General features: G+C 43.2%; 18 protein-coding genes and 6 long non-coding RNA genes across 73 annotated transcripts; 11 read left to right on the forward strand and 13 right to left on the reverse strand.

Moving 5' to 3' along the window:
• Positions 1 to 4,878: 4,878 nt before the first annotated feature.
• On the reverse strand, positions 4,879 to 7,355 carry LOC138110790 (uncharacterized). Its single transcript, XR_011151060.1, has 4 exons — positions 7,271 to 7,355; positions 7,127 to 7,141; positions 6,262 to 6,342; positions 4,879 to 5,655 (listed from the first exon to the last, which is right to left on the reverse strand). It is a non-coding gene; the product is annotated as an uncharacterized lncRNA (long non-coding RNA).
• A 14,115-nt stretch (positions 7,356 to 21,470) lies between these two features.
• Positions 21,471 to 24,722, reverse strand: LOC138110791 (uncharacterized). Its single transcript, XR_011151061.1, has 2 exons — positions 23,696 to 24,722; positions 21,471 to 21,811 (listed from the first exon to the last, which is right to left on the reverse strand). It is a non-coding gene; the product is annotated as an uncharacterized lncRNA (long non-coding RNA).
• A 14,298-nt stretch (positions 24,723 to 39,020) lies between these two features.
• Positions 39,021 to 129,790, reverse strand: PCNX1 (pecanex 1). 10 transcript variants are annotated; one of them, XM_069017539.1, is made up of 36 exons: positions 129,497 to 129,790; positions 121,534 to 121,742; positions 115,403 to 115,508; positions 112,734 to 112,779; positions 111,794 to 111,883; positions 109,496 to 110,164; positions 97,928 to 98,057; positions 93,205 to 93,389; positions 85,971 to 86,061; positions 83,770 to 83,827; positions 81,404 to 81,621; positions 80,202 to 80,355; positions 79,418 to 79,450; positions 78,189 to 78,360; positions 74,551 to 74,661; positions 73,973 to 74,064; positions 72,575 to 72,684; positions 70,795 to 70,900; positions 68,891 to 68,983; positions 67,193 to 67,343; positions 65,235 to 65,376; positions 63,709 to 63,886; positions 63,208 to 63,316; positions 62,474 to 62,603; positions 61,375 to 61,433; positions 60,364 to 60,579; positions 59,716 to 59,969; positions 58,522 to 58,752; positions 57,049 to 57,149; positions 55,680 to 55,830; positions 53,755 to 53,985; positions 53,104 to 53,378; positions 51,139 to 51,380; positions 49,631 to 50,067; positions 48,112 to 48,252; positions 39,021 to 44,608 (listed from the first exon to the last, which is right to left on the reverse strand). In XM_069017539.1, exons 1-36 carry the CDS (start codon positions 129,647 to 129,649, stop codon positions 44,468 to 44,470), a joined length of 6,015 nt encoding a protein of 2,004 aa, XP_068873640.1. In that variant the 5' UTR covers positions 129,650 to 129,790; the 3' UTR covers positions 39,021 to 44,467. The 10 variants fall into 10 exon arrangements, with proteins under 10 accessions (XP_068873640.1, XP_068873632.1, XP_068873634.1 ...); XM_069017531.1 differs by having other exon boundaries at positions 108,464 to 110,164; XM_069017533.1 differs by having other exon boundaries at positions 81,404 to 81,606; positions 97,928 to 98,060; positions 108,464 to 110,164.
• Positions 129,791 to 148,115: 18,325 nt separating this feature from the next.
• Positions 148,116 to 202,633, forward strand: MAP3K9 (mitogen-activated protein kinase kinase kinase 9). Of its 4 annotated transcripts, none has more exons than XM_069017541.1 (11): positions 148,116 to 148,628; positions 153,681 to 154,094; positions 176,506 to 176,686; positions 183,915 to 184,063; positions 187,466 to 187,641; positions 190,321 to 190,561; positions 191,678 to 191,800; positions 192,552 to 192,705; positions 198,230 to 198,342; positions 199,003 to 199,818; positions 201,050 to 202,633. In XM_069017541.1, the coding sequence occupies exons 1-11, from the start codon at positions 148,328 to 148,330 to the stop codon at positions 201,529 to 201,531; spliced, it is 3,150 nt and encodes a 1,049-aa protein (XP_068873642.1). In that variant the 5' UTR covers positions 148,116 to 148,327; the 3' UTR covers positions 201,532 to 202,633. The 4 variants fall into 4 exon arrangements, with proteins under 4 accessions (XP_068873642.1, XP_068873644.1, XP_068873645.1 ...); XM_069017543.1 differs by having other exon boundaries at positions 187,517 to 187,641; XM_069017544.1 differs by lacking the exons at positions 176,506 to 176,686; positions 183,915 to 184,063.
• A 37,305-nt stretch (positions 202,634 to 239,938) lies between these two features.
• On the reverse strand, positions 239,939 to 269,017 carry TTC9 (tetratricopeptide repeat domain 9). The gene is made up of 3 exons (XM_069017546.1): positions 268,530 to 269,017; positions 246,602 to 246,784; positions 239,939 to 241,086 (listed from the first exon to the last, which is right to left on the reverse strand). The coding sequence occupies exons 1-3, from the start codon at positions 268,894 to 268,896 to the stop codon at positions 241,007 to 241,009; spliced, it is 630 nt and encodes a 209-aa protein (XP_068873647.1). The 5' UTR covers positions 268,897 to 269,017; the 3' UTR covers positions 239,939 to 241,006.
• A 16,723-nt stretch (positions 269,018 to 285,740) lies between these two features.
• On the forward strand, positions 285,741 to 298,786 carry MED6 (mediator complex subunit 6). The gene is made up of 8 exons (XM_069017547.1): positions 285,741 to 285,815; positions 291,226 to 291,385; positions 292,401 to 292,492; positions 294,712 to 294,794; positions 295,500 to 295,608; positions 296,066 to 296,181; positions 296,927 to 296,954; positions 297,332 to 298,786. Exons 1-8 carry the CDS (start codon positions 285,794 to 285,796, stop codon positions 297,457 to 297,459), a joined length of 738 nt encoding a protein of 245 aa, XP_068873648.1. The 5' UTR covers positions 285,741 to 285,793; the 3' UTR covers positions 297,460 to 298,786.
• Positions 298,787 to 303,652: 4,866 nt separating this feature from the next.
• On the forward strand, positions 303,653 to 306,411 carry LOC138110792 (disintegrin and metalloproteinase domain-containing protein 20-like). The gene is given in 2 exon segments (XM_069015982.1): positions 303,653 to 303,709; positions 303,712 to 306,411. Coding segments are annotated over 2 exon segments (2,469 nt in total). The 3' UTR covers positions 306,124 to 306,411.
• A 4,346-nt stretch (positions 306,412 to 310,757) lies between these two features.
• Positions 310,758 to 318,772, forward strand: SYNJ2BP (synaptojanin 2 binding protein). 2 transcript variants are annotated; one of them, XM_069017549.1, is made up of 4 exons: positions 310,758 to 310,949; positions 314,865 to 315,001; positions 316,538 to 316,633; positions 318,103 to 318,772. In XM_069017549.1, exons 1-4 carry the CDS (start codon positions 310,880 to 310,882, stop codon positions 318,241 to 318,243), a joined length of 444 nt encoding a protein of 147 aa, XP_068873650.1. In that variant the 5' UTR covers positions 310,758 to 310,879; the 3' UTR covers positions 318,244 to 318,772. The 2 variants fall into 2 exon arrangements, with proteins under 2 accessions (XP_068873650.1, XP_068873651.1); XM_069017550.1 differs by lacking the exon at positions 310,758 to 310,949 and adding an exon at positions 312,732 to 313,079.
• Positions 318,773 to 349,770: 30,998 nt separating this feature from the next.
• On the forward strand, positions 349,771 to 402,700 carry LOC138111548 (deubiquitinase DESI2-like). Its single transcript, XM_069017548.1, has 5 exons — positions 349,771 to 349,788; positions 382,965 to 383,037; positions 384,417 to 384,510; positions 385,458 to 385,599; positions 401,825 to 402,700. Exons 1-5 carry the CDS (start codon positions 349,786 to 349,788, stop codon positions 402,065 to 402,067), a joined length of 555 nt encoding a protein of 184 aa, XP_068873649.1. The 5' UTR covers positions 349,771 to 349,785; the 3' UTR covers positions 402,068 to 402,700.
• A 2,602-nt stretch (positions 402,701 to 405,302) lies between these two features.
• Positions 405,303 to 451,954, forward strand: COX16 (cytochrome c oxidase assembly factor COX16). 3 transcript variants are annotated; one of them, XM_069017552.1, is made up of 6 exons: positions 405,303 to 405,388; positions 419,300 to 419,377; positions 430,434 to 430,595; positions 433,715 to 433,758; positions 437,638 to 437,700; positions 451,584 to 451,954. In XM_069017552.1, the coding sequence occupies exons 3-6, from the start codon at positions 430,553 to 430,555 to the stop codon at positions 451,698 to 451,700; spliced, it is 267 nt and encodes an 88-aa protein (XP_068873653.1). In that variant the 5' UTR covers positions 405,303 to 405,388; positions 419,300 to 419,377; positions 430,434 to 430,552; the 3' UTR covers positions 451,701 to 451,954. The 3 variants fall into 3 exon arrangements, with proteins under 3 accessions (XP_068873653.1, XP_068873654.1, XP_068873652.1); XM_069017553.1 differs by having other exon boundaries at positions 430,439 to 430,595; XM_069017551.1 differs by lacking the exons at positions 405,303 to 405,388; positions 430,434 to 430,595; positions 433,715 to 433,758 and adding an exon at positions 406,813 to 406,894.
• A 9,494-nt stretch (positions 451,955 to 461,448) lies between these two features.
• SLC8A3 (solute carrier family 8 member A3) lies at positions 461,449 to 598,488 on the forward strand. Of its 11 annotated transcripts, none has more exons than XM_069017556.1 (10): positions 461,449 to 461,575; positions 484,525 to 484,738; positions 484,913 to 485,153; positions 505,345 to 507,156; positions 574,783 to 574,889; positions 585,546 to 585,563; positions 594,260 to 594,384; positions 594,925 to 595,024; positions 596,090 to 596,365; positions 596,673 to 598,488. In XM_069017556.1, exons 4-10 carry the CDS (start codon positions 505,391 to 505,393, stop codon positions 597,047 to 597,049), a joined length of 2,769 nt encoding a protein of 922 aa, XP_068873657.1. In that variant the 5' UTR covers positions 461,449 to 461,575; positions 484,525 to 484,738; positions 484,913 to 485,153; positions 505,345 to 505,390; the 3' UTR covers positions 597,050 to 598,488. The 11 variants fall into 11 exon arrangements, with proteins under 11 accessions (XP_068873657.1, XP_068873655.1, XP_068873661.1 ...); XM_069017557.1 differs by lacking the exon at positions 461,449 to 461,575 and adding an exon at positions 470,948 to 471,012; XM_069017554.1 differs by lacking the exons at positions 484,525 to 484,738; positions 484,913 to 485,153.
• A 9,088-nt stretch (positions 598,489 to 607,576) lies between these two features.
• Positions 607,577 to 758,434, reverse strand: SMOC1 (SPARC related modular calcium binding 1). Of its 9 annotated transcripts, XM_069017575.1 has the most exons (14): positions 758,200 to 758,432; positions 757,915 to 758,019; positions 698,054 to 698,225; positions 689,759 to 689,871; positions 679,703 to 679,802; positions 677,165 to 677,212; positions 657,911 to 658,000; positions 652,904 to 652,984; positions 635,588 to 635,780; positions 634,462 to 634,544; positions 630,597 to 630,702; positions 619,798 to 620,045; positions 612,772 to 612,822; positions 612,031 to 612,433 (listed from the first exon to the last, which is right to left on the reverse strand). In XM_069017575.1, exons 3-14 carry the CDS (start codon positions 698,121 to 698,123, stop codon positions 612,402 to 612,404), a joined length of 1,215 nt encoding a protein of 404 aa, XP_068873676.1. In that variant the 5' UTR covers positions 698,124 to 698,225; positions 757,915 to 758,019; positions 758,200 to 758,432; the 3' UTR covers positions 612,031 to 612,401. The 9 variants fall into 9 exon arrangements, with proteins under 9 accessions (XP_068873670.1, XP_068873669.1, XP_068873674.1 ...); XM_069017569.1 differs by lacking the exons at positions 612,031 to 612,433; positions 757,915 to 758,019; positions 758,200 to 758,432 and adding exons at positions 607,577 to 611,035; positions 738,330 to 738,532; XM_069017568.1 differs by lacking the exons at positions 612,031 to 612,433; positions 757,915 to 758,019; positions 758,200 to 758,432 and adding exons at positions 607,577 to 611,038; positions 738,330 to 738,532.
• Positions 758,435 to 767,400: 8,966 nt separating this feature from the next.
• LOC138111556 (uncharacterized) lies at positions 767,401 to 774,953 on the reverse strand. The gene is made up of 3 exons (XR_011151388.1): positions 774,867 to 774,953; positions 771,567 to 772,804; positions 767,401 to 770,329 (listed from the first exon to the last, which is right to left on the reverse strand). It is a non-coding gene; the product is annotated as an uncharacterized lncRNA (long non-coding RNA).
• Positions 774,954 to 775,158: 205 nt separating this feature from the next.
• Positions 775,159 to 780,388, forward strand: SLC10A1 (solute carrier family 10 member 1). Its single transcript, XM_069017577.1, is given in 9 exon segments — positions 775,159 to 775,580; positions 776,141 to 776,182; positions 776,289 to 776,499; positions 777,455 to 777,549; positions 777,845 to 777,928; positions 778,877 to 778,902; positions 778,905 to 778,970; positions 778,973 to 779,070; positions 780,153 to 780,388. Coding segments are annotated over 9 exon segments (1,191 nt in total). The 5' UTR covers positions 775,159 to 775,176; the 3' UTR covers positions 780,318 to 780,388.
• A 2,170-nt stretch (positions 780,389 to 782,558) lies between these two features.
• On the reverse strand, positions 782,559 to 786,955 carry SRSF5 (serine and arginine rich splicing factor 5). Of its 4 annotated transcripts, none has more exons than XM_069017580.1 (8): positions 786,836 to 786,951; positions 786,253 to 786,396; positions 786,009 to 786,079; positions 785,714 to 785,809; positions 785,280 to 785,349; positions 783,904 to 783,977; positions 783,476 to 783,586; positions 782,559 to 783,319 (listed from the first exon to the last, which is right to left on the reverse strand). In XM_069017580.1, exons 2-8 carry the CDS (start codon positions 786,376 to 786,378, stop codon positions 783,073 to 783,075), a joined length of 795 nt encoding a protein of 264 aa, XP_068873681.1. In that variant the 5' UTR covers positions 786,379 to 786,396; positions 786,836 to 786,951; the 3' UTR covers positions 782,559 to 783,072. The 4 variants fall into 4 exon arrangements, with proteins under 4 accessions (XP_068873681.1, XP_068873680.1, XP_068873679.1 ...); XM_069017579.1 differs by having other exon boundaries at positions 782,559 to 783,322; positions 786,253 to 786,399; positions 786,836 to 786,950; XM_069017578.1 differs by having other exon boundaries at positions 782,559 to 783,322; positions 786,836 to 786,949.
• Positions 786,956 to 799,358: 12,403 nt separating this feature from the next.
• On the reverse strand, positions 799,359 to 899,681 carry SUSD6 (sushi domain containing 6). Of its 10 annotated transcripts, XM_069017583.1 has the most exons (10): positions 899,609 to 899,681; positions 897,721 to 897,859; positions 888,806 to 888,918; positions 878,780 to 878,872; positions 851,595 to 851,782; positions 847,083 to 847,112; positions 810,659 to 810,856; positions 808,154 to 808,292; positions 806,608 to 807,029; positions 799,359 to 805,605 (listed from the first exon to the last, which is right to left on the reverse strand). In XM_069017583.1, exons 5-10 carry the CDS (start codon positions 851,713 to 851,715, stop codon positions 805,580 to 805,582), a joined length of 936 nt encoding a protein of 311 aa, XP_068873684.1. In that variant the 5' UTR covers positions 851,716 to 851,782; positions 878,780 to 878,872; positions 888,806 to 888,918; positions 897,721 to 897,859; positions 899,609 to 899,681; the 3' UTR covers positions 799,359 to 805,579. The 10 variants fall into 10 exon arrangements, with proteins under 10 accessions (XP_068873684.1, XP_068873687.1, XP_068873694.1 ...); XM_069017586.1 differs by lacking the exon at positions 888,806 to 888,918; XM_069017593.1 differs by lacking the exon at positions 847,083 to 847,112.
• Positions 898,813 to 901,551, forward strand: CCDC177 (coiled-coil domain containing 177). The gene is made up of 2 exons (XM_069017582.1): positions 898,813 to 898,979; positions 899,633 to 901,551. Exon 2 carries the CDS (start codon positions 899,641 to 899,643, stop codon positions 901,537 to 901,539), a length of 1,899 nt encoding a protein of 632 aa, XP_068873683.1. The 5' UTR covers positions 898,813 to 898,979; positions 899,633 to 899,640; the 3' UTR covers positions 901,540 to 901,551.
• A 12,197-nt stretch (positions 901,552 to 913,748) lies between these two features.
• On the reverse strand, positions 913,749 to 918,733 carry LOC138111562 (uncharacterized). The gene is made up of 3 exons (XR_011151389.1): positions 918,652 to 918,733; positions 916,195 to 916,236; positions 913,749 to 915,388 (listed from the first exon to the last, which is right to left on the reverse strand). It is a non-coding gene; the product is annotated as an uncharacterized lncRNA (long non-coding RNA).
• Positions 918,734 to 921,723: 2,990 nt separating this feature from the next.
• PLEKHD1 (pleckstrin homology and coiled-coil domain containing D1) lies at positions 921,724 to 949,694 on the reverse strand. The gene is made up of 13 exons (XM_069017594.1): positions 949,467 to 949,694; positions 941,882 to 941,975; positions 940,868 to 940,957; positions 940,283 to 940,359; positions 936,644 to 936,735; positions 933,832 to 933,884; positions 931,663 to 931,757; positions 930,639 to 930,732; positions 929,251 to 929,429; positions 928,621 to 928,753; positions 926,707 to 926,851; positions 924,619 to 924,768; positions 921,724 to 924,218 (listed from the first exon to the last, which is right to left on the reverse strand). Exons 1-13 carry the CDS (start codon positions 949,613 to 949,615, stop codon positions 924,058 to 924,060), a joined length of 1,512 nt encoding a protein of 503 aa, XP_068873695.1. The 5' UTR covers positions 949,616 to 949,694; the 3' UTR covers positions 921,724 to 924,057.
• A 12,272-nt stretch (positions 949,695 to 961,966) lies between these two features.
• SLC39A9 (solute carrier family 39 member 9) lies at positions 961,967 to 978,959 on the reverse strand. Of its 2 annotated transcripts, XM_069017596.1 has the most exons (8): positions 978,780 to 978,959; positions 978,474 to 978,591; positions 974,606 to 974,714; positions 971,328 to 971,519; positions 968,826 to 968,894; positions 967,574 to 967,659; positions 965,552 to 965,686; positions 961,967 to 963,843 (listed from the first exon to the last, which is right to left on the reverse strand). In XM_069017596.1, exons 2-8 carry the CDS (start codon positions 978,567 to 978,569, stop codon positions 963,613 to 963,615), a joined length of 918 nt encoding a protein of 305 aa, XP_068873697.1. In that variant the 5' UTR covers positions 978,570 to 978,591; positions 978,780 to 978,959; the 3' UTR covers positions 961,967 to 963,612. The 2 variants fall into 2 exon arrangements, with proteins under 2 accessions (XP_068873697.1, XP_068873696.1); XM_069017595.1 differs by having other exon boundaries at positions 978,474 to 978,959.
• Positions 978,960 to 979,170: 211 nt separating this feature from the next.
• Positions 979,171 to 986,537, forward strand: ERH (ERH mRNA splicing and mitosis factor). Its single transcript, XM_069017597.1, has 4 exons — positions 979,171 to 979,278; positions 982,290 to 982,377; positions 983,441 to 983,561; positions 986,048 to 986,537. The coding sequence occupies exons 1-4, from the start codon at positions 979,276 to 979,278 to the stop codon at positions 986,148 to 986,150; spliced, it is 315 nt and encodes a 104-aa protein (XP_068873698.1). The 5' UTR covers positions 979,171 to 979,275; the 3' UTR covers positions 986,151 to 986,537.
• On the reverse strand, positions 983,568 to 994,000 carry LOC138111565 (uncharacterized). Its single transcript, XR_011151390.1, has 3 exons — positions 993,865 to 994,000; positions 993,296 to 993,428; positions 983,568 to 985,577 (listed from the first exon to the last, which is right to left on the reverse strand). It is a non-coding gene; the product is annotated as an uncharacterized lncRNA (long non-coding RNA).
• An 8,595-nt stretch (positions 994,001 to 1,002,595) lies between these two features.
• LOC138111567 (uncharacterized) lies at positions 1,002,596 to 1,003,292 on the forward strand. Its single transcript, XR_011151391.1, has 3 exons — positions 1,002,596 to 1,002,676; positions 1,003,011 to 1,003,077; positions 1,003,215 to 1,003,292. It is a non-coding gene; the product is annotated as an uncharacterized lncRNA (long non-coding RNA).
• On the reverse strand, positions 1,003,189 to 1,078,781 carry GALNT16 (polypeptide N-acetylgalactosaminyltransferase 16). Of its 4 annotated transcripts, none has more exons than XM_069017599.1 (16): positions 1,078,491 to 1,078,781; positions 1,041,240 to 1,041,415; positions 1,038,636 to 1,038,734; positions 1,032,259 to 1,032,326; positions 1,029,772 to 1,029,837; positions 1,028,299 to 1,028,420; positions 1,025,555 to 1,025,642; positions 1,024,491 to 1,024,575; positions 1,023,351 to 1,023,454; positions 1,019,660 to 1,019,786; positions 1,018,641 to 1,018,733; positions 1,015,991 to 1,016,074; positions 1,014,833 to 1,014,992; positions 1,013,425 to 1,013,541; positions 1,006,799 to 1,006,938; positions 1,003,189 to 1,004,395 (listed from the first exon to the last, which is right to left on the reverse strand). In XM_069017599.1, the coding sequence occupies exons 1-15, from the start codon at positions 1,078,692 to 1,078,694 to the stop codon at positions 1,006,801 to 1,006,803; spliced, it is 1,731 nt and encodes a 576-aa protein (XP_068873700.1). In that variant the 5' UTR covers positions 1,078,695 to 1,078,781; the 3' UTR covers positions 1,003,189 to 1,004,395; positions 1,006,799 to 1,006,800. The 4 variants fall into 4 exon arrangements, with proteins under 4 accessions (XP_068873700.1, XP_068873701.1, XP_068873702.1 ...); XM_069017600.1 differs by having other exon boundaries at positions 1,014,833 to 1,014,974; positions 1,078,491 to 1,078,780; XM_069017601.1 differs by lacking the exon at positions 1,078,491 to 1,078,781 and adding an exon at positions 1,064,599 to 1,064,720.
• Between the last annotated feature and the right edge of the window lie 6,924 nt (positions 1,078,782 to 1,085,705).

Genomic DNA, 1,085,705 nt, shown 5'->3' on the forward strand with positions numbered 1-1,085,705 from the left:
CTGTAGGTAGAGTTTCCTGCATTCTTTCTAATCACATTCTCAGCAAAAATGTGGGTTCTAAGTTGCTCTTATTCACTTGAGACATCCCTCTGACTTGGGAGGGTTCAGGCTGACCCTACCAACTTCATGCTGCAGGGCAGGAGTTTGTCATTGTTACTTGTCTACAAAATGTCATTCTTTGTTGTTGTCATGGTATTTTACCAGTTGCACAAGTAATTAGCTCCCTGTAGACATGGTATTGCCAACCCCAGCAATCTTTAATGGCTTAATTAACAGAGTCTTAGAACAAGATGCATGGTGTTCTTTGCTGTCTGAGCCATTGCATTTTGCCTTCACTCATGTCCACATTCAAATAAACTTGGAGACAAGCAATTAAAAAAAAAAAAGGCCAGACATTAAATGTATTGTTTCCAGGTCATATTCTGTGGGAGGTTTAATGGAAACAGAGGGAAATGTAAACTTTTGGATCCAAATCAGAAAGGGTCAATCAGTACATCCTCTGTTTTACAAACACATATTGCTTTCAAAAATACAGACTGCATTCAGTTCTTCATTGTTACCTGTCCCTTCCTAGGTCATGAACAACTGCATGTTTAGTAAAGCTTTACTGTGACATATCTATATGTTTTGTTGTTATAGAGACTGCAAAATACTCCCCTAAAACTGTTTTTAGCTTGCTATCCTCATGTTCATTACAAGGAGATTACAACATGGCTACCTCCTTCAGAAACAAATCCACACAAAGAAAGAGGAGGGGGGGGAAACCCAAACCATGAGTCATACCCTTGCCTTCCTGACAACATTCAACCCAATGTTACACACTACTGCCTTAATAAGGGCTAAAAGTAGTTAATCTGTTTTTGGATTAGGTAGCATGATATTGAATTTCTGGCCAGCATATTCCCAGGCCAGTAGAGAATTAGTTGCAGATAAAATGAATAGACCCCTCACCTCCTTCATAAGCTCAGACGTCTGCTATCTATTCCAGATAATTCATCTTTGTCGCTGTAAACTACACATCACCTGTACCCCACTCAGGAGCAGTAAACACTTACTCATTGTAAGGAAGACAATGGCCTCTGGCAGATTAATTGCTCTGACTCTCCTCCTCCCTAAGTAAAACAGTTTTCCATTTTTTTCTGGACATGTTATTTCAGTACTTCACCCAAACACTTGGCAGAGAGACAAATGCCCTAGACACTCCTTAAAACTCCAAGGCCAAGCTCCTCAGTTTATTTAGTATTTTTGTAAGCTTGGGTTAAATAAATACAGTATTTTACAGAACTGTGGTTTCAAGGAATCCACTCTGTGGTCTTGTTTTTAACAATTTTGCTTAATTTCCTCCTATTTTGTTTTGTCAAGAAAGTTACATAACACAAACCTTTCATGAAGATATTTCTGTTCTTCTGCCTTCTGCATTGTTGCAATACCCTCCCAGCAGCCGCAATTTGAGTTACTTATGGTCATATTGCTGACCTTGAGTGAGCCTGGCACCCATTACAGCAGAAATGCTGTACGATCCACACCTGCCCTGAGCTCCTTTTCATGCAATACAAGGACTAGCACAAATCACAGATATGTAGTGAGCTTTTGATAGTACTGTGGGAGAATATGCTTATCCTTTCTGGATGCTTGGCTGGGAATTCTGGGATGGCCATGGAGGATCACAGGTGGTCTAAGGCATTAGCCTGCAGCTACCCTACCCAGTGTATGTAGGATGCCCACTTGACCATCTCAGCCAAGAGATCCCAGTTACAGCAGGGTTTTGTGTACAGATGGCAGCTAAAGTAGGGCAACACCTGTGCTCTAGCTCAAGTTAACACTGCAAAGAGAAACACTTTTGAAGTAATAGATAAAGGAAGTTTTAGAAGCCATATGGTCAAATGATGACAAAGGAACTGGGTAATAGCATTTGGATTATCCATCATCAGCCCCAAGTGGGACGTGACTTGGTGAGTTACAGGAGAACATCTACATGGCTTACTTTAGTGTTCTGCAGAATGCTGCTGTCATGTTTGCTTGTCTTGCAGAGTAGTTAGGGAAGGCTAATACAGCAATGCAGGATTTGTAAATCTTTTTGAAACCTTGGGAGTGGCAGGTGCACTCTGACACATGTAACAGTTCTTTCTTGTTCTCAATATTGCCAGATCATATGCATGGGTAGCCTCAAGTGATGGTGCTTTCTCTTCAATGACAAATGTCAGTTCCACTTCATCAGTACAGGATGCTGGCTTCACCTCTTCCTAGCCTACTCACCCCAGCATAGCAGGCAGGCTCCAACACTGAGAGGAGATTGAACAAGCCTTTGCCTCTGGTCCCTCACACCAGCACAGCCATGGAGTAGATAGCCTAACCAGTAGGAGTCTGCATGATGGAACCACACCAAAGGACACCACTCTTCCAATAGCACATGAGATCTGAAGCTGAGGTTTCTTTCTCATTTTAAAGGCAACCTCAGGGGCTGGGGTAGTGCTTATCCCTACCTTATTCTCCTATGCATTTGTATAAGACTTGTTTTGCTAGCAGCTTGTCTCTGCTACTTGCTCTTTTATTTTCATGACAGTTTGTAACAACGTCCTGGAGAGCTGAACTGTAGCCTCTGAGCTTCATGTGATTCAGCAGAGTAGTTTTGTGTTCCTGATGCCTTGGAGTGGCTACCTGAAAACAGAGGCTAGACAAGATTAAGAGAATAAAAGCAGGTATTTATTGAAGGGCCCTCAAAGGTACACCTTGGGCAGTCAAGAGGCTACACCCAAGATGGACCCCGGGTCACGAGTTTTTCACGCTTTTATAAGTTTGGTCCATTTGCATATCAGGGTTAATTCTCCAATTACAATTTCAGGCAATGAAGTAATTACCCCAAGTTTGCCCCCCGTTCAGAGGCTTTAGTTCACATATTTCAGGGTCTGGGACAACAAGGTGTCCTTGGAGTGCAAACCTAGAGAGGGTTTGTTATGTCTAACCAGAATGAGGGAACAGTAGCTAACAGGCTATATGAAGTTTCAGAGTTACATACTAAACAGTACAGGATCTGAAAAATATTAAAGTTAAAACTTAAGGCATCACTAGTTAATACACATCAGAAATGGTCACTGGTGCAACAAGACAGACCCTTTCATGGCAGAAGGCACCAGCCTGCCATGCACAGTGCAGAAAGCTGGCTCTGCCAAGGGAGCACATCGTGCCCCTGCAGGCAGTGGAAGGATGCCTCATACATCTCTGTACAAGGCACCTGCTGCAGAGTCCAACAGCAGTATGGTTTTTGCCAGTGATGTGAAATATCACTATACAGCAAGCAGAAAAATTGCTACGGACAATTTCTGTGCATTAAAAATATCCAAGGATATCAGCATGTGCTATAGGAAAATATTAAACAAAGAGACTGTTGGATATGTAGGATGACAAGATTCAGCTCCCCTGACTAGTCAGTACATAGCCCTGTGCTGCCTGTCAGTGTATGTCAGTATTATCAGTGCAGACATTCCTCTCCTCCTGACACAGAAAGAGGTATGGCCACCAGAACAGTTGTGGGAAAAGAGAATTTTTTTTTAAATACTACTTTGGGGTCTGAGGACCACAGGACAATTTTCAGAAGATTCTGTCCAAAGGGTGGTTGGTTTCTGTAGGGTTTCTGCGATGAAATTTCCCAGGACCACTCCTGACAGAGAAAGTGCAACCCATGGCACTAATGGTGCTGCTCCTTAGGTGACTCAACTTTAAAATCTTTAGGGCAGTGTAACAACTACCAGGGTTAGCTCACAAATGAAGACTCTGAGCACAAGTTGGGGCTTCTATGCCATGGACAATGACAACTTCTGGAAGCAAGCAAGCTTCTTATGAACTCCTGAATGTTAAAATCCTCTTATAAAAGCAAATAGGCTTCAGAGAAATCCCAAGGGCATATTTCAGAGCACTTTGGATTTTAGCCTGTTTCAGCCTCTGCTGCCAACTATCCATCTGTCCTGCTAATGTGCTTCATTATGCAGCTAGGTGATGAGCCTACAGCTCCTTTACTGGTGGGATTATAATTGCAAGGGGACAGAGAGACAAACTTGTTATGTGGGTCGCAGGGGGAAAGGTCTACAGGGGAGTTTTCTTATTTTTCATTCAAACACAGAGTACCTATCATTCCAGTGAAGTTATCCCCATTAGTAAGAAATAAGTCTCTTTTCCTCACCACAGGGAAGCTAAACTGGTTCAAAGAACTTGCCACAATGACTATCAGAGGTGATGTTTTGCTGACATGAAGTGGTGTCTCTGGATCTGGCCATGCTGCCTCAACAAAGCGTGGGAACAAGTGGACAGATCAGGCCAAGAGGAACACAGTTTTTCTATTATGTTTTCCCTGCACATTAAAAGGCAAAGACTTTAGATACAGAGCTCAGATGCTCCAACTCCAGCAGTAATAGCTTGCCTTTTCTTCATGCCTGGAAACTACTCAGCTGGCACAGCTGGCTCCTTATGGTCCAACCACCATGGGTAGGATACAGCAGGATCAAGCTTTGGCCAAGCACCTGCTCCTCTGCAGGTCCCCTCACCTTTCACTGTTCCCCTTACTACCTGAAGAGATCCCTGAACACCCCACTTACCTGGGTGCTTTGTGAATGTCCCCTTTTGCAAAGGAATGATAGCAGAAGACACTATTGACCTTTACCATACTCTAGAACAGGTAGAAACCGATCCTTCTGCTTTATAGCTTTAAAAGCTATTGTGCTTCCAGTTAATTCCTTCATTTTAGCTGCCTGAATCATCGATGACCTGACTGGTTTGATGTTAGTAGCTTTTATTTGTCTCCCTTGGAATGGCATTGCCCAGTGGTAGGCAGTTTACCATCTAAGTGGGCTAAATATAAAAGACTTATTATATCTTGCAGTCATGGTGGAGAAAGCAGATTTGTTTTATTTTGATGAGTAGTCTAAACATTATCATATCAGACTTCGGCATTTCAAATGCAGAAAGGGCTGCCTTTGAACTCCACTTAGCTCCTGTGAAATGGCACTTCTGATTTATGTGGCCAAGGCCTCATCTTCTATAGATTTTTAATAAGGTTTGGATCTGACCTACTGTGAAATCACAACGTCAGAGTAAGTTGACTGTTTTCAAGTATGTGTCTCATGTAAGTGCTTACCTTAGTTTAAAAATAAGAGTTAAGCTGATGTTTTAGTAATTCTGCATTTCTCTTTCATTGCAAGCTTCTTGTGATTATAAAAGCCAACAGTAATATAGTCATAGGAGCATAATTATGCAAAGCTGGTGTAGCCAAAAATTATAAATAAATAAAATTTTAAAAATAAAAGGATTATACACATGCTCTGTTTCTGGATGCAACCACAAATAATGGAAGCTGAAAATTGTCAGCAAGCTCTACAACAGAAATTAAAGTCTTCAGGAGAGGCATGCAAATAGTGAGACTTTCAAAATGAAAGGTTACTCAGAAAAGACCTTGATCCCAGTACTTTTCTCCAGGGCATAGGCAGGCTGACCCCACAGGCAGCTCGGGTCTCCTGACAGTCAGTAGTACTCCATTTTCAAGGTAAGAGGTTCTTTCTCTTACACTATGGTACTTCAGATGGAATTGAGTTTCCTCTAAACTTTATTCTTGATAGAGCGAAAGAATGTTCTAATTGTTGAAAGATTGGCTACTGAACATAGTACCTATAAAAAATTAAAGAGAGTTTGAATTATAGAAAAAATAAGCTTATACACAGTCTGACTTTAGTGCCACAAAACAGACAGTGTTAGCTGTGGCTCTGCCTCTAAATATCAGCTTGTACCCAGCACCATCAAAGAAATACCCCTCTGAGAGAGCCCAATTCTCCAGCAGGACTACTCTGCTGGGGAAATGTTGGGAGAATAATGCTCAGACAGAAATAAAAGGCCAAACTGCCTCATGTACTCATCATAAGCCCTTTGAATTTCACTATCTCCTCATCCTTTGTACACAATAAATCTTATGTCTAATGACTATCACTTTTCAGGTGGATGTTGAGTATCATATGCCTAGGACGTGTGACACAGGCACCCACATACCCTGCATCTACCCAGAAAGTCCTGTCAGCCATTCACCCCAGCTTGTGAAGCCTCAGAAACCAGAGACAGGTTGTTGATATCCCTGGGAGTACTTCAGATACAGCAGCATCTCTGCTTTGCCAGGCTGGCCTAGTATCATACAGGGCTTAGGAGCCCTTACCCAGCAGGACAGTAGCTCCCACACACATTCACACAACCCCTTTTACAATTGCTGTGCACAGTATTTCTCACCTGGATGGGGCTTTGTATGGGTTTTAACAAACGTCTCAGAGCTTTGGTAGCCCTTGCACTATAAGGGAGAACGATCTTCACCTGGAAGGATAAAGGCTGGTACTTTGGATTTCCTTTTACATTTTCAGGCTTACTCTTCATAAAAAGAGTGAATGATGCCCCCTGCCCCCCACCCCCCCCAAGTCATTCTCCCCTCAACTCAGGTTAGTTTTTGTCCTTTTGTCTAAGCTAGAACCAGAATCAGCAAACATGGTGAGGCAGGTTCTACCACCGTTTCCTTAATCCATTTAAGCAGAGTTTAGTCCTACTGAGGAATACTGTAGACAAGTGTCTTCAGACCTGTGACGAGGGCGCCAATCGCTCTCGGACAAAGCAGGAAGCTTCTCAGTGCCAGCACTGTTGAGGTCCACAGATTGACATCCTATATCCTTCAGCCTTCCCCGCAATTTCCCTGGTATCCTACGCCTGACCCCTCCCGATTTTTTCCACACCCTCCCCTTAACGCCTGTGAGGTCAGGCTGGCTGGGAGCTGCCTGTGACACAGTCCGGGACCAAGCTATTCCAGCCTACCTGCCGGCAGCAAGCTCCTATGAGCCGTGTGTGTGTGTGCGCCTCTCTCCTGCCCACATGCCAGCCCTGGGAGTTATCCTTCACAACTCTGAGTCCTCTGCTCCCTCTCAAATTTGTTTAAAATTAGCATATGAGTGTAAAAACTACGAGTACTTGCGTGTGAGGGGCAGGGAAGGAAGGGCTGAAGAGACGTAGTTGTGTAAGCATAATTCACTTTGGAACACAGGCTAAAAATAATAAAGCTACATCATCACATTCTTTCACAATGCTTCAGAAGAACTGGAGTAGTACTTACAGCTGCAACAAATCCCTATTAAAACCAAAGAGAAGTAGGTGAGGATGGAAAAGTAACCTCTGTGTGCTGCTTGCTCTGCCAGACAACAACAGACCGGGATGCTGGAGCCCCTCACCCCATCCCGCTCCGCACATCCCCACTTACACATTGTTGGCAGTACAGGTGCTGAGCAAAATCCTCACCTCCCTGCTCTGAGTGAGCATGGAGAGACCTTATTAAAACCTCCTTTCAGCTGAAGGGCTCCCCTGCCTCCTAAACAGGTTTTTGAAGACAGCTCATCAGCAGAGATGAAGCCAGGTGTTAATCTGTGTTCCCCCCAAGCAAGCTGACTAATTAGCTAAATTCACAGGCTGGTTCTCTGGGAGCTCTGCTTGCATTTGTATGAAGAAGGATCATTCAGGACAGGAAAGACTGTGGGAACAGTAGTACTGTTCAGACCAAAGCTTTGTTAAAGTTTTGGATAACTGAATACAAAATCATGTGCTTATTCACCCCTAGTTCTGACTTTTTAAACATTGCTGCCCTAAGAGGATTATCCCTGTTATTGCTAACTTTTAGTATTTTGTGATTAAGGAGCCATTGGTGGTGGAGGTGGCTGACACCTACATGGAAGGTTCCTGCTGCAAACAGCTGACACAGTGGGGATAAGATAGGAAGAAGGGAAAGATACAGATATGAATGAGGCTGCAACAAACTGCTGAGACTGTACTGTCAGTACAGCAGGCAGTGGTTTCAGCACACAAGGAGCTGAACCACTGTGAAACACTGTGTAGTAGGGTATAGATACAGGCTAAGTAACATCTTCCTCAGCAGAGCCTGCTGAAAGAGAAGGGAGAAGCTTCGGCCATGGGGACCTGGCACAGCCTTATAGGAGAAACCACTTAGCTGAATATAAACCCAGGGGTCAATGGCCAATGGCTCTGTGGGCAGTTTGGAGGTGCAAGTCCAGTTCTCAGTCAGTGAGTGATGAGCAGGAAAAAAAGGCCATTTGTTTGTCTCTACCCATTTTCTGACCCCTTCCCATGTGTGGAACTGTCTTTGCAGTGAAGAAAGGGATGGGAGCAGGGCTGTGGTTGAGCAGCTCCAGCACCAGATGTGGCACTTGTGCTTCAGGATTTTGTTTTCCCTGTTGAACATTTACTGTACCTAATATGGGTAGACAATTTTAGGACAGGTTACAGCTAATTCCTTTCCTGAAGCTGTGTTTTTCTGTGGAGACACTCATCAGGTCCCATCCCCTCAGCAATAAGGGATACTGCTGTAGCAGAGGCATTTAAGTCCCTCATTTATACTCATCTCCTGGGTCTGTCTTTATGGGAGGTTGGTTGGTGCAAAGGAACTGAGCACCACGCTTGGGTGTCTGTGCTACATGGGACATGAAGGAAAACAGGACAGATGCTTTCTGGTAAAGAGGGAAAGAAAAGGCTGACAATTCATGCAGTGCAGTGCTGTGAGGGCTGCAATAAAAAGAGGAATCAACATTTCTTTTTGACAGAGCCACGTTCCAATGGCTAAACAGGCTTTAAAGTCAAGGAAAAGCCACATTGATGCTGCAGTAGAAAATAGCGAGTGTATACTTTTATTATCTCATTAACACTCTCTCCCCTCCTCCCCAGGATCATTTGGCTCCAAGACTGGCAGCAGGGTACAATAATGTTCCCAGCAGAAACAGCTGGTATGGGGACGGGATATTGTTTGAAATGGCCCGAGAGGCGTCCTCAGCAGGTGGCATTTATCAGCTGTATGCAAACGCTGCGCTTCCGTGAGGCGCTCTAAGGAATGGCATATATCAAAAAAAATAAAAGCAAAGTGCAACTTAGTAAAGGGGGGATTTGTACCTGAAATCCCATTTTTGGTATAGATGGAAGGGGAGGGAGTAATAAACAGCCCTGTTAAGCTAGTCTGTTGGCTTTAAACCAAGGTAATGAGGCATGTGGGTGCTTTGACAAGGAGCCAGAAACTGCACTTTGCCACCAATTTGACTTCTACCTTTTTTGTCTCTCTTAATCTGACAGTAAATTCCTCACAGTCCACTGAGCATATCAAAATGGGGCTCAGGCTAGGTCTAATGCCTTCTAAAGTACTACTAGGAAAGTAATTCACCTAATTAAATATTTCCAGTTGTGGAAACCACCCTCTAGGGAAACTGCACCACCTCTTCCCCCTTTGCAAACGCAAAACATAGAATAACAATGGATATGCTCATTTTTACCCCGCACACAGAATTTCACTCACTCACTCACTCACTCACTCACTCACTCACTCACTCACTCACTCACTCACTCCCTCACTCCCTCACTCACTCCTTCCGAGCTGTCCTTCCTAGAGGTTTTTTGCCAGGAAGGAAGATTACTCTAGTGACTGGGTCAGAGAAGTTTGAGAGTCAGCTCCTAGCTCTTCTGCCTACTTGTTTTGCAGCCCCAGATAAATATCTTAACCCCTCTTTGAGACAGCTTCTTCATCTATATGGCCAGGAGAAAAGCAGCGTCCTCCCACCCCATCACTCTTCTCATTGCTTAAGTATTCATAGGGCAGTTTAGATCTCCTTTAGTAGGAGATATTAGATAGAAAAGGACTAAGACTTTGTCCAGGCCAGAGCCGTGCCAGTCCGTTCCCTGGATAAGATAGCTCTGAAACCCTTGCCTTAGGGGAACTGCAAACAGCATGACCCCACCACCTGATCAAAGGTGCAGGATCATACCAGGGAGCCACTGATGGCCTGCATTGGCAGAGTACATATAGAAGAACAGAAGACCACAGGAAAATTGACCCAGTCCTTTTGTACAAATTTACCTGACACTTTAGAGAATCTCACCATGAAAGAAAACTTGGGGTTTGCACAGAGAGGCCTCCTGAAAGGAGAGCATCAAATCTTAAACCCTCTTGCAGGAGTACTTTTTTTCTCCACATGCAGTACCATCACAGCCAGACTGAAAGTGTCACCACTGGGCTCCTGGATCTCTTTCATGAGATGAATGCAACCTTTCAACTGGAGGACAAAGCATGTTAGTGATCTTTTAACAACCATCTCTAACTAACTTGCAGCACTTGCCCTGCAGTAAGATAAGCTCCTTGTATCTAAAAGGTTCCCTGCAGTGAAAAGATTGAATCAAAACGTAACTGTGACTTTGTGCACAGTAGCTGTTCAGAGTATAACCTGATGTCCCCCGGCAGTTCCTAGAGCCTGTATTTTGTCCAAGGGCAAGTCTGTGCTACCACTGGTAGCTGCCAATATATCTTCCTTATGACTGAAAAAAATTCCCTATCTCTGTGCATTTCGCTTGCCTCCTGCTAGGTACCTCCACAAATATTTACAGAAGATGGCTTGTAAGTGAGGAAGGCACAACTAGTCACACAGTAGATATGCTTGTACTGCTCCCAGGCTTGTTAGCTTGCTCTCTTCTGCAAACTCCTCAAAGGCTGGGAGATGCTGTCTCTGGCATCCACCGTTGCAGCAGCACGGCAGGGAGATGATGCAAGCCCAGCTTGGGCTCAGGATGTTACAAGCACAGCACAGCACCGGGAGCTGCTGCATATGCCAGGTTTGAAGGTAGCACCAAAAGCACTTTGGGGTATTCCTGCACTGTCAAAGGATTGTGTTCCTCAGCTGGAAGGAGGCTTTCACCTTAGAGTCTGTTCACTCCTCAGGATGAGAGCACAGCCAGATGCAGCACAAAAACTGCATTTCATTTTTGCTTCCTTAAAACAAAGGAAGAAAGGCTTGGGTTTGGTTTTTTTTTAACCTGTAATGAAAACAAAGGGGAAGTAGGGAAGCCATGTTTACGACCTGGGTAGACATTTTACTATCCACTCCAACAGGAAGAGCATTTCCTCACACGCTCTTTAGGACACCTGCTTTTCACTGCAGCACACCTCCCAGCAGTGCTGCCACCATTGCTCACTGGCGTGTTTTGACAAAGAACTTTGTTCCTTCTGACACTATAAACTCAGATGAGGCCAGAGTAATCTCTTTGCCTGATGTCTTGCCTCCTGCAGTCCACATAAGAGCTCAAGTTCTTTCATATCTGAATTTATTATACATGAAAATTAGTCTGGGCTAACCACTGCAAATTTTATCTTTAACTGCCCTCAGAAATAAAAAGCCTTCAGAAAGACACTGTTCACTGTGCTGTTTAAGAGTAGCAGTAAGAATTTGATTACATGATATATTTCAGATCCTTGCATATGCAGCTATTATGAATTGTCCTACCTGTCCCTGTTTCTAAGTGAGCTTCCATAAGGAAAATGTGAGTCATTTGGCAGATCATCTGAAGCCAGTTGTGGGTCTCAAGTCAGCCCACAGTGGAGAGATATTAATGTCACAGGCTGCTCCCAAGTGTTCATCCCACAGTCTAAAGGGCTGGGGACTCCTCCTTTAAACAAGACCCTTGTTACAGAGGTTTATGTAACATCTGGGTAGATGCCTCTGGTCTTTGGCCCTGTTACTGTGATGTCTTTCACTAGCAATGAGTTGAAGCTACTTTAGGATTCAATGGGGGAACAAACCTTCCAGTGGTCTCATTGCTTAATTTCTCTCTATTGCCTTAAGTACAATGGCTAATAGCTAAAGTGGACTTCGGGGTGTTTCCTACAGAGCTCTATAATGGTTTCCTATATTTTTCTTCTATTTGGAAGCTATTTTAAGTTGTTCTACCTTCCCTGGACTGCCCAAGAGGAGCTGTGCTCTGCACTTTCATCAGCTGATTCTGGGAAATGTCAGTTATGCTGTTCTTCTGTTAGTAATATGTTTCTTGAACGATTTAAAAATAGCACAGTATGAAACATTTCCATCTTCTCTCTTCTGGAGGAGAACTGAGGGGGAGTTAACTCTTTTCTGCTTCACTGGAGCAAGAAGTCGTGCAGTGTTCAGGTGCTCTAGGGCTGGAGCCAGCTGCTGGTGCTGGGAGAGTCAACACAGTGAGGGCACCTGGTCAGAGCCTGAGCTAAAGAAGGTCCCTGCTGTTGTCAGAGCTGCCAGCAGACCTGGCATGTGTGGCAGCTGTGTCACTTCAGGACACAGCAGGACTGGATATCTGGCTGCTGACCTGCCTCTGCTCCTTTTACAGCTTGCTCGTGGAGCTTCTCAGACAGCAACCATGTGGCCAGGTGATGCTGATCATGTTAGAGCTCCTCTCTGTGAACTGCTCCAACACACCCTGACCCTAGAGACCAAATGTAAGCTGGGAACAACATCTCCCAGGCATCCACCTCAGTCCTATAGTGCCATTCCATTTTTAGTCCCTACTGGAGCACCTCATCACTGGCTGCTTGGCCTGTGTCTTGTGTTCATTGGCATCTCCTTCCTCAGCTCAGTTCAGTTTCCTGTAAACCTCCCCTCTATTTTTTTTTACCTTCCAGCATTTTTTCCTTTATTTTTGGTCCTCCCCACCCCAGCTTGTTCCTTTTTCTTTCCCCATTGCTGACACTTCCTCCAGTGGTACGTTCTCCTACACTCCCCATCTGAAGGCAGCTTGGAAGACAGTCACCCACGGTGCTGTCCCAGGGAGCTGCTTGGCAGCAGCCTGCTGTGATAACCCTGTATCTACATGTGTTAGAGGCAGAGAAAGAACAAAGATCCTTTTATCATTCAAGTAGCAGAAGCATATATTCATCAGACACAGCTTCCCCTACCCATTTGCACTTGCCATGCACTTTTCCTCTGGTCTGTGGGCCCTCAGGAACTACTCTGGTAACCACAAGGTTGGGAAATACTGCTTCAACCACAAAAGACAACTTCCTCTTTCAGATGACAATTAACTTTTCCCCCTGGGGACAGCCTAGAAACATTTAAACAACAACTGGCCTTGTGTTGCCCACATCATCTGGAGCTGGAGGAAGCTGTCACATGGTGGCAGTGAAGGGGAGAAAGACTGATGCAGTTAATTACAAATAACTTGTCTTAGTTCTGGCCAAGGTTTAGTGCTGCAGTAAGGGCTGCACAGGAGAGCATTTGCTTTGGAGCCCATTCCATTAAAATGAATACAAATATTCCCATAAGTCTGGGGCATCTCTTTTCAGAATGGTATCTAGAGGCACACCAGGGCTTTAAATGGCTTCCAGAACTGGTGTGATCTCGTATTTTCTTTCTATTCTCATGGGCAAATACTTCTTGTGAGATGTCACCCTTGCTTTCACTGTCCATAACTGCTTTAAAGCATTAATTAGATGGTTATAAATCACAAGGGATCTGTGGTGTTTTGAATGACTCCAAACTTTGGCATTATAGCTGAGATCTTGAATGCATTCGCTAGCAAATCCACTCAACACTGGTTTCTGTTGATTCAGCAGTGATGTCGTATCAAACTTTCTTGAGCACTCTGACAGACTTAAGTTTATTAAAAGAAGTCTGGATAGCAGACCCAAGTTTAGCTGCAGCCAAGTTATTCAGTAAGACAGCAAATTGAGTACAAAAGCAGAAGGACAACTTTCACCTCTGTGCTGGTGACTGGTTTGAGAGCCTGAAATTGCTCTGTTTGCAAATGCTGCCATGTGCAAGGGTCTGTCCTAAACAGGAATTTTCTGCACCCACAGTGACCTAGGGATTCAACCTTAGGTCATGTTAAGAAGACATGAAGCTGTTTGTCTCCACTTGAAAATAACCCTGGGCAAGATGCATTTTCTACCAAATAAAGGCCCTACAGACATAAGGGGAAACAGTAGTAAATTTTGCAAGAAAATTATTTCCAGTGCAAAAATACTAAGTTGCTAATAACTCTCAGACCTTATTTTCCATGGAATTTGAAACATGAAGGAAGATTTCCAAAGGTGCTTGGCAAGCAGCATTGCATCAGTACCACATATAGATTTTCCCCACAAGTTTCCTGGCTCCTCAGGAACCCACCAGAATTTACCACACTTTCCCAGCCCTTCACTGAAAGAGATGTGATAGCTGGGAATGAAGGGCTTTTACTCTCCCTGATAAAGTGTTTCCTGGGAGATATGGACTCAGGAAGCCCTTGACAACTGCTTACTAAAACTGGCATGGTACTCGTCATCTCTACCACTCTCTGCAGCTTAATATGTGCACCCAGACCGCTTCACTGTAACAGCAGAGGTCCCATCACTTCAAAGCAGCAGCTACCCCAGGTCTGTGAGCTGTGTCTCACCAAACGGAATGCAAAAAAGTAGCTACGTCTGCCATCGCGTTTCCTGTGATTTCTGGAAAGAGTGTCTTCTTTTATGCATTAGAACAAAACCAAGAACAAGGGCTTAAGACGAACAGTAGTCCCCAAGTTTCAAGCAGCCCTTTGCATATGCACATACATGTTCCCTGCCATGCTTGATGCTGCCTGCCTAGCCAGGCTGGTGGGGGATCTTCTCAACCCAGCTTAACCCCTAGCACTTCTCCAGGGGAGTGGGAGCTATAGAGAAAGGGGTAAAAGCAAAATATTTTTAATGAGTTTTTAATGCACCTAAAACAAATGGACCAGGACTAACTCAGCTACATCTTTCTATGAGCACAGCATTTTTTCCCCAGTAGCTGTGAGTTGTGCTGCTCTAAGAGGCTGAGGTGTGGTTTAAAGGGCTTCATACTTGTTCAAAATCCCCTGAGAATGCCATGAACTGCTGGCCTTCTCAAGTGTCTGGGAGGGGACCAGTGGCTGCTACAGGGCCCTATGCAGAAGACCGTCCTTTTGGAGGGTGCACAGCCTTAGCCAAAGCACTATGATGCTGCCTGCCAGGCTCTTGGGCAGTGAATTAGCAATAGCACAAGCTGCCTCACACAGGGAAGTCAAGTGAAATTCAGTGTTTATAAAGAGCAAGCAGAATGTCCCTAGACAGCATAAAATATTATCTTTTTTCCTTTATTGACACTCACAGGAACAGTTAATGCTTGGTTTGGATAGAGCTGATGACACTGCTGTTGCTCATCATTTATCATCTCTAGATTATTGTGGTTGCAAATCATTTGGCAGATTTCTCCCTTTTTTCCTGCTCCACAGGTGGCAGTGTCCAGGAAGCATGACACCCTTGCAGGCATCTGACTGTGAGGCTGGGAACTTGAGGGCCTTTGGGGGTAAAAGGCCCCTCAGTATTATCTGACCTCTAATGTTCATGGACTGATGTGCTGTAATTTGCATAGTCCTCTCCGACAAACACTCCCTCTGCTGGGATCTTGGCTTGCAGACTGTGCTGCTTCTGAGAGGAGCCTGTGCCTGTGAAGGGCCATCACACCTTGGAGTGTAATTTTATTGCTGTGCCACTAAGTGTTCATGTTTCAGCTGCAGTTCAACCTCTTCCAGGGTGGGGGTCTAAGGCACTTAAACTGTAGCTAGACTAAGGCAGCACAGAGTAAGCCCACCACTGTAATTTTATGTGAAAGGAAACATGCAGAAGCTGCACTCTACAGCTGATGTCCTGATTTTTCCAGCTAACAGAGCTGAGTAGCTCCTGCAGCTGCAAATGAGGGTGTTTCCAGTCCTAAGACGCACGGAATCAATCAATGTGCTGTTCTCCTCTGCTGCCTTATTAGCAGTTAAAAACTAAGAAAACACAATGTCTTCCCCAAACAACTGCCTCATTTGCCTTCCCCTCAGCATAGCAACAGCCCCTGCCACGGACTAGACCTCATTTGGCAGCTTGGGGGGAAGCACAGGTCAAATTCTTTTTGCACGATGAGCTGTAACCCTGTGATCTTTAATAGGATTATACTAGGGGAAAAGGACAGGACTCAGCCTTGTGATTGCAGAGCAACTTATGATTCATGGACATTAGGGTACTGTCTGGGGACATCCTGGACACAGCTGATGCTTTCTCCTCCTTGCATTTAGATCTCTTTGTGCAGAAATATGGGGTTTGTTCAGCTGTCCCTAACCTCAGTTCCTGACCCTACATGGCCAGCACTGTCCAGCTGCCTGGGGCTGGGCCAAATCCAGAGCAAGGAGAGCAAGGATGGAGCAGCCCAGTGAATAACGGAAGTGACCAGCCATGTTCTCTCTGGGTTTGTGCCTTGGGGTTAACTGGCTTTCTAAGTGAATCACAGAAGGATTCACTCTTTTCTCCTTCTAACCCTTCAGCTTTTCTGCCTTACAGCTCTCCCCAGAAGTATACTTTGGTGACAACATGCAAGCTGGCATTTGCTGCAGCACTGGGGACTCTCAGAGGAAATCCTGGGAACAATTTCTCTTTTCTCCTGCACACAATTTTTTTGATGAAACTTAGAGGACCAGTGCTATTTTTGAAGCCCCTTTTTTGGCTGAAATTGGCTAACAAGTTTAATCATAAGGGTGAAAGGAGGGTAGTCCAGAAGATCCCATGAAAGTTCCATAAGAAACAGGTCTAAAACATACCTAAAATTAGGTGCAGTGTGATGTGTTAGAAAGTAGGGCAGGTTTACAAGACGGAGACAGAGCATGTGCAGCAGCACACGCCCCTCTTCCAGGGGCATCCTTCAGGACCGCCCTCACAGCCAAATAGCCTATTCCAGCCCTCAGTTAGAAACTCTTCCCGCTGTTTATGATGGGCCTGTACTGAAGGATAAAGACCCAGGCAGCGCTGAATCATGCATTTGCCACCTCCCACCATCACTAATGCACCACACACTACTTAGGAACGAAGGTTTGGGGTTTCTAGAAATAGAGTGAAATAAAATATCATGTCATCTGCCTGAAGATTCAGCAGCCCACGTGTTCTCCCACACACGCTGCTATGAAGGTACCATATCAGTGCTTTGGGCAGTCCTCAGGATGTTCCTTCAGTAGCAGATTAGATTCAAGCTCCAACTCCTGAGCATGAGTGTGCTTCAGAGACAGGCACTCACATCAGCAACATTTATCAGGGGTAGTGGTCATTTCTTCATCAGGGCAAACCCTGCAGGATATCAGGACAGAGGAGTGTCACCAGCAATATTCCTTTCTCTCGCAGGAATGGGATAATCTCGCTGTAACCAAGCCTGAATTCAAGCCCTTCTTCTCAATATACCCCACCCCATCACTGCAAAACACAAAAGTTGATAAATAAAATTCCTAATGTATCCTAGTAGAGAGAAGAGTTTCTTCAGCAAGTGTCTATTTATATAATCTCTGCAGTGCTCAGATACCATGGAAATTAGTAAAGAATAATATCATAGTGAGCCTGCTGCACTGCAGCTTTATGTATCATTTACTGTTGCCAAGATTAAAACTCTGGGGTTTCTGCCCCCAGGCTTGCCCCCGTAAGCTGACATATTTGGGGATCATTTTGCATTTTCCACTGATTTTACTATATTGTTTCTATCCATCTCTCCTTTCCCTGAACCTACAGCTCCTCCCTGTCCAGTACTCTCCAGGAACAGCATCCAGGTGATGCCTAGTCCCTCATTTGGTTCCTGCATGGGGATTTTTCTGAATCAATCAATTGATTGATCTAGATTGCAGACTATTTAACATTGCATATCTCATCATTGCTTCCTGATTCCCTTGTGCTCTCCACATTGCTGCCAACTATCCTTTATTAGCAGAACCTTGGGCACTTTTAAAAATGGCTAAGTCTATGTCAGAACCAAGGCACTTTACATCATCTTTGATGAACTCTTTTTAAATGTTTTACTGAGACACAAGTATATTCCACCATATCACATGCTCCTTGAATCTACTAAGCTTGCAATTCTACATGGTAGATTCATTTAAAATTCATTTTGCTGAGGCATATGTACATTTGCTAGACTGCTTATCCTATACTCTGAGGAAACTGCCTTTTAGGCAAGCTTCTGTTGCTGGGAAGTCTGAAGACCAAAGTCCAAAAGTGTTTAGTTCACATCCAGCCCCTGCAGTGGTTCCTTCATTAGGAGCGATTTCATCTCAGTCTCCAACTTCATGCTGCCTTCTGATGGGTCACAGGCATGTGTGTTAGAGACTCCTGTCTTCTGCTCCTGTTCTGTGGTCAGTCGATCCTGATTGCAAGCTCCCAGCCCCAATACTCCCCTTGCCAGAGTCCTACAGGAATACCTGGTTTCTTCCCAGCCCTGGCAACTGCTGTGGAGCTCAAGTCAGGCAGATAGGCCTTGTGGGATAAAGACCTGCCTTGCGGAATAAAGACTAGAGTGCAGATTTACATGGATGGTTTTCTAACGTATTCATCTGATGCCAAAGAAGTCGTGCATTGTTTTCTTTAAGCACTTGAGATATTAGGAAAAAGGTTTGGACTGTCTATAAATACATGAAAAATATGAATTATTCAGCCTTGCTGAAGATTTTATTTTGGAGCTTTTTCTTCTCTGTTTTTTAAAAATCTGTTATTCAGGGAGTAGCGCAATTCAAAAACCTCTCCAGATGTAAAGAAATACCAGAACAGACGGGAATAATGGATGACTTAGGCTATATAAACAGTGCATTATCAAAACACATGGCAGGTCCTAGCCCAGGGGCTGCTGGCCATGAGTACATGCATGTTGAAGTGGCAGCTGCACACCCCACACGGTGAGAAGTATTTGTTTGCCTTGCAGTTCCCTCACCTTGCAGATTCCCAATCAACACCATTCTGTTTGATCCCTGACCCTTGTAATCTATTCCATGTGCCAGTATCCACATTTGCAGATTTTCCTGAAGCAGGTATCTCTGTTCCATGCAAGGTCATGGTTTGTCAAGAATGTGGGTATCCCAGTTGGGAAGCAATAGAAAGATTGAGAGGGTTGCAGAAGGGAAGGTGTTTTATTGATAGAGAAGAGCAGATCAAAAAATACTCAGATTCTGAATACAGTAAGGGTGAACAATTAGTGACAAAAGGAATCTGTCTCCATGCAGACAGCAACTGGTGATATACCACAGTCATGGAAGATGACCTTTTAAATACCCCCAAGTCCTCTGTTCTTCCCCTAGAGCAATTCAGGGGATTGAATAAGCAGATTTGTAGGTAAAGACCAACTCTCTCAACCAGCTCCTGCAGTGAGTGGTTAATAGGAGCTCCTGGGTCCTGAGAACCCTGGTGCTCTTCACCCCTGCCCCAAGAAACACGGCCCATGCACCACTGCAGGGATGTATCTTTCAACACATGCCAAAAGCATGTCCTTGAAGTATTTACAATCATCTACTGTGGCTTCTAAAGCAATAGAAATGCAAAAAAAGCTTTCATGCTGTAAGCATCTTCAAATGCTAGAGCATTTGGACTATTAACCTTCTTACTTTTGGATGCTGCAAGCATTTAAAGATCTGCCTGGCTAAGCAACCTTTCATTAGCTAATGTAGCTGGAAGTTAGTGGAGGTAGATGAACAAACTAAACAGAATGCAATGAACGACTGCAAAGAAGGTCTAGGAGGACTGCTAAAAACAAAGCAGGTTTCTTTTGCATTTTCTCATCAGAACTAACATTGATTACACATTATTTCTCCAAAGGAAGCAAATTTCTCTGTGCTGACATTTTTCTCCTTTTTTCTTTTTCACTGGTGGTTCAAAGAATAATTTCCACCACTCTGCCAATGAAGCAGGTTTGAAGATTTGTGGTGTTGTCTCCTAAGCTGATGGCAAAATTTGAATCACTTACAAACAGAAGACTAAGGCTCAAGGGGTTAATGCTAGTAGCACAGTCAAGTGATGACAGGAAAGACCTGAGAGGGTTTAAATATTATGAAGAGCAAGGACACAATTAGCAAAATAGACCAAGATAGAATTAGCATTCAAGGGTAAATATAGGAAGGGAAAATGTGGAGTTGGAGGAAGGACTTCTTGGCAGTGAGATATACAAAACTATCTCTCAAAAGTAACGTGACAGAAGCTCTACTGCTTGGTACATTCACAGTTAAGTTGGACAAAGTGATAGTGAGTGAATGAGAGATAACAGTTCTAGTCCAGCAGGAAGGCAAACTCAGGCTATTTTCACCTTCAGCTCTTTGGAGCTGGCTGTTAGAATGATTGTTTCCAAGCAGGAAACTAAAAGTCTTCACAGAGCAGCAGGTAGCAGAGAGCTATGCCTATATCTACTACCAGCTTTGGCAATTCTAGGACAGTTTGCCAGACAGATCTATGAAGAACAGGAAAAAACATGAGGACAGAGACTGCTTTTGAACTCTATGCTAAATCCAGAAAAATCAAACACAAAACAAAATTCTGAAATAAAGAATGTGCAAGAGAGAAATTTAAAAGTACTTTTTTACTTTCCTTTGAAAAATAGATGTGTCATCAATATTTTCTGGAGGCAGACTAAATTAGGCAATTTATTACAGGAGATGGTGAAAAAAGCTGCACTCTTGTGGCAAGTCAGGAGAGTCAGGGCTGGGCTGTGAGGGGTTCTATCACTGATTTCCTGCAAAACACAAAGTCACCTCCTCTACCTTTCCCAGAGTAACCCTGATAACACGACAGTGGATGGAACTGTTTGCCAAGTTTGCTTCATCTTATGCCTGTTGCTCAAATCCCTCTGAACACAAACTTCTCCCATCTGGGCTAAATATTAGTCATGCACAGAAACAGGGACTTCACTTTAGTATGATCAGCAAAATCAAAGCCTAGTATAGTGAGAATTTAATGTAATTATTTAAACTCTCAAAGGCTAAAACAGCTCCTTTGCAAAGCTTTTCAGCCAGGTGCTGAGTTTAGGCAGCCTTAACATGGTGGTGAGCCAAGAAGTTGGGTGGGAGGCAGGGTCAAAGGCAGCGTGTTACAACAGCTCACTGCACCATCCGACTGAAGGCAGGATGTGATACACTGTGGGTCTGGCTCTGTACCTGTTGCAGGTTTGGTGGATCCCTGATCCTGCATTGCAAGACAGAGACAACCCTCAGGAAAAAAGGAGTGTTGTTGAAAACGCCTGCCATAACTCCTGAAGACAGTAGCCAGTTTTGAACTGGCACATAACAGAAGTGACCTGCTCATTTCATGCATTTCCTTCAACAACAGCTGAGAACTACAAGGCCCAGCTGTGCAAATTAGGCAATCTATTTACTGTCCATTTCTGCTAATACTGGGACTTGCACATGGGTAGTACGTGATGGGAGTGAAAAGACAGCAAGTTGGATTTGTGCTGTTGCTGATGCCTGAGATGACAATGACTGTTATCACAGGAGGAGCATTGTTTAGATATTCATCTGGGTCTTGAGATCTTGGCCAGAGTCATCCCAAAGCTGCAGGATAACTTTGATCAGCAGTTGCTCCCAGGGGCCAGCGAGGCTGACAGCATCACTGGATTTACAGGGAAATGACTGGCAAAATGGAAGTATATTTTATGCTTGACAAATGGTAACTATTAGCAGTTATTGTCATCACTTTTTCCTCAATCCACACTTCCAAGTCTCAGGCTCACACTGCAATCTGGTTAATGCTCAGAAGGGAGAACCAGTCACACACACACACACACTCCTGTGTATTTTCCTGGGAAAAATCGCACAGTTGTAACAGGGAAAATGGGACAAAACTGAAACATTTCTCAGCTGCAAGCCCTGGCCAAGCAGGGAGAACTGTGAAATTATGGGACAGTTTTCAGGCAGAAAGGACAGACCCCAGTTTCATGCTTCATTCAAAACTAGGTTACGAAGAGCCTTAGAGGGCACACTGTAGGCAACAGTCTTGAAGAGAGTTCAGAGGACAAGAAAACAGAACAACAAATATTCACCATAAACACCCTTCATTTCAGTTTCCTAAAGTTCCACAAAACCATGCATGAGGAAACCTGGTTTATGTAGTAGAGGCAACTTTGTCCTTATCAGATCTGTGCTTGTTCTCCTGAAAAACCATCTGGAAGTAGCTGGTACTATGTTTTCCACTTGGCTTTCATAGCTGAAAGATTAGAAGTACATATTTGTCATATATATTGACATTCTTATTACCTCTGCAATTAATCTCATTACCTCTCCTGGCTAAGCAATTGCTTTCTGAAGCAGCTGACTGTACCCAATTAAGGAATAAGCTGTGTATATGAAATCACACATTCTCTCAGGAAAGGGATTTTAAACTAAAGTTTATATTAAGTGAGGTTGGAAGGAAATCCATCCTGGCTTTTATCTTAATGGTCTTTTGAATGTCACCTTTCCATTTAGATCCTCTTGTGATAATCAGGGGCTTCCCACTGACACACAAAGGCTTTGGCAGCTCTTTTCATAATACCTGTCCCTTCAGGCAGCACTCTAATTCAGGGAGTTTTAGTGTCTATGCAAAGAAAAGCAGCTCTTATTAAAAAGAGCACACAAACTTCATCCACTCTGAGCCTCATACATTAACCCCTGGTGAAAAGGACTTCCAGTTCCTCTTCATGGAAGTGAAGCCTCATGAATACAGAAAACCCAGTGGACCCTGTTATTCATGCCATGTCCCCTAGCCATCCTCTAGGACAATCGAAAGCCTCAATTAGGAACAAAATTAATTAATAAAATATCAGACAGTAAAATGATCAGACATCAAAAATCTATGTGAGAATTATTAATGAAGCACAAAGAATTTCAGAGTCACAGAATGGGTCAGGTTGCAAAGGACCACAGTGGATCTTTTTGTCCAACCTTACTGCTCAAGCAGGGTCATCCTAGAGCACATGGCATAGGATTGCATCCAGGTGGTTCTTGAGTATCTCCAGTGAGGGAGACTCCACAACCTCTCTAGCAACTGGTCCAGTGCACACTCACCCACACAGTAAAGAATTTTTTCCTTCTGTTCCTCTGGTACTTCCAGTGCATCAGGTTCTGCTCATTGCCTCTTGTCCTATTGCTTTGGCACCCCAGAGAAGAGCCTGGCTCCATCCTCTGCCACCCTCCCTTCAGATACTTAAATACATTTATGAAGTCCCCTCTCAGTTGTCTATTTTCCAGGCTGAACAGGCCCAGCTCCCTCAGTCTTTCCTTGTAAGAGAGATGTTCCAGTCCCCTCTTCATCTTCATAGCCCTTTGCTGGACTCACTCCAGGAGATCCATGTCCATCTGGTCCTGAGGAGCCCAGAACAGGACAACAGCACTCCAGGTCAGGCCTCAACAGGGCTGAGAGGAGGGGCAGGATAACCTCCCTCAACCTACTGCCAATGCTCTTCCTTATGCCCCCAGGACAGCATTGGCCTTCTTGGCCACATGGGCACTGCTGGCTCATGGACAGTTTGTTGTCCACCAGCACCCCCAGATCCTTCTCCACAGAGCTGCTCTCCAGCAGGTCAGCCCCTAGCCTGTGCTAGTGCCTGGGGTTATTATTCCCCAGGTGCAGGACCCTGCATTTGCCTTTGTGGAATTTCAAAAGGGTCCTTGCTGCCCATCTCTCCAACTTGTCAAGGTCCTTCTGAAGGGCAACACAGCCCTCTGGGGTATTGACCACTCCTCACAGCTTTGTGTCATCAGCAAACTTGCTGAGAAGGCATCAGTTCCTTCATCCAAGTCACTGATGAATGAATTAAACAATACTTGGTGCAGTATAGAACCCTGGGGGACACCACTAGGGACGGGCCTCCAACCAGATCCTGTACCGCTATTCCAGCCCTCTGGGATCTGCCATTCAGCCAGGTCTCAGTCCACCACAATGTCCACACATCCAGTCCATGCTTCCTGACTTTGCCTATGAGGATGCTGTGAGAGACAGTGTCAAAAGCCTCATTCAGGTTGAGGTAGACAATATCCACTGCTCTCCCCTCATTCATCCAGGTAGTTGTTTCACTGTAGAAGGCAATCAGGTTGGTCAAGCATCACTTACCTTTAGTTGAATCCATGCTGACGACTGATCACCTTCTTGTCATCCATGTGGCTGGAGATGGCCTCCAGAATGAGGTACTCTTTCCCTTTCCAGGGACTAGGGTGAGGCTGGATGGCCAGTAGTTCCCTGGGTTCTTCTTACCCTTTTGGAAGGCTGAGGTGACACTCACTTTCTTCCAGTCCTTCAGGCACCTCTTCTGATTGCCACAAAGATGATGGTGAGTGGCCCAGCATCATATCTGCCAGTTCTCTCAGCACTTGTGGATGCTTCCTGTCTGGGCCCACAGACTTGTGGATGTCCTCTAGCCCAATCCTCTTCAACCAAGGGAAAGTCTTCCAACATTCCCTTACCCAGGGCTCCCGGGTCAGGGGTTCTTGATGGCTGGTCTTGTCAGTGAAGACCAATGTGAAGAAGGCATTTAATGCCTGTGTTATCACTGCCCATCCTTCATTTACCAACAGGCCCATGTTATCCTTAGTTTTCCTTTTGTTATTGACATACCTTTCCTGTTGTCCTTGACATCCATGCCTGCAATTAATTCCAGATGGGCCTCAGCCATCTTTGTCTTATTTCTACTTATTCTGGCAACCTTTGTATATTCATTCAAAGTGGCCTGACCTATTTATTTTCATCTAGAAGGGTGTATCCATTATGGTTGCATTAGCATTACCAGTCCTATCTGAAATAACTTCTCTGGACCTTTAAAAATTCTGCATTCAAGTTCTTCTTGAAGGTAATTTTCTTCCTGTTCCTTCTACAAAGACAAAACAGCCAGTACTGCCTTTTTTAATATATGCATTTTAATATGTCTGCTACAAGATCCATTAAAAATGCGCCCTCACTGGTAGTAATAGATCTTTTTCTTCATCCTGTCTTAACACTTTTCTTCACCATCACCTCCTTCTATGACTTCTGAAATACAGCAAGCAAGCAATGGAGGGCAGGCAATAAATCCTTCTACACTCCCTATCCAACTTTCTGCCATTACAAATACAAGTCTCCAGGGATAAGTGCTTACCCCAAAAAGGGGAACAAGGAAAAGGAAGAAGCACACGTTATTGCTTCAACAAATGGTGTCGTTAGGATGGCTTTCCCCTATTTCTCTTCACAGCATCACCTGAGAGTGATTGCTTTGATCATTGGGTGCTGTGGGCAGTTAATCTATCAGGGGCTTATTTTGGCAGCACTTTGAAGCACACAGCAGTTGCAGGGCCCATCACCCAGCATAAACTGATGTAGCTCTGTTGCAATGTGATGGTCTGGCCTAACACAAATGAAAAAGTATGCATAGCTGCATGTTGAATGGAAAGATCAAGCTGAATTGCAATGTAATCCTCCTCTAATACTGATGTGGAGGCACAGTCCCAACTTCACAGGGTACAGACAACCAAGAGCACAGAGTTGCTGATTAAACAAATAAACCAGCTCTGATGAGCAGAGAAATGCTGAACTCTTCCATCAGCAGTTCACTGAAGCAAGCTCTCAGCACACAAATAAACAGATGCCAGATGCCCCCCAGAGTAGTGCAACGATATCAAGAAAAATTCAGGTGATGGATGGATATCTAAAGCAGCAAAAAAAAAAAAAAAAAAAAGTATTTCCTTGCACCACTTTAGAGCAATAAAGGAAATATATCTGACACAAAAACTGGCCAGCAACACTGGAATGCTGCACTTCTGCCTGCTTCCTGCCCATTTTAGTTCATCAGCAAGATTGTCATGAAGGTCAATGCGTTTTAATAATGTCATCCAGAGAACAAACAGTTTCCAAATTTTAGTAATTGCTCTGTAAAAACTCAGGATAGAATTCTTGCCCATTCACAAATTTGTCATTTTGTGGGAGAACCTTAAATTGTGAGAGGCTTGATGATAAGCTTATGATAAAAACCCACTAGATGCAAACTTCATTGCCTTTTGCAAGGAGAGCAGAGCAATTCCTGCTATTCCTGTACAAAAGAATGCATGGGGTGAAGCTGGCCCTGCAGCACAACAACCCTGCACTGCTGCTTTCACCTGGTGCCCTGCAGCCCTTGGGTTACCTCATCCTGGGGTGTGCCAGTGCAGCTCCAGATCACCTCTGCAGCTCCAGTGGGTTGCCTATGTGGAGCAATGAATACATGGGCTCCAATCTTGCACTTCTCACTGCACCTTGTGGCATAAATTATGCCAGCACAATACCACCCCTTCCTATCTAGTTGTGCCACATCCTTTCCCAAAAGATTTATTGCCAAATGCTTTACTTTTTTCTTGGCATCAACATGCTGGAAACATTAAATTTATCAGAAACTGTCACTAGCATTTGATCCAGCCCTTGGCAGCAGTGTCTCTCTAAGAGACTTGCACTGCGTATCACCCTGACAAGTTACTCTTGGGGGTTTTCGAAAGGATTTTCATATGATTTGAGATATGAATCACACAGGTATGTGTGGTTACACCATTATGTCACCTACAAGTGGCATAAGTATTTCAGTTACCAGTGAGAAGAAGCACAATCTCAGTTAGCAAACCCAGGAATTTTACAGGTGGAAATAAATCATCCCTTTCCAACCTCAGCTCTCAAGAGAGCACAGCTGTGAAATGACACCTTCAGCATTTATCCACATGGAAGACATTAGCCCAACTTTCCAAATAAGCTGTCACCATGGAGCAAGGGAAAGAAGAACCTCTTACAGCCAGCCTGACAGACATACAGACTTACTCATTAGAGGTGTTCATACCTGACATGTCCATATGGCCTCTGTTTTTCTTACTCATTGGCATTTTGTTTTAGTACAAAACATGACAACAAGAATAAAAGACCTTTTAAAAGACCCTGATATCTGGAATAAAGACATTTGAATAGGTTTAGATCTTCCCATCAAATGAAACAAATGCATGCTCACTTAAGTCTCATTTACAGCCCAGTCTGAGGGAACAGAGTCCTTATTCTGTTCATGTACAGCTTGCATTATGCTAACATCATGTTTGAGTCTGCCTTATGAAGCCTAATGACTTCACCTTTAAGGTATTAGATACAGTATTTAGTTTAAATTGATAAAATACATATAAATTATTTACAAACCCTAATACAATTACATGCCCAGGCTCATGCAAATTCACTTCTCCATTAGCAGAACAGTATAAACATCCTCATGCACAAGAAGCACATTTTTTCCAACCTTTGCCTTGTGATATAAACACTTTATGCAAAACGTATGCATATATAGGTATGTATGCAGATGTATATACAGATGCAGCATTGCTGACTCAGGTTAGTTAACAGAGGTGCATGCATCTGAAAATTGCACAGGAATGAGCTGATAGCTTTCTGTGTTGCCATAATTCTTTCTCCTAGTGTATGTCTTGAGACTTTTAATGAAGCAAAGATCTAATGGGGAAAAAAAACCCCAAAATATCTCCAACTGTATCATTAAAAATGTGATGTCTTGGTGCACAGACAACATGCAGAATCCAGTCCTGACAGCTATTCAGCCTGGACTAACACCATGTGCCTTGCAAGACCAACTGTGTTACCCAGAAGCCAAAAGCCCCTTCTCTAAGAGAATGAGATGTTGGAAGATGGTCACGGGAACCATTCTCATCTCCCTCCCTGCTTACGGCTGTGGGTCCCTCAAATTGGCTTGCAGAGAACTGCTGGGCAAGGCTCTGACTGATAAAGTTACTCATGTTGACATGCTTTCTGTTCAGCATTGAGCTCATGGTGGGTTGGGGTTTGAGCTACTGGTGCTCTGCTGCTCCAGAGAGAGGAAAAAGCTTTAACAATTGCTCTAGGAAGCCGCTAGTTTTCCCTCCAGCCTGAACAGCATTTGCTTTAGAGGGGATGCTTCCCTACCCTCAAGAAGCACATTTGGTTTTTTAGGAGACCATAATTTTTCTAAGATATGCAAAGAAAAGCAGGGAAATAGTCAACAAGCTCAGTCTACCAAAGTGGAATTGTGTGGGGCAAGTGAGGGCTTGTTCATTCTTCCACAGCACAGCTGGGAGCTTCTCAAAGAGAGAAATCACAAGAAAGGTTTGTACTGAAAGTGGAGGCAGCCTGAGCATGGAGGCTGCCATGAGAATGAACACCTATCCTTCTATCCAGTTTAGTTAAAACTCATTTACAAGCCATCAAATAAAACAGGGAAAGTATTTTACAGCACTGCCCTAAGGAAATATTGGTTACATTCCAGAAGTGCTAAAGGGTTGTGACAGCAAAGTACACAAGGCTCAGCAAATGCATATTCAACTAAATTGCATCTGTGGGAAGGTAAAGAGCATGATGCCTGAGGGGCAGGATGCTGTCCAGAGGGACCTGGATAAGCTCAAGAGGTGGGACTATGTCAACCTCATGAGCTTCTATGAGGCTGAATAATAAGGTTAAGTGTAAGGTCGTGCCCTTGGACTGGGGTGACCCCCAGTATCGATACAGGCCGGGGTGTGAAGGGTTTGAGAGCAGCCCTGTGGAGGAGGACTCTGGAGTGCTGGTGGAAGAAAAGCTGGACATAACGGACAATAGTGTGTCCAGCAGGACCAGGGCAGTAATCATCCTCCTGTACTTGGCACTGGTGAGGCTGCATCTCAAATCCTGTGTTCAGTTCTGGGCCCCTTCCGACAAGAAAGACATTGAGGTGCTGGGGTGTGGAGAAGATCCCACCTGCAGTGCTGCATCCAGCTCTGGGGTCCCCAGCACAGGAAGGACACGGATCTGTTGGAATAGGTTTAGAAGAGGGCCACAAAAATTATCAAAGGGATGGAGCACTTCTCTTATGAGGAAAGCCTGGAGAAGAGAAGGTTCTAGGGAAACCTCATTGCTTTTCAGTACTTGAACGGGGCTTACAAAAAAGATGGGGACACGATTTACACTGAAGCCTGTACCAATAGGACGAGGACTAAGGGTTTTAAACTAAAGGAGGGTATACTTAGGCTAGATATAACAAAGACGTTTTTTACAATGAGGGTGGTAAGACACTGGAAGAGGATGCCCAGAGACAGGGTAGATGCCCTATCCCAAGAAAAATTCACTCAGGTTGGACAGGTCTCTGAACAATCTGATCTAGTTGATGTTCCTGCTTATTTCTGGGGGGGGCTGGACTAGATGACCCAAACTATTCTGTGATTCTATGACTGCTCTGCTTATCCCCCACCACTGACTGCAGAGGGACCCTGCAGAACTACGTATTACTGCTCACTGCAGCAATCTAGTGGCTCATGCTGAGCTTTGAGCTTCACTGGGTAACCAGATAACCAGAGGCTGCTACCCAGAAAAAAGGTGTTGGTGCCTGTGGTGTGCATGGGTCCCTCTCATATCACTGGGGAAGAGGCACAGCCTGCACTATTCAGTGCAGTCACAGGATTTTCTCCAGAAGGTTTGGGTTTTGAAAGCCTTCTGTTGCTGTCCTTTCCTTGGGGAGGGAGGGGACATTCAGGGAGAAACAATCTCCTGGTGAGCAGGTTTATCTGCTCTTCATCAGTGCCTGGTGAGTGTCTGTCCTGCTGCACCGGGGCTGCACACAGAAGCCCTGTGGGCAAACAGTTCTCTCACCCAGAATAGGCCATGGTAAGCAGGGCAGTTCATTCTACAGGCACTTCATTTTGTGCAGAAGAGAGTTTGTGTATTGTAGCTTGGGCAGTTAATTAAGAACTGAGAGCACTTTTCCTCGGGCAATGTGCTTGTTCCTTAGAAAGGGTGGTTGATATTATTTATGGCTTGCATTGATCTAACAGCTTGCTGCCAAGGAGAGGAGTCCCACTTTTCCCTCTCTACATTGACACCAGCCCTGGCAGCCCTCTGAGCGGGCTCTGCTCCCTGAGCTGGCAGAAGCAACCTCCCTAAGTCCCAGGGTAGCAGAAACCGGGAGCAAGGGAGTCCCTTGACTGGGAGCCATGGCAGAGGGAAGGGAGCAGAGAGCTGTTGGATCACATCAGCTCCAAGGAGCAAATTTCCTTTTGGTGCTAAACAGAGGTGAGATGAAACCTGCTTGAAACACTGATCTAGCTTCTTGGCATACACAAATAACAATAAAGCTGTTTATGGCATTATTGTCCCGCATGACACCTGCCTCATTCTCTAGGCAGAAGGGGCTGTTCAAAACTCTGTTTCATTCACTGCACAACATGAAGCATGTTAGGCAAGAAACATGGGCCAAAGGGCCCCATTAAGTAATGAAGCACCATTGTAACAAATAGGCACCGACTGTCAAAGTTGAGGAGGAAAGCACAACTTTATTTCTGTAAGCACTTGAACTCCATTGGGAAATATGTCCTTTTGCATGTAGCTGCTAGTGTAATTTTGGTTTTATTGTGAAAAACTGCCTCAAACAGAATGATTTACCAAATCAAACCAATGCAGAGTGGCCCTCTCTGTCTGATAAACAGTCAGGTAGTCAGGTGTTTTAGCTAATTGATCTTGTGCTGCCTGCACCACTTTAGGCCAAGGAGTGCTGCCAGCACCTCCTGTAGCTCTGGTTAATGGGTATGAACTTCTTCACATGTGTCAACTCAGCATCTTGGCACAGGTTTTGAGGACTGAGACTTTGAACTGAAGCACTTGTAGTGACCAGTAGTATCATATAAGTACTTTTGTGGATCAGATCTCTGTTCCCATTCCTATTTTTATGACCTAGAAAACATGAGTTTTGTGCATACACAGCATCACCAAGTATCAAAGTTTATTGCTTTTTTCTGAATATTTAGTATTTTTCTTAAATCTCTTGCCTGTCAAGAATGGGAACATCTTCAATTCCATCAGAACCAAGAAAGTGTGGATTATTCCAAACCTAACTTGATTTGGTTGTAAAGAAAAACTCATACCTGGCGTGCAGCCTGTGGGTGCAGTAGCAGAAGGCACCACTCCCAGGGCTCATTCTCCCTCTTCAGCCACTTGCCTCAGTACAAAATAACACAAAATGGTTTTAACACCTCTGTACAAATCTAGGATTTACAGGCAGGAACTCGGCCCATGACATGAAGTATAGATTAACCCAGGCATATCATGGCATGACAGTGCCAGGCAGAAGGTGGGTGTTCAGAAGGAATTAATGGCTGCCAGCAAGACAACTCTTCCACACCCCTGCCCTGAGGAATCATCCTTCTGGAAGGCCCTGCAGCCCCACCAGCCAGGCAGGACCAGTGTGGATGAGCTGGGCACCAGACAACTGCTACAGGCACCAGCAGGCTGCACCCCGGGCAATGCTCCAGGCAGCTGCAGCAGGTCCGTGCAGGGGGGCCTGGGGTGCACTAATGCACCAGTGCATGCCTTCACTGGGGGTGCTGCTGCAGAGGCTGTGAGCAGCCTTCCAGCTTCATCCTATCACCATGGGCTACACTGCTGCTAGAAAGCTGCTGCTTTAAGCCTGACACTATATAAAAATCCTGACAGGCATCACCTGTACTTTGGTGCAGCTTGTATTTAGAAAACCTGGATAACATGGAATCGTGGCTTTGCTTGTGATCCTGATTTCTTGCTGCAGCGATGCTGTGACTTGAGTCTGGGGGCAGCAGTCAGAGGCTCTCTGAGAGCGTGCTGCCTTCACTGCCTGCTCCTGAAGTCTCTGCCTACCTCCTTGGCTTCCAACCAGTAAGGACAATACATGTCACTGGTTTTTAACACAGATGGAGTATTTATAGTTTATGGCTTTTGTATTCTCTTCCATAGCTTAATTAGCAATATAATTTCCTGTAGCTCTCCCTGTACTTGTGGGAATGGAGGAGAATGGCAATTACTGTGGAAAGCCAGGGGCAGAGGGGGGAGAAGAAGAAAAACAGAGAGACACATACACATACAGACAGTTCTTTGCAAGTGGCATAACACAGAGAAGGCTCCAAGCTGCTGCCAGCGGAGGGGACTGTCTGCAGCAGGTTTATGAGGGAGTAATGACTCATTTCAACTTCAGGAAGGTTCCCGTATTGCATAGGAAGAAATCTCATACATATTGAAATAAGCTAGCTTGAGTCTACATTATCAGCACAGCCTGCATTAGCAATACTTTCACATTTGAAGAAAAAGGATCCAAACAATACTATAAAGGAAATCTGAACAGCTGTCAATGCCCTAAAATAATCATGTTACCATAAGTGTTCAAAGGCCATATTGTCTAAGGAGCTGTACAAACATAAAAACCCAGATTTATGTGCTGAATGTTGCCTACGGCAAAGTACAATAAGGGAGGTGAAGGAAAAAATGAGAAGCAGTTATACAGGGAAGGAGGTCCAGAGCAAAGAGTTCATAAGACACAGTGCTCCTGTGGTGAAAACCGCAGCATCTCCCCTTCCCCTGGGCAGGTATTTCTCACAGAAAACCCTTCTCCCATCTCCAGCCCTGTTACAGGCAACCTGACTTATGCTGCCACATGGCATGTTTATATCACTCCAAAGGCTTTTCTCCTGACCCCTGTGGAGTGCATGGGCTGCAAAGAGGCCTCCACCTCAGAGCTGTGGCTCTGTACGGAAAGGCGCTACAACTGCAGTTTGGATTTTCCTTGGGCATGGCAGTGCTTATGGAGCTGGGCTGCTTTCCTGGCTGGCTTCTAGCTCAGTGTTGACTGAGTTAATTCATAAATCCTGCCTCCCCCCAAAAATGAGAAAAATCTGAAGCTTCCATCTACATCAGTATGAGAAAAACCTTTATAGCATGACATATTTTTATATAGATATGTGAATTGCCTCCCACAACACTTCTCTCTCATGAGGTGGATAAAACTGCTTTCATCTATGAGAAGGCATGAAAAGGGAGGTGGAAACAATTAAAATTAACCAAAAGTCACCATAGCAGCAGAGTTTTGACAGTAATCCTGCACCCTGTGCTTTGCTGCTCAGCTTCAACCTCTGAACAGACACCCTCTCCCACAGCATCCTTAGTCCCTGCTACAGCAGCTGCCAGCTGAGTTAGAATTCATGTTTTAAGCAGTTCTTGCTCAAGCAATTATGTAATTTACATGACTGTTTTGGAATTATGTGCACAGCGAAGGCACAGCTCCCTTCACTGCTGCCCTTCGCATCCTCCCAAGTGTCATTTAGAGCTGGGAGGAAAACATTTAGAGAACAGTTTAGGAAAGGTGAGCCATCTGCATGTTTATGAAAGAGAGAGAGAGAGAGAGACCTGGCAAAGCCATGCTTGTCCCCAGGCATTGTTTGTAAAACATTTTCAGGATGAAAATAAAAAGGCAGTTACAGCGCAGGTGTGAGCACCCTGTAGGAAATCTCCAAGCTGGGCTCAGGCAGGAACACTGAGCTACAGCTACAGTTTTCTTCCAGCTTCCTGCTCATGCAACCCACGTGCTTTGTGCCTACATCTCTGTGTGATGCCTGGTTTGCTGCAGACATCCCAGGTCACAGCTCTGTTAGGCAGCCTTTGTTTCAGAAGTGAGTGTCTGTATAGATACATACGCACACACTTATACAGAATAGTAGGTCCTGGGAGCACTTTAGCAAACCCAGGACTGCCCCCACACTACTCTGAAAGGTCCAGAGACAAACCACAAGGCTGAATGATTGCTCACCCTGCCTCAAATGCCCTCTGCAGCTGGGCAAGCAAAGGCTCTCTGCTTGAACACGCTGCACAGTTTATGCTTTGCATTGCATGGTGTGTGTAAATTCCCTCTCCTTGTCCTCTATACCCCCACCCCTGACCATGGGAACACCTCAGCCAGTGACACACTAAAGCTAAAGGCAGTTTCCTGACGCACAGACAGGGACAGATGCACCTTGGGCATTTGGGTGCACATCAGGCATGGAGATGGCACTTGGGCATCTTTAAGCAGCAGCACTCAGGCTTCAGGTGCCTTTGGGGGGGGGCAGCTGAGCCATGGGCAGCCCACACACCTGGAGGAGAGCAGGAGGTGCTGGGGGTGACGGTGCTGGGGGTGGGGGGTAGGCAGCGTTTTCGCCTTCCTTCAAGGCACTCTTTATATAGCTGGTTACATAAGGCTGTGCAATTTGGCTCCTGTTGGGAGAGAAACGCAGGCGTGGGAGTACTGGTATACCAAACCCGACTGTAAAAGTCATCTGTGGGGTTTAGGTTTTTTTCCCTGTCATTCTCTACTAATCTCTAGAACAGCCACTGCTAAATACTTAGTAAAAAAGAGAATACCTTAGCAGTAAGTTATGTGCCTCCAAAACCTGAGCTGGCAGCAGGAGGATGATCCCCATACAGTTTTCCAGACATGCCCATGCCAAGGGCTCCCAGGGGCAGCACAACAGCATTCACCCCCTTCCTGCAATGGGGGTACCAGTGGTGGAAGAGGGTGACAATGAGCTCAGAGAGGTCCATCTGCTCCCTCCCCTGAGGAGCTGCAGTATCCAGGGGTGAAAGAGGCAAGGGGCTGTTCCCCTCCTTCTTTTTCCCCTGGTGCTGGCAGTTCCTTGGCCCCAGAGAAGGGTGAGTATGGGTTTTGGGGCTTGGAACAGCAATGGAAAAAGCACCATTTCCCCCAGACTTGACACTGATACATACTTACATGGTGTGTTTCGTGCCCAAGATGAAGTTCAGCTCTGCTGTGCCACTGTGCATCACCGCTGCCGTCTCCTTCAGGGAAAGCATTTTCCGTAATGAAAATCAATTGTGTTGAAAATAGTTAGGGAGCGGTGCAGTGCAACGTCACGTACAGATGAACTTATAGTCACGGCCAGCGCTGCGCTCCGAACCACTTACTCATTACACGGGTCACTTGCAGCTCTCACTACGCACGAGGGGCTGCACAGAATGCGGCGAGGCTGTGGAGCGGCTGCGTGCTCACAGGGATCGCCCGGCACACACAGAGGGCTCCAAGGTGCTACAACAGCAAGGCTGAAGTGGTGGCGAGGCTCAGGCAGAGATGTACAGGGCTTTCACCGAGTCACCCCTCGGGTGGGTCCCGCTTGGTTGTTTGACATCAGTCTTAGTTGTTGATCAGCTCAGCAGTGGGTAATGCTGTTTCTGATGTCTAGAGCCCCCAGTTTCTCACACCCAGCAGGTACCTCACCTTTCATTGTATTAAGAGGGCTTATGACAGAGACAAATTACCAAGGCCCCTAACAAAAGAAGGAAAAGCAACAATTTTCAGCTAAAGGAGGATAGTTTAGAGTAGATATTAGGAAGAAATTCTTTACTATGACAGCGGTGAGGCACTAGAATAGATTGCTTAGAGAAGTTGCAGATGCCCCATCCCTGGCAGTGTTCAGCACCAGGCTGGATGGAGCTCTGAGCAACCTGGTCTTGTGGAAGGGGTGTTGGATTAGATAATCTTTGAAGGTCCCTTCCAACACAAGCCATCCTATGATGCTACCTCACACAGGTAGCCAACCAGCATAGGTTATCCAGGCACAAGCTCCCAGGTGGCACCGAATCCTTACCTGGGCTGGAGGGTTCATACAACAGATGGAAGACCTGTCCATGCACAGGGTGCCCACTTGACTCAAATATCACCAGTAGATGCGCTTTCATATGATGTTAGGGCTGTCTCTTCTCACAGGTGCTGCCTTCCTTGGTCCTAATGCACTCTACATCACGCCAAACTGAAAAAAACTCCACGTCTCAGATCTCAGACGTGGCTCCCTGTGAGCTGGCAGCAGGCAAATGGGCTGGCAGGCACTGTGGTCAAGTCTGCTGGTGGGCAGTACAAGCAGAGGGGTCAGGGGGGAGGTGGATACAGCATGTACAGCTGTGGGGTGTGGGACAGCAGCAGGCTCCCTGGATGGCAGTGAGCCATACCTTACCCAGGTACTTCCCTGACAGCAACCAACCTACCTTGAAGTACGAGGCATTTTCCAAATACAACTTTTTTTTTTTTTTTTAATCAAGTAAGGTACCAGGAAAGCAGACCACACAGGCCACAGCCAAGAATCATTTTCAGGGATCATTTTCATAGATTCAGTGACATAAGACAAGAGTGCTGCAGGAAGCTATAGCCCAGGGGTTTCCAAGCCTTAGGCAAAGGTAAGTGAAGAGCACTAAAACCAGGGTGCAGCAAGGTGGTTACCTTGTTATTCATAGGAAAGATCCTGAGAAGGCAAGAAACAGAAGCTCTAGGTTCTGCCATGGCTGCAAAAGAGATCTTGGAAGGGATGCCTTTGCAGCTCTAGGGGAGGAAAAAAGCCCAGTCTTGCTGCAGATGTACACACACTGATGCACCAAAACTCTCCATTAGTAGCAAACAACAAGAATGACAAGAAGTGTGGAGCTGTGGTATATAATTGCCCTGAATATATCCAAGCACTGCTTCTTCCAGAGACAGCTGCTGTCTTGTTGCCTGCAGAGGGACGAGCTGCTACTGGTTTTGCTTTCCACGCCTCTGAGTGACAGACAGAACTTGCAAATGTGCCAGCAAGGACAAATGATGCAAAGGGCATTGGCTTTCTCCCTCAGAGGATGTCAGGGAGCACAGACGGCTGACTGCTCTGGGTGCTGCTAAATACAAAGAGTGCAAGAGAGAAAAAGTTAATGTACCACAGCAGTGACAGTGCAGGGGAGGGGGAGCTGGTCTGTTCCAAACCTCTGATATTCCCACGGTGAAAAAAGAGGAGGGCTGGAACAGTTGCTGTTGCTGGGGAACATTGCGAAGGTCTCTCTGTCCCTGTTAGCCACCGCTGGGTCATGTAAAATGTGCTCTTATCAGCAAGGTAAAAATTGTTTTCTACAACGACAGTGTTGACTTCCTGACAACAATGTCCTGCCTGTGTTTTCTGGCACCTGCATCAGATGGTGCAGGTAGGCTCACAGGAGAGCTTTGCAAGTGCACAGGTCCCAAGTATTTCTTTCCACAGCTGAAGTAAAAAAGAGTTACTGAACTCTGTGTAGGGTCACGGTACACTGCTCTGAGACACCCTGTAATGCCTGTCACACCAGCAGAACGGATGTGGGGTCCAAACAAACAGGACAGGCTAGTCAGATCCTCATCAGCTGACATTCCTACTGCAATTGGAGTATGGATACCTATTTGGGTTACAGGAGTTAGACACGCATTCCCAAGAACCACATATAGAAACAGCAGCCATTTCATTTCCAGCATCACAAAGGAGCAAGAACACTCTGCTCTTTAACCAAGGCTTAATTTGCAATTCTGCCCGAGTGTGACAATGCACCATAATATATACAATACACTGAGTAAATGAAAGGGGCCTATTATAACTCTTTTAGTAGTTGCTAAGACTGATGTCTACTAAATCAGAATTACATTCAAAATTAATTTGCACTTTGAGGAATTCACCTCTGGTTTACTTTCACATAGGGCAATTACTAGAAAAAGGCTGAAAAATTATAGTGAAGCTATCCACTCCATCTCTTCCAGTTTCTGGAAAGACAAAAGTGGTCTCTTTCCCTGTGTCTTTTCCCCAACATCTTTGTCTTCCTTTTTCTTGCTGTTTGTTTCCCGTTTCTTCTCACTCCCCTGGCCATGGGGTCACCGATAGTGAAAGAAAATAATTAGGTGGGTGGGTGTCCCCGTTTCTTTGTAATATCTTAATAGACATTACGAAATAGTGAAGAAAAAAAAAAAAAAAAAAAAAAGTCAAACAGTCAAATTCATTCATCCATGTCCTGCTGTGCAGAGGGAAGGACACGGGGGCGCTCCGAATGCCGGGGCGGCCCAGCAGCGCAGCCTCACCGCTCGGTTTAGCGGGAGCAGCTGGATGCTGCGGTGAGGGTGGGGATAAAAGCGGCGTCATTGGGAGCACAATCCCAGGGCAAGGCCGGAGCGGAGGAGCGGGCGGAGAGGCAGGTGCGGGGCCCAGGGCGCCCGCCGCACGCCCAAGCCCGGCGCCCGCCGGCCCCGCTGCCGCTCCCACACAGCGAGCCCCCGCGGGCTCCGGCGCCCCCTGCCGGCCGCGGCGGCCGCGCCGTGCCCCGTGCGGGCCGGCTCCGCGGCGCAGGCCCCGCAGCCGCAGCCGCAGGCCGGGAGCAGCGCTCGGGCACCGCGGGCTCGCACCGGCCGCTCGGCGAGCCGCGGCAGCAGCGGCGCCGGACCAGGAGACGGTGTTCTGCCGCGGGAGCTCCGAAAGAAACCCAAACCACTTTCTGATGAACAGAGGAAAATCCACATAAACTGATCCAACCAAAGAAATCTAAAAAGTGCCAGAAGCCAAGTCTCATCTTTCTACACAAGAATTATGGGTCAGAGGAAGGCCGGTTAAAAGTAGGATAGAGGACCATCTTTGGCAATACAAAGAAGCCGTGCAATAAGCATTACACTCACATAGACCAGGTGGGTGTTGTAGAAGCAAAGACCCTGCGCCCAGGTCCTAGACAGGCTCATGGTGATTGAGTGTCTCAAGAGTATGTGAACTGGACTTCTCTCAGGCCAAACTACTGTGAGAAGTAGCCTCCAACCACTAACCAGGGCTCTGGTCCCCCCATTTTTACCATTTGCAGGCCTTCAGCTGACACCAACAGCAAATAACAGTGGACTACAGTAAAAACCTTAGCCTTTGCCATCCCCTGAATCAGTGTGGAAGTGCTGCTCATCCTTTTTTGACATTGGCAGCGGAAAGCTCAGCTGCTTCTTATGAACACAACAGTTACAGAAGTTTTAATTTTTTTCACTGAGACTCACTTGCTCACATAAAAAAAAAAAAGAGTTGTTTCTCCTTAAGAACACTTGCTCTGTTTGTGTTCTTCTCTCATTCTTAAATTGAGGCCTGAAACAGCTGTGGGTCAAGCTTCACAGACAAGGAGAAAAGTTGCAGATGCTGTGTTTAGGTTTTATACAAAGGAAACATCCAATCTTTAAAGACCCAGGGCTGTCCAATCACCCTTGTTTATGTTACAAGTGATTTTTTCAAACTGTAAGGGACAAGATAATGTTGTCCCTGCACACGTGTGAAATACTGAGAGAATGTCCTGGACAGACAGCAGCTGAGTATTTTTAAACTAGTATCACTGTATCAAAAAGTGTTTCATGTAAGCACCGTGGTCATCAGGACTCACCCAATGCTGCACTTGGATACCAGATCAAGGATGGCAGAAAATTAGAAATGACTGATTAAACCACACTAGGTAAGGTATTTCCCTGTGAAGTATTGATGAATGAAAAATTATTGAGCACAAAGACAGTAAAAGACTGTTCTGGGCTTTGAAAAACATTCAAGAGAAGGGAAATCACTGATAGAGAAAATGCTTCAACAAAGACAAAACATTTTAACTGGAAAAGAGAGGGCACGTGACACTTATTTACGTAAAAGCATGAAAACAGGGATGCTGCTGGCAGTAAAATAGGAATAGCTGAGGTTACTCCTTGCATAGCTACAAAAGACATTTTTTAAACAAGAGAATCCTTCATTAAAGGATGGTTGGAGTAAACTTAAAATAGTCCTTATAGGGAATTTGTGAGAATGACATCTTATGAAAATGTAATTGTGCAATAAATGACAACAACTGAAAAAAGGTTCTTTTATTTCTCAGTGTTTCTCCACTGTCAATACTGTCCTTTTGCTGCAACATGTTGCAAAAAAACTCTCTGCCTTTTCCATTTTAAACAGCTACAATATTTACAGGCTGTTTCCAATAACACACGCAGACACATACACACTCACAGACACGCAGGTACATATATCCCTATCCCTGGCAAGGTAACCATTTGCTGGTAGAGGCAATATATATTTTCATTGTCCATTAAAAACCAAAGCCATCCTCTCATTTATGCTCTACTCCCCTCTCCATTTCCTAACCAGCAGCTATTGTCAAGCTTTCAGGGGCATCTGTGTAAGAAGTTACATATCCAGCTATTTGATTGCCATCTTTCAAAGTTGAGGCCTAAGTGTACTGGGATTATCTATTCAAACTGTACATACCAGAATTCTTAAAAATTGCTCATATTCAAATGTTCATGACCAAGTGATGTAGGTATACTCCCAAAATCTTTTGGGGCAGCCATCTTAATCACCTTTTTAGAAATATGCATATCATGCTGGGGTGAAACAAATCACATGCTTTACCTTCCACCAAGGTGTTATGTACCCACTTTTTTACTAAGGCACCAGGAATTACCAGTACAATTTCTGAAAGAGTCCAGCGCCACTGAATGTACTGCATTAGATTATCAAATAGCAAGCCAGACAAGAAAAGAATAGATGCCTATATAATAGGTATAAAATTCCTTAATAAAATTAAGTACATAAAACCTGTGGTGGGTCAACCCCAAATCCAATATAAGTTGAATAATATTGTTAATGGTAAGAAACGCAATTTATCCAGCTCCATTTTGTGAACAGAGAGTTCTGTAACTGAGATAGATCTTTAAAGCAGTGTCTTTGTTATCTACACCCCTAGGTTGCATGGTGGCATGTGCATTATGAGAGAAAGCTGAATCAATCATAAGGCATCTCTTCCACCCCTTGCCCAAATCCAGATAAAACTTTATGGCCTCTTGCCAAAGGCAAGGACCTGTGCCACAAGTCTTCATCTGTCACCTCACCAGTCATCCAGGCTTCTCAAAGAGTTCTTCAGTTCCCAAAGGCATTGTGAACACGGGATGAGGAATGGCTGGTGGTAACTGCACTCTTGACCGGAAAACTGACATCACCACTTAGAAACATGCCAGATGTCCCAGGCAAAGTGGCTGTTGGGCCATTCAGCCTACAAGGAATTACCTCAAAAAACAATCATCACCATCATTTTCCCCAAACTCTGAAACCGTTTCATATATTCTGGACCATGAGAGAGATCCCCAGAATCCAGCACTAGTATCATACACTGCCAAGTAGCCCAGAAGTCTAGGTGTCATCAGTGGTGTCACATACACAGTTCTAGGTTTTTGTTTTAAACAGAACATTTTAAAAGATTTCACAGAGAAGTGAAATAGGAAGAGGGTTTAAGAAATCACGTAATAGCCATTTTACTAATGAACATAATCTGATCCATGGGGTTTTCAAGCCCTTTTCTCCAACTGAGTGTTTTAGGGAGAAGTCCTTACATATGTACACAGATACCACCTCCAAAGAAATCTGAGAGAAAGAAAATAGACTGGGATCTTCCTGGAAGCTACAACAGGAGGACTTAACTGGAATGTTCTTATGGCAAGAGAATATCACAAAGCAAGTGGACAGAGTAAAAGCAATCATCTATATGGGTTTCCATGAAAATCTAGAAAGATCTAAAAAATTCTGCTCTGTCATAAGGTTCAATTTGGACTGACAGGACTCATTTGAAAACGCCCATCTTTTCCATCCTTACAACAGAAGAAGAGTATTACACATCAAGACAAAGGCCAAGAAAATAAAACAAAAGATGAAATAATCTCCATCTAGAACAGAAGTTTCCATAGACAGATCTATCCTGTGGGGAGGTGTGCCCACATGGGCAAGAAGGCCAAAGACCTCCTGGCCTTTATCAGGAGCAGTGTGGCCAGCAGGACCAGGGCAGTGATTGTCCCCCTGTACTTGGCACTGGTGAGGCCGCACCTTGAGTGCTGTGTCCTGTTCTGAGCCCCCCAATTTAAGAAGGACATTGAGACGCTCAAATGCATCCAGATAAAGGGCAACAAGGCTGGTGAAGGCTCTGGAGCACAAATCCTATGAGGAAGCTGGGGTTGTTCAGCCTGGAGAAGAGGAGGTTCAGGGGAAACCTTACCACTCTCCACAACTCCCTGAAAAGAGGCTGGAGCCAGGTGGGGCTCAGCCTCTTCTCCCAGGGAACCAGTGACAGGACAAGAGGACAGAGTCTTAAACTGTACCAGGGGAAGTTTGAGCTGGACATTAGGAAGAAATTCTTCACAGAAGCAGTGATTGGGCACTGGAATGGGCTGCCCAGGGAGGCGGTAGAGTCACCATCCCTAGAGGTGTTTAAGAAAAGAATGGATGTGGCACTTTGTACCATGGTCTAGTTGACAAGGTGGTATTCAGTCCTTTGACTCTGTGATCTCAAAGGTCTTTTTCAACCTAGTTAATTCTGTGTGATTCTGAGTTAGAAAAAACCAAACATTTTTGTCACTTGCACACTAGAAACCAAACACAAACTCTGTACAAACCAAGATACAATAATACATGAATCTTAATGAGTTCAGGAAAAACTTTAAGGAGTTAATTTTCCAAAGCCTTATGGAAGAGTGAAATTTCAACTAGGTGGTTTCTGTTGAGCAGATCTGGAACAGGCATGAGCACTATGTGAATGGCTTCACAGCAGATGTTAACCGAGTACCTGAAAGGAAGTGTTCACCTTTTAGCTGTCCACATTAAAATCCATCTCCTGAAGGCAGCACACCAAAAGCCTTATGATTTATAAAAAATATAAATATTCTTCAATTCTCTTTGCCCTTAAAAAAAAAGTCTCTCTTTCCCTGTCTGCTGTTTGCCAATCTAATTCCAGGCAGATACACATATGTGCTAAAATTTCCACACTAACAAGCCATTAATTCCAATCATGTCTATTACCAGCAATGGACATTGTCCTTACCTTGCCCCAAAGAGAGAGAGAGATTGTTCTGTCAGGGTTAACATACTGAAAGCTGTTTCAGTCAGGTTTAAAAAAAAACAAAGCAAAAAAACCTAAACCATGTTTTTTGGTTTTCAGTCATTTGTTTACCTCAAGGCTTCAGTCCAAGGTAAGAAAAACCCCAACCCTGTGCAACTAATGTCAAATAGGGGCTTATCTTCAAACAAACTTCTCCCTTTAAAATGAAGCAATGTTTCCAGTGATACAGAAAACCTGGAGGGTTAATTAATCAAAAGGGTATTTACCTGAAAGGATGGACATAGAATAAAACCTTAACTAAGAGGCCTTCAATTCAAAACTTACACATTTTCTTCATTCCTGATAGCAGCATTACCAGACCGCTACAGAAGTTTCTTCTACTGTACTACATTTTCACATATGCAGGAGATGAATTCAACTACTCTATAACGTGTACATATGATAAATAATTTTGCTGTTCCACATAGTTTTAAGGGTGGCAGATCTATGCATTTATACCATGACTAAATGGGACTGTGTATGAATAAAATGAATAGCAATATGCAACTGTAAGATGCACAGCATTTTGAGGACAAGTTTGCATAATCAATGATGCAAGCAAGGTCCCAGTATCGCTTACTGGGAACAGTAACTGGAATTGAGTAGCTACCAGGCATACAGACTTACCCTTTCATGGTTAGATGGCATACAGTGACTTGAGTTGGAATACCAGTGTTTCTTAGGTAGCTGTTTCTTCCTTTTTTCTTATCCCATATAATTTCACTCTTACATTAGGTACATAATGGACAATGTTCCTCTGATGTCAGAGAATTAATTACAATAACCTCTGTGGTATATCAGAAGTCTCTTCTAGTTACAATACACATAAAGAAGTGGAGGTGACTGGGAAGAAGATGGCTGCTCCCAAAAGCTAGTACTGTATGCAATTTCCCCACAGAGTCCTATATAATTACAGGTCAGAAACAGGAAACAATCACAACAGGTACATTTTTTTCTTACGGATTAAGAAAAGTGAGTCATAGGAACTGCAAGTCAAGAACAAACCAGTTTCCCTCTCACACTCCCATGATAGTTCTGAGTTACTTGTTTCCCTGAATACACACTTTTAAAAAAATACAATAAAACCTAGGATATGCAACACATGAATAATTCAACTTCACAGTTATAAATACTCAAATTACACTTACATAGAATATATAATCACAGAAAATAAAATTCAAGTCATAGAAAAGAATGAAGACTAAAGGGAAAGAAAAGGCAAGGTGGTAAAACTGATACAAGTTTAGGGCTGTGCCTTCTATAAAAGATCTTTAAAAGCAGAACTCAAGTTTTGTCTGGTACTTTTTTTGTTTTGTTTGGGGAGTTTTGTTGTTGCTATTTTTTCTTTTAAAATTGGATAGAATCAAAAAATCCTTCAAGCATCCGTGAAGTAATCATGGACCTGCACCTCCCACTACAAAACTAAAACCACCGTGTTTGCCAGAGAAGAGCCAGTGAAACAACACAGCCAGCTCTGGGAGTAAAGAAGCAAAGCATCCATGGCTGATGAAGGGAAGACAGATGGAAAGTCATATTGGGGCCCACTTTAAAGCTAAACGTGTTGTACAGGCTTGAGGTACCACTGCCACCACAATAAAGTCTGATGTAGTACAGGGATACTCAGGTGCTTTTCTACACATTTGTTATTTTACCATTTATTGTGAAGAGGATGCAGCAAATGCACTTGTACGAAATACAGAACATAGAACCAAACCCATGGCACAGCCCTTACCATCAACATGTATATGGAGAGGGAGGGGATTAATCCCAAAGGCAATTTAAATAATGGTATTTTATATACTTATATTTATATATATAAATAAATGTTCTCAGCAATCTCAGGGTTGTTTTTAGTGCATTGCTGTAAAAAAATTAGTGCAGTTCTCATTAATGTTTAGCTCATAAGGAATAAGAATCTATACATCTGTTCAGTCTCTTCTTGCCACACCTGAAACCCTTACACTGTTTCACCAAACTGAAGGTTTGTAGTCAATTTCATTAAAATAAGGTGGATGAATTCCACGCACTCTGTGACAAGACATGGCAATTTTTGGCAAAACAATTAGAAAAATATGAGGTGCTCTGATCTTAGAACTGAAAAGTTTGTTGATTTAAAGCATTACGCAATGCATAACAAAATTTATAAACAAAAGATATGTCTCAACAAATCTATCCTTCATGCAAGTGTTTCTTCAGCAGCTAACAACTTAAAAAATTTCTTACACTTGTTTATTTGAGGAAAGGGACTTAGACAAATCTGTGTTTCAAGTCCTTTCCTACAACCGGACCAAAGTTTCATGTCCTGGGAGCTGCTTCTTTTGGACCCTTCTCTCTTCTGAACCATTGGAGAAGGGGAAGTTTCAGTCTCAGAGAGATTTACACTTCAGCCCCAAGTTCAAGGACTCCAGTTTCAACAACAGCAACGTATTTATCTTCAATTTGAACCAGCAGGATGGTTTTATCTATATGTGACCGACTACTTGGATCTCTGCTGCAAGGCACCCAGCGGTGAATCACCTAGGGGGAAAAAAAACCCAAAGTATAATGAAATGTAAGCTCCAAAGGGAGAGCTGTCATATCAAAGTTGTGGCTGATATGAGATCAAGGATCAAGACCCTTACAGGGCCAAAGGAGCAAAAACATAGATGCTATACTGACATAGCTGTTCATTTTTCAGTGACAGCATACCCCCAAAGCTGCACACTGAAGTCTTTCTGAAGATCTGCAGCTTAAAATCACATTTAGATCATTGAGTCCAACTGTGAGAATAGCCTCCTTACCTGAGAACAGCCAGTCTGATTTAGATTTGAGTAGGAACAAACAACTTGACCCAGATCAGAACCAAGCAGTTCATCCAAAGTGAGCAGCAATTGAAAAAAGTACACACATACAGATTTGGGATATTTTGACGTTCTGATTATTATAGCCTTAAAATACCTCAGTGTCGTGCAGCACAGAACTGCAGTTTACCAGGAGTCAGGTGTACACTACTGTTTCTTCCAAATTAAAGCCCTTGCCCTAATTTTGTTTCCTATGCACTGTGAATTCAAGGTTGATCTTCTAAATTAAGTTATTCAAAGATAATTTAAAATTATAAATATTACAAAGAAGGGCTTCAGAAACAGTGCTACAAATTACTGTACCATACTCCCTTGGATCTACAGAATTTAGGTATTTTGATCTGCTGCTTCCAAGGATGCTGCCTGATACTGACTGCCAGAAAGTCCCTTTTCATAAAGGCCCTTGTATGACCTAGCATGTCTCTGCTCAGCTGCTTCCATAAAAACACACCCTTAACTTCTGGGTGCCTCAAAGGAACCATAAGGATGCTCCATTAACACAGGTCTGAGTATTGTCAGCTTCATAGAAATAGGATTATCTGAAATTTTCCAACTGTTGGAGAAGAACCCTTAATTCAAGACAAAGTCAGTCAAAAAGCAAGTAAAACTAATTTTTACAAATTACACAACAGTGAAGTTTTCAAGAGTCCTAAAGATATAAAGGGAAAAAAAAAGAAAAACAACCTCACAAGTTTTCCAAGACCAAATCCAAGAGACTCACTTTATCTTCATTATACACAGATGACAATTTCTCTAACACTGGGTGAGGGACATTTAGCTTTGTCCATTGCATGAGATCTATGCTGCATAGATACAGGGAGAGCATTTTAACCAGGCAAGCATGGAATCTTTAGTTCCTCTTCGATGCAACACTGTGATATTTAAGTGGTCTGTTCAAGTCTGAATTCAAAGTGTGTCCATATAAAATTTTTACACTGCTGTATGAAATGAGGCCGGGAAGATCCTATCCCCAGACACAATAAAAAGTTTTCCAGTGAAGTCTCAAGTACTATATCCTTGTTGTCCAACTTAAAATTGGTGCCTTTGAGATAGCTAAGGGCACCAGTATCATGGCTCCTTAAAAACCTGTGTATATGCAAAAAGTTGTACACAGATTAAAACTCACCACTGCCATATTCCCACACTCAGTTTTACCACCTCTTCTATCATGACTGGTATTTATTTGGTCCCTATAAGTGACTGACAACATGCAAAGTTATGTCACTAGGTGTCAAGAGGTGGTAAGAATCTCTAGGAGGAAAAGGGTTCTTCTACACCCCAGTATCATGTATCATAGAAAAGATAATGCTGGGCATACCCTCTCAAAATCTGGAAAAAGTAGCTACATTACAAAGAGGACTCCTAAATGCAATGTCCTTGAAGAAACCTTATAATGTCTTTCTGCCTTATATACACACTGTATAGCACACTTCGCAAGATAAAAAGCTAAGTTAGGAAAAATGCTTTTTTCTGTGTAGCAGCAAAGTCTTAAACTACTGAGTGCTGAACTTCATACTGAGAGCAGATGCAAGGTAAACTGCTTGATGAGCAGCAACTCAGCAGGTAAGAATAATTTCTGCCTATTTGCAGAAAGGACTGCAGCCACAGGATCAGAAAGGGAATATTGTCCTAAGAGCTTTAACTGATACTAGTATGTTTAACCACAGGCGGCTGAAGCAGGCAGTGGAAACTATGTCATCAAGTTAAATCCTTTCCTCCTATCACAAACAGGATAATCTGTGCTTTCTTCCCTTTCTTGTTGGGTTAAAAGACACTCTTCCAAAAAAATCTGCCCATATGCTGTACCAAAAATAGATGAGAAGCACTCAGAACAGCAGCTTCTTCTGACTTTTAAATCCTCTTAATCTTTCTTCAGCATCAGTCACTGTACATGTCAGCATGCTGCAATTCACAAAACACACTCACAAACTCCTGAAAAAATTGTCCAGTGACACCAGGCAAGAGGACAGGTTTCAGTAAAACCCTTTACATTCACCATCTTTATGATATTCTTGATCTGCAACAGTATGTCTAAACCCAACATAACTGAACACTTACAACAGCATTCTACTCACAGGTGTTACCTACAACATAACCCTACTGTCCTAAAAGTGGACTGTCAACTCCGATAGATTCCTTCCATGAGTAATTGTGTTTCTGGGGCCCTTTCTTCATGTAGATATAACAGCAAGGTAGATAGAGCATACACTGTGTTACTGGTGTATCTCCATTTCTTACCTGAAGTTTGCACATATATCCACAGTGGTGTGGACTTTCAAATGGCAAAATCTATCCCTAAATGCAATTTATAAACAATGCCTCCAACTGATGTAAGCAGTCAGAAATTTCTTTAAAACAGATATATTCCAGATAAAAATACAGTTTTATTGATGAACCAATGCAGACACAGTGTCAATGACTCCTCCCTCTATCACCGAAAGAATACTGGAGCATCTTTACAGACATCAAGATCTTAAAAAAAAAAATGCACCTCAGTAAAAATCAAAAAGCTTCAAAGACCACACTGGGGTTTTTGTCCATAAAAGGAGCTTAAATTGGGAGATAAGTTTTCTAGCCAATGCAGTCAATTTTTATAAAATGCAGATGTAACATCGCTAGGGAAAAGAGAGACGGAATTTCATGTCATAGGCTTTGACAAGTTTTAGTTAGAACAGATTTTCTTCTTAAAGGAAAGCAAACACCTATCATGTATCTATTATATAACAAAGACACAGCCAAAGACAATATTATTTGGCTCTATTTTGATCAGAATAATTTAAAACAAAATACTGTTAATCTTTCAATTACGGACTTGTTAGTAAATTGATCTTTCTTATTTGTTCAAAGATTGGCAGTTTAAAGGAAAATGAAGGCTGGATGAATGAGAGCAATGCCTGAGTGATCATGACAAGAGCTGAAAGAAGGCAAGGAAGGAGAGGTGGCTGACAACATTTGAAATATCATCTTGCATCTTTTGCACAGAGTTGCAGAAATATCCCTCTGCTTCAAATTAGGATTCTAAACCTGCTCTTCCAGCAACAGGGATTTTGAGGATAGCTGCTGATCTAACTTAACCACTACATTGATCTTTGGCATTGACATATTGGCAGACTGCCACAGAATCAAGACACTGCTTTTTTTTTTTTACGGTTAGCTTGTCAACTTCTAAGCAAAACTTACATGGCCTTCCATGCCTTCCTGAGGACTCCAGTCTTTCCAGCTGTTTCTTCCAGCTTTTAGCCGTATCACCTCATCTGGCCACTGCAGCTCTTTCCTTTTTGACACGTTGATACCTTCCAGTACTTGACTGGGATCCATTAACTATAAGTAGGAATTGAGTTTTGACTGTTAGTTCAGTCAAAATTTAAAAGAAACAGATAAACTGTAACCTTTTACATAATTCCAGATAACTGACTTTAACCCACTGAAATTGATTTCTGACCAATTTCAAGGTTGGAAACTCAAGCCCCAGGCTCTCCAAGCCCAAACAGCACTGAATTTGGAAATGATGCTGTGGGTTTCAGACACAGCTGACAATATGCCAGTTCACTGGAGCAACAGCTCTGGTTCCCTTCCCCACTTCTTTCAGTTATAATAGCTCATGGCAGGATTGGGGAGTTGGCACAACATAAGCATTGGCAGCACACAGTCTAGTAGCAGGGAAAAGTTAAGTGATGATGAGCTGTTAAAATTGGCTCATTACTTCTTACAGAGTATCTTAAGAAACATGGTCTTGGGGAATTCTTTGTTAGGCAGAAGAAGTATTTATCTACTAGCATGGTTAGTTGAGACCCACCCTGTGTTTTGAAGTAAACTGGCCTTTCCACAGGGCAAGCAGGAGAAAACTCCTGAAAAATTCTTCCTATTTAAGGACAGAGAGAACTCCATAATGTCCACTATCCAAGGGCACATGTCCACTTTATCCTCCTCACACAGAGGATTAGTAAGCATCTTCATAAAAGGGCCCTTGCCTGCAAACAAAAGCTACTAAGCACAGACCTGAAAAATTAATTTAACTTTGCCCACTATGATGCAACTTACTAAGGATTACTCTAAACTGAGGTGGTATCAGCAATGAAATCCTGGTTATTATGACCTAATCTCTTAAATACACTTCCTGAGGTTTCCCACTAGTATAATGCCCAAGACATGTATGTGGGGCTAATAAAAAGCTAAGAAAGCAAGAATACAAATTTCTGGACTTTCACAAAACAAGTAAGGCTGCCATGATTAACTTAGTCAATAGTGTACTGTTTGCTGCTCAGTAAACCCTGAAGTGGATATAATCAAAGAATAAATATATATGAAAATGAAAGCAAGTATTTTTACATTTACTTTTGTGGAAAATCTACTTGGCTTCAAAGAAAAAAGCTCTCTACCCTGCAAATGAAGCTGTGTAGCTTTACCTACTGTAACGTATAAAAGGTAAACTAAGTATGAACTGGAACTGAGTTCTACTGATATTTGCAGAGCTCCACTACAGCAAAACAAAAATAATGTAAACAAGGAGCATGCAGGAAAGGCTACTTGTCCAGAAAACCTTTTCTCTACATTAATTCTCCAAACATAACTGCACAGAAACTTCACACCAGATATTCTAGAATGTGTACTTTAAAGTAGCGATTTCAATAACATACAAAGGAACAACTAATAAAAGCACGTGGAAACATCGGTTAACTTGTTCTTCTAGACTATTCACCTGGATTCTGTAAATAACGTCATCCTTTTTGGCTTGCATTTGATTTGCAGGGCTTGCATTGCCACCTGACTGAGTTTCAGCTGCATTACTCCCTCCTTCTGTCCCTAGAAAGCCCACAAGGGCATGCTGTTTACAGGCTGGGATGCTTTGGCTGGAGCTGCTAGAAGAGGGCAGTCCATGCTGCAGGCCGACCCCAGTCTGGCCAGTAGGTTCCATTTGGTTCACCATAGATAGGCGGGACTGGATGGATGATGGGAGGTTACGAAGGGATATCTGACTGGTGGAAGAGCGCCGGCAAGGCACAAAGCCTGTTGTGGATGTGCGAAGAGATGAATGACGGCTGCCGTAGCAATAGGATGAATGGCTAGCTACTGAGGCACGGGCAGGGGAATGTCTGACAAGGCTGGACTGCACAGAGTGAGAGCTGTGACTGGTGCCTAAAAGTAAAAGATACAGAATCAGGAAAGTTTCATAAAGCCTCCCACACATAACAGGTTGCCGACACACAAATGTTTTAGTGCACAGATATACAAAACTGATTGGATCTAACCAACATCATCTGAAATAGATGTATTGCAGAAGATCTCTGCTGCATCTCACATAGCAGAACATTTCAATATATTCCATTCATCTTATCTCAGAATTTCATCCGTTCAATTCACAGTCCCTATCAGAGAAGTACCTTGAAAAATGCTTCAGTCTTGCACTTGCTGCATTAACAACTTGTTACTTAGTATTAACACTTCAGTTTACCATACTTAAGGCAATAAGGCAGGTACAGATGCCCATGTTTCAAAATACTGACTATTCTTTCTTATTATGCTTGACTACACATTCAAAGTTTGGGTCAGAAAATTTGTTAGAACAAAAGCTGTTTGAAAACAAGTTCAGAATTTAATACACTTAGAAAAAAATTGCAGTTCATGAGCATTGGTGTAATTGCTTTTCCTATAGTAAATATTTGCAGATACCTCTCCTCAGCTGATAGATGTAATTATGTTCATTCAACTACATACATGTATATTTTCTGAATAAAAGCAGTGTTCGAAAGACTTTTCAAAGCTTTGAAAGCTTCAGTGTTTGTCACCTCCTTAACTACAGATCACTGTGGACCCTTGGATAGATTCAGCTAGAATACTGTGCAAATAAAGAGAATTTGTTTCACTGTCTAGATATTATAAATATTCCAAAAAATTATGAGATCAGCATTTGCAGACAATACAACAGAAGTGAAAAGATCCAGTCTTTTAACAGTAGAAACCTGTTACAAAAAGTTATTTAATCTATTTTATCAGCACAACTATACCTCTAGTTATCAGATCTGTTTGGGAACCTTGTATTGCATAAAACAGTACTATAGTTTGAGATTAATCCAGCAGCTCTTAACACAACACAAAATCACATCACTTTTGTTTGCTTCTTCTTTTAACTTAGGCCAAAGAGCTAAAAGGCCTGTTCTGGCTATAGGATTGAACGTGTATGAAGTTGTTTCTTTGTTTTAACTTTACCCAGAGTGGAGGGATGAGTTGGTGGATGAGCTGCAGGAAAAGTTGTGGGATGAGCTGCAACAGGAGGGTGCTGTACTGCTCCAGGTCCCTGCCCTGTAGGTGCATTCCCTCCTCCTTGTGACATGCTGCTCTGTGACTCATTGATAGTTGCATTGTTACTTGTGCAAGAAGCTCCACCTCCAGCATCTGAATCTTCAATATTTCCACCACTATTGCAGCCAGCTCCACAGCCTTTCCTTAGTCTGGAAACACAGTGCAATTGATACATTAAGGTAGGCGTTCTAATCATTAGGATTCTAAGAAATGCTTCATGACAAGCAAAAGGCTTCACTCAGCACAATCCACAGCGCTTCCTAAAATCAGTTAAAACTTGACTTTATTTTCTCAGAATATGCTTTGCAAATATAAATGCTTCTAAGAGATTGCAATTTTCTTCATGACAGCTATTCAATAACAGTTATTTATGACAAGCCAAATGCTCATATAAAACAGCTTTTTAAAAATTATGCCACCTCTGAAGTACAATGAAGTGATACAATTTTAACTCTAAAATGGTCATAGAACATCCTGGTTATTTTAGGACAGTTTAGTAAACTTAAGCTACTTAAAACACTAGTCATGTATAACTGTTACAATGAAAGATCTTTGTCTACACAGACTAGCAAGGAAAGAATGCTGGATTTTTAATATATTTGGTTTCTGTTACGTTCAGTAATGCACTCGCAACTGTTTGAAGCTGTCTTGGGGTGACTTGATGATGTGTATCCCCTATTGACACACATCATTCAAGCACATACTGAACATTCAGACAGAAGGTTAGCCACCATTTTCCAGTACATATATACATAACCACACAGTTTTTTCACCACATTGTTTACACTAATTAACTTCAAATGGACACAAAAACCACAGCACATTTCCTTCTGCCTTCAATTCCTACTTTTCATTTCTCTTTTCTGTCACACTCAAGTACACTGAGCATTCCTTTCCAATTTTTTTTTTTGTCCCAAGATCCAGAATCCTGAAGCATAAACACCTTGGATTCAAATACTGCTGTGTGTCATACTTTCACCTGTTACTCTATCAAGTTGGACAAGCTGGTGGTAACAGGAGACAAACACCACAGACTGCAGTAAATGTGGCATTTTTGGAACTCTGGGTGAAACAGCAAGTTCTGTTCTGATGTGCTGTAGATGTCTTAAGATAAATATGACCATCAGAACAGCTACAGGACTGTTCAGACTAGGGCACCAGCTCCTGGAACTAGTAAGAACTGGGACACACATTTCTGAATGCCACACTGCTGCCACTGTTGCTTTTGGAGCCACTGTCATAGAGGACCAGAAATGCAGTAAAAGTTCTCATGGCCTATAAAACACAGCACAAGTTTGTACTGGATTACCCAGGGGTCACGTGGAGAAATGATTATATTATCATTCCAGTTACTTGTTCTGGTGCTAACATTAAGCATTATATAAGCATTTGTGTGATTTTGAACAACAGCTAAAGCCTGCATTAACTATGTATGAGCATGCCCTAACAACATTAATACAGGTATTTTCATGCTAAATATTTGCCAAACAGGAACCCTACTAAACAGTCCTACTTCTGTAAGGATGGTAGTATAGACTGCAAAAGCAATGGTACTGAAAAAAACCAGTACAGAAGTTGCATTATCTCTCATTATCAGACCTAACATTAGACCTGAAGCTGCAGTTCCTGCATCTAGACTTTATCCTGTTTCCTCTGAGCTTTCATTTACATAGTTTGTGGTGTATTACTCAGCCTTGGAGATTAATCCTGCACCAAAACAGTCGCCATATGTTACTGATGTGCCTAAAATAAAAGACTGATTTATTTTTATGTGACTATCATAAATTATGCTGTGTTGGGCCTGTACAAGGCTAGTTAATGGAATATGAGAGCATGAACACATACTAATGAGAATCCCTTTCCTCAGCTCACCTGTGCCATGTAGACACTATGAAGTTCCTGATGTTTCCTAAGCTGATGGCTCCACCAAGAATGTCCTTTAGCTGTTCATGACTATCTGAATAGGAAGTAGTCAAAGGTGAGACATAGATGGGGTATCCAATTGGCTGGTCACAAGAGGAGTTGATCATGTTCCTCAGAGCTTGTTTAGCATTTTGGATACTTCCTCTTTCTGGATTACGATTACGCAAGAAGACAAGCTCCTGCTGCTGCCCTGCCCACAGGCCACGCACACACTCCTTATTCACCTGCAAAAGCCAAGTAGAGAAGCTGTGTCAGAAACTGAAGCAATGAAAGCATGTGGTGACTGCAGTGTTACACCAAAGCCTTCGTAGACGCAGTATTGCACTGCACAACTGCATGCATTCGTACGCAGTTGTTTAACAGGCTGAACTTAGGCACACAGGCTGCAACAGTGAGGATAAACAAATCTAAGAATAGGATGAGAAATAACATTTTAAGTGAGACAGAACTGATTTTCTGATACAATACTTGCACTGTATGAGAAGAACCAGCCCTACTAATAACAAAACAGTCAAGATTTGAGTTGAAGCAGCAGTTCGGTATAGTTATTAAGATACACCACAACTTGCTGTCACATTGTGAAACACACTCAAAGCTTACCTTAATGACCCTGAAACTGAGATAGCGCTTATTGAGCATAATGATTTTATATTCATTGGTGCCATCATCCATCACGTGACGCAGAGCAAGAAGAGACGGAGAATTGGAAAGAACTGCACTCCGCCAAGCAGGGTCCCCTTCATGTGCTATAACTAGATTTTCTTCATGGGTTGTTATAGCTTCATAAAGGACAGAAGGATCATCATATTCATCTGGAGAAGTGAAGTGATCCTGTTTCCAATAATACATGTTCAATAAGGTATGATTAACATTTCAGATGTAACCACACAAAAATAGAACATTTCACACCTCAAACTTTTGAAATGACCAGTGCATTATACAAAGTTAGCCATCAAAAGTATCAAATACCTACTTTAAGAACACTGTTAAAGATAACTTATTTTACAATAGATTGGTCTGTTTGCTTGTGTTTGCTTCTTTTTTAACTTAAAACCAAAATAATTGGAAGGACCTGTCTATCACTGATTCAAGTAAATTTCTAGGTGAATTTTACACTAGATTTATATCTATTTATACTGTTGGCAGAAGCCTTTTAGTTTTAGCTTCTCTTCTTATTCACAAGCCTCCAACTGTAAAACACACTTAAGTAAAGCTCTGATTATTCACTGAGACTATACTATATATGAAAACAGCAGTAAGAAGAAAAACAATATTTACTATTAAAAAGTTCACATTAACACCTGATGACAAACTTTTTCAGCATCAGATACTATCAAGACAACTTACGTTACTGCCAGTCAAATAAACACAAAACCTGCAATTTCAATTCAGTATTGGATAACATTACTTCCTGGTTAAAAAAGAATTGTGGTTAATAGCTAAATTTCCACACTGGCTGAAGCCTGGGTATGTTCATGCTCTACAGGTGAATAAAATAATCTTTCATAGATTAATATAATAATGTTCAGAACTTCTATTTTTTCATTGCTAGAGTGATCAGTATTTTTCTCACTTTTCATTCTCTGACTTCAATCAAACCCACTCTGCACAGTAACCCTCTGAGAACACTTAGAGAGTTGTTAAAGTGGTACTTCCGCTGGTTTCAACAATGATTTTGTAATTATTCTGCTTTGTTGTATGTACTCCCAACACACACACACACACACAGCTAAATTCAGAGTTTGTGTTATGTGAATGAGTTAATTCAATCACTGCTAGTTTTGGGGGACTCCAGACTCTGCAATGAAGGCAAAAAAATATACTAATAATTTTTAAACTGCAACTAAGATTTGTTTATTTATTATGATTTTCAAGCAATCTATTCTTCTTGCATACCAACACTTCTCCCCCCCTTACACAGTGCTTATCACTGTTAAAGTGATAAGTACATATTTTCTTATACTTACTGAATTAATACATGGGCTGGACAGAATTTGAGATTGTTCATCTTCACCTGCACTTCACTACAAAGACAAACTCTAATTTCAGCTTATTGAAACGCAACCTTCTCATTCTCACCTGAAACCTGTGATTACAACACTTCAGAGTAAAAAGAACAAGAAAAACAACTCCCACTGGAAGAGAGGACTGTGCAGCTTTGAATGCATAACCTTTAAGCCTATTACATATGTGTGGGGAGAGAAGAGAGGGAAAATACAAGAGAAGCTGTTCATAAGGGAAGTCTCCAGATAGGTATGAAACAATGCTTGACATGTTCTCTGATCTACAGTTAATGTAATTTTCAAGCTCTGAGCATAAACATTCCCTTTTCCTTGGTATCACCTTCCACAAAAGCTACAATAAATCAAAGGACAAGACATAATGCTCCCTTGTTTTCAGTTGTCAATTTCTATCACAGTCCTTTTATTCTCATCCTCTTTTTCCTCTCTCCCACACACTTAGTTTTAAAAGAACAAATGCACAGAAATAAAAGACTGGACATATCTTTCTGTGTAATCTCTCACCTGATGTAGCTTCAGTGACATCCGTATTCCAGGAACCACTACTTTCCTCAGCAATTCCATGTCAGCAAAGATCCATTCATCTCTAATTGAAGATATACGGAAGTCACCCTTAAACAGGGCATGAAGGCCATACAAGAAGGATTCCAGGTTACTGTTGAAGGGGAAAAAACCATGAAAACAGCTCAAGTATTAACAGAAGTACAAACAGATCCATAGTTATCATCACTGAAAAGGACAGAAAAGGCTGAGCTGCACAGAAAGGCACACAATTCTTCTCTACCAAGATAAGCTACAGGATAAGACAGGGAAAAGATGCGTGTGTAAAAAAATTTGGTACATTAGATGTCTACCTGCACTGAACAGGTAATGAACAAACTATACGTGCAACAGACTATTTACATGGACTAAAGTAAACAGAAAGACCATGAGGAGTGCCTGATTTCATTCTGAAGATTTTTAAAGGGAAAACTTTTCAGGGTATGTAACACAACGGACCAGTTAAAGAAGGTATGCAACTTCAATTGCCCATACTTTAGAACAAAAAAATCTTGTCAACTTTTCATGCTTAAAAGGCATTGTTTTCAATTACTAAGCTAACTTAAGAGTGAAAAATCAAATGTGCTCTAATAAATATTGCAACTCCGTATCTGCACAACCTTCAAGAGGCAATTGGCTGGTACTTAGAAGAATTAATTAACAGTTGCGCTGAACATGAAGTAGAACAGTTTTTATAGTCAGCACCCAGATGACCAATAGCTTCCACATCCAATTATGCTTCTTTTTAAGCCACCACCTTGTGATTTCCTGAATCTTATAGCAGTATTTTACATTTGCTTTCTAGAGTTGAGGCTGTCAGTCTTCAAGAAAGTTGCCACATGACAACAGAAGTGAGCTGAAGATTTGTACAAACCACAACTGCTTGCCACAGAGCCAGCTAAACTGTGACATTTATCACAATGGTCTCTAACATCCACCAAGGCGTATCATTTTTTCATTTTAAGAAACTTTTCTCTTTTTCCCCTTACATCCTATAGGACATCTACTTGGTGCAGGAAATGGAGCTTACTTTTAGAACTTGATCAGTTCCTGGTTTTTTTTTTTTTCCATTGGTTATAACTGGTCTTTACCCATACCAGAATTCCCATCTTGAATTAGTTCAATAAAACAATATGCTGAAATTCAAGTTCTCCCTCATTTGTTTTTCTTTAGTTACATTTCACTGGCTGTTACACAGTTACACAGCAAACCTGCCCAGTTTAAGGAAAGATGACAGTAATTATCTATTTCTTCTATGAAAAGGTAGTCATCTAAAACTTAATCTAAGAACTCAGATTTTGAGGACAGGAAGCTTACAGCAACGTTTTATTACCTGGACATATGATGTGAAGCTGTTCCCAATGCTCTCCGCCCCAGAACACACAGTCCATAACACAATGTCACTAGGGGTGAGTCTTTACTTGAATCCAGTGGCTTGTAATAACAAAAGAAAAAATAATAAATTAGGTGAATGGAATAAAGAAATGGCCACTGAAAAAGAAGGTTCTGACAGAAGGAGTAAAAAGACCCAAACGTAGCAGTTCTCAAGCGTGTGTATGTACCTACCACAGCAGTTACTCTTAAAAAAATCAATTCTGTTTCAAAGTCTAAGCAAGAGTTTTACAAGTACCCAAGAATACTTGTAAAGGCAAACACACAGATTAACTGAAACAAGACAACCTGTTAGCTAAACAGATGTATGCTACATTCCCCATGGGTATGTGTATCTTGTAGGCAAACTGCTGATTAGCAAAACCATGGGGTTTAGACAAAAATATTTTCAGTGAATACAGTGGATTACCACTGGTTAGGAGTATTTAAGCCTGATTTACCTGAGAACTTCCCTGGACTACAGCTTTAGTCAAGGGGTTAGTTAGGGGAGACTTGCCCTCAGTTCAAAGCCAGTAGTAGAGCCAGGGTATCTCATACCCTAGCAAATGGCAACACTCAAATTAAGTGATTAAATCTGATTTTCAGTACACATACAAAAATATTTCATGTTCTTTTTTTGGAGGGAAATAATTTTCTTTGGCTGTTGTTTGACCACAGGACTTTAAGTCTCACCCCTGTTAAAACTGGCTTCTAACTGATCCTTTACCTCCAAAGCAAAACTGAACTCTTTAAAGTCTTGGATCCTTCATTAAACACGTAAATTCCAATAATATTCCTGTCCCTTTAATCGCAGTCAAATTCTGCTTATTCTCAAAGGCAACACTAATTTGACTACACCACAGAGTTATTTTGTAAACAGTAAGAAGTCAGAGCATTCCTCTACAAACATACTAACACTCCTATTTAAAAGGTGGAAGGATTGCAGAAAGAAGAAAAGGCTGAATATAGGACGATTGTTTCCATGAGCCAACAATTCCAGTGGTCCAAAGGAATGGTATACTGTGTTCACTGAGAAAGAAGGAGTAAGTCTTACAAGCTCACAACATGTATCTTGGGTTTTAGGGACTTTTGTTTTGGTGCTTTTTTGTTTAAGTTAGGGTTGATTTGTGAACGCTAAGCACAAAACATCAATTCTGCAGACATACCCTTTTGCATGTAGATAAATATCTAAGATTCAACTGGTTGATTTGAGCTGGCAAATAAAATTCATTAATGAACTGGTTAAGCCATACACTACTTACAGAATTTATTAAATTGACATCTCAAAAGTGGAAGATCAAAACCACTTCAATCAAAATACTTTAATTATACATACCTATTTTAAAAATCAGCATTAAACCCATCTGTAAGTCAAACTAATAGGAAAAAAGTAACACTATCCGAGAATAGTGAATGGCTTTCATCACATACTTACCTTTTCTCTTCGAGAGCAGCAATATTCTATCCAGTTCAAATATATCATACAGAAGCTCTCTCTTGAGATCCCTGCTAGACGGTGGTCATAATCCTCATCAATATTGGGGTTAAATGTTGGGTCTACATCCACATAATTGCGGTCTGTGCACAGCCGCAGTCCTTCCTGCATTGTCTCGTTAGCTAACCATTCCTCTAGCTTGGGGGATGTTGTGACATAATAGATGATTCCCTGAAACAGTAGCAGTTAAAAATATGAGTCAGTATTGCAATTAAAAAAAAAACCAGTTAGCAATCTCAATTGTTTTCAACTTATTTGCATTATTTTCCTGACAATGAACAAAAGTGATACACAGTAGCATTTATACAGCTCACAGGTGCAACAGACTTGCACAGAAAACACAATACAGGTGGTGCATAGGAGTATTTTTCAAAGACTGTCAGGATTTCTGAAGCCTACACTGAAGGAGTAAGGAAAGGCAAAAAGGATGGGATAGGATCCTCACTGTAATTTTTGCACAAAACAAATACATGGAAATTTTTATCTAGTTAACATGGACACTTAGATACTGAATTTCTAAAGAATTCTAAATTAAAAAAAGCTAAAACACAAAACAGTTTAAGACCCCCATGCTAGGGAACACAACTTGTGTGCATGTGTGAATAAGTATCTTGGAAATATTTTAACCTGAAAATTTTCAGCTCTCAGAAAGAGAGTAGTTTAGGAAAGATTTCAATTAGTACCCTGATTATCTGAAAGGATCTGAGGCCTAAAGTTCTTAAAACTGGAGGAGAGGGCTTGTTTCTTTTTTAAGAACCAAAGATGGGTTTGGACAGCTTATGAAGACCAAAGCAGCTCAGCTTTCTCTACAAAAGCAAACTAAGCAACTTTTCATTTACAACAGAGCTATTGTATTTGGGTAACAGTTTTAAAGGTTCTATTCCAGCTTCAGCTGGAAGGTGTCCTCTCTCTGATCTAGACTACAGGGTCATTGTCCTGCTCACCACCAGGGCACCGAGTCACCATCAGTACAACAAACTCTGTCCTCCTTTGAAGAAGGTGTTCATACATCTGTAATTATCATCACACCCTATGATCCTCACATGACAGACATCACGAGCTCAAGACATTAAGCAGTTCCCAGGTGTAACCCAGCCTGCCTCCCTCCACGGGCTGCACTGATCCAAACCATACCTTCACATAGTAAGTGGTGAGAATTTTCCGGAGATCAAAGACTTGAAGCATGGAAGCTGCACTGTTGTCAGTGATGCTGTAACCCTCCAGAACATACTTTGTTACAAGCACTTCCCAAGCCAGCCAACGCTGCCCAAAGGCAGCATTAAAGGAAAGCATGTGAGGAAGGTGGCCTGGTTCACAGCAACAAAAACCTTCATCTTCCTCTACACCTTCAGTGATGGCCTCTACTTCTCGTTGCTGACAGTAAGTTCCTTAGGAGAAAATAGAGGAATGAAGAAAGAGTTGAATGCTTCATGAGATTGTTTTAATGTGAACTTCTGTTTAGAAGACTTTAAAATTCAACTTATTTCCAATTAAATTCTTTTAACACTAAGTGAACTATCTGCCAACAAACAAAAGATTTAGATAGCTTAATTTATCACTCTAGGATCTGATTTTAGTTAGGTTTCTCTAAAAAGTAATCACAGTAGCCATGTTGCACTAAAATGGAAAGAGGGACTTAGCATCAAGTGACAGGAGCATCAAGAGGCCCTACAGGCCATTCTCAAAGCAATTTATTAACAGGAAAGAACTGAAAAAACATCAGTTTCCAAAGCAGAAGCCTACTTTTTAGTGCACACAGTTAAGGAAGTCTAGGACACTCACCTCTGAACTCAAGCCCCCTCAGCTGGAAGGTGACCAAGCCATTTCCTATCTCTATAAGGTGTACTAGTGCATTGAGGTAGTCAGAGGCTAGAATGAAGCAGTCCCCAGTACTGTAGTTTCCCCAGCGACCCAACAACAAATCTCCACATAAGCTGTGCTGAAGGGAACGGGTTAAATGTTCATAGAAGATAGAATTCAGGTTGTTATCATCTGAACCTGCAGGAAGAGAGGATTTAGGTTATCTGAAACTGCAGAAAAACATCAAGCTTGAATGTCAATTATTACTTCACATTGAATCCTATGTTTTTGTTAACAGCAGTGCTGTTCCAAGGTCATACTCTACCCCCCACTTCCCCCTTTTTTAAGGAATAACTACTCCAAATGAATGCCGAGTCACATTTGTATTTCAAACCAAATTTTTTCTTAGCCACTCCTCCATTTTCCAAATTATTCCTTCAGTTCCACTCATGCATCTCCCATCATCCTATTCAAGATAATGAAGTGTAAAATCAAAGGAGCACAGACATATCTCAGTAATGTCTATTGTACTGGTCTCATCACCATGGTATTGAGAGATCCTCAAATAATGCTTGGCACTTTTTCAATTACTCAAGAATAAAAAGCAAAAAAGTTTAATGCATGCTACAATTATAAATAAAAAGGTAAAGCAGGAACACAAGCCCTAAGAGTGAAATCAAAATTTATGGGAGAGCCTAAAGAACAAAGCAAGTGAGATGATGGAAAAAAAACCAGTAGACAGAGCAACAGAGAGGCTGGGCACAGTTGGACAAGATCAGAGGGCAAACTGATCATGAGTCCTATAAAATCCATTTACATTTGAAAAAAAAGCCACTATAAGAAAACTCACCCCTCAAAAAAAACCCCCCCAAAAAAAAACAAACCAAAAAACCCCACCAACCCACTTCCCAAACAACCCCATTCTCCCCTGCAAAAAAACCAACCCCCAAAAAAACTCCAAACCAACTACCAAAATCCAGCTAGGAGAGTTACCTGGATTCCGATCAAGCTGCGAAGCCAGTCTAGTATTTGAATGATCCACACGTTTTGTGCTGAAATAGTAAAATAAAGCATGCTTAACACAAAATATATTACTGTAAGAATGTCTGTGGAAAGAAACTTCTAATACAGTGTTAAATATTGCCACTGAAATAGTTTCAAAAAGTTATTTTAAAATAACTTCAGATGCATATTTGCTGCTCTTCTCATATGTAGAAGTATTTTCTGCCTGTGATAGCATTATAATGCCTAATAAAGTTTGTCCACAGTAAATGGCCATAATCTTGCACGTTAGGTAAAAGCGCATATATTTTCTTAGATATCATAAAGGTTTAGATATGAGAATAACTTAACAATTAAATTAGCACAGCTAACATTTCAGTAGACTTTAGTGAAATACTAATTTTTAGACAGTTTTTTCGTTGTCTGAAATTACAACCACAACACTTAGTCTAAGATTTGAAACATCACATTTAAATTGTAATAATGTTAGAAGGGAAATAATAAATACCAGAAATATCCATTCAACTTCCTCTATGCTGTTTATACAATACTTTATTGGTCTAATACTCTATCAGCAATAGGGAACTTAAGAGAAAACAAAAGGAAGCACAATCTGACCCTGAAGATTCTTTTACTACTGATCCCACCTTGAACAAAAAAAATACTTACTTTAAAAGATCTTTATATTAAGTTTAACCAGTTTTGCTGTGAGCAGAGAAATAATGAACACAGGTAAAATACACCTATGAGCTGTTCCCCTAAACCTTTTTATACATAAACTCACTTTTTGATTAAAATTGCACTTCACAGTACCATAAATTCTATGTTTAAAATCACCAGGAGGGCATACCTCTAAGTAGAAATTACTTAAGCAGCTGAAGCAAATGTTCCTAGTGTAAAAAACAGCTGCTACAGTATTTCAGAAACAGGTTTAGAGAAAACTTTCAGTGCTATACGCTGGTTTTCTTTGAGGGGGAAAAAACCAGCAGAAATTAGCAAGTTAAAAAAAAACAAACAAAACCCCTAAACCAACACTTTAGACATATTTACACTATTAAAAACAAAGTTTTTTAAACTTTATTTCACCTACTTGTAGTCTCTTTCCCAGAATTTGACAGGCCTGGCATATGAAGTGATGAATATTGCACTTCCCAGAAAAGGATTCAATGGAGTAGAGAAGAAAGCTGACACAGCTGCTTGGACAAACAACATGGCAGAATCTGTAGGATAAGAAAATTAAGGAAAGCAAAGAAACAACTACTTCTTTTTAGCTTCTGTGATAGTGTTCAATACAGACAGCAACACCAATGAAGAGCAAAATGAGTTCCCTATGAATTTCTATGCAGCGAAGTATGCTTGTAGTATTTCCAGCAATAAGGGGATTATTTTTGTTTTTAAAAACAGAAATAGATGAAAATCCAGCACTAGACATGACAGTCATTCCCAAAAATTCTATTGAGAATACTAACTCAGCACTCCATTCAGACCAGCCTACAGAAGTCCAAAATGCAAAACTTAAGTACTAAAACCATAATTAGTGACTCCTGTAAAAGGGAATGACTATCAAAAGAAAAGCTGCGCAAATTTCAGAAATAATAATTCTGGTCCACATTTCTTTTATGTCACAAGTCTATTCCTACTGTTACTGTATAATTCACAGCATTGTAACAAGGCAGAAAGCGTGCACAATTTCTTTGTAAATACTCACTAGACAAACCTGTTCCTTCAGTAGTCTTACCCCATAATGCAGAATCCATTATAACACAATACTCAGAAGTTATAAATACACAACTTCAGGAGAAAGTTTGCATTTTCAAAGGATACGTGGCACAGCAAAGGGCTGGGCAAAAGCATGGAAGGCAGACCCCCATGTGATCTGCCAGGGAGCAATGTAGGTATATACAAATCTCAATTTATAAAAGAGTTCCCAAAGCTAAAGAGGAAAAAAAAAAAAGAGAAAAACAATTCAGTGTTTTAGGTAAGAACCAACATGTTTTGCATCCTGAGGAATTTACTGGTCATCCTAGAGTTCTTACTGGTCTACCAGAAGCTTTGAGACTTAGAAAAAGGATGTAATTATAAAAGCAAGTAACATAACATGCACTTAATTGTTCTACGTACAAACTCAGGAGATGTTTAGAAAGTTACATAAGGTTTATCAAGCCAACATAAATGCTTTGGGAAAGAGAAACCTTAGTTGCCTTACAGCATATCTACTACAGTACAAAAGACTGAGAATCTGCAAGATTACCTATCAGATAGGACTATCCATTTGCTTTCCCCTTTGGATGAACCGAAACACCTAAAAATAGAGTTAAAAGTTACCTTGCTGAAGAGTATGGACATGAAGAAGAGATCTAGCAGCATGGTCTCAGTAAAATTTTTGTAATCAAAAGTAAAGAAGAGCACTGTGAAAATAACAGTGACATACTGGCACGTTGGGCTACTGAATGATGAACGCAGTAACTTCAAGCCAGCTATTGTGATCATTAAAGCACCCAACCTGTGTAAGGAAGTCACACAAAACAGTTATTACCTGTTATCTGAACAGGGTTTAAAGACCACTTAAAGTTGTTGCTATCATGCAAGACCAATCTCTTCAAACTTTGATTTGGGTTTGCTTTTGAAATTGGGGGGTGGGGAAGGTGTTTGTTGGTTTTTTTAAAGACAACTTCAGATTTTTTTCTTTAAAAGGTTACTAAGTGTTTTCATCAGTATCCTCAAGCCAATCAGTGTTCAAGAATTAGCATTATTTCTAAGTGTGCCACTAAAAAAAAATGAAGATATGAAATATCCTTGTACTCTGAAGAGAAACCTGGTCTTTAATTTAGGTTGTGAATACTGAAATGCAAAAATGCAAGATTAATCATCAAGAGGATGATAATGAACGCTAGATTATCATTTCCTACATGACTATATTGCTCTAATTTCTATTGAGGGAACTGCAATTTTTTTCAGACATAGCAACTGACATATCAAATGGTTATTAAAAAAAGAAATTAAAGTAACATAATGGCAATATTCCTCCCAAAGGTCTCATAGTGACAGTGACAACAAACCCAAAGCAAGGATTTACCAGATGCAGGGATTAAAATCAAGAAAGCCAAAAAAGCTACCCCCACACCCCCCAAAAATTAATCTAACAACCTGCCCTCCCAATATATTTTCTATTTTGTTTCAGTATTTATACGCTTTTGTTCTAAATGAATAGAACTTCAAATCCAAAAAAGACACCTTGCTACTGTTTCTTGGAGATAAAAAATGTAGGGCCTATTATTGAGCTATCATTTGCTGAGACAGTCAGATACACTGCTCAAGGGATTATAACTAAGACTCAATTTAAGAAGCAGTGTGCAATTCCATCTGGATATGGATTATACTTAGGGGCTAGGAGGTCTGGGGAATTCCTTGATGAGAGGAGAAAGCTACAGAGGGGCTGCAAGCTGGCACACCAACTCAGGGAACAAGTCTGAAATTTACACCTGATAAAATACCAGAACATATCAACACTATCTTGAACTTGCCATCTGGATAATCATATTATAGACTGACTGAAGCTTAACAAGCAAACTTATCCCACTACTAGGTAATTCCACAACATGCAATTAACACAGTATATGCTAGGAGTTGAATGATCTATTTTCATGGGAGTTTCTAGTTTAACAGTGTAATACTCCAATCAGTTTAAGTCAGCTTTATCAGGGCTTTTAAATAAAGAAAAGCTTTATTTATTCCTTGCCTTACTCTTAAGACAGTGCCATTAAGGTATTCTGTCTTCCCATAGAAGTCCCTATTTAATTTTCCACCACAGCAGACATACTCAAGATTACTTGATAGCCTTTTATACTTACTCAGTATCCAGTTTCTTTGGACTAGCAATATTCTTAGCGCTGCTACTAAGCTCATTGAGGACTATCAGTGGATAGATAACATTCTTCTCTACAAAAAGGAGCCAAATGTGAAGTTTCTCAAACCACATAACATGCGCAGCATCTGTCAAGATATATTAAAAAAGAAATCAGATGGCACTATCAAATCAAAAAATCTCTGCTTACAAAATAAAGATTCCTGATCCAACTAACTTGGATTAACTGTTTTCTCACAATGGACTTTTGTAGTTTTATTTAACCAAAATAAAGAGAAGCTCCTGTCAGCAGCCCCAGTAGAGTTTTTGCACTGTTCACACAACAACAGAACAGTTTGCAAGCTACATGCTTACTCTACACAGAAGGAAACAAACTGGGTTCCACCTCTTCAATAATTTCAACATTGCCATAGACAAAATGCATCATTTAAACAGCTTCATCTCATGCAAAAGGATGTTTTCTAACCATACTCAGTCTGAAAGACTCCTGGTTTCCAACTCTTAAATACAGAAGAGCCTATGTAACCTGCCAACACAAGTGTCTATCACTTGAGCAACTTCTTTTAAACTTCTACAAGAATTTTAAGATCTGTTTCAAATTAATGCAAATTAAGATAAGAAAATTTATTCTACAATATAGGCTAGAAGAGCTTATATCAAAAGTTACGGTAAACATTGATGCCTTCATAAAGGGTTAAGACACACTTGAAAGAGGCTAGAAAAGGTGCTGTGAGTGACTGCACATGTCTACATGAACCCCAGCAAGAACTCACATTCCTTTCCAAGAGAAGCCGTAAGGACTATTAGTCACTGACATGGCATGAATTCTCTTTAGGTTACAGGGACCAAATCAGAAGATGTTATAAACTGTTATTTAACATTATTGGCTATGGCTTCCATCTTTCCCAAAAATACTAATACATACAAAAATACTGAAGCCAGGTATCACAACTACAGCTTCTCTAGTTTTAGAGATTATCTGGAAGAAGTGAAAAATGCAACTGTATGCCTTAAGTTTTTAAAGTCTGACATCATCCTACAATTGCTGTTCATGTTTATCCATCTTTACATGCAATCACTGGGAAAAAATCCCACAAGTTAGACATCAATGAAAAAACCACACTGAACGGTTGCTACAAAGGTATGAAGTCTGTGAATCAATTCTGACAATTCTCTGCTCCTGAAAGCAGCAGAATGCTTTCTTGTCTTGACAACTACTTGAAAAGAAAAACCAATTTCAGTTGTTTCCAAGGCCTTTTAAACACAAATTTCATAAATCTGCTGTTAAAAACAAAAACATTCCAACAGTGAAGTCCCCACAATCTACCACAACATTTATCCATTCTGGAAAACTGATGAGCAGTATAACTTCATCTTTTCTGCATCTCTGGGGAAAGATTTCATAGGCTTTAGCACAAGCTGCAAGCACATGTCTGTGCAAATCAACTTGTAAGACCGGTCCCTTGGTGTCTTTATCCATTAGTTGGCCACTTGCACTATTGCTGTTGTTAAACATGTCAACAAAACTACTAAAAACCAAATCTGTGCCAGGATGAAGTCTCCACCAGCATTTCCATACCTAAACCTCTAAAACATTTGAAAACTTGCTATGTTGAGGAAATACATAGTGAAACACACTCGACTGTTATGAAAAATTCTTGAGGCAATCATTAGCACAAATTTTGCCACTTATGGTTTTGAAGATTATGTTTTAATGGAGCTGCTCTGAGACAATGTTAACACTTGTATTATCATCATCAGTTAAAAGATACATAAAACATCATGGAATCAAAGCATGAGGAACTGAGAAACAAATACATTTATAGATTAGATATAATTAAATTCTCCAGTGGTGAGAATAATAAAGATATTAATTATATGAATAGGCAATAAGTTGGTCAGCAACTACAGCAAGCTCAAGAAAGTGTTACAAACAATACTTACTCCGGACTTCAAACTGATGGTATTCCTTGGTTTTCAGCAGCGGGTGAGAAAAGCAGTGCCAAGGAAGCTGCTTTCGGAGTTGAGGCAGAACATAATGGGTCACAAAGCCTACCGTACCCACCAATGCATAGAGAACATAACTTAAAATAGGCTAAAAAGAAGAATTGAAGAAATTAAGGTTTGTGTTTTATAAACAAAATAAAATATTACTTCGCTAGTGTATTTTTCAGCCTCCAGGCAGGTGCTCCTGTAATATTAATAATTACAATGGGAATGTATTTCTTCATGAGAAACTATACGACCAATTTTAAGATAAAACAAGAAACCCTGTGAGAAAAAAAACCCTTCATATCTAACAAATTTTCACTAAGCTGAAATGTACTTTCAAGTAAAAATAGTACACCAATCTTCTTGCACAGTTCATTGCTTCTGACCCATATGCACTTCATTTTATAAAGGTATTATTCTCTAAAGGCTGAACCCAATTTACATTTCCATCGGCTGGATAAAAGGAGGTATAACAACAAGCAAAAACAAATCATTAACTTCACATTCTCTTGAGAAGGTAAGAAGCCTCCCACAAGACCAATCCCTTCCACAGAAGTCACAAAATACTGCAAAATTAACGCAGGATTATGGCTGGATTTCACAATAATGCTTTCTACTCTTTAAAATTTTCTCTAAATTTCTAGATAAGTCATTGCAAAACTGGGATTGCATTTCTTGTCAGAAGCTCTTTGTGGATTCTGTGAAGCCCAAGCCTATTGAACTATGTAACTGGTGAAGAGCATATAGCCAAGTCTCTCAAAAATGAGGGAAAGCAACATTCAGGTGGAGTGCTGAAATCCAGCCATACAACAGAAGGGATATTTTCCTCAGCAAACACAAGTACACGTGCTTAAGTAACGCACTTCATCTGAAAATATGAAGTTACCTAACTGCATATGCTTTTTAAAATTAGTTTCTTACTTTAACTTTAGGCAGCAACAGGAAGGTAAAATCCTTCTAAAATACATGCAAAAAATTTTCATTTGCCTTACATAAGGCTGTTCATAAGCTAGTCAGTAGTTCCATAACAAGAATACCAAAATAAGAAACGCAGTAACTGCAGCTCTTGAGGAAAATGCTTTACTTAAGCACAGGATCTAGTCCCATGCCATTATCATCAAGAGCCACATACAGACATTCAAAGTATGCAAAGCAGTAACACTAGCTAGACTGACAAGTAAAAAACTTGAAACTCAGATGATATTTGAAGTCCTGTAAATAATCACTCCAGTAAAGGGGTACTCCCCGATACTATAGTCTACAAACAGCCGTGCCAGCATGGAACTGCTGAGTCAAGGTTTAGCCCCTCAAACTTTAGGCACTAATCCTTTTAAACATTTTTTAAAAGTTTCATTTTTCCTTATTCCAAAATGATCTTGACACTATTTGAGACAGATAAACAAAAGTGTGTTTTATGTCAGAGGCTAAAATAAAAGTCTAGAATACAAGAAGAAACTAGAAAAGAACTAAGGAAGATGACTTTTTGAGTACATAAAAGTGAAGACCTTCAGTCATGTACTTGTCACCTTATATGTTTAAAGACAATCTAAAACTAACCAGAAGACTTGGTGAACTACCAGAATAAGCTTTATATCACATGAGAGTATTCGCACACAGAAGGCCAACTGAAGATACAAAGTAACATCTTACCTGTAAAACTGTAAATACTGTACTGACATGAATTGCAAAATAGAGGACACCAATGACTATACACACAATCAGGTCAGACTGCAATCGTTCACTCTGCAAAGTCAAAATGAAATTATTTTAGAAAATACCAGCTTTGGTTGACCTCTTAGAATCATTAAAGTTGGCAAATATCTCCAAGCTAAGAAAGTAGTGAAAGACTGGACTCCAATACACAAATGCAGTAACACTGATTAAAGATTTTCAAATTATGCCAATGTTAGCTACTTCCACTGAAGTCATTAGAAATTCCACAAGACAAATCTTACAGCTAAGAGCATCAGTCCAACTAAGTGAAAGGGAAAGATGCATATCTATAATGGGGCAGGACAAATCAATATACCCAATATAGTCTCTAATCCTGGACTGTGAGAGGTTGTAAGGATCCCCTTAAAGCACTGATGAAAGCACTGAAAGGGACAACCAAATTTCCCTTTATGATCTAATAATTGCTTAAACTACAGGGCAAATAAGAGCTCTGGAAGAGTGCTGCCTAAGCAGAGCTACCAACCAGGTGAAACAACCAGGCTCTTTAACCCTTTTCTGCCTCCTTTGCAGAAGGGTAAAGGATAGCTTTGGAATGACCCCGAGGAATGAGTCTGAATTTTCCATTACTCCTAAAAAATGATAACAAGCCGGTGGTAACAGGCAAAAAAAACCCCCAAACTAGTCATGCCAGAGTCAGCCACAAGGGGGCAATGCGTACTTAGGCCATTGCAACTCAAAGCCTCAAGTTTAGTAGACTAGTTCCCAACTCTGTAAAAATACCATCAAATATTTACAGCCTAGAAAATCATTAAAGGATTATCTACGCCAAAATCGGTCAAATAATTACACACAGCAATTATTGCTGCAAAGCCTTCACTTCTTGGGCTATAACTTACTTTTTAAAAATCAGTTGTCCTGATTTTAAAAACCACAGTAAGAAAGGCTATTAAAATCCTCAGCTCCTCTGCCCCCTTGGAGACTAACACCACCGTTTGACAGCTAAAGAGTAGCTTGCAGCTCCTACGGTCACTCTCTCCTGTTCAATGTTAAAAGAATTGCAGTTTCTCTACTCTAAATATTTATATAATAATAATATTATAATAACAATAATTTATTTCCACACCAAGCACCTCATCATGCTTGTAATTGCTGTGTTATGAAAAACCCAGCTACACACTTCAGCCTATAGCTGAGCCCTACACAAAGCTAAATAAATATTCAACCTTCTTTTGTACAAGTTAAACATACTAAGCTTCTTAACTCTTATTTTTTGCTACACTGTGCGAAAAAGAATAATGTTTAAATATTACTACTTCCATAAATATTTGTACCAAAACTTCAAAGTAGTGTTTAAGTAAATGGAACAGGTTACATCTGCCTCCAAAGAAAGCAAGCAACAAAACAACTCAAACCACCCCAAACAAGCCACAAAAAGCCCCAAAACACTTTCCACCACTTTTATTTTCCACTTCTGGAACAGCAAGCACAAAGCTCTTCATCACAATTATTAGAAATACTGAGTTAATATAGTTTTGCCACCATTAACTCTTTCCCACTAACTTCTGCACAAAAGCAAGTATCATTATTATTCATGAGCTAAAAGATGATCCTCTGTGATACTTCAGTGAATCCACACTAGGGAATTCCAATTCTCTTTGCTTTTAAATAACTTAAAATTGCAATATAGGCATTATACTCCTAGTGTAGCACATGAGTTCACCTGCAGATTTAAAGGAAATGCTGTGATATCCATTCTGACTAGAACCATGCTAAGTGACAAGAGTGAGCTAAGCAAGATCTAGACAGATGCTATACAAACCAACACAAAGCAAATTCTTAAATTGAATTCAAAAATTATAATAATTAGAAAGCCTACTTACCACAGAATTTCTAAGCTTCTCAGGTAAAGGATCTTTTACTTCAGACAGAGGATCCTCAGGGTTTTTGTCTTCAGAATTAGGAAAAAATTTTGATTGCACTAAAGAGCTTAAGAGAAAGACAAAAAAACCCCACTGAAAAGCATGTATTGTTCTACGTGGTTTTATAACAAAGTCAGAAGCTCTATTACATATTAATCACAAAACATTAATTTTGCCACATCAATGATTTCACATAGCTGAGCAAATGTACAGCTATCTCAACTTTATCAAAGAATTAGTTCTCTGTTATACAGAATGGCCACTATTAAAGAACAGCAGCCAAATGTTCAAAACTGCAGTTTCTCCAGTAGCAACAGAAGTAATTGAAAAAAACTGAATTTTAGGTGAAATTTAGCAATCATGAAACAAAACTTGAACTCACAAGTAACTGAACAGAAATATGCAAAATTTAGAAGTAGTCTACTTGTCAACACCAGTTAAAGACCCATGAATTCTTTGATTTAATTCAAACTTCAGCAACAACAAAAGAAACCTATTCTACCCCGATTAATTAATGAATTAGCCATGCTGACCAAACTTCTAAATTCTTAGCAGGCCTTGCTGATACTAAAGCCCCAAAACCTTACACTGAAGCTTTTAGAAGCCCATGTGCAGTGTTACTAGCCATAACCAATTGTCTCACAACTCCTCAGTGGGATTTTTCTTACAGAACCCTACACAGGGCAGAAATATTATTTCACTTTATGGACAGGAAGATCACTACAGAACAAGCCCTAGATCTTCCAAGGAAATTACATATTGCAATATATTACAATGCTTAACTGTGCCACATCTGGCTAAACAGGTGAAACTGCCAGTCAAACATGAACATACAGGCTTTAGTTTTTGGAAAGAACAGAGGAACAAATATCTAGGGAAAAGGACCTCATATCAACTGAACTAAGAGTAATTGGACAAGGTTTAGTGGTCAACCCAAAGATAAGAAATTTCCTCCAGTGTAAACACTTATGAATCATTAATTTTCTTGGTAACGGAGGAGATCAGTCCCTCACTTTCTACCCCAGGCCACTATTTATCAAATCCATCCAACATTATGGCTACATTTAAATCCAAGTTCAAGCTCTGCCTAACCTAGGTACATGGCTAAGCTTTTATTGGCTGTTCTGGGGGAGGTGTTTCTCCTATTGGAACTATTATGTTTTACATGTACCATTATTAAATGAATCAAACGCCCTCAGTGTCAGATCACTACTCCAACTCAGTATAATAACATGAATACCTGTTTCCCCATGCTTGATGGGAATCCTCATTACCAAAACAGATCCTTATAATTTTGCACAATTCATTTGAACAAGTGCTTTGAGCACACATTCAATATGAGAATACACCAACAAAGTGAAACTGTTCAAAAAGTCCTCGTGGACTTCAGCTTAAACCAGTGCCTTGAGCACCTCTTTAAACACAGAAAGGGTACATGTTGTTCCCAACAAACCCAGCAGCAGAAAGATGGTACCTGACTGATATTTTGGAGAACATCAGCAGGCAGTTAGATCAGATTTTGGCATGTAAGTGATTTATCAAAAGCCATAAAGAAAGGTCATTGTTAGAGAAGGAACTAGATGCAAAATGTGAGAATTTGTAACTATTGAACCAAGAACATATTATTTCTGATTAATGAAGGTGAGTAAAAGTTCAAACAGTACTAAGTGTAACATTATTAGTAGTTCTTCCTTGCAACTTGCTTCTTCCTTGGGGAAGAGATACAAACTGAGCCACTTACAAAAGTACAGAAGGGTCACTGCTTTGTCTGCTGAGATGATACGATACTGCCACTAACAAACCACAAAATATGGAGAAAAGAACTGGAATATGCTGCCCATCCCAGGAATCCTGGAGACAGAAATGAAATGTTAATAAAAAGGATACAAAGTACACACCACTTACCTGACATACAAGAATTTTGCATAACATGGTAAGAGAATGGAAAAATTAACTACAATTCCACAAAAATAAACCAGGGCTTTTTGTACAAAAAGTTGTTCCATCTTTACCTATGTCCAACTATAGATCAGAAACACTAACACAGTGTACACCCCCTTCAAGTCTACACCATCTTAATCATTAAACGGTCATCGTTTTTCATAACCCTTATGAGGCATTTCCTACACTCCTGGAGACCACAGGCTCTTAAGAGCTGTATTTAGTCACTCCTCAATTTTGAAAGTTACATATATTTTGACTCAAGATTTATTTTTTCTATTGTGCTGAATGCAGATTAAACAGTGGCTTTATTTGTGTATATATTTATTTTCCTGATCTGTATTGGATCTGCAAAGATGAAAGAGTTATTCTTTTCTAAAGCTTGTTTGTCTTAAATGGATGTGTTTACAAAAGGCTAATGAGACAAGTGTACAAATTCACAGAAGGCTAATGATGTTCTTTAGGTGATAGCATCACGGGGGGTATTTCCTTTAGGAACTTTCTACACTGTGACAAAGTGGAAAAGCCAGTCAACTCTGAGTTGGACCCACACATGCTACAATTCATTGTAAACCGAGCACGTTTGATTATTGACACACCTGAAATGAACAAACAGAACCAACATCACACTCCATACTGTTTTCAAACAAAACATTTCAAGCAAAAAAAATAGGGGGGGGGCTTGCCCCTTTGCCAGCTAACTCTTGAATTCTACCTTTCAGACAGGCACACATCTTCGCTTTGACACTATAAACTATTTCTTGGTTTCTTTTCAAGTAAATATTAATTTGAAAATACTATTTCAGTTTTGCAGCACCAGAAAAAAAACACTTACATGAGCCATTTTGAGAGGTTAATGTACCAGCACATGCAGACTCTGCTAGAATCAAGTCACTTGCATGATTTTTTTCAAGAATTGATGTAGAATGGAACTGACAGTAAATGTCATGTGTTTTCAACCAAAAAAAAGAGCCTGTTAGAGCAGGCACAAATCACACACCTTTTGAAAGCAAAAAAATCTGCTTTGCTCCTGCATTGCATCTGCTCTATTGACATCACAGCTGAGCAAGTATGAAACCCTAATAAATCAAACTAATATTTCTAATTCAGTAGCTGCATACTTTCATTACTTAATACAGAAGGAAGCAGAGAACAAACCCAAAACATTGATGTTTACTGTGCATAAAATTTTTCTCACCTTCAGGGCACCATAGCACAGTCCATACAACAATGCTACTGCCACAATACTACAGATAAAACTGTAAAGTGCTGCAAGCAGGCTTGTGGTAGCTGAATATCATAGAAATGAAAAGAAAAAAAACAAAACATTGTTATCTTCTTAAGTTAGAATACAAAATACTTCAGTTTAAGATGATATCAGCCCCCTAGTTGCCACAACCCTCTGATGGAAAAAAAAAGGCAATTGAAACAGAGCAGCTACTTGTATTTTTCCGTAGAAGTGATTTTTATAAAGAGCATTTTATGTGGCTTTTTTAACCTCTTTATTTATTCAACAGCTTTACCATGAGAATAGTTAACTGCAATAGAAACCAGCTGAGGAAGAAAGTACACTTTTTGACAGACTTACTAGGACAGCAATTCTGTTTCCCAATAATCAATCAGAATACCTTTAGGCTTTTTAAAAACACCATTAAGTATTCTATGTTTAGAGGGTAGGAATAAAAATACTGTAACCGCTAATTTTTTTAACTAACATACTATCTTGGCTGCTCCACATCTCATACTTTTGCCACTGACACAAAACACAACACTCACCATTGCCACCAAAGACATGAATGTCCAGCTGTTCACAGAGATACATCACAAATGTATTCACCTGAGGCAGGAGACCAATGAAGAATACTATAGGGAAACATAGTGTAAACACTACAAAAAAAAGAGTTGAAAAAGTGGTGAATGTGAAAAAACCAGCATGGTAAGATATTTTTCAGTTTAAGTTCTAGGGTATCACATACCCCATATTTTAACTCCACATCACTGAAGCATTTCTACTATAATTTCTAAGGAAAATACACATTATGTAAAGTTCTACTTCAGTGACTCAGAACTGACTGAATACAGAGGTCATACAAACCAATAGTACTTTCCTTTTAATTGCTGTAGACATGGACACAGGCCAATTCAGGCTTTCCATTTTTATTTAGCAAAGATCAGCCAGGAGTGTTTACAGATTAGACTTACAAGTTTTCACTCATTGTAAGGGAAGCCTATCCAAGCCTAACTGCCTGTCTGGAGTTACAGGAGCAACCCAACACCAGCCACTCTGACGTCAGGGAAGCCAAGCACCCCACCTCCGGGTTTTCTGCTACTAATAACATCTGACAATTTTACTAATTTTTCCACACCACTTCTGAAAGTTCTAATCCTAAATGACTGGGGGTTTTGTGCTTTTTTAACAAAGACAACTGCATGAACCATGAAAACATCTGCAAATTACAGGATTTCAGAATGCAAAGATAAATGAATGCCACCTAATTTTAATACAGAAAATGGTATGTCTCAACCTCTACATATTATTTACTTCCCATCTTAAAGAATAAAAGATGCAGAAATAATCTTCTACACAAGTTCAGATCTAGTAGTTCAGATTTAATTCACATGCAACAGCACATTGTCAGTTCTAAGTTCTGAGAGATAGAAGGATCAATAATGAGAATAATCCTAGCAGACAAAATTTGGCAGTTTAGGGAAGATTTTCTATCATCTTACTGACTTGTACCTTCAGTGACCAGAAGAAGAAACAGATTTTAAAGTATCTTGTAAAGAACCACAAGTCTCAAATTTAATTTTCTAATTCCATATGCACAGAGTAGTTGGACACTGAAGGATATCACATTAGAAATATCTACAGTCAGATAACTGAGAATCTGATATTCCCCACTCCATGGTAATGTTAAACAATAATATAATTTAAAAACATGCAGGTTGAAAGCTTGGGAAAGACACTGAATTCTGCATTTTTTTACTGACACGAATTAGGAAATATAGGATTTCAGACCCGCTCTTCACTACCTGAAGAAAATACTTTTTCAAAATTCTCAGGTCAACCCCCTATCTCAAATCATTACTCAAGGAAGCCTACATAGGAGGCAAATACAGCCTTCTGTCATTGACAGATTAAAAAGTTGTTTCCTCAAAGTCTGTAAGTCAAGCTACCTTAGGCCCATTGAAAACAAAATTATTAGACAGATCTGAGAATACACAATTTTTAAAGAGTAGTCCAGCAAAAAGCCAATATTTAGGATGCTTTTACAGTCTTTTACATCATTGTTTTCTAATAGCAAACAACTAGGTGAAAAGATAAAATAATTACTATAAATGTGGAGTAGATTTAGAGCAATTGATCAACTGCAATATGTGGGACACAAAAAGGATTTATGCTAGTCCTCCCTTGTCTGTTGACAAGGGGACAACATTTACATTATCTAAACACAAAGTTCGCCTTGCCTTGCACCTGTGTTCTTCCAGTAGCTTTGCCTGGGAACAGAAAAAAAGGCAGCTGAGATTTTTACCTAACCAAGTATGTTTGCTAGCAGCCAGCCTGGTCTGCAGTATACACAAAGCTTTCTGAAACAGTGCTTCAGCAACAGTAAGAGTTGCTCCAAGGGCAAGTGTATTGCATGGGGGAGCAAAGTGGGACGTGCAGTGCAGGTTGGTGGGGCAGGTTTTTTTGTTTTGTTTGGTGTTTTTTCAGTTTGGTTCTTGGTTTTTTTGAGTTCCACTTGTGGTTTTTTTATTGTTTGGAGGGTTTTCATTTGTTTTTTTTTTTTAAGTAGCGTGAGCCGTTCTGGCAATCTGATTTTTTATTGGAAGAACTGCTAAGAAATATAAACGCCATATGCTGCTGCAAGATACCCCAGAAGAACAGTAAAACATAAGGATCAAAACCCACTTTGAACTCTTCAACTAAGTAGTTTTAAAAGCTAATCCCAAGATGGACATGGCCTGGTGAAAATGCCACCACATCTTTTAAAACTGGTAAAGACTCACTGTTCAGTACTTTTAAGAAGTAGCTCACTTCCACAGTAGGACACAACATCTCCATGTACATTTATGTACTAGCTTATGGTGATATGGGTATACATTATGGCAATGACTCCACATGGTAGAAAAGGGATGAAGATACTTCCAAAACTGGCAGAGCATTATCAAGAGAACTTATGCTAGTTTTGTATCATGAATGAGTCAAAAGTATCTTCTATCTTAATTTCTTTTTTTATACAGAACAAAGTATGCCAGTAGATGAATAGAACCAAGGAATTTGTTCAAAAAGCACCTTTGAAAAGGTCTGGACAATTTCTGTTCATAAATATGCAGCTTAGACACTTTCCCTCTGGGCATTTAAATTTAAATACAGACTTATTAGCAGAAAATTGAAGGGGGAAACAGTATGAGGCATAAAATTCAGGATGTTCTTAAAATCAAGTAATAAGAACTAATACCCAAAATGCCTGGGTCAGTAATTCTTATTAATCAAAATTTTAAAAAACCCACACTGAGACCAAGTTTTCATTTTTCTTGGACAGAAAATGGTCTAGGGGCATGCAGACATAACATTTAACTGCTGTCATCCTTCACTCACGGGTATTTTGACACCACTGAAAAGCAACTGCATTCAGTTTAGATGAATTCTTACATATTTTCTTATGCCACCCAAAGCAGTGATCCACAGAAGATCACTCAAATAACTTTGCTCCATTAAAGCAATGCATAAAGTTCCCATGATAAGATGGTCTTCAAATGTTTATGTCTCCCTCTTTCTATGGGCTCTGTCTGAGATTACAGGGCTGTTATTATTTTCATAATTAAGTACACAGGGGAAAGGATTGTTGTTTTGGGGTTTATGCTTGTTTTTTGCTTTAGGTTTAGGAGGGTGATATTAAATGTCATCAGTATTCTGAATGCACTGTGCTGCTCAGAAAACAATGGAATTACCTCAAAATGGAAGTACAGCTCAAAAATTGTATTTTTGGTATTGCTGATAGGCCTGTTCTGAGAAGAAGCATATTAAATAAGATTTAACCTGCATATAATATTTTTTAAAATTGTGTCTGTACTGTTCTGCCAAATTGCTAAATACAAATAACCTGACTTAAGAGAACTCCTACTCATTTGCCATAAGCCCCTTCAGAGAGTGTGAAAGGGTCCAAATCAAAATGTTTCTTTAACTACTGAGCAGCTAGGTCCAAGCAAATGGTAGTCTATCCAGATCCAAGTTAAGTAACAAAGTTCAAGGATGAGGGCTAAGATATTGGATAATGAAAAATTTTGTGACACCATAGTAGAGGGCATCGCTGCCATTTGTTACAGCAAAGCTATAGAAGGAGAAAGTGTTCCAATAAAGTTCTACTGCTGTAGAGCAAACAATTAAAATCCATGAAAAAGCCACTCACCTATAACTAAGTCCCTGGCTGACAGCAGCAACAATGGGTTGGTGAAAGCCATTCCATACAACCTGAATCTTGTTGTAGATATGTTTCTGCTGCCATAATCCAACAGCCAAATAAGACCACAACATAAACAGAAATATACAGGCCTACTATAGGCTATGATACGATTGTGACCCTGTTTAAAAAAAAAAAACACAAAACCACCAACATTTGTTCATTATTAGTGGAAAAGGCAATTTTTACTCTTCTGCTACAGATAACTTCAGAACCAAAATTAATCATTGGTCATCAACCAGTGTACTGTCACCTCACCATATCCTTCATAAAATCCTTAATGCATTGCCTTGCAGTGATACCAGTCTGTCCTTTTTGTGGCTTTGATATAACAAGGACACAATGGTTAGATTAAGTTAGACTAAGATATACATACCCTTAGACTCAGCTATATTTTATGCTATGTTGCTTGCAGTACTAAATGCTAGAGCTCTGGCTAGGCTTTGTAAGCAACTGAGAATAAACCAATTTTAAGGAAAAAAGGATTAAAGTTTATTACTCAGATACTGGTTCTGCTGGGGGGGGACAATCTCCATTGGTCTTGTATCAAAACACACAACTTACGCAAAATAAAGTTAATGACCTGTTGCAGAGGAATAATGCTTCTACACATCTTATCTAGGACAAAGGTAATATTTTGTCTTGGCAATCTAGTAGATGCACAATAGAGTATAAACATATTGTGCAATACTAGCACATTAACATATCCATGCTCAAACATTAATGCTCACTAGAGAATTGCAAACTCAGCTTGTTAGAGGGAAAAAATAAAGCAGTGTGCCCACTAGGACAACTGAATGATCTACAAGACTAGAACTGAACATCAAAGTTGTGTCAGTTCATGCCAGCAAAGCAAATTACAACATTAGGAATACTTCTCAGTATAATTGCTTGAATAATAAAGATTCATCAAAAAGCTTATAATGACATGCCTCCCTAGCAAAAGCTAAGCTCAAAACAGGAGGACATGACTGGTTAAATACAAGGAGTACGATGGGGGGGGGGGGGGGGGGAGGAACAATATCTGTTCCCCTCACACACTAAGACAACTACAAGCCTTTTGTGCCTTATAAGAAGCAACATTAAGAGAAATGCCAAAAAGATCAAACCATAATGATCAATTCTGAGGGAGTTCTGCATCTGCAGGGTTAGTACAGTGGCACATGCCCACAACTTACATGTCGAGGGGAAGAAGAATCTGGCTGAACGCTCTGAAACCAAAATGAAAAGAGGAAAGTCACCCAATCTACAGATAGGCATGTTTACCTCCCCCCACACAACTTCTTGGTTGAAGTTCTTTTAACAATATCTACAGTTAATTTTACAGTTGTCAAGCTACATTACAGCCTTTAAATAGCATGATGTCATAAACAATAAAATCTATTTAAAGAGTATATGTTCATAACCCAAATTCTAAAAAAATCCCCAACCCCCTCATTTTTAGGACTTTTACTGTTTTTTTCAATAGCGTTATGAACTTTAATTTTAAATCCAATTTCCATCCTAATAGTCAAATCATAAAAAAATAATCACTTAGATTACCAATATGCCATTAACAGCCTAACAAAAATTAATAATCTGATTAAATATACACTTAGATATCATTGCCTTATATGAACGCACTGAGGCCTAGACACTAAAAAAAATTAAAACCCAAACCAATACAACTTCAAGTTCAGTTTGTAGCTGGTTTTCAACTAGTAAGAATGTGTTCCTCTTTGTGAAAACAAACAAAAAAAAGTATGAGAACAATAAATAAAGGATTGTTTAACAAACATATGCAGAAACATTCTAGTGAAGTGACCTTGTACTACCATCTATCCAACTTTCCATGAGGCCAAGTTTACTCATTTCTTTATAAATGATAAGCATGCACATTTTTCCTTAAAGCTCTAACTAACCTGCAACACCCAACTGGAGTTAAATCTATTGTTTGTAGAAAGTAAAGAGAAATTAAAATACCTTCAACAGTGAGTACTGGCAACTGGCTATTACCAGGCAGAACTGGAAGACCCAAATATCCTTGAAAAAGCCCTCTATAAGAAGTACAGAGCCCAGAAATGCAACTAGAATAGCTAGGATGACAGCTAATACATTTTCAAGGATCTCACGATTCCTGTATTAAACGGAGAGATAAAAAAAGACAAAAAAAATATTTAAAGCTAACTATGTATAGAAAAAGCTGCAAAAGAACAGTTAGGGTCAAAAATTAACAAGGGTTATGCTACTGGTAGCAAAATAGTTAATAGATTTGAACTTCCATAGTCTACACTAGCACACTGTCCTTTAGCAAAGCTAGGAGCTACCAGGATTTCAATGACAGCAGAAAACAGTATCTTACAGAATTTTACTTTAAACAACAGAAGATAACTTCAGCAGATAATTTTAGAAATAATTCCAACGTTCAACCAGAAGCATGGTCTAACATAAATCTATATTCAAAGCCCATCTAGGATGATTATAAGCCGATGAAAAACACAAGCATGATAACTTACCTATGTATGAAACCTGCCATTCATGATTTTCTAATGAAGAACCTAAAAATACTCTCGCTTGGGTAAGATATGCCAAGTGGAATACAGATAACTCCACATGATATTGATAGTGCTTGAGAACAGAATTATGAATATTCCTCCCTGAACAGAATCACTATTATCTTTTTTATTTCAAGGAGGTTCATTACCAAAATATGAATACTCTACATATTCCAAAAGCTGGTAACTGGAGGATCACCTTAATTTTATTCTCCTAGGTAAATGCAGAAGGGTCAAGAAGTCACACTACTAAACGACTCTTGGAAAAAATGCTATGAAACAGCAGGCAAATCCTCTCTATTTGCTGAAACACTAAGTACATGCCGGGTTGCAGACCCTTTCGATTAATTTTTGGAGAAGGCTGTACTCTAGCTACGAGATTGGCAACAAATCTTTCTTTTTGATCATACAAATGTGTTACTGCCCCACACAGGCAAAGTGAGGGTTGGTTTCCTTTTTCTCGGAGAGTATCCTCCATTATTTTAGAAAAACTGCATTCAGTATTATTCTTTCACTTTTCAGAGTACAGTAAGTAAGTACAATTCTCTATGGATAGTTTTATCTATACGACAGTTTAGTAACTGTTTTCATCTTTGCTTTCTGAGGTCTGGCGACATACAAGGATCTCACCTATCAAATAAAGCCAGAAGAGTTAATCTATCAAAATTGATGCTAATCCAAATCTTAGGTAGGATCCAAAAGCGATAGTACTGCTTGACTTTTTGAGCTGCTTCCTCTTGAGGTTGCATGTGGTCCTGAAGGTCAGGGCTCAGGTCAATATCTTGCTGCTCCAGCAGATCTGTATCCATTGTTAGCAGCCTGTTCAACCTGATCTGAGGAAGAGAAAGCTAAAAGAAAGTTAGTATTAACAAAAGCTCATTTATATTGAATCACTGTATTATACTGAAAATTCCTTTGAAGAAAATTGCTAGAACTCTTTAGTTTCACTTTTGAGAAATTACATGTTAAGCACTGTCACAGGCTTCTACTTACTTTTTCTGTGCTTATCACGGCACATGAAAAGGTCTAGCAGCAATAACAGTTTGCATACAACACAACTCTTTGGCATTTCAGCATATGCCTTATTTCAAATGAATGTATCTTCCAAGCACATTATCCCATTTACTCTGAAAACTTCAAATTTGAAGACGAGTAAACTGATACACAGACAACATACACTACAAGAACAATCCAATTATTAATTTAAATAAATTACAACACATTTCTTATAGTCAGCTAATCTGCATGCAAACCAATGCTGAATGGTTCTTTTTGCATGACAAAGCAACATACACATGCACCAGCGGTCAAATTCAAACCTCATTGAATCCAGAATACACTCAGAAATAACCAAAGAAAAAGCTCCACCCTAACCAGTCAAGTAGTATTTACAACTGACTATTACTTATTTTGTAGTTTGTCTAGAGTTGTCCTGAAAATCACAGTAATACTAGCAACCATAGAAGATATTTAAGGAGAGTACTCAATGCTAATAAGATACTATAGTATGTGTGCATCATCTAATCCACTTCATAAATTTCATTAACCAGGCCAAGAAGCATCTTAAGCACTTAACAATACTGGCCTTTATTCTTAGACAATATAACTGTTAAAATGTCATTTAATGAAAAAGCTTCACAGATGTTTAAAGCAAAGAGTAAAATTTCAATACTCATGCCACTTTCAAGTGTTAAAAGTACAGGTTTAGTGTTTGGAGGTGCTTTTTTCCTACAATCACCTAAGTTTAACATTCAATTTCTTGATTTATAAAATTTTTTTTCATCATTTCTTAAATCATCAGTGTACTTAACTACGCTTAGCCAGCTTTTTCTTCCTAGAAAAATACTAGTGAAAACAACAAGCAGGAACACCCCCTTTCTAAAGGCATTTCAAAAATACAAACCATACTATTTTAGGTAAGCTGTGTCAGAAAACAGGTCCTTTTTTTGACAATTTTCTAAAAACTTAATTTCTTAAAAGGTAGAATCAGCATAACATTCATGGCACTAATAATAAATTTCAGTGGAAATTTCCATTTAGGAGCATAGGCTGAGCTTTTCAGTCACAAATTTGCCTTAAAACAGAATCATTCCCTCCAATGGGACTACACTGGCAAACTAAGAAGAGGTAATGCAGCCTCTTTTTTAAAGGCTACATTTTCAAGGGGGACTGTGGAAAGCAAAGAAAGCTCCTCTAGCAGACACCAAGTTTAAAAAGAACGTTCTTGATCAAGCATGGTCAGGCAAATGGAGGTCTCTTGCTCCTCTGCCAAATCCTAAAGCTGTATTTCATTTTCCCTCTTGATTAGGTTATTAGGTACTTCAACATACTTTTCTTTGGTTTGCCAGCTTAAGAATCCTGACCATTTGCACTGTTTTCATACCATAATATATGGCTTCAGAATTAAGAGTACAGGTTTGTCTAGACTCAACAATAATACAAAAGTTTTGAGATCACAAAACTAAGGAATATTAAAGCTATTTTAAGTATGAAACAGTGTAAGCTTCTGCCTTGTTTTCCCAGTCATTCCTTGCATATAAATTTAGATTTTGTACAGCAGATTCCAATGACAGATTTCTAAATTCCTTTCAGGGAAATTACTCAAGTGAAGTTTCTTTTGGTCAGAACAAAATATTTAGTCTTTCTGCTGCCTGCTAACCTTAGTAACACACAGGAGGAAAACTCTGTCCAAATTGTACCCATTATCTCTGGAAACCTTTATAAGGTATTTTAGAAGATCCAATTTCTATGAGTGTTTTTAAATAGCTAAGTTTTAGATCAGAGGAAACCAACTAAGTTTTAAAGTGCTATGCAAAAAGATTAATTTGTATCTATATATGAAGACACTACAATACTAAATACTTTCTCTTCACTAATCCAGACAAAATTGCTTCATAAGAACAAAGAACTACCACAAAGAATGATTAATCAGTGCTATAAAATTGGATAGTTTTCTGATTCTTTGCATGCTTTAAAAAAAAGTAAGAAAAACTTACTAGATCATGTGGATAAAAGCGAACTGAGGTAGAACTCGATACGTGAGAGTCCGTGTCACTATAAGAACAGGGAAAATACTTCAGATTATAAATTACATTTTATTTCAACAGGTCACTCTAATTTCCTAGTGTCCAAAATCTTGATTCCTTGTGAATTTTATCTAAATATCTGGAAGTTTTTCCTTCAGTCACTTATTATAAATGCAAGTAGCCACTTCATCTCACGTATTGTGGTACATTCCATAGCTATAGTAAGCCAAGATACCCTTTAATCTTACCCTTAATAACATTTTCTCAACACCCAGTCCCTAAATTGTCTAAAAAGAACTACAATGATGGTAATTAATCCACTCAAAAAAACCAAAAATATTTTATAAGCTGTTAGCTACTGATTTGTAAACACACATCATATCTCTAAAGAAGTGCAGAGGCTGCTAGGTGTCCACATGCAGTTTCTCTTAATTCTATACTGTTTTTATCAAGATCCCAAAACTGCCAAAAATAGTACATACTTAGCACAAGTGATGCCTTGTAGGACAACCTAAAAACAGAGGCTAGACAAAATTAAGAGAATAAAAAGCAGTTATACTTATTGAAGGGCCTTCAGGTACATTTAGGGCGGACAAAGCCCGCCCCGGGGCTACACCCAAAAATGGACAACAGGTCACGCGTTTTCACACTTTTGTAAGTTTGGTCCATTTGCATATTGGGGGTTAATCCTCCAATTACAACTTCAGGTAATGAAGTCATTTACTCCAAGTTTGCTCCCCCCCAACTCACTTTTGTTTACTTTTCTTGGGGCCTGAGACAGTAAGGTGTGCTTGATTTTCAGGCCTAGAGAGGAACTGTTTTATCTGACCAAAATGGGAGAACAGTAGCTAACAGTCTATGTGGAGTTTAGAGTTATACATTACAGAATTGCAGAATTATAAATATATGAAAAATATAAAAGCCAAAATCCTAAGGCATCACAAGTATACTGAGCTACTTAAACTGCTTTTGAAAAACTTAACTTTAAATGAAGTTAAACCTATGGTAGTAAGAGCAAAATTACTTTGCAATTTCCATTCATTAGAGATGAAGAGAAATTTCTCTTACTGTATGAGAGTCCATATCCAACCATTTCTTTTTCCCCCAATTTTGCATAGCTTTTGGGTGTTTGTTTTCTATGTAAATCACATACATGGTTGTTAAGACTTCTATCAAATTTATGCAACTTTCCTTCAGTTCCTTGCCTTAAGATAAAAACATTCTTTGTTATCAATTTTACTTTACTGAAACTAAAGTATTCTCTACAGCCGGGATCTGATTATCTGAAGTGGCCAGTTTGCTCCTTCCATTAGCACATACAACTTCGTAACAGCAGCCATCAGCAAAGCCATGGCACCTGGAACATGCAAGCAGCAGAGGCAGGGATTGGCAGCTTTGTGGAAGGAATACAGAACTTTTTGTCAAAGTTCAATTCTACAAAAGGCACTCGCACAAAGAAAGATTTGAAGATGGGAGGTTTTATACTCAATACTCCATAATTCCAAGAGCTATTCCACCTACATGTGGTAGGAATTATAGTATTTAACATGATGCAATAGCTGCAGAGCAATTCTGCATAGTGAAGTGGATTGGGGGCAGGCAGGAAGCCACAGGAGGTTTTGGGTTGTTTTTCTTTCTTCTGCTTCCTATCGCTTCAGAGAAAGAAAGGGCATCTTTCCAACAGCAGATGAACTATCCAGTATGTAGCTGGCTATTTCAACTGCAAGTCAAAATTTAATCTCAGGCATGTTAACACTTTCATGTACTGTTTGATGCCATGTATGAACTCGAGAATAAATTTATCAGTTTACAATGGCTTCACAACTGGAAGTTCAATAGCCATTATGGTCAACAGCCACCTACTTCCTCAAAACCTGGGTTAAATTCCTTAAAGACCTTCTATATGCCAATAAAAAATGCATTTGTCAAGTTCTCAGTTTGGAAGTGTATTGCTTAAACTAACAGAAGGCTTTGTTTTCTGAGATAATATTTAACTGTATGCCATCTTCTAGCAAAAATCACTTAGGTCCCAAAAGTAAATGTATATGGCTAATATATTTTATAGATTTTTTTTTTGGTAGTCCATACTAAGTAACTTTTTAAAATTAAAATCAAGTATTCAGTTGCAGAAAAGACAAGAATCATCACTCTTGACTGGCCTTCACACACACCAGATGTTAGATGCTCTTCTTGCAGCTGGCTCAAAGTTCACAAGTGACATGTCGCAGCCCCCTGTCTCGTAGAGCGTAGAACTGAACTTACCTATTAAAGAAAAGGTCAAAAGCAGGTCAAAATTTCCTCATGTTTCATCCCATTGGCAGCAGCTTCTATTCATTAACTTACTACAGAGATCAATTTAGACATCTGAATTTGCATTAGTGTCAAAATATAAAATGCGATTACACATTAATTTGTCACCAGTGCAGACATTAGCTACACAGTTGTCTTTCATACCATTTTACATAACTCCAGTACTGATTTAAAGAGATTGTATTTACAAGATTCCACCATTAACAGAACAGAGGCACAATGTAAGCTCTTATCCCCTTAGAGAATAACCACATGAAAAATTTTCAGTGACCAGCTTCTTCAGTTCTTCCCCACAACTAACAGAACCATCAGTAAATCATTCACTATCAGCATTTAAGAACATTTAACTACAACAGAGATAACCCAAGTATCCTGAATAAAATTCTCTTGAAAAGCCCATGTATATTTGAAAAGAAACAAAGACTGAAAGAAGTGACCTGTGATGCTTCATAAGTTAACTTAGGAAACTCAGAAAAGTAAATTGAGGCAGAGATTTATTCTCCAAGCTAGAAACAAATGCTTCAGTGTAAGAACAAAGGACTGCAAACTAACTTCTTAGATAAACCATTTGTACTTACTTCCAAAATACATAACTTTAACAAGGAGTCAAAGATTGTGACTCAAATGATAAACTACCTCACAATATGATGTTTTTACAGTACCCTCCTCCTAGCATTGGCCTGATCAGAGAGATAAGCACTGTAATTTCCCCTGAAGGCCAGGTTCAATATATTTCAGCTCTGAATGCAGGGAAACTGATTTTGAAACTGATCTCATATTAAATGATCTGCCAGCTTCTGTCTCTTCTATCTTAAAACCCTACTTAAGCCATGATGCAAAACACACAATATTCCAAGATCAGCTTATATAAACAAAAGGAAAAATCCCACTTTGGAGCATGTGAAGAAAAACTGTATACACCCCTCAGCTGTATGTCTTGCAGCTTTTCCATCTGCTGATACAAGATAACAAGCAGTCCCTGCAGAAATACCTAACAAGATCAGAGCTTCCAGTCTTTCACATTCCTGTGAGAACATAGCCTCCCTTCTAACACAGTGGGTTTTGAATATTTTTTAACACAACATAATCCTGTTCCAGCTTCTCTTCAGACCCACAGACAATTAAGTTTGATTTGGAAGCATTTGAATCTTAGCAGGTTAAATCCCTCCAACTAGATGCTTAAAACCAGTGTAATGAAAAAAAATACTGGTATATTGAAAGTATCTTCATAAAGCTTTCTACCCTCAGAGGGAGCACTTCAGACAAACCAGGCATATCCCACAGCCATGCTCAGAGCCACCATTCTGACAAGACAGTCCACTACATAGCTCAGGAGGCACAGACAGTGTGCGCCAGAGCTCAGTAACACAGCAGCTCCCTCTCAATATTCAATGACATCTGTCATAGGCATGAGCACAAAGCTCACTTGTTGGGGCTTTTTCCTCAATAGCTAAGATTTTAATGAAGTGTTTTAGCTAATTATCTTTTGGTTTTCAATGCAGAGTATAGCAAACAGTTGATAGTGAAGCTTAAAATTTAAACTAGTGGAAGACATGGGGAATCGTCCCACAACTAAAAAAAAATCCTTGGTTACAAAGGTTTATTTCTTAACTGTATCAATAAAAAAAATACAACAGCAAACATGGAGATACTGGATAATATGCTTCGGGTTCCTCTCAGGACAAAAATGTTCACAAATTATTAGGGAAAAGTCTCCTGGGCAACCAGCTGTGATAAAAACCAAGGAAGTTTGGGTTAAATTATTCATGGTTTTGCATTACTGAATAGAGATCCTGGAAATTAAGCTTTTAAGTTTTTAAATTAATGAAATTCTAGTCACAGAAGTTAGAATATACTACTTGGACATATAACTTCCCCTTCTCTTGGGCTGAGGGAACACATCAGATATATTTATTTCAGAAGTTTACTGAACTACTACACCCACTCATATCTACAGTTCCCTGTCACCCAACTTATCTCTAAATCTGTTAAAATTCACTGCATTTATATTGCTGCTCTAAGTACTGCATTGCTGCAGTTAGACATAAACCTGGTTAACAGAGAGGTAGCAAACAAACAGAACACTTAATTCCAATTGTTTATACATGAACTAAAAAATGGATTCAGGATATGTCATGCTTGCAATTCACCCACCTATTAATATAGGCTTCCTACTGAAAGCTCCACAGCAAGCAAAGGACAACTTCTCATTAAAATCTTTTTCTGCCTCCTTTTTTTTGTTTTTCTTTTGCTGTTTTTGATTTGGTTTGGTTTTGCTGCTGTTGTTCTGTTGGGGTTTTTTGTTTGGTTAGTTTAAATAAAAGGATTTTTCAGAAAAGCCTCAACTCATCTCAGTAGAAAACTTGACAGGACTGTTCACTGCTGTTGGTGACACAAACTCCAAAGGGTGACTGGAGGTAATATGTCTGAGCCCCAACGTCATATAAATAAATACTTTTTAAACTCTGTGAGATAGGAACAGCTTCCTCACAGTACACAAATTCCAACAAAGAATTTCAGTACTCAAGATTCAATACATATGGCTATACCTAGCATTTTTCTTTAGTGACTCTCTCCCATTCCTAGGTCTCCCACAACATTCTCTGAAATACTTTGAATAGCATCATATTGAATAAGTTTAAGAAAATATTTTCTCTCTAAAGCCTGTAGTTTTATCAAGTTGTGAACAAATGAAAGACTCCAAAGATTATTTCGCAAACCAGGAAATATGATCAATAGCACGTTTGCCCACTCAACATAAATGTATATAACTTCTCCACACGCAGACACAAAAAAAAAAAAAGAAAAGGAGAGCTGTAAGTTCTTAGCAAATTAAGGTCAGCCAAAAAGTATTCCATTTGGACCAGGTTACAATAACAAACCAAGACACTGATACTCAAGGGCATAAGTTCAAAATAGATCTTCATTCTGACATGGAGAAGAAAAGACAAAGGTATTTCCTTTGAAGCAAGTTTCCTTGTTCCAAAAGACCAAAATATGTCATCACCACATGCAGAGACAACCATGTAACAGTTCACACTGTATGAACTCATGTCCCCACAGTTAAGGGCGTCAACAAAAGCAATAGGCTGATGAGCTTACACAGACAAGACCTGAAAGACTTAAGTAGCTCAGGATTTCACTAAAATGGGGCTCTGATGGTTTCCTCAGATAAGTTATCTTCAGTTTGCTTCCCAGTTTTACATCTAATAAACATTACTTTTACTCAAGCCTCTCAGACTAGTTCACATGCAAAGGCTTACTGACATGTTGAAATCTATATCATCATTAGATCCACATATATTTGTCTACTGCTTCAGTCAGTATTTTTAAAATCCTAGTCAGCAAAACCAAAGTCATCAGAATTTGACTACTTGGAAGACTGCTAGGAGCTTTATTTCCAAAGGTCAAAATTTTACCATCAGCTATGGTATGAAGACTTACATATTTTCAGTTAGAACACTTCAAAGCAGTTCATTTTTTGTTCCTATATGAAGTCTGTCAAAAGAAGAACTTAACCTATTATACCAAATTCCACACTACAACATGGATATTTTCCATAGGAATAATGGGAAGTGAATATTTATTTTCTACATGTACCTTTGAACATGCTCCCACATCCATCCCAAATAAATTACACCCATTTAATTTAAAAAAGGCCCTAACTGCTTCTAAGTTGGTTTTAATCAAGTAAGTAACCAGTGAATACATTTGTCTTAAGAGAAAAGTTTTGATATTCAAAGCCATTTAAATGCCTTCATGAATTAAAATACTTAAATCTGAAAGATTATTGCTTGTTATATAAACAGTACAACCAGAAGTCCAACGTAGCAGCATAATTGTCTTGTAAAACTCTAGATGAGCAGTTCTCTTGCACAAAAGCAATTAAAAAAAATAATCTAGCCAAGGACAAGAGTCTGTTATTTCTGTTATTTCACCCCTGATTCAGACACTGGGCATCTGTTCTACTAACTCAGTACTTGGATTCCTAACTACTTCACAAATTCTAATTTGAATTTAATCAGTCTTCACTGCAAGGACTGAAAAATCCCACCTGTCTAGAGAATCATATATTAATGAGAACAAAAAGCATCACTACTGCCACACTGTGCTCTGAAAACCATCATTCACCTAAGTCATAGCACATGTTTTGTTGCTTTTGTGATTTGTATATCAACCCTGCCTATAATCATGGCATTTGGTTTGCCACCTTTCCTTTCTGTCCTGCATTCCTTCTATGATTTATTTCATATTTACTGCTCCACATCAAGCTGCTTTTCCATCCCTTCAAGTTCTTCCCCCCTCAGCCCTCCAACAACATAATTAACAAAAATCTTCCTACTTTGAACCTGGAAGACTGAAGATAATGCCTCAAAGCATCTCTTGCCTTACTCCCAGAGCAATGCCCAGTTAAAGACAACTGCATCATCACCAGGCCACATGTGGGACAGGTATAATACAGTGAGGCTCATCCTAGGTAAAAAAAGCCACCAGAATCAAATTAACAGACAAGAAACTTTAAAGCAAACAAAAATTGTGTGTCTTGTTAAGTGCTGCAGCTTGACATCAACACAAGTAGAAAAAATGTAGAAGCAGACACTGCATTGGTAAAGGAAAACATGAGCCCTATATGTGAAGGCTTTTAAAGTAAATTAACACATGCCTTGCTTGCCTTTCCAAGAGGATTTGAATTAAGAAAAGAAACTCTTATATGCAGTGGACAGAGATATATAACCCCATCTGTTATGTTTGTCATTGATATGTAAACTGGATTTTGTTTCCATATATTTCCCCACTATTTTCAGGATTTTTTTTTGCCCTGGGCAGTCACAATGATTTCCACAGTAACACAGAATTGGTCATATCTCCTTCATTCCTTTAATTTTTATTCTGATGCTGATCAAGGAAAAAAACTACAACCTTCTCCCAACCCAAACCACAGACAATCTAAAGTAATAGGGTCATCTTTCACAGTAAGATATCTTAGGATAACAGAGCAAAACCAAGAGCCTTAGACTCAATGGAAACAGAAAAATAGTGTTACTTCATCCCTGAGTGTTTAAAAAAACCCCACAAAACAACAGAAAACCCCCCAAAGAAACTAACCACATTTCCTTTATAAAGAAAGATACTTTCTTGTCAGGCCGGATAAAGGAATCATACACACGAAAGCTTGCACCATTTTGCTGACTATTTTACTCTTAACAAAAGATAGCACCTGTTACACAAAACCTGCTACACAAACTGGAAAATTTAATTTTGCTAAAATAACACAAGAAGACCCTGCCTATAGCAGCTGCTTTCTCTCAAAGGATTCTAAACAAGACGCTCAGAGTTTCAAAACAGGAAACAAATCCCTATTATACATCAGATTTGTATCTAGCAGATCCTGGAAGTTTTATGCCTCCCAAAGACAATGTGATGTCCCATATAATTGTAAGCACAATATGGACAAAGTTTCCGAAGAATTGAGTCATACAAATTTTTGAAGACTCCAATACACAATAAATACAATGAATATGCCTTTTTAGAGAGCCTGAATGCCATGCTGAATTTCATATATGATCTACTTTGATTTCTGCTAGAGCATAGTAATGTAAGCTCTTAAATAATGTAGACCTAGGTTCTGTATTAAATGGCATATTCTACAGAACTCAACTGTCTTATTTTGGGTAAGATGAACCAAATCCTTCAAATAAATAATGGCAGCCTCAAGAATGTATCTCAGCATTAACCTTGGACAGATATAACGAGTATAACAATTTCAGAATTATATTTCAAATATATTTTTTTCAAATAAGAAATAAGAGTCCAAATTAAATAAAGAAAATGAGTTTCATGTGATGAGTTTTCATAGTTGAGAGATACATACAAGTACTAAGATTGAAGCAATAATACTTCTATCTAGAAAACAGCAAAGCAACAGAATCTACAATGAAAATGATTAGATAACTAGATCATGTGTATTTATTACATCTGTAGTTAAATTATATAAAATATCTCAGTAGGTCAAGGTGGTTTTCAGTTTTGCTTATATTCAATTTTTCCTTATGTTGCAGTTAGATGATGCAGAAGAATGAAGAACTCAGTCAAACCCACATTTAAATGGTTACCAGAGACTGGCAACTCATGGAGTCTTCCCCATAAGTGGGGTAACATGACAATTCACTTATCTTTTAGAACTGGGTTACAGAAAGGTCTGAAACAAATGCTTTGTCAGTGTTCTGATCAAACCTGTACTTTTAGGTTACTACAGCTGACAGCTGCTCAAAATTCCATCACTAATAATTGTCAGTGTTCAAGATGCCCATTTCAATAATTCAAGGAAGAGTTACATATTAATGATGAAGTCATAAGTAATTCAGGCCATGTACAGATAGCTGCAAAGACCCCTGCCAGGAATTTTTCCAAACCTGCCCCTGGACTACTATGTGGCAGGTCAGTCATTTATTAAGACCATCTTAACTTCTCCCTAGCAATTTTATTAGCTGCATAGAAGTTAATTAAGATGTTAATAATCAAGAATACTACATAAAATGGACCATGAAGAACTAAGGGGCACTATAAAGCTCCATAAAATAATGACATTTGATATAAGAAAAAGTCCAGATTTACTTCCAATACCAAGCTCCTAAATTAAGGTGTACATTAAAAGCAAAGCATTCATTTACGTATTTCTTTTTTGAACAGCAGCTAAGCAACTCATCTAAAAAAGGTAAGATCAAGAATTCTTAGGAGCCACAAGTTTTTTTTTCAGGAACCAGAAGATCCCCAAAGTTTCCATCTCTGCTCAAATTCCTGCAAGACCACAAGAAAAATTTATTACTTGTGTTACATTGCTCAAATCAAGAAAACTCTCACATCATCATTACTTGTATTTATGTCTCCTTCTTTCTCATCATGCATTTGTTACATAAAGTGTCTGGAAAAGGCGACTGACAAAGGCAACAAACTGATGAACAATATGGGCTTCCTAAAACACACCTACAAGATTCAGAAACAAAGCTCAGGTTAGCTGATTTTCACTGCATTATTACCAATAAATCTGCCGTATTAAAACTTCCATGTCACCAAGGTTACATAAGGCCTGCATACCAAGTTCATCGTGCAAACTGCTACCGCCTACAGCAGATGCAGTGGCATGTGATGCTTCTAAGTGGACACTCCCATTTCTCACCAGCAAGGAGGCGCTAGCACCGGGCACAGCTGCCTGGGAAGGGGGGCGGGACTGCACTCTGACCTGGGAGGAGCACTGCTGGCCTTGCTGACCATCTTGAAGGCTACGAGAAAACACGCATTGGGGACACATTACCAGGAAGAAGTGAAAAAGAGCCAGAAGTGAAGCAAAACAAGATTTTTCAGTTTAAAGAGGAAAACTTCTTTTTAAAAGAGTATAGTAGCATTAAGCAGCCAATAGTTAGGGTTAAAGTAACCCCTAAGTTCTGTGTAACAGAGTATTTAGGCACTAGTTACATCAAGTAACCTAGAGATACTGTTCCTGTCAACTTCTTAGAAGTAGTAGTGCTTTCTAGTTATTTCCCCAAGTCACCCAACAGGTATACTCTTGCGAGTCTTAATTTAGGGTGCAAAAGCAAATTACTGGTGGTTAGTTTAACTATAGACTAATCTGAGGTATCACCTATATTTACTACTGACTACTCCAGTCTTCTCACATTAGCTGGGGTCCTTTTTGCTTATTCAGACATGACCTGATCAGCTGTTTAGGTGGCTGTTTAGGGGGTTTTTTTATTAGTCACAGGACAACACCTTTCTTATTATTAATCCATACTCTAACCAGAAAACATTTTTAAGCTTTGTTAATGGCCATATGATATCACAGACCTTGTAGACAACTGAAGGAATATGTCTGGATTCAGAACTACTTTGAACATATTAAGACTCTCTATAGAAAGTTATTAATTGGCAAAAATTTTAAGTTGGTTCTGAAGTTACTTTGAAGTTACAGCAAAAGCTTTATTACTCACCAAAACACAGGTTTTAAAAAGTCAACCTGGGCTTCAGAGAAATTCGTACATTTATAGTTATGAGCAGACAATGTTTGAAAATGTTAATTCTCTTCACAGACTTCCATTACAAAACTACTTTATAAAGCTATTTAATAAAGCTAAATTTTTAAATAGCTTATTTAATATTAAACTTTTAATATTAGATATGACAAAGTGTCACTACACTATGTTTACAGTAGATATATCATACCATCTTTGTAAGAGCAGGGGTTTTATTATCCTTCATTTTGTGGATTTAAAGAATTTATATTATACAGTCATTAGCTGTGGCACTATCTTAGATAAAAGGTTTTGTATTTTAAAGACTGGAAAATAGCTTAAGCACTCTTTTGAAGAACAATATGTACCACCTGTTGCTTTTAACACTTCACTATTTACAGTGTGATGCTACAGTTGGCAAATGAGGGAACTAAAAAAAAAAGTTGAAGGGTTATATCTGATGTACTTGCTTTTAACAGTATTTTCTACATCACCTACTTTTCAGTTCTTTTGTTAGAACATCACTGGAAAACAAAATATGGGTAAGAACAGGTGTTAAGAAAAGCTCATGCAAAATAATGCGGACATGCACACAGCTCAGGAGGAAAAGAACTGCAACTCATTTATTGTATTCTAACATATTTTAATCTGAAATTCAAATTCAGTGTTTTGTCACTGTACACAAGGCTTTCAGTGAGCAAGGCAGCAACAAAAGCCCCAGGGAAGTTTGCAGATGCGCCAACCTTCACTGTGTTCTTTAAGTATTATCAGCAACACCAAAACAATGCTAAACAATGCTGCTTTCCCATAAATAGCAGGTACATACCAAGAGGTATATACACAGCTGCCCTTTGAATAGTTATCCACATCTGTCACAATTAAAAAATCCCACCGAAGTATTGATGTCAACCAATTGCACAGATATGCAAAAAAGGTGTTTATTCTCTGCCTGATTATTGTAAAAATAAAATTCTGCTTCATACAGTCACTTACACACATGCATACACCACTGACTACATGGGATGCCAATGCATACTTATTTTTTAAGTGCCCAAAACACTGTTGACATTCAGACAGGACAAAAGCAGGGGTGGATGGCATTTTATGGGGGATTTGGGGTTTGTTTTGTTTTTAGGTTACCAGGCAAAATAATCTTGTGTCTAATTTAGCATCAAACTAGCAGATATTACTAGACCAGGTTTTACTTGTTTACCACTGCCAAACTCACACATATATAATGCCATTGTCTTTTCCTAAAGATTTCACAGAAGAAATGAAAAGTAATTGCAATCATGGATAGGAAATTGAAAAAGACATCAGGTTTAACGCAACGCATCCTAGGGAACATTCCCCCAACATCCAATTTTATGACAGAGTTAGAAGATTAGAGATTAAAGTTTTGCTGGCAAGAATAAGAAACACATAACATCAGGGCAACTAAAGATTAGTAAATCTAATACTCTTAGAAGTTAAATATCTGAAGTAATGGATTAGCAATATCAGAAACTAGACTGGGGCAGCTCACCAACAAGCATATAGGAGTGATGTCAGTACAATCACAGCAATATTTTGAAAACTTCTTAGTGGTAACTGGCTAAAAATGTCTCTGTATTTCTTCACATTTGTTCTTTAGGCATGATTTCTTTTCTTTTAAATCTTTCTTAAGGGTCTCCTCCTTCCAGTAACACAGAATTTACACTAAAATTAAGCCACCCATACAGAGGAAAGGGTTTTTTTTAGACTGTTCATCTAGAAATTAGAACACTAATAAATTTTTATTTTTTCAGATACATTCAACAGTTGATAGCTCAAATGGAATTTGTGTCAAACAAATATGAAAGCACTTTGGTGTCTGGTTGGGCAATTTAACTCCACTCCAAGGAGCAGTCATTTAGCATCACGAACAGCGCTTTGAGTAAATTAACCTCACTAAGTATTCAATTCTGATTATGTTTATATTATGAAGTATTTTTGGTAATGTATGTCATTATGTTAGTGAAAGTACAGTAAGCAGTTTGGGTTTTTTAAATTTAGAATGGAACAAACTTACATAACAAAGATGCTATGGGGAAATACAAGGCTAGAATATTTAACCTGCTATTTTACCCTTGAACATCTTGTCTGATTGAAAAGTTACTCCCACTTCACAAAGTGAAATTCATGGTTCACAAAGTTACTTCACAGTCTCTCACTGAAGTCAAGCTAAAGCCATGGGAACCTTAATGACTGCACTAGCATGTGAAATGAGGCAGCTGTCAACCACAGTTTAAAACAGTCCTTTATTTTCCCTACTTTATACCTACAAGAAAGGAAACACTTTTCTAACTAATACACAGTTAAGGAGATTGCATCAGTCTGCACAGCCTCTTATGCAGCAATACACAGAACTGCACTACCCTCCTTTATAAAAAGGAAAACAAACAAAAAAAAAATCAGAGGCAAGTGAAAGCAACCAGTTAAAGCAAAAGCGATCTGAAAGAATACAACGTTCTATCATCCTCCACTATGAAGTAAATCACTTGCTTGAAGTTGAACACCCTACATTCAGCAAGACCAAAAGCTTAACAAAAAAATTCTGAAATTACATGATTAGTGCTTCATACTGCACTAGCCACTAAAACCACACCTAACTAGTTTCAGTTCTTGATATGACAGAAGTCAATCCTTCACTTGTTAGATTTCTAGGTACCATTCTTGCAATCCCCCTGTGCCTGAGGAAAATTTGCAAATGTAGTCCTCAAGTATTTCAGTGATATGACAAAGATGGCACAATTCTTCTGCCATCCTCTATTGTAAGTATCTTCTTTTTACTTGTTCAGTTTCTACAGCTTTCCCTAGTTCAAAAAAATTACATAAATATTCCCAAAACACAAAAACAGTGTAGCATACGAAGGAAGAATATATAACATATTCAATACTCCTACATATTTATCATGTAACTGAAGGAAGAATTACTTTGATACTTATAGGGGATGTTCTTACAGGTCATGTTCTCCTCACCAGATTCTCCAATATCATAAGCAACCAAAAAATTGAAAGACTTAAAACACAAGTTTAAAAACTTATTGTGGTTGCTGTTTCTACTGTTCAGGCTGATAGATCAAACAGAGCCACTCTACAACAATCACTAGGCTGAGCGTTGTAAACAAAGGGGCAGTAAAGGCTGGGGGACTCCTGAGATACATGTACACAGTACATTTCAAACACTGCCGAGGCATGCAAAGTGCCACACAATTAGATTTAATATTAAGCAATACTGGGCATTCTATTAACTTCATTTTTTCTCTTCTGCTGCAAAAAGCTGCAGACCTTCATAAAGGTTTACCTGTATTTCAGATTTGGAGCCTCCATATGTACTTAGCTCTTTATAATGTTCTGTCACTTTGCTTATCTCTCACAATCTACAGATGTGAATCGTGATCACAGTACTAGTCCCTAATGCTTACTTTCTTCAAGAAAACCAAAATGGGGAGTGCTGATACTGTTATCTTGGGTTTTTCTCATTGATTGAAAGTAAAAGTTTCTAAAATTTTTGATAAAAACCACTGAGGCTAAGTTTGTTAACATTAGTTAATTTTTATATCAATCTGAAAACAGCTGTAACATGTTAGAGACTGACTATCCTGATCATTTTTAAAATAGTGCCACATATACATGCACAATTCAACAAGCCCACAGTGACATGCAGTGACAGCTCAAGGAGGTTATGGTGGGGAAGGAAGTAAAAAGTGCTTTTCTGGCAACACTGGTGGGTGTGGGGAAGTGGTCTGCTGCATGCATGCTAAATATGGTGGAACATTTAGATACCCTACCTGAGGGGTGATCCGATGAGCAATGTAGGAGGGGTAGGGTTACTCCCTGCATTGTGCCGGCGTCGTACTGCCTGACGCCTAAATGTGCTGCGTTCACGGCGAAATGTCACTGTCTCCTCGCTGGCTTGTGCTGCTGCATCAAGACAGACTTTAGGTCAAATAAGAACCCATCCTAGTTAGGTACACAGTAACTTAAGACTCCTCTCTTCCCTCTGACCCTCCCCAAGTTAACGACTTGCAACAACAAAAGTAGCTTATGCCCTAACTGTTCAAATAAGCTGCCTCAAGACAGGATCACAACACACAGTTATTAGCAAACATCTCGGGGGTTGGGGGAGTGTTCTTGAATATACAGGTTACTTTTTTTTTTACCCCCAGATCCGAATAGCCAGGTTGCAAAAGATAGCCCAAATCTTTTCTGTTTACACATGGCAGGAAGAGACAACTGACCTCACCCTTTATCTCACTGAACAGATAATTAAGAAGAAGCCTAAAGGACAACCTATCAAAGTTGTCTACCCCCTCTCACCATTATCTTCTCAATTTTGTAACTTCTAACAAACAGGTAGGGTTGAGGTTAACCTCATCACAACTCTTTCAGGAGACAAAGCAAGAGTAGCTTTTTTTTTTTTCTCCTAAGCATCAAGGGATACATGTTGCTCCTTCTAGACTAGTTACAATATAATTTACAGAGGCAGGAGGTTGAGAGTAAGTGAGAGAATACTTTCTTTGTAAGGACTGATGGTTTTGTTATTTCGACTCGCCAAACAAAAGGTTTGGTTATAAAGCAACATCATAAAAACCAGTTTGTATGTACTCAAGGGATTAAAATATTTATCCACATATTATCCCCCAAAATCCAGCTGTGTTCCTTAAGCTCTACAGTCTGAACAGTTTCAGATTTGGACTGCTTCATGGTGTGTCTACAATCTGAGAATTCTTCCTCCTAAGCCAAGGAAGCTCCTAGCCAGTTTGAATGCAGAGCACTAAAGAGCTCAAATGAATGGGCCACAGAGAAAATAGGGTTTGGCAGGCAAGTGAAGGAAGAGAAAAAAAAATTGACATGAAGTCAGTGCAAGAGGAGAATCACTACCTTGACAGGGAAGTCACAACCTGGTAGCCAGGAAGGCTGTACTAGAGTGAGAAAACCAAGAATTCTGTCAAACAAAAAAAAAACAAATACCCCCTCTCTCCCACCCCAAAAAAAACCCAAAACACAGAGAGCAATGGCAGAAATACTGCAGGCAGAGTAACCCACACGCACTTCAGCACATTTCAAGTTACAACACTGCTGTCATTAAGCTTTCAACACTTACCAGCAAAGATTCTAATGCTGGTCTACAGGAAACAACAACCTATAACAACCTACTACTGTTGTGTAGTACTGCCATAGCTCAAGCAATAAAGACTGAAACAAGAGTTTAATTCACCCATGAACCACAGGTTACCAAAGGAATTCTCTGAGGCTATAATCTACAGTTTGCTTTAAAACAAAAGAAGCTACATGAAGAGATACACTTTAACACCAACATTCAAGTTACAAGCATTTCATTACCAAAACTAGAGAAGTTAAGGGCATCCTTAATTCAGTCCTTTCCTGTACTTTCAGGAAAATGAGGGATTGCTCATTCTCTCCTCATTCCTCCCCACAAGTGTTTTCACAATTCTAATCACAAATAGATTATACTACCTTTTCAGGGCATTTCAGCAAGAATTCAATAGATTTCTCCTGTGGTTTAATATACAGCTTTATTTTAATACACTGCCTAATTTCTTTAAGCATTTCTTCGTAGCTCTCATACTTGAAGTACAAAGTAAGTGAGCCACACTAAACGAGACAGACTGAATCCTGACACGAGGTCAAAACTGCCCATTAATTTTGGGTGACAATTTGTAAAGCTCATTTTTTCTAGGATACACATCAGCATATAAAAATTCGTATTTACAACACAGCTACCACTGAGTTCAGATGTAAAAGCAATTCTGATAATCAGATCATAGTTAAGCAACATGAAATAAAGAACAGTAACTAGTCATAACTGCAGTGTATCTGAATTACCACTACCATTAAAACATGGTAAACATCAGCATTGCATCTTAATTACCATTTGCAACTACTTAGCAAAAGCAGTGTTCAAGTGCAATTCTTTAAGGTAGCATACTTAACACGGACATCTGTTTTTCTTTAGTAAACATCATCTTCTGCAATAACTGAAGCAGAGACTGTGGAAACACGATAGGTCCTCCCTATATAGCTCCAATTTATCACTAAAGCAAGTCTATCTCAAGAACTAACAGAGGCAATGTCCTGTGAGGAAACTAGAGATACAAACGTGCTTGAAGATAAAATAAAATGAAAAAAACTCATATGTACTTGGGGATTAAATTCAAAGCTGTACAGGCAAACAGCTTTGGCATTTTCTAACCTTTTATTATCTCATTTTAACTTTTAAAATCAAAGTAGATTTTGGTGTAGCTTTCTACCTGTTTTACCATGAGATTTTTGATTTATCATCTTCAAACTTTTGCTCAATTCACATCTTTTATACACACTCTTCCTGAATGTAAGCGGTGACATCCAGGGTCACTACACGACTCAACAAGTTTTTGAAAAGACTGCAGGGCTTTTCAGACCAACAAGCTCCAAGTCTGCTAACATTACGCAACATTGCAAGAAACTGCATGTTGAAAACATGACTAAGGAAGTTAAAAAAAAAAAAAAGCTAGCTGAGCAAAGAGGATTAGCACAAAGTGTGGAAAGCCAAACTGAACAAAGTTTGCTTTTGGTTGTACAGGAAAACCAAAGGGGTTGTGGTTTTGTTTTCTTTGTTGTATTGGTCTTTTTCATTTGCTCAGTTTTGGGGAGGCTTTTTGGTGGGTTTTTTTTAATATTTCATAAAAGACACACAATTTAAAATACATTTATACCAGTATGGAGAGCTATTTATGTTAATTTATATTATTTGTGTTTCTATTTGCCTTTAATGAGGAGGAGCAGTGCAACTGTTTGTGAGTTCACCAGTAGGAAGTAAGACAAAGTTCCTAACTTACCCTCCACCATGATCTGAGAGCAGTTTTTTCATGTTTTAATATAAATAAGCTTTCTTTAATATTTATGATGTGTCTCACACCCTTCTCCGATACTGCTACTTAAAATAACTTATCCTAGTCTCCAGAAATGTAAGATCCAACATCTACAATCATGTACAAAATCTAGATGTAACAGGAAGAGGTAACACAGGTAATGCTTTTAAAGTTCCTGCTTACTTTAGTTAAATCAGTAGAGGAAGACAAGCTTTTCAGCTTACAGAATGTTTGTTAAAAGGTGCTCTACGGGGTTTTTTTTATTCTACACTTCTGTGTTGAATCACTACACTTAATGTCAAGAAAATTAAGCACTTCCTCTGCATGTTGCCATATGAATATGAGTCCCCAACATTATCTATTCTGAAGAACTGAAAAGTCATGTTTGAAGTTCAAGGTGCAAAAATTACAAATACAAACCTACACCCCAGAGATCAATAATGTAAGAGGTGGAGACCTAGTGACAACCTTGTGGCAAACTTAACCCCTCACACACCTATTCCCAAATATAATACAGTTAATTTCAAAGAAGAAATAATGACACTTGTATCTGTTAATGAATATGTTTGCATGGATGGTCGCATTAAAATTAACCTTTTTAACACTTCTGATTGGAAAAGAGCCAAATTAGCAGTTACACACTTAAAAAGTCTCACGGATATTATTTTGTCATCAGACACTTGAAATGATACTTTACATTAAACCTTTTTACATTCACCTCTGTAGCTTCTCTAGGTTTTAAACAGAACTGAAGACTCTCAGTTTTACACTACAACTACACAACTGTTGTGTAAGACACCTAGCTTTAAGAAACAAAGTACAAATATTTTCTTTTTAACAGGAACATTTATACAAAATCAAACCAAAACCTTTGCAACATCTCCCTGCAGCTAGTTACCACATTTTTAACCAACACTTAGAACACGGAAGCTTAAGAAGCACAACATGCAAAAGCAGAACTGCCAAAGTTTTATTGCATTGACAAGACCATTTCATTTTGCTACCGAAAAATGCTAAACCCAGTGCCTTACACAATTTCTGAAATACAGACAAATTCTCCATAAGAAGATTCCTGGAAAGATATGGTATGAAAGTAAGACAAATGTGAAGTATCCATGTGGACAACCATAAAGTTCTTAGGATAAAAAACTGCAAACAGTCTAACTAAAAAGCAAGAAAAACCCTACCACAGCACAAAGTCTCTCACTCTTCTCAGGAAAGAAGGAAAAAAAAAAAAAAAGAAACAACCAACCAAAAAACACTACACCCCTTCCCCCATCACTTAAAGCCTAGATGGTTTTGAACATTAGTCAGGTTAAGCATGGTTAAAGGTGCACACACAACCTGAGTGATGCTTGGACATGCCATTTCTCAGCCTACCAAATGGGAAATTGTGATCTAACTATTTTCAGTCACTAATTACTAAGCCTACACATTCTCAGCAAGAGCTGGAATGAATAGTTTTTAGATCATGCACTCACATAAGCCATGAAATCTGTCTTCTAACACAGAACATACTTTGCCAAACCAAACAGCTGAAATATTGTTCTTCTGTATTGAGCATCTGTATCTCATTTGTGTTCAAAACCTGAGAGAAGAAGTATTTCACATGCATTTATGCATTAGCACTATCATTCTCCTCAATGTTGAGGCATTTATAGTTTATTTTCACACGCCCTGACACTGTATTAAAAACCATACTTGAAAGATACCCAAGCAGAAAAAAGCAGTCTGTTCGGTCCATATCTTCAGTATTCAGCTGTTTATCACCATATTATTAACACACCTTAATAAAACCTACAATTGCAATGATTACTTATATTTCTCTGATAAAAAAATCAAAATATTGGCTCAGAGTATTATAACTTACTGTGGATATTTAATGAAAAATATCACTAATGACTACTTCTGAAGAACAGAGATGTGGGTAGCAAAGGAAAAACAATGAAGAACAGATCTCCAAGTTATAAACTTTTGCTAGAAAATAGTGCAGAAGAAAACAACACACAATTTAGGAAAGAAAGTAAAGCCCAAGACTTCAGTGTTGTGGTTGCATTTATTAAAAAAAAAAAAGTCTGAAACTAGCCTGGAGAAATATTTACAATTATGCCAAAACAGTCACTACAACAATCTGAAAAGCAAAACACCATCAAGGAGGGAACAAGCAGGACAATAAAACCATCTGGTTTGAATTCTGAACCAAATATTTTTACAGACCAGCTTGACAGTAAAATTTTTATCCTAAGGCCAAAGATAAAACTAGGAGTCTTAGTTATTCTACTTCATTGTACTTCCCACTTGAATTATTCCACTTTTAAAAACATTAGGCTACTCACATAGACCTCTTGAATATAATGCTGATGGACTCCAGGTCAGAAGAACTAAAGCTAAACCTCATCTGATCCCCTGCCCAATACAGACCCTAGATCCTGGGATTTGGGTATCGATACCTAGTATTATGTTCATGTAGTAGACAAACATTTGTAATTGACATTAATCTTTATTAAAGTTAGTTCTGACTTTGTATTTAGGTTTATTCACCTTAAGGAAAAGTTGCTGTAAATCTTCAGAACACAGCATTTCCAGCACACGTGGCATACTATGTTAGTGTACCATACACACAACATCAGGATTGCATTACATGGCCTTAACTAAAAAACCAAATGGTAATTAGTGGCCAACTTCAATACATTCCGAAGTTCATTCTCACAGCTACATTTTGCAGCAATGTGAGCAATTCCATCACAGCTCAGAGCTTTCAGAACTTTATTGCTTATATGCATACCAATAAACCCAGGTACATCTACAAAGTAGCACGAAGATGCAGCTTCATTTTTATCTAGTATCAAAAATTCCTATTCAACTCCTGTTTGAGATGAATACTTAGCAAATACATGAGCAACACATGTCAACAAAATGGAACCTATTCCCAAATCAAGCAAAAGTCATCTAATGAAAGCATCTGTATTACCCATAAATACCAAAAATGGGACAGAACAGGATCGAGTCCCCACAAAATGTACTAAAATTTTGCTTTACTAGAAGTGGTTAACAATTAATAGATGCATGACTCATTCCAAGTGTTATTTCATTGGTAAGTTCCAAAACTGCAGAAATTCCACAGTAGCCTCATATCATTCCTAACACTGTCTACATCTTTAAGTGTCTAATGGTAGCTATCTGACCTCTACTGAGATGACAAGATATCCATCCAACATCAGAAGGAACTCTGCAAAACTCAACCGTCACACACAAAAGCTGTGGCAGTACAGTATAATGCTTTCCAAGTCAGATATTGGAAAGGGCTAATAAAAACTCTGTCATGCTTGAACCAAATGTCATGTGCATTACAACTCTGCTAGTTAATATCTAAAAAATTCAAGTAATGGAATACAATCTTTTGCTTCCAATAAAGAATCTCATCCAGAAGAGAGCCCTTTCTACAGCTGATCTGCTTACCTGGGTCCAGTTACAGCAGGGTCCTGCTGAATACATTAATAGAGACAGCCAACACGCATGCAACCTGATCACAGGAACTCTACACATTTTTCAGTTTCTAACATTTCTAAACTCCAATTTCTCATGCAAAACTGTTTGGTTTAGTCGTTTGAGCATGAACTAGTAGATGCACAGAAAACAAGATCAGAAGCCCCATCTTCTGTAATTATATTAATTCTATCTGCAGGAAAACATAGCAAAAACTAAAGCCATCAGAAGCATGGAACAGCTCTACAACACAGGCAAATTGAGTCATGACATAGACCATATGCAACATCAGCATAGTAGGAAAAAGTAATATATTGCTAGCAGCTGACATGACCATTGGCTGAATAACAGAGAACTGAATTTTAGTAATTGCAGGCAGACATGCTAAGCCTGTATGTACAAATACACACAGACTGAAGAGATGAACAGGTTTCCATGTGTCACATGAAACACAAAACTAATCCAAACTCACAAAGCCCTATTTTGCCTGCCTGTAGAGATGTACTGCAAACCTCAAAACACAGAAAACAGTATCAACTGTTACTTCAATATTGCTATGCAATGTACAGAAGGAAAAATGCATCACACTACATGCAGTTTTATTTACAAAAGGGTATGTATCTCAAGAACTCAAAGTAAATAAACCTTAAATTACAGCAAGCTGTAAAACAGAGTAGCAACTTAAAGGGCACATCTTTTACAGTTAATATAGAACTGGAGAGAAGACTTGACTTTTCAGGCCAGCTCAAGTTGCACAAAACATCACTGTGTTATATACAGCACTATGGCGGCTCTTTAAACAGTTAGAAACAGCAATCCAGAAACAGCACACATCTGACACAAATGAGGTACAGGACAGTGCAAAGGGGGTATTTCCAAAATATCACTAGACATCTGAACAACTTCAACTAACCCATGACTCACCAATTCACTAGCTACTTTTGGAGTCTGAATAGTTAAAGAAGGATAACTACTGTAAGACATCTTCCATTTTTTGTTATACATCCACCACATACACTTAAATTCAGAATGTTCAGATGCTGTTTCTCTGCATTTTAATGAATTGCAAATCCTATTCGAATGCACATACTATCTTACAGCAAGTGAGTCATTCACCACTTCCTGGCATAATAATAAAGAAATGAAACTACTAAGTTGTATCTGCAGAAGTGAAATGTGTACAAGTTTGTATAGCATCCTGCTTAGTGGAAGATTAGTAAAGGCCCTATCTATTATGAAACACATTTTAGCAGTTACACAAACAAGAATGTACTTCTTAGTTTAGTCCCTAAAGACTGAAGGATAAAATGAAGTTATAATTACCGATTTAAGTCATATTTGAAAAACAGGAACTGAAAGTTGCTGACTAGAAAAGAGGAGGTGGCATTAATATCAGCAGGAGGTTGGATCAGACTACTTCTAAAAATCACATCCAACCAATATCCCTTGATCTTATGAAAATCCAAACCGTTTATTCTGTAATTCACCTGCAACAATAATTTCTTAATTCTCTCCAAAAAATTCTATACCTACATACATATAACATGTATTTATATTACACATGTATGTCTTTAAAAAACCTCCCAAAAGGTGAAGAAAAGTAGTGAGAAATATTGGCTATAAAGCAATTAGACGCCTAAGAGTTAAAACATTTTCTCCCATTACTATTAGTCATGGGTAAGTCTAAAGAAGAAAGCCACAACTGAAGATACACGTTACAAAACTTGTAATATAAGCTATAAATTTGGGGGGAAAAAAACCCAACAAAACATACACAGGAAAAACCAGTAAAGAAGGACAGTATGAAGGAATTTGATTGATCATGAACAGATAAATGCAAAATCACTGCCTTGGTGCTAGACAAGACTACATAAATTTAAGTAGTGCTAAAGAAAAGTAAGTCATAGTTTTGTTTTGCTTTCAAAACATTCATTTCTTACAGTCATAAAGGAAATACTTCCTTTTCTCTTGGTAAGAATAAACAATATACAGCAAGTGTTATTAACTATATCATGTCACCAGATCTGGAGAACTTGATTCCAGATTGTTTCTTAGAGACATTCTACAACCCATAGAGAAGTACTATACTTGGGTACTTGCCACTTATTAAAAATACTAACAACTTCAAAATGACCATGTAAAATTTTAAACTGGAAATTGATCGGGCCAGCAGGAATGGCAGCAAGCCTTTCCTGCTTAAGCTGCTATAGATTTGCATCTTTAAGATTGCTTTGAAATGTGTTAAGGTTCGTCTGCCTCACTATTTCACTCTTCAAAAGAGCAATCAAAATATTTCACAATATACAGCATCTGTCTTACATTAATTCTTCCAGATTACTGACAAGTAGTAAGTACATATACAGTCTGACATGTTCTGAAAGGTAAGGTATGTTAATCCTCCTTTGCACATAAAGAGAGAATCTTAACACCTTTAAGCAGTAATAACACAAAACAGAAAGAAATTTTGTGCTAAGGAAAGCATAGACTCAAAATGGCAAATACATAAAGGAGACCTTTCATTAGTCAAATTACTCTCAGTAGACATGAACAGCTGTCACTTTAACAAGGCCTTAGGAAGAATGTGCATTAAGTATTTAGCTTGTAGAGTTAGTACTAGAGCAATCTTGACTCTTTTATTAGACCTACTGCAGAATCTGTTACTAGGAATAATCAAGAAAGCAAAAAAAAATCTGCATACATTGGTACAGTGAAAGCATAAAAATAGGTCTGAACTAAATTGTAAACCAGTCAAATTTGATCAATAATCAATACACAGCTGGACTTCAGCGTGGCACACTTTTTTCCCTCCCCAGAAATTAACTGTACTGATTTTTATAGTGCTTGTGTTAATACTGGGGGACACACCACAAAAAAACCTCCATAAAAAAAACCCAAAAAAAACCAAAAGAAAACCCCACTATTGGTCATACATCTTACCTCACTGTGGGCTGGAAGCCTTTCTTTTTAAAATGAATCACTATTTTGCTTAGGCAGTCTATATAATAGGAACAGTCAAATTCGCTATAGTTTGTTAAAAATACCTGTCTTGATCTAAAATACAATTTTACGAAGCGTTTGTCCACCTAGATGTAAAGATCCAGATTATCTGGTAGGTATTGGCCTCTGAAAAGTCCAGAAGTCAGACTGAGGTAATTAACAAGCTCATACTGTTCTGAAAATGTATTTTAAGGACGTTTATCTACCTTGACACAAAAAGTCTTCCAATTAAGGCAGTCAATATAACCAAGAAAAGAAACAAACATTGTAACAAGCAATAAACCAAAAAACTATTAAGAGCTCCAAACTTTGTTTTAAATGCCACTACTAATCTGTATTAATAACAGCTACTACAGGTAAACTCATTATTCACATTACACCAAGCAAAACAATAGTTAGGGAAAGTAAGAGGAAACTACATTCCTCTCCAGCACTGTAAGGTTATTGTGTTCACATAATGAAGACAAAAAAACCTGAAGTAAACAACACTGTCTAGCCAGCAATGGCAAGGCTACGCAAAAATAAAATCCCTAGGAGAATTCAACTTAGTAACCAGACCATTGTAAGAATTCACAATTAAAGGCAACATGGTAAGGGTTTGGGATTGGCTTTATTTCTTGATAGCACCTCAAGCCATGCCAGAGAGGCTGCAGTAGTTTCTAATACTCAATACAATGGAGCAGGTTTGATTTGACCACAAATAACAGTTTTAAGATACAGCTCTAATTAATGAAGACTGCTGGTAACAAACCCCTAACACCTCTACTTAGAGATTTTGAAAAAGCTGTTTGAATTCAACATCCATTTCTGTAGATCTTCCAAGAGATTATGAAGGAAATGCTTTTTCAGTTTTACTGGGCAAGAGTGAAGAAACAGGAGGATGCTTAAAGTATAGTTTTAACTTAAGTCATAGATACCAGACTCATTAACAAAATATGACAAGGTTCTTCTGGTAGGTCATTTACTTACCTCCACTTGCTGACTCTTGCTCTTCCCCTTCAGGAAATGTAGCCTGGCTTGGTAAGCTATTCCTAGAACGAGTGACTGACTCTAAGTGTGAAGCCCTTCCCAACAGAGATAGCTCATCTAGCACCTCTCCTTCTTTGGCTTCCAAATCAGATTTTGAAGTGGTTAACTGTTTTATGTTACCTGGTGCCATTAAACTATTTGGGTCATTTAAACAAGCTACAGTACCACTGTCCAGGCTTAACACTCTGGCACGATTCTTGGCACTGTTTGTGCTAGAAGTCCGTCGTGTAGATCTTTTTTTGCTAATTCCTTCAGAGCTTACGTGGGTTTTGTGAGCATTTTCAGAGTCTGTGCCCCCACGTTCTTTAGAAACATATTTGGTCTTTAAAGCACTGTATTTTCCCTCAGGAGACTGGCATGAATGGGAGGTGGTGCTGGAAGAGCTATCACTGCTGAACTGGTGAGCTGACTGCATGCTTGATGTCCTGCTCAAGTCACTTTGATCACTGGAGTCCTCATCATGACAAAACACAGCACTGTGAGGTTTAGTACCAGATACACCTCGGAAGGAAACATATTCCCTGTGCCGACTTGAATCAAAACTACTAGCCCGCTTTTTTCCTGTCCTTCTCCGGCTGGACTTGTGGGTAGAGGCTGTTCGATGTATTAAACTAGAAGATTTTGGTCGAACATCTCCTTCTTTTTGTTTTCCACTAGTTTCTTTAGAAGCTCTTGAATCTACTAACACAGCTAGTTTCTCACTCTGCTCCTCTCTTTGTTCAGCAGCCTTCCCAAGCGGCCTGTCAGCTTGTGTAGTTAATTCATTGGCATGTGGGTTCTTATTGGCCTCTTCTGAAGCAGAGGCACCAAGACCTTTCTGGCTGAGCATCTCATCAGATGCATTAGAACCCTTTACCTCTTGAACACCACCCAGAGGGCTCACTTCCACAGCAGTCCTTTCGCTACTAGTCCTTTTGTCAGTAGTAGAACTACTGTCATCCTCTGAGTCGACACCACAGTCTTTTTTCTTACCATCCTTTTTCTCTTCTCTAGGAGACTCCTCCTCGTGCTCTGATAATACACTTTCTATATGCGTTGAGCTAGTATGTTCACTTTTATAGCTACTGATGGTACTGTTGGTGTCACGATCAGTCCCACTGCAGTAGCTTTCTGTTGAACCACTGCTTCTAGTACTCAGGCTTCTCAGACTGTCCATACTTTTGTCTGCTTTCAAGGATTTGCTCTTCCCACTCTTAGTCAATGGTTGAGGGCTGCTACTTTTCAGAATGTCATCTAATTGAAAAACTCCTGAAATGCAAGAGTTCTCACCCAAAGACTCTCGGGATCCAGAAGGGGGCTTGGAAGCTTCTAACTCACTGACAGGATCTAGTCCTCGTTTTTGCTGATAGAGGGGGAAGTCATTTAGTGAAGCATCTGGAAAAGCAACAGCAGAGCTAGAAGTCCTTGGTACACCTCGTGGTCTATGATCCTTCCTATAGGAGTGAGAATGCAGAGTTACAAGCGAAGCTACTTCTGTGTCACATGCACTGTTTTTAGACTGGTCCACAAGCTGGTTGTTCGAGAGGCACACTTTGTCACTGTTGTCCCTTGGCAAATCCTGTCCAGAGGACAATGAAGGTTGGATGGAGACAAACGAGTCATTCGACACCAGACGAAAAAGCTTCCGATCAGTCGCCAAATCTGTTGAAGTACATATTTAAAAATATTAATGAAAAACATTCATATAAGTTATACAACTTGCTTTAAAACTTTATATCAGACAAAGTAAATTAACTGAAAAATCCAATTGCAAGTACTGTGAATGCATCACATTACCATTTAAAAATATTTTATACTATCTGGGCAAACATGACAGGCTTTTTTTAATAATGAAAGAAACCACCAATACCAGCTTACCCCAGCAGCTAATAAGACAATGCAGTTCTGACAAGCCCTCAACATCCTCTATTGCTTATGTGTCTCAGACTTAATATTTTTACGTAGCCCAAAGTTTCTTATAAAAGACTACCTTGCCTATTCTTTTGGTTCCTACATGGAGTAAACAAACTAAGATTATTAATAAAAACAGAGTAAACCCCACTAACTCTGAAGTCACCAAAAACACAACAAAAGTCACCTTTCCTACCAGATACCAAGTAAGCTCACAGTTAGCAAGGATGCAGTCACTGTTACAGGTCTTTTTGTACCATAATGAAACTCCCTATGAAGTCACTGAGTTTTACTACCCCTAAAAAAAAAAATACCACAGTAGTTTTTGCTGTTAAAGCAAACCATGACGATTCACTTAGCTCTTGATTAGAACAATCGTTCCTCTTACCCATCACAAGCAGTCTCCTGTAAAAGTGTCCACCTGCAGGCAGTACTGTAAGTCAGGCTACTTTCCCTTTTGGTACTGTCACTAAAAATAGAAGATCTGGAGGCCAAGTTAAGTTTCTACAGTTGCTGAATTTCTGTAGAGTGTATGTGAACACATGCAACTTAAGAGACTTCACAGTTACATTACTCAGCTGAAAGTAGCAGAACCCTGCTGACCTATTACAATAGCATGGCCACCTGTGATGGTCTATTTCAAACACACTTTCTGCACTGAAACACACATTAATGACTGAATCATCCATCTAATGGCCCTAATCACCCATCAGTGATTAGACTGGAAAAATGAAAGGTGATATTCTCAGAGTTAACTTCCTCCTAATCACCAGGTACTTGAAAAATCAGCAAACAAAAGATTACCCTTTGGATTTATGCTGTTTTAGTCAGAGCAGCTCTTTTTCTGGTAATGAAGTTAAATGAAAAATTGTCAAGTTTTGTTTCAGAACACAAGCTAACAGTTTCCTTAAATATTAGGGAAAAAAAAGAAATATATCACCAAGCTCTAATAACTTGCACCTTGGAAGCAGTCTATAGCTCTAGGAACATACAGCTCTGTATGGGGTTATTTACTTTATAGAAAAGCCATTTCCATTTGTCTGTACTTGTAAGCAAAGCAAATTACAACCCCAAGCCACCTGTAGTCTGAGATACTGTCTAAAGAAATTAAGTTAGCTATCTTTCAGCAGTAAGGTTACAGTAAATATTTATTACCTGCTGGAAGATGCCAGAACAAGAAACACACAGTCAAATAATAAAGTTATAAGCATTCAAATTATGCTTCTCAGAAGCTTGAGTAATTAAGAAAGGAAACAGGGAACTTCAAGATAGACTCTAAGAAAGGGTATCAACAAACTGCATTAATTTATTTAGCATATTAAGCAAAAGGTCTTTGGTAACAAAATACCATGTTTAAATATGGAGAAGAAGAAATTTTACCTTGTTCTTCACTCCCTTCTTTACATAGGCTAGAACTCTGGCCAAGACTCAAACTGATATCATCAGAGGTCTTGGCAGTGTCAGTATCACCTGTGAATTTTAATAAATGAGAGTACTAGTGCTCAAAGTATTAACACATACATCTACATTCTCACTTGTCATGAAAGACTGCTGCTTGTATTTCTTCATTTATAGGTAAGTAACAATAATTACATAATTACAATAACACAAGATTTCTTTTAGATACAAGTACTGTCTACTCTATTTCTTTTATCTTCCACAGACCTCAATGGAAATAACAATTTTTTTTCCCCCTTAAAAGTGTATCTATTGGAACATTTACTTTTGCATCGTTGTCCATAAAAAAAAAGAGGGGTAGACTAAGAAAATACTTGTAATGGTCAGAAAAGCAAGGGGGAAAAAAATCAAGGTGACAAAAATTCATATTCAGGTTTTTTTTTTTGCCTTATTAGTGGCTGGATAAATTCACAATAAATTATTCATAATATGCAAAATTGTTATCTTTTTATTTTAGAGGCGTTCACAAGGGCTGGAAAACACTTTAGCTAGATGCCAAGCAACCAGGAATAATCAAGTCATTGATATACAATACCAGAATGGCAACTGGTTGCACTGAACTCAAAACAGTAGAGAAAAGTCTATCCCAACCAACCCTTTGGCTCTGCATTTTATAGGCAAAGGGAAAACCTGTCATTACATGGGAAAAGGAACAAGAGCCCCAGAATATCCTCTCCTCATGTTTTGGTCATATAATTTCCATGTCCAAAGAAGACTTCCTCCAACTAGTAAATGCTGTATTTTGCTCAAAAAAGAAAAAAAAATCAAGATGAGTATGGCAGACAGTATTTGGAAACAACATAATAAACAACAGCGATTTGAAGTGCTTCTGCAAGATAATTTAAATAGCTAAAAATCTCACCTTTGATGGTTGCTGCTGTTCCCAGGCGAGATAACCCAGATCCAACCTAAAAACAGAGATTTATGTAAAAAGCTGTACACTTTCAGGAAATAAACAACTGTTATTCCCTATTATTGCAACACATGTATTGCCTATACACCTAGGAGAAGTTTTTAAAGGCACAAGAGCATCCAGCAGCACAGTGCTGTAAAATTTGGACTATGTGTCCACTGCAAGCAGAGATGACAAGTCATGTAATTAAGCATCCAACTACATCACACCACTATTCCATTCAAAAACCAATATTTCTGGAAACTTTACTATGCTGATTTTAAAAACAGTTTCTAATCTAGGAATTCTACTTACTTAATGTGGCAACAAAGTACAAGTGCAGTGTTACACTAATAACTGCTATTGTAAAGCACATAATTTAATGCAGTGATTCTGGTTGTCTAAAATGCTTAAAGAAAACACAATCTTACTATAAAACTTATCTGTTCAACACAGTGAACACCAAGCTAAATCAAAATCTGCTCCCATGTGAAAAAACCCATATTTTTCCAGGTAATTTCACATTCAATGGCAAACCAGCAGGCACAGTACCTCTTCATACAAAAAAATTTCACCATTTAGGTTTGAAGTCTACCTTTCTACATATATCTTATAATCCACAGGAAATTACTTTACAGAGATGGTAAAGAGAACTTAGTCTTTCCTTCAATAATATTTTCAATACAACCTCTCTTAACTATAGATAGCATACAAAAATGCATGTGTCAGATAATTAAATTACTCAGAAATAAGATAAAGAGCACTCAAAGGCAAAATCTGAACCCATAAATACACAAAAATTTGGGATGCTGTTTTCCAAAAATTCCTAGTTCAAGTTACTCTGAGGAAAAGAGCATAATTCTACTAATTCTTTTCTGTAAGCACAGCAATTTCTGGTAACCTGAAGATGTGTGCAGATTCTATTCAGCCATACCACAGAAGAACAATGGCTCTGTTATGGGTAATGTGAAAAAGCAGCTAAGAGCTTGTTTAATACATTTTCTTCACTGCACTGTCACACACTTTTAGTTACTCATTTTGTCATGTTTCAACATTTTTTCCCTTCAGTAATATGCTCTGCTGAATGCTGTCACTGAATACAAATGCATCATCATAGGAAAGCTATTTAACACAAAAAACTGAACAGAAATCAGATGCTTACTGTTCACATTCCCTTTTGATGCTACACATTCAATCACAGGGGACCAGTGAATACTAATTTTATTAGGACAAATACATTCTAAACACGATACTTTCTGTCCCAGTAGCTTGAACTTCTTCACATGCTTTAATATTAAAACTGTAAGTATGTTTGGAACAGGTTTTTCCCAAAGTCAAGTCAAAGAACTAGTCTGGGCATCATGTTTCCGTCTTCCTACATAGACCATCGCTTCCTATTCCTTTGGCATTTGCTGGTGTTCTCTCTTAAAGGAAGGAAAATCTCTTAAGAGTATCTATGCTGCATAACTGAGCATGATTCAGATAAAACACCAACATTAGCATACCACTGCACTTTGTTATCTACTGCTTGCTCAGAGAGCTAATTAGAAGAACATGATATTGTAATACCACACCAAGGACTTCCATGTCATTCAAAGACAGGTTCTGTGTCTTTCCTATGATGCTGCATTGCTCATTGTCAACATAACTGTACAGCCTGGCCAGACCATCTACTTGTCCTCATGAAGGGTTGATAAAAAAGTAGCCACAACTAGCTAAACATCACAACCCAGACAGAAGGAACAGCACATCCAGTGCTATGGAATTCGAACACAAACCTAGTAGACATAATATGGAAACAGAGCAACTTCCCCAGTGAAATTCAAGGCAACTAGAGCATAATGCAGTTACATTAAAATGTAAGAAAGCCATGTTCTTCAGCACTTCCATCTGGCAGGAATCTCTATTTATTGCTTTCTTTCCAACCCTGCTGAACAATCAAGAAAGTGAATATTTTGCAGAGGACATCCAAAAAATAAGCAGATTTAGTCTTTCCATTTCTAGCAGTTTATCTTTCTTTATACTTTAGCAAACTAACTGTTTTGACTGCAAAATTTGAACTACCAGGAATAATAACTTTCAAAAAGCTATTTACAATTGCAAGAGATAATCAGCAGTGGATACTTTCTAAGACAACAGAAGCCCCCTCAAATACAGCACTTAAATTTACCAATTAAGCTTTAAATGGCAGAACAAACAAAAGTAAGGGAGGAAGAAAAAGTTAGAACATAAGGATGAAGATACAGCTTGAGCTATCTAATGGCTCACCGATACCCAGAGGGACAAGGGAATCCCACCACAGTGGGTTCTTTGTATTTAAGCTCACCATGCTCTGAGCCATTTTGATTTATTAAATCAGAAGAAAGCTAGCTGAGCAAAAGTGAACACTTTCTGATGGGACAGTAGGCTCCCTTACAAAATCCAGCCATTTCTAATTTAAGTACATGATGGGATGAGAGAGCTATGCTGCTGGGAGAATGCAATGCCTTCCTAATAAAGCAGTTACATACAGAAAGATAAATTGCTTAATCTAATACAAATTACAAAAAAAAACCCCCGTAAAATAATAGGAAGAGGTTATCTACAGATTGCAAAGCCAGCAATACTAAAGCAACAACTGCAGTAGCTTTAATTCTCACCTGGTTGTTTGGATCTATCCCAGCATAAGAATTGCGTGAACTACAGCCAACAGGGGGAGTTGCTTCTCGTATGAACTCTGACATCTCAATCCCTCCACCAGGGTCACTGAGAGAAACATAAAAAAAAACAAAAAACAACACACATTATCCCACCAGTTAAACAAAAGTTTCTCTATGTTGACTGCAGATTCAAAACAAGTTTTCCCTTCTCAAAAATCAGGGACTCAAATATATCCCAGTATCTTGGATGAACACTGCCTGTTTGACACACGAAGCTCAGTCTGAGCTGGAGCACGCTATACACTGTCACAGAAGCTGCCACCTTAAGTCCATTGTCACCAGCCCACACAAACTGTGAAGACCTAGGTGCTATAAGACATTCCAAAATGCTGACATATTAAATTTTCCCTGTCTGTACATGTAACTTTTGGATCATCTGTGCAACTATAACACCCAGAAATTCACCAATAGAAAAATGGGCTACATAGAACTCAGAGCATGGAAAGGACTCCTGGTTTTTTCCTTAGACTGAATCTAGGAGCAAAAGCAAGGATGGCTAATGAAGAAAGCCACATGTAAAAGGTTTTGGACAGGCAGAGACATATAGGGCCACTGTATCTCTCCCAGGGATGCAAACCACATTTTTCTACCCAAAAATAACTTTCCCTCAGGTAATTTACAGTTCCTACCAATAAATACTTTGAGGTACAACATATACACCATTACGTCCTAGTGATTTCACCCTCTCTGGATTAATAACTATTGGTTTGAAATTATTTCCTAGAGCAACACCATGAAATTCAACAGAATTCAGCTTGTCAAAGGCAGATATTTTATGAAACAAGAGCAAGTTGGATCCATCCATTAGGACAACAGGATCTGAAATAAGCTGAGGACTAGAACACAAGGATCCAACCTAGCACTGATTGTTAATTGCAAAGAGGAAGCAGTTGAGGCACTCTTCTTATCCCATTACAGCTCTCTTCAAACACCTTGATCCAGAAGACTTCTAAACAGAAGTAACTGCAAAGTAATTTGACACTGACCCTCTCTGCTTCTTGCCAAGCATAAACAACTGCCTCCCAACAAGCAAAGTCCAGTGTTTTGCTGAACAAAGTACACATGCACAACGCTCCTGCAGCTGGACCAAAGACACTAAAGACAAAATCCCCCCGAAGAAAGGGACAGAAATGGACAGAAGCACTGCAGGGCTTACTTAATAGACAACTAGCCTTACAGGAAAGTTTCATGCAATAAGACCAACATTGAATAGGGTGGCCTGCACAGGGCCAGGAGTTGGAATCAATGATCCTGATGGGTCTCTTCCACCTCAGCATCTTCTATTATTCTAATAATTTTTGTAATATATGGACATCAATTGAGGGCATTGTAAACAAACTGTCTGTACACTAAAGGACCTGACACATGATTCATTCTGCAGTATGACACTTCAAGATGTTCTCATCTTGGAGAGGTGTAAGGGCACAACCTTGGGAATCACTCTAGGTAATATAAGAAGCACATGATTCTTCCTACATCAAAGAGGTGACCAAAAAAAGGACACTTTGAAGTTAGGAATATATTCTATATTGCTTCAGTAAAAATAAGTTAACTTAAAAGACAACCAGCCATTAGTTCACAGAACAACTATGATCCAACTCCAGCAAATTAAAAAAAAAAGAAGTGAAAAGCCACCATTTTGTTACAGCTCAGCAAACAGACAGGCACCCTCCTGGCGATGGAGAGCCCTCTCTGACCTGGTATTATCAATTATGCTACAGCAGGTAAGGAAAATGAATTTTAAAAGATACAGCACCAGCTTCAGCCAAAATATTGCTTCTGTAAGCATTTTAAGAATACAGAAGGACATAGCATGAAATTAAAGACTAAACTGAAAAATTCTCACAATGTTTAAGTTCAGCATACATTACAATGAAAACTGAAGATACAACAAAGAATGCCTTTCACAAAAAGATGGATTTCCTTTCCTGTTTGAATAATTCATTGAGAAACACTGCATGTGATTAAAGTACATCCTATGAAGTAGAAAAATAAGTCATTGCAAATATGCTTTCATGCATAGAACTGGGTAGTTAGCCAGGGTAGAAGAAGGAGGCAATTTTGTCTAAAACTGAATCATCAGATATCAGCATGAGCAACAACACAATCCATCACTGCCACTATACTCACAGGTTCTGTGATAGCACACACAAACCAATAGATGAACAAAAGCTAGTAACAACCACCAACAAATAAAGTCTGCAGGAACAAGCAGGAAATACAGATTCTAGGACTGACCACTGTATGCTTAAGTATCTGGACTTTAGCAACATTCAGAGTTCTTTAGAAGCTACTTGATGCTAGTGCTGTGGCCAGGCCTTTCTGATATGAAAATCCACAATTTGTTTCTTACAGTTGGCTGTCTTCATTCCCTAAAGCAAGTGTTACACTTTTCAGTTTGCAAACAAAATAACTGCAGTGAAGTTACTACACAAATAAAGACGACTGAAAATACTCTATCCAGCAGTGGAGATTGCTGTGAAAGAGGCGTTCCAAGATGACATAAAGCAAATTAAAACTATTCTTTCTAATTATTAGTAACTCTTTTAACTAAAATTACTACCTGCAGGTATACTACATTAGCATGTCAGAAACTAACCAAAAGTCTGAAGAGGCCATAAGTCTACATGAATTCAGAAGTTTAAAATCTGACTTAGGCTGATTGACTACAGAAATCTGACATTCAGACCAGAACTTCAAGAGCTAATCTGGAATAAGTTATTTTGATTTCTGGACAAAGCAGAGGAAAGGTTTTATTATTTTCCTTTGAAAACCATCATCTGTCCTTAATTTCCAATCAAAATAGCAGGATAACAAGACAGGGGGCTGCTCTCAAAACACAGAAGAGCCACTGCATCTAGCAAATGCTAGATCATAACAGCTTCAAGTATTAAGACAAATTTTCTTTCAAGCTTGAGTCACTAATGATAGTCAAAAATACAAACCAACTCCAAACTCAAGAACAGGTCTGTCAGCCACAGAAAACTGCAAGGAGAATAAAAAGCAAAAGCAGGGCAAGAGTTTTAGAGATCACCTTTTTAAAATTTTATTTCTCTTGCTCATATTTAACTAGACTGTAAATATTTCAAAGATGCAACATTCTCCAGCTACTAGCTTTACTTGATAGAAGTACATTTGAAATTTATGTAGCATCATTATTACAGTTCCCCCATGCTGATGGAGATCAGAAACAGCAATGTCACCAGATGAACACTTTATGATACTTTGAACCATAGCAGTCACTAACAAGAAGCCATATTCATACATCCAAAAGAAGGATTGACTTAAGGGGTTTAAATTATTTATGTGGGTCCACTGATACCCAACAAAGATTGTGCTTGCACTGCTGCTTCTGTATTTCTACGAGAGCAGCAGCCTATATCTGCTCTACTTGCTCTCATGAAACCTCACAGAAACATTACTATATCAACTATATGAAGTATGAAAACAGCAACTCACATTCCTATCTCTAAATTAAGACTAGCTTCTTTCAAAAGAGAAAAAATTAACTAGAGAATTTCAGCTTTAGAAAGAGGACAGCAAAAAAATAAACAAGGCATCTCTAAAGGAACAGTAAGTTGTTCTTTGCTTAAACATACTGAAGGTTCACAGAAACATTTAAAAACCCCCATCCACAAACCAGTGTTGACCGAAGATAAATGAGCAGCTCAAGCAAGCCTACAAGTGACAGCACATAATTTGTTAGATACCTGAAAGCACCACTTTGAGGATAAACATCTTCAGAAAAAAGGAAAAGCAATTCTTAAAAGCTAAACAGAACCCTGAACATTACTTCTACTTAACCCTACAAATATACTAAGATTTGTATCTAAAGTGATCTTCATGAGTATATAATGGGCAGGGTAAAAACTCTAGGATGGCTTTGCAAACTATACTATATGCATCTGTATTCAGTATCACATGCTGTAGCCTAAGCTATCAAAACTAATATTATGATTATGCAAATATTTCAGATAGCATCTCTGCTCAAATCTCCCCTATATCCACCTTATATTAGAGGAGCAGAATTTAAAAAGAAGAAAACCCTACATACACATTCTCTTCCCACACAGGTTTGGGTTTTTATTAGTGTTCCAATTTAACTTACTAATAAAGTTACAGCTCAAAATTAAACACTCATTCTACATCCCATCTACTGGTTTGAATGTTATCCCAGAGTTCTTGTAAGCTTCCAGGCAAAGATTAGTATATACTGTACATCCCACTTACCAAAAAGTAACTCCGTAATTTCTGCATTGACCTTGTTCCCAGTTCTAGTTAAGAGACCTGAAAGTGGGAACAAGGATCATATAAAAGTTAATGAAACTTTAGTTGGCAAGCAGGACACACAGCATCAAACTAACCTCTACTTCTGAGCTCACAATGCTTATAATGTAGTATCTTGTCCCATGTCAACTGCTCCCTAGACAAAACAGAACTGAAACATCCAGAAGTAATTCACAACACTAGTAGAAATTCCCTTGCCAAGTTTGGGCCACTGTTTTGGAAGCAAAAGCTACATGGCAAAAACACCAAACAAACAAAAAAAATACAACAAAAAAAATACAACAAAAAAAACAACAACAACAAAAAAAAAACAAAAAACAAAAAAAAAACCAACAAAAAAAAACCACTCAGAGACAAAACATCTAAAGGTCACACCTAAAACATGCATTACCAAGGTTGCATGAGAAAGAACAGACCACTAGTTTATTTCCATGAATTTTATTAAGCAGAGTAAGCATTAAGATACAATTAGGGAAACAGAATGCCAAAATACCTCAGTACAGTTTTAGTAAGGTATAGGGTGAGCTAAACGGAGTCACAATTAAAATCAGCAGCTTCAGTTGCCAAACACATCATGGAAAAAGGGGCAGGTTTATAAAAGATTGATACAAGAAGTTACTGTATATCAGCTTTAGAGGAATCTAAGACACCGTTTTTGCCAACAATACCTGAGCTGAGAAGACAGAGAAGAACCTAGGACCCATCTCATGAGAAGCTACCCCATATTTACACAGGAAAGTCCTTTCACTTCTAGGCTTAGCATTTTAACGAGCAGCAGTTTAACACTTCCTTTCTTTAAAAGCATCCCAATAAACAGACTCAAGAGGCTTCTTTCAACTACATTTCCTTAGTAAGACACACAGCCTTTTAAGAGTCAGGATAGCATACAAATCACCTCATTTTGAAAACTACTCATGGCTACTAGTACCGGAAACTCAGAGACAAGAGAAAGGTCATCTTTAAAAGCTAACAATTCAAGGTTGATTTACTTCATACAGTTTAAGATGGCCCTAATTATCTAAAGGCAGGCAGAGGCTTTGATAATAGAGCTTGTAAAACATCCACAGTCTGATCAAACTGGTTAAGCTGGCCTTGCTGATGAGTCATCTTTTGCTCTTCTTTCTCCAAACAGTCTGGTCAGAGGAGGAAAACCTCTGGTGTTTTTTTATGCTGGCTACAGCAGAGATCTCTGGAAAGAAATCACCTCCTATTGACAGTACTTCAGAATCATTAACTTCATTACTGAGCAGAGCAATTCCAGAATTTCCAAATTCACAGGAAAATGTTCTCCTAAAGAAAGACTGACTGGAGTCAAGCATTGTATCTGACTCCTGTTTTTGCAACACTAAAATTGAAACCACATCAGACACTCCTCCTAGTGATAAAAGAATTAGCATATAGTATGAGGACTTTGAAGCTAGATTTTTAATACTACATCTACTAATGAAATAAGATTACTTGTACTAATTATGCTCATTAAGTATTTTAGTGACCTAATCGGCTCACATTTTTCATGCTATTGTTTCAGTGCTTCCAGCATGTTCAATATTGTTCTTGAGCTCCTTTGGGAGAGGAACTAGGAAATTATTGTGAAACCATCATTTCAAACCTAATACATTAATAAGTCTGCTTTTCAAGACCAGACTTAAAACCATCTTTCAGAACTACAGAGGTCTGTATCTGTATTCCTCAGTGTTTAATCTCAATCACCACTCCAGTTACACAGATGAAGACAGGACTGTTAGTCATTTGAAGCAGTATGCAAACATCAGCAGACAACTTACCTGGGCCCATTGCTGTCTTTTCTCTTGGCTGAAACATTGCTTTGTTCTGTTTTTGCACCTCTGTCCATATGCTCACTGGCATTCCTCTCCACAATTTCTCCCTCATCCAGTGCCCTGTGCAAACGGTAATTCACCATCTTCAAAACGATAAAGAGAGCTGCAATCACGGGGCAGTAGACAGCTACGATCATCATGGAAGAAGGAAGAGCCTTCCAAAAAAAAAGAGTAAGAAAAAGTTAATGAATACAAGGTCAAATATCTGTAAGAACAGTCTATCCAGATTTTAACAGTTTGTTTCATGGAGAAAATACGATCATTCTGAAAGTTACACCACCTACAGTCGGTCTTTGTGTGAAAAACATTAAAAGTCTAGCAACACAGAAAAAAGAAACAGCTGGACTTCCAAACATACCAAATCACCACAGCACCATGCTCAATAGACTTGTCTCACTGAAGCCTGAGAACCAAGCTCAACTCTTATTCTCTTCTTCCATGCTTTTGCAATGCAAGACCTAGACCAGGAAACTTAGAGCCAGCATGTGTGACACCCAATATTTTTGATTAACTGTTATGAGTAAAAAAAAAAAAAAAAAAGGCAAGATTAAACCAAGTAAGTATGGGATGAGATCTTATTTCAGGTCTAGTGCACAGCACCAACTCCGTTTTGGAAAAACTTGATGCAAGTTTGACAGCATGGCTGGATGGGAAAAAACCTGCTTAGATACCAAACACTGGTGTTTTGACTCTGCTTGTCAGCTTCCAACAGCTACTGCTGCATGACAAGATACTGATCAGTCACAAAGGCCAAACTTTCTTACTTGCATACATAAAGAGGTTGCTTACACGTGTAACACACACACACTGCACAGCAGAACACAATAACCTGCAAGACCAGAGGCAGCAAAGATTTGTGCTAGATCATTGTGTGCCCATGGAAAGGTAGCCAACACATGTTCTGAAGAAAAATTTCCATCTGTATGAAAGGCAGCCAGAAGCCACATTAAAAAACCCCTCAGTCCTGAATTCAACATTTGAAATTCCAGTCAGAGTTAAGAGTTGTCATGCAACTTTTGCAGAGGTAAGTAAGGCTTTTACAGATCAATCACTTCAGCAATAGGTATCGATGAAGTCCAGCCTAACAGCTGTTTAGGAGAAGTGTTCAAAGTACTGGTTAAACTCCAGATTTCACTTCAACACTTTCATCCTTCTAAAACATGCTTTATTCATGTTTTTAAATTTTGCCATTTCCCTAGGCAGTGACTAAACAAAATGAGCTATTAAGTCTCAGTATTCATCCACAAACAGACCATTTCCCTTACAAAAGCAACAAAAGTTTAGGTTCTGAAGTATTTCACTGCACCACTATCCGTTACCCTGCTCACAGTGCAGTTTGGGATATACTTCCAAAATATAAAAATACATACAGACATATGACAATCAGAATTAAACAGCTGATATCCAGCTTGAACATTAATAGTAAATGAGTAGAACAAATGAACTGTCTTTTTAGACCTCATGGCTGAAGGACAATTCCAGCTCATTTCCATACCTCCCTAGAGAGGCCATGGGAAGAGAAAAGTCATCATTGATAAAGTCCCAGGAACATCTTGCAGAGTCAAAACCACAAAATGATCAAAGTAGAAGACAGTAATGCCTTTAACCAGCACATAGAAACATTTTGAGTCATTTAAAATTGACTTGCTGACAACACAGCGCAACATTACGCAATGTAACGCAACCTCCTACCTGAAATTGTTTCCCTGAATCTTAGAAGGATTTTAAGTAGCATAACCTAACCATAGCTGTCAGCCAATCAATTTTAAATTACTCAGCCTGGTCATATGTGCTGAACAGAGAGGCCTCCTTTTCTTTTTCTCTACTCATTTTCCCCTTCTGACTCTTCAAGATGTCCCTGGAACTGTGATCACCACGACAACTCTTTGTAACCTAGCATGGTATCGTCCAAAACAAGTCAAGTCTGACAACCATCATCAATACGTACCTTTTCCTCCAAAAAAAGTTAAGTCAACACTGAATATAACATTTGAAGTAGGCCAGGCAAACTAAGCTGAAGTTTTCTAAGTTTCATTTCACATGCTGAGCTGGACAACATCATGATGAACAGATACTCACTCACCAAACACCAGCTAAGGAGGAGAAAGAAGAAACCAAGCTACTTAAAATCAGCATCAATAAGCAAACAGGATCCACAATGACATGGCATCCCTACAACTCATGAAGCCACGCTAGAATGGTTTCCTCAGTAAATGAGGTGTTTCTACTTCCAAAAACTTCAGAGTTGGTTCCCTGCAGACAAGGCCAGCCCATTAACTTTGACAAAACACGAGTTGCTTGTACCTGCTAGGCAGTCTGCTACCCCATCTCACACAGCTTCCACTTTCCTCTCCTTTACAACACCTAGCATTCAGAAGCCATTACCAGAAGAGTCAGACTAACACTAGGTAACAAAAGCTAGAATTGCTCCATAAAAGACATGCCTGTACTTTCCTGTCTAGAGAGCTCTTCAATTTCTCCCCTCTCCTCTGTCAGCAGGAAGGTCACAGTATATCCAGTTTATCTTCCAAAATCTACACATCCAGTTTTTCAAAGGAAAGCTTTAAGAAAAAGTGCAAGAAAAAAAGGCAAAACACCTCATGTAACTTGCAGCAAACCTAACAAGGAATTCAAGATTTTTTCTCACATTCTGTTTTCACAGAATTGCAGAAAAACAAAAAAAATAAGCTAAGGTAACTGACAACTTTTCCTTCTTCATATTTGTAGTAGCTGCTCATCTCAGAATAGGGCACATACTCTGGGAAGGAGACGGCATTTTACCTAGCTTAGTCTGCCATATGAACATACTTGACATCAAGTATCATGCTGTGGGTACAGCACTGCTACCCATGGTACCAGCAATTTGTCTGCAGTACAACCTGAAGAGGAGACTTACTGCAGCCTAAGCTAAATCACTTGCACCTTCTCTATTTTTCTTAGCCAAACTTAGAAGCACTCAACATCCATTTGGGGTCTTCTCCCCACAAAACAAAGCAAGCTAAAAGCAAGATTACCATTTTAAACCATGCTTAGCATTTTACCACATTTGAGGAGAAACAGGTTTCTCACCAGCATCCTGTGTGATACCACCTTCCAAACTGGAATACAAATCTAAGTCATGCAAATTTCCCACTAGATTACATCTCAATAATATCAAAATAATTTCAAATACTAAAGCGTTTTTATTGAGCACAGCATACTAAAACCCTCAGGTTAGCACTTGTTAGTAGATACCAGCTGGCCACAAGTCTACAGCTGCAACAACATTTCAGAGAACTGCCCTTTTTACTGCACATTTCTAATCACTTGCATTAGCACCAAAAGAAAACATACTCCACAGCAGTCATCACAACTGAAGCTCTTGTACAATATAAAGAGCTACACAGAACCATATAAAAACTGTTTTTAACTATGTTCTGTTGAAAACTTCAGTTATCTAATGACTGAACAAACCCAACTATTAGATAAACTCCTACCTGAAACTATTTCTTTAAAGGGAAGCTAGAGTAGTACACTCAAATATGGGGGGCAGATAGAAGGACACTGATTTTCTACCACTTTTGCCACAAGAGTTACATTCCAAATTTAAAGCTTTCAAGTCAACTTATCAAATCCAAGATATATATATGGACAAAGGTAAGATGCAGGAATGCACAGTTAAGGAAGACTACCTCTTCTGAAACCTCCTGGTGGTTAAGTCAGCTCACTTGTATCACAACACACCTCTCCTAAAAAAGCAGGGAGAAAAAGGTTTAAGCACTTCTAGAATCCAATGGTCAAAATGGAAAAAGAAAGCTCCCACCACTAGTTACAGCATTAAAATAATTCCTAACCTCAAAAGGTCACTGCATCTAAATTGAATGTTTCCAGCACATATGTGCCAGGAACCAGAGGAAACTTCATTGATCAGAGGCTGTACAACATCCTTATGAAGAAACTAACACTATATGGATCCTACCTAATCTAATAAATTACCTGTCTTTAGCTAGGCCCCACAGATGCAATGAAAATTCCAGATTATTTTCAGGAAAAAAAAAAATGCATAGCTGTTACCTGTTGAAAACAGTCATAGCAAAGTTTTCAAAATCAAATCAGATTGCAAATCCATACATAAAGGTGATACCAACTAAACATTAAGAAGTAACAGCCATCTTGTAAAAGGACTTAAAAGTACAAGCATTTTGAGCTCAGTATTTTATAGAAACAGTTTTACTGGAAAAGAGGAAAGATCAGGAAACAACAGATATAATTTTGTCCCCAATTCTTGTTTATGGACAATCAGAGCCCTTAAGAACTGCTGTTATCTGAAAGAGAGTTCAGTTACAAGTCATGTAGGTTTTGACTGAAACCTCAAACCATACAACCCAAACTTGAGTAGCCAAGAAACTAGAAGTGTCTTAGAACAATATGGCATACCAGGCATTACTATCACAAACTGAATTTCAATTATTTAAAATCTTATTTTAAGAAACAGGACATATTTCAGGAACTTCAGTTGGATAAACTTCCACGTGAAGCTACATTTATATGACCTACTTCTATAACTATGTACACAAGTCAGGAAATTAAGTGAACTGTTGTCTAAACGAGCTTGACTTTGACAGACAAGTTCTGTAGGTACATATGAGCCCATCACCCCAAGCAAGGTACAGCCCTGGCTCCTCTTCAGTCACTGGCAAAATTCCACAAGTGCCAGAGCCAAGACTTCACCCCCTCATGCGCACGTGGTGGGGCTGAAACAGCATTCCGACTAGGGGAAGTGCTTTGGCATCCTCCTCTCTTTCCCCTCCCCCCTGCAACACTGATGCATAACATTAGCCTCTGCATTCAGGGTATTTTTTTTCAACTCTACCACTAGATTTTACAAAGTGATTGGACAGCTTCACCATATAGAAAGCACATTTTCTTCTCCCAGCTTCAATTTTGCTTTAGAGTAAAAGCAGGGATCAGCTCTTACAACAGACAGGCACATCAACAAGCACAGTTGAGTCTGTTACTGAATACAAATATGCAAACAGGATAGATTTAACTAGTCTAGAAAGCAGAATTTTTGTATGCATACGGCCAAGCCACAAATCCAAGAACAGACTCAAGCAGCTTCCCTAAAGCCAGCATTTCTTACTCTAGGCCCCAGTTCCTTCATTATCTACACTTTCATTTTTGCCACGCTTCCAACAAGCTCAGTTTAAGTATATAAATACACGAGAAAAAGTAAAAGCATGTAAAATAGATACATTTATGTATACATCCGTCATCTTCACACAGGGTACAACCCTCACACATGCTTAAGCTCAGAAGGCAGATGCAGGACCAAGGAAGAAAGGTTGCTTACTGACTACTGCTAATTTTTTCAGTAAGTTTGTACCACACATTAAATCCATCAACTCTAACAGCACAGGCATACACACACAAAGGAACACACAGATTTATGGCATTACTTGCTGACCACAACCATTACCAGATTCCATTCTGAAAATACCAGATCAACAAAACAAATGCACAGAAAAAAGATTAGCGATGTTGGGTGCACTAAACCAAGTCTTTAAGCACTAAGTGCATCTAAATTCCCATATCCTAAAGCGTTCTATTCCTGTTGGGGGTTAAATAACATTTCGAAAAAAAAGTGATTAGCCTTCTATTAAATGCATTCAGCCTTGAGAGCCAGCTACAAGCAAAGTTCTTAGGGGATTCTTTTGTCTTTGTTGCTACAAAACAACTTAGAAATACTACAGTTATTGATGATCCAATGCATAAAAGCAATGCTATGATCTCGTAAATCTTTAAATGGGGAAGTTTTTTAAGTAATATAACACCTGTCAGCAGTCTAAGTCTTTCTATATACCTTGATTTTTTAAACACACAGGGTTGTCTGCCAGCAACAAGTCACTTGAAGCTAGCTTAGAAACTCCCTCCTACACATCAGTGAGCCATGCTCAGAATTCAGATTACAATTACCTAAGACTTTTTAAGCAAGTTCTGCTTATTTATGCATGTCCTACAGCAATACAACACTTACTGCTTTTTATTCTGAAAAAGAACTTAAGAGATGCTAAAGAGCTAAGATGACCAACACAGTTCTGCCTGTTTAGTTTATGTCTAGACAACACTTAAACTGCAGAGGGTGGAAAGAGGGAGAACAGCCAAATATGATTCAATCTCCTTTAACTTGTGACTAATCTCCCTACTTAGTCTCAGGGAAGTTGGCACTTGTTGCATCTTTAACTTGTCCAGAGCTATGAAGCAAGAGAATTTCTCTGACCTCAACAAAACCCAAAGCAGTTTCCCTTTGCACAGGAAAAAGCGTTTAAGCAACACTGAAGTTTACCCCATTGGACGGGTAACTGAAGCTTACCTACTGCTTTAAGAGCAGCAGGAGACTCAAATGCTGGCCCAGATTTACCATTTGTCAAAAGACCTATGTGCAATATAGATCAGTCCCCTTCAAAAGTCTCCTGTGCGTGCAGGATATAGATGTTCATGGTGAGCCTTCTCAGCAAGGCAGTATTAATTAAATAGACAGTTCTGTCGAAACAGAAGAGCGGTACTATTATAAAAAAACACATTGTAAAGCTATATTCAAAACCAAAAGGTGTCTCCTCTGCCCATATTCTGCAGAGCTTTAAATACATACAGATTCAAAGTTCTCATACAAAGTATCTGCTTAGTTAAAAGTTTTATCTAGCTGTTCTCATTTAACTTCAGTTTTAAAAGTAATTTGTCTTAGCTTTTAGTTTCCCTGCCAGTAGCCTAGAAGTTTTCAAACAAAAAGCCTTAGAGTTGCCTTTTCCAAGACACTGTAATATGAATTAAAAACCATACAGAGCTCTAACCTCCTTTTCCACATTAGCTGTTTCTTAGTATGAAGTGTCTCATACTGCAACCTTACAAATTGCTTTTAAACAAAGCAAATGCCTGACCTCAGAGCTCTCAATTTCTGCAACTGCACTTGCATACCATTTTATCTCCAATATTTCATTCACTAACTAAATTTTCACAAGGCAGCTTCTACTTAAGGTTGTCACAGCATCTGGCAGTCTTGCACATGATGTTCTACCTCATATGCACAAAACTGGTCAAAGCACACTATTATCATCACACTTTTCTATTGAAAAATCCAAAGCAAACTATTAGCATTTCATAAGTTAAACACAGCTTACACAGGGAAAAAAACTACTGGCCAACAGGAAACCGCCCCCTTTTCTTCTAACCGATCACATCCCTCCTCTATTTGTTCCCAAGTCCAAATGTCAAGAAAGTTTCTAGGTTTAAAGGTTAGTATTTTAACAGCTTTGATTGAAGTGTCAGTTACAAAGATATATAGGACAGGAAATCTCACAAACCGAGTACACTGAAATCTGGATATTAACAAAAAAGCCCGACTAACTTCTTGTCGATAATACAATCCAGATACACTGCCAGCGAGCACACCACACCACATCCAAATAAAACTTCCAGGTTATGGAACCACATCCCTCCACCACACTCAAAAGTCAGAAAGTGATAATGCTGCCAGTCAAAAACACTGGATAAATCTGACAGCTTCTATAGAAACTGCTTTTTACTAAACCATCAGTAGATCGGCAGCGGAAACTGACAGAGATATTTCCAATTTCGAAAGAAAGAAGACAGAAAACGAAGGCAAAGTGCCAGCGCCTATAGCCCCGCCGCGCCCCGATAGCGCCCACCCACAGATTCCCAGCAACGGGTCGGTGTTCCCGAAACGCCGCAGCCCCGATCGCGGCTGTCGGGCCCGCTCCCAGCGGCGGGGGGGCCCGGGGCCGTTCCCGGGGCCGCGCCGCGGGCAGGGGGCGCGCGCGCGGCGGCCCCGCGGCCCCTCCCGACCCTCCCCCCCCACCCCGGGCCCCGCAAGGCCCGGCCGACCCCCGGCACAGGCCGGGTCTGCACTCACCATGTACAGGGTGAACGGGAAGCCGAGCAGGAAGAGCCACAGGTAGAGGTGCAGCGCGTTGACCCCCGCGCCCTGGTGCGGGTCCTGGTACCAGCCGCCGCTCAGCGCCGCCCACACGCCCTGGCGCAGGATCTGCAGCACCTGGGAGCCCATGGCGGCCCCGCTCCGCCGCGCCGGCCCCGCTCTATCCGCCCTGCGAGCCCGGGCAGAGCCGCGCACCGCCCGCGCTCCGCGACAGCCGCAACCGCCGCCGCCGCCGCCCCAGCAACGCCGCCGCCATCTTATGTCCGGGCCCGGGCCGCCCGCCCGCCCCCGCGCCGCCGACGGACCGGCGGCCCTTGCGGCAGGGGACGCGCGCCGCCGCCGCCGGAGGGGCAGCGCTGCGCCTGCGCGCGGCCTGCCCGCAGCCCCGCCCCCGCCCGGCACAGCGCCCCCTGGTGGCCCGGGTCCGCCCCGAGCGTGGGTCCCGCGTGCCGCCCCCCCGCCCCCCCCCCCCAGCGGCCCGCGGGGCTCCCGCCTTCTGAGGGTACTGTGAACGTGGGAAGAGACACAACCCTGGGAAAGGGGTTTTTCAATCAAAGAATTACGAAATCAATTCGGTTAGAAAACACTTCTGAGCTAACCGAGGCCAAGGTATGGCCGAACACCACCGTATTAACCATACCATGGCACTATCACATCCAGTCTTTCCTTGAAGGCCCCCAGGCAGGGTGACTCCACCCCATTCCAATGTCTAATCGCCCCTTCTGTGAAGAAATTCTTCCTGATGTTCAACCTAAATCTAAATACTGCAGGCATTGGTGTAGACGGCACTTCAGCTGGGCTATCGGCATTGCCCCTGACTCAGACACGCCATCTTCAGGCTCACGTCTAAGGAGCCTGGGCTAACCCCCTTTCCCTTTCAAACCTCCTTTCTTTCCTTCTCGCAGGGCCTGACTCCTGGCAAAGTGCTGCATCCTCTCCTTGCAGCAGGGCAGGAAGACATTTGTCAAGTCTCTCAAGTACACTTTAAGTCTCCAAACTTACAGTAAGAAAATAACTTCGCTATTTTTGAAGCCCCCCTATTTACTCTCAATACATAGTGTTGCCAAAACCCTGGCATGCCTATTCCCACCAAAGGCTTTGTTGTAGGTTGCAACACCTAAAAAGCCAGAACCACTAGGGTTTACAGAGAGAACACAACACAGCAAGGAGGCCGTGGGTGCACCACGAGTCTCTCACAAATTTAAATTTCAACTTCCACATTCACCTGTCTTTAAAAGGTCACCAGTTCTCATCAAGGGCTGGCTTTTCAAGCTTTCCCTTTAAACATGCACATCTCAAAACTCACATGTCATTTAGAAAGGGGCAGATTAGGGAAGGAGTTTAGACAGTGCTCTCAAGAAGGGACAAGAGGAGTCCTCTTCCTACAAACACTATGGGCTCCAAAGATGATGAAGAGGAGAGTGGAGCATCTCTGAGAAGAAAAGGTTGAGGGAACTGGGCCTGTTCAGCCTCGAGAAGAGATGACTGAGAGGGGGCTTCATCATTGTCCATAAGTACCTAAGGGAAGGATACGAAGAGGATGGAGCCAGGCTCTTCTCTGGGGTGCCAAGCAATAGGACAAGAGGCAACAGGCAGAAACTGATGCACAGGAAGTTCCAGTGGAACATGAGGAAGAACCTCTTTACTGTGCAGGTCACCACACACTGGAACACATTGTCCAGAGAGGTTGAGGAATCTCCCTGACGGGAGATATTCAAGAACTGTCTGGGTGCAATCTTGTGCCATGTGCTCTAGGAGGTCCCTGACTGGGCAGGGAGGTTGGACCAGATGACCCACTGTGGGGGTCTCTTCCAACCTCACTCATTCTGTGACTCTGGGTCTCTACTGCAGAAAAACTGCAGGAATGAAATAACCCAAGCACTCAGCCATGACTCATGATGAGCATGCATTTGGGCTGGTATTTTCAAGAGGCTGCATTAATTCCTCAGTCTCCGCTGTCTCCCTGACAGTTAGTGAGCCAATGGCAGCATTTGGCTATTCTTGGAAAACCAGAAGACAGAAGTTACTGACTCAAAGCAAATGTATTTCATCTATTTTTTGTTTCCTCAGTGAGAAAGTAGGGAGAAGGGATGGACATAAAGCCTCAACCACAATGGCTCTATCCCCAGTAAAAAAAATAAACCTTTCTCAGTGCATTTTCAAATACAAAACTGGGAGCAGTATTTTACAAAAGAGCATTTTTTTCACTCTGTCAAACAGGATTGAGATATTAAAGGAAATAAAGATGCGGGGAAGGGAAAAAAACAACAGTGCAAAACTACAGAGGATTATCATGGATGAGGAGGGGGAATTCCCTTTACCCTTTTGCATTAAAGCCAAGCATGACAAACCTCACAGTTACAGTATGCTTAGAAAAAAGAAAATTGTTTCAACTGCATCATTTGCCAAAATACCATTAAAAACTAAAATTATAAATACAGCTGTTCAAAGATTAACTTGTTAGATTGTGTTATCCATACATATTTGATACTGTAATGATCAGGATTATGAAGTGTTAGTTCTTTCAGCAGCTGTTTTATGAATGTTACATAAAAGCTGTTCACCTTCACAAAGGGAGGCAAGGGGGATAGCATTCACTAATAACATGTCTGAAGGCTACAGTAAATGCTTTAGAAATCTTTATGCTCCTGTTTAGGAGCCTTTGATTAAATCTGGCCAGATTAGCCTCACCATCCTTGTAATTATTCATATTATACAGTGCCCCTGTGTGAGAAGCTGGATGCTGTGGAAGCTTCTAGCTGTTTCCCCAGCCCCACTCCTAGAAGCTGTTGGACCACTGGACCAGCCATGATCTTATAAAGGCTTGGGGGTATTGGGGGGGAGGGGGGAAGGTGTGTGTGTGTGTGTAAGTTAAAAGCAAAAAATAAACAGAGGAAGCAAAACATAATAATACATGTACATATATGTATTTACATAAAATACAGGTAAAATTACAGACTCAACCCTGATCCAAAACAGCATAACCTCATTCCACACAGATAGCCCTGTTCAAGTGTACTTCATCATGGGAGGATCTAGTCTGCATCCAGTAAAATAAGGAAGAGAATATCATGTGCTTGAGAGAACAATTAAAATTTCATTGCTTAGCTATTTAAATACAGACAGACTGAAAACATTAGGACACAAGAGGGGGAAATAATATTATTGGAATCCATCCATGCCCAAAAAGTAAAATTGATAACAAGTCTGGTTGTAGGCATCATTAACAAATGAAAAAAAGAAATCACTATTAGCTTTCAAGGGGAAACAAACAACACCTAGATAGAAAGTAACAGCAGTAGATTCAATCTGTGCATGCCAGTGAATAAGGAGCTTATCTGCACTGTACTTTAGCCTTACAGTATTTCTTTAGGATGGGGACAGGAAAATAGCTTGCTCTAGAAAAAATAGAGCATGACAATTTAATAGATAAAATATTTGAGAGTGGGCATTAAATCAAGTGGTTAGAGACCAACCAACATGTACTATTACAAGAAGAGGAAGTTAATCAAAACAGTAATAAAACACTGAAACTTGTCACAAAAAATGCTTCAACACATTGCTATTTCTAATAATAATATTGTGGCATGATTTGCGCCATTAGAAGTGCATTAGTCTTTCATCTTCTCATTCAAGGGAATGCAGTTCTACACTTTCCCTGCAGACATCTTTCATGGGATACCCAAAATTATAATTTTTAAATTAATTATCAAGAGAATTCCTAAGTTTTATGAGAACATAACTCATAATTAGGACAAGAAGTGAAACAGAAAGTTAAAAAAAGAGTATTTTGCCTAAATTGGACAAAACTTATTATGTCCATAAAAGAAGCTTATAAGTTGGAAACTTTTGTTACAGTAAATCATCACAGTATGATACCAAACTGTGAGTAGCTAATAAAACACTCAGCAGAAAACAAGAACAGCACCATAACTTAACAGTTATGAAGGTTAGCACTTCTCTCTGTGCTGGATAAAGAATTTATTCTCAGATGAAGATTGACAAACTAGGCCTTGGTGGCTCACTACCAACTTTTTAATATGTATCTTCCTATTGATCCCTTGACTTGGGATCTATAGTTAGGCAGCAGCATTTCAACTCCAATTTTTGCCTCCTGCTGACACATACTACTCTATGTGAGTTGCATACAGTATCCAAAGCAACAACTTTAGCTCAAAAAAAAAAAAAAAATAGGCAAGAAAAAGACAGGAGTCAATTCTGTATATAATTAATCAGCCTAGGAGAAAAGCACACCTACTTTTTGCTTTTCTGAAGAAACAATATTGAAATGTATACTTGCTACCAAGGCATTAAACCTTTGCATAATTTTATTTCTTGACTTTTTTTCCCCCTACCATTCCCTATAATTGCAACCAAGTTAGAAAAGGTTTTATCTGAATTTGACACATTGTCATAAATAGTGATGATATGTTTTATTCTCTCATCTCATATGAAAATTAGGAAGTGAGTTTATTTACAAGGGAGAGAAAGGAGAAAGTCATTTTACAATGATATTTGCTAGCCTAGTTTCACTGTAAGAGAGCTAATTTTCTCATAAAGCCTGTCAGGAAGTTGTTCTATGTTAACTCTTAATTACAGTAGAGTGGTTTTAGCAACTACAGGACTCTACGTGTTGCCATGACATCAGCATCTCACAGCAGCCTATCTGCTATTTGCAGAGATTTTAAACAAACTTCTGAGCAAGAACGAGATCCTCTCACAGACCCCACTTCATTTCTATAAGTCACACCAGATTCAGCCTTGCACATTAAGGGATTGTTATGAAATTATTTCACAAAATCTAGTCCTATATATTACCCTGACTCCCAACTAGAATACAGCCTTTAGAAACAACAAGAAAAATATGCCTATTCTCTAGTGTTTCAGCACAGACCAGAGAGGGATTTACCAGCTGCAAGGTCCCATAGCAGGAGACAATCTCTCCGTGCCGTGCTGGCAGGTTTAGTACAGACCCCACATGAAACAGCCCCAGCTATATGCCAGGCTACTGCCTACACCCACCTTTATTGCAGTGAGCCACACCACCAATCACATTCCCAGATCCACCTGTGCTTTCAGGATACACCCTGCCCAGGACCTTGTGGGAAAGGCCAAACTATTCCCTCTCACTATGGGAGAATATAGTTCTTACCCTCACAATAGAAGAAAGGGGAAGAAAGGTTTGGGTTTGGAGTTTTTAAAATTTTTTTCAACTATTGCTGTGACTAATACAGCTCTCCATATTACCTCACGAGGAGGAGATAATTCACTGGGTGGAGGATGCTAATTACTCATCTGTAAACAGCTGAACTGTGGAATCCACTGTCCCACTAATCCTGCCCTTGCACTTTATCTCAGCTGCCTGCTGCACCTTTTGAGTATGTAAGCTCTATCCATACACTGTCTGAGCCCTGTGGTTTTCTCAAGACAAAATAAGAAGACCAAAGCAAGAGTCTTCCCAAATAAGAGCACTTACATAAGTTTCTTATTATCAAGGAGTGCTGAAAGGGGAAAACTGCTTAAAATAGATCCACACAGACAAAGAAGTCCCGTGACAGCTAATAAAAACAAATTCTTACCAACTTGTTGATAGCAGCTTTCTGTAAGTTGCCACTTGAACAATAGTATCTTCAATTCTATTCCTTTTATTTCATGTTAGAATTTGTATCTATGCATCTTTCTCCTGTACACTTTTAACAGCTGTGTAGGCCACAGTCTCCTTACCCTAACTTCTTGCAGCTGCTTCAGCATGGTTGAAAAATCAGTCAGAATGGCTTAATAGTCCCATTGCTGGAGAAAGAGTAGAGTTTTACATGGATTTTTCCTCCTAAAAATAGCTCTGTCGGTGCTTCTTACAAGAAAATTGTAAGGGCATCATGCACTTTTACATTGAAGGACCTAACTGTGTGAACATGTCCATACAGAAATCACAATGAGAAGCATCATCAATGTCCCAGTGACCGTGAGGTCTCTCAGAAAAAGAGGAATTTGCTAACATTGCTGGTACATGAATTGCCTAAAAATGCCATGGAGAAGAAGCATAATAAACAAGGCTAAAATTAGAATATCCAAACACTCAGCTGACAGTATTTTAGCAGCACTTATACCACATTCTTTAAAGTACAGCACAGTGGTGCCTCACTGTAAGAGATTTCTACCAAACAATGATTCATGATATCAGTGGCATAAATTGCAATTTAAGATCTTTGTTTGCAGTTAAAACTCTCTGTCTGAAGTACAAAGCTCCCACTGTAAGATAATGAGCCCCCAAAAGCATCTTCTCAAATTTGAAGGATTTCCTCTCTCTTATGGCTCTTCTTAGCCATTTTTCTAAGAAAGTTCAGCCTTTTGAATTGGTCAGTCCCTGCCTAGGAAACAGTTCTGGTTTAAAGTACATTGCTAGAGGCAGAATTACAACATATATTAAATGCCTGTCAATTTCAGGGTACTGCAAAGGCGCAAAAATTAGGAATTCCGAGGAGGAAATGTGGGCAGAATTTGGACAATAGTGTTAAGACACCTGGTTTATCAACAGGGAGCTGTGGAAATCTGTGGAATAACTAGTGGCATTGCAAGGTGAGAGTGATGAAGTGAATATGTCACATTTTCATGCAATTGCATTTCTTACAAAGATTTGCTTGGGAAAATTAGTTGAAAGGTCCTGCAAGTGTTAGCAGTTTCCCTAGAACTTTCTTGGATTTTAAGTTCATTCTGAATAATTAGAAAAGTAACTCCATATTTCTGTCTGATTTCAATTCCTTTGCTAACTGTGTATGTAAGACTCCTCACTGAATACAGCCTTGTCTGAAGTGGAACATGGCAGTGAGTATGTGCTTTAGTAGGAGGTGTGAAGAATAATTTTGACATTCAAGACTATTGGAAACAGTATGTAATTCATTGCCTTGAGATGGAATGTGGCCATAGTTAACAACCTGAAATTGAGAAAAGAACTGCAGAATCTCAGTTTTAAATCCCTTTTGGAAGGTAGCATCTCTAGCCATACAGTGCTTCAGTGCCAATATAGGTCGGTCACAGGAGAAGCAGTGCTATTTTTTAAGCAACCAAGGTTTAAATTCCCAGAGATGTTGCATGATTTATACTCGCAAGAAATCTCAGCTGCCTCACAAGATCTGCCTATTCCTGTACTCTTCTTTCTGTTCTCTGGAGGTCTCCCAGATAAATATTGAGCAGGTCAGACCTGCTTAGTGTAGAAGAACAGATGAAATCATGCCCTGAGGTGTTGTGAATACTCTTTTTTGTATTTGCTTGAATTGGCAGTATCTGGAGGTATAGTTGACAGATTTCAGAATGTGAAAATTATTAATCTGGGGGGAGTGCCCTGAAATGCTGCCACTTTATGGCAGATCTAAGGTAACTTGTGTTCCAGCAACCCTTTAAAGAGCTATTTAGAAAGAAAACCTACATGAGCTACCCAGTGAGTAACATTTGCTGTCCTAGACAATCGTTTCTTCTTCTCTAGGCCATGTTTTCTCTAAGCATGAGCTGAAGAAAGCCATCATCTTACAGTTGCATCGCTTCATGAACTAAATGAAATCGAGCATAAGTACAGTAGAATGATGGAAGCCTGAAGGAGGTGTGATGAGAGCTTTCTTAGAGAGGACATATGGCTTTTAAAGAAACGGTCTTCAGCAGCCAGCTGGGGATGGCATAAGTATTCATCAAGGAAACAACAGCAGCAGCAAAGGTCTTCTCCTTCTTGTGCTGGCTGAATAGATTTGTTACAGACATTCAATGGGCAACTGGTTTTAGCCTACCTCCAAAAACAGCCTTCCATGTTGAACTGATGTGGGAGGAAGATCTTAGTGTCAAAGAAACCCAGCTATAGAGAAACATGGGCACACGTTCGACTTGCCTCTCTTTGCAGCCTCTGCCTTCAGCCAGCTCTTTGCTGTAACCCAGTAAGGCAATCCCTGTGAACAAAGAGCACACGTGTATATATGGCCCCATGTGTTCGTGCACACGTATAGATATACCACAGGTTCTGAGACAGCGTAATTTTTCATGCAAATCTTCTTTCAGCTGCATGACCTGATAGTCTTCAGCCTCTTCTCATATCAGACTGGGTTTCACTTTTCATATTTATCCTTGTGTCCATGAGGTCTGACATCAGAATTCTTTACCACATGAGCAATGTCACGATAGCACCAGATTGAATAGAGAACTGTGTGCAGCCAAGAAAAGTGGACTTAGAAACAGATGAACTCTTTGCAACTCAAAATTTTCTGTTTAGTGGCACCGATACTAATGCATGTGCTGGATATATTTTTTTAATCTGGATGAAAGCAACCTGCAAAGAAGGTACCTTTAATTGCTTTGTACAGATGTTAAAACTGTTACCAATAGAGTGATCTGCTCTGGGTCATGACGTAAATCACTGGCAAATCCAGCACGTAGATCTCCCAAGTCCTGATCCATTAAACAGACTTATGTTTTACATGAAGAACATCTGCACAAACTGTCACAGCTTCTGCAGAGTCAGTGGTAGACAAGTGAGTTTTTCATTGGTTCAGAGACAAGGCAGTGGGATGAAACTAAAGCTTTCCCCTATACCTGTTTATCACATGAGAGTGTTACCCAGCTCATATCAGCAGCAGATAATAACTGGCAAAGTAGTGGTGAAATTCATGGGTCAGAGAATTGCAGGTGGATGAATTCCAGTTCTCAGCCAGTCTAAAGGGTTTTCTACAAATGTTGCTCATTTGTCCATCCCTTCTGTGGAAAAGACCACAAGATACTCTCTGAGAGAGTGCAAGCCTTTGCAGAGTTTCTTCTTGATCTTTTGCTCAGAAATGAGTGAATTTACCCATTATGGAACAGCCTATAAATCCCTCATGGCAGATCCTTAGGGACCTTCAGGCATCCAGAGGTGCCTGTATCTCCCAAGACCACTTGCATGGGTGTCTTGTGCAGCTGCTATGTTCTTCACTCCAGAACACTGTCCATATTAATAGCATTAGTCTTGGTGCATTCTTTATTGGTCTGCAGCATGGAAAGATATATTCAACCCTTTGGGAAATGTTTGATGGATTAAGCAATGAAAAATGATCAGGGAGAATACTATTGTAGGTGTACAATGCTGATGATAGTCATATATTTCTGACCACATCTGCCGAGGAAACATAGAATCTTCAGTTTTTTATAGGCCTTTCCAGAAGAGTGGTGACTGCAAAATGGTCTGGAAACAGTTTTCTGGAGATAAACAATAGAAATGATCTAACATTAAAAATAACCCTAAAGGCAAAAAAATCAGAAACCACTTTGAAACAAAGGAAGGGTGGAGTAAGCAACCCTTTTGGAGAGACTTGTACTCTGTTTTGTGCTGCTTTCAGAACCCAGAAATGCCAGTGAAGGTTGTGTCAGAAATCTGTAAGCTCTGCCTACAGCTGTTATGTACAGTGTTCTAAACATTATAGAAATTAGGGATCCTGTTATGAAATTTACAGCAGTTAAAATTACTTTTGGAGTAATTTATCTTTTTGCCATTGTTTCAGCATGTGCTGTGAGATGAAAAGAGGAAGTTTTGTTGCAAACAATATTTTAACCACAAAAAGATATTTTGCAGTAGAACAAGTATTCCCAAGATTTAATTTAATATTGAGTGTTACACAAATCATAGAAAAACAGTTTCAATGTGGTAACAACAGAATTAAGTACAGGTGGCCAAAGTAATTTGACTCTTGGACTGCATTTTGAATTTTCTGGTTCACCCTGCTGCTTCACAGTTAGGTTGTAGCATTGCAACTAAATGCTTTCTTGTAAATCTTTAAATGACATATGATGGAAAACAAACAAAACATTCTAGAATTTTTTTTAAGTCAAAGTTCCAGGTGTAGTTTTGAAAGCTCTAGATTGAAAAGCATCTTTATTCACAACTATTACTTCTACTGACATCAGGAAAACTGTGTATATCTCTGCTTTTCTTTTAATGCAGAAAGTCTCTAGGATCTGAGTCTTACAAATAAACAGTTCAGAACTTATAATTATCCAGCTCTTCACTGGCCTCCCTTCTGCCTTACTTCTTAGCACAGATCTAAACAACACAAACTTTTTGAAAAAGACTTCTATGTGACTGGCAGGCCTGGTAGGAGCTTCTGTCAGATGCTATTCTCACTAGCTAATTTTCATCTCCTGGTTCTGTGTACCTCATCATATCACAAATTTTGAGACAAGTGCTTAAATTATCAGATTTGCTCATAAATACAACAGAGAAATTATGAGGGACTGAGTTGAATGGAGTGATGGATGAATATCAGCTCCAGACTAGAAATGTTTAGAAGGAGGGGGACTGATGTCTCCAGAAAATCCATCAAATTCAATTAGCTAGAGTGACCTTCAAGGAAATTCAGTACGAGGTGGCTGCACAGTCAGCATGTGTGGCCTTGTATAGTCTTCAGGAAAAGAAGAGATTTCATTACTGAAAGCTTGTCCTTTAAAGTAACACCTCATATTTTCCCCACCAATGAGATAGCAATGGCCATTGTGTTTGTGACCCATATTTCTTTCTAACACTCTCTATACAAAATAATGGATAGAAGTGAGCCAAGAGTTAATCACTCTTTGAGGGTACAAGCCTGAAAACCTGTCACATTCTCTGAATCCATCAGTAGCAGAGCTGAGGAAAAAGCTAGAAGTCCTGGATGTGCGTGTACAGTTACAATTGAATTAAGACTAATTCAAAGTTCAAATGAAAGATAGTTAACCTGCCTCACCTCCTTCAGAGTTTTTAAGAAAAAGAAGCAAGATTACATCCAAAATGCATGTTTCTTTTCTCTCACTCTTACATCACCCTTAGGATTGGTAATGACAGCCCTAAGATCCATAGAAGGTTAAAAAGGATAAACTGGAGAACAGGAAAGGACTGAAATCAACTGCAGTTTCTGATGATAAAAGAACTTGTTCTGAGGGTGAAGCTGGAGAAAAGTATGGTAAGGGTAGTATGAAGCATGGACCATAAAAAGGGGTCTTCCAAGGACAAACTGGGTCTTTGGGGGAGCCTGTGGATCCAAGTCTTCCAGGCTAGCTTGTGGACCTAGATGAGGCCGGGTTTCATGGTGTTATTCATAATAAAAAGCAGGTAAGGAGAGTTGATGCTTCTACTGAAGACAACTGTGATGGTTTCTCATATATGCTAGGGGATTACTGGATACAGTTCTATTTTCAGTGCTACACCTCTGGCTAGGCTTACTGGTTGTGGGATGTAAGCAGGGCCTGGCAAATTCCCTCCTGGATGGTGCTAACTTCACCAGATGAAGTGCTCATGAGCGGGATGACTCACACTACCTCATTCCTTCACTATTACGCAACTTGCTTTTTTCCCACAGTAAGGTTTTCTTCCACATTTTTTTCTGTGTGTTTTTTTTTTTTTTTTCCTTTCAGTAAAAGCGCCTGCCTTTATCATGATTTCACCCTGAAACAGGCAAGGGAATTCAGTAATGCGACCTGGCAGGGTGTCAAAAGTCCATTTTCTCAAGAGGAACAGGAAAAAGGTAATAATGGTTTGAGGAACTGGAAAACAAATACGTCCTATGTAGACTACAATTGGTTCATCTACGTGAACAAAAACAATAAGCTCTGAGCCCTGAGGAAACAGCGCAAGGCTCCAGCAGGGCCAAAAATAGCCCGGACGAGAATCCCTCCGTTTTTAAGCGCGGAGCGGCCGGAGACGCTGCGGGGCGGCGGCGGGCGGGACCGCGGGCTGCCGGCGCCCCCCGCAGGCTCCAGGGGCCTCCCCGCCACCTGACCGGGCAAAAGTTTCGATCCTACCAGCAGTGGAGCAGGAAGAGCTATGGTCAAGCAATATATACGTGCAAACATCCTGTCATTCATACGCTAACCAATCTTATTCTCACCAGCTCTTTTAGCACCATCATTTGGAGGGGAAATACAACAGCACGAGAAAGAAGAAGGCATGTATCCTTCATAAGTTAGTTATGTTTAATGTTCTCTTTTGAAAACTGCTCAAGTACCAATTAGACTCAATGACACTGACCAGTGTGTAGTCTGGGACTGAACTGTCTAGTCTCACTCCATGAATCACATTTTCCTTGTCCTACAAAAGCTTCAGCTGTACAGTGAACTGTGCAGTGCCTTGATGGTGTGCAGGACCAAGTCCACTAATTAAGACCACCAATTTGAGAAGGAAAATAATGTAAATAGATAACACAAATTAATTCTGAATTGTAAAGGCAGACTTCTTGACATGGTTTCAACCCTGTAACACGAAATCCCTGCTCAATGCATGTCTCTGGCTGTCTGTGGACCTGGTGCTGCCAGTACTGAGAGATATCATCACAATAAAAACAAGTGTCTCTCTGCCCGCACTTAACTAAAAGATCAAAACAGACTTAGGTCTATTTTCATGTAAGTATGAGGAAATCTCCTTCTAGTTGCCTTATGAAATCTAGAATGGATACAGTATTATATCTGAGCTTAGTCACCAGGCATAGACACTATAAGGGGAAATCAAGACAGAAAATTTTCCAGAACTCATCCACTTTTTAAAAAGAGGCTCCTCCAACTGATTCTGCTAAGGATTTAAACTGGGATTGTAAATAAAAGGAAACAGCAGGCAAATGTCGCCTGTTCTCTCAAGACAGTGTGTCAAAAAACAATTACAATGAAGACTGAGGGAGAAGACTCTGAGAAGACCTCATTGCAGCCTTCTAGTACATGAAGGGGGCTACAGGAGAGCTGCAGAGGGTCAATTGACAAGGGCAAGCAGTGATAGAACAAGGGGTACTGGCTTTAAACTGACAAAGGGTATGTTTAGATTAGATATTAGGAAGAAATTCTTTACTGTGAGGGTGAGACACTGGAACGGGTTGCTCAGGGAAGCTGTGGCTGCCCCATCTCTCGAAGTGTGTTCAGCGCCAGGTTGGATGGGGCCCTGAGTAATCTGGTCTAGTGAAAGATGTGCCTACCCATGGCAGGGAGCTTGGAATGAGATTATCTTTTAAGTCTCTTCCAACCCAAGCCATTATATAATTCTATGATAATTACTACTGCATTGACCTAGTTGGTCTTATTTTAGATTGAGGTTTATTATTCTGAATAATAAGTTAACTCAGTAAATAAAAATTAGGGAAAAAAAGACATCAGCCTCAATTGACAAAATGATTATGCCACTCCAAACGAAAAGGTTATCTATTCTATGTCCATAACTTTATAATGACAAATTTACCAGAGTTAGGATTTGGGTATGAGGCTATGATTTGCATACAAGTGCTTATATCTCGTGGATGTTGTGTCTCTGTATGTTTAGAAATGAAGTTTTTATCTGTATGGTTTGAACTCAGATGCAGGATTCTTCATTCTTGTGTTGTCTTTCTGAGGATATTCAAGGGTGGCTTTAGTGATCTGAAAACTGTCCCAAAGGCTTTGTTTGACAAACTTAAAACCTAAACAAAATACCTTGTTTTCCTTCTTGGTTTTGTTATTTCCAAACAAAATCTCATTTGCCCTCACAAACAAGGGAGACTTGGTTGTTCCATGGGCAGAAGGCCTTGAATGGGAGATGAGGTGCTGGAGGCAGTGCAGAGTATTCTCAGTGAGTGCTGCACCATATGCTGGCCGTGACACTGAAGGGTAGTCTGCTGCTGCTTTATTTTCACATGAAACATGAAAACAAGAATCAAGGCTATCAGCACCTATAAAGATTTCAGAAACGTTTAAAGTTTTCTGTAGTGTCTTTGCTGAACTCTGGTGAGAGCATTTGCATTGCACTAATCACAGTTCCTCAAATAAGTTAAATATTTCTTCCACACATTTGCGAAACTGTGGCACAATGTTGCCAGTGTGGCAGCATGGTTCTGATATTCCTTTACAGGAGCAGCAACTCCATCTATGACTAATCAAACAAGAGCTATATGTGTGGCTTGGATTGAGCTAATATACAGTGTGCAAATGTTAATCATTACTAAGATGAAGTTAACCATTATTTCTGTTAGGTGTATATCTTTTAGTGCAGACAGAAATCTCATTTGAAAGTCTTCCTTTGTTTTATTTTTCTTATAGGGATGCAGATGTATGAATGATTCATGTTGCATGTGAAATTTACTGTGACCTATAATAATAGCCATTGCTATACTTTGTTATGAAACCAGATTCAAACTAAATTTAAAATCCAAGTCTGTCTGTAAAATCTACTGCAAGTTTCCAGATTTTGGCCCAGAATTCCCACTCTCCAGTGTTTTTAGTCTTTTATTTTTCCAGGTCATCTGTTTTATGGAGAAAGAACATATAGCCATCTGGGAGATTAGCATATATATTTTATGAAGCAGAGTAGAGCTCTCTCTTTACTGACTCAGATGCTAAAGACCCAGATTTGCAGCCTGCCTCCTAGCTAGCACAGCACAGTTCATAAAGCTTCTGTTGCCAGCGGCTTACCCCTCTCCCCCTCATCAAGAGCAAACCTACACTAAAGTGATGTTGGCAAAGCAGTACTGTTCTAAAGTGGGGGAAACGACCCAGTTCAGCTTTACAGCCATAAAGAGAGGCAATTTTTAATGACAGAAGAATCAATTTGTCAATAAAGCTTACATTGTTTGAGTAGAAATTACCAGCAATTGATCAAACAAATCTGGCTACTGGAGTGAGATTCATCTCCAGAGTGGTATATATGGCTTTATCTGTGGATATAAGCACAGAACAGATCTGTGGTGTATCCTCTGAAATGTATAAAAACCAAATGAGAGTGTTAGTGCTCGGTTCATTTAAGATGCAATATAAATTACCACAGGATGTAAAAGGAGTGAGCTGCAATAAGATGTGCCAAGGGGCATCTCCTTAATCTTTTATACTTTCTCACTGTGCTGGTAGGGATGTGCTTTCATTGTAGCTATAGTTGGAAGTACAGTATGTTTCTAGTACTGCAGTGTAGCTGGACTGTGACAGTACTCCTTCCTTTTCTCTGGATATTCCTCTTTCTTTTGTTTTTTTTAATACTATTCTGTTTTTTTCCCTTTACAGAACACAGATACTAGGAGCCTAGACCGCCAACATTTTGATATCCAGTGTAGATTTATAACTATGGACTGCCAAGTTTTAAGAAGTTATAGAGCTGCTAAGTCCAGTGAAGAGAGAGGAAACACAACCACTGAAAGAGAGAGTACTAGTTTGGTAGTCTGCACAAGCCTCTAGAAAACACAGGACAAAAGCTGAGATCATAATCCTAAATTTGTATTAATAATGATACTGAATAAGCAGAATACTTTCCATTGCTTCTTAAAACAAAGACTGGGAATAGACTGGCCTTTTTGTTTAACTTCTAATAATTTGTTGGTACTTTAAAAATATATATGCAAAAATGAGCCTGAATTAAAAGCTTTGGTTCAAAGCTCCCAGTTTGAAGGAAGTTTGAACTATATTCAGAGTATCCTCTGCATTTTGCAGGTTAGACTCTCCTTTTTAAACAAATTATAACAAAAACCATGTCCAAACTTTAAGAAGCACAGAGTGTGTATTCAAATACAGACTTTAAGAGCTGGATCTGTTATATCTAGAATCTGATTCCCATTATTCAGATCTGCTGAATAATAATGGGAACAAATACAGTCTTATTATAAAATGCATAAGAAAAAAGTTTCAATGTAGTATTTAGGCTATATGTTCATCAGAAAGGCATGGACCATTTCAAAAACCTTTCTGTATCTTGCCAATGCTAAAATGCCATGTTTCAGAGACAGCATGCAGACAGTCTTTAATATTCTTTTCTTCTGCCTTTTGCCAGTTACTGGAACATGAGCTTGATATTTACTGACAGTTCTATTTACCTTGATGCTAAGAACAGCCTACCCAATCTGGCCACATCTTTTCATTCAGAAACCAGTCTCTGACATGGCTGGTAAAAGGTGCCAAGAGAAGTCTATGAGAGTGGGAAAATCCTATGATGGCTCTTCAGAGTATTTCCCTGGACACTCTCCCAGCTCCAAGCACAAGTGGCTTCCTGAGCCAGTCACTCCACTTCTGTAGAAACAAACATATAATCACGGTAAATAAAGAAAAAAAAAAACACCCAAACGAGCAAACAAACCAAACCAAAACAAACAAAACCCCTCAAACAAACAAAAAACAACAAAAAAGGAAGGTGTCTTTTGAGAAGCAAAGCTGTGTACTTTGATATCAAGGCATTCCACAAGATGGCAGGGTTCTGTCTTGGCAGGTCACTACAGAAGGCAACCTGAGCCTCTACAGAAGCAATCTTTTCCCTACCATAGTTTTCACCATCAGTAATACAACTCTCTACTTTAAACCTATCAGTGCTCTATAGCAGTGATCAAAGTAAGTGGCAAACAGCTGAAAGACAGGAGGGCCTCTATTTTCTTATGTCTCACTCACATTTTTTTATATCACAACATTTAAAGCACCATATTCCATAAAACATAATCGTTTCTCACTGTGTGAATTAAAGAAATAATCTTTTTCTACATAAAATTAGACAGAAAATTATTGCATGCAACTGCAATTATTTTAACTAGGAACATTAACAGCAGCCCTTCACATTCCATCTCAGTCGTCTATTATTTGAACTCCAAAAATCATAAATACAGCTATTTGTTACCCCTTGTCTTCACGATCAAGACAAGGTAACCTAAAGATGGGATGTTGCTGAAAGGTGGCTGTCCCTTTCACCTGTCCTGCTTCCTTGTGCTTTAATGTCTGTGTGTACAGTCCTAATGCAAGTCAGATCAACATTAAAAAGCTGATTGAAAACTAGCTGCTTCTACTCAGAGGCTTAGCTTTCAGCTAGATAAATGAGCTGAAATGACTCCATAGCCACACAGTCACTGCTGTTGCAATCAGGAAAGCAGGTCAAGCATGTGACAAGGGGCAAGAAAGTCCCTTTCAGCAACAGAGTAGTATTGGATAAGCTTACACTAATTGTGAAAACACACCCTTGAGTAACAAAGGAATAGTGGAGAGGATGCATCCTCAGTTCTGCCCTTGATGACAAGAGGCAATGGAGAGTGAGGAGAAAACCTGAAGCTCAGTTCTTAGACAAGTTCAATTGAAAACTTGTGCTGGAGCATGCCTAAATCTTACATATGTCACAGTGAAATGTTAGCTCTGACCTCAACCAGATGCATTTTGCTCTTTATTTGTAAAATAAGGATACTAATATACCAGCTCTTTCTAGACCACGTATGTTTGGTTTCTGTGAGAAATAAAGGCTCTGAACTTTGGGGGGAAAAAAGAGAAACCAGAACAATTGTAGTTCCCTGTAGGGTTCTCTGCAATACTTGTTACAAAGTTGCAGTTAAGTAGACGTGTATTCCTAGAGTAAATTCAAGTAAATTCAAAAATTTTACAAACAATGATAAGGATTTTGTATGAACTCAGAGCATGTTACACTTAAGATCTTCATCATTCTTTTATGCTTCCTATAAAGGTGCTACAGCATAGTGCTAATGCAAAGATAGATAAATAGATAAAATCCCAACGCACAACATTAAAGAATTATTAGCAGCTACTCTGTACATAAACCAAACCAAAGGCCTCACTCGGGAATGGAGAAATTTTTAACAATCCATCTTGCAGAGAAGAATTGTGTAATTGCATTTATTAAACACTGAAGAATAACTAAACTCTAGATTTTATGTATAAGTGGGAAGACATCAGGTGTTGTCAGGGTGCTTGGGATTCTCATTTGGTATCAGTGGGCTTTGTTACGATGAAGCATGAACAGAGATTTTTCATTTCCAGTTTCACCACTGAAATTCAAATGAGGATGAAAAAAAAAAAAAAAAAGAATGGAGTGAACCGTAAAGAAAATCTCCCAGTAATATTACCAAGTGCAAACAAATTCTATTGACAAGATCTGGTGTCTCCACAAGCTGTGAAAACCCTGGTAGCAGGGAGAAGGAATTTGGATTTTCAGGACCAAGCAGCTACATGCTGATTGCAAGAGTGAGAAGCAAATTCTGTTAATTTTTAACAAAGGCATTCAGCAGGGATACACCCATGACAACCTCGTGCAGAAGCCATCTAACGCCCGCGCTTAAGTTCGGATCGATTACGGAAGACCACGGCCTGACAGCAAACAGCGCCCGTGTCCGGTTTCCGGCGCAGGCTCCGGGTACACGGGGCAGGGACGGTCCCCGCGGGGCGGAGGGACACCGAGCTCGGGCGGCGCTGGCCCAGGTGCGCGCCGCCTCCGCCCGCCACCAGGTGGCGCCGCACGCTCCGCCCTCGGGCCGCCCCACCCCGCCTTTGGCCCGTGTCATGCCCCTTTCCCCAGCCAATGAGAAGCGGCGGGGGAGGCGGAGCTCGGAGCGCGCGGCCCAATGGGAAGCGAGAGCTGGCCGGGCGGGGGCCAATCGGGGGCGCACCGGTGAGTGCGCGACTCCGGGGCCGGGGGCTGGGCGGGGAGGGGGCGTGGCCAAGGGGGCGCGGGCCCTCAATCAGGTGAGGGCGGTGCTGACGGGCGGCGGCGGCGGCCAATGGAGGCGCGGGGGCGGGGTCTGCCCTGCCCTCCCCTCCCGCCGCCGAAGCTGCCAGAGAGTCAGGTGGCTCCGGGATGCGCGGCGGCGGCAGGAGGCGGAGGCGGGCGCGGAGGAGGCGGCGGCGGATGGGGGGGATGCGGCGGCTTCTCCACGGCACACGCTGCCCGGTCTCGCCCCTCCCCGCGCTGGGCTGAGGCGGCCCCGCGCCGGGAATCCCCGGCAGCGGCGGCGGCACCTGGTGCCGGCGGGTGCCGGGCCGCATGAACAATAGGCGGCAGTCCCGGCCCCGCCGCCCCCCGCAGCGCCCGGGTGCCGCGGGCGCTTCCCCCTATGGAGCAGCCTCGCCATGGAACCCCTCACCGAGCTCAGCCAGGAGGGCGCGGGTGGCGGAGAGCCGCCGGGCGACGAGCCGCTCTGGACCGCTGTCTTCGAGTACGAGGCGTGCGGCGAGGACGAGCTGAGCCTGCGGCCGGGGGACGTGGTGCAGGTGTTGTCCCGGGACTCGCACGTGTCCGGCGACGAGGGCTGGTGGACGGGCAAGATCGACCAGCGCGTCGGCATCTTCCCCAGCAACTACGTGAGCAGCGGCGTGCAGGGGGGCGGCCCGGAGCTGCGCGCCCGATACCCTCCGCCCCCCGCCATACAGCGTAAGGGGGCCCGGGCCCGGGGCGGGGGGCTTGGCGCGGCCCCTCAGCCGGCAGGGAGGGACCCAGGGAAGAGGGGGAGAGGCCCGGTCCCGCCCCCTACCGTGGGCTTGGGCTGGATATGGGACGGGGGACGGGACCGGCGGGACTGCCAGGGTTGTGGGGGGAGCCGAGGCTCGGCCCTCCCGATGTCCCTGGGGGGAGGCCTGGGCCCTTCCGTGGGTCCTGTTGGAAGCCGGGGCGGCCGCCGCCGGGGGGGAAGGGAAGGCCCATCCCGGTGGCGAGCGGCCGTGGGAGGCCTCGGGCCCAGCTGGCGGCGGGGGAGGCCCGCGATGGCCGTCGGCGGGGAGCGGAGGGGCTACGGCGTCTCAGCCCCTCCCGCCCAGGGGCTGCCCTGGGCCCCTGGTCTGTTCCCTTTCCCACCCGCTGAGGTATTCCTGCTGCTCCATTGCCCTTCTGTCTTCCAGGCTAGCGCGCTGCTCCCGGGGAGGCAGAGCCTTGCTCAGTATGTTTTTAGCGTTTCACCGACGCCAGGAGCAGTTTCCCATTGTTAAGACCTGTGTTTCCAGGGGCTGATAAATTTTCATCAAGCGACAGAATCCTGGCGGCTGGGCAGTGGTGGAGTCATCAGGGCTTTGGTCATTTTCCCTTTAAGAATATTCTTAAAGAAGGGTTGCTGAAAGGGAAGCAGTTGTTTCCTGAAGTGTTGATTCACTGCTAATACTTGTTCAGTATCATCCTGCTTACTAACCAAAAGCTTATTATTTCTGACTGAAAAATTCCTAAGTTGACTTGTGTTACCAGGTTCCTCTGCTCTCTTACAAATTCTGTCCTAAAATAGCTGTGAATGAGTTGTATCCCCGTTTGGATATCTGGGCCTGCCTGAGGGTTGCTTGACTATGTTGTAATGCTGAAGGCACCGAGGGATCGGTTTGTTTCTGTGAATTTCAGTGCAGTTTTGAAGCCTTTGTTGGAGATGGAGAATAGAGCTGTTTCATCTCTCCATTTTTTTAGTCACTATGTACAATTGTGGAAAGAGAAACAGCATGGAATGACTGTTTCTAGATCCTGTTTATCTATCACCATTGACAGTTCAGGCAAGGATAATGCTTTTTTTTTGGAGGGACAGAGAAAAGTCTTCAGACTAGTAGGCTCTTCTAGAAAGTAAAAGAGTGAAAAGATGATTTGTCCTATCTAGGCCATATCTCCAAGGAATACAACTAATAGCTTTTTTTCTTACTCTGTATTCTGCTTGAAAGCATTTAGGTAAAACTCAGTAATTTGTACTATTGCCCTTGGGCTTGTGAAGGAACTAGGTGCTGTTCTTTTCTTTCATGCTGCAACAGCATTGGTAAGTTATTTTTTCCCCCACACACAGAAAAAGCTTTGAATGAATGCCTACTAGGTTTTGCTTTTGAGATACTTAGGAGAACCATTTCTGTAGAACTTTTTGAACCCTTGGCTCCCATTCTGTTTTGAGGTTTCAAGTTCAGGCTTTGTAACTGTGAATTCTTCTGTCTTGCTGCCTCTTCTATGGTTTCATAGTTCATAAACAGTTGGGGAGTTGTACCTTCCCCCTTTGTCTTTGCCTTACTCTTCCCGTGCCACAGCAGGGCTACACTACTTCTCTTCTGTCAGGTCATCAACCATATGTTCATGACAAAGTAGAATTTATTGCCCTCCAGTAGGTTGGTATAATGCCTAAGGACTGAATATTTTTGTTGTTTTTTTTTTTTTTAAGAAACAGTGCAGTTTGGACAGGGATTAAAGTTGGTTGCCATTGAATTGGATTTTCAAGTTGAATATTAGAAATCCTTTGCCAGGAACACTATCCACTTTTAGAGCTGATGATGTTAGTTTGATAGCTGTTTGGAATAGGAATCACAGTCTACTGTCTAATACTTCATAGTCCAGTAAGTCCAGTTTTGCAGGAGTGATGCAAAGTGTTGCTCTGGACATGCACCTCTGCACAGAATCTATTTTTACTTGCTTTCCTAAAGGTTATTTTCATATTTAATGGAAATTTAGGAGTATAAGTTCTAGGGATTTTGCTTCTACTGAGAGCTGTACTAGTTTAGCTGGTAATTTTAGCCATCCATCTTGTGTGCTTGATTCTTGCCTCAGTGAGGGTACCATGAATGATAAAAGGAGCCTGTAGAGGCTGTCAGCAGTGGGCTGACTTGAGGGACTCTCATCTGCGCTATGGGCTCTTACACACTTCAGACTGAATTAAATAGCTTAATCATGTAGTCTAATAAGGGCTGATTAAACAGCACCTACTTTGCAGTTGTCAACATGGCCACTGGTTCATGGTGTACAGGCTCTGTAATTCCTTACCGGCCCACAGAGGAATGATAGCACTTCAGTTCTTGAATTCTGTACAGTCCTGTACAACACATCTGCCAAATTACCCCGGAGTTCAGAGGTGGGGTTAGTGTGTTTAGAAATGTAAAGAAAAACAGGTATTTTGTGCCCTAATGTAGCTGTATAAATCAAACGATGAAAATGAATAAACTACCTCAGCAGAAAATACCTTTTAAAAACCCCAAACAAAACATTTTTTAAAAATGAGGGGTTTTTTCCTGAGGAAGCTACCCACGAGGGTGAGCTGGCCAGTTTGCCTTATAGAAATATACATTTTCAAACTAAAGCTAAGGTTGTACTTCCAGATAAAAGAACATTCAATGTCACGCATTAGATTTCATGTGGAAGCTGAAGTGTCTCCGTTTTACATCCCACCCCTATTAATTAATGCCTCCAGCAGGGATGTGCTTTTTTTGATGGAAAATGGGTGACAGCACACGAGGTGTTCTACTTTCCAGCCCTTCGGTTTCCTTTGCCCATCTCGTTCTCCTGCCTGCCACCTTACTGTCGCCCTTCTTCCCAGCACCGGGGCGGGGGTGGGGGGAGGCCGGGGCGCTGCCCGCGGAGCCGTCCCGTCCCGTCCCGTCCCGTCCCGTCCCGTCCCGTCCCGTCCCGTCCCGTCCCCGCTGCCGCTGGAGCTGTCCCTTCAGCACCTGCGGGCCGGCTCGCTCAGCTCTCGTTGTTGTCCTCTCAATCCGTGAAATGCCCTAGCAGAACACTCGCTGTGAACAGCACCTGAACGCTGTGTGTCTGGAGTTGGCAGGGCAGGCAGTCTCCCTGGTGATGTGGGGGGCGTGTTTGTTCATTTTCAGTCTTTTGACTGACTTTGTCCCTAGGAGCAGGTTAATTGAGGATTGTACCAGTATTGGAATTCTATCAAGTGAAGAGATAGGACTCAACATCTGATTTCTTTAGGTCTTTTATTAGTAAGAAATGCAAGAGTGACTCTTTGTGTATTCTCAATGGCAGGGTAGTCTCATATCTGGACTTATTGTCATTACAGACTTGTTCTAAAATTTAGTGTTTCTGGTCAGAATCTATTCCTTTCATGTTTTCTAGTAATCTCTCTCTCAAGCATTTGAACACCAAGGTTGCTGCTGTAGGACTGAAATCTTCTTTGTTGTGCTAATCCTTGAAGTTCAGAGTGTTACCCAAAATATGTATTCACAGTAGGGGAAAAATAGGTTCTCTTTGTGTTTGGGACTGGAAGAGACCTTTTATCCTTCTGGAAGACTTTCTTGGTCAGTTTTCTATCTTGTTTCCCGTTAATCTTTTGTTCATGGAACACTAGGAAAAGCAGCACAAGCATCCTTATTAAATTAACTCATAAGTTTGACTAATTTACAAAAGTAAGCCAACTTCTAAAAATCATGTTCAGGAAAGATAGAGCTGAGACAAAAAAAAAAAAAGCCTTCAGCTGTGGACAGAAGAGTTTGTATTAACTCCATACAGTTTTGTGACAAAGTCTTTTACTATAGGAAAGACATTTGATTGGAATAAGGAAACAGTTTACTCAGATGGGATCTAACCTGCTCCCTTACAAACTTCATTTCCTTCCTACCAGACAAAGCAGGGGAACAATGTCAGATTTGGCTTTTCAAATGCAGGAAAGTATTAAAAGTCTTGGTGACTTTCTGTTTAAATCTTGCATTATGGTACTCTTCCTTAAAAACTTACTAAAATTTCATTGTCTGTTGTCAATGAAACCACACAACTATCAGACAGAGTAGCAGCACTGGTAGTCTACCACAGCTGTAAATTAAGCTGTGTCAACATGTTTTCATTGGTCAGTATATTCTACATTAGTCAGTGTTGAATGGGTTCTTTTGGCCGCCAGTATAAACTGTGTTTAGTGTACAGTTGTATAGGATACATTTTCTCATTGCTTTTGCTCCAGGTACAATTTGTATACTGAATTGAGACATCTGCATCTGTAGATCTTTTTCCTGTATGATGCCGATTAGCCGCCAGTCACTGTGTCAGCCTGTAAAGTCAGTGTATGGGAATAGGAAGTTTTTGTAACAAAAATGCAGTATGCATTAATCAAAAAATGTTTTTCTTATTGCTTGCTCTGCACACTCAGTATGTGGTTTCATCCATCTGTTTGTCACACTGTTGTCGGTAACATCAGAACTGATTACATATCTCTTATGGGGAACAAATCTGCAAAGCCTGGAGAGGTGTGGAAGAGTAAGTGTGATTTGGGAAGGACTAAAAGATTGTTCAACAAGAGACATTCAAATAAGGGACAAGTGGAGAAGCAGATGCATTTTGTGTTGAGTTTTAGCTGTTTCACATTAAGCACTGTATTGTGAAGATTAGTTGGTGAGTGTGTTTTTCATTTTTGGAATCTTGTACTGTCACTGAGAGTATATCCTTAAGAGGGATAGGGGCAGGGGCATCTGTATTATAGGGGTTTAAGTGTGATAAGAGGTATTTTATTTTACTATGTTTTACCATTTACAGTGAGTACTTCATACAGATTTTATGACACTGCAAGCTCTGTTTTACCATGCTGTTTGGCACTAAAAGATTGTCAGAAAAGCCTACTGCTTTCCTTTGTGTTGTTTTGGAGTGAAAACTGGCCCTTCCTCCAAGGGCAGGGGTGAGGTTGGCCAGTGTGAACCTTCAGCTGATGTACAGGCTGCATAGTTGCTAAATGCTTACATCTTTTTTCTCCTCTTTCCCTAGTCCTAGAGATCGACTTCTCAGAGCTTGTTCTGGAAGAAATCATTGGCATAGGGGGCTTCGGAAAAGTGTATCGAGCTGTATGGATAGGAGATGAGGTTGCTGTCAAGGCAGCTCGCTATGACCCTGATGAGGACATCAGCCAGACCATTGAGAATGTCCGCCAAGAGGCCAAGCTCTTTGCGATGCTAAAACATCCCAACATCATTGCCCTCAGGGGCGTGTGTTTGAAGGAACCTAATCTTTGCCTGATCATGGAGTTTGCCCGCGGAGGATCGCTCAATAGGGTGTTGTCTGGTAAAAGGATACCTCCTGACATACTGGTGAACTGGGCAGTGCAGATTGCCAGGGGAATGAACTACCTGCACGAGGAAGCAATTGTTCCCATAATTCACCGTGACCTCAAGTCCAGCAACAGTAAGTGCCACACAGTGAACAGTCAGGGTGCTGGGATATGGTTTTGGGGAAAAAAATCATACAGAGAAAAGAAGGGAGTAATGTTAATTTAGCGATCCTTTCTTGTGAACCACTGTATCCTCTAATTCAATCCCAGAAGGGTTTATTTTTATACAGTATGGTGCTACAGATCACAGGAAACATGTAAATGCTTTCACTCTTTAGAAGCAACTTAAATGATTGGGTGCAAAAGCAACTGTAAATGAAGCATGCTTCACTAGTAGTTCATATAATGTCTAGGTTTTATTGGCATTTTAGCAGACTCCTGTATGTTATAAAGCCTTATTGAACTTAAAATCTCTACTATTCTTCATCTTTTCGAAAGGATAAATGCTTCCTTGTAAAGGTAAATGCTCCTAAGCTTTCATTTTACTTGCTAGATTTTCATCTGTATAGATGAGATGCAAGCCTGTTTTCCTTATGGGAGATGTAACCCATCCCAGCTGAATTGGATCTTCTCTTTATCCATCATAGAGCTGGTGTTGACAGAAACATTAACTCATGTGAGTAAAATGTCCTTGTATGGCCAGGACTTCAGCTGATATTTGTGGTGTTTTACATGATACAGCTCACCCGTTAGAGAGCAGGGTCGTTAGGATTGTGGAAATCATGGTGATTTCAGCTGCTCTGTAATACTGACAGCATTAGTGTCTGTTCCTTGGGTCTTGTTCTTGTAGTGTGTCTCTTTTCACAAACTTAAAACTTGAAGTCAAACACACGCATAGAACATTATTTATGAGTGTGGGAGCAAAGTGCTGCAGTGGTTTCAAGATCATCATCTCCTTTCCTGATGCCTCTATGCCGCTGTTTAGCCTTTCTCTCTGCTTCTCTGTGTCTAGATGGCAAGAGCAAACATGGACCTGCATGTTGGCTGTGGTGCTTTAGATTCGTGTGTTAGTATGAACTCATTGTCATTTATGGCTTGAGTTAATAAGAAGCTCCAATAACTGGGTGGCTAGGATGCAGGCATATGTTCCCTTTTGCTTTGAGGGCAGGGACATTAGCAAAGAGGTCTGACAGATGGGAATTTTAATATCTTAAATAGATTCACTAGTGCTAGCGTTAACCATTGCAATGCTGTAAATTTCCAGGCCTTTCAGTATCTTCCTATGTTTTTTTGACCTCACATGTTGTAGCAGTGAATTTACTTAGTTGGCTGTGAAAGAGTAAAAAAAGTATTATTAGTTCTTGTTAATGAGTTTGCAAATAGGAACTATAAGAGCTTTCAAGTTAGTTTCTACAGTATTGTTCTTACAGTAATGAAGTTTCACATTTTGTTAGAATAAGGCAATCTTAATGTCACAGAATAACATATCTAAACCCTTCCCTTACAGATAGAGATATATATGGGCATGTTGATAAATGCTGTAAAATTAAGGAATGATTTGCTTAGTTAATGAATGACTGGCTGCATCTGTGAATAAGAAATAATTGCCTTTCAGTGTCGTACCTTTCCTCCTTACCTAAGAAAATATTTACTTGCTTATTTTGCTAACAGGCCATTAAGGCTTCCTTGCTAAGTGCTAGTTGAACATTTTTAAGGTTTAGAATGAAAGTTATTTCTAAGATAAAAAACTGTTAGCTTCTAGTATTTCACTGTTTCATTCAGATCAGAGACTTCTAGTTGTAAAAGGGAAAAGCATCAACAAGAGAACCAGCCCAACCAGAGGGACACCAATGCACAGTGTTACCAACCAAACAGATATGGATGCTCGAAAACATCTGGACTGTCAGCAGCAAGACTAAATGTCTCTTGTCACAATGAATCAGCAGAGTGTAATTGTGCTGCACTGTAAATGGTCGGTGAGAAGTTGCTACATGTATTACTGTAATTTCCCTCATTTGGGAGGAAGCAGTCATAAAGAAAGAGGAAGAATGAGTGGGAATGCCTCTGAAAGGATTCAGAGATGTTCTGTGTTTGAAGGGGAAAGGTAGAGAATTTACATGGTGATCGTGACCAAGATAGGATCAAATCTAGTAGAGAAATGATGGGTATAGGAAAATTCATCCCAGATAAGGCTGGAGCAAGCACTATTACATTTGGGAAACTAAATAAATGTTGGGCCTGGTACTGGAGGGAAAGACTTGAGATATTTTAAGGAGAAAGTATTGGTTTGTTTCTCTCTTTTGAAATAAGATAAATTAGTAACTTTGGGTATGGGCTTGACATATTACAACAGCTGTTTATTAAACAAAATGGAGTTCTTCATTCTGTGCTGTGTAATTGAAGAGAAATTTTTAAAAATATATACTATTTTAAACATTTGAAATCCATGTTTTTTTCTGAGTGTACCTACAGAGCAAGCATCGTAAATATTAGATAATGACAATGGCGGAGCTTTTTTGTGGGGATACGGGATTGTAGGATAAACAACTTTGGACTGCCTAAGTCATGTCTTGATTGTTCTGTGACTGCATTGCTGAAATCCCTTTTCTCTTATATGTAATAGCATCTTAGAAATTTCTCTGCTCTATTTTCTGTGGAAAGCTTTTTACTAGTTTTGTAAAGATTAGTAGACTAAGTATATTATTGCATCCTGATTAATATATAGCTTACTTTTTTTTTCTGTTTTTCTGATGAACTTAGTTTTCTCAGTTGCTGTGGATAATGGAGAGCCGGTTATCTTGTTAGCTTTATGCCTGTAGAATTACAAACTTGCAGCATTTTTTCTGCACAAGTTACCACCCACCAGGTGACAGGCAGTGATGTGTCTGTGGTGAGGGAAGAGCTTCTGCTTGCAGGAACTTGGAAAGGATTCTTGCAGATGCATTTCTTACATGTACTAAACATCTACAAGCACTGTAGAGCTGTCATGGGAGCATCAGCTGTATTGATTTACTGGTTGGTACTGCCTGTGTTGAGTAATAGGCTGTGATTCTCCTACATCTCATCTTGCCTTCAAGCACCAGCTGGGATGTACACTGTGCATCTGAAGCTACAGGATGAGTTAGTTTGGGAGCTAGGGAACAAGATGGGGGAGTGGGAAAGAACAGAGTTGCCTTATTTAAAATCAGTTTTTCTACTAGAATAGAAGAAAATCAGAGAATGCTTTGTTGTCAGATGTCTGCTTATGTTTAGACAGACACAGAATGCATAAGAACAGTACTTCATGATGAATCTTTTAAGCAGATCACATTACATTTTGAACGTGTCAAGTGGACACCCTAATACAAGTCTGAGAAATTACCCCATCATATAAGGATTTGGGAAAAAAATCCTTTTTGATTTAAACTATTGCATCTTTGTGGACTCAGTATATACCAAAACAATGCTCAGAATAGTTGTCAACATTTCTGGTAGTGTAATAAAGAACATAGGGTTTTGATTACTTTGGGAGGTAACTTCAGTTTTGTTCAACTGAACTGAACTTCAGACAATTATTTGAAGATTCCAGGAGGTGCCTCTTTCTTGAGATACTCCTCATCAAAAAGCACTCCAAATCATTTGTCTGTTATCCATCTTTTTTGATTGAAAGAAGGAAATTTTTTCTGTTCTGTAGTTTTTCTTCTTTTCATTTTCATAACTTTACATTTAGTGCTAATACGTTTAGAGTGTAGGAAAAGTGCTCTGTATGTTTAGTACCATGTTTGAGGAAGATGTATTGTAAATCTTGGAGGCTGCCTGTTTCATTGCTTTGGGAATGTAACCAGGAAGTGAGTACAGAAAGGTCTTTACAGAATAAATTGCACACTTGTGATTTAGTTTTAGAGACCCTGAAATTACTTTGTTGAGTGTGAGTTCAGCTGGCAGTAAGTCTGGTAGACAAGTATTTCAGTGGCATTAGCAACTCATATGTCAGTCATATAACTACACGAGAGAAACAAGATTATTTAGGACAGCTATTTGGTTCTGCTGTGTGGGGAGATAAGTATTTCTCTTTTTATTTTGGGCATTTGATTTAAGGGATTCAATTTATTCCATATGAAAATTAATCTTATAAATCTGACAGAATCCTCACTGGCTGCTGCTGCTTCTCTTCATCTGGTGATATCTCCAACCTCTCCTTCTACAGCTGCATTTTGGTGGGCCATTGAGCATATGTTACAGAATCGTTAGTAGGCCTTTCCCAATGTGAAAGCACCTAAATAATCTAAATGCTGACCTATAGAATAAAAGCAACTAGAAATGCCCACTGAAGTCAACATCACTGCACTTAGAACAGCTCTTAAGAGTTTCCCTTTCTTTTATCTCTCATCTGTGATTCAAGTCTCATTTCTGGCCAGAGAAAAGTGCCTGGAATATAATGCTTAGGATCAAAAAGGGAGAGTCCTGTTGGTTTTAGTGAAGTATTGCAAATTACGAAGTTGGTCCTGTTTCTTTCTGTTTGTCTGTCGATGTTAGATATGCCAGCATTGCTATAGGAATAAAGCCAGTTAACTAATACTGCGGAGAACTAGCAAAAGCGTATGTGCTCTTTTTTGTGACTGTCTCAGCAAAACATGTTTGTTATTTGCACTGCATTGAAAGATTTTGCTGAGGGTGTTCATGCCAGTTAGCAAAGTGCTTTTTAAAAGTCACCATCGTTGTGTTCCACAAAGTGGCACAGAAGATTAGCAGCAAAGTGACATTGCCAAGGTCAAAGAAAGAGGAAAGGACAGAGGTCAAAATAAACCCCAACAGTTCTGATTCAGGCAAGTTCAGTAGTTCTTCTCTTCAAGTTATTTGAAGTCTTTATCTCTCCTACTTTTTGGATCACCAGTGTAAGCTTGTGGTGTCCTGAGATTCAAAGCTCTAGCTTTCTAAAAGAATTCCAAACTCTGCTATAGCTTTGCTTATTTAATGTAGTTTAGCCTTTACATGTTCATAAAGATGCCAGTAGAGCTGACTTTCCACATGGTCTATGGATAGTTGTTCCTAGGACTTAAAAGATTCCTTCTTTTTTTATTTTAATCCAGTCATAGCTGACACTCTTCTGTTGGTCTTTTCAAAGCAGAAGTTCTTGTAAACCTCTTCCTCTGTCTGGCAGAGGTGTAGAGGAGAACTCTTCCAGGGTCTGCTGAACGTACGTTGGCAGAGCAGTTTGGAAGTCTGCGCTGTTATTGCTGCTTCTGGTACTCCAGTGTGATTTGCTGACTAACTCTCCAGTGTTGTACCTTCTATCAGAATGGATTTCCTTTGTCAGTGCAATTAAATGACTGTGAGTAATGCTTCGTGTAAAATGTAGTGAAGCTATTTCAGTGATACCTGAATGCTCTTCACTGGGTGAATAATTGATCTGTTCTTAGTTGGGTAGTCCCTTGCCCTGTATGAGGAAAGTGGTAAAAAGGTGAATTTTTTTTGGGGGGTGGGGGGAGTGGTGGTGTGGAAGACAACAGCTGGAAGATGAATTTTCAGGGAGCAAAAATCAGTAAAACTCCTTCTTTTCTTTCTTTTTTTCTAAGTTTAAAAACTGTGTACAGTAGAAATCAGGCCTTTCAAACAGCTTGAATATACTTGTAAGGCTGATGAAAGATGAATTTAGGTTCTGCCCTTATGCAATTACCTGATTCTGTAAACAAGCTGTAAGATACTGCTAATGGTGCATAACTCCTAGTTCTGGTTACTCTGCTTATATTTCTCTCTCTCCCCAGAGTATCATCATTTGTGCTGATATCCTGGTCACTTCTGTTGTAGTTAAAAAATTCCAAATAACCATAATTTTTTTGCATGTGGTAATATAATGAGGAAATTCATGCTATTAATACTACACATTTTCATTGAAAAGAATGAAAAAACCCTGATTTTATGTACTATTAGTGCAGAAGATGTAAATTTTGCCTTAAAATACCAGGAATTCCCAGAAGTAGGGTGACAGTTTGTATGTTGTACTTAGGTACTTTCTTGGTTTTTTTCTTCCTTAGCTTTTGTAAATTAGTGCAGCTATTTTCTTCTCAGAGAGGTTTGACAGATGCTTTCATGTTGCAGTCTTATTTTCATGTCTTAGTAGATTTCTGAGAATTCCAAAATAAATACATCTTCTGTAAATGGTTTGTTTTAATTGAATATGGATTGATACTTTCACTGTTAATTGCAAGTCAAAAATATGAAGCCTTTATGAAATAAATTTGATGTCCACAAGAACACTTTGGTATCCCCCCACCTACACTAAGCAGTAAAAAGGCAACTTCACAGATGGAATCTGTTACCTTCATAGACAAGTACCTCTCATTTTTAAGAAATGAAATTTGTATATTACACTCAAAAACCTAGCCAATATCCTTTTCATGTAATGGAGCCACTGTGTACATTTTTTGCAGGGTTCTCTCTGCTCCTAAGAAAAAATAAGAGTTGTGGTGTTAAGTACTTTATTCAAACTGTGCATATGGAGGCATAGGACAGACCTAAGCTCTGTCGTGCAGCAGCTGTCTGTAGGCATCCTCTGAATTCACTGTCTGACCATCTGTGACAGAGCTGGGAAAGATCTGTGTTCTTCTGAAATTTCTAAGGAGCCAGTCAAGAGTGAGAACAGCCTTGTGGTATTTCTGGGAAGCTAGAATAATTCCTTGATCTCCACTTTTTTTTTTTTTTTTGGTGTTTCTTCCACATCAATAAACTTAATTTGAATTTTGACTGACATCTGTCAGCAGCTTCACTTTTGCTTTTTTTATCAAACAATTCCATTCAGAATTTCAACATATCTGAAACAAACTTGCTCTTGAAGCATCAGACATTAAACACAGTCTTGGTCTTTGACGTGATGATTCATCACCCAAGATGATCCCTTAATTTTAAGTGCTATCCCAGTTTGAACACTGTGTATATTTCCTTATGGCAGGACAAGGGAAACCGTAAGGTGTTTGAAAGAATGCAGGGTATAGCACATGGTTTTAAGTAGCTGCTTTTTGGTACATGTTTGCTTTCTGACTCTAGGCTAGTTTGTTATGTTGGTGTGACTTTGCCAAAAGGTTGCCAAAGTTGACTGGCATGTCTGCTAATTGCTTGTTAATTGTCCAACTGCTAATGGAAGGTCTTCCTCAGACCTGAGCTTTTTTGAAAATATGAAAAAGAAATAGTAACAGAACCTCATGCACTAAGAAGAGAAACTATTCCAATACATAACAACTCAGAATTATATTGTTGGGTTTCATCACTGTTTCTTAAGATCAGAAAGAAGAGCTCTTGCCCACAGAACAGTAAATCTGTGTCCCAATCTGTAGAATAGTCATTATGGTGGTAATGGCAGCGTGGTGCAGCATCACTTAGGGCCCTCTTGGGAGGGAAGCAGCCAGAGGACACGCAGCCTTCCTGTGAACCTTTTGTATTACTGCCACATACAGCCCTTCCACTTTGCTTTCTAGAAGCATTGTTGTATTGCTCACACATTTATTATAACACCATTTTTTATTTAAAACGAAAATACCCTCCCAAAATAGCAAGCATTGTCTAGTGCATATATGGGTTCCAAATTGTCTCTGAAATTCTGTATGTGCTTTGAATGCTGTATGCCTGTCATCACCCCAAGACAGTGCCTTATGTCTGGGATAATTTTTACAGCTACAAGCCAAGCTCTTTGTTTTCTGTACATCCATCTCTGATGTGTTGTCAAACATGCTCCAGGAATTTGCTTTGGCCATTGAGAAGTATTAAGATCTGCTGTTTGTATTACAACTGGAAACATTTAAGATGCAAGCATGGCTTCCTCCTTGGCTATGTATAGATTAATTGTTGAGATGCGTAGCAAAGCTCCACTTATGAGTAACAGGTAAATACTTCTACCACTAAGATTTTGTTTATCACAGCAATTTCTGTGCTTAAGTTGGGGATTCCTGAGAGGTTCCTGGTATACTACAAAGAAATGCTAGTATGAGTAATTGCTGTAAGGATGGTACATATAAGGGTGGTGGGATGTATGTGAACCAGGCCATGTGGTCCACCTACCACAAAAGCATTACATTTCCTGTTATTTCTCCTTTATGAGTAGGGGCCTATGGAAAGACGTTAGAGAATAGTCTTTAGTTCCTTTTGACTTTGCACTGTTCAAGGATCCTGAGAATAAGAAAAATCCTGTCACTTTGATTAATAGAACTCAATATGCCTAATTCTGCTTGTTGAGGTGTTGTCAGTCTTGCCCTGGATTTATTGATTTGCTTTTTCTTGTTTGATGTAATCAGTCACATAATGTGTGGTTTTGATATGATTATGGTCATCTGATAACCAGGGAATATTGCTAATGCTTCATCAGGTTACTGTGTAGTCAGAATCTTTGATCACCGGGTAAGCTGGGTCAAAAAACCCTAATATAAATGTAGCACATCAAAAAATGGAACAGCTTTTTGATAGCTTTATTGGATGAGCTGTTATCTTGTGTGGACTTTCATGTACAGCAGTGGAGGAATGCCCTCTTTCTCAGCAGCTGGCAACTTGTTCTGCTCACCTTAAGGTCAAACTCTGCAGTATTCAAGAAACTTTGAGTTTTACTATTGTCAGCTGTAGCTTGGTGTCGATTGTGCATCTTAGAGCCTTTTAACTTTTGTTCTCATGAATGAAAATACACCTCTCTACCTTTTTACAATATTTTAAATAAAATCTGATTTAAAAACCCTATAAAACACCCCAGCTTCTAGTGTGGATTGTGCTGCTGCCTGTGAAGTTTTTATGTCTTTCTTACCTTCTACATTTTGCAGTACCAGCTTATTCCATGAATGAGTTGGTGTTGGTGTTATTTACTGTTTCATAAAGATGTCTTAATTGAAACCAAAACAAAAACAGTTTGGCTACCTTTTTTCATAATGAATTTCATGTTTATATTTGCCTGGAAACAGCTCCCACTGAACCAGCATTATTGTTAAATCTCTTTTCAGGTGGTCTCTTGAGTGACAAATGATGAATGTCATTCATGCGATTTTTACTTTTCCCTTTCCTTTTTTTGTCATTGCCTAATACAGTTCCCGATTTGTTGCAGGCTTTCAAACTGATACAGTTTGGCAATGCCCTGTGTTGAGTACAGATGTAATTATATTTTTTCCTTGGAGCATTTAACTGATTATGAAGAGTACAATAATCCATGCCTGAGCTAAAGGTTGTTCCAATGTCAGCAGTATGGTAGGATTTAGTCTGAAATCAGAGCTGAACCGCTCTGTTTTTCTCAGGAACTCACCTGAGCATTCTCCAGGAGCATTCACAGTGTTTGTATGGATCGCTAAAGCGATAAGACTTTTTCAGCCTGCCTAGGTGAAAGGATCGATTCTAAATATATCGGGGCTTTGGAGGCCTTTCCTCTCCCCTCCCCCATTATGCATTAGCTCTTTAGAGTTACTGTACTGCATGGCTTAAAATCCAAGAACTGCTGTGCTGTCACATCCATCACCTCCTCTAGGTTGATAGAAGAGGACAGTTGTGCAGCTTTATGGATTTGCTGAACCCTGACTTGTACCCAGTAATTAAGAAGGTATTGGTTCCAAAGTATATATATATTTTAAATGTACTGTTGCTGAATGGTTAGTAATAAAAGAGAGAAAATATTTGCTTATTACTAGAGGCAGTATTAATGGTTTTTGGTTTTGCTTCTAAGATGTGAAATTTTGAGCGGGTCTTAAAGTCTGTCCTCTCCAGGATCTTATGCAACACTTAGCCTTCTTCACCTCAAACAGATATTAGAATAAAGATGCAGTCCTACTGAAATGAGCAGCAGAGTACCCAACAGAAGGTAGGTAAAGGCTACATGCGGAAAGCCCGGACTTATTCCATGTGCAGATCTGTTAATCACTTTAAGTACTTTGAACGCAGGATCAAGAGCAGATTGCTCATTATCTGGATACTTGTGAAGCAAAGCTGTGCTGGCTGACTATGGAAGGTAGAGCTAAAATTGCAAATTAGCTTCTGGCAAACTGCTACAATATGAGGTCTCATTTTGGAGCGAATTTTTGAAATCCTTTCCCGGATGCTTAGTTCTGTCCTCAAGACAGAATGCCAGTGTACTGCCAATAGGACTTAATAATTAAAAAAAGGATTGCTTGGCAATCTCAGTCCCTTGTTCCCTTTGCAGTAGTGCTGCTTTTTGGACTTGTTAGACAAACTGCAGACTTAATAGCAATCTTCTGTCTCTCTGAGACAATGGCAGCAGCATGAAGCAGTATATTAAGGCTATCTTTTTATCTAACATCCAGTATTTACCACCTCCAGCGTCTGAGCTGACATGTATCTTGGGAAGTTTTGCTTATTTATTGGAGGGGAAAATAGGATTGGAACAACCAGAGTAAGTTCAGTGAAACCATCTTCTATGCAAGAATATTTTTGTTTCATCTATGAATACTTGTCTCCTTGAAATAAGGACTGTTCAAAAGCTACAAGACAATGGTTGATACGTGTATTACTATAGTACCTTCTGTATAAGAACCCTGAGGATTTCAGAATGCATTGCATTTCTTCAGAGTACAGTGGAATTTTTAATTATTTTTTCAGATAAAAGCAAGTAGAAGATGTAGTAATTGGCCCATGCAAGAAGCAAAAGATGCTTATCTGATTTTTCTGAACTGGTCTTCATTTAAAAGTATTAATCCACATTTGCATGAATTTCACAGCCTTGCAGTGGTTGAAACTGGTCTGGAAATAGATTTAGAAGGCAGTTAAAGGGATTTGTACAAAGTGCAAATTATACCTATATTGTGGAGAGACAAGTGAAAAATATTCTGTAGGGTGAAATTGTCTGTCCCAGTTTTGAAATTCCAGGGTCTTAGTGTGTCAGGGAAGAAATTAAAGTTAAAATAAAGCTTCTTCAGAGCTCTCCTCACTTGCATAAGTATTCTGTGGTCTGAAACACATCCCTTAGAAAACATACATGGTTGAGTAAAAAGATTCTTTGTTGAAAAAAAAAAGTTTCCTGTAACAGATTGGCTCCGTTTTGGACATATTCTGCTGTGGGTGGGTGGCAGAGTCTGGATCCTGTGATATTACTCAGTCCTTTATCCTCTCTGGCAAACCTTCAACTTCAGTAAGCCTTTAGCTTTCTTGGGAAATTTGTGTTAAGCAATTTTTGGATAAATTTGGAATTGTTTGGAAATGGAAATATTTTCTGTTTCCTTCAACTCTTGCACTTGAGACTTCTGCTGTATTGGTGGCAGAAAGAGGCTTTAATGGTAGTACCTTCCCGCATGGGCCTGGATTGCTCTTAAATCATACTGTGGAAACAACTTGCATTATTTAGAACTGAAATCCTGCTCAAGTTTTGTGTTTAAGGATCTTGGAGTGAAACGGCATTGGGTTTTATAAAGGTTTTACTTTGTTCTTTTGGTAAAGTTTCTGTACCTGGGATTTGATGGACTCTGATCTCTCTCTTTGCAGTACTTGAATTATCTAAATGAAGGAAGTAGATGGGCCATCTGACAGCTTCTGTATTTTGCATTTTGGTATTTTTCATTTTGGTCAGTAAAGCCACAGTAGGCTGTTCTGTTTTCAGGATGGAGGAAGAAATAAAATGCATCCAATATTCCCACCTGTGGGATATGCCCAGCCCTTGCCCTGGAGGGATCTCTGCTGAGACGAGAGATTTCGCAGTCGCCCAGCAGGACTCCCTGGAAAGGCAGCCACTTCTTGGGTCATGGCGAGGAAAAGTGGACCCACAATCCTTTGAGAGACACTATGCAGATCCTTCTGTAACCCATTGGTCTGTCCCAGACCCTCTGTAACCCATTGGTCCCCTACTGATCCCCTGTATCCCTATAAAAGGAAGCCCCCTGGCTCTGTGGGGGGAGAGAGCTCGTCCCTGGCTTTCCCCTTCGCCGGAGAGGACCAACAATAAAGCTGCCTCTGTGCGGAACCAGCCACACGGGCCTTCTCGTCTCTCTCTGGTCTGGTTTGGCCTGGGGGTGCCCTGCAGAGCTGAGCTGGAATCACGAGCTGACAATCACTAAAGAGCTGATAACCTCTGCAAGGGCCCCTCTGCCAGCAGCTGAGAGGAAGACACTGGGCCTCGGGAAGGCGATCCCTTTCAGGACCATCTCTCCGGACCAGTCACCTCTTCATGGGTCAGAGCCACGGACCCCTCACCAGCTGTAATACCCGCCCACAATGGTACTCCAGCCAATGGTCTTTCACATTCCAGCTATGACAGGGTAAGCATTAGTTCCCTTCTTTATAGTTTCTTGTTAGCCTTAGTGATGTTGAAAACAGTCATTGTACAGTAGCAGATGAGCAAAGGCCTGCGGAAAAACAAATCTGGTACTAGGCTGTTGTGTCCATTGGTGCTTCAGTTGCTCTGGAATGATCTGCAAAAACATCCAACTGTGTTAAAAAGGTGTGGTATTATTCTGGGAAAGAAAAATTAGGCAGAATAGTGTCATTTCCCGTGAATTTGACTTCCCTTGCCATTTTTCAGCCTTTGAGGTCATAACTAGTGGTCCTCTCATCTTTCTTCAATCTTAACAAAATGAGAATAGATGTGGTGAAGCATTGGAAGTAAAGCAGAAACCTTGTTTAGAGTCCAGATAAAAAGGGAGACTGGGGAAAAAACTTCACTGAGTCCATGCAGCTAGTTAATGATTTAAATATTAGAACTGAATGTTTCTACAGGAAATAAAATAACAAAGATGATGTATTTAGCTTATTTGTAGTCCTCCTGTAGTCATTCCCACCCACTGCTGTTGCTGCCATCTAGCTCTTGGCCTATGTCAGCAGCTGATACGGCCCTAAGCAGACAAAAGCACTACACAAAGTAATGGGTAGTGGCTCCTGGGAATGAGTGTGAATGGGATACATTTACAGGCTGAGTGCTTTTGCTGGAGATTTTCCTCTTGTCTTGACTGCTTTCCACCTTTGTAGAATGTTGGGTGGCAAAGCATTTGACCCACAGCAGTGCTACTGTTGGTGGAGACTGAAACAGAACTACTGAAGTGCACTGACGCTTACAGGTGTTCAGGTATTTCCACCACCTTTGAGGGTTTTAGGCCTTCTCAACCCTCCATCATCAAGGTGCTGTGTCTGTTTGGTAGCTGGCAGTCAGGGCCTCACCTGGGACATCCACCACCTGCTTTGTCTCCAGGTGCAGGAGCTCCCTTTAAGCTCAGTCTTACTTGAAGTACCTTTATAGTCAGTTTTTCTTACATTTCTGGCAAACGAGCTTCTGGTATTTTCTCCCAACCTGTTTCAAAGCCCCAATATCCACCCTAACATGCTAGAAACACTATTAAATGGTACATGTCTCTGTGAAAAATTGATAAAGCTTAAAAATATAACAATAAAATACATGAGTTAATGTTGCTTTATCACTAGGTAGTAGTTTTTTTCATGGTCTGCCTAGAAGTGTAGTATTTCAATAAAAGAGTAGTAGTTACTCTGGCACTAAAATCTGACTGTACTGTCTCCATTGGAGAGAAGTTACATGGAAGTTAAGTATGAAGCCAGCAATCATCCATCAAGTTAGAATTATATCCTGGTGTACCACAGATGATGAAGCCAGCTCTTTTCCCCCACAGTAGGTTTCCTCATCTTCTAGCCTTCTTCCTTACATATTTCTTTCTGTATGTTTTCAGTTTTCATTAGACTCAGTCCTGCTGTTATTTCTTTTTCTATTTCTCCTTCACCTAATAATTGTGACCATTTCCATCAGGCCTGATGTTCATTAGCTAATAGCTTTCTATTCTTGTGAGCCAGGTTTACTGAGTAGCTTCATGCACCAGTAATTGACTTGGTGTGAACTGTGAGCTGGACCACACAAGAGACTGTCTCAGATATTTTTGCAGTTTTTTCACATTCTTTAATACACACACACACACACACACACACACACACACACACACACATTCCCGGGACTGGGAAATGGAGCATGAAGTTGTTGATATAGGTGTTGTCCTTAGGTACAGGGGCGACGGGCAGTTTGGTGGTTAACTCTTGTGGTGGCATTGCACAGTAATCCTGCTTCCCTTGGTATTCTTGTTACCAACTCTTGCCTTTTAAGTCAGAAACTTCTTTAATTTCTTGGTCTGCTGTGTGCCAAATAAATTGGGAATACAACAGCAGAGTAGTTGAAAAAGCTGAAGCCAGCTTTTGGTATGCCTGGCTGTTCATACGATTTTGTGCAGTAGGTAGCAGCCCCTTTCCTCTACTTGAATATATAAAAGTGGGATATTTTTCCTGTGGAAGATCGCACTGTAGTAGTTTCTTCCTGAATGTTGTTCTGCTTCTGAAGTGATGAGTCAGCTTATAGCACAAGCAAAGCAAAGGAGTATTCTGTTCAGGACTAAACTATGCAGATTAACCTAATCCTTTCTCTAGGCTCAGAAACCAGAAAAATGCAATTATGACCATATTTTGCTGCCTTGATACTTAATTTTGACAGTTGAGGAGCCATTTTCTACTATCTATCTTTGATGTTGCTAGCAACTGGATCAGAATATGATAAAGAGTTTATTTTTCCTTACTTGCTGTTTCCCATTGCTTTGGCCCACTGGACACTAAGAATGCTGTCGAAACTGTTCAAAAGTGTATCTGAAAACTAAAATAACTATTCCAAAAGAAACAAGCAAAAATCTGACAGTGGTACTGCCTTCCAGGGGAAATACCTGTTTGTGAAAGGAGGTTATAATACATTTTCTCGTTCTGCTGGTTTAATGTGAGCAGAACAGAGAATTAAAACAGCAGCTGTTAATTTCATTGCCAGTTTTTTTTTCTTAATTTCCCTTGTGAAAAATTTCCTTTGATGAAAGCAGTCTACCTCTTTAAACTATCTTTTTATGCCTTCTAGTAGTATAGTGTTGGATAAAAAATAGGAGGTATGTGATTGAGGTTTTATAGTGACCAACTTGAAACCTAAGTAAAGATTCATTATATTTGTTTTAGTGATCGGATTGAAAGATTTGGTGCAGATGGTTTATCTGTTTGTGTAGGATAAAGGAGCATGTTTAGAAGGAGAGTAGATGGGTTTAAGAAGAAGAGAATTAAAGGAAAGGGATAGAAATATATGTATTTTGGCAAAAGGAAGGAGATTCAGACTTAGTGCTTCTAACATAATTGGAAAGAGGAAAAACATTGTAATACAAATAAGCAGAATGAAAGGTATATCAACACTGCAGTTATTTGCATTGCAACACTATAGTAAAGTGCAAAATATTCCCAAAATAAAATTGGCTCAGCAGTTTTAAAGTTCCTTATGCAGTGGCTAAGAAGTAGAAGTGGTACCTACAAGATGTTGTTTACCCAGTCTCATAGAGTTTTTTAAAATATGGATACAAGTTGATCAAAGGATACACAGCTTTATGCCCCTCGAAGGTTATACATCTTTATACTCCTGTCTTTGTCTTGTCTTGGTGTATCTATAGCTGCTCTTGTGTCTTTCTGGTAGATACATGAGTAATGAAACCACGGCTGTATAATATCTGGAAATGACGTCTTCCTTGCATTAAGGCTTTGGGTGTTTGTCAGGGATGTTCACCATTGACTTCTCAACTGACTCAATGGTTACTAAGGTGAGTGGTGCAAGATGCACTGAGAGATGACCTCCAGCTGGCTTTGTGGGCAAAGGGGCAATTTTAGAACTTATTTTGCACTAGTACCAGTTTGACTTACATTAGCTGTCCTACTAATAGAACAATATGTTTCTGACAATTTAATGATGCTCAGAACACTGAGGTAATCTTGCAACGATAACTAAGTTGGTTTTCACCAGCTGTCTCTCTAACATCTTGAGTGTAGGGAAACTTCTGTAATTGAAACAGCTTCCTTATACCAGACCACAGAGATTCATGTGGTTTGAGTAAACACTTAGCACAGATAGGCCTTTAGTCATGACAGGCTCCTGTGGAGGGTAATTCAGACATGTATATTAGACTTACGCTTGGAATCCCTTTCTGTAGAGGCTTTGTCTTCTCTCTGACGGCTTGGAGCCTAGGAGGACTGCCTTCTGAGATGCTGTGAGTTGGTTTCATGTAAGCCAGCTTTCATTGTAATGATCCATGGCAATAGAGGGGGGAGAAAGGGAAAGAGAAGACATTCACCTTTTGAACATGTGAGGCTGTGGCAGGTGTGCATCTGTTGCATGCATGCAAGACAGAATTTCATCTCTATAGTTTATTACTTGCCTACAGGGCAACCGTTCTGTAGTTTAATCTGATAATTTATGGCAAAGTTGTAACTCGGCTAGCATTTAATCTGTTAAGTTTTGTAACTTCAGTTTGTTTTCTTTCAGAGTTCATTTGATCATTTGGTCCTCTGTTTTGCCACTTAGAACTAATCAGTGGTTTTGGTACAGTACACTGTGTCCTTAATAACAAAATTTTAAATCTGCAGGTTTCAGTATTTTCACTGCAGGGATTTCTCCTTCTGAAAGGCATCTATCTCCATAATGGCTTGTGATGATGAGACAGAAGATCCAGCAGCAGGAACTACGTAAAGGCTGAAGGATATGATGGCATTTTAGAAATCTTAACCAAGTTGGTTTTTGTATTGCTTTGAATATTAAGGCAGATGTTTTTTGTCTTTCTAGTGAAGCATAATAATTAGGAATTCGGTGGAACAGGAGGAAGAGCTGACTCAGTGTCAGGTAACGTTGTGTCAGTTGTACTTCGGTGGATCTGTTCCTATGATGTTTGTTTTCAGTACAAATCTTTGTTTAAGCAACAAAAGCATCTAAGTTGGCCCTGGCTCTAGAAAAGAAACCCTCATTCTTCTTGAAGCCACTGATACACAACTGTGACATGAAACTGAAAATCACACGCTTTGGGATCTGTTAACACTAGGATCTGGATGCTTCTACAGGCTTAATGACTTTAGGTAAGACTGATGTGGGAATCTGTGGAAAGCCTGCTAGCTATTAATGCACATACAGAATGATACTAATAATGGGAAAGGTAAATCGGCTTCACCTGACCTCAAGAAGTTGGTTTCTATTGCTTTCAACTCTGCTAGAAAAGCTGCTAGCTCAAATCACAAACAAGCATAAGAGGATCCTGGGTACATCATCCATTCTTGCTCTTCCATACTAAGAAACCATCTCTAATGGTACCAGCATTGACAGAGTTTACACCCTGTCACTCTTCCTACAGATTGAAACTGGCATGCCATGCAATGTTGCCTTTCCTCTTTGTTACTGCAGCTTGTTTTGGACAGAGCAGAAGCCCAAGCATCATACAGATGGAAACCTCTATCAAAAAGTACTGAAAATGTAACAATGACAAGTTAGGAAATTTTTCGCAAGAATCTGATAGGAAAATACCTTGATGCTTCTTGTAGGGCACCAAAGATGTTCTTTGCCAATATGGAGGAAGCTCAGTAGACATTTTCATTTCAAACAAAAAAGACTGGTATTCATCATAACCTAGATAAGAGGAGGCCCAGTGCTTAATTTTTACCTTTATATCTCAGCTCTCTAACATGCCTTGATTGACTGTTGTCTTTCAGCACTTGCAGTCTGCCTGGCTCTCAAGGAATAAAACATTGGGGTCAAATCAAGGGTCAGTAATGACTCTTGAAAGTCCATGTGGTGATAGAGTTCTTAGTACACTCTTAGTGGTTTAAATTACACAGCTAAATCATATGTATCTGTATCTGGATGACTGCCTGATCTAGGGAAGGTCTTGGTGAGAGATACTAAGGCAAGTTTGATCATATTCATTCTACACTGGGACATGTGGAGATATGGAAAAGCTGTCCTGCTGGACAGAATTTCTGTGAGCTGTAATTAATTTCTCATTGTCAAACGTTTATTTTCTAGAGGACAAGTTCCAAGTCCTTCAGGAATACATGAAAGCATATGTGAGCACGAATGGATTATTACTCCAGTAAGGGCACGCATGCATGGTATGCTTCACTGAAGGTTGCTAACTATTTTCATGTTACTTTAAGCCACCATGCTTTCCTTTGCACTTGCAGTATGCAAAGAGCATGGTGATGTGCTGTATTAAGTTGTTTATCTGCAGCATTTGGATGCTGAAAGCTGTCTGAATGTGTTTGTAATATCTGATTTGCTTCACCAGTCCCCTTTGCACACTGCTGGTTGGCTCCTACCATGCTACTTAAGATCAGCTTTTAACCTGTGCTACAGAGGAAAAAGAGGAGCAGTAGTACATAGCAGACCTTCATCTACAACTTGGCTGGCTCTATGCGCGCACACAGGAAGAGATTTTTTACATGGGCCTTGCTGAAACGGGGAAAGGCTGATCCACCCCTAACAAGCTGACACATTCTTCATGTTCCTGCTGGTTTGGATATTCTTCCTTGGTTGCTTGCAAACTAGGTTCAGTGTCTTTCCTGCCAAACAGTCTCTCTTTTGAAGGCTGGGAATGTGAAAAATTTTCTATTAAATTTTCTACCTCTTTTAAACCTCTGTATCATGTGCAGATCTTTAAAATCAGCAGACAAGAATGAGATTTACTTCCTTGATATATTAGCTGTGTTTTGGCGTAAGTGCTTTATATTTGTGCCTGAACTTGTTTCTTACCCTGGCTGGATTCCAGCAACCCACCAAAGTCCCTCTGTCACTCCCCTCTGCACCTGCACAGGGGAGAGAAAATACAATAAAGGGTTCATGAGTTGCAATGAGGACCAGGAGAGATCAGTCATCAAATGCCATCACAGGCAAAACCAGACTTGAATTAGAGTTAATTTAATTTATTAGCAAAAAAATCAGGGCAAGATAATGAGAAGTAAAAGATCTTGAGAAAGACACCTTCCCTCCTTCCCAGCTCTACTTCCTTCCCCCACCAGTGCAAGGAGACAGGGAATGGTGGTTATGGTCAGTTCATCACACGTTGTTCCTACTTCTGCTTGGGGAGAGGAGTCCTTCCCCTGCCCTAGTGTGGGGTCCCTCCCATGGGAGACAGTTCTCCATGGACTTCCCCAGCATGAATCTATCCCATGGGCAACAAACTCCACAAACTGCCGCAACATGGGTCACTCTTCCTGCACTTTTCCCTCATGGGGTACAGTCCTTCAGGCACAGCCTGCTCCAACAGTGGTCCGCCATGTGGTCCCAAGTCTTGCCAGGAAACCTCTGTTCAGTGTGAGCCTTTCACAGGGTCACAGCCTCCTCTCAGGCATCCACCTGCTCTGGTGTGGGTCTCTTCCATGGGCTGCAGGTGGATCTCTGCATCTGTGTGGTCCTCCCTGGGCCGCAGGGGCACTGCTGCTTCACCATGGTCTGCACCATGGACTGCAGAGAAAGCTCGGCTCCGGTGCCTGGAGCACCTCTTCCTCTTCCTTCTGCACTGATGTTGGTGTCTCCAGAGTTGTTCCTCTCACATACTCTCACTTCATTCTTCTCTTGATGCAATTATATTCTGCATGATAACTGGTTTTTTTTTTTATTCTTCTGAAATATGTTGTCACAAAGGTGTTACCATCACTTCTGGTTGGCCCACCCTTGGCCAGCAGCACATCCATCTTGGAGCCACCAGGGATTGGCTCTGCTGGACATTGGGAAAGCTTCTAGCATCTTCCACCCCTCCCACTACCAAAACCTGGCCATGCAGACTCAATACAGTTGGGCCAGATGTTGATTGTCTGGCTAGTGTTAGCTCAGTCTCAAATCTGTTAAAAGAGGGAAAGGTACATTAACTCTGTAAGTGTAGGGAGTATGTTACTTGTTTGTGTTTCATGTGTCTTGTTTGTTTTGTTGTAGACTAATATGAGTGCAGAAGTAATACTTGCAAGAGAGGACTTGCACTGAGAATATTAAACAAGGTGCAATAATAAATGATTGTAGGTAAAACTCAGAAGCAAATGAGACCATGTTGATTAGCATAAGCAAAATGCATTTGCAGTGTCCTAGCAACCTTCTGTGTGTTCTCTGCAAAAGGGATTTTTTTTTTTAAAGAGGAAACTGAAATGAATTCATATTTCACCTATTCTTCATTGAAATTCAAGCAAACACAAGAGGGGGGAGTCAAGGTTTTTGGTTTGAAAATCTGACAGATGGGCGAGGGAGACTCCTGGCAGTTACAAGTGAGCCTGTTGATACTGAATAATACAATAAAGGGAACTGAAACAGATGCTGGAAAGACTAACCATTCTTAAAACTAATTTTGAAAAATTTGGATTGCAAGATTACTATCCCAAGCAATTATTACAAGGAAATAGAAAAGGAGCCAAGGATGTAAATAAGGAATCAAGGACTTGCAATAAATGAGTCTCTTTTGTTGCCCTTCTCTGTGGTCTTTTGTCATGGTAATTTTTCTTACTACCCTGCATCTGAGCAAAGAACAAGTTCTGGATACAAAATACCTATGTAAGTACTAATTATTTTGTTAGAACTTAATACAAATCAAGGTAATTAGATTTAAATATCCTCTTACCAGTAAGGTATGTACAAAGAATGTGATATATGGTGCTCTGTCCTGCTGTTGAGCTCATTCAGACAGAATATGATCTGTGAACAATAAATTTGTTTGTTCCTCATTGTGATTATGGAGGGAAGCAAAAAAACCCCCAACCCCTCCCAAACCCATACTTTCTTGTCTCAAAGTTTAACTTTACAACATCACTGTGCATCTCTATATTACTGCATTTAAATTTAAAATTAGATTTAGTTATCCTGCCAGATCTTTAGGCAGAATGGATACAAGCTAGAAAAAGAAGCACTATGTATGTTCTAGGAAGCTTTTCACTTTGCAGTCAATGAGTGACTTGCTAGCAATTTCTTTTAGCACTTCTTCATCTGCTAGAAAGAAGTAGAAAAGTTAGACTTACTTGAAGAAAAGGCCCAAGGAAGGCACCTTTTGTACCTTGGTTTCTTGTGGTGGCTCTGTTGTGCACCGAAGTATTGCTCTAAAAATGCACATGCTTTTGCCAAAATGAAGAGAACGGTAACTCTAGGCCTCAATCTCTTTTCTCTGTAATTAGGAAATGGAGCACGTTAGAAAAAATTTTGCAAAAGAAGCAAGAACCAGGAGCTTAACCACAGGTGTAGTTTCTTCACACCTTGAGTTGTCCCACAAAAAATATTTGGAGTAGCATTTTGAGAATTCTGAAGCCTTGTAAAGGGGTAACTGATTTTTTTTAAATTTTCAAAGAACAATTTCTTTAACTCTATTACTAAACTAAAAGCAGTTTTTAAACATTGTAAATGTGTGTTACTTAGTAGGTAGAAGGGTTCAAATAACACTTATTTTTTATTTGGTAGGAAACCCCATTTTGATTATTGGAAGGAATGATAGTCCCCCACTAAAAAAAAAAAAAAAAAAAAAAAAAAAAAATCTGTGTTAGCTTGAGGCTGACATTTGAGTCTTTTCATGGACTGTTGAAAATGGTCCTGAAGATGATTTTTATATGTTCTGTAATTTTTGCAGCATGTTTGCCTTTCATAGGTTTGTTTTATGATCCACAATTGTTTGGTTATGGGTTTTTTTTGGTTATTTTGCAATTGATTTATCCAGAGAAAAAGGAAAAAACATTCTCATGTTTTCTAAGAACCTCTGTCTGTAGTGTCTGTAATGACATTAAAAACGGAGTAGCTGCATAATGATGGTGTGTAACTGGCTTGATGATTTTTGATAGGAAGTCTTTAGAATAATAGTAATACAAATATTTTTTTCTTCGCGGTGCTTTACAAAGTGGCTGAAAATCATTTCGGGGTCTTATGGTTACATTAGTTATGGAAGTTTAGTGCCCTCATATTCTGTTGCTTTGTTACATTGCTTAGTGCAAAGTTTGGTCACTTTGCACTAAGATAAAGAAGGAGGATAATGAGATGCTGCTAAAGCAGAGTGCATACTTGTGGGGTCTGGTTTACACTCGGTGGTGTAACAGTACAAATTCCTGGCTACAGAGGAAAATGTCTTATATCACAGCATTCTTGAGTTCTGCCTCAAGGTATTTTTAAAGTTCTTGGGTATGGACTCCTTTGCCACTGAAACAGGGCAGAAAAAAGTAGTTTAATAATGATGGGGGGAGGGATTCTGTGGGGGTATATATGAATTCTGGAATTGGGAATGTTATTACTGATCATAAATATATTTTTTAGCAGTCATTTAAAAGAAATTTGTGCATAGAGCTTCTACTCCTAACACATTTACATGAAGGGTATATCCTGCCTGTGTGTGTAGCTGGATTTTTTTAAAAAAAGTCCTCTAAGCAGTTCAAGAAAAAGATGCTATTACTGGCTTGCTGAGAGAGGATTAATTAGGAAATGTCTTCCCTTATCTGGATTTCTAGAAGTTACAGTGGTTCACTTCCTCTTAGCATTATTATACAGAATGACACTAGGCACTATATTAAATAATTATGTTATTACGTATTTGTTCTGTGGGGCTTGGTACTTTGGTTAAATTTGAAGTTATTTGCTAGAGAACTGTTCAGTTGTCAGATGAAGGGATCAGCCTGAAATAACCTGTAACAGGGTATGGTATGTTTGAATAATGAAAAGTCAGGGAAAATCTTGAAATTTGGGGATTCTCCAGGAGAATCTTTTTTTCATAAATACTAGCTTTACTCTGCATACCTTTTATTCCCCCCCTCCCTTTTCTCCAGTACTGATACTCGAAAAGGTGGAAAATGGAGATCTGAGCAACAAGATGTTGAAGATCACGGATTTCGGCTTGGCCAGGGAATGGCATAAAACTACCAAAATGAGCGCAGCTGGGACATATGCCTGGATGGCTCCTGAGGTCATCCGCTCTTCCATGTTCTCCAAAGGCAGCGATGTTTGGAGGTATTGATTTGGCATTAAGTGATTGGATGCTAAAGAGTAACTAGACCTTCCAGGAAACCTCTCATGTGTAAGAATGAGTAATGGTGAACCAAATATTAAAATTCAGGTCTTAAGAACACTTTATCTACCAGCTTTCCATCTGTCAGACTTATCTCAGACTTACTGTTACTGTAGAAAGTAAGTGGTGGACCAGCCTACTGCCTGCCTCCTAACTTTTGTTGTTCTGTAAATTTTCATTCAGATTATTCTGGGATTCATAATCCAAATCCCCTCTGCTTTATCTAAACCAAACTTTTTGTGCTTATTTGGCTATTGGTTGACATAATCAAAGGCCATAATACAATCTGAGAATTACTTTATTTTTTTACTGTTTTACCAACAAGATAATTTTGAGATATTTTGATTTGGTAGCAATCTGTCACTGATGTATGTGTACACTGTACTTAATTGAATTCCTCATCCTGTTTCAATCCAAATACTATATTTTTCGCTTTAATAATAATTTTATTAATTATTTCTACCCTTCTAATCTTTCACATAGTAGATATGTGAAAGAGATGGTAGATCTCATATCTGGGTCCATCTGAGTATGTAATCCATAAATAGTAACTAGCATGTATGTATTGTGTTTTTCATTCATGCGCTGGGATTTTTGTGAATGAGGTAATTTGGTGGGGAGGAGTGTAAGGGTTGGCCCGTATCCTTCCAGAAACTGACTTTGAATACCATGATTAAGTGGATTGGTAAATATAGAATTCAGTAAATAGCTCTAGGACGGCAACTTTTCTGGATGCTGGATGACTTAGAATTAGTACTGAATATCTGAAACAGATGAAATAGAGAGAATTTTGGTTTTCCTGTGGAGAAAAAGGTGTTGAAATGTCAGGGTTTTGTCTTTAGAGCAGTAAGATTCTCTCGCTGGCCACTAATGCTCTTGCCCAAGTGAGTGCATGCTGTAAAACCTGTCAGGATAAAGAAATAGCCCAGATGGTAGGCTTGTCTGGCTGTTAGGGCAGATATTTGGTGTGGGGATTTTAATTTTCCTTGTCCAGTTTTGCTGAATAGATAATGTGTTGCCTTGTGATTAATCTGTGAACTTGTATTTTGCACACTAATAGTGTGGATAATATTCTGACTCTGTAATTAAATGTGGTAGCCTCTATAGTTAATCTGAGACAAACTGAGCAAGAACCAGGCTTTTATTTGGAGTGAAGTCTGGCAGAAATGAAAATCTTAAGGATGTGCACCTTTTCTGTGCACATAATGATAGTACTGGTTTGTACACAGCTTGTCAAGCTAAAATCTAGACTTGCTGTTCTCTGAAACAGTGCTAGGAAGGGCCTTTAAGGGTAACCTTAGGGAAAGGGGGAACCGTTTTACTCTAACTTTACTAATCCAGGCATGCTATGAACAGATCAGTAGATGTTCTATACCAGTATGAATTCATTTTTTAAAAGTTAAGAATTATTCAGTCAGTTGGTGATTTTCATGAAGGTAGCACAAGTGCCTTCTATACCTGTGCAAAAGTTTGGTCATTGACTTAAGGACTGTGAATCACTTCAGGATTTAAGGACTCTAAATAACTTAAATTATTTGTTTGTTTTTCAGAATACTTTATTTCTACTTTTGAGATTCCTTCATCACTTTCTCTTGTTAGTTACCAGTCTTCTCTTGAAAACACGTTGAGTTCCTCGTAATACTCTCCCTTAAACAGAGAGTCATCACCATTAAGACAACTGTCTTTGAATAAGCCTTTTCTTTCTGGTGGCTAAAACCTCTTTATTCGTAGTTAAGCAAGCTGCAAAGAACATGTATGCAGAGGACAAATGCTCGCCAGTGCAATCACTACTAGCCTGTCAATGATTCTAAGCCCTAGATTTTACAAAAGCAGTCATAGACTTGTATAATAAATCCTGTCCCCACCCAAGGATGCAACCTGAAATTCTTAACAGGATGAACTTTTTTATCCTATTAGACTTGCCCCTCCTCTTGTCCAGTTCAACCACTTAGTTAATCACTGGAGTCATAGGGGGTTTTTTGCCTGACAACCTTCCAGTTAGTCTATGCATCATCAACAGAACTGTCTCTAATGTTCACAAACCCTTTTATTTCAACACCTTTTCTTTAAAGCTTATTAGAATAATACTGCTGGCTGAACTGTTTCCCAGCCTTTGAACAAGAATCTTGTTCTCCTTGTGTTCTTGCTGCACCAACAGGTGAAGAAGATGCGGAAAAAGATGCATGCTAGGACTGAAATTTCCTGAGTCAGTCTTATTATAACTAACTGCTGCCTCATCTTTTCAAAACATGTTTCAAGCTCCATTTAAAAAGCTCTATCTGTTTACTCTAGAGTAGGGTTGGCAAAGAACTTAAAAAGAGTGAGGAATGGCCACACATGGTGTTTGTCACCAGGGTCTGGGCCACTGTGAAGCTTGTTCATAGTACCAGTACTTAGTAAATCTTGCTGGTGAAAACTTGTTGCTGTGAATTTTACTGTGCCATATCCACAAGCTCTAGATATACAGTAGTAACTTTGTGCTTATATTGCACAGAGGACAACAAAACTACAGTTTTATTTCAGTAAGTCAGTTCCTGTAAATCTGCTTATGTGTTTGTATTTGCTTTGGATTTACAGGGGTAAAGTAGAAGCATGGATGTTGCAGCTTATTCAGTACTGTACTGCTAGCTAATGTTAGTAGGCATATAAATAAAATTTTCCTGTCATTTGACTGTTTAAATATACTTCTTGTTTGCTACACACTTCATTTTTTACTTGTACTGCTTGAAAGACAGTCATATTGTCAGTAGTATTGGTATCTGGAATATAAAGGCACCATGCAACCTTCATCTGAGTTCTCTATGTTCCTTAATTTAGATGTTTTTAAGTTACATCTACTCTGAGACCAGTGAAATAATTGAGAATTTAATTTCCATTTAGGAATGGAATACCAGCTCTAGCTAAAACCATCAGATTAGCAGATCAGGACGTTTCAGGCATTCAGTGCTGGGTGTAGAAACTTCAGTCATTAGAATATTTTGTTTTAATCAGGTGTTGGTCAAGCACTTTCATCCACAACTGACCACTTGTAGGCTTCTGTAGTCTTCTGTGTGTAATGAAGCACTGGCAAGACTTTAGTACCTGGCAGATAAGTGCTGACTAGCAATATTAGCAGAAACTCGCCTAGGAGAAGCACATGCAACTGATTGATGTGAAATGGGCAGGAGAGGTCATCTCTGGAGCTGCCAGTTCATTAACATGGCAAAATGCCAGCTGTTAATAGCCATAAAAATGTGATGAAGTTTGGGTGGTTTTTACTGAACAAAAGTAATGTTCTATTTTCTTTTGGAACTGAGATCTCCTTGTTGGGCTGATAATTCCTTCCTCATGGTAAGTGTTGAACCTGGAGAAATGGATAAGAGAAGCTTATGGCACAAATGCCATGTAACAGTACCAGTGAGAAAAAAAATAGTTGTTTTTTAAAAGTTCACAGACTAACAAGGGAGGTGGCAAAATCACATGTGAAATCCTGCAGACCTCCAGCCTCCCTCGCCCTGAAAATCCAGTGTGTAGGATTGAACCTGATGTTAAATGGCTTAAGGGATTACTGGATCACTGAAAGATGGTTAATTATTCACACAAGTGTCAGTTGACTGGGATGCATGGGTTGTGTCACATGGTTCATTTCATAATTGAAGTCCAAAAATTACTACTAGGTGCTGGAAAAATAAATGAATTTGATCACTTCTTCTTTCTCCCCATTGAGAATGAGTAGAGGCCCTTGTTTCTTTCTTTCTATGCCTTTTTTTTTTTTTTGTAGAAGTCTTCTGACTCTGGCTTTTTCCTTTGTACTTGCCAGTCTTCTGCTTGAGAGTTAATAGAAAACACTGTGTTCAGCACCTCTCTTGGTGTTTATTCACTTGGGATTATTGTTCAAGTGCCAAAAAGCAGTATTCCCTAGTTCTGTGGAAGCAGTATTCTCAGCAATGAGCTGTAGGTGTGGCGGCATTGAGCTTTGTCAGAAGCAAAATGACCTTTCCTGCAATATACACTTCTAGTGTCACATTAGAAGAAACAGCAATCTGTCTATTCCTTTTTCCTTTAAAAATTACCCTGCAGAAGAAGTGCTTTGAGCTAATCAGTAGTGATTTATCCAGTACTAGTGTTAAAGTAATAATACAACTCTTTGGTAGATTTTACTACCTTTTGCTATCAACAGTCATATCCAAACTGAAGAGTAACACGAATGATCAATCAGATTTAGACAGTTCAAATATACATTCAGCCCAGTTTTCATTTTCTTTGAGTGTTTTATAAATCCTAGAAGGCCAAAAAGAAAATGGGAACTCCTTAGACTCTTAATTTATTTTTTTTCAAATAATGCTCTTGAGACAGTAAGAAATAATAAATGATAATATCAAGAGTATGAATTACATAGGAAAAAAGCAAAAGATCGTGTCGGTCAAAAAATGTTATATTCTGCTTAATAAAGTAAAATAGCTGTGTTAGCAGCAAAGGTTGGATCTTTAGTGACTAAAATCCTGTATCTAAGTGGGAAAAGTGCTGTTAAGGATGTCCATCTAAGGTAGCAGCAGTTACAGTGAATGTTAAAGGTGTAGTGGAAGGGAGATTGCAAGAGTACAGGTTGTGATAATGTACTCCCAAAAGGATAGGGAAACGGCTGATTTGAAACAAAAAAAGCTTAATATTTTAGCTTCAGACTGTTTCATGGAGCAGCTATTTAAGGAGCTTGTAGGAAGAGAAGCGATTTTTCATTCCATCTTCAAGTGTGCTTAGGAGGCCTTCAAGGTTGTACAGTATGACATGGTCTAAATGTATGTAACTTAGATTTTATATCTTTGCAAGCACAATTAAGAAAAATTAATCCATTACAGTAGCGTTTAATCTCAACATTACTGACCTTGGGAATTTTGTGTAAAAACAACAAAAGGGGAACACGCAACATGGATATCTTTTAAGGACACTGTTTAAGCTCTGAGTGAATCTATGGGAAAGCCTTTAGAAGAATGAAAAAGACAATGTGAAAAAGGCTACTGAAAGACATATTTTTAAAAGCTCAGTCTGTATCCAAATGAGGAAAATTATGCATGGACTTGAGCTCTGGCAAGTTGAACATAAAACAAAGAAGATACAAGGGTTTTGAGGAAAGTCTTCTTAAAGCATAAAACTGAATCACTTGCTTTCAAATGCAGCACAGGTGAGAACCCTGCAGGAGAACATACAGTCCAGAGGAGAGCAAAATGTAAGAGTGCAAAGAAGATGAGGCTATACTAGAAAAAAAGATCAGTGACTTGTGTCTGCTAGAATAGAGCAAAGAGAGGCATTTTAAGCTGAAAGTTTCCCTTTAAGGGAGTCAAGCCTGGAAGACAAATCTTACTGAAGTAAAGTTCACACAGGTGTTAAAACTGACTGATAAAATGAGCAGTAACGTTTCCTGAGATTTGCAGTAACACCCAAGATTTCAACAAGAGCATGAGAGTCAGCTGAGTTAATGGCTGTGCTGTGTAATCTGTTGCTTAAAGCTGCTATAGTACCAGAGAAATGGAAGGCAGCAGACATGGTGGCAGGTCTTAAAAGAGCTTCCTGCGGATTAGCAAGTATGATTTTGAGTTCTTCTAAATGGTAGAAACAGCCCTAAAGAGCAGGGAGCTGGTGGACATGTGAGCACAGCTGGGGAAGAGTCAGCTTTTGTAGAAGAAAATGTAATGCCTTATGAAAAGCGAAAATGCTTTAAGGAGATATTGACTATGTGGATAAGTGGTGAGATTGCTTATACTATATTTGGATTTATAAAGACTTTAAGCAAAATCTTTCATCATAAGCTTTTAAATAAACTAAATTGATGTGAGAAAGGAGTGCAAGTATTTTTCTTGTCATTTAATCAGTTCTTAATTACTAGAGGAATAAATTAGTTTTCTTGGTGGGGAATTCTGTGTTCAACACAATCATAAGTGATTTGAAAAAACCAGTAAGTGGTTAGGTAGCATGGTTGATGATAACCAAGTTATTCAGGATAAGAAAGATTAATCTACTGCAGAGAGATGAGGAAAAGTTTTACTATAATGAGTGATAAAATAGATGGTAGTGGTAATAAATACAAAGTAGTACCCATGGGAGAATTTCATATGGGCTCTAAATTTCACTATTGTGGTTCAGTAAAAACACATTGGAGCTACTATGCATAACTTAGCTCATTTTATAAAGAGTGAGGCAACTGGCAAATGAAAATTTAATAGGAAAGAAAGAAAAGAAGCAATACTGCTTGTGCCTCTCCCCATATCTTTAAAACTTCGTGATTTTGCTCATTCTAACAGAAGATGTCAAGGTTAATGGAAGATATAAAATGGCTTGTGTTCAGGATAGTAACTAGATTAGGACTTATCTAGATTAGGATTTGGGGGTCTGGAAAGAAGATGATTTAGGCAGGATGTGTAGGAGCCTGTGAAATCATGGATGGCATAGAAGGAGCTAATAGGGAACATATGTTTACTCTTTCCTGTATTGAAAGAACTACAGGGAAGCCAATGAAATTACCAAGTGACAAGCTCCAAACACATACATGAAAGTATTTTTTGGCAGTGCATCATTAAATTTGTGGAGTTCACTACCACAGAATATAGTGGATGGTAAATGTGTTCAGAAGAAAGTAAGAGATCAATGGAAGAAAAAACTGTCAGGTCACTGAGTATGAAGGAGCGGTTTCTGTTTTGGGTTTCCTAGAAGCAGAAAAAATATTCTGAGGTTATGTTTTTCCTTATATACTTTGGGGGAGAACACTCCTGGAACTATTTCCATAACTTCATAGGTAGTATTTTGTAGAACATCTTAAGAACAGCTTAATTCTAAAGAAGTATTTTTGACTTATTTTTAGAAATCACAAACTGCCAAACAAGCCTTTTTCATATTTTTGGGTGTTTTCAGAGCTTCTGTTTTGAAGCTAAATTAGAAGATTTACGGTTTTCAGATTATTCCCAGTTTTCAGAGAGAAAATTATTTTTGCCTAAAAGGTGAAAATGTCATCTTATTTCAGACTTACTAAAAAAAGCAGGCAAAATAAGGCAGATCACCAGCTTGGCAGTCATTATAAGCTTGTTCTGAAAACTGCAATTTCTTTAGGGTACCAAACTCACAGATTCAGGTATCTTGTTGCTTAACAAAGACTGTGTTAAAGTCAAACTCCTGTTCTCTATTTTGTTTCCTTCCCGCTAGTTATGGTGTGCTGCTTTGGGAACTGCTAACGGGAGAAGTACCATTCCGAGGAATTGATGGTCTTGCAGTAGCATATGGTGTTGCCATGAATAAGCTTGCCCTTCCAATCCCTTCCACATGTCCTGAGCCTTTTGCCAAACTCATGGAAGGTAAGCCAGCTGTGGTGTGAGTGTGGTTTGTGCTGTTTCTAGAGTGCTGTTGAGCATGGCCTCTTTGTGTTGGTTTTGTTACCTAAGAACACAGATTTTTCCAGTGGCTTTATTCAGTGCTGCAGGTTATTGTGGGAGCCAGGCCTGGCTGGTAGTGTGCTGTGACAGCCACTCTACTACCAGAGTAGTGGAAGAGATTTTTTATCAACTGGCTTTATAGGAAAATGGGGGCTATTGCTGTCATCACTTAGCTTGTTTTCTAGTAGTGAAGACTCACCAACACCAAAACTTCACTTATTTTGGTCTAGTTTGAAGGCTTTAACTTATTTTTAAATTCATAGGTCGAACATCTTGCTAGGTAATGTCAGATTGGTTTGAAACAAAACTTTGTCCTACTGATACTTCAGGGAGACGGTTTAAATGTGGCTTTGCCATTCCAAAACAACCCATATTTTCAGTCAGAATGATGTGATTTCCTGCTTTGCCTGTGGAGGTAGTTAGTGCCCAAGGAGGGCTACAGAAATATAGGAGAAAATCTGAAAGAAATATAGGAGTTAGTCATCAGAGCTGCTGTAGTTATTAGAAAGGATTCTGTGAGGTAGCTTTCAGGTGTGCTTATGTGACCTGGTCTGCTGGCCATTGCAACTACTTTCATGTGTCCTGAGCTTCAGTTGTTTCTCCCTCCCTCTCTCCCCCCCTCTCTCTTCAGTACTTTTGTCAGTGTCCCTCTTCCCAAGGATTTCCAAGTGTTTATATAAACATTTTTATACCTATCTGGCAGAAAGGAAAACAGAGGTAAAGAGAAATCAAACTTGGTTTATAGTCTTGGTGAGCAAAGAATGAGTCTCAACATAGAACTGATATTCTGTGGCCTCTGGTGGTGCTTTTAGCCTCAGGAAAGGGGTATGAGTCATGAAGAAGATGTTTCTGATGGATTTCTCTGTTTTTGGAATACTTTTACATTTCTCTGGTCTCTTCTTTAGGTTACAAGCTTCAGTTAAGGTAAAGTAAAAAATTTCATGTATGTTCTACTAAAAAAGAAACATCCTACTGGATAGTAAACAGCAGTACAGTTGCAGGTAGAGTAGCTTGGAGGCAGTGTAAAGTGAGAAACTGCACTGAGAGAGTTGATGGAACTACCAGCTCTGTGTTATGCTCAGGTAGTTCATTTTGACATGCTTCCCTAAAGCAAGGACTCTGGATTTCTTAACTATGAGTGAGTATTTAAAAATAATGCCCTCTATTGGGAAAGTTATGTAGAGACATATGGCCAGGGCTTGAACCCAGCAGCACAGGGGTGAGCGCCCACGTGGCTTTGGAACACTTGGCTTCTCCATGTGCAGGGCGAAGGCGAGAACAAAAAACCCCAATTACTTTCTGCCCCTTCACCAAAACTGTCTTTCAAAAGGCTGTTTCCCATCTTGGGTGAACTCTTGTTTCCCTAATGCTGCTTTTACTTTTGAATTACTGCCATGGTGGTCTTCACTGAGACAACAAAGCTGAACTTTTGCTCTTCACAGAAAAGAGTTATATGTTACAACTGTCCTCATTAGTGCAAATAATGGCTGATCTAGGCCTGGGAAAATAAAAGCCACGGGCCACCTGCTAGTTATTCTGTTCGCTCATTCATGCATTTGGCTGGTTGCAGCATTTTGTTGTACTTTGGGTCATGTTTGCTTTGCCATGCTTAAAACCTGAGGTAAAGAGACAGGGATTATGGCACTGACAGTCGGGCTGTAACACCCATTGCTACTAATTGGCCAGCAGCAGGGGATCATCAGAGCACTCTTTAACATCCTCAGTTCTCTAAAGAAGCAAATTGAAAGCTATAAACACAAATGCATTCCAGCTTGATACCCACAGTTTTGAAAACAAAGCTCCCAAATGCAAAATCTCAGTAACGATAAAATCGAAGGAAAGACCTGCAGAGCCAAGCCTTGGCTGTTGCACAGGTTTTGTGAAGTGATATTTATTTTTAATTACAGCTGCCCCTTGGTGTACTTCAGTTCACAAAACTGATGAATGAATGTCTTTTAGGACATCACCAGATATTTTAAGAATGTTCCCTTTTTTCTGACTTCAACATCTAGAGAACTTTTAGAACGCTTTTATAACTCTTGTCTTGTGCTGCAGTAATGTGTGTCTTATAAATCCAGTGACCATGCAGAGCAATGCTGTATGATGAGAGAGACCCATGTGTTAGTTACTTCCATTCATACAGAAAAGGTGTGTTCCTTACAAATACACGTGAATGTTAAGTTTTTCTCTTTGCTTGCTCTGGAATTTTGGTGTGCAGGCATCTAGCAGTACTAAAGAGAATAAGGACACTTGTTGAACAAGGACCTGTGTAAGTGCTGGTACAGGACAACATAGAATGAGAAAGTGATGTTTTCTGCTGGAGTAGAAATGAGGGGGAAGTAGGAGGGAGGACTGAATGAGTGTGAATTTCCTATTCAAAAGTGTCGTTAAACATATTGACATAATGGTTTGGGGGATTGTTTGTAGCTTGAGGGGTTACTTTGTATTATTTTCTGTTTCTGTTTTCAATGTTCAGTTCCCTTCGCTGTAAAACATTTCCTTTTGTACTGTTGCTCATTGAGTTGCCTTATGTGGTAAGATGGCTACCTTCAGTTCTGTGTTTTTAGAGCTCTGTTACTGGCTAAGTAATTGCATTAGATTGTAAATGAAATAAACTTGTTTATCTGTGGTTTTGCCTAAAAGCAAAAAGTCTGATTAATTTTCTCTCAAATAGTAAAAAAGGACCTGTAAAAACAGGAAAACTCTAAATGCACTATTTGATGTCATTATTTACTTGAATCTCTTATTTTCACTCAGGTTATGCCCAGTTTGCTTTGCAGGAGAGGTTTTCCATTCTGAGAAAAGATTCATAATGACTCAGCTTAGTATTAGAGTTTGGCATTAGAAAAAACCCTGGTAGATATCATCCTTCTGCAGTATGGCTGTTAACTCTGCAGTGTAACTATTATAAAATAAGTGTTTGCAAGAACCCTGCATAGTATATCTACTCTGTGAGCACATACATGCATCTTAAAGCAAAATATTTAAGGAAATTATTTGTTATTTTTAAAAAATGCTGTAAGATGTAACTTTCTGTACCATGAATAAGCCTGTATTTTACTTGACATATTATTGCAATAGAACCCAGAGACCTAGATAATTAGGTAGTTCAAGATTTGAAGTGCTGTTGGATATCGTATAAACATGAAAGCATGAATTCCATACTTGACATTAGTCAGTGCAAGTGGGCAGTGGGAAAGATGGGGTAACACAGATGGTGTGTATGCCACTCTTAGCCACTGGGGATCAGTAAAGTACTACCCAGCCTCTCAGACCTCCATACTTAGAGATCCTTGACAGTTGCTTGTCTTTGTTCTGTTCTAGATTGCTGGAACCCTGATCCACACTCACGACCTTCCTTTGCCACTATCCTAGACCATCTTACTGCCATAGAAGAGTCTGGTTTTTTTGAAATGCCCAAAGATTCCTTCCACTCCCTGCAGGAAGACTGGAAACAAGAGATCCAAGAGATGTTTGATCAGCTCAGAGCCAAAGAAAAGGTAAGTAGAGAACAATGCTCCCTGCTTGTGCTCTCTGGATTGTAATTTCCCCATTTCATGGTTCAAACAGGGATTATTGTTTAGTGCATCCCAGAGCTAATTTTGTCTGTGCTTTACTGGAGCTTGTATTAAGTCCCTGAATCAGTGACAGGTTATGATGCGCACAAGGGTAGAATCACAAGAAAATTAAATATCCACATCCTGAGCTGCTGCTTTTTCTAATATTGTAGTGAGCTTCCATTATACTCTGTGCAAATTGCTGTGATGAATTATCTTGATTGTTTGGTGCATTTGTTAACTGTCTCACTATTACCATCTTAATTGAGAAACCCAATGAAAGCTGTTAACAGGAGATGTGGGAGGGGTAGTTTCAGCATATATACTCTAGTAAACATTGCAGCTTTGGTTCTGCTGGGTTTGTGTTTTCAAGGTTTTGAGCACAACCAAAATGCATAGACTTTAATAAACATGAGTGCTACCAGGGGAAGGATCCAGTAACTGCTATAATTGAAGTCCATGTGGGTAAATAGTAGGAAACAAAAATGCTAGCAGGAATAACAGGAATGATGACCAACAGCCTTGAAGAGGAGATGTGAAAAAGCTGAAGTTTTCTTCTAGCATACTTGCAGAAAGCACAGCTCACTGCATCTAATTTAAGGTCTTTACAGAGACTGTCTTTAGTTGTTGGTAAGAAAAACTGCAGCAAAATCACTGGCGTAATAATACATTTGTAAGTTCACATTCTCTTGCCTGAAAGTAAACTCTTAATAAGCAACCACCTTGATTTGGGCTCAGAGGTTGGGTTTAGGAGGCAGAGAGAAGGAAAAGAAGACTTTGGATCAGAGGAAAGAAGTCAACTTCTACAACAATACTTAAAACATTTCTACTCACCTATTACAGTGGCTTTTGGGAAAAATAAATGAACTTATAGGCATTTCCTTGCTACTGTTGTCCCATGGCATAACTGTGTTGGAACAGGTTTTGAAAACCAGAAACTTGAACAAACAGTCAAACAATACTAACTACACTGCTCTCAGGCTGAGTACTGTATTCCTCTTTAGCAATGGAGAAATAATTTTATATTGAGTAAAATGTACCAATCTCCCCAGTGATGAGCCAGGTAACAATGACATTATTAAAAACATCTAAACTAAAATCTGTCTGATTATCTGTCTGAAGTTTAACTTGAATTCTTCAGTTTTTACCTTCTGCACTGGAATTGGCCAGCTGAAGAAAATTACTCTGAGTGCTGAATTCTTTTGTCCTTTTGGTGAGAGGAAAGGAGTGCAGTGGGATTTTGGGATTTCAAGGACAGTTTCAGTTAATTCATTTTGTCAGCAAGGGATAGATTGAAAGGTTTGCCTTATGCGTCTTCGCCAGGACCATGTCCAGATGGCTTTTGAGTGTCCCCAAGGAGGAAGGCTCCACAACCTCTCTGGGCAACCTGTGCTAGTGCTCAGTAATGCAGTAAAAAAGTGTTCACAGGGTGTCCCCTGTATTTCAGTGTGTGCCCATTGTCTCTTGTTCTATCACTGGGCACTGCTGAAGGAAGCCTGGCTTTATCTTTTTGCCACCCTTCCCTCAGGTTTTTATATACACTGATAAGATCCTCCTTCACTTCACCCAAGCCTTCTCTGTGCTAGGATGAGCAGTCCCATATCTCTCAGCCCTTTCTCGTAGGAGAGGTGCTCCAGTCTCCTAATCAACCTTCATGGCCCTTCATTGGAATCTCTCCGTGTAGGAACCCAGAGTGCCGAGAATATTTCTCTGCCTGTTTTTAAGGGTTCTTACCCCCCTGAACAACACTGTTTTAACCTCCAACCTTGGAAAAAATTACCAACAATCAGACAAGAACTAGAAAATACAGTGGTGTGAATTAGGTGATAGACTACTATGTAAGATTGTCACAGGGTGAAAAATTTAGAGGTTTTGGGCTTCTCTTTGTAGTAAATAGATAAGAGTAAAAAATATCAAAATGGAGGATTGTTGTTGTTCTCTAAACCTTCTTCTCCTTCTTCTACTACTCCATGTTCTGCAGTAAAAGTTTGGAATGATTGGATAGAAAATTCTGCAGTTCCATCCTGTGTTACTGAATAATTGGTAGGAAAGTGAAAATAATATACATTTTTAGTAACTATTGGTTAAAATATCTTTAAAGCTGTGTAAATCTTGATAATTGAGCTCACTCCTGCTTTTCTGTCTTCTATGCTGTTACCTGGGTCATGCTAGTAGCTCAGTTCCTCTGATAAGACTTAATAAACAACTAGCTGGAAGCATTGAAACTAAAGGAAAAGTCTCGGCTTATCTTTGAAACTCCTTGCAAGGACTTTCAGTAAATTCTCTCCCATCAGGAGGGACTTGATTTATGGCACAGTTCAGTGTCACTCGGGTATATCCATGTTTGTCTTGTACTGGAGAGCCTAGAATTTGACACAGGATTTCAGGTGTGGCCTCACAGGTGGTTATGTCTGATTTTTAATACTGGTACGAGGGGCCTTGAATGGCAAGCATTGAAGTCCTTGAGGAATGTTTTTGGCTCTCAGCTGAGCCTTTAACCAATGGTGTTAGCAGTTCTGTGAGCACAAGTCATTGTAGCTGTACTTTCAGAACAGGTAGTGTTAGTCTTAACCCACAGGTCACAAGGTAGCCTTTTGTTTCTACTTTCTTATCTCCCTGCAGGAGCTTCGCACATGGGAAGAAGAGCTGACTCGTGCTGCTGTTGAACAGAAGAACCATGAGGAGCTGCTAAGAAGGCGGGAACAAGAGCTGGCAGAACGTGAGATTGACATCCTGGAAAGGGAGCTCAACATCATCATCCACCAGCTGTGTCAGGAGAAGCCTCGGGTCAAGAAACGCATGGGGAAGTTCAAGAGGAACCGGCTCAAGTTAAAGGATGGCAATCATATCAGCTTGCCTTCAGGTTGGTGCCGTGTCAGGCTGTGCCAGGTGAAGTGGGAGCAACCTGTAGGTTTGAGAGTTCCTTACGTCTGACCCTTACGCATTAGAAAGGATTTGATGTACTTTGGGAAAAACATACCTCTTCAGGAGCAATAAACTAAATTTAATGCTCTTGTGGCTAGCATTGCCCAAGGTGAAGGCCAGAAGTAAATTTGAGATGCTACATGTTTGTTAGTCATTGGCTGTATATGGTTTATTGTAAAAATATGGTTGCAGTTTAACATGTTAATACGCAAAATAATCAGCTTTTTAAAGGAAGTACATAGAAAATGATGGAGGTTCATGCTCTGGGAATATTTTACATAATGCTGCAGGAGAAACTGTAATCTACTGGATTTTTTTGGTGTAGGAATCTAAAAATTACCAAAAATACATTGATAACTGTGAGACTATAATACCTAGATTGTTAGTTCATATGTGAACTCCTATTAACATGCAAGTGACTTCCAATACCACCCTTCTGGAAGAAATGTTAAATATTAGTAAGGTGTTGACGAAGTCACTCTTGAGAGTGAAGATGGTGATGTGCAGAAATACTGAATTCTTAGCATTTCTACTGCAGATCCTTTATACACATTTAAATTTGTAGAAAACAAAAAGTGTGGGGTTTGTAAATCACATAGTGCTCGTCATTACATCAGGGATGATGACTTGCACTATATTCCTTTTATTCTGGGAGACACTGGCTGTTCAGAAGAGAAATTATGATAAAATTTGTATGTTACCTATGCCTTTCTTTCGGTCTGCAAATGCCTATTTTTGGTGGTGCTTAATAAACTAAAAGGTAGGGTGCATGGATTTATACAGGGATGTACTTTGGCATGTCAGTCAACACAAGGTCTGTGTGTGTGTATGTGTTTCACACATACGCTGAGAAGATACATTTTCAGGGCTGAGTGCACATCTTTGTTCTAAATTCTGTGTGTACAATGGGCAAATAGCAATTAGCTGTAAAACTTCATTTCTACATAGATCTACATGTGCTCTTTGAAAGTTACCATAATTTTTTTTTTCTTCATTTAAAAAAAAAAAGAATTTTAACTGTGTCTTTCTGCTTTTATTTTTTTTTTCTAAACAGATTTTCAGCATAAATTCACTGTGCAGGCTTCTCCAACAATGGACAAAAGGAAAAGCTTGATCAGTAGCTGCTCCAGCCCTCCTGCAAGTCCTACCATTATTCCCAGACTCAGGGCCATACAGTGTAAGGAGCTCAATGTAGTATTGAATTTGGGGAATGTGCAGTCTGTCAACGTGGTAAGATGCCAAGATTCCATATCTAGGACAGGACTGTTAAAGAAAGTACCTAAAATGTTTGCCTTGTGCCTTGTATGTATGCATTTAGAGAGACAAATGGAGTGTCTTGGTGATGGCAGGAGTATCACCTCCTTTGGAGCCAAAACTATACTTACCCACATTCTTGAAATACTGCTGTTTTTATAGAAAATATATTCCTTAGGTGTACAAGTTAATTTTTAAAAATACTAATTTGCAGAGTAGATCTGTGAAACATTGCTATAGTGTATTAAGTTACTGTTTTAAGGAAATAAGAGCAAGGGCGCTTGTCATGCAAATAGTGTTCCCATAATAACACAGGATTAGGCAGACATACATGTATTAGAATTATGAAAGTCATGTTAACTAATGTGTAGTGTTTGTATTGGATAGCACTGCACTTGTGTTTTTGGTTTCAAACTGGTGGTTCTAAAGAGAAAACTGGTGATGGAATAAAGCTGGGGAGGCTACCTATACTTGAAAGGATTAGGTAATGCTTATATTTGGCATTTGGTTGTTAGATCTGTGTTGATAAATGGTCAGAATTATGGCAAAATCACTTTTGTTACTATTCCTGCTCTGGTCTGTGTTTTATTCTTTATGTTGCCGTGGAACCAATTATTTTAATTTTTGTATCTGTTTTTCTTTCCCATTTTCCACTGTTCTTTCCACTTATGAAGTGACACCTGCTGAAAGCAGTAAAACGTGGGGACGAAGCTCAGTCCTTCCAAAGGAGGAAGGAGAGGAAGAAGAGAAGAGAGGCCAGAAGAAAAAGGGACGCACTTGGGGACCAAGCTCACTTTGTCACAAGGAGCTAGGTGCAGGAGAAGAGGGGTAAGAGAGGGCCTGGAGGCAACTCGTGTCCAGGTTCTAAAACTGGTCATGAGCTGGCTCACAGGAGATTTGCCTATCTGCTTGCAAACACTTTCCTGCTTCCAAACTTATTTCCTGTACCAGAGATGTTAGCGATTCAAAGCAGTTTACAAAACTGCATTCAGTTCCTTTGCTAGTGACTGATGTTTCACTGTCTGCTATTAAGCCATTAGGTGTATTTGTAAGCAGTTGAACTTCTTAGCTGTACAAAACTCTCTCTAGTAGGTTTTCTCTAAGGCTCAGCTTTCTGCAATTTTGTATCATATCTGAAACTGCTTCTCTCTTAAAATTCTCAGATACGCTTCTTCTTGTCTTAAATGCTATTATATAAAAAAGTATCTGATAAAGCCAAGCAAATATCTTCTCTTCAGTCTTTTGAAAAGGACATGTACCTTGAGTGAATCAATCCTGAAAGTGATTTTTGCAGAGATACAGGTTGTACCTCTGTTTCTATAGGTTATTGTTCTGTGGCTTCTTTTTTTTTTTTTCTTTGTGTGTGTGAATTATTTATACCAGGATTTCAGTGAATCCTTACTGGAATGCTGCTTTAAACATAGGACTGTTTTGGCCTTCTAAAAGATTTTGAATGCTTGGTAATTTTTAGTGGAGTTTGAGCATCTTCCCCCTGATAAATTGATGGTTTGACTCTTGCCGTATTTTTTAGCAGGGAAAATAAAATAGCTGGTTATAATCTTTATCTTTACTATTGTGTGTTCAGGCGTGAAATGCCTGAAAAATTGATGTTTGCATAGTGCATCACTATTGTTACCTTCTGCAAGAGGGCCTGGATCTATTAAAATATGTTCTCTCTGTAAGGTACTCAAGACATGTTGACAGGACAATATGGAGGAAGCTTCTTTGACTGCTGCCTATGCTTTACCTATTCTACAAATGAAGGATAGCATTCTATGGAATTAAAACAGATGTCACACTTGACAATCATCAATTATGTAGAAAGGCAGGAGATCACTGAAGCTGGAAAAAACCACTTCTACCTTGAAATCACGTTCTTAGAATTCTGGGAATAGAGCTCTTCTGTTTTCTGTTCATTACTGTACAGTCTGAAGCACCGACTGCTTTTGGACACAGACAGCTGGAATGGAGTTGCTTGCAAACTGTGGTTGTTCATAAAACTGTCCTGTTCTCTCTACAACTGAGATGTTCTGTAGTATTCAGAATCTTTCCTAGGGAGACTCGATACAGATACCACATTTTGCAGAGTGTCTGAAACATGAGAGTGTTGCTGAGAGAGCAGTATGGCTAACATACAGTGAACCACTCCTTGCTGAGATCATGCCAGACTGCAGACTTTAATTTAAAAGGAGCAGAGTTGCTCCCTTTAAAGACTCAGAATTTAGTTCTTGCTATTTTTAAGTATTTTTTAATTCTTATTTTACAGGGTAAGGAGATAAAATTTAATTGCATGTTTAAGGTTGGAAAAGACCTTTGAGTCCAACCATTAACGTAGCCTCCATCATGTTTACCAGTAAACCATATTCCCAAGTGCCACATCCACACACTTTTTGAACATTTCCAGGGATGGTGATTCCACTGCTTTCCTGGGCAGCCTATTCCAATGCCTGGCCAGCCTTTCACTGAAGAAATTTCTCCCAATAATTAATCTAAACCTCTCCTGGTGCAAGTTGAGGGTATTTTCTCTTGTCCTGTTACTTGTTGCTTGGGAGAAGAAGCCAACCCCCACCTGGCTACAGCCTCCTTTCAGGTGTTTGTAGACAGTGATAAGGTCTCCCCCAGCTTCCTTTTCTGCAGGCTAAACAACCCCAGCTCCCTCAGCTGCTCCTTGTATGAGTGACTTTCTAGACGCTTCCGCAGCTCCACTGCCCTTCTCTGGGCATGCTCCAGCTCCTCAGTGTCTTCTTGTAGTGAGGGGCCCAGAACTGAACACAGGATTCGAGGTGCGGCCTCACCAGCACTATGTACAGGAGAACAATCGCTTCCCTAGTCCTGCCAGGATGCCTTTGGCTTTCTTGGCTACCTGGGCACACTGCTGGCTCATGTTCAACTGCCTGTTGACTAACATCCCCAGATCCTTTTCCACCAAGCAGCTTTCCAGCCATTCATCCTCAAGCCTGTAGAATTGCATGGAGTTGTTGTGACCGAAGTCAACAGAACAGAGCCCAACGCTTCATGTTATTGTACCTTATACAGTTGGCCTTGATTCATCATTGATGCAGCCTGTCCAGATCCCTCTGCAGAGCCTTCCTGCCCTCCAGCAAATCAACACTCCCACCCAACTTAATGTCACTGCAAACTAACTGAGGGTGCCCTTGATCCCCTCATCCAGGTCATTGATAAAGATATTAAACAGGGCTGACCCAAATACTGAACCCTGGGAAAATTGGGGTAAAGTGAAGAGCTCATCTTAGGATAGCGAGGTCCAGTTCAAGTATTCTCCATAATGCTGTTCTGGTAGCAGAAGTGCTGCTGTTACTGCTGCTTATGGGACTTTGAGATCCAGGGAACTTTTATCTTCATAATTTTTATCACTTTCCGTGTATTCTTCACAGGAGATAATTCCAAGTTTATGCAAGAATAGCATTGTGAAAATTGCAGTGGCCTATAATTAACATCAAGTAAAGGCAGTCATGAAAAGATGATACAGTGATTATTCACACTTCTCCATTTGTCTTTGAACATAAAGAATATGCACAGCAGCTGAAGGGAGTTGTGCTGAATTGCAGAGACTGGATGAAGCTTTTTGTTGGACTAGTTCTGTGACAGTTCACTTGTGATCTTACAGTATATTCTCAAGGATATACTGTGAAGTTTTAATTGTCTTTAAACTTGGCATTGATTAGTCACAGACTTACTATGGCACGGGTGATGGTCACCCTGCTTTTTGCACGGGTTACTAATTTTACGGAAGGTGACAGTGAACATGACTTAAAATGCTTTAGCAGTTACCTCTTAAAATCTGCAAGCTAAGTAGGCAACAGACTTTTTTTATTCACAGCAGTACTAATGCCTTAACATGGTATTACAGAATGCTATTAAGACACTAGAGATGCTGTCTTAGAGTTGTAGGGAAGTTTTTTGCAATTTGCTGAGCAAATAAACCTTGTCAATTTAGCATTCCTACACAGAGGCGCCTTTGACTTCCCAGTAGAAAAAGGCAACAGAAAAGTCACTCAATCATAATACAGCAAAGTAAGTAACAACCTTCTGGTTAGTTAATCTAAATAGATTATAGGCAAGAAGTTTTTAGGTTCCTGAATTGTTATGTTGGTGATCGAAATACAGTTTAAGTGCTAGTGCTTTCAAATCATTCCAGTTCCTCTTTCCTTAGGGCGCTAACAGACTCTAGTAGGAACATTCTCTTAAGTCAGCATGTTTTGAATTGTTTTCAAATGCACACCACTGCCTAATTAAGATGATGTGCAGGAATCTTCTGGACAGGTCTTTGAGGTCTGCTTGTAATTTGAGGGAAAAAAGAAGGAGCAAAAAATAAAAGGGAAGGATGAAAATTTTATAACCTTAAGGCAAACATAGCAGGCCTTGAAATTATTCTGGTAGCTATTTATCTTCTTGTTCAGATTGAGCTGCACTTTGCAGTAACAGCAAATCTTTAGTCTGTTCTTTGCAAGGGAAGATTGCCCTGAGAAGTCATGAGGAAGCAAACTAAGTTGAGTATGTGTTTTCCCAGCTCTCTGGAAATCTCACCTTCCTCAGTAGTTCTCTACCCATATTGTAAGAGCTTTGAGATTCAGTTTTGGAGGTGTTCACACTGCTAACGTGATTCGTTTTCACTCACCAGCTTCCCTTAATATGCATCTCTGTTTATAGTATGTATCCTAGGTAGGCATGTTGTACACCTGGGTTATTTAGATCTAATGTATGCTATTGGTGTGTTGTGTCACACAGCTGAGTATGCTGTGGAGGGAGTAAATCAGAACAGACCCACACACTGATTTGCATGTCTGTTATAAAACCCTGTGGTTGTTTGTCTTGACAAATAGGGTTCAGTGCTGTGTTGTCTGGATTCAAGATCACAGCAGGGTACTGCATGTGCTAGAATGGTTAATGAGGATGGACTTGCAGGGCAGTTGAGAACTGCACAGGATACTTTTATTGTAATGTCTGTACCACAGTCATCAATGAAATGATCATGTGCTGAATCAAGCTTAGATCCTGTGGCCTTGCTATTGCTGCAGTATAGTTTGGTGACAAGTAGAGCATCTCAATTGGGTAGAGAGCAGAGGAAAAACTCATACCAAGGCAAAAAAATACCGCAGTATAATAACATTTTTAAATCCTGGAATGGAAGCTGTCTTAGAAATGCAGAGTGATGGTGGTGGAAAATAAGAATCACGAGAGATAACTTATATATGCTTGTATTTCTCTTTAAGGGAATGATGGTAATGAATTACATGTCTTACCAAAAAACAATGCAAGCTAGTAATGGAGCTGGAAGAGAGCTTATCTCCGAGTTTTCTGTTCTTTCAGTAACAAGTTGATGCTTTTGTGTGTCCAGTTGAGATCAGTCAATCTGCAGATCTTTTTATTCCTTCCATGTAATTTCTGCCTATCCTAAGTGTGTGTGGCTTTTCATCAGCACTCTAATGTTTCATGTTTGTGGAGAAAGGCACCAAATTTTCCAGTTCAGACTATGTTGATAAATGAATAATAAAACTTTGAATATTGATACATCAGGAAGTTGTGCTGCTAACCAAAGTTCTTGACATACATGTCTGATGTCATGAAACTAGTGCAGGATGATGGTAATGAAAACCTTTGAATAGGAATTACTAATAAGTTCAGGAGCCTGGTGACATATCTTCAGACACAGGTCAAACTAGGGATTTGGGCTTGGGTTCTTCTCTTGGTCTTTGTTTGTTTTTAAGTAAAAGAAACAATGACACGATTTATATATTTAGTTGCCTTTTTTCCGTAATCTAGAACTTGTGCTTTTAACTATCTGTACTTCAATACAGTGTTTCCTCTACAGGAAAAATGTTGGGGTTTATAATATAGAGACACAGCTTTGCTGTTACAGTGACCTCAGCTTATTAGTGAGTGATGTTTGAATTCATTGTTTATTTCTGTTTCACATGGAAACATTTCTGGAGTTATTTTCCCCTCTCCTTGCTGAGTAATTTGTTCTTTACCTGCCATGGTAAGATTGATTGCAAAAAAAATCAAGATGCCTTGATTTTAAAAGAAAATGTTTCATCTGATTTTTATAGTGGTGACTTTTATTATTCCGCTTTCATAGCTTGTTAGTTATCAGCAGAGGCCTTTTGACTGCTACAGTGTAACAAATAAAGGAGGGACCTTTTGACTTTTTTTTTCTATTTTAAGGTGCTGTAAAGATGTCAGCAAATTTCTTGCTGTGGGAGGACTTCAGATCTGTGTAGTTGAGATGGATACATGCATACCCTAAGTAGATCAATAGGGAACATATGAGGGGAGAATGGAAACTGGTTGTGAGCATGATACATTTTCTCATATCCTTCTACTATTTCAGTCTGAAAGCTCTGGTAGAAGGATGCAAGCAATGGTCATCCAGTGCACCGAATCTTGGGAAGATCCAGAGAACTGCACCTGCTTTTCCAGGATTCACCAGCTTAGCAGAGATGGGTAAAGCAATTCCCTGAACTTGGTACTCTCATCCCCACTTCCATTCACATTTGAATGAACCTCTTTCCTGACCTTCTCCTGGTACCTTACAGTAATGTTTTCATTTTGTTTGGTATGTGTTTTTCTTTTATTCTTTGTCAAGTATCCACTTTCTCCTTCTGGGTTTTCTTTTTGTTCACCTCATTGCTTGTGCTTCTCCCTCTGTCAAGCTAACAAGCTTAATTCTCCTCTAGCTCCGTGCTGTCTCTCAGCTCATTTCCTGTATAATGATATTTACATGTGCAGCATGCTTACACCTTCACTTGCAAGGAGCAATCCTTAAAATTCTCCTACCTTTTGCTCCTGATTCACAAATGTAAATTTACTCTAGAAGTAACTGAGGTGTAGGTTGCTTTTGAAATGCTGTTCTGCAATTAATCCCGAGTGGATGAATGCTTCACTAATTTCTTTCACTTTGATAGTGTTTCCAGTTACTTGTCTCAGCCTATCTGCTTTGGAAACAATAGTCTGTGAGTATTTGGGAGTTGATGAATGATGTTTGTGATGAGAGCAGTTGCATCTTCTGAGGAGAAGCTTATTTTGAAGTATATTTGTGAGACAATTAAATTTGCCAGTGAAAATGTTACATTGATACAAAGTCTATTTTCATTTGCTTTCCAGATGATGAGGACAGCGAATGTTTTAATGGAGAGGGCAAAGTGCACCCTTCACCTGTGCACAATCAGTCATACCTCTGCATCCCATTTCAGAAGAACGAAGAGTGGGATGGCCCTTCAAGTGATGCCAATGAGGAGTCCACCCCTGTTAACTCTGCTACTAGTACCCCACAGCTGACACCCACCAACAGCCTCAAACGTAGCGGCTCCCATCACAAGCGGTGTGAGGTTGCATTGCTTGGCTGTGGAGCAGTGCTGGCGGCTGCAGGCCTGGGTTTTGATCTCTTAGAAGCAGGGAAGTGTCAGCTGCTGATTGAGGAAGAGCCAGAGGTGCCCAAAGAAGAGAAGAAGAAGCGTGACAGCATTTTTCAGCGAGCTGGACGCCCACGCAGGAGCACTAGTCCACCTTCCCGGAAGATCTTCAAGAAGGAAGATCCCCTGTTGTTGCTAGGCGAGCCATCCACATCCCTCACCCTTCTTTCCCTGTCTTCCATTTCCGAATGTAATTCCACCCGGTCCCTGCTGCGCTCAGACAGTGATGAGATTGTGGTTTATGAGATGCCTGTCAGCCCAGTGACAGTCAGGGCTCCCTTGCCAGCCATTACAAACCCACTGGTCAATGTCCAGATCGAGAGGTTCAAACAGGACCCCAACCAGTCCTTGACTCCCACACATGTGACGGTCTCTTCCCACACCCAGCAAGGCGGACACAGGCGCACACCTTCTGATGGGGCCATCAAAGGGGGTGGACTGGTTGTCAATGGGTGCCCAACCAGTGGATGCCCTTCTGGTAGCTGTTTAACTGGAGCACTGGGAGCAGGTAGGTTTTAAGCCATCTTCCTTTTCCTCTTCAGAATAAAGACAGAAGCAGTATAATTACTTGTTGCTTATACATTCGTTGAGATGACCAGCCCACAAGAATTGCTTGTGGAGGCTATCTTTACACAAATAGCTAACAGAATAATGCAGTAATGGTTTCAGTTCCAGCATGTCTACACTAAAGAACTCTCTCTGCCCCCCCATGCTGTGAAGCAGAGCATAATATTTTTTCTTAGACAAAAATGGTACCAAATTACAAATATTGCACATTTTTCTCAGGATTTCATCTCCATTGCCTTTATACACTTGTTTGTATTTCAAAGTAAATTCTGGTCTCTAAGGTGAAAATGGGATCCATAAAACAGTTTGAGGCTGTGCTACTGTTGCTCTAATTCCTTTGCAAACAAAAGGGATCTTTCTGGGTAGGTGTGCTCACTGTTGCAGCCTTTAAGAGTGGCTGTGACTTCATAACTTAAAAGATGTTTTACTGTGTTCTTGCCCTAGTAAGTCACCAAAAAAAAGGAAGGACTAGAATCATAAATTAAAATCTGATTTAATTAGCATTTTCCCAAAAGTAAAACAAAATATGAAGTTGTCTTTTGAATGGAAGTCTGCAGTAAAATGTGGGTTAATTCAGATGAAAAGTATTCATTAAAATGGTATTCATGAACATGTACAAGTTACGTTGTGTTTGTAAAAAAAAAAAATCAACCGAACACCACCCCTAAATGAAAAGAGACCAGGAAGCATCTGCAGTAAGCAGTGTTAAGTGACTCTTCCAGGAAGTTGGTCCTGCTCATGGCAAACAGGCAAAAAGATACATACAGGTGTCATGTATCTTGCTGTGCAAGTGTCTCCCTGATCCATTCAAGCTGTTAGTGGGTAGTGTGCCCTCCAAAGGACTTGGAGAGTCCACTCCTCTGGTAGGAGGTCAAATCCATGCTCTTCAGTGTGAAAATTGAAGAAAACACACGAGAGAATGATCAAAACCTGGTGCTTGTTCTAGGTTAGTGAAACAGGTGTCTTGAAAAGTGTTAAGAACAGGGTAGGGGTAAAGAAGCCAGTCACTTCAGATTGCCATAATCTTGAAGATACGGAGTTTGTAGATTCTGAACGGAGGCTTTCTGCTTTGAAAATGCACTGTACATAAAGTGAACTAAGATCTGTAGGAACCACTTAGCATTGCCATCTAACATGTTTCCCTCTTCTCTTACGTTGTCTGTTTTGGATAGGTGTATTAAAAACACCTAGTCCAAGCAAAGATCCAAGTGAGGTCCCTCGCCTGCCAGACCCCAACCTTGTTTTTCCTCCAACCCCGAGACGATGGAATGCACAGCAGGATCCCACACTGGAAAGACCCAAGACATTGGAGTTCCTGCCCCGGCCACGTCCTGCAGCCAGTCGGCAGCGGCTTGATCCCTGGTGGTTTGTGTCACCCAGCAATGCCAAGGGTGAATCTTCTGCCAACAGTTCAAGTACTGATACTCCAAGCAATCTGGACTCTTGTTTTGCTAGTAGCAGCAGCACTGTAGAAGAGAGACCTGGACTGCCTGCACTGCTTCCTTTCCAGGTGGGTCCTCCTGTAGAGGAGCGGACACTGTTGGACATAGATGCTGAGGGGCAGAGCCAGGACAGCACCATTCCGCTATGCAGAAGTGAACTTAACACACACAAAGCTGCAGCATATGAACTCAAGCAAGAATTCTGGTCTTAATATGAAACCACTGGGGACAGTGAGCCCCTCTAAATTCAATCCTACTTTTTGCACTGAGAATGCACTTTGAAGACAGATGAGATGGAGGGATGCTACAGAGATCATATGGTGCTGTCTCTGCTGAAGATGTGTTGTCAGCTGCCTGATTTTTGTCTGCATTTGGGTGAAACTTGGCAACTCTGAGCTGCTGACTTTTGCTGTGGGGTTTTTCTGTAGTCTTCCCTGCCCTGTTATTGCAGTTTGAATCTGCAATGAGCTAAAATTATCATATCAAAGTCTTTTGTTAATGACCTTGTAGAATTTGGCACTTGCAGTAAGTATATTGGTCTCTATCCTGGTATTAATCAGTATTTTCAAAACTCAAATATTACACTACAGCAGACATCAGTGTTTGATGTTTTCCCAAGGAATCCAGAACAGAAACAAATAAATATCTGGAGACTACCTTCTCTGAAATACATTCAGATCATTAGACAGGCCTGGGAATCATCATACCCCCACTGAAAGAGCAGAAGTAGCTATCTTAAGACTTGTTTGTCCTCTTTTGCTCATGTGGTAGCGTAAGGTGGAACAGATGGCAGGGGAAGGGCATGGCATCTCCGCTGATGGAGGTCTTTGAGAGCAGGTGAACCACACCGTTGGAAACAAGTAGATGTAGTTGATCCTGGCTTCAAGGTAGGTTGGATGAACTTCAGTGGTCTCTTGAGGTCCCTCTCAGCCCTATTTTTTTTATGACCCTATGCTTTCAAGATGAAAGCTTATGGTATGGCTGTTGAGCTTGTTCTTGTTTCAGACTTTTGTTCCATCAGTCTCTTTTTTTCCCACCCTGTTTCTCAGGCTCATAGTCAAGTTGCCTCAGCTTTGAGAGGGGAGTTAGCAGAAACTTTCTTTAAAAGATGTGTTGACTTGCAGAAGTTACGTGTTTCCATATTTTTTTTTCTATTTTTTTTCTCCTTTGTTACGCCTTTTAGGAGTGACCCATGAAACCCAAGACTGTTCTTATGCACACTGGTACTTGTTTAAGGCTGTTTTGAAAATGAGGCTTGCTAGTAGCTGGATTGTGTAAACAGGAGTCAGAACATCTGGATTCTGTTTTATTTTGTCACTGACTCACTGTGTGACCCTGGGCAAATAATGTAACCTCTGTGCCTGAATTTCCCCATCTGTAAATAATAGGAATAATACCTACCTCACAAAGGGGAGGGGTTGGGACGTATGTAATAGGTATAAAGTCCTTTGAGATCTTTGAGTGAAAGGCACTATAGACATGTAGAACTTTATTCTTGTTCAAATATGTAAAACGCTCCTAGATCTGGAGCAAGAAGAGATCCCTGTCTGGAAGGAGGAAGTCACACAAATAGTGTGTGCCTGTGGCTCAGAGTTTTCTGTACAAAGACTTCAAGTGTGTCTGTGCCACTGCAGGTATGTCTTACTGGCTGTAAAGAGAGCTTCAGTCTTCCCCAAATTTGGCATTATATATAAGGGATGTGGCCTTTATTTGAGTGTAATAGAGTAGTCTGCTTTATTGCAGGGTACAGCATGTCTGTTCATTGTTTTTGTACAGATCTGTGATCGTTTTGCTAAGCTGCTGATATTTGGTTGCAAATAATTCATTTGACGGTGCTGCCAATGCAGTGCTTGGCCTGTTGGGGCAGTCCAGTCCTGTTGTGAAGGCAGTGGAGCCGAATATTTCCTGCAGCTGTCAGCAGAGAGAAGCTGCGTGTTAGATGTTTGTAACCTGATTTTAAAAACAAGCATGTGTGGTGAAGAACTGTACGTAAGGCTTTTTAGTTCTGTGAGAGGACTGAAACCAGCATGTTCCCATTAGTCAAATGCACCTTTTTATTCAAGCAGTTACAGTATGTTTTGTTTTGTCACATATTTCTTGTTTGTCACATTCCATGGAAAATGCATAATGGCAGAATTACTTTCTGCTGCCCTCCCCATTGAATGCTCTAGAGCTAGCCTTAATGGTGCTACACTAGATGTTGAACCTGGAGAGACTGCTGACTGTAGACAAGGTATTATGATGTGGGATTCAGATACTTAAAGAAAACTTATATTTCTGACTCTTTTGTTAAATTTAGACCTTTAGCATTATTGATTTTTTAAGCATCCTTTTGCTTTCCGTTTCTGAAACTCCATTTGTGACCCAGACACCAGCAAAAAGATAAAACTCATCCAACAGATTGCTAATTTTGATTGTGCTATAAATCAACCTTAGCGTAATCTCAGTGAGAGGCTGTGTCAGAGGGACTTAAAAGAAGAACATTAAAATAATCTATTTTTAATCGTCTTCCTTGCCATTTTAAAAAGTCTGGAACAAAACTAGATTAGCTGTTCTGAAATGTAATGTTTTCTGTCCAAAAGGTATCGTTATAAATATCATAGGGGGTATCATCTGCTCTGCAAGGGCATTGCCTGGAATAGCTCAGTTCGAACAGAAATCTTTAAAATTCATTTACTTGCATGAAGTGGGAGGCCACCTTTCTAGGTCATACTGATATAACTCAGCCTGCTGAACTTTCTAATAGCTGGCCAGTTGATTTCACCAGGTGAACTTTTAAGGTTTCTGTCAAGTTCCCAGGAAAGACAACTGTAAAGGCAAGTTGTTCTGTCACCTCTTTTGCTTAAGAAAGTTGAGGATGAGGTATTAAACTCCCCCTTGCCTCTCTCCCCCTTCTATATAATCAGTTGGTGAAAATGGTATGTGGTTGAACTTTGAGAAGTACTTTGCTCCAAAGAGCATCTTCTCTAATACCAAGTGGACATTGCTACATCAAATAACTTGGTAGGACAGGTGACAACAGTCAAGGATCCAGGTCAGGGTTAACAAACTAGATACTGTTATTACAAAGCTGCCAGAAAGACTAGTTAGAAGCATATTGGTTGGTATGTATTTGTTTTGTGGTTATTGTTTGATTTTTTTTTTTTAACACTTCTTCAGTGCAGTTATCTTCATTGAATCTAGCATGTGAATTAACCTGAGGTAGTCTTTGAGCATCCACCCATAACTGTCTTCCAGTAGCCAACCTGAGGTATCAGGCAAGAGAAGTCAGTTGTGGAAACAAGGCTCCTGACTTCAGTAGGTGGTGGGGTATTCTCTGGCAGGCAGAGTGGGGCCTCTCAAGACAAAGAGTTGTCAAGGTATTTTACCTTATGCACTCCAAAAGCTGTTGCAGCCAGTGCTCTAAGGCCCAGAGTCTGTGTGCATGTTTAAGCTAGGTCAAGACCTCTCTCAAATCCATCTGTCCCATCCTGGCTTGAATTCTCTACTTTCTTAATCTCTTGGGGTTTTCCCTTTGCAATTGTGGGAGCTGAGGTGCTCCAAATCTCCAAAGGAGTGATAGACTATAGTCCACTAGATAGTGAGAAGGTACGAGGCCATCAGCTCAAGAAATCTTTTTTCCTACTGGTTGCTAGTATTCCCATTTTTCAGGGAAACAGAAGTGTCAGAATATTGGTCACTGACCTACCTTTCTAGTAGTATTATTGAGGAAGATGGTGAAAATCTTACTTTAAAAAAATTCTAATACATGTATTGTTTCCTAAATGTCTGAATAAGTTGCACATTTTTTTTGGCTGAGAAGATGAGAAAAAGATAACATGAAAGTCACTGAGCAATCTAAAACAATGACAAAAGAATGGAGAAAAATGTGTTCAATTACAGGCCTTACAAAGAGGAAATGGCAGTTTTTTAACTGATAGTAATAATGAGATTGTAGCTGAGAGAAATGTTTGTGGTTTAGAAATATATTTGTATTTTTGTTTAGTCAGCTGGCAAAGTATATCACTAATTTATGTAATTGATGTGCTGATTTAGGAAATAGAAAGAAGCTTGTTAGCCCTTCAAAATCTGCTATCCTTGTAGCCTGTTTAGTGTTCTTGTAATATTGGGGGGAAGGCACAGACATAGCAACCAGTGCAAAAAATGACAAATTTTTAGATAAATTTTTACTGGTTTCATAGAAATTGAGTGTGGGACAAGTAGAGAGAAGAAAGCTTTTGTGTGAAAACTATGATGATTAAATATTTATGGATTCTTTTCTAATACTGATGCTTCTTATGCACTGCACAGTGCTCTGTTTTACCAGCAAGTAGGTCTTAATCTCCTTTCAATCATTTTCAGAGGTGCAAATGTAACTTTTTATACATATTTTCCCTCCAGGTTATTATTGCAATGGGTTGATATTCACTATGGGGCAGGGAACTTCAGTGAAAATACTCTTTTTGTAATAGTTTTCTAACAAAATGAGTATTTTTAAAGTGAATTTTCTGTTATTGATGTGGAAAGACCTGTTCTGGTTTGGCATGGTTTTATGATGAAGTATTTGTCTGTACCTCTAGGAATGGGAGTAGTTGCCTTCCTCTTCTTAGCATGCTGTTATCTTAAGACATTGTGGACAATACTGAGTAGAGATGTTACTTCAAAATGTCACGAAACTGGATACCTCTCATTGGGTTGAAGGTGAGGCAGTAATGGTCAAGTAAAGAAAGGTCTTTGCCTCTGGAGTGCTTTGTTAAATAAAACATGACAGGAAACCTCCCACCCTGAGTCACCTTTCTATCTTGAGATTAATTTTTATTTGAAACCTATTCATCTCTGTGGGATGAATATGGGAGCTGGAGTCTCATTAGATGTATGGAACCGAACCTATTCCTGTGCCCCAAAATTCAATGATAGCCTGTTATTTTTTTGCAAGTAATTTTAAGCTAATGTTAATAGGTTTGTTTCTTTTTGGTTTTTTGAAATCTTTCTTCTTGGAAAACATGCTTATTGCTTTCTAACCTTTTCCATGCATTTTGGAAATACTCTTAAGAACTCTTACCAACTCTGTGGTGAATAAGAAGGGTTAGATCTTGCAGAGTGATTTAAGTCCTTTTGGCTTTGGGGGTTTTTTGGTATGAATCAAGGGCATTTACATTTGGAAAGATTTCTGATCCTTATCCTGTCACTGCAGAACAGTTTCTTAGCTTCCATGTTTTGAACTCATTTAAGACTAACTTCGGTAAAACTGGACATTAAAAGTGAGGGGATAGACACATGTTAAAACATATTTGCAAGCAAGCAATAAATACAGCAAATACAAGAACCAAAATGACTCTCTGTCCTAGAGCGTAACTTTCAGACTTCATAAACCTTTGATTGATGATATAATTAAGGTATCTATAGGTAAGAATGCCTTCTTACAGTTTTTATTAAGTTTACTGTTTTAATGTTAGAATACGGCGGTTTGCACAGCCAGTAATATAGTAGCTAGCTGGACAGAAAGGATCTTCAACCAAATTTGCTTTTTTTCCCCTCTATTTTCAATCCAGTTTTTGGGTTAAATTTTTTCTCTTTTTTTAATGGTGTTTAACAAACAATACAGTCTCAAGAACTCATTAATCTTACTTTCACAGTTTCATGAGGCATTATGGAAATGAATCTATGGCTTATTCTGGTGCTCCCTCTATTGAACTCATTAGTAGAAAGTCATGCTGCAGTTAAAATGTGCATTTGCTTTTGTTTTTTCCCGTGCTCTTTTTTAAACAGTTTTGCCCCTGGTCCAAGATGAACACAACTTCTGAAATTACCTACATCAGCTTTATTTTTGTATGTTGAAAGTAGTCACTCCCAGGCTAAGAGGTGTGTGCTTGATTAACAAGTAACTTCCCACTGGTGACTGGGTAGTGGGTCTGATGTAACTACAGGAATTACTATTGTTCATTTCTAACAAGGATCTCCCATTTTTTGCAACTGGAAAATCTTCAGCACTTCATCAATGTTTGTATACAAGAAATACATTTTATCTCCTTTTGTACATAAGGGAAAAATCTTCCTTTTCCTGATCAGGAACATTTTCCTACTGAGAATGGCTTCTTGAACTCTGTGGTTTTGTTTGTTGGTTTTCTGTTTCTTTGGGGATATTGTTTATTTTTGGTTTGGTTTTTAGGCCTCTCAAATATATATATGTATGTGTTAGGTGCATCCTGTATTCTGAGGTGCCTTCCATCTCAGCACGTCTCCTTGCTGGGGCCTGAGGTTGGTTTTTTGGAGGGACCTCCTAGCTGTAGCTTTCAGTACTGTGTTCTCCACACATCAGGCCAAATACCATCACAGGAAACATTCCGTGTCCTCCCGTTTACACCCCTGTGTTGAACCCTGTGCTATCACTGCCTCTCCCTATCTCTCCATTAGGGTTTTGACCCCATCCCATCTTTGTTGGTTATTTATTCTTGTTGCCATAGTAACAAGTGTAAGGCAGAAAACCATACATGCTTCAGGTGTCCTTTGGCCTAAAAGATTTCCAAGCTAAAAGCATAAGATACAAGTGGGTGAAGTGGAAGCGGGGGTTGGCAGGAAATAACAGAGTGAAATTATCCTTCTTAATGTAAGTCAGAGGACAGAGGAATACTAGCTACTTGGTAAACTGTTGGCATCATTGGTAAGCTGGGTCCTAATGAAGAATTTGAGGAATGTACATTTACTTAGTTTGATAGAATGGTTTGGGTTGGAAGGGACCTTAAAGGTCATCTAGTTCCAGTTCCCCTGCTATGGGCAGGGACACCTTTCACTAGATCAGGTTACTCAAAGCCCCATCCAACTTACCCGGCTTCTGATTGGTTTGGTTTGTTTTACCCTGAACTACCTCATTTGTAGAGATAGAATGGAAAGAAAGTCTAAGTTTTGGTAAGAATTGCTCTAAGTAAGCACTTAAGCTTGGAATGAGATGGGAAGGCAGAGGCAAACTTGTATTTGGCTCTTTCACATGCAAATTCCTGATGGAAAAGTAAAACCAGCTTATTAAGTGAAGATTATACTTGCTTTGGATATTTATGTCTCCAAAATAAACAATAAAGGACAAAGCGGGGCATTTTTCTTGATGGTTTCTAACCTGTGGAAGAGTTGATTGTCCATAGACAAAAAGGTGATGATTTCATATTGGTCACTACTGCTTTTAAAAGTGATAGTCTCTTTTTCCAAAACAGATTTTTTTTTTTTTTAAATAATATTCTCATGTGCTCTTGAAGTGGAGCTATACACGATCCTGATTGTTTTCCTGCATTTGCAGTATTGTTTTCCTAGTGTATCAGCTCCTAATACAGTCCTTCCTGTATCTGAATGCTAATAATGTGCAGGCAGCCCAATAGAACTAACATTAAGGAACTACGACACATTTTTAGTGTGCAGTGTAGTGGATTTATTAACCCAGCTTGAAGTGGGCTACTGTTAGGTCTGTAGCTGATGGGTCAGATGGATGCACAGCTAGAAAAAGGGGGCTTAGAACAAATCTGCAGGAGCAATGCCAATGTTGTATTTGCTTAAAATAAGCAATTTGAAAAACAATCATGGAGGGAGGTAGGGGGAAGGCCCTCCATTACTCAGAAATACATCTCTAGGATCTTGTCCATGTTCAAATTTTAGTTGCCAGGATAGCGAGGGAGGATCTACATTGTGTACAGTGTGGCTGAAACCCAACATTAAGACCAGAATAATGCATTTTATATATGCTATTTCTGACTGATTAACACTGTCTCCCATTCTACCTTGATTGTTTTGATTGAGCATTTTCTCAAGAACAGATGTTGAGGTTGGATAAAGCTGGCCTCCTTGTCTTGGAGAGGCATATGGGTCTGAGAGAGAAGAAACATTGCTCTAGCCATGTCCTGATCTTCTGTGTCTTGTGGTCTTAGCTGTAGAGGTTATAATGGCGCAGGAAGACATGCTGCTGTTTTTCAAGAATGCTGCTAACAGCAATTAAGTTTCAGAACAAACCTGGCCTCTGGTTACTGTTTGGCATACCTCAGTTGAACACTGAGCTTCTTGAGTCTTAACTATATCTGAAGGTAAACAGAGCTGCTTCCTTGAGTTCTGCTGGAATTTGGGAATGTGGCCACTTCTCAACTTGGGTAATTTGTTTTCTCCCAGGCCCAGTCAATGTCACAAAATCAGTTGTCACCCTCCACTGATTGCCCAGATATTCCATAGTAGGCTTGTTCTTGTGTCTTGCATGCTTTATTGAGCAGCTCTTACAGTGTCAACAGGGTTAGCATTTGTATCTGAACAGAGCAGCTAGCATCTCTGAGCTGACTTTTCACACTGCATCTCAAGCAGTTGTTGCTCCATCAGTTCTTCTTTTGCTCTAATTTAAAGGTTGTCTTGACAACTATAACATCCAGATACCCTAGACTGTAAAGAATATAGCCACAGGAAAAAAAAGTAAGTAAAAAAACGTACTTAGGAGTGTTTGCCAGTTGAACTGGTTGAATTTGGCCAGTGCTCTTGGCAGAGAGTAGGATCCATTTTTTTGCAGCATAGATATCTTAGGAGGATGGCTGGGTTTGTACTGCAGAATTTACCTAGATCCACCTAAAGGCACTGGTGCCCTTCATGTTTGGCAGTTATAAGATACCACATAAACCCAAGAACATCTGGTAATAAAAGTTTGTATTTAGGGTAATTAACTTTCAAGTTAAAAGGGAAGAGGCCTCAATTCAGAAAGCTCTTCATCACATACTCTTAAACATCACTGAAGTCAGTGGAATGTATTTGTGGGTCAAAATGCGAAAGACCCCAGTTGAGCAAAGCTCTTTTAATCTGAATTGGGGGATTGTCGTGCAGAGACTGATTGTGAAGGACCAGGCTCTTTACTTTGATTGTCAGAGGAAAGAGTCAATTAACCTGAGGAAAAAGTTTCTCAACAAACCGCTGGGTAAATGCTTTGGTTTGATTGCTGACTCTTGTGGCCTTTCCATGACTGCACATGCCATGCCTATTTGACTGCTACTTCTAACCATAAGCAGGGTAAGCTTTGAGAATGTTTTCTGACATGGGGTGAAAGAGCAACAACTGCATTGGCAGATTGCTAGCTGTAAAGAGGCAGTAAGTGGTGACTGGAGGCTGTGTGTGTGCAAATGGCAGTTTAACCTGAGGCCTGTTCTCAGGTATTTCTTATTTTACAAATGCATCCCTCCAGGCTGGTGGATAGACCTGACAAGTTCAGCGGTGATCAACATCCGCCACTTAGACTAGAGTTCTAGGATTCTTGCCTGTCAGCTGTCAGCACAGCACTTTGTGCTGCTATGTAATGATTTCATTGTCATAAGTTCGGGACAAGCTGGAAATACCTGAGATATTTTGCCTGATTTGAGATGCTTATATGGAATGGGCAGGCAACAGTGGTGGAAAAATCAGGGAAAATACCTGTGCTTTTAACAATGTCTCTTCTGTGGCTTTGAAAGTCCAAGAATTTCTTAGCCAGAGAATGTATTTCCTCCCTCTTTTTATAAGCTACTTCTTTCTTTTGCCTTATTAATTGTGGATCTGCTCCTGCTTCTATTTCAAGCCAGATGCAAAAATCGGTGACCTGACTTTCCTAGGTACAATGTTGTAAATCTGAATAACCAGGTGAGTAGATTTCTCTAGTGTAAGATCATGCCCCCATGTCTGTGATCCTTTGAGATATGGGATGGTTCCTGCTTATGTTGAAATCACTGTGTGGAGGGTATTGGGTACTTCATAAGGAACTCCAAACTCTGTAGGACTGAGATTCATCTTACAGCTCAAGTATTTCAGTCTGGTTTTGGAGACCTCTGTATGTCTTCTCTTCTGTTCATGGTGTTCAAAAGTCCGTTGCTATGGAAGGTTGCGCCTGAAGGTATGTTTTGCCTGAAGAACCTGCAATGAAGCAGTTACATTACCAAATGGCACTGTACCCCAGAATTGAGTAAAATAACAGAGGCCACCAAGTTTTTCTTGTTTGTGTGATGAAATGTTGTCAAATTAAGTGATTCATTGGAGCCTTCCTTTAACTTCTGTACAGCAGTAAGCTTAGAGGAAAAGAAGATTGCATTATTTTTTGAAAAGCTTTATTTGTGACCTGGACTAGTTGCCTCTGACCCTCTTGGGCTTAAATAGTTAAATTATATTAATGTCCAGTTTGTTTCACTGTAGGTAACACATCAACTGAATACTCTTGTGCATAATCTACTGTATCTTTCCTCTGTTCTGTGTCAATGTATTATGTGTATTTGGATTACAGTTCTTTTTGTATTAAATTATTTTATGTTATAGAACAATATTTAAGTGAAGCAAAGAGCTAATGAAAGTTGTTGGCGTTTTGGGATTTCTTTTCTCTTTGCTCTTTTTTTGGATGTACTGTAAATTGTAAACCAAGGATGCCAAGCAGGCTTGGTTCAATGGCTAAAATTATTGTATTACAGTGTAATGCTGATCTAGGCCTTGTCTCAACACTAGAGCACACAGACTTGAATAAAACTGTTATAAAAGTGATTGTCTTTAGGCCTTGAGTTCTTGGGTTTGTGCTCCAAATAATTTTAAGCAGATATTTAGAATAACAGTGGCATCACCTTGCTCTGAGGATTTCAGAATTTTTCCCAGTGCAACAAGAAGTTTATTTTTCTTTACTAGGTCTCTGATCAGCTATTCCAGCTCTCGTCCTCCACAGGGCTTTTGAAATGCTTTTGCAAAACATCAGACAGTTTAGTACAGGTCTTGGCACACAGTGTCTGTCTGCTAAGCCCCTTCTGGCTTTTCTCTGAACCAAGGAATTAATTGCATACCATTTTTATTAAGGCTAATATTTCTGTTCTGTTAGCTTGAGGTTTTTCTACTCTTTATTTGATATGCCAGCTAGAATATGAATCTAAATGCCTGGATCTGGAGCTTATGAAGTAGCATGTTTTGTGCATGATGACATTTAACAGATGGTTTAGATTCACTTGTGATGCTGTGCCTTTGTCCCTGCCACATCGTTCCATGAGACACAGTTACATGAACAAGGATCTTTCCAAGCTGTTTCCGTCTGCTGTCAGTGCGAAAGCCAGAACAGCATGGTTTTGATTCCTAGGTCATGTTTTTGAATCCTAAGTTATACTTTTGCTCTTCTCTGCCACAAAGCCATCATTTTACATTTCTCTGCTTTAAGAAATGTAGCTGTATTGATGAAGGACTATGCACTACAGGAACTTATATTTCATAATTTCCTTTGAAAAAAATTTTTTCTAATGCAGGTGCATGCAAGAAATCCTTCACCATTCCAACAGATACGGAGACTGAACAATGCATAGGTAGGCTACCTTTAGTCATATATTCCATTCAAAGTGCTGTAGTGCTGTGTTTTGTGATAAACTGGAAGGAGAGTGAACAGACTGTCAGTTAAGTTTGTTGGAAATAATAGCATGCAAAATGAATTGCTTTTTCACTTGTTTTAACAAAAGGTGTCTTACAGTGTTTTGTCTTCCAAACTACTTTTCCACTCCTCCCCAGATCCAGACTGTCTAAAATTAAAACAAATATTTCTACCTCCTGTAATGTTCTGCAAAGTAGCATTATGTCCTAAAAAATCAGATTTCCTAGGTGAATTTACTCACCTGTCACAATGACAAGGTTACCCTAATGTTCAAGCTGGCCGCATCAGCAACAGAAGTCTACATGCATCATGGCACTTCAATTTCTGCCAGCAACTGCAGCCTCTGCAGAACATGGCAGGAGCACAAAGCACGGGGGCAGAACAGAAAAATAAAATAGCAGTTTTCTAAGCAGGGAAATCTAACCACTTCTAGAAGAGAAGGAGCATCTTAAATGAAAGCTAGCAGGGTCAGCATGGATACAGAACAAACACACCACGAGATGCTTTAGGCTGAGCAACTTTAGTTTTTCATTGGTTGATGTGTAGGCAAGGGTTGGGTGTACAAGTTCTACAGTGCAAATTGTATGTGGCCTTTAGCTATGAATGTGCTCAGGTGAGGAAACCACCATTTATTACATTATGTTCCTCAGATGGCACATGCTGAAATAGTAAATGCAAGTGGTGCTCTGAAAGTTCATAGTACACCTTGATAAAACTTCTAGTAGCCTTCCAAGGCTATGCAGATTAAGGGAAAAGAAGGGAGGCTTTTCTATATCATGCAGGTCATATTATTTGATTAATTAATCTGCTGTTTCTAGTGAACTTTTTATATTTTTGGTCCTTCTGACATGGAAGGAAAGGGAGAAGAGGTCCTACTAAAGCTAGGCTTAACAAGACCTTGTTTAAATGTAACATGAAAAGTTTGTAGGCATATTGCTATCAGGCTCAAGCAGACTAAGCTTTAGAAAAAAATCTGGAGTGAACATGACAATAACAAACGTCAGAGTATCTTAACAAGGATTAACAAGCTTTGTCTTCATGCTTGGGCACAATGGACACTGCAGTTTGCTTTGGCAGGGAAAGGAAATAATTGTGATGAAGGATGAACAAAGCTCTGGGGTTTTCAAGTAGACTTCAACATGCTTTGTGGCTCTTTGCTACTTCATCTGAAATCTTATTAAATGGCATGTGATTTACTTTCCGTTAAGTCCTCATTAATTTAACAATGAACAAATCTGAGTGGAATGAAAAGAGGCAGGATCAACTGATAGCACTCCAACACAAAGTAGAACCATAATTGCTTTACTAAATATAACCAAAGTCTGTACACTTCATGCCTGCAAAATTTTCTCTGAAATTTATTCTTTTCTCCCCAAATCATGCTGTAGTATCTTTGTAACAAATTACGAGTTTGAGTATTTTTTTTTTAAAGCACAGATGGGGTTACCTGTCACAGATTGCAGCCAGTATTAAAAGAACCAGCTCTCATGGATGTGAACATCTTACACCATCATGTTCTCCAAGGGGGCCCTGAGGCAGTAGTTGGAGAACTGCTCATTGTCCAAAGCAAAGAGCTTACTATTTTTGCAGCAGTCGGGTATTTTTGCTTTTGGTGATCTTCCTGCAATTGCATCTGGCTATATTTACTTTTGTACAGGTACCCTGGATCTTGTAGGCCTTAGTTGGAGGTAAGATGGTTTTCTAAGCTTGTGCATTCTAAAGGAGAATTTCTTGTTGATAATGATTTGTGATTGGAGCTGCTCTGTAAGGGAAGATGAACTGGAGAAAAAGGGTGACAGTAGGGCAGCAGCCTCATGGATACAGTCCCAGGGTACCTGAGCAAGGCAAGCAGAGCAGGTCAAGTGACAGTAACCGAGGCCAGTCACAGTGATCATCGGGCAAGTCTGTAGGGATAAGACAGGTCCACGGTCAAGCTAGGAAGGCAGAAAGGGGCCTGGGTGAGCAAGGTACTGGGCAGGTGTAGGCATAATCATAATTTAGCCAAGGCAAGGAAATTGTGGCTATTTGGTGAAGGGAGGAGGCTGTGATGAGGTTTCTCATAGCTCTTGTCCCAGCCACAGCCAGCAGCTGTATCTGAGCTGACCTTGAGCCCAAGCAGCTAAACTGTGGAAGGGGCTCTTGTTACAGAGGCTGTTGGATACTCAGTGGGGCAGACACCTATTCAATGGCAAAATCCATTCAAGTTCATTATTATCTTAGTCTAGTTCTGAAGTTTAGCATTGTAATCCAGTGCAGTTAGAGAATGAGCAGAGGGCCCAGGAGATTTCATCACCACTGGGGGTTTCAGAACCTCAGCTTCTGCTGAGTCTGGTGAGAGAAGCAGCTCCTGCAGCCTCAGTGCTTTGTATCTTCAGAACAAACAGCTGAGATTCTCTGCTGGCCTTCTCCTCCTCCATACAGTTTTCTGTCTTTATCATCCAATCTCCTTTTCTGCAATCACATAGCTGTCTCTGGAGCAATCTGTCATAACCATATTTGCCAACTGATTTCTCACCTGCATGCAATTCTGACATTAGGACCTCACTTCTTGCATCCACATGTCATCTCTTCTGGGTTAGCCTGAAGTATTTTTCCCTTTGCATGCATGGTTATTACAAATTACATGCATGATAGGACACTTTTTCCTCGCCAGTTATACACATACCTTTCAGCAGTACTACTTCAAGCAATGTCTATCACTGTCCCTCTGCCTAAAGACATGGGTGAGCAATCAGTATTTTCAGTTCTTAATTTTGAAATTGCATCACAGCCATTTAGTCTTCAGGGTTCCTCAACTTACACTATCAGAAAAACAGATGTCTAAGTCTCAATCACAAATTCTTTCCCATCCAACTAAAAGATGGAACAGATTTTTAAAAAATTGTTGTTGGACAGCACACAACTGAAAATGTCTGGTGGAGTGTAGGAATTTTTTGTAATAACCTGCTACTTAAGCTTAAGTCCTTTCTGGACTTGAATCTACACAGTCTTGAAGATGTAAGTGCTACCTAGTATCTCTCAGGAACAACAGGGCTTTTGGGACTAGGGAGGGCCAAGCAGGAGCTTCTATGAGAGCCTTTGAGCAACAATAATGTTAAGTATTGCATAAGCAACAGCTAAGAATGTTGGAAACTGTTTTCTTTTCCTCATCTAAACCATGCAGTGGGTGGTTAACAGTTAGCAAGCTTGCACACAAGCTAAGAACAGAGCTTCGGGACCACGTGGCTAAGGGAATCTGGGGGCCTGACCAGCTCTGTGCAATTCCTGTTTTGTCTCATACCACAAAAGATTCCGCTCAGGCTGTGTGGCACATCCAGACTGCCTTATTTTGATGCAGCTCTTATGACCTTGGGCTCCATCTCAGGCAAGCAGTCTTAACCTTGTGTCAGACCCTTTGTAAACTTAACGCTTCTCCAAAGGTTTTGGTGTGCATCAGGATGTTGCCTCTACATAATCTAAATAACACCAGCTGAGAGGAATTGCCCCTGAGCAATATCGCCATCAGCCTCTCTCTTGTGACTGAAGCACTATGCCAACCATTACTTTAAGTGCCACGGGCCTAATCCTGTAACTCAGACAGCCATTTTCTTTGCCAGCAGGTCTGCTTCACTTTGCTGATACTGACTGCTGTGATCTGCCATAGGAAAGCAGACTGAAGCTAGGAGACCTTAGAGCTGACTGAGCACTTGGATTCATCTTCCCAATGTGTTTCCTATATGGCTCATTACACCCCTTCTTTAACTGGTTTTAGAATGGGGATGTTTATTAAATACGTACTTCTCCATAGGCTGCAGTGCACAATAGAAAAGATTTTTTTATTTATTCTGTGTGTGGGAGTAAATGTGATTTAGATTACACAAGGCTCTCACCTTTCTTCAGTTTTGTTTTATCTAAGACAAACATTTGCTAAATTGACTAAGATGATAGTTGAATGTGTCTCTTGATAGGTAGTTAAAACAGAAGCTGTTTGGTTTTGTGTCCTGGGATGACTGTGCATATGGGGAGGCAAACCTCTCTGTTGGCAGCTGGGAATGTTCTGTGGAAACAACTTGTGTCTACCCTTATACCCGGGTACCTGGTGGATGTGTCTTTTCAATTCTGGCAGGGGAGCAGAAAAGCAGAAGAACTTGTCCAGAAATGTTTGGAGCAGAGCCCTTATCTTAATCACCTTTCTCTAGCCAGAGGTGAGTCAGAAGTGCACAAATTCTTGGCATTCTGCTCTGTGTCAGTCTGACACCAGTCTCCTGTCCCTCAAAGACCTCATTTATCCTCACTTATAGTTGGGTCCCTACCTTTGACTTTTAATACAGCTCAGTGGCTGTTCCATGTATTTGTTCAGTGATAGGCACAAACAAGGTGTATTCATCTAGGTCCTGGCATCAAGCTGGAGTTTGAGGGACATATAAATTCAGAGGTAAAAGGACAGACAAAATACATGGGTTTGAACATGCAAGGTGTGCAAGATTCTTCACCTGCTATGCTAAAGTGTGGATTAGTTTTATCCTCATGGTGTGCTGGGAAAATCAACACTTGATCTCCCTGAAAGCCACCATATGGCCTGGCTAGTTTTCTTCCTTTCTAGAAGGAAGGGTTTTGGCAAACACAGTGCTGCTGCAGCTGGGAACAGTGCTTAAAATAACACCGAGGCTCCAGCTCAGACTGGTAGCCTTTGGCAGCTGCACTGTGGATTGCCAGGAGGAAACTGTTTGCATCCTCAAACTGCAGGGATGTTCCTACTGGTGCAGAAATATTATTCATTGCTAAATGCTTTGTGCTGTGCCAGGCTGGTAGGGAGGTGGATTTACCGTAAAAGGGCAGTCCTGGGTATAGACAGCAAGTTTGTGCTGATGTGAGTCTGGATGACTCAGGATGTGATGGTCTGTGTCCTGCTTAAGAACTTGAAGGACAAAATTTGCTGCAATGACTGTTTCATTTTAGCACTTTAATGCCTGAGAAAGTTTACCACATCTGCATCTCAGTGCTATGCTGTTGACAGGCTGAAAATAAAAGTTTGTTTTATTGGATGAACATTGGACAACATGGCAAAGAAACCTTGCTCAGAGAAGTCATTGGGTTTGATTTGCTTCAGGTCCTGTGGTAGCCAGCAACCACGCAGTCCTATGCTGTAGAGATTTTCGTTCCCCTTATCAGTCACAACACAGAAGCCACTACCCCACTCAAGACCTGTTGTACACATGAAGGAATTCTGGCATTACAAGCAGGACATTGCACAGAGCTGCGCCCAGCCATACAATGGCTTGGCAATTCATGGTTAGCACACACACTCCTCAGTTTTCCTTCCTGTGAGAAAAGGGCTCCTGCTCGCTCCCAGGAGGCTCATGAGGACAGACACCTCTCTGTGGGAGTCAGGGACATTTTGTATGAAGCCCTAGCCTTTGCTGGTAGGTGGGATGGAGGTGGTGGGTTTCAATTACAGCTGATTACATGCTCTTTTTGCTGCTAGTTGCCTCTCCCCCAGGCAGAACAGGAGGACACTGCCCAGGGAGGCTGAGGGCACGTATTCCAGGGCTGAAAGCTTCTTGTCTCCAGGACTGTGCATTAGCTCCAAATAGCAGCAGAAAGTGGATGTGAACAGCACCTTACATAACCTTTCTGGAGCTTGTACTGGAAGACCTGGGAACACGTGTGTGCTTTCTTTCCCGTCTTATTGTTTTAGTTATATTCCTTGCCCCAGTCCCTCATCTTTAAGAGTACTCAGCCCTTTTATAAAAATAGATTGCAGATTTCTTGTATGATTACTAGGCAAGAAGCAGAGGTGATGTGGCACACTTGGTGCCAGTTCAGAGCAGATGAAAGCACGTGACAAATCGCAAGGGTCCCCATGGGTGTCACACCTCCCATTCAACACCCCTTGTCACTCATCCAAGATAGCTGGCAAAAAAAGCAGGGCTGTTCCCAGGGTGTTAGGTGAGACAGCTCTCAGGGGATCTGGGCAGGACAATGATCATCACCCTGGACACTGTGCAGGGTGAAGGAGCAGTTTGGGCCCTTCAAAGGGCCACAGGCTCCCTCTGGGCAGATAAGGGCTGGGAATGGGAGTGAGGCTTAAACATGCCTGTGTCCCTGATGTCTCTGGCTGATAGAGAGACTTGCTGATTGTTTTCCTGTCAGGACCCACATGCCCCTTTGGCAGCTGAAAGATAAAAGGGTTTCTGTGGATAGAAATGAAAACATCCAGAGCTCCCATCTGGGTTCTGCAGCCTGAACCACACTGGAGCAGAGCCCTGCAGAGAAGAGATGATACTATAAAGGATCTGTGGGATGGATTAGCTGAGCTCTGGCAGGCTGGGTGGGGAGCTGTGGGTCTGTGGGAAGCCGGTGTGTGCTATGTTCCTGCACCTTGCTGCCCTCCCCTCATCTGCCACACTGCTTGTGTGGAAACCGCATTTCACTGAGGGCTTGAATTCTACAGCAGGCATTCAGTGACTCGACAGCATGCAGATAGTGCCTTCAAAAGCTGCAAAATGATGGCTTTCTCAGGAGCCCCTAGGCTTGCGGTGGTTTTTGCCAAGCAGCCTTACATGTAAGTCAGGAGTGAGTCGTCTGACATAAGGATGCCTGCATATCCAAGTCTGCCGACTGAGCACCGTGAAACCCGATCTCCTGTTGCTAACTCTGGGAGCGATGACCCCCACAGAGCCTTCCTCTCCTCCTACTGACATTCTGTTTCTCAGTTCCCACCTGACCCTCTTGGATGTGTTTCCAGAGCCTCATCTGCCAGCACTCCGTTTTGCAGCTTACGTAGCTGTGCCGTTTTCTGTATTTTCAAGTGGATGAGATACTAATTGGTGTAGAGCACATCTATTTCCAGCTGAGCTGAATTTTTGCATTTATAGGCACCAATCACAGGCTAGTAACAAGGTACAAAATAATAACCAAGGTGAGGGTATGACCATCACAGAACTGGGCTTAGCTCTTGCAGCTGCTTGCATTTGATTCTGTAATGGCTTCTCAGATTTTTTCTCCATTTTCTGTCTATCAAGGCTCATCAACCTTCTGTCATTTTGGTCCCAAGTACAGGCTAAGGCTTGTGCTGATTTTACCTGGCAGTGAACATCATGATTGAAGTGCAAATTATGTTCTTCCACCTCCCCAAAATGGAACTACCTGGCAGTTCTGGTTTCTGTAAGTCATTCACTGGCTAAATTACCCCAGTGAACTGTGAATTGTGTTTTACACATCTAGTAGGTGGTTAGAGCCACAGCACATCTAAAAACCAACAACTTTTACTTTCTCTAGATTCAAGGAGGAAGACAGATAAGTGAAGATCACTGAAACAAATCACATTCCTCCAAGGAAGGGAACTGCATGTACACATGAGCACAAGGTCAGAGCCTCTGATGCTGCAAGGCCATGCAGCACATCCTCGCTCCTGGCCTCGGGTGCAGGAGCTTGTGAGAGCAAAGCAAAGCTACATACTGAAGGACGAGAGGTAACTCGTATGCTGCAGGCAGGACAGCTGAGAGGCAGCAGTAAGGACACGAAACCACAGTGGTGCATAGCTGTGACCTCCTTTCCGGCCGCGTGGCCTGAGGATCAGCAGCACTTGGCAGCTACACAGAGTAATTGTGGGGCAGGCATTTCTACATGCTTGTTTCCTTTCCTTTAAATACATTGTGGGAGAAACTATCATCACTTCGCTATATTTCCTGTTAGAACTGCTCTCCTAACATCCACTACAGATGTCTCTGGATGCAATTTAAATGAGTGCACGTAAACATCCAAAAAGGAGAGTGTCTTGGTTTGAAGGACAGGCATCTGCCAAGGAAGGAGGGAACCTCCCTTGGAATGGAAAAAATATGACCCCTTCCCTCTGAATTATAATAACTTTAAGGGGTTTTCAGGCAAAGATATGGGAAAAGGAATAACAGTTCTTTACTAGTATGTATAACAAGGCAAACGAACAACAATGGCAGCAACAACAAACAGAACCAGGAGCCCAGTGCCAGCCTCTCTCGGCCGCAGGCGCTTTCCCCTCGGGTGCAGTTCCGCTCACAGCCGGCAGGGGCGCCGGTGGCTCCCGGCCGGGCAGGGCGGGTGCCATGGTTCCCCGCACCTGCAGGGGGCGCTGTGGCGCGAGTCCGCGCGCGTTTCCCTCACGCGGTAATGGCGGGCGGGCTGGATGGCGAGGTGGGTGCAGCAGGAACCTCAGTGCGGCGGCTGGAATGGCGGGGACGAGCAAACCCCGGAGCAGCAAGTGAAAGGTATCAGAAACTGTACCAGGAGCCGCGGGGTGTCCCAGCAGGCAGGGTGTGTGGGGCTATAGTGTAGCAAAAACCTGGACCAGTGGCAGCCCAGCTTCTGAATGCAGCTGGGAGAGGCTCCCTTGGAAGGGGCTCAGGGTCCTGAGTTTTCCCCTGAGGCACCCAAATAGATGGTGAGGGTCCTTTGTAGTGAGGTAGGGTGTTAATAAGGTCCCAGTCCAAGGGCTGCTCTTACGAGCAAAGGCTCACCCACGGCAGGAGAAGCAGTAGAGGGCTGGGCTCCGGCGGTGGCAGTGAATTCTCCCCACAGCAAGCAACAGCTTGACTGTTCTCCTCCGATGCCGACAGCAAGAGGAGCCAAGCCTAGCCCCTCACCCCCCAGCCAAAATCTTTCGGTATCTCTGCCCTTCCAAAGAGAAAACCCCCCAGCTAAAAGAGTAGCCAGCTGCAGCCTTCCCCCACCTTGGCCAGTTCTTTTGTCTCTTAAGTATCAGTAGTTATTGTCTCTTAACAACAAATGGGAGAAAATTTCCTAAGAGAAAGGATAAGAAAAAAGGAAAAATCCTAACCCCCAACAGAGGGAAAATTTATAAGAAGGAAGAGTTGAAGATGAAGAGTGGGAGAAGGAGATGGGTAGAATTGCCAATTTAGGTTTTGAAAGTGGTGTAATTAAGGGGCACAGGAAGTGCAGACCAACTTTTTGTGAGTGCACTTAGTACCTTAAATTCAGGATCTTTGCAAACATTGCTTAATATTCCAAGCAAGCCTCTTCCGTGGATCGTTCAAGAGTTGAGAAACTGAGGCAGAAGGAGATTTAAAAAATCTTTCTAGATATGTAAGCTCTAAGCAGAACTGAAAGTAGATCCTAGGAGTCCTGCTTCGTAACTCCTTTCTCTGGTCACAGCTCTCTTCTTTGATTTTCTGCAAGTTTTTTTTCCCTGTAGGTGTACATTAGCTTGCTCTCTTGGACAATTGCATTCAGCTATTAGCAAGGATAATAATATTAAAACAAAATGGCTGGATGTTTCTAGAGCTCTACAGGGAAGCACAAGATGCTCCAATAAGAGCAGCACTAACAGGAAAGCGAGAAATGCTATAGCTAGGTACTGAGTAATGTAGCACAAGAATGAGCCTTTTAATGGCCCATTAAGAAGAAAAATGACATACAGAAGTTGAGGCTATTTTTTCATTTTGATAATTGTTTCCTAAGAAAATGTTGCATTCTACCCAGAGGATCAGTCAAACATTTTGTTGTGAGTTTTGCAGGCTTTAGGTAATAAAGGAAGGTTACTTGTGAGTGCAGAATGATAAAGCATTTCTCTTGGTCAAAACTTAAAACACACAGTGAATATCAGCATCCCTTAGCAGTGGTGTATGTTACACAAAGCATCTCTCAGCAGCAGTGCTGAGCCCACACAGTCCGAGCCATGGGTCCCCTTGTGCACACCACCAGAGATGATCCTTGAGATGTGTTTGCTGTCTCCTGACCTGTTGGGGATGGCAGGGTCTCCCAGCCCTTCAGAGATATGCATTAGGCTTCCTGAGTCCCCCAGATGCAGGGATGCAGCCAAGTGCTGACAATCACTGGCAGACAGTGGTTATCTGCCACACAATCTATTGGGCAGGACAAGCGGCCCATCCTTAATATCAGTGAGTCCTGAGGGGAACCAAATAACTTTGGGATCAGAGTACATGGGGTCTTTGCTGCTTCTAGTTTTCACTGTATGTGCTAATACTTTTTAATCCCTGTTCCCATTCTGGTCATATAAAAACAATCAAATCTTAGTGCCAGAGTCTATTCTTCCCATTTTGCCCCTTATTTTGCTCACATTTCAGGGGCACAATCCTGAGCTTACAGGAGGTGCCTCTGCAGAAGTCAGAATTGGTACCCCTGCATTAATGGGTGTGGAGACAGGGGTTGGGAGGTTGCCATAGGATGTATAGGGAGAGGATATAGAAAGTCTTGAAGCTTTGCTGGGGAAGAACTGTCATTTTCCCTTTTAGTGCTCTCCAGGAGGCCACCTGTATGCCTTTCATCCTCTTCCTACTACAGACTGGTCTTTTGTTTGATGAGATCTTGACAAGCCTGGGCTCAAAGTGTCCTTTTCAGGGCAGGTACAAGTCCTTCAATGTATGCTAATGGTGCTTCTTACAATAGCACATTATACATGGGTGCTGATGTCCTGGGGTCAGCACTCAGAACCTCTTCTGAATAAGCAATACTTTTAATAAATTAGGTAGAACTGATGTGATTGGATATCCTGGGAGGTAAGGAGCAAATGCCCATTGAAAATATAAGCTGGGCACATATTTTAATTGAGAACATCCTCCTTCCTGAGGATTTCATGTAGCTGTGATCAGACCTGCATAAAGGACAAAGCTGGGCAACACCAGCATTTGAGGGGAGAGGAAAAGTATGCAGATATGAAATCTATGAGATGCAGAAAAGGTAAGGAATCAATAACATGAGGTTTGTTGAAACAAAGTGTGATTGAATGTTTTGACTCCATGCAATAATTACCACTTGCAGTACTTTGTCCCAGATACAGGCCATGATCGAGTTATCCATGGGCATTTGAGAATACATTTTCTATGAAAGATGCCATTCTAAATAAAGCTGTATTGATTTAAAGAAAAGGAATAAGCTTTACAGACGTGAAAGGAGAAAGGAAATGCTGGTTGAAAAGCAAAACCTCAGAAAAGGATCTGAGGCTGGAAATAGAGTTGCCTGTGGATTAACGTCAGATGCTAACATAAAAACAAAAATGGCAAAATAACGTTTGATGGAGAACTGAACAGAACTTTCCTCATAATTAAAGGAAGAAAAGTCCTGGTGTTCTCTCTACCCCTTAGGACACAGCACAGCAGCTAAATGGCATCAATGATACAGGAGACATGGACTGAAGTCCTGAGCTCTCATTGTATGTTACTGTCCTCCACTGAGGGGGAAATGAGTGAGGGGACAGGAGCCCAGGGAACTGGAGGTGCTTTTGCCTTTGTGCATAGCATATCCTGGAACTGCCCTTACTCTGGGAGCTTGTCTTTGATGCCCTTCTGCACATTTCACTTTGTGAAGTACCAGGTGTTCCTAACAGCTACTCGGTGCTGATTTCTAAGTCTTAATCCCATTTAATGACCCTCTGATTGGCATTGTGGGCTGAATACATCTGTCTCAAACCCAGTCTTTTTGCTGTTCTAGCTCCAGTGGCAAACAGGGAAAGGAAAGTAATTTCTGACCTCCCCTAAGGTAGGTGTTACAGATAACATACTCTCCTGTATAGATAAGAGAGAGGCAAGTAAAGACCTTGACACAACTTTAGATTCCTTCTCTCCTTATGCTCTTGCCCTCTCTTGCCTATGTACGTTCAACAAAGACAGATAATATTGTGGGCATCACTCTGATAAACAACCTCTTTGTACCTAAGAACAACAAAATATAAAAGGTTTTGCATGCCAGTCATCTTGCCTGGGGTAAGACAACAATCTCCTTTGGCAAGTGGGATAAGGTTGAGGGAAATATAAAATACCCCTGAAGTGTATATGTGCCTGTGCATTCCTGTCCTTTCTCACACATGCACCCGAGTATGTGTGAGTTGGGCAAGGCACCCAAACCCAGCTCAGAACAGCACATCCATTCCTTGTAGTTTCCAATAGGGCGTTACAGCCACTGGAGTACAACACAGAACAACTGTGGTGTGCTTCTCAGTGTCATGAAATTGGGAATTTAAAACCAAAACATCTCCTCACTCCTAGTGGTATTAGCACTCCTACTAACACTTGCTTATTATTGAATATAGTTCTAAAAAAGGCATTTTACTTCTACTGAATTATCTGCAGTTTTAAGGAATATCTGGTTTTAGGCTGCAAGACTTGATTTAGATTAAATGTGATGACAAATGAGAAAACAGAAGTGAAGCATGTAGCTGCTGTCTGGATCATACTGCAGTAGATTGCTTTCATAAGATGGCATGTCCTCCTACAGCTAAAAAGGTGCAGTGCAGACAGGATATGATGCAAGCTAGGATGAATTCACCATATCTCCCTTGCTCCTGCTAAGTCAGTAGGGTTCAGACTGAGCTCTGGAAATAAAAACTGTCATCTATTTTTGTGATCGATTGTGGATATAATCCAGAGCATGAAATCTGGGAAGGACGTTACAAACCTGATAGAAAACCCAAGGTACCCTTCCCTGTAAGAAATACTCCAGAAGTGGAAGGAGAGCTTGAAGGCTTTTGCTTTAGGAAGGAAAGGGCTCTGGTACTGTAGGCAAAATGTGCAAGGGGCCCAAAACATTTCTGTATGAATGAGGGGTGCTCTGAGAAGGAACATGTCAGGCTTTCTGCCCTCAAGGCTGTGGGCTGCAACATTTCAGGGAGAACAACCAAGCTATGATCAAACATATTCCTTCTATTGCAACAGAACACAAGATGGTTTTTCAGCAGACATTCAATTATTGCACAAAATAGATGGTTGAGCATAAAGGGAAAGTGCTCTTTTTAGACATAACTACTCTTGCCTTGGAACTCCTGTAATCAGAAACGTATTTGTAGCAGCTGGCTACTCCTGCCTCTGCAGGCTTTTTGAATCTACATCAGACTTTCAAAGGTACAGGTTTCTTAACGTGTCTCTGAGATACTGGACTCTAATGTCAGACTAAAGTATGTAACATATTACATATTGCAGCACGGGAAAATAATAAATAGCATCTTTCCAATGCTGTCACCTTCTTAATAGGAACACTAAAATAATGGTGTTTCTTTTCTTCTAAATTTATCACCCATCAGTGACTGCCAGGTGAAATCCATTGGTTACACAAGGAGTGACAATTTAGACTCCCACTACCACTTCCCCCTTGCCCTCTGCCTCCCTAGCTGTCACTGCCAGCCTGGATCTCCGCCCTGGGAGCAGCTACCATTCTGGGGACTTTTCTCCAGCACTGGAGCTGCTGTGGCAGAGCAGCACACCCTCTGCTGCTCTCAACACTTCGGCACAGTCTGTGCGCTTGTCAGTCACTTTCAGGCTTCTCTTAAAATTTGTCAGTGGCTCTTCTTGCCATGCTGAAGCTGCCTCTGATTCAGGGAGCCATGTCCCTGTGCTTTGAAGGTCATGCTGGGATTGCCTGCCTGTGCTTTTCCAAGGGGATACCCTGCTCACCTGCTAACCTATCTCTGGCCTGGAAGAAGAACTCTGTTTCGTATGGTTAGAAAATGAAAGAATTAACCCTTTCTTGGTTATTTGGCTTTATGCACCTTCCTCACCTCAAGTAAGGAGTTGGGACACAGGGGATGTCCAAAACCTTCATGTCCCATACAATATTCCATTAACTTCACTACAACCATGCCAGCGATATGGCAAACCCATGACTAAATACAAGTGGGCATCAGGATGAATAAGTACAATGACAGTGCTGAGCAAGACAGATCAATGTTGATCCAAGAAAGCAAGCCACCTGCAAGCTTCCTGTATTAAACAGTGAGGTGTTTTAAGTAAAAGTCTACAAAAAGAAGTACTTGAAAGAGAACTAATGCAAAATCTTTCCAGGGATGGAAAATACAGAGGTTCTTGAATTCTCTCTATTGTTTGTGGAATTCAGCAGTAGAAACTGATGTAGAGTTTGCATGGAATTGAAATTGCTGTTTGAACTATCCCCTGCAATCCAAATCAAACCAGATTATTCATCATAGCTATCATGCAAGTCTATATGTGTGTGTGTGTGTGCGCGCCAATCTCAGAACATACTGATAATATCTGGCATGTTAACATGAAAAAATATCATTGCAAAAGAAATCTCACTGCAAAGTCAATGTTTGTGTTCAACCTGAAATATTTTGCTCTGTTGATATGCCCAACTAGTTCTGAGTAGGCAGTTCTACAGCTGCTACTCCATGTCTGCATAGCTTCAGTAGTGCCACAATGCAGGTACAAAATGGCCTGTCTCATCTGCAACCACCCTGGAAGACAGATTGAGAAGTTAACTTGGGTTCAGGTGTCAAGGAAATTAAACTATCATAGTGTTTCCTGAGGCAGGGGCATTACAGGCAATGGTGTGATAAGCCAATTTTCTGTTGTCTCAAAGGTGACTATAAAAATGCCATCAGAGGGTTTCTGGTTTACTCTTTCTCACTTTGTATCTCAGAAGGTGATGGTGGCAGGATGGTACCTCGGAAGGTGAAAACTTGTTCAATCTGTCTCTGTCACCAACAATACAGTTTCTGCTGTCATTGCTTATGTGACCAGATAATGGAGCTAAGTCAGGGTGTTGGAAAGCTGAGTCAGTTTGCTGTGTTGCTGAGTCTACCTGTTTATTGCTACTCTACTGATTCCTCCAGGCAAAATCCCACAGAGAGTCATTTGGATTCTTTCCCATTTAAACACATACGCAGGTAAGAGTAAATGGAATGGATTTTCATCCTGCAGAGCAAACCCATGCCTGCAGAAGGGCCTTTTCTTTCTCTGATACCTATTCCTTTTCTTTGGTAAAGTAAATAATGAGACACTTCTACAGATCTGATTAAGCCCCGAGTCCCATTTTAAATGACAGACGATCAATACTATTACTAAATCCATTAAACAATTCTTCACACTTCAGTTGTGCTCTCTCTAGGATATATGAGAAAGAACAGGAGGGTATTTTGGCTATTATAAAGGAAATGCATGATAAAACCTCTTCTCATGTTCCACTTTCTCACTCTGGCTCCAAGCCATCCATATCTTCCATGTTCCACATCCCAATCTGCCTCACAGGTCAGAAATAGCCAGAGACTTGGGATACAGGAGGGATTTTGTCTTTCAGTCTCTCAAGCCAGGCTTGAATCTGTCAGTAGTATCTGGAAGTTCTGGCTTTTTGTTTAACTCTGATGACAAATTGGCTGAAGTAGGTCTCCGTTTCTGGTTTAGTTTTTGATTTAGTGCCTGTTTTTTGCTGATGCTCCAGCCTTCTGGTCATCTTCATGGCTCTCCTCTGGACCTGCTCCAACAGGTCCATGTCCTTCTTATATTGGGGACCCCAGGGCTGGATGCAGTACTTCAGGTGGGGGCTAAAGAAAGCAGAGTAGAGAGGAATTAATTTTCTTCCCAAGCCAAGGCAGAGGAAGCTTTTCCTGTGTGATTTGATGAAGAACCAAGATGGTCTAAATCTCCCACACTGCAGGCTGGGCTCTGTGAATGCTGGTATCTTTTTTCAAGCAGCAGTCTGAGGCAGAGAATCTCCTTCCAATTTTTAAAATCTGCTGCAGAAAGTTTTGGTGTCCACAACATGACACATCTGTGGGGAATTAGCAGCTAGGCGCCTTCCTCCTGTCAAGAAAACCGGTATTGATGTGCCTCCCAGTCAGCAGTACTTACTGCTTCTAGAGCCTTATCAGTAATGGAAAGTACTAAAAAAAATGGGGATACTGAATCCTCTTTCTCCACCAGAGATGGGCCCTCCAAATGAGGTAGTCCTTGAGTTTCCTGAAGGTTAAAGGCAAAGTGTTACAGTAATTCAGAAAAGGAAGTACACAACCCGACATGCCTCCGTGCTTGTCCATGGTCTGATCTCACCGCCAGCCAACCTGAGAGCTCCATCTGCATCCTGCTCTCCTCAACCACTCTGTAATTATGTCTCATTGTACATCACTTTTGTCAACAACTTGCTGGCTGTTTTTCATATCAAATGAATTATTCAGCAGCAGACTCTGTTCTTAATCCTAACAACAGCAGCAGTAATACTTCATGTTCATAGAGTCCCTTCAAACCCACTACAGCCGGAAACGTTATTTGTTGAGTTCTTCCACACTCTGCAACAGAAGATGGGGCTTGTTCAACGAAGTGAGAAATGGAGCTCAGCACAAATCTCTGATGTGGGCTAAGTGAGAGTGCAGAACTAGGAGAGAAGTCCAGCCTCTACTGCTCTACACAACTTGTCTTCCCCTCCAAGCCACTTTTCAGCGCTGTACCCAATCTGTCAGATCCTCAGCTACTTTAAAGCATTATTTCTTTCAATGCCTTGGGGAGATACTGATATTTGTTTCTTATGTGTTGATTAAAGATAGAAACACTGGAATGTGTGCATTCCAACCCATGACCTACCAAGCCAAGTCCTTGGCTGCTCATGCTTTGTCTTGCTAGGAAAGAGCAAACAGCAAGTCAAACATTCAGAATGTCTTTCTGGATGTCACTGAGCTACTCACTACCTGTGAGTAAAGAATAAAAAATCTATGAAGAGAAGCCAAGCCATAGTCTTCACTGAAATCTGGGCAAACTTCAACTAGCATATTCTTCCTTTTTTTTTCTTTTCTCTATCTTTCATCCTCAATTTTCATTTCTGCTGAGCATCACCTGGTTTTCTGTTCATGGTCAGGTACATGAGCTGCTAAAAAACCAAGACAGGAGATATGGTAATTCAAATCTATGGGCTGCATTGCCTGTGACCTTTGCTTAGAAAGTTTTGAAAGAAACATGAATCTTCTGTCTGACTGGGGTAAGCTGGGGAAAGAGCTTGCAAGGTGTGGTGAACAACACTTGATTTTTGTGCCATTTGTTCTTCAGTGTTCCTATCTTGCTCAGGCATTATTAATCCTGCTTATTTTGGATGATCTGAGTGTGCCTGACTCTGCAACATAATTTAAAGGAGCAAGGAGTTGCTTTGCATGATGAAAGACACTGTGAGTGATGCTCCAAACAGCCTGTGACTCTCAGCTCTAAGTGTTTTTCATAGCTGCTAAAGTACTGCTGAGCTTGTGCAGTAGAACTTGTTAACAATGCTACAGAAGTGGAACAGGTATATTGATTTTTCTCCACCCCAAACCTGGTACTTTATGCTGAACCTTACTTTTGCTTCTTAAAATTTGGCCACATGCATCCTTTAAAAGCAGAGATGCAGATCTGTTCTTTCTATGGAAAAGGAATTGTGATGTCTGATTTTGTGGAATCTGACTGTTTCTCAGCCACCTGGGATGCAATTCAGTAAGGAATGTTGGCTGCAGAAATACAAAAGGACATGATGACAACATAGAAGAAAAACTGGAACGATTCAAAGCAGTCTGAGGTGAGACCTGAACATGAGTAAATAATGTCTTGCTAGTGCAGCAAATATGTAAGTAGGCCTATCATATATAGGACTTTTGAAATAATGTTTCTACTCTGTCTTGTGCTGGAAGGCCAGAGCTAGAGAACTGTCCTGCTTTCAGCACTGCCCTCCAATAAAGATGTAAACCACCTGGAAGAAATGCAGAGGAGAATGAGGAGAGCAAGCAAGGAGACAGAAAACTTGCTGAGTGAAGAAGTGTTGATGGAAGCTGAAAGATCAGTCCTAGAGAAGAGACTTTCACCAACATAATAACTTACTGCAAAGAGAGACTAACTTTTTGATCATATCTACTGTAGCTGAAACAAGAAGTAATTGGTTTAAATCATTCCAAAGGAGACAATTAAAGCTGTAGTAAGAAGTCTCTGAACTTTTCATCTATGAAGGCAGTGATATTCTGTCATAGGAGGCTTTTGAGAACAGGTTAGATAAAGATCTCTCAGGAGCAGTTTAACTTGATGTGACCTAAGTGCCTTAAGGTAATTGGGCTCTCTTGAGGATCTTTTCAGGTCCTATTTTCAGAGCTGGTACTTCCTCAGATTTATAGTATGAGATGACACCGCTTGGTTTGGCTTGCTTATCATGAACAGAGCTGTGAAGTCCCTGCAGGGACTTTGTGTTTATACTGCTGAAGAGTGAAAAGAAGAGATCTAATCTTTTCTTAGACAGCCATCTTTCATTAGTTGAGTCCATCTGACATCACAAAGATGTAAACATCTGGGATCCCTAGAGCTCCACATCAGTCTGTAGACTACTAACAGGTGGAGTGGGACATGGCTGTCCCAGGACACTGAAAATAAGAGGGATGTCTCTCAAAGACAGCATATGTCTTAGAAGAAGATTCATTGCTTGAGAAGTGGAACTCATTTTATAATGGGAACCAGTATTGATGATACTGTGGGGTTCTTCCTTTTTCTGTTGATTTGAATTTTGACTGTGTGTCGTGGTTTAACCCCAGCAAGCAGCCAAGCCCCAGGGAGCCGCTTGCTCACTCCCCCACCAGTGAATCGGGGAGAGAATTGGAAGGGTAAAAGGTAGAAAACTCATGGGTTGAGATAAAGACAGTTTAACAGGGAAAGCAGAAGCTGTTCACACAAGCAGAGCAAAACAGGGAATTAACTCAGCACTTCCCATGGGCAGACAGGTGTTCAGCCATCTCCAGGAGAGCAGAGCCCCATCACACACAACGGTGACTTGGGAAGACAAACATCATCACTTGTAATGTCCCCCCTTCTTCCCCCAACTTTGTATACTGAGCATGATGCCATATGGTCTGGAATGTCCCTTTGGTCAGTTGGGGTCACCGGTCCTGGCTGTGACCCCTCCCAGCTTCCTCACCAGCATGGCTGTACAAAAAGCAGAAAAGGCCTTGGCTCTGTGCAAGCCCTGCTCAGCAATAACAAAACATCTCTATACCATTAACCCCTGTGTTCAGCACAAATCCAAAACATGTCCCCCTACCAGCCACTATGAAGAAAATTAACTCTACCCCAGCTAAAACCAGCACACTCTCTATGCTGTAAGTTACAGGATTTTCCTAACTGAGAGTGTTGTATTCCCAACCACTGATCTGAGAGTCAAGCTATGCAGTTACCTGTAAAATGCAGATTCAGACCCTCTTCCTGTGTACAGCTTTTCATCTTCTCTCATATGGAAATAATTTTCCAGACATCAATCAAATCTCCCAGACTGACAGCCTGGTGCTGGTGTTGAACAGCACCTTGAGCTTGCCAGGTTGAGGTGATAACTTGAGTTTGGGTTGCTGTGACATGTTGGTTTGGTGATGCTCAAGGCAGGCTTTTCTCTTGCTCAGCCCTTCTCATTTTGCTGGGCCACTGACTAAGTAACTATTTTTCTGTGTTTATATGGAAGCCGAGGCCTGTGTGGCACAACAGCAGGCAGGCTTGTCTGCCACAAACATTAAGTGATAAACTGAGCCCTTCTGAGCTCCAAAAACACCTAATGGATTTTTACAGTTTATTTGCTGATGTTTGGAGTCCTTACTCCTGAGGTTTTAAAGGGCTTTTAGAAACCGAGACCTACCTCTACCTCAGGGTGACAGTGTAGTCCCAGCACCAAAGACTGGAATAGTCAAAACCCGTGAGGGTTTTTAGCAGTGGGGATAAGCCAGTCAGCCATCAGCCCTGGCTCTGTGACACCCCCTCTGCAGCTTGGGGAACTGATGTGAGGGCCTGGCCTCTGGACCAGGAAAGGGTCACACATCTGTTCTGCTCAGCTGATGCCAAGACCTGGCTTTTTGTGAGCAGCCAGGCTCAGCCCCCATATCTCTCTCAGCTAGAGGCCATCCAAAAAGACCCCATGAAAGGACTGGCATCTTGGCTTGTGTCCTTGGGCTCATATGCTCTCCCTGAGTCAATGCTCAGAGCCTGCCAAGAGGCAGCTGAGCCTCAAAGACAACCTACTGAATTCAGCAAGCTGTTAGTTTGGATCTAATTCAGCCCCAACAAAATGCGGGAGACCACCTCTGAGTGAGGAATATGGCATTTGTATATGGCCATTTCTCTAACCAGAAGTTTGTAGGAGCTAATATGAAACAGCTGGGGGTTTATCTGCGGCCAGAAGTTCTGCTGCAACCCAGTACTGCTGCCGTGTGAAGTGGAGGAAGCCTGCAGAGGCTGTAGCTCTATCACCTGCTGTTTTCAGGGAGCCAAAAAAGACAGTCCATCCTGCACATGACTTTCCCCTGAGGCTGTTCCAGGTCATGCTAAGCTTTCTTGGGGCTGCCATCACAAAATGAGAATAACACTGGCAGCCAGACTGACTGCCAACCTTCCATTATTGGTTAAGAAAGTGAAAATCCTTTGTTCCCAACTGTAAATTCTCCAGCTGTCTTTTCCAAGCAAAATCAGAGAAACACTTAGTCAATCTGTTTTATCCTGGATAATCTGAATATGTACTTTTCTCTAGTGGCCATTAAAACACATTTTAATTTTAGTATCACATGCTCAACAACAGTTTCTATTTACAACATGAGTTAAAGATGCTGCTGCAGGAGGAACCAGGTGCAACTACATCTGAGTTTGGACCACTGCTTAAGTAGAAGCACTGACAGCAAAAGCTCCCCACACAAAACTGGAAGAGCAGCCTGCTTTTATGGACAACTTTGGTGTAAGGGCTGGAATTTGAAGTTATCAAGAAAATATCAGCCTTGGGAAAAAACTGTCATTTGCTTTGTTTCAGGGCTCAGAATAACTGTCCCTAAAAAACATATTGAAGGTGGCTTACCACTTCCAGCTAATATAGGTCCTAAAATGATGACCCTGTTGTCCCTGTCCCCCCAGCCCTGATGCTGCTGTCATGTGTTAAGAAATACATCAGGATAAGGCATTTGGGCTGTCTCTTGGCTCATGATAGTGAAAGCAATACAAAGGCAAAAGAAAGGGATCAGCATTTAAAGATCCAGCAGACAGCCACTCCTGAGGTCTCCTCCTTGTGTCCTCAGGATGATACCGGCCTCAATCTTCCTCCCTTTGTCTCCAGAGTCAGAGCTATTGTAGGGTCTGGTTACCCAGATGCCCAAGTCCTACTGGGATGGGAAGACTTGCTATCAGCTCTATCTTTAAATTTTTCTTCTACATTCCATTTTTCTATTTCCTCTTGCATTTCACCCCTTGTGTCTCCCATTCCAAAAACTTCTCCTCTGCCCTGGAGTCAGAGCTCCTGCCAGGTCCTCCAGACTTACAGGTAAGGATATCTATGTCTCTTTCTCCTTTGTTCCTTTTCTCCTTTGTCCTTTGAGATACTCTCATTCTGCTTTCTTGCTCAAACAGAATCCCAGACTCCGAATTGCATGTGCTTTTATTGATTTGTCATGAGAGTTTTCACTTAGGCTGGCTTTCACATTCAATGAAGCTCTTGCTTCCCTTGGAATACCTTCTCCTTCCTCTCTCTCCATGGGGAGCATGTGTAAGCCGTTATGTTCACAGCAGATTCATGGCCAGAGAAAAGTCTGCAGAACTGGGAACTGGTAACAGCAGTAATTGATAACCAAGCATTTGCCCTGCTCTCATTTCAAGAGAGTAAAGTAGTTGGGAAGAACGTGTCAGGACTGGCTGAGGTGGAGCAGGTCCTACTGTGGCATGGACTGGGAAGCAGGATGTGGTCAGGTCCAGCTCTGTCTTGTACACTTCTGCCCCTCGGGCTGCACCCCATGATCCCCTTGTGTGCCCACCCACACGGACATTCACATATGCATAGACTGAGGAGTGCCTCCATAAATGCTGGGAAAAAAATCAGTGGTGGAGATGATTTAATATTAAATGTAAGTTCTGTTATTAGTAACCAGGTATTTTTCCTTTTGTTTTGAAGTGACTTTTTTCTTGGCAGAATTCTTTATAGAAAGCTGTTCTGTCATCTTCAGTGCTCATATTTTGGATTTCAGATGTCAACATTACACAAAGTTAACACCAAATCTTTACAGTACTGAGGTAAGCTGGAGTCTAATACCAAAAATGTACAGTTTCAGATTAATCACAGTTTTGATTTGAAGCTCTGACAATAGACAAGAGAACATATGCTCATATGCTTCTGTTAGCTCAGCTCTGAGGAGAAAATAGTCCAACGCAGAGAGTACATGCGTGATTCACCCTTCCTCTGTGCTCATTTGCCATCTCCCCTGTAGGCTGTGGAGCACGACAGGGAGCTCTCTGAGTGCCCTTTGTATGCATATACAGTGGTCCTGGGCATTCTGCACCTGGGCACATGGAATCACTGAAGATCTGGTGGCACTACTTGTATGAGAATCTGTGTTGGCCCCAAAGCGCTAGCCAAATTCCTCTTTTTATTTCATGATGCCCTTACAGTTCCACCTGGCTGCATTACAAATTATTTCCTAACCAGTGATGGGGAGTTGCCAGAGGTAGCTACCAGCTGGCAGAAGCTCATGTTCCCTGCAGGCAAAATGCAGTGAAGAGGAGCCCTCTGGAAGGAAAAGCTGTGGAAGTTGGTTTTGCAGAGCTGCTGCTGTGTATAAGACTTGGCTGGTAATAAAGGAAGAAAGGAGGCTGTGGTAGGGCCTGTGAAGCCTCTCTTGGAGAGCAGCTTCATTCACCATGGCCATGGCTGAATAGTGCCATATGTGCCCCCTTGTCTGTCATGTAACAACAGGTGCTTTCCAAAGGATGAGTGAGCATGAAGGTACAGTAAGAAGGTACTTTCCTGGGCACTACACAGTCTATTTATTTCCTGATTCCAGACCGTAACTGCTACTGGAAAGAATTGCTGTAGGCACAGTTCTCTGGGCTGAACAGAGTTTGAGCTGACCCGTGCTGTGACAAGAGGCAGCATCTGTCTATGGGAAGCAAAGGAGAGGGGAGGTTTTCCCCTCCCTACATCTGTGGGACCACTTACATGCCCTTCCATCTCACAAGCTGCTAACTGCCTCAAAAGTTACATATTGCCAGAGGTTTCCTCTCATGTTCTCATATATCCATGAATTTACCTTCCTTCAATAGCAGTTGAGGGAGGGGCCAGGACAGTGCCTTGTCTTTTCATCACCCTCGCTGAGGCAGCATTGAGGCTGTTGTTGGGGGGATGGTACACCCTGTGGCACCTTAGTAACCAAGGAACTCCTAAAGAACAATCTCTGGAACCCACCTCTTACCAGCTGCAGTGATCTTAGTAATTGGTTATGCAAATATAGTATTAAGAAAACTGTTCATTTACTGCACCCTCCCAAGCATCCCACCTGGGGGGCACGTTAGCCCACCACTGTTCCTCCTTGTTTAAGTAACTCCTGCTCAAGCCTCTAAACTACTGTGAATATAAGAAGTTTCACCATAGAAACTTGGGAAGAACATCAGTGTCCTTCAGGGTGCAGGAGGAAAGGTGAATAAACAACCAGAGAAGAGGGATAGTCAGCAGGTCCTGTGTGAATTTGGTTTGATTTCACCTTCACCCAGCGTATACCCTCCCCCTTCCCTTCTCCTTGCTCCTAGGAAAAAGCAAATCAAAAGGGTATCATCAAGGGACTGAGCATAAAGAAAATAGTGCAGACAAGCCCTCTGGAGATGTTATGTGAAGCATGAGAATACAGCCACTCCTGGGCCTGCTGGCTGTATTTTTGGGGAGAACATTTACACAGATGAGGCTTGCAGAGGAATGCTGGGGAAGCTAAATGGAGATGCTCAGCTAAAGGGGTTGCTCTGCACTCAAGACCCTCCTTTTCATCTTAGAGGCTCCTGGATTTCACTAGCAAGCAAGAATATCCAGACCTTTGCCTTCCCATCAGTTCCCGGAAACTAGTCATACCTTCTCCCTAATTTAAACAAAGACTTCTCCACCCTGTTCAAGCCACTTTTGCCAACAGCAACTGTTAACACATATTTGGAAAAATTCCACAGTGAGCATCTGTTTGTCCTCTTCTTGCACTTTTAAAAATGATTGTGCTGCAGGAAGGAAGCCTGCCCCTCTTTTGCCCCCTCCAACTGGAAAAATCACATCTAATCTTGCTGCCTTTTTTCCCTGCTGTGTATCCTGCCAAAACTGGGTGTTGTTATGAACTGCAAATAGTGTGTCTAAGCCTTTGGTCAGTTTTTTTTCTAGTTCAATTATCATTCTGCCTATGAACCTGGGTTTGGCTCATATTTTGCATCCCATGATCATCTCATCCCTCTCTTCTTTCATCCTCAGTTCCTGCTTGCTGTCCTACTGCTCTGTCTGGCACCTGCCATTTTGTTCCTGCTGTTTCACCATGTGATGGATGAATGGGCTCACTTCTCATTGCACTGAGGACATTTTAGCCCTGCTGGGTACAGGCAGGGGCCTGTATTCATTCCCCTGTGTACTGGTTGTTGACATACAGATACATCACCTGGTTGAGCTAAAGCTTTGTTTGCTTTTTCGGGGTTCCAGGATGTGTATCTTAACATTGCTACTTGACTGCTCTGCAGAAACATACCGTTGACTTGTAGTGGACATGGCTACCTCCAACAGTGTGTCTCCAACTCCCTACAACAAGGTCTGTGTAACTTGGGTGGAATTGGGTGGCCTCTCCCCACACCTCCACATCTGGCTGCTAAGAACCACTCACTGGAAAAGGTGTATACTCTATTTTGCTATGGATTCTGAAGGCCTTGTTGTATATGTAGACCTCTTTATTGGGGGCTTGATACTAGATTCTCCCCTCTCCACCTGATTTTTATTTCAGTCTTCCACTCTTCCCCTTCCTGTTAAGACAGTTCTTGGACAAAACTACAAGTTTCTCCCTCAGATGTTAAATTCAACAGTGATCATGAGATAAACTTGCCTGTAGTCTTTTAGGGCCTTGCTTCTCTAGAGGTGAAGAGCTCCTTGATGTGCTAGATGTCAAATATGCCTTCTTTTTGCAGAAGACAAAGCATTTTAGAATGTTTCAGAGGCTCTTTCTTATGCCCCTGACACACACACAGTAGAGGTGATGTGTCTGCACATCCTTCCAATTAGACTGCATAGCAGAACTGCCTACTACTTGGAGAGTGCAGCCCACAGAAATACTGGTGGCCTTGCTGCTGTGTCTTTCCTTGCATGTGGAGGGCCCCTAACCTGGACTTTTGTCCATAATTCTCTCAAACTCAGTGTCGCTGCACGAAACAGTCCTCAACTCTGTTTTCTCTTTTGTGGCTTCCTTCTTCCAGCCTCTGGTGTGTGTCACTGCTTACAGGTACTCTGGCTGTCAGTGTATGTAAGGACAACAGTTTTCTGAAGAAAATAGGTTGTTGTGTAGCACCCAAAGGCTCTCTGAGATCTTTTTCTTATGCACATTCAAAACCTTCCCTCTTCCCCCCACCTTCTGCAGTGCTCCTGGAGGGAAAGATGCTGAAAACTGAGGAGAGTGGAGCCTGCTGTGCCCTTTTTGTATTAATATATACATGGCACTGATGCAGTGACAGTACGTCAGTGAAGCCATTGTGAGGGCTAAAATTGTTCCCAGACAAAATGACAGTCATGGCCCTACATCTCCAGTGGCTGGAGAATGCCCTTTCTCTTACATTAAGGTCATGAGTAACAAGCCTGTCTCTGCTGGCCTGAGCTTTCCTGGGGCAGAGACTGTTTGCATGGGTGGTGTCCTCTTCTCGTGCATTGCCTGCAGGATGAATCCTCATTTCATTCCTAGTGAACAGACACATGTGGCTGTGGGATGAACTGTCATGAGCAATATGAAGAAGGGGAGAGTCACCTCTATTTGAATTTTTTGTGTGCTGTGATATATTTAGGATATAAAGGACTGCATGCGCCTGAGAACCAGAACCTTATTAACTCTGTCTTTTATGCAGTACTAGGTACACCTTATATGTACCCAAGCACATCTCTGCCGAACCTTATTTTCTGGTCTGGTTAACAGCCACTTACAGAATTTCCCTCATTTGTCCTCCCTGTCTTTAAATCGTCTTCCTAGCAGCTGTAGTTCCATTTATCGCTTAGATATCTGCAGTGATGGGCAGGGGTGCTTCCTATTTCTGACCCAGATGTGTGAACCAAGGGCCATCTGAAGAAGGTGACTGTGCTGCCTCCAGCAGCTCTTTCCTTTACAGCAGCCGCACACTGTGTTCCCAATTTTGGGAAGCAGCTGCTCTCTACACCCACCTGAGGAACATTCTGGTGCCATCCCAGCTGATCTAAGTTTTACACAATTGAGGTAGGTCTGCCTTATTTCAGAGACTAATATGCGACTTAGATGGTCTCTTCCCCAGCCCCAATGTGGGCTGGATGTGTTCCTGTACTAAAGAATATGACTGAAGTTTTTTCAGACAATGACAGAGATTTCATAAAATCATAGAATCATAAATATCCTGAGCTGTAAGGCACACACAAAGATCATCAAGTCCAACTCCTGGCCCTGCACAGGGACACCCCAAGAAACACAGCGTGTGCCTGAGAACATTGTTCAAACACTTCTTAAACTCTGTCAGGATGGTGCTGTGACCACTTCCCTGTTCCAGCTGAGCCTGTTCCAGTGCTCAGCCACCCTCTCTGGGTGAAGAACCTTTTCCTAATATCCAGCTTAAACCTCTCCTGGCACAGCTTCATGCTGTTGCCTTGGGTCCTGTCACTGGTCACCAGAGAAAAGAGATCAGTGCCTGCCTCTCTGCTTCCTCTCATGAGGATGTTGAAGACAACAGTGAGGTCTCACCCCAGTGTCCTCTACTCCAGGTTGAACAGACGAAGTGACCTCAACTACTCCTTACAGAGCTTCCCCTCAAGGCCCTTCACCATCTTTGTAGCTGTCCTTTGGACGCTTTCTTAGAGCTTTTTATCTTTTTTTTTATTGTGGTGCCCAAAACTGCCCCCAGCACTCGAGGTGAGGTCATCCCAGTGCAGAGCAGAGTGGGACAATCCCCTCCCTTGCCTGGCTGACGATGGTGTGCCCAATGCCCCCCAGGACACGGTTGGCCCTGCTGGCTGCCAGGGCACACTGTTGGCTTATATTCAATTTGCCTTTTCTCTTGATGTTTCTCTAACAACTCTCTTAAATTTTGGCTGGAGAAAAATGTGGCTAGATACCACAGCTGGAATGTGGGATGCCATAGCCAACTGTCTGTAGATACCATGTCTGCTGGGACCAAAGCACACAGCACTTGGCCAAACTTTTGTCTGTTCAGCTGTTTCAGTTTCTGTGTTTCAGCTGATGGCCAAGTGAAGTAAATCTGGCTACACTCACTTGACACTGACCACCATGGGATGAGACTACACATGTGTATCCTGCATCTGGGAACATGTCCCTGTGGGCCGCTGCTGGGGCAAGTCACACTGAGAATGTGTTTGTGGCACTTACTGATCCCATTACTGGTAGTTTCAGAAAGGACCTTTGAGCCAAGGAGACAGAGCTCTTAGAAAAGGTCACACTGCTGGAGAAGGTCTAAACAGGCCCTCTGGGCTGCCAAAATAGGCTCCAAAGCTGTTGGTCCTGCCCTGTTGTCAGCACCACACTCTCCTACAAAAGAAAAAAAAAGGACACAGGAAGCACCAACACAAGGTGGGAGAATCAAGACCTCAATCCAATGTACTAATAATACTTAGCACTGTACATCACTGTACTGTTACTTACAAACATTAACTAATACATCCTCACAACACCCCTGCGAGGTAGGGAAGTATTATTATCCCTAGTGTACAGATAGGGAAACCGAGGCACCGAGAGGCTAAGTGACTTGCCCAAGATCACACAGCAAGGCATTGGCAGAGCCAAGGTAAGAATAGAGACATCCCTTGTTCCCCACTCCATGCTGCCCCCCTACTAGATAATGTTGTCTGTCTGGACACGGGGAACCCAAGAGGCTCCTTTGAAAAGCAATGCCTGGACTTGTTGCCTATGAATAATTTTTATTTGCCTTTAATGAATTATTTCACAGTTTTTCCCTCACACTGTACACCATGCTTTCACAGTCCGTTCAGCGCTCTGTGGTAGCCCACAGCCTTCTCCTCCGGCACTGGGACAGCTCTGCAGGGGGTACATAGGGTGCTCTGTGCTTTCATCAAGAGGATGTTTAGAAACAGTTTTCACTGACATTAGACTGGGAGCATGTGAGCTCTCACTGGAGACCAATAACACACACTGGAGAAGCAGGCAGAGGAAACTGATGGTAAAAAGGCATTTGCTGTCCCTTGTGGAATGACCAGCGGCTCTCTTGGTTTCTTAGCTCTTCAAGCTCCAGTGATCACTCAGAGCAGAAACCCTCTATCTCCAACTTGCCTGGTCAGGAAGTCGTTGTTCTGAGGGTTGCTTCCCTAATAGGTAATAGGCAGTCAGTTCAGGACCAGACAGGTCCTCCAGCATTGCCTACTCCAGGTGTGTGACACTGTCTGGGAACAAGGCTGGCTGTAGTTGTTGTGCTCTTTTGCCACGGGGAAGGGGTATTACCATAGTTGGCAAGCAGCCATATCCAGCGTCCAAGTGTCTTTCATTTCAAAACTGGTATTCAATGAAGAGCAAGGGAGAGTGGATGGATGAGGAGATGAGGATGAGGCAGAGCAAACGGGAAAATCCATCAAATGAGCTTCTAGGAAGGAAATGTTCCCCCTTGGGCACTTCAGCTGAAGTGGCTTCATTTTCACAAGGTTTCCTTCTCTCTCTGGGAACATCTGCTGAGCTTCATCTCTGTCAGCTGGATGTATCGTATGACATTGGTATCTGCAGGGAAAGAACACACACACAGGTATGGTGGTTACACAACTCCCTGTGGCAGACAGAGAGAATGCACCTCCATCCCTAGTACATCACAGAGGAGCAGCACGGTTCCAGTGCTGTGTTCTGGAACAGCATCATTTGGAAGGGGCTCCAAACCAAACCGGGAATCTTTGGTTTTGGAGAGCCTGGTCTGAGCTGCGCTCACCATCCCTGTTGCTCAGAGTCTTGCCTCAGCTAGTTTTTACCTTGTCTCTGATTACTCTCGATCAGCACAGTTGAACTCACACAGCTGAAACTATCCAGGTCGTCCTTGCCTGTACTTGCGGAACGACACCTTCACTGGCTTCTCTTCCTGCAGTGCCTGCATGCAAGCCCCTACAGGCATTCTGTGTACAGTTATGCTCTGCTTTTTCACTCTCCTACTCTATTTACTGTCTATTCCACTCTTTTCACGCTTTTCCATGATGAGTAGAATTGGGAAGAGCATCCTTCACACTGTCTTTGTACCCTTTCTTCCCTTAAATTTTCTGCTTGGATGTCCTTCCACCATGACACACTATCTGCAGTTTTGTCATATGCTATATGCTGCAAACTGCCTTGTCTGTTCTGTCTAATGAAGTTCCTAGGGGCACAGAACCACTGATCCATCCTAGTAGACCTCTGTGATAGTCCAGCATTGTGCAGGTGGTAAACTGAGCCTTCTTTTTCCTTCCAGAATTTCAGAGCATCAACCCACCACACACTCTATGCTTCATCTCCTGGCCTCAGCCCTAAGGGAGCCTGTTCACCCTGAATCACAGGTTGATCTAAATGAGTATGTGTCTCCAGATAGAGCTAATGATTCTGCAGTCATGGTCAATCCTCTCTTAAATCATGTTGATTTCTATCATGAGGGTAACTTCACACACACATGGCACCCACAAAGTTGCAAAAGCCATGTAGTACCAGAAGCAAGCAAGTAAAAACATAGCCACTTTCACTTCTGTATTGATTGAAAAATGGTTCTTTGCTCAGAGCCTTGCTCTATCAGCCAGCCAGGGCCAGCTTGTGTGGATACAAAAATGCTGTTAGCAAGAAATTTTCCTGCTTCTTTCTAAGCCCGTGAGATACTTTTCTCTCTCACAAAGATATTAGCAGAGTTCTATAAACTATGAACACCTGCGACCTTGTAGAACTATGTTTATGGTACAGTAGAAAAATATTTTTACAATGAATGTTTTAGAATTCTAGCGAATCACCCCAGGGGGTGGCTGATCCTTTGACCAATTAGACTATGAAGAAAAAAGTCTATAAAAGAGTTTGTAAAATAAATAAATAAATCAATCTTGCTGCACAATTCCTGCCTGCTGGATCTCTCTCCTCTCCTCCCTACGGCTGCGGGATACAGTAATAAGTTTGGTCCACTGAAGTTATTAGATCCTCAGAAACCAATCGGAAATGCAATGCAATCCAATCAGAGGGCAATCTCACCTCCTCCTCATCCAAACTGCAATGTGTTCCACACCAGCTAGGGAAATGAGAAGTGCTTCAGCTTTCAAAGCGATGAACAAATTACTAGCAACATGTCCAGCACTAGTGAGTGTGGGTACTGCACCCCCCAAAGCAGATGAGGGTGCAGAGCTTCCTTTAAAGATGAGGACGTCTCTGTTGTGCCCTCTGCCAGTGCTGAATCAGTGCGAGACGGATCAGTTTCCTGCTACCCAGAGCTATCCACAAACATGCCACGCAGCATCTGTGGGCTGTGGCCATGCTGTTGTGACTTCTCAAGTTATCTCTGGTGAGGTGGGTCTCCCTGCTGAGTGTTCTGCAGGTTCAGTTGCATCATCGTAGGCACTCCAGAGGGTGGGATTTGATGACTAAGCTACTTGACCTGTTTGGGACATTTTTAATGAGTTAAGAAGTTCTGCCGTTGTTTCTGTCAAGCAAGATGCACCAGCATCCTCGGCTGTTTATGCATTAGCATTTCTTACCAGCCCAGCAAATTTTAAGACAGCTTTTTAAAAAACAGAATTATTTAAGTTGTGCAGCCTCCTGTAATGAAGAAATTCAGTTGAGGGGGTAGCCCTGAATTTTAGGCTTAAAATTAAATTGGTGCAGGTGGCTGACTCACTCCCAGCAGTGTAAAGGCAGGGCACTCAGCCTGAGCAGAGTCTTGCTGTTCTGCCTGCACTGTGACCTCTGCTCTGTGCCCTCCTAGGCTCTGATGGGCTGTGCTCATCCCTGCCACTGAGGTGCATGCTTGCAGTGCCTGCCTGGTGCAAGTAAGAAGGGATAACTGCATAGGCATGTCAGGAAATCCACCTGCCTGAGCCCACAGGGACTCAGCACCTCACTGAGGGGGCAGAGGTGGGCTCATAATTGGGAAAGGAAAGGCTGCCAGCCCCCTTTGGCTTTTGGGTAAGGTAGTGACTGCTGATGGCACAGCTTCACTCACCTGGGAGATTTCCACATGCCTAGGAAGCCAGGGGCAAAATAATATGTAACCTGACAGAGGGTGGGAGACACTCCCATTGCAAGCTACTTATAAATCTCTCAGGCTGGCTTTGGCATGTTTTGCTGCCTTTGTGAGGACCATTCTTTTACCAAGGAAAAATAATGAGAGCAGCTCTCTGTTTACAGGAGTAGAGCCCTGTCAAGTTTTTTCTACCTAATAGTATTGCACCATACTAGCTCTGCCTTCAGAAATATTTCAAAGCTATGTGTAAATGTTAATGAGAAGACTCTTATCTCTCAGTGGAGAAGAAATTACCCCCTTCGGCTGATGTGGAAATAAAAAGTAAGAACAGCTCAGATGAGGGGTCAGACTCATGCAAAGAGGTACCGGTAGAGCTGCAATGGGAACGTGTTTCCTGGCTCTTAGGACTGTGCTTGTGTCCCTCTGTGGAGTGGCCTAATGCCATATTAAAGATCATTTCTGCTTCCCCTGTAGCTTCAGAGCCCAGTTGCTTATCTGCAACATCATGGCCTGGGTTTTGTTCCCAGGACTTCTGAGTCACAGGGGTGCAGGAAGGCAGTGCCCGAGTGCAGCCATGAGCCTGCCCCACACAGCACAAAAACCATCTGGTCTGGGCAGCCCACAGGATGTCTGAACGTGGGCTCCCAGCACAGGGACACCAGGGACCACTGCTTAACATTACCAGGCCATTGCCAGCTGATGGTCTGGTCTCAATCCCAGTCGGTCCCTGCCCTGACAATGCAGCCCCAGTAGGAGAGGGCTGAACAAGGCTTTGCAGCAAGGTGCCTGTTTGGCTGCCCATTGCTGCACCAACCTCTGGACACAGAGACATAGAGGGCTCCATGCATGCTTTACACAACTTAGCAGCAGCTGCCTTCTCCCTCAGTAAGAGGGTTATACAACTATCTTGTGTTATTTCCATCTGCTTTTGTGATTTTTGTTTGGAGGTGGCACAGGAAATCAGGCCAAATCCAACCTTCCTTCACCCTGGGCAGATAGTGAATAGCCACAAGGGATCTGCTGTGCTGCCACCCCTTTAGAACACTAAACCCCTTTGCTAACTAATTCCTCTTTACCATTCAAAATCTCTCCCACCAAAGAGAATAACTGCCAGTGATTTGTGCCAAAACCATTCCTTATTAGAAAAAAAAAGAACACACAGAACATGACTGCAATAATAACCAGTGAGCCTGCTGAAACCTCAGATAAAAGAAAACAATCACACTTTGCAGATGGAGACATTGAAAGTCGAGACACTGACTTATTCCAGGTCACATAATAATTCTTGATAGTGTTACTTGATTCCTATTTCTGCATTTTAACAGTGACATCCTTTCTTACTGTACATATCCTTTCCCCCTGAATGCCCTTCAAGTTTTCCAAAATCATAAATAAAACAGTGGAACAACAGCCTTGAATGGTCTACAAATAACAGGAAAGAGTCTCTGATGCAAAGCTGAAGGCCAGAACTGGATTTTGTATACATTAAGGGCCTTTAGGGACACTTTCTGGTATGTTTTTGTAGCAAGTGGTATTTGAAGTTGTTGCTGTTGAATAAATTAGTATTTATTTCAAGAAGCAATGAGGAATACCAAATAAATAGTATCACAAGGAGGGGGGTGGTAAGGGAGCACAGAAACACATATTTAAAAAATGGAAGCTAAGTGGTTCAGCTAAAAGAAATTTTTCACATCTGAGCCTAGTCAAAACCTCAAGGTTAGGATAACTTATTTTCCACTGACTATTTTTCTCTTGCATATGCTTCTCCATTTCCTAGTTCTGGCAAGGGCTGAAAGCAGAAGGGCACAGTGTAAACTAAAGTAGGCTAAACTGAGCTTTTAAACACATTTGCTCTGGGAGTGTGGGGTGCACAGCTGTGCTGTCAGACTGCCTGGAGCCCATGGCCAAGCAGAGCAGATGGGATCAAGCACCCTTAGGGGAAGTGGAAGAGGAAGGAGATCCCAGCACACTCCCAAGCACATCCTCCCTGATGGTCCTCCAGGGCACAGACACTGCAGGAGCCCTGCAGGGCCAATGCCTGTAGGACATCAAGCACAGTCAGCTCCAACAGCCTCCCTTCCCTCCTCTAGTTCAATGAACATCAGCTCCACCATGCTCCGCCAGGATCCAGGCTTGCTCCTGTTTTACACCCAGTTCTCACTCTTTCCTCAGATTCATCTGAAGAGCTGCTCTGTAGCAGATTTTCTTTGCACGTGGCTTCCATTTTACTTTCTTGAGATCCTTTAAGTTTGAGTTCTACAAAATTCCTTTCTGTTTAACACCACAGTGTTGTTTTATCTCCCTATTATTTCTGAAAAATAAAAGCACCATCTCTGCCTCACCCTGATCTCTGGCCTTTCACCTTTCATCTCTTTCACCTTTCACCACCTCCACAGCTCTTTCACCTGCCTTCTGATGCTGGGCAGTTTAGCATGAAGATGGTTGCTCTGGCAAGGCTAAGTTGTTTGGATGTATAATTTCATTGCTGTCCCCAAATGAACTGTATGGTTTTGACAGATGGATGACAGATACTTAACAAGCAATTGGCTGATTTCACAGCAAAAGTTGAAGCATCCTGATGAATGCTTTGTGGGTAAATGTCTGTCTCCTTGATCAAAGCAGAATACTAACCCTTTACTGAGATGGTGAAAGGCTATTGAGGATGACAAATAGTTTCCTGGCATTGCTAAGGGGAAAAAGCTTTTTCTCAAAGAATCAGAAAATGTAATGTTTGGAGTACACTCTTTCCCTATCCTGCTTTCCTCTTCAAAAATAAGTTAGGGAGGGAAAGAGAGGCAGAATCCCCTCCACACTGACAGCACTCCAGCAATACTGTCATCTTCCAGGTCATGCTGCAGCCTTGGCAGCGGTTAATCTTTGGGCACTGCAACCTTGCTGCAGTACCCACAAGTGCTTGAAGGGGAGTCCAGCAAAGGACACGCAGTGAGTCATGCTCGTTCCTGTGGAAATCAACACAGGGACAGAAATAAAAAAAAAAAAAGTCATGGAAAGAAATATGAAAGCACTCAGTGCAAAGCCACATCCCTGCCCCCTTCCCCATACCTGTCGGCTGGCGGGATCTTGCCTCTTTCAGGTAGTAGAGGGCCTTGTTGAAGTCACCCAGGTGATAAAATGCCACTCCTGATCGATAGAGCGCCTTGAAGTTCTCGCCTTCCTTCTGCAGCACTTTGAGGCAGTACTCCTTGACCCGCTCATAATTCACCAGCTCGGCCTGGAGCAGGCAGGCTGCAGGGCATGGGGATGACAGTAGACAGACAGACAGCAGAACATTAGTGCTGGATTTCCCCCTGCTCCCTGCAATCTGCATGGGAGAAGAGAGCAGCTTAGGTGAGGGAAATGACAGCCTTGTGATTCAGAAAGGGTGCAGTCATATGGATTGTTTGCCAAACCCAATTGTTTGCAATTTAAATACTAATGCTTCTATTTTTGGCATTGCAAAGCAAAGGGATTGTCTTTACTCTGGGGAGACACACAGGCACACTAAACACTGGGGGAGAGGGAGAACATAAACACCCCTCCACAACTCTGGAATGCCACACAGTCAACTGGCAATGGCTGGCTTCATTTGTAATGAAATCACTTCTTGGACTGAGGGCTGGAGCTCTGAAAAGTACTAAAAGGCAGACTAACAGTTATCCAACAAGGAAAAAGGGGGATAAATTGGATCAGATTTGGTATTTGGCTTAATCCAAGGCTCTTAGGTTTAAAAAGAATTTGTAATTGCCTTTTATCCAGGAGATCCTGTATGGAGTTTTGCTATAGGAAACAACAAGGGGCTCTGCCCTGTTGGAATGTGCTGTCAGCAAACCAGAGACACCTGGAGCTGTAGTACAGGGAACAAATGTGCTATGCTGCCTGCTTCCTGAAAAGCACTGCAATACAATTTCATTCCCAGGGGTGAGTTCTGCCAACTTCCTAAAGGAAAAGGCAAACAGTAAATAACATGTTGAGGGTTCAGTGTGCTGAAGGACAATTGTTACATAAATGTCTGTGAGTTTTCCACAACTAGGAGTGAAATAAAGGGGAAAGGGGAAGATCCCCAAGCCATGCTTTACAGCCACGCTCATGGCTTTCTGTCATGCTTACTCCAGTGGGCTAAACTTCATACAGGTGACCTGGGCATTAGGAATGGCTTGGAGAACACTGACAAGAATAGGACATGGTGCAGTCACAGTCTCTGAGGAAATAAGTAAGTTGGGCTGCCACACAAGCCCATCTAGTGCTGCAATCCAAGGCAACTTTGGGAATGACACAATTTGGGGAAGGAAGGCAGAATGCCACTACAAGGATCAGTTCAGAGGCTGGCAGCATCTAGTGCCAGGGCATGGAGAGAAATTTCCCATAGCAGGTGGTGTTACTCAGTGTGTCTCTGGCAAGGAGGAGACTCAGTACTCCTGGAAATCCAAGTCATCACAGGTCAGGTGTCACCAACGAACAGCCAGACTTCATTTTTTTGCATGGTAACTGCAGCTGAGAGGATATGATGCTGGATCAGGAATATGATGCAGTTCTTCATCCCCTTTCCCCACACCCCTAGAGTAAGCCCTACAACCCTCTCTGTATCACACTTTACTTCATGAGAAGGAGATTGGCTAGGTGACCTCCAGAGATTCCTTCCAATCTAAATTAGTTCAAATTCATGATCACTTAATGTGGACAGAGTATATTTCTAACCCAAGTACACCTTCAAAGCTTAAACAGCTTACTGGAAACAATCACAAACAGGCTTTTACCATCAGAGCACTGATGCTAGAAATGTATTGAACAAGGACTGCAGAACTAGTCCCACTGCTTGTACATTGTTTAAGTGACACAGCCATTACTAATGAGAGCTTTGTCCCATTTGCTTTAATAATGGAATGTCAATATATTCTAACAGCTCCTGCCATTAATGTGCATAGGTATTTTGAAAGATTCTGATAATTTGCTATTTGATTGCCAGTTAAAAAACACGTATGTTTCTAAAACCTTAATGGCATTTCCTTATCCAGAGTTTGTCCTTTCCTATTTGTCACACATTGATTTTTCTCACTCTGTTTCTAATGGAGCTTGAAATGACTGTGCCTTGGTTTTCTTTATTTTTAAAAGCTATTGAAAAGATGGCTGTGTAAATTTACTGCTGGCTTCACTGCCCTGGAAACAGGATTGCTTTGTTTATCTGCTGACCAGTAGCATGTACAGCAGTGGCAGTAGCTTTCTGCACTCTGCCAATCTGAGCCAACCTTTCACGTTCTGTGGAACTGCCTTTCAGAGCAACTAGGGGGTGGATTTCAGTCTCTCTGTTCATTTGCTACTTGGTATTTCCAGTGAAAGTCACAGAAATTACTCTGGAAAAATGACAGGCGGTCTGTTCATGTATATTAACTCAGTAATTCCATACGGGACTTGCTTCACGTATTGGTTTAAGAGAAAAGAAAAACTCTCCCACATCCTGCTAATTCATTAAACCCAAATGGGTTTCCAGATATCCAGCTGGGTTCTTTCTATGATTCATACTCACAGTAAAGCTTCTGCAGGGCATCCCCGCTAACCGTGCACGCACGTGGCAGGGAGAAGTCAGCACCACATGGCCAGCAGGAGAGACGTGTGTTTATCTGAACAAACTGAGCAGATGGATGTGCAGGAAGCAGTTCTGCTGGAAGGGTTGGCCATTTGGAGACCCAGTGTTGGAAGCGGCTGTTGGAAATGAACCTGGAGGGAGTATCTCCCTTATAAATATTTAGACATGCGTGCTTCCAGTTCTTGGTGGCCTGAAATTATCTAAATCGACTGTGATCCAATGAAAATATCAGGCTGTAAGTAATTCAGCTTTCAGAAATGGAAGAGACATGGAATCTTTGTACTTCTTACCTAGTTCAGTAAGGTAAGAGGATTGTTTTGAAGGGGACAATTGTTTTGAGGAGAGAATTGTTGTAAGGGGAGAATTGTTTTGAAAACGTGTTGTTTTCCTAAACAGATGTGCAACTCTGGCTGGGAGTGTGTGTTTACCACATCAAACACCTTAGCACCCTCCTTCTTAGTTCATAATAGGCCCCCAGTGAATCCCTCTGAGGAACAGAGCTCACCCAGAGAGACCAAATCTAGGGGTTTATCCCTAGATCATCTGCCTGCCTTCTCAAAACTGGATGGGCTTGATCCTGCACAGCACCAGCTCTAGTGACTCTCTGATGATTAGAAGGGTGCCCTTTACTTGCAGATGCAAACTATAGTTGCCCACTCCCTGCAGGTCTCGTTGTCATTGTAATACAGCATCTGGTGATTACATCTCCCCCACTGAGAAATGTTGCTTGCCCTGCTTCCAGCAGCATGCAATGGTTATCCATCATATTTGGTTATCGTTCTCAATTTGGCAGCTGATTTATTGTGTCAGCTTAAGCAATAAGTAATTCTTAACTTTTAAGCCCATGTATGTCTCATAGTGATGAAGAGTCCCCATCTGTTGAAAAATAAAATAAAATAAAATAAAATAAAATAAAATAAAATAAAATAAAATAAAATAAAATAAAATAAAATAAAATAAAATAAAATAAAATAAAATAAAATAAAAGCCATCTTGAAATTACTGGCTGAAATGTGCCATGGGAACAGGGAGAAGGTTAATGCTATTAGCTCCAGAGAAGGGGCCCTGTCTATCACACTTCCCAACTGACTGCTGATGTTTAAGCAAGGGAATAGGAAATTTGGCTGTTTTTCTTCACAAGAGGAATGTTAAGTCTAGATTTGTACATTTTAATTTGTGCATTCAAATCTACACCAGCCAGCTCCATTTGAGAGGTGCAATACGGATCTAGTACCAGTAGATAAGTGAGCTAATTCGTATAGCCCTGTTCAGCACAAGGTTGAGCAAAACAAAGATTAGAACACCTGTAGAGCCAAAATACATCTACATGTTTAACCTTTACCAGCAGCTGTGGTTAGCAGTGATGGGAAGTTGTAACTAAAATCCTGGAAGTCGAGGGGTTTGGATTCTACTTTATTTCACCCTGAAATAATTTTGAATTTCAGAGTATCCTTCAGGAAGCTACCAAGGCTTGACAGGTACCAGTGAGAAGGGATCCATGACAGCTTTTTTATTCCAAAGGCTAACAACTTCAATTGTTTAGGAAACATCACTACATTTCTATACTGATTTTTTGTTTAGCTTCAATTTACTAGCCACACGTTACTCTGCAAAGCCTGTGCATCCTTGTTGCATAGGTACTCTGAGACTCTGATCAAGTCCTTCATCTCCTCTTTATTAGCTTGTATAAAGTGGCATCTGGAATCTCTTACTAAAAAACACCTTATTTTTCAGCTTTCCTTACTTTTATAGCTGTTCTCTGAATCCTCAAAATGAAGTCCAACTGAAAGTGCTGTCAGTCAGCATTTACCACAGAAACCTTTTCTGTGAGAATAACTCTGCAGGCTATGCAAAAAACTCAGTTTGGCCCTAACTTTTGGCTTCTAATTTTGGCTAAGAACTAAGTCTGGGAGTAGCATGTCCAGGTTTTAACATAGAGATTTTGAACAACAATATCAAGAGCCTTGCTTAGCTGGCAATTTTCACCAAAGGGCAAATCTTCATTCCAGAACAATCATCCAGACACTTTTTATACCAGTGGCTAAATTCCCATTGTAGGCAAGGCTCAAGGCCTATCCATGTTACAGAACACTCAAGAGAGTGGGCCAAATTTCTGTGCAAGCAGCATTAGGGCTGTGCAAGCATCCCTACCCTGTGGCATGTTCCTTGGGCTCAGCACACTGAGACAAAAATGCCTTTGTCTGACAGGAAAATCTTGGGTGGCAAACTCACGTTTCACAAGCTCCTGTCTTGTTTGCTATCACTCAGGTAAGCTGGTTGCACTGCCTAATTTTAAGATTTTCTTCTGCATTTCACTGTAAGAAAGTCAACTGTTTATATCTTTGCTGGTCTCTTAAGTTTATGGGCTAAAATATTCCATGTGCAGTATCTGCCCTTGATGTCTTCTTTTGGAAATGTCAGACAAGACTGTTCAGGTATTTCTGAAAAACAGGCTAGGCGAACATAGCTTATTTTTCCCTTGTTAAAGATCTCTAGTGACTGCCTCTTTGGATGCATCTCATGCCCTCATCGTTTGGCTTTGCAAATGGAAATCTGGCAGATATCCTTTGTGTCAAGCAAGTGCCTTCTGTTGTCCCCAAGGTAATCTTTAGCTGGCCAACTGATAACCTTCTGAAAATAAAACCCAGTATGGTAGTGCATATAGTACTCTGTAGAGATATACTTTAGAATCTGGTATCCAAATCCTTTGAATATTCAGTTGACCCTGGGCATAATCTGATCTAGAAAAAAGTTGTGATTTGAAAACTTTTGAGATCACAGAAATCCTCTTTTTGGCTCACTGGTCACAGGAATAAAGAGCAGAAAGTGGAAACCAAGCTAAGAGGTGTTGCTTCCGTTATGACAAAAAGCTGTGGGGCAGATGCACAGAAAGGGGTATCTGGTGGAAGGGGTGTATGACGGAGAGCTGAGGTCTATTGTGGAGGTGAAGTCTGGGTGGAGATGGGAAGTTAGGAGTTTGGGACAATGTGCTAAGGACATAGTACACATTGCAGCCAGCCTGGAGACCAAGAGGAGCATTTATAGCAGCAAAATCCAGGCAGAAGAAACCAGCCTCCCTAGCTGTGTATGGCAGCAGCATGTCTAGCAGATCACTTAACCACAGTCACATCCTGGCTCTGAATCACCTTTTTCTATGCTGGGATATCACCAAGGAACACTAAGCTGCAGTGCTGAAAGGTTGCCCTTGCAAATACTCCCTGGAGACTGGAGTAGGTGTTCTATACAGGAATTAATGGTAAGTCATGTGGTTGAACCCCTCTTATATACCTGTGCAAAAAGGTCTGAATCCAAATGACCTTTATTTTCAACTCTTAGAAGGAAAAAACCAGCCTGTATTGATTAGTTTAGTTGCAATGCAGAGAGAAGTAGCTAAACTAATTACTGCTTAAACCTGAAGTGCATCTTCCCTCTTTGCGGTATTTATTCTTGACTCCACCACTAGAGTTTAACAACTTCTGTGGATTGTTCCTCTTTAACAAGTGCTAGGTACTCTAACCACTACAAACTCAACCTGTATTTCCCAAACTGACAGTGTCATTCCCAGATATAACCACAATTAAACTCTGCAAAATACTTTGCTTTCAGATATGATCTCACCCTAAGAATAGCAGCCAGCAGTTCACTTAAAATCTGTTTAATTGCAGGAAGATGGTTCCTATTCTTGCTCAGGGGTTCTACTTTAGGAAACATGATTGATACTTTAATATAACTGCTTCAGGGTTTTATTTGGACATTTGATTAAGACCTTCATATATCATTGAATAGGCTTTGTTCTCACATCTCTTTAAGACTCAAAATAACAGGGCAGACTAAGAGAGTCCTGTATTTCAGAAAGCTTAGTATCCTTCATGGTGATGCTCTCCCTCAGAAAAGAAAAACATGCTAGTGACAAGTTCTGGTTTAAGCATCTGGGAAGAGAAATTATTGGACTATCACAACAACAATAACAAAACCCAAATCAAACAGGAGGCACCAGAGGGGATGGGGGGTGTGAAAAGAAAAAATATGTGTCTTGGAATAGACATCAACTTTCTAACCATGCCACTAATGGATGCATAATTAATCTCTGTTTGCTGCAGACTGTGCAAATGGTGTTGACAAAAAGCACATGGAGTTTACAATGTCCACTGGAAGAATTAAAAGGGATACCATTACTATATGAGACTGAAAATGTCAGTCATGTGTTAGTAATTTGAATATAATAACTTCTAAAATAAATCAGGTAACATGTGACTCATAAGGTGATGTTGAAAATGTAGAGGGTTATTTTAGATTTAAAGTCACCTTGGACTTAAATACTGTATTTTAATATACAGCATAAAAAGAACTGGCTACTGGAATGCTTATCCAAATTTCTCTGGATTTATTGATCCCGAATTTGCAAACTGCACAGGTTACATGTAGAAGGCACAGCCCAAGTTTTAAGCTGTGTTTTAACTTGTGTTAAATTTTCAATAGATTTGCACTAAAAAGAGCCATATAATGTGTGAATGTAAGAATCCTGTACTAGAGGAACTGAGAAAAGCATCCATATCTCCACAGAGCTCCATGTGTTCTGTGCCTTTCAAGAATGCAAACCAGCATTCCTCAAAAGAGGATGCTTAAAGTATCTTTTTTTTTTTTCAGAGATATTCTGCATGCAGTTTCCCTACTAGACTGAGACACTAATTAGGATCTACAGTTTCCAAACAATCTTCCATTAAATATTTCTCTTCTTTCTCTATAGTCCAAGCTTGCAAACAAAGAGGATTTTCTGGCTTCTCACCAATAAAAAGCTAATTATAGACAGCTTGATAATGTCTGGCAATAATATCAGCTGACTCCTAGTTCTCAGACAACCTTAATGGGATGAAAAGGGACTATCACAATGACAGTACAACTTTCCAGCCAGTGGCTCTCATTTATTCCTCTCCAGGTACCAAAAAGACCTAAACATGCCCGTATGTTTCTGCTTGCAGGGAAATGTGTGGAAAATTAAAATCCAAACTGTATGACAGGTTGCCTCTCTCCATAGGGAGGGATTAATGCTAAATGAAGTGAGGATCTACAAATGTTTGTAGAGCCCAAAGTGAGCCACCTCTTCCAAACAGCCTTCCCCTTTCTCCTCACACTGACTCAATTTGTGAACAGATACCAACTGTTCCTCCCCCTCCTGCCATCCTGGCCATGCTTTCCTTCCAATTCCTTCCAGCATGGTCTCTTTCAGTTCTCTGCTGCTCCTTAGTCCTCCATACCTCTTCCAAAATAAAGATTCTGACTTCATCATTCCAATTAGCTCTTCTAGGAGAGAGAGAGGCAGTAGTAGTGACTGAAGCATGCTGATGCTTCCACCATGGTACACATTAAAATGTATTTAGTAGGTCTCAAAGGAGCTGCTGAGCCTGTGTGTCAGGCTTTTTGTGGCTGGCAGCCCACCCTAGGACTAATATGAGCTGTCAGAACAGATCAGTTTAACTTCAGTCTGTGATAGGGTGATCAATCTTGAAGATAAAGGAAAAACAGTAGATATCTTGGCTTTTACGCTAGTCAAATGACAAATTTTAGTGACATTTTTTTAAGCAAGTTGAAGGAGCACAGTCTAAATGAATAGACTTAATTCTGTTAACAAAATGAAAGGCAAGATTAAGTAGAGTTTGCACTGATCTGTCCTAGGCCCCATGGTATTTGGTATTGTCAATATAGACGTAAATGACAGACTGCAGACTGTCTTGTCAATTCGCAGATAACTCCTAGATGTGAGAAGCTGGCATCTGTTGGAAGGTAGGGATAGAATTCCAAAGGATCCCCACAAATTGGTGGTGGAGTTCTGATAAAAACAGGATGCAATTCGACAGGGGCAAGTTAAAGGTCCTAGAGATAAGCAGGAAAAAAACCCCACTGTTTAGTGGGAACAGGTAGTTGGAAAGCAATTCTGCTGCAAATCCACAGGAGGACCTTGACAATAACAAGTGGTCCAGAGAGGACAGGGCCTCACCAAGACAGTGAGGAAAGAGAGGCTAACCCTATTCATCTACATAAAAAGAAAAAAAGCAACTCAAATGGAAAGAAGGGTATAACCAGGAAATCATCTGTTCTCCTTGTACTCAGAAAGTAAGAAGAGGGCTTACATTTCAGCTAGGAAGAACTTTATAGCAGTGAAAAGAGTGAAGCTTTGAAAGAGACTGCTTGGGAAAGATGTGAAGGTTCCTAGCTTTCCAAATACTTAAGAACAGCTTAAGCAAATGTTACCTGGGATGTGTCTTATCTGCACACTTTTACCACCCATGGGTATGGACAGAAGACTCTTGACAGCTCTTCAGTCCCATTCTTGATTGTCCTGTAGCACTCAGAGCATGAACAATCCTGGGTTGTCCTTGACAGCTGCCATTTAGTGCTAATTCCTATCAGCAGGTCCTGCTGGAGGATGTTAGAGCAACATCCTAGCCAGACATGGGAACAGGTAAGCAGTTAAGAACAGCTGGCATGACTGCAAGCCTTTGCTATGTGTTTATGTTCCCCTATCTCAGCCTCCTGTAGTTTTGAAGATCCCAGTTATTTAGAAGTGTTCATTATCTCTGTAAGATGATTCTTAAGCTACTTTAAGGTAAGTTTGTGGTGATTTGTGCTTCTTTTCTGGCACAAATCCAGTGATGTAATACTGCAGTTTCCCTTCACAGGGCCAAGGCCTTGAGAAGCAAGGAATTTCAGCCAACTTTTCATATGATCCCCATAGCTTCTGTTTTGTAAGAGTATTTTGACCTACCACTTCCTGTAGTTACCAGTCCTTCAAAGCAAAACCAGAGGCTTACTGAAAATTCTTGGCTGTGGTAATATTAAAGCAGTAGTTAAAATCTAGATGTCAAGCAAAAAAGAATTGTCTGTAGCCAAAATCTGCCTCCAGCTGTGTACCGGCAAATCTTTATTTTACCATAATAAAGAGCTTCACATGGAGATGATCTTCATATTGCATCTTCTAATCTGCATGGCTTTGTTTTTCTCAGCCAGGACAGGAAGTAGCAAAGTCCTATCAATGCACTGGTAGAGCAAGAGCTTCAGTCTGGTTTTAACTACTACATCATTTTGATTCTATAAATACTAGCTCCTACTGCAGCCACATTAGACTAGATGGAAGTTCCTTCTGTTTGTTTTTGCCAAGGCTGTTATTGTTGATCTGCCAGGTTAAACACCCTGGAGGTTTCCTTCTCTGTGACTATCTAGTAATCTTTGACCTGTCTGCATCTTTTAGAATCAGTGCTCATCTAATCCAGTCTAGTCCAGTCAACTAGACATGTTTGGCCTTCAGATCTGTTCCAGTTGCTATTTTATTCCACTGCCTCTTTTTTGCTGTTTGCTTTTGCTCACCTTGTGTTGCTTTACTCTCTCTCTCACTGCTGCACCTTCTCTACATTGCAGCCTTTCTTCCTCTGGCCCCTTGTTGCTATTGACACCCACTGAAAGGATGTTGTCTCTTGACTTGTTTTCAAAAGGAAACAGCACACAGAATTTTATCAGAGATCAGCAACACCAGACAACCATCTAGTAAATGTCTGGGGTTCAGCAACAGTCAACTCCAACAAGTGCTATCAAATATTTATAACTCTTAGTGAAATGTATTAAACACTGAAATTAAGGTCTTAATGGAATGATGGTATTTTTTCAAAACCCATATGAGACAAAGAGGGACTTCTGTAAATAGGGAAGCACTTTGGAGGACATGGGGGATTTCACGCTGCCTTCTCTGCTGAAAAGCATCCTTTGCTCATGGTGGTTCAAACAATTGACAGCAGTACTGTGAAATGCAGTTTGAAGGCTTTCCAATGAAGTCACAGACAATTGTGCAGGCCATGATGGCCTCAAGCCTGGCTTACTGCATCATGCTGAGTTTGGGATGAAAGCTAGCACTTTATCCTGTACCACAAACAAGCTGTGATGACGTGGCTGGATAACATCTGTGTGCTGTGCCCTGTGGTGGCTCCTGGTTCACCTCCCAGGGCACGTGAAAGAGCTGACCATTGCAGAGTCTGCTGAGGGGTGGAAAGCAGGATTACCATGTAAAATTGATAAGGGACTGAAATGCTTTTGCATCTTCCTTGGACCCTAGCTGAAAAGATTTATGTGGCACGATGGAGATGTCAAACTAGAAGGAATATTTCCTTCATTAAATTAACTACTCACTCATATGTTCTATCCAGGTCCAGTGTAGCCCAAAGCCTTTCCATTTTGATGATGTTTTGAAACAGAGAGAAACCTTTATGGCCTTTGTGGGAGGGATGGAGAGGAGAACAACTGACAATCAAAGAGGCAGAGGATGCCCAAGTCAACTGTTTTCTAACTAACTGAAGAGAGGTATAAAATAAAGTTCTCAACCTTATTTTCCTTAAAATGCATTATATAAACTTACAGAGAAGAGTGGTTTGTCAGCAACAGCGAACTAACCCTGCCTGTGCCAGGCTGTCACCTGCCTGAGCTTTGACAGACCACGTAAGGGCAGTTTAGGTGTCACCCTGTCATGCAGCTGGGCCTCTGGTGATGGGCCTGCTTCTTCCCTGCCCTCCATTTATACCACAATAATTTAGTATCACTGATACATCTGTCTTCCTATCAAATCAAGCTGGCCAACAGGTTTGAAAGTTACTGAGAGGGGACTGACAGGCAGACAGCAGAAAACATATGTACTTATGACTCATTTCCTTTGGAAATCAGGCTGAAAACGAATAAACTAAAGACCAGAGGGATGATTCAGAATATTATTTGCTTGAAAAAGTCAGGGTTTGAACTATGCAGAAACATAAACCAGTCCCCTAATAAGATGTCTGCTCTTCAATATAAGCTGTGGCGAAGTTCTTCAAGTAAAAATCTCAGATCACTCCCAAAGCCTTTATAAACCACATCTGTGCAATGACTTGCTGGCAGTGAAAGAATGAGGTAGGAGTGCATGCCTGACTGGGGCTAACTTCCACCCCAACAGAGAGGCCATATTCAGGCACCAGGAACACCAAAATCATTCTACTAAATCAGTACAATTCTCTGTCTTGACTGTGCCTTTTGATTAAGCTGAGGAATGGGAAGATACAGTGTAACAATTATGTGATTAAATGGGTTCTGCTGACAAGGATATTGGTCTGAAAACAGATCACTAGTAGAATATCTCATTAATTAATTTCAGAATGGAGCTTGTTTAGTGCTTTATTAATAGCCCTATGCAAAAGTCAGAGCGGTCTACTGACTGTAAAGTTCAAAGATACTGTCAAAAGGGATGAGGATGACAATGTGATATATAAAGAACTATATGACCTGGTACACAGAAGTAAATTTATTTGGAATAGAATTTGGTGATACAAAATTTAAGACCATGCTCTATAGGACTACTAAGAATTTTTGCTAGAATTTGTCAGCTCATGAGCTGGAAAAAAACAAAGAGGAAAAGGATGTGAATACACAGGTGACCAAAGAATGACTGAGTCACTTATGTGACATGGCCATGGACAGGGAAATTAAAATCTTAGAGAAGTTTATTCAAAAATTCAAACCATCAAGCATGAATATGTGACATGGCCATGGACAGGGAAATTAAAATCTTAGAGAAGTTTATTCAAAAATTCAAACCAGTTAGCAGTGGTTTTCAAGCATGAATATGTGACATGGCCATGGACAGGGAAATTAAAATCTTAGAGAAGTTTATTCAAAAATTCAAACCAGTTAGCAGGGGTTTTCAAGCATGAAAATGTAGTATTTGCTTTCCAATTTTTATTCTATTTAATAGGGCAGTGAATGTTCTGATTAGCTATATGTCTAAGCCTTCTTTTCTAACCTTATTAGGTTCTTTAACTCCATGATACCTTCTGGCACTGTACTCCAAGTTAATCAGACCTGTGGTTTAAAAATTATTTTGTATTAATCTATTAATTTAATTTACCACCCCACCCCATGAGCAAAGCTCCTCAGCTGTCTCAGTTTGAGCATCACAGTAGTTAGGAAGTGTAAAAAGGAAAATGAATCCATTTGCTTTGTACTTCCAGTATAGGTTAGAAGCTTATGCTGCTCTGGTTTCCTTGCACCATGAACACACTACTGTGTCCTACACAATTAATCATTGCAAAGCATTTAAGAGGACAGTAATCTAGGATTTGAATTATGCTAGTATTAAAAATATATGGTGACTAAAGGAGTTGAGGCTTAACTTTCCACATTGTTTGATGAGAGAATCATTGCTTCAGGCATGGTACAGAGATTCTGATTTGATCCTTTTTGAATCACTAGACAACAAAAAAGGTGCCTATGCAGAACAACAGCTAGGGCTGACTTAAAATGATTTTCCAGAGCACCCTAAGAGACTCCTTCTCTCATTCTTTCAGCTGATCTTGCAGTTCTGCTTCTTCACAATCAACTGGGTGGGGTGGTGACCTCCCTGGGCAGCTCCTGTCTGGGAGAGGCTTTGGCCATTGCTTGGATTTATTCTCTGAAAGTGTGGATGAAATAAAATCTTTCTGCCCTCTTCCTCTCTGGGAGCAAGAGTGGAGCAGAGGAAACTGAATTTTCACAGCTTCTTCCCTACAGCTGGTTGAAAGATTCTTAGATTGTCCTTTATATCATAAAGATGCCTTTGATATCATGGTACATTTCTGGATTATATGGTGACTGCAGGGATAACACAGCACATGGGGGGGTAGATGTTTGTTAGTTACATCAGTCCAGGAGTAGACAAAGGAAGCACTAAAGGTCTGATGTAAATTTTCAAGTCCTCTGCTTTTAATTTACTTCCTGGAATAACGTTCCTCTCCCATATACTGGGGTATGTGTGGGGCAAGGATACCCCAGTACTTGTTTTGTATTCTCCTCTCCTTCTGCTTCAGGCAGCAGTAAACAGCTTTGCTGTCTGGAGTGGGGTCTTTCAAGTTGGAAAAGGCTGAAGATAAGCAGCATCCAACTGGGCTGATCTGAAATTAGTCTTTACATGTTAGGCTAAACCTTACAGACACATCAGATGGGCAGCAAATTTTCACCATTGCCTGATTGAGTTCTACCAAGTGGGCCCTGAACCCCCTTGCTTCACTGAATAAGGTGACTTATAGCAAGAATAAGGTGACTTATACTCAAGGTAAGTCATTTGAGTTTCATCATGTCGGAAATGAGCTTTTTGTCAGATGTCTCTGATGTGGCCAGGCCAGAACAATACCAGGGGCGTGGAAACTGACAGCTGTAATCAGGGCATCAAAGGAGCTTTGGAATCAAAATTTGAGGAACACCGGTTTGGTGGCTCTTTGCTGACTGACCCAGCTGTTTCTTTCCAGCAGCTCCCAGGCAACTGGATCGACAGCTAGATTATCAGAGTTTTGCTGTCTGCCACTCTGATATGAAAGCAGTTGCTATTGCCATCGATGCAGAACAATCTACATGACAGCCCCATAAACTGGCAGCAAGTAAATGCAGTGAGCAGTGTTCCTACTAAAGAAAGAAAGAGAATACTGAGCAGTGGCTACAAAAGTAGTTCCTTTAGTAGGATAGAGATTTGACCTGTCAAACATGGATGTGCTGGAGAAGGAAAAATGCTGCAGCCTTGCAAGCAACAATCAGCGTTCTCAGTCCTGAAAAGCTTATGCAGCAATGTAAGGATGGTTGTTCTCTGCACCCAGGGAAATGTACAGGGTTGCAGTTCCTGCCTTGTTGATGGTACATGTAAGTGAAAAGGACTGAGATGTCACCACAGTTGCGACCCTGAGACACAGGACTTGTCAGGCAATTACAGTTTTTCTGGCAAATATCCACAACTACTAGGGGTGCAAACAGCATAAGATGGTTTTTTTCCCCCAGACTTCTGTTGGGAGGCTATTGCAGAACTATTCAGTGATGGTGACTTACACTGCCTAAGGCTTTCAAGTTAAGTGTGTACTACAGTGATGGGCAGAGTTGTGGTCATGGCCACACAGGACAAGAATGTCAGAATTCATGGCCCTGATTGGAAGAGTTGGTAATTTTATCAAGGTGAGTGACACAGCATGTAAAGATAGGGAATAGAGTCTCATGCTTGCACACATAGAGTCTGTTGCAGAGAGGTCACACAACAACAGGCAACCAGCATCAACTGACTGGCTTCCTGTAAGTGTCACATCACCCACTTGAGGGGATGAGAGGACCTCACTGGCAGAACAGAGATGGGGGGCATCTGGGAGGTGATGACGCTTTGTGTGGGAGGTCGAAAAGTCTGACATAGCTGTGTCGCAACTCGGACAGCAAGTAAAGGAATTGAAAGGGCAGAGCCATGGACTGTGCAAGCAGCCCCGACTTCTGTACTGAGACATATGATGGGAGAACTGGGTACACAGGACAAAGACAAGGAGAAGCAGATGGTGCTATCCAGACTACGAGCCTCAAGGCAATGGCATGTCAAGAATTTTGGAAAGTGGGGAAAATTGAGCGGATTTTGAAGTAAATATCATGACATCAGCTATTGCCTATGCATAGTAATAGATGAGTTCTGACATGTCAAGCTATGACAGCTAAAGACCATTGCTCCCAGCTGTCACTTTTGCCATAGGTTATCAGAGAAAAAACATGACTGTGACTAAACCATTTTCATGAACTGTCTTAGTGCTGTTTCTAGCAGTGTCCTAAACTCCACATGGCTATACTGATTGTTCTGCTCCAGCCCCACATTCAATGGTTGCCATTTGCAGCTGCCTAGGGAAGCGTATAAAATCACTACTACCACCTCTCAGCTTCATTCAAGCAAGCATGCCCCAGGTGAAGTTACGTTCAGCAATTCCAGCAAAGCTTCCAGAAACTGCACTGACTCTACAATGTATTAAAGAGAACATAATAGTAGCACTTCCAGCTACCACAAGAAGATTTACCTGCATTCATCCATCAATGTCCTGAGCCTACTGTTTCCCATCCAAGATGCAGTGCAGAAATGAACAAAAGGAGAGATATTCCTGAGCAGCCATTAGTAACACCTTTCTACTTAATGATAGTTAATTTTGACTCTTTTTCAAAGCATTTTTAGCCCTCAGTATTAGTCACTGGTATGGTCATCTGAGTAAGCTGAAAACAGAATTAATAAACAGTTGTCTTCCTTCTGTATCAGTTTCTCATCCATGAAGTGAGAGAACAAAGAAGACAATAAATGGCCAGTAATTTTTCTCAACAGTTTAACTATTTTCTCTCTTTCTTCATTTTGTTTCCTCTATTTCACAGTCCTTTTTATGTTACTTTCTGTGACATGGCACAAGAAGCTGGCAATTTAGACCTCCCCTTTTATTTACACAGTTTACTTTTACTGTTCCTTTCCTCACAGCAGCTCCTTTACATTCCTAAACTCCTAATGTAAGAACTCCTGATGGTCCTCCATTCTTGGAGCATCTGTTGCAATGCTAGAGGACACTGACAAGGAACTTGGGATGTACTGCTGAACTGATAAGCAGTTCTAAGAGAAAGGCTGGAGAAAGAGGTCTGGAGCTGGGTTAGAAATTTCTGGGCCTGAGCCCAAGTGAGCAGCAAGAAGAGAAGGATGCTCCATGTGCTGAACCATTCAAAAGTGGCCCAGCTCCCAGATCAGGCGGTAACTGTGGAGCTCATGGGTGTATTTACCAATTGACTGGGACCCAGCTTTGATTTTAACACTAGATTTTACTGAACCAGCTGAACCATCTTTAGCACAGCACTGATGGAAACCTGTGGAGGTGCAAGAGGCTGTGACTCATTGCATAACTTCTGCTGGAGGAAACTCTTCAGACAACATTTCAGCAGAGGATGGAGCAAAGCTGGAAGGATGTGCTACTACAGAACTCTGAGAAAACAGCAGTATTCTCAAGGTGGAAAACAAGCAGTACTCTTTAGGTAAACACATTAATCACTCTGTTCTTGGAGAAGCTTTGTGATTTTTGGTATCTCCTGCTTCATCTCTCATAGTAAGCTGTAGCTAAACTTTGAGGGATCTCAGGTCACCAAAACTGCAGCTCCTCGGGACAGTCTGGCCAGGGGATCTGTACCTTCTCAATTCTCTGTTTCAGGCAAATGCTGACAAGGTCAGCTGGAATAGGTTTCTCCTATTGCAAAGGGAATTAAACATATGGTAGAAGTGCTTGCAGAAAAAACCAAAACCCAACCCACAGAGCCTCAAGTTTTGAAAAGGCTTAGGATGAACAGTGATATATATGGAGGAAAACACATCTCCTGCCTCAGCAAGAGACGCTCTCAAATATGTATCACTTAAACCAAGGTTGGTGGCAGCTTGCTATCCTTTCTCTTCCCTCCCTCCCGCCCCCCTGGCATCTGGAGGTATTTCCATCCCACCCTTTCAATGCACAAGCAACTCCATGAACGTGAGATTTTTGTTATGCTAAATAAAAGGGAATAGGTAAATACTGAGTATTTCTAAAGAGCAATTCATGACAGTGGCTTTAAATTCCATATCTTTCTTAAATATGTGTCAGAGTTTGGGCCTATCACTAAAAAAACACATACAGTCATTGGTGTTTATTCTCTACTGCAGTTGCACCTCCCTGGAGCAGTAAATGCATCAGTCCTGTAAATCAAAGAGTTTCCAAGCACTCCGGGCTGGTCAGATGTATCTAAAACAAGAGTGCCAGGAAACGCTCCCTGCCACTCAGTGAAAATGCAGACCACATCCTGCTGCTCTGTTTGCTGCTGCTCCTCTTTCCCACTGCATGGCATCCTTACAGACGGTGTTTTTGTTGATGCAGCACATTAAAAAAAACATCACATCAAGCAACAATCCAAGACTGCTTTAACACCCACGGCACCATGTGTCCTGGTAGAGTCTGTACTTGCTAATGGCTATATACTGGGATGGGCTTTTAGCAGAGACTCTTTGTGACGTGTCCTAGTGGGTGGTCAGTGGAAAGTTTTACCAGCTTTTCTCGTGTTTAGTTACATTTTTACTTGGATTAGTGTTCACTGGGATAAGTGTTTTTATTTGGATTTCTCCATGGAACTACTCATGGAAGTCCATGCAACTGGCAATAATTGGAAGTAGTACCTAAACCCCAGCCTGTGAGTGCTAGAAGGTTCCTATGCTGCTGGAAGTGTCATGTTCTGTGAGACTGTCACTACGATCTTCACACAGTCATTGGAATGGTACCAGTGCACATTTCTGCCAGTGTAGGAAGCCAAATGTCATTTTCCAGACTGAGATGTATCTTGGAGAGCTAAATTTTTAATACTCTGTGGAGGTATTTGTGCCCTTCTGGCAAGACTCCTATAGTAAACTATGGGTACCTGAATGGGAATATAAACATGCTACATTTATTTTACATTCATGGAACTAACAGTTTTACAGTGCTCCCAGGAGGTCATAAATGCAGATGGATAAACTGAAGTTGAGGAAAGATTTGGTGAAGATAATACAGCTGGTTAGCATAGAAAGGGAGGATTAGCAACCAGATCCCCCAGTGCCAGTCGTCATCCCCAGATCTCTCTCTGGTTCTGTTTCTCCTGCCAGAATTAGCACTAGAATTTCTGCATGCTTAGGAAAATCAATAAAGGTTTGGTTATCACTCTGCAACATTCCCTCACCAGAAAAGCTTAAAACTGTGCTTACCCTTAGCAGTTCGCTGCTTTGGAATGACTAGGACTTGTTTCTCTCTGCAGAGCTTACATAGTGCTTTTAATCCTGTAAATTTTATGCAGTAATGGTGGAATAAAATAATCATTGAGTTTAATGGTTGCATTTGTAGTTGGTAAATGACCCCCATCTGCATGCAGTACATAAAGCATTTGAGCTTCTTCTAGATCAAAGATGCTGTACGAGTGGAAGCGAGATCAAGACCTGAGGTGTATTTGGCCAGTTTGCTTTTCTGCAAGCATTCTTTGTACATCCATCTGTTTTTTAAAAGAACATAAACCACTAACTTGGAGAAAACTCAGCTGAAAGCACCATCAGGATGAGATTGTGGTCCTTGTTCTTTATTTTTCAACAGGGCTGAGAGAGGCAAAAAGAGGTCAAGTGACTTCCTCAAGGTCAGAGACCGTCAATGAGTCATAAAGAAAGAAAGGACTGTTTGCCTTACAACCCTGCATTCATTCCGCAAGTCTCTATGCTGCTGGTAGGCTTTTGTCTTTGCCTACCCTAGCGATTTCTGGGAGCCTTGGCCATGCTGCTGCTCTTGCCTCTGGTGACATTCATCAGAATGACTTGTGGTAAAATGATGGGGTATTGGCAGACCCACGCAAGAATGCAGCAGCACAGATGTGAAGGGCAGTCCCTTTAAGGCAAAACTCTTGGAGCTTAAAATGAAGCCCAGCTAGCAGCTTAGTGAAAAAAACATGAGCAACTCTGCCAATGGCAAGTTCTGACATTCCTAGGCTGATTTAAAATAATAATTTTTTAAAAATCACAAGAATTTAAAACCCAGCAGATCTGGGATCCTTTGAAATGGGCTAAATGGTTGAGGTGTGCCACACAGCTCCACAACAGCAGACCTTGGAAAACACACCAAATATTGGGGAGCTTTGAATAAATATGAGAGCCGGCCACCCCACATCACACCTCACAGCAGGTGCTCTACAAAACAACTGGATCTAAACAAGAATCTGTGTGCACATCTGTACCTAAATTTACCTTCTGCAGGCAATGACAGGCACTGACAACAGTTTAATATTTGCCCACACGTGCCTACTCATGTAATTGGTCAGATTTAAAAAAACCCAAACAAACAACCCCAGCCTTTACCCATGAGATTGCACAAAATCCCCTTTGGGTGTATTCCTCACCTATGTGCATATTTACCTGTAGCTGATGCTCTCCTCTGACTCTCATGCTGCATCTAAACAAGTCAATGTGTGAGTGCATCTGTAGCTGTGATGCAAAGCGTCTCTGACAGGTGGATGTGCGGTGGCCACATGAAAAATGACAGTGCAAAAGCAAGGTGGGCTTCTCAAATGCCAGGCTTAGAGAGTAAGCGGAGGTGCTAAAAGAACTTGGTAATAAGGACACAGATGACAGCTGGTAATGCTACCGGCTCTACTTCAGAGCTAAGTGGAAAAACTGCCTTCTCCAGAGTTAACATTTACTGCTGTTATGCTTTCTGCACTATACAGATTTATTTATTTTAGAAACAGCTCTAGGCAGCCAGTAGTGCTCAGAAGCAAAACTCCCTGCATCTCATCTCCTCCCCGTGTCAAGTAACACTGCCTTCAGCTGTAACAGTACGTGCTGGTGCCTCTGCTAGAGCCCACTGTGTAAAGAAACTGGTGTCTTCTGCTGCATCACACTTAGAAAATGAAGTCCCACTGCTGCACGTCTTGAAGCTGCTATTAGAAAGGTATACTAATTATTGTTACATTTCTGGGGAAACTCCCTGTTCCCTCTTCCTTTCTCTCCCGACATGAATTCACTGATCCTCCTGCTAGAATGGGAGCTCTGTGACTGGGCTAGGAGTACAAACACTGCGATTCCAGTTTAACTGCACACTCCCCTCTCCAGTATGCAGGGCATTTCTTTAAAATTGCTTTCAGATAGCTCAGCAGACACACACGAAGCTATTCATTTCTGAGACAAATGCTGTTTTCTGCTCTGTGCATGCCATCTACTGAAAACATGTGACAACCGCCTGTGCAAAATGACAGCTTGACCCGCTGTGAGGTTATCCCAGGAAAAGCACTGCTTGTAAGTCCAGGGTTAATTATACTCCCCTCCTCCTGTGTTCATACTGGTTAAATTTAGGAAAAAATCTGTTCATATCTAGGTTAAAGACAGAGGATGTTTCTCACACCAATTGCTACTGCTGACAAGATCAAATACAACCAACAGTGACAAAAAATTCCTTGCACAAACTGGAAACTGTAAATAAATGAGATGGACAATGACACAGGACAACTCCATCAGCAGGAGTCAAGACATTTCTAGCAAGTGGAACTTGTGTACTGGCAGAAAGTGCCTCAGAAGTAAATTCCATTCCTCTCTCCCACTTCATTTACCTTCTACCTACCACGTCTCATTTGTATCTAGCAGAGATGCTGCCTGTGAGCCCTTTTCCAAGCCCAGGAACTCACCAAGCTATATTGTTCAGAGTACTATGGGCTTTTTGTATAACCCTGCCAATCTAAATGATCCTTGCCAAATACAATGGATTTTAATAAACCTGTGAATAGAAATTTGTAAAGAGACAAAATTACACCTGTGCAATTATGATATCACTCTGAAATCTTACTTGCCTCTCCATCTATGAGATTTCAATAGGCTTTTGAAGGAAGAGTATTTGGAAACATGATGAAAAGGAGCTAAATTGTGCTCCCCATTACATCCCAAAAGGCATGTTGATTATAAGAGATTGGCATGCATTATGACAAGAGAGGATGCTGGCTTGGTGTTTCAAACCATTCACTTTATACTGCATCCTTTTTAGGACTAGAGAACAGGAAACAAAGCTGTCTAGAAAGCCAAAAGCTAATGTCCTGATTTGTGCCATTTTTCAGCCCCAAGGATAAAAAGCGTGATGAGCGACCATTCATCCTTCTGGAAAACAACAGAGCTTTTTAAATGTTATTTTGTGCACCTTGTCCAAGTTATGAATGCTCTCTTCCCTGTACGTACCTAGGCACAAGTTTTTATTGTAGAGATGCTTTCAGGCTTGGAATGAAAAAAAACGTGTGCTGCTGGGGACCAAAAATAACCTCTGATTCTGCAGTTGTTTGGATAAAGCTTCTTGAAGTCAACAGGAGTTGTTTCTGTAAGGACTTCAGAATCAGACTACAAAGTAGTTAAACCCCACACCACTCCTCTCCATCTTCCTGCAGCACTTCTAAACAGATGGCAGGGAGCAAAGGGAGGCATGATCAAATGTCTACTGACCACAGTGGTGACTGGCAGCTAGCAAAAAGCCAGGACTGTATTTGCTTTCAACTTTAAGTGTTAAGAAGCCAAAAAATTCTTTTTATATCTGGTACAACTATTTGGAGCTACTGCAGCTGCGCCCAAACCTGTCCCCTTCCTTACATCAAACATGGTAGGAGTCCGTCTCTCTGTAATACCGTTAATTACAGGCTCCAGAGCCGAAGCTGTGGCTAAGGGACTGAAGGACATCTCGGGCTGAGGGTAACACCGCAGCAGGCAATCTTGGCCGTTTCACGAGTCACGATTTTTGTCAGCCGGAGCGCCCCACGCACGCATCGCCGCCCTGCCACCTGTCTCCCGGGGGAGGAGGGCACGGACTCATCGGGGGCGGATGGAGCCGCCCGGGGGAAGGGCTGAGGGCTGTGCGCCCCCTCCCCAGTGCTGCCCGGGGCAGCATCGCTGTGCCCAGCGGGAGCGCGAACGCGAAAATGGAAGCCAGCGGAGGGGAAGGGGATGCGGCGAGCGGAGCAGGGCGGCAGCGCTGCTCTGCGGAGGGGGAGGGAGGTGTGCGCGGCGCAGGTGGGGACCCTCCGCCCCCCGCCCGCGGCCCCGCTGACCTGCCAGGCTGTTGTAGCAGTCGACCTCGATAGCCTCCACCGCCTGCCGCTGCTCCTCGCTCAGCCCCGCCGCGGCGGCGGCGGCGGGAGGGCGCTGCCCGGCCGGCTCCTGGCTCAGCAGCAGCAGCAGCGCCTTCAGCTCCAGCAGGGCGCGGTGGTACTTGCCGATGGCCTCCCGGAATTTCTTGTCCTTGTAGCACTGCGCCCCTTCGCTCTTGAAATCCAGCGCCCGTCCGATGAGCTCGCCCGGCTCAGCGCTGCCCGCTGCCGCCGCCCGCGGCTGGGCACCGCTGGCGGGGCCGTGCCCATCGCCCGCCCCGCGGCCGCCGGCGTTCAGCTTGCCCGCCGCCGGGCTCGCCCTCTCCATGGCCGCGGCGCCGCCCGGCTCCCGCGCCGCCCTACGCGGGCGATGCCGCGGCGCCCGCCGCCGCGCTCCCGGCCTTGCCCCCGCGCCGCTCCGCGGCTCCACCGCTCGCTCCCATCCTCCGGCGGCCGCCGCTCCTCCTCCCTCGCCCCGCCGCCCGCGGGGCGCCCGCCTCCGCCCGCCCCCGCCGCCCGCCGCGGGCACCGCCGCCCCCCGCTCTGCTGCGACCCGCGCCCGGCGCAGCGCGGGGCGGCGGGGGCGAGCCCCGGGCGTGGGGATGGGACGACTCCGCTCCCCGCTCTCCGCGCTGGCCCGGCAAGGGGCGAGCCTATGCCCGGACCCTCAGCTCCCCGGACTGGCCGACCCTACAAACCCCCCGCCCACCGTCCTGCTCTCCCTCACTGGGCTCCCTCCAGGCCCCACAGCCGGGTCCCTTCTGCTCTCCTGTGCCTTGCCCTCCCGTACCTGAGGGTCTCACCTCCCTTTCTGTGGGTTGGGATCCCACCTCCTCCATTACCCTCTTCACCCTAGTTTCCCGGCTCCATCCCCTCTCCCAGATCCCACCAGTGGCTATCCAGCATTAACACCTGTTCATGGTCCCTCAAAGTGTTCTGGTGTGTGTACTCCACATCACTGGGCAAACAAGTGCCAGACCGTGAAGTCTCCTGTGTCCTCTGCATCAGGGCAGCAGAAGCCAAGGCCCAGTAACTGTGCTGGTACCAGCCAGTCAGGGGCTTTGATTTTCCTGAAACAGACTTTCCCATGAGAGGCTGAAAAATGGGTCGATGCTCACTGATGCCTGGAACATGTCCTGGTTTGGGGGGTATCAGTGGGGAGTGACTCTCCTCCTGCAGAAAAACAGGAGAAAAACTGTGCACAGCACCAGGCATTGTTTTGTTAGGCCTAACACCATGTCTGCATTGAATATTAGAACAGCTGAATGTATTTTGGATGCATTGTTGTGCCGAGATATTTTGTAGGTCTTGCCTCATGCTTAAAAACTAAAGGATGGATGAAAAAAACACAGTGAGATTTTTTTTCTCAATAATATATTGGGATGCATCTTTTCATTACCTATGCAACTCTTACATGGTAAGGCTGCAACTGGTGCAATGTGTTCAAGCTTCTCTCTGCAACCATGAGGACATTTTAAAATGGAGACTTGAGTTTCTCTTTGCATATGGACAGCCTGCTGTGGTGGCATGGGGTGTTGCAGTGCAGGACAAACTTGGATAGCCGTGTGGCATAGCTCCATGTAAAGGTATGTCTGGGACTGGTGCCTGGATAATTGGGCTTTATGCATTGATAGTGTCAGTCCCTGCTGCTGTTTCTGGACGCTACTGAGGTTGTGGTCACAGTGTGGGGCAGACACACATCTACTCACTTGAATCCAAAAGCCTGAGCCACAAGGAGAAGCAAAATAGCATCATACTTGGTGTGATAGAAGTACAATTTTGAAAATGCTTTCAGAAGAGAAATTATAGCTAAGATATTCAGCAGTGATTACATGATTTCAAGTGCTTTCATTTCCAGGTGCCCTACTAGATACATCCTCAAGAAATCTTACTTTATGAAAATGGATGCTCAGCATTTTCAGGTACCTCAAACCAAGAGTGAGATAAATTACTTACAAGTCTTGCTCAAAGTATATGTGATCTAAAATCAGGAAATCCTGGGGGGCGGGTGTGGCGGTGGTGGATATTAGTCACAGTAGCTAGAGTGGAACTGATGTGTGGAACCTAAATATTAAGGAAGGAAAATTCCTGTTGGGATGTTTTTTTAATCTGTCTGCTAGTCATATTGCACAAAGTAGGTTTAAGTAATTTCAGAGGTTTCATTGTACCATTATTGATTGCTGCTTGGGAGAATTCACAAGGACAACGTATATCTCTTGTGCTGGAATGCTGACTTTGCCAGAGGAAAGGAGATTGCCACAGAGGATTAATTGCTCAGATCTGAGCAGCTGCAGAAGCAATCGAAGAAGGGACTGTTTTCTTGGAGGGTGATGTAGCAAAATGACACTGGGAATAGTTGCTTCTGTTTTTCAGAGTTTGCCTGAGCCTATGGACTTACATGGCATAGGGGGCACTGAGACATAAGTGACTTTTTCTCCTCTCCCACCCCCCCTGCTTAAGGAATCTTTGAGATTTCTTCTTTTGGTTACTGATCAACAGTAGTAGTCTGAAACAAGCTATGAAAAGTGTAAGTTTTTTTACAGAAGAGCTTGGCAGTGGCCACTGGTATTATTGGTGCAGATGTAGTCAGAAATGGTCACAAAATAGTGACAAAACTGGGTGATCCTTGCATTATGAACTATCCTGAATATACAAAACTGTAGCTTAGTCCCAAAAGTTGCCTAAGCACCTAAATAAGTTTTCTCCCTTGTAGTTCTTCCAGAAATATCCAAACTCTCTTCCTGACACTGCTGGTGCCTATGAAGATGAATGCCACAACCATGTAAGTCCCAAAGCAGACCATAACAGAAATGCCTGAATGATTGCTGCTTATTGGCCAACTTAGACTCTTTGTTGACAGCAAGCAGTATCCCTCAGCTGAGAGCTGGATCTCTCAGCCAGAGAATTCAAAGCTGCCATAAGATGTGCAGGATGACTGGCAAAGGTCAATTTAGTCCACCAGATCCTTCTTCCTGGAGAGGAGTTAAGTAGTGTTGGCTTTACTAAAATATTTAGGAAATGTCACACCAGTCACAGGGTCACCACATTGACCACAGCATAAGGGACTGTTGGTTCGTTTGTTTGTTTGTTTGTTTTTCAAGAGGAATGTGGTGCTTGGAGGAAAACATGAGAAGCTGTCACCTTTCCGAGTCAGACAAGATTTGTGCTTGAGAGACACCTCACATTTCATTTAACATATGACGTGATGTTCAGGTCAAGATTTCAGCTGCCTTGGGCCCACTAGTCTCCTCATACAGGCTTGCCAATGGTCAATACCTCTACTGATATCCAGCTTATAAACATGACAGGAATCTGAAAGCATCAGAAAAAGTTTATATATTTTATTGATGCACTGAACTGTGAAATAAAGCATAGCTACATTCAGATAAAATTAAGCCAGTTTGCAGTCATTACCTGTGTGCCCTCAGAGGAGGTCATGATATTGGTCAGTATTAGCTGTCATGCCTGTCTTTTGTCCAACGGTGAGGGGTTTTCTGTCCATAGAAGCAGAACATGCTTATCTATCCCATTCTGTAATAGGTGGGGTATGCCTGTCTGTCTGGATGCCCCCAGGTGCTGTGAGTGTCTAAAACTGCCTGAGTGTGCCTGTCTCTCCTCCTCCACACTGACCTTTCCTTAGGATGTTCCAAAAGCATACACTTGCATTGTTTAATTATTATTAATAGTAGTATTATGCAGAGGTCACATGCTTCATAGGATATTTTAGGATCTGTGACTCACTAAACCATAATTTCCTGTTCACAGGTTACCTGAAGAAAATTGTCTTTGTGGAGTCCTGTTCATGGTTGGAAGGTATGTTCTTAGGGGAAATGGTAAATATTGAGAAAAATACTGGATCTCACATATCTGTGAGCTGTCCTAGCCTTCCTCCAGGTGCAATTGTTTCTGCCTGCACATAAGATGATTAATTTACAGGCACATGGAACAGATTCCCTGCATTTCAGGATAGTGCTGTAAGGAAACTAGAAAGGCTCCTGAGAGGAGCTGGGCAGTTGGGCTCTGGTGGGGCACTGAAGGTCTGGAGAATCTTTCCTATGAAGATAGGCTGAGAGAGTTGGGGTTGTTCAGCCTGGAGAAAAGAAGGCTTGGGGTGACCTTATTGCAGCCTTTCAGTACGTAAAGGGAGCTACAGGAGAGTTAGAGAGGGGCTTTTAACAAGGGCAGGTAGTTATGACAAGGGGGAATGGCTTTAAACTGAAAGAGGGTACATTTATTGGACATAAAGAAGACACTTGTCTATGATGACGGTGATGTATCTATGATGAGGGGGGTGAGGCACTAGAACAGGTTGCCCAGAGAAGCTTCTAGAGAACACATCCCTAGGAGTGTTCAAGGCCAGACTGGATGGGACTTTGAGCAACTTGGGCTAGCAAAAGGTGTCCCTGCCCATGGCAGGTAGGTTTGAACAAGATGATCTTTAAAGTTCCTTCCAACCCAAACCATTCTATGATTCTTCTAGATGGAAGTGAATCCACTGTAGCATTTTTGCTGTTAGGTGAGCTTTTTATAAATTGGAACTCTAAAGGCTGCTATGAGGAAGCAAGTCTATCTATATTGAAAACCAGATATCAATTTGGAAAGCAGTATAGCATGTAAGGCCTCAGTCCAGTTCTTGTGCATTCATTCATGTTGATGGGACTGTTGACCATGTGAGAGTTGTTTCATCAAATCCTTCGTGCCAAAGCCTCACCTATTTCCAGTTGTGATGAAAATAGTGTCAATCCCTTGTGAACAGGAGAAGAGATCCCTCATTGCCTCCATTCAGCTGCAGAATTCCCAAACAGCAGCAAGCTTCCAGCATACACAGCTGCTGCTGCTACAGTCTGTCACCAGCTTAGTCAATCATCTATTATTTATTTCCAAACTGTATGTAAAGCTCTGCAGCATAGCCATTTATGTCCATATACAGGGAAAAGAAGAGAAAGAACTTTTGAAAGGCCAGGAGAACAAAATCAGAGAAGCCTCTGAAATCCTTTGTTGGGGAGATTGCCTTATGTAGTTATATGCAAGGAAGAGAGGAAAGGGAAATAAAATCACATTTAACAGAAGGTGCAACCTTGGTACAAATTTCTTTGATCTCTCCATCTCATTTGTTGCAGTCAAAAATTCCTTTTTTAGAACACAAGATCCTTTGTTTACAAGTGTCCATCAAATGCAACACACTTGGAGAGTATTGTGCATGTCTTCTTCCACGGTCTGCATTCTGTGATGGGTCAGTTGATCCTGCAGGCTGCTTGATGCCTGCTGACTGCCTAGTTGAGAATGGTTAATCAGGACTACAGTAAATCTCCCAGGAATAATACACAATCAAGGAAGAATAGCCCACAGAAATGTTTGCAGGAAAATAAGAGAGTCTCTGTGACAAGCCATTGCTTGTGTGCATATATGAGCAGCATCTTTGTCACAAAAAATGCCTGCTGACAATATTAAGAGGTGGATGCAGAGCAGCTGTTCAGAATTAAAACAACTCTTCCAAATTCTGGTTTTAGCATTCTGGATTCTTTCTTTCTTTTTCATATGTGTGGTAACAAATTGCTAACTAAGAGGCTTACCCATGAACCCAGGACAGGTCAAATCAAAACAATTTAACAGCATTCCCAGTGTTTCTTTTTGCACTTTAATTAAAAATGAGTACTTTGATTTGCAGAACAGTCGCACTGGAAGGGAATGCTGCCAAAAAAAGTTTGAAAAACACTTTTAACCTTTTAAAATCAGCTGTTGGCAGCTATAATCTCTCAAGAGAATGCCATTGTTCTGGGTAGCTCTTGCACTTTACTCAGGCTGGACTAAAGAGCAGCAAAGTTGATTCCTCTGTTGTGCATGAAAAGAGTAGATCTGGAAAAAATCACACCCACATCTTGCTTATCAGATGGATATTGGGAACCACAAAATAGGCCCTCCTATATCTTCCAGCCCTCATTTTTTCTTCTATCTTATCTTCCAGCATCCAAAGCTGTCCTAATTCTGGAGGCACATCTATGCCAGGCAAAGGAGAATGGTGTGAGGTTTTTGAGTTAGCAGTGACCTAGATCTGACTTGAGAACAATGCTTTTTCTGAGACCCTAAGGAAGCAGACCCTCGCTCCACTGTCAGTTGCTACTGCCCCAGGGAGACCTACAGAACTGCCTAATGCTATACCACAGCATTATGGGCTTGAGTTACTGCGAATCAGCTGTTCCACCAGACTGGCAGGGTGCCTATTCCAACCCTCCATGAAGGTGAAGGCACTCATTCCCGTAATGCTGAAAGACTGCATATTGTTCAGCATTAGTGGGGAATATGAGACTGCATAGAAACAGTTATTGCAGGTCTGCTCGTGTCTGGCATCCTCCTTCTGCCCAGGTAAATGGCAAGGAGTTCAATGTTAGTAAAGATCACTTTAACTCCAAGAGTGACCAGGTGACACTTGGTGCTCAGATCTGTACAGGAGTGCAGAGTAAGTCACTTGGGTTTTACTCTAATGTGACAGTATGTGAGTATAACTGGAAACTGTATTACTGAACAATACAAAAAAGAATCCTAAAATGCACTGACTCCCCACGAACTTTGAATTGCTGGTACTCTGAAGAGAAACGCCATCCAATGGTCACCAGCAGTAAAGCCTGCTCAGTTTGTGTGTCCACATTAGGACTGTTGCCTAGTCTTTACACCATGCTTACACCTTCAGGATCAAGCAGTGATTGCAACTGCACTCCAGGGTAAGTGGATATTTATCATTACTTTCCCATTACCTAAAGAGCTCACACCAGCACCCTTGGGTTCAACCCACGCATACAGCTGTAACTCGTACAGCTTAATTTCTTCCATGGTATCATATAGGCACACATCAAAAGTGTGTCTAACTACCTCTAAGCTTGAAAAACCATCTCTCTCTCAGTTTTGTGGCTAGTCTTTGCTTCTGAGATTAAAAATGACACATGGGAGCAAATGGAAATTCTTGTGCTTCTAATTGCTTGCTTTGTGTGAGGCACAGATATTCCCAACTTCAGCTGAACTGCAAGAGAAAACTATGAGCAGTAATTTTACAAAGCAAGCAGACCTGCTAGAGAAGTGTCTGCCTTTTTAATATCTGGTCTGGCAGTGTGCAACAAGCAGAGTTGTTTGGAAAGTTCCTGGTTGGGCAATGTCTTTGAAAACCAGGGCTTACATGAATTATCTTGCATATCCCATCCATTTTCATTGTCTTATGTCACGGGACAATCTTTGCTAAGGTAAAGGTTCAATGCCTACTAACTTTGTCATGCCTGAGGAGTACCAAACCCTGGCCTCTGGGAAGGCTCTGGCTGTGCTAGACATATCTGACTGGGCTGATGTCAAAGGGAGGGTTTGTGCTGTTTTCCTGTCTGGTCTCAAAAGTCTCTGCAAGTTGTTGATTGTGATCAGAGTGGCCTCTGAGGAGAAACAGGCTATTTCAGGAAGTGTGGCTGATGATACAGTAAATGGTACTGTCCCCTAAGAGAGCACTTAGCCACTCTGTCGGCAGACTGGCAGGCCCTGCAGCTCAGTTAGCTGTGCTATCTTTGGAAGAGAGGTGAGATGAAGGTGTTTTATGGTCCTGACCTTTAACATGCCTGTGCTGTTTGAAGGGTAAACTGCAGGGCCTGGGTCAAATTTCAGTGTAAATGCATTTGTACTTGCTTTTTTAGTGGGATGTAGTTATTCTGCTTGCTTTTCTCTCTCTCTCCTAATATGCTGAGGGTGCTGCAGTGCACAGCTAAGCAGATGGCTCACTTCATCCTAGAGACAGATCCATTTCTGAGCACAGGGATTCTCGTATCTAAAGAAGTGCTCAAGTGAAACCATTTGAGTAAAAGCTGCATGGAGATCATTAAGCTCATTTACCACATAGATGGGTGATTTGCTTACAAGAAGCCTTACAAGAAAAAGGAAGAAAAACTATGAAAGAGGAACACTTCTTGCTGTATCTCCAACATGCATCATGCAGTATGTTGGGTTTTCCTGAGGACATGCATTCCCAGATTTGCTACAAACAAATTTGTGAGGTCTGGTGAGCACAAAGCCCCAGGCAGTGTGGTCACAGACTTACCATCTGTGTGTAATCTCAGTAGCATCAGCCCTGCAGTTCACATGTGAGGTTCTCATCTTTCTAATTTTGTTGCAAAAATGGTTCTGCTCCCCATCCAGACAGCTTTCCAGGCTAGGCCTCATCTCTCAGGACTCTGCAGTGATGGAAGGTGGCCAGCATTGTGTGGTATCAGTATAGCTGTGTGTATACTGAGAGCTTAAATTAACTTTGAATGAGGAAACATCACTGCTTCATCCTGCAAAGAGAAGAGAAATTCTAATGGACCTTGATGTATGAAAGACTTCTGAACTCATTTAGTGGGTCCACATGACATTGTCAATGTAAGGTCTCAAGTGTGGACATGTACTATCCCTATTTAATCGAAACTCACTGAGGATTTCACTGCAGAAAATTTATTTAGTGGTTCCCGCAGCACACTGTTATTACATTGGTAGACTGTTTGAAAGGTATTTCTTTCCCCATAAGCTGTCATGCACAGCTTACATTAACAATATTGCCCTGAGGAGAGTCAGATGAGCAGTCCTTATGGACCTACTTGTCTGTGCACACCTGTCAACAGTAATTTCTTAGCCCTGAGCAGGAGTGCCCTGGCAGCTCAGGAAATAAAGATTTCCTGGTGTTGAGGAGACTGAATAGAAACAAAATGGACTATTTTCCTCCAAAATGAAAAAATCTGTATTAATAAAGATTTTTTAAATTATTCATTGACCATACCTCTATTTGCTTCTCTGATTGCATGTCCTGTCAACTAACTACCCAATGACTGCAGTATCCACACTTCATTTAATTCTTAACGCATTGGTTTTCAAGTAAGCATGGTTTGCTTATGAGGATCAGCCTAGATAAATCTCTCATTGGGCTGTTTCTTTCCTTCCTTCATGAAGTTGTACAATTATTTGGCTGTTTTCATCACAGTTCTAGGCTTAGAAATACCAGTACTAAAAAATGCAGAGCAGTTAGAAGAATAAGCAATGCTTGACCTTATTAGCAAGATTGCTTATTCTGTGCTGGGAGGCTTTGGAGATTTTGTAAATTGTGCTGAATAAATCTGATTAAAGAGGACTATGAAACAGATAAACATATGCATTTAAGAAATGAAATTCACATAGAAAGAGAAATATGGGATGAATGCAGCTTCCCATGTCCACTTTTATAAATGTTCAAAGACAAAGGAGACATTTGATCTGCCATAAAAGCCAGTATGGATGAGAAAGTCGAAAACCCATGAGCAATACAAAAAGTCAGGCTACTGCTTCTGTATTCTTGATACTCACCTGAGAATCAGTTTGAAACAATCAATTATTCTGCCTAGAATAGAGTCCAAGGTTTCATCTCAAAGGCTAGTAAGTCATTAGCCATATAATGTTCCTCTCCATGCACCTTTCCTTTTTAGGAAGGAACAACAACAGTGAGTTGAATAGACGGATAATATGGATGGAAAAGATACTTCAGTAATCCTGGAGCTAAAATCTGATAGATATTGATTTCACCACAGGCCTGATAGTGGATTACAAAGGCAAGAAAACTCATTTAACCGACCCTTCTTTAAATCCAAATCTTGTTATGACTAGGAATAAAAAAAAAAAAATTAACATGATTGAGAGACTTGGTAAAGTGTCAGACACTAAACAAGGATTGTTTTGGGGCAGTACAGCTGCATAAGACTGCATAGCTCAGTAAGGCTCAAGCTGTCCTTTTTCAGTACAGAGCCCCAGCTGATTATGTAAGGACATTTCCTGCTGGACAGAAATGCAATTTCTCACAGATGCAATTTTTTACAGATGCAGCACTCTATATGTGAATGAAACACTTTGCTGCTGATTTGTCCCGTACTGGGGAACCCATCCTGGAGAAACAGCCCTACTGATGAAGGGTGATCATTGCCCTGCCTCATATTTTTTCCCCTCAAACCACAGTCTACACTTCATGGCACTGAATCAAGCTGTGAAGGTTAGTCATGTGGTGTATGCTGATGGTAAACGTTAATTTTTGACAGATTTGTAGGACATATAGCTTGTCTGTATTCATCTCCTGATGTTCCTATTATCATTACTTATCACTGCATCTCGATAGCTTCTGAGTCCCGGTGGAGCCCCACTGTGCTAGGTACTATAGAAACACATGCCTGGCTTTGCTAGTTTGGCTTCACTCCAGTAGATCAGTTATATTCATGTATCTTCTGCCTTGCTACTCTAATTTTTTCCCGTTCAACAAATGGGATGTTTAAAACACTGGGGAGAAGAGACTGGGGGAAGTGATCAAATAAGATAATTTGGTTTTTAATCTGTAAGTGTCCTTGCTCCACTCTCTATTGCACTGATAGAAAAACATAACTAGTTCTTTGCTGGATGTGCAAATATCCCAGCATGTTCTGTAAGTTGCCACATACCTACTGGCTTCAGTGTGATCTGCAAAGCAAAGGGGTGCTGTGGCTCTTTCCATTACACAGATGAGGCTCTGGTATCAGTGCGGGTTCATCACTTGTTTGGAGCAAATGCTGAATCTCTGTGATGTGAGCTTAATTAATTTAGCCTACTCTTTTCTATCAAAGCCTGGTGTAAAATATTTACAACTGGTCCACTCTTGGCTGATGTGGTTGAGAGAATATCCCAGATGGAGGGTTCTCTCATGTGCAAAAATGTACAGGACAGTACCCTCCTGCTAAGCTGCTTTGTCCCAGCTTTGTACATCCTGAGCTCAGGGTCACAACTACAGCCTCTGGAAGTGAAGTGGCATAGCAACTTTGATCTCAGTCTCTGATGATGGACAGTGCAGCACCAGCATGATGAGCTGATACTGTTCTGATACCCAAGGGTATCAGATACCTTGCTTCTTTGGGACCCTACTGAAGCAAAGCATACAATAACCTGTATTTGGGTAGGGAAACCTGTAATTTTTTAAGGTAGCCTGTGATAGGAATTTTGTTAGTCCTGCAGAAGAAGGGATAGATGCTCCTGAGAGTGGGATTTCTCTATAAATTGCAGATCCCAGAGCCCATGCTGAGCACCAATTCACTAGTAATTTCCTACCCCATAGGGGACCTTGCAGCTTAGAGGCTATAGGACAACAAAGTGAAGCCTATAATGACACTTTCTGCAGCCACTTCTGAAGGGAAAGGAAGAGAAACACATACCTTCTCAGCCACATTTGCAGTGACCAAGGAAATCCCCTCTCTGAAAATACCTTTATCAGACTAAGCAGTGAAAATCCCACGTAGCTGTTGAGATGAAAGGCCCCATAAACTCATGCCACCTCAACCAAACTGGACCTTTCCTCTCTCCAAAACAGTGTCCAATTACCTTTGATATAACCTTTGATATATGCAGTATTACCCAGCAGGGAAGGAACACTTTGTTATAGATCATTTTTCACAGGCCCAGCAAATAGGCCAGTTTCCCCACCTTAGCTCAGCTCAGACATTGGTGTTAAATTCCTGCTCACTCTGGACCCAGGGATGAGCAGCCCTGCCTATGCTGCTATTTCCTGGGGTCAACGCTTGGGCCACTTGCCTGCCTTCAATTCTGTGTAGTCTGGAGGCACAAATGAAGAAGAGCATTGCAGCCAGGATGAAAATAATGTGGTGTTTTCAGTACCTACTGGGCAGGGACATGTGAAATTCGTGTGAAGGAAGCAAAGGTGTTAGAGTTACCAGGCAACCAACGCCAGTAAAAAATAACACAAAGGGAGAGCAGGGAAAAAGGGCTCCAATTAAGGACCTGCCTGGCCTATTGGGTACTTGAGACATGTGATGAAGTGTGCACAGTAAGATTTCATGGTAGGTGAGGATATCTGTTTTAGATAGATGGAGGTGCAGAGAAAAAACATTTGTGACTCAATGGACAGAGCAGAAATGAAAATTCTTCACTGAAGTGAAATAGACCCCTTTTAGCATTATGAGGCCCTGCCTGCAGTTGTTGAAGCAGAAATACTGCTCAACAGTTTCATTAATGTTCTGCCATCATGGCTGCTTGCTGGATTTTGTAGCTCTCTCCAATCTTGAAACATAGAAATTAAGTGTTTCATTTCACTTCCTGATCTGGTCAGCCTGTCCCTGTTTTGCATCCTCCCACTGGGAAGCACAGGGCTTAATGCCAAACTGAAGCACTCTGGTTTTTAATAGAAAATACAGTAAATCAGGGAAACAAATCTTGATTTCTTCATCAGACTAGAGAGACTCTATTTCATTAAAGCCCTCTTTCAGATCAGCCAAGTGCCTGACTTAAAGGCATAAAAATCAAGGACTTTGCAATTTGGCCATTTTGGGGGTTACAATGCACAGTAAAATGATGGCATTCAAAGCTTACTGAGAGGTACCTGCCAGATGCTAAGGCTGTGGTGCAGTCCAGAGATTGGGAATATTAGATGATTAGACATATGCAATAAAAAGGGTGTATGGGGAGAAGACTGCTTTGCTTTTCTCCCCTTCCCTGTCCTGGGCAAGCCTTCGTTGTCAGCAGACACTGTTTGCCTGTCGGCAATGAGTGGGCCAGGGCTCTACTCCAGGGCCCTGATCTGCCCTTTGGAAACTGGGGGGAAATAAAACATTGGTTGACTCCCAATCCAGCAAAAAAATGCAGACAAGTAGAGCTGTATGGGATGGAGGCTGTGCTCCAGGGTTGCCTGACAACTTCATCTGCCTGTTGCTGGACATTGGCCTGTATGTGACCTGTGCATCTATAGGGACATGGGGCAGTTTCTGCTTCTCCCACCAGTCCCCTCTGGGTGATCCAACACCTGTAGGAGGGATACTTGCTGCATCCTTCTTTGTCATGGGCTTTTGCATTGACAAAGCCAATGCAGCAGCAGAGATGCTAAGGTCAGAGATGTCTGCAGAGACACAAAAGTCAGCATCTGCAGTTGCTGGTTTTAATACATGATCATATGCAAGATGACACAGTTTGTGCTTCTTTGCTTGGAAGCTCATTTCCCCTCCTGCCTGCAGTTGTTAGCAGCCATGTGGCATCCTGACATTTCATCTTTATTAACTTCTTGACAGATAGCCTTTTGGGGTTTACTGGGAGATTAATTGTTTTCAGGAAGCTTTTAGGCTGTTAGCAGGGTTTCATCTTTTTTTTTTCCCCTATTCTTTCAAACAGGACACTCTAATAAAGCACTATGAGATGTATTAAAATGCTCTGAGGATGCCAGGAACATCACTCTTAGTGTCCCCCAGCTTCTCTGCTCTTTGCAGCCCAGAGCTGAGAGCAACAAGGTAGGGGGGACTCAGTTTTGATCAGGGCACCAGCTGCAGCCATCATTGCAGTCACTTTAGTTAGATTTTCCCAGTGGCATTTTTCCAGGAAAAAAATAAGAGCTTACAAGCCTGGCTATTTTTTTTATAGTCAATGCATGTGATTAGCAGTATTTATAAAAACTGTGCAGAAAACAGCATCTCAGGAAAAGGAAAAGAACATGCAGATGCACTGAGCGAAAGGACAAATTAGCAGACTTTGAAGTCAGCAAAAGTGCCTGATTAAGGATTTAAAAATCAGAATTTTGCAATTTGGCTGTGCTATGGGTTTCTAAAGCACAATTCATTGATGGCTTTTGAGGCCTACTGGAAGCTATTTCGTAAATGACTACATGTGTAATGCCATCTGAAGATACCAGCAACATGAGTGTTTTCAGGGTGGAAAGAAAAATTTCACCAGCAAAAATGTTAAAAGAGAATATGGGGGATGAACTCATGGTATCAAAAATTCTCTTTTCCCTCTTACAAATTTTGTGATTTCATCATTTTCTTTGTACTGCCCATACGTTTCTCCCTCTGATTTGTTTATATGTCTTTCCCTCAAACCATAAGATAAGAATTTAAAATAATATTTTCCCATTCCTATTTATTATAAACCAGTAGCAAATTGCTCGTTTCATATGTAATTCAAGATCAGCAATTTTTCATTAGCATAAGAATTTAAATTTCCCTTGTTCTTCATTGCAGAACTAGATTTACTAGAGCACAGAATGGGACTTGGAGATATTTACTATTAGTCTGTGAGTTCAAATGCAGGTTGGCAGAATCTGAGGTGCTGTGATGATATCCTTGTTCATGAGCCTCTATTATGTTTTGGAAACCTCCCAGAGTTTAATGATAAGGATACATAAACAATACTTTTCACCTGACGGTGTATAGCTAGCTTATTTGTTCAGTCTCTGCAGACTGTTGGAGATGTGCACAGAGGTGGTTTTCCATCCTTTTTTAGATGTAGTCCTCTCAGTTTAGCTCTGCTTATTTGAAACTATAAAGGGACTCTTTGGCAGTCTCCCTGCTGTAATGTGGTTTGGAGCTCTCAGCGCTACCAATCCTGCATCCACTGGAGCTAACAAACGTAAATTAGGGACAGTCTCTTGTTACATATAGGGGAGCATAGTAGGATGAGATTCCTCATTAGCTCTGACCATAGAAATATAGAAAAATAATTCCACTGTGGGGAGAGTGATGCTAAATGACATCCAAACACCAGGGCATGAAAAGGTGTCAGTCTTTATCCAAGTATTTTATGCATTTTTAAAGCACACGAATGAATATGTCTAAATATTTATTGCTTAAGGTGCCTTTCTTTGATATCAAAAGCAGTGTGCATAAATTCCTCATTTTACATGATAGGTTTCATTATCTCTCCATCTGTAATCCACACCTCCTGCTAAGAGGGACAGAACCACAATGCTCATTAGGACTCTCTCTTTAGAGGAAGCCGGGTGAAAAAGCTCTAGTCTTTTATGCTAGAGCAGAAGGTGAAAATGTTACCAGATGAACAATTCTTTCCAGCAGTGCTTTGGCTAGTCTCACCCTGTAATTGAAAATGCATTGTAAGCAATCAAGCCCCATTATTTCCCACCCAGGAATCTTTACTTTTCAGCCTCTCGCTCATCCAAAGACATCCTTGCTGAGGAGAGGTGCAGGAAAGACGGACAACATGAATAATTAAAATAGAGGTTGAGTTTCCATTTGCTACTGAAAAGAAATGGTTTGCACAAAAATAGAATGAAACAGGGCATCAGAGATGCTCCAGAAGGATGGCTGTTATTTCTGGTGGCATTTTTGCCCTCCAGGAGGATTGTTCATGACAGGGATATGGAGGTATTTGGTTTAGAATGGCAACCTATCATAGCACTACTTGGAAACATTTTGGTGAGGGTAACACTAGAGAGATGTGTTTGGCAAAGGTAGGAACTGCTAACGAGTAGCAGCTAACTAATGAATGGGGATCTGCAGTGTGCACACCTGAGAATTATCCCACGGAAAAGCACACATTCCACAAAATATTATCTCAGTGACAAAGACAAGTACTCGGGAATAATGAAATTGAAAAATTAAGGTTGATTCAGTTTTTAATGCAGTTGTGCTATTAAATGGTACCAACTACTGAGTTTTCATGGCTTTCTTCTGAATTCAATATTACGGTTGGACAGTGCTCTTCTGTTCAGTACTTTGTTTTCTTCTGCTGTTCAATCTTTTTTACTTTTTTTTCACATTAAGCAAGTCTTCTTTTGAAGAGAAGATTAATTTTCTCAGAACGCTTACCATCCCAGCCTCATATTTTTGCAGATATTATTAAATTTATTTTCATGAACCACTCAGAGCCAAGTGGTCTGTTATCACCTTCCTTTTAGAGATGCAGTCGTGAGGCACTGAGATTACAAAAGTCTTATTTTGAGTAATTAAACTGTGAGAGATTTTAGAGAACTTGACTTCTCAGTGTGCAGAGAATTACAAAACACACAAAGCATGACCAGCATTACTTTATTTGTATCGAGGGTTCAGCACACCTATACATCAGAGGTTGAAAAAACTTCATTAATCTAATGTATGACTATACCACTGGCAAGACTAGAGTCCAGTTTTCCAAACCAGCATTTTTCTGCCTGACCTTGTCATTTTCTGTAACCTTCACTTGATACCTTCACATCTTTCAACACCCGAAACATGTAAAGCAAGTGTTCTGCAGGCACCTCTTCTTCACAGAAAACAAGCCCAGAATATTTGCAAGTGATATAGTGACTTTAACATATTGACATGGGAATGTGGGACATGGGAATCATGGGAAGAAATAAATAAAAGGGTATGTGGCTTTGCAATTACAGCCTGTCTCCTAATGCATTGGTATGAGAGGACTGAACAAAGAGCAAATAAGCAGCATCAGCTCTCTTTTGCTCTTTTTGATTGCTCTCATACAATAACATCCCTTTTCTGTACTTCATACACAGTAAAGTACTTCCTATACTTTTTTCACACAGGTCTCTAATGGAAGGGGAAGAGAGTCCATCACCAATTAAGATCTCGTGTCATCAGCAATGTGGTAACTCCAGGCTCTTTTAGACTCTGCTACTGCCAGCAAGGGAATGGCCGATCTCCGCAGCAAAGGCTCAGGCACGGGGAGTGCCTGGAGGTACAGCTAGCATGACACAGGGTATTGGACACTCTGTACGGCAGACTGGTAGACTGCAGTTGTTAATCTAAATAAGGAGCTTATTAATCTTCAGTGTATGCATATTCTTCCACTGAATGTTGTTCTTCGCTCTATAAATGACTGATGACCGACGATTTCACTTAAGAGCCGAAATGCCAGGGACCATAGCTCAGGACAGCAACTATGGAGTGTTTTGATGATGTGACCTCAAAACATCTATTATTCCCACATGGCAAACTAAATCAGGGCTGCCCCAGCCAGCTCAAGATGAATGGGTGTGATGCTGAGCAGCAACCTGCATTCCACACCACTTTCACTTTGAAAATGACCGCCAAATACCAGCGGGCCAAGGTCAAGTGAAAACAACTGCAAAACCCTCGTAATTTCCCCTTTCGAGCAAACAGCTCAGGATGAGCACGTTGATTTTCGGCACTGGCGCCGTCGTTCTGCTTATGCACCACGCGGGTAAAGCGCAGATCACCTTGGCTTGTGGTGAGAAGCTGGGGCAGCACAAACCTTCACGCACTTGTTTCCCTCGTCAGCGACTGCATGTTGGGACGAGGGACGTTCTCCGCCCCACACCGCTCCGGCTCCGGCTCCGGCTCCGGCTCCGGCTCCGGCTCCGGCTCCGGCTCCGGCTCCGCCTCCGCCTCCGCCTCCGCCTCCCCGCTCCGCCTCCCCGCTCCAGGACCGCTTCCTGGGCTTCCTGCGCGCCGCCCCGCCCCGCCCAGGACGTGCACGGCGCGGCCATGGCGGCTGTGGACATCCGAGGTAGGCCCGGGGCGAGGGCGGCTCTCGGGGCTCGCTCCCCGGGGCTCCGGGGCCCTGCCCGCCGGCCTGGGCTCGGCTCCGCCCGCGGCGCAGAGTCCTCCGCGGGGCGGCCGCAGGAGGGGGTCGGTGTGGTGGTGTGCCGGTCCTTGGAAGCTGGAACGGCCGGGCGGAAAAGCTGCCCAAAAAGCTGGTTTCTTGGATGTGCGGGCAGGCTGGGAACGTGTGCTCAGGGCCGCCTGGGGAAAACAAGCTTCCTTCTGGTAGACTCTGCCTTTTCAGGGTGGATAAGGAGGTCCTGCGGTGAGATGGCGACGTAAGGAAACAGCTAAAAAAGAGAGTTTCAGCTCTGAAGTGTGGGGAAAGTGGGAAGCGCTGGCGTGTGTGTGGGACTTGCACAGGACCAGCGCAGCGAGTGAGGCTGGTAATCTTAAGAGCAGCTCAGGTGGATGTGGTGAGGCAGGCCAGGTGTTAGGAAAGCCGGGAAAAGAAAGCTGAAGTAACAAAAAACAAGAAACATTTGGGTGAGAAGTCAGGGATATGAATAAAAAGAGATTATGTTTTGAAGAAGAAGTGATATTTGAATAAAGTATTAAAGAAGACTTATGTTCTAAACAAAGTAGAAGTTAAATTGCTGTGAAGAATTGGAACTTTGAGAGAAGAAGTGGGGGCTCAGAGGCCACAGGAAAGTAGGTTATTTTTCTCCATGAGAGTGTCTGAACAGACTAACATCAGAAGCCTGTGTGGTGGAGTCTCAGAGAACGAACATGAGCAGATATTTAAGGAAATTTCACGAAGGGTCAATTTTGATAATGCCACAATTTCTGCTTTTTTGTCTTCAAATTCTTAATGATTATGTGTAGACCTGTGTGGTTTTTTGACTGCCTTTTTTGAGATTACAGGAAGGAACTATGTGAACAATTAATGGAGGGGTGCTGTATTGAGTTATTAGCTGATGCGAGAACCTTCTGTCTTACTCCAGATCTTTTAAGCTCCCTCGACGTCGTTTATCTAATACAGTTCAATATATTAAGTAGATTTTGAGGTATACTTCTATTTTTCATCTACTGTCAGTGGGTTAACCCTGGCTGGATGCCAGGTGCCCACCAAAGCCACTCTATCGCTCCCTTCCTCAACCGGACAGGGGAGAGAGAATATAATGAAAGGCTTGTGGGTTGAGATCAGGACAGAGATGAAATCACTCACCAGTTGCTGTCACGAGCAAAACAGACTCAGTTTGGGGAAATTAATTGAATTTATAACCAATTATATCAGAGGAGGATAATGAGAAATAAAACCAAATCTTAAAAACACCTCTTCTCCACCATTCCCTTCTTCTGGGCTTAACTTCACTCCAGAATTCTCTACCTTCTCTCCCCCAAGCAGCAAAGGTGGACAGGGAATGGGGTTGTGATCAGTTCACATGTGTTGGCACTGCCACTCTGTCCTCCTCAGCAGGAGAACTCTTCACAGTCTTCAACTGCTCCACAGTGGGATCCCTCCCACAGGAGACAGTCCTCCATGAATTTCTCCGAAGCTGTTGTCCCAAAACAGGTTTTTTCACCTGGTACAAGAAGCCCATCCACACAACAGAGTTGAGGTATCTGATTTATTGCTCTTCAATCCTGTACCAGCCTATACTCCTAAGAACAAGGCTTCTTTACAGGTATTAAATTCCTATTGAAACCCTAAGCAGCCATCAGTACTACTTCCAGGATGTCATTTTCAGGTTTCTCTGAGGTCTGGTTAATTGGTAAGCAGATCTGAGCTTTCCATGTCTTTTTCTGTGAGATGCATAGCTGTACACAGTTTTCAAAAGAAGCTTCTTGAGCGTTTAGCTTGCAGGGTAAGTCTTATCCTAACAATGGAAGGGGACATTCTGGCATATAGAAGTTCATGCGTAGGTTTAGTATGTCCACTTGGGACACTCCATGAGTTACAGGAATGGCCATAAAACCCTTTTTCCCATTGCCCCAACGATCAGTATCATAACTTTACTAAGCAGGCCCTTGCATCTGGTTATTACTGAATGTGTGCCTCTGCTGTTGATCAGAAATTTATTGTTTCATTCTCTGGTTGTACTGGAGCTAGGAAGTCTGCTAGGGATGCTGGGATGTTTTCCACCAGTCCCCTCCTCTCATTGTCAGAAATGATGTTTACATCTAATTGTCCCTTCCTGCCTACAAAGAGCACGTTGGTTCAGGCCAAAGGGTGGGAGCTCTTTCAGACCCCAGCCCCCCCTGCCTATTGCTCTCCTTTCACCTTCTTTAGAACCATTCTCCTTCACAGTAAAAATGTATTCATTATAGCCTGCATAACTCCCCCAATTAGGGTTATTAGTCAACATGATAGTTTCCAAAAGCTGATATGTTCCAGTAAAACAGGTTTAAGCCTAGCCACTTTGGTTATATATTTAAAAAATGAATGGGACTCAGATAAGGGGTAAAGCTGATAATAATATTCCCTGAATTTGGGGAAGAGAAGGGTTAGAAATTAAGGTAGAATGCTGGATGGTCAATGGGTTCACCTATCAAAAGGCATCCCAGATTTCTCTGCATGACACATCAAAACTAGTAGTGAAAAATCCAAAATTTTGCACCTCTGAAAAATGAATTGTTGGTGTAATTGTACTGTGTATCCCTTTGGGCCTACCATAATGTGGGTCTATCATTTAAATTCAAAATAGATACTACTGAAACTAAAACAACTGCATTTTCACCAATCCAAGAGTATTAGAATATTTTATCTCCACAAATTTTGGAAATGTGTGGTCTAAAGTACAGGTCATGACGAAATTCTGTTTAATCCATCTTGGTCTCTGAAATTGGCGGAATTAATAATGCAGATTAGTATTCTGCACTTAAACCAACCTGCTCAAAATTTTTGGGTACCTTCTGGCAGGATGGTTAGCTTGGTCACTGTAGTGGTTTGGTCTAATGCTAACCTATGACAGTCACACAGGCAGTTCCTCAGTTTTCCAGAATGACTGAGACCTTTGCAGCCCCCAGAGCTGGGTCAGGATGGACAAGTGCCCATTGTCACAGAGAGCATGGCCTCTGACCTGCCTACCCTCTGGGCCAACTTTGGCACTACTTTGCCCAGGTGAACATGACCTGGCAGCTCTGCAGGGCCTGGCAACTCATGGGGCTGCTTGGCATGGCTTGTATTGCTCTCGGCATCAGGAGAAATGTGAACAAAATGCTCCAGCATGGGTCCCCCACAGGGTCACAAGTCCTGCCAGCAAACCTGCTTCAGCTTGGGTTCCTCTGTCCAAGGGACCAGAAGTCCTGTCAGGAGCCTGCACCAGCGTGGCTTCCCACTGGTCACAGCCTCCTTTGGGCATCCACCTGCCCCAGTGTGGGGTCCTCCAGGAGCTGCAGGTGGATCTCTGCTCCATTGTGGATCTCCATGGGCTGCAGGGGCACAGCCTCCTTACTGTGGTCTGTGCTTGGATCTGTAGGACATGGGGAAGCTTCCAGCAGCTTCTCACAGAAGCCACTCCTGTAACCCCCCCTACCAAACCCAATACCCTGTTAGGCTACTTTACTGTTCCTCTTGGTTTGTCAAAGCCTAGTGCTGGGCTACCTGGCTGACAAGGCCAGGTTCAACACGTTGTGTGAATTACTCTTCTTTTTTTGCCATGGCTTGCTGGCTTGTCTTCCAAATTGTCTTGAAAATCATGACAGATTGGCAGTATTGTCACAAGCACTTTACTTTTGCATCTGTGATGCAAATTCCACAAGAAATGCTTTGCACAAGATGTCCTATTTTTGAAAGGAACAGGGAAGCAGGAACACCATCCTTTCTTTCTCATACCCAAAATAAACAGTACACCCTTCAATATAACAGGCATGTCAGGTTCATGGTTTGTTTTATTCTTCCTCCCCCTTTTTCCAAGAATAGTTAAGAGAACGATCTTGCTAGTTATAAAGGCTATTATAAATACTGGCACTAAGCAGCTGTGGATAATTGAGTCTTAGAGTCCAACTTTATATTCCATTTTATGATACATTTATCAGTCTATATACAGCACGATAGCTATATTATCTTTCTAAAGCTTGTCTGACATTCTTCTGAGAATGCAGGTGTTATTAATCATACAAACAAGGAAAGTTTGTATTTGAAATATAAAGTGAGAGTTTATTATGAGAAGAATGCAAGCCCTTAAGATTTTAAGATTCTTTTGAAAGGAGAGCTCTTAGGGGTTTGAGTGGCATTTGGAATAAACAGCTCTACCACGTGCTTAATAATGGATCTTAGTGCAGTGTTTCTGAAATTTCCTTTTCTATAGTGAGGAGAGAGGATAGTCTATGTGAGATAACATGACTATCTCTAGAGTTCTCCCTCCCTTTCCCTGCCCCGCCTGAAACAGTTAGGCTGGAAATTCTGAGATTAGCAAGGAAAAATGGTTTACGTGTAACTATTTCTGTTGCATTTTTCCTGGTTTGCTAGGCAGGTAGTGTTACTTTATTAACACTTCCTCCGAGGGGCTGCTAATAGTATATGAGCTCACATTTTTGAAACTGATGCAGTGATCCTTGAGCATGCTGAATTGTCACAGAAGTAAAATATTCTCAGTGGAATGATAAGTGTGAGTTCTGGGTATGTATATAATGCATGAGCTTTAGGGAGTGGTTCCCATGAGGAGGGAATTTCAGTTCTTCAGTCTTCAGTGACTTCTCATCACTTACGGGTTTTTTTAATCTAAACAATGCATGTCTCTTCCTGCTTTCTTGTGTCTTGGAAATTCTGTTTGCTGCTCCTGCGATTTCAAATGGATGAATTTCAGGGTGTTTTTCAAGGTTCCTCCTGGATCTCCAGTGTTAGCAAATTTGTTGACTATGGAACTGGTTGTTGACGCTGTGCCTGAGGAACATCACTTTGCTGCAGTGTGATAATAAAATGCAGGGACTTTAATTCATATTTCCCTAAATCTATAAGAATTTAACTGGCCTATAATGACTTGCAGGTTATAAAGTGTGTTTCATTTAAAAAGCTTACTTTTTTAATATAATTGTTAGTGTTCGGTAGTTAGATTTCTGTAATATCCACTGAGTTATGGAACAAGTAATTTGCTGGAGGCAATTTGGCAGATTAATTTTATAGTCTGGATAGAATGTCTTGTTCAAGACTACTGGGAAACATCTGCCCAAAAATAGCATCTTTGTGTTGTTGTTTCTTGGGTCTTTTTTTTTTTTCTTTCTTGTGTACTGCTAAGAGAACTGCAGAAGCTTAAAGGTTATCAATTATTATTTGAACTCTGTGAAATACTTCTTTAATTTTAACTGGTGTGTTTGACTCTGTGTTCCACCTCCTTTCTCTGCTATAATCATTAACTGGTGGCAATTTAGTCTCTTATGTATTTGTAGTGTTTTTGACTGCGTTGGTACTCAGTGTAGATTTATTTTCCCAGATAATCTGTTGGGAATTTCCTGGGTTGACAGCTCCTGGATTCCAATATTAAACAATGGGAGTGTGTTGGACTATTTCTCAGAGCGAAGTAACCCATTCTATGACCGAACATGTAACAATGAAGTTGTCAAAATGCAGCGGATGACCCTGGACCATTTGAAGTAAGTTGTAATTTACAGCTGGTTCCTGTGCAGTATCCCTTGGCCCTCCATTCAGAGGCTTTGGCGATTAAATGGAAGCATGCTGGAAACCTCGTTCTCTTTGGTGCTTTTTAGTCCCACCACTTTTGGAAAGCCCAGCTTTTTTGGTATTTGGAGGTTTTCTACTTCTTCGTATGCCATCTCAAGGAAGCATTAAGCATGAAGGATTCTGTGTATCTTTTGAGATTCCAGTAAATCACCCTTTAGATATTTCTCTGAAATAGAAAAGCTGTCTTCTCTCATCCTCCCAGCTCAACAGAACCTGAGTAACATAACGTAGTTAAATGCTTTTCTGTGGTGAATAGGGTTTACATTAGGGGATACTTTGAGTTCATAAATAGTTTGTATTTCCATGTACTGCTGGCTATGTGCCATAATTAGTACATAATTCCTCCGAAGAGCTGGCTTTTTAGTATGGATAATAAGAGTAGTGAGTGTTGTAAATAAACTGATCACATATGGTTGTGTAATGAGATTGCATGTGCAAGTTAACTTTCTTTTCAGTTCCCCATCTGCTACACTGAGCACAAGTGAGTTGTTTGAGAACTATTTAAAGACTCTACAATATGACAGGGAGTTTGAAGCAGAGCTAGAAGTTCATTGATAAAGTAATTTGTGCTCAGATGTGGTTGCAGAGAGACTTTTACATCAGACACACAGATGATCACATCATACACCAGTTCTTTGTTGCTGTATTTAAATGACATGATGATAGATTGTTACCTTTCTTGCTATTTATCTGTTGCTAATATGTTCTACTTGTGTTGTGTCAGGTTGTTATAACTCCCTTTGTCTATGCACCTAGGGTTTGATAGTTAGCTCAGGAAATCCTTTGCCTTTATTTACTGCACATTATAAAGAAAAGCTTTCAAAGCATCAGAACTTTGTTGCTTTACTGCCGGCCCCTTTGCTCACTCTTCACATCCTGCAGATGTTACTTCAAGGAAGATACTTACTCTGGTTGCTTCTTTTTCAGCCAGATGGTTGGAGTGGAGTACATCCTTCTTCATGCTCAAGAGCCCATTCTGTTCATTATCCGAAAGCAGCAAAGGCAATCTCCAACACAAGGTATAATCACTCAGTTCTTTCCCCTGTTGAGAAGCCTGATCAGTCAGTTGTTTTTAGCAGTTCCTAATTTGTGTCTAAGCACTTCTGTTGCCCTTTTCCTGTCTTTATCTCCAGTCTAACTGGGAGGGTATGAGGCCTTGTGGTGGGGAGATCCTGTCTCCAGCAGCTCCCTGCAGTGTGCCAGCAGCAGGGAGTGCCATCTTGTGGGGAATTGGGAACAGCAGATGAGAGTGATGCCCTGTGCTACATTTTCCTGCAGGAAATTGCTAATAGCGTTCATTCCATGTCATATTTATCTGTTAGGCTATGCAAGAGTGTCCATTTCTTGTTGCGATGGAATCTTGTGATAACAGCACCACTCCTTCTTAGAGTGTCACTGATCACCTTTCCAGTTTTTAAATCAAATACCTTAGCTTTTTTTTCCCATCTGCATGCAATTGGCTTCATTATTCCTTTTTAACCTTGAATTTGTTTATGTGTGTGTGATTAAACAAATATGTAGCCACGTTTCAATAGTTATTGGACTGTCTTACCTGTTTATTGCATGTTCATATAAAATAATTAAGGTTATTTCAGAGTAAGCTTTGTAGGAAAGAAAGGCAGGATTAGTGCTAGTTATTTCTTAACTTTTTTTTAGGGATTTAGGCTGTGCATATGCATTTTGGTCTTGTACAGGAATTTGCCTTGTCTGGTAATGTTTCTTATTTGCTTATATCAGATAACGATCCCTTTATATTGCAGTTCCATATTGAGAAAACATACATGATTGATTCTTTAATATGTTATTTGAATTATTTCTTTATTAGAGATTTTGAACATAGCTTCTAAAAGTTGAGTATGGAATAATCATGTAGCCCTTAATTTCTGGTTTTAACACCTTTCAGATCAAGACTGGAGTCAGAGCTTCCACAGTATGTGTGTTTAGACTTATGCTGTAAGGCAGATGTATGTTTGGTGGAACCTAACTGAGACTTGTTTGGTAACATTTTTCCCACCGTGACTGTAAAGTTTGTGCTGGGTACCTTGATTGAGTTGCATAGTTCCCTAGCTCAGATGTTACCATGTGTTTTATTTTATCAGGGTACAAATATTAGTATATTTGAGACATGGGAATGGGGATGTAAAACTGAAATTTAATGAGTTCATAGCTAGTGTAGAACACTTAAATACAACTGATGCGGGCCTGTCTTATGACTTCTGTGTGGTTTTAAAACAGATGTATTTATGTTTGAAATTCTTTAAGACAACTTTTTGCCTGTTTGAAGTGATATTAGAAAATCTTTGATTAGAGAGAGTTACCTGTCTAGGAAGGTAGGCCCTGGTACAGAGCTGTGAGACAGTAAAACTGCTGTTCCGTGTCTTGCTCCATTTGCAAGGAAGTGCATCCTTTTTCTTTAGAGGAGAAGTGGGTACTGGCTGTAATATGCACCCAGCTGTCTGGGACCGCTAATTTAGGCAGGTGTCCAAGCTTCATAAAATGCAAGTACTAGTTGAATTGTTAGTACAGATGGAGGAACTGGAACACACGTGTGCACAGGTAAGATCCTTAGGAATGTGAAGCTTAGAGCATTGCTATGGTTTCTCAATTGAACAATGTTTGGCAGAGTTACAGAGGCAACTGTCGTGTTCTCTGCACTGCAGCTCTAATGAACAAGAATTTTTGATTGGTCAGTAGAGGTTCCAAATCTGATTTAGCAAATGCTTTTGGAAGGTAGTCTTTTCTTGGCAGAATGTTGCTAATTTAGAAAAGCATGCTCTGTGTGTGCTTAACTCCATTTGGTCTGGGAAATCTAGCTGAGAGGACTGTACAAGTTAGAGAAAGCTGAGTCCAGAAGAATGAGATCTTACATTATTGTGGGTTTCTACTGGTAGCCAAGGCTAGTGGAATTACTTCCAGAGCAGTTCACTTGACTGGTAGTAGCTCTAGTGTAGCTCTGAAAAGCCCAGTTCTGTGAGGCCAGTCATTTGCTTGCAGTAGGACAGGAATTTAAAGCTCATGCTTTTCTATCTGTAAAGCAGACCTCTGTTTTTCTCTTCTTATCAGTCTGTGCCTAAGGTGCAAATAAAGCACCTTGAAGGAAAAGATGAAGAAGAGAAAGTTTTGTGATAGAGCGAGTATTGCAATTTCTCCTGCTACGACTGAAATTCAGCAACAAATACACAGTCTTCAGCCAGAGCTTTAAATTGATCCTGCATTTTTCTTCTTTTCCTTCCCACAGTTATGCCACTGGCTGACTACTATATTATAGCTGGAGTGATTTATCAAGCACCTGACTTAGGGTCTGTCATTAACTCCAGAGTTGTAAGTGTTCTGTGCATTTGATGTATACTGGTTTATATCTCTTTTTACTTTTGGTTGTCCCCCAGGCTGTTTAAATCTCTCCTTCACTATTTTGAGGAAAGATCTTGTGTAGTGACGGTGCAGTAACTTAAACCGAATGCCACTGGTTAATATCATGTGCGTCCCACATGAAAATGCAAGATCCTGGAGACTGCAGTATTGCCCAAACACTAGGATGCATTGTTTAAGGATGAAGGACCAGAGTAACTGAAGCTACACAACTGGCAAAACAGCATGAAGTTTGAATAATCAAAAGAAAAATTATTTGACAAATACATATGAAATAGTAATTAAATACATAATCAGTGAAGCTTGCTTTGGAACATTAATGTTAAGCTAATGTAATATTTATTTTTAAATGAGGCTTATTTTTTAAGTTGATGTGGTAGCTCTTTTTAAATTGGATGCTCAAGTTTGATTCCTTCTGTTCTCGTAAACTACTGCTTTTGCAAGTTTTTCTGTGTCAGTTTAGAAAAGCACTTCAGAAGAGCCTTGTGAGAACCAGTTAAAGAAATTACATTCTCAGCCCAAAACTGGATGTTCCAAGTTCCCTTCCTAGAACAAAAATGAATATCGAATACTAATTTTAAAATACCTGCTTTCAAAAATTTATATTGTATTTTCTCCTTAAGTTCTGAACACTGCCTTACATTCTTGTTCTGAAAGCTCACCGCAGTGCATGGAATTCAGTCTGCTTTTGAAGAAGCTATGTCCTACTGTCGCTATCACCCATCCAAGGGCTACTGGTGGCACTTCAAAGATCAAGAAGAACGAGGTATGATTCCTAGATTCTCCTGCATACTTAGGGAGAGGAGAGGAATGTAGGGAAAAGCTTGATGCAATGCACAGTGATGGTGGAGAGGTGAGATGAATTGTCTGAAGGGTAAGTTAGGGCTCTCTACCAGATGAAAGGAATCTTGCCCTTCTATGCTGGTGGGAATGAACATCGAGGCATGGGTGGGAGATGAAAATGGTGAGCTGTGTGTCAACAAAGTGGGCAACTCTTCAACCCACTGGGGACCAAAACACATTTTCAGAAGCCAAACCAGTTTGTCAGGAGGTAAGAATCATCCTTAATCTGTCTTCCACAAAAAAAAGAAAAAACCAATATCAGTGAGAAAATAGAGGTGAAGTTCAGAGGAGAGACAAATACCAACATGTCACACAAGAAAGAGCTGCTAAGAGAAAATAAATTTTAATACATCTTTCTCTAATATATCTGTGACTTGCAGAGAAAACTAAACCAAAAGCCAAGAAGAAAGAAGAACCAAGCTCTATTTTCCAAAGACAACGGGTAGATGCTTTGCTTTTAGACCTAAGACAAAAGTTTCCACCCAGATTTGTTCAGGTATGACACTCAAAAGCTGCAACTTTTGCTGTAACTTAGAACTTAAAAGACAGTCATAAGTATTTGAACAGCTGAAACCGAATGGGAATTTCATGTATTCCTGCAATAGTAACACGGATTTGATAATAAATTTGACATGAAGGGTCACATTGGAGTGTAGGATCTCCCTTTGTAATCGCAGGAGTCTGTAAGACCTTGGCGAAATGATGAGAGTGAATTTTATTGTACACCTTCCTTATCTGATCACAGAGGGTTTGTTCTCAGCTATCAGATGTTGCTGCTGCTTCCAGTTTCCTGCTTTGTGAATTCAATCAAGCCATCACAGTATTTTGTTTTAGTTACTCCATTGTTCTGGAGACTCATTAGTTAGCATGGAAATTCTTGGCATTCTGTGAAGTTGTGATTACCTCTGGTTTTGGTAGCCATTTGTTCCACCAGGTCTTCTGCTTGGGAGTAAATGAAATTATGTTTACAGCATCCCACAAAAGTGCTCCTGAGATGCGGGAAAAACTGGCTAACTGCATATTTTTTGCTTTAGTGTTTTTCAGCTGTCAGAGGAAAAGCTGAATGTTATAAAATGTTAACTGGATTTTGTTTAAAGTGTATTGAGTGACCCATTCTACCCTCACCTCTTACATATAAGAGTGCATTGCTTGCATTTGCTTCCTAAATGAATAGCAGGAAGGGTTGAGAATTACAACTTTGATTCCACTGATGTGTTGTTTTTTTTTTTCTTCCCCCACAGCAAAAGCCCGGAGAAAAGCCTATCCCAGGTAAAACTGTAATATTCTAACAAGACTTAAAAAATAGGCCCTGTATGCAGTATCTTTCAGTTGCCATGTAAGCTCTTGTTGCTGCTACTGTGAGGTGGTTTGGAATTCTGGCATTGCTTAATTGTGCAAAGTAATGGATAAGAGTGAAGAATTTGAGTTGATCATAGGCAGCCTCCAAACAGGAAAGGCATGAACTGTATCACTTCAATCTATTCCACCTTCTAACCCATATAAGTATTAATTTACTCCCTGCTTATTCTTACACCTTTGAAATTAATGTTGCCCTTTTGACACTAACAATGTTTTCTAAATACTCTGAAGAGTACTTTAGGAGTGAAAATCAGAGGTTTAACTTTCTTTTGCTGTTACATCTTTAGTGGATCAAATCAAGAAGGAACCAGAACCGGCCCCTGAAGCTGTCAAGCCAGAGGAAAAAGAGACTGTAAAGAATACTCAGAGTGCTGGTGCTAAAGGACCACCCGAAAAACGAATGAGACTCCAGTGAAGGGAGAAGCTATTACATGTCTGGATTAGTCAGTACCTGGAAAACAGGAGATTCTTGCTCCCTTTTCTTTATATTTAAGCTCTTCCACTGAGACTGACAGTTCAGGGACTGAGATCCCTGTAACAGCTTTTTCTGTAGAAACCTCTCATGCAAGTGGTTAATGTCAGGATGTGAGCTGCCTCAAAGGAGGTGTTTTCAGTCTTCATCTTATTTTGAATATTGGCTTCTGAGAGTGGTTTTTACATGGACATAGTCAGCAGCCTCCTGAAATCTTTACAAACTCTTGCATCCTTTGTGTCTAGGCTTCCTATGTAAAAAGAAGAAACTTTTATATATAAAAAGGAATTGGAATTCCTGGCAAATAAAACTCCTGACTGCTGGAATGCCTTTCTTAAATGTATACTTTGTTAGTAGCAAATATGTCATGTGTGCTGGCTGCATTTTTTTTTTGCTTGGACATTGGAATATATTGTGTTCTATTTTGAGGAGGAGAAGTTAGGTTACCTGCCACAAATTTCTGTGCCTTTAGTGTGCTTGGGATGAAGATAAAAGATTTGATAAATGAACCCTCAAATCCATGTAGCTAGATGTCAGAATGCTATCTGGTTTCTAGATGTTCTTGGGCACTGATTTTACTTAGTGGTTAAGCTGATAGTTTATTATAGAAGTTCGTGTTTTTGGAGAGAGATTTATGACATAAAACAGGCTAAAATTTCTTGATGTTGCACACTCAGTGAAGCTGTTTATATTTCTAATTTTTCACTGTAACTCAAATATATCAATTACATCTCTTCCTCTGTGCTCCCAGCACTTCCTTGCTCCTTCATTAGACATGTGCCTTTTTGGAAGTGGGATGGTGGAAGAGAAACATCACTGACAGCTATACACTTTTTAAAGCATATTGCTTACATAAACCTTTTTTTTTTTTTCTCAGAAAAATTAGAAATCATCTATTGAAAAGAAATTACTATTAGGTTGGTTGTGTTTTTTCATTGAAGTAGTGGAGTGAACCTTGAAACAGGTTGTTTTCTTTCCACAACTGTTAATCGTGTTCATACAGTAAACTGTGGTAAGCAAGAAAAAGGTTTGTACATAGCAACCAAAATGTAGATAGTAAGAAAGACTAAAGTATGCTTAGATAGCTGTGTCAAATTTATTCTCAGGTTACAAGACACTTTTTCAGTAATTTAGCTCTCCAGTCAGAGCTGTTTATTATAGACTGATAGAAAGTTCCATGTAATTTTTGTCCTATAATCCAAAGCTGTAATGGTAAAAGATGTAAATACACCAATAGCTGTTCTCGGTTGATGCAGATACAGGTCTGAAATTCATGTATTCGTGTACTTGAGTCTGTATTAGGTTTATTTCATCCCTGGATCAGGTTTGAACAGCCGTTTCTCAAAATTCATATAAAAGTAGATAATAAGCTAGTGGGAACTATTAAATCAAGTGAAAATATAGAAAGCAGTTATGCTGGGATGCTCAAAACAAGACAATGTGGTGTGAATATACTTAGAAAAAAAGGGTGTTGGTTCTTTCTTGTATTAAAGAAATGCCTCTGACAACAAATAGTGGAAGAAGCACCAAAGCCATTGCCTCATCCACCCCCATGATGGAAAGCCAGGATTTCCAGAAATGAGACATGAATGGTGAGGAACCTCAGCAGTCCTTGCTGTTGGTGGTCAGAATAAAGTCCTTGGAAATGGCCATTAAAGGACCTGAGAACCTGTATGTAATTTGGAAAAACTTAAGCAAGAAAGATGACAGACTGCACTTAATGAAGATCTAGGGTGTTGGGTGTCGCTTGTGGGTGGGTTTTTTGGTGGGTGGTTGTTGTTGTTTTGGGGGGGGGTGAGGGTTTTTTGTTTGGTTGGGGTTTTTTTGTTTGTTTTGTTAGTTTTTTTTTTAATGGAGAAAAATTATCTACTCATGCACCAAGGAAATATTTAACACTACTAGCAGAAGAAAGGTAGCTTGCTTATTGCTGAAGACACATAGAGCTGTGGCCAACAATGGATGCTAGAACGTAGTATGAGCAAAATATTCTGAGTCACTGGACTTCACCTGAAATCAAGTGTGTTGTACAACTCAATGTCTGAAAAGGAGTTTCCCTAAAGTAGAAGGGTTTGAAGAAGGGCAATAAAATGAGTCAGAGTTTTCCTATTATGGCACTGGAAAGACAGATATTGAGTCTTTATAAAAACTGAATAGTGGAACAAGTAGGAAAGGAGCGAACTTGCTCTGTCTTGTAGTACAAGGATAGAGGGACAAGTAAATGAAACTGAATTGGAGTTACATTTAGACTGAACCATTATACTCCTCCATGCTCAGAATTTGAGCTGATCAGAGATAAGGGTGGAACTTCAAGGGGCAGACTGTCTTCACCTCTACATCTCTGAGCAGCCTTTTTGCCTTCTGCAGAAATACCTGGTGTTGGCTGGTGTCAAAGGGTGCTAAAGAGGTTGGATTCCTGGTCTGATCCCATCTGAGTTAAAGCACCAGCATCTAAGCTATTGAGAGGATGGAAAATGGCTTCCGTTCATGAAACAAGCATTTGAATGTGATAAGCCTTTTCCAGGGGAATGATCTTTCCCTGAGCAAGTTACATTATAAAGCAGTAAGGGATGTTACCTGTGTCGATTTCTTAGTAGCTGTCCAGTGCTGAAGGTTTGCCATATGAGGAACTGAAATATCTTCTGATCCTCTTACTTGCTGACCAGATACTCTAAAATAATTTTATTAGTTAAGCGAGCTATGACATTAACTTACTGAAGTGGCATTATGTCAGATATTACTGTTAAGATGTTAAGCAGATATCTTGTAGTCAGTAATGTTTTTCAGTGCATGAGAAGCCTTTTCTCTCTTGGTTTAGAACCTGACTGCAAAATCCAAAGTCCTTCCAAAGGACGTTCAGTATTTGTAAAGCTTGTAGGTGAAAGGGAAAGAAGCAAGCACTTGTCAATTTTGCTTCTGCATCACTTTCTTCTGTATAAAGGTGAGATTTGGTTGTACAAGAGAACTATCTCTACTTTTTGCTCTTAGATAATAACCACTCAGACTTCAAAAGGACTTTTCTTTGCCTAAATCATGAGGTAGCTGAAAACTACCTGGAACTCAAATAGAAACAGTTCTCCTCAGAACCTGAATGAACATGTAAATGTTTGTATACCCATGAACAGCTACGCATATTTGTATGTACATGTGTGTATATGTACACATGTGTGCAAAAATCCAGCCAGACTGTAGGAAGAGGAGCACTCTAGCTGCCTCAGTTTACTGTGTAAAGCTAATGGTGTCTCAGGTGCAGCAGAAATACTGTCTTTGTCATCTTTTCACTAAGTAAGGTCTGACCAGGCTATATGTTGCTCTCACACATTCCTCTTTGCCACTCTGCCTCCATACTTCATATTTTGGTAACCTTTTCCTAGCAAAGAAAGATGCCCTCTGGTCAGTCAGCACGTTTTGTTTGCCAGAGCAAGCTGTTCTTGGAGCAAGAAGGGCGTAGGCAAGAGGAGGGACAAGGCAAAGGGAATAGATTAGCTTCACTTTGAGAGGTGGAGGTCCCCTGTGAGAAAAAGGGTGAAGATGTGTTACACAAATAGACTGGCTTCACTGACCAACAGATGGTTTTTGAACAAAAGCTGATGTGATACACTTCTTCAAGGTTGTTTTCAATAATTTTTCAAGAGCAAATGAAATGGTAACTAGGCATTCAATGTTCAAGATAGGTTTTTTTTTTTCTTTGAGAGGAGAGTGAACTTTTGATGAAGTGTTGCTTTGGTCATGTAATCAAGCACAGAACAAACAAATGGTCTCTTGTGTGTCCTGTAGCCTAAAATGTGGATCATAGGTGGATGGGTAGTGGGGAGAAATTTTCCCAGTGGGATGAGTTATGATGTATTATTGATCTCTCAGCAGTCTAAAGGCTTCATTTCTTTCTGCCAGTAAATTTCAACCTATGGTCCACCAGGCTGCTGGTGTTTTGTGACCTGTTCCTAAAGACTCAAGGGAAGGCAAGTGAGAAAAACCTCTTGCTGGTAGGATTCAATTCCACAAGTTGTACCTTCATTTGAAATTCTAGGGAGCTACAAGGTTGAAAGAAAATTGAAAAACACTCATGAGAAAGCCAGTTGAAGTAGCTTCAGATTATGATATTTTTTCCTGCTCCACTGTAAGGTCAGTCATTTTTCCTTCCAACCTGTTCATTGTCATATAATGGGAATCTTTCCCTCCTTCCCCTTTGATCTTAACTTGGTCAAAATACAGAAATGCAAGGCACTGGTAACCTGAACACCAACAGTGTGATCCCTTTTCATGTAAGCTCGATGCTGAAGGACTTGCTTAGGTGCTGAACACAGTGTCACAAACTTGCATTGACACTTCCTCCCAAGAATCTGTCATGAGTTCAACTGTGGAACCTGAGTATTTTTTATGTTTATATTAAAAGAGAAAGAAAGTAGTAGGCAACTTCAGGTCAGGGGATGGTAGGGATGGTAAGATGACTCTTGCAGATTGGCAGAGTGATTTAGTAGGGTCTTTTGTATAATTTAAGGAGTGATCATACAGCAGAAACATGCATTTAAAAATAGCACTACAGACTGCATACAGATTATATAACAGGATTTTTCCATTATTGTGGTCTGGGTTATATTTATTTCAAAAGACATAATCTGACGTAGTTCACAGTACTGAAATGTAAAGCTGATAATCTAAAAGTAGTGGACAATCATTCAACAACTATCTGCACATAAAAGACTTCACAAGAAACAGTTTCTGTAATTTTAAAACTAATAAGAAAATTAATCTAAGGCTATAACAGGTTATGAGTTAGGATGGATATCTAGCAAGATCCTCCTATATGGATCCTAATAGAAGCAGGCATCCTGTATTCACTCCTTTAATCTGAGGTAGTGTATTACAAGGTGTATGCTGCTAATGCTGGCCATGCTTGCAAGGAATGAGCACGGTACCAAACCACAGAATCTGAGGCACCTTTGGACAATTGTTGGTAACCTCCACAGCTGTTAGTTAGGCCTGCCATGTGCCCATCGTAAGGTACCAGCCCACTCAGGACCCTGGGGCATGAGGCAGCAGAAGGATCTCTGAGCATTCTGCCAGCTTCTTCTTTCACTGCCCAGCCTCCTGAGGGGCAGTGCCTGTCTCAGGTAATTTGAAATGTTAAGTGCTGCTGCCTGTGCCAGGGTGATGGTCAGCACACAGAAGCTGGTGCCAAAAGGCAGGATTCCTGAGATCCATGTAGAAGGGTACACCTCCTGCAGCTGAGAAAGATGAGGGCCATAGCAGGTTGGACTTCATCCCAAATGTGCTTGTAGTGCTGAAAAGAAAGTTGTGAAGAGTTCCCAAAAGGTAACAGCTGTGTCTATGCTGAATCCCAGCGCCATGTGCCAAAAAACCAGCGTGTATAGCTGTGTTGCACAGGACATCCTGTCTTACCACAATCCAGATCACTGTCTTACGGTTGTGTCTTGATGAAGCTGTACTCCAAAACAGGGATGGCAGCCAAGCGGTAGATGTACCTGTAAGTGTTCTCTTTCCATTGCTATGCAATCACAAGACTTTAGAAAGGACATGATGTGGGAAAATGGCTGCTGCATAAGTGCTGTAATTAAGGTGCACTGTTGTAGGTACATAGCAGCTGTGGTGTAGATAGGCTTTTATACTCGGTACTATTAGTTAGCCTCTGTATTACAGAATGTAGTGGAAGTGAATTCCCCCCTGGTTCTACCCTTTTTCCTAGGGGGCGTAGTAGCTATAGTAAGGTACATGCTAAGGTCACCACAGGGAATATTTCTGTACTTTCTCATTGCAGACTCTAAGCCTTTCCAGATACGCTCTTGGACTAAAATAGCCTGTTTCTGATGTCCACTCACAAATGATCCTGTAATAAAAAGAGCAAAAAAAGCAAAAGCCAACCTTTTGAGATTTTAAAACAGTATTTCCCACTTGTGGTCTACCCAAATGATCCCTCTGCTCAACACAAACATCTGTGACAAGGAGTGTGAAGCTGAGCTGGGGGCTGGCCTCGCTATGTCTGCTCAGAAGGAGAAGGACCCCCATTAATTTGAACTGAAGGTTATTAAAAGCTGGGACCGTGTTTGGGGGAGGCTAATTTACTCGCTCCTCCTCACGAGAGCCTCTGTCCTGGCTCAAAGAGCAGGGTGGGCTGTGTGCGATGCGCCGCGGCCGCAGGTGCCGTTTCCCGGGGAGCGGGCGCCGCTCCCCCGCCGGCCCCGGCCCGGCCCGGCCCGGCCCGCACGGCGGCAGTTGAAGCCTCGGGGCGGTTCCGCCCGGGCTGGCCCCTTCCAGGTTCTATCCCCGCTCGCGCGGGGGCGGCCGGTGCCGGCGGCCGCGATGGGGGCACTGCCGGGGCTCCTGCTGCTGCTGCTGCTGGGCGTGGCGGGGTGCCCCGGGGCCCGGGGTACCCGGCCCGCGGAGCCGCGCGCCGCGTGGGTGACGGTGCCGCGGCAGCTGAGCCCCCGGGCCGGCGACGACGCCCCCGCCCTTTCCTACTGGCTGAACGTGGCGGGGCGGCCGCGGGTGCTGCGCCTGCAGCCCAGGAGGGGCCTGGTCTCCCGCCCCTTCACCCTGGTCACCTACGGCCGGGACGGGGCCCGCCGAGAGGAGCACCCCTTCGTGCGGGACAACTGCTTCTACCAGGGCGAGGTGCTGGGGAGCCCCGGCTCCCTGGTGGCCCTCAGCACCTGCGGCAGGGGCCTCCAGGGCGTGCTCTGGGTGGAGGATGATACCTACCAGATCGAGCCCGTCCCCAATGACCCGGCCTTTCGGCACATTCTCTACCGCATGGAGGAGGCCAACAGCCCCGAGGGACCCAGCTGCGGACTGACGCCAGAGGTGCTGCAGCAGCAAAAGGCTGTGCTGCCGTGGTTCAAGGCTCCCAAGGCAGAGGAGGAGAACGAAGGGCTGAAGGACTGGTGGACACACATCAGGTATGTGAAGATAGTAGTGGTCGTCGACAACGTGCGGTTTGTGAAGTCAGGCAGGAGCAAATCTGAAGTCTTGAAGCACGTCATGCAAGTCATCAATGTTGGGGACATTATGTACAAACAGCTTTCTGTCCGGCTGTTTCTTATAGGACTGGAGATCTGGACTGAAAGCAACTTTATAAACATTACTAACTCTATTCCCAAGGTACTTAGTGACTTTAACAGCTGGAGAAAGTCAAATCTGTACCATCGGATGTACCACGATGTTGCTCACTTATTTGCATTTCAGTGGTTTGGAAGCAGCCTGGGACTGGCATATATAGGGACAGTGTGTGATAGCCATTGGTCATCGGCTGTTATTTCCTTCACTGAGAAAAAGTTGTCCGCAATTTTTGTCACATTTGTCCATGAGCTGGGCCATAATCTTGGGATGAGCCATGATAAACCGGATTGTAAATGCAAACGCAAGACATGCATTATGTATGAAAACAATGCTGAAACTGATGCGTTCAGTGACTGCAGTTACAAACAGTACTTTGACCGGCTTGTAAGTGGTGCTGAGTGCCTTCGTCAACCACCAGCACCTGGCACTTTCTACCCCAAGACACGTGAATACTGTGGGAATAAGATAGTAGAAAGCGGAGAGCAATGTGACTGTGGTTCAGCAGCAAACTGCAGAAAGGATCCTTGTTGCCACGCAAACTGCACATTCACTGCAGGTTCGGTCTGTGCATCTGGAAAATGCTGCAAGTACTGTAAGGTCCTTCCAGCAGGAACACTCTGCAGAGCAAGTACTGGCACCTGTGACCTGCCAGAGTATTGCAATGGGATTTCCCCTCAGTGCCCACTGGATGTATACCTACAAGATGGAACCCCTTGCAAAAATGGTATTTATTGCTATCAAGGAAAATGTTCTTCCCACAGTAAACAGTGCCGGCATCTCTTTGGCAAACAAGCCAGGGTTGCTCCTTTAGATTGCTTCAAAGCAGTGAATACTCAGGGTGACCGGTTTGGGAATTGTGGTATTCGTGACAATATCCATTTTACAAAATGCAGTACTGAGAATATCTTATGTGGTAGGATTCAGTGTGAAAACATAGCCAAATTACCTTTCTTGCAGAACCATGTAACGCTAATCCAAACTCCTGTTCGAGATAAAAATTGTTGGGGTCTTGACTATCACATAGGGATGCCAAGAGCAGATGTGGGAGCTGTGGAAGATGGCACACCATGTGGTAGTGATATGCTTTGTATCAACAGGACATGTATGAGTGTATTAGTGCTGAACTACGACTGTAACATGACAAAGTGTCATAACAGAGGAGTGTGTAACAATCGTAAGAACTGTCACTGCAAGTATGGCTGGGCTCCTCCATACTGTGAATTGCAAGGATTTGGAGGTAGCATTGACAGTGGACCCCCTCCAGCCAGGAAGACTTCTCAGAGAGCAAAAGTAAGACTAACACTGTTTGGATTTTTTTCTTTGTGTATCCTTGGAGTAGCCCTTACCATCCATTATAAACAGGAAATAGAGGGATGGCTTATGAAGGTAAAAGCCCAATTCCATAGAACATTGCAGTTGTTTCAAAGACTGAAAAAACCAGAAGTTCCTAAAGAAAATGTGCCTGTCGGTGAGTCAAAGTCCACCAAAGATCAAAAAGCAGTAGCTTTGGAATCTCTTGAGGAAATCTCCCTTTAGCAGAGCCATCTGATAACTCATTAAAATAATTCAACAGATTCTGAACAGCTCTAATCTCATGTGATATCATTAAATGCAGAGTAAATGTTATCTCTCTTTATTTTCTTTTAAGTTAATAAATGCAGGCAGTAAGGCATGCTTTTCTTTGTACCCTGAGCTCTTAAATTGATGTAAACCGCAGGTATTGTGTTTATGCTTCATACCAACAGTTTAAAAATGCAAACTTCTTAAAACAGGTGTAGATAAATTCTTTACTTCAATTTCCTTATTTACCTAAGATTTTCTTCAGTTCAGTGAGAGAAATGTTTGTGAACATCTTCTGTCATTCATTAACAACCAAAAAGAAAAAATTGCACTTGCAGTCTCCACTGGGTTCCTTCCAAGCAAAACATTCTGTGTTTCTGTGATTTAATTCACATCTGTGACACACAAACAGGCAAGGAACAGGTATTGCAGTGAGATGCAGGGGTCTGTTTCACAAATGCTTCCCACTGTTTACAGGGAGCAGCCCTTCAGGAAGGAGGCAGATCATAGGGAACAGGGTCTTCCTTTTGTGAAAGAGTAGAGAAGGATTATCCAGATCATACCAGTAAGCATTACATTTCTGAACCATAATATATATGCCAGCAGTGTAGTGACACCAAATCTATCATTTCACAAGAACAAATTGTTTTTATTTTCTGGAAATTTTCCAGTGTCTTGACTGCTGACTGCTGCTGAGAAGTGCTGTGTATTTTACTGTTGTTAATAGGAGCTGTCTGTGAGGTTCCCCAAGTTAACTGAATTTCTAAAGTATTTGAAACTATTCTGCAAGTCTACCCCACCTAGAATTCCTGCAATATTTGATAGATGCTTTATCTGACTGTCTCAGGGGGTTTCTCTTGGTTTACTATGTGATTCTTTCTTCAGCTATGACTGAATGTGTCCTTGGAGCACTATGGAGTGCCACACAGAAGCATTGTAGTTTTCATTTTTAAAACACAACATGAAATATGTCTAACCTGTGAAAAATATGAGGGACATGGAAATACCATTCAATAAGTTTTATTTTTAATATTACAGCAGTAACTAGACATTTCTATCAGATCAGCATGAAGAAGAGTCTCTAGTCCAGATCACAGTGAAAACTTTTTTTAAAGGTGTTTCAGGGTTAAGGGCTATAATGCACTTGTCTGCTAACAAAAGAACTATTTGTATTTAGAAAGCAAAGAGCACACTTTCGTCAAACATTCTGTAAAGGTAGGATAAGTACCCTAACACTTGGGAACATTTGGGAGGAAAGATGTTGGTGACTCTACAAATTATGATGGTCAACTCTTGCTGCCTCCCAAATACATAATTTATGGTTTTAGAATATCCATTTTCCTGTATTTTTATATGTAATTCTTTTTTGTGTCCTTGTATTCAAAAAGGGCTGAGTACATTATGATGGGATGTGAAATACAAAGCATGTGATTCACAGTTTTTCACAGCTTTTTCTCTAAAGCAAATGGGTCCTTAAATAGTTATCTATGCTTGTCTGCAGAAACGAGATAACACAGTGTTTCTTTAGCAGGCTGTGCTTATTGCCATGATAAAACATGGATGGTTTTGATTAGATGATGAAAACTTAATCCTGTGTTTATGTCAAAAGGCAAGATAACTGCCCCTTGACAGACACCCCAGATTTATTCCTCATAACCAGAGACCTTCTTCAGAGAGTTTGGGGGAGTGGGAGGGCTATCCTCTGAGAAATAACAACTGCAATTCAGGTGTTGCAAACAAGGAATAGGTGACACACAAGACAGATGTGGATTAACAGAAAGATGGAGATAAAAAGTAAGAAAAGCACTTCAGGCAGCACCTTCCAACTATCTATGCACAACTAGTATCTACTAAGACTTAATTTTATTTTGCTTTTTAAATACAGAGAGAGTGGTGGAAGTTGCAGGTTGTCACCTGGATGGCCTGCCATTGTTGATCAATAGGATACGATAAATTGCCAGGTAGAGATCTATGCTGAGACAGAGAAACACCAGAGTCAGGGAATTCTTATTTACAGGCCTGCATACTGAAAAGACAGAGGTGTGAATGAAAGCACAGTTTAGGCTAGAAAGCTTACTTGCAAATGCACTTCTGGGAAAGGTAAAGTAATAAAATGCTGTAGTTTCCGTTTTTCTCTATGCTTAAAGATTGTTCTGAAAAAAACAGGACTTAATTGGGAGGAGGCTTTCAGTGAGCTTTGGATAGGAGTATTTCTGTACAATTTTCTCCCATTTCTTCTTGGGCCATATGAGCAAGACAAACATGTATCCCAACAAACCTAGTCTATGTTTTATAAAATGTGTGAGCTCCCTTGCTGAGGTTTTCTCCTTGAAAATATTGTTGTTTCTGATTTCAACACAGCAATGGAACACTTGATATTTCTGGTGGTTTGTTAGAAATGTCCCACTACTCTGAAGGTGCTGTGAAGGTGTAAGTCTAAGTTCAGTCCTAATCTTTCTGGTTTCCTTTTTTTTTTTTTCCCCCTCCTGGTTCTAACTGCATTTTAAAATGCTTAAAATGGATGCTAGAACTTGGTTAATGTGCAAGTCACTTGCACATGAAGAGGCAGCTTGCAGATGTTGCTGCACCGTCTCCCAAGAGATGTGGGTCAGTGCAGTATGTGAAATGGTGCTGGAGGAAATAAGAAGACACAACCTGGACAAGTGGAAGGTGTCCCTGCCCATGGCAGGGGGGGTTCGACCTAGATGATCTTAAAGGTCCCTTCCAGTCCAAACCATTCTCTGATTCTGTGAGATGGTCTGTGCCGGTGCAGTAAGGGTATTAAGTGTTAGGTAGCTGATAATACGTGGCAGGCCAGTCGTGGTAGGTGAAGCCTGGAGCTGCCTAGGACTAAATTACAACAATATATCCATGTTTCTTGTTTGAAATCTCTTCCTGACTAAAGAAGACTTTTAAAAACACTTAATATTGCAGTTAGATCAAGATAAAACTTGTGGTAACCACCAAGCACAAATAGGGATTTCATGTATGACAAACTGGTTTTGTTTTAAGCCAAGACTGTCGCCTCTAAAATACATTGAACTGCTGCTGAGGAACACTGTGTATCTTGAAGGAGTTTGCCAAGTACCTCGCAGCTGCTTGCTCACTCTCCTCCCACCCCTCCCAGTGGGACAGAGATTCAGAAAGAAAAGGTGAATCATGTGGGTTGAGACTGAAAAAACAGTTTAATAATTGGAACAAACTAAAATATTATAATAATGATAATAATGAGTGACAATAACAGAACCCAAGCGAAACAAGTGATGCACAGTACAATTGCTCACCACATGCTGCCCGATACCCAGCCCATCCCAGAATGTTTTTGGCCCCCTTACAGGTAACTCACCTAGCTGATATACTGGACATGACATTCTACGGTATGGAATATCCCTTTGTCCAGTTTAGGTCACCTGTCCTGGCCATGCTTCCTCCCAGCTTTTGTGCACTTCTTCACTGGCAGAATATGGAGACACTGAAAAGTCCTCAACTTAGGGCAAACACTACTTAGCAACAACAAAAAAGTCTATCACACGAGTCATGGTTTTGCTCATCATTGCAAGTGTAATTGGACCTTGAATGACTGTCTCCCACCTCTGAGGCAGGTGTTCTAACACTCAGTTTAGCACTAAGCATTAATGTTGTAGCATTCAGAGATCCAGTGTCCAGGTTCTCTCCCTATTAAATTCAGGAATCCAAAAGTACAGATAATCCTGGAAGGAATGCAATCAAAAATATTTGTTATCTTTACTGCAGTACCAGACAAACAAAATGGTAGTGTAACACTGAAGACCAGATAAGCTGGTCCTCATTTTCATCAGAGAAGTTCCTGCAGCACGTAGATGTGGCTGTCTTCATAGTGCCAAGTAGTCAGGTGGTTAAACTGAATCAGGCCTCTTCATTGCTCCCTGTTGTCATTGTCTGTATTGACACACTTGTACCATGTGCTGAAATAGATAAGGATAAATTTTTCTTTGCTATTTCCTGATAATCTATTGGCTCAATAAACCCTGAGGTACAGAGTCCCACGTTTAAGTGGCTCCCCTGTTAGATAGCAAGTTGAACTACTTTGCCCTTTTTGCTAGGTAATTCTCTCTTCTGTAGAGTTCGGAGCAAATTTCTCAAATCCACAAACCAAACACCTTCTACAGGACCTAGTTAAGTATTTCTTGACTCAGCAGTGGCACGGTGATTCTATGCACCATTAGTGTTTCTGAATCTAGATCACTTATTGCATTGCAAGGTAGCTGGCGTTGGCATGGATGCTCTCTGTGCTACTTGCCTGCATTGGGCTTTTGCTCCTGCCCAGCACTGTCTGATCTGTTTTCCAGTTTGCTGTGAGGACAGTTGAAACGGCTGGGAAAAAGTCATACATCTCCCTCCTTCTCCGCTATGCCTACCCGAGACAACTATGGCCTACTCCTTAACCTTCCTAAGGAAACCAGCTCCAGCCTGGGGAGCAAGGCAGGGCCAGGCACAGACGCCGCGCAGGGGCTAGGCAAGGTGCGGGGGCAGGAGGACGCCGTGCTGGGTTCCCCTGGGCCCGCTCCTCTCACGCCGGCAGCGGGCGGCCCCAGGGCGCCGGTGGGAGCAGCCCCGTCCCGCGGGGGACTCGCGCTGGCAGCGCTTCCCGCCGCGCTGCCTACAACTCCCAGCGCTCCGCGGCGCGGCCCAGCGGCGGCCGAGGAGGCGAGAGCGGCTGCCCCGGGAGCCGAGTTCTCCTTCAGGCCGCAGCATGAACGGCAGCGTGGCGGGCGGCGGCGGCTACGCCGAGGAGATCATCAGCCTCACCCGCAGACCCTCAGGTAAGGCAGGGGCGGCCTCTCCGCGCCGAGTCCGCGGCGCCTCCCGGGCCGGGGTAGCCGCGCCGAGGCCTGCGCAGCCCCCGGGGAGGCCGGAGCGGAAGCGCGGGGTGGCGGCGGCTGGCGGGGCGGCCGCGGCGGGCACCGAAGCGGCGGAGGGAGGGTCCCGGCGGGGAGGATGGAAGCGCAGCGCCCAGAGGTGCCGGGCCCAGCGGCCTCCCCTGCCGCGGCGTGCGCTTGGAAAGGGCCGTGGCGGATACGCTGCCGTGGGAAAAGCTCGTGCCCTGCGTGAGGGAGCGGTGGCTGGGTCAGGGTCGGTCCTCTGCGGGAGCTCCGGTAGAGGCTGGTGTCCCTGCGGACAACTCGCCTCTGGTTTCGCCTCTGGTTTCCCCGGGAAGTTGCCATCTCCGGTGGAGCTCCTGTTGCTTCCGAGTGAGACGGCAGCCGCTGAGCCCTCAGCCGCGCTGGATACCCTGAGTCAGGGGCCATTTGAAAATCGTATGCCCAAGTGGCCATGCCCTGTACTGTCAGATTGGCGTTCATTGTGCAGCGTCCCTTGAGAGGCTTTGGGATGGTGAGAGAAAGTAGCATAGGCTGGAAGGAAGAGAGAATAGGGCAGTTCGTGGGGCATTTTTTGGGCTTTGCTTTTCATGTCACAACAGCAGGTGCGCTCATGGAAAGCTTGTATTTTTACAGGATTTATGGTGCTATTCAGACCACACTTTCAGAAGTGAGGGAAGTTGGCACAGCTCTGGAGCAAAATCCTGGCTATAGAGAATGGCAGGCTCCAGGGGGCTTTTGGAGCTAGACTTGTACTTTGGTGTGTGAGGCTTTCTCTGTAATTAAAATGAGCATGAATGAAAACGTGGCAGCCCTTCTGTTTTGCACAACTGCTGGGTGCGGCTGCTGGCCAGCCTTGGCTCCGTGGGCTCCCCAGAGACCCCCAGCTCCCACGTTGTTGGTGTGCATGTTTCCTTTCTCTGGGGTGGAGGTAAGTCCTACACAAGGCTGGAGTTGGTCCTGGCCCTCATGCTGATGATCAGAAACCAGAGGATGTGAGCCCAGGGAGCAGTCCTTTGCCTCCCCCTGCTCGCCAGATTGGGCCTCTAATGTGAAAGCTGTGTAGCCCTACCTGCATAGCCATGAGCTTAAGCTAATGAAGCTGTGCTTGTCTGTGAAAACTGTGCCAGATGGAGCCGGTTGTGGTGGGAAGGCTGTTTCTGTACATCTGAGGACCTAAAACTTTAAGGAAGATGTAAGGGAATGTTAAAGGGCAGAGTTGAAAATGGTCTTGAATGTGGCCACTGTGATTTCAGTCTCGATTACCATGAGCAGCATTTGTGTAGTCACTGAGATGGGCTGTGCATCTTTAGAGTTAGGTTTCTAACTGTGTTACTTGAGTTGAAGGTCCTACAGCCCCTTATGGCCTTGATGCACTTGCCATGTGAATGATTATTCGTTTCTGTGGAAGGAACAAAACACTGTTATCTGTGAAGTACAATTGGATACTGTAATCTCTTGAATTGCAGTTTTGACTGCAACTTTTAAAATAGGTCTGATGCTAAACATTTCTGGCAAAAGTTTGCCAGAAATGTCGTGAATGTATTTCCAGTGGCAGGACAGTGTATATATGTCTCTTTTTCAAATTTTCTTGTATTCAATCTCCCGTTTCCTAATCCTGCCAGTCATGATTTTTTTTTTTTTTAAAGGCCTGTTTGAGGGACTTTTTTAGTTCCAGGGAGGGTAAGTGAGGGATAGGGAGGTCTGCAGCCTTAGGGAGGGTCAGAAGTTTAGCCCAGAGCCTGCTTTTAAAGCTCTGCCATTCTGCTTCTGGTCCCTTGTAGACCAGAGATTTAGTGCTGTGTGCTTTCTTCCTCCCCTTACTCCTTTTCTTCTAGCTGTGCTGCGGCTCTTTCTGTGGCTGCATGAACTGGATGGGAGAGAATAGCAAAGAGCTCAAGGATTGATAGGGAAGATATTTTTAGGCAGAGTGGAAGTCTGAGTGCTGGAAAGGAAAGACAGAATGACAAAGCCCTGTGAATACTTAACTTGGTCTAGCATGAACTGCTGCCTCTTTGTCACGAAGATCTGCCCTGCTGATGAAAGCTGCGACTCTTGGTTATTTTTCCAGTTGTGGGTAAAAAGTTTCAAAGTATAAACTTTTTTTCATATATATATACACCTATTTGAAGGGTTTTATATATGAGAGAGAGAATCAGTGTGTACTGAGACCATGATTCCTTCTTTCTGGCTTTTTAATAAGTGTTGATTAAACCTTATACTTTCTCTAGTATTGATTTCCCCTTTTCCTAGGTTATTGGCTTTATGGCAAATAATTTTTAGGAGCGTGGATTTTTAATTTTTTTTTCCTTTTCATATGCTGTTGAAAGGTGTATTACTATGCACAACTGGCCCTTCTTGGAATAGATATTATTCTAGTTGAAATGCCAGTATTTCTTCAATTTTCTCTTGCTTTCATTTTTTCCCTCACTTGTCTGAAGCTGCCAGGAAGGGAAGGAAAAAAAAGACGTGGCAAAATTGCTGCTAATATTTCTTTACTTCCCAGCTGTAGATGCACACTTAAAATAGCATGACTCATTTTGTAAATGCTTTGATCTCCTGTGACTAATTTAAAATGCTGCTTCCCAGCAGGCACGAGGTGGTTTTACTTTCATTTGAAACTCTCCAAGGTTTCCAATCCCAATTTTGAGAGAAGATAAGAAAGAAAGCGAAAACAAATAAATCAGCCTGGCTGAACGTGGGCAGAACTTGCCCTTAGCTGTTCTTGACAATAGCTTTTGGATGACTGGTTTATGTCAGAAAAAAAAAAAAAAAGTTGTTTTTTTTCCATTTACTTTGATTGTGTATTTGATTTTTTTTTTCTTTTTCCTTGGCTTTTCTTTCTTTTTTCATTGCAAGTCTCTTAGGGAATCTTTCCTGTCCCTTGTCATGCATTTTCATTTAGAGAGAAACTTAGCTGCGCCTGCAATGGGGAATGTGCTCTCGTAATCTTTGGGTTTCCAGACTTCAATTTGTTCTTCTGGGTTTTGATGAAACAAGAAGGCTTAACTTTAATCCAGAAGCTGGATCCAGCTTGATATCTGTAACTGAGGCTTCCGTTAAAGAATAATATAAAATGCAAAAATGTGAAGTGGACATCAGTTCTATTAAATGTATCTGTATTCCTTATTGTTTTGCTTTAAATCTGTGAACTTTGTTTTTATTTCCTGTCATGTTTGAATTCCTGGAACAGAACAAAGTGATTGTATATGATTTGAAGTAGCTCCATGTAACCTAATCTTATTCTTGGAGGCAAAGCACACCAGTTCTAGCTCCTGAGATGTGGACGGGGAGCCTTCTGAGCTCTAGGTGCCCTCAAGCTGGTAGCACAGTTCTGCTTGCTTGTTTCCTCATTAGATGGGGTCTAATGCTCCTTGCCTTTCCTTACCCTGTTTCCCATCTCTCAAAACGCTTGTCAGAGGTGATTTCTTGTAGCTCAAAGGTAGTGCTTTACTATAACCTGATGTAAAATGCAGAATACTTTTGTTTCATCCTGTGCTGAAGAAGTGTATTCCTGCTGAGGGCTGAATCGGTGTCTCAGAAATGACGGCATGCCCCTCAGTACTCCCCAACACCCACCTGAAAACAGCTCACAGGTGTTCTGTGTAATGAAGCATCTGGGGTTCTCAGGCATTTAATGTCTCTCATTTAGTGTTTCAAGACCAGTTTCATGAGAATGACTTTTCTAGACAGTGTGAAGGTGCTTGGAAAGGATGATGCAGATCTGTGTGTTGTGAGTTTTTGTATGGTGGAGAAAGCAAGACAATGTGGGAGGGTTCAGTCCCCAACAAGCAAGATAGCAAGAATGTTTGAAGCTTTGAGCTTTTTCTCATTGGCTTTCTCTTTGGCTTACCTTAGGGTTGGGCTTCAACATTGTTGGTGGGACAGATCAGCAGTATATTGCCAATGACAGCAGCATCTATGTCAGCCGGATCAAAAAGGATGGGGCAGCTTACCTTGATGGCCGATTACAAGAAGGAGATAAAATTTTAGCGGTAAGCCCTTTCTTCTGTTGCCTCCTGTGTTCTTGGTCAGTGATGTGATATGAGAGGCAGGTTTTCCATCACAGTGCACGGAGAGAGGAAGGATGTGGTGAATGAGTTAGGTCATGCCAAGCAAACTCCATGGAGGAGCTGTCTTGGGGATCTGGGGAGAGCTTTGAGCACTAGGGAGCTGAGTGCCTCTACTCATTGGCTTATCTCTTCTGCCTTCTTGATTTTCCACAGAAGTGCTTCGTAGTGCTGTGTTTGTGTTTCCTCTGTGACTTGCCTCCCTAAGGTTTTAGAATCCATCAGACCTTCTCTTGCTCACAGTGGATTATCATTTACACACATGTAATTAAAGGTTTTCCACCTCTTCAGTTTACATTTTTTGATTGGCAATCCACGATTTCTGATCTTTTTGCACAGGGGGATTTTTAGACTATAAAACCTTTAGGCCGTAAAATTCTCTTCATTTCAGCTCCTCAGGAATAACATACACTGCTTCTCCTTTTAGAAAAATGTTTTCAGGTGGCTGATGTTCACACCCACTGGTTCTTCAGATAGCTGGCAATCATGTAAGAAATAAGCTTTACAAAGTGATGGGTGAAGAAGTAGACTGTCCTTGTATGATGCACAACCTTTTTATACTCCCTAATTTTATTTTACGCTTGCTTAATATGTTCCATGTGTAATCTTTTTAGCCTCTATAGACTGCCTTGCACTAATTGGAGCCTATTATTGATCCAGAAAGTGATATTAAGTTAAACAGAGAATATTATTCTCTTTTTCCTTGACAGTTTAATATTTATGGACTTGTGTTTGGGGTGTCTAAATATGAAGAGAAGGGAGGCACTGGATGTGATCTTAGGGGATACAATTAGGGGTAATGGGGATGAAAATAAAAAATTAGGATGAATACAATCACATAGTGAGTGAAATCAAGTAGGTTATAAAACCCTGTGCCATGATATATTATTTTAAATTAAGAAAAATCCTAACACTTGCAAGTGGATGCCCATAAGTATGTAAGTAATTTTGGTTTTGGTTGGTTTTGTTACATCAGAATGTTTATGAATGTGTGTTTACAATACTCTCTCAAACAGAGAGGTTTCAAAGGTACACCAGTAGAGGAAACAAGGGAAGAGACTTAAAATAATAATTTTGCTGTAGCTGCTCTTTTTTTTTCATTAGCTGTCAGAATCACACCTTTGATTTGTTTCCAGTAAGGCAACAACATCAGAAGCTGCTATTGACACAACTGTGGCCTTATATTCTTATTTTGCTTCTAGGTAGTTTTTTTCAGTACCTCTGTGTTTTTGCTTGGAGTTTCTCATGTTCTACCTCAACATATAAAAATACATCTATAAGATGAGTGAATGATTTATTTAATTAATTTGGATCTTTCTGATTATGGTACCATGTCCCAAATGAAGAATTATGTGAAAGATGAAGATTTTTTTGTCTTATCCTTCCTATGTTAGCCTGCATTGTTAAAAACTTGCTTGTTTTTACCTTCAGCATCTGGTTCTCCTTTTCCTTTTTTACTAGATCAATGGGAAAGACTTGAAGGATCTGCGGCACAAGGATGCTGTGGAGCTGTTCAGGAATGCAGGCTATTACGTGTCTCTGAAAATTCAGCGCAGGGTATGTTTTACCTGTTTCTTAGGGTTATTTCTGGCCCAGTTTAGACTGGTTTCTATGCTTGGTGGCTATTTCATGAGGAAGAAGAGTATTGTGTCCAGGTGCTCAGTGTGATATGTGCATATAAAAATTTGCTTTGACCTATGACCTTCTCTCGTTGCCTCGGCTGTAATTGTCTTTGTATTACTTTGCAACCATATCAGTGAAGAGGTGAGTTTGGAGAAGTCCCCAGGTCTTTGTTTTGCTGGAGTATGTTGTGTTTGCTCACTGATCTCCTTTCTCTGGGGTAAAGGTTTGTGTGTGAAGACAGAATCTCAGGTTGTCCAGTTTTATTTCAGTGGCCAAAATCTTACCGGAGAGAGAACTCCTTTTGTTTTAGAGGTGATCACTCATGTTAGTGTTGAAATGTGTGTGCAGCCCAATGCTACAAAACAGACACTGAGGTGCTGGAACGTGTCCAGAGAAGGGTAATGAAGCAGGTGAAGGATCTGGAGCTCAAGTCTGATGAGGATCAGCTGAGGGAGTTGGGGCTGTTTAGCCTGGAGAAAAGGAGACTCAGGGAAGACCTTATCACTCTTCTTAACTGCCTGAAAGGAGGCTTAGCCAGGTGGAGGTTGGCCTCTTCTCCCATGCAACAAGTGGCAGGACAAGTAGAGACATCCCCAAGTTGCACCAGGGGAAGTTTAGATTGAGTATTAGGAATTTCTTCACTGAAAAGGTGGTCAAGTGCTGTAACAGGCTGCTGAGGGAAGTGGTTGAGTCACCATCCTTGAAGGCATTTAAAAATTGTGCAGATGCGGTGCTTAGTTTAATGGTGAACTTGGCAGTACTGGGTTAATGGTTGGACTTGGTTACCTTAGAGGTCTTTTCCAACATAAATGATTTTACAATAATAGGAAATATGGATTGCTATAGTTGAAATATACTGGCACCATCTTAGATATAAAAAAGAGATGAATCCTTAATCCCCACCTAGCATGGAAGTTGACAAAAGAAATACTGATCTACCTGAAGCATGTTGGTGGAGAGAGGTGAGTTGAGATCCCTTTTCTACTCCCTTAGCAAAGGAGTAAGTCTTCTGGACCCAGTGTATAAAGCAGGCAAGAAAAACAGAGAATTACTGATGCCTTTTTTCTGGTAAAGAGAGCAGGAAATAATGTGGTGGCAAGTGTATCAAGGGATCACTGACTAGGTATGTGTGTGTCACTGCTTCTGCTGTATGAGGTGTGTCCTGCTCCACTTGAGTCCTAGTTTAGAAAGTGGCAGAGAAACATGAGGGTGCCTGGTAGTGACTGGGCACCCTGCAGTTAAGTTCGGTCCATCCAAAGCTGTTTTCACTCTCCCATGTGTGAAGTCTGCAGGTACCTGGGGAAACAATTTTGAACATTCTTACAGAACCACCTGGTCCAGGCACAGAACTGGGGGCTCTTTTGTTATGGGCTCTGACATAAATAATTTTTTTTTCCTTGTAGTTGCAGCCACAGAATGGCCCCGTGGGTCATCGAGGAGATGGAGAATCAGGTGGGCTTCCTCTAGCAGCCATTCTTGTGCCAGGCCTGGCGCTTGCTGTGACAGCAGTCTGGATCATGCTGAGGTATCGGCAGCGGATGTGAAGAGGTCACGTCTGGGATATCACTGCGTGTTTTACACAGCTATGATGTAATTTAAAGATAAGAGAATCAACGATCTTGTCACAGACTGATGCCAAAAAGGATCATTGCCTATCACCAAAGCTGCTGCTGATGTTCTTATATATTGATTTTGTTGCAGGGGGGATAGAAGCAGAGAGAAAAAAGGGAAGGGAGAAGACTGTGTTTATGTAAAGAGTGGGATAGCTGTATTTTTGACAAATCTGAGGAGGTTTTGCCATCCTCCTCTATTTTGCACCATGAACTTTCAAACACACTCATCTATTCCACATTTTAAGATGTAACTTTTGGTTAAAGGGAGTGGGAGTTTGGGTGGTTTTAAATCAAAAACATTTACTAGAGGCTTTGCCTTGTTTCCACAGAATTTTTTTTTGAATCTAATGAATTCTGTCTAACCATGAATAAAGAGAAACAATGCAAAGGGTATATTACTTTTCCTATTGAAGTTTTGTTGGTTGTTGCTAAATAAATGCCTTAAGTGTGTAAAATCTGATCTGTGGTTTCACAGGTAAAATCATCAGTGTAGCTGCTGATTTAACAGTAATATGCAGTATTGGTGAGGTATTTTGCCAGTTGTGGAAAGATAGAAGATAGCCCGCCACTAGAAGAAGATTTTGATTGTCAAAATAATTGCTCATTTTTGGGTCAGGGTTGTAAGAGAAAGCTTTCCACAAAATGCTAGCATACTGGAGCGAGACAAGCAGACAACTGAATCACAAGGATAAGTGGTGGCAAGAGATTTGGGCATTTGCTGAAGCTGCAGAAAAGTCTTTAAATTAGTAGTGAAGCAACAGTTCCTCCATTCATCAAGTGGGTTGAAGTCTGCATCTCTCAGGTTAGAGGTCTGTTTTGGGGGTTACTTTTTGCACTTGCTCTCTGCAGTCAGGAGAATCTTACAATGATTGAAAAGGAGAAGCTGAAAGCAGGCTGGGATTGTCCTGGCTGCTGCTTTTGAACAGTTATCTGATGTTCAGGAGATAGGCTGTCAGCTTTAAGCCAGGGTAAAGCTTAGCAAGTAAAGCCAGAGGGAAAAGACCCTCCTCTGGAAAGCATGTGACTGAATTTACCTGCAGGGTCTCATCTCCTCACTGTGATTTGAATAGTTTTAAATGCCCCAGCTTATAGGAGGCTCTGTGGCGTAAGACCTGTTTCTCTTGTCTCCAAGAAATCAATGTGTTTTGTTGTTTTTGTAAAAGAAAAGCAAAATGCATGGTCTGGTCTGTATGATGCCAAAAAAGAGATCACATATGCAATATATGTTTTCAAAAAACTGGTGTCTTGGTGCTTTACTTATCTTTATTCTCTATTGTTCTCGTAGGACATTGCTGAGGTATTTGAAATAGTTGTGTTTGCTCAGGGCTGTCTGCTGGAGATAGAAGTGGTATGCTGTTGAACATGGCACTCCTAAATCACCACGGAGTTTCAGAGCACTTAGGCCACATGAAATCTTGCTTTGGCCTATAGACTTCTCTAGTGTAAGGGGAAGAAGTAAGAAGGAATTTTGCTCCATGTTCTTAGGGGACTTTGGGAACAATATTGATGTTGACTGGCCTGGGCTAATGTGTGCAGTGACTTGCCTTGGCCTGCAAACCAGTTGTGCTTGATAGCAGAAGGGCTACTGTGTAGATAGATCTTTGCAGATACAGCATGAACCAGCTTGTTTGTGAACCTGCTCTGAGTATTTGGCTGTGGTGTCCGTGTGGAGCACGTGTGTGTATTAAGATGGATGATTAGAAATTGATGCTGTTGTATCACAGCCTTCAGAATAAAGATGCAGACAGTAAGAAAATGGCCTGTCTTGTTAGCCTTTGCCTGAGTTGAGTTTCTGTGATGAGAAGGAGTATGTGGAACAGGCTAGGAGGATGAGGATTTGTGGAAGGTAGTGGTTAGTTTTAGTCATTTCCCATTGAAGTAAGAGAAAGCAAAACCTCTGGGATTTGTTTGTTTGTTTGTTTGTTTAACCTTTCAGCTTTGGGACTTTGATACTGTTCAGACATGATTGCCATTTATATTGCAGGCAGTTTATTAGGGAGGGGGAGGGTTATATCCAATGCCCAGATAATTGACATGGCTTATTAAAAAAGAAAAGGCCCTTCTGGTGCATAGTGTTCACAATTATTGAACTGCCACTCAGTAGCTTTTTCAGGAGTCTGGGTAGTGGTTTTTACTCAGGATTTAAACCATCCAGTCTAAAAGTGAGGAGCACCTTTGTGTATCTGCCTGGTACCAAATTATCCCTTTTCTAATCCCCAGCTCCCTCTTGTCCCGTTTATTGACACAACCCAAGTGGAAAATATCTCAGCCCCAAGCTCTCCTGTGAACTGTCACTCATACTACTTTGTCTCAGCAGCCGGACTGTCTCACCTAACCTTTCCATGTTTTTCAAAGTATTTTCCACCATGTGGTTTCTGAAGCCTTGAGTTTCATCTTTGCACTAAATGCTGTATATACATTTTCTATCACTGCAGAAGAAGCAAATTAAAAAAAAAAAATGTAGTGAGGACAGCTTGCAAATACAAGTGATCAGAGAGAGTTTTACCTTTTGTTACAACTTAAATCCCTGGTTTTTTTAAAAAAGGTAAGTTGAAATCCTGAAGACAAAAAGCATCCTCACTGTAATTTATGTTTGTTTTGTTTAAGAACTCATTTGCCATTAATACTGAGGGAAGCTGAAACTCTTAAATATCCATGTTTCTCTCCCATTCTCATCTATTCCCTCAAATGTATTGCCAACTTGCTTATCTGCTGAAGAATGGATTTTCAGGTCCATAATTTAAAGACAAATCTGTCTAGTTTGACTTTCTGTATATTCTAGGCATTCGTGTTTCAGAGTCTTCAGAATTGTATGTGCTAATAATACATATTTTTCTAGGGCATAACAGTGAGAAAGAGCAGCCAAACTTGATCTGAAGATTGGTAGATGCACTACTTCTGGTGCTTTTTAATTAACACAAACTAGAAAGGGGTGTGTGGGAGGGAGAGGTGTCTTGCTTTCAATTTGCCTTTAGGTTCCAACAACTGGTTTGTTAGCTTATTCAGTGCTAGATTAAAGAGGCCTCTAATAACTGATGGTCCCTCCCTTTGAAGGGATTTATGTGTTGTAATTGCCTTACCTCTCACATTATTTTTAAGAAATGAAGCCAACTGAGCCCTTTCAGATTCTCTGTGTAGGGTACTTTCTCTCTTTTAGTAGTTTCTCTGGCTCTGTGTACCTTTCCAGTTTCTGTATTGTTTTGCAAAATCCAGACACTCCAACCACATGGGAGTCCCACTATTGACAGTGCCAGCGCCCCATACTTGGAGTTCTTAATACCATCTTTATCTGCAAACTTTGATTTTTTTTTTTGTTAAGATACAGATAAGTACAAAGCACATTTAAGCCAGCTCCCTAGAGCTTGCTTTTCTTAACTAACTTCTACAAGTCTGTTAGGAGTGGCGTACAGCTTTGCCCTTCTTCATGTGCTGTCTCAAGTGCCCTAAGGAATCTGTAAAAAAACACCATTGCCCCATGAGGGGTAACTTCTCTCAGTTTGTAGGTCAAAAGAGTGATTCCATTTGGTCATAGTGTGACACTAGAAGCAAGTGTTAAGTGCCTGTATATTCCTTGTCCTTCTAAATCCTTGTCCATACGCAATGTGACCTTCATGGTGTGGGGGAAGGTGTCTGACTTTGCATTTTGTTGAATGACTGCACCTCCTGTTTGCATTGGCTGTCCACTGACCAGCCAAGATTACTGTCTCTCTGCCTTGTCTGCTGTATTTTTTACCAGTCCACTATCATTAGCAGTACTGGTTTTGCCTTCTGCTAGATCATCAACAAAAATAGTGCATGGAGTTTGGTACAGAGGCAACTTCCCCCCATGGTTACGATTTTTCAGTAGCCGTTGGCATCTCTTGATTATTGGATTATTTGTCTGTTTAATGGATGCATTTTGATAGCGTATGGCATTGAGTTTTTAAAAATACGTGTATCAGCATGTTGCATAGTACTAAGTAGATTATGTTTGAGTGGTAAGTAAACTTCATTTGTTCTGTTGCTGACAGAAGCTGATACAAGGGTAAGGATTAGGTCAGGTGAGCTTTATGAGCCAGTCTTTTTCCCTGTCCTCTCTCCTAATTTATTGATGTGGGCTTTACTTATGGAACTTATTTTTCTCTACCCACGTTGAAGGAAAGAACAGATAACTTACTAATGGGACAGTGTTCCACAGGCTGGGGGCCCAAAGGAAGGCTTACACAAAGAATTCTGAAGGAGGGCCTTAACTATACCCTTGTCCTCAGGGTTTTCCTCATGACACTTGAGGCAGACTCATGCTACATCCATGTTGCAATGAGTGCTGTCTCTCCTAATCAAGAATTAACTCATCTTTCCTCCCACAAGAGAACGTGAGCTTTCTCCTTTCCCACTTTCGAGGCCATTTGTCATCAAAGATTACTCCAGATTTATGACACAGTTTTGCCAGGGCAGGCAGGGTTAGTGGGTTATTTTTCCTGAAGAACAGTGCTGATAGGTCCCTACCCTCTCTCAGTTCTTTGCAAATGCCCACATTTCCCTGGTTTGCTTTGGTGGCTCTCGAGTGACCTGGTAAATGCAGCCCTCCAAGCTGTGCAAGCACAAGAAAGTGGGTCAGAGTCTGCAGCAATTATAGGAAAAAATATGGGGATGACAGTTCCAACTTTCAAATTATTCACCAGAAAGTAGGTCTGCTCCTGGCTTTCTCAGGAATTACTTTCCCTCCCACAAATAAACATTCCTAGCCCACTCCTCAGAGCATTGGCTAAACCAGCTCTGGGTATTATATAAAAAGGATATATATATGGATATATAAAAAGGATATATACATGTCATCTCTGGAGCTCTGCTCTCTCTCCACCTGTGCAGCTGAAGGAGACTCCAGGCCTTTCAAAGCTTCCTTCAAGACAGGGCCACATACGATGAGAATGTACACAGGTGTTAAGGAAGAGCAGTGTTGAGCAGACTCAAAACAGCTTTCCTTGTCATATTTGACAGCTTTTGTCCTTGCTGCTGCAGCTGTAGCTGATCACAGGCAAACTTTGCTGTAGAGTGACTATGTATTTCTTACCTGGCTGCCCAAACCAACTTTTCTAGGCTGAAACTCTTTGTAAAGAAGTGTAAGTGTGATGTTTATGCAGGATAATTACTCAAAGCAGCATGTGAATGATTTGAGAGTGTTCACCAAGCAGTATGTTTGTGTTTGTGTTCAGGTCTTCCAGCCATGTTTCCATTTGGTAAAGTTCTCTTTCTTCTCATCTCTTTTCACCATCTCTCAGCAGCCTAGCATTTGTGCCTGGCTTGCATTTTTTTGCCATGACACATAAGCAATTGTTACAGAAAAATTGCTGCTTTTGCTCTGTGTCAGCAAGTACTGATACTTGTTAATTCAACTGGGTTCCCTTAGTTGCTTTGAGCTAGCTATTGGATTTGGTATCACTTACTCATTTTCTCTTCCATTTGGAACATGAATGTTGGCACTTAATTCTGTGACTGCCCTTGTTCTGTCTGGTTTGTCAGCTGTTGGAGGACAGATCACCAGAACAGGAAGCATGAGCATGTGTGTGAGGGAGGGGAGGCTGTACAATTGGAGCAATAAGAGGTTCTGGTCAGCACTGAACTGAGTCCAAAGAAGCCCTGAGAGCTTTGCTCCATGGATAGGGATGCTATAGTGAAGTATCTTGCTGAGCATCAGTATCTTAAGCAGGGTCGTTTGGATTCTACAGCAGTAACAGCTGGATTCCAGTTTTGGGAATGCTTCTGAAGACCTGTGTTGATGTTGTGACAACTCACAGCTCCAGGCCTGCCCTTTTTTGTCTTTACTGCATGTCTGTCTTCCCTTTCCAAGTTCCTGATCATGGTGCTGCTGGGAAAATGATGTTTGTATTTGTTAGGGCTTGGCAGTTGACATTAGACCTGTATCCCATTTCCTGCTATGGGTTGGATATGCAGCATAGACAGCTGTTAGAGCTAACCAGCCAGGTGACTGTATCCACCACTTGGGGAAGTGCAGTAGAAGTGCAGTTTATGCTAAGCATGTCATTCTGCTGGGACAGACTATTTCCAGGGAAAGAAGGGAGAAAGAAAGTTCAGTAAAGGCATGCAGATTTCAGAAAGAAAGCTGTTCTTGTGCTTGAGAGCAGGGTTGTCTGTAGATCTGTGGCTAATATCTCTGGGAAAAGGGTTTTTTTTTGGAAATGTAAAGTGGATAAAAAAAAGGGCTGAAGAAAACCTGTTTGTCCTTGTTCATAGTGAATGTGTGAGGAAAGTGTGCTCCTAAAGAAAATGAAATGAGATCTAAAAGAAATGACAGCTGAACCTGGTTCAGTAGGACTGCTAGGGCTGGGGAGCACGGAGGGGGAAGCCAGGGAACGCAGCTGGGGCTGGCTGATTTGAACTCTGGTTTCTGGGAATGGAGAAATAGCAGTGTAAGGCATAAGCTGCTGTTTTTTCACCTTTGACACAGCTGCCTACTTCAGCTAATAATAAGTACTTGATGAACCACAGAGCTACTCTGGATGTTAATAACACAAATAGACTAGAACCTCTGTTTCCCTGAATCACTTGAAATTTATAGTTCACAGTTTTCAAGGCAGATTGCTGATATTAATTGAAAGACATCAAGCTGTTAAATGGGAAGTAGTCTAGGTTAGATGATTCTGTGGTTAACATTCATTCATGCAAAAAGGCCTGGATCCTTAAGGATGTTTTTAAAATTTAGAATATTTGAGATACTAGCAATCTGGTGTTAAGTTGTTAGTATAGAGATTCCCAGGGGAACTAGAGACTATGAAAGAATTACTTGCTTAATTAGTGAGATATTTGCTGTCCCACTTAAGTACATAGCCTGTATGGGAGTCCAGATGCAATACATGAAATAATGGGTTCACAGTTATCCCAAATGGTCTTTTTCAGTCATTGCTCCTCAGCATGTTTTGGTAAGCTTATAAATCACTGAAATAATAAAAAAGAATAAGAAAGGGGATAAAATAATTGTAATATTTAGGGCTTCTTTCACTTCCTTCTTTTTAAATATAGCAAGTTAATACAAAGCTTGGGAATATGGTTCAGAAATTTAATTATTAAAAGTGAGTAGTAATCCATGATTATATGGATGTTTTTCTTCTTTCACTGCGTAAATAATGCTTTTCAAAAGGAGCTCTAATGAATGTCGAGAAGGCTTTATGCAGTTCTGCTTATGTTCCTTCACAGACTATCGTCAGCTGCTCAAAAAGGTGTGCTGGTCACACACTGACAGCAAAGATAATGCCTTTGCCTGCAAAGTGCTCTTAGACATGGGAAGTATGCATGTATCCTTAGCTTTGCCATGCTGGGGTTGCATGGGAAGGGAGCAGAAATCGGGTATGGAGTAAAGCCAGAAAAGGCACAGAAGCAAGGATTGGGACACACTGCAGAAACCAAACTCCTTGGCCCCTTCATCCCAATCCCTGCATCTGTGTGGGCCTTCCAATTTCCAGCTGAGCTGTCACATGCCACATGGCTGAATTATGGCAGGAGTGCCACAAAAAGCCAGTTTGTCTGCCAGGCCAGCACTTGGAGATCACAGTTCTGCAAAGAAATGTCAGTCTGGAGTCCTTTTTTCTTAAATTGCTTGAATTTTTTTCCTAGCAGTGGTCCCATTTTTGCCAGTTAACTATAAAACACTGGAAGAGCACTGTGTAGGTCAAGCCTACGGTCAAGGAATCTGATCAAACTGATAATTTCCTTCTAATATTAATTAGAGGAGAATGTTTGAATCTGTAGTGAAATTACACAACACAGTGTTTTATGGGCTCCACTGCATTTTGCTCAGAGGTTGAAAAAGGATGTTAGATGTTCTTCCCTCGACATTTAGACATGCTGGGATGAGGAGGAGAAAGCCTTCTTCATTCTGTATTCAAGTTCTCCTTGCTTGTCAAGCTTAATTAATCTTTCCTTTAACTGCTGGTATGTCCCATTTCACTACTGAATTTGTTTGTAGTGCATAAATACTTCTAAAAATCCTAAACAGGGAATGTAAGAGCACTGATCAGCTGAATGAGAATATGTGCTTCTGAAGCTGTGCTATGAAGCTAGAAAATAAACACAATCCAGCACGTGGACTTCCGTGGCTGTGGTTAAAAAACAAGAAAGCTTAGTCAAAATGCTGCTTCAGAGAAAGCACTTCGCTACTGCTGTCTCTAAATGCTGTTTCAGATGCTGGTGTCAGAATGTGTATGCTGTTGTTCAAGGTGAATGGTGCAGTATGGAGATCTGGGCAGGTGGGAAAGGCCCGAATTACGGAAGATGGACTGGAGAGAGAGGAAGGTTTGGATAACCCTGAGGATTCAACAGTTGCTGCCAAAGGACAAGGTTTGTGCTTCTGTCAGTGTCTTGGAAGCATCTGTGCTGATTCTTTGCAAAGCAGGTCCTACTTGCCCAAAATGCAGGCGTATTTTTTTGCATAAAGCCTTGATTTTGAAGCAGTTAAAAGTAAAGGGATTTGTTCTCAAAGGCTTCAACTGACTGAAATAGATTCTGACAGTCATGATATTTAACATTTTAGAGGTGAGATTGTAGCTGCCCTTTAACAGGGACAACCATTTCTGATGCGGAGCTAAACAACAGAAGATACAGAGGTTCAACATCTACCATTGAGGAAAAAACCCCCAGTGTTAAGCTGATGTTCCCACTGTGATTCCTCTGGCAGTGGGGAGAGGTGAGAAGGGAAGGAGGATGGCAGATAGTTGTCAAATGGCTGTTACTTGTCAAATGCTGATCTATTTTAACAGCACCAAAATGGAAGGTGTGGGACAGGGGTGAACTAGCAGGAGGGAAATCCAAGTGTGCCACAAAGTTGTCCTCCTGAGATTTTGATTCAGAAATTCAAATTGCTTGACATGCCTTTTAAAGGTATTCTGTACATCTCCCATATGGATTAACTCTTAAGGTGCTGAAAGTAGAGTGCTTGCTTTGTGAAACCAGCAGTAATGGCAGTCATTTAACAACTGCCCTGGTAAATGCTTTGCAGTGCACAGTTGCTTTAGCGCCCATACTTTCCATGAGGGCGCTTGATATACTTAATCTATCTGAACATAGCTTTAAGTGTGTAGCAAGGTATGGGTGAAAAGAATGCAATAATGTGTTAACAGAAGTGACCCATCTGTACAATCAGTGCTTGTTGAAGATGCAATCACTGAGCATTAGTGATTCATTAGCAATTCTCGACCCATTGGTTTCCAAGGTGGCAGGATCAAATTAGTGCAATGTTCTTGTTATCTAAATACACGTTGATGGTTGTTGTTTTATAGGGAAGGGTCAGACAAATGTTCCTGCAAATTGGGAAGCACGAATGCTAAGAAGAATGTGGAGCAAAGAAAATGTGAGATTAGTGCAAATGACACATTGTGCAGATGGTGAAAGGGATGAGTCAGACTCGGATGTGCTAATAGCTGTTATTGATGAAAGAACTCTTTCTGAAACAGTTGTTAGTATGGTTTAAGTTTATCATTTGGGGGCCTGTGTGTTTATCCCCAACCTTTAGCAACACAGACTGTTCAAGAGCTGGCACTCATAGCTGCTTGTTCACAGCTGCTTGCACACATGGCTGCATGGAGATCTTCTCCAGCAAGATGATCTATGCCAGAATCAGGAACTGGCTGTACTATCCCTTGGCTAAGAGGATACATGTCAATGGTTGAAATAACCTTAAAAAAGAAGGAAGAGGGCAGAGAATAGAGAGCTTTAATATTTCACCCAGCACATCTTTAGCTTTACAACCCATAATACGTGGCACACTAGAAATATCTAGTTACACATGCCAGGAGGAAAATCTGCCCATCAGTGGAGTTACCTGGGTTAAAGAGAAGGGATGTTCTTGCCTTTCCCTTATTTCACTGCCTAAACTGCAGTTCCCTGCTTTTAGAAGAGGCTGCATTGATTGTGTTTCTTTCAGGATGATACAAATTAACATTTCCACAGGAGGGACAACTCCCAACAAGGGAACTGGGTCCAAATGTCATACAAATTGCTGGACCAAGTGTTTGTTCAGAGTGGAGAAAAGCTGTGAAAAGCTGATCTAAGTGGACAATGCCATAGCTCTCTAAGCAATAGTTCACAGGCACCAACTATTTTCTAGGAATCTGGTCTTTATCCAAATCCCTGCTGTTTTTTGGTTTGCAGAGCTTCTGTTGAAGTCCTATCCTCGCTCTGAATGGAAGGAACCTTCACACAGATAACTTTGCCTCTGGTCAGCTATTGCAAAAGATGCCCTGGATGGTTATAGGAGATCAGGGAAAGGAACAACTGCCCAGTAACAATGAAGATCTGCTCCCAGTGGAGAGAGATTTGACTATGTCCCAAAGCATCTGTGTCTGGCCACAAATCCTGCTACAATAGCAGACTTAGAATACTGAAGTCATGTAAGAGTCATCGATATGAAATATATATAGGTTCTCTCTCGCCCATTAGTAGCACAACCTATAAAAACACACCATGAAGATCTAGAGCTTTTGAAGTCTTCTAGGCAAGAATGTGGCTTCGTAAGACAAGACAAACTCTATCATAGTATCCCTTTCATGAAACTCTGTTTTTCTGACCATGGAGGATTAAATTTTTGTCTGAAATGAAAATAAAATTTGGCTACTAGCTTTTCTACCAGGGAAATGCTGCAGGAAGAAGTATATTTGGCTTCCCAAATGGTTCTTGGTTACAACCCTTGCTATTAACAGTATAAAACTTCTTTGCATTTTCTGGAAATTAGTGAGAAAGCCTTATCAAGCCTCTTGGATATTTGAAAAATTTTTCAGTAGGGAGAGCTAGTGGTTGAACTAGATTGGTGATACTCTTTACTAGACTAGAGGCTTAGCAGAAGGGAAAATTAAGTCACTAACTAGAAAACCTTCTAAGACATTTTTGTATTTTAAGCTAGTCAAGTAAAAGGTATCACTTCTCTGTATAAAATCTGTATAAGGGTATCACTTAAAATACTGTTATTGTATTGCTAGTCTTCTCCTCCAGTTCAAATTTTAGCAAAATACTTCCAAGTGTTAAAAGTTGATGGATCCTGCTGTTTACCTTCTGTCACTGAGGAAAATTCTTCATTTATTCCTGTTTTTCTGTCCTCAATCATAGCTCAGAATGGTCAAATTTTACTTCTTGCAACTCAAATAAAAATTATTTATTACTCCACCATGAGGAACTTCACTAGATGCCCCCCAAAAATAGGAGTTGGTCCCTAGTTCTCTCCTGCTAAATGTTCTATTGAGAAAAGATTTACAAAGATTTACAGTAGAGGATACTTTTTCTTTGTACCATAATCCTTCAGGATGACTTCAGGATTCTGCTTTCTAGGAGCCATTCAGCTGATTTATTAAGAAAGTGAGCAAGGTCTAACTTGCCCAGATTATTATCTGAACCTTTTGAAATTAGGTAAAGCAAGCTTGTTTTCCAGTTCTGTGGAAGAGTTGCTGCTCTTAATAAGGCTGCATGTTTTTACTGTGTATCTAGTCACTTAAAAGTTCAAAATCTAGGCCTCATGCTTTGCTGCACACAGCCCAAATCCCTTTGGGTTTTTAATACTAGAGAAAGTGATTATATAATTAGGAATCTTTGATGTTACCTTCCAATTTCAAAAAACTATTCAAGGTCCTTTTCTCATCTAGTACAGCAGGTAGCGTTTGTGCTTTTTCCTTGTCTCTTTCAAGGAGTTACCCAAATCTCACTCCAAAACTCCCTCCCTGAATTATTCTCCATATCTGCTTGTTCTGTCAGGTTTTTTGCTTTCTTCTCCTACTCTTCTGGTTCTTGTGGTGTTTCTCCTGACTCGTCTCTCACTCTCCTGCAGCTCTGTATGTGCAGCCCTCTACCAAAAGCAATGTAAGCCTTTGGCCCTTTTCTAGAGTGCATGAGTGACCCCAGAAATGCCCTTGTTTTGGACAGTGATGTATGCTCATGTTTGGAGTGCACACTGCTAAAGTCTTTCAGAGAACATATTAAATAATTCCTAGCTTTTCTACTAGTTTCAATATGTACTATGTTGGTTATGATAGATTCTTACCTTTGTTATCAAACTGCAAGTCAGCTAAACTTCCACACATGGAGATAGGCTGCAGGGTGCTGATGTGTCTGGTGATGTGTCATTGAATGCAAAGATTATTCCAAAGAGAGAGCAGCAGTCTCTTCTGCACGTGAGCTGTGGATAGAGATTCTTGTTTGTTCGCTCCTCCGTGAACTTCAGGTTTTCCTATTCCTTCACCATTCAAATTTACCAGAAAGGAAAGTAAGATTCTTTCTGCTTGTAGGATCACTTCCTGTGCCTTTTTGTAACAATACAATGTTTTCTATGCTCCTGTCCTCCAGAGCAGGAGCTGATCTTAAGAGATAGTATGATTTTTGGTTGAGATGCCAATGGAAAGCTGTACTAACTCTCTAGTCTTTTTGCTGGTATTTTGCAGGTCAGAAGAGTGCCAACCCAAATGACTCCCTCTGGAAGGAGTTTCTCTTTAAGGGACTCTTCTGGGAAGCTGTCAGTGCTCAGCTCATGGAAGAGTCACGGACTAGGTTGGGCCTCCCACAAACTCTGAAGCTGTATCGTGTTCAGAGCCAGTCCTTTACTGGCACTGAGAAAGATTCAGGAAGGAGTGATCTAGTAATACTGCAGTGAAGCAAGTGGAAGATCTCCTAACAGGTAGTGCATTGTTTTCTGGGACAATTTAATAAAGCTATAGTGACCCTGTAGTGTTGAGGGAGTAATACATACACCCCTTAGAGGTAGTTACCTTATTTCTGTGAAGAACCATGTAATTAGTGGTCTTCTAACAGCTGCTTTCCATTTCCAGCTTCTTCCACTCTTGTATCTTGTTCAGAATTGAAGATCACTTAAGGATATTGGCAGATAAGGTTCTTTTATCCACAAAATGCCCTTTCCTTTCCTTGGCTTTATCTTTCCCTCTTTCAAGCATCAACTGTTATGGCAACAGGAAGGTCAGAGGCAAATAAGCAGCTGGCAGTCTTCCTAATGGGCAGAAACATAGGCTGGAATCTCTCCTGAATTCAACAGCACAGTGGTAGAACTGCAGTAGCATTGCTGACAGCGGGACAGAGTGCATTTTGAGCTCGCAGGGTAGCTGGATTTAATGAGGTGAGATACTGCTCATGCTAAACCTTCTACCAAAGCTGAACAATGTGACGCATGCAAATGCAGAAAGCATAGTTTAAGGTTTTAAAATGGCTTTCCCTATTTATTGGTTTTTCAGCACAAAATGGTAAAATATGGTTTGGGCTGCAAAACTAGGTCTGACCTAGTTTGCTTACTTGTTGATTCTGGACTAGTTCAAGAAGGCAAAAAGAGGGACATTGTGGTTGCCTCTCTTAATCTGGCTTTAATGCAATGCCCTTCTTTTAGCCTCACAGGTTTTCCACAAATTAGAGGAAGTGTGTGTGGGGGGGGAAGTCATTTTGACAACTATGGAATTAAATACTTGGGTTCCAGGGTTTGATTTCCAATATACTTGTATCTAATCCCTTCTGCTGTTGGTGTCTTTTGTTGGACCCTCACTCTGCAGACTGTTTTTCAGACATATTTCTATTATGTTTCAATCCATTCTCTTTTTGTCTGCTGAGAGTTTCCTTAGCTCACACTGTTCCCAGTTATAGGACAAAAAAAGGTTACTTTACAATCGATTTGCCAGTAAAGTGACAATGTTTGGTAACTAACCTTTATTTAGCCACACATTTAAATTATGCAGATTTACCAGGTGTAATGTGACAGATTCATTCTTGATGTGATTGAAAGGCTGAATGTCCATAGTTATCTGTGAATAAAGGTGAATACATATTTCCAATCTCAGTCTTTACTCTCTTGAACTTCGATTGAAGTGTCAATCCAAACTCAATTGCTTGGCATCATCTGCTTACTAATTTGAAATCAATCCAGAGTTGAAATACTCTCCATGCTTCAGGGCAGTTCCAATTTGAATTTCAAGGAGGAGGAGGATCTGGAGGTAGGAGGAAAGCCAGTGGGGTTCCCTAATTATTAGAAGTGTTTTAATTAAGTGGAGTAGAGCTATACAAATTTGAGTTCCTCTTTAGACTACTGCTGTCTATTCGGAGATACCTGCACTGGCAGTGAGATGGAATGCATGGATTCTTCACCATGCATTCCATCTGCAGTGGTTCCTTCTCACAGCAGCACAGTTGTGAGAGCCATTTTAACCTGTCATTTTTAATGGAAGTTAAACCAGGAGTGATAGTATTTGAAGGCTGTCACTTCTGGCTGACAACTACTTCATCTCCATTTTCCTGCCCTCAGCTTTATGTTTATAAGCATCCCCTGCAAAGGTACATCTTCAATATGCGGACTTCTGCATGTTTGTATTATAAATGAACTACCTACAAAATCCATTTGTTTGAGAACTATTCAAAAGTCAACATTTAGACATGTAAGGTATGAGAATGTGTGTCTGGGTCTGTGTTTGGTAGCAGACTTTGGATTTAATCCTAAAATACCTTCCAGGTTACAGCTATAAACACAACTGCTGTAAGCAGCAGTGGGTATGGCCAGCTCAGCATGTGTCAAGCTGTATGGTGGTGTGTGTCAATAGAACAGCTCTTCTACAGTCACTACTATTTTTAGTGCTGGGGCATCCCAGAATACTGCAGCTGCTGCCTCTTGCACTGAGATGCTAAAAGCCTTACTTTGGCCCCTGGTAGCTTTTACTCCTGGGATCTCTTATTCCTCCCATATGATGGAATGGCCTCCAGTGCTGATGACACCTGGGGTCCCTGGATCTTGGTACCCAGGCATCTAGAAGCAGAGCAGAAGGAATTGGAGCCATTACAGTGCTCTGGGGTTGGAAGGGTGGAGGAAGCAGGGCCTGGGCTGTCTGGAACCATGATGGTGGCAGTGAAAAAGTACTGAATTAATTTTCTGCAGTGTTCAGGGCAAGCTATCACTGTGCCCAGCTTTTCAGGGATGAAAAGGAGTTACAGTCTTTACAAACTCCTGTAGAAAGTGTAGTAGTGCTGCTCACATAGAGCCTGTGAATCAAAGCCTTGTGGGAAGCCCGTTTGCAGTAGGGGGATCAGTAGAGGCAGTGACAGGGATCTCCTCTATGGAGCAGAATTAGCACAGTGATGCAGTCCTGGTTATGTGACACAGAGGCTGCTGCCCAGGGCCTGTTCTGTCCTGCCACCCGGAATCATGGCCACATCCCGACTCTGCCACTGTCTATAAACAGCATGGTGAGTTCAGCTAGGCTAAGTGGGCATCAGCCAGTGGGCATATGCTGAAAACTGTAAGGAAGCCCAGTAGTAGGGAGAATACTGGTATTCTTTCTTTTTTTTTTTCTGTGAGGAATCACTGGCAGTTCCTTTTTAAAAGCATTATATTATAGGAGCATTTTGGCTTTAGTGACCAAAGGCTTGGCACCACAAGTTCTCATCACTGTGAGGAGCCCTCAGCACTTTGCAGAATTGGGCTGCACCTCATCACCCATGTTCAATTGGCACATGAGCTCTTCCTTCTTTCCCTACATCTTGCCTTACTCTCTGAGCATGGTAGGACACTTCCTCTTTCCCCCATGCCATGGTTCCCAAACCCGTGAAATTGCTCTTCTTTCTCAGCATTGAAATCTCTTCTACTCCCTGTGTCTTTGGGTCTGATGTTGCTTCTGAGTTCAGTGAGGCTTCTGTCTATAGTTTCAATATATTGGGAAAACGACATTGTTTTTAAAAAGCAAGGCAAACAATGTGAATTCTGAGCAGGAAAGCCTTTTTAAAGTGTAATTCATTTTAAGGCAAAGTGCTTTCAAAACCAAAGAAAAATCCTAAAAAAAAGGAATCCTTTAACTACACAAAGCAAAATGAATTTGTCACATTGAATAACATGTTAATAAGCATCTTTAGAATAGATTATGGTTTTGATCTGACTTATTTTTCAGTCCTGTGGAGACAGGTGATGAATTATATATGGTTATGGCACTTAGGAATTTTAAGTCTCCTCTTGACTGAAGGCAAATGTCAAAGGCACCATGTGTTAGAACAAGATACTTTGCTTGGCAGGTATGGCTTATTCAGGAAACAGGCTTCTGTTTTATACATACTCTGCATTGCTCAGTTGGGTGTATTGGTTCTTTGAATACCCATCCTGTAGCTGTCTCATGTGGCTGAATACCTCCTCCTCATTTAGGTAAAAAGTATTTTCTTTGATAGTGGCGAAGGAAGAGGGTATATCAGTGAATCCTTTCTCTTTGGCACTCTTCTAGTAAGCAGTAAGCAGAACATGTCTGTCACCTCTGCAATTTGGAGGTGCAATGGGAGCTGGGTTAGAACTGAGTTTCCATAAGGCAAAATGTTTGTGACCATGCCCTCTCCTCTTGCTGACTTTGTCTTCTTGCCTGAGTGGGAGCAGGTTTCTCCCACCAGTGCTCAGACTTCTGGCCTGGCCTTTTTCCAGCATTCAGGCTGAGCAAAGGACTAATGCTAAGCTTATTTTTCCTGATCTTCCAGGGCTTCTCTGAGAGAGGCAAAACCTTTCCTAGAAGACCTGGCTCTCAAATGGTTACCTGTAGAGTTTTCATCTGGTCTCTTTTAGCCTCTCATTTCTATCAGTGCAGAGAGCTTATTCTGGGGATAAATCTATCTTGGTGCTGACTTTTGAGAGAGGAGCAAAGTGTCCCCTTCTCTACTGACCAGCAACAGCTGCAGTCAGCAAACTTTGCTCAAAAGTGGGTGCTGTTCTTCCCAGGCAGTGTCTGTGTCAATGTGAGCTGGTCAAAGGGGAAATGGGAAGATGATTGAAAACAGCATCGTGCTTGCAGCACTGATAGCAGAGCACCCTCCAGGAAATATGTTGTATCCAGCAGAAACCCAAACCAGAATGTTTCCTGCTGAGCCTATGCATGTTCTCCCCTCACCTGAGAAAGTAGTGTAACTCAGTGAGATTGGGAGACTCCAGATACAAGGACCATCATAACTTTAAGACTTGTGTATTGCTAGTGTTTTACTGAGTCTGCAGGAAAGAACAAAGTATGGTTTGGGCCAGCATGATGGAAGGATGGGGTTGGTATGAATGAGAGCAAAGGTATTCATTTCCTTATAGATTGACCCGCCCAAGTTAGACACTGGATAGGGTATGACCCTTGTTGATTACATCTAAAGATGAGATTACCAAAAGATTTTGACTCTGTAACTGTTCCAGTAGAACATACATCAAGGAAAAGTAGAGCTTCAAGATGTGGCAAGCACTTGTACAAAGATTGTCCCTAACAGTCCCGAGAGGTTGAAGATGCCATTGTGCACATGTGCACATGTGAGACATGCCTCTGATAGCTGCATCTCAATTCCTGTAGCTCTATATTCTCTCTTTCTCTTAAATCCTCATCTTTTGCCTACCTGCTCTACTTATGGCCACTGACAGCCACTTCTCTACTGTTGTGGTCCTGAGCCAATCACTGTAAACTTGGGCACTCTGCTGGATGGTGGTTTTGAACTATTTCTACTTTCTGTTTCCTACTATTTCCTACTGGCTTTTTTCTGGATGCTGCATCCTTCACAAATTCTAGAGCTGGGATGAGACAACACAAGGCAGTTTACAGGGAGCTCTTCAGATTACATTCTGTTGTGATTCTTTAGTTCCTACAGAAATTGATTCCCTCTTGCACTGTAGTCCCAGGGATGTAGGCTCATCTTTCACCAGTGATAGGTGGTGGAGTAAGTATAAGGGAGATGGGGATGTAGCCCTGAAGAAAATGCTGCTGGAATTGAAAGTAGGATTATTTCTCTGCTGTTACACACCCTATGGATGTCTAAAAGACCTCATGTGATAGTTTCCTTTCTGCTAGCAGTGGATTTCATAGATGGACGGTTCAGGTATTCTGAGTTGATACAGCTGTATCTTGGCAGAAACACAGCTGAACTGGTGCAAAGGATATTGTCGACTGTCCCTCAGCTGCTGGGGTCAGGATGCATTTCTGGGTTGGAGAAGTTTAGTTGAGTGGGAGGGACAGGAGATGCCACTAAGCAGATTTTAAGAAATTTCATAAAAACCAACAGTTTTTAGAATCTAGCATCTGAATTTGTCTTGTCATACCAGGTACAAGGGGTATGATTAGCATAGAGATTTCAAAAGCAATGCACTTCAGTATAATGGAAAGCACTGACCTGTATCTGATTCCATTTGGGGTCTCTGTAACAGTTGCAAATGAGGCCAAGCTGAATTCCATCAGCGTAGTGAGATTTCAAGAGCCCCTCTGGAGTATGCCCAGAATAAAAAACACAGCCAACACCCCTGCATTATTAGCATGATGTCTCTCTGAGTTGGATGTGGGTGTGTGTGACTTGGTAGCTAAAAGGGAGAGTTCCACTCTTGAATTTCTAAGGATTAATTCATTGAGGCCTTAATGCTTGATGAGGCTGGGGTGCTTTTAAGCTGGGGAAGGAGAAAGGTTGATCTCCTGCTGGAATGCTATTTTGCAAGGAGTTCCTTTCTTTATACTGACAAGAGTTGTTCTACTGCTATGTGTTTTTAGTAAAAGCTGTCTTTTTCATCCAGAAGGCTCATTGTTTGGGATCTTTGGCTTGTTTGTTTGTTTTCCTTTTCCAGGAAACATTGTTTCCCTATGCAGTCTCGGTGGGATTTACCAAAAGAAGCAAATTCCCTTCTCCGTTTTCCAGGGAGAGACTCGGGGCAGTGAGCAAAGGGATTCTTGCAAAGAGAGAATAACAGTGCACTGAACTCTAGTCAAAGTTTGTTATGTGTATGTGATTCTATATGTACATATGGATATACACCTATTTGCATATATATTTCATGAAACCCTGAGCACTTTTGTGGAAAAATGTCCTTGCCAATATTGTCAGTTTCATTAGACTTTCCTTTTCTGTTCCAATAATCCAGGTTCATTTGGGGATGATCAAAATCTGTACCTGTAACTTTACACTTTGATTAATTTCAGTCTCTATGCTGTATTAAACCCATTCATTGTCTGATTGCCTTCTCCCTCATTCTCTGATGATGTGTTGGGCCTATAATCTCTGAATCCTTATGTACTGAAATTGGTACAGTCTTTGCCATCCCAGAAGGGCTTCCAGAGCAATACAGATGGTAATTTCAGGACAGGATAGGGGAAGCCTGATGAATCTTAATCACATGTTTCTCCTTCATTACCCTCTACCCACCCATTTCAGCATATCTTCACATTGTATCTTTTAAAATAGTTTTAATTTTCCTTTGTTTTCCTTCTGCTGAAGCCATACCCTTGGCTTAGTCACTCCATAGTTCTTTCAATGTCAGAAGAATATCCTTGTGTTACAGCAGAGCCTTGCATAGCTTAGTTCTGCTGCTTTGGCACTGGGAGAACTCTCTCTTCTTTTTCACTCAGATAGTAAAATTTCCCATTGGTATAAACAGATTAATTGCAGTCTCTGTTGGTTCCCACTTAGAGTTGTGTCCCAGACACTAGCAGGCTGATGGGTCTGCCAGCCAGGGTGCTCTGATGGTAGAGCTAAGGTGGTGTAGTTCTCATCTGCTGCTTTGGCACATCTAAGCCAAAAAAGGGTTTGTGCTCGGCTGCTGCTTCCCGCCAGGTATTTTCATCTTTCTTATTTAATGGTGAGCAGAAAATGTATAGGGCACACCATTTGGGTCTGTTTCACAAAGAATACAGGTGGTGTTGCTGTAGTGCTGTAACTGAGTTTGATAGCTGTTGAAGAGTACCAGAAGCAGTTGGTATTTCCATGGCTACTTTGACATATTTGGTTTCTAGATCAACTAGGACTGCCCATTCAACTCCATTGATTTGCAACCCAGTTGATTTATTTTTCTGCCATTTTTTTAATCACTTTTAAAAATAAAAATAAATTCTGCCAGAAGCCCAGTTAGTTCCCTACCCTTCATCAAATAATAGATAGTAAGGACTAAGCAGAATTTGTAGTGCAAATCAAAACAGAGATTGGGAACAGATAAGAAGCTGAGTCTGGTGTGTCCTTGCCTCTGAAAATCTGAGACATAGATGTGCCAAGACTCTGAGAAGATGGGTTCAAAAGGGGTCAGTTTTCAGCTGCTGCCTCTGCCTTTTTCCCCTCTCCTTCCCCTTTTCCCATCAGCTTCTCTGTACATCATCTCCCTCTTCTGGCTGTTCCAGGGTTACAGAAGCAGAAGGCTGCCCTCTGGCCTTGCAGAGGAGATGAGGAAATCACCGTGTCAGCATGAGCTCTCTGGCCAGTATTTCCTCTTGGACTCAAAGATATCTTCTATTGCAAGAGGAACCTGGGAGGAAAATGGATAAGACTAGAAAACAAGATATTTTCTCATCTTCTTGGTGAGAAAGGACAATGGTGCTGGTTATGGTACAGGGGTGAAATGCAGAGACTATTTCTTCTTGCATACTTCTTACCCCAGGGCTCTGTTACAGACCCTGGGGTAACTATGTCAGCCTGTCTCCTACTCAGCAAATTCTGTGCAAGAAGAGGGGTTTGCTCATTGGCTTTTACATGCCACAGCACTGTCACATTTTTCTGCCATTCCCCACGTCTGGTGGGTGACTTGAGGAGTTAGAAAGGAAGAGATGCTGCTGGTGTGGGAATTCACAGCCCTCTGGTAGGTAAAAGGGAGAGGGCTGAAGAGGAGGTTAGCACCTTTCTGCTCCAGTAAGACATATAAAGGACACGAGTGCAGTCTGGGAATAACTGGTATCTTTGGAGCTTTAGCTTATTTCTTTGAGTGTGATGATGCTAAGTTTTTACTAAATATTCCGGTGTCGCTGCAACAAAAGTGCATATGAACTCAAGGTAGCAGGTGTGATGTGCTTTAAGGACCACAGCGTTATCCTGTTGGAGCAGATGAAAGAGCAGATGGCATAATTTAAATTCCCAGCTTCTTTAGACAAGGTCTACTGAAGACTGAAAGGTACAATCCTCATGTCATTGTATGGCATGTCATAATGTTAGATTTAACACCTGACAATCAAAATGCTAGTCATAAAGCAGGGAAGAAAAATTACACTATAGAAGTAGGTGTGTCAAATCTGAGAAGCTGAAAGATTTTTTCTATCTCAAGCTATTACTGTCCTGAAGTGCTATGTCTTGTACTTACCACTGTTAGAATACCACTAAGACTGTTTTTTGCTTTTCCATAAGGAGTCATTTTCTAAGTAATAATCTTGTAGGAGCTTTTATTCTGGAAACGCCTGTCCTTTAAACTAAGATCTTCACCCTAAATCAGAGCTGGAGATTCTTCCTTGCTGTTATTTTATACATGAGAATTATTGTTGTTATAGAAGGGAAATGTGATTACTGCTGTGCAAAGATGCCAGTAAGGGCAAGGCACACACTGTGTGTTTTTTCAAGATGCAGAAAGGCAAATGAAATATCTTTGTGGAATAAAGTAACCAGAGTCAGGAGGTGGGATCAACAGGCAGTAGATTCTAGGATGGGGTTTGAACAAGGCTGAGGTATGTGGTCTGGGGAAGTCTGAAAATGCAGAGAACTGAAGATGCAGATGTGTATGGAGCATGCAAGACTGAGAGAGAAGGTGTTGGAAGTGATGCTGACAGAGCAAATCACAGGGAGGAGCAAGCCTGCTATGGGATTTTTTGCTTTGCTGGTGGAAATAGAACATTGTGTATATTTTTGTGAGCCAGCAGGACCATACGTGCATAACACCTTTACTGATAAAATAATTTTTTCTTAATAGGAATATAGATAGTCCTCTGATACTGGCATACTGCTTAGGCAAGGTAGGCAATATAGGAATAAAAACGCTCTATTATTTTATTTTATTTTTAACTTTATTTAATTTTTATTAATGTATTTTTTAACCAGAAAGAAGCAAATGTCACTGTCTCTGCTCAGTTAGGTTATGGCTGTAGTCGAGAATGTGTGTTCTTTAGTGTTCATGATACTTACGTGAGGAACTGGCAGAACAAGCAAACTCTGATATATGTCTGAAGTGATATTGACTGAAGCAGTATTTTTATGTACTTACTCCATGATGTCAAGGGAAGTTATGAGGATGAACAGTGGGTTTTCTCCCATTGGCTATTCATTTCAGCACTGACCTTACAAAATTATGTGCTTAGGCCCATTGCCTTAGATTTCTTCAGTGACTGAGGGTTGAAGAAATCTATGTTAGCTATGGAGCTTGTTGAGAGGATCACCAAATTCACTTAATTAATTCCTATAATAATAAGCTAGTCCATTAGTCTGTAGTGCCACCTAGCCTCCTCATCCTTTGGGGAGCAGGGAGTATGGCATGAATATTTAGAAATATAAAAACTACTTGGAAAACATACCTATAACAATCTTTTCCCCCCTTCATTTAAAGATACATCTCATTTAAGTCCATCTCATCAGAAGATTTTAATCAGCAGTCTAAAAATTGTTGCCCTGATACTAGCCAGTGACAGAGAAGACAGGGAGAATTAGAGATTATTTTTCTTCAAAATGTTAGTTCCTTGTTCAATGCAAGTATTACTCATAATTTGTAAGGTTTGAGCTTGGTAAGGAAGCAGAAAGTTGGTGCATGACTATTAAATTTCTTAACAGTGTGATTCATCTCAAAATGATTCAGAGACTATTGATAGTAGTCCTGTCAGGAGTTGCCATCTCTGTGGTGAAGTTGGAGTGGTTAGTGACATACCACTAGTGCTTTGTTGCATTTCGTAGCATTCGTGTCTTAAGAATATGCAGGGTAATGAAGGCAGCAAGTGTAGTTCTGCTGGAATGCTGATATTAGCATTGCTGCTAACTGAAGAAGTCATGTAGAACTGCCTTCTGTCCTTGGGTGGGTCACAGGGCAGATTGCTGGGGAGAGAAATGGCTCTGGGAAAGGGGAACCAAGACTGATGCCTACCCTGTCCATGCATGCCTTTGGGAGCCAGGACTGCTTCTTTCTCTTTCCTCCTTCTTTCCTGAAAGGAAATTGGTGTGCTTAGGCTAGGAGAGTGGCTACTGAAGAATAGCCATTTGGCTGTGTTTCATGGAAAGCCATGGTCCTGGAACTGCAGGAAGAGACTGAGACATTAGCAAGGGTGCAGGGTGGGAACAGCATCCCAAAATCTGGCAGGATGAAGTAGGTGAGTGAAGGGTGAGAAACATATCCTTACATCCATGAACTCCACCAACTTTTAAAGAGGCCTTTGTTCTTCTTCCGGTCTCTCTGCCCTACCTGCCAGTTGAACCATCTTCATCACTGTTTCAAGACAGAATTCTTTCTCCTCACCTTTTGGGTGGCTGGGTTCACATTTTTTTTGCTGTTCCAATGATGATCTGACTCTTGTGTTTCAGAATTGCTGATAAATGTAAAATGGGAAAAATCTATTAAAATAATCAATTTCTGACCAATACATTCCCAAGACATCTGTGATAGCTTCTGTCTTCTTAAATAACAAATGTATTTAATCTGAAGCTTTGTGTTTCAGTAGCTCTGTAGAAACAAACACAGCTTTTTGCTTTGGCACAGTTAAACAGAATCTCCCTTCATTTAGACTTGTAAGAAATTAGCAGATAGGTCCTTTGTGAAAATCTGCAAATGGTGACTAAACATGGGGCCACTCTCATGATGCCAACAAGAATAGGCAGAAAATGGAAAATGTGCACTGCCCCAGGCTGCCTTTGTGCAGCAGGCTCATTTGCCATTGCCAAGTAAGACCAGAGACTAAGCTGAACGAGTGTAGGTGGGATGGGATGGGATGCCATTACTGCTTTTCTTTGGTATGGATTTCAGCTTACATTATTACAGTGCTCAAAAACATTGGTAGCTAGAATGGGTACCACAGAAGGCTTATATGATAATTTGAGGGTGGGAGTAATGAGAGGAAAAAACTACTGAGTTTCATCTCCAAAGCCTACTAGATTTTCTTATCAGCAGACTTTCCTGCACTGTTTAATGATGCTTATATATATGACTTTTGTTTGAGAATGCACTGCAGTAGGTTTTGGCTTGACTGAAAGAGTCATTTGAGAAGTGCACATATGTCTAATGGTTAGACACAGCCTGTTTGCTCATACAGATTTCATAAAGAGGGCTGTTAGAGCACTCCAGGCATGTCGTACAGAATTTATTGGGTTAAACAAAACTAAGTGTTGTAAAGCTGTAAAAAGCTATCCAGGTTCAGAGATCCAGTGAATCAGCTTAAAAGTCTAACACTAAAGCCATACCTTCTTGCTTTTCTGAGGGAATGAGCTGCCCAGTCTCTGTATCTAACCAAACAAGAGATGAGGAACTCCTGGTGAGTTAGAGAGCTACCATCTTTGCTTAGGCATAGATTGATAGCTCACTCTTTAAAAATAGCAGGGGTTTCTAAGTGAGGAGTTAAAACTAGTAAAAAAAAAATCAACTGGCTAAAGCTGGTCATAGTAGTATGGTGGTCATAGTAGTACTGAAATGATCAAAAGGCATTTGTGGATGCACCTGCTGTCGGGTGGGGTGTTTGTGTTATTCTGGAAGCCAGAAGGTTCCTTGTATTGTTAGGGTGCTATAATAGTCCCAGAGCATTGCAGCATTCTATTATATCTGCTGGCTAATCATCCAACATGAGTGGCAAGTAAAATAAGGAAAGGGAATTACATTCTAGTATTCTGAAAAAAATCCCAGCAACGAACCACAGTGATTTGTAAGGGAATTCATACAATCAGAGAAGACAGTGGAGCACCTGTAATTACTAACCACTATTAACAAGCTGTAAAGACTAGCTCTTGCAAGTTGCATTTTACCCTTCTTTGAACATAGCATTTAGAAAAGCAATGGAAAAGTTAAATATTAGGACCAATTTTGAAACACTTTTCAATACTTTTTGTGATTTCTTTATTTCCTTTATAAAGGTTCAGTGTTACAGTTCAGGTTCTATAAAAGGACTGAAAAGAGAGGTTTAGATACAGAATAAGGAATACCTAAATTCTGTGAATAAGCTGTGATGCATATATGCATATCTTTAATTAACATCCTGTACCACTAGCTTTAATTATTTTTCTGAAGAATATGATAGCTTGACTGAGAAAGAGACCTTGGGCACTAATCAATAGACAGCTTGAGAGTGCTGGAACCGTGTAGCTTAGTAGCTGGGGAATATGCCTAGGAACAAGCGCTGGAGCTTCTGTTTCCTTTTCTGTGGATTGACTTCACCCAGTGTTAAATGCGTAAATTGCTTTGGGAATGGAGCCCAGGCCTCTTGAATCCTTTGTTGTGTGGTGGGCAAGAAGGATGTAAGGTGTTTCAAGAATATAAGACTAGCTTTCCAGTTCCCTCTAATCTTACTAACAGGTGATTATACAAAAGGCATTCAATGGCCCCAACAGGGTGTTTTTGAAGGAGCTTGGCCTTTTCTTCAAGATTCTGTGTTCAACACAGTAGGATACATCAGAGCACATCAGGCAGATTAAGTGATCTGGGGGTATTACATGCCACCATGCTGTTTCCTGGGTGTCTGTCAGACTGCAGCAGGAGTGAAGGATAACAGTGCCTTGGCTGGGGTAGCTTTGGACACACTCAACAGAAGAACAAATATTGTCCTGGTCCAAGAGGGAGGCAGCTTAGACACAGGGTTAAGCAGGCTCTGAGTTTCTGGATCACAGCTTATGATATCAATTCCTGTCTCCTTTACAAGTGTGGCATTGCACCTCACTTAGTTCTCTTTGGTCCTGACTATGCAGCAGATTATGCTGTTTGGCTGAAGTCTGGTCACTTTGCTTCCCCATACCTCTGTGACATGGGGTTAATGATGTATCTTTTCTCTTGCCATTCACCTGTCACATCTCTTTAATTACCACTTTTCATTGAGTAGGTGCACTCTTCTCTGTGTTCATATAGTGTCCAGTGCATGGGTCCCTGCCCCCCGCCACAGCTTCTAAGCATTATTATAGCATAATGCAAATAAATAGTATGAAGATGTTGCTGTGGAAAAACCCTCTGAAACTAAGCCTGCTTTGCTTCCCAGAAATACAAAACAAATTACCGTGTACTTTTAACTGCATCCATTGGCTGCTTTTGACTCATGATAGTTTATGCTGTGAATTTTTAATAGCAATAATAACAACAACTACTTTCCTAATCCTTAGCACAAGAACAAACAGGAATGTTTGGCATTTTCATCCCGGTTTTCAGGTTGAAAGTCTCTGTGTACATTGCTTGGCTCTCAGTTGACAGTGGTGCTTTATGTAAACAGAGGAGATAGTCCTGTGCTCCCCTGGGGCCTCTCCATGGCCCAGGAGCACCATTTCAGCCCAGCCTGGGGCCATAAGTCTCTGCCCCTGTGACATAGACGGGATACTGGTCTCCAGCTCTGCTCTGCTGGGCCCAACACGTGGGCTGATGTCCTGGCTTGACCTTAGGCCTGCCTTATTCTTATGAACTTGCCTGATGCTCTGGACTTGTGGCTGAATGTGGTGGCCATCTGCAGGCCTGCCCTGCACACCTTGCTCATGGCCTGTAGGACAGAGACCTGGGTAGGGCAGAGACCTTGCCCTGTCAGCCATGTTAGGAGCTGTCAGCCTTCATTGCTTCCTGACAAAGAGCTTTATATTAAAACGTTGGGAAGTGTAGCTGCAATGAGAAGGGAGATGAAATGCAAAATCAGGATTGACTCAATGAGGAATTCAATGCAAATATTAACTTTGTTTCCCCCTTCTACTAATGCACATCTAGCTTTGAGCTACAAATCCCCACAGTCTTGGATGAAATATTTTAAATGATTGAAGTAATCAAATCCGAGTGTTGTTCTTTCCCTTTGTGGTGCAGTAAGAAGTTAAATATTTCACATGCTGCCTTACACAGTGCAAAAGCACATTGCTGGCATTCTGTGTTGATTTTCTCTCCTCATTTTTTCCCATAAGCCCATACTCAAGTCAGCCCATACTCAGAATCAGTCGGATCCTTGGTATGTGCAAGTGCCTTGGTTAGAAGTGAGATTAAACTCCTTCAAACTCCTTAATCAAAATACCTCCTCTCACACTCCCAGTATAAGGTCACAAAGCTTCAGCACCTGTCCAGATGATGATTTATTGCTGTAGATGGAGGACAGGCATTGCAACTCCCTTTTCATTCTTGAACACCTTCCACCATTCTCAAAGATCTGAAAAAATATCGTCTCTAGTGTTTCAAAAGCCATTTTATACTTTCTTTATAAAGGATACTCTTGACTAATGTACTCAGAATGGGATAATAATGACAACTTGACATGCATAGAAGCATTTTATACAATTCAAAATGACAAGTTGTCAGAAAATATAATGGACAGCCAGGGGTGGTATACCTGATGTGGAGAGAAGACCATTAAGTGTCTTGAAGTTTAAACTGGGCAGCCCTGCTGTGAAACGTGCTTGAAAGCCCCATTGTCTGCTGGGTTGCTTCTGAGCCTTTGAAAGCACATGAGAGTAGATTAAGGAAAGGTGTTAATTTAAACTAGAACTCCTGACTAGCAACACAAGTAGACAAGCTCCCAGATAGACCATCACTTCTAATGCAGCCATTATTTCTCTGTTGCACTGCTGTTCTTTTGTTCTTGCCCCAGTGGAATGTCTCAGCTCTGCTTACAGTGCCCAGCAATGCCACTTTTGTGACTCGGACCTGGAGGAGGTGGATGAAGTTCTCAGCTACTCACTGCCTTGGTTAATCTACCAGGTAATTCCTTAAGGTTGTACCCGATTCTTGTTTTTTTAGTCCACATTGGATAGCAGCACTATTTTCCTTTTAACCCTTTTCACCTTTTCCTTAATCAAAGAACATGTGTAAGACCACATTGTCTCCTCTAGATACCAATCCTTGAACATGCACACATACTTATACCATAATAGTAAGTGGGGATGACCACAGATAAATACCCTTTAAAGGGAGTGCTAGGAAGTTGGAGAATCTGAGAAAGTTCGGGCTTGCAACAGGCTGCTTAAATGTGAATAAAGGTGCTGTCTAGCTTTAGGTGTATGTATGGAAAAATGTGTCTGCTTTGTCCTAAAACCAGCATAAGTGGTTAAAAATAGAATTCAAAATACAAAAAAGCTCTAGTTCTAGCTGCTCTAACGAGTAGTAAGAAGAATCTCCCTGTCCTCTGTATTTACAATTAATTTAAGTTGTAATGTTTTTACAATGCAAGATACAGGCTCTGGTGCCTGTAGGCAGCGAGGCTATCTGTGGGATTGTACTCGTGCTCCTGAAATAGAGCAGTTCACTTTCTCAACTGGTATCAGCCCGAGCTGTTGATGAAACACTTCAATACAGCCCAAAGCAAACTAAGCCTTGTAAAGAGTTTGTGTGACTGTAAAACAACTCATATTAATGAGCCCTTTGAATTCAGACTGATCCCTTCTATCCGGAGCTAGAATGAGTTGTCTAGAATAGAATGGGGTAAAAAAAGGAATTTTCAAAGGATCACTGAAATACTGATGAGACTAATTCACCATGTGGAACAACTTCTTTCTGTGAAGGGGCAGAAAAGGGAGCCTGAAGCAATGACATTTGTAATGTAGCTCTCACAGTTGTTACATGTTAGAGGGAGGGAATCCAGGTCTTAATGTGCAAGTGACATTTACTGTCTCTCATACAGCAAAAGTCCTTTAAATAACAAATGTGCATTTAGACTGGCTTTGATCTCTTGAAGCAATATGATTAGTTTAAAGACATGTTTCAGTTTTAATCTTCCCCCCTCTTCTATATCTTAAGTTTAGAAGTGGAATTCTGGTCATGTTATTTTTTATTTCCTAGGTGATTAATTTTGAAATGTTTACAGGACAAAACATCAAAGTTTGTGGCTGCCTATCACCTTTCCCAAATCTTAAGTATTTATAGATTCTGTCTCTGAAATGTTTATCTGATTTAAATCTTTAATTTAGTGAACTCTGAGCACAGCAGTCATTGGAGTTAATTTAGCAAATAAGCATGTGGGCAAGTGTGGGAACACCTTGTAATGCTGCTTTTCTTTTCCAGTTACATCAGTTGGTCTAATATCAGCTATTCCCTCTCCTTTCAAGTCTCCTTAAAACATCACCATCTCTAGAGCAAGACACATCCAAAAGTGACAGTCTCAGGGCATATGTGAGAGTTTAACAGGAGCCTCTGGGTTTCAGTAGGCGGTTTGTCTCACAAGTTAGGGCATGAATGATGCTGCTTAGCTTCTTGCAGAGGAAGCTTTCCATTGCTTCATAGCCTTTAAAGTGATGGTGGGGGCTCAGTCTATCCTCTGAAGACTATCTGGACTCTGAGGTGGTAAGGAGGAGGAAGCACCTTTACCCACCTGTGCAAACTACTCCTTCAGACCCAGGCTGCTGAGACAGATGGTTCATGGCACAGTTTGAGTTGGTGGGCTGGAGAGCTAGGGAAGGGGGAAAGTCAGGATGCTGGTCAAGTCCCTGTACCATGTGTGTGGAATTGTCCAGCCCACCCATGGAATGAAATTCCATGTCCAAAATCCAGATGAAATTACAGTGCTGGAGTCCCTGCCACACTGCATGTCATTGTGCCCAAGACTGAGCTGTGGCTTTGCGCTTTCAAAATGCATATTAGGGCAAAGCAGTTCTGGATCTCCTCTGGCACTGTCTGGAGGAAAATTCTGTCTGACTGTTGGGCCGGCACTTAGCTATGCAGGACATGGACTCACTTCCTTTTCCTACTGCCTGCCTTCACTAGAAATTCTCCTGCACACTGTTTAACAAGTCTTTTACAAGGCTGCAGCTCTGTGGTCTTGTCCTTCCGCTCCTGACAAAGGGAGGTGAGCCCTTCTCCTGACGGGACGGTTCGCATGTGGCTGAAGTCAGGGCTGAGGCATGCTGGGCTTTGCTGATGTAACGGCCTCCCTGCAATTTTCATTCAGATCTGGTTGGCTGGGAGCTGGCAGAGAGCCTCAGCCTCAGATACGCCTCCAACTCAGATGAGGTCATCCCTGCTTTTTTTTTTTTTCCTGCTTTGGAAGTCGGTTGTGTATGAACGTTTAAGGTCAGAGTGCTAATTTCCCCACCACTGCACATCTCCGGGAGCAGGAACCCCTTTTCCCTCTCTCAGCTGCGCTCTTTCCCAGCACCATCACAGACTCTGCTCTCCCTTTAAAGAGAGAGGAGGAGCAAAAGGAAGATGAATTTACCGCAGTGCATTTTATAATTGATTCTTGCATCCAGGTCAGAAGGGAGTGTTTGCTGGCAAGACATTGCAGAGGTGCACGCTCCTAATACGATTGTTAAATAGCTCCAGGACGGAAGAAACTCCAGACCCTGCTGCTGCCAGAAGTGAAACTACTCGCCCTGCCCAGTCGCTTGGTCGCTTCCCCGCCCTCCCACCGTGTGCCATGCAGCGATGCATCCAGCCAGCAGAGGACGGGGTAGGTTCCCTCGGCTGTCAGTCAGTAGGAGCTGCCCGGCTCGGGACGAGCTGATCGCGAAATAAGGACTGGCCCTGCGGAGAGCAGAGCACAGAAAGCTGGGGTGTCCAGCCCCGTACCCTGGCTGGAAGCATCGCCTGTTTGGCATCTTTCTCCCTCCAGCCCCAGTCCAGGTAATCCCACATCATCTCCCGCGAGGAACTGCCTTCTAACTTCGGCGCTGACGCCAGGTCTGCCTGCACACCGTGGGCAGGATGGGGGTTGCGGAATCCCCTCTCTGCCCCGGGGGCAGCCAGCCCCCTCCTCCTCTTCCTCCCACCGCCGAGCCCCGCGCTGGAATCCCTTTGGCACAGCCTCTTCACCATGTCCTGCCAGGGGCGGAGAACCCTCAACCGAGTGCCTAAGCGGGACCGGCCCCAGCACCACGGACAGATCTCGGCTCCGAGAGGATCGACCCCAGCACCGCGGACAGATCTCGGCTCGGAGCCGACCGACCCCAGCACCGCGGACAGATCCCGGCTCCCGGAGGAACAACCCCAGCTCCGCGCCCAGATCCCAGCTCCGGGCGGACCGGCCCCAGCACCACGGACAGATCCTGGGGTGCCTCCGGGCTCCGCCGGCGGGAGGGAGTGAGCTCGGCGCCCGCTCCAGCCCCGCTCCGTGCCTTGGTGACCCGGGTTCCTGCGTACTGCTGGCAGCCCGCTGCGGTAGCGGCACTCCGCGCTGCCGAGGAATCCCCCCGCACTCACTGTCACCCACCTTGCTCACGGTGCCAGAAGAGAGCTTGTATTTGGGCTCAGAGTCTGTCTTCTGTGGATCGGGATTTTAGAGCTTGGACGGTGCCTGGTTACGGTGGTGTATGAGTCTACAGAGTCCAAGGTGCACTACAGAGTTAGAAAGAAACCTTGGATCTGTCACGGCGTGGAGGGCTAAAATAGACCCTATCCAACCAGCAAACCCAACCTAGGCCTTCCTGCCTCCCTGCAACCAACTTTACACACACACAGACCCAACCGTGAGAATTCCCTCCTTCCCTCCTCCCTCGATGCTCCTTCCTTCAGCGACTGTAGGATGAGGCATTTTCTTCTATCTGGCTCCGGGTAAAATCATACCCTGGGGGCATCAACACACATTTGGCAGGGACTGAAAGGTTTTAATCCAGCCTCTACTGCAATCAACAATGGCAAATGAACCAGTGATTCTGAATGTTTATGACATGGTGAGTAGGAAGCACTACTGTCTGAGGGGGAGTGGGGCTGGGTGGGAGTTCATGCTTGGAGGGCAGGCACTGTACAAAGAGGAGCCAAGCACAGATCCTCAGAGAGGCTGATTCCCTCCCCCTCCCTGTCTTCCCTGTTCCAAACTCCTCATCTAAGCCTGTCATCCTATCATGTCAAAGATGATGCTGACCCTGCTTTTTTTTTGTTGGTTTTTTTTAATGTTTAGCATATTGGGCCAGATTACAGGTATTGCCCCAGATTTTCTGCAGAATCTTTCAGGAGCAGCACTGGGTGAGGAGAGGACTTTTTAATTTCCAGTGCCCCAGTTAAGGAAGAAAGTGTGATCACCTCTGCCTTTGTTAGAGATAATTCTCCTTTAAATTTGAGTGAGCAAGCATTACCAGGCTGTGGGATGGGGGTCAGGATTTCATTTGAGGAGAAATAGCTGTAGAGTTGCAGTAAGGGCATAGTTTCTAGGCTAATAATCTGGATCAATTCCTCGTATGCATAAGATTGTAGTTAATCATTTTCTCTGAAGGTTAATTGCAACAAGAATAAGAAATCGTCTGGTGAAGTTTCAGCACAGAAAGGTGCATGGGCACATGCTGCTCAGCAATATTTCCTGAAAGTTCACAGGGTAGCAAGTGGTTTTCCTTGACCTCTTCTTGCAAGGGGGAATGTGAGTGGGTGTTTTCTGTGCTAGCAGATTAGAAGGTCCAAGTCTTGGCACAAACTCCCAAAGAGAAGAAGGCTTGGAACAACCTATTTGCTTGCTGGTCTGACAGAAGCTTAGGAGAGGCATGTTCAGATGAGGAGTGTTTTGATGATTATGTATTCCACCTTTGCTTTTTGATTACCAACTAATGATTTTTAAAAAGTAGTCTTCAGATCTTCCACAAATTACTTTCTGGGGAAAATACAACCTTGTAAGGCCCAGGTGCTGACTGAGCTTTAAGTATCCAGCTCCAGACATTTAAGATTACAGCATACGTTTGCTTTTTATCATCAGGCAGTGACAACTTTTACCAGGAAGCCCACAGAATAGTGTGGGTTTCCCTGTTGGGGAAATCCAGAGAATAGACAGTGAAGAGATTAGGAGTGGGTTGCTGTAAAAGTCAAACGTCTTTTTATCACAAGGATCAAGGGACCTTTTGTGAACTAAAACAAGTGGGTTGCTTTCTGAGGGAAGAGTGAGTGGTAAGAATTATTTAGGTAGGACTGTATCTGCATTGGTGAGCAGTCCAAAAAGCACAAGTACAGGGGACTGAAGCTGCTTCTTCCAGAGCTATCATTGGTAAAGCTGAGCAAGGTAGTGTAAAATCCTTCTCAAGACTTTGGTCTTGAGTGTTTAATGGTCAGTTGCTTAGCAGCCTGAAGTGTGAACTCTCCCAAGATGTTCTTCAACCAACAGGTGGTCTGGTAACCCAAATAGCTAGTAACTAGTGCCTGATAACAAGGGACTCACATTGCAAATGCATGCACAAGAGTTTATCATTAATCCTTTGAGGAAAATAAAGGAGTTGCGTTGTCCTTCTATAATATCCACTGACTTCTTTGCAATTTTTTTAGTTTGTTCTGCAGCAGACTATGGCCTAAGCTTTCCTCTCTCAGCCACTGTTGATTCATACCAAACCAGTGAATATTTCACAACTGAGCTGAAGAGATCCAAATACTGGATGGACATGGTCTTTACCTTTTTATGTTTGATTGATTCATTGATACCAAAGATGAAGCCTTAAGTAATTTAAGGCAGAAGGAGCTTGCTGTTCATGGTCACTGTGTTCTGAGGTGGACACCCAGACACAGTGAACTGAACTGAGGACATCAGTTTACTTCAGACTGAGTAGTTTTTGCTGCTTAGCAAACCATAAAAATCTTCATGTGTAAGTACTAACTCCATGGGTTAACCAGTCTGTACACAGAAACCATTCTATTTTCATATAGCATCTGTTTGACTACCACTGAGTCACCCGTAGCTCAAGTCCTACATTATGACTATTGAGGCTACACGCTTTTCCATTGCTGCTATGATTTTAACACCACGAAGCCTGGAATGTAGCCACGCAAAATCTGCACTTTGTTACACTGTGGTGGGGAATTGCGGGGGAACTGGGAAATGAGCACATTTGCTTGAATGACTGTTGGAAAACTAGCCTCAATGGAAAAAACCCAACAACAACAAAGAAAAGACAGCTGGGAACAACAATTAACTGGATGTAAAGCTCTGCTTTCCTGACAAAAACCATGACCCCTGTATGGCAACTGGAAGCACTTACACTGCAGGAAAACTTATCCCTAGGGCAGAAGTTCAATTATGGGCTTTGTGCAGCTATGAAATACCCACTCTGTGTAGTCTTGTGTATTCAAAGATTATAGCCATTTATCCTTTTACCCATTGGATATGTAGCAGGCTTCTTAAGGACAAAAAAAGTGCTGCTATTTAATGAGGTGTTTTGCACAAATTACTGAAGCAAGTAGATCTATTCGTAGGCTTGTTTTCTTCAGCATGAAATAATGGAGCAAAAATCACTGGGTATTCCAAGTGTTCTGAATATTGTCATCAAAAGCAACCTTCCATCACCCCCAGAACACAGGGTGGTTATATCCTGTTCTATCTCTTGCCAAAGAGCTTGTATGAAGCTTGTACACACCTGGACACTTGCAAAACAAACAGGGCAGGTGGGCTTTGCTGTTCTATTAGGACATTTTAAAGAGTAGATATGCAGAATACTGAACTCTGATTTAATGTGTAAGTGTGAACACAGAATAACAACATGGATCAGGGGGTTGATCATGGATGAATCTCTTTCCCAGTCTGAATCCAGCTCTTGCATGGACTTAACCTAAGTCAATTGTTGGCTGGAGACCTGCAAGAAATAACTAGGTCTATAAAGTCTGTGACAGAGTTTGCTCAGATCAGTCAGTTACCACTTCACCTTCAGAGGGACAAATCAAATTCCCTTTCATAACTTGCAGTTCTCTTCCCTCCAGTCTGCCTCAATAAGCTGTTTATCATGGAACAGATCTTATTTAGATCACAGGGCTGACTTTTCTTAGTCAGGATATTATCCTGTTCCCTCATCACTTTAAGTCTTTGTGGCTTACTTTGGAATAGTTTACTCAGTCACTGTACATTAATAAATGTTGCTTACTTAAATCAGGCAGAAGAGTAACTGCATTTATTTCCTGGTTTTAAATCTTTAACAAGCTAAACATATTTTACTAAAATTAGTTTGCTTGGCAGAGATTCAAGTTTGGGGGATCTCATTATATTTTCAGCTTATTGCATAGCACATTCACGCTATCATATTAAAGGCAAAGATATTCATATCACTGTTTTCCCTCTTTTATTTTTATTATTGTTGTCCTGAATTTCCACTGTCTTTGCAGCTGATGACATACAAACTGTTGTTTTGATCTACTGGCATCTTTGCTTACTCCTTCTGCTGGGGAAAATGAGCCCCTGAGATGTGTTGCAGAGGAGAATGAGAGCCCTGGTCAGCAGGGAGCCAGGGAGCAGTGATGTAGGGTCCATTTGAACAAGACAGGGGCTCTCTTACTCAGACTTGTCCTACAGTTATTCCATTGATTCCACTGATATTACTTGTCATCCCCTCTGGAGTGAATGAGAGGGAAATAATGTTCAGGTCACTGTGGATGGACTGAAGGAAGAGAGATGCTTTGTACCTCTGACTTTAGTATATAAGGAGCCTTTGAGTCTATTACAAAAGCAGCAACAGGATTGCAAGCAAAGCACTTCATTCTATGAAGTGATTGTTTTAAAGCACTGACTAGATCACGGAGTGTGTCATTATCTGAAGGAAAGAATAAGTCTAGTTACTTAGAAAAATGTGAACATGTTTGTGCTTACTGTAGGTAAAGGTCTCAGATGCTCTTAGCTCGCTTAGTCAGAAGAGTGAAAAATCCTAGTGCAGGTGGTGGCCCCATCTCTGCGCTACTTGTTAGTTGTTTGTGAGCTGCTGTGTGAGGAGAAGCACAGCATCACCTGGCTCTATTTGGTATTCCAGGAAGCCACATGGAGAGCAAGAGGGATTTTTTGTCAAGTGAGTTGATAGCTGTGAAATTTCATGCAGTGATGAGCTGAACAGTTGCTCTAAGTCAATAGTAGAACACATGGTCTTGAAAGATTAAATGATGGACAGTCACTAGGATTTCCTTTTTTTTTCTTCCTTACTTCATGTGTTGGCTAAACTGAATGTATTTAACAAACAAAGAGCAAAAAGCAAAATATTGCCTTTGGGAGATTTTGCTTAAATTCTGGCAACTCCTTGGCAACTCCTAACAGATATATATAAAAAATGAAATTCTTTGATTTTCCTTCAAATGTTTGCCAGTCATTTCTGTTCAAAATTATTAGCCAAATCTGAATCATTTCAGTTCTCCAAAACACACTGTTCACTCAAAAGTTTGCCATGTTCCTGGAAGGGTGTGGTAGGTGCACCATATTATTATTTGTTCTGTGACCAGTCACAAAACTCATAAGAATCCCCTCTTCCATGAATAAGAACTGGCTAGGGAAAATCTGGGGTGTTTTAATCTTCTTCACAGGTTTGTTGTGGAGATAAGCTCAAAGATAAATCCTAAAATTCCTGAAGGAAAAGGGGAAGACTTTATGCTTGGAATTTTACTTTATCACTGACTCTTCATTTATCCAGATTCGTATTCATTCTTCTGTCTTCAAACCACGTCAAGCACAGGGTACTGGATAGCAAAACAGAATGGTGAGCTAACAGGGGCCTGGTGTCTGCAAATGGGTTCCCCACACTGCTATAGCACATCCCAGAGGAGTGCTAAACGCTCTTTGTTTCTGGGAGGAGTCAGTCATAGTGCTGCTCAAAAGTGGTAGTGTGAGGAATCAGGTAGCCCTCAGGTGCTTGTTTTATGCGTCTTCCTAGAGCTTTGAGTTGGTCTCCTGTTCTGGTTTTTTGTTTGGTTTGATTGGGTTTGTTTCTTTGTTTGGTAAGACTAAGTTCAGGTTATTAAACTATGCATATGCTGCATAATAGGTTCAGGGTTCGTAATCACTCTTGTGTCATACTATGATACTTTCTATTATGGGCCCAAAAAGTCTCTGGGAAGACTCTTGGTTAAGGTCAGAGAGACTAAACAGACCACTGCTGAGAATGAGAGAGGAGGGGAGGAAAAGCTACTCCCTGGATAACAGCAGAGTCCTGAGCCCAAGATAGGAGAAGTCTGTCCAGACTGCTTCAGTTTTCTTGGGTGCAACAATTCCCAGTGCAAATGCTCTTGACTTTGAAAATAAAAAGTCAATAATTTTTTTTAAAAAGCTGTTATGGCAAATTTTATGGCAGTACATTAGAGGTTTCAAATAAATCAGGCTGAGCAGCCTGGCAGTGTGTGCAGGTGAGGAAACCTAGGCTTTGTTTCTGCTTCTCTTTTCCTCCTAGACTGCATCAATTTCATTTGAGTGACAGCAGGCTGACCTCAGGCAGGGTAGTCATAGGGTGGGATTGCTCCCTTGCCCTGCCTGAATGCAGGAGCAGAGGAACAAGGAAAGCAGTTTGGGGATGCTGAGCACTGTGTTGTAGTCAGTGCCTGCTTCAAGCCTGTGAGAAGACAACAAAATGCAGCTAGGCTTCCCTCCTCTCTTGTATCTTTGGAGGAAGAAAAGATTAAAAAAACTAATACACTGAGCTGCAGCTGAGTCCATTCCTTCAAGAAGGAATCCAAACATGTCATCTGATTTAAATCAATTAAGAAGAGAAAGAGTAAGTGGTATGGCCCGGGTTAATAAGTCCAGCAATGAAGTGTGCCCATTTATGCATAATAAGTGGATTTTTGTTGTCTTAGCAACAGCCTGGAGATGTGTTATCCATCGGGGGAACAGTCTGTTTGGATGTTGTCAGGGTGACAAGCCAGCTACCTGTCCATGTTACTGCAGATCTTCTCCAGCACTGCAGCCCTGTCACTGGCTACTGTATGATGCATGAGATGTTTCAAGAGCTGTCTCTTGACTGTACACAGGGCATTGCTCTCTCCAGCCCACGGCATTTATCTCATCAGCGAGCTTACTGAACCAGTGCTCTGTTGCCCAGTGGACTGACTTGAACTGACTCATTCAGGGCAACACAGGAGTTGCCACTTCTGCTAGTCCTGCATGCCTTAGGAAAACTGCCTCACAACATACTCTGCTTTACAGCAGCAAATGTAAGAAACCCTTGTAAGTGAGGAGAACCTAGGAAAGCTAACACAGTGTAAAAAAATGTGTGAACTCTGCTTCTGGAACAAAGCCTCAATGATGCTGTCATTAGCCCACAGTTCCCACATCCATGCTCTTGAGTTGGTTCCTGCAGGTGGCAATCTGACTTGGTGTCTCTAAAGCACTCATTTCAAGGCAGCCTGAACTTTTGCAGAGTCAGGAGTCTCCTGTGCAGGATTTCAGGTGTAAGCCCAGGGGCTCCAAGTAAGGTCAGCTCTAACCCAGAGATACGGAAGATCCAGAGTTACTTTTGCTGCTACTGGAAGTTGTTCTCTAATCCCATCTACAGGCAAAGTCACAATCCCCTGGCCTGGCTCTGAGCAGCTCTAAGAGAAATGATTGTTTCTTCTTGAAACCATATGGAAGTTGGTTTCCAGTGATTTTTTCTCTGGTGCTTTTTGGGCTTTCCCCTTACAGAAAGGCAGACTCCTTTTAGAATATGACACTTCTGCCAGCAAGATTTAGCTTCTGGCTCATTAGGCTGTCAACGTTCCTAATTTTACTTGGCTATTCCTTAAAACAAACAAATAACCCCCCAGACCAAACAAACCCTTCTTACTATTGATGAAAGCTGATGTGTTGACAGTACTGGAGACTGTCATTCTCCTAACAAATTTATGCTAGCAGTAGCAAAGCAGACGCTTCTGGCTTTTTTACCTCATCCCTAGTGTATAGGTTGAACTGCTCTGGTGTCATGGCTCAGCTGGTCATCCAGCTTCCTACTCAGGCAGCCCACAGGGACTAAGTTATACATGCAGTGGGAGCCTCTGTACGGGAGAGCTGAGCATTAGTGAGCTACTAAGTTGGAACAGCTGTCAGATCCATTTCTAAGTGTAGTGATCGGCAGGTATATAGTTGTGCATTAATGCAATGAACTGAATTTAAATGAGTGTCTTAGGGCTGAAAGCTATGTTAGTGACCTGAGTTGCCCTTATTGTAATTCTCTGTTTGTTTCAGTCTCTCTTGTTCCTGTCATTATGCCAAGATGACGTAGCTGAAGCTGGGAAGGGAGGCAGAGACCAATCAATACAAAAAATCTGTATTTCTGCTAGGGAAGAAAAAAACCAAAATTCACAGGTCTAATGATTCTTTCTCTAACAAGTGGACTTAAACTGTTAGGAAAGAAAAAATATTTGCTACTGTTCTAGGTAACCACTGGCTGGTTTTGAGTGTGGAAGATCTAGAGCAGAGAAAGTAGATATCTCCTCACTTCAGAGCTTTATCTATCAGCATGTGAATCTATGAGACTTCTCATCTCAGAGCAAAATATGAGGCTGCATCCTAAGACTGGAAAATTGCTAACTTAATTTTTAAACAAATAATCTTAAGGTGTCTAGAAAAGCAATGATAAGGGAAGAATAAAATCTGGGAGAAATAAATGATTTCTCATAGGTAGGAATGCTGATCTGCAGAAGCAAGTGTCTAATGCTAGAAATGCTGGAAGTATTTCAGCCTGTTTAGTGCCTTCATTGTGCATGTCAACACATGAGTCGAATGCTGTGTGACTCCTGATAGATCCACATCTCTGGGAAAGGAGGGCCTGGCCCAGTGTAAGCTCTGTTGATTACATGGTTTGCTGAACCTTCGGCCACGGATCTATTACTCTGCTTTCCATATGGTCATACTTAAACCCACAAGGAACAATCAACCCCTTTGCTGTTCTCTTCAGTATCTGCTAGTGAGTGACTTACACTGGATCCTGATGCAAGAAAATAAGCTTCCTAGATGCTGATTGCTGCCTCGGGGTTTAGAGTGTATGAGGAGCCCAGTGTAGCCTTCCAGAGTGAATTATAGGCTTTACCATAGGTTAGCTTTCCCTAGGAACAGTGTTCTTCTAGACATCCGTTCTGGGCTCATCTGTGTGTCTTGCTCTGTTTGGGATTACTTGGAGCTGATGATTTTATAATTGCCCTATATTTGTCATCTCCCCCAGCTCTGGACTAGCCTGGTGAATGTGAGAACTGGCAGAAAGAGAGGAGCAAGAGGTTAACCATGGGATTGATCTGATAAGTCATTACCTCTGTCATTAACCTCTGCTCTTGGGCAGCATCTGGGGCAAGAGCTTCAGCTATCTGCTCTAGTTGCATAAGAAGAGGCCTAGGTTGTGGGTATTTTCAGGCAAGGCTCAGGTGCTTTCTTAGCAAATCACAGAAAGGCTCTACTAGCTAAGCATCAATATAAAAGCACATTTTAGGGTATTTGTCTAACCTCTGGATTTCTCTCAGGAAGGGTTGAGGTATTTTCCCTCATTGATCCTCTGTTATAGCAATCAACTTTGTAGAGACATCTTGACTGTTTTAGGGTATTTGAGATGGCATGACATACCCAGAGGTACTGTCAAGAGTGCTGCTTATGTGCTGGGGGAATAGCAGTACTAGTTCTGCATTTGGCTTCTACCATTTAGTGTGCTGATGCATCTGGGGTGACAGAGACCAGGTTAAAATCCCTGGGGGACTCAAACACAACTGCCCCTTCACACAGGTCTGCCAGAGACGCAGATAGCAGGAAACTCTGAATTTGGTCCATCTCTTGTGTGAAAATATTTCTGTACTGTTTGAAATTCTCACTTAGCAGAAGAGTGAATATTTCCAGTGAATCCTAGCTGTTCCAGCAGGTTGTCCAGGCTGGAGCCAAGCTATAGTGCTACTCACACTTGTTCTATGGCACACTGAGCATGTGTTTTATGTGAAAGGAATCTATTCTCTACTTTATACAATTCTAAAACTGCTTCACCACGAAGGAATGCGAAAGCTGAACTCTGGATACACTGTGATAGGGTGATCAGGCTGCTTCTCTCTGAGGTGGCTGGAGAGTCAAATTCCCTCTGGCAGGCTGACGTGGTTAGAAAGTTGGTTTGTTCCCTCCTGGACAAGTGTCTGGTTATTAGGTACAAGCAGAAAGCATTTCCTCCTCATGGGAAATAAGAGGTTAATCTTGCTCATCCCTCCTCCTACTGGTTTGTTTTCAATCAGGGCATTTTTAGACAGATGTCAGGCTTTGTTGTGCTGAGAGGATCTCTTCTGCCCATTCTTCCTTACCTGTCTACCTAGCCTGCACAGTCAGTTACTTGTGGAGCTTTTTTTCTCTGTCCCAGCACTAAGAATACAAGGACTACTATACCTTTAAAGTAACCCTGTGATGGAGATGTTGTAGAAAGAGGGGAAAGCAGTGCTGAAAGTTTCCAAATCTGTGGAGGCCAGAGCTAAAAATGCATGTCCCAAGCTGAAATCCCCAAGCTGAAATCCACCCACCATCTGTCTCCAGTTCTAACATTCATTGTTCTTGATTGCAGTGCCATTTGCTGTACTTTTATTCACTCTAATTTTTTGGTTGCTTTTTATCCAAGACAGCTGGCTATCTTCTCTTTGGCAGTTCTTTGGGATGTGGAATAGACCTATTTTCTGCTGCTAAAGCACTGTGCCTTGTGTGCTGGCTACTGTGAGAATGCTGGGAGACAAGGCATTGAGGAATAGGTTGTACTGAATTGAAACAGAACAGATGAATTCCAGTGTAAGCCAAGAAGAAACAGGGGCAAATTAAATGGATCCAGTTCAAGCTTGGGTGTTCTTGGGACCAGAAGAAAGGAAGTACTATAAATCCTTTTTTCCCCTTATGTTTCTCATAATACAGGCAAGAGCTGTGACTTCTGCTGAGCAAAAGCCTCTGGGAGGATGAAAAAATGCAAACCACATGGATCCACACAAATTTCAGTTGTTTTATTGTCTGGGTCAAATTCTGACTCCTCCCCCAGGTAGAATGCTGCTGGCAGGAGATGCTCTGCATCATGGTAGCCAGAGGCTTTGGCAAACAGGCAGGACAACCCTGGGGAACAAGGGAGGACAGCCAGGAGTTCATCCCAGCACCTTGTTAATTAGATTGGTTATACATCCCCTTGACTGCTGAGCATGTACTCTTCTGTCCCTTGTATTCAGGCAGAGCTCATAGGAAGGAACATATCACCAGAGAGCTGAATTGGGAGGCAAAAGGAAGAGGGGATGGGGAGGAAGAGATTCCTTACACATCTCTTTTCCACAGTTTTCAACCGCACAGGATCAACCAAAACTTTTTCAACACTCTTTGAAACACCCTCTACTCCTGAGAGAAAGTCAAGGAAGCAGGAAGCAAGCTAGAGTACAAGTGACATCCTGCCATCCAAATCCATTTCTGCAGTAAAGTTATGCTAGGAGGCTCACATGTCCATCTGTGGGCTTTTCAAGTGCTGTTTGTTATATGGCATGTTATTGAAATGCTTCAAGGATTCCCTTTGTAATGTGTAATTACTCTGAGATATGCAGTTCAGTGCCTATTGCAGCTGCTGTTCTGACTAATTTTAATGCAGTTAAAGCCATTCATGGATCAAAGAAATTGATGCAGAGGAAATTTTAAAGCTAGTGTAAAGAACAATTTAATAGTCTCTAACACATCAGGTACTTAAAAATCCTGTACTTGGTACCTCTGAACTTTGATTTTACTTCTCATACCCACAGGACTTTGAAGCATATTTCTAACTGTCTGTTACCTCTCCTGAGATCTCAGAGGTGTCTCATTAAAGCTGATGTTCAAGCCTATTAAATACATGAATGCAGCTTCTAATGATGCATCTCATTTAGGTGAGCTGACACCAGGAATTGGCAGGGATCATTGCTGCTCTGGTCCCCCAGTGCCTGGGATAGTGAAAGCCACCTGGAGAAGTGCAGGATAATACCTTCTTCTCTGTTGGGAGATAAAAGCAAAGTGTCTTAAGGCTGCTGACTTCCAGGGGCACACCAACCTTGTCACCTTCTCACCCTACCAGCTCCCCTCCCTCTCTCCTGGAAAGTGCAGCCTCAGCTCCAGGAAATTGCAGATGGGAAACATCTGTCCTTGAGCTCTCAGTCTCTCCAGCCAGTTAATTATTAATCATCTCAATATCCCTCATATCAAGCATCTGAACGGCCCATGAAGCACAGAGAACTGTTTTATCAGTTGAGTCACAAAGGTTTTAGTGTTCTGCCACTCATTATTGTAAATCTGTTGTTCTGTCAAAGAACTTAAGCACCCAGAAGTGATAGTTATCTCATCTGAGCCCACACCAGATGACCTGGTACTAGCAGGGGCAATACATGTGCAAACTGGGAAAACACAAGAGAAAGTTAAGCTTCTTTCACAACTGGTGCTGTACCATTGCATGTGATGAGAACTGTAATGCTACTGCAGTTACAGATATATTGCCCATTATGAACACCTACCTACTAGGAAAATACCTCAATATTTAGCTCCCTAAAAGATACCTGCCGGGCTATTAAATCCTGGGTGGCACAGCTAATTTTCTGTGACTGTGGGGTGGCTGTTGTGCCTCTGTGTGGTATGCTGCTGTTTGCCATTGCTCTAGAAACAGAGACACTTGAGGTTGTATGGAGCTCTAGGACTTACCTGTGTTCTAATTCATACCTGCTATTCTAAAAGACTGAGAAGAGACAGACCAAAGAGTAGGCATGAAAGAAGAAGAAAACCACTGAACTTGTCTCAAAGCACTTCTTAATTTTGGAAGTATTCAGACATGAGAACCTAACTTCTAGCTGGGACCATTCTAGTGGAAATGGAATGGCACCGGCACTTTATTTCTGGTTTAGGCAATATTACACTTTCCTGCTACCATTTAAAATCCTACTGTGGGAAGCCTTGGGTGTTGCAGATAAGTGAACCCATTAAGGCAGGATGATACACGACTGAAATTGTGCTCTTTAGGATCCCTAGGACATGACTAGGTCCTCAGGTACCTCTGTGTTCCACTCTGCCCTTCCTTCTATCCCAGGATGTCTTCATGCAAAGTGAAAGAAATTATAGTGGATCTGATGGTAGATTATCAATAATTAGCTCAGCAAGGGTCAAACTCACCCTTCATTCTTTACAAGATACTATGTAGAAGACCAACTCTTATTTACATGTAAAATAGATGGAGATGTTTTTTCCTCCTTTCAGTTCAAACATAACATTTTGTTCAATGACACCACAATGTTTTGTGGAAAGTACAAGTGCTTTGAACATGTGGGGATCAAAAAGTTCTAAACAGATCGTGTCATGCTGCCAACAAAGTGTGTCCTTGGACTCTGGCCGAGAACAACCAAACCTTCATTTTGAGTAAAGCACTGCATGTTGAGAAAGAGAAACACCCAAACTTTAGTCCTAGTTCCCATCTCAATTGCATTTCTAGCAAGTCATTTCAACCTCTTCATCTCGAGTCATCTCACCTGTAAGATGCCCTATTTATGGGATACTTGGGTGTTTAAAACCCTGACTGCTTTTTGGCACCTGGGGTGTTGCTGCCTGGGTGGACATGATTCCCATAGGAATGGGAGGCAGCAGCAGGGTTTCTGGGCAGTGGGCTGAGGGGCAGCAGCCTTGCATCCTGCTGACTGCCTGACCTGTGTCCAGGTGAGCACATGCCCTCTTGCCCCATCCCTCCTGCGTGCCCTGACAGCTATCCCTGGCCTTCCCATCAATCAGAGGGTTGTGGTCCCACTCCTTTCTCACCAGAGCCTGCCTGGTGAGGGTGGGGATTTTCTGAAGCAGTCACCCACCACACCTGCTCCTGGCCTTTACTGCCCTTTGACCACAGACAGCAGATGAAGTATTTAGAGACAGCTGCTATTTTTGTCATTAGCATCCAGACTTCCTAGGAGAAAACTGCTGAAATCTGTGACAGCTGAAATCTGAGTCAGAGGAAGCTTTTTACTTCAGCATCTACAAAAGCAAGGGGAGAGTGAAGTAAGGGGGAGGAAAAGAGAGATCTCAATTTGCTATTCATTTAGTTCTGTCAGGAAAGCCCAAGCAACTCAAGACGACGGTGTGCGAATTGCAAACACGCAAGTTGCAGCGTGGTGGATATTGTTCAAGGGATGGACGACGCAAGAGCAGTGGGTAAGAAAACAAGGCAGCATGAGGGGGCTGTGTGCTGTGCTTTGTGACAGGATACATTAGCTCCCCCTGAACAGTTCTGTGCTCTGGACCCTGCTGATGGTACTTGACAATTTAAAGCAAATGTGTCTCTATGCTGTGTTGCTGTTGCAGGTGCTGAACAGGATACCCAAGGGATCTGCTTAGCCTTTTCCACTCCAGGGCATGATCCTTTCTCAGTCTTCTCTAGTGTACTTCCCATTATTTCCCTGGAGAAGGAAAAGGCTGTTATTCCCAATCTGCAGCTGAGAAACTGGCTTGCAGAGAGGCTGACTTGTCTGATGACAGGACATGAGGAATTGAATGAAGCTGTGTCAGGGGAAGTTCAAACTGGACATTAGGAAAAAGTTTTTCACCGAGAGGGTGATTGGTCACTGGAACAGGCTCCTTGGGGAAGTAGTCACAGCACCAGTCTCACATGGTTCAAGGAGTGTCTGGACAACATTTTAGTCATTATAGTTTAGTTTTAGATAGTCCTGGGAGAAACAAGGAGTTGGACTTAATGACTCTTATGGGCCCCTTGCAATTTGAGATATTCTGTGACTCTATGATAGGTAACTTGTTGTTCTGTCTCTTGGGTTTTGATGTGGAGTTAGGATTGTGAGACTGTTCTTACTCTTCTCCAGCTGTGGATGCTGAAAATGCTCTGATTTCTTTTTAAGGACTGTTATAGATGTTTCAAAGCAAAGTGTTTTATTGAGGCTTCCCAGATGAACTGTGCTCTCCTTTGATGGAGTTCAGATAGCTTCCAGCACCGAAGGGAACTATGGGTCAGAACACTCTTCCAGCACTCAGTCTTTTCAAAATGAAAGTGCAGGTCTCTGTTGTTATCATGATTTCCAGTTTGAAAGAAAATTCCTAGGATTACATGTTGTACTGTGATGCCAACAGGATCAGAGGCAGTTCTTCCCAAACTGATGAATTTACAGAGCATCTCTGGTAATACAGTTCAAGAGGCTTTTTGAAAAGGTGTCCCTTAGTACACAGAGGTAAATGACCCAGAGCATGAGCAATTAATGCCCCCCCTTTTTTCCCATGACTCTGTATAAGCTTTGGACTGAGATAGGAGGAGGTAAAGGAGAAACAGTCAGTCCCCGTTCTGCCCAATGACTTGACAACAGGATTACATACATGTTAATCCACCAAAATTTATCCTCTGCTTTGGAAATAAAAACAGTTGCTCTAGACAAGCCTGAAGTCTTTATGCTGACCCATTTACACAGGTTATCATTTGATTTGATTTGAAAATATTCTTGTTTTACTCGGTACTTGACAAAATAAAATGCTACCTAGGATTTTGGGGGGATGAGAACACATTACACACTGGGGTTACAGGAGGTGATGTGGTTAAACACTGCATGCACATATGTGCTCTGGGGACAGCTTGACAGACTGCAGGCTTTTGGAAAGAAATAGTCTAGCCAAGGAGCAGGGGGGGAAAGCATCTGCCAGTAAATAGATGGATAAAGATGTTCTGTGCTGCTTTTAAGGAGCACCAATCATCTTTATAACTTTGACAGGTGGCAGTGGGGCAGGAGGGGAGGAAGCTATTCAGAGAATTGTGTGGGTGGTGAAGAAATTAATCCTAATGAATTGGAAGAGCAAATCCACAGTGGGAAGAAAGCTTTGGATTTCTGCCCTGCTGGATATGGATAAATAGAAGAGAATCCCTTTTGCACGCAAGAGCTAATTGGGCAATTACAGTGTAATCTCAAAACCTTTGCTTAAATTGTATCCTGACTATCAAAGTGTGAGGCAGATTCTCTTCCAGGGGTTTATAAGGCTTGCCCAGTCTTTCAGACAGGTGAAAGCTCATCTTTGAAACATATTCCTTCCTTATATTTCCAAGGTTTCCTTTCCATGTTTTCATTCTTATTCACATAAAAGAACACACAAACATAAGAATGGACAGACTGGTTCAGACCAAGGATCCATCTAATCCAATTTCATTATTCTTCCCTCAATGCCTGCTTGTGGCCACAATTGGGAGATGGAGCAGCACAAGCATTATATGACACTTCCTTCTAACACTTTCACACAAATTTAGCTCTGGGGCTTCTCTGAGCTTGACCTCTGCTTCTTTACTAGTCCTCTCTGGCTCTTTCTTCCATTCAATTTTCCTGAGTAAATGTAACCTTCTATTTTAACAGCCCTTGCTGGGAGTTTGCGGTGTACTATGTAGTGGTGAAAACCTCAGTCCTCTTCTGATTTCCTCACTCTTCCTATTCCTTCTACAAAAATAAAAGTGGGAGGTTCCAGCATGGGAATCTCACCAGTTTTATTTTGGTGGAAACAAGAAAACTCTGATGGAAAGACTGAATTTATTTTTTCTGTAACAATGGGTGTCACGTTTAAGTTCTCCTTTTACAGCTTTGCTATCACTTGGTCCAACATGTCTCTTCTGACATGTTGGAGGAAGGATTGAAGAAATAAATGTTACTGGAGAGGCTATTCTTCTATTTTTTTAGGTCTGTCTAGAAGCTAAAAGTGAAAATGTTTTTGTCTACTTTGGAAAGCACAGGGTCCTGAGACAATTTGAGTGAGGAATGATCAGTAAGAGTGCTCTCTGTCTGTAGTGCTCTATGCTGGACACTCTGGGGTTCTCCCACCCCTAATTTGTGCCTTCATGATGTCTAAATCTTTATTGTGACTGCACTCGAACTGAGATTTGAGTGCCACAATGCCAAGCAGTTCCACATGCCAAAGAAACAGAGCATCTGAATGCTTCCAAAATCTTGGCTATTCTTAAGGCTTTAAAACTCAAGACTGATTCCTGTTTACTTTAACAATCTTCCAAAGGCTCACTTGTGACATGAATCATGTTATTCTCCATCCCATCTCTCTGCTGAACCTAATTGGCATTCTTTCTCTCCTGAGTGTTTTTCTTTAGGACTGGTACCAGCACAGCGATTCAGCACCAGGCTGGTCTTGCTCACATCTGTTGTGTAGTGCCATCTGATCAAACAGAGAGACAAGCATGTGCCTTGCTAGGATTGAGTTGGAAGGCAAAGCAGAGAAGGTATTTGCAAACATGGGTGCACAAACCCCATGGCATTAGTGTTCAAGTGAGGTAGAAACCATGGCTACACAATTACACAAAATAGAAATGAAGCTCATGTCACCATAGGTGTCCTTTTTTACAAATAGAGAGGAAAAAAGATGCATTGGTGGCTAGTTTTTCTCTATCCAGCACTGTTTTCATACTTGGTTACCTGGACATTTCTGCTGTAGGGTAGCAAACCAAGCTGTGTGTTTACTCTCATTGTTCACCACGTACAAATGCACTTTGGAGCATAAAGTAAGCTGAGAGTTAAAAAATTTGCATCTTCTGTAGTTTACTTGCTGAAGAAGGCTGTCTTCTGAGCAGGCTAATTATTGCCACAGAAAGCAAAGGCATTCCTAGGGATTCAGCAGCATGCTTGTGTAAGTCACCATGTTCTGGAAGAGGATGATTAGGAAAAAATTGTTCCTATAAGGAGTTTTGCCAAGGACCAATCTGCAGTGTTGTACCTTTGGTGCAATACTGGGCTTGCTTCTAGGCTTGATTACTAAAATAGCATATGTGAAAGGAGACTGATTGTCAGCCTGTCCACATCTGGCTTTGTACACAGTCTTGGGCATGTTTGCTTATTGCTAGCTGGCCACCTGATGGAAAGCAGAGGGTTAAAACACTGCTGCTCTCTAAGGCTTTGTTGGACACATACAGCCTGTATTTATGTTTGCACATGTGATGCACGAGCAAATATGTCCTATTTGCTTGTGAAGTTTTCTCAATGTTCTCTTGTGGTAGGAGGTAATACTCTCCAGCTTACAATACGCTGGTGTTTGCCTTATCCTGCTGTTAATGATTCATTTGTGATGCCAACTGTGAGCGTCAGCCATGAACTGGGATTCCACCATATTTCACAAAGACACTTCGTAAATAGGAACCAGGAAAGAGTTCTGGCTCCAAAGAGATTACGAGCTACTTCTCATCTAGATCTGATAGGAAGCATGTGAACAGAGATTGGTTTATGAACTCCATCTGGTGACACTAACCTCTCCTGAGATGAGAACTCATGCAAGCAGTCCTTTGGTCATGATGCCCAGTTTTATATTATTTTGGGGATTTTATCCCTTTGTGGTTTCTTCCAGTAAGAGAGGTTAAACAAGATGATTGTGGTGTTAAAGGGAAGCACAGTAAAATGAATTATATAAATGCTACTGAACTCGTACTTTATAGAGCAAATGGAACTTTCACATAAGAGGAAATATATCAGGCTGGGCTGCTGATCTTATTTGTTTGATGAATCTGTTTACCTCTTGCATGCATCCATCTAACTCGGGAGAAGGCAGATATATGGAGTGGGAACTGAATAGTCTCAGACCTATCCATTCATCACTTGCATGACTTTTATTGCTAGAGTGTCCAGATTACTTCCCTGCTATATAGGAATAGAAATCTTTCTTTTCTCTTGGTTTACTGAATAATTAGCTTAATTTTAGGGCTTTACGACTATTTGTATTCCCTAGCTTGCATGAGTGAACTTAAAGAAAAGCCACTCAAGGGAACTAAAATCCACATCTGTTGTACAACACCCTTAATCACTTGTGCGAGTCATGTCTGCATCTGCGCAGAGACCAGCGGAATGGGGTTTTGCCCTTGTTCTGCACTGTGGATCGCTCTGGAAAGAGTGTGATGATTTTTTTAGGTCTCTGGTTCTCTGAGAAGAATTTCTGGGTCAATATGGAATATGGGCCGTGTATAGTGTCCTATTAAGAGTACGTGCTCTTATTTTAGGTAGTAATCAAAATGGGGGTGCGCTTGGAGTGTGCTTGTTCACTTCTAGAAATGAGTTGCAATCCGCTTTTGAGAAAGCTGACAATGGCCCACCTCCTAAGGCCAAATAAGGCTTTTTCTTCAATAGATATCTGGGCATCTAGAAGCTTCTTATAAGGGCTTGTCTAGGGAGACTGCTTAATCTGAGAGCAGATGTCTTTGATCTTAGAGGATGTTGTGAGCTAGGTGAAGCATCACAGTGCTTACCTCCTCCTACATCAGCCTGGCCACAGCTCAGATTAGATATCTGCTCTGCATGCAGGAGAATTTTTTGGCAGCTCTCTGAGGGATCTGGCAGACAACACCATTTGCACGCCACGGTACAAATATACAACCCTTTCTCTTTTCACTGAAGCAAATAGGAGCCAAAATGTAGCTGCAGTATCTAATGGATTTTTATAGAAATAAATACTAATGGGGGTGGCGAGGAGGAGAAGGAGGGAGAAATATTCCCAGGGAAGCTTGTTACATAAGGCAAATTCTCCTCTTTGGTCTTATTGAAGTATTTCCTTATCTTCCCTCTTCCCCTTCTATTCCTGATCTTATTGGGTACATTTCAGATGTGGAGATACTGTATGATGCAAGTACATGAAGGAAGCAGTTGTCTGAATCTCTTGGGTCATTTCAGGTCTGTTTCTAGATGTACACAACATACAGCAGAGTAGCACAGAAGATTTGCTTTAACAGAAGTGTAAAATTATTATTGTGCCCAGAAGAAAGGAAATATTTAGGGCAGCCTGAATGCTAGTCCAACACGTGCTGTGCTGTTTATGAGGTGGGGGTAAGGAGAAGAAAGAAAGGATAATGTAATGTTTTCTAAGGTATCTTCATTGTTAGGTTTGTGCCTCTCCCTGTGCAGTGGTGTGTGACCCTTGGGAGAAGCAAGCACAGAGGCTGTCCCTTTGAAGGGACAAACACCTGCATTTTAATCTGAAGTGGTTTGCACACAAAACAGTATCTTCATGGTACTAAATGCTGATGATTTGTTGCCAGGCACTGCTCCTAACAGCCATCTCTGTCTTTCAGCAAGGGATGGCTATATAAATGCTTTTGGAGCTGCACATCCAGCATTGCTCATTAAATAAAGACAGAGGGAATCCTTGGGAAAAAAAAAAAAAAATAAAACCTCCTGTAGCCCCCAGCCAAACCGAAGCAGAGCACATTACATCAGAGTTAAGACACTCCCAGACACAGTGGCATGCTGCACGTATTAATCATTCTGTTTGCATCTTCATATGGGGGGAGCAAAAGTATCCTTGAAACACTTTGTCAGCATGCAATAGGAAAATGCCAACAATAAGAAATGTTTACTCATTTCCCAAGTTATTTGTGTTTAGTATCTTTGGTCTTTTTAAACAGTGCTACAGTCACTCAGCATACAAGCCCTTGGGTCATGGGTTATAAACGATTTTCTGTCTGAACTTCCCTGATTGGTGTTTCTGTATCAGTTTTGTGCCTTGTAGATGATAATTATTCCAACAACCCAATTTGGCATTGAGCTAGATTATTACCCCTTCTTGAGACAGTGCCCTTCTCAATGAAACATTCCTTGCTTTACTGTTTTATTTTTTTTTTCCTTCTTCAGACCAGCAGAAGCAGGTTTTGAGGGAAGATGTATTTGAATCTCCATGGCACAGCAGCATTTTATCATTGCTATATTCAGGTTCCTTGCTTTCTGTTTTATCCCTTAAATTCTAATCTGGAGATATCACTGCAATGCGATTCTTCAGTAGTTGTGCTGGAAGAGCAGAGAGAGAGTATACAATTATAGCAAAAATGCACACATATCTATTTACTTATATGAAGTGCAGAGAGATGAGACATTGTATGAAATTGGCACTGTATTTGAAGAGTTCTATCCAAGACAGGACAAACACTGTAGGGCAAAAGGACAGGTTGCTAGCTGCTGGAATCAGTATTTTCCAGTATTTTTCTAAGCTAAGCTGGTTAGGCACCCTGCCAGCCAGGCAAGGCCCCTGGAATCTGTCCAGGAAAAAATCTCAGCTCACATTGAGAAAGGGTTTCCCCCATCTATGCTGAAGAATAGATTCTCTTCTCAGAAGCTTGGAGACAAATATGGATTTTTTTTTTTTTTTTTTTTTTTTTTTGCAATAGCAAACTAATGTTAGTGGCACACAGTCAATTTCTCTCATGGACACTATGAGGTATTTTGAATATGTGCCACCAAAGCCAGCATGGAGTATAGATTCCTTAGGTACAAACAGGTCCTACCCTGCTCTTTTCTGATCTGCTGTTGGCTCACAGGACAGGCTCAACTGGTTTTGGCAAGTGAATGGGAATGAGACAGGGAGTGAGAATTTACATGCCTATACAACATGTAATTTTGACCTTACACAGCCTTTGCATGGGGAGAAAATCTAGAGAATATCACATTCTTTTTTTACTTTTCTGTAAGTATAGGAGAAAGTTTCACAAAGGATGTCTGGACTTCAGGTGGCTCTCTTGAAAGCTGTTTATTGCATAGGCAAAGTTAGAGCATGTATCCAGAGCCAGCCCTACAGCTGCCAGCTCCAGCTGTAGGCATACCTGAAGCCCCTTTCTGTTCAAGTTACAAAGCATTATATACTTTTCTTTGCAGAGCATCTTAATACATAACAACCAATAAGCACCATACACAATACCTTTACATTTGCCTATAGCCTATCATAACTACTACCATCACCATATTATAGTCATTATTATCCAATCACAAGAGTCAGTAAGTTACAATTTAAGCTCACAATGGAGAATTCAATGGAGACCTCTCTTTTTCTTCCTACTTTGACATTTCTTGTTTGCCTGCCATCTCTCTCTTTTTGGTAAAGACATGTTTTCTATTTACTTATGCCCTTCTTGAGACTTATTTACTTGGTGAAAAACATGTCTTTGTTTGTAGTCACATACCTTTGTCCTACTCCTAAAAATCTCCTTCCAACTCACCTCCAACCTTTGCCTTCTCAGTTACTCATCAATCACTGTTTTAGCAAAACATCTTTTACTCTATATCAAAACTTGCTTCCATTTCTACCTCATCCCCAGTTTCTACATTCAGAGATCTTTCTGCCAAGCCTACATACCTGTGAAACTTTCTTACCAAACTTTCATCCTCCCCAACATGTAAGGATCCAGATTCACCTGTGGGTAGGTTTAACTCCTGGCTATGAGGTGCTAATGCTGCCATTAGGAACCCCAGAGTGAGTCCTACTTTGTGGACTTCCAGCAGCAAACAATCAGTGTTTGAAAAGAGAGATGGGATCTTCATCTCTATTGGGGATTCTCTTTATCTGAGTATGGAGCTCACACTATAGTGGAATGGGAAGGCCTTCCATTCAGATTGCTGATAATGATGGTTTACACTTCAGGGTAAAAGGGAATTTGAAGAAGAATTTGGACAATCACAGTTTTGAATGTGAATGTAGTTTCATGCTGATGAAATTTCAGTTTTGGCCTGGTCCTGAGTAAATCTGTGGTATGCCCATAGCAGAACAGGGAATACCTCTCAAGTCCTTGTTTTGACATCCTAGCTATGGAACTATCCTTCATCTGTTTTTCTGTGGATGTTCAGAGATTACCACCTCCTGTTTGAACCCAAGATTTTTTTCTCTCCCCTTTTTGGGGCAATAATTTTATTTCCTTTAATGTTTGTGTGCCTCTCATTTTAAATTTTTTTTTCCACTGAAGATGTCAGCTCTTGTCTAACAAATGTAACCCTGCCAGGCTACAGATTTCTTTGAAGTTGTTTCCTGTCTACCTTGGGTCTCTACACAATAGGTTGAAAACAATATGTTACTGTGCTCTGCATTAATGGAATGCAACAAAAAGAACTATTTATTCCATCATTGCCTGTGGTGCTCACGGTCCTTCTGTGATACCATAAAGGAACTTTTTGTCCCTTTCTGATAGCTGTAGTTGCAATTACTTTGTTGTTAGCTCAGTCTTCTCCAAGTAGTTATCTATGTAGAAACTTGGCAGAAGCCAGAAATTGTTTTAACCAGTTTCTTATACTTCCTTGGTATAAAGAGAGATGTCCCTGCCTTGTGTATCTAGGAGGCTGCTGCCCTTGGTGAAAGCATTAATAAATTGGATTGCAATGCAAATATGGGTATTCCTTCCACTTGGTAGTCATCACTGACAAAAGAAAGTTGTAAGTGGCCTGCATGCAGCTGACCAAAATTTTCAAGGTCGTATGTGTCACAAGAGGAGCTTTATTGTTAGTGTCTTGCATCCCATCCCTTCAGGCTGGTCACAGCCTGGAAATTTTGGAGATGATCCTCCCTTCCTTTACCACTGACTAGATATGGTTAGGAGAAAAGGCAGACTGATCTGAAAAGCCAGAAAAGGCAGGCTTATGATATGAAATGAAGATTGAGTATGTTTGTCTGGATCACCTGACAGGTGTGAGTCACTCTCAGAGGATAATGGAAAGCAAAACACCATTCAGGAAAAAGAGTGAGCTCTCCATTCCACCAAGCCATGAAGCCTTGTTAACAGGATGAGCAGACAGACATTTTTGTCATAGGTATTCATTTTCTCCCTCAAAGGCTCTGAAGGCTATGGCTATGAATTGGATCCTGATGAGTAATACTTCATTCCTGAACTACTTATGAATGGAAACAGCACCGTGAAAGGTGTTTCAAACTATACTGCAGCTTGCAAGAGATTAGTATTTTGGATGTTCTCATTAGAAACCCAAGAAGAGACCACAAGAAATCTGTCTCAGGTGGTCAGGCATGGACTGTTGGTATGCCTGGATTAACCAAAAAGTAGGTATTTGTGTTTGCCCAGGCAGGAATTTTCCCAAGGGGGGCAAGTCAATAAGGAAGAATCAGTGTCATATTAGCATTTTGCTATCATGGAAGAGAAATTCAGGAACCTGAGCAGGGATCTAGACAAGCCTTAGGTAGAAAAGTCTCAGCTGATGGTTTATTTGGTGGTGTGAGTCTCTCACTCCTCTGCTGTTTACATGTGCATGCATCACTTTGACAGAGAAGCTATGGCTGGTTATTTGGGTGTTCATCTTGGAGATGAAAGACTGAAGTTCAAATCCCTGCTAATAATCTGCCAAAACAGAGAGATGGACTGTGCTTTTCAGCACTTCAGAGATATGCTACAGCTGCTTGTCAATCAGCTGCTCTGTGGAGGACTCAGGGTGCACATTACCTGCAGCCCAATGCTCTGAACAAAGCAGATGCTTTGGCCTAGGTAGGACTGATGTATCAACTGCAGTGTGTTTTCAAAGGATGCACTGAATGTCTGCTTTCTCTCTGTAATGCTGGACATCAGGATGGGGTTAGTCTCTTCTTTGGAGGTCCACAGGTCCACAGAAGACAGCAAAGGATCCTTACCAACAAGGAAAAGGAGATACTAATGTTTCTTGGTTAATGTTTCCTTTCTGAGCAGGTCCACAGCATTATTTCACATCTGAAAAATCATTTAACAGCCCTATTTGTTATTAAAGTTCTCAGTTACATCCTTTCTGCAAGATGAAGGACAGAGAGCCCTAAGGCTATATTGCTGACCCTACCAGATGTGTCAAGGCCAACCTAGTTTCAGAGCCAAAGCATCTCCACTGTGCTTCAGATAGCTCCTGATGAACCGAGCTGTTGGGTATTTATTTCCCTTGCTTTTTTTTTCAACTCACCTGAATCCTCTTTGATGGGAAGCCTACTTACTGACAGTCTGGGCTGAGGGCTCACAATGCAGATAGGTGTGCAGCATCTGAAATACACTCAGCCAAGAATGTTAACAGCCTCCTTGACAGTAGCAGAGGAAAACATTTCAGACCATTCAATACTCTGTCTTGCACAGGCCCACTAAGGCTTTCTCAATATCTGGCTTTCAGTCATACAAATGTTTTCTTGTTCTTTTTTGCTGCAAGGAAACTTCTAAGCACTTAGTCAAAGTCTCTCTTCTTTTTAAGCTGAGTATGTTGCTCCTACTTGAATCTTTTATATGATTCTTAAGAAGTATTCTCCCATAATTCATGTCAGCCCTTCAAATGTTTGCAAATTTGTCATTTGCAGTCTTTGCTTTGCCAAGCTATTAGCTCTTCTGAATTAATTCTTATATGTCAGTCTTGCCACTTCCCTGATCATCTTGCTGCTGTTCCTTTTGAATACCTCTCAATTTGTCATTGTGAATGCATCTAAGGCAAAGGTATTATCACTTCCTTAAGTTTCTCACACATATGAGTTTCTCAGGCACATTCCATGAGTGAATACATCACTGCAAATGGATGTACTTTTTTTCTGGCTTTATATACTTGAGATGAAGGTGGTCATAAAAGTTGTCCAAACTAAGGGGGATACAGCATGTAAAGCGGCGTGCAACAGCATGGATAATCCTTATTCAGGGCTGCCTATAGGATCACTGTGTGGGACAGGCTCTTGGCACTGGCACATGCTCCAGCAACTTCCTCTCAGTGACTTCTGTCTGATGTCCCCAGTCCCACCCTGGCCCACTCAGCTGACTCCTTCAGGCACAGTCAGTAATGAAGTTTAGGGAAACAGGTGGAGATTGGAAAAGTGGCATATTGCTTCTTGTATGTTGTAAACAGTCTGCTATGAATACCATGTTTTGTACACAGACAGCCAAGATGGGCCATCAGTGTCATGACTGGTGTGACAAACCCTTGGGCTGGTGGGCTGGCTCTGTGTGAACCTACAAACAGAAGAGACAGGAATGGTCATTCTGCAGGGACAGAAAATAGTTGTTTATTTTAGTCAGCAAGTTGCCTTAAGTCTCCATTGGTAAGGCAGGTTCCCACTCAAGCACTGAAACATGAGTTGGGTGAGAGTTCGCTCTCCTCAACAAGAGAACTGTATTTAACAGAGAGCACACCGGGTCAGCTGCCTTCTGAATAGCAGCTTCAGATATGCATGCCTTGAGGCCAAAGATACACAGCAGTGAACTTGTAAACACCTCACAGATGTAGCTGCAGGAAGGAAGCTCTGCTCAGGACAATGCCTGCCAGCGTTGTAGCAGGGTAGAAAGTGTAAACTGTAATGGAGAAAGCAGAAAATTGTAGAAGACTTCAAGTAATACCAGTAGACAAGATAGAACTGTGCCTACCATTTACAGGATGAGGCTTTAAGTGGAAACGCTGGAGGTATCCCATTGTCACAGCTAAATCTTGTTTGCAATTTTTAATTAAAAATATTCTGGATACACCCAAAAGTTAACTTCTGAAATGCTCACTGCTTCCTTCCTTTCTGCAGAATGATTAATATTTTCTTCTGTCCTCATATTCTTCCAGTAAAATCACATTGCGTCACAACATTGAAGCATAAGTAGATTTCCAATCTCTCTCAGCAGCAGCATCAGTTTTTAATCCACACACAGAATTTTAGAAGCCTCTGAAATAAGCTCTTTATGCTTCATGATTGTAAAGGTTTTATTGTTGGCTCATGTATCAGGCAATTCAGATGCATATTATAATAATGTCTGGAAAGCCACAGTAAACTCTGAAGAAATTTCTCCTGAGGAGACAGCCAAGGAATGTATTTAGCCCAACCTGAGCAGAAAAGATCGTTTGCAGAGCAGAACTTGGCTGAAATAGAAGAGCTGCTAAGCCAAGAGTTGGCTGCTGCAGTCCCACGGAGGCTTGGCCTCTCATTCCTCTCAAGGCTGAAACAGAGCATCTTGCCGTGGGTCTCACCTCTTAGTATCTGTGGGTTTGAATGAGGGAATATGTTTAGCAGCATCAATTTCAAGTATCAGGCTGTCATTTCCCAGGAAATTCCTGTTCTATTAGAGTCTGTTAACCTGAAGGGTGGAGAAGTATTCTTAGCAGAAGCTCCTTTCATTCAAAATGCAGCAGAGCAGAAGCAATTGCATGCCAAAGGATGCCTTGTCATCTTCTTCTTTCTGTGACTGCTCCTCAGATGTCTGTTCTTCAGCCAGTTCTCCTGTCCCAGTCCGAGTATGAAGTGGGGTCCTTGAGTGGTGTCCTTGTGTCACCCTGTATCCCTGCCTCATCAGAGATATCGCAAGCTCTCCGGCTGCACTGAAGCTGCAGATTTCTCAGTACTTGAATGCTCTCCTGGAAGAAAACCTGTAGTTCCTGAGCTTTATTCAGTTCTGCCAGTTGGGTTATTTGCAAGCAGGCCAATGCCTACACCCTGGGAACTGTTTTTCTTGAGACTTGAAAGTTATTGCCTATTGCAACTGGAGGCTGTGCCTGTTTGTAAACACAGACCTGCTTACTGCAGTATTTTGTTTCTTTAACACTGTCTGGAATTTTAGTTGAAAGTTAACATACCTGACTAAAGCAGGTGCTTTGGCTGGTTGGATTTGGAGTGACCTGATGTGCTTTCATACCCATGTCCATGACGCGCAGACTGATAGCTTTTGCCAACAGTGAGGAGGACCTGACACGGGATGATCCTCCAGCTGGGAAGAACCATGTTCTGTGTGCGCTGGAGTGAGGGCCCACCCAGGTAGCTTTTCCCAGGTGTGAAGTACCAAAGACAGGTCTGTGTCATCACTCCTCAATACTCTGTTAAGCTTTATTTAGTTGCTGTTCTGCCCACGTGTATTTAAACCCTTTCCCACTTAATCTGTATTCACAGTATATTAGGAAAATAGCATTTTAGACTTGATGAATATACAAACCTTGGACCCCTGGAGAATGGTGTAAGAGACCTGGGTTACACTGAAATGAGCTTGGGTCTCACCCAATTGCTAAAGAAAAACTTGCTAATAGTAGCCATGCTGTATAATTTGACATCATCCCACATGACAGTGAGTTTTTATCACTAGAGCTCCAGGGCAGAAGGGGTGAACAGCAGAAGGACTGGGACATATTGCAGGACTGTGTGTATGCCTGGGGCCATGGAACATAAGTGAGCACTGCTGCAGTATGACTGAAGAGCCCTGGATCTGCAGGAAGCTCCCTGTTCTGCACGTCTGTAGTTGAAGTAAAGCTTCCTTCACCCCTGCAAGCATTGCTTGGGGAATAATCTGTGATCTGTTTTGGGCCCTCTCCTTCCACCTCTGTGCGCCCAAGATTCTGGATCTTGATTTCGCAAGATGTACTGGGGGAAACAAACCCTTCTGAAGCTGCTGGCTGTATGCTGTAAACAGATGGGATTTTACTTGCTGGTTTCCTGAAATGCTGTTCTCTAGCTTTCCCCTCCAGTTTTATCTTTTGTGTTCTCAAATTTCTGGATCAATGCATCTCAGAACATAATGCTGAGGTATTACTTTGATGTCCCCTAGCTGGGCTCCTGCATCGATCTGATTTTGCCTTTAAAAGACTGCCTTTTGTGCTGAGATTTAACATTGCAGAGGATTCTCTTGGTGTTTGAGATATGACTGATCAGTGTATTTGTTAGTGCACACAGTCCTTTGCCCGTCTTCATGAGGCTGCTTAGGTAACTTGACTGCAGGGGCCAAGTACTGCCCTGGGTGTTCTCCACTTGGATTTATTGAGCCAAGGGTCTCTTCAGCAAGCTAGATCCCCCATCCTATAAAGAGGCCCTGTAAAGGGCCAAGTACAGTGTGTGACTTGGCCCTCAAAAAGGAAAGGATTAAAATCAAGCTCAGGTGGTAGGGCAGACAGTCTCTTATTGGACCTGTGTTGACACAAATCCCTTAATACACTTCTTGCTTCCTAGCAATATTTAAGTATCATCCTTTACTGGTTTTTTCCTTTTTCCTAGAAGTAAGATCTGCCAGTGAACTCACAGGGAAAAGGAAGTAATCCTTCTGAATTACAAGCAGATGGTTCTTTGAGAAGAGATATGGACAAATTACTGGTTCATCATCTGCACCCGTCCTCGGTAAAGGTGTCTTGGTCACAGTAGTGTGTGGCCATACCAGGACATCAGAGAAGCAGACGAGGTCAGAGCCGAGCTCTCTCTCTCTAACCTGGTATCCTGGCTCAGACATTGCTTGTGTGTGATGCCTGGTGAAGAGTAGAGCTTTCAGCAAGGATCTATGACACTGGGTACTCTGAGTTTGCAGCTATTTATTGAAATCAGATTTAATTAACAACTCCTGGTGCATTTCTTTTCTATGTGTTCATACATATCATAAAGAAGGAAGGCTTAGCATTTGCTCAGTAGTGAATGGATATTGTGGAGTGGAATATCTAGTCTGTATTGGGGTGATAAATGGAATATTGCTTAGTGTGTTGGCTGCTCAGAGAAAGTATCAAGTGCACAGAATATCTGAGATACTCACAGGAGGGGCCTTGTCTCCAGCACCTGGGGAGCTGTTTAGTTAAACTGCTTAGCACATTGATGCAGGAAAGATTTTGGTGACACACTATGGAAAATAATGAAGTAGGTCTGAAGTAGGGAAGAGAAAGTTAGTGGCAGAAACTTCAATGTTATAGTACAATATTAGTTGATGGCAGAAGTTTGTGGTAACGTGGATGGGCCTCTTCTATCTGGAAACTCATGTTTCTGGTATGAGTTCCTAGGAACTCCTGCTCTGAAAACTCCCAGGATGATATAATCTGCCGGTATCACATCATCTGCCTCTCCATTCTAGACCTAAAAGACCCATATCAATATAATGAAGCTTTTTAGTTTCTTTCCTTTCTGGAAAGGCTTTTACTTTTACCTCTGTGGGATGGATAAATGAAGTGAATAACACAAAAACTGACTCAGAGTATCTCCCAGAATCTAAACTATCTCACCAGTTATTTTGATCTCTGAACCAAACCAACAGAAAATCAGAAAAAAAAACTAAATAAAACCTGAAAATTTTCAAATTCTACTTCATCAGGGACCTTCATTAAAAACTATTAACTTATACACTACAAACTAAATGCCCAGGTTCCTTTCTGGGTTTGAATTTTGGGTTCTGGGTATCTGCTGCTGTTATGAAGTGATTATAGCCTGGTTAGCCTTTCTCCCTGCCTCAGTTATTGTCTGAGCTGTTCTCTGTCTCTGCTGAAGATGGAAATGAGACCGAATACTCCAAGCCCCTCTGTGTAAGGTTTAGGGCACAATTTTCCAGGCAGTATGCAACGCAAGCATGAATCACAACTCCCTTTAAGATACTGCTGTATTCAGCTCCCTGGCTCATTTCATCTGACTGAACAGGCTGCAGATTTTTGTTTTTAATCTAAGCAATAACCAATTTACTCCAGAGATGAGTATTTGCTGGCTGTTGCTGCTGTTCTTATGCTCGGAGTTGCAAACCTCTTGGAAAACAAGGCCAGCTCGTGCATGTGTGTACAAACCTGGTTTAAAATCTGGCTTGGATTCTCTTTTCCAGCTCAGCAAGTGACTGACATGTTCACTTTAGCATGGCTTCCTCCTGAGACGAGCTGTGGGTTGTGCCAGTGCTGTGAGGCATTCACTGTGAGTTCAGTCACACATTGGAGGCAGATTCTACAGCACCCTGGAGACAGGGGTGAGATAAGGACGGTACAGCCATGATTCAGAGCTGCCTTGCACTTTCATATACATGATACATGATACAATACATATCAGTATTGTATCAATAGAACCAAGATGTAAATCAGACCCTGCTTCAATAACATCCTTGTGTGATTGCAATTATTTGAAAGAAAGTACTAAATCAGCATAGCTGCAGTTCAAACTCAGATATGGCTGAGGTTGTTGCACTTCAGTCCGTCATACCTCCTTTAAAGGAATTAATACTAAAAAATTCACCAGTTAAATACAGAGATGTCCACGTGAGGGTCATTATATTGCAACACCTGGCATCAGCCAGAGAAACACTTTTGCTCCTCTATCTATGGTGGAGCCTCCTCATCACTTGTGCTTTCAGAGCTGTCCTGAAGCCTGGCTCTCTGCTCCTGGAGTTGGACAGGATGGGTTGCAGGGGCTGAAATTCTGTGCTGCAAACAAGAGTGCTTGGGGGACAGGGCAGGCTTGTGATCTGAGAGTGCTCTGCATGTATGAGGCGATCAGGTCTCAGATCACTCTAACAATCAATCAAGGAGAGGGGTTTTTCCTGCTTGTTTTCTTATTTGTTGTTTGGATCCAACATAAACTTTTACATGGAAGAAGAAAAAGCTATAGCTGCAAGTGACTTTCAGTGTAGCTTCCTTGTTTGAAATGCAAAGCCTGATGCAGATGAGGCTCTTCAGATAGCCCTGATTTTGATAACTGACAAGAGTATTTCTAATTTAAAAAGTCTCCCTTCTCTTCCTATTAGTTACTTCTCTAAGCAAAGCAGCTGTCGTGAGCTGGGCATGTTTTGCTTGTATTGTTGCCGTGAGACAATAGCTTAGCCCGGGGGAAGAAGACAACCTACTTACCATATCATGTGGGAGTTGTTTCAGTAGGACTTGAGAAACCAGTGTTTCTCTGAAGCTCGCTGAGACTACCTGAGACTGTCTGAGGAGTTAACCCATGAGTGTACCTTCAGCCAGTTTGCAGACGACACCAAGTTGGGGACACCAAGTTGGGCAGGAATGGTGATCTGCTTGAGGAAGGCTCTCCAGAGGGATCTGGACAGGCTGGATCAGTGGGCTGTGGCAAATCATGTGAGGTGCAGTGAGGTAAAATGCCAGGTCCTGCACCTGGGTCACAACAGCCCCATGCAGTGCTACAGGCTGGGGGATGAGTGACTGGAAAGCTGCCTGGCAGAAAGGTACCTGAGAGAGCTGGTCAACAGCAGCTGAACATGAGCCAGAGTGTGCCAGTGGCATCCTGGCCTGTATCAGGAACAGTGTGGCCAGCAGGACTAGGGCAGTGATTGTCCCCCTGTACTTGGCAGTGGTGAAGCCCTTCAAATCTTGTGTCCAGTTTTGGGCCCCTCACTACAAGAAGTATGAGCTGGAGTGGGTCCAGAGAGGGGCAATGGAGCTGGTAAAAGGTGGCATGGATAAAGGGTAAAGGGTCTGGAGCACAAGTCTGAGGAGCAGCTGAGGGAGCTGGGAGTGTTTAGCCTGGAAAAAATGAGGCTAAGGGGAGACCTGATCGCTCTTTACAACCACCTGACAGGCGGCTGTTGTGAGGTGAGGGTTGGTCTCTTCTCCCATGCGACAAGTAACAGGATGGAAATGACCTCAAGTTGTGTCAGGAGAGGTTCAGAATAGATATTAGGAAAAATATCCTCACAGAAAGGGTTGTCAAGCATTGGAACAGACTGTACAAGGAAGTGGTGGATTCACTATCCCTAGAAGTATTTAAAAAATGAATGGATATGGCACTTGAGGACATGGTTTAGTGGTGAACATGGTGGTGGTGCTAGGTTGATGGCTGAATTTGATGATCTTAGAGGTATTTTCCAACCTTAAAGATTCCATGATTCTATGAGGTGTGGGAGATTAAAGAACTGAACTGAGGGGAGACAGGCTTTTGTCCTGTGGTGTCATGTGTGGCTGCCACCCCTATCTTCTTTCGAAGTCAGAGTAGGGATATTCCTGCTGCAGAGAACTAGGCAACAGAGAACTGTGGGGAAGGGCAGCAGAAGGCAAGGGCACCTAAATACCAGGCGTTCAAACCAGGGTTCACTGCTAATGTGCTGTCCCAACTGGCAGAGGCTGAGAGCTACCTGACCCTAAAAACAAGAGTTTGCATAATTCAAGTGAAGAAGTAAATGGAGGTTACACAAGGTTTGCAGAGAGCAGTGGGCAGAGGTCCAGCTGGGGTCAGGTGGTTTGCTGCCCTCTTGCAACAATACATCATTTGTGATAAAAAAAAAAAAACTCACAAAGAACAAGAAGCATTACAGGCTTTTCTGGAGGGAAATGGAACTGCTGTACTGCCAGAGGCAAGCATTTTTGGGGACATGGTTTAAGATATCAAGATTAGCCATATATTAAGTCAGGCTTGGGATTGTGGCTTTCATATCAAAGCTACTGTGTTTTTTCACAGTAGCAGTGGTTTTGCAGAAAACATTTTCAGGTGATTTACAGAGCTGCTGCAGTCATCATAAATACATAAGCAAGTAGTGCAAGCACAGTAGCTGGAGTATGCCAGACCTCTGGTTGCCTGACAGCAGAGGGATTCTTACTCACACCATGGCAGCTCAGTGACACCAGACACAGGGAAGGTGCAGCTTATCCTGGTTCCACAAGAAGCTGCTACCAGACTCAAAAGAGAATTTTAGTTTAATGAACCTGTCATGTCCTTGTACAAGAACAAGTGAACAATACTCATTTTCCTTGCAGTGGTAGATTAAAACCAGAATTTAGTTGCTCTGAGTTACTAGAAGATGCATCTCCACTCCACAGCAGCTGTAAGTGAACTGCAAATATACCAGGCATGGGCAGTTTCCTCAGTGCCTGAAAACATCATTTCTGTAGCAGCACAGCTCTGCAGCTGACCTAATAAACACTGATGCTGAGCAGGGCTAATAATCTCCAATGCAGCATTGCCCTGGCATGGCTGTACAGCTTCCTGCTCTGGAATTAGCTTAGCTGGGACTTGTTTGGGTGTCTGCACTGTCCTTCACGGTGTGGTGGAAACAGGCCCTGCGCAGTGCTTGGCAGAGCAGCATCACATGCATGCACCGGACTGCAGTGCTTCTCTGCTCTAAATGTCACAGGGAGGTGCTGGGCTCCAGAGCAATGGAGTCAATTAAAATCTCCTCTTGAAAATTTGTCTTTGATTTGGATGAAATTTTGGTCACCTTGGACCCTTGTCTCTTCTGAAATCAGTGCTTGATTATATATGGTACTTCTGAGCAAAATGTTGACTAGCTCTTAGTTCCTTTTTTTTCTATAAAGCACTTATGAATGTTAGATAGTCAATTACTTAGGGGTGCTCCTCTGACCTATTGGGGCAACAAACCTCCATCTCTATGATCTCTTTGCCTAAAACCTAGCTAATAATAAGTAGGTGCTGGGAGGTGATGTAAAAAGATGTGTGGAAAATAACGGGGGATTCTCTTACTCAAATAAGGCAAGCGAATTGATAAAGCTGACTCAGTGTCAGGTATTTAGGTGAGAAGATAGATAAATAATCACACATCCTGTAGCAGCTAGGTTTATGCAGGTTCAGGTCCAGTTATATCTTAATACTAGTTAGTGCCTTAGGTGGAAAGGTTAGATGAGCATTTTTCGGAGAACTAATCCCATCCAGCTGAATAAACAGAGTACCCACTTCTGTTGGTCTGTAAGAGTCTCAATTTGTTTGTCTCAAGCTAATTTCAAAATCACTCTGATCCTTAAGAAGATAAACCCTAGACCAAGATCATGTGTTTCTTTTCCACTAATGCTTCCCAATGTGGCTTCTCTCTTACTGTAGTACTGGATAAATGAATACACCTCCACCTTGGGGATTGGTGTCTTCCACTCTGGCATCGAGATCTACGGCAGAGGTATGAAGTATTTCCCTTTTACTGCCTGCAGAACATGGGGACAACTGTATGACTAGTCTGATATGGAAAAGCACCCCAAACTTACAGCTTTTGGCAAGGAATGTTTTGAGGAATGAAAAACAAAAAACTCAGCCAATTCTCTTTTCGGAGTCCATTGTGGAGTCTAGGAGGAACTCGTGCAGTTCTGTTATGAACCATGTAGTCCTTGCTATTCAGCATGTAACTGCAGCCTGTAAAGGTCATGCAGGTGTGTAGCAGGATGGCAGATAGGAGGAGCAATGCTGGAAAGCCATTCTGTAGTGAAGGAGGGGGATAGAGAGTGGGAGAAATGAGGGAGGGGGAAGAGAGGTGGATCAGGGGTTGTCTTAAGGCCTGCAGATGTGTTTGTGCTAATTCCCTGTCAGGATACATCTGTTTTCCAGTAATTCCTTATGAGTGCATATGGTCTAGAAATCTTGGAATCTGGGTTTTTAGATATTGGAAACTATTGATTTGAAACAGTAGAGTTACAAAGAAAGGAAAATGTTGTGTAAGATTTTTGAAATTGTCTGAATGGGGTAGAAGCTGATTAGAGACACCCATTTCAAAAGTCAAGGGATCTGGAAAACATCTGTAGTGTTGGGAGGGATGAACTAGCATCACAGACTTTGTTTCCTTTTTCAGCATTAAATGGGAATGACTTGTCTGCTCACTCATGGTATTTTTAGCCAGTGCCATGCAGCAGCCAGAACCCCTGTGGTGCCATTTCCATCTTGAGCACAGAGGCTTTCACAGGCCCCATGAGATGGCCTGTGTGACACCGGGAGGATCACAGGCTGTGTTTCACAGGCCCCATGAGATGGCCTGTGTGACTCCGGGAGGATCACAGGCTGTGTTTCACAGGCCATGCAAGGTGGCCTCTATGACATGCAGGGACTCCCTGGCCTGACCTGTGTGCTGAGGCAGCAGAGTACAATCAGCCTGGCTTTCTGCAAACACTTCCCACTCACTGCCTGTAAATCCCTCTGGAAGATTTGATTTCTCCCTACTCTAGAAATTACTTTTTCCAGCTCAGTAACTGGCAGCCTCTCATAGTTTATCCAGATGCCTTCAATGCAGAACTTTCCACTGAGAGGAAGCCACTTGGATGGGGACAGACTCAGAGAGTTTTCCTGGTGCTGTGGGAAAGCAGTACATTTAGCATGGAGGGAGGCTGTGAGGGCATCCTCAGTCCAATAGGTAACCAGGCAGTGAAAACAGCTTTCAGAGTCTGGCTGGAACAGATTTTGGCAACAGCCCAGCCCCTGGTGCTGATGTTGAGCCCTGCAGACAGCTGCCATAGAATTTTTCCCGACATGGCGTTCATTCAATTACTCACAGTCTGTTTCTTTCCTTGTCAGAGTTTGCCTATGGAGGGCATCCCTACCCTTTCAGTGGGATTTTCGAGATCACACCTGGCAGTGCGGTAGAACTTGGCGAGACATTTAAATTCAAGTAAGGGCCCTTTTCTACATCTCCCCCTCTGCCCCTGGTAGCCATTGGTGTAGAGGGAGCAGGGAAGTCCTGTCCTCTGGGTCCTCCTTTCACTCTCCCCACTGCCATCCTTCACATGATCCTGATTCAAAGGCAGCCCTGCAGGGATTTTGGAGGTCAATAAGAGAGTGTGTAAAAAGCACACTTATAAATGAGTGCAGTTCTCTTTTCCCATTCTATTCATCTTCTGTCCTCCCAGTTTCACCTGTTACACAGAGCCAATGCACAGGGGAAAAAAATAAAACTTCTCTTTTCATGAGTACCCCCTATCTGTGGATACTACACAGAGTACCTGAAGTCATCACATGTGTTTATTGCTGCTCTGTTACAAGGGACAGACTGGCTGCTAGAGGAGTCTGAGAGGATGCCGCATTCTTGTGTTGTTCAAGATGCTCAGACTGTGGGACTGTGGGTCAAGGAAATGTCCCTGGCAGGGGGGCTTGACCTTCCCAGACTGCCAGTTTATACTGAGGGTCATTTTAGAGCAAGTGCTACTGAGTGAGTATCAGGAAAAGCAATAGGTTTCTGCAGAAAGTTTTCAGTCTGCTCCTTCCTGGCCCAGGCAACCCTCTCAACTGTGGAAAAAGTATCTCCTCTGTTGTAATAGAAATTTCTCTTGTGGAATGATGTGTAGAGTGGGAGTAGACCCCAGAGCTGAGACTTCCCTGGTGGTGAGCAAGAAGATCTCAGGGCTGTTGCCTGTGTGATAACTTGCTTTGTGGAAAAGCTGTGGATATTACTATGCCATTCTGTCAGTGAGAGTCTCTGATAGCCTCAGATATGCATGTCCATAACATTTTAACCTGTCCTTCTTGCCAGTGTCTGATCATTTCCTTCTCTCTTGGTATGTATCACACTCTTCACTGTATCTTTCTGTTTTTCCTGTTGTATGTTTTGTTTTTAACTAGAGAATCTATTGCCTTGGGCACCACAGACTTCACAGAAGAGGATGTGGATAAGATTATGGAAGAGCTGGGCAAGGAATACAAAGGAAATGCGTACCACTTGATGCACAAGAACTGTAATCACTTTTCTTCTGCTCTGGCTGAGGTGGGCACAAATGGGCTTTATTCATTTATTTTTTACTGTTTCAGATCTGTAGTAATGCTCACAGAAAGGGAATGGGGGTCAGCACACCATGCCAGGTCAGAACCCATAGCCAAATATCTCTGCCCTTAATATTTCTGGAAGCCCTTTGCTGTTGAAAGGGATGGGATCAGGAGGTAGAGATGTGGCAGGTTTATCACATGTTTGCTCTAAACTCTGTGGGAAATTAGGAGTGCTTGTAATTTGGTTCAGTGAACAGGCACTGAGCAGGAATTCAAAGGACAGACCTGGTTAGCATGCAAATGTGCATCATTTTTATAACAAACATAAATAAGCCTATATGATCTGTACAGGTATAAAAAATGGTATATCAGTGTTCTGGAAACAAAAATTTGCAGTATTCAGGGAGGGTGTTCTTTTTCTTTATTTAATCTGCACCAACCAAAACCTATTAAAAAAAAAAAAGATTTTCTTATAGACATCTTCAATTCTTATTCATTTTCATGTTCTCAAACTGCTGTGAATTACAACAGAACTGTTATTTCTATTCAAAGACAACTGAAGCACAGAGAAACACAAATTCTATTCCATCTGTCTACTGATTTGGGGTATCTGATTTTTGATTCCCAAAGATGTGATTATTTTGGGGGAAGTTGCCTTCCTCCTCACCTCCCAGATGAGATGGTTAAAGTGTGTTTCAGTTAAGGTGCAACTGTTCAGCATTTGTGTAAATCTGTTTTCCAGATCTTGCCCCAGTGTCAGAAAAAGATGGGAAAAGCACAAAATGGAAGTAACCTTCTATAAAAACTTTCTGTGCTTTCCATACTTGCTTTATGACAAACTCAAGGAGAGAATATAACTTGTCATGATAGGGTATGACTGCTGTAACAGTGAAACTTTAATTTCTCCCTCTGGAATCCCCATCCTAATTAATCACACATCTCTTGCCTTTCTTCATCATATGGGGCAAATATGCCAATAACCTCTTTTGCCACAAGTGTTCATTCATCCCAAGTGAGGTCCGTGGAAAAACTACTGTATGATTTTGTAAGAAAATACATAGTGAATCTGAGAACCAGTAATTGATTTACAAGGGACCTACTTAGGCTCTTAGGAACACCAATTCTCTATTGGTTCCATCCTTATTAATTATATAGAGAGTCCTTTCTGTAAATGTTAACAAATTAAAACAAACAGGAAGGAATTGAATTGGTGCAAAGAGAGAATGAAGTTCCAAGAAGTGCAGTGAGCAAATCAATGTTAGCCACACTACTAATTTGGAATCAAATAATCAAATTACTAAAACAGAAAATAGGAATTTTAAAAATTAAGAAGGAAGCCCAGGAGAAAGCTGTGGGATTATTAGGAAAAGATGAACAAAATCCTTTACCTGCAGCAGTGAAATAAAGTTATTGCTATCTATGTACTTTGAAAGGTAAAATGTCTGTCTTGTCTCCAAGCCATAAGCTCAAAGCCATTCTTCCTTGATTCTACTGCTACATATCAGTGTATCCCTCACTGCTCCTTCCTTGTCCAACCTTCCTAACACAAGTCAAGTAAGAGATCTTACAAAAAACTAGTACTGTATTTTAAATTTTGTTTTCAGTATGTCTTCAGTGGGCATCTTGATAGGAGTGGAATTTAGGGTTAAGTTTTCCTGCAAGAGCTTTCTTGGTGGATTCAGAGTGCTCATTCATTGCCCTCTAACCTGTCTAGATAGTAAAGCAGAAGCCTGAATAGCTGGTTCTGACACTTCTGCTCCCAGGAGCAGAATTTACTCAGGATTTACGTCAGTTTAAATAAGCCCTTCATAGGCAAGCAGGATTTTTTGTTGCTGTTGCTCTTCACATATGCCTGTGTTTATCAACCCTCTCTAATGCATTACAAATGCAAACCCAGAGGAGCTGGACAGCAGGCCCAGGAGCAGAATGTCCTGGATGGTCTCTAGCACAGGGATACAGAAAATGGGAGCTGAAATTCTTATAAAAATAGCTGGTGGTAAGACACTAAGCAAAAGTCTCAGCATTTCAGTATGCCTCAGTTAGCAACATGAGGAATACGTGTGGCTGCCTTACAACAGATATCCCCATCCATTCTTGTAAATACAGTAAGTCTGGCAATTTGGAGCTGGGTGAGAAGTAGCATAGCTTATCTTGCGATACTTCTGACCTTTTGGAGGAAGACTGCTTGAAATCTATTAGGGCAGAACCTGCTTGAACTGAAAGCAATGAAAGTTTCTATTCTCAACATCTGAATGCTTTCTTTACAGCCTAAGTGATTTTTTCCTCTTCTTCTTGCTGTAGTTCCCATTAAAACTAAACAAACCAAAACCCACCCCATTTGCAAGCTCCAGTCCCTTCCATGTTGAACTACAAGATGCATCCTCACAGTGCACAGAACATGCTGGGTACATGATGATTGGCTCACAAGCCTGTGTAGATATGTGTCACCACATAGGGCAGAAAACAGAAATTATATTTGTGCCTAAAAATCAATTCTGAGATGAGTCTCTTTGGTGTTTGTACTGCTCTTTTCTTCAGACTCGTCATCTGTGAAGAAGTAATAATAACAGCAACAAAAATATTTAGCACCTATTTATGCGTACTCATGTTCTGTGACAGTTAAAGACAGTAAACTGGAAAAATTATTCAAAGAATTAAAAGAAAAGATGTAGAAATTTTGCTCAACAGAATGAAACACTGGAACTGGGATTTAATTCCAGCCACAAAAAAAAGGAGCCAAGGATTTTTTTGTGTAAATTCTTGATCTCTCTGTTGCTGTAGCCCATCTGAAAGGTGATGCTATAGGTACCAAAATGCCCTTTCACCCCAGAGAGGGCTTGGGGTGGAGGATGCTTTTTAGCATGAAAGAGGGGATGACCAGCTCTGCTCCCAAAAGCCCTTTAGGCTTTTCTGCTCACAGGCATAAACCATTGTGCACAGTTAAGGAGATGGTTGTTCTGAGCCTCCCAGGTAATACCAGACAGGTCACATCCCTGTGCTGCACCAAAGTGTTCCCCTCCTTTCATACTGGGTTTATTTGCTTCCTCCTAAAAGGGCTCTGAAATCTTTTGATGACAGCTCTCTCATCTGCCAGTGTTAGTTCCTGGTTTTTGGCTTGTATTGTTCTGTTTCAGCATGCGAAACCAGAGACAGAGCTTTATAGCGGAGTGGTGATGTCTGAGTTAATGTGTGTTTACACAGACCTGTCTGGCAGGCCTTGAGGTTTGGTTGTAGGCCCTGTGCTAGGCAGCTGTGTTCAGACACCCTAATTTCCTCAGCTGGCTGTGGGCTTGCTAATTAGTATCCATGCAGATGTTGTCCCTTTGGCAGGGCTGTGGGTGGGGAGGATAATACCATCTGGTCATATAGACTGAGGGTTAAGTGTAGCTGTGTGTGCTGCTGGCTGGGGTCACAATTCTGCAGAGGGAACGAAAAAGAGGTGTAAGATTGGCTCTCCTTCCTGGAGCAGCTTCCTCAGGCGCATGTTGTGAGACAACAGTCACATATCCAATTGCCAGGACTTGTAGGACAAGTTCCTCATCCTCAGAAGGACTGCTGAAACCAGAATTTTATTTTCTGATACTTTGTTTTCTTTTCCTTTACCTGTGTTTTCTCAACAAATAGAACATCAATTCAGAAATCTTCCATCTACATCTGTTTAGGAAATATTTTTCTGTCAAATTCCCATTTAATATGATGATGCCTTGGGTCCCACCATGATAACTGGTAACTTAGTCTTTAAGAGTTACATGCAGGCTGACTGCTGATGGTTAGGGGCATGTCTGGACCTATGACTGTGACTCTGCCTTTTGGCCATGCATCTTGAAAAATCCCTGGACTATAGGAAGTCCAGCGCAGGCAGCTAAGCTGTACTTAACCACTGGGCATGCCTTTGATCTACTATCTGCCTCTGAAAAAACTCACTTTGCAGTGCAATTGCAGCCTTGTTGTTTGCTGCTGTGGCATTGAGCCTCTCCTTGAATCCATGCATCTCTTCTGACTCTTCTGAACTTCCTGCCCACATCACTTGTAAGCTGCAAGGGGCTTTATTTCTTACTCTCCCATTGCCACTTAGCTCTGAATTTTCCTTTCTCCCTACTGCAGACTGTCCAGCATATTTGACTTGTTCAAGACTTAGTTCTCTCCCTGCTTTGCCAGTTCCCTATGGACATGTAACGAGCAGCTATTGGAACAAAGAGGCATTGGTCTACTCACAAAGCTTTCCAGCTTCTCTGGAAAGAAAACAAAGAATGCTGCAGTTTCAGCTGCAGCAGTTCAGATTTCATCTTCTTCAATGCCATTTTATGGCAGCTTTCTCTGTAAGTGAACATGCTGCATGATCAGGAGTCTCTTCCTGTGGATTCTTCTTCACCAGGATCTTTGGGTTATTCAAGAAGTGAAGAACTACCAGAAAGCGTAAGTGTCTGCACAGCACTTTAATTAGTTTTGAAGGAAGTTCTGATGTAAAGCAGGGCAGAATTTCCTGATGGATAATCATAAGAAAGAAATCTGATGCATTCCCTGTGCATTTGCCCAGCTTCAATTTAAGCTCACTGTATACACACCACTTAATACCTCTTTGCAGCCTTCCTTTACCCTCACCATCTGTGTCAGTGTGGAAATGTGAGAGGACCTTGATTCAAGCAGTGAAAATCTAGTCAAGGTTGCCTCAGCCACTTGATTCCTGCAACATGGTGTCATGATTCCTGTATTTATAAACCTCTTAAGCAAATTGTTTGTGGGTTAAAATGAAGAGCTCCATCAACTGGGATCAGCAACTTGCCTACAAAAAGCTTTCTCCTTTCATGTTGCTTATGCTGACAGTCCCCAAAATCAAGTAGTATCTCTACCATACTCTCTGAAGTATGTCCAATAGGATGAGCAATCCCTTTAGAGGACCTATGCTTACAGTTTGTGCAAAGAAAAATCACTGAAGTCATCATCATCATCTGATCCCAAACTTCCCATCCTGTTCTGAGTATATGTACCATTCTGTGTTTTAGTACTCCAGTGGAGTTTCATTCTGAGGAAGTTATGCATGTGTGGGGAATTCAGTTAGGACTATGTCAAGACTGGAAAAAGCCCTTCTGTTTGATTATCTGTTTTAAGTTACTTTGTTCCTAACAATCCCCTACAATCCTCTCCAATGTATACTTAAAGCAGTACGTTCAAGGGGCCCTTCAAGTAACTGCAAAATATTTATGTTCTTTATGAGTTGTCCTGGCTGATGAAGAGGCTATTTAAACTCTGCCAGATGGTAAAAAATATTGGCTTTTGAACATTAGAAAAACATTTTAAAACAAAAAAAGAAAGGCTAAAATAATTAGTTCTTTCCATAAGGTGAACTGTTGAATTTCCTGATTCTTTTAAAACATGGAGATGTGAGATAGAAAAAGGACAGAAGTTACAACTTGCTCTTAAGAAGACAGAAAGGCAGGGAAAAGCCAAACTCAAAGAAATTCCTGTACTCTAAGTCCCCCTGTGAGGACCTGAAGGTCTTAGGTTCTATCCTTGCCACTGCTTTGCAGAAACACTTGTGGGCCACAAGAAAGTGTGCTGTGAGGTGCCATGAAAGACTTGCAGTCACACACTTTGTCACCAAGTCTGCTCTTTGGGCGTAAGGGTCGGAGCATGCAGACACAGGGAACTGTGAAGTTGCTGTCAGAAGGCTCTTGTCAGTGCAAGAGCATGGCTCATGATTTCCCTGCAAGCCTACAATAGAATTTGGACTGGTGAAAGGCAGATCCAGGGTGAGGCAAAAGCATGCTTGGCACAGCTTGTACTTCCAAATACACGTAAAGGTGAAAGGTTGACTGACAGGTTTGGGAATATGAGAATATGAGCCCTGCTGATGAGTGGGCATATGGTGAGTGTACAGTGCCTGAGGACAGCTTCTTCACAGGAGATAGCAGCAACTAGAGGATCAGAAGGAGGATGGTTTGCAGTTTTGAGGTTCTTCTCCATTCTGGTGATATTCTTCAGTATTAAGTGTAAGGATCACAAGTGTCACTGGATCTTAAAGACTCTGGAAAAGCTTTTGCTGCTTAGCCCATTCACAAACAGAAGACAACTCATTTGACTTCTCACCAGCAATTTTCTCTGCTTCTGAAGTTTTCAAATTAAGCTGTGGAGCTGTGGTCTTACCAGAGTGATGACAGTTGCTACAGCACATCTCAGAAAAGGACAAACCACCATGGGGAGGGAGAAAAACACCTCTGAATTAGCACCATAGCTGGAAGATAAGTGAAATGACTCAAGGAAACCACTCCTTCTCCTTTCATTAATGTGATTACCGCCAAGCAACTATCCCCATTTAAGGAAACCCTCCAGCACCTTGCTACAGGACATACAGCACATGATTATCAAAGAAGTGTGGCTTCTGAGCATCAGGGAAGGTGGCCCCTTTTAATCCCCAATAGCCTTACTAGTGGTGGGAAAGCAATGAACTCAGTGGGTCTTATGGGACCTTTTGATAATATATGAAGTTATAATTAAGAAATGAATTGAGAGGCAGTGGTTTGATTTGCCTAAGAAATTGTTCATGCTGGAGCTTTACCTCAGGACAGCAGTGGCAGAAGATTTTAATCTTGTATCACATCTTTCCTTCATCTTCTTGAAAGAGGAATGATTTCTTTTTGATTTGTGTGAGTAATTTATCTTAAGTACTGGAAAAGATCAAAACCCTCTGTATACCCTGAGAAACACCTGAATGGTCTGGTATGAATCCCTTCAGAGTCTTCGAAAGCAGAATCTCATTACATCACTGAAGGGTGATGAAGCACAGTCAAAAATCCCTATTTGCTTCCCAAATTATCTCATCTTTCTCGTATACCTATTAAACCTGTTAAAAAAGATCAGACCCAACGTGTCCACATTTGATCATTCTTCAGAAGCCTTTTTAAGGTCATTTGGATTTCAGGAGTTAAAAACTCTGAAGGAAAACTGATTGGTATCTCATTATCCAGCTTCCTTTTGTGCCTACTGATCCTTTTCACCCCTTTATTGCTTTAAATATTAAAAGATCTGTTTCCTTACTGCTCAGCATTTCTTGATGCAAATGATTGGATCTAGGGAACAGGCCTCAAAGATGCCATCTGGACAGATGGTTAAAATTTGAACTAATTATTAGAGTTGAACTAGGATTTTTGGAGTAAACCAGGTATTCAAAAGCAGAGCCTTTTAGAAGGATGTGATAGTTTTAATAAAACTATTGCTAGGATATTCTGTGGGTTCAAACAAAACTTCCAGCTGATGAGACATACTCATTCACAAGTAACTGAAAGAGAGAAGCTTGCTGAGGTGCAGAAGAGCAAGTTGGACTAGAGATTTATTTACCTTTTGTCCCACATTTCAGGAAAAGTTCTCCTGAATATCACCCAGAAAATGTTCTGAAGCAGGGAATCCCTCAGCCTCTCCTGTGGGAACTGTCCTACCTTAATTACTTACATAAACAGGGAGATAACACATTTCAGCAGGACAAGAGAGAGGCCTAAATCAGAATTTTTGTCCTTGTTTTAGAAGCTCATTTTGAAGTTATAGAATTTTCAGAAGTTTCTAGGGAGAGAAAATTATTTTGGAGAACTGGTGATCTTGTACTAAAGTGGCCTTGGAAAAAATAACTGGAGGTTAACAAAGTGAGCTGGGCCTATTCTTTGTTGACGAAGGAGGGGAAGAGAGTCTTCTAAGCATTTCACGTGGCTGAGGTCAGCCTTGGAAAATTCTTTAGCACCCTAGATGAGGCTGGCTCCTAGAAGGCAAGGATTCTGGACCCTGTCACAATCAAATACTTTGCAGCCAGAATCCTAGAGCTGCAGCACTGCAATACTCAACCTGGGATGTAAATAGCTTCCAGTCTCCTTAAGTCACCAGGACTCTCTCAAATCAGCCTAAAAGGACGGTGTCCAACAGGAAATGCCCTGAAGATTAACAGATGGAGTCTGCACAGTGGATCCTGATGGTTACCGAGGGCTGTAGCAGGCATCTAGCATACCCACAATTGATGTTGACACCACAGGGATATTATTAAACCTGCATGCCAGATGGAAATACTTGGTAAAGCCACACATCTGAATCTCCTTGAGAGGCAGGGGATGATCTTGGTGCAATCAAGTTTGCTTGCAGGTGAATCACTGGGTCTAGAATGGGTGCTAGGGCTTATTTACCCTTTCCTTGGTATTATTAGTAGAGATCTGTCCTATTGACAATAGCAGAGAGAGGCACTGTCAGTGCATATCAGTGTGATAGCAGGAAATCCGCATCTCTTGTGACTGCAGTGCACCAGAAGATACCTTTGTTATTGGCTGTACAGCTCTGTCTGGTGTATTCTTTCCTGATGGTATGGCTGTCCCAGTTGCCCTTTGCCAATGTGGTTGGAGTTTTGCTAGAACAGGGGGATTGTGTTTTACTTGTGGAGGGTGTGGAGCTGTGCTGAAGTGGCAGGAGATGGTAGTCAGTACCTATTTTCTCTCTGAATATTCACCCATCCTTTTTCAGCCACAGCAAAACTGACAGCATGTAACAAACCTCAGAATCCTGCTTTCTTCAGAGAAGCTTGATTTTCAGCAGATTGTCTGAAATAAGGCAGGTTTGCAGAATCAAGGATCAAATGAGGGCAGTTTTTTAATCAGCAGTGAACAATTCAAGACTAAAGCTTTTCAGGTCCATCCCCAGGCGCATGTGACTTCTTATCATCAAGTTATTAAAATCTAGGAAGCTCTCCTTAGCCTGAAAGCTATCACAGAGAAAGGATTAAACATCAGAGAAAGGAGGTTCAGGTGGCATTTGAGTCACAGTCAAAAGCAGCAGAAGATTTTATAAACCAATCCTTAGCAAATCCTAAGTAGACAAATAATGCTGACGTCTTCCTTAGTCAACAATTGCTTTTCAGTTGCCTCTGTTGCAGAGGAGGTAGGTGTTTTGTTGAGTGAAAACCTACGTGCAATTCTGTTAATGGCAGGGGAGACGATGCTCCCAACAGACATCAAAGACAGAAGGAAATGAAGAAACAAACAAATGAACAGGCACAGGACATGAAAGAACATTAGTAAAGCTTTATTTCCTGGTGCCTGAGCCAGTCCTCAGTGAAGCTGATGGAAAGACTGGCTTAGTGCAGCAGCCTTTGAATGTTGTTAGCTCCATGGAGAACAGGCTGTGTTTGTTTTCTGGTTTCTAGCTGCCGCATATGTTTAAAAGAAGCTTATTTATAAAGATGCCCTGCACCCATAAATTTATCCTCATGGTTTCAGATGGATGTAGTTTTACCTCTTGTTTCTGCCTGTATGCATGCACAATTTTGACTGCATGTAGTTAATAAACTGCTGTATTTCATTCCTGATATGGTGTCTCTGCAGTGGTAAAATGACGTTTTTAGGTGTAGGTTGTGTGTAAGTTGAAATTTATGAAGTCTTTGGGAATTCCTTAGAATGAAGGCTTCTATAAAAATATAATTTTTTCCCCACTGTTAACATCTCTAGCCTTGCTATCCTGAATAGTCCAACAAAAATTATTACTGGGATAATTCTTTATATGCACTTTTCAGCTCTCAGTCCATCTTCTTTCCCCATATCTACTTGTGCAGGAGAATAATATGAGTTGGCAGGTAATTTGAAACAGAAATCAACCCCCCCTAAATGGCAAGGTTTTATCACATCATTTCAATTTTTTGAAAAAGGGCTGATTTTGTCTGCAGCTATTTTAGGTTTTAACTATAATGTGATCTATATAGCAAAAAAAAAAAAAAAAAAAAAAAAAAAGAAAGAAAAAGATTATAAGTGAAGATATTTTTAGAGGAAATTTAACAAAAGAAAAATATCTTGAGCTCTCTGGGGCTGGTGTAAATGTGGTGGGTTTATCCATCTATTTTATTTTATCTGCTTTTTGCATCTGTCTTACCAAACTGAAACCCCTGTTTCCTTATCTGTTATAAATGAGCATAATATCTTGGAGCTAAGTTAGTTCACACTGTCTGGGGAGTTCATTCCTGGTCACACCCTCATGGAGCCTTTGAGTCTGTGTGTGTGCAAATGCCTAGGAACAGTGCCTCCTTTCCACAAATGAAGATGGCAAAAAATATCCCTGTCCTTTTCACCACTGCCTGATGCTAAATGAAAAGTGTGACGAGTGTAATGAACTGTTTGACTATGTTGATAGGCTTTGAGACTGGAACCTTTTGCTTAGGAGTCGTGCCAATGCTGCCAGACAGAAGGTCTTTCCCCATTCCTACAAGTTCTTGTATTCTCCCTTCTCATTGTATCTCCATCTACAGCAACCTGCTCCTCACTAATGTTAGGAAACACCTGAGGCTTGAGACTGAAACACAAGATTTTTCTGATTAGCTATGCAGGAAAAATAGACACTCTTAATGTCTTCTCCTCTATGCATATGGGTTGACCTGGTCATGCTCAGCATGTCCATAACACTTGAAAGGACAACCTTGTTAAGCAACAGCTGTTCTCAGCCACTGGTCTTGAAACAGCACCTGCTAGGAGAAGGCAATTCCTCTTCATGCCATCATGATAATAGGAATAAATTGCAGTTGTTCATTCATTTGGTGGGATATTCTTTATTTTAAATGCCATTAACAAGCCCAGACTTAATTATACTCAATTTTCCCCAAATGGTCATCCATTATGAGGCCACTTGCTACCTACCCTATCATCCCACAGCTGTTGGCTGTGCTTATAAGTGCTCCTTACAAAGACCTTCATGCTCAAAGGGCATTGCCATGCTCCAGTGTTGGTACATACTAATCAGTGATGCCACTCAGAGTTCAACTCTGAATGTGGTTCAACAAGGTGTTACATTTGCACTGGTGGCTGGGCCAGCGAAGCTGGAACAGTCCTGTGAGTGCTGAGGTGCCATGAGCCATCTGTCTCATTTGACCCAGAGCTGCCTACCCCACCATCTCTGCATGCAGACTGCTGCAGAAAGGCAACTCTGCCCTTCTACCACACGTCCACAGAGGTGACTGACACATTTCCAACTAGCATCATAAGGGGAGCAAAACCGTGGGTATTAGTCCCTTCTTTCAATGCTTTCCTTTTTCCCTCACTCCTGCCTAGTCTCAGACAGACAGTGCAGGTGCTACCTCTACTTTACAACACCCACAGTCCTGGAGAAGACCTATAGGAGTTGCAGTGTCTTGCCCCTTGCAGAACAAAAAAGGATTGCATAGGGGAATGGGGGCATTTCAGGCAGTTGCTTAAAATCGTTTAGAATTCCTTTGACTTGGCTGCTACCTTCCTGCCTTTGACTCAGGTTCCTACCTCCCAGAACACAGCCTCATTACTGAGGTCATTTATCCTCATCTACAGTTTCTCAGCTATACCCTTTCCTCTGTAAGTCACAGGCCATTCCTGGCTCTGCTGAACGTGTGCTGCATGCAGCTTCACAGCCCAGTGGCACTTCATCTATTCTGTTGATCCCCACAGGCTAGTTAAATTCCCCAGAGTGGAAACTGTAATTTTTACACAGTAAGTATACTATAAATCTGTTTCAAGCAATTGATTCTAGCATGCCAACTCCACCAAGGTGAGACTGTACCTTCAGGTGTGTTGTGAAGGTGGTTACGTCCATTCTCTTTCAGAAATGTTATTTTCAGTGTACACACTATGTGCAGCAGCTGATCAGGGGTGCAGAGATATAGGGATGTTCCTTGATGCACTCAAACTCCCTTAGCTCTGCCAGCTCTGGGTAATTATGCTACCAGGTTAGTTTTTGTGAGGTGGCAAAAAAGATGTCCCTTTGCATTGGGTCACTGTTTTATTCTGGATGTGTCAAAGAACTACATAGATTGAATTGCCATTTTCTCTTTCTATGGATGTGATTTGGCTGCTCTTGCCTGGGCAGATGTGCTGGTTTGTATCTAATGGCCTTATTCTGAAATTCTGATAATCTATGCTGTATTATGTAGGCCTTGTAGGAACCATCTTATGCAAATACTGTAATGATTCCCCTTGAGCACTATGGCCTTTGCTGTTAAATTGCTCTGAGGTGTGTGTTAGACTCCTCAGGTGCCAATAAAAGCCCCCTGCATTCTCTAAGAAACACCGAGGGAAATACTATACAGTAGCTCAAATCGTACATGTCCCATGTGGATGCCACCTCATCTTTAGCAAGGCTGCTAAGTGGAAGAGGCAGTGGGTGGTTCAGCAGATGTTCAGTGCTGAACTCTCCAAGCCTCAGTTTGAAGATAAGAATTGAAGTAATTAGCTTGTATTGTTTGAGGAATGTTATGTTGTCTCTGCTCATCTTGATTTTCATGGATTGGTGCCTCTGGGAGGGCTCACTTAAAAAAAATATCTTCAGTGCCTTGAGTTATACTTCTGTGCATGGCTTGAATTGCCCCAATTGCATCATCCAGCACAACACAGAACCTATCACATTTGAGAGCCTTCTCTTAGGATCTACAAGTGATCAGCCCTTGTCTTTTTTTTGAAAGGGGCTCAGCCTGTTGCACTATCTCAGATAATGTCTGGCATATGCCCATAGAACCAAAGCCTTCTCAAAACGCAGAACATCTATAACATTGTCTTCTAGAAGGCAGGAGACTCAGCATCTTCCATTGTTGGATGGCATTTCAGCCCATGTTTCCCAGCTGCCTGGCTGCTCCCCTGCCCACCACAAAGCTTTACAGGGAAGTGTTGAAGCTTTGTCCAGCAGGGACATGTAGCTCCTAGGACACTTAGGGAAGGGGAGAAGGTGCAGGGCAGTTTGTACATTCTAACCAGTGACTGTATAGTGCAAAATGATACAGCTTAAGATGCTGGGAGGATATTTTTGTATCCCAAATTAGTTGTTTCTTGATGAGTTGAAATCCTGGTGTGGATTTGACAGTTGCCTAGAAAAAGCACCCAAACTGTCAGGTCCCATTTCTCCTGCCCATTTGGCTTCAGCCATGGATGGCTGAACGGCTGTTTCCACTTGACTCTGCAGGTGCCGGCCGGGTCATTCAGAGTTGTTACTCAGAGTCCCCAGAAGAAGCTGCAGCTATGGGAGATTTGGCTTTCTGTCAGCAGGTGCCGCTCAGTGGAAGCTGCAAGTATGTGCAGCCTTCGCCCAAGTGCCTGAAGCGAGAACTGGTCTCAGGCAAACAGAAGTTGTGCTTGCTGCAATTTCTGACCTGTAACAGTTTATTGTTTATTTACATCTCCTGTCAGAGTTAGCACATGACCTAGCGCAGAAAAATTCATCTCCTTCAAAAGAGAAAACCCCACTTGTTTGGTAAGGAAGCAAAAAAACCCATGTGAAATCTTGAACTCTAAAACCATCTGAAAAAGGGTTCTGCTGATGGAAGCAATGGGTGGTAACATCATTCAGTGAGTTTATCGTTGCAGTGAGTGGTTTTCAGTGGAGAATTTCTCTTAAGAGCTGCAGTATATGGATTTTTCTGTGACTTCATATGCAGTTGGAAAACACCCACTTCATCTTGCTTGTGCTGTTTTATTTAAACTCAGTTGGCTTAATCCCAGGGCAGCCAGGTTTATTTGACATTTCTCCATTAGCTAAGCACTGCTGGATGCTCCAGCACAATATGCTTTATGGCAAGGAGTAAAAAACACAGAAGCGGATTGTAGTGTTGGTAGCATTCCCTGCCCATTGCCCTTTTGCTCCTATTGAACGTTGTGTTCTGCTGTGGAATAGTAACGAGGCTATATGGACAAGAGGTGACATGACAAGCAAGCCTGAGGTAAGGGAAACCACTCTGACTTCATCATTATCCTTGAGCTTCACAAACTGCTCTTTGTAGCTTGATGGCCTGATACCCACACATCTTCATTCTTTTTCTGGCTCTTCCTTGCCTTATTGATTCATTCTGGGTGAAGAAGCTCCTATAAAAAAAAGGCAAACATCTCAGCATTGCTTCCACATTGGGAAATGCTATTTCAGTTGCTAGGGGATCTGCTTAGAAAATAGACCCAACTCTTGAAAACATTTCCATTTCAGGCCATCTTACTGTATACTGTTCTGTTGTTTCAGCTAATTTTCCAAAGAATCATACCCTGGTTTAGTTTTTCTATTAATATCTGGGAGGAAGACTTTATTAAAACTTTAAACTGCTTGAGAACTAAACTCACATGCATGCATATGTCACAAGGAGCCTAAACTGAGTCATTTTCTATACCGGCAATATGTTGCCTAAATTCCTGAAGAAGAAGAAAGAGGAATGCTACAAAATCTGAGGGAAATTGTAGTGCAATTTGTGACTTTGTCTCAGGTCAAGGTGTAGTGTAGGTCAAAATGTTTGAGTAGAACACATAGAATACAGTTTTAAACTTCAACAGCATTCTTGTGAAAATTGTCTGATATGTCTGGTGAGAAAATCCAAATGGATCAGCAAATTTTCTATGAATGAGTCTTAAGCATATGTGGAGAGGTTATCCACTTGTAGACTCAGACAACAGCTCTAGCAATGGAAACCAGGGAATCTGGATGGAGATAAAAAGTTGTTAACAAAGTAATTGTCCCCAGATTAAAAATTTCAAAAATACAGATTCATATAGCTGTGTCTAAGGTTGTGGAATACAGCATTGGTAAGAACTGAAATAAAAGTCCTTGGAGTGTATTAGGTGAAGAACAGTCTATGCTTGCAAGTAATTTTAGCAGCTAAATGGCTCTGCTCATTCTCTGATACCTAATGATTCTGTGTCCAATTTCACACATTGATTTTTAAACAATGCGTGTCAAAATGAAGTGAGTTCCATAGTCAAATTAGCACAGTCACAGGTTTGCTGCCTTCTCCACACCTCATTGGAAACTCCACAGTGCTGGAGCAAGCTAATTCCCTTATGCTCAAGATCTGTTGGACTGGGGCTTAGAGCATTCTGCCCAGGCCATATGCATGAAGGACCAGCTGCTCGTCAGCCGTAACAGCTGTAACACGGCACAGCCCATCCTCTAGAAAATGTTCCATTCTCCCTGAAAACTTCTTGAAACCTCTAAGCCCTCTAAACCCTCTTATTACCTTACCAATAAAAGACTTCTCACCAAATCATCTTCTTAGTGGACTCCAGACAAACACCATTTTAGTTTTTGCAGTACTTAGTATTAAGTGTAGTTTTAGTCAGAAAGAAGGTGGGAGGAAGAGCAGAGGAAGTTAATATTGGCAAAAGGTACAGTATGGACAACCCTGGAACTACTAATTCATGTAAATTGTGGGGCAAGGTCTGTGGGATGGAGTTTCCTCTCTATCTCTCTTGCTCCATGGGAAACAACACAGGGAGGGAAAGAGAATTCAGGTATTATGACTACTGAACCTGCTACAGACTTTAGGCTCTAGTATACTGGTGTAGGGCCCTACACACAGGCAGTATATTTACTAAAGACAGGCTCTTAAGGCATGCCTGCCGGTCAGTTCCACGTGTGTCTCTTCTGTGTCTGGTAAGGGATATAGTAAAATGTAAAGGGAAGCATTCTTTATGTGGTCTCAGCCAGATACAGCTACTAAAAGCTGGCACCTGTATGTCTGGGTGGTAAAATGCTACGGAAGAAAGGGTCTGCAGTATGCAGCAAGTTGTTTCATTGCACTGAATTTGATATGACCTTGGAAAACAAACTCTTGGTGCTAGCAGAGAGTAATCCAAATCAGTGCCAGGAGCATCTGTGATGGAACAGGGCTACTGAGAACCTAGGTTGGGGGTTTTTTGTTGCTTTTTTTCCCATATTAGGAAATACCATATGAGGAGAAATTAAAGGGTGGTATAGTAGGATAGGAAAAGGACCCCCAGCTACTGTAATTTGACTGATCCACTGTGTCAGCCCAAGGAGCAGCAAGAACAGCTTCTCAGGCATCTCCATCTACCTAGCCATACTCAGCTTCTGGGCTCCTCAAGGTCTGGCCAACAACAGCCTAAATATTTTTCCAAACTTTTTGAGCTACTTAGAAAAAGAATGTCATTATTTTGGTTGATAAGCCCCAGCAGGCCTATCCTTTTACCCATGGCCTGCCTGGAGAACAGAGTCACCAGTGCCATTGAGGGCCATGAGCTGTCTTTCCTGGTCTCTGTTATGATGCTGACAAGGGCTCTGGCTGGCAGGGGTCCCTGTGCAGGTCGGGCAGTTGTGTGGACATTGGCAATTACAGTTGTTTCTGACTGTAGGAGATGCTCCTTTCTGTTCTGAGCAACAGGGAATTTGCCCTGTTGAGGTGGTCATGCAGATGGGGATGACATTGCCTCTACACATGTTTTGGTACTATTAACCATGCTCCTTTTTGGTTTACTCCACAGATATTATGTGGGAAAGAGATCCCCCGCTGGGTGAACCGCCTGGCCTACTTCAGCTCGTGCATCCCCTTCCTCCAGAGCTGCCTCCCCAAGGAATGGCTGACCCCAGCAGCCCTGCAGAGCCACATCAGCCTTGGCCTCCACAAGGAGGAACAAGGGGACACAATGGATGAGGAGTCCCCCTCCACCTCTGCAGCCCCCTCAGCCTCAGGCACATCGCGAACCTGTAGACATACCCGGGTCTAAACTGCCCAGTTTTCCCCAAATATCCCTGCTCTCTTGTTCTGTTTATTTCTCACACCCTTTCGCACACACTGGTTTCTCTCTTCAACAGACAACACAGGGGAGGGAAGACCCTTTCTACTTCAGCCGCTTTTCCAAGGACTGCCACTACAGTTGCTTGGCAAAATGACTGTGAGTTCCAACATGGAACTGAGGATTGTGGCGACTAAACTGCATTCTCTTCCCAGGGCCTTCATGATCCTTGATCTATGGAGAACTGCTGACTCTCTCAGGCATGAGAGCATGTGTATGGGCAGAGTGCACATACTGTGATCTTCCTTCTCTGGAACTGTTTTATCTTTTTATCTCTCCCTCTACCCATTTAAGCCCAGCAGTCTCTTCTCTGTTTTGGCTGGGTTTTCCCATCCCCTATGACAAATTACCTGCCCACACCCAGTGAAGGAACCAGAGCCAGAACTCAACCTTCTCATCTCTTAGACCAGCAACAAACTCTACTCAGATCCATCTCTTTTGTAATTATCAGGTTTCTAACTCATGTGAAGGACAAATGAAAGGTGCTCCTGTTCTACAACCACCGGTTTTCAGTACTCAAATTTAAGAGCTTGAATGATTGTCCTGCTCTTGAAAATAATAACAAAGAACCTAGAAAATGAATGTGTCACAGTGGCTTTTCTTTGGGGTCAAAAAGAGGATGGGGCCATGGTGATTAGAGGCAGCTACTAAGTAGATGCAGAGATGACTCTTGACCATATTGGTGCTTTTTGGCACAGACACCTCTCAGTTCTCCTAATTCTAGGCAGTGTTCCTGGTTTCCTTTTTTCCCCAGATTCCCTGGGGAAATCTCTCTCCTAACTAGCATTTGCTGGCTGTATTTGGGAAAATGGCCTTCCTGAGCCCAAGAAAGAGGAGAGTGAATCCATTTGGAAGGTCAGTATTTCCTGCAGATTTTCCTCCTGCACTCACAGACATAAAATATGGCTTCAGAGCCATCCTTCCCTGGCCTATTTTCGAGCCAACCCAAGAAGGTAAAAAACAAATGGTGAACCCAATGTCAACCTGTTCCTTTCTCCTCCCTTTCTGGAGGTGGAAGGGGGAAACTTAGGGCCACATCTGGAAAGCACAGATGACCCTTCCAATGCATGGGCCACCATGGTGCCTTCCGCTGTGTGCGCTCAGTTGAATGAAAAATGGGCACAGCTGGCTCACTGGCCTCTCCAAGCTGGCTCTTGACAATAATCTGGTCCTTGGATGTATTTATGCTAATTCTGACAGCTGATGAGAAAGCACAGGATGAGGAAAGGACAAGTACACTAACTCTTCCACTCAATTACCTCACTAGGAATTCTAATCAGAAGGTGTAGGAATGAATCAAAGGGGAAATCTAGGCCCCCTCTCTCCCTTGCAACTTCTCTTGGCTACACAAAGGAGTATGAAAAAGGAACATATGTGTTGAGAGGGAGTTGCCATTTCAGAAATGCTGTTCTCAACAGCTACTACCAAGTCAGGACTTCCAGCCTGCATCCAGAGAGAACTACAAGCCCTTAAGATGGTGGTTGTTTCCTTTTTTTTGGTCATAAACATGTGCTAAGTCCAACCAGCTGTTTCTTTAGCTCAGGTATACAGGAGAGTGCTGTCAGGGCTGAGGGTCTTGGCTATGATGTACATCATGTCTGCATAGACAACGTTTAATGGTTTGCTGTATGTGCATGTCCTGAGTGAAGCAGGAGGCTCTGGAGAGATCTACTGGATGGAAATGTAACTCACAGGACGGCCTCACTCCACTGCCTCCTGAAGTGATGTGTGTTTAGGCAACAAAACCTTTACAATATGCCTCTCATTTTCATCCTCTGTACAAACCGCTGCAAGTTCTGTACTGAACTAAAGTCATGTTCCTTCTCAACCTTGGCTGCCCACAGCCAGTGCTGCATTGTGAGCAATTCTGCAGCTTCTGGTAACCAGTCCAATACCAATCTTGATTAGTCTGGCTTGTCCAGGGATGTTTAATAAGATTTCCATCCTGATCTCCATGCCACTGCCCAGAAACCACGTTACATAATGTACTGTTTCATTCTGTATTCCCCTGCAGTCGTGGTCATTGCAGCCTAAACCATTGCAGCATTGCAAGCTTCATTTGTCTGAAGTTCCCAGGGTTTCTGCCAACAGCCAGCAGCACATTATGTGCAGTGAATTTTAAAGGTCCTTCTCAGGGGGAAAGTGAGAGGAGGCTTTCCCAGAGCTTTTGTCCAGGCCAGGGAAACTGCAGTCAGAAACACCTAGTTCCCGTTATTGTGACAAAAGCCAGCCAGCCATCATCCTTTTGTTTCTGCTCTGCACCTGACCTCCACATAAAGCACCATGTATACATCTAGGAGATGGGCTCCAGAGGCACATTTCACATACTAGGGCTCCACAGGCACATTTCACACAGAAAACCCTCTTACAGTACTTCACAAAGTAAAAAATGCTTAACTGGCTGTATGGTAACCTGGACAAGAAAACCACATTTAGCCTACTTGGGGACATAAATATATGCTTGAAGTATTTGGAACAACATTTGGGGCAAGCTGTGAATGTCATAAAACCCCCAGATGTTTGTTTACCCACTTTTATGTTTGTCTATCTGTTTATCACAGTAGGGGTCACATCAAGGAGGCATCAAACCTCTGCTGTAAATCAAACCCATAATATATTCCAATCTTCAAAACTGTTTCTCCTCACCCTTCTCTGTTCAAGGTTACTGATCAACCAATAATGAAAAGAACAAAGCAACACTGTGGAAATAAAATATATACTGATGATGGCTTTACCTCTGTAATTTAATAGCATTTTAGATTATTAAACATGAAGACATTTTAAAATCCTAATTTACTGTTCACCTCTGGCACAGTGTGTTTGTTTTAGGCATTTTTATTATCCTTCTAATTATTCCAAAATTATTGTTGTTATTATATAATTATATCATATTTGTATTTAATTACACATTTGCTTTCTCTGCATAATACCATGTGGAAAGTTTTAGATACCAACAGCAGCAGTTATCAATAAAAACAAAAGAATATCTTATGAATCTTAACAAGAGCACCCCATAGCAGTGGAACAAACTCTTAACCCTTCTTTTTACAGCCAAGACTTTTGGTGTTCTTATAAAAGTTGGGGATGAGAGGGCACCAAATCTGCACATGGGCATCAGCTGTGGGTTATGTCTCTAGCAGTGACCTAATAGTATTCAGGTGGGGCAGTAAGGCTGGAGGTGAGGTTAACCTAACACTGGAATATTAGAGGTACAAACCAAACTGTTTCCAGGGGAAGCATGAGAGGAGGGAAGTAAGTAATAACCTCTTTGCTCAGCATGTCTTTATCTATAGTAGCAACTTCCTGAATTTCCTGACATTATTCTTACTGATTTCTTTTCGGTCAGTTGCTTTCCTCTTCACAAGTCTGTGATTTGAGGCATATTTTTCTCAAACTCTTTAGGAGGGACAGTTGTACTTTCAGAGACCCTGGGTGAGCTGCTTTCCCAGCACTGAGCCTGGACTCTGATGAGTTCATCCCTCAGGCTCAGCACAGCATGGGGATGGACACAGACCTGTTCTCTTGCTCTCACTGTTCTCAGCTGAGAGCTTTTATCTCTGGAATTCAGACCCATGTTGCCTTTGAGTTACTGAGGTAGTCAAGAAGCAGTCATTTCCTGCTATGTTATTTTTTTTATTCTTCAGTTCTGTTTATGTGTCTCTAGACAGGTAAGGCTCTCAGAACAAGTTAGTGGACATTGGATTGCAACAATATTAGCTTATCTTCTTATTATATGTGTTTGATTTTCTTCTCATTTTAGTTTGTATATATGTGCTATCTTACTAACATCTTCAGAAAACTTTATTAAGTACCCCCACCACTTTCTTGATTAATGGAGAAGACCAAGGGAAGGGATCATCAGTACTCGATTTTCAAGTGTTTTAAAATTACTCTTTGAGTTGAGGCAGCAGTGCCTTGTTCCACTTTGTCCCTGCCCTGCTTGCCATTAGCAATGACTTGGAAGGTGAAAGGGCTGTCAAGTGACTCAGAAGTATGTAAAAGAGGACCTGACATTCTCCTATCTCCACTCTGCCATTGCCACAGGCTACCAGAACAGGACAGAATCTCTGGCTACAGTAATATATAAAAACATTGCAGCCTATGCCTGAAGAATGGGTGCTCTTGTCTGTAACAGGTCAGCGCTCCACCACCATGCATGTGACTGTAGCTGAGACGTGTTGGGATGGATGACACAGCACACTTAATTCATAGAAGGTATTAAGGATTATTGGCTCTAAATATCAGAATAAGGTGGTCCACTAGCACTGTTGTAGCCAACTTTGTTTTGAAAAGGTTTTTTTTTGGTTCATTTTGATTGGGACAAAGGATAACAATGCAGAAAAACAGACGATCACAGATGGCAATCTTCTTCCCTTAGGAAAGCAGGCTACAGAATGAAAAGACACGGCTCGTGGCTAAGCCTTCTCAACTGCGTTCGTCAACGAGCTGTGAAGGAAAGCGTGAGGGTGTGCGTGTGAGGGTGGGGGATGTGAGCGTCGGAGCGGTGCGTGTGAAGGAAGAGGCCTGAGCCGTGGCCAATGCCGGCTCCGCCGCCCGGGCCGCAGCGGAACCGGCGTGGCCGAGCGCGTTGCCGCGGCGGACGGGCCGCTGTGGCGGGGGAGCCGCGTCCCGCCGGAAGCGCCGGGGCCGGGCCGGAGGCGGGAGGGCGGCGCCGGGCCCGTGGGGCGGGAGCAGGGGATGGAGAAGCTGCGGAGGCTGTGGAGGGGCCGCACGATGACCTTCGGGGTGCCCCTGCTGGTGAGCGGCGCGGCGGGGGCAGCGCGGGCCGGCACAGCGGCGGGCGGAGCTCTGAGGGCAGGCGGAGGCAGAGGCGTGTTCGCGGGTGGGCGCTCTCCGGTCCCACCTCGGCAGGAGCTCTGCGGGGCCGCGGGAGCCCTGTGCCTGCTCTGCCCCGAGGCCTTGGGAGCTCAGGGATGCTGTTATAAAACATGCACCTAACGATATTCCTAACTGGAAGCTGAGGAAAATGCATTTTGCCGGTGGTGTTTTGGTTTGGTTTTTTTTTTTTTTTCTTTCTGTAAAACACCACTTTGTGTTTCTTGTCTTACTTTCTTTAGCTTTTCAATGGGTTTTAAACTGTAGTGGCACTGTTGGTGATAATTTGTACGTCTAAATAAGTGGAAAGATTCTGAGTGAAATGAGTTGATGGGTTATAGGTAGCAGCTGTGCTCAAAGTGGTGAGTGAGGCATAAATTTTAGCGTAGTCGAGGTTAGGAAAGATCAATAGTGTCGAAAGAATAAAAGAAAATTGTAAGACTCTCTTACACACATTACATCTGTAGATAGTGCACATTAGATTGCACTTCCCTGTCCTAAATACCTGTGTTCATTAGGGGAAAAATAAAAAAACTCAGATGCACTTATGGATAAAAACTCAGGAAGGAAGACAAAAGCAGCATCAAAGCCAGTGTAGTTTCTGTTTGTGCAATTCATGTCTCATTATCCATATATACAATTGGCTTGCAAAAAGTAAGCAAATTTCAAAGTGGATAAATAAGGCAAAGGATATTTCCAACACTTTTATAATGCTACTAGAGAAATCAGTGTCATCTTCCTCAGACATTCAGTAGCATGCCTTGGAAAAATGGAGTGACCCAAAGAAGGACATTGATGCTTGTTAGAGTTAAAAAAGTTTAAGGCCATTGTTTTAAAGGGATCTTACAGAGGTTCTAGAGTAAGGACTTTCATGGAAGTTATTCATGCAATTGAATACATTGAAGTATCTTTTCTCGAAATATTGATGAAGGCATTCTTAAGAAATGGAAACAGTTAAACCAAACAAACCAACGAAACAGTGTGATAATACCACGACTACACGAATCATTTGCATCAGCAGCTCCACTCCCTGCTGTTGCACACAAACTGTGTCTATAACACCTTTCTTAAGGTGATCAAGCACAGTGTTACAGCTCTTTAGATATCCTGATGTGTGCATGTATACCTGAGAGGCTGTCCAGAACTGTGTTGCTTTCATGCTTAGACCAAATTTATTTTGGTTTTGGATTTTTCATGTGATTTTTTTTGTGTGCTCAGACAGTATTCTTCAGTTAATTAACATTGTGCTTAGATGTTAAAGGTTGGATATAGTTTTAGGTCACAGTGCTTTTATTTATGTAATTATTTGAGGCTTGCTCTTTTTCTTCCAAAAGCAGGGAAGACCAGACAGTTTAGTATTTTTCAGTTTAATTTTAACTCTGTGGAAGGCCTGAGGAAAATATTATGTGATTAAATAATAGATACTTAGAGGTGGTAACCTAGTAGAGGAAAAAAAAATCACCACTGCTTTTTAATAATAAATATATCAGATTAACTGGTGTAGTAGGTGAGGAGATTCAACTGATACACAAGATTCTGATTTTGATAAAACTTTCTACATTATCTTCCCTGTGAGAATTGCATTTCAGAGAAGTATGGTAAAGATACACTTCTTATCATTTGTGTTCTCAAAAGGATTAAAAAGATATTATAAAATATAGTTACCACGTGCTTGTCGAATTAAAAGGTATCTTTGGAGGCAAGGTGGCTCCTGCAGAAATAATGTGGGCTGTAATATTGGGGAAAAAACATAAATGTCATTACAAGACTGAGGAACTTGTCAAAAGTAGAGTAAAATGTGAAACAGGACTCTTCCAGTGTACTCAGTCCTCAGCTGGAGTAATTTTTCAGCTCTGTGGTGCTATTCTGGAGATGATGAACTGTAAAGTCTAGAGGAAAGCAACATAAAAAGGTAAAGCCGACATTCCACCTTTAAGGAATGCTTGAAGGAATTGACTTAGTTTATTTTAGAAAAGTCTGCAAAGCTCTGTGTGTCATACATTGAGTGTGGTGGTTTCTCTTCATCACTTGGGAAAGTACCCCCAAAATAAATGATCATGTGTTAGGAAAATTCTGCTCTTTTTTAGGAAAGAGCACTCTGATACATAACTAGGGTTTTTAAGACGAGCTTGAACAGTCACCTGGCAGCAATGGCATAGGTTGTCTCAGTTCTGCTTCAGTGCTGGAGCCAGGACTTCAGCATCATGGGCCAGGCCTGTGGTTGTCCTTTTGGCCATCCCCAGTGTTTCTGCAGGATTTTCCATATAGGTCATAGCAGGAATTTTTAAGACTGGTTTTTTTGACTTTATACTGCATAATTGCATTCTGTTCCTATTACGACAGAGCTCTTTCCTCCAGACACAATATTATATAGAGAAACACTCTATTATATTTCTTTCCAGGGTTTCATGTCTCCCTGCCTTAAAATTATTCTCCCTTGTGAATACTTCAGAATGTTTCTGTCTTGCTGCCCAAAGGCTTCCCAGGGCGTAAGAAAAAGGAAAATTCATGCAATTGTCAGTTACCCAGCTGTCTATGGAACTCTGAAGGCATCTCTGAAGCTGAACAGAATTGTACTAAAAGGTCAATTACAACAAAAATGACAATGAATCTAGGTAAAGAATGAGAAGGAGCCTGCCTTTGCAGTCCTTTAAGTTCTGTTGGATTTGTTAATAATACTGAAACCAAAGGTTTCTGTTAGATTATTACATTCTGTACATATTTTTTTTCTCACTAGACTGATGCAGGCCTATTCTTCAGTACTGCTGAACTTTTCATCAGTACCATATTTGCTTTTTTGGCAGAAAGAAAATCGAATGGCTTTCATATTTTGCCTTTTTATATTGCATATTTGAATGAAAAATCCCTGTGCCAAAATTGCTAAGGCTCCAAGGTTAAAGAGATCTTAATTCAAAGAAAGATGAGTGTCTCATTACACACCCCCCTCCACCCCCTGCAAATATATCTTTACAATATTTATTACTTTTTAGTGTAAATTATCTTGATAGTTTTTTTATTTGTTCATTTGGTCTTGGGCTGTTAAAATATTCCAGTAGAGAAGGAATTTTCTTGGTTGATCTTTGAACCTCACACTGACAGCAGTAAGTGTGTAAGTCAGTAAGATGTGTAAATCACAGTTTTCAGTCATGCTTTCTCAGTAGCTAAAAGTGTTTCTTTGTGAGCACCAACGAAACTGCAGGGGGTAGCACTTGAACCTGCAGGAGACCTTGATTTGTGAAAATTCCTGTAACTTTGTAAACTTTGCAGATACAGTATCTCTGTGTAAGCATGCAGGAGAGAGTGATGTAACCTGGTATGGAATGTCTCAACAGCTTGAGTGTCAAGTGAGTAGTCCCAAAGCGTTTCTGAAGATGGTAACATCTGTGGAGATGCTGGGATGAACTCCAGCAACCTTACAGGTTTATCTAAAATTTGCTGTTGCAGTAGAGGGCTTTAAGTTACCTCTGTGGTAACTTAAAAGTCTTTGTCACCTATATTGACATCTCTGTTTCCTATTTTGATTATGGGAACTCTTTCCTTATCACATGAAGCTTAATGTACAAGTCTTCAGCATATGTGGCTCTATTATAAAAGGAGAGCTTCAGTCTCTGCTGCTTTGTATTCCACAACCAACTCTACCTGACCAAAAGGGATGTGTCTGTCAATGTCATATTGCTGCAGTGATGTTTCTGTAAGATCCTGAGAGAGCAAGGCTCCTTGGTCTTGCAGCTGGTGCATCCAGCATCAGACCTTCCTTATGGGACACCGAACATGTAAGGTCACTTCTCTGGTACACTTGGAATGTTTGAAGGCTGCTGGAAGTTTTTTTTCTGGCAGGTTTAAATAATGGCTCTATATCATTAAAGAAACAAGTTTGGATTTCAAAATTGCAAAGTAGTAACAAATGTAGAACACATGTTAAAAACCCCCGTATTGTTTCATATGCTCACACCACTTTCCAAGACTTGCCTTTGTGGTTGTGTTTCCATCTGATTCAAGGCAAGGATTTTTCTAACTCTTTAAGCTGCAAAATGAATGTATAGATTCAGTTCCAGTTCTGTCAGTATGTTACAGGGGAAAAATTATGTTCTGAGTATCTGAAGTGACATTATAGCAGAAAGAAAATAGAGTTTATGGTTCATTTGATAATTTTTATTGCACTTCTAACATAAGTATATTGCACTGTGTATCTAGTAATGCAGGTTTTCAGATTTACACTATATTGCAACATTCTCCATATCTACTGCTCTAGATTTTGACTTCATTTCATTTTTCTGGAGTTTTGTGGGTTTTTTTCCCCCCTCATCCTGTAATGACTGCTTTTACATGTACTTTGCTTCTCCTGGATCTTGTCTTTGGTGTTTTACATGGCATGCCTCGTGTTGCCACAGGAGAAGGTACAGGTTGCTTTGAGTAGTGCAAGATTTTTCTGTTAATATGCTCCTAAAATCTATTTCCACCAGTGATTATTACCACAGGCTGTACTACAATGCCATCTACACTGCTGCCTTGAACAGTGCAAGTTTACTTTGATAAACACTTCATCAAGGGGCACCAAGAATGTGTGTCATGTACAGGACAAGAAAAAAGGTCAGATTAGAACAAGGCCCTAACAATGCTGCAGCAATGTGGTCAGTGCTTCCAGGCACCATTAGAGAAGGTCAGTGGCATCTCAGGCTCTCATTAATGAGCCAGTTGTTTTGACAAACAAAACCAAAGCAACTTTTCCAGACATCAGGACATGAAATTACATGTCCATGGATTAGTTTTGTTCACCGGTATGAAGTCAGGGTCACTTGGGAGCAAGGACTGATGCCCAGAAATGTTTTGCAGATATATAAAACGATATTTTGTTGTCCTGTGAGTTACTTAAAGTGAAAGTTTACAGGATTAATGGGTTAAATTTTCATAGATTTCTTTAAATTGAACATTTCTAGTTCATGTCATAAAAAACTGCTGAATTTGGAGTCCTGGGGTGTGCTAAATACAAGGCACACTTTTCCCCACAGATTCTGGAAGACCTGCCTGTAAAAAAAGGCTATGAACACTGGAAATATGGAAAATTTTTCTCGGGAGTAATCACGATTCTGAGATCTTATTGTTGCTATCAGTGTCTATGAGTAGAAACTGTTACTATATTATCTTCTGATACTGTTTGAAGAAGGATTACTGCAATCAGCATTTTTCACTTTTAGATATGTCAGTGTTATTGCTAACATCTTTCACATTATTGCCTTGAACAATTCATAATACTGAATTGCATGACTTTTATTAATATCTATTACTTCATGTAACTTTACAATAAAATTTGACATATGCAGAACAGTTGATTTAGATGTTAATACATTTTTGAGAGATGAATAGAAGTTAACTTTCACCCATGAGAAGATAATTCTGACTTCTAGTATTTGTAGATAAGTTGTGATTGCCTGTAAAAGTCACAAGTATTACATTTGCAGCCTAGAAGAGCAATAAATACAAAACTGTTTTTAGAATTTAGAAGTTGTTGCTCCCAATCAGAGAATAACAGAGTGCTGTTTTTATGCTTCAGTAGCCTGTATTATACATATTGGGTCTCTAGGCCTATGATGAGATGCATCTTCGGCTCCTGCTGTGCTTCTGCTCTGCATCTCCTGTTCATCTGTGTGTATTTGAATCCACAGTGTGGAGCTGTTCCAGACAAAACCACCCCTGGAACTGCTTGTGCTGGTGTGGAAGCCAGTGTTCAGGCTGAATGGGCTTCTGTGGACTCCAGTTTGAGCAGTCTGAATTAGCTGACTTCCATCTTTCAGTTGACTGTTAGGTCTTAAAACTTCTGAGTTTTCCATTTTTCGTTCTTAATCTTCAAGAACAGTTTTCCAGATATATGAGACAAAGAAATAGGCACTCTTTAATACTTCAGATTTCCGCTCTGTTTCATTTCAACACATAAAGAGTGTATTTGCATTGTTTAATGCTATTAGAATGGTCTAATATGGCACTTGGGGGAACTGAGGTTCTCTGTGGAGCCTCGGAACAGAAAGAGAAGTACAAACTTGCCTGTTTTCACTCTGTGTGTTTAGTCCTGCTCTAGGCCTCCAACTTCTTCAAGGGATTGTGATGGTAAAAGTGTAAGATTCCTGTTTATTCTACAGAACATTTAATCTTCATTCCCTGCCCAGGATTAGCAAGAGGAAAATAACACTTATTGTGATTTCTTTTTATGTTCTTTCATGCAGGTTTCAGTTTATTGCAGTTTTGAGCAGGGCCTAACACATCAGAAGGACACCAGCTTGCCACAAGATGTAAACAGTTTCTCATTGTAGTTTACCTTGGATAGATTTGAATCTGTGAGTAGTAGAAATTATAATTTTAATAAGGAATTGAAAGTTTGGTTTTTAGAAGCTTATGGAGAAAATGAAGGTGGTGTTCAGAAACTGCAGCTTCACTACCACAGCAGACTTGGATTTTGAAGAGCTGCAGCTGCAGAGTGAAATTCCCTTGCTGTCTGACCAGCCCAAGCAATGTGTGTAATGCAAAATGACAATGCTGTGGCTGAAAATGCCCTTTTTTGCTCATGCTCACATTGAGGAACATATGGTTTTCTATCTCTTCTGTATTATTCTTAGATTGGTTTCTCTTACATGCATTTTCTTTGGTTTAAAACCTATTATGAACTGGACATTTTAACAAACAAAGGTTTTGTTTTCTCATAGACATTGAATAGTAAGATTGAAAGGTTATGGACAGGATTTTTTTTTGTTCTCTGGCCTGTAGCCATTCATATTTGCAATCTTTAAAATCATTGCTTTGAACATGGTCTTACACCAAACCAATTAGCCTGATACCTTGGGCCAAGTTTAATATTCTGCACATGTTCTACATGCTGTGCAAACTACACTCTGCTTTATCAGTCAGTTACAATTGGCTCCAGTTTATACCAGCTGCTCTTCCTGAATGCCAGCATGGTATCCATGTGGTCATCTACTGCTATATGTCATCCATTTTTGAATGTAATGCAGTTCAGCCTTCTACAATGTGTGATTCTAGCATATTCATTAAGTCAGACCATTCGCTTCCTTGATGTGCCTTTGAATGAAATAACTCCTGATGGATGCATGGGTTTGGTTTCTGTTTTCCCCCAAAGGAGACCTCTGGTGCGAACTAAAAGTTATTTCCATTTTTTGCAGACAAGAAGTAAAGGTAGGCTCTCTTTTGCTTCCATTGAAGGTGAAGAGAGGATTTAGTAAGTTTCTGAGAAGACTTTGCACTGTTTTTCTCTCTTCTCCACAGTTTCAGCGTTAGAGCCAAGTGCAGGAATGGCTGTAGGAAATAAACTTTTCAGAGTTAGAGCTGGCAGAGGGGGGCGCTTCAGGTTAAGATGACTTGCCTGGTCTTTTCTGGGACTGGCAATTTGCCCTGCTACTTTTATTTAGAGAAAAGAAAAGAGATTTCAGTCTTCTGGACTGCCAAATTGCCATCTTTCACCAGTTGTGCACTGCACATCTGACAGTTTTTTAAAAAAGAAACCCCAAAACTCTCTTTGCTGTGATCACTGCAAACTGAACTAAAATAATTCACTACAGCTCTAGTTTTGAAGCTCATGATGAATAGCTGGAGAGTTCTGCAGCAGCAGTCTTGAAGAAGAGGTTAGAAAATTACCATGTTCCTTCTTTGTATATGTATCATAACATCTTCTACCACTGCATGATCTGTGTTGCCAGCACTAAACATTGTGATTTGGTTAATTTAGGGATTTGTGGCTTTGTAATAATCTCTTTCACAACTGCTACTGTAGTAGGATGGCTTTCTCTAACAACAGGGATGCCTATGACATTGCAAATTGCTGGTGCTGCCAGAGAAGCAGTTTCTTACTCTTTTGTTAACCCAATGAACTGAAGTTGGCCGCTTTAGATTATGCAGGAAGCTAAAAAAGGGATCTGCTGTAAGTTCTGCTGTTATGAGCCCTCAGTGACCACCCACTCTAGTTGGTGACAAATACAAGTATTTCCCATCCTAAGATGCAGTTCAAGGGATCAGTCTGATGCCATCTATAACTGATTGCATAACATACTTCCCAATGGAGATGTGAACAAATAGAATTTTAAAAATAATGTTATTAAAGAGAATTTTATGTCATTTTTTTACATAAAATGTTTATTGAGGTTGCTGAGTGTATGTGACAGATGGTGCTCTTATGTCACATCCTATCTTTCATTTTGTTTTGGAACATGCAAGTCTTCCATGCATGCATAATTGCATTACAACATTGTAGGGATTTTTTTGTGTACTCACTGAAATATAAAGGAATAATCCAATGTGGGATCTTTAATGGGGGTTGTGCTAGCAGTGCTGTTAAGCTGTTTGCTTTGGTGTTAAGTGCTGGCTAACTAGTATGGTTAATGATTTTTGCCTCCCTAAGTTAAACTTCTGGTGTAAAGGAAGAAATGAGAAGTTACTATCATTTCATCAATCTGCTGAGAGCATTCAAGTAACTAGATAGATGATGTTCACTACATAATGTTTTTTTCTCTGCATTATGAAGCAAATAAAATGAATAGTTCTCTCACAATAAAAGAATGCAGGTATATATGAACTTTCCAGCTTGAGTATCCTTCAAATGCCAGTGCCTTAATATTTTATCATGTACATTAAGTATCTGTATGATTCTAAAATTGTAATGAAAAAAATATTTAAATTTTTATTATATGTGATATTACTTTTCCCCCTTCAGTTAACAGGAGAGTGAACTTGATCCTGACTTCATTAGAATGTTGCCAACCTAACTTATATTTATTTGGCATCCTGAATAACTTCTACTGTCTCTTTATGCCTAGACTAGTGGATGGAACATGCTGGACTTCACTGTTGGTTTTGGCAAATTTGTCCATTGTAGTGCTTTTTTAACTGAAGAGCATTTTGCAAGGAGTGTAGAGATTATCTCTGTTTTACAGCTTTGGGAACTAGAAAAGTATGTGAGACATACAGACTGTGCAAAGCCAACAAACCAATAATGGTGCTGGAAATTTTGAGTCTTATGCTGCTCCTAATTATTTTGACTGGTGACTCTTGCTGGTTCACTGTTGTCTGTAAATACAGCTAACTGAAATTAAGGTAATGAGAACATCTTCCCTCATACTGCAACAGAAGACAAAGGAAACAGTTAAAGCCAAGACTAGTATTTCTACTCAATGCACTGTCAGTCACTGAGTCCTGTGCTACCTTTAATGGTATTACAGTTGCATAAATTCATTTATACCTTCTTTTATTGGCTTTTGAACACAGTTTTCAAAAAGGTAATTGACTGAATAGCTGTCCATTGCTGCTCTGGCTTGTGTAGATGAATGCAATTCATGCTCAGGGCTGTCAGCTGACTATATTGACATGCTGTTGGTTGATTAAATAAGCACTGAATATGACTGATTCTGGTCTGGTTTTGCAATGAATTCAGACATCATGTTTGGTTCTTTAGAACATTGGTCAAGTAGACTTGTAAACTTATTATTTATATTCTTTGTGTGTATTCTGTACTTTGCAAAATTATTTAATCTTGGTCTTAACCTTCCAGCATTACACTGTGTAATATTTCAGCAGCATTTGTACTTTCTTGCATCAATGTGCTTTGTCTCTGATGGAGCTTAACTGATGTTTCATGGTAAGATAAGTCAGCCATTGCAGTATTGTAAATGTAAAGGCAACTGTACTGGTAATGCCTGCTAAGCTAAATGTGCCAATTTGCCAGGCTTGTTACGCGGCTCCTGCTGTACGAAGAGCAAAAGTACATCACAAACCAAGTGGGTTTTTTCCTCTTGGTAGTACCAAGGAATTGTGAGTAAAACTGCAGTGTCAGGCCAAAACCTGAATTCCAAAACAGGAAATGAGAGGTGTGTGTGTATCAACTTCTTTACTGTGTGTAGCTGCAAATGTAAAGTGCACTGTGTCATGGATGGTTACTGTCAAACACATGATAGGATGTGATAAGACAAAATTAGTAGCACGTGACTTAATTCATGCAACAACCTTCAACTGGATTTTCCTTAGTTGCAGTGCACATTACAGAGTTTTAAAGCTAAAGAATGTAATATTTCATTCTCAGCTTGCAGCATGGCTTTGTAAGCCAAAGTCTTCCAGTTGTTCATATTGCATCTCATAACAGGATATACTCCATGCAAGTCTATTGTTGGGCAAATTAGTTTTTAATTGATGTCACAAGTAATTGCTGCTTTCTGCCTGGTTTAACAACTGAACCATTTCTAGTGCAGTTGCTTTTGCCCTGCCGTAGACATTCTTTGACAACATACTAATATGAAAAAAAGGCAATAAACTCTGGTTTGTAACATCCATAAACTTGTCTATAGCATCTCAGATTTGTGTTTATTAGGACTTGAAGTTTATTAACACAGTGGCTGTTAATTAACATAATACTTGTTAGGAATTAAAGAAGATCAGCTAATGAAAATTAATGCTGAGGCGTCAGCCATGTTAAAATTCAATTACAGTCTGATCATTGAGATTTTCAGCATTACATGCTACCATATCTTCATCTGAAAAATCTTCTGATTTGATTGAATAAATCTTGACTAATGTTCAGGTTCTTTTTAACCATTTTGAACACTTTATGTTCTGCTTTCTGTTATTTTTTCTTACAAAAATACTGATACAAGGAAGACTTTTCTTTCCTCTTTTTTTTTCTACCGAGTATTTTGATGATTCAATATCTGCAAGATCATCATTAATCCCTTGAAGCAGTTATGGCACAAGTATGAGGCCATCCAGTTTTTGGTCATTCATATTCCTAGTTGCTGGACTTGGTACCATATGATGATTTTCTGATTGGCTTTCTGAAATCAGTGGTATGTGGCCTTGCAACTGGGTGTTCATATTGCAAAATTTGTGTCTATTTGTTTCTAATTATCAGCTAGATTTTAAGGCTTATTGAAAGGGCCAGAAAGAGGCTCTGGAACCTTTAACTCCTGGCTATTGGTGAAGGGTTTCTTCTTCTTTGGACAGAGTACATCAGTTCTGGGGTACCAGTCTGTACCTTACCAGCATCTAAGTGTGTGTGGAGAGAGTGTTCACATGGTTGTGAGTAGTTTTACCTGCCTGGTGGGAAATAATGCAGTCCTGCAACTTTGAGAATGAATAACTGTAGAAGGCGGGGTTTTGTTTCTAATTTCTAATTCTTTGTGGCCACAGTGACATGAACTTCTACTTTTTGGAAAGAACATGCACTTTGTCTACCTGTGCAGCATAATTATAACAATTCTTGGACACAGGCCATTGCTGCAAACCTAATATGTAGTAAGAAATCAGCCAGCAGTGTGTAGAAAACAGCAGTTCAACAACAGCCTGTAATGAAGGACTGTAAAAGCAAAGTTGCATGATGAAAGAGGGTGGTGGTGGTGGGTTTTGTTTGGTTTTTTTTTTTTTTTACCTTCACTCAGGTCCTTAGAGCTTCCTCATGCTTCCCCCTTCCTTAGATGTGCATCTTTAGATGTGACACTCTTTGGCCTCCTGTGCATCTGCATTAACAGAGAACAGCAGACACTGTCAGGTCAGAGCAGTAGCAAGGGACCTGACTTACACAAAGTAGCTAGATTTCTAAGCTAATTTTCGAGTATCTTCTTTTTTTAAACAATACTTGATCTTTGGATGGTCCATCCATTTCTAATAGTAAAAATACATACACAGTTTTGTGATATCAGTCTGTCATAAGAAAGAATAATATAATGATTTTTTATGTGGATATGAAGCCCCCCCATTTCTCCCTTTATAATACTTAAGCTTCACAGGCATAGAGGAAATTGCAGGATAACTAAGGAGTAATAAAAGGGTAGGTGTGCTGGATATAATTTCTTAGCCTGGGTGATAATATATTATTGAACTATAGCTACACTCACAGTCTGTTCAGAAGCTTAATTAGATCTGTTACCCACAGACATCAGAATAAGTCAGTGTGGCATTGTTACTTCCCCATAGAGTTTGAAAATTTATGAGAATAAAACCTGTGGCAGTGAGGTAAAGGTTCCTTTTCTGTCATTATGTCAGGAAACCACATGGGGAGGGAAAAGAAGGGGTAAGAGGAGAGAAGAGGAAGTCCCTAGAAAGTCTGAGTCATGTAGCAGCTGTCTTTGTATGAAGGAGGAAATGTGTGAAATCCAGGCCCAGAGAGTGGAAGAAAGCACCCGTACTTATCTTCCAGTGTATTATTTCCTTCAGCTCCTGGTGTTTCTGTTGGGAAGATAGTAGAGTCCCTCGGTAAATGAATTGAGTCAGTATGCACAGTATTTATTGTAGGTGTGCAAAGCGTTCTTTTCCCTAACACATCTGTTTTCATTTTGTTTTCAGCTCTATCTCATTGGAGGATCTTTTGGACTCCGTGAATTTGCTCAGATAAGATATGATGTTCACAAACTACATGGCAAGGTAGTTTAAATGGTTTTCTTTGGTTTTCATTTCATTATGCCTACATGCTGCTTTCTAAAGAATTGATAGGACAAGCAAACTTGGTGTAGGGGATTTGCCTTTCACTGCTTGGCCCTGAGCTACAGCTGAGTCTCATAGGTAGTAGGCAGAGTAGGTAACAATAAAGGGCTGACATGATGATGAATCCTTTCACCATCCGTGAAAAAATCAACATAAATAATAGAAACATTTTGTTCCTTTGGTTGATTGTAAGTGGCAGTTCTGAATCCTGAGAAGGAAGTGTAGCACATCTAGAAGGAGATTACTACAAGGGTACTGTGTCCAATTTAGACTAAGGAAACTGGTATTTTAAAAGGTTTGATTTTCAAACAATACCTGGCAGTGAGTATATAATGTTAGATGGTTTGTGGGGCTCGGCTTTGCATTGACTGAGACAAGCAGATACCTTTGACATTGTGCTACATCCTGTTCTTTAAGCCTTGTGAAAGAAACAGGAGCTAGTCTCTACCCATTGTGTCAGAATATACTGTATGTAAGAAGCTTTTCTTTAAATTACCTGAAACTTTCTGTCCGAGGGAAATAACATGTTTACTAGTGCTACTTACACCTCCAAGTGTAACACTCATTCCAAATTGCATATGAAATGATCTGAAGGGAGCACGTCAGTTCAGCAGAAAGTAATATTGGCTTGCTTTCCCTAGTTTGGTAGTATGCAGCTCTGCTATTGCAATGCAGAGAGACTTTCTGGTCTCAGAGCTGCTGACTTGCAGATTGCACAAAGCTTTTTTAAAGACCACTTTATATACAAGAAAAATATTGTTCAGGACTCTGGCTGTTGTGGCTTTCTACTGGGGTAAAATCTTTGAGATCCTGAGCTGTTGAGTTTGGAGATCCCCTTTTTTTGTTTTAGACACTTGTGGACCATGTAAATTATTTTAATCATTCCTCATTGTTCTCTGTGTTGCATACCTGGCTATGGCCTTCCACGCATCATGTGGCCACTCCTGCTCAGAAGTGTATATGACAGAACCTGTGGACCAGGGAGAGTAATCTTACAAATCTTTGCTCCAGTGCTGTCTTCTGGGTAGCTTTTTTCTATCATTTCTAGTCTTTTAGGACCACTTGGAGCCTTTTTTCTCCAACTAGATGGGGATCACAACAGGGGCAAGAATTTGCCTGCTGTGTTTCTGTTAGTTCTTTGGTCAGATTCATACTCAGTGTATTGCATTTGACCCCCATAATCTGCACTGTGACCGCAACCCAGGGAAAAACACTGTTAATAGTTGTACTAATTCAGATCTATGAGGCTCTTTGTCCCAGCATTTATATTCAAGGGAAGCATCACTGAACTAGTCAGTAGTACACGAGAGCTCTGAGTGGAAGCTACTTCACTCTGGAGTTCTTAAACTGGAAAGCTGAAAGAGAACTGAGTTATGCTCTAACCACTATTACTTAAGTCTGCAGCATCTCTTTTATGTTTTCTTTTTCTTTTCCTTGTGATATTATTCAGAAGTAGATGACATTTAAGTGAAGAACAGTGCAGTATTGGCTCAGAACTAGCAACACCAGCTTTGGGCTTGTTTGTGGACGGGGAAATCAAAGCAATGTGTTCCGTTCATTTCTGTTTCTATGTCCATAAAAATAAAGTTAAAAACCATTCTAATTCACTAAATAAGAGAGCAAAGGAGACTAGAATGTATTTTAATGGATAAACAAATCTAGTTTAAAATGTACATGAAACTCAGGAAAATTAATATAAGGAATTTAAAAGTGCTGTTAAAACCCTGATGCTTTTCTCATATAACATAGTTTGACTATCGTAAATCCTTATCAGAACAGGGACAGATGGACTAGTGCTCTTTTTGGCGGGCTGGACAGTTACATGCAAAATGCAATGTGCAATAAAAGAAATAAGATTTTTTTTTTGTTACAGCTGCTCCTTCAGAATAATGAGAATATTTAATTAAATAATAATTTCAATACAAGGAGCTCAAAAGGCTTTCACAGAATTTAAATGAATTAAGCTTCATAGTCCTACTGTCAGAAAAGGTAGGATTATTTTTTACATTTTACTGAAAAAATGGAGGTTGCACAAATTTAACCTATCTTAAAGCAGGCTAGGATTCATAACACCTGAGTGCCTATCTTTTTTGATTATACTTTAAGGATGTGCAAACTCTAGTATGTCACCTTTTGTAAGCATGATTCCTGAATTTGTTTTCTTGCCAATTCAACTGCTAAAAAGACAGAACTTAATCCTTTTGTGGTAAATCCTCTAATACATTTCAGGTGCCAAACTATGATCCTTTGCATTCAAAAGTACCTGTTCTTTTCCTTTTTCACTCTTAATTTCACACTGTGCTTAGAGGGAAACCACATTAACTGCTCAGTGAACAGTGGTATTCAAAGGCAGCACTACAGTAGAACTGCAGCTATGTAGTCTGTGTTTCAGTGGCTGAGGGGCTAGCTGCCACTTTGGGTTCTTGTGGCTTAATGAAAAAAGCTGCATTAGTAATAATGTCTATGTTATTGATGTCAAACTAAGTTTTGAAGAACATTCCCTGATAAAGGAATTAAAATTCAAGAGAAAATGGTGGTTTGGACCTTTGAGGGAGTATGATTTGGTTGCGATGCATTGGGCTGGGGCTAATGTTAGGGTTGGGAGAGGGAGCCTAGAGCTGTAGATGGAGTGGGGCTGAGAAGGGGCTGCAAAAGGATTGTGTCCTCTTGTTCATTTGGGCTGTGTCTTGGGATCTAGGACTGCAGCTCAGCCAATGCATAGGACAGAGAGAGACAGAGCCTAGAGCTGCAGTTGAAGAGGGGCTATTAGTATCTAAAGAGCAGGTATTTCATCCATTTAGAATAACATCTTTGGGTATCAGGGCCTCAGATGTGCCCATCTCTTGCAAAAGCAAAAAAACATTTTGGCTACACTTTGATCTTCTCAGGATACCGAGATCAGTCATATTCCCTCAGCACAATGAATGTCCTGCATTTAAAGGAAGCTTGCTCTGAGGCTCTGACTCATGTAAGGCCTGTTTATGCTAGTCAGAATTCTCCTGAAACTAATCAAGGATTTCTCCATTATCTGTTCTTGCCAAAATGTCCATTAATGGAGAAATCATTCGGTTAGGTAATTGTTCCCTTTCTGGGAAGAATTTATGCAGATCAAAATTGGTTACAGAAAATCAGGTATGCTTATGGGAAAACAAGGTGGAATTAACAAAGAAATTAGTAGGTTTGTATAGGCATTGTTCCAGATGCCTTTATTCATAAATGGAAGACTAGGCCCTTTCTTTGTCTTCTCATGTATGTAATTGGCAATGCTTATTTAATTTATAGTTTTTTACAGAAAATTTTATTTCTTTTAAATATACAGAAAATGTTTTTTTCATCTATATAACAATCAATTATTTTTATTTGCTGTGTACTCGTTGTCATTGTAGAGGCTTGCTGATTCAGGTTTAGTTTTGGATATAAGAATCTTGGAACATGGGGTGTAGTCTGTACTGTTGGCTAATAGCTACTGTAGAGAATTGAAGGGAAGTGACATATTAACTACCTGGAAAAGTTTATGCTTTCCCCCCATCAGCAAACTTTTTAGAGTAAGAGAGTTTTTAAGCTCCAAAATGACTCTGTTGAAGAAGTATCATTGCAAGGCAGGTTCTCAGACTTTTGGGATGGGAGAGGACTGAGCTCCTCCAGGGTAATGTGTAGCAGAAGCACTTCTAAGAAAGCTGAAATCTCTATATGATTTTGTTAGGAAACAAAACATAAATTAGCATTTGAAGTCTGCAAATATTTCCTGCTGTGGGTTATGTATGATAGTGTTACATACTTATCTCTTTACAAACTATGAAGATCCTGTTCACTTTTCCTTTGTCTTGTGCAAAGTGAGCACACCCCAAAAGTAGAATGCTAAGAAATAATACTAATGTTTTCTGTCTTAATGAGGTAGAAAGTAGAGGCAGTAAAGAGCCAAAAAGACAAAATTTCAATTTCTCCTCAATGAGTTTTACCCTCGAATTAGTTGTGCATTTAAATATGTATGACTGTTTCATCGCATTCCAGGAGTTAAAATCCAGATGAAAATGAAAGTTCCTGACCTGTTCTTTCACCATTCTCTATGAGCAATAACGCTGTAAACCCAGAAAGAGTATTAAAGGAGTGGTGGTGGTGGTTGGAAGCATACTCAGTAAGCACACTAGGAGTGTAAAGCCTGCTTTATGCAGACTGAAGATTGCCTTTAAAATTTCTTAGCAAGTGTTTTTGGCTAGCTGACTGGCATGTAGTTACCCATGAGGCATTGCTTATTGACACATGTAGAGTGTTAGTGTTGCCGTTGTTAATCTTCATTTATTGTTCATTTGCTTTGTCTTAAGGTCCTAATTCAGGAAATTATGTAACTGTGAGTAGCTCAGCTTTCATTTTGTGATCCTGGACCTTGAATTGGGAAAAAGAGCGCATGTGGTGTGCAAATTATTCTGGAAACCTTGCTGTCCTTTGAAAAGCGAAAGAATGAGGAGTGGAAAAGAAGGTTAACATGATCACTTATGGCAGTCTGACTTTTCTGCTTTACAGCAGTTCTCATACTGGGGCTCGATAGTGATGTAAGTGCATTGACTGTCTGGTTGGTTATACTCAGTTTTACGGGTTTAGAATATTGCTGGTTGGTCCCTAGTGCTGTTCTTTAACATTGTGTCTTTAATCTCATGAGTGGGTGTCAGGTGACCCACAGCAGCACATGATTTAAGTAACACACACTGATCTCACTGGAAGTTTTATATCAGTCTTGTTCAGGTTCTTTCTTCAGTTACCTCCCTCTCTGCCTATCTCATTTTCTTAGCCTGTAGAATAGGTAATTAATGCTGCTCTACTTTACATAGGAAATAGGAAAGTTAATTAATTCAAATAAATGGAATTATTTACATTCCTATTAGTATTAAAAAATTTCCTCAGGTGAGATCGGCTAATTCAAGTGTTTGGGTCAGGGTGAAATAGCTAGGAAGAGATAGCAGCAGAGAATTGACCATTTTCCATGAGACCTGGCATTTGCCTCAGCCCAGGTGTAGGAAGTCAGTCCAGTATTTTCTCATTGCTGTAAGTGGATTGTTGAGAGGTGGTATCTGCCTATTAGAATGCTTTTGTGTTGCTGTCGCAACATTGCTCTGTTCTCACACAAGTTTCACACTTATGTGCAAAGAGTTTCACGCTGTTGACTCGAGATGGTTGCAACTGCAGCAGCAGCACAGTGTTTAAATGAGGTTCGACATCCACCCAAAAAGGGAATACATCGGCAAGTGACTGGACAAGGCTGTGCCTTGTTGCTGGCTGGCACTTTCATATTGCTGTCCTTAGATATACTGCCTCAGGTATGTCTATGGGAGTTGCACATATGGGCATGTCCTGAAGCAGTGCAGTGGAAATTGCCTGTTGGTCATTGCTTCTATTTTACCTGCCTATGGAGTCCTTCTGGACAGGATTTCTGTGCCCCAACAGAAGTTTGGTTTGTTTCTTTAGCTTGTTCTGTTGTTTGTTTTCAGAAAAAGAAGCATTACAGAATAAAATGTAACTTCAGTGTTTAGTGTAATGTTAGTATGGCTTATGAATAATGTCATGTTTCTATATGTGGCATCATTTTTTTCTTTAAATAATGTCTTTCATATGAGGTGAAAATTTTGACACAGCATCACTTAAACCTCTGAATATGTCTGTAGTGTTTAAAATTACACAAATTGTGTGATTTTTTTTTTACTTAGATTTGTGGAATGTCAGCAGATTGTCTCCTTCACTACACGTACTGTGAGCTACTAGATGAAGCTGGTTTACTGCAAGCTGACTTGTTTATCTTATTTGAATACTTGCTTCTGTGTTAAAACCAGTATTTGCTCTATTTGAAAGGCAATCAAAGATACTAAGAATTAAACTGAACTAGGTAGCATGATGAAAAGGTGTGTTTTTAATTTTCTTCCACAAACTCTTCTATTGACTGAAAACTGCAAGATATACTTACTGCAGTTCTTAGTGGATAAGCATCTGTGTTTGAAATCCTATTACACCTTGGTGTTCCCCAAGATCCTCAGTCTGACCAAAACTTGATGGACTTCACCATTTCAAGGAGTAATGTGGATAGGCCAAGTCATTGTGATTAGACTGGACTGGCAAAGTCCACCGTGTTCTAATGACAATTAATGAACTTGAGGCTTCCAGCCCAGATTGTCCTATGCACTCAATTACCTTGTGTGCTCTGCAGGCTTTCTGCTTTATTTTATTCCAAATGGATTTAGATGAATTTACACTCATCCTCTAGGCTTCCTGGTGTGCAAACACCCCCTACAAATGTTAAGGTCAATTTAAATTTCCACTGTTAATAGTTAAAAGACTCTAAATGGGTTATCTGTATTATTAAAGATAGGGAAGTGAAATTTCAGTATTTGCTCAGTTAAATCTAAATGTACGTTTGTGATGCTGTGCACTAAGTCAGGATTTCATCTTGCTCATTTTTCCATTGTCTTAAATGAAATGCCTGGTTTGAGATAGCTATCCAGGCAGTCCACAGAAGAGCTTTGAGAGGAAATGCCCCAACAGAGGTTTAATTCAATTTTAAAATAGATACTTGAGAAATATGTTTTCCTCTTTTGATGGATTGAAAAGTAGAGAGATTGAGTTTGAGATTTTATTATTACCCCTCTGCAGTGAGACAATTATCTTCCTTAGTGTATGAATATAGTTATATTTTATTTGACCAGTGAATAACAGGTGAGATAAACCTCTACATAACTTTGAGGTGCAGACAATTTATAGGGTTTTTGGATATATATCTTTAAGTGGGACTTAACTTTCTCAAGGAATGCCCATCTACCACTGATGGGAGGAAGAGCCTAAATAGAGACTTCATGCTTCAAGCCAAAAGTTCAGATGAATAAAATTAGGTGAGATGAAGCTCGCCCTAGATACTCTTTTGCTGGAGCTTCATTGGCAAACTAGGAAATGGCTTGAAGGCAGAGGAACTCTTATTTAATCTGTTGTTTGTGCCTGAGGTATTCCTGTATTCTGGAGAATCTGATTCCATAGGAGTTTGTATTAAAAACATCCTGCTTGATTTGAGTGTGAACAAAATCAGAATATCTTCAGTTGGTGTCTGGTGGAATATTTTGGATGGGAAGGGTATCCTTTCTAAACCTCTCAGCCAAGGAATGTGGAATCATTTTAGCATCTGTCACTGAACTTGGCAGAATAATCAAGTCTTCTCATCTAGCATTTTAGCATTTATTTATTTATAACTGCACCTTCATGTGTTTAATTGGTTTCAGTAAGCTAATTACACAAGCACTGCATGGCAAGGAATTGACGTTGGTGATTTTTTTTTTCTTCTTTTCCTTCAGCAGGTCAGGTTGGCCTGGGTCTCAAGTCTAATGATAAACTGTCTAATTTCCTTGTGTAAGTACATATAGTTGATTTTCAAAGACTAAATTCATTACTGAGCTTGGCCCTAGGTCCTCCAAAAATTAAGAAGATAATACACTGAAATGTTGTTTGGTGCTATAGAGAATGTGAGAGGCATACATTTAGGATTGCTTATAGGTGAGAAAAAAAAAGTCTTTGTCAGTCAATTACCTTTATATCATGAAGCATATTTTACTGAATTAAAGCAGACTTTGCTTTCAGGCATGGCCTGCTTAGTGGAGTGGTTTCGAATTGGTTATTTAGTCAGGCAGATTGGCTCCTTAATGATGGCTAAGCAGGTACCCTTACAGTGACTTCGTTTCTCTTTGCAGGCGGAATTTGGAACTTGTTGCATTTTTTGACCGTGGTTCAGAACTATCCAAGGTAGTAATTTCAGTCCTGCAACGTGGCACAAAAATGAAAGGGTAGCAAGAGGTTCTCATACCCAGTATTGTGGTGGTACCAGATGTTCAGATGTTTTTTTTCTCGTTTCAGTTCAGTCCAGAGGGATTGTATGGAAATGAACTCTTTATCCATGCTATTCTTGAAGAGTTTTGAGGTTCAGCTGCTAGTGTTCGGTTCATGTTTTTGCACTGATTTCAGCAAAAGCTAATCCATTTTACTTGAGCTCAGATGACTTCTCTACATTGTCTGTGAAGAGCTGCTTACTGAATTTGCTGTGATACCAGACAGAGATGTATGTTTTCTTTTTTCAGACATCCTTTCAGTTTAGTATATAAACCACCATTTTTCTGTAAAAAGCAAAACCAGAGTGAACTCTGGGATTCAGTAAGATTTTTGTTGCCACATTCTGAGGCTGACACTGTGTATACTTCTGAACGGTTTCCAGTGCTTGGATCCACCTAAACACAGTGCTTATTGTCACCACAGGCAGCTTACAGTACTGTAGGATGACTTGGAGTTAAGATATTACTTCAGATTATTGAGCCTCTTTGTGATGAAATACTTGCACTGTGTATTGTATTAAGAGTTCCTTGTTTTAAACAGAAGCAATTTTTCCATTTTTTACTTCTCGATGGTGGTTCTATTGTCAGGATTAGATTCAGATGAAGAGAAGGTTATTAACTGGAGATACTCATTCTGATGCCATTGCAAGTGGAACTAATTTCAGTGCATAAAATGTTGATAGCTTTCAGATATTTACATTTTATATACTACCAAGAATTCTGTTTGGTTTATTTAAATCCTGTCACATTGCCGCTATTAATTACTGGTATTTTTGCCTTGCAATTGAAGTGATTACAAGTGTGTAACATAGCTTCAGGCAGCTTTAAGCCAAAATGTAATTTAATATCCAGCTGTTTTTCCCAACACCTCCCTCAAACCCCAGAAAACATCTAGCTTTCCAGACTCATCTTGAAAAGCCAATAGCCGTGATGTCAGCAGGTTGAAGCTCAAACGGAAGTGCTGGGCTCCCAGTCCCTAGGATTTTTTGGACTTCTAGATCACTATCATTTTTACAAAGAAAATGTTGAAAACCTTTTGCCCAGGCATGCTTCCATTTTAAGTGCAATTTCTGTCTAAATGGACCTTCCCTTTGTTTTCCTTTGTGTTTTGAGGCTTGAAGCCTCATTTGAAGCCAAATGGTGCTGTTGCAAACTGCAGCTATATGGCAGTCTGAGCAAGCAGAGCCCAAACTCATATCTAGAGTAAAACCAACAAATGCGGGGGGGGGGGGGGGGGAAATGAGTTATGTGTCTCTCTTCAAGTATCTGTCACTGCAGAAAGCATTTATTGGTTTGCTTGTCATTCAGTAGGTGATGCATTTTCCCCAGAGTCAGCACTGAGCCTCCTGTATGTTATGTCAAGCAGTGCTTAACTGCCTTTTTTTTTTGATGAGGCATAAAAATGAGACTTTGCCTTTAGAACCTTAGTAAGTTCTGAAATTGATGTTGTAGCTGGTAGAGCATCATTCTTGCCTCTCTGGAGCACAGCTCAAGGAGAGTAGAAGGTATCTGAGGTTGTATCTTGTGCCTGTTGTGAGTAGATGGGCAACTCTGGGCTCAAGGAATTCACGTGCTCTCCTTAACAGTGCCTCCATTTCTAAACACTCAAAGACTCTGTGTGCTGTCTGTACAGCCTACCAAGCCTAAGCTCTGGGATGATTCAGGGCAGCAGGCTAATTGGGTATTCCCAGAGGAACCTTCCTTTCTTCATTGATTACAGAGCAAATGTATGAATACAGGCTTTTTGGATACTGCTTAGAGAAGACAGGTGATTTGTTTTACTAATATTTAAAATGTATGAATTAAAATATTCTGTATTCATAATTCCCACTGATTTTAGTTAAATTGTTTTGTTGATGTTGGATGTTAAGCCTTTATAAGGAAAACAATAACTTCGCTATTCATATATTAATTACACCAGATTTTACCATTGTAACTTTCTCTAATATACCCATCAGAATGTCTGACCCTTTGACAGATAAACATGTTATTTATTAAAAATAGTGGCAAAATACCTTTAAAAGAAAGTAGTGTGTGATGTACAAGTGTGTTGCAAATTCTAGTAATTTAAAGTGTAAGTAATTTGGAATATTAAAGCCTTTCGTAAGTACAAAGTATTAGAATATGATTTTTCTTCTTACTGTAAAACTTCACTAGATGTCAGTGTGGAAAGTATTTTTACTTAAATGCAATGGGAACTGTAGAATGAGAAGTGTTAATTCCTTCAACACGTGCAGATTTTAAGATGACAGTTATTAGAATTTGGTGGTAGTTTATTTGTAGAAATGCATTTTCAGAGCACTGAAAACAATTTTTCTAAGTTCACACTGGATTCTAAAAATTGTTTCTGTTCAAAAAGACACGAAAAAGCCAAAATTTGTTTCAGTACTTAATAAATTTCTGTAAAAACCAGATATGTACTGTAAATCAAAATGAATTTTTAAAACATAATTTAAACCATTTTTAGGGTTAAAAACTGCAGACTTTTTGGTTTCATTTTATATTCTTGATTATTCTCAGTGAGAAAAAATGTTAATGTATATTTTCTTGCTGTTGGTTTCTGGAAACTGGAGTTGTTTGTATGGGGGTAGCAAGTATATTTTCACATGCCTCAAGATAGGGCTCAGGCATTAACTTACACACTAAGAGAAGAAAAGAAATGCATATATGTTTTTAGATGTTTAATGCTGATTAAGGAAAGCATTCCTAATCTGTAAGTGTGCTTGTGCATTTTTTTAACTGTATTATGTTTTTATATTACATTTGAAAGATCAGACTATCTCTGTTCCTACATGAGAAGGTTGATTGTTGGGAGTTTTTTGAGAACTGGGGTTTTTTGAGCACTTTTTGGTATTATTTTATTGAAGCTTCAGTGCTTTTATTGAAGGTTTAGTCTCCTATGAGATAGACTTTTCCCTTTAAATTAATTCCTTTGTGTTTCTGAACTGACACACCAAGCGAAAAATAGTGGTTTAGATACTGTACAGTGCCTTTGGTTCCACAATATTGTTCAAGTGAGCTGCTGCCAGGAACAGTGTACAGATGAGCCTACTTGAACAGTCTGTGAGCACCTGAACACAGGTATTCCTGCTGATGTACAGAACTAACGAGGACACCCTCTCCAACCCTCTTCTGTCTGATAGCACAGCAGCGAAGAGATTCAGATGAGATGAGCGCACACTGCTTGCTTCTGCCTTCAGCTGCCAAGTCACGATGTCTCTCTTGAAGTTACTTGCTTTGAACAGAAACTTAAGTGACCTTCATGTTTTTCAGAGCTACCACAAAGTGGTTGATTCTGTGCAAAGGTAGGATATGACTAAGGAAGCCGTAAGGGAAAAAAGAAACCCCTATAAACTATATTTACACGTTTTCCAGCTTTAACTCACATAGTACGTACATAGCCATTAAAAAGGGATCTTCAAAAAATACGACCAAAATAAATTGACTCTGCCGGAGTTGCATCCAAAGTTGTATTTTGGATTGTTTCTAGCTGTTAAGTATATTCTATTTAGAGGCAAAAAGGGTGGGTTTTTTTCCTATATACTGGCACCACAAATTTACACCTTTTTTTTATACCAAAAAGAACATATTCTTACTGAATTTTACTGTGAAATTAAATTTATGCTAGCATATTCAGAGCCAAGGTTTACAGGACTAATTTGGTATAAATCATAAAAATAAATGTGCAACTGAAATTCAAACTGGATGTGAAAGCATACCAAAATTAATTAAATGATGAGTACTTTCTTCTCAGAACGGAAAATTCTAGAATCCTCGTTAGTTTTATTGACCTTATATGGGAGAAATCTAGATATGCTTAAGTGTTTGTTGTATTATGGGATAGTTTGGTCATCATTTAACTTAATTGCGTTTCCCATGACTCACATGAAAAAGTCTGGTCCAGAGTTTGGGATTGTAGGTCTTTTTTTGGGATTGTAGGTCTCTTTTTGGTCAAGGAAGTACAAGGCACTTGGAAGCAAGTACAAGGTTTGGATTTTGAGAGATCACTGGTGCACCGTGTACTGTAACTCTGGGAACCGCTGCTGTAACAACGATTTATATTGCTCCTTTGGAAGTGTCGGCATCGATTTCTGTCAGAGGCTTGATGAAATGTTTTTTTGTTTAACTGTCTGTATTCTATGCAGATCATAGGAAAAAGTCAAAGGACACAAAGCTAGGGTTTACAGCTAGTCTCAGCTGTCTCCCCACTGTTCATAAGTATTCCTATCCAGTCGATATGCTTGGATCCTATCCTATGCAGTATAGAATCACAGAATCATGGAGTCATTTGGATTGGAAGGGACCTTAAAGATCACCTAGTTCCAGCCCCCTGCCACAGGCAGGGGCACTTTCTGCTAGACCAGGTTGCTCTAAGCTCCATCCAACCTGGCTTTAAGCAATTACAGGGATGGGGCATCCACAACTTCTCTGGCAACCTGTTCCAGTGCCTCACCACCCTCACAGGGAAGAAAGTGGCCTTACATAAGTGTTTTTTTGCGTATTAAATATTTAAGTAATATAGTTGAAGGATTGTTGTGAATGAAGTTGCACAAAAATGGTATGTTTTGCCTTGCCCTTCTCTGTTACCTAAGACTATATGCCAAAGAGCTTGGCACAAGTACAACCCTTGTTGTACCTTACAATCTCTACAAGCTTTGTTCCTTTAATTTCTTAAGTAGAACAGCACTCAGCTTGGCTGTAGTTTACACTGCATTTCCTGAGTCCTGGGATTTATCCTCTCCTGTCTACAGCTTCTCACTCTGCATAAACCACAACTTAGAATATTTATGACACAGACTTTTGCAGCAATTTATGGGAGTCTTCTCAAGGAATATTAAAGTTGACTGATCTACTCAAGATTGCTGATTTTCCATGTAGAGGGGTTAGGCATATGATAAATGTTTTCAAAGAAGATACGCTATGGGAGAGCTAGAATTAGGGATTCTGGTTTACTCTTAAGTTTAAAAAATGGGTGGGGAGAACAAATTAAAAAATTTCATTTAAACAGTAATTTTGTGGACTGTCTGTATTGTGGATACTGCAGGAAAATTGTGTCCCATCTATTTATGCTGGGAGGGGCAATGGAAAAATAAAAATCTGAATTTTAATTCATGTTCATTAAATTCAGGCCACTGTCTTCTCCCATTTCCAAGGCTGAAATCTTTCTCAGTGGGATATTATTTTGTGGAGGATAGGGTAGGAACAGAAGCTCATGTTTTAGTAAAAATAACAAGCTAGTTTTAGAATAGAAATATCTTCTACTGTTTTTTTGGAAATGCTTGCTAGAGGGAAAGTTCTGTAAGACTTTGGCATACAAGTATTTGGTCAGTACATGCCAGGACACAAGTATGCAATGCACTGCACTGACTTACGTGAGAGGAGACTGTTAAAAGCACAATCCTCTTCTCATGACATGGCCGTCTCCTGACAGTTTCCTTGTGTAGTAACTGAACCCATCATTTTAGAAGATGTAATATATTCAAGTCTTGGTTTGCTCTAAACCCCATGGCCACAAATAGTACATGGACAAATAAATAGTAATGTTTATAGCCTAGAAAGACTGCTTGTGAAAATGGGCTATTTGAGTTATGGATCCAGGCATATGTGTACTGTGGACAGTTGGGATGTTACCCTGAAAATTGGAATGTCAGCTTGCTCCTCCTCTCTGAATGCTGAACAGGAGTGACACTGCTAATCTGCTTTGTATTCCTGTGTTTCATAGAATCATGTAACAGTTTGGATTGGAAGAGACTTTCGAAGGTCTTTTAGTCCAACAGTCCTGCAAGGTGGAGGAAGATCTTCAAGCAGATCTGATTGCTCAGAGCCCCATCCAACCTGACCTTGAATGTTCCCAGGGATGGGGGCATCCACCAGCTTTCTGGGCAACTTGGGCCAGTGTGTCACCATCCTCATTTTATAAAAAGCTTTTCTTATACCTTGTCTAAATCTACCCTCTTTTAGTTTAAAACTGTCAGCCCTTGTCCTGTTGCTACAGACTGCTAAAAAGTTTGTCTGTGTCTTTTTTGTAAGCCCCCCTTACTGAAAGGCCACAATCAGGTTTCCCCAAAGCCTTCTCTTCTCCAGAATGAGCAATTGTAGTGCTCTTAGCCTGTCCCCATATGGAGAAGTGTTCCACGCCTCTAAACTTCAAAGGGGGTGGTGATGGTGTTCTTTGGGCTCCCTTGTGGAAGAGCTATCCTTTCCTTATCCTGGAGCCAAAGTTAGTGACATCCACAATTTTCTCATTCACTCTCTGCCATAGGATTTGCTTCTGAGCCAAAATGAGCTGTGGTTACTGAGTATCAATACAAAATTGTTAGCTGGAGAATTATTTTAGTAGCTGCACTTTTAAGTTTGTAACTGTACCTGAAATACTTGTGTCACAAACAACAATTTCCCTTAACTGAGTGTACATTTTTCACAGGGCACTGCAGGAGTCCCTGTTCTGGCAGAGGCTGCAAGCACCAGGTATTCCTGCTTTGCTATGTCATGAAGCCCCTTGTCTGCACCCCGAGGTGCACCATTTTTAACACCTAGACATGCTGTCCAGGTTCTAATTGAAAAACCAAAATGTCAGCCTTAAAATGAGAAGCATCAGCCACCTTTTAAAAGGTTTTTAGTTACTTACAGCCTCACGTAGCTGCCGACTAAGATTTCTAAGAATGTTTCTGTGCTTAACCTCTATTACTTTTAGCCATCTAAGAATCTTTTTCAAGTCTGTTTCTTTGGGAACCTTTTGAAGTTAAGTAAGGGTAAGTCTGAAGGAATGGGAGTGTGAAATGGGACAAAATTCTAATTTGAAACCTGGATTCTTAAACCTTTTCTGAGATTTTTTTATATTGCACTGGCCCTTGCCCTTTCGGTTGATGTAATATGAGATAAGCCTATATAATACAGAATACTGAGAATGTTTCATTCATTTTTGCTGCAAGTGCTAAAAAGGAAAAAAAAACCTACGCCAGAAAAAGAAAAGAAGTAAAGCCTTTGAAAATTGTATTTATAGTATTGGTTTCAAAGCCTTGCAGACAGCATTTCATGAAGGTTGTCTAAATACTTACATCAAGTATTTCAGTAGTCTTTCAGTAAGAATTTAATGTGAAGTTATGCTGTAATTATACATGCACACATCTTTGAATTCTACATTTAGAGACAAAGTTTGAATTTAAATGGTTCTTAAAGGAGCAGCTGAGATTTTGCCAAACAAGAAGAGTCCTCTAGTGTAAAGGAATAGCTTTTCTGTTCCTTGATGCCTTCTAAATAATGGTGAAGAGGACACTGGCTGGCTGTTACGGCATTTGGGCTTTGTCTGCTGCCATCATCATATTTACTAATACAGATTTGTATCCATAATTTAGCTGAAGATTCATTTGCCAGTACATAGCTGAATGCTTCTAGCTCATTTGGCAATACGTGTTGGCATAGTAGTCATCATGGAAGCAAAATGTATGTTTGTATTTGGATCTTGTGGCAGATGTGTAATAGAACGGAGCTACTGCTTTGGCATGGGCACTTTGCTGGCTCTGCCCCCATTTGAAGTGTTCCCTGGTTATGATCTGTGATTGTGGCTCATATTGATGTTTATCTGCCTTTTCAGAATGAAAATAGCATCATTCTGTTTTCCTTTTTTGTTGTTGTTGTTCTTGTGATGTTTCAAAGATAGTGCAGCATCGTACAAACACAGTGGGAACAGAACTTTATAATACACTTTTTCTCAACTCCTATATGGGTTCCTAAAACAATTTGTAACCCATCCATCTCATCTGGTAGCTGAAAAGCAGGGGTTTGCAGTCAAGGCATTAGAATGTGCAGGTGACTGAATTGTTGTGCAGGCTCAAGTATGTGTAAATTAGTCTATGTGAGTAAGTGTGTATGTAGGGAACAAAAAAGATAAAGAGAAGAGGCAATACATACTTGCTCCTCTTTTTTACTTTTTTTTTTTTTTGGTGGAACTTGGAGCACAAGAACATGTCTTGCAGAGTGACCTTAAAATGTGTATATAGTTTGCCCTCAAAACAGGGTTTAACTAGTCTTTTTGGGTAAGTTAATTTGCTGAATAAAATTCCTGCTTCCTAAGAAGCAGCACTCTCTGTTCATTTTACATTTGCAGGGTATTTTTTAAAAAGAAATTTCAACTAGGCTACTTCATTTCTGCATTTTTCTTTATACTAAAGCTACAGCATCAAACTGGAATGCCGTGTCTCAGTTTTAGCTGTCTTTGTGCAGGCAGAGGAGAATGAAGACAGGAGAAAGACAGGACAGAAAGGGCTGGAAGGAAGGAGAAGCAGTAGTAGCTTAACTGATTATTTGCCGTTGCCTTACACAAATGTGGCCATGCAAACACCACACATTAAACAAACACACTAAAAACTGGTAAAATACAACTCGATAATGGGGATATTGAACTGTTGTTGTAAGTTAAATTCTGGCTGTGGTTAATTAGGTAAAAATGGTGTTTCAACCATGATACTTTGTCTGCCTTATTATTAAATGAAGAGAAAATGTAGGATGAAATAAAACTGTTGCTGCTTACTTACAGGAGCTTCTATTTTCCCTTGTCCATATGTGTATTGTGAGAACACAAAGCATAACAAATAGTGTTTGCATTTAGTTCTGAATACAGTGAGGTCCACAATCACTCATCTCTCTGTGAAAGCGAGCTTCAAAGCCTGTCTGGCTGCCCAAAGACTTTGGATTTCTGCACATGTGATGGATGGGTTCGTTGTTCTAACGAAGCATGGCTGTTGTTGGAGGTCGTGGTCACGGGAGAGAGGCAATCCATCTTTAATGAGGGGCAGTTCTACAGAGGCCTTGAATGCCAAGACAGAGATGGAGCATTTCATTTTTTTATTTGATGTAGAGGGCCAGTGCAGAGACACTATCTTGTTTTACAATTTTTTTTTTAATTACCAAGAAGGTGGGAGCTGTATCCGGTACAAACATTAACCATTTTAGTTATTTTGGCTTAGTTCCCAAGTGTAATGAGTCTGGAGGTTGCAAATGTGTGTATTTCTATGCCCAGATCACTGATGAGATAGGGCAATCAAACCTCTGGCCATGCACAGATGGTGTTAGACTTGCCTGTCTGAGAATCCGTACTTAGGAACTGAGGTCTCACAGGCTGCATGCTAACTAGCAGACAGTGTCTGTAATCAAGGGGAACATTATGGCCTAGGGAAATTCTTCAGAGCAATTCCCATCAATACAGATAATAGATGTGTGTTTAAAGTACCTCTGATGAGTAGGAACTTGTGTTAGGAGAGGATCTGAAGGTGGATCTTCTCATTGACCAGGAAAATTCTGTTACGTGTATTCCCTCCTTTTTGTTTTCTAGACTACTTTTAGATGCTTGATGTTGGTTGTGATGAGGGTAACTGAGCCCTTTCTGTTCAGATCAAGAAGCAGCAAATTAAGAATAACAACTTTTCTTCACTGAATTAGTTGTAGTTGGACTAGTGCACCAGGGGTGTAGAACTACACATACTACCAGTCTCCTTACACATCTATTTTGGTTTTTAAGCTCTAAAAATGAGATTGTTCTGTCATGGTGGATTTATTTGGTATTTTAATTAGTTTGCCTAAAAACTATGTCTGAATACTGCATATGTGGCTGTTTGAGAAGAAGGTAAAATGCTTTCTCTAAGCGTGAAGAATGCTAATTATCTTTTTCCCCTTTGCTTCTACTCTTAGACCTGTGGGAGACAGATGTTATTTGGCAGAGGGAGGGATGAACATCACTTCTTCTGGGCTCAGAAGTTGAAACGTGAAATGTGTCTGCTGTGGTTCATTGACATGTCTGTTCTTAGATTTTTTCTTTCAATAAGCATCTCTGAAAGGTGACAGGAAACACCAGCACTGTCAGTACAGAATCAAAACTAGGAAAGAGCTGTGTGTTCACCAGAAAATTGGAAATTCAGCTCATGTTTAGACTTTGAAAACCAGGATATATTGTATAACTATTCACTGAACTTAGCATTCGGGAGTATAATATGTTACATGATCACAATTTTATCCTTTTTTGCTCGTTTCCTTCGTTTAAGTTTTGTTTAGTTTAACACTTTTAAACTAAACAGGGACAGACTTAAGTATCTAAGGTAATGCAAGTGCAGGGCTATAGTTAAAAATGTGTTTTCCTTTGGAGTTTAGTAATTTGGCAGTTGACCTGTTTCATTTCAGCCTGATTCTCGTGCTGTGTTCATCATCCTGGTATCTGAACAAATGGCACATAAACTCATTTAGAGGAAAGGAGGGTTTGCATATACCAATATTTAGTTTATTTGAGGTTAAGATTTCTATAAAAAAATAGTCTTAAAAGCAAACATTTTTGCTGTATTTTTGTATGTCTTTCAGGTTGATCCAGCTTTGAAAGAAAAGTTAAAACAGAACACTGTGACACTGGAATCTGAATATGAGGTAAAATAAATTTGTTGCTTGGGGCCCATAACCTTGGCTACCCTTGATTACCCTGGCCGCTGGTGGGTTGTATCTGTCCCTAACTAAAATTAGATCAACCATCTGCCTTTGACTCACTGATGTCCAATAAAAACAAGGTTTTATGTGGAGAAAGGTTTTTGAAAACACAGTGCTTCTTTCTGAACGCAGCTTTACTTTGATGTCCAGGCATTAAGTACAGTGGTACAAATAAATTCACTGTTTCTGTGGTTAAACCTAGTTTATAAATGTAGAGCTGATGTTGGCCTTGGATGGAGTGTGTGTGAATGTAAGTCAACACTTCTACTGCTTGAGTTTTGATGATCTTCAGACCAAATTACAGAACAATGTGCATGATGTACTTTTATGTTATTTCTTGCTTCTGAAATTTATGAAACAACTGTCATTCCTTTTACGTGGTTTCAGAAAATTTTATAGAGAAATAGTTCACTCTTCCCTCAACATTGCATTTTCTTCAAATATTAGTGAACTCTAAAATGTTTGACCAGCTTAATATCCAGAGTTTCATACATTTTCAGGCCTACAAAAAACTGTGTTGGAAAAACTGGAAAAAGTCTCTCTGTGACCAGAAACAAAGGATAAAGCTATTTAAGATTGTTCCTAATGTTTTAAAATTAATTGAATCAAATGTCCAACTAATACTTCATCTGTCTTTGCAGCCTTTATGCTGAACACAGGTTTTTGTTTTCTTCCCATAGCACATTTCTGTCACATGCCTTTGAAGAATCTCGATTGCACCCATTGTTCTTGTACTCTCATAGGTGTCCACATGGCAGTACATGGTCTTGATAACAAAACTTTACTATTCTATTACTCTTTTGTGATTTGTTTGAAATAAAAATAAAACTTAACCTTTTGTATTTTCACAGGCCTAATTTCACAAGATATCTGCTAGTTTTTAACATTATTGCAAATAGTTTTGGGCTCTTCCCCGCTATAAAGAATTGTGATTTCTGGTGCAGGGAATAAAAAGATGGAAAGTTCCAATGGAGACTCAAAACTTACAAATCCATTAAGTTCTGATTGCCTCTGGGATTACTGTCTCTCCGTTTCCATTCAATATACTGTAAGGCTGCTCTGATTTATTTATGTGGAAGAAAAAGTAAAAAGAACCACAAGCAGTGAAAAGAACCACATCTCAAACTCAATACCTAACCTCAAAATCAACCGATCTGTATTCAGATATGCCTTACTTTTTCTTCGGAAGATGAGTAAATAGTTGAAGGACATTATTTAAATAGCCATAACTGCATTATCTTTATGGATAAGTCAATGGTAACAAAATACATCTGGCATAATAATATATTACAAGCCTACTTGGGTAATGAGGCTCTTTTCTGATGGACAGAAATGGCAGAAGCAATCTTACTGTTTAGTTAATCTAAACTGTAGAGAGTTCTCAGACTGAAATTTTTCCAGAGTAGTGCTTGGGTGTTATAGAGGGCAGATCAGTTCAACAAAACAAATGGATTTGCATAATGAAAGTAGATTTGGATTGTTGTTTTGAACTCTAATATCAATATATACTTTACTATGGGCACCAGCTTGAAAGCACATATTAATTTCTTGCTTCAGTGAAATTTGTGAAACTACCAGCAGTCGTGCACATACTTTGCAGGCTCCACACTGAGTGTGTGACAATTTTAAGTCACTGTTACCTCTGTATTCTGGTGGACAAAATCTAACCAATCACCAAGTTACAGCTGACATTTAGGAGAGTAGTTTTCTATGGACCCCAGCTGTTCCAGACTAGAGGGGTTTGGGTGGACATTTTTCTCCTTTCTTTATTTTTTGACTTGTCCAAAATACAGCTCTTAGGAACACCTTCTAATTCAATATATAGGTCACATTGAAGGATTACACTGGTGGCTGTTACTAAATATGGTGTGATAAGAGATCAAGGGCAGTTAAAAAAAAGTTACTGTTTTAATATGTGAAGCCTTATTTTACAATATTATTGGCATTATATCTGCAGCTGTTACTGAGGATACCATGCCAGCTCTTCTGAAGCGTGGTTGCCTGATACGTGCAAATGTCCTTTGGCCCTCCCCAAGATGTTTAAAAATATCTCACTGTCCTTACAGGAATGTACATATTGAATATATACTGAATTCTTCTACAATGTCATAATTTCTCCTATAAGCACACATATATGCCCATATGGGCATATTGCAAAAAATAAAGACATTTCCAATATTTCAAACATGTTGAAGTCTGCATTTTGTCTCTGATGTGGTGGTGATGTAAAAAGTTATAATCACAGACTTGATTTATTGTGAGGAAATTAACATAAAGACTTTTTCTTACCTTCTAATTTACTAAATTATATCTTCTCAAACTATAAAAAGTTTATTTCATACAGGAGTGTTTCTGGTCAGGATACTATTTTGAGGAAGGAAGAATTTACATGTGTAATTCATACTGCATTTCTCGTATCTCAGATCTGTTAATAATGGCATTTATCTTGTGCCTTGGGACATGCCAAAAGAGCAAGCTACCTTTGCATACACTTGCCATTGTTCATGCATTCCTCTCACACACTTTTTTGTCCTCATATGACCAATTAGTCCCTGCTGCTCCCCTTTGCCTAATAAATCACAGCTCTGTCCACTAGTGATGCTGGTACTAATGTGAATGTAGTTCTGCTGCTGAGCTGGGCCTTGTAGAATACACTGTAAAAAATATCAAGTGTTTGACCTGTGACAAAAGCCTAGAGTATTTTATTTGAAAGAACAAAAATACTGTTTAAAAAAACCTCATTCTTATGATGAGTGAAAAACATTCTTGTGGTTGTTTAACAATCATAGTACATTCCTCTTCATGTGTTTAATGCAGTCTAAAAATAACATTCCTTATTCTAGCACTTGGTTTCTATACTTCTGCGAAATTAATGGTCTAATAAATGCTAAAAAAAATCTGGCCTCAGTTACATCAGACCCCAAAATATAGAATTGTTGTTAAGGGTTTTTCTAGCAAATAAAAGCTTTCTTAAGAATTTACTAACATTTTGCAATGGAAAAAATCACTGGAGTTTGAATCAAATATGTGATATTCAGTGGGAATCAATAGCAATTGAAAGTAGAGGAAAAAATATCACAATAAATAAAAACATGAAGGGTTGCTATGGAAACAGTAAATGAGTAATTTATAAAGCAGGGAAGACTGATAAAAGATGGCTAAGGGCATCAGAGCTGTCTGATAAGTAAGCTGACAAGGAAGGATATCAGTAACAGGATGGTGTTGCAGCAAACCAAGAATAAAATAATGAGGATGTAAACTCATGATTAACCATGTTGGCAAAGTAGCAACATTCAAAAAACATATCTGTATTTTTTTTTAGAGAAAAAAATCCTTTGTATTCGAATTAGATGTGCTTCCAAACCCCTTAATAATCAAACAAGATGTTGTTTAATACCTTCTAGACTCTGGTAGTTTATAGCCATGTTGTAAGAATGGGCTTTGAAGACTTCAGTGGCTGCTGAAAATTTCAGTCTGGGATTGATGGTTCTCTGGGAATCATCACTGGGCAGGAAGGTGATGCTATTGAAAGAGTTCTGTGAGATTTGGGACATATAGGCAATATTGTGTATTTTTTTCAGTGATGTGAAGAAATTGTGAAATCATTACTAATGTGCAAGTGATTTGAAACTATTGCAGTAGTAAAAGCATGGTAAGGCAGGGACAGAGAGCTGTTCATATTACTTGGTAAGATGGGCCCATTAAAAGTGAAAAGTACCTTTTAGAGTAGCCAAAGTTATTTATTTAAAAAACTGAAGATGCAGGCCAGAGTGGACTGCATTCTGGAAAAGATTTAGGAGTCAGTGAATAAATAATTCAGCTGAATCTTCTAGTGTGATCTTGTGGCACAAAAAGCTAATTCAATGTAAGAATATAAACAGGAATGGTAGATGACCAGGTGATTTTACTTCTGAGTGTGGCACTGATGAGGCTGGGATTGAAATTCTGATTCTTCTTTTGGTAACTGCATTTTGAACAGGCCTTTAAGAATGGATTAGGTTGCAGAACAGGCTGACTATACCGACTTAGGGCTCTAAAAATGCCTTAAAAGAAACTTGAGGATTTAAATAATATTAAAGGTACTGAGAAGAATGTTACTTCCATATAAATACTTTCATAGGAAGAAAGTGATAGATATTGAACATTTTTTCATTGCAGAAAATATAGTAAAATTAGAAATAAGATCCATTATTAGGAGATGGGAACATCATTTGAACACAACAGCAAGAAAAATGAGTCCTTTGTATTTCGGAATATCACAACTGTAAAACTTTGTAAAGTTTTCCTTCAGCTGCTTTCAAGGATGGCATAATTGATGTAATATGCTGGTCTGCAAATGGTCAGACTAGAAAATGCTGTTTTCTTGACTTAAAGAGTATGAATATTGAGCAGGTTTTGTTCCTTATAATTTGATAAATCACAAAAAGTCAACATTAGCTCTGGACAGAAGTTTTTTAATTGTTTGCCCTGACAATTACAGCAGAAGTCTGGTAATTGCAGTATTAAAATGTATATTGAGGACAGTTCAAAAATTAAGAGTAGGTGTATGGAGAGGCATTTTGGGAATATGACCTATATATTTACTCTCTTAAAAGAAGAATTTGAATAAGCTCTTCTGAAAAAGATTCAGGCCACTTAATGCTCATTTGATTTAACTTCAGGGATTGTGGTGCCAGCAGAGTGGATGAAACTTTTTTCAGGGAGTGACAGTGTAGTAACATGGTAATTGCATTCAAGTATGTGGACATCAGGATGATGCCAGTCATTGAAATCTGCAAGTATCTTGTTGCTGTCATTATCAGTACCAGAGGATTACTGATTTTGTTGCTGTTTAAGAATTAACAGATTAGTGTACTGAATTGATATGCTTCAGTGTCTGTGAAGATACTAGTGGCTAAATGCCTTGAGCTGTTTGAGAGCTGACAAAGATGTTGGGAAAATATCCCCCCTTAGTGACTGTTATGACAATAAATAGGTTGAGATAAATAAAGAGGTTGAGATACTTTTCTTACCCCTTTAATCACTGTGTTACTTCCATGCTCTCTTCTTTCTTAGTGCATTGTCCAGCCTAGCCATTAGATTCTGACTGCCCTCCAGGTTGTCTGGGACGAGTTGAGTTTCTTGCATTTCAGTTTATTTACATGTGAAATGGTCTTTTATGTTTTTATTTCATTATGAGTCTTCAACACAATGTTTTGTAGAGAAGTGCAAAGTTGTGTTATTTTATCATCAATAGAAACTGCCATGGGAAAGGATTTTAGTTCAAATAGTTTGTGTTAGGCATTTTATTCTGAGTGGATGTACAGTCCATAGCCACCTATAGCTTTGACCTTTTCTTCTTGACATCTTAGTAGTTTCCTGTACCATAGTTCAATGTGTTCAAACTAAAAACTATGTTCATAGTTTTTCGCAGAGAAACACAAGAAGGTGGAATTTGGTGATGGGTATGGCACAGGAAGAATCCTAGTAGAAAAGCCTCTTGCAGGAAGAAGGACAGCCTCCAGAGTAAAGTTCATAGGGTATCACTTTTATCTGGTGTTATTTCTGGAATGCATTTCTGTTTAATAGTCCTGTAAGTTCTTTCCTGGTCATCTCTTAGCACAGGATTTTCCTTAACTGAGAGCTGTTTCTTTCATTTATGTTGCATTTGCACTTTCCTTTTCCAATAAGAAGACGCTGATGTCTCATAGATGGAAAACAAGGTGAGTGATTAACAGTCAGACAGCAAACATGGTTGGGACTGTTATAAATAATCTCGTCACCCTTTCTCCTCTCTCCAAAATAGAATCCTTAGTACCAGCTTGCATTCCATGCTGTTTTCTTGGTTTTTAATGCCACGCGAATTGACCAACACTTACCATGCTAGGACCAACACTGTGTGTTGTCTCAGTCACAAAAAACCCCAAAAGTTTGGGTAGGGAAAGTTGTATCCACACATCATGGCTGAATTCTTTAATTTATTGTGCTAAGGAATGCTGCTAGCTTCTGCCAGGCAGCCAGTATAGGGAACACTTTCTTGTGCAGCTGGCTAGGTGGAAATGTTAAGCACTTCTGCCATAATAATGGGCTCTCAGTGGGGAATTGTTGGATCTTTGGTATGAAATATCTCTGAAGTAACTTAGTATAGTGTGTGGGAATTTAGCTACACAGCTGAGGCTGTGTATGTTTCTCACATTGTCTGCTTCTGAAGATGATACAGCAAAACAGATAATTTTGAAGGAAGTTCTTGTCTCACCAATCAGCAAAGTGACTTTTTGCAAGAATATCCTCCTGTTTGTTTTTCTTAGATTTTTTTTCTCTGGTTTTGGCCAATTTTGAAAACATTATCTGGAATATTTTGTGATTGTCATTGTACTTCTAGATGATGTCCACATGGACAATCAAGTCTAAATGTGAAATACTTTAAAAGATTATTAGATAATTCTTGCATGTTCTTTGCTTCTCAAATTATTGTTATCATTATTTAATGTTCAAACTATGCTATAAAAATGTAGTCTGCTTTAGCAAGTTACTGTCAGAGAATGGGTCACTGCTTGTCCTAACAGGCTTACTGATCAAACAGAAAAATGAGATGCAAGATTCTGGCGGAAGCTGACCATGTTTGCACATTTCTTAGCTAAATAATCAAACTTCTAAAAATTGAATAGAAAAGTTCCCAAGTTTAACTTCATTGTGTGTCTCAGCAGTATTGCTGAGAAGTAGCTTTACTGTCACTGGTAGTATAGTGGGGGAATAACACTCCTATTACTGTCCACACCAATTAGACAGGGGGTGTTAGCCACAGAGAAGGAACGGGGATTTTTTTTTCCGTATGAGAAATTGACCAACAGCACAAATCAAACTGTAGCCACTGATGTTACTGAAAAACTATTTATGGCTGAAAGATTTGAAATTGTCATGTTAACATTTAGCCCAAATCATGGTTTCCCCACGGAGAAAAGCATTCTGTTTCAGCATATGAATTGATAAGCAAGTTCTGGAAGAGAAGTGAGTGGAAAATCAGCAGGGCAGCATAGATGAGAAGCAGAAGTCCTAAACTACACTAACTGTGTGAATGTTACCTGAACTAACTGAGATCAGGATAGACAGGGAGCATGTGAGAGGCAGAAGATTGTGCCCACCAGTTCAGAAGGGTCGGCTGTTTGGTAAAGTTGACTGCTGATTTGAAGGAGTGTGGTTACTTTAAAGTAGTTACTTAATGGCCTGGATTTAAGTTTAATTTGACACTGCTGTTGTAAACCTTCTCTAGTTGTTTCTTTTCTTATGCCCACACACTTCTGTTAGTTTCATAGTGGTAGCTGATCATTTCTTGTGGTAATCTCTTAGCCCTTTGCTGTGGTATTCATTGCAGCTTTTTCCTCTCACGTAAGAAACCTTGTTTTTCATATCTCTTCAGAAGGAAAAACACCATGTGTGACTCATGGGTCTCATTTTTTTTATCCTGGTACACCTCATCCTTTTTTTATTAGAGTATCTTTTTATCTTTATTAGAAGGACAGACTGTGCCAGATTTTATATACAGAAAGTGAAAAAATTGTCCACACTTCCAAGCATTCGTAGTCTTAGGAAGTTGTTTGAAAGAACCCATTTCTGTGGTATCAGAAGGGCTTTCTGGGCTCCAGATAGGGACGTGCTGTAGAAATCTGTATGTTCTTCTTAGCAGCAGCAGAATTGTCGTTTTTTACTCTTACTGGTCTCCTGCACTGTTAAAGATCACATATTCCCTTCAGTCAAGTTCACCTTTATTTAGCTGAAAAAGTTGCTGCAAACATCCCAAAAGTTTGTCCCGGGATGCTCCTATTTTAGAGACTTGTGCTGCAGTAACTAGGACATCCCTTTATGAAGTTTAGTATGATATAAAGTTAGCAAGATCAAGCAGTCAGATTTGGGAAATTCCTTGGTCCTGTTGACTTGGCTAGGTCTCCCAAGTTGTAAATGTAGGGATAAATCTTAGTAAGCAGCACCTCTCTTTCTGGGGCAGAATAACCATAGCTTGATAAAACTTTCCTATACAAGAGAAATTAAAACGATCCTAAATGTACTTAATTGTTTAATTAAAAGTGGAATTTGCTGAATTTGGGACGTTTGATCTTGAAGTTGTACTGCTGCACTCATGCTATTATTTATGTTGGACCTTTCTGAGCTTCATTTTTGCTTAAGAAAAGAAGATACGCTGAAAGTAAATGAGCCATGCATGCGTTCTCTTGACTTTATCATAAATCTTTTGGACTGAGAAGTCCATCTTGGGTGAGCTGCAGGTGTAATGCATAAATAGCACTGGATTATCCTCTCAGATTTAATGTGGTTTTTAAGAGATTCTGAATTTTAAGAAGGAAAACTGTTTATAAATTAGGAGGAACTTCTGGCAAAGCCTAATTCCTGATGCAAGTCTGTCTCATGTTGTTTTCTGTTATGTTAAAAATTCAAGGCTGTGTAATCATGTAGTTTCAACTGAGAGATATAATTGTTTAGTTTACTAAGCACTTTGTATCACTGTAACAGCTTCACACAAAACTATGAGAGTACTCTGTGAACAGTAATTAAACTCTGGGACACCTCTGGGGTGGAGGCAAGTTCTGTTTGCATGCTTTGGATCAGGAAAAGGTTGCACAGACAAACTGATGGTGTAGTTCCTCAATATACATCTTTTACACATAGTCACTCAAAGATGTTTCTCTTCTCTCTCCACCCAATGTTTTCTTCAGCTATGCCAGTTCAAGTGTTTGCATAGTCCTATGCTTAGATAGGATTTGTTCATAAGCAGTATGAGTTTATTTTACTAAACTATTTTTTTTTTCTGGTCAGAGCACAGCCCCATGTAGTTGAATTGGCATAATTAAAGGAAAAATAACACATGGGGAAAGACTGTCTTAAACCAGTTCACCATATGTTAATTAATTGTGCCATAGATGAATGCTATTGGATGCCACTGAAGTAAGCAACAAAGCCTCTATTGGTTTTTGCCAGTCTTCAGCAAAGCCAAAAGGAGAAGCAGTTATCTGGATGCTTACATGCCAGTCCCCCCTTCACCCATGCCAATTCTTCCCTTGATGAACAAAAAAAAAAATCTTACTCTGGCCATAGTTTGCTGCTTGATAACTTGTTTGTTTACTAATACCATAAAAACTAAACAGTCTTTAATTGGAAAAAATACTTCTTTTTAAACTGAGGATTAAATGACTAATCATGGGCTATTAAATCCCAGATTATTAAATCACTAATTGCAGATATTAAATTATGTCACTTCCTAAGCAAAGTAAGTAACACCCAGTTTATATTAAGAAAATGAGATGTCAAAAAGATGGCTCTGGGAAAGAGTTATAAAAAAACCCCCGCTAAAGCCGTATCAGTGTGATGATGAAGTTAGGATTTTCAGTCATGCACAAGACAGCAGATTCAGTGTTAGCTGTAATTCTGTACCTCCTCATCTATATGTCATTACAGAGCTCCTCAATGTACCTTTTGTCTCTTCAAGCTTTTTTGACACCTTTAAAAAACAGACTGTTCAATTGGTTTAATTCTTTCATTGCCTCTTACAGCCATGAGGATATTTTTCCCTGGCTCATCTTTTGTCTGCAAATGGATTTGCTTACTATAATGACGGGAAATAATTGTCTCTCTGTATCAGAGCTACTTCTTTCTGTGGTGCTCCTCACAGAATTTATTTCATCAAGCTGTAAAGTAAACAGGATTCCCTTATCCCTCCTTTAACATGTGAGAAACTGAGACTAAAGCCAAACATTTTTTGCAGGCGGCCACCTTGAATTCACTCAGCCTGAGCACTAATAGCTCTAAATTGATCTGCAGACTTCAGTTTGTGTATTGTGGCATGAAGACTATCCTGCAAGAGTAGAATTCAAACTCTTTTTAAAATTTTATTTTATTTTAAGGCTGACAGAGGCTTATGAGTTCTGCTTAAGCCAGGCATTTGAACCAGCAATTAAGAAGTCTTTTAGACCTTAAGAAGGTCTTTTTATGTCCTTTTGGGTACCTTTGCACCAGTCAAGCTGTTTAACAAGTCTTAAAAGTTAAGTGTGGCAAACAGTTGAACATATTTTTCTTTTTCACTGTGCCTGTCTGAATAACTGCATTTTTTTCCTTGAATTTACAGCTTCTGTCAGTCCTGTACTCTTAAGAGGCAGTTTAGCTGATTTAGGGAGTGAATCAGTAGATTTAATGGACTATACTGATCTTACTTTAAACAGCTAATTTTCAATATCCTTTGGGCTATTTTAGACAAGCAGGAAAAGTGCTGCTGATCTGATCTAATTACATTTCATTGTAGTCTCCAATGATTGACTGTTTAGTACATTTGAATTGGGAGAAGAAGTCTTTTGGTTTTTAGCCTTCCAGTTCATACGAATTTCAGTTTAGTAAAAGCTGGAAGTAGTTTAACACGTGATGTGATGTCTTCATGAAGTTAGGTAGGCAGAGTCCAAGTGGCTAAAATGAAAAAAATAAATAAGAAATTAAGAAGACCTAGCCAGATGGAATGAAAGATATTGACTTCAACTTGATCTAAGAGCAGAATTAGCTGCTTACCTGAATTCTCACTGTACAGTTCAGGCAATCTGAAGGAGCTGTGTAATTTTGCAGCTTGTGCTGCACCTAATTAAGAGAAGGACTGTCAGTCTGGTCTTATTCTCATCACTAAGATGAATTTAAAATGTAGCTATGTGCATGTCTTTAGCCTGCATCTAATGTAGCCATTTATTCTGGGGTGAGACTGTTGTAAGAATTTTCATGTCAGTAATCAAGCAAAAAGGGTAGGGTTTTACTCAATTGTATGTGAGGTGCTGTCCTGGTTTAACCCCAGCAGCCAAGCCCCATGCAGCTGCTCGCTCACTCCCCCATGATGGGATGGGAGAGAGAATTGGAATGGTAGAAATGAGGAAACTCAGATTAAGATAAAAACCGTTTAATAGCTAAAGCACAAGGTGCTGGTGTAAGCAAAGCAAAACACAGAATTCATTCACCACTTCCCATGAGCAGCAGGTGTTCAGCCATTCCCAGGAGAGCAGGGCACCATCACGTGTAAAGGTGGTTTGAAAGAAAACTCCATCTCTCTGAATGTCCCCCTGTTCCTTCTTCTTCCCCCAGCTTTACATGCTGAGCATGGTGCCATAAGGTGTGGGATATCCCTGTGGTCAGTTGGGGTCACCTGCCCCAGCCGTGTCCCTTCCTGTGCACCCTCAGCTCAGCGGCAGGTGGGGTGGGGTGAGAAGCAGAGAAGGCCTTGGCACTGTGTAAGCTGCTAAGAGTAATGAAAACATCCCTGTGTTACCAACACTGTTATCAACACAAATCCAAAACATCGCCCTATACTGGCTGCTATTAAAAAATTTAACTCTACCCCACCCAGAACCAGGACAGATATATGTGAAAATAGCTATACAATAGCAAAGCCTTGCAGAACAGATTTTCACATCCCCTTTCAGTGGTGGTACTCCTTTTTATGCCTATCCACATGCAACAGGAGTGCTCTGTTATTCCAAAATGCATAGTATCAGTTCAGAAAGTTGAAATGTTTAATCATTCATGACTGATAACTATCCCACAAACTAAGTCTTGCAGATACTGTGCCATGATAATAAGGAAGTTGCTTTCTTCTTGAATTGCAGTAAGATACTACACAGTGTTTATACATGACACAAAATGTTAATGATCTCTATAAATATAATGACAATAAAAATACAGTCTTCCTATGTATGCATTGGAATCCTTATTTCTTTAAATTTTAATTGATCAACAGACCTTATCTGTCATCTTGGGCAGTGCCATTCACTGCACGTAACCGTGTTGTTTTATTCTGCCAGTGTAGCACAGTGTGTTTTCTAGGTACCTTTATGATTTCTATTGGAAACTGCCAAGATACTTTGTGGTACTGGTTTGTTTGGATATTACAGTTTTGAAATACTTCCTGGTTTTGACAAACCTCCTCTCTGTAAAGCCTTTGTGAAGTTTCAGGGGCAAATTAACATGAACTTTTTGGTAAAGATCTTCAGTATTCATGTCTCTTTTGATAGACTTCTTTATGTAGCCTATCTTTAAATACTACAAGTTTTGTTGTAGTTATTTTAAAAGTTGATTCATGTTCAGGTTTCGGGAGCCAAACAACTTTGGGAATAGCTGAGATCCTCACAGCTGTGTGATACCTTTGTGTTTAATTAAATCAGCATGCATCCCTTCTTTTAAAGCACAAGGTTATTTTCAGTGTAGTTCCCTTGAAGCTTCCATTAGAATCAGATGTTAAATTCTGAATTTGCAATCAGAGGGGATAGTCTCTGTTGTGTGGGATGATGAGTACCTTTCCTCCTTCTCTCTCCTTCCATGTCAGCTCAGATCCCTTCTGGTTGAAATGAAGTACCAGCTAAGCATAAGATGTATACAGTAGTAAAGACAATTCTTCAGCAAGACCTATGCCAACTCTACTGTACAAAAAAATCAGTTGCTCCTACCTTGTGAAAGTCTGCTATGTTTGTGCATGTGTTCTGATATATCTTCTGTAGAGTGTTGCCTAATTTCTTTTGATATCTGACAAACCTCATTGCAATCTCCTCAATTGTAGAAGAATCAAGAAACTTTTACATAACATGAACTAATAGCAGCAGGTCTATTCTGTTACAGCTGTTGAATTTTTCTGCAACTATTATTCAAGTGCCTGGGTGTTTGCCATTTATTTGAATGATTGATAGTAGACAAATTAGGCCACAGGCTCAGGGTAGGGTTAAGTATTTTCTGGTGTATTTTTACAGCATTTGCTGAGATGAGGCCCTGATCACAGATCAGGTTTAAGTCCCACTGCAGTATGTATCATTCATTACTGGTACACAGTGTTGCCCTGTTCAGTAGCGTCTGAGACTACTAGAATAGTCAGTGTGACCTGATTCTGGCAGTGGTGCAGACCCTCTCCTCAGTCTCCCCATCATGTCCAATGTGTTGTTCCACAGCCGGAACAACAGGCTTGCCTTGCCCCTTCTGGGGAGGGACAGATATGCCTCTGCCAACAGGATGGTGAAGATGCAATACATGTTTGTGTTCTTTGATGGCAGCACATGGTAGGTGAGGTCAGAAGGGCGTCTGTGCTTCATATTTGTTGCCTCTAAGTCTAGATAAATACTTCAGTCATTTGTAGGTCTGAGGGGGATGATAGGAGTAGGCAAGAAGGTAATTAAATCTAGTTTTTCACTACCTGACAGTTCAGTCAGTTAACATATCTCATGTATGACTTAGTAAGAGGCCTATCTGTGGTGGCTGGGTGCCATGAGAAACTAGTCAGCAGAAAGCATTGCATACCTCTCTCAAGTTAAAACCATATGGATTGAAGGGGTTTGCACCGTTGCTGTCTCTCCTTATGCTAGATAATGAATCCAACATGCTTTGTATTTGTGCTGACAGGATACTTCAGGTCACTAATTACTAATCCTTCTGTTTGAGCTATACCAATGCTTGTCACTCCTACTACTTCAGTGCTTGGCAGGCTTGCAGTCGAAGAACAGATCTGGAAAACAAGGTGAGAGGAGAAAAAGTGAATACAAGGTGTCTTCAGTTGTGTTCAGATGCTGCAGTGCTTCCTGTCCTTAAATGTTACTTACCTGCTGACAAGCACATGCAGTAATGCCTATCTTAGTCATTTATGCAGCTATATGGGTAACTCCTAGGTTTTTTTCTTTCTTGTTGAATTTCTCATGCAGAGTAGATGAAAGTTCATCAACCCAATGGTGATACTGAGTTTGTTGTGAAAAAAGAATTCAGTTTGGAATCATACATACTTTAAATCATGGATCTGTCAAAGTGACACTGTTATTTTTGCTGTTTGTCTGCAGAAGCTGGAAAAATCTAATTTGGATAACTGGGAGAACATCAGAGGACCCAGTCTGTGGGAAGATTCCAGGACGGTTCAGAAGCAACGGCGGGAGGCTCTCCGTCTCAAGACAGAGTGACTGAGCAAGCCTAATTTGGTGCATCTGGGAAAAAAGTCTCAGGCTGGACTGTCTTAATTTTTAATCCAGTGTCAGGAACAGGCATGGGAGCAGTTGCACTGAACAATTCAGATGTTGTATATATAAGTAACTGTGAGATCAGTCCAGAAGGCGCTGTATTATATGAAGCTCTTTATTTGCATCCATTTGCGTAGAGTACCACAGGCTGTATATGTTAATTTTCAATTAAAAAAAGCTGATTCTTCTATTGAGAATATCCCATTGTTTTTCAATCTCTAACATTCAAAACTGCTTCAGCAAAGAATAACATTTTAAGAGTCACTTGTCAGTACCAGAAGTTGTCATCCTAATGAGAACAACAGTGCTGTCATCTAGATGTGTGTGACCAGATAAATGCTGCTTCAGGGAGCCCCTGCATGACTTCAGGCTCTTTAGCTTGGAAGGGACTCTGCAGGCATATGAGCTGTTCAGAACAGTGACTCCAGTTTTGGCTTAATAATACTCTTGTGTTTCATTTCCAGGGACTGTATAAAGGCATGTACTGAATGTCAGCTGATAATTGGTCAAATAACATTTGTTTAGCTGTGTTTAAATTTCTGTAATTAGTTTATGGATACCTTCATGCAGGCAGGACCTCTGCACTGGAACCTCTCAGTTTAAATTGGAAGAACCCTTCTTGCAAAGAGCTGTGCTGCTTCTCTGTGAGTAAATATTGTAGCAGAATCTTCTTGAACCACTATATAGTGGCAAAGCTCATCTTACATGTATTATTACATGTATATTTGTGCATATGCACAGAAATTTTTTATGTTGCAATCAATTCTTCTGGAATGCTTGTCTTTTTATATTTGTCTTTGTGTGCTAAACACTTGCTGTTAGAGGACATTGTGCTAACGTTCAGGACCGTTCTGCCAAGAGAGTTCAAAGAAGCATCTACTCAATTTTTCAAATGAAATGTTGCTTTTGATAAGGTGTTTCAACAGACTTGTGAAACTCCTCATCAGAGGGATGGAGCAGTAGAGCACACATTAACAGTAGATTCTAGTTTCAAAACTCTCAGTGACACCTATAAAATCTATTTGTAACTGTCTTTGGAAAAGGTGTGGCCTTACTTCCCTCTGCAGGATGTGTCAAATGCAATCTGAATGTCCTTTTGGACACTTTTTTAGGGCAGCCTCCTTGCCCTCATGTAAATCTTCTCTCAGCACTTAATTTTCTTTAGTATCTCAGTGGTGTGGCCCAGTCTTTCATGCAGGAAGAAGAATTAACACTGATTTTTAGGGACTTATAAAGGAATTAATAAAGCATCACATGAAATATCTTAGGCATGTTTTGTGCATGTTTTCTTCTGATAGAATTGTGAAAACCATCAGAAAGTGGTGGATGAAATCTGGAACAAAGTTGGAACTGTGTGTTTGTGTTTCCCTGTTCAATGTCATAGATATCTCTGCTTCTAAATCAAAGTATGAACAAATTAAACCATCCAGGAGACAAATAAAAGGCGCAGTACAAGAGTAGGTAATAATAAATGCTGTAGGGAAACCAGTGAAAAAGTAGAATACGGAGGCATTAAACTGTGCTAGACTTAGACAAGAAGGAAATTGGTTTAATTGTTTTGCCATTAGGCAAATAAAATATAAACATGACAAATAAGGAGTAAGTAATACTGCATAACTTATTAAGCACTTTTTCAAGTCTTAAATTCAAGTTCAGGTGCAGTTCCACTGACTGCAATATTGATCACTTGAAGGACATCAGAGCTTTGGCTACACTGACAGTGTTCTCTCAGTTGGGACTCTTGCAGCATCACTGCTGATGTTACAGTGAGAGCACTGGAAATGTATCTTCACATTCCCCACTGGTGTGGACTCTGCAAATTCACTGCCTTTTTGAGAGGATGCATATCTTCCTTTTCCCTGCTTTGATTGAAGGACATGGGAAGCTGCCATTGCTTTGCATATGGAGAGGCGTGCTCAGCTGCCAGGCTTGCACGATGGCTCACAATATGGACCAGCACTGCTCCTGAAATAAACACATGGCTTTCTAAGAACAGTGTGTGTAGGAGAAGCAGCCCTTTCCCCCAGGGGAAGAAGCAAAGATATTTCTCTTGCATGAAGCCCTTAAGCTTACCAGTTTTCTTGATGAACAAAACACTCACTGAAATAGCCTGTGTATTTTTAGTAATTTGATATTCTGCAAAGACCGTTTTGGGAATGGTCATCTTATTTCAGCAGGTTTGGAATGTAGTTGTAAGTAATTATTTATATGGAGCAATAACTGGGGTCCTAACTTAGGACCTAGTCTTAGCTGATTGTTTACTGGTTGTGGGGTCCCCCCACCCTTCCCTTTTTCTTAGGCACTAAATCCTGTTGTTTCTGAGGGCATATTTGTAACTGCCTCTGAAGTGGCCTCTCTGGAAAGTAATGGATTTATCTTAGCATCTCTGAGAAAAAATTATGTGCAGTTGGAAAACTTTCCAACTTGCCCTTCTCTTCAATTTCCATCTTAGAAGACAGCCTATATCTGTTGAATGTCCACTAAAATAAAAACCCACCATGTTTTTTATTGCTGACTTATTTTAATAATTTTTTAATGTTGACTCATTTATGAATTTAAAAAACCCCCGAACCAACAATAGCTGATACAGAAGCTATACTTTTCATAAAATGGGAAGAGCCATTTCAGCAATTCATCTTTATTGCTGTGCACTTGAACAATGGCTTGATGATTTATGCTGTGCTTTTCTTACCCATTGAATTGGAAGTAATACTTTTGAAAGGTGTGTTGAGAGCCAATTAAGTCTCTTAAGTTGTCATGCAACCTAGAGTAGAAGGCACTCCAGAAATGTGGAGAACTATAGTTCATAACAGTAGCAGGAGAGGCGAACTTCAATTAGTTCAGAATTCTTGCTTAGTTTGGCTGCTTATTTGAACTATCCTTTTGAAAGCCAGTTAGAGCACTTCTAGTTATCTCTAAGGCTCCTGAAGACAACTTTGTTCAGCTCCTGAATCATAATTCTAAACATCTGTGAGTGGAGGGGTTCAGAGGTAATTAAATACGTTTGTCAGTCTGAGACACTGATTGACATTTTTGCATCCTCTTTGGTAACTGGGATACACAGGTCTGAGGGAAATGAACGCAAGGCTTTAGTGAGAGGTGTTCAGTATTACAAAGGTGAAAGAGACAACTGAAGAAGCCAGATCTTCTAATCAGTGTTGCTGAAATTAGAAGTAAAAGAAAGAAATCTGGCTAGGTGTCTATGTGGGCTGAAAAATCAGTTCAAAATCCCTGTTCTGACAGAAAAGGAGAAGGTGTTTATCTCTCAAAGGAACTGTAGCAAGGTTGGTCTTTGGGCTCTTCCATAACAAGAAAAGCAGTAGGACATAGAATTGGAGGAAATCTGGGGCACCTGTCTCCAGGGTCAGGGAGAGGTCAGCACAGCACCACAGATACGTGGGTGTCTGCCTGGATGGTTCCAGTGGCAGCTGTCTGCAGCTCAATATGCTGCCCAGACCTCTGTGTGAGATCTGCCCTGTGGATCCTGCTTACTGAGTGTGGTTTTCCCACAGCACTTTGAATGTGCAGACACATGGGTGACCCAAAATGATCAATATCTCAATTCAGCTGTAACAGATGAAGGAGAGCCTCAGCAAAAGCTGTAGCTACTGTGTTGCAAAAAAAGCTTTCAAAACTACTGAATAGCTCAGCAGTTGAATTTCAAAGTTCCTAAATACATCTGGATGGGCAGTTGGATGTTAAAACCTTACAGAATCAGAATGCAACGAGCAATCTTGCTCATAGTGATCTTCCAAGGTCTTGAAAAAGGGTCCAGTACCCCAAAAAAGATAGGTTGTGGTGTAATAAGACATGAGCGATGGGAGTTTTAGACCAGAATATAGAATGCAGAAACTTATGAAAAGCAATTTAAATCTATTGCATCATCAGCTTGGGACCAGTCCCAAAAAGCAGAGGAAGAAATCCATTTCTTCACAGAGAAGCAGTAACTTAGGGAGATTTAAAGGTCAGTGTCCATTGGATGTTTTACATGGACACTTCGTGTTTCACTGTGCTTGCCTGTGTATAGGTGAAACTCAAAACAGTAGTTTTCACCTTGTGAAATAACTACACACACCCTTGTAATTCTTGATGATCTTGCATTTGCTCTGAGTTGCTGTGTTTGCATTTCCAGCTTGAATCCAGGGCAAGTTTCATTTTATATTCTGTATTTTCCAGAGGCACTTATTTCTGCATGAAATGGGAAAGCCTAATATTATCCTTTGCTACTATGTCCACTTGAAAAAAAAAATTTAAATGAAGAAACAGAGAAGGGCATGATTTGAAGTCTTGGGAAAGCAGAATAACTATTTTTACATGAAGATGGTAAAAGCATTTTCCTTAAAGCTTTTATGGTTAGAAGGGCTGCTTATTGCCAGTGTTTTCAGTGGAAAACCACCTTTCATCCTTCAGTGGAGTAAGGTTCACAAAAAAATTTCCACTCTTATTTTAGACTAGCTAACTAGAAGCCTTTAATCGAAGGAAGGTAATTGCTTAGTGTTAGGCCTTCATTTCTTACAAGGACTTGCAATGAGACTCAGCCAACACACAAATTGTCTCTAGACTTAGAAACAAAAACTCCATACAGATGTTTTTCTTAAAACATGTACTCTCCCCAGCAGCCAAAAGCAGTCTTTCATACCACTGGAATCAGACTGACCATATTTTCTTGTTAAACATGTGCTTTAACTGCATGTGTAACTGTCTTGCTTAACACAGGCAAACAAAGTTTCACCTTCACCATTTCCATGCTGCTTGGGACATATGTTAAAATTAAATGCAACCAAAGCAGCAGGTGGTAGTGCTGCAGAAAGGATATGTCAAATATGCATATACATTGCGAATATGAATAGTATAATGTGTCATAGTCACAGGTCCCTTGAGAAAGAAAAAAACCACCACATCACAAAAGTCCCCCAGAAATAAGGGTTTACTGTGTATTGCCAGTGCATCTGTAGAAGAAATTCATGCCCATTCACCTGGCATATTTGGAGCCTGGCATGATGTGCCTCGGTGGAGAAAATGACCACAGCTTTTTTAGCATGTATGTTTCCAGGTAGTTGATGAGATCCTTGATGTTCAATACCAACTCAATTGTGTGTGTTCGGTATCAAATCCATTATGGTATCAACCTCAAGGAGGCTTAGTGGCTCCCAGGAGTATGGCTGATCCCTTGAGGAGCAGGGGCAAAGCCATCTCTCTCCCTTACAGATCCATTCTCCCTCCTCTTTCTGTCCTGTCTTCCAGTGTTCCTCCCAAAAGGTAACAATTCGTTCTCTGAGCTGCTCTTTTCTAATGGAACTGGCTGTAAAATGTCACCCTCTTTTTTTAAAGTTCACTGTCTCCATGAATTGAAGAATAGTTGTTTCTAAATGAATTTGAATTTCAAGCTCAATGTAAGCTCAGAACACAGACCCAGCATTATATCGCCGTAAGGATGGCACCCAGCATACACTGGGGTCTCTTTTTATCTTCAGATACACAATGCTGTGCTCTCTATTTTATGTACAGAGGAAATTAAATGTACTTTTTTCTTTAAAAGATGAGATCTTCATCTATCTCCAGCTGTCAGTTCCTAATAATGTTGCCCAGAGAAGTGTTATCTGTGATTTAGTGGCTTTAGTGGACTATCTTTTGTTCAACAGAGGACAGCAGAATAAAATTTCAGCTTAATATAGCTCTTTTCTTACTCCTTCTGAATAAACAGAGGAAAAGAGGAAAGCAAGAGCAAAGAACCTTGGGTTCCAGACTCAATTTTCTTCTGCTTTTTAATAGATAGGGCATTTTAAGAAAGGAAAGGAAGGAAAGTAGAAAAAAAATAAAAGAAATATGGAAAGCAAAAATGCTTAGGGACAAAAGTAGTAATGGAAAACAGTCTTTTCTTCTGACTAGTCCCTCTGGATAGAATAGAAAGGAAAATGATTTCTGTCTCAGGAAAAATGTCTGAGCTCAAAAAATACTCAGGTCCAAATGAAAAGTCGGGTATAATATTTTGCAAGTTAACAGTTTTAGAAATACTTTTATTTGGGTGAAGTACAATGTTTTATTTTGTTGTTCATGTTTTTCCATTCTTGAATCTTCTTCCTCGGGTACCTTAACTCTGGAAATGAAAAACCACCACTGATCTTAAAAATGTAGTTTTAACTTAAAAGATTGACAGCACAAAATGCTTCAACAGTTTTCAAAACTTTTCACAGAAAGTGTTCTCAATAAGAGTAAATCTATCAAAAATAGGTCTTTCTCAATGAACAGATTGCAAAATGTCAATCAACCAGATTAAAAAAAAAATTGTAAAAGATCTTTTTTCAGCGTTTACCAGTCAGTTCCTCTGTTAGTTGGTGAGTGTTGATGCTGTTTACTGATGAGGATGTGCCTGCACACCCCTGTGGCTGGGCATGCCAGCCTTCTCCCTATCAGGTGTGCACACCTGCATGCAGAAAGTGGCACTCTTGCAGTTTAACAGAGCACTTCACTACTCAGGAACTTGTAAGAAAAGACCTACCCCCTATTGCATTCAATATTCTGCTGTGCCAGGTAATGACAATGTAAGTTTTACATTAACTGGTGAAGTTATCTCAAAAACTAGTTCCTTTTCCTCCCTGCTTTTGCTAATCCCACAACCTAAATTTATTTGTTTAGTTCCTGTTAGATTATGTCACTTTCTATTAGCTATTCAAACAGCATGCTCATATGTCATGATACATTAAGAAGAAACCCAATGTTTTTCCCAGTCTAAAAAAAGACATCACCCCTGCTTACATGCTTGGTTCACGGCTTCCATAAGTTACCTGTCTAGCAACAAATTGGCACTCAAAGATGGAAATACTTCAGTCCTACTCATGTTCATGTGTACTTGAAGTTTCTACAGTCCTTACATCGGGAGTCATGTCTCACCATTATTTGGTTACCCACCCCACCGCCGCAGATGCTCTTTTGCCTTGCAAACATCCCGGCTCAGATGCAACTAAAGATGTGATTAAAGATAAACAGACATTTTCAGCACAAAAATCTGAGATTGCACATTTCTTATAACAGGCCTTTTGGGCTCAGTGCTTCCTGTGAAGTACTAACATCCTAATTGGCTATGCTGGAGTAATAGACAGCAAAAATTGTAGGTTTTGTTTTTATCATCCCTTAAATCAAGATGAACTTGAATACAGTTTGATCAAATTTTTAAAAGTTCACCCTGACCCCGATATGGATTTTTTGGGAAGATTTATAAGAGTGTTATGATAGACAATGTTCTGCAACTTGGCTTAGGGAAGTCATTGCAGAGGAACAGCTGGGAATATTCACAATATGTTTCAGTTAATGTAAAACCCCCTATATTTTAAATAATAAGAAATTGAAATGTCTTAAATATTACTTTGAATGTTTGAATTTTAGTGTATCTTCCAAGACTAGCATAGAGCATGTCCAGTTTTAAGTGGGCTGAGGTTTCTGACTTTGCAAGAAAAAGCTGGATATGGAAACTTGCACTTTGTATGGACAGACCCAGTTGGCTGGGCAGTGATTTGGAATATGAATAGGAGAAGGAGACCTTTATCTTCTATCTTTCATCTATTCAAGAAGATTTCTTACCCCTGTAATGAATTATTCACAACAGAAATTAAAAATTGAGCAGTCTTTGTCCCTTGAAGCTACGCAGGGTTGTGCAGCGTTACCTGACAGGTCCATTTTTCTCACACATACTGCTCATGATCTTAAAAGTTCTGTCACTGGTGTGTACTATCCACTTTAACAGCCACATACTCCATACAGTCTTTATGTATTTCCCCTTCTGTGTGTTCAGGTAGTGCCAAGAAACTGGGAGGAGAACAGGTGTTAGTTCTGTGCTCAGCCTGGAGATGCTGTGATCTAGGAACTGCCTCAGCAGTTGATGAAGGTTCCTCTGTGCCTTTTCCTTTTGTCCTTGGGGAAGTTCCTTTTGCCCTTGGTGGATTCAGGGCTCTGCTTTCTTTGTATAACGGGTGTAGCAGAACTGAAATTTGGAAAATACGTAATACCTGAAGTCTCTTATGTGTTGTCATATAACTGTAAATTGTTTTTTAGAGCACCTGCATTATATACCAAATATATGTGTAGATAGAAACACACACACTTACATACTTAGGCAGCCCCAAAGAATGTATTTTCCTCTCTGTACACACACAGTGGAGAGCTGGAGTGTAGTGTCCCTTCACCATCAATGCCCTGCCAAGGTGGGGACCTGCAGGGACCACCTCTGAGGGATGAGGAGCTGGCTCTGTGCAATGATTTCCTGTCCAGATTACACAGAAGAGGGCTCATTTCCCATTGACATGTGGTAGCTCCATAGAAGTCAAGTGTACAAACATTTACATCAAGTCACATGCAGTGATCATCTCATTGAAAGGTAGGTGTCTGCCAAGGTGGGTGTTGAATTGTGCTCTGCTGCTTCTCCCCTTCCACTGATCCTGGAAAGCACTTGAGTGATGAGTTTTGATTGCTTTGCCTTTGTAAGTCCTGTTTTGGGTGAGCTGGATCCCAAGAAGTCTCCTCATTTGGCTTTCATGGATGTTGAGACCAAACTTTGGTATGAGTGCTTGCAAAAACAGCAAAGGCCTGTGTACCTCTGCAAGTGCTCTTGGCATCTCTCCCTTGACTCTGGTAACAGGGTTCTCAGCTCTAAATGAGTTTGGAAATTTGGGCAGCTCTGATGGTGCCATTTCTAAAAAATTTATTATTTTCTCTTTCTCTTGAAAATTTGATGTGTTTTGTGGCAGCTTAAAAAAAGATCCTCTCAGTAAATTCTTATTACAAAGGTCAATAAATATCTTAGTGTGTCACACTGATGTTTAGATAGAAATTGCAATCCCAGCCTTGCCTAGTACAGAGGCAATGTATGTAAGCTACCTTTCTGACAAAATCTGGAAAATCACGGCATGGACAAGGGAAAGTCATATTATAGGCAGGACTGAATGCAGTCCTGTCTGCTGGGTGAAATAAGATAAGGAAATATATCTTTCTTACTTCAAAGGCAAAGTTTTTCTTAGACCATCCTTCAGCCAAAGCTTATGTTGTATGGGCAATAAGGTCAGAGGATCCACAGTCTCCTCTAAGTCACCAGGGAGCAATAAAGATACTTTCTGCCATTAAAGATAACCTTGTGTACAGCAAGGGCACAAAGAGAGTGTCACCAAACTGGCCCTGTGAGACTACTTTATTGATGCTGCTTCAGGTTTCTTGTAACATGTAAAACAGCATTATTATTACAGTGGATAACTGCAACAGACCTTTCAGGATTATGTGTTAAGAGCAGCAAGTCAAATACCATCTGCCTAACATGAAAAATTCTAAGTATCATTCCAGAGAGATTTGCCTGCATCTCCTCTGCAGAGGACATGGAAGCAGCTGCACGTCACTTCTATCCTCAGCCCCCTCCCCATCCTGACTTCTTGACCTTTTGGCTAAGATCAATTGTAGTATCAGTTGGACCCTTGGCTTGTACTCTCTTTAGGGACTCTAGCCTGGCCTGGCAGCAGGCTGGGCTCAGTGACCTCCTAACTCTTACCCATCTGTAACTGCTGTCATTCCTGCTCTTTAAGAGACCTGGCAGCTTTTAGAAGTCAAGTCCCGTTTAACATGCCTTGTAAGTACAGCTGAAATGCATTGCCCTGAATTACTTCTGTTTCAAAAGGCAGGTGGGTCTCAGTGTTCTAGAGTGGGAGAAATTGTAGTGTAGCTTGATTTCCTTCTGTTGAAAGCCACTAAAAACATGTATCTGCAATAGCAGATTCTTGGCTTTTTTTATGATTGCTTTGAGGATATATAACCCCAGCATTTTTGGAAGATAACAACAGGTAAGTCCTTTGAGAGCTTTTCACCCCTGCATGAATGGGGCTCTGGTACCAAGGAAAAACATCTCTGGTGTAGGAAGACCTTAAAATACTGTGATAATATGCTTGTATCTGTCTAGGTTTGTAAACTTCCTAAATCCAGAGCTAAGTATCCACACGGGACACAGTAATTGCCAGCCAGACTTAGTGCCTGAAAGCCTTATCTAATCCTGGCTTTTATGCATAGATCCATTAACTTGATCTGCGTGGTTTGTTTTGTGTTTTTTCCCAAGTTACTTGTGGAACTAGAAATAATATATATTATCTCTGGAAGAGACCATAAAATGATACAGTGGAACCTTGTGTGTAACTCAATTAAAGGCATTTCACTCCAGCATTCCTACATCAAACACAGTAACTACAAGATATCTTCCAGTCTTTGTGTCGGCAGAGATCACTTAAAAACTCCACCTTTGTCTCTGCAGCTGTCCTTTGTAGAGGAGGTACATGTAGGATGCTGTGAATTTGCCTTTCACCTAGGGAGGGCTGGCCATGTGCCCTCCAAAGCCACTTTCTGGGGTAGCACCAGCCAGCTCTTTGCAGAGAGAGGGATGTAGGGGACTTCTGCTGCAAAACCCCTCTGGCTGGCTTTTATAGGAAGGCAGCAATATCTTCCAGAGTGTTAGTCTCTCAGCTGATTTTGTCTCAAAGATCTGTCTGATCTAATGACACAAATTGTGGGAGTCCAGGTTTTGTTCGCTGTCTCTTGCTGCTATTTTTGGGATGTGATTTTTCTATTTTGGTTGGCTGGGTGTGGAGGGAGTGTTGCTATGCTTTAGGGAACACTGCAATTAGATTCACTGAAAACAATCATGATTAATAATTATGACTGGTCTGTTACTAAAAAAGGAAAGGGTAGACATAAATAATAAGCCATGGTTAATTTGAAGGCAATCTCTGTCTCTCTCTCTTTGTCTCTTTGAAGAGATTTGAGCAGACCTAGGAGCATTTGGGCTCTCCTTAGGGGATAGGAAGGCCCTCATTTCTGTTCATGGCAGTGAGCCTTGCTCCAGTGTAAGTAATCCAATGAGTTCTCTGATGGAAGAACCTCATTTACCAGTCAGTGACTCTTGTTAGGTGAGTCCCAGATAACTGCAGCATCTGGGCAAATTCCAGCTGTGTTCCAAATAATTAGCAGAATTATTTAAATCAATAATGGCAGGGAAGCCAATGAAACAGCTTTCCCAAAACAAATTGGTGAATAAACACTGAAAAATTTCAGTCCAAGTAAAATCTGTTTACCCAGGATAGCTTATTTCTTCTGTGAGTACATGGCCTCAGGCCTGAGATGTGGAGTAGGAGCTGTTACTACCTGAAATCAGACTTCATTATCCCATCAGAGGATGAGATAGAGAAGTGTCACACTTGCCTGCGGCCCCCTTGCCCCTCCTGATGTCGAGGCCAGGGGATTTCTCCATGTCAGGAAACAGTGCTGAGCTGGGAAGCTGCTGCCTTGCACTGCTGCCTTGGTGCAAAGCCTCGGGCAGGATGGGGCAAGTGATGGAGGCAGAGCAGTGACCCTGTGCACTGGGAGGGCGCTGACGGCTGCTCGGTGGTGGGGGAGCACTGCATTTCTGTAGGAATGGAACACACCGTGCAGGAAGGGCCTGGCAGCGCTGCTGTCAGTCTCACAGATGCTGCAGCTTGGTGCCTGGGTCCTGGCAGCACTCAGACAAGCAGTCTGTTCAGGGGGCGGGGGTGCAGGCTGTGCCATCCTCGTGGCAGCAGCTCTGCAGAATGCCTTTGGAGCTTTATGAAACTCTCTTAGTTTTTATTTATATATACACACACATGCATTATGTAGTCAGTTCACTTTTGACTTTGTTTCATAGGAGCTGAAAAACTGTTTCAGTTGGTTCAAGCACATGTGAAAGTTCTTTAAATAAAGTCATCTCGTAAAGTAATGGATTCTTATAACCTGTAGTTGAAGCAAAAGATCATCTTCTCTCTGCTTAATTTTTCTGTAGAGAGAATTCTTGTTTCTGATTTTACTAAGGAAGTTTCTTCTATGCTCCCAAAGGAGTGATTCCTTAGCCCTTAATACAAATTCTATACTTAAACGATCTCTTGATCAATAACTACAACATAAAGTGAATGTGCTGGGTTTGTACATAAAGATGTCTTCACTATGGAGTTGTTATACGAGGCTTACGTGCTGCCACAAAATGTCCACCTCATAAAGCTTTTCTGATGTGTAAATATCTGATTTTAAGAGAATCAAGAATTTGGGGACAACAAAAAATGCTTTCAGTCACCTCTTCTTCTATGACATTTTGAAAAGTTTGGAGTGTGTATTTAAAGAAGTATCTTTCAATAGTCCCTGCGTTTGTCTGTACAAATCAGAGACCTAAAGACATTTTCTTTTGAAAAGACAAAGAAAAGCCAATGTCAGTCTCTGAGTTGTGGGATACTGACAGTGATCCTGAGTAGAAATATTTGTATTTTCTTGATTGTCCTAATACAGAAATATTTCATAGAATCTGTCACTTGAGGGGAAAATTTTCCCTCTAACAACTGAGGTCTTGTACCAGACTAATGCGTCCTGGTTTTAGATAAAAACAACCATGTTACTGGGTATTCTTTCCTTTTGATCCCCTGTTGTTGAGATTTATTGCCTGCCATTTATAGCATTTGCAGCTTGCAATTAAGGCTTCTATTTTGAATACCTAATGCATAGGCAGGAATTACCATAACTTAGTATTTTGATATATCTTTCAAACCACACAGCAAAAAATTAACATGTTTCAGATGTTATATAAAAGCATTTAAAGCTAGATAAAGTTTATAGGGACCTAATGTTATACGAATAAACTGTAATTTTATTAAATTCTTTCCCATCATTTAGAAGATCTCCCCTGCAAAAAGTCTGTTTGATATCATCCATAGGCTGATATTAAATTTTTTTTTTCCTCAAAGAATTGCAAGTGCATTGAGGATTTGGAGCAAGGAAAGTTTTATGTTTGTATAGTTAACTCTTCATTTTCTTAAACCCTCTTGGTTTTAAATGCTCAGCTGACTTTGTGCAGGAGAGACTGATTGGACATTCATCTCTTGTCTGGAATGAACATTGGAACACCTGATCTATGCATCCATGAGCTGTATTCCCTCAGGAGGGACAACTTACCCAGCCTGTGAGCTGGCCTCCAGGGCTTCCTAGGGGTGCCAGGCAGTTGGCAGGAGCTTTGTGGTGCCCAGCTACTGGGAGGCTTGTGTTCTGGGGGAGTGTCTGGCTGCTGCACGTGTGATGAACCCAGGCTCTGTGTGTCTGCTCTATCCTCAGCTTTATGGCAAGGAAGGGGCTGTGAGGACCTCGGAGAGTAGAAGTGGACAATAGCAAGCACAGTTTGGATGCTACTGGGCTGGAGCTTTAATCATGCTGAAGGGATGGAAGATTGAAGGATGGGCAGGAGAAAGGTTCTCTCTCCTTTGGCTGGACTAAGAGAGTGCTAACTAATGGTTGTCCAAAGAACTAGACTGGACTCTTAAGTCTGAGCCTTGGTTGACAGTGTTGTGTAAAAGGAGGAGATAATGAAAAAAAAGCAAAGGTCTTGTTCCCCCCCACGCCTTTCAGATTAAATCACTGTTTGTGGCTAACAGGAAAGCTGGAAATTTTGTTCCACCAGGGACGGGGGAGTGGAATGAAAGCCCATGTGTATTTTTAGCATTCCTTGTAATCATGTCACCTTTTGAAATGAAAGCATCAGTGCATTAGAGCGGAGAAAGTGGGGAGAGGACATCTTCTACCAAGAGAAATGTCAAGCTCGGGGTGGATTGACTGAGTCATGCACTGAATGAGTGATATTTGTGCAGGCCAGGACAGACCCATCTCCTTCCTGCTGCATGCTTCCTCCCCCTTCCAGGTCCTTGGTTTTATGTGGCTTCCTCCTTCATGTATCTCTGCTGGTTGTCTCCTCACGCATCTCTTCCTAGGTGCTTCTACCCTCCAAAGTATATCCAGCTGGAATAAAACCCAGCACATGCAACATGCTGTGGGATGTTCGCCCAGTTTCCTGCCCAGAGGGTTGGCAGCCCTGGCAAGGTGATGTTACATGCCTTAATGCAAGCTACTAAGCAATGCCTTTTTCTTTTAGATTTTCTTTTGCCTATGAAAAAACCATATCTAACGCAAGGAAGGGAGCGGGGTATCTGTTCAACTATGAATGTTTACTTGCTGTTCACCTCTGAAATGCCAATGAGCATTTGTGCTGTCTAGTTTGAACTGACTATTGGCCTTGGAGAAATTACTGATGTTGCTCTTGAATGAAATTGTCCCTCACTTTCTAAGGAGGTAGAAAAAGTCTGTCAGTATCTCCATTTGAAATTAGACACGTCATGTCTTTGCTCTGGTACATCCAGGAAAATGGAGTAATTCCTAACCTTTGCCTCGCCTTCATACAATGGTAAGAAAACAAAACCTAATTCACACTACCTAGAACAACGATCCTCTGCAGTGGACAAATTTCTTGGTGCTGATAGCAGGCAGCTCACATGGTTAGAGGTCACTTGTAGCTGTTCACTCTGTTCCCCCTGGCTCAGCTTTGGCAGGGAAATGGGGGCACCAGCTGTGAGAATTATAGGAGTGGTTGGAACTAGTTTTTAGCACATTATTCAGTGCTGGGTTGGATGCTTTCACCCCTGGAAGGTAAAGAAACATGAGGGATACAAGAACTTGAGGAGGGTTGGCTGCCATACGCCCAGGCCATTCACTGCAGCTCTCTGTGCTTTGGTGAAGGTGTCATCTGTGGCTCAGGTGACCTTCCTTACTGAACAAAGCAGATGTGCAATTAGTGCTGTAATCCTTTAAAGAGGTCCTGTTCTCACACAGCTTCTTTTAGGTGTCCAAAAGTGTCAGGCAACCTTCATCTCTTCCCCCTGCACTCCCAATGAGTGTTGCATTAAATCCCTTCTCCACTGTACTGGCACCAGAAGTGTGTTGTTTCTGCAGTGTCCCACAACTTTGGTCTCATATTTGCACTTCCTCCTGCTTCATGGCAGTCACACATAAATTAATTAAGCCACAGTGCTGGCTTTCTCCTCTTTCTTGTATATTTTCACTTGATATCCAGCTTCATGACTTGACTGAAGGTAGAAATGGAAACCTTCATGCTAAGAGTATGGAGACTCTGTGAGAGCAGCCAGGCCATGAGTCTGGCAAGCAGGCACCAGTGGAGGGAGCTGGGTTGGGCTGGGCTGGGCAGCAGCATGGTCCCACAACCTCTGTGGTGCCCCTGGAGCGGCTGCTGGGGCCATGCTGGAAGGTGGAGAGGTGCAGGGTTGGTGGGGAGCCTTTAGGGCTGCCCACTGCAGTGTATGGACGGGACTGGATAGCTTTCCTCAGCCTGCATCTGTCCCCCCACCTCCCTTCTTCCAGTAAAAGTGGGTTATTTTCACCCAGAGTTGCTCCCTTGGTGACTTGGGTTCATGGTACGAATTTGGGGCACGGCTTTGTCATCCACTTGTGTGCAGAGCAGTATGGTACCTTGCTAAAGCACCCCCAGTGCCACCCAAACGAGGCCTCTCTGGCTCCCCAGTGAGTCTTGGCTGAGTTAGGGAGCAGCCCTGAGCACACATAAGCATTTGCTGTAGGGAGTCACCCGTCAGTTAAAGTGGAATTACATGCTTTACTTACTAAATTACTCTAGGCTTTGCTTAAGTATATAATTAAGAATTATGCACTCAAAGATAACCATTTGTAGGGTTGGGGCTTGCTGTCCTGCTTCCATTTCCCTAACAACACAGGAAAGTTACTTGTGTTCTTGTCTTGTTCTGCCTGGGCAATGTTTCCAGCTGCTGGGATCAGAGTGTTATGGAGACAGGAGGACAAACAGCACACAGACCCATAGGAACTGCTCTCATTGCTCTGGGAAGCCATCTCAAAACAAGGGAGCATTTTAGTGGTCCAAATATAGCTGAAGAAGCTTATTCAAGTATTGCAAAGGGCCAAATCCTGGCTGTCCTTCAACTCAAAGTCTTTCTTCAAGGCATCTTTCCCTCTCTCTCTATGGGTGGGTTGGGAAGGAACTGGTGGCCATGGTTTTCCTCAGCCAAGTTGCTGGCAGGGCTGTGTCCCAGAACTGCTGCCTGGCCAAGGACTCTGTGGTGTTTAGCAAGCTCAGCTTTGCAGACCAAAGCCCTGTGTGCCTCCCCTGCCAGTGATTTCTCCCAATTCTGTCAGCATCCCAGGGGACAGCACTGGGGCAAGGCAAGCTGTCCCTCCCTTGTGGTTAAACCAGCACTGAAGAGGGCTGACTGGGCACCGTGACCACAGCTCCTCCTGGAGACACCCATCTGCAGAATGAGCCCAGGAAGGCCATTTTGCTGGGATGACAGACAGCAGCAAGCAAGGAGCTCCTGAGTAAGAATGGATCCGAACCAGTAACAGTCACAGGCAATGCTGTGTATCCATCAGCTCCTACATGCTGGTGTCTCCCAGCAGTGCTTTTCAGCAGGAGAGGTTCCCTAGTCCCTCTGTGGTTTTGGCAAGCTTTGGGTATGGCATGACAGCAGTCAGAGCAAAGCTGTATTGCCTGCTAAGGAAAGGAGTGTACTTTGGTGGTGCCCACCACCGTCCTTTCTTGTCACTCCTCTCACCTTTCTTGTTTAATCTGCATGACCTGTGTTTGTAAAGATGGAGAATGCAGGTTAAGGAGCTAAAACCCATCAAGTGTTTGTGATTTTTAAATACAAGAGGCAGTTTGGGGGGTTAGTTTTTTCTTATCTTCTAATAATTTTCACTACTTTTGCAGGGCCAATTTGCCACAGCTCAGAAAAAGTCTGATTTGCTGTTTCTGCTTTTTTCTCCCTTGCCCAGACTGGACCTGATGTTTTGTGGTGCCTCTTGCACCACCATCTTCCCCTTTCGGCGCCTCAAGGTGTAATTGCAGGTGGGATGTGGTGGTAGGCAAGGACCACTGCATGGTTCCTCTGGGCAGCTCTTCTGCCCACATTGCAGGGGCAGAAAGATGTGCAACCACCTGAGCAGAGCTGAAAGAGATGTCATGCTGTGCACATGCTGTGCAAATAAATAGCAGGGCTTGTCAGAAGTCCTCTCTTCTGATATTGGCATTGTCACAAAACCTTGGAAAAGCGTACCTCCTCCAGGCTGTCTTCTTACAGAAGCCACTCTATCTAAACACATTGAGTAATCCCTGCCTCAGGCTAAAAAACTTCTGCTTGAAATAGTGTAGATGAGTTAAAAATATAAGATAATAATTTTAACATCTTAAGTTACTGAAAGCTAGCCATGTGCCAGAATGCATTGTACCAGAGACTGGTTGCTCCCATAACTTACCATTTGGGGTCTGACCCTATCCACTTCTTGGCTGCTGTCAAATGTCACTTGTCTATGCAGGTGCTTCCAGGTCTAAAATCCCATGGTCCCCTAGGAGCTTTCTCCTAGGCAAGTCCAGTGATGGTGACCTCCCTTTATCTGCAGAAACATATTCCCCAGTGGTATTTGGATGCTTCCTTCTCCATGGTGGCATGGCTACGGTTAATGAAATCTTTGCTGTGCTCCTTCAGACCTTTTCATTTCTGTGGTGGAAGGAGTGATTCTGGGTGGTTTGTGTAGTCATATGAAGATTTTTCTTTGACTCTTAGGAGAAGATGAGCTGCATCATGGCCGGTACATACCCTTGTTTCTGCAGCAACAAGCTGTTTACAGTTTATTTTCTCTGTACTAAAGTGCTAACCAGCTTGAACAATAATTTAATGGTGTCATCTACAGTATGTCTAGTATCTAAGGAGAATCAAACCATATATCTAAAAATACGTCTTTGGAGCAGGCACTCACTACAGCCTAAACTGGAATGAAAAGATCCTGGCCCAAAAAATGAGTGCTATGTTCGGTGCCATTGGACTAATCTGGTTCTCACAGTAAACCTAAAAATGCAGTTTACACTACTCAAACAGAGGATTACCTGCCCACACTGAGTATTTTCCACTTCTTTTTTCTTTTTTTTTTTTTTTTTAAGTACAGAGATCTCAGTGACAAACTTTGTGTTGCTTCATTGTTATTGTTCATCCTATGCGCTCAATTCAGTCTTCCACAGCATTTAGCAGCACTGTTTGAACACTGCTTCATCCCACATCTCCTTCCTGCATAACTGTTCTGTGAAATAAGCCAGGGAAAGGCAGGTTTGTGTGTCTTTGAATGAGAAGCAGCTCTTTCCAAATTCCTGCCCATCACACAGCTGTTCAGCAGCCATTCAAGTGGTGTTTTTTTTCCAGAGGCGCCTCCTTGTCTCTGATCTGATAGCAAATGTCTCCTTTCATGTCCTGCATCAAGGCTGCTACTTTGGCCTCCTATTCCATTTGCTCCTCTTTTTTAATGCCGTGCCAAACATATTAATGTTAGGCAGAGCTGCCCTGGATCCCTCGGCATAATTCCAAATATAAAGCCCTCCCTTTGCCCACACGGCCAGGAGGGCTCCATTGGGCCGGCTCCGCCCCGGCCCCATGTGTGGGCTGTAGTGGTGGCACCATCCAAGCCGTGGCCTGTGTATTGTCCTGTTTATTGCTCTCGGGCATCCAGAGGGCTGGCTGCCTTTTGGCCCCGCTGGCTCTGCAGCATCCATCTCTAAGTGCATCCTGCTGTCCTCTAGTGAGACCTGCCCGTGGGCCCAGCCCGGCGTTTGGACCAGAGGGAGAAGGGGGCCCGTGGCAGGGCTGTGCTGTCCGAGCAGGGTGGTGAAGGGCCTGTTGCTGCCCAGCTCCCTTGGGTGTCCCTGCCACCTCCTGCTCCAGGCTTTGTGGGGACTGCTGCCTCCGGTTCACCTGCTCAGCTTTATCCTCAGGCTAAACAGACTGCACACCCATTGAAAATCAAGAGCAGGCTGACAGGGAGTGGGGGGAAGGGGCAAGATATTTGACAGGTGATTATGGTTAGGGATTTTCTTCCTATTTATCCGGGTGTGGCTGCATGCAAGCCAGTTGGAATGCTCACTACGTGCCCTGGTGACACTGAATTTTGCTGCATTGTCCCATTGCAATACAGAGGGAGAAGCTCCTCATCATCCACACCTCTAGCGCACAGGAGGGGTTTGTCCAACCCGAGTGGTGCCCTGCCACACGCGGCTGATGCCCAAGTTGTTAAGGCAGGGGAGGATCCGGTCACTGCATTACTGACAGCCCCCCTGGGCAGCCAGAGCACTGTGCAGTGTGACAGCTCTTGCTGGCTCTGGCTGAGCTGGCGATGAGTCACCTTGAGTGCCTGACTTCTTGATAAATCCTGGGAAAAACAGGGCAGTTAAATGTCAGCCAATGGGGGAAATTTTCAGCTGGGGTACACTAAACTAATTCTGCAGCTGTCAGGGGCATTTGGATACCAACCACCCACCTGCAGACAAGGCTGGTTCAAGAGCGCTCATCTGCCATGAGTCTGCTGGGAGGAGGCTGGTCAGGTGGGCCACAATTTTTAAGGAAAGCCTGGATGCTGCTATGGTTTTCTCTCTTCTGAAGCCTCCAAGTTTGTCTTATTTTTGAGGCTGGGTAGGTAAACAAAGAGGCTTTGTCTTCCCCTGCTTCTCAGGAATGTAGATGAAGGTAAAATGAGAAAATGCCTGGTTTTGCCTAATGTATGGTTCTTTCCAGGTTCTCAGCTGTCTTTTAGTCACTTTAAAAGCTGATAGGAAGTATTGATCTCATTTACTCTCCTTATAGCTTGACTGACTCTTTATTTGGAAACTGGAGTCTTGAGATACAAAGAAATAGCAAAGCTCATCTCGTGGACTGGAACAAAACTGCACTTTAAAGTATCTGAAATCTGTCTGGTGGCTTTTCTGTGGGCTGTGTTGAAATACTGAGTCCCAAGAAGTGAGGAGACTGTGACCCACTTCTGTGCTGTGGAGAGGACTCTGGCCTCCTGGTCCTCTAGAGAGAGGCTCTTTTGCTACTGTCCTTGTGTGGTTTTCCTCAGCTTCCCTGAACCTGCAGCTCTGGGGAATGGCAGCTGCTGCTAGGAGAAAAGGAGAAAAGCTGCAGCAGCATTTCTGCCTTTGCCCAGGCACTCTTGCCCTTTAGGGTTGATGGTTCTAACTGCGGTGTGAGAGACAGACCTAACCCTTCATTCCTTTCCTTTCTGCAAAGTTAGCTTTCCACAAGCTTCCCTCAGAGCTGTATCTTTCATTTTAGGTCTTTTAAGCAGGCTTGATGGTCAGTCATAAGAGCACTGTGGGAAAGCTCAGTAAAGAACATGGCTGACTCTTTAATGCTAGGAGAAGTGAGAGCCACCTTTTCCAAAAGTGCTCAACAGTGAGAAGTTTCAGATGACTCACCTGCAGGAAAGGAAAAAAAAAGTAAAATAACTCTTAATTCTGGACACTTCTTGACCTACTTTCAAGCCATGTTCCTTCCCCACCACCACCCACTGTGAGAGCACAAGCTTTGCAAGAGAATTGCTATGTGACTGTTAATAGTTAAATGCAGTTTTGTTTATTGGATGTTTTGGAAAACATAAAAAATGGCTAAGTGCACAGACAGACTGTTGCATCCAAAATGATTTACTGCTTTGCCTTTTATAGCTCTTGATTACATCAGGTTGCTGCATCAATATCTTGTCTGTACAGTCCAGCCTGGTGGGGCAGCAAGGCAAACAATATTGTTGCTGGGTAGTTTTCCAGGTGGTGTGGCAATTAAATTAGCTCTCCTGGGGGATGTAGGGTGGATCTCCCAAAGCTGGGAAGCAATTTAAACCCATGCATGTTCAGATGCTTGTCCAGCCCATAGATCAAAAATAAAAATACACTGTTTTAATGAACTATTTGGGGTGTTTTGCTTAGGACTGCCTGACTGTACTTGAGCAAAAACCTTGCCTAAATATTTCACTACATCTGTCTTTGTTCAGGTTGCAGTCTAAAAGAACAAACAGCTGTCCATAGCAAGGGATGAGTGAAAGCTGTGAACCCAGGTTTGGATTCCGAAGCCTCTAGAATATGAAACTGTTTGAATCCAGTTCAGAAAAAGGCACCAGTAGCAATGCCATTCCCCAGGCTGGGATTCACAAGCTTTACCTCCTTCAAATTATCACCAGGGTAGGATGCAGAACTTAGTGCCCCAATGCCATGTCTGGGCTGTCTTTGCACCTGCAAGTCTCATGGTTCTTGTAGAAGAGTGTCCTCCTGACTGCCCAACAACTGAGGAAGCAAGGAATGAGATTTGACTTAGAGGATCCAGCAAAGCCCACAACAGGAACAGATTCCCAATGTTCTGGTATCTCCTGCAAGGCCAGATCTGAATTCAAAGGTGTTTTTTTCTTGTATTAGAAAATCTACCTCTGCCAGGTTGTGGTCCCACTCCCTTCAGCAGACAAACCTGCTTTCCCTATAGGATGCAGGAGGCAGCAGAGTAAAGGTGGCTAAGGTGGTGTGCTTAGTGTATAACCTCCATAGTGGTCCAGAGCAGCTGGGACAGGAAGGAAGAGGGAGGGAAAGGGGCTCAGTGCACTGAAAGAGCTTTCCTCACAGTTCATAGAAAAAGTAGGGCTAGAAAAGCAGATACTAAAGCAGTTCTCTTGGTGAAAGAGCCAATAGTTGTGACCTTAAGCCCCAGACAATACAGAATGGGAAGGCCGGGAGAGGACAAGGAGGCTCCCTGGTGAAAGCCATTTTCATCAAGAGTTCAATTTCCTACTGTAGCCAGAGCTTGTGCCTGATGAGTGTACATCTCTAAATCAGATACACTTCATACTCCTGTTCTTTGGCTGTGCACTAGACACAAGGAGTGATGGCAGGAAATTGAACACAGGACTGCATGTCTGCAGCTGTGGGGAATGTGACGGCATTAGCAACCCGACCAAGGGTCTCTTTCTGGTGGCTCCAGGACTCACAGAAATACAGTACAGAGCCTCAGATCCAATTTCCTGCTCCCCTTTATCCTGGGTGTACATGTCAGTCAGAGTGACCTCCTGTCATTATCAAGTGATCCATCATATTAAAACAAGGGGGAAGGCAAAACCACAGCAGAAAGGAAAATTAATGTGTTGCAGACTTTGAAGTACTTCCCCTTTTATCCTAGCCCATAAAACTTTGATTTAGTTTTGTATCCTGGCTCAAGGGTTTCTCTCTGTCCCAGTGTTCTGATCTGATCAGTCTGGTTTGCACACTGGTGAAAAGCAAGCAGTACCTGCACCTGTGTGTAAGGCAAGTGCCCTGGGGGACTGTCACTTCACTGATGCTGGCTAACACCATTCCATGCCAGGGAAGCAGGTTCATTGCTGCTGTCCCAGGTTTGTGCCCTTCCCCTCCAAGTTTATTAAACAACAGACTGTCAGGGTGTATGCCAGGGAGGATGGTGACCTTGTGCCAGGCTGGTGTGTGAAGGAGGAGGATCTGCAGCATACAGGAGGGATGTAGGCTGTGTCAGGAAGTCTCCATGCATGTTGCACTCTTGTTGAGAGGGTCAGGCAGTGCTAGTGGGACTGCAATAACTTCCAGTCCAGTTCAAGGTCAGGAGCAAACCAATGACCTCTTTGTCTGTGATCTTGCCTTTTAGTAGCAGGCATCAACTAAGCAGTTGTTATTAAAGGTCTGTTGTGCTTCATGAGGGGACTGGTGGCTGTGAAATTCTGATCAGAGTACAGATTTCATTCTGCTTTGGCGAATTCCCCCTGAAAGGTGTTGGATGCAGCATGCTTTGCTTTCTGCTCTTCACTGTTCTGCACTGCCTCTTCAGCAGCTCTCATAGAGTGGTGTGCACTATCCTTCTCACAGTGAAAAAGTTCCAGCTGATTTCCGTAGGATCAGGATTTGGCTTGATCTCATCTGTACTCCAAGGACTTGAAGCTCCCCTGCACTGCCCTCCACGCACTGCAGTAACACCAGGCTGGTTGGAAACTTGTTGCACTTGTCTCTGTAAATGCAGAGGGTGACAGAGAGGTCTCACATTGGCAGCTGTGGATGTGGGTCAGGATGGATTATCTGCAGGTCCTCCAGCTGTCTGAAGTTCATGAGTTTGTTTTCTGAACTGGTCTCACAAGATGTGGGGACCCTTGACCTGGCCAAGAGCAGCGAATGCTCAGACAATACAGACAGTATCTGGAGGCCGAGTCTGGATACTTAATGCTCCACAGCTGGAGCACCTAGGCTCAGAGCTCTGCTCTTACTGCTGCTGAGAGGTGCAAGAGCCAGAGGAAATGTGAATGTGTCTTATTTACTCTGTGCTGTTGAGAAATCTGTGCAGGGAACTTCCCCTGTGCAGTATCTCAAGCACCCTAAGATGTTTCTATAGCAAGGACTGGCATTTGACTGCCTGTTTTCACCAAAGAAAACTGGTGACCTGGTTTGGACAGCTCTGTCTCATCGTTCCCCAGTGGTACCCGGGGTACGGGGGAAGACTCGGTAGCTGAGAATGAACCCACAGCTGCAGTGCATTCAGAGGAAGGTTTCACATCCCCACCTTCTGTCATGAAAAAACCTCTGTCATAAAATTAATCGGTGATTTCACACTTCCTGATATACTATGAAAATGATTAGACACAGCAGCAGCTGGGGAAGTGATGGGACTCATTGAGGTTTTGCTCCTTCTAATAATATCTTTTTTCTCTTTTATTTTTTTTTCCTTTCCTGAATGCACATTCATTGTTCATGGAAACTGACAAAGGACTTAAAATCGCAATATACCTACCAAACAAGTCCAACAGGGGAGCTGCTCTTGCAGCCTGTCCATACCACATGGCAGCAGCTCTGTCTCATCAAGGCAGTAAAAAACTGTAAAACCACCAACAAAGAAATGGGGAGGAACCTGTCTACACAGAGGCTAGATAAAAGGTGTTTTCTGGTTTTTGCCTTTCTGAAGGCATGATGAAATAAGCCTCACCTCATGGCTCTGTTGCATGCTTTTGTCCCTGCATGCTGTTACGGGGATGGGATTAAAATCCTTACAGCATGTGGAAGTGGAAGCTACGCCTTGACCTCCCTTGGGAGCACAGTGGGTTTGTCACAGACTTGAGCCAGGGAGCTGCTGCCAGGCTTCTGAGGGTGACAGGTGGCAGCCTTGGATGCCTGGAGGCATGGCAATCCACGGGATAGTGTTGGGCAGAGGGGAGATGCCAAGGGGATGATGCTCTCCCAGCCAGTGGAGAAGAGGGGAGCATTGGTCTTTTCCCCAGGGATGGCTGCAGCAGCTGATGGCTTTTCTTTCCCTAGTCCGCCAGCAGCAGTCGCAGTGCTGTCTGTGCCCTGTAGGACATGGAGCCATCCCTACACTCTCCTGCTCAAGAAAGTACTTGAGGGGACCCTAGAAAGATGTTAAATAGAATACCATAGTAATATAACCATATAGAATGAGGTCTCAGTCCATTTCTAGTTGCAGCTGAAACCAGTGAGACGATGGCAGTAGGGACAGCAGCTGAAAGGGGAATGCAGTGGTTTATAGCAGAACCAACTGAAAGGGAATCTAAGCACTGCAGGGTTTACTGTTCTCGCAGTGTGAGCAAAACCGCATGATGCTGGGGAAGGAGGCTGCTTGGTAAGGCTGCCACTCCTGGGATGCCATTTCCCTTGCCCAGTAAATACTGCTTCTGGAATGAGCCACATAATGAGTGTGCTGAACCATGCCTTCATCTTCTGGATGGCATCGCAAACAAGGGTCAAGCAATTAGCCCTTGCAGTGGCTTTGGGAGATCACTAACGCCCACTTGCATTTGAGGAGTTGCCTGGCACTGTTGAAGATCCTGGAGTAAGCCTGGGCAGGGCTGGGACCAGCAGGTCTGTCCCTCCTCTAGTTCTGGGACTTGCTAGCCTACTGCAGGGAAACTCTGTAGCCAGGAAACAGTTTCCAAAATCCTAATTTCCCAGTTGTGAGCAATTAGGCAGGTGGAAGGAGAGGCTTGGAATGCCCAGTCTGTGGGAAGTACATGGTATGTTAGGGCTCTGCTGTGAGACCTTAAGTGCTGCCAGCTGGGTCTTCTCTGCTGTCAGCTGTGCTGAGTGATGTGGGGTCACTCCTGTTGTGTGTGGCTCAGGTGGCTGGTACAGTGGTGAACCCTGACAAATCTCTTGGTGGCATGTGGAGATGAGGTGTGTTTTCCTACCTTGTTTCTGCTCCTGACCTTGGGGTGAGGTTGGTGTATTTGGTAAACAACACCGTGAGCAACTTGTGTGACTGGGATTTCTAGAAGCTACTGCTCTGTAGCTGCAAGATGGTCAGCAGTGCAAAAATGAATGTGAGAAACCACACAGACCAGAGCCTGTGCAAAATGGCCATAGCCTCCCTCTGCCAGGAGCACACTGACAGCCAGAGATAGGCAGCCCAAGGCTCTCCAGGCTGAAGTGCTTCTGCCATTCCAAGTTATTCCCCTTGTTATCTCCAGAGAAAAACTGCTTCTGCACATTCTGGGATACAAATCAATTATCATGGAGAGTTACTCCAAGCTTGCAGTTTATGTGAAGTGTTGGTAAAGAGCAACAGCTAAACCCATGTCCCCACAGGAACAACACAAAGAGGGGCTTAAAGAGGGTGTGTAGTGAGAGGAGCAAAGTCAAGAGGTATGTGTAGCTGGGAGGCAGTGTATAGAATGGGGCAGAGGAGAGGGCAGAGACTGAGTGTAGGACTCTGTACAACATACAGGACAAAATACACACAGTATGTAGGAGAAACCCCTCTAGAAAGAAACCCCAGGCTATGAAAGACCACCCTATTCTTTGCACACAGCTGTGTCTTTCTCCTCAACAAATTAACTACTTTCTATCTGAGTTCTTTTGATTGCTCTGAGGGTGGGTATATAGGTGCTCTAGAATGACCCTGCTTGAGCAGAGAGGTTGGACCAGACCGACCCACTGTGGTCCCTTCCAACCTGACCCATTCTGTGATAGGTATATGTTGCAGGTGCCAAAGTCCTTTTGTGGCTGTGCACTTTTTTAAAACAAGAGATAATATTCTTGTAAATTCAACTTTTAGAATAACCTGAATAAATTAATATTTAAAGAGATAACCAGTGTTTTATCATCCACTTAATCCCAAAACATGACACATATCAGAAAAATGATTTTGCAACACAACTAGATATTTAAAGGCAAGTCTTCAGTGCTGAGGGAGGTGGCAGGCTTTGTGTGGTGTCCTGATGACAGGCCTCTTCCCAGGGAAACTGTCTCTGTCTTACCATCATCAGAGCAGTCTAGGGTCAGACTTTGCACCAGAAGCACTCATCCCATATGTGCTTCCTGGATCCTGCCAGATCTGGACAGAAGCCACATGTATCCTAGAGACGGATGCGTCTCTCCATGCACAAGCTGCTTACTCCTTTAATTAAACTGTTAACTTTCATTAACAGCTGATCTTAATTTACTTTATAGTTCTTTTCCACCCCCCCCCCCCCCCCCCCCCATTTTTATAAACCAGGATCAGATTCTCCTGGAGGGAAGCACGGATTTCTTCTAACTGCTCAGGGGGAAGAGACAATCTGGCACTCCTCAATTTGTCCCAGATTTGTAAAGGAAGAGACACTACTCCATAGGAGACTTTTTTTTTTTAGTAGGTCTCAGCTGTTTTGTTAAGAAAATTATTACACTGACCTTAGGGGAATTGTAAAATTTTATTCTATCTTTATCCAGCATTTATTGCTATCCCCATTGGACAGTGCTATCAAGGTCTTTAGCTGTGCTATCTGGTAACATCCCCTGAAGCTGGGGACCTTCAGCTCTGGCATTTTGCACACTCAAAGTAGAGACAAATCATAGTGTGAAGCCTTGTTTGCCAGCCCACCAGACAGAAGCTGTTGGGAGGTTAGAGGAGGGGCACCTTCAGCCACACCAGCACTTGCTGCCCTTGAGCTGAGCACCCACAACCCCATGCCAGGCACTGCTTGTGAAGGTGGGCAGCTACAGGACGGCTGCAGGAGAGTCTGAATTGCTGTGGAAGACCCTTAGGAGGCCAATACAGGGGATGACGTGCTCCTGCCACTGATATGCTGTCCACAATGTAACATAGCCCCAACCATTTTTCATTACAGGACAGTTTTAACCTGTTAGCAAACTCTCTGGCCAGAACAGCTTACCCAGAATATGAAGGCATGGGATGCAGAAGGAGGGGTTTGAAAGAGATGTAAGAAAGCCAGCCTGTGTGCAGTGCATGGCTGAAGCACCAGCTACTGCTCTAGAGTTGCTGTGAATCCTCTGCTCCATGGAGCACTGGCTTAGTTTAAGAAACATGGATTTTTTTTTTTTTTTCTTTTCATGCTATTAGCCAGCATGTGGTGCAGGAAGCAGAAAAAACTACCTTGGTGCCAGTGTTTAAGAGGGAAACCAGGGTGGTGGTGGTGCAATTGATTTTTGTCTTTGTTGGGTTTCAAAATCAATGAAATATGAACTTTTCCCATTGATTTTTTGAATTCAAAATTATTTTGGGAAGCTGTTAAATGAATTGACAACTTTGTGTGCTAAATCCTCTTCCACACTTTGTAAGACATGTGCAAGAACCAATCAGAATGTGCTGATGTGCTTACAGGCTTCTTGCCCTGTTAATATTTGTTGCTGTCTTCTGTCATACCAAACCTCTTCCTCTGAGACCAGGTTCCTTGGTACTCAGTGAGAGTGGGGGAGGAGCAGATCCAATCCACTGCTGTCATCTGAGCTGCATGTTCTTGTTCTGCAACTGAGAAAATGGGTGTACCCCTAGCACTGTTGGTGCTGGTGGCTCATTACACGTCACTGCAGTTGAAATGGCCTTTTTGAATGTGCCCCTTGTCCTGGCGCATAGCCTGATGCTGTAAGTCACAGAGTCCCATTGGTCCTTCATGGAAAAAGCTGTTCTTATAAAAACCCCTCAAGAAACACATCACCTAGTTTGTAATAGAGTTGCTCTTAAGCTAAGAGACCAAAAATAAGGAAAGTCTCAGAGCTCCTCAGCCTGAGAAGATTCCCCTGACCACACCCATGGATGGCAGTTAAAATGCTGAAAAAATCCCCTTTGAATGAGTCCTGTTTCCTGCCCCAGGACACACAGGCTTGCCAGACCAAGCCCCCTTGGGTGTTTGTCCTGAGCGGAGGGTATGCTCCACCACAGATGTCCACTTCTCTGCAACCTGCAGTGGTCAATCCATGGATCAACAGTTTCTGAAGCCAATGCTAAAATGGAAAACTTTGGAATGGAATTAACATGTGTCCTGGATTCCACCACAATCAAAATCTGGTAGTGGGGTGTACCCTCATTTTCCATTGTCAGGTAGATTCTTTGGAAGATGTCACTTTCATCAGAAGTTTTCAAGGGTTTGACTTGCCCTGAATTCCCAGGGACTGGTTGCTATCCTTGGTTAGGTTTTTCATTTTTTGAGGGTTTCTACATGGTGTCTGAATGCTGCCTAAAGTTTCTTTAGGTCCATGTTCAGTTGCAAAGAAAACCCTTGGCAAGCTGAGGCCAGGACATGTTTGTGGTATCAGTCACCATATGGGCTTGTCTCTACATTACTCTGCAATCATTTGTGAGAGTAAAGATGACTGCACAAAGAATTGCCCCTCCTTATAAACCAGACCTCAGAGGAGGGTGGCCTCTGACCCCGGGCTTAACCTCTTGGGAAGCTCTGCAATGAGACTAGAGGATCTTATTGCAACCTACAGCTGTCTCAGACACACCTGTGCGTCAGAAAGATTAAACCCATATTTTTCTCCTTTCTGAGCAGTGTACAAAGGATACACAAAGAATCCTTATCTCCATCTGTGGCAAGCCCCCTGTCTGCTAGGACCTGTGGAGGAATTGTCCCCCGGTTATGGGAAGGGCTGTGAAGAGTGCATGGACTGTCCCAGGGGTCCCATGACTTGTTCAATAAGAATTTGCACACTGTTATGTGTATAAAGCCCAGCTTGCCTTTTGGAGCTCTAACCATGTTTGCAAAACAGGCTTTCATGTAAGAAAAAAAGAACAGAATTTTACATTTGATCTGGGTTCATTTGCTCGGTAATCATGGATAGGCTTGAAGCTGCCTTCTACATGGTGGCTCCTTTCCTCTTTTGCCTAGAAAGTAATTTTTTCTCAGATTTAAAACTTCATTTCAAGGCTCTGAAAATGCATCATACTAATAAAATGTCACATTATCTCATCCCTTCTGACACAAATGTGAGCAGGCACCTGATGAAAGCTGATGAGGGAGGAAAAGCACAGCTATGGAAAAATAGCCCAAAACATAACACAGGTTCACCAAGGTCTAATCTTGAATGAGAGAAGGGGGCTGTGCCAGGCCCTTTCGTACAAACTTGAGGTCAGGAGCAGTTGGTCTGCTTGTATTCAAGGAACAAGGGCCAATATAGTGTTTGTGGCCATTCTTGGGTCATTAGGCCAAGGGCTGAAAGATTACAGGAGGACAGCAATAGTGGGAGCAATTCCTAAAGCCTTTCTCAGCTAGAAATTTTCCAAGGAGGAGCCAAACGTACAGCTCATCATGTATGCCATAATAAAACAATAATATGGCCCTATCCACCTGAAATTTTGGATGGCAACTGTGTGAAATTCTTATCTGTATGTGCTAAGTGCATAGCTGATGAATGAAGGGGAAAAAATAGATCCTTTCAGACTCAGCTAACACACGCCCAGAGTTTTCTCTGGAACTTGTAGAACACTGGCAGGTTTTTATGTCAATAGATGCTGTTGGCATGGCAGAGCAAGTCAATGCCTGTTATGCACATTGTCTTTAAGAACAGCACTGCTGTTGACTACATTCTGCTGTCAGCATCTTTATTATCAGCATGGTTGCCAGCAGAAGGCTGAAGTCATGGGATGTTGAAGCTATGGGTTAAGTTAAAAAAATCTTCTCTAGTTTTAGGCAGCCAAGGAAAGGAGGAGCAAAGCCTCCATTTCTTGTTCTGCTTCAAATCTCAGGAGCTTGGAGACAGGTTTGAGAGAAGTATGAAGGTCCTGATTGTTCATGGGAAAAGTCCCCACACGTTCATGAAGAACTTCTTTACGGTGAGGGTAACTGATCACTGGAACAGTTGCCCAGAGAAGTTGTGGAGATATCCAAAAGCCATCTGACCTCAATCCTGAGTAATGTGCTCTAGGGGACTTGTGTGAGCAGGGAGGTTGGACCAGATGACCTCCAGTGGTCCATTCTAACTCTACCTGCTCTGTGTTCTTTTAATATACTAGTGTTTGGTAGACTTGCAGTGGTTTTGGGTTAGAATCATACAATAGTTTTGAGTTGGAAGGGATCTTTTAAAGGTCATCTAGTTCCAGCCCTCCGCAATGAGCAAGGACATCTTCAACTAGATCAGGTTGCCTACCATGTCTCTGGGCAACCCGGGCCAGTATTTCATGACCCTCATTGTAAAAAATTTGTTTCTTATATCTAGTCTGAATCAGGCCTGCATAAGTTTAAAACCATTAGCTCTGGTCCTTAGGTGAGGTAACACTTGAAACATCGAGTGATCTTGGCAGTCATTAAAAACTAATATCCATGCTTGTTTAGTGAGATTGTGCTAAACAGCCCAGGAATTTCCCTGTATTTTAATTGTTAAAGCTAATATAAACAAGAGGTGGTTGGTTTTTTGTGTTGTTTTGGGTTATTTGAAATAGTATTTTTATATAAATGGTTTGGTTGCTTTCATCTCAGGTTAGTACTTTGCAAGCACACCTTTAAGACTAAGGAGATAAAAAATTTCATATACTCCTTCTTGTAATGAAAAATTTCTGCCTGAACTGAGCAATGTAAGATGAGGCGCATATGGAAGGGAAGGAAAGAGGGAAATGGCTGGGAGTGTTTCTTAAGTGTATTAGGCATGATTTTATGTACTGGGATGAGGTGAAATGAAACATCTGTGTACCATAAAGAGCTCTGTCTGTCTTAAGTTATTGTCAACTGTAAATTTGTGTATTGCCCCCAGGGCTTGCTCCTGCTGACGAGCATTTTGCACTGCAGCTCCTCAGCTCCAGACCCACTCTTGCTGAGCCTTAAACACAAGCAGTTGTTTGGAACTGTCTGATGATGAGCTGTGGGCTGGGAGAGTTTCCCTGTGCCACCTGGGGCGGTTTCCTTTGCTTGGTGTTGGAGGTGACTGGAGAGCTGCCACCCTTGGGGGCTGTCCTCCCTGGCAGGGGTGTGAGGTTTGGAGGTGGCCACATGGAGATCAGATGTCACTGGCTAGTGCCAGAGTCCCTGCGTCCACACAGTCTTGGGTGTCAGCCACTGATGCTGTGCTGTTGATTTTATGTGTTGATGTTAGTGAGGGTTCTTCTGCAGCTCGACTGAGACTGCTGGGCACTTTAGTGCCATGGGCCACAATGCACATGTGCCTGTGTTCCCCCAGGCACTGGGAAGCCCTTCTCCTCCCTGACATCACACAGGAGCATCATTCAGGGTTGCAGCCCTGTGCAGGACTGGCCAGCGCCCCGAGGTCAGGCACTTCAGAATATATTGGATCTTGCCATGTCTTCTGGCCCATGTGCATCCCATACCACGTTCCTACCTGGTAAGCTGCCTTGCTGGGTTATTTGAGGACACCAGGAGTGGCAGGTGGCATTTGGGGAGACAAAAGGCTGAGTCTGGGACCCACAAGGTGTTCTGCCACTGTCTTTTGTACCTCCATCTTGTACTTATTTGCAGCAACTCTGTCCCCTTGTGGCCTGCTCCTGCTGCCTGTCTGTCCTGGACTTCCATGCCCTGCTCTAACTAATAACAGTGAGTAGCCAGACCAGAATGCATAATTGCTCTGCCAGGTCTCTGCATCTCTTCTGTGCTGAGTTGTGGGGCCAGGGGCTGCTCTTATTATGGAGCCATAACTATTATGGAGCCATAACTAGAATGTACCAGCTGACTTTTAGGGACTTAGTGGTCTGTGATGTCCTGCAGGGGACCACAGCCCATTTGCAGTTTTTCTTACCAATTTCTGGCAGCATGAAGCCTGCTCAACTCTCTTACATGTCACCTTCCCAGTAAGTGTTCTGCCCTTTCCTTTTCCCTCTTTGTATGTCTGCTGCCTGTGCCTGGCTGAGGTAAAAGTTGTTGCCCAGTGTAGGACTCAGGCTCGAATTTCTCATGGCAGTTGATTCAGCTGCTTTTGACAGGGATGGTTTGCACTTGCACATGTGCTCAGGTCTCACCAGAAAGCTTCTGGGCCTTCATCACCTCAGGGGGTATGGGGAGTCACTGGGGACAAACGGTCTGGGGACAGCTTCTCTCTGGAGGATGAAACAGACCGTTCTTTGGCAGGATAGCCCGGTGTCAGGGATTGTTGCCTTGTAGTACCTGGGCTCTAAAGAAGTGAGAAGCTATGCCAGAAGGTAAATCTCCTGGAGGCACATGTCTGCCCATAACTGCTGTGGCAAAAACAGAGGGGATCCTAAGGGGAGGCAAATGTGTGCAAATACCATGATGTGTCTTGTGTGAGGCATAAATGTACTGCTTTGTTCCATGGTCCTGGAAACCAGCCCCCAGTAGTCTTCTGCCAAAGTCAAATAGCAACTTTGGAGGCAATGTGTATTTTTACCTTAAAATGACTTGCTGTCTCACAACTTATTTGACTTTGGTTAAAAAAATAACCGGGTGGTTTCTGCAAGCACAGACTAAAGCATGCAGCTTCAAATGGATACCAGGACCAGCTCTGGCTGTGTAATTATATTGCCTATATTTAATCTCTCAGAAGTGTTTGGCAGATGGCAGATGCTTTAAATTTCAGATAAGCAATCAATGTCTTCTTCTCTGAGGCTCGACTACCATGTTCTTACCCTTCCTTGCTTGAAATACACAAAGTCAAGCCAACATACTAGGATGGCACAGGAGTGATCCCTGCTCAGTGAGTGTATATCTCTATATATATATACCGATGGAGACCTCGTAGAGGTGTGTGTGCGCGTGTTACATGCAAGACGTGCTCTGCCTTAATTTATTTTGGAAAGGGTTTGCCTTGCTTTCACCGTGCCTCGCTTTAAACGATCTGAAAATCCCCCCCTGGATTCGGAGGAATAAATATGCATGGCTTGTAATTCTGTTGCAGCGCTCGCTCCCAGCTGATAGGTGACGTGGAGTTTGGAGGCTCGCAGATTGGCTTTTTGATTTGGCTTCTTGCTGCAGTTGTGCAAACCTCGCTGGCTCCCAGAAATCAGGCTCAGCGCTTTGCCGTGCACCGTAATGCTGGGAAGCCTGCACCGAGTCCCGATGGTGTGAGCGCGGGAGCGGGGGAAGCCCAGCAGATTCAGTGGCAATCTGGGGTACAATCCATTTTTTCTTCCCCCCTCCCTCGACCCCCATTCATCTCCATCTTCCTCGCCCTCCTCCCTCTTCGCCAGATCTCCCTTCCCTCCCCAAACTCCACCGCACGGAGCTGAAGATCAAGGCTGGTGGATTTATCAACATTTTACCTCCACCCCCACCCCCTTTTCCAGATGCACCTCCCCGCTCTCCCTGACAGCTGCAAAAGGGAGCACAGGTTTTGTAGCGAGCGAGGCAACTTGGAGTGACATGCAAAGGCGAGCCCCCCCGTACCCGCACACACCGTCGGTGAATCACCGGGAGATGCGATGAGCTCCCTTTAGGAACCGGAAGGATTTGTGTTGGGGAGCCAGCGGAGCCCCCCCCCCATCCCCCAGACCCTCCAAAAAAAAGTCAGGAAAGCCGGCAGAAAGGGTAAGTAAGGGGGTGCCACCCCTTCTCCGTGGGAGACGCGAGGTTGGCGGGCAGGTGTCCTGCTGCCAGTCGGGGCTCCCTGCCTTGCACGGGAATGGCCGTGCAGCGGGGGGTACCGGGGGAGTGGGGGGACGAGAGCTCTTTGCCGGCTCATCTCCCGGGATAGCGGGGGGAATTAGCGTTGCCCAGGCGCTGGGAGCTCGCTTCATTCCCGCTGCCTTCCCGGCGCCGTGGCGGCTCCGTGCCCGTGTGTGTGTGTGTGTGAGGGGGGGTGCGTGTGTGTGTGCGCTGCGGAGGGAGGGCTTTGCCTACGGCGCGGAGCGGGCGCTGCGGGGTGGATGCGCGCCGGGGAGGGGGCGCCGGGCCGGGCCGGGCCGGGCGCTGCGGGGCCGGGGCCTGGCGGAGCGGGCGGGCTCCGGCGGGGCGTGCGCGGCAGGAGCTGCCCGGTCCCGCGGCACCGCGCGGCCGCCCCGGGATCCCTCCCGCCGCCGGGCGGGGGTGCCCCGGTTCGGCGGCGCGGCGCGGCCCGCAGGGATGCCGGGGAGCCCGGGGGGTGGCTGTGCCCGGGGCTGCCAGGCGGAGGAAGTGGCTCTCATGCAGTGCTATAAATTTCCTTTTTAAAATCCCCCCCCCCCCCCCCCCCATTTAAATTTCCTTTTAAAATTTTTTTTCATTTTTTTTTCCCCCGGGAGAGGCCGGGCCGGGCCATCCGCGGGGCGGGGGCACCGGGGCCGCCGTCCTGGGCAGCTGTCGCGCTCCGTCCGCCGGGGCCGGCTTGTTTACCCCGGGTGTCAAATATAGCTGCTACGCCAGGCGCTGCCCTAAATAGGGCACGGGGCCGCCGGCAGGCCCGCAGCCCCCTATGGCAGGGGGACAGGAACTCTACACACACACATGCACACGCATGAGAGCTGACCTAAATGTGGGCTCATTTCATACTCTGCCTCTGTCCCAGCTTTGCTTCAGGGCTTTATATTTTTTCACCTGTGTCTAAAGTATCGATCACCCTGGGTGAGAGATGAAACCATTGCAGTTGGTTTTGAGTTTTTTACTGTTATTCTAAAACGTGAGGCCATGGCCATTTCCCCCTCTGCCCCTCCAATGGAGCTGTAGTGTAATGGTTGGGTTCCTGACTTATTGGGTTGTTCCTTGGCTTATTCTGGGGATTTTACCCTAAAAATCTGTTTCAGATTTAGGGGGAAACACTGAAGGGACAAGGTGAGAAGGGGTGCCTTACACACATCTTCCCCCTCTTCATGCTTATATATGTGTGTTCCTTTAATTCCACACATCTCTGTATAAAGCAAAAGGGTGATTTTGTTGAGCTGGTTTTTTAATTCTGGAGACGACAGGGCTGGAAGACTTAGGTAACAGTCAGTAGCACCTTCCCATTCAGGAGTACTCATCCTGTGCTCCCTAGGAGACTGGTGGGAGGCCCAGGACAGCAGAGCTGGCTTTGGGGGACACAAGGCACAGAGGCCTTGAAGGTGCTCTGTAGGTTTGGTGCAGCGGGGAAAGGCATCACTCCTCCGCTGCACAAGCATTTCTAGGGAGTCCCTAATCCTGCTCCATCCACTGCTGTTGGAAGGATTTGTTTACCCTGATCATGATTTAGCTGAGAAAGTCATATTTGGTGCTCATGTTCGTGCTTCTGTGTTCAACTGGAACGAGACTTGTTTCCTGAATAGAGGTAGTGATGTTGAAAAAGACCATGTCCAGCTACTGCTGAGGGCTAGCTGGGGAGGAGCGGGAGCAGCCCACGAGCCCTCAGTTCTGCCATGAGTGTGCAACATGAGGTAGATTGGCTACCCCATGTTGTGAATAGAAGGGTGTAGTATCAACCAGTGTGGGAAAGAGACGACTGATGGGGAGCCTTAGGCAGAAGGTGCAGTACAGCAGTCTGGTGGTTATTTTTCCTAAAGCCAAAATGGGTAGTTTAAGCATTGCTCAAATGCCCAAGGTAGGACAGACTGTAGTAATCCCACTGCTGAGGTCCCAAGTGAGGGTAGTGGAAATGCAGGTATGCTTCTGGTTTTGCATACCTCCAGTGTACTGCTTAGGTACGTTTCAGGTCCCAGGTCTTACTTGTATCATTAACAGTATTTCGCTTCCTGCGTGGGGATTTGGTAAGGCCATGGTTGCTGTAACTACTGGGTGAGAGGGAAGGCAGATTTGTAGCCATCCTGACACCTCTCTGTGTTGCACTTGTTTTTACAGAGATTGTACTCTTGCTCTGCAAAGCTGCCACCTGACAGGGTGGCACCTGGGATGGCAGATGCCATCATCAGGTGGGACGGTCCTTTCCGTTGCCCTGGGCAGTGTGGGAAGCAGTCTTCAACACTAGCACCCAGAACAGGAGAGCACATGTGGAGCAGTACCAAGCACAGCCTGGGTAGTGCACTGTTCTGTGCTCCACATGCTCTTGCTGGGCCAGTGTAGGGCAGGAGCTGCCCTGTCTGATCCAGTCAGACTGGAGCAGACTGTGTTGCTGGGAGTCATGGACAGTTGTTCTGCATGGCAATCTTAGGATGCTCAGGGCACTGTTCCTCAGCTTGGCTGGCTTGGAGGAAGGAAAGAGGTACCCAGGGATGAATCCACCCTTCCTGCTCCCTCTGCTTTCCTCTGAAACTGCTAGGTTTGAAGTCAGGGAAGGTCTGAGCTTGGCAGATGCTAGGGTGTTGCAGGTTGTACAGGTAGAGAGATTGCTGAGGGCCTAGGCTGACCTCCTGCTGTGTTGTGCCTGATCCCTTATTTTCAAAGGGTCTTTCCTGTGAGAGGCATCCTCCATCCCCAAGGCAGGGCAAGGCCACAACAGCGTGTGTCAGCATTTTTATTAGAAACCAAGTGAAGATGTATTCCCTTTGCCAGTATTTTCAAGTGAAGCACTATACAGATAAATGGTCTGTCTGTCAGGGTTTTGTTTGCTTGTTTTAAACAAACAGCACCAGTCTCCTCCCCTAAGCTTCCCCAATGACCAAGTGGCATTGACAAATAGTTCCTTGTTCTTTGTTGCTGTCATGTTTCAGATGCCTTTCATGTGCTTCACAGTTAAAAAGATGGCTTTGATTGCTGGCCAGTTTTTTTTTTATAAACCAGGCAGTAATATCTAATTCTATATTTAAAAAAAAAGTGAAGGAAATTAAATTACTATGACAAAAACATCTTAATAGGGAAAAAAAGTCTTTGAAGCCAGGAAATTGATAGTTGTGATGCTCCATCTACCATCACCCACTGTGTTGAGGTATTGTGGCATAGATTAATGCTATTGTTGATTTACCATTTAGATAACGGTAGCTCCTAAAGGCATCAGCCTGGTTGGGGGCCCGTGTTTCCAAGCGCCATACAGATGTCTAGTAAATTACAGTCTTTGTCCTGAAGAGTTTCATGCATTGAAAGATACATGAGATGATAAGCTGTTCTTGGGGAACCTTTAGAACACCTGTGCTGCTGAGCTCATGGTCCTGAATTGGCTGATTTCAGTGACATGGGGTCACCTGTGGGGTTTGGGGCTGGAGAGGAGCTCCAGCTCATGTCCCTGCTTACCTGCAGCATGAGATCCAGGAAGCCCCTTAAGTCTCCTGCAGCTTCAGTGGGCTTATGGGCTGCTTGAGGACTAACATGGTAGAGACTGTAGCTGGCTTCTCTTCTTCCCCTCTGCCTTAATGCTTTAAGCTGCAGGCTGTGGTTGAGGGCCATCACAGATGTGACTGCTGAAGTTCTGCATGATGGCCTCCCAACCTCCCCACGAGGCACTTCTTTTGCAGGGTTTTGCAGGAATAACAAAGCATGAGGAGCAGGGATGTGTCATGCCGTTCTGAAGGCAGCACCACCACCCCATCTTGTCGGTGTCACAGTGAGACCCAGGTGCCATTGTTCCTGTAGTACAGCATCATAAAGTAATTAGTTTGCCCCATAAGACACATTTATGAATAGGTGATGATCATGCCCCCATGCTCCTTCAACTCTCAATTTTCTGGTAATTCTGTCTTTAAATCCGCTTGCTGGAGCCTTTGATCACACAGTCGAGATGTCATTGATGTCTCTGACAGTTGACATCATGGGAGAGAAGGGAGCTTAGGGCTCTTAACATTTCTTTTATGATAGCTTGTTTTCTAATGAAACACTCCAATGAGGATTTTCCATCATAATAAAACAGGGAGCTCTTCTAGAGCACTCAGATTTAGGGAGACGCTTCTGTTTCCATTCACTAGCAGATTATTTCAAGGCTACAAAACTGAGCTTGCTCTGTTTGCTGCCTTCCTGTACTCTGCTGTCTTTTTACCTAAGCCTCCTAACTCAGGACAGCAGCAGAGACAGCCAGGTCAAGAGCAATCAGAAATACTAAATATCCTGTGCTGCTGGGCATGTTTTGCAACCGGTGAGGTGCCAAAGAGTTTTAGAAACTGTAGACAGATGAGACTGCACTGGCATTGCTTTCATCTCCTCTCTCCTAGGCTGGTACTTGGAGGCTGTCTAAAAGCAAACAGCAGCATCGCAGAATACAGTTTTAATCAAAAGAAGTGTAGTGATGCAGGGATGTACCTGCGAGAGGGCACTTAGATCTGACTGCTGAGGTTGTGTTGAAGGTGACATGTCCAGGAGTGAACGTGGGACTCCAATGCTAACAGCACAAGGTGCCCTGCCAGTGTGTTCATATGCTGCATGCTGGTGGAAGCTTGTTTCCATCCCTGGAGTAGGGGCAGAAGCAAGGGAGGGTTAGAGCATATCTGCACCTCACTCTCCAGTCAGGCTGCCGCTCACTCTGGATGTGTCCTAGCTCCCCTCAATGTGAGTAGTGCTACGAGAGAGTCTGTCTCCCAGACCAGGGTCAAGGCAGGCTGTGAAATCCACCACTGCCTCAGTGCCACAGCTCCCCCCACACAAGTTAGTGAAGGCAGCACTGCCTCTGCCATGCACTTGTGAGGGTACTTGGAATAATGCTCAGTGTGAAGAACCTGTCCTTTTGCTCTCCATACTATTTACTGTCAGGAAGATTTGTCTTGTGTCATTAAGGTGTGGATGTCTTGGTTTACCACCTTGAGGGAGGCCTTCCTTGTTGGGAAGCAGTATCTTGATGTTGAGCTTCAAGTTCACCTTAATAAGCACCTTTATCCTCCTCTCTGGTTTTGGTTGGGATTATGCTGTGACTCTTGAACATGCATGTTAGTTGGGAAAAATGGATATGTCTCTGCCCTTGCGTTGCACGACAAGGCTGTTCCATGGTCCAAGGGGCGTTACAGGATTCACTGCTGCAAGAGGCAAACCTGCCTCTGCCCATACAGCTAATGCACTTGCCATACTTGTCATCTGGACCTTGTTTTCTACAGCTTTCCCACCCTGGCTGCTTGTTTGTGCTCCTGTCCCACCCCTGCAGTGGCACGTGTGTCCAGGTGGTGCGTTCAGCTTGCTTTTCTGCCAGATGGATTCCTGGTCCTTATTCACGCCCTAGCCATGCAAACAGTTATGCCAATAACAAGGGGAGAGCTAGAACAGAGTGGTAACAAATGACCAGAGGTGGAAAATGTTCAGGTTGGCTTAAGAAGCCCTGCTTCCACCTGTGAAGCTGCTGCCTGAATTGCCTGCAGCAGTTAAGGCTTGGAGTTGGTTCAGTCTTGAAGTCTGCACTTGATGAAACGGATAGTACTGAATGCAAATTAGTTGCAAAGAATCTAATAGTGATGGGGTCTGCAAAGCACTTCTTAACCTATTAAGAGGCACAAAAAGCAGGAAAAGAAGAATTATTTTATATAAAATCTTCCCAAGAACATGCACAGGGGTTGATCCTGATTTAAAAAAAAATCAGAGGGTCTAGGCCAAGCTATTTCTCAGATGCAACATGTCAAATGGACTCAGGTTTTTCAAGAAGAGAATAAAATGAGAACTTCCCCTCTGCTCTAAATTCTTTCAAGTCCCTTGAAAGCTTCACACTAGCACTCAGCACTTCATCAACAGCAATCTCTCCATGTTGAAGCCTCCAGACTGCATTCCCTGGCAGTGCAAGTGGGAGCAGTGCCAACTGTTCTATTAGGTTTGCACCCACGGAACCCACTAGCAAGGGAGGACCTGTTAGTGTCCTGCTTGTCCTCATGGGACCGCCGCGGGCTCAGTTTGTGCTGCTGCCGTGCGCTTGCCGCGGGTGCTGCACTTGGCTGGGGTTGAGAGTCCTGGGGAGGCTGCTGGCCTCGGTGCTAACCGGGGCCCCGTGTGAGGACCTAGGGACCAGAGTGAGGTGGAGCTCTCAGTGTTGTTGTCTGCCAAGGTGTGGGGCAAGGTGGGTCTCTGTGTACTTTTCCTTTGTGAAGGATTCTGATGAGGGATAATGACTTGATGCTGCTTTTGTTTTGGCAGCCCCTAGACAAGAATGAGCCTTTCAAAGCTTGGGTCATAGGAGGCAGGCAGAGGGAATGCTGCTGGAGTTAGCTGTGATGGGGTATTCTCCTGTGTAAGTGTTTTGGAGATGGGTGCACTAGACATTGGCCTCTCATAAATTATCGCCCACTCTGACTCTTTAAGCCTCATTTTTTCATTTCATTTTAACCTTCCAGAGTAGTTTCAGGTTCACTTCTTCTAGTAAATGTTTCTTCTTCTCTTAACTTAAATAATCCATCTCCCCAAAGCTGACCTGACAGATGTTTCCCCCGCAGTGACCCTGCACACACAGCACACTTCATGAAACTCTGGCTTCCATGGGGGAATGCAGCACCAGCAGTGACCCTGCTGGTGTCCCAGCTAAAAATAAAGCCTGTCCCTCCTGGCAGTGTTGGGGTTTGCTTTTAAGTAGGTAGGCAGTTTTACCCATTGGCTGCAGTGTGTTCTTGTGCCAGGCAGAAGGCACAGCTTAACCTTCAGAGCATGATGGAGCTGCCTCCCCTCTGGGGAATCACACCAGGAGACTGAAGGTGAGAAGATGCTCTGCTGCACTTGGTGCACCTACGTCACTCCCAAAAATCTGCTGGCTTGCCTGCTGCCTGTCTAGATCCATCTCCTTGCTGCTTTGTGCATCCTAGTGAGTCACACATATCCCTCTTTCCCCCAGCCATGGCCTTTTCCTGCCTCTGCTTTTCCTTAAGTATATAGATTTCTTCATGATTCGCAGTAGCTACCCTAACTCCAGACTTCCCTCAACAACTCCATGCCTTCTAGCTTCCCAGTGTTCTAACAGCATCACTCACAAGTTCAGTCTGCAATCTGCCACGTATCCTCTGTTCCTGTCTTCTCTCAGGTCCATGTGGGCTTGGCTGCTGGGACAAAGCAAGAGGTTGGCCCAGGCAGGGTGTGGATGCTCAGTTAAGGAAGGCTTTTCTAGCTTTTGCTGTTCACACACATTAGCAGTTTTCACAAACACCAGTGAGGCTGAACTATGCACTGGAGCAAGAGAAGGGATGCATCCTATCTGGTGGATCTATGGGTATTTTCAGTGTTCCCTGCATATTCCTGAGTCTTAGAGTATTTAATTTATCTTTTACAGCATTGTGTTCCACAGATTGTGCAAATGCACAGTAGAGAGTTAAAGAAGTTTCTAGTGCTTGCTAGATAAAATACCCTGAGTCTGTGAGCTTTGTCTTGGCGTTGGCCTTGAGCTTCTTTTGGCTTGGTTGACCACCTCTGTCCCTCAGACCAAAGCTAATTTCCCAAAGAAGGCTGAGGGGAGGGGACATGGGAGTTATGTTGGGTTGTGCAGTATTGCAGAAACCTCATGTACTTACTGTTGCAAAGAGAGCATGAAGAGGTGGTCTGGTCATAATTTGCAAATATCTGTGTGGGAGCCAACAGCTACCAGCTATTGTGGCCTTGCTGCAATCACCCCAGACAAAGGGGCCATGGTCTTGCTAGGTGGGTTTGGGAAGGACCACAAGGGTGCTGTGGGAGGAGGGGTCAGGGGAATGATCCAGAAGTGTTTCTGTGTGTATTTGCAGAGATCAAAGGTCAGGGAGAATGGCCAGAGGAACGATGTCTGCTGAGTGGAGGGTTGTTTTGATACAGATCTCAAATTCATTGAGTACCCACTTTTATTCATTTGTCTGCTCACTGAACTCCCACTGCAAAATGGATTAATTTCAAGGCTTTTTATGTCTTGAAAAGTGACCATCATTTTGTCAAAGATCTTCTGTGCTTGTTCTTTTACCTGTTCTTGTCACTGACCTGAATGGAACTAATGGTGGCTCTGCCTGGGATAACACTCTTCCTGTCCCATTGCTCTTCACTTGCTGGTGTTAGGGGACTGTTGCTTCTGTTTTGGCAAAGCATTTGCCTGTGACTTGTGACAGGTTTTCCAGATGACAGGAGCTGCTGTCACCATCAATGTCAGGAAGAGCTGGGTTCAGGACACCACCACAGAAGTATGGCTGGGCATGAGAGTCTTTCTGGGCTGAGGCGGGAGGGGTAGGGCATGGATGTTTAGCTGGGGTGTGAAAACAGGCTGTTATTCCTGCCTCAGCTCTTGCTCAAGTCAGTCCTTCACTGGAACTTGCAGCAAGAGTGGGACCCTGCAATTTTCTTGCTGTAGCAGGGTCTTAGGAGAGATTTGGACTTGAAAGCAAGTTAAACACATCTCAGTTTTAATCTTCTCTTTGCAGAAAAGGATGAAAAGATAATTTCTGCTGTCCCTGTCCCCGAAGGGGACTCAAGCTCCTGAGTAAAACTGGTGGAGATACGGACTACTAGCATCCGTAATGGAGGCTGTGCCCCTCAGTGGCAGGATAGAAGCTGTCCTCTTTTTTCCCCTGGTGGCTTAAATAGATTGTACAGAGAGCGCTGCATGGGATGAGTGTGTTATTCAAGCACACACATTCAGCCAGTGACTCCTGTCATTTTACCTCCAGGATATGGCACCTCATGTGCTGGTCCAAGGTGACACCGGGCACATGGTGGAGGAGAGAGACTCCAAGCCTTGTGTGCTGCAGCCAGGGATTGTGAGGGGAAGGAGAATGTTCTCCTTCTCTTGTCTGGTTTCAGTGCATTTGGCTGAAGTGGTCATCTCCCATGACTCAGCTGCTGCTCCTGTTGGCAGGACTAGTTGTAGCAGATTTGGGGCCAGCATGGAATATTGGGAGGAGGGAGGATCCAGGGCAGGATGGACAGGAATATAGTTGTATGAAGGAAGTAGGAAGATGCCCCCCAGCTGCTGTGTGTGATGTGGGTTGTGAAGAAGAAATAGATGAAGGTTTCCTTTTGGAGGTTTCTGTTGTATGAAATGTTGCCAAAGTTCCTCAGGCAGCTCTTTCAATATAATAAGCTGGCTCTGCTGACTGGGGCTCACTGGACCTATGCTGATTTACGCCAGAGAAAATCTAGTCCTAAGTACTCTGTCTCTCTTCTGTCTTGCCAGCCCTCCTCTTACGGTATGCAGATTGACTAGGCTGGAAAGATAGTTCTAATTTTTAAGATGACTTGGTGTAAAAACAGGCTTTTGGAGGGGAGGGTTAAGGGGAGGAAGCTGGTGTAAGTGCATGCTCTGAATACCAGGAAAATGCTGTTTCTTCACTTTGGAGATAAACAGCAGTATGATTATTATATATGTTGCTAGAAAATTCTTCTGATACATGATGCCCTGCATCCAGTTTTCAAACGTTCTGCACTGGTATCTACATTAAGACTTGCTGACTGCTGGGAATTGGGAGAGTATCATTGCAGGCATGTTTGAAATGACAGGGGAGAATCTCATTCTTTTCAAACAAAGTGCTTTGTTGTATGCACTGCCCCCAAGCTGGCAAACGCATATAGGTAATCTTGATTTTTTTGAATCTTCTTAATGGACCGAGTCATGAATTTACCTGGCTTAGCCCTATGACATCTGGGTATGGAATCTGCCAGTGCTCCTGATAGGAATCAAGAAATAAACTCATGTCTTTCTTTGGAGAAAACAGCAGTAGCCTCTCATAGTCATCTGCTTGATTTTCTGCAGGATTTTTAAATCATGTTTTGGTGTCCAGTGGAAAATCTGTGATTTCAGTGGGTTCCAGCTGCCCAAGTGGGTTAAAAGGAGCTGCTTCATTAAGCTTCTAACCACCCTTTGAAATGTGATCCTTTGCAACTCCTTCGGGGGAATATCTGAGGCACACTGAGACCATGGATGAGGCAGAGGAGGAGGTTAGTACGGTTGTAATGGTGAGAAAGAAGATGTGGGTATTGAGGGTGTCTAGCTCCAGACAGTATTTCAGATTACCTGCCCTTGGCAGGATGGAGCAGGGCAGCCAGCCAGGGAGGGCAGACCTGCACTTGGAACACAAACTGAAAGGAAAAAGGTGAATCAACCTGTCTGGTAATTCTATAGTGAAGAACAAATTTCTGCCTGTCTTTGCTGTAGAGATCAGAGTGGCATATGGCTTCATACAGCCCACAGGGAAAGCCGTCAGAGGGTGGGGAGAGAAGAAATGGAGGTGGGGCAGCAGATAGCCTGGAGACTGCTGCCACTTACTGTAATTGCCGTAGCAGCTCAGCTTCCACTGTTTGTTGTCCATGTCATCTCTGCAATTACCATATGGTAAATATGACTTGAGTCTCTAGCAAATAACAGAGCTAATATTAAAAGAGAATCTGTAAACAGCTAGTGTATAAATGAACAAAGAGCAATAAACAGCCTGGACTTGTGAAGAATGAATTAATCATGGTGGATGCGAGGGCTTATTTTTTAAGGCAGTTGCAGAATTAGCAGCTGAAAAAACACCAAAGGATTAAGATATCTGAATTGTCAGTAAGAGAGATGTGGGGATATATGGCAGCAAAGGGTGAGGGTGCTGTGTGGAGTCTTATTTGATAACTGTATTCAAATTGGGTGAATTTACAGGTTTTGGCACCTTCCAAGTGAAGTGGGAGGTATTTTGAGGATAACCCATAGCTCAGTGCATTTTTCATGCCTCCTGCTGTGCTCAGATCTGCAGAAGCAGTGGGCGTGTTACAGTGTATTTCCCTCATCTCAGCTGGAGACCTTGACTTTTGGGATGAAACTCTGGAAATCTCTGTTTTCATTCCACACATGCCAGTCAGCACTGTGCTCCCTGTGCCAGCCCCACTGTGCTGGGGACACACAGCAAACAGGTGGAGAGATCTTAAAAAGTGAGCAACACAGAGAGTTTCTGTATATCAGTCTTGATTCAACCTTTGTAACAGTCCAGTATCTCATGAAAACTGCTGTACAGCAGAGCTGAGAGGCAAGTTTTCACTGCCTGGGCTCGGCTTTTCCTGTTGCAGAGAGCAGATCTGCTGCTGGTTTTGGTGAGAGCAGGCACTGAGCTGTGGCTCTCCCAGATACCCGTCTGCTTCTGACTGCCTTAAAGATGGAGAATCAAGAGGAGATGAAGATAAATGATTAAAGGGCAGCCTGGGCTAATTTATAGAGATTAAAATAAATTTGTGTGCTTTGGCCAAAGAAAAGCTGTGGAGGAGAACAGCTATTTACAAGTATCTGAAGCATGTAAATCTCAGACAGGGAGGAGAATGGTTGAGAGTGCTCCAAGGACACAATAATGAGAACTAGCAACATAAATTTTCTTAATTTCATCCTAAATATAAGGAAGACAGCTAAAATCTCCAAGATAAATTACATCATGGTGGAGTCTCCATGGGAAGTTGTGGAAATGCCATCACTTGGATAATTTAAGACTCAGCTGGACAAAGTACTAGGAAATAATGGTCACAAGGGGAACAATGCAGTGGAAGTCCCTGAGGCATGGACCAGGCAACTCTTCTGTCTCTGGTCTAGCTACTCTGAAATAAGTGAAATCTGTACTAATTAGGCTAAGTGAGGGCTTTTCCTATCTAATACGACAAACAACAACGACTTGTTTTTGCTGCAGTAGTAAAGATGCTTTCCCAAATGTAACCTTTTCCTTCTCCTCTCCCCTCCTGGTTTTCTGCCCAGTCTCCCACTGCCCCATTTGCTGCTTCTGCCTCCATTAACTTTTTAAATATTTTCTTTCTTACTGAGCCAGGAATGAGCCCTTCTGAACAGACTTGCAGAGGGCTTATACTTTCTCTTTATGTGGTGTGGCATTTTTGGTATAAACTCTTTTTTTTTTTTTGCTGTATATAGACAAAAAATAATAAATTTTGTTTTTATTTTTCCTTGAAGGAGAAGCTAAGAAATAAACAGGCTGTTCCAGAGGATGGGAACAGTGTGTGCCCCAGCATCTGGGATCAGCACCCAGCATGGCTGGCTGGTGGCTGTCCCAAGAGCCTGCGAGCCAGCCAGGGAAGGGCTCCCTGCTTGCCTACTTGTTGCATCAAATCCAGCAACACAAAACAACATGATTTGTTTTGTTTGCCTCAAATAGATGTTTTCTGTCAAAAACCTGTATTTTTCTTAACTAAGTCAGGATCTAAAGATGAGGTATGACTACATCACCTCTTATCTTCTTATGTACCATTTTAGCCCACCTCTATGTGCAGATAACTACGCACTCTGCAGCACAAACGCACTGTTGACAACAAATCCTAGGGTCTTTAATTGTAGCAGTTGCAGATCTGTCACCAGAATGCTAAAGAAATGTCAGAGTTGCTGCTGTCATCTGTAGGATGCTGTGAGTCACTAGGAGATAAGTTGCACTCTGATGGTGGCACCTGAACCAGCAGTATAATATGTCTGTGAAGCAGGAGCAGTAAATAACGCACCCTGTGTGCTGCCACGGGCAGTACATAAAGTGTCTTTCACTGACAAGAAGTTTTCCTCACACTGCTGAAATGTTTTTCCCCTTCCCCTGCTGCTCCTCCCCAAATGGTCTTCACTGCTCTTAATAAACCAGCAAGACAGTGTGATGAAAACCAGTGCCTTGAGGGCTGCAGCAGAGGAGCCAGTGCCTGGTGCAACAACTCCATGTCTTTCAGGTGTTCCACGTTGTCTCCTTAAGCTGCAGTCCATGGAAGAGGCAGGGGGACCATTGGGTGAGTGACCAAGTAACTCCACCTCTTTATTTCCCTCAACCTCCTAAACTTAAGAGGAAGAACTTCCAGCGTCTTCACTGGGCCTTTCACATCATGAGCATAAAAGCAGGAGTCTGGAGAATGTGGCTGAAAGTACCTGCCCTCTTAGTTTGGGGCCATTCATACTGGGAAGAATAGTGTATTCACCTGCACTGGGATAAAAGCACCTAAAGGCTTTAATTGTGTTTAGAAATTACTCTAAATGCATTGAAAGGACCAATGCTTGACGACATGCCTCTAAATGAGCAACGAAGGCTTCCCAGTGACTTCTGAAAGGTCACAACAGTGACTTTTGCCAAATGCATGTGTGGTTGTCACCGAGGCACTGCGGTGACCTCCCAGTGCAGTTTGAACATGGGTTGAGTTTGCTCTGGGTTCCCATACACTGACACCTGGATGTGGTGGTCAAAAGCAGGCCTGGACCCCATGGCTGTGATTCTTACTCTCTTACTGTGTGGGTGACTGAGCACGGGCACAGGTGGACCAGAGAGGTTGTGTTTGAATATCCTCAAGTATATTTTTGAATATATTCAAAAGCCAGCTGGATGTGGTCCTGGGCAACTGGCTCTGGGTGGCCCTACTTGAGCCAGGGGCTTGAACTAGATGGCTTCCAGAGATCCCTGCTCTCTCCTGTGTGAATTGCCTGCTTGAAAGTCCTGGAAAAACAACAGTGAGATTGTGTACTATTCATGAAAAGAAAAAAACCTCATCTATATCTGAGCAGATAATACTGCCTTTTAAGCAGGAGGGTGCGCACTACTAATCTCTCTGTCAGCCTAAATACCAGGTTTTGTTTTTTGAATGTAAAAAAGGCTATGGTTCTGGGGAAAAAAAGAGTAACTCTTGCTGTCTCTCAGGCTGAGGAGTCTCAGACATGGATGTATATGGGGAGTGGAAGAGCAAATACAGCGTGGCTCTGAAGGAGGCTGCACTACCCCATGCCATAAATAAGGATGGCTCTTAAAGTGTGGCTGTGGCTGCCCACTGAAGGTTTTCTGCAGTGTCTGCTACCTCCTGTACATGTCTGTGTACAGAGCATAGACTGCAGCTCCTCTATCCATATGTCTGCTAGCCTATACAGATATTTTTCAGGTCAGGTGTGAGAAAGGAAATAAAATATCTGGCCAGTCAAGTGCAGTCAGTGGGGTATTGGAAGGGGACAATTAAGTACAGGCATCTTTATGGGTTAGCTATTTATGCCCCTGCTTTTCCAGGAGCATCATGGTTACTAAAATACAGAAAAACCAGCATGGACTGGTTCCCCAGGGCGAGTTGAGTGTTTGGAGGTTGTTCTAGCTGTACACAGACTTGTGCTCTGCTGGGGCCAGCCCCTGGGATCACCAACTGTAACTGGATCTCATCACTGCAGCATTTCTATAAGGAATTAGTAGACTTGAGTTGTTATGTCAGTTAACACCCATTTACCATGCTAGAATGGTAGGTACTGCTCAAATTAGTAGAGACACCAGCTTGTAAATATTAAAGACTTGCTAAGAGAGCTGGTAGCTTTTTTTATGGTAGCTTTCTACACCATCTTGAGAGAAAACAAAGGCTGCTTTTGACACATACCAAGGGGATTAATCCATAGGCAGCTAATTCTGGACTTTGGCATGTTTACTGTGAAGTGCAAAGCATCAAGCACCTACAGCTCTCTGCCATAACTTTTTCATTGAGCCGAACTGTGGGGATCTGTCATGGCCTAGACATGAGTTGAGTTATGGTGCTCTTTCCCTCATAAAAACTAGCTGGTGCAGTAGTAGAGAGGTAAACTGCCTATTTGCTGTGTCATAACCTGTGTAAAGTCAGCTTGGGCTCCTTGGTTGTGCTCGTTTCAGATAGGCAGGTGTGTGTCATCAGTCTGACAGTTTAAGGCCTAGTCTGTGTTGGAAATTTGTACTTGTCAGACAAAATGGATCTAATTATACTGCAGTGGCTTTTGGCTTGCAGGTACCTCTGAACTTGCATTCTGGATACTACTCTTGTAGTGAAGAGCAAAGGGCTCAGTAGCATTTCAATGGAGACAATTGAAAAATAGACTTTGTTTTGTATGAAGTATTTTGCTGTGTTTTTATTTTGGGGGAGGGAGGAGTGTGCATTAGGTATAATACCTCCTCTGTGAAAACTCAGTTATTTGTGTTCTTTGGCAGAAAGGCTATAATTTCAGTTTTTGCTCATGGTTATAAAAAACCCTGTGTGTTCAATCAAAAAGCTTTTATGTGCTTTGGAACTGAGCAATGTGAAGTCATGTTGTTAAGCTGAGCCTTGTTTCTGTCTCCCCAGCTTTGCAGCGGGACTGTTAAGATGATGTTGATAGCAGTGCTGTATCTGCTCTGTGTGGGAAAGATGCTTGTCAAGTGCATCTTGAGCCATCTCTGCCTGGCCCCAGTGCAGCACCCATGCCTGAGTGGGGCTCACCCTGTGCCGAGATCTAATCAGCTGCCTTTCCTGGCTAGTCTCAAAGCAGGGAGAGAGGATGTATGGCCACAGATGTACTCCCATGTCTCATTTATTTGGGAAGTGGGAGGAAGAGGGGAAGCAGAGGGAGGTGCCAGAAAACTTAAGCTTATTTGCAGGTCAAATCCAAAGGTTTTTGTGACGGTTTAAGTGGAATTTTGCCTAAATCAGAAATTTGATGCCTTAAGAGGCCTCCTAGAAATGGAGACTAGACAGGAGTAAAGGATTAAAGGAGGTATTTATTTGAAAGGCCTTCAAAGGTACACCCTTTAGGGACTTAGGGGGTTGCCTTTGGTTTTGTATTTAATGAGCAGTCACTCTGGGAACCCAGCATGTAGAGGTTATGTATTATCAGCCATCACTGTGTTATGTTGCCTCTTGATTTAATTTCTTGTAAATGCTTCCTTTGACCTCCACTTGATGTCTTACCTTTAGAGTCATGTGAGAAGCTGTATATAAAAAGCTAAATTATAAGGGATCAGTATAGCCTTGCCAGCTTTATGCCAAATACAAATCCACAATAGACAAACCATCAGTCTTCTGAAACTCAAGCTATTATATCATAGAATTGTCTCGTAGAACCATAAAGTGGTTTAGGTTGGAAGAGACCTTCATTGTGATGAGCATGGTCCATACTGCCTTCTGGTCTGTCTTCAAAAATATTTCAAGACTCATCTTTTTGTTTATGGGTTCTATTTATGCATTTCTAGATCGTGTGACCATTGTCAACTCTTGTAGAAGGAGTTCCTTCTGCTAAAATAACTCCTATATGTCTTCCCAGAGCCTTGCTGTTGAATGCTTGCTTATCCTGGTGATGCTCACAGCGCTTTGTCTCTCTTTTGCATTGATTGATTGCTTTGAACTCACCCTACCAGACAGGGGACACTTTCTGGTCCCCTAACTGCCTATGCCCTTATTTGTGTGTATTCAGTTTGGAAACAGTATTAGGGCAGAGACCTGTGGGAGAAAATGATGTCTGATAGCAAAGAGGTAGTGGAAATTATGATCCTCATGATCACCCAGTACCAATTAACTTTCTGCTGTTGCCGCAGCCTCCTGTTGTTGGCATCCCATAGGGCCAGGGCAGTGACATTGCTGGAATGACACCTCTCTGCACCAGATGTGGATGTGTTTTGTCGCACTGGTGTCAGAGGGGTGACACCGTGACGCCTCCTGAGTGCCTAGGAGTGACTCAGGATTGTGCTGCAAGGCCACCTGGAGGCTTGGTGCTCAGAGCAGGTCTCACTCTGAAGGTTGGCTCTGGTCATAGCCAGCCCTGCTGAGTTCAATGCTGCTGCTCAGAGGGGGAGTGGGGGATGTGTCTGCTGCGCTCTGGGCAGGCTCTGGAGTTCCCCTCCACTGGTTTTTGGACTGAGTTTAGTAGATATATCTGAGGGAGAACTTGCACCTTGTGTAAGCAACCTTGCTGACCTGGAGCCACAGAGTGAGTTTTAACTCTTCTGTCCTCTGCTACCTGTGTGCTAAACTTTTACCTGAATGTTTTCTTCAGAGCAGTTTTCAATTTAATGCTTTTATTCTGTTATAAAGCATTTTTGCCACAGTTCTCCATAGGGGGAAAACCACAAGAATTCTTAACTGTGTTTTTCAGATCGGTTAGGTTACTGTTTTTCATGTTAATGAACACATATTAAGATCTTATTAGACAGCATGGCTGTGAGCAAAGTTCCTGTTGATCCCACTGGGAAGTTTCATCTATGACAAAGAATTGCATTATTGTATCATTTTAGAAAAATGATTGTGACCTCCACTTGATGTCAAAGCAAGTGAAAATCAGCGAAGAAAAATTGTTCCCAAATTCTGAGATTTTAGTCTGCAACATATAGCCTGAATTTGGAGGTCCTAACACATAAACAGAGGCTACCCCGGTAGAGATTGTCTTTGAAATAATGTACTATTAGTTTGATAAATAATAGTAAAATTACCTTCTGCTTAAAATGAAATTAAAAATTTAAGCAGAACTAGCAAGGTCCTGGAGTGTGTTGAGGAATACCTAGCAATAGAAGCCATCATGGCATTGCAGAAGGTAGACAGTGTTAATTACAGAAGTTGTTTGTCCCACAGAGAAGGAGGTTGGTGGTAGCAGTGATTTATTTCAGAGGGCAGTTTAGTCATTGCGCTATTCCTAGACAATGCTCTGAATTTAAGTGATAGTTAGACTCCTAAATTATTTTTGAAACCAAATTTAGGTGCTTGAGTCACTTATATGTTTTTGAAATGACTCCTGTCTTTCTGTAAGCCATTTCTACATGGCTGATCTTGGAAGACACAGCACCTACTGGCTGTGGTACAGTTAAGTAGGAGCTGGGAGCTGAAAGTGTCAAGAGGTTGGTGGATACCTGCCAGCAGTTGCAGTATGGAAAAGGATGATCTGATGTGCCTGGGGTGTTTTTGGAGCTGCTGTGCTCATGCAGCTGGTCTCTGTGTGCACCTTGCGTCAGAGGCACCTGGAATGTGTCATCTTTGCTGTCGTGTGCACACATCTACCTTGCAGCCCGGAGATCTTGGGCTTGCGGCTCATAGTCACCCTGCACATGTTCACTGGCCCTTTCTCAGAGGTTTCCTAACACCCTGCAACCAGAAAGCTAGGCAAATACCATGTAGAGAAGGAAGGAGGACAAAATGGGAGCATCAAACTGAATCTAAGTCATATGTGCTGGGCAGTTCAGTCCTCCCTGTGACCCTGAGCTGTGCAGGCAGTGGGGTGTTTTAGCGAGACTTCAAGGCTGGGGCTGGGTCTAACAGCCCTCACTGGGGCTGAGGTCCCTCTGATCCCTGGGAGCTCGATCAGTCACTGGGGCTAGGGGAGACAGGAGGATAGATAAGTAGGCATTGGAGTGGGAAGTTATGTAGGTGAACGTGGGAGAATCTTGCTCTTCTGAATTAGTCCACATAGCATGAAGAACTGTATTGTTTTTTAATATCAAGGGTGTCAGATATGGATTTGTGATCCTGATACTGCATAATCAATTCTCTCCCCTCTGCTGTGCTCTGTCAGGAACAGTTTTGTTCATTTGCAGTCCATGTTCATGCTTTCCATCCTGTTTTGCTGTCTTTATAGATTTTTATCTGAAAGTTGAAAATGTTTTTTGTTGATATTGGGAAGATTGCACCCGCTTTTGGAAACAGGCAAGCGACACAACATGATGATAAAATAGCCATTTGAGATGCATTTATTGCTGCTGATAACACGATAACGTTGTCTGGAATATTTACAGTTCAGAGAGGGGGGGATCTCCTCAAGTGTTCAGGAGCCAGTTCATGTCTTTGAACTGCTGTCATCTGAAGTTTAGGCATCTGCTCTAAACTGCCTGACTGGGCACCCTCTGGAGACAGCAGAGAGAGTTCTTAAGGGACATAATCTCTTTTGGAGATGTGGGTCAAATACATCTTGGAACAGGAAGGATCATCCCCTGGAAATGAGTGTCTCTTTCCTCTGACTACAGAGGGAGCCTAAGAGACTTTGTTTGACTTGCTGCCCAAGATTTGGGTAGTTACAGTAGGGGAAATGAATCCCAGGCCTGCTCATTTGGCAGTACAAACCTCAATGAAAGTTAGTGGGAGTTAAGGCTTTTGAACCTTCCAACTGCTGTAGATTATGCCACTATTAAGTTTGATGTTTCCTGTGAGATACTTGCCTGTGTCTGGACTCACAAATGTGATTTGCCAGTTAAGCCTGAGATCAAATTTTTCCAGAGGCCCGTTATGAAGGAAGGAGAATAGCATGATCCATGATAATGTGAAGGGTCCAGAATCCAATTTTAAGTGGTGCAAGCCCTACAGCAATGTAGTCTGTAAGTAATAGAAGGTATTATTGGGCAGTGATATGCCAAATCTATGTGCTACATTGATCAGCTCCATTGTTTTTCTATGGTATTTTAGGTTAGAGATTACTTTCATTTTAGAAGAAATTTGAAAATATATCAATTTCTTAGGGATGCAAAGGGAATGTTGGTGGGTACATGCATTTTGCTCTGTCTTCTGAGTTTTATGAGCACAACTTCTCCTAAATGTGGCATTTTTGTAGGTTTCTGTGACCATTTAAAAGCAGGATTATTGATTTAAAATGTGACTGTCCAGATGGCAGAGGAGAGGCTAGTGATAAATGGCCTTTGGCGCTTTGCCGAGCATGAGTCTTCTGCCCTATTTCTGGGTTGAAATCTTTACCTTCTAACATGGAGGCCCTGTGCATCAGAAGCTTGGGGGAGCCCTAGGACCCTTCTGCGGACTCTGCAGCCTGTTAGGAGGGGCTCTTTGTGGGGATGATTTGGCCACTAAGATACTCCATAATTTATAACCAAATTACGTCCTGCAAATGGACTTCATTTGGAGATTGCTCAGTGGCCTTAAATGGTACTTTTTGTGTTGCTAGAGATTGCTTGATTTGTTTTATTCCCTGGATTCTGAGGCAGGGGGCTCCTTAGGTTTGACTGTGCTGAGTTGAAGTGCTATGTGCTGGGATCACCGTGGCATCACTAGGTGAGTGGCAGCTGAGCACTCAGTTCTCCTGTTGCACATGCTGCAGGTCAGGAACTAGCTATCTTTATATATATATAAAATATATATATACACTTTTCCTGTGAATTACTTTTCTAGCAATTGATCTTCATCTGCAGGGCATGTAAATGCTGCAGTTTCTTAGAGTCCTTGCTTAAGTACCTTCTTCAGAGTGACAGAGAGACAACCCATGCATCTGTACCAGTACTCTTCAGTGGTGAGATACTGAAGTGCGTTTGGGTAAATGTTGCATCTTCCTTCTCTCTCATGCTTCCCTTCCCCCTCTCTGTTTTGTTTGTTTCAGGTTCTCGGCCTTTTTGGATCTACACAGTGGAAGTTGCATCTTGTGTATGGCGTGGTTAAGCTTGCAGCCTGTCACCTCGGCCTTCCTCCATTTTGGGCTGGTTACTTTTGTGCTGTTTTTGCATGGTTTGCAGGTGGATGCTGGCCTGACGGGAGACTCAACCAGTACAGTACAAAACAGCTCGTGTTCAGGATCTTTTGACTGCAAGGAGGGTGTTATCCTGCCAATATGGTACCCAGAAAACCCATCCCTTGGGGACAAAATTGCACGTGTTATCGTATACTTTGTAGCACTGATCTACATGTTCCTTGGAGTCTCCATCATTGCAGATCGTTTCATGGCATCTATAGAGGTCATTACATCACAGGAGAAAGAAATAACAATTAAGAAACCCAATGGAGAGACCACAACAACCACCATTCGGATTTGGAATGAAACGGTTTCCAACTTGACCCTCATGGCTCTGGGCTCCTCTGCTCCCGAGATCCTCTTGTCCCTGATAGAAGTGTGCGGGCATGGATTCATAGCTGGAGACCTGGGGCCATCTACAATTGTTGGCAGTGCTGCTTTCAATATGTTTATCATCATTGCCATCTGTGTCTATGTGATCCCTGATGGGGAAACCAGGAAGATAAAACACCTGAGGGTTTTCTTTGTCACAGCTGCATGGAGCATCTTTGCTTACATCTGGTTGTACATGATCCTTGCTGTCTTCTCTCCAGGTGTGGTTCAGGTTTGGGAAGGCCTGCTCACGCTTTTCTTCTTTCCACTTTGTGTCGTTCTGGCCTGGATTGCAGATAGACGTCTGCTTTTCTATAAGTATATGCACAAAAAGTACCGTACTGACAAGCACAGGGGCATTATCATAGAATCAGAAGGTGATCACCCTAAGGGAATTGAGATGGATGGCAAGATGATGAACTCTCACTTTCTGGATGGGAACTTAGTGACTATGGAGGGGAAGGAGGTGGATGAATCTCGCAAAGAGATGATCCGGATCCTAAAGGACCTGAGGCAAAAGCACCCAGAAAAGGACTTGGACCAGCTGGTGGAGATGGCCAACTACTATGCCTTGTCTCATCAGCAGAAGAGCAGAGCCTTTTATCGCATTCAAGCAACCAGAATGATGACGGGGGCTGGCAATATTCTGAAGAAGCACGCAGCTGAGCAAGCCAAGAGAACCACTAGCTTGCATGAGGTGCGGCCAGAGGAACCCGAGGAGTTCATCTCCAAAATTTATTTTGACCCATGCTCCTACCAGTGTCTTGAGAACTGTGGTGCTGTTCTCCTGACAGTGGTGCGGAAAGGAGGGGACATGTCCAAGACCATCTATGTGGACTATAAAACAGAGGATGGCTCTGCCAATGCTGGTGCTGACTATGAGTTCACAGAGGGGACCGTTGTCTTGAAATCTGGGGAGACCCAGAAGGAGTTCTCAGTGGGAATTATTGATGATGACATATTTGAGGAAGATGAGCATTTCTTTGTGCGGCTCAGTAACCTCCGTGTGGTGGAGAGCGAGGAACCTCCAGAGCTCAGTAACTCCCCATACCCAAAGGCCATATTGGCTTCTCCTTGTGTGGCCACAGTGACTATCCTGGATGATGACCATGCTGGCATCTTCACATTTGAGTGTGACATTATACATGTCAGTGAGAGCATTGGTGTGATGGAAGTCAAAGTCCTAAGGACATCAGGTGCGCGGGGTACAGTCATAGTGCCATTTAGGACAGTAGAAGGGACAGCCAAAGGAGGTGGAGAAGACTTTGAAGACACTTACGGGGAATTGGAGTTCAAGAATGATGAAACTGTGTAAGTACCCCATTCATTTATGTTCTCGGATCTAGTTATGGTATTTAACCCCACATTTTGAGTCCATTACAGGTGAATGCTGACAAGGGACAGGCTCCTTTCTTCAGCTTTCCATCAGTTTCCCTACTTACCTCTTTCAGGCAAGAGCCGACAGCAGGATTTAAGAGCTCAAAGCTCTTGTCCCTTCCCTCTTGGGAATGACAAATTGAGGCTTAGAAATACTGGGAACCAGGGGATAGGAAGAAAATATATCATTCTCTGAGGTCCTGTACTAAAGCTAAGGGTTAATGGAGAGTTAAGGTAAGAGAGAGAAGGAAAAGGATGAAGTTTTACTTGGCTGGACAAATATGGGAAAGCCTCTTTTTGAACACCAAATACAGGGAACACAGGACTTCTTTGCAATCTTTGCAAAGATGAAAGGTTCACAGTGATTATTCCCAGGCATGCAAGAGCTGCTCAGTAGTCACGGGGTTTTATTTTCACAGGAGCAATACTTCATACCTGTGTCCCTAGGCTTGCCTGTGCAACTGGCAGGTCTGTGTGGCAGCTAATTCACAGCACAGGCACAGCTGCAAAGCTATTCTGCTGGACCTGAAATTCTTGCAGCCTTTATGACTTTATGGTCTACCCATATTCCCTACATCACCTTCCCTATGATCTCTGTACGTCTGTTCATTTACTACCTGTGGTTTTTCCCCTTATAGAATACCCTGGCAAATGGCAATAATGGTCTAAAGCATTGCAGATCACAGCCTGCCCATGTGGCTCCATGACCCAGTGTTTTCATACAGAACAAAGAAAGGAAGCAGCACCCATGCTATTAGTTCAGCTTTTTTTATTGCTTACTAAGTAGCTGATACTAAGCTAGGAATTAATAAAGACCAGAGAGGTGATAATGTCTGATTGCTCTAAGTACCTGTTGCCAGCATTAGTGAGGAATGAGAAAAATCCCTTAGCTGAGTAGGGAGAAGGACAGACGTTCGAGCCCAGTGCTAAAACTCCCAGGTGTTAAGTGCCTAGGCTCCTTTTTGTTGAAACCTAATCACTTGACCTGTCACAGGAAGAATTGTGCTGACTTGCATCTGACATCAGAGAAAGGAAATATGTGTACCAAGCCTCCCAATACTGTACCCAGAAGGATGTTGCTATATTAAATTTTATTAAATAGGGATGTCCTAATTTGATAGGACCTTCTGTCTTAGCCCACTAAACCATTTAATTCAGCTAATATCCACAGTCCTGATGCTTGACTATAAGTATGTGCTCTTCCTGTTAAAGGAAGAGAAGCTCCTGTTGGCTGGCTTCAGCCACTGTCAGAGCTGGAAGGGGATCAGGTGTCCCAATCTGACCTTTTTGGGAAGATGGGCCATGCAGGTTAGTCTCCTTAACTGAGCCACAAGCTGATTTCCGTGGAGAAACTGAAGAAGAATGTGAAGAATGTCAGGTTTGTGGTTACAGTCTTCTGTGAGCAGGCTACCCAAAATATAATGGGTACTACTTTGCTTCAACCAGGTGTTGAAGCAGAGAGACTTTCCTTGCTTGACGAAGACAGATCAGTGAAAGGCCAGCAGATTGGGGGTACCAGACAGAGAGCCCATGAGCCATCTTACTCCAAGCTATACTCCCTTTCGTGTGCTGGCTACTGGAAGACTTCATTTTGTCTTTGAAAAGTGTGACAGAAGGTCAGAGCATACCTATATAGTTGCTTCACTTGGTTTAAAACAAATCACTTTCAGCAGGACCACGTGCATCCTTGTGGCACAGACTCTAATGAAAAGAAAGGTAGTCCAGGAAACAAGTCTGTGTAGGTTACTTAATGCTGTAGTTTTTGACCCAGCAATGGCTTAGAACATAGACAAGACATTTGTAGTGTACTCAAAAAGGTGCCCACACCTGATTCATTAATGAGACTTCTGCATCAGAAGCCTGGTGGGAACAAAGCCCACTAGCCACAGTGGCCATGGAGACCATGTGGCTAGCAGAGATTAATTTCTTTTGAAGCTAGAATTAGTATAGTGGCTCAACATAGCACTTAAACTAATAAGCCTAACGAGGGAGATCATATCAGCCAGCACATGTCTTTATTCACTCCCTATTTACTCCTTTATTCATACCTCCAGGAATTACAGGAATTTTGGTCTGGAAATGTGGAGGTAATTTTCAGTAATCAGTCCTTGGCCTTTAAATTCAGTGAACATAGGTCAGTTGCTGCATTTTGCTAGCTCTTCTCTGACGTGCAAGTTGTAGCAGCTGTAGAAATCTGGAAGCAGTAGTAGGTGGGTTTAATATTTTCCTCCTTTTCTGTTTTCTAAATCTGAATGCAGAAAAATAATTTTTTAGTAAATATTTAGGCTGCAAACAAATTTGAATTGACTTAGATCTGAATTTGGAGTTCAGACCCATAATGCTACTATTCCAACGAACAGTTTGTTCAGACTTTTGGGAAGATGGGTGAATAGGGTGTTTGGTACAGTTTTGCTGACCCAGAGGGCAGTGTATGAGTCACAGTATTGCTTGGTACAAGGCTGTCTGAAGACACTGGGTCACCAAAAAGCCAGAGCATTGTCTGGCTGAATATTTGAGGCTCTGCCTCTTAGATGCCTTGCCACTGAGGGGGATCCACCACAAGGTACTGACATCCCTTGCACTCTGAAGGGGGAAGCAAGAGTCCACCAAGCCCAGTACAGAATAGAGTGGAAAGCAGGAAGACTAAGATGATCAGTCGGCAATACTAAGGGTATTGAAAGAAAGCAGTGAGAAATTAACATGCTCCCCACTTCAGCCTACTGATTAGATCCTTGCCTAGGAAAAGTGGAACTTGGGCTCTAGTTCCCACGCCGGTATAAAACTCCTACACCAGCATGCCCACCTCACTGCCTTAACCTTCTCAGTCTTCTCATGGAGTCATTTTGATAAGATTTTTTGACTCATGGAGGAGGGAAATTATTTACCAGCATCTTGCAAACATGTAAGCCAGTGCTAAGCTTTGCCATGGCTATGCATGTATGCTAAGGATCTGCAGAACTGCAGCCGTGGAGAAGCACTGATCTGTGTAAACTGAACTAGAGCAAAAGCTTCAGTTCATGCTCTCAGCTTGTTCTCCATCACAAACTAAAAAACTCGGCCTTGCATTGTGCAGCAGCAGGTGATCTGTAAGCAGTTTGTAGGCTGGCCTCCTGAAGTATAGCAGTGGGTAAAGTAGTCTGAGGGGCACTGGATTACACGGCATCCCTGAGATCAAACTATAGGAGAGTCACTGCCACCTACCAGATCCTGAGGGCCAAGGATAAGAACTTTCCTGGAAACTAAATGGAGAACAGGCCTTCACTTAGATATAACAAGACAAAATAAACTGTCTCAGGGTTGGTTTTGAGAGGCTTTCCCTAAAATATATGGGACTAAAAAAAGCAGAGTTGATGTGAGCATTACAGAACAAGAGGGAAATGGATCCTGCCAGCGGGTCTTGCTTATTGCCTCTGTGATTCTTTCTAGACTAACACAGTCAAAGTTTCCTTACTCACTTTTGGATGGGAGCACAAGAGAAAGCAGGCTGAGATGAGGGGGCTTGAAGCAATGCCATTATTACTGAAATATGATCCTATGCAGTGTGTGTGTGTGTGTATGGGTGTGTTTGAGTGTTGGATAGCTATAAATCAAGCCATGTCATCTGTTGAAAAGGGAATTGATCAAGTCTCAAATATTTGATTATGCTGCCTCCTTTTCAATACATTTGTTATTTCTGAACTCTTGCCCCAGTGAGGACCAGATATAACCTAAGCAGCTGAAGTAGCTCTCTTGTTGACTAAAAGGATCAATCAAATCAAAAGCTTCTTTTTATTTTTTTTTGCCAAGATGACTGCATACTTTTCTTTTAAAAGATTTTGTATGGAAATAAATGCTAGGTTCTTGAAGGTATGAAAATGTAGAAGAATGATTGACCCTGCTGCTTTATCATGTCTAAGCAATAAAGAAATCATTAAGAGCCAGAAGCAAAAAATGAATTGAGTTTTAAAGGATTTTCTTTTTACATTATAAAGAGAACTCCTATCAAGTCATTAAATTTAATTTAAGTTTTCTCTGTTTAAATTGTTTCTTCTGTTTAAAACTGTTCAAATTCATATGGAAATTTGTCTATGTCTTGTTTTAGAAAGTTTGGGAAGATACACAAGTTACCAGTAGCTAGTTGATATGCCAGCTAGACAGTGAAGTTCTGCTGTGGCCCTGTCACTTGCAGCAGCTGTACTGAGTTAAGGCTTAGGCCAAGAGATCTACTTTGGTACATGCCCTTGTTGGTAAGTTACTTGCAGGATGTTCAGGCTACTAGAATTACAGCCATTTGCCTTGAGCCTTCACAGAGTGTTGCCTGTGGAAGGAACTGGCTATTGAGAAGTGCTGTGGTGTTGAACTGGTATTCAATGGCCTGCAAAGCCTCTTCACAAACTCAGCATGGCTATACTTCAGTAACACATGGAAACCTAGAGTCCCTTATCTGCGTGTGAGGCAGAGCACTTAATATCAGAAGGGCTATTTGCTCCTTTCATACAGAGACTGCTGGAGACAAACATATTAAGCCTGCCTTGATAGACAGTGAGATACTATTCCTTCCCTTCAGGATTCAGGCAGGACGTTGTGCAAGTTGCATGTTGCCTCTCCTTGCTTGCTTCTCCCCAGAGAATCCCCAGGCTGCTGTGTGCATGGCTGGGTCTGCAGCATGGAGTCACTGTGAGTATTGGGCTGTCTCCCAGTATGTGCTTAGTTTGGTAAGGCTGGTCTTCCAAAGGGCTGCCATGGCACTGCACAGTGAAAAATCATCCTCCTGTTGGGGGCTTCAGACACTTTGTGGCAGGGAGCCCATGAAATGCGTGTCTTTATGTGCACGTGGTTGGCTAGAGGTGGTCCTGTCTGGATCAAGGTCACGTTGGTGCTGTGCCCCAAGGCTGCTGGTTAACAGTTGCCCCAGCGCAGACAGCACATGCTGGTGCTGCTGCTCTTTCTCCTGTGTCTTGTGCCACCCTTGTTTGGTAGGAACATCAGTATCCCTGCCTCCTCCTTTTCCCCTCCTGTCCACCCATGCTTGGACACAAGGACCCTGGGCCCTAACCCCTTGCTCGTTCTCCTACTGTGATGGCTGTTGGCTTCTCCCAGCATATCTGGTGAAGGTGATAGTGGAGAAAAGGGAGTGGTGGTTTTCTGGTTGAAGGATGTCGTGCTGAGGCTTAGAATCATTAATTGGCCTTCCTTTTTCCACGCAGTGCTTGAGGAAAAACTTAATTTTTTAATTTGATCACCTACACAGTCATGGTTGTGTCATTTTGAGGGGAATGCTATGATTGATACTTAGTTCTTTTGCTTGGTGTGTCATCAGTAGATCTCATAGCACTTTGCAAAGGAGATTGAGAGACAGTATTCCCATTTTGCAGATGGGGAAAAAATACCAAGAAAGTGATTTCTCTTCCTTCTGGATTACCCAGCAGATCAAAGGTAAAGAGAGGAATAAAAACTGATCTCCCTGAACTGCTGACCTGTGCTCTATCCAGAGAAGGTCTGTGTACATCAAGCTTATAGTTTCCCATTACTCAGGACCACACTGAATTTTTGCAGATTCACTGGCCTCTCTCCAGCTGTTGAGAGTTGGGATGGTACAGGTGTAGGCAGTAACTGGAATATCTCACTCTTCCCCCCAGCTGACAACAGGAGCTGCAGTTTTGGATGCTCATTTTCCTAAATTAAGTTCTGGCTATATGACATGGAGGTGTGCTGCATCAGCAGACTTTGCTTTGTTTATATCAGCTGTGATGACTGCAATTAATGACCAAGGTAATAACAAAATTATTTTGGTACTCTAGTTTGAAATCTTGTTCAACAGCTCTCATACACCATACACTGATCCTAAGGCTCCAGGCTCTGAGAAGACAGCCTTCAAAAAGTTAAGACTTACTAGTAGGACTTCAGGCAATGAGAATTTGTTGCGTGAGGCTGATGCTTTCCTTCTCTCAGGACATGCTTCCTTACCTTTAGAGCCTGTTGAGATTGAATCCTCCAAACTTTTCTCTAGTTCATCTCTGTTAGTGGGTAAGCACCTTCTGGCTCTCTTTTCCTGCTCCTACACTTAAATTAGAAGTTCTTGATCCCTATTTTAATTCACATTAAGGGAAAAGAGTAGCAGCTGCCCTCCAGTTAAGCAAACTTTCCCCCTCTATTTCATCAGTGGTTAAAGGCTGTTGTATTTGCTTTTTGCTGTGAAATTCTCCTGTCAGTTTTCTTAGAATTTAACTTAATTCCTTTATATACATGCACAGATGCTTTGATTTCTGCTACAGTCCGTCCCACTGTGAGGTCTAGGTGATGTGACCTGCAGGGGATTAGTGTAAGGTGTCAGGGGACTGTTTCTGGAATGTCTGTAAAACCAGCCTGCAGAAATGTGAGACCTTGACACCACACTGGGAAGAAGAGAAGCCCTGAGCTGACCTTTACCTTCCCAGATAGTCCTGCTGGCAGGTGTCAGGGGGATATATTTGCCCTCTGTCCATGAAGGACAAACAACATCCTGTCTTGGGGACTGTGACTTCTTGCCCATCAAAGGAGGCATTATGTGACATTGTTAAATAGGGGAGGCCTGGGACCCTAGCTCAAAAATGAGGCACGTGGCAGAGATCAGTTTTTCAGCAGCTCCTGGGAAGCTTATGGATTCTTCAAGTAGAAGGCCCTTCAAAGGGACATTCTGGGAGGTGTAGGAGTGGCAGTGATATTCCTGGTTTAGGGTAAACAGAGAGAAATTCACCCTGACAAATGACACAACCAAGTTTGGGGTTTAAAAACAAACAAAAGGCCAGAACTGATCCAAGATAAAACAAGTTTACTGTGGATTTGCCTGCTTTACTCATACTGACTCATGCCTTCCTGAGTGGAGCACCTTTGCAAAATGAGTGACTTAGAGGTCATGCCCTTTGCACACAGGGTTACAGAGGTACAGGTTGTATTTGCTTCCCACATGTAAAGAAGAAGGAGAAAGTACAGTTTGAATGATGCAGCTTCAGGGGATAAGAAGTGATGCTGGTGGCAAGCTTGATGGACCATATATCATTCCAAGTACATGCTGGGATTTTTTTGTTTTAAGCCAACAGTGGGAATGCTACCTACAGCATCATTATGAAGTATCTGTGACTTCTAACAAATCAGAGTGCCAGCAAAGTTTGAGTTAAGTATGGGCTTATCTTTTGTAAATGAGATGAGGAGAAGAGCAGAGTCTAAAGTTTCCCCAACCAGAGGTCCTTCAGCACGTTTTTGATGTGATTAAAGAGACGCAGCTCATGCTGGTGCAAGATGGCAGCTGTTTCAAATAAGAGCTGATTGACCTGTTGCTAGCAGTGGGATTTGATTTTTATTTACCTCATGTCAGGAAAAAAGGTGATAAAAGAATTTGCTATGCTAGCTGATTGAAACACCAGGGACCAAGTTCATCCTCCATTTAGCTTCAGTGAAAACAGCAGATTTAAAGCTGGGAGGAATGTGGACTGGTACATATTTACAGCTGTCTTAGCAGATGGGCTGTTGACAGATGAGGCCCCTCAAGTCTCTGCCTGGGTGCTGGGTGCCAGTATGTATTGCTGTGAGCATTTCAGCTGAAGTCAGTCCTGGTGTTGAGCAGGCACTGGCTGCTTGGTGGGTCAAACCCTTTGGGTGGATTGTGCTGGAAGGGCAGCGAGGTGGAAGTCTGAATATCAGATAGGACCAGTTCTTCCTGCCAGGGTTTGCAGGAACTGTCCTTAGGAGGCCAGTGGAGATGTCTGCTGAGGTGCTGCAAAGCCTGAGCAGCTCCGTGGGGAGCATGGTGCAGCCCCAGAGCTGGACTGCAGTGACTGGAAACCCTCCTTTGGACAGCACATTCCTTACAGACTCTGCTTGTCCTGCCTCTCTGCTTCCACATCCTCATGTGGAGACCTTCTGGGTGTTAAAAGCAGGCCAGGGCTTGATGCTCTACTCCATGGGAGCAAAAGCCATGGCTCTGATCTCCTGCTTCTTCTGTTAAATGGTGGAAAATCTCCTTTGTTGTTTTCAGGTGCTGGGGAGGAAGGAGACTTCTCTCTTCCCTGTTCACCTCTCCAAAGAGTTTCCAGCTTCTGCCTGTGCTGTGGCTGTTTGGCTGAGTGTGTTACTGATGGTTTGCTGCTGCGCCTCTTTAGTGCTCTACGTAAAAGTATGTTGTTAAAGTTAAATGGATTAGGAATTACCATTTGTGTTTCTGTTTTCTTTCCATGAGATAAGCAAGCCAAATATGTCCTGCCCTCAGAAGAATACCCACCTGGGCACTGTGCTGCTTCACTTCTATCCTTTACAGAAAGAAGTGGGATAAAACTATCAATATTTAACGTAGAAATTTTGCTCCACTTACCTCTGCTTTACCTGTCTTCCCTCCTGGGTCGGTCTCTCCTTTATCTCATCTGCTTGAGGGTTTTGGTTTAATACTGCTACTCTGTTTCCCTCAGTAAAGACAACTACATCACAATGCTATTTAGGAAGGATGTGCCAGGACCAGTGTATTTGCTTTGCAAGACATCAAATGCTCTGTTTTCTAAGGCATCGGAAATGCTTACTTTTGGGGTGGGTTGTGGTGGGCTTTGGTAGCTCACATGAGTTTTCTCATTCTGTGGTGGAGCTGGGGAGAGGGAACATGTGATTTGGCAGCTTTTCCCAGATGTGTCCTGTTAGCTGACACCACCAGTGTTGGGAAGAACTTTGAATAATGCAGAAGCACAGTGAGCAGACTATGTATGAGCAATAACTGCTTGCCTAGTAGCTGGGCTCCCAGGGTTTCATCAGCTGGATCCTGCAGACCAGTACCTGAAGGCCGTGGCAGGGTGGAGGAGCCTGGCTACTGCTGGTATGAGAGACTGTAGCACTGGGAAAGCGTGAGGAGCTGAGCACACTATCTCAGTGGCAACCATGTGCTTGTCCTATTGCAAAGTCTTAATTTTCTATAATTAGCAAATTCTTGACATGATTGTCTTTCTTGCTCTTTTTGTGGCCTGAGAAGTGGAGCAGTGCTAGACATGGTCTGTGGGAGTCAGAGCTGATGGCAGCTTCAGTAGGTCATTAGACTTTGTGGTGGGCAGCTGGTGCTGCCTTTCCCTTGAGGTAATGTAAAAAAAAAAAAAAAAAGCTCAGAGGCATGATTAACCCATCCTTTGTATGGTATGGGGCAGCAAAAAAAGGCATAACAGATGTGACATCTCCCCTGGCTTGACAGTAAGTTGTACACAGCAGTGGCGGAACAGGAGGGGAGTGTAGAGTGGTTTCCTTGGAGCACAGTGCCCGGAGGAGAGGGTAGAGAGCAAAGGATCTGCTTCCTTTGGTGCTGAGAGAACATCAGTAAGTGGCAGGTGGGTTTTTTTCTTCTTTAAGCTCTATGGGGAGCAGTAGATCCCCTGTGTGTTCCTGTGCAGTGCTTCTGGCCATCCAGGAGCTGGAGGAGGTGAGGTGCCACGGTGCAGACAGCAGGGCAGCTGGGCTTGCAAGCCTGGTGCTGCAGCTCCCCTGGAAAGATCTGGTTCATGAGGAATGAGTGGAATGAGTCCAGACTAAAATGGAGAGCAAAATCCAAGGGTTGAAATAGGCCACTGGCTTTGGGTGCCCAGGCAATGGAAACATGGCCAGCCTCAGGGGAAAAAGCTGCTTTGTGCTGGGGTCACACCGTCTGTCTCTGAGGGACCAAAGTGGCCATTCACAGCTCTGGGGCGTTTGAAGGCAGGACAAATGGATGAGCAAGCTGAGGGAGGACCCTTCCCAGCATGTGCTGTATTAACTGGAGCCCCTGATTGGCCTGGCCTGGGACAAGGCCAAGTGCCTTTGGAGACAGCTTCTTGGGATCTTTTTGAAGGGAGGCTGAGACTCCCTCGTACATGTAGCCTGATGTGTCGTACCATGTGTGGCACCATATTTCCTGTCCCCACAATGGGAATGGAGGCCAGCAGTTACCTGGGCAGGGAATGGTGACTGCCCTTGAAAAGGGATTTCTCCCTTGGGGTGTAGGGCTGTCCCGGTGGCAGGCAAACAAGTTTCTCAGGGCTGTGAGATTGTGGAGGAGAGGCCTGAGGAACAAGTATGCTGCATCAACAAACTTCTGCTAAGGGTACCTTTCTTCCAATTTGATGGGGGGAGATGATTTTTTAAAGTGAAATGCTGTATAAGGTAATGGCCTGCTCCCTGGAGAGAACATCTAATGGAATGAAAGGGTATCTCTATCTTGTTTTGGGTGGTGAGAGCTTCCTCGAACCGCTGCCCAGAATACTTGTGAGACACCCTATAATTCAATTAGAAGTACCCTCCAGGGAGCATATAATTATATCATATCTATGAAACATAATGACAGCCCCCTCATATCACATGGTGAGCAACTGTCGCTGCTGCCCAGAACCTTTCACCGGTAAGGAACTAATCTGCTTAGCACAGATTGAACTCGGTGGTGTACAGTACTTACCCAAATGCTTCTGAAGGGAATCCCTGCCAGCAGAATAAACCTGTTAGCAGCATGTGAGCATCACTGCACCCACATTCCTCTTCCCAACCTTCAGACCACTCCAGCCAGGGCTGCTCACCTCTGCCTTTCCCATCTTCTCTAAAGCTTCTTGGGAATTTTAAAGATGGGGAGGTTTTCTGTACACCTTTAAACTTGTCTTTTTTGCCCCTTATTGTGTAGTAATAGCCAGCGATACAGAGTGTGCTTGAAGGGATTAAGCTCCATAATAGGCAGTGTCCTACCTTTCTGCTGATATTTTGTAAGATTTTAATACAAGTTGGGATGTTCTGGGAAGATAAGTAATTGTACTACCAGTTGAAATGCAGACCCCCTGCTGTGAACCACAGCACTGCAGTATCTGCAGTATCTGAAATGGAAGTGAGGAGCACTGACCACCGTGTGGAGGACTTCCATGGGATACTGTAATTCCAATTAACTCTCACAAGAGGCATCATCTTCAATCAATCTGCAGAAAACTGGAGAGGAAGGGTGGGGGGAGGGGTGTTGGTGTGACTTTCGAGTACCTAAAGAAGTAATGTGGAGGAATTTCCTGACCCACAGTAGAAGTCAGCTGGGAAACAGCATTGTCTGCCTTGTGATTGAAGAATACCCCCAGTCCATAGAAGATTGATGATGTTCTGCCAGATGGGGCTGCCCTCAATCCCGCTGTAGTTCAGCAGCTTCAGATGGCTCTCAAAGAAAGTTCATCCACCGAGGTGAATAAACTCACCTGTCACAGGATTGTAGTTGCTGTGGGTACTGTTGAGTTGCTGTCTGTCAGCCTCAAAGTGTCTTTTTGCCCTCAGAGCTCTGAGCAAGCTGGACACTTCTGGAATATGAGACAAGGGCCTTTGAGAGATGATGGAGACAGTGGATGAGCAAAGTCTGCTCCCATTAGGAAGCAGGAGAACAGCATGCTGACCTTGAAGACAATGGATCTGAATCCCAGTGTGTGTCCTTGACTGGCATTTTGGGAGCGAATCACCAAAGGTGGAGCCGAGTTTTGTTTAGGTGGCACTAGGGTGCAGTGTCTTTTTTAGGAAGGAATTCTTCACAGAAATGGTGATTGGATAGTGGAATGGGCAAGGGAGGTGCTGGTGTAGTCACCGTCCCTGGAGGTGTTTGAGGAAAGGCCAGTGGAGCTCAGTGCTCTGGTCTGGGTGACAAGGTGATGTTTGGTCTCAGAGGTCTTTTCCTAATTGATTCTGTGATCTCTGTGTGATTTTCTCCTTGGGGGCAGTTCCATAGGGAATCACTGGCTATCAGGGCCCTGGTAGGGGTGTGTCCAGTGCTCAGAGGAGCTCTGCTGTGAATTGCTAGGTAATCTGGAGAAAGGCAGATAGCATCATGGTTAGAATGAAGAAGTGGTTGAGAGTTCCTTGCTAAGAACCATGGGGCCTTGATCTTGTCTTCTAATGTGGGGCTGGGTTTCCTTCTGCAAGGCCAATACTTCAACCAGGTCAAGGAATGTCTTGGAGATGAATTATCTCCTATTTTCTTCTCCACTAACTGATAGGAAAGGAAATTTCAGTCTTGCTGAGGCAAGACAAGGGAAGGAGGAACGGATCTCTGCTCTTTCTGCTGTTTTTACTCCCCCACCCCAGAAGAAGAAATGTATCACTTTGGAGCCTACCTGCTTCCACTACCTACTGCCAGTGAATGCTTCAGCACACTGAGAGGACATCTGTTCTTTTTCAGGCAGTAGTGCTGTTGAGCATGGCTTGGAGTGAAGAGAAAACTAGCATTCTTCCCCATATTTATCTTCTTTTTTCTTGGCACCTAGGTATCTGTAATGATGATCCCCAACTCCAAACATTGCAGCAAAGCAAGTGTTTTGGCATGACAGAAAACATGGAATCATTGTATAAATCCTGGTGGCTCTTGAGCACCATATCCTTGTCCAGAACAGGAGACATAGACAAGCACTTGGGGCAGGCTCTCGCTGGCTGCATTTGACTTATGTTTTCACCACAGCTCTGGGGTAACTCTCGCTGCTCACATATGTTTGTTGTGGTGCAACACCTTGGCTTTCTGTTCCTGGGGAAACCCCTTTTACCAGCTGGCTCATGCTTCACTTGGCCTTAGGAGCAGTTGCATGCTTTTTCTGTAACAAGGAGGTGGGACAGTAGCATGGTCAAGGTTATCTGACCTCCTGTAGGCAGAGTTTTGAGAGGCCCTGAAGAATATTGATGTAATATTATTTGGTTGCCCTGGGCAGTTTCTCATAGCAATTAAAGATATTTTGTGTTTTTATTTCTCCTTTTGTATGGAGGGAATCCCAAATTACTCAACAAATTGGGCAGCAAGATCACTTTATTTACTGAGAAAAAGTGAGTGCCCATAGGCATGCTGTGTTTGGCAGCCTGTGGTCCTGTGAGGTACCATAGAGCAGGGGGTTATCAGGACTAGGAGATGCTGTGTTGGGCAGGTTTGGGGGCTGGCACGGTCAGCAGTAGCGTGGCTGTCACATGGGGAGGGGTGTGCTGCTCCATGGGGAGCATGCAATGAGCTAGGTGTGAGCTCATTGCATGCTCCCTGGGTGGGGAGCATCCTTCAGTGCTGGATGGGTGATTGGAGAGTTTGTGTGGTGCTCACTTGAAAACACAGACTCTGGAGAGCAGAGTGGTTGACACGGCTGGGATGCAGGGATTAGAAACCAGACAGTTTCTTCATCAGGAACACAATCTACAGATTGGCAAAATCACAGGCTTCCTTTCCTACATGGGCACCAGGTGCTGGGGGCAAAGCTCCCTTGAGGTGGTCTCTCCAGGGTCACCTCTGAGATGCTTCTGCTGCCACGCCCAGATGGGGCACATTGATCACTCTTTGGGAACAGTGATAGGTTGGTGGGCTTTATGGCATGCTGTGGCACTGCTGACCCTGGCTCCCACAGCCCTCTCCAAGGAGCCTGCTTGGATCTGAATGTCAGCTATTGCTGCAAGGCTCCTGCAGGGATGGAATGTCTCACCAGAGCCCTGCCATTTAAAGCATCAACCTCTTGCTAACCCCTTAGCAGCTGTGGAACTGTTGATCTATTTCTGCCTTTTTGCAGCAACTGGGCACACCACTCCCTCCTCTCGCATGCACATCACAGTTTTTGTGCACAGGTGATGCCACTGTTTCTTCTGTTCTTGGCTGCCTGTACTGACCCAATAAGGACTTGTTGCCAGACTCTGGTAAGCACCTCTGAGCACTGTGGAACTGAAGTCCCATCCATAAAAGGTGGTAGGGTCTCACTCACAGCCTGTTTGTTAGCTCATGCGAGGCTGTGTGATGTGGGTACATGCCCACCGCTATAAGCCCTTACTCACTCAGTACTTTCACCAGAGACTGTTTGGGTACTTTAGCAACTTTAAATTGCTTTTAGCCTTGACTAAACTGAGAACCTACAAGGAAAAGCTTTTTCAGTGAAGTACAACCAGCTGGGAGTAGATATATGCTAGATTGTGCTCCTTCTGGCTGCAGAAGGTGACTGGGAACAGTCAGCATGAGTTTACTGTAGCAGATCATGCCTGACTAACCTGATGGCTTTCTGTGGTGAGATGCCTGAGATGGTGGCCATGGAGGGAGCAGAGGGTGATATTTATCTTGGCTTTTGGTTTTTGATGTGTTCTCCTATAGCATCATTATAGCCAGAGTGGGAAGATACAGCCTTAACAGGCGATACAAGATGGATTAACAGGCTGTCTGGTCTGTCAGACTGAAAAGGTAGTGGTCAGTGCTGTGAGGTTTAATGGGTAGCCAGTTCTTAACCACAGTCTTGAGAAGCCAGCATAAGACCTGAACAGTTCAGCATCTTAATCCATGCCAGGGATGATGGGCTAACATGCAGCCCTGTCCTGGTGAGCCCGTGTGCACTGTGGTCCAGTGGAAAGGTTGGTATGCTGGAGTGTGGGTTGCTGGCCAAAGGGACGTTGGTGTACAGCAGAAAGGGACCGATGGGCCTTGGGAAGTTGGGAGAGAGAAATGCAGGTCTTGTGCCTGGGATGGGGTAAGCCACTGCCCTAGTGTAGGCTGAGGGCTGGCTGGCTAGGAATGGCTCTGCAGGGAAGGAGCTGTGCTGCAGGGAGAAACTGCTTGGTTCATGCAGTTTAAAGCAAATCAAGATTGAAGCAGTGCATTGATTTATCAGCAACATATAATTAACCAGCAATCAGTGAACTCTATAAGAAGGATCAGTATCAGCAACACAGGGAAGAAACCACAATTCCAGACACCCATGCAATGCTGGTGTTCAAATTCCCAAGAGTCCTTCTGAACTGACTCCCAGAATTTAGGCTCACACACAGTTATGTGCCTCCATGGTGTTCTGTCTCAATGGCAATTGGTGCCTAGGGTGAGCTCTGTGAGACCCTGGTGGTCCCAGTGGACATCAGCCAGCAGCACAGCATGTCTTAAATATTAGCCAGAGTTGTCACTGCTACTGACTTGGGGTTTTGCAGGCAGTGGCAGAGGTTTGTTTCCTCCAAAGGATGGAAGTGGCTCTGGCCCCCATTGGGATGTCAAGGGAAGGTCTCCCTGGCATGCCCACCTTCTTCCCTGGTCTGGGGAATTCAAAGCTGGTGAACTTGGAATTTCCCACCCAATGCCCATTTTGTTACTTTCTCCCATCTGAAGTAGGTGAGTGCTCTTAGGTGCTGACCAGCTGAGGTGCTATTACTAGACATGCAGCAGAGCTCCTGGGGAGAGCACAGCTCTGCAGCAGAGCTTACATCCCAGTCTGGCAAGTGTTGTTCTTGCTGAACCCCTGGGCAGTGTTAGAGAACATCCCTTTTCATGATACATGTATGATGTACTCACCATGTTATTCATTGTCCACCTGCCCAGGTATACACAGAAATTGCTGGCTGCTGGAAATAGCTGAGGACATGTAGCAACATCCTCTCCTGGTGATCTGTTGCTTTGACCTTCAGGTCTAAATTTCAAGTGTCCATCACACGTTGAAATTGTGGGGCAGAAATAAGTTCCCCTGGTCTACACTGTGTGTGAAACTGGCTGGAGACCAGTAGTGGTGACCACAGAGCAACTTTCTCTTCCAGACACTGATGTTCAAGCAGATTTGACAGAAAGGGATAAAAAGCAGGAGAAGCTTTCCAGAAATAATAGTCCAAAAAAGGGCTAAAGACAAGGAGGGAAGAAGCACCATCTTCTTGGTATCTCAGATAATATGTATTTCATGTGAAGTACACAATAGCCAGCCTGGCTGTCTTTGAACCCTGATGTCTGGTTGATTTTATTTTTTCCTGTTAACATTCAATTTTAAATAGAGTAGTCCTCTGAGAGCCTGAACTCAAGCATCTCAAATGTAGTAGAAAGACTCTTGCAGTTAGAGTGGGTGGAGGGAGTTGCATTAACCATCTCTTTGCTAGTATTTGCTGGTTTTTTGGCAAGTTACTTCCATGTCATTTGGACTTGATCGGTTGGAAGAGCACAAACCATGCAGTCATGACAGCTTATTTAAAGCTTCCTTTCTCAGGCAGCCCAGGTGTCCCTAGATGGCTGTGTGCCATGACGACATGTCAGTAAATAGCCATGAAATTGGGCTATTTACATGAGATTTTAACCAAGGTCTGCCAGGACTGGAGTGCAAGTAGGAACTGAAATATTTAAGTCCCCTATGGAGTGGAAAGACTTTATTTTCCTAGCTGAAAGGGTATGGAAATTTCACAGGCCCAGAAGAACAGTCTGTGAAGTATTCTTTGAGAACCTCAGTTTTTAGTAGTATTTCTTTGTGAAAAATGGAATAAAAGGGCAGTTCATACTCTTTTGGCTGCATAGCATTTTTGTTCCTTGTGGTGACTTGGAAGCACAATAGGAAGCCATGAGAAGATGGAGTAATTCCTATTATTAGGGGCCTTTTCTGCAATTGATCCTGCTCTCCCTGGATTTCAGTCAGAGCAGGAATTTGGCTTTTCCATTGGCTTTCTTGACCTGGATGGAAATTGGGAAATTTTCTCTCAAGCAGCTGTGGCTGCATCAGTTATTGAGAGGGTTAAATCTCAGTGATTTGGGTTGAAAATGTGACATAAGAGATTAGATCTAGAATCCCATGTTGCTGGTGCACTGATAACAGGATCTTATCAGCCTGCCACTCTTATTTGATTACTAACACTTGCTACTGCAGAAACAGAGAGGGAGAAATGGGAAGTGGCTATTGATTGGCAATCAATAGGGATTGAGGTGCTTTCATCAGCCCCAGGGAAGGTGGCACATTCACCTGCTAATTGCAGCCTGCAAATCCCAGAGGGGATGCTCCGGCATGGCATAGCAGCATGTTGTACTATCAGACCAATGCTTTAAGGGATCAGTCTTGAAATTAGTACTTTTTGGCACTGTCCCTGTGTGAGCTGTGCCATCCAGTGACAGAGCCACCCACGCTCCAGCCTAAGGTTAGGAGTATTTACTGAATTCATCAAACATGCCCTGAGAGGATGCAGAACAACTGGATATTGTACAATGGGGCTGACTGTGATTATTGCTTGAATACTGATTCTTCATTAAACAATAGGGGCTTGTGCAGTTGGGAATAGGACCAAGCCTCCATTTTTCTTGATAGAATCCAGATGGAGTTTCATAATCTTTTTCCTCTCTCTTTTTCTCTGTGTATGCTTCTATATGCGTCTTCTATCTCCTCTCCTTCTCTAACCCTCTATTTCTCAATCCACGTGTGTTTTACCTCCAAGTGCACCTCTGCTTCATACACTTTAAACATCCTTGGAGAAAGGAGTCAGGATTGGCAAGTAATGCAAATATAAGACAAGGTGAGGAACATCCTGCATAATGGTGGTGTCACCTCCAGTAAGCGAGCTCTAAGGTTTTAGATAGGGCAGTCTCTCGCACAGCCCCGTGTGTTCAGCACAATGTGGTGGATACAGACTGGGCCACAGGTGGTCCCTAGCTCATGGTGACTGGGAGCCAGAATACAGAGGGGAGACCATCTCATTCCCTTCTGCTCATTCCTGAATTAGACTTCATGCTGGACAGGGCCAAGGTACCTTGTGCCATTGCTAGTTATCCATACAGACCATGAAGTGCTTGCACCCTGATGCAGGACCATTGCAAACAGGGGCATTGCCAGGCCCAGATAAATGGTTTTTAATGTTCTGTACATGTAAGCAGGATGGACATTTGATGACACTTTTGGCATCAGGCAGGGAACATTGTTCTGTGCGCAGCGCAGACTCTGGAGACAGCTTATTTCTGATATAGAGGTTCATGAACACTGTGTGTTGTTGCAGCCACTCCTGCTTTGCTTCTCCTTAGCCTGCCTCTCCACTGTTAGCATGACTTTTGTTCTGTAGTACACTGCATGGAGCTGAGCATGGCTATGCTGTGCCCCAGTGACCCACACTGGGCAGGCTGCCTGAAGTGGGAGCTGGGGCAAGAGGCTTGCTAAGGAAATCTGCAATGGTACACCTCTGTCCAGTGGCCTCCTGAGTGCTATTGTCCAGGGCAAGGATGTGGCATGTCTAATGAAAGGTGTTTTTGTGTGAAAGCCTTCCCTGGGGTGGAGAGGAATACCCTTTGTCTTGCACATTTTTCATTTAAACTCAAGGGAGTCAGTTTAAAAAAAATCTAGTTAAGAGAGTGTTCCATTTGCATTATTAAGTCCTAGAAGTCAATAATGCCAAGCAGAACATTAATATTGCCCCCAGTTTGTGTCATTATAAAATGATATTTAATGACACAAACTGTTTATCTGATTATGAAATGTACTCTCTGCCTTCTACATGCAGAGCTTCATATGTGAAACATCTTGTTGGATTTTTGCAATCCACTGTACTCCCACCAGATTAATTATCCTGATCCTGCCATGTGCAGCTGAATTGACCTGTGCCTAATTCTCTCTTAATTTTTACTGAGTCACTTGTGTACATCCGAAGATGCTCCCGTCACGTTAAGAGAGTTACACCGGTATAAACCAGGCGAAATAAAATAAGGAGTTTGTCCCTCTTACAGGAGTTTTCAGCCCTTCTCAGTTTTTGCTGCCTTCAAAATATTCTAGGGGGATATATGAGCGCCTTTAGAGACATCTGACTTTGTCTTATAGAGTACAGACGTCTTGTTTTTTCCAGTAACCTTTTGTGAATCCCTCAGGAGCAGTTGCAGTCTGCCATCAAAATGGCAGGCTGAAAGCCACTGCTCGAAGCTTTTTAGGCAACCGTTCCCTTCCAAGTCAATGGCTGTGTATTATGCCATTCACTGTCCATTAGCACTTTGCTGTGGAGGGTGAAAGAGTTAACTGCGGAGCTATTTTAGCTGCAAAACTTTGGTGGCCTAAATAAGCTTGCAGTGGTTCTCTCATTATGTGCTGTTATATTTAATTTCTAGTATGTTGTGTAAGAGTAGTGTACTAAGCTCTTTTCTCATTAGGGACTCTGGGAAGTTTGTTCTGTAGTACACAGAGATGTGCTGTACTGAGCAGTATTGCACTGACTGATAGATTATGGGTTCATGGGATTTAAATAATGAGACATGGCTGTGTTGTTGATGTCTGCACTGTGTGTGAAGAGTAAGAATTACTTTTGGGAAAGCATCTTTGTCATGCCATGGGACAAAAAAATAATCCTGCCATCACTGTGTTCTCCTTGATATTGCCCCTCAATTTGGTTGATGTAGTATGTGTGCCAGAACGCTGCTGAGCTAAGGCTGCAGGCTCAAGCTTCACTTTCTGTGGCAAAACCAAATCGTGCTTTAAGTGGGGATCTTTTATTTTAAATGGTTGAGTACAGACATCTTTCTCTTGATTAACTGTTGCAATCAAGAAACAAGCGCTTATCCTGGCACTACAAAATAATAAAATAACATTCAAATGATAGCAATAGGCTGGCATTTAGAAATGTTTTGTGCTGACCAGAGCTGGTGGGGTAGAGCATGACTGCAGCGGTTAATAGCTCTTTAAACACCCTCTAGCTGTATTGGTACCAGCTGTATATTTGGAGTGGTTGAGCATAGGCCATGGTGATGCTGCTCTTCAGGAAGCATATGGTGGCTCTGTAGAGATGGTGATGTGACCAGCAACTGTGGAAAATTTTGAAAAGGAATGAAACCACAGTGTGATGGTGCTGGTGTCTAGGTTGGTGGCTACACCATGAGCACAGTCAGACTTGAGTCTCTCAAAACCAGTTCTAGTTGGTTGCTGAAGCAGTTCTAGTTTTATTGACTGAGGCTCTGTCTGCAGACATTAGTTAAAGCCTGTTAACTCCTTGTGTGGGTGAGCTCATTCCCAGGACCTTACTCTAGCTTAATTGCCTTTACAGGAAGATTAAGCTAAACTGAGCTGAGGTCATGTTACTTCAGAGCAGGAGCATCAACACAGGGCTTTCTCATTCCTTAACTTCCCATTCCTAATTAATTCAGCTTAATTTTCCAGAGCATCCTCAGGCAGATGAGGCCTTCCCAGTGTTCCTAGATTATATTTTTCTTACATGATGTTGGAAGCATGCTAAAAACAGATGATGGTGATAGAAGACAGGCTGTGGTAGGTCTTGAGTTCTCAAAGAAACCGGCAAAGACCACTTGGAACTGCTGTCTAGGACTGTGCCATCATGCTGGGGCACCCAGTGGCACCCCCAAGATCTGGCAACAGTGCAGCTCCATGGCAGTGCTGGCTGTGGAGCACCCGGTACAGGCAGAGCTTGGATTTTGGATTTCAGCCTGACCCGGGTCTGATGTACTGCACTCCCAACACCCACCCAACAACCATCCCTTGCTGCCAAAAAGAGAAATCACACCTTTATTATGGCTTCATTTGCCATAACTGAGTAGACTAGGATTAGATGAGACATATTTTCTGTTGGGATTTCTTCCCAGTGGTGATGCAGCTGAGCATCTTTCCCATTTTGGCCATGTTTAATAGCGTTATATGATGCAGCTCTAAGGGGAGTAGTTGAGGAAGCATCTCTGCTCACTTTAGTAGTCCTTGCAGCAAAATGGTAAAAGGGTGTATGATAGGCATCTAGGCCAGCCCAAACCCAAACTTTGCAGTTTAATTTAAAGACTGCAGCAGTGGTTTGACTGGCCAGACTTGGTGAGCTGGGAGCACTTGCAGGGCAGCTAAGACAGCTGCAAGCAGGAAAGTCTGTTTCAACTGGTTGCTAAAATGCCTGTGGCTACTTTAGGTCTGTCTGGCTGATTCCCTTTTTTAACCATTGTTTTGTAACCTAAGATGGGGGAAGCTGTGTTCTCCTGGATCTGCCTCTGATTTGCTGTGCAGCTGTGGGGAAGCTGCATTACTGCTCTGTGCCTCAGTTTCCCCACATGGCAAATGGGGGTAATGTAGCAGCCATTACCTTTTCTAATGCTGCAATATCATGGAAAGTCTCTTGCCCTGGATCTTGTCCCTGGTCACTGCTTCCTGCACTGCTCTGTTCCAGGGTAGTGTAGGACTGAGCATCTCTGTCTGAAGAGAGGACATTTAAGAAGGGTCAGAGTGATTTTGAGGAAGACTGGAACTGACTCAGAAGAGCTGTGGGTAGGGATAAAGCAAAAGGCATCTGTCCTGCACTGGGTGCCAGTGTGGCAGGACACTGGCTTCAGCAGAGCTCTGTGTAGGGTCAAGTCCTTACGTATATCCAGTGGCATGGACTGCAGTCAGGGGAATGCAGAACTAAATTCATGTCAGACAGGGCATCTTCAGTGTCATGTTACTGGACTAAGTATCAGTTCCTTCTGAGGACCTAATATATTTTTCAAGTACATTAATTGAACTGCACATTAGCTCACAGCTTAGCATCTTTCAGTGGTAATGGAGAAAAATATCACTTTGCATTGGGCTGAATGGTGGCAGGGTGGCAACTTGAAGCCTTGGGAAAAACCCTGAAAGGTTTGGTATGAATTCCCTCGTGGTAGAGAGGTGTCCTGCTCCAGCCTGCTGGAGAAGGGATGGTCCCTGAGATCTGCCCCTTCCCCATGAGGCGCTGGGAAAGCGATGGGGAATGGTACGCTGGCTCCTCCAGGCTTGGTGGCTGGCACTCATGCTGTGGTGGTGGGCTTTTCCCACTGGAGATGCTCTCCATGCCTGTGGCAGAACAGTTGGCATGATGTTGACTGCATGCTATAGTGTGCTTCCTGAGCTGTGCTGCACACAGGGACACAGGGGACATGATGGATACCAGACTTAAAAAAATAGTATCTGCTCACTTCTTTTACCAATTTCTCAGCTTTAACGTTTTCCAAGGCCTGGTCTTCTCTGTGTGAATTGCTTCTGTTTGTGCAGGCAGCACGGGTAAACTATTCTCAGTCCTCCACAAACAGGAGAGTATGGAAAAACAGACTGGGATGTCTTCTGGCTTGTCTGTCAGCACCAGGCTTTCCTCTATAATTACAAGGTGTTTATTACCAGGGAAAGCAGACAAGGTCATGTCTGACTCTCAGATCCTAGGCTGGGTTTGCAGAAGTGACAGTTAAAAGTAAATAAATAAAAATGGTAATCTTTTGACTTGATTCATTCAATCTTGCTTCATATGGGAACCATTTTAGGGCAAAACCAAAACATGCAAATACCAGCAACAGCAGCAACAATAGAGTCCCTCTAACACTGACCATGCTCTGGGGAGCTTAATGTGTCTCCCTCTAATACTCTAGTGTTCAAAGCATCTAATTAGCAAAGCCATGCAGTTACAAAGGAGACCACCAATCACCTCTGAGCCTGACACCTGTGACTTGCTGGCAGTGTTTGCAAGGTCACGCATTTCCTGTCTTTCCTACCCGAAACCTGACCTAGCAGGGAGCATCTACCATCCATTTCCCCCTGCTAGAGAGTGACAGGAAAGGTGCACTGGGAAGATGAGAAGCGTGACTGGTGGCAGCATCACTGTGCTGAATTATTGCCTATTGTGTGGGGAGTGGAGATTTGCTTTTGGAATGGTGGACTCTAAATCATCCATTTCTTTCTTTTAAAGGTGAGCTGAAGAGCTTTGCATGGAGGAAAGAGCTAGCCAACTATTTAAGAGCATAGAAAGCTTTGAGCACTTAGTTTTTGAAAATGAGGACGCAAAATCACCTCCTCCTTTATTTACTCTTTTCTTTTTGGTTGTTGCTTTTGTCTCGTCAACAGTGCCAAATAAGTCAGCGTTGGAAGGGGTTAGAGTATTACTGTGATGGACTTTCCAAGATACTGCTTGTTCCCTCCTGTTCTCTTGAAATGCAGTCGTCCTGGAGTGAAGTTGCTGTTGTAGCTTGAGATCTTTGAGATGGGATGGGGGGCTGATTGGCACAACCCCAGTGTGTACCCTTAGATACATTTCATCTAGAATCCTTCAGGGCTTACATGTGGTTACGTGTTTCTGTGTTGTCAGAAAATGCAGGTTTGAATGCATATCTGCATCTGAGACAGGATTCGGGGTGCAGAATAGCTTTTAACCAAGGCTCGTGTGCCGCCTTACTGTGTGGAAATCCAGGCTTGAGTTAAAAGTGGTTAACCTCAGGGAACATCTGTCTCTGTGAATGTGAAAATCTCAAACAGTAAAAGGATTCTTAAATTATCCCAGTCCCAGTGTGATGCCCCACTGTGGAGCCACCCGCCCTGGGTCAGGAGGCAGCAGGGCAGGGGACCCTGCTGCAGACAGGGAAAGAGTCTGCCTTACAGCCTTCATAAGAGCAAGCACCTTCTAGCATTCCTTACAGATCTTGCAGCCTGTTTTGCAGATGAAACTAAGGCAGAACAGCAGTTTTGTGAAGTTAAACCATGAAGTTCTGTGGAGGGGAAGAACGGGACTAAAGTCTCTAGGACCACTAGGGCTCTTCTCTGCTGCATTACTTTCACTTCTTCCTCCTGAAGGAATACATTTTCTCTTTCCTTCTTCTCAGGCTTAAAGGATTTCTCTCCCTTCTTTTTAAATGCAAAAGCACAGCCATTAATGTGACATTACACCATGCACGACATCTGTTCAGGGAGAAGGTTGGTGGGTGCCAGCCTGGCCATGAGGAGCCAGTCTTGGTGCTGAGGGTGATGGAGGTGTGTGGGGAGTGTTTCCCAGGGAGTTTCAGACTGCCAGTGTGTAGGTCTCTGTGTTGGGAGCATGTGCACCTGAAGGGGCTATGTGAAGGAAGGCATTGTAAGCCCTGCATGTTGCCTGCCACAAGCCAGGGAGACCTGATCTCATGCTCCATGTATCTGGGGGTGTTAGAAAGGAACCCTGGGAGCTGGGAAGGAGTGACTGGAGTTTGTAGGAGCAGAGGTGAGCAAAAGGCTCCTGCAGAGGAGTCTTCATCCAGAGATCTGCCTGCAGCAGTTCAAGGCGTGCATGTGATTCAGACCCTCAGAGCCACCCTGCACCAGGAGAGCAAGCAGTGCCATGCCATGGGTGAAGTGCCTTGGTAGGAGTGTGTGAAGTTTTGGGATCAGAGTAATGGTTATCACCATGGCCTGAGCCTGAGATGGAGTGATGGGAGTGGGAGGATGGGAATGCTCTCGTGTGGCTGCTTCTTGGCTCCCCTGCTTGAGCATCTCCCTTCCCATCTGGTTTCTCTTCCATTCAGGGGCATGAAAAGCCCAGAGCCCAGTATTCCCTTCTGTTTGAATTATCTTTCCTAGCCTTCTGCTGGGGTATCATATGAGCGTGGGCTGACATTTCCCTTTCCAGTGGATGAATTGCTTACTGCTGTTTGGTGTGGTCTCTCCCAGAGATCAGCATCCCCCCAAGAGCCTGCTTGGGCTTTAATGAAGCACTGCCTGCCTTGGAGACTCCCTCAGAGCTTTCCGTCTCTTTTGTTTTTATTGCTGTAATAAATCTTCCCAGATTTCTCTAGCTGGAAGGGTGGGAGGGTTGAAGAGGGGAGGTTTCCTGCCTAGTGCATTGCAAGCTTTTATTGACTGCCAGAAGCAGCAGTAAATCTAAAGTGGGAGGTGGGCTGGCATCGATGAGCTGAGCATTGAGTCCCTGATGGGGATCCAGCCCAGTCCCCATGGGATCACTGCTGCTTCACAGTCCCTACCAGCAGACAGAACTCAGCTTCAAGATGGAGCTGGGCTTACAGCCATGGTGCAGCCGAGTGAGACAGACCATCCACTTCTCCAGGGCTCGGGTCACTGTGTCTTTGCAGATCTTCAGCAATCTGGGAGCCATACAAATCTGACAAAAAAAGCCCTACCCTGAAGTGTCCTGACTGGCACTGATGGAATGCTTGGCCACCTGGCTTCCAGGAGGTTAGCTGCTAGCTGTGTCATTTTAGCCCACCTTTTTTTCCTAAAACCTACAGCCCCAAAGCCCAAATATCTTTGGTTTTAGGCTGACTGACTTTTTTCCTGTTAAAAATTTTTCTGTGTGTTTTTCAAAAGCAGCATCAAGGACTGGCACTGGTAAAATTTGTGTTGCCTGGAGGAGGTGGCTGCCAGTGCTGCTGAGGGGGTCTTCCAGATTCTTCCAGATTTCCCCAGTGAGATTCCTACCCTTAGGCACCAGCCCTTCCTGCAACATGGAGAGGGAACTGTTTTGGCTGGAGCAAAGTCAGCAGCATCAGTGGTTGTGTGTCCTGGAAGGGTGCAGGCTGTCACTCTGAGAGCATGGCAGGATCCAGGCTGGGCAGCTGGAGGGATGGGAGAGAGGGAATGTTATGTGTAGGTCTGCACCCGGCCTCTCCTCCTGCACCTTTGCCTGGAGCAAAGGCCCTGGATATGTTTTCAGAAAGCATTAATGCAGTCAGACCTCGGGGTCATCACATGGATGTGAGCTCTGAGGATAGGTGTCAACAGTCCTTCCCAGCAGGCTGCAGAGAGAAAACTGTATTCTGTAGTAAATAAGTATGTAATACCCACCAAAACATTGTAACTAGTATTTTAAATACTTACGAATAGCTTTTTTCAGAAAAAGCTATTTTGCTAAATCTAGCGGGGCTCTCTGTGCAGATCTTCCCACTTTGTTAGGTTTATACGTGGTGCTGCAGCGTAACACTGGCACTTCTTAGCTTAGCGCATGCATGCATAATTACATACTCCTCTGATTTTATTTCAGAGATGCTTTCTAAGACTTGATAAGGACAAGATAGCAGATGTGTCATCCAGATTCCTTTAGGCTGGGAAGAATGACAGTGTGTCATCTCTCATTTTTGCCATGGCTCTGTGTCAACCAGGTGAAGCCCAGGGATCCCTACAGCTAGCAACATTCTGCTGTTTGGGTAGGGCTAGAGTGCTGTCGTTAGTTGCTGGTAAATGACAAAACCTCTAGTCTGCAGTCCAGTTCAGACAAGTAATAGGCCTGCCTGTAAGAGATCCTTTGCTTGGATTTCTCAATGCATGTCATTTCCCACCCATCCCACCCCCATTAAGTTCAGCAGGTTAGATGAGAATCTTCATCTCTCTGCTTCTGTGATCTCTTTGCTGCTCTCTTTTAAAGGCAGAAGAATCACAGCTCAGTGTGATGACAGAAGTGGTTGTGGCCCCTCTAGCAATGACAGTCACTTCTTCCTCTGATGTCATTCAAATGAGCATTAGAGTAAAATGTAACTCTAGCAAAGGGACTGTTAAGCTAAAAAGCCCAGCTTTTATAAGTCATGGCATGAAAGGTATTGATGTGGCTTGTAGCTCATCCTTCTGGCTTTAATGTCCTTTAATTGCCACCCTAAGGAACTCTTCAGAATGTGGCTCTGCATCCATTAGGAAGCATCCTTGTAGTCTGGCATCTTCATCCTTGGACAGGAAAGACGCACACAGAGGTCTGTATCCTCTCCCTATGCTGCTCTCATTTCTTCTCCCCTACAGATAAATGCTGGACTGGGAAGTCTGTATGCAGGCTCCACACCTAGAAGGGATGTTCCTGTCTTTCTTGTGAAATTTGGATACTTCTTATAGCAATTCAGCTAGAAGCAAGACTATCTTTTCAAATTAGATTTCAGCACACTGACTGAATTTCTAGGCGGGATCTGGCAGTTTGTTGGCAAGAGAACATGGAAAGAAATAGGGGGGAAGTTTAAAAAACGTCAGATTCTTAATGACGTTTCTAAAACTGGTGATGCTACAAAAATGGACGTGGGTCTTAACTCTGTAAAACCAATTCTCATATCCTTAATTCATAGTCTGTCTCACCCGAACAGTGGGGCCAAATATCTAGGCAGGGCAGGTAATTGATAGCATCTCTACCACAGTGCATGCAGTGTAGTGCTCTGGCAGTCTGAGGTCAAACTGGGTAAGCAAAGGGCTTTTTCATCTCCCAGCTAGCCAGCTCTCAAATTAGCCTTGTTGCTCATCCTTTGTTGGCTCTGGTATTTATAGAAAATGCCACTAGTCTGCTCTTGTAGTTTGCCATCAACAGTCACCATTAATGCCTGCTTTAACTTGGAAGAGATTTCTTGCTTCCCTGCTGCCAGCCTGCTTCCCAGAAGTGGCAGTCAATGCAGTGCCTGTCTTGTGGAGGGAGTGGACAGGCAAGGAGGCAGCTCTTGGTGAAATCCCTCTGGAGAAGCAGCTCAGTTTGTGGAGTGTTACAAGGATGGCCAACAGTTTACAAAATTCAAGGGATGATCCCTCTGAAGAGAGGAGTATCCCTCTTGCTGTCCCGGTTAAGCACAATGACTGTTGGTTGCTCAGCTGAGAAGCACGGGCATAAAACAGCCATCTAAAAAAAGGTGCAACATCATCTCAACTTAGGGCAGAGCCATTTGCACCTTTGTATTTTCTGACAGATATTTTCCCAGTCTGTTCTTGAAAATCTTTGGTGCAGAGACATGTACAATACCCTCTAGAAACCCACTATCCTAACACATTAGAAAGAGGTTTCTGATTTTTGAGCTAAGTTGGCCTTGCTCCAAATCCAGCCTCATATTGTTTATTGTATCCATCGGGGACGTGGAAAATACATTTTCCCCAGATCCTTTCTTTCTTTATTTTTTCCTGAATAGGTCTTTTACATCTTTGAATGCTGTGCCTGAAAGTTGCACTTCCTCTCTCATGTTTTCCTCCTCTGTATGGTAATCCCAGTTCCCTTAACCTTTTTTCAAGTAAACCAGCTCTACTTACCATCCAGTTGTTCTCTTTGTTTTTCCATGGACTGGGTCCACATCTCTCTGGAGGTCCAGCACCCTGGACTGAACCTGTATTCCAGCTGAGGCCTTTTAAGTTCTAGGTAGCATGGAGAGATGGATTTAGTCCCAGGATAGCTGGTCAGGTCTATCTTTGCCACCTTCTGTAGGTCCTGCCAGCTCACACTGGTAGATCATTCTTTCCAACCCTTATTTTTGCCTCCTTTCCTAGGCAACTAAAAGTGGGTCTCATCTGTCTCTGTAATTAGCACTGTGGTCAGCAAAACTTCCCCTGTTTGATGAGGCTGAAGGCATACCTGCTGTGGCTGGTCTTCCTTCTCTCATCACTACTTCTCAGCTTTGTGCCACGGTTAATTCCTCCTCTTCCTCTTTCAATGCCCTCCAGGATATCTGCCTTTCTGCCTCTTCCAGGTTGCACTGGCTGCCGAGCACAAGCTGTTGTGCCTAGGGGCTACTCACTTCATGCCTGGCCTACGAGAAGGTGGCTGTTTATCATACTTTATAATCCACAGTCTATTATGAAGCTGCTGGAGTTGTATCTGTCCTTATGAACCTCAATCCAGCCTTAACTGGTGGGGTGGGGTGAGAAGAAGAAAAGGCCTTGACGCTGTGGGAGCTCTGCTTGGAAATAATGAAAACATTCCTGTGTTATCAACACTGTTTTCAGCACAAATCCAAAACATAGCCCCATACTAGCTACTGTGAAGAAAATTAACTCTGTCTCTGCAAAAATCAGCAACTTCCTATTGCACCTTAGGTATCTCTGTGACCCTTCTGGGTGTGGGAGAAAGGACTTCCCTAGTGCCTGTCTAACTCTAAATTTATTGAAGAACTGTGAAGTCTCTAGCATTCTAAAAATATCCTTTTTCATACCTAGATAATATTTGAACTATACTACTGGTCTGGGGCAGACATCTTGATCCTATTTTTGGAAGGTCATTTGGCTAATTAAGAAGCCTCCTGATGTGTCCTGGTGGGACACAGTATTCCTACCAAGCCTCGGTTTGAAGATGAAGCAAGGAGAGAGGTATGTTCGTCCCTGGACAGAGGACAAGTGGGAGATTATCAGACAAGATGTGCCCTCCATTGCTGTCAGATGTGCTGTCTTGGCACTGGTCCCCCTGCAGACCCAGGAGACCTCAGGGTGGGATTTGCACATTCACAAGGTGCTTTTCCCAAGCTGCACATGGCAGGGGGATGGGAGACTGTGGTGCCCTGTGTGCTTGCAGAGCTGTTGGTGTCTTCCCACACAGGGGTAGTGCTGGTACAGGATTCAGCCTCGCTCACACGGGTTGGCAGAGTCCATCCCTTCCTAGTGCTTCCCCTTGCCGGAGGGTCTTGTCCATTCATATAAGACAGGCTCATGCCTGAGCCCACAGCTCATGGAATCAAAGGAGTTTGTTCCCATGCCAGCAGTACTCCATAGAGGTGAGTTGTCTGTGAGGCCAGGCCAGCACCACCTATCTTCTTTTTCTGTGTCGTGCCTCCCAGTGTAACATAGGCCTGGACAAGTGTGATACTCCCTTCAGTGAACAGCACAAGGCAAATTCCTAAATTCTCCTGGATCTCATCCCTCATTATTGCTGCTTCCTCCTACTTTTCCTTTCACTCTGCCTCACCCTTGGTTCTCTGTGTCCATGTCCTTGAAGGTTTTGGAGAAGACAAAGCTTAGAGATGGCAGCTGAACTCCCACCCCTGATTTAGCTGAGCTACTGACACAGCTTGAACTTAGCTGTGTAGGTCTTCTGAGAACTCAGATAGGGATGCCATCCCTTAGCCACATCCTCCATCCCCAAAAAGCTGGCAGAATACCTGGAGCAGCAGATATGACTGATCTGTTCCAAAAATCCTCTCAGCTGCCAAGTAGCTGCCAAAATCTTACAAGGAAAGAAGCAAGAGTCTCTTGTTTTCTCCTGTGGTCACCTGAATGAGGTGGTGGCACTGGGTATTTCTTGGAGGAGCCTTTTGTTGCCAAATCTGAATTCAGTATTGTACAACACCAGTAAGCAGTCAGTTGAAGATCCACTGAGGTAATTGGAAAGAGACTGAAGAGAGCACTGGGGCCTTGGGGAGAGAAGTTAGGGAGAAGATATTTCTTTCTCAAACCAAATGTCTTAGACTGGCCTGTGGATCTGCTTGAGGTCTGGAGGCAGCCCAAGGAAAAAGACTAGTGAAAAAGGATGGGAAGGAGGGAATAGGTGGATATGGTCTGTCAGACAATGCTGTCAGGGTAGCAAAGCTGTGACAGATGGGGCTGCAGCAGGAAGAGACAGCGCGAGCTCTGCTGCAACCTTGTATTTGGTAAGAGCTTTTCCTCCAGTGCACAAGCTTTTTTGCTCCCATTTGTGAACAATGTTTCTATGAATTACACATTTCTCTGAATAAGAATAGCATCACCAGTTGTACAAATTAGGATGAAAGGAGTCCTCAAGCTTTCAGACAGGAACTGAATGCCTGCCAGGGCCAGGAGAAAGCAAAGACTGTTTAGAGACCTCTGATACAGGTTGGTGTGCCGCAGGCACCGTGCCCAAACCAGCTGGAGTTGGGCACTGCCAGGATGTTGAGGTGGATCAAACAGGTCACCTGCTTGATGTGGCAGACATCTGCTATTCTATTATGGGAGGGAGGGTAAGGACAGGGTCTGTCTAGCACTCTCCGGGAAGTAAGAAATTCCAGCTGACTTTTGCTCTTGGAAAAGCAGGCACAGCTGTTGGTGACAATTGCCGACGAAGAGGTAGGGGGATTGCCTGGGATGCCTTCACTTTCTCCTCTTGAAGATCTCAGGAGGCGCTTCTAGGAGACTACCTCAGCAGCAAATATCAGGCAGGGAACTCAAGAGTTGTTCCCACCCTTCTGAGACATAAGGAACTGCACAAAACTTCACTGTGGCTGTATATACAAGATTGCTTCCATGATTATCCTCTAAAAGGTAACTCTTGTATTTTGGTGAAATGTTTGCTTTACACAGCATTTCTAGCATTAGTTATTTTTAACTGCATATCTTTGATATGCTCAGCATGTCTGAAGCTTGCTCTTTTTTCTGGGATGCAACAGCTGTTTGTTGTATGTGAGATGAACCCCAGGTTGGCCATCAGCTATTAATCTGCCTTCCTAGGGAGGCTGTGTAGGAACCAGACACTTCAAGATTAAAGTCCCCCAGATCTGCTGGCAACTCCCTGAATTACCCAGGCCCTGGAAAGTGTCCTGAAAACACTCCTGTCTCAGTTCTCATGGTGGGCTCTTACGTGGTCAGTGCCTGAAGTTCAAAGGAGACAATGTTGTATGGTTCATGTCATAAGGTCATGATGGCCCCAGTCAGACCAGGAACTACAGGTAGGAGAAGAGATACTGTAATGGATCTGTAACTGTTTGGTCCCCAAATAACAACTGGTGGGGAATGATCCCAGCTTTTCTCCCATCCATTCCCCCAACAGGTCCTGCATGGACCGTGTATTTCTGGGTTTTGGATCCACTTTCAGCTGTTTTGTGCAAAAGAGGAATGCTGATGCCACTCACTTTAGTGCCTCCTAGCCAGGAGCAAGCTCTGTGTGAGCTTGAGCCCAGAAGGTTCCCTTTTCGCCCTCAGGAAGTCAGGATTGGGTCACAAAAATGTTATGTCACCATTCAGATGTACCCATTGACCTGAGCCTGCTGTTCCACACCTAAGTGCTTCCTCACCTCCTGGAAGGCTGTTAACCACAACACAAATATCATGCATGATACTCTGGCTATCAACATGATGGAAAATGTGATGGAAAAGGAATTTTTGTCTTTAGTAGGGAGTTATACATCTAGACATGGTCTTTTTAACTTTAATTTTCTAGGTAGCTTGAAATCAAACCTTTTCATTCCTCATCATTCTGCCATATTTCCACTGGCCTCCCTTGAGCTCCTTCCTCTTCCCACGGACATGGCTTTGTTGTGTATAGTGTTTTTTGTTCTGAGACATCTCCTGTGCCTGCTTTCCTCAATGGACACGGATGTGACATGCAGAGCTGAGCTGTCAGAGCTTGGGGGTGTTTTTTTCTCCACCCTGTGATGAGCTGTGACACTCCAGCATCCCAGCTCCACAGGCCACTTCTCTATGCTTTTGTTGATGTTTCACTGTGAATGCAGCAAGTGTCTGAGGGCAAAATGCAGTGGCTAGAGGTGTGCCCAGTTCAGGGGGCATTTTTGAAATACATTATTTTTCAGTTTTACTTGAAGAATCCATAAGGTAGCATTGAAGATTATTCCTGCTCCCTTTCTTCACGATTCTTCTCCTCCTGGATTTTTCCCTGTTACTGTAGATTGTCCCGGCCATTATTTTCTTCCCTCTGCTCCTCTTCTGTGTTGCTCAGGGGAGGGTTTTGTGGGTGGATCATGGCCTCTTTGGGGGAAATTTATATCCCTTGGTGATGCAAATGAGGAAACACATTATTGGACTTGGTATTAGTGAGAAGCAGAAATGAAATGATCCCTGCAGGCTTATTTCCATGAAGTAAAATAAGGCTGAATATGAGAAAGAAAGAAGCGTGTGTGCAGCTTCTTTGTTGGATCTTGCTTAACAGCCATTGCAAAGAGGAAATTTCACTTGTGCCCCATCCTAGGGCCAGCTGGTAGGCTAAGCAGTGTGAAGGCAAGATCTGGGGCTCCAGCCAAGCTGTGGAGCAGGGAAAGCCAGGAGCCTGGGAGCAGCTACCTGGGTGCTGCTGAGAAGGAGCAGGTCAGGGAGCTCCTCAGGGATGGAGGGGACAGTGTGGTGCAGGGAGGGCATCCAGCCTCTTTGCTAGCTGATACATAGGCACTGACCTTTGGATGGGAGTGAATCCTGTACGCTGATCCTATTAATATTTTCAGCAAAAGCCCCCCTGAGGGCTTTGCCCTCCAATGTACTAAGGCTGAGCTCTGTTTCATCTCGTATTGCCTTTGCAATAGTCTCTCTGGCTTTAACCCTTTGGTAGCCTGGTACTGTTTAACTCTGATGACTTGACATGTTGGAGTTTTTCACAGGGGACGTGTGGTGCCCAACTCCAGTGCCTGGAGATGCAGGATCCGTCTGTCCCAGGCAGGGGATCTTCAGTCAACACTGGCAGAGGTCCTTCTTGGGAAGAGGGCAAGCATGTACTGTGTCTATAGGATACTAACAGGACTGGGTTGCAGAGGAAGTGAGGTTGTCTTTGGGACACCCTCTGAGGGGACCTAATATGCAGGGGAGGTTTGATTTTAGAAATCCTGCTGAGCAGTTATACTAAACAGGTGTTTGCATGGCTTCAGCCAGTCATCAGTTTTGCCTGGGACTATTTATCCCTTTGCCAGACAATCCCCGGAGTATTTTTTTAGAATGGCTGGTGTTCACTGGCACTACTTCCTCTTGCTGCACTGGCACTAAATTGCAGGGGACAATGTTTCCAGTGGGGAAGCATTGGGGTCTCACAGGGGAGATGTGGTTATAAAAGAGGCAAGGTTTCTGGCTAGAAACATCCATCCAGCTCATTGGTCCCCAGTGATCCTAGCTGTGCATCAAGGCCAGAGAAGCAGCGAGCTGCAGACAGCATCACAAGTTGTTCTCCCTTTAAGTTGCAGCTTCTAAATTTCAATTTCTTTTGGCTGTGGGCAAGGTCAGAAAGTGTGAGTGGTGCCCTGGTCAGTGGGAGCTGTGAGAAGAAGCAGCCTTCTACAGGGAGCAGGGCATTGCAGGGGGAGACTTTGCTTTTCTCACATAGCTTTGGCAGAACAGAAGAGAGAGGAGAGGTAAGCCAGGGTGTGCAGGCAGATGGGAAAGCAAGATTCACATTGGAACACCCCCAGCAGGGTGCTGGAAAGGGCAGGCAAGAAAAATGGCCTTTCCTTGCTCCAAAATCTGTAAGTTTTACTTGTAATCCAACTATGTTCTCCACTCAGAAGTCCCAGGCAAGGACTTGTTTGAAGAAACCATGCATCTCAATCGTGTTCCTGACGGGGTAGTATTGAACAAGATCAAATACTCGCAAGTGTCAGTTGTCATCTGGCAGATGCCCTGGCAGGGAAGCCGACTGGAAATTCTCAGAGAGATTATCCTGATCTCCTCACAAACACTGAAGCATGGAATAGAATAACTTGCTTTAAATATTAATGCTAATTTAATTTTGACTTTGTTAGTGGTGGGAGGTACTACTGTGACACTCCTAAAAAACCAAAATCTTCTTAGTGTTACAAAACTGAGATGGGAGGGACAGAACACAGCTTTGCTGTGCTCTTCTGCAAACTCATGGAAAATCTGCTGTTCAGTTGACTATTCATCCACTTTGGTGATTCTTTGAATAGCACAGAAAAGCTTTTGAAAAAAACCCCACCCACCACTTTCTTCTAGTGGTGGCTTTTTAATTTTTTTCCAGTTTAGGAAAAAAAGGTGTAATCATTCCAGAGGTAATACTTTAATTTGTTGATACAGCATCTCAGAGGGTTTTCTGCAGGTTTATGTTTCCAGAGTAGGTAAAATCACTTGTTGGCACACAGGCTCTTCATAAATAGCAGTTTGCACAGTAGCACAGATAACAGGAGATATAAATGGATACTAGGATGCCTAAAGATCTTCTAAGACTTCTTCTGAGTCTTATACTGCTGTAATTATGTTGAAAATATTGCTGATTTTGGAAAATTAATCTGTAAATTAGATTTGTTGCTGCAGACCCACTGCCAATGATGGGACTTCTGCTGTGTCTGCAGAAGTTAGGGCTAACTTTAGCATTCCTTTCAGTGCACCTTGGGCTGAGCTTGGACTCTGATAACTTTGAGACTTTTTGGTGGATGTTTGTTGATAAAGCAGGATTGCAGTACTGTGGCCAGATCTTGGAAAGGGCCAGGCCTTTTCCTCTGCACTAGTGCACACAGTGCAGGACTCATCACTAGTTTTGCAGGGACACTGCAGAGCTCAGAACTCATCACAGGTTCTCCCAGCACCAGAGCAGGGATCTGCTCAGGTTGGGGCATGCTGTTAAAAGGAATCATTACCCTTTGTGGCTTCATTTCATAGAAATACCACTCTATCTAACCCATTGCCTCTACATCCTAACTGTGCTAGAAATTCATCCAGGTATGTATTATGTCAAACTACTATGCAGCCTTGGCTTTAGAACAGCACCTCTCTCTGTCTTGTAGCAGTTGAGCGTTTCTTCAAAGCATTTAGCAGCAAGCAGAACTGATACCAGCATCCATGACTGGGCAATTCCTGCATCTCTCCTGGATGTAGTAATATGTTTGCCACTGTGAATATATTGTGTGATCCTTTTTGTCCCAATTCCATGAATTTTGCAGATTTGCTGATAGAGATAGTTGAAATACAACCAAACTCATATTTGTTGGGATATTTCCTGAGCAGCCCTGAAATATCAGGGTATTATCTTTATGTCCTGGCTATGTGGAGAAAAGAAATTTTGAGATACAGCTCTTGGCTCCCCTGAGCCTTGTGTGAATGTGTATATGCATGTATTTAGGGATCTTTGCTCTGTATGCTGTTTATCTCACAGGTTTACTTCAACTGATAAGATTTTACAGACCTCCTGTTTACAGCATGCACTGTAGACAAAAAGGTGATGATACAGCCTATGGGGATCAGACTCTATGCTTGGTCTTGTGAAGTGTGAGGGCAGAGCTGAGCACAACGCTATCCACAGAACACTGAGGCTGAGCTGCCTTTCAAAGTAAGATGCTTCAGATTGTTCTAATGAAAGTAATGAAAAGTCAAAGAAAAATAGAAGGTGACTCCAGGGGCTTCTTTTCCATGCTCGACCAAACCAGGCCTTTGGCTTTTAAGCTTGGGGCTGTATAACCTTTTCTCCCTCAACCCAGCTATCATGCTTTTGGGATGGCTGCTGATGACCCTGTTTCGCTTTGGCAGGGATGAATCATGCCTGTGCATATGTCAAGCTGTAAGAAACAGCAAAGGAGGGAATGAAGGAGGAGAGGAAAGGTCTCTCCGCTGTAGGGCACTTCCCCACTTGGATTGTCCTGGTCCCTTTCTTCTTGCATCCTATCTGGATGCACCTTTCTCCTTATAAAGTAAAGCTAAAAAAAAAAGCCCTGGTGCAGCTCTCCTTTGTTTGGGCACAACGTCTGGGGTAGAAGTCACAAGGCGCAGTGCCTTTTCAAGGGAAGTCGTGCCTGCCACTATCTGCGAGCTACAGGGGTTAAGGAGATTAGCTGTTTCAGTGGATTAGCAAGGGGCTGTGAGATCTGTTCGTCTCTGTGTGGCTAGCTGTCTTGCAAGAGGATGTGTTGAGCATCTAAAAATAATTCAATTATTTGTGCAAAATATCTGTCAGGCTTGTTTCCCTCAGGCAGGCACTCTCTTCCAGAGCAGTGCTCTTGCAGAGCAAGGTCCCACCCGAAGAGAGATGGGAGCAGATACCTGCCGTGGCTGTGGAGTGTCAAGCTGCTCGTTCCCCTCTCCTCCTCCTCCCCACAAACCAAAGAGACTCTGCCCCGATGCTGTGTCAAGCGGTGGCCTTCCCCCTCTGCCCTTCAGCCACCCCTTTGCTGTCTGTTCCTCAATGCTGATGGCTGGGCAGGGTCACTGCCAGCAGCCCCCAGTTCTGGTGCTGCCCTCTCACTGGTGTGACCATGGGGAGCACGTGTGGAGCTCTCCCAGGGACAGGGCAGGCAGGCTGGGGAGACCAGGGTCTCCCTTCTTCTCTTTTGGCTGCTGGGGATGCTTCTCAGTAGGAATAACTCTCTTTCAAGACTCCCAGTATTCATCTTCTCCAATGTGAGAGCAATAAAAATCAGTGGCCTTGGGTGGTGTGAAATGAACTTTGGAGGCGTTCTGAAGCCTTGGCTGTAGATTCTCCACCTGTTTCAGTAGATGAAAAATAATAAAATTTTTATAGATTCCTGAGGCATCTCTTAGGCAGAACAGGACATTTCAGCTTTCTGTGCTGGTTTTAATCCCACCCACGTGTGGCTGCTTGAGCTTAGAGGTCCCTGTGGTGGTATCTGACCAAGGTTAGAGCTGTGGGGTAGCACACAGGGTGGGGAGCAGCAGCTAGGGAATGGGGTCGGAAGGCAGCAGGATCTAGGATTCTGTCCTAATTTTTCCACTGAGCTCCTGAGTGCACTGGCAAGTCGCTTAGTTCACCATGTCTCATTTTTGCTGTTTGTAAATGAGAACACGTTTCACCTCGCAGAGCTGCTCTGAAGCATAATTAAGATTGGCAAAGTGCTTTGGTGCTGTATAAATGCCAGTCACTTTAATTAATAAAATGAAATGGCTGCGCAGTCTTGGCTTCTTTGTTTACCTAGGTATGAGCAAGTAGCAGTTAGTGCAATGATGTGCAATACAGCTGATATTCCACACAGTTCTGTTTTATAAATGTCCTGTTTTCTTGGAGGCACCTTGGGATGCCTTACTGACCTGTTAGACTCCCCCACTCCCAGACTGGACATCACATTTGCAAATAAGGGATGAGTAACATCAAGCCTAAGTTGCAAGGACTCCCTCACTGCTGCAGGTGGTCATCTGGCAGGGCGTGTGGGAGAATGCAGCAGGAAGCACGTGTGTCTGTATGTGCTCCGGTGTCCTGCTTTCTGCTGCCCAGAAGGCAGAACAAGCTGCCCGCATGTGCCTGGAGCCAGAGGGCTCAGTGGTATGTAGTGTCAGTGGTAAACAGCAGCTGCACTGGTTGAGCACAGCCTGGTGATGGAAGAGATGGGATGTGCAGGAGGAGAGGTCTGTTGTGGTGAGATGGGGATGGTGAGTGGGTCACGGTCTGAACTGCATTGGCAGCGTATGTGCAGCCAGGCACAGCCGTGATAGACACACACCTGCAGCGTAGCTCCGGCAGGGACTGGGGGCAAGAGCTGAAAAGCAGCTCCCCTCTGAAGAAGAGTGTGAAGGTCCTGTGTGAAGCTCTGGAGGAGAGCTTTTTTGGGGAGTCTGCTGAGGCTGCTTCTGGTTTGTTCCTTCACAGCACGTCTCATCGGCTGGAGTTTGGGGAAGTGGGGCAGCTCACTCCAGGACCTATGGTGTGGGAGATGCAAAGAGAACCAAGGCAGCCCACAGAAATGTCTTTTCTTTACTTTCCTTAGTTTTCCCCTGACCATGTTCAAGGAAGGATTTTGCCAGCTGTATCATCAGCATCTTTATAGAAAAGGCTTATTTTACATTCATGAGAGCCAAAAATGTCCATGAGGAAGAAGCTAACAAGGAGCTTGTTAAGAGGTCTTTTTCTCAGACTTCCAGGTGCCAAATGCTCCAAAGAGTGATCTCAGGTCTGTTCCTCAGTATCTGGCCCAGATCTCCAGCAGTTGCTTTGTCCAGTGCCACAGAAGCACTGGTTGCTTCATTCTGCAGTGACCCAGTATTGTCCCGTGGTGCTCCAGTACAAGCAACCCAGAGACCAACAGCCCTACATTTCTGGCTACTATAGATCCAGATCTGAGCATCCTTGCTCTGAACTCAGAAATCAAAACGTGAGATCTGTAGTCTCTTTGAGACTCTAGTAGGTTTGACTCTGCACCTGGAAGATGCATTGTGGTGATCTCTATGAGATCTCTACTCTCTGGGTAACAAAGGGCAGGTTGTTCAAAGAGGAGTCTGAAATACATGACTGTAGGAGAGAAGAAGAACCTTCAGGAGAGCTGTCTATTCCTGGGCAGGCATCCCAGATTAAAGTTGATGGAAAGAGCCCTCTGAGAGACTTTTATTGGAGTTAATATCCTGATTTTGCCCAAATTCTTGTCTGGTGTAGATTCTGAGGACAAGGCTTCCTCTTCTCTTTCTTGTTTGTTTGTGGAAATTGAATGGTGTTCCCCTTGTGAGGCTGTCATGGTTAAACCCTAGCCAGCAACTAAGCATCACCCAGCTGTTCTCTTTCTCTCCCCTCAGTGAGATTGGGGAGAGAATCGGAAGGGTAAAAGTGAGAAAACTGATGGGTTGAGATAAAGACAGTTTAATAGGGAAAGCAAAAGCCATGGGTGCAAACAAAACAGAACAAAGAATTAATTCACCACTTCCCATGGGCAGGCAGGTGTTTGCCCATCCCCAGGACAGCAGGGCTCCATCACACGCAGTGGTTACTTGGGAGGACAGACACCATCACTCTGAATGTACCCCCTTCCTTCCTTCTTTCTTCCCCCAGCTTTCCATGCTGTGCATGGTGCCACATCCTGTGGGATATGCCTGTGGTCAGTTGGGCTCAGCTCTCCCAGCTGTGTGCCCTCACAACCTCTCGTGCCCCTCCCCAGCCCACTGGCAGATGGAGTGATAGAAGACGCAGAACAGCCCTCTTTTCAGCACAAATCCAAAACAGCCCCATCCTGACTACTGTGAAGAAAAGTGAACTCTATCCCCAAACCAGCAAAGAAGTCCAGTTCCTTTTCTGTCACTCAGATCTGTCCCTATCCTCCACAGTAAGAAGGGTGGAGCAGCAGTGAAGCCCCATCTGTATGGTGGTACCACACTGTTGTCTTTCAGCCCTTCCATCTGAGTGTAACTGCAGCATGGATGGGTCTATACCACAAAGACCTCAGACTCTTTAAGTTTTCTCTCCTGCTGTTGATTCTGTTCCTAAGATATTAGGCCAAATGGATGGCTTTTTGAATATGCAGGTTTTCTGCTACCCTGTCCAAGGCCAGGTCTGTGGAGACCACTTCGTTTGATGGATCCATGGTCCTTCTGCCTCCTCCTCCCTCTTTCCTCTTCACCCTCACCTCCTGGGCAGCAAGAAGGAAGAAGGAAGATGCTCTGCCTAATGTTCACTTCCCCACCCCAGGACAGTTGCCGTCCTTCACCCCTCAGTAGGTGATGCTGCTGCCAAAGGCACTGCAGTCTGGCACAGCAGCACATCCTCTCCTGGAGGAAACAGTGTGGGCAGGCAGCAGATCCCGTGTCTCCCAGTGAGGATGATGTTTAAGCATGTAGGTATCAGTGTTGGTACACTCTGTTAGGATGCATTGCTGTGTGTATCACCACACCTATCATTTGTACTGCGGAGAAGCACTACCTCTTATCTACAAGTCTGCACCACAGGGATGAGTAGGCGTATGTGTAGATGACTGCTTTTTATGAGCTGCCAGAGGTTTGTATGTACAACCTGCTGAGGTACTTGTAGTTGAAAACCAAGTGCACCTCTCTCAAACTTTCCTGCCCTAATCCTCTGGGTCAGAGTTTTCTGCATGATTTCTTAACAGTCACCTCTGTGATGGACTAAAACTAACCTTTGGCTTCTGATCATTGCACCGTGGTTCAGGCTTCTAAGCAGAAATCCATATCATCTTTCTGCCCTTGCAGAATATGAGCACAGGCAGCAGTGAAGGATCAGGGTGCTTATGGGCTCTCATATTGCTTCTTACTCATGTCTGTGTGACCCTGCTGTTATGTCACAGCTTAATATGTTGTCTGGAATGTAATGGGTTAGTTCTCAGTAGCAAGTGCTGGAGAGTGTCACAAGATCAAATTAAACTCCATGCCACTGACAGATTTGATTTCAGGAGTGAATTTACAGCCGGGGATGGATATGTAGAGTCAAATTCTGAGACCAAAATGAATTTCAAAAATATAGTTGTGATCTTTAAAGATTGATGGGAATATTTTAATATTTTTATGTTTTACATAGCCATTTCCAGTAATAGTGATCATAGAATTTTAGAATGATGTTAGTTGGAAGGGTCCTTAAGTATCACTCCTGAGGCTGAAATCCCCACCCGAGGTGGTCTTGAATGCTTCCAGGGATGGCACATCCACCACTTCTCTGGGCAACCAGTTTCAGTGTCTTGCCACCATCACAATAGAATTCTTCCTAACATCTAATCTAAATCTCTCCTCTTTTAGTTTAAAACCATTCCCCATTGTGCTATTGCTATTTGCCTGTGTAAAAAGTCACTCTCCCTCTTTTTTCAAAGCCTCTTCTAAATACTGCAAGGCAGCAATAAGGTCTCCCCAGAGCCTTCTCCAGACTGAACAAACCCAGCTCTCTCAGCCTGTCATAATACACTGTTGTTTAAATTTAAAAGGGTGATCAACAGTCAGATCTAGCACAGATAGCTCTTAAACAGGTTATTGCGTTTTGCAAATATGAATGCTAATACTTGATTAGCCTTGTAGCTTGAACACCAAGGAACAAATCATGTTGCTTCTTTAAAAGTATATGTAAGCTAGGGACCTACTTGATGTCTCTACTGTGGTTTGCACCAGATTTTAAGCCCATTTTAATTAAACCATAACAGTTTCTTACATGGTCAAAGTCAGTAGGAATGAGTACAAACTACTTGGAAGCAGTAAGTGGAATTCTGTGGTGAATATTTCCTTAAATGAATATTACAAGGCTGTCAACACTTCCTGTGCCAGATACAAAGGAGTGTGCTTTCCTGGTGGTATCTCTGTTGGTGAGAAGGTGAGTGGATAGTAAAGAACACTCTCTGGGTGCCAGCACAGAGAGGGGGTGAAAGCATAGAAGTTCAGTGGGAGGAGTTAACTCTTTTTAGAGACACCCAGACCTCATAGGGGACATCCTGAGAGGTAGGCAAAAAGCCACACCACCTTTGTCATTGATGGTTCAGAGTTCAGCCCCCCCTTGTCTCAGAAACACCCTTATTAGAGAACCAATGATGTACAGTGACTGAGGTGTGATGGAAATGCAGTGGGGGCCTCATTATTGCAGGACAAGCTGGTACCACATAAAGCAAACACAGAAGCCTTGGGTTTGGTCCTTACTGGTTTGTGCTGCTCGGTCTGAAAAGAGCCACTGACTATGGCTGAAGTCAGGGCAACATAAAGGTGTGGGACGTGCTCTTGGCTGCAGAACAAAGACAGTGAGCCCCAAAGGTGATCTCAAAGGATTTGATTAAAAGTATAGGCAGAATTGGAGTGTTTAAATGAGTTCAGGTCTCTTCACAGAAGCTGAGGCTAGAACTTCAAGAGGTCTGGCATTGCCAGGATGATGCTGAACATGATCCGCACGCTGCTTAAAAAGCATTAGTCTGCTTAGCCTTTTCACTGCCCAGGCATGGAAATGCAAAGAGCAGTGAAAAGTTAAAAAGCTAAAGAAACTCCTTTGAAATCTCAGGAGTGGACTTCAGTTCAGATGCTAGCAACAAAAGTTCAGAGAGTATTTTTTTCCTAGCTATTTTAGTCACAGGAGCATTGGCTGAGAAACTCAAAACACACTATTCATTCACTGACTGTTTTGACTTCTCAGAAATACTGCATGACCATCCCATCCCATCATCAGCTGGAATGTCCTGCAGGCCCTGTGAACAGGAGGAAGGTGGCTCCTCTCTTCTGGAAAGTGGAGCCTGCAGCAAGGCTCCTGCAGGCTGCTTGTGGTGGGGACCAACCCTCTGCATATACCCTGGCCCAGACAGAGCATTTTTTGATGGATGTGTTGACTACATTAGAGGACCTGCGTTCTTTTAAGACATTTTTTTGGTCACAAACTGGGGTGTCCCATCTTAGTTGCAAAGCTGTGCCAAGCCATGGGAACGGGAACATTTTCATGGTCGGGGAATTGCGGGGCTGCTGACTCACTGTGCATGCCAGCGGCACTGCTCTGCCATCCCCAGCATGGAGGGGGGGAGGGAGACGAAGGCAGTGCAAAGATTGGTTGAGAGATAAGGTCACCTACTGCCTCAGGTCACCAAAGCGAAGTAGCTGGGATTTTCACGATGTTGTTTGCCCACACTGAGAGGAAAGAAACAAAATTCTTTATGTGTTACCCACGGATAGATTCCCTTTGTAACAGCCCTAACTTCATTCAGATGCCTGATTTAAAACTACTTGTACCATGACGGAGATTCAAGAATTGATTAGTGTTGAGCCGGCCTGTTTTGGTGTGCCAGGTGAGATTAGCCCACGGCTGCTTGTGCTTAGGCATGTGAGGTGTTTCGCACAGCATTTGCAACCTTGTCAGGTTTGTTAGGCGTAGGTGTCCTCTCCTCCAGCAAGAGGTATATCCCACCCTAGTCCCATGCTCAGGATCAATAATCTGTTAGAGTGATGTTTGTGGTTAAATTCAGCACAGGCTCGAGCTGTACCTGCCAAGGTTGTGTGTGGTTTGCTCTGCCAGGCACAGCCCATGCCAGGCAGTGGAGTCACTTCCCACTGGAGCAAGAGAGACCTCCCCAGACATTGCCCCCCTCCCTCTCTAAATGTGGGGCACCCTCCTGTGGCCAACAGGACCACACAGCAGCAAGTACCCTGAAAAAAGAAAACCACTAAACCCCATAAAGGCTAAACTCTTGTGCTGTATCCAGAGCCTTCTGCCCCCAGAGCCTGCGGGGAGGAAGGGAGTGTTAATAAAGCACACGTGACAAGCGTTAGTCACGTTGCTTAACGAAGGGCTAGAAGGCACTCACAGACCCTGAATAGATGAAGGCTGCTATGTGGATTTTCTGGCCCTGGAGTTAAAGGAACGTAAGAGACCTTGTTTTTACAAGATTTCAGGTCAGCTTTTTCTACCAGAGATGCATCTATTCAAGATAACCCTGTAAGGGAGCTCTTCAGAGTGAGCTGAAAATGAAGGGGGTTTGGGAATTCCTGTTCTTTTGCTTTTGAAAATCATCTACTACGGTGGCACCTGGGGACTTCCTTTAGTTGATCCTCTTGACATTTTTAGCTTCCCTGTCATCTCCTTCTCCAGACTCTCAGTTCTTGACCCCGTTTCTTCCCTGAGGTAAACAACAATGCCAAGGCTAATTATCCAAAAGGGAAAATTAGTGAAAATCATAGGTAGAGTATAAGCTGAAAATCTCAGAGCAGTGGGCGCAGCTGGCTGGTTAGAGCACCCTGCCGAACATGACACGTTGTTTGCTTGCTTTCTTTACAGACCCTTTGATGAACAAGTTGCAGTGCTCCTGAGATGGTTTGTAGTTCTCTACTGGGCATTTTTGTGGCTCCCTCTGCACCTTTCAAGTCTGCCATCAAAAGGAGCCTCAGGACAGCCTGGTGCAGAGAGACAAGCTAAGCTTCTCTTTCAGGCCAGCTGGTCAAAAATAGTCTTGGGAAAGTCTGTGAATCTTGGACAGGAGTAGAAAGGACAGGAGGGGGGTCCCTGTTTAAAAAGCGACAGATACTTTGTTATTGCAACAGCAGCATGTAGGGACACTCTGCAGGCCACTGGTTCCCCACAGACCATGGTCTAAGAGCCACTGACTACCATATGGATTTTTAATAAGTTGGCTTCCGTGTTCTCTCAGTCACTGAAACATTTAACATCCTTTTACTACTTTGCATTGGCTGTTCTAGTTCGAGATCCCAGGAGTGCAAGGTTTGACTTTTCTCTCAACAATTTTCAGCCTTCATAATGATCGGGGTGAATTTTCCTTTCAGAACAGAGGGATAGGCAGTCATTTCCTTAATCTGCTTGTGGAAGTCCAGCCAGTGGTTTAATCCGTCTCAGAACAAGGGTCACCAATCCTCTTTCCTCTGTGGACATGTCACTGAATCAGGGGAGCAGAGAGGAAATTGTTCCCTGTGTTAATCCAGTGGGATAGCAAGAATTTCAGGATGGAAGGAGGTAGGTACCAGAGTATTAATTAAAACATGCAGGCCAGTGCAATGGAGCTCGCAGCAGAGACGTTATTGTTACTATCAGCTTGAGTCTTAGCAGACCTTGCACAAGTTCCAGACAGAACTTCAGCTTGAGCATACTCTGCCTGTGATAGTTTTCTCACAGTACTCCCAGTACACGGCAACACATTTGGGCCACTTCTGGTTTGTTGTGCTCTTTGAAGAATGTTTACTCCATTGAAGGGAGGAATCTCACACTGGTCATTTCACATTTTGTCATCCTGGTTATTCAGTTTTCACAGAATCACAGAGTGGCTGAGGCTGGAAGGGACCCCCAGAGGTCATCTGGTTCGTTCCCCCTGCTCAAGCAGGGCCATCTAGAGCCAGTTATGCAGGAGCTTGTCCAGGTGTATTTTGACTGTCTCCAAGGATGTAAACTACACAACCTTCCTGGTCACCCTTGAAAAAAGTGTTTTCTGATGATCACAAGGAGTCTTCTCTGTTTTAGTTTGTGCTCATCACCTCAGATACATTTACTAGGAGTCACTGACAAGCCTGGCTTCATCCTCTTTGCAACTTCACTCTAGGTATTTATATACATTGATAAGAGCCTTTTCTTCTCCAGGGTGAACGGTCCTGGCTCACTTAAGCTTTTCCACATAGAAGAGATGCTCTAGTCCCTCAGCAGGGGTGAGTTCAAGTGCTGCCTGCTTCAGCCCTTTCTTCCCCTGCCACAGGGGTAACAGAGGCAGTCATGGTGGGGTAGGCAGCAGCTATGCCCTGACATCAAGGAGGTCCTCCATCCAGAGTTGGCAGGAGCTTTGTATACTCTAGTAAGCAGTCTGGAGAAGCTAAAGCCAAAGCTCTCAAGCAGAAGTAACGAGACTACTATAAATGTGAAGAGGAAGCAGGACCTGTGTTCATGTAGCATCCTGGGGGGTGGTTATGGTGCAGAAAGGATAAAACCTCTATTTTAGGCCTCTGATTCTGGAGACATTTGTGCTTGTGACTGCAGCTTTTAGAAGGAGACCTGGGAATTTTTAAACAGTTTTAAACAGTTGTGGTAACCTGGAGAGCAATAGTGTAAATTAATTTTTCCCCAGACTTACAGATAGCTTTAGCTTGTGAGGAGCCCTACACTGCTGTGGCTATGTTGCTAGCAGGTGGTGATAGCCAACACAAGGAGTTTGACACCACCTATAGCTACAGGAGTGATTGCAGTACAGATGCAGCCCTCAGCATGCAAGCCTGAAAATATTGGCCTGTCTACCCATATGTAAATCTCAGTGCATATATTTATTTCTGTCAAGAACTAAATTAAATAGAAATGGATGGTTTGCCAGGGCTATAAAAATGTCAGGTCTTCAGAAGAGCCCCATCTCTGCAAGAGCATTTGAAATATTGCCTGTGTATTGGAGGGGATTAGAGCCAAATGAAAAGATAGCAGATAGAGCAATAAACTCAGCCTTGCTCAGCCTTGCAGCCTGTTTTGTTGGGTCTTAGGAGAACAGAGACTGCAGATCTGCCTTGGCGTCAAACAAGTTACTCTTGGGGAGCATGGCAGGTTCCCTTTGTCTATGGAGGAGTTGACACAACTTGACTACATTTATGTGAGATTTTCTTCCCTCCCATTGAGCTTAACAGACAGGGTCTCTTTCATGAATTCATGCTCAGCTTTTTCAGAAAATGGGCTTAAGGCAGGGGATGGGTTTCTGATATGGGGTAGGAAGTGAGTGTGGCATGCTAGCAGTCATGTGAGAGCTGGTACAAGCCCTCAGACGTGTCTTCTTTAGGGCTTTGAGCTAATGATTTTCCTTTTGACAATATAGATTCATGGTGCCCCTTTTAATTTGAGCAGTTACACTGAATAGCAAAACCCAAAAGGACAAAAGCAAACCCTCCTCTGGTCCCTAGCCCCAGGACTGAGCAGGCTGAGATAAGAGAACATGTCGAAAGCCAGATATTTGCATAGACTGAATCCTGTTTCTTACTCAGACTGTAGTTTTTCTGCTGTTGCTGCTTTAGTCTTTGTCTTATATTCCCTCCTCTTCCATCACAGAGGTTATTTTTCCTTCCCTTTCACAAAACAACAGCTGCCTGTAGATGTCTTCATTTTGGGTAATAAGGCAAGGCTCAGTTTAGGCACCATCTCTTAGCTACCTTATGCAGAAGATAGGCTTTTATCCAAAACACACACTACACATCTGTCACCTTTGGTGCTTCTGGCAGGCTGTTCTCCAGAGGTGATCAGGATTCAGATTGAGAGAATCACTTATGCATGAGCTGCAGACCAGAGTTGCTTGTTAAACGTGCTTTAACAGAAGCTTCATCTCTAGCTTGTTCTCTAAAATCCGGAGTATGGGAATGGGAAAAAAAGAAGTGTGATGATTTTATTTTCTGTCTTTCCTCTCTTGTTGTCTGACCCAAATGCAACAACAGCCTGCAAGGAGGGTGTAATCTACTACAGACTTCCCTTTACAGCCAGCACACCAAATTGTGTACCTATTCTTACGACAAAATAACAACAAAAAAACCCCTTTCTGTCTTTGTGTGTAGCCTTGTCTTATGAGCTCTTGCAAATCAAGCGAAATACAAGACAAAGTTTGACTCCTCCTTGCCCACATGTTACTAATGTTTGAAAAGCAGTGAAGTAGAAGAGATGCTTTTGCAAGGGGTTCAAAACCCCGTAGAACATTCTCCAAGCCTTGGGCCCAGCTCTGAGTGCTCCACTCAGAGAAGCAAGCTGCCCAGTTCTCAGTTGGTAAGTGTAAAAACATGCCTGTTCAATAAGTTCAGCTCTAACTCAGGTGGTCCTGGCTATACCAGGTTTCTGCCCAGGAGCCAGCCTCACCTGGCTAAGCAGGGTTCATTTCTGGAGCAGCCAGGGGAGCTATGCATGCTTCTGATTCATGGGGTGGTAGCTTCAGCCACCAAAATCTCTCTGGACAATCTGGTTGAAGGCATCTGGTTGAAGACCCTACCAGTGTTCAGGCATCCTTTTCCATCCCTAGCTGCCATCTTTAGCAACCCTTTTCTAAGGGTTCTCCCCAGACAGGAGCCAGTAGCCAGAAGCTCTGTGGTGCCAGCTGGACACCGTGGTTGGGAGCCACAGCTCCTACCTTAATTCTTCCTTTGGTTCCCGTCTCATTGGCGTGCTGCAAAGGTAAATGCATGAAAGCATGTGAGACATTAGGACATGAGGGGTCCTGTAAGAGACCAGATTGCTAGAAATGACTGTGGCCTTCCTATTCACAGCAAGCCTGTAAGTGCTGCCAGCAAGCCTCATAATTGATAACAAGCAGAGGTCTAAGGTTCCGTGGCTAGGTTTTATCACTCTTGACAGATCTGCTGACTTGTTGGTTTGTGAGAGCCGAGGACACAGCAGGGCTCCTGTAATGGACTAAGGAGCTGAGCTGACCACAGCCTTCATTCAGGTTATGTGCCACATGTCCCTGTCTCAGTGTCGTGCTGCTGGACACCCTCCTGCTAGCAGAGAGAAGGTCCATGGAAGCCAAGCTTGTCCTGTCTTGACAGCTTCATCTCCCTTACAGGCAGCTCTCTGCTTGTCTCTGCACCATTGACTGGTCCCATGTTGGTCCTCCTGGGGATCCAGAGAATCTTGCACAGGAACTCCTGGGAGTGGAGCCAGGAAGGGTGGGAAAAGTAGAAAAATGGGGCCGGTGTCCAGGAAGACTGCCCTGCCAAGAGCATCCCTAAGGAAAAATCCTGGAAAGGGAGAGAACACGAAAAAGCATGGAGAATATCTGAGGCCAGGTGGCTGAGCTGCCTGGTGAGGTGGAAACCTGCCAGAGTTCTCTGCCTCACAGTGAGGTGTGAAAACAACCCATGTGCAAAGCCTGTGGGAGTTGCTTTGGGGCCAAAAAAGGTGTTATCTCATTTTGTATATGTAGTAAAGCAAGATTTCCAGTCTGTCTGGGAATGACAGCATGACTGGAGGAAGGCAGGCAGGAGAGGTGGTGGTTTGGGATGTCCCCTCTGGGGCATCCTCTCTGCTCCCATCCTCCAGGGCAGGGCTCTGGGCTCTGAAGGGGAGTCTGTGGGACAGGTTACATGGTTCCAGTTCCTGCAGTGTGACTGCTCATCTCCAAACATACTGTGCTTTTCAGATGTCCTTGGTAGACTTACCTGGGGTCTTGCTTTTTAGAAGAGACCAGGACCAACTTTGTATTTCTGAAAAGCTAGCAACTGCCCTTGCTGTGAGACTGAGGTCAGTCTTACAGGAGCTTGTCTCAGTCAGGCTCTCCACAGTCCTGGTGAGGACTGAACAGATGTTTAAGAACCTTCTGAAGGTCTTGGCCCATTAAGTTCCGTGTCTTGCCGTTTCCTACAGGTTAGCGTTTGTTTTACCAGGTTGTATGAACTTGTTTAACAAGGTGGATGGCTATAGGAGAAATCATCTCTCTGTGTGCTGCCTTCCCTATGACTGGAGCAGCAAATATAGTGAGATAATAGTGGAATATATTGTTGCAGGAAATCTTGTCGGTTTCATCGTAGGTTGTCTGAAGCCAGAGCTGTGGTGGAGAGCTCAAGTGTTTCCAGAAGAAATTGAGAGTGCCTTCTTATTGCTTTCTTACTTTTAAGTAAGAAGTTAATTAGCTGTTTATGTTGTTGCAAACTGTGATGGCCTAAGGATATAAGTCTCTAGGGAGAGGAAACTTGAGCCCAGCTGATTGGTATGAGTTCCATGGAAAAGACAATTTAAGGCAATACAAACCTTTTTCTACAGGCTCAAACAGAAATCTCGGTTTTGAAACTGAGTATGTTTTGGGCACAAATCCCGCATGTTAAGAAGTTCATAGAACAGTAGTAGTTGAGCTAGTAAAGCATATGACTTCTTTTTAAAAACTTTGCTTCTATTTATTTATGCATTTTAAGTGTTCTCTCCCCCATAATATTGAAGTGTTTTGAAATATTAAATACACTCATGCTTATGACATGCTTCAGAGGCAAAGGAGCGCTTGTTCCCATTTTACACGTGGGGAAAGAAGTGACTTTCTTAGAGTCACAACTGAGGACACTCTCAGAGGCAGAGCAAGGACTGCATGGTGGCATCCCCAGTACTGGGGGATGCATTTCCTTTGATTAGGAAATCTAGGTTAAGCTAAGGAGCTTGAGATAGAAGAGGCCTCTGCTCTCTCTATGTGCCATTCATAATTTAGCTCCACATTATGGGGAATGATAGTGGATCATGCTGTAATTTTAAATGAAAATTTGCCTTCGTGTAGGTAAAGGTGTGGACTTGGCTGACTTCCCCATGCCCCACTAGTGCTGCACTCCTGCATCACAGGGACCTCCTTTGATCAAGAAGATGCTGCACTAGCTCCTCCTTTGCACTGTCATCTGTCAGTGCAGAGAAGGGAGTATACAACTTTGATGGCTGCTCATTTATTTCAGAACTCAGTGGGGTGATGAGATTGGGTTTTGAACTGCATTGCTGTGCAAGGCAAAATGACTCTCCAGGCCTATTTCATGTCAAAAGTTATTTTTAGTAGAGTTCTCAGGGGAAAGGAGAAAAATCATGACATGTGACCACTGAGGTTCAGACTATAATATCCTGAGAGAGCAGGTTTGTATGGTCTAACCTGCGCATCCATCACCTTTGTAAAGATGAGATGGCACAGAGACCAGAATGAGCTCCAGCGACCAGCTGTACTGAATTGGCATGAGCCGTGGTGCCCCAGGGGAGGGGAGATCTTGCAGGGCCCTTTGTGTGCACCTTGGGGGATACTGATGGTGAGGTGACAGCCTCGCAGCCTTGTGTTGTGAGGAGCAGGGAGGAAGAAAGGAGGATACCTGAACAGACAGTAGTTTTGTTCCAGCTTGATGACCACAGGTGGTCAGGACTGGGGCTGCTGCAGTGCTGGAGATGTCTCTGCCTTAGCAAGCAGCTATGGACAGTTTTCTGCACGGGTCCCTTAAACTTTCCTGGTGCTGTTGACATCTCAATTTGTGGCAACAGTTTTAATGCTGTGTGTAGTTTAACACAAGCCATGTTTCATCCTAGCAGCAGGCCGTTTCCATGGGGCAGAGATGATTTTCTGTTATGGTTTGTGAAATGCCTCTTGTTGTGTTTCGGTAGGCTTATAAACATGAACGTGGTTTAGCAGGAGAGAGGTAACAGATGGGAGCTAATGTGTACAAAATCAGCTTATATATCAGGGTTCAGTGCCTCCAAGTGATGACTTTTCACATCAACAGGAATGGCTCGTTCTAGAGAGAAGGGTACTGGGGAGACTGCTTTGAGTTGAAGGATGTCTGAATACAAGGACCTGAGCAGAAAGAAGTAGAAAACAGTGATTTTTCATTTTAACATTCAGATATACTGGCTTCAAGCCATGTTTGGGTGACTGGCTGGGTTGTTTGATTTAGGGGTGCCTTTGTTCAGAGGCACCTGATATTGCCAGAATTTTCAATAAAAAGCAGCAGTTCTGAGGGCCCTGATTTATAAGTTTCCAGTGCCAAATACGTAGATTTGAGCAGAGGTTGGGCATTTCTTTTTCCCATGATATTTTATCATGCCTCAGTTTCTCAAGACTGAAGTGAAGATGTTACTATTTACCTTTATTTTTTAAGTTGCTTTTATTCTTGCTAGTACTTAGGTAGGAAGTAGTGTCTCAGAACAAGGGGGAATATCACTGTGTGAAGGAAATAAGAGGAAATTCCTGTGGAAAAAAAAAAAAATCTGCATTTTGGAAAAATACTGTGTCTTTATAATGGAAACTGAGATTTTGGTCTGTGACACTCAGCAAAGGTGTCACCTTCTGAATAGCAAATTTAATCTGACTAGCAATAGGCTAGCTTGTCCAAGGTATTTTCCACATTTCACAGAGATAATCCATGGATCCATAAACACCTGTGAGCCACAGGACAGCAGCTGCTGATCTAGTACTTAGAGCTCTGCACACCAAAGTGGGGTTTTGGCTGGCATATGTCCTTACTCTTGCACACAGCGTAGGAGGATCAGTATGGAGGAAAGGAGGCAATAATCTCAGTTTTATTCTTCTTTGAAAAGCCATGCTTGCAACGTTTTTTTTATCCCAGATTTTTCATCAACAGTGTTGATTTTTTACTGTGTTTCCCCGCCCCCTGCAGTGGCACAGAAGACGTCACCCATGAAACCAATACCACTTCCTCTGTGACCTTAGCTGTCCCCAGGTCTCCTGACTGTACCGGCCAGTTCTACCGCTACATTTTGTCAACTCCATGAGCAACCCACTTTTTGATGAAAAAGTTGTTTATAGTATTGGTAGACTGAAACAGCCTCCTTGATTTATCCCTGTTTTAACATTTCTGCCTGTGGGTGAAAGAGTTTAATTAAGGCTGACTAGTAAATATTTATTCTCTTGGCAGAAGTAGGTCCAGGTTTGTCTGTTAAAAATACTACACAGCTTGCCTCTTTGACTGCAGTTAACTGAACCAAACACTCCACAATTTTATTAATATCAGCAAGGAAAAACTCTCAAACCCCACCGCCACAAGCTTTTAATTGTGCAGCTTTCCCCCAGCCAAGGAGCACTTCTCCCCCCAAGCATCCCTGTCCCCTGCATCCCGGTCCCTGCCGAAGTGAAGCCCGTTGCCATGGAAGCCTCATTAAATCTGCATCTCGCCTGGCCGGGGCTGCAGGGGCTGCGGCTGTATTTTTAGCCGGCGGTGGTTGCATAAGGGGGGCCGGGATGTGCCTTCTATCTTGCCTTGATGGAAGTCTGCCAGGAACCAGCACCAGCCAAAAGACATGTCCTGCTCAGGAATGCTCTCTCAGGCCAGGCAGCCCTTGGCAGCCCCCAGTGTTGCTAGAGGTGAGCACGGGGAAGATGCAGCAAGGCAGAGTTTGGCTTAATGGCCAAGCAAGCTTTAGGGTGGTGGCATAGTTCTGCCGGGGGCTCCAGAGAATGAGGGTCTCTTTAGATTAGACTAAAGATAAGAAATCTCTCTTGACTTGAGCAAAACCTTAACACCTGGAGGGGTAGGAAGAAACTCATCAGAGTGCAGCTGAAGAACAGCACTGCACTCCTAGCCATGTACATTTTGGGGAAAACAATGCCACATCTAAGTGCATACACCTCAGAAGAAGAAAATGGAGCTAGATGGTGTCACAGATGCTCAGGGTGAATCCAATCTTGGGTGCAATGTTGCCAAATCCATTTTTGGAAGGACTGGATTTAAGCCCATCTCCCTGTTTGACAAATACATGACACTGAATGATCTGAAATCTGCTCTTACTGTAAAAGCAACATACAAACACACCCCAAAAAACCAAACCAAACAAAAAACCACTATAAAAAAAAGTTAAAGAAAACCCCCAAACTGCCCCACATGTTTGTTCCTTGTAATTTCAAATCAGAGTTGCTGGAAGTAGAAGACAAAAAAAGAGGTTTTAGCATCTCTGCACCATCAGGATTTCTTGGCTCAAAACATGGAGCTAGGCGCTGTCTCTCTCAGCACTGAATCCCAGCACTGCTAAATGTTCCAAAAATCAGATTTTTATCCTGAATTACACCTGGGCAATCTTTCAGTCTTCAGTGGGTCTCACAGATGGCCAGGAGAGCCTTGTTTAGCCTGCAAAACTGTTATTATTTGTGCTGAGGCATGAGAAGGAAGGAGTACAGCTTGACTGTAAATGAATAACTCTTGCCTCTAATAAAAGCCATGTCTTTTGTTGGAGGCTGTGAAAATTTGATCTGGAGCAGCTGGGCTAAAATTAAACAGAGCCCAATGCTGCTATCCTGTACAGTCACACTCTGTCAGAGCAGAGTCATATGTGAAGCTCCAAGGGCTAGTAGGGACTGTTACTATCATTGCTTTTTAAAGAGATGGCAATATTATTAGTAGCCTGTTTTGTCCTTCTTCCAGTCGCAGATCCCCAAATGCCTGTCCCTACAGGAGACACCAACTGGTAAATAAATGTTTAATCACAAAACCAAAAAAAGAAAACAATAATCTCAGAAAACCCAAACCACCAAACCCAGCATTATTTCTAATTTGCTGGAAGTGGGATGCAACCTGGTTGTCTGTAGGTAAGTGTGCTTGACAGAGCCAGCTTTTGCTGCTGCAGGCTTCCTCTGGCTGTAGACCATCTCTAAGTCTTTCATGGGGAGTTATTTCCAGCCTCAAGGCTGGCTTCACAGACCTTTCTCAACACTAGGACCTGAAAAAGGTTTGCAGGAGTTCACAGGGGTTCCTTTCTCCTTTACAGTTGTAGGACATGCAACTCACCTTCAGTGTTGCTATGAGATTAGGCCAAGTGATGTTTTGCCCAGGCAGCCTCATTTCTCCTGATTCAGTATCATGATTGTGAGCCTTGCACAGCTCAAGTGAAAGTAGGCTTTTCAGACTACTTCTAAATTATTTCCTCTGACCCTTGCTCAGAGCCTGACTCTGGTTTCAACGATGCAGCCTGGTAAGCTCCTGCTTGGCAGCACCCACCGAACAAGGAGGGTACCTGGAGGGCCCAGGGCACTCCTTGTTGGGCCCTTGCAGCAATGATTGTGCAGATGGACAGAAATAGCTGCTGTACTGCAGCCCAGGGCCAGCGCCACTCCAGCAGCAGCCCTGGGTGCCAGGGGTGTTCCCTGGTGGCAGGAAGGCCAGGCAAGTGCCTGGAGAGCCAGCGATGGGAGGAATCTCAGTTGTGTGTTTCATTCCCATCTGCTCCAGCTGATTGCTGCCTGTGAAGCCAAGCAAGTCTTTGATATCCTCTCTGCTTCAGCTCCGCTTCTGGAGAGCAAAGATAAGTGCAGTCTACCCACAGGTGAGAAGCCAGGGGAGAACCTCAGATGAATGAGGTGCACATTCAGGTCTAGTTTATGGTTGCTTGGCATCGGTTTGAAGGGCTTTTTACATTTAGGGTTTCTTTCTCAGCATATATTTTATTCCACTGCCTTTCTAGGGTGGCTAAGAAAGCACGGGGCAATGTGATGGCAAGGAGCAAGGGACAGCCTCTGAAAAATAGAATAAGCCACTGATAAACACAGACAGACACCCTGGTAAACAGACAGAGCAGAAGGCTCCTGCTCCTGACAGTCTCCGTGGCGTATAGCAATCTCCTTGTAAGAGCACTGACACTCACTGCAGGGCACGTGTGAAACGAGCTGGAAGAAAGCAGAGGCTGGAGCAGGGAGGAAGCGGTGCTCAGGCACCAATGGCATTGCAACCCAATTATTCTCTGGCTGGGCAGAGAGCTGGGATGGGACCTCCTCTCAGAAAAAATCAAAATCAGCTCAAAAAAACTCAGGCACACCTTTTCCTTTCTCTTCAGAAGATCTTTATCTTGGAATTTCAAGTCCTAAAAAGTTTTCTAGGTCCCATAATGGGCAGAACTCTTGATTGAGTCATGACATTGCCTTTTTAAAGTGAATGGGCTAGGAGGGCAAAGAGGGAGCCCATTAAACAACAGCCTTTCCTCTGACATCACACAGGATTCATCATAAAGTTCTTTAGGAGGTTTTAGCCTTCAGAGCAGTTGTGTCTCATTGCTAAAACCCTGAGGACATGTTTACTGATGCTGGGGTGAAGGGTGCTGCTCCTGCCACCAAGCTGGATATCATACTAGGGATGAAAATGATGTTTTTCTTATTAGTTGCAGTTCCAACTGCAGATGGAGACAAGTATGTGAGACCAGCCCACAAACCCAACATTTAGTGAGTGATATATGGCAGAGGGCATCAGGGTTGTGGCTGGGCTTTGACAGGACCAGCCAACTCATGCAGTTGTTCAGTGGTGTTACCAAAACTTGGAAGGGAGAAGACAGAGCATCATTTATTAAAGTCTGAGGTGTTGAGGGTGTTGTAGTGAGAGGGCTTAGACAGCAAGAACAGGAACAAGAGTGGAGGGGCATGTTGGAGTGAGGGTAGGCTTAAGTTTTTAGGCTGGGTGAAGGGCCTTGGTACTAACTCTTGCCACAAAGTAGAGAAGGCAGGAGGAGATTCTTGCTTGTCAGCCAGGGATCCCAGGAGGAGTGTAGCTGTCTCTCATGTGGGTCATTTAGCAGCTTAGCCAAAAACAGATCGAGGGCAGCTCTGCCAAGGACTTGGTGATGCTGGTGCATGAGAGGCAGTGTGCACTCCCAGCCCAGAGAGCCAGTGGTGTCCTGGGCTGCATCCAGAGCAGCGTGGGCAGCAGGGGAGGGAGGGGATTCTGCCCCTCTGCTCTGCTCTGGTGAGACCCCACCTGCAGTGCTGCATCCAGCTCTGGGGTGCCAGCACAGGAGGGACATGGACCTGCTGCAGTGAGTCCAGGGGAGGGACACCAAGATGATTAGAGGGATGGAGCACCTCTGCTGTGAGGAAAGGCTGAGGGAACTGGGATTGCTCAGCCTGGAAAAGAGAAGGCTTGGGCTGACCTAATTGTGGCCTTCCAGTACCTAAAGGGAACCTCCAAGAAAGATGAGAGGGACTTTTTACAAGACCATGTAGAGACAAGATAAGGGCGAATGGGTTCAAACTGAAAGAGAGTAGATTTAGATTAGCTATTAGGAGGAAGTTCTTTGTTGTGAGGGTGGTGAGGCACTGGAACAGGTTGCCCAGAGAACTTGTGGATGCCATATCCCTGGAAGTGTTCAAGGTCAGATTGGATGGGGCTCTGAGCAACGTGATCTAGTGAAAGGTATCCCTGTCCACAGCAGGAATGTTGAAGCTAGGTGATCCTTAACATCCCTTCCAAGCCAGGCCATTCTATGATTTTATGATTCTGCAGGAGACTGGCTGGGTGAGTGAATGCTGTGCAGGCCACAGTGTGCTTGGTCTGTTTGATGGGGTCATGCCAGTGTGCAGCACTCCCCCTGTGTGGCTGAGCCAGGCTGTCCTGCAAGGCCCAGGCTGTGGCAAGGCAGGGAGGAAATGCGGCGGCCCGTCTCCCTTCGAACTGAAGCTGGGTCATTAATCGAGGCTTGAGGGTTGCACTGCTCCTAGATTTAACCCTTCTGAAGCACTCTGGTTCACTGCAAAGCTGGCTGATGACATGATTTTTGTTCCATTTATGGACAAGGAGGTGGTTTTTTAATGGTGCAAAGCTCTGGATTCTGAAAGTAAAAGCCCAGCAGGGCTGGCCTCCTTCTGGGAATCTGCAGCTTCTCCCAAGGCATGAGCTCCTGGAAATTCTGAAAATGGTCCTGTTTGATTTTCCGAGTGTGGGTTTTTTTCTGTAAGAAACAAATAAAACAGCCCCAAAGAGCAAAATGAAAATGTTGTAACTGAGTATCCTTTGCCCTATTTTCAGTGCTGTAAAAGAGAACTGTGAGCCTGATCAAATGCACAGGGCCTTGGATAAAGATGCAGTATCTTGTCTCTATGTAAATGGTTGGGTATCCAACTTCAATTTTGCTGTGGCAATTCATTGTGCTGCCCCTTATCTTGGTCACAAGAAGCCTGTGACCGGAGCCAAAGCACCCCGACTCCAGCTCCAGCTCCTTTTGTTCATATATAATAATTGTATCTGCGGTGTGCAGAGCGGGCTCGTTTCAGGCTGGCAGCTGCACAGCGTTGTTTGCAGCTCATTAATTTCCTACAGATTTCTGCCTTGCTGCTTTGGATGTAGTGCAACTCCAGTGGCTGAGTGCTGAGTGCTGTCCTGCAGAGCTGAAAGCACTGTCTGCGTGGGTGTGTGGGAAGAGCAGGGTGAGGGAGGGGACAGAGGGACTTGTGAGGCTGGTATCTCGGGGCGTCTGTGATGGGAAAGTTGGCTTTGCTCTTCACCCTTTTTGATGTGCTTTGAGCACTGAAATCTGTGGATGCTGTCACATGCAGAAGCCAGAAAAGAGAGGGTGTTGAGATATCCCAGCTTCCGTGCTGGGAACTGGGGGGAGTATCCTGACCTTTCTTGAAAAGCTGAATTTCATTGCCGGTGTTGTCCCAGAATAGGTTCTTTCACCTGGAATGCAAAAGGTTGATCCATACACTGAGTCAAGGTATTTGACTGATTTACAGTTCTGTGCAGAAGGGGGTGCTGGGTGACAGATCCACAAAGCCAGCACAAGGACTATCAAAACTTTTCACTATTTATACATTTTAGCAAACAAAGGCATTAATGTTCATTGGCTACAAGTTACATAGTGCTCTTATTAATTAGTATTCTGTTGTCTATTGGCTAAATTATTTCAGTCCTTCACTCTACCAGCTTTTCATTACTTCTCATGCTAATTAGCCACATGCTCAGTCTTTCTCTTGAGTCCATCAGTTCCTCAGTCAATGCTTCATGAGTTGGTGATTGCAACCTCCCCATGTCAAAATTACCTTTTGCTCAGTCAGAGCTGATTTTAGCACAGTTGCTGAGTTGGTTTTATTAGTTTCTTCTTTATCTTGGGATTTCTGCCAAATGTCCTTGTGGCCTCTAAATCTTGCATTCTTTGTGTCCACTATCAATAGTACATGCTTCTCCCCAAGCTTTGTTAACCTCCCCCTGGGTCTGAGATCACTGAAGCATGTCAAGCCCCAAACTTTTAACAAGGAAATTCTATCAACAAGTAATTTATCTTTCTAACACCTGGACATCAGCAGTGTAGTAATTGTAGGACAGCTCCTTGTCTGCCTCTGCTGTTGGCAGCAGAGACGAAGCCACCCCAGCTATGGCAGGAGCTGACCAAGTATGGAATCAATATGGACTTAAAAGCAGCATGGCAGCAGCAGGACATTCATGGAGTTCCCAGAGTTTTGTTTTTGGCAAGCTCAGGTCAGTGGGGCCACACTCTCCCAAAGGAGCAGTGCTTGAAGGCCAGCCCCTTGTGTCTCTTCAAACCTGCCATGACAAAGTACTGAGCAATGTGTGGCAGGGTCATGCTGTGAGGCAATGCCAGAGGCTCATTTCGGCTAACAAGCTCCAGCAGTTCTTGCCCTAGGAGGAATTTAAAGCCTTCCCAGGCTGGTGAGGGTTGTTTTGAATCTAGTATTTCTCATTCCTCAACTTCCTCTCCCCCTCTGTCCCCACCTTCTCATCCTCACCAGCATCTCCATGGCAACCCTGTTGCTGAAGAATAGAGAAGACATCTAAATATAGCTTCCAAATCTACATGCCTTGAGTGAAAAGTCTAAAACCAGGGGTGACAGCCAATGACAAATGTCTGTCTTGCAGGTGGAATTCAGGAGCACTGTGGTGGGACAGGGGGTCCCTTCCAGCTGAATCCTAGTTTTGTGTTTGCTCAGGATATCTCAAGAGACTTTGAGGTAGTCCAGCCTACCCTGTCCTGTCCAGGGCACTCCCGGTCCTGCACCCTCTCAATCTTTGGAGCCATTCTCTAGAGCAAACAAAAGATCTCTAGTACTTTTTCTTGGCCATTGATACCCATGATGGACTTTGATATCATAGGCATTTATTGTGGTGCATTAGACTCAGATGGAAGCAGTAAAATTCAAAGACCTTTAGTAAGCAATAAATGTCCTTCCTTCCTTCCTGCTTTCTTCTCTTCCTCCCTTTCTCCCTCCGTCCATCCCTCCATTCCTCCCTTCCTCCCTCCCTTGCCACAGTGTGGTTGTGGCTGAAGTTTTGCTCCTTCTAAAATTCCTTTCTAAGAGGAAAAGGGCACAGAATCTCCTCATTGAAGCTGTTTCCCTGGGAACCTGCCCAAGGTAGGGAGGAGAGAAATCTCTACGCCCAGGGCCCTGGCGATGCTTTGCACCTACACCAGCCTGATACCCACCTCAACTGTCTGGTTTCATGGGCTGCCAAGTTGAATTATTGCTTGTACCAGACATGTACTTATTGTACAGACCTCAACAAACAGCTCCAGAGGCTGTTGAAATTTTGTCTGCTCTCCCCTGGCCCTGAAGCATCAAATCTCATAGGGTCAGCAAGAAGAAGCTGACTTGGAGCAGGCCAGACGAGGGCCCACATGTGTCTGTACACACAGCTTCAATATTTGAACCCAAACAGCTTTATTAAACTGAATAAGGAAAAGAAAACCTGTGGAGCTGGGCTGTTATGCTTGTACAACCCAACTTAAATAGCTCAACTGATCAGCAACATGGACTCAGCTGAGAAGGGGGGGGAGGTTTAACAAGTTCTGATCTTCCCTTTTTTTCAGAAATTCTTAAAAGCAAACTGTGGCATCTTTCCTTGAAGAACCCTGTATATTATTTTATCATGTTTCAACTAAGTGAAATATAGAGTGCTTTGGATATCTTGTCTGGCAGGGCTGACTGCATTATGGAAGCTCACGGAGCATTTTTTGGTGCCTCCCTACCATGCTCTTTCCAGCTCTTCAGGGCTTCCAAGTTGGGTGTGAGAGATTTGCCGTTCACTAGCTCCAGTGGTGATTCCCATAGCTGACACATGGATATACCACATCTCTTGAGCTGCCCTGAATAACATACTAGGCACTTAAGAATTTTTTTTGCATGGCACAGAAGTGCTTTATGGGCTCACTTGCAACTTAGCAGCTCTGATTTCTCATTGCTGGTGCAGTTATTTGCACTGGTACAACGTAGGTGTGAAACACTGTCATGTGAAGTCGGCAGCGTTTCATGTCTCTTGGCGCTGTTGGGTGGCAGTGGGAAGCAAGGGCTGGGCTGCTGTGCCAGAAACAGGCACAAACTGAAAGATGAAGATGACCAGAAAGACAAAGAAACTCCTTTAGTGTTGTCATCTGGGATGGAGGAACCACAACAGGCAATTTTTTTTTTTAATTTGGATTTGGAGGAACCACAACAGGCAATTTTTTTTTTAAATTTGGATTTATCTTTTTAACAGCTATCACTATAAATCCTTCACTGGTAACACTTTAAAGTTTTCTTATACAAGTAAAGACTAGAAAATGCAGCTCTTAGTCTTGGCTATGTCCCTTTAATTATCATGTGTCAGCTACTAAAGCATTTTCAATAGTTCTAATTGAAGCATGAGCCAATTTACTAATTATCTAAGATTACGTGGGGAATACACAACGGGAAGATGCCTTTCTGTGTCAGTGTTTCCTCCTTTATGCCTTAGGAGATCTGGTGTGATGGGAACAAACTACACTACTAACAGCCAGCCAGGCAGAGCCCCTGAGCTCCTGGTGGTCCTGCACATTGTCCCACACAGTCCTGGGGAGGAGGCATGAAGGGTCACACAAGGTTTTGGCCTGGGGTTGTAGTCTCCACCTCAGGGTACAGCCACTTCTTGCACAGTGTCTTCTCCAGTGAACCTTTTCCCCTGTGCCTGTGAGCTGCTGGAGCAGAGCTGGAGGTTTCTGGCCCTGGCTGTTGCAGGAGTGGAGCAGAAATCCCTTGTGTGCTGCATGTGTGGCAGGGATAGAGGTTTGCAGAAGGGCTCTGGGTCTCCTGGGCCAGTCTCAGACCCTGCCTGTGCAGGAGGAACAGCAGGGACACAGGAAGCCACTCCAGGGGGCAGTGCCAAAGGCTTCTTCCCCCTCCTGCCTTGTCAGTCTGTGTGGACATTAGAAAGGGCTTTCTAGGGGTAAAGAGTTGAAATATGGAGAAAGATTGTCCAGTAAACCATCTTTATAATGTGGCTTTTAGGAAGCAGTTGGGCAACACCTACTTGTCAGGAATGGTTTGGTGGGAATGGCTCTGCCCAGAGGCAGGGTGGTAGTTGTTTGCAGACCTATTTTCTGAGGTCTTTTAGTTCCCTCATGACCTAAATAGACTTTAGCAAGGAAGAGGAGGTGCCCTACCGAAGTGCACAGCTCCTTCAAGTGGAAACCACGTCAGATGAAGCAGAATAAGTTGATACTCATATGAATAAGTGATGCTTCCACCACCACTTCAAGCTCTCTCTGCTCTTTTCCCTCACCTTCTTTCTGGTTGCATCACTGTAGCATCTTCCACATTAGGAGTTCAAAGCAAGTAGGGACTATCAAGTCCCTGTGAGAAATAAGGATCACAGGCACTGCATAGATATAGAAACTGAAGTATGCAAGTATCAACTGACTTGCTTGTATGGCTTCAGGCTTGACAGAAGAAATACATAGGTCATATAGTGATTAGCTCTGCAAAGAGGCTTGTTTTAGTGAGAAGATGATAGCTATCTGATAATTTATCAGCTGATTTTAATTAAAAGATAACTAGTTACCATCTGGTTACCCCATAAGCCAACTTGACAACAAAAGAGAAAACACGGAAGAGAAAAAACTCAATTTCTGGGGATGGCTTTTGACTGTGTTACTTTATAGCTGACTGGCTGGTCGTGAAGCTGTTCAGGCTGTCCCCCATGTGCTTGCTACACAAAGTAGGATAACTCTTGCACAGCTGCTCTTCCAAGGTCCTCACAAACAACACAGCCAGTTCTTGGAAACTGGCCCGCCATGGCTTGTCTCCAGCTTCTGCACCAGTACCAGTTCTTCTGTAACTCAAACATCAGCAACATGCACATCAATGATCTGCTTGAAACTGTGTTCTGACAGTTCATCTATCCTGTTGACATCTGCTTAGTTAATTGGTACCAACATCTAATCTGACCTTAAAGGTACCTTCTGTTCTGACCTTTCTGCTAGAACAAACTGTGACCATTCCCAGTGGCTGCAGCTGAAGGCTTGAAAAGCTGTTCCCCCTCTCCATAATCCCCATGGGAATCAAAAAATATTCTTTCATAAACAAGATCTTAAGACCAATGTGCAACCTGCCTGTCTTGGTCATAATCTGGATAGGTTCTTAAATTACCATGATTTTTTCTTGAAATTAAGATCACTCAACATCTCCTTGGTGAGTTTAGTGAATCTGCTTTTGGATCTAATGATTCTGCCCTTCAAACACTTCCTGTCTTTGTCTGTGCTATATGACAGCATAATTCTTTGCTTTAAAATTGCTCAGTTTGTTACTCTGGGTTATTGATGCACAACGCTATATAACCGTGGGCATCAAATCAGGCTTCTTTTGCTGGCTCCTTCACCTTTCCTGTGAGCACTGTCACATTGCTGTGTTAAATATCCACCTCCCAGTGAACTGGGCAAAGACAGATCCCCACTATTCATAACCTTATTTAATCCCTTCTGGTTTGCCTCAAGCACACAGCATTGCCAGCCAGTCAAAGCAGGCAGTTTTCCTGCTCTCCCCTGCACTGGGTGGCATCATCTTGAGTCCTGTGTGGAGTTTGGGGCACCACAATATAAAAAAGGCATTAAGCTATTAGAGAGTGCCCAAAGGAGGGCCATGAGGATGGTGAAGGGTCTGGAGGAGAAGCCACGTGAAGAGTGGCTGAGGTCACTTGGTCTGTTCCGCCTGGAGGAGACTGAGGGGAGACCTCATTGTGGTCTTCAGCATCCTCATGAGGGGAAACGTCAGGGCAGATGCTGAAGTCTCCTCTCTGGTGACCAATGACAGGACTTGAGGAAAAAACATGATGCTGAGTCAGGGGAGGTTTAGATTAGATATCAGGAAAAAGTTTTTCACCCAGAGGGTGGCTGGGCACTGGGACAGGCTCTCCAGGGTAGTGGTCACAGCACCAGCCTGACAGAATTCAAGAAGCATTGGGACAATGCTCTCAGGTACATGGTGTGATTGTTGGGGTATCCTGCCCAGGGCCAGGAGTTGGCCTCAATGAGCCTGGTGGGTCCTTTCCAACTCAGCATATTCTATGATTCTATGACTTCTCTATGAGGCCTTCTAGCAGAGCAGGTAGGCCCTATCTGTCACTTAACATTGAAACCCCAACCCTGTGCAGAGCTCTGGGGAAGAGTCAGGCTGGTACCACAGGCTTTGAGCTTCATGCTGCAGGAACCTGCACCCACAGCAAATCAGATGAAGATATGGGTATATCAAGATGTGTCAAGAACACAGTGGCTTGATCCAAGGTGTATGCACTAATGATTCACATTAATAAGTGACTGAACATCTCCTGGTACATTTCACTGCCCCAGGGATGTTTACCTTGCTCTGCTTTTCATCCTGGCTAACAGCATCCCACCAGGGACTCTAAACTGTGCCCTTGCACAGCCCTGCCTGTTTCAGTGGTATACACTATGTGACATCTCCTGACTTGCACTGTTTTTAGAGCTGTTTCACATTCCAGAGTCACACAGACACACACAGACACATCCTCTTAACCTTCTCAGCAATAATTCCTGCAAATGAGAGTGTCCACACAAAGAGATACTCAGTATTTTCTAGCACATTAATCAAATAACCATCCAGTTGTTGCCTTATGTGTTGGAAGTGGACGTGTTGTCAAATAAAATGATTTTATAGATTATCTTCTGTACTTCCCAGATGAGGAATTTAGGAACATCATGTGCACAAGGTCCTTTAAGAGAAGATCGATGTCTATTCATTTTATCTTCTGTTGCTTACTCAGGGAAATCTCATTCTTAATGTTGCTCCCCAGAGGAGCTTTTTCATCCCTAACTTCTAAAATCAGTGGTTGTTTCTAAGTGCATATTGTAAGCAGAGCCTGGACTGCATTCATCTGAGGACTGTTGGGTGGCAGCTTGCAATGACCTCAGAGAAAAAGAAGCAAGTGAGCAGCTATCCTGACCTCTGTATGGCCAGGTGTTCCCTGGGAGTGCTGGCTTTTGTCTTGCCTTGCCGTGTCACAGGCCACACTGAAAGCATTGCTCAGTCTGCTGAACGCTCCACCGAGGCCTGAATTAAAGAGCCCTTCTCATCACTGTACTCATGCAGGTGTTGAGATCGGACTGTGCTGTGGCTTGGTGCTGGCAGTGGGGCTTTGTGTTTTGCAGAGTGGCTCCTTGCTGCCAGGAGAGGTTTTTGGGTGGTCTCTGTTGTTCTCTGCTTTTGAGCTGTCTGAGTATGTCTTGGCCGCAGTCAGACTGTCAGAGACAATGGGGAAGGCTGGAAAGTGTCACCTTTCCCCGTGTGAAGTGGCCAGAGGCTGGGGAATGAAAGCTGCTCAGCTGAGCAAGGTAGGCTTCAGATTCCTTGCTTCCCATTGTGGTGAGCATGCCCATCAGGGCTACTGCACTGCCAGCCCCTCTCATGCCTGCCTCTGCCTCCATTAATTTTGAGAAGCTGTCATGATGTTCTTGCAGCAAAATGTTCCCAAGCCTCCTGCTCCCACACGCTCTCTGCCTCTCGGTGTCCTTCTGTCACATCTCTCACATTAACGTGATGTCTTCCCGGGGCAGTGTTAAACTCCAGCTCTTCTCTCCATCCATCTCCTCTACTCTTAATGCCTTCTGAGGAGGCAGCTCTCGGTGTGGCTGCAGGTGAGAGATGAGATTGTGTGGGAGCAATCGGTGTTTTGGCCTCCAGACAATTTCTGACAGCTCAGGACGCAGCTGTATTTATTGTTGCTTTCATAGGCCTGGAGAGGAGCGAAATGCTCGCAGTGGTAGGGAAGCTGCAGAGCAGGGGAAAGGGCAGCCCTCACCAGCCACAGCGGACTGGGAGGGGTGGCCTGATGGGCCACCACAACCCCCCCTCTGTCAGCACTGACTTTTCTGTGGTGACAGGCATGGGAGCAGCCAGCCAAGAGAAGGGCACTTCCCCTCAAGGGTGCAAACCCAGCCCTGTGCCCCTATCTGTGCAGGCTGCAGAGTGGCCCAGGAGCAGGGATGCCACTCTTCCCTCTGCCACAAAATCCCAGTGAAAGGTTAACCGCTCCCTGCTATGTGGCACTGGGTGTGTGAGCCCTCGCCTGCCTCCCCCTGTCACTGCACAGTATTTGCCAACTTCTGCACTGCTCCTTTCCTCCTTGCACAGGGAGGTCTGGCAATGCACTGACTCTGGAGCAAGAGCTGGCAGTGGCTGCAGTTTGGCTCCCATCACCCCCTATCCCACCCCACCTGGGTCCCCAAGCGTCACCTCCAGGCTCCTGCTGTGTTCCCAAGGCTTTAATGGGGTGGAGAACCTGCTGGGCACTCACCACCTCTCAGCAAAGCTGGGAAGGTTGGGCGCCACCTTCTTTGGGATTCAGTCAGATGGGGGGAGGGGGTACAAGGCCCAGCCTGTGTCCATGGAGGGCACCTGTAGCTTTGATCTGTCCTTCACCTCCTGTTTAAGAGCTGGGTAAAAGTCCTTTTCTCCTTAAAAGCTTGTAGCAAATGAGGAAAGCAGGAATTCACTCATTGGTCACCAAATTCAGATTCTCTTTTTGGAAAAGCCACCTGATGCTTGAGTATGTGGTCATGGTCCAGTTTGCAGCAGAGCTGAGTTGGTCTAGGAGCCCAGAAGGTTTGCATTCCTGACTCGAGGGGACCTGCTTTTGCAAAGCCAGCATTTTGCCATGCTAGCCTCTAGGGATCCCCAGCAAGTCTTTCTCTTTCTTGAACTGTTTTTATCTTTTTTTTACATTAAAAAGAAGACTACTTTAAGGAAGTCTCAGCACTGTGGAAGTGCTTAGTAGGGCACATAGAGCTCCTTGTGCTTAACAAAATGTGCATGCAGTGAGGGGAAGGGAAGGGAAGGGAAGGGAAGGGAAGGGAAGGGAAGGGAAGGGAAGGGAAGGGAAGGGAAGGGAAGGGAAGGGAAGGGAAGGGAAGGGAAGGGAAGGGAAGGGAAGGGAAGGGAAGGGAAGGTTGTATGAAAGAAAACTCAAATGGTTTGCATGCATGATATTAACTGTATAAAGCCTTAGAATAGCTTTGTCACAATACCTAAACTGTCCCCCAAGAAACAGGGTCTGTGGTGTTTTTTCCAAATTTTTGCAGACAAGCAATACCGAGTATTTTGAAGCTCCTAGAATGGTAAAACCATAAGCAATGGTAGTTATGAATAGGATTTTTAAAAGCAACCCACGTCCGGGAAGCACTGGCTGCTTTTGACAATCCCACCTTCTGTTTTGTAGTAATGAGCAAGGAAAAGATCAGAGCTATGAATCAGCTGTAGGTTTACCTCAGCAAATTGAACAAGCTTTGCAAAGTATCAGGGGCCCAGATAACATCTGGTTCAAAAGCCAAATTCAACATCTCCAACAAAAATGCAACAAAAAATCATCATGATGAAGTCTTAACAGAGCAGCAACATTTACACAGGAGATATACCATTTAAAATCCTACATCCTTATGGCTGGATTAGCTGAGATTGAAGGAGTCTAGAGAGGGGAAAGGAGGCTTGCTGGCATTGGTGCAGAGTATGGGTAGAGCAAGCACTGGCAAAAATAAAGCTGATTTAGCTCAGAGAGAAGAATTGGAGGTGATTTTTCTTGCATACGGCTGCACTGGATAGGATAGGCAGAGGTTGTCCAAACTCTACTCCTACCCCTATGCCATCATTTGAAAGACAAGGGTTGGGACAAAGATCAAGACCAGAGTCAGCACAGGGAACAGGATTTCCACAGCCAGAGTGCAGGAGCAATTATAACTTGAGGGTCAAATTGTAGGATGGTATAATAATTTTGTGGTCATTAACGATATCAGTAGGAATGCAAGCTGCAGTGATGATGCTCCCATACTGTGCTGAAATGGTGATTTTCCAGAGGCTGCTGGCCATGGCAGCATCCCCAGGGTGGGGATCACAGCATCCCCAGGGTGCAGGGCTGGACTGCTTATTCTCTGAAACACTGTGGGATCAAAGATACTGGGTATATTTAATGCCAAAGGCTACAGGCTGAGGCACACGGAGATTTGAATTTGGGTCTGTTTTTCCAGATTATGTGATTGCCAGTCCTGCTTTTCTCTTCCTTCCCATTGCCAGTCAAGACTGATTGTGCACAGCATGCACCTGGGGCTGATCTGACTGCTGACAATGGGCAGGAAGAAAGAGGAGGTTGTAGCTGCAGGGCCATGTGCGGGTGCAGAGCTGTGGGAAGCAGGAGATCTTTCACTGGCAGAAGGGGCAACTTGCCTGGTTGCTCTTGGGGCAATTGTTTTGAGGTAAGGGAAATGCTTTTTATGTGGAACTGACTTCTGGTTTAAAAAATGCAGTTCCAGCTTGGGGTTGGGGTTAACTGGAAGTCCAGGAGCCCCAAGATGGCAAGCGTATGCCTGTTCAGAGGAGTTACATGTGTAGGCAGTGTTGTATTTAAGAGGGTGTTACACCAGCTCAGAATCAAAGCACCAATCTCTTCAGTCACAAGCAAGGGATGGGACTGCAGGAAACTTTGCAGCCACTGGGAAAATGAGGGGAGTGCAGGGGTCATTTTGAGCTTGCAACAGTCAGTGCAGCCTGGCTGTAAGGAGGCAGTGGGTTGGTAGAGTCTTTGACTTGTTTCTCTTGTTCCCCTTGCATGTGAAAGTTGTGGGACAGTAACCTCTGCATAGGGCATGCATTTGTTGTGAAGGAAACCATGGCACAGTGAGCACTTCTTTTCCTACAAAATGGTCCAAGAACTTGTAAGAAATTTGCTAAAGGAGAGACACAGGATCTGCTGCCCAGCTGCTCCAGCAGCCAGCACTTCTCAGAGCAGGCCAATGAAGCTGAGGCAGCAGCGTGGTGCCAGTGGGGTGTGTGTGCTTGTGTGGCTGCTGTTGTACATGTGTGTGTGTGTGTGTGTGTGCACAGGGGTAACAGGGTGAGGGGAGCCTGCGTCTCTGCTGGCCATCAGACCTCACTGCTCACAGGATGAGCCCTGAGCCAGTTTGCTGGGGGATTGTTTTTGTCTAACTTCACTTTGTAGTTTGGCCTGCCATTCTGCTCTTGGGTTAAACAGAAAATTGGCTAGTGTCACTTGAAGAAGGGGGGCTTTAGCCTTTCTCAAAGGGTCATGTTGAGTTTGTTCAGTGGGTGAGAAAACTTTGACTCTCTAATGTACCCATTTAACTCCTTCCTTCCTTGACTTTTGCTTCTCTGTTCCCCTCTCACCTTTATGACCCTTATTATTTTTCCGTCCACAGCAAAACAGTTCACATCAAGGTAATTGATGATGAGGAGTATGAAAAAACCAAGAATTTCTTCATTGAGCTGATGAGCCCCCGCATGGTGGATATGAGTTTACAGAAAGGTGTAGTACTGGCCCTGCAGACTAACATTAACGTTCTTCTTTCCTCCTCTCTTCCATCTCCTTCCTCCTCCTCTCCTCCTCTTCCTCTGATGTCTCTCTGTCTCCAACTGCTCTGCCCTAAACACTGCTGTGCGTGCACACCGTGTCACATGGTACCCATGGGGTGGCATGGGGAGTGATGCTGGGGCTGCTGAGAGGCAAAGTGGTGAGGGGAGGAGAGAGAGCAGGATGGAGAGCAGTCCTGCTTGTCCATATTTCTGTGGTAACATGAGAGGAACCTTCTGCCATCCCCACTGGAGAGTCCAAACAAATTTTGTAGTGTCAGTGGGAAGATGCTGGCTAGAAACACATCCAGCATCTCAGGAGACCATTGCCCAGCCCTGGTCCTATGGGTTGTTCCAGTCAGACCTGTGTTAGAAAGAGATGGGAATCAAGGCCTGGCAGAGAAGCAGCTCTGTGACTTCTGAGAAGGACTGGGCAAAGGCTGTGCAACCCCTGGTCTGGTTGCCACAGAGCAACTCTGGGAGCAGGAGCTGAGGGCAAGGAGGAGCTGATGCCCGCTTTGGTTTGCCTCGGGGCTCACAGCATCTGTGTGCATTGCAGGGGTACTGGAGGGAGCCACATGAACTGGCCTCAGGGAGAAGAGGCTAGCCCTGCTCCAGTGCCCAGGGCATTTCCTTTTGAGCCTTGGAGGCATTGTCCCATTGTGTCCCCTGTGAGGTCCCAGCAAAGCTGTCCATCCCCTGGGAAGGCTTTGTCCTCATTTGGGGAACAGGAGAGGAGGATGAGGTAGATACTATCAAGGAGAGAAAGCAGTAAGATGTGCCATTTTACAAATGGGAGTTAGAGCCATCAGCCTCCTTTGCAGCTGGTGGAGTTGTAGCCACTGGCAGAGACCTACCTCACCCCACTGGGAAATGTGTCTCTCTCTTCTCCTCTGGTTCCTAGCCCAGAGTCCTTGCAGATTTATTATTAATCGTGAGGGTATTAGTACTGTATTTATTATTAATGGTAAGAAGAAATTGGTCTTCCAGCTAAAACACAGTGGGTAGCTCAGGGTGGTGGTCCCTGGCGCTTTTCAGGCAGCCAATACCCTTTCCATTACCATCTGACACTGAAAAAAATGCGCTGCAGAAGTCACCTTCCACTAACCATCAGCAAGGTCCTCCTCCTACTTTTCCCTCCCTCCTCACTCCCTTGCCAGCCCCCTCTGCCCTAACACCCCCGCTCCCGAGGAGCCGCTGCGAGGATGCCGTGTCCGACAGGCAGGCCAACGCACACCGCCCCAGCGGGAAGGGGCTGCGTGCCAGGAGCCCGCGCCGCCGCCGCCGCTGCTGCTGCCGCCTCACCTCCAGCCAGCCGACCCGCTGTACACAGTTGTCTCTCTTGTTGTCCCTACAGGAAGACCATAAGGGTTAAGATAGTAGATGAGGAGGAATACGAAAGGCAGGAGAATTTCTTCATTGCCCTTGGTGAACCGCAATGGATGGAACGAGGAATATCAGGTGTGAGATCCTTTATGAAAAAAAATGAAAAAAAGAAAAAAAATCAGAATCAAGTATCCAAACCCCAAATCCAGAAAATATAACCTTCTTTCTCCTCCTTACCCTTCCTCCTTTTCTCCTCCTCCTGTAGAGGGATCGACTTTTACTCTTTGCCCTCCTGTATTCTTGCTCTTACCTGTTTCTGTGTGATCTCTGCCTTTAAGAGCCTAGCTTACTTCTGATCCTCCTTTTGTGCAATGCTTGAGCCTTGGAGGCTGTGTTATTTTTATTGGGTTTCCTTGTCTTGATCTGTTTTTTGTTCTGAGCACACCTCTGCTGTTCTCCCTGCTCCTGCTTCTTTGCCAGGACCTTGGGGAATGCAAAAGGCAAGAGAAGGGTGTAATGCATGGCTGCCCCTTTCAGCTCCTCCTGTACTCCCTCCTGTCCTTCCCTCTGTTGTTGCCTCTAGTGGCATTACTTTGGTGCTCTTGGGTCCCTATGAAGTGTGGTGAAAAGCCCATAGGAGAAGAGGGAAGGTGTGAAGTAACTTGGCTTGCTTTTTTTGGGAAGTGGTTCTTCATGTCTTCCGTTTGAAAACCCCTTTAATGTGTCACAGGCAATCACAGTCTGTCATGCAGAGGGTGTGAAGCTCCGCTGAGGTCCTACTTCATCAGCAGTGAGAGCCAGGATCTCCCAGCAGACCAGGATTCATAGTTGGAATAAAGCCAGATTTATGGTTGTGTCTTGCCTCCATGCATCTTTGGCCTTGTCCTATATGGTTTGACCTCTTTCTCACTGAGTCTTGCCACTGGCTTCACTAGCTTTGGGGTGGCCTAGGAGGGCCAAAACTTAAACAGAGGCACTTTACAAAAGGGAATTCAAATCCACCTTCTGGGTGCCTGTTACAGAGTAGAGCCAGATGTATGTGGCCACAGCTCTCAGGTGCTGCTGTCGGTGATGGGACACCTGGCAGCTGCCTGTGCACTGCACAGCACAGCTTTCCCTTGCTGAAATGTCTTCTGTCTCTTACCTCACCAGCACAGCAGCTGCCCTCTGGCCAGTCCAAGCCCCCATACACAGCTCCATAGGATGTTCAGGATAGACACAGGTTACATTAGCATGTCAGTATCATACAGCATCCGTGGACTTGTAAAATGTAAACCCATATTTTAATGCTGTCAGACTGCTTCCTGCAGCCTGTAGGCAATGAGGGATATCAGGTTTGACTTTGTCAAGCACAGGCCCTTGGCTTTCACCAAAGTCCAACTGCTCTTGAGCAGAAGCAGTGACCAACCTTGCCATATCCCATAGGAGCATGTCCCAGCAATCAGTTGCCCTCCAAAGTAAAGATGTGAGCATGGCTGCTAGGTAGAAGTTGTCTGGCCTCAGCTTGTAGCCACTAGTTATTTTACTGCTTTTTTTCCATCATATAAAAGAACTATATAATGCCACAGCTTCCATGTAGGTATCTGCTCACTACACCCATGCAGTCCCTTCCCATCCATGAGTCTCCCATCTCCATCTCAGCAGGTCCAGGAGGAAAATCACAGGCCTCTGGCCTTCTGCTTATGCACTTGGCAGCTTGGAGCAACACCGTGAATTTTTTTCTCAGCTGTCTGTTCTCTGTGAATCCTGAATCCTTTTCTAAACAATGAGGAGATTAAGGATACAGAGTCAGAATTGGGCTGTTTCTATGAAGTCCCACATTTCTTTTTCCTATACAGATTGTGTTGCACCTGGCTGAATAAGAAAAAGTGTTTGAAAAAAATCCAAATGGGCCCTGAAGTGGACCAGTTGTTAAACGTCCTCATTATTATTAGGACTACAAAGCCAGTTTGCTGTATCATGTATCTCTTATTTACATCAATATCAGCTGGAGTCAGTGTGACTGAGTTGCAACAGGCAGAGAGGAGATCAGAACTGGACTAATTTGATCTGCAGCACAGGGCCTGCGGGCCAGGAGGTGAGGGCACACCCTTGGACTCTCTTTTGCCTGGAGGAAGTAAAGGATCATGCCAGGGAGGAGATGCAGGGCCCTGGTTGACCTCATTAGAGAAAAGTCAGAGTGAGAGCACCATGGTTTTAAAATCTAAGAGGCAGAAGATTAAACTGCATTTGTAAATGTTGCTGGCACAAGGTGGCACAGTCGCTACACTAATCCAGGGCATCTGGAAAGATCCCCAGCTCCATAGCACTGCACATTGCGGCATCTCTGATGAGCCTACCTTGTGCCTGGTATGAAGAATGAGGAGCTACGTGAGGCTTTCCCATAGAGAGCACTGACAGCAATCAAGAGCAGACGCTGTGGCCAGCAGCTTCACGGAGTGCATGCATGAGCAGCTGGCTCCCGGCAGAGAGGAGGCAGCCCAGGCCGTGCACAGGCCGGCACATGCTCGGGCATCGTGCGACATGCCACGTGGCTTGGGGAAGGGATGCTCCTGCTGACTGCAGCACGCGTGTTCCTGCCAGCATCGTGCAGGTGCTGCCATTGCCCCGCGCCCACAGACGCGGAAAATCCCACACCACAGTCCCCTAACTGGGCCTTTGCTGGGTTTTGCTGTGGTGATGGATGTGCCCCCACGTGACTCACATGGCAAGGGCAAAGCACAGCTTCTGCCTCTCCTTGGGAGTTCAGGCCTGGTTGCTCTTGAGGGAGAGTCTCTGTGGGTTTTGGCTACCCATGCATTTGTTCCCTGTGCTGTGAAAGATGTGGGTTTCTTGACAGTGTGTCCTTGTTTTGCTGTTACTCCCCATTTAGCTATGTCACACCGAGCCTGTGTCTAAGGAGCTGTGGAACTGTTGATATTCTCAGCTATTCGCAGTGTCTTCAAAACCTCTCCTGGCTCCTCTGGAAGCAGGGTGGCATTGGGCGCCTCAGATGAACGGCAGTCATGTTGGACGTAATCTGCAATCCAGGTCACTCAGAGACTGCCAGTTGTGCCTGCACTGCCATAGCTTTGTGCTGAGGGCCTGCACCCAGCCCAGGACCTCTCCATTCAGAGGGCAGCTCCTAGATGACCTTAGGGATACAAACTAAGTGGCAGTGATGAAATCAGGGGTGAAACGTTCCCTGAAGTGATGGCAGAGCTGATGACAAGGAGGAGTAGTATGTGCTTTTCAAAGCAGCCTGGGGCAGAGTTTGAGTGGTTTATTTTGAGATGCAGGACTTGGTCTGGAGCCTGGTGCTATTCAGACCCAGTGTGCTGTCCCTGAGGGTACCCACACTGCTGCAGGCTGCGGTGGCAGTGGTTCCTGACAGACATGCAGTGGAGGAGGATGGCAGGTGCGAGCAGGGCTTGCTACCACATGGTTGATTTGCATTGCTGTCTGTGCTGTCCTGTACACCTGCCAATATAAAGCAGTCACCTCCAGTCAAGGGAATTTCTCTTTAGCCCTAACCAGAGGTGTGGGGCACAGGGGTCTCCAGGAGGGTCTCTGTGAGGGTCAGAGCTCAGCATGAAATTCATCCTGTTGCTCTTGCTCTCTGCACCTGCTAGCACCTTACTGGAGGAAAAATCATCTCTACTCAGAAGTGTTTCTGTGGAGATCCAAACGCAAATGCCTGTCTTCAGGTTGACCAGGGCTTGCAGAACGCAGAACAGCCACTGATACAGCCTTTTAACGGAAACATTTTGCATCATCTGCAGATGCTGCTTCTCACTGTTCACCCCCAGTGTCATGCTGCTTTGAGCCTTGGGACACTCAGTTGTTAATCCTTGCCGTAAGGAGAGCTGGCCACTTACTCCTGTTACATAAATGCTACATCTACTTTGTCTTGCAGGTCATCTGTTCTTTTTCACCAATCACTTTCTGGAGCTGGAGTTTTTCGAAGTCTTTCTGATCATCCAAACAAATCACATCAAGTAGTTTTACTATAGCAGCTCTTTTTGTTGACATGCTCCAATAATTCAAAGAGATGAGAACAGATCTGAGATTGGTATCTTGCCAGCCTGGCCTGTGATGATGACCAGTACTGACTCAGTAGTGGCATATCAGATGCACAGAGCACTGGCAAAGATGGCACTTGCTGCAAGCTTGTTACATTGAAATGAATGAGTAAAAAGAAATCAGAGAGACTCACATTCTTTGCTTGGCCAAGAAGGTAAATGTTGCTTTTCTTTATCCTGCTGGCCATTTCCCAGGTTTCCTGACTTTTTTGTCTTCTCTGTTTCTAAGAAATTAATCTTCAAATCCTTCTTGTCTCACCTTTCCTCTATATGCATAGTCATGTAAACTGAATCCCTGTTTACTGAGTGCTGCAGGGTTTTGAAACCTCCCAGCACCTTGAACCACATTTCTGGACATCCTTTTTTCAGCACCTGTTTAAAGGGTTCCTGCAGTGAAATGAGTCTCTTCCTTTATGACAAGATGCTGTCTGTTGGCTTGACTCTTGCTCTCATGGCAACTCTGCTATTGTGTCAGCTCACAACTCAGAATGAAGATTTTGCTGCTGTCCCAGCAGGATTTTGGAGTAATACTTTCTTCATACATCAGCTTTCACACTTTTTCCATAGTCCTGGATTACAAGAGAAAAACTTGCTTTGTGTTCCCTGGATGAAGTTGCTCTTCTGCTTAAGTTGTGGCTAATCTTAAATGCTGATACAGCCTGAATGGCAAGGGAGGCTACTCTGGGAGATTTCACTTGGTTGCAGATAATGGTGAAAATAGCATTTGGAAAAATATGTTACATGAGGCTGACTGGGAATCAGCTTGTGAGAATTCAGCTCATGGGACAGTGGTGGAAGATTCAACCTCAGGGCTGATGCTTGAAGGCTGAGTCTTGAGGGTTATGTTTTGTAAAAGGGACTGACAACCTTCATGCAAACTTTTGCTTCAGAAAGCATGTCTCCCACAAGATACGACTGCTGGATGTGGGAGTACAGATAGCTGGCAAACACTATTAACAGCTGGTTGGCGTGCCCTGGCTTGGGAGGATTTTGTCTGAAGTTTTCTCAGCCCTGCCAGCACAGAGTCACCTGGTGCAGACAAATCTCATAGCACATCTCCTTCTAATGGAGTGTCAGCACCTCTGATGGGAAAGCTTTGTGCCCAGAGGGAGGATGTGGCTGGGAGTCACAGAGGAAGGATTACACTGCAAAGAAGGAAGAATTCTCAGCTCAGATTGATCCATCAAGTTACCTGTATCAAAATATCGATGGAATTATTTGATTTGGTACAGAGATCCATACCTGTTAAAGATAAACTGTATTTGTGCTGCAGTTTTCTGAAGTGTGGACAGATACTAAGAAACTCCTTCTTCATCAACTCCCATCAGCTGCTGATGAGAATGGCAAAAAAATGTTAGATTGCTGTTACCTCATTCCCTCAAGATTTAATAATTTGCTCACAGCTCTGTGATTAAGCTGAACGCTGCTGATTCTCCTGATGGAGAGGACTCTCTTAGAGTCTGCAAAAGCTTTGCTATTGACTTCAATAATAATAGCATTCAAGTTAATGCTGCAAAATCTCTGCCTTGTTTAGCCTATAAAAAACCCCATGTTTACAGCTCTTAACAATCTATTAGGGAAACAGTTTGCTCACCTCAGTGAGCAAATCTGGAGGCAGAGCCTGTGGACAGTTTCATCTGGAAGATGGAGGATCCTTATCTCTTCGGGGAACTGAGCCTGTGTTTTATATGGTCACTTCTTGGTCACCTTTGAGTGGGCAGGGGATGGAGGCTGTGTGTTCTCTTTGTCTTGGCTTCCTGTGACTGCCCTGCTGTGCCACTGGGAGTCTCCTCAAAATTTATCCTCCCCTCCTTCATTTCAGCTCACTCTAAATCCCAGGCCTTTAACAAGGATCGTCTTATCTACACAGTGGCTTCTCTGAGTCTTTAGGGATACTGATTAGAAAAGATTTATGGTAATGAAGAATGAGTCCAGAATAAAGCATGCATCATAGTCTGTGAGGTAAACAGCAGAGAAAAGTATTTCACTGTTTAGAAAAAGGCTGGGACATGCATTCAGCACATCAGGTTGCTGTAAACACAGGATTGCTGGATTGCTCGTCTACTTCAGTCCCAGCCCTGGTTCCTCTTGGTTTAAGCTTTTTGGAGTTAAAGCAGGAGGGAGTGAAATTCCTGATCTCTAACCCACACCAACATGCATGTCACAGCAGAGTCTGACCTCAAACTGTATCAAAAAGATGCAGATGAAATGGCTTATTAGTAAACAGCTTTTTTAGCAGCTTTTTAAAATTCAGGTTTAGATTGTCCACTTTCAGGGGTGGCAGGGGAAGCAGAGTTCATGCATGCAATTTTGACTTTACCTAGTCAAAACCAAGCCTTCAAGGCAGAGAAACCCCAGTGAAGGAGGAACTGGGATCCAGAGCTAAAGGCTCTCCTGGGTGAGTCAGCATCACAGCCTCCTTAACTGCATGGACATGTGTTTGCCCACAATCACACCATGCAAGGGTTAGGTAAGGGATACTGGGGACTGCTATTTTGGATTTGGCTGCGGAGCTAATTTTAGCAGTTCCCTGTAAGAGTACACGTCAAGCCTCTGAGACTACCTGAGATGCCAAGAGCAGTGAGGTGGCCTGGCTTGGCCCCATAAGGAGCGTGATGTGCAGAGCAGCAGTGCAGGAGAGGGAGAAGTGCCCTGGAGAGGACTGGAGGGATGCAGCCCAGGCTGGGGAGAGTGGAAGGAGGCTTGTGGGATGGGAACAGCACAGACACCGTCAGTGAAGCTGGTACAGGTACAGCATCCCCAGATGGGCTGTCAGAAAACATTACAGGTCAGGGCTAAGGGCACATTAGCAGATGTGTGTGCAGGAAGAAAGCTGTAGTCCGTGAAATCATTTTCTTGCTTGCATGCACAGCATTCACTCAGAAATATAAAGATAAAATAATCCCTTGGCTTTCTGCATGCTGTATTCTTGATGTTTCATTCATAGCTTTATAGGCTTCTTCAAATATTCATGTATTATATCATAAGTGAAAGGGAGAAAAATTGTTCTTTTTCAGGCTCACAAGCAAATGGGGAAAAAAATAAACTCAAATCCCAGAGTAGTATAGTAACAGTTTCAAGAAACATGAGGAGCCAATGATTTTTTTAATAGCCACAGTAGCTTAGGGTCCCAGTAATATTTCATTATATTACATTTGAACACCAAATCGACCCATTGTACTGATGCTTGTAATTGCAAAAGGCAAATTAAATTTCTGCACATTGTCTGGAGAACCAGAAGACCATGGAATAGTAAGGAGGTCACATGACAGCAGGAACTGCAGCAGGACAGAGCTACAAGGAAACTCCAGATTCATGCTACCAGGGGTAGTGATGAGCTTGTTGGAGACTCCAGGAGAGGTGTGTGGATGACAAGAGGTGGTGCAGGCAGAGCAAACATCCCATTGCATCTTGTGGCTCAGTGGCACTGTACTTAATGCAGAACATACTCGCAAATGGTTTCCCTGAAGTTTTTGACTCTCAAAAGGAATTGACCCTGAAACAGAAGGGATGCTCAGCAAGGAGCCTCTCCATTTTACCTTCCTCTTTCACGGTGCCTCTACCTGCCCTCATGGACAAGGGAGATCTCTTGGATTGCCCACAGCACTTCCAGCTTGGGAGATGGATCAGTGGATGAAGATCTTGACTGGATCAGTGTCTCTCTGCAAACTGTTGGGAAAGCTGTGCCCATGGTTGCTGCTCAACAGAGCAAGGAAGTGACTGGGTGTCAGGACTCAGGATTAGTTTCCCTGGCTCTGCCATGGATGCGCTGTGCGACCTTTGATACATTGCTTAGGAAATCACTTTCAAATGGCACAGATACAATTGGGTGCATATATATAAAAGTCCTGCTTTTCAGAGGCTCAAACCAGCAAGTCGGGGAAAATTAGCACTTTTGGACTCCAGCCCACTTCTGAGTTTGCAAAATGTTCCTTTTAGCTTCTTTTTTTTTTTTTTTTGGCTTGCTTTGCCATCTGTCAAATAGGGCTGTTAATACTGACTCAGTCTTTGTACAGAGTTTTAAGCTTCTGAGACTAAAAGTGCATGATAATAAGTGTTAGTAGTAATTACAATACTGTCATCACATGCAACCAAGTCTTCAAGGATTGGTTTGCTGTTTGAAAGACAAGTAGAAGTTAAAGCTAAGGTACAGACTTGGTGCTTGGCCCCTCTCAAAGACCATTCGAGGTTTTTTGCTATTTGGACTCTGCTGTAGCTAGTTTGATACCTGGATGTAAGCTGTGGCTGTCTGTGGATAACACTTAAGAGGGATCCAGTCAGATGTTTCTTTGTGACAGCTCTGGGGAGTGGGGAAATCACAAGAGGAGAGGGTCAGGGGGTCACTGCCCAAGGGGCTGGGCTGTGCCTGTATGGAAAGCCAGGGTCAGGTCATCCCTTGCAAGGACCTTCGCCCCTTTCTCCTCCTTTCCTCCCACCTCAAATCTCACAGGACCATGCAGTCACATGGCCTGTGTCCATGCAGCACTGTCAGGCAAACCAGCAGTTTGGAACAAAGAGAACCAGGAGGACTCAAGCAGTGATGCTTTACATGTGCCTATGCTCCTCCAGGCACCCTGACCCTCTGAAAGTGGTACCTGTGGGATGTGGGATAGGTGTATGTGAGCCAGGGCATCATCTTGAGGGATGATGCATGGCCCTGTTACCCTCTGCCCCTATTGACACTGGAGGCTGCCTGTTTTATCAATGCCTCCTGATGCTGCTGATCTCGTTGAGGTGCCCATCACCTTCTCTTCTCAATACCTACAAGTTTATTGGGGGTCCTCAGTTGTGCCAAGCCCTGCCACAACCACACCTACCCGTTAAGCAGTGGCACCTCCCATGCCTTTGGGTCAGTTAGGGTTGTATCAGGCCCCAATGGCAAGTGTAACTGCCCTCCTTGCCCCTTTCCCTTTCCCTCCTTGCCGCTTCCCCCCAGCTGCATCCCATCATTCTGCCTTTGCTTGGGGGGAGGGGGTGACTTTGGGGAGCCAGTGCTCTGGTGCTCACTGGAGCACCCCAGTCTCTTCTCCATCGTGCTGCTGTGGTGTCTGCTCCCCAGCCTGTGCCCTACATGCAGCCCTCGTGAGCTTGCACACTGCCTTGCACCGTGTCCATTGCTCACTGGCAGCCGTCATCTGCAAAACAGCTTTTCCCCATCAGATACTAACTTTTTCCCTCTTTTTCTTTTCTCTCTCTGTCTTTCTCATGTTCTTCTCTCACCACAGCCCTACTGCTCACACAAGGTAAGTGCTTTTTCTCCTTTCCTCTGGCTGCTCTGGCTCTCTTTTTGTCCCCTTTGGTCAGACCCCCCATGTTTGTGTTTGCTGTGTTGTAGACAACCCCAGCTCATGGTATTTGTGTCTAGCATGAACTAGTTAAGAGCAGTACAATTAAGAAAATAACAGCAATTGATTGACATCTAAGAGCATTTCCCATATTCCAGATTTTTCCTTGCAGTTTGGGGAAATGATCCAGGCAGAGTTGCAAAGCAACACATACAGCTGTGCTTGGTCTGAAGCTGTGACTCGAGCCTCTCTTTAGGCAACTCTGGTGCTTGGGTTGTGCTGATGCACTGGGGAAGACAGGGATTTCTGCAGGGAGGTGGCGTCCCTGCAGTGTGGGACAGTGTTGCCTGGGGTGGGCAAGGGTACAAGGTTGTGCAAGTGTCCCCTTCCCATGGAGGGTCACATGTCACCCCTCAGTGCCTTCACCTATGTGGTCTCCACCTCCCATCCTGGGGGATCCCCAGGGTGTGCCCAGCGCCAGAGCAGTACTGCCAGGATATGATCAGCACCAGCACCATTTCCCTCCTCGCCCTGGCTCTGCACTCTTCATCTCCTCTCCCTGTGTCAGGATTTCATGTGTATTAATACTGAGCCCCTCTTCCTTGCCTGAAATCCCCATTACACTGGTCTGTCTTTATCCCAGTGTGGTGCAGTGTACGCCTCCTGTATTTTCATTATTCCTTCAATTCCAGATGTGATTACTGTTGAATTTGCGCTAAAGAAGCATTTCTTGGAAGATAAGGGTGGGTATGCAGGGTGCAGAGAGGAGCTCAAAATCCCACAGGTTTGTGAGCAGAACTGAAAACCAAAGCATTCATGATGCCTGAGCTGTGCTGCAAATCAAAGGAGCCACATCTCCCATGCAGGCTTCAGTCCTGCCTCTTTTCGGAGGATGCCAAATCTGCTGCACAGGGGATGTCCTGAGCCCGTTGGCTATTGGACTAATTAGAAAATTGCTAGTGGCAGGCAGAAATCCCCAGTTCCCCAAATACCAGCTTAGGGTGTTTATGGAAAACTCAGAATGGTTTGGATGGTTTCCTTTGTTACCTCTTCAGATCCAGGAGGACTAAAAATAAGTTGAGCACAGCCTGCTTCCCAGTAATTTCATTGCTTTAATTCAGTAGCTGCCTAATTTGATCAGAACCCCGAGAACCAAGTAATTCCTATTAAAATAACATAACTTTCCTCCCTCTGTTGTGATCCAGCCTGATTGCTTTTGGCAGCCGTTATTGGAGAACTTGGTCACCAGCTATGAAAAGTTACTTTTCAGTTCATGAGGGAGAGCCTTCTGTCTGGTGAGGGGTCCCTGGGGTTCCCCCCTTGCCGAGCTGCCTCAGGGTGCCCTCTGTGCATGTGACGTGTGTTGGGCTCGTGGTGCTTGGCCCCCACATGTGCCTCAATCCAGCAGCAGGCCGGCAAGCAGGCACGTGCTGGAGTGTCACTCAGCAGCAATCACGGCTAATCAGCAGGGAGAGAAGCAGCGTCCTCGTTTAGTCCATGTCATGTTAGATTTAGGTTACACAGGCGCGCGGGAATCTTTGTTTAAAAACTGCATTATTGAACATTTCAGTGGAATCTGTCACTCCTGCGTCCCTTGCCTCCTGGAGCAGCTTGCACAGCTCTTCCTGGGCAGCATCCCATTCCTAGGGATGTGTCCCTGGGACTGCCCTGGCTCTCCTCTGCAGCCCTGGGGCATTGCCCCTCCCATGGCAACGCTTTGGCAGCCCCTGCAGGGCCAGCACCTGCACAGCTCCCGCTCACAGGAGTGATCCCTTCTCTTCACAGAAGGTGTGGGTGCCCTGATGGATGAGCCCAAGTGACAGTGCCTCTCTTGTCCCAGGAGCCCTTACCTGGGGTGAAATGAGGGATCCTGACTTAGGCCCCTCAGCCCTGCAAGGCCCTCCCAAGGAAAAAGGGCTGTGAATTTTACACAAGGTGAAGTAATTAGGCAGGGCACAGGTTCTTCTCAGCATTTATTTCTTCCAAATGGGCTCTTTGAGCCAGATTTGCAAGGCCATGCAAAGCTTGGCCATGTGTCCAACACCAACTGCTCAGGCTTCAGAGTAGAATGGGGTAGCTGAGAGTCTGGGGTTTTTTTAACCTTCTGTTTTGACACTGGCAGTGTCAAAGAGTATACAGAGCTCTCTGTATACTCTTTATACAGGAAAATACTTGATACCAAAGTGCATAGGTGTCCCAGTTGTTCCTGCCTTTGCCAGCAGTGGAAGATCTGTTCTGCAGGTCTTTCCGGCCTTAGCAAAAGTCACTGAAAGCCTGAGCACAGCCTTTGCTTGAAAGTTCTTGGGCTCAAGTGATCTAAATCTTTGAAGGGATGTGGAATTATCTAAATGGTAGATACTTCTGTATCATAATTTCTATATATTCATCCAGTTCAAAGAAAATATTTCTAAATATGTTTCTTTATTTATGCATTAAAACTCCTATGTCCACTTTGCACTGGGAAAGACTGGGGAACAGAGATGCCAGTTGTATGGCCAGTCGGGGATGGTCATGTTAGCAGCAATCTCAAGGCAGAGCCAGGAGGGGAATAATGCTCAGTTCCCAGCCCTGTGCCTTAGCCTCCCTCTCATGAATGTGCAGCATTTCCCAGTTAGCATTAAGGAACACTGGGGCATGTATACGGGATGTATCATGTCTCAAAAATAGCTTTCAGGGCTAAGTAAGCAGATTCCTTACATTTTAGAAAGTAGCCCAGGCTGCCAGTGCTTGTATGTGTGCATGTGCTTCCATAAAGGGCATATCCATATGCTAATCTCCAAAGCCAGAGTGTCTTTTAGCCAGAAGTCTTCCCCACTTGTGACTGACAGCTTGACAGTGCTCTGGAGAGAGGAACTCATTCGTGCTCACTATTTACTTTGTTTAACCAGGATTATATCTTATTAAGCCCCAACAAAAAAACAAGATCCCATTTTAATTGTTGTTTTAATTTCTTCCTAGCAGCACAGTCCCCAAAAGGGGTGACCTTCATGCAGATATATGACCACTCCAGAAATGGATGGAGACAAGATTAACTCGAGGAGTGTGAAATGGCCTTCATAGCAATCCTTCATGAATACATTGCTGGTTTTAATCCAATTTATTCAGCGTGGTTTTTTGGTAGTCTTGCAGCATTGCTAGGTGATGAGTATCTACCTCTCTGATGGTGTTACAGGGCCTTCCCATTGCCCTGTTTGAGCTCAAAAGATGCAGGGGCCAGATTACACCATAGAAATGGTCTTTATCTAACTTTGATTTATAACGTGTCCAGGAGGCCACAGGCAATGTCTAGTTCCTGTTCGACCCCCCCCAGTCTGAAGGTGATTGAGCAGGCAAGCAATGCATGATGTGGGAGCCCAGTTCAGTGTCCCCTTTCCCTGGAAGAAATACAAGGAGGAGGGGATATGCTTACAGTATTTTGAGCCCGAGAAATGGCCTCACATGTGCTCGTCTGAAAGTGCTTTGCAGATCACTGCAGCTCAAGTCCTGGGATGGCCCTGCAGGCATAAGTTGAGAGAGACAGACTGAGACAGACATGGGGTGAAAGCTGAGCAGTGAGAGTGGCAGGGACATGCCCAGGGCTGCAGAGCACAGCAGTGGCAGGACCATAACCAGGAGCTGCTGAGCCCCCTTGTCTGTCATAGCTTTAAAGGTCTGAACAAAGCAGAATGAGAGCATGGAGTGGTTTATCCAAAAACCTCTCCTTGTTCCTTTCCTAGTGCTATCAGCTGTGGCCATTGCTACAGCCCAAGCAAAAGCGGACTTCATCCTCATTCCTCCCATCCAGGCTTTGATTTTACCAGACCTGTTGTCTCACCTGCTTGTAGCATATTCTCTCTAACCCATTGGCTCCCTGGCACCAGGAGCAGGGTACCTTGGTGCAGCAGCTGGCACAGCAGCCCCAGCTTGCCTGGCCTCAGCAGCCTGTGTGTGCTCCTGCAGCCCAGAGAGGTTCCTAACACTCAATGGTAGCACATACCTAGGTGCCAGAGCAGGTAGGGTCTAGGGGACCCCTCTCTGGCTACCTTATTCTTCCCAAGGAGGAGGTGGAGGCCATCCAGAAGGTCCTGGCAAGCTCTGTTCTCAATAGGCACAGCCAGACCTTATCAGGCTTATTTGGAGTTGACAGCAGGGAGTCCAGGGTGCAATCCACATTGAAAAGTAGGTACTGATGCAGATACAAACAGAAATCAAGGCTAGCTAATAATTAAGCTGCAGCTTGGCAGCATTCACCTTGACAGACTTGACCTTGCAAATTAAATATCTGTCTCCCGGCACACACACCCCCTATCCTCACTGTGTTTTATTTGTCTTAGCCCTTGGTAGTCTTCTTTGCAGGCTACCACACTGGGGTGATGTGTGACACACCTCACAGATGTCCTGTCTCTGCTTCCTGGAGGAGCCCTCCAAGACCCCAGCCCTACACCAGACTGCATGGGAGCATGTTCCACACTTGCTGTAGGGGCAACCTCCTGTGGCTTCACAGGCAGGATGATGCACCCTGTGCTAGCTGAAGTGCTTCCCTGAAAAGCAGGAGCATTGGGATTGTTCTCTGCCACTAGGTTGTTGTAAGAGTTTATTCCTTTTCAGCTGTTGGGTCAGTACACACAGGGTCAACTCAGCCCTCAGCATCCCTTTGAAACAGGCAGACCCAACAGGCCTGCAACAGGTTGAGGATGGGATCTGGTGTTTTGCAGATGTTGGCACTGATTCCTGCCACAAGATGCTCATGTGTCCTAAACAGTAGGTGGGCAGAATTGGTGAAATCATGTAGGTGCTTCATATCACTCTTTGAAGGTGCTTAGCTCCCCCCATTAACTGTATGGCAAGTATAGTTTGGGGCAAAAAAATGTCAGCTGTGATCCTAAATTTGTCCGTCCTGCCACTGCCTTAATTTCAGAGGACAGTCAGCAGCCTAGTATTTGGCACCTATGGGTCACTTGCACAAGTGAATTGAGCAAGATCCAGCACATACCTGACATGGGAGTCCTGATCTGTGTTTGTCTCCTACGTTAGGATGGAGCCTCAGTGAAAATACAATGGCAGCTTAAATATTTTCAGGTGCACCTTTGAAATTTGTTAGGTTTCTGTGCTTTGCTTTCCTGTTGCACATTCTCAAATGTGACTGCATTTTAATGAGACATTAAGGAATTACCTCCTTCTTCCTTATCCAAAAGCTTCCACTATTAATATTTCTATGAGGTACCCATTAGGATGTGCTCCCTGTGCCTGTTCTCCTGTGGTTTGCTTGCAGCTGACATTGAAAGACTTAGCTTGGCAGTCATGTTCAATCATCTGTCCCCATGGGATGCTCTTGACATGCCTTCTTGGGTGCCCATGTTCTTGCCTCTGCACCCCAGTTCCCCATACACATGGCAGAGGAGCTGCATGGTGACATCAGGGCCTCTATTATTCATGTCTCCGTGGATGTGCTGTCAGTAGGCTGAAGGTCTCCATTTCCAGTCAGCTTGTCTCTTCACTCCAAGTGGCCTACCTAGGGCTTGAAGGTGCCTCTGGCGGCACTTAATCGGCTGGCAGGGTGCCTTCTGGAATAGCAGGACTCCCACCACCTTCACTTCGTGGGATGTCTGGTCCCATGCTCATGCTAGCATCCACCCCCTAGGCTGACAAACACTCTTGGACATGGTTGTGTTGCTTGATTTACTCTAAGAGCTGCCTGGCAAGTGATTGCCTTGCTCGTTGAATCAGCAGGTGAGCCACAGGTGGCTTCTGGAGACAAGAAAGCCATCTGCTAGAAGGTGCAAGGTCCTGCAGACACAGGCATGCAGCCTGCCCAACAGCCCTGGACCTGGCACACCAGAGAAGAGATGCAGGAGATCTTCCTCCGCAGGGAGGGCTTCAGATCTTGCACTGTCCTGCCTGGTGCACGTGCATAAACTAGCGTAAGAAAGATGCCAGGTTCTGGGATAAAGCTCTGTTGGATACCATTTCTTCTGGAGATAAGAAAGCTTGCTGCACTGCATGTGCCTACAGACCTGCCTGCAGTTCAGCCTTGCCTAGAGGCATAACATTTGCGTGAGGCTCTGTGTTCTCCTACCATGCCAAAGGCTTTTGTCAAATCAGTTAGATTGGGGACTGAGGTTTCATTGTATCATTTCTGCTGGAGTTGTTAAGCTGAGGAAATTCTGCCTGATACTCCTTTTTTCCAGAGCATCTCCTCAGATTCCAGACATTTGCTTTCTCCACTCTGCAACTGCAGCCAGGGGGTGGGAGCCTAAGGGACTACGCCGCCAACTGTGACTGCAACTTTTCAGATGTAGTTATTCCAGGGAACGCTGTAGTGAGTCAGACTGTCACCAAGCCTGGACTTTGCAACCCTGCTGGGATGGCCATAGTGCTTTTGCTCAGCTCTGTATTGTCAGCACATGCCAGCATGCTCTCAGCTCATCTGCCAAGCAGGGCTTTGTGAAGCTGAGGATGCCTTTACCCCTGACCTTCAGGTTATGGGGAGCTCAGACAGAAGCAAAGTCACATACATATGTGCCATGTCAACTGATGTGTGAGCACCAGCATTTTCAATGGACACAGCTTGTCATCTTCACACACTCCCAGGTAGAGGAAGAGACTGGACTTTCTCATTCTGTCTTAGAAAAGGATGTACATTATATCTGACTCCTTGTCCAGTGAATATAAGTACCTTGAATCTTGTTCTTGATAATCTTGATAATCATCAGTTCATGAGTGTACTGCACTCCAAGTGCACTCCAACATTTTCATAGAATCAACTACTCATAGAATCATTAAGGTTGGAAAAGACTTCCAAGATCATTGAGTCCAACCTTTGACCAAACACCACCATGTCAACTAAACCATAGCACTAAGTGCCACGTCCAGTTGTTTCTTGATCTCTTCCAGGGATGGTGACTCCACCACCTTTCTGGCAGCCCATTCCAATGCTTAACTACCCTTCCAGTGAAAAAATGTGCCCCCTGCCCCCCCAGCATCCTGCATTGCCCTTCTTCTCCAGGTGCTGTGCTGCTCTGTCTCTGTAAATTTTTTCTAAGCTTACGGGGATTCCTAAATCCAGACTATGGTGTTTTGGAGCTAGGCAGTGATGGTTTTGATGTACATCATTGATTTCAAGTGATGGATGGAACTTTCCTGTTTCTGTGATGAGTTGTAATAATGTCACCTGCCACATGAGTTATTGTATGTTTTATAAAATCTGCAGGTCTTGCAAGGTTTACAGTCTTTGCAGTCAATCTAGCCAGGCAGTTGAAGAGACAAGTCAAAGTTTATAAATAGATTTCGCTGGGACTGCATCATTTCTGTGTGATTTTTGGTGTGAAGTATGAGATCTGCTGGGGTCCACATGGAACTAATCACATCTGAGGCATTACCTGGGCCTCTGCAGGAAATTTCTGCAGGGCCTCTGGGTTATTTGTAACCTCTGCAGGAAATCTCGGGTAGCATCTGACCCACTGCTTAGCCAGAGCAAGATGCTCTGCCTTTGTGATATGCCCTCCCAGGTTGTTAAGAACCTCCCAGATTCTTAAGAGCTCCAGCTCCCAATCCCAGGCTCAGCTGGATCCCATATTGTAGCTTGTACACCCTGACTGGTCATGCACAGGAAAGCCAGGGGAAACCCAGCCCCTTTTTTGAGATGTCCAGGTTTTTCAGAGAGCACATCAGCGTGTGCCTACACTTGGGCATGTCGGTGGAAGAGGAGATCTGGGTCAGGCCTAGGGACACTGCCAGGGCACCCTTCCAGCTGGTTGGGATGCTCCTTCCGATCTGGGCAACCAGAACCCTCTTGAGGCACTTTGCTGGGTTAGCTGAGTCACCAGCAAGATTGAGCCTGACACAGGATCATCTCAGCATGCTGCTGACCCGGGGTCCTGGTTTGGTTTCCTTCAGCAGAAACTAAATATAGAATTACAGAATGGAATATGTTGGAAGGAACCTTCAAGATCATCTGGTTTCAACCCCCCTCCCATGGGACACCTTTCCCGAGGTTGTTCAACACCACATCCAACCTGGCCTTGAACTTCCAGGGTTGGGGCATTCATATCTTCTCTGGAAAACCTGTTCCAGCGCCTCAGCACCCTCACAGCATTATGAAAGGATAAAACTACTTGTTTCATTACTTCTTGTTCATTTTTCTAGTTCACATGTGGTTTACATGTGGTTTTGACTGTGTCTTGAGTGTCAGATCAAGTATTGCACTCAGTGCACAAGGTGCCAACCATGATTTTCTACTCAAAGAGGGAAAAAAGGGTTCTGTCTCTTGTTTGTTCAAATCAGGGGGCATGTCAGGGTGTTAGAAACATCTTAAAGGGCACTTCTGCCAAATGGCAGAAGGATTTGGTACCTTGGTCTCACCAAAGCTGTGGCTGCTGCAGGGGTGATGGGAGGGTGTGTGTCAACCGAGAGCACCAGTGCAGACTGAAGAAACATTCAAGGGGTTTTTTTTTTTAATAAATTAAAAACACGTTGCCTACGTTCTTGGTGACTGGTATTCAGAAATCTTGGTCCTTTGTTTCTGTGGTCACCTCACCACTGCCCCCCCCCCACCACTGTCCCCCAAAGTGCTGCATGAGCTCAGCAAGCTGTAAGGGCACTGCAGACAAGCCCCCATGGTGCCCTGGAGGTGCAGGGCTGCTGCCCACAGCTTGGTGTTGGCCTTGCTTTCACAGAGGTGGCTGAGAGGAAGATGACAGTTGAAGAGGAGGAAGCCAAGAGAATTGCAGAGATGGGCAAACCAATACTCGGCGAACACCCCAAACTGGAAGTCATCATTGAGGAGTCCTATGAGTTCAAGGTCAGTAGGTGTCCTAGGGGTCTTCCAGGAGGGGAAAGCCATGTGGCACTGTCGAGCAGCCTCAGAGAGCAGGACTGAGGGGGCAGCATGTGCAGGGAAAGGGCTGTTGAAAGAGGAAAAGAAGTATGTAATGGAGTAAAGGGTGCGTGAAGTCTACAGGAAATGTCAAAAGTAGCATCTGCTGGTTGGTTGGCGGGGGTGGAGGGAGAAAGGCAAGAAGGTCCTGCTGGAAGCAGAAGAAGCCTGTGGGCAGGAGAAGGCAGGAGCAAAGCTGGCTCTGGTGAGGCAGGATTGAGGGAAGAAGAAGAAACCTTATCAGGATTGAGGTGTGGCAAACAAGCTGGCTCTGGTGAGGTTTGGGTCAGCCAGTCCAGGGAGAAGGTGGGCTCAACTCCAGTCATGGACATATCTAGCTGGTAGGAGAGTGCTTGTTACACTTCCACAGTTTCAAAAGGGTCTGTGAGCCCACAGTGTACTGCAAGATCATCCTTGCCCCCTAGCAGCTGGTTTAATTGCTGTACATCTTTATTCCCACAACAGAGCACCGTGGACAAGCTGATTAAGAAGACAAACCTGGCTTTGGTTGTAGGGACACATTCCTGGAGGGACCAGTTCATGGAGGCCATTACTGTGAGCGCAGGTGAGGGGAACATCAGAAAATCCACATGAACATCCGCAGGGTTCATGCAGCCTGGAATGACAGCATCTCCCTGGTCAGTGATGCTCAGCTGTGGTCACCCATCAGCAAAGCCAGTCGAAAGAGCTCCTCTGCTCCAAATATAGTAGGCTTTTGCAGGTGCATTAGTGAGGAGCCTGGGAGATCCATCTTCTGGTGCAGAGCCCTCCTGAAGGCCAGTGTTCAAAGACTGCATCAGCTGGCAGTGCTCCGGCTGCTTCGGTAATGTGATGAGTAGTGTACAGGCAGCAAAATCCCATCCTGGCTGGGATCCTGGCCAGTGCAGGTAGCTCCTACTGGAAGATGTCCTGTCCTGTCCTGTCGTAGCCAGTAGAGTTCCTGGGAGTAGGGAGGGTTATCACATGCAGACTGGAGATGTTGCCTCAGGAGGCAGCAGCTGGTAAAGGCCCAGAGACCTGCCAGCTGTTGCCTGAGAGAGCTCACTGCTTTCAGAGCCAGACAGCTGTGGGGAAGGTATTTTAGGCACATCTATGCCATTAATGGCACTTGGACGTCTTTCTGAACCTTTCCTCAATGGTTTGGCATTTGCCCCAAAGGGGTGTTTTCCACCCAGCTGTAGAGGAGGCAGTGGATGGTCCAGCCCATGCTCTGGAGCAGGAGGATCAAGAGATCTCTCCAGTTTCCCAATTCTATTACTTTCTGCTAGTTTTGGCCCAGAACATCACTTGCCTGTGTAATTTCTTCATGTCACTCAACAGTGATCTCCACAGGATGACTGCCTCCTATGTGACTGCCTGTGGATGGGCACAGGGCTGGCCCTCTGTGGGTACAACACCCCACTCCATTACTCCCCATCCCTGCGGGGTCTGGGGTGGCTGGAATGCATTCTTTTTGCCAAGCCTCACCCATCATTGAAGGACCTGGTGTGGCTTGAATTTAGTGTCATGGCCAGTGCCATACCACCTTGTCCCAGGAGAGCAGAATCCCTGGAGCCCTGGGGTGGAGGAGACAAGCATGAGCTGTCCCAATGGAATGAGTGCTGGATCTCTCCTTCCATGTTGTTTGCAGCAGGTGATGAGGATGAGGATGAGTCCGGCGAGGAGCGCCTGCCATCCTGCTTTGACTACGTGATGCACTTCCTGACCGTCTTCTGGAAGGTGCTGTTTGCCTGCGTGCCCCCCACTGAGTACTGCAATGGCTGGGCCTGCTTCGTCGTCTCCATCCTCATCATCGGCATGCTCACGGCCGTCATCGGCGACCTCGCCTCCCACTTCGGCTGCACCATTGGCCTCAAGGACTCAGTGACCGCCGTCGTCTTCGTCGCCTTCGGCACTTCTGTACCAGGTAGGGTGGCCACGGGGAGGGGATGGGGTGGGAGATGAGTCCTCTGGAGATACTCCTGATTTTGGGGGAGAAGCTCTGTCATGGGATGGGGTTCAAGCTGGGAAGGGTATCCTCAAAGCCCTGTCCCCAGGCAAAGGTCTGCACCCTGCTTTGTTGCAACATGGGAGGGGATTGTGCACCTCTTGGTCTGCATCCTAACCTGGTCGGTGCCACACCTGAGCCTCCCTTGTTCCCCAGACACGAAGTGTTGTCTGTTTCTCCTGTTGGACCCCCAGTGATTTTTCCTTCCCTTCTCCCTCAACCCCAGACACCTTCGCCAGCAAAGCCGCAGCCATCCAGGACATGTACGCTGACGCCTCCATCACCAATGTCACAGGCAGCAACGCTGTCAACGTCTTCCTGGGCATCGGGCTGGCGTGGTCAGTGGCAGCGATCTACTGGGCGTCGCAGGGGCAGGAGTTCCAGGTGTCAGCAGGCACCCTGGCGTTCTCCGTCACCCTCTTCACCATCTTCGCCTTCATCTGCATCAGCGTCCTCCTCTACCGCCGGCGACCCCACCTTGGGGGGGAGCTGGGCGGCCCCCGGGGGTGCAAAGTGGCCACGACATTGCTCTTCGTCAGCCTCTGGCTGCTCTACATCCTCTTCGCCACTCTGGAGGCCTATTGCTACATCAAGGGGTTTTAGGCGGTGGAGGGACGGTGCTGCCAGGGGAGGGATCCCCTCCTCCGTTACCTCACCGGACACCAGTCCTGGAAGCGTGGTTTCACTGGAGGGTATGGCTGTCTGTGGGGGCTGCCACTGCCCAGACGGTCGGACAGCTGCGTGCCAAGAAGAGCAAAACCATCAGAGAGGGAAAAAAACAAAGAGACAAAATCCATCCAAAAATGGTACAAAAGAAAGCAACAATGGCAAGTGTTGAAATAAAACACAATAAACCCAGACACTGACCCTATTCAATGAAATTATGAAGTTTCAACCATCTCCAAAGGCCACCTCTCCCACAGGGGTCGTCTCCTTTCCTGCTGAGCACCCCTCCACTGTAAGGAGATGTTTCCTTATTTTTACTGGTTGAGAATTACAGAAGTCTGGTTCAGGAATTCGTGGTTTTTTTGTGTTTTGTTTTTTTTTTTCTGTTTGCTTGTTGCTTTTTGGTTCTGGGGGAGCACGCTGATTGATTTTTTTTTTTAACTACTTAATCTGAAAAATGTTACAAATTTAAACTCAAAGCTTCAAGCTGCCGTCAGTGCTGGAATTGAACATGTGTATTTCTGAAGACACACAGTCGAAAAACTTTTTCACTATGACCCATTCCCTCCCCTGCCGCCTTCCATGTCTTTCTTTTTTAAGAACATCACAAGACTGATATATTTTTAATACAAACACAGACACACAGTCACACACATTTAGTGACAAAGGCTGGAGCATGTAGCATCTCAATCACCTGCCTGGGCTAAGAAAAAAAAGAAGGAAAAAAACCCCCCAACCCTCTTAATACAGTACGTCTCATGTATATTTTGACTATGGCATTTCTCTTTGTATAATTAACTTTGAGCTTGTGGTACTGCAGGGAGAGAAAATGATGTTAATTTACAACTGTTAAAGAAGTATAACAGCCTGCTCTGGGGGGAGCAGCGCTGGCTCCCTGGGATGGTGGTGGTGGCAGGTTTGCTGCATGGTCCTCCTGCTAAGAGGTGGAAATGAATTCAGGAAAACCTGAAAAGCGTGCCCATATGTTCCCAGCACCATCCCACCCAGAGCTGTGGTGTGGCTGCCCTTCCATTCAGTTGCTACCCCAGTTTTCCCAGCACCCGCACCTTGCAGGTGGTCTCCAGGCCATTGACAGGTACAGGCTTAAAAACTGCCACCCACATCAGGACTCCTGCGTCATCTCAAGTACCTTTTAGGAACACCAGACAAACAAAAAAAGCATAATTTTAATTTGAAATGCGTTTCTTTTTAAGGATAAAGAAGAAAAGCCACCACCACCATGAGAGTATGTCATGAGTTACATCAACAGCTGCAAATTGAAATGTTGGGTTGGTAATAAAATAAATAAAAACTATACCTATATCTATATAAACAGTGCTATCTAGACACATATTTCTTAATTGAGGGCCCTGGAAGAGAACATTAAAATCCTACTCTTTGTAAAGTGTTTTTGAGATGAAGATCATTTCTTCTGTCAAGAAACAGGTGTTGTAAAAGGGAACCATTTTCATCAGGTTCCCTAAAATAAGCCAAAATTTGGGAGGCAGCAAGTAAGAGAGGGTCTGCCAAACGATACAGTTCTGCCTGCTGCCCTGCTTTTGGCTGCCCCAGGAGGTAAGGAGGAGGTGCCCATGGGTTAGGGAAACAGCAGTGGGAACAAGATTGTCATGGGCAAAAAGAGATGTAACATAGCAGGTGACTAGATGGAGGCAACGATGGTTCTTACCACACAGATGAACTATTTATTTTCATACAGAATGTTGACCAGATACCTCTATATAAATGTGTATGCATGAGGCAGAGAAGAGGGATCCTCCTCAGATGAGCAGCCAGAGCTTTGTTGGTGGGAGCCCACAGTGAGTGAAAGCCACTGGGTTTGAAGCTAACAAGCACCTGATATCTGCCTCCTTACCTCCCTTTGCCATGCCTTTTGGGAAGGGTCTGAAAAAGAGGCCAGGCTCTTGCTGAGCTTGCTGGTCCTCCTGACTGCAGTAGTGCCAGCAGCCACCAAGAGCAGCTGCTGCCACTGCCACGCTGCCCATCAGCCCCAGAGCTCCCATGTGGGACACTAAAAGAAAAATTACAAGAGTCTCCAAATGTTTTTTGTGGGGGTTTAAAGTGCAGCTCTAAAGGGGAGATTGTTACTGTTGCACCTTTTAATTGGGACATAGAGAATCTGTTGAACTTCTATTTTACCCATGCCAGCATAGCCATCCCTGGCTAAAGGCCGGCCTGGGGCGCTGCTGTGCTCTTCTGTGTTTGTGCTGTATCCACCGTGTGCTTTTCATCCACTTCCTTCTCCAGCTGACTGCAGGGAAGAGGAGGGGGGGGTAGGACTGGCTGCCATGAGGGAACTGTATGGGGCCCCTGGTGCCCTCCATGCAGAAGGGTGATCTGCACCAGGCTAACATCTATGGCATGTTCCTTCTATTTTCCTTTCTTACTCCATTAAAAATACACAAGCAAAAAAAAAAAAAAAAAAAAAAAACAAACCCAACAGGTTTGGTGCCTTTGGGGAATTTTTTTTTTTTTTCTGAAGCTGTTAAGTTTCATTTTGGGTCTAGCTATCTGCTTGCTTCTGTTTTCCCTGGGGCAGCTGCGTGGACTTGGTCGCAATGGCTCTGGCTGGTTTGCCTCCCCCCACCTCCTGACCCCAGCCCTCCAGTTGGGTACTGCTGGGAGGACCCTGGAGCACTTGCTCCTGCCTAGCTGGCAGAGAGGATGTTTCACTGCTGGTTTTGTTGCTGCTGATCTTTCCCCTTTGTTTCTCCCATCAGCTTCCCATGGCAGCCTGCAGTAACAGCAGCTGGCCCCTCCCAGCAGCCCTCGTGCTTTGGGCTTTGCACATCTTCCCTTTCTGCCTCCTCCCCTGCATCACTGCTGTGGTTGAGAGTAAATAACACATGCTGATGTCAGGAGGGAAAAGCCAAGGCAATCAAAGGAGCTGCTTTGTTCCAGAGGCCTACCATGGTATGGGGACGTCCTCTAAGGGCCGTGCATGGTGTGGGGCTAGTGGTACCTCTGGCTGCCTTCCCATCACTGTTGCCACAGAGGGCACCCACAGCACCCCACAGGTTTTGCTGTCCTGGTGATGCTGCACTGCATGGGTGCTGGTCAAAAATCAGCCTTTGGGTAAAGAAGAGTTTTGCAAAGAGGAGCACTCACCTGTCCCCCAAAATCTCTCCAGGAACTGTGTCCCAGTTTTGGTCAGTACCATGCTGCCTCTTCACCCAGCGTCATCACTGACTTGATTTTTTCCACTGGTATTTGGACACCTGACCATCGAAGTGCCCTTTACAGTGGCCCTTTAGCTAGAACTGTTCTTACCTGCCCTCTGCAGCATAGGGGCAGCTGGTGCAGCCCATAACCCCAGTCTCCCATCTTTCCCTGACAGCATGGGGCCCACTTATGGGGTTCCAGGGGAGACGGGGGGTTGGGCACCTCAATGCCAAATGCCCAGCTGGGGGTGGAAGGATTCGCGGTTGGGCACGCGTGCAGTAGGAAAGGCAGCCCCGGCAGAGCACCTGTGGGAAGGCTGCCCTGGATATCGCTTCCTTGGGCAGCCAGAGCTTGGCAAAGCCACAAAGAGATCACTGCCCTACTGGGTCCTGCACACTCCCACCTCTTTCCACAGGCCTGTGGGGTCACTCCTGCCCACACCTACTTCTGACCTGAGGGGAAACACAGAAGTTCCAACTCTGGCTCTGGCTCATTGCCTTTGACTCCAGTGATGGCACCAGGGGGTGGGGGGTGTTGGGACCCTTTGGGGCTGGTTTGCTGCCACTGCTGCACAGAGGTATTCTGGTCCCCACAGGTTCTGAGGCTTAGATCTAGAACCAAAGGGGGCCAAGCCAGAGAAGGCTGGGATGAGTCAGAGAAGTGTGCAAGCATCAGCAGTCTGTTGTGGTACAGTGCAGTGAGAAATGGAAGTGTTTGAGCAAAGGTTTTAAGTTAGGAAGGAGGCAGTTGCAGCACGTGGATTGGATTATGTCACCTTTCTGGCAATTACTGTGGTGTGGGTGTGATCAGGGCTCTTCTGAACAAGCTCAGACAAACCACAAAAATACTCTATGATGCCTATTTCCTCTGATTCCGTGTCTGGGGCTGCTGGACTGGTTTATAAGTCATTTGTCCCTGGCATAGAAGCACTCCTCCACTACTCTCCATCCCTAAGTACCAACAGGATGCCTCTTCACAGCACCATGTGTGAGGAGAAGCCCCCATCAGCTGCATGTGACTCTTCAGGCTTCAGCTGCTGTAGTGGGATGATGCCTACCTGCACGTCTCCACCAGCATAGCCCTTTGATTTGGGGAAACATTTTGGAGGACACCTGGTATTGTTGTACCTGGACACTGGTGAGATAAACAAGATAAACAAGACCTTTGTTCACCTACAGTTCACCTCATCCACCACTCGACAGCACAGCAGGACATAGGTATAGATCTAGATGGTAACAGAAAGGCATCTGAGAGATCTGGTTGTGCTTGAATATGGCCTCAGTGGAGGAGGAGCCAGCCTGCACAAATGGGAGCAGCAGTTGCTCAGCCCCGGCCACAAGCTGGAAAGCACTTGTCACCAAGAACAACCTTTGGAGTATTAGAAGAAAAAAAACGTTTTAAAAGACGTTGTCATCCGTGTGCGTGTGCCAGCGGCAGCCAGCTTGCTAATGACAGAGCTGTGTGTGCCAGTGCTGCTTAGCGCCCAGCAGAGCACACAGTGCTCCCAACCTGCCTCTGCAGCAGGAGGGGATTAAGTGCCTCCTGCTATTTAAATGAGGCATTTAAAATTCATAGATGATTAACACCATGAGTAGATTTACCCCTCCTCTCTGCCTTCCCTTCACCCAGGAGGTCTATGTTTTGCCCAGAAATAGGTGGCAAGGGCAGACCAGCCCCAGGGCATTCCTACAGGTGGCTGGTGGGGGTTTGCTTATACTTTTGCCCCACTGCCAACAGCAGATACCCCTGGTGCCTTTTCCACATTGCACTTAGCCACATGTGCCCTAGGGTGTAGTTTGAGCTTAGACATGGAGTCTAAAGGCATGATGTGAGGTGGATGAGCTCAGCAGATGCTCCCACTGCACTCAAATGTAAGCAATCGCCCATGTCCCAGGCTGTACCATTGCTATTGCCATGTAGTGGCTCAAAGAATTATTGTGACCCACCTACTAATCATTGCTGGGCATGCACTCAGAAATTGGCCCAGTTTCAAGAATGCAATAAAAAACTCTACAGGCCTAGGAAGTACTTTGTTTGAAAGGTTTTTTTTCTTTAATTACCCAAATTTCACACACGTTTCAAAGACTTTATTTTAGGGTGTAAGTTGTGAAGTTACAAATACCTTCCCAGGAAGATGCCTCTGCTGTAGAAGAAAATAAGCTTCCATTACAGAAACACTGGTCCCATTCCATAGGAATTATGAGTACAAGCTGGGTGTATGAAAAAGCTGTAGAGGGAATAACATTTCAACACAAAAGCTTCAAAGGTGTCCTCAGAAAGTCCCCATGGCACATCCTTGGCACTAAGACATGTTGTACAGAGCACTTTTGTGTCTCAATTAACACAAGGGGTGTCCAAATAAGCTCTTAAAGCTACCAGAAGAGATTTGATTGCCTCCTCTTCTTCTGGAGCATCTTGGGCAGAAACGAAAGCAAAGCCAATTGTGGGGTTTCTGTTGGCATCATTAATTTTTTCTTCTTGTTTTATTGACAAGGGCAAAGAAAACAGCTCATTGTTATCCTTATAGTAAAAGGATTTTGTATGGGGCACAGTCCTCCAGGTTCTCCACCTTCTCTTTTTCCAACCTCTGAGAAGCCATTTCTACAGGACTGCTGCCCAGAGGGTCTCACTTTGTGTTTGCACATTCTCACAGCTGCCTCATGGCAGGTCATCCCATGCCTCTGCTGAAACTCGTCTTGTTGACTGGGATTGTTTCTTCAACTTACCAACCATTCACACCCTACCCTCCACAGGTGCTGACAGACACCTCCCCCAGGCCTCCCAATACTCCACCCCACACTGGATATCACCAGGAAAATTTATAGCAAAGCGATTTCCAAGAGTTACTGCTGAAAATACTGACTAGATCAGGACTCTGGACCATCACTGGGAAGATTTCCCCAGAAAGCTCTCTGACTCTGACTCTGACACTGAACTCAACGTATTGTGAATCTTAATAGGCTGCGGTTCCTCGGCTTGCTTAGAATGTCTTCTGGGACAGTGCCAGAAGCCTCTCTGAAGTCAAGATATATCACATCTAGTGCTGTTCCCCCCTAGCCACGAGGCGAGTTATCCTGTCAAAGAATGGAATCAAATTAGTTTGAAAAGATTTGTCCTCAGTGAAACCTCAATAAACCCATTCCTGCCATTTATTTACAAACTTATACATCTTTATAGGATTAGAGAATAACTAGTCAGTAACTTGCTCCTTTAAGTTTTCAGAGAGTGATATCAGGTCTGTAATTCTCTAGGTTTTTCTTCATCACTAGTTAGGTGATGTTGCCATGCTCTCTTTAAGTCCCTTGGCAGTTCATGTGCAGTCTGCAATGCTCCAACACCCATTCCACATTTCGTATTTTTTCCTCTTATGCTTCAGGCTGTTGAAGAGCTCTTGATCCACTTTATTGATCTCTACTTACACTCCCTTCATTTCTATTGCAGCAGGATAGTTTCTTATTTGGGCTTTGACTCCTTTTATCAGCCTCCAGGTCTCTTTTATCATTTAGGACATATTTTCACAGATCCTGCCTACTCTGAATTCATTTATATTTGATGTTTTGGTTTTTTGGAGTCTAAGTACTTTAGATTAACTCACTTTACAAAGGTCTGGTACCCAAGTGCATTTTGAGGAGAAAAAGCTTGCAGCAGCCATCTGAATGCTTGTGTTAGAACCCACTGCAGAAGGCAAGGGTAGCCCAGGTTCTTACTAATAGGTCTCGTGGGGTGAATTAGAGTGAAATGACACTGAATGAGTGGTGTTTGTAAATATACACATGTAGGGTTTATTGTAGAACCATTTGGTTGCACTGTGAAACAGCTACATAGCCATTTTGGTTACTACATATAGTAATATGGCAATATAAAAGCATAAAAATAACGCTTAAGAAAATGAGTAAGAAAGAGGAAGAAAGAATAAGAGTAAAAAGGTCTCACCTGTAGGCCTCACAATGAGACTTGGTTGTTGCAATTTTGATGTCTCTTGGTCAAAGTGATGGCTACAGACTGGATCCATCGGGTGGTGGGGGAACTCCCGAAGAAGTGGTGGGGAGCAATCCCCAAAACACATCTGTTGGGTTTATATGGTTCAGGTAGGAACACCCAGGTACCTTCCCTGGGGCAGGGAGTTTAAACTGGATGATGTGGTGCTGTGGATCACTTTGGGAGTCTTTGACACCTTCTAAGATGATATAGCTGCACAAACATTATTGCACTTGAGTCCATTATTGGCCCATCAGCAGAGATGAAAACCTTCAGGCTATGTATGAATGGTACTTCCCCAGCAGGGGAGTTATCACAGCTGAGTTCACTTGAGTAAGGACGAAGAGACAGTACCCACCTCACAGGGTTTGCCTCTTTCCATATAACAGATAAAAGCTGAAACAGCATCTGGCTGAGGAGAGAGAGCTATTTCTGAAGTGACTTGGATGTTCTCACTCTGAGCTGGCAGGTTGTCTCAGAGAAAGCTGTGTGAAGGTGGCTGAGGCTGGATTTGTTCACCTGCAGCCCAACATAAAAGCAAATTTTTGCATCTCTGGAGCTGTTAAAATTGTTTCAAGTTAATGGCTTAAACATTGCTAAAATTATCAGAGGACTTTTGCCCACTGTAGCAGACTGCAAAGAAACCTTGTTGTCCATCTACAACCACAGAAACCCACCCTTTCCCCAAATATGCCAGCTAACTGGAATTTGGACTGTGACAGGAACTTGAGATAAAGGGGATACTATTGTCCAGTCATCCCAAGTCTGGGGAGAAGAATGTATTCACCAGTGATACTGGAAGAGATACTGGAATGCTGATGGCTCCAACATTCATAGGGCAAGCTGCAGCTGAACAAATCCAGCCTCAGCCACCTTCACACAGCTTTCTCTGAGACAACCTGCCAGCTCAGAGTGGGAACATCCAAGTCACTTCAGAAATAGCTCTCTCGCCAGTCAGATGCTGTGTCAGCTCTTTTCTGACATGGTGAAGCCAGCAGGAATCACTTCAGTGGTCCCAGCCAAAATCATGACTGAAGGAGATAGCAGTGGCACTTGTGCTATGCAAGGCCAGAGCTGTGCTGTGAAATGAGACACTGGGCACTCAAACTGCAGTTTTTAAGTGCTTGAAGCATAGCACTGAGATGCTACAGAAGAACAGTTTCACCAGAGTCCTTTGTTCACACACCATGAAGCAATGAGTTAAGGACCTGTTTTGTGCTGGCACTGAATTTCTTTAATAAGGTGAGCTGTATTCATCTGTACTTCAGACTCCCACACCTTGCACCAAGAAACCCCTCTGAGGTCCAAACTAGGGCCACCTAGTCGTGAGTCATATGCAGGACACCTGAGCTATTCCTGCTGGCACCAGAGAGGAGGCAAGGTGTGGAAACCTCAATCTCCACTGGAGGCACAAGCAGCTGCCTCCCTCATCACCCAGTGTATACCCTGTGTGCCCCTCCGCCTGCAGCACAGTGCAGGTCTAGCTCAGCTGGGGGCAGAGAGCCACCCACCACCACTGCCTGGCCTGTGGGTGTGGGCTGGCTGAGCACACCACGGGGCCATGGCTCCTCTGCCTCAGCTGCAGACCCCCAGCACAGTGCCAAAGTGCTGAAAGAAAATATAATGTGTAAAAAATGTTCATTTATGCTTTTGTAGGAGATGGGGATGTAGGTTTGTGCTACAACACACAGCATAGAGCTTGTGGTGGTTTCTGAACAACTAGACAGCTAGACAACTCCTGGAGTGAACAGGCAAGGCTCCTTTGCAAAACAAAACCCACCATTAAAATCAGTAAGGAGGCCCTCAGCAGAATTACAGAAAGCATTATTGCTTCCCAAAGTAAGCAGTCTTGGGTTTTCTGGCAAACACTCTAACACACACTTCCTGTTAAGACTCCTGGTTTCTAAGGTGGCATTTTTTAACCCTCTTTCTATTCAAAGTGTCTCCAAACTAAGGAGCATCACTTCTGCAGATCCTTCTGTCCAACTTAATATCAGCTTTTGAACAGTTTCCAAGTTATTCTGCCTGAAATGGCTCGTAAGGGCTGGCTGCTGAGAATTCAGAAGGTCAACATTCTGCATCTCGATTTTGTTAGTTATGTTACATAAAAGAGGAAAGAAGGCAGGGGGAGGAAAAAGAGAATGAAAAGTCTTCTGGCAGTGTCACTGTCGGAAGCAGAGGCAGAAGCAAGCCCTTCACAGTTCTTTTGACTTGCTTACAGAATGGCAGCAAGGCCAGGAAAAGGGTGAAGGCCTCTTGGGGTACCTCATGTCAACTCCAGAACCAGGAAGCATGGCCAAGGAATTGGGCTTTTCTTTTTCAAAAGATCCTTTTCCTGTTTTCAGTTGTCTTGCAGAACTCCAGAGACAGCTGCTGCTCTTCCCTTAGCCCAAGAACTTGTTACCCTTGGTAACACAAGGAAATTAGCTTGGTTTGCCAGTTCGTTCTTGACATATGCACACTGGCTGTCACTGCATTTCCTTCTTTTACTCTTGAATTTGCACCTGAAGACTTAGCAGAGCCCTCCATGGCCATCTACAAACAATCCAGCCTGTGACTACCATACAAACAGAAACCCTCCCCTGGGACTGCAACTGCCTTGCCTTTCATGTGCCATAAACAAGTTGTGTCCTTATTCATTGCAAGAGATTTACATGCAATCAAGTGAAATGACAATGATGACAAAGCTGGTCAAATGCACTTGAAGGGGACAGTGTGTGGCCTCCTCTGCCATGGACCTCGTGCTGCAGCCTCCGATGAATGCCACTTCCTCGTAGCCTACAAAAACCTATGTTTTACAGTAACAGCAGCTTTCCAGCATGGCTTGTTACTTATCATCTCTGAGGATTAAAAGTTTTTAGACAACAGCTAGAAGATACTATTTCAGGCTCCCATGTAGCAAGGCATGACCTGCAAAGCAAAGTATGAAGGCTCCCATGTGAAAGGGAGGGGCGAGGACATGCAAGCTGCAGTGCCCGTCTCCTACCCATGGTGGGGGAAACTGTGCTACGAGATCCCATGTCCCACCTTCTGTAATCATCTCTACAATCCTGCTGAAGCTTCACAGCCTTTCTAAGCAGGCTGGGCAGATCAGCTGTCATCGAACCACAGAGATGCACTCTGGAGCTTGTTTTAATTCAGCCTGCTTACACACAGGGGAGGAACACCACAGACCTCCAAATCCAACCACAGACTGACACTTGACTCTCCAAGTAGGAGAGTCCCCTTCCCTCTCCAACAGCCCTGTAGGGATAACTGGAAATCAAGATTCAACAAGAAACGACCACAAGACACTGGAGCAAAAGTTACCTATTTTATTACAAAACCAAAACCAAACAGATGCCTTTCAGTTCAACAAATTATGCCATAGGCAGAAATGTGCTGGGGCAGGGTAAGTTCAATATAAACTCAGGCCATGGAAAGCAGTGCCTTCACATGTATGAATCCCACTGTAATGCAATTTCCTACAACACACTATGCCCTTGGAAGATCAGCAAGAAAATATAAGATTTTTTTACTTCTGGCAGCAAGAACAGATGACTTGAACTGTTGAGTCCTGGGACTCTTCTCTGTCCCAGCTGTTTTCAGCCATCATTCAAAGTAGAGCTGCAGAGGCCCAGGACAACTTGAAGGATGAAGAGACACAAGCCCATGGTCTGCTTTCAGGCACAACACTGACACTCCCTGTGTTCCAGCTTCAGGAAGATGCTACTGATGCAAGGCAGAGCAGAAGACTGCTTACAACCACCAGATAAGGACAATTTGGCCTGGCAGCCAGGTGGACTGGAAATAAAACCAAGAGGGGAAGTGGGCAGCTGAGGCACTGCTCTCATCTGATGAGTACAGGTTGTTGGACAGCTCACAGCTGTGTGAATCAGGACCAGTATGGTCTGCACAATCCTCCAACACAAACCCAGAACAAGTAACCCGACCTCTACCACGATCATGCTGGTTGGGCCTTCCATGGCAATGTACAAGTGCTGCCAGAAGCTGCTCGGAGACCCATGCAAATTCAGCAAGTCAGGACTTGTCTTGTGAAAGGGGAAAGCAGTGTAATGCTTGGTCCCCAATCCATCCATAAAGTCAGCCTGGCCTAGCAACAGGAATACCCATGAATACCAAATTTAACCAACAGCCACCCCTTGTTTGCCTTCCTTGAAGAACTGACCCAGTTTTAGTTGCAAACCGCATGTGAATACAGGCCTTTTGGAAGGGAAGGACACAAGGATGAGAAAAAGGAGGTCAGCAGAAGGATTTATGTGACAAGCAGGAGTGGTGGCTGGCTGGTTTACTTCCAGAAGGAGATGCAGTCAGTTTTAGCAGCTCTGCAGTCCCCCCACAATCTTGTGGGGCACTGCCCAACCCCAGTGCCTGGCTGACAGAATTCCTAGAGGCATCCAACTGTCTGCTTCTGCTGGATGTAGCTATACATTAAAAAATCCCAATCAAACAAAAAACAAAACAAAACACCACCAAACAAACAAAAAAACCCCACCCCCCAAAAAACCCCAAACCACCAAACACCAACCAACCCAGCAGCCAGAACTTTTAATCCCTAAAACTAGAATATTAAAATGGAGAGGGTTTTTTTTTATACAGTTTCTTTCATTCTTTACTCCCTACAATAGGATTAGTGAGTGTGGCAGAGACATCTCTAACTATACACTAAACCAAATTATTTCAACACACAAAAGATGTGCCCTGGGCATTAAAAAAAAAACCCAAAATAACAACAAACAAAAAGAGAAGAAGCAATCAAGAAGGTGGGAGCTTGCAGGCCAAAAAAGCACATACACTGTATGTGAGAAACCATGAAGATCCAGCAGCAGGATCTGCTCTTGCTGAAGAGATGACTTCTTTATATTATGGTGATGTGATGTATACTTCAGATATTACCAGAGGTGTTTTCAACCATGTAATATGGTTTCATTAGCTCCAATATACTTCCCAGAGGAAGAGTTATTACTACTCTTAAATGGTTATTTATAGAAAAGCTTGTTAATTTTTCTTTTTTTTTACCTTTCCATTTTGTCAACAAGCACTAACTTAATGCATCAGGGCACTTTTTTTGGTGATGTATTATCTCATGCTATTGTCACGATGACATGACTGAGTGAAGATGCTGTGTTCTATCATCTTTTACCAAAGCAAAACACCCTTGAGGGATGAGTCCAGTGTCTACAGTAACCCATTGCTATTACAAGCAATTTTTCGTGTGATCTCATATTAGCATGTCATTTCATCACCTTCACTACGGTTTCTTCTAACAAGCGCTTGGTCCAGAGGTAAGTGGCAGAAGGATGACCAGGTCTGAAGTGGGAGGCTGCTCAGAACAGGCGAGTGCTGCCAGTGGTTGGAAATACACAAAGCAAAACACTGCATGTCCCACCACACTCTGCCCAAACCTAGGACTGCTGATATGGACACCCTTGCCAAAGAAACAACTTTGGTAAAACTGCTAGTGGTTGAAACAGCCCCTGTGGCCTTCAAGAATGCCAGACTCCTCACTCCAAGCCTTCTTTGTTACTGCTAATCACACCTCAGTGTCACAGTACCCAGGAGGTACTGGCAACAGCAAATCAGGCAAAGTGGGCAGGCACACCACTGTGCAGAAGGGGAGCTTGGATACACAACCACCAAGGACAAGAAAAGTCACCGCTTCATCAGTGAGCACGGCCCAAGCTGTACTGTTGAAACATAAGTAAAGCAGACTCTTGGGGACCAGCAGCATGACTGTGTTTGTCTGCACTGACAAGTACATTCTTTGCCCTTCAGCAAAGCACAAGGCAGGCTAATGCTGCTTTTAGCAGGCTTCTCAAAATGTTTATTGTTGTACAACATATAGATGAACACTTTGTCAGAGAGGAAGATGCAAGACTTCACTCCACTGACTCTACTGGGCCTATGGCTCCCACATCCTTCCTACAGCTTTAGATTCCAGAGGCATGGCACATCTTCGCTAAGCATATTATCTGAGCCTGAATAGCAATGCATTTGTATTTCATTTCTGCCCAACTTGCAACGGGTGCACAAACTACGTTTGCACATCCCTAATACAACCCTTTTCTATCCCTACTTTAAGCAGCTTTGCAGTGCACCAATACTGACGTGAAATCTGTGCTCTCAAAAGCCCAATTGCCTGAGTTGCAGAGGGATTTAGGGTAAGAAAAGGGGTTCAGCTGCTCTCAGGAAGCATTTGGTATCTGGAGCACTGCGGGTGTATTTGCAAGAACAAGTCATGCGGACACACTGGCTCCTTTTTGCATGGGGGTGTTAAGGCTTGCCACTGAATGACGGTTTGGTGGCAGAAATGAATGCATCACTATAATCCATTAAATGCAAAGTGTCCCTCTAACCATAACAGCCTTCAAAAGCAAAGGGAGGAACAGAACAGTGACTCCAACCCCTGTACAAGACAACTGTACAATTTACATATATATTTATATACAGTATATAAAATTCTTTTGAGTCCCAGTGAACTCAATTTTACATCATCAGTAGCTGTTCCAATTTTAAAAAGTCATGATCCTGCTTCCCTCCACTTTCCAAAGTATTAGATAATGGCATTGAAAAGCAATTAAAAACAAACCCAAACCATTATTTTAAAAGTGCAAACATTCTGGGTGCCACTTCTGCTACGCTGGATGTTGCTGATGCTGCGTGCTTGGTCACAAGCAGCAAGGTGTCTGTCTGTCACTGGAACTTTTCTTCCTTTGGGTCAGCTCCTGCCTTCCCTTCTTGTCTTCTGCTGCTACACCAAGCGACCTACTGAAAGGGTAGGGTGGGGTGGGCAAGGAGGAGAAAGACAAACAGAACAGAAACAGAACAAGTAAGGGAAAAAGGCAAATTAAAACAAAAAGAAACCTGACTGATAAAGATCCAGTATAGCCTCTGCTGAAGCCATGGCCCCAGAGAGCTGAGATCCCAGAGTAAGTTGTGAGGCTGAAAACAACCAGGGGCTAATGAGACAGCCTTGCTGAAAAAAGCATTGAATGAGTCACATGGAGCCTTAGGGACTGACATATTTTTAAACACAAAATACCACTTTCCTCCCCCTCCTTGGAAATGGGCACGCAGTCTAGGGAAATAACTGATCCAACATCCCTTCCTCTGCTCTTCTGCCTGGCACAGCTGATGCAGAAACCCACTGCTGCCAGGCTGCCCTGCCACCATCTCCCCATCAGCCACAGCCAGCTGCCTCCTTCCCTAGCAGACAAGCAGGTCTTGGAGGAGGCCTTTCTTCAGAAAGCTTTTGTTAAGCCCTTCATCAAAGGTTCTTAAAAAAAACCAAAGCTCTTACGGGATCAGAGCTAGAGCTCTGTGGATTAATTACAGGTGAAAACATGCTAAAGACAAAGCACAAGTAGGGATTTGATTTTCAAAGAGGAGAAAGGTTACTTCACTGGGAGGAAAGGCCTCAGTGGGATCAGTGCTGATCAACATGCCCTGTCACAGGGGGCAAATACTGTCAAATGCAAAATTATTTCAGGTAGCCATATTTGCAATTGATTGCAAAAGGTGCCTGCAGTGCTCAATGACCAGCTCATAAAAACAACTGATTGTTTTCCATGTCTGTAAGTGCAGTGCAGCGTGGGAGTGGGGATGACCTGTCCTACACTGAGCACTTTGAGTGACGAGGAAGAGGCTGAAGCCACAGCACGCAATTGTTCAAATGCCTCTGCTCAGCTTTTAGCAGCAGGCAAAAGTCAAGTACGTACTCAGAATGGAGGACACACCAGGAAACATCACATCATCAATGTACAAGGTATAGTTGATCTTTATCTTCAGTTCTCTGTTCAGCCCATCTCACCAGCACCAGATACATACCCCAGGATGATAAGGAGGACAGCAAGAGGTGTAGGAAGACTTCTGGCATTAAACAAACACACAGCCTAGGTCTTCTCAAAACAAAAAGGAGTCTAACCAGACATATACAGGACAGCTATAGAACAAGTGGCTGAAGATAGAGGCAGGGGAGAACTTCTCACTGCTTCTTACAATCCAAAATGAGAAGTACTCAACAGAATCATGAGGCATCAAGTCTAAAATCAAAGCAAATTGTGTTGTTGTTCATGCCTGATGAAAGCGTCCATGTGATTCAATGCCACAAAATACAGGAGAGAGCAGACCTTCACCATGATAGAGAAGAGTCTTCATGGGAACCTGTCCATGGAGTAATATAATGTAAACACAAAAAATCTCCTAAATTATTGCTTGACAGAAGAAGAGAGAATAGGATAGGAGAGTATTCATCCCATAGCTACTTTATCCTATTCTAATTCCTTAGCAATGTATTATCTATTCCAGCAAAAGACATAGAGCTGGACTTAGAAATGATGCAGTGGAGCTGCATGTTGGTCTATTTATACCTCTTAAGAACAACTTTGGTTTCCAGCTGTTTCTATATTGCTGTTCATGAACATGGCAGAGCAGGGGAGAATGAATTCTGCAATATATGCTTTTCACAGAAAAAAAAGAAAACATTTTGACAAGATACTCACTGAAAGGGTTAAGGCCTTGTCTTTTTCCATTGGGCAAACTGCTCAGGCTACCTGTAAAATCCAAGAACCACATTAAAGGCAGTAAATGCCATGGCATGACAAAGGAACCTTCCCTTGTCTGTTGCCAGAGGGCAGGTTCAAAGGAGCCCCTCTGAGCATGCTCACAGCAAGTCCTGCCAACACTCCTTTCAGAGTCACATGCAAGAGTCTAACCAATGTGCCTGAGATGAGAGATGTTAAATACTTGGTGTTGTAGTAGCTGAATATCATGAAATCCAGAGATTTTGCATGGGCAAGAAACAATTACAAGGTTAAGCTGAACTGTGGAAGGAGAAAGAAGAAAGGAAGGATGCAAGTAGTATCACAAAGTTTCCCCAAGCAATCAAAATAATGCCATGTAGAAAGGGGGCAGGCAGAATAGAGTGAAGGTGCCAGCAATATAGATAGCCCAGGTTTATTAAATCTTTCACTTGGACCAAACAAACAAACAGGTGCCTAAAATCAAAGACCTGAACTTATTATACCTGGCAGAAGGGCAGAGCTGTGACTGCATTATGAGGTAACAGGCACACACACCCTACACCAGATGGAGCTCATGGCAAGGGCCTCTCACCTCAGAAATAAGCCTGTTCCTACTGTGCACTGGATACAGACAGCTCAAGGATTACAGGAGCTCTTGAAAGCATGTCACATTTCCTGTGAGCTGCTTCGTCTGATTTCAGAGGAGGGATTAGCTGCAAATGGGAACTCCTGCTCCCAGCCAGCAGCAGTAAGCCTGTTGCCACCCTCCACTCCAGCCTACGACTTTGGTTTGTGCATGCACATGACCTGACTGCACCGCTTGCTCTGCACATCAAGTACTCTACAGCACATGCCACTCTGTGCAGGGACGAGATGGGCAGAAGCTCAGAGGGCAGGGGAGAGGTGTAGGAAGCTGGGCTGCAAGACGGGAGCGGGGCTGCTGGGAAGAAAAAGGCAGGGGGAGGGAAAGGTGACAGTGGTCAAGACTCAAATGGGTTGCAAAGCACGACTTGTTGGCTTCAGAGAACATTACTAAGAGAAACTGTGTAAGCACAGTAAGTTATTCCACGGCCTCCAGACACCAGCCCAGTACCAGCCACCTGCCCTGCTGGGATCAGCAGCACTGTGGCTCGCTGATGCCCATGTGTCAAACATGGCACTGCTGCCATGGGCAGAGGCTCCACTGCCAGGGGCAGAGGATCTGCCTGGGCTGACTAGCACTCACAGCCTGGACCCTTCATGAGCAGCTCCCAGAGCCCCGGAGGGCACTGCCAGGCCATGCATCCAGAGGGCAACCAAAAGAACCCTCTTGCCTTTAACACCCAGTGCAGGTAAGCCTGCAGCACAGTGCTGTGCAGGAGCACAACCTATCTCCGGCAAGAGCTGAGAGAGCTCCACCTGTCTTTGGTGTGTGCAGAAGGCAGGAGCATCCCTCCCTGCCACGGCCGGTGTGCTTGAGGGCACGGCCCCGTGCAGCCATGCAGGAAACCATGCTGCAGCTCATCCCCTGCTACTCCGGGGAGAGAGAGTGCTGCCTTCCACAGGGCAGAGAGCAGCCTTCAGCTGCCTGCTTGCCTACAAACCAGGCCAGCCACGTATGCCTGTCAAAGGCAAACCCCTGCCACAACAACACTGCACTGCTGACACAAAAGAGAGGAATGAATATGGCAAGTGGCGACCGTGGGTTACTAACATATAACTGGGAAACGCTTGGGCATTATTGGGTAACATCCCATCATCCAGAAATTTTCATAAAGCAGAGTATTCGCTCATCCTCACAAGTACAGTTTTGGATAACAGTTCTAGTCACACTGGATTAGGCCAAGTGTCTTTCAAAAGAAAAAGCCCCAAGGAAACCCCAGCAGCGTTTTATTGGAAGAAATTATTTCTCAGGCATACTGAGCAAATTTCACCTTTTGGGGAGAGAAACAGCCTTATCTTGTGTTCTCAACACAGTACTGATGTCCTGATTCATACTACCACTTACTTTTGTCAAGATTAAAGGCAAATTATAGCACCTCTTCAAAGGGGAATATCTGAACATGACAAACAAAACCAAGTGCTGAACCAGGGCAGCTCCTTTGATTCTAATCTAATAGCAATTAAATGTACTTTAAGATTCCTTTTTAATTCAGTCATTACCTGGTTACAGTTTTCTCATGGCCACTCAGATTGTTTTCTATCATCATTGGTCCAGAGGCCTTTCCCAGGTGACTGCTCTTTGCTACCTTCTCCCACACAGCTGCTGGCACAGTAATAATATAGAGCAACTTCATTCCCAGCCTCCCAAGCATGCCGTTACTTCTGAAGATAGCAATAAGAAAGGTCCAAAACATCACGGAATGAAATCTGCTGTTCAGATTGTCCATTACTTTTCCTTCCTTCTGTAATATTTCCTCAGATGCAGTAGAAAGTGACATACTGTTTAACTACACACACATAAACTTTTTAATTAAGGTATTTCAGTCTTGTTTCTGGACTGCACTCTTGGTGGCTGGGTTCCACCTCAGATGTCCTCATGGCCTGTGAAGCATGCCCAACACCTACCATCTGACAAGCTCTTGGATAGCAAAGTAATCACGGGATCTGAGCTGGCAGAAGGGAACTTCCCGTCAGCTGGCAGAGGGACATTTCTTCGCTGCTTATTCCCTTAGCTCCTCTTTGGGCAGGCACAAAATGCTGACTTTGTCTTCTGAATTTGGAAGAATACAGAGGTAAAACTCAACTCCAGCATTTTGCAGCCAGCACAACTAGCATAAGCCTCACTCAGAACTACAGCCCTTCTCTCCAACACCACTGGACTCCAATTAATCTTGGGTCCAGTAACTTTCCAGAAAAGCTTTACAATGTGTGTCTATCTCCTCTCAAGGATCCTGCCTTTTGACTAATGCAGAGAGCTAAATTTGTTCTTTGATCACAGATGGTTCCCCCCTTAACTCAGGCTGTGCAGACTACACTGAGGAATGCTAACTTTTAACAGGCTGTAAATCAGTCTGTTTTCCTTCCACAATTCCTCAAACAGACAATCCTAGATCAAGTGATGGCAAAGACTGTTTCTGGCATACTCCAAGCTAAAAGCCCTGCCTGCCTGTTCTGCCCCAGTTTAAGAAACTATTTGCAGCTTCTGCAAACACTCAAAGGCTGACTCTTATGTGGCTACTCCATTCTGAGATCCAAGAATGGCATTTTTTCCATGCAAATGGCACCTGATAGAAACAAGTCTGGTTTAAAAAGAGGGACAAGAGCTGTGCAAAGTGGACACCAGACCTAGCAGATTTGCCAGCAGCTTTCTGGGTCACCATAAGGATGGAAAAGAGGAAAGGTTTCTGATACACTGGGCAGCTGTTTTCCTCACTGGAGAACGACTGGTTGGCAGTACCCACATATTAGGTTACTACAGGCATGAAGAGCCTGCTGAAGAAGGGAAGACAGACAGAACTAGGCATCTCGGACAGATTTGATTCTAAGCTGGAAAGAGCTCAGATTCAGGTTTGCCCTTCCAAATATCCCGGCTGAATCCCCACATAAAAATCTTATTTGGACTCTCTAGGCCCTGAGAGACATGTAACAGTAATGTGTTATCTATGCCCTGTGCTTCCTTTAACCAACTCTATTTCCATGTTTGGGTGAAGCTGGCCACCAAAAAAAAAAAAAACCAAAACACTGATAAAAATGCGGAACACTTAATATCTGTTTTCCTCAGCATTCTAAATACTAGAAAATTTGTATTATGTTTGATTTTCAAAACCATCACAAGTGTTCAATTTGCCTAGCAAGAGGCATAATCACCTGGAATGATGACCCAATTCATTTTAGTCCTTATGCTACTGGATACCCAAACGGGATTTGGAATATCTGAGCTAAGTTCACTTGTAATGAAGTAGATCAAGGGGAAATTAAAACTTTCCTTGCCTCCCTCCAACCCCTCCTCATCCAAGCCAGACCAGAAGGACCTTTCAAACAAAGCTTTTGCTGAAACACAAACATTTCCATGAAAAGTTTTGTTTTCATCTGACTAGCAGTTTACAACTGAAAGTACTAGCTAGCTCTTGGCTTGAACCCACAGTGACCCCAGCAGATCTTTGGAGGCCATGGTACAGAGAAAGAAACAGACAGCAAAATACAGGGACTGACTACATGAATCTGTGATCAGGATAAAGGGAAGTTAGAGTAGGGGTAAGATCGCAGAATCATAGAATAGGTTGGGTTGGAAGACACCTTAACGATCATCTCGTTCCAACCCCCCCTGCCATAGGCAGGGATACATTTCGCTAGACCAGGCTGCTCAGAACCCCATCCAACCTGGCCTTGAGCACTTCCAGGGATGGGGCACCCACAGCTTCTCTGGGCAACCTGTTCCAGTGCCTCACCACCTTCACAGCAAAGAATTTTTTTCTCATATCTAATCTAAATCTACTCTCTTTCAGTTTGAAGTTATTCTTCCTTGTCCTGTCACTCTGTGCTCTTGTAAAAAGTCCCTCTCATCTTTCCTGTAGGCTCCCTTCAGGTACTGGAAGGCCACAATTAGGTCACCCCAAGCCTTCTCTTTTCCAGGCTGAGCAATCCCAATTCTCTCAGCCTTTCCTCACAGCAGAGGTGCTCCATCCCTAATCATCTTGGTGTCCCTCCCCTGGACTCACTGCAGCAGGTCCATGTCCCTCCTGTGCTGGCACCCCAGAGCTGGATGCAGCACTGCAGGTGGGGTCTCACCAGAGCAGAGCAGAGGGGCAGAATCCCCTCCCTCCCCTGCTGCCCACGCTGCTCTGGATGCAGCCCAGGACACCACTGGCTCTCTGGGCTGGGAGTGCCCATGGCTGGGTCATGTCCAGCCTCTCACCCAGCAGCACCCCCAAGTCCTTCTGGGCAGGGCTGCTCTCGATGTGTTCATCCCCAGCCTGTGTTGATATCAGGGATTGCCTTGAACCAGTTGCAGGACCTTGCACTTGGTCATCTTAAAACTCACGAGATTCCCATAGGGCCACTTCTTGGGTTTGTCCAGGTCCCTTTGGATGACATCCCATCATTCAGGCATGGCAACTGCACCACTCAGCTTTGTGTCACCTGATAACTTGCTGAGGGTGTACTTGATCCCACTATGTCATTAATAAGGAAATTAAATAACACTGGTCCCAGTATGGACCCCAAGGGACACCACTTGTCACTGATGTCCATAGGGACTTTGAGTCATTGACTACTACCCTCTGGATGTGACCATCCAGTCAATTCCTTATCCACTTAGTAGTCCAACCATCTCCCTCCAATCTAGAAAGGATTTGTGGGGGACTGTATCAAACACAAAGATACTGACTGTTCCTAAATTTAGCAGTTCTTATGAATAGGAAGCATGAAAAGATGCCATCTACCTCCTCACAACTTCATGACTTCTTAAAAAAGATCCATCACAAACTTGTTTACTGCACCTCTAGAGCACTCTCCCTCAGTTCTTTCTTACATGTACCTGCTCTCTGCACTGCCCCCTGCACTGCTTTTTAGTCCTCACCATCCTTTAACTTACCCATTTATCTTTGATCCTCAAGGCTCATCAGGTCTGTAGTAGGTATGTGGAGCTGTATGACAGAACAAGATCAGAGCCCCTTTTTGACCCCAGTCCTGTCCTCATACAACAGAACAAACCATGAAAGGTCAAGGCTGTATTCTCAGCAAATAGTTGGACAAACAGGCACTCACAACAATGTCTTGCTGCCTTCTTTCCCCTTCACATGTGCTCAAAGTTTCACATTTTCTTTCTTCCCTCCCTTTGATTTTTTCCCCTTCCATAAAGCAAATTTTGAACAGTCAGCTGGCCAGGGCAGCAGATTCCAGAGTGTCTTATTCCAGGCTAAATAGCAATAAAACTCATTTGGCATATTCATCTTATTGGGAAGGTAATAAAATTAAGGATTGCTATTTTGGTATGTCATTCCTCAGTGAGGTACTGATGACTAAAAAAACACCTCCACTAGGCTAGGAAGCTGAATGCTTCTCACAGTTGACAAGTAAAGCTATATGCTTACTATGGTAACTAAAATGTTTGCAAAGCACCTAGAAAATACAACTTCCCAACACCCAAATGTACTGACTCCCTTCCCACTCGTGCTAAACCTGAGAAAAGAACTAAGGAAAGATTAAGATGGGAGAAAAAAAAAGCTATCCACCCTTCCCAACTACCATAACACTTAAAACAACAGCTGTCTGCACAGCCAAAACACCTGCACAGGAAATTAGTCCCCTGGAATCTTGCTGTTTGCCTTCTCCTGCCAAGCAAGTCTGCCCACAGTCAAGAATGACTGATAATTATTGAATTTGGGTTGAACAGTTTCAATTCCTAAAACTTCCAAAAATATCTGTTTGGTTCGGGTCCCAACAAATGATGAGGTGAAGATGAAAAAAGGAAGAAAAGGCAGGAGGGTGGGTTGATTGCTCAGACACTAAACAGAAAGGAAAATAGGTTATTCACATGTCTTATTTCTCCCCCAGTCTTGAAGTACAATTTAAGTCTGAAAGAGGGCAACAGTACAGCCCTGTGCTTTCTTTCTGAGTTGTTCTCTTTGCATCATCCACTTTCCTGCATGCTGAATTTAGCAATGAAAATAAATATTGTTTCTGTTAGTCAACAGGATCTCCAGAGAAAGACTGGGTCTGTGCCGGCTCATACATCATCCAACCTGCATGGCTGAGACAACAGAATCTTGTTAGCAGGGTATTATTCAGAAGGGACCTGATCTGAACTACAGTTTCCAAGGACTTTACAGTACAAGCAGAGTTCTGGTCAAGGCTCATCTGTTGCCCTGTTTCTGTATAGTGCTTAGCACAAAGGTCTGTAATAAGGCATAGAAGATGGAGCCAAAATACAAGTAACAAACTACATTTGCATGGCAGTATATTAATCCCACTCGTGCTCACACAAACTGTGACACTTTTGAAACAGCTGGGAGAAAACAGATTTCTGACTTTGCTGTAACTCAGTTTTTATTTTCATGCAGTAAAAGAAGAAAAGACACTCACTTCCTTCCTTGCTGACTCCCAAACACCCTTTCAGCTCCTGAAGTGAGATTGACTTGTCCTTGTTGAGGTCACAGTAGTCAGTGAAACGCCGGGCACATTTCTTGGGCTTGGCTTTCTTCTTCACATAGCGTTTGAAAGGCTTTAGCTCCCGCTTGTTGATGTCATTGCTGCTGTTGTTGTCCAGCTGGCTGAAATACCAGTGTACCACTCGCTCCTCTAGTGTGTGGCTGGGGTCTGGCTCAGAGAACCTGGAACAGAGGAAGCACAGGCCCCCAACAAGTGGGTGCTCTCACCAACACTGTCAAGCACAAGCTGAGGAGCAAGAGCTGCTCATCAAATCAGGCAAGTGCTATGCCGTATTTAAAGAAAGCAAAAACCACAAGTCTTCCAATCTCCTCCTTTTAGCTGGGCTCTTTTGAGACAGACAAACTTTTTCTAAAGATCTCCTTTAGCATTAACAAGTGAATTGCTGAGAGAATCTTGGAGTCTGATATCTGCAGTAGCTCTGGTTCTCCTCACACCAGTTGCTGAAATTCCGCCTAATCCCAGAACGATCCTCATTAGAGGGCAAGAGACAATCTCCTTGGTCCTTTTGACCCTTGGGCTCCCATAAAAATTGCCAGCAGGAGAGCCATGAGTGTCAGCTGTCATGCTAGCTTCTGTGACCATAACTTCTAGACTTCAGAAAGGGAACAAATTAATTTAATGCAAGACACATTCATTATTTGAAAATGTCCTTGGCAAGACACAATATTCTCCCTGTATCTGTTTATATAATCTGAACTCCTGTGCTGTATTTTCAGCATTTTTCATGCTTTTCACATAGCTGATTTACACATAAGAGTTCCACAGAAGACAAACACCACAAATCCATTAAAAGCAGTACTACAGAGCTGGCAACTTCAGTTTGTTTCATTTCTTACTCATTGTGGTATTACAAGTTTGATGCTATTTGACTCACTTTTTCTTTCTGTAGACAATAACAATATCAGAGAGGAAGAGAAGAAAAAAAAAGGAGGTACAGCAACAGCTATAGACACACAAATAGAGGATGTTGCCTTTCAACATCGTGCCCCTGAAGAGGCACTGTTATGTCACACCATTTAAGCAGTGTCTGGTGCTCTGCAGCAGCAGTGGGAAAGGTGCTTATTCCTCAGTGATACTGAGGACCAGGGAAGAAACTCTTTCTAAGCTAGTCTGTCCTTTCTCCATAGGATGAGCATGCCAACAGAGAAAGCTGAAAAGAAGCTGAAATGAGGCTGAGACCTGAGCCTTTTTTCCTTCCAAGAATAAAGCATTTCAGTGCCTGGAAATTAGTGGATAGGTAGTCAGACATGCTACACTGGCACTAATTGCTCTGACTTATTCCAGGAGACATATCCAGCTGCTGCATAAATTCCTTCCTCAGGAAGGAGAGAGGAACAGTTGCCTGCTGCAGGCAGCCAGATTCTGGTGTGAGTTTGGGGTATTCTAACTGATGGAGAAATACGAACCCAAGTACCTTATAAAATGCTCTCCAAGACTGCGATTGACCTTGTTTCAGAAACTAGTAGGATCTATACTTATATGGTCACTGAATTTTTTTTTGCTGGGAACTAGGAGAGAGAAAATTCTTTTGACTTTCTGGTGTGGCCAGTTTGCCTTTAAAATTCAGCTACAGAGCCTGAAAAATACGACCTCATATACTCTATCCCCATGGTAAATTAAATCATTTCTGAGAGGGAATCTGCAGCATGCAGAAATCAAGAACTGGAGTTTAGGTGGAGAACTGAGATCCTCATTAACCTTCTCTGATGGCTTTTACAAATGAGGATAGAAATCAGAAAGGTAGCCCCTATCCAGAGATACATGAATCCTTGCAACAAGTAAACACACACAGTACAGAGAGGCAAAAAAATTGCATTACATTTTTCCCAGGGTTTTACTTGAAACTATTTCCTTCATTTAATTCTTAACTGAGAGGCAGGCTGGCATTTCAGTCTCAGCATCTGGTCAATGTACAATGGGATAAACACTGTGCAGGAGGAAGAAGGGGTTTGGAATAAGTCTGGCTTAGTCTGGGGAGCCAAAATACCAGCTAAGCACCTGGAATCACCTATGGACAAGCAAAAATTGCCAAATTGTCCCCAGGAAGTTAAGGGAGTGTCCAGATTTTCTAAACTGTATGCAATGACCAGGATGACAGGAGAGAATAGAAATTCATCCTGTGTCTTGTTTTTATGACATTTATTAACACAGCTATTGGCCTCTCTCCCTTTTGGAAAGAAGCTGGCTATCATTTGAAGACTAGCATGTTTCCAACAGCCTCAGAGAAGTTCTGTATTACCATGGGCAATACTCTGCTGAGATAGAAGAATAAAACCTGAGCTTTTGCATGTGAGGTTCCCCTTGTCCACGCCTTAGCTTGCCCTCATTTACTGAAGGCCCACAACTGGAGAGGTAGAAATGGAAAAAACAGCAGAGCATCTTAGAACTAACAGCAGAAAGACACAGACAAGAGCTGCTCACTACTTACTGAAGAGGCACTCAGAAGCAGGATTTAAAAGTGCCTCTTTTCCAGGGGCACACCAAGGAGGAGCTCTTATGAGTTATGAAGAAAGGCAACATGGCTCTCTTCAGCACTTCCACAGAGAGAACCAGGAAAATTCACAGGCTAATACAAATACATTGACTCATGAAGTGACAATAAACCAATCTTTGCCATTACAAATATGCTGAGAGCTCATGCTGAAAACTGCAGCATGCTAATAGAGCTAAAAGGAATTAGTTTTATGGCTATGACTTTAGGAAAAAGGAAGATACAGCCATTTCTGAATTTTTACCACTTTCTGTTGGCTGGCTTAGCAGGACTGCAGTTCCTGAGATAGTTGGTTGCCTGCCCTCTCTGATTATCATCCAGAATCCTAGCACAGGAAGCATGCCCATCATCTCAGGGCAGCCATATCTCCTTGGCTCATGAAATTCCATGATACACTACAGAAGGATGAAGTTACACTGCCGTATACAACTTCCTTGACTTTGCCGCTGCCCGTGCAACGCACTTAGGCACAGCCCATGAAACATGAATTAGTGCAACTACACAGCGCTGCTAGGCCACCTAGCTTTGCTGATGTGCCACGACACCAACCATGCCTGCTGGCTCAGCTCAGGTAAGTCTGGGGCTCTAACTGCCCTGTGAGCACAGACTTGGCAGTATTCCAGGGGACTGTCCCTCTATTTCCTCCCCATTACCGTTTCAAGAAAACTAAGTCAGCCCTCAGATACAAATTTCATTTATCCATTCAGACCACAAAGACAGAACAAAGCTGTCCTGTACATTCTCAATTTCCAACATCTCTTGCTCTAACACCAATCACACTAAAATCCACTGAATTCCAGTACCTCGCTTTAGTGCTGTAGCAGCTTTGTAAGACATAGTAAGAAGAGACACTACCAAAATGAAGACAGCCTTCTCATGTTGACTGCATTACAGCTGTACTTACTTTTCTTCCTAATTGTTCCTCTTTAGCACTCTGTGGCAAAACAGTCCTAAAGAATGAGTGCTAGGGAAGAAAGGAGATCTGTGTAAGCTGATTTTCCAAATGTAACCTGCTTTTGTTGGACTGCTTTTGTACACAAGCCAGAAAGTTCAGCTCAATTGTGCAGCATAAGCCCACCAGTATTCCACCAATGAAGAAAAGCATGGTCTGTCATAAACAGCGTAAGACAGCAAACCAGCTCTCAGCTTTCTTACAAATTTGTTGGCATCAAGTATAGGGTCCTCTCCAAGTAGGCTCTTGCTCCTCCTTCTGTACAATGTGGTAAGAGCTCCCTCATAGCAGAACATTTATTTCTTAGGTGGTTTACGCTTGGAGATACATGTGTTAAGGAACTGGAACTTTTAACAATACTATCTTCCAGATGAGGCACACTCCCACAGAATACCTTCACATCATCTGGTGTAACTGGAAGAATGCAAAGAGGCTTTGCAAAAACACAGGCATACACTTTTGTAAGCTGCACTGAAATCTGGATCAGAGAATGACTGCCAAAATATCCAACAGGCAGCCTGAATATGCGCTTTGCCTGCAATCTGTAATGCTTTTCAGCCCTTGAGGCCCCTTATGAGAAAGGAGCAGTTAGCTCCCTGTGAAGGAGCAGGGAAGAAAGGGAGGTATATAGGGTAAAGTATACAAGAGCAGCAAATCTGAGACATTACTCCCCTACAGAACCATGTATGTGTGCAACCACATTATGTTCCATAGAACCATGCTGTCAAAGTGTAATATGTCCCAGTCCCACCAAAGCTGGTCCTTTGGTCCCTGAACACTTGCAGCCCCACTGCAAAGGCCGCATGGATCCACAGCACTGTTGCAGTGACAAAAAAATCCTAATACAAACTACTGCTTGGACAGAAAACAAGGTTGCAATCTCAAGTACCCATCAGGTGATCACCTGTTTGAAGACTTAGAAAGTCTATTCTTTTGTAATACAAACTTTATGTAGCAACACTAGCAGCTGAGGCAAAAGGAGGAAAGGGACATAAGATCAGCCCATCATCTAGCTGGACTGCAGAGCCTATAAACCAGAGGGAGGTACTCCAGGATGAAAGAATACTTGATGGACAAGAAGCTGCTAGTAAATGCAACAGAGTAAAAAAAAACCAAATTAGTCCAGCTTTCATTTCCAACACACAAGGCATGTTTGTGGTCAGGATGCCTAAAGGAGTTAAAGCTGTACGTTTCTATGACTTGTAAATATTTTGCAAGGATATATATACCCTGCTTGGTGCTGCTGCTGAATGAGGAACTGATGGAGAGGGACTGACCCCTCCAGTCAACGACCATGCCTGCATTGATGATGCCCACCAAAGTGCCAGCACTAAGCAGTGGAAAGCAATGAGTTTAACAAACTCAGGTAAAATTCAAAGTTGTTACTGCTCTGCTTCAACTTCTTACACCCATTTTGTTGTTCTTTGCAGTTGCCTAAAGTTAAAGTCTGTAACAGTGAAACATGGTTTGAATCAGAGAGGATTACTCTAATGGAATTGCAAAAGGATCCTGTATTTATTATTCCCCCTTTCCTGTAGCCAAGGAATCAAGAAGCCAACAAAAAAACTAAGCTGTGTTCAGACTAAACAAAAGGGTACTACACAGTCCAAATTCATTATGGGAAATGCATAATTCCTCTACAGTTAAAACTTATCTCCCTACTACAGGCCAGTTTCTTCCTCTCCTTAGGCTAAGTTGTATATGAAACATTATTCTGAACACAACTTTTCTGAAGATTGTAGGATAAATAATATAGAACATTAAAAAAATCACCTCCCTTCACTCCTCATTGACTGCTCAAAGACCCTCCTCTTACATGAACTTTCCTGTATCTTTAATCAGGCTAGAATTTCCATAAGACGACAAAGAGAAGTTGGTATCCACCTTCAATTAAAATGCAACAGGAGCTGAGTATCAACTTCTCTGCACTGTTTAAAAGTGTCAATCTTTATTAAAACATGGATCGGCTTCAGAACACCCTGGAGATGTGATGAGCTGTGCTTGCCTGCTTCAAACTATTCAACTAGAGCATGAAAAGGAACCTCGGGGTCATTTTCTGGAGTACTTTGTGAGGCTATTACATGGGGAATAATTGGCAACTTTAAATTAAGGGACTGATAGCTGCTGTGTTACATGATAAGGGTGGCTGTTATAAGCTGCCCATTTACCTTCAATTCCACAGGGCAGTAATATTTTTGCTGAAAATGTAGCAAGCCACAATGCACACATTTTGGCAATTAAAACTCATTTCTGAATTGGCAGGGACCAAAGAGAATTTCTCAGATAAGGGAAACACAGGCTGGGATTCACTTCAATCTAGTTTAGTTTAGGCCCTGTGTAATATGACTATATCAGGATTAGAAAACAGACTAAAAGGTACTAAAGCTAAGTTTTTAAGTGCTGTTCCTATTATATAGTACTTACTTGTGAACAATTTCAATAATGCTTTTTTTTTTCAACAGGGATACCAAACACTGGCTAATAAACCAATTCCCTACAAGTGCTCCCTTAATTACTTTGAAAACATAAAGTAACAAGATGTGCCTTTGAGTTATAACATAAACTTAAAATTAAGAATGAATTTTACCAGAGATTTTCTGTTTCAAAACTCTAAATGAAGTCTATCTGGCTATTATGCTGTAATATAAACTAGGGCCATGAGGAAGGGAAGTTCTCATCTCATTTACATTATTGTAAAGCAAGAGTAACTCAATTTAAGTCAATAGCTTTGAACTTTCTTAAACAAGACAAGACCTATAAGGGATTACAAGGCTTTTTTAAGCATGCCCAGTTTAAAAAAAAAAAAACAAAAGTTTTATCAGGTTTTGCTTACGTGGCGTGCAAGAATCCAAGCTACTGCCTCCCTTTGCTGCTACTAGATTGTTTTTGGGTGCAATTTAGCACAGCTCCATGCAGTATTTCAAATGCCAGTCTCTGATGTCTCCCCATGCTTCTCCCTCATCACCCCACTCACTCCTTCTTCCCTCCACCCAAAAAAAAAAGAAGTTAATATGGACATTAATTGCAAAGACACTCAGCAAACACAGAAGTTTTTACTCACATATCCAGATTCAGACTGAAGGCAGCAGGGTAATCTAATCTGATTTCTTGTATATCATACCCACAGAATGTGAATCAAATTATTCTTGGGACCATAACTCAGGTTTGACTAAAGCAAGTCTTTCTGAAACACATCAGGCCTAAGATGAAAGCCTTAGGGAATCAGTCACCTCCCTCATGACTTCATTCTGGCTTAGAATTGCCCTTGCTTTAAAGAAATTTTGATCACAAGTTTGTTTATATTCAGTTAATCATGTTCTTCCCTGCTAGACTAAAGAGCCTGCAGAGCCTTTGTCCCTATAGAGAGACTCAGATTTTACAAAATCAACTTCCCTTTTTTTTTGTTTGTTTCTTTTAATACCCTAAGGAAGTCTGAGCTCCTTAAGACTCTCACTGTTAAGCTTTCTTAGTCCTTGACACTTTGGAAAAGCTCTTCTCTGCGTTTAGTCCTTTATTTTAATACTGATACTGTAGATGCATATTGTATGCCTGTATCATCTCTCTGCTGCCACAGAGAAATGGGAATACTCCACCCCCTTGCCCTCACTTTGGAAAAGCTCTTCTCTGCGTTTAGTCCTTTATTTTAATACTGATACTGTAGATGCATATTGTATGCCTGTATCATCTCTCTGCTGCCACAGAGAAATGGGAATACTCCACCCCCTTGCCCTCAAACTCCTACATGTGGCTTCTCTGTTTGGTTAAAATAGGACAATATACAGTTGACATGGGGGTACAGCTGGATGTTTGCCTGGCCTGCCCCCTGCATCAGGCATAAGCTTTTCTGGTGATGTGTTAAAAATTTACCTTGGATAATGGCACGCATTTTCTCAAAATATATAAAAGGCCCGGGAGCATGAAATGCTGTAAAGGAGCAAAAAAAGAAGGCTACACTGTGTGTTTGAATGCAGAACCTGTTCTCCCATTGTGATGGCACCAAGATGAAGAGCCTGCAAAAGTGAAGCTTGCCTCACAAATAAGAAAACTGATATTGAGACATTAAAACTGACATGACTGATATTAAGAAATATCAGACAGCCAGATCTCTAACTTTTCTTTTCAACATGAACTTCTCAGTAAAGATTGGCCATGGAGATACAGGATAATCACTGTCATAAATATTTTGTTAGTTGTTAAGGCTAAAAATTAATTAAACAAACCCAATAGGTAAAATATCCCTTCATCTTGGAAAAGAGCTTTCATTTCCAGGGCCAAATTCAAGTTAGGTCACCTAGACAATTTCAGATATACACAGAATCATAAAATTGTTAATTGGAGGAGACATCCAACAGAATTGGAAAAGACCTCCAAGATCATCACATCCACCTGTCAACCCAGCATCACCACCATGTTCACCACTAAACCATGTCTTTGAGTTCCACATCCACACATTTTTTGAACTCTTCCAGGGATGGTGATTCTACCACTTCCTGGGCAGTCTATTCCAATAATTTACAACCATTTCTGTTAAAAAAGTTTTTCCTAATATCTAACCTAAATCTCCCCTGACACACCTTGAAGCCATTTCCTTTCATCCTGTCCCTTGTTATTTAGGAGAAGAGACCAACCATCACCTCACTACCACCTCCTTTCAGGCGGTTGTAGGGAGAAATAAGGTCCCTCCTGAGCTTCCTTTTATCCCAGGCTAAACAACCCCAGCTCCCTCAGCTGCTCCTCATAGGACTTAACTCTCCAGACCCTTCACCAGCTCTATTGCCCTTCTCTGGACACACTCCAGCACCTCAGTGTCTTTCTTGTACCGAGGGGCCCAGAACAGAACACAGGATTTGAGCTGTGGCCTCACAAGTCCTGAGTGCAGGAGGACAATCACTGCCCTGGTCCTGCTGGCCACACTGTTCCTGATACAGACCAGGATGCCACTGCCCTTCTTGGCTGCCTGGGCAAATACTGGCTCATGTTCAGCTGCTGTTGACCAGCACCCCCAGGTCCTTTTCTGCTGAGCAGCTTTCTAGTCACTCCTCCCCCAGCCTGTAGCACTGCATGGAGCTGTTGTGACTCAAGTGCAGGATCTGGCACTTCACCTTATTGAACTCCATACCATTGGCCTTGACCCATCAACCCAGCCTGTCCAGATCCCTCCTGCCCTCCCACAGATCAACATTCCACCCAGCATGGCGTCATTTGCAAACTTGATTAAGGAGCATTTGATCCCCTTGTCCAGGTTGTTGAAGGCGATATTAAACAGGGCTGTCTCCAATACTGAGCCCTGGGCAACACCACTTGTGACTAGCCACCAGCCACTCTCTGGGTCCAGCCATTTTTTACCCAGCAAAGAATCCACCTGCTTACACCATCAGAAGCCAATTCCTGAAGAGAGAACTCCCCTTGGGACTCCTGGAAAGGAGGATGCACTGCACAGAGACAGCTTCTCAACTCCACAAACCCATATGAAATGAAAGATGTACTGATGAAATTTTTACATGAATATCAAAAATTCCCTGAAATTACTTTAAAAAAATAAAACTGGTCCCGTCATGGCCTGTTGGGTTGGAAAAGCTTGACACATGTTCTTTGGCGTACACGCTTAGTCTAGCTGAGGCACATGGAAAATTACACCAGAGCAGTTATCAGAATTTAATCATGGCTGTGGGCAGGCAGAGTATTTGGGTGGTAGCAGTCTTTCGCCTTACCAAGGACAGCCTGCTAAAAGATTTAATTTTCCCCTCGCAACTGGGCTGCCGACATTGGAGTGGAAAATAAATCAATGTGACGACTGTGCGAAGAGCTGGGCAGTGAAAAATTCACCAGAAAGGCCTGCATTGAAAGCTGAGAAATACATAAAGCTTGGGGAACATTAGGAAGCAAGCCTGCTGGTTTATAGAAGTGCAGTGGGGGCATACATCTCTGGTCTCTACAACACTGGTTTATATTAAGCTTTATTTTAAGAGTGATGATTACATTGGCTGTGTTTCAGTCCCAGTGCCAAAGATGCCAAATAAATATCAAATACTCTCCAAGGCTTCCCACCACCCCTGCCTGTTGCATTTGAACCATGCAAATTAGACAGAATTGACATTGGAATGCTTAAGTCTGGGAGAGAACGATGTATTTCCCATCCTTGGGGCATTTTTCATCCTGTTTATATGAATACAGACACGCTAGGCATATAGCGCTAATTCAATGGGTTACAGAATATTCAGCATGCAGGCACACATACAAGTCACTGGCCTGATTTGTAAGGTCCAAATGTGAAGCTGAAACCATATGAGTTCACAAGTAGTCCACACTGAAGCCAAAGGACACAGCCATGCCACCCAGGACCTTGAACAGCCTTGAATAGTTAAAAGATGGCACTGATTCCTTCTCCGTTATGAAAGAGGAAAGCAAGGGAACCAACACTACTGTCAACACATTGGAGCAATACCCACGGAAGTAACATATGTGCAGAGGCACTTCCATCTCCAGACTGCTATGAGCATGAGCACACCAGTCATTGTGCCATCCCTGCAAGCTGCCCCAGCACTGACTCCTTTTATAGTCAGGCAAATCCAGAACCACAGAAGCCTTGCCTAGCTGAGGCAGTGTAGCACTTTTTAAATCCATCACGGTTCATTTGCAATGGCCTGTCCCAATGCAGCGCTGCAGGGATCTGCTGTTATCAAGCGAGAGGGGGAGACACAGCCTCAGCTTTCCTCCAGTTCCCGAGAAACACAGACTTCTGCCCACCTCTTGCAACATGCCTGACCTGTTGCTCCTTCCAAAAGGGGTGGACAGGCAGCTGGTCAGAGGGGAGGGCCATGAAAAACAGCTCCTCTCCTCATCAGCAGGCTGGCTGCAGCCTCACAGCAAAACCACAGCACTGGTCCTGCCAAGAATTTGGTTCACATTCTTCACTCCCTGTGGTAGCCACTAGGCCACACGGTCTCCTTCAATCCATTTGCATTTTATTAGATCTTTTCATGCACCAAGGGACAAAAGAACAAGCCACTTCCTCCCACTGAGCTCTCATTTCACACTTCAAATGGGCTATACTAACCTTTATGGTGGAGCAGCTGCCAGGGAGGAGGGGGGGGAGGAAGCAGGCAGCACTAGGATGACAGGACAAAGCAGCCTCAGATGCTCTCCCAGCAACCCAGAAGAACCCAAATCAGACAGAGCAACACCTTTCCCTCTTGCCCCCACCTCAGGGGCACCCAGAGCTCTGCAGCCACCTGGGTGGCATTTAGCCGGAGTGCTTTCTGGACTCACCTCCCACCCCCAGTAGGTGCTGCTGAGTTAATAGCCTGTACCATGTCCGTAGTCAGAGCATCAAGTAAGCTGGTAATAAATTCAACTTTCTTCCCTTCTGGGCAGCCTGCAGAAAGAAAAGAGGAGGTTTAATGCAAGAACACACAGGCTTGATCTCCTACCCAAATTCAGCAAAAATCGGTCCGAACCTCCTTTGTTTTTAAGACAGCAACAACCATCAACATAGTCCCTAAGGAAAGGCAGAAGAATCCCTCAGTGGGTTTCTCTGTGTGGCAATTTGCCCTGCAGCTTTTGTCCAGGCACATGCAGGGTCATCAACAATATCTGGCAGGAAGACTGTGTGGTTAGCTTTAAGGTCTCACCCAGTTCTCTACCACCAAAACCACAGGGATGTGCTGGAAGTGCCTGGCAGACAGGAGTTCCCATGGTGACACTTGCAGAGAAGTTTACAAAACAATTCATTAACTCCTGGATCATCTTCTGAGGCAAATGTGGCTGTTCCAAGGCCCTAATTGACAGATTAAAGTACCCCAGAGCACAAGGCAAGGTCTGCTGCTTGCACTCTCCTCTTCAGGCACAGAAAGCATTGCCTGCCAGCACCTACCACAATAATTCATTCTTCGCATGATCGCACTACATAGGAAATACGTCAAACTGAAGTTGGCATGTGGTAGTCACCCCCAGTCACTGCTGGCTTAAGCAGGACAAAGTGGGTTGAAGATGAGCTTGGAAACCATTTCCATTACTTAGTGCTGAGGCTGTCTAGCTCCCCACCATCATAACCACAGACTGACAGAGCCTCCTACCCTAAACAGAGCCAGACTGTTACAGTGAAGCTCTCCATCTCCTCACCTTTAAAAGGCAATCTATGCTGTTTCCTTGCTGCTTAAAGTAAGCTTCATTTACTACTCCGTAAACATGGTAACAACTGTTCTAGCCTGGAACAAGCTAAGGAACAAGGAACCAGGAACCAAGAAACAGGCATGCTTAACTTCAACAGACCACCTTCAAAACTGTTGTCCAAAACCCATCACCTCCCATCCAATTGCCTTCTGTTGATGTGACAGAGAAACCATCACCACATCCTTCACCTCTTTCCCCAAACCACCATGCACTACCAATTTTTCAGCTGATTAGGCAGCAGACATCAGCAAACAGCCTCCCACAGCAACATAGAGCAATGTCAACACTTTCTGCTTTTTTTGAACAAGAAAATAAGAACATGTACCACAAACAGAGCACCGGAAACTTACTGTAATCCCTTGACAGCTGAAAGCAGCTTGCAAATTGATCTGACAAAAGTCCCTCGTTTGCAGTATTACAGGCTCTGTCCTCTGCAATAGCTAACCAACAGTCCCTAGCCTGTCTCTGTATTATGTACACTATACACATGCACACCCCTCAGCACTCGTTTGGCATATGGTCCAGAAAATGTCAGCATTGTAATGGGTAAGCTGCTATTGCAGCCAGAGCAGACCACTCAGTTAAAGGAGCTTTTTGTTGAGGTAATGAAAAGGCTGAAAAACTATTTGCTAGAAGTCATCTCCCTGGGCTCTCAGCATCTCATCATCTGCAGGAATTAGCAGTTTGCCATTTGCTATGTACAAGCAACATTTTCCTTCCTTCTTTCTTTTTTTGCTTTTGGCCACAGTCATGACAGGTTGTGAAGAGATTATGTGTAGGTGTGCAAGAATCTGAACTTATGTCTTTCCCACCTGGGCCTCTGCAGGGTCTCTTCACACAGGCCAAGAAGTGCACTGCCTGCAGCACTGAGAGTCTAAGGAATGGGCAAATCTCTACAAGAGGAATAAAAGTAAAGGGTGCCCCTGACAGAGCTGAGTGCAAATGATACCATCAGTCTCAAATGAAAGCAGGAATTTTTCTTGACATTCAGTTCTGCTAAGAAATAAGAGCAGAAAAAAAAAAATAAAAGAAACATTCTCTCTCACCCCCTGCAGTTCTGGCTCATCAGTAAATTTTGCATAGAAGAGCAGCTAATTAAACAAACCTCAAGACTGCATAAAAAGTTCATGCAGCACAGCATTTCTCAGGCAGACAAACCAAGATCAGATCCTCCATCTCCCCATAGACAGGTATTTTCAGTGCTAGGAATCACAGAATCATAGAACGTGGCTAGCCTTAAAAGGGACCTTAAAGATTCATCTAATAGTTCCAACCCTCCTGCAATGGGCAGGGATGCCATTCACTAGATCAGGCTGCTCAGGATCCCATCCAGCCTGGCCTTGAGCACTCCCCAGGGATGGGGCATTCAAAACTTCTCTGGGCAACAATCATACCAACCAATGCAGCCAAACATGGAGCTTCAAGTTTACACAGGCACAGAAAACTGGCTTGAGCAGAGAGAGCAGATCCCCCAGAATCCAATACTGGGACCAGACCACTAAGCTAGAGAGAGCATCCTGTCTCCTCTTCTGCATCAAGCAGTTCCTGTCCCCTTGTCTGGCTTCAGTGGAGAAGGGAAGGGAGAAGGGAAACAAAATCAGTCTGTCTTCTTGAGATCAGAAATAGAGTCTCAAAGAAAAAACCAAAGAGCAAAGGATTTTCACAGAGGATTTCTGGAGAGGCAGGGGAGATGTGCACGGATAGGCAGTAAAGCAATGGGAGAGAAGGATGGGGAATCAAGGAAGTAAGGTTATTCTATTTTAGTGTGATTTCCTATGGAAATGAGCCTTAATGTAATCCATTTAGCTGGCTTCCTTCCCCCTACCCCACAACATAATATTTGAACCAATTGGTCGATTTCCTTTGAATGTGAAAGGGAGGCAATAGAAAATTTTTACATGGCTTGTGAAAATGAGGAGCTGCATAGAAGAGAGCCGTGCTGAGGTCAGAGCTGCTAAGCAGAAAGGTCTGGGGTCTTAAATCAGGAGCCAGCAGGAGGAGAATACGGAGACACACAAAGCAGATCTGGAACAAATCTCATTTCCTTTGCTAACCTGCTCAGGAACAACTCACTTTATGCTAGCCATAGAATGGTATGCTGATCCAGAGTTACCAGCTATTTCTGCAGAATTACTGGCATCCACCACTCCCTCATGGTGCAAAGGGACCCACTGTAGCTTCTGTTTTCAAACAGTCCCCACCCAGGAGAGTAATGGTTGACCTGTCAGTGAAGGCCCCTACCTCTGCTTCTCAGAAGGGAGACAGAAGGAAAAAACAGAGCACAGGCATTTTTAAGAGCTGCACCAACACCAATGCCTAGCATGTGTTCCTAGCAGAAAAAAGGTAGGCAAACAGCAAGTTATGCTTGTCACTCTGTTAAGAGGGAAAAGCAGAATATAAAGCAAGGAGCAGTGGGAAATAAAATGTGTCCCAGCCAGAAAGTGAGGAATAAAGTCCAGCTAAGTGAGAAGCCACCATTAGGTAAGGGACCTTAGTACACCGTGAGTGCTGTCCTGCCTGGTCCATGCAGTCAGCGTAAGGGAACAAGTCAGTCAACTGACAATTGTCCTCTTCTGTGACTCAGGGAGCATCAAGCTGCTGAAAAGCCCTGCTAAATGGAAAGGATCTTGTCCTGGTCAGGCTTTAAGGAACATTCAGTGTTGAGCCCACTCTTCCCCCAGGGTATCTCCAGGCATCCTGGTTTCTCTCCTGAAAATTCTAATCCCAGAAATGTTTTCAAAGGGCAGACAAGCAATAAACAGCCCCCCCAGGACACTCCCAGCCTTTTCCAGTTCACTGCTGAAACTGGAGGTGATCTTAAAAAAAAAAAACAGAATAAACCCCAGGGTAAACCATGCACTGTGAGGAAAACCCCCCACCTCTTCAACAATATTCTTGGCTCTTTGAGAGTCCCAAGGTGAGACAAGGTAAGAAGGCAAAGACAGGATCTTGTTCCTCTAACCTGGAAGTTCTCTGTCTTTGAAGGGATCATCAATCTCTGTGCTCTTCGATCTGGCATCGCTTTCACACACTGGGGTCTCATACCTGAAAAAGGAGAACAGCAGAAGCTAAACTATGTAACACAGGTTTAGTGTCTTCACATGGTCACTAATCACAGACTGGCCAGGCTAAAAGGGACCAACAACGATCATTGAGTCCAGCTCTTAAGTAAGTGGCCCATATAGGGATCAAACCCACATCCAGGGCATTATTAGCATCACACTTTGACCAACTGAGATAATCTCAGGGTCAATGGGTTGTGCCTTGTCTGCTTACTGCAGAGGAAACCAATAAACCTCCAGAAGAAATACCATTCTCAAGCATCTGACTGTTTATGAGAAGTCAGGAACAGCAGAAATGGAAAGAGAAAGAACATACTTTGAAGTCCAGTACCAGCTATCAATGGAAACTCACAAACAGCACAGGGCCCTCTTCCAATCCTTGTGGGCATAGGCTGAGGTTTTTTTTCAAAGTTGTCAATGCTCTGCAGAATCACTGTATCTAGCAGAATTTAGGTCCCAGCTCTTACTGGCCTGTTTCTACAACTTGCCAGACTCACAATTTGTTTCTAAACTCCAAGTGAGAAAAGATTCCTCAGTAGTTTCAAGATAGAAAGTAACTGGAAAAAAACCATTTATCACTGGTTTAAAAATCTACCCATGCACAACAAGCAGTCTTCTAAATCCCTGCTGGTCAGGATTCAAGTGGCTGCAACATGGAAGTATAAAGCAGATGATAATGCAACAAAGACACTTACTGCTCTTGCCCATAATCTTTATTGTTAAGCAAAGCCCCCATTCCTCCTACCTCACAAAAGCTGCAAGCCAGAAGAAAAAAAGGCTGCTTTGCATGAATACTTAACACAGAGGAAAGTAAGGACAGTAGTTCATGTCCACCAACCGCTATAGAGAGGGAGCTGCATAGTAACACTCAACGGGGAACATCACATACAGCACTGCTTGCTCTAGGAAAGGCAGTGTAGAGCTGACTGCTCTAGAGCAAGGAACTGATCTCATATTGCAGCTGTATTTTTTTAAGTCTCATCTTCTCCAGCCAGGCACCTCCCCAGGCCTGCCTATAGCTCTCACCGAGTGGAAGTACCAGGCAGGGGCCGTCCTGTGTCCACCAGGACACACCAGCAGTACCCAGTTGACTGGTGGCATTGCACTGGTTTGTAGAGTCCTCCAGGAGCACACTCGGGGATGACGATACCCTCCCGGGGGTTCTGCCTGGCCTCCTCCAAGGCACTCTGCCTCTCCTGGTCACAGGAATGAACTTTTTCTGGAAGACAGAAGGGAGATTGGAGGGGGTGGAAAAAGAATCAAATCAAGATCACTTTCCTCAGGTCAGCAGGATATGGGTACCCTTCACACCACAAGCCCTTTGTGTTTGTTTCCTTCTCACCCACCATCAGTATATCTACATCCTCAGGGACTCTGGGACTTCTGGGCTGAGAGCTTTCTCCTACATTTAGCTGTGACACAACAAGATTATGGACTACAGACACTGACTGCCGGGTGCTCAGGATGCCAGTAACAGCAGGGAAAACTCTTCTTGATCACCTGGACTTTGGAAATGAACTGTCAGGTAACAATAATTCACTGTTAATGCAGCCATGAGGTAAGCATTTCCCAGATTATGTTTTTGCAAACTGAGAAATCCTAAACTGTGACTTGTATTTTCCAGTTAAATAAAGAAGGCAAACACCTTGCCCTGCCCCTCTGTCTCTTTCTCCAGACTGCAAAACACTCCTCCCTCTCAACAGCACCTCTCCAACATGATCCCAGGAAGAGCAGGTTATGTTTTAACACAGCCTTATCCAGTGCAGACAGCACACACCTCAGCAGGGAATAGAATGGGATATCCCATTCCACCCACACTGCCATGACTTCTCCAGCACTTTCCACTGTTGTCCTCACCTGGAAAACAAAGGACATCCAACACTCCTTTCTACTGAGGGTAAGGCCCTGTCCCTTAATAGCTTATCACACAGAAAAGGCTATTCCCAAAGATGTTGTCAAAGAGAACAAAAGTGGCATGCACCACAAAACAGAAGGAAGCCCAGAAGTGGCTTCTGCAGCCAACCTGGCACACAGAGCTCTAGCACTGCCTGCAAAGGAGTGACGGGTGCATGGACAGTGCCAGGCTGCTGCCTCTCACATGGACCAGCCATCTAAGGGGGAAGAGAAGCACAGAGAACCTTCAGGATAAGACTTATTTGGCTCAACAGCCAGAAATTCTCAGTTATAAGTCTCCAAGTATTCTGGCCCTTTGACGAGTAGAAAAATTATTTCAACTTTGTAAACTACTGAAATTATCACAGTGAGGAAAAGCAAGCAGTCAAGACAGCTGAAAACACATCTAAGTCTACGGTAAGAAAAGACAACAATCTCATTCCTAATTTTTATCCTTAGGAGAGTGATGAAAAACAGAAGCAGGAACAGCTGTCCTCTTCTCCCCTAGCCTTCCTCTCCCCTGCAGTTTACACTGTGTTTTTAATTTTATTCTTATAACCAGGCCACAAAACCTGTAATTCCTTGCCACAGCCAAGAGCCACCTCAAGCTTTCAATATATAAAAGGCTTCCACTGACCAGCAATGACACCATAGGTTCATTCCAAATCTGTAGATGTTTGCATCATCAGCCAGCAGACACGGCCTAACCTCAGTATCCTGCTCCCAGGACTGGCTCAGCACACAACTAACACATGCTCAGGTTCCTTGTATTTTGCCTGCCTGTTGGTACACCATCAGCTGTATCTTGTATTTCGGGGATACATTATGCTGTAGAGAGTAAGTTTTGTTCCATATCTGGGGAACAGAAAGGGTGCCGATTCACAGCTTGGTAACAGCAGATACAAGAGACTCCAGCAGGTCTGCACAGCACCACCTGAGTACAGCATGCCTGGGTACCAGAAGCATTTTTACTGGTTTCTAACTGAACTGTAGCAGCTCAGTCTCAGAGACCCCCAAAAGTCTCACTCTCCTCAGCATTTCAGATCACTGTCAAGACTGGGAATGTGAAGGGCACCTGAATTTTGCCACACACAAACCCATACAATAGAAACACAGAATAAAAACTTTTAAGTGTTAGTAAATCTGACTCAAGCAGAGAGAAACTTGACTGGGAAGGAGCAGGAGGGGATAAAGTCAACAAAAACTGAAAGGCAACTCAAGCTTCAGCTGATATTTAAGCTGACTTCACTTTGCTGACAGATTTCACATCTGACCAAAAAAAAGAAAGACTGTTCCCAAGATGTATGTGGACAGAGAAGTCACTGAGCCAGAGGCCTGCAGGCTCCCTAACAAACCACTTACATCAAAGGGGCCCCACTTACCCACAGTCTGCCGACAGCAATTCACACCTTGGCCATCAGGTGAGGCAAATCACTCAGGCAGCTTGGGGGAAGCAAAAAAAGCAGGGGCAAAATTCTCTATCATCATTATATTATAAGCAAAAGGAAGAAAAACTTCTGCTAAAGAGGACTACATTCCAGGAATTTTTCTATCTAAATCCCAAAAGCTTTCCTGAGTGCACAAAGTCAAACCAAGATTTCTCAAGTCCTTTGAGTCTTGCAAAACTCTCAGTAAAAATTACCCTGAAAAAAATAAATTGTGTTTTCTTTGTGTGTCAGAACAAAGAAATATGCCACTTTTATTGAAATCAAGAGAAAAAAATAATAAATGTCTTTAATGAATTATTACCTTATTTTACAAACATTTGCAGTTAGGTATGCAAATTACACAGAAAAAAATCTACATAGTTATACATTTGTGCTATGCCATGAAAAAATGGAGAAAATTCTCTGCACATATTAACAGAAATTTGTGGGAACTGAATAGTCACATTTACTACCAGAATACATAACTAATTGGTAGTTGTTTCTGTTTGAGGGGTGTTTAAAGGCTGAGTGAAACAAATCTTACAGGCTTTGTTCAGTTGATATCACATAGATGTCATGATGCAAGCTCTGCCATTGTCACCAGCATTCAGTAGCCCATCATTAGCAATGACAGCGGTACAACTGAAACATCAGGGAGATCATACTTTACTCATTCCTAATACACATCTAGAAGTAGCTGCTGTGGAAGTTCCTCCCTGCTTTACAGATTCCTGCTTTGTCTCTTTTACATGCTGAAGAGTCCCACATGGTACAGTTCTTCTCTGAACTCCTTCCAGATTCACCATGCCTTCCCTGAGCTAGAGATCAGAATAGCAAACACATTGACTCTGACAACAGCCTTGTGGAAATTTCCTTCAGTGACATTGGTCTAGTAAGCAGAATGTATTAACTAGCACTAGTCCCCAAAGAGACTCTTTTCTCCAAGCTACCACTCTAACAGCACTTAATTCCCTTAAAAAATAAACACTAATATTAACAGTTGGGTATTCAAAAGCCAGCAAAATCAGCTGGGAAATCCATACCATCAGCTTTGCTAGTATGGGACTTGGCATGAACTGCATGCAGTGTCACTCTGAAAGATGGTCTCACGGGTAACAAAGGGACCATCAAATGCTATCCCAGCTCCAGGACACTGAAGTCCTCCTGTTCCAGTCAAACTGTTAACTGGAAACTTTGCTGTTGTTGCCAAGGCCAGGTTAATGGAGAACACTGAAAGCCTATGGCCAAGCTAGAAAGTTTAATGCCAGGTACGAAATCAAGCTGTCATCTTAGAAAACTAGCATATATTTATTATAAATGTAGGGTACTTAAAAGCCTATTCCTTGTTAATGGGAGTTGCAGGCACAGAAAGAAAGGTCTTCCTTCTTTCCCTAAACTGAACATTTAGAGAAAGAATATTTAAGACAGCAAGTCAGTGGGGCACAGTCTTCCTAGAAAAAATACTAATATTATACTCATTTATTTATCTATTTTAAAGGCACTGTCACATTCTACTGTTGTCTGCCATCTCTGCTTTGACTTAACCATCAGCAAAGAAACCAAGTAACACTTGCCAACTTGCTGTTGTTGGGGAGTGAAACCTTCATGCAACAAATCTAGATTACAAAAAAACAAATTACAGAAAAAAACAATAGAGACTGTATGCACACCCAAAGAGAAGAGTCATTGGCAGAAATATCCATTTTACCTCAACTGCTCAGCTCTAAAATGCTAACTGTTTATTCCTTCTTACCCTTGACTGCTTCTAACACTCATTAAAACATATTTTTAAAGTAGTGTCTCTGAAGCCATGAGCTATGGCAGGAAAACAGGGCTTGGACATCTGTAGTTGCACATTATTCATGCAACAATTTCCCCCTAGTAATGGCCTTCTGAGGAATACATGGTCAGATTCATAAAAAGGTCTCTCATTCCTGGTCCCTTAAGTACACACATTCAAACATACATCTAGTGCCTGCACAATAAAAATAAAAATGATGGATGAGGTAAGGGACTCGTCTGACTATTTAATAAACTATATGGTTATTAAAGAGATGGGGTGCTTGTTTACCCTACAAAGCTGAGAAGAGAGGATGTCTAGTAGCATCTAGCCAAAGGCTTGTGCTTAACAGTTCTCATGCTCATCTTGCAGGGCTATGTGCAGCCACTGGAGATGAGGCAGCCACCCCCAGCTGCTCTCCTGACACAGAACAACTCTCATTGCTACCAGAGCCAAAGCATCAAGCATCATTCACCGTGGCTGTGGATGATTAGGGTGGGGACATAAGGAACATCTGCCATCCAACCACAGAAGATTATTTTTTGAACATTGCTCTTCTGTACCCAAATCTTTTCTCCTGAAAAGAGGGAGACTGTGGCACCAAAACCAACCACCTTAGAGAGATTCCTACACCCTTAAGAGACAGGATTCTTTCTTCCAAATCAAGCAAAAGAGAGGGTCTAACCTCCCTCTATGCTTCTGCTCAGCCCCAATGAACCCCTGTGAATAGCCTAAACCCAGAGCGACAGGCTGTACCAGGCAGGGCAGATTTCCTTCTCTTCCTCTCTCTCATTTCTTTTGACCAGAAATTCTGTCTGGACCAGAAGAGCTTTTCCCATGGAATTCCTACAAAAAGCTTCAGTTTTAATGAACAAGCATTCATCACAAGGGGAGGAAAAGGTCTTTTACTGAAGAATTCTTGACCAATCCCCATTGTTAGTGCTGCAACAGGGACCTCACTTCAAAAAAACATTAAAAAAAACCCAAACACATCTGCCCCAAATTTTTTTTTGTTCAACTCCCAACTTTCCTCTCAGTGAGGCATTAGTGCAGCACAGAACAAAGGGGAGCAGCGTGGATATCTAGTGCCAAGTTCCTACTGACCTCCTGTGCCAACCCAAACATGAGGACTAAGTGTCTTTGTGCCTCAGTTTTCCTTTCAGTGAGAAAAAGTGTTTGCCTGTCTCCCAGGGGACCTTAATTCAGACAGGGTCAGTTTCTCATGTGCCTTTACACTGCTGTGGCACAGAACAAGAGCTTTAACTGGTTATTTTATCACAGCATGTACATCAGCTTAAAGCTGCTTTTAGATTGTATACGGAAGCTCTAAGGTGAACAGGACCCATGTCCACTCCAGGAGAACAGGTACCTCATCCCAGAACGGAGCTTACAAAAGCTGTAAGCAGAAAGCAAGTTCAGCACAGGTTACATCAGCAGCCCAAACCTGCATCCTTTCCTCCTCAGAAAGACCATTCGAAAAGCCTTAAGTATGCACATGCACAAGTGCTGGCAGGACTAGCAAAGCAATGCCGTGAATAGGCCCTTACTGCCTGTCCCCTGAGCAGGGCTGTGGGTGGAGGGAGAGAAACAACCCCTTCTGTGTTTAGGAGCACAATAACAGCTGAGCAAATATGGCTCATGGGGATAGCATAAATCTCTCCACACCTCTGTTAGTCATCACTACTGATACCCACTCCACCCTGTTCTGTCTGCGATCGTGGTCCCTCCAGAGTTTTCTGGCTAACATGAAGGTAAAAGAAAAACAAACCTTGCAGGTGTTCCCACACTGTACCAGTTGAGCAGTCTTTGCTTTACCTTGGTACACACTCAATTCCATTTCTCAAGGCATAGGCTACAGAGGAAGCAGATGTTACTACATGTTCCAGTGCTGAACAAGTACAATGCAAAGGCTTAACAGGTGGGTTATAATTTTCAAAAATGCATTATTCCAAGTGGCTCATTAAACTTCAGCTATCCAGGAACACATGCTTCCCCTGCTATTTTCTTTCTGCTCTAAGAGATAAGGCTGCACTGCATTCCCACCAGTGTTACATGATGAGAAGCCTATTCAATATCTACCCTAGAGCTTGAAATAAGGAGGACTGGCTCAAGAAAGCACAGATTAGAGAAAACTTAGTAAGGGACTTTCTGAGGCACAACTTGTGCTCATTTTGCAGAACCTGTGGGCATTGTGTCCTGCCCAGCTAAGAAAAGAGTGCGCTCCACAGGGTTTCCACCCCACACAGCAATAAAGATCAACACCTGCACATCTCGAAATCTGCCAGTTGAAAGCTACCTGTCCTTGCAATTCTAACTCAACTGCCTTTCAGGCAGGCCTTGGACTCTTTAAACCATCCCATCTCACAAGCAGTCAGTCACACAGTCCTAGCCCTCCTAGAGCTATAGCCAGACTAACTGAAGGATGGCAGAAAAAGAACAATGCCTTTTTTACTGCTGTAGTACATCATCCTGGAAAAAAACTGTGAATACCTTCATGTTCATGTACAATGCATCAGATAGAGCTCTGAAAAAATTCTGGTTCATTAGAGCATATTGTAAGTTGTGTCATTCTCGTAACCAAATGAGAAAAATGCAACCTACATACAATTACCATGAGATAGTTACCTAACACAACAGGATAAGAAAAAGATGCTCTCCAAGACAAGAAGTCTCCAAAGTTCTGTGAGACAGTTGCTCGGTTTTGAAAGCTACCATGAGACTTGTATCAAATTAAATTACAACTCTGGTCAATGGAACAGAGCATCCAATTTACAGACTGAACTTCAGGAAAAAAAAAATCAAAGCCACATTTAATAAATGGTTTTAAATCAGTGTAATCACAACTTACAAGCACAAACCATAACAACCAGCGAGGAAAAATCCAGCACATGGGGAGAAAATTACTGGCGAGACAGCAAGACTTGGAAAAAGTGGTCAGCAGCTTAGGTAGACCACAATAAAGTCTGCAACTTCATGACACTGCAAACAACAACAAAAAAATCCAAACAGGTAAATCCAGCTGTGGAATGTAATGACATGGGCTTCACATAAGGAACAGGCACTAAGTACTGGTGAGCCTTTAAATCAGCCCTGTGTACAAGCACTGGGCACTGCACTTTGAGGGACAGAAGGATTCTTTGGCAAGAGGGTGTGAGAGAGCAAGGGGAACAGGCAAAGGTCTAGGATACTTGATCTATGAGAAAAGGCTAAAAGAATTCCATTTGTTTAGTCTAGAGATGACATTCAGTCTTCTGAGACATAAAAGCTGTTCTAAAAAAAAAAAAAAATAGCCATAGATAATTTTTTTTCCTTCCCCATGGGTAGTTCAAGTATCAGACAGCTTACTTGGAGAAAGGAGATTTAGTTTGGATATAAAAAAGCCCTGGTGATTAACTGTTCACTAATTGGAAGAGGCAGTGGGATCTCTGTTGTCACATTAGGAACAGGTTATGTGTGTCAGAGCTGTTATTAATTAATTGGATATGACCCTGGGTTAAAACAGGGAGAAAAAATGACTTGAATCTCTTCAGGTCTTTCTTGCTCTCCTCATGCAGGCTGAGAAACTCCAGCAGATCCTCAATGATTAGGCAACCTCTTTTCTAACACAGACTAAAATCTTGAAGATATTTAATCTGGTTTAAGTTTCCAGATTTTGGGGGTCTGATCCCCTCTAATGCACCTGGCTTCCATATCCTGTGTATGACAGCTGTACCTGTGCAGTACCTTCACAATGACAACAGTTTCTATAGTCTGAGCAGAGAAATTTGGCATCAAAATGCAGCCTCTTCACTTCTTGACATCAGGATGGTTTCTCAGCAGAAGAAAAATCTTTCAACCTTAGACACTACCCTTGTCATTTTGAGACAAAGCTGCACAGTCTGTGTTTTTTCTTCCCTAATGCCTCTTTTCCATTTCACATAGTTTCTAAGCACTGTGAGCTTGTGGCATACCTAGCTTTGACATAAGCCACCTGTCTCTGAACACATTCATTTTCCCTGTACTCCTTTTTCACTGCACTCTTTCCACATTGAGGAATGCTGTTCAATAAAACAAAAAACAATAGGTGCTTCCACTGGAGCCTTAGCATTATTGGGAAACTTTTTTCACTTCCACACCTGTTTTTTAATAGTCCTTGGAACAGCTAGTAAAGCAATTATTGCAGAACTTGCCTACCTCTTCTAGCTGGAGTATACAACTGTTTTTACAGTATTGTAACTGTGCAATTATAGGACACCAAACAGAAAGTCTTTGAAAACTGTCACAGGCAGCTAAAAAGTGGTTCAGACTGGTCTTCCTACCTACAGCAACATTATATTTAATGCTACTACTGGTGAGGCACAGAAGGCAAGGGAGACGGGTTTATAGTGTGATGAGCCTTTTCATGCAGTGACAGATCAGTATTTCCTTGTAATATTTTGCACTTTATAAGGAGGCAGAGGGAATTGCCTCTGACAGGAAGCTAGCACTCGCTTTTGGATATTTACCCAGAGTCAACTGTCTCTGGGTAGAATATCCAGGCTTTGGAAGTTCAATGACATAACATGGGATTCAGACATCAGCCACGGGACAGAGAAATTGCTCCCACTTCATCCATGTCATGAGATGGATGTCCCTGCTCTAGCTTAAAAGGCAAGGGAAGTACTACAGACTGACATTATGGCTGAAGTTAGTGTTCCCAGTGGGATTTCTCTGAATTGCAGCCTTACATAGGCAACAGTCCCTCCATCTGTGGGAGCCCATGCATTCTGGCAGGCTGAGCTCCAGAGAGAAGCTGCAGCCTTGTGCTACCCGGAGCCTGTTCAGTCAGCTTAAGGTGAGGTGGGAGACTGCTGACACCAGCAGGACCACAGACTTCCCTGCATTATAACAGCTGGGGAAACCAGAGAAATGTCACTCCATTCACCCAGAGTAAGGCCAGCCAGTTTAACACCTTCCTCCCTCAAGTGTCCCCAGAGATCGAATGCTACCTTGCTTTTTAAACATACTCCCATCTTTTTCTCTGAAGGTGGGTTCTCTGCCCAGCTTCTTTCCAATTCATATGCAACCCCTGGGATCTTCCAGCCAAGGTCTTTCCAGCTACTTACACACCATTTCAACAGTCTGAAAAACATGTACTTAAGCCACCCCTGAACTGTGCCACAAAATGTACTCACATGCTCCCACTGACTACTTGCTTATTTTAGTGGTCTGGCAAAATACAAAAATAAGATGACCACCAAGGCAAAGGGAACACGAGGATGGCAGCCCCACACCCTCCTCAAACTATACACAGGACTCTTAAAACACAGCTCATAGCTCTGATAACGTCAGTTTGAAAGCAAAGAGATGGTCAACAAAGAGGTTGTAGCAAGGTGGGTGTTGATCTCTTTTCCCATTTAACAAGTGAGAGGAGGAAAGGGAACAGCCTCCAGTTGCACCAAAGGAGGTTGAGACTGGACATTAGAAAAAAATTTCCTCACCGAAAGGTTTGTCAACCATTGGAACAGGCCGCTCAGGAAAGTGGTTGAGTCACCATCCTTGGAGGCATTTAAGAAATATGTAGATGTGACAATTAGGGACATGGTTTAGTGGTGAACTTGGCAGCACTGGGTTAAGGGTTGGACTTGATCTTAAGGGTCTTTTCCAACTTAAATGATTCTATGACACTTTCCCATGCTGCTGCTCCACGAGCCCTACTCAGGGGCCTCACACATTTCCCTTATCTACTCACTCCACCTCCAGGACCCACCAAAGTAGAGAACTTCTTCACTCTAAACCTGGCATCAACAGACACCTCCATGGGAGGGGTAGGATTTTCCAAAGTTCTGGAATGCAGCTCTTCTCCTTCACAGCCTTATACTGTACTAGGTAATATTCCCAGCCTTCTTGGACAACTCTGGGGGCAGCAGATGCTCATAGGGATATACTGACCTGTGTTTTGAACCCATTTTTTTCTTCACTTGTCTCTTTGCAAATCACTTGCAAGCCACACCAGGGCTTATAGTTTCAGGAGAAGCCTACCTAGGTCTAAATCTTTTCCAGAGGTTATCTAGGAGCTAGTAATGACACTTACCTTGAAACAGCTCCTCCTTAACTGTGGTACCTCAGAAATGTGGTGAATTTGACAGGAACATTCCAAGAGAGGTAGGAAGGTGAGTCAAGATGTGCAGCCTTTCTGCAGGCATCAGCATACATTCAAATGGATGTCTGAAGCGCAGATTCACAAACGAGACTGTGGCTGATGGTGCTATTACATACAGCAAAGAGCACTGTGCTACTAAGGAATTACTTCAGCAAATCAGTGCAGCCCCTTCACTCTGAATCAGCTTCTGCTAAAAAGCAAAACCAAGTCCACAAAGTTGACCACTCTCAGTTTGTCCCCGTATGGCCAGGTAATGCCTGGTGCTGGAGCTTATTTTCTTTCCCTTCCCCACCAAATCCCCAGAGGTTTTAAATGTGGGGTTGTTTCCTATTTCCCCTTTTACCCCAGCTTCTTATATCTTTGCCCCTTCTCCTACTGCTCCTTGTCCACTTGCCTGAACTGGCAGCTGCAGAGTAGTAGTTATGACTCCACATCTAAAGTAATTTGTTTTCTTTCTTTGGGGGATAAGGAGGGGGGGAGTGACTGAATTCTTTGGGAATGATTTATTGCACAGCACTCAGGGGGAGCTTCATTTATTTGGCTAGCTGCATATGGTTTAACACCTATGGTTGCATGCTGATTATTATACAATGTTATTTTTCCCACTTGTATACTTTGCACCTTTTCATAGAGCAGATTAACTGGTCCCCAATGGCATGTTATTTATGACTTTGTTTGCTGGCTGTCTGGGAAGGGTCCTGGTCCTAGATTCTTCCATTCCCCCTGCCTCTGCTCTCTCCTACATACTCCCTTCTTCACCATACACACCTGTCACACTGAGACCGTGGGAGAATCACCCTTGGGCATCACACATATCATCCTTCTCAGAACTTCCAAAACGGAAGAAGAGACAGAGGCCTCCCAAGCAGCAGCCAAGACAGGAAAGGATGCCTGAACCACATATGGAGCCAGAGGGAAGGGAGGGATAATAAATAAGGAAGAAACATCACATTTTGGCTTGCAAGGAAGCAGGAACTCAGCAAATAAGAGCATATATTTGTTGTGAATATGTAATGGAATTAGTAAGTTTTCATTTCATACTCAACAGGAGCTTCTCTTAAAATTGCTTTATTTGATATCAAGCCAGAATCTAAATTGAAATTAATTCAAAACAAAACCAAAACAAACCCTCATTTAAAAAAAGGACTGGGAGGTCTAATACAAAGGTCTGAAAATAAATAGTTGTGGCAGATGGGACAATAGTCACAGACTTTTAGCCCAATAGTTTTGACAGGTTAGAGGAGCATTGTGTTGGGAGGTACTGGGTCCAGATGCAGGAAAAGAACCAAGGAGGATACATTAATAGAAGACAGTAGAAAAGACAAAAGCTTTCCGACACGCTGGTTCCCTCCCATGAACTCTTGTTCTTGACACCATCAATGACACTTTTTCCACTTCAGTTAGGGAGAAATTCAAAAGCCTTTAACTAATTCCAGGTGTTATGCCCAGAGGAGACAGAAACATGAAAATGTTTACCAAAGAGGACTAAGTCAGCATTAGAATGTCATCCATAGGCACCAAAATTTTCCAATTCAAATGCCACCATAGCATCTTCTTTAGACGTTCCTAAAGCACAATTATTCCTGATTACAGTCCCTTTTCAACCAACCTGCTTTCCTGCCAAAGTGATAGCTATCTCCTCCCCTCGGTATCCTGACTAACACTAACCAGCCACAGATTTTGGGGAAGAGTCTACAGTCCTGTATTAGCCATTTGGACAGTAACATTACCAGAAGTGGCATGGAGAGAGAGCCAGCCAGTTTGGAACTAACACAGCTAGTTTAGTAATAGCGGAAAATAGGAAAAAAGCAGCAGAAGAAGCAGAAGTCTATGGTCTCATGTTTTTAAATAACAAGGTGGGGAGTGCTGTGCACCAAGAGTAGGACAAGATACCTAAGCAGTAAGGCTAAGAAGACAGGATAAAGACAGGTGTGAAATTACCCCCATTAATAACACTGTTTTGCTTTTCAAGAACCTCATCTAAATCTACCTGTGGCTCCTTGATCTCTGCAGTGTTCCACATTTCCAAGGCATGAAAAAATTTCCTCCAACTCCAAATAACTATACATTCAACACACAGGTGTGCAAGGTCTCCCCACTCTGGAAATGAATATAGGCATTCAAGCTCTTTGTGTTTAGCTTCACTTCTGAAAAGGAAAGTCCTAAAAACAAATTAAACTCTTGCCTAACCTTGGCTATTTTTGGAATACCCCACTAAAACTTGAAAAGAGCTTCCTTCTCAAGCTCTGTCCCATTATATGTTCATCTCACCTGACTCAAGAGGAACTACACTAATTCTCAGTGTAGTCTCAAGCAGACTGCTTTTTAATGTATGGGATTGCAGAAAGCCTCCATATGGATATGGCAACATACCTATGAGTACATTAACCGTTGGGGCAATTACTATCCTGATCATTAAGAAAGGCATGCAGCAAAATGGTGTAACTTCCTAGTTGAGTACTAGAGAGAACATTTTTGGGGGTGCCATGGGTGTTTTCTTATCTTTTTTTCCTGCCAAGTGGGAAAAAAGACCCCTTAAGGAACACAGACAAACCAGAGAACCCAGGTCCTGGTAGTAACACTTGATATAATCACATCCCACTTCACTGTGCAGATCTCTGGAGACAAACTGCACCCAAGAGTTAAGAGACTCCCGTTCAGGTGGATGGCGGAATACATACAGATGTGAAGTTTTCAAGTGGTTTCCCCCTTTGAAAAGCCTTAAAGTTTGGGCTTCGGGTTGACTCAATTAAGAAAAAGAAATATGAACACCACCATTCTTGTTTTCAAAGCTCATTCAGTTATACTCTGTCCAATAAGAGCTCCTGACAGGAGAAAGCTCTATCACTGGAATGCCATCATGAGATGCTAACACGATGCCTGGGTGCCAGAGCTGAACAGAACAGGCCAGATGGAATTGGTCCCCATTCACCAAGAAAGATTTTGAAGCAAGCAACTATGGGTTTTTTCTTTTCTTTTTTTTTTTTTAACTAGGCACAACACACACAAACCTGTCTTCAGCTGGTGACCTTAATATATTACTCATTCTTCCTTTCAAATAACGTCATTTTCAAAACCCCAGTGGCTGAAGAATATTTACTTGAGGCTGCTACTGCTGGTTTCTCCAGAGCTGTTTATTTTTCCATGCAGGGGCTCATTACATCATTCTGTGGTTTTCTTAAAGGTTGTCACGGTAAGCTGGATACAGGCTGGAAACTCTTGCTAACTAAAACCAAATCACTAAGTAGCACAAATAAATTTGGAGATAACCCAGCTCTGGAAGTGAGGAAAATCCCTGGATTCCTCAGTGGAGATGGGATGCTCCTAAACAAGCAGCCATTAGATTTCTTGGAAGTGGAAAACATTATCAAATCCTTCCCTAGATTAAGAATTTAAAAAAAAATAATCACTTCGACTGTTGCAGGCTGGAATAGGTTGGGGGTGAGGGGAGGAAGCTGAAACAGTAAAAGCAGAATGAAAAGACAGTTCCCAGCCATGCTGATTAGAGAACAGCCATTACAAGAATCCCATTTGAATCACCTCCTGCTCTGGCAGTGTTAGGAACAACTATCACAGAGGGCAGTGCTAGGTAACTTAGCTTAAGGTATCCACGTGCATGCACATGCAGATGTGCATGTTTGGGAAAAGGAAGAAGCATCAAAAAATATTTTTGTCATCTTGGCACAACAACATCATGTTGATCTAGACCTTTCCCTTGCTCCAAAAAGAAAAACTGAATTTGGGACTTGTAGGATTCAGACAGACAGAAGATGTAGTTTTTAAGCATAGAAAAACAACTTTTCTGCTGTGCAACAGTCCAGGTGATCATATTTTGGTTCCAGCCTCTGGCTGAGAAGGTTTAAACCTGCATCTCACCCTACTGAGAAAAGGGTGCCATTTAATTCTTTAAGGTGGGCTGGGGTAACGGCACTAGCAATCCCTCCTAGCAATGCTCTTTTACTGAGCATAGAAAAACTCACTGGCAAAATGCCTGGAGACATATAGATTCTCAGTCAAGTGCTCTAATCACCAGGCTGGAGTCATTCTGCTTTTCCTGATCCCTAGCTTAATTAGGATTTACACATGCCAAACAAAATGTAAGTGCTCCAAAAAAAAAAAGAGATCAGTTTCAGAAGAACCTCTTCTGTTTGTCAACACTAAACAGAAGATGGAATACTCAGATTTCAAATGCAGCTCTTACAGGATACAGGCAGCATATATTACATGGGGTGCCACCAGCTCTGCAATGCTCAGCTGCCTGGTACATGGCTCAGCTTACATTGATCAGAGACAATGACAGCAAATTAAAGAGTCTACATAGCAACCCAAAATTCTCCTCATGGTTGACACAGTGATGGCACTTGCTTTCCAAGATGTCCAGCATCAGGGCTGATTAGAGAACAGCACATGTGCTCTGACAGCAGTATCTGTACCATTCTTCTCTGCAAAGGACAGGGCCATACAATCACCACAGGGAGAAGAGACATCACGGCTAGGTGTTTCACTCTTCAAGCTCCAAGGAATAGGAAGTAAAAGAAGAGTTAGTCTGGATATTACAAAAAGAAAAAAACTGAGATTGAATTCAGAGAGCAAAGCAGCTTCCTGTGGGAAGAAATAAAATCTTTATTATGTAAGGCATTTATGGTACAGTAGAAACGCTGCTCTCCTTACAGTATAAACATTCACTAGCCCTAAGGTAACAGATTAGATCTTTTCTCTTTTCTCACTTCCAATTTCAGTGATCCCATTAAACCACTGCAAAAGCATACAAGGCTTTTTGCCTGCTCCAAGACTGTTAGTGTAAGCTCAGATAGACAATACAGCTGAGGCAATAGCAAACCCAAGAATCCAAATCTTGTGCTAGCAAAACTTATCTTAACCCTGTAAAAATAAATTCAAAAATTGGAAATGTGCTAAGCATTAGCATTTCAAGTTGGGCCAAAGGCAATTAAAAGCATCCCCCAATTTTGCATGCCCATCTCATGACAGCTGTTTCATCATCTGCAGCCAAGACAGACTCAAAGACACTTGAAGAAACATGATTCTAAAATGGTAACTACCCCCCCAAGTTCTCTGCAGTTTGAGCCCATCTACTGTACATTGCCTTTAACATATATTACAAGGGATGAAAAGAATGAAAGATACCAAACAAGGTGACTAGGCTTCACTAATTGAAAGAAACAGACTTTGTATCACCTAAAATATAGCTCTAGCCAGCATTTCTTAATATCAGTTAGTTTGTAAGAAACTGAGATGGCTGTGTATTTGTATGGCCCAGTGGGGAAATTTGGGGATAAAAGTTGGCAATCCAGTCTCTTAGTGAGATCCTATAGCAAGCGAGCCTCAGAGCAATCAGTAAGGCTGAGTCAGATGAACCATATCTCCTTTTAGCTTGCTGTATAAACCACCTCTTATACAGCTCTTGAATTTTCCAGAAGATCATATATTTTTCATTTGTAGCATGCACTCACTCACAATAATTTTGTTTGAGTAACAGAATTGACTCAGAAACAATTGAAACAAGCAGACAGAAGTCAGCTCACACAAGGAACGCTTCTGTGGACAAAATGCCAGTTTACATCAGGCAGCTTCCTGACTAAACAATCTAAGTGATTGCCTTTACAACACGAAAGCCAGCCTACTTTGTCTCTGTCAGGCCAAGAAATGGTAGAAGACAGACCCTCCTGCTCCCAAGTCCCTTTGCAACCTCTTAGCATTCCCTCTTCTTTCCATCACAGCTATGAGGCTTGCTGTATTAGAAGGAAAGCTGGTCTCCAAGATAGGTAGGACCCATGACAATGGATTTTAATATTAAACTATCACCTTCAATTGCACTGTCAGCTGCTGGCTGTCCCAGAAGTTAACAAAAACCAGAAGCTGTGTTTGCTCTCCCCTGAAAGACATCCTTAAAGAAGGATGCTGGTACTTATACATCATCTGAAGCTTCCGAATGTTTCCCACGGGCAGATCCTACACAGACCACCCTGCTACAGAAACAGTTGGGAGGTGAAGCACAGGAGACTTGTTAAAACTGTGGTCTGGGCAATGCTGGCTGTCCTCCTGCCAAGAGCCTTTCACTCTGCAGCAAGAGAGTTTCACACAGCCTACCACTAATTTCTCCCTGCAGCTTGGAAGTGGCAGAGGGAGGTTAAAGGAACTGTCATGAATGCTCCCTAGCTAATCCAGAAATACCAGATGATGAGGCACCTCAGTTTTATCCCAATTTATCTGTTCAGGTGACTGGAATTATTCCAATAGCCATTCTAGGCATTTTTGTTTCATAAAATATATGTAATAGCAGCATCTCCTATTCAAATCTTAAAGTAAATCTATGGCTTCTTAAATCACTTATTCTTTTATATTCCCTTTAATTTCTTCATTTTTCCCACCTCAGTTAAAATATCAGACAGAAACCATTTTTATTAAGAATCCCTAACCTTCCTCTTCAGATTCTCCAGTTTCTTCTCATTTCAGTGACTCCACACCACAATTTCATGCTCATCTCCAATCTCAAGTTTTACACCGTGACTTCACATCTTCCTGCCTGCCCTTTTCCCACTCATGTTCATGATCTCTTCTTTGCTGCTTTTTAGGCTTGGGTCTTCCCTCACCCACTCCATTACCCACAAAACAATCTCAACATTTTCTTAGGCCCAGACATAATTAAACTACTTTTAGTTGTGAAATAATCCAATAATTTCTCCACCAAAAAATATCCCCTGAAGAGAAGAATCTTGAATTCACTAGAAAATAAGCCGCTTTTTGTATTTTTTGCAATTGCTTAGACTAAAACCACAGCCCAGATCTTTGAACCAAATGCATCAGTTCATATATCCACACTGAAGAGCAAACAGAATAAAGATGAAAGATGGCTAAGATGAATTAACAGATGAAGAAATTAAGAGATTCCCCAGTTATGGTTTGTGGAAACAAACATCCTTCATCACACATTGATTATGGCCCTTTGGACACAAAAGATCTTATCTGAAATCACTTTATAGTCTGGGCTGCAAGTGCCCCTAGCAGCTTGATAGCTAAATGAAGAAAGAACGAAACAAGAATAGATGGTGACAAACTACAGACTAGTTAAAAGAATTATTTCTTTTTAGACGGAACATTACCTGAATTTCTTATACTGGAGCTGTTCATTTTGGAATCTTTGATGACCAAGTGCTTAATCCAAAGGGTGGGTGCTGTGATTTCTGAAAGAATAAAAATAACAGCTTTAAATGAACGGCAGCAACTAGTAAATTACACATGATTGTTACTCGGAATCATAGAATGGTCTGGGTTGGAAGGGACCTTAAAAATCATCTTTTGTTCCCACTCTCTTACCATGGGCAGGGATACCTTCCACTGGACCAGCTTCCAAGCCCCATCCAACCTGGCCTTGAACACTCCCAGGGATGGGGCATCCACAGCTTCTCTGGGAAACCTGTTCCAGTGCCTCACCAACCTCACAGTACAGAATTTTTTCCTCATACCTAATCCAAACCTACCCTCTGTCAGTTTGAAGCCATCCCCCCTTGTCCGGTCACTACATGCTCTTGTAAAAAGTCCTTCTCCAGCTCTCTTGTAGGCTGGCTTCAGGGACTGGAAGGTGCTGGAAGGTGCTAGAAGGTGTCTTCTGAACAACCTCAACTCTCTCAGTCTCTCTTCATTGAAAACAAGATGTTGGCTACAGTCATGCCTTAACTGATCTACCACATTTGTACAGACAGGTTCATCCCCTGGTGAGGTCTTCCAACTCTTATGAACCACCATTTGTAAATCTTCCACAAGGTTCTCTCATTATCTTCTGTTCCAGAAAGTATATCTCTGCTGGCAAAACATTTTTTTCCTCCCTCTACCCCCCACTTCCTACATTCTCAAGTCTAAAGCCTTTTTCCTCAAGACTCATAGATCACAAACATTGTATTGGGTGCTGCAGTATATGCTGTTTCCCCTAGAAGTACATATGAAATCCAGATTTTATAAAGTCAATCCAGACCTTAAATATTGCTTTAACAGCCCAAGAAGGTCTGGCCACAGTCAGTTCCCTAAAACAAGCAACAACAAAATCCAAAATAAATAGGCAGAGACATGAAGATATTTCTGGAAAGACTTGAAAGGAAGTCTGTTAAAGAAATAGGTTCTAGTTAGAAAAGCATGTCTGATGCACTAACCAAGACATCCAAACATAAATTTGTGGAAAAAAAAGTGCTTAGAGCACCTCCTCTGAGGTGTTATAATCAACTTCAAAACACATCTGAACCTGCCCTAAGCCACAGAAATGACATAACCTCAGCATTTGATTAGAACTGAGCAAAGCAGTACTTGCTACCATGGGCTAGAGCACCTCAAGTGATATTTTCAGGACTGATATTTTCTGAAAAAGTTTTCAGTCTCCATAAGAACACAACTTAAATAGTACATCCTGAGGTTTTTCTTAAGTTCCTCTAAGAACTTTTCACATAAGTTTTCCTGCTACCTTGCTGACATTTACATGGATCTGCTCAGCAAAGGGAGAAGCTGGCTGACTAAAGAGAAACTGATTAGAAATTACAAGAACATGGAAAAAAAAAGAAATTTAATCTCTCCTTCCTAAATGTTTTCAGCCACTTTGATTGGATTTAATTGTGTTCAGGGCATTTTTTCACAAAGAAGTATAGGCTGAACATTGTTAAACAAACTTTTACTACTGCTGGAACATCAAAAACTGCCTTATCTGCCAGTTTCACTACACTGTTTTATCAACAGTCAGCCATCATGTACTTCTATAAATACATATATCTACATGCTTTGGTTTATGGACTATTTCTCCTTTGGTGTTTCTCCCATTCCTAGCTCTTACCCAATGTTTAATTTGAGGTAGTTCTCCCCAAAAGGGGCTTAAGCGCTTAAATCTGGGATGAAATTTAGCTCTGAATCTGCACCATATGGACCATATATGTCTACAGCTGAAAAAGGAGGGACAACCAAAGTCAATAGATGCTGAAGAATGGATGAAGACCTTTAGAAATACAATGGTGTACATCTTTCAGTGAGGTTGAAAGGTGCACAAAGAGGAATTCTGTGAAAAAAGAGAAAGAAAAAGAAGAGGAAATTATTTCCTTGGAATCTACCATAAAAATCTATTTTCAGTCCAGGTAACCTGGACATTTTTTGGATTACAGACACGTCTGAACAACAGATCTGTGGAAAGAGTAGATTCCCACTGAATTAAGAGGTGAAGTTTACCAAAAAGAACAGATGTTTAAAGAAGATATCTTTAGGAAATCATTACACCTTGCACATGGAAACTAAATAGATGGAGAAAACAAAAAAACAGAGCCTGGAAGTGCAGGAGGGAATAGAATTTTTTAAAACTATACCAAGGACATTAATAAAACAGTCTTCAGCAGAGGAGAATCTTGTCTTAAGAAAAGATTCACTATAAGCATCTCTAAGATCTGCATTATAATAATATGAAATAATTTTTAGAGAGATGGCTGTGTTATGATTCAAACCTTGGATGGGAGAATTTAAGTTATCTGATTTACATTATCTCTGGCACTGCTCTGTTATGCCCTCAGGGAGGATGGTAGGGAGTGGGAGGGGAACTTATGCATGAAATGTGAATTTTCATTATCCTCTAATGCAGATGAAAACATGAGAAAGGTGAACCTTCACCTTAGAGATGCTGAAGTCCAAAAGGTATCACAAATTTCAGGGACAGCTGAGAGTATGTAATGCCCTTTGAAAAAAAGTCAGTCCCTAGTGTACGGAAGGTAGGCAACCAAAGGCAAAAATGAAAAAAAAAAATCTACATTGTTATTGTCCATTTGTGTTGATATCAGCTCCACCCTGGCTGCCTGACTTTGAATATATAGGTTTACAGGAACCCATCAGTTCTCAAATTCAGTGAAGTGGAATGGGATCTGAACTTTAACCCCTTTGAACATCTATGAAAATTTCAGACCTCACAGGTGAATGGATAACTGTTTTGCCCTTTTCTGTCATTTGTGTAAGACACCAAGTACAAGCCATTCCTCAGGAAGACCTACTCAAGACACTGGGAGAGTCTTCTAGTGAAGTATCACATGTTTGCTCAAATAGAATTAAGTGATTGTTCAGGGTGGCATCCTGAGGTGTCTAGTCCAACCTTCTGCTCCAGACAGGGTCAGCTATAAGAACAGACCAGGTTGCTCAGGACTTTAGAATCACAGGATATCCTGCACTAGAAGGGACCCACAAGAATCACTGAAGTCCAACTCCTGGTGCTGCATAGGACACCTGAAGAACTACACCATTAATTGTTTATGTTACAGCCACCACTGAAATCTCCTTAGTTCAACTTTACTAATAGAGATGACAAAATATAGAGTGACAAACTTAGAAGTGATTATCCATTGATGCATAGCCTGATTAACCTGCCTGTCAGTCTCTTCTCCAGAGTCATAAGGGACACTGCTAATAAAACAGGAAGCCATTGCATTACTCATTCTCTCTCAAAACCGAGGAGATAAGCTCTTGAATAATATAATGCAATGTTTGTGAGAGCAATCTTTCATCATACAGTCCAAGCTCATTTATCAGACTTGAGTTCACCTACAAATCAATGTGAAGGTTTTTGATTGAAAATGTTTTTCATAGAAGATAGGATAACACTTCTTTTCAGATTCTGCCTGTCACCAGAAGAACCAGAAAAGGTATGCTCACCACCACTTCAAGAGCCTGGTCCAGTTATATTTGAATGACCAAAACATTGCAACTCTCCTAGAAGGAGCTTCTGAACAGGCTGTATTAACCACATCATCTCACTCCTGCATTCTACTAGTGCATTCTTCCCTTTAAATGCCTATGGGCACCCTCTCAGAAGAAAACTTAAAGGTCAGAAATTTGTGACTGGCAACAGTAATTTAATACACTATCAGCTTACTGCCAAGAGAAACTTTCTTATGATGTAAAGAAGAGAGAGCCAGCATAGCTTCAGTCTCCTTTGTTTATTTGAGATTGTTTTTTCTCTGAGAGCTTTTCTTGCTGTTTCTTAAAGCTCACAATAAGACTGTTACAAATCTACAATCACTAAATATGAAGTGATAGGACTACAGCATCTTGCCATTAAATAAGCTTATTTTAGCAATAATAAAACCCCACCACAGCACATGCTTTTACAAGAAGGGAGGAAATAAATATACTCTTGCTCAGTAGTCTTCATTTCTGCCTTTGATCCAGTTTAAAAAATGCACGAAGTACAGCAGTCCCCTATGAAAATGCATAGGCTTTCCCTCACTGCCCTATGCCCCACAATTTCAGATGGGTCACAGAGTGGTTCATAGTTCAGCCCATAGCTTCACTATAATGGTTGAGGGTTTAAACCTGTAGGAAACAGGCACTACTTCCAAGCAATATGCAAGATACAAGCAGCTGCTGTTAGTCCCATTCAGTACCAAAGGACCACTATTCCCACTGGTATTTATGTTTGTATGTTAAAAGGCTTGAACCCTCTGTGATGACAGCCATTTTATCCTTGTTTAAAGGCCTGCAATAGACTAAGGTCCGATATTCCCTCTCCAAAATAATACAATTGCAAGATTGCCTATTTGAGAAGGAAACTGCCTGGGTGGGCCATGAATTAAGTGGGCCCAGGACAATGACTTCATTTGCTTAAATAGTATGTGCGTCAATGAAAGCATTTGCTAAATAAAGAAACCTCCCAGCAATTTTCTTCCAAGTCAACATTCACAAGCTGTGGTTTAGCATTACCCTTCCTTTTGTGAAGCTGTAACACATTGCAAAGGTTATGAAACTCCCAGCATTAGTGTCGTCAAAGTGGAGATAGTAAGGGCGTAAGGACAGTCTAAAGGAAGTGGCCACTTCCCATTTGATGCACCTTTTTTTTACTTGCCATGACACACTTTTCCCTCCAAGATTACACCAGGAGTCTGATCAACTGGTGTTATTGTTGGATTCTAGAAAAGTGGGGAGGATGTAAAAGGATTAGGGAAAATGCCTGAGGTCCCAAGGGCACTCTAAAATTTAGATAACTTATGAGATTCACTGGCTTGTCTGCTTTGCAGGATAAAGAAAGCATTTGAACCATAAATCCTAGAGAAAAGAGAGAGGGAAACAGCTTTTTTTGTTGTTATCTTAAGGAATGTTCTTACCTTCTCCATCGAAAATAGGTTGGGTTTCCATGGTAGGCGTTGGCTTCGAACCATCATCTGAATTGAGGGTTAAAAAGAATCGAAAAGAAACTACCATTATTGAGGTAAATACTATCTACTCTCCAGTACTGTTGAATGATTGGGATTTGTACATGGCCCGGCCAAGTCCAGAAGAGAGAGAAGACAGACAGAACAAAATCATTTTATGCTAAAAGCAGTTAACATTTTACATAAAACATGCATCAAGCCCTTTCAGTACACTTAAAAAGCCTCCCCGCTCCCTCCACAAACCACTGGTGTTTATCACCTGGTAGTCTCCCCAAAAGGCAATTAATTGCCTATTTAGTTTCAGTCAGTTTAGTTTTACACAGGCCATTTCCTGAGACAGCAATGGTTCTAGAGATTGCTGTCCTATTGTGTCTTCCTCCTCATTCCTTTTGTTCAAAAGAAAAATTCTTCTTCTCAAACTTACCTGTGCAGAACCTGGCACCAGCATGTACTGCAGAGCTGTTAGAAAGGGATGGTCAAAAGCAAATCTTTTTTCTTACAATGACTGCATCAGGTGTTCTCTAATTGCAGTGTGGTAGTAATGTCTTCTAATGGCAAAATTGTGGAAAAATATTTTCTCCTACATTAAGTTCAGGTTTAGTTGAGTCTGTTCTGCCCATGACAGTATTTCGTGAGTGATCTCTCCTGCACCTTAACTCACAAACCTTTGATACATTTTCTCCCCTATCCAGTTCCAGAGCATAGTGATAAGAGTAGCTTTGGTGGGTGCCTAGCATCTAGCCAGGGTCAACCTACTACACCTAGAATTGGGGTTTTTTCCCTTTTTAAATATAGTGACTTAGAGCTTCCAATTTCTAGTAACTATTCTTTGCACATGTTATGGGCAGGAATGACACTAGGCAGCAAAGTGGGCAGTAACCAAAAGTGTAAAGTTACACCGTGAAAACCTGTTGGAGGGAGGAGGACATGCCAGATAGCCAGGCTTGCCTCTATCTCCATGATCACCAGATGCACGGGGCAAACACTCTTTGGAGGAAAGGTACAAGAGACAGTGCTTCCTAGAGGCAGCAATAATTGCCCTTAGCCTTCTCTTGTATCAGCTCCATTTACAGAAGAGACCATTGGAAGGGGAAGGGAAGGGCAGAGATGGAAAACAGAAGCTCGTAGACTTTTTCCACCCATAGCTGTATTTGCACTTTTGAAAGTGAGGAAAAGCTTGAACACCTCTTCCACAATTCATTAATTTTGTGCATTTCCACACAAAGTAGTCTAATTCACAGAAAGTAAAAACATATTGATAATTCCATTTCAACCTCAGAGATCCACTGAAGTAAAGGACATTGACAGAAATGAGAGACACCCTATTGTCATTTTCCCTCTTCATCATTGTATTTAGTTTTATGCTTAACTGCAAGCATAACAAAAAATACTTGGAAGAAAAAATACTTACCATTTCTCAGTCAGCTCTTGTTCTGAGCTTTCCTGTTATTGGGCATTACCAGTAACCTGGATAAGCAGTATTTATTTTTTTCAAAGTTTGAGCAACTGACTTGGAAAAAATTCCTGAATATTGCTTCAATTACAAGGACAAAGGTTTTGCCCTTTAAAGACTCTTTGGATGGAAGTAAATAGCTGATCTTCACTTTTTATGTTAGAGTATGTTGCTCTGCTTCTGCAAGATTCCAGGAGCCACAGCTATGGCTTGTTATTTATTTAGGATGGCACTTTACACTATAATGAAGCAGTGAACACTATGTAATTAGCATGATTGGCTATACAGATTGAGAAACCAACGCAAAACTGCTGAAGACACTCATAGAACAACTAGAAAGGTGAATAATTCTCAAGTTATACAAAACAGGAAGAGACCTGGTGTTAAAAAAAAGACCAGTACAATAATAAGTTTCTTCTTATTGTTCTCATGAATGCTTCTGCACCAAGTAATTACAGAATTGCTTTTCAGATTTAAAGCAGCAACCCGGAAGCCAACAATGGAGGAAAATTAGAAGTGGATCTGAGCCACAGCACTTGATCCAAATCATTATTAGAAATTTGGCAGAACACAGGATGTTTCAGGTTCATGGGGGTTCTTTCACATTCATGTATGTGCAAGGAACACAGCAGCAGTTACAATTTGTCAAATACATTCTTCTTAAAGAAAGAGAATTTTGCAGCAGCTTTTGTATGAAGTTAGCCATTAAGCTACTGGAGAGTATTAAATAAACCCCTCAGTTCAAAGCTACTGTTTAAGATAATCTCAGTAAAATGGCTCAATGAATTACACAGTCATTTCCTTACTGGATTACTAAGGCTAAATTGTCACTCAGTCCACATTGTAGCAGCACCCAGTACAGTATTAAGGGTTTTGCAAATAGAGAAAAGTATAATTATTCCCCTGTTTAAGCAAGTACCGTTCTTTCATCACACATACAAGAAAAAAATTCAATAGACAAGAGCCCTGTAATTACATTCACCATATTTCAAAAATCAAAAGCCAGGGATATTTCTGATTATTTTTTAAAGGTCATGAAATAGTCACATAAAAGACAAAAATTGCACTTCATTAAAAACACCATGCTCACTTCCCAACTGCCAGCTTCTTACTCTGAAACTACTAAATTTGTTTCCTAAACTGGAGAATTCTCAGTAAGTCTCAGTGCTTCAAATTAGCTTATGGCAAAAAGTTTCACTGCTGTTCCCTTTCGGCAGAAAAACCACCCTAATACTTGCCTACTCTTATTTGATTTTTCCTCTCACTCAATACTCCATTTGTCACACTGAACATTTGTTCCACTGGCCTGTTTGCTTCTCGCAAACAAGGAGTAAGTTCTATTTTACATACCTGAAAGTCTAACAAACATTTTGTATTCCTTAAATAAATATTTCAACATAGAACAAAACCCCAAACTATTCCAGAGGCCTAAAGTCTCCTGTGATATTACATGAAAAGTACAGAATACTGTTACTTCAGGTACAAAGGTAATGAAATATGTTCACTGAGTACAGTCTCCTCCTTTCTTCAAAGAGCTGTTAAACTCCACACTTTCAAAAGAGGCATGTCACTGCAATAGATCCTTATACACAGAATGTCACAGAGAGATTAAAGAGATCAAGTGTTGCTTCCTAATCCCTCTAGATAGCAATGCTTCCAGACCAGGAACTCATGTAATTCAGAACCACATCCTTTGGTTGAAGAATATTTTCAGAGCCTTGAGGAAGAGTTCACTGGGATACTTCTCTTCCAAGTTTTACAACGCAGCATGAATACCCACTTTTTTTTTTCCAAGACCACTGACTACAGGCAGTATTACTCAATAGAATACCTCCTCATGGGACATTTTAAAGCTATAAAATTCCTCCAGTAGGTGTCCTTTTTCTAGGTGCACTTGCAAAAGTTAAGCAGATTTTTCTGGCTCAACTGCTGTCAACTTTAAAGTGGTATTTTTATCTTGCCACAGGATAAGAGTGAAACAGGCAGGTCTAAACGAAACTCCCTAAGCCATTTTCACCTTAAGATACCTTAGATATAAACCAGAATACCTCTTGCTCTGCTACTGTCAGAAGCTCATAAGCAAGAACAGTTTTTATTGTATTTGACTGACAATGACTCAAAGCAGGAACAACTAGTTGCATGCCCAGATCTACTACTAGTGCTGGGCAAGAATTTTTTATGCAGTCTCTAGAATTCCCCTCCCCAAATCTTATCCTTGCAAAACATCTAGCAAGCATCCACATCCAGAATGACTGTAGTGTACACTGGGGTTGAGGGAGAAGGAGATCCAGTTCATGCAAGAGACAACTGTTGAAGCGATCATTTTACTCTGAATGACAAGCACAGAGGCCATGAGCAACTCAAGTTACATCAGGAGAAAAGTAAACTCCTTGACATAAAAAAGCATTAATTACTGTGGAAAAATGTCAAGTAACTGCCTGCTGCTGTGAATTACCATTCTTGACTCAAGCCACCTAATGGAAGCTGTAGAAACGGGAAAAGTTAGAAGATAAAAGTGATGTACTGAAGGTTGATGTTGCTGAGGAAGCACATAGGTCTTGGCCTGCTAATGCAAGTATACAGGTGATTTGTGCAGTGAGTATATTTTTCCTGGGCAGGACATGTGATATGGGAGGCTAATGTTGTGTTCTCACTGGAATCCATGAGGCAATCTGTAAACACTTCTTCCATTTTGAAGAGCACAGGTGTTGACAGAGTCAATCATCCAGGCTTTAAACAAAATCTAGTCTTTTTTGTAAGTCTATAGCTTGAATATCAATGCTTCCCAGACTTGAGTCAGACTGAGAGAATAAGCAGATGACAACTTTAAATGCATAGCTCTGCTCTGGGAAGAGGTAGCCTTCTTCCAGTGTCAAGTGGTTCCTTCCCTTACCATCATCTGGTTTTGGCTCAGTCATTAGAGAGCATAGCTAAAGCTAAACAAGCAACTTAGAGCACAGAGCGCCAGGACAATGAGTGAACTCTTAGCATGTCCTGCTCGATGCAGCAAAGTCTTTAGCAAACCTGTCAAGTCAACAGCAAGGGAGAAGAGGCTTTGGTACTCCAGAGGGACTTAAGTCATACATACTCATTCCTGTGGCTTTAGTAACTCTGGTCAGATGAACAAAGACCTCCCAGGTCAATTAGGCTCCTTGTATCCACGCAGTTCCTGAATCTTGAAGATGCAGTTTTGTCTTTGACATTTCTATGTATTACCCCCAGGTCCAGGGTATTTTAAGTATTAAAAAAAAAATAAAAGAAAAAATACAACAAAACTTGTGTTTTGTGTTTGCACTACATGGGGTCTTAAACAAAAATACATGTCCCTTCTGGTATTGTAGGGGTGGAGCAAATTGTTGCCTTAACCACAATCCTTCCCTACATTAAATGAAGTAATTTCAGCAAGTCATAATTAATTTAATAGTCTATGCGAACTTTTATGTACAGACATATATTGCCAATATAAGTGCAGAAAGTCAGCATTCATGCAAAAAAATTCTTACAATCTGGCTAATCAAGATAACTTTTTGCAAGCAGCTGAAATGAAAACACACCAGTGCAGATAGACTTCCCTGCCAAGTTTTCACACTCCTGTCCATAGAATCATTTAGGTTGAAAAAGACCTCTAAGATCATCAAGTCCAACCACTTCTATACATGGAGATCCCACAGCTGTTAAGAAAAAAACCCCAAATTTTTAAATCAAATCAGCAAAAGCCAAGTTCTCACTCTTTATACCTTTAATTTTAAGAAACAGCAGCAATGTACTCCCTTTGGATATAACAACCCCCAAACACTTGGATATGGACTTAAAAAGGTGAAAATATGCCTAAGTGCTAAACATGGAAGGGCTCTGTATGGCTTAATGAGCTCTTAACTGCCAAGGCTGACTTGCTCTGTCACTGCAGTAATTTTTCTCTTCCTACGTCAACAATTCTGTATGCCATATGGATGCAGGCAGCCTTTATTTCAGCACTGCATTCCAGGCATCAACCAGATAGGATAAGGAGCCTTTCCCCGTGCCTTCTGGAAGGCATTAGTTCCCCCCACTTCCTTCTCACATCTCCCTTGCAGGTGCATCAACATGAAAAAAGCCACTCAAGCCCCAAGGACTTTGTGGTCCAATGTACGCAGTGTTTGTTTGGCAGCACAATTCTTCGTCCTGCAAGAAAGCCTATCCCATGCACAGACAGCTGGAAGTAACTCTGACCCCTGTGACACAATTCAAAGCCTCCTCTGTTTGGCTTTTTGATTCCTGATTGACACACTCACTGCCAGGCAGAGATAAATGCTGCTGGGAGGACAATGTTGATCTGCTCTGACTATTCTTGTGAAGGACTTTTTCAGAATAATAAACAGAAAACACTGGTGTGTTTAAGTGTCTGAATAGAACTGGAGGCAGACAGAGAGGGGAGTGGAGTGCTTTACAGAGGCTGGCAAGTCGATTGAAGAGTTAATTGTCTGGGTGTACAATGAGTTTATTCTGACCACAGACAAAGAGCCCCCTCTTCCTAGGCCTGGTCCTTCAAAAGCAAACGTGTCAAAAGGGGTCTGGAGCAGCACTCATTAATAGCAATGCTCTAGTCTCTGGGATTCAGTGGCTTTAAAACTATTCAACCTCGAGATTCAGACAGAATCTCTCTAAAATCCAAAGTGCTTATGTACTGCATAAGTTCTAAAGGTAGTTCTACATTGACTAGCCAAAAGAAACCTGCCCTCTAACCTCTCATTCTTTTCAGCCTTTAAACAGCTTCTTTTGAAAAATAAAGACATAGCAAGATATTACCCTTCACACATAATGCTATAGACACCTTCCTCAACATGAGATCCAGTTTTATATTATTTCAATTGTGTCATGTAAAACTGACCCTTAATGTCTCATACTTGGGAAGATACAAAATCCCAGCCCACATCTGGACCTGCATTTCAGAGCTTGCACTATAATAGGTCAAATCAATACAATGTCCAAAACCACTCCGTACCTCTGGGAAAGTTCAGATCCAGATTCAGATTTGAACTTTACAGGTTGAACCAAGCCCTATGGTAACTACCCCTTAAAATACCTGACTCCCTTCTGTAAGGTATGCAAACCTTTCTGGGGAGAAAAAACATCTTCTTAGTACTGCTGCATGGAAGACAAGGCAGTTGAAAACTGAGCCATTATACTTTACCACTTCGATGGCAGCACTCGTAAGGATTTTGGTGTCAGTTCAGAGACACTACATGCTATTGGAACAAGCAGCAGCTATAAAGATCAGAGAATTAAGCTGAGCTTTCTCATGATGTAAATTTGCTTCATTACTTGTGAAAAGTTGTTGTTTTAACACAATTACAGAAATGTAGCATTCCAAAGAACATTTTCCTCAAGTATATGCGCATGCTTCCAAGCAGAAGACAAACTACCTTAAGATTATTAAAGCCATTATTTAAGAGCACTCATCTAATTCAAACTTGAGACTCACCCTTTGCTTTCCCCTTTCTCAAGCTAAAATCCCCAATATATTGCAATCAACTAATTTGAGAGGACAGCAGGGAGCCACAAGTTTGTGTGATCTCTCTTTTGTTCTAGTGAGAAATAAGTGAGGGATTCAAAACCTCAAAACCTGTGAAATAAGATTTCTTGGTCTGCAGCCAGTTTCTCTCCAAATTGTAAACAGTAAATCACAGTCTCAACCAATTTTTCAGGCTTGAAGTTTTGGACAAGAAGCAGCAGTATCCCTCAGGTAGCCTGAGTACAGATGTAACTCAAAATAAGGAAACTGCACACAGTCCTGTTGTTTAGAACTAGAACTCTCAGTTCATTTTTGGGCCAAACTCCAAGACACAGATGATCTTCTCTATAAAAGCAATTTGTGCATAAGATATGGGTTAAAGAAGCAGATGATCAGATTTTCGTTTGGTTATCAGAGCATTTCTGAGGTCAAATGCAAGTAAGCTTGAATGGAGAAAACCTGCCACTGCACATAGATTTACCTTATTGCAGTTTTACAGTTTTCAGACTTCACAGCCAAATTCCTTCCCAGAAGGCAGAACAGGTCTCTTCAAAAATGTGGAAGTAATAAGAAAAATAAATGCCCAAGGCCAGATTTGAACCTTACCTGTTAAAAAGGCGAAGCAGGTAATAAAGGGCAGGTTACTTTCGAGACCATCTTCAGTTTAGATTTGCACAAAAAGCTTTATTTCTGATCAACATGGAATCACTGTCAAGCTGTGAAGACATTGTCCCCGCTGTGCCCTTCCCCACTTTCAGAGACTTGTTATTCTCACCCTCCTGCAACAATCCCAGCAGCAGTTTTATTCCTTAGGCTGGACAGAAATCATCCAGTGATTTAGAAATACATGCTCTTGTCATCAACTCCTACCACAGAACCAAGCCTCCAGTTAATGTCACTGCCCCAAAGAGAACAACGACTAGGTTGCTAATGGTTTTAATTTTATTGATTTAAGTCAAAAACCTTAAGTTCACTCCCAGAGTGGCTTAAATTGCCAGGAGAAAAAAAAAAGAAAGGAGAAAAAAAAAAGAAAGGAGAAAAAAAAGTAAAAGAACCTGCATATCCATTCAAAGGCTCTTGAGGGAGCTGCTAAGATGCTAAGATGCAAGTAGTTTTTCTTAATCTATCATTTCCACTCTATCAGATTCAAGCCTTTCTCCCTTTGAGCTTAGTTCCTCCTTTCCATCATAGGCAAAATACTGCAATTCTTTGGCAGAAGGGACTATTTCCCTGGTATTGCTGCATCTTTTCTATCCACCTGCTGTTCTGGCTACTTTGCTGAGTTAATAATCAAAACTTCCTTTTTTTTTAATGACTGTATAAGCTATACAATACTTTTACCTTGAAAGATGACCATATCCTCAATCCCATGGTGTCAAAATTCATTCGCTTTTACTTTGTTCATATCTCTTCTGAAATAAGCTAGGCAGCAGCAGGGGCAACACTAAAATCCCTCTTTAGACTAGAGTCCATTAGCCCCACTGAAAAGCTTGCCTAGAAATGCTACATGTAAGCACCACATGTTGACTTATACATTTATTTCACAATAATGAATAATTAATAATTAAGATAATTTCAGGACATAGTTTCTAGCAGCAGACAAGCTATGAGCCCATCCTCACTAGCAACATAAGAATGTTTAAAACACTCCACTTCAACTACTTGTTGGGAAAGGAGAAGGGGAACGAAGCTCAGAGTCCCAGCTCAGCTTCCGTCATCTGGGTAAGTTTTCAGACAGGATCTCAGCCTGCCTGTCATTGCAGACTGATGTTTCACAGCTGCTAGCAATGTTCTGCATGGCTAAAGAAATGAATCTCGACCACCATGGAGCGTGGCTCTTCTCCTTATGTACCAGCAACAATTTCAGTGTGTAAAAAATCAGCTACGACAACACCTGGGAAGGCTATTGGAATGCCTTCAAAGCTAAAGAACACATACAGGCTGCAGAAAGAGGCTCCCAATGGGAGCAAAGAATATAATTCATTCAGCTGCATACTTGAAGCTGTCTTTCAAGAGTCTAATGTCATCCCCCTACTGAGACACACGCCTGAGGGGAAAACAGAGACACAGCTAAAAGAATCAGGGAGAACTACATGTTTTTTTGGACTGGCCATAACACACAGCACCAAAAACTACCTGTTACCAAAAATCATGACTACTTAACACTTGCTGAAGAATGATGACCTATTCACCCAGTACCAACGGCAGCCAGCTGTAGGGATGGCACTCAGTTTCAAAACAGAGTCTCCAAGGCTCATTTTGACCAGCAGACACCTTCATGGGTCAGATGGCATAGAAAAGCTTTGCTGTGGTAAATACATCTCAGCAATCATACAGCTGTAAATCCAGCACTTCCCCTTTTTTTCTACAGAAAAGGATCAAGGTAATGAAGATGAGAGGAAGAATTGAAACAACCTTTTTCCTCAGGGAGATTATTAAAGCTTAGTTCCTTTCAATTGTTAAACACTGAATAAAGAATTAGGCTCTGTATCTGTGCAGTAAAAACTGCATCCAAGTACATATTAATATAGGCTACAACCAAATTATTTGGAAAAGCTATTGTCAATCCATACAAGGGATGTTGGGCCATCTTGTTCCAAGGAGGAGCACTCTCTGTAGTAACAAACAGAGAAAAGGGAGGCGAGTTAGAAGAGGCAAAGTAATACATGGCTGCTCTAGACAGTCCTGGCACTAAGCTTCACAGGGAAACTGGAGAGAAGCAGCACAACAGAGAAAAACAGAGCAGCAATATTACACATGCTGCGTAAATCACAGTTGGCAAAAGTTGGAGTATAGACTATTAGGAATGTTTGTTGGTGGCTTTTTTTTTATCCAAAGCAGAAACACCTCCAAAGCATCAGCATTACTTACACTGTAGAGTGAGTGATGAGATCAAGAAACCAGCAATAGCTAGCACTGAGAATGTTTAAAAATAGATTGAAGGAAGGAAGCAGAAGAGGAGATGCTTAACGTTTTAACAGCTTTGTACTTGGTAGAAGAACACATTTTTATCTCACCCTGTAAACACTACAAGTATTACAGATACCACAGGATTTTAAGCTACAGTATCTTAATTTTGAACCATCCTCTGTTTGGCTCACTGCCTTGAGTGACATTTGAAATAAAACAGGGAGCAAAAAAGTTTCCACACATAAGCAAAATATTTCTAAGGCACTATATCTCATAGCAAGGTTTTTAGCACTTGACATTGCCCCAAACTTTGAGCAAAGTTTGCAAAAAGCTCTACAGCACTGTCAACAGCTGCCTGATCACTGCTGGCAAAAGCAACAACCACCTTATGATTGTTTAGTTTAGCCTCTCTGGCTTTATTCTACCTACAGTATATCACTTTTTTTTCAGGAGCCTCTACTTTGATGTGAAGTATTCTCTATTTCCACACAGCCCAACAGATACCCCCTCCTCAACTACCTCTCCTGAAAGGCTGCTCAGAGTCCACGATCAACTACCACCTTGTCACTTGTAGGCTGTGTAAGAGCCCAGATATCTGCAGCTGTAGAAAAGGGAGCACATCTGAAATGCCTGCAAGGACATTGTTCTGATTCTCATCTTAGACTGCTGTGCTGAACAATGAAAAAAATTAACAAGTATTATGCAAGCTTTATATAGTAATAACAAGATCCCTAGCTTTGGAAACATTTTAGAAGCTACCTGAAAATATATGGTGAGCTGGGGCAAGGGGCATGAAGGGTGTGATTAGAATACCAGTCTTCCTTTCTTCTCTACCCAATATCACTCACATTCCCTTTCACTCCTCTCCTTCCAGCTCTGGTCTCTTCAAGGTAAAGACTCTATAAATTCTCCAAGGCCTATAAGTGGGGGGTTGGAGACGGCAGCAAATTTGCCAGATCAATGGCCATTTGAAATTCAGACATATGGTTGAAGCCCTACAGCTGCATGTGTTAATTACCACACGTGTCCCCTGTAAAGCAGTCTGTTAAACACAAAAAGAAAACAGAAGAGAAAAAAGCCTTTCCAAGGGATTAAGTAAATAGTCTAAATTTTTGACCCTGCTCCCCCAGACACATGCCTGTGTATAAGCTGCCTTCCTTTCTCCCAACACCTGCATACTGAGGAAGCACAAGACCCCTTCCACCTTTAGCCATGTGCAGTCAGCCTATCTCAGAGCGTACTTTTCCCCTTCTAGCTCCTCATTTCCAGCTTCTTCTCTCGCCAGCCCCTCTCCCTTTCTCCTTTAGAGGACTAATTCCTGGCTGACAACCAGACTAGCCTTGGGCTTACAATATGCCTTTTCATTTCCTTGCAGGCAAAGAGAATGGATACCTCAGTGATATATCTGTATTGCATGTGTGAAAATGAAGAAAAAGGGATGGGGGGGGGGGGGGGGGGCAGATGTTTTTCTACCACTTGTTTCCACAAGTTTTCTTCATCCCTGGATCATTAAAGAGGAGTGTCAGAGCTTTAGTGAGTAAGCATAACTTTGCTCTCTAACTACATAGCTCCAGCTTTTTCACCCCAGGATCTGAACTTTGTTGAAAGGAGGTTTTCAATTTGATGATGAAACCAAAGGAACAGTTTCTGTAAGAGAAAGAATGGAGAACAGAGGGAATCAGATACAGTAACACTACTGCTGGAAAGACCTCCAAGGGATCTAATGTGTTTCAGAAGGAAATGTGTATGCACAGAACAAAGCATCTCATTGTACACAGGGTATAAGTGACAACACATTCACAACATTAAAATGTTTTTATTTTAAGATTAAGGTCAATCCTCAAGTTACAGACTGCCAGACATCTACAGATGGATTGTTCAAAATTAACCAGAGACAACTGATTTTAAGAACCACCTAATTTAATGGCAATTTGTGAGCAGCTGAGCAGTCAAGATGAAACCTGTCAAGTCCTTACACAAATTGCTTTGCTGCAGCACCTAAAGGTCCCATCAGAAACTGAGCACCAAGCTGAGCATTGGAACATGTAATAAAAGACACAGATACTGCCCAGAAAAGTTCAGTCTGTGGGGAAGACTTCTCCCATCCTTCGCTTTTATCAAAGCATTTTGCAGTACAGCTCCCTTGCTGTCAACAGAGAACAAAAGTCCAGATGAGCACACAGAGGAAAGCTGTTATTCCGGCTAGATCTGTTGTGAAGAAGCCTTAATTCCCCTAGGTGCCATCTCAGGAACTTGAACAAACATTGGGGTTACCTCTTTAGCTTCTCCCTACCTTATTTACAGGCACACATGGTCTGCATGCATTCAAGCTTTCCCTTCCCAATTTCATAGTTTATCTCTCTTATAGAGAAACTTTGACAGAGCTCATGGGGCAAAGGAGTTGAAAGGAAAGTACTTCCAGCCCCTTGACCAAACACCTGCACCACGACAAAACACATTTCCTGGTGCATTACTCTGATTTGAAAGAAAACAATGCTAACATTCAGATGGCTAAATTCTATAGAGCATGAGAAGAATAATTTCAACAACTCTTTAAAAAAAGAAAAGGTTTTGAGCCTACATGAAGTATTTAAACAACAAAACCAGCTCAACAGACCCCAAATTTATTCCATTTCTCTGCAAGTTGTAATGATCAGACACCAGAAATCCACGTATAGCACATAAACAGTTAATAATACCTTAACAGATGTTGTTTAATCAATTGTTAGTCTACTTATTAGATCTACTCACCAGGTTGCTCAATACTATGACTTAATAATTTAAAAACCTTTACAGCTGTTCTTAAGACATTACAGACATGAGTTGTCTGTAGATTGCTATAATAACACTCGTAAACTACAATTTTATTAAGTCATATTATATAGACTAAGCTACCGATTGGAACTGCTACTTTATAGATGAAAGCAGAATTCTTGTATTGTATCAAACAAAATACACTTTAAAACAGAATTTGCCTTCTTTTTATACTTGCCAATGAAACTTTCTTCAGCCTCAAATTTGATACATATGTTCTGAGGCCTACAAAAAGTCTTGATGAAAACGAAACCATTTCAGACAAGGCAGTGATTTGGGGAACCAAAAGGACTGGTTTTAGTTCTACTGTCTAGGTAACAAATTTGAGGTTTTACTTCTAGACTCTAATATTTCAAAAAAATCTGTTTGCTTCCTGTGATATATCTAAGAGCTTTTTAGAACATTGCTCTGCTCTGGAAAAATGATCCAATATACACAGTATTGTAAAATTACATTCCTCTGTTCTCACAAAAATTGATCACAATTCCCAGTTAAAAGTTGTGTTCTTGCTATCTAATAAAATCTCTCATACTGGCAAACTGCAGTCTACCATACCCGTGAAATCAACTTGCTTTCTACAGTTACATTTAACTGGAACTTAATAAATAATTTTGTAGATTATACACAGTCTAGAGAGAGCAATAGGAACCAGAGAGAATTCTGACTATTTACAAACTGGCAAACCTACTGATTAAGTTAATAGTATTTTTTACAGAACTATTTTATATTATAACAGGGAAGTGAACTTCAATTCCACTGCTAAGTTTGCTTGGAAATATAAATATGGGCTAACCAAAATCTTATGTGCTACAAATTCCATCTACAGAAATTTTTGCTCACAGCCCACTTGAGCTGTTGCAGGACAGTTTTTGTTACAGTCACCTCTCCCCATAACTTCTCAGTCAGTTTCATGAAAAGCAGCACATATTCATGTTTCTCCCATAGATTGTTTCCTAACTCTATCAGATTTTAACAGGGAAGACTGAGAAACTGTGACCATCAGTGTGCAGTAGAACAAATCAAGCTTTTGCACATCTGAAAGACTTGGAGCACTCTTGTAGCACACACACATAGCAAATCTGTTGCTTTCATGAAGCAGACTTATTACATATGCATAGCAGTCTGACTTTCCACATAGCTACACTACACACCCAGCTCTATCCACAAGCACCAAACTGTTTGCACATTTTGAGCACACATACATATTTTACCTGTAAGAGACCTGACAAACACATCAGCCCTAGTCTAGGCTATTACATGATGAAGTTAAACAGTTCAGAAAATGATATTTGCACAAAAATTCTCCTTCATACAGATTTCCAAGTTAGTATATATTGTTTATTGAAATCTATATACTTAACATATGGGATCCAGGTGAATTGTTTGGGTAGCACTGCAGACTTGCTACCTGCTAATGTTCTGCAAAAAATTAATCATAAGATGGTGTTCACCAGCTGGAACCATCACTTGACTTCATACGGCCTTAGCAAACTTGTATTTACTTGATCTTACTGATGAAGGCCACTCAGTATTTCTCTATCTTTCCTGTATTCTCCACAAACTGCTAATGACATCAAAGCATTTTCTCAGTATTTATGCGGCTGAAGACACAGTTGAAGCTCGATTTGTGTAACAGCACAGTTGTGTTTCAGATTTAATCAGTACCTAGTTGAATCCAGAAAGATCTGGAGAAGGTAAACACCACGTCCCAGTCTGGTGCTTTAGTCACATTTCAACTTAATGCTTTTGTCAAGATAGTATCTCTTCTGTGAGACATTCGAGTCCCCGTGGAGGCCATGTGCTCCTCTCCCTGCGAGCTGGGGGCAGGTGAATTACTGCCAGCTGCACCTGACTTCTTACCACCAGCAGACAAAGCTTCCAGGTGCCCAGGCACAAGCAGCTCCATTTATTTACATCAGCACAAGCTGTCCTTCACTTGGGTTTGCCTGAGGAGAGTGGCCCTTTACCGCTCAGCCTAATTACTGACTCACACTAATGGCTCATTACTGATTCAAATTGCTCAGTCTGTTGGCTGCATAACTGGGCCTTTAGCATTTTCTAGAGGTAAGACTCTTGGAAAACAGCAGGGGAAAAGCCGCAGAATGGGCCAACTTGCCCACAATTGCAGCCCAGAATTTTCCTGTCAACAAAGCCTGCCTTTAAACTAATTTCTGACAGTTAAACCCACAAAAAGGAGCCCAATTCTACATATTTAATTGGCAGGAATTTCAAGTTGCTCATCTTAGGTTTCTCAAAGTGCTTCAGCATTTTCTTGTAGGCTGCAAAACTCATTGAAGAAAGCTTTTTGCAGCTCCATACAAGAGTCATGTCTACGTGTAAGATAGTAAGTGTACAACAAGCTCAACCTGGGCTTTGCCTTCTGCAAGGCCATCACTGCTTACATTTCACCAACAATTACTCAGGGAATGGCAGATGCTATTGTCAGCTTTTACAATAGGGAAACGAGACAAGTCAAAACAGGCCTGGAACTTTGTGCACTGCAAAAGACTTTATAAAAGAAAAAGAGAGTTCATACCACTCAAGACTTTTCATGACTGACAATGAAAGTTACTCCAGCCCAAATTTACCCTGTAGTTGCATCATCTTTAAAGCCCACATCATTGAACCAACCATCCCTTTTCATTTCCTTCACTCAGTTAATTTAAAAATGCTACCATACAGTAGTAGTCCAGAACAGTAAACTACCACTAATGAACCAGTATTCCCACTTCAACATATTTCCTCTTCACTCACTTTTAATTAACTGATTCCAGTTTTAAGAACGAAGAGCAAGTGACTTTACAGAGATAAGCAGTTACATGGCTGTTTTTTATATCCCTCTGATTCCTAACAAGCCTACTTTTAAGACCTTCTTGGTGGCTGTAAAAGACACTCCTCCTGATTGCAATATGCTAAATCTGAGCTAAAGCCCCAACATTTCACAGATAAAGAAAATAAAACTTTATTTTGTTTCATGTTTACTTCTTTTGTCTCAAAGTATGGCACAATTTCCCTTTGGCTGGAAAGAAATGTCCTGCATTCTTTAGGCAGGGAAGAAAGCCAGTAACGTTGGCTCCAAGGATGCCTTTCACTGCTTCTTAGAACATTAACAACATCCTAGGGGGAGAAACTGGGGAGATCCAGACCTCTAGAGGACAGCATGCATTTTCCAAGTGTCTCAGGACCTTCAAACTAAGCAGCAACTGGAGCAAATTAATACAAGAAGCTCCTTATGAGAAAGGACTGTACAAAGAATAAGTCAGAATAAAAAAAAAGAGACAGCAACAGAAATCTGCAGGTTCTGGATATCCTAATCCTACAGAAGAGTAACTGCATTCCTTGGCAAAGGTCTTGGGAACTTGTTCTTCATTTGCAGGACAAATTCAGCATAGAAAGATCAGTGTAAGTGTCTGAACTGCAAAGTCACAAAGCAAGCATGTTCTGGAGGGCCTGGGTTTCCATTCCACCTCGTGCAAACATGCCTCCATCTCCCCAGGCCCACGTCTGCACTGCCTTCCGGCAACTGAATGCTTCTCCGACACAGAACAAATCAATATGGCCTATTTTAAAGTTTTGAGTTTGGTGCCAATTTAATTTGATTTTAATTACCTTATGGGATAAATTGTATGAGTAACTGGCATTGCATCATACAGAAACAGCAGCAATGTAAATATGGATAATCAGAGCACGGAATTTAAAAATAAGAAGTATCTCTTGCCAATATGTTTGCTTGTTCTCTGCAGAAAGCTCCACTTCTGGAACTACATGCCAAGCTATATGAACACAAAGCCATTTTGTTTTCTTCTCATCAGTAGTGAGAGAGCCTGTGAGTGGAATCATATGTTACCTCACATCTTCTGGTACTCCAACATACCTACTGAGCCCCAGAAATTAGAGCTAAACAGGAAGGAAAAGAGGGCATAAGATTTGGAGAAAGAGTTATTACCAATAACCAGCCTTTTTTTCCTTCCAACATTAATCTGCCTCTTCAAAAGGAGAGCTAATATGCTAGTAAAGTCTCCATTTATTACCCAGCAATGTAAGCCTACCCCATCCACACTGTTTCTAAGGCAGAGCAGCCTCCACCCTTTTGCCCGGAAGACTTGAAAGGCACGAAGTCTATTAGTTCATATTTTACATTCCTGTATGAATTAGACAAAAGAAATCACTTTTGAGAGTCTTAGCTATACTTTGTCTTCCCCAGAGCTTTGTCTTCCAAAGAGCGTACCTGTGCCAGATATGGTCTTTGACTATAAGACCCTCACTCAGGGATGGAGAGAGGGAGGAGTCTACTGTGCAATTGGAAAATTCCAAAAGCTCCCAAATCAGACAGCAGTAGCCCAAAGAGGTATCAGAAGCTTACAGGTTGTGCCTCTACAATAGAAAGGTCATCACTGACCCAGTTCCTGCTGGACCCTCCTCATCCTTCCCTTTTTATCACTTGGCAAAGAGGAATCTTTGAAACAAGTGTCTGAACACTCAGAACAGATAGTTATGTGCATGCTAGCTTGCCATCAGTCTTCAGAGAAGCCAGACATGCAGCAATCGTCTTACTTCAAGAAAGCCAGGCTGTTCTTGATTCCAGCTTCCTTACAACAGGATCTGATACTGGAAATTTGAATGAAGGTAACTTAAGAAAAAACACTGATAAGAAGGATTAATTAATTTTTAGATTAGTCATTTTCATCACTAGATGAAAAAGTAATCCTATGTCCATCAAATTTTAAACCAAATTATTACAGCTTCTAAAAGCCCTCTTGATTTTAAAAGACCCATTAAATAGCTGCTCGTAAGTACTTTTCTAACATGATGGAATAGGGCCAGACTTGCTTGTGTGTGGGTTTCCAGCAGATACAAACAGATTCAGAACTGCAGGGGACAGAAAGTTTACATGACTGCTTGAAGCATGCTGGCCCCAAAGGGAAATGTTTCCCCTTTGACAGTTACTGCACAGGACGTTTCTGCAGCCACATCACCAAGCATACCATCCTTGAAACAGGATGCCATAGGCAGCACCAAGGAGAAACAATTTATATTACAAATTTTAAATTAATTCATACCATTTACAGTTTTCTTTTTGCATGTTCCAACCTCTGAGTTAATAAAGGGAGTGAAGAAGAAGAAACAAGATCACATGCTTTCCCCTTTTGCTCCTATTTCTCATGAAATCCAATGTCAGCTGCTTTCAATTCTAGAACAACAGACCAGGACTACCCAGGTAAAAAGCTTACAAATAACTCAAAAATAATGCAGATTTCAAGAGCTATTTGATTTGCTTGTACTTCAGGCTAGACTAGCAATGACGGCATTAACAGAATTATAACCATGTGTTCAGGTGCCAATTACACATTAATGCATAATTACAGGTTTAAAGAGACATATCCTTACCTAAAATAAGAAACAGGCTTCAGCATTCAGTCTCAACTAAGTAGTTTTCCTTGCATCTTTCTTCTCCTTACCTTTTCTTAAGCTATTATATACAAGCAACAGACCGGAGAGCAGATATGCTCAAAATACATCTCTGCTCTGAACAGAGCAACCTAATCCGTATTAAGTGCTTTCAGGACCTCATTGACATTCCCAGCATGGAAGATGCCCCTCAAATTAAAGTATTGGGATCAAAGTCAGTGTTTTCCTGGGTTTTGAAGTTTCAGGAATAACTGGTTTAGAGAGTTAGCACTAAAAATCCTGCTTCAGTTATCAAAACAGGAACTTCTCCCAGGAAAGAGCATTCATCCTCACCATCAGAAGTGAGGATACATTCAGCACAGTTTTCCTGGAGTATGGAGACAAACTCAAAAGTTGACTCTGAACTGGGGCTAGAGGGGAGAAAGGCTGAAAATTAGGGTGTAGAAAAGGCCTAAAGACATGTTTGGCTGCTCCTCAATGTATACTTCAGTGGTCAACCCTCCCGAAACCATTTCAGTGAATGCAAACCAGAGGACAAAGGGAAGAGCTACAAATACTCACAGGAGAAGAACAATGACCCATCTAATGCCTTGTTCAGGAAAGGCAAGGTCTGAAGACAGGAGCATAAACAATCAATGCCTGTGAGGTTTCCAAGCACCGCTAAGGTTTAATCCAGCACTGCTCCAGCTGGCCAGAGGGTTTTATGCGCTGTCAAAAAACCCCACCTTTCAGTGCATACAAAGCCACAACCATGACATTGGCACTCCTGTTTCCTGGAGTACCAGTCATACTGACAGCCTCCATAATCTCTAGGGATTCTACTGAGAAATACTCAGTATGTTATTTCAAGGTGAACAAGCAGAGGGTATTCTGGGCCAGCCACTCCTTTGGGAAGCTCAGCTTTCTCGTACTTCAACTCAGCTGAGGAGCACAGAGCAGAGCACACTCTTTTCTACTCCACAGGGAGCAGAATGGTCATCTTATTCCTCCTCCTGAAGGGGAGCTCCAATAGCACACCCACCCCTGCACCCTGAGCTGGTTAGGAAGCCATGTTCTGAGCTATCTTAAGGGACTTGGCTGGGCAGCTGCTATCACAAAACAAGTTGGTGAAGCACAGGACTCCACTCACCTTTCCTTCCCGAATTACCCTGGCTTGATGGTTTATCAGTTACAGAACCTAAAGGGGAGAATAAAAAGAAGAGAAAAAGAAAGCCATCAATTTAGATGCTGCACAATCACACAATATATGATATCACATTAATACAGTCAATATCTCAACCCATAAAGCATCTATTTTACTTGTCAACAGCTCCATTTAAGACTCAGAAAGCCAGTGGCTTCAACCAATGTGAAAAGCAACAGGAAGTTTTATGCATTAAGATGTTAAATCGGGATAAGGGTAAACAAGAAATCTTTAGTAGCTGGATCTAGTGATTTGAAAGACCTCAACAGAGCAGCATGCTAGTAAGAAACCTGGAAAAAATCCAAGGGCAAGAAGGAAAGATCAATAAGAGTCACTTCTTTCGTTTGCAAATGTCAGGAAGAACAAATCAAAAACAGATGGGGAGAGTGTGCAGGGAATGCAAGCACAGTATTCTAAAGGAAAGGGATTAAGTGGGACAATTTGCAGAAAATTGATTTCAACCAACCCCTGAACATCCCCAGCTGTTTGAAATGGGACACTGAATAAGATCCAGCATGTACTTGAATAGAACACATCTTGGGTTGTTTACTATAAGTCAGATGGTCACATAGTATGTATGATTCTATGCTTGTTTCTGCACTCTGCTTTAGTGCTTCATCACAGTTTTCTACTAAAACTTGAACAGGTAATAAAACCTTTTCAAATAAATCCATTACCAAAGTGTATAAGAAACCGTGACAAGCTTTTTTTCTTTTTTTTTTTTTAATAGCTTTATTCACAGGAAACTGATTCTTTCATTCACCATTACTAAACAGCTCCAATGATTATTGAACATTCAGGAAACATGGATCAAAAGTCAGCTTTAAAGAAGGCAGCTCTGACAGGCCCAAGAATATGATCAAGACAAACTCTGAAGGTAAACTCTGTTGCCTGGGCACTTTCACTTGCAGATCAATTCATCACAGATTACTGCTGAATTACAAGTAGTGTGCACAAACTCAGTATCAGTCATCATATGCCTAACATCTGTGTCCTACAATACAACATGACTTCACTTTTCTGCAACACAATTTTATAAACAGCACAAGACCAACTGAATAGATCAGTAAAACTCTAAAACACGCCCTACCAAAATCATATACTCGAAATGGTGTCAAAGTCGTATTCTAAAGGTTTAAGCCAGATTACTGTAGCACTGCACCTGACACTAAAATAGGATATTAATACTCTTTTCTTCCCACGTGCCTGTGAAAAACCGAGCATCTCCTCAAGGTACATTGGCTCACTGGTTCTCAGACAGCTCTCCCACTCAACCCAAACCCTTATGCAAGTCACTTATGTTTGCTTATTACCACAGAACACCCTACAGCCAAGAGGACACTGGATAAGGTGAGAAAAATTCAAAACCCCAAAGGTTTGACTGCTGTCATGCTTTCACATAAAGGGCAAACACTGCAAGGTGTGAGAGGAAAACCATATTAAAAACCTCTGAGGTGCAGATTGTAGAGCATGAAGCCAGATATAACAGCAGTGTTTACGTGGCAGCGCTGAACATTTTAGAAGCACACTCCTATGCCTACTGCCTTTTCTTTCTTCTTTAATTTTTTTTTTTGGGGGGGGGGGGGGGGGGGGGAGACGAAAGTGAGAAGGGCAGCACAGTTCTAGTGTTCAATTCACAGTTCAATTCTCCCCAAAGTACAGAACCGCTTCCCAGCACTGCCTGTGTTTACTGTGGTGTTATCACAGCAGCACTGTTCACCACTGCTCATAAAGCTGGACCACTACTGATCCACTTGACAATCTAGAGCCCAATCTCATTCCACTTCAGCCATGGGCTACCATATTGAATGGTGAGGAGAAGAAAGAAAAACAGCATTACTCTGTTTTAAAGAAGATTGTGGATTTGGTCTCAATAGACTGCTGGGCAACAAAGTAATGCCAGCCTGAGTGCCCAGAAACACATCACTTAATAAACATGAGTAACAGCCTGGTTCTGGACCTCCCTCTTAAGAGCTGTGGTGCAAGCCTAGTGCTGCCCACCCCATGACACAAACACATGGATCCTAAACTAAGTAACATGGTCAAAAGACCCAAATTCATTATAACAGCAGGACCCCAGAAACTGACAGTTTGCACAGAACCACCTTCATAAATTAACTGAAATCACCCTGTACAAAAAATTACTCCATGTCCTGCAAAATACAGCCCAAGAACCACTTCTTTAAAATATAGCTTATGGAAAAAAGTTATCCCATCTGTTCAGCAGATCTTCAGTTTTGCTATACACAGCAACACTGATTCTTGCCCTGGCTGCCACAGGTTGTTACCTTAGTGGTTTTTCTTACAGAGCCTTGCAGAAGTGCCTGTATCCTAACTGCAGGGTGGACATGCCAGACCCCAAACTGCAGTGTTAAGTGGGGTAAACTGACCACCTGAAAAGATTAGGCTCTCTCAAAAGGATGCATTCACCCCAACCCTCTTTGGTTAAAAAGTGAGTATTTGTTGAAGCCACTCCCACAGTACCTGAACATACAGGAGTTTTGTTCTGTACAGAAGAGCCGCTAATAGGCTTGCCATCAGGTGTCACACACCAGCAGTATCCAGTGTAGGTATGGCACTGCACCTGTTTAATAAAACAAAGAGCAGGCATTTCATTTCTCACTCTATCACCAACCACTTTCATTACAATTCAGCATCTTATTGGAAGTCCCAATCCAGATGTATCACAAAGACATGCTTCAGAGCAAGGAGGTCTTGCAGAAGACTACCTTTGATATCATTATCTTTTCCTCCCTCACCTCCCCCCCACCCAAAGAAAGGTTATTTCTCTTACTCCAACTCCTGTAGCTGAAATTCAGGAGGCAAAAGAAGTTACAAGTAATCATCTGAAAACACTTTAGCTAGGAGTTGTGTCTCAGCTCATTCCACCCTCTGCTATATCCCACTTACTGTTTACTATTAAAAACTTGTCCTGCTGCATCCCAGCTGGGTTATGGAAAGGCCACCCTATCCCAAATTCCATAGCCACTGCTTGAGAGCAGCATCTGTAGGCATTTCAAAAGCACTTTGTTCAGTAAACATGGCTGGAAAAATGCAATACAGACTTGTAATGTTCACAAACCTTCTCCAGATAGATTTAAGCCCTATTCTGTTACTATGTCAAACTACACAGCAGGAGCAAGATCCAACATATTTGCTCCTCATATATTGATGCAGACTTAAGAACATTTGAGGAAGGATCTAGTGACTCAAAAGGTACACGATGTAAAATTCATCCTGATTGACTTTAAAGCTCTGCTTCTGAACTGAACATCTAGAGTTGCCAGTTCCTTCCTTCACCACAGAAACACACCAGAATTACTAATTCAGACACAGAACCTCTCAAGTAAGAATAGGTAAGTCCTGATCTAGCAGACTGATCTTAGTAACATCTATGCAGATATTAACTCAGCAGCACTGAAGTTTCATTCAGCCTAACAAATCTAATTACAGCCTTTGCCTCAGCTTTTAGAGAGGCCAGCATTTGGATGAAATTCAGGATGCCTTTGACATCTTTGAGATAAAAGTAAATTATCATTGTATAGGCACCTGTGTAAATACTAACAGGTCCCAAAATCCTTTCTAGCAAACACACTTTCAGCTGTGGCTAAATGGGCACATCAGTATCTTGAAATGGTATGGAAGTGCCTATGTTACTATAAACTAGAGATGACTCCTTCAACACATTTCTGAAAAAAGGCCATGAAATGAGACCACTTCAGAAACTGCCTTTATATTTTACTTGTAAAATGAATTCTGTCCATTCTCTCTTTTTCCAAAAAAGTTCATTGAAACCAATTTCCCATTCCAGTCCTCCTCACACAGAAAAGAAGAGTGATGGGGTGTTTGTGCTGTTCCCCTCATTAGGGATCCTTCAGAGCAAAACCAGTCATTGCCCCTCGCTGACAGCTGGCTTCAATGCCCTAAGGTAGCGAAGTTTGTTCGGAGACTTAATGACAGTTTTTTTGAAAGGCTTTGAATATCACATAAAACATGATCTAAGAGCAATTATAACACGGTACGTCGTGTTTATCTTGGGTTTTACTTGTTTATCTTGGGTTTTACTAAAGTGCAAATCAATCATTTTGCCTCAAGCATTTACTTTTAGTAGCCAAAATCAACAGTAATCTCATGTACCCATGTTACTGCAGTCACTGTCACTGTTATTTGCAGTTTCATTTTTCTTCTCTCAATAGATCACAAAATTGATTGCAAATTACTCAAAAGCACTGACTATAATTAGCAATAAACGAGTTAGAAAATATTTTTTATTGCTCAATCTAATCAATTGAACACTCAAAACAAATGTGATGGAACTGCTTGGGTTTGTGTTTGGAGTTTATCTTTGCTGATCATATTCACACACAAAACTACATTCCCAACAGCACAAGAAGCTGTCTTTACATCCGAGCATGAATTGTAAAAATCCTACCAAGGGATAAAGCTAAATTCCAGGATAGGGTCTTGAATTCATACGGCAAGACCACTCCATAGTACATAATATAAAAAAATCCAGTGTACTCAGTATTTTAAAAACTCAAGTATTAGTCACTTGGTAGTCCTTAAGCCAAGCCTTCAGAAAAATAAAAAAGTACATGGCAGAGGACTCAAAAAAAAAATGCATTGACACAAATTCAGGATAGATGCATTAACTAAGAGTATGTTATGTAACTCACCTCAATGGAGAGCTACCAATTACATACACTCATTTATGCAAACCAAGCACATTACATCCATAAGAAAGTGAAGTAATTTTGTAAATAACTAGGCTAAGGAATGCTACTCTTCCTTGGACTGGTATCCCATGACCCTTTCTTCCCCCATGTTGCCATTTAAAATAGGAAGAAAAAACAAATCTGAGACTGACAGCACTTTCACGACAACCATGTTTTACTGCAGCACCAAAGGACTTCCCTTCTACAGATAACAACTGCAATTAAATCTCAGCCATTATCCTAAAGGCCAAACAGCTACTCATGAAGAATAGATATTTCAGAAACCTCAAGAATCAGTGCAGTTGTTTTTCCTGAATGTCTTCACATCGAGACACACTACCTTCCACCATGATACCTGACCACGTCTCAGCATATTTAGGTGTCATAACAACAGTGGCCTACAGCCTAGAGTTTGCAGCTTAAAGGCTGGGGGGAAAGGTATACTCTTCATCAGCTACATAGGACTGGTATGACACTGAAAAAGTGTAAAGGCAATTGCTGATCCAGTACCATTTCTAAGCACTGTGTATAAACATAAAATGTTGACTATTTCAGAGCATGTACAGTAAGGAATACCCAAAATGTGGGGGTTTACTTTAAAATTTTCCATTTATCTTACATTTGAGCTTTTATTTCTAAATAAAATTTCATCTGTCAACATGAAATTCAATCTCATTCTAATCCTACTCCCAAAGTAGTGAGATTTTTAAACACTTATAATCAGAAGAGTTACTATGCAAGCATGACAGATGTTTACTGCACAGATGTAACCTTCAGTTACTGAGTTAATTTTGACTCTACCAAAATACATGTTAGAAAATGTGTGTTTGACTTTTTTGGCTCTCAGTCTTCTAAAACCAAGCACTGAGGCAGAGGAAACACAATCTCATATACTAAAATACAATCTTATATACTTAATAGACTTGATCGTTAATCAAGCTGCAGCTACAGAATGCCTGTTACTGCTGGAAAGGCACATGACACAATCTGATAGCTCAAATTAACATACATCTGTCCAACAGCTGAGCATTTTAAGTTACATAATAGGAAATCAGACAAATAAAACCTGTAAATTATTTCAGGTCTTCAACAAATTCCCCATTAACATCTACATTTTAAAAAAAATCCAATTGCATTTTAAAGCACTACAAGCAGCCACAATCCTGATCATTCATCAGGACACTGTTCCTATTTTTCATGGAGAGATAGGACATCTTACCTGTGTCTCAACTAAAGGATGAAATGCATGAGGGGCAAACTCAAGAAAAATTGCTCCATCACCACTCCCCAAATTAAAAGTGCAACAGCAGCTTCTCTATTCCACCTTGCCGTTACAATGTATGAAATCAAACAGCAGCCAATATACTGGCCACATGATCAAATACCTGCTCTCATAAAATTCCTTACAATACGGAAACATTAAAAGAGTAGTCACTGGCAGATGACTCTGCCTTTTAAGCTCCTCAGGGGAAAAAGAAGCCATTCTTTGGGTTTCTTCAGTATCTCACTGGCAATGCCAGAATTGGATTCCTTCTAAACAAGTAAGCAGCATCCCTTTATAGCTATTTGACAAAGGAGGATCAAGGGGTTGTTACTCAAATGTAAACCAGAAGTGAGAGAGAAACTGCACACACATATATGACAGAGAACAGAGGCAAAGCAGCAATTCTGTGATGGCTGAAACCAGTTTCCATGGAGTCACAGAAAGAGGTAGTTTGCTGTAAGAGGCTTGAAAGCACCTTGGACAAGTACTGGGGTGACCACAGGAACAGCAACACTCAGACTAGCCTCAGTGCTGTTCTTATGAAAAGTTTAGCAACCCATTCCTATCCCATCACAGATCAAACAAACATTTCCTGGTTCCTTCCACAATAGAGGGCAGACATGAGAAGGGAAGAACATTCATTCTGTATTCAAAGCTATATCTATGAGAAAAGAAGAAACACGTCCAGTTTTTGAATGGTATTGCTGAGGCTAAGGGCAGGCAGCAGAGCTACTGACTGCACTCACAGCACCAGGCAAGGCTCCAAATCCTGGTTGCATCCAGGTGCTCCTTGTAAACACGGCAAAAACAGCTAAATAAATAGCTCCAAGTCAGCAGGTCATTTAGTCTGACCCAGGGAGCAGAAGCCAGTGTCACACAGCAGTTCTTTAATCAAGTCTTTCCTTTGTTCAAGCCATTGAGGCTCAGCTAGAAAGTCTTCTGAACCCAAGTCAGTGGGGTACACAACCAGCACACTGGCCTGATGGCTATTTATCTTAACTCTACATGGTGATGCCTCTGTTCTGGTTCACATGTCTTGCTGTAATGCTGAGACCCTGGATCTTGTCATACTTTTTGCTGCATTAGGAGTCAGCTGATTATTGTCAGAAGCCTGCTTACCTTTATAGGCAATTTTAGGGAGCTATGACTCAGTCTGCATCTTGTGCTCAAGCCTCTTTGGGACTACAGCCCCTTAAATAATTTTTGTCACTTTTCCACTCATATTTAATTCTTCACAAATGGTGTTGTGCAAATATTCCCACCAGGGCTTTTTACAGCACCCACCTCCCCCAAGTCCATGCACCACTCAAGAAATTCTTGCTCCACAGGAATTTCACTGTTCAAATAACCAGGGAAAGAAATGATCTGAAGCAGAAGAATCTTAGTCATGATCAAGGGCATTCCCATCACACACGCTGGCATGTATATTATTTTTAGTTCAGGAAAAGGGTCCCCAAGAGAGGCTTTATGCTTCTGACACAGAATGTGACACTTTGAAGCTAAGAATGACCCTACATTGTCACTTTCCTTAAGTATGTCCACTCCCACTTTAAGAACCTGTTCCTTTGTTATCTTGACTTCTTTGAAGAAATGCCATAAATAACCAAAGTTCTTACCTCCTTACCCATTCATGGTTTATCTTTAGCACAACATGCAAATGAGAAACACAATGAAAGCCCCAGGAAGAAAGCAAGTGTTTAAGTAGCAAACCTGCAGAGCAGTACTCACAGAAAGCTACAGCTACCATCTTTAGAAGGGATGTCTTTTAATAAAAAAAGCCAGAACCACCTACCAGTTAAAACCCAGATACTTTTCATAAAGAGTTTCTTTAATCTAGCAAGATAGACTGTGTTCTTCTGAAAGGAGAGGTGAACTCCTTGAGAGCTTAGTATTGCTGGAATCTGAGCACTGAATAATGGGATAGTAGACAGCATCCAGGGAATGAAGGACATGTCCACACAGTACCTTGCTGCATTAAGACACAAGTTTGTAATTCTGCCCAGCATCATGCTACACTAGCCAATACCAAGGAGCAGACTTGGATCATGAAGTCACACTGAAGGCTGAAAGGGTTCCCCCACATCTTTAGAAAGAGCTGTTTGTGGAACTTGGGAGAAAACAGAACTTTATATGGGCATTAGCATAGTGTGGAGTGAAACTATTGGTATGGACCATAATATAGATCACTCTTTCCAAGCAGACTTTTATTACAAGATGTGGGAATGCTCTAGAAGCTATCTGCTAATGCAGAACTGCTCTGATAGTCAGCCCACTCACTGATCTTGCTGATCCTGTCATAAGACAACAGGTTTGACTGATGTACTCACTTTAAGAGAAATCTCAGTGCTGTGTCATAACTGCACCAGGAGCCAGATTTTAAGAACCCTAAACTCAAAGAAACTCTCCAAGGAGACTTGCCCTCAGACACTTGTATGCAGACTTGTGAGGAAAAGAAACCACAACTAGACAGTGGAAGGTGGCAGCAAATAGCAAGACATACCACAAAGTCCCACAAAACTACACCCCCAAGGCAGGATTAACATTATTCATGTTTATATTAATCTGTCTGAAAGAGATCCCATTTAAAATCTCAGCAACCTTTTCTGAAAAACTGCTTGGGGGAAAACTATGAAGAATGCAAGTCTCCCTCAGCCCATGGCAACAAGCCCAGTCGCACTAGGCGGCAAAAGAAAGTGTGCAGATTAACCACTAGTGCCTGTTGTTTATGAAGAACAGATCACAGCAGGTTAAGTGCAGCATGGAAAAGGAATGGCATTTATGCAAAATACAGCATAACAGCAAAAAGGCAAAAGTCTTGGGAACAGAAACTGGTTTTAGTCATGTTCAATTCTGCACAACAGTACATGACCTCAGTTTTTTACAATTAATCAAATTACTCATATCTAACAAACATTCTTATGTTGTGAATAACTCAAATTTTATCTGCCTGCTTATATTACTGTGGGCTAAGTGTAGAGAGATTTTGTTATAGGAAGTAATATTCCCCACACAGACTGAAATACAAGGACATGGCAATTCCAGAGGAATTTATCAGGTCTGCTCCCCATTTACAGTCATCCAATCATGCCTGCAGTGCCACCACCTCTTCATGCTGCAAATCCATGTCACATTTTTAGATGCATAAGTAGCACTAAGAGGAGATTTGGTAAGATCTTTTCAATACACATACTCAACAATATGGGAAGCAGCACACGTTGCATAGAAACAGTTACGACAATCAGTGAATTGACAAGTGCCTGCTCCACTTGATGCAGTACACAAACCCCATTATACCTAGTCATGCATAGGGAAACTGGAAAACTGATCAGCTGAGCAACAGAACCAACAGTGGCAACACTGCTTTCAGTCTAAATTTCACAGGCAATGAAAACCAGACAGATCATACAAGTGTTTAAGACATGCATGATGTCTCTCTACAAAGCAGTTTAAATGCAAGCCAAACTAAGGTCTTTGCCTTTAGACCCTCCTCCCTTTCACCCTTGTTGCCACATCTAACTGGGAGATCAAACCCTGCAGGGAAGCAGGAGGAAGGTGAACACGGTCTTCCTCCTGCAGCTGCTGGCCATGTGGTGCATGCTGCCACTCACAGAGCAGCAGAGGAGCTTTGCTCTGCTCGCCGCCCTACAGCCCCATCCAATCTGCAGTGGATCCAGCCCCAAATTCAGCATTGAACTGGGTACAATTCTAGGAGCGGGAAAGGGCAAACTTGAGCTGCTTTCAGAAGAACAGCCCCACTTTCAGCGTTTACCCAGAGTGACTGCAATTTGGTTTCTAATCAAGATAATTACAATGAACTACAAAAGCAATAGTTCAATCTAGTTAAGGCCAAGCAGGTTCTCTAACATAGTTACTACTACCAAATTCTCCCACATCTGTACTGCTCTTGTTTTTTCAGTCCTACAAAAATTTCAAGAATTTCCAACAATGAATTAATTAGATTAAAAAAAAAATCAGACTCTTTTGAAGTCTGATGGCAAGGACAATGATGTGGGCCTGAACATCTACTGTGTTCAGTAGGCTCAACAAGATGATCTGAAAGCAAGTCATCTGCATCTCGAATGAGTGCCGTGACAATTCAGACATTTGATATTCTAAATACAAGCATGCATCTTCATTTCCTCTCTGATCAGAATTTTTCTTCTACATAAAACACCTTTTCAATAACAGTTATGCAGAAAGGGGGAAGTTGCTGAAAAAGTCTCCCTAGCCAACTCTACATACAGAGTAAATACTCCGAAACATGTGCATCTGCTTAGACTCTTTTTGGGATGAGGATTCCATGTTGAAAAGCACAGTGAGTATTTCTCCTAGAAACTTCATTGAGAGATGCTGTTCTGTTGTACATTTCCCAACTGAGATTTTGGAGTCTAAGATGGAGCAACACTCTGGATGTTGAAGCAGAATAAACTAACAACAGTCCAGAGCTGACTTCATCAAGGCCTCAGGGACTTCAAGAACACAGCCTCCCTGTAGAGCAGAACCCAGGAGCATCAATTCTCTGCACAAGAGATGCAGTATCCAAAATACCTCCACCAGATGAGATCTACTCATGAGTTGCTGGAAGCAAAACTATTTGGATTGTTCACCAAAATTCTAGTTTTTATACATCCTTTTAAAATAAAAATTTAATTCATTTTGACCAGAAGCTAAAGGAAAGATTTATCTCAAATGCAGGTTGAAACTAGTTAGCTTTCTTGGACATTATTTTTCACTTAAATCTTATGCAGGGACAATTACCTTAAATGCTGCAATATAACTGATGAAGCTGGTTCATGAGGTATGTGGAACGTAGGGTATTTTTATGAACCAAAGAATGATATGAATTTCAGTTAATTCCAGATACAAAGAGATCAGAGGCTTCCTTCAGCATGCCAGGTAAAACAAAAGCACTTTAGTGCTCACAGATAGAACTGAATGGAGGAAGAATGTGAAATATCACTTGGCTGTCTACTGACAACACACAGTTTTTGTAAGCAGTTTCATGCAGCCCCTCAGCTGGCAACCAACACTGGTTAAGGAATGTGCCAAGGAAAAGTCCAGCAACTTTGCCACAATCCAGACACTGGTACCAACCTTCAAAATAAACCTGTCTGAAACAAAGCTTTATCAACTATACTATCAGTCCAGCTTATAAGGATAAAAATTTTACCTATTTTACTCTCCAAGAAGTTGATGGAAAGGTGATAGACATTTCAAAGTTAGCTTTCCTTACCCCTTTTTTCTTGAACTAGAAGTTTAGCATGGAACACTTTGTTCCATGCTGGCCCACTGTGCTAGCTTTTACAAACATTAGCCTCCAGTGCCAACACAATCTGAGCAGCTCTACAAAAAATCAATTTTCAGCAACTGGAAGTGCATTTAAACTGCAAGAAACTGCAGCCATCCTCTCTTATCCCAACCTTCCCATGAATATCCACACTGTACAGAAATATAATGCTGCTCCAAAGAAGCAAAGTTTGCAGGACGAATACAGATTTTTCCACTTCATCATCAAAAAACAAAAACAAAACAAAAACACTCCCACACACCAGATAATGGGAGGGGTAAGGCTGAGGAGGGGAATAAAATTTTTGGTGGGTTATCACAAAAAAAAAATCTTTTCTCTCCTTTTCCCTCAGGCATCACAAAATGTTTGAACCAAACCCAAAGCTCTCTGCCTTTATTTTTAAAGCCAATATTGATTCTATTTTGGAATTTCTTTTACCTTCAGAAGACTGTGCAAGCAACCAATGTATCCTAAAATTTCTCTGAGAAAGAAGGTGTCTAGAGCAGTACTCAATGTATAGAAGGTAAGGCAAAAATCATTCTGCAGTTTACCTAAATTCACGAAGTAGAGGTCACAGGGTTACAGATTTTTGGCTTTTTAGATGCATGCAAAACTGAGCAGACAGCAGAAACTGTGTCAGGAAACTGTGCACGAGCCATTTTTAACAGCCAGTTCAGTCAGCACTAGGACACTACTCAGCATGCTAATGGTAACAGAACCAAGTATCACTCTTCATTTCTACCCTGTTTTGGCAAACTTCAGCAAGTGAACAGTGAAGAATCAAAAACCCAAACAAAGCAGTCTCATCTCCTCCTCTACCAAAATCACTACAGGACATACAGTACAAGAAGTACCCTGCAGAAGGAATAGGATGAACAGACTGCTTTTTCCTGGGTAGATGAAGCAGAGAGAGCAGATTCAGCTGGGTCCACCTTGCTCTGTGTAAGCCACAGCTCTCTTTACAGCTCCTCCTCACAGAAAACTCGACCTCCCCTGCAACTGTTTTACTTTCTATGCAATGCTGAAGATTAATGCCATTTGTTTCTGTTCTATATTGGAGCTGGATGCTATTACATATGTATATGTCTTTTAAGGTATTGTGACTGAATCAAAACTTCCATTTGGTTAAAGAAGTCCCCAGCTTTTAAATCTTTACCCGAGTAACTGAGTCAGAGTGTGCACCCACTCTGCTATCATCGCTTGGCTCATGCCTTAACACTGAATCTCCCACAGACACCTGAAGCCTGGCTGAATGAAGCAGACAGAAATTTTACCTGCATGAATGATCCATCCTCATTGCATTCTGGGATGAAGACTGCTTCCTGGGGCTTCTTTGCCTGTTCCAGTGCTTGAGCTCTCTCTAATCGACACTTGCTTTGGCCAGCATCTACAAAGAGAAAAGCAAAATCCACTTACATCACAAACACCATTTGGCCTCTCCAAAAGCTACCAGATGCACCACACAGCTGCAAGGGAAAAACCCCCGAAACAAATAAATATAAAGCATAAAAGACCATTACACACACATTCACCAGGTAGACATGGAGCTAGCACTCATCATCCTAAAGACTAATATGAACCTAGACAAACAAACTACAAGCCAGTTAATTAAGAGCTACCTAATTTCCTAGTCAATAGTTTTTATGGTCATCTTAGGATCCTGGAAGCTTCTTTAACAAGCACTGGAGCACAATGTTCATGCAGTGAAAGGCCATTAGCCTGAAACTGGATGGTTGGATATAAACCAAATAATTCAAGCCGAGCAGTGAGCAATGTGGAAAAGAAGTGATGACCCCCTCAAAAGTTCTTCTCTGAGCAACTTTCCCAGGAAGATACTGAAATAGCCAGTCACCCATATGAACTTCCACCTTTGTGTGGTTCAGATGAAGCAGATATGCCATTTCCTGTGCTTTCCTGAAACACAGCTTTTACCTCTAGTCCCAGTGCTTACAACCGAGTGTCCATTATATCTCTCACACCAGTTACTCACTTTGGAGCCAAGAAAAAAATTTGCTCTGCCAACAGTGTTTGAAGGGGTTAAGACTTCAGCTTTTACTTCAGATGATGGCAAAGTGTAGCATGACCTTAACCCCCTTCCAGGTCCAGCTCACTATTACATAGTATACCCACATAAGTCTAACTCTGATGACTGATGGGTCAAAAGAGGAAAGTTCTGCCCTGCAGAGATACAGATTCACTCAGTGTTTACATTTAAAAACATGAGGTCTAACAATACTGCTGTTCAGTCTACAAAGAGAAGGAAAACAGTGAATATCTTGTTTCCATGGCACTCAACACAGGAACTAGCACCTTCTTTCTTCTCCCATGAATCCACTGACTAAAGATTTTCAGTGCAGAAACTTCAAAATCTTATCACCAGAATCTTTTAGCAGCACCATAAAGACTGAACAAGTTTCAATCCCCATTTTACTAGGCATGGAAATCATATCGGTTAACAAAAAATTCCACTGGATCCCTGAAGATCACATTCTGTTTCATAGATCACATGAGCTTTGACAACAGAATCACTAATACCAGCATTAAATTAGAAAGTCAGTCTGGGGTCTTAGATCAATTGAATTCACATTGTGTGGCAATAGAACTTCCATCTAGGCATCTCTAGATATATAATCAATGGCAAGGCTGTAAATAGTTTTGATAAAGACATAGACCAAAGCTTTCAGGCCAAGTACTTTATTTACACAACTGATGACCAGAGAGATTAGGTTTCCAGTTTGCCAACACAGTTCATTTTAAACATATCACATTGCTTCCCAAGAAGGATTTCACAAGACTTCTGAAATTATGAAAATCGAACCCTTCTCTCTGGAAAAAGAATGATTCATAGCAATAGTATACAGTACAGATGCCAGTTGCTTAGGCACTGGGTTAGAAAGCAACAGTACCTATATCAATTCTGCCACTGACCAGCAATGGTCACCTCACCCCCCGTGACCTCATGCCACTTTCTGATCCTATGTCACTTATCTTTAGACTAATCTGTTTGTTGGGTGTTTGCACAATACCAAAGCACACGGAGCTTTGATCTCAGGTGGGCCTATTATGCACCTGTATAAAGAGTGAAATTGTTACAGAGTAAAAGACTTGAATAAAATTTACACTGTATTTTTTTTCTAGTTATCCATAAACTCTGACATGGAATTTCCTTTTTGCCTGCCTGCCAACCTGAGCAGATGATCAGACCTCGTTTGTACATCTCCAGTGGAGGATAGTCCTGCCAACTGACCCTTCCAAACATATGCTCACTCCTTCAGCTGAAAAGGAAGCACTGGCAGTGCTGTTAACTGGAACACCTATCACCTCCAGATCTCCTGTGCAAGCTTAAGAGTCTAATCTTGCTTGGCATGACAGAGGACATTACTACAAAACCAGACGGTGTGCCTGCACTGTTTCATAGCTAGCTGCTTGACTGAAAACACTTTCAACTTCTGCTTCACAGGAGACAACTAAGTAGCAAAAAAAAAAAACCAACATAGATAACGTAGATGTGCACTTGCAAGGAAAAAAAACAGGTGTGAATTTCTTATGTGACAACCAAACCACAAGTTCCCAAATGAAAGTGTTTTCTAGTCTCTGCATCTGAGGATACAAGACTGCAGACAGGCATCTCTGGTTCCCCTCCTGAACATAAAACAGAAGCATAAAGCACTTACACACAGCATCTGCATTAGTGCTGGCACACTCACAACTACACAACAAACTGGATGCTTCAGCACAGAGCTGGTAAAAACAAACATTTTGTGATATCCCCTGCAGTACAAATACATTAGAAGCCCAGGCAGAAGGGAAACTAACCCAGATCTTTGTCCAATTTGTCTAATGAACAGAGAAACAGGCACAAGATCAAGTCCTTACTTTAAGCAGATAATATAAACACATTACTGCTAAGGCTACCATATCCCTCCTGGCAATTTTAACTGGCCTTTATAGATTGAACTCTCTACTCCCACCCAGAAGAGCACACTTCATAGCACACCACTACTACAGCATGGTGTTTAAGAGCTCATTGTTGTTGCAGCATCTTTTGCACTTGAATCCTTGGCTCAAGTGGTGACTCCTCACAAATTGCTGCTGAAGTACAGAGAAGACAGAGTTTCCCTCCTGATCATGGATACTCAGGACTGATTACTTCTCCCATCCTCCCTCACTGATTTCCAAAGGTCACACCAGTCCTTTTACAACCTTGATTTGGAACAAACACCTATATACCACGCTGGGTGGAGAGGTGCATGCATATTGCTATCTTTTTAATCAGTCTTCCACAGATCAGTTCCAGTAAAAACAGTGCCTTTAAGATCAACATTTACCAGTTTGTTTTAAAAAGGACTGTCAATCCTTCTCTTCCTCACTCCAGAGGCTGGTATTTTTATAGTGTTTGTATCAACATGTGATTTCAGTGGGATGACTTCACCTTGCTATTTTTGCTTTGTTAATTAGAAAATGTAAAGTATTACATAAGTGCCAAGTGTTTAAAAAGTAGCAGCCAAATAGCTCACCCCAAATAAGATACATTACAAATTTTACTAAAGCCTGATCTTATGATTGTAGGTTCATATAGGCTATTCTGCATTTCAACTGCTTACCCAAGTGTTTCAGCACTTTCTTCCCTGTTTTTAGAAATGTTCTCTGGAATATCTAACACCATGCTTATAAACCAGAATGGCATTAATGCATTCCAGTTTCATGGTTCAAGCAGACTAAACTGGACACTTTTACCTCCATTACATTAGGTGAAAAACCAAAACAGCATTAACTTCTTTTGAAAGCAGACCTGCTTAATTTTACTTTAAATATCTTCAAACTTGGGACAGATTTACTGTAGCCCAGAAAGCTGCCTTTTAAATAAAATTAATTCTCAAGCTGGCAGCTGGCAACCAGGAGATTGTTAACTACAAGTGATGTTTTTGACATCCCTGGCCTAATCAGCACAATGCAGGTGCACATAATTTTGGATTTTGCAATGAAGTTGGCTAGTTACCATGGCTGATCTTATCCATGAATAGTTTATTCAAACAAGACCACCATGTCCCTCATAATATACACACTGCACTCCTGAATAGGCTCCAAGAATTCCAGCATCCTCTCTTCAACAGGCAGAGGCAGTATTGACACAACATCATGGTATAAAGACCCAAGCTCTCCTAAAAACACAAAGTAAAACACCTCCAGGATTCACATAAACTAGCAGCAAATCAATACAATGCAACCACCAATATCTATTTAAGCTATTTAATTTTAATTCTCCTATGTTTGTATCCAAAATTAAAAGAGCAAAAATTGATCCAAGCAGCTTTTTAACTATATTCAGTTCCATTAGGTAACTCTCACCTACAGGCCAGGTCTCCACCAGACATGAAGCAGTTCAGCTACAGTGAAGACAACAGGTTCATACCCATTTACTCAATTATCTATGTATTTGCACAAAACAGGCAAAAATGGAACCTGAGCAAACTACAAAAACTTACCTATCTATTGTACAGGATATCAACCAGTATTCACTCTCCCCACTGTTTTTCCACTTCATTTAGGTCAAGTCCTACACCTGGAATCTCAAACTTCCTTCACCCACAGAGAATGGTTCAGGTTGGTAGGGACTACTGGAGGCCATCTTGTCCAAACTGCCTGCTAATGCAGGGTCCCTCAGAGCACACTACTCAGGATTGAGTACAGACAGCTACAGATATCTCTGGGGAGGAAACTCTACAACCTCTTTGGGCAGCTGTTCCAGTGTTCAGTTACCTTCACAGTAAAAGTGTTCTTCCTCACATTCAGGTGGAACTACCTGTGTTCCAGTTTCTGCCCATTGACTCTTGTCCTATTGCTTGGCACTACCAAAACTCCTGGATCCATCCTCTTGACACCCTCCTTTCAAGATATTTATACACACTGATAAGGTCCCCTCTCAGTCATATCTTCTCCAGAATAAACAGGCTCAGCTCCCTCAGTCTTTCCTCACAAGTGAGGTGCTTCAGTCCCCTCATCATCTTTGTCACCCTCTGCTGGACCCTCTCCAGAATCTCTATGTCTCTCTGGTACTGATAAGCCCAGAACTGGACACAGCACTCCAGGTCAGGCCTCATCAGTGCTGAGTAGAGGGGCAGGATCACCTCCCTTGACTTGCTGATCCTTGATCCTGCCTTGACCCTTGATCTTCCTAATGCACCCCAGGATCCCATTGGCCTTCTTAGCCACAAGGGCTGCTGGCTCAGGGACATTTTGTTGTCCACCAGGACCCCCAGATCCTTCTCCACAGAGCTGCTTTCCAGCAGGTCTGCCCCCAGCCTGTATTAGTGCAGGAGGTGACTCCTTCCCAGGTGCAGGACCCCATACTTCATTGAATTTCAAAAAGGTTCCACTCTCCCCATCACTCCAACTCACAGATCTTTCTAAAGAGCTCCACAGCCCTCCCAGCTTTGTGTCATCAGCAAACTTGCTGAAATGGCATCTGTCCCTTCATCCAAGTCACTGATGAACAAGTTAAATGATAATGGATGCAATATTGAACCTCAGGGGACGCCACTAGCGACAGGCCTCCAACCACACCCTGTGCCACTGATCCCAATCCCCTGAGACCTGCCATTCACACAGCTCTCAAACCACCTCCCTGTCCACATGTCCAGTCTGCACTCCCTGAGCTTTCCGGTGCGGATATCGTGAGAGAGTGTCAAAAGCCTTGCTAACATCCAGGTGGACAATACCCACTACTCTTCCCTTATCTATCCAGCCAGTTGTCCCACCGTAGAAGGCAACCTGGTTGGTTAAGCATGACTTCCCCATCCACGCTGACTGCCTTGATCACCTTCTTGTCTTCCTTTCATGCCGAAGCACTTTGTTCCTTTTTTGATATCCACATACCATTTCTACTCCAGAGTTCCCTAATTTATTCAGAACATGCCTAGAAACATGTCTAAATTTGCGAAGTCATTGAAAGTGACATTTTTTATTTTACTAACTTCTGCCAAGGAAGGACATTCTTATTCACAGTCAAGGGAAAATAAAGCAAGTTTGAAGACAAAACACACAGATCTAGCAAGCAGACAAAGCGATTTCAAAACATCATCTTCTGTCCAACAGAAATAGGAGGTAGAGAAGATTATCTTCAAATAACCCATCAGTCAGAAAACCTGCCTTTCTAGAACATTAGCCAAAAGCTGTGTTCATTTCCTGTGTCCCAGGAAAAAAGCTGCAGGTCCTGGTACAATTTCTACCAGTAACTTACAGATAGGTTCACTCCACACAGTGGCTTGTGATCTAAGAACAAACTCTGTACCAGCAGACTTATTCATCTAATTAATAAATCCAAAGGGAACTTTTAGAACACTCCCACATTGTAATTAAATAAGCCAAACAAGTTCCTAGAAAGCAACCAGTTAACACAGACCATAAATGTTTTCTAAGCCACAGATATATACCAATATAACAATCACTGCATAAATGACTCTTGGCAAGCTGTCAAGATTAACAAGTATTTGTCCTTCACCCCTGTGAAGTTTTGAGGTATAACTCTCATTTAACATCAAATATTACGACGCTGGCTAAGAAAAGATCCAGGTAGGATTGCTTGGCTGTGTATTTTAGACACAGCTATACCATCTGGAACTATTCTCTAGAATCTCATCAGTGAGGCTCCATTTGTCAGGGATGCCATAATTTGATCATTTTAAGCTACTCCTGACTTTTAACCCTTTGTGATGTGTGAGTGAGGGTTTGGAGTTCAGATAATTTAGCACTGAAGGAATTTCATTGAAAAGCACATGAGGAAGCTAGCAACAAACGAGAGCTGAATAAGGGTTATAGCTCCCAGAAGGCTGGAAAGATTTCATCTTTAAAGGTCCTTAGTTTCTTGAGAGAGAACAGAGCATTAAGTTGAATCAAAAAGGTTCTGTTCTCACTATGGAAACCATTCTGTTTTCCTTGGCACAAGCACAGTTCAAATCATCAGCATATACACTGGCAGCCTATGGTAATCTGGGGTGCAGAACTATGCCTTGCTGTCCACAATATACTCTCTCTTTTACTTATTTTAGTTACCTGTTGTTTTTCCCCCTTCAGAGAGTGAAGCGCAAGTTAAAACTTCTCATTTCATAAGGGTAAGTTTTTGGATAAGGTGTCTATCACAACTGTATGTGACTGAGCTCAATGGCCCATGGGACCCCTCACAGTTCCATGGGAGCTCTCCTGTAGAGCATCTGTCATGGAGGAGGAGGGAAGGCTGTTCAGGGTATACCCGGTGTCCAGCTGCAGTTCAAGGTGCTTGAACACTGTTGGCAATACCTTCCTTTTTGCAAGTACACAACACAGACCCAGCCAACAGCCTGTAGTTCAGCACAGTTGTCCCACAACTACCCAGATTTGCCAACAATTGTGATCTTTATGCACTACAGGTCATGTTCCTAATGCAGCTAAAAAAAACAAAATACCTTTCAAGAGCAGCACATATGGAAAAATTACCAGCTAGGTTAAATTTGCAGGTCATGGCTGAAAGAATATTCCTACTTCACAGGGATTGGTAGGAGTGGTTAATGGGTTAAAAGCAAGACTTGCAGTTTACAAACACTCCCAGATTGTTAGGTACTGTATAGTACTACAGGTTAAGAGGAAAAAGGAAAGGAGAATGCAAGTTAGTTTCAACTAAATATTTCAGTTGCATCAGAGAGCAGAAAGAAAGTGTACTTTACTTGTGCCCAAGACAAAAAAAGTCTCAGTTACTTCTTTGGGACTCTGGAATCACAATATGCACCAAAATACATTTTTACAATAGTAAAAAAGCCTTCATAAACAAATGCCAGGCTTAAATGAATGTGTATTTATTCTGTCACATGGATTTTAATGACTTTCTCCTGTCACTTTAATCCACTGCTAAAAACACCTGTGTCACCTGCCCTCCGAGTCAATTGTGATCTCAGAAAATGGACTCCGCTGTATTTTTCACTTCATGGCAAGTGCAAACCATTTGTGTGACAAGACACCAATAATTCTTCAAAAAGTTTCACCTTCACCTTTAGACTATGCTGAAAAGCTGAACTGAGGGACAGTATTCACACTTTTAAGTAGAAGTGTAACAACAAACAGGAAAAAATCAAAAAAGCCATGTAAAGCTCCTTGCATGCACTATCTTAATTAGCTCAGCACAGAAAGGCTGAAATATCTGAAAAGTGACTAGACATCTAGTGTGCATCATATTCTTCCCCACTCCACATTCCTGTCAGTCAAAGGGTCAAAGGTATCTTGATTCCTCATCAGCACAGGTAGCAAGGAAGAAGTCTGCTTTCAGGATTTGGTTTTGTGCTTACATGGGGTCAGTTGTTTCTGTCTGCAGACACGTATTTCAGCCCTGTTTCACTGATGTCTGTGGCTTCTTTGCCTTCTTTCATTGATAATTCAGTCAGCTCATACTCTACTGCCTCAACTGAGGCTCAGATACCCATGCTTGCAGGAATGCACAATTCCAAATCATATTACTCTCAGAACATGGTATTAAACTCAAGGGTCTAAGAATTCAGTAGGGCTCCCATTTCGCCTCTCAGAGGCATTTGAAATCCACCTACCTTTGCAGCGGCCACGATGTGTCACGCTGAGACTCTGCTCCCGGCATTTGGCTCTCTGGTAGTCACACATCGACTCGTACGTTCTGCCATCAGAGGCACACAGGGGTTTGGACTGGGACCTGGAGCAATGCAGGTTGCACTGAGGGTCTCTGTCACGGTCGCTTATTAAAAACTGAAGGAAGTGAAAAAGGGAGGGAGAAAAAAAATAGTGCTTTTGTTTGGTTTACCAAAACAGAACATGGTGTATTTTTTTTCTTTATGACAATAACAATATGACTATAATGCATTTTCAGCTGCCTACCAAAGCTGACTTTGCCTGAAGGGAACTTTAAACGAAACACATACGTCTTAAAAAAAATTAACGGTCTTTGCCATTCCATTTTCTTTAGTAAAACGGAAACATTACTCACTCTGCCTCACCTCTAAAAAAGTAAGATGTGCAAAGCCAAACACAACCCACACGGGAAGGGCAGTACTGAGTCACAACAGCCCAGCTTGCCCAGTGCTGTGCCACAAACATTTGTATCTGCTACTAGAGATACTAGACAATCTTAGTCAGAGACATAAAAAACTTATCACCAAAGATAGAGGAATCCAAATAACCTATCAAAATTGGCCTTGGTAGTTGAACCAAACATGTGACCAGTTTTATGTGACCAGTGATGATTTTGAAAGCATTGTTTATACCACCTGTAAATACCACCTGCAAGAGCATACCTGCACACTCCCAAAGTCACCTTATGTTCTTTCCTGATGACATCCAGCACAGCTGGCAATTGCATTCCATGCATCCCACAATCTAATTGCACACTATGTGAAAACCTATTTCCTTTCAGAAGTTTGAATTTCTATCATGTTTCTGCATACCTCTTCTTCCTGAGCATTCCATTATGATGCAACCCATTTTGTACAAATGTGGCATTCCTTATCAGTCTTCTGTAATTTGAACAATCCCAAACTTCCAATTTCTCACTCAGACCACTTCCCTCCATATCATGATCACTACTGTTTCCCTTGGTGTTCTGCCTTACTTTTGGGGATGGGGAAACCCACAAAGCACTAGTGCCCATCATCTGTCTGCTTATTCCCTGCAAATCCCAACATCTGGCAGTAGTTTACTGCTGTACCCTCGACTCTACTCTGAACTGCCTGTAGGGTCACCCAGGTCCCTTTCCCAAGTTCATATTGTTTTCCTGAGGATCCAAACTGACAGACATCTTTCCAAAACCACTTGCAGAAATTTTTGGTAAGGCATGATAGTAGCAGCCCTTTTCTCTTCCCATACTACCCCGCTTAGTGGTTTGCCAGACCTTTAATTATTACCCAAACCGAATCACCTGCTCACAGGAAGTTTTCAGGGGACTCTTCAAACAATTTCCATGAGGATTAAGCAAAGAAAAGGGAAGTCAAACCTGCCTTGCACTTCCCCTCCCCTACCTTCCATTTCTACAGCCTCTTGCAAGCCTGGGGACACCAGAGCAGCTCTAACACACTGATATCCCAGCTCGCTGCCAAAGCAGTTCTGAGCTCAGCAGTTCAGAGCTAGCTGGCAAATGGGCACTGACTGACACCCTGCCTGCACGCACAAAGCCACAGCTCTCCAAGTGCGTTGATAGCTGGATGCCTTACAGGGAAGTGTGAGTCAGTGCCATAATCACCTTGGTGTTACAGTTTCCTACAAAGCTGTCTACTCTATGCTTTGAGGTTAAAGCTGTTGAAAAAACATTGCCCGAAGCCTAGTTTGGGTTGGTTTTTAACCACTCTGAGAACATGCATCTCTGAAATTTGGTTGTTGGTGGGTTTTTTTAATTACAAAAAAATCTTCTCTCCCCAGTTAAATGAAAAACAATTGAGAAGTTTCATATTTTCATACTGTACTGCTGGATCTTTTGAAGACTAATGCATTACTAAACCCCCTATTTAAACATGACAGCTGGGAAAAGTAAGCAAGGTTTGCACACATTTTACTTTGGGTGGGACAAACTTTTTTAAAAATCTCATCTGTCACAGACATGACATATTTGTTACAGCACAGTGTTTTTGAAATGTTTTTGCTCCTTTTCTGCAACACATCCTATAACCTGGCAACACCTGCTCCAAATGGGAAATTGGAAAATTTAAACCTGAAGGCAATTTTAAATGGTTTATAGAGACCTGGACTAGACTATAAAAACACTGTAAAGCTGGACCGGATTTTTTTCTTTTCAGGGGTTGGACTATCACAACTTAACTTGGAATTGCTCTGGCTACAGTAATGTCTTTCTGTCACCCCCAAAATGCAAAGATCAGTAGTGACTGTAAACACACAGCAAAAAAGCAACAGACTGAAGATGCTGAAGCCTCCTCCCAGCATGTGATGTCAGAGACACCAAAAGACTCACAAGGCTTTTCAGGTTTCTGTATCCATAAACAGACTTTCAAAGCAGAGCTACCTGATAGGAAAGTATGGTGCACATGCAGCAATTAAATATTCAGTTCAACACAGGAGCCATTCTGGTTTAGAAGGAACATACAGATCTCCCATTTATCACAACTGGAGGCTTGAGCTAATAGCATGAAACTTTTTGCAAATTCCTTGTCAGAAGCAGAGTTCCACAGATATGAGTTATCCAGAGGTTAAATAAAAAAAAAAAATCTAGAATCCTGGTTCCCAGCATCAAACCATACTACTAACTTACTTAAAGTCAGCTTGTATCATAAAAACTCACTTAAGCCTTCTGCAGCCTGTACCAAAATACTTAGTATAGAGAGGGCTTGTACATCAAGAACACCCCTTTTTCCAGAAAAGGCATCTCTAAAGAATAGAAAGTTGTTCTTAGGGTTTACAAACAAGTTAAACCTAAGGCTGTGGAAGAGCTTTTCTCAAGTGGTTCCTTGCAGACAGAGAAACAACTTGACATTGATTAAATATGAGGGCCTGAGGAAACATGCAGAGCACCCCAATGCAGTCTGTGAAGTTCTTGCCTACCCAAATTAAGCCAAGAACCACGTTATTAGAAAAAAAAAAATTCAAAAAAAAAAAAATCAAAGCCTTTTTAGCGTTTGTAATTTGGATTACAGTAGGGAGCCCACACAGCATGTTCGGTGCTTTCCAGACACTGAAGATGCCACACCTGCCTTGCCAAAAAAGTTTATGGTTTACGTAGTTGCACAAGATGGTGCTTGTTTTGCTCAGGTAGATTGTAACTGTGTAAGTCTGCATTAAATTCAAGAATGATCCAGGACCCCACCTGTCTGATCAGAGTTCTTCTCACGCAAGCGAACAGTATTGCCAGAAAGGCCAGCAATATCTCCAGGAGATCCGAAGGGCTTCAAAAACTCCCCCTTACAGGTGGGCACCTGCTCCACCGTAGCTCACAGCCCATATCTTCGCTTAGCAGCCCTGGCAGCGTTCAGGTATAAAATGGTAGTTCTTTGTCCCAATTCTAGCAGGTAAGCATTCATGCTACAGAAGTGATGGTCAATACAGACCACCCAGAGAAATTTAATATACTAGATGTTTTGAGCGTACATTCCTTCTTGCCCAGCACAAGTTCTAAAGTCTTCCTTTAGCATTTTGCCAGTCTGAGAGCATGTCCTCCTCTGTAAGCAACCTCAGCTGCATGAAGAAAAAGAATGGATGAATGCTGAAACGTGTCTGCCATGGGGGGACCACTTGGTTCTGTAATTTTATCAGCTAGGACTACAATGCATATGTAGTTGGATTTATTTTTATTTTATAATTTCTACTTTGAACAAGCAGGCACAGCTTTCCCAGGGGCAGAGCCCTGCTCCAGAGGAGCCCCTTGGTCACCGCTGGAGGTACTGCTGAGCCAGGCTGAGGGCTGTGAGCAACGTGCACAAGGTGCCCTAATGCCTGGTACCCACCCTTCCCAGACACAGCCGAGACAGGAATGTGATTCTCTGGTCCCTCCAGGGGAAGAGCAGCAAGGTAAGTATTCTACTTTTAATGCCAAATGTCCTACAATAACCCTTGAAGCTCAAATAAAAGCCTGATGTCCCAACAGCTTCAGGATGCACACACAAACAGGCTTTGCAAACAACAGAATCACTACTCACAGAGCAGTGCTCAGTGCTCTACACACAGACACAGCATGAGCAAACCTGGACTCAGGGAAAAAGCAACCCTGCAAACATGTGCAGCACTAGCAGGTTTCCAAGCTTCATCTAGAAAGAAGAGGAAAATAACTATCTTAGCTCTGAATTTTCTCAGAGTTTCTTCCTGATTTCTGTGTTCCCATTTGTTTCAGAATAGACTACATCCAAAGCAAACAGGATTGGAGATTGCTTATCAGTTCTTTATCTCCTCCCTTTTCCTTCATGAGAAGAAAGCTGTTAAAAGTAGAACTAAAAGGAAAACAAACCACCCACCGCAAACACAAAACCCCAGATAAAAAAACCCCCGAAATCAAACAACAAAACAAATGCCCTCCCAAACCTAGAAGGAATAATCTATTTTACAGGAAAAAGTTAAAATTGACCAGATTGCAAATGGAATCCATTGAATATAGACTCAATAATAAAATAAGTAACACTAGTATTAAGCAACAGTATCTATATATAACATTTATTTACACTAAGTGGATCTGCACAGCTCCTATTCCAGCCAGTTTGAGTCCCTGCCCTAAGGAGTTTCCAGTTCAATGCAACTCTCAGAGCATCCTTCTATGTCAAATGTTCTATCTGTATAAGGACACAAACCTCCTCCTTTAGCAAATACATTTACACAGGTGCTTGTAGAAACCACTTCCCAAACTGCTTTCTGCTTCTTCAGACTTGAAAAGAAAAAGGAAAGATAAGAGGTCAGAATGAAGTTAACTTTGCCAACAAAGCATATCTGTTCTTTTTCTCCACACCTCAACACCACTGCTGACAAACAACAAACACTGATTAAAGGGTTTTTAATGCCTGTGAAGGAAAGCAGACTCCCTGCAGCTGCACAGCAGCTGGGAACACTTGTGTTATTTAGCAGAGAAAGGTCTGACCCCACAAGTGAAAATGAGCTTGGTGGTCACTCATTCTATTCACCATCTGGGTACATTATAAGCACAAACAGAACAGCACAGCCTTTTGTGATGGAGGTAACGAGAAATGGCCACGGCATTGTAGTACCACAGCAACATGCCTTAGCAAGACTTCAGGGAAAAAAAAGAGGGAGCAAGGGACACAAATGACATGAACGTGAGAAAGTGAAAATCTATTGAGAAACAAATCTAGAGTTCACTACAGATCAAAACAGAGGTGCCTCTGCTATTTAGCAGCTTCACTTCAGATTAGCACTGCAGAGTGCTACCGCCTAACAAACCTGAGACAGACAAAACAGCACATGCAATACTTTTCTCCTGTTCTGGCAGATTTCAAGTTTGAAGACCCTTAGAATATGTCTTGGGAAAGTGTGATTCATCTAGGTATAGTCATATGGCACAGGTCACCCACTCATTAGTCAAAGTACTCAGACTGGCCTGACTTAAGTACAAATGAGCGAGTCCTTCCCAGAGAGAATTCCCCAGGAAAACCATACCATTTTACACATTAAGGGAGACTATAAACTTCTCGACATTTTTGTTGCTGTTGGAAAGAATCATGTCACATTTTTATGCCTTGGTTTCAGGCTCCAAACTGGTGCAACTAGCCATTCAGGAGGCAGAGCTGGAGCCAAGTTCCAGTTTTAATCATGGCTAGACTCTCAGCCCCATGGCAGGTTGCCTACAGGACACAAGCACTTCAATTTCAACCACTGGTTTTGGACTTCAGCCACGTTTCCTGCCATGGAATCATAGTCCTAGCAGGTCTCACAGGGGTCAGAGATGCTGTTCTGAGCCAGAGACCCAAAATGCCTCGCTTCTAGGAATACAGAGAGGAAAATCTGAAACTCTTTAAAACTCTCTCAGGGTTTGCAGTCTTACATGTGTAAAAAGATATCAACCAGCTAGAGCCATCAAAATCCCAAGAGCTGACCAGGCTGTCCAGCCTCTGTCCTGAAAGTGCCCATCCAGCCTCAGGATCTAGCAAGTGAAACAAGGCTTTTGAAGTGAGTTTCCTGGGAAGTCTGTCATGTGTTTTGGAGCAGGGGAAGGAAGAGATTGATTTTAATATATCCTTTTTGGAAATGTTCACAATTTTGTACTTCACTGGCACCTGGATAACTTTGGTTTAAGAATATGTTCTTAAGACAAAGTTTCTCAAAGTCCTGCATCTTAAGAAGTTCCAGTCCTTAGGGGGGGTTTTCTAGCATCCTACAGTTTTATACCAAGGCTTAAGGCTTTCCCAACAAATTTCAGAAGGCCACTTTCCCCAGGCAGAAGGTACTTACAAGAAAGATATTGTAATACTTTTATTCCTTGAGTCACCCTTCGTGCAATGTGAAGAGTTTAGCCTAAGTTAAAGCACCACTTATGTTTCAACCCCAAGCCTCCAGCTGTGCAAATAAGAATGGGTTCAAAGCACAGAGCCCATACATGAGGATGGTAAAGACGGGCAAATCTATGGGATCTCACTGCAAAGCTGGCAAACTCTAGATTTATTTGTATGAGTTGAATTCAAGACCGTTTTCTGCTCTTACAGGCTAGAAACCTCATTTTTCTACAGAGATTTTCCCTTCCCTCACACTATCCTCCCTCAACCTTTGCTTTGTATAAGCCACTACAATGAAAGGCAGCACTTAAATATTATGCTTCATCTGTTAGATGACTTTAGCTAGGAAATAATACTTTCGCTTTCTTTGCAAACTGATCCCCAAACATGATGCAGCAGCTGTGTTCTGTTTTTAGAAGATGAGGTACTGGATCCAGAGAAGCTGCCTAATGGAGTATTTGGAGTGCCCACCAAAGGTTTGGGAGGAAAGCCCACCAAGGGTTCAGGAGAAACCCTTAGGATTGCACTTCATCTCAGAGCAGCTCTCTCAGTTTTTTCTTGTGGCTTTGTTGTTCATAGGAAAAAAAAAAAAAAAGCCATTGCAGTCAGGGAGTGAACTTTTAAAATTTTTTCTTTTTGCTTTTGACATGCAGGTTTATGGAAGTGCTTAACTACATTTGACTTGCGGGAAAGAAAATGCCAGAGACACCAGGGACAAGAAGTTAATTTCATATTTTAAAATAATCCCTTCTCCCGCACAATTTTTATATCCACATGTCTGTATCACTTTCATAAAATCAAACTTCAATTTTGTAAGTCCCAAGTTTAAGCATCTCATAAGTTCAGTACACCAATCATGTGAGCAGAGGAGGAAACCAAAACTTAAACACAAAAGAGAAATTTCATCTTAAGTCTCATGTTTCTAACACAACTTCTAAATCTTTCTAGTAAGTCCGGCAGTATTAAGGTAGAGACTGATTTAATTCATTTGAAGTAATTACTTCAGTTTCTGTTGAAGCTCACTCTCCTACTCAGAGCAGTCCTGCAGGCAAGGTAACATGTAAGCCTAGAACAAATTTAAGATTAAATTTAATTTGTCAAACTCATTGACAAGAGAAGGTATGGTATGTTTAACTTGGACTATTTTTTCTCTTTACCTTTGCTACTATACATGTTGAACCAGATGGAAAATCCAAATGTTTGAACAGACAGGTAATGAACTTCTTGTCCCCAGACAGTAACAGCAAAACTTCCACTTTATATATGGTGGAATCTTGTCTTCAGTGAATTGTATTGTTTAATAATACGATCCAGTCTTTCCAGTTTAAGGAGTCCTGTGCATATTCAGCATAACTCAAAAAAACAAACTCAAAATCCTTCTGCATAACTTACTCCAAGTTAATCCCTCAGTAACTATATCCCCTACTTCAGTCTGTCATAATGATAGTTGAAGCTGTTGATCTCCACTAGCAAATGTAGCAGGATTACAACTTCGTGCTGTCACTAGGTGAGAAGTCAGCTATTCCATTGTAATGAGATGTATTTTTCTCAAAAGCAGCTCTCAGAAAAGCAGAAGGGTTGAAGTAATACCAGGTGTATGCTTCAACAAAGCACAGTAACTCAAGCAAGATTTCCATGAAGAGTGATCCCCACACTTACCCAAACATTAGCATACTGAATGCTTCAAACCACTGCACATACTTTTTCCTCTCAGCCCCAGTTCTCTTGAACCATGGAGGCTGAAGTACATGCTTTCTTACCCTCCACTGTATAAACCACTGAAAGTCAGCCCCAGGATTTGTAGAGTTCTCTGCACTGGCATAGGAAGTCTAGCCACTTACAGAAAGTGGCTGTGAAATAATACTTTCTTGAGCTTATTTTCCCTCTCGTACTACTTTTAGCAAGACTGACTATGCAGTCAGCCTAGGAAACCTTCTTCCCCATTTGCAAGAGCTTGTAGTACTAGAACTGTCTTGATATAAGCTTTTCACGTGAGTCTTTGCTCTGTTCTGTGGGGTTACACAAACTGCAAGCATGTCTGATGACAACTAAGTTTTGCTGAAGCATTCTTAAATGAATAATCTGTTTGATAAAGTACAAATTCTCTGCTGATTTTCCATCAATAGCCTGATAGGTATAAAGGGTTTCCTTTTAAATCCAAAGCCCCTATAATTTGTCTTCATCACCTGAAATCAATTCACCCTCATCCCCTTCTCTTAAGCACCTTCTCATGCTGTCTTTCTCTCAACTTGGAGTACTTTGCCCTTTTACTTACACAGTGTTATTGCTGAAGAGTGGGCACCTACTTTAAATGGAGTCTCCCAAGTTAGTTGATAAGCTTTCTAAACATCCCAAACTAGCAAGATAAAAATGATATTTTCTCCTCCCATAACCCCTTCTCCCCAATAAGACAAAACTTCCCATCCATGCCAGAGACTGTCCACGGCAAAAAGCACATACCAAGCCATACCAAAGATGGCTTTGTAACCTCCTGAACAGTCTCCCACATAAGTACCATTCCCTTTGGCATGCACACAAGGCACATTATGCAAGTACTCACAGCAAGACAGAAACAGCTGAGTTTACCTCAAGCCAGATACCCTTCTCCCACTTTCTAGTCTACACCACAACCATTGCTGCCTTTCAGTCACCGCCACATGCATTAGGCACTATTACTGTAAACAAAGCAGGTGTATGAAGACCACCACTATCTCTGGAACTGCTCTATTCTGCTAGAAGATAATCTCAGTAAGAAGACATGATGATTGAACATAGTTTACAAACACAGTTTGGCAGCCACATCTTCAGGGTTAAGCTCCAATGGAAATAAAATGACACAAAGGCACTTCTTCCATCACAAATTATTTGCCCTTGTAGATCTTCCAGGATGGAGAATTATAGCTCAATAGCTCTACAAGCTTTGGTCCCTAAATCAATTCCTCAGAAATGCTGAAAGGGGCATTCAAATTGAAGCTGGCATCCAGCCTTCATTATGTTTGGTGCAACTCCTGCCAACAGCAGAACCAAGAAGTAGATATTAGAAATAGCTGATCTCATTAGTTCAAAACCTAGCAAGGGCTGGCTCCCCATCAGGAGACACATACTAAATGAATGCCAACTCTGAAATTCCACTGCACAGAAGAGATAAGAAGGTACTGAGAACACTCAAGGGTTCACTTTCCCTAACTATATTCTTACCCCTATATGATCCAAAGTCAAGGATTAACCAAAGATGGCTGCATCAGGAGCTTCTCCCCATTTCATGTGACTTTACATGTATTATCATCAGCACTTCAGTGCGAAAGCTTCTGAAGCACTGTCTGGGAACAGAACTTTGACGTGCCTCCTTCTAGAGGCCTACCATGCCATTTCCAGAGATGTTCAGCATTGGGTTCTGGCCTGATCAGCTATACAGAGTAATAGCCTTAGCAGCCCCCAAAGGCCTCAAAGCTATACAGAATAATAAAGGAAGTTGCCCCTATTACTCTGTTACTCCTCTGAAGTTTCAGATACAGCAAAATTGAAGAAAAGACTGGAATTTCACCTCATTCATACATAATGTACTCTTATTAAATACAGAGTAGCTTTCAAAAGCAGCAGCAGCTCTCATATTTATAACTAACATTATTCCACTGTTGTTAAAGGGTTTTCCTAACATCATACAGGATGTGTTATCCCTGAAGTTCTAGTCTGTAGATTAAGAGGCAACAATAAAGACATATTCTCCTCTGCAGAGGAGAATTAACTGTTCATTTAATAGATAAATAAACTATTCAGTTAATTGCTATGAGGTACTATCCACTCCCCCTAAAAATCACTGCAGTAGTGATGTCCACCTACCAACACGTGCAGTTATTTGACACTAAATCACATGCATCTGATCTACAGACAAGTAGTGTCAGAGTCTCAGCTTTATACAAGTCAGACAATACATTTTAAAAACACCATTTAGAAATCTTAACTCTTGCTTCAGCAGGCCAGCAGAAATTCTTCTGAATAGCCCTTCAGTAGGATGCTGTTGACATCATAAGGATCCCAGGCTTGGTTTAATACCCACTGCTTCAAGTGCCAAACCCACCTTAGTGTATTCCACAGTGACCCAAACAGACACATTAAATGCAAGGCAAGTTTTTAAATTCAAAATAAATAACCAAATCCTGCTAGCCAAGAAAATAAATGTGCCAGCCAGGAATTTAGACTGAGAAGGAAAGAATCAGGAAAGAAGTACAAAACAGCAATGAAACTCCTGTCAAAAGACAGAAGAAATAAACTTTTCCTCCCAACTCCCCAAGGGAAAGATTCATTGTTTCATTACTTCATTCTGTAGTTCTGTTTGCATTGTATTTTACAATGTTTAACAGTAATTCTCATCTTTCTACTTACATTTAAACTAAATGCTTCCTTCAGTTTTGTAGGGGTAGCCATCCAGTGTTTAGCCCTGTGTATGAAAGAAAGTGCTGGAGAATGCTTTCTTGGACTGTCAGGCAGTTATAGTCTTTTGGGACAGCACAGGAAGTAGCAGAGTTTTTCCCACTACCAAAATCTTTCTGGATCACAAATTGAAGAAGCTGCTGTGCACAAAAGCTTCAGGACAGGATCTTCTGTTCTGATGGTATGAAACTATCTCTGCTCTCCGCTCCTGCCTCAAAAAACCAGTCCATTAATATGACAGTCTAAACATACGATAAAAACCTTTCCGTAACAGACAAGATGCGTGAACTGGTTGCTCCAGGAGCTGGAAGCGCTACAGAGAAACACTTCTAAGATAAAATACTTGTGTGAGGCAAGAAGGAAGGACTCTTGTTAGTGGCACCATGGCTAGCTCTAAAGCCATCATCTGCTGTCAGTGACAGACAACATTCAGAAGAGCAAATATACTTTCTGATTTCTGCAGACAAGATTTGTTTACAGTAATTACCTGTGCTTTTCTTAAGAATTATAGCAGTAACCTAGGTGCTGACTACTGAACTTGGAGAGGGAAAAAAAAACAGGTCAAGCATCTCTACAGCACTGCCATTCACTGAAGAGCCAAACTAGGCAACACCACTTCAAACTAGTAAGTTGTTAGTGTGCAAAGTTTTCCAGAGTGTTCAAGTACAGTTCACATACCTTCCAATAGCCTGGGAGTAAGATGTTGCATTTTATCACCACTGCTGAACTACCCAGCAATATTACTACATACTAGCATAAAAACCTGCTTTAGCATGAAAATCTGTTTACACGGGTCAGGCATATTTTCCACACTGAAGTGACAGATGTGGTTTGTATGATGTTCCCAGCAGAACCTCTCCTGCTGAGATCTACAAGGAATCATAGAACAGAATCATTTAGTTTGGAAAAGACCTCTATAATCAAGTCCAACCATTAACCCAGCACTGTCAACTTCACCACTAAACTATGTCCCTAAATACCGTATCTACACATCTTTTAAATGCCTCCAGGGATGATGACTCAACCACTTTCCTGGGCAGCCTGTTCCAATACTTGGCAGCAATTTCAGTGAAAAAATTTTTTCTAATATCCAATCTAAACCTCCCCTGGTGCAACTTTAGGCCACTTCCTTTTGTGCTGTCACTTGTTACCTGAAAGAAGAGACTGACCCCCACCTGGCTACAACCTCCTTTCAGGCAGTTGTAGAGTGCAGTAAGGTCACCCCAAGCCTCCTTTTTTCCAGACTAAACACCCCCAGTTCCCTAAGCTGCCCCTCAGACTTGTGCTCAAGACCCAGCTTCATTGCCCTTCTCTGGACACACTTCAGCCCTTCAGTGTCTTTCCTTTAGCAAGGGGAAGCATCTCCAAGCTGTCAGGTTGCTGCTATGAGGTCTGCAGTTTAATTAGGTAGAATGGGAAGCAAGGACAGCGGTGCCTTGAAAAGAAGTAGTATTTACAGGAATTTTGATGCTGCCCTAGACTGTTGATACAAGTTTCCTCAGTAAGATACAAAATCCCTTTCCTACCAAAGCACTTCCCTTCCTCCTCACAGTATTATACATACATTTAACCCTCACACCTATGCAGAAAGGTGTTAGTGACTGATCTTCATACAGGCTGTTCGCTCTCAGGTTGACAGCTTTTTCACAACATTTTGTACTATAGAACTGTTTATTTTAGTGTGTTTACTTTCAAGTTGCAGAAAGGGTGATTTTAGCTACACTGAACTATTTTCCACACTTTCAGTGAGGAGCTGCAGAATACTCATGCTGCTTCCTTATTGCTAGAAGCAGACTAAGCATTCCTTATTTTCTGGGGAAATAAGTTTTGAGTATTTCCAGTTCTACAGTATTTCACCTTAAACACAATGAAGTTAATTTTCATTGTCACCAAGCTCCTTGCAGTTAAAAGCTATCCAAGCCAGTGGGCTTGGGTATATTTGGTTCTTAGGTATCTTTTTTGGTATTTTCATACATGAGTTGTTCTGTCTAGGACTGATAGCATTCCATACAAGCAGCCATCTCTAGTCCAAATTCACACAGCACTCACCAGGTTAACTTTCCTCCAATTGCACTTCACTGGGGTTCTGGAAGTGCTCAGCCAACTTTGTGCTGCAATTTGTGTGTGTCTCTAGTGGAAGCTAAAAAAATTTCTAATATACATATCAGTCTATTTTTGCTGTCTGCCTCCCTGAAGGGAGCAGGATATCAGTCTTAATATAAGCAAATATGAGACCTCTGCACAATAAATCTTTGACACAGATAATTGGCAAGATTATTGCAGTCTCTCATCTTCCTTTTCAGGGCATGTTATTGAAAAAGCTATGGGAAAACATCTGAGGTTTTATCTGGATTCCTCAGATTTTCTGGATCTCTTTCCGTCTGGTCTAAGACCTGGCCTCAGTACAAACACATACTCAGGCTTACTGGTCAGACTTCTCAGAGTGGACAAAGACCAAACTGACATTTTTAGCTGACAGACTTAAAGCAGGCCGTGATACCAGCTTCCACATACAGCTTTGTGACTGCTTCAGACTGAACAGTAAGTAGTACTCACACCATCACCACATCTGAAGACTACAGTGAGCTTCTGTAAAGGGTTAAGCAGTTTTCCTTCTTTCTTCATGCATTCTATATCTTAAGAGGCTACTGGGCCAATCTCATCTGAAGAAATTTATATTTCTGACCCAAATAATTGATGTTGCTCTTCTCACTGGAGGATATTGCCCACCTTTACAGCAGCCTGGACTGTGGCCAATAAGAACATGATCCCAGGAAGAAGTGACACCAGCAGAAAGGATCAGAAGAAGCAGGACTTGCTTTATCACTGAATGAAGGGTAGGCTGCTTACTGCTCACGTGATACTACACTGCTTGAGGGGACAGCAGGCAGGCATTGGCAGAAAACAAGGGAGATGAAGTATTAGTAATCACTTCTCCCCATTCATCTGCAGCCACCCATGCAAGAATTACACCATATATTTTTCTTCATCCAAACAAGACAACAACAACAAATTACACTCCCTCACCCTGCTCAAATGTAAGCCTCAGGAGAGCTCTAGCTACTATAAGCTGTAAGTGCTGCCCATCTCAGTTGAGGTTTGTGTAAAAATAGGTAGATAGATGGCAATAATGAAGGCTTAGATTGTGGTGATGTACACCCCAAAAAGCAGCTCAGAACTGTATAAATATTAGCAAGACTGTTCTCAGCAGGCTTCTGGCTGAGGAGGAGCCTGTTTTGGTGCAAAGGGCCTCTCTCTTCTCCTGTCCCCTGAGTTTGGGAATCTCTTCAAGCTAGAGAGTTATCCCAGACACTAGCTGTCTTAGCAAACATTGCTAAATCCTAGTTTTACCCAAAAAAAGTCTTGACATGCTGAATCAGGTATCATTCCACTTCTTACAAGCTTTTTTGGTCTATACCAGGAGGCAAGAGATAATTGGAGAGGTAAACAAGTTTAAGAAATTTACGGAAACCCAGCTGTACAAATAGGAAGAGAAGAGTTAAGAAAATTTTATTTCATGTTGTTTGACAGGACTCCAGGCAGATACTAAGTCAGTTTAGGTCAACTGTGACCCAAGAAAAAATACGGTTTAAGAACTTGGAGTGACAGTTTCATTAAAATTGGTTTAATAGGTGCATGAGAAATGGTCCTCTGTCTGGCCTTGCTACAAGGTTTCAAGCACCTTGAAGATGTAGGCCCCAGTAAAGATTCCAGACTGAACCAAGTTCTTATCCTTGTCAATCCTGATTTTGCCATGACTGTTTGCTCCACACATTTCTCCAGTCAAGTCTCCTTGTAACCAGACACTCCCCATTTCTCACTCGTACATGCTCACACTTTGTCCTTGCTCCTTTTTAATTCCAATTCTCTTAAGATTCAGACAGGTATTATAGATTTCATCTGCTCTCAGTGCCTAACTGGAAAACACTGAAACGTTTGAGGAAACTATTAAAGTCAAGAAGAGTCATCTCTGTTCCTCCCAGCTGAAGTCTGCCAGTTCTCACACGCAGCAAGACCACTCTGTACCTGACTCTGGAAAGAAGTTTTCCCCCCAGCAATTACATTAACATCTTACATATACAGATATTGTTACCAGCTCCTGCACCAGGCATCATCTTCTTATTCGCATGCCAGGCTGCCAGTTCACTTCTATCCCTCATCAGTGTTCCAGGTCTGCCACATCCATTCTGAACCTTTGCAGCTTCCTAGGCCTTTTCTCTCTTCCCACTTAGAGTTACAAACCCAAGCAATTTCACCAGCCAGCCTCTCATTTACAATTCAGGCAGACGGAGGAAGTTATTAACCAGTCTCTCAAAAACCCTAATTACCTCAGCAATTCAGCTCTATCACTGGATACTATTTTGATCCCAAATCCTCTGTTACTGGTTACAGTTCAAGTACCACCATATTATTTTGTTTTCCCAGGACTTCTGACTCTAGAGAAATAAGGCAGTTCAATGTTGGTGTGTTTTTGATCAATCAAGTCAGATGACAAATTTTACATCTTGAAATCTGAGATTTTATTCCTATTAGTTTTCAGTGACAGAGAAAGCTAAGTGTAGCCTAGTAATTGATTACTAACGAGCCCCTGGATGACACAGAGCTGCTGGGCAGTGAATCAGTAGCTTAGTTTCTTGCAAAGATTTTTAGAAGCACCCCACTACAGTTACACCTGGATATCAACACAGTGTCAAGAAAGCATTAGCATTACCCAAAATAAAAGCAGAATGGAATAGAACATGAAAAAAATGCAAACTCAAATTATCCTTAAGAAAATACAAGCCATGTGAAAACAATATTAAGCTGTCCTGCAGAGATTCCACTCTCTGGATTCAGCTAGCTTCATCCTGTGTCACCAGAGCCTGCTAAGAGCACAAGTACGTTAGGGTTCACACAGAACTAGGACTTACTGCAATTCCCAAGTCTGTCTGTGAAGGTTCTGCCAAGGAGCTTCCTTCTTCCCTCTCCCTCCCTCACTGGAATTCCCTCGCTCGTAAGCAGAGCCCAACACAAACTTCTTAGAAAAAGTTTGCAAGAAAATTTAGTCATCATTAATCCCTAGGTAAAAGGGAGGGTACACTTTAGGAGGTAAAACCAGAGCCAGATTTTGAACACCTGTGAGCAAGGGTTAAGGGAGAGAAGTCTGAAGTCTGCACACAAAGAGGTTGACAGCAGCTTTTGGCTACAATACAGATTTATATACCTTGCTTATTTCAACCTTCTCCATGCTCATACCCAGAAGTAGATTCCATTAGAGTGTGAGGACTGCATCAGAGAGGGATCCTCATCTAAGAATTCTTCTTAAAATGGAATCACTTAAAGTCCTCTAAATTAGACAAGCCCCGGGCTTGCAGTCCACAAATTGACTACTTCTATGATTTAACTTTAATGAGAAAGCCTGAAGCAGGACGTGCATATATCCTTGAGCATAGAATGAAGCTTTTTCAGAAGTGCCAGAATGTAAGTATGAATCCTTAAAAGCCTGTTACTGAATGAATTGCTAAAGAGCAGAAAGCAAAGCTGGAGTGCCTGGTCTCTTCAAAACACACAGGTCACCTTGTGATGACAACACTTGCCCAAACATTTTTTTAAGTCAGTTCTTTGAACTGGCATGCTCTGAAGGTGTGTTATGCTTCAGGTGACTAAGTACTAATAAAAAGAGGCTTAGCTTGAACTGGAAAGTGAACAAACCAAGGAATGAAAATACCATCCTAACAGAAACACAATGTAATGTGAATTTAGAGATGAGATTTTTGTTCGAAGATGATTACTGCTGCTTTCCTAGGAAAGTTTAAGGACCTGATGATTCTGTAAAATGGCAGCAGCCCTGATTTTAATATTTCTATATAGAAAAGAGCTCTTGTCCAGCATTTATGTTATCTCAAAGAGGCAGAAATAGTGTACTTTCTCCAAAACAGCATTCTGCAAGGAAGAAGATCCAAAAGACTCCTTTTTAGCTCAAAACCAGATTGCTCTTACAGGAAGATGCTCAAATCACCTAGCCTTTGCAAAATTTTACAGCCTAGACCATATTGTTAAATGGGTAGCAATTAACCTGAATTCTTGTCAAATATATTAGGTACATAGTAAGTACATACAAAAACCAACTCCATCAAGTCACTCTTACTAGTTAATCCTATTCTTTCCTCATCTTTTTTCTACTTAAGAATAAGACATCTTTAGCAGCAGAGGCAGACCATGACAAACATTTTCAGACAAAATTCTTCCCCCTAGTACTACATAGTCCAGACAAAGAGATTTTTACTGGTTTGGAGTAGCACTACTCCTCAGGGTGGTGCCACGTGATAGGTTCATAACCAGATACTGGAACTGCTCATCTTCTTCTCAGTACTTAGCCAGGATTTCTCAAAACAGGGAGTCAACATCCATAGCAACAGCTACCTGAATGGACTTGTGCCATAACGGATTAATGCAGGCAATGCATAATTAGGGACCTGCCTGGCATGTTCACTCTAGCTAGCTTGTTGACTTAAGACTTGTCACCTTGTCCCTGGGCATCTCACTCCATTTTGTACTTAAAATCATTTCCCCAGCATAACAGTATTTTCTGATAAAATTTACCCCTTTCAGGCTCACGCCAGTCATTCTTCTCCCCATGAGCACCAAAAACCAGATACTCCTCCCCTCTTTGATCAGCACCAGCCCATCAAAAGCAGCAGCACCACAATCCTGAACACGCTGCTTTCTCCATTCACAGTCTGGTTTCACTAACTGGAACACAGGATGCTAGAGCCACAGCAAACTGTCCCTCACAAATATATACCACACTTCCACTGCAGAAATATCACTAAAGGTCTGTTTTGAGGCACCTAATAAGCAGTTGATAAACTCCTGCAATAACTTTCTTCACAGGTGTTCTGACTACTCAGCTACATATTTCTATTACCCTTATGCAATGCCCATATATGCAAAGGGTATTTATCCAAATGCAGAAGTTACTTTCATTTTTGTAGAGTCAGATATCAAAGAGCTAAACTGGTAGTCAGAAGACAGTAGGTAGTTGCATTGGACAATTCCCTACATTTCTTGTTGCTGTGTGCCTTTTTAATAAAGGAATCAGCTCGAGGTTTTTTCAACAGCTTCTTTGTGAGAGAACTTATTCTCATGGTCATCATCAGCAGAACCATTCGCTAACCTCTAGAACTCCTCCCACCTGCTAAACTGTCTGCACTAGGTTCAAGTGCTGGAAGAGTATCTGTGTCCTAACCACAGGAAATTGGGATTCTCAAGTCCACTGACCTCTTCAACTTGCTAAGCTTAAGTTCTTCTTCTCAAGAAGGGTGGAGAAATGTTGCCTGAGAAAGGTTAAGTCATTATTCTTAATGAAATTAGACTGTTAATAAAACCAGAAACACTAGAGAAATCCTGTAACTTTTTTACTGTCTTTAGAACTGTTTTTCATGGTGGTAATATGTGGCACCAGCCTGGTACCCAAGCCTACATCAGCAAGGAGCTTCAGCTCTGCATTTAAGGAAGAAGTATCATACCTGCCAAGAAAACTTGCAGCAAAAAGAAACTAAACATCAGGAAAGATACTGACAGAACTTTAAAGGACAGCAGGCAAAATGGAAAAGAAAAGGGTCAAATTAAAGCCCAGTAAGAGTCACAGAATTCAACTGGGAAGATCTTTACAAGGACTGTACGAGGTTTTCCAAACAATGCCCACTGCAAAGGTTTTTTTAACAACTCATCTCTAGCCAACCCAAATATGGTTTATCAGCAGTGATCTCTATCTGCTTGAGCCTCAGTCCAAGGCCCTTGTCCACAATCTTTTAAGATTTAGCCTCTTGCGCTTTACAAGAGGAAACAAGGCCAAAAATAAGCCTTTTTCCTTCTGAGATGTTTTAGAAGCAGTGAAGACAGCACATCTAGTGCCAAGGCAGCTCACAGATAGTATCGTTCTTCTAGCTCTGAACTTCTTCCCCTCTGCAGCAATTCTTACAAAGCAAGCGTGTCCTTCTGCAGCAAATCAATACATCAATTAGCATGAATTCTGTTTCAGACACTTAATGTCTATAAATAGGTAGCCCAAAATAACTGAGGATTACAGAAAACAGTGAGAGACTACTGCCATCTCAGGCATAATAACTTGTCAGGACTCATCAACTGGTAGCCTACAAGCTGCATCATCCATACAAGACAGCCAAGTCATCTCCTGCCACTCAGCAAGCCTACTCCTTGCACTGGGGCTCTGTGGTACAGAGGGGAAGGACAAGTTCTACAGTGTTAGCCTGTCCCTTGACTAACCAGCGCCTCTGAGTGAACAAGCACTGCTGTATACTCATGCAGTGGAAATGGTGTTCCCAGTAACATCCTCCAGAAGAAACAGAGAGGGACAGACACATCTACACTTCCTTTCCAAAGCATTGCTATTTCAGAGGCTGCAAACCAGTCTCAAGGCACCAGGGTGGGACTGCCTGTAGGCAATCAAAGCCTTATGCACCAGATATGCTCCTTCCTCATTCTTTGCACCCTCAAGCCAGTCTCCCTTTCCCAACAGCCAGTGGCTTCAGTAGATACTAATCCTCCAGTTCTCTCACAGACACTGGCCTTCACCCCCCAACGTATGTTTCTTGCCTGTCTGCACAAAAATCTTCATTTTCTCTCTGAATTACAAAGGACTGTGCTTACTTACATCAGCATCTTTATCAAGTTGAGATTTATTAGAAAGCATGAGATGCTTTTGTGATTATGTGGAGGAGCAGTTTTTTCTACTGAGAACGTTCCCGCTCTCAAATTTGAGGTGAGGATAAACCAGACCCCCTAGTGTATCTTATTCCAAGTTTTACCAGACTGCAGGAATGAGACTGGAAGAGTTTCTCCTCTGCAGTTCCCAAGCCAACACAGACACAAAAATACCCCAAACATTCTTGGCTCTTGTTTGAGCTTTCAGGCAGGAATTCTCTTAGGTGCTGTGCATCACTTGAACAGAGTAATCTGAGGTCCCACTTAGGAACAGGAACAACTAGGATCCCATCAAATGCAACAGGATACATACTTGGCTGCCCCTTATGAAATAAAGAAGACCATAAAAAACAGTTTAAAACATCCCTCATTAACTGGAAATTGCATTAGACATTGCCAAACAGCTGTTTAATGGGGATTTTTATACGCATGCTGTGCAGCTTCAGAGGTTTTGCACTTCTAAGACTTCTTTTATCTGTGGACTACAGCATATTTACTAGGAAAAGGGCTCTGACGCATACCTGTAAGGCAGGCATTATCCCACTCTAGGTGAAAACCTTTAGAGATGGTAACTCACTCAAATTCACCAAACAAGCTAGTAGAAAAGATAAAAGAGAGCACAATCTACCACCATTCTTCAGGCATTTAATGCATGGAAGGCTATTCTCCCTCAGCCTCCAGTCATGTTCATAGTTACCAAAAGCACACTCAAGAGAAGAGTAGATAATGCAGCACTGTGGTCAGGTGTAGCATGTAGTTAACTCCTTACACCTCAGAGCTCTTTTCTCTTAGCTCTGAGCAATTACAGCTGTGGCTTCATTTATATGCAGTGCTTGAACTATAAGGAGGCACTTGCTGATGCAGCCTGAGTGTCTAACATAGGAAATAGGTGGATAACACTGGACAGCGAGGAATGAAGCAGTGCTATTGCTTTAACTTAACCAGCACAGCCAACATCCCTTCAATAGGGAGGGTTATCCAAAAACCTATCACTGTTCTCTTATACCAGTGCATGAGTGTTGCACTGCAGACAAGACACTATGTAGTGTCCTCAATTTTTTATCTGTCAAGGAAAGGTTAGGTAGAAATATGCAAAGGTACCAAAGCTAGAGTGAGTCCAGTTGAGTGACTATGTGGCATGCTTATTGTGGAGTTACTTGACTTGTTTGGGCTTTTAAAGAGGTTACATGTGTAATAATCTAAATCCAATAATTAAACTGCATGGATCCAAGTCTCCAATTCCACTTAAGAGTAACATGCCAGTTTTTCCTATAAAACTAACTTATAATTTCATTAGTAACTTACTCAAAAACCGTAACATACTAACCCTCATTAGCAGGGAGGCAAGTTATTCTTTTACTGAGCTGCAAAAGCCTGCTTGCCCCTCCAACAACAGGTGGTACCTTCCCCATCAAAGGAGTCTGCTCAAAACTAGAAATTCAACACTATCCTGATGCTCCATTTTTGACAAAGAGACTTAGAGCATCCATGTAAGACTCTGGAGCTTTCCATCACATTTGACATGTTTACTCATCATTTGAAAGACTTGAAAATCCTCTTAAGCTACCTAATCACATCCTCTGGCAAGTTGAAGATACTTGACATTCCTCCCTTCTCTTTCCCACCTTTGGGGCAAACTAAGTGTAAACAGGGCACCAACCCAACTACAGCACAGCCAAGTACTACTTAGGATCCCAGAGGAATACCCTTTGAGGTTAGCACAACACAGAAGATCCCAGCACTGTCCCTTCCTATCACCTAACTAACCTGTGGGATAGAAAGCACTGGGAGAAGCAGTGAAGCATGAATTTGCTTTTGCTTCCAGTGATGGCACTTCCTCTCAGCTCTAAGTCTAGAAACACATGGTAGCCTCTGCAAAAGAAAAAATAAAGTCATCCACCAAACTAGTAGCAGAAATAGAGTAAGGCACCCAAAAACAAGCAATGGGGAAGCACATGCAAAAAGGCAAGGACCTCCTACAAATTCTCAATCTAAAAGGGGCAGAAAAGAACAGAAAAAGTATCCAGTCTGATGTGGCATTTAGTTCTCAAGATGGCTCACAACTTGCACAGGTTCTTCCTGAAAACTTTCAGGGCAATTCCTTCGGCTTGTTCCCACTCTACAAAGTTGTGGCAGAATATATACACTGTTGACAATCCAGCTTAGTGTACTTACGTACAAAGAGAAGATCAAGTAGGAGTACTGTTGACTTCATTCCCTTTCACAAAGAAATCCACTCAGCTGCTGACAAGCCCAGAGTTAAAAATATCACATCTCAGGCATGTACCTTTATCAGAGACCAGCAGTTATAGGCTTTGGCAGATGCACCCAAGCCAGCTGCTCAAAGCAGCTACAGAAGTTGCATGCCTGCTTTAGAAAGTGTTTTGCCATCTCAGTATTACTCTTCCCCATCCAGCAGTAGTCAGCATCTGCTTAACTCCTCAGTCATCCAGCGCTGTCGGCGCAGAAGTACTACGTGGCAAGTTAAGTTTAGATACTTTATAACTAGGAAATGCAAAGCTGCAGTAGGCTTGATCACCACACTGAGTTTGTTCAAGAGCTTTATTCTCTTACTACCGAAGTAAAATCACTGAACATCAAAAATAAGCATCAGACATGTATTTTGGCAATTATATTGGCAATTAAATTTTGGCAATTAAACACCCACTGTATTAGGACAAGGTACCCTTAAAACACAGCTCTTAGCAAGCCTGTGATTTACTTTGTTGAATAGTAAAGATCCTAAGCCTAGTGAATATAAATCCTTCAATTCTTGGTACAAACCCTCAACACACTGGGGGAGCACCACTTCAAAGAACACAATCTAAAGAGAAAATACGAGTCTTACTGCATTTTAAGCTTTTTTTTTTTACCATGTTGAAGCTATTTAGGAGTTGTCCAACATAAAACAACTTGAGCAAATTACCAGAACAGAGATTCTCCAATCCACAAGCACACTCAGATGGGACTTGAAACTGTCTTCAAAAGCCACATGCATAACCCAATCTTTGTTCATTCAGTACTATCATCTAGCTAGAACTTCCACTTGCCTTTTTTAGTTGCTTCCAGAGGTAATTGCTCAATTTCCAATTCAAAGCACTTTATAACTAAGCATGGAAGAAAGCCATCTGAGATACCTTATCAGTATGCTGCACACCAATGCCTACACCTCTAAATGGCACAAATGGTAAATTAATTATATTATTGGTCAGGCAGACTAGTCAAGTGGAATTAAAGCATTTAATCGACTTTCACCAACAACATGCTGAATGAAAGTTGAACTAATACATTACTAGAAGCCACAGTAAATTTAAAGATTAGACTTAAAGGCAGAATCTTGCAAGAGGTTTTGATCTCAGAAAGTCACGGCACATACCAGTTTTCTTTCTTGGTAGTAAGCAAGTGCAGACAGCCAGTCAGGCAACCAAACACCTTTTAACCTTCTACAGACACACAAACACTGAACATCCTAAGTTTTATTATTCAAAACAACAAGGAACAGTGCAAGAGAGCACATAGGCAACAGCATTCAAAGCTAAGCAGTTCCTTTAGCATATTAACCTAAAGGTTAGGAGAGCACACCTGCAGCTAGCTTGCACATACAGACCTCCAACTGCTCCAAGCTCCCAAGCCTGTACAGTCTTCCATGGCACTGTAAATAAAGTGGTGTGCATTTTATCTCCATGGTTTGAAGTAAAACAGGTTTTACCACACTGCTGATGCAGTTCTGTACTGTGTGATTCTGAAATTCTGTCTTGGCTAACTTTCCATTTTATCATCAAAGTATCTGATTCTTTGCTCAAACCTCCAGGCGCTTAGAGAAGGGAAGGCTGCCACTCTTCCGCAGTGGGCTCCTCTCAAATGGTTTATTCTCAGACTAAAAAGGTGTAAGTACCTCCAGATCTCGCTTCTGGAATACTTAGCATCCCATAATATTTAATAATTCCACTTGGGAAGTCTTTCCTGGATCATTTCCATTGTTGCTCCTTACATCGCTAGAGCACAGCTGCGTGCCCAGCACGCCCCTCCAGCTCTCTCGTCCTGCCGAGCAGCACACTCGAGGCTGGTGCTCCGGGTCACAAGGCAGCGATTCCCTGTACAGCCAGAGCCACGAGAGGGCAGGATTACGGGCAAGGGACACACCTGGCCCTCTGCTTTACAGGGAACTCAGACTTCCCTATCAGCTCCCCCTACAAGAAGTTCTCTCTCCACAAGGATCCCATCACCACTGGATGCTCATGCCTAGAACCACCACCATGGGTGAAAAACACCCCATGGTTATCATAACTGCCTCCATGCAAGATTCCAGCCTTTAGCTTAACATGAGCCAATTCATCACCTAATGAAGCCAGAAATCCCATCAACGCATATATTCCCACCCTGACACACCACTGTGTATACTGGTCAAGTTTTTGCCATCTCATTTCAAGTTCTTTGGTAATTTAGACAGCAGAAAGGATTTCTGAGCACTCTGACTCATATGCAGACAAAAATAACCTCTTCTTTCCTTCTGAGCTAAATTCAACATCACTACAAATTCCAGCTCTACTTCCCTCATTCCCATCAAGAGCCTTGTTCACACTTGCAGACAATGTTTTAACATACTGTGTTTACGGACACCCATGACAGATTTCCACTTTCCCATGCTGCAAACCTAAACAAGAAGAACTGAAGGCAACTGACAATCCTGTATTCACATTTAACAAGCAACAGCTGAACAGAGAAGCCCTGCACTCACCAGAATCATCTCACTATTCTATTTCAAGGAAGTACTTAAATATTTGACAATGGAAAATAAAAAGCAGCTGTCAAGAGCCTTGCACAGGCTGGTCATAGGACTTAATAGCAGAGAGAATGTAGATGTTAAGAGCCTCAATTAACAGTATGCCCTAGCTAGGCTAGATCTAGTCCATCACACCTGAGGGCTAAGTTTCCTTTCCCTATTCAGACAAAGACTTTCCAGGGTGTATATGGGGCCAAAGCCATCCACCAACACCTCTTGAAAATTCAGTTCCTAGTGCACTGTGGATAACTCTTCCATGTTCTGAGGAGCCACATCATACCCTCAAGTACTGCTCCACATTCAGTTTGAAACCAGCTTGCCCGGGGCAGCACACAGCAGTGTCATAACCAGTGTGATACAATCACACTGTGCAGTTCACTAAGGGGAAGTACAACATGACCAGGTATGCCAGTTCAAAGCACCTCCAGATAATTAACCCAACTTCATGAAGTCCAGGCAATACCCTTATCAGATCACAAGTGTGTCTTCTACAGTTGTTGGCAAAGGTGGGCATCCTTGCAGAGTCCAAAAGTACACGTAAACAGTCTGGATCTACACACCAACCACTATACTAGGTTTGCAGGGAAAGCTTCCAAACAAGGGGCAGGATAAAACTAATTATAATGCCAAGTTATAATTCCAAGGTTGGGACATATGAGTCACCCCGGATCTCTGCTGGGGAGATGGACAGTTTTCTTTTAGCAGATAAACTCTTGTAGATAGCCCTGTGCTCAATTACACTTACTCTAGGTGCAGGGCAGATAGGAAGTTCCACCAGCACAGGACACCAGCAAAGTGTGCCTATAATGAAAGTAGAGTCTTCAACTAAAGTTAGCCCAGACACACTTAACTAGACACACTTAACTAGTCTCACATCAGCAAAGAAATAATCTACTATTGCTTTGAGACATAGACCCTATTTAGGGGGGGTTGTGGGGGGATAAATCCTCTCTATTCAACAAGTTCCATACATAGCCTTAGCCTACTCCAAAGGGCTGAAGAAATAGCTTGTCTTACACTTCCTTGGAAGTAAAGTTACTTCTCATGCATGTAACACTTGACTGGAACATCATAACAGAATACTGCAACTTTTAACATAAATCTGGGTGGACTAGGGGTCCACTGTGATTTTAGTAATTAACATTTGTTCCTATTATCAGCTATCAACTTGTGGTGAGTACATACAAGTTCTGCTTTCTCTAAGGAGACAGAATGAAGAACTTTGTATTACAAACAGAAAAAAAACCTGGAACTCGTTACTCTGAACAGAGGGTAAGAGGCATAGCTAGGTCAGTATAGTTCCTAGGAGTTCAGGAAAGGAAAGCAGTGTTTTATCTTTAACTTGCAGCAGAACCTCTGAGCTGTAAATCCTTTTTTCATGGGGGTTATATAATCAGACAGCATTAAAGTTCCTAAGTAGCACTTCCAGACTGCAGCTGGTGCACTGAAGTGTTCATAAGTCACACCATCACCTCTTCCTTAGAGACAAATACCAGGTACTATCACTGAACCAACATCTCTGATCCAGTGATATACAAGCACGTGGATGGTGGGATGAGTTAATAAACTACTCTTTGAGAACAGTGAAGAAGCTGGGTTTCTGAAACAGGAGAAATGTACCTACTATCACTAAGCTGAGTGTCCAGTCTCCAAAAGATAACAGCTGCAAACAGCCAAGGATTTTTTAATTACTGTGCTTTTAGAAGCTATTTCAAAAGTTAACTTTACTGAATTCACTAGTCTGTGGCACAAAAGGAACACCTGAAGCACTTCCAAGTGTTTTAAATTGCCTGATAACTAGAGGTGCTAAGCCAGTAGAAACGAAGAGCCCATTTTCAGCATGGTCCATCCCTACAGCCAGCACAGGCTGGCTATCAGGAGCTGCAGTATCATAATGAGAGCTCTACACTCTAAAAGCTGCTCCACTTCCACAATGTCAGCACTTCAACCAAGAGGCTAGAGCTGTCTAGACCACCTCCAGTAGCTGTTCTTCATCCAGCCTTGACACCAAGACAAGTGACTAAATCCAGCTCCAGCCATATAACCAGCAGACAAAATCTGTCAGTCCAGACACAGCAGTTATCGGGCTGTAGCTCACAGCAGGCCAAAACATCATGTTTAACAGAGAGCCAGGGACCAGAAAACGTGTCCGGACATGAGCATGGAAACACAGACCACAGAATGGATGCAGCATAAATTATTGTTTATGGGCAGAAAAACAGCCTGGAAACAGAAGGCTGTTACAGCTTGGGAGTACCCAACTAAACTTGTTGCCTGTTGCACTTAATTGCCAACAATCTTTGCTCAGGCAGTGGTACTTGTATAGCTAGGATAGATTTTTTTTTTTAATAAAATTACTGAATTTTACTTAAAGCTTGTACTTTCCACAATATCCTGCCAAAAGGAAGCATGCAATGCAAGTAAAGTAATAGAGTTTCATTAGTGCATTAAAGTGTAAGATCAATGAAGTGTTCGTGAATTACTGCAGTGGCTTAGATGGAGCAGATTTCAGTCTCTAAGAAAAACCCATGCTGGAGCATGGGAAGAAGTGAGGAGGAGTCTGGCAGCTGGGCAAGGTCAACCAACCACACAAGCAAGGACAAAAGCAGAAACATTTCCAGTTTCCAGATTCTAGGCACAATCCTCACACTCCAGTCAAGAACAGGCCATGCTGTTTGGTCCTGTGGATAACTTGGTGCCAGCTTGCTTGTCATTAGAGATACTGTAGCATAAGTGAGGCTTAAGAAATACATGGATGGTCTGAAATCTAGAAAGGCAGCTTTCCCTGGCATAAGTGAATAAACCAGTAAATAAATCAGCCAAGGGAAGGAATGGGGAATTAAGTGAAAGCAAGTGATTAATTACAGTTCTGTTTAATTTTGTCATTGTCTGACACCAACTCAGAGATTCTGAGCTATCCGGTCCTTCTAAAACTGTTGACCTTTTCTAGCCGAAGAGCTTATATTGCAATAACTGAAGTGGATTCCAAGCTTCAACTGAGACAGACACTTGCCAGATACTCATTCAGCCCTTCACAATTGTCTCTTTAGTATCTAGTAGTGTTTGTTGAATCAGTGCCATTTGAGCTTTAAAGTGGGATGACTTTCTAATCTTACTCAATTTCCACAAAAACTTTCCCCAAACAGCAATCACATTTGAAGGGAAGCCTCCTACAAAATCAAGCTACTGTCTGAAAGCAGTAGGTCCAACTAAAACTGTTCAAGCCAAGCAGACTCTGCACACAGCACTAGATTTAACATAGATGTTGCCCTATATCTAGAAAGATTTCCCAAGAGTCAGCTGTACATTCTAATAATCCCCAACTGAGAACAAGATGTCACCAGGTACCATCAACTCCCTCCCCAAAGAATACCCAAGATAGAGGCATGTCAGTCCCTAAAGTAAGGGGAAACTTCCTGGTGCTTTTCTTTCATTTCAGGGATGTGAAGCTCTAAGCCAAGTGCTCAAGATGAATAGGAAACCAGGGCAGCAGCTCGATATGAGTTTCATTTACAGTTGATACTGCAGCAGCTGCTTTATCAGAAAAAACAAGGTCGGAGCTGGGGAAAGTAAAAGAAAGTACTCGCTGCTCTTTGGGTAAGAAATATTTCCTCAAACTCTGTCCCTTGCCCATTTTAAGACATTTCCTTTATTCAAATCCATTAAATCCTGATTGCAATTTAGTAGAGGTCCTCAGCTAAACAAGCTTCATCAGTGTCAGCATCTATAAATGTTGTCTTCAGTTAGTAAGTATCTTGTTGAATCCAGTTGTGACTACATTCAGATGTTTTGTGTAAACAATGCCTAGCACTGGTGTCAATCACCTCACAATAAAACAGATGCCAAGAGAGTCTTGTATTTTTACATCAACATCTGCTAGTGAAACAAAAGCCACTACCAAGTCCCACTAAAGCAATTTTAGATAAGTACAGTTCTACCCATCTGAACACTGGCATGAGATTTAACAAGATTATCTCTTCTCATTTGATCCTAATTGGTTGCCTTAGGAAATGCATGGATATGCGTGAACATCAGTATACCATACATTGAAGAACTGACATGCTTGGCTTAGGCTGTTTGTGGTAATCCCTAAGTTTGCTTTCTAATAAATACTAACCAGAGACAAGCCAAAGATAATACCCTATTTTGTCCTCTTAATCTCAGGTGACCTCATCACATCTAGAATCAGCCTTCTGGCACTTCCTGAATACAAGTGCTTCTATTCTCCACAGTTCCATGCAAGGTGAAGACAAGGAAAGAAGTGAAAGTCATCTTCAGCTTTTGCTCTGACATGCAGCACTTAATCGTTGCCCTGAAAGGCTGGTTATATCTTTACAAGTGGATTTATCAATGCTGAACAAACTGAAGGAAAACATGTCAAGTGGAATATATATGTGCAGTTTAACTTGATTTACTTGCCCCAGTGATTCCAAAGAAAAGCATGAATTCCTGAAATTGGACACACCTTTACCAGGAGGAAGGCTTCAGGCAGAGTTCAGCAAAAACTACCAAGTTCAGAACTGTTCTCCCACTCTGGCTGTCCTGCCTGAACAGAGGCACACCCAGAGAGTATGTATCTTAGAGGAAACAAAGCAGATTTTGACAGGAGTCTGGACAAAGGAAAAGCTAGTCAGAAGCTTTTCACCTACAGCTATTCTGTAGGTGACACTATTAGTGGTCAGGCTAACTTGGAAGTAGTTATAGTAGAGGCCTACCACTTAAGGTCAGATGTGGGAATTTCCTTAACAAAAGCAATAAAGAGCTAAGAGTTGCATAGGATACCTGAGAAGATATGAAGTTTAACAGAAAGAACAGTTACTATGGTTAAGATACCTACCTCTTTTAAACATAGGGGGAAAAATTAGATATGCCTTTGTAACTCGGTATTCTTTGCTACAGAGAAAAACTTTCAGAGAGCTGAGTTAAACTTTCTATTTGGGACTGTCATTCACTGGAGAGCACACTGTTGCTTGATTATTTTTATCAAATCTTTCTCTTCAAATTGCATGAGGTTCTACCACTGAACTCTTCCCGATTCTGGGACTTCAGCAGGGCCCAGGGGAAAAGTCTTTTGATTATGTAAAGCAACTGTTGAAGCATTTTTGGCTTTGTTTGCCAACAGAACTAGAAGCAAGACTTGAAGACTTTTAGGTAAATTCTTAGAGTTCTGACAGGAAACTTAAAAACTTAGCTTGTTTCTGACACCAGCTATTCAAGCTAGATCCAATTCTCAAATCTTTGGGCTCAAAATGTACTTGTCATACAACTGGGCCAAATCCAGAAATGTTGAGGGACAGGTGTTAGGAACGCTTAAATTTACTCAAGTGTGGTAATTTTTTTTCCTCCCACTCAGTTCCAGTTTCAGCACCAAAAAAAAGTGTTCTAGAAGATACACTGCATTTTTCTTAATTATACAGGCAAAACCTGATTTGGAAGTTTGGACTGACTTTTTTTTAAATTACTTTCATGCAAGAACCACACACACACAAACCAGGATAGCTTCATCCTCCTAGGATAAAAGCTAACAGCGACACATCATACCTGTTTACACACCGACAGATTCTACAAAACAATGCAGATGAGTTAGGATGCCTTGTCCTATTGGTGCTTTCAAATCCAGATTAGAAATCTGCAAAACATACACTGCAGTATGCTGATGAGCAACAGCTAGTTTCAGCTCCGATACTGCTGCCAAAGTGCTTCAGGTGAAGAAGCACTTTCATGGTAAAGAAAAGCTTAACTTCTCTTCACAATCCAGCTAGTATGGAACTCCCTTAGGTATCTATTGCTGACAATAAAAATCCTGAAATTGATATAGTCTCACTGACAACTGAAGATGAAGACAAGAAAAGCCAAGGTTTCACACTGATTGCTTTCCAGTCCCTGTCTTATTCACCCTTAAGAGACACCCTATTTTAGTAACAAAATGGCAAATGTTTAACTTGTTCAGTCATTTACAGCTCTATCAGCCACCTTAAATGTAATCCTGATTTTTCAGGGTATGCATAACTGATAGGTAAGCAAGAAGTTCAGGAGAGCTCCAAGAGTTAGATTTCAACAACTCTTCAAGTTTTAAGAAGGGTGACAGCTCAAGCACAACAGAACACATTTTTTTTCTACCAACCCATTTGTTACATCAGAGGAACTGAGTAGAGGACAAAACCTGACAGCCTTGGAAAACTTAAGTCTTCAACAGCTACAACAGTAACATCCAGATTACTTCAGAGCCAACTAGACTACCTCGATGTAAGAGTCCTTCATTTGGAAAAAGAAAACCACCACCAAATTGGAGCATAAAGCACTTTCAGAGTTCACTGTGAAGAGAACACTCAGTTCCCTGGGAGCTCCTGAAGATGACCACCCAAAAAAAAAAAAGAGTGGGCTGACATACTTCCCCATACTTCTAGACAATGGATTTAACAATCATTAATATGCCACCAGCAGCAAATAATGTCCATTTTGTAAAAGTCTGTAGAAATTGCACCTACTACTCCTTTGACAGTTCAAGCTTAAACTGGGAAAGTAAAGGGAGTGCAAGAGCAGTTACTGCCACTCAGAGAACATCCTGACTATGAAGCAGAACTATCCCTGGCTCTACAGAGCACCTAACAAGCTAAAGCCCATAGAAGACAGCTTTGACTTTCAAACCTAGACCTAGGGGTACGATTCCTGCTCATAAAAATACTCTCTGTACTTTATGCAATAATAAAGAAGGAAAGACAGCCCATAGACACTGAAAAAGTCTGCTACTGTAGCAACCCTGATTAAAAAATCATAGCAAAATTCTTCAGTGTTCACCCTCTTTATGGAAAGCATGAGACAGGTAGCACAGCCAGCAGCCACCATTGAAATACCTACTGGTGGAATAAGGTATCACCTATCCAGATAAGCAGTGTCGCTTGGCCATCACTTCAGATTTTTACCTACAAAGCTGTAGGATAGTATCTCTAGAATAACCTGAGGCCTTCAGGTACAGCAGCCAGAAGCATCATTCTCTTACAGCCAAAAACTAAACCCCTGGGCTTCTACATGTGTGCAGTGCATTTAAGAAATCCTATCCCATAGCAAGCACTTTCACAAGTTATGTTAAAGCTCTAGTCAGACAGATTTCTGCATCTAGCCTAATTTCCAGGAATATTTCAGATGCATTGCAGCTAACTGAGGTCAAATAACACCACCACCAGCAGCACTGAGAATCCAACTGGCCACGGTTTACTACAACAGCAGGAAGGTTTACTACAACAGCAGCACTTACCCACAATCCCTTACCTGACAGAACTCCAAAGCCTTGGCTGTAGATACTGGTATTGTTTTCAATTTTAAAAGGTGGATCAAGTTCTTCTAGATTTACATATTTTGAGGTTAAGACACAGAAAGGGAAATAAGTCAAGCTAATCTCTAGAACTGTGGAGCAAAAAAAAAAAAAAAAAACAGTGGAGGAAAAAAACATTGCATTAACACCCCTGTTCATTTTACACATACCAGTCTCACAGATTTCTGTTAAAAGTAATTTGCTTCCACTGAGCCTGAGAAGCATATACATTAAAACTCCCCATTTCCCTACAAGTTTGGAGCTGATAATCCTCTAGTGTTCCAGATGCGTACACATTTTTAAAAGCTAATTTTGCACACAGCTCATCTTCTTTTGCAACACTTGTCTGCTCACTTCTAAGGGCAAAGGAATAAGCCAAATGCAAAACTCCAGGCAGAAGCCAACAAGAGTTACCACCATTCTGTATGGTAACTAGACCCAAATCAGAAGCAGCTTCTTGGCTCAGGCAGAAACCCCTTTATCTGGCTAGTATCCACAAACTCCAACTCATTTAATATCCTCCACTTGGAAATTACACCCAAGAGCTTCTGGCTTTTTAGTTCTTAACTTGCACCTAGTTCCACTGTGTATTTGTTTAAGCCCAAGTGCAGAATGCATATAAATCTGCTTCAAAGAAGTGGGAAGGGAAGCGGTTTGATGTACTAGCTAGAGTAGGTTCTTTAATCTTCATGCTACTCAAGGGAGTCCATGCTGCAACAAAAGATTACCATACTACATGTTTCTGACTAGCATGTATACGGTACACACAGAAGCAAGATCTAGAGATAGTGTACATCTGGACATTAAAGGATACCACTACCTCTACCAGGTGTTTTCACCTAAGGATGCTTCTTTATCTCTTTGATTCCCAGTTCACTCCCCCTCCATACCATACATGGTCACGCTGCTTCTTGTGCAACCCACAATAGCCATAGAATCTGAGACAGTTATCTTTACATTAAGGCTGTATTGGATTGTTTTAATTTGTTGGAGTGTCAAACCCTAAAGTATAAGAATGACAACTAAGGATTGTATGATCTTGTATTTTGGGTTCTCTATAAACCAATGAAAAAGTTGTCAATCAACGACTCTGGACTCCATGTAATTATAGAACAAGCAATATTCCATGCATCATATGCCTACATACAGCAGCTAAGGTAGTGGACTTTGTTCATCAGAAGGCAGAATATGGCTTCCCTGTGCAATTCAAGTGATAATTCTCAGTCATGGAACAGAGAAGAGAACAGGGATGGACAACATTTTCCACATTCCTTCTAGTCTGTGACCCAAGTAATGGTTACAGAGGACTGGTGGCCAAGAGAAACTCTGAAACAGAATCTGCCCACTAAGTGTTTGGAACCTCTCCTCCCTACTTGAGGATCGGCACTTCTCTCTGGATATGATTCCAACTATAATTAACTGGACCAGTGGCCAAGAAAAAACGTAGAAAAACAAGTTGTTTCATCTGTCCTACTTCCCCATCTTGCTCATCCCTACACACCTTCCCTTCCACTTACTATGATTCTTTTTATCAGAGGCTCTCCCAAGAGAAAGCCCTCACTTTTACCACCCCCTCAACCCCAGCTTTAAGCAACAGCTCAGTAGCACAGAAAGAGCACACTTCTGCCACTCTGAATAGGATAAAATTACATTCTTTCAGTTGGTCATGAGACTCAGAATAGAGAAAAATTATATTAGGCCAATGCTCTTACAGCAGTGAATCAAATTTAACTTCAGATTGACAAGGGCTGCCATGCAGCCTACAGAGCCAATCTCAATAGATTCATAGAATAGAATCTCAATAGTCTATGCCTTGCAGAGAAGGAATGTTGCATGCAAACAATCTGCTTCTTTCCCCTTAGCCACTTCAAGTCAGTGCATGGGGCAAAGCAACCCAGTTTTCAGAACTCTGGCACATGTTCTGGGTCTATATTCAAGCAGTGAGCAGTATGGTCCTCTGTGGCAGTTACTCAGGTATGATGTCCTGCTCACATTCATTCATCTACTTCATCCAGAGGCAACAGAACTCCAGCTCCAGCCCAAGAGGGGAGTCTAGGTGCCCATGGCAGAGCAAGTTATCTGCCTACACACACCAGTTTCTGTATGACTTCCTCCACCTGCGTGCAGAGTCTGCCAGCAGTGCTGGTGGGTTGCTTGTCTAGGCTTTGCTGCCAGACTCTACTTGCCAAAACCCTGAGCCAACCTTTAATGATGCAGCCTCTGTTACTATAGTAACTAGTGTTATTTTCCTATCTCTAGCCACAGACCTTGGGGGGAGGTACTTAAGTTTGCTCTCATTTCACACCTACCACTCACTTGCCCACTGCATAGCTACGTGCCACTCCAAATGAAAACCTCTGTCAGTTGTCAGTGGGCCCTCAAAAGCAGCTGGCCCAGCCACAAGCCAGTGGGAGGCAAAAATGCACAAACCCAACATGCAGGCATATCCTTCTGAGCAGGCTACAGCTGGGAGACCACCAGCAAAGAGTTTGACAGTCCAGGCAGCTGGAGGCTTACGGGGCCTTCTAGGCCACTGCTCTAAGGACAGACACACAACAGAAACATCTGACAATTACAGAGCGGCTCAGGTTGAAAGGGACCACAGTGGGTCATCTGGTCCCACCTCCCTGCTCAAGCAGGGTCATCTTGGAGCACATGGCACAGGGTTGCATCCAGATGGTTCTCGAATATCTCCAGTGAGAGAGAGAGGACAGCTTTCCACCAAGGGTATTACTCCAGGCTGCTGCAGTCACCTTGGCATCATCCAGTCAGGCTCAGGCCAGTCTTCAGACTACCCTAAAAGTGCCACACAGACTAGAGTGAATCCCTTCATAAGCCAAAGCAGGTTTGCTCCATCATCACTTGCAACACAGTAGGGGCTGCACTTCCATGGAGGCATGAAGGCCTTCTACTCAGATAGCACCGGCTTCCCTTGGAGCAGTTCTTGTAGGGAAGCATAACAACCATAACTGTCACCTCAAGTTTTTAATAAATAGCATTGGTCAGAGGACAGACCCACTATATGAGGCAATGTTTCCCTCACCAAACAAGCAGATGACCTTTTTATAACACCCATGAACATTGCTAACACCATCTATATTGTTACTGCAGCATCCCACAGGAGCCTAAGTTGCATTAGGAACCCACCTTAATAAAGAGAAAAATCATTGAGGATAGGAGGCATGAGTCTGGTTTCAAGGGAAGGCCTTATCCTGGGGAAGCTGCTCTCAGGCTGAAGAGCTGCTGATAGCCTACATGAGGCCATATACAAAGAACTCTTTTGTATGGTGGGTGGTTTTCACTGTCCTGAATAAAACTTTACACCCTGGTGTGACTAGCTATGCTTTCCTGTTGTTATTCTCTTAAAGCTACAATCCCTCCTCCCCTCACCACCAAAAAAAAAAAAAAGCACAGAGCTGCATTCTCAGTTAGGGTTTTGGTGCCAGAATACTCCTTATACTCTCATACCTACAAGCAGTAAAGTCTTCACACACAGAAAGCTTCACATGGTTCACATATAAGCTGCTGAACACAAGTTGTAACTGCTCACGTGAGCCAGTCAGAAGAGGCAGACAGTTACCTACCAGTTCCATGACATACTGGTAGTTTCTCTGCATAACCAAATCTCACACTGACCTCCCTCCTCATCCAGAAAGCTCCAGCATGGAATGGATATACCCACATCAATGGCAGCCTTCACTAGAGCAAGAAATTCACAAACAGAAGAGCTTCTCACAAATGAGCACAGGAAGCTTAGAGTCCTACCAAAGCAGTGACAGCACTTAAGCTCGTAAGCTTCACAGTTGAAGTCACAACAGCTGCTACTTTGACAGAACATCACTTGAGGACCAAAGCAGTAAACTACTCCCACTGCACACCAAGCTTGGCTCAAGGTCTGCCGTGCCACAAAGTCCCTGGATGGTGCATCAGCACCAGAGACCTCGTGGCAGCTGCCAGGGGACTCTGACAGGAAGCCACCACACTGTCTCACAGGATGCTTAAGTATGGCAGTCAGCACAGCAGCCTTCACGGATCAGCTTCAGTTCCACCTGTATTGCTTCCATGTTTAGCTTTTAATGTTAGTATAAAGCTTATTGTGTAACACTTAACTGCACTGTCAGATGTGCCAGCACCAGAAGAACTGGGATTCACCAGCCAAGTAAGAGACAAATGGGGTTTTGTTTGTTTGGGGTTTTTTTGACATAGTAATGTCGCAATTAGTTTGAGATGGCAGGATAAGAACATCTAAGATATTTAAATAGCAGTATTAATATTTCAGAGCTACTATACTACTGAAATGAGTTTACAGTCATCTTACCAATTGCTTCAGGCCATCTGGAAATGAAAGAAGCCAAGAGAGCATCTGCTCTGCACTGTGAAGATTACCTTAACACATGACTAGAGCTAGAAACTGGAAAATTAGTCCAAGAGGTTATCATTGTAGGTGTTCCACCAGCTACAGAGCTTGCTGCCACCACCAGAAAAAAATACATGAGCAGTTTCTCTTTCTGTACCTAATCTTTTGCTGGCCAGAAATCTTTCATTAACAGCACAGTTTATTAACATGAGTGGAAATATTCTTGTAGCCAACTCTGAAGTTCAGGCAGTTAAAACACCAACTCTAAGACTAAACAGAACAAGTCAAATTCTACAGCATTTTTCTGTTTAGAACAGGGCCCACTGTTCCAATAGGAACATAATGTTTTAATACTTCTCTGCACAAGAATTAATCCTGTTCTTCACCACAGTTGCACACTGTTTAAAAAACACAAGTCACAGCAGTTTCTTTAGTACACATAAATGAATTTAGCTAACATTAAAGGTCTAAACAGGAGCAAGGAGAAGTAGAAATAAGCAGTATAGCTCCAGAGTTTCCACTTGGGTAAAAAACATCCCTCAGCCAACCAAAACAGGGTATTTGTAACCAAAAGCTGTTTGCCATAGAGTAAAAAATCTGTCCTCTTTTCTAAAGACTTGCCTTTGGGTACTTGTTTCTTCATTAAATGAATCTCTCCAATGGTAAAGAAATCTAAAATCATTAAAGTGCTTCAGTTGCTAATTATTGGTGTAGACCATTGCAATGCAGAGTGGTGACTAAGCTCAAACCAAGAAACAAAATTCAGTCATTGAAAACCTACCAACAAAGCTGGAGCAGCCTTTTCAGCATTTTTTTAATCAAGATTCTTATTTGGTGTTCTAACTAGTAGCCAGCTGCAGCAGGAAATTCCCAATGCTCTGTAGCACTCCAATTTATGCACTGGAATCTGTTGGTAGATTCACAATTTTACTATTTACTACCTTTCTTTGTAACAGCACTGAACTGTAAGGTCTTCCCCCAGCATGCCTTTCATGGGAAGATATGACATGTTTCCATGCATGGAACTATGAAGAAAATTATAGTGATACCCTGTCCTCCCCTACCGTCTTTTAGTCCTCTGAAGTCACTGGAGGGGCACAGGTCCCCAGTCTTCCAGAAATCCAAGCCTGTTGGTAGGACAGCTTTTGACTGCTGCAGCGCATTCTGGGCCTCCTGCAAGCATTCACCATTTCTCCGTGCTCGTATCTGTCATTACTGTCACCAACAGCTCTCTGCCATAAATGGATGTCATAATGGTCAGGAGTTAGATAGCAGAGGGCCGACACAGATCTCTCTCTGAACTAGAAAAAACAAAGGTCACACTTAATTATCCAGGTGGAGGAAAATGGAGCTTAGTGGCACAATCTATTTAATCTGCTATGAAAGAATACTGCTTAAATGCACCACACAGTAGGAGATGCAAGAGCCAGCCTGGTCAAGCTCCCCATCTATCGCTTTGGGATCAAGGAGGGGGGAAACAGCAAGACCTGGCTTGTCACACACCTCAGATCTCATGCCAGCAGAGAGAAAGAGGCACACAAGAAGATAATATGAATAGAAAATAAAGCCTGATTATCTTTTTCCAGAAGGTAGCATCCTTCTAACAGACATTTTTCAAGTATAGTTCCACAATGCTCTTTTGAGCTACAGAAGTAGAAGTGACCAGGTGATTGCGTAACACAGCAGAAGCTTTACTAGAGTCTTTCAGCTGAGGAAACAAGTCACACAGCAGCCTTGGGCTTCCAAGTTATTTCTAGGACAAGATATTAGACTTCCTATGGTGCTCCACTTGGGACAGTTGTTATTAACTGTCATTGGGCAACAGCATATATGCAAGAGCCAGATGTTTCCTACAAGTCACTGACACCAAGCCTAAGGAATTCACATCACTGCTCATAGTTTCACTGTAACAAGAAACAGCAAGCTTCATACATCTTTTGAGAGCCAGAAGTTCCTCAACAGACCTGTAGGTACTAGCTGCACTTATAATTTACCTTGGTATTCAAGTAATTATCCTGAACTCACTTCATCTGAAAGTTTCATCCCTTATTGGCACAAGAGATGTAGATATACCTACTTCTCTTCAATACCTCTAGTTTTCCAACATTTTCTGCAAACAGTAGCAAGCCATTCTCTTCTGCTTATGTATCCAGTAAAAGAGCTGGCTGCCTATCTTAGAACACTACAGTAGCAAGGGAAATGCAAGGAGGAAGATCTAGGACTTGATTCCAGCATTATTGCTGGTCATTTGAATTCACTGAGTAGGACTAAAAACTGTTGTTCACCTTTAAAAGCATTTCAGCTTGCAAATACTGCAGTTCTAGTGCTCACCATACAGAAAAGAGTGTGGAAGAGCAGGTATCACACCTAGCAATTGCACACCTACAAGATTAGACGCTCAGAACTGCAACACTGACACCCGCCCAGGGAGATTTCCTGACAGGAATACACTCTTGATTGCAAGCCTACGTGAGAAATACATACTGGTGTAACCTGGTAGTCATTGTTTAAGAAATTAATAATAAAGTACTTTTATTTTTATTTGAATTGAAAGTATGGCACCTTTACTGGCAATGACAACTTTACTGGCAATGTCTAATCACTGCAAGAGATGAAGCTCAGGGGCTTATATCAATCAGCCTGGTTGCAACCAAGTAAACCAAACTCCTCACCTTCACATGCACTTAATTATGACACTTTGAGGTGCAAAAAGGCAGATTTCATGAGCTGGAAATATACAGCTTTCCATTTAAGAGCTCATAAGTTAAAACACTAAGTTAAAATTTTAAGGCACATCCTCCTACAGAACTGTAGATGTTAGTGCTCACAGATATTCTCTCCAGTCATGAAGGAAGAAATAGCCAAGTCAGTTTACTTACTTCAAGCAAAAGGTAAATCAGTAGTCCTTTGTATTTGGTTTTCCACACGCCTGAAGTAGCTCCCACCCCAAGACAACACAGCACAGGGAGCAATTAAACTGCCTTGTAAAGTACAGTACAAAAAATGGTATATAGGCAAACTGTTTGGTATACAGGCTCATTGAATAATTATGCACTACCATCAGGATTTTTTTATTTTGTTGTTTCAATTGCACTTCATTAAAGCAGTTAGATACTGGTGCTGATGAAAGTCCTAGTCATCCAGCCAGACTCTTACTTATCATCTTTAAAGCTCCTCTCTATGTGGAATCACTCCAGTTTTGAGGTTTATGCTTGATATCAGGTAATAAAGATATATGCATAAAACCCCCTGTGTTGGTTGATCTTTTAAAGCAAGTCGCCAGTAATTTATGGCACACACCAGTTCTGACTTAGAACTGGTGAGATCAGAACTAACAGTTGCTGTTACACATCTGGCCATAAAAGAGGCTACACAGCACAGCTGAACACAACAACATCAGTGCAGCCGGTTGTACACTTTCCATAGCTCTGAGAAGCATTTAATAGCCATCATGGTCAAACACTTCCATTAGGAAAAAAATAAAGAACATTTCACTAAAGTCCCTTATTGTCATACTTTGGCTGAGCAGGGATTTCAAAGACTCCTAGTCTTGCCTAACTATGGGCTAAGTTAATTAGGTACTACACTTCATAGCATTTTAGACTGCTGGGTCAAGAATGCACACGGCCAATGCATCCAACATGCCTGCAGAGAGATAAGTTTTTCCACTTACCCAGAGCTGTGCTTTCATTGCAGCATTGGCTGAAGAACAGCTACTGTTTTGCAGCTTTATAATTGAAAACTGTCACGCTACTCCGTAGTGGTGCTGCAGTGGTAACACTCACTCACTGGGACAACCATATTTAGAAAAATGTTGTGTTCTCCCCCAGAGCAATGTAATCGTTTGGTAAGTGAAATGAACAGCCCCAGTAAGAGTCAAACACTGTCAGATTAAAAAAAACAGAGCTAGACTCCTACAGGGAGAAGCCGGGGCTGAAGGCATCTAGCTTTATTACAGGGATTCATTTAATCCCTGCTCGGGAACATAAAAAAAGAAAAGTCCTAAAGCTATGTGCTGGGAACAGGGGCTACATTAAATCCAAGTCGAGTAATATAAAAACACAGCCTGCCAACCTCCCCCCCTCCCGTGTTTTTCTGCAATAAATACCAACAAGTTAATACCGGTGTATGAACTTCTCGCATGCAGCCGATACCCGGCTTTTAATATGCGAGCGGGGAGGCCCTTACGAGGGTCCGCGCCCGGGGGGAGCGGGGCCAGGGTCTCTGCCCGGCGGCCGGGGCTCCACCTGCGGCGCTGACAGGGCGCGGGGGCGGCGGGCCGGGGCACGGCAGGGCACGGCAACCTGCCGGGCCGGGGCGGCAGCTCACTTACCCGGGGCCCCGTGGCTCGGTGGCTGCGACCCGGCGCCAGATGCACCAGCAGCAGCGCCAGCAGGAACGGGCGAGCCCCCGCTCCGCGCCAGGCCCGCGGCACCATCGTCCCTCGGGGCGGCGCGGCTCTGCGGCCACCGGAGGCGGCTCTCCCGGGCGGCAGCGTGTCGGGCGGTGCGGCAGCGCCGGTCCCGCCGCAGCAGGTTCCCCGCCTCGGCCATGGGGATGCCCGTTATAAAGCCGCGGCGGGGCGGGGCCGGCCGGCACTGACCGCGCCGTGCGCCTATCGCCGTGCGGCCGCCGCGGGCCGCGGCCAATGCCGGAGCCGCGCCGCCTCTCGCCCCGCCCCCCCGCCGGGCGGACGGCGGGCGGCGCAGGTTGGCCTCGGGCGGCGCGGCGCAGGGCCCGGGGCGGGCGCCGTCCCCGTGCCCGCGGCACCTGGAGCTCCCGGCGGCGCTTGGAGCTCCCGGCGGCCGGACGTGTGCGCGGGCGCCGGGCAGCCCCGGCGAGGCCGCGGGAGACGGCCAGACAGCGCGGCCGGCACTCCCCGCGGGGTGCCGGGCTGTGCCGCCGCCTCAAAGCTCTGCAGGGCATACCACGGCCCGAGCCCCGGGCGGGGACAGTGACAGCTGAGCCGTGCAGCCGGGTCGGGTTAGCGAGCAAGTAAATTTGTCAAAGGAAATCACCTCATGGTCCACAAACCGTGTTCATTCGATCCTGCGCTCTGGGGCCAAGGCTGCTATAGGAGTAAGCTCGTGTCTCAGGGAGTGCAGGTCGTCGTGCCACCTCCATGCCGACACTCGGGACATGGTGACCCACAGCCCCAGAGTCTACCCCTCCCTGAAGATCTTCCTTTGCGTTCCCAGCTGCAGACCTAGCGCCCAGCTCATTGCTTTGCATTGCCCAGCTAATCCTGCAGACCTCGCGCAGGTGATGTGTTTGAGGTCTTTGGTAATACACACCTTGCACCTGGGAAACCATCCCAAGTTCAAGTTTAGTTCCTCTTGAGATGACAAGCCCGTAGAGACTGCACACGGGTCCCAGTTCGTCCAAGCACCAGGCACCAAGTAATGGGAAGTTTGGGTAGAAAATGAGCATTGTCACACAACAGGTGAGTTAGTGCAGCTGTGGAGCAGAAGCAGGAGAAGAGGAGAAAACGGAGATACATCTACCAGCAAGGCCCAGTCTCTACAGGCATGTCTGAAGAGGGAGCAGTACCATGGCATTGTAATGGCAGCAAGCTGTAGACCCTGAGCATTGGAGGCAGAGGGTAATGCCAAGCCCTCTACCTGGCAGAGGGACTGAGTGGTGGGGATATCTTGTGGACTAGACTGGCTTGCATTTACATCAAGTCCTTAATTTTCAAAGTACCATCTTGAGTTTGATGGAGGGCAGGGCAGAGGCTCAACATATTGCAGAGTAATATGCATGGGGGGGTCATTGCTGTGCATGTAATAGTGATAATAACCTTTATGTAGGACTCTTTTGTGGTGCTCTTACGGAAGCACACAAAACATGACATTTTTTCATACAATGTATTAGCTTTCTTTACTCAGTGACCTTCCAACAGGCAATACTCGCACTTGCAAAAATTCCCTAGAGTGTATCCGCTAGGTATGGGGAGGGGCTGCTACGCCCACACAAAGAACCTTGTTACACAGTAGAAGTCATGTAATTCTGGCATCGTATCAGAGCAAAGCAGAGTGTTTAGGTATAGCGGTTGCTTTAATCTTTCTTTTCCTTAAAAAAAAAAAAAAATTAAATGCCAATATGTACCATTTTGTCATTAGCCTAGCAGGATAAGCCGTTTGTTACTCACATGGAGCTCTGCCAGTATTCCTTATTCTTGGCTTGCAGATTTCTCTGGGACTCCAAACACAGTGCCCCATACAAGCCTACCTTAGTCCTAACCCTCGCCACTCCGCTAGCCTGGTTCTAAGCTTTGCCAGCTCTTCTCCAGTATGGCCTGTGGTATCCTCTGATTTTCCATTTCAAAGTCCCTCTGATCCACACCTGAACTTGTGCCATTCCACATGACATGAGCAGAGAGACCTTGAAGGGAAGAGGAGGGGAAGAGCTGGGAAATCTGAATATGAGTGTCCTTGTGTATATCAGGATCAGCTCTGTTGAGGCTGGACAAGTTCTACTGGTGCACATCTGAATCTATGAACAGACAGGCAGAATCTAGTACAGTTTTGTTGAAGCAGTGATCCCACCACTGAAGTACCACATCACCTCATACTTAAGTCTTGATTCAATTTCGGTCCAGATAACAATATTACGCTCGCCTATATTCTCCTCTCCAATTTCATAGGGGGATTTTTGCATCTGACCTATTTTGTGTTTTGCCTTCATGTGTTCTTTGTCACTTGTACTTTAAACATTAATGTCTTTCTTTGGTTTATTTTTCACACACAAACACAAGGATATCAGGATCTCTATGCTAGATAAATGTTTGTTCCCACCATGAAAAAGTAATTGTTTTCTTAATCCCTGATAAACAATACCAGCTACATCAGAAACCAACCCACGAATGTCTATGAGGTCTTGACACCAGCAGCATCTTAACACCAAGTAGGAGTTCCAGAGAGGGTGAGCAGAACCCTTTGACCCCTTCATGGTCAAAGCTGTTCATAACCTTGCCACATTGTACTTCCAGCCATGGCCAGGTGTCTCTCTGTAGGGAGAAATATTTCGTTTGTAGATAGTAAGTGCCTTACTGCAGAAGAGACTTTATAGCCTGGCCTGTGTATCACCACTAAATTTTACTGAGCTGTTCCAAGCCCAAAAATCTCAGCAAGTCACCATTCAGGTGGCTGGAGGGACATCCAAGCTCTGTTTAAAGACACGGTTAAGAGAGAAAATACATCGGTTTTTTCCAGTGGTGAGTCACTTTCACCATTGAAAATGTGTGCCTGACTCTTCAGCACACTGGGCCTGGTACTCTAGTTAGTATAGGCGCACTTTACTGGCGTGGCATCATCAAAGAAAAATCTAGGTAAATAAAATAAATTACAGAAACAGAAAGCTTTGTGCCATTAAATTGTCTGTTATTTCTCTCAGGTTGCTGGCAAGTAGAAAGTGCCTGCACTCGGCATCAGTGGCCTTGCAGAGATGCTGATGAGCCAAGAAAAGGCTATTGACCAAACAAAAGAGGGATTGGGCACCTAATCTTCTCACTTAAACGCTTCTGAAAATCCCTGCCATCACCCAGAGTGCCAAATACTGCTGGCACAGTGCCACTTCAATCAGTGGTGTCCCACTAGCAAAGAACTTGCCCAGAGTCTGTAACTGAAAACCGCAAAGAGAGAGGGATACAGAACTGGAAGAGAAGTTGTTCTTCATGTCTAGGCATTTGTATACCAGGCTCAACAAATGGATCCTTCAGAGGATGACGTAAGCTCAGCCACAATGAATTCAACTATGCAATGCTGCTGAGGTAGTGTTGAAACTGGTACCGTTGGGGCTTGTTGTGTACTCGAGATACAACCTACAACTTGCACCTCTGAAGATTTACCCCAACCTGTGCCCATCTCTGTTGATGATTAATATCTTGTTGCCATAGTGCTTGCATATCATGTGCACCACCACAAACTCATGGCACAGGACATGTATACTGGTGGTCTTGACAACTGTTCAGGGAGAACTGTTTGATTGCTTTGATTATTTGCCTCTGCTTCTACTTGTCCTGTCCTCAAGTTTCAGAAGATCGCTGTCCTCTTTTGAACAGTATTGGAACTCAGAACCATCATGGGATTTATCTGCCACAGCTTCCATCAGGGCATGAATCCCCTCTTGCACATGTTTAGTAGAAATGATTACTCAGCTTTCAATAGAGAATAATCTGCTGCCTCCAAATATGAGGTAATTGCTTTTAGGGACTAATTTACCATTAAAGATTCTTTTTAAAGTCAGTAGATGCTACAATCACTCCTGCAAGAGGTTTAGATTTCACTTGTTCTCACAATTAATAAAATGGGTAAAGAAGAACATGGGAAATTTGCTGTAAGATTCATTTTTGTAGGTTGTAACAATGCAGAATTTAGAGCTGTTTTTTTCCCCTTTGTAACTTTTTGCCCATTTAATCATTTGGACCATTTTAATCAGAGAATTATCAATTGCCGCCAGGCCTTAATTGCTGAGAACCTGCAGTAGCAGAAGAACCTTTTCTACTATGCTGATACCTGCAAATCTCCATCTAGAGGCAAGTTCAAGGCAGTCCCAAATAAAGACTGAAAAGCCACAACTGAGCACACTCATGACCCTGTGCAGTTAGGAATAGCAACCACAGGAAGAGAAAGTCTGTCCAGTCACCCAAAAATGAGGTAGAATACAATTTCCCCAGCTTCCCAGACAGAGGTAGAATACTGGGAGTGTGGGGAGGAGTAAGTTTGACTCATTGATTATGAGGGTGGAACATCATTGGGTTCGAAAGGATTCACATCACAGCATACAGCAATTTTACAGTGTCATCCCACTGTCAACACAGTTTTTTATTACATCTTTCACTTTACTGCATTCCTTTCTTTTTTGTTTTCATAATAATACTGGTATATGGCCAACAACCTCTTCCCATGATGGAGAAACAGTCAGTTGCTGCTGAGTGCAAAGTATTCACACTTGTTAAGAAAGAGACACATTACTTTGGGGTGTTCAGCATGTTTTGGGGTGTATTTACTGGATCATGTCAACAAAAAGGAGTCTCAGCTTTTTATGGATGCTATATATATATATATATACATATATGTATGTATATATATATGTGTGTGTGTGTGTGTGTGTGCCTGAATGAAACAGAAACCCTGGTAGTAAAAAACAAGTATCCTATTGGGCTTTTCATCCTGGAAGCTCTTTGCAGAATATTCACTTATACTTGAACAGAAAACTTTGTCAAAAAATATTACAGGATTTCAAGACTTTTCCCATGAAATCCATCTAGAGTCTGCCACTTCATTCATTATACGTCATACAGAAATTCTGTTCAGACTTTTTCTCTGTAAAGTATATTAGATTGTGTTGGTCCTGGCTGCACTACTTTGGTTTCCCAGAGTTGCTAGTAGTCCTGATTAGTTCCCACCACTGCCAAACCCTCACCTCTCACAAGTGCCCATCCATCTGGTCCTATTACCCAGCCACACCTTCATGCACCAACCTATGTTATTCCATCATGGGAAGAGGCTGTTGTCCATACACCAGTATTATTATCAAAACAAAACAAAACAGAATGAAATCAAAAAGAAAGGAATGCAGTAAAGTGCAAGATGTAGTAAAGAGGCAGTAATGCTCATTTGTTCTTCAGTGTGTTTTTTCATGGTACTGCAGCACATACCTGTTTTTAAGGGTGGAACCACTACAATGACATAGCTGATGTTGGTCTGTAATCTGCCAGCTCTTTGAAAATAAGCCTATTCTCCTTTTTTGGCCTTTTTACTCTTACTTATGTATTGCAAATTATAGGAAATAATGCCAAAAATCAATATAAGGCCTGCTACAGTGGTGGTGAATGATGGGTATATATGTGGCACCGGAAAATTGAATGACTCTTCCAAATATCTAATAGATTTCTAATGTTAATTGTGCACTCCTTTGAATTCTGTGCAGCAAATGTAACATCACTCCAGGCTCTAAAAAGAATGCCAATCGACCGTATCTTTCACCTTTAGAATCCTTAAAAGTACTTAGGGACTTGCCAATTTTTTTTTTATTTTGTCAACTATGAGTTTGAAGTTGGGTTGGACTCCATATGGACTCCAGAAAAGAAGAGCTCTGTTCCAACCTCATTTATCAATCTTATCAAGGCAAGGATTCTTTCTGCTCATCCTGTCTACCTGGGTGGGATAGATGGAAAGTGGGTGGGGGAAGAACTACCTCTGCACTGAAATTTTGAGGACTCGGTACTCTGGGCTGCAAATGCAAAGGAGAGCAAGTGGTGAATCCCCCATACATAAGAACTCTCTGCCCATGCAGAGTGGGCTCACCATCAAAAGTGCAAAAGTGTGTGTATGTGGGTGGGTGGGTGGGTGGGAATCATGCCAGGGCACATGGAAGGCAAGGTCTCTTGTCTGACCTCCCCTGCATGTGATCCTCCACCAGCAAAGACAACAACAAAAAGGAGGAAACGACTGAGGACCAGGCCCTGTGACCTCAACAGGTCATGACATTGGGACTGTATTTTGTTGCTTGAGCACATTTACCTTGTCTTAGAGAGATGCTCAGATGAATGCAATAAAGTATTTTGTCCCATGAGTTGGCACCCCCCTCATCTGCCTCTCTCTGTTAGCAGTCCATATCTTCAGGAAACTCAGAATCAGACTTGTGTTCTAAATAGCATGAAACAGCTCAGAAATATACTCCAGCAAAGAAACCCTGACATCAAATTAGACACTTTTTGTCTTCTCAGTTGTGGAGGCAAAATGGTGACAAAACAGCAGAATACATTCTAAGATGTCTTGATCCCGCAGTTTTTCATCAGGGCCAAGAGTAACACTCGTTATCGGACAGGCAAAGTTTGTTTTTTCTTCCCTACCAGTTTCTTAGCACTGATTTAAGTTTCACACTGACACCAGCAAAACGGCACTTAAATCACAGCCCTGAGAACCAGCTACACGTATCCAAAGCTGAGCAGAGTTCAAACCTCAGCCCTGTGCTGATACAGAGTCTTTCTGTTTTAAATTGCCCACCCACTCACTATTCCCAGCTGCCGAGCCACATAACGTTCAAAGACCACACACAAGGTGCAAGAGCAATAGGGGCCTGTTGAAAATTAAAGTGCAACAGCTTAGTCAAGAGGATAGACTCCAGCATTGCTGCCTAGAAAATGGGGGCAAGGAATGAGACAGAAGGGCAGACAGGACCGTGGGAGATCCATACAGAAAGCGATGGGAATCTACACTGGAGTGTATTTTACAGAAATCCCCTACCCTCGGCTCAACTGATGAGCAGAGACACACAGAGCTTCTTATATGAAGACAGGCAAGAATCAGCTCAGAAAAAGAGCTGCTGCTTTCCAGAAGTTAGACAAGATACTAGGATCCCAGGGTTTGTTCTCAGCTTAGCTGGAAGCACCTAGAGCTGGTCAAAAACCCTGTCTGTGCCTTATTTCCCTTTCTTAAGCAAGTGACAAGAAGTATAAGACATGTTTTGCTATGTCCCACTGTCCCCAACAGACAACAAAACTGTCAAAGAGCTCTGGTACTTTTTTCCAATGCTGCTGATGAAGAAGGGACCTTGCTCTGAAATGCACTCATTTGAATGCCATAAAGTAGTGTCACCTATTTCTCTTCATCCCAGTGTAAGAGCATATTGCCATTGAAAACGAGAGAGTGTTGCATTATCATCACTCAGTGGTGGCACAAAGACAGAAGTGGGTCAGCATCATCACACATCACAGTGCAACACCCCCATTTTTAGAAAAGACTGTGGTCCCCCTGCTGACCCCTAGCTAGTACTCACAGGATCTGAGGCAAACTGGTGAAAATAGACCGTATCCTGAACATATCTGCTTGTATGGCCAAGTTTGCAAGGAGTTTTGCATAAGAAGAGACTGTTCACCTCAAAATGTTATAAAAACATTCTTAGGTTTTGTCCTGTTGCTTCTACACATAAAGAATGTGTGTTTATACATCAAGATTTTGTGCTTCATCACTAACCAATGCTGAATACTTAAAGGCTGAGTCAAGCTGTACTCTATGGGCTATTTTATCCATCACTAAATGAAACGGCTTCACTGCTGAGACAAGGCAATGTTGTAACAGCACATGGCACAGCCCAGCAGTCAGAACAAGAAACGATGAAGGTGGTTTCTAACAGAAAGTGCTCAGGGTGTTTGAGGAGGCAGACTGCCAGCGCACTGCTGTGTCATCCTATTCCCTACTTCTGGGACAGCAGCTAAGGAGAGAAGAAAAAAGGAAAGATAAAACACACATGCCATGAACTTTCCCACTGCAACTCTGATTACTACTAGCAAAAGAAAGCAAGTCAAGGAGGTACTGGAAGGAGAGACTCAGTTAAGTACCCCATACCAAATACTCTGACATGGTGGTTTGAACCCAGAACCACATAGGGTGGCTAGCATGTGTTCCTGTAATGATCTAAAATAGCAGCACAGATACAAAAGTGCTTGTGGCATTGTCAGGCTCTTACATTTTGTCCCAGGTTTGGGCTTCAGGACATGTACAACAATAAATAGAACAAAAGATACCGAGACTGGAATTTTAGTAGTTAACTCTATTGCTATTAATTTCACTACCTTCTTTAAAAAATGGGAAATGTAAAATAAAATATAGGTATACATCTACACCATTTTGATCTTTCGATTCCTGTCAGAAACTCGGTGCAGAATAAAACCTTCTGGCACACAATTGTTTGCATCCAGCTTTTTGAAATATCCCACTGTGATACATATCAACCTTTTCCATTTGATTGATAGACTTAGCTAGGGAAACACAGCAGAACAGATGTGTGTGCATGGGTGCCATCAAATTAATTTTAACACTCTTTTTTTCCTGCTCCCCCCCCTCCCACCCACAGGCTTATAAAGTTATTCTGAAAGACATGAGAATTCTAAATAACGGGGGGAGGGAGAATGGGGATTAAAGGACATCTGAAGAAACCAGTATAAAATTGCACTGAAAGCAAAAATCCTCCCACCATAACCTACCCCTGTCCACCCCTGTGTCAACAAATATGCAACCAATTAATGTAATTGCAGAGTTATTTATGGCGCACAGGAAAGTGTAGTCAGGGACCCTGAGAAACAAGGTTGTAGGGATAGGAACGCCTGGGTTTCCCCCTCACCCCCTCCTTTGCAGATGTTTAAGTTGACTTGTGGTGTCCATGTGTCTCATAACCAACAGCCTGTCTACTTTGCAGGTGTTGCTTGCTGCGTGGGGGTGGGTAAAGTGGATGAAAGGAGACCTGGAAAAAAGTTGGGGTCTTCTGATTTCAAACTGTGACCAGAAGATATTGGCTGGGTTTAGATATTCCCCCCCTGCTCCCACCAACTTTTCAGGCTACAAAAGCCCCATACTTAATCCCTTCAGATGACCCTTCCGACAGCAGCAACAACATTTGAACAACAGGGGAAAAAAAATTTCTTAGCTCCATGATTTGATTGTTCGGGGTGACAGTTTTGTTACTGTTCAGTGCCCTGCACAAGAGAGGTTTTAATTAGAGCTATTGAGTGGTTTGAATTGGCACAACTAGGGTCAGCATTAATGATTGCTGCATGTGTTCTTTTGAACAGTGAGGGCTTTTTTTTGCCCATGGACAGGAGGGGGTAGCAGCTAATGAACTAGGAGAGTGCAAATTATCTCTGCAAAGCTGGGGCAAGTGTAATACACACTGGGGATAAAGTGGAGAGTAGGAAGAGAGAACACAGCTTATGGGGCTGATCAAGAGGACTTCCCAGGAGTGTGCTGAGTACCATCAGTCCTCAGTGCTTCCCATTTGCTTCCTCAGGTGCTACGGCTACATAAAGCACTGACGGAGATGTGTTTCTTGTATCGCAAGGAATACCTCAGAGAAGCAAAGTATATGCAGTGTTCTCACACTGAAAAATACAAAAGGAGAAGGGGAAAAGGCTGCAGTCTGCTGAGAACAGTAGTCTGCTTCAAAACAAGGACGTGCTCATGCAAATTGGTACTCCCATCAGTAGGCTTGTAGGCTTTACCCACCTCCCATTCACTTCAGTGGGATACTGGATCAGTTCAAAGGAACACAGCCACATAAGAGACAGAGATATATATTTGTGTACAAGCGCCCCTCCTGTGTGTGTAGAAATGCCTCCCAAATACACACACCTGCTTTAGCAGCACGGCAGGTGGATGCCAGAGCCCCATGCATGTGGCACCTCTGACAAAGGGTGCTCCTTAGAAAACAAGAGTCCTCACAGAATGTGCCACTTGACTTAAAGAGTAGACCTCTTGGGGGGCACAACTATGGTTTCCTCAGAACTTCCACATCTCCTGAACTGTGCTCATTACAGAGTCTGATCCACACAGTCCATGAAGCTCTTCAGAAATGCTCCTGGCTTGCAGGAGGAATACACTCCCATGTCATTTCAGCACAGCCAAAGAGACTTCTCTTCCACAAAGCTACTTGTTGGGGGAGAGCCATGTAGGTGATAGTGACAATATCCATGTGGGTACAGGGACTCTCTGGCAGCACAGGGCCTGCCCCACTCTCGTGAAGAACCTCCATTGCTTCTGGACTGTGCATGTCCTCCCCTAAGCATGTGCTATTTTTGCCTCAGGCCTACAACAAAGCTTTCCAAGTGATTTCCATTTAATAAAACAAGATTTTGGTCAGGTTTTATATTAGAACCACAGGCCTCTCTTCACCTTTGAGGTACAAAAGGAGTTTGTTCACGTGCCAGCTGCCCTCCCCCAGAGAGACAGCCATTCCCCACTTATATGTGCAACACATCCGTTTTTACTAATGGTGCGTTGACCCTTTGATACCTGAATCAGCCTAGAAGTCCCTTCTGGGCTCCAAAAACCCCAGATAGGGCATCACTGCTAGGGGCACCCATGGGGCTGTCTCAGGTCTGGCAGTACCAGCTGAGTCAGATACTGGCACTGATCTCTGATCTGGCCCCTGAATACCTATGCAAGCCATCAGGCCGGCTGTAAAACGTCCTCTCTCATTGCCTGCAGTAATAATGTCTCCTGAATGTGACCCAAAGATGGAAATACATTGCCAGGCACCATGCATCAAAGAGAAGATTGATTCTTCAGTAAGTTGAGATTAGTTGGCAAAGCAGAAATGTATATGCTGTCAGAGGACTGATCCTCATACATTTTTCATAAAACATTTTCAGCCAAACTTTCTGCAGCCATCCCAGAGTGTGGCCACCAACACCTAACCACTCAAATTTTTGAGGCTGAGCATTGGCACCAGTCAAGGCTGCAGAGCCCACCAGTGCCTTCATTGGCAAAACAGGTAAAACTGTGTGCATGCATGACTGGAGCGGAGAAGCTGGGTGGAACCCTGGGTGTGCAATCTTGGCTGGGAACTAGCCAAATACTTCACCTTTTGTACATGCAAAGGAAGACAAAGGTGCCCAAAATATGGAGAGAATGAGACTCTTTGGTGTGGTTAAACAGAGCTTTCTGTGCATTTCTATTAGGAGGTATTTTCAGATCTTTCAGCATCTCACTCTCTCTCTAAACATTACCTTCTCTTAAAAAAAATCCAATTTCTCTGGCTTTTTAAAGTAGGTAATATAAATTACATTATTATTACCTAGGATACACAGTAGCCCAACATATTTGAGAAATAATTACAGGCCAAAATCTTGCCATGCAAACAGAGGTCAAACAGACTGTGCATAAAGAGCTCATATTCTCTAATAGGCTTAATCTAGTAGGAATTTAGTCTGCAATGTGAAGATTTAAGCAGTGATGCTGCTGCAACCCATTTGAAGCCTATGGATGGATACAAATCTAATGGGCACTCATAACTAGGATAATCTCACTTAGCTTTCAAGGCAGAAAACTAAGGTAGACCCGTTTCTCTCAGGTGTGGGCTACCTTCTCATTTGTGGCCTCACAACAAGTTCTTTACCTTATTATAAATTACCTTTTTACAAATCGTGCCGAAGATTCATGAGAGTCTGCCTTGTAAAGGATCTTTCCCCCGGTGTGCCAATCTCCAGGGCATAAAGAGCCCAGCAGTGCCAGCCCTCTGGCTACTGCTGCCAGCAGGAGCTGGAGGTGAGCAGGTGGATGGCAGGAGGGTGAGAGCAGAGCTGCAGCAGTTGTCCCTCTTGGGAGCAAGCAGTGTGGCTGCAGGTGCTTCAGCTCACCCAGCACCCCTGAATGGAGAAACTTTCTGCTGCCCTTGGCTGGGCAGGAGGAGCTGGTTCCACTGGGGCTCAGCAGAGGTGCAAAATTGGAGTGCTGAGGGAAGGGCAGAGACACAGGCAAACACCTCATGGGTGCTTTTGCCATTGGCTGCTTTCGTGCCCTCTCCCCCAAGCCTCTCATAAGGACTTCAACTGTTCCCATGGCCAGCAATTTTGTTTGGGCAGGCATCCAGCATTGCTTAGCAGATCCAAAATGACACCTCACACATTCTTGAAGGTGTGAAAGAAACAACCAAGCTGAATCGTTTCACCACCTTCAGGGTACTAGAGGTGATACCATAGACTTGCCAAGGAACACGCAAGGACATCCACAAACATTTCACGACCACCTTCTTTGAGCCAGCTTTGTTATTAAACAGCCCTGGGTTTTGGCATTAGCTGGAAAGCAGAACATACAACTGCTCAGACAGAACCTTTGCCTTGGCTTTCTTGTCATGTATCCTCAAAAAGGCAAGCCTTTCAGTAACAAGTTGATTTATGTCATCAAATAAATATATTAATAGTCTTCGTATGGATCATTTACAAGCAAATAACTCCACAGGTGGGCAATTGGGGCTAACACCGTAGGCACCAAGCTGCCAGCAGGGCCATGGCCTGAGGCTGAGCTACCTGGAAAGAGTCTGGAAGATAACGGGCAAGAGAGTGGATGTGATGTGGAAAGCTGAATGTGAGAGGGAATATTGTGAGAAGCTGGCAAAAGGTACAGGTGGTGCTGTGAGGGCTGGCTCTTCCCCTCATGTGGTTATGGGGAACGTGTGTGAGCAACAGCTGAACCACACAGACAGCTGGAGAGGAGCACTGGGGACATTCTGGGAAAGAGAGCCTTGCCAGGCCAGTGTGCCTGGTAACCATACCCGTAATAGCACATAAGCCTGAGATAACCTGGTTAGCAGCATCAGAAATAGCAAACTCAGAAATGGATATATGGCAAAACCAGGACTACGAGGAAAAACTAGTTAGGTGAAAGTTGTCTCTCTCGATTGAGGAATGGAAATGGAGATGCAGACATGGTAAAGAAAGAGTCCAAGAAACATAGAAATGGATAATAAGATACACGATTCATGGATCGTCAAGCAGCCCTGTGTTTGACCACTGCAGCTGGAGCCAGCAATGACCCAAATCCTGTTACTCAGAATGTACTTCATCTGAGCATTGGCTGAAGGTTTGATACAGACTTATTTTACTGAAATTAGTCAACCCATCTCCAACTCAAGAGAAATATATCTTGTCTTTAAGTTTTACAACATTTCATTGTAGATCACCCATGAACCAGCAGAGGCTGTGCTTTTCATAATTTCTCTGTATCAGTGTTGCCATACCACTGCATTTCTGTGCTGCAGCCAGACCAGCACTACCTGCAAGCAGACCAGCTAAGAAAAGGTGATGAATGACCCTGTGGAGACTAAGCTGTGAGACATCTCTCATTGGCCTGAATATTGAGCAGTGAATTTAACTTCGCAGCCTTTCTCGATGTTCCCAGGTCTCCTTCTCCTGGCAGATCCAGGATTTGTCCTAGCCTGGGTGCCAGTAGCCCTATGCACCCAGAGCTTCAGGTCTTCTTTCCTAGGGCAGACTGCTCCATCTCGCTTTGGAGCTCCCAATTCCTTGCCCCCTGCTGTAACCTCTTCTGAAGGCATCTTTTACTCCAGCCTCGCTACAAGGAAAATAAGTTACTCAGGTTCTGTATCTAAGAGCAATTTGGAAAACTCCAGTGTTGCCAAGACACTGGTAGGGGGCTGAAAGCAGCCAAGTTTTTTGCTGAATGCTCTCTCACAGCACAAAACCACGTGCAAAGCTGGACTCAGTATATCATGAAATTCATCAGATATGATAACCAATATCAACTGCAGAAGTGTTTGTGAGAAAACAAGAGAAAGCTGGGGACCTTTAGCAGAGCTAAATGAACCACCATGTTACTGGTGAGATTTCTAGCACATCATTCTTCCTCCATGAAAAGCAGAATAAGAAAGATGAGCAAATGTCTCTCAAAATAATGATTTTTAAAAACCCAAACACAAATGAACAAAAATTCTACACAATTTGTATTATTTACCCAGCTGCCTTTTTATTTAATTTTAAGCAACATCCCTTTTGCTGCCTCAGAGATTTTTTTCACACTGTTATGGGGATTTTTCAATATTAATGCCTTGGTTTTGGAGAAAGGTACATTTTTCCTTTTGTCACATCAAGCTACGTTCATTAAATGTACATACACACATTAAAAAGAAAAGTTAGGGAACCAAGTTGGTTTTCAGCTTTATCTGCTTTTAGATCAGAGCTCTTCACCTGGTTAACCAGTGGGATGGATTAGAAGACATGGCTCAGAATGCTTGGGGGTCTAGGCTTGATCAACAAGCTGATGGGCCTGAAAAAGGGCAGCTGATGTAAGGAAAAAGCACTAAGAAGAAGAGCAACATAAACTGCACAATAACTTGGGAATACCATCAGGAATTCTAACGTAAACAGTTCAAATTTTTGTGGGTAAATCCATCACTCAACTCACAGTCACAACGAGCTTGTATTCAAGGGTTTCTGCAGCCTGGAAGGGAAGCAGATCCTCCCACCTGCACCACAACACGACCAGCACCTTTGCAAACATCACAGTACCCAGGAGCCCGGCCACTTCACCACCGCCCTGGCCAGGCCCAGGCCCCATGCTTGGTACCACAGACAACAATAGGACTGCCTGGAGAAGGGGTACATCCCTGGATGACTTCTGAACTTCTCTCCTTGCTCTGATTTCTCATGAAGCCTGAGAACCTCTGCACTAATTGGAGATCCTTAAAAGAAAGGGTAATTTGTTTCCACAGGAGCATATTTCACATGCAGCACCATGTTAAACAGCTGGTGTGAGGATTCTGTAAAATTTTGAGCTAGAGCTATGGTCTTAACACTACTGATTGGGGACCCACATCCTCACTTTCTTCAGCTGTCTCATTTTCACTGCCTTGCAAATAACTGACCTTCCTGTAGCCCCATCTCCTCCACACCTGAACTAACACAACTCAACATCGCCTTTCTTCGTTCTGTGCCAGCTGGTGGCTTAAATATAGTACAAGTGAAGGTCTACTGATCCAGCTGTAAGTACAAATGAAGAACATTTGATGGATTCTCTAACTGATGAAGTATTACAACCTGAGAAACCAGTCTCTGTTGGTGTATGGGTTAGGCTCCAGTTAGCTCATAGTGTAGGATACAGAGAGTTTGCCTGGAGACAGCCCTGCAATAGCCCCTAGGTCAGGTGTCTGTGGAGCTGATCTCTAGCTCCTACAACCCTCTCCCTTCCAGAGGGTAAATTACCAGCTGTGTTACTGGTGAGATTTCTAGCACATCATTCTTCCTCAATGAAAAGTAGAATAAGAAAGATGAGCAAATGTCTCTCAAAATAATGATTTAAAAAAACCCAAAAACAAACAAACAAAAAAAGCACTTAAAAGGATGAGCAGCAGTTGGCCCTGAGAAACAGCTATATTGCAGCAGATGCAGCTCCCTGATCTGAATGCCACAGAAAGCCAGTATCTTGGAATTCGTCTGGGGCAACAAGGCTAAAAACCATCACATTCACCTTGGCAAGAACAGCCAGTACATAATTACCATATTTCTGATGATTTTTAAAAGAACTATCTTGTACAGCTCATAGGAAGAAAGTCCTTTCAGCGTAGGGTTTCCCAGCTGCACTCTGAGAGGGCTGATATCTGGGTGCCAGAAGGCAAGAATACTTGGTTGGGAGGCAAACCAGGGGAAGACATTCTAATAGCACTGATCATCATTTCTGGAAACAGAAGTCAGTCAAGCAGATTGCAATGAAACAAGTGTTGTTCATTCCTGTTGATGGCTTGTAAATAAGTGAGGTGCTGCACCCACTGGAGTCCCAGAGAACTGAGGTGAATGGCTTCAGCGGGGTATCCAGCTCTTTTGGAAGCTTTTTAGGCAGGGAGGGTCTCATCTCAAAGCTGTAGGCTTGCACTGCATAAAGCCTGTGCCATTATTTCTTGTTCCTTATGAATCTAGATATCACTGGGCTTAACAGCAAACAAGTTTTGCCCTTCTTCCAACAATTTAACTGAGCATACAAGCATTGCCAAGTTACTTTAGTGCTTAAGGAGTACCTTTCCCGCATCGCTGTTGCTATTTTCCAGAGATTTACCAGAGAAATCATCTACAATTGCCACAATCAGGACCAAAGGCATAACTTCCATTGCCCAAGCACAGAAGTTTTGTGTTCCCTCAGCCCCACAATAAGCCTTGAAGGCAGAAATAGCCAGCATCAGACTTTTCTCAAAAGGATGCTGAACTAGTCTGTCATACAATTGTGAGTTACTAAGCAAAATAAGTAGGTAATTTTCCACAGTGACTAAGTGCAATTTTAAATTTGAGGTGGGATTTCTACTGCTTACATTTGCCTTCATGGTTTCTGCGACGATATTTCATGTTCCCCCCTCACCACCTATTTCATCTGCAAGCCAAAACAGCCTAGGAAGGGGCTGATCCACTTTGCCTCCCACACAGATGTCTGCACTGCCAAACCAGCACCAATGGCAATACCCTTTTTCATTACCAGGCCAGCAAGGATCCAACTTCACCTTCACATCCACAGGTATGTTTGCAATTAGAATTTTTTTTTTTTTTTTAATATTATGTGGAGCCCAAGCCTTCGGGCTGCAGTGGTCTAGGGAGCACAAAGCTGTGAATCTCAGAAGGCACCTACACAGCACTCCTGCCATGCTGCCCAAGTCACAAGACAGGCAGGGAAAGGATTTCCAGCAAGGAAGAAAGAACAGAACAGAGTCCAGCAGAGGCACTGGTATTCATGGTAGTCCTCATCAAGTTCTGTCCTTCCCTTTGCATCATTCTTATGAGTGGGAAAAAATATCAGTAACCTTGTCTACTCTCTGCATGTAACTACCCTGCTTGGATGCAGAAGGCCAGGCTGGCACAAGGAACATAATTTAAGAGCGTCTAACCTCACGACTGGTAAATTGGGCCCCTTACACAACCCCCTGTCTGTATCAGTGTACATATAGGGTACATATTGATGAAGCAGGATTTTTGCCTGCTGAATAACCTCCATATGAAACCCAGGAGATATTTCCTGTTCTCAGCACTGTTGTGTCATTAACGTTCTTGCTTGTTTTGACTGTTTGTCTCTCAAGCTGAAGTGTCTAGAACTGGGAAAGCCACAGCCGAGAAAAGTCATTAATATGAACATCACTAATATTTATGACAGACACTCAAAGAAAAGTATTCCACAATGCACTATCTTGTTTTCCACATAGCTCAGTAAGGGCTAGAGTGCCTTGGAGTTCTATTCTGCTTTGGCTCCTTTCCATTTTCTCCCAAGCAGCAAGGGCACCTCAGAGCAATGAGGGTTTTCTGGCCCTTTAACAATCCCCTTGTCCACCAGACTTCCTCCTTTCATAGCCCCCATGCACTCCCTCCCCTCATCCCCAGGGCTAGTTAATATGTGCCAAATCCTGACACCCTGAATGGTTTCCCAACGCCGACACTAATCACGTTTTTGGGAGCAGGTCAGCAGTGAAGGAGCTGAAATTCGTGTGAAAAAGTCCCTGGGATGGCCCCGGTGCCTCACACCTGCATGCCCTATTCATCTGCACTGTTTACACATTGTCATCCACAATTAATTCTTTCCAGGGACGCTCCACTGCCTGCCCTCCCGTTGCACAGGGACCCCATTCTGGGCTGTTGTGTCTGTTAAATTGAGCATGGGGTGCTGTGATTAAATTAAGTTTTGTGGCACTCTCTCTCTTTCCCTCCCTTCTCTTCTCTTTTCTCTCCATTAATAATGATGCCTGATGGAAGATTGCTGGCACTGGAGTAAAGAAGTAATTACAGGCACTAAAAGTAGGGAAAGAAAAGTTTCTGTGTGGAAATGTGAATGGGGACATCTTTTCTGGCTAGCTGGCATTTCTCTCAGCGCGAGGTGGGAACCACAGCCGCATGCAATTCCAGGGTACAAGCAGCAGAAAGAAGAGGAGGGCATGGGGGCACACATGACAATCTCCCATAGAGCAAACTGCCAAAATTTGGATCTGTGAGAGTCCTTAGCCACTGGCCTGAATACAGGTTTTCTTCAGCAGTTGACATTCTCATCTTCTACTGCAGCCACGTTTGTGCATATACATGGCCTACACCAGCCTGGCTGCTCTTCTCACAAAGTATCATAGCCAAAGGCACATGGAGAAATTCCCTGGCTAACGGGCTAGCAAGTCACCTCCTCACACTGGCACACTCCTACACTTTTGCATAAAACATGAAATAAGAATTGCTCAGTGGAGATGGGAAGGAAAACAAGAGGACAGGAATTTGACCAGCTTCTGCAAAACCTCAAGGCAGCAGCTTTTTTTGCCAAGTATTTTGCTCATGCATGAAGTGGACAACTGGTTTTTATTACTGGGACATCTTCAAAGTCAAAGAGCCATTTTTGCTGAAAACAGAAACGTGCAGCTTTCCAAGCAAGTGGAGCTGGATGAATTTGGCTTTACATCTTTGTTCAGCTACTTGCAGGACTCACTACCACAACAGACTGCAGCCCCACAGCACAGCACATGAAGTGTCCCCTTGCTAAGAAGGCCAGAGCTCAGACCCTTCCAGCCAACAGCCTGGATTAGAGCTACAGCCAAACTAAAGAGCAGCCTGTTTGTCAGCCGTACACCAAAACCAAAAAAAAAAGGACATGAGAATCGCCTGAAGTTCTGAGGCCCCAATATCCAAGACACACATGAAACACAACAAAATTAATTGACTACAAGCACAGTCTTTTAAGGCTTGGCAAATAGCAGCCTGATTTTTATCCTGTGCAAGAAAATTGCCCCTGCAAGACAAAAATCTTTATGTCGGCAATTAAAGAAACAGCCTCCTCATAAACACCACTGTAAAATATTGTTGCATACACATAGGAAACCTGCTGGATGTAAAGCACGTGCTATATCCCCCTCTAGTGCTGAACTACTACAGAATAACAACCTAATACTGTTACTGCTTTCTTCAGGTGAAGCAGAGACTTTTTTGCTGCAATCCATAATTAAACCCCATTAAAAAACCTGAAGGGTAGCTGCTACGTGTGAAGGCATCCTTATGGGATGATTGCCCTACAGAAGATGGATTCACAGGGGCTGAGAAGTCCAAGAATCCTTAAAATTAACAAGGTTTTGATACCTCCTAAATACCAATGTGAATCCAGGACGATTTTTTTTCATTTAGCAAGTCTCCATATTCATTCTGTACTTCCTCTTAAAAACTAGGGGGCTGTACACATCACACACCTGATCAACGCATATCCCATGGCACCACAGGTCTGTAGTGCTTCATACTAAGCACAAACAAAGGGGCAAAACAGCCCCTCCAAGAGCACCAGCTATAATTGTTACCCTCCCAGTCATCCTCCACCACAGCAGCTGTGATCTTGCAGGCCTCACTCAGGTAAGGAGCCTGGCTGAGTCAGGCAGGGAGCAGCAGCTTTCATCAGCTGCTGTGTTCTATTGCATCATCCTGTCTCACCTCCTGCACCTGCAGGGACCATCCGGCCTGACACCGAGGGCATACCAGCCCTACAGGTCTCCAAGGTGCATGACAGCTCACACCAAGAAGACTTGCAGTCAGCATGGTTTTTCTCAAGCATGCAAGGCAGTGTCTGTTGTATGTCCCAGTCCCTCCCATGCTTAGTGACACAGAGCTCTTCAGGTGCCCAGTCTACATTTACCTTGCATCCCGCTGTGCAATGGTCACAGCTCCTTAACGGGATAGGGAGGAAGCCAGAGAGCAGTCAGGCATCAGGGAAAGCCAGACCCGAAGAATGCCCTGGGGGCTGGAGAGAGCAGAGGCAGGCTGGCTTCCGCAGGTTACCTGGGTCAGGCTGGGTAGATCCCAGGATTTACAACCAGCACAGGCAACAGGTATCGGTCTAGCTGGCATCCCCAACTGAATGTGGGAACGTGGCAGTACACCACAACACCAGCACCATGCTCCTCATCCCATCCTTCCTCACCAGCTGACAGAGCCTGCTTACGCAGTCCTTCCAAACTGATACTACAGGCACAGAGCACACAAGTTTTAATCAAAAAGCCTCCGTGGCCTCCTGACAAAAACACCGTCACTCAGCAGAGTGGTGCAGCTGAGGCTCCCATACCAGCCAGCCATGTTTCATCACCAGCTGCAAGCACTCTCTGCCTCCTCTTTTTATTCAGCCTTAAGGAGAAGTAAGTTCATTTCTTCTTTCCAGGTGGGTGAAACTTGCCAAAGAACAGCTGAACATAGGTCTTTATAATGGAGGTGTTTGAGTAACCTTAGTGGCAGGTGTTGAGAGCAGCCCTGCCTATGAAAACTTGAAGCGAAGGCTCTTGTTTAGATTATTTTCCTGAAGCAGAACTACTAGTACTCTTAGTAATATAACTATTACAAAATCTGCAAGCTGCCTACCACCCTTTCCTCCCATTGAAACAATGAGAGTGGAGGATGTTCAGCAAATTATACTGCTTGCCCCGTTAATAAACAATTCACAAAATTATGCACTGTTTTGAAGGGCTCTATAAACATATATTAATCAATCATTAAATAATTAAGATAACTCTCTGTTCTTTTTCTCTGGCACTCCTAAGTTGATGGATGTTCCTATAGCAACAGAGGAGCAGAACTGAGGGCAGGGGGAACGCAGGGCTTGGGAGGTGATACTAGCACAGGACCTTTGCTCTCCAGCCCTCCAAAAGTCACACAGGGCAAGCGGAAGGGGGCTGCGAGAGGTGACATGCAGGAAGAAGGCTTTCAATTTTAATGGAAATTCTTACGATGACAGTCTATGCAAATAGGTACATGAAAGAGGAGAGGAAACAGACGGGGGGGAAGGGGGAGAGAAATTAACCCTGGTTCAGATTTCAAAGCAAAGCCAGGAATAATTTTTGGAGCTAAGAATAGTTGCAGTGCACCTTGTTCTCCCTGGGCTCGAGCCTTGCATAATCCTTAGACTCGGGGTCTGAAATTACAGCAGGGTGAGGGGGGAAGCCAGCCTGCACAGTCCAGGAAAAGTGGCTGTCCAGGCTGCAGCTCCATCACCTTTATGATTCCTTTGTGTCACCAAAAGGCACTATTTAACAAAGGAGCTGTCCTTCTGCTTTTTCAGGGCCCTTGCAGTTGTTTTGCAAATGAGATTGCTTGATTGGTGAGCAAAATCGGAGATCTTTTGAAGCTGTTGCCCAGGAAAGGGGGAGGGCAAGGAGTTCAATTATACCTCACAGTGAGTAGTAGGACCCGCCTGGTCCTATACAGAGCTGTTGAGAATGAACCAAAGCAACTTCTGAATTGACTTTTACGTAAATTTCATCAGAAATCCCAGGAAGACCCTAGAGCCACCTGCAGAAAAGAGCAGAGTCTGCTGAATTTGCAGGACACACTCCTGGTCCCTATTGCAGCCCCCTCACCTCCCTTGGGGACAGCTGAGCCAGAGGCTGCCCCAGCTCCAGCCAGCCCCCAAGCAGGCAAATGGGGGTCTTTAGGGTCTTTAGCTTGTTGGGAAATCTGCTCAACCAACACCAAAGGACAGCTCCTCCACTAAGTCCAGGGGTCCAGCCTGCAGACCTCCTGGAGCTTACTGGTGTAGATCACATCAACACCTATGTGGGCACTCACTGGGACATCTTTTTAAATCGGAAAACAGTTTCTGCAACACAAAAAGTGCCTATGGGAAGACAGGGATGCTGCTGACAAGAAATTATGTTTTGTGGTGGTGAACTGGAACAGAGCACTTTGCTTCAACTGCCACAAATCTTTTCTTTTCAGTTGAGTTCAGCATGGAAAGGAACTTTCCCGAAAAGGCCTCTCTTTTTTCCTGTTCATGGGGCTTGTGGCTGAACACTCACTGAGAACAACGTGGACCTTGCCCAAGCTTTATGGGAGCTGGGCAGAGCTCCCAGGGAGCACAGCCCAGAGGAGAGAATGGGACCCAAACCCAAGGAAAGGCACTGCCTACTTTAATGTTAAGCAGACTTGAAACTAAACATTTCATGTCAGCTCAACAAATTGAAACAAAACATTCCTACCTCAGAAATGTCAAAATGCTTCACTTTGATCCAAAAAAATGTCAAAACAGAACATGGAAACATTTCTGAACATGACGGTTATAATTCCAGGAAACAATTTTTCCTATTTTTTGCCCCATTTTGTTCTGTTCTGAAAAACAGAAATTCAAAATTTCACAAAGCTCTACTTAGAGCCATTTATCACAGGAGGGAACAATACTGCATGTGTGTGAGCACTCTCACTCCCACACACAGCACATCCACTGTGCCTTCCAGTGGCACCCCCAAGACACTCCCAGGGCTAGTTTCACCACCACAGAGCTGCCAGGCCTCCAGCCCCATCACCAGAGAATGCCCTTCAGTCTGTAGGAGGTCCCATGTGCCTGGGAATATCCAGTACAAGTGTGCTGTCAAACACGGGGGGGGGGGGGGGGGGACTGTCCACAAGATACCTTAAAAACAGAGTGTTTAGGGCTGGCACAATCATCCCTACCATCACCACAGGGCTCACACACAACCCAGTTTACAGTCTTCCTGCTCTCATCCAGGGCGGACCCAGGGTTTGGTCTGACTAATTTCAGACCTCATAGTTTGGTGCTGATGTGAATAACAAGAAACTGCTTTGAATAATCTCCTGTTTTGGGAACCAGTGTTAAAAACAGCACATACTTAAAGAAAAGAGGGAAGGGTGTAGGAATTTCACAACTTCAGTATAACTTGACCTGTGATGTTAATTTATACTGCTGAGGATCCTCTCCCATGAGCATAGTTAAGAACATGCTAATATGGAGAAAGATGACATGCTCCTGCTGCCCCAGGTGGATCCACGTATCTACTTTCACCTCAGTAAGTGTAATCCTAACATTGCACCCAACAACAGCTTGACAACTTTGTACGGACACAGTGCTCTTGCTGTCCAGCTGAGGGCTACAAATATGGCTGGCTGTGCCACTGGCCCCTTAGAGAAAGTGCTCCCGTTCTCTGTGCCAAGTAACAGCTAACCCAGGGAATAAAATCTTCCCCTGTGCTCCCTCTCTGCCCAGCAAAGCTTTTTAGCTGTTCAGTTTCCCATTTACTTAGGATAGCCTTCTTCTTCCAAAAAGCTAAAAGACATTCTAAAACATCTTCATACATTTATGTTTCACGGTCCTTCAGTGCTGACTTCCTCTCCATGACATATCTTCAGATAGAGTCCCCTGAGGCCAGGTCCTGTCTTGTTCCTATAAGGTGAGGACACTGTTAGGGGTATGCTGTGGCTCTCTTGCGCTGGTGGGATAGCTGACATGACCAGATTAGCCACATCTTAGCCCTCTAGACCAAACTAGCCAGGACTGAGACTCCCATGCTCCTCTCCTGCCAGACTCTCAGCACCCATTGCCTAGGTTTCCCTGCTATAGACCAGTCTTTCCCTGGTACCTTCACCTGGGGGAATTTTCTGTGTCTTTTCCTTACTGAGGGAAAAAAAGCTGCTTTTAAATATTTCCCAGCCAGCACTTCTGCAAAAGCAGCACCCCTCACCAACCCTGGACATAGTGTTTCACCAGGATATAAATTTCTCTCTTTTTTTATAAATAACACATACTAATAATTCATTCTGCTAATTCTCAGATCCTCTCCAACACTTCCAAACTCATTCAACCTCTAAGCATGTAAAAATAAACTGCAGGGACAATTCCTATTGCATCTACAGCTAAACACTCTCTTGGGTTCCACTGTTGCCCAAACAGTACCCTCCGGACTCGTTCCCTGTGGGTTGGCAGTAGCTCAGGGCTTATGGGCTCTCTAAGGCTTGTATCTTACACAAAATCAGTTTCTTGCTGAGACCTTGCAGTTTCTTCATGAGGCTTCTGCAAAAGCCTAAGAGAACATGCAGAAGACTTTATCCATCACAGGGCTGTCCCGGGCTGCAAGAGGAGAGTGGATCTGAGATGGGCTGCCTTCCAGGTGATAATTGTTGCCACCTCCTAGAAACAGCTTGAAGCCGCCTTGCCAATTGTTGGGTTTCATCCCTAAATATATGAAGGTTTTAGGCTTTAAAATGCAATGCAGATGAGTAAGAGATCTTCCTTGTAGGGGTAAAAGTGTAGTGACACTTCGTGGAAGCAGTATATCACCTTTGAGAACCAAGGCGTGCATTGTTTTAAAAATATAAGATAGTAAGATAAAGAAAAAACACAGGAACAGAGAAAATTAGTGTGTAGGTTATGTTCCAAAAGTCTCCTCAGTGAAGCTTCAGATGTTGCCATCATCCCCCTTGAAGATTATTTCAAGACTGTACTAATATGTGGATCTTGAGTGTGGCTGTTACCATGGGCACATATCTAATCAAATGGGGCCTAATTATGTATATTACCCAATTTGGCTCTTTGGGAGCACTTCAGTGATGATACTTCTGCTTGTCTGACAAATAACATGATTATTCAGTAAGCTGCATATGTTTTAATGTTGGATGTTTGTGCTTTGATAAGAAACTGTCTAGCTAACCAAAAGTGCTTTTCACTTGCAAAGTCATAGCCATTAGCAACCAGATTCAATTAATTATGTTTAATAAGCTAATAAATAAATTTAGGACTTTTTGTGCTATGCTCAGTCACCTTTAGAAAACACTTCATCATTAGTCACCAAAAAACAAAGTGTTCTCTTTTTTCCAAGGATGAGAGCACTTCAAAAACTTCTGTTTAACATTAGAACATTATAAATTACAATGCTATTTGCTTTAAAAATAGATTTTAAAATTGATTCTTGTCTTCAGCTTCAAGAGTGAAAACAAATCCTTTATATATGTCTCGGATTTATGGGAGAAGCAAGGAATTCTTCAGAATCATGTCAGAAATCAGTTGGTGATGCTCATTCTCATGGCCTCACTATAATAAAAATGTAGAGAAGACTGCTGCTTCTCCCACCCTGCTACAATGCCCCCAGACACAAGCAGAAGGCAAGATTTTTCCTGTGACACCCACAGAAGAGGAGACTGCCAGCAGAAGGACAGTGGGATGGGTAGTGACAGAGGCTGCAGAGCTGGGCCATGCTTTAAATAATCTGTGACCATGAGCTGGGAGAGAAGATGGGAGCCCAACAGACTTGGGTCAAGGTCTTGGGGAGAGGAACACTCCTACCTGTGCATACAGCAACGCGCCTTCCTTCTCTGTCTTTCTGCCAGCTTTACTCAACTATTTCTTGTATAACTATATTCAGGAAAAGGACAGAGAAGACCCCTCTAGAATTGTGTTGTTTTACCTTCAATCCCCATCACACCCACATAGTTGCCAAAAGGACATGTGGTTGGGAGAACCTGCCAGTTAGAGCAGCCTCTTCCTTCCCCTCTTCCATGCACTGAAATGGCAATGAGAGAAGAAAGAGACCTTGTAAATCACCAGATGACCAGAAGCATATCACGTTCTGTGCTTTTCTTCCCATGACAAGGATTCCTCAAGTCTGCAAGAGAGAAACATGCAACGCATGGAGTTCAGGACAGGAATGAAACAAACTTCTGAGCTGCAGGAGGAACTGGTAGAACAGAACAGAAAACCACCCAAACTGGAGGTGTCTAGTCAAGACTAGCAGTAAAAAAGTGTCTCTACCAGAGTCAGTGATGAGTAGGTCAGACCATGGCAAGACAGAGGAAGTAATAGGCAGGACGAACCATGTGATGTCCAGATGAGAGATCACTGATACCAGCACAAGTTATGGCAGGTTGGCTTTGGCACAATTCTCTAGAAACCCATTGGTGAACACAGCTGCTAATCAGAAAGAAGACAAGGACCCTCTTTCGCAGTCCCAGTGTGGACATATGAAAGACCCCCAGGTCAGCCCCAGTTGCCCGCTATCCTCAGCATGAGTACCCTGTCCCAACCACCAGGAAGGTGGTCTGCAAGGGCATGACTTACCTGGTGCTGTGTTTAGTGCTCCTGCTCCAGCTGCTCAATTAGCATGTCAGTGAGCTGGTACGATTGGAGTTTGTATGGCTGCCAGTGTAACACTTAGGTTGGATGCCATTTATGTGAAACTAAAGCATTAATAATAAACCATAAACCAGTAGTTGCAATGTGGGTATCCTAGTTAAAGATGGGAGTGTAGCATTCAATTCTGGTTGTCATCTGATTCAGCCAGCAGCCTCTGTGCAAATCCATTTTGAAGTTCCCAGCTTCGGTTGCTCTGTGACACCAGGCACCACACGGCCTCCTCTCCCCCCCCCAGCACCCCACATCATTAAAAGTAATTAAACTCTTGTCCCATAGTGTCCAGGTGTCCCAAGACACCTGGTAAGTCTCACCTCTAACTACCCACTTGGCTGTGCTGAAATAGCAGTGCTGCAGATGCACTGTGGGGCTCAGTCCGTTCCCACCAAAGTGCTGGATGAGCTGCTGGTGGGGCACCCCCAGCTCTGCCTGGCTTCCAGGGCACAGTAGGGAGCTGCAAGTTAATCAGCAGCGCCCCACAGCAGGTCAGCACATACAGCTATCTGTGTTTTCCCTTGTTTGTCATTTTCCATCAGCCTCCATTTTCCTCCAAATCTCTTTGGTGTACCAATTAATCCAGAGGGTTTTCATTTACTCTGGCCGTCCAAATCAGCAACACACTAATACCCCCCACAATCACTGCCAACAGCTCATAATACATTTTAACTGCTCCTTGGCCTTTGATGTGTTAGCCTTCTGGGCAACATTATCATTACCCTTTATATACCTCTGTAGGTGAATGCAGCACTGCACAGCCACTTGCACACATGCTAAGTGCAACGGGTTTGCCTGTGCCTGAAATAAAGCACATTGTACTAAGAACCTGCCAGAATTGTGCCCTTTTTGCTAGCAACACCCTGAACAAGCCCAAAACAAACACAAATAATATCCTGGGTTATGGATAGCTTATTTTCAAAGTGGATGAGCAAATACAGGGAGGAGCAGGACAAACCAAAAGGTATTTTCCTAGGGAGAAGCCTTAGTGGGAGAAAGGAGTCCTGGTATAGTCTGGAAGTGTGGGCATCATGTCAGAGGAAGCAGACAGTGTGCCATGCAGATGTGCACATGCTGGAAGTACATCTGGAATGGAATACATCATTCCCGCTGAAGTATCGGATGCAGGCAAATTCAGGAAAATATAGTGGGAAAAAATTTAGAGAGGTAGGATTGTTGTGGTCCCAGACTGGGGCATTCTTCACAACTTTGGAGATATTTATGATTCCGAGGACTCTTGTAATTGAAATAGTTACAATTGTATTTCTCAGGGAACATAAATCAGTGTGGGTGGCATCAGGCTGTCAATTTGGAAGGGCGCTCAGCCCAGCTGAGAAAATGTGAAAACAGTCAGAACCCCAAAAGATTAGTTGGAGATAGGCACGGGTTAGCTAAGGGTGGTTTCACAGGACCCACACAGCCCACAGGTGCTTACTATAGGGGGGTGGAGAAACAAGCTCTCTGTAATAAGATATTTTTGTGGGAAATGGTGGATATAAAATGTTAATATGGGTGCACCTTATTAACATACAGAGTCCCCAAGCCCAGCCAGGGAGGAAGGGCAACTGAACTTTGCCCAGCCAGCCTGTAGCCTCTGAAGTTTTCTACTTGTCTTGCCAATTCTCTTACCAAAAGTAATAAATGGCTCCACTAGTCTCCATGGTCATCCTCTAGCTGTAAAACAAAGCACTGCTCATTGTTGCCCTCCTTTATCCTGAGGGCTGATGTTTTGTTTTTTATAAATTCAAATCTTTGATTGAGCAGGCCAAAGCATAACTTCCCTCTTGCAGGCATCATTCTGTAAAGGATGGGCTGGCCCATGCCCATGCAGCACAGACCCTGGTGTAGTGAGCATGGCCAGCCTCCAGACCCCCCAGCTCTGCAAGGCACTCATGCTAGAGGCATGGGAAAGCTGGGAGGCAGAGAAAGGGGCTGCTTGCAGCATGTTGGTGCATTGGTGCCTAAAATAGGAATGAGCCCTTCCCCACTCCCCCTGAAGGCACGTGGGGATAAATAGATCACAGAAAAGAGCTATTAAAACATGTCTGGGGGAGGCCTGGTTTCAAGCAGGGCAAGGGACACAGAAGAATAGCTGCCATTTTGAAGCAGCTAGAGCCCAGAGTGCTCCTGACGAGGTGGTGGAAAACACTGTCGCAGGGTTCAGCCCTTGCTTGCGAAATAAATGGCCTGGGAGCTCGTTGTGCAATGGCTGCTGATGTGCAAAGCCAGTGCTGAAAAACATCAACTGTGCTTTCTAAAAATATGAAAGAGCAGTACCCAAGGGAGGTGGCTTGGGAAGGGAGAAGCAGAAGAGGAAGAGCCCAGCAGTGTTGCTGTATCCCTGCAGGATTTCTGGGAAGGCAACGTGCCTTTCTGTGCCCTGCCGAGAGCAGGGTCATGCCGGGGCCCCACTCCCAGGAGTCACCAGCCGTGCAAACAAGCCCCTGGAGAAAGAGCCCCTGCCCTTCGTGAGCCCTCAGGGAAGATCACATCCCTACAGCAAGCTTTGCAGGTGGGAGACAATCCTCCAAGCCAAGCTGTTCACACACCCTGGCTGCAACTGAGTGGGGGACAAGGGGTGCTGCTGCCCCTGGTGACGTCCCCGGACCTTCCCCACCTGGACAGCGGGCTGCAAGACCTTGGAGAGGCTTTGCTGCCCAGCAGGTCTGAAGGATGTGGCCAGACACAACCAGGCAGAACAGCCCAGCCTCTGCCACTGGGGTGATCCTGGCCACTGCCACCACCTCTGGCTGCCCTTCCAAGCCCCCAGAGGGGGGAGAAGCTCCTCAGCTGCAGGAGAGGCCAGCCAAGAAAAAGGTGCAGAAACAGTTAAAGCTGGTAATTAAAATTCCCAGCAGAAAAGTATGATCTGGGCAGCGAAAAGCATCCTTTCCACCACTGCCAACCCCACATACTCAAAAATTATGAATCAGGCTCCAGAGAAGCACAGCTTTAAAATTGAGAGGCATTTTGTTCTGTTTTTTAAAGAAAATTACAAACATTTGAGCTTTTCCTACTTGCACTCTGGTTTCCTGAAGTTTATGATCACATTTTCAAACTTCTCTGCAAATCCCTGAGGGCTACAAACTTTTTTTTTTTGTAAAATAAAACTGAGTAGCTCACCTAATGCCCAGAGCTTTGGGCCAAACAGCAAAGTTCAGAAGACGTACACTAAAATGAGGGGTATAGGAAACACTGGAGATCTCAAGAATGAACACCCTGCAGTATACATCTCGTCATTTTCCTCCAGGGATGCACAAAAAATTTTAAGAAGATTTTTTAACCAACATCACATTGCTTAAGTATTTTATTTGTCAGCACAAAGAACAGGTCTTCAGTGTCATTTTGCTTCCAATAATAATGTTGCTTGCAGCCAAGCGCTGCAGGAAAGTTAAAACTAAGGCTGCTGTCCCTGGCTTAGGGGCCAGAGGAGCACACAGTTTTTAGGACCCTAGGGTGTGCTCAATGTTGCTGCTGCTCATGGAGTAGGGAAGATTGTGAAATATTATCCAGTGTCAAGCCCACACCTGACCTCCCATCTTTAGCCTGATGCATACAGAAATGTCTTGGCCAAAAGAGCAGGTGGGTGCCATCAACTTCTTTTCTGTGTGTCTGAAGGCACTGAACGATCTGCTACACGTCTTACAGGGAGACTTGTGTTACAGGGCAGGTAGACTGTGGGAAATGTATCAGCCAGTAAAGAGGTCAGTGATCCTCCAAGATTAAAGGCTGATCTGAGTGTGAACCCGCTATCAATGCCTCTTGAAGAGATTTGGCATGTAACAGCCTGATTATCGATTGCTGTCCTTAAGAGAACGTGATCCTCTCCTTTGCACTGATCCTGTTAGCTTTATTTACACTAACGCTTGCTGAAACATCCTCTTGTAGAGATAATGGCTTCCTTCGGTTGCTGTCAGAATGAACAAATGGAAACAAAAACATGCTGCTAATAGTTGTGTCCTACTCTAATTAATTAAAGCAAGACAAAAGCACTGCACTGCTGGGTTTGGCTTGCCATTGCCTGGGTGCCTGGACAAGCCCCAAGCACAGGGGCTGACCACAGGAATACCAATAACACAGCAGTGCCTAATACACGAGATTTCCACCAGCCCAGAAACTCAGCAAAACATTCATGAGGACCAGGAATATGTTTGGCACCCAAACTGGGATCCAGCCACCCAGAGGCTGCTGTTCTAGACAGACCTCAGCCCACGTGGGCCTAAGGAACTGCCAAAGATGGCAGATGGGTAAAGTACACAAATAAGCAAAGGTTTTTCGACAGTCCTCTTGAAATTTTTGTGGCACATCTGCACCATGCAGAAAGGCCAATAGCTCAGTCCAGGAAGCGGTAACAGGGCTTTAGCAGGATGGTGGAAGAGAGGCAGAAATTGGCTTGCCTGCATCCCACAGCAGGACGCTAAGCAAGGAAATAGGTCCAGCTCTCTTCCCCTGCAAGTGAACACCATGAACTCTGCACATCCTGCCTCTTCAGACTGAATCAGGGTCCAGTCACAACAAGTACAGGTTGAAGAAAAAGGGAACAAAGTATATGGAACACACAAATCCAAACTAAAAAACGTTGGCAGAGCCACAGCACTGAGCACTCACAGAGCTTACTCTGTAAACAAACAGGTCACCATATCCAAGTGCTGCTGAACACACAGATACTTATTTAGGATTTCTCCACTGATGGATTGTGGATCACAAGAGCTTGGCCAGCAGTCCAGGACTACCCAGGCTTCAAACATCCCTTGGGATGTGGTTTCAGGTGCCCCACCTCAGCTATGGTGCTGCTTTGTAAATCCCTGCTGTCCTCCATGTTCACTTGGGGTTCTCCCTTGGGCTGGAACACTCAGGATGCCCCCGTGAGTGTCCTGTGGGAGCCTTTTACACCAGCCTTTTAGTGCATGCAAACAGAAGAAGGCTTAGAGGAAAATGCTTATGTACCAAGAATGTGCTGTGCTTCTCCCTTATTAAGCTCAAATCACTTCAGAAGCCTTCCCCACTGTTTTTCCCACACAGATGATGGCAACAGAGCAGGGAGCAAAATCTAGAGTGACTCCAACCATCCTGTCAATGGCGTTTCATTCCTGAGCCTCACGAAAATGTGCAGTGTGGCTGCTGCAGCCATTTCTACCTCTCAAGGAGTCCTTTGCTGCTAAGGAAACTGACATCTGTCTGTTCATCTTCTTGAACATCCTAACACCTTTGGGAGAGAGAGAGAGAGAAGTCTGACCTTCTAATACACACAGTCTACGGCTTCCCTGCAAAGTCCATGAGTAACCACAAGTGTAGGAGAGAAGAGAGACAAGGTCATTTCTAGGCACAGCAGTCAGTGATGCCAGGATGCCTGAAGGGACAGGCAAGAACCAAGCAAAGCCACGACCTCCACAGTAGCAGCACCATTTTCCTCCTTATTAGCCCTGTAACTCCAAAAGGTCAGCTTGGTCTTACAAGGTCAGGTATGCTTTTAAACATAGTTCTATTTTGCATTGCATTACTTAACATGTTACTTCTTTCTGTTCTCCAAAAAAACCAGTGTTTTTCCTCCTCATGATTTTAGAGGTCTCCCACACAGCCACCTGGGCGCTTATTTCTAAGAGTAACTCTGGTGGTAGTTTCCATGCATTCTCCTTAATGTGGAAATTTCTCTCACTTATGAAGTTTATTTGGCTGCTCTTCATAGGGGAGCTTGGGCAGTAGCAGGAGGGGAAAAAATGGGTGATGAGTCTACCTTGTCACAGACTTCTTGGTTCTCCCCAGGGACTTGCATAAGGGTCTTGGACTTTTTCATTAATCCTTGGCTATTCTTGGACACCTTATTTCTTACTTTCCACTTTCCTAACCATCTCCTGTATTAAATTTTCATGTTCAATACGTAGGAAGGAGGACTAGTTCATGTCACTAATTGAGCAGTTTAAAGCTGTGACTTTAGAACTTGAGCACAATCTACCAAATGAAATAATTTAAAATATAACCTTTGATACAAAAGAACACACTTGCCTCAGCCCAAGGTGAAATTGCCCTTTGTAGGTGTACAGCATCCACAGCTGGAAGTTAGGCAAGCGACTGGGCAACCTTCTGCTGCCCGGAGCAGCTCTCACAAGCTCAAGTGACCCAGAGAGAACACAGGATTTTCTGTATAGTTATCACCCTGCAAAGGTCAAACAAACAGTAGACAAGGTGGTTCATTTCTCCTGAGAAGCTAAGAGCAATAGTCAAGCCTATACAGATTGGAGACATGTTTAGGGAATGTCCTGCTGACAGCATTTTATCAAAGTTGCAAGAAAACTTAAGCTGTCAAATTTTTCTGAAGATGTCTTTGACATCTGGTCCCTAAAGAAATTAAATATTTAACTAGACCCACTAATTACATAGTAAATAACTAACTACATTGGACAATATAAATATCTCTTTCTACAGAGAAAAATAACCATCACAGACATGAGCACTCTTCCTTCTGTAGAGGTTTTCACAAAAAATCTGCCCTGCTTCAACACCACACTGACATACTTCCTGCAGGCAGAGGTAGGAAAAACCAGGAACACCCTTTGTATCTGGGAACATGGGTTGCCCCCAGTGCTCCCCTCAACCCCCTCAGCAGGGGGATTTCTGCCCCAAACCTGCAGCTTGCTTCCCACCAAGGGAAAACGAGTCTTTCCCATGTATCATCTCATTGCTCACTGCTACAGGTTCCTTAGGGAAAGAGAGAATCTAGCACAGCAGCCAGAAATCCATGGCAACCTGAGCTTGCCTACCATAAACATCACCCTTCTCCAGAGCTCTCTGTCTGCAGTAATTTAAAATCCCTTAGGGTAGTAACACCACTGGAAGGATGGGGTAGGACCCTTCCCACCCACCAAGGCCTTCAGGTACTTCCCAGTTCTGGTGGAAATCCTCACTCTAGAAATTCAAAGGAAGATTCCGTGTACTGATAGAAATGTTGGTCTAAATGGCTGAAGCACCTCATGGTCTCAGGAGCAGCATTTCTTTCCACAGAGTTTCCTACACTGCTCAAGGTACAAACAATGCCTACCTGCCCAGCAAACTCAAATTTAAAATAACCTCCCTAACAGAGAGGAGGCATCAGAGCAAGCTTCTTTTTCACTACTGACCAACTGGAGCATGCTCTGGCTGACATTGCTGAGTCCAGCCTGGGTGTCCAGCCTGGGTCTCCAGCTGGGACAAAGCCCTCAGCCACCACTGGAATAAGTCATGACAAATCATGATTGTCTCTGCAGAAGCTCTCCTTGTTCCATCCCCACTCCAGCACAGTACCCGCATGTGGGCAGGGCTGTGGTGGGCAAATTGCCTCAAAATCACACAGAAATGAGCAAATTCATTAGCCAAGCACATAACTGTACAGTTCTCACTGTTTTAACAAACCTTACCTGAGCAAAATGTGGGCACCAGAGGTCAAAGTCATGTCTTGTATTGTGGGCCAACAGTGTGAAATCTGACATAATTGAGCACCACTGCTCCTGTCGGGCACATCTGCTGAAACAGGGCCTTTGGACAACCACTGGACTGAGCTCAGGTTATGTTAAATTCTGTAAAAACACGGAAGAGATGATGATCCCAGCTGCAAACTAAGAAGTTGGACTTCAGCTCCCCACCGCTGAAAGGGGCACATAAGCCATTTTGTATTTATCAGACGAATTTATGAATCTACATTATGAAAGCAAGAAGCACTAACTCCTTCCAAAACAAACCAACCAAACAACAACCAACCAAACAACAACAACCAAACAAACACAAAAAACCACAACACAGCTCATTTTGAGCTCCAACAGGAAGTCTGCAAAGTTGTATACATTTTCTTATTCTTTTTTAAAATACTTCCTTCAATGCCTCCGGCTTGGTAAGCATCCCTTGATGCCTGCTGCATTAGACCGTACCTCTGAATTTGGGAACATCTTACTTGGCAAAGGCGATCTAAGCAGTCTGCGGTGTGTTTTGGGCGGTGTGCTCTCCTGGGCGAGCACCGAGGCGCTGGGCATGCGACCAGTGCCCTCCAGCGGCAGCAGCCGCGCAGGCGAGCCCTGCGAGCCGGGCCAGGCTGGGCAGCGCCCTCCGCTCACAGGGAAAGGCGGACAACGCTGCAGGAGCAGCTGGAAGTTTGCCTTTCAGGAACTCAGCCCTTCCGGGAAGTGGCCGAAGGAAGGAGAGAAAAGGCACGCTTTGCCCAGGATTAAAGAGACAGCTTCTGCAAGGCAAAAGCATCCTCTGAACCGAGGCAGATGACTTGAGCACGAGATCAGCAGCAATCCCATGCAACACCCGGGCCCTCCGGCATGGGAGCCTGCTCCTTCCTCCAGCCATCCCTTCAGCCATCCCCCTTCCCAGGTCCCACCTCAGGGAGCAGCAGCTTTACAGCTGAGATGCAGCTCTTTGGCTCTTGAATGCAAACTCCCAGCTCTGATGCCCATGTCAAATAACTGGATGTCCAAGCATAAACCAGTGTGAAGTAACGACCCTAATTTATTCTGCTTTCCTCAACCAGTCTCTTCCTTGGCTCCTGTGGTGTTTTCTCCATTAACTACAGGGAACCAGCAGGAATGCTTGAACAATGAACAACTAGCAGGCATTTTTTTAATTATTAGAGTCATTGAAACATTCTTCTACAGCCCTGCAAAGACAAAGGATGAGAGTGTCAGAACACTGTCATTTTAAAAACCTGAGCTACACTGAGTTTAGGGGAAGAGGGGGTGCTGCCAAGGCAGTGACAATTTATAATCACTTAATTGCTTGTCTTGACTTTTTTTTGCATTTCTTACAAAATTCAGCACACAGCTGAAAGGCAAACACGGTGAAAAACAAGCATCTCTTTAGGAAGGCTGGGGATTCACAGGGGAAAAAAATCCTGAAGAGAGGGATAGAAAGAGATAAGAAATTGCTGTTGAGCTTTGCTCCTGCACTTTCTCTCAATTCTTATGGATCTTGCTCATGTGCTGCTTGGGCAGCCCCTGCTTGTGCCTGGCAGTCTTGCAGATGCCCACAGAAAATCAAAATGCATGCAGTGCTGCAGGCCACCTCGCCCCACCTGCTCAGTCAGGGCCCAGCAATGAGCCCAGGCACTACTCTACCACCACAGTGACACAGGGGGCTCAAGGCACCATCTGTGACTTGCTGAAGGCACCCTTGTCCCCAAGAATGGCAGTGTGGTGCTCACAAAGAAGGGAGAAGCCATGGGCAGGGATGTGCAGAGCCACTGGGAGCCACAGGCACTGCTCCTTTCCCCCGATGAGGGATGCCTGTGCTGGCCTCCTGAGCTGTTGGTGGTGCTTTTCCGGCCTGGCTGCCTGCCTGGAAAACAAAGTTCCCAACCAAAGCAAGAGCAAGTGGGGAGGAACACGGAGAACAGCTCTGACATTCCTGCCTGCCTCCAGCAGTGTTTCCAGAGCAATAGGGCTGCAGAGGCTGAGCCTGCTGAGCTCCCAGATGAATAGAAGCAATGGACATGCTACTGCAGCATCATAATGCCCTCCAGCAAAGGAATTAGAACTCAGCCACAGTGCCGCAAACCTCCCTGGTTAAAATCCCTTCCCCAGTCCTGTTAGTACAACTATCATTTAACAACAACTTCCCTATCTGTGAGGCTTCTTTTAGACCCAAGCTTCAGATCCTGCAAGCAGAGGACAGGGTCTTACCAGGGGGATTTTCTTGAAGCAGAAGGACTGAAGAGTACTATTGCTCACCAAGCTCAGCCAGGAAAGGATGGAGCAGCGGGTGATCTGCTAAAGCTTCCCACAGCTGCATCCACTGGCGCTAAGGTAACATTTTGCTCTAGTTTAATGTGCTCGGCTCTGTCTGTTTCTAGAGTCCCTCCCTTGAGCTAGGGGATGGCTCAGGTCAAACTGAAGGCAATAAATGCCTTAAATGAAGGCACAACCTGCTGAGGGTTCAGGAAGCATGACACCTGAGGGCAAGGCAGGCAACGTGCCATTCCCTAGCATGGCAGGTGTAGGGAAGCCAGGGACAGGGAGCAGTGACAGGATGAGCAGCAGACACCCTTGCAGAAGCTGGAGGATCAACCACCTTTCCAGTCCCTCTTCCCACCCCAGCAGCAGCTGCCCAGGCCCTGCTTCCCTGCACCCCAGAGCACTGAGTGCATCACGCCGTGCAGCCTTGTACTGAAAGCACACGCAGGGACCAGTCTGGGGTGGGGGACAGCTGCCTGTTTGCCTTTGCCTGGAGAGTTTGTGTCATGTCTGCAGCCCCGGCTGGATCTCAGTGCAGAACACCCCAGGTCCTGGGTGACCTGGATGCCCATCAAGCCCAGCCTTGCACTGCAGAGGTCAGTTGAGGTTCCTACCATGCAGAACCTTCCCTCAGTGCTAAGGCGGGAATAATATTTTCAATGTTGGTAAGGCTCAGAGAATTAATTCCTATATGCAACCAAAAAATTTCTAGACAGTGTCAGACAACACATCAGGAAAAGAGACATGAAGGCCCCTAAGAGTTTACTAGAGAAATTACTCACCCACAGAGTAATTTCTTACTAGACCTTGCTAGCAAAAGATTTATTTATGTCCAGAAGAATAAGTATTTTATAATCTCATTAAAAACAAAGTACCTTGGATGCATCATGTTTTCAAGCATTGGCCTCAGCAGTATCTTGTGGATGAGAGGAGCTCTGGTTCATTTTCCTTTGTATGAAGTGCCCGTCTTTACCTGTCATCTCTACCCACCTTGAACTGTCTCCCTCTTGCTCTCATCAGCTGTCTCATTGTGAGGGTGGATGCTGGAGGAGGTGGAGGACCAGAGCAGAAGCTACACAAACTGCACAGGATATTTCCAAAGTGAATGGGGTTCACAGTTGATTGCTCTAAACACAGATTTCTGTTCCAACAGCTGCTGAACGGTAAGAGTGGTGTCCTGAAAGAGAGCTCATGTTTTGCTTGCATTAATTTAATGTTATGTTATTGGACTTTTGAATCAATCCTTCCCTCACCTTCCCAGCCACTTACAGTAGTAGGGGCTTCCTAACCCCTCAGCAAGATGAACAAGACCAAGGGAGCTTTTGATAGCCCAGAACTGTGGAGCCCATGTTGCACGCAGAGCAGCACCTCTCTGACCAGTGTGGCACCACCCTTTGCATTTGGACAGCAGGCTACAGACACAGCCCTGAATGTAATCCTTATCATGGTCCTCCTCATCAACATGGTGTCTCTGGGATGTACAATGGAGATAGCCAAGATCACAACTCACCTCAGGAGACCTAAAGGCATGGCAATAGCTATAATGGCTCAGTACAGCATCATGCCCTTGACAGCATTCTTATTGGGCAAGCTCTTCCAGCTGGGCACCTCAGAATCCCTGGCCATCCTCATCTGTGGCTGCTGCCCAGGGGGAAACCTCTACAACATCTTTAGCCTGGCACTGAGAGGGGACATGAACCTCAGGTAAGGAAAGCTACGTACCTGTTGATTGTCCAGGCCAATCTAGTCATATGACTGGTTCAGAAACGAATTTAATCAATATTAGGAGGCCGCAATAAGCTGGACAAAGACTGAAATACTAAGTCCAAAACATTTTTAAAGCACCCATATTGCTCGGTAAGTTAATTTGTCCCTGTTTACAACAGGACTTTGTGCCTTTCTCTGAAGCACTGGCATGCTGCTCTTGATGACATGGGTGCAGGAACACTTTTTCAGCTCCATGTAGCAGTACATAGAGCATATATATATGCTGTATGTATCCATGGAGTTCTGTGTAAACTGGTCATGCTGCCTGAAGAGGCTGCATCAGGGAGAAATGTTGAACTAGCAGAACACCGCTCTCCAACAAACCCGAGCAATAAACCAAGATCCAGCATGAAAATGCAAAGCATTACTTTTTCTCTCAGTTGTGAATTTCTGAAATGTGAACTGTACCCATGACAAGGGTCCTTTCTCACCTTGTGTGAAACTTGAGTCATCTTCTCACTTCTCCATTCATATCACATCCTTCTACAACCTGTCAGTGATGTTGGGGAGATCTCAATGACAAGCTGGGAAAAAGCAAGGTAAAGTCTTACATTAAAATCATCTGTCCAGGCAAGTAATCAGATGAGCATATTCTATTTTTAAAAAGTGTTGTTCTTCTACTGAGGGGTCCTTTCTTCATCTCAGTGCTGCAATGACCACATGCCCAATGGTCCTGGCAATTGGATTACTGCCACTGCTTCTGTACCTTTACTCAGGAGGACTCTATGAGGGTGATTTGGAGGGCAAGGTACCTTACAAAGGAATGATCACCTCTGTGGTGCTGATGTTAATCCCCTGTGCCATTGGCATTATCTTGAATGAGAAGAAACCACAGTACACTGGTTTTATCACCAAGGTAAGAACTAGCCTGTGCTAGTGGCCTTTCAGTAAAGGGCCTTGAGGAAGTTTTCAAACATGGAATCACAGACATATTAACTTCTTTAAGACATGCCACAAATCAATGACAGGGTTGAGGACAGAGCTCAAAACATCCACTTCGCCACTTCAGTGATTACGATATTTGCCCAAGGAGAAGTTCTCCTTATTTTCCAGGCAGACATTTTGTAGCCAACTTCCTACATTGCTCTCCTTGGCTTCAGTTTTAACTTTGGGGGTTTTTTGCTATATCAGCACTAATGAACCTCATAGGCACCACCCTCAACTACTGCTGTAACCAAAGCAGAACCCAGATATAAACCAAACACACAATAAACATCCCAAAACAAATGAAACCCACCCCACTGTTCTCAGACATCTAGCACTAGGCAAAAACCAAATCACAACGTTGCTGCTGAAGTCACTGAGATACCTATCCAACAGAAGCCACTAGATCACCAAGTGTCCACTCATGTCTGGAATCATGTCCCTGCCTTCTTTATACATCAGGCATTTAAACAGCAAAACAGAAATCCAGACAACCACAAACACTATTGTCTAACTCAAGAACTCCACTAGGCTCTACCTGTGAGTAAAGTGATTTCCTTGGCACCTGCTTGGGGTGGACTAGAGTCACAAAGGGACCTGGACAAAGACATGTAGCAATGCCTGAGATGCAAGCAGCTTGTGCAGCAAGATGAGTCATTTCACATATAGACCAGAAAGGTATTTGGTTATTTAAAGTCTCTCTCGGTAACAGCCCATGACAGTCTCTTGTTGATTACTGATAACATTTATGTCCATGAAAGTCACTTATGCCCTCTGTGTACTTCACACGTGATGGACAGGGAACTGGGTACAGCTGCCTCTAACAGCTGAGGCCAGTTTTGCTGGGGATTTCTCTCTTGTCCTCATCTCAATCACTTCTATTTTAGGCAGGGATGGTTATGCTTCTACTGTCATCTGCTGCTATAATTGTTCTGTCTGTGGCCAACATGGGAAGCTGTATCATGGTCGTCTTCTCACCATCCCTCCTTGTCGGGGTCTCCTCTCCCCGCCATATGGTCCGGGGAGAGGGGCCCTGGGGGGGAGGCATGGGGTTTCCCTGCCCCTGCTCAGCCTCGTTCCCCATTGGTTGTTTTGTGTTTCCCTGCACGGGCAAGGACCCTCGGGTCCTGTGATTGCAGCAGTTCCTCGGCAGAGCCCGGCCATGCGGCTGGAGAAACAAACATCTCTGAAACATCTAGCAAGAACCGGTCCATATCTATTTCTTTTCCACGGGACTCCTTGTTTGATATGCATGTTACAGTATCCCCATTGTAACACCTCCTGGGATCTTCTGCCTTAATGCCCCTCACTGGATTCCTGCTGGGCTATGCCGTCTCTGCAGCCTTCAAGCTCGATGACTGGTATGGTCTTCCACACCTACCTCCCCTCTCTCTCTCTCATCAGGAACAGAGAAGTATGGCAGCTCTGCTTTGCAGAGCAATGGTGAAAACATGGATTTTAGGGATATACTTCTGTAGAACACTGACCCCAGTCACCCAAAATAGGACCTAGGAATACAACCAGACACAGGACAAGCTGGTCCCAAGACATTGACTCCCATACTTTGAGTGGGAAGAGAAATTACTTTAACCTCTGCTTGGCTTATCTGATGAGGGAAGAATAGCTAAGCAGGTTTTTTTGACACAGGCACCTGATCACCATGGAAGGTTCACTGAACAAGCAGATGGATGGTTTTGTCTTAAGGTCACTAGTGACCTGCTAAACACATTTCCAACCTCTGGTCTCAGTAATGAAGCTGGGAGAAGAGAATTATTAGCACCAAAAGAAACCCCAAACCCAAAAAACCCCAAATCCAAAGAACTGAGAAGTAGCAACAGAGCTCAAACCCCAAGTGACAGTTAGTCCCCAGCTGATTGCTACCCCAAACCAGTCAGTGCATTCAGGTGCAGCCCCAGGACTTTAGAATGAAAACCTGGTATACAAAACCTGCTCCTCCTTCTTTTCCTCATCCTACCTAAACCAGGTAGGAATCCTCCTAGTCCTATTTTATACCTTCATATGTTGGACTCTTATGACCTCAGAAGGAGATTCCTTCCCTGCAAGAAGATGCAGAGTCCAGAGCAGGACACAAGGCCTCCAATACCATTATGAACAAAGTTCACATTTGTAACATCATCTGTCTCTGCCCATTGCAAGGGGAGCAGGAGGCAAAACCTTCTAGGGATTGCAGTATTTTTCCTGACAGAGCAGCTTTTAGGCACAGGCAGATACACCAGCAAGGTGGGCAGGGTTCTTTTTCAGTTGTTTGAAAGCAATTTTAATCTGTAATCTATTTTTTTCTCCTTCAGGTGCAGGCAAACTGTGTGCACAGAAACTGCTGCCAGAATGCACAGCTTTGCTCAGCTATCCTCAAGGTCACCTTCGCCCCAGAGATCATCGGCCCCTGTACTTCTTCCCACTACTCTACTTGCTTCTCCAGCTGGGAGAGGGATTTCTGCTCATCCTGGTCTTTCAGATCCATGACAGAGTAAAGCAAGCCAATTTTTTGGCTTTGCTCCTTTCTTTCTTATGCTTTCCAAGCTAAGCCACACATGCTTACAATATAACTACCGATGAATCACTGCTTTAAAATGAAGTCAGAATCCAGTCGCTCTTTAACTCAGGATTACATACCCAGTACGTTAAATTTAAATCAGTCAAAAATTCAGAGGTAACTGAAGACCTTAGAAATTTCATGGACTTCTTGCACCAGCAGTATTTTTCATACAGTTACATACTATCAAAACTATCAGGACTCAGGTTTTCACAGTCTGGTGCTTTAAGCTACACTGGACACCCTGCAAAAGTCATGACTTGCACTGAGCACATGCAAAGAACAGGGGTGTTTGCGTGCGGCTAAAACTACACAAAAACATTACATATTCTTTAACGCAACAAATCCCAGCTTTGCTTCAAGCTAAGTGATTCCCTGAAGGGCGTCGCTTTTGAAGGGGGGTGAGGGAGAAGAGGACAGAACTACCAAGTACTGCAGCCAAAGGAAGGAAACATTTGGATCTTTTTCTAGAGAAGTATGTAAAAAGATTGAAACTTAATTTAAAAATATATACAATATTGGTATAGATGTGAAGTAGACTCTCCAACTCCAGCAGGTCCATAATGCCAAAGCTCAGCTGACTAACTGCACAGATAGCTGAGGAAGGCACTGCTGAATGAGATCCTCCACCTGTCACCCCTCTGATGCTGCCAGTCCAGCTTTCTCCAGTGCCTTAAGACAGAGATGCAGCAGAGTAGCTGCTGCAGAGCTGCTTCAGGATCACTTTACCATGCTGAAGGATAACTTAATGGGGGGAAAAACCACACTAATTTGGATCCTCGGGTGTGTGTTCAGTGCGAAGCAGTTGATACTGGAAACAGCCATGGAGGTGCTGGCAAGACTACTGTAACAAAAGGGTTGTTTTCCAGCCTCCGAGTCATAAATGACTGGAAACAAAATGGCTTCATTCTGGCAAGGCTCCCAAGTTCCTCCCTCTTGTTTTAAATCACACAGTAATCCCAGTTGTAGCTGTCACAACCTTTCCCTAACCTAGTTTCAGAACTGCCTATTCTCAAATTTTTCTTTCTTCAGAAGCAGCAAAAGTGATCTGTGCAGGTGTGGACGCAATTAGTGCTCAAGATACAAAATCAGTGTCAAGACACTGCAGAAACAGCGGAAAACCAGGAAAACAATATATGGATTCTGCAGCAGCTACTCTCCCAACCCTCCAAGCTCCTTCTGCAGCCAGCTCATAGGTCTCCAGCCATTATGTCAGACTTATCTTCATGCTCATTACACACCAGCCACAGAGCCATCTGCACCCACACTATTATTCCCCAAAGACCTTGCTCCTGACTAAGCCTGGCTCTGTCAGCCCAGAAAGGAGACTTTCAGTGATTTCAAAGTCACTGTGACAACCCTTTGGGACAGCTGAAGAACATGCTGCCAAGTGACCGTCCCAGTTTTGCCTGTAAGAAAGTCACTGCTGACATCAGTTCCCTTTCTTAATTTCACTTACCTGTAACTGTCCTGCTGGCACATGATGGAAGCAGATCCTGACGATACCACTGCAGATTAGTGCAATTTCTCTAACAGACCCAGATGACCTCTGGAAGTTTCTCCGTGCAGAAGCCAGCAAGACTCAATGCACAGCCAAGCAGCCCACAGGCTGTTGGTTGCTCCCATCTTCCAATGGGTACCGTGGTACCAGTCATCCCACACAGCAGAGTCCACACAAACCATGATCACAGCCACACAAACTGCTTTTGTATGTTGAGTTTGGGCCCAGCAAGCTGTACCTCCAAAGCCAGACGAACCTTGAATGTGCCTTCTTTTGTAGCAATCAGTGAACTCAACACACCTGCTCTAGACACCACCTAGGTATGGTCACACTACACACACAGTACCAGGAAAGACTGGCATTGACATCTCCAATGTCCTAGCTACTGTAGTTCATCTTAACTAAGAATAAACAGGTTCGTATCAAGAACCTACACTTAATAAACACAGAGTAACTTCTGGCCAGAAATCAACGTAAGTCTCCATACTGCAAAGCCTGGGAGTCTGTTTTTAACAGGAAGCTCATCATTACAAGAAGCTCCCCTGGGAAAATGCAGACACCTACTCATGCTGCTTGCAAGGCAAGTAAGTAGTGCAGTCTGGAAACAGAATTCAGAGTAACTACCTATAGACCACATAATACTTCACATTTAGCCTGAGAGAAGTCTATGATGCCTTTCATCACACCAAGTACCTTCAGCTACCTGGGTTCCAGCTGAAGCCAAGTCCCACCTGGACACAGATGCCCATCATCATCCAAGTACAAGGATCAACTGACTTGAGATCTCAACACAGCTGACCTTCCACCCTGGTGAGTGTGAATGCTACCTTTAACCCTGGAAGTTAAAGCCTCCTTGTTCCACACCTCTTGGGAAGAGGTCCCGCATCTGCACCACTACGGCTCTGAGAATGAAGCCTCCCATGGCCCAAAGCTGACTGTTAACAATCCAGTTAACTGTGGATCCTACCCCCTCTCGATGCCTGCTCCTGGGAGCGCCTGGCAGGCCTATACACTGCCACCTCAACAGACACAAGAGCTCCTCCTCCCTCCTTAGCTTGGCACCCAGGAACTCTGCAGCAGCAGGGAGAGGGCAGGAGGGCTGCAGAGGCCAATCGCCTGACCTCCCTCAAGGCCAGACCTTGCTCTGAGAGAAACCACCTTGCGCCTCCTACCATCTATCCAAATTCTAGCCTAGGGTATGAAGATCTTTTCAAAGGTTTCAACAATTACCAGAATAGCTTTGTAAAGCACTTTATATGAAAACACATTGTTTTTAGAAATAAATTCTAAAGTTCTCTTGTGGGTGAGGGTTTGAGAAATAGAGGGATTGCAGAGGACTGCTGCCACTGGAAGGCACGAACACTGAAAACACAGAAACCTCTGAGAACCCCTGCTGCAGTACTCCCACCCAACTTAAAATTTATCACCCTACCCCCAGAACCAGGACTACAGCCTACAAAAATGGTTTATCTAGACCTCAGTGTTCTCATACGCATGTGCACAAACACAACTGATGAAGTATGCTGAGTACATGTCTTTAGCATTCCACACTTATTATCCCAAGTGATTAAAAGCTAAATGACTCATCCACTCCCCTTTTGGCTATGAACTATGTCAGCCTGATTATCAATGTTCTTATTTCAGAACACACAGACACCCAAGGACATCACACGATGTATTTTAAAGGATGCTACTTCTCCCCCCTGCCCAAAAGAGTTATCACTTTGCCACAGCTCCATCTTCAAGAAACATTTTAACACAGTCACCACCAATTTATTAATACTAAGAAACAAACTAGAAGCAGGAATGTTTCTTTATACTTTATTTATTTCATTCTTAGGTATCAAGAAATAAAGAGTGCTTTATAGAATATTATTACCACAGGGCAGTGAAATGGGCATTTTCTTAGTGTAGTGCAAGTCATATTAAATGAAAGTATTTTAAAATAAAGTTTTATTACCAGTACCGACCAGCACTTAATCTGCTGACCTATAGCTGAAACAGTGTCTCAAAAGCACAAAAAAATACCCTCTGAAATAAAGCTTTATGTACAAGCACATATAGAGCTCTTAGATGCCTAAAGCTATCAGTCTGAGATATTAAACTAATGTTTTTGAGTTGCTATTCACAGTTGCATATACTGAGAATTAAGTGTCCAGATGACTGTAGAGTACAAAAAAAATCTGTCTGCTTTAGTTATAAAGAGCTCTGCCAATATACACAAACTATACACTTCAGACATTCACAAAAAATGTGAGCAAGAAAAGGGTTATCAAAAAACATGTAATACAATTAGTCAATAACCCTTCCCACCATGGTCCGCATCTACAAAGTTTCCCCTTCCCTCCCTCCTCCCCATCCAAACCCTTCCCCACAGAAAGTCACATACTTACCACAAGTTTTAGCAAGTATGGTTTAAAAAAGGGCCCCCAAGGCAAGTTATTTATAGTTCAGTTGCCACTGTCAACAGATCTGGACCTTGATCTAGACCTCTGCCGATCCACAGATGACGGAGATTTGGATCTGCTGGAAGAACCACGTTTCTGGCTCTTGTTTGGCAGTGGAGATCTACTAACTGATCGAGACTTGCTATGGCTCCTGCTCCGTGACCTGCTGTAGGACTTGCGGCTGCGGGAACGAGAGCGGCTGCGAGACCCGGAAGAGCTCCTGCTGCGCGACCGTGACCTGCTCCTGGACCTACTGAGGGCACAGAGAGACCAGCGTCAGCTACGCAGCCTCACTGGCCTTGGCTGGGACCAGGCAATCCACACTCTCCAGCTCGGCTGCCTGGTCCCTGACTTCAAAGTCTCTCAGTAAATGCTTAAGCATTTATAGAAGAGTAGAAATCCATACCTGTGCCTTTTGCTGCCTTCAATTAGTTTGATTTTCCTTCCATTAATTTCTTTACCAGAAAGCTTTTCAATAGCATTCTTTAAATCACTGTAAGAGGCAAATTCAACAACCCTATGGAAAAAAAAAAATCCCCAAACATAAAATTATTACAAATTGTAGTTACCAATACAAGTGAAATTTACACTGGAAAAAAACCAACCAACCAACCAACCAAACCCCCAAACCCTATGATGCTCAGGGTAATTATCCCTTGTCATCACTGAAGCATGAAAAATTCCCCTCCCCAAACATCTCCCACATGCATTTCCAAAGGGTAGCTAAATTAAGCCATGAGCAGCTGCTGACATTGAAAGTAGCCAGCTTCCCTCCCCAAATATTACACATGCAGGTTACTCTACAGCTTTCAAGAGGTCACTTGATAGGCTTACCCTTCATTTAACTTAGGTCTGTGTGCATCTGCAAAGGTTACTTCCCCGGCTTGTCTCATGAAGTCTTTGAGATCCTAACACAAGACCAGTTATGTTATTCAAAGAAGTGAAACTGACACTTATCTATACAAAAACAGTTTAAAGCAAACAAAAGAAACTTATGACTACTGGAAGAGAAATTGTTAGATTAATCACAAACATGGCAACTGCCATACTTGTATTCTATCAAAATTGCATTATCTGTATCATGATCTGTATCAGGGCACGAAATAAATGACAAAAGCATATTGCTTTAAGCAAAATGCTAATAAAGTGTCTTAACATTATGGTAAATATTAGTCTAAAATGATTTTATAGATTAAATAACAAAGAGAAAGAAAGAGAGAGAGAAAAAGAAATAAAAAAGCACATTTTTATATATACTGGATTGACTTCGAAATACTACCCATATATTTTTGGACTATTTCAGTCTCCATTTACATTACAAGTCTTATACGAATAGAGAATTACATTTACATAACACCAATTATTTTGTGCCCCATATGTCATTAAAAATATAGTTTACTTTACCTTTATTAACATTTCCCTAGGCTAGCCAAGCAGCAAACTGCATTAAGCGACCGGAGATACCGTCATGACATATGCCCGACTGGCTCTTCGCCACCCACTTGCCGAACACTACCCAGTCGATGGAAGCCATTAATCGCACTGCCCTCCCTATCAGGAGACTATGGATGGATCCAGACATTCTCTATGCTTGATGTCACCAAGGACCACTTTACTGCGATCAGGATTCCAACGACCACCTAATTTCCAATCTTTCAACTCTTTTCGACCAGGACCTCGTTATTCGGAAGCGTTACAGGAAGAACAGCTCTCAACTTAGGAATCAGATCTCGTTAACGCTCTGGGACCGCTGCAATGTGGCACTTTAAGGAGTGCATCGATTACGTCTAGACCGGCAAACACAGATCTAGAGGTGGCCAAGTGACATTGTAGGAGCTGACTGGAAAGTCAACCAGGCCCGACCAAGAGTGACCAAGACAGAACGATTAGGATAACCCACAGGCACTCCTCGTCATAAGGCCAACGACACAGATAGGCTGGCAAATAAAGGGTTTAATATGTGGTTAAAATGGATTTTAAAAACAAGAAAAAAAAATAAATATATATCCTCAAACATATAAATTTATTATTATTATGAATTAACGTTAACTAGCTTTCATTCAAAATATTTAAGTTACATTACTAAAAATCATATTAATTACATAAACATTTTAACAAATTAGGTTTTAATTTAATTAATTATTTTACAAAATAATTACATTACATACCCATTAAATGAAGTCAAAATAGTTAATCGTGTTTCAACAAACCTGCCAGCTGACTCGGGAAGACAAATTTTCCACTATGAGGCGATTTTCTGTTCTTAGAGGTGGGGCATTTCTGTTTTGAAATAAACAATTCAGACTTGTATTAGTAAATAAAGTATAACCACATTAAATATTAACAAAGACTCTACCTAAAGAGCTGCTATCAGCATATCATCATTAGTACTACAACCTGAGCTATGTAACGCCCCGAACAACCTAGGGCAGGCATTAAGTACTTACAGGAGGGAGTGTAAGGATGACAGGCATATCTAAGAAGTTCTGTCATCCTCACTATCTCTATCATCCTCACTATCCTACTACCACATCAAATGACAAAATGCAAGCATCACCTTTTAATAGCTCATTCCAGCTCACGTTATTTGGGATGAGCCCAAAGCTCATTTTTTTAAACTGCTCTGGTTCAGAGCTGCACATACCTCCTGTCACTGCGCGGGCGGCGGCTACTGAACCGGTCAGAGTACCTCCCTCTGCCTCTGCCCCTCGAGCGTGCTCTGGCATGCTCAATTGTCACCCTGGGAAGAGAAAAACATAAAAACCCACACGTTATGAAGTTTTTCTTCTTTTACATACACTTGTAGTTTGCAAGGAAAAAAAAAAAAGAACCGAACAAGCACAAAATAGTCTGAACAGTACCAGCAACATAATTCAAGTTTAAACTGATTCTTATTTTAGATACCCAAGCTCGTATAGCCATGAAATAGGATGCCTCACCTCTCACTGCAAAGCTCCTTTCCATCCAATTCATAAACTGCATCGTCTGCATCCCTCGGATCCTCAAATTCCTGCAAAACCAAGACAACAAAAACAAACAATTACGTTCCAATGAACGAACAGATACTTATTTGTCATGCAGCATGCCTTGATGGGGGCCTTAATGGATTTTCTTCAGAAGCAGCTTCATAAACCTCAAACACGAGTGAGCACTAGGGGGGGAGCGGGAAGGGGGCGCACTCACCACGAATCCAAAGCCCCTCTTCAGGTCGATGTCGCGGATGCGGCCGTACCCCTTGAAGAACCTCTCCACATCCTTCTCCCTGGCGGCCGGGTTCAGCCTCCCGATGAAGACGCGGCAGCCGCTCATGGCTGTGTGTGCGCGGCGCTGCTGCGGGGACAGGCGCGTCAGGCCCGGCGCGGTGACTCAGCACCGCCCGCCGCCGCTGCCGCACTGCGCCAGCCGGCCCCGCCCCGGGCCAATGGGAAGGCGGCGGGCGGACACGGCCTCAGCCCGCGCCAATGGGAGCGCGGCGCTCCGCCTCCGGCCCCGCCCAGCCGCCGCCCCACCAGGCTAGCCCCGCCCCCGCCGAGCCGAGGAAGAAAAGCAAACGCCATCGCTCTGCCACAAAATGGCGGCCGCGCCGCACCCGGCTGCGGCACCGACCCCGCCGCGGCGCGCACCGAGCGGAACGGAGCGGCGACAACGCCGACCGCGGGTCCGCGGGCCGGCCGGGCGCACAGCGGGAGGGCCCCGCGCCGCACACGCGCCGCTGCGCTTCGCCGGCACCGCGCTCTGCGGGGAAGGCCCCGGAGCTTTCACGAACCTGGGCTGTGGGTCTCGGTGCAGGCTGAGCCGGGTGGGTGCGCGGTGCGAGGCGGCAGACAGCCGGCGGTCAGGCAGACGCGTCCTCCCCCGGCGTCAGACGACTCCGACTGCTGCGCAACCCCGGCGCTGCGCCGCGAAATGGAGGCGGCCCCGCGCGTCAGCACCGCCCCGCGAGGCGATTGGCGGAGGCGGCGGCCACGGCCCTCCCCGGGGAATCCAGGTCAGCGCGGGGAGCCGCGCCGGCGCCCCTCAGCTGGGAGCCATGTTGGGGCGGCAGCGGGGCATAAACAGCCGGAGTCTCCGGGGGACCTGGGCCAGGAAAGCTGTGCCGAGGGGTGAAGTACAACCGTCAGGGCTCTTTTACTCATCCAGTATAGAACACGCTAAAAGCTTTGCTGCTCTTGTGTGCGGGCAAGGGCTTGCATGCACATCAGGCGTTTCTGGGCCCTGACGAACAAAGAACGAGAGGAACAAAATATGTAAGGAGCTCCTTCTTTGCTTAAGTCCTCCTTTGGAACCCAGTGTGTAAGGACAAGATAGAGAGCTGAGCTTCGTTTCCATTTCACATAACTGCAGAATTTATCAGTTTGGCTTCTAGGTGGTTGCACTAAAGTCAACAGATTATCCCAAGGAGTATTTGAAATGCAGAAGACATTTGAAAGTGGAAGATACACCCACTAATTTTCCAGTACAGAACAGGCTGCAGCTCTGTGACCGTCCTTGCCAGATTTGTGCACTGCTGGATCAGTTGACTTTACACAAAAAGCCAGCAGGTACAGCTGCACCAGACTGCCCCTTTTGATGCATTTTGATAATTACAGTATGATCCTTTTAATAGCATTTTCCTGACTTGTCACCTGGAGTCCCACACTGGCCGGAGTCCCACTCCCTACCCCTTCCCTTTGTGGACCATCTTCGTTACACCCAGGGTCTGTTATGAATGAGCTTTATGGGATGAATTTCTCTTTTTCATGCTTAGTCACTGACATAAATTTCCCAGGAACAATACAGCACGTGATGGTGCTGACATCATAGCTTTACATGACTGCCCCCGCACTCACTCCTCAAACTGCAACAGCATGCAGAGTCCCAAAAATGGGAAAGTTATTTCTGCTGCATGCTGTGATGAGAAAGGCTACAGCATAGCTAAAGGTTTGACAAGGGCACTGTCAGCATTGCTTGCTTCTCTCTTGGGTTCCAAAGATGCACGTTTACGTCCTGCACAGAGGCTGCGTTTGCGAGAAAAGCCAGGTTGATGCACAGACAGGAGAATCTGCACTACAGGGAGGACTTTGAGCAAGGAAAGGCAATGCTTGTGATTATCCCTGCGGATCGTATCCTTTGCCTGCTGAGGAAGATACATTCAGATGTACCATCTAACATTTAACAGTGCTAATTTCATAATGAGTTACAGCGCTTTAACAGGTGCCATGGGAACAGGCAGTTCTGTTCCTGTCAACACCAGGACTCTCCTGTCTGCAGAGTGAGAAGGTACACAAAGCTAAACCAGCAAAGCTAGTACTGGAAAAGGCAGCAAGCAGATTTCTGAAGGTTTAACTCCATGAAAACCAGCTTGTAGTGGGATAAAAACAAGGGTTAGCCCTGAAAAGAGAAGAGAGGAAGGGGCAGGAGTGCCCCTCTAAGGAAGAGCTGCTCATTTTAGCAGTGCTAAACTGCAGTCTAAAAAGCCTTGTCCTTGTAACTGCAAAGCAGTAATCTCCCTGCATGTCATTATCTGAACACTGGGTGAAAAGCGTCAAAAGTCAGGAGGAGAGCCATGAGACAACAATCACTCTTTAGAACAGGCCTGTGTTACCTAGATCTGTTACCAGCATAAAGGTCGCACTCTCTTTTACTCACACGGACTTCTCACCTCAGGGTCATGAGCAAGCATGTCTCTTTCCTACCCAGTTTCTCGGAGTTTTATGTAAACAGGCAGGACCATTTCTCCCTTTGGCTTGAGGTTGTATGAAGACCACCTAGGACTTGTTAATATTACCGCTGCTGGCTAGCCCAGTAGTGTCCACACTCCTACATTCCTGCAATTCTGGTTATTGAGAGCCGCACAAGCAGGCTAAAATCCTTGTAGTTTATTCATCAAGGTAACTAGGTAAATACAGTTACTATTTGGAAGTGAAGACAGCAGAAGATTAAATGAAAGTTGAAACACAGTCTCAGCCAGATACCATTAATGTCTTGTACTGCTTGTGGAAAACAGTTGATAGGGATTACTTCTTTGCTGTCTCTTCCAAATTAAAAGAAAAAGTAATCAAATTAAACTAATGAAGTCTGAGTCAAAACATGCAAAAGGAGGTGGTTCTTCACCAACTGATAGCAGGCCTCTAGCATAACTTGCTGCAGGATGCTCTGGATACAAGAAGGTTATATGGCCTCACCCTACAGACAGTTTTAAACCAGGGAGGAGAAGGAAACGGGGGAAAAAATGGAGCAGGAGAGAAAAAAAGAGAGACTCCAATTCAGAGCCTCTGCCTACCATTGCTGAAGACCCTCTGCAAAAACTGCTGTCCCACAGATCCACAGTGAAGCTGCTGTATAAGCCATGTATCCAGAGACTCAGCACTGGCCCACTTCTGCAAGACTTCTTGAATGGAAGCAGAAATGTAGCTTGCATCCTCTTCTGCTACTGGTGAATATATTTGTTACTTCTTCCATTATGGTTATCTGTATTAATCTCCTCTACTGTTCTTTATTTTCTCCTTTCCTGTACTCTTACTTACCTATGCATTCTCTGTTCTTTTTTTTCCAAAGCTCCATGACTAACTAACATATGTCTGTTACTGCTAGATAAGTGTAGCTCTCTTAGGAGTAGCAGCAATGAGGGTTCAAGAACTGCTTTACAGAAGTCTCAAGTAGGTGGCAAAAACTGAATAGAGAATTTGATCTTTGAGCACCAATTGCTTTTCTTCAAAATATTTGGAGAAAGAAAATGGAAATGGACCTAAAAATAATAGAATAACACATTCAGAAATAAGTTTGTCACTGGGTTTTTTCTGTTTTTCCACTTTTCGGGAAAGCTAAGCTTTTCAAATTGCTCATATCTAAAAATACAGATTTCTTAAATGTTAGTGTCAGGCTGAGAGCCCTTGCCCACCACCCAGAAGTATATTTAGCAAGTAGAACCCTTTTTTCAGCAGACTGTAATTCAGTGTGAAATGTGCTGCCCTGGGGCTGTATCACTGAACAGTCAGTAGAGTCAGGGAGCCTGACTGAGAGCTACTCTTCCACAGTCCTCACAGCCTAACCAGCCTTGTTTCAGCTGCCTCCTGCCAGAACCCCATGGATAACAGTTCCTCACACTCATCTTTTCTAGCCAAATATAATAACATCCCATCAATTATAGCTCAGCAGCAGTATTTAGGTAGTCCTGGAGGTACTGTATGTATAGGGGGATCTGTAGCTCATCACTGAGGTTGCAGACTTTACCTTTTAATTCAGGTGAGTCTGTGAGTCTTCCATGGCTGTAGCTGAGGAAAAAGTAGAAGAGGCAGGAACTGGTCATCCCCTCTTCTCTAGGATATGGAGCAGGCTCTGCCTATGCCTCTGCAGTTTGCCACTGTGAGCAGTCAAGGCAGATTGACCACAGAATAGTGCACCATCACATCAGATCATATCCCAGTAGAAATTTAATAATGCCAAGGCATTATGCACCATCACATTTTTTACATTATCTTTAAATGCAACAAGGTTTAAGTTAGCTTTTGTGCAAATTTATGCCAGCTGCAGATGGGCAGCTGGAACCCGGTCCAGCATGAAGATTACAGGTACAAAGTGTAAAGGAATTTTTTTTTCCTTGGGTTAGTATTTGAATGATCAGAACAAGTTCACACCAGCTCAGTGTGTTTACTTTTAGACACCGAATGTGAACACCTGAGGAAATCTCACAACACTGTGAGAGTGAGCTGCAGACTGCCACAAAAATATCTTATGGGGTCAAAGCTATATATAAACCTTCAGAGGGTAACAGGAGATCATCTGCAGCATCATGTGTCCTTCCTTGTTTGGCCCTTTCAGACCTTTCCTGAAAGCTACCTAAGCCCCTTTCTGATTTGTGTTAGAGCTACCCTCAAACATAGCTGCAGTCATGGCCATGGTCTGCCATTACATTTCCAAGCAGCTTAAATCATACTGCTTCTTTGACAAACCACCTTCTTTGTGTAGAAAGACCCAGGGACTAACATTGGCAACAGTTTTTGTTTTCAGCAGAGGGCACATCTTTTGGTCCATTTTTTAAGCAAATAGGAAAATGCCAAAGTAAAATTCATTGTAGGTTGAAAGTACAACTTTTTCAGAGTTTGCACTCAAAATAGCTCCTTGACAAACCTAGGGACAATTCCTTTGGGGAGTCAGGGATCTCTTAGCATTCTCTTCTTAGGGATCATTCAACACCTGCATTAATAATTGTTAAACAGATTAGAGCACACAGTGTTAAAACATGCAGATGAATCAGGCTGAGAAGAGTTTCAAACACACTGAAGACAAGAACAGAGGGTGTGATATTTAAGGGCCAAGTTATGAAGTGAATGGCAGAATGAGAGTAAAGGTAAGATTTAACAATAACTTCAGTTCTGTCACCACAGAATGCCATGCTGTTCATGAAGAGCAGTATATATTGCTTTGTGCTATCTTTAAGGAATAGAGGCCAAACCTTTGTGGAAGGCTGGAGTGTTACCAATGCTGTAAGTGTCTTGTGTTCATCTCACCCTCTTTTCACATGCTTTTCAAGTCTGGGGAGGATAGTACATGCCCCATCATTGGTGGGTTGATTTCTTATTTTTAGGCAACTGTTAGACTGAGGAAAAACAACATTAAAACATTCTACCACATACTTGTACAGTCCAGGAAAACTGTCACTAAGCTGTAATCACTAGAGACTGTTTAAAATAGATGTTACATTACATAGATTAAAACACAAAGAAGAAAGGACAAATCTTACATATATATGACATTCTGGTTCCTCCAGCCTTCTTACAGATGTTACTGGAAAGCAAACTGTAATTTCAGTGGGTATTTAACCATCCAGGAATTATGCATAACTTCCATGGAATTTTGATGCCACTGTAGTTACTTTGAAAAGGTGTGTATATATAAGCATTATAACTCTTTGAAAGGACTCAGACCAATACAGACGTCATTCTTTTCAAATTGCCTAAAGATACAGGTATACATGATCTTTCTATAGATGTGATTTGATGCTACAGTCAATTCAAAATAGTGACAGACCTGTTTCTGGAGGTTTCTGCTCCCAGCTTCTCCTCGTTGCTGTTCTCTCTCCTTCTGTTTTACCAATTCAACTTTCAGGGCTACTCTAATAACAATAATTTTGGTTTTTTGAACCAGAACTATCACTCCTCCCCCTTGACAGGGCTCTGCTGTCAGAGGAGTACTAACTAGATCCACGTCTCATCATATCCACACCAGAGAGTTAATCTCTGAAGTGCTTTTTCCCTGATGGGGACCATGCCACCATGTAACATCAGGCCCTTGGGCTTTAAACCATCCCATGATCTATGTGACAAATATAACAACAAAGAGCTAGAATAACTAGTGAGGACATTGGAACTCACCCTTCCCCAAATCCATAATGCCAGCCAGCCAAGCCCTCAAGAAGCCAATTAATTCTCTGAATATTTCCCTTGCAGCCACAAGTGCTGGAAAAGTCATCTAAATGCAAGAGAAAATTCAGCAGATTTTGGCTTATGAGCAGGGGGTGTTTGGTGCCACAAAGCACTCTCATCTGCAGGCATTAAGGAGTGATCAGCACCAGCAAATATAGAAGTGATGTGGGATAGTTCCCAGGGTGCAGCAGCTGGAAGGCTCAGGGGAAGACTTCTATAGTGGTTCATCTCTTATTTGTTAAGCATAGGGATTTGTCTGAAGCATGCTACTCTGGGTAGACTTTAAAGGCCAGTATTAGGGTATGAAGGTCAGCTTGAACCAAGTTAATCTCTGAGTCCTGACATTGGTGTGCAGTGAGCTGCAGTGCACGCCAGGCTGCAAAGCACAGTAACCCAAGCATATATTCCACCTATTGCTCTAGAGTTAAGTGTTTGGCTACCACAATGTTCTGAATATGTGTCTGCCCAAAACAAAAGACATGATTGTGCAGATCTCTCTTCTATTTGGCACCATTTCTGCAGCTCTAAAACAGCCATGGCTTCTCTCATGCAGCCCCCTGAGCTGCACAGTGTGTTAAATAATGCCACAACAGCTTTTCCAAGGGTCTGATAGTGCTACGTGACCTTCTGACATCCCCAGTTTGCTAGTTCCCAGCATATACACAAGCAGAAAAGTTCTCTTTTGTGACTCCCATCAAATTCAGGCATTGAATGGCAAGGAGGGGAAGCAACAGGCACAGGTTATTTGACAGGCAGAAAGCTGGAAGACAAAGAGCCTGGCAGGTCAGTCCCTCCTTCATTACTTGCTCTGTCTCCTCACCACCACCTTCTGCCTTTCCACAGGAAAACACATCCCCTCCCCAGTGTACAGACAAGGCAAGAGCCTTCTGCTGCTCTCTGTGGGAAGTCACTTCAGTTTAACAAATGACATTACAAGGCACTTTATTTTTTGTCTGTTTAACCCATATTTATGTTTCAGAATTTCTCCTGTCACATTGAGTTACAAGCCCTTGAAGTAGGATAAAGACTCCTTTTTCCTCCCTGGGGACTGTTCCCTTTGGATAGTAATAACAGCCCTCCTTAGCTGTCCCTGAACAGCTGAGATACACATCTCTTTTCATATTTTCTTGTAAGTCCTTCCAGCCTCTGATCATTTCATTGCTCTTGTGTGACCTTTGCTTTGTTTTTCCCATGTCTTAGACTCAGCTGCAGGACAACTGATAAAAATGATAAATATCATGATGCTTAAATATGTTGCTGCTCCCACAGGTGCCTCCCACCCTCCTTCTCATCTGTTGGTGAAAGGGTATGTCCTGGAAGCTCAGAGGCCTTTTCTTCAGGCTGGGCTGAATTCATGTTACAAGGCTGGCCTGATCAGCCTTTGCTGCTCTGGGCTGTGCTGCTGAGAGGAGGGAAAATGAACTCCCTGTCTGGTGAAAAATGCTCTCCGTGACCCTAGCTCCACTGTCTGACTGAGACAGAAATAGGGACATAAAGCACTGGCTCTGACAGGCAGCTTCATGGCAGAGGAGAAGAGTGACTCAGGGAAAATACTGCTGGGCTCTGGACTCAAAGTGTAACGCTGTGACCAAACTGTGTACACAGGGAAACTTGAGTGTTCCTGACAGCTGCACTGGGGCTTCAATCCTATTTTGGGTTGGTTTTTTGGGGTTGTTTTTTTTTTTTTCCCCAAAGCTAGAACAAAAGAAGAAGAAAAAAAGAAGAGCATTAAAAAAATCATTCCCTATTTAAAGAGAAGACAATTTAAAAGTTTTTTTTGTTTTACCAAATCCTTTTCAGATCCAAGGAAGAAAAGGGTAGTTTTATGCTTAAACGGACACCCCTGATTTCAAAGGTAAAAGTAGCCACAGCTATGTAATAGCTGGCTGCTTCATGATCCAGGCTCCACGCTCCAGTAGCTAGGTAGGGAGGTACATAGATGAAAATTCAGGCAAGATCTGCCTTGGTTGACTATGAAGCACCAGCCACAAGACAATATCACACAAGCTTCTGAAAGAGGGAACAAAGACCCTCACCAAATGATTATGCTCCGTTTTTGTTAAGCACGTTTTTAACTTCAACAGCTAAATAACATACTGGCTCACAGCTGCTTTATTTAAAGTTTCATTGATCTTACTCTGTTGGGAGCTTATAATGAATACCAGATCCCATATCCCTTATATTTTCTGTGGAGACAGGCAGAAGGAAAACACTTAAAACAAGGCAGGCTTTCTTTGAGAGGCAGGGGAGGGTGGGAATCCCCCTCAAGCAGTAATATTCCCCTGCTCCCTCACCAGACTAAAAGGAGACACATAAAAGTTATAAATAACTTATTTTTCCTGGTTATGGAACCCAATAAAATAAGAAAGATGTTTTGGACTTTACAAAGCAAAAAAATCGTACTTTGTGATTTTGAAAATTTCAAAGGAAACTGCATCAATTGCCCAGAAGGGCATCGTGTTTGGAGAATTTATTAAATCAGTCATTAACCTGGGTAGTGAAGCATCTCCCCTATGCCCTGAAAGATCGCATTTGGGTTGCAGTGTCACTCCTGACACTGCTGGAGAGAGACTGGAAAGAGTGCTTCCCCTTCCTCCATTGAGAGACTGGAAATTGTGCTTCCCCTTCCCCCGTTTATGTCCCTTCCATACCCCATTGGCTTCAGGTTAGCAATAAAATGCTGCTGGTGGGTTTGTACTCCTGGGGGAAGGATCAAAATGCCATGGTGATTGGCATCTTCAAAAACTACAAAAAGTAATCCCAGGTGTAAAGTGAAGATGACTTCATCCAAATGCAGAACAGAGGGAGAAGCAAAGAAAGAAAGATTTAATCTCCCCGAATCTCATAATTGTCTTGCTAATTGCATGAGGAAGCTACAAGGCATTAATCCTTGCTTCTCAACTCACTGGGACCAGGACCAGCCCATTAACTGATAAACCAACCAAAACAGCAATGCACTTTGTTCCCTATTGCACTAGTAAGCAAGAAAACCTTATTCCAGTGCCTCAGAGGAACAGCACCACGTGCCCCTGCACCCAGACCCCTCCCATACTCCACTGCATTTTTACCACCTTGTTCTGAAGTTCCTAATTTTGCTGCCAACATTCAGCAAAGAAGAAAGGCAACCTCCCTGCACGACTGCCAGAGTCCCCACTGACCTTTCTTAGGCTGGGAACAGCAGGGCCTCCATTTGATACCCCAGGGCAGGGTCCTGACTGGTTGATCTCAAACCCATTAGCCACAGGGCAGAGTAAGAAGAAAGTGATTACATAGCAGGTGTTACCCTTGGCATTAGCTTCCACGATGAGGACAGTCAATATCTCTGAATTACCATTTGAGTCATTCCCTTTGGGCACAGCCTGGCTGGAATAAAGAGGCTGTTCCTCTGTCACCACAGTGCAGAACAGGAGCTCACAGCTAAAGGAGAGGTTGGAAGAAGACATGGAGAAGGTGTCATTAAAAGCATTTGTTTCCCTGCCGGCAACACAGCCTCTGGTATGACCTGGAGAAGGTTACTTCAGTTTTCTGTGCTTTGTCTTCCCCCCCTCCATCAACAAGGACAGTGTGAGCCTTCCTGCCCATGGAGATGCCACAAAGAAAAAAATTCCCTATTATTTGTAAAGCTGTTGAAAAAAGCAACAGGGAAACATAAGAGAAATATTGAACAGTTTCACTAACAAATTTTAAAGCTTCCTGGAGGAAGAAATTATTTAGAGCCGGGTTACATTTATGAGGGGAAAGACAGACTGTAGGATGGTAACAACTCTGTTTGCAAAGCTGAACCCAGGATAATAAACCTCCAGGAAACAGCTGTTACAGGGACATTTCTGCCATCCTGTGCAGGCAGCTCATGAAGATGGAGGAAAGTTGTTTGAGCAAGTTTGGAGTCCTGTCACTCACAGGAAGCCCTACACTGCTCCACAGCACCCAGGGAGAAGAGCACAAAATGGGAAACTCAGCATATCTGTACCCTTGGGTACCAGGCTTCCACTTCTGGCTCCCATCAGGAGCTGGCCCCCCTAGGAAAACTCTGCTACTCCCAAATCTGTCCCCTGATCTTCTCAATATGAGGAGACTTTAAATATGAGTTTAAAGATGAACATTATGTACCTTCTAATTATGGGTAGCATGTTAGCCCTTCTTTGTGGAGGATGCCCTGTGGCAGAACCAGGGCAGAAGCAAATCCAGCAAAGCAGCCAGCAGCTCTGCCCAGTCCGGCCAAGAGCATCCCCAGCTGCTGCTGGCTTGTCAGGAAGGTCATGCCACTGCCAGCTCTCCCACCTGTCCTCCCACTCCCACCTGCCACTGAACCCCATGAACTGGACAGGTCTCCCTGGTGCTCTCCGGTATCCGGAGGATGCTCCAGCCCACAATGGCTCCCCCCTCCTTCCCTGAGAGCATCAGCTCTGTGCCCAGTGATGCTTGGCTGCCCGAGCTGCTGGGTGCTGTGGTTTGACACCTATGGGAACAAGGGAGAGAGCATGTCTGTCCCATGAAGTGTGTCCCCCAGCCTCATTGGGATACATGGGCCTGGGAGATAAACCCTGCATGTCACGCAGAGCTGCTAAAGTCAGCGTGATCTCAAACACCAACCACTAAAAGAGCTGCCAGATCAGAGGGGCATGTCCGGACGAGGAGTCAAGGGTGTTTGTGCCTTGAATACTGGCTCCAGTCTGTGCCCTCTTGCCCCAAATTCTGCTTTTTTTCTCATGGATATAACATGAAAAGCCTGAGCTATGTCCCACAGACACACCATGGGCTCAGCATGGGCCACATGACAAAGAGCTGTCAAAGAACAATCACCTTATACCAGGGTACTCTCAGGGCTGTTTAATTCTGCCTGTGTCTCACTGAAGGTTCAGGCGAGGAGTTTGCTGGTAAACATCATTGTCCTGCAAAACAGAACAGAGAGAATTGGGAAGTCCGCTGTGTGTGCTTTCCCATCCCTTCCCCTGCACCCCAGTTGGTGCCAAGAGAGGCCATTCAGTTTTGCCAGCCGATGAGGAATGGGGGCTGGCAGTGTGTCCCGGCCAGACTCTGCTCTCCTCCCCGGTGCCAGCACCGTAAGAGGCCCTCTGCGTGGCCCTGGAAGGTGAGGAGGAGTGTGCAAACACTTGCTTTGTGAAGCACGGGGCTTGTTGGCACACAGCCTGCTGGCATTCTGCTTTCGGGAGGGGGAATCTGCGCTTTCACGACACCCTTAGAAACAAGTCGGCGGCTGGGGGAGCTGTTAGTGCCGGGGAGGGTCCCGGCACGGGCAGCGCTACAGCACCTGACGGGCGAAGCTCTGCGATGGTGGCGCTGCGGCACGCGGCAAGGAGCAGGGACCGAGGCGCTCCGTCCTGCGTCCGCTACAGGGTTAAAGCACGGGGCTGCTCCGGGGCGGCCGTGCTCCGCGCTTTGTGCTCCTGGAAAATCCACGTGTACAGAACATCCTGTCTGGGAGCCAAGCAGTGCAGTGCGCCGGACGCCTGCTGAGGGCAGCAGCCCATCTATCCCCTTTCCTGAGCGAGTTTCTCAGAGGCTTTGTGGCGGGGTCAGTCTTTGTGGCGAGGCTGCTTTTCTGGAAGCAGAGATGTTCCTGTGTGCCCTGGCCTTTTTGCCCTTCAGCCAAAGGGCCAACTGTCAAGGAAGATCGCCCAGACCACCCACCTCAGTCTGGCTTCCCTCAGGCTTGTCTCCCAGTCATCTCATTGCCAGTTCAAACCAGAGATGACAAATAATTTCCAACGTGTCAAGAAGGGCACATTCCTGGCTGCCAGAACTGCTGTGGCAGGAGACCATCACCCAGTGAAAAACAGTGATGAAAAAAAAATCCTGGAGGCCAGTGACTCCCACGTGCCAACTGTCTGATCCAGGAAGGCATGCACAGGCCACAGAGCTCCAGTTTTGCAGTAGTAAAATTACAGTAAGATGCGCCTGCTGTGTGGGAATAATTTTTGGAACAAATGCAAGTAGGAAGAAGGTAGATGTCACCCCTTCCCATCTCTTTAAGCTGGCTATTCCTTCACAAAGAATAAAAATCATGTATATAAGTACACAAAAGACTTTGCTTTGAACAAGCTGGCCAAAAGGATCTCCTCCCTTCTTCCCTTTCCTATTACATTATTGATAGATCTTGTTAAAAGAAAGGAACACTCATTAGTACACTTGCCTGAAAAGGCAATGTTACCTTAGGTTTTTGAAGCAAAACAAGCATTAATAAAAATAGTAATGGACTGTATATTGCACTAAAAGAACAATGGGTGTCTGCACCTCTGCAGTTTCTGCTTCTCCCATCCTCCCAAAGCAGCACAACTACACAAGAGGGAAGAGCAGTGCCTGCCCCAGCCTCCCCTCTGCACTCACAGGTGCACTAATCCATGTATTTGTAAGGTGTCTCTAATGTCTCCTATACTGTCCTGCTACCCACTTTGGATTATTATTTCACCAATGAGAGCTATCTTCCCTCTAAAAATAACACTCTCTTCCTATACATACTGTTTTTATACAGACTCAAAGATTAATTAGCTTTATTTATTTTATTTATTATTATTAATTTATAATAATGTTTATTATATTTACCCTGCCTTCCTCTCTGAAATCCACTCATACTATACATCATCTCTTAAAACCTTTCCTCCCTGCCCAGCCTGGCCTCATTCCTCATGGGATTCTATGCAAGCACACCAAGGGCAGCCTTTGCTTCTGAACTTGGAAACAGATGATCCTTCTAAGGCTGCACCAACTCTGAACCCCTCTTCCCCAAGCCATTTGAGCTTCCCTAGCTTTAGCTTCATATCCTGGTTTTCACAACTGCAACATATTCATTAATGATCTCTAGATTTCCAGGCCACAAGGCCTAAGCAGTTAAAAAAACAAAAAAAAAAACCACCCCACAAGAAATTATAGCTTCACTTCAAAAGAATTATTTTAATTTAGAAATGCAGTTATATACATAGAACAATTAAATTAAACTTTGTACAAATATTAAAATACTATCTTCACACCCACTGCAATGTACAGGATACCAGAAAATACATATAAAATAAAGCAAAATAAAACCAATTGAGTGACATCCTGCACAGCATCAGTTACGGTTTTAAATCCCACATATATATATGGAGTACCATTCTGCAAATAATTCCATAGTGGTGCAATTCAGATAAAAAGAAAACACATACAGGAAAGGAAAGATTAATGCAGAAAGGCAATCAAGCTCCCCTTGCACTTGCATCAGCAACTACCAGCAGTCTACCCACCGCATCATAGGACATCTGCTTCACAGACAACTTCACTTTGTTTTTCTTTTGGAAGGAAGCAACTTCGAGAATCTGAACTAAAACATTTTCCAGCACAACTCAGTTGCCTCTGTCTGTTCTCACTCAAGGACAGAAGCAAAAGCATAGCTTACAGAAAGCATATGCAGAGCATCAACACAACATATTCTGGTGGGTACATAGATCTGAACATCACCTGCAGAGGGTTGAGTTTGAAAGCAGTGCTGAACACAGAGCCCTGAAATGTGGGAAGTGTTCTGTCCTAGTGTGCTAGGACTGGAAAAAGGCTTATTTCTTGTATAAAAATACACCTTAAAATGAAGCCTGCTCTAGGAAACCTCTTTGCACTTTCAAACGGTATTGTAGAGAAAAACTGTTTTCTAATGAAGTTCTTCTGCAAACAAAGGTTTTCACATAGAGCAAATTCAATCTGCTGTTCCCTGGTAAGGACTGAAAGGTGAGGAGGGGGTGAGGCAGAATGTGCAAAATTAATGGGATTTATTGCATTTATATACAAAAAACCAAAGTGAAAATTATTTAAATAGTTATCTGGCTAGAGTAACAAGGCAGATTTTTTTTTTAATTGCTATCAGAACAGTAAAACCACATTTTGCAAGTATGTTCTAAAAAGGTCAGCAAGGACAGCTCAGTGTGTCCAACCAGTTGTACATTTTTTTTTTTTTATACAGCAAGCCTGCTGGTGTACGCTAAATCATCTAACAAAGCATAAGCTTCCTTACAACCTGGTCATGATTGCATTAGCTCACTAGCCTGCAGTAAACCTCTGTTTTCAGCTCTTCCTTAGACTCCTCGTGTTCCCTTTTCTGTGCTGCAAATGACTTAACCATCCCAGATTATTTCCAATGGCTGAGCCAGTTGCTCTCTTAGCCCCACTCCTCAGTATTGACCCAAGTCATCCACCTCTGGGAGCATCTTAGGATGTTTCTTCCCAAAGCATGTGGAACAGATTTCTTCCTAACACACCTGAGTTCTCCACACACTGAAAGACCAAATTAAGGCTCCAGATGCAGTAAACAGTTCACCACACCCGAGCTGAAAGGCCAAGAGAAGCCTCAGCAGAGATGTCCAAGGGGTGAAAAAAAAGCATTCTTCTTGCTGAGTATACATTCTGCTACCCAGCAACTTCTCTGGTGGTTAAGGATAAAAATGCATCAGGCTCTTCTCCCTCCCAAACTCATGTTTTAACTCAGCAACAACTCCACAGGCTCACATGCTACAGCACATCTCTCCTGACTTAATTTTTACCTCTTCTGCAGTTAATGCTGGGGAAGCACAAGCTATTTAAAACCAGAACACACAAACCCCTCTCTCACCAGTGCTCCTGACACCCTTCAAGGCTGCAGGAGGCTCTGACACAGTCCAAGCTGGCTCATCATTTAAGGTGAGCTTCATGATGCAGACCCTGGCAGGAGACTGGCCCACTTCCCCATGGGTCACTGCCAACTTCACTTCCTGGTTCTCTCAGGCTAGTCCAGTTCTACAATGCTTGAGCTGTAAACACTGCACTAAGTTGCATTTATTTTTAAAAAACCTATGGAACGGGAAAGGAGCAAGGAAGTTTTTCTATTGCACATAATATCCTGAATTTCTGAAATGCCCTTTTTTCCCCCCCTAACTATCAGTCTCCAAAAATAATGGAAAACTTTAAAGTAAGTGCTACTTTTATTTTTCTCAATATAATTAACTAATTTTAATGTTCTTGAATATCACAGGATCCAGCATGTATGACAGAGCATGAGATGATTATGTTGGGAGTGTTAAATAAGAAAAAATGCCTCCCTTTGAAATCTTTTGCCAGACATAGGTGGGGGAAGAAAAGGTAAGGAGACTGTGGCCCCATCAGGGAAAAAAAAAAGAGAAAAAACCCATTTACTGTATTACATCTTGCATGGCTGAGCCTATGTACTTCCCATCCACAATACTGAGATCCAGGCTGCATCTACTTATGGGAAAATCCACAGAGAACACACTCTTAGCTCAGAGATAATGAAGACTCCTGAGGCAGAGCGGAGCTCACATCTGAGGGATCTTAAGGCTCCAGGCCTTGCTCCCATAAGTAAAGGCAGGACTGTGCAAAGTAGCTTTTCCTATATCTCTACCCAAGGACTTCTCAGTCCTTCAGCCTCTGCAGAACTAAAACAAACATGAATGAATAATAATCACTTGATAACCAGTAAAGTGAGGCCTTGCTCTCCCTCCCTCTTGAAAAAGTTGTCAGACATCTTTTAGGTTTCTCCCCCACTGTTTTACTTAATTTTATATCAAAATTATCTCTAAAGCTGAGGATGTGGATGAGCAACGTGATGTCCCCAAACTGTGTTCTGTGTTCTGGCTCACACAGATCCTTGGGGCCTGTTCCCACAAGATTTGCTGCAGGGAATAGAGCTTTTCTGCAGGATCTGGAATCATCAGATAGGATTACCAGCCAGCACAGAGACTGGCCTGGAAGCTGCTGGCTTACCCTCAACAAGCCAACAGAAGCTGCCTTTTTATGCTTGATTAAAATAGCTACACTTGCATATTTCCCTCCTCCACCTCCTCTTTTGTTAGTAAAGCCATTTCCAACAATTTTTATAGAATCCAACAATATGAGGTTTAACAAGACCAAGCACTGGGTCCTGCACTTTGGCCGCAACAATCCCCTGCAATGCTACAGGCTGGGGACAGAGTGGCTGGGCAGCAGCCAGGCAGAAAAGGACCTGGGGGTACTGATTGATGGCAGACTGAACATGAGCCAGCTGTGCCCAGGTGACCAAGAAAGCCAAAGGCCTCCTGGCCTTTATCAGGAGCAGTGTGGCCAGCAGGACCAGGGCAGTGATTGTCCCCCTGTACTTGGCACTGGTGAGGCCGCACCTTGAGTGCTGTGTCCTGTTCTGAGCCCCCCAATTTAAGAAGGACATTGAGACGCTCAAATGCATCCAGACAAAGGGCAACAAGGCTGGTGAAGGCTCTGGAGCACAAATCCTATGAGGAAGCCGGGGTTGTTCAGCCTGGAGAAGAGGAGGTTCAGGGGAAACCTTACCACTCTCCACAACTCCCTGAAAAGAGGCTGGAGCCAGGTGGGGCTCAGCCTCTTCTCCCAGGGAACCAGTGACAGGACAAGAGGACAGAGTCTTAAACTGTACCAGGGGAAGTTTAAGCTGGACATTAGGAAGAAATTCTTCACAGAAGCAGTGATTGGGCACTGGAATGGGCTGCCCAGGGAGGTGGTGGAGTCACCATCCCTGGAGGTGGCACTCAGTGCCATGGTCTAGTTGACAAGGTGGTGTTTGGTCATATGTTGGACTTGATGGTCTCAAAGGTTTTTTCCCAGCCTAGTTAATTCTGTGTGATTCTGTGAAATTAAAACACTCCCTCTTTGTAAGAGCTTGCTTCCTTTTCTTCCCCACCCAAATTGAATTTTCTCTCCCATGCTAGCAGCTGCTTGTTTTACAACAGCAGAGAGGAGGCCAGGCCACAGAGGATGTGTTTTCTGCTGGCAGTGCACGTGCTTGTCCGGAGCAAGGTCAGGCCTTGGGATCAGCTTCCACCTTCTCCCACCAAGCCAACACTAGCACTGCCCCTTACAGGAAGGCAACACGTTCCCAACTTCTATACCTTGAATGGCTGAGGGTCAGTTTGAGCAGACAGGACCTTAAATGCATAAAAAGCAACTCCTGCTCCAAGCTGGTTAGGCAGCAGGAAAGAAGTCACACAGACTTTCCTCCACACTCCCTTACCACTACACTTGCTCAACCCCTCCATCAGCCCTGGTAAACCAATGGAGGAGAATTTACTCAAGCTTAGACCATTTCCAACAGTCAAAAAGCTAAACACAATCATTCCCATGCTTATTTTTTAAAATTCCAAGAGCAGATGTGTAAACAGCATTTGTCCTCTACAGTGCTTGAAGCTGAGACACCACAGCCCACTGTAAAATGACACAGGATTTTCACCATCCAAACTGAACAAAAAATACCTAAACCATCCAAACGGGATTTATCAAATTCTTGTGTTAATGCAAGATAATGTGAGCAAGGATGGAAGGATGTTTAAAGCACTGTATTTTTAAATTAACATCTCTCTATAACAAGGATAGGGAAAAAAGGATTCTTCCATCCACAAGCACACACTGTTTCCATGTGTCCTGGGATTTAACAGCTATTCAGGAAAAGGAATAGCAGATACATAGCTGGATACTCTGGCCAATCCCCATTTCAAAGAACTGGAGCTAAGCCACAGTGATTTTATATGTAAAGACATTATATCACTTTTGTCAAGTGCTGTGATATTTTTTAGTGTAGCAACGAGGATGAGGATGGTGAGGATTGTAAATCAAAAGCAAAGTAGCAAAAATAGCATCCCTGTTTACATTACCACATGATGTGTAAGGCCATGACATTTTGCTCCTTCAACTCAAAAATTTAGCAGCTTCTCACAGGGCAAACACTTCCCTGGTTACTTCAAGACAGTTATGACAAGGTACATGCATCTAAGAAGCCAACTCTTCTTGCTGAAACCAATCCCATGGAACAGTGTCCAGACCTCAGTGAGGAACCTTACAACCACCACAGCACTTGGATTGGACCACCTACCCCAGACAGAGGTGACTTCCTGCAGATATGGAGTCCCAACACGGACAGTCTGACCTGCTGTAGGTAACTGTGGCAGGCAGAGGTACACATATTTCTGAATTTTCTCTTCCCTACTACCAGAACTGAAAACAATCCTCAAAACTTCAGCAAGTTTTGAGGCTGAGCTGTGGTGTTCTCTAGCACTGCTGTCAGTGTACTCAACCTTCCCTCACAGCAACAGGCTGGCACCGTGTTTAGGAGAAGCTTTACAAATGCTGCTTACCCCCAGCCACAAGGGAGGAGCCCTTCTCTGTGGGCCCATTGGAGCCCACCAGGTTAAAACAGCAGACCCTTTGCTGCATAAAGCTAGGAAGACACACCAGCCTCTGAGATGGCAGCTACCCAGGATCCAAGTACCTACTGTGGCTGGAAAAGGAATTTGAGATTGCACCAATGGCACTAGGAATTCACTACCTACAGGCATTTTTTTGTCTTGATATTTTCAAACACCTGAACCTCTTCCAGTGGGCTGCACTGGTAGAGGAAGAAGGAGAGAAAGTGATTTTCAGGAATGGACTCCTGCAGGGATGGAGCAGAGGGGATTCCTACGTGTTGGACTTCTCAGCCTTCAGTGCTTAAGCAATTCTCAGTGAACTGTTCGTGCATGGCTAAGCTGTCACACAGCCCACTTCATGTGAGGCTCTCCTAGACATCACAAGCTGCCCCTCAGCTGCGATCCCTCCCAAGCCCAGTTCCAGTCCCAGTGAGGCGTTTTGTCCTGCCCTATCACAAAGAGGATGCTGGAAGAAGAGCCTATATAACATATATACGTATATTTAAACTGTGTCTGCACCCAGCGAGCAAGCGGGTTTAGCCCCTGCTCTCTGGGCAGCAGAAGGGCTAGAAAGGCTGATAAGCTGCAACAAGCCGGTGTGAGGAGGAGAAAGGCACAAGAAAAGAGCAGCTCTTCAGAGACTGCTGTCAAACATCTGGCTGGGGAAGGGGAGAGGAGAGCTCAAATCCACTCTGTTCCTTGAGCCCCTGATGCTGATGGAATGGGGAAGCCAGCGCTGCACCAACTCCACTGGTGCGTCCAGGAGGCAACCTGGCGACATCCTTTGGATCTTCAGCTGAGGGCATCTCTTCTTGGAGGTATCCAGGGTACAGCTTGCAAGGATGGGGAAGACTGCACAGAGTGCTTCTGTCCCAAAGGCAGGGAGAGGGGAGGAGGAAGAAATCCAAGATGGAGAAGACTAGACAAACACAGCAGACCTCATGCTTCCTTCAATAAGGGAATATCTGAATAGTGGGGAGAAAAAAAAAGGAAAAGTAGTCACATTTCTGCAGTTCAACACACACCAGAGAAATTACTATTGAAAGCAAGACAGGCTCGCACTTCTATAACATGACAATGCAGTGGTCTCCCTCTCATCACATCCCAGCAGAAAGGAACTCTGGAGGACTCTGCTCCAACCTGCCCCTGCGAGTGGGACCATCACCAGCTCCAGCCTTGAAAAACTCCAAGGACAGAGACTCCATCACCACTCTGGTGACACCTGGTCCTCCATGACCCTCCTAGCACAAAATATTTCTTAATACCGTGGAAAGTGCGAGTTCTGCCCTGAGCTATCTACAAGCCAGTTACATTTCTTGCCTAAGACACAGCAGTCCCTGCAGAAGCAGTCCCTTCACATCAGCTCTGGCCTTGCAAAGCCACTCCTTCAGCACAGCAGAGAAGTGAGGAATAAGAGATGCTTTGACTGTTCAACAGACTTGCCCCTCTGCCCTCTACAGTAAGTTCAAGCACATCCCTCTTAAGTCTTCTTGCAGGCTATGGCTGCAGCACTGAATGCTCTGTGGCAGGAAGCTGCTGACTAAAATAGTCTAAAAATGAAGCAGCCCAAACATCACAGTAGGGCTGTGTTTGTATTCCAAGCATGTCCTCCCGCTCCCACCAACTCAGTTTCCACAAACATAGTTATTTTACTGCTCTTGCACTATGATGCTGGAGGCTGGATTTCTCCGAAAATCCTTTGCTAAAACAAGAGTAAACAGTAGACAATCTTGCTCAAACTGCCCTAGGCTCCCAGTCTGAGAACACTGAATTCTTCAGAAGAAAGTATTAAATACTTCTTACATGTTTAAGAGGTGAAACATGGTACGGAGACTGGATCTTTTCAAAAGCTGGTCTAGTGGCAGACACACATAGGGGCATGCCTTGCCATTTTCATCCCAGATAGTCAACTGCAGAATGTACTCCTAAAAGGGTCTCATTTAGTGCTCCTTGCACAAGTCACTTACCATCTGTGTATTCCTCAGAGGAAGTGAGTGATAAAAGGCTCTGTATGTCACTGCTTTCTGAATCTTGAACCTCTTTGTGTACAGGTCTACTGCTAGCCATGCCAGCTACCCAGGAAGAGGTAGCAGCCTGATGCACAAGAACAGTTTCAGAGCGCTGGGAGCCACTGGCTTCACACAGTCCAGAATGTCCAGGGGCTTCATCTTCTCTTTCAAAGCTATTGTGGGCCCCTTGGTCTGGCTGCTGCATCTCTCTGGGTCCATTCTGTCCAGCTCCCTCTGAGAGCACGATCTGCACTCGGGAGTCCGAGGGTGGAATGCAATTGCCTGTGCTGCCATACACTGCTTCTTCGTAGGATGGCAAGGCCACTTGGACACCATCCACCATAATAGAGACCTGATCTCCAGACACACCTTGGTCTCGCCTCAAAAAAAAGAAACAAAGAGGGGGGAGAAAAAAAAATAAATCAAGTTGAGTATTTATTTTATTACATATATTACCAAGAACTCCAGTAACCTCCCATAGCAGAACTCTAATTCTCACCATCAAGGGAGAACAGATAGAAACTTGAACGGTGGTTTAACAAGGTCAGGCAAGCAGTCTTGCAGCCCTACTGTGAACTGCCATTAAACATGAGCAGGGGCTGTAATTCACAGCACCCGATGGATCTAGCAGCAAGATCTGAAAAGGTTACAGTGCTTTCCCCCCCACTTACCTCCACAGCTAAATCTGACAAAGGTCATGACTCAGTTCTGTGCTCTTGGCAAGGAGCACTGTTGATTCCAGCCTGGTGCACTGCTACATTCCACAACACCCAGCACTGTCTGTTCCACTGCCTCTGCTGCTGGCCAGATAGCCTCTGGCAGGGTGGGGAAGACAGCTCTGGCACAGCATGAATCACCTGGCCTCATAAGGCCCAAGAGTAAATTTTTCTTTTCTAGTAGTTTGGGCCTTTTCAGAAGAGGGCAGACTCCAGGGCCCCACCTCTCAACCTCCCCACTGCTGGAGTGTCTGCCTCAGCTGGCAGCAGTGTTCTGGCTGGGTCCCTCCTCTCACCCACAAAGCCAGGCCACGAGGGTTCTCCTCCTGCAGCAGAGAAGGATGGCAGACTTGCACATGTATCTAAAGAGCAGTACTGCCTAAATTCGGGTCCACAGGACCCCACAGTCTGGGGAAGATGCACATATATACACCCAGACACAGACTTCAGTAGCTATCCAAGGCTAGAAGAGGCAGGAAATTGATCTATAGCCAGGCTAGTAAGGACCGTAACTTTTTCTGTTCAAAGCCAAGGCAAAAGCACAAGGAAGTCACTCCTTGGGTGGCACATAAGAATGGGGACCGCAGTTGGGGATCACAGAACACCATTTCAGAAAAATGCTGGATCAGTAGCATGGGGCAGAGATGGCACTGAGGTGATGAAAAGAGGAACAGAGAAGCAAGGAGCTAAGTTGCTCCAAAATGAAGGTCTAACCCAACTACCTGAATGGGTTCCTACTGCAGAGAAACAGTGTGCCTTGAGCCCCTCCAAAGCCCAGCTACACTTACCTGCTGTGATGGAACGACTTCAGCTTCGGCTGCAGCAGAACAAACAGCACAACTAACAGCAGAATCAGGGCAACGGAGCTCGCTGTGGAGGCTACTATGGACAGCGTGGGCACTCCAATTGTTGGAGGAGAGTCCTTTTCTACAAAACCAAGGGGAACACAAGGTAAAATGATCCACTCCCTTGAGTAACTGCCATAGAGAAGGAAAAACATCCACACTGCTCCTCAGGACTTACACCTGGGTGTGTGTGTAAGGAGCCTGAGTTTCCCATACAGTCAAGGCACACCACCTATCTCAGTTCGCAGCTGAAGCTGACACGTCTCCATCAGCTGTAAAGGGAACCTAACATGAAACAGGCACATACAAGGTCCTTTGGAAAAACACAGAGCAAACAGAAAAGCAGTGCAAGCAGGCCATGGGAACTGACAGATGGTGGTAATGGTCATGTTACATACACATCTGCCTGAGCAAAAGCTAGAGAATGTCCTGATGTCACCAGCAAGGCTAATAATTATCTAGCACAATAAGCAGCATATTTTAGGCCAAACAATAGAAAAAGTTCCAAAAAACATTTTTTTCTCAGCTGAGATATCACTATTTTTAAGCCTACAGCCTGAAATCTATGCCCAAAACAGGCATTTAAGATGGAAACCTAGTTTGCAATTTTCTGCATCATCTCTTGGAGTCAAACCTACTGGTTTAGTTGTTTTGAATTTGTTTCTTTGAAATCTTTTAGAAGTAGCTTGATGTCTCCCCAGAAAAAAACAAAAATAACCAGTGACTGGCACATTTGTCTCTATGACAAATAGGGTTGAGTAAGGATTTTAACTTGCAGCATTTCTCAGGGCACTAACAGGAACAAGGGTAGGCAAATAGAGATGATCCATTTTCAGCATCAGTACATGATGCTGTCAAACTGCTCACTATCCAGGGTGCACTCCAGAACATTTACCATCTCATACACCAAAAATATGTCACTAACTCATACAATAAACTGCCAAAAGGCTATGGGGCTGACAGGCTCAGAGCTGCACAAAACATGTGATAACTGCTAGGGACTTAATTTATCCTATATGGAGCAGGTAGGATCTTACCCCTACCAATCATTTTAAGACCTACTGCCTTCTTAGAGTCTCCCACCTCCTTCTCCTTCTTTTAGGCCTGTGAAAGAGACCCACTACCACTAGTTAAGACTCAGCTATCTCTGACCCTGAACAGTTGATTCAATGCTTGTCTTGTGAAAGCAATAGCTTTTTCACTGGGTCAGACTTTTGAAGCACCATATTTTTGATAATGCCACTGATCTTCAAGATGCTAAAGAAATCTGAGGGATTTCTGCTCATCACAACACAATCTTTCAGCTAGACCAAGTGCCACCATGCAGGAATGCCATTCAGGGAATACTATATGTAATAGCACAGCTTTGTTCTCCATCCTGGGTGCAGCAAGGGGAAGGGGGATCACTGTGGAAAGGAAGCTTATGCTGAATTTGAAAAGCCTCTTCAGGATCTATTTGCTGCCAGGTAAACTCCCAGATCCTTCCTCATAAATCATAGGAAAGGGCTATTGGAATGGCAGAGACACTGAAAAGACAGTGTCTTTGGGACAGGACAGGATGTTCCAGAGGTCACAGGTATGCAGTGAACTTCATAAAGAGCTTGATGAAGGTACTTTTTTTTTTTCTGTTTCCTTCCAATTAAGCTGACACATTTTGCTTTATGTATTAAGAGACTTAATTCCAAAGTGTACATCCTGCTGGCTCAGGATGACTTGAGTAGTAAGGTTCTATCAACAAGCCCACCTGGAAGAGGGGAGGGGGTTCTCCCTTTATCCAATATACCCACTGTTAAAACCAGAAGGGTAGTAGGCAAACTAAGAGCTGTATGATGAACACTTTCCTGCAAACCTTTTTACTTCCCTGCTTTGATGGAGGAATTCCTGTTCAGCTGGGACAGACACAAAGCAAAAGCTGTCCGCTTCTATTTGGAGAGAAGCAGAAATCATTTGTCAGCAATGTCCTTTCCTGCCAGTACAGTGAAAAGCAGCACCATCAAGCTTTTTGACACAGGAAGCCAACAGTTACTTAACCTGTTTGCAAGGAAGACTGATTGTACACACATGCACACACATGTGGACAGACTCACTGAGGGAGATGTACTGTCAAACCCATCAAGGAAAACCAGACAGCAGCGAAAATGCTTCCATTAGGGTTTCCCCCATTCCTGGGATGAGAGCCTCAAGGTAAGAGGCTCCACATAAGTAAGAAGTTGCCTACTTTATACTCCTTTCCATGGCTTTTCTGCTTGTATTAGGGACTTAGTCTGCATCTGATGGGCTGCTACTGAAAAGACATTTTTAAGAAAGAGTCATGATTGTGAGCTGCATTTATGAAATTGCTGGAGCAATGAGAGACAGCCATATGGACTTCCCCAGCATCACACTAAGTGTTTAAAGATAATCTGAAAAGTCAATGCAAGGGCAATTCTAGAGTCAGGGAGCGCTCACCTGGGCTGAGCCTGCAGCTGACTTCCATGGCTGGGTTCCATTCTCCATTCTTGCAGGTCAAGTATTTATAATCTCCTTTGAGCATGTAGCCTTCAACACACAGATACTCTATGACACTGCCTGAAGTCAGAGGGTTGTTGCAAGGGCTAGGGTGGCATTTATAACCTCCATTCTCAGGTTGTGGTGGCTGGGGACAATCTGGTAAAAGAGAAAGCAGCATGAAGGACATCTCAGAGGAAGACACCTGTTACACAATATGTATGACACACAGGCAGACTTCCACCAAACACCCACTAAATTAAGAAACTACTAAAACCAAGAAGAAAGGCTGTTAACACAATGGTAGAGAACACCTCTGATAAGTTTCTGTGATTGCTAAATACTGCTCATTATCCCAGTAGTACAGTCCAGCTGGCAGGCACCAAACTGGTGATATTTTTGAACAGTGACGCAACAGAGATTCCACATGAGAGAGACCCAGAAAATCCTTAGTGCTATCTTTTCCCCACAGCTGTTTCATTAGAGACTGGAGTGAACCTAACAACCAGGCTTTCCTATTAGTCTGGCAGGGGAAGAGCACAAGACCTACTGAAATGAATGAGGAATGCAAAAACCCCTCTGTACTATGGGTATGCAGTGTCAAGGTGCAGACCTGCCCCATCATAAGGCACCCTAGAAGCCTGTAAAAGCACACAGATTTTCACTATTTTACATAGATATGCCACCAACAAGATTGGCAACAGAGCTTTGCTGCAGTAGGAAGAATTTCTTTCCTGAAAGGGTGGTCAGGTGTTGGAACAGGCTGCACAGGGAAGTGGTGAAGTCACCATCCCTGGCAGTGTTCAGGAAACAACTGGACATGGCACTTAGTGCTATGGTTTAGTTACACGGTGGTGTTCTGTCAAAGGTTGGACTTGATCACCTCAAGAGGACTTCTCCTAGGACCAGTATTCTAGTTTTAAAAGTTTTCTACTTTTAGAAAGGAATTCAGTATATTATGAAAACATTTCTAAAAAACCCCTCTGTTTACCTATAGGAACTCTGGAGTGCTGAAGGTGCTTCACATTCCTTTTTGCACCTCCATTACCCTGACTAGTGGGTATAGGCATAGCACATGCCAGAACTTTTCTTGCAGAATTTTCAATAGCCATTCAAATAAAAACAACAAACCGAAATTGAGGAAACTGCACTGAAAACAGGATATTTGTCTTCCTCAGAGCTTCCTCTCTTCTGGCTGGTCACAATGACCCTGCAGAACAGCCCCAATAACTTCTGCTGACAACATGTATCTGCCTGGCTGAAAGATGGAGAAATCCAAATTTTTCCCTTAAAATTCACATCAGCTTCCCAGAGTTCATAAAAAAAAATACATCATAGATCCCTCTTGAGATATTTTGGGGCATGGAAAATCAGTCAACCCACCCAGGGTGTTCCATCAGAGCATGGTGACCCAGGCCTGTCCTTAAAACCCCAGAGCACACATTGTCATGTTCTACCTCTAAGTGACCCATTTACTGTGGGACAAACAGCAGGGCAAAGTTCAAGTAATTGGATTTTGAGCAAGATTTAAGAAGCAAAAGAAAACTTGAGATTTGTTCACTGTGGAAAAATTTGCCACATTGCCTTAGTGCAAACAACCCTTGAACCTAATCACATGTGAGAATGCAGCACAGGTAGTGCTTGTAAATACCAATAAACCCTGACATGAAGTGCTGATTGAAGCCAAAAATGCTCTGGTATGAGTTCTGCCAGCTTTATAACTGCAATTCAATTTACTTCTTCAGAAAAGGTTAACAGGGGTCTAAGCAGCGGCTTCTCAAGAAGACTTTGTTCTTGAGGGGATTTATTCTTAAATAAGCTTCAGAGAAGCCACTGTCCTGTGCCTCTGAGTTTTAACTGTTACCTCTTCCATGTTTTTTATCTTTTCTTTCTGCAATAATTTTGTAACCAGTGTTTTAATGCTACACCTTATGAGTCTAAACTTCCTTTCACTGTGAGCCCGTGCAGCATCTCAGGGCAGTTGGGATCAGCCAAAGCAACAGATTAATGGCACATTTCACATTCAAGCACACAGACAAATGCCCTGGTTCATCTGCAGTCCAGGAGAGGTTTTCTTGCTAAATTGCAAGGACCCATTTGAGCACCAGAGATATTTTTAGTGCTTAACATGTACCTCTCTCTAGGCACTGGTGGAGAGCTGTGGGTAAAAGCCACTGTTGCCACAGCAGCTGCCAAAACTCGAGAGTAGACAGGACAACTTCCCTACACCTTTTCATACCACAGCAAGTACCTGGAATTACTTGGGAGTTGTGCACAACACTGTTCTGCTGATTGCAGCAAAGAGCTCAGTCCCACAGTTCCCTTTCCTCCTGAGCTACGCCCATGTGTAAGCCTGGCCACTGCACTAGGAGCCCTTTTGCACACAAAAGCAGCTCACTTTTGGTTCCCCTTCTGTCATAAAGTGCCACCTACACTGATGAGATTTCTCAGTTATGTACAAAAATCAGCCAGCCAACAAGAAACAGGCGCTCATTTGTTGGGGTCCCTCCCCTGCCATGTAGCCCTGAGGGAGGCACGGGGTTTCCCTGCCCCTGCTCAGCCTCGTTCCCCATGGGTTGGTTTGTGTTCCCCTGCGCGGGCAAAGCAGCTCGGGCCCTGTGACTGTAAGAGTCCCTCAGCAGAGCCCGGCCATGCGGCTGGGGAAATAAACATCTCTGAAACATCTAGCAAGAATCCGTCCGTATATATTTATTTCTTTTTCACGGGACTCCTGGTTTGATATATGCGTGTTGCAGTATCCCCGCTGCAACATATGGTGGAGAATGCGGGCAGAACGATCCCCGTGACTGATTTGTGTGAGTAAACCCTGGAAACTTTGGATTCCTCTTCTTGGTTTTGTTTTGCTATTGCATATCTGGACTATGGAAGAATCGTGGGAAATGGGGCTCTCTGAGCCACAGAAAAAAATGTATCTAGAAGTAAAAGGGATCCTTGAACAACAAAACAAAAAAGTATTGGAACCGGGAGATCTTGAACACTTTTTTATCTGGCTTTTCAAAGAGTTCCCCTATATTTCTCGAGACTTACTTTTTGATATCAAACCTCCTGGATATTCTCAGGAGTGTTTCTGGAACGAGATCTGTGATAAGCTAAGGGATGGACTAGCGATAGAAGCTCTCCGTGGATCCTTTATAATCAGTGACGCTCTTCAGGAGCATCTGTATGATCCCATTACCCCTAAAGCAGAAGATCATACCTCTCCCGTGGCCGAGACCGCGTGGCGGCCACCCCAGGAGTGTATGACTGCAGCTGTGCCAGCGGAGGTGCCTGCGCTGGATGCGCCCGGCCCCCTCGGGAGCGCGCGCCTTACTGCGGACCCCATCCCTGTCTCGGGGTCCCCGGCTACGCAGCCGCGAGTGAGGGAGCGATGCCGCAGGCGCCATGGGTGCCGTGGGCCACGAGCAGCCAGGAAGCGGAGGTCAGCGTGGAAGCCCGCTCTGTGCATACGGCTCAGAGAGCCCTATGCAGGGAGAAGCGGCGGTTTCCACAGCGACACGAGAAGCCGCGCCGTGCAGCGCCGAGCCGAAACGGGGCCACTCTCAAAGCAGCGTGGAGTTTGCGGAGCGGAGCCGTGCAGAGCCCAGACACGCACCGGAGCGGGGCCGTGCAGAGAGCGCAGAGCGGCCGCGGCGCGGGGGCCTGACCGAGACGTCGGAGTCGGCGAGGCGGCGGCCACGCGGGACCGGCAGCCACGACAGACACGCAAGCACGTGATAGGAGACGTTCTAGCAACGAAAGTCACAGGAACTGTGAAATGGTACAATGTGAAAAACAACTATGGATTTATAACACGAGATGATACAGGGGAAGATTTATTCATCCATAGAACTGCCATTAAAAGGAATAACCCTAAAAATTACCTGCAAAGTGTAGGAGATGGGGAAGTTGTTCAATTTGATATAGTGCAAGGAAAGAAGGGTTTACAAGCAGCGAATGTTACTGGGCCTGGAGGTATTCCCGTCAAAGGCAGCCGTTATGCACAAAATTATAAACAATATCCATTCCAGCAATTTCCCTACCCACAGCCTAATTTCCCCTTTTACCCTATACCCAATATGAACCCTTTCCTAAGTTTACCCTATCCCCAGTTTATTCCCAATCCGTTTTTTCATCCATGGTTTCCCTCACAAACCCCTGCCTTTGCCAATTGTTTCCCCAAAAATCCCTTTCCGATGCCGATGGGGGGATGAAAAGGGGGAGGAAAGAAATTAAACCCTCTCCTGCCTCAGTTTCCCCACAGGCATGTCCAGAGAGTTCTGTCTCCCTTCTGTCAGCCCTGAGATGTTCCACAGAATTTGTTTGGACATTTAAAGACTCAGGAGGGTGGCTTGTTTTGTTTTGAAACTGTTCTTGTTATGTTTATCCAATTGTCTTCATTCTCCTTTTATTAAAATAAAACGGGTGAGATGTTGGGGTCCCTCCCCTGCCATGTAGCCCTGAGGGAGGCACGGGGTTTCCCTGCCCCTGCTCAGCCTCGTTCCCCATGGGTTGGTTTGTGTTCCCCTGCGCGGGCAAAGCAGCTCGGGCCCCGACTGTAAGAGTCCCTCAGCAGAGCCCGGCCATGCGGCTGGGGAAATAAACATCTCTGAAACATCTAGCAAGAATCCGTCCGTATATATTTATTTCTTTTTCACGGGACTCCTGGTTTGATATATGCGTGTTGCAGTATCCCCGCTGCAACACTCATTTACATTGGAATAGTGCTCTCAAAGGCATGGAAATACCACTACATCAAGCACCTGCAGAACTCTGACTCGGCCTTCTCAGGCAAGGTCTTCAGGAGATGCACAGCCATGCAACTGCGAACTGGATTGCTCCTCACCTCCACAGACCACTTTGCACAGGAAAGGACAGAAGCAGCTGATAAGTGTGTTCAGGCAGTTGTGCCTGACTTGCCCTATTCACAGGGAAGAGACTGCAGAATTAGCCACTTCCCCTTCCCTCTACCCCCAACCTTCATTTGTCATCACAGCATCCAGGAGTGCACAAGTATTTTAAAATGTCACCTTCACTGTGATGGAAGAACACTGCCTGTGTGCTGGGAAATAGATAAAAAAGGTCTCGATCATGCAGCCAGAACATCAACAGCCAGAACATCAACACCGTCCACCCTCAACATGATTGAGCTGATCCTGGACTGTCCTTGCTTCCCCTGAGCAAGGCAACCTCAGGGGAACAAAGCATCTCAGAGCCTGCAGCTTTGGGGAGGTCTACTAGACAGTGCTGGTGGCATTGAAAATTGCTGAAGGCAAGGCTTGGGTGGCTAAGATGATGGACTGGTGGTACCCGAAAAACTGAGAAAGTCAAATACCTCTGGCTCCCTCCTGGACTGGCTCCCTCTCCCTGGCATCTCTGACAGAATGCAGCACCTCTACAAACCAGGGCCCAGTCCAGCATAACAGAGGCATCCAGAATGCCTGGGACAGACAGTGCAGTGACCTATTCCCTAAGCTTTCACTGCCCTGAGCTTTCACACTCTCCCTAATGGGTTTCCTCAACTGCCTCCACATGTGCACTCTAAACTGGGGCTAATAGAAGAAAAAGCCCAAGTCTGATTCTGCACAACCCTTTATGTCCCCAGCAGCAAAGCTTACGTCCCGAGTTTGCAGCACTGGTATATTCACAGCAACACAAAACCAGGCAGAGCATCCCACTTACTGCTGTCGTCCACAGAATAAACCACTGACACTTCAGGGGTGAAAAAAGGTGTGTACCAACTGCTACCAGAATGCACACCCAGAGCAGCCCACTCCTGGCTGTGGTTAGCAGCCAGAAGGTGCAGGTGGATGGGAAGAGCTGCCTGTGTGAACACTCCGGAGCATGGCTGTGGAAGGATGGTTCAGTACGGGGAACAGAAAGATACATGCAGGAATTTCATCAACTCCATTCCTGAAACACATGTTTTTGGAAGTATCCCAGGGCTTGTGAGACATCTTAAAACAAATGTTCATGCCAGGCAGGGAAGAGTAAGAGAGCCAAGTTTCAGAAGTTACCAACTTCCTAGGGGGTTACTGACATTCTAGGCTTGCAAAGCTGTTGCCAGGATCTTGATTCATCAAGCTTTGAGGATGCACAGAAATAGCTTTTAAGCATTTCTCCACTGTGTGCAAAGGGAGCAAATACTCCCAAAGGCCCTGTTTCTAGGAGGTACTGAAGTTTACGACATCTCCTGAGAGTGTTGGTTCTCTGCCAGCATACACTGCTGGAAAACAGGAAGGGAACATCACTGAACTCTGTTCAGAGGTAAAGAAATCGTCATTTCCAGACTTGACAGGCAGAAATTAAGTTAGGCACTGGAGCTTCTGCAAATGCCATTCCAAACCACTAGGTATTTAATATACAGACAATTTTTTAATATACAAATGAAAAAAAATACTAAGCCAGCATGTACTTCCACCCAGCTTCCCACCAAATCACCTGTAAGCACCATATTTTTCTGTGTTTTGGTCACTTGAAAAAATACTGTCCTCCTTCAAGGAGGGTTAACTGCTCTGATGTTCTTTGAATAGCTGTTGCCAGCTTGACAGTAATCACCACAACACTAGGGAACCTCTTTTTTGTTGCAGTAACAGCGACATCACATTGTACCTTCACCAGCTCCCTTTCCCATGGCTCTGCTTCAAGTAGCAAGCCACACTTGCTTCCTCTTCCAGCAGATTCACAGACAACTGTGAGGAGCTGGAATCCAGCTTCTTTTAGAGACAGTAAGAGATGTCAGCTGGCCAAGTTGATTACACTAATCACCTAAGGATGAAATGGTTCTTCCATGTCCTGGCTGAACTGAAGCTGAGCAGTGGTCCTGAATGCCAACCTGATGCAGAACTAAAAGCATTTCCAGCATAATGTAACAAAGACACAAACCCGAGCCCCGGTCATATACAATGCCACAGATGGAAGCATGTGGTCTGTTGTGTGCTGACACAAAAGTGAAGGGTTTAAGTGCTCAGAACATAAACGACAGGAGCACAGCTGATTCTTGATCACTGAGAGTGAAATTCACAGATAAGCAGAAGATTTACAAAGCTCAAGCAGGATGAGCCTGTTATGGCAAGGACGAAGAACAATACACTCTACTTACACATACAAAGAAAGATTAAATCATACTTCAATCTGACTGGATAATTGCCACAGAATTATAAAAGCTCCCCAGTATTAACCTTCTTTGCACAGGCACACCACCACACAGAAGTCCAAGACCTCGCTACAGTCTTATTTGCTTGGCACTGTCTCTTTTATTTTTTTCAACTAGCAAGATTCATGGACTCTACAAAGGATTTTACACCCCTCTTTTCTGCACCAAGCACCTGAACTGTTTTTCAGTCACTAACATGTTTTACTGGGTAGTCTGACTACACAGAGATGAAAACCCAATCCTCCTTAACAAAATGCATTCTTATGAGAAAAACAAAACAAAACCCAAACAAACAACTAAACAAAAAAAAACCCCAACCAACCAAGCAAACATAAACCCCTTTCTAATCATGATCTGCCAGAGTGCATAACTGTAAGTTTGTAACTGAGGGAGAACAAGCCATGCCACTGCTCCCCTTATGTGGGCAGACAATTGCATTTAGCTTAACAATGGGATGTTTTGCCCTGAACATCCAGTAATATTTCTTCTTCTCCACAGCAGGGCACAAGGGTCACAAAAACTAGGACAGGAACAGTTTTGACAAATTAAAGTGGCTCTTTACATGAGTCAGGCCCAAATCCCAGCAACTTCAAGAGGAAGCTGGACTCAACCTCAGGTAAATCCCTGACTGACTACACAAGTACTCTAGCAGGTTTGACTGTCCCCAGAGCAGTGTCAGAGGAGCCATACAGGTCTATGCTGAAGCACTTTGGAAGCCATTTGCGTTAGAACTGTTCTGCTGGATACCCTGAGCATGTGCCCTGCTCGGATGTTGTTAACACCTCCTGGCCTTTTAGACCTATCACAACTTTTGTGTGATGTGAAAACTGGAAATGGAAGATGCTAAGCTCAGTACTTCTCTGTCTTCATCTACAACTTTTACTCCATTTAACAGATACTATCAAGACTCTCAGAAGAAAAACATCCTACAAACAAAAAACACCCTCCTAATCAAGACAAATATTCCCCTGGCTAGTCTGGTTAAACTTGTCATGATGTCTCATGTCAGCAGGTCTTACCTGGTGAGCAAACATCTTTGTGAAGCAGAACACATAAGCACCCAATTAAATTGTTCCAGTGCTAGAGGCCATGCCATTTCTTTCATGCTGTTTCCTCTGAAGCCTCATCCTAGCTCTCTTGTACTACTTTGACTGCCCCTATAGTAGATTTCTGCAGAGTCGGTCAGAAAAGGTTGGCTTGCCTCAAGGCTTGCCACCTTTTTGTCTCTTCTCATATCTCCTATCACACAGGAAGGTTTCCTCCTGGTCACAGTCATTGCCTGTTCACTCTCTTAAAAGTTGTGCTTCAGCACATTCCACAGTGGCAAGAACTTCTCTGTCCAAGTCTCCAGTTCTCCAAAACATTGTCACCTTTATTCTCTCAGACAGGACTTGTCACCAGCCTTACAAACAGCATATCTAGAAAAGCACCCAAAATGAACATGAGATACCCCCATCTTCTAGTTACTTGTCCCTGCTACAGAGGGACTCATTTTCAACTTGGATAATTCATGTATGCATCACCTCAGTATAGCTGAGGGAACTGCAAAAGCTATTACTAATTTCTGGCAAGGACCTTCCAAACTCTAGGGGAGCAACCCTCCCTCTCTACTCCTACCTTCAGTCTGGGTCTTGCCACAGCTAAATGGGTGGTCTGAAATACCAATTCCATCTGAAGCCTTCTGCAGATGCTGTGCGTTTTCAGCATCTCAGACCTGAGGTTCAGGTTAACACCATGCTGAATACAACAGAGCCAGATTCACAGTTCTTTTCCAGTTAGTGCCCTGAATGGGCCTGCAGCAATAGTGGGGTTTTTATCAGTTGCTATTTGCATGCAAATTCATACACAGGGCTTCATCTTTTTTTACACAATGCTTTTTCACAATAAAAACTTGACAGCCTGATGCAGTCAGCAGCCTAGAAGAGCAAGCCAGGGAGCAGCAAGAATGCTCACTTCAGCTTCTGTAGGGTCTGGCAATTCTAGCAGAGTGTTGCCTGCAGATCCCACTCAGGAGTGATACTGAACAAGGGTTTGGCTTTAGCAAATGCATTCAGTTGCTTCCTAACAAGAGCTCTGGCCATATTTGCTAATGGGAGAAGAGACATTGTTTTCTCTCATTGCAGAATTTCAGTTCTTGCCAGCAGGGTGCTACTCGACCTCTCCGCTAATCTCCTGGCTGTTTAGTAAGCCAATAAGGAAAGAATTTACTTCTCCCTTTGCCCAGTACTTGGATATACTCCCAGCCTCTGTCACCAGTACTCAGAGAAGCATGAATGTGATCCAGCCCGATAATAGTGTCAGTACTGTCCTTAGCCACAGCAGCAGGGTAGTCAGCCACAGCACTGAGCTGACTTAGCAGCTGCTTGAGCAACTAGAGGAACACATCAGCCTCCCAGTGCTGCAGACAGACTCCAGTGCCTCAGGTTACACTTAAGAGAACACATTGCAAGTAACTTTAATTAAATTTGTTTGGTTTGGGTCTTTTTTGGTTTTGTTTTGGTATGTTTGTTTGGGTTTGGGTGGGGTTTTTTTGTTTTTCAGCATAGCTTTTCCTTGAAGAGAAGACATTGTCTCAAACACTTCCACATTTGTTAAGGTAGGACAGATCCTTACCTAGCATATGATGAACTCAAATTCCACTATGCACCTACTGAGAGGAAAAAACCTGAAAAGTAGCACCAAAACCAAAGGAACACATGCAACTGGCATATGTGCCATTTTCAACAACAAGCACTTATTTTATAAACCCTTTGGAACTATCAGACAGGAAATTCACTGTCCAAGTTAACTGCTTTTCTCATGACAACTTTATCCCCTATGCTCTGACGAGTCTAGGCTAAAGGTGGTTTCCTTCCTTGAGAAGAAAAAAGATTAAAAATATATATAGACACCTATTTTATTCAAAGAACATAGAGCTTGTCATGTCCTTCTAACCCAAATCTCCTGCTGTGTCATTCTCTGGGGGAGCAGGGGAAAAACAGGGTGACTGCAGAACAAAAAAATTCCACAAGCTTCTTTTTCAGTCAGGAATTTTTCTTCTTACACCAGGGCCTTCAGTCACACAGAAGATTTCCTTCTGCCTGAGACAGGACTGGTGTTTGGCTCCAGGAGTTTTCTGCAGAGAGGGAGATGATGGAGGAAGATGACTAGCCAGCTTCACTTTCAGCGTGAAATCCAGAGAGGCAAGATCCTTGTTTTTCTTCTCTTTCCTTGTACACACAAACCAGCCTATGAACAGCAGAAGCCTCCTTTGGCAGCCCCTCCCTCAGCAGCAGTTCAGTTTTAGTAAGAAGCAAGTCTGTTACCATTTCATACCCCTTTCAGACTAGATAGGTCAACTAAACACCGTCTTTTACCAAAGAAAGAAACATTTCCTAGGCAGTTGGTCTGGAGAGAAAAAACACCTTGATAAGCTTTGATCAACAGCACTGCTGCTCCCCACCCACACCTTCCTTCCTGTTGAGAAAGCAATGACAAGGGGATGTGCTTTAGTGGTAGATAGAAAAGCAGTCACCTCCACCCACATTTTCCAGCAAGAGTGCCAGCTCCATTTCTGAGTGCTAAATACCTTCAGGTTTCCAACTAACCATGTTTGCTTGGATGCATTCAAAAGCTTTCAGCACAGCAGCTTCCCGCTACGCACCCTCTGCTCCTGCATTGTCCTTCCCAGGCAGAGTGCCTGGATTAATATTAGGCTAGGAAGTGGCTCATCAAGCATTTCAGGGACAAATGTCACTGCTTGTAACAGCAGGTTTCTGCTGAACACAAAGAGCCACATGCTTTAGACCAGGGTTTCTCTTGGCAGGCTGGCTCCAAGAAGCACAAGGACCTGATCTGGGAATAATATTTGAGATTTTGCCCTTTTCCACCATCTTAAAAGCATTTTTTAGCCCACACAATGAAATTCCAACACAAATGTGTGCTGCAGTCATTAAAAAGCCTTTTCCCTAGAGGACAAGTGGATCCCTCCTGGTGGAGGTGAAGCATGCTTTGCTCCCCTTTCAGGCAGCTCAAGGTATTACTGGGGTTTTTTTGCTTACTGCCCACCAGTGGACTAACCTGTGTGCTTTAACTATACAAACACAGTAGCTGCAGACAGAATATGTGAGAAGGGACCCAGACTGAAGCCATCCTCTGCCAGCTGGCAACAGTTGACAACTTGGTGTGTTTCTAGCTGGAGACGGGATTCACTCCATAAAATAGAGATTACCAGATGCCCAGGTTTTCCACTGGTCTGTAATTTCTGGGGTGGAGATGAGGATTGGAAGCAGGAGAACAGATTTTGAATCTGCTCCTTTTCGGCACTCTGGCTTTCTCTAGCACATGAGCAGATGGGCCATATCCCAAAGGGACAAACCCGATACAGCAGCTGCTGCCGGGGCCCAGTCACAACAGCTGAGGCTAAAGGACCTCTTTATATTTAACTTACAGGAGGCAGAAGTCAATAAAAGGCCTCCATTGTGAGTGCACACACTTCTCACTGACCCTGCCCCTAAAATATTTTAAGCCTTCCTAAAAACACACTGCAAAACATAACCCTCTTTTGGGTTCTGTGTATTAAGCAGAGGCCAAAGTCCACTGAAAAATAAGCTCTCTGTCTACTGGCTCCAGATGCTGCTTATTCTGAATTCAAAGACAGAAGACCAAACTGAGCAGGATGGGAATCTTCACAGGGAAATTACAGTTTCCTCAGCAAGGGCATACTCTGAAGAGAAGGCTTATTATTTTTAAATGTCATAATGTGGGTAAATAAGAAGAACCAAAGCAAAGAGATTTGTATATATAATCATATAGCTGTGCAGTTATATAATTAGACACAAACACTAAAAATGTGTACAGTACCAGGCACCCCCCACAGCCATCCCATACACACTAAAGCTGCATTTTTTTTCTTTTTCCTTCTTTTTTTCCCCCCCCCCCTTAGGGCAGGGGAAGAAAAAGCAAGAAAGAAAAGACTCTAATTGCAGCCTTCCACCAATGCAGTCGCCATCTGGTAACTCAAGAGACACATGGAGACGAATTATCTTAATTAACATGTTACAACAGTATTAAAAAAAACTCTATGCTTATTAACACTCAGCTGTGATTAGCCAACCATGGAGGAAGCCTGCTAGTGCAACATTAATTATGGGTCTTGTCTGCCTTTCTATTAGAAATATGATTTTTTTTCCCCTAATAGTTTATCTATCTCTTAAAAAGAAAACCATTAGCATCAAAGCTTAGTCTAAAATGCAAATTATATTTATGTTCTACCAGAGTCAAAATGTTTGGGCTATAGGAAGCTGCCACTGGTGCTTCTACAGTGCTACAGATTGTCTGGATATAAAACATACTTCTCTCTGTCCTTTAAAAGGCTTGCTTCAGTTAAAGAATTCCCAGTGTCACTGATATTTTAGCAGAAAAATAAATCTTATACCTTCCAAGTTCCTTTCTCCCTCCAAAACAGGACAGCCTTTGCTGTATGCTAGGCAGTTGGAAAACCAAGGATACAAATTCCAGGTCTAACAAAAAACGCATCAGTGAAAGGAAAATTTCTGTGACGAAAGCAGCAACCAAACACAACTGCACTCCAGCAGCACATCTGCCTCCCTGGAAGAGTGCTACTCACTGTGACAACTGTATTATTTTCCCTGTAATAGGCCCACCTGTAACGTGCTTCCCTCAGATACATTCCCAAGTGATTCAGCCTGACAGGCTCCGAGACTAACACTGCCAAGTTTTTCAGAGTTGGCTCTGCCTTATGTTTGCACAGGGCTGGCTGCAGCAGGGCTCTCATCCGTGCCAGGCATTCTGGACATCAGGATAACACCACATCATAAGACAAAAGCCTGGTGCTTCTAAACAAAGCGAGGATGATAAATTAATTCCGGAAACATTAACAAGGAGGAGGAAGCAAACCGGGAACAACTGCAGAAGTACTTTTAAGATCTTCTGATAAAGTAATCTTATTGCTGCACACACACACAAATAAATTAAAGCTATTGGTGATGCATGTGGAAGCTCATGAAGCTTACTCATGTCCTGCGAAGATGAAGACCAGCTGACCAGTACTTTACAGTATCCCATACTGCCAGGACAGTGTAAACAATTTGCATCTGGGCTGCAGTTCGAGTCAGAAGTACAGTGGCTGCAAAAAAGCTAATTTAATACAGAAACCTGCTCCCACCCATGGGCACAATGCAGATTTCCAAGTGGCCCACATTTCATTTGCTTTGTTTTCTAAGGCTGCTTCCAGCTGTCAGGGTCCCTTCCCCCCTGCCATGTGGTCTCGGGAGAGGGGCCCCGGGGGGGAGGCACGGGGTTTCCCTGCCCCTGGTCAGCTTCGTTCCCCATTGGTTGTTTTGTGTTCCCCTGCACGGGCAAGGACCCTCGGGTCCTGTGATTGCAGCAGCTCCTCGGCAGATCCTCAGCCATGTGGCCAGAGAAATAAACATTTCTCTGAAACATCAACCAAGAATCCGTCCATATATATTTTCCACAAATACACGTGTTGCAGAATCCCCGCTGTAACAAATGGTGGGTAATGCGAGCAGAACAATCCCCAATCCCTAAGGACAGCGACTGATTTGTGAGTAAACTCTGGATTTCTCTTCTTGTTTTTGTTTTGCTTTTCCATCTCTAAACTATAGAGGAACCATGGAAAGATTCTTGGCTCTCAGAGCCGCATATGGACATTTATCTTAAACTTGAAAAGATTCTTGAACAACGATTTGTAAATTTTAGCTTAATTCAAGCTCAAAAGGAACTGAAACATTTCCTTTCATGGTTGTTTAAGAACTTTCCTATGTTTCTTAGGATTTGATTCTTACCAAGACTTTTGGAAGACCGTTTGGACACAGTTAATTTCTGAGTCAAAATATATGCTGATGGAAGAATGTATTTGTGAATATTATTTAATTACCAAGACTGTTGAACAACGTCAGCTGTGTCTTGGCGAAGGGAAGCCTGCCTCAGGGACCGTGCGGCCTCACCCACGTGGGCCAAGTGCTCTCCAAGCAGCAGCGAGGCAGTTCCCGCGCGTGGTCGGAGCGATGTGAGCTGCAGCGTTGGCAGCAGAGCGAGGCACGGCGGGAGCCCGCCCAGCCCCGCGCAGCACGTGGTGGAGCGAGCCCCGTGTGAGGAGCAGCGGCTGGCAGTGGTGGCGGCGGAGCAGAGCCGCACTCAGCCGAAACGCACACCTGGAGCAGGGTGCAGGGGGGTCGTTGCTTGGGGGTCCGGCCGAGACGTGGGTGCGGCCCCAGGCAGCGGCAGCGCAGCTGAGAGCAGAGGAGGCGGCGCGCGGGGAGTTGAGCAGCCCGGCCCGCGCAGCCCCGAATGCGACCCTGGGAAGGGCGCGCAGGCACAAGCAGCCCTGACGGCCCCAGCAGCCCTGACAGCTCCAACACAGGAGCGACCAAAAGCAAAAACGCAGCGAGACAGAAAACAGCAGCCACTCAGAAGGAAAAAATCACCATAGCTAAGGTTTTAGGAATATTAAAATTGTATAATGTTAAACAAAATTATGGTTTTATAACGAGATGTGACAACCAGCAAGCCATATTCGTTCACAGAACTGCTATTAAAAAGAATAACCCCCAAAAATACATCCCAAGCTTAGGAGATGGAGAAGTAATAGAGTTCAAAATTGTGCAAGGTAGAAAAGGGTTACAAGCAGCAGAGGTCACTGGGCCTGATGGGGTTTTTGTGAAAGGCAGTATATATGCTAAAAATCATAGTCATGTTAGACAGTATCTCCATTATAAGCCCCCCCCCTACAGTCTCCCTTTCCTAATACCACCTTTTCCTTTTACCCTACATCCTATTACCCTCAGTGTATTCCCAATCCGTTTTTTCATCCATGGTTTCCCTCACAAAACCATGCCTTTGCCAATTGTTTCCCCAAAAATCCCTTTCCAATGCCGAATGGGGGATGAAGAGGGGGAGGGAAGAAATTAACTATTGTTGTTTAGAGTTCCAACAGGTACAAATGGAAGAAACCCTCTCCTGCCTCAGTTTCCCCACAAAGCATGCCCGGAGAGTCCTGTCTCCCTTCTGCCAGCCTTAAGATGTTCCAGAGAATCTGTTTGGACATTTAAAGACTCAGGAGGGTGGCTTGTTTTGTTTTGAAACTGTTCTTGTTATGTTTATCCAGTTGTTTTCAATGTTAAGTTTTAAATCTCTTTTTGTTAAAAATAAATGGGTGAAATGTCGGGGTCCCTTCCCCCTGCCATGTGGTCTCGGGAGAGGGGCCCTGAGGGCACAGACACACGGGGTTTCCCTGCCCCTGGTCAGCCTCGTTCCCCATTGGTTGTTTGGTGTTCCCCTGCGCGGGCAAGGAACCTCGGGACCCGTGATTGCAGCAGTTCCTCGGCAGATCCCGGCCATGCGGCTGGAGAAACAAACATCTCTGAAACATCAACCAAGAATAGGTCCATATATATATTCTTTCCACGGGCCTCGTTGTCTGATACATGTGTTGCAGTATCCCCGCTGTAACATCCGGCCTCCCTGTGCCTTCTTCCAGCCACCCTATAATTACTTTCACATGTTCCAAGAAGGAAATTAAGCAAGTGCTGTAAGAACACTTTGTATAATCAGTAGGGTTCCAGATTCAGCTTTTGAACCCAAACCCCAGTAGCCTTGTGGGCTCATAAGAGTGGGTTCCTCCCCCTTCAAAAGTTTGATTAAGAAGGTCCCCCTAAGAAAGTTGCATATGGGTTTTTGTTTGAAATTCAGATGATTAAGAAATATAAAGAAGCCAAAAGTGTTTGTCACACAGGGCAGAGGCAGCTAACACTCATCACAGGGAACTCTTTTTCTCATTGACAGGTCTTCCCGTTCTACATTTCATTTTATATTGCAACAAAGAGCTGATTATTTAAAAATAATAAGAATTGTCAAAATAATTTGATGGTCTTACAAAAAAAGAAACAGAGAGCTGTGCAGGAACTTACTTCATACAGCTTTGATTTGTTATCTTGTCCCTGCTTACCTGTTTCTCAAAACTTGTAAAACTAAAAATTGGTTTCAGTTCAGGGGTAACCTGCACATATATCCCATTGTTTCCTTGTCTGTTCCTAAATGGCTTTTCAGTTTGGATATAGCAATACCCTGAGGTGGTTTTTTAGGATAAAAGCCTGATACCCACTATGGGGCTCTGGTGTCATGAAAACCATCTCACACTTCAGCAAGAACAATGAGACAGGGTAGGGAAAAGCATAACCATGCTGTTCAGCATAATATGATGTTCATGCTGATTTTGGATACCAGGTTTTGACCTGACTGAAATGGATACAGTCCCTCTATTGACACTAGGTGAGGACACCAGGGAAACATACCATAACAGCACAGCAGAGCAAAACTTGTCTCTACCAGCAAGTGACAGGAGGCCTTCAATTTAGCAGTGCCTCAGGAGGCTTAACTTGCTTGTGGATTTCCATATGACTACAAAACTTCCACTCCTGAAACTTCAGCCTAGTACAGCAATCAGGGTTCTTTTCCCAGTAAGGCCTTAGAAGTTCTTGCTATGAGAGTTTCCCAAAATATGGTCCTGTTGTGGAGTCCAGCATGGCCACCCAAGCTCAGGATGACACATATCACTTGGCTGGTAACACCAACAGCAGTAGGAGTCCATTGCTCCCCTTCCACCATGAGGTGGAACTCAGGCAGACACCACCAACCACCACAACAACCGGCTTCCCCTTACCCTAGAGGCCAGTTCATGGCCACCTTCTAATCCCAGTTCTGCTATGGCTTACTCTGAGACTTGACAAAGATCATTGCACAGTCATGAGTCTGCTCGTGAGGCAGTCCTAAAGTCCAAGGGGACATGGGAATCTCTGAAGTAGTAATTTTTGAGTTTAGATACGCTAGCCAAGTCACTTTAAAGCTCTGCCCTGGTAGGCCTCCTTTGTTCACTAATGAACCTTTTGCAGCTAATTCATTTTTCATCCTTGCAGCAGCAGAAGCTGTTGCTTCTGACTCAGCCTATTCAAAAAGTACTAATTTGGAAGTTTGGCCAAGGCTGATCTAGTAATGACTTGGGCACAGGAGAGCACTGTGTGCTAAATGTAGTTCCACCTTCATCTGTGTGGAAATCAAACTGGGAAGCTCAGAGTCCTGGGTTACTGAAGTTCTCCTATGCAATTCATCTACTGACAGCTTTGCTAAGGGAAGGTGGGTAAGGACAGCGATCCTGAAACCTCAGTCTGATACATCAACACACAGAGGAGAGTACTTTTTCATTCTGCCATACTTCTGGCTTTTGGCTCTGCTCAGGACCACTGAACATAACAGAATGTAATATCTGGGCAGATCTATTTATCCTTTAAGAATGACTCATCTGTATCATGGGACTTGTCAAAACAAGCACTCCAATAATTTACCACTGACTGGGCAGAACTGCAAAGACTTATTATCATCCTTGTCTCACTGGAAAGCCTCTCTTAAGCACACGTCGTATTTTCACTCTAAATGTGGTTAGGTTAGCCATACATATTAAGTCATCTTTCCTACCAGCTTTAGAAAAGCTCAGCATCACAAACCACTTCTCTACAGAGTCTAGCAGGACAGAACAAAGAAAAACCCCAGACCCACGTGAATACTCCTCAAGTCATCCTGTTCAAAGTGGGAGGCATGTCAGACTACACAATGACAGAAGTACTGCACATGGCACACCTGCCTTTCCCAGAGATCCCAGTCCTACAGACTCCCACTTATACAAGTTCAGTCAGTCTGAGCTTCACTTTCTTGAACGGATCAGCTGATACAGACTCAATCCAAACTCTAATAATTCAAGAGCTCTAAGATAGAGTGAAGCTGAAGAACTCATCTTCAAAGAAAACTAAGTTTCTTCTATTGAAACAAGCTAGCTGTGACCTCTCTAAACTGCCTAACACTTTAACAGTGTTTGGGGCATTTTAAGAGCTAGGGAGGTGATAGTAGGAAAGGTGGTGTCAGACCTTGTATAACCTGCACTGAAACTTAACGCCTACTCAGTATGTAATCTCTATTTACTGGCAATACATGTAATTAGAGAGTATTTTTTGCCAAGAAGAGAGGAAACCCAGTGAAGCTATCAGTAAGCTTGCTTTGTGACTGGAGCATGACTAGCAAGAGGCATCAAGGTCTGGTGGGATGCTGCTGCTACTTTGATTTACCAGTCACAGAAGACATGATCAGCTCTGGCAGAACAGGCAAAGTCCCACACATTCCACCCACTCAGAGTTTGCTGGGGATCAAATGGTACATGGAAAGAAAATGGCAACTTAGTCTTATGCATACAAATGCAGCATATAGAAAATTCAGATTTTCAGCCACCTTCTTTGAGAAGACTGTCTTGCTATACAGATGTACTTATTTCAAAGTGTTTTTTTCATCACCATTTGCCCTACCAACAGCTCTAAGCAAATCAATGGATATGAAATAGCAATTGTCAAAAGCATACCTAGCAAATGTGAATTCTTCCTTTTTGTCTTTGTAGCTCCATATCCTGAACACCCATGGGGTAAACATAGCTGAACTGAAACAAGCCAGGATTGGGAAACTGTTCAAAAAACAAGCTCCTTCCACAACTGGCAAAAAAAGTGTTCAGAGAAGATGTGTAAAAGGAGTTCTCACCCTTTGAAATACTATTTGTCCTTTGACATTTTCACTATAGCCACTGGAATCAAAGCCCAGGCATGTCAAAATATCTAGCTGAAAAAGCATGTAATAAAAAAAAAAAAAAGGTCAGAAGTAGCAACTGCCAAGACAGAACCCTTGATGCCTGATAAAAACATAGGAAAAGATGTAGTACCATTCTTCCCATTTGACATAAAAATAAATTATAAAACATACAACCCAAAACCCTACAGCATGACCATTTTCAAAACAAAATCTTTGAGGAAAGAAATCAGGTCTCCTCAAGGACTACTAATTTCAATCTTGTTTCTCTGCAATTCACTGCTTTTAAGCAGTAAGAAATACAAGACTGTACATATTCTTTGCTTCTTGTTTATATTCCCTGGTAACCTAGAGAGATTCTTTGTTCTGTAACAATTAAAAAGCCAAATTAAAGCCACAAAACAAAGATTCTCACAATGCTTTACTATGGGGTTGCTTTTCATAGAAAGGTTTGGGTTGAAAGGGACCTTAAAGATCACTTAGTTCCAAAACCCCCTGCCATGGGCAGGGACACTTTCCACTAGACCAGGTTGCTCAGAGCTCCATCCAACCTGGCCTTGAATGTTTCCAGGGATGGAGAATTCACAGCTTCTCTGGGCAACCTGTTCCAGTGCCTCACAGTAAAGAATTTCTTCCTAATATCTAGTCTAAATCTACTTTCTTCCAGTTTAAAGCCATCCCCCTTGTCCTATCATTACATGGCCTTGTAAAAAGTCCCTCTCCAGATTTCTTGTAGCCCCTTTTAGATACCATAAGGCTGCAATGAGGTTTCCTCAGAGCCTTCTCTTCTCCAGGTGAAACTGATGCCTTAAGTTTTAACTTGCATATTTTCCATATCCTGTACTGCGCAGTGTGTAACTCTGAAGTTTCTTGTAGCCTGTTAACTTCTGCTCTCTCACGCTACGTAGACGTAACAAAGCCTCTCCAGGCTTTGTCTTCAAGGACACCCAGACGTTCCTAGGCCCAAAAAGTATAAACCAAAAGTATAAACCAAAAGAGAGGGGGGCAAGCTGAGGGCAAATGACATCATTAACTGAAGCTTTAATTGCAGAATTAACACTGATACGCAAATGAACCAAACCTATAAAAGTGTGAAGAACTCAAGACCTGTCATCCGTCTTGGGCATTAGCCTCTGTCTCCCCAGGGTGTACCTTTGAAGGCCCTTCAAATAAATACCTACCTTTATTCCCTTATCCTTTATTCCCTTATTCTTGTCTAGTCTGTTTTAGGTGGCCTCTTCAGGCATCAAAACAACTCCAACTCTCAGCCTGTCTACAGGAGAGGTGCTCCAGCCCTCTGACCATCTTCAGAGTGTCCTCTGGACCCTTCTTAACAGGTCCATGTCCTTCTCATGTTAGAGACTGTAGAGCTGGATGTAGTACTCCAAGAGGGGTTTCAGAAGAGTGGAGCAGAGAGACAGAATCACCTCCCCTGAACTGCTGGCCATGCTGCTTTTGATGGAGCTCATGCACAAGAGACCCATGCCTAGAGACATGCTCCACTAACAGCTACGCTGAGGTTTTGCCTCCTTGCCTCAGCCTCCCCCTCCTGAGAGCTTTCCTGTCTGCCTTTGTGAGTACATGGTTTCAGTTAGTTTGGAGCATCTGATGTGATGATTTAAGGGTTCTTGTCAGCAATGTAATTAATTTCAACAACAAAGATTTACAGGTTATTTTGACTGCTTTAATATTCATGTGTGCATTTTCTATACCAAAAAAACCAACCCAGATGAAGGATGTCATGGTTCACGAGTTCTTCCACACAGGTCTCTCTGGCCAGGAATTTACTTCAACCTTTATTGCCACAAACAGGGACTATCATGGCTAAGGATGCAAATGCTGCATTACCATCTTGCAGTGCTACCCTGTCTTCTTCTGCTTCTTGCATGCTGGCTGGTTTTTTAAATATTATTTGTGATATTTCATTAAATTTCATTTTTTGTTCTGAGGCACTTATTTGCTCAGCACTCTCAAGTGGCTTCCTTCAGCCACATCTTATCTATACAGCATCACCAGTCATGTCAGTTCTTGCTGAATCAGCAGGAGTATTTCTCAGGGCAATGTGCATTTAACAACATAACAACAGTGTGAAAATGCTCAACTGAGTTTTGGTTACATAAAGCACCAAGAATCACACCTCAGTGACCACATTTTACCTGGATTATTCTTGACTTCAACAGGCCAAGTCTGACTGATACTATTATAATTTCCTGTCAGCCAGACCTTGAGGTCTAGGACAGTGTCTTATTGAAAAGAAGAGACCGTTGCAGGCCAGGTTCTTCCAGGCAATTCAGTTGGTTTGCAGATGCTGTTCCAAACCCTGTTTTGTTTAATACCGCAAGAACCAAAACAACATGAGACCATTTTCCTTGTTGTCCTATGTAATTCCAGACAGCATTTACAGCATCAAGTTGGAGAAATTTTAAGTCCCTCCCGAGATTCTTACAGTTTTTTCTCCTCCTTTCCAAAATCTTACTGTTCCTCCTCACAGCCATCTTCCACCAAACATGCATGAGAAAATTCCTGCTCAGCTCCAGCACTCCCTCACATCAGACAATAATTTTAACTCCTGTTTCAACCACCTAGCTCCATAAAAGAGATAGTAGTGCGGTTAGCTGGGGTTTGCAAGGTGTGTTTTGTTTTTCTTTGGGTTGGGTTCTTTAAGTCATAGGATTTGGGGGGAGGGTTTTAAGCATTTAACTGCAAGGAGAGTTTTTGCATGTTTCATCAATGTTTAATGTTCTTACGCCTACTATGTTAGTAGATAATAATAGTATCCACTACATTGCTACATGTTCCTTTTTGTCTAAATTGTCAAATCCAGCAGGACAACATTTCAAATTTGATTTCAAGAGCTGCAAAACCATCTTATCACAGAGAGACCTATCAGAATGAAATGCTGATTTTACGCTGCAAGATGTCATTATAAGAGCTTAATTCTGTGATCCTCTGAAAAAGGGGATGAGGTGGGAAAGCCAGATTATTCAAAAAACCACAAAATAATTACTTAAAGGATTGATTTATTTATAGGTTCATGGTTCCCTAGAGCATAAAATCTGTTCTACTACCTAGGTCAACACAGCATATATGTGTACAGACACTGATCTAACAGACAGATTTCACAACCACCACCTGACTCAGGCTTTGGAAGGGAAACAGTAAGCAAGAGCAACCAAGACAGTAGAAGTTATAGCCTGTCAGCTAAAAACAACATAATCTTTCCCAAATCATGCAAGAACAAAGCAGTTTCAAGTTCCTACACAGAAAAGAAAAGCGTATTTCAGATGCTTCCCAGGGAAGAATGCAGTAGAGGAAGCTGTTGCAGCATGCCTGAATGCCACAGGAAGTGCTCTGCTGAGCACAAAAGAGAAAAATTCATGAGCATTCCCAGCTTCCTCAGAGCTGGGGCCAGAGCTCAGTGGAATTCTGAGAACACCCTGGAGAGTCCTCACCCTCACACAGCTGGACCCAGATCTGCCTCCCACATTATCACATGAACATTTGTGGTAGGAAGCAAGTATCCAAATCCCAGCTCTTCCCCACTGTCAGTGCTCCCATCTAATAGTCCCTTAACCTAGGGAAAAAAAAAAAAAAACAGGGGAGGGAAGAGGTTATGCTCACTCCCTCTAAAGAACCAGTCCCTGAACCTGCCTTACACCTTCCCAGTCCTCACCAGGCTTCTGCCAATCAATCCTGACATCAGGCCCTGGGCACTGACTCAGCCAGCCCCACTTCTGTGAGGAGGCAGCTCCCAAGCAGATCATCTCACCCTTTCAAGAAAAACACAAGATCTCTCCACATATAGGCGCCACCCCGTATCCTCATGCATGTTCCCAAGGCACTTTTTCAGGGAGCTGAAGAAAGCCCTTCCTGCACAGCACTCCCCAGAGAGAGGGTTCAGTTCAGGCTCAGTTAGTTCTGAGGCACCAGACACCCACACAAGGCTGGCAGACAAGGCACAGGGCCTTCAGGAGCCCTGCACCCTTCCAGAAAGGAAGCTGAAGTTAGGCCAGACGTGCAGGCCGCTGACTTCAGACCACTCTCAGTCCCCAGGTCTACATCTGAACACTTCCCATGCTAGTTCAACATTCCTGAACTAAGAAGTCTTTCTTCCTCATTTAAATATTCACTGGTTAATGCAGTTTTTCTTTCTCCCTGCAGCAGATGTTTTAATTTCTCCCATCACACCTTCTGGATTGTACTTCAGTAGAGAGGCAATAAACCACCAAGAGTTATGGCCACATGGAGTTCACCAGCAGACAAAAATGAAGACCCCAGACACAGTGAAAATAAACAGTGCACGGATAGCGTCCCTACAAAAACTGTTTCTGAGCTGTAGAACTTGTGTCTCAGGCTACACCCTAATGTGTCTGAAGCTGCTCAGAGTAGCTCAGTCTATCAGAGGGTTAGGCAAAAATGCCCAGACAGTGCTGATAGGTTTCTCGGTAGTGGAGTGAAAGCTTCCCATGCAACTTTGAGGTTCATTTACTATATGGTTCAACCTCTTTACAATTAGTAAAGTTTCTCACACAAAGGAAATGGAAGATTTGAAGAAATCAAGCTAAAAATAGCAAAACCACTGCCCCCCAGAGAGAGACACACTTGGGAAGTCTCCCAAGTGTGTATGCAGACTCCTTGAGAATGCTTAAATAACATCTTATGCCTGAGAACTAGTGGGAAAAACAGCATGAAGGGAAGTCACTTGATGCTGATAAATTAACATCCAGAGTGTAAAATACAGTTCCAGTGAAAAACCAGGAGTCCATTTACTAAATCAATCAGTTGCTGTTCTGTAACTGATTTCTTTTTCATACCAATATAGAAGATTTCACAGAACAGCACATGCATTTAATCAATAATAAGTATTACAGGAAAACAATGTAAACAGAAATCTGAGAGCTCCAAACCTGATCACTTGGGCCAATTCTGCTAGGAACACATGGTGTCTTGAACACCTATCATCTAGGAAGCCAACAGACCATCAGCAGATATTACAAAGTCATTCTGATACTAAAGACAGAAACAGTATCCCCTTTACCCAGACCTTTCCTTTGTTCATTTGTTTCCCCATCTCCTCCATATGACTGGGGAAAATTATATTTGAAGTTTTTAAGGGAAGGAAATAACACAAAACCTTAGTAGTAAGATTAGTAGTAGTAGTCTTAGTAATAAGGCAACAGACACTGCAGAACAATGTTCAGCAGGCAGCAGGAGCTACCAGGACAAAAGGCAGTATAAAAATGCCACAGACCCGTCTTTCAAACTTCTGGTAATTTTCCTTTCTTCCAATCTCCTCCACCCCCATACAATTTGCTCAGCACACAGGAGTTACTCTTTCTTACCAGATACATCCCACAGACACTGCCAGAACTTTCTTCCTCTTGCCAATTATAGTCAAAGACTGTCTGAAGACTGTTGTGCTCAATTTCACAGCATTCATCATATTAGACAGCCTGCAGCACCATCCTTTATTCTGCCCCTTGTCCACCCCTGCCTTTTCTATGAACTTTTCAGAAAAGGCTACTTTAGCCACACTTAGTATTGAGGATGCTACTCACAAAAACAGCTGTATTCTGGCAGCTGACATGCTCCTTAAGAGACAGCTTACCCTCTATTGAAAGTAGCTCAAGTTTGGGAAAGAAGGGAGAAGTGTTAAAAGCACCTACTTCCCAACTGGACTTCCTCATAAATAATCTGTATCTTTCATCAGGGTGTTAATGAAATACTTAATAGCCTCATCTAAACATAGGAATTCTTGTGTCCTCCCAAATCACGACTTACTGATTGGAACACTCAACTGGAGTGTGACAACACATCCTCCAGCTAATATCACCTTCCTTCTGTGCATGCACACAAGAGCCTTCTAAAATCTCACGAGGGATATATTAGTACCAATGTAGGAAAAGCCCCTTTCCAAAACCTCTGGATTACAGAGATCTTTTTACCAAGGATTCAGGCATTTCCAAGTTACTATTTCTAAAATACATGTTCAAGAATTAGCACTGTCAAGATACACATTTTCATTCTCTCACCCAGCAACAAACCTTAAAACAGATTCTCAGTTCTTAACCTAATGTTGCAATTGTGTAAAGGCTGTTTTATGGCTAAACACCATTATACTGTGTCAACTCCCATGAGAAGTCAAAGTGGTTTCCCAAGAAATAGAGTATTTAATGTCTGGAAAACTAGAGTGTTTCTCCAAAGATAGACCCACTTTTCTTCTTTATGCTTTTTTTTTTGGTATCTTGCCTGAGGACAGAGAAAGCAGAAGTCTCCCCGGCACTGGGAAAAGTCCTGGATTATGACACTGGACCTTTTTCTCCCCCATTTTTCCTCCCAGTCAGTACGGCCTTATCAGAAAGTAGGGTGGAGGTATCTGCGTATCTCAAACGCCATGTTCTACTTTCATAGCCCTGCCCTCACAAGCATCCAAACTTAAAGCCGTAAACACAAATCACAGCAACCTAGTTATTGCACATCAAAGCTGTCACTGTCACTCATTCTCAGGGGAGAAGAGACAACCAGACAGTTGACATTTACTCTTAGCTCACAGCATAAACAGAAACCAAATCACAGTATCTATTCTACTGCTCTGGTATGGCATTGATTCCACACTACCCTGCAACAGCCACACTGCCAGGCCTAGATTCCAACTGCATCTGTGTTTTCCTCTTAATAGCTGTGCTTTTTGAAGTTTTCACTTACTGGTCTTTTTAAACCCCTCATCACAGTGAAAGTCACCCCAGTGTATAGAACACGCTCCAACAAGACCATTGCTCTGTTACAGAAGCAGTTTGTGATCATATACGTATTTATTCAAGGGCACATACCTCTGCCAGTTACAGAAATTGCTTTCACTGAAAAGCAAACAAACATTCAAAGCTTTATTTTAACACAATTAGAGCAGTTTGAAAGTAAGAAGCTGTCATCCTGTGGCAGGCAAAACTACATGGGCTATTGTTATGTGCTCCAAAGACCACTGCTTGGAAACTTCTAATCCCAGTCTAGCACATCTACTGGCAACAGATTTCCAGTCTAGACTCTGCAAAAAGTTCCCAGACAAGCAGTTTTTCCGTAACAGTCCATTCTAAGAGGAGGTCATGTGGCTGCAGATAAAAAATTTAGACATATCAAGTGACTTGCTCTCCTCACTAACAATGGTAAAAAGCAAGGTTCATGGCAATGGGAACTTAACATGGAAATCCTCCTGAGCAACAAGACCATAGTGAGTTTCTGCCTAGAAGTGCAAAATGCCTGCATAGACAGGGCTATACTGCAGTCAAGGGGATCTCCAGGGCTGCAGTGGCCGAGAGGAACAGCAAGGATGGTTTTGCAATAGGTGCAGATAGTATTGTCTGGGGATACAATACACACCAAGAGGAAAAGGCATATGGTACTACACGGCCTTCCTGAAACAACTCAGAACAGACTGCCACCACTGCAAATTGTTTAAGGAAATGGATTTAAGCCTTCTTTCAAATGCTTCCTCACTCTGCTTATGGTCAAGTAACCTTTGGAGAAAGCCAGCTTCAGTGTCTGTTCATGGATTTCCAAATGTTACTCAGTTGCTCTGTTGCTCAGAGTAACCTCATGTTACTCAGTTGTCATGGGCATTTTGCAGCTCTACTTCAGTAATATATTGCCTACAAATTTAAGCAGCAGAACACTAAATTACTCTTTCAGATTGTTAAACACACTGGGCAGAGTTTTCAGCAGCATTTGCATGATTTGAGACATCCTCTCCCAATTGATTACCAGCAGGACATGAGCCCTTTGGAAAATTTCATTTGATGGTAATGTACCTGACATCAGAGCCATCCCACCAGGTATCTTCCTAACTTAAAGAAGATGCAATGCTGTTTTTCTTTGCTATTCGCTTGCTTAGCTGCTATATCACTTTACTAAGACCTGTTCAAGCTAACAAAAGAACAAATAATTTAGTGGAATCTAAACTATCCCATCAAGAAATGAGAAATTTCTGACACATGCTTTATTTATTGTACTAAGATCCTTTCCTGGCACTCTGCCCCATCTCTTTGCTCCCACCTCATGCACTCTTGCTGCTTGTTACACAGAATCCCATTACTCCATATAGCCATTTCCTTTCCATATTTGTCTCTATTTTTTGCTGACAGAACAAAAGAAAGAACAACTTTATTATTATACGGATCTATTTGAAAATCAGTATCTCACTTGCTTCCCTGCATTTAGAATTGGATCATATATTGCCCTGGTTTCTCCCCTCTCAATACATCAGAGGCAAATTAATTCAGTTCTCAACATCTGATACAAAGCACTTGCAATGAGGGATATAGCGGTTAAGGTCTTATGTCTTCAATTATTTTTACTGAATTGCCTCTTCTTTTAAAATTTGCAGTCTTGTAAGAAATACATTTGAAAAAAGCCACAAGTTTGCTACTAGCTATTTCCAAGTAATTAAATTCATTAATCCAAATGGGGAGCAAGGGAAATAAAACTACTTTCTCCTTCATGCTTTTTCCCCTCCTCTTACTCCACAATAATTATAAATGCTCTTAACTCACTAAATATTATGACCAGTGCTTATTAATTCTGGTTTTTGCTGTCCTTATCTTTCTTTTGCAAGCCGTAAAACAGTAATTGCCCTGAAATTGGAAAGAATAAGAGGGTTTCCCCCACAGTAAACCTAAAATTTCATCAGCCTCTCAGAAACTAGGCTGTTTGTTGCTTCTTGCATTCTTTAGTTCTTAGATTTTTAGTTCACAGTATTCAGATCTACAGTTTTACTTTTTCTGCACCCTACTTCCACCATGATACTGAATATTTCATTTCTGTCATCACTACCAGAAAAGGAATTTCGAAAAGAAAATGCAGAAGCTCACGCATCCCAAGACCAGACACATGTAGATGCACAGGACCTAAGCTGAGCTGCAAGTTCAAAAGCCTGTACAACTAGAGCTGGTTCTAACTTCCCAAGGAGACAGCTGGTATGTTTGCATGGCTGTGTGTGCTGGTGCATCTGCAGAAACAGGAAAAAGGAGAGGACAAGACACAATGACTGCAGCTTTCTGTCCAGCACAGGGCACCCAGAAGCTCCACCTTCCCTCTGTGCAGGTTCAATTGAACACCTAATGTTTAAGACACTCCATCCTTGTTGAAGTTTATAGACAGAAGTGCCCTCCACAGAAATAAGCAGATTAGGGCATGCCTGGAGATGGGCAGAGCTCGAAATACACTGAATAAGCACACACACACATTGTCAGCAGGCACCACACTACTGGAAGGCCTTCCACAGTTCCTGTTTTCACACAGGTAAGTTAAATGCCTCCTTTTCTCAGCACACCAAATACTCCTCCCTGGTGCCCCGAGGGACAGCTTATCTATGCCTTAGGCCTGCCATCTCCCTCAGGAAGCTGTGCAGGAGCCATGAGTCACCGGAGAAGGCCCCGCTCCCAGCAGCACCCAGAGCAAGGGACACCCATGACACATCAGCACTGCTTTGCAGAGCCACTTGGTGAACTATGTCCTGTGTGAACATGCAAGAGAAGTCCTTAGGGGCAGACACAGAGATTAAGGCCTGTGAACACTTCAACCTACATATATAATAATGTCTCTTCAAAACACACCTTTCCCTGCCTATTCAACAGTACAATACACACAGCACTAGCAGGACTGCTCCAGACAAGGCTCCAGGCAACCACCAGCATGTCCTGCTCCATGCCCTCCAACTGTACTCAGTCAAGGCAAGGGGCTCCTTTTTTGGACACTGTGGTCCAGCTAATAATTTTAGGGCCCACACATGGTTGGAGAGGTTGCACAAAGTAGTCTTGCCTCTCTCTGGCAGGCAAAGTCCCCAGGGACTGGTCAACCAAACTACCTGGCTTGACCTGTCATTTATGGCTAATGGAACTGGAGAGAAAGTAGTAACCACAGGGATTTTCCAGGGGCAAATTTAGAGTCCAGCATATTTAGAGCCTTAATGCAAGTTTCCAGCACAAGTAACATCAGAAAGGGAAAGTGAACTTAGTGAAAAACAATTAAGTGAATATTGATCGGAGGTGAGGGTAATGCAACAGAATTGCAAGAGTCAGGAGTTCAGTTTCACAAAATAATTTTTGTTACTAAATAAGACCTTATAAAAACACAATCACTTCCCAAGGAACCACCCTGAAATCCTGTGCCTGGGCACAGAAAGGTTTTTCATACCACAGGATGAGTGGAAGGCAGACAATGAATACGATGCATGTGCTGCCCATTTCCTTTGGCTGAAATACACAAGAAAAACTAGTATAACATAACTTCTTCCTGTAAGCATGACTACAGGATAGCTCTCTAGCATACAGCTATGATCACAACACAGATCCTTTAACTTTTCCATCAGGGAATTCTCAGGCAGTCAGTCCAAATCAGCAAGAAAACATGTTATCAGAAACAACTTCGTATCTGCCAGCCCACATTTAGGCCAATAAACAACCATTTTCCTTGCAACAACAACAATCCACTTTTAACATGGCATGGATACCTTCATCAACCCATCAGGATCCATGGGGGAAGGAGGGGGAAAAATTGACAGAGGTAACCAGAAAGCAGCTTTTCAAGTAAGAGCCAAAATACTCTCCCCTCAGAACCCGGTGGTTGTGGTAATCCCCTTTTTGAAATGCTAATGTCATTACAACCATAGCACCAGAAGACAAGCGTGGGGCCTGAGTGACAGAGGCTCTGCTGTGCCCTTACACAGATGATTTAAACTGAGCCTTTTGTAACTCTCCTCCCCAAAGCTCCCTGCCCGGCATCATGCTTGACAGGAGCTGCAGCTGCCATCCGACCCTCCTGAGGAGCAGGGGTGCAAAGATCAAGCTGATGAATTCATGCGCGAGGGCCGGGGGGCACAGCAGCCATGCGCTGCAGCCTTGTGATCTCTGAACACACATGCCAGGACAAAGATGGGCTCGGGGAAGACTTGAAACAAGACAAAGCAAAAGGTTCCCAACTGCACTCCTGCTACTGCTAAACAATTGCACAACAGTAAAAATCATTACAGCTGGTCATTAAACGGCACAGCACATGTAAGTGTAGAAGAGCATGGCTCAAAGAAACTAATCAACATAAATACATCTATCCTTACCACCCGGGGAACCAGCTCAGCCTCGGGAAGAAATTCCTACCATGGAAAAAGCTACTCCAAGGGGACAGAGAACAGTCAACTTCCCTGGCAAAAGCAACTGGACCTATTTGCTGTGATGAGATTGGAGACCACACCAGGCACCACGAGTTTCATCTTGCTATCACGTGATATTTAACAATTGACAGATGGTTACCAGAGGGCTTTCTAGTTTTGTTTTCAATTCAGTTTTTATTGCCTCTGATACCAGTTAGGGAAAACCAACTTCAAGTGATGATTCTGTTGTAAATACTACAGGATTTACTGCAAACATGTTTCCTGCAACTTACCATTTCCTACCATCTCCCAGAGAAGCTCCCACTATAAGAAAAAAGAGATCATCACCACAATGCCTGAGAATTAAATCCAGCTAAGTCTCACACCAAGTGAAATACAGGTTAACTGGAAAAGCAAACTACAGACCCAAACATTTGCCATTCACAAACACTGCTGCATTTACAGCAATTCCCACTTCACCATGACAGTGGGTAAAGCTACCCTAACCCCACAGTCAAAGCTGGTCAAAGCCGGCAATTATCCCTCTCTAGTCTTCACTGGTATGGCCTCACCTCGAGTCCTGTATGCAGTTTTGGGCAGCACAATATAAAAAAGGCATTAAGCTATTAGAGAGTGTCCAAAGGAGGGCCATGAGGATGGTGAAGGGTCTGGAGGAGAAGCCATGTGAGGAGCAGTTGAGGTCACTTGGTCTGTTCAGCCTGGAGGAGACTGAGGGGAGACCTCATTGTGGTCTTCAGCATCCTCATGAGGGGAAACGGAGCTGCAAGTACCGATCTATTCACTCTTGTGACCAGTGATAGGACTTGAGAAAATGACATGAAGTTGCATCAGGGGCGGTTCAGGTTAAATATCAGGAAAAAGCTTTTCAAGAGGGTGGCTGGGCACTGGGACAGGCTCTCCAGGGTAGTGGTCACAGCACCAGCCTGACAGAGTTCAAGAAGTATTTGGACATTGCTCTCAGGCACATGGTATGATTCTTGGGGTGTCCTGCCCAAGGCCAGGAGTTGGACTTAATGATCCTGATGGATCCCTTCCAACTCAGAAATAATACATAAGAGCCCCTCATCCCACTGCTGCTTAGGTGTTTTAACTCTTACCTATAGAGAAGTATCTGCATTTAATGAGGAGGCCAGCCTCTACAGCCACAGAAAGAAGAAAGGTGACAGACCACTCTAGAAAGAGAGATGTGTTTGGTTTCACTTGTGCACAGTGCATACTGGCAAGCAGCTTTGAAACCCTGGGTTCAGTGGCAGCTTTTTAGAAATAAAACGACAAAAGCTCAGATTCTGCAGGCACCCTTCCTGCAGTTAGTGCTACTAACTAACCAAAGTCAGAAGAAAAATTTCCTCCACCTGAAGCAACTAATTAAGTCAAGAGTTCAGTGGATAGAAACAGATTTAATGATAAGATGCTTCCCTGCTGTCAGAGGATGTAGAACAGACATTAATTTTCAACCTCTCAAATCCCTCCATGGCAGCCAATGCAGCCAAGCATGAAATACTCCTAACCTGCCTCAGACAAATGGCCAGAGGTATGCAGTAAAATAGTCATGAATTTGCTCACCTTGACTGTAGTCAGAGAATGAATCTCTTCACAACACCCCTAATTAGCAGCTTATACCAATCCCTCTTCCTTTTACCAATAGCAAGAATCAAAGATTCTAAAAGCAGCCCTACCTGTGCACCTGATGACAGGCTGTAATGTCCCTTTTCCCCCATGCAGTCATACCACTGCCTGCCCAAGGACTCAACTCCTACATGGGATCAGCTCATGACTGGAAAGGCCTGGTTAAAGTGGGACCAAAAATGACCAAGGCAAAACTGACAGGAAAAATATACCAAAAAAAACCACATCAAAACAAAACACAGTTCTCTGGAAAGGTGCTCCAGGCCTGAGGAGTCTCCACAGGTGGAGGCACGTGCCAAGAGGCAGTCAGCTCTCCAGGGTGCTAAGAGGAGGCAAAACTTCTCACAGGAGCTATCCTCTTTCAGCACAGCCCCCACACTGCACTTCCAGTGGGTTTGCCCACCAGAGGCATGGCCTTATGCTAGCAGACAGCGATCTGGTCACCACTGCACACACCTCCTCTTCCCCACAGCACAAGTGCGCTAACAGGGCCTGACTGCCAGTCTTGTCATCTGCCTCTATGTGTTTCACTACTGCTCCAGTGACAAAACTTTACGAGGATCCTGTACCAACAGAGAGCTCAGCTCTCCCAACACTGAACATCTCCCCTCAACTGTCCCAAAAGTGGAGTCTAGCTTACTAAATGCCATGGAGGAAACAGTCACCATCAAAGCACGAACTGTCAACTTGAAGATAACATTTAAATATTTGAGAAGTAAATGCAAATAAAGAATTCAAAGTGAGAAGGCTCAAAGGTCAACCCTGCTTTGGGCTAATGGCGGTAACATTTGCAGCAAGACTAGTTTGCTGGGAAAGGCAAAGAACTGGAGGACTAAAACAATAAAATTGTAAAAAACCAAACTTGCCACCTTCATGGCAAGTTTCACCAAGACTTGCTCTTAAAGGCATACTCATTGCAGCTTGTGATTATGTTCAGATTTTTCAGGTTACATATGAAAAATTAATAATTTCCTCATTTGAGAGAAAAGTGACAGCTGAACCTAAACAGGCAAATGATAAAGCTTTAACTTTTTCTAAGTATCTTACAACCTAAGTCATTTACACCAAAGAAAGTGTTTACAATAAAACCTGAAGGTTGTTCTCCAGGAGTATTCAACTGTTACTTTTGCTAGGGAAAGCAAAACCAGTGACAGAAGGGAAATACTAGCTTTAGGATAATACAGAGCATTACAGATACTTTACACACTTTGTGCAAAAGAGAAGATGTGCTGCAGCACAACTCTTACAGTACGGGTGCTTTTCAAGAAGCACACCAGCAGGCCCAAAACTTGAACCACTGGAGACAGGTTACACAGCCGGGGCATCCCAAGGGCTCTGCGTTTCAAAGATAGCTGCTCTGAAGTTACAAGTGGAATGGGTGCAAGGAAACTCTTAGAAATCCACATTTCTTTCCTCCATGACAGAGATAAATCAGTAGCTGTGGGTTTTGTATGATACACCAGAAGCACATTGCTAAAGGCCTCTGCAGCATCAGGTAAGTCTCCTGAAGGTAAGTCTCCAGCATGCTGGTCGTCCAGAATAAAGGCAGCACCAGAAGTCGCTTACCCACTCTAATATAATTTCATTCCATACATACAGTGACATACAGACCCCACCTGGAATGCATCATCATCGGCAAGGAGTGTTGACAAGGATCCAGGGTTAGGCAGCTTTAATAGGTTTATCTTCTTTACAAAAAGGGTTCCTCTACAGGGGTGAGACAGCCAAACAAATCCGGGATAGGGGGAAGTGCAAAGCAGCTTTTAACTACTAAAGTGAACACACACTAAGAAAAGCAGAACTTTGAGCAAGTCAGATAATACTCTAAACATGGCAGCAACTTCCACTTGAAATTCCTCCCTACATCATCTTTTACACTAAATTGCTATATGGTCTTTCACAATTTCTCATCCCCAAATCACCATCCATGATGTGAGAGCACTTACAGACAGGCAGAGTCTTTCTCAGGACATAGAAAATGTTCTTTCTAGCCAGAAATGCAGCATCAGCCTTCAACTTTCTAATTATGAGTCTGCATGTGTCAAAGCTTACCATGTTTTTTCCCTGTCTGTGGGCAGAAAACTCAAGACAACATCCACCAGAGGTGCTTATCTCACTCTACAGCAAGGCAACATTTTTCAAGTAAGACATATTTTTACCTTTACTGACAAAGTAAAGATGTATCTCAAAAGCAGCAGCAATGTTTTTTTTCCTGCTCTCGAACAAGAAATATTTTCCCAATTGAATTAAGATGACTGGCTAGACCTAAAATGCTGAGCCCATAGGATGATGCAGGCATCAAAAGATGTTCTTTTGTTACCCTACTGTTCAATTCTTTGGCTTCTGCTCCCACTGGAATGCTTCTTACTATGCCAGGTGGATAAACACACTTATTTTTGCACTCACAGTATTGGACCTATAGAGAAGGAACAAAGGAGGCATCTCCATCCAGCACCAGCCATGTCAAAGTACACAAGCAATAAGGGAGCACCCCCACAACCTCTTGAGATTAGGCAGTCTTCTCAGTACAGGAAATCCAGAAGTTACCCTCCCTGTTCCATAATAAAAGGATTACTGTACTAGACTGGGCCAAAAGCTCATTTTATTCTTCAGCAGTTTAGCAACAAGCCCCCTCCAGCCCAATGTATCTAGCCCATCCTGTAACTCATCTATGCAGCCCCATACCTAAGGGGTTACTTCAAATCCCTTTAACAACATCTGGAAGCAGTCGTCTAACTCCAATGCAACACTTTACAGAAGCAGAGCCTCGGGAATTCTTGTTTGCAGGGGAAGATGAACGCTCCCCAGAGGTTTCAGCTCGTTAAAAGGAAAATGTGTTTTCATATGCAGACCAGCACACATAGATAAGCAGGTACAACCTCTTGTGACAATGCCATAATCCTGTTCCAATTACTCTCACAAAGGTACAAACGTTTCTGAGCTTGCTGTTCAAATACCTTTAGTATCCTGTCTTCACTCCAGACTATTGGCACCTTGCTACCAGCAGTGTTTTAGCAGTCCTCCTCTAGACACAGATTGCGAGGTTTAGCAGAGCCTTGTCACATTCAGCCACAAAAGCTGAAGACTCAACAGTCTCCAGTTTCCCGCCTTGCCCTACTGCTTGTTTCTTCCTTATCACCCCTGCCAGCATGCTGAGGTCATATCCACAGCTTTACACACACCAGCTATTCCAGCAGTATTTGCAGTAACAGCCCAGGCTGAAATTTGCCACAGTTCCACAGCAAATGCACTTCCTGCTCTGCCATCCCCACTGCAGAATCACCATCAGCTGGCAGCATGAACAGGAAGCAGTAACTACTTGTGGTACTTCAGTTAAACATAAGGGCTGGAGAAACAATGGCAGACATGGGTTGCACAGATGAAAAACATTCCACATATTCTAAAAAAATAGCGCTTCAGCTGCACTGGGAACCAGTGTAGGATTCAAAAGGGACAGAAGCAGGAAAGGAATTGGGACAAGGCAATAAACAAGCAAACTTTCTTCTATCCCACTGTCAGGACTTTTCCCATAATACTAGGGAAAAACCCAAACTATTCCCAAATGATTGAGTCAAGCAAATAAAAAGGAAGGGACTCAGTGAAAATAGGAATAAGAAGAGAAATCTGTATCTTCAACCTAGTAGGCAGCAGTCCTAAAGGGACACTAGGATGGTGATGAGTCAGAACCTGGACTGTAGTTTACAACTAGTTTCTCCTGAAGAACAACTGACATTCAGCACACCCCTCCTGCTTTCCTCTACAATGAAACTCCTACCAGTTTCCTTTCTCATTTTCTCATCTTTCTCATTCTAACCCAAGAAGCTGCAATGAATTGGACCAGACAACTCTTGAGGTTTTCCCTAAAATAGCTTATTTTCCTGCCAGCAACCATAGCCAAGAATTGAAAGTCCCTTAATACTTATGTGTGTGATACCACTCTTCTTGCCAGGAGTAATATTGAGACATTGAATAAAAATAGAGGATCCAGATGATTCCATCAGCACTTCTCTTAACCCCCACTTTCTGAAAACCAAAATTTGGTAGGTGGTAAAATTCCTCTCCTACACCTTTAAATTCTTCTTCACTAATCCATTCCCCTCAGATTTTGTTCCTGTGTTCCTGTTGTTTTGTTTTTTGTTTTTTGGTTTTTTTTTCAGAGGAAGGAGGAAGTTCAGACGAAACAAATCATATTTCAGAGTTTAACAAAAAAGTACAGAAAATGTTATTTTATATATTTAGAAGAGACAAGGAAACCAAATATGCCTCCCAACTCCTTCCAAAGTTGTGTATATCCATAACATGGACACTGGGAAGACTTTAGACCTTTTCTGAGCACATGAAATAAAAAGCAGGAGTATCCAATGGAATATATCAAGAATCATGCTGAGATGTTCACATTTCTTGATTAAAGGAAATGAAAGATTTTTTTACCTCAAGCTGTCCTCCCTGTCCTCTCAATACTCTGTCAGCCTCTCAAAACTCTCACAAGCAGCATCTCTCTGCATTTAATGAAATATTTATTCTAATTTGTTGTTTTCTTGAGTCATTTGAAGTTAAATGCTGTAGAAGGCACAAGGATCCCTTCAAGCACAGTGAAAGATATGAAGCTGATCTCCCTCTCTCAGAGGGCAGCCATCATCCCTAAATACAAGGATCAAAAAAAAAATGGGGCATAGAGATGAATCTCAAGCCTATCCAACACAACAGAAAGTATAATGGGAATCCTAGCTCACAGACACTTATATTAACCAGTAAAATATCCCACTCATTTCTCATAGTACAGCAGTGAATGTAAGTTTACTCACATGCAGGTCCTTTGGATTTGCTTAGCCAACCTAGGACAGACAAAAGGAAAATTCAGGATTATTATTATTATTATGCTATCATGGTTTAAGCCAGCAGTTAGCTAAACATCACAAAGCTTTAATTCATTCTTCAGCCACTAAAACTCATTAAAATTAAACAAGTTATGTGGCTTCTTGAGATCTTTGTTACTCCCTTCAAGGCATTTACTTAAATAACACTGCCTGGGTCAGTTGTGTGCAGCAGTGTGAATATTATTATCGTTATTCTAATAGTCTAATTCTGAGCCCATCTGCCTCTGTTTCCTAGCCACCATTGCAGCCTGGCCATTATTCTGCAGCTCCTCACCATGCTCTTCCATACCACTCTGCTCTTATTAAGCTCTCCAAAGGGACTGGAAAGAGGAATTGCTCCTGAAAATGCTCCCCCTTCTCTCCATGAAGGCTGCCACACTGCTTTGGGCTGACGCTGTAATTTCTCCGAACCCACACTTACATGAAGCATAGAGAATCAAGATCATCTGTTCATGCATGACACCTTCCACATTTCTGTCTGGCCATTCAATGCTATAGTGTCCTTGTTTTCATGGCCATTGAATTCATCCCTAGCTGTATAAACGCCTTCTTTTCAGCTGCATAATCAGAGACAAAGGAAAACTCTGCTTCGCACAGATTCCCAAAGAATAGGAACAAGTCTGAATCTGCTCCATGAGTGGAGTGCACTCTAACAAGCTGCTCTATGCAATGCAAACAAATACCAGTGGTATCCAAGAGCTTCTGTGCAGAATAACCTTGGCACTGAAACGACCTTAGAACAGCAAGCAGCAGATTGGCTGCATTTGCGTCAGAGACAACACACAGGAATTAAGTAGTTTCAGTTTATTCAAGCTCAATTCATCACTTTAATGGCAATCCTAAAAATTAAAGAGCTAACTTTATAGCATTTCACACGTGCAGTCAACAAAAATCAGACTGTGTCTAAACCTAAATGGACTTAGATTCACCGAGCCTGCATTACTATTAATTTTTAAAGGTTAATATTTAAACACTCTCCTTTATGGGTATTGATATTTGCTTAATTTGGGATGTTTAATACTTTTACCAACACATTTACTTGCATTTCCCAGGATCAGGTGATGCTATTATCAATAATGAAAGGCCCAACCTGCTTTGATAGGTTTCTGACAGAGACAGTCATGAATCCAAGAGAGATTACGCATTTGGAACATAAATCATAGGAAGCTTTCAGAGTATTTTACCCACTACATGTTAAAATTTAATGAACAGCTTAATCTGATCCACTGTCATTATTCCAAAAATAGCCTGGCCAGGCAGGAGGACTATTGTGAATGAGACATAAACACAAGGCTTTAAGGGACAGAGATAGGAGGAAGAGGGAAGAAAATGACAAAAGTCATAGCAACAAAAATAGAATGGAGAAGCATTATCTGTGGAAATGCAGATAAAAAGGTTGTCATTGCTCCTCTCCAATGCTTCAAAAATTCCCCATCTCTATTTACTAAGCTTCCTTGCTCTTCGCTACATTCCAGTTGAACCCTCAAAGAAACAGAAGAGACAGGTAAGAACTAAGCCTCAGTACTACTGAGGAGCTTTCCAAGTCTCCTTGCCTGCTCATTCCTTCATTATTTCCTGCAACTGATCTTGGAGAACTTGCCAGACAAGGAAAAATGCTACAACAGTGATAAAGCTCAAAAAATATTTCTGAGTAGCACTCAAGTTTCCATAAATCCTTCTCTTCTGACACAGCTTCACTGCTTGCCCACTACCAAATGCTGCATTTGTTTTGTGTTAAAATATGTGCAGTGGTTATTTTCATATTCATGGATATCTTCCCATGAAAAGGGAACAGTTTCCCCAAATTCTGCAGTGTGCTTAGTGACTAAGCAACTTATATTCATCTCATGGCACTCGAGGATATTTGGATAGATTGCTTGAGACAAAGTGCTGAGGACTTTTCTTAAAAATCCATGCATAAATAAAATCGATTTATTACCAGAGGACAGGGCAGATGCTTGCTGACTGAAAATGAGTTTGCTCTCTGCATTAACCACATGGCAAAGAGAACATCTTCCTGCCCAGATCATGAATATATCTCTAAGCTTCCTGGAACTTAAGCAATAGAATTTCTAAGCAGCAAAATGATTGCAATACAATATACCTCATATGGTTTTATACATATGAATCACAAGCTCTGCTTTCTCACTCAGGGCTGAGCCAGGCATTGTCTCCATGCTTGTCTTTTTATGAGAACATTCTTCAGCTTTTGTAGCAATTGTGAGCATGTCACATCAGCCCCACATTCGAGATAAGCATCACCACCAAGAGATTTAATACAATCTCTTGCTTCATGTTAACATAGTTTTGCTCTGCTTGCTCTGAATGACTTTGCTATGCAAACTAATGAAGTGAGGATGGTGAGGTGGTTGGCGGACAAAGATGAGGGAAAGATGATTTTCCAAGCGCCTCGCCAGTACTCTTTGTTTCTCCATCTGGCTCTCTGCTCCTCAGCTGACTTGCTCATTAATGTTACTCATGGCTGGCACACTGCTGCAGGTGCAGCTCCCTGGGCCCATGATGCAACACTGAGCACCCCCATCCCTCCCAGCAACTGGCATTTGGGTTGCTACCTCCCAGTCTCAGAAAAACCGTACATGGAAGCACTCCTCAGCGAGCCCTCCCCCAGGACCTTTTCCCCTGTGTTTCTTGCCCTCTGCTGTGATCCTGGCTCCCCTCTGTTTTCTCACTTCCCCTGCAGGAAATGGTTCATGCCTAGCCACTATAATCCTGTTTAGCTGATGATCTGCCTTAATCAGTTCACCACAACTTGTTTGACATCCTGAAGCAAAAAGACTACAGAAAGGGAAACACAATGCAGAATCACTTCTGGGTCTTCTGGCATGCCTAACTAGTGCTTTTGTTATGTGATTAGATGTCTCAAAAATTATATTAAAAAGGCTTGCTGTACTGTGGCAGCTTTTCCCCACCCAGCAGCCCGTGCAGCACAAGGCATTTGCATACTGATTACAGTCTCAGTTGAAGGTGCTACAGTGCCTAATGGGAGTTTCAGATGGCAATGGTGCCCCAGGCTGGGAGGCGTATCTGACAGGCCTACATCTGAAATGAGGCAGTGACACTATCACCAACAACAGCAAGGCTGGAAAAAAAAACATGGACAGACCAGATCCAAGAAGATCTTGTCCCTTTCCCATTATCACTAACTATTCATGACAATTAGCCATGCTCTCAAGGGTGTCCCCCCCACCCCTTCATTACCTACAAGGCCAAAATCAGGTCAGGAAGACATATAAGCCTGGGATATCCGATTTCAGCAGTCTCTCCCTTCCAACTTGAAGAGCCAGGAATAGTAAAAGAAAATCAACTCCTCCTCCAGAAGTTTTCAGCACCAGCAGACTTTTCCATACAGGATCACCTCAACTTTGAGTGCATCTGGCAGCTACTGTTTATTCTGCTCTACCACACTGATGCTGAGGAATGTTGGTCACATGACATTCTCAGGTGCCATGATATGTCAAATAAATAGGACTTTTTAGAGTTATGTCAAGAACTGAGGTTTTCTTTACATAGGCAAGCTAATGTTCTATGTTACAACAGCTGCTCAAGTCAAATCTGTATGTCTTTTTGGGATTAACTCCTTCAAAGTTCTTGCAAGAGCACACAAAGTTCCTCCTTCCATCTCATGCCTCCTATGACCAGGCATCTCTCTACAGACAAAAACTAGATCATGGCTGGTCTGAGAAAAAAATACATATTTCAGGGTACACTGGGTAATCAAGCCCGTACTTCACATCACGTATTACCTTCTGAGTATTCAGTACATTTCCTTCTTTCACTCATTTCTAAAAGGCAGATCTCTCATCTCTGATGACATTTTTCATATCAACCCATTCCACTGCTATTTACACTATTCACAACACTAATCCATCTGAGAAACATCAAGAGATGATGGGAGATGGAAAACTTAAGCCGAAAAGAGGATCCAATAGAGGGGTGCAGGTAGCAGGTGTTAAGGTGTCAGAAGACAGCATAAAAGGAAACACTGAACAGATTCACCAGCTGTGCAAAAGAGCTGAACACAATCTCTGCTTCTACCCCTTCACATCAGCAGTTGCTAAAGGGCACACAGATAACATGGTCTACATGAGAATCTCACTCAACAAAAACTCAGTCCATGCTCTTGAGATGCTCCAAGTGTCCCCAGCTGCAGTGAAGGGATGAGAATGGAGGGGGGAAAAAAGCCACAGGAATCAAAACCACAGGATGAAGAACAAGCACTTATTTACTAATATGCAAGACTCATTCAGCTCAGACACTTCACGCTCTGCTCAACAAGTAGTGATGGAATTTTTCCTGTGAGTACTGAAAGATGTGTACAAATACATCAACCATCACCAGTTTTCACCTAAAAAGATACAGCGACTTCCAAACTTATACATATCCCCTCCTCCCTGTAGCATATATAAAGGTTTCACTTACCTGTGGACTGTGCTTCCAAGATAAAGGTACCAAAGATAACTAGCAGACGAAATAACCCATGGCCAGTCAAGGCAAGAGATGATCCTGTGTTGCTCTTTGGTGCTACCATTCCATGGCACATCTTTTACCCACCAAAGTTTCTTTTTAAAAAATTCTTGAAGAATCTGGTTGATCAGGACCTCCTTGGTCTAAAAAACACAAAGACAAAGCAAGAAAAAGTGTTGAGCTAAACACCTACAACATCTGGAGAGGGAAAAGGGAAAGTCAGAAACAAAGAGAAACCTTTTACATGTTCTAGCATTTAGGAATCTTACCAAGTATTTACAGTACTCAAAGTAACAGGAGCAGAAAAAGCAATCTTCTACACAGCAAAGACTAAAAGGAGCTGTATTATAGAGACCCTAACTTTTCACTCACTCTCTGTTTCAAACGTGAAGACTGCCTAGCTTACAATTAATTTTAGCTTTTCCTTTCAAGACAGCCCCAGAGGACATAGCATCTGGAGGATTTGTTTCAAAAATTCTTCAAGAGAGCCAGTCTTCCTACACCCTCACCACCTTTCAGAAGGTCTGCAAGACAAAGCAGACTGTACTAGACAGCTACGACAAATTAATCAAATGCTTCTTCAGCCACCTGGAGAGGCACAGCAATCCTGACAGCCAGCCAGCAGGCAAACACACGCTTAAGAGGAGGAATGTAAAACAACTTGCAAACCTCAGGTATAATCATCTGACAGTACAGAGCACAGCAATTAAAATCGCAGGATGTGACACTACTCATACCTGAGGACTGAGTGATTCACCCACAGCCTATGAGGCACTGTCACAGTAAAAACAGCCTTGTACGCAAACACACAAAGCACAGCTGGGAAACAGAGAAAGCACAAAGCTGAACCCTTACTTTTAATGAAAACCCAGCAGAACACATATTTCACCAGCCTACAGGTTTTAACCTGCAAGGACTCCAACGGTAAACACACCGACAAACAAAAAACCAACCAACCAAAAAACAAATCAACCAATAAAATAAAAACAACCAAAAAAACCCCACATGGAAACACATTTCAATACTTGTATCCTGCTATTCATTACACATCTGAAGCTCTCGAATGAAAACAAATTTGCCAAAATTAATATTTTTTTACACCTGACAACAGGAATACTTTTAATTTTGAGGAAAACTCCATCCAGCCACAGATTCTTCAGTTAAATGAATATTCAGACTGAAGGGGGATTAGGGTTAGGCCAGGTTTCCCAAGGAAATTCAAAACTGCTGGATAATCTCAAAGAGATCTGAGAAGTGCAGAGGCAGATATTGTATTTCTACCCTGTGAGGACAAACAGGACGCCTGGGTTAGTACTCCTACTACTGGGGAAGGCAGAAGCTTCAGATCCTTAAGTACTTCTGAGATGAAAGCAATACACCCGCACTGTCTAGAGAAACACACGATTTAAACAGCCACAACTCACATTTCCAGTTACTCAGGCAGAACAGTAGATGCATTATGGGAGGGAATATGTGTGTTTGTCAATAAACCTGGTAGCCATCCTAGTGAAAAGAGGGTTTTTCCTTAGCTCCATGCTATGTTCATGTTTACTTCACTTTTAAAGAGCTATCTTTAAAATTTGGATCTTTCTTTTTAGTCTCTATCAAAGAAAAATTCTTTGTCTGCATACACTCTGCCTCAAAATGTCATTTCAAGATGACATTTAAAGTGTCATGCGGCAAGTCTGGAGCTGCTGCTACAATAAACTCTGTGTCTACCCCTTTTGTTTCTTGCTTCATTTGGAGGGGGACGGAGAGGAGAGAATCTATCCCACTATGCCTATAGCACAGCCTATAGATTTCTCATGTATTCCACGGATAAGGAGCCAATGCTTTGTTCACCAAACTCCCACCATGTAGAACAGAATAAGGATACTTTCACTTACCTGCTAGAATTCCTTCAGCAACAATTAGACCATGGAATGAAAAAAACACTCCATGTGAAGAACATCAAGCCAGTTAATCTGTACATCTGCCCCCTCCTCTCAAGTCAGACGTCCTGCATGGCATCTAAGTGCATATTCAGACAGAAGAGGCCAGCCTCTGGCCTAAACTCCAGGCCAGAAGAGGGCTGCTCTTCTCCAAAAGTCACTGCTCTACACAGAATTACAGCTCTGACAAAGCAATACACCATCTTCAACAAATGCCCTTCTGATTAGATCAAGAAAGGTCTGTCCTTCCTATTCCAATTTAATGAAGCCTCATTAGTATAACAACCTCTTAAAGTATTGCCAAGGTATCTTTTAAAGGTGGCCCTCTCTGCCCTTGGAACAATGCATGTCAGGTGACATAGCAGCCAGGAGAGGTAGGAAGAGGGCATGCAATTATCACAAAAATTGCTGAGCTGCCTGAGGTGTGCTCCCCTTCCCCAGAGGCATCTTCCTCCCCCAAAGACTGCGCCTAGAAGTCAGCAGTCCAGTTCTGGTCTCTGAAGAGCAAACAAGTTAGAAATACCTAAAACAAGAGTATCTTCTGGGGGAATCAATTATTGCTTATTCTTGATTCACTAACAGATTGCTCCAAAGCACAGCACTGTTTCTCTCCTTTCTTCTAAAATCGGGCATGGTTTCCACATCTCTTTTCAGCTACCAAGCCACTTGAATCCCAGGTTGCCAGGCATCCTGTCTCTCACAGGCCAGAGGCTGCCACACCAGGACAGCTGTAATTGATGCTGCTATGCCTTCAGTAACATCCCACTAAGCTGATTTAGTTTAGTGAATTTGAAGGAGACACAAGGGTAGCCAGCCCATTCAGTGGGCAACAGCATAGATAAACCCCTCAGGATTATTAGAAGACACAGGGTACAGGTACCGCTTGCAAGGATCCTCCCTTTGGGCTTCGGCCAAGTTACAAAACTTGTTCCCAGCCTTGACTGTTCCCTGGCAAAATCAGAAGAAGAGAGAGATTCTGACTAGATAAGAAACTATCCTTTTTTCCCAGAGGAGAGCTGATTTGGAGGCTATTTAGACAGACATTCAATTCTCTGAAAATTGACTGTTGTTTTAGCACACTCCTTAAACCTACAGCTTAGGGGGAAGCAGCTTTCATAACTCTTCAGGCTTCCACTGCCTGAAGTCAGATGGAGTGCAGTGTAGATCACACACATTTGTCAGAGACATACTCTCAGGGGCACAGCTTAACAATTCAGGGGTTTGGGAGAATCAAAGTGTACACAAAGCACTAAGGAATGGGCTGGTTTCTTTAATGGATACTAGGAACAATGAGGCAGAAGCTGACAGTAGCACAAGTATGCAGAGCAAGGACATTTCAGACCCATTTCACATGCCACAGCCTAGACTGAAGGGTTATGTAAGGATTAAGTTTAAACAAAGACGTTTTCAAAGATAATACTTAGTACAGCCAGGAGTGCCCATAAATACATTAAGGAGTGGAGGAGATTTTTCTCTGTTAAAAGTATATCAGTCAATAAAGGTGGAGGGTTTTTTGCTTTCTTTTTAATGTGAACCTTGAAAAACACCTACTAAATATGGGTAAGACAATAAACCATCCTCTATATCCACAAAGTCAATAGCCACACACCCTCTTAGGGAATGCTACAAACAAGTGAAAAAGTACCCATTGTTCCCAGCTTACAGACATCTCCAGCTCTTTCTTCAAATCTTGGCATCAAGCAAGCTTCCCAGTGATGCTCCAGCAAGAGTCCCCCTTGTTGCATGGCCAGCCCTATTTGCACAAGGAGCAGTAGTTTGCTTCTACATAAAGTCCTCAAGCAGGCATCAGCTTCCACTGAAACCATGCAGGCCAGACTTCCTGCTTGCTCCGAAACCACAATCAGCCCTTTCCAAAGATGACACACTCTTATATGGCAGGAACTCTCTTTAAGATAAGCTCTTTGGGGACCTTTGCCAATTTTCTTCCAGACCTTCAGAATCTGCAAACTCATATTCCTTGATTCAGTATCCCTTTATAAGCATGTGTAAATTTTCACAGGATTATGACTCAGTTTTCTTATTTTTCTTATTTTGTCACAGTAGGACTCCTAGGTCCACATGGAAAAGCGTTCTTTGGAAGGCCATATGCTCAGGACATGCTCCAGACAGCTAGAGACTGGACAGTCTGAAGCTCTCTAGTTGCTCAAAATGCCTGGCACAATTATGTCCTGTGTCACTGTTGCTGGAAAACAGGTCCTCAACCTGAATTCTTCAAAGTTTACTTAGGGAAGTGTTGAGAATGTTTGGAATGCTACCGGCTTGCTTTTAAATACCATACTTGAAACTTACCAAAAGAACATTGGCTATCCTCATGCACATCAGAAATCTCTATTTTATCCACATGGTTTCCCCCTCACAGAATAATACTCAGACATTGTTTGCTAACTCTTGAATGCACACAGCAAAGATCTTAGCAGTGGCATGAGTGATGGGTGTGCACAGCATAGCTTTTGAAAAGCTAAGCACAAGCATTGTTCTTGCCTCATGGTCACACTGCAAGTGGAATCTAATGTAAGCAGTGTGGTTCAGAGGATTTAACCTTCACCCTGAGTTGCTGGTTTTGTTGTATCCTTATTTTGTCTGCTTACAAAGACCAGTTAAGCTTTAAAGCAAAAAATCATCCTCTTGGCTGCTAAATTAAAAAAAAAAAAAAAAAAAAACAGAAAAGTCAAGTCCAAGTGACAGCAGAGGGAAGAAATCCTTCATTCCACTTATTTTCTGTGGTTAAACCAGTTTAGTTGAAAGCTTTTAAAAACAGAATTGTATTTTTAACATTTAGAGATAGCATCACAATTCTGTCACGCTGTTCAGTTTAAACTAGGCACAAAGGAAAAAACCAAAGCCTTTGAAGTTACCTGCAGGCAGTTCAGAAAAATCTTAATCAGCTGACTTTTCAGCACAGCCAACTCTCAATTATTCACGATAATGGGAAGAGATGGAAGAGGAAAAGAGGAAATATGAAAAGCCAAACATTTAACACTCCCCATCTCCTGCCCAGTAACCAGACAATGTGTTTGGTAGCTTCATTTTACACCTTCACATTTGAATTATAAAAAGGCAGATTTCTGCACAGTCACAGCACAAAGCAGACGGCCAAATTGCACATATTCCCTGCTACAAAGAAGAATCACTAGGAAAGACCAAGCTGCTTATTCTGGACATTGGAATCAGCACACACCCTCCTGCAAATGACCCCATTGCTGAAGTGGAATCCAAATGGTTGGATTTCCTTCCTCGTTCCCCAGCTGTGCCAAGGGTTTGGCCTATGACCTTCAAATTCGGGTGTTTCTTTCATATAATTGTTTTGGTTTAGCTTTTACCTACTCCCTCCCATGAAGGTTTCTAGAACACTTCTTTGAAATTTTAAAATTTTAAATTTAAAAAAAGAAAATCCCAACAAGCTAAACCAACAATTTTTGGTGATCCACAACTTCCATTTTCAAGAGGGAGCATTAGAGTTCACTCAGAAAGCAGCTTGCTGGACAGGTTAAACTCTGAAATTCCATTTTAATCTCTGATAAATGGCATGTGCCTAACTCTCCACAGACTCACTAAGGCACACCCAAGCTTTAAGCCAGGGAACTGGACTTTTCACTACTGGATAACTAGTACCTTACAACTGATAAAGTCACACCAATATTCATAACTCAGGTGAATAACCTTCAAGATTCACCAATTTCCACAGCTTACTCCCCAGCTTCCTCCTCTCTATCCTTTCTATCACAGTCTAAAGTCTTTTTGGTATCTAGATCATACTTCTGCACCCCTCCCTTGCTTGCCTCCTCATCTCACTTGATGCTCCTCTAAAAGTCATCTTTAGGTTAGCTGAGCATATTTTTCTGTGGGCTGATTGCAGGGAGCACTTCCTCCAGCTATTCCCCTTCTGTGCTGGCAGTTGGGTGCAAGCCTTTGTATACAAGCTTCCTCCCCTTCTGCAGCCCAGAGAAATGGACAGCACACTCAAAGATATTCCTCAGTGGACCAAACAAGCTTCAATTCCAACATTCCTTTTAAAGGTAAGTAACAAGGAAGGAACAGGCTTTTCAAGGTGTGCAAAGAAGAGGTGCCAGTTTGCCAAGGGGAAAAGGGCTGGTATTCAGTATCTTCCACTGTCCATGCATGATGGAAACGCTCAAGTCAGTTGTGGATTAACAACTGCAAAGCAGGGCTTAGTTTTCATTCTTGCAAATAGCACTCATACTTTTAGAACCAGAATCAGAGACAAACCATTAGTAACAGTCTCAATCTTGTGATGACCCTTCTCCATTTCCACATACTGTGGTTGTCATGCCAGGTCTGACACATTCACAGAAGATTTGAATTTTATTACTTAAAAAAAGATTAAAATCCAATTTTCCTTCTTTCGGTAAGCCCAAGAGAAAGCCCTAAATATCATTAGCTCCCCAGATTTTAAGATGTTTCCTTTAGAGTCACAGAATTTCACTGGAAACTTTTTCTGTTTTACTTGGGAAGAGGAAGATAAGAGATCAAAATCCAACTGTCCTTCCAAATAAGGAAGGAGAAGCTAGTTACGGGCAGGCTGTGAACTTCCAGGAACCAGTAAGAAGAAAAACAGAGCTGTGGAGGAGCAGTGGGAAGAGTTAGGTTAATGCACACAACTCCAATGCACTGCAGCTTTCTGCACTATTACAAAAATGCTTATAGCAGTGGGATCATGTCACCAGTGAATGAAAAGAAAACAGTTATTTTTTTAAAAAGTGCTAGATCTGCTTTAAAGGATTTTTTTTTAAACATACTGTCATCTGTGAAATCTATGGGAGGAACTAGACACTGGGGGACTTTGGAGAATACATCTCTCACAATCTTTCCCAGTTTTGTTTTTAGGTGAATTTTTGTTGTGTTTTTTTTTAAAAAGTCTTTATTTGGAAAAGTATTCCCTTTAGCAACTACTGTTTCAGCATTTTCCCCCTGCCACACTGCATGAGAAAGGCTAGGTTTCATACTTTCAGCTTTAATCAGTACAACAGCACATTTACAGAGGACCATATGCACAAAATGTTCCAGAATGCCTTCCAAAAATAATAAGTCCTAAAAAAGAAAAAAACTCACAGTAAACTGGAATGGCTTCAGGGAAGGAGAATAAAGAAAAGCCGTGCAAAGGCAGAACCTCTTGTAACCACATCCAAGCTTGAAATGTTACTTTCAGTAACAGGGCTGACAAAGAAGCACTGGATTGGGTAAGGTCACTTGTATATCCAGGATGCTATTCTCATTTATGCAGCTGTGTTAATCTGTTTCAGAGAATGAACCGCAAAGCCTGTGTACAGTAACGGCTTATTTTATAATCCCTCACTACTAGAACGTCCTTCTCCCTATCCTTACCATTTCTTGTGCTTTCATTTCAACCAATGTGGCTAAAAGCATCGGTCCGCATCTACACGTGCAGCTGCAATACCAGCAGGCTGCTCAGCTACTTGAGAGGACATCCATTTAGAAGTTTTTTTCCTATCAAAGCCCTCAAAATCTAAACTTCAGCAGTTTGACATTTAAGCAAGGAACGATATTAGGAGATGGAGAAACTCTTACATTTACTCCTAAAAGCACAGCTGTGAGACAACTCAAGTTTAAAATGATTACATTTCCCAGATATAAAAATATCCACTATACACTTTCAAGGAATGATGACAAATGTTATACAGTGCTCATTATTTGTATCCTACCTCATATAGAAAGTTCTCAGCAAGAGATGTTTTGTAATATCAGAACATTCCAGGCTAACAAATCCTTAATGTTTGAATGCCCATCAGCACATAGGTCTTTTCAAAGATAAACAGACACACACATAAAAACTCCGAAAAATAAGACTGTCCCTTAAGTCCTCTGAAAACTTAATCTTCCAACAAGATAGATAATCGACCAAACCGAGAAAGTTAAAAAGCACAGTTTTAAATTCTGGTTTTGGCCTTAAGACTGCATTTGGGATTATAACACAGCAGAGAATGACTTCAATAGATCTCAATAAGGCAGGCCTTCAAAAGGTCTCAGCACTATGGCTCACTTTTGTATCCATTAGCCCACTACTTCCCTTTACTTTTGTTTTTTAGTAGCTGCAAAGTTGCTAGATGTTTCTTACTGCTTTTCCTCCTTAGGATGCACTGTGCTAACAGCACAGATGCACATGTATTGCCACAAACACTCACTGTGACAAACACCCATCACAGTGGCATTGGGCACATTTTATTCCACAGAGCCATATCACTCTTGCCAGTGTGCAATGAAAAAAGGAAACATGTTGTATCCCCATTCAACACCCTCGCAATTAAGACCACAGGACAATTAGCACACTGCCTGCACACAGACCTGCTCCCGCGGAGCTGCGGTTGAGGGCGGCTGCCGGTGTTCCCGGCAGGTTCCCCAGCAGGGCACCCTCACCAGCAGCAGGCACATCAGCCTCCACCCCAACGCTCAACCTGAAGATTTCAGACTTCAGGCAAAGTGAAATAAATTAATTTTAAAAGTCAATAGGATCAGGAGAAGCAGGGGTGGGGAACAGGTGCCCAAACAGCTTGCTTTCTTTTAAATCACTCTCACAATTACCAGAATTACTCGCAGAGAAGACACAATGATATGCATAAGACCATCACAACCTTTTTTCCTCTAACTGGTTTACCCTCAACAGGCTATGCTTAATTTGATTTTCTTACAAGGGATCAGTTGCAATTGCATTCTGATTTGAGCAGCACAAGCTAGAAGAATCAAGCCAGAGAGACACTCCAAGAAGGACAGTGGCTCATTACATGTCACAAGGCGACACACACACACCATGAGAATGCCACGTGCCCCAAGGAGAATCCTCAGGATAGATCCCTTACCAGCAGAGTAGCAAACCATCATCTGAGACCTACAACCATCATTCAAAGACTGTGTGTTAAAGATTTAGATTTTGTGTTAAAGATTTCCACCATTAAATTGGGGTGGGAGAGAAGCATGCCAGAAGGAAGTGTAGAGAAGTAAGAGTTTGCAGAATAAAACCTGTTTGTTGTATCTCAATAGGTCCGTTTGAAGCTTCAACTTCTCCCTCACCTGACTCAGTGACATTTAGACTTTACAAAGCATGGCTATTAGAGGAAAAAATACTTTAAAAAATAAATCACTGTTAGCTGGAACTGGGGTAGCCCAGAGGGGACACACAGGATGCTCTGATTTGCAGCAGGAGAGGGAGCACAACCAGTCTTCTGCACCACCCTGCAAGTGTCAAAGGGATCCCCACTCCTCCACTCCCCAAGGAGAGGCCTTTGTCTAGCTGTTATCAAACAAACTCCAACAAAATGTTAAGCAAAGGATCTCGAGGCAGCCAAGGAGCACTGCCTGACAGTAACTGCTTATTTAGCAGCTCTCAGCACCTTGTTTATACAGCAGCAATGGTTCCTCAGCTTTTACTGACCTGCAGTCTAGCCCACCTCTCGTACAGCAGCATCTCCCCTTTGCAGAGCCAGCTGGGGTTGAGGCCCGTCCCTCCACCATCCAAGCACTTTCAGGCTACCTTGGCTGAAGGATGTCTCCCTGCCCCTGGGTGACCAGACACCGCCACGCTGCTGCTCCCACACCCACCTTGCACCCAACCATCCCCTCTGCAACAACAACGAGACTTTCAGGACCTTCTTGGGGAAAGTGGGCCCTTGCATAAGGACAACTCTGGGGCCAGTGGAAGCAGGAGACGGGGAAACGCTCCCACCTCAGATTTGCTGCCAAAGCCTGAAGTGTGTGAAACCACTCTCTGACTCGAGCGAGCAGCCTAATATGCTGGGCCAAGAAGTTGTACAGGCTTCTTGGTCCTAAAACCATCTCCATTTTCAATCCAGATTGAATTGTGGAAAAAATCATTTACTATGCATAAAGATGCTCTATATCTAAATCATTCCCCTAAATCACGGTTCCAGCATCGTGGTTTCCATGCAGATTAAAAGCCAGAAAGCTGAGTCAGAGTGCTCCAAATTAGCCAAAGGTAATGCAGGCTTGCTTAGTTAGAGAAAGTCAAATGAAATAAAAAAAAAGGGGGGGGAAAAAGTTACACAAAGCAGAACAGCAAGAGTCAGCAAAAAGCTCAGCAGTAAACCTTAGAGTTTTGTGCAAGAGTGAGAAAGGCTACGAAGTGGTGCTGCACACAGGCAAGAATCACACACATGGCCATGCTAGGTCAGAAGGAGATACGCCCAGGAGTCAGAGCATACAGGTTACTTAATCTTCTACCTCACACTTTGGCTGTTTTGCTAGACCACCTAGGACTGCAAAAGCACAGCTAGGCTTTATCCAGTCAGCTTCAAAACTCTAAGGAAAACTCTTCCAAAGATCAGATTCCCTCCGACGCTCAAAATGTGCAAAGACAAACCCTGGATAAAGCCAAAGGCAACGCCTCTTCACCACTGGGACCAGAACGTAGAGGTAAAGCATCTTGCTAGTGACCTGGGTAGTTGCCTCCCTGCCTGCTGTCCCTCAGCCAAGCACACCACTCCCAGGTGCTGCCTCCCTCCTGGCTCCAGTCATAGTCCTCCACCCCTGAATGGGCCAGCTACCAGGCAAGCATCCATGAAACACAAACAAGAAGGCAGATGATAGAGTCTTCACTGGATTTCTGCCTTTTTTTCAACTGTCCAGCACATTCAAATATCAATAGGCTGGGCACATGATCATGAAAGATACCACACATGCTGTCCCAGACACCTCTACGCCTTGCTCCCCTTGCACACACAGAGCTGAGAAGTGGAAGATCCTTCCCCATTCCCTCTAAAAAGTGCATTTTAGGACAGGCGTATTTAACTCTCTACTATCTTGAAGGTAAGGAGTAAGTATGTCAAGCCACTAGCAGCTAAGTTAACAGTACATCCACTTGGGAAACACATCACTCCCTGCTTTGCTTGGGGTTTTAAGGTGTCTCAAAGCACCCTGCATGAGTACACTGAAGTCATGAAACTATTTGTCAAGAAAAACCACTCTAGCACAGAATTCCCAGTGACCTCTACTCAGCCTCATGGGAAAAGCACAGCAACTCCAGTTTCAGCTGCCTTTAAAGGAAGACTGATTCTATTATTTTTTTTTTTTCCCAGACATTTTTGAAATAAATATGAAGGTCCTGCGACAGCCAGTAATCCTCAGGCAATTTCCTGTCTCTGGAAACAAGCTTCCCTCAGACTGAATTGATTAAATAAAGGTTATTAAAATTAGTATAAAGCACGCTTGTTTAAAAGTCCTCCTCTTCATGTTTTTACCTGTAACACAGTGCTCCAAGCAGCAGCATAAGGAGATCAGCCATGAGAGCTTACAGCACAACAAAATTAATATGCAAGACCCACCAAAGAGTGAGAAGGTGATTTAAAACGACTTTCAACAGCAGAGGATTTTCATGTTCATTTAAACTATTTTGAAGTGAGTTTCTCAAGGGGTATGCACCCTTTTATACTGTACCCTTAAGATTGGATTTGTTTTCCCCATTTTGTAAATCTGGTACGCAATTTAGTCTTTTGAGAGTCAGCAGCTGTCATCACCAAAGCTGTTTTCCTTTTGCCTCTGCAGTTTAAGGATTTGCTGCAAAACAACTGGTTAAATCAATTTACACCATCTTTCAGTGTTACCAATTTCCTTTTCCTCTAAAGCCAAACATTCTAAATAAAACCCATACAGAGATAAGTGTTAGTTTCTACAGATGCTACATGTATGTAGAGGAATGCAAACAGCTTGACATCAGGATCAGAAACCTGCTCAATGATTTCCTAGCATCTCTTGAACAGACAAGAAAGAGTAACAGGAAAGTAATGACACTGGCACAACAATTAAAAAAAATGGAGCAACCATTTAAATTAAGGCATGCTTTACAAATAAAAATCCCTGAATCTTGCAGAAAGGTCTAAACATCAACATCACACTGGTAATGGTCTCACATGCAGAGGTTAACTGAGCTTCTCATTCTTAACCATAAGAAAAAAATACATTACACAGAGCTTTAAGAAAGGGTCCCTGCAGAAGAATGGACCAAGAATGGGGGGGGAAGGAGCTGGTGTTTTTTTAATAACCTCACTTCACTAAATGCAGAGAAACAACTGTAAAAAAACCCCAACAAAACACCAAATGTCATCTGTACCTCCACCTATAAGGTTCAGAGAGATTGTGTCTTGGGGTGACTTGATGTTGTGAATGTCACAGCAGCTGTATCCAGAGGAGTTGGTGGTCTGTCACTTGCAACTATCTGGATTTCCATCAATATCTTTTGAAAAGACACTTGCAAGCTTCATTTGTTGAAAAGACTAGTCTCTGCATGCTTTTATACACATTCTAACTCACCTAGAGCTGCTTTTCTGGATAAGCTGGACAATGCATTTAACAGGTATAAGCAACACTTGGCTCTGGACAACAGTCGATCTCCATTGTCTCCTTTTGCACTTCAGGATCTGCACTCCTCATGAAGCAGAATCACTCTTTTACACGCAGAGGGAAGTGGGGGGGAGGACAAAGACAAGCCTGCATTGTGGAAAATAAATAGCTCCACTAAGGCTCCACAGGACACTACAAAGCACATTTTGAGGAAACCACCCTTCTTACAGCATACTGCAGGAGCACAATAGCTATCAGAAGCCTTTTCTCCAACACTCACATACCCTTCCCTGGTCTCTAGCAACACTGCCACAGCCTCTTACTCCAAATCCTGCTCCTCAGAAGTGCTTGAGTAGAGCTGCTGGAAATCACTGCAAAGGCTGCTCCACACCACCCTTGCAAATGAAAAGAAATCCCAGTGAAATGCTACTGTGAGCCCTTTAGAAAGGTAGGAACACATGCTGGTAAGGACAGAGCTCAACAATGTACTTCTGAGGGACCAAGGTTAAGTTTCATCACCTCTGCCAAGAATAGCCATGCTTTATTTACATCAAAGGCATCAGCAGTCTTCACAAGCTCCTTGAAGACAAATCAAATCTGAAAAAGCTCATTATATTTAGGCTACATTTGCTATGAAACAAGTGTAATTGGGCAGGAGTTTAAGTTCTTTGAAGAAACAGTCCCACTGATAAATTTTTATTTCTGACAAAAAAAACTGTTGGGTTTTGTCACTAGACCAAGAGCAAGTTTCAGAAGTCACGACATAAAAGGTTACTCTTTCCCAAAGACAAAGGCGCTCAGGACAGAGGCCTTGTAGAATTTACAGTACAACCTCAACATCACCATCATCAAGGGAACACTATTCCGTGCAAACACTGCAAGTACTTTCACCAGCAAGGAAAAATGCAGAGCAGGTGATGGTCTGCAATATCAACGGTTCCAAGATGCCCAACCCAAAAATTTTGCTCGCTTTCTTTTCTGGGAAACTAATCTTGACTTCCTAACTGCAGGAAGGACTCCTGATCTGATGGGAATGAAGAAACGCAGAAAGAAGAAAGAGCTGGCCCTGTGGGAACCACGTCACCTCAGAGCACAGTAATGCTCAACACCCACTGCACATTCCTGAGAACAGGCTACAGAGCCCATGTGCAAACCAATCAAGAGATGAGAACATGCAGAGGGATCCCAGTTCCCTTCTACAAGTGTTCACCCAGGACTACACACAAAATGCAAAGGGTTTGAGTTAAGACCAGTGATAGTAATGTGAATGACATTGCAACAAAAGAAAGATGCACAACCTACAATGGGACTCTCAAACTTTCCAGAAGCTTAAAAAAAAAAGCTGAGGAGGAGACTGAAACAGAGGACATGATCATTACTGCCTTAATGTCATCAGTGCTGGGAGAGTCTGGTTCATGAAATTAGCTGAAGTTGAGAGCTGAAACTATTTTTTAGATATTAAGATTAACCCAAGGTCTGCAAGCACCTTCATTTCAAGATGCAAAAAGGAATCCTTGGCTTCTTTAGCCAAGACATTATTAAATCCCCATTTCTGAGACAGAATTTTTTTTCCTCCACTATTGTAAGTCAAGAAAAAGTATAAGTGGGGGCAAAGGGTATCAGGAATGAAAGTCATAAAGAACTTCAGAGGGGTGATTAATATAGTCCACAGTTCTTTTTAAAACCACACCTGAAGTGTAGGTGGCTTTGTATAGGCTGTAATAAATTGTTTACTGAGAGTCAAACCAGAGCTCTAGAAACCTGCTGGAAAGGTGTAGGCTTACCATCAGCTGAATAATCCAATTATATTGACTTGAGAAATGTCAGGCCTATCCCTAGTAATGCCTGGCTAAATCCCCTCACCTACAAGTAGTCAGTAGACTTTAGGCAAGCCTGCTATTTCTCCAGAATCAAGCTGGAGAAAACTAGTCTTTAAATAGCACAAATGTGGGCAATAAAGGTTGCAGCTACCACAGGTCTCTTTGGTCTGTTTCTCTACAATTGAATGCTGAGACACATTTTCTGAAAAAAATGACAGCCACATGCTTCCTTACAGCAGGCTTTCCTTGCCTTACATGGGAAACATTTCTTGTAAGACACGCAGGAAGCAAAGGTTAGATCAGATTTTAGTTGTGGGATCTTTTCAAGCTGTGCGATAAAAAGCCCACTGATCTCATGCTGCTTCCCCCTCTGCTGCATGCTCCTCCCCCTCATACAATGAAAGCCTCTTGGCTGAAACGTCATTTCTCATCCCTTCTCTTTAGCACACACTTTTTAACATCCTTTTTCCTACAAAACAGCTAGTTGTTGTGCTTCTCTGCAGAAGTCCCTGCAAGGGAAGAGATGCAGACAGGAAACCTGGGGCACATGCCAAAGGATAAACTTTTGCTTCAGACAGGTATGTGACTAGGCAAAAAAGCCCTTCACAAGCACATCTCATTAGCACTTGCAGGTCAAAGAAAAGCATGAACTGGAGCCCACAAATCAGACCATGCTGTGCTAGGTGCTGTATAAACACTGAGCAAAAAAAAGAGCACTGCTACAGGGATATTGTAAGCTACCATCATGTGGAGAGAAACCACCTCTTTAATCGGAGCCATCACTGGTCCCAGAGATCTTACTCTCACAGCAGGTTCTTGCTATATCACACCCAGAGAAATACAGAGCTCTTTGGTCTACTGCAAACATGCAATAAAATCTGCACCACGCCTGTTCTTAATGCTTTCTTTGTGCACTACAGTTCATTACTCACCGCAGTTCAGAAGACTGAAAAGGAAATTAAAAGGGCACTCAGATACATGAGCTATTTCTGTCCCAAACACGCCAAAAATTTGACTCAGTAGCAAGAATCAAAGAGCAAAACTACTTGAAAACAAGTTTTCCCTCAAATTCTCATCTGTAAATATTTAACCCCCTTTATATTTTTGTAGCAACAGTCACTGACATGAGCTTGATACTTACTGATTTATAAATCAGATTTATGAAAGGACTAAAAACTAAGACTTTCTTTCCCAATGGCTACCCTCTTCAGTTTCCAGCTCTTTCCCTTCGTTTTCAAGTCTTAACGCTGCCTCACCTTTGTTTCATTTCCTTCATTCCTTAAGATTTTTACCACACCTCCTTACCCTCTTTGCACACATTCTAGTTCACGCTTTGCACACACACATGAGCCTTCCCTCTCCCACAGTTCCTTGTGTGATTTCCTCAGCTGAACTCATTAGCAATGTCTCCAGGACTTCCCATGACTGAAAAAAAATCGCCCTGGGCAGACAGGAATGAGTTTGCAAGGTTTTGAGGGCAGTTACTTTGTGCATTTCGCCAAGGTCCTGTGTGGCTGCAGCAGCAGCAGCAGTCTAGGGAGGATTGTGCGGGCACATCACTCCCTCAGCAGGACTGAGCAGTGCCCCTACTTTGTGGAGCTCAGTGCAGGGCTAAGCTGCATACGGACAGTGATGGCTACGCTCCATCATGCAAGGGCTTATCACCACCCTGTAGATACCTGCTAAAGGCTTCCCTAAACAACCACAAATGGGAACACAGGAATCTCCTGCTCCAGGAAAAAGAGCAAACTGTCTCCTCTCCCATGCCAGATGAGCATTCAGAAAGCTTTCAGGTTTTGTGGTAGGGAGAGCTGTTGCAGGGGGAGTGGTGGAGGAGAAATGGGAATGGGGTTGTGGGAGTTTTATTTCGTAATTTTTTTTAACTGTTCCCAGTTTAGTCATGCCTCCTTAAGAGACAGAACCTACACAAGCATACACCCCCTCCTTGGCTGAGATCATGAACTGCTGCTGAACGCACCTTTCAGAGCTTGATACTAAGCCAAAGCATGCCTGCAGCATGGAACATGGGGTGCTACAATGGCAGTGCGGGGCAAATAACTGAGAGCAGTGGGACAGAGAACACAGGTTTGCTACAAAACATCTCCAGCATTCTGAACACTGATCTTGTCCATCACAGTTTAAACAACTTTTTGTTGTTGTTTTTGCTTAAAGTGTGTACATTGTGGCAGCACCTCAAAGACTATAGTAACTCTTGTAAATACACATGAGACTATTACAAAGAAATCTGTCTCTTTTCAATGTCTTAGAATTTATCTGGCCTTTCCTTGCATTTTATCACCCCCAGAGCAGCTGTTCCTCTTTTGATTATGGACAAAGATGAAAACACTGCTACATTGCATCCTTGTAACTGGGCCCAGTGGGATTCTCAGGGAACCTGAGTCTGTTCCCAAACACAGCTATCAGCAGGTTTCACTCTTGTGGTTTTGTCTCCTAGTAAGAGCAGCATTAAAATTTCAGAGCCATCTATCATAACTGAATAACTCTTACCATTCATCCCAACATCATCAAACATACTCTTTCCCCCTTAGACAAAGCACTCTAGGCTTCAGTCTCCTTCACAAGCAGATGCTTAAAAGAGTTTGGTCTGTTGACTGGCTCTGCCAACAGGCCACACGAAGTTGAGAAGTACCTGCCAGTGACAGTATTTTGCTGTACAAGCGGCCTACAAGACCACCCTGTCTCACTGAACGTAAGAACTACAAGCCCTCACATGCTCAGCAGAGTGCACAAAATATCACAGGTAACTTACAGCATCAAAGAAAACAGGCCCAAGAGCACCCAGACACAAGTCTTCCGAAAAGGACTAGTGGTTTCTGAACACAGACAGGAAGGGCAGCTCCATACTACAGGTTTCTTCAGTGCACTATCTGAGGCAAACCCCTTGGGCCCTGAGGAAAGCACCTCCCCACTTCTGTCTCCTTCACCAGAAAGACAGTATCTGTCCTCTAGAGACACATGTTTTCTCCAAAGGGGAATCACCCCATGTCACCACTACAGGCCTTCCAAAATAAAGCAAGAGATAAAGTATCAACAGACTGGTCACAAGACCTGTGCTAGTGCCTCCTCTCAGTATCATGTTAACCAGAGAGCACAATCAACCACACACACACACACACTTCGAATTGTCCCACATTTGCTATCTGCATTCTCTCAAAAATGAAAGACAAAGCTAACAATTGTTTCACATTAAGCAATCTCATCACCATACACTTTACCGAACTATGGACAAATTTTTCTTGTTAAATCATGGCAGCTTCCTTGATATCAACAGCGAATCCTCCTTCTTATTCTATAAATCTTAAAATCTACCACCACATTCTCTGTTGTTTGACACCCTTCTTAGTAAATATGTCCATACTGACATGTGCTTATCTTTACAAAGAAAACCAGCAGACTCCCTGAAAAGGGAGTAGAAATAAATTTTAACCACAGCTAGATTTATAGAGAAAGGGAAGTAAGGAGCTGCCTTCAACTATGCCCAGACAAGAAGCTTACAGAAGGGCTTGGTTCGTAACTACGCCTGTTCCAGCTGCATGTGTGAAAGTTTTTGCATAGGTCAGCATGGCAGTGCACGCTCAGCCAGCCACTGACGCTGCTTTAGGGCAACAGAACTCCAGTGGCAAAGCAATGTGCCCCTTTCCACATGAGGATTCCTAAGAATGCATGAAACAGGAAAATCTGAGTTACTTTCACCAGCAAGTTTGATGGATGCGTCAAGAACTTTATAATCCATGCAAACAAAAGACACAACAGAGAAACAACTCTTTACGGGTGCAGTTCTCAAACTCCTGCATCCAAACTGCTAAATGCCACGGTCTGTCTGGCACTCAGACTGCAGTGCACCTCCATATGCTTACTCTTCCCTAGTAAACTGGAACAGCAGCTCATGAGTACACAAGAAGACAAACTACACTGGCAGGGAGAACATAGAAAACAACCACTTACATGCAAAAGTATCCTTATTCTCTCACTAGAAGAACAATGCACTGGGATACAGTGATGCAGATTTGCAAAGAAACTCCTTTCACTAGCAAAACCAAACCAAACCAATCATAAAGAAGGCAGGGTGGAACCCAGTTTTATGCTGAAGAACAAAGTGCAGAGGCTGTAAGTAACAGCAAAACAGAGGGAAAAGCTGTTGAGCTGAGCATACTGAACCAGAATACAGGGTTGTTACCACCTAGACACATACACACATCAGATCCACTCGACAAGCAACATTTCATGCACCCCGTGCCTTATTTGTAAATGCACATTTAGAAAACCAAGGCAGTAACCAGATCCACTCAAGATGAGCAATATTACAGCCCACTGCAGACAGGACAGAAAGAAAACAAAGAGAATTTGTGTACCAAAGCAAAACACAGCAGCAGAAGAACATCTGCTGCTTTTACCAGGAATACCATATGGCCAATATCTGAGGTAAGGAGAATGAGTTCATTCATATTTAAAAGCAAAAGTAATAGGTCATTCCTTCCAAGTTAAGAGGAAGAATGCCTGTTCCCCTTTCCCTGTTACAGACACAACATTCCCAGTCCAGATATGGCTTTCCAAGGAATGGGTACTGTCAGTATTCTGGCCCAGGCAGTCAAGCTCAAGGCACTTTTTATGCCAAGATGCCAGAAACAGGAGGATGAGAATGCTCATGTAGGAGTTTTGCTTAGTGCTAACATAAGCCTGGTTTATCCACAGCCAAGTCAGAGCTGCAACTCTGAAAGACCAGTTTTGTCACCAGCAGATTACAGTTACACTCTGGAACTGTGCAGCACTTGGCAGCAGTAAGCACAGTTAGCACAGTACATCTCAACCACAGTCGTGAAGCAACCTTCAATTCTTGAAAGAACTACTCAGAATTGCAACCAACACGATTCCAATCAGAGCACCCAGAAACATGTCTTTCTTCAACAAACGTGAAGGCAGGCGCATGGCAGCAATGTTTTCTAACATCTTGCAGAACACAAGCCTGCCAAGCTGAGAAGGCTTCTACTTCTGCAGTGCTACCCCACATACAGATCTGACATGCAGCAAAATTACAAGGCAAGAGGGACAATCTTAATGCATCCTCATTGTCTCTTAAAAAAACCCAAACCAGATCAATAAGGTCTTTTTCTATTTGAACACCTGTTGGTGGGTACCATTTAGTTGTGAAAGCAGATAAGACCCCTGACACTAGCAAAGGCTCTCAACAGCTGCCAAGATATAGCACACAGGTTTATTCAGACCCCCTCCCTCCCAACAAGGTCTTGTCATATATGATGGTTCTTCACTCTTCCCAAGTCCGAATCCACACTTACTCTCTGGAATTCAAGTACTCACTCTGTCAATTGAGTTTTCGTTCCAAGAGACAGATAGCAAAAAGGATTAGAAGGATTTTGCAGCAGTGCTGAGCAGTCTAAGCCACAAAGAGAACACAGTATAAAAGCCTAGTCTGACAATCAAGTGCCAGGAGTAAATAAAATGAAAAATAACAGGCCAGATTAACTAGTGCCAGCATTATTTCCAAGATCCATTTGGGTCACAACATGTCCAGCCTCCCCTCTCCACCCCTTTAAAACACTCCAATCTGAGTCCAACTATATTATTACCCTGACCCATACATCTCACTTTGCATTTGCTCTCTGCCTATGGAAGGGAGTTCAGGCAAGAAAGCTAGAGATTAACATTTTTACATGCAGAGTAATCCATAAGTGTCTTCAGCAGAGCCAAGCATTTGCTTACAGGAGGACAAAAAGGCAGTACCCCAGGTACCTGGTGTATAGCTCTCATGTGGGGTTCAAGTTCACTATTGAGACACCAAGGCTTCTTCAGCCTCTTCCCAAGCAGCAGGTGCAAAAAGCAATGCAGCACAGAAGAGACGCAGACAGCAAGTGTCTGGCTAACAGCCCCACAGCCACAAAGTGCCAGAGGCAAAAGGAGATGTAGTATCAGAATTTTAGCTATTGCTAGGCTAAATATTTACAGAGAGAGGTGTCTAGAAGTCTCATCTTAGGACCAGGAGTTTCATCTTTTATGCTTATGAATGCCAGCTTTTGATGATAAGTTTGTAGAACAAAGTGTCATTTTCTTACATGTTTTGCCTTCATCATTTACTGATGATCCTACTATAAAAGGATACATTTCACACCAACGTGCAGCAGAAACAGTGCACTCATGTGGTGTAGAAACCTATGGAAGCTGAAAACTGGATACAGGTTTCTGACTCTGAAGCCTTCTGCAACTCAGGCTTCTGCACACAGTTTATGTTATTGTTATTTAAGTTTTTCCATGTCACCAGAAGTTACTCACAATCAATTTGCAGCAAGATCTGTAGTCTCCATTTCTTCCATGTGAAAAGGAAGACCTACTGCCTATAAGAGCACCACATAATTAAATGCATTTTCAGACACAGGGCAATCAGTAGTCTTGGAAATCAGCAAGGTTGTAACACAGCCTTAAGCAAGTCAAAGGCTACAGGGAGAGATTAAATATGGACTTCCATAACAAATACTTCTAGGCTTTTTTTTGTCTAGTATCATTCACTCTACTTGTGGCTAACAGCAGTCAAACTATAGCAGGCTTGTTACAGTTTCCAGATAAGGCAGATTTTGTGGAGACAAACAAAACCCATTGTTTTCCTGTGTTTAACTTCGGATAGCCCATCTATTTAGGATCACTTGAAACCAGAGCTGGACAGTGATCCCTTTGCATGGGGAAGCCTAAGAAGAAAAGGTCAGAGCAGACCAGCAGTTGTGTGTCTCACCTCAAGAGAAGCACACAGGACAGCAGAAGATGGCAGTGGCTGAAGTAACTCAGCACATGGCACCTGCCCTCTGCCAAGGATAAGGAGATCAAGGGGGCAAGGCCAGTATATCACAGGACAGACAAGACTTTTACATTGTCTTTTCCCAAGTCTGTCCTCAGTTCTGTAGTGCCAACATTAAACTTCATTAGGAGAGCCATGATTGCCTCTACCTTAAAAGCTAAGCTTTGCCTCAAAAGTCTCACTTTGATCTGCATTCTTGTCATCTATCCAATAATTAAAGGATTTTTTTTTCTCTGCAAATTAAAAGAAGCTTCAGGTATTAGCAGTGCACCCCAGCCGCTCTGCCAAGGTCTGAACTTTAGATACATGACAGCTTATTTTCTCATCACCTCATGTAGCATAGAGAAGAAAAGCAGAAGCATAACCAAGCCTTCAAATTTGGAAGGACCAGATGTATTCTGTGGGATATCAAAACAACCACACCTGTGTCAATGAGCACACTATGATCTGAAACGTAAAGGTAACATTTCACCCTCCAAACTTTCTCATAATCTTACATGAACAAATATAGAGAAACTTTTTCAAAGACAGCAATTTCCAGTTGACCCAGTCCCTTTAAATAGTCTGCTCATGAGGCACTAAGAAACCCCAAAGCAACAGGATTTTTGGTTTTGGAACACCAAGTATTTCAGCTTTCCTGACCAGTGAAGTCTGGTGAGGAAGCATTTCTATTTGATGCAAAAGGAGGTAAGGTCTAGCTCAGCACTACTGCAGAAAGACATCAGTGGCAGCAGCACGTAAATGCTTTTCCTCCCTGCGGCTGCCCATGTTCCGCACACCTACAAGGTCACCACCTCCCTGTGTGCCAGGTGTGGCTGGCACAACCCTACACCAGCAGCTGAAAGCTTGGCAACCCTACAGCCTTACACATTGGGAAAACCACAATGAAGTCGTACACCAGCATGCAGCAGTACAAGGCATGCAGCAGCCACACGTTACACCCTATTACACTGGAAACAGCCATTAATTATGGAAGCATATAATTTTTACTCAATGAGCTTTTGCTTCTGCACTTCAGCTATTTTAACTCTTCTTCCAGAAGACATCAAGTAAACTCACCCTTTGTTACAGAATTACCTATAGAACGTAAGTTATCCACGTGCAAGGCTCACCCCAGCAATGTCTCCATCATAGAAAGGCCAAGAATGAATGGGGGTTAAGTTTTTAATACCAATACAAAGCAAAATGAATTAAATTTACCTAAAACTTCTTTTGCCAAACACAACCTAAAGGCAAAAACCTATGGCCAAATGATAATTCTTCCTCACAGGAAGCTAAGCGACATCATCGCATTCCAAGAACTAGCTCTAGGACACCAGGAGACTGGTAGATTATTGCAAGGTTTGTCTTCCCAAATGTACTCTTGTCATCAACATCTTAAGAGTAACATCACATAAAAGCAGCAGGCTATTTCAGGTTTAGTTAGTTACATTTTTACATGCCTTTTTTTTCCCTCCCTTACCTTCCTCCATCGCATGTTACTGGCCTTTGACTGTGATTTGTGTTCTCACCTGGGAGCACTGCCTAGCACACTGTAGATTACACCTTGATTACAGACAGCTGCATACTGAGGAAACTGATCTAGCCTCAAAAACTGCACACATATAGGTGTGCAAAAATCCACAAGTGATCAAAACAAGGTCGTCTAATTTACTGCACTGTTTCCTGCAGATGCTTTGAAAAGCAGGAAGCGTGCAGAGAAGCCCAGGCAGCAGCTACATAACATTCATGGCACTACACAAAGCTTGCATTAATACTGCCTACACTCATCAACTTTCCTAACCTCACGGGTATTTTTCCTGAGAGACTAATAGAGCCTCAGCTTTCAGAGGTAGCAGTCTCTGTTCTCACAGGCAGTGCAAGTCAAATACCTTTCTCAGCATCCAACTCCTGGACAGCAGGCACAGCATCACACTCCTCAAGGCATTCCACACACTCTGGGTGCAATACTCTTATTTTACTTCCCTTGGCCAAAAGGGGAGAGGATCTCTGTGATATTCTTTCCAACATCAGGTGAGGGTGTAACAGCAATCACCTTCATGGTGCAAGTCTGAAGTAACTCTACTGAATTCATGGGATAATCCCAGTATACTAAAGTACTAAGCCAGCTTCAAAAAGCCTCCTTAAAATATCTCACTGTCCTCCTGAACCTTACCTACATTCAAAATTTTTTTTTTCTATTTGAAAAACAGGCTGCCTTACACACTTAAGAGGGAATTCTATCATTATCACATATAACACTTTTGGCTTCATAGCCAAGAAGGAGAAGAACTCAAAGACAAGAAAGACTAAGGTAACTGTGAGTCCTAGAGGAAAAAATATGTAGATAAAATTTACTGATTTTACATTTAATATTGATCTTTGTGGCCAGGAATACAAAAAAAACCCCACTGTTATTGTATCCATCCTATAAAATTCACCATTTATGGGGATTAAACAAATTGAACAGTCAGTGTGAGGTGCTGAAAGGGAAGTGTTGCCTTTAACTTCTCTGAGCACCTTGACAGTGCCTGGCTGTATCTTCAGAGTTTAGGATACACAGGAGTGTTAGAGTGAAAGCTCCTCTGGACCCAGGCCCAGAGGGAAGCCAAAGCACAGAGGCTGAATTAAAACCTTTGGATAAGGTGAGATACATGAAGTCACACCAAAGTGAAATAGAAATAGAGATTTTTAACTTTTAGTAGAAATATATGCTAAGTGCCTTAAAGATTGAAAAGCTGCAGCAGAGACCTTAAACACAGTTTTTACTGCAGCAGTGTTACCTTTTCACAGAATTTCTTTACTTTAGACAAAATACAGATAGAACTATACTGTTCACATTTTTTAGATAGAGTGTTCACATAAACAGTAAGAGCTGCTGGAAACTATATATGCAAATTTGTGTAATACCTATGTAACACTTGTGTAAGACTTATGACTGTTAGAATTAGACCAGGATAGGTTAAGAAAAGGAAAACTAGAATCGTGTGTTAATCTTATTGGTCAATTAACAAATACAATCTATACTTCTGTAAGAAAGAATCAGAACTAGAATTAGAAGAAGAAGCTGCTTGCTACTTGCTGTTTGCCTGCTGCTGCTGCTTGGCCTTATCATGTAACCCCCTTGAACTCTGCCTTCAGAAAACTATGGAACTATGAAATAAAGAACTTAGCAGGACAGCAGCCTCCTCAGCTCTTTCACCATACTCTGAAAAGGAAGAGTATCCCATCAAAAGCTCAACATACAAGCCCTTGTTAAGACACAGTCCTGTGTTTTCTAAGTTGAATAATACCTCTCAACTCCAAGTACTACTTTAAGTAGAAAGAGGTTGCAGAATTTCCCTGTGTACTGGGAGCCTGTTAAACAAATGGTACAAAAAAAACCCAAAATCAATGTTGGCATAAAGACCCCAAAATCAATGTATGCTTGATACAGAAGGAATCAGTTATGCAGCAATTAAATGCACAATGCAAGAGGACTATAAAATACAGTTGCTTGACACCAAGTACATCAGAGAATAAAAATAAATCTTATCACATATTTCAAATTCAGCAAGGCTTGTCTGGAACAACGCCTGGAGAGCCTGCAGGATGTGTATCACTCTGCAAGAAGCACAGCTGGAGATGGAAAACACTGGGCACAGGTACACATTAGTCAACCAGACTAATAGGGATCAACTTACTTTGTTTCAAATCACAAAAGATGAGCACAATGTAGAAAATGATAGAATATGAATAACTAAGTACAGGGCACCCATTTGCAGGAAATGCCCCACATATGCAAATCAAGGGTAAAGAAAAGATAAAACCAACACCACATACATCTTCCAGGTTTTATTTTCAGGTCGTAAAAGCAATCACTCTAAAAATGAGCATTTCCTGAGATTTAACAACTGTTGGGTTAATAGAACTAGGCAAAGGCAGTTACACTTAGCCCATAATTATACCCACATAAAATGTACTGTATGTGGTAGTGATGTTTCTTCAGGATATTGTGAACAGAATTAACCTTAAAAAACAACACTGTTTAGAAGTGCTGATAAACCCCTCCCAGAGCTGATGTTTCCATGCAGGTTTGCATGAAGGAGCAAAGCTGGATTACTTTGAAATGTACTCTGCATCTGCGCATAGTCACTGGCAGAAAGCACTTCAAGTCAGTCTCCTCAGTTGAGCATCTTCTGATGGAGCCTTTCTCCCTCTGCCCCATTACCTTTTTGCACACATTTTTGGGCTCAGCTTATCTAGATATTGTATGTCTACACAGGCAAAAATTGTGCAGTTTGCAAAGAGGTCAGATTTTTACATCATCACTGCAGGAGGTCTCCAATTCTGCATTAGGAAAAAGCACTCCACCAAAATGAAACATGAGAGCATTGCACCAATACGCTCATGCTAGCCGTGCACACATACACAGTTTCTGTCTTCTAGGGAAGATGTTTAACTTGTCTAAGTCCTTCCCATCCCTCTATTCTGTACTGATACCAAAAAGGGTCTCAAACCACTCTGTTGAGAGAACAGCCCCTAGTGAAAGATAGCAAACTCCCTTACAAATTCACCGGAAGGCCAGCCCAGCCAGACCCAGGACAGATTATCCACGGAGGATTGCCACCATCGATCCTCAGAGAGCCCACTATCACTAACGGCACTGCCCTATTAGCTTTCAGGAGCACAAGGATGAGCTTCTCATCAGCTTCTTACTGCTAAGGAAAGGCTAAAGAGGCTAACTCCAAACACTTCTTCCCTCCTCTTCTTGATCTGCATGACATTTTTTAACAGCTCTGTCTGATGCAAGCATTTCACAAGAGACATAACCATATTTTCACCACCATCCTAGCCCCATTGTCACAAATAAGATGTGGTGAAGAGGCACTATTTTTTGTGTTCTATCACAGGCAGAGTCATATTTCACTATATACCTAGGCTTCAATCTTATCTCTGATGCTGTGCAAATTATGTTTAGACTGAGAGCAGATTACTGGCGTAAAGCAAAACATTATCTAGGCTGCACACACTAGAAAACTTACAGAGCTCTTTGGACTAGGGATCAGAAGTTAGTCTCTTAAGGAATCCTTAAAAGCATCTGAGAAACAGCATTTGCTCACTTTGGCCAAGAAGAGACAGAATGAAAAATACCTTCTAAGTTCCAGTTACACGGCCCAACATGTAGCAGAAGACGCCACTGTATTCAGTCCAATGTGTCTTGCATCAACAAAGAGTTGGGGTTTTTTACTTAGTGATACAAAAAGTGAACACACACAGATCCACCAAGATATCTATTAAACTGAAGCATACAAAGTACCACCCAGAACACCCAAAAAATCTAAAAATATTTAAGTAAGCATTCCTTATGAGACCCTCTGAAAACTCGAATCTTTGCACTCAAGGTAGCAGTTACAAAAAACAAGGACATCAGACAGGCACAGCAAAAAGCGAGGTAGCAAAGGAGCTTAACGCCTTAGGAATGCCAGAGGATTCTGAGGGGAAGAGGGCGTAGTCAGAAGAATTATCCCTATCTTGATTAGCATCAGAACAAAGGTTCACATTAGTTTGTCTGCACTAGGACTCCCCTAGAGCACTGGATAATAACCTTGTTGAAAGCATTAAAGGGATTTCCTCCCTACCTCACCCCCCTGAAATCTACACCCTTTCTCTAAAGGGGGACAAAAGGATGAGGTCCAAGTAACAGCTTTATGTTTAATTCTCCGAAAGACGTATCTGGGTAGCTTTTTACAACTAAAACATCAAATATACAATACACAAGTAAGATCCTTCTGTGATAGGTTTTCAAAGGTAACATTTGGGAGCAGGTAGGGGGAAAAAAAATCAAATCAAAACAAAACCTATTTTCTGTTCAAGAGAAAAGGCCAGATAGTACAGGTGACTTATCATGCATGCTCAGCTCTGGAAGGCAGGAAGGACTTCAGTAGTTTCTACAGCAAAACCAGGGAGTGGTAAGGGAGTGAAGAATACAAGGAAGAAAAACACAGCCTGTGGTATCTGAACACTACAAAATCCAGGTTAACAGAGGTGTCAAGAAAAACGCTAAGGCACGGCTACAAAGGAGTCAGAACATAAGAACATTTTAGAATGCTTCCTGTTTCAAAAGCTGGAGATGCTAACACAAGTCGCTGCCTCACTGCAGGAGGAGAACATGGAAGACTCATAGCATTTGGACAAAATGCAGGTTTTAAAAGCAAAAACTCAGGAAAAATACAATAACAGCATCAGCTTTCATCTTACCTGGTATTGACACAGGCTGGCATACAACAGTTGTCAAGTTAGCAAGATTAAACTGACAATTCAGTGACGATAGGTTGATTCACACACCTAGAACTGCACAGAAAAAGTAGGTATTAGCCCTGTGAATGCTAAGAATGGCACTCTGTCACATAAAAGAGCAGGAGGTTTGAGCGGTAGAAGTAGCTCTATTATGCTTTTAGGACACAGGCACAGGCACACAGCTGTGCTTCAGGTACAGACATTACCCACAAAATTCAGATCTGGGTCTGAGATATACTGCACAAGTTACTCAAAATCAAAGAATATGCAAACTATCCTCACACATTCAATTTAAAAATCTCAAGGATAAGAAGAGAACAGTTTCAAGCATAGCAGAGTGTTACAAAAAATATTTTTCAGCAACACTCAAGCTTGGTTGATGGGTTTTTTTTCAGTGGGACAAAAACTTCCCAAAAGTGACCTGACATACACATATTAAAACTGCATCAAGTCCAGCCATCAGACATACACTTTTGGTGATTGCAAATACTGCATACTTCCCAGATAAGAGTAGGAGAAATTTATTTCTACAGTGCCAAAATTCACAGGTATGTTTTATTGTCTCATCACCATATACACCCTTTTTATTCCACATTACTACTAAAAATTCCAATACTTAAAAATATGGTTATTACTAAGGTAACCTTCTCCCCATTGGAAAGTACAATAGCAAACTGAGAACTGGGAAAACTGGTCATCCGAGTGAGAGTAAAAGCCATGCAGCTGAAAGGAATTTTTGTCTAGCCTGCTTAAAGATCTCCTTTGTTGCTAAACTTTTCATTGTCACATTTAAATGTCAGCCTTTTAAGTCTCAGAAGTGTGCAAGCCCTGCAAGACAGGAAACCAGAAACAGCATTAAGATGAAGGTTCGAACAGCTAATAAATGAAAAGTAAACCTAGCACACTGCTCTTCACATCTCTCATATGCTTACCAAAAGACATAAACCCTGATCTTACAGCCTTGCTCCCCATACACATGAAATGATTTTTAATCTCTGTTAGTAAGTGTGTATGGTTTTATACTTATATACCAGGGCAAAGCTTGCAGTAAGTCTCTAGCACGCTTTTGTTGCACATCGCAGAACAAGTCCACAGCATTTCAGGATCACACAGCTCTTTGCAACAGTGCTTTAGCTTTATAAAGACATAGTACTCGATTCTCCTAAGGGGAAAACAGGACCCTCCCTTTCCTGAAGCAAGCAGCGTGCCCTTTTTGGACTTTGAAAAGGAGTGAGGGGCCTTCAGAGAGAAGCTGGCTTTAAAGCTTTCAGGATGATCGCACATATGGCCACTGGCTCGCCAGTGGCATATGCGGCAGCAGATGGAGAAGTGAAGCTTTCATACCCTCTGAGAAATGCTCTGCAATTTTGACACTTCTCTTGAAAAGCAGACGTGTCAATCACCCTTCCAGGCTGGTGTTTTGGCACAAAAGAGATTCTGCTCAGTGAGCATACCAACACCAAAGGATAACCTACACAGGGTGTTTTAGAGGCAGTTTCTGTCTTAGCTTTCAGGCAGAATGAATCCATACACAGCACAGAATGATAAATTACTGATGTCTTCACTGCACATCAGCTAGCTTTTGGCTCATTAGAGAGCAACGCATACCCAGTATGCATCCTTTCCTTTAAAGGAGGGGTGGGGGGAGGTGTTTTAATTAACATTAGAGCACCTTACTAGGTCTAACAAATAAAATGCCTTTTGGGAGTGGTCAGCACAAATAGGCTCCAATATCCACAGGGGATTCCGGCATATCCCCTAATAAAACTGTATTAGTGTGGGCTGCTCTAATATATCATCCTTGAAGACTTTTAAGAAGTTATTTACAGAGAAAAGAAAATCCAAACAACCTAAATAGGTCAAAGACATTCAAACATTTCACTAATCTATAGGTTTAACATTACACATACAAACTACATCTCATTTCAAAGCAAGCAGCCTTTAACAGCTACTGTTAGAAATCACATTACAAGTCTAGCATAGTCTGAAAGATCTGCGTTTTTATATAGAATAAGAACATCATCCTCAAGCTCACTTACTGAAATTGGGAGTTTGGGAAGGGTATTGTTTGGTTTTGGTTAGCTTGGTTATTTTTTAAAGACCAACCTATCAGCAGGGTTTCCCCCTTAAAACTTATGTACCTCTAAAAATCCTGCAGAAGGAGATCCAATACACCAACATATTCTTTTCTATCTTCATTCCCAAACAAGCAAACTTGATTTCGATCAGAGATCCTTTCAATTCCCACTCATTTTATTGCAAAATCCCATTAAATCAATGCAAATAAAAAACAGGAACAGCAGCAAACCACAGCAATATTATAAACTGTGAGGAAAATTAGTTAAGGAAAAATGTAAACTGCTTTAAAATTTTCCAAATGGTCCTGGCACTTTTGAAGTGTAAGCTAAGGGAGCTGTGTACAGAGGCACAGTATTGAAACTGGTTCACTACTGAGCACGAGGTTAAGAGAGTGCACATTTCAGCCCTGCAAAGTTCAATTGCCTACAAGGAAGTTATTCCTATGGCAAGTGTACACTGTGAGAATGAAAGCCATTCTAGTCTATAGCACAAATACGATGCAGTGTTTCATTTGCCACATAAAAGTGATTCCAGTGGCCAATTTCCTGTGACTCTGCTCAACCAGCTCCAAAAGCTGTACTTTGCCTTGTCTACAAGGTTATGGTGGCAGCAATGACCAACCCATTCCACTCAGCACTCACTTATATCAGGAAGCCAATTTACTGCTGGTGGGCCGGTTGCCAGGATAGCAGTTCCCCTTTCCCCTCAGGGAATCACCAGAGTGACACGAGACACATCAATCCTTTGTGCTGCAGAGAAAGTTCTCCATGTACGCTCCACTTTCAGAGCCTGCCCACTGTCCAAAACACAGGGAAAGAGAGAAGCTGGGGGGGGGGGACAACTGAGGCAGTGGGAAACAAGCAGGGGAGCTTCCTCAAAAATCTGTCTTGAATTACCATACACAAATATCATCAGTTTTAAATAAATAAATAAGCAAGGAAACGACAGGCCAGGCTTTCACTGGTCTCTTATTAGCATCACTAGGCTTAGTCTGAAAACACACTTTGCAGACTGCATCATAGTAGTAAGCCACATGAGAGCACTAAGCTTCCTGTGAGAGAGCAGGAGCTGCCACTACTCAGTAACAAAACAGCCAGCATACAAATCGCAGATGAAAACCTTTCCTAGTACATACAAAAGCTCACTTCCTGACATTTATAGGAAGCATTTCTACTGGTTAAACTTAAAATCAATTTTTGCAGCTGCATAAACAAGACTTCTAGTAGAGTCAAGGAAAATACCGTCCATATAACTACAGAACAGCAAAGCCAGATGAATTACACAGATAGACTTAAAAAGACAGAGAGTGCTTCACGGAAGTAATCTACCTGTTCCCCACTACTACACTCTATGCTGGAGGTTAAATTGTTACTTCTGAAGTCATTCCATTTGTATCCAGAATAGCTTAATGACAATAGATTAAATATGTAAGGCGGCATTTCTAAGGACATGACACTTCTCATAACAACTAGATAAACGTAATTACAGACTACTGTATTTCGGCAAAAGAAAACTACTGTAACTAATACCACAATACCTATGCTATGCATGGGTTAATTTTTCCCTTTCCCTCTTCTAGGAAATACCTTCATGTTTCTATTTACATATTTACATTTTTACATTACAGCATATTCTATTTACATATTCCTAAAGCAGCATTCAATCCCGGCTGCCTCTCCTCCCTCCCTCCCAGTCTTTCAGGCAAGCAGGTTGTGGGACCAACCCTGCCAGTTAAAGATGCCTCTCTCCCAGCTAAGCCTGATCAGCTGGGATCAGCTGGTTACAGCAGCCAACAAGTGGCTCAGAGGGCAGGGAAGCTGCGGGGAGTCCCTGTGCCAAGCAGAGTGCACAACAGGACACAGTCCGGGAAACTCTGGAGCAAGGCTTCCAAGCTACTGACCTTTCATGCAGTTATTCGTAGATAACGGGCTTCTCTGGACATATCTCAGGCAAGCAAAAAGAAATGCAACTTTCAAAAGGGAAAAAGAAATTCAACAGCAGTGGCCTGACACAGACAAGTGCAGCATGCAACCTTTCTGGACTGACAGAGGCCAGCAACTTACATCTGTTTGCTCACGAAAGCAGAACAAGCAAGAGGCGTATTTGGGCAGTACAGCAGTAGACGGCTGTGGTGTGAGCAAGTACGCCGATAAAAGGCAGAAGTGACGCACAGGAACAGTCACAGAAACCCAAATCTAGAGTTATAATGTTGCACAGCTGAGGTTAAGATCATGGCAGGCTGCTCTTACTGAGAGTTGTAACAATTCTCCAGGCAGGAGCAAAGTAGCTGAAAACAACCATGACCCAAGACAAAACAAATTCCATCAAAACCACTACACTACAGGCAGGACACACATTTAGTGACTTCAGTTACTTACTGACTCCCCAGGCAGCTGTGCTCAAGCAGCCATTTCAGTCCACCTTCACATGCTGCACTAAATATAAACTGCTGATAACTGCGTGGGAACTGTTTCAGCAGAGACACGGAGCACTGCACAACTCAAGGACGTTGGGTCCTCCTCAAAGTCTACAGGTGGTCAATTTGCATGAGAAGCAGAGAGAGAAGGGGACAGAGCCGAAGTCTCTGCTATGCTTGTGGTTGGGAAATTTCTGCCTCGAGATCAGTACTTTCCCAGACCCATACTTCAGAGAGTCATCTGCATTTAAAGAGGAAATATGGGGGCACCTGGGTTTTGACAATGACTTGTCTAAGAGGAAGTTATGACTCCCTTATCATGTGCCACTCTGCTCTACATTGGTCTTCAATTTTAAAATCTAGTTAGATTAGGCTGCAGATCTTTCAAGCATATCCTTCACCCAGTGGCCCTTGAAGAAACATACTTTTCTACTTTCAGATGATACTGTATTTTCTAGTGGTCCATAAAACATTCATTTAAATAACAGGACAAGCCAATGTAAAAGGGCACATGAAACTCCAAACAAGAAAAAGAAAAGCTGTTTTTTCTCAAAGTTTGGCTTACAGAATTACTACCAGAAACAACATGAAACTTACAAAGACAGAAGTATGATCTGTAAAGCTGCCAGTGCCACAACTGGCCACCAGATTACAGTAATAGAAAGAATTATCCTCTCTGCATCAAAATATACCCCAAAAAATAGCATGTCACAAAAAGAAGAAAAGGAGGCAGACTTGCGAAGAGATTTATGGCGGACACCTGAAAAGGAGGTGGATGAAATCAACGATAAACTATAGACACCACAGAGAGCACTGATCCTTAGAGCACAGACATTTAATATGTAAATTCCTTCTCTGCTTAGGCATTTTGCCTCCCTTTGATGTATACAGACAAGTTCAAACTAGAGACGGGAACTGGGAGAATTCCCTTTCTCCATTATCTCAATTTTTTTTTCTTGTCTAAGCCACAGTTAAGTGCTCTAACCATATCACTTTTGTTTCTGTTCAGAGGGGAAAAGGAAAAAAAAAACACTAAAAAGAGAAGTATAACAAATATTATTAAAGGAGAGAGTCAATGTTTTCCCAGCTCTGATGTAGATGTAAGCAGCAAGCTGGTGCCCAACAGCTACAGTGCAGCCTAGGAAAAGAGAAAGACAAGCTGAAAACAGAGGACGGTAAAGATACTCTGGAAAAGATCCAGATGTCTTGAGCTTAGTCCTACTGCATGAAAAATTAAAGAGGTTAAAACCTCCTCTTAAGGACTTTTCTTCCCATTGTTCTGACCACGACTCTTCTGAACAAACTGCATTGCTCCAGAAACCTCAGGAATTACGGTGACAATAGATTCCTGCCAAGAGAAGCACCATTACATAATAGCGTTTATGGGAACATGCACAAAAAGCCACTAGGAAGCGCAAACAGACAAGTGCAAGATCCTTTCTGCCCATCAACTCAGTTTAGCTCTTGACCATTCTAAAGACTACTTCAGGATATTTTTAATTTATATTTTTACTTCCTCTCACCCCCTTCCACTCAACAAAATCTGCGTTACTGTAACTACACTGAGATCACGTCCATTCCCCACAATAACATAACCCCCTTGAGAATACGCCCACTTGAAACTACCGTATTTGCATTCATCTGTTTAAAAGAACACTACAGAGATGAAAACCTGTGACACTTTTTTCATTTATATATTAGAAAAAAGAACAATTTATTATGGTATATTTTCATCCTTTACCCAATTTTAGGGATACTTAGAACAATTATTGCTTTTCAGTTCTGAGAAACCTAGCGTGGCTATTTTTGAGTTTCAGGTCTTCCACTGGGGATTTACCATAGATTTGTTACACGCACACACGCAGAGGCTCAGCCTAAGCACTGCACACGTGTAAAGGCAGCTGCTAGGGAAGCTCTGACCTCTGGGCACCATAAAGAAGAAAGCAAAGATGAAATCCTAACAGACACAAAGTTTCTCACGCTGAATTGTCCGCAGCAGTGCGTTCACTACCACCCTCATCTCAGACACCACTTACCCTGTGTCTCTCTATGCGCCGAAAAGAAAGGAAAAAGAGAAGACAGCGGTGAACGCTTATCCGCTATTACTTTAGGGGCTTTAAATCCTAGAGGTTCATCCCGCACCAAGCGAATCCTCACGCCCCAGTGCACACTTTAACACCGCTGACCTCAGAGAAAGCCCAGCTCTGCCGTCACCACCGACCACCCGCCGCTGTGACACGAGGGAGCCGCAGGTACCACAGGTGACATTATGTAAGGGAGGCGGCCGGGCAACCGGGTGGGGAAGGGCTCTCGCCGCAGCCCCGAGCACCGCGAGCTCCGTGCGGGGCCGCAGCCGGGCAGGGCTCCCCGGGCTCCCCTCGGGGGCCACCCGGGGGAACGCCGCCGACACCTTCCGGCTCCCGGCCCCGCCGCCCGGCCGCCGCCCAGCACACGCTCCACGCTCCCCGGCGGCGGGCCCGGCTCCGCGCCCCGCCGCAACCAGCCCGCTGCCCCCGCCCCGCGCCCCGGCGGCCCCTCGGCTGCGCGCCCTCCCCCCGCGGCGGCGGCGGTGCTGCTCACCGGGCGGGCGGGCTCGGCGGGCGGGCTGGGGGCGGCGGTGCCGCTGGCGCTGCAGGTCGGCGGCCGCGCGCCCCGGCCGCCCCGGCGTCTCGCCCGCCCAACGCCCCGGCCGCCGCCGCGCGCCAGGCCCCGCCCCGCCCCGCCCCGCGCGCCGCCGGGCCCAGCTCACGGGACGGGGCGGGGCGGCCCTTAAAGGGGCCGCGCGAAGGGGCGCGGCCTCAGGGGGGCGCTGCGGCGCGGCCCCGCGGGGGGCGGAGCGCGGCCCGGGGCCCGGCAGCCGCCGCTGCCGAGGGACGGAGCGGAGCGGGGCAAGCGCCGCCGCATCCAGCGACGGTCGCTGTTGGAGGCGGGCGGGAATGCTGCGAGCCTTCTCCCCTCTCCGCGGGGCGGCGTGCGGCTGCACGGACACGTGGCGCTCGCTCCCGGCCGGGCACCGGGGAACAGCGGCTGTGAGCGGAGCTGAAGCCCTCTCCGGCCTTCTGCCGCTCTCTGCCAGAGCAGAAGCGGCTCTGCAGCAGCAGGGGAGAACGGTGCTGCATAGCCCGGGCCGCTTCCTTGCGCTGCCAGCCCCTTGTGGCCGGGCCGCGGGGGCAGCGCACGGTGAGGATGCCCCTTGCCTTAGGCGCGGCTGTGGAGAGCGGAGACTCAGCCATGGGCACGCTGCTGCGAACTCGCCACAGTGGCACAGAGGCCATGCCAATGCTCTTGCGGCAGGCACAGTCCTGCCAGCCCGCTCCTTGCCCTGTCCCACCAGTTCACCTGCTGGCAGACCCTTTGTCACTCCGCTGGCGCCAGGCCTGTGGGAGCACAAGCCACAGCAGGGTCCGTCCTGCTGTGCAGCACCAGCAGAGCCACAGTGCTGGCTGGAAGGTCTAAGGCTGGGCTGTTGCAGGAGGTCACACTCAGGCTCACAGGGTTTTAGTGCATACAGGTGTAGTGGGATGCTTACACCTTTTTGCCACCTCCTCTCTCTTCATCTGCTTTTTACAGCCTCTCCCAGTCAAGGGAATCAAGGAGGCTTCCTTGCTTTGCTTTCCCTTCTATTGCTTGAAATAACACCTAACTTCTATGGATCTGCTACATTATTCATGTTTTGCTGTGGAGAGTGAGCTGTTCTCCCTCTTATATGGGGAAGGAACCGTATGTAGTTCTACTAGAAAGGTAAAGGGAAGTTTAACTATTTTTCTGCAATAGTTTGGTGATCATTCATAGTAAAAGCCCATAACAGGTTTAGCTTACCAATGCCTTATCACTTCATCTGATGTAGGAGATGAATATGATACATCACAAAACATTCCCTATAAATACTCCCCTTGTAAGCACTTCAACACCAAAAAGCAGGAAAAAACTACATCACCATCTGGAAAACATGCCTAAAGGCAGGAAGGAAGAGTGGGAGCTAGAGCTGCACACAAACCTGCTGATTCACACAGCTGCTTTTTGTGAAATCTCAGGTGCAAAGGTGGAAGGCACGGAATTAAAATATTAGCCTGTGTTTTGCTGTGGTTTGATCAATTAATGCAACTGTCCTGGACCTGACGGAAAAGTTCAGAAACCTTTGTACCTCTGAAATGACAGAGCTGTGAGGAGGCTGCCATGGTACTCCCTCTGCTCATGGCATTAATGCACAGAGAAAGGTCCTGGCAAATTCTCACTAAAATGACCTCTCACTAAGGACTGATTCATCACATTTTTGGCTTCAACCAGTTCAACTTTTTTAAACATTTAGAGATCCTTTTAATTTCTCTGCTATACTTTGTTTCCATAATTCTCATTCATACGTATTTCTCTTTATAACTGTATCAAGCCATAATAAAAAATACTATGCTCTTAATTTGAGGCCTCAGATACAGTAATGTGGCTGCGCTTGGTTTTTTGTTTATTATGGAATCACAGAAATCAGCATTTACAGACCATCTTATATGTCCAAAGTATCACACAGACATTAACTAATGCCTTTTACATTGCATTTGCCACACTGCATCAGACCACCAGCCAGTCTGATCCAACCTCCTGTTACCAGCAATAGCCAACTGCCAATGCTTCAGAGGAAGTAAATGCCACCAACTGCCCCCAAAACAGTTACAGCCCTCTTCCAGCCCAGTGCCTGTGACCAACTGGTTCCAATCTTTTCAGGCTCCAGGTTCTGAAGAAACATTTTCTCTTTATTACGTGTGTCAACAAAGGAAGGTCGGGAGTTGCCACCAACAGAGCACCTCCCCCCAAGGCACAAAGCTGATGGTCTCAACCCAGGTATTTTGGCACGATATTCCTGATGTTTGCTTTCAGGTTGCTTGAATAGAAATGAAAATAAATAATTAATCAAAACATTTCATTTTTGGTAATAGAAATTTTAAAGCATAAAGGCTGCCAAACTTCACTGGAAGGTCAAAGCATGCTTATTTTGTGCAGCCCCATCTAATTAAACAATTTCTTATCCAATGGTTATGGATGTTGCTTTTACTCCACAGAGGGAGTTTTACTATCACAGAAGTCTTAGTCCATCTATACACTCCCTTCTGGCAGAGACACCAATGGGATTTGGTCAGACTCACTGGCACAGGGCTAGGGAAAAGGGCAGCCCATACATGGGGGCAGTGAGACACCCCACACCACATCTTGCCCTGGTTCCTTTGGCAAACCTGCAGCAGTGGGATGGCAGTGGAAGCTGGGCTGGAGAGGACATGTTTTACAACAATATAAAACATCTCTCGTAGTGATGCAAATGCACACTGTTCTGCATGCCTTGATAGGCCCCACAGGGACAGTTGCTGCCCTCTGGATCCAGATCTGCCACTGGATTATTCCGATAAAAGAAACATATTTTTAATCCCAGACATGAAATTTGTACTCTGTCATTCAAACTGCCAAAAGTCCTTCACAACCTTGTGAAAACAAATGGTGCTTCTTACCCTCCTGCACACACCTAACCATTCCTTCCATCCCATGGTGGACTTCTGTAGTAGGTTGATGCTGGCTGGATTCCAGGCACCCACCAAAACCTCTCTATCACTCCCCTCTGCAGCTGCACAGGAGAGAGAAAATATAACAAAGGGTTCATGAGCTCAGGCCCAGGAGAAATCACTCATTAAATACCATCATGGGCAAAACCAGGCTGAATTAGAGATATTAATTGAATTTATTAGTAAAAAAATCAGAGCAGGATAATAAGAAGTAAAATAAAACCTTCGAAACACCTTTCCTCCACCCCTCCCTCCTTCCTGAGCTCTACTTCCACCCCCAGCAGTGCAGAAAGACAGGGAATGGGGGTTATGGTCAGTTCATCACCCATGGCTTCTCCTGCTGCTCAGGGAGAGGAATCCTTCCCCTGTCCCACTATGGATCCCTCCCACGGGAGACAGTTCTCCATTAACTTCTCCAACCTGAGCCCCCCTCACAAGCAACAGCTCTCTGCAAAGTGCTGCAACGTGAGTCCATCTCACAGGCAACAGTTCTGCTCAAACTGCTACAGTGTAGGTCACTCTTCCATGGGGTGCAGTCCTTCAAGGACAGGCATTACCACCATTTCTAACTGGCCCAGCCTTGATCAGAGGCACATGCATCTGTGGAGCCACCAGGGATTGCCTCTGCTGGACATGGAGGAAGCTTCTAGCCACTTCTCACAGAAGCTGCCCCTGTACCCCTCCCCCCCACTACCAAAGCTTGGCCATGCAAACCCAATACAACTTCAAAAGTTACTGAAGTCTGTTCAGGTGCCACATATCTAACATGACTCCAATTTCAAGGTAACTTCACTTCTGAGAGAAGCCACTGATAAAATATGATTTCTGATGGTGGTGCTGAGCTGGAAAAGGTCTCATGACTGTCTAAACACTATCAAAAGTGAAGAAAAAACATAGTCTAAGAGATAATGTTACTTCAGGCTGTCACACAATCTCACAAAGCTATCCTTGGCCATGAGCCCTGGTAACCTTACCATCCTATGTGACCTCCTTCTCCCCAGCGCTGTGTGCCCCTGCAGACAAAGAGGGAGTGCTGTACTTGCTCCGTGCCATTTGTTCTCCCCTCCACATTGCTGCCCAGCCAGCAAACCAAAGGACTAAGACAGCTTCACTCTAAGGACAGGCTATTACAGACACCCTTGAGCTCCCAGCTCAGTCATCAAAGACTTTTTGGCTTCAGAGGACTCTCTCACAAGCCTTTTTTTCTCAGAGAGCGCTCTTACCGCTATGACGCAGGAGAGCTACTCACCTTTTTCTGTTTCCATCAACCCCCCCTATCCAGATTCCAGTGGGAAAGCAAGTAGCTGGCATCACATCAGAGATGCCTTTTGTTTCTTGGAGCTGCCAGCATGCCATGCCTCATTCTAGCAAACAGCATCTCCCACTTGGGCATACATGACAGCCACGCACACCCTTGTTCCTTTGCCTTCTTGCTGGTAACACCTCTGTGACCTATTCATGGGCAACTTGTTTGAAATAGGATTTTTGCAGGAGTAATTCAGTTTTTAAGTGCTTTTGAAATCCTCACAGCCCATTAGCCTCCTGTAGATTATACATCTCGTTTGCTTTTGTTTTTTCCCCACTTCCTTCTGCACACATCTCCCATTCTGCTAGCCCTTGGTTACACTTCCAGTATCATACACTGGAACCCACACACATCTTTTGTGTTTAGCAAGGCATTATTCATTATTCAGAGTAGATGTAAATAGAGCAGCTCATCTCCGAAAGACTATTAAAGCAATATGGGAAAAACAAGAATAAAAGAGAAATCTTGGCACACCATCCACCCTTCTGCCTTGCTAGGGCACTTGAGTTCACAGTCTGCTGATGAAGAACAGGTAAGACTAAACCTGGCTATGAGCACCATTCTTGCCATGACATTTCCCTTCCTGGAGTACTGCAAACATGCACTGCATTAAGAGATTTTTCCTTTCTATGACTTGAAATGCAACATGCAGTTGTGGAGCAGTCACCAGGGCTTTCATGCTGTCATGGCAGTCAGAAGACTCAGCTCACAACCTCGATTTTATAGGGATTTGGGTCTCGAAGCTGCACTACATTTGTTCTGTACATATAGGCCTGTACCAGAGAAGCTCAAAAAAAATCATCTCCTGGAAACTACCCAGAGCTTTTCTCTCTGAGGGAAACAAATGAGGCCTTAATTAATTTTCTTTCAAATACAGTAAATTGACTTCTGCTCCAGTTGTGCTAGTTTCAAGCCACACAGCAAAATGGTATTAATTCCACTTCACTTAAGGGCTAAATGTTCAGAGCAAGGAAAAGGGAGTTTCCTGTAGGACTTGCTAATGTTGAAGTCAACAACCAAACCACCCTGGTTTTTACAGGAGCGGTTTCTTCAGAGTCTGCATTTCTGAGGGTGTATGTGACATGCCCCTGGGTTAGCACAGCAAAATGCAGGATACATGAAAGGCACTGGCTGAGCAAATTGCCTGGTCCCTTGCATATTTTTAAAAGTCTGCCACATCTTGCCTCAAATTTCATTCCACAGGCTCAAGGATAGAAGCACTTTTAGTGCCCTGTCCTAAGGCTAGCTTACTGGTTCACTGATCATTCTAACTAGCCCTGCTGCCTCAAACTTAATTTAATCTTACCAGAGTTTTGCCTGCAGGATTTCCCAACACTGAAATAACCCACAGTGTTCTGCACAGGGTCTCCTCAGTAGCTTGCAAACCAGTGGTGTACTCCTCACCTCTATCAGAGACACTTTGCCCAATAAACAAGAAGATCACATTTGCCTTCTTAGCATTTGCTTCATTTGGGTACAATCAGCACCTACCCCATGTCACAGAGAATCACACTCAAATCCCAGCAGAACAATTTGCCTGGGCACAGTGCCACTGTACAGCAGCCATGCTGCACAGGTATCTCACTGTGGTGTTCTTCAGTGCCATGGACCTGTACTAGCACCATCTCACTAATCTCATCCCTACACTGTGCTTAAAAGCATGAGGGTTAGAAGAAAAAAATTGTACAACAAAACCCAAATCACTGAGTCCAATGAGACTGTTAGTTCAAGGAGAGAAACTGCAGGATCTGACCTATATACACATGCATAGGAAGCACCAATTCTACAAAACTGTTATGGGAAACTACCCATCCCTTTAGTATGTTCAATGATAGAGTAGCTGCATCATTGCTTATGTGTTACAGTAAAGAGGTAAAGGGGATCACTCTTGCTTGTCTGAGGGATTCTGTTTCAAAGAGGATAAAGGACAAGACCTCCTTCACCATAAAATCCTGTAAGCAATTTAAGTTACCTTCCAAACATTTGAAACCCTCTCACTGCCAAGTTTATCTAATATATTTAATATAGGGCTTCATTATCACATTGGCTATGCACTGCTTAGGGAAGATGCTATTATTCTTCTTCACAGATGGAAGAGGGCGGTACAGATACCATAGATACCAACTCATACCACTTGCTCAGTAAAAAAGTGACAAGCAAAGAACTGAACCTGTTCCTGTCTAACACCCATTGTTGTCAACCCTTCCTTCTTTCCAACAACTTCATGTTCCACGATTTCCCAAAAAGCAGCCAAATTTACTCAGCTTCTCCTCTATCAACTCTGAAAATTAAATTAAGAAAGTCAGGCATCTCTTGACTTTTTCTTCAAAATTAAGGGTAGCTGTAGATGTCTTTCTATTACACAGCAGGTTTTTGTCACAGAACATTTGTTAACTTCTTGGATTCCCACCTGTTTTTTCCACACAATTTTGCATTGTTTGGCTATACACAGACTCTGTACACCTCAAGGAAGCAGCAAATCTTCATTTTCTTTTCTTTGTAGAAAACTCAGCTCTTTTCAAGCTGCATACTAAAACTACTGTCTGCTGACTTTCATATTTTGTGAGGCAACATCTGGCATAAAAAGTGATTGCAAATATGATCAGAGTTAGGAAGATTTTCTTCTAGCAGTCTTCCAGCTGGCTTTATTCCCAGAAATCAGCCCAATAGAAAAGAAAAATCCATTTGGCACTGTCTCCAGTTGCAATTACTCATTCTTCAGGTAGAACAGTTTCCCCTCTTGGGGAGGTTTTGTTGACATGGGATTCAGATGATGGGTTCTGAACTGCACTGGAACTGGTATGGCCTCTGTGGTTCTGGACAGATGCTCTCTGATGCCTAAGGAATTCATAATCCCAGCTCATGTTGTAAAAGAATAATAGAGTTTATCCCCTCCAAAGTCTAAACATATAGCTATAGGTATAACTCAAGGAATTTAAATGTAATCCTATCATTATGGGTAGTAGACTTCAGCTGCAACCATTCACCGGTACTTAAGCAGAATTATTCATAAGGGGCTTTGGCCGAAGTCATGGCAGTGTTGGTGGCTCAGGTCATTGTTAAAACAGTGTTAAAACAGCAGGGGCAACTCAGGCCTGGGCAACCTCCCGTGGACCTAATGCAGGTGAGTGATGCAACCCTGCCCATGTGTGTTCACTTTGCCTCCGTGAGTGGGATATTTGTCCTCCAGTTCTCCTGAATTCAAGAGCAGGCATCATGGGTTTAACATCTCTGCCTTTCTCCCCAGGCCATATTAGACACCAATGCAGGCTGAATGCAAAGGCCCCATATACATCCTTTACACTCCATAAGCATGGGTGTATGGATAACAAAACAAAGAAAGGTCCAGATTCCAAATCCTGACCTCTCTCATGCTCCCTGATGTGCATCACTCCCAGATAAGAGCAGAAGCAGACAGCAAATCTCTTCCTTCTGTCTGCCAGCTCCTTGGCACAGTACCATCAGACAAGACCAAGTACAATCTAGGAATGGAAAATTAGCTCATATTTAAATTGGAACATTAAATACTATATCCTAGAATACTATGTTCTGATGGCTTCTGATAGGCAAAGGAGGAGTGATGTGAGATTTTTGCAGTTCTAAAAATACCTAACCAATAAAATCCAAGCAGTGCTGAAGGTAGAAATCAAACAAAAAGAGAAAGAATCTTACTATTCAGCTAATACACACCTCAGATTAGTTAAAATGAAAATAATTTAAAATCTCCAGTCTTAATCTGACAGTTTGTTCTGTTTGATTCCACTTTGCATTTTACTTCCCTTGAAGAGTATCACCAGCAATGTCATATTTCCTACTGTTCTTCAATAGCTTCATGTTGTGACTTCCAGGCTGTTAGAATAAATAGCACAGCTTGGAAACTGAAGCAGCATGGAAGACTGATCATTTGCTCAAAACCAACAGTTTTCAAGTAAATGAATAGGATGTAATTGCATTTTGGCTTCAGCTTGAAAATGTAACCATGCAGCATTAGGATGTAACCTTCCTGTTGAGTTTACACTCAATGGCACTTGCTTATTAGAGACTATTCTGGGTCACTGCACTATTTGTATATGGATAGTAGCTCATGCACATGTAGTCTGTAGTCCTGCATGGCTCACTCCAGTGGTGTACTCAGACCTCTCATAACAAAAACATCCTCTTACTAATTTTAGGTATTTGTTTACCTCATCTTAAGTTTGCCCTATGATCTTGGGGCCAAATTCTCCATGATTCAGCATGTGCAAAGGCTCCATAACTCCCTCACAACCCGTAAGTTCTCTAAAGAAGCAAGGCCTGACCAGAAGAACTGAGTGCCTTAGGTTCAACAGCTACATCTGGGGTTTGGTTTATGCCAATATATGCCAACATCCTAATTAGTCCAGAAATAACCACTGACAACAGAATATCCCAAAACCCAAATAAAATCTACTCTTACATCTATACTGTTTCCATGGAAATATGCAGTGACAAGGTTTTCCCCCCTCATTTTCTCTGCCAGCCTACCATATTTTTTTCAAACAGCCCTGGTAACTGACTAGGTTTACCCAAATACAAAACTATTGCAGATGTGCCAAACTTGCACAAAGCCAAATAGAGAGCTGTTCAGCTTGACTCCAAGAAGGCATCCATGCAGCAACACTGCTGCCAGTCCTTAATACAGAGAGAGACAACTCTGTGCAGATCCTTTCAGCCAAGGACCAACAAAATCTTTTAGTTACTGAGGACTAACTGGTATCAGTGAGACAGCAAACAGCACACCCCCATGGTGTTACCCAGCAAGATAAACACGAATAACAACTCACTGTCAGCACACTGGTCTTAGACTTCAGCTTTATATTAGAGTGAAAGATACAGTATTTGCAGTGCGAGTCTGTCCCCAGTGGCTGCCAAACATTTTGCTTCTGGCAGTAGCCCTCTGCATCACCCCCACCATATGTCACCATTCCCAGCTACCTCCTCACACCCCATCTCTTCTCTGCTTCCCTGCTCTGTGCATCTGCCCCAGCCAGAAGCTCCATTTGCCTAGAGACTCCAATGAGGGTCAGCCACAGATGACAGACAACATTAGGCAGAGCCTCTGGGCTGTGAGCGGTGGGAACGGTGCCTCAGCTTTGGCTGGTTACTTTGAAGTCTCAGGATGTTGTGCACTCACCACACCAGAACAGCCTGGCAGGGGGCTGCAGAGGAGAGAAGCCTTGCCCACATCTCCCCAGCAGGCAGTCTGCGGCAGCAGGAGCAAAGAAAATGCCCATCCTGCCACCCATGGAGGAAGGGAAAGGCAGGCTGTGCCAGGACTGCAGGCAAAGCAGAAGCACCGAGTGACAAAAACCAAAGGCAAAGCATGTGAAATGTAAAAAAGGAACCAACACTGAAATCTCACAGAGGACTTTGGCTTTTGTCAGGTTGTTACACTGACATTGTGGCATGCTGGGCTTTGGACCTTGGCTATCAGGCAAGCCCAATGTATAAAGTCAAATGGGACTTTATGTTCAGCATTATCACATAGCAGGTTGCAAAATCACTCAGGTGGATGAGCTGCAGGACTGTAAACAAAGGATTATGGCATGTGACAAGTGGCTGTTCAGAGGGAAAGAACCAGGGATACCATGGCGATGGGGATCAGTAAGACATTAGACTGAGTACCTCATTTAAGTTTTAAAATAATGCTTAAACCATCCAGCTGACAGGAAAAGGTTGTGCTGGAGAGGGTCTGGTGTATCCTGGCAGTCTGGTGTATCTGGGCAGGGAAGGGAGATATTTGGGCAGATGCTTGGTGCCTGTGTCCCAGCAGCAGCTAGGAAGAGAAGGGCAATATGCCTGGGAGATACCAGCAAAATTGTGTCAGAGGGCTCCTTACTCTCCTCTCTCCAAGGCTGTCACTTTCCCCTTATCCGCAGGGCTCAGGAAGGTGCAGGAAATACTCTGGTGCAAAACCAGGAAGAGTCTAAGCAAGAGGGAACAGGCTGAGAGCTGACAATAGGTCAGGGTCATCCCAAGAACAGTATAAACAGCCTGAGACAGAGAGTAGAAATTGCAAACTAGATGAAGACAGGATTCAACCTGGAAAATAAAGGCTATTTAGCAAGGAGGAAATAATTCACCAACTAACATTCCTCTTGGCAGAGGAAGGAAGAGTTCTGGAAAGTCAAACTATGTTGATCTAGCCTTAGGAGAGCTAGATAATTAGAGAAGGGGACACAAAGAAATTAGCTAGGGAGGAGGAAGGCAATGCTCCAGCACCAGGAGTGAGCACACAGCTACCCTGCCAGGCAGCACAGAGCCCAGTGCTGGGCAGGAGCCCACTGCTAAGTTCAGGGCTGTGGCTACCATGAGAGTCTAACACACTGGGAGGAGATAGGTGACAGCTCCTAGTGCAACTATGGGGGATTGATTTGTGATGACAGTATGTGTTCCGTGTCTCTGAGGGGACATAGAAACAGTTTACAAACATTTGTAAGGCATACACCCAAGCAGGAGGGAATGCAAATTACTTACAGAAGACAAAACAAAGAGAGGGAAAACCAAAGCTGAAATTAACTTAAAAGCTTTTACCAATGAGCTGTAGTAGGTTGTGAAATAGTTCTCATGAAGAGAGCAGAGAAGAACCCAGGTATGGGCAGTTTTAAAGTTGGATGGGAAGAAAGTACTTAATACATGAGCAATGGAAGGCATACGGAAGAATTTGTCAAAGTGATACAAAAATTTCCACCCACTCAATCTGTAGTTCCAGTTTTCCACTGCCCTGCATCTCTTGCTACCATTAGTAGTGAGGCAAAATAGGAAAATGTTTATTAAAGAGTAACCTTATAGTACTGCTCCAACTCAGCACATAGATTTCTAGACGTATCTAGCCAACAGAGAATTAGGCTTTATAATTGTGTCTGGAAAAATGACTCACTAGCAGCGATCCACTTAAACTCCTCCAGTGATCTCCTCCTTCCCTACCCCAAATCTCCTTTAGTCTTGACGAGGTAGGGATATGATTCCATGTTTGGATAGTGTGTGGTAATGTCTCCTAAAGTCACATCCAGCTGCTTCTAAAAATCTCCTGATAAATCCCTTTTTAACTGCATTTAGGAGACCACTTACGGGAGTCCCAAAGATCCACAAGGAAACTTGAAAAGATCAAGGCTCAAATACAGTCCCAATGAAGGCTGAAATAGCAACCTACCAAAAACTTGGAGGAGCCTACACCCTACCTGGCATATACACCTACCAGCTTAATATTTCCCATGAGGAGGGAACACAGCTATGGCTTGTAGCTACAGTACTACAGCAAGTATTAATGGTTAGCCCCATCAGCCAGAGAGCTGGGCTCTTCAGACAGCAGAGAGCTGTTCCCTGGCCTGAGGATTTTTCTCATGACTAATAACCAAACTCTATAACTGTCCCCTGCAGACTATCATGACGATGAATGAATGAGATCAGATTAGCCAATATGGTTTATTGGTGGAGTTTGCTCACTTGCTGTGGATGCATCATTACCCTGTGCATTCATCAGCACCAGGATGAGCACAATTCAAAGTCTTTGCCTGTACAATACGAAATGACAACCAACCTGCAGCTCCTCAGCTTTCTGCTAACAACTCCCAGGCATTTTTCGGTCCTTCTCTGTATCCTTGTCCTGGGCCATCCTGGAAAGTCCTTTGGTGAGTATCATATCCTTCCGTATTAAAGCAAAGCATATTAAGCCGTACCTGTAGAAGTTAAATGAGAAATTGCTGAAAACCACTGACTTCATAACACAGTGGCTAATGGTGCGTTTACTACTCCTGTCCTCTGCCTGAAAAAATCAGAGTTGCTCCACTAAGTGGCACAGATGCTCTGCACCTCCACAAGCAGCAGCGATCCTCTTTTGGCTGAATGGTATTTCCAGAGCAAAGCATTTCTCGACTGTATTGAGGCTGTTGAGTCCAGGATCCCTGCAGAAACCAGGGATATTTCAAAGTAACTGCAAACACTGTATTCAAAGGGGGTACTCAAAAAGGTGTACTGTATTGCCTGACACATCTCTGCATCAAGCAGTAGCTTACACTGGCACAAAAGGGAGTAAGGTTTCATGGTTGGAAACTGCACTGAACTGAAATCTGAGAGCTTTACCATTCCTTTCCAGCTCTGGCGTGGATTCCCTAGGTGGCCCAAGGCACTTTCATCTCCCTGGGGTTCAGTTTGCCATCTGTAAAACTGGGTTAGCATCTCCTGCTCCTTCTTACACCCCTTTTATCTTTGTCTGTATTAACGGCAAATACAGATGGGCTTGTTTGTGTGCAGGAACAGTGCAAAACAGGGGGAACGACCGTGAAAGTGCCGCTCATTTGGGGAAGGTCTGCAGGGAAAGACGTGAGCTCGGAAGGGCAGGTGCAGGGCAGGACGCACGGATGGAGGGATGCGCACACAGGGAGCGGGGGTGCCTGCAGGGAGGGACACGCTCCTCGCGGGCCGGGCGCTTACCCGCCACCCGAGACAGCCCCGCACCGCGCCCACCGCAGCAGCGCCCGGCCCGGCCCCTCGCGGCGGGGAGGCGGGGGCGGCTCCCCCGCCCGGCCGCAGCGCTGCCCCCGGCCCGGCGCCGCCGCGGGGCTGCGGGGCGGGCTCCCCCCGCGCCCGCCTCCGCCCGCCCCCCGCGCGGGGCTGCAGCGGGCAGCGCGGGGCGCCGCAGCCTGCGGGCGGCCGCCGTGCCCGCCGCCGCCGCCCCGCAGGAGAGGGCGCCGCGTGGGGCCCGGGTTGCTGCCATGGAGGAGCCGCCGCCGCCGCCCGCCTGATCCCCGAGGCCGCCGGCACCGAGACAAAGAGCGGGGCTGCGGCCGCGCCCGCCCGGTGAGTGCCGCGGGGGACCGGGACGGGCGGGGGGCTCCGTCTTGCGCCGCGGGCGGCGGCCCGGGGTTAGGTCTCCGTCCCGCTGCTAGCCCTGCCTGACACGCCGGAGCACCCCTTTCACCATTCAAGCGCGGACACCCTCGTCCGCCACTCCGCCAAGCCCGGCGCACCTAAAGCATCCTCGTTCATAGCCCGGCTACCCTGAGCCCAGACTGCCCCCCGGACCAGACACACGCCGTGCACCCCCAGCACCCCCGTTCCTTGCCGAACAATTCTGCGCCCACTGCCCAAACCTGCCGGAGGACTCTGAGCGCCCCCCACGTCACCCCGAGCACCCCCATCACCCCGAACGCCCCCGCACGCACCACAGGGCACAATCCGCGCGTCCTAAAGACTCCCCCACCCCGCCCCTGTGCCCGACCGCCCAAACACAGCTCCCCGCCCCGGGCACCCCCGCCCCGGAGACTGTCCTTCCGCGCCCAACACCTCCCGCAACCTGCCCCATTCCTGCACAACGACAGCCCAAGCCCAGGCACCCCCGGTGCAGACCCCGCCGCCCCTTCCCAGCCGCTCCTCGCCCCTGCCCGGGGACACAAAGGGGTCTGTGCGCCCGCTGTCCGCCCGCTCACCCGCCGCCGCTCTCTGCCCCGCAGGCCGAGCCATGGTGGAGCCGCCGGCCGAGCCTCCCCCGCAGCCCTGCCCGGCGCCCGGGGGGGCAGCGGGGGGAGAGCCGGCCCGTCCTGGAGAGCAGTCGCCGCTGCTGCACCTGGACCTGTACAACTTCGACTGCGCGGCGGCGGAGGGCAGCCGGTACGTGCTGACCAGCCCGCGGTCGCTGGAGGCCTGCGCCCGCTGCGCCGTGCGGCCCGTGGAGCTGCTGCCGCGGGCGCTGGGGGACCTGCTGAGAGAGGCGCCCGGGCGCTCCATGCGGGTGGCCGCCGGCCTCTACGAGGCCTACGAGCGGGAGCGGCGCCGCAAGCTGCAGCAGTGCCGGGAGGAGCGGGAGAGGATTATCCGGGAGGAGAAGAGGCGGATCCTCGCGCCCCTCGGCAGCCTGCCGCCTTCGCCCGCCGCCCGCATCTCCTCCCGGGCTGCGGCCGCAGCTGCCGGCGGGCCCCGGACCCATGGCGGGGGGAAGGCCAGGGCATCGAGGGGTGCCAAGGGCAAGAGCCACTCCCTGGACTCGCTGCAGAAGCGCCGCGAGGGTAGCTGGGGCAAGACCTCTTCAGAGTCGGGCGCTTCGTCGTCCTACAGCGGGGAGAGCCTGCGGGAGCGCGGGGGCAAGGTGGGCGGCCGGGGTCGGGGGGTAGCCGTCGCCAACGGGGCCCTGATGGGGCGCAGCTTCAGCCTGGGCGACCTCAGCCACTCACCACAGACTGCCCAGAGAGTCGAGAGGATCGTCAGGGAGGTGAAGAGGAAGAAGGGCCTCTCAGAGGTGCCTGAGAGAGACAAGAAGATCGCAGCACTGATGATCGCCAAGCACCAGGAGGCCAACCTCCTGCGGGAGCAGCGGCAGGCAGCCCATCTGCAGTGGGACAGCCAGCGGCGCCTTGCTGAGCAGCGGAAGGAGCAAGAGGAGAAAGAGAAGCAGAGGGCCCTCCTGCAGGGTCAGCGGATGTGGGAGAGCCAGGTGGAGAAGCGGCGAGGGAGACTGAACCAGGAGCAGGAGGAAGCCGCCCTGCTGAAGCAGAGGCAGCTCCTGGTGTGTGAAGAGAGGTGGAGGGAGCAAGCAGAGAAGCAGGAGCGGCTGCGAAGGGAGAAGCTGGAGAGGGCCATCAAGGAGGACAAGCAGAAAAAGCTCCATCAAGAGCTCAGCCTGAAGGCGAAGGAGGAGGTCAAGAAGGAGCACCAGGAACGAGAGGAGCAGCTCCTGCAAGAGAAGCTGTCCACAGCTGCACAGAAGAGGCTGAGGAAGGAGGTGCAGTTGCAGAAGGAGAAGAGACTGTTCAACCAAGCAGAGAAGCTGAAGCACGAGGCCTTGCTCAAGGAACTGGCCAAGCAAGAGGCAGAAGAGAAGGAAATGCTGAAGGCATCCCTGAAGATGAGTTTGACAAAGGCTCAGGAGAACTATGAGCAGCTTGTGGAGAAGAGGAACCAGGAGCTGAGGGAGAAGGCCAGGCGTGAGGACATGCAGATCCAAAGAGCTAAACTGGCAGCAGAGAAGAAGGAAAGAGAGCAGAAGGAGCACTTGGAAGCACTGGCTAGAGAGACAGAGAGAAAGCTCCAGCATGCTGCCCAGGTGGCTGAAGAGGCTGTTCAGGAAAAAGCTCGCAAAGTGGTCTTGAGCCGTCTGGAAAAGGAAAAAGTGCAGAAGATGAACAAGCAAAAGGTGGAACAGTATGAGGACTTACGGCGCAGGGAAATTCTCCTCTCTATAGAGAGGAAGCTGGAGAGAAGTGAGCAGATATTCAAGGAGAAGAAGACTGTCTTAGAAAATGCCAGGTCTGTTGCTCGAGCATCATTCCATGTCCGGGAAAAGGTGCGGGAGGAGACAAATGTGCGCACCTTTGACAAGATGGCCTTCGAAGCAGAACTGCATGCTCACCTTAGTAAGAAATGAAAGATCTTGCCATGGATGAGTAAGGATCCACCACTGCTTGTCCATCATAATGTGACAGAAAGCTCCTCAGCATGAGCATTTAAAAAACAATGAAAATCATCACCCACCCTAATTTCTTATTTTGGGGGAGCAGGGTACCGCACAAAAATGTGGCAGCTATTTCACATACTGTTTTAAATACATTTTTCGTTCTGGGTGTGTTTTAAAGACTGACCTCAGTCATCTTTACAGAGAGGAAGCAAGTTTTTGTGTCCTCCAACCCACAAGCACATGCATTTTCTCAGAGAGGGCTGCAAAATCTGCTTGAAGCCTCTGAGTTACTGATTGTTTACACCAGAGATGACTACAGCTGCACTTTCCATCTGGAAATGCAAACAGAGGTTTCTGACTACTAGAGCCTGCTGAATAAGAACTAAAACCCCCCAAGCTTATTCTGCCTGGAGTGATGAGCAGTTTGGTTTAGGTTACGGGACTGCGTTTTCAAAGCTGCTGCACTCCCATGCTGAAGGTGAGGAAGGCTGGAGTACAGAATGCCATATGCGCTGGGTGCTCCTTGGCTGCTGCTGGTACCAAGCTAGGGAAAGCACAGATCAAGGCCATGTAAGTAGACATCGTGATCAGAGCTGGGCAGAAGCTGTCTGAAAGTGCTCACAAACACAATTTTGTTTTTGCTGTTTGTAACGCTTACCCCTCCCAGGTATCTTCATCACTCCATCTCCTTTCCAAGTTTCTCTTACAAACACATCTGTAGAATTCCTTCTTTTCTTTTGGAGGAGGGAGAAAAGGAGAGAAATTAGTGGACAATCCACAAACTGACAAGCACCCACACAAGGTACTTGTTCATTAAGTTAAAAAAATGAAGGAACCTGTGGAATCTGGATTTTGGGGGAAAATATGGAGGTCACTTGTGAGTGGAAATCACCACCCTCAGGAATTCTCAGAACTCAAGAAGACCCTCAGCCACCTTATCCAATTTGCCCTATCTTGAGCAGGAGGTTGGACCAGATATCCTCCAGAGTTCCCTTCCAACCTTATAGTTCTCCTGAGCTGCATACAATGGGACATCCACCCAGCTCTTATCATCGTCTACTGATCAGGGCAGCATTTCTCTGTCCACTGGTGCTAAGAGTTGTATTCTTATACAGAGCACAAGAAAGAGTAGATGCACAAAATAAGGTACATTACAGATTCTCCTAGGTGAGGATCATGTCTTTTTTATAAGAGTTAACTCAAAACTGTTTAGAGGGTACTGAGTCCTTCTGCAATTAAGTACACCAGAAATGTGAAAAGCCTACCTGTGCCCTGTGCACAGCATTCAAGTACAACAGTGTTCTGCTCCAGGTTTCCACATTTACTCTTTGTTGAGTTGGAGTTGCAAGCACACATCCAAAGCAGTCACTTTGCTTTTCTTTTTCTGGCTCTGGGCAGCATCAGCTCTCTGTTCCACCGTCCGTGACGCCGTATTGGGTTGCTCTGGTGATAGCAGTCAGATCTGGAGCATGGAGGAGAAGCAGCAAGAACAGACAGGATCTTGTTTCTTTGCAGATGTCTCTGACGTACAACGCAGTAGAAGAGAAAACCAGAAGAAGGTTGACATATGGCACAGACATGCAGTCTCGCATGCGTAGATTGCTTACCAGAATTTCCCAGGAGGTAACAGCAGGTCAAAACCCTCCTAGATGGCTTTAAAGAAGGTGTTAAACGAACAGTAATGGCAACAATAGACCAAATACACCTTGGTGCCCTGCAAGGCTAGAAGCATTACAAAAACAGTGTTGAAAATGAAGAAGTAGGTATTTTTTTTATTTTTATAGAACTTGCTCTTCTATGAGTAATGGTACAATTGGTGGTGTTAAGGGCAGGCAGCATGAAAGTAGGAATTAGGGCACCTGAGCAATGTTTGCTCTGTCAGCCATTGGCTCACTGTGTAATGCCAGGCAAGTCCCCAGAGGCTGGACTTGCTCCTATTGATATAAACAGAAGCGGAGTTCGGCTCTTGGGGTTGCTGGGACTCACAGGAAATAGTAAGACTTGGCTTGGCAAAGCACTTCAAAGACTTTGAACAAATGTTGCTTACAAAGCACAAAGTAATATTTATTTATTTATTTATTTATTTATTTGAGTGGTTATCAAAGTAAAACATCCCTTGGTGAAAAGCATTAATTAACACCAAAATCTGGTAGCTGTGGAAAGGATAGCTGCATTACTGTTTCCAGCAAGGAGGCTGTCCCCTCACCCTCGTCCTCAAAGCAGCAATTAGAACAATGAAACAAATCCTGCTGTAACACTGGACAAGGTCCTTGAAAAAACACAGACTTGTCCACGTGTTGTCCATGCCGCAGTGATCTATGTGTGCCCTTGTAGCAGCAAAGACCTAGAAAAGAGATGGCCGGTGGCCCAAATCCAACCAGTGAAAAACTGCCCTCGCTCTCTGCACTAGAGTTGGGATAAAACCTGCAGTGACTCCAGCATAGCCAATGTTTCATCTGGTTTGTAGCCTTTGGGGCTGCAGAGAAAGCCTGCCACCATGGATATGAGGGCTTTTGCTTCCTGTGTCATTGCACTGTGGTTGAAATTCACTGCTGGGTTCATTTAGCAGAGGGGAAAATGGGGAGAGCTGGAAAACAGCAGAAAGAAGGCAAAGAGTGCTGGGTGAATGAGCAGGCAGCCTCTAACTGGAGCAGCATTTTTACCCATAAACTCTACTGCAATCTACCTGAAGACCGTCCAAACCTCCCTCTGACAAGGGCATTCCCAGACCGAGAACATTCTGCAGCCCAGGAGACACATCTTGGCCACTGACTGTAATTACACCTGGGGTCCATCTCTTGCTGCTTACTGAGTTTGACAGCTTGGGGCTACAGCTGACCTAATCAACACAAACCTACATTATGGTAATTGGACTGGCGAACTAGTGTTCCTATACTGTGCAGTGTACAGCTGAAGTTTTGAATGTGCAATCTGAGAAAAAATATTTTTTTTTCAAAAGACATTAATCTGTGTATGGATATTTTTTATTTCTGTTGTAGTTTAAGTCCAAATTCCGTGAAATTCAGTGGAGTTTATGAGTTTAAAATTGCAGCATGGAAAATTTAAGTCAGCAGCTTGGGTGAGAGGTATTTCTTGGGTCTGCTTATGCTTCTGTTTATTTGAGAAGGAATTCTACTGCTGGATTTCTGTAGGAACAGAAATTAAACCCTGGGTCACACATCAAAAGTATGGCCCTTTTAGACAGGGCTTATTTGGTGTTTTTGCTGTTGAGCTGCAGGCTAGGGAGAACTAAAAATCAAAGCAAGCAACATGGAGGAGAAGCACTAAGGAGCAGTTTCTTTTGGCTGAGCTCTGGAGGAATTTTGGAACACAATGGAACACATTTTGCATGTTCAGAATCTGTCTTATGTGGATTGTCTAGTTTTTAACTGCATCTGGGCTGAAACTGGAGCCCTTCAGTGCCTGATAGAGTGCCACCAATCTTATCTGCATGCTTCCTCTTCACACAAAATTAATCACTAAAACACAAATCTCTCTGTCAAGGTTGAATTTGGCAGATATGTTGAAAAGCTATTAGGAGGAACAGCCACAACACCACTAGTTAATATTTTACAAGGTAAATTTTAAGCCAATTTATACTAAATTCTTTCACCACATGAATAAGAGGGATGCAAGGATTAGATTTCTTGCCTTGGTTACCCACTGTTTTTCTCTTAGGATGCTTATGGAGCTCCAGGCTAACTCTGCGCTAAAATTTCTCCAATACCAGGGAAATTCTGTTCACTAAACAAACACTGAATATGCAGTGCTCACAGGTTTGAGAGGGGACTTAGTTTGATGTGCATGTCTTTATTAAGCCAAGGCTGGACAGGGAGATGTGAGAAACACAGAATTTGCAATACATAGTCAGCCAGGCTTATCATATCCTACCTGAGGATGGCTTCCCATTGCTTCAGTTGTTGCATCCAAGAAAGACTTGCATTCAGCTGTGGGCGTTCTTCTCCTGCTGGTAAAGACAAAAATGTAATAGTTGAAATGCCATTTTGAACATGTTTTTTTGGTTTGGGCTTTTTTTGGTTGGGGTTTTGTTTTAAAGAAGATGCAGGGAGATGTAAGGATGAGATACAAAGCTAGTTAGATGCAGCACATTATGAATGGTAACTGTGTCTTCACACATAGTTCTGCTCTGTGGACCTGGGACTGTGCTGATGCTTAGTAGAGCAGCCACTACATCCAGGAGAGCAGAGGTGCTCTGGGAAGTGCTCTGTGATCTGTTCTCACATCACACAAGGCTTCCTTCAGAGCAGTCAAATGTAAGCTCTAATGCTTTGCTGTGTCAAGCTCCCAGGGAATTTAGTTTGTTAGGATTGGACTTAGCCTTCATAGTTGTAAAAGAAGGCTGTCGTAGGCAAAGAAGAGGAAGACACTGGAGCCCTTCTGGAAATCAGCCCCGAGACAGCTGCTTTGCAGCGCAGCTCAGGGATGTTACCGTGCGAGCTGACGGAGCCCTAATACATCTGCTTGTGGGAGTGCAGCCCCACCAGTTCTTGGCAAGCAAGTAGCATCCACTGTAAAGAGCCAGTATGGAGGCACAGTCAGAAAATCATAATGCTTCTGACTTCTAGGCAGGCAGCAGCTCTTGCCTCCTTTTTGGTGAGATACTAGTAGGCGATGTTTTGAAGAGAAAACACTAGGAAGAAGAGAAAAAATGCAAAGCTCTTGCACACAAGACACCTGGAAACAATTTCTCCATTTATGGAGAGCATCCAGCGCTCTGGGGATGCCAGCCTTCAGAGCCTTCATAATGGAATATGCCCCACATCCCACATGCATCTTAGGACATGAAAAAAATACAGTTCTAGGTCTGACTTCTTTGTCCTTAGCCCGTTCTTTGACCATGCATCTTTACTGTGAAACATTACCTTGTTATTGTAAGATTCTAGTCTGAAAGGACCCAAGTCTTTCTCTGGTAACTTTGCCCTTGCCTCCTACATCCCTGCCATTCACCAAGGAATCCTCTGAGTTACAAAACCACTCTGGCAGTAAGAATCATCCTGTATTACAAAACCAAACTGCCAGTGCTATTTTGTTCTTACGTGCTTTACACAGCTCCCTGCATCTAATCTCAGGACCTGGCTGTGAGGTAAACTAGTTATTGCCCCCAGCCTAAGTACAAGCAAACTGAAGCAGAAAGAACTGATGTGATTTGCCCCAGGCCATGTTGGCCTCCCTGATCTAGCTGGAGCTCTCACTCATGTTCTCCCTAAGCCTCGAGCACTCCTCTAATTAACCTCTCCTGGTTCTAGTGGAGGGATATTTCCCTGAGCCCCTGCTGTGGCAGCTCCCCTGACTCCTGATCTGCAGCTGATACTTCACCGATGATAAAGGTTTTAAGCCATCACTTCTGGGCATTGCCCCCAAACCCTGAAACACTTTTAAATGGGGGGCCTGAAGGTTAGATAAGGCTGCACTGGGAGCCCAGGACAGGGGCAGGGTGAGAGGAAGGTGCATTGGCAGAAATGGGCAGGAGCTACAGATGAAATGCTAAATGAGTGAGTAAACATGGACTGAGTATCCTTATACCATCCTGGATAGCTAGAATCACTTAGATCTCTATGTATGACAGCATACAGTAACACTTTCTTTCAGCACATTAACATTTCGGGGCCCAGTTCATCCCATTAGTTTCCTCTCTAGGGCAGCAGAGTTATTGCAGGAGTGAATACAGCCTAGATATATTAAACTTTTCATTATTTATGTAAATCACAGTGGCTTGGGAGAGCTTATGCTTTCAAGAGCTTGGTGGAAATTTCCTCCTGCCTGAGCAGTACCCAGGCAGTGGGATGGGAGGGTCACATATCAGTTGATATTTTTAGACTGGGTGACAAATTTGTCAATACCCTGGTGCTGGACACTGTGTTCCTGGGTGTTTACAAAGCAGCGTCTGCTTAAGCAGCTCAGTGCAGCTGAGAGGAAGAGCAGCTGGCACAGAAGTACCTTGTCAGACAGCAAGCTAAAGAGTGGGGAGTAAGAGATTTGGCTCTTTGTCTGTTGGGTGCTACTGGGAATGTTTTGGTTTGTAGGAGGGTGATGTGATAATTTAGTCTCTTTTTTAATCACCTCCAAAGTAAGCTGTGCTATTTTTGGCAATTATTTAAAGATTTATAAGAGACAGGAAAATAAATGAGGAAGGGAGTACAAAACACAGATGTGTAGGTAAAGCTGGAAGCCATTTTCCTTTCCCTCCTGAAAGAAGCCAGCAGGTGAGAGTTTTTTTAAGTGCCCCGTTGCATGCAATTTCTTAGACCCTAGGAGGGGACCACTCTGTTCACAAGCTTTTCTACTTACACACCTGTCTCCTGTACATGCTGACAAGGCAGGCTTCATGTTTACCTCCCAGCAACAGCTATTTCTCCAGATTTCAAGGAGAAGGTGAGATCCATGAGCAGGCACTATTTTCACTGTAGAGGGACCACTACACAGCCATGCGGGGGGTCCAAATCTGAAATGAACCCTGATGGAAGAGTGGTACTTTTTTCAGCAGCCCTCATCCAGACATTGTAGGAGCCTCTGCACCATTTTCAGCTCCCACCTGAAGCTGTCAAGCTGTCCTTGTTTCCTAGTTTGATTCTGAGGCTCCTGCTCCCATTGCCTGCAGCTAGGTACCTGGGGAGCTGACCACAGGGTGCAGCCAAGTCTCCACTTGTCTGCAGAGGCTTTAAGAAAACTAATTTGCCCTGCTCTTCCTTAAACTGGGACGTCTGTACACGAGCAACTACAGGAACTGTCTGAATCTGGGCTTTGGGTGGCGTAGATTGAAAACCTACAGAAGAACTGTGGTGGTGTGGCATAGCAAAGGGATGCTACTGTTTTATTTTTAGTTATCAACACTGCTGCTAATTTGCTTCCCTTGCATTGCTTTCCCAGACAGTACCATGAATGGGGCAAGCATTAACAGCCCCAGAGGAAGTTGTTAGCTGTTGCCCTCCCTGCTTACACCAGTGCTTGGCATGGGAAGCAGTGTCTCTTCTTGCCCAAGAGGGAGGCTTTCCTTTCTGCAGTCATCATCACGTCATGCACAGGTGCTCTGGGGACAGGCTGGCATCCTAAGATACATCTATCCTATCACCACTGTCACGAGCTTCTTATGACCTGCCAGTAAATTCATGTCTAGCTCATGTAGGTCAGCATGACCTGTCATGACAGGAATTTTAGATATGTTGTAACAGCTCTAAGTCATGATGTTGCTTTTTCTGTTATCAGTTTCACCTACTGCTGCTCAGGAGGAAGTAAAACCAGGGAGGATTGTTTCAGTAAACCAGAGGTGACCTGCCTGCTCTCAGAAAATGCTAGGCAAGCTGAGGGCTTCAGGGCTTTATACAATGCTAGAGCACCTGGCATCTTAGGTTAGCTGTAAATACACTCCACATCACTTTTCATGGTAGCTGTCACTCCAGCTTACATCTCTTGGGTGCTGTGAGTCCTAATATTTTCCAGGCAGAAGGCATTCTGTCTTGTAACAGAAGTTTTCTGCAATTCCTACAATATTTCAAAGAACCTGCACAATCTGTTTGCAGAATCGGGTATTTCGATGCATTTTACTTACGGTTCCATCAAAAAAATTGTAGAAGTAGAGATTCCTGAGGGCAGTGATGTTCACACCCAGAGCTACTGTCCTCTCTAAGTATCTCTGATCAGACTGCACTGTGCTACTCCAGAGATTTCTTGCAGCTCCTGCCTTCTCTGGGAAACTGCAGATCCCTCCCTGCAAAGACACTGTACTGTAATGTAGATGCCACATGATTCAGTCACAGCCTGTGAGTCCCCAGATGCACAGAAAATTTGCTGTAAGCGACCAGGGGAATTTCTGCAGTGTCTCCTGGAATCCTCAGGGCCCCTTCCACGCATCCTGACGCCGGTGCTGTATCAACTCCCATGCTGTACAGTACCTGCTGACCCAGTAATGCTGTCTGAGTCCTCTCCATGGCAACGCACTGTAGTGTCCTCAGGTACAGGGAGGCATCCTGCAAGCAGGCAAGACTGGCCAAGGACTTGATGTATCAGAGGTATTGAGAATAATTTTAGCATAGTTTTTTTCTGTGGGGAAATTGGAGGCACAAATGCAGAGGGAGAAAATTTCTCCCCAGAGGAAATGAAAGAATGTGTGAAGAAGAGAGAAATAACAAAATGAGTTATTCATATATCCTTAAAATCATAGGAGATATGGTTTATATGTCTCATGCAACAGATTTACATGGCCAAGCAGTTTCACACATTTTAGATACCCTCAGGGAATGAAGAATGGTGGAAAAACCTCAGGTAACAATGGAATGATGTTTTCCAACAAGGGTTGGGGTTGGCCAGAGTGGAAAATTGTAGAAAAACTGTTCTAGACATCTCCAACTTTGATGGCTCTCATACCACTACAGCAAAGAAACATGTCCTGAATGCATGGTGGGAGTAAGGATGGAAAAGAGAAGCCTGGGGTAAGCACATAAAGGACTTAAACAAATGTATAGTATAATGAAAATAAGACTGGGACCCTACATGAAAGTCATGATGAATTGTGAATTTTTTTAGGTCTCCTACCTGTTGAAGGCTCCTCCATTACAGTAGCAGAGAAATGCCTTCTGGAGCACCCCAGCCCAGTGGCTTCCTCTACCGCAGGCCTGCATGGGTGCTGCTCCTGGCATCTGTCACGCAGCAGCCCACAGACTTAGGAAGTAGCCTGAGCTTAACCACCACCGTTTGGGCTCTAGGGCAGCAGCCAAGTGTGCCCAGGGTTCTCCTGTGAAGCAGAGGGTGATGAGGAGCACTTCTTTTAGTATTTGAATCTGGGCTGGCAGTGAAAGGATTTTACCGTGTGTCAGTGGTAGGATCAGGAGGATGAGCTAAGAAGAGGTATGTATCTCAGGACCACAGGATGAAGAAGCACATTTCTACTAAAGACTGTTTTAATTCTGCTTTTTTTTTAGGGGGGGGGGGGGGGAGGGGGGAGGCTGAATTGGGGGTTTTTTGGTTGGGGTTTTTTGGGGTTTTTTTTTGGTTGGTTTTGTTCTGTTTCTTTTCTTTTTCTTTTAAAGTTGTTCGGTTTTTTCTTCCTTAAAGACCAAATTTAATGTCAAACTGCCAGAGTTTGGTAGAGACCCGCAGCATGCCCGTAGTCCAGTTCTCATTAGGGAGCTGGATTGCTGGCTGGCAGTGTTTCCCGAAGACCAGATCCATCCCCGCCTTTATCTGTAAGCAACCATTTCGATTCAGTCACCAGGCCCGGGATTGGTTCCTGCCTTCTAAGGTCAATTGCCCAAGGGCAAACACATGGTGACAACTAGCACATTCCTGTGTCCAACAGAGGTGGCACCACAGCCAGAGGTAAAATGAGGCTGGGGCTGTTTCCAGAGAGAACAGGGACCTTCTGAAAGGGAAAAGCCAGATTAAAGGGGAATTGTAATCCTTAACTATGCAGTGACAGCCTGGGAAGAGAGGATTGCTCAAAAACCCCAAGGGTTTTCTCACTAGAATGGTGGTGCCTCACTGGTGGCAAGCTGGATGTGGGCTCATGTGTCCATCTTCTCCTTTTCTGGCAGGAGCAAGAAACAGAATTACAGCAAAAAGCAGGGGACAGAAGTCTGGCTGTGGGGATGAAACCTCCTAGGTGAGACCCTGTCAGTCAAAGCTCACCCCGAATTCACTTGCAGACAGAACCCTAAATACCACTGGGAGAGTGAGTTTCAACCCTCAGTTTGTACAACCTGAAACCTGGTTATGCACCCATGCTCTGATGCATTTGCTGCACTTGCTTGGATATAAGGCAGGCTGGTGGGGCTTTCCAGCATGCCAGCTGCATGCTTTACAGCCATCTCCCAGCCACAGCTTTGAAGCAGCAGGAAAGGCTGTAGCTCATTCTTTCCCAGTTCAAATCAGCAGGATTAGTTGTTTATTCAGGAGTCCCTTCCCCCATCAACAGAGTGAAGGCAAAATAATTATAAACCTTCTTTCTATATATGCCAGCTAGCAGACAGGATCAGTACGCAAAGGGACTCCCTGATTTCTGACATGCCTAAGCCCTCAGACGACTGTGGGGTTTTTGCACCATATGGCTCTATCACTTGACAAAATAGTGCCCTAGATAGGCTGGTTGTTTTCCAGTCTGCCCCCAAATTAACTTAGGAGGATGGGCACATACAGCCACAGTTTCTACATTGTTGCCACCATTTCTGAGGTCTCCAGACCTATTGGAAGCCACTGTATTTTTGCAGCCCCTTCTGCCCCCCCTCCAGGAGCAGCTACCAAAGGGATTAAACACGGCATGTTATCTACTGCAGTGGCTTAATCACTAAGCAAAGCACTCATCCCCTGACCACAAGGTCAGGGAATTATCTTCCTGACAGATAACGCAGCCAAGGCTTGGAACAAAATGAGGAGCTGAACTGTCATTGCAAGCCCACAGGCCACAGCATTATTGCTGTTTCTGGGGAAGTAACGTTGCTAAGATGCTATGAAAGTGCAGCGTGACTCTTCCCACCTGCCCCAAAATGTCTTTTGGTGTCTGGGGAAGACAAACACAGCAAAAATGGTATCCTCCTCTCTTAAAACACCCCTTATTCCAAACCTGTCCCTCTGCGAGCACAAGGTTTTGATGGTTGGATGCTTTTGGCACCATGTACTAAAGAAACTGAAGAACTAACTGACCACTACGACTGGGCCAGAAGAGAAGTGACCTTGGGAGAAACATAATGTATCTAGAAATGCAGTTTCAGAGGGCACAGGTTCTACACATCAGTTTCAGCAGACGGTGGGAAGTCCTATTCCCATGTAAGCTGGCCTGTTGGGGCAGAGCTGCAGGGCTGGCAGGCAATGGCACTGCACGGCAATGGGCTGCGGTAGGGCAACTCACACCAATGGAGGGAGAAGTTCTTCCTTTGAGATTTAGAGAGCCCAGGTCTGCTGCCACCATAAAAGAGTGAGGAAAAATCCTGACACAGAGAGTTACAAAGCGAGCTTCTTTCTAGGCACTAGCACAGGGCGTCAGCTCCCACAGCATTGCTGTGAGTGCCTCAGGAGCCTCTGCACAGAGCCAGGCAGGATGAGCCACGGTCTCCTGCCTGGTGGCTGCCAAGAGCAGCGCCTTCTCATGGAAGGGGAAGGTGTAAACTGAGATTACAGAAAAAGGCTGATAAGGTGAGGCTCTACCCAAAGCTGGGTAATACAAATGGCTTGCAGCTCTCCAGGTGACTCCTTCATGGTCACACATATGACAGGAATTCCAGAGGAGGAATCCACATGTCTACAAGAGTCTAGGTCCCAAAGACCCTGGTTGAAATTACACAAGTGCTAAATCTTTCTTGTTGAGCCTTTCAAAAGCAGCTAAGCAATCAAATGACATCTTCTCACCTCTCTCAGCACATCTTGCCTTTTGCAGGCCAGCTGCTCCCTGAAGGCCCCAGTTGTTACCATTTGTCTGTGAAACATTCACACCCTGCCAATTCCGTGTGCCTTACCTGTGAACAGCAAGGGCCACACTGCAGCCAGAGGCACTGCTCTTCTCCATCCTCCCACCAGGAGGTGCTTCCTGCAGCACTGGTGTGGAATGTGAGAGAAACAGCTCCCGCCTTAAAGCACAAGATTAACACAGGTTAGCAAATTTCACTGTTCTTCAGCTACAAATCAAAAATAAAAATGTTTCTTATTACTTTAGCTCAAAACATGAAGGGTCTGATTGCCTCTGAGACGTCTGTCTCTATTAAGTTTGGTGGATCCTCCAGAGAGCTCACTGAGGTTGTGTGCATGCTGTTCATCCTCCTGGGGCAGGGCACAGACGTCAGAGCCCTTGCCGTACACCCACCTCCAACCTAACAGCTGAGGCAAGCAGAGACACAGGTAGAGTAAGTAACCTGCCTGCCCTGCAAGGGGGCTGGATGAGCTGGCTGCAAATAAAGGTCCTTTTTCCCCCATCTCTTATCTCAGGCAAAGGAGACAACACCCCACAGTGCTCTATGTGGAAAACAGAGCGCTAATAAAGCTTTAGATTTTCCACTCAACTGCTGTTCCTCGGCTCCCCTCACTTTTCCACCTGCATTTCTCTGTGCCTTTGGGGAAATCTGACATTACATATTAATGTATTAATAATGACATATATTAATTAATATAATGACATTACATATTAATGTTCTTAACTAGGAAAAAAAAGAATCCCCTTCCATTAAGTGACTCTCAAGAGTACAGACAGGGACATGCATTGAGAGCTATCTGCCTTACAGTCTACCAGGGGCCTTCTCAGTGTCTCTCCCACGGCCACTGTCCCTGCAGCCCCAGGATCTGCAGAAAGCACAGTCTGAGCCTCAGTATTACTTTGTCCATAGCAGAAAGCTGCACAACCCCTTCAGAAAAACCACATCTCTCTTCTAGAGCATGTAAAGGAAAGGACCCCTTTTAACCATGTGGAAATCAAGTACCTGCCCTGTATGGGCTTCTTTCCACAAGGATGTGGCTGGGTACGCAACCCAGGGCTTGTTCTGACCATGCAACAAAGTGCCCCCAGAAAGGGAAATGGCTACACAGGTTCACCAGGTCAGCTGCGGAATGGCATGAGCTGCTTTCTGCTCCCATGGAGCTCCAGCCTGGCACCTCTACTTACTAGTTTTTCCATTTCATTGAATTTCACCTCCTCCCTACAAGTAGACTTTACTCATGACTTCTCTACATTTCTACCATGCTCCAGATGAGAGCAGGGCCCCCAAGAACAGGACCATCCTTTCCAGAGGATTCACCAACCTTCAGCCTCCAAAGATCATAGCAACTAGCCTGGATAACAATTCATCTTCCCCCAAAAATGGTCCATATACATTTAGATAATAATAGCTCTTGGAAAATGTATGTCATTAAATATAGCCTCTCCAGTAGTAAGTCTAAAGGCCTGGGACAGCAACTGCTTTCCTTCTTCTTCCCGTGAGTTGTATCAGATCCTGCCTGCTGTGGGAGATGGGCTCCCTCCCACCAAGCACCCTGGTTCCTCTGCTTCCCCTTGCTCAGGCACTGCCAGCTGGGTTTGCCAGGTTTCCCTTGGGAGCTCCTCTGCCTTCTGGCTCTCAGTGTGTAGCCAAGCCATGGAGGCCTGCTAGCCCACGTGCTCCACAGCCAGCTGCTGCTCCTGAATACCTCCTGGAGGATCTGTGCTGGGTGTGTGTAGGAATGTGTTGGTCCAGGCAGCAGTTAATGCAGGGGGGGGAAATCCTTGGTGTATGCCAGAGACGACATGCTGTAGATCCTGTCCCCAAGCCTTTTTCACCATAGATTAAGAATAGCACTAAATTACCCTGTGGTAAGTAGGTGAAACGTACTTGTCTGTGGCAAGCAGAAGAGATTAGAGCTTGTTTTCAATAAATCTCTGAAGATTAAGGAGAAAGGAGATTCCATAAAGTAAAATCTGATTTGTCTTTGGCACAGCTGTCCATCTAAAGATGAGTACCGACATCCCACTTCTGTACAATTCACATTTCTCCACACACAGCTTCCAGAAAGTGAGCTGAAGTCATGGCTTTACTACTGTAACTAGCATCCATAACATGGCAGGCTGTGGTATCAGGACTGTGGAGATGGCAAATACTGACCCATTTCTCCTTAGAAAGGAGACAGGATTCATGTCATGTTACCTTGGGGACTAACACCCTGCCGTGGCAAACATCACATGGACAGGCAGAGAAAAAGCTGAATATACTCCCGTCTGTCCTACTGTCTTCTGACCTTATACAGCACAGCCTCCTTCCTCCATAATTGATGTCTCCTGCTGCAGAAGCAGCCACAGCTTCTGATTCTCTGGCTATCCCATTACAGCAGTAGTAAGTGCAAGCCCATTTTTCTGCAAAACAGTTCAAATTAATTCAGAGCCTTAAACCAGGAAATCTTTCTTTATAACACCACCTCTCCCTTGCTGTACTGCAGCTGCAAGAACTCAGCAGCTCCATCCCTCCATTTTCCCCATGAGCCCACTGTCTGGGACACACATGCCATCTCCTCCAAGGAAACAGTTTCTTGTTTTCTTTTCACTGACATTCAGAGATACTTAAAACATCCCCGATGCATGTTAGAGGGATGTCTTTCCAGGGCTCTTAGGATATAGCTGCAGTCTGTTAAATCATGCGGATAGGAAAGTGTTGAGGAAATTTCTGGCACACCAGCTGTCTGACCTGACTTATTTACATGATGCTAGAGCTAGGAAATGCACTAGTTTTATGGCCCTTGTGATTTGAGGCTGTTTATCCAGGGAAAGGCAGCAGCAAGGAAAAGGGCACATCAGGCTTTCGATGTGCTTAGCTTCAGAAAAACCCCGCTAGCATCGAGCCTCGTGTGCCAGCCCCTGCTCTGGGACTGGCTGCTTGCCCCCTTCCCCAGCCTGGGAGCTGCATTCCCAGCTGTGATCACAGACACTGCCGCCACCGACCCTCATCCAGGGCAGCTGCAAAGGTGCTCAGCTGAAAGACTTGGGAAAGCTGAGGCCACAGTTGACCTTGCAGCTGCAGAGTGGAGGTACAGACGTGTCCCTAATGCAAGATTAACAGGCTGTTGTCCTTGCTGTTTGTCCATGCACGGCTTTCTCTGTGGGTCTGGCAGTGCAGCTACAGTAGAGAGAGAGCCTCCAGGGCCACCTTCAGTTACAGAGCTCACCAGGCTTCATCTGAAGGCAAAACTTTCCGGTCTGCTCTCTGCCTGTGAGGAAAAATCGGAAATTACTTTTAGACAAATTATTTTCAGGGAAAACAATAAAAATAAAAATTAAAAACCCGATTATGAAGTACTCCTTTGGATAGATGTCGAACTCCTCTGAGTGAAGGTTCAGTGGAGGGGATGGGTTCCTCTGCCTGCCTCTCGCCCCTGTGAGACACACTGGGACAGGATCTGGCACACAGACTCTGAAATGGCTCACGCTGCATGTCTGAGGCGAGGGGACACCTGGCACCACCCTGCCCAGCTCTGTACCCACACGTGGCCCACAGCCCCATGTGAGGTGGGCTGTGAAGCAGGGAGGGAAGGTGCCTGGTTAAGAGCCCGGGGTGTTCGCTGCCCATCACTGTGCATTTTCTGCATGAAACGCTCAAGTCGGGAGGACTTTGGAGCAGGATGAATAATATTTCTAGACAGGAAGGCAGTGTTATGAAAAAAGCATGAGCAGCTATGAGGGCGTGTCTCACCTCCTTTGCACTCCAAGGAGAGCTGCTCCCCCATCTCCACCATGGCAGAACTGTCCTCCCACTGTTTCTAGGTGCCACAAAGCACACTGGGGGCTAAGCTAACTTCCACCTTGGGAAGACAGCCCCAGCTAGCCAAAGAAGAATAAACAGAAGGCTGAGGGAGCAGCCTGGAGGGGAAGGTGAGGGAAAGCCAGCTTGCAATCCTGCTCAAAGCTAGGGAGAGCTGGATAGACAGGAAGGGGTATACACTCACAGTGTAAAGCAGTATTTGTTTGCTAGCTTTGTGACCCTCTTCACGTACAGACAGGATGGAAATTCCTGGTATGGGCAATGCACCAGAACCAAGACCCAGAAGCATATTTCAGGTCTGTTTCCTCCTGTCTTCAGGACACTTCATTCTGTTGCAAGGGTTCTATCCACAGCAGCTATTCTTTGCTTCCCTACTAGGCCTGTTCTTTCTTTCCCATTCACCTGGAAAGCAGCTGTTCTGTCTTGCCCTTCTCTGCTCCCCTGGTCTGGGAATGAAGCCGAGCCCACACACAGCTCCCCTGGCAGCCAGGCTCTGAATCCTCTCTGCACTGCACTTCGGAGCTGAACCAGGTGCTTATAGCAGAGCACTGTGGGGGCCGGGATCAGGAGATGCTCTTCTCCCTTTAGAAAGGGAATGGAATAGCTCCCACCCCTGTTCCCAGTCACCTTTCCTAAGGCCGGCTCACTAATTTGCTTCCATCCATTCTGCTGCTAAAAGCTTGGTGGCAGGGTGTGCCCCAGCATGCTGGAATCCAACAGGCCTGAGGCGGCAGGAGCAGCTCCAGCTGTGGGCACGGGGCTCTCTGCTCCTGGGTAAGCTGAGCCCGTGCCCACTTGCAAGGGGAAGCCAAAATCTCCCATGATGTGGAGACGCTGTGAGTGTGTTGGGAAGGGTATCATGCACATCCTTTGGGGTACCCAGGTCTGATGGTGCTCCCTGGAGCCACAACCACCACCACTGTTTCTGAACAAGGCTGTAACTCAGCAGCAGTTGGTCACAGCTGGGGGCATTTTCTGTGTGGTGAGCAGCCATCAAAACTAATTCTGTGGCAGCACCAGGAGCCAGCCATATGCTAAAAATGGACTTAGTGAGCACACTCTCTTCTAGCTCCTTCAGTATCAGCCAGGGCAAGGGACTAAAACATCTCCTCCAAACAAATTCATTTTCCCTTACTGCAAGCTGGCTTCAAGCTTCAAATACAGTGTATCCCGCTACTCCCCCTTATCCAAGCTTGATATATGTGATAAGCACACTTATTTTACCCATCTGTGATACCTTTGAATGGCTGAGAATTTTCTGTCCTCATTTTGAAGCCCACATTCCCCCTACACAGGCAGGAAAGATAGAATGTGCAGGCAGAGGTTTCTTTTAATCTAAAATAAGTTCCACAGTAAACCACACTTGATCTGTATTTGTGTAAGGGAGGAAACCATTGCAAGAGAAGTTAAGGAGAAGGAGCAGAAGCAGAAAGAAAAACATTTTCTGCCTTCACTGCCATTCCTCACATCCCTCCATGGATTGCAGCATCTCTCTGAAGTACCACACACTTGATCAGAGAGGGATCTAGAGGGCTGCTGCTCCAGGCTAGAAGAGTTTCTGAACATCCAAATCCCTTGAGAGTTGCAGGAATTTCCAATCTCTCCCAGTCTGTGTTTAGATACGCAAAACCTTTCCAGCACCAAAAGATTGACTTCTGCTCCCCTGAGCAGCCTCTGCATAAACACGGCTACCCACAAAGAATAACTGTAGGCCATGTTCCTGCATCACAGGGATCATATTCCTGCAGCACAGGGCATGCCTCATCTAAACTGGGGAGAGAGAAGAGGCCTTAGCTGCAGACCCCTTTTCTCTGAGCACCTGGGGCTAGACCCCTTGCTTGGACTCAGTAGGCTTTTTGCTTACCAGGAAATTGAACAGCTGTCTTTAGGTCATGGAAATGTGCTTGCCATACCACACACTTTGTTTTTGAAACACACCCACTGATGTCGGCAGTGCTCCAGCTTTTAGTCACACCTGCTTTCAATCTCATTCCTCTTGAAGCCTCCTCATCTTCCTGTCACCTGCAACAAGCATATGTGGTGAGCCTTTGGCAGGATCAGGAAAGAAAAGGAGAAATTAAAAGAGTGGCTACTCCCAGGCAAGTTACAATCCCATCAATCTCTGGCAATCTTTGCATTAAAAGCCTGCTTCCCTACTTTGCTACAAAAGCCACAGCATTCCCACCTTCTTGCTCTGTCATTTTTATTGCTGGTAAGATTAGTGCACCTAAAAGCACAGCCCATCTCTGCTACCCAGGGACCTTAAATGCTTGTGAACTGTCCCAAGGACAGAGTTCTGCCAAACATGCTGTTGCCCTGGTCGTGGCCGTGCTTTCAGCAGTGACTGACACAAGCCTCCAGCCATACTCCATCAAGGCTGAGATCCAGCACCTCTTTTGAGCGGGGCCTAATTCCACTGCAGGAAGTCAGTTTTCTCACACCCACCAAAACAGCTTGTTTTCAAGCCTCCTTATTAACATAGAAATGCCAAAAATATTAATTCCTGTTTTGCAGAACTTAGAAAAAAAACCCCACAACAAAAAACAGAACCTGTTTTCCTCATGTTGGAGAGGCAGGGGCTGCATCTCCTATGGGCAGCCACTGATGTGTGGAGGAACAGGAAAACAGGAGCTCTCTCCCACCCCAGAATTAATGATGAAGAAACCAATGAGAAGAGCAGCTCTAGGAGAGGACATATTCCTCCACTCTTGAGTGGTTTCCACAGAGAGGTTTGAGGCAGGGTGCAGTCAAGAGGAACTCAAGGGTAAGCAGAGTTCACTTAGTATTTTAAGGAATGCAAAGTTTGCACTTTTCAGGATACAGCAAAGTAAGAGTACATGACCCTGTTGAGTTATTTATTGCAACACCTCTGAGTTAGCAAAAGGTGCCTTCGTTACCCCCACAAAACAGCCTTTATAATTTTTCTTCCTCTGAAGTGCCAGATCTGCCAACACTGAAAACACTCCAAAATCTGTATGTTGGTTCAAGCACTACAGTGTATCCTGCAAAGAGCAGGAAGGACTCACAGACCTGAGTGAGTACTCCATTGGATCTTTCTGCGGTTTGGCTATGGGGTTAAGCTTGCAGTAAGAAGTGTCACTTAATATAGAAAAAGGGATGTTAATGCACAGAAAGACACTGCAGATTGTTCAACAAACCATATGCAGTGGCTGAACTCACGGTGACCATCACCCCAAAAGGCCACCTCAGACCCAGCTCTCGGGTGACTCACTACACAGTTCCTCTGGCTTGGTCATTTCACCCATTCAAAGCCATGCTCAGACTAGGTGGATAAAAAATTGTGCACGGACTAGGTGAAAAACTGCAGAGTTGTCCTTGTGCATGAGGAAGAAGATGCCAGAATTAATGTGTCCTTCAGAGGCACACCAGCACCAAGGAGCACCAAGTGTCCAGGCAAGCCCCTTCCTTGGACAAGACTTTTAGAGTATGGTCACTTTCCTGGGTGCAAACTCCTCCTTAGATACAACATGAGCCAGCTTCTGTCCCTCTAAGAACCACAAAAAGTGACTGCACTGAAAACTATTCAAAACAGGCTGTTCCCATGGAAATCTCTCATCTTATTTCCATAGAGATACACTAATATTACACTAAGTCCTAAGCAGAAAGCCTACCTACTATCTAGAGCTAAAAAAAAAAGCCATACTTTGTAGCTGAAAACTGCTACGAGCCTGTGTCACTTGTGTTCCATGCACAGCAATGCACAACACGCACCAGCAACCATTTACCCTTTATTATTGACTTCTGACCCCAAGGGCAATTTCCATTTCTTATCCACTTCCTCTGCTTTAGAAGCAGCACAGATTGGGGGCAGCAGCGCTAGGGCTGCCTTCCTTTCTCTGCCATTTACTTCTGTGCAAGAGCAAAGCCTTGGGGCAGTGGGCACCAGGGGAGCTGCGAAACCCCTGTCCTTCAGCAGGAAGCACGCTTCTTCACTAGGGACTGAAACATCTGTGCATCTTACATGGAGAATGATGTTAACCCTTAAACCAGTTAATTGAACCTTTAACAGGAGCCATCCTTCACATTGTGAAAAGTAGCCAAGACAATGCAGAGGAGAATCAGCGGGCTTCACATTTGGAAGTGTCCCTGACAGGAACAACAGGGAAAGTCTTCAGAGGGCAAAGAAGTTCCCAGATATTACCCAGAAGGTGGAGGTGGTGGAAGAATGGCCACGGGCTTTTCAGAGCCAGTCTAGCTGTTCTGCAACTCCTGAAGTGAAACCTTAAAGGTGCAAACCATCCTACATTTTCTTTTATCCTCAGACACAAGAGAACATGTTAGAGAACTCTTCTCCGTGGAAGAAGTTATTACCTCGTTCCTAGTTTTCCCAGCAGGAGAAAACAATCTAGGATTACTGGTGGAGGTTATTTGAACAGAGGTGAGTTGCTCCCTTAAGCCATCTTCCTGGTACTGCATTGTGTTAAAAATACACAGAGAACATTGAAATCAGTAATTTCTGTGTCCTTTGAAAGGCGACAGTCACTTAATGAGGATGCTGTAGTGCACAGACACAGCTCCGTGCTGACTCTGCCAGGGAAATTACAGGACAGTAGATTCCTATGCAGCAGGGAATGACTGAAGGAAAGCACCTCCTCACAGGTGGCCCGGAGCACATCTTGCTGGTTACACATAGAGTTGTTCACTGTCTTCAGGTAAGCAAGTGGGAGCTTTCTTCTTGAGATTCTGCTTTAATTTTATACACAATTTAAAAGTGGAAGTGGGTAGCAAGGGTGACAGCTTTTTACATACAGCCAGTCCTGAGAGGTGATGTTTAGCATGTAACACAACTCAGTGAAGCGGAGGAACTGCACTGGAAGTAAATGAGAGTGTCACAATTGAACTCCTGCAGAGACAATTTAATGGCATTTTGGTGACAGCGTATCAAGAACACACAGGAATTCATTCTAGTGTCAGCATAACTTTTATTTATTTATTGCTGTCAATATGCACAAGTAAAGGAAGACCTGATGTGGCTACCTCCTGCAGACAATACTTCTGAAGAGTCTGATATTGTGGCTGTGATGGCAATAGAACAAAAATGCTGTATTTGCAGGCCACAGGGTGATTCTCCTAACTGCCTGAATTACAGATACATTCCCTAGCTATCCTTTATTCCATCCATTCCAGCATCACATAATATAGACCTTGTAACTGGAAAACAGCTAGAGATTGTTTGGGAACAGCATAAAGGGGAAAATCATTTCTGTATTGCTTTATCACAGCCCTTCAGCCTTGTAGGAGCAAGAATTCATTTGCAGCTTTCCAGCATATAAACACAAGTAGATAAACCACAGAAGGATCAGGTATGCTAAGGAAGGATGGACATAATCTTCTATCTTACCACCTGTTATCACAAAAACATCACCCTCCACAGCTGCATCCCCTGATTGGATGAAACCTCCCAATGTCTGGCAGAAGGTTATTAGTCAGTAACTGATTGAAATGGGAAGTACAGTCTGTGCTTTCAAAGCTTTTCCTCTGGTCACACTGGAGTGATTCCATCCAGGAGCATCACACTGTCACAGGATGCTCCTCCACCCAGCACCAACTGTGCTGGCTGATAAGCCAGGGCTTGCTTCCCAGCCTTATCCTAGACTTCTCCCTAGGAACAACACTAAATTGGTAGGGAATTATGTAGGTGGTCAGAAGACAAAGGCTGTGAGTGGACACTGTCACAATCCAAATGTGACAGTAGCAAGCAACTACCTGTGTGTCACTGGACATACACAATACCCAGGAGTCCTGATGCCACAAAAGGTACAGTAAATCTGCACTTTAAGACCCCCTAACTGTACTTTTGCTGCTAACTTTATTCACCTTTGTATTGTCTATTTCTTTATTTCCCAATTAATACACAGGAGAAAACAGGGCATCACTCCGAGTGTGCTTATCCTGTGCTCTGTAAGCACCAGGCAGTGCATGGGTAATTGTTAGCCAGCTGCTCGCTTAAATAGGTGGGAGAGGCTGCAAGGGGTTCCACAACAAAGTGACTCCTCTCCTGTACCACACAAGATGACCACATGCAGGGCAAATTCTCCCGTTTGATAAGCACGTGGTGAGCAGTTGGGAGGGCTCAGAGGCTGGTGAGAAGCTCTCCTCTAACAGGCTGTTCACAGCACTGCTCCCAATCCAGCTTTGACTTGACAGAGGTCCCAGTTTGACCAAGACAGCATGGATTGCAATTAAGAGGACTGGTAGAGAGCAGTACAAAGCCTCAGTGACAGGCTATTCACTGCAGCACATACAGAGATGACTTCCCCCACTTCCACAGCCCTGACAGCTTGCTGCTGACGTTGTTTAATTCTAGAAGTGGTAGTGGGTTTTGTTGCTGGACAGTCCTCACCCTCCTGCCCTCTAACTTGTTTTACAGAGGTGTTGAGGAATGCATCAGAACTGAGTCAAAGGCTTCTTCACGCTGATGAATAAATAGCCAGCAGATAACACCTTCCCTAGGACATATTCCCCTGTTCCGACACGGCTAGATGTGCAAAAAATGTGCAAAGGTGGCCCCGGAATGTTCTGCCCACAGTCAACACAACACAACTCCCCCCTCCAGCTTGCATCTATGCCACTGTGTTACCTATAAGCTCTTCTCTGTACATGATCCTCCTTGGACCCAAATCCACAGCATCCTCCTGTTGTCTTCACCTTGTGTTGCTGCTGTTTGCTTGAAATGATGTAGCATCAAGACAAAAAGTTTGCCCTTGTGTTTGATACTTTAACCTGTGCTTGGGAGGCTGGGACTGGTGCAGTCTTCAGGAAATGTGCCCCTCTGAAGAGCTGATTGACTGAGGGTGTGCAGCGAGCCATCTCCTAGAGAGGATCAGGCAGAGCAGGGTGAGCTCTGTTCAGCTGAGGAGATTACACTAGCTGGAACATAGGCTGCTAAAGGCTTCCTCAGAAGCACTTGGTGTTTGGCAGACAGACTAGACAGGCAAGGAAAGAAGAGGCACTTCCTAAACTACGGTCTCTGGTTCACTCTAACACCGACTGTGGCATCTTGGCAAAACATGGCTTAATGTAAGCAGCTGAAGCAAACAGGTCTGGAGTGATCAGCAGAGAAGGTCTGCCAAGTACAGGGAGCACTCAAACTAAAGCAAAGCCAATAACTGAAGGGATTGCCTACACACAACTCTCCTCCACCTTCCCCACCAAATGCCAAACCTCCCTTCTGAGCCTAGTGCCCAAGGCTGTAACTTTTGCGGAGCTGAATGGCAAGTTGATCTCAGAAGCCCCCTCCCAAAAAGAGTCACTTTTTGTCCCCTGAAGCAGAATCCTTTTGCGACCTCATGATTTGATAGATAGTTTTCCTAAAGCGCTGGTCCCGGCTCAGTCTTTTGGCTGCTTCTTTCAGCTCCTCAATGTTTTCAGCTTCTGCGTGCGAGAAGATGAAGGACTGGGACTGTTTCACTGAAACAAGAACAGCACAGAAAGGTCAGCACTCTCCATCAGGGACACATACTGAAGATAAAGCTTCATTAGAGTTCATGAGCCATGTGACCAACATGACCGAGCCTAACTCAGTCTGTGATTAGGCATTCTGATGAAGTCATATTTAAGTATGTTTTTTTTAAGGGCCCAGGACCATCACAGAAGTTTAACTTTCAACATATATAAAGAAATGGGCAGCAAGTACACAGGCTCAGTGCCTGCTCTCTGAGAAAGGAAGCTCCAAGTCGTGCTGTAGCTCCATTCTGCTACTAAGGAACATGAAATACAAACAACATTTGCAGGCTTTACTGCTCTGTCAGCCCCATCTGCACATACCTGCTCCTGCAGGATATAAAGCAGAAGGCTGCCCAATACCTACTGTCGTTCCATGAAGCACTGGTTCTCCGGCAGCGGAAGCGGCAGCTCTTTATGCGGCGAGTGGCAGCCTTGTGGATGTACACGGAGTTCTTCATGATCACAGGCATCTTGGCCTCCAGCTCAGCATTGCGGATGCACTCTTCAAAGAACTCTGGGGAGAGAACACCACTGTGAGAGTGATGGGACAGACACTCCACACAATGAGCCAGTCACAAGGGACTGCACTCATTGATGGGCTGAGCCAGGTAATGACGACCTTCATGAACAACAAGCTCCAGAATATCATCAGAATGAACATTTTCTAAGTGACAAAAACCTCCAGTTCCCAACAAATGTATCCTCAAATTTTAGAAGGAACTGCAGCCATCTATTCCACATCAGTAATTCCCACAACTGCTCATGATTCAACTGCCAAAATGTGATAAAGCTTCTCAGCTCTGAAGCCTTGCTCATCATACTTTCTTTGAAGGACTTCTAAAACCAGTCAAGCCTAACTGGGAAGGGAAGGTGTTGGCAACACCAGCACAGGCACACACGTCCAGGCCATACATGCTAAGGGACTTCTTAATAGCATAGCAAATACCAGCACATCGTTATGTATGTTACAGGCTCCAAGCAAAGCCCCATGTTCAGACTCCGACGTTATTCTGCCCTGATCTGCCACACAAACTGCTTTTCCTGGGCCATTTCCCCTCTTGTGATCTGACCAGCATCTATTCTGCCATTCCAGTCTTGCTGTTCTCCTGCCTGTTGCTGGTCCCTTGCTCATCATGTGCTAATGTGCCCAAACTCTTCTATAAAGGGCAGAGCAGAGCTGCAGGAACCACTTGGAAGGACTGAGGCAATCTGTGCTGGGACTAATGTTAAGGGAGACATTGTTGGTCCCTTATTTTCTCTAGTGCTCTGCTCATCAGTACATTTTTACTCTTTTGAATAAAACATCCCCCAAAATCCAAGGCTGGAAATAGCAGAAGACATTCAGTACCAGTTACTCACTTATGCCCTGTGAAAATCTACTTGAATGCTGAGCTCAGCATATCCACTTAACTCTGTTTTCTTACCATGGCTCTGAGCCAGTGGGATGAAGTTCAGAATTATGCCTGTTTTTCTCAGTTTAGAAATCCTATGTAGAAACTACCAAATAATACTTGTTTTATTTAAATATATATAAATTATAAGTATGTGAATAGATATAAAACCATTTATACATGTATTTATCCCTATTTACCTAACAGTACTCAGAATACCACAGGACTTTTTGACTTCTCTGTATTGGCCCAGTACATCCAGCCTTCACTGAAATGAAGCCTTAACTGTACAGACACAGCATCTTCATAACTGCTCTCCCTGTACTCTCCCTGTATTCCCTGTACTATTTTGAGCATGGAAAACAAGCCAGACTTCACTCAACTGAAGCTGCTAATGTCAGTTCCCAAGCCTGACTCAAGCCAAATGCCAGGCTAATGTCCCCCAAGAGAACCCAAAACAACTCAACCCAAACAAGCAAAAAAAAAAAAAAAAAAGGGGCAAAGAAACAGGGATAAGCTGTGAGGAACATGACTCTTACACCTGACCCATGGACTGCAGTGCTGGGCTGATGCTGTGATTCAGCTCTGACTAAAGATCCAAACTTCACCTTCTGGGTCACCTATCAGCACATTGCTACAGCAACCATGGGCCTCAAACTGGTGATATTTTTGTAATCAAGGCTGAGAAAATAAAGCCTTAAGGGGAATCAGAGGACTCCTTATAACTCAGACCTAGTCAGTAGTCAGTTTCCCTGAAGCTGTTTGCCTCAGCTTCCCTATTTGACATTTTGGGAAGTATTTGCTCATCTCTAGCTTTGTCTTCTACCCAACAGAGAAGGCTGGAATAACTTCAACCTCCTTTGAGGGCAAAACACCAATTACCTGCATAGCACATTATGGCTCCTCAAAGGGGAGGTGTGGTGGAGGTACAAGAAGTTGGGAGACCACATTATGTGCAACTTTGCTAATTTGGAATCTTCTTTTCGTGTCTGGGAAAATGGGTAGAAGTATTTCCTCTCCTGAGTTTGCTCATCAGTAGAGAGGATGGATGACTAACTTACTTCTCAAGTTACTGACATCTGCTTTCATCTTCTTCTCTTTCTCCTTGTTGCAATCCAGAGAATTTAGGCCTTGCTCCAAGCTCTGCAATGCTTCCTCAGCTTCTCTCAGTCTCTTCTCCAGATCCATGCGTACCTTCACCTCAGCCTGAGGAAGAAAATAAGAACTGAAAACCAGCTTGTTTCTCAGTAATCATCCTGGTAACTCACAAGGTCTGTGAGGGACTTGCCATGGATGAAAATGAAAAGACAACAGTGATGGAAATCCTAGAAATATTGCAAGGCAACATAAAAGTTGTTCCTCATGTCTTCAGACAGCATCTGAAGTCCAGACTATTTTAGTAATTCTCCTTTACTCTGACTTCATTTTTCACAGTTTTCCTCCCATTATATAAACCATATGGAATCAGAGATGGTATTTTAGCACATGAATTTGTGCTAATGCAAGTACTTGCAGCTGAGCAGGAACAGAAGGACACCATTCCAGCTGAGACAGACTTGAGACAGAGGAAGTCAATTCCCACAAATGGGTGTACAGTGCTTAGTTTCAGAAACAAAACACAAGAGAAGTTAGAAATACAGTACTAGTTTAGCAAATGAGAAAGATGACACAGCTTAGGTCAACTTAGCTTTACTTTGGCCAAGTAGAAGGTTACAGGATAAGAAAATACTGGAGGTGCAGGAAAAAGAATCACTCAGGGGTTTTTTTTTGGACAAAATATTTGTATATGGAGGTTGAGTGTCAAACAGCCAATTATTAACATAACCTTTACATTATTTAGATTTAAATAAAATATCATACTTTGTCCAGTTACCTTTGCATAGATTAATGTATTGTCTGTTACGAAGGAGGGCTGGTCCCTCAGCTGAATTCCTCCACTTTTGAACCCAAGTTCCTGCAGAGGTTACTGAAGATCTAAAAGTATTAAGGTTGGTTTTCTGAGCACAAGTGAGGAGGGAAGATGTCTGCAATGTCCACATTAGCATTTCTTTGAAATCATCTTTATTCTTTATTGTGTCTACTTTCCTCTTTTACTTTTTTCTTATTTCCTCCATCTATAGATTATGCTTTCACAGTAGCAAATTAAAAGACTTGTACTGAATGGATTAATCAGGCTTCAGAATACAAAAATAAATAGTAGTGCTACATAGATATAAGATGGCAATTTCATGTGCTACCATGATATCATAGTGCTTTGGGTAGAAAGGGACCTTAAAGATCATCTCATTCCAACCCCTCGGCCATGGGCAGGGATAATTTTCACTAGACCAGGTTGCTCAGAGCTCCATTCAACCCGGTCCTGAACACTTCCAGGGATAGAATACCCACAACTTCTCTGAGCAACTCGTTTCAATGCCTCACCACCCTCACAGTAAAGAATTTCGTTCTAATACCTAATCTAAACCTCTCCTCTCTCAGTTTGAAGCCAATCTGTCATATTACTACATGCCCTTGTAAAAATTCCCTCTCCAGCTCTCTTGTAGACACCTTTAGGCAGTGGAAGTGCTAGAAGGTTTCCTTCTCAGAGCCTTCTCTTCTCTAGGCCAAACAGCCCTGACTCTCTCAGCCTGTCTTCACAGGAGAGGTGCTTCAGCCCTCCAAGCACCTTGGTGGTCCTCCTCTGGGCTCACTCCAACAGGTCAATGTCCCTCCAGAGCTGGATGCAGCACTGCAGGTAGGGTCTCACCAGAGCAGAGCAGAGGGGCAGAATCCCCTCCCTCACCCTGCTGCCCACGCTGCTCTGGATGCAGCCCAAGATACAGTTGGCAATATGAAGCACAGCTAATGAGGATTTGCGACCACAGTGTGAAAACCAAATAAAACTAAGAGTTTGGCTTGATAGGGAATGAAGTGAAAGGGAAAATGGGAGCGCTCTGGGCCCAGGGACAGTAATATGCAACATATGCTGGGGATACCTTGAGGTCTCTCTCTGCCTGCTGTTTCTCTGCAGTCAGCTCCGAGAGCGAGTTCTGCAGCGCTTGCGACTGGGAAGAGTAAAATTCCCGCTCCTCCTCCAGTGCTCGGGACCGCTCCTCATTCTCCTTCATCCTGGTGCATGGCACAGCAAAGAAAGATGACCATTCCCACCCCAACACAGCTCACAGGAAGGAAAGGAGCTCAGTATCGTGATGGGGCGTGTTTAACTACCTTACTGCCCAGAGCAGAGAGATGCTAACAGCAGTGCTGTGTGCTCCACTCCAATAACACAGACATTGCTGGAGAAAGCCAGGTGGACAGGTCTTGAATGGAACATTCTCAGCTCCCAGATGAGGCACAGGAGCATCAAACACTCCTTATGGACAGGCCACGAACACCTTCACATGCCCAAGTCCTGGTTTCAAAGGAGCAGACCCAACTGGGAGCAAGTTCAGCTGCCCTGCCTCACTCTGTCTCCTTTGAAGCATTTGTAACCTGAACTCCTGCCACGGGAACCAGACAAGCTTTCAAACTTGTCTGGTGCTGGCAACCAAAAAGCAAGTCAGAAGACAGTCATGTCATTTGGCACCACTAAGCCTGAGCAGAAGTGCCCTCTTTCCCCACTTCACCTTTTCTCTGCCAGGAGTTTCTCCTGCAGAAGTTGCTGCATCTTCTCTTCAATCTGTCGCAGGCTGCAGTGCAGTCCCCAGATGGGACTTTGCTCCTTGCTGGGGCTGGTTGGAGGTGGGACCTGGCTCTCATTTTCTTCCAGCATCTCCAGCATTTGTTGTTTTTCCAGGGAGAGCTCCTTGAAGAAGGACAGAGATTGTGAGTATCAGCCAAGTCTAACATTTCTGCTCCTGTTCCTGCCTGGTTCTTCCTTACTGAGTCCCTCCATCCTTACATCCACATGTCTCACTCAGGTTAAACACAGGAACAACAAAATTTGGGTTTCATTTCATACCTGCTTCATGGGGAGCAAGCCTCTACCATAGCCTTCGTTACAAAGGGGTGAACCAACAGGCTCCTTTGATGTGTTATGCTTGTAAGGACACAGCTCAGGGACTGGAACCTTGTGCTTCCCTGGTGCATCACAGATGCAGGCAGCTTCCCTGCCTTCCCTGCTCGGCTTGCTCCTTAGTGGGAACTGGAGGCACCCCCTCTGTGGTACTTCTAACTGCAGGCAATAGGACACAGCATGCTGTTTGCCTGTGAAGTGTTCCATGTGCAGCTAGGGCAGGAATGGTACTTCCATAGCTTTCCAGTTCTTTTTTTCATACCCATAACTGCAGGCAATGAGAAGAGCCCAAAGGAACAGATTTTTGGACAAACTTGCAGGATCTGACACAAACATTAAGGATGACCTTGGAGCTTCAGAATTCCAACTGTGTGGAAATTTCACAAATATACATTTAGAAAAGACACTTTCCACAAATCCACCAGTAAGGAAAGATTTTAATACCTCAAGACACCGTTTCCTAGATTTCCGTGTAGTACGTTATTTCCTCGGGAATCATGCTCCCTTCTGTGAACAAAGAATGCCCCTCTGCTGCTTCAAATTCTACCAGACAGTCAGGAGGTCCAGTAGGCTCTTGTCCAGCCTGCTGTTCAGAGCCAGTTTGTCAGCACAGCAGGATATGGCCAGCTGTGGCTGTCTACAGTCTGAAAACAGCCCACGATGAAGGTTCCTCGGCCTCTCCTACTGCCTGCCTGCCCATCTGGTGAAAATTCTCTCCCTAGTGTTCCACCAAAGCTTCCCAAACTGCAACTTATTATGGTTATTGTCCTACCACCATATCACTTGGTACTGCTGAGAAAATTTTGGTTCAGCTGTGCTCTGTGTCATTTCTCATCCTTTTCTGCAGGGGATTTTGGTGTTCATATCAGCTACCAAATGAGCCTATTCATCTGTACAGCACTTCAGCTCTGGCATTAGCAGATGTTGGATTCATTCCATGGGATAGCATTGCTTTCAGACCAAAATGCTGTCACTCAGAGGGGAGGAGTGGTCACTCACCTCTAGGGTGTTCTGTAAGGACTGTGTCAGGCTTCGCAACTCTTTCTTTTCTTCCTCCACTCCTTTAAGGGAGCGGGCTGTGAGCTCCAGCTCCCTAAAGAAGCAAAAAGGGTGACAGCTATTGCAGGGGAGCAGTCACCCCACAGACCGCGCCCAGGCCGTGCAGGCTGCGGGTCTCCTGGTGCAGGACCTGCAACCATCGGTTGGTACAGCCAGTCCTGGAGAGCCAGGAGTTTGCCTGGAAGCATCACATCCTGCCTTGGACACACTACGGGTGTCCAGGAACTTCACTGTGCCTCCTGATCATCAAACCCACCCCCCAACAGTTACTGTGCTTCTCCAGCAAGGGCAGAGCCATGGTTGCAACTGAAAGAGCTCAGACAGCACAGTCACATCTAAGCAGAGCCTATGAGAACAAAAAGGTTTGCAAAATCACACCGGCTTTTCTGAGATGTTATTTAGGGAGAAAAAAGGGGGGAAAAAAACGAGGACCATAGCAAAAAATGCCCTTTCAACACTCAGGGCAAAGCACTTGGATCCTTCTCTTTCTAAATACATTTGCTGCTCATATTTTGCATAGTTAACTTTTAAAATGACAAAACTAGTCTTGGTGAGGCAATATCATACACCCATTGTCATTCAGCTGATGGTGGAAATCCAGATCCACATGGGCCCCACATGGATGCTCAGTCAATTGAGCTAATTGCCTCTCTGAAATCCTATCTTGCACCTGTCCACTGCCATGCTACCCCAACTAATCTGGGTGTTGCTTGTGTCCCAGCCCTTTGAAATTAAATTGCTGGAGGCCTGAGTGCAAAATGAAACTAAGCTGTATTCTATTGGTCACACAAGCAATAGCAAATGCAGGTAAAGAGCCCACAACCATTCCTGTTTAGGTCAATGTAGCATCTCCTTCCTACATGCACAAAATAGGTGGATTTTACAGACTGTTTTGCTTCACCACCACAGCGGGACTTTTGCCCGGTGTGTTTGTTTGTGTCCTTTTCCTGCCCTGCTGCTGTACCGTCTGATCTCCTCCTGCTCCAGCCGCAGCTCCCGAACCACCTCTTCAAAACGCTGCTTCTCTGCTTCCAGGATCTGGTTCAGACGCTCAAGTTCCTGCTCCAAAACAGAAGACAGGAATGTGTTCAGCCAACACAGTTAGGAGAAGCTTCCCTGTTAACGATGCCTTTTAACATGGCATTTAACCCAAACTGTGTAGAGCTACAGGGTGTCTGATTTCACCGCACTTTTGTCTGGGGCGATTAGAAGGATTTGAGGTTGGCTGAGGATTTTCAGACATCCAGAAGTCCCAGCCAGGTTACCAAGCACCTGGAAGTCCCAGACATGCTCCCAGCACAGGTCAGCTCAGCCACATATAGATGGAAAGTCCAAAACTCCCTGTGAATCCTGGACTCACTTGTATGTACCATTTTCAGGCACCCACATGTGCAGGTACAGAAAAGCCAAACAGCCCCAGAACGCGGCAGCCCGAGAACTGCTGTGCCTGAAGTGTGGTACTTCTGCCAGCTCAGCCTTTCTTCCCACTCCCCACTGGGGCAGGAAAACAAACCATTCAGTTACAGCTTTGCACAGTTTAATCAGCCTGTCACTATCTTTGTGCTGATAAAACCACGCTGAGAAAGCACCAAATACCACAAGCTGTCCTTCATGCAGTGAAACAGTCTCGTCCCCTAGTCTAGAGAAAGCAGTTCTACTGAGACCTACTGCAGATGGAGAAAGACAGGACCAAAATTCAGCAAGGGTCCCTCTCCTGTCAGGTCCCCTTGCAGCCAGAGCTGCTGTGCAGAACTCCTGCTACAGACCCATGCCAGTCACAAAACAGTGCTGGCACTGGATAAATTCATGGTAAGACCCTTGCTCCATGGTGCAGGTACACGGTTCAAGCTGCTTTCCCAACATACTGCTCTGAAGCCTTCAGGCTCCCAAGAGGGTCAAACCACAGTTCAGTGAGCTCTACATTCAGTCCTTCACAACATCAAACTCCTTCAAACGAACCCAGCACCATCTGCTCTTCGTGGGCAATGGAGTTACTGTGCATGCCTTTGGAAGGGCAGAGATTTGTTCCAGGATCTTCAGACAAGCTCATTTCCCTCCCTGTGGCTGTGCAGCAGGCTACCCCACCAGAGGGAGATGTCTCTCTGCAAAGGCAGAAGTTGCTTAGCCCTAAGCAAGTGTCCAAGCCACTTTTGGATTTTAGCTCTCCAGAAACGTATGCAAGAAAAACATAGGCCTGAGAAGCCTAGGTCAGCATTGCCATCTTTTCCTAAGGAGAGGCAACAGTCATTTTGGATTAGCTGGAGAAGAGCACGAGGCACTTTGCGAGGTAGCAACATGGTGGTCTATATCCATGCAGACTTTCCTACAGCATAACGGGACAATCCACTTGCACAGCTGTCTTGCTGTGACTTTATGATGGTGCTCTAAGAATCAGTAGAGATTTGGTGTAAACATGAGGATGTGCTACTTTTATTATATTAAGGAATTATAAGTTAGGAATAGTTTGAAAAACAATTATAAACTTGATAAAGCAACCTGGCCTAGCGAAGATGTCTCTCCCTGCCCATGGCAGCAGGGTTGGAACAAGATGATCTTTAAGGTCCCTTCCAACCCAAACCATTCTATTCTAAGGTAAATTAAGGTATAATAGTCACATCTAGGGGAGTGCTCTCTTGATTTTTCCCTAGTGCAACATTTATTATTCTCCCCATCTCTGTTGTGTCCAAAGAACAAACTACACTGTTTTTTTGTGCTCCTTGTTTTTCACAACAGTATCCCTATGCTAGAACAGTATCTGTTTACTTGCTTTCTAACTGTGGAGATGGGTCTTAATTGCCACCATCTGCTTGAATCTGTCAAGTAACAATTGTGTTATTAAATCCAATGAGTATGAATTTCATTTGATTGATCTTCCTCCCTGGTCCCCCTGGAGACATAATCACAAAACCCACTGCATGGAAAGTAACAGGGAAAGGGAGCAGGGATACACCTCCACAACCCATCTCATGGCACAGATCTTATTCCTCTCTTCATCCACAGGGCCCAGAGGTTGGCTGGAGACTCTTGTGCCTCCACAAGCCTCTCTCCCTGAACTTGCCTTCAAACCAACAACTCCCAACCTCCCAGCCCTGCCACACGACAGTTGAAGGAAATTGGCTTGTGATGAACTCACCTCTTTTTGCTCCCTCTGCAGACATAGCTCTTCTGTTTCTTCCATTAGTTTATCTGCAAGCACACAAAAAAAGTCCAAGCACAGAGAAAAGCATTTTATATCCTCGGGATATTTACAAACAAGAAATGCTGACTTTTTGAAGCTTGAAAATGCAGCATTCCCTATTCCTTTGTGTGTATCTGTCTGGGAGGCTCCAAAGACTGAGATGGCACTAATGGGATGTTCTGTAACTTCCCTCCTGCCAAATAACTTAATAAACTAAACAACCATATTGCTTTGTACTCCTTCTAAGGTTTCCTCTCAATGTTCTTAAAGAGCATTAATGAACCAACCTTCACCATCCTCTAGCTGAGTCAGGAAAATATTCTTATCTCTGCTTCACAGATAAGGAACAAGGCATAGAAAGGTCAAGTGAGTGCAGAGGGTCACAAAACATGCAGCAGCAGTCAGTCTTCCTGCAGCTCAGTGTCCCATCCTCACCTGCCTAGCACATCATCCCCTCCTTAACCCTCTGGGCAGCACTGCCAACTCCCTATTGTCACCTTGGGATGTCCCAGCCAAGCCCAGAAATCAATCCCTAACTTAGCCACAAAACTGCTGCTGTACAGAGCAATTCCCCTGAGCATCAGTTGCTCTGGTGCACTGAAGACACACATGCCCAGCAGAGGCCGTGCTCTGGCCCTCACCCTGCAGCCTGATGCACTTGTGCTGTGCTAGGCTCCAAGCTCAGAGGCTCTGCCTTGGGCAGCTTCCAGCCATGCTTACAGGAACCCAGACAGAAACGCTCCTCATGGCCAAGCCTCGGGTTTAGCTCTCAGCTCTGCCACCCGGCTGCCACAGGAGCAGGGGCAGATTCACCACAGCACTTTTATCTTCCTCATGTCAGGCAAGTGGGATGCTACTGGTTTCCCTGAGAACCTGACAAAGTTACTGCTGCTGGCAGGATTTCTACTGCTAGCAGGAATGCAGACCTCTACCTCCTGCCCAGAGCAGGGCTCCTGGTGCCAGAGAAATAGTGTTACATTACCAAAGCTCTGCTGACCCCCACTGCTGCCTTTCCTTCTCACTTTCTCCCTCTTCCTTCTGGCCAGAACCCAGTACAGATGCACTGTAATTACACAGAGGCTCTCCCACATTCCCTCTTCCACCCCTCCTGGGGGGCCCAAGACCTGGACTTGATGGGCTTCAGTTAAGTCCATGTCTGCTGTGAAACCTGGATCCCATCTGGGTGGAAGGTAAATCAGTGTGGATTCAAGAAATTCCCCAGAGGAGTGTTCCTCCAGAGAACCTTGACCAGCTGCCAGCAACAGTGCCTGACCTCAAAGCTTGACTGCAGGATGGACACAGATCATTGAAGGTAAGGCTAACGAGGCAGAACTGATAGCACTTATATAGAAGTAGACAGATCCTGTCAAAAGAAAGTAACCAACTATCACAATTGACCAGTTCTGAATGTTCTTGTCATGGCCCAAAGAGTCCAGTGAAAAATATATTTTATATTCCAAATATCTCCTGTTTGCCACAGAATGTGTATTCCTCTATTCCTCCATCACCTTTTCTTTCATCATACTAAAGACCTCTTTAGTCTTTTAAGTCCTTTTGTTTGCACTGGTGGTTGCAAAATAATGTTTTGATGAAACTTTCCTGTTTCTAATTTTCCTCCTGTTTCTGTTCCTTCAGGTCCTCCTCTCAGCATCCCCTGTTATTCCTTTGTCAGGTGTGGAAACACTTCTCCCTGCCTGCCTCATGTACGAGCCCATCCATCACCTCACATGTGTGAATGGTGCTCAGATGGACAGAGTGAATATGCCTTGATACTTGAGTTACAACCACTGTTACATGTGAGACCATATACTGAGATCAGCCCTGATCAGCGTGGATGCAGAAATGCAAAAAGCTCCTCAAGACTCCTCCAGTGGCTTGATTATTAGGAGTAGATACCATTAGCTCCTGCTCAAGGCATCACCAACCTGAAGCACCCAAATTCCTGCTATCTTGTTTAAAGAAGGTAACTCTCCAGACAAGTCACTGGGCCCACACTTCTGACCAGCAGCCCCTAGGTCAGAAGGTCTATTAGACCTGGGTAATGCTCTTAGAGGGCATCTGGGTTAAAACAGCTACTCTCCCTTGGCTCTTGCTACAGGCAATGTGGGGAAGAGATAACTGGACCTCCCAAGGCAGTCAGAGCATCCAAGATACCAGGCCATTCAGAGGCTGGTTCCTAAATAGGGGATTTGACAACATAACCTACCTCTCTTCATACCTAAATTATTTTACATTTATCTGGAGCAATTGTTCTTTCTCCACTGTCTACAGAGAGAGCACTGAAAAATTAGCCACTGCCATTAGATACCTCAAACAAACCCATGTAAATGCTCCCACTTCCAATCAAGTAGAGTAAGACCAAAAAACCCACCAGCTAGATGAAGAAAACTCATGCATGAAAAGCTGTGACCAGCCTCAGAATTATCAGTGCTGTCTGATTCTGGGAGACAAAGGTTTTGTCTGTTTGCCTGTGAGCAGCTGAAACCAGCACATCCAAACATCTCAGGGGTGGCAAATATTTGTACAGATGAGCCATGCAGGACTGCAGCATGTTGGCCAAAGCACGTTCCTCCTTCACGCTCCACACAGATGTCCAGATCCCACCTTAATTTTTGACTCCCTCCAGACCTGAATTTCAGCTACTGACTACTCAAAAGCTTCATCCAGTGAAAACCTGTAGCTGCTTGTCTTGACCACAGTGACAACTCCAGGAAAAGCAAAATTACTATTTTGGCTTTTATGGCTTTTCAAAGTAAGAGTTTCCTACCTAAATATTCCTGTTTCTCCTTGGCCAGCTGTAATCCTTGAGCTTCCAGGCTCTCGATCATGGCTTCTCCCAGCTGAGCATTCTTCCAGGTCCTAGGGAGAGCAGACACAAAGCAGGCAATGTAAGAGAGCTAAGGGTCTCTCAGGCTAGGACAGGGGACTCAGCCCAGCAAACTACCAAGGAATTCAAACATGCAGACTCTTATCATTTGGGACAGCAATTCCCTAAATTTTTTCTCCAAAATTGAATTAGAGAAATTTCCCTGGCATTCAGTAATTTATTTTTTTTAATACATGAGCTGTATGTCAACACCTCACAGCTATTCAAATGGTTTTTTCAGTGTTTTGGAGATTTCTACACGGAGCTTAATTTTAAGGGCTCTCCAGACCAATCCAGCATATCCACAGCCTCCAACTGCAACAGGATGTATGTGGAACCCTTTAAATGACAGACTTTAGAACCAGATTGCAGCTTTTAACTCTAATAACTCCCACTGTCAGTGATATTATCTTCTGCAGCTTTTCCAATATTTTGCTGTTAGAGTCACTCTTCCCCTTCAGACTTCACCCATTTATTGAATCCTTCTTATGGCCTTCTACCTTCAGGCTTTCTGGTATTCATCATCCATCCTGGAACAATCAATCCTTCCTCTGCTAAAGCTGTAAGCCTCTAGGACTTGGTGTCTGGCCCTACACTGTGAGTCAAGTGCTTTTTCCCGACAATGAAGAACCAGAGATAAAAGCCAGACAAGATGCTGGGAATGTTAAAGGAAACAGGCATATTCAAAGAGCACCTTGTGTTATTGTAGGACCAGAGGATCCCAACGTCTCAAACACTTTATGAAGCCAAGCTACAAAAAGTGCCTGTGGAGCAGATGCCCATTACTGATTGAGTTGACAGACAGGATAGGCTTTAATACAGATATTAAACACCACGGACAAGGACACACAAACCAAAAACAGAACCAGAAATGGAGTTTGCTGCTCATTTCTATTCATGTTTCATTAGAAAAAATATCTAGACATATAAAATGCATAACATTAAAACATACATAAAATTTATTTCAATCTGTTTATATAGATGTGCATACAGGGACAGCAATTGTTGCCCAGAAATTATGCCATCTTTATTAACTCCTAAGGGATCTTATTAATATTAAATATCTGCAAAGCTTCCTATACTGGGCCTCTTTGTGAAACATTTGAAATAGTAGCTTTTTGGAAAGTGTTAATTTGGCAATTCTCTTATTTCAAGGCAACCTGTACTCTGTCTCTTACAAAAGCCAGGCGAATAAACTAAACACACACCACCCCAGGGACCAGGCAGCTCACAGCTCCAGCAGCCCAAGCTCTTTGCAGATAGATGTGTTTCTTGTCAGCTAATGAGGATATTTCTAAAGTAGAGAGGAAATTAAAACACTAATTTAAAAGGTGCTGTTTTGCCCACAGGTAGACATCTTCATCTTGAGCGAGAACACATAGGTGTGAGTGTGTTTTTTCACTAACAATCCTTGTTAAAGGATGAATCTGATCCCAGAGAAGCCAACAGCAAACAGGTCAAGATGGGAGTGGGGGAACGACAGAGTTTATCGTATGATTACATGGAGAGCTTCAAAAAAGCTAGAGCCTCTAAGGTATCTGTTTATAGATTCACCTTCTCAGTGCTCCCTTCCTTCCCCAGATTAACAAGACATTTCCTTGTTACTCAAAGGTTACTACACCCACTGCTGTGTGACTTAGTAAATGCACTCATATCACTGTGTAGCATTTATTCCTTCATCTGCTGGCACCAGTGCCGGTGTAACCACAGCTACAGGGAGGTACAGGCTGTGACTTCAGCTGAGGGGCAAGCAACAGCCTTCTTTATTCTGTATTTCCTGCCAAGTGAGTTTCCATCAGAAAAAGCTACACTGCTTAAAGTATCAGAAAGCACAGGGCCAGGAAGGCTCATGGGACAAGTAGGAAGCCCCTGCCTGACAAAAAAACCAAACCCAAAGCTGTAGAGAATCTCCATCACATATATCTCAATCACTGCCTGTTCCAGTCCTTTTGCAGCACTGGGAATATCTCTTTAGCTTTGGCTGCATTTTACCTTTCTTGGGAGCACCCACAGCCAATTTTTGGAGACACTTTGCACTTTATAGTCCACAGGACATAAGTACCATGTTATTTTTTTTCTCCCACATTGCCCACCAAGTTTAATTTCTACCAGTTCAGGGAAGGCTGATGTGGACAGAGAGAGTGTATGTGTGCCCCTGTCCCCCACTACCAGCAGCAAAGCCTTTCTGGGTGGAAAGAGAGCCTGGCAGTCTAGGAGTCAGGCCTTTGTGCATTTCCAAAAAGCTTTCACGATCTGGCAAGTGTGGTAAGTCCAAGCCACAACACATTAGAATCGTGGGGAGACCATCCCCTCCACACTGAATTCCCTATCAGGGCAGGAGGCTTGGAAAGGAGTGAAGAACTGAAGGGATCACTGAGCAGACTGTGATGGTGGAGGCAATAACCAGTTGTGCAGGCACATAGACATGACCCACCCCAGATGTAAAGAGGCAGTGAACAAAATCAAAACAAAGGACAGAGGATACTTCCCAGCCTAGGTTTGTTTTTTCCTCTTTTGCCTATTTCCGTATCTCAGTCTCTGGAGTTTGTTCTGGGATTGGGTTTTTTGGTTTGGATTTTTTTGTTGTTGTTGGGTTTGTGGGGTTTTTTTGGCTGGTTGGTTGGGGTTTTTTTGAGGTTATTTGTGGGTTTTTGGTGTTTTGGGGTAGTTTTTTTGGTCAGCTTTAAATAACGATAAAAACAGCAGGATGATCACAACTAAGTGCTGAGGTACCACTGGCAGTACAATGTCCATCTAGGAACAAAAGGATTATAACAGATTGCCCAGAATAATTCAACTGTGTTCTTTTAGCTTTTCTATTCACTGCAGATGAATTTATTGGCCCATGCTGGCCTTTCTGACTGCTGTTTAGCTCCCAACCTGACCCCATTAAATCACATAATCTGCATTTCACAATTAAACTGTTTTGAGAGGCCAAATCCTGCTGCTGCATGGCCTGAGCACCCTCAGATCTGGGCAGAAGGAATGCACACCCCGCAGACACAGAACTGCATCACAATTACGGTTATTAGTCAGTACTGTGCTGGTGAGGTCCCTGCTCATAGCAGGACACAGAGGCATCTGGGCTGCTGCACACTATCTTCGTGCCTTGCCTGTTCTGCTCTTACTTCACCCCAAATTCATATGGAGGAGTTGTCTGACCCCCACTTTTGTCAAGCCTGCAAACCTTGCTTCCCACACAAAATGGACGAGGAGGGCTCCCGTTCAGACTCAGGTCCCACCTCTGAGGCACAGGAGAGGGATGGCAGGGGAAGTGAGTGTATCAGCATTTGGCAGATGACAGCCTGGGGGGGTGAGCAGAGAGCCATACTGCACACACACTGCACACCAAGGTGGGAAGCTTTGCATCAGAGCATTCCCATTTAGAGAAAGGACAGGTCCAAGAGGCAAGTGAAGCTCTCACTGGTTTTGAGGAGCTTGTCTGACTCCCCATAGCCCTTCTAGTCAGGCCTCTTCCTCTTTATCCGTTACACATCTACAGAGCAGTTCAAAGCAAATAAGGAATAGAAAGAAGCTTACACTTTTCCAGACTCCTGTAGCATCTCCAGCCACTGAGCCTGCTCAAACTCTGATTCGGCTGCTAGAACAATGTTACCCTGGAAGAGGGGAGGGGAGGGGAAAAAAACCCAGATTAGAGAGGCTGGTGCCTTATGCACCTCTGTGCACTCATGGCATGAACTGGACACAGCTGTGGTGGGAAGAGAGCCCACCACAGTCTTCCACACAGGAAGCAGGATCACACGGGAGCAGATATGACCTAGGCCTACCACACATTGGGAAGTGTGCACAAGGCAAACAGTCACAGTAAGAATAATACTGATAGGGCAACATGAGTTCTAGGGCTCCTAAGAATGTATCTATTGGTCTGGAGTATCATAAAACCTGGTGTCAGAAAGTGCAAGTTTCCTTGTTGGTTGTCAAAGCAGCAGCAAAGCCTTGAGGGGACTTGGGATGCTAAGTCACCCTTGCTCTCAGGATAGTCTGTCCAGGGAGGGTAGGCATACCTTGGCAGGGAGGGAGAAGACTGCCAGTCCAGCTCTGCTCATCAGCATTAACCTGTTCTGTGGGGTTTGGAGCTTTTGAGAAGAAAAGAAATCTACTTACATGGAAGTCTTCATGAGAGATCTTTATGGCATAGGGCATGTTGGCCTCTTCTTTGGGCTCCACGATGCAGCCTCCCAGGGGTATGACACCCTGGAGATAAACCAGGACACTCTAATCAGTCAGAAAAATCAAATATAACTATCAACTAATCAGGAGCTGAACTTTCACCCTCAGTCACTTGTGGGCTACTGCCCTGCCTTGGCTACCCCGGGAGGGGCAATACACACAGGTCCTGAAAAGCAGAAGGACTCTCATCACCACCAGGATACTCCCAGCCAGCATCTGAAAGGGGGTAAAGATGGCAGTCCTGCCTTCACCATAGTGGAAAAGCTGTTAGCTGGAACATGAAAACAGGAACTCTTTCATCAGGGAGGAAGGGATCTCCCAATTGATTCAGCGTGGTATCATGACAGAGGCTGTGCATTCATTAGAGTCACTGACAGCAGTCAAAACCCCCGTGTGCTGCATGGGGGCAGACAGGCAGCTGGCTGCCCCTAACCAGGATGGGTGAAATCAGCTCCTTCGGAAGCTCATGTGCTACATCAGCTTCCAGTGACTACAGAGGACAAAAGCAGGCTCAGAGCACAGGGTCACCCTGTGGAGCTCCAGGCAGCAGAGCTACGGAGGCCACTCCTCAGAACTGAGGGCATGTGGGTTACCAGCTCCTAATGAGTACAAGTACAGGTTAGGAACAAGAGGCAAATGGAGCTCTTAACCCCACCACTAGCTTTGCCAGCAGTATTCTTATAGCCACAAGATTAGTTGATTAGATCATGAAAACAAGGGAATGTATCTACTATCAGGCAAAAAAAAATAGAAGTCATATGCCTGCTAAATCATTAAATATCCTGAAAAGGTACCAATGTGATTCTTTCTCTTTTGAGGCTTCCCTGGACCTGTGAGATCTTTGTGACTTATTGGGACTTATCTCTTCTTCACTTGCTGGGCCCATGGAGGAAGGGGGAGGGGGAGCTAGAAACAGAATTACTCCCTTCTTGTGCAAACACTGCTCACCTTGGGATGGATATTGAAGTATTTATTGCTTTCAAAACTCTTCTTCTCACTCTCAGCATAGTACAGCAGGAAACTTTCCTTAATGATGAAGAACCTTTAAGACAGAGAAGGGAAATATACTCTGGTGAAATGGAGGTTGTGGTTCACAGCACAAGGAAATCTCCACCTAACTAAAGCTGCTTTCTGAGCAGAAGGGTTTACTACTCCCACCTAAGTCTGAGGCGAGGTGCCTCACTTCTGCTCACAGCCAAGAGCTGGTGCTTAACAGCAAGTGCCAAGTTCAAGCACTTTGTGTTTGCAGCTTACCCCAGCACGCACACACCAGAGCTGTGGGCAAACCATGGCACCGTGTGCTCACAGGGCACAGGGACAGCGCTCTGTGCCCAAGGCAGGACCACAGGCTTTTGGCATCTCTACATGTGCCCTCTCTCTAGCTCGTGTGTTGAATTCAACCTGTTGGAGAGAGCTGCTCTTTTATTCAAGGGTCTCTCGCATGGGTTGAGATCAACTAAGTGCTCATTTGGCAATCTGCTGCCTGCCACCCTCTTCCCTCCCATCTCAGCATAAGCCAGAAGGGAAGTGTTTCCACTCTAACACAGAATTGCAGCCTAGCATCCCCAAGTGACTCTTGAGGCAAAAAATTGGCCACCAAAGCACTCAGGAGCAGAAATAAATTTGGGAGATATTTTTAAGCAGAGCACCTGGCAAAGTCTCCCTGACCTTCACAACTACAAAGGAAATAGAGTATTTTTTTTTTTCACATGTGTAACATTAAAATATGCCTTGTTCTGCTCACTTAGCCTCAGGTATGCTCTGATAATCATTGTACAGCAGCCACAAAATATCACAGCTTCTGTAAGCCGAGCCTCTAACTTACTGGAGTGTGTCCTCAAAATTATGATTAAAGGAGTGCCACCTTTAACTTATTTGGATTTTTGAAATGCTCCTGGGAGAGTCCCTCCTCTCTTCAAAAATTGAGGTTGCATGCACTCTGCAGGCAGTGGTCCAGGCAAGAGATACCTGACTTTGTTTAAATTTGGTCTAAATCTCTGCAGCATTCAAAAATTAGAATGAGCAGCTGAAGAGCAGCTGAAAAAAAAAAATGGGGACAACTTTAGTAGGGAGGTTTCAAAATAGTAAATTACGAAGAAAATGTGTTGTATTGTTTTGTACATATTTTCTGACATGAGAAAAGGATTTGGTAAGAAAGTGAAAAGCAAGAAGGTGAAAATTATTTTTAAATGCCTTTTTACATTTCACAAACCATATCTGTGTAAATCACTTTCATGTGGTCCCAAGGACAAGAGATCATGAAGAAACTGGAAAGGATAAGGCATTTCTGTGAATAATAAGAACATTCCCAGGAAACCCTCTTGTTTCTGGGAGGGAACAAGAGGAGACCTCCACAGGCAGTGCCAGTTCAGTTCCAAAAACTAAAGAAAGATGTTGAAGCTGGCAGAGAATTATCACCATAATAATAAAATTATATCTATAATTATTAATAATAATTATTATAATTATTTTTCTTGGGTGAAAGCTTTACTGCTTCCATCAGCTTCTATTGCTTGCTCTTCTGCCGTGGCTCTGGCAACACAAATGAAATTGCCAAATGCCATGGAAACAGAGGGCATGGGCTCTTGAGGCAATAAAAAAAATACAGAACAAAGTTAAACTTCTGAAAGTCTGCAGCAAACTCAAGCTCTGGACCTACTTTGTACCTTCTCCAAAGTGTTTAAAAGTGACAGTCATTGTACATGTGCATATTTATATCCAGAAGTCTTCAGAACGTACAACCACCAGCAGCAGTTATTGTTCCCCAATTTTTTTCTTCTCCTCATCCTCTCATCTATACCTGTTTATGCTGAAATCAGAGGTGCGGAGAAGCAGGCACTTTGCTTCCTCAGCAGGACACATTTGATACCCTGAGGACATCATGGTTGACTGCCCAACCTTGCCTCTTGTTCCTGACCACAGCCTGACAAAATCTCTCTAAGCAGAACAGCACAACTCAGTGCAAAAACCACTCCTCTGTGTTGAGCTTATTTAGTAGGTAGAGGACTGAAAAGGTGCCCATTCACAGTGCAGCCTGTCCAGCAAGCTGTCAGAGTAGGAGCAATTGCTATTCACCTTCCACCCAGGGGACCATCTTCATTCCAGCCCAGACTCCTGTTCCTGTGCACCTCCCAGAGGAGCTGCATCTAACATTCCCTCAGCTGGGAAAGCAAAGGGTGACCCTGCCCATGGTTGCTGTCCCATACTTGAACTGCTTAACTACAAGACACCTGCCCATTTAGCAGAGGCACTGAGCACATCTCTGGGGGATGCATTACTGATGGAGTGGGTTAATTGATGTCTCACCTCTGCGTGAAACAAGGACTGGCATTTTCAGATATTTCAGATATTTGCATTAATGGCAAAGGCAGCCATGACCCCTGCAGCAGGCCCAGAGCTGACACTGGCCAAGGCAGATATCAGAGACCTCCAGAGAGCAGACAAGGCTTGTTCCTGGTTCCTCCTGTCCACATTTCTTCTGTGAACAGAAGCCTTGTGCCTTCCTGATTAATTTTTCCTCCCATCTCTGGTCATTAACTCTATAAGAAAATTTTCCTTTGAGTAGCTGCATCTTCACGTTATGCCTCTAATGCTTAGTTCAAGGAGGACTTCCTTTTTTAGAGGGAAATGTTGCCTTATCTGCACAATACATACAGAAATAACATCTTAAAAGAACAAACCTGCCTGCCCAATGGCCTGTGCCTGGTCCAGTGAGTCAGAGGGAACCAGATACTGTGGGCACAAGTATGAATCTAGAGATACCAAAAGTCAACACCACACATGACATGGAGAAAGTCTACTCATCCTGTTTGACACTTTTCAGTCTGAATGATCTCAAGAAACATTTGCCAAACAGGTAAAGATATTGATCTTTAACTCTGTGTGATTTTAAAGCCAGGCTTTAGTTTGTTACGTACTCTTTGTTGCTCAATGCTGATAATCCTCGTATTATAGATTATGCTCCAATGGAAACCAAAATCAAAGCAAAAATAAGAACAAAATATAGCACAAATCTCTGCAAATTGATGTGTCTCTCACAGATAAATGAACTTTTAGATCCCTGACCTCACAGATGTGGAGAGAAAATATGGGGATTTGGAATGAAAATATACAAAATAAGAGCTTAAAAAATAATAATAACAAAATCCCACTGCAAGTAATGAAGGAAAACCATCAAAAATCTGGTTAGCTTGTGGACATAATGTTTTTATGCTCAGATCATGTTCCCTCATCTATCCTTACCTGGAAAGAAACACCTGAGCAACCAAGATCGTCACTTTAAATGACCTTCAGGACAAAGTCTCCATACAACAACCCAGGGACAATTGACAGCATAGTGAAAAGAGGCACCAAGTAAAGGAATAGAGGAGAAAGTTGCAAGACTCAAGAGCAGGTTGAAGAGTAAAGCAGCAGCAAGGTGAGCAAGAGCAGAAAGGGAAAGGATGGCCAAGGGAGAAAGGGGGGAGACACCCAGTTAGGATGTGATTGGAGGACTGGAGACACTAAGCACGTATCTGAATTAGGCACAGATGTGGCAGCAGAAGAAAAGGGAGTGCTATAAAGGCAGGGGAAGATTTTGAATACAAATAAGAACGCAAAAAAAGAAGCAATTTAAAAACAGAGCAGAGTTCAAAACCTTGGAGAGCAGCCTCAGCAAAGGTGTGAGAGGTGAGACAGGCTGGCACAGCCACACTCCACAGGCAGCACAGGTAATACAAGAGCCATTCATGTGGTCAGCTGCTCTGGTCACCCATCCCTGCTGCTGGATCCTACACTATGGAACCGCTGAAACCACAGTGTAATTAAACTGGAATAGCAGAGGAACAGTAACAATTTGAGTGACTCAGATGTCACTGAGTCACTGAGACCAGAAACAACAGCTCTACAGGACAAGTTGAGATACCTGATCTCTGAGGGAAAAGTGCTCTCTTTGTATCAGAGAGGGCTAATTAAATTAATTAGCTAATCTTTGTACAAGTTTTTGACATGACAATGGCCCAGATGAAGTAGTTACACTATAAAACTGCAGCAGTCTCCCTGGTCCTTTCTTCCGGTGGTGTCTCTCTGGGCACCGGTCCAGGAGCACAAGCAGCGAATCCCAGCTATGAGATCAGCCCAGCTCTCTATCCCTGGGGACAGCTCAGGAAACTGATGAGCAAATGATCTTTATCAGCATGTCAGCTCAGAATCCACAGTACCTGCCCCTCACTCTTCCTCACCTGACAGGCTTCCCTGCCTGCCTCCTGCCCTGGCGCCCGGCAGGAAGAGGTGGATGCTTCCTGGCAGCCAGCAGCAAGTGGGACGTTTACATACATGGACGAGAGGGAAGCACACGCTCTCGCAGCCCCGCTGTCTCAGCAGCCCCTGCTGCCCTGTGCTCCACACACACACACACGCTGTTCTGCAGCTGTGTGATTCCCAGGGGGTTTCTGAGCAGAAAGCTGTCCTAAATAATTATCTTTTCCATCTGTCCTGTGACCACACGCAGTGACTGTCAGTAGCCACTGCGGTAAACAAGGTTACATGCATGCTTTGCAATGCCACAGACAGGACTGGTTCAAGAAAAAAAAAATTCTCTCTTAACTGTGCTGTTTCCCTCCTTCCAACCTGTCATCTCTGATGGATTTACTGAGAGATATAGGCATATTTTGTGTTTTGTTCTCTCCTGTTTTCAACTTCTCATGCTCCACCTTGCTTTTCTGACACTCAGTTGTCCACCAAGCAGATGCCCCCATCCTGGCACTGTCCCACTGAACCCCAAAGTCTCAGACATGAATGGTGACAGTTTAGAGCCTGACATTTCTATATGGGACTGGGATTATTCATAGTAAAGAAGGTGTCACTTCCATCCTGGAAAGCTACAGCACCCTATTCATGCCATATCCAGGGGAGGTATGCACATTATGCATTTCACTCCAGCCTCCGTGCCAGGCTGATGCCATTACCAGTAAAACTTTTGTAGCAGGAGAGACTAAATTGCTTATTATGCACTGGAAGGAAGAATGGGGTGCAGTTTGTTAGGAAGAGGAGGATCATAAGTCAGGGACCAAGAATACGATTTTCCAAAGCCACTCCAGCAGTGACCCAATCTTAGACTGGTCAAAAGTACCAGTAAACTCAGAAGACAGTTGCTTCTCTGTTGGAAGGATATTTCTTTACAAGGAAAGAAAATTCACATTAGGAATAGAACTTCTTTTCTTTAAGAGATAGGCATCAGGGTGCTGCTAATGGCATTTCAAAAATCAAGCTCTGAAAGGCAGCATGCTCAGATGTCAGCCCTGCAGATAAACACAGCCACACTGGTCCAGTGCCAGAAGCATCCAGCCCACTCTTGGACAGTACCTGAGGCAGCACACAAATATTTGGGCTTCAGAGTAGACCACTGCATGGGCAAAAGGAAGGACTGAAAATGCTTCAAACAGCTGCCTCTAGTCAAGTTCAGCTGTCCCCACAGGTGCCATCAGATCTAGCCCTGACTAAAATAAAGCTCTGCTATCCCTCCCTGCTCCCTGCATAACCTCTGCTGGGACAATGTGAAATTCCAAAACCTGGGATTTCCATCATCAAAGTACTGGACACCATGCCTGGACACTTTTTCCTTGATCCGTTATCTAATCCGATTCCATCCTTCCCTTAAACAGTTGCTTTTCTTCTCAGTTTCTCCAGAAACATTGCTGCTACAGCCAAGTGAATGGGATCAAGCCAGTAAATATCATTTATCTCCCACACAGACCTTTGTTCATGGCTCATGGCCTGATGAGATCAATCCTCCCCTTACACACTGTTTTATCTCCCATATCTTGGAAAGACTTTCCTTGGGACTGGGAGTAGTACTGTTGTCCAAGATTTCAGGACAAAACCTACGTTTATCAGAGATCAGATCCCAAATGACATCAAGCAATAGTCAATTTTTTTCCTTAATTTATCTGGAGGGGGAAACATCTCTTCTCCTTTACATAAAAAAATGCACTTGACCAGCTATGTGTTGCTGGGCCTGGGGGGAAAGAAGGGGAAATGAATGAATGGCTCATCTCCCCATAATGATTTGTTATAATAACATGCAAGGTTATTTTACTTTAAAGCAAGTCTCTCCCATGATAAAACAAACAAACCAACCAACAACACATTGCTCCTCTGTTCAAATCTTTTTACTCCAGTACCCACTTCCTTCCAAACCCTACAGATTCCCTGTGTTCAACTCTCATTGACCTGTGTCTGGTCCCCCAGGACCCTCAGCTGCTGTGCTTGCAACTAATCTTCCTTATCATCCCTGACCCACAGTCACCTCCCCTTCTGTTCCTAGCTGCTAACACTAAAATATTTACCACTTGCTGAAGATGGGGATGACTTCTAGGAATAGAACAGCACTAAATAAATAATGACAGAGGGAGCAGAGATGGGCCATTTGCCTGCAAGAAATTTTTATTAGGGAGAGCCTTTTAAGAAAGTCTTCTCCATGGCAAATTACCTTCCCCTCTGTTATTCTGTCCACTTCTTTTCCGTAACACAGTCACATTAGTTTCCAGACATAATTCATTTATTTATCAATATTTGGGAGCTGAGTAGGGAGCATCAGCACAAATTCTTTTCTGGGTGAAAATAGGCTGTTCTTGGCAGGGGAGGGAATAAAACCCACACACAGGCCAAAGACTGCTACAAAAACAAAACTGCTTCTCAAGTAATGTTTTTATCAGGCTATGCCATCATCACAGACTGGGCAGCGCTATGGTTACTACAGAGAGCAAAGCTGGGAAAGCTGGATTTAGAAATGGTTTGTATCTATACTGCAGACTACAGCAAAGAGGTACTTACCCACAAAAGCTAAGTGCCAGAGATTCAGTGATTTCCATAAAGAAACTACACCAACTCTAAACTTAAAACTGATCCACCATTTCAGTATTATAGAACTTACTTCTGTCCTTGGTTAAAGGTTATGGCAAATTCTTTCCAGCTCCAAACTTCCTGGCTGCTGATAGACAACACACAACAGCTTACAACTCCCTTATATCTCCAGATGGGAGAGAGTTCAGAGCCACCTTCTCCCCAGGGAAGAGTCTGCATGTGCTGTTCCAAGCATGCCATCACTGTCAGGCAGCACAGCAGTACTGGAGCCGGTCCACAGACCCCTGCAGACCACACACACATACAGACCCACATGCAGTCAGCTCAGCCCTTGCCTCTGGCACCCGAAGGACTCAAAGAGCTTTGAGTGCTAAAAGAACAAAGGCAGTTTAGGGGCAAGACACACGAGCTGACTCTTCCTCTTTCTTAAGATAATTATTCAGAGGAGGCAGTTAGTCTCTATTCCCACCCTGAAGTGCACATAGCACAAGGTCTGGACAGATAAAGAAGAGAGCACAATGGGGTGCCACATGTGTAAAGCAGACTCAGAACAGCAGGGAAGCTATGCCCCAAGTTTTACCCCAGCCTCTGCCTGGCTGCACTTGAGGAGTCAAGCACTCAGGCTCTTAACTTATCCCAGAACCCTTAGGCTTTGTATTTCATCCGAGCATCCCTCAGCAACCGGGCTTACCTCCTGGACCATTTGGCTGACTGCCTCCCAAAGGGTCTCTTCCAGAGCACACCGTACAGCTGCACTTTGGTGCTGATGTCCAGAGCATCTGAATCAGTCTGTTCCATGGATGGAGAAGGGGATACAGAACTGGATTTTGAAGCGAACATTATAGATGGATCTGGTTCTAACTCTCCCCCTCTGCGTGGCAGCTCAGGGAATCCGATTAAATGCAATGAACCAGCAGGACGTAACCAGCCCAGCAGACAGAGAGACTGGGCTTTGGTTTGAATCAATAACTTGACTGCTCAGCACACAGTCAGTAATTCTCTCCCTGATGCACAGATGATGAGAGTTTTCTCATTGCGTATTACTTCCTGATGCATTGAAAACAGCACACATCCCAGCCCAAGGGAAAAAGAAGAGTGAAGAGAGTCAGACATCAGAAACACAGAGAGGCAGAAAGAGCTCCTCAGAAAGAAAGCTCTCAGCAATAACATAAGCCAAAATACCTCTGCACCAGAGCCAGCTTGGAAGGTTATTTCACTCGACATTGCAGCACTCCATGCAGAAATTAGGGCAAGACGGATGTTTTACTGACAGGCATCTCTGACACATATTCCCAAAATCTTGCGCTTGGAGACAGGTTCTTCTGATTTGTCCTGAGGAAAATTAGGGCAGAGTGAGTGGGAGCCAGCAAGTTCAATCAGACTCCCTCTGTCATTGCAGGCAGGGGGAGAGGGGGGCCCTTGCTGTGCCAGCCTGGCACTGCCCACCTGGGGAGAGTTCACGTGGCTGCTGAGTTTGGACTGGGCAGTGTCCATACTGCACGCCTTGCTCTGCCTTAAAGGGCCATTGCTGATCAAAGTTAGAGCATAAAATTCTGCCTGCCTTCATGCCGTGCTGCATCTTGGAGATGTGGCAAGAACAGCCTCTGCCCTGCCTCTTAGGTACCAGCTCCTTCTTGGCCCCAGTATGGACACATAGGAATATATCACACAGCTCAGGTAAGTCCATGTTCATCTCCTGTTTAGTACTCCCACAGCAAGCTTTTTAATCTGGTTCCTAAGTCCTTGTTCCGCTCTTGAAACCCTTTCTCCCTGCACAGATACAAACACCGTTCTCCAAAAGAACCCATCTTTTGTAACGCCCACAGGAAAGCAGATTAGCATTATATTGTTCTTTACTGTGTCCTGCCTCCTCTCCAGGATTAGAATTTAGGGAAGAATCCTAGCTGCTAAAACACCTGAGGTTTTGGGATATCATATAACCAGTACAGATGCGTACACGCTGTATGGTGTGTATGCCATAGATGCTGAGGTGTCTGCTCCCGATTTAACCTGTGCCATCCTATGTGAATCGATTTTGATGCCATAATTGCTGCATGTCAGCCCTTCACCAATGCAGTTGTTCAGAAGAGACACAGTGCAGACACATGGTCCTTTCCCATTCCCAATCAGAAACCTGGGATGTGCTACAGGCCAGGTCACACCACAGGACATGGGCTCACTTAGCTTTATTCAGTCAGAGGCACTTGCAAAGCATCTTAAAGAGAGGAGATGCAGACAGCCTGCCTCAGGTTCACAGACTGCATTCAGTATTAGAGAAATTAGAGATGCAGGTCCCTGATAAAAGTCACAGTTGATCAAAAGATGAGAGAGTCAGCAAACTCCACAATTTGCTACTTTCTCTCACCCTGGTTTTGACCAACCTTTTGGTCCCAGACATGGGACATGTCCCATCTCAGAGTGATATTAAGGCAGAGGGTGGAGAAGAGAGCAGCAGATACTGCCTCCATCTCACCTGAGCTCTAACTCTTGAATATAACACTGCATTGCAGAAGAGAAGCATTAATGCTATAGACACCATTCCATACACAGCACTAAGAAGGAAATACTACTCATAATCAGGAGAGGGAAAATTTTCTCTCAAATTATGTTGCACAAAGGGTAAAAATTATTCTGGGCCCTATGGCCTCACTTTACTCTATAAATGTGCAGTGAAAAGCCACAGAGCTCCCATGTAAAGATGATCCAATGCCCCTGCCGTTGTACTGCACCAACAGTGCAAAGATCTGACAGCAGTGACCTGAGGTGAGGAGAAACAGATTTTCATCCTTATTTTTCATTCTTTACTTATTTTTACCTTATACAGACCAAGGGAGTAAAGAGGTTTCTGGCTTTGAACATCAAAAAGTGAGATTTTTTTTTCCTCTGGAGGCCTCTAGGACAAGCAAGGCACTGACTATTTACAGCAAGTTCTTTAAAGTCAACAGTCCAGGGAAAAGAGCAACTTGCTTTTGTCAAGTGACAGGCCAGTAATGCTAGGGCAGTAGATAACAGCAAGGTGAGTTTTCTAACTGCTGGTGTCGGGACACAGTAATCCGTAGTAAAAGTGGCTCTTTTAACATTTCCTTTATGTGTGTACTAATCTGATGAAGGGGAAACACAGCTGTACATCCTTGAGAGAAAGCACTGGAGCTTTAATCAGAAAATCTTTCTGTGGAGCAAAAGGCTGCACTGGTATGGCAATTATTTTGCTAATATGTTGTCTTTATTTTTCCTACTCATCAAGCCAATAAAATTTTGCTAAAAATAAAACATTTGAAGCAGACAGCAGTGCAAGCTATACAGAAATAACACTTCTTCACAGAATATCCTGAGTCAGAAGGGACCTACAAGGATCACTTCCAACTCTTAGCCCTGCGCAGGACATGCTCAAGAATTACACCATGTGCCTCCATCACAGGCCACCCTCCAGCTCAAAGATGCTCCCTTTCAGTTTAAGGAGACACATAGTGGCTAACTTCAGCTACTGAGGAGGCTTGCATTTTTAAATTTTTTTTTAAGTGAAAAGTTATACCTTCATGCTCTGGGCAGCCTTTCAATACTGTGTTATGCAGAAAAGAACAAACTGCTTCCTGGGCTGGGGCCAGTACGTTGAGATGGAACAGACCTGCTGTGGAGTTGGAGAGATTCAGATCTTACCTTCCAGTAAGATAGATTCCCTTTCCTTTTACAGCTTCTGATAGGTTCCATAGCCATTTTTAACCCTGAGAAACATTAGCAATTATGGGAGGTATTAGCAGGTACCTGAACAATGTGGAGAAGTCCAGCTCCACTTTCATTTATGATACATCATTCTTGCAAAGAGAAAATGTCACATGTACCCCTCAAAGTGATGCTCCAGCTTCCTAGGTGCACAGTTATGTGCAGAGGCTATTTCAAATAAAGCAAAAGCAACTACCATCACAACTAACATCAATCCACCTCTAGTGAGATACACTGACAGAGCATGTTTCTTTTGCACATGATTAAATTTTCAGTGTCAGATGGAAAGTCAGAGCTGTTCTGCAGAACTCAAAGAAAACTTGCTCAGCAAATGGCATTAAAGTCAAATGCCTCTGTAGATTTGCAACCCCATCTGACATCACCCTTACAGATTGACATCATCCTTTCATAAGAATTACATGGTCTCGGTGACCTCTTCCAGCTAAAGCCCTTCACCAGTCCCAGCCCTTCAAAACCACTCAGATTCATGGTGGATGGCCCAGGGGACATATTAACCCAACCATTTGCTGTGGATATAGCACCACTTCAGGAGACTTAGAGGAAGACAGAAAGTAAGGTATCAGTTTACTGAAGCAAAGGGATTTGACAGCAATCAGCCAGCCCCATAAATTGGCTTTTGGGAGGCAGTTTTCTCAGGAACTGACACCATAGTCAATGACTATTTTTCTCAGCATGAAAAGGGGATAATTTTTTTTTTTTTTTTTAATTCTACTAAGAGATCTCTTCTGGAAGAAGACTCATTTACTCTAGTATTTTGTTAAACAAAGATTTCTGCTAAAAAGCCATTTTTCAGAATACATCAGAGTGGTCAGCTACATTTGAAAGCTTCCTCTAGAAGACAGCCCACAGGCTTCCTGTGAGGCACCAGTTTTTCCCCCCATCAAGCCTAAATACAAAGTGATCACATGGCTGACAAACAGAAAATGTTTGGAGCTTCAATAGTTAAATAGGCTGCTTCCAACCAGCAACTTGTCCAACAGCAGAGAATAATTACAGCTCTACTTGTTTTCTTTCTTTCCATAGATTATGAATCCATTGCCACACACTCCCTTCCTCCCTGGGGAAGGGCAGTGCTGCATGCCTGCAAGCCACACTGCTCCAGCAGCCCCAGCCAGCCAGATCCCAGTCCCATCTCTAAGGATGTGGGAGAGTGTAGCAGCCATGGGAGTGCTACTTCCCACAGCAGGAGTGGCTGAACCTCCATACAGAGAGACAGGAAAGAACAAACCTTTCCCCAAGGTTTTGTAACAGCGTTCAGAGCTGGTGAGCTTGCTGCTTGGAACAGACACCACCTCCATTTCTATTTACCTTTCCAAGTGCATCTCCTTTTAGCTACATCTTACCTGCTTGTAATTAACATAATTCCACTCAATCCCAAATGTGACAACAGCAACAGTAGTTACCAAGGACATGGCTTGACCAGCTGACACAGCTGAGCAGCAATGGCTTAGTCCAGTGCTGCTGGAAGCTTTCTGCATAGAAAGTATCAAAGTCAAGGACTACCCATGATACAGTTGCCAGGTGAGTAGCATGGGATATGTAAAGGACAGCTCAAAAATTTGTAAAGACTTTTTTGTCCTTTGCACCCCGTAGTGCCCAGACACTCAAGAGATCCACCAAAGAGATCAGAGACAAGGTTCAGAGCAGTTCTTCTGGGGGGAAGTTAATTGCTTACTCAGTCCCGTTAATTTTGAGCATAGAAAAAGTGCTGCCTTTGCAACGAGGGCATGGAAGCACCATTCAGTACCCCAGGGCTTAGCTTCCAGACCTGGCAATGTCCTTATCTGACTGAGGTTGTCCTGTGCAGGGCCAGGAGCTAGACTTTGATGACCATTGTGGGTCCCTTCCAACTCAGGATATTCTATGAATCTAAGCAGGTAACTTGACTTCCCACTGTTCCTCGTGTGACACTGGTACTAAATCCAGAACATCACAAGAATACATATACCAGGACAGTAGTTTGGGTACCATGGGCAGCCAAAAAGTCCTGCAAAAGAGAAGGATTTGTTAGCATTTCTTTGGCAGAGTAATGGAGGGGGAAAATGTAATACCTCTACATATTAAAACAGGCAAACAAACAGAACCACCAGCACGCTTCAGATCTGACAAAAAATCCAGCAAGAAGCAAATGAGATCCAGGGCTGCCCATTCTCTGGAGAAGGACACTCCTTAGCTGTTCCAACACCGGTCAGTAGATCTGAATTCTCCAAGTTTCTAAAACCAGGTTAGGTGCTAGACTTCCATCCACAAAGCATTTCTCAAAACTGCAATGGTTTCAATATTGATTGTGGTCCACCAATTTCTACCCACTTTGTTCTCTTGGGTCACAAGAGGGAAAGAATTCATAGGCTTAACTTTTAAACAATAAATACATATCCAGGAAAACAAAACTGGCCAACCCACATTTTTATTTCATCTGAAGTTCATAAAATGCCCTGCACACAGAGACCAATATTGCTCTTGCATACACATTCAGTGCTTCCTTTACACCTACCATTGCTGTGATGACAGAAGGCAAGGCCTTAAAAAGCAAGGACACTGCAATTAGGACTTCATTCAGGAGTGGAAACTGCAAGGACCACACCACCAGTGTTCTTCACACCCTTTCCCTATACATTGTGCAATGCCCCTTAGTTAGCTAGCTGGAGCAGCCTCCTCTTCAAGTTTCTCCTTCCTGGTCTTGCTCATTGAGCCAGTCACAGCAAGGTCAGGGCTCCTGCTGTGCACATACACAGGGCAGGCACAAGACACCTCTTGCCTCCTTCCTATTCACATTCTCAAGTGGTTATCTAAGTATAGAGCACAAAGATCTACTGCTGCCATCTATCATAGCAGCAGACCATGACAGCTCTACTCTAAACCCTGCAATGTTGAGGAGAGCCAGCAGCCAGATGAAAGAAAAACTGGCAAGGAAGGACATTGAAGACATTGCTCTCTGCAACATACAGCAGGCTAAGAGGGCCATCTCCTTTTACTCTCCTGTGAGCCATGCTGCCACACAGCTTTTGTAAATGAGGCTTCTCTCATAATGCCGAAGTTTAGATTGTAGGGATAAACTTGGAAAAGCACCCAGACCCACTGCCTAGTCATTCACTTGTACCCTGTCACCTTCATGTGAAGTCTCTGCACAGAGCAGATATCAGGGGTACAAAGTTTTGTTCAAGATCAGTCGCCTCTCAGTTTCTTTGTCAAAAAGAGACAAGAGAACATTGGAAATTCACTGCAGTCCTAAAACTCAATTCATTCTACTGATAGCAACACCCTCTGAGGACAAGAAATGCTTGAGTAAAAGTACAACAGTAAGTCATTCAGAGTAGTAGTAAGGCTCATAAGCAGGGTTTTCAGCAGGCCTCTTCACCCCTGTATAACCATGACAATCTCATTGAAAGTGTTTCTTCACACAGCAGAATCCCATTAACCTCCACAGACTCCAACATAACTATAATCATATATCATAAGTTAATTACCACTTCAGATACTGGGCATACAGATACAGAACCAGCATTTCCCCCCTAATAATTTCAATCTGCTTTTAGATGTTCCAAATACTATGTAGCTTTGGTGTCAGTCAGCATGATACAGCTTAATTTTTATTAGGTCTACAAGTTTTTTTGAATGAGGCATTTTTCCTTAACCCCCATCCACCATAATCGTTCGTTAATCTCTCAACATCACAGACAAGAGGGAGAAGTGCTGTGATAAGGAGGGTGGAATGTTGTGCAATTCTGCCTGCAGGGGTATTTGGATAAGGCTTGCACATATCAGTAGAAGAATGGCTTAATTTGTCAGCTGGAACAATAGATGACAGCTCATCATCTTGCTGCTGTGCTCATCCCTAATGAGTCTCTCATAAAAATGCTGATGTACATTTTTATTTCCTTAACAAATGAAGGAACACTCTACAGCAATCATCAGGAAGCATGCAACACCACAGCTCCTAAATATTTAAGTTTTTAGTGGTAACTCTTGTAACATAAATATACCCAAAGCACTTCCTCACATCTCCGAAAGGATTTACCACAGACTACAGTAATTAAGTCTCCAGTTACTGAGGTGACATATTTACTAAATACACTAAAAGAATGCTAATACACTGCATAATGCTTTACCATTAAAACTGAGTTTTGCTTGCAAAAAAACAAGACTGTCTGGGAAGAATACTGGCTTTCCCTTCTTAGTGCTTTACATCCGCTTGTACCAGCTTTAACAGCACCTCTGTCATTTGACTCAGTTCTCATACTGACTTTACATTAATCAAATTCTCTTGTGCTTAAGCCAGTATAAAGAGATTACACTCTCTCTTAATGACACAAGTCCTATGAGCTACCAGAAAAATCAAAAGCAAGCAACCAACTGAGAGGATTGCTTATTGCTGGAGTGAAAGAGCTAAAACACTGTCTCACAGGATCTTAGGTAAGTCTGTAGACAGCAAGTGCAGCAGAAAAACAAAAATCCTTTTTTTTAATGAATTGCTTATGAATCATCTCCATCAAGTGCTATCTCTTAAATGGATGCATGAAGTTGGCAAATGCACACATCACTCATCCTATAACAGCAACATTCCCCTTTCTCTTTTCTGAAAAGGCAGGTCTGAAACCCAGTCCTGCTTACAGGGCAGCTGGAAAGTATGGAGAACACCTATACACTATGTCAGCTCAGCAGCTCTAAGAGAAATCTCATCAATGTATACAAGTACTTGAAAGAAGGGTGCAAAGGGCATGGAGCCAGACTATTTTCAGTGATGCCCAGTTACAGGGTGAGGCAATGGGCACACACTGAAATACAGGGCACTCCCTCTGAACACTTTTTTCCTGCTTTACTGAGCACCAGCACAGGTTGTCCAGGGAGGTTGTGCAGTCTCCCTCCTTGGGGATACTCAAAAGCCATCTGGACATGATCCTGGGTAACTGGTTCTAGGTGGCCCTGCTTGAGCCAAGGTGTTAGCTGACCAGATGACCTCTGGAGGTCTCTTCCAGCCTCCATCACTCTGCAATCAGTGCTTTTGACCACATTCAATCAGTGCCTTCCCACAATATCCTGAGGAACTTGCCAAGTACCATCCCCACACCTTATTAGAATAAGGCCAGTCCATGTGTAAGCTGCTCAGATTGCTTTATTCCTTCCTGCATTGCTCCAGCTGATAGTTCTATCATACAATGTCAGACAAAATTGCAGACCACTGGCTTGCAAAACCCAAACCGCACAGATCTACTTAAAGATCTGAAAAGCCTATGCAGCTGTTTCCTTAGGGACTGCCTTGGGACAGGCAGTCAACTTCCCAGTTATTCCAAGAATCCCAACCCTGATTCTCATCCTTTCCCTATATCCTGACAGTAGCAAAAGAATGCTGCAGTGATAATAACTTTCTTCTACAAACCCCTAATATTGTACACACAACGGCAGATGCTTTGGCAAGACACAACCACCTTTCCATTTGCTCCTCCATTTCTTTGACCCCTACATGTGTTTTAAAATGTTAAATCTAGTCCCAGACAAGTCTGGTAAAGTAATATTTTCAGTCAAAGCGTGGTCATTCTTTAAAGTTGCATCTTGCCATATAAATCCACTGAATTTCTTTTTCTAAAAGTCTGCCTCTTCTATAATCACAGCACACAATGTGCAATTTACAGGATTAAAAAAAATCTGTTATTAAAACCTATAGTCCCTAAAAATGTGGCTTAAAGTGTCTTATAGGAAAAAAACCTGACTGCCCTGGAAGCTTTAGCTCTGATAAAACAGAATTAATTGTCCAAGCACTACTCCTAACCCCTGCCTGAGCATCTGTTTCAGAGACCATTACTAAAATTTAATATCCTACTATTCTTTGCCACTCAAAGGTGGAAAATTAAACCCAGAGAAATTCAGGAGCCTGAGAAGGGAGGTTTTCTCCACAGCAAGAGCACAATCCTTTCTCAGTTATAATGACCACCGTGGCATCAGAGAAAACACAGGAGAGCTATGGCTGAACAGGCTTCCATGTGGTTACAGGCTGCAGGAGGAAGGTGAGCTGCCTTCCAGTAAAACTGCATCAGCAGTGAAGGCAAAGCAACGCTGAAGAGCTGTCAACAGGTAAGCAGTAGGATCACTGGGCACTCACAAGGAAAGCTGAGCTGGGACTCTGTGCTGAAAACAGCAAGAAGACAGGAGGGGAAAAAATCCCAACAAACCACGTAACAGGGGCATGAAATATTTCACCAGCACTCTTCCCTCATAAGACAAGAGCAAAAAGCAGGCTAGGGTTTAAAGCTGACTTTTCATTCAAATTTCACTGAAGCCCATACATGTATAGGAAAGACTACTTTGTCACAAAGACTCCAAGAATGGAGGGACTTAGTGTTTGCATTTTGGGTTTGGGACTGATAGGACTGAGAGCACTGGATGGAATAAAGACAATTTCCTGTAGCTTCAAAGGGTCCTCAGGCCTTTTAACAGTGCCCTGGAGCAACCTTAAACCCATCATCTCCTTGTTGCCCTCCAAAGAGGTCTCAGCTTTGGAAGCTCCAGAGATTTCCCTGGGGGTGCAGGAGGAGACAGCTTCAGGGCAATGCCAACTCCTAAATAACCTGTGAGAGACACAAGTTGCCAAATGCCCCGCTCGAGCAGAGCTGTCACATCATCTCTGCATTAATACCTCTGAACACATTAATAGCCATATCCAAATCCACCTGCTACGCTGCCTCCCAAGATGCAGTTTCACATTCCAGGTTTGCAGGAGGTGCTCAGACATCATGGAGAAAAGCAGCAAACACCTTCCCACAAAAATAAAATGTACTGTCTGCACTGCTTGCATCCCCATTTAACAATGTCATTTCTTTCTGTCACAGCTGTCACAAAACCCCATGCAGTAAATGACAAGCCAACTCCAAAGCACTGCACCTAGTAAAAATTTAATATAATAAAACAAATTGAAAACGGCAATATTATTTTAACCATTCACAATTAAAGTGGAAAAATTATAAGGCAGCCATTCATGGAATGATTTTGTGTACAAACTGTTTGGAAAAAAGACATTAAAATTACAGTTCCATACATGGAGTCAGGTAAACAGCAATGACCACACAATGTTTTTCCCTGGAAAGCCAAGGCTGCTAGGAGATATAAGAACAGTAAGGAAAAAAAAATATTTTTAAAAGAAGTTTGATGTGAACAGGAATCTGAAATTCATGACAAAGAATCTGATATTCATCATAAACTTTCCCACCATACTGCAATCATTCCTCCTCCTTCCACCCTCAAAAGAATATAAGTATACTTCTCTTTTCTTTTCCCCAAGTCCCAGCACAGAATGTGAAGGGAGCAGCAGGAACATTTATTCCATATCATCTTTCTCTTTTCTGCAATCAGCTGATACCACATGGACACACCTGCTACTGTCAAAAGCTCTTTGAAGGCTCTGAACTAGTTCCTGAGTAAACACTGTGGTTTTCCTGGGCCTCTTGGGTAAGATTAGCCTTCTATATAATCCACCTGGAAATGGTTCTTTGTAGTCAACAGTGGGTTCTCTGTGTTTAACACCCAGCCATCTGACAAGCCACAACAATAAAAAAATCCTGTCTTGGTATGACAGCTCTGCCACCCTTACTTAAATTAATGTCAGTGCAGCTTCTTCATCTGTCATTGAGTACTGAAAAAGAAATACTTCCCTTCTTTATATAAGGAACAATAAAAGCATTAGAACTGTAGGGAAAGTACCTAAAGACATCAGGATCAACAGAGACAGCTTTAGTCCAATTCCTACTGCCAATTAAGAAACCATTAACTGAAAAGAAACAGGTGATGAGATTATGGATTTCCTAGAGGGACTTACAGAACGAAAGGGGGACATGGCTGGCACTTGGTTTAAGCATTTACCTGCTAGACCTACTGCCACCTACCTCACAGAAAAAAAAAAACAGGCAGAGAGGGCTATTACAGAGAAAGAGGAATTTGTTTGCACCAAGGTCTCCTGAGGAGTAGAAAATGATGCCAGCTGGCCCTGACTACACGCAATGCTTGGATTTACTGTGACAGATGGGGAGATAGGTAGAAAGAAAGGGCTATAATAAAATGGACCATTTAATTTAACTCATTAAAATACTCTGCTTCAAGAAAATAATCCTCCATTTGGTACTAAAAATTTGGAAAGGTTTGATAATATAAAATTTTGCATTCTCCATATCAACATAACCAAAAGCTTCTTTAGTCACTGCAGTTTCAGTTACAGAATTGAAAATAATAATTTAACAGAGGTAACAGGCAGCCAAAACAAAATGCTGTTGCTACTTCTAAATGGGTAGAAGAAAAAATAAAAATCACGTAAGTCTTCCATCACTCAACCAAATGCCAACATGAAAAGTATGTTTTCAGAATTTTTGTGCCAATTTTAAGTTGCCAATGTTTTAATTCAAATTCCCTCACCTGCTGCTATAACTTGGCCCCTATACTTCATGATTCATTAAACTGAGTATTACTATTTCTGATGGCTGCCCCAGAAACTGGAAACATGATGGGAAGGACAGGAAAATGGAAAGGTAACAAGACCTCTCAGCAGTGGCACCTATGATTAATGTGCCAGAGGTTATGTCAGCAGTGAAAAGCCTGGCTGCCACATCCTCACCAATACACACTGGTCCATGTAAAAAGGTACTATCCACATGCTTCAACCGGGAACAAAAGGCATGAAACCATGAAATGGGACCTTACCTCCATAAACCATTGCTATTGTTATACACAAAGTGAGGCTGAAGGGGAATGCACTCAGGATGTCAACTCCCAGGGTGGGGTGCACATGCAAGTGATAGGAAAAAGTTTAAAGAATAAAAACGTACTGCTTTACAAAATGCAAGCACCTAGTACTGCAGTAAGATATCTCCTGCTCTTGCAAACCCTCCAGCTTTTGGAAATGGTTATGTGGGAAGATTAAACATGGTAAAATAGTGAGATTATCAAGGAAGAAGGTAATTAGGGAGAAATCAGGAAGAACAGAACTGTGGAGTAAACAGCCCCGTGTATCATTTGCATGTGTTAGGAACCTGTCCTGCTGAACTTTTTAAACTAGTCACTTACCAGTTGCATTATGTATGCTGTAAAAATCCCCAAACCAAAACAAACAGACAACACCATTGAAAAACACACAGAAGAGGATCCCATCCACATCACTAATTTTGCAGTGGCTTTTCAGAACACAATATTAAGGTCTCATATTAAAAAATGCTTGTTTAGGCCTGAAGCACTAATTCTATCTGAAAATACTGTCTTATGGGAAAACATGACTTCTAGTAATTTTGCATTGATCTTATATAGTAAAACACACAAATGAACAAGCACTCCTGGGAATCAATACTAGGTTCAATCCTGGGATACATCCATATTGTTAGAGAGCCAACAGACAAAGCCACCACTAGTCCAAGAGCCAGGCCATAAACCCATTACCCTCTGAACTAACAGACAAACAGGACGATAACAAAAACATAAAGAAGTTAGCAGGCACAATGGGTTGTGCAGTTTAAGTAACAAACGGCATGAAAAACAGTCACACTCATTCAAATAGAAACAAGAAGCACTTCAGTTAAGAAGATATATCAAGACTTCAAAATTCATTTTAAAAAAACCAAAAAGAAAAAAGAAAAATATATTTGGCAATATTATCTTCAAAAGTGCAGACAAAGTACAGCTTAAAAGGGGTACAGCATTAAAAAGTTTTCCCCTAAAGGAAGAATTTTACGCTGATTCTGTGCACGTCAAGCATTCCTGACTTTTCAATGCACTACAATTATTAGAGTATAACATGTTTTGCATAAGGGAAATGGTGCCTGATAAGACAAAGCTGTGCCTTGGAATTGGAGGGATCTTTTACCACTCTTCTGCAGTGAGAGACATCAGCAATTGGCAGAAAGTTGTCCAGTAGATTCACCAAAACTAATGCTTATCAGTAAGAGGAAAATGAATAATTCCCAAAGGAAAAGCAAAATGTCGAACAGGTCCACTGGAAACCCATCGGTTGGGTTTTTTGTTTGTGGGTTTGTGGTTTTTTTGTTCAGAACTGCTTTAGAAACACTTTGTATTCTATCTGCAGCATTAATATTTAACTAAACATCTTGTTTTGTTAGCCATAATACCTTTATTTAGTGAAAAACCCACACAGCCCCCTACTGATTTCAGCAGCTCAGATTTTTGAAAATGAGCTAGTAAAGTTCTCTGGTCCCTCAACAGCTGTCTCCATCAGATTTCCACTCCTCAGAGCCCAGAGCAGCTCTATTTCAAACAGCACTATGGGTATCTCTCTCAACAGAAGCAGTAGTGTATCACAGTAGCCAATATGTAATTCCTGCTGACATTTTTGGTGCTTAACACTTGACTGACTTGGCAGAAGACTATCTCCCAAGAAACAATGCCTTTTTAGAATTTATTAACAATTGAATAAACAATCAAAACACTATTCTCCTTGCTTCTATCCTTCGTCTTAAACAATGGAATACACTGCAAAACTCATTTGCACTTCCTGAACCAGCTGATTTCTTACTCTAATCCTACACATTGTCTATATAATTTCTTTCCTATCAAGTGACACTTCTGTGACAACAGCAGTGTTATCCAGAGCTCCCAGTGTAGGCCATTTCTGCAATACAATTAGTGACAAGCATCACAAGGGCCAATCGCGCTGCCAGGACAATGTAGAACCGATGGGGAAGAACCCCCTTCTTCATTAGTGAGAATTCAACCTCTCACAACACAGCCATCCTTGGGTTTTGCTCTCAGCTGCAAAAGCTGAACTGCAGAATACTTTGGTGATTGCAATTTCATGATGAGTCGCTATGTTCTTCCCTGCTCACCTTTCTTAAACTTCAAGTTCCATCTTCCCTGAGAATAGGGCCAGAAGTAACAATTAAAATAGCAAGTGTCTTCAGAAAAGAAAGTTACATAGAATTTCCGTCCGGCTGCCAAAGTACATTTTGCTACACTAAAAACTTTCCCAGTATTCCTCATTTTTCAATCAAGATTCCCTCTGAACTCCATGAAGTAGATGGGATGAATGATGGGTAAAAGAATGATAAAGGGAGCAGCAGACATTTACTGCTCATGTCTTATAGAGGAGGAGAACAGTGAAATTTGAGCATTTAGTGATGGTGTCCAATGGACAAAACTAGAGGAATAAGGCATCCTAATACTAGGGCTGCCACCTCTAGACGACTGAGTCCTTTTCCTCCAGTTGATTCAGGTTTGTGGCTATGAGCAATTCCTCCTACTTCTGGGAGCACATGAACTGTCGCAACATAAAGGAAAGTCCCAGCAGAAAACAGCATAGCAACTCCAGTGGCATTGACTTCTGAAAGGGCTTCTTTGCTGCTCTGAAACACAAACAGCAAAAAAAGTGAGAATAAGCAGAAGTTCTTCAATCAATAATAAAAAAAAATTCTCACAGTATCCAAGCACAGAAGGATTTCTATCAACTCTCCCTGTCTTACAATGACAATGGCTTAGCATGATTTTTGTGTTTTGCACCTTCCATGCAGTAACTGGCACTCTAAAGTTGTGGGGGAGGAGAAAGGCAGCCCTCCTCCTAGTCACTTCACTTTGGACTTACAAAAGAAAAAGCCCTTACAAAAGAACCCTAAGAAAAGCAAGAAAGTCACAGTCTGCTGAAGCATCTTATTTGACCATGTCACAGCCAACATACCAAACAGGTTTTGAAAAAAAATTTCATATTGCAAAGTCACGAATTTTAGGGAGGATGCTCAAGATTGACTTTAAACAAGGGGTTCAAATAAGATGTTAGCCTTTAAATATCTGCTCCACTGCTCTTTGGAACCAAGTCCCAAAACATCACTCATTCAGTATTTTATTTGTATGTTAGATGTAAACACCCAAAACTCTTCCAGGATTTCCATGCAAACTTCATGAAGAAATGTGTCTTCTGCATCAAAACTGAGCACCTCTTCACCTCCATAATACGATTAAGATATGCTGCACATCAGTAAATGCAGTGAAATGCAAACCCACTCATATCAGATTCAAATGCTTCCTGAACGCTCTCTAACTCAGGTGTAATCTTAGTTCTTGTGTTTATTTCTCAGGTCATTTTTCCAGAGAAAGATACATGAGCTGGAACTATAAAACCACAGTGACAGCCCTGATGCCTTATCAATTCTCTGTTCTTTCTGAAGGGCAAAATGTAAACCCAACCCTTGATGAGAACACTTCAAAAGAGTGCTCAAAGAGAATTCTCTTTTCTATTTACAAACCCAACCTTTTTTTCTGCTGTCTCTTGTACTGTAATGTCAAATATAAATCCTATCCAGCTAAAGTAAAGGATTATCCCAGATGATTTATTTAATCTTTCCTCCCATGCCTTGAGTTTTGTGAGATCACATGTTATATCCTTTACAACACACCACCATAGCGCGTCACCAGCATGACACACCACAGTTCAGAAATACAGGAGCATACCAGGATATGCTATGAGAAGCAGAAACATTTAATTTGGACAGAGATGATAAACTCATGTGCAGTGTTCCATTTCACAGGCCATTTGTTGCACAGACCCAAAACACAACAATGTTTTATGGAATAAGGCAAAAAGACTGTTCTAGCTGAGGACTCAACTCCTGACACAGACTTTGAATATAAAGGACCACTTCTGGGATGGTGGGGGAAACCAGAGGAGATTATTTCCTACCTGCATATTAAAAGAACAATGCATGCAACAATGCTGAAAATTACTTATTTAAATAGGCATCAGCTAAAACCTGGTATATGAATAAATTGTTCTCAGTGGGGAGCAGCAGAAAAGATAAAACACAGAAATCAGACTTCTAAAAAAAAAAAAAGCTATATCAAACTCTATAAAGGAGTTATGTCACTGACTCTGATGGAAAAACATGGATTATTATCTTTCGTGCATTTATATTGCTACTTTTTCATCAACTTTTCTTAAATCTTCTTCTGCTGAATTTTTCAAGCAGTTTGGAATTATGTAATAAGAAACTCGTATCACAGTCCTTTCCCCAAACTTCACCACTAAGCTAGATTTTGGGCAGAACAAAACCACGGACCTACCTTGCTTAGCCCTAAGTATGTCACCATCGACATAACAGGTGCTGCTAACGCAAAGACCAGCAAGTGTTTTCTGATTCGATTCCGTTCTAGCCCAGCGTGCATCAGGAAGGAAACCAGGCCAAAGGCAGCTGGTGCCTGCAAAAAACAATATTCACTATTTACAATACCTTCTAAAACCCCCAGAAAGATGAGAAAAGGTTGAAATATGACTTATTACATTGAAATGGACTGAACTGGAAGACATTCAGGGTGGGCACTAGCATGCTGCAGCTAACCCAAATCTAGAGCATTCTGCAGACTGCCCCATCTTAATAACTGAACCTAATGGAAACTCATGTTCTGGCTATGAGAAAACACGTACTTGTGTAGTCATTATAAATACCAAAATATTCATTTTGACTGGATTCATTGCTATAATCCCTAAGACTCCATCAACTTAGGTAATTTCTTTTTTCATCCTGTTACTATCACACGTTAGATAGACAGGTTCTTCATCTGCAGTAGAAAAATTCTACAATTAACATGGGAGGGAAACAATTGCCCAAAGACAGGTAACAGTCAGCCTCCATGTTAACAAAGACTTAAGAGCTCTTTTGATTAGTTCATTCCTCTTCTCACCAGGAAGCAAACAAATACTTCCTTTTCCCTCTGCTGGCATCCAGTTTCTTATCCAAAAGGCATAGATATCCTACTACTCACACACTGAATTTACTGTATTTTTTCTTGCATAAAGACAATAGCAATCCACCCTGACATTTCTGAGGTAAGACATAAAACTAAAATACATTAAGCATTTTTATACAGAGAATCCTTTTTTCTTTTAAGCTTAGAAGGAAATCATAAGTGAAAAAAGATGAGAAAGAGAAAAGCATCAATCAGGATCAGAAGAACAGAAAAAAGATACCAGTGAAGAAATAATTTTCTCTTCTAATACCAAATATTCATAGGAGACATTTTCCTCCTCTAAAATTGTACAATTTCAGAGGTCAGTTAATTTGAACATTAAGAAGAACAAAAGCAAGTTTCACCTGGCAATAGCCGTAAGTTAAGCTCTAAGATATGACAGTGACATTGCCACCCTCAAAAAAAGTTATGTAAACCACAATTTCTTGCATGCACAAAGAAAAGACATAATAGATATGCATTTCCTAACAGTTTGGATATGTAATTAGGCAAGATTTCTGATAAATTTACAACTAACCACTGTAATCCATGCATGTGCTACCATAAGGCAAATTTGATCTGCACATGTATGTTTAGAGCCTATATAGCCAATAGGTACATTCACACAAGTATTAAGCAAAGATCACCCCATCTTCAAGAGCCACTGTTTGCTTGTCACCATCAGCAAAAGATTTGTTTTCCTACAGAAATGGTATGAGTGATGTTGAAGCTACTACAACAGAGGTAACCAGAAGTTGTAATTTAGTACTCTGATATTCAGTGGTTTCAAAAGACTAACCCTTTAAACACTAAAACCCTTCACAACAAATATCCTCCCCATTTTCTGATGAACGTCACGGAACCAAAAGATTGTTGTAATCAGCATAAAACTGCTTTCCCTCCTTGAATGCACTAGCATATAGTTCTGTGCCTCACCCGTTAGAACTTCTCTGAATATGTCTCTTACAGCAGTAGTAATCTAGGGTTTTCTTGTTTGGTAAATAAACACTACCACACTAGCTTCAGAAGAAGTCAGTGTGAAGCTGAGACACTTCATGAGCTACTCTTCTCTACCTATTTTTGGGAGACTTTTCCCAGCTTCTGCAACCAAGGGAGGCAGTAGGCAGTCAGAATTCTCTCTCATTTGCACCCCACTCAGACTTAGCATCAATCATGTGCTCTACTATCATACCTTATACCCGGTGATTTTTGGTCCTTGACACTGTACTAACCTCTTCATTTCAATGGCACTAAACACTTCTGTATTACCTCACTAATGAAACTGTAGATCTTTAGCAATTCCTGTGAGTGTTAACAGTCTTTTGAAGAACAAGTAAGATTTTTTTGATGATAACTCACCTTGTGCAACATAATCGCAACAAACACTATCAACTGGACACTAGTCTGAGAAGTAGAAGCTGCTGCACCCAATGCAACACCATCAGCTGAAAAAGGAGTGCAGATTCATGGATTATTCCTCCACATGAGCTTCCCCATCCCCTCAAAGGCTGACAGTAGAAAACATGTTGATTTAAGAAGCTCTGTTACTGAAAACTGCCATTAACAATAGCAACCCAATGGAGGATTCACTTGCCTTTGTTAAGCCATAACATTTCAGAGTATCAGACAACCCTCAACAGAAGCTGTCTCATATTTCCCAAAACCACAAAAACCATACCGGGAATCAACTCAGTGTTGACACATTCCTTCAAGTAACAAGGAACAAATTTGGTTGTTTTGGTCTTCTGTACTAAAAAGACTTCCGATCTAAATTTAAAAATCTGTTTTAGATACTAAGCATTGCAAGAATTTTAATTATTACCCTTTAAATGATTTTTCAAATATAAATACTATTGTAAATATTTTTTACCACTTACAATAAATATACTGTCTAAATGAAATAGAAAATGGATACTACATTACTCCTTAATATATAAACACTTTGGTTGGTGAAGAAGTATCTTTTTGATCAACATCTTCTGACTTATCTAGACAACAACCTTCAGCAGGACATGAAAATGCATCATATTTATACTACACATATATAGTGAAGAACTACAACGTGAACATCGCTTGACTGTAACATACACCGAACAATCAGTCCTTGCAAGTCAGCCTAAACGTGTTTCAGTCAAGTCTTTGTGCTCCACCTTATAATGTCTTTTTTCCCTGCAAGGTACTATTCTTTTAAATTAGTATTTTTAAAAAAAAAACATCAACCAACAAGCAAACCCAAAGGTGTTTCACACTACTCATCAAATGTGTTAGCATGTTTTCAAATTTAGCAGCTAAAGGAGTCAGCAAAGGAATTGAAGAGGCAGAGAGTGAGCATCACACAACCTTTCAGATGGGGAAAATAAAAGAGTAAAGAGTAAAAGAGAAAATTCTGTACCCAAATAAAACTCTGTGAAGCATCTGAGCTCCCAGTTAAATCTGGGGAAGATCCTTAGGTCTCCTTGCCTTTGTTTTTGGGGTTTTTTTTTCGTTTTTTTTCTTTAATAAAAAGCCACCTTCAAAAGCAAAACCCAAGTGTCTCCATCACACCTGAAGATGACCCACACAGCAATGCATGTACTTGTCAGGCACTAACAATTACAATTAACTGCATTACCTGCAGCATGCACTACTAGTCCCAGTGTTGTGGTGATTTTGGAATTGCCTGATCTTGCAGCTTCTGGATCTGAAACAGTCATGAGAACAGTTAGAATAAAGAGATCAAATTAATAAATTATGCTGGAAAAAATAATTGTGAGTATCACTGTACATATCTCTCCCAGCTGCTTAGGCAGTTGTACTCAAAACTACCAGCTTCTGTATTTCTGCATTAGACTTACTGTAAAATAGTTTGACACTTAACACCTTCAAATCACCTGAAGTTCTGCCAACAAACAAGTGACAGATTCGTAGACAATTCTTTGCAATTTGCAGGATCTCTCTCATAGGCTAAAGCAGATACTATTCTTAACCTCCTAAAATGAAATGTTAAAGGTTGGTGCCACCAAGAGAAAGAAAAGCTATTTTTGGATCCCAAGAATCCAGAACTGCTGCAAGAGTAAGGATGATTTGTCCCCACACAGCTCAATGTTTGTAGTTTCCTTCAGGTGACAGTCTGGGTCAGTTTTTGATGCAGTGTTTCTCTGGCAGTTCCTAGAAAACAATAAAGTCTATGTGTCACAGCACCAGCTGCAAAGATTTCCCTTTGACATTATACACCACAAAGGATAAATGCAGCTAGTGCTGCTTGAGATCCAGTGTTTGACCAGAATTGCCTGAACATTTACAGGTTAGCTCATTACACAGCACAACAGGGCAATATCAATATCCACCACTACACAATCAGTGGTGAAACTGTTACAAAGAATCGCTGCAGGGTGGGTAAGCCCTACACAAGTATAGAAACATCTTATTATTCAACTGTTTAATTCCAGACAGTTTGAACAGCCATGGCTGAATTATCCCAGTGGTCTGTAGGACAACTGTAACCACACCTACACAGCTGCTTCACTAAGTCTGCAGTGATGCCAAAACAGAAATTCCAGTCCTGTTCTTTCCTCCTGCCTGTCCCCTCGCCCTCCAGTCTCTTCATTCCCAGGCACCCATGTAGTTTCCCAATGAGCCAGATCAGGGAAATGAGCTAGCTAAAAACTAATGCATTCTCTTTGCTCAGCTTGATCTTCTGAATGAAGGGAAGCCTATGTGACTAATTAGCTGCATAAGCTGCACTTGCATGACAGCAATCGTATACTCCCAAAAAACGTTTCTTTTACAATTGTTCTGGATTGACCATTACTAAACACAAAGAGTCACATTTGACTTCATACCTTCACTCTGGCCTACTGAATTTTTCTAGTTTAGACAAAGTAACATCTAGTCACTTGGTAGATAATAAACTACAAGACATTGGTTCAAGAGAAAAGTGTTCTTCTTCAGTCGCTTTAAAAGACATTACAAAACATTGCTACATCTCCTGTGATGTGTACAGGCTAGATAAAACTTAATATTCTATTTTACAGTGTGTATCTCTAACACAGATCACAGTCAGTTTTCTCCTGGTATTTGCTATGACCAGAGACATAGAAAAGGGTCATAACCTATACAAACCAAGGATTCTTTTGGAAGAAAAAGAATCCTTGCTTACCTGCATCTCCCTAACATCCTCACTGCCATTATTTCTTTAGAAAGCTCTGAAAATCAGCTACCCATGGCCGCGGCTCCATTTACACTTCTTCAGGAGCACACAGCTGACATAGGCCCCGCACTGGCCTTTCATCTGGACCACCCCATACACACAAGTTGCACTATGAACTGACAAGAATCCAGCCAAAACATATTCCCCCTCCTTTGTGTGTGTGTTTTACTTTTCCTTTCAGATCAATTCCTTAGTTTTTCAGGGCCAAATTCCAGCATCAGAGGACATCGTGTGGGTGAAAATGAGCAGCCAAAGGCAATAAAATACCTTTTCAAATGGTGGAACACCTTTGGTGCATCTCAAGCTACATTCTGAGCATGAAGTCACAGGCAGGAAACAAAGGCAACCATAGGCAATTTTAGAGTCTTGCAAGAAACTGACAAATCTTTATACAAAGCAGAAAGAGTATTTCGAAGTAAGTGAGGCTCTAGACTAGTGTGGGAGGCCCACCTATGCAGTTACAGAGCTTACATCTAATAATCTCTGCCACCTTACTTATGATAACTTGTTGTTCTTTGCAAATTTTACCTACATATACGACAATTAAGTAGGAAAAAACAAACAAATATAAGACTAACCTGAAGTATTTTAGAGAGCCAAAGAAATCCCCTATGAGTGATATGGTAAAACAGACAATAACTCAAGCATCAAGTCACCCTTCACCCCCACACCACACCACACATGCTCATACAGTTATTTCATCTTATTGTGGAAAGCTCTCAAATTATGGTCAATTTTGAGATAGATTTCCAGCATAAACATTTCCTTGGTTTAAACATGAACCTTGGTTTATGTTTTTAAAGCACCTACTGAAACTCTGGACATGACTGGACAAATTAAATCCCAGTAGCATTCAAAAATAAAAACTGCAACTTGTTAATTAAGACTAATTAGCAAGTCTAACTGAAGTGAATCTTTACTTACCATCTGTAGAGTGTACATGAGAGCTGCCTATCTGATCCACCAACAGCATGAAGACAAAGCCGAGGACAAGGGACACACCAATGTAGGCATGCAACCTGGAATGGTCGTGGCCATGCTCATGTACAGCTGGGATTTTCGCTACCATCTCAGACTCAATCACATGCTGCTTCTCGCTCGCTGGGTGATGCTTTCCTGTGAAAGGCAAGAGAACAGATTAGGAGACAGGAGACTAGACATGGCATAGTCGCTTCTTTCCTCCTCTGCAAAAGCCTCCCTCACACTTTCCTGGACAATATACAGAAGTCCTTGTCTAAGGTCTTTCATAGACAGTGTTCTTAGCAAAGCCTGGTTGGTTTCTTCTCATACATCTTCAGCATGGAAAAGCAAAGAAAGCATTACTATGTTATAAGCCAAGCTGCATTTTAAATACAAATTAATTCACAAAAATTGCTGTATAATTCCTTTTTTAATTGAAGCTGCCAGTTTTGTCAATATTCAGAGATACCGTCAAGCAGTTACTTCATTATCTTCACTTAAGTGAGAAAATACAGGATGAGGAGATAAAATAGGTTCCATCTAATAATAGATTTAATACCATCTTTAACTGATGCTGAGATACAAACAAGCTAGTATTGATACATCCCACTGATATAGACTATAACAATAGTTTAGTCAAGCACACTGACCTACAACTGTCAGTACCATCCCAGAAACCCAAAGTCCAAGTCCTAGGGATGAATGATATGTGGTTTTTTCCTTTCCCTACACAAGCTATTAAAGCTTGCCCATGCTTTTTTCATTTTGAGAAGGTCTTTTGGACAGCAACTACTCTTCAGAAGCTTTAAAAACTTATACCAACAATTTGACTTACTCTAGCAAGTCATCATCTTGCTGGAATATTCATACATCTTCTTGGATGAGACAAGTTTATGTTCATCCCACTGTACAAAACATCACAATGCCATTACTATAATCAAAGCACATCAGAATAGGCTTGGTAGCAAAGATTTCAAACATATTTTTGCTGAACAAGATTGATCAATAAAATTACTTTGGACCACACAAGATTTTTGCCATCTATATTATGAAGTTGACTTTACTTCAGATCATTTCAAGCCGTAAATCTGTGTAAAACTCAGGGCAATCTTTCTGACAGTGGTTATACAGTTTCAGCAGCTAAAACAAAGGACTGAAGTCAGCAAAGAAATTTTATTTGCTGGTAGTACCCAAACCAAGATTTCACTACACACATACACAGGTCTATGATCAAAAAATAATCCAAGTCCTGATATGCTGTTTGCTCTCAGCCTACAAGGTCAAAAATTAGAAGTTATTTATTCCATAGTCTGTGGGTAAATACAGAAGTAATAGTAAATTATTTCCATATCAATGAAAAGCAGTCAAGTGCTTGATAGCAAGCAACCAGTCAGAGTTAAGCTACACCTGAAAGAGGGAAAACAAAGCCCTCTTTTTGTTCTTCTACTTACATGAATATACGTCAATGTTTCCCTTAGTTGCACCTTTCTAGGCTTAATTATGTAAATAGATGAACTTGAAAAAAAAAAGAAAGCTGTTCTCATGGTCTTAAGTTTGATTTTGAATATCCTACTTTTCCAAGAAAAATATGAGAAATATTTTTTGTAGTTAAATCTGTAATACCCATTAATTCTGCCCCTTTGCAATAATAAAAAAAAACTTTACAGATAGACTGTTGTTAGACAATACTGTGAGTCAGACATCAAGTCTGAAGCCATTCACAGACAAACTCTTCTTTCCTAGATAAATACTTCTGCTGTTACTACTACAGTACTGGAAAGTGTCTTTTTCTGCCATACACTAACAAAGTTATAGCCCATACAGCTCTACACAGCAAGCTGTCGAGTCATACATGAACAGTATGCCCCATTTAGTGAAAAAGTATTAAAACCCACAAATGTTCACAGCAATTGTATTCATTGCTAGCTGTACCATTACAAGAGAAAATTAGTCTACTCAGAATTAAAATTGAATAGAGAGCAAACCCACAACTACAGCTCATTAGAGACATCCGACATCAGAGTGCACAAATTATAGTACAGTATAAAACCATAATCAGAGCTTCTTTCACTTCTTGATAAAGCATGATTTTATGTATTATCTTCCATTTATTCTAAATCTAAGCAGAACAACATAAATTTAGTGGAAGCTAAACCAGTATACATTAAAGCATATTACTAAAATGAAATATAAAAGTTTAGAAACACGAAACCCAGTACTACAAGAAAAGCAAAGAACTACAGTTACCTCTCAATCCCAGATCAGCAACAACACTACACCAGATGTTTGCAAGGTTCTTTACAGCCTCAACTTTATAGTGCTTTCCCCTGCAATCAGCAAGTCATTGCCACTTCAAACTTTTGATTCTGAGAATACTGGAAAAATCTCATACATGCAATGGCCATCTAACAGCACAAGTCTCCAAGCAAAAGCAAAATTTAAAGTGCACTCCAAACAGAGGTGATGAGCACTGGCTATTTAAAACAATGTCATAACCTCAAATTGAGCTCTATTAAGGTGGTAAGATATGCTCCACACAAACCTCCCCGCAAGACACAATCTCTGCTCACTTTGAGCTCTTCATTAGACATGATGAGGTGGTGAAGACAGTGACAGTAGACTAGAACTGGATGCTTGAACACAGAGATTTAGAGGTGTAATGTATACCACCACCCAAGAAGAAATGCCTGCTACTCTGTGAATTAGCCCTATACAACCATAATTTTCAGCTAAGTATATTAATTCCAAGATGTTCTTCAGCATCAGAGGAAATTCTTATTAGGGCAGGGATACAAATCTGTAAAACACCTCCTGCAATTGTTTTAATGAGAAGCTGTCTAAACTACAAAAAGAAACAGCAAATACTCCATAATTTCATTCTCTGCCAAAGGCATCCTTACACCTCCTTTGAAGTTCCAGTGGCAGTTAAAATTTAACTCTCCCCAGAATAAGAAACACTACACATGACCTATCATAAAAGGCTGTTATTCCATGAACAGTACAGTATCCAGACAGACAAATGATTCAATAACTCAGGAAGAGTCATCAATCTACAGTCTGAACACATCCTTCAATGTGCCATATGCCTACGGTAGTTCTGCATTTCCATGCCTGCTTTGTGTCATGCTGCTGTGAAGCTCTTCCACCAATCTCATGCTAAAAACCGTAAAAAGGAGCCTTGGTATATCATAACACCATGACCTAAGTTATTCTGAACGAAGCCATCTGGGTTTGGTTCTTACCCTCCAAAATGTCTTCGTAAAGTGCATGTACTCCTTCTGGCACAATGACAGCCAAGGCAGTTCCACACAACAGCCCAGCACCCAGAACAGTCACCAACTTCAATCTCTCCTGCAAGAAAGTACAAAACAAGTATCAGCTTTAAGAATGAAAATGCTTTCTTTACTCTCCCTTATTAAGGGAGGCTGGGGAAGGGGGTTACTTGTACATAAATATTGAGCACTTGCAATTAAACCTTACCAACAACACATAAACTTAATGTTTTTATAGTATAGTAAAGAATAATAGTTTTGTTAATATTTTTGGAAGAATTTCTGTAACAAAAATAGAAAACACGCATTGTTTATGAGTACTTGCTGCTATTACTTAGCGTTATCTTCCTAGTTATATTCTAGTTTGGGGCAAAAAGCTTAGACATCTCTTCCTCTCAACCTAATTACATTCTGTTTTACCAATAAATTCACCAATTCACTTCCTTGTGACTACACTGACAGGCTAAAGACAAAGCCATGTACTAAAATCCAAATATATAAACATATAATGGGGTCTAAAATATGACAGTTTGCAAAGGCCATTACTCATAATTTCTGTAACCCCTATCACGTAACATGCAGCAACCATGGGAGTTTAGATCCTCCTAACAACTGTGTAGCAAACATTTTGTGGCAGGACCATCATCATCTTCCACGCTCAATGGAAGTCTGAGTGCCACCAAAATACTCATGTTAACTACTGAGAACCTAGAGACAGAGGTCAGCATTTGAATAACAGGAAGCCACTTGTTGCATATCATTATTATGACATCCATTCTCCTTCATGCACTGTAACGACAAATCGTTCAGTCTCACCGAAATGTGCAACACTTGCATAGAAAAAGCAGGAGGCACTAGGGACGTGCACAGCCAGCTTCCTGAAAGCAAGCCAAATGTGACCATAAGGGAACAACTGCAGCGTTACTGGGGAAAACTCAAAGTGTAAAGTTGCCACAAACATGCACTGCATACTAGCATATGTAATAATTATACTTGGTAAATTGTCATACAGTGGCAATCTACATGAGAAGATAAATTTTCAACATTTGCTGTTCATAAAGTAATTTTGCAAAAATACAGTATCTTACAAGGATAAAACCATTATTTTTGTCTACAACTATAATATCTTTTGCATACATACATAAACACAGAGAAAATTGTCAGAAGGAATACTGCTTTATTACAACTGCAAATACAGACTATAGCTTGCTTTCACTTGGGCACCTGTGAATTTTAAAGGTCCATGAAAGTAATACAGACTAACAAGTTATCATTACAAGATAAGCCTTCACATCCTCTTCAGTACAAAATAGTTAGTGAATAGTGAATACAGAAATTTTGTAACAACAGCCTACATAGATAGGCAAAAGTAGTATAGTTTTATCCATTTCTGTTAAATACATTCGCATGTTAAAAAAGAAGAGCAACACAGTAAACAGTGCTAAAATTCCATGGAAAAAAATCTCAAATTCCTTAAATTAGCAAACTGTTCCACTGCTCAATATTTGGCATTGAAACTCTTACTCAGACCTATCAAAAACTCACACCTGCTTTCAGCAGGAAGTGGCCCCAGTTTCTGCCTCTGTTACACCACCACAACATTCAAACTGCTACAATTCTTGGGGATTTTTTTTGGTTTTTTTACATTTAGACTACACTTTAAGAGATAGCCTCAGAACCGGTACAGTGCTGTTTCCAGCCCTAAATTAGACCAACAGAGTCCTGTAAATTAGGATTAAGCTGAAAGGGTACCTCTGCACACAGAACTAAGGCAAAGCTCTGTTCAGTTTGTACCTTTTACCACCCATGTTTAGTCATACCTGCCCTTCCTGGTGTTTTATACTTTCAAAAATATCCTAATCTAATAGAAACAATAGAACACGACATGAGATCAGAACACAAGTAATAAATTCCATGGCAAAAAAAATAATCTGAAGGAATGTATTAACACTAATGAATAATTTTATTTTTCTCCAGTACCTGAGGTCTCTTATGCATAGCATTCACTTTTGTTTTCAACTCAATCATTACATTAGCCAGTGGGAAGAGGCATTTTTACTCACTGTGGCCATCCACAAAACTTTTTGCAAACTATAGAATGGACCATCCAAACATTCATTTCAGTTTGAAATCGTCTTTGTTGCGGAATCCTAAGCAATAATTTTAAACTAAACAATTATAACTTCTAATTAGACACTTCCAGGATTAGCTAGGATTTGTACATCATGGGCAGAGATATTTTGCTCTTTTAAACCAGCATTGCATGCAAACCCTTAAAATATCTTAAATAAAAGACTTAAATCAAGTGTAAAACTGAGTCAAGAATTTCTGAGAGCTTAAGATACCACAATAAACTTGACTGCACATTTGTGTACTGATGGTAAAATACCACACACACAAAAGGCTGATAAAGATGTGATTACTGCTCAGGCAGTTTTGGATCCACAACAGACCTGTATTCCTGCAGCTGCGGGAAGCCTAGAAAGGTTTAAGAGACCACTGATTCAACTATACAAAGAAAACACAAAGAGAGATCAAGAACCTTACCTCCAAACAACACTGAATATAAATTATGAGTTAACAGGTGACTATCAAGCACATACATGACTAAATGCAAAATTAAATTAAAAAAGAGACAATATTAGCACATGAGGCAGCACCCTCAGCAAATTTGCAAGAAAACCCTTCGTGGGCTTCAGGGGGGAAGTGAGTTTTGAAGAGCAAGGCCGTGGAAGCAAGAACACTGAAGACACATAAGGCAAGGTCCACCAAAGCATCAGATGAAGAAGCACTGGCAAAACAGAAGTCTGCTGATGTTCACGTGAAGATGTCCAAATACACTGTTAGGTTGAAATTCATTTAGTTGAGTTGTACTTTTCCTAAAATGAACAGCCTTTCCTTCCATGCTGCTCAGGGTCTACAGCTCCCAAAGCCTCCTAGTAATAATGGGACCAAAGGACAAGTGCAAGCAGCCCTCTGACTTGATGGAAGACAAAGGCACGTTTCTCCTCCAGCGCCCTGCTTCCCAAAAGTAGCACTACTTCCAAGAGAAACGGGCACCCCTCATGAGAGTGCTCTTACTGCCTTAGAACAACTGAACTCTCACTACACCATACCTCCATACAGTAACCATCATTTAGACAGAGAAAAACCCCGTGGGTATCAGAGGATATTAGGAAACTTACAGAGACTGTGACAATCGTCATCACCTCAACAACCATTTCTTAGACGAAGCCAAATATGTTTAATGAGGAACTCCTGCACTGTCTGGAAACTTACCCGATCCAGGAAAGTCTCCCTCTCCTTTAACAGTATCTTAGTTATCCAAGGTATTTTTCCAAAAGAATGCCTTGACTTTCACGTGGCAGTAACTTGAAGTTCTACAGTAATCAAAAAGCTAAGGTTTAATTTTCAACAGTGCAAGCTGTGAACCAAGGTTTTCTGAGAATATTCTTGGAATTTTTTTTTAAAGCCTTAATTTGAGCAGCCCATAGGCACATAATAAGAGATAATCTGTGACTTCATCAATTTCTTACACAAGCTTCTAAGAATAGCCATGCTTATTCATGTCCTTATACTACATGCTGAGACTTCACTCGTAACAGAGACTCGACTCAAATGTGGCAAGTTTAAGTAGCTTCCGTACACACTGTGAAGCAAACAAAATTTCACACAGCAGTTTTGAATGAAAATTAATACTGCACTCGGAACTTTTTAAGTTACAGCTTCATCCTTAACAGCGTTGCCGGATTGCAAAGGGACGGCACCAACTCCTACTGGGAGATGCCTCTGGTTTCTCCGTTAGCAACCAACGAGCAGTTTGGCGGAGCTGTCTTACCTCGGAAAAATTAACCGCCAAGGGTATAATCCCTGCCACATAGCAGGCGACCAGCATGGCCAGGGACAGCAGGCAGATGGAGGGGAAGTCATCCATTTCGCCGCTTTCTGTCCGGTCCCTTGAAGCGAAATCCAACAGCAACTTTTCCACCTCGCCCCACCGCACGCCTCAACCCGTGCAGACACCGAGCTCCCAGGAGAGGCTTTCAGCCATCTCTCTCTCGCCTGGCGGCAGCGGCCGACTCGACCCCCAGCCGGGGGTGTTCGGCCAGCCCGGGGGCGGCCGGGGGGCGGGAGCGGCCCTCACCTGAGGCGGGGGAACTTTCACCCGCACCGCGCCGCTGCCAGGGCAGGCGAGAGGGAGGGGTTGGAGACAGCGAGCAAGCAGGCGGCTCCTCACGGCGGGGCAGCCTCAAACAGGGCCGAGGGGACCCTGCGGCACCTGCGCTCCCACCCCACACCCACGGCCGCTGCCCCGGCGGCCAAGTGGCACCTCAGCGCTTCCCCTTCCGGGGCCGCGACCCGCCCCGCCCCCGCGCGCTTCCCGGCTCCAAGATGGCGGGCGGGCCCGCGGCCGGCGGTGGGCCGAGAGCGGCTCCCTCAGCAAAGATGGCCGCGCGCCGCGCCCCGCCCCGCCAGCCTGGCCGCCGGCCCTGCGGGCGCGTGCGCGCGAGCGGCGCTCTGGCGCGGGCGGCTCTATGGTGGCGGCCGTTGGCGCGGCGGCGCTTCCGGCGGGCGCGGGGGCCTGTGGGGGATCGCCGCGCGCCACTTCTGCCCGGCGGTGCTGAAGGAGCCGAGCCGCCATGGTGAGAACGGGACGGGACGGGACCGCCGGGCTCCGTGCACACCGCGCCCGCACGGGCAGCCTTCCCCTCCCCTGCCTTCCCTTCCCCCTGGGTCACTGCGGGCGGGAAGGCCGCGGCCGATGGTGCGGGCCCGGGCAGGCGGCAGCACGTTTTGGCGGGGCAGGGCTGGACGGGGCGGGGGCACAAAGGTGGCGGCGGCGCTCGGGGAGCGGCGCGCTGGAGGCTCCCGCCCCCCTTCCCCGGCACCTTCTGACCCTTCTCAGGGCGCTGCTGGAAGAGCAGCGCTTTCCCGCGAATCTCGCCCGTCGACCGAGCCTGTCTTAAATGGCTGATTTGCGCTTTCCATGCTGCTTTCCCTGCTCCTCCCCTCTGCTCGGAGGAGGGAAAGGCGGGAGCTTGCGTTGGTGGGCTGTAGGAATGGCACGCTGAAGCTCAAAGGCCTCCCCATCATGGTCGTTTGATGCGTTCATCTAATAAATTAAGATCTGTTGAAGGAAGCTGTTGCCCTGCGGTGGCAGGGCAGCTGCTTGTCGGTTTGCAGCGAAGTTCCACATCTGCCTGGCACTTGCTCCAAAGCAGTTGGCTTCGGCCATGATGGGCATACAAGCCCTGTGCCTGTCGGCCAGAGTGCCTGGCAGAAGTAACTGCAAGACATTTAGGTGTGTGCAGTGTGCTACTGGTATTTGCATCACTGCACATCTTACCCTTACAATACGTATTTAGCTTCCACTTTTATTGTTTTGGGGCTTTTTTTTTTTTTTTTTTAACGCTTTCCTGTCAGATAGACTACAATTGGTGGAAGCCTCCTTGGGCAGATGCTGCCTAGCTTTTAAGTCTTGCTGGTTTAGCTCTTGGCACTGCCTTAACCAGTTTTACAGGGTTCTGACTTCAGTAACAGGAACAATTTCCAAAGTGCTCTCTAGAAGTTCGAAATTGGTATAATATAAACCATGTGGTGTCTCATTCCATGTCCTGATGAAAAGGAGCCAGTACAACTGTGCTTTTAAGGAAAATGCAAAGATATCTAACTTATGCATCATCATAATAATAAGGGTCCATATTGGGCTTTTCCAGGTAACCTGGTGCTAATGCCAAAAGGTTTATGGATCTTCCCTTGTTTTGGTTTTGTGTCACCTAGGCACACAGGGCAGGTAATAATAGTTGGAGGAGACTTCCCTCAGGCTTCTGAACTTGTCATTCTTTTGTACCTACATGGTATGACAGGAGCAGCAATTTTATCAAATCAATTTTTTTCCCCGTAAAGTAAAATAATGTCAAATTCCCAAAGAAATGTTTGAAAAGCATTAATTCTACAATACACATGATCCAATGGTATCAATTTTAATATTTTTTCTGGGCCATATTACATAGTATCTGAAGTATCTGAAGTCATAAATGGCTTAAAGTCAGAAGCCCAAATTATTTCTGCTGTGAAGTTCTGTGAAGCTTACATGTCTGGCTCACTTATTTTTCCATAATCTGATTATTTGGATAATTTCAGAATTTATACATTTATTTAGCGCTCCTCAGTGATCAGCTAATTAAAATGATAGTGCTGGAAAAATTATTTTATAATAATGTTTGGCAATCGTTTGGACTCCCTGCTAAGACATGCCTGTTCAAGTACAATGCACTTTGGAACAGCCAGATACCAGCCCCCTTTGGGGAATTCCTTTCAAATCTATCATCCTCTGGCATACATGAAAGTGGATTTAAATGATCTACTCTCCTTTGTATGATTTTTGTTGTTACAGTGTGCAGCTCAGAATTCCCCCTTTTTTCCACTTCTGATTAGGAAAAGTCTTGCTCCTTCTTTTGTCTGTGTAACGTTTTCCTGAACGTTGAGACAGAATTTTAAAATCTGTCATGTTGAGACAGAATTTTAAAAACTGAAAACTGTATTCCAAGGATGGGAGTACTGTCACTTGTGGGTTAAGAATTTGTTCTGTTTTGTTTTTTTTTTTCCCTGTAAATCCTAACATTTCTCTTTTCTGTCACTGCGTTTGATGAGCACTGAACTGGTGTCTTCACTGATTTCCAAAGTATGGGTCAGGATTTTTCTGTCAGCAGCTGGTTAAGCCAAATAATGTCTTATCCTGCTATTGCCTCTATGTTGTGTGCTCACCTCATATATTAGCACTGAAAATGTTGGATCCAATTAGCAGCACTGGAAACGGCCATTTGCAGCATGCTTGCAAACTTTCTGTGCTATGCAACCTGTTAATTAGATCACAGATTGTGTACACTTCAAAAATCTTGCTTCTTTGCTCAAGTTACTTGCTCTAGCCAAGTGAAAAATGTTATGGAAATAATGGAAGCCACAGAGTGTACAATCATCTAAGTCTTCCCTGCAGAAGAACAAGCTTATGGACTCCCAACATTTGGAACAGTTTTCTGTGCCATAATTACTGTTTAAGTAAACTCATTGAAGTGTGAAAAACCAGTACATCTGTTTTGCAGGAAATAATCTTGAATGTTAAGTGCAGATTTATCGTATCGTTTGTGCTCCCTTGAAGGTAAATGAGTAACTCAAAATAGCTATTTCTGTTAAAATCTTTAAGGTGAGACTGCCAATGTGGTTAAGTTGGGTCCCCTCCTTGCTCTTTTTTTGGGGCATTGAAAATTTTATTAATAGCTTGCATTTGGAACAAAATATGTAAATGCACTAATGCCACAGCTTTTATACATCAACTTTATTGCTTTGCTTGTCTGTCTAAATAGAAACTATTTCTGTGGTATTTTTTTTAACACAATAGCTGCTTTACTGGTGATTTTACACATTTTGAAGTTCCATAAGGATTGATAGGACTTGTTGGAAACAAAACTTATTAACACAGCTTATATAAATAGTAAATGCTATTTGGAAAAAGTCTGTATCCTTGATTGCTAATCTAATATTTTAGTATTATACTTCTTTTTACTTCTTCTTTCATATAAATAACTTAATTCAAACAAAAATCATTCAAAGTGCAAGTAAACTGTATTTTTTTGGTGTTTGTTTTCTTTTCCAGTCTCACACAATTCTACTTGTCCAGCCTACCAAGAGGCCAGAAGGCAGAACATATGCTGATTATGAATCGGTGAATGAGTGCATGGAAGGTGGGTGGATGCAGACACGGTAGTTAAAAACTGTTGTTAAAACCCTATTTTTGACATATTCACAAACTTAGTAAGAAAATAAGTTACTCTTCATGTTTTTCAAAGGTAATTCACAAAACCCCTCATACTTTTAGTTTACTAATGTTCTAGCAAACTAAAACCTAGTTATTATTTGTTTCTGAAACTTCCTTTTTCTATTAAATGTCTGGTTTTGATTTAACTAGATGAAACCACATCCAGTTTGGGAGAGTAGACAATATTCTTTTTGAGCCCATGCAGATTTCATTGCAGGATCAGCACCTATCAGCACCTCTCATATCTTTTCTTAGCACTATAAAGGAAAGATTGCTACCGGAAATAATATATTAAATAAAGGATTGTATGCAGTTGATACATAATTTGCAGTCTCATGGCACATGTGCCAGAGTAAAGATCCTGTGAGACATTGATACACATAATGAGCATGAAAAGAAGATTGAAATATTAGAGCTATAGTTCACTTAACATTAGTCTTGCAGGAAGTTTTGTGAAGCAAACAAAAGTATAATAAAGACCATGTAAATCTCTGTGCTCACTTTAATATTACATTTTTCTCAAATGTACCTGAATTATTAGTAGGCTAGCTTAAATTTTAAAAAGTGCTTTAAATCTGTATACAGGCTTGTGCTGTCACTCTTACCTCAGTACCCTCTTTGACTCTTGGATCAAGAATGATCATTCTTACAAGTTCTTCTGTTTCTCAGGTGTTTGTGCAGTAGAAGTACATGTTCTAATTGCTGTATTAAAATTAAGCTCCATTGGAGCTTACTGCATGGAAAATTACATATTTGACAGAACTACAACTTTTTCCCCTAGAGGATGAAAACTTTTCTTTCCATGCATCTTACCTGCTCTTATGGTGTTATGTTTCAATGCAAATCACTAGGAACAAAAGAATTTCAACTCTCGGAAATCTGATTGTTTTTATGGTGATAGTCTCTAAACTTTATTTGTGGACCAAGAGCTGAAAAAGTTTCAGCAAACAGTTTTTTAATACTGTGTTGTTAATCTTGTTTCTCTGTAGGAGTCTGTAAAATGTATGAAGAGCATCTGAAGAGAATGAATCCCAACAGTCCATCCATTACATATGATATCAGCCAGTTGTTTGACTTCATTGATGACTTGGCAGACCTCAGCTGTCTTGTGTAAGTTCAGTTGTACAAGTCCATTTCAGTGACTTAGAAAGGTCAGAAGTCTTCCCTCTAAACTCTTTCATGTGAGTTTAACATAATGCTCATTTATGTGGTTTTTGCAGTAACTATAGTGCAGCAGTAGCGCAGCTTCCATAACAAGTTGCCCAATCCAATTAATTGCACAAATATAAGGCATCTCTAAAGAAGGCTTAGAAACTAACAGTTCTTGGGTTCTGTTCACATATAAGCTCACGGCATTTCAAATACTGAAATCCAACTGTTTAATACAGCTGACTATTTTATTACTGCTAGAATCTGTTTAAATTTACCTTTGTGCTGTTGGTCCAGTTCCTCAGGAGGCAGAATGGTTACAGAATTTTTTTCAGCTGAGGCAGTACTAGTGGTGGGGTAGAAGGCTACAGAAGTCCATTGCCGCCAAACATTTGTTCTGATCAAGGTATAGCAAGATGCAAGTTTCTGTAAATGCTGATTACGTGATTAAGGAGCAGGGGAATCCTCTGGAGAGCCCTAGCTAATTGTTAACTTGGTCTTGCGAAAGCATCTCCAGTTCTCATTTGTGTGTCAAAGCTGGGGGCAAGCAATGGTGGTCTTGTGCACTTCCCATTCTGGCTGCACGGTGCAGTCGAGTGTTAGATTTCTCTGGTCAGAACAAAATTTATGTTAGGTTTAGTACTTTCCATACAATAAATTTCAAGGTCATCTTTTGATATGACAGTGGTATCAACTTTGCAGAAATGCTGTAGAAATAAGGATACAAATCTCATATTCAAGTAACAAAAGACAATACCAGAAAATTTTTAAGTGAGACTGTGGTGTAGACATTCCTGCAGCTGCACTGCTGCGGCTGTAATCCCACTGCAAGTACTTGTGTAGCTGTCCAGTGAACAGACTTTCCCAGTTTAAAACACAAAATTATTTTATAAAACCTGAGCATCAGATTGTTTTCCTGTGTATTCTGGTTACTGGTGCTGACTTACTACAAATGCCATTTGCCAAAGTTTTCAGTAGAGCAAATAAAATGAGCTCACAGTTCTGCAGATTTACCTTGTCCCTACATATTCTGACGCATTTGATCTTCAGGTGTTGTAGTGCTGGACTGATGTAATTTGAGAAACAGTTTATCTAACAGACTGAAACTAGACACTTGTTTTAGGAAGTAGCAACTGTTTCCTAGGATAGTTTTGTGCCTTTTTTAATTAGGCTTGTAAAATCAGTGTTGTGCCAAATTCTACTTCAGCTTGCAGTTTTCCACCAGATGGCACACATAGCATAAGGTGTATCAGACATGTCTTGTGTTCACAGAAATTCCTGAAGTACTTGATATCTGCTTTTGCTGTGTTGCATTATGAATGGATTTGGGGATGGAGGATAGAAATCAGTAACTTGTCCTGAAATGAACATTTCTTACACTACACTAGAACTACTGCTGCATGAACATATACTGAAGCTCTTTGGCCTTGATCCAGTTATGCTGGGGTTTAAATAATAAGACTTTTCTTAGAAACAGCACGCTTATGGATTTTTCCTTAGGTAAGAACTATAAATTGTTCTGGAGTGAGTTAACTTGGGATTTTTACTCAGCTTCTTACCACTGACCATCTCACCCTTCTTATCTGATCAGAAACATGTATACCAAGATTTAAAGACTGACCAGGATTTTAGTAGTTCTTGAAACATTCACTGAGAGTACCACCTTCATGAACAAAATATTAGCTTTAATGATTGAGGGAGAAAGGAGGGCATGAGCCTACACAGATAAATTCATGCAGTTTGCTTTCATTTTTCAGTCTCATTCTGTTTTAATTCATCATGCCCTGAGTAACTGAATTCTCTGGCCCATGCTAATGAACTGCTTTTGTCAACTATCCTTGAGTAGCAAAGAAAATGCATCTGTAGGTTCTTGTTTTCAGTTGGCTTTTAATGAAGTGTCCTTGTTAGACATAAGCTTGCCCTCAGTGCCAAGTGGCAAGAATCCTTTGTCATCCATCTGTGAGTCTGCCTTTGCTCCTGGAAAAAATTGATTTTATTAATTTTCAAAAAATTCCAGACAGAAGTTGAACACTTGAAAGCTTAAATAAATCCTTGAAGTAATGTTGAAGAAGTGTTTGACTCATTAGATTGTTTCCTGGTGGAACTATTCTTCTGCATTCTGAGCTCTAGAATACTAAGATTCTCTATTTGTTGTCTCCCTTAAATAATTAAATGCATGAATTTAAATGTGAACACACTGTGATCCACTCACTCAGTAGTCCTTGGAGCATCTAGTTTTGTTTCAGGCTCAGGCTGATCTGCTGGGCAACTGTTTTTGAGAGAACAGGATAATCCATTTGATAAGTGGCAATTCCCACCTACTTCTGATACTGTCTTCTGTACACAACTTTCTGCCTCATACATTTGAGGACAATTAATTGTTTGTGAAATTCTTCTGGTAAACATATTACAGAGCAGACTGACATTGCTTCGTGTTTCCTCTGCAGTTACCGTGCTGATACTCAGACATACCAACCGTACAACAAAGACTGGATAAAGGAGAAGATCTACGTCCTCCTCCGCAGGCAGGCCCAGCAAGCAAGCAAATAATGGGGGCACCATCGTGGCATGGCTTTGGGGAGGGTTTGGACAACAGGTGTGTACAGAGTGTAGTAGTGAACGTTTTGTATTATAGTCATCCTGTTGCCATCTTGATAAACTCGTTAGCCAGGACTGATTGTATTTTTAGAGATACAAGGATTTTGTTGGATTTGACCTTTTTTTCAGTGTAAATGGAGAAGAAAGTACAACATCTTCAGCAGAGTTTTGGGTTTTTTTCCTCCAGTTTGCTAATGGTCCTACCTTATTTGAACCCCTGGGGCTGTTCACATTGTACTTCACCACATTTGCTGTATGTGCCCCTCTGTGGGTTTTTCAACATTCATTTATGTCCTTGAGATGTCTTAATGGGAAATAAAAAACTACCCTTTAGTTAAATTTGAGTGCTCAATTTTGTGGTTCCTGTCAAAAAATACAAATCTTTTTTCTTGTTACCCAAGGGATAGGGCTTCAAAGGTCACATGGACTGAACCAACAGTTGTTTCCTGTATTGCAGACCAGCTCAAATTCTGGCTTAGTCTTTATACTGTTTTCGCTGGGCATCTTTGGGAAACACAGCAAACCTCTTGCACTCTACAGCTGATCTCTCTACAAGGCATTTGTATTCACGTGTGTCTGCTCTGGGATTGGTGATGGATAACAGCAGACTCAATGTATCAAATCACAAGCACTATGAATTAGTCTGCTTACAGCTTCCCCCCAAGAAAGGAACAGGCAAAGCAGATTGTTCCCGTGGGAGTCTGCCCCAAACTTCATTTTCTCTTTACGAAAGATGAGGACTTAACTGTTTGCACACACTGTAAGTTATATCTGCCCCCATCTATCTTGAATGCTGATATTTTTTAATTTTGTTGTACTGAAAAGGTTTGGGTTGGAGGACACATCAGACCAAAAAGTAGAGCAGGTAGAAAAGAAAGGCTGGTTGGTACTCTGTGCCTTTAGAGTTTGCCTGCTATAGGAACAGACTGTACAGATACGCTCAACCAAGAGCAGTTCTGGGATTGACAGAGGAATGCAATTCTCTCCAGCGCACTTAACTTCCTAATACACATCAATAGTTTCTGATGGACCTCACAGCAAATGCACTGGCTGAAAAGAATCTGAGGTTAAAGTGACTGTCTATCATAAAGCTTTAATGAAAATACTTAGGTGATAAGTAATAGCTACTGAAGACTTGCAATCAAATTACTGAAGGGATATAAATTCTTAGAAAGATACTGGGTGAGGGTGTTAAACTTCTCAGCAAAAATACAGGTTGGAGATTAGCTCTAGAATTATAGTGACCAAGAACAAATTCAATCTGCTAACATCAAAACATGCCTCCTTTATAATGAATAGTGATTTTCAAAACATAGTAGGTCAGAAGTATATTAATCCCCTTAAGGTTAATTTAAATCTGTAAATACTTTGGCATGTAAATTTTATATCCAGCTTGACACAGTAAGTAATACTTAGAAAATTCACAGTTGCCCCTATAATAACATTCAGGTTTAATACAAGCAACATTATTGAAACAGCTTTTCTAGTTTATCCTCCTGAATAGCACATACTAAAATAACATGTTTGAGGTTAACTTCAATTTTTTTTTTTTGGTAAAAATTCTAATATTGTCATGGATGCAATTTTGCAGTCTTTAAATGAAGCCAAATAAACATTTACCTCATTCTGTGGACTTGTTTTCAATTAAAGGAAAACCAGCAATGTGGTCTCTTTCCTTACTGTGAAAAGCACAAAGGAGTATGCTGAATCTTTAGTAATCAGGCATTAGAACACAGCACAGCTCTTCCTTCCAAAGTACCTTAAGTTTGGTCTGTTTGTAAAAAATCTTCCTTGATTTTGGCTCTACTATAATAACTGTGCAAACTCAGACCAGCAAACAAGTATAAAATACAAATTTCTTACATTAGAGCAGAAAATAGGAAGAAGGTACTTTACAGCAGGTGGTAATTAACCTTTCTGCCTTTTGAAAGGGACTTTGTGAAGGTATGTTTTTTAGTGTTTTAGAAAGCAGAAGGCTTGCAAGCTTTAACTTCAACGTCAGTTCACTTTTTTTTTTAAAGCATACAAACTGCTATGGTCATTTCAGTAATTGAAGTTTTCACAGAATTGGAAAATGCAAGTAAAAGGTCATCTGGAGCCAGATTTCACCTTCTGCTGATAGAAAAGTGTGGTCTATAGATCACTTTAGGAGAAGGGATTTGGGCATCATCTCTTTTCCCCCTTTTCACTCAGCTGCCAGTCTTTTTTTCTGAAATAAGCTACTGGTTAAAACTCTAGTGTGTAGTTCTTGAGCTACTGTTTTCCATAGTCCTTCAGTGCATTTTACTTGATTAACTATTAAGAAAACAACAGGTTTGTTGCTTAGCTGAGCAGCTGACCAAATACACTGAAAGGAAGAAAGAATGCTACAGTATCTGATGTGCAACAAGGTAGAAAGAAGAGTATGGAAAGTTGTCTTGTCTCCCGCTAACCACTGCCTTCAGAAATTTAGTGAAGAGGGTTATGAGCACTTGGAAACTTACTGCATGCTAGAAGACTGGCACTCTAGTAATGCAGTCTGCTCTAGCAGGCCATGAAAAGTGACTCCTCACTTTGCTTCTTGGCTCCTACTGAGTAATGGATGACAGCAGGGCATGTAGTACCTTCTGCAGTTGCACTTGTCCTCAGAGGCATCAGCACTTTGATAGCAAGATACTGATAATTGCCCAAGTTCAGCCACTACAAAAGTGAGGTTCAGTAGCAGCATTTTGCAAGTAAAGCCATAAAAAAATGGCATGATTATAGACAGTATGTCAAAAAAGAATCTGTCATCCCATGTATGCTTTGCCTGCAGCAAATTGTCTGGTGCTTCTTACATAAGGATCGGTACAAGTAACTGTGCTGGTCATGCCTGCTACAGCGTGGCAGTAAATGATAAAGGAAATTATTTTGGCTGCTTCTGCAGGAGAGTGCTGCAGTATTTTAAAACAGGGATTAAGAATGGAATCCAGAGACCTAGTATTTCAAAGTGCATGAAAATACTTAATTTTTTTAAAAGCAAGTCCATATGGAAGCCTAGCCTCAGACCAAGGAGCTGTATAAGCCCTCATCTATTTGCCAGGATTGCAGAGCAACTGAGGTGCTTGCCTGACTTCTGCTTGCCTTGTGGAGCCATAAGCCATGCTGCTTCTTTGCTAATCACAGACTTGGGAAGTCCTCCCAAAGTTTCTGGACTGCCTGCCATGGACTTCAAGCTGAGGTATGACCAGACTGGTACAACTCATTTCCTGGCATGGCTATTCACTAAGTAAATAGTAGACTGAAGTTATGTGAGATGGCTGAGCTGATCTCAGTTCAGCTGAGCTGATCAACAGTTTCCTGCTGTTGAAAGGCATAATGCTACTTCACACAATGTACAAAAGAGATACTGGGTATTGTGGGGAAGGGGAGAACAGGACTGCTAGTCAGCACGAACAAGCAGAGCAGCTGGTCACTTAAAAAACCAAAAACTACCTGATATTTTGAGAACAAGGACAAGCACGGTAGATAAATGGGTGTATATATAAAGCACCCATTTATCTACCATTGCAAGCTCCTGCCAGTCAGTAATGCACTGGGTCAGGGAGTAATCCTATTAAGATTAGAATTTGAGTTGTGTTTGACACCACAGTAATAACAGGATCACTCTTACAGGAATCCCGCTCTGCAGCCTCTGTCAGTATGCTGAAGGAGAATGGTGAAAAGCAAAACTGAGTTTGCATTCCTGCTCTGAGGGTGAAATAAGCTAGGTGGTTAAAATACTTGTCTACTGTTACTGCGATCATCATGTTCTTTTAAAATGGACTGAAATCTTGACATCCATCAGAATGCATTATAAGCACAGCAGGAAAGTAGCCTCATTTCTAGATCAGTCTGTTCTTGTGCTTATCAGCACTGTCAACGTACAGTGGAGAAAACAAATAGTAGTCAAGACCACCTTGTTATCTTCCTTAGTAACTAACAAACCTGTTAACAGCAAGAGGAGATGTGACTACCCACAGTATTTTTAAGGTTGAAAGAACTACCAGATTTTTCGCTTGCATTAGAAAAGGGTAAGTTGCAAAGTTGCTGGTTGGGTTCTTATTACCATATGCCAAGCAATTTGTAGTGGTTCATGATGCACTGAAAGCAAGGATGCTTCTTAGGAAAACTTGCTGTCAGAGGGAAGAGGGGAAAGCTCCAGCTGCTTGACTTTAGAATATATAAACAGTTACATACATTTGCAATCCCCACTGAGTAAGGGTCTGATGGTGCTGGAACTCTGCTACGCTGAAAAGTCAAGCCATCAAACAAGCTAATAAACAGAAACATCAAGGGTAGCTGGGTTACAAGTGCAAAATAATTAAAACCTCCCGTTTTTTCAATTGCTATGAAACTGATGTTTTCTAGACCCTGGTGAGCATCGAAAGAAATTGTTTTACCATTATCATACATTGAGGGGGGCAGGGAGTTTAAGTTAGCAGTTCTCCAGCAGAAGATGGCCTGTGGGTGAGGCTAGAGATTCTCAGCCTCAGTGAGCATCTAAGCCACTCACATTAGGTACCCACTTGCCTTTAAAGTCTGAAAGTTTTGACTTCAATATTTGTGTCAAGGTAAAATGATAAATAATTTGTACTAGCTATAGATAATAGGCAAGGGTACATCTGTTAAAATAGAAAATTATTTTGCACCTCTGTCATACTAGTCAATTCCCTCAGGTTTTCTACACCAAGTATATTGTCTGCTATAACATTACTTAGTGTTGCCCAAATACAACCTACCATTCATGGAAACAGCAGGGGAATGAATCTGCCACTGAAACTCACTGAATGGAGATGCTCAGCTTTGCACAGTACAAGGCAGCTCTCTTGTTATCATCCATTAATACATGCTTCTTCCTCACTATGTCTGAAAAGGATTAAAGTAAAACCTGTCTTGATTTGTTACAGGAAAACACTAGATTCTAGGAATTAGTTTTCTCATTACTGTAATCCTAACTATGCCTGTAGGAACCGTTTATCTGGATGAAGTTTGGGCATAGCTCCAGTTCATAGGTTCTATTCAAACTCTTTGTGCTGAGTTTGCAATGACACACAAGTAAAACTTGCATGCTGCATGTGCCTGCTCAGTCCCATTCCTGGTGAGCATTAGCAAGGGTTTTGTTACCAATTTTGTACAAACCCGAGTCATCTGCTGGTACACCCCCTGCAGTGTCTCCACAGTCCCCAACCAAGACTGTTACTATGGACTGTTGTGTGTATCAGTGACATACACACATCTTCTAGAACCCTGCAGCTGCTGCCTGCCTTGTGTTTGTGCCACGTAAGTCAACAAGACCCACATAAGTGAAACATTTGGCAGTGTACTTAGAGGCTGTTGTGTCTGGGCTCTACCACTGACTACGTCTGACACTTGTATTGCCCAGATCTATAATGCACTGGTGCTTCCATCTAGTGTATTTAATTCCTGCTTCTGCATCACTTCATTAACTGTGTGGGAAACAGGCTCCTAAATTTAAATTATCTTCTTAGTTGCAGTGAGCATCAGGTTACACACACACACACACACACACACACACACACCACAAACCTGCTGCCTTGAAAGGATGGGGAATATCCATCCTTGAAGATGTTCAAGACCTGACTGGACACAGCACTGATCTGGTTAAACCCGTTAGACCCACTCTGGGCAGGATTTGGCTAGATGACTTCTGGACCTCTCTTCCAACCTAAATTATCCATCATTCTATTGGAGTCACTACTAGAAAATCCCAAATCATGAAAAATGGGAAATGTGAATCCCTACTCTGACCAGTTTCATACAGCTGCTTGAACTCAGTGTTCCCCAGGCCACTGAGGACTGTGCTGAAAATGGCAGGCCATCATGTATCCATGAGTGGATTTGGGTGACACAAGACTAGCACTCACCAGGCTACAGGAAGTGCAACTGCTCCCCAGTGATAAAGACAGCATGCAGAACAGTCAAATTTGATTTTGTTCTCATGTTCTCTTTGTATGAATGAAGACGGTTCACACAGGACAGAGAATAATGCCTTGTCATAGAGGTTTAGCCCCTAGAGGTCAGCAGACTTGCCACCCAGATGCAACCCTCCATACTCCCCACACCTTTCCAGCCCTCAAGTAAAAGAAGAAAAAAAAAAAAGAGATAAAAGGCCTCAGAAATCTGTGATGCAGAGTTAGAGAAAGCTCAGAGACATTGCAAAATGCCAGGGGAAGGTAAGAAGCAGACCATACATGGCAATGGAGAAAAAAGCAATTGCACCTGTGCTTCCACCCCAACCCCCTGCTAATATCATCAGAGGCAAAGGCATCTTCATGCAGTACCAAGTAATGTACTTGCAAGGGAAAGTGGAAAGTCAGTGCTGCCAGGACTAAACATAAACTTTGTTTCACATTTCTTTTTTAACCATGTCTATTTTCAGGTTTAAGAAGGAAATGAGGGGCAAGGGGGAATTTCTTTCTCTCTCAATACATTAACTTGGTCTCTAAGGGAATTCTTAGCTTGTACATCTATTCCAGTAACCAGAATGTAGCAAGCAGAGTCAGTGTTCAAATCTTCTCTTCAGAGTGCATTTCTAAAATCCAGATGTTTCTTCTCCATCCTCATGGTCTCTAGAAATTTAGCCAGTGCCAAACCAGTGCTGCTTTCCTTGCCTGGCTTGCAATGGTCTTCTAGAACACATTACTCAGCTCATTAGTATCCTTCTAAATTCTGGGTCAAGTGAGTTTAATTTCAATTTCTATCTACTTTATGTTTGTCTCCTGCTAATCCTAGCAGTTTTCTGCATGCTTTCCTGTCTAAGTTTGTCTTTGAACCTAGTTCAATGAAATAACTGCACCTGCAGCTCTCAATGAAGATTACCAGTCTTTCATACTATGGTAACGATACTGCCTTAGTCTTAACCAGGAATGATCATTTAATGGTCTCTAAAATTGCATGGGGTTTTTTTGTGTTTACAACACAACTGTTCGGTGATCACTCAGTGCACCCTCTATTCCTTGCCTCTATCATCTCCAAAAAGCACTCATTATTCATACAAAATCGAGTAACTTTAACCAGAAATCTTGAGAAAGAAACACACAAGGATAACCGAGTATTTGATCTTAATGAGGACTCACCTCAAATATTCCAGGGAACTCAAAGCTTGTCTGAAATAAGCAGAGTAGGAGCTACATTTAACTGTGTTGCTCTGTTTCTTGGAAGAAAGGCACCCAGATCAGGTCAGCCATAGCTCCAGGAGGTATTTCCCTTCTGAAAAGTCCAAGGAAAACCAGGCATCTCCCTCCATCATGTAATTAATGGACTAAATATTTTGGTAGCATGTTGCATTACCTAGGCAGATCTCTACTCAGTGTGCTGGCTTCACTCCCTGTCTCACTCCTCAGACCTCCTTCTCCCTGGGTAGAGGACACCTAGACAGCTCACTTAGAGCCCACATGCCTTTTATGGGGGAATAGCAGCCAGCAGAATTTTTATCAGCCTTCACCTGCCCCCAAACACACCTCAAATAACACATTCTAAGCTTCATAAATCTGATTTCTCTGTTTAAACTATTTCTATAGAAAATTCATTGCTACCTCCAGGCATGCTGTCTTTAGAAGTTAGACATCACTCCAACCTAGTTGCAGGGAGAATAGAGGTCCAGCCTCAACGTATTTGACACATAATTCAGATGGAAAAAATTTACCTGTGTGTCTAGCCCAGACTCTCCTTTAGCTCCAAGAGCAAAATGCAGATCCCAGCCCAATGCCAGCTAAGCAGCTTAATGCTAAGCACTTCGGTGCAGTTCCCCCTTTTCCCTCCTCACACATGCATCCACTTAACGGATACCTCCTGCTCTACCTTTGTCAAAAACATGACACTCACCCTCACTAGCGGTAAGTAGCGCTAATTAGTGAATGCAGAGGATCCTCAGAGAATGGAAACACGCCCTCTTCCTATTTACTTAGATAAACCTTATAAAGAGAAATCCATGGTGGCTGTTAAACGCACAGATGTCAGCCCTGGCTCAGGGTGTCAGTGCATCAGAAGTAACTGAGGGCCCTGAGAGTGTTTTGGGAGAGGACCACCATGCCATCCCCTGTTCTTGCCCTTTTCCCTAGACACTTGGTGTAGGTTATTGACAGAAGCTGGCTAATGGGCTTTGTGGCACTTGTATCTGATCAGATACACAGAGGAACTCTACTGTTGGGGGGGTTTCTTGGCTTTTTTTGTTTACTTGGCAAACATCTCCCGCAGATATTTTGCAGAGAAGATGAAAGGGTATATGCAAACCTAAGGTCGAAAAATAGTGGGGTTTTCCACATATTTTCCTCGTTGTTTCCACAAATTTGATGTTTTGGGCATGGTGTCCTGAGAATGAGAGAACTGGAGACAACGTAACTCTAACTGATACTGTTTAGGAGCTGTTTACTCATGGGCTTCATGGAAACTCAGAAAATACTTGCCCAGAACACAAGTGGTGCAAAAAATTAGTTGAAATATATACTTCATGGCACTGGGTGGTTTTTAAAGTAACCCTTAACATGGCAGATAACTTTTTTTTGTAAACTTAAATGTAATTAATAATACTGATTTAGCCACATCCGCATTTCTTTGAAGTCTAATGCTTCAGCACTCTTGCAATTACTTTACTCCAGATGAGTTCTGAGGCCTTGGCAATTGCTTGCTGCTGCTATTTTGATCCCATGCCCTAGGAGTATAAACTTAGTTATAGAAACTCCATCTGAGTCCATTTAATGAACTACATGAATCAGAGACCTGCAATAAAGCCCAATTAGAAATCAGTGCACAGGGAGTATTGATCTCCTTAAAACCTTTTACAGCTTTCAGGATCTGCCTGGTCACTCATCACTGCTGCAGGCACTCGGCCTTTCCTGCTAGTTCTCTTTCACTTGCTTGCTAGGATTATGGTCAGATTAAGATGTGATTGAACAGATCAGCTGGTGGGGACCCTGGGGTATGAGGGAGAGCCTCCAAATAACCCTTCTCACACATGTTCACAGTCCTCTAAATCAGGTTGTATTACTAACTCAGAGGGAATTTCTACAGCAGTGCTTGTTTCTCCTCTGAGCAACACCAAAAAAACCCTCTGAGATTTTATCATCCTTTTCACTAATGAACATGGTGTCTGGAGGCTCTGAGTTCACAGATGACAGCATTACCATGCACAGCACACCCATGAAAGAAAGAGTCCTGTGAACTCCCCTCACTCAAGACTGTCAGCCTTGTTTGAAGTACATTATAAGATAAGAACCCCTGTGGTAATGAAGCACACATTATTCAAATGAGACATTTGAATAAGAAGTTTAAGAAGTGTGCATTAAGAGGGATGTGTGGCATCCTAGCCAAAACACTACTCGAAGTCAGATGATTTCAGGCTGTTCTCCAGGCTGTACCCCAGATGATGTATGGTGTCCAGAAACCCATGTTCAAAGGGTGTAGGTGGGATTTGAACCGTTTGTATCATTAGATTTTTGGAATTATAAAAGTCTCTGTTCAGTTGTTGTCCAAAGCTGGATACACCTCAGATATGCACATTTCAGCCTTCACAATTCAGGATCCGCTTCAACACCCACACAGAAGCACTCTAGTCTCAGCTGTGTTCAGACCACCTGCATGAGTAAGTGCTAAGGGAACCCAGAAACAAAGTGTTCCTCTATTTTGCTTGATTTGATAAGCTTCTCCAAACACAGCCATTGCAAATAAATGAAAGACAAGAGTCACAGCTTCTTCTATTTAACCAAGCTGTATAGGCTTGTCTGGGGCTGGCAAGAGGGATTAGAGGACAAAACACTGAATGTCTTATGATGAGGCTCTTTTAAAATACTTGGTATGGAATATCTGAGGATGACCTGCACCAGAGGGAAAGTAATTATCATTTTCTAGTAGCAGCTGGAGTATTTACAGGAAGGTCTTGCATTCCAGGCACTGTTTATGAGCTTGAAATTAAATAGTTGCATAAAAATGCAAATTAATTCCTGAAGCAATCTCGGGCTTCAGGCCTTGCTCCAGAGACTGAAAGCTCTTCAACCACTGGGTTAGAATTATATACCCTTTGTTCAAATCAAGCTTTACTATCATGAGAAGTCCAAAGTGGAACAGCTTTAGCAGGCAGAGCTAAGAACAGCTGCAAGGTTGAGAAACCCCGGGTTCCCAAAGAGTCTGTTCCTTCTCTGATATATTGCATTGCTACAAGGATGGGAGTGATTCCTGACAGCCAATGAGGTACAGTGAGCAGACCCCTCCTATGGATTTCCCCTAGCAGGACTCTCTGCTCAGGGTGGGAAAGCCACTGCACAAGCCTTGTGGCAGCCCTGGGGGATTCATAGTTCAGCATATGCGACCGATGTCCCTGGACAAATGGGGCTCCAGCTGTGCTGGCAGCTGCTGGTCCTGCCAAGGGCTCTTGGATGCTGCAGGCAGCCACCAGTGACCCAGCTGTGTCCTGTTCTAACCTGGGAAAGAGAAGCTGCAAAGACAGGTAGAAGCTAACTTTTCTGCAACCCTGGTGCTCTGGGCTAAACTCATCTCTGATTTGGGTACCTGGCTTACACTGGTGCCAGGCTGGTGTAGTTCACTGGCACTATTTATTTTTATTTTTAATAAGATCAAAATCAAACTGGGAGGGGAGAAATGGAAGAGTTTCCAAGAAATACAGACCTCTTCCCTCTCAGGACAAAGGATTTGTGCTCTAGAAGCTTTCTCAGACTCTTCAGCATAAACTCAGTACCTGACAAACTCCTGCCATGGAAGTTTAGAGTAAACAGAGGTGATGTGTGACACATTAAATGTTGCTAATGAGCATCAGGTGTTCGCAGGGAAAAATGGTTTCTCGTCTTAGATATGGTAATTATTTTAAAGATCTATTTAGCATTTAGATTGCTTGAGGGGAAAAGAGCTTGGAAGAGTTGATTGCCTTGAAAAATGCTCCAGTACCAAGTGTGTCTCTTTGAACATGGCTTTCATCTCCGCAGAAAGCAAGCAGAGGTGACACAGCTTGGGGTAATTAGAGGGACTTTGACATCATTGGTTGTCCTTTTAAACAGCGTTATAGCGCGCAGCCTACAGTTAAAGAACCGTTTAAGAGAGATAAAATACAAAAGATTGAACAATCTGCACTGAAGCCTTGAGAGGAGCTGTGAAAGAACCACCTTGAACCTTCGCACTCCGTAATTCCACCCCAAGCAGAAGATCACTTGGTACGCTTTTAGACTTAGCTACATCTGTTGCATTTTTAATTCTCCATTTCCATCAATATCATGAGATCTCACTCGCTGAGTGTTTTACACTAAACAAAACTCCTGGAGGTACAGGCTCCATGAAAATCCCATATACGGCAGGAGATAAGAGCCGGGAACCCGACTCCCCTGTGGCAGCTGAATATCTCCACCCACAATCAGGCTGCACTGTGCTAGCCTGTGCCAGTAAGCCTGGTCTAGGGCATGGATTAAAACTACTCAGGCCAAAAGGACTAAGCAGCCTGCAAGCCTAATACATCAGGCTGAGCAAACCTGGCAATTCCTGTAGTAGAGAACAACTCTCTACTGCAATTTGCTACTTTTCCTCAAAAATCTGAGAAATGGCCTGAATAAAATGACTTCTGCCTGAAATAGATCCCTCCACACCTGAGTCACTGAAACACCACTGGCATGCTCCCCACCGTGCAGCATGCTGAGCAGCAGAGGCAGTCCAGGTGACAAGCCAGCATAGTCAAGCCTTTATCTACAGCTGTACTAAGATGTTCTTAATGGGCAGAAGTATCAGTGTATTAAGCAATATTGCAGATTAACAACTTGAGATAGGTAGGGTTTTTCAGAAGGGAACTGATGCTGGACACTGAGGGAGGATCTGTAAAGAGCATCCCCTGATCATGGCCAGTACAGAAGGCAGACCCTATTCAAGCATTAGCTGTATTTCTCTCCTTCCTAGTAGCCCCTTCAAGATTTATATTACCAGTTTCCCTGTGTCTGCTGCTGAAGAAATACCAAGCAGGATAACCACCAATCTGCCTTCTAGCTCTCAATCTCACACCTGCCTTTGTCCAGCTCTTTATTGCTGCTTCTGCCACAAAGCCAAGTGACTGCCCAGCAGCATTCTCTCAGCCATTCACATTTCTTGAAGCCAATAATTTTAAAATTCACAAACAGAAATTTAGTTCAAGCAGGAACAATTCAGACCAAGTCTGTTTCCCAAATCTCACAAGTGTATGCTCTAATGAATAACATCCACACAACGCTGCAAAATGAGAAAGAAAAATGCAGCAGTGAGGAGAAAGCCCAGTGTCAGTTTCTGCTAAGAAGAATGTTTCTCTGTTCAGTCTCCTCACCCATAAAATCTGCTCAAAGACCTGAAAGGAGGAAATCAGATGTAAGTGAAGGTGATAGCAGAACACACAAGGACTAAATAGAGCAAGAATTTCATCCTTGGGCCGGCAAGGCCATAGGTGTAGGTGCACACACCAGCTGCAGGGTGGTCACTGCTGTAGTGGGCACAGCAAAGGGATCAGACAGGCAAAATGCCCCAGCAGCAGCACGGTGGCCCCAGCAGCTTGTACAGCCCAGCCTGAGCTCCAGGCAGTGCCAGCTGCGGTGCAAGTAAGTGCTGAGCCTGATGCCTGAGGGAGGGCTTCCTTTTTTCACGCTGCACCACAAGCACAGAGAACTCAGACACTGATCAAGAAAGGAAACAAGTCAACAAAGAACTAAATGACTCACAGGAGAGGCTTTATTAGGAAATAGCAATAACAAAAACGGGTCCTATTTTCCTAGATGGCTGAATTCAAGTTCACTTCATGTTGTTGTGTTGGGATGATGTGACTGGTTTGCAGTCACTGGGGATCATGGCTGACAGCAGAACACATTCCTTTTGCTCTGCCCCTGGTAAGATGAGGCAAAACTCAGAATTAAGTGTCCCTATTTATGTTCTCCCCCCTGAAGTTCCAGCTGCAGTACTGAAGGCTCTTGAGTTTATTTTAAAAGGGAAGGAATCACTGAGATGAGGGGTGGAAAAGATCTAGTTCAGTCCTGGCCAGCCTTGGACTGTCTGATCCTCACTGAAATCCAGAGAAACAAGACTCAAGAAACAATGTTCAGAGACAGCAAGGAGAGAAGCAGGTGGGTGCAAGACTGGGCTGAGACATCAGCCTCAGCTCACCCCAGTGCCCCACTTTCTGCTGCAGCCTGAGATATAGACACCCTCACACCAGCACACCCTGCTGCTAGCAGCGTAACATCCCTTCAGAAAGTCACAGTCTGAGCATGTTCTTCCAAGTCCTGGCTGGCTGGCACAGGCCAAGCTGTCTCCTGAAATGGAAATGGGACAGCTTGCAGAAGGCCTGGGGGCAGCTGACACTAGAAACAAGAGACAGGTCTGTGTTGTCCTCAGAGCCTGACCCAACAGTCTTGTCCTAGAAACACCCCCAGCCATTTCAGGAAGAGTCCTACTCCTTTCACATCTCTTTCTTCTTCACCCTGTTGCTCTACTAACAATTGGGCTGAAAGGCACCCATCAAGCTTCTTCCCATTTTCCCTACGATGGAAACTATAGCCACATTTGAGTGTCCTCATACCTATTTCAGCACTTCCACTGCTTTTTCTGCTTACCACAGCAGTGGGAACAACACTGCATCTCTTCAGCAAGGGTGAGACTCAAACCATCCCCTTCAAAACATACCAGCATTGACACGATTTCTCGTTTGCCCTCATTATATGTTGGGAGGACTGGGAAACAAGCTGTTTTGGTGGGTAAAGAAATTCACACAAACTCTGAACCATAAAATATGTCATCTCTTCAAATAAACTGTTCTGCATACTTTGTATGCAGCTGTCCCACTTTGTTGGGGGCACTTCCAAAATAGAGCTATACTGCAGAACCAGCTCTGGTCACCCAGCTGCTGAAGGGAAGCCAACAGGAGACAGCAGCAGGTGTACAGGTTAGAACTAAACAACCACCAGGAGACCCCATGGCAGTCCCAAGGGGCAGTAACATGAAATGCCAGTGCAAGAGGGGAAAAGGGACCTCAAGAGCTGGGATGAAGCATGGGAGAGCTCACAATCACCTTGGCAGGCAACAGCTACTGTGCTTACAAGGAACTCAGGCTGCTTGAGAAGAGCATATTGAGATCCACCCATCAGTTGAGACTGAGATGGGGAAGGGTAAAGCAGCCTTGCACTCTTCAACACAAAATTCAGGAGGAAGAGCCATTGAGAAAAGTAAGTAGACAGATCTGGAGGTGCAGAGGGATTTACAGGTGGCCTTTTGGGTCAGTGAACCCATTTTGTTCACTTTATGCTCATGAATTTGTGCATCCCCCAGGCACTGGCCAGCTCATCACCCACCACACCACTGCTGTTGCTACTGCCAAGCTCAGCCCTGCTGCAGGCAATGGTAAGCTGTACTAGTTTCCATGGAAATCAAAGAGAGAGAAGCTAGTTTCCACCAAAATCACATTAAAAACACATTTTTGTCCCAAGTGGATTATTTTGTTATCTTTTCTCTTGTTCTTTTTTTTTTTTTCCTACCATGCAGTACAGATGAAGCAGAATTTATTTTAATGACTCAGATTTGTAAAGCACAAGTTTCATCAATAGGTCAGAAGCTGCTATTTCCATTCAGATGGGATGTCTCAAAAAAAGGCAAGCCTGAACACTTCCCAGTGTCATTTTCAGCAAAGAAATACTACCTCATTCTGGCCTGATTTTAGTGACTGGTCAGTCACTGGTGAGATTTAAGCAGCATTTCTCAAAACAGATGTAGATCAGTCAAAAAAGCAAAAAGTTGTTCACTTCCCTCCTGTCCCCAGGAGTCCCTGTCCCAGTGGCTCCTTTGCAACATGCCACAGCAAAGAAATATTCTTTAACACAGCTCTGGACTGTACCACAGCTGTTTGCAAAACGCCTTACAGAAACAAAGCCTAGAAATGGGGATGGCTGCTACCTTGCACCCCAGCTGGGAGAGTGACAGAAGGGCAATGCCTCCTGTCCACACATGGGCACAGAGTTCTCCACTGGAGAAGCAGAGCCAGAAGTCCAGCATGCTGCAAATATCCTGTTTATTTTCACAGGGCACTGTACTGCTAATTTTTTGCTACTATAGCAGCAAAACAAACACACTGAAAACAAGTTTTGTTTCAGGTAGATGTAAACATCTAATTTCAATATTTGCAGTTCTCCAGGGCTTCTCTGGTTCTGTTTAGAGTTCTCACAAGCCATGATGAAGGAATGAATCTTAGGCCCCCTAAAAGGGAGGGACACAGGAGCTCTTCATCTCCTGTCTGAACACTCACCAAGTAGTAGAGACCAAAAGAGAAAGGATGCAGGGAGTATGTTAGGATGCTTGCCCAAAGGAAGAGCAGCAGTCAGGTTTCCAGATGCTTCTGAACTTAGAATCTACTTCCAAAATGCTGAAGAAGTCCAATTAGAGGGTGAGAGATATCCCTTTCCACAGCCTGCAGCACAACAGCAGAGGATCTTGAGAAGTAAGAGACGTCCCCATAAGGTCTCTGTATCAAGCAAATCCCTTTTAACAAACTGCAGAAAAAGATGGTCCCTTAGCACCTAGATTTGTTACTGAATGTAGCCTGGAGAAAACCTCTATTTCTAAGAAAATAATCTGCTTTGTGAGTTCTCAAATAAAGTATTTGAGTATTTAAAAAAACCCAACAAACACGCAAGCAACAAATCCAAATAACACTTGATTTTCCTTTTTAGATAAAGCATCTACTGAATTTGACCCAGCTGTAAGACTGCTGTGGACATGGTGTTTCTATGTTTTCAGCTTCCAGCAGAGAAATTACTCCCCTGTAATTTTTCCCACACTAGGTTCTAGTCCCTTTTGAGGCACCTATTTCTACTCCAAACTCTTCTCTACCTTATGTATGTGTCAGACCTCTGCATGTCTGATCCTATCCTCCTCAGAGGATAACCCATCCCTCACCCATTTCTCCTTCCCTCCCAACCCCCCAGTCTGGCTCTTCAGAAGATTAGAACCCTATCATTTTCCTAGGCAGGACTAATAAAATCTTCCCAGCCATTAGAGCTTGAGAACCTCCTGGTTTTTAGGGCACTTTGGTGGTCATCACTCAGGGTGTGCATGGCAGGGCTCCAAGGACACAGCCCAACTGTGTCCTGCTACAAGAGCAGCACTAAGAGAGAAAGCCCCAATTCTTCTCCTTTTTATTGAGTTCCCACAACACTCAAACATCAGGCAGCATGGATAAGCATTGGTTCCACCCCCCCACCACCAGATGACTTCCAGCACACCTTCACCCTCCTTCCCTAGACAGAAGCTCTGGCACAGCTGCTTTCTGTAGAGGCAGACCCAGCTGACCCTAGTTTGAAAAAGCCTCTGCAAGGTGAGCTGGAAGGCTGTTAATCCTTGATTTTAAACGCAAAGTCTCTACAGCGGCACTGCTGGCTGGGCTTTCTTTTTTCTTTTTCCCCCTCTCTCTTTTCTTTTTTCTTTCTCTCTTTTTCCCTTTTTGTTTTAAATAATATGAGGTTAGAAAATCTTACCAGCCTCCTTGGGGAGTCACAATATTTGAAGCTCAGTGATGCACATGCTAGGAGACAGCTGTGGGTTGTGATGCTTCTTTGCCCTCAAGCCAGAAGCAGAAGAAAAGTCTTTGGGAGGCTTATGTAAAAAATAGGCAGGCTGCTAGCTTAAGGAAAATATCGAGGGAGGAGTAACAGGAAGAATTAATTCCTCACAACCCCAGCTATTTCTTTCAGTACATAAGTCAGCCCATTAATTGCCAGGAATTATACTTGTCTCCCTATCCAGCTGAGAAGGACTTTTTCAGTCCTTTTCAACTGGTACACCATTGTTTCCTAGAAGCATCTCTGCCAGCTCCAGCAGTATCCCTCCTGAGGCAGCCCATGAACCCATGCAAAGACCTAGGGTATGTATATGTAGGGAGCAAACCCAGTGAGAGACAGAGGAGGGGACTGGCAAGAAAGGATGCTCTTTTTCAGCAGAGGAAGCAAAGGGGAATAAGAACAGGCTGAAACACTTACTTCAAAATGGATTTTATTCCAGGCATTAAACAGATTCTGGCACATGCTTTTTTGAAGAAAAAGGAAAACTAAACTGGGTTCCACATAAATTACATCTGGCAAAGTGCAACTTACAAGTGAGTGGGAAAAATAAACCTTTTGAAATCTATTTCTGTACAACAGTAGATTCAGCTCCTCTTAAATAAACCCCCATTGGTTCACAGCACAGGAAATTACATTGGATGCTCTGAAACAATAACAGCTTTCTTTAAAGGTATTACCAATGCAAATGCTCCATCTTGACAGTCTAGGGGGCTAGACTATTAAGTAAACAGGAAAACAAGGGTGAGCAGCTGCTTGTTCTGACTGTTAAAAATAGTCAGTTTGCTTGAAAAAATCCTAGGAGACACCTGTTACAAAACATGGCACTGCATGGACCTTGGGGAAGAAAGCAGAGATAATATTGTTCTTCCTTCCCTTCAATGCAAGGGAAATGGAGACTATGCTAATAATGAATTGAACAAGACTTTGTTTATTCTGAGAAATTCAGTTTGCCCATACTTGACAGCAGCCTTTTGTAATGTACCTCCTTTTTAGCAACTGTTAAAATACATTGGAAACCAATGGCTTCCAAAAGATGATGTGTGGGGAGATCTCTGTTGAGCTAAAGCAATGCTTTAGTTGACAGAAAAGTGAGCAGTTGGAGGTGACCGCAGGAGAACATGTCCAAAACCAGGCAGAATTAAAAAATTAAACTCCAAACTCCACAAGCAATTTGAGTTATTGACATCTAGCATATGTCCACCTTTGCCCATTTCCTCCCCCAGGCCAGGGCACCTGAAGAAGGAGAGTGTCCAATCTTCAGCTGCCCCAGCTTACAGCCCAAGAAGGGTGCCAGTTCACACTCTGCCAGGAGAGCAGTAGGAAGAGAGGCACAAATCAACACAGCTAGTCCAGGTACGTCTGCTCCAGGAGCAGTCAGCAACGTCCAGCACTGGAGCCAAGCACACAGTCGAGGGCAGCAGTCGTCGTGCTGACAAGAGCCCTTTGAACCAGGGCTGGCCCAGAGCTTGGAGACTGTATACAAGCAGGGCTTCTGTGGTCTGCAGCAGTCAGGAGCATTGTTTGTAGAGGAGCTGGGTCCTGGTCCCAGAGTGGTTATGAAGAAGGAATTGCAAGAAAGCTGCACACACAGAGTGGGAGCAGGGAGGAAGGAGGCAGTACCTGGTAGGGGAGTGAACATGCTGTTAGCTGCAGCCCATAAACTGCTGGAGAGTGAAATGGGGGGAGGTCAGATGGTCCACTTAGTCTGTGTTTTGATGAAAATATGTAATCCTCTCACACTTCATTGTATACAGAGCTTACGAACAGTACCTGCTCAGTGGCCCTTCATCTGTCTTTATATCAACAAGGTATGTAAGCCAGGTATGTAAGAACTTGACTGTTCCTGTCTCCTACTGCATAATGATGCTATTCTGGAAGGACCATCTCCTGTATATTCTTGTTTAAAAATGCAGTAGCTAATAGGATGGCATCTCTCCCCTCAATGGGTCTGTCTGGCCCGCTCTCTTTCCATTCCTAGGCTATTTTCCTTCCTTCTCTGCCCTCTCCTGACCTCAGTGGTTCCAGCCCAAAGCATGTCTATACAGGGAAAGAGAAATCACTGCAGAGTCAGTGCCCTCATTTCCACACAGAAGAACAGCTGCACCATTCTGTAAGAATCAAAAGAAATCCCCTGTGAGTTTTCAGAGTGCAGGCAGGTCATTCTTCTGGCTAATCAGTGCTGAGGTGGGGATCCGATGTCAAAGTGAAAGGGGAGACAGGAAAAGAGCCCCTGCCACATGGTGGATTTAATTTTTTTAAACCAAGAACAAAAACCATTGTTCAGTTTTCACACTAAGCACATGCAATGTATGAAGAACATTATCTGTTCTTTTGTCAACTGTTTGGGCTAATACCAAGCTAAGAGAAAGAATTCAAAAGAGATACAAACATGATCAAAAACCAACAGCTGTTCAGAATCCAAACAAACAACCTGTTTCTTCTACACCAGATCAAAAAGGATCCAGGCAAGCAATTGCCTAATGAGGGTGGTCCCACCACCTGGTTCCCCTGTCAGTTTCTTGGAAAAGAGAGTTGGTTTACAAAATTTGTCTTAAGGAAAATTTAACAGATCTAGTTTGGAGAAGGTAAGGTTGTGGGGACTTTATTTACTTGAATATGTAAGAGTCCCTTGGCAGGTTTGAAAACTCATAGCTAGAGCTGACTGGTAACTGGGAGCAGGACTGGGATGCTAGCTAGAGACACCAGTGTCTTTGGTTTTTCCAGAACACAAAGGAGAGGTCTCTCAGGGCAGGCCTGCACTGGGGCAGCATTTGTGCAGGGGCAGTTTTAGCTTCATCAGCTAACCTCTCCCTAAGGTGCTCACCGGGAAGAGAGAGGGCTGTCAAAAGTAGAGCAGCCCTAGCCTTTCTGCCTTGTCTTTCTCAAAGAAAGGTGGAAAAGCAACTAGACAGAGGGAGTGGGTGGTTTGTCATGCCAGGCTGTATTCACAGGGGCTATGCAGAGCTGGAGAGACAAGCACGAGGACTGTGGTCCTGCCCAGCCAGCAGCAAGAAGTCTGCTATGACTTAGGGGCTGTCCCCCTGCGTCTCTCTCACATGGCCTGAGCCATGCGCAGCACCTCTGTCTGTGTGTGCTGCCCATGCAGCTCTGTGCACAACCTCCAGTGTGGGCTGCAGTGGGCAGTGGCTGGTAGCACCAGGAAGAGCAGCCAGAGAACAGTCCCAGCTTCCCTAACATCCCAACGTGTTGGCACCTGTCTCTGACTGCCTCCACCAGAACATGGCACCCTGAACCTGCAGGCTTGGGTCACTCTTGGAGGCAGGGCTGGCCTTCCACACATAAAAAAGCTGGAAGGAAGAATTCAACAGGGAATAGTCCCTGAAACAATCCCTGGTTAAGCTGGTAAAACAGATTGTCCCTTTTCAGTCTCTCTTGTCAGCATTGCCCAATCTCAGCACATTTGGCTGTAGGGCAGCTACTCTGGGCAGAGGAAGGAATGGGCCCACCAAAAAGAGGTGACAAACCTGCCCCCAGGATCTGCTAACTCTTTCCCAGCTTCTCCAGTGATCATGATGACTCTTCTGGCCAGTCCTCACTGAGAGACATATGCATAAATGATGCACAATGTTAGAGCAAAAAGCCAGGGAAGACAAAGAGCTACCAATGTTTGTACAAGCATAGCCTAAAGCTGCTGGACTGAAGGTTGTGGACTCTGGATGCAGAGAAAGGAAAGGATGGGGAGAGCTGCAAGGTGCTTCTGGTCATTTCAAGTACTGGGCTGGGTCCTCCTCCATCTCTAGGTGCAGCTGTGCACAGGCATCAGCTACAAAGCAGAACTTAAGACAATAGATAGGAAGATTTCAATAACTGTCCTGATCCCTCTCATCCCCAGCTTCTTATCTGAAAAGCTCAAAAACGTCAAGTGCTCAGCTGAAATGGTGGCTTACTGATGGGCACAATGAAAACATTTAGGGTCAGACATACAAAACCATTCCTCCCTTCCTGATCCCCCTCTGTTCCCAAAGTCTCATGCACAAAGAAGCAAGGAGATCTCTGTGCTACCATCATGTTGCTTGTAGCAGCTCCCACTGTTGGCCAGGTACACCTGCTTGACAGGGGTTGGTCACCACTCTTCCAGTCTGGTTTTCCAGGCAGAGACCGCTGACAAAGTGTTGAATGAAACTGCCTTTCATCTTCCACTTCTGTGAGAAGACACAGAAAAAACATGATGTTACTTCCATTCCCCTAGAGAACAGTGACTTCAAGTTGAAGGTAATTGCAAGTAAATTCCAACAACTGGGGAGAATGAAAATCTGGGTATGGGCAGCATCTCTAAATCACTGGTTGCCTGTACTAACAATACCTGCAGTTAGGTAGGGTTAGGGTTTAGCTGAGTTACAGGGCTGCAGACTCAGAAGCATCTAGAAGGCAAACAGCACTAGTGGTCACAGCACCAAGCCTTGTCTGAATTCAAGAGGCGTTTGGACAATGCTCTCAGGCCCATGATGTGATTCTTGGGGTGTTGTGTGAAGGGCCAGGAACTGGACTCAATGATCTGGATGGGTTTCTTCCAACTCAGCATATTCTATGATTGTGTGATTCCATCAACACAAAAATGAGCAAGTAGTGGCATTTTCAAAGCATGTTATAGTCATGGTTTCCTTGCCATTCTCTGTCCTGGGCACCCAGATACCTGCCAAAACTTGAAACCCTCCTATGGTTGCCTTCCAATCCGTGGAAAGCAGAGCACTGAAAGGTCTCCCAACACAGAAAGCAGCCTGTCCACAGAAAGCAAAAAATCATACTTCCTACTGTTTGACTGGATCTCTCTCTCTTCCATTGTCCCCTCATCTCTTCTTTCATCACATTCAAAAGGTCCCATATACAACCCTTTCCTGAAGGTCCACTTTGGTTGTGCTACTTACCAGGAAACAAAAATACATCCTAACCTTGAACTGAAAATTCTACTGGGAAAGGGCTGTACTTTCCATCCCTGCTGGGAAAAAACCTGGGAATGCTGTGGCTGATAATGAAGGGAAAAAAGTAGAAATGAGTCTGTGGATTTGGGATCTCTCACATGAGGTACTGCCATTCACCTCAAGTGGGGCACAGCTGAGCTCAACAGGTTGAGAAGATCGAGGGGTCCAGGCTCCAGGGGTTGTCCCTTCATTCTTTTCAGTCTCACAGATGACCCAGTTAGAATTGTGGTCTGGGTGCTCAGTCAGTAAACAGCTTAGGAATATTATGAGGATGTTTTGGCTAACCCATGAGACTGATGAGGAAAGTGTTTGACAACACTGATGGACCTCAAGGGTATTGCAGAAAAGATATGCAAAGGGAATTTAAAAATTTCCTGCAATATCTGGGCAATGTCAAAACCTACAAACATTTTAATTCTTGGGTAGCACAGCAAAAAGACTGCCACATGCTTTGTGGTTTAAGATACTCAGTTATGTTCACATATTGCTGGCAGCTGTTAGGTTTCTTGGAGGGCAGGGCAGTTGCAAAGCCCAGAGTAATCTGTTGCTCCTGTATCATATATTTCTTCAAGTCTAAATACCAGAGGCAGCACCAATTTGCAGTACTGCTAGCCCTGTTTGACAGGATACCACTAAAGGAGAGCTGTTTGTGCAGCAGGAAGAAGCTGATTTTAACAGAGAAGGGGGCAGAGGAACGCAGTGATGATGGACAGGGAGCTACAATGCAGACTTTGCACTACAATGCCCTCCCCAGCTGCTGCAACCTACACAGGTCCCAGAACCATCTGGCTCCCATCTGGCAGAAGCCTCCCTACAAAGAGCTGAGGAAGAGTTAATACCATAAAGCAGCAGCTGTAATGACGGAGAGTAAAGGAGGGGGCCTTCTCCCCTGGCAAGCTGTGCTCTGTGCCTAGCTGGTGCCATTGCCGCATGGCAGCCTCCCCACCAGCGTCTCCAGTGTCATAGACACCCCAGTGAGAAGCCTTTTGACCTTCTCCAAAGCCCACCTTCCTCCTTGCCCTCCACTTTCCCACTACCTCTCTGTATTTGTGAATTCCCAGTCTCCACATTCCCCTGTGCATGTGCTAGAGGAGGCCTGCTGGCTGCCTCTCCCACACACCCCACAGCTCACCAAAAGACCCTGCTGTAAAAGAAGATGCTGTTATGAGATTTCAGATGGAGGACAAGGCAATTACCAAGAGACACTGGTTTTCTTCCCCCTTGCTGTTCAGGAGAAAATTAGCACACTGGAGGCTTGCTTGTGTTATTCCTTCAGATGAGAGACCTGCTACTGTGGCACCTGCACATGCTGAGCAGGTACCCACTGTGATGACAGTAGGGAGTCTGCAGCAACAGGCGCAGCAGGACATTTACTGCTGCTAACAAAATCAATCAGCTTCTCAGTGAGTCACACCACTGGAAAGCCCAGCATGTCATGTGCATACACGTTACAGGGAGTCCTCTCTTCTCCTGCACCCAGACATTATGACTGGCCTGTACTTGGAAGGAAAGCTTTTGGAAGATACAGGCATTGCACAATCTGAAAAATGTTGGCTTGAAAATCCTCTTTGGTCTCCCTTTCTTGTGCAGATGGAGATAATACAGTTTACTGGTCAGAGTAGGTTTGGAGTGAAGATGGAGGAAGGAAAAAAAGGAATCCATATTTTCTTTGAAATGTTGTGTCTTGATCCTCTTTCCCAGTGTCAACCCAAAATTTCCCCCACTTTTTTGGAAATCTCTCTCCCTCTTTTTTTATCTATAATTTCAAAATACTTTTAGGTGGCTGGATAGAAGCACTCCATGTGCAGTTACTAAGAGAAAAGTCAGAAAAAGCCAGTGCTCTTCTATCCAACATATACAAGAGCTGAAATTGTTTACACTAGTCTAATTTCTCAGGGTAATCAAAAGTTTTCTTTTAACCCCCAGTAATCCAGGCAGTCCAGGGCTTCTCTCAAAACCCTAACTGTGGAACAGTGGAATCGGCCAAGCTCAGGAGGCATAGCTGAGAAAGGCAAATTTTGTTCATGAGCACAGAGATACTTCAAACAGAAATGTATGGAGAGCTGATAACTGGAGCAGCCAAGGATGTTGTAAATTGTAATTGAGTGTATTTGCAGTGCCATGGGAAGCCTGAAGCTGGTCTTGAAGACTAAATTTTAAATATATGAGCAGAGACAGAGGATGGAAAAGCTCACACCAGCATCCACCAAGTACTGCCTTCCTTTGAGCACTTAAATTTCTAAAACTAAATCACAACTGAGAGAAACTCTTGCCTCCTGAAAACTACTTTCAAGGTATGGCATATTGCCAGTATTGTGTTACCTAGTTATTATCATGAAGATGCTGAGTTAGGTGCTTTCAAAATAGACAGGCTTTCACTCCTTTTCTTTTTGGATACTCTATATAAAATTGCATTAATCTTCAGGTAATATCCTGAGAAGTAAAGTGGGAAAAATTTCCCAATGGCATACAAAGGGACACAGAATTTCAAACATTGTTTGTCTCACAAGAAAACTCAGTGTCCTTATTTTCATGCTGAGGTCTCATTCCTTCAGAACATTTTAATGAAATATAGCTGTTTAATAGGATTTCTCAGCATTTCTTGTTCTGTTGGGAAATACTGTGCCAATGCTTCTCATTTTCATTCCCTTGTTTTAGTGTCTGACTCTCACTTTGCCTTCTATTTGTCCTCGCTATAATACAAATTAAAACACCACTCCTACTGTCAGTCAGAGCCAAAAACAAAGCTGAAGGCAATAATGTATTGCACATTCAACTAAAAATGCTATTCTCCAAATAACATTATGGATAACATCCATCTGGTTTGAAATCTAGTTCTGATTATGCAGAATAGCTTTTGGCTGGTCCTCTGCTAGCAGTGCCAGCTGTTGCTGTTGAATGATCAACAGGATCATGTTGCCAAATAGATTTCATTTCTGGTTTCTTTCAACCCAAGGGAGTCTGACAGCACTAAAAATCATCTAAAGTGTGACTATTGTTTTGTATCATCCTGCCTGCAAAACTCTAGACTTATTTTGAGGTAATACTCTAGACACACCTTGTAATAGTCTAAAGCCTCTGCTAGAGTATTATCTATATGTTAGATGGACTGTTGTTAGCACTCAAAATTAACAATAAAATTATCTGTCCTTGGGACATGCTTAATGCAGAACAGCTGTGTAGCATGGGCACAGCTTCAGTATGTTTGAAAGCAGAAACCAACTTTAGGAGCTGTGTGGTGCTGTCATAATGAACTAACCCTGGGACACTAAAAACCAAAGCTATCACATGTACAGTCTTTTGTCAGAAATGTTGCTTTTCATGACTCCGACACAGACATGAAATCTAGATCCAGAAAAACCCAAACATCTTTCACCACAGATCTCTGATGACAGTGACAGGAAAGATGTTCAAAGCTGGACTTTTATTACGCTGCCATCTCCTCCTAGGATATTGTATGTGTGATGCGTGTGATGCATGTTGGCCAGGCTCACCATCCTCCACACTCAGACCACATACTCAGGGCTCTGGCTTGTCACTTCCAGCTCTCCAAAGTAGCTCAGCTCCCCTCCCTCCACCCTCCATTGAGCTCCTCTGATTTTCTGAGTAGCCCACTTGATCTGAGAAGTGGATACACTCATGCACAGTTTGGAAGCACTGCTCTCCTCCAGCACTTGCACTTTGGGCTGTGAGTGTCCATGGGGAGACAGGCAAGTTGTAGGGCAACTGAGAGAATTTGTTCCCTCCAGCTTTGCTCTTTCTTGGAAATCAACCTCTCAAATATCAGGAGGAGAGAGAATGGAATAGTTTACACGATGACTGACTTCTAGCTAATTAAAATCTAATGTCAGTGTTAACAACAATTACTGTTGTGTTTATGGAAGGAAAGAACCATAACAACATTCCCCAGAAACACAACAAACTTGAGCATTGCAAGTAGAATTGGCTTTACAAGTAGAAATCTGAAATGGGAGTTTGGGACTACAAAAAAGATCCCAACATTTCAGAGCATTTCAACCCAAATTACATTAAAAATTCAAATGCATTTCTCCCACTTCACCCCACCTTGTCCCTTCAGCTGCAAGGCAGTTTGGAATGGCAGCTGCAATTCAAACCAGTCTCTAATTATTTGAAATGCTTAAACAAAATCCTTGCTTAGAGTCAGTTAGTTAAATCATCTGCTAGGTCAAGTCCTTGATGTAAGTGCAGTTTGCTCACATAAGGTAATGGAAAACAACAGCTCACACCCTTAAGTGTGTGTATGTCTTCATAATGAGCCTGTATATAATCAACACATCAAGACTCAATAAATCCTATTCCAGCAGCAGAATAAGCCTGCTTGTATTACTGTGGCTTCTGGCTTCTGATATAGCTTGGACTCCACCCTCCTTGAGGGACCCTTGTCCTTCTGTGACAAGGGAAGCAGGGAAAGACAGCTGATTTTGGCAGCTGCTAGAGTCCGCTCTGCTGCCAGCGAGGAAAATACTGCAAGGCACATAAGAAACTGAGTGACCTAATTACACAGCAAGGGGGTGAGTGACTGCCAACAAGAAAAAGGAGCAGGCAAGCACAGCCCACCTGGGATACCCTTGCAGACTAATCCAAACTCAAGAGTTTTCCCAGCGTATTCATGGTGACAACTCTTCAAGGCATTTCTGCACTAAGCAATCCTCCAGAGGAAAGTCTATACAGGTTTTCCATAAATGGCCAGGACTGGATTTCAGTGCTTTCTTTCAGGAAGAACTAATTTCAAGGATTCATATAGCATTAAAAAGTACTGACAAAAGAAGATGCTGCTGAGAACTGGTTAAGGCTGAACCATCTACCTTTGGGCTATCAAAACAGACGTGTCAGAAAGTACAGAGTCAGCACAGCCTTAGATGACAGAAAGTTTGTTTTCTCTTGGTGTAGAGGAAAGCATGGGAACTAGGAATGAAACAAGTCCAATCTGCTGTCTGCCAGTGTTGCATTGCTCCTTTCTGTGCTTTGCCCAGTTCTGATAAAAAAGCACATCACATCTCTGTTGAGGGCACCCCAACCATTGCAGAGGCCATCCCTTACCTAGTGCTGTAAGGCAAAACGATTGATTTGTCCTGACAGATCAAGGATGCACATCTTGGAAACAGCATAAGTCAAAGACCTGCATTTTGTTGGGAACATTGCTGCTGTGTATTTTGCCTCTAGGGAGCAGTTCAGGTGGCACATATGGTGCTTTATGTCAGTCAGTATTTCTTAACTGAGTTGTGCACACTCAGTTTTGAAGGTCTGCTCACGTGTCCAAAGAACAGCACAAAGAACACAGTTCTCTCACTTCTAAATAAAAAACCAAATTATAGCACACACCACCCTTCCCTCAGGTATCTCAAAGCAGTTGCCTTACCTACCTCTCTTTGGTGCTGTGCTCCATCCATGCACCAATCTGGCTGCACATAAACTTATCCAAGAAGCAAGGTCCGGGTGCTACTGAGCTGGAGCCAACCCCGCTGCCAAGGGCCCAGGCAGAGCAGACACCCACACACTGGGCTTCCTGCTTGGCCACACGCTGTCTCATTCATCCAAGCTTATGAAACACACCAGAGAGGGAGATGCAGAAGATGGAAAGGACTTTTATGTGCTTTGATAGTACTGGTTTGCCCTGCTGGCTGCACTGATGTAGGTACACTCATATGTGGCAACGAAGGCATTAGAAACAGATGCCCAGTTACCTACCTGTCTGCCTTCTTTCTGATTGCAAGCTTCCAGTGTGATCTGAGAGCCAGTAGAGAAGGAGGTAATGGAAAGACACTTGTCCTGCTGTCTAATTAAAGGGTCACTGAATATCCACTCCTTTGGAATAAGAAAAAGAAAGGTTCCATTAGGATCCCAACAGTGATCAGATGAGGGAGAGAAAGCTTTTTCTATCAGATATTTTAAAAACCTCTATCTTATGGTTTTTTCCTACCAAAAGCTCCCTGGGAAGACTACCACAGCAGTTGTCACCTGAACAGAAGTTTGTGCTCAGGCTAGGTGCCTCATGACCATTTCAAAGCCTACAGCTGGCTCCCCTCACTATCTGAGGTGTCTGATTAACTCCAGATCCCATGGAACTTTCTGCCCTGCAGCTTTACAGATTCAGGCCTACAAAGCAAGGAGGATCCTGAGCCCTGACACACATGATGTTCAACTGCTTCTGCATTTTTTACGTAGCAGACATGTTCTGTAACAGGTATCTGGGACCTATAGATTGTCAAGCAAAGCAAAACACATGCAAGCATATCCATATATCACCAGCACGCAAAGGGGACAAGCCAATTCATTTTTTCCTTCCTCTGACTGGATGGATATCTGATCCAATCAACTATTATTACTATACTTCCCCCAAGGAAGAAATACAAAATGCAGTAAGCTTCAGGGATTTCAAGTGGTAATGACACAGAGCAATGAGTCAGGTTAAATGGCACACTGAATGCTGGCTGCAAACTAGTTTCCAACAGTTAACAGATGTGAGTATGTATTTTCTGGCATAAAATATCCTGCTGTGACCCTTAACTTTCTCAAGCTGCTTCCCTGCTGCTTTCAGTCACCAAAGCACCAAAGGAGAGTCTGAGTGCAGATCTTCAGCTTGTATATAAACCATCACAGCTCCACTGCAGTTAGGAGACCTGCACTGTATTACTGCCACTGGGGTCAGCTTTTCAAACTCTATTTGTGTTTTATACTGAAACACATCTGCAAAACAGCGCAGTTCAAGTCATTTGCAGCTACAGCTGAGCTGGCAGAGCAAGGAAGGTTTCTGATCCCGGAAAAATCTCTTACCCACATGCCAGAGTACTAGCCAAGCACAGCCCCAAAATGCTTCTCAGTGAGTCTGTCACTCCCTGAGCATTTAAGCACTACCTCTTGTCTCTGAGTGATGAAAACCTTAATGTTCTATTCCTGACTGCTGACTCGGTTGAGCCAACAGAGCTCTGAGAGATGGGCACAGCTTCCTTTTCTGCTTACTATTAAAATCATTACAGGATGAAACTCTTCCTTCCTTCACCTCCGTATAAATCCACCAAAGCCCGAGAGGCCTCTTCATTCAGGTTATAAAAAGGGTAGGAGCAGGAGCAAAGCACAAAAGCAAAGCCTGCCTTACCTGAGTGACAGGTGGATTGTTCACCGTCCCTTTACAGTTTCCCATGCCAGCCAACATATTCCCTGTGGTATCCTGTGCCTGAGACTCCAGACAGTTTCCTCCTTGTCTGATTATTCCTGGAATCAACTCTTTTTCAGGAATCCTTGAAGTAAAATGACAGCTACATTGTACTTCATACACAGACATGTCCGAAGTACTTTCACAGTTATAAGGGTGTAATTTGCCCCTGACTGAAACACAGGCCCCTATATTTCACAGAAAATGAACAATATCATGCTATTCACTGGAAATATCTGGAGGAGGCAAAAATGAAGTGAGAACTTGGTGAGAAGACTGGTACTCTTTTGTTTCAGAAGGCATATCAGGGTCTTCAGGGGTACCCTAAGCAGTTTAATATAGTGATTCTGAAATTCTGAAAGAGGCTGTTTCCACTAAAAAGCCATATCCACACTTGATTTATTCTGCTTCTTCCTTCTGCTTTTTCAGTCTTCTCCCCAGCTAACATACTCATTGTCTCATTGGTAAGACTGCAGGAAAGATCTGTCAAGGCCAGACTACAGCTGGATGTTTTAGCCTCCACTCATGCTGGCCACAGACTGAGGAGTAAAGATGTGTTGCCCGTGTGTGCTGGTTCACACATGCCAACAACACAGCTCTATCTCCCAGCTGAGCAAGGACACAACACTACTGTGTACTGACGCAGGGCAGGGCAAGCCACAGGGACAGCTGGTGCTGGCATTCATTAGAGCCTTCTCTGAACCACCCAAACATCTGCACTGAGGCTGTCCAGTTCTACTTGGCCCAACTAGCTCCAGGCAGAGCATCCAACAGGCAGAGCATCCAACAGGCAGAGCCCAAGTCAAAACTGGGAGGGGCGTAGTGCTCTGGCCCTTGTCTACACCCCACACCTCTGAAAACAACACTGTTGCATGTCTCCAAGGGACAGCTGTGTGGGGCAGAACAGAAGGCAGACCTTTTGCAGAGCTGTGATAATACAAGCCAGGAAAACACAGGAGGTTTCTCACCAAAAAGAAGAACAGAGAAAACCTTTTCCAAGTGTAAGTCTCTCTTTTGCCCACTGCTGTCAAGGCTCATCTTCTCAGTGTGACCCACCTCCCAAATCTTTCAGAGATTTCTACAAGCAAAGAACTGACTCACTTGAGCTCAGGGTAGACATTCTCCAGATACCACTGGAAGGATTTACAGTTCAGCTTGCGTCGCAGCTCCACTCGGTCTGCAACACTGGAAACACAGGCAGTTTGTTGAGAGTAAGGCAGTGAACAAGAGCGAGGGGAACAACGAAGATTAGCCAGGAGGTTTGAGGGAAATTACATTACTTTTTGCCATTACTCATTCTCCCACATAATTGTTGCTGGGTTCAGAGCACTAGCAGTGACCTGAGGTGAAGAGGAGAGAGGCAAGTGGCAGGAAATAGAAATGGAAGACAAAACACCTTCAGAGAGCTGTTCTTGCACTTCCTTTGGCTCAGAGCGATGGCAAGGCCCAGGCCCTACCTTGTTAAATAATACATTGAAATAAAACTGCTGTGAGATCAGGAAAACGTTTCTGCCTCTGGGTGCCCCTGTAGAGGCATACCATGAAACCTGCGCAACAATCAGCTGCTGAAAAGGCCTAGAAAGTGTTTGTGCTCAGGTACATACAGATGATTCATTTGTGTGTGCTAAAGCAAGTCTCTAGCTCATGGTGATACCTTAGGTTTTAACTTCAGTATTCTTCAGATCCTGTACTGTTTAGAAGGTAACTCTGAAACTTCATATAGCCTGTTAGCTACTGTTCCCTTATTCCGGTTAGACATAACAAACCCTTTCTAGGTTTGCACTCCAAGGACACCTTGTTGTCCCAGGCCCTGAAATATGTGAACTAAAGCCTCTGAACGGGGGGCAAACTTGGGGTAATTACTTCATTGCCTGAAATTGTAATCGGAGAATTAACCCTGATATGCAAATGGACCAAACTTATAAAAGCGTGAAAAACTCGTGACCCGGGGTCCATCTTGGGTGTAGCCTCTTGACTGCCCAAGGTGTACCTTTGAGGGCCCTTCAATAAATACCTGCTTTTATTCTCTTAATCTTGTCTAGCCTCTGTTTTCAGGTAGCCACCTGATGTTTCAGGATGCCATCAAGGCATCAATGGCAGCAGCTCTAGGCTCAGGTTGGAGAACTCAGACCTGGAGAACTTAACTATTTGTTCTTAAGCAGTTTGGGGGAAGGGTGGGAGTATAAGGGGAGATTAACTCAACACGTCAGTAGCTGTCTGATGTGGCAGTCCTCCCATTGCTGATTTGTTTGGCTTTAGCTGGCTGAAGAAGAGGATTTCCCTCCAGCAGTCCTATTGAGCAGAGAAACCAGGAACTCTTGTCTTTAAGCTGTAACACTACATTTGTGTGTTGGGAAGGAATTCCAACTGTACCCGTGTACATCTCCATCCTCAGCTCACAGAGGCCACTGTACATATAACATGAGGCCATATACCTCAGCGGAATGTTCTTAGATTTTATATCCACATCAAAGTTGTGGGGAAGGAGTGCCATTTTAGGCCCAATTGTCAGTGATGGTGGCAAAGGCATTTGCACCCTATAATCTAGATTTAATGCAGGTTCGCAGAGCTGTTACTACAGGAAATTGCTTGAAATCAAAGCCTTATGCTCTGCTCCAGCTTTTATTCAGCCAATGCTGCCAGTAAAGTCACTAGGAAGCCTGTGTGAACAAGAAGTGCAGATTTTGCCACTAAAACACATGAGCAATATATCCACATACAATATGCAATAGTCTGGTTTCCTTCACAAGCAGCAGGGTTACTTCCTATTTCGTCCCAGCCCAGCTGCTGCAGTCAGCTCAAGGACTGATAAATTAGGTAGGCAAAGCTATTTTTATGAAGATATGTAATGCATCATGATAATAAAGCACAGTGTACAGCAAGAAAAGTGAGCTGGTTGTCATAAATAAGTAGGAGATGCTTCATTATCCTGTGCACACAGCTACACATTGAGATACGACCACATCTGCCAAGACCTTACACTGATAAAACAATAGCCATTTGTTCACTGGCAGATAAAATCCACAGAAATACAGCACTCCTGGGATTTTTACAATTATTTGGGAGTCACAGGGGTTTGAGAGCACAGAGAGCAAGCTCTCCTCTCATCCCAGGTTTGCTGTCCTTCACTGATTTCTGGGTCACAGAGAACTGTTAAGCTGGTAACAATGAGCCCCATGTGGACTGAAGACAGCTTTAGCAAAGGTGCTGTAAGAAGCACAATTCTGCAGATTGTGTTTCTAAATCTCACCATTGGCCATACTCTCTCCTGCCCTACAAACCAGGCAAACTACCTTCCATCCACCAGGAAAGAGGGGAGTGGACCAAGTGCAACGTGCCCCATGTGCCATCCAGCGTGGGTTGCCATCCATGCTTGCCCTGGGATTCTGCATCTGCACAGGGACTTCAGATCAAGCTCTAGTAACTTCACAGCTCACATTTCCAGAAGAGCTGCATGCTGTGATAGAAAAAATATTCCTGTCTATCCACTTAAATGTCTTGTCTTCTAATTTCATTACAGATCCCTTTGGCCTCCTGCTAACGAATGGTTTATGCAGTGTTACTGGGGAAAAAATAAAGTGAATTAGAAGGAAACCTCATTAGTCAGACACTCAAGCTACCACCTCCCTGGCAAGCCAGCCGTTCAGAGCACCTCTATTTCTCACACTTAGCCCCAGAGAAGACCTAAGAACTATTTCTTGCTAGCAAGGGGTTTACCAGAGCCCTTCTGCCAAGGTCTGGGACAGCTTACCTTCCGAATGACTTGCCAATAGCAGATGGTCGGGCCTCATAGTAGTACTGCTTGTATTCATCCATCCACACCTCTGCTGTGCGCTTGGTGTTCCTGCATGGAGATGAGCAGATGCTGTGCTGAGGAGATGCTTTGTTGCGGAACCTGCCCCCCAGTGAGCAGGCACTGGGTGGGCAGACCCAAGGCTTGTCTGCCAGGAGGGAGTGGGGGACAGTCCCAAACACAAAACAGAGTGGGCAGTATGGATGGATAGAGATTGAATGTGTTAAGTCTACAAAGCCTTGCAAGAACACTTCAGTTCAGAAGTTACAAATTTAACAGACACAGTTTACCATGACTTTTTCACACATATTTCCTCTGCAGAGACACCGGGCTTGATTGTCACCATCACATGCATTACAGATTAGAATAATGTCATGGGATAATTCAGCTTGGAAAGCACCTCTCTCTAACCTCTAACCTCCTGCCCAAAGCAGACTAGCTTCAGATTAGGTCATGTTGTTCAGGTTGCCTTGACTGGTTGAGTTTTGAAATCTCCAGCGATGGAGATTTCACCATCTCTCTGGGGCCCTGCAGCAGTGCTTAACCACTTTCATTGTCAAGCACTTTGTCTCATCTCTTTTCTCTTTCCATCTGTCCTGCAGTAGAAGTTGTCCTCAGGGCTCATCTCAGAGCATGTACAGCTCAGAGACACCAGAGATGTCTAAGGACTGCTGGTACCCAGGCATATGTCACAGGGCAGCATCTGTGAATGGCCAGGGTGTCTCCCAGCCGTACTGCTCCTCCCCCACCCCCGCCACCAGAGACTGAGGAGGAATAAGAAACACCAATACAAACACCAGAGAAGGGAACAGGTTTTGTTCACAGAAAACAGCAACTCATCCTTCCCTTGAGAACAGATGCTCAGCCACAAGCTGTTCTCTGTCACCAGGCAAAAGCACAACAAAGAATTCAGACTTATTTAGACATGCCCAACACAAAGGTGGCCTGGCTGCTGCCAGGAACTACCCAACACCTACTTGATGTAAGTCAGCGCATTGCCCTCAGGAAAGTCATAAGGATGGCGCTTCCTGAACACGTGTCCCACTCGACTGCAGGGAACGATCTCCAAGCTGCCACCACACATCCACACTCGGAAAGAGAGCTCTGGAAGAGACCCCAAGAGTCATACAGCTGCAACAGCTCCAAGAAGAGCAACTTCCTTGCCCCTCTGCTCTAGGTGTATTGCCTGCAACAGCAAAATCAGGGAAAGCAATGCCATGGTGACAGCGGAGACACTGTCCTCCCTTTGTTAAAATGGAGGCAACCATTGTGGCTCAGGGACTTCTAAGCCTTCTCCAGTCCTGCTCCTCTTTGGTCTCATTTCAGTGAGACACTTTTGCATTTGACCAGGTCCTCAAGGTTGGTCAGGATGTCAGGTCCTCAGGATGGCATTTGGCAACAGACTGAGACCACTCCCACACACACACCCACACCCTGTTTTGGACTTCTTTTACTCTCATCCCGGCACGTAGATGGAATTAAAAAGGAAGAATTTACTGTGTAAAGCAAATTATGTGAGGAAGACAGGGAGTTTAGAAGACAAGGGGAAAGAAGAGAACAAGATGAGGGCATAGGGAGTCAATGTCTAGATCTAGGTCCTCTCCCTCATACCTCTATGTTATCCACCCTACAATAGTTCCTTCTCCTCAGTTTGGTTGGCTCTATTACTAATGAAAAAAAAGAGGATGACTGTGTTAGTTACCTCTGCTGGGGGCACTGCTCAGAGCAGATACCAGTCTAATATAGCATGACTATGAAAATACAGACAGAATCCTGCTACTTGAAGAAATCCACCCTATCCTGAAGCTAGATTCAACATTTTGTTAAAGGATTAGAAGAGCATGGAGCTTTGATGTGCAGGCACTTATTTGCATCACAGAAGGTATGTGACCTTGCTCAAGCTTATGGGTCTGTCCTCACAAGTTTAATCACTGCCATACCAGAGGGGTTTCCCACTTCCAATTCATGTGGTGATGAGAAGAGAAGGAAAAAGGAAAATGAAAATTATCTGGGTGGTTTGGTAGTCCTTACCAAAAGGGCTTCAGATTGTACAGACTGATTACTTCAAAAACTTTACTCAGTTGGGATCTCCCTCCAGTAATGCCTGATTCATGTGGCTCTGATGCTTAGAAATTAAAAAGAAATTATGTATCCAGATCTAATGGATGTGTGAAACCATGTATACACTCTAACATCTTCCCAACTTTCATCTTTCTCCACAGTTTTCCTCTCTGCATACTGAGCAGTAGCTCAAACAGTGAGTTGCAGGGTGGAGGGAGATGGTGTGTTTAATCTAGCTTCTAAGTAAAAAAACCCCATTTGATTACACTATATTTTGTCGTATTTCTCACTAGCTCTTTTCTCTCATGACTCTTATCCAGAGCTAATTATTTTCAGATTCTTTCTAACAGGGAGTTCCAGATTTGAAGAGAGGAAGGGCTTTAGAAACAAACAAATAAAAAAAACCCCAAGATGTAAGTTTCTGTCTGCTGATGTGTCCAGCTGATATTTGCTCTCCTGGAATGAGCTTCTGACTCACTTTGGCCTACAACAAAAACAAAACTCTCAGTCTGGCATGCATAACTTAAAAGTGATGTCCATTTCCCAAGAGAGGATTCCTCACACCATCTTAGAACCACTCTCTCATCTCATCTACAAATTATGACCTGATCCAAACAGTCCCTTTCCACTCAAAATTGTAATATTTAGTAAAAATAATGTTTCAGAACATTATCAATATTTTTCCTTGATCAGAGAACCCAGTTTCAATTAAGTATGGTAAACTTTTTTTTAAGAGGGTAAATTAACCACTCTGAATTCTTCAAGGAAAATGAATACTTTTTGTTGTCAAATCCAGGTTGGTTTCTATCCTTCAGCTTTCAACAGCAACAGACTTGATGGTGGATGAGGGACAAGTGACAGCAGACACTGAATTTAAAGAAAAACCTCACAACAAGGCAAAACTGGCAAGCCCCGTACCTGTGGCTCAGTTGCACATGGCCTGGCCCAGCCACTGCCAGGCTTTACATGAGCTATTTCAAGGAGAATGAAGCAAATTCTGTGGAGCAATTCATGGTTTTGATCAGCTCTACCTGGAAGATTGGCTGTGAGCATGCAAATAATTTACTGCTACTTATGGTAAAGAGCTCTCTCTACTTAGTGTCATGCTACTGACATACGAACCAAACCACAACACTGGGCTCCCTGCTGGGCAGAAGCAGACAGACAAAAGCCCAAAGAAATATTCTCCATCTTTGGGATTTACAGCTTTTACACAGCTGCAGCTCAGAGGATAGCAGAATGGCCAAGTAGCTGGCTTTGCAGCTGGAGCAGGGCTAGTGACAACAAGGAGCTGAGTTTGGTGCTGCAGAGGAGCCTGAGGGACATAGGGGAGGGGATCTTTGTGCCTGAGCAAAGGCTTCCTGTTACTTCTGCCACAGTGCTTAGCTGATGCTACTAACACTGCTGAGATTCCAATGCCAGCACCATTTAATTTCTCTTTTTAATATAACAAATACCATAAAGCTGAAGCAAGACCTGGGAAAACAGAGAACACTCTTTATAAGATATTTTGTTTTTAAAATGTGGTACCTCGAGGGTCTATTATCAGCCCAAAATATTATTTCCTGGTTTCAGAGAGCATTTCAGAAAGAGGCAGCTCTCCCAGCTGTGTTCAGAGAAACAAGTTTCCTCTTCCTGACGGTTTAATTCTTTCTAATTGATACTCCAGGTGCTAGGAAACACCGTACAAATTCTTCTTTAAAGGGTTTTATTTACAAATCTGTGACATTTATGGAAGCTGTAGAAACAGAACTTTTTTTTTCTGGCAGTGTTAGCTACAGAGAAATCTACTTAAGTTGCCTACAAAAAGTAAGGCTTTTATCTCTTCAGCTCCACCTGCACCATTTCTAAATGAATGTCCTGAATACTTGAGGTCTCTGTGAACCTCTCTTTAACACTCTTCTTGCTTTTGTCATTAACACCTGGTGACATTGCAGCATCCCTTCACACAGGGCAGAGAGAGATGCCTGGAATATCTGTGCCACCATTAAGTGCAAGGAGATGGGTTTAAGTATGTGCCCCATAACAGCACGAGTGGACAGACTACACTGGGCCTCTGAATTCCTCAGATGTTTATGGTGCCCTAGCCTGCTTCTAAATGTTTGCTTTCTCAATCTATTTGTAACCAAATTCCATTTATGAAGAGGCTGGGTTTATTAGGAAAAGTATCTCTCCGACCTGTCAAGCTGGGAAAGCAATTCAGACTTAATTGCAAGACAAACAGGTACAAGAGGAGGCTATAGGAGTGGCTGCCCACTTCAGAGCTGGGGCATCACAGACTGTCATGTGAAGAACTGGAGGAATATTCTTCATAAACAAGCAACAATTTAAATATCAGGAGGTTCCTCTTTCTTTCTTGTACTGTGGAAGCTCCTGTATATAGCACATATGCCTGTAGGAGATTGTAGCCCTGATTACACAAAGTCTCCATTTACTTCATGCTGACAGCAATACAGCTCTGACCACCTTGGGGATTACCTGAACATGTCCCTAACCTTACACTGACATGAACATCAGATTTCTCACAAAAAGAGTTCTGGTAAGCGATGAAGACTGGGAAGTGCTTCTGCATTAGTGTGCCATTCCCTTGAAGCATCCTAAACTTACCAAAATTTTCTCCTCCCCAGATGTCCATTTGGGTATCATATTTTCCCAGGTGATTAAACCAGGACTTGTCAATCACAAAGATGCCTCCTGCTATGACAGGGGTTCTGGAAGAGAAAACAGAAATCCAGACAAAATAACCACATATATATGTAGCACCACAAACCTAATTTTAAAGGACAGGCAATTTGTCCAGGCCTCACAAATCATATCTCACTTAAAAGAGAAAAATAGTAGCACTGAAATGTGAGCCTGCAGCAGGTTTCTGAGATGCCCCTCACTAGATCATCCTCATGCCTTTGTTAGAGGGTCTTACAAGCACTACAAGAGTAATGCTGTGTCTTTTGCATTGACACAAATATGCACAGTGTGAAGGAACGATGGACACTGTTTGATGACTGTGTTGCCCAATTAGACATGGTGTAACAGGCTGCTGCATGTAATGCTCTGCTGTTAGCAAGCTGGTTGCTTCTGGAGTGCAAAACAGAGGCTCACAAATTCCACAGAGGAATTAAATGATACTTTCACATTACAAACAGGGAGCCGTCTGCCTATACAGACAAGCATGGTGACTTTTCCTATCAGGATTTGTTACATTCTACATGTCTCAGAGCCATGTACCCTGCAGTGAGGCTGGCAACACCTGCGCCAGCCAAGAGAACTTCTTTTGTCTGTGGACATGCAGATTTAATAGGTGAGAGTAATTCTATGCCCATGTTACTAGGTAAGATTCAGTTATCTGATCTGCTTTACACATGCTGGATGACTGTTTATCTGCTTAATTCCTTAAGTTTTCACCTGAAAGATGGAGGTGATTAAAAAACCCCAAAGCGATTTCTGAGGCATGCAGAGTGTTGAGTTAGGAAGAACACAATAGCAAACAGAGAGAAGCAGAGGTGGCTTGCAGAGGTGGCATGCACGATAGTACATAATCGCTATTCTCACAATATTCAGAGAGCAGTACTCTCACACTTAGGGTATAGGCTTCAATGTACTCAGGAAATGACATGAAGAGTTTGTCATAATCAAGTGAATGCTGTGGCATTTTGTCCTCAGCAAGGCAGTCCCTGTACCCTCCTTGCCACACTGGTGAAGGCCTAGTAAAGGCGTTTGGAGGACTGTACCCTGTCCATCAGAGTGTACCTTATAGACTGAGTAGGGTCTGTTCTGGACATCTTCTGCTCTATAGGAATCTGTTCCCACTTAAAGTGAAGGCTCCAGTCAAACCCTGAAAAGAAAAGACACGCAAAATTGATTTTCCTATTGTAAAAACAGTACTACTAGCTTCAGTGATAGTCTCCACCTTTATATCACAGGCTATCCCTCTGTTCCTTCCCCAACCTCCCTCACAGTCTACCCAAAATGGCAATAGTCTATCCTAATGCAGACCTCACCATCTTCTGTCTTGGCACTACCATTCTTAGCATTACAGTTCTCTCCTCAATTTCACTCCACAACTTCAGGAGAGTGTTGTCAGTCTGAGACGTAATTGTAATCTGGCCATTTCATCTTACCAAAGGCAAACCCTGTCTGCCAAAGTTACGAGGCTTTAATAAAGGACTTTGTGGGATGTGATATATTCTGGGAACAAAGGCCTGCAGATCATTGTAACCACCATGTCTTTGAAGACTTATAGATCTACTTATGTACTTATAGATGGCCTGTGGTGGACAGCAGAGCATAGTGCAGTCACTAAATTTATACCATTGTTATGGGTAGCCAAAGAACAGGTAGCCTTTGGCTGGCAAGCAGTGCAGCAGTGAGCCCCAGCCATAAAAGATGTAGAAGGGAACCAGGAAGTGGGGTGAACACAGGAACAGCTGCAGGGGGTTCAGCTGAGAGGAGAGAGGTGTAAATGCTTTTCAGAAGATGCCACGAGATAGCCTGGCAATCAAAGCAGCAACTGGAGTGCCAGTCAGACTCCAGCGTACATGTCACATAGTGAGGACATGGTGAGATAGTTAATCAACTAAATCCTGAAACTGCTTAATGTTATGATAGTGATTCAAGTTCAAGAGGAAAATACTAGTTGAGTTTTGTTCTAACTCTTCAAAAGATCTGACTTTGCAAGTTGAAGAGAAAAAGGGACAGATAATCTGTCAGGAAAGATCATCACTCTCTTTTCTCGGAAAGCTGGAGAGAATACAACTTAGTTTTCATGCACCATCCCTCAGGTCTAACTTACATAAGCCATTCATTATACCCACCTCCCCTCAAATCTGCTGATGCTGCCAAGTAAGCAAAATTATCCAGGCTGATAACATCAATGATTGGACTCACCACTCGGGTATAATCCTGAGGGAAAGAAAAGGGGGAAAAAATAGGAGTCAGGCTTTTCTTGAATGTCTGGCAAAGCCGCCAGAGATCAGGAAACACAAAGTTGCACATGTAAATCTTTGTCTGGTTTCTCCAATATGGTTCTGGTATGTGTGCAAGGGATCTATGGCCACTACATCCAAACATGGAGGTGGTTGGTACTAGCCAACTGGACTCCGTGGATGTGGGGAATGGAGTTGGACTCCAACACCTAGGAATGCTGCTAAGAAACAGCTCTTTATTTCCTGCCCAAGTCACAGGGCATGAATCCTTGTCCCAAGGGTTTTGTGCTTGTTTTTGATATCTGTGGGATATGCCCAGCCCTTGCCCTGGAGGGATCTCTGCTGAGACAAGAGATTTCGCAATCGCCCAGCAGGACTCCCTGGAAAGGCAGCCACTTCTTGGGTCATGGCGAGGAAAAGTGGACCCACAATCCTTTGAGAGACACTATGCAGATCCTTCTGTAACCCACTGGTCTGTCCCAGACCCTCTGTAACCCATTGGTCCCCCACTGATCCCCTGTATCCCTATAAAAGGAAGCCCCCTGGCTCTGTGGGGGGAGAGAGCTCGTCCCTGGCTTTCCCCTTCGCCGGAGGGGACCAACAATAAAGCTACCTCTGTGCGGAACCAGCCACACGGGCCTTCTCGTCTCTCTCTGGTCTGGCTTGGCCTGGGGGTGCCCTGCAGAGCTGAGCTGGAATCACGAGCTGACAATCACTAAAGAGCTGATAACCTCTGCAAGGGCCCCTCTGCCAGCAGCTGAGAGGAAGACACTGGGCCTCGGGAAGGCGATCCCTTTCGGGACCATCTCTCCGGACCAGTCACCTCTTCCTGGGTCAGAGCCACGGACCCCACCACCAGCTGTAATAGATATCTATTGACAGCACACCTTCTGCTCAACCATCCTTGAATTAACTCATTACCATCAGCCCAGAAATTATCCAACCCCTAATAAAGCATCTCCTTAAGAAGTACTATGAATCAAGACCCCACATTTAAGATTCATAGTGCAAACATCATATGTTTATATGTGTGTATGACACATTGTATACATTATAATATCATAATATTATAATATAATATAATAATATTGTGAGTACCTTATTGCCATTAAGGCATATAGATAGCTACAGTTTTCCTTTGCAATCCTTAAAGTAAGTAGAAGTTGAACAATTTTTCAACATCATGAGACAGGGCATTAAAGACAGTGTTGTGACAGCTGACATCTAAGATGAAGCTGAGCTGGCAATACCAGAAACAGCACCTTGTTATTGGACAGCTGCCAGCGTCTGTGCCTTTCCTATCAAACCTTCATTTTGTGCCTTGCAATCGTTCCTGATGATGTACCATGCTTGGCTAGGATGGGACATCCTTGGTAAGAGTTACCATTCATGTTTTTTCCCATCTGAGCTGTGATGGTTGCACAGTGAGAGTGTGTCTGCCCAGCTTGAGACCCAAGCACCCACCTGGCAGCCTGGTGTGCCAGCCACTACTCCAACCAGTCAGTGCCAGGACTGGCTAGGGCAAGACTGAGATCTGAAATAGGATGCACATCAGAAATGTAGAAATGTAGGAAGTAGGTCAGAAATAGGTTGACTTGAAATCTGCTCACTAAAAAAACTGGTGACCAGTACGCAGGCTTTTGCAATTTAGATCCTTCCCTAAAGAAATGAGTGAGGTTCTTTCTGCTTAGGGAACCCTATGCTGGCGCTGCAGCTCAGCTTAAAGACCAGTAAGTAAAGTAAACATCTATGGGCTTCTGAGACAGAGAATTTATTGGACAGGAATAAAATGCAGAAGCTTTTAATTCACCAATTCTGAAGTTTTACCTTCTTCCGCTCCCTCATATTAAGCTAATCAGACATGCTTACAAAGCATCATGAAAGCCTCCACCCCTTCTCCTGAGGTCCATTACTTCATGGGATCCTCCTTTCAGAGGAAAACAATCACAGCCACTTGCAAGCATGGCTTCTCCCATCACCTCTCCCCTGCCTTTTCTTACAGCAGAGCTGTATGGTCTCCCCCTCCAGCTCTACAGCGCAGTCAGGGTGACAGCTGCTAATATTTCTGCCTCATTTTCACTCTTCCTGCCTTACATCAATCCTTTGCCAAGTGAACCATCAAAAGGACATCCCTGCATTCACAGGTAGCTTCTCTGTGCTAGGCAGCTGCCTGCATGCAGGTGATGTATGTCGGCAGCTCAGTGGGAACATTAATGGAAGGAAAATTTTGGCACTGACAAGGCAGAGGGGAGGGTCCAGCAGCAAGAGAGATGGAAACCATGGAAAAGTTGCACAATATATGCTGCCCAAGGGGCTGTCCTACGTACAGGTGAACAGCACTAGGAAGCACAATGCCTGCAGGAGACAAAAGGTACAAATTGGTGGTTCCAGCATTCAGCATTGCATCCCATCACTCTGCACCTCCTGTCTTGTCACACTGGCAGAACACAGAATCCCATCAGGGATCTCCTGCCCATCTAGCTCAGGCTGTACCTTCCTCTGTAACAGCCTGCTTGAAGAGTACCTTGGCAGGCTTTGTTCTCACCAGTACTGCTGATGGCATGTGAGGGCAGAGGATCCACCAGCACAGACAGGCCAGCTCCATCCATCCCAGAGAGGGACATGGTGCTCACCTCTTTCACTCTCTGAAGCATTGGCTGCAGCCACTCGTTGTTGACTTCACAGTGACTGTCCAAGAAGGTGAGGATGTCAGCAGTTGCCATTTCAGCTCCTCGCACCCGAGAGCGAATCAGCCCTACAAGGAGAAAAGGACAGCAAAGGAGCCGGAGGGTTAGGAAGGGAAACAGTGGAGCCTCCTTCAGAAAAAATTCTTTGTATGGCCATTAGAGGGGAAGAGCAGGTGATTCTCCTATTGTCGGGGTCCTTCCCCCCTGCCATGTGGTCCTGGGAGAGGGGACCTGAGGGGAGACATGGGGTTTCCCTGCCCCTGGTCAGCCTCATTCCCCATTGGTTGTTTTGTGTTCCCCTGCATGGGCAAGGACCCTCAGGGACCCGTGATTGCCACAGTTCCTTGGCAGAGCCCCGGCCACGCGGCTGGAGAAACAAACATCTCTGAAACATCAACCAAGAATAGGTCCATATCTATTTCTTTTCCACGAGCCTCCTTGTTTGATACGCGTGTTACAGTATCCCCACTGTAGCATCACATCTCCATCAGAAGCAGAGAGCAGCTTTGGCAGGGCATACCCTGGGGACAGTCAGATGAGCCCTCCCACCACACAGTGAATGACCTCTCCTGTCACTTCCGTCCATGACACAGAACTTTCACCTGGCTCCTTGCTCTTCCCTTCCAGTCCTTCTCACAGATACCTTGCTGCTGCCTGCTTGCTCTCTCTCCCACTGAGCACCCTGCTGCCTCTGTCACCAATTCCCCATGGCCAAATCCTACTCTCTGCTTTTTGCCTTCTTTACTGGGTGATCTGCTTTATTCCCATTTGTCCTTTCTTCTGCCCTGCAGAGATATCACCCTGGCTCTCAGATGACTCCTTACTTTCTTACAGACCATCCCACTATGTGGGATGCTCTTTGTGAGCTGAACAGTGATTCCTGTCTCTCCTTCTACATCCTCGTTCCAAACCTGCTGTGCACTGACAGCTTTAGAAATAAGCCAGCACATGTGAGTCAAACTAAAGAGCAGCTGGGAAAGTCAGTGTCATTTATGTATGTAGGAGATATATGAGAAAAAACTTTCCTTAATTGTACCTCTTTATGACAGATATATGATTGTTTTTCCTTCTCCCACGTCTCCTACATGGCTTGTTATCTTGCACTTGAAATTGCCAGAGTTAGTTTGAGTTTAAAAGGACAAGACTTACATCTGCATCTTTATTTATAAAAATCTTAAAATGTGGTCTTTGTTCCAGCCAGGGCCTCTGGACACCACTCCTCATTACTTAAGTACTAAATGAGACCGCTGAAGCCTGAGAGTTGATAAGCTGTGTTCTTCCTCCACAGAGCTTCCAAATGCTTATACTGAGAAAACAAACTGTAACTATAAGAAACAATGTGTAAGAATCTGGCAGGCAACCAGGGTCATGTAGAAAAATAGGCAAAGCCTTTGTACTTAGAAAGCTTTCCACACTCACCTTCTCGACGGGTGTTTCGTAGACACTTGACCTTTGGGATCTTGGTAAGGAGCTGGCAGTCCTCAGCTTGGGGAAGGAAACAAAGACATTTGGCACACATGCATGAATTATTTAGCTTCAACAGAGAGCCCCAAATAACTGTCCTCCTGCTTCTCCATGGGAGGGGAAATTCTGCTTTCATTTAACATCACATTAATCAGCCTGATGGCCTTAATCCTGTTGTCTATAGAGTAGACAGAAGAGCACTGCCTGGTTGCTGTCCTCCTCAGGCAGCTGAGCCTGTGTTTCCCAATCCTCTGAGCAGCCAGGCCTCCATCTCCCCTGCTCAGCATTTCACAAGAACAATGGGGCATGTGCTGGCAGCGTGGCTCTGGGCACTAATGAAATGGAGGGAACACAGGCAACCAAGACTGCAAATCACCAAAGTCCCAAGGAAAAGGGAGTTCTGTAACATGAAGTGATCTTATCCGCTCTCTTTGCCTTCAGTGGCTCATCTGGGCATTTCCTGCCATTTGTTCTCCGGGCAGTTTCCGCTTGATTTTATTTAATAAAGGCCACTGGGATGTGACCTGCTTCCTCGGAGACACCATCACATTGACACATGGATGCCTGACCAACAGCTTTGCTGGCAGCTTGCCAGAAACTCCTGGCATCCCTCATTTACATTACCTTGGGAAGATGAGGGAGAGGAACAGTTACCTGCTCCAGCCAGGTACCAATGAGCACTGAGTCTTTAGTTCTGTGTCATCCTCTCTCTACTCCTGCCCTAGCAGAGGTCATAGGAATAGCAATTTCTAACTTGGTCTTTTTTCTTGCTCCATCAAATTCACTCCAGTTTCCATGCTTATCCCATATTCCTTTTCATGTCTCATGTCCCCTCTTTCCTGTTGTCATCTTCCCACAGACTGAGCACTCTGGAGAGAAAGCAAAGGTCCTTAGCCACAGTGCACCTCTTAGCACGTTCCTGTAAAGCATTTCCATTCTCAAGGATATGTGCAATCTGAAATACTGCTCTTACGTCGTCACTTTGGCAGATGCTGCATCATCCAAGGAAAGTGGCAGATGCTCTGAATTACAGAGCATCAAGATTTTGCTGGAACTCTGCTACAAGGGAAGGCAATGCTCTTATCTTGGCCAAGTCCCAGCTTCAGGTATGAGAATCCTTATTAAGTCATTCACTTTGCAGGAGTGGAGTACCTCACTCTGCCTGTAGCTACTTGCCAGAGATGACAGACTCTCAGTATATTTGGAGAAACTGAGGCATTATTAAAGCAAAGTGTCAGGCCTCAAACATGTGCTGAAGTGCCTCCATGAAAGTGTCTCAGGGAAGTGGCTATATCCACAAATATCCAGCTGCCAGTGAAAAAACAAGAGCTGTGATACGATAGAACCTTAAAAAAATTTTCTATTTACTGAGGAGCCTAAATGGGAGGTTCCGGTTGAACCCTGTGCAGAACAGGTACCAGAAATCCATCATTGTTGGTCTGGAAAATTTTGCCCATTGAGAACTGAATTTTTAGAATGTGTTGTTGGCAGTGCTCAGAAACACTGAACTTAAATAGCTGAGCACAGCTCAGTACTTATTAAAATCACACTGAAAGGCCCTCAGAAACTTAAGTCCCTCATCTCAGCATCCACCTTTAAAAATGTTTTTTTGTGGCCAAAGCTACATAAGTATTTAGCTGCAAAATCAAAATAGCATTGCTTCCTTACCTCAGCAGGCCAAGGTGGGCATTCGCAGCTATCTGTAAAGTGTTCTGAAGGAGTAATTATCAATTATTATAAAAGGTACATAACTAGATTGTCCTTGAATCTAGAACACATCATGGGAGAAGCAAGAAGTCTTCTATCCCCACCACCTCACAACTACTACACAACAGCCAGGAGCAAGAGCAACTGTTCAGATGGAAAGACTCCAGAGCCTCCAGTCTGCAGGTCTGGTGGAACTCATGCAGTAGACACTCCATCCCTGTGCCAAGCTGCAGAAGAAGGTATGGTGCTGTCCAAAGCAGTAACTCTTCCACAGCTTCCCACAGGGACACCTGGGATCCCAGGCACAGGGAGGCAGACAGACAGTCTCACCTCGGCCTGGCTGCAGGACCCTAGGCAGAAATTTTCTGTAGGCTCCACTGCATCCTCTTCTTGTCTCCTGGTCTGTAATTACCTGCTCATGTACACCATTACTACATATATATCTGTGCTAAACTGCTCACCAAACGGTGAGTAATGAAACTTGTCAGAGATCTCTGGCAACCTAGCAAAAACTGCCACACTGTCAGAAAAGGAAGACCCAATGGAAAGAAAAAAAGAAGAAGCTCTGGCCTCTGTCATGCATGGACATTAAACAGAGAAGGACTTACTTTTTTTCTTTTTCTCCTGCATACAGACAAGAGGGAATCTGTGAGGGAGGGAGACTCAACAGAGCAAACAAAAAGTGGGAAAACAGGCGGGAAGAAATAAGTGTAAAGGAAATAGGTCCAAACTTACAATCTGAGCTGAAGTCATCTACCAAAATGATCTCCTGGATGAGACTGGGAGGGGTGCGGTTCAGAACACTGCAGGGACCCAGGAAAGAAAAAGACACTTTGTGAGCTGCCATAATAATGACAATGTTAGGACTGATAGAAATCTGCTGTGCTATGCATTACAGCAGGAATACCAAACTCCAGTAAAGTGGAAGTGGTGACCTCACCCTTGTAACAGTGTTCATTGGCAGGAACCAAACTGCAAGTGAGACTATCCCAGAGAGCTGTGACATCTCAGCCAGACCTTACAAGGACCCACAGCCAGGAGCTGACTGTGGGACTTGCCTGGGGCAGCTAGCAAAGGATGCTGCAGCATGCTCTCTGCCTTTAAACAGAGGCAAAATGGAGAGCACCACCTGCCCCGAGGCAGCCCAATGGCCATTCCCATCTGCTAGGCTCTAGGCAAAACTCATCACTGCTGGAAAGCATAAAGTGCTGCCACTTTCCCCACCAAGGAGCTCTATCTCAATGCAACAGGTGAGACCTGCTCAGACTTCCTCACCAATTCACTTCTTTGGAAGGAAGTATTGCCAATATTCAGGATTTGGATTTTTTTTCCCCCTCTTTTGCTGTTACCTGTCTGTCTTTCAAACCAGCACCACACCTGCTGAAAGCACCCCCTCTCCTCAGGCTGGTTGCACCATTCCATGGAATACCCTTGGGATAGCAGTGAGGTTGCATCTGCAGGACACACAAGGAGAACCCTCCTCAGAGCTCAAAGCATTCTGGTACCCTGGAGTCTGAGCAGTTTGGTTCCTACCTCTTATCAGTCTCATTCATTTAAAATGCTTGAACTCACTTTCCATGAACTTCTTCAAGTCTTTCTCTTGGCTTTACTACCATCACACATCATATTTCCCCTTCAAGCCTCCTCTAAAGCCTCTGTGCACACACCGGTCCTCATTAACTTCAACAAGGTTGTTCAGTGATACTTAGGCAGTCCAATGAAGAGGGCAGCTATGCAAATTTTAATACTAAAACCAGAGGCAAATACTGTCCTCCTAGTTCTAACAACTTGTCTCATTTCAGTGGCACCTGCTCTTTTGAGCAATACTGGAGAAAAATTTCTGGATTTTTTTCTCTTTTGGATTTTTTTGTTGTTGTTTTATATAGCAAATAGACAACAAGAATAGTCCCATACTCCCATCAATGAAGGTGTAGAGAAACAAATTACCATCTTGTTAAGTGACATTACTGATGGCTTTGCATACTGAGCTGAAGTCGGAAGAGCTTTCTGCTTTCTCACACAGCAAAATTCGGACTGTTCTGCTGCTCAGTAACACATCCCACTCTGTTTCAGATTCACATTGCTTTATATGCTTCTGATAGTGTTTGTATTTTGAGCTTACATGTCCCTAGATGACTGAGCTTGCATTTTCCAAAGCTGAATCTCATTTGCTTCTCTTGGCTCATGTCTCTCTGGATCCTCTAGTATGGTGGGGTGGGAGGTGGGGGGATGTTCCTCTGCCATTCTAAGTGCAGCTTCTCCCAGCACAACCATCATCTGCATATTTTACAGACAAGGTTGCCCTGCACTGAAATTCTTGTCTGTGCAAACACAGTGCAAAACAACCCAGACAGACTGCAGTATTATGGCTGTAAAATGGTATTCTATATCTTGTTCCACTAGCTTGACTATTGGCAATGCTCATATTTTCTCCACAAATTTCAGGTCTTTCGACTTAACATAACTGGGGAAGAAAACCCATTCTGTTTTCTCTTCTTTACCTGTCCACTGATTCCCCAGTGGAGAGAACACACCCCTTGAGGAGTTCACAGCTCATTGTACAGTGTCCTGTTCTTCTCTCAGCTCTGCAGTTAACTTGCTGTGGCTCCTTGGGAAAGGTAGTTAATCTTCTTTGCACTTTGTCTTCCCTGTTTTTTAACAAGGAGCACAGTAATCCTGATATTTCCCTTCACTGAGGTGCAGAGACTGCCATGACAATCACTTTTAGACACAAAAATGTGTGATTAGAATTCCAAAATCCAAATGACAATTGCCTGTTACAGCAGAAACAGGGACTCTGGTTCCCCCTTAATCTCATGGATTCCCTACCTACTTTGCCTTTTCTCACAGCTTCCTTCTTCTTTCTGTATCAGAATCCTTACTCTCTTGCATGACTTGACAGCAGCACTGCCAATGAGTTTCTCTCCTCCGTCCATCCCCCCCTCAGTTCACCAATAATTTTGTTTATTCTGGATATTAGCAGAAGAGTGTATCTTTTCCCTTTGCCCTAAAATAATATCCTTTTTTGCCATTATTTAAGTTGTCATTGTAATGAGATACTACACCAAATGCTCTAGCATTACAACAGCATCCTCTTAATCAGAATTTTAACAGGCTCTCTGCATAGGCACTGAACCACTGACAGCTGTTCAAATCCATTGACTTAGAGCCTGACAATTCACCTTTACATTTGCACCAAAACCAAACAGTCCCTGCAATTGTGACTGAAATCAGAAAGAGACAGAGAGCGACCAAACAACAAAGCAGTGGACATTTTCTTCTGCAAAAATGATCACAGCAGCAGAAGTGATGGTATGGCTTAATGATTAATCACGCATAGACATCAATCACACAAAATGCCTTTTGAGTGACAGTTGTTTCTGAAGGAGAACAGCATGCCAAGCAAGTGACTGATTCAAGAGTGACAGCTATGTCCTAGCAAGGAAAAGAGATCAAAGCAGGCAAGCAACTCTTGACTGACACACATCTCCTGCAGGACTGAGGATGCCAGCAACAAGCCATTTGAACTGGCTTGTTCACGGGTTTTGCCTGATAGCCCATTTCCCTTTTTTTTTCCCCTATCCCCTTCTTAGTCTCTTGCTGGATATTTTTAACCAGTTGTCTCCCTCTACACTGAAAACATATGGCTGGAGCCCACACTAGAAGGCAGGCATGCAGCCCATGCTGCCTCTGAAGGCCAGGAGGGACAAGCGACAGGGCACTTGAGGGAATATGTTATTCCTCCTCACGGTCACTCCTCTATTTCCTCCTCTCCCTCATACACAAACATACACATACATCCTCAAGGAGCAAAACCAGCACATTGTTGCTTCCACCCAACAGCAGAGATCCCAGAGACAGAAGGGAGAAGGCAACTGCTGAGCTGCCAGAGGCAATAAAGTCCATGTGTTCACACATGCATGTGGCGTTAGCAAGAAGGGTATGCAGATCAGAATCTGGCCCCTACAGCTGCCATGTTTAGATCATCCTGCAATAAGCCTGTTATGCAGGAGTATCACCCCTGGCTCACTTCCCAAGGTCTTTTGGTACCAGCATTGCTATTTTGTTGAGTTACCTTGCAGTAAGCCAGTATCTGGCTCAGGGGAGCACATTTGGGCTCCCTCTGGGCTTAAGATCTGTTAAATCCCAGTACCCTTTTCATGTATTTCATTCTAGAATTTCCCAAAGTCTTATGCCTGGTTTTTGACTGCCCAAATTCAGACACTCAAAACCACACCTGCAAAGGTTTTACATATGAAAACTCCAACTGGTAATACATTTTCTACTCACCTCAAAAGATTCAGCCTTTCAGACATAGAAAATTTTGCTTTTAGTGCTGCTCATTGCCATCAGTTTTCCTCTTTCACACCCATTTCTCTTACAGCATCCCCACAGTGTAATTATGATAACTGAACTTGGGAGAAGGCCCCTAATAACAGTAGAATCATATTTAGCTTTGACCAGATGCATCTCAAATGATTCATTCTAATTATCTAAATAATCATGCTCTACCTGGTTTAAGAAAGCTCTTATAGATATAAAAATAATTACAAGCTGCAAGCCTGACTAGTCAGCAGGTAAGCAGGCAATGCAATTTTATGCTTCCTGTTGCTTAATATCACTGTGGTCCTCTGCAGACTCACAGCCAGGTCATAAACCCAACAGAATAGAACAGTTCTGTCCCTTTGATACTTGACTTATCCCAAAGTGCCAGGGATGCAAAGTAATTACGTAGTGCTGGTGCACTGACTGTGTATGTGACTTGAGCAACAATTACACTCAGAGCAGTAATTCAGCCTGGCACATTCAGATGAGTTTTGCTGAAATACAGGACTCTCAGGTTACAGAAGAGGCCCTGAAGAGCTTTGTCAAATCCCTCTATAACATCAGTGTCAACCTGTAAGTCAGATTTATGCCTATGCCTCTTCTAGCAGTGCAGCTGTGACCTGAGCCTTTACCTCTGTGTATGGTTGTCAAACCTTCAGTGCTCAAAGACAAGGCTACTAGCAATGCTTGGTTGTGTGGCACTGCAAATACTGTAGAGTCCAAGAAGAACTCAGCCTTCGGGATCTCTCATGAGACAGGGATATATTAGTGACACTTCTGATGTGATTTAAGGAAGGAATAAATCCATCACCTGCACTGGCTGTAAACCATCTGGCAATGAAGACCCCAGCTGTAGCCAGAGGTCTGGGAGGAAATTCCATCCACCGCACCATTCACAGCAGAATGCAGCCAGTTCCTCACAACAGCACTCCTCCAGTGGCAGCAGGATGGCAGGGACCAATCTGAACAGAGGGGTCACCCATTTTTCAAGGTCTTTGTTGGGGGCTCTGGTTGCAGGAGACCACATCTGAGAGACTGGTAATATCACATCTTAAGTGCTGTGTCCAGTTCTGGGCTTTCCAGGACAACAAAAAGTGGGACATGTTGAAACAGGTCCAGTGAAGGACCACGAAGATAATTAAGGGAGTGGAGCATCAGACGGATGAGGTGAGGTGGAGAGAGCTGGGATTATTTAGCCTTGAGAAGAAAATGCTCAGAGAGTTTGCTGACTCTTCATCTTTGGAGATACTAAAAACTCACCAGGCACAGCCCTGAGCAGCTTGTTTCAGCTGACCTGGCTTTGAGAAAGCCTGGCCTGCTCAGCCATCAGTGACACTCATTAGTACGCATCACTTCCATGGGATCTGGATATCAATTCCTCTCTCTATGTAATACTCTGCTCTGAATATCATCTTCTCTTCATTTAACTATCATGGCATCTGGCTACTTGATTGACTACCTTGAAATTTTCTTAAGGATCCTACTACCATGGTTTCTCAGCACCTGTTTACTGTCTGACCTATGACTGAAAAGGCAGAAATCTCTTCCAGCTGCCCTAGCAGCACCAAGATTCCAAACAAGTCTGCTTGTTTTCTGAGCAGTGACTCCGTAGAGTTGTATTGTATGATTCAAATGAAAAGGAAATTATAGAAATAAAAAGACAAAATGTGTTAATGCAATATATACAGGTCTCTGAAAACACAATAGCACCAAACTTGGCAGGCAGAAACCCAGCGTTCTAGACATGCCATTCACATAGCACATTTCTTTAAGTCCACAGGACCTGTCAAGGGAAGAAGTGGCAATGATGAATAATGCATTCCCGTTAGTGATACCATCAGCTCAACCTTCTATACAGACAATTCACTCTTCCTTCAGCCTCAACAGGCTGTTCCTGGGCCTGCTTGCAGGCTTCAGAGACCCTTTGAGAAATTACTTAATAAGTCAGAGAAGTCAGAGGGCTTTATTTTTTCTGTAGAAACTAAAAGGAAAAGAGCCTCCCTGGGTTCTGTGGGGGTGATGGAAGAGGGAGGTGAAGGAGCAGCTGGAACATCACTTTGTGGTGCAGATGACTGCAAGTTTCCATCTATTTGGGGATGCTGACAGGCCCTATGAAACCTATTTACTTAGTTCAATTTGGCCCCTGCTGATACTCACATATGAGAAGACACTGGTACAAGATAGCAGGCTTAGCAGGGGCTGTGTGCAAAGCTGGTGGCCCATCAGGTCCAGCAGCTGTTTACCAGCAAGGGACTCTGAGCAAGGGCTTGGTCTCCACCAGAGCTGTTCACCACTTTGTTCTTGAGAGACTTGCAAGCTGTGCTCCTGCCCGCACTGAGCCAGCCTCAGCTCCTGTAATGCGTGCCCTAGCAGGGAGCTGGCTGCTTATTTCCATGTGTGGAACACAGTCCCTCCCAAGACTCCATCCCTCAAGCTGCACCTGGCAACACACAGTGTTCTCTTTGGTCCCCCCTCACTCTTCCAAACCAAGCTCACACAGACTGTTCTCACCTGTGGATGCAGGTCCAGCTGCCCTTTCTTGCTGCTCCTGACTCCCCCAGCTGGAGCCATACAGTGGCTAACTACAGATATGCTGTGCATTTGAAAATATGCCCACAATGCCAATCCAAGCCCCTGGCCTGTCCTAGTGGGCCAGCTCGAGAGTAGAACGCAATCACTCGGAGAAGTGCAGCCACCCTGCTTGTCTAGCTGCTGGAAAATGCCTAATTTGCACCAGAGCACTTCCAGACTCCACCACCTAGGCGTGGCACCCCAGCTGAACTCACCTCTTTACTGTGCGGAGCAGGGTAGATCGCGCCTCGTTGTGGAAGGTGATGATGAGACTGGTGGCTGGCAAGTCAGTGTCATAGCGTACAGAAGTGCACCTGCAGCACAGGAGAGCAGAAGTGTAATCCAAACATTACCCAGCAGTAGCCACTGCAGCAGTGTACCTGGAATTTCTAACAAGAGAGCAATATGCTAAAATCAGAATCGGCACAGTTGAGCTGCAGCAAGGGAGGCCTCAGCAGCCCCTGCACCAAGGCTGGCAGAGCTTAAAACCAACTGTGCCTATTGAAAGGCAACTTTTGGAGGCTGTGATACCTAAACTCACAAAGCTGCATTCTAAGGAGGCCATATGGGTTTTATAGTGAGCTAAGTTTCAACATCATGGACTCTAGTCCCCGGATTTACCTGTGATTCACATAAAATCTTGTTTATTTATGCACAGGACATACACATGCTAAGGATGCATGGAGCTGATATACCCAGGCATTGCTGTATAAAGCACTTCAAATTCTTTGGACACTCGACAGAAAGGAAAACACTCGCTAGTGCTGTGAGGGTTAGGGTTAGGGTTAGGGTTGGGTTAGGTTAGGGTTAGGGTTGGGTTAGGGTTAGGGTTAGGTTAGGGTTAGGGTTAGGGTTAGGGCTAGGGTTCGGCCGTACCTCCTGAGGGAATACAATTCGCTTCTTAGACCCACTACTTGTACTTCCACATTTACTTACTATTCTTTCCTGGCAGTTGCTAAATTGTTACTCTTTTCACCATCACTTTCAATCCTACTGGTTTATGACTTTTTCCTTGCAATGTTTTATTAAGGGGGCTGCAGCTTCATACAGCAATTTTCAAATATACAAAGAAACCTTGATAAAGACTAAAGTGGAAAACATGAGAACGGATGTGAGACAGACCATATTTATTATTGTTTCAAAATAACTCCATGATGTAATGCATACAAAATGTATTAAGCAATCATGAAGTGGGAAAGCAGAAGAGGCTGGTGTATGTGTTATTTGGGGAAGTTTCCCCAATATTTCAGCATTACTACAGCATCACAAAGAATAAGGACAAGGTTTCTGCTTGAAAGTTGACCCTCCCTTTGGATCAAAGAAACAGCTACATGCTAAGTCAGAAGGAGCCTGTAGGATGTGGAGTCAAGTATGTCCATGCTCTGCTTGGGTGCATGAACAAAAATTGGTATTTTAGTGACCTACAGACTCCCCCCATTCCTTAAACAGAGAGCCAGGTCCACAACCTAACTTCAATCAGCTGAAATAGGTCGTCATCCTGAGTTGCCATCCCAGCAACTCTTTCAATACTGTTATGACATAAGATACTCAAACACAGATTGCTCATTCCCAAATTGCTTCCCATAAAGGGGAGAAACATGGAAATAGGTTTATTTTGCATGGAATCACATATATGTTGCTCTTCTGACTGAAGTGCACAGATGAGGCTCTGCACAAAAAGCATGCTCTGCATGCCATCACAGATCAAAATAAACAATAATTCACCTTTGAAGTGGGCTGGTTTTAGGCCAGAACATGACAGCAGATTAACAGAAAACATCAATTCTTCATGGCAGGGAGGCTTGTCAGTAACGCAGGACATGGCACCAGTGCCTCCAGATCACTAGGAAGCCAATCCCAAATATTATGCTGGAGAACAGGAGCCCAAGACTTGGATCCCACAACCAAGGTCCTGACTGCTTGCCTTCACAAAGCACTCTGATGACTGTCAGTGCTGGCAGGCTCACAAAGCCCCATGCCTCCTGGCATCCTTTTCACAGTTTCAATCAATTTAGATGCCTGGTTTCCTGCTCCCAGCAGCTGTGAAATGTTGCTTTGCAACCATACCTGGAACCATAGTTCTAGGTAGAGTCTAGGACTAAAGCAGACCATTGTACACTATCCTATTGCTATTGAACCTTCAGTTTTCAAGACCCTCTTTTTATTACAGCATTACCTTTTTGTACTCCAGAAACTACAAAATAGTTACCTGAGCACTACTAGCAATTGAAATACGATTTTTTTCAGCAGAACAAATTCACCCTCAGTGAAACAAGGACAGAACAATAAGCACTGTGCAAGCCATGAAACACTGTATTTGCACAATAGTTTCATCCCAACTCCAGCAGCCCTCATCCAGTGATGTTCAGGCCAGAAAGAAGCACCAAACCAGCTTCAGACAGCCAGGGCACAGCAGGTGAGAAACACTAGAAAAGAGCAAGGCTGCAACAAAGGTGTGCTTTGTGTGCAGCCAGGACAGAAGGATGAGGGAAGCCATGAGTGTGGGGGCAGTTGGGCAAAAAACAACTGTCCAATGAGCAATTTGAGCTGCAGTGGAGGGGCTGTGCTAAAACAAGATGATTCTTGGACCTGGAAAAAGAGATGTTAGAAAAAGTCACAAGCTGGGACTGAATTAGTCAAGGTTCTCTGAGCATTTGAGACCTTTCCAGATGAACCATGAAATTCAGAGAAGTAGTGGACCATAGCTGGCAAAGAAAAACCCAAAATATCCTTTGTTGGCATTGCAGACTGACACAGGAGAGCAGTGGACACCCTGCACCAAGCAGCAGCCCCGGCTCGGAGCAGGGGCTGCAGGGTACCTGTAGTGCCTGGTGTCCCGAATGGGTCGATCGCTGCTGAGTTTGTCACTCTCCAGCTGGTTAAAAGCGTGCTGGCGGTAGGGGTCTTCTCCAGCCTTCAGCACCTTGGAGGACAAGTAAGCCTTCTCGTCAAAACCCCGCCGGCTGTTCTTCTCTCCTTGGGGAGCCCTCGTCATCTAGAGCAGAGACAAGCATCAGAGCGTCAGGGAGAGCAGCTGGCCCATGTTTAGACAGAGGTAGTAAGTTCAGACATTGCCACACATCTGGAAGTCACTCAGGTATGGGGGAAGGCAGGACAGGCAAGAGCTTGGAAAGGAAAGCAGGAAGTCCTCACAGATAGGGTGTTAAAATTGCCATTTCTGAGCAAAATTGCAGGCTTCGCTATCCTTACTGACTGAGCCTGGGATGAAAGCTGCTGTTCCTGATAGCACAGGCAGAGCCAAATTCCCTTTAGCACTTGTTACACAGAATGTGTGAGACTGCAGGCATTTGGAAATTCTTCCAGGCAATGAATGTCTGAGAGCAGTCTCCAGCCAAGGTGGCTGAGACACAGTATTTTGAGGAAAAGCAGTTTCAGCCTTTCGACAGTCACTACTGCATACAAACACAGAGGCAGCTGATTTAACAGGTTACTTGCTGTGCCTTGCTCAGACTTGCCCTGTCTCACAGATGTCCCTGATACAGTTGAAAGCTGCACATGACTGTCCCCAGTACCCCACAAGAGTTAAAAGACCTGGGCCATCCCTCTCCTCTCCTAATTTTCTTCTAACCTTCCTAGGCCACAGAGTCAGTACAATACCAGCACCTGAAAATCATTCACTAGGGTCATCAGGAGGGAGGACAGGCACAGCTCTGGCCTGTGCTGAACTCTTAAGTTCATGATTCTGGTTGGAAACAACCTATAAACTCTAAAATATCTGCTTCTAAAGCAATCAAGATTGTTTATACAATAAAAGTAATTTAACAAGTTGTCTGTGGTAGCTGTTTGATAGATCAAATCATGAAGAAGACAAAACACTCCCAGCCTTGCAAGGGAGTCCTGGAGCTCCCTAAAACTGCTGCAAGAGGCAGATACTAGAACATACACTTCTCATTCAAAGCACCAGATAATCCACAGATCTTGAGATCCTTTTCTGAAAAATAGCTTGGATACCCTCTAATACCAGGCTTGATCACATTTCTCCCTCTGCTGAACAGCTCCTTTTAGGAGTTACAGAGGGCAAGAGACCAGAGAATGGCCCCCAGTATCACACAGCATGTTGGCTGAGCCGTTCTAGTGGGTTGGGAAAGAATTCAAGAGAACCAACACCAGAGCAAATTCTTTAAGCAGGAGAGTGCTTAGAAGAATATTCATCTCTGCACCTTTCTCTGACAAGGGCTGCCCTGCAGTGCAGACAGCCCTAGGAAAACCAGTCAGTCAGATAAGATGATGGCAAATGAAATCCAGCATAGAGAAGTGCAAGACAATGAACATTAGAAAAAATAAATTGAACTACTAATGTACATTGATGGATTTCAAATGAACCGTGACCACTCAGGCTACAGATCTGAGCATCCCCGTGGACAGCTCAAATGAAACCCTGCACTCGGTCTGCCGAGATGGGAAATGTAGCAAATTGAGTGCACTGCAAATGGAACAGAGAAAACGGAAACCATCGTGAGCAGTTATATGAAATCAGTGACAGCTCAGCAGCTGTGGCCAGAGCAGAAGCTTTGTCAAGCCTGTATCTGGAAGGAAGGTACTGGAGGATGAAGAGAAATTAGAGGTTAGGATTATTCCATTTGGAGAGAAGATGAATTAAGTAAAAAAAAAAATTGAAGGTGGCCCGTAAAATTATGCCTAACATAGCCAAGGGTCAGACTGATGCTCAGATTTCCCTTTCCCACCATATAAGAATGAGGCAAACCTCTTTCTGTGGGAGAAAAAAACGCTACTGTTTTCAACACAGAGAAATTCCTTGAGCCACTGCACAACCAAGGCGATGCTTATGGATTTGCCCTTGTGTAGGACACACATAGGCACACTCTGCTGGGTGAGCCTGCCTCTGCTCTGCTCCTCCAGGCAGAGAGTGTCCTGCTCTGCCACCCCTTTTCCAGGGATGCTGCTGCCATCCTCTCTGCCCCTTGCAGCCACCACCACATCACCTGGTCATGGTGCTGGGTTATAGGAACATCTTGGCTACTTTGGTGCTGGTTGCACAGACTGCTGCCTAGAATCTTCCTTGAAATTGCATTTTTAGTCTGATGAGAAAATAATTACTTTCATACCTCTAAAAACTGAAATGTTTTCTTTCCTTAAATCATACAAGAAGTTTTGTCAAACTCAGCTTCCATTTCTCTTTTTCCTTTTGCCCTAGAAACAATGCTGGTCTGCAGCAAAAGCCCAGCTTATCACACACCTTTAAATATTTTGCAGTCACTCGCTTGCCCTTTGCTACTTATCTCTTGCCTCTCCAAGTCCCGTAAAAGCAACAGCTGTTTTTGGTTTATGTTGCCAGGAACATACTAGAAAATGCTGGAAATGACAATATATCTTCGGGAGACATTCTTCTCAGGACAGCACGAGGGCTGGGTGCTCCCTATGGTGGCGAGCAGGGTCTGGCAACCAGGGACCATCCTACACCCCAGCCAGAAGTGGGCACCGGGGCGGGGGCACCGGGGCAGCCCCACCCCTGGCAATCAGGCACCTCTCTGGGGAAGGACAGGATGGGGGCCCACCTTGGCAAGGCAGGGCAGGGCAAAGCTATTGGGAGCTGCAGACCAGCCCTGCTGCAGCGTCACTGGGAAAGGGGCTATGAGACCCTGGGGTCCTGGCCATGGGCAAGGAGGGGAGAGTCCCGGGGGGTGGGCAGGGACAGGAAGGCCCTTCATTGCCCTCAAGGCAGTGACATATTTAAACTTGAACTATCAGGGGTAATTCCTCTAGATACTAAGGTTCTCACATTACTTACACATCAAAAAGTGGTAAAAGAGCACTGGAAAATGATTGCCAGTTAAGAGTTAAGCCCCACTTGCAGTTTTATCTCAGACAGTATCTCTTTGTGCTCTCTTCAAACAGGGAAAAGGGAGCATTCAGAGGATGATAGCCAGGAGAGCCTGGCTTCAGCTTCCAGAAAGGCAGCTAATCAATAGATAATCAACAAGTAACCAAACATCCACCTATGAGCACCAAGAAGATAAGACAGTAATAAATAGGAGCTAACTGAGATTTGTCAAGACCAAATACTGTCACACCAATCTAATTTTCTTCTGTGATGGAGTAATCAGGCTCAAGGGTACGGAGAAGCAGGAGATAGCTACATCATGACTTTGATAATGTTTTTGGTAGAGGCTGTTAAGATGTTTTCATCAAGCTAGAGAAATAATAGTCTAGGTGAAACTACTGCAAAATGGGTGAAAATGGTTGGAAAGCTACTGTCGGAGCATAATTATTAGCTGTTCACTGTCACAGCAGAGGGGCTATGGTAAGAGCAAGTCTTAGGGGTTTGTTCTGGATCCAGCACTTCAGTATTTTCATAAATACCTTGGATATTCAGACAGTATGTTTGTCAAACCCATAGGAAATCCAGAAAAAATGCCAGACACATTGAGAAACAGGATTAAAATTCAAAAAATTACCTCAACACAGGGGAAAAATGTCTGAAAACAGTAAATGCAACTCAATAAGGGCACTGCAGACCTTTACATTTCAGCAGGTCTGTGCTGACACTAAACATGGCAGAGACAGCACAGTGGCAACTCCTCAGAAAAGCCCTAGACATTACAGCTCATTACAAACCACACGGCAGCAAAGGCAGATTAAAAAAGCAGAGCAAACACAATCCGGAGTGGAGACTAGACAGCTATAAACTAGCCTGACAAAGTGAATATAAAACTTATCTTTAAGGAGTGCCTTGCTCTATCAGATTATATTCCTAGAACACAGATGTTGGACTACAGGATGTTTATTGCTGTGAAGTCAAATGATACCTGACAGGAACAGTGCAGGTTCTCTATGAAACCCTGCCAAACCCTGTGAGAAGGGTGGACTAATGTCTACCCCCCTCTTTCCTGTCTCTTCACATTAACACCTCTCACTTCAGGAAGAAGTCAATATAAGCAGATATTAGCTTTGGTATGTTAAAGGCACAGTATGTACAGCTGAATGCAGAGTCAAGACTTTTACCATACCAACAGGACAGTTCATACCCCTAGGTCCTTGACGTATTTACATGCCCTGTATCCCCATGCTTGGGACTGGAACTACAAGTGCGAGTTAGGGGAGCAGAAGAGCCCAGTTCCTTATGACTGATGCTCTCTGATAGATCAAAAACAAAAAATAATGTGCTACATGAAAGCAGAAATAAAGATGAATAGGCACTGGAAATGTGAGTGTCTAGACTAGGGATTAGCAAACAGTTTGCACGAATTAAGTTTTGTCCCAAACATTGCTGAGACCTCAAAAAAAATTTCACATATCAAAATTTCAGGAAATACTGTAAACCTTCTAATCTTATTTCACCATTTCTCATTTTCACATATGCTTTTGCCTTTCAGTGACCAAATGGACTCAGATGCTCTTGTGCTGTTGATAGCATGTTCTTATTTGTGTTCTGACACGGTTTGAGAGGCCAGAAACTATTTAAATAGCAAAATTAACTTTGTAAATGAGGGATTAAGGGAAAGGAATTAATGCCATGCATGTCCATGAAAACTTGAGAGCCTCATTTGTCAACTAACACAGGGATATTCCTCTAGGCCAGATTCCTTGTGAAATAGCAAGACTAATACAGACAGTGCCATTCATCTCTGTGCATTGTCACAGTCTGCCATCAGACACAGGCACAGCAGCTGCCACATCGTGCTAACAGCCACTAAAACCAGAGCTGGGGAATTCAGGGTCCCAAGATGCATTTTTTTAACAGCAGGCTTGGCCAAATTCAAAAAGAATAACCATACTGCAGGGGTCATGAGGAATCATTACTTAATTAGAGTAAGGTATGTAAAACTCTCAAAGGTAAATGCAATTAATAATTTTACAGTTACTGTGAAATTAGTCCAACAGCAGTTTTATGTGACAGGACGTATACTCTGCAGCTCTTGCACTTCTTACAAGTGTTTAGCACCAGCACATTAATGGAGCAGGGGGTGCCATTCTTCTCCTTTGTTTTAAGCTCATTTTCACAATTGCTTCAGCTCTGTCAAACCCCAGAAGTTAAAAGCTTCAATTCCAAGCCATCCCTAGTAAGTGTCTTTCCATGGAATACCTAGCTGACCAGAAGGTCTAATTGACCAATATGGACACAAAGCAAACCAGGGAGTAACAACTTCACCAAACCTTCTTCCCTCTTGAAGCCCCCCTTCAATTTACCCCGCTGCCACAGCCTCACACACTGTCACTGCCACAACCCCCAACCCTGCCAGCACCTCCCTCCCACCAGTTCTGCACGTCCAACTCCCCCCAGCAGATTTCCCTCCTCGGAACTGGTTTAATGCCAATTTCAACCCAGATTGAAACAACCCAGACTGTATCAGATTGAGATACAAACTTGCTGGCTGTGCAAATCCTCATCCCTCAGAACAAAGGTCAGAGCCAAGTCACCTCTGCAGACCCCACCGGTGCTGCTGGGGCCTGCACGGTGTGACACTTCTCTGTATGCTCGCTCTACATGTTCCATGCACTGTCCCAGTGACCTGAAGACAAGTCCTGGAGAGGACAAGCCAGCACAGCCCCATCACCAGCAGTGAGATGCTGGTAAGCAGAGCAGTGCTTGGGGATGTTTCAGAGACAGGTGCTGCTCAGCTCTGTAACCCATGCGCTGGCACATGGATGGGCTATGAATGGCGCAGATCACAGACAGGGCAGGACTGAGAGCTGCAGCAACTCCGGAAAAATTCCGAGGGAGCAAGCTGCTCTCTATGGGCTGAACCTGCAAGATCACGTGAGCTAAATAACCTGTTGCCAAAAGCATTTGCTTTAGACGGTGTGTTGCATTTCCAGTTGGGGCTAGGAATCCCAGTGCACACGTGGCTTTCATTATGTCTCACGAAATAGTCTGTACACTCTTCCAAAAAACTGCTCATAGTCCTCAGAGACAAAAGCCTGTGCCTGACAGCACAGGGCCTATTTTATTCATGCTTTGTTAAACTGTGTAAAGCATTTTAAGTGTGGTTTGGGAACCATGCACTTATGGAACTTCTACTATGAAATTTTAATAAAAATTACCACAGTTAAATAGAACCATCACTGTTCTTCAAGAACAAGTGCAAGTGCTGACAGCAGAGCCCAGAGACCAATTTGAATGTTTCATTTGTAGCTTGCACAAATTGGAGTAACACAGTGGAAACAGTAAAGCAACTCGATCAGTTCCCACAGCACCTAACTGGTCACGAAACAATTTCCACTGCCATTAACACTGGGCAGTCTTGAGGCCTGCTGCCAGTTCCAAACTGGAGACCAGCAGCGGACACCCAACAGGGGCTATTTCCAGTGCCCTCTGAGAAAAGCCCATGGTGAGCAGCTCACAGGGCTTCTCCAAGCCCTGTGACAGAGCTGTAGTTGCCATGGGATGGTGAAAGTGAGAAACAGAGGTTGACTGCTGGGGCTTGCTTTCCAGGACAGTTGCTTGCCCAAAGTGCCTCTCCACCTCCCTATTCTTTTCCATAGTCTCTGGGCATTTATTGCCTTCTGTCCAAGCAGAGGCAATTCTCTGCCAACTCTGCAAGACTTGCATCTCTACTCTCTTCTGGTTTTGCCCTGAGAAGACCTTTCTCTCTACACCTGCCTCACGACTAGAAAGTCATGTCATTCCACCAAATATTTTCTGTTTCGTTCTTCTTTTCTTCCCTCACAGCTTTGCCAGACATTGAGCTGTGGACAAGGAAAGTGTCCTCAACAATGTGGCCTGCAAAGGTGGAAAGTCTGTACAAGATAAGAAAGGAGAAACAACTACATTTCTGTGGTTGGTTTCCACAGCAACGTCCTCCCCACAACCAGCAATTTTTGGATGCTACTTTCAGACCCTCCTCCAAGAGATACAGAAGATGGCACAATGTATTCCATGTTATTGCCTGCAGCATGGATTAGGTGAATATCACACACTACCATGATGTCAGTCACAAGCAGACACGGGTTGTTGGTGTGAAGAGTTTAGAAACAGGATGTTGCTGACTTACAGGTCACAACAATGTGTTGATGGACAAGGTTTGGTTGCTTTCTAGCAAACTTGGTATGGTTTAACAGCTGGTCTTTTGGGGAGTTTTAGCGAAGAAAGCAACATAAGAGAGCAACACAGTGTGTGGGAAGTTTACAGAGGTAGCAGCAAAAAAACCCCCTTGAGTAATTAAATTACTGCCTCTATCATGAGCAGGGGTTCTCTGATACCCTCATCCAACTTCTCAGCACACAGAAAGGTGGTGTCTGCCCTACGACACTCCCAACTCCTTGTTTTCATGTGTAAGTACTCGCAGTCTTGCTTCTGAGGCAGCCACGTGGCCTCTGCCTAATGATCCTACTTAGCCATCTCTTTAGTGTCTCTGTGGAGAAGCATTCCTCCTGTAATATCTCATCCAGATCCTGCAGTCCTTGTCTAGAGGAGGGAAGATATGCTTGCAGGAAGCATGGCTGGATCACTTTGCCCAACTCTCAAAGATATGCAAGGCAGCATGGGTTGACAACTGGAGGGCAGCGAAAAGTAACACAGAGTGCTCAAGTGCCAGCACTGCAGCACACATCAGTGTCACTCATCTTGCCAACAGCAGCCCCAAAGAGTGTGGGGTATTTGCTGCCGTGCTGGTTACAGGAGCTCAGCACCACACTGTGTGCAAACAAGTTATTTCCACATGCAGTGACTGGCTTCTGCACCAACTAACCTCTCTCCATGCCCATTTAGATTAACAATCAATTCATAAATCCTGCCAACTTGGTTTCCCCTCTGAATGCAGTCCTGATGTATATTCATTGTAGAATGATAACCTGAGAAGCTGGAATTTATTATACAACCTCTCATGTGACAGATGCACAATACTACTGTTTATCCTGCTCTGCTGCTGGCCAAGGCAGATATAGTATATATAGATATACAGCAGGAGATGACTTCTATAAAGTGTGTCCATCTTTGACCCAGCTTTTTGATCCTGAAAAGACTTTCAGCAGTTAACAAGGGTTAGACCCTAAACAGTGCTCTGGCCCAGTTGCCCAGAGGCAGGAAGACATGCCCATAACTGGAGGGAGGGGAAACGATGCCCTAAGGTATCCTTTTGGTCTTTTGTTTTCAGGAGTGTCAAATAAAGCAAAGTAATGGAAGCCAAAAGGGCTTCACATACCTGAGGGCACTCTCTTCCAAACAGCTTGGAGGAAATGAGGCTGCTCAGAAACACAGAAATCCAGACCCCAGATGAGGTAATGCAGTTGCCAAGGCCCATTTCTTCCCTCAGCTTCAAGTCTAGTGCACACAGGTGTCTATTACGAAAATGTACAATATAATTTCTTGGTTTAATATATTTATGATATTTACATACATTGATTTTGTATAAACACCCACATGTCCAGACTTGCATACATCTGGTTTCTATGTTTGTTCAGTCTATCTCATACCTTGGAGTAACGTCATTTGTTCTCTATTTGGCAAACTCTTGTGACATGAACACTGCCACTTTTGCTTGTCGAAACCTTTATGCTTTTGTATTCCACTCCAGGAGAAAAACAATGTGGAAAACCCCATGAAAAACAGTGAGTGGATGGCCTTCAAAACTGCTGACTACCAGCACAAGAGGGGAGTGTGATGTCTGTAGGGTTGCTGTTCCCTGAAACAGCACTTGTTTTTCAAGCACATCCACAAATATCCATGACACCACCTAAGGGACTAGGCCATTCATGCTGGCACCCGCACCAAAGCAGCAGCACTGTCAGAAAGAGATCCCAGTGGGTAGCTGGGGACACAGTGCCTCTGGGTATGAAGGTTCTGCACAGAGAAGATGGTCACATGGACACGAAGCTGTCTGCATTCAGACATCTGTTTAGTATCACACAGGAAATCTCCTCAGCAAAAGCCATCCAGGTTACTTACTGTATGTAGGAATACTGCTCTACTAAAGGTCATACCTACGCTATTTGTAAAAGTGTGCTTTGAGGTCCTTCAGAGTAAAAAATGCTACATGAAGACGCATTTTTTTCTTTTGGAAAAATATCCCCATCTTCACAGACATTTAAATATGCAAAGAATGCCTCTGGTTTCCCAGTGATTTTGACTTAGGAAAACAAAGAAAAAAAGGAACAATATTTTGTTATTTGTCTTCTAAGCATTAGATGCGCAGTGGCCACTTGGGTGTCACCTGAACCCTGATTTATAGCAACTGTATCAAGACAGACTGACATATAGTATTCTGTATCAAGATGATGCCCCCATGGTTACCTTGTAACAGCCAAAAAGCCAACAAGACAGTTCAAATGAGGGTGGTCTATGTCTTCATAAATCATCAGTCACATAAGCTGCACCTCTCTCTGCCCACTCCCCACCTATGCTGTCTGCACAGACACAACATGTGTATGTGCCTGCCGTGCTGATATCTAGTCTATTCCCTTTGAACTCAAGTGACCTACATTCAGTCCTTTCCTCCCAGTGAATCACAACTGTCTGGAGTGACAGATGCCGCCACGGATATTTTCACAGAAAAGGACAAAGCAACTTTAGGCTTCATAAGCTGCTACCATAGTAAGCAGTGAACTGGTTATCTAAGAAATGAACAGAGGTCAGCTAGCTCTGAGAAGCAGGCATCACTCACCCAAAGTATTAAAGTATTTAATTATATTAATCTTGGGGCTCATTTTCTTTTCCTTCAAGATTACCCTGCAAGGGCTTTTTGCTAAGGCTAGAGAAAGGAAGCTAAAGTACCTTTTTAATCATTCATCCTCAAGAGCTAGAGCTTTAAATGGAGATCAGAAGATTAAGAATAAAATAGTGTGGCTTTGCAATTAGCCAACATTCACACTCCACAGAAATACTGTGCACATGCACAGCTGAGCCAGGAAGACAAGGGTACACCTCAGGACATTTCACACCCCCACCAGGGACAAAGCCAGCCCCACAGCAGGAGGTGGGAATTTCTCCCTGGCTTCCAACAAGGAAAAATTTTTTCCTAGTGTGTTTTTGTTAGCAGGTCTTGCTCAAACAGTCATGATTTTAAATATAATCCAATTCTGCACCAACTCCCTCCTCTCTCCCCATGTTAATCACCAGACTGATCTTGTCACACCTGTCACAGTAGCTGCACCAGGCAGGTGAGAAACACTGCATATCCTGCAGATCGAGCCAGGTGGCAGTCTGGCCTCAGCAGCCACACTCCTTCCTGCCTTTGTGCCAGCTGGGCCCAGTACCATGCTGCTTCTGAAGGCTGGCCCACAGCTCCAGAGCCTGCACGGACCTTGTGTTTCCAGGAAATAACACCTGAGCAGGACCTGACCTTGATGAGTCAGGTAATTTACCACAATGCTCCACACAGCTCCTCCTCACATTAGCTTTTGAACATCACGAAGAAAGGCTTTTGGCAGGACATATTGTTTAGGAGTCAGACAGACCTAATATGAAAATGCAAATTGTCTGTAAACCAACAACCAAAGTGACATTTAGCAGAGTGACTTAATATAGCTCCTCATGTTGCCACCGAATCATGACCTGGTTTCTTGGAGAATTCCAAGAATGACCTTCAGCTAGCAATGTAGCAACTTGTATTTTGGAGGTTTGAAGCTATGAGATCTACTCCCAAAGACTGTACTGACATTCCTTCTGCAGTGACAATAGCGATGGTGCATACATATCTGTGATTTATTACAAAAATGAGTCTTTTTGTATAAGACCTTCTTCACGCAGACATCTTCTCTGCCAGGCATTCAGCCCTGCAGCATGCAACATTGTTTTCTAACAGTGGAAAAAGTCACTGCCTATCTGTCCATGAAGATTTGAGACTATTGGGCCATTGCCATTTTGTTTAGGAGCCAAATGATATTCCATTTTAATGGATTAATTTTTCAGTTACTGCATTGCTCCAATTCCAGGACCTAGCGATCAATGCGAACAGACAAAACCCTAAGAGCTGCACTCTGCTTCTGCTTGGGTCTCCATTTGCGAAGGCATTAAATTCACCTCCCCAACAGCAAATTTAATCAAGGATGCATACCAATGAAGAATCATGCAGCGGGCTCATGAATGCCTGTCAAATATGAAAAACACCTGTATTACGCAATACAGGCCTCTGTCATTCTAGACTTCAATCACACAAATAATAGAGGCCTCCTCAACAGCACCCCAGCTCTGCCATTTAATCACTGTCTACCAGGAAAGAGCTGGGCACATAAGGAAGAGCAGAACCACAAAAATACACTCGGGACAGGTATGGCCACGACCACTGCTCATGGAAATACAGTTCTGCCCATGCACAAAGTGCCACAGTCCCTCACATAGCCCCTTGTCTCATTCTGCAGGTGCAAACTGCAGCAAAACAAAGTCAATGATAGTGAGGATCTTTAAAATGCATCACTCAATCAATCCCTGTCCAATACAAAGGGCATCATCTGATTCTGCACACACAGTGCTCAAAGTTCTGTAGTGTAAGGACATCTTGTAAAGATAAAACTCCTGGGTTATGTTGTTAGGAGAACTCACAGCTTTTCTATGGATAGGATAAATTTTTGCTGTCATAGTTGCAAAAAAGAAAAAGGTGGATGTCTAGAAATTCAAAATCCAGAAGGTAAAGGACACAGAACTTGATTTTCAAATCAAGTAATGTTTGAATTTTTTGTGGTCAGCAATAACACCACTACAGAAACCTCAGGCTATAGCTGTTTCTTTTGGCCTGGCTTAACCATAAATCTGATCAGGCAGATTTTGGGAGCTGCTGGTTTTGAGTTCATTTATGAAAAGATATGTCTGGCATTTTTCTCCACATATTCAACTAATGAAATTTTGCCCAAATTCCATTTTTAAAAAGCTCCCAGAGTCATGCAACCAAGTCCCATTTCCCTCTCACCCAAAAACTGCACTCCTGACATACCCCCCTCCTCTCTCAGCCACCCAGCTGGCTCACAACCCAGTCATCAGCTCAGCAGTTTCCACTCTGTGAGCAAGTTTTCACTTTTCAAAGTTCACGTATGGGTCACAGCAAGAAATGTGAGTGTCTGTTTCTGATAGCTGGGGCTGTGATCCTAACCTTTGGCTTCCTAGAGGAGCATTGTGTGAGTATAACCAATCCTGTCAAGAAGACAGTTTTTCCTTCTCAAGATCCATTGGATGCTTTTTAGAAGAGTCTTCTCTTCCCAAGTATGACAGCTAAGTACAAGCAGTAGGATTGAGTGACTTCCATTCATAACCCTGGGCAACACAACAGCCTCGCTACCTCCCATGGCCTAAGGGGCACCGAGCAGGTGCGTTTTTCACCTCTTTCACCAAAGAGAGAGAACAGCTTCAAAATGCCACTGGCCAAAGAACCTTGCCCAGGCCTTCAGCAGCCTTACTAAATATGAATGAAAAATAAACATAGACACATCAAGTCCTGTCACAGCTCCATGAAATCCACAGGGTTGCTTATGAGGATGAGCACTGCTCAGTGAGATCTGCTTTCTCTTCTCCACACAAAGCTACATGAAGCACATAGGCTTTGTGCTCAATGTAAAAGTCTGACTGACTGTAACTTACTACTTAAATTCAGTGGTAAAATTGCCAGTGACATCAGCAGGATTTCAACCACAACAAAAATGTAAACAATGAGAAACAAACACACACAGAGTACTCACAGAAGACCCTATTTTCCACTATCTTTCAGAATTTTGGAAAAATTAAACTGCTTAGCACACTAAAGTTCCCTTTCTTATAAGTCTTTATTTGCTCTGGACAATGGCTCTTGTTTAGAAACCATTTTAACTATGTTGTAAATGGCGTTCATTACCCAGAATACAAATAGTGTATAAACTTTTAGCTGGAGGTTGTGGTGGTGATGTAAAGGTTAAAAGCAAAACAGCTTGTTTGAGATATGGAGTCTGTAAAACAGCCCATTTTCTCCCAAATAGAAAAAAAATTTGAGGCATTCTTCACATTTCTGGCTTGCTCTTGTTGGGTTTCAGCGTTTCTGGCTCCACAACGGAACGCGGGCGATGAACAAACATGAACAAAGGAAATGTGCTGACAGGTTTGTTCAGAGTAGATAAAAAAACCAAACAAAAAAAACCACGAAAAACCCCCAATCAAACGCAGAACTGTGGTTGCAAGCACCAAAGATATCACAAAATAAACTTAAAAAAACCTCCAAACCCTGAAAACCAGCCACCCAAGAACTTGAAAGAACAGTTATAGACAGGGACAAAGATGCAGGAGGCCTGTCCTTAGATTACAAAAGGTGAATGAGAATTAGCTTGGAATTCTGCATTACAGTTTGGAATAAGCATTTCTTACCATAGCTGGCTGAATGTAAAAAGTATTCTGTATGAGTCTGACCATGGCAAGACTGTGGACCAGCAGCACCCAGGCACTGTATTCATCTGCATGCCCTATTCCAGGCACTTTCTCTCTGCCAGTGCTGAAGGTAGTTGGACCAGCAACACACCCAAATGCCAATAAAGAGCAACACTCCTTAGCAGAGCACTTTGTACTGAACAAAGCAGATTTACCTGTTCAAATCTTACTTTTGATTAGCACAAAGGCAGCTGCCAGTGAGGTCCCTGCAGCCAGAACGTGCACAGTAGCTCTCATGCTCAGTGAGTAACACTCAGTGCTCACAATCCAGCCAACTGCCAGGACAGCATTCTTCAATCTTTCTCCCTAATTAACAGATATTTAAGCAACATGTACTGATTAAGGACTCTTCATGATCTGTCAGTAGATACAGCTCTTTATACAGTTGTCACTCACACAGCCTACAGCTCTCCCTCTTGTCCCTTCCTCCCCAGGTCAATATAAAAAAAGGTGTATTTAAAGCTGTAGAGTTATGCACTCAGCAAAAAGGGCAATCCTGAATTATAAGTGTTAATACAAAGCTACTTCTACCATGAATGTCCACTAAAAGCTTTAACTGGCATGACTGCACATAATTACATGCCAACGTGTGTCCTCATGAAGAGACTGAACTCCCCGGAGTTCTTCCTCTGCTTCCCTGCAATCATGTGCAAAGTAGAACAGAAACAAGTGGCATGCCAAAAGTGTCCAGATCAAGTCCCCAGTGATATCTCACACACAGTAGCTTTAACAAATTTGAAGCCTGAAATCGTAGTCAGGCCCACAACTTGGTCCCAAGTGGAGCCAGAGCAGCACTAAGCCAGAGAAGTCTTTTCATTCCAAGAGGCAGCTGTCTTTACACATGCTAGGATCCTGTCAGGATCATCCTTAGGGAGGGATGTAGGAAACAAGACTTTTTTTTTTTTTTAGGAGGCAGCATTTTCACAGAATCACAGAATGGGTAAAGTTGAAAGGGACCACAGGGGGTGATCTGGTCCAGCCTCCCTGTCCAGGAGGATGACCTGCAGGGTCATCCTAGAGCACACAGCACAGGATTGTGTCTAAATGGCTCTTGAGTATCTCCAGTGAGGAAGACTCCACAACCTCTCTGAGCAATCTGTTCCATGTGGATGGTCACCCACAGAGGACAGAAATTCTTCCTCATGTTTAGGTGCATCATTTCCTGCCCATTGCCTCTTGTCCTATTGCTCAGCACCATCCAGCAGAGCCTGGCTGCATCCTCTGACACACTCCCTTCAAGATACTTAGACACACTGAAAAGGTCCCTTCTCAGTCATCTCTTCTAGAGGCTGAGCAGGCCCAGCTCTCTCAGCATTTCCTCGCAAGAGAGATGCTCCAGTTCCCTCATCATCTTTGTCATTTTGAGGTCTTTTTTCCTCTTCAAAGCCAGACCTTCTCAGGACAGGTCTTTTCCTCTTGTAACATCAGCCTCTGTAATTATAGCAGGGTCCCCTACACTGCTGTAATTGCCATTCTGGAAGTTTCTTCCCTTTTTCTCCTTATCTATCGCCCAGTCCTGCTGTGTTTTCCAGCAGATGCTTGTGGAGAGACAAATGGCTATACAAGCTACCAAGAAACCCCATGCTGTAGGTATGCTTTGGAAGGACCTGCTCCATCTCTGCCAGAAACTAAACATGCTCTGCTACTGGCACCTTCCCTCTAGTATGATTTTAACACTGCCCAAAACAGTGCAAAAATGGAAAACAAGAATGAAAACAAAGCAAAACCCAGAACCACTGCACAGACAAATAAGCACCACACCAGGGAAGAAGCTGAACTCCCTTTGCCTTCTCCCAGGCCTGCCACTGAACGTGCTGCTGGAAGCTGCAAATGATACCCATTTTCTTCAGCTAGTCTAAGCCCTCTGAATGTCTGATGAAAGACCCAAGCTGTTCTTAAACTCAAACTGCAGGATATTCCAGTGCAGCAGAATGCATTTGGCCACTCATCTCTCATTGCCTGGATGGGTAGCAAACATGCAGTGACAGACCCACACCAACTGCCTGCAACTGCTCCTAGCTTGCCTTGAGCAGAGGGAGCAGTAGGTCTCATATTTGGAAAGATCCCAAGGTATCATAAACCTGCTGCTGTTTCCCTTTACAGCAACATTTCTGTCTCTGACTGCATATGCAACCACCAGGGCACAGGCTATAAAGCCCAAGCCTACAGCTGATACAGAGATCTGCCTGAATTTCTAGATGTTTGTTACCATAGCAATACCATAGCAATACCACAGTACTTTTTAGCTTGTTTCTTGCTTTTGGTTTTTTTAAAGCTAGGTCCTTACCCAGTGCACACAGAACCAGTTTCTAGTTACGTGAGAAGGAAACCTCGCAGTGTGCTGTGGCTGTGGCAGAGCCTCCTCCCTGGGAGCAGGGTGCTGAGAGGAGATGCTCAGCTCCTGCCTCAGCCCCACTGCAATTGCAGGGCTCTGCCCACTTCATTCACCAAAGCCATTTCTGATGCCTGCACCCAGCATGGTGTTGCTTCCTGCCCCCGCTGATCAGCAGCACATCACTGCACTTCTTATCTCTTGGGGAGCTCTTGTGACTAACTTTTCTCAGAACACCCATCAGACTGTTAGGAGCATCCACTTTCAGTCTTTTCATCTTCTTCTCTAAACAGCTCAGCCAAAGGCAGCTTACAAGACCAGCACAAATAATATAAAGCCAACTTTTCCTTCAATGCTAGAGTTTACTTCCGGGTCTGGTAGTGATCTACAGAAGCCTTGAAACAAGTATCATAAGACTGTTTTCCAGGCCTGCCATATCAACACACAGCTTGGTCAACAGCTTGTTTTTCAGCATGTCATTCACAGGCTACTCCAAAGAACGTGAAAAAGACAAAAAAAGTTGATTGACAGCTATTTACTCCTCAAATACAACTAACTGTAGTCACGTTAAGCATCAAAGATACCCACAGGAGAATCCTCCAGAAGAAGGAAAAAAGGTATCCTTTTGCCAGAACATTTCTTTTATCTTTTTATAAGAGTCAAACACTTGGTACATTTGGATAATTTTGGAAAGCTGACACTTTAGCAACCAATGCCCCAAATTGGTGGAGCAGAAGGGCTTAGCAGCATCGGTTTCATTAGAAACTGATGAAGTTAAACAACAGAAAATTGTCTCCCACCATCAAACCTTTGTGAGGTATGTCCATCATAAAATGGAGCAATTTTTGCACACCTATCTTGCTGATACACTTGGACTGCACACTACCCATGTTTGTATGCCAGTTCACAGAGGGTAACTGCCTGGTACAGGTCCTGCAAATGAACACAAAGCAGAGCTTTGTACTGCAACACTAGAGGCCTGGAATTGATACATATCTGTCAGTCATGTGGAACAAGAAAATGAACATTTTTTTAGAAATGAAATTCTAACAAAATGAAATTCTAACAAAAACAAAATGAAATTTTGTTAGAGGGTGGTAACAAGGTATCTTTCAAAAGTTCGTTGATCTTTAGTCACAGATTAGGGAAGAAATCATGTTTCACACTGCAGAAAAGTGATTTTCCTCACTGAAGGCAAAATTGTAATATGAGAAAGACTGCTTCAGAAATGGCTGCCTTTGAGAGAGACAATTGACACAGACCATGCACCATGGCGAAGGCAAAGCAATAGCAATTTATATCTCTGCATTAAGCAGTGTCAACAGCTCAAGTCCTACTGTGCCAGGTCTAACACATGCTGATAGGTGTCAAGAGAAAAGAGATACCTATCTCAAGAAGGCTGATTAACTTGGGAACACTAAAAAAAATCTATTAAAATCCCATGGGCTGAGATAATACAACAATCACAAGTAAATGCTCATTTATTGTGGTTTTAAGGAATGGAGTTGAAAGCGCTTCACTAGTTTTTGCTGGTAGGGCCTCTGCTGCAATGCTCAGAGATCAGCTCCAGCTAAAGAGGGGTCTATCCACTGCAAGTCACTGGTGACTTTATCAAAGGATGTATGTGTGAGTGATCCCATCTTGAGTAAGCCCACCCTCACACAGGAGGGTAACCTGGCCTGTCCCCAGCTCTTGGATGCCCCAAATCCTGCTTATGGGTGCCCAAGACAAGAGAAGCTTGAGAGGAAAGAAGGCAGCTGGACCCCAGAGCTGCCTGCTCCACTATCCATTTCTGCGGGATGCCTCAGGGGCTTTTAAACTAAAGGTATTCCTGACAAACCTCTGCTTGGTGGGGATGGAAGCAAATCAGCCAAATTGATCAGGTTTGGCTTCTTATTAGGCAAGTATGTCAATTCTTTTGGTAAATACAGGGAGGTGTTCTGATCTCCAGTGCTTTTGCTCAGGTGTCCAAATGGCTTGCCAGTATTTTGTTTGTACCACTCAAAGCAGTAGGAGAAACAATAGACCTGAATTACTTTAAACAAAACAGGAAAATAAGTACAAAGATGATAAAAATCCTCTGTACTGAAAAAAGTCTCTGCAATGAGAACTTCAAGGCTTTCGGTATATACCCACACAAATAACATGTACAAATCTCCCAGACAACTCTGTTCAGAAACTGTGAATGCAACCATATCTTTGGTTTCCTAAAAAAAATAGTGTCCCTTTTTTTCTTCTTCTGAAAATGAGGAAGGTCTACAGGGATGTTAAGTAACTGCTGTTCTCTGCTGTCTAGAGCCAGGGGGAAAAGCACAAGGAAACAAAGTTGGTCCTATCTTGTCACTTGCAATATGCTTTCTGTCCAAATTAGCTTTCTTTATCCATCCTGCCAGGCCCCCTGCAAGCTCTTCCCATCCCATGCCACTTAGATGCACTGAGTAAGAGGCTGTGAGACTTTTCTATCTACAGGTTAATATTCACTCTCTGAGTTATGGAGCCATTTGGACCAGTGTCTCAAACTGGAAGGGTATTTCCAGCAAGGCTGCTCCAGCTGTCCTTGGAGCTGAACTGAGAGCTGCTGGTCCAACTGGCACCTTTCCACCCTGTCCTCCACTAGGTGGTCAGCTGGAGATGGGGGTGCAGCAGCCACCCCAGCAAATGACCATCTCTACCCTGGTAACATCCTAACAGATGAAAGATCCTACAGTTACTCCCTCACCCATCAGGTATGCCTTTGACAGACTCCTCCTCTTATAACATATAGAGCAATATTGCCAGAACCAATTTCCAAATGACTGATAAATTTTGTAGGGAAGCAGCAAGTGGGGAAAGCATATATAGAACACCCATCCCCACCCTCTGTTTTCCTACACACATTCACCCCTTCAATCTCTTCCCAGAGCACTGTGTTAACCTGTGTGAAGTAGTAAGTTTCTAACTAAGAGGAACTCCCTCAACTTCTTTTAGTTAATAATGACTTTATGTTACCCTTCACTGCAAACTTTCATGTTACCAGGCAACTAACAGCCATCATTCCTCCCATAAGCCCCTGGTTAATACCAGGCTAACAATAGGAATTCTCTTTGCAGTCAACCCATCTGAAGCAAAACATTACCAGAATGCTGTCTTCACCTCCACCCAAGTGCTTTAACCATGAGTACAAACATGGCAACAGAGCAAAAATAGTTTTCCTCAGGGACCACCGCCAGCATCTGGTGGTGATAACTTGGCTTTTGCTTCTCCTGTTTCCCCCCCCCGACACTCCTTCTTAATACAACTAACATCCCTCAGTGTCTTCTCAGCCCAGTTACTGGAAGATGACCTCTGTCTCTAGACCTAGCAGGGCCCACATCTCCCGCAGGTATGGGACTGTACTGGCTCAGCCTCTGCCTCTCTCACAGCCCAAAGGGGAGGCAGTACCCATGGACAAGGAAATACAGGCATTATTTGCAGACACATGGAGGGATATCTTGGTAAGACTAGTTGCTCCTGTGTTTCACAGCCTCCCAAGCAGTGTCCCTACTGGCAGCTGGCAAAATCTGCCAGAATGGCATAGCTGCTCATCATAACCTGCAGAGATTAGTGCCTTCTCAGAGCAAGAGGAGCAGTAATAATTGCTTGCAGGCTCTCAAATCAAATATTCTTGCTTCTTTCAGCAAGCCACCACAGCTGTCTACCGCTTCTGCCATTTGCATGGTTCCAGCAAGATCTTTTGGAGGGCACAATCAATGAAGTTCACAAGACTGCAGTCATGTCTTGCAGCACCCTTGAAAAGTGATTAACACTCCCTTTCCATCTCAGCTCAAATGGAAAACTGCAAAGCACAAAAACAGCTTCATCAAACATCTACTTCCAGAACTACCCACGTCCTTCACCCAAAAGACCTTGCTAATCTAAAACCCACAGTGTTTTATTTAATCAACTGCTTCCAGCAGTGCAAAGCAGTCACTGAAGAGCAGGTCTTCATTAACACATGGACAAATATTCATCTCCTCTCCAGTCATACCATTGATGACCTAGCTTTCATGCTTAAAGGACAGAAGCAGCTGAAAATCCCAACTTTGACATACTGTGAGAGCCAGAGTGGGATTTGGCCCAGTACAGTACAAGTGTGCCCACCTGCTACAACACTGGCCTCCTCAAAACACACTCCGTTCTTCCTGTAAGCTGCCTATGTGGGCTTCCCCATCTGCGTCTGCCTGCCACACTGGTGTTGCTCCTCAAGGCTCCAGGGTTGAGAGCAAAGTCTTTGCCAAGTTAAAAGAGGGCTCAAAGCTCATGCCTGAGACAGCTTCCATACGTTCACTTCCTTTTTAGTCAGGGAAGGAAACACTTCTCCTTAGCCATCTGTTAATACCATGATATCCATCTGGAGAGGAAGAAAGGAAACAAACCAGTTAGAAGATTTCCCCAAGGAGATAAATTGAGGTTATTGGCTAAAAAACCCACTAAAATCCATTCTGCATCAGTCCAATAGTTCCTATCTTAGGAGGAGGGCCCTGCTGCACCCCTGGCAAACATTTCAAATAATACTGATGTGCTTTGCAGCAAGCAAGATGTTCTTGCTTTATTCTCTGCAAAAGACACAGACCCTTCAAAACCTGAAGGTAAGCAGTTAATTCCTGGTGCTGGAAGCTAGGTTTCACATAGAAGAACCTGATAAGCCATTTTTAACCTCTAATTCCTGAACTTTGCATAGACAATGCACTTTCTCTTCTTTGAATGCTTTCAAAATGGCATGCCATGGCCACCTGAGGGAGGGCAGAGAGAGAACACAGGGTGCAAGATCTGCCCCAAACCAAGCTGCTCATTTTGAAATTATCATAGCAAATTATTTTCTTGCACTCTATTCCTTCCTTTCTAGTGGCAGTATGGGAGAAGAAAACATAGATGTTTTAGGAGAGGGCTGCTGTGAAAAATTTAAACATGCCATGATTGTTTCCCTTTATCCCAGCAGATCTAGATACTTTTGAATATGCAAGTGTCAAGCATTTGCTGATCAACAGATAGCAAGCCTTGTGGAACTACCTCAACTCAAAAGTCACTAGTTCATTAACTAATTACAAGCATAATAATGGTAGCACAGCAATATCAAATGGAACCTCATCTTTCTGCAGACATCAAGGATTGCCAGCTTCATAAAATAGTACAGATGCACTTAGATCAGTACAACAGATGCATTTCTGAGGAATTTCTGAGGATGTGATTAATCTCTATCCCCTGCCACAATAATAAGAGAAAGATGCCCATGTTTATGATGAATTCTTCTAATTAAGAACCCTGTGCAAATGCCATGTGTTTCACATGAGGGGTTTTGTCAAAGCCAGGAATCAAATTCAAGGATAAAATTCAACTGCATAGCTAGGTAAGTACAAATCACAGTGACACTCTTCTTTCTGCCAGGCAGGAGACAATAAACCATTCCTGGACAACTCGTTACTGTCTGCCTCATTTGAGCCACTCATTACAAGGGCCTTCACCTTGCAGCACTGCAAGATGTCCCACTTGCAAACAGAGACCTGAGCACTCTCAATACTGCATCCTAAAGATACCCAATGAGGAGAGGCATCATGCTAGGGGGGCAAAGCATGCTGGCACTGTGCATCAGCAGGGTATATTCACTTCAATTTTCCTTATTACCCCTGCATTCCCTGTAGAAGAGCCATGACTATTTAAACATGCATTGAAGCACTAAGGAAGGGGATGTCAGTTAAATGCCCAGCGGGAAAGACATTCAAAGAGAAAGTCAATGAAGCCTGAGCAATCAGTGTAAATCAAGACTTTAACCTTTCTGAGCCTCCTTCAGACTCTTGATCTGTAAAAGAAGATGCTTAAACACTTACCACATTTCTGAAGAGTCAAGTGCACATGGCTTGTCAATGCAAAAAATGTTTATTACCGAAAGTACCCATTGAAGTGTTTCAGTCTTATTGTCTGTGGGCTGTTTTCCCTGTAAAAACCATTGGGCAGAACAGATGCCACTACAAATCTGTTTAAAGCAGATATATGGATTCACTTTCAACCTGTACATCCCTAGTAGACAGATCCTTAGCTTGATGCAATATCCAAATCTTAACTAATCTGACACTAGTAATTAAGTCATAACTATAGCAGCCAGTACCCCAGCTTCTGGTGCATAAAACAGCAGTTTCTGTTTATTGACCAGCAGAGAGAAATCTGGCTGCCTGGCAGCTGAATCAGATGGGAGCAGTCCCTTTCAAATGCAGCAAAGAAAACTTTCAAGGAAAATCATCCTCTATCCACTGCTCTCTGGGGTAACACAATTAGGCCATGACATACAGACAGGTCATTTAATACAATATGAAAAAATACATTGATAGCATTTCCCTTGCCTAAATGGAAGGCAGGCTGTTAAATTACCTCTGAAGGAGCAGACAGGCCTCTCTAACAGCAATCCTCTCCTCCCAAACCACACATCTTTAAAGAGCAGCCAGCTCCAGCCCAGTCACATAGAATTCTACTCTGTAACCCCAGCATCCTTAGATAATTTTTCCTGCTGGTTCCAGACACTGGTTCCAATCTGGCTCAATATAGCCTAAAAACACAGCATTGTGCTTCCTGCATTTTATATTGTCAACCTATTTAAAGGAACAGAGGAAAGAACAAACTATCAGATGGTTTCTGTACCTCCTAAAGCAAGCCAGAAGCTCCAGGAGCCATGGAGCCATTTCTGCAGGAGGCAGTCAACATCTGCAGGGAGGCTGAAGTTATTTTAAGGCAATATTAAGAGCCTACATTTCAGTGAACATTCAAGTATTTTAAATGCATTAAAATTGTTTTAAATATATTTTAATATTTCCACACTCTCTCTATACTAGGAGAACATAATAAAGACGAAAAAGTCCTTGCACCCCACACTTCTTCATATGCCTTTCTCATCCCAAGGAAGCACCAAGCAAGCTTCTCCAATTCAGATAAGCTAGTTCAGCAAATCAAGGAGAATATTGCCATCACACCATCATACTCTCAAAAATGTACCAAATCAGTTTAATTAAAGCTTAGAGAGGTTTTTTTAAAACGTTTTTGGGAAATGCACAGTGACAAGTTCTTTCAGGTCAATACTTACTAAAGTACAGTATAAATACCTTCCTGCTTGCCAGACTTGGTGTCTGTCCTGAGAACAGATAGCTGAGCTGCCCTCTAACATCGAAGATATTCCCATGCAGCTGTTTTTCACACACTCTTTGGTAATGCTGGAGGTACTGAACTAGCAGGAGAATTGCACATAATTCTTTGGAAGCACAGCCTACAGGAAGCCTGAATGGCACTACCAAACAGGTGGGGATTTTTCACTCACCTTTTTAGGAGCAAAGGTATTTCTTTTAGATCATCAGGCTTTTGGTCTGTTTTGGCCATCTCTTCCCCTGAAGTAAGTCCAAAGAGCCCATTTCTGCATACAGTGCAGAGCCATGCTAAAAAAAAAATTCTGCAGAACCAATTCTGTCCCAATCCCACTACCCCAATAGCACCATATGGAGATACTCAAGAAGCAATAGCAAGTCTGTGTCAAACAGGACAGACTTACCTAAGGATGTTGAGTTGCTTGTACTTTTTAGGAGCTTTCTTGAGGTGGCATATTGCTGCTGACCTAGAAACATTACTCCTCACCCCTCTGATCAGGAGAGGTGCTCTCCAGCATGCTTCACCGAGTGGGTTATCCAGCCAGGTACAGGCTGTACCCAGGGCCCCACACTTAGACTGCCAAGTTTCACCTACCTGCATTACAGAATTATTGCCAATATTACCCAATATCACTTGCCAAAACAACAGGGGTAAAGGCCTGGCCATCTATTTCTAACTTTTCATCACCCAGCTGATGTTATCCAGACTGCTGGAGCCTGAACTAGCTAAGTACCCCTTCTCAATGCAAAGTTGGGTGTGCAGTGGCAGTGGCAGGTGCCCAACATTCAGACTCCTATTTGAGGGAAAATGAGTACAACCAGCTCAATTCACTCCTGTAAAATTCTGCTCCTACAAAAGTAGACAATGTTGCTGTACTTGCATTTGATTATTAATAACTCGTGGGGAAAAGGCCATATGCCCAGTCACATGGTAGTGCCCGTGACAACTTGTGCCACATGCCACCAGCCAGGCATATAAGCATTTCAGCATCCAGCACTCCTGTTTTTACCTATCTGCACAGAGAACTGGGAAGCAAGACAATAAATGAGTACATGCTACAAACGCCAGGAACATATTCCCTGATGAAAACACTCTTTTTTCTGCAGAGAGAATGATTAAAAGTGTTACAGTGTATTTTCCACTCAGAAGAGCAAATTACACAGAATACTTGTTTAAGCACATGGGTAAGGATGTCATTTGGCATGAAAACAATGTAACATGGGGAACCTCACTTTACCCTGATTAAGTTGAGAATTTAAGTCTTCAAAAGCAGAATTAAGAATGAAGAAGCAGCATCAGCCCCAAGGAGCCCTGCTGGTCATCACCCCAGCCAAGTTAAGTAGTGTTTCAACACCATTCAGTATTTAGGCTGAGGTGGGAGAGGCTGAAGTCCACCTTCCAGAGCTCAGCAAACACCCTGAGATTTACTCCAGTACAGCCTGGCAAGGCAGTTTATCACGACGAGAAGTCATGTTGCAACGTGGTAACAGGTTTAATGATTAACATTTACACATCACTTAGAAGTTTTTTCTAACCTGTCTCCTGTCTCAGCAGCTTATTCTCAAATGATATTTCCCCCCAAATGAATATGCAGAAAGAAATGCACACCAAAACCCAAGTTGACATTTGAGGTAACTGAGGTAATCTAGCAAATTCATTGAATGTGTGTTGGTACACAATTAATATCCAAGCTGTCTTGGCTTCACTGGTATTTTCACCAGAGTTAATAACCAGAGGTTAGCAGTTATGAATAATGCTTTGTTTCCTTTTAGCAGAGCTCAAGGCTTAATCTCAGCTCTGCATCTGAAATCTCTGAAATGAGGGAAAGAATGCTTTCTATCCCCAGCTCTTTATCTCACTCATGTACAGAGGTTATGAACTCCAGGACAGAAGCTGTCTTTTCTGTTCACATTTCACAAAAGAGCCCCTAGTCTGGATACCCAAAGAGATCTACAGATAAACAGGAAGCACCTGTTGGGATCCCTCCCCTGCCATGGAGCCCTGAGGGGAGGCACGGGGTTTCCCTGCCCCTGCTCAGCCTCGTTCCCCATTGGTTGGTTTGTGTTCCCCGGTGCGGGCAGGGACCGTGGGGTCCCGTGATTGAGGAGTTCCTGAGGAGAGCCCCGGCCATGCGGCTGGAGAAATAAACATCTATCAAGAATCTGTCCATATATATTTCTTTTCCACGGGACTCCTGGTTTGATATATACGTGTTACAGTAATCCCCGCTGTAACAAGCACCCAGCAGCACAGGCCTTGTGTGAGGTCTTGGATAGGAGCAAGACAAATGGGAGATCTCACACAACTCTTACATGCAAATTGCTTGGAAAAGGATGGCAAGGCAACTGGTAACTCCAAGCAGGCTTGTGGCAGCCCCTAATGGTTTATTATTCAACCAGTCTCCCTTCTCACTCTCCCTTCACAGAAGGGCCCCGAACAAGTCCTTCCCATACAGAAAGAGCCTGCTACATGCAGAGACACACATCCAGCTGTGAGCTGTGCACTCCCCTGGTACACACAGTTACACCTAGGGCAGGGGAAAGGAGTTTTCATAGAGAACAGCTTCTCTCCACATCTCTCCTTTTGCACCTGAACCCTCAGCACACTGCCAGCCCTCTCCCAGCTCTGCCAAGCAGTTTCAGGTAATGGCTGGAGTCATCCCCATTGCAACCCAGCGCAAATCTGATCTCTGCATTGCACAGCTGCTGAGCCCACCCCAGCATAAGCAGCATCTGACTCAAATGTCTCCCACCTGACAGGCACTGATCAAAATGCAACTAAATTTACCCCTATCAGATATGGGACAGGTATATGGGAATTCATCTTGGGAAGAAAAATACAGAACAGAAAACTTGAAGCAAATTCTGACCTCAGTGGAAATATTCTCCATTCAAATTCAACTCACCTACTCAAGACCAGAAAGATACGAATTGCCTCTAATGATTCAAAATAACCTTCTGGCAATATGCTTCATGGCTGTCCTTGCCACAGAGAATGGTAAAGACCACACTTAAAGCTCTGCACAGGGCCAACAAATTAAATATAGCAGTGGGAACTGTATTTCTAGCAGAATTATAAAAGCACTAACAAAAAACTGGACAAGAAAATTGATGATGTATTGTGAATACTCAGAATTTACTTAGTCTTTATGAATCTGCCACAAGACTTAGTTTAGCAATTTCCTGGATATTTAATAAATACCGTGTGTAGCATTATTTCCTAATTTCTCAGATTCACTGCTATATGAACTAGGGAATCCAAATGGTCACCCTGTCTTTCTGTTTTGCAACACTTTTAAGTATTCTACCATTATGAACAGCATCACCCAGTTACACCCCTCCCCTCCTGTCCCCCACAAAAAAAACAAGTCAAGATATTTCATTTGAAGTTTAGATTTTGGATTCTGCTGAAGCCAAGCTGAAAGAACTGTGCAGAACTGTGTACTGGGTTTTCTGAACGTGCAGCCCACTGGCAGGAGCAAGTTCCTTTTGTACCCTGGTGAACTGGGGAGCCTCACAAGGCTCCTATGGTACAGGAGCCACAGAAAAATAAGAAGGGAATTCCTTCATACACCCAGTTTCCAGCACCACTCTTCTCTCCTGCAGCTGCTGGTCCTGCCCAACTGAGTGCCAGAAGTCCCTGCTCCTGCCTCAGGTAATCTGTAGACACAGACTAAAGCCAGTGTGTGGGGCAGCTGCCACAGCTCAGGAGGTCATGAGCATCCTGCAGAGCCCCTGCAATAATGCAGGCACAACAGGGTAGGGAGAGTTTTCTCTCCTCTTCTTCAGCACTTGCAGTGGTGCTAATACCTGTTTATCCATTCTTGGCCATTCTTTATGATGTCTCTTAGGAGACATTGGGCAAAAGCAGAAGAAAAATACAGAGCATTCCAATCCCCTTTAAGCTCAGTGCGACAATTTTAATCCTCTAACTAAAGGGAAAGAGGGGGAAAAATGAGATGGACTGTGACAGGTTGGAAGGACTAAATCCCCGTTAACTAGGGCACCAAGATTTAAAGGGCTCAGCTTTGCACACATCAAACCTCTCTCACAAAGTCCTCACAGAACAGTCCCCTCCAATTCCTCAGTGCAAGTGAGAGTTGGTGAGAGCCACTGCCCCAAGGATGCTGGCAGTGGGCAAGAGAACACTACTGCCATGGCATTGCCATGCCATGACTGATGCATCCAAACACATGGGGGTGGCAGAAGCACTCAGGCAGCCCTTTTGAGTCACAGATGCAAGGGGTAGCAAAGGTACCAACCACGCAGGGCAGTACTGCACAATTAAAGCTGAACAGCAGCAAGAAGAATGTAGCCATAACCTGTATTTCACATTAGCCCTGCCACACACAGTGATTTGTATCACCCCACCATGTTTCCTTTCAACTCCAGCACATCTTCCCTGAAACTGAGGCTTTGGGCCCAAGAAAATTAATGAGTAAATAATTTTAAATGCATAATTTTAAATAATGCTGTAAGGAGAGTGATGCAGGCAGATCAGCAGATTTTTCCCATTACCCGATGTGACTCAGTCTGTATCCTGTGCTGAAAGGACAGTGTTAGCTTTCACTGTTAACCACCTCCTCATGACTCGCCTAACCTGTAGCTTGAGATTCATGTCTATTCAAGGACCTGACCTGAGCCAGCAGTCCAACTGCTCACTTAAAATCCTTTCACACTCAGCCAAAGGCAGCTTCTGATAGGTGCTTGGGCAGCTTCTCCAAGGCCAGACCTCACTTGACCTCATCTCATCATTGCCTGGCCTGACAGATTCACAGTCAGTTCTGAAGGAATGCTGATTTCCCAGCCCTTGCCAAAATTTCTTTTGGGCTGCTCAGCCAGTGTGATCCAGATTTCCCAGCACAGACTGGAAATGCCCCAAAAAGTCCCACAGGGACACTCAGCTAACAGGCATGATACAGCAATCTGGCATTCCAAGGCACAGCACAGCTAGACTCAGACTACCCAAACACAGGGAGGATACAAACAGACACCAAGTTCATCCAGGTTTGCTCCAACAGAATTTTTGAAAGGGTTTCTTCACTGCAGATCATCCATGCTTCTGCTGCCAACCCAAGCTCAGTATAAACACCACCCTGCACCTGAGCAATGTGCTCACCCCAGCCTGCCCCTGACAGAGGAGCCAGCTCTGCAAGTGAAGCACCAAGAGGGATGTGGCAACTGAACATCCCTAGGCCAGAGATAGGGTTATGCCCCTACCTGTTTGCCAATGCTCCTGCCAACCCCCCCAGAAGTCACTGTGAGAGGCTGTTCCCTATCTTTAGGCATAAAACAGGTAGTTCAGCCAAATGGAGACATTTCAGAAGGTTGGGAGACACATACAGCCTACTCCTGGTGGCTGGTAATTCCTACCACACAACCTGGTCTGAATAAACCTCACTGAAAGGTACAAAGAAAGAAAATGATCCACAAAAAATGGCATGCATATTATAGCACCTGGGAAATACAGCATGATCCCATGCACCAGGACTTGGCAATGAGCACTTGCATCATTCCCAGTTTTTAACTCCAACTTTACTATTGATTTTTACAATTTCAAAAGACTACAGGGAACTACATAGGAAGCACACAATTGTTTCAGTTTCATTGTGTGGATGTGATGGCTCCCATTTGCACTGCCACTGCATCCAGATTCCTGTACTCAGAGACTAACTGACCAGTTACCCGAGGAGCTGCACTGCTTTCTGCACCTCATATATACTCTTCCTTATTTATTACGCTTTTTACTGCATACTTGGTACCAAAAGGCACAAAGTTACAGCATGGCATTACTGGGCATGACAGTCTCTGGCACCAAATACTTTGTTCAGGGCACTCAGCATGCAAGCAGATGGAAAGCGTAATTTTTCCAATTTTTTCCTGCAGAAACGTTTTTTCAGAGAACCTCTGAAGACACTTTCATTGGTTAGAAACACTTTTCCAGCCAAGCCCTAGCTGTTTCAGGGCTGTTATCCAAAACAATAATGGCAAGGAAAAGAATCCTTTTTTTTCCTAACAGGCCCACAAATGTCTGATGCAGATTTCAGCACAGGTGCTTTCTCTCTCTGCTACTGTTAAACAAAGCCTCCTCAAAAGGATTGTATTACAGGTTACAAGACGAAAAATTTGTTAGGTGGGAGAACTGAAAACAAGAGGTTAAAGCAGATAATTTTCTGCAGTTTTAGCCAAATGTCATCAGTGACCATGCTGTAACAGTCAGAAGTTACAGCTCTGCCCCAATCCAACCATGGCAGCCTTGAAGCCTGAACTGCAAACTCAACCCTCCAGCTCCATCATGGCAGGATGACCAGCCAAGCATCATCTGAGCAGCCAAAACAGCTTCCCAGCCCAGGGGCAGCCGCATGTGACAGCTTCATTCTCATCCTGGGGATGAACATGGACACCAACAGTGCTGTGAGACCTGCAGTGGCACTGCAGAGGGAGCTGAGGCAGGTCTCTGCATGGATGATGTCCCTGAAGGAGCCGAAAGAAAGTAGCTCCAAAGGAAGCATGCAGCTGCCTATCAAAAACCCAGTCTCTACCAACACTGAGAAATTACCCACATGGACAAAGCACATCACAACATGGGTAATTTCTCTGCAAAGATGGGGCCCAAGAGACCCCTATTTTTTTTTACTTTGTTTTTGATTTTTTTTTAATGTACTGCCATATATCTCACTGTTTCCACAGCCCCAAGCACAACTGGGACATGGAAATCTGAAGTGGACAGTCCACCACCCGTCTTTTATCACTTTTATTAGTTGCAAGAATACGTGCTTGTAAAGACAAAGCAAAAGACAGCAGCAGGTAATACACAACCTTTTCTAACAAATCCTGCTGTTCAGTGCATGGAGCAGCCCATGCTGTGCCTTTAACACCTTCCTCTTGCAGCAGATCGGCCCTGACCTGCTACATTTCTGCTAATCCCCTTCCTTGTTCAGAGGGTATACAAAGGGAGAACTCAACCATTTTGCTAAGGTTATCTCTTTCATCTCCAGCCCTTTACAAAACTTGCAAGCTAAGCTGCCCAAAAGCCCTGTGAAGTAGATAAAATTTTCATTGTAGACTTTGGGGAAACTGAGGCATATGAAGAGCCTGTGAGGAAGATAAGTTCAGCTCAGTCAACAAGCCAGCTCAACTCACAGCCCATGGGTCTCACTGTGGTTCAGTCTTTACCTTAATGCAACAGTATGGGATGTGCTGTGGATCACGGCCTCTGCGCTAGGCACCAGAGAGACAAAGCAGCAACGACAGCTGACAGGACAACCCCAAAGAAACTACAACTCTGCTGCAGGAGCTGGCAGACTGAGCTGGAGGGGCACAGGAGAGCAGCATACATGACCAAAACAGGAAAGAGAAAGCAAGGGCCTGGGACTCTTGCTGAGGTGACATAGAATAGAAACAACCAGCTGGCATTCTATGGGGAGCCAAGGAAGAGCAAAAGATCCCACCTTGCCAGGCTCTGCCCTGGGGCTTCCCCTGCAGAAGAGAGACAATGCACAAGTGAGCCAGGGTCCCCCTGCTGTCCCATGTGCTTCATCTCCAACACATATGCCTCTGTTTGTTTCATTGCCTTTGTGCTATGCACATTTTTCCAACAGGAATAATTAAGTCAGTTTTCAGTGCTCCAAAATGGGCAGTCCCATTTCAGTGCCACTGAAAAAAAACATCTTCTCCCCCTGCCTTTTAAGTGACCCTCAACCTGCCTGCCTTGGGATGAAGTGTCTGGACCAAGTTTCACCATGGCAAACAGCAAACTGAGAAGTCTATCAAAGCTTTCTGTTTCCCGCAACACTGCCAAATTTTTAGTTTTTAAATCTTAAGACAGTTTTGTATATGCAAAGACAAACCTACCAGAGGAAGCAGCTGCATACTAAAGAATGCTTCAGCTCACTAAAACTTGCAACTGCTTCACGTACTGATTTAATGAAAAGGCTCTAGTAAAATAAATCATGTTCAGGAGCACTGCACTGGCACTCCCCTCACTGCTACACACTGTCCCAGGCTGCCCAGACCACCACATTCCCCAAGCCCTGGCTACCTCACTACAGCTACAGCATTGTTTTGATTAACAATTAAGGCTAGTGCTGCCAACTGGATTTTATTAATATTACTATTGTGAACAATTTTTTTTTATTTTATTTTTAATGTACCACAAGGACTGCTGGGACAAATTAAATATAAAATAATTTTCTGACATTTAGGCAAATAGCAGTCATTCCCACATTTTTAAAACATAAACACTGTAAATAAAATATTAAACTGTCAAGCTGTCACTGAATCTTCCTCCTGCAGTAATATCCTTAGAGAAAAAGTTACCAAGTCATCCTTTCCCAGGCAGCTGGCACAGGCCTTATGTGCCATAAGAGAGATGCCACAGAGATAAAAAAAAAATCAGTGCTGCAAGGGTCTGGCCACAGCAGGAATTGCTGTCACAAAACCCCAAGCATTAAGGGCTGTGTCCCCCACCCTGATACAAACTGGGAAGAGCAGAGGCCATACAGGTGCTGGGCCATACAGAGCCAGGCAGGTGCTGGATTTTGGCAGTGGAACAGTCCAGGCTGAACAGCACAGGCAAACCCAGCAACTGGCAGGAGCATCTTCACCTGCAAAAGCATTGGCACTGCCACCTGCAGCTTCTTTTCCATCTCATTTCCAACACCCCAGATATTTGCAGAGCCACAGGGAGTGAGCTGCTTTGCAGGCTGGTAGGATGAAGAGATGAAGTTTCCTCCACTTTAACTTGAAAGGAAGATGTTTTAAGAAAATGAGAGCATTTTGTGAGCTGTTGAACATGGCTTGCTCACCGTACCTTGCTGGTCTCGAGCTCCTGCAGACTAGGTAGTCTGGCTTACAGGCAGCATCACAGCCTTGGGGAGACCACAGAGCCTCCTGTGCTCAGTCCATGTGTGCAAACTCAAACACAGATAGCATAAGAGCAGAGAGAAATCTACAGAGCAATATGTCTGATCCTTGCCCCAAAAGGCAGTAGACTCAAGAGGGACCAACCTGCTATGAGTAAAATGGTAAGGAAGCTGCTGAAATGAACTGTGACATCTCATTAAAAATTAGGTCTTTTCTCTCCATGGCACAGCAGGTCATGAGATCAGGTCTGACAATATGTCAGTGCAAGGAATTAGTACTGTTCCCCCTCTTGTTGTGTTTGTTGGGTTATTTTATTTATTTAGGATCCACCTCAGTTTCCAGAGTTACATGCCTGAGACTACAAGACCTGCCTCCAGGCAGGCACAGATGCAGGAGCCTCATGGGACACAGGTCCCTGAAAAATTGTATCATTTAGCAAACCATGGAAGTTGCAGGTTATCCCAGTCATGAGGAAAACAGCATCCTCTGAAAGCTGCACACAGAGGAAATGTGATGAAGGGATGAGAATAAAATCATTCATGAATGCACAGTGAACATCAGCCAGCGCCTGCTCTGTGGGATTCAGATACCCAGGAGCCAAAGGCAACACAAAACAAAAGCACCAGAGCATGCTGCTAACTAGGTGTTCCAGGGTCTGAAGAGCAAACATCAAGGTGGTCTTACATGGTGGCAAATCCAAGCATGGCTAAATGTGCCAGTTTGGCAGCTCAGAGAAGCAGGTAAAGCCCAGCCACTGCCTATTTTCTGGCTAAACAAGACATGGGAATGAAACAATTGACATCTTTCCTCGCCAACTTGTTCTTTGCCTACGCACACCACCTGTTCTGAGTAAAGCATCCCAGTGGAGTCTCCTGCTTGCTGTCTCACCACAGGCAGGTGACACTCAGTTCAGTGATGTTTGCAGAGCTTTTACAAATCCTTGCTACAAGGAAAAAGGACGCCTTGATCTCATCTCCCCAGAGCTCATTTTACATGGCTGAGCACAGAGGTAGGGAGCAGCCAGGAGGGCCGAGCCCAGGCAACCTGAACCAGCATTACAATACAGGGCCTCTCTGCTGCCAGACTGGCTCCAGTGGGGTCACAGAGCAACTACACAGGTCACAAAAGTTGGCAGGATGAAGACAAGAGACAACATACCGGCTCCAAAGAGCAATTGACAAAGAGAAGAGGCATCATACCTGCTCCAAAGAGCAACTGGGCATCAGCCTAACACAAGTCAGAGCATTTAGATAACGATACTCTCCTGTCTCCAACTTCCAGGCGTGTTGCTGCTTTCCTGCCACCCCAGAGAAGACAGCAAGCTGAAGAACCCTGTGGGCAGCTTCACATCCCGCTTTTGACTAGGGAATAGGAGCAAATACTCCCACCCTCAGCTCACAGTCAGCCAACAGAAAAATGTCTCTTTGAAAGCTGCCTACCAACCATCCCTCTCACTAACAAGCTTTGCCCACACTGCAGCAATGGCCTCGCTCTCTTCACTGGGACACAAGTATGCTGGGTGAGCTTCCCATGCTGCAGTCTTTAGGCAGGGAAGAGCAGAGCCCTGGGCTCTGCTCATCAGTGCCATACGAAAGCACATAAGCAGCACATGGTGAACAATTAACCACTGGTACATAGTGCAGGAACGATGCCAAAACCCTTCCAAAGACACATGGCACGGCTTCTGGCCTTTGGAAATTTCCTGGAGACATGAGACAACCTTTTGCTAGGGAGGGACAGAAAAGAGTCCAGGGAATAAGTTCATCTTCCAAAAGCACACAAAGCAACTATCAGAGGTCTCGGGCTCCTTCTAATCGATATGAAACTATGCTGTGCTCCAGAGGAAAAATGCATTTCTAGGAGTGTGATACTCGCTTGTGTTTCTACCCTCTGTGGTAAGTGGAAGGGGAAGCACGCAGGGCTCAGCGTGTCACCAAGTGAGCCCTGCTATTTACCAATTTCTGAATTTTCATTTCAAGCATCTGTAGAGCCTGTTTATGAAGAGCCTATTGCAGAGAGGCCACATGTCAAGATTTCTGTATATAAAGCAGATATCTGTAGGATCACTATTAATGCACGAGCTGTTTCTGGGACACTGATCTCTGACAGCTCTGTGCCCCAGCTTAAATATTCAAAGGCTTCCCTGGATGACTCCAGGAATCAGACATCCAGATTTTAAGTTCAAAGTTGTGCTAATAAATATGAGGTCAACAAATAAAAAACAGCTTCAGGCTGAGACTTGCAATTGACTATTTACCTAAGGTGATTTTTATTCTTCACATTAAGAGAGAATAAAGAAGTAAAACACAAGCCCAAAAAGCACTTCAGTTTTTAAACCCATGCAGTACACTTTCACTTGCCCAGGATTTGAAATGTCATAGCATAGATGCAAGGGCAGAACTCTTGGACTCGCTCATCCAAAAGAAAGATTTTTTTATTTTTCCCAGACAGAAAAAGCAGCCAATTTTAGAAAACTGAAGAAATATTTTTCCAGAGACCCATAAATCACATGAGTCACCCTTAATTGCAGATGATCCCAAACCTGAGCTCCAACACCATCACTCATGCAGAGCAGAGGAAACCAGAAGCTGGATCAAAATAGGCAGCTTGTCTCAGTGGCTCTGCAGAAAGCCAAGGGAGCACAGGCACGCCTCCCCGTATACATGACTGCCATTATGCATTAAGTCAAATAATCTAACTTCAAGGGGAATGAACTCAGGGTTGAAGGCTCTGTGCTGCCAAAGGACAGCTGCTTCTCTAGATCCATTATTTCTCCAGCGGGGCACTAGAACTGGCACATTTCTCGTGCTGGCTGGGAGCGGGAGGTGGGCTGTGCCGCAGCCCACACGCCGTGCAGCCAGGGACAAAGCCGGCCACATGCTGGGGACCGTCTGCTCAGCTACTGCCCCGGCCTGACCAGCCCTCAGGCTCACACACGCAGCTCAAACCACAAGACCCACTGCTCAGATCCTGCTACATGCCATGCCCTGGGGGACAGTGCTGTCCCCAGATCTCCACCAACCTTCCTGCACCGTGCCCACCTGCAGTCACTTCCCTGCTTCTGCCCCAGCAGCGCAGGCAGAGGCCAAGGCTGGGACAGCTCCTTGCACACATCACTGCTAAGCCTGTTAAGCACCCCACAGCCATAGCACTGCATAGTTACAGGAGTACACATACTGCATTTTACCACCTTGCCTCTCATGGCAACCCACCAAACCCCTGGGAACCTGTATGCCTGAGGGAAAGCCCAAACACCACAAACCCTTCCTATTTCCCTATTTCCCTATGTTTCCCTTCTCTATGCAAATACATCATGGCAGGTCAGGATGTGATATTTCCACCATGCCCCACTGCCAAGTACATCGGGAGAGGGTCCTCCTTCATCTCAGAGACACCTGGGAGCCCTACTGGGAGGGCTGGCACATCCTGGGACCTCAGTTACACAGGGACTGGAGACACAAAAGATGATTATATTTCCTTGCTAAGGGATTTTGGGCATGGAGCAGAGTTGGGATGATTTACAGCATTTTGAGAGCAAGATCAGATTTGGAGTGGCCGTTGCATGACACTGTATCTTGTAAGGAGAGGCTTTGTGGTTAGCCATGAGCACATACTGCCTCCCCCCAAACAGCAGCAATATAACAACGTGCGGCACTGCCACAGCATCCTCCTCACCAGGATTTTAAGGTGCTTGGCAGACAATATGGATTCATGTAACCTCACAAGCCCTCTGAGAGGGAGTAAAGTAAATGCTATAAAAAACCAGAAGGGATAAGCAGGGCAACAGAGAAATAAAACTGTTAGAGCAGCATGTTCAAGCTCACCCAAGAAATCAGAGGCTCAGGGGCAGCTTCCTCTGCCACTAAGGTGGAATCAAAAGCAGGAGTGTTCCAAATCCTCCGTCTGTTCAACTCAGCCCTGGCCAGCCTGAGAGTGTTTCCCAGCACACCCAAAGGGCTACAGCAATAACAGCACTCACAGAGCTCCTCACTGTACTCATTTCCACAGTCCTACTCCACAGAGGGTCTCACAGCAGAGCAGCCTGACCTGCCAGCAGTCCCCAGCCCTAGCGAGCAGCAAATAACGTAAGTGCTCTGCCCCAGAGCCTCAGCTTTGACTTTGGAGTTTCAGCAGCTGCAAGCAATGGCCAAGGGGCTCAGCTGAAGGGTTTCCACTCTGCTGCCTGAGGGCTAGGACTGCTCTGACAGCGTTTTCCAAACATTCACAAGGCTTCCCAAACACGCATACACACACACCTCCCATCCCCACTTTACAAGTGAAGAAAAGCAAGACACAGGCCAAAAAAATCCCAGTGCCAGCCAAGGAGGGGAGCGGGCAGCCCTGGCAGCTGGCCCCTGCTCCGACTCTGACCGGGCTGCTGCTTTTGTTCGCTTCCGTGTGTGCGTAACCAGCTGACAAATGGATTCGCAGCCAAAGAGTGACACACGGTGCAGTTCCCGAACTGCTTCAGCTGGATCACTGGGAATGATATTGCTGGGCCACTTCTTGCCCCAGGGGCTGATTTATTTTTTATGAAGCGATTGCCTAGAGTTGGGAGAGCTTTATTGATGCTATTATACAGGCTGAAGGGAGGACAAATCACCCCCACGGACAGAGCAGAAAGGTCCTCATCATCCTTAAGACAGGAGCTCAATTTTATCCCCCTACCGAGCCCACAGATACCCAGGGAGGGCCGAGTGTGGGGCTTTCAACAAAACTAAAGTAGCACATCAGGGCACTGCTACCACCCCTCGGGTTAGGAAGGAGCCCTGGGGGCTCCCGCCATCTCCCTGCCCAAACTCTAGCCTGAGCCCGACTCAGACTGCTGTCTCTGGCTTAAAAGAGACAAAACTCCCGAGTGGCGCCCAGGTCCCCCATCTGGCAACCAAGCGGAGGAGGCCGAGGTTGGTACCAGCTGTACAGTCCCCCACTGCAAGTGCCACTCGCGTCCCCCCGGCCCGATGCTCAGAGCCCGCCGGCTGGCCGGAGGAAGGGCTTGTGAGAGGTCATGGGTCTCAGCTGGTCCTGACAGGAAAGCACTGTGATCACATACATGTGTCTGTACATATCTGTATGTGTGCGCCTCCTGAACGCGAAACAAAAACCTTCCAGCTGTTTCACCCGCCTTTTTTCCCGGCCAAGGGCAGCCGCTCTCAAGCCGGAGGAGCAGAGCCCGGGCTGAGAGCGGCGGAGACAACTCGCGAACACTTTACCCTACGGCATTACTCTATTCCCCCGAGAGTGCCCACCCTGCTCCCCGATTGTAGCGGCTGCCATGGTGACAAGCACGAATGCTAAAATAAACAGAAAGCAACCCGAAGGCAAAGCGCAGCCCTCCGCCGGCGCACCCCGCGCCCGCCGCGGCGGCTCCCTTCCCGAGCATCCTCCCCGCCGCGGCAGGACGGGATGCTGGCGGCCGCCGCTCACTCACGATAAGGGGGATGGTCCTCTCCTCCCGGCGCAGCTCCAGCCTGCCGGCCGCCCTCTGCCCGCTCCGGGCGCCGCCGCTACCGCCTCCGGCGGACCTGCCGGCAGCCGCCGAGCGGGGCTTGTTGTCCTGCCATAAGTAGTAGAAAGTGCCCAGGATCCAGGCGACGGTCAGGATGGCGATGGCATTGGCCCTGATCCTCCTCATGCCGAGCGCCCCGGGGGAGCCTGGGAGCGCTGCCTGGACGGGCAGGGGCGGCTGCGGGAGGAAGGAGAGAAGAGGAGGAGAGGAGGAGGCGGCGGCGCGGCTCCCCCGCCCCGCACCGCTCCGGCTCCGGCCCCGGCCCCGCACCGCCCAGCCGCCGCCGCCGGGTCCTAACGCCTCGCCCGCTCCGCCGCAGGGGGCGGAGGGCTCCGCGCCTCCTCCTGCTCCTCCTCCTCCCGGCCTGGCCGGCGCGGGGAGCGGGGGCCGGCTGCCGACGGGGATGCGCTCGGCGCCGCAGCTGCAGCGGGGACGGGGCGGCGGGGCCCCCGTGGCGGGGAGCGAGTGACACGGGTTGAGCCTCAGGAGATGGCTGCTGGGACGCGGGCAGCACAGCAGCCTGCCCTCTTGCACCGCTGCCTCGGCGGGACTCGTGTCTGTACTGCCATGGTCGTGCCCGTAAGGCAGGCGGCCAGTGAATACGCCGTGGCAGCCCATGGCACACAGGATCTAGGCACCCGCGCCGTGGAGATGAGCCCATCTTCCAGTGAAGCTATGGTGCTTCACGGGAGCAAGGCTCTCGGGCTGACAATGGAGCTGCTCAAGCACCTGCTCCCATCGCTGCCACACGCAACAGTCACGAACGGGCACAAGGGCTGGGCGCCTGGGCCAGCGCCACAGCCTCGAGGCCTTTCAAGCCCTGTGGGAGGACAACCATGGCAGTGGAGAGGCAACGATGATACAATTCCACATCACAGGGCACTGCTAAAGCTGTAGCGGTAAAAAGCTTACTGAATCCTGCCCTGCGGGCAGCTTGAAAACAACAGAGCATGCAGCTTGTGGAAACCAAGTGACATTTAGGCACAGTGCAGCTGCTGTGCAACTACGGCTTAAAGGTTTGCAAGAGCAGGAGGAGGTACCCAGAAAACTTACCAGGGAAAGCAAATGTTTAAAAAAGAAAGGTGCTTCCAAGGCACCTGATGAGGGGAGTAGAGTATTTGCATTACAGTACGGAAAATGTCATCAGGGCTTCTAAATAACTTTTTGCCCTACTTTCCTCCTGACCAAATTCCTCTAAGTGTAATTGCAACCTGCCCTTCTAAATTGCCCTTTGAGATTTACCTGCTCACTGCTTGTTTCCAGAAGTACAGCATAGTACAAAATTCATTTGTCAGACTTGTTCTGTGGGCACTCAGGGCAGAGTGTTGTTTTTAGGACTACCACCTCCCAGGGCTGCAGCATGGCTGCACATCAGCCTCCCTGCTAAGCACACTGCACGCCTGATGTAGAAAATGTTAGAAAGCATCTCACATCCTCCTAGGTACTTTTCCCAATGACCTGACACCCACACACAGCTTCCCAGGTGGACTAGTCATGATCAGTGGCAAGGGGAAGTTTGAGACATTTAAGGCAAAAACAAAGTCCTCCAAGGGATCAACAAAAACTTAGATAGTCTCAGCTGTCCGGTCTGGAAGCTGGGCTTCCACTATTTTCAATCTCTTTCACGGTCTTAGTGGAAAAAGAGCATCTGCTCTCTTGTGTGGGTTTGGATTCAGCAGTTGCCTGGGCTGCAGAGGGACATGAAGAGAGCCAGAGGATCTATTCCAAGGACTCAGAAAAGAGGAAGACAGGGAGTAAGGTGTGTTCATGTTCCTGTGACAGCAGATCCAGGCAGACTGTCTTTTCTGTCACCACTGTGCAGATCATACCAGACTATGCTTGATTCCTTCTTAGTCTTTTCTCACCTTTTGGTGGCATTCACTACAGAAAAGCAAATCACAAACAGCAGTGGAGACTTGTGTGTGAAACAGAAGAAAATCCTCTGCCCCAAAACTTGAACTAAACAGATTGCCTTCTCCTGCTCTTCCAGGCATGCTGCTTCCCCTTTCCACTGCAGCCATTAATTTTCTTCCTAACCCCGCTAGCACACCCTATCAGCTGCCATGCAATCACTATTGCCTCTCAAGGGAAGGCTTGTAGGGAAGTGTCAGAAATGAGCAGAGTGCTCTGTAGGCAAGCTTCAGCAGAACCCCAAACAGAAGCCTGGTCAAGAGGTTTTTCTTATAGGGGGCAGTTGTTTTTACTCTCCCTCCAGGAATCAGCACTAGGAAAGCAGGGTCTGTTCCTGCAGAAACACATTCAGAGTGCTGGGTAGGGAAGCTCTGCTCTAGCCCACAATCCCAGTGAAGGGCACAGCAAAAGCTGTGTTACCCACCCACAGAGCTGGTGGCAGATCAGCTCACCATGCCAGCAGATCCAGTTCAGCACAGACAAACCAGATTTGCAGGGGTCCTTTATTTATGTTGCCTAAGCTTTGGGACCTATTTGAGCTGAAGAGTATTAGGAGGTGCTGGTTGGGGCAGTAGAGCTGTCTGACCTGAAGGAGACAGGACCTTCAGCACAGCTCCAGCAGAAGAGGGACACACCAGGCTTCCACATGCTTTGAAAGCATCTCTGCAGCGATGTTTCATCTGCAAGGCCCAAATACCTCACTGTAGGATCACCAGCTCACAGGTCTGAGCTATTGGTACTGACGGTTCCATTTCCTGCAGCCAGAACTTGCAATGATTTAATCTTTGACCACCGAGCTTTGCTCCAGAATCTCAACTTTCTTTTAAAAGACAACACACTTCTAACCTTATGTTCTACAGGGATCTCTGATAATATAAATTGTTCAGTTCAGGTATAGCTGTACTGTAAGCTGCAATGCTGCATGCAGATTTTAGAACCAGCCCATCAGAGAAAAGAATACCAGAAGCAGTCTGGCATGGAGATCTCTACACCACGCAACTGGCAATGTAGACATACAATGAATATTAACAGCAATAATAAATACTTCAGTGCTGATCTTTGCAAAAGCATCAACTAATTCAATAAATGCCCTAAGAGAAGTGACCTGAGAAACATAATATAATAAAATAAACAAATCAAGATTACACAAACCCCACAGCAGAATTATGGGATCTTATCACCACATTTGTGCTTTTTCAGTTGAATCATAGAGATGTTAAGTCTTTTCTTACTTTGTGGCAAACTTTGTACAGTGGAATAAGGGACCTCATGATAACCCAGGCAGCTGGTTTTTAGCATAAGCATAAACTAAGTATTTGGTGAATAATAAAGATACAGAACAAGAGGAGGAATATAACCAGATAAAAGGAGAATTTTGTGTGGGGTATGAGAACCTTATTTTATTTATAAACACCAAGGCCCTAACCAGTATCACCTTTAATGAAAAGAGATCTCCTAAGGCCATGAATATTGAAAGGTGTTCTTGAGAAGCTAGTTTTGTCTTTGGCTGACAGCTTAGGTCACATCATCTAGGCGAAGAGATGTGGTGTTTCAAATTGCCCAGATAAAACTGAGATGATTGTTATGGCAGGGGAAAAGACAAGCATCATCCAGATTTGTCTCCAGAAAAATGAAGTGTGGCTGCTTTATAGTTATGGTGAGACACAGTGCATATTTTTGCAGTCATCTGACTTAAAACGTGGCTGCTTTCAACTGTGAAACATCTGGAGAACACCAAAAGATTTTTTGTAGCACTATTCTGATCTGAAAAGTCAGGTCTGCTCTATTTGTGGCCTCCGGGCAAGGAAGTGCCATCTGAAACATGAACATAAGGTCTGTCTTGACTCTGGAAACTGTTTGAGTAAATTCATCCAGAGTTTAGCTAAGAACATTTGAAGAAAATTAGCATTAGCATTCAGGGGCTGAAGCAGGTCATGCTCCAGAGAGAAATGAAAATAACATGTTATGGTGATGAGATGGGATGAGAAGACTTGCTCAGAGAGAGGCAGCTCTGCTTGCCCACAGCCAGCCAGGAGCTGAGCTCCACCTTGCAGGTGGAGAAGAGCAGTCCTAGCTCAGGGACTTTCCAGGGATGTTTCATGAAAGATCAGTCTTCAGATAGCTCCTCCTGCATGGGTGGAGCAGGGTGTGAAGGAGGTGAGACATCATAGGATGGTTTTCTCTGAACTTGCTGCCATCAAGCGACTCCTTCCTTTGACCCACCTCAAGGTTGGACAGTCACCCTCCCTGGTGAAGTCCTGACCTTTTCCCAAGCTGGGGCAGTGGTCTGCTTCCAAGTCAGGAAGGGGTTGGTAGGAGTGGGTGAAAGCAATTTACCCATTGAAGGGAGAGGACTCACAGGTCATCCCTGATTTCAATTCAGGAAAAAGAGGGAGAAGGGAAAATACTTGTTTCAATGGGTAGAAAGAACTGAAGTTCTTTCCCTGTAATGGGTGAGAGGCACCTCTGACAGTCTGACCATGACATCTCACCATGCTCTTCATCCAGATCCAGACCTTACCCCTATAAACCTCTGAGACATGTTCACCCATACTGTAATGCCAAGATGACAGTGTGTGCCATCATCCTCCACCACACAGCAGTTGAAAAGAAAAAGAAAAATGTTATCTGCATTACTCATCTACACCGGCCAAATTTCTACACTGTCTGAAGTACTCTCCTTGTCTGAAAAAGCTTTCTCATACTGGTCAGAGGGCATGAGTAAGTGTGTTGGCTTCTGAAAATCCATATTGCTGTGGCTCATATATCACCCTCCACATCCCTGGCCTCAGACACCACTGGGAAACCACAAGGTGCACCAAAATCCAACAGCTTGTCTTGATCATGCCCTGCCTAGAGCTAGACACTGTTCAAATAGTCTCTAGCCCTTTACTGCCATAGGCACCATAAAAAGGCGAGTCAGATAAATTACTACTTCCCCTAGGAGTGGCTTATTTATCCTGATGCCCAGTCAGAACAGGTACAGATGGTGGATGCCAATTAGTTCTGCGTTTAACAGAAGATAAGGTGTTTGGGGTGTCATATATGCTGACCAGGACAGAAATGTCTTCTGGGCCCTTGTTTCTGGCTAGCATGCAAAGAAGTAAGGTGGTGGAGGGCAGTGACTCAGAACCAAGTTAAGGCAAATAGCACAGAGTTAACTGGAAACCAGAATTTCATTTGCTTTAAATTGTACAATGAGACATTGTCTTAAGTGCTGTTAAGGTCACTGTAATCTTAACATTACTTTCATGAGCATGTTTCTTAAGGAAAATTAGAACAAAGAGAAGAATTCACAATAAGCTGTAATTAACGGTTCCCCTTGCACTGGTGCTCTTCAAATATGAAGAGAAAAACATCTGCTAAAAGGATAACAGTGGCAAGATGAATCTGCTTTGACAGTGTGTAAGAGCCAGGAAAGCCTTCAGAGTGTTTGGCTGGGATTCAGGATGGGAGATGGTGCCATTAATCCCCTCTAAACCAGGTAACCCACCTGTCTGTCACCACAAGACAAGGTGGGCCTTAGTGAGGAGAGGAGTTATGGTAGAATCAGGCAGGAGTGATCAATAGCCCAGAAGAAATGCTCTAAGTTCATATAATCTTTTAAAACTGTAGAAACAGAACAAATATTTAACTAGTAATAAGTACATATTAATACAATTTATTAACTAGAAGATCCATATATAATCAACCTGATTCACTTTATGAGCCTGATACAAACTTTTGCTCTCCCTCCTATTTACTTTTCTTATGTCCTTTTCTCACCCCAAGTCATTTGCTTCACTTCCTTGCTGCATCTTTTCTAGGACACAGATTTATTTCCCACCTTCATGGTTAAAGCACGTAGCGCTTTTTCTGGTGCTCAGAATTAATTAACAATAAAATCCTTTTTTATTACGATCTGATGACAATTTGCTCTCCTTTACTGGCATCCTATCACAGCACTGACTGTGACCTGAACTGCAATTTAATCCTCATAGAAATTCAAAGCTTTTACAGCTCAGTGTAGCTACCAGGTTAGTGCTCATAACTCCAAACAGTCCTCTTGGCTGCAAAGGAGAAGCAGTTTGAAATGCTCATCTGGCAAAATGATGAAACTCCTGTCTTCCACTACAGAGGAAATTCATGTGAAAACACAACAATCTGGGAAATAACCTGTGAAAAACATCCAACCCTGTTTCTCACACATCCCATAAAAGGAGCTTGCACCCTGTCCAGCAGACTGGGTTTGAATAGAGTGCAATGAAAAATGTTTAACTTTCCTAAAAATCACAGCAATATATTTATTTTTGAAGCTCTATTACTGAAAATAGCTTGGATAATTAATGGAAAACTTTCCAAAACATTCCAGCCCTGGCACTAAGCATGAGAAACTCCAGGCTGAAGGGGAAGCCAGAAACAGGAGCCATGATCAGTCAACTCCAGAGGCACTGCAGTGCTGTTGCAGTGAGCCTGATGCCATAATCTTACTACTGGGATCCAGGTCCATGTCCAGGTGGCAACAGGAATGTGTAAAATAGCCAGGGAAGGGGTTGGAGTTCAGAGGATATCAGGCATCCCTGTAATGTCAGGAGCACAGTCCAGGCAGATCAATGTAATATTAAATATTTATACATTTCTACCATTTCCATCTGTGTTCTGCTGGAACATCTTTACTTCCAGGGAGGTGGGTGAAGCAGATATCAAGGATGGCAAGAATATTTATTGAAATGACAGCCTGGGTGGAATAGCAACCAGTAAGAACTGCTGGCCTGCAGCAGGCCAGCAAGCAGCTATGTCAGTCTGGAAGGCAGCAGGGGCTTCACAGGGCTACACACAGACAAATCTCTGTGTATGACACCACTTCTGGTTGAAGAATAAGGTACACAGTCTGAGCCTGGCAGCATCCCTCTCTATAAAGAGCAATCCAGGTATTGCTAGGCTTCCACAAACATGCTGCTAAATTATTCTGAAGCTCTTGCAGAAACTGAGCTGCTGTCCTTTTCATAACTTTAGAAAGTACTTCTTTAAATATTCACATTTTAGAACAAATATTTTTATCCCCCCTTAAAGGTAAATGCTTTAGATGTGCTGAACAAAATGGCCTCCACCACTTTGGCATAGAAGGGGGGATGGGAATTACGAAGTAAAAAAATTCACTGTTTAAAAAATGTCCCCTTATTTTTCCTCATAGTTATCTTCAGTACCTGAATGCCTGGCTTGGCAATGAAGAGCTGTCACTGTGGA

Source organism: Aphelocoma coerulescens, chromosome 5, assembly GCF_041296385.1.
Source record: "Aphelocoma coerulescens isolate FSJ_1873_10779 chromosome 5, UR_Acoe_1.0, whole genome shotgun sequence".
NCBI lineage: Eukaryota > Metazoa > Chordata > Aves > Passeriformes > Corvidae > Aphelocoma > Aphelocoma coerulescens.

What these genes read in the sequence shown, in the direction of transcription:
- ERH (XM_069017597.1), top strand. An exon ending in GGTGAATGAGTGCATGGAAG is followed by an intron (nt 982,378 to 983,440) that starts GTGGGTGGATGC and finishes GTTTCTCTGTAG; the next exon opens with GAGTCTGTAAAATGTATGAA. An exon ending in GCAGACCTCAGCTGTCTTGT is followed by an intron (nt 983,562 to 986,047) that starts GTAAGTTCAGTT and finishes TTTCCTCTGCAG; the next exon opens with TTACCGTGCTGATACTCAGA.
- SYNJ2BP (XM_069017549.1), top strand. Translation starts at nt 310,880, where the DNA reads ATGAACGGCAGCGTGGCGGGCGGCGGCGGCTACGCCGAGGAGATCATC. An exon ending in AAGGAGATAAAATTTTAGCG is followed by an intron (nt 315,002 to 316,537) that starts GTAAGCCCTTTC and finishes CTTTTTTACTAG; the next exon opens with ATCAATGGGAAAGACTTGAA. An exon ending in CTCTGAAAATTCAGCGCAGG is followed by an intron (nt 316,634 to 318,102) that starts GTATGTTTTACC and finishes TTTTCCTTGTAG; the next exon opens with TTGCAGCCACAGAATGGCCC.
- MED6 (XM_069017547.1), top strand. Translation starts at nt 285,794, where the DNA reads ATGGCGGCTGTGGACATCCGAG. An exon ending in GGCGGCTGTGGACATCCGAG is followed by an intron (nt 285,816 to 291,225) that starts GTAGGCCCGGGG and finishes TTATTTTCCCAG; the next exon opens with ATAATCTGTTGGGAATTTCC. An exon ending in AAGGCAATCTCCAACACAAG is followed by an intron (nt 292,493 to 294,711) that starts GTATAATCACTC and finishes TCCTTCCCACAG; the next exon opens with TTATGCCACTGGCTGACTAC.
- TTC9 (XM_069017546.1), bottom strand. Translation starts at nt 268,896, where the DNA reads ATGGAGAGGGCGAGCCCGGCGGCGGGCAAGCTGAACGCCGGCGGCCGC. An exon ending in CTGCTACAACAGCCTGGCAG is followed by an intron (nt 246,785 to 268,529) that starts GTCAGCGGGGCC and finishes CATGCCCTGCAG; the next exon opens with CCTGCCTGCTCCAGGCCGAG. An exon ending in AAGATCCCGCCAGCCGACAG is followed by an intron (nt 241,087 to 246,601) that starts GTATGGGGAAGG and finishes CTTTCCCTGCAG; the next exon opens with ATACCAATGTCATACGATAC.
- SUSD6 (XM_069017591.1), bottom strand. Translation starts at nt 851,715, where the DNA reads ATGTGCCATGGAATGGTAGCACCAAAGAGCAACACAGGATCATCTCTT. An exon ending in CAAATCCAAAGGACCTGCAT is followed by an intron (nt 810,857 to 847,082) that starts GTGAGTAAACTT and finishes CTCTTTTACCAG; the next exon opens with ATTGTCCCCAGCCACCACAA. An exon ending in AAGTCGTTCCATCACAGCAG is followed by an intron (nt 807,030 to 808,153) that starts GTAAGTGTAGCT and finishes CTTTTTTTTGAG; the next exon opens with GCGAGACCAAGGTGTGTCTG.
- SLC39A9 (XM_069017596.1), bottom strand. Translation starts at nt 978,569, where the DNA reads ATGGATGACTTCCCCTCCATCTGCCTGCTGTCCCTGGCCATGCTGGTC. An exon ending in TTACGAAGACATTTTGGAGG is followed by an intron (nt 971,520 to 974,605) that starts GTAAGAACCAAA and finishes TGCCTTTCACAG; the next exon opens with GAAAGCATCACCCAGCGAGC. An exon ending in TTGCGATTATGTTGCACAAG is followed by an intron (nt 965,687 to 967,573) that starts GTGAGTTATCAT and finishes TGTTTTTTGCAG; the next exon opens with GCACCAGCTGCCTTTGGCCT.
- SRSF5 (XM_069017579.1), bottom strand. Translation starts at nt 786,378, where the DNA reads ATGAGCGGCTGCCGCGTCTTCATCGGGAGGCTGAACCCGGCCGCCAGG. An exon ending in AGAGGGGCTTTGGATTCGTG is followed by an intron (nt 786,080 to 786,252) that starts GTGAGTGCGCCC and finishes TTGGTTTTGCAG; the next exon opens with GAATTTGAGGATCCGAGGGA. An exon ending in CGCCCGCGCAGTGACAGGAG is followed by an intron (nt 785,350 to 785,713) that starts GTATGTGCAGCT and finishes ATTTCAAAACAG; the next exon opens with AAATGCCCCACCTCTAAGAA.
- COX16 (XM_069017551.1), top strand. Translation starts at nt 406,835, where the DNA reads ATGGAGAAGCTGCGGAGGCTGTGGAGGGGCCGCACGATGACCTTCGGG. An exon ending in TTCACAAACTACATGGCAAG is followed by an intron (nt 419,378 to 437,637) that starts GTAGTTTAAATG and finishes TATGTCTTTCAG; the next exon opens with GTTGATCCAGCTTTGAAAGA. An exon ending in CACTGGAATCTGAATATGAG is followed by an intron (nt 437,701 to 451,583) that starts GTAAAATAAATT and finishes GTTTGTCTGCAG; the next exon opens with AAGCTGGAAAAATCTAATTT.
- SLC8A3 (XM_069017556.1), top strand. Translation starts at nt 505,391, where the DNA reads ATGGCGTGGTTAAGCTTGCAGCCTGTCACCTCGGCCTTCCTCCATTTT. An exon ending in TTCAAGAATGATGAAACTGT is followed by an intron (nt 507,157 to 574,782) that starts GTAAGTACCCCA and finishes TTCCGTCCACAG; the next exon opens with CAAAACAGTTCACATCAAGG. An exon ending in GGCCATTACTGTGAGCGCAG is followed by an intron (nt 595,025 to 596,089) that starts GTGAGGGGAACA and finishes TGTTGTTTGCAG; the next exon opens with CAGGTGATGAGGATGAGGAT.
- MAP3K9 (XM_069017541.1), top strand. Translation starts at nt 148,328, where the DNA reads ATGGAACCCCTCACCGAGCTCAGCCAGGAGGGCGCGGGTGGCGGAGAG. An exon ending in AGCTCAGAGCCAAAGAAAAG is followed by an intron (nt 187,642 to 190,320) that starts GTAAGTAGAGAA and finishes ATCTCCCTGCAG; the next exon opens with GAGCTTCGCACATGGGAAGA. An exon ending in CACCAGCTTAGCAGAGATGG is followed by an intron (nt 198,343 to 199,002) that starts GTAAAGCAATTC and finishes TTTGCTTTCCAG; the next exon opens with ATGATGAGGACAGCGAATGT.
- GALNT16 (XM_069017599.1), bottom strand. Translation starts at nt 1,078,694, where the DNA reads ATGAGGAGGATCAGGGCCAATGCCATCGCCATCCTGACCGTCGCCTGG. An exon ending in CGGGACACCAGGCACTACAG is followed by an intron (nt 1,038,735 to 1,041,239) that starts GTACCCTGCAGC and finishes CCTGTGCTGCAG; the next exon opens with GTGCACTTCTGTACGCTATG. An exon ending in ATCAGAAAGAAGGCAGACAG is followed by an intron (nt 1,006,939 to 1,013,424) that starts GTAGGTAACTGG and finishes GTCTTCTCACAG; the next exon opens with AAGTGGAAGATGAAAGGCAG.
- CCDC177 (XM_069017582.1), top strand. Translation starts at nt 899,641, where the DNA reads ATGGTGGAGCCGCCGGCCGAGCCTCCCCCGCAGCCCTGCCCGGCGCCC.
- SMOC1 (XM_069017567.1), bottom strand. Translation starts at nt 738,434, where the DNA reads ATGGTGCCGCGGGCCTGGCGCGGAGCGGGGGCTCGCCCGTTCCTGCTG. An exon ending in CTGCCTGGTACTTCCACTCG is followed by an intron (nt 634,545 to 635,587) that starts GTGAGAGCTATA and finishes CTCCTTTTTCAG; the next exon opens with GTATGAGACCCCAGTGTGTG. An exon ending in GGGAGTCAGCAAGGAAGGAA is followed by an intron (nt 612,823 to 619,797) that starts GTGAGTGTCTTT and finishes TGGATTTTACAG; the next exon opens with GTAGCCTGAGCAGTTTGCCC.
- PLEKHD1 (XM_069017594.1), bottom strand. Translation starts at nt 949,615, where the DNA reads ATGTTCGCTTCAAAATCCAGTTCTGTATCCCCTTCTCCATCCATGGAA. An exon ending in TCAGCCAAATGGTCCAGGAG is followed by an intron (nt 941,976 to 949,466) that starts GTAAGCCCGGTT and finishes TCTGTCTTAAAG; the next exon opens with GTTCTTCATCATTAAGGAAA. An exon ending in AGGCAGAGAGAGACCTCAAG is followed by an intron (nt 926,852 to 928,620) that starts GTATCCCCAGCA and finishes TTTCTTCCTCAG; the next exon opens with GCTGAGGTGAAGGTACGCAT.
- PCNX1 (XM_069017530.1), bottom strand. Translation starts at nt 129,649, where the DNA reads ATGGGCTCCCAGGTGCTGCAGATCCTGCGCCAGGGCGTGTGGGCGGCG. An exon ending in ATTCTTCTTCCCCTCGACAT is followed by an intron (nt 78,361 to 79,417) that starts GTAAGTTGTGGG and finishes TTTTTTAAACAG; the next exon opens with GGTCACAATCGTATCATAGC. An exon ending in TCAGTTTCAGGGTCATTAAG is followed by an intron (nt 53,379 to 53,754) that starts GTAAGCTTTGAG and finishes TGGCTTTTGCAG; the next exon opens with GTGAATAAGGAGTGTGTGCG.
- LOC138111548 (XM_069017548.1), top strand. An exon ending in CATCGAGATCTACGGCAGAG is followed by an intron (nt 383,038 to 384,416) that starts GTATGAAGTATT and finishes TTTCCTTGTCAG; the next exon opens with AGTTTGCCTATGGAGGGCAT. An exon ending in GGCGAGACATTTAAATTCAA is followed by an intron (nt 384,511 to 385,457) that starts GTAAGGGCCCTT and finishes GTTTTTAACTAG; the next exon opens with AGAATCTATTGCCTTGGGCA.